The sequence below is a fragment of the Salvelinus fontinalis genome, chromosome 13, assembly GCF_029448725.1.
Source record: "Salvelinus fontinalis isolate EN_2023a chromosome 13, ASM2944872v1, whole genome shotgun sequence".
Classification (NCBI taxonomy): domain Eukaryota; kingdom Metazoa; phylum Chordata; class Actinopteri; order Salmoniformes; family Salmonidae; genus Salvelinus; species Salvelinus fontinalis.
The window spans coordinates 54,010,513-54,828,012 of NC_074677.1; the positions used below are offsets into that span (position 1 = coordinate 54,010,513).

The following is an 817,500-nucleotide window of genomic DNA, read 5'->3' on the forward strand; positions in this document are numbered from 1 at the left end:
ATTATGTCACGTCTCTTGTGAGACGTGAAGAGAGGGAATCAAAAATTTGTCTTCTGACAAATTTTATCCCTTAGCTTTGTCTTTTTATACTTTTATGTCACGTCTCTTGTGAGACGTGAAGAGAGGGAATCAAAAATTTGTCTTCTGACAAATTTTATCCCTTAGCTTTGTCTTTTTATACTTTTATGTCACGTCTCTTGTGAGACGTGAAGAGAGGGAATCAAAAATTTGTCTTCTGACAAATTTTATCCCTTAGCTTTGTCTTTTTATACTTTTATGTCACGTCTCTTGTGAGACGTGAAGAGAGGGAATCAAAAATTTGTCTTCTGACAAATTTTATCCCTTAGCTTTGTCTTTCCATACTTTTATGTCACGTCTCTTGTGAGACGTGAAGAGAGGGAATTAAAAATTTGTCTTCTGACAAATTTTATCCTTTAGTTTTGTCTTTTATATACTTTTATGTCACGTCTCTTGTGAGACGTGAAGAGGGGGATTTGTAAGAAATTGTATTAGATATTGGTAACTTGTTTTAACAACTTCTCAACATTACCTATAAGTTGACACAACATACACACCCCCTCTTTCTCTTGGACATATGCTGGACACATAGGACATATACACGGCACCCACAATTCCCCTCCCCCATGACAATCACACAGACACACCCAACCCATGGTTGGACCTCAGGACAAAGAACTCTCAGGAACCAATGGAACGTGGACACCAGGCCTGATCAGGACTACCCAAGACCCAGATCGACCAATCGGAAGGCCGGACTCGCAGATCTACCTACTTTGCTTGTTGTCTATATAGTACTGAACAATTCTGGAAACTCCCTCTTTTCCGGACGATTCACTAGGAGTCAGACTGAAAGAGCCTTGCTGCAAGATTTTACTAAGATATCTTTACATGTAATTAAACTGCCTTATTATAAAATTATCCACCTCGTCCTATTGTCTCCTCTTGTTCTCCTGTCAACAGTAAACGTTTTACTAACAATACCAGAGTGGACTCATTTGCTATATAACGCAATTTTTTGTTTGTTGACAAAACCACCAGTAGAGTTGAGAATCCGATGGAAACCCTTGTATTTTGTATTCAATACATGGGAATTCAACTGCAAAAGTAATTTTTATGTGCACATCGTCATCACGCACAGACTTACCCTCAACAAGTCAATTTGATGGAAACACATCTCTGGTAGGAAAATGCTGATATTTGATTTATGCACATTTTAGAATATTTTGCATGAGAATCTGTTGCCAATTGGTTGGAAACATAGCTAGTGTTTGTCATATTTCTGCTGTTGGGAAGAGAATAGGATATGTTATTATAGGAATTATAGTTAATATGTTGGTAAGACAAGGTTATGTATGTTTGTGCACATGGAAGTCAGTGATTTATGTTTACTATAGGTTAATGAGGGAATACAAATGTAATGTGAATAAAATGAAAGGGCATTTAGTTGATGCAAATGACCCACTGTTTGTCATTTTAACTAGACTAAATCATTATTCAAATGACAAATGTGACTAAGAATGAATGATATGTTAGTCATAATGACTAAGACAAAATCTTTAAAAAACAGTGCCAAAATTAACACTATTCTATAGCTACCAAAATGGCTGCGCTGCATGGTGGCTTATAAACAGCGCCCCCTGTCAGGCATCTAGGGTTAATACATATCATTTGTTACTACACATCCTCTCACCTTGCGATTGCATTTCGATTGGACCATTTTATTCACAATTATTTCCCGCTCATATGAAAGTTAAATTCCAATTGTTTCCAAAACCGTATCTCAAGCGAGGCATATTTCCACCCGACTGAGCGTTTGGGCAGCATTGGTTCATTTCCCTCACCCGGCAAAAAGGGACGTGGAATGACTATTTTGATGCAGTTGAAATTGAGTTATGAGGGCAAGGCTTTGCAATTCATCTACACTTTCCATTTGTCCTTATGATATTGTAGGAAATATTGTAGGAGGTAGCCAGATTGGGAGTTGCACCCGGGCAGGGCCCTGAGGCTGTCAGTCCGACAGCTTAAACACTAAACCAAGAAGCTCAGGCCTCTTGTCTTGTCGAGGTCAGTGCTGTACTGAGCATGTCTCCGCAAGTCCATCGTGCTGTCCCGATGGGACACTTCAATGGCCTCCTTGCACTTCTGATACCAATTGGTTCAAAAAAGTGAGTCACCAGACACGAGACACCCATGTCACTATGAAGATTGTGGATTGGTTAGATAGAGACACATGCTGGCCAAAAGCACAAGCTGACTAGTGCCAGCACAACACACAACATATATCACTCTGTAGTATGCTGCAGTAGACTTGAAGGAATTTGTCATCGTAAGAATCATATATATTGCCACTGTAGCAGTGCTGAGTTTGCCCTCCTAAAAATAGGCCATGTGGCCATTTTGGGTCTATGAATAATGAATTTGGCTAAACAGGCAATGTAAATGCATACCTGTACCAGTGGAAGCTGGTACAGCTGGTACAGCAGTGGAAGCTGGTACAGATAATATTGCTTTCTGGTGTTTACATTCTAGAACGTTGGGATCCGATGTTCCTAAAATTCAATAACATGGCAGGACAAAGTGATAATATTGAATTACTTTGGGACAAACATGCAGATAGGAGCATCAAATGAGAGGACAACATGGAGAGGAAATTATGGATTAAGCCAGACTGCAATGTTTTGACTTCAGATCTAAGTGCTGAGGGGAGGACAACTCATAATAATGCCTGGAACGGAGCGAATGGCATCAAACTCATGGAAACTGTGTGTTGGTGTATTTGCTACCATTCCATTAATTTCACTCCAGCCATTACCACAAGCCCATCCTCCCCAATTAAGGTGCCAGCAACCTCCTGTGACCCGTACATTTCTTAGCATTACATTTCAATGTTTACATTGCCTTTGCATCTCAAATAGCAGGTCTCCTTCTGTTCGAACACCAGCCAGAAAGGAATGTGCTTGACCTTCAAGCTCGGATGTCCATGGGTAGCCTGCGTCAAATGCGAACCTATGCACGTAGTGAAGATCTTGAACAAACAGTCTTTAACACTGGGGATTGTAAAAGAGTAATCATAACCTTGTGATGCCCTTTCTTTAGAAGTAGTGTTTTATAATACATAATCATTGCTAGTCCTGAAGCTTCTCACAACTCTAAAAATATGAAATCAGTCGAATATTTTAGTCTCTCCACTGGCAGTGCAGGTGGTGGTTGCTCTAGTAGTCCAGCAGTGACAAATATCTTCAAACATCTATAGATTTATGCACCCTTCGCACTTCAAATCGCATTTGGGAGGTCCGCACACACATTTGAGTTGTATGCAGATTGCAAATACTGTATGTCAAAGTCCTAACAGTCTAATCAGGTGGTTACAGTGTCCACAAGTCCATTGTGAGCTCATGACATGGAAACATAAGACCCAATGAGCTGCTACACAAGGTGGTAGAACGTTGAGCTGTGAGTGTGTGTGTGTCTAAGCCCTAGTTTGGCAAAACAAAAAAAAGACAGAATCCTTCTAGGATCAAACACAAAATGCATGTCAAAAAAAGCACTGCCGACCGTATAACCAATTTTTACATCGTAAGTAAATCAATCACAAACATGAAATAGGCCACATGATACAGTATTATCTGATGGAAGAGCTGCAGTGTTTCTGGAGGTTACCAATGTCCATAAACCAAATAGACAGCGAGTAGAAAAACCCTGCCCGGTTTGGCAATCCTACATTGCCATCTCTTACAGGAGAGAACCTCATGAGAAAAAGCACATACATATTGAAGATACATTTGTCAGATGTGGGTCAATTAGAATTTATTAAAACTGTATTCAAATTTGTAAAATGTACATAAATGATATTCGATGCATCACCACCGAATGAGTTAACCCATAATCCTCTTTGAAAAGGGAAGCAACGTAAGAGAGAGAAAAAAAGATCATTTCTAACAAATTATTGGTCAGACATTCCATCCAGTTAGGGAAGCAATGTGCTACAAACAACCACTGAAGACAGGAGTTAACCACACACCTTCATAAGTATCGTACTGGTACCAAAGCACCAATTTGAAAGCAAATCAGGAAACATTGCTGCATGCTACTTCCCCTTTTCACCCAAACTCAGCCCCTACAATCAGCCTACCCCATCACTTCACTCTTCCCAAGCCAGAGGGAGAGATGATAGAGGCCCACGAGACAGACAACACTATTCCTCATCCTTAGCATGTTAGTTAGTGTGAACGTTATGGCGTTGGTTGTGCCCCTCATCAGGCAGAGTTACACTTTGCTTTGATAGATAGATTTCTCCTCCCAGACCTTTAAGTGCAGATAAAGGCAAATAAAACCTTGAAGAGAAATAAACATGGAATTCAGCCACATGCTTTCAAATATTAATCATATATTTAATTGATATACATATATTGCCACCATTGGCACATAGGATATTGCACACAGTAATGAAATGTTGCACTGAAAATAAAAAATAAAATATCCTCTGTGAGCAACAAAAAAAAAAAACATTCAAAATTACAAATAATGTGGAATAACATTGAAAAGTTCAAACTAAAAACTAAAACAAAATAAGACATGCTTACTACTCCCCTGTAATTGAGGTCTTTAGCAACTTACAAATGACACATTACTGCCCAAGTCGTAGAACTACACACAGAAAATATCAAAAAGGGGGGGCTCCAACAAGCGTTCTGAATCCAGTCCACGGTGATGTTTCCAATCAGCCACTGCTCTCCGGTCCACCTCACCGGGCTTGGGCCTGTGAAGAGCAGGTTTCTCCGCATCGTCTTCTAGGTGACCACCCCCTTCCATGCTTACATGTAGGCCGATACCTGGACGGCTTGGGGACGGGAGAGGTTGGGGAAGGAAGGTCGCAGAAAGGGGGGGGGGGGGGGGGGGGGACCAGGTCGTGATCCAAAGCACCAGGCCAGCATGTAAGCATGCGGAGTGTGTAAGGCACCGGGTTGTTTATATGCCGAAGAGGACACACCCATTTGGGTATCATTAATACCAGTAGCTCCAACCAGGGGGGCTCAAGGACAGTTAGGCCTGCTGCTTCTCACTCCATTCTGCCAGGTGATCTTTTCACTGAATACTACGGTAAATTTGTCATGGTCTGATTATTGTCCGTCTCTTTGGAAACAACTGACACGGTTTATGAAACTCGATGCGATATCCAGAGTCATACTAGCATTCAAGCTAAAGAGTTGAGCATTGGCAGGGATGAAAACCAGCTTGGAGAGAGGTCCTTGAGCCACAATGTTGGAAAACCAACATTCGGCTTTGTACAGGTAAACATGCAGCAATAACACTCATTGGCACCTTGGCATCCTATTGGTTGACTGATATTTTCTGTTCCTTTTTGTGAGTCAAATTCCCCAAACTGAAAACTTCTGTTCCATAAGTGCTGACATTAACGTACATTTCAGATTCACAAAACCATGCTTTACTTTTTCTTCTTAGCACTCAATAGACCACGAAGCCAATTCGGTGGTGCTAGCAGGGTTGAGTGCTCTATATTACAAATGTGCTGTTCTCGAGCACTTGTCATGTCATTTGCTGCATGTTACCACTGCACTTATTCTAGGACGAGTACCTTTTTTTTTTCTTCTTTTTTTTTTAAACACATCGCATGACAACGAGACACAAAGGTAGTCTATAGTATACCAATCCGCATGACGACAATTTCAATTTCAAATTGAAGTTACAACAGTAATAATCCTTTTGACGGTATTCATGTCGAGTTCCATTGACCGGTTCAATGTGTTCCGAGCTTGATGCAATGCATTGCACAAAAGAGTGACCACTTTCCCCTTGCATGACATTGCCTCTGTACCTTTTTCAGACTGCATGACATCTAAACAAAATTCCTATGCAGGCCTAGCCCTCATACATGTATGATTTGTGTAAACACATCTCTACTCACAGGTAAAGGTAAATAGGGTGGCAAGTACACAATGACACCCCTTTAAAAGTTTAAAAGGGTTTTACATTTTGGTTAAAAATAAAAAATAAACTCAAATATCTGATTTGTGCTGAAGTCATTAGCTCACATGAAAAGGACTTTCTATAACTCGGCAATAATTCCATTTGAAAATTGCAAACACTTTTTTATAATAGCTTTAACGTGTACAAAAGTTATTGGTTAATAAGGGAAATAAACACGCAGTTCTTTATCATCTGTCATCAAGTAGGAAACACGGTTCATATATAATGTTATTACTTTGTTTAGCAGCCGCTTACTGTATTAATGGTGGGTAAGTGGGTAACATCCAGCGATGGGTGACAACATGTCATAACTGTCAGTTTGTGTAGGTTTCTTTTTTGTGGGTGGTGCTCCCTTGGAGTTAAACAATTACAGTTAAATCTTTAGATCTCTTTCTTTTTACAGTAAAGTTTATTATAATTTCTCTTTTTGTTATTTTGATTACTTTTTTTTTTTTTTTTTTTTGCATGTTTTTGCGCTATATCAATCCTCGTCCGCATCATCAGCATGCATCTCCTCTTGCTGCTGCATCTCACATGCCCTTTTCTCCCGCTGTTTCTCCTGGATCTTCTTCATCTCCTCCGCGTATTTACAGAACGTATTCCCAAATTTGGACCACACTTTGTAGGGCACGGTGATAGAGTTGCGGTATGTTGGCTTCACCTCGCTTACCCTCATGAACACTCCGTACTTATTGGAGCCCACGTCGAAGAAAAAGCGTTTGTTGTCCACTGTCAAGGAGGTCCCTTCGGGCAACTCCGCAGGTTCGTCATCTACTCCGTAGTCGTCAATGAGTTTAGCCAAAGCGTCACGAAACTCAATAAGTCCCTGGGCAGGAAGAGCAATCGTTTGGCCTTGCGTGGATCCCAAACCGGGCCCCCGGTTCACGGTCTGTCGAATCCTCAGAAACCGGCCTCTCTGGTTCTCTTTCAGATCCATGTAGTACTTCCGATTCTCCCGAACCAAGAATTCGCTTTTAAGTGCTCGCCTCGGCTCATCCTGTGCGATGTCCGGATTGCTCGGACCTAATTGGGCATAATGTTCGATGAAGTCCCCTAAGTAGTCACGGAACTCTACTGCCACTGACATGGAGAGAGTGAGGCGGCTCTTGTTTCCCCCGGCCCCGACTTCGGCTATCTTCAAGAAGCGGCCTTTTGCGTTCTGCTTCACGTCCAGGTAGAAACGTTTGTTTTGAATGTCAACCCGTTTCGACGCCAGCTCTTGCGTCTCGTGCTGCAGCCCGGAAGCCGAGCCCGCCCCTCCTGTCACTGGGTGCATGGAACCGACGCCCGGGCCCGTGGCTGCTCCTCCCTGCTCACTTCCACTGTCTCTGTCCGCCATGATGCTGCCTGCCTGCCTTCTCCCTCTGTCTACTGCAACCCCACAGTCAGCCAGCCACGCCACCACTCTCGCGAGATCTACACAGAGGGAAATACAAGAAGAATATCTATCGAGACGGCCTCAAAGTGGAAATTCTATATTATCCTTTAGGCCTAAATACAATCGTGACGCATTAATACAGGAATAGCCTATTTTCATCACCGTTTAAATACTCAGGCTATTCTTTGTGATGCAAGCTTCCTACTTCAAAACTGAAATCGAAGTTATTATTTTGACTATCAAATTGGATGAAGTGCAATCCAGAAGAGCAGTAAAACTTCGTATTTTACTTGAATCGTCTGCGTAAAACATTAACGCGTTAAACCGTATGCGTAAAAAATGGCTTACCTTTGCTAATGGAAAACACGTAGCCCTATTATTCCTCAAGAACGGGTTATTACTAGGTTACGGCACTGTTATGTTTGTGAATGTGTTGTGTGTATGCCTAGCTCTGTTTTTATGATGCAATGGGAAATGGGAAAAGATGGGGTCAAAGCAGTGTGAAAAAGGGGTGAAATAAAAACGAAGAACTCTGTTTCACACAAGCCATACATAGAATGCTAACAGTTTATGGTGGCTTTAATCCAGTCCAGAGGCTCACGTTCAAGGCAACATTTTACATTGGGCTACAAGCGTTAGGGTTGCCCGTGCGGCGTGCAAATACCCTGCACCGTCTATTATACTTATCTATTGGGTTTCACACCAATTATATTTCACGCCTTGTTAGTCTATCCAATGTAGGCCTACTAATTGACCTTCACTGTTACCATCTGAAAGCCTTGATTCGGAAACCTGTGCCGCTTCTCTATTACAAGTATTGTGAGAGAAACCCCCATTTGGAAACAAAATACAAGAACGTTGTCTGCACAGGCCACAGGTCGCTAATGGCCTAAAAAAAAGACCACAAATCCTACGGCTGCTAGGTTTAATAAAACGGTCTGTTGATTTAAGTGTCTCGGTTTGGCTTATTTATTTTCGTTTGTATGTACAGTTGTCCTAAACAACCTTTCCTGTTTCGACCTTGGGATGATATGATTCAATTTAAGCCTAGACAGACACGCAGTCATGGTGCGTCTTTCTGTCATACTCCTGTCTATGTAGTCTTCTTAGAGAACCGTTACCATTCGTTTTGTTAGGCCTACCAAATAGAGAGTAGGTCTACCAAATAGAGTATTTGTTAGGCCTACTAGAATATGGGCTACATGTCATGATTGTGCACTTTTGTGATACATAATCGATTCTCAGGTCTATAGGCCTAGGTCTACATTTATCTGATGATTATTTTGTAAATTAAAGCCAATTCTCTTGGTTGAATACGAAAATAGTAGGCCTAGTGATCTCACGAGCTCCAAACTGCACAAATCACTTCATTCATTTTGTTTATATTTTAATTCAACTTAACATGTCAAATTTACATATTTAAATATGATAATTGACATTACAACATTATTATTATTTTATTTTTTAAATGGAAGTGGTTAAACTGGTAGCCAAAAACTAGATGTGTAGGCCTATAGCCTATTAATTAGCTTATTATTATCCTAGTCGTAAAATTAAATCCATCCGTCCAAATGAACAGCCTTCAGAATTGTGTTTTTCGGATGTTATCTAAATAACGCATCTATTTACAGGCTAATTGTCTTCTAACTTTTGGGAATTAAAAAAGGTGCAATTATATCTAGTCCATTCGTTAGCCTATGTAAAATAGCATGTTTTATTGAACAAAAGTAACAATATGTCGTGTGTAATCGAATACAAATGTTTAATCCCACATAATTATGTTTGCTGAATAATGTTATTCTCTATTGTCTTTAAACTTTAACAAATGTACATTCCTTTTTAAATGGCTGCATCATTGGTGAAAAATAGCTATTACCATTGTCAGCGTGTAAGGGAAGTGTTAAACTGTGTATTTGTCCCCCCCAAAAATGCTAAAGTATTAGCGATTAACGTTGCGGTCAAATAAATGTGTATTGGAATAGAAGAACACGCATACAAATAAGTGTAACTATTATGGGACAAAAACAATTGGAAGGAATTAAATTGATCTAATAGGTCGATGATGAGATGCTAATTTGATTGTTAAGTTCCTTCTTATTCAGATGTAATTTAATACGTTAATCTATGACACACATCTTCGTTTGATATGCAGGATGTTGATGTTCACCCGAGGAAGGAGGAAATTGCAAATACGGTGTCTCGTGCGCTGGCTTTATTCACTCTTTCAGGCCTATGGAACTACCGAAAATCTATCAAGAAATAAACAGATTCAATACTTCCATTTTCTATTCTAGCCCACATGCAGGCCATCGAATGATATACATTGATCGTTCTGGAAAGGATCATTTTGGCAATATATACCTGAATGCCGGTGGGAACTATAGGCCTGTAGCCTACTCTGACACAATTCCTTTGAAAACTGAAACCTGGGTGTCTGAGCACTGTAGGCCTATTGTCAACGAGACAAATATTTTCATTTGAAAAGTGACGTTGACACGAGCGGTAGATGCACCTTAATGTAGCCTATTTGTAATTGTTTAGTTAACAAAAATGATTGCAGTGGCTTAGCTGGTCTTGTGTCATCACAGTGAAAATAGTATTATTCCTGAATAGACGTTGCTTTAAAGTGTTTTTCATTTGGCTTCATGCAGCCCAAATACATTGGTTATTTTTTTCCACATTGCTGGACAGATTTTGTGTGCCTATTCATTTATTTGTGAAAGTGGAAAATAGCCCTATTAAATGAACATTGTCACAGTTGCTCGAGGAAAGTAATAGTATATTATGGGACATTTGTTGAAAAAAATGGATAGGCCTATCTGAGACACCAAGTTTAAAAACGTTATCATAGCCTACAAATTGTTTACAAATGTGTCAACAAGACTCAAAGGTTTACGTGAAAGGTGATATTGTATACGTTCAATGCTTTAAGAAGTGGACCGAAGGGAAACTTATATCGAAAAGGAAACGGTCATGATGTTGCTGAAAAACACTGTGTATTGCTTCAGTCTCATTTGCAACTTAATAGCACCCAGAAAACGTTCGTCCTACCTATAGGCAAGTTATTTAACAACAATATAATTCCATGGATATATGATCGTGTCTAGCTTCTCTCTCCCTCCTCCATCAGTGCAGAGGCCTGTGAGAATTTGGTCACAGCATTTTTGTATTTATTGTATGTGATTCCTATCCTTCGACTATCCCACTGCCTCGTTTGGGATGCACACATCAGACTATATTGTGCTCAGGTAAGATGAAAATGTGTAGCTGATTTTGTACTGAGCCAACAAGAGTTTAAGAACATTCAGGTGTTATTTATTTTCCCCTAAGTTTGTATTTTGTGCATCCTCCTTTGGCATGGCAGCTTTTTCTCTCTCTCTCTCTCTCGCTCTCTCTCTCTCACACACACACACACACACACTTCTTTAAATATTAGGTTGGTGTTCTGCTTCCACTTGTCATAAGAATGTTCTCATGGGCAAAATAATTTTTCTTAACTTGTCTTCTTCATGAGTCCAAAGATTTTGAACTGTGATGGACAAGAACATTGGTTCAATGGTCCCTTGATATGTTATTATTTGGATTCACGCGTTTGACCATCCCCACAACAGGAGGACTTATCTTCATGAGCACAATGGTGAAAGAAGCAGAAAAACACAGAGAGCAGATCCACCTCTGAAAATCGAGGAATGTTCTGCATTTCCTCACTCAGTAGCAAATATTATACTAATTTAGTCTGAAGGCGATATACATGCATGTTTCATGAAGTAAAGCATCTCTAAAATGCAGTTTGAAAAGTTTGTCCCACCTTCCCTGGAGTCACATTTGCATTTTCATATGCTGGTATATGTACGTTTAATTTTGTGTGTTCGTTTTGGATCATTTGTCGATATTATAGAAGGAAATGATCAGTTCATACACATTCTTTGATCTTTTGGCTCATTTGGCCCAGGATGCTTATTCCAAAACACACGATCAAAAGCAAAGTTTGAATACTCTAGAACAAGGGGTAACCTATGCTACACTCTTAGAAGAAAGGGTTCCAAAACGGTTATTCAGACGTCCCCATATGAGAACCCTTTTTGGTTCCATGTAGAACCATTTTGGGTTCCATGTAGAGCCCTCTGTGGAAAGGGTCCTACCTGGAACCAAAAGGGTTCTACTTGGAACCAAAAAGGGTTCTTCAAAGGGTAAATCCATTTGAATTGAAGCACTTTTTGGTACCATCCCTTTTGATTTAAACACAACTTTCCATACATGTTTGCCCATCGAAGAAGTGGTTTGAATGTGACTTTGTAGACCTTAATGTCATGACGTTCAGGAGATAAAGGTGCTCAAAGTTGACCCATTTTGCATATCTCATGCACCATACCATGAGACATCCATGTCTTCATCACTGGAAAAGATAAACAGTTGAGTTTTAATATCATTTAAAAGCTTACAAACAGTGCTGTCAAAATATGTAATAATTTCTAGATTTATTTTTTATTCGTACATTTGGAACCTTTTTAACGTAAATTATCTAAAAACGCGTAAACGCAGATGTTTTTCATATTCACATTCGTTTTAGCTTAGATCCTACTTTACATCCTCGGAGGTTTTTGTGTTGTTCCCGCCATCTGTTGGGACTCGACATGCTCTTGAATACCTTTCAAATCATAGAAATAGGTCCATTCTATGAATTGTCTCTCTTCAGACCACTGCAATTTAGCTTGTAGGTTACACTATCGAAATGTCAATTGTGTTGAAATGTTTACATCTAATTACTACCATAAATATTGGCCGCTGATCCACCCACGTTGAATGTCAACATAGAATAGACATGACCATTTATTATCTATATTTCTATGATTTGAATAGGTTTCCCATGGAGGACTGTCGGTATAATTTAAAACAGATATTCACATTCAAGTCAACATTCTCTGATGTGTGGACCGTCAACCATCTTCGTGGTACCATTTGTAAGTTGACAGTTCAATGTTATTCCCATTTTAATACATTTATCAGCCAAAACATGACACCCACCCTTAAACTGTGTCGGGCACAACACAAAAACCTCTGAATTGTGTAAAATAGGCTCTAAGCTACAACATAGGCGAATATTTACGAGTTCTTAGATGGGTCAAACTGACGTGAAAGGTAAAATAAAATGTCACATTTTCTATTCAACTTTTTTCCTCGAAATTATAAAAAAAAAGTTTGACAACCCTGTTTGTAAGCTTTTAAATTATATACATCTCAACTCTTTATTTTTTTCCAGTGATGAAGACATGGATGCCTCTTCCCACTGGGCACACTCAAGTTGGGGATCAACGTTGTTTACACGTTATTTCAATTAAATGACGTTGAATTGACGTCTGTGCCCAGTGGGATGGGATGGTATGGTGGGGTATGCAAAACATGTCAACTTTGAGCACCTTTGTCTCTTGAATGTTTTGGCATTCAGGTAACTTTCTGAGCCCTTCTACAATGTATGGAAGGGTTTTTTCAAATCAAAAGGGGTGCTATCAAAAAGTGATTGAATTCAAAAGAATTCACCACAAGGGGTTCTCCTTTGGGTACAGCCGAAGAACCATTTTAGATGCTAGATATCACCTTTTTTTCTAAGAATGTATGACTCAAACCCGAGGGCGCTATATAAGTTGACAGTCTCCATAGGCTTCTGCAGACATGTCTTATACGCTGCTGTCGATTCACTGCAGTGCCGGTTGTCAACATGGCTTGATTGGCAACACTTTCGATATTATCGGAAACCTCGTCCATCATGTTAAGGTTAAGGCTGCCAAATGTCCACTGCTGAGGGAAATCGCTTGCAAACCGGGGGGCACCGATCAAGTGAGAGGATTGCAGTAATGAACCCAATGACATGTAAATAAACCCGTCGTCCTCTTCCCATCGTCACAGACCTATTAACGTGCAACAAGGACAGGCATATCTTACCCCGCTTAGTCTGCAGGCAGAGCGCCTGAACAGCTTCGGCGTAGTCTCGTAGCAGACAGACACGACAAATTAAAAGGTGAATAACTCCTTGTAGTCCTACTGTCAACGCTATACAGTGGTGCTACCTCACGGGATTCGCCGCTTCACAAGATGGAAAGAAACAGCGAGTCGTGGCATGGAGAGGGATGTACGTAGCCTACAAGTTTAACGCCGCACGCTTGTCCTATGATGTCAGCACGCTCAGTTACTGGGTGAACTGTAAGAGGCGTGCGCCTCGCACTGTTTATCTTTAGATATTGCAGTTTAAGATTTCTCAAACCCGCTAATACCTTCTCGATACATGTCTGAAGAGAACCACAAGCTGGCGTTGCTTCTTATACCAAATCGATCCCTCCACTTCAGAAGGCATTTAGTCCTTAGGTCAATTTAATCGGAAACAATATACATCGTAATTCATTGAACAAACCTTTTAAATTAATTGAACACATGTTTATTAATTGAAAACTTTGTAGGCCTAGATGTGTAATTTGCTCTTCTGGGGTAAAATAAAGGATGGCATCGTTTCCCTGCGCATATCTGAATCACGTGGGCCTAATAATGTAACTTGGGTGAGGTTGTAGGTTCTCTTTAGTTGATCGTAAGATAAAACCTACCTGTTTATCCTGAAAGTCAGAGACATTACATTCCTTATATTATTTTGTGTGGGGGGCAAGTATCACATTTTCCTAGAAGTTAATTAGCCTACACGGGCGGTTTAATGTAAGACTATTCTGGGTGGTGGTTACATTTAAATTGCAAGGGAAATGTATTTTTAATTAGTATATTAAATATATAAGACAACAACTGAAGAGACCACTTCAAAGAGCCTCATGAAAGTGCAGGTAAATTGCATCTCCATTTGGACGGGATGCGGTTTCAGCACCGTGGACAGCGCCATCCTGCTCGCCTATCTCGTGCATTCCATGTGAAGCCCAAAAGCTCATGGGCCATTTCCCATGCTCATCTAGCCTTTCGTTCGTTGGCCTATTTGTTGTAGAACCTGTGTCAAACTTTGTCAACGGTGTGCATGAGAGTTTCTGAAGGAGGGATAAGAAAGACAGACTTGCCCACTGGGATCAGACATAATTTCAACGTCTATTCCACGTTGGTTCAACGTCATTTCATTGAAATGACATGGAAACAACGTTGATTCAACCAGTGTGTGCCCAGTGGGGAGGCTGGGAGAAGTTTTCCTTCGATGTTTTTAGTCAACCTCCTGCATGTTTTAGGCTGTGTTGCAAATATCTGTCTGTCAGTTTTTGTCTCTGTCTGTATTGAGTATGACGCTAAAACAAGGGTCACATTCGAGGCGAGCATTTCAGAATATGACCTCACGTTCCTCACCTGCTCTGGGGAATGTTTGTTGGTCAACAGATGTCGCCCTTCGTGAAAGCATTCAGCTTCGTGTCCAGTGGTTTTCTCCGCATTCAAATTAAGCCCAACACAATATTGACCTATAACTTAGTTGACATATTCACTTCAAACAAGTCGAACATTATTTCTCATCTGAATGTGTAGGCTATATATAATCAATTCCCATTGAGTATTTTCTCTCCATGCCATTACGCATGTCTCATTGACAGCCCACACAACAATATTTGAATATGCACCAAGTGTCTGTCCATGCATGAAAGACAGCTGTGTGTTCTCCTGTCTTTAAAGCCCATTCGCAGCTGTTTTTAGTTGTATGGATTTGATGCAGCGCCTCAGCATCTGTTTTTTTTTCAGAGGCAGAACGACGAATGTGGCCCGAAGGCAGGGCATGACTTCATAATGGAATGAGACGCAAAACTCATTCGAAACAGTCTGTTGAAGAATCTGAGGCTTTGAATCGCGCGTTCACAGCGTTAGTCATCGCAGACGAAACCCCTTTCTATCTGCTGAACGGACTGCAGTTGCTTTTTCAAGCGATCTTTTATATATTTTTTTCCTGAGGAATAGGCCTATGCCGACTGTAATACGCAATTTGAAAACGGGACGCGTGAGGCATTTTTCTGTTTTATTTCATTATTAAATTTGAACGTGAAACCAGTTTGGTGATGGGGAAGAGCATGAAGTGATTGTCATTTGTTGGCGTTTGGGGGAGTGTGGTGACCGAGCTTTGGTGTCGGGTTAGGCTATATCATAGCGCTCCAATCTTAAATATCCTTTTTGTGGTGGAGCCCTTCGCAATCGGCATATTTCTCTCCGTCTCTGGTAAGTGGGGGAGGCGGAGAGAGACGGGCTGTGGGAAACGGCGGTTTATTAACCGTGGAACAAAACACTGTTTCGTTAGGGGCATGAATCGTATGCATTTTTTTGCAAGTGGACTATAAAACGAATTGTTCACTGCAGCATTTGGCGTATTTTCTCTGCGGCGAATGATAAAGAAAACCATCAGTGCTGAGCACGGCGCCCACCCGACCACTGCAATTTTGGGCAAAGATAGACTGGCGTCGTCTTGCGGATAGGCTACTATGGCAGCATATGAGAATCTTCTGATGGGGAGAATCCATGAATCCCTTGCATTTTAGAATGTATTTTTAGCCGAATGCAGTGATGGGATTTTAAACCCAGCCTCATTACGCGGTTTCCGGTTCCTAGCTGGTATTTCCACATTGCAAAATTATTGGAAAAAGCAGCGGATCCCGATGGCATGGACACTTACGCAAGGTCTGCCGCGCCGCCGTGCTACTGGAGCCTATTTGCTGTCTCTTCCTTCAACCCAGCTCCACCGCCATCGCCCCGCAGCCCAGAGAGCCCTGCCGCAACGCGATCAGCCACCACCGAGCCAAAGCAGGCGGCATGAGGCTTGATTCAGTACATTTATCCATGCTGGTCATCGGGGTCTCCTTCGCCTGCTACTCCCCGAGTTTGAATTCCCTGCAGGACCAGGCTTACAAATCCGCTGTGGTGATCGAGGGCAAGGTGCAGTCCGCGCCTCTGAACGTCTCAGCGGAGCCGTACGGTGTGAGTGTCAAAGTGCTGGACGTGTGGCCGCGGAACAGCGGGGGTCTGGGACGGGAGCAGCTCGTCACCGTGGGGGAATTCGGATCGGAGGCTCCGTGCACCACAGTGATAAAGAATCACAAGTACATTTTTTTCATGGACCCAACCGAGGATCCCTTGGTTTTCAAGGCATCGTATGCTCCCCTAGATACTAGTGGGAAGAATCTAAAAAAAGATGTTGGGAAGATATTGTGTGAAAACTGCGGTAAGTTTATTCTTTCATCTTGCCAGTGAAGTCGAACCTGGCAAAGCATATCAAATGATTATGACTGTACTTCCTTCAGCTGTAACTGGCCATACGTTCTTCCCCTGTCAATATGTCTAGCTACATGTGGAATAGTGATTTCATGTTTGAGAGTGAGTAACAGATGGTAAAGGGTGCTCATGGGGCATCTCTGCTGCAATATTCGAATATAGAAACATTTAGGCTAGAGGTATGAATAGGCTTCATGATGCCATTGACACACACACGCACACACACACACACACACTTTACATCTTTGATTTCAGAAACGCAAGGCGTGGATCATTTGGTTGATTAAAACAATGAATTACCCGCGGTGCAGCTGGCGTTGCATCAATGCGAGTTTCGATGCAGTAGGCCTAGGCGCACACACATAAACACGCATATACACATGCACGCACACACGTGTATATTGATTCTCGTGGCAATCTGTCCTTCATGCCCCCCCAAAAATTATAATATGATTTGCAAAATGCATACGTACAGTCACGTTTCTTAAAGTGGCAGTAGTAGCCTACATGTCAATTCAATATGTTTCATATTTCCATGAACATCTATGGTGAGGCACCCTGGGTGCTTTCCGCTTCTGTTCTGGGCCTTCAGAACAACCGTGCCGGCAGTGGATCCCTTTCAACCCAAGTTAGGATGCATCGAACCTGTAGCCTACTTCGCCATCAACGTCACACTATGCTGCTCTCTGCGTATTAAGGAAGCAAACTGCTATGGTCAGGGGGTGAAATTGATTTTCGCACAAGCAGGGGCTGTCATTTTTATGGGCCCTGGTCCTCACCTTCTATGTTCACATCCCGGAAGTAAAGCAGCGGTAGTAGGATACTAGGCTCAGCCATCGAGAGAAATAGGTCAATTGGATGTACAATGTTCGATCTTTCTTACCACGTTTTGAGCAGCGTACGCAACGTTGCATATGCTCTATGTGTAAGACGGCAACGTGCAGCCAGAATCAAATTAAGATCAGACTCTCCCCGACTTCATTGACCTCGAGGAAATGGCTGAATTTCCCCTCATGGAAGTGATCTCATTCCTATGTGTGGTCAGTCTGTCTGGTGCTCTTCTGAGTTATGCTCTCGTCGAATGTTTCAGCTACAATAACGAATTGTGACACTGACTGGCAAAATAGCAACTTAAACCCCTGTCCATGGTGCTGATTCTTTGGCGCCAGCAACTGACCAGAGTTGCTGTCTCTTGCTGATTCTTTGGCGCCAGCAGAGTTGCCGAAGGCCTAAATGGGATGAGCCTGACAACCTTTCACGTGATCACTCAAATCACGAAGGATCTTCATATCACAGGAGGTTGGTGGCACCTGAAATGGGGAGGACAGGCTCATGGTAATGGCTGGAGCGGAATCAGTGGAATGGTATAAAATACATCAAACACATGGTTTTCATGAGTTTGATGCCATTCCATTTGCGCCTTTCCAGTCATTGATAGGAGCTGTCCTCCCCTCAGCAGCCCCCACTGCTTCATAATACCACCGGGAATGGAGCTACACCTGACAATTTAATGGTCCGTAGTTTTATACTCTTACTCAGGTGACTTGCAGCGTGGTTTCAGTTCTAAATGCAATTCACTAGCTTACAGCTCCTGGACATTAGCAACATGCACATTTAAACTCCAGCTTAAGCTTAAGACTGGAGAAAATGGGAATCGTGCGAAGATTTCTGAATATAGAGCTTGATGTTGATGTAGATGATGTATTGCCATGCCATTAATACTATAGCGGGGGGTGGGCACTGCGTTGTTGAGCAGGACATTTTAAGTTGAATGTCTTGAGTTAAAGTTGTGACACGCCAGGTTCAGCATTTAGCAGCATCTCTCTGTTCCAGCTCGAATGAGGCACACCTTGTTCCTCACTTGATTGGTTGATGGGTGGATTGTGCTACTAACAAGGAGGGACTGCAGTTTCTACCAAAGTGACTGAGGGTTGCTATTTCGGAACATTTCTCACATACATTTCCTCTTGAGTTGGCAGTTTGGTTTTAAATACGACGAGAGAGTTTATACAGGACCAAACTGTAGCTCAGAAGGTATTAATAAGACTATTGTGCTCTTATTTGATGTGATTTGTCTTAGAACTGTTCTGAGGTCTGTTAGGAGGCTCCAGAGTGGCTGTTGTAGCAGGGGTTGACTTTGTTCCTCTCTGGGTTGACAGGCAGTCAGACAGAAGTATAGCACGGGCACACTGACTGACTGGTATTTAAAATGTGTCACGTCTGCCTTTTTAGCTCACATTTTGGGATAAGAATAGTGTTTTTTGACAGTCCCTTATGGCTCAGCCTAGATTGTAAGACTGTAGTTGCAGTTAGTGTGGCGGGGGGCTCTAGCTTTTTGTCTACTCATAGACCCCATGGAGGAGACCTACATATTAGCACCCTCTAGCCTATGTATTTGTCTGTGTATGAGTCGTGTGTGTGTGTGTGTGTGTGTGTGTGTGTATGTGTGTCTCTACTTGGGATTTTGCTCTGTGCTTATCCTTGGTTGTAACTCTGTGTGTGAGTGTTTGCTGTCTTTCTGCATAGCATGCATTTCATATCCAGACAAACATTGCATAAATAAGTACCAGCACATATGATAGGAAGAAGAACACAACTGCAAAATAGTGTTGGTATGGCACTGGAGGCAAGTATCTACTCCCACTGCTGACAGGTCACAGCTGCAGTGAGGTGGGAGGCATGGATTTGCCCATGGCTCTGTACAGCAGTGAACTGATAGAGCACTTTGGCACAGAGCACAGCTATATGGCACAACACACAAATAACATCAGGAACAGATATGATCTGATATTCAAACAGGTAGGCTTTATGGATTGGTATGACTGCAATGGGAATCTGAGGTTAGAGGTAGATTTTTAGTGTTGTCAGGATATACAGTACCAGTCAAAAGTTTGGACACACCTACTCATTCAAGGGTTTTTCTTTATTTGGACTATTTTCTACATTGTAGAATAATAGTGAAGACATCACAACTATTAAATTACACATATGGAATCACGTAGTCACCAAAAATGTGTTAAATAAATCCAAATGTATTTTATATTTGAGATTCTTCAAAGTAGCCACCCTTTTCCTTGATGACGGCTTTACACGCTCTTGGCATTCTCTCAACCAGCTTCACCTGGAATGCTTTTCCAACAGTCTTGAAGGAGTTCCCACATATGCTGAGCACTTGTTGGATGCTTTTCCTGTGGTTCAACTCATCCCAATCATCTCAATTGGGTTGAGGTCGGGTGATTGTGGAGGCCAGGTCATCTGATGCTGCACTCCATCACTCTCCTTCCTGGTCAAATAGCCCTTACACAGCCTGGATGTGTGTTGGGTCATTGTCCTGTTGAGAAACAAATGATAGTCCCACTAAGCGCAAACCAGATGGGATGCCATATCTCTGCAGAATGCTGGGGTAGCCATGCTGGTTAAGTGTTCCTTGAATTCTAAATAAATCACAGAGAGTGTCACCAGCAAAGCACCCCCACACCATCACACTTCCTCCGCCATGCTTCACGTTGGAAACCACACATGCGGAGATCATCCGTTCGCCTACTCTGCATCTCGCAAAGACACGGCGGTTGGAACCAAAAATCAAATATTTGGACTCATCAGACCAAAGGACAAATTTCCATCAGTCTAATGTCCATTGCTCGTTTTTCTTGGCCCAAGCAAGTCTCTTTTTCTTATTGGTGTCCTTTAGTAGTGGTTTCTTTGCAGCAATTCACCCATAAAGGCCTGATTCACGCAGTCTCCTCTGAACAGTTGATGTTGAGATGTGTCTGTTACTTGAACTCTGTGAAGCATTTATTTGGGCTGCAATCTGAGGTGCAGTTAACTCTAATGAACTTATCCTCTGCAGCAGAGCTAACTCTGGGTCTTTCTTTCCTGTGGCGATCCTCATGAGAACCAGTTTCATCATAGCACTTGGTTTTTACAACTGCACTTGAAGATACTTTCAAAGTTCTTGACATTTTCCGGATTGACTGACCTTCATGTCTTAAAGTAATGATGGACTGTCATTTCTCTTTGCTTATTTGAGATGTTCTTGCCATAATATGGACTTGGTCTTTCGCCAAATAGGGATATCTTCTGTATACCACCCCTACCTTGTCACAACACAACTGATTGGCTAAAATGCATTAAGAAGGAAAGAAATTCCACATATTAACTTTTAACAAGGCACAGCCGTTAATTAATAAGCATTCCAGGGGACTACCTCATGAAGCTGGTTGAGAGAATGCCAAGAGTGTGCAAAGCTGTCATCAAGGCAAATGGTGGCTACTTTGAAGAATCTCAAATATAAAATCTTTTTTGATTTGTTTAACACTTTTTTGGTTGCTACATGATTCCATATGTGTTATTTCATAGTTATTTCACCGTTTCTACAATGTAGAAAATAGTCCAAATAAAGAAAAGCCCTTGAATGAGTAGGCGTGTCTAAACTTTTTACTGGAACTGTAGTGTGAAGACCACTAAGGTTAATAGAATATAAATAGATTTTGATAGGTTGGGATGAGGCCCTCTCTTGGTAGAGACTGGTACCTGGCTGCCGTTTGGGAGGCCTGCAGACAGCAGCTTCATCAGGTGCATCTCTTTGTCCAACTTCCTTACTGCTGGATAGATGGGATGTTGTTCCATCACTTCAGATCATACACAGAGTGCCTGTGCTCACATCTGGGCTGTTTTTGTATAATACCACAAGCAATACAGGAGGATCTTATAAATCACTTACCTGTAGTGGACATTCAAATCAAATCAAATATATTAATTTAAAGCCCTTTTTACATCAGCAGATGTCACAAAGTGCTGTTGAGTTGCTCTTATACTTGTATAGTAACAATATATACTAGTAACAGCAATGTATTAACTTGTTGTGACATGTTATTATTAGATAGCATTTACGTATTTGCGTTATTTGCAGATTATTTGCATAGTAATGGATTTTAGACTTTTTGAAGTTTGTAGTTGTAAGGTAACAGGGGTTTGCGAATGTCAGAAAGGCCGCTGTGTGATGGACTGGGGGCTGACTTAGCAGTGGGATCCTCAGAAAGGAGTTGTTATTGATTCAGGTCACACATGATGATCAATGTTTGTGTAGGGTGTTGTGTGTGTTCCCTGGGTGATGTATTTATACACTGAGCCTCGCTGCCTCTTTCCTCTACTCTCCAGGGCTCTGTCACCAGCCAGATGTACGACTGCTAGACCACAAGCTACGGGAAAAGAGGGCAGGGCTATTTTCAATGGTCTCTCTCTCCTCTTCCTGGATCGCTCATGCAATTACACTTACTCACATTGACTGATAGACGTGGAGCCACACAATCTATTACTAGTAATGGAATGAGTCAAAAGGAAACCATAGTGAATGAGTACCAACCAGACCATCAAATGAGTGCTTTGACCTTTGATTAAAGGTCGAGAGTAATTAAAGGTTCAAAGGCATAGTAAGAGCTCCGACGAAACAGGGTTCACATGAAGACACAGGGGTTGTTTATGGATAGTGGTTGTTTTTAGATAATGCCACTGACGTGTTTTCTACCATTGGTGAAGGCTAAAGATGATATCTGTAATGATCCCTGGTTTCTAGTGGAATATACAGTGATTTCCCATCACCACAGCAGTCCTGTGAGTCCATGGTGAGACGGAGTGTGTGTCCAGGCCCAGTGGGATCAGAGAGCTTCTGGGGTTATGAGGGATAAGGAGTGATGCTAGGCCAAGCTTCCATAACACTTTGTCATTGACGAGTTGTGAATTCATTTCCACAATGCTTCAGACAGCCCACAAAGGCAATGCTGTGGCTGAGTGAATTCTGATATGAGATATTTAGATGAATCCATTAGCAGAGCTATGTCATTTCTAACTTGTGGCTTCCGCTGCCAGACCGCAACAAGTCGTTGTAGTAATTCCATATCAAGTTTAAAGTTTTCACCGTTCAACGAAGTGCTTACTTGCAGGTTTCTTCTCGACAACGCAGCAACAATAAGAAATAATAAAAGATTAGAATACGAACGCAAAGTAAATGACTCAGTAGAATAGAATAAACATTTTAGTATAAGTATAATACAGGAAGGCACATTTTATAGGCCAATATTTACACTTGTTTTGGGGAAGAGGGATGGGGGGGCAAGTGTTTAAATTGTGCAGTATTAATCATAATAACAAGTCTGGTAGCAACAGTTGTGATGTGTGTGTGTGTGGATGTGTGTATTTCTGTGTGGGTGCGTGTGTGCGTGAGTGTATGTGCGCTAAGGTGCGGAAAATCAGAGCAGGTGGTCAGTCCAGTTCAAGTGTTCAGCAGTCTGATGACTTGTAGATAGAAACTGCCTCTGAGCCTGTTGGTATCAGACCTCACGCTCCGATACCCTCTGCCCGACAATAAGGGAGAGAACAACTCGTGTCTGGGGTGTGTGGGATCCTTGATGACGCTGCAGGCCTTCCTCATGCACCGTTTCAAGTAGATATCCTGGATGGGTGAGAGCATGGTCCCAGTAATGTACAGGCCTGTCTTCACCACCCGCTGGAGGGCCTTATGGTCATGGGTGTACCAGGCCGTGATGCAACCGGTCAGGACGCTCTTGATGGTGCAGCGGTAGTATTCGGAGAGGACCCATGGCAGCATGACGAATTTCTTCCACGGCCTTAGGAAGTAGAGACATTGTTGCTCCCTCTTGACAAGAGCGTGGTGTTGTTAGTCCATGTCAAGTCCTCGCTGGTGTGGACGACGAGGAACTTAAAACTGCTGACTCTCTCCACTGCAGTCCGGTTGATGTGGATCGGGCATGTTCCCCCTTCTGCTTCCTGAAGTCAACAATCAGCTCCTTTGTTTTGCTGCCGTTGTTGTCATGACATCACAATGCCAGTTCACTTACCTCCTCCCTATAGGCTGACTCGTCGTTGTTGGTTATCAGGCATACAACTGTGGTGTCGTCAGCAAACCTGATGATGGAGTCGGTGTTGTGGAAAGCCACCCAGTCGTGGGTGAACAGGGAGTACAGCAGAGGACAGAGGACACACACATGGGGGAGTGTTTTTGCCAATCCTCCCAGCCTGTGGTCTGCCCATCAGGAAGTACAGGATCCAACTGCAGAGGGTGGTGTCCAGACTCAGGGCTCTGAGCTTGGTGTCGAGCTTGGAGGGAACAATTGTGTTGAATGCTGAACTGTAGTCAATGAACCAAATTCTCACATAGGAGCTCCTCTTGTCCAGATGTGTTATGGCTGTGTGAATAGCGATGGAAATGGCGTCTTCCGTGGATCTGTTGGAGTGGTAGGCAAATTGGAGTGAGTCCAGTGTGTCTGGCTCGCTGGCCTTGATGTGGGCCGTGACCAGCCTCTCGTAGCACTTCACTATCCCTTTGACTGTATTGGATTTATTATTTTAAGCTTCTTATGTATCACAGTTGTTATGTCGAATGCTCCTTTGCTCCTTTCCTATTTCTTTTGATCCGGACAAACTCCCCAGTCCCTGCCGATGACAATCATACCCATAACATGATGCTACCACCGCAATACTTGAAAATAGAGAGGGTTTCACTCTTTGTTGTTTTGTATTGGATTTCGCCCAAAACTGTCGTTTTTAATTTTGGCCAAAAAGTGTATTTATTTGCTGTGTTGTCTTGCAGCCATACTTAATTAAGAGCCTTGTTGCAAACATAATGGATGATTTGAAGTGGATTTTAAACACTGGCTACTTTCTTTTCACTTCGGCATGCTTGCCAGTAATATGGAGTGAATGCAATGTTGTTGATCCCTTTGTATTTTTAAGTATTAAGGTGGCAGCATCATGTTTTGGGTATGCTTGTCACCGGCAGGACCTGGGGAATTTGTTAGGATCAAATGAAAAATGAAAGGAGCAAAGCCCAGGTAAAAAGTTAAAGGAAAACAGTCTTTATTATATTATATTTATGCAAACGACAAAACAGAATGGCTTTCCAAGAGCATTTGAATGTTCTTGAGAGGTCTAGTCTCAGTCCTGACTTAAGTTTGCAAAGAAAATCAGAGGCAAGGTTTAAATACCGCTGTTCATCAATGATCCTAAACCAAATTTACTGAGCCTGAGAAATGTTGACAAAAAATAGGTACATACAGTGCCTTCGGAAAGTATTCAGACCCATTGACTTTTTCCACATTTTGTTACATTTACAGCCTTATTCTAAAATGGATGAAGAAAAACAAAATCCCTCAGCAATCTACACACAATACCCCATAATGACAAAGCGAAAACAAATGTATTAAACATAAAACAGAAATACCTTATTTACATAAGCTCAGGTGCATCCTGTTTCCATTGATCATCCTTGAGATGTTTCTACAACTTGACTAGAGTCCACCTGTGGTAAATTCAATTGATTGGACATGATTTGGCAAGGCACACACCTGTCTATATAAGGTCCCGCAGTTGACAGTGCATGTCAGAGCAAAAACCAAGCCATGAGGTCGAGGAATTGTCCGTAGAGCTCCGAGACAGAATTGTGTCGAGGCACGGATCTGGGGAAGGGTACCAAAAAATGTCTGCAGCACTGAAGGTCCCCAAGAACACAGTGGCCTCCATCATTCTTAAATGGAAGACTCTTCCTAGAGCTGGCCGCCCGGCCAATCTGAGCAATCAGGAGAGAAGGGCCGTTGGTCAGAGAGGTGATCAAGAACCTGATAGTCACTCTGACAGAGCTCTAGAGTTCCTCTGTGGAGATGGGAGAATCTTACAGAAGGACAACCATCTCTGCAGCACTCCACCAATCAGATCTTTATGGTAGAGTGGCCAGACAGAAACTTGGTGGTGGTAGCAGCATCATGCTGTGGGGATCTTTTTCAGTGGCAGAGACTGGGAGACTTGACAGGATTGAGGGAAAGATGAACAGAGCAAAGTACAGAGAGATCCATGAGGAAAACCTGTTCCAGAGTGCTGAAAATAGCTGTGCAGCGACGCTCCCCATCCAACCTGACAGAGCTTGAGAGGATCTGCGGAGAATAATTGGAGAAACTCCCCAAATACAGGTGTGCCAAGCTTGTAGCATCATACCAAAGAAGACTCAAGGCTGTAATCACTGCCAAAGGTGCTTCAACAAAGTACTGAGTATAGGGTCTGAATACTTACAGTTGAAGTCAAAAGTTTACATACACTTAGGTTGGAGTCATTAAAACTCATTTTTCGGGGCCTCCCGGGTGGAGCAGTGGTCTAGGGCCCTGCATCGCAGTGCTAGCTGTGCCACCAGAGTCTCTGGGTTCGCGCCCAGGCTCTGTCGCAGCCGGCCGCGACCGGGGGGTCCGTGGGGCGACGCACAATTGGCCTAACGTCGTCCGGGTTAGGGAGGGTTTGGCCGGTAGGGATATCCTTGTCTCATCGCGCTCCAGCAACTCCTGTGGCGGGCCGGGCGCAGTGCGCGCTAACCAAGGGGGGCGGGTGCACGGTGTTTCCTCCGACACATTGGTGCTTCCGGGTTGGCTTCCGGGTTGGAGGCGCGCTGTGTTAAGAAGCAGTGCGGCTTGGTTGGGTTGTGCTTCGGAGGACGCATGACTTTCGACCTTCGTCTCTCCCGAGCCCGTACGGGAGTTGTAGCGATGAGACAAGATAGTAATTACTAGCGATTGGATACCACAAAAATTGGGGAGAAAAGGAGGTAAAATGTATTTAAAAAAATAATAATAATAAAAAAGAACTCATTTTTCAACCACTCCACAAATTTCTTGTTAACAAACTATAGTTTTGGCAAGTCGGTTAGGACATCTACTTTGTGCATGACACAAGTAATTTTTCCAACAATTGTTTACAGACAGATTATTTTCCTTATAAGTCACTACATCACAATTCCAGTGGGTCAGAAGTTCACATACAGTAAATTGACTGTGCCTTTAAACAGCTTGCAAAATTCCAGAAAATGATGTCATGGCTTTAGAAGCTTCTGATAGGCTAATTGACATCATCTGAGTCAATTGGAGGTGTACATGTGGATGTATTTCAAGGCCCACCTTCAAACTCAGTGCCTCTTTGTTTGACATCATGGGAAAATCAAAAGAAATCAGTCAAGACCTCAGAAAAAAAAGTCTGGTTCATCCTTGGGAGCAATTTCCAAACGCCTGAAGGTACCACGTTCATCTGTACAAGCAATAGTGCGCAAGTATAAACACCATTGGACCATGCAGCTGTCATACCGCTCAGGAAGGAGACACATTCTGTCTCCTAGAGATGAACGTACTTTGGTACGAAAAGTGAAAATCAATCCCAGAACAACAGCAAAGGACCTTGTGAAGATGCTGGAGGAAACAGGTACAAAAGTATTTATATCCACAGTAAAATGAGTCCTATATCAACATAACCTGAAAGGCCACTCAGCAAGGAAGAATCCACTGCTCCAAAACCGCCATAAAAAAAGCCAGACTACGGGTTGCAATTGCACATGGAGACAAAGATTGTACTTTTGGAGAAATGTCCTCTGGTCTGATGAAACAAAAATAGAACTGTTTGGCCATAATGTTTGGAGGATAAAGGGGGAGGCTTGCAAGCCGAAGAACACCATCCCAACCGTGAAGCACGGGGGTGGCAGCATCATGTTGTGGGGGTGCTTTGCTGATAGAGGGACTGGTGCACTTCACAAAATAGATGGCATCATGAGGGAGGGAAATGATGTGGATATTTTGAAGCAACATATCAAGACATCAGTCAGGATGTTAAAGCTTAGTCGCAAATGGGTCTTCCAAATGGACAATGACCACAAGCATACTTCCAAAGTTGTGGCAAAATGACTTAAGGACAACAAAGTCAAGGTATTGGAGTGTCCATCACAAAGCCCTGACCTCAATCCCATAGAAAATATGTGGGCAGAACTGAAAAAGCGTGTGCGAACAAGGAGGACTACAAACCTGATTCAGTTACACCAGCTCTGTCAGGAGGAATGGGCCAAAATTCACCCAACTTATTGTGGGAAGCCTGTGAAAGGCTACCTGAAACGTTTGACCCAAGGTAAACAATGTAAATGCAATGCTACCAAATACTAATTGGGTGCATGTAAACTTCTGACCCACTGGGAATGTGATGAAATAAATAAAAGCTGAAATAATTCTCTCAACTGTTATTCTGACATTTCACATTCTTAAAATAAAGTGGTGATCCTAACTGACCTAAGACAGGGAGTTTTTTACTAAGATTAAATGTCAGGAATTGTGAAAAACTGAGTTGGAATGTATTTGGCTAAGGTGTATGTAAACTTCCGACTTCAACTGTATGTAAATGTTAAATTTCTATAAATTCGCAAAATTTCGAAAAAACAGTTTTTGCTTTGTCAGAATGGGGTGTTGTGTGTAGATTGATGATTCAGAAAAACAATTTAGTCAATTTTAGAATAAGGCTGTTACGTAACAAAATGTGGAAAAGGTCCAAATTTGGCAAAGGTACTTTGCGAAGGCACTCTATGTTGCCCTAAGAGTTAATAAAATGGTAATGAAAATTATTTACATCTGCAAGTAATTTTAAGGCAGCGAAATGTGAACAAAGTTTAAGGGGATGCAGACTTTCTATAGTCTGTATGTCCATGTAGAACATACTAATGGCAATTGAGAATAACAGGTCCATATGGACAACATTTTGCAGTTTAACAAACAGGAAATGACCTCACGGTTGTTGATGACAGCTGACATGTTTTACCTATGCTTTTCTTCTTCACGACTCAGTCATTCTTAGCAGACAATGAAGAAAGCATTGCATTCGCCACATAGAGGCAGTATATGATCAGGATTCTTGGCAGCCAGGGGGAAACAGACCAAAAAGTTCTTTGAGTCATGCTGGAATGTCAGTGAAGCTGTTTTCTTCCCTGCCCCACATATTTGAATTCTACTCTACACAAAAGGAAAACTGTGCCCTAGAGCCAACCTGAATGTACAATCCAGCTGTGGCCACAGGACATACCTCACTGGCTGTTGGCTGCTTGTACTCTTACACAATCACACATATATTTATTTTAGAGGCAGAATATTCAATTTACTCATTTTTTTAGGGGGGGTATACTGTATATTGTTCATGGAAGGCAACACAGAGAGAGGATTTTACCAAGGGTTGTGTTTGTGTGAGAACGTGCCATTTCTTAGGCCTGTGTACGTGTGTGTTTTTGGCTAAACCTTCAGTCATCCAACTCCAGCTGTGCATTAGAATAGCTGTCAATCATGTTGATCCCTCAACAGCCTTGAAGTTCTATTACAGTAGCCCAAGATATGTTTACCTGTTAGTTTCCCTTCATTTTGTGTTTGCTGCATCCAGCAGCCTGAAATGATTGGCCAATGTCCAGCAGTAGCTTGAAGCTCATTGGCCAGTGTCCTATGGTTGTGCTTATTTGCCAGGCTGCTTGGACTAATTGGCCAGTCTCCTGCTGCTTTCCGAAGGCAACTGAAGTTTACCCTCACTCTTTAATTATTCAGTAATTCTCCGCTATCTTGTGCTGCAGTCCCTCCCTTCACAAACTAGCCAGGGAAATATTGAATCAAATATCCAAATCAACCTAAGTGAGCACAGCGTGGAAGGTCTCACAATATGTTCCTTTGGAGTCAGAGGTGACTCTGTATTTACTCCTACTGCATGTACAGCTATGGTGCCTATTAAAAGTAGCTGACGTGGTAGTCACTTTATGTGATAGTGACTTAGTGTAGCCATTTCAGAATATTGATTCATTTATCTATAGTCTATTTAAGCTAGTGTTATTGATTAAGGTAAGTGGATGAGAGAGAGCATGTTTCTGTGATTGATTGCCGTTGTGCGTGTGTGCGTGTACGTTCGTGCGCATGCATGCATGTTGCACGTGTGTGTATTTGTTGGGGGCCGGAGGTTTGAGTACGAAGGTAGCTGAGAGAATTGATTTAACCCCAGCCAGCACTTTCTGCCCGGAAGCCGCTCATCAACTATTCATCAGTTACTCTGTGTGCCCGGCCACCCGCCTGCCTCCCCACTGCAGTAGACCTCATCCCCATAGATGCCAGTCAGGTGTCAGGCAGATTCACAGGCAGCTAAAGGACAGCACAGTAGGTGACCTTTCATAACTGACTCACTCACTGCTTTCCCCTCTCTCTCTCTCTCTCTCCCCTTTCTCTCCTCTCTCACTCTCTCCCCCCTCTCCTTTCCCTTTCCCTCTCTCTCTCTTTCTCTCTCTCTCTTTCTCTCTCTCTCTCCTCTCTCTCCTCTCTCTCCTCTCTGTCTTCCAGCCTCTGATGTTATTTCTGCTGCCTGTGTGGCTTTCTGCTTTCTACTGTATTCTCCTGGTCAAACGGCTTCAAGGCAGTTCATCACTCTTTTTCTCTTTCTCTCATAATGGCTTATCAAAACCAGAACCACAATATTTAACATATTTGAGCTCTTTCACTCAAGCTGCAATCACAGAAAATTGTTTTTGCCGAACAGATTAAATGTTTCCTTTAATAATGCATTTTTTCATTTTGAGTTGGTTCTCTCTCTCTCTCTCCCCTCTCCTCTTTCTCCTCTCTCTCTCTCTCTCTCTCTCTCTCTCTCTCTCTCTCTCTCTCTTTCTCTCTCTCCTCTTTCTCCCCTCTCTCTCTCTCTCTTCTCTCTCTCTCTCTCTCTCTCTCTCTCTCTCTCTCTCTCTCTCTCTCTCTCTCTCCTCTCTGTCTTCCAGCCTCTGATGTTATTTCTGCTGCCTGTGTGGCTTTCTGCTTTCTACTGTATTCTCCTGGTCAAACGGCTTCAAGGCACTTCATCACTCTTTTTCTCTTTCTCTCATAATGGCTTATCAAAACCAGAACCACGATATTTAACATATTTGAGCTCTTTCACTCAAGCTGCAATCACAGAAAATTGTTTTTGCCAAACAGATTAAATGTTTCCTTTTAATGATGCATTTTTTTCATTTTGAGTCTGGTTTTTTTATTTTATTTATTTTTATTTCACCGTTATTTTACCAGGTAAGTTGACTAAGAACACGTTCTCATTTGCAGCAACGACCTGGGGAATAGTTACAGGGGAGAGGAGGGGGATGAATGAGCCAATTGTAAACTGGGGATTATTAGGTGACCATGATGGTTTGAGGGCCAGATTGGGAATTTAGCCAGGACACCGGGGTTAACACCCCTACTCTTACGATAAGTGCCATGGGATCTTTAATGACCCCAGAGAGTCAGGACACCCGTTTAACGTCCCATCCGAAAGACAGCACCCTACACAGGGCAGTGTCCCCAATCACTGCCCTGGGGCATTGGGATATTTTTTAGACCAGAGGAAAGAGTGCCTCCTACTGGCCCTCCAACACCACTTCCAGCAGCATCTGGTCTCCCATCCAGGGCCTGACCAGGACCAACCCTGCTTAGCTTCAGAAGCAAGCAAGTAGTGGTATGCAGGGTGGTATGCTGCTGTTTTGTTTTCCCCACAGTGATAATACCGCTATATTCTCTCTCAATTCGAGTAGAAATGCATCAAGGAAGTTATAAGCATAGCCTGAATGTCCTGTAAGGTGAGTTAAATATTTGTGTCAGACGTCTTGGCGTATCATGCTAATCATATAGCCTACTAATTGGGAATATCAGACTTGACAAAATCAGACAATGCAAAAAAAAAATAAAAAAAATACAGACTTCCTTGTGACGGTTCAATTGCGGACAGACATGGAATCAGATGTTGCAATTCACTGAAACCAGTTATGAAAACTAGATTTCTATATGTAGTAAACCTTTGCAAGTAACACAGATCCCTTTTCAGGACATCCCCCACTCAATATTGTGTAATGATCTGATCAATCTAATAGGAAGGAAAAACCCCTATGGTCATTCATCCACATGATGCGTGTGCATGCACACATGTATACAGTATGTGCTAATCCTTTGAATACTACTGTTTCATTTCCTGTGGGTATGCGTATACTTGCTAATATGCGTCTGTGTCAAGGTGCTTACTTGAACTTGTTTGTTCACATTTGAGTGGTTGTTTATGCATTAGTATAACCGTGCAGACATGAAAGCAAGTGTGTGTATGCATCTGTGTGTGTGTGTGTTTGTGTGTCCGAGTGTGTCCTCCTGACTTGTAATGATAGACGTTCAGAGGAAGCAGAGAGTGTCAACGACAGGAACTTGACTCCAACAAAACGACAGGAACAAAGGACCATGGGAAGGGCAACAGTGTTTGTGTGCAGCGTGCGGAGGATAGAGGCTGCCGGCACTCCCGCTGGGCGCTTCCCGGTGTGTTTAAGGAACGTGTCCGGCCATGTTCACCCCACACACGCCACATAGCCAGAGAGAGGGCTTGTTTCCTCAGGTATGTTGTAGGTGTGCATTGACATGAAACGGCTTGAAAATGAATGAATGACTGTTGTTAGAAGTGGTGAAACTCTGTTTCCCCTTTGCAGCAGGGAAAGAGACACTTTCCAGCTGGAGGCGCAGCTCTTGTTCTTTATGGAGGCATAAAGCAAACAAACGAAAGGTATATTCTTTGCAGAATAGGGGAATTGCTAACTTGGTCTTGTGATATCCACCATATTGATGCTATTGAATGTATCGAAACCTGCCATGGCTCAAGGAGTAGGTGCTAATTGCTCACATCTTCATTGTTGTGTTTATTGGCAGTAATTGTCAACATCCGTGACTTGACAGCACCTTGCCTGTTTCGCATCAACATATCTCTCCGTAGATATCTGCCAAAACAATGGCATGCAGACAGAGACAGACTTGTATGCGCATATCAACAGCTAGCCTTGAGTTTTCGTAATCAGGACCCCAGAACAATTCCTATTCAGGGCAAGCATTCCTGGGTGTTTATGTCTTTTAGAAAGCGATAGCGCGTTTCAATCCACAATGACATAATTGGAAACTCTGCTCTCGCTCTCTTTCTTTTCTCTCTGACATCTCAATGCCTACTATACTTTGCCCTCTCTATCTAGCCTCAACCTGTCTTTTTCTTTATTTTTCTTTCCCTCCCTCCCTCTCAGTCCTGGGGTTCAGTTATTCTCACACACACTCGCTGTCTGTAGCTACTGTGCCAGAACATTCCTTTGAATTGAGTGGGAAATTCATATACATGCAATGAGAGATATTATTTGAAAAGGTCAAATGAGCAAGTAAGAGTGAGAGTGTGTTTCTTTCAGGGAGCAGGAGGTTACGGTATCATTTCACCTCTCTTTATTCTCTCCCTCCACCCATGGCTCTACCTCATTATTTAGCTGCTGTAATCTGGAGTGGACTGGACTGGCTGCAGCACCGTGTTTATCTTCCTTCACAAACAGGCCCGCTTTCCGTCTGGTCCCTGCTCGGCTTGTTGTTGAAAGATAGAGAGCAGAGCTGCTGTGTGTGTGTGTGTGTGTCTGTGTGTCTGTGTTCTAGCTGACCCCCAGACTGACACACTGACCCCATCACCTATCAGCGCAGCAGAGCCTACAGATCAATAACACTCTGTTCTATAGGTGGCTGTGTGGTCGTATTGCTTTCAATGGCAGGATGACTTCCCTTATAGAGACCTATGGTAACCTAGTCAGAGTTAGTTATTTCAGGGGATCCACAGAGTGAACCCTGTCTGTTTCCCTTTCCTCTTGATTGCATCTGTATTTGCCACACATGGGATGTGTCCTTTTGCTGCTCATTGTCTAGGCATGTTTCTTCTCACCCCCTCAACGGCCCCCACTGACAGTAAACGAGCCTCGTATCACGTACAGTGCATTCGGGAAGTATTCAGACCTGTTGACTTTTTCCACACCTTGTTATGTTACGGCCTTATTCTAAACTGGATTCAATTGTTTTCTTCTGTCATCGATCTACATACAATGCCCCATAATGACAAAGCAAAAACTGTTTTTTGGTCATTTTTGTAAATCTATTAAAATAAAAAACTGATATATCACATTTACACAAGTATTCAGACCCTTCACTCAGTACTTTGTTGAAGCACCTTTGGTAGCGATTACAGCCTTGAGTCGTCTTGGGTATGACGCTACAAGCTTGGCACACCAGTATTTGGGAAGTTTCTCCCCATTCTTCTCTGCAGATCCTCTCAAGCTCTGTCAGATATTTTCAGGTCTCTCCAGAGATGTTTGATCTGGTTCAAGTTTGGGCTCTGGCTGGGCCACTCAAGGACAATCAGAGACTTATTCCGAAGCCACTCCTGCATTGTCTTGGCTGTATGCTTAATGTCTTTGTCCTGTTGGAAGGTGAACCTTCGCCCCAGGCTGAGGTCCTGAGCGCTCTGGAGCAGGTTTTCATCAAGGATCTCTCTGTACTTTCCCTCGATCCTGACTAGTCTCCCAGTCCCTGCTGCTGAAAAACATCTCCACAGCATGATGTTGCCATCACCACGCTTCATGGCCAAAGAGTTCAATCTTGGTTCCATCAGACCAGAGAATCTTGTTTCTCATGGTCCGAGAGTCTTTAGGTGCCTTTTAGCAAACTCCAAGCAGGCTGTCATGTGCATTTTACTGAGGAGTGGCTTCCGTCTGGCCACTCTACCATAAAGGCCTGATTGATGGAGTGCTGCAGAGATGGTTTTCCTTCTGGAAGGTTCTCCCATCTCCACAGAGGAACTCTGGAGCTCTGTTAGAGGGACCATCGGGTTCTTCGCCTCCTCCCTGACCAAGGCCTTTCTCCCCCGATTGCTCAGTTTGGCCGGGCTGCCTGCTCTGTGCCTCGACACAATCCTGTCTCGGAGCTCTACAAACAATTCCTTCGACCTCATGGCTTGGTTTTTGCTCTGACATACACTGTCAACTGTGGGACCTTATATAGACAGTTGTGTGCCTTTCCAAATCATGTCCAATCAATTGAATTTACCACAGGTGGACTCTAATCAAGTTGTAGAAACATCTCAAGGATGATCAATGGAAACAGGATGCACCTGACCTCAATTTTGAGTCTCATAGCAAAGGGTCTGTTTTTAAATGTTTTATTTTTTTGCAAACATTTCTGAAAACCTGTTTTCGCCTTGTCATTATGGGGTATTGTGTGTAGATTGATGAGGAAAAAAAAGTATTCAATCCATTTTAGAATAAGGCTGTAATGTAAGAATATGTGGAAAAAGTGAAGGGGTCTGACTACTTTCCGATGTGTACCTGGTGACTGTTGCCGCAATTAACACTGTTTCTGGTTATTTTTCTGCTGGTATATTGTGAGAAAATGTACCTTTTCTCCACTACTATACTGAACCGAGCTGAAATATAGCTGGCTAGGGAACAGGTGGGTACGTTGTTTTAGATACAGTAACAGTATGGTTCTAAGGCTCCCCATAACTAACCCAATGCTGACTCACTCGCTTGTTGGCAGGGCCAGAGATTCTGCCTACATGGGCAATACAGCTATGAATGAACGGAGGGAAAAGTAGTGTGCCGTCTCCGTGCTGCTTTGCCTCCGTGCTGCTGGTTTGGATGGCATGTCCATGGCTCTGTGGATTGGTCCCTCGGTGTAGCTGATATGGGCATGGTGCTGTGCTGTTTCTGGAGCGCCTGCAAATGGGAAACTGTTGTCTGCCTGTCGCTGTGAGACGGCCCAGCCGCAGCCCCGGCTTCCTGTCAGCCTTGTCTGTCAGATCCCAGAGCAGAGCGGGACCGGGGTGTCCTGGCACCCTCGTCAGCGTCCACACTCCTACCCCCGGTCTCTTATTTACCCCCCTGTTCACTGTATCTAAGGCCCCTTCACGCTAAGCCAATGTCTCCAGATCATACTCCTGGCCCACACAGGAAAGGTCTGCATCGGTGAAAAATAAACAAAGAGATAAGCAAGAGACCCCTCGATAAGGCAAAGCTGGGCTCAGAGAGGCAAAAGCAGAAATGCAAATATTTTGAGTGAGGAGCTCTCTCTCTCTCTCGGTGGAGAGGAGCGGGGAGAGAGAGAGAGAGAGAGCGAGAGAGAGAGAGAGTGAGAGAGAGAGAGAGTGAGAGAGAGAGAGTGAGAGAGAGAGAGAGAGTGAGGCTTTCTGCAGCTTCTTCACTGTGACATGTTTGTGCTGTTCTCCGAGCACATTCTGGAGATTAAGGATGAGCTGAGAGCGCGTGAGGAATTTGATTTGATGTGAAGAATGCGAAGCGGAGAGCGGACGTCTGTGTGTGGTTTTGGAGCTGGGGGGGGGGGGGGGGGGGGGGCTGATAAGAACTAGACCTGTTCCCATGTTTCTCAACTTGACACTAATGTCAGTTCAAATAACTCCCAGTTTTATAGCTCCTTGGCTGTGATACGCCGACATGTAGATAAATTCAGTCCAGATTTCATATTATTAACATGACTAATGGGAACTCTCCGGCCAGAAAAATAGAATACATTCTGGACTACAGCTGTACTTTTACTGTAAATCAAAAATGTCCAGTTTGTCCAAGGAATTTATGGCTGTGTGTAATTACAGGTTTAATTGTGTTTACATAGACGGACCTCCTATGCATCTATGTATGAGCGTGAGTGTGTTAGTGTCTTTGCGTTTGGCTGTAAGAGGATGTGTACAGCCGTGCGGGTCTGAGGGTACTTGGATGGAGCATGTATTTCTCTCTGGTGAGAGCCCACATATGTGTTTGTGTGAAGGCCTTGGCCTATGTGGGCGTGTGTTTGCTAAACTGTGAGAGTATGTGGGAGAGTGTTAGTCTGTTTATCTTGGTGAGTGAGGGAGAAAGCAGGAAAAGGAGTAGATCTCCTTCTGCTTCTATTACAACGACAGTCGGCCCCCCCACACACACACAGGTAGCCAGGCCTTTGTATCTCTCTTTCTTGGGGGGGGGGTGCCATCAACTGTCAAGCTAAGGATAGATGTGACTCTTGCTGAGAGGGAGATCACAGTCATTCTCATAATAGAGCCTCTTTGATTAAGACTTATTTTAATGCCACGGTGGCGGCGGGCTATTATTGTCCTATGTCGGTTCGGTTGGCAGGGCTACTTGACAATGCAAATGTATTGCAATGAAGACTTCAGGGACGTTGTCCGTCCTTGACACACAGTTTACAGAGAGTCACTGTTTATGGACCTCTAAAAGTCTAAGCCTTTACTACTATAGCCCATAGAAATGCTTTGAATAACATATTTATAAATGGCAAGAAGACAATAAAAAATGTATCATGAAAGGAGTAAGGTTTCGAAGTGTCTGTCCTATAAGATATAAAAAAGCTCACAAAATATACATATATATTTTTTGGGCACATTTATTTTTGGGGGCACAAAACGACCTCTATACTTCCATTGGTTTATGTGGGTTACCTTCAGATGAGTCCCGTGACACTTGTAGTTATTTGTGTTGTTATGTTACTTAGATTGACGCACGGGTGCATCAATAGACTCCTAAGGATTAATGGGGACCGTTGAGACTACGGTCTGGTCAAGCAGACCCACAGTTGCCCACACATACAGTAGTGCACTGCTGGCTCAAACTGTTTAACGTCAACATCCTCAACAAGCAGAAAATGATCATTCAAAAACAAAATGTTAACTGGCAATTGACATCCTCCTCTTGAATATCTTTATTCTGTGGTCAAAGCATAACCGTACACATCCAAACAAAAAAAAGGTTTACCGAGTAATCGCTCATACCCACATACACAACTTTTAAGCACGCACGCATGCACACGAACGCGCAGACTTACACACACACACACACACACACACACACACACACACACACACACACACACACACACACACACACACACACACACACACACACACACACACACACACACACACACACACACACTGTAGTTCTGACAGAGCACTGATAGAGGGGTCAGTGAATATCCAGTGATTTGTCAGAAAGAGGTGAGGGTGCCTTCCCTAATAGGGTAGGTGTGGCTTGGGCCGGCAGACCATCAAACCCCCAGAGAGGCAGATGGGTAGGCGAGGCTGGGGCGTAAACCTCTAGTCAGTGATATCATCTGTGTCTTATCACTAGTTACAGTAAGGTGTAGCACCCTGTCACCAAGAAGATAGTAAACAAACAAACATTTGACCAACTGGGGACATTTTGTTGGTCCCCACAAGGTCAAACGCTATTTCTAGGGGGTTTTGGGTTAAGGTTAGAATTACTGTTAGGGTTAGAATTAGATTTAGGGTTAGTTTAAGGGTTAGGCTTTTAGGTTAGGGTTAGGGTAAGGGTACGGGTTAGTTGTTAAGGGAAATAGGATTTTGAATGGGATGAATTGTATGTCCGAACAAGGTTAGCTGCGCAAGAATCTGTGTCTCTGTGTGTGTTTGTGTGTGGATGCTCTGTTGCCCTGTTATTGCAGTAGCACGCCCTATTGGCTGCTGTGTTGCTATGCCCATCTCTTCTCTTACAGCCCAGTCTCTGTCACTAGACGAGTCAGCCGCTGGGCCATAAGAGGGAGACATGTCTTCATCAATCAATCCACCATTAGATCAATCAATTAATAGATCAATCAGTCCATTTTCATTTATTATAGAGCCATTTCCAGGAGATGGAGAGGGCTAGTGGTATGATGTAGTTATAAAGACTGAACTGACAGATGGAAGATGGGATGGAGGCAGAGAGCCGAGTGAGCCAAGAGACTAAAGAGCTGAAATCTCATTTTCTTGCTGGCCTTGAAAGTGGAGCATGCCCAGTGCTGGTGTTTGTCGTCTCTCCTCTCCCCCACTCAGAGATGGTGCTGCTGCAGTGTTTCCCAGCGGGCTCAGCACAGCCCAGCCAAGGCTCCCTCTCTCTTCCTCTCCGTCCTCTCCTTCATGGACAGCTGTGTTATGAAGTGGTGCAGTTGTCAGACTACAACCGCCCAATAGGTCTCTCTTTCCCTTCCTCTCTCCTTCCCTGTCCCTGTATCTCTCGCATACACATTCTCTCTCCGCTCTCCATTCTGCTGACTTCTCACACACTCGCTCCCTTCCTCCTCTCACTCCCCTTCTCTCTAGCCTCTCCGAGTGTGGTTTCCATGGTGACAGCTGTGTGCTGCGGAAACGTCAAAGAGCCGAATCCACCCAGGAACGTTTCCTAATTAAACACTTAAATACTCTCTCCTTCTCTAGCTCGCTTGCTCTTTCTCTCGCGCGCTCCTTCTCTCTTTCTCGCTCCCTCTTTGCTCATCTCTCTCGCTCTCTTTCTGTCTCTCTTGCTCTCCCGCTCTCTCACTCACTCTTCACCTCTCTCCTGAAGCGCACACTTTTTGCTCCCCTCACTAAATGGCCATGCTAGATTGGAATCCATTCACCAGTTTGCAGCATAATAAATGGAGGAGTCAACTTGGTCTGGGTTGTGTTTCCGTCTCTATCATGTCAGCTGTTGCTCAGCAGCTCCGAATCTGAGCTGACCTTGGTGAAACTGACCTTGGGAGAAATAGCCCTTTCCTTTCCTGAGGCCTCCAGATGTCAGTCACATTGATTTGTGTTGTGTGTGTGTGTCTCCCCTGCAGGGCTGCTTTGCCAGCATTCTGACAGACAGCAGCTCTTCTTTTCCAACCTGGTCTCAGAGCATTTCGTATTATTCTGGATGTAAATCCGCGACAATCCATTTAGCATGTTATGTTAGTTTCGTATAAATATCTGTCATTTTAAACTAGAGAGATCTGGGGGGGGGGCGTTTGCACTGGATGCATCTCAATCCACCACATCTGCCTATGTTGCACTTCCGCATCTGCGGTGAAAGGTTTGTCAGGCCATGAGACATCCCGAAAATCGGACTTCTCACAAAATTGTCGGAAGTTTACATACACCTTAGCCAAATACATTTAAACTCAGTTTTTCACAATTCCTGACATTTAATCCGAGTAAAAATTCCCTGGCTTAGGTCAGTTAGGATCACCACTTTATTTTAAGAATGTGAAATGTCAGAATAATAGTAGAGTGGGTGAATTTTGGCCCATTCCTCCTGACAGAGCTGGTGTAACTGAGTCAGGTTTGTAGGCCTTCTTGCTTGCACACGCTTTTTCAGTTCTGCCCACAGATTTTCTATAGGATTGAGGTCAGGGCTTTGTGATGGCCACTCCAATAACTTGACTTTGTTGTCCTTAAGCCATTTTGCCACAAATTTGAAAGTATGCTTGGGGTCATTGTCCATTTGGAAGACCCATTTGCGACCAAGCTTTAACTTCCTGACTGATGTCTTGAGATGTTGCTTCAATATATCCACATCATTTTCCTCCCTCATGATGCCATCTATTTTGTGAAGTGCACCAGTCCCTCCTGCAACAAAGTACCCCCACAACATGATGCTGCCACCCCCGTGCTTCACGGTTGGGATGGTGTTCTTCAGCCTGCAAGCCTCCCCCTTTTTTCCATGATGTCAAGCAAAGAGGCACTGAGTTTGAAGGTAGGCCTTGAAATGCATCCACAGGTACACGTCCAATTGACTCAAATTATGTCAATTAGCCTATTAGAAGCTTCTAAAGCCATGACATAATTTTCTGGAATTTTCCAAGCTGTTTAAAGACACAGTCAACTTAGTGTTTGTAAACTTCTGACTTCAACTGTACATGTTGTTTTGCACAAGGACTCCCACCGGCCAAGACTCGTCTGAAGGTCCCCGGTACCAGTTGAAAAAATGAATAGAGGTACCGGTATATATGGAGACCGTTTCCTGCCAAAAAACAAGGACTTAAATACATGTAAAAAAAATATCCTGAACTTTCTTATATCTCTAGGATATAGAACAGACACTTCAGAACAAACTTCCTTGAGATACATTTTGGGGACCGTAGTTCCATCTATTGTATTCAATGCGTTTGTATGGACTAATAGCAGTAAGACCAAATACACATTTTCATCAAACGATTGTTTAAAAAAAAAAAATGTATACTTCAAGCGGTCTTAACATTCTAAATCAAATAGCAAAATGATCCTTGGTATGACCTTCTTAAAACATGATATATAGCTAAGTAGAACCTACCCCTCCAATGGCTTAGACAGGGCTTAGACTGTTTGTGCCAAAAATAAGGGTTTAAATACATGTTAAAAAAATACATACAATGGGGAGAACAAGTATTTGATACACTGCCTATTTTGCAGGTCTGTCATTTTTATCATAGGTACACTTCAACTGGAGAGACGGAATCTAAAACAAAAATCCAGAAAATCACATAGTATGATTTTTAAGTAATTAATTTGCATTTTATTCCATGACATAAGTATTTGATACATCAGAAAAGAAGAACTTAATATTTGGTACAGAAACCTTTGTTTGCAATTACAGAGATCATACGCTTCCTGTAGTTCTTGACCAGGTTTGCACACACTGCAGCAGGGATTTTGGCCCACTCCTCCATACAGCCCTTCTTCTTCAGTTGAAGTGTACCTATGATAAAAATGACAGACCTCTACATGCTTTGTAAGTAGGAAAACCTGCAAAATCGCCAGTGTATCAAATACTTTTTCTCCCCACTGTATATACGGTACCGGTCAAAAGATTGGACTCATTTGTCTTTATTTTTGTACTTTTTTCTACATTGTAGAATAATAGTGAAGACATCAAAACTATGAAGTAACACTAGAGGTCGACCGATTAATCGGCCATCGACGTGGCCGATAATTAGGGCCGATTTCAAGTTTTCATAACAATCAGTATTCATCATTTTTGGACGCCGATTACATTGCACTCCACGAGGAGACTGTGTGGCAGGCTGACCACCTGTTACGCGAGTGCAGCAAGGAGCCAAGGTAAGTTGCTAGCTAGCATTAAACTTATCTTATAAAAAACAATCAATCTTAACATAATCACTAGTTAACTACACATGGTTGATGATATTACTAGTTTAACTAGCTTGTCCTGCGTTGCAAATAATCAATGCGGTGCCTGTTAATTTATCATCAAATCACAGCCTACTTCGCCAAACGGGTGATGATTTAACAAGCGCATTTGTGAAAAAAGCAATGTCGTTGCACCAATGTACCTAACCATAAACATCAATGCCTTTCTTACAAAATCAATACACAAGTATATATTTTTAACCCTGCATATTTATTTAAAAGAAATTCATGTTAGCATGCAATATTAACTAGGGAAATTGTGTCACTCCTCTTGCAGTTTGGGACGCCTGGCTCGTTGCAAACTGTGTGAAGACCATTTCTTCCTAACAAAGACCGTAATTAATTTGCCAGAATTTTACATAATTATGACATAACATTGAAGGTTGTGCAATGTAACAGCAATATTTAGACTAATGGATGCCACCAGATCGATAAAATACAGAATGGTTCTGTATTTCACTGAAAGAATAAAGGTTTTGTTTTCGAAATGATAGTTTCCGGATTTGACCATATTAATGACCTTAGGCTCGTATTTCTGTGTGTTTATAATATTATAATTAAGTGATATGATATTTGATAGAGCAGTATGTCTGTGTGGTGGTAGGCAGAATCAGGCACGTAAGCATTCATTCAAACAGCACTTTACTGCATTTGCCAGCAGCTCTTCGCAATGCTTGAAGCACAGCGCTGTTTGACTTCAAGCCTATCAACTCCCGAGATTAAGCTGGCAATACTATAGTGCCTATAAGAACATCCAATAGTCAAAGGTATATGAAATACAAATGGTATAGAGAGAAGTGGTCCTATAATTCCTATAATAACTACAACCAACGCTAGCGTCCCACCTCGACAACAGCCAGTGAAATTGCAGGGCGCCAAATTCAAAACAACAGAAATCCAATAATTAAAATTCCTCAAACATACAAGTATTATCCACCATTTTAAAGATAAACTTCTTGTAAATCCAACCACAGTGTCCGATTTCAAAAAGGCTTTACTGCGAAAGAACACCATGCGATTATGTTAGGTCAGCACCTAGTCATGATCTTCATCAGATGGAACTCATAGGACTTCATGTTACACAATACATGTATGTTTTGTTCGATAAAGTTCATATTTATATCCAAAAATCTCAGTTTACATTGGTGCGTTATGGGCAGAAATGCAGTGTCTCAAATAAACATCCGGTGAAAGTGCAGAGAGCCACATCAAATTACAGAAATACTCATCATAAACATTGATAAATGATACAAGTGTTAAACATACGAATAAAGATAAACTTCTCCTTAATGCAACCGCTGTGTCAGATTTCAAAAAGGCTTTACGGAGAAAGCACACTTTGCGATTATGTTAGGTCAGCACCTAGCCACGGAAACCCATACAGCCATTTTCCAGCCACGGAGAGTGTCACAAAAAAGTCAGAAATAGCATTAAAATAAATCACTTACCTTTGATCTTCATCTGGTGGCACTCCCAGGTCTCCATGTTGGACAATAAATGTTTGTTTTGTTCGATAATGTCCCTCTTTATGACCAAATACCTCCTTTTTGTTTGCGCGTTTTGTCCAGTAATCCGAATGCTTAAGGTGCGTGCACTAAGTCCAGACTAAAAGTTTTTTTTTTAAAGTACAATAAAAGTTAGTAGAAACATTCCAAACGATGTTTAAAATCAATCCTCCGGTAATTTTTGTCATAAATAATCAATAATATTTCAACAGGACAAAAGCTTCGTCAATAGGAAAGGAGAAACAAGAAAGGCGCGTTCCCGATCAGGCGCATGGCTGATGAATGGAAATTTCCACTGGCCACTGATTGAAAGTGCTGTATCTCCCTCATTTTTCAGAGTTTAAAGCCTGAAACAATGCCTAAAGACTGGCCACATGTAGAGGAAGCCATAGAAATCGTGAACTGGGTCCTAAGTCTTTGTATGGTGGATAGGCTTTCAATGGAAAACAGCCTTTCAAAATAATAGTACTTCCTGGTTAGATTTTCCTCTGGTTTTCGCCTGCCATATAAGTTCTGTTATACCCACAGACATTATTTTTAACAGTTTTGGAAACGTTAGAGTGTTTTCTATCCAAATCTACTAATTATACTGTATGTATATCCTATCTTCTGGGCCTGAGTAGCAGGCAGTTTAATTTGGGCACGCTTTTCATACAAAATTCCGAATGCTGCTCCCTACACTAGTGAAGTTATCTGGGAATATTTAAGACTCATGTTAAAAGGATCCACCAGCTTTCAAATGTTCTCATGTTCTGAGCAAGGAACTTAAACGTTAGCTTTTTTACATGGCACATATTGCACTTTAACTTTCTTCAACACAATATTTAAACCAAATTGAACATGTTTCATTATTTATTTATGTATTATATTAAGTTAAAATAAGTGTTTATTCAGTATTATTGAAATTGTCATTATTACAAATATATATATATTTTTTTAAATCGGCTGATTAATCGGTATCGTCTTTTTTTGGTCCTCCAATAATCAGTATCGGCGTTGAAAAATCATAATCGGTCGACCTCTAAGTAACACATATGGAATCATGTAGTAACCAAAAAAAGTGTAAAACAAATCAAAATATATTTTAGATTTCAGATTCTTCAAAGTAGCCACTCTTTACCTTGATGACAGCTTTCCAGACTTTTGGCATTCTCTCAACCAGCTTCACCTGGAATGCTTTTCCAACAGTCTTGAAGGAGTTCCCACATATGCTGAGCACTTGTTGGCTGCTTTTTCCTCACTCTGTGGTCCAACTCATCGCAAACCATCTCTATTGGGTTGAGGTCAGGTGATTGTGGAGGCCAGGTCATCTGATGCAGCACCCCATCACTCTCCTTCTTGGTCAAATAGCCCTTACCAAGCCTGGAGTTGTGTTGGGTCACTGTTCTGTTGAAAAACAAATGATAGTCCCACTAAGCGCAAACCAGATGGGATGGCGTATCGCTGCAGAATGCTGTGGTAGCCATGCTGGTTAAGTGTGCCTTGAATTTTAAATAAATCACAGACAATGTCACCAGCAAAGCACCCCCACACAATCACCCATCCTCCTCCATGTTTCACATTGGGAACCACACATGCGGAGGTGATCCTTTCACCTCTCAAATTTGGACTCATTAGACAAAGGACAGATTTCCATCAGTTTAATGTCCATTGCTCGTGTTTCTTGGCCAAATCAAGTCTCTTATTATTATTGGTGTCCTTTAGTAGTGGTTTCTTTGCAGCAATTACATCATGAAGGCCTGATTCATGCAGTCTCCTCTGAACAGTTGATGTTTAGATGTGTCTGAACTCTGTGAAGCATTTATTTGGGCTGCAATTTCTGAGACTGGTAACTCTAATGAACTCATCCTCTGCAGCAGAGCTAACTCTGGGTCTTCCTTTCCTGTGGCGATCCTCATGAGAGCCAGTTTCATCATAGTGCTTGATGGTTTTTGCGACTGCACTTGAAGAAACTTTTAATATTGCTTGAAATTATCCGAATTGACTGACCATCATGTCTTAATGTAATGATGGACTGTCAATTCTCTTTGCTTATTTGAGCTGTTCTTGCCATAATATGGACTTGGTCTTCTACAAAATAGGGATATCTTCTGTATACCACCCCTATCTTGTCACAACACAACTGATTGTCTCAAAAGCATTAAGGAAAGAAATTCCACAAATGTACTTTTAACAAGGCACACCTGTTAATTGAAATGCATTCCAGGTGACTACTTCATGAAGCTGGTTGAGAGAATGCCCAGAGTGTGCAACTTGTCATCAAGGGTGGCTAATTTGAAGAATCTCAAATAGAAAACGTATCTTGATTTGTTTAACACTTTTTTGGTTACTACATGATTCTAAATGTGTTATTTTATAGTTTTGATGTCTTCACTATTATTCTACAATGTAGAAATAAGGTATAAAACCCTGGAATGAGTAGCTGTATCCAAACTTTTGACTGGTATTGTATATATAGTGTAGGTTAAAGGGTTACGTTTAGGGGAAGGGTTAGCTAAAAGGGTTAGGGTTAAGGAAAGGGTTAGTTAACATGCTAAGTAGTTAAAAAGCAGCTAAAAAGGAGTAAGTAGTTGAAAAGTTGCTAATTAGCTAAAGTTGTCCTTGATGAGATTCAAACTTGCAACCTTTGGGTTGCCGAACGTTTGTGTTATACACTAACCAATCCAACCAGACCAACCTTTTTGGCAGTCAATGACTAAAAGCGCCCCTCTTTGGCTTCATGGGTGGAATGTTATTCATATTTTTCATAATTTCATAATTAATAAAGATTATTTAAAAAACGGACCCATCCAAAATTTCTGTCAAACGATTATATTTCAGCCTTCTGTGATGTACATAAAGTGTAATATTGGGATGCAAACTCAAAATAGAATACATTTTAAGTCTTCTTTTTTTTGAAGCCCATAACCTTGTGTGTGAGGTGTATACTTTTGTTTCAAATTAGATTTGTTTAAGACTACCAATAATCACTCTGTGTGACCCTGATTTAGCCTACTGCAGTAAACGTTTAAAGTAACCATGTGTCTTAGGTAACCATACCAAACGTAACATATAATACTAATTTGAGTGTCCTGGATTTACATTTACTATGGTATGTCTAGCCTATGAGACCAGGCTGCCTCTCCCCACCTCATTCAACCTCACTGTGTCATTCACAGCTGCACAGATACAGAGACAACATCCGCATCCCCCAGACTGTTAGGGACATGGAGATATATGTCCCGTGTCAGTCTAAGGCCTGAATTTCAAAAGGCTGGCTGATCCAGGTTGTAGAATGGTAATTACATAGTTACCTGCCTGTGTAGTTCGGTGGTTTAACAAGACCATGTCTCAGTGTGTGGTCATCTAAGCAAGCAGATAAATATATTGTTCCCAGGTGGCTAAGAAGCAGCTAGGACTGTTTTATCTGATAACGAGACTGTTTGCTTGTCAAGCCTGTGTCTTACACTGCTTTACCTGATCCTTTACATACTCCCTCTCTATCTTTTTATATTTTTCCCACCCCCTACCTCTCTTTGCGGTGTCCTCTCCCCACTGCTGCCCTTTGCTTCCCCTCTCAAAGTCAAGTCAACAGACAAGTGTTAAAAGCAGGGACTAGTCCCCATTCTGCACCCCCCACAACCCCCACACACTTTGCTTGCAGAAAAGCAGACAGATGTAAACACTGTGATGGGTGTTTTTAAACCATTAGGTCTTGAAAGATAAACCAGTGTGCTTGTGAAAGGGTAAAAGTGCTGATGAGCGGCGTGCTGTCTGTGTGACGATGTGCAGGTATAGGCAAGAGGGGCCCTGAAAGGAGGGGCGCTCCGCAGCTTCATCATACAAGACAGCTATCTGGTCTGATCTGAGAGCAGAGCAGGCTGCAGGAGGGGCTGTGGGGATGGGGATGGGTGTTGGGGCTGGATGTTGGCCCAGGATGCCGTCAGAGATGGGGTCTGTGCAGGGTTTATGAGCGGGACATCCAGGGAATCCAAGCCAGAACTTTTTGGGGTTCGAGCCAGATTATTTCTATTTACTCTTAATATCAGGCACCCCCCCACCCCCCCCCACCCCCACCCAGCCCTCTCTCTCGGCCCCGCCACCAGAGCCTGATCCTAGGACTGCCCCGAGGCCTGACTGTTGAGAAACAACAGATGCTTCCTAATGGAGTAGAAGAGAGGGTCAGAGTATTCTGTGTGTGCCTGTGTTTTTTATTTTATTTTTTATGTTTAGGGGGTGGATCAGCATTAATATTGCAGATAGATTGTGGCTTCTATTAATGTAATTGTCTGCATTATTTCCAATCCCCCATATATATATATATATTTAAAACATATTTTTGTCCTTCTTTATTAATTGATCCTAATCCTACCACCCCACCCCTAATTGGAGTAAAATAATTGACAACAATATTGAGGCTTCTACTTCCAGCTTATACATATATACATTTTACGGACAATGTATATTTTACATTAGTTATCTTTTTTGGTTTTTAGGTCCAACCTTCAGCTATCCTCAACCCCTCTTATCTTCCTTTGAAAACCAGGTTCTGAACCTTTCTATTCTCATAGTTTCTACAGATTGTAAATGAAAGATGAATATTTTTACAAAAACTATTATTATATTATTGATCAATGGACTATGGCTTTTCAGATCACCCAGCAGTGCTGTTTGCAGAGTTAGCTCCAGGGAAATGTTACAATTCTTCAGCCATTTCTGAACCTGCAACCAAAAACAAGCTATATATGGGCATTACCAAAACAACAGATCTAATGGTTCTGTCTCTTTGCAGCAAAATTTGTATCCAACATTTGTAGTTGTATCCCACATATACACAACAGTCTATTGGTTGCAATAATTTCGTTGTAACGGTGGTCCTCCTCTTCATCCGAAGAGGAGGAGCAGGGATTGAACCAAAATGCAGCGGATTGTGAAGACATGATTTATTAAAGAAAACACGAAAACACGAACTTGACTAAAACTAACAAAACAACAAACGGTGTAGACAGACCTGGATGACGAACTCACATAAACACGAAGAACGCACGAACAGGGAAAATAGCCTACACATAAAATGACGAGGAACAAACAAACCGAACAGTCCCTTATGGTGCGACAAACACTGACACAGGAGACAACCACCCACAACGAACACTGTGAAACAACCTACCTAAATATGACTCTCAATTAGAGGAACGCCAAACACCTGCCTCTAATTAAGAGCCATACCAGGCAACCCATAAACCAACATAGAAACAGAAAACATAGAATGCCCACCCAAACTCACGTCCTGACCAACTAACACATACAACAAACTAACAGAAATAGGTCAGGAACATGACATTCGTATAATTATTTAAATTGAAAGAAACGTTTTGAATACAGCGTTGTTTTAAGTATCAGTTCATAAACCATGTGACATGGAATCGGTACATCAAAAATCTCCTCCCAACTATTTTGCAACCTGTATGGTGCAGCTGTCAATTTTTGGGTCCTGATATACTTTTTTATTTATCACAGTTTTCTTGAACCAATTTTGGTCATCAATGTAGGGCCGACAGACAAGTTCCTTACCTTCCTCCCCTTCCACTTGCCTCTTCCAATTTTGCTGTAATTTTGAATAGAGCAGACATTTCCATATACCGTGCATTTGGAAAGTATTCAGACCCTTAACGCGTTACAGCTTTAATCTAAAATAGATTTTTTTTTAAATTCACCATCAATCTACACACAATACCCCAAAATGACGAAGTGAAAAGAGGTTGTTAGACATCCTTGCAAATGTATTAAAAATAAAAAACACAAATGCCTTATTTACATAAGTATTCAGATCCTTTGCTAGGAGACACGAAAATTGAGCTCAGGTGCATCCTGTTTCCATTGATCATCCTTGAGATGTTTCTACAACTTGGAGTCCACCTGTGGTAAATTCAATTGATTGGACATGATTTGGAAAGGCACACACCTGTCTATATAAGGTTCCACAGTTGACAGTGCATGTCAGAACAAAAACCAAGCCATGAGGTCGAAGGAATTGTCCGTAGAGCTCCGAGACAGGATTGTGTCGAGGCACGGATCTGGGAAAGGGTACCAAAACATTTCTCCAGCCTTGAAGGTCCCCAAAAACACAGTGGCATCCATCATTCTTAAATGGAAAAAGACTCTTCCAAGATTTGACTGCCCGGCCAAACTGGGGAGAAGGGCCTTGGCCAGGGAGGTGACCAAGAATCCGATGGTCACTCTGACATAGCTCCAGAGTTCCTCTGTGGTGATGGGAGAACCATCTCTGCAGCACTCCACCAATCAGGCCTTTATGGTAGAGTGGCCAGACGGAAACCACTCCTCAGTAAAATGCACATGACAGCCCGCTTGGAGTTTGCCAGAAGGAACCTAAAGACTCTCAGACCATGAGAAACAAAATGATCTGATCTTATGAAACCAAGATTGAACTCTTTGGCCTGAATGCCAAGCGTCATGTCTGGAGGAAACCTGGCACCATCCCTACGGTGAAGCATGGTGGTGGCAGCATCATGCTGTGGGGACGTTTTTCAGCGGCAGGGACTGGGAGACTAGTCAGGATCGAGGGAAAGATGAACGGAACAGTGTACAGCGAGATCCTTGATGAAAACCTGCTCCAGAGTGCTCAGGACCTCAGACTGGGGCGAAGGTTCACCTTCCAACAGGACAACGACCCCAAGCACACAGCCAATACAACGCAGGAGTGGCTTCGGGACAAGTCTCTGAATGTCTTTGAGTGGCCCAGCCGGAGTCAGAACTTGAACCCGATCGAACATCTCTGGAGAGACCGGAAAATAGCTGTGCAGCGACGCTCTCCATCCAACCTGACAGAGCTTGAGAGGATCTGCAGAGAAAAATGGGAGAAACTCCCCAAATACAGGTGTGCCAAGCTTGTAGTGTCATACCCAAGAAGACTCCAGGCTGTAATCGCTGCCAAAGGTGTTTCAACAAAGTACTGAGTAAAGGGTCTGAATACTTAAGTCAATGTGATATTTCAGTTTTACAATTTTTATACATTTGCACACATTTCTAAAAACCTGTTTTTGATTTGTCATTATGGGGTATTGTGTGTATATTTGACGAAGGGAAAACAAATATTTGATCAACTTTAGAATTAGGCTGTAACGTAACAAAATGTGGAAAAAGTCAAGGGGTCTGAAAACCTTCCGAATGCACTGTATTTTTGTAAACTGCGTGTGTGACCTAACTCCACCAGTCGTATTTACGATATTATTAACAAATATAAAATTTGTAAACATTTCTTTAATGTTTTAAATGAGATTTTAACCATAATATGTGTTGTAATATTTGTTATTTGTTTTCTGGTGGATTAAACTGAAAATGCAACCAGCTTTCCATAGCATGTTTTAAAAATAGCGATATTCTGGAGATTATTTCATTTTCAAATAACCAAAAGGGAGAGGTTTTAATCTGAATAAAGGGAAAAAGGCAAAAAAAAAATGTTTTTTTTTTTTTATCCCCTTTTCTCCCCAATTTTCGTGGTATCCAATCGCTAGTAATTACTATCTTGTCTCATCGCTACAACTCCCGTACGGGCTCGGGAGAGACGAAGGTCGAAAGTCATGCGTCCTCCGAAGCACAACCCAACCAAGCCGCACTGCTTCTTTAACACAGCGCGCCTCCAACCCGGAAGCCAGCCGCACCAATGTGTCGGAGGAAACACCGTGCACCTGGCCCCCTTGGTTAGCACGCACTGCGCCCAGCCCGCCACAGGAGTCGCTGGAGCGCGATGAGACAAGGAAATCCCTACCGGCCAAACCCTCCCTTACCCGGACGACGCTAGCCCAATTGTGCGTCGCCCCACGGACCTCCCGGTCGCGGCCGGCTACGACAGAGCCTGGGGGCGAACCCAGAGACTCTGGTGGCGCAGTTAGCACTGCGATGCAGTGCTCTAGACCACTGCGCCACCCGGGAGGCCCGAAAAAGGCAATTTTTGAACATGGCGTGAGCCATTACTAACCTGCTGTAAGAACCAGTTTGGATTTAAGTACAAATTCTGTATGACTGAAGCCTTTATTGAGAGGTTCAATGCTTTAATATTTATTAATTTCACCTCCGAATTCATATTCGTTATATAAATAGGCCCGTTTAATTTTGTCTGGCTTTCCATTTCAAATAAAGTGAATATCTTTTGCTTATATAATTTTAAAAAACAAGTTCGGTGTAGGCAATTAATCAGGGTGATTTTTACAGAAATAGACATGGATTTACCTTTCCATGGTAACAAGATCTTATTTATTTTTGCTAACTTTCTATTAAAATGTATTTTGGTGATACCTTTTCTTCTTTCTGGATATGAATACTAAGTATGTCCACTTCACCATCAGACCATTATTGGTAAACTACACAGTAATGTAAAAGTTGTATTTTTTTTTTGCGATCAAATGCATAATATGGTACATACTTATTATCATACTTATCATACTTATCATACTTATTATAGTGCCTGTGTGTGTCCCTGCTGCAGGGCCGGCTGCAGGCATAAGCAACATAAGCGGTCACTTAGAGCTCCAGGCCGCTAGCTGGCCCCCCAAACTTGGTTGTGAATCGGCAATGTTTCTCTTATGTCAGTCACTGACAGTCACTCAATTAGCCATGTCAGCTAACAATTTTTAGATTAGTAAGATGACGCCGTTAGACATGGGCATGTGTTTCTGGCTCTTAAGCAACTTTGCAGTATTTTTTGTGTGTGTGTTATTTCTCACGTTATTAGCCCAGAACGTTTCTTGAATTATTACATAGAGCCAGAAATAACTTTCAGATATCAGGGCGGCGGTAACTCACCAGCTTTTTGACCAGAAATACGACTTTCCTGAATTGGATCTTTTGTTCGTACGCCCCAAGGTGATTGAACTTATCTAAGACGCCGCCGGGAGAGAATAATTATTCGGAGTTGACTTTTAGTCCGACTCAGGAGGCGTGCACACCATCCACCACTTCCGAGTATATTACTCAATAATGTTCAGTCCCTGGACAATAAAGTAGACAAGCTCAGGGCGAGGATCTCCTTCCAGTGAAACATCAGGGACTGTAACATACTCTGTTACACGGAATCATATCTCTCTCCAGATATACTGTCCCCATCCATACACCCAGCTGGGTTCTCAGTACATCGCACAGATAGGAATAAAGAACTCTCCGGGAAGACGAAAGGCGGAGGTGTATGTTTCATGATTAACTACTCATTGTGGTAACGTACAGGAACTCAAGTTATTTTGTTCACCCGACCTAGAATACGTCACAATCGACCACATTTACCTCCCGAGAGAATTCTCTTTGGTCATCGTCACAGCCGTGTATATTCCCCCTCAAGCCGATACCATGACGGCTCTAAAGGAACTACACTGGACTTTGTGCAAACTGGAAACTATTGTAGCTGGGGACTTGAATAAAGGGGGAAAAATGCTAGTTCTGTCAACACATTGAAGTTCTGTCAACACATTGCCTGTAGTACTGGCGCTTCAAAAACTCTTGACCAATGTTACTCTCCTTTCTGGGATGGATACAAGGCCCTCCCCCACTTTGGCAAATCAGAAACTCAAACAGGAAGTACTCGTGCTTAGGTCTATTCAACGCTGTTCTGATCAATCGGAATGTTTACGGACATATGAAATATCTCCCTATCCCAGTCTGCATGTCCACCCTTGTTCCTGTACCCAAGAAAGCGAAGGTAAATTAACTAAATTACTATCGCCCCGTATCAATCACTTCTGTCATCATGAAGTGATTTGAGAGGCTAGTTAAGGATCATATCACCTCCACCTTATTCAACACTCTAGACCCACTGCAATTTGCATACAGCCCCAATATATCCACGGATGATCCAATCGCCATCGCACTGCACAATGCCCCATCCCACCTGGATAAGAGGAATACCTATGTAAGAATGCAGTTCATTGACTACAGCTCAGCCTTCAACTCCATAGTACCCTCCAAGCTCATCATGAAGCTCGGGGCCCTGGGTCTGAACCCTGCCCTGTGCAACTTGGTCCTGGACTTCCTGAATGGCTGCCCCCAGGTGGTGAATGTAGGCAACAACACCTCCACTACACTTATCCTCAAAACAGGGGCCCAACAAGGGTATGTACTAATCCCCCTCCTGTTCACCTATGACTGCATGGACAGGGAGTACAGCCTCTAACTCGATCATCACATTTTCAGACGACATAAAAGTGGTAGGCCTGATTACCAACAATGACGAGACAGCCTACAGAGAGGTGAGGGCTCTGTCAGAGTTGTGCCAGGTAAATATCCTCTCCCTCAACGTCAACAAAATAAAGGAGCTAATCGTGGACTTCAGAAGGAGCACGCCCCCATCCACATCAACACGGCCGAAGTGGAGAAATTGAATAGCTTAAAGTTACTCCGCATACACAGCATCACTGACAATCTGAAATGGTCCACCCACACAGACAGTGTGGTGAAGAAGGCGTAACAGCGCCTCTTCAACCTCAGGAGGCTGAAGAAATTTGGCTTGGCCCCCAAGACTCTCAATTCTGCATCTGTAAAAGTTTGTGAGAGCATCCTGTCGGGCTGGTACGGCAACTGCCCAACGCATCACCGGGGGCATACTGCCTGCCCTCCAGGACATCTACAGTGCCTGGTGTCACAGGAAGGCCAAGGAGATCATCAAGGACCTCAGCCACCCGAGCCATCATCCAGAAGGCAAGGTCAATACAGGTGCATCAAAGCTGGGACCGAGAGACTGAAAAACAGCTTCTATCTCATGGTCATCAAACTGTTAAATAGGCACTACTAGCCGGCCTCCACCATGTACCCTGCCCTGAACTGAAGTCACTACCACCCGGTTACTCAACCCTTCACCTTAGAGGCTGCTGTCCTATGTACATAGACATGGAACACTGGTCATTTTAATAATGTTTACATACTGTTTAACCATCTCATATGTATATACTGTATTCTAGTCAAGGCCATCCTATTCAACTATTGCTGTACATATACCTTTCTATCCTACGTATTCTTCAGATATACTATATATACACATACTGTCCATAATGTCTATACATCCCATCACATACACTATATGGCCAAAAGTATGTGGACACCCCTTCAAATTAGTGGATTTGGCTATTTCAGCCACACCCGTTGCTGACAGGTGTATAAAATAGAGCACACAGCCATGCAATCTCCATAGACAAACATTGGCAACAGAATGGTCTTACTGAAGTGACTTTCAACGTGGCACCGTCATAGGATGCCACCTTTCCAACAAGTCAGTTCGTCAAATGTCTGCCCTGCTAGAGCTGCCCCGGTCAACTGTAAGTGCTGTTATTGTGAAGTGGAAACGTCTAGGAGCAACAACGGCTCAACATTTACATTACGTTCAGTCATCTAACAGACTCCCATCCAGAGCAACCCACAGGAGCAACCAGGGTCAAGGGTCGTGACCAAGGGCACGTCGACAGATCTCCCACGAAGTCAAAACGGGGACCCGAACCAAGTAGTGGTAAGCCACACAGAACGTGACCGCCGAGTGCTGAAGCGTGTAGCGCAATAATCATCTGTCCTCGGTTGCAACACTCACTCCCGAGTTCCAAACTGCCTCTGGAAGCAACTTCAGCACAAGAACTGTTCGTCGGGAGCTTCATGAAACGGGTTTCCATGATCGAGCAGCGGCACACAAGCCTAAGATCACCATGCTCAGTGCCAAACGTTGGCTGGAGTGGTGTAAAGCTTGGAGTCTGGGGCAGTGGAAACTCGTTCTCTGGAGTGATGAATCACACTTCACCATCTGGCAATCTGACGGACAAATCTGAGTTTGGTGGATGCCAGGAGAACGCTACCTGCCCGAATGCATAGTGCCAACTGTAAAGTTTGGTGGAGGAGGAACAATGTTCTGGGGCTGTTTTTCACGGTTCGGGCTAGGCCCCAGTGAAGAGAAATTTTAACGCTACAGCATATAATGACATTCTAGATGATTCTGTGCTTCCAACATTGTGGCAACAGTTTTGGGAAGGCCCTTTCCTGTTTCATCATGATGCCCCCATGCACAAAGCGTGATCCATACAGAAATGGTTTGTTGAGATCGGTGTGGAAGAAGTTGACTGGCCTGCACAGAGCCCTGACCTCAACCCCATCAAACACTTTTGGGATGAATTGGAAGGCAGACTGCAAGCCAGGCTTAATGGACCAAAATCTCACTTAGGTTCCCAAAAGGCTAGTGTGTGTGTGCGAGAGAGAGAAACTTAGCTGCGTGTAGTATCTGTCTTTCTTTCCTTTCTACTTAGTAGAGCAGTTAGTGACTGGGTCTCTGTCTTTGTGAGCTGTACTGACATGAACTGATTGTCACGCACTGATCTCTTTCGCCTGTCCTTGTGATTGTCTCCACCCCCTCCAGGTGTCGCTTATTTTCTCTGGTGTATTTATCCCTGTGTTTCCTGTCTCTCTGTGCCAGTTTGTCTTGTATGTTCAAGTCATCCAGCATGGTGTCACGTGCGCTTGCTTTTCTATTCTCTTTTACTAGTCCTCCCGAGTTTTGACCTTTGCCTGTTTTTCTGGACTCCATTCCCGCCTGCCTGACCATTCTGCCTGCCCTGACCTCGAGCCTGCCTGCCATTCTGTACCTCTGAACTGGTTTTGACATTTTGCCTGTCCATGAACATTCTCTTGCCTATTCCTTTTTTGAATTGTTATTAAACATCTTGGACTCTAACCATCTGCCTCCTGTGTCTGTAGAGTCTCAGATAAAGATTTAATACTGCAGGTCTCCTCATAGTAGTCTGCAGATGTGTGTGTGTGTGTGTGTGTATGTGATCATACATCAGTGGTGGCTGGTGGGAGGAGCTATAGGAGGATGGGTTCATGGTAAAGGGTGGAATGGAATCAATGGAACTGTATGAAACACATCAAACATATGGAAACCACATCTTTGACTCCGTTCCTTTTTGTGCCATTCCAGCCATTACAATGAGCCGTCCTCCTATAGCTCCTCCCACCAGCCTCCACTGTCAAACATAGCCGCGTTTTCTTGTTTGTAAACAGGATGAAGAGTAGGCGCCCTCAAAGTGAGGCTGGTACACCCACAACATCCCCAGGCTAGTACACACTCCCAGGCACACGCCCACACACGTGGATAAGTGCAGCCATTTTAGGCAGGATGGACTGCTCTTATCCCTTATTTAATCTTCCATCCATTTGCTCGGTGGTGGCCCTGCCTGAAAACAAGAGTTCATGGGGAGCAGAGAGGAAAAGGTTGGGGGCCATGGGCAGAGAACTCATCAATTTACACACATGTTATTCTTCCTCTCCTTCAATTTCACAACACAGGATTTTCATGTCATGGCAGAAACATAGTGGGGAGGAAAACAGTGACACATTTAGTCCCGTAGCGTATTTGTTTTCCTTCTATTTTTGTCAAGATGGCTGAGACATGTCCTTATCAAAGAACACACTACACTTACAACACTGAGATTGTTTAACTAAACCCCACCTCTTGCCTGAGTCATTTTATTCTCCGGTACTTCCTTCTAATGTAACCTGCATTACTTTACATTAGTATTGTTACATTATACACTGACACTGTGACGCACACACACAGATACACATACACACAGACACTAGTGTCAGAGAGGACAGCAGAGGCACGGTAACGAGTCTCATCTTGCTCAACAGAGGAGGAGGGGAGAGGAGGAAGAGGGAAGGGGTTGATTCGTGACACAACGAAGCCCTTCAAGTCCTGCTTGCTCTGTCATCCCCGCTGACAAATTAGATCACCACGTAGAAACTGTAAGAGAGGAGGAGAAGAGGGAGATGTAAACAGAGGGAGCGATGCTAAGTGTGGGGTAAAGAGAGAGAGAGAGGGACTGGACCACGTTGGCATTGGGCACCTGGGCTCTATTTGGCGTTTGAAGTTCCCTGAGTTGAGATTTGCGGTGAGCGGGCCTACTTGTTGGGACATGACGAACGGCCCCCTCTTCCCCACCTCCCCCCCCGGGAGGGGCCTGATACCAAACCAGAAGATGAGTCATGCTGAGTTGAACTTAAGCCAGTTTCATTGGATGTTCTAGTCTGTTGGTTACAGGGTAGCCCTAACGTTGTCAATGTACAATACTTCCACAGACCAGAGTCATTTATTGTATGTAAAGGTGGTTTTGCAGCTCAAATGTACCGTAAATGTCACAGTAGCCCAGTAGCCAGTAGGCTAAGCATGCGAACTATGCATCTACCATATAACACTCTTGATTAATGCAACAAAACCATATAACACTCTTGATTAATGCAACAAAACCATATTACACTCTTGTATAATGCAACAATTGACAAGCATGTGCAATATCAAGCAAATCATGACATGACAAAAAGCTAAATGCGACTGAAAAAGTTTCTAATTCACTGGCCAGTTGATTGCTTGTCTTCTGAGATTCCCATAAAGCTACAGCACCAATTTTAAAGTAAGCGGATTTTACTGCAATTGGAAGGGGGCAACTGCTGGGCGGGTGTCTTAAGCGACCTCCAGAGGTAGCGTTCGAGACATGACAAGTTCGCAAGTTTATATTATAGTAAACGGTCTATTCTCTGAATTTTTTCCCGATATCTCTCGAGAATCTCCTTCCAATCTCATCAATGTAAAACCTCGCTTAGTCATGGGTGGTTCTCTTTCAATTATTTGTTTCGATATCTTGCGTTCATTAGAAGCTTGAAGAACCAATCACACGTCTATCGGAGACAGACAGGTCCAGTGGCGAATGAGGTGATTCCCTCCCCTCATTATGAGGAGCCACTCACCCACCATCTGATCATTCTCACCTATGTTCTTCATGAAAAGTACTACTCTAAGGGACAGATCGAAATGTACAGAATGGTTACCTGGAGGAAAATGGGGGAGGGGCATGCTTTTAAAATTTCAGTCAAGGGGAGGGTTTAGTATTTTTTTATCTAGTCCAAGGGAGGGTTTAGTATATTTTTTTAACTAGTCCAGGGGAGGGTCAGGGAATTTGTAATTGATGACATTTCAATATATTTTTTTTAATTAGTTGCTTATCAGGCTATATATCTCGATGTGTGCCCGATACCGCCCCTAATCTCTGATTCTCCACTGGGCACGAAATATCAAATTGCGCCTATAGGCTATTTAGTGTGGTGTCAATCAAATGATCTACATGCTATAGGCTATGAAGTATATGCTCGGAGAAGCACAGAGCACAGTTATATTTCTAAGATAGCTGGGATGGTGTAAATAAAACTAGGCTGCATTACACACTGCAACCGATATTCCAACCCTGAGCCCGGTCTGCTCTGCTCTTTCTGATCAACAACTTGTTTGTGCTGCTTAACCAAAGGTTTCTTCCAGCAATATTTTTTTATTTGACCTGGTCCAAAAAATCTTGCGCTAAAACCAAGACTCCAATTGAGGGGGTATGAGAGGGTATGAGAGGGTCTGCCATATAACTACCTTTAGTTAAAGAAAATGTCAAAAAGCACAGGTCTACCCCTTGTTAGCTTAAGATGTTGAAGAAATTAAAATGGATCCAATTATATAGATCTATAACAGCGCTTTGGTCCACGATGCTTTATGCTAGAAACAAGCTCTAAAATACCCAGGAAAGACATGACTCTGATGCATATGGGATAGCATTGTCAAAGTCAGCCTTTGTAACTTTCTGTACATTAGAACATTGTTTGTTGTTGTTGCTTAAACGCTCACTGTCTGGGGTGGAAAAGTAGGCCTAACTTTGGAAAGTACCATGTTCAGATTCCTAATGACGCCTCAGATTGTATTATTTGCAAACACTGACAGTTTCATTGCAAACAAGACACACTGATTTGGCATTGTAGAAATATGATAAGATGAACACATAGGCCCATGTCTCTGACCATGCTTAGCATGTAATTCCGGTCATTTGTGTGGTATTAAAAAAAGATTCCACTAAATATGTCAAATTACGTAGAATTGCATGAAATGTTTATGACAGGATGATTGTTCTCGGACCTGCAAATACCATGCTAGATTCGTTCTTTTACTATAAAGGAGATCTTTCAAACCTTACTCTTGTCCATTGTGGTCTGTGAACCCACAACCTTCTGGCTTGCAGCTCTGTGTGCTATAAAAAAAACTCCTGCTTTGGTATGTAATGACAGGATGAAGAACAGTTTCTAAAACTGCATATCTAAGGCTCTGGTCTATCCAAGAAGTGAGGGTAAATGGTAGACATGTTCTCTGCTATCCACTTTGTTTCAATTATTGTTTTGGATATAGAGGGTCACTAGTTTTTTTTCAAGTGTTCAGGGTGGGTTTAGGTCCAAAATATTTTGCTGAATGGAGGGCCATCCATTTTCATTTCAGATATGTCTGATATTTTCCCCCATGTAACCCTTATTATAAATAACCTAAGCTCTCCTCAGCACGACTTGATCTGTTTTCCTGTTCATTTATTCGCAGCCGCTGTACGCAGGTTTTTCAGCTCTTATCTTCTGTGATGGGTGACTATCGAAAGGATAGTTTTTGATTCGGGTAAGTTAGTTTTTTTCAGTTTTTTCTTCCCTTTGTCTCCTGTGGTAGCTAGCGTCACACGGCTTGATACTGAAACTTGGCTAGCTTAGCTGCATGGTTTAGTTAACCTGGGTAGCTCACCACCGGAAAGGGTAGAATTATTAGCGCTCTCTCTCGTTAACTCAGCCCACACCCCGCCGTACCACATTGACTAGACCAACTGTCCTAGCTTCACTGCAAAACTAACAAAGTGCTAGCTTCCTCCGGCTAACATTGTGCTTACTAGCTAGGCTATTACCCAGTGTAGTGGAGTAATGAACTACATGTAATTCAACTAGTAATTTAACTACATTCTGCAGTAGATTGGAAGTAGTTGAACTAAATTCAAATGTACATAAGGTTTTCAGTAGTTCATGACTTTTTGCCATGTAGCAGTCCATCTAACTACTGGAACTACACACCAATTTGTTTTGCAAAATCTAATAAAATATGGGTGCAATAATTTCCTTTCTTTTTTGGCTTCAAACATGTCTATAATTCTCACTTGAAACCTAGTTGTTGTGTTTAATAGGCTAAAATACACATTCTGTTAACATATGACCCCAAAGTGATCTGTTTGTGCAATTTGGAGTATATGACATTTCAGACTGCCATATGGTTTGTTTTTCACGTAGTAGTTTGGATGTAGTGAGCTACTTTTTCAAAGTAACTTTAGTTCAGTGAACTATAGTTTTTAAAGGGACGCTTTAGTGTAGCTGAACTTCTTTCTTTGTAAAATAATTGGTAGCTTGGTAAACTATATTTTGAGAGTAGCTTTTCCCAACACTGGTCCTACCAAATCAAGGTAGTGGCAGTACTTCCACACTGAGAAAGCACATGTTTCATCTCCCTCACTAAAGCAGTTAGTAGTAGCGTGTGCGTGTGTAAACAGGAACTTGGTGAGAGGACGGAAACAACTAGAATCTGGGGTGGGGATTTTCTTTCCAATTCTTTTCTTTTTTATTTTTTTACATTGCTTCAACAGAGGGAATAATCATCACAAATATTCATTTGGATCAATAACTGTAATAGGAAGGGAATGATAGCAAACGTAATAACCTATTTCTTTGATCAGTAACTGTAATACTGTTCCAATTGGAGTAATACGAACTGTTATATTACTTGTTTCTGCAAAATGCGGTACCCCCAACACTGGCCATGAGGCACCTATTAAGCTAGCTCACGCCTGTCAAGGCTAATTCGCAGCAGGTGCTACTAGGTTAGCAGGACTTATTCCACTTATTAGGTACGTAGGAAGGGTAACACTGGCTTGACCACGGTCCAACCTTGACTCCCTGATTTCAAGGTATGATGGCCACTGAGGCAGGCACTCAAACTCCCTCACTCTTGTTGCTGGCACCCAACGATGCTGGGATGCCGGCTGCTACTGGCTCTCCCATCTATGGTGGAATTGCCAGCTTACTCTCTTGTGTAGTACATTTAACTGTTCACTCGTTTCGTTGGCTAAACTGACCGGTTACGCCTCACCTTGCTGCGGTCAAAAGAGACTCCTAGACTGAAAAACATGCTACTTGTACGGCTTTCTTCAGGGTAACGCTGTGCCCTCACACCCCTGAGAATCACGGTGCTGAGAGTCTCCACCTACATAGACAGTTACCTGCTTTGCTCCCCATCCTGGGAGCAAGCAGTAAGAGGCATTGCTTCCCTTGTAACCCCCCTCTCCAAGCTGGGGTTCAAGATCAATCTGAAAAAAAAGCTGTTTAACACAGAGAATAGAATATATAGGCATAATGCTGGATTGTCTCTCATCATTCAACACTCTTAGATTAACTAATTGGGTCGTTTCGACAGTGCCTCTCCCTTTCCACAGAGGGCGCTCGGTCACCATTTCAGTAGTACCTCTTTCCCCACTGAGGATGAGAAAATTCCAGTACTGGGTGTCTGCCCAACGTATGTCTACACGGCATCACCACAATTGTCAGATAAAGGTATCCTCTGCATGTCTCTTGGCTCTTCGTCACTGGAAGAGCCCCTCAATCTTTGTTTCTGGCACCCCTAGGGGTAGTGGCACGAGGAAGGTGGTGATGACAGACATGCCACTCACGGGCTGGGGCACCGTTCACGAGGGGAATGCAATAAACTCTGCATTGCTCACATAAAATTACCTCAAATTTCTGGCAGTGTTTCTTTCACCGAAACACTTTCTACCCTCCCTTTGGAATTGTCACGACTTGATCAGAACAGACAATACGACTGTGGTGGCTTACATCAACCACGAGGGTGGCACTTGCTCCCTGTGCTTACAGACTATCCATCAGGATTATTCAGTGGAGCAGGGCACACATACTGTCCCTACTCGCAACGCATGTCCCGGGAGTACTAAACGTAGGATCAGACTTATTATCCAGGGAGAATCCCCTTTAAAAGGAATGGAGACTCCATCCCCAAAAGTGGTGAAACAGATCTGGAGGAAATACAGTCAAGCATCCGTAGATCTCTTCATCCCAAGAAAATGCGCACTACCCATTGTTCTTCGTGCTAGCTTTACTCCCCACTTTAGCCAGAGTGAGGGAAGAAGGCTCATCCCTCATCTTGGTAACCCCTCGATGGCCAAGCAAGCTCCGGATAACAGAGATCCTTTTTCTGCTGTATGACTAGCCCTGGCATCTCCTGTGACCCAAGCGAACAGAGAGATTTTCCACCCTCACTTAGGAACCATGGCCCTCTGGGCCTGTCCCATGAAAGGTTCAATCTGGATGTGACAGGCCTACCGCTCGGAGTCATTGAGACTGAGCACCAGGGCTCCTTCTTCACATTCACGATATGGAAACAAGTGGTGTGACCAAAAACAGATAATTCCTTACCAATGTTCTGTGTCAGAGGTGTTCTACAGGACCTTATTGACTGAGGGAAGGCTTTCCCACTGTTAAAGACATGCTTCGGTTCTCTGGCGACTCAGAAAGCATTTTTTTGAGCCTCCCGCTTTGGGCTGAATGTTTCAATGTGTAGTTCAGACATACATAATCTATGAGAAGAATTACAGTCCCCTAGCAAATCGAGTTCTAGCCAATGAGCTTCAGCCGTTCGCAATTGAGTGACAGCTAGCCTACCCAGCATTATCCTATGAGGTTGCAGGGAGGTCCCAAAGGCTCAATGGACACAGCAGTGAGAGAGCGAGAGCAATGGCATCGTGCACATATCTGCATATACTGTATGTGACGCACTATGCAATTTTCAAGGACCACTTTTGGCTTGTGAGTGCGATAACAGATCTACTGACTAAAAAGTATACAGAAGTACCGGAGAATCTCTTTAAGGTCTATCTAATCACTATCTTGGCCTGTCATATATTCTTCGACAATAACAGTGGGAAAATACGTTTCATGAAGGGGGAACGTCGCGTACGTCCAGTTCCGAAGCCTTTAGTAACATCTTGGCTCTCTCTAATTCTCTCCTTCTCTCTTTCTTTCTCTCTCTCTCGGAGGACCTGAGCCCTAGGACCATACGTCAGGACTACCGGGCATGATGACTCCTTGCTGTCCCCAGTCCACCTGGCCTTGCTGCTGTCCCAGTTTCAACTGTTCTGCCTGCGGTTATGGAACCCCTACCTGTCCCAGACCTGCTGTTTTCAACTCTTAATTATCGGCTATGAAAAGCCAACTGACATTTATTCCTGATTATTATTTGACCATGCTTGTCATTTATGAACATTTTGAACATCTTGGCCATGTTCTGTTATAATCTCCACCCGGCACAGCCAGAAGAGGACTGGCCACCCCTCATAGCCTGGTTCCTCTCTAGGTTTCTTCCTAGGTTTTGGCCTTTCTAGGGAGTTTTTCCTAGCCACCGTGCTTCTACACCTGCATTGCTTGCTGTTTGAGGTTTTAGGCTGGGTTTCTGTACAGCACTTCGAGATATTAGCTGATGTACGAAGGGCTATATAAAATAAACTTGATTGATTGATTTAGTCCCATCATGGGATTAGTGGGCTTGAGGCTATTTCACAGGAGCCTTTTGAGCCACTGGAAATCATGGATGAAATATCTCTCCTTTTAAATCGCTTTACTACAAAACGAGTGAATGAGCTACATGCACTGTCAGTTCACCATTGGTGCCTGTATGCTGCGATACGGGAGTTGGCTATATACTTCATGTGAGATGAATAATTGAATAACTGAAAGAGAACTTAATCCCGGTTCTCATGAGTGAGATATCTCACTGCATACCCTTACTCGCAAGAGTGTGCGGAAGTTCGGCATGCTCGAGAATGAACAGAGGGCGGGCGAGTGGCTCTTTTTAATGAGGGGAGGGGCTCACCTCATTCGTCACTCGACCTGTCTGTCTCCGACAGGCGTGTGTGAGTGGTTCTTCAAGCTTCTGAGATCAGAAAAACGTTTATTTTTCAGGCTATTGGATTTAATTACATCGCTATATCAGCAGTAATTTATACTGTATGATTGCTGTGCAGTGTTGCTGGATGTGTAAAACAGACTGCATGTGTGTGTGTGTGTGATTGTGAGAGAGAGACAGAGCTCGCTCCTCAGGTTGGTGATGACGATGCGCCGGCAGAGAGACGCAACCACAGACATGCTAGGGCTTGCTAACAACACGGCAGGGTAGGAGGACACAGGGAGGAGAAAGGGAGAGGCAGAAAGGGGGAGAGTGAGAGGTGTGGAGAGGAAATTGATGTTTGTGTGTAAGGAGCATGCATATATGTCATGCATTGTGACGTTTCTAGTTTTCATTGTTTTTAATGCATATCCTCTTGTTAGGTTTCAGTGTTTATTACCTAAATCAGAACCAGATTATGTGAGTTTGGGGAGCATGTTATTGTGTAGAGACCCCCTCACCAACATGCACAGGGCAGACCCAAAGGGAGCTGGGTGGACAGCATGGGGGAGGGGTTAACTGGCCCCTCTCCAGGGGTACATGGGTCAGTCATAAAGACCAGATATGCTCCAGGCTAGAGGTATCTGGGGCTGGGGGAGGCTACAGGTGGCCTGCTATATGGGCCATCTCCTCTGTTCTGTGGTCTCTGTGAATCTCAAACCACCCCCTTGCCCCTATCAACTCGCTCCGAGGGCCCTCTGTTGTCACGTGTTGCTGACGAAACTCGAGGGTGACTTCCTGACAGTGGCGAGGGGATCAATAAAACGATCAACTTCGGGAGACACTGGTGATCTGAATGATGCAACTCATGTTCTACTTTTAAATAATTAAACAAGCATGAAATTCGTTTTACAAGATGTACACCTCAGTAATAGTTAAACATTTAATCAGGGAGGTATTTAATCTTATACACGTGTCAAATGACGAAATCAGACATAAACAAATGCACGTGGCATATCATTAGGCACGCCTCTGCATATTTTTTTTTTTATTGCGCAAACTCAAAAAATGTGGTGCCTTATGTGATTCCACTTCGCCCTGAAGCGGACAGTGTTGCTGGCATGGTCGAAGTGGTTAACGTAGGGTCTAGTTAGCCCCTACGCGTGTGAACACGCAAGTGTAGGGCAGAGGGGCGAGAGAGGAAGGCTCCAGCTTGAGGGCCTAGAAGAGGCTGTGTTTATCGGATAGTTCTAAGCAGGGAACTGTTCATTGCCTATACAGCAATGAGAAATGCCTCCCTGCTCACCCCCTAGGTCTCTCTTACTACCCTCCCCTTTCTCAGCGCGGTCTCCGTACTTTTCTCTCCCCTCTTCGGTCGTCTCTTTCATTCTCTCGCTCTCTTTGCCTTGCTGTAAGTAGGTGTTTCCCTACTGTGGGTGATTGGCGCGAGTCTATATAGGAGGGGAGACGCTCTGACAAGCTTAGAGTCTAGCGTCACACGCTCCTCACAGGACTACCTGTTTTTGTCAGCGATTTTTTTTCTTCCTGAGAGGATTTACACTTTCAACTGACAGCATGTCGGAGGGCAGGAAGAAGGAGAAGAAAGGGAAAAAGAGTGGGGGGAAAAGGGCACGGAAAGAGGAGAGAGAGCGCAAAGAGAAAGAGGAGAGCGAATTGGATCCAACAACAGGTAAAAATGACTCGATGGAGAGGACATTTGTAGGTGTATGTGTGTGGTGGAATGGTGGGAGACTGCAGGGCCTGTGAAAGAATGTATCACCTTGTCTTGTCATAGCTTGCCACATGGAAGTGATTCCTAATGTGGGCAGCATACATGCAGCAGCACATCTGTTGGTGTGGTCGAATGTGCCTTTTGCGTGCGAGCCCAAATCAAAGCCCTCAATGAGCTGGGGACCTCACTGCGCACACCACTGCAACACACAGCTGGTTTGGGAACATCTTGACAGCGGCCGCAGCGCGGAACAATTGTTTTCGTCACATTTCACTTTCGCAAACGTGTCTCATACAGCAGCCTGAAACGATTGTTTAGTTTCGTTTCCCATGTCCTCACGGGAGTGGGAAAACGAGGCTTACGAAGCAAAACATTTCGCTCATACGGTGTATAGTGAGGTACAGTATTACACAGTAACCATGTTCCTCAGTGTACAGTAAACATGGCCCCACAGAACACACCCAGGGCCGTCCACTGTCTCTCAGCTTTAGTTCCTAGTGGCAGTGTTTCCCTTGTCAAGTGGTTCTCTCATTCCTCGCAGGAAAACCCTCTGCTATTTGAATTGCACTGCAGCTGCTGTCTTCTGAGTCACAAACGCAGCAATGTGCTCTCTCACTGGTTGCTGCTGCAAGCCGCAACATGCCGCTGCAGTTTGACACGTGGTTCGCAGGTGATGCCTGCCCCAATCTCAGTCATACTCTACTTAAACTGTGTCCCACACTAAAAGAATGATTCAACATTCTCTTTAGATACCATATTAGAGGTCTTCTCCGGTCCAAGAAGTTGGATCCGGACCTAAACAGATCCAGACCCGAACAGACCAGAACTTTAAAAAAAAATGGGACCTGACCCGAATGTTTAGACCAGACCCGATTGTACAGGAGTGAAATAATGTTAATCAGCCAAGTTGCTCTTCTGTTTTACAAATAGGTATTTATTTATATGTTGGCTAGGCCTTATATAATTCAATGAATTCACCTTATCTGCGTAAAATAAATATGTTATAGGCTATGGTAGCTGTGGTCAGGTGCTATTGACTGTAGTTACATAGACCCGAGACCCGATTTTCCCATCAAACAGGACCTGGACCTGAGAGACAAGTTAGAATTTGGACCTGGACCTGTCAGGTCTTGGATATCCACACACAGTCTCACATGGCAGGTTTAACCATGAATTCACTGGACTGGGAGGATTTTTTGTTAACCTCTGTGCCATAGTGGGAGGTTTTCAGCCAAAGCGTTGAGTTTTGGCTGAAATTTTTACCTTTATTTAACTAGGCAAGTCAGTTAAGAACAAATTCTTATTTTCAATGACGGCCTAGGAACAGTGGGTTACCTGCCTTGTTCAGGGGCAGAACGACAGATTTTTACCTTGTCAGCTCGGGGATTTGAACTTGCAACCTTTCGGTTACTAGTCCAACGCTCTAACCACTAGGCTACCCTGCCGCCCCTGTGAACCCTCTCCAGGGGCTATAAAAGAGGGCCTGTGCCCCTCAGTCTGCCTTCACCAGGGTGTTAAAGCCGTGTCTGAAATGCTAGGCACCCAGAGAGAGACTCGGAGACCTTTGAAATCGCACTATGATCTAAGATACCGCAGAAATATCAGCAGGTCACACAGACAAGGCATTGTATTGTCTTTCGCTCTCTACCCCCCACCACCCCCCCCACTCACCCTGGCCCACACGTAGGTTTCTCCCCTCGCAGCAGTCACACCACCACGGCTGAGGGCTCACAGCCTTGTCCGCTGTAAAACTGGGTGCTGGAGCTTCCATTCCTCTTCTCTTTTTTAATGTGCTGATTATTCCATTGTTTTCTCATCTGTTTCTCAGATCTAGGTTATTAACCAAAGTCTCATAGAATACTAAATCTTCTTGACCTGAAATGTGCCTGAAAGCTGTTAACACAATTAAGAGAAGGGACATACTTTTGTTTTAGTTAGTAATGGGGGGAGGGGGGCACAATCAGTTCCAGAGTTTAGATGACACGCCTGGTGCCCAAATTGATGGCATATCAAATTGATGACGTATGTCGCGCAGCGATAGTCGAGGGGAGACGAACGGATTCGGTTCAGTCAGTCGTCCTGATGGGCCCTTCCCAGCTAGCTAGTTTGTCCTTGTGGCTAGAAACTTCTGTTAGACATTTGTTTAATTTCTTTGGAGTGTGTTCAGAATCATTCCGTTTCTATCAGAGTAATTATATTTTACGGAAATGTAGACGTTAATGACTTAGTTGTACAAATCACTAGCCTACAATACATGCGCTTTAGCTGTCTCTCTGGCCTGATATTGGCGACACTATCCTAGCTACTTTCATCTCCTTACTGCGGCAAGCGGGAGTGAAGGACACGGTGCCCTGTGTTGTGTTCCCAGCTTGCAGCGCAAACTCTCCCCATTGAGCAGTGTAGATTGTATCACGGTAACATCCAGATGGTTACTACCAATATTACACGAGATTTCTCATGCAGGCTGCTATCCTACTCTAAATAAAATGAACAAATTGGCCACGTTAGATACCGCCTGCAGACATGTAATAGCCGGGTGGGATGCAACTCACGTCAGAAAAGCACCTCCCAACACCGTTGCACTGGTCATTAACACCGGCTTGTTACTTCAGCTAATTGGCATGTCACGGTGACATCCAGATGGTGACCAATACTACAATTTATTTCTCCCTCGCCCTTCAAAATGAACATAACTTTCTTTTACAAGTTTTAACCAGCGCCATGCTGTTGTTGTTGCCAGCTAGCCAGCCCAGCATATAAACTAGCTAGCCGGGAAGGGCTCATCAGGATGACTGACCATTCGTCTCCACACTCGACTCTCATTGGGCGACATACGGACATGCCTGGTACCCAAATTGATGACGTATATCCTCTCCCTTACCTGCAGGCAGCTATCCTTTTAATCTGTCATCCTCACATGGTGTTATGTGGTCTCCATGACACTATCCCTTTTTTTCAAAGACAGTAGATTTAACTAGCTATGGCTGATTGACCCGTGTACTGTATAACGCCAAGTAAGCAATACTGATTCTCTATTCATTCCTCGTGTTATGAATTCTCTGATTTTCTCTGCATTGTTAGGAATGAGTAGGGGAGAACTGGGACAAAAGTAACAGTTTTATTTTTTTTCCTAATTACACCATATTTTATGACAAACAACCCTATTTTTAGTAAATGTAACTTCAATTCTATGATAATGGACCGAGAACAGAACTCCCGCAACGTTACTTTGTACATGCGTTAGGGCGGACTTAACTTCATGTTTCTAGTTTTTCATGCTCTTTGCTTTCAACAAATTTAATTGTATTATTTATTTTTTCAACCTTTTATTTAACTAGGCAAGTCATGTGCTATCAGCCATAATTTAATGTTTCCGTCTATTTGAATAATTAGTGCTATAGGTTTGAAATGTATGAAAATGAACCATGCGTCAACATCGCAATGTTGCTCAACCACAATATTTTTGCCTTACAATATGAATCAAACTAAAATGGATTACATTATAGCTATATTAAACAATTTTCTCATCTCACTTTAAATGGGAATGTAGTTGATGTTTTTCACCATTTTTAATTACTATTCATGCTTAGCCCTACCAATCAGGTGCGCTCTAGCGGTCCTTGTCATGTGCTCTCCTCGTGTCTTGATAGAATAAACGTCTTTATTCTCTTCCCAACGGCAAACTCATCTTGCTTATCACATGTCCATGGCTTGACATAACATAATTGACCCCCAGAATCAAAAATATATTTTTAACCACTAACCTGTCGATAAAAGCTTGTGAGAAACTGATCTACCAAGTCGATTGATTAAGACATCATTTTAATGATGTCATATTTAATTTTGTAACATTCGGTCCCTTGTTGATATTTGCTAACATAAAAGCAATATGTGGCCTGTGCTTAAACATTTACTTAATTTTATTCCAGGTCATCAGTTTACATTATGTTACTTTTGTCTCTCCTGTAACTTCTCCCAGGCTAACACCTAAGACTAGCTAGCATGATACGTTAAACATATGCTGTTATTTAGTCACTAGATGGGGTAAGAAAATGCATATGTTTGGAACCTTAAACAACTAAACACAACTTTACAACTGAAAAACACTTCCGGGTCAGTATCTTACTTCCATCGCTCAAAACCAAATGTTGTTGATAACTCTGCGAAACATGGTCAGGCGGGGCTGTTTCTTTGCAGGGAGCTCACCCTCCACCTTAGCAAAGTGCTGACTTTACTACTCATTCTAGCTTCTGTGTCATCTGAGAAAATGGCCATGTTACTTTCACCCCGCGTTACTTTCGTACAGCCCTCCCCTAAGCATTTCACTGTTCGTCTACACCTGTTGTTTACGAAGCATGTGACAAGTAACATTTGATTTGATTTCTTCTGCTAATTTAAAATTGCCCTTAGGTAATAGTTCTGCATTTCCCAGGTCCATTACAAAACAGCTGTTTTTTTTCCCCGTTTGGTAGGTCAGTCAGCCTGTTATTTTACTGCATAATAACAATTTATTATTAGTACAGCCCTTTTATCTGTGTGCGTGTGGTGTTCCTGTCTATCTCTCTGGTCACCAGTCAGACAATGTGGCTATTGACTCAGAGAGGAGCATTGTGTTATAGTGAACCTGATGCTACTCGGCAGTGCTTTGTCTGGAGGGGGGGGAAACCACTAAACAGCACCTCAAAGAGAGCCTGCGACTCCGTTTGAAGACTCTTAGGGGAGGGAAAACGACTATGTTAAGCTTCCAAGTAGCACAATGTTTCTTCAGTTTGTGCCACCTCACTTTTCATATCTGTTGTACTGTACTGCTTGTGACTACATTTCTTCTACACACGGTTGTAGTTTGTAGTTTTATCCAAGTCTTCCTGCTTCATGCTGTATGGCTTTGGGGTATTTGACAGATTTTTTTCTTTTCTTTTTTTTTCTGAAAATGTTCAGGCAGTTTATCTGCTTTATGTTGACATGAAAGAGAAGAGAATGCCACACACGGAATGTATGTACTTTTTCAGCCATTTTGAAGTCTTTCTGTATAGTGGTGCAATGTTGGTGGATCATTTTGCCCCGTTTTAATGTTACCCCTGAAGCACTATGATCAATGATCATGAGTGTGTGCTTTTAACACAGCCGAGATTTACGTCAAAGTGCATTTCAACAAGACGATGGACAGACACTCAGCTATGTAGAATGAATCAAAACGGATCATTTATGAGCGGCCGTGGAAATGTGGTCATCGTTTGTGCTGAAAGGGTAATCCTACTGATTCTCATCTTTCGACAAGGGACTTATTTTAATTAGGTAAGTTCGGGGTGTTGTAAATATTGCCAAATAATGACATTAACATACTGCTCTCGCATTCTTAGCAATATACAGTATGACTCCCCGAGGAGGTCTCAAACCCAGGCCACCAGCACCGATGACTAATGCCCTAACCACTGTCCCAATAAGGGTTATCCCTAAGGCGTGTGCTTATTAGGCCAGTATAGGCCCTGTCCAGACACAAACCCTAAGCCCTTCTTCCCAGGCACTTGTGTAGATCTGAAATAACTGGATAGGTGTAAGCAATTAGGGTGAATGCACTTTGATGTACATCTCAGCTCTGGTAAAAGTACTCAAGAAAAACTATTTTCATTCAGGAGTAACATTAAATCAAAGTTATATGCCCCCACCAACATTAGACCGCTATACAAAAAGCCCTAGAATTGCGGAAATAAGGCATTCAAATCAATGATGAGAGAATAGTCAGAAACTGACACAGACATGATGGTGTAGCAGAAAAATAGGAATGCTGTGAACCAAGAGGTTGTGAGTTCAAATCCCAGGGGAGGACATGTTGACTAATAATTACTGTATATAAATGAACATGTGCATTGTAGTCATGTGTATCAGATATGTAAATTGAAAACACTGTTAAAAGCATTCTGTGTGTCCCTAACCTTGCCAACAAAAAGCTGCGAATAGCTCAGTGGTTCACCAATCACAGCCTTGATGGGCTCTGCCACAGTAACAAGGAGTGATGTGTAATGAAATAATATATTTTTTGGGGGGGGGAAACGTTTCTTTGGGACCATCAGGCGACGTCATGACGACAGACGCACAGGAATGTTCTTGCAACGTTCCCATGGAACGTTCCCACGTTTCTAGAACATTAATATCTTATATTTTGAGAACATGGCAACCGTGTTTCATTTGACATTAATAAACAGTCGTTGCGCATCACTGGAACATATGAAAACGTTAGGTAATGACCTAATGAGACTCTAAAGTTATGGGAACGTTTGTTGTTAGCTGGTAGCAAGGGCAGACCTCTGTATCGGTACCGGAACATTCTGTCGTACTGACTGACTGACTCCCAGAGCCTGGGAATATGGCTTTCTAGGCTTTCCTCAGGCTATGTGCTGCTCTGAATTGGGTAGTAGAAGCGGATATACGGTATGTAAATCAAGCACAGTATTTTCCTCTAGACTGTTTTCTTTACAAGTCTCGATTTTAACATTAATTTCCTCAATGCTCATCCTTTACAAAACTATGTGCTGAACCAGACATAATGAGAAGAGCAGGGTACAGGAGTACGGCGTTGGTAATCTTGTCATGGGTGAAGATTCCTTACTGTTTGTCGGCTGGGGTTGTTTATTTTGTATTGTGGTTGGTTTATCTTGTTATCGGGAATCACAAGGATACATGGAGCCTACAGCAGTAAGAAGCTGGGATGTTTTCAGCCAAGGATTAGTCTGAGGACATTACATAACGAACAAAGTTGGCTGGAGATCCCCATAACTTTCCGCCAACTCTGTCGCCATTGCAGCAAAAACACCTTGAGGTTAAACCAGAGGATGAGCTCCTATCTCCCTCTGCCTCATCTGGCTGGCTGCGATAGCTCACTCTGTGTGTGCGTGTGTGAGTTTACCCCCTGCAGTGAGAATGATCATTAGCCCTCCTTTTTTAACCTAACAGGAAGTTGTTGACAGTTCTGAGGCTCTGTCTTCTCTAAGTGTTTTCTAACAAGGCTTGTGAGAGATGTGTGCAGCTGGAGTTGGACTAAAAATAACGTGTCCTATTGATCTATGATGCATGGTCTTTATTCTGATTTAGACATTCCCTTGTTTGATTCCAGCAAGTGCAGATGGCACTGACAGCTCTTCCTGAAATGGCTCAGATAATTTAGAGATAAAAAATAATGTATTTTCGACGTTCTAAACCCTTAGCCACTCCCTGCAAAACTTGGTATATACACAGGTGCTCCAATCAGCAATGGATTAGGAGAACTTCTGAGAATGTCAGGGTAGAATGGTGCTTACAAAATTGGGCAAATTGTATTGATGGCCCCTTGTATAGATTTGTATATAAAGTGCATACGGAAAGTATTCAGACCACTTGACTTTTTCCTAATGTTAGATTACAGCCTTATTCTAAAATGGATTAAATAGTTTTTTTCTCATCAATCTACAGACAATAGCCCATAATGACAAAAAAAACTGTTTAAAAAAAAGAAGAAATGTTTGCAAATTTATACAAATAAAATAAATGTAATATCACATTTACATAAGTATTCAGGCCCTTTACTCAGTACTTTGTTGAAGCACATTTGGCAGCGATTACAGCCTGGAGTCTTCTTGGGTATGACTCTACAAGCTTGGCGCACCTGTGTTTGGAGAGTTTCTCCCATTCTTCTCTGCAGATCCTCTCAAGCTTTGTCAGGTTGGCTTAGGAGCGTCACTGCACAGCTATTTACAGGTCTCTCCATAGATGTTCGATCGGGTTCAAGTCTGGGCTCTGGCTGGGCTTCTCAAGGACATTCAGAGACTTGTCCCGAAGCCACTCGTGCATTGTCTTGGCTGTGTGCTTTGGATCGTTGTCCTGTTGGAATGTGAACCTTCTCCCCGTATGAGGTCCTGAGTGCTCTGGAGCAGGTTTTCATCAAGGATCTCTTTGTACTTTGCTCCGTTCATCTTTCCCTCGATCCTGACCAGTCTCCCAGTCTCTGCCGTTAAAAAACGTCCCCACAGCATGATGCTGCCACCACCATGCTTCACGGTAGGGATGGTGCCAGGTTTCCTCCAGAGTTCCTCCATTGACGAACTCTGGAGCTCTGTCAGAGTGACCATCAGGTTCTTGGTCACCTCCCTGACTAAAGCCCTTCTCCCCCGATTGCTCATTTTGGCCAGGTGGCCAGTTTGAGGAAGTTCTAAACTTATTCCATTTTAAGAATGATAGAGGCCACTGTGTTCTGGGGGACCTTCAATGCTGCAGAAATGTTTTGGTACCCTTCCCCAGATCTGTGCCTCGACACAATCCTTATCTCGGAGCTCTACGGACAATTCCGACCTCAATGTTTGGTTTTTGCTCTGACATACACTGCCATCTGTGGGACCATATATAGACAGGTGTGTGCCTTTCCAAATCATGTCCAATCAATTGAATTTACCACAGGTGGACTCTAAGTTGTAGAAACATCTCAAGGATGATCAATGTAAACAGGATGCACCTGAGCTCAATTTCGAGTCTCCTAGCAAAGGGTCTGAATACTTATGTAAATAAGGTATTTCTGTTTTATTTTTAATACATTTCTAAACTTGTTTTCGCTTTTTTTATTATGGGGGTATTGTGTGTAGATTTTAGAATAAGGCAGTAACGTAACAAAATGTGTAAAAGGTCAAGGGGTCTGAATACTTTTTGAATGCACTGTAACTAGTGTTCCTAAAGATTGACGCCAAAAGCATTATGGTATCTGCATAATAGTGATATTTTCAATTTATTTTCAATGAAATCTGATTAGTGAGATGGCACAACCTGGACCTTTTTGATTAGTTGTTAGTTCCCCCAGATTTTATAGAGCTGTCAATGGATGTTTCATCAATGGGAATGTTGTACACGATAGAAGCATGGTAACTCAGTTATTGTCACATCTTTTTGTCACGGATTTCCAAATGGACAGAAAAAAGGATGAGCTACTGATGAGTTAAATTCACCAGTATAATTGCTGGTCACGTATAGTTGTTTCCTGATACTCTCTTGATTTACGTAACTGTTCCTTTAAACTAACCGCTTCTTGGCCTCTTCTTATTAAAGAGATACTGTGACATTCTGGCAATTAAGGTCGTTTCGATTACGCCAGCGCACCTGTAGACTTTCAGCCATTGCGCTAACGCTAGTTAGAATTGGCTCGCTAAACTATTTGTAACTTCCTTCATACTGCCATCAGAGACATAAAAATGGTATCCATGAGTTCATCTGACTCTGGGTAAGTTGAAAAAACGGCCCACTTGCTGGAATCTCGCAGTATCCCTTTAAACACTGAACATTTAATTGATTTTTCAATTATAGATGGAACCCCAGAAAGTGCATCTTTGTTTAAAGTATAACACTTTTGGGGTTGTTTAGGGAAGCTGTCTGGATCTAGGCCTGCTCCAGTACAGTCCAGGTCAGACAGGCATCCTTATGAGAGCAGTTCTGCCACGTTAGACTGGACTAACGAGGGGGGGACCACATAGGCTAACCCACAAGAACAGGTTCTACCCTGGGATCAGAACAATAATGTTCCATCATTACTTGGCTCATCGCGCTCTAGCGAATCCTTGTGCATCATGTCTGGGCTGTGCAGGATGACCGCTGGCTCAGCATAGGGATCTCAGAGCCAGGCACGGGTGTAGGGTCTGACTGTCATAGGACATGTAGCCTACATAGGACAGAGCAGCTCCCCTCTCTTCCCTGTAGGATGCAGGGCCAAGCTATTCTGCTGTTACTCCACACTGTACTAGAGATAATAAAGCTTGTACTGTATATGTAATCCTTCAGAAATGCCTCTGCTGTTTCTATGTACATAGTCATTCTGACAAAGGTATGGCGTTAGAGAGCATAGTCCGTAGCACGAGTATAAAGTACTGTCAATATCTTTGCAGAATTATCAAGGCTAGTTCCAAATTCAAAGGCTGACTCAGTGAACACTGAGGGGTAGTGAACAACAAGCGTAGACTGTCTGAACGTAGACCAAATAGTTCCTTACTGCACATTATAAGTGGACTGTCCGAGCACACTGCAGACTGAACACTAGTACTCTGTGTTGTGTTGTAGTGGGCCATCTTTATCTGCAATCCTTTAAAGGGAACTCGCATTACTGCAATAAACATTCCATCAAACCCCACTACATTCTGAAGAGCTCAATATCACTTAGCAATTTCCACAGAGGGATATTGAAGAAATATCAGTCATTCTCTTCCATATAGGTTTTTAGGACAGACAGCCTGTCTTCTTTACTAGGTCGGGGAAGTGGGGCAATCCCTCCCAAATGAGGACGTCCGGTGATTATTTTGGTGCACCTACATGTTCAGTTTTAATTGAAGGCATTACCTATTATTTATTTAGTATTTTTGATTGTATTGGATAACGTAATTGTATATTTCAAATAAAAATCCCAACCCTACCGCTCTCCCCTGATTTTAAAATAAACTAATGGACAGCAGTAATGCTACTTACAACTATTTTCGCTCGCATGTAAAATAGAGTACATGTAGTAAAATAATGATATATACACACACATATACAGTACCGGTCAAAAGTTTGGACAGACCTACTCATTCCAGGACTTTTCTTTATTTGTACAATTTTCTACATTGTAGTATACGGTCTGATATACCACGGCTGTCAACCAATCAGCATTCGGGGCTCGAACCTCCCAGTTTATAATGCCAAATAATAGTCAGTCCACCATCAAAACACTAGCTTACTATGTATCGTTTCATTATGCAGTGTATACTATCTACAGCTATATACAGTATTAAGCTGCTAAACTCAGCAAAAAAAGAAATGTCCCTTTTTCAGGACCCTGTCTTTCAAAGATAATTCGTCAAAATCCAAATAACTTCACAGATCTTCATTATAAAGGGTTTAAACACTGTTTCCCATGATTGTTCAATGAACCATAAACAATTAATGAACGTGCACCTGTGGAACGGCCGTTAAGACACTAACAGCTTACAGACGGTAGGCATTTAAGGTCACAGTCATGAAAACCTAGGACACTAAAGAGGCCTTTCTACTGACTCTGAAAAACACCAAAAGAAAGATGCCTAGGGTCCCTGCTCATCTGTGTGAACGTTCCTTAGGCATGCTGCAATGAGGCATGAGGACTGCAGATGTGGCCAGGGCAATAAATTGCAATATCCGTACTGTGAGACACCTAAGACAGCGCTACAGGGAGACAGGACAGCTGTGGCAGACCACGTGTAACAACACCTGCACAGGATCGGTACATCTGAACATCACACTTGAGGGACAGGTACAGGATGGCAACAACAACTGCCCGAGTTACACCAGGAACGCACAATCCCTCCATCAGTGCTCAGACTGTCCGCAATAGGCTGAGAGAGGCTAGACTGAGGGCTTGTAGGCCTGTTGTAAGGCAGGTCCTCAGTAGACATCACCGGCAACAACGTCGCCTATGAGCACAAACCCACCATCGCTGGACCAGACAGGGCTGGCAAAAAGTGCTCTTCACTGACGAGTCGCGGTTTTGTCTCACCAGGGGTGATGGTCGTATTCGTGTTTATCGTCAAAGGAATGAGCGTTACACCGAGGCCTGTACTCTGGAGCAGGATCGAATTGGAGGGTCTGTCATGGTCTGGGGCGGTGTGCCACAGCATCATCAGACTGAGCTTGTTGTCATTGCAGGCAATCTCAACGCTGTGCGTTACAGGGAAGACATCCTCCTCCCTCATGTGGTACCATTTCTGCAGGCTCATCCTGACATGACCCTCCAGCATGACAATGCCACCAGCCATACTGCTCGTTCTGTGCGTGATTTCCTGCGAGACAGGAATGTCAATGTTCTGCCATGGCCAGCGAAGAGCCGGGATCTCAGTCCCATTGAGCACGTCTGGGACCGGTTGGATCGGGCCATTCCCCTTATAAATGTCCAGGACCTTGCAGGTGCCTTGGTGGAAGAGTGGGGTAATGTCTCACAGCAAGAACTGGCAAATCTGTTGCAGTCCATGATGAGATGCACTGCAGTACTTAATGCAGCTGGTGGCCACACCAGATATTGACTGTTACTTTTGATTTTGACCCCCCCCCCCCTTTGTTCAGGGACACATTATTCCATTTCTGTCTGTCATGTCTGTGGAACTTGTTCAGTTTATGTCTCAGTTATTGAATCTTGTTATGTTCATACAAATATTTACACATGTTAAGTTTCCTGAAAATAAACGCATTTGACAGTGGGGACTTTGTTTTGTTTTGCCGAGTTTATAAATGTTTCATAAAAATGACACGTCAAATAGCCTATCAATTCTCCTGAAGTATTCCTTGCTGCGTTTCTCTCCTGTGTCTGTCTTTTTTTCTCTTTCTTTCTCTTAGGAAAAGTTGATCTGTGTCTGTGCTTGTCTCATTTTTTTTTCTACCCAGAGGGCTATAGCAGTTACAGTATGCGACTGCATCGCCTTGCATTTTTGCGTGCAAATGTTTTCACTATGGCCTGTAGGCCTAGGTTGCGGAAAGTATTTCCGGGGACATTGTGCATTATATGTCCACTGCGCTGCACACAATGTAGTCTTAAATTATGCATGCCAAGATATACCAGAGATAAGGGACTGTTGATATTGCAACCGCACAACTCAAACGCTGGTTCACCAGTAGGTAGCCGCGGGATGATACAGGTGCCAGATGATGTGTGCTCATGATATGCTCTTATCTATTCAGTTGTGTGGGTTTGGAGTTGGACACACGCTCTGCTGTACGACAGTTTAGTTTGAGTTGAGTCGGGTCTCCCTCTCTGTCCCTTTCTCTCCCTCTTCTCTCCCCCATGTGGTGGATATCAAGTGATCTGGAGAAGTGCTCGCAATAGTTTCCTACTTTATTTTCGATTAGTTTACAATTCTAAACTTAGGTGTAGGTGTACTAGCCCACTAGTCTAGCAAGCAACACAGTGCTGGGCGCAACCCAGTGAGTGGTGCTTTACAACCACTGGTGCTGTAATGCATAGCTGTCCCTTTGTGCTCAGTTTTAATAGGCACGATCTTAGTTACAACACCCCTCTCGTTATCTCTCGCTCTCTCTTTCACACACACCCATTGTAATTATGCAGTACAAAGAACTGTGCGCTCTGTTCACAACGTTCTATTCCGAGGAAACGTTTGGGGAAACTTACAATTTATCTTACAGTACCATTTCTACTGATCTGCGTGCCAGTTATGATATTCCTATGCACGTTTTCGTGGGACAGTATAATTTCAATAGTTTTTCATTTTTCTTTTCTTTCTCAAAATCAATGTCACGTGTTTTTAATAATACAAATCGGAATGAAAAATGTTAAAATATAAAACTTTCAAATCCTCTAAAGCGAGAGCACCAGCCTCTGCTATATGGACAAACTGATTCACAGTGGGCCATTGGCGGCTAAAGAAATGAGCACATGCAACTAAGAGATAGTTTAGGCCAATGTAGCAGTAGGCCTATAACTTCCATTGCAGGTTATCTCAATCTCTACTTTGCCTGTCTACCTCTCCTTCTATCTGTCTTGACTTGAGCTATCGCTAGTGAAGCGCAACATTGTATCAACTCATTCAAATCAACTGGGCCCAGACCAATGACTGTACATAGGAAGGTCAGGCCCGAAGCTGTCGCTGGCGAACTTGCAACATTGTATCAACTAGCCTATTCCGGTCCCTCAGTTTCCCACGCTAGTGAGTTCAGGACAGACGCAGCTGTTTTTGCGCGAAGGGAAATGTGTTCAGGTATTTTATGACGTTTCCACTGGATATATGGGATTCTCAGAGCATGACATTTTGCTCTTTCACACCGAGGCCTAGAGATTATCGAGGGAGAGAGTTTTGGAGCTATTTTTTAAATACTGTGAGGAACTATTGTCCTTCACAATGGATTTTTTTTTTTAATACTGACTTCGTTGACTTTCTGTGTTGACTTTCTGACTTTCTGTGAAGAAAAAATGTCAGAAAAACAAGTTAGTTAAGAAGATCAGAAATCAGACATCCCCAAATGGGCACTTTCCTACATTTGTGCGCAGCAGGCCAGTTAGTCTACTTCTATGCGTGCTCAGGCACGCACTCCATCGAGGACACAGAAAGCAGACACATGCTCATTGCTTGGAGCGCTCCAAGCAAAATACAATGAAAACATTTAAATGATGGTAGGGAATAAATCAGAACTTGTTTGTGTAGCAGGTTGCGAACCATGCAAACAATGTTTCCACTCTGAGAATGGTAAATGACTGTAGGCCTAATTGATCCACTCATGAACGGAAATTAATGTAACTAAATGACAGGAATTAACAGTAAATGTATGACTGGTGACGACTGGTCCAAAAATAATGGATGGAGAGGTTTTTGGGGGGGATTGGGGTTGGTCTCGGATGGTTGAGGGGCAGCTCACGGGGGAACTGTGTGTGTGTGGGGGGCTTGGTGACTTGGAGATTGGAAGCGTGGGCCAGTGGCTGATAGGTCGTTGGTTCGGGTCCCCGTTTTGACTTGGTGGGAGATCTGCCCTTGGTCACGACCCTTGACCCTGGTTGCTCCTGTGGGTTGCTCTGGATGGGAGTCTGTTAGATGACTGAACGTAATGTTGAAGCCGTTGTTGCTCCTAGACGTTTCCACTTCACAATAACAGCACTTACAGTTGACCGGGGCAGCTCTAGCAGGGCAGACATTTGACGAACTGACTTGTTGGAAAGGTGGCATCCTATGACGGTGCCACGTTGAAAGTCACTGAGCTCTTCAGTACTGCCAATGTTTGTCAATGGAGATTGCATGGCTGGGTGCTTGATTTTATACACCTGTCAGCAACGGGTGTAGCTGAAATAGCCGAATCCACTAATTTGAAGAGGTATCCACATACTTTTGGCCATGTTGTGCATCTTGCCTATCATATGAACATCCTTTTCAGACTGTGTTCCTTGGAGATTGGTCTGCTGTCCAAAAGATTTAAAATAGAAATGTCTTGATATGAACATTTTAAGTTGCAGGTATTTGAAAATATCTACATTGGTCAGTCTAAAATTCCTTTTGAATTCTGTCATGGACATTCATGTATTACTTTCTATGCCTTTAGTTTTCCATGTAGACCAATTTATCAGTCAATTCCAACTTGTCCAGAATATTCGTAATCTCTCGTCATACTTGAGTCAAAGTAAAGATACTTTAATAGAAAATGACTCAAATAAAAGTGAAAGTATTTGGTTTTAAATATACTTTAGTATCAAATGTAAATGTAATTGCTCAAGTATACATCATTTCAAATTCCTTATATTAAGCAAACCAGACGGTATGATTTTCCTAGTTTTAAATGTATTTATTTATTTTTAAATTTATGCATAGCCAAGGGCACACAACACATCATTTTCAAACAAATCATTTGTGTTTAGTGAGTCAGATCAGAGGCAGTAGGGTGACAAGGGATGTGAATTGGACCATTTTCCTGTCAAAATTCATTTTGCTTCAAAATTCATTCAAAATGTAAAGAGTACTTTTGCGTGTCCGGGAAATACTGTATATTGCGTAAAAAGTACATTTGTTTTCTTTAGGAATGTATTGAAGTAAAAGTACTGATACACCAAAACACTACTGAAGTAGTACTTTAAAGTATTTTTACTTAAGTACTTTACACCACTGTTCTTTTTCCCTGGCCACTTCGTCAGAATATATTGAATGAGTTTCCTTTTTAACAATAAATTAGCCATGTAAAAATTGCTCTTCTTTTCCTATTATCAGCCAAACCATTGGAATTATAGCTAGCTATACTCAATTCCCCAATTACCATGATGGATTGTATTTGAGATACTTGCCACGATCCTAGCCAACATTTTGAGATATCCATGCCTACCAATTCCACCAGAATCAATGCCTGTCAGTTATATACCTAGCTGTACCATGATAGATGCCCGGCTAAACATACTGTAGCTCCAACTGGCTCTAAGTAGACTTCCAATTGTGCTCCAAGAGTCAGAGATTGAGGTACTTCATGATGACTTACTGTGATAATGTGCCTGAAAGTGAAGGCGGGAGAATGAGCGGGGGGGAATGAGAAAGACCGCAACCTCACCTTGAGAAGCCCCTCCCCTTCACCCCTGTTCACCTCTCTCCTCCGTACCCTGGGGGAATCCCAGTCCTCAACTAACACGAGTGCAGCTGTCAGCTGTGACAGCAGAACAGGCCAGAGACCATAGGGAGGGAGAAGACCGCCAACTGTACAGCCCATCCTCCCTCCCTCTACCCATCCATCCATCCTGCCAGAGCTGGGCTGACCCTGTTGTCTAGCTTGGGGTAATTCCATGGTAACGGTGACTCCGGTTTTTGACTTTGAAATCAACGGTTTTTGATTGGCATGCATTTTAAAGTTAAACAAACCATAGAACTCTATGCATAAGGACTACTTTGAACAATTTCTACTGAACTCTTTACAAAAACACATTTACTTGAAGAACAGTGCAGATGCAAAGTTTGTCAACCGAATGACTGTAAAATCTCCCTCAGTTATTTTGCGTCCACATTTTCCCAGAACTCCAAAGTTAAATATCTGCTCCGAATTAAGATTCAAAGATGTCTGCAGAAAGAATGGAGGTGTCAGCTATAACATGACACCTTGAGTTGGGGAAAAAAATTAAATAAAGATTTTGCTTATTGAACTACAGTGGATTTACACCCGCTAACGGAATTGAGGTAACAGAATTACATCATGGGTCCCTGATCCGTCCTATATAGAAATGCATAATTATAGAAATGAATATCATTCTCTTCGTGGTGATGTATCCTGAATAGGTACACAAAGGTAGAAATATGCAATATCCTTCTTTTTGCATATTTGGGTATTATTCTCTACACTGGCTATTATTGTATTGGGCTCTGCCTCCAAACAAGACCACATTTGTTTGTTCCGGACCACAACAAATCTGATCCATTCCATAGACATCTATGTTTCAGAAGATTGGACATGTGCTCTATGTACTGTTCTCTACTGTACTGTCAAAACTTGTGAAACGTAGACCTCTGTGATTGGTTAAGATTTGGTCCGGCCAGGGCGGAATGACCAAATTTCAACTCCTTTTGAACCAAATTTCAACTACTTTTTCAATGGATATGTAGTGTCGGTCGGTATTCAGTGGGTAAGGTTGCTTGTTAGGGTAAATGGAAAGAGGGTGGGTTGTAGGTGTCAGAAAGAGCCAGGAGAGGTGACACTAACTGTAGAGAGAGAAGAGCGAGAGAGTGAGGGTTTGTCCAGACTGTTTTCAGAAATTAAACGGTTATGAGCATGTAACAGTATGCCAGTGGAAGGGAGGACTGTAGGTGGCCCAACTGTGGTTTATAACTACTATTTCTAATTCCATTACAGATTTGGTAACAGAATTACGAGTTTTAATTACTTAATCATTCATAAACAAACTTGATATCAGCAAAAACACGAACTAATTGATAGGTCTACCTTTGCTTGTTACTTCTGCGAACTTTCATTATCCTCATGAGGAAAATAAATGAGAAAATATCTAAAAGAGATGTGGGTTTTTGGTAACGGAATTTGAAGGCACGAGGAAATGTTTCTAAAACTTTTATAGAAGGGAAAAACATTACTCCCAAAATGAATACGTGTTGAAATTAGTTGGCAGGGGTCTTTATTTTGTAAGACTTTTTCTGGTAGGTGTTGTCTAAGACTCTTTTCCATCTGTTTGACCAGAAATCAAAGCCTTTGCTTATTTAAAAATGTTATGATGGAAATAGCTTGAAATGTGTATATATTTTACATTTTAAATATCAACTTTCAGCTTTCATTTGACACCCTATTTGTACTGGTCCTTTTTTTTAGATGGAAACGCCGCGAGCTAACTAACCCTCCAAGCATCGGTCCTGCTGTAATAGTCTCTGGTCACCTAAATGACAAGCCGTGACAATGTGATCTATGGTTTAACCCTGGACATTTGATGGACATGTGTTGCGCGTTCATCAGCTAACTCGGCTTCGTTACCCCCTAGCCTTTTAAATCAAAGTTCCTTACTGTGGCTCAGTGGAGAACAGAGGTCATCCCAGTGATAGAAGGTAGCTAACAGAACTACTTCTGTCTACGCCGAGATGGACAAGAAGATAAGTACTTGGCTGTTATAATTGGTAGTAAAATGGTCATTCTGTCCTGATAAAAGGTAGTTCACAAACATGTGTGTGAAAGTGTTACACTTTATGCCCATCGTGTATAGTAGTTCATTTAAGAACGTTGGTGGCAAATCCTCCATGAGTGCACCTCTAGCTACATCTTTGGTAATACTATTTATGTTAGTATACTATTTCTATGGACAAAAATGTCAAAATATAGATGAGGGAAAGAAATAGGACATGGTTTAATGGTCGTAGAGGCCTTAGCAGCGGTTACTAGTTATTGCATTTTTTTTTTCTGAGAGCGATTGTGAAATTCTGAGACCCTGCTGGGAACAGTTCATTTCTCTCCTGATATTTATTGTTGTGTTCGTTGGAGCATATCATTCCAAATAGCTCTTTTTGTGTTTGGTTTCGTTGTGAATACTTGAAACGAGCTCCTCTTTTGATTGAAGACGATGTCAAATGTACCCTGTTTGACAGCGATACCGACTTTGTCCAACTGTATGAGAGAGGCTTAGCTGGCAGTGGCTCTGGTGACCTCATATGGCCATACGAGAGTGTTGATGGATGGCTGAGCACTTGGTGACCTGACGTGTTTGTTTTTGTCTTTCTGTGTCTCTGTATTTCTGTCTCGCGTCTTAAACTCATTGCAATAGTGAACACCAATCGGTAGCAAAATGTATACTTTTAACTATTTTTCCTCTGTCTCTTTTCTAGCTATTGCCCCAAAGTTAAAGCGAATGAGGAACCCACTGATGGTGGACGAGGGAAGCAGGCTCATGGTCAAATGTGAGGCTACAGGGAACCCCAGCCCTACCTACAAATGGTTCAAAGATGGCAGTGAGCTCAAGAAAAGCAGAGAGGTCAAAATAAAGTCCAGCCAGTAAGTACATCTACAATCCCTTGAAGCTCCTAACACATTTAGCATGTGGTACCATTAACCAAACAGACACATGTCACAAGTCGCGGCGTGGCAGTCATTTCTCCTTCAGTAGTTTTCTCCTAATGCTTTTACCAGCTGACCCAAAGGATGAAAAGCATTTTAGAAAGTGAAACATCAACGTAGAGACTTCAACATTTATTTATGAGATGATAATGTGCTATGCCAGGGGGTTATGAGCAAATTCATTAATTAGTGAAATAACAGAAAGTATACTTTGCGGCATAGAATTGTTTTCAAGACTAGGGGGGCTTTTTAAAATCAAAGTTAGTTACTGGGTTGATGAATAGGCCGGGGCCCTAGATTCCACGCACCGTGTTCCATATCGCAAATCTTTACGTTCCTATAGCCTACATTACTCCTGTGTCCATAGCTTCTCTCGGCTATGTATTTTAACAATCACTTCACTTTGAGGGTGTGTGAGTGCTTATTTCTGGTACAGGGAGCAGGTATCATAAAACCAAGGATCCCTTTTATAACACACTTGATAACTGTCAGATTCTACCTTGCTGAAAGTAACTGCATCTAACTGGCTTCTATCCCACTCAAATCTGGCTTGTACGGAGACGCCCCGTTCCTGTTGCTAGGCTAGGCGCCTCTAGCCCTGCTGTGTTGTCTTTCTGCATCTCCGTCCCCAGCCACGGGTTATGTTTCCATGTCATTTTGGTTCCCCCGACTAAGCTGTTTGTGTCCCCTCTGCCACAGGAAGAACTCCAGGGTCCAGATCAGCAGAGCCAAGCTGGAGGATTCTGGGAATTACACGTGTGTGGCAGAGAACCTTCTGGGGAACTCTAACTCCACCAGCACTGTTCATGTCCAAAGCAGTGAGTACTGAGGCATGGCCTAACTGTCTGTCAGAGTAGGGGGAATACTGGCATGCTGCTGAGTGTTTGGCTGGAACATAGATTAGCAATGAGATGGCGTGTTGGATTTTGTCGAGATGTGGTTTCTGTTGTTCTTGATTCATCCATGTAGCTGAGTTCTCACGTTCTGGCAAAGTTTCAGAAGTCTATGTCCCCGCATAAGAATGTTGGTTCCCTTTGATAAGTGTAACACAACAATCTCTTTTGTGTGTTGGTGTTCGCGTATTCTCTTGTCTCTCTCTGTGTGTGTGTGGCCGTCTGTCTATCAGCGGTTGAACTTCCTTGAATCTCTTCTCCTAGTTCTTCCCAACAGCGGCATCGCGGTCTTCCGTGTGTTGTGCCAGGACGAGTGATTGGCTGCTAAGAGGAAGGCTGTGTGTCTCTCGCACTCTGTATAAATACTAGCTGTCTCACAGACAAGTCTCATTCTGTTCCAACTGAACGCCTAGTTCCGCCGTGCTCTAGGGGGGGGGGGGGGCAAGACAGGGTCATCAGGGTAATATGCCCACAGGCTGAGGGAGGGGCTCACCCAGACGACATCAATAAACAAATGGCAGCAAATATGGTGAATACGGAGGTAAACCTGCCTTGCTGTGTTTAGCCAACAATGTGGCAGGAAGCTTGACGCGAACAAAGGTGGCAAAAAACTTGAACGTCTATATGAATGAAAGAAGAAGGCTTTGAACTGAATGTACGTGCTAAGATCTAGACCTACTATAGTTCTTTGTGCTCCTTGGCTTGTCTTTTGACAGGTGGGCAGGAGGGAATGTTTCGAAGGAAACCTGTATCGGGTACAACATGCTTTCTTTTTCCTGTGAACAGAGGGAAGTAGGATTCATCCCAGTCGCTGCCTCGGTTGCGTTTCATCCTAAGGTCATAAGAGAAATGGCTGCAGTGGTGAATGGCTACGGTGGTGCATGCCTGCCTACCTGCTGCAGTGTGTTGCTGTAGCAGTGTGTAGCCGCGGTATTACCTGCGTATGTGTGCCTGCTAGAGACCGAGAGAGAGCGACAAAAGCAAGGTAGATGGAGACCGAGCTAAAGGGGGAGAGACAGAGACAGAGACAGAGAGGGAGCAAAGGGGGAGAGAGAGTAAAGGGAGAGAGATGAGGAGTAGACCCCAGCTGCTTTGCAGAGGAGACTGTTTCACGCCCATTTTAGAATGCAGTCCGAGTTTGCCGGCTTCGTCCACAGAGGCAGCCAATAACATGTTGTTTCCACTGCACACAGCTAGTTAGGCGCTGAGATAGTGACACCCAGTCTCATTTTCTCACCTTTGCACTAGCGGCATCATGGTACACGTCTTTCTGAACCCTCCCCCGCTGTGTATCACCTCACTCCAGTCCAAACACTCACACACATCACGCACACCAGCTTTTGCAGATAATTGCCTGTGGTAATTGAGATCATTAGTAATGTTGGCCGTCATTCCAGTTTTGCTGTCCCATAGAGGTTGAACAAGGCTAGGGTAAACACAGAGGGGGACGGGAAGTGTGTGTGTGTGTGTTTGCGCTCGCCATTGGATCCCCCCCGGGCGCGTGTGTGAGACCCTGAGATGTAAGGCTTATGGGTAATGAAGACAAACAGCACCTAGCTCTAGAGAGCCATCATTCCTCTCCCCCAGAGGGATCCAATAGAGCACATGGCTGCCTCTGAACAGTCTGCTCTGTTGGAGAAAACCAGCCCCAACACAATACACTCTGCCCTCCCTCCTCCACCATCCAGCCCCGAACTGCTCCCCTGTGCCAGCCCATGGCTTCCCTCCCTGTCTGGGGTCAGCCGCTGGGGAGGGCCCTGAGCATGGTGGTCCGTCTGAAGTCTGTGTGTGTGCATGTGGTCCGAGGCTGTAAGGTCACAGGTCAAGGAAAGGGCAGCCTGGGAGTAGCCTGAAATATGGTGGAGCGGCCACTTCAGTGAAGCAAACCAGCTAAATTGAGTTTCACTTTTTACAAGGGAAAAAACTGGAGAGCACTAAACATCACTAACCACTTGAGCAATCTGGATTCATGACTTAACAAGACATGAGAGATGGGGAATAGAGTTAGTGAGATTTACAGGCATAATATTGTAGAGCCCTGTAGTTCTCGTGGAGCAATGTTTTATAAAGTAAAGCATTAATAGACCTATTCCCTATTCCTTTTTATAAACTGGGTGGATCGAGCCCTGAATGCTGATTGGCTGAAGGCCATGGTTTATCAGACCGTATACCGCGGGTATGACAAAACCATTTTATTTTTTACTGCTCTATTTACGTTGGTAACCAGTTTATAATAGCAATAATGCACCTCAGGGGTTTGTGGTGTATTGCCAACATCCCACGGCTAAGGGCTGTATCCAGGCACTCTGCATTGCGTCGTACGTAAGAACAGCCCTTCGCCGTGGTATATTGCCCATATACCACACACCCTCAGACCTTATTGCTTAAATATATGCCCTAGACAATAAATGTTTTTTATTTATACTAAAACACGAGCTGTTTGATATTACCAATGTAGAAAGCCAGTATCGATGATAAACCACCATCGATAAAAAACAGTACTGTGCAGCCGTCTTCATCGACCTGGCCAAGGCTTTCGACTCTGTCAATCACCATATTCTTATAGGCAGGCTCGACAGCCTTGGTTTCTCTAATGACTGCCTCGCCTGGTTCACTAACTTCTTCTCAGATAGAGTTCAGGGTGTCAAATCGGAGGGCCTGTTGTCCGGATCTCTGGCAGTCTCTATGGGGGTGCCACAGGGTTCAATTCTCGGGCCGACTCTTTTCTCTGTATATATCAACGATGTCGGTCTTGCTGCAGGTGATTCTTTGATCCACCTCTACGCAGACGACACCATTCTGTATACATCTGGCCCTTTTTTGGACACTGTTAACAAACCTCCAAACGAGCTTCAATGCCATACAACACTCCTTCCGTGGCCTCCAACTGCTCTTAAACGCTAGTAAAACTAAATGCATGCTCTTCAACCGATCGCTGCCTGCACCCGCCCGCCTAGCATCACTACTCTGGACGGTTCTGACTTAGAATATGTGGACAACTACAAATACCTAGGTGTCTGGCTAGACTGTAAACTCTCCTTCCAGACTCATATTAAGTATCTCCAATCCAAAATTAAATCTAGAATCGGCTTTCTATTTCGCAACAAAGCTTCTTTCGCTCATGCTGCCAAACATACCCTCGTAAAACTGACTATCCTACCGATCCTTGACTTCGGCGATGTCATTTACAAAATAGCCTCCAATACCCTATTCAAAAAATTGGATGCAGTCTATCACAGTGCCATCCGTTTTGTCACCAAAGCCCCATATACTACCCACCATTACGACCTGTATGCGCTCGTTGGCTGGTCCTCGCTACATATTTGTCACCAAACCCACTGGCTCCAGGTCATTTAAGTCTTTGCTAGGTAAAGCTCCACCTTATCTCAGCTCAGTGGTCACCATAGCAACACCCACCCGTAGCATGCGCTCCAGCAGGTATATCTCACTGCTCATCCCCAAAGCCAACACCTCCTTTGGCCGCCTTTTCTTCCAGTTCTCTGCTGCCAATGACTGGAACGAATTGCAAAAATCACTGAAGTTGGCGACTTATCTCCCTCACTAACTTGAAGCATCGGCTGTCAGAGCAGCTTACCGATCGCTGCAGCTGTACACAGCCCATCTGTATATAGCCCATCCAACTAACTACCTACCTCATCCCCATATTTATTTATTTTTCTGCTCTTTTGCACACCAGTATTTCTACTTGCAAATCCTCATCTGCACATCTATCACAGTGTCAATTGCTAAATTGTAATTACTTCGCCACTATGGCCTATTTATTGCCTTACCTCCCTACTATTACTTCATTTGCACACACTGCATACATATTTTCTATTGTGTTATTGACTGTACGTTTGTTTATCCCATGTGTAACTCTGTGTTGTTTTTGTCGCACTGCTTTGCTTTATCTTGGCCAGGTCGCAGTTGTAAATGAGAACTTGTTCTCAACTGGCCTACCTGCTTAAATAAAGGTGAAATGAAAATGTTATTTTTTTTTTTAAACGAGGGTTTGCGCTCAGGCGTAAAAGAAAGGTGGTCGGTGTGTCGGAGAATAAATGTATAGGGTTCAAAAGGTACTCGTACCATGAAAAGGAATAATAACCCCAATGAGGCAGAGATGCAAAAAGAATCTGCCTATTGAATCCGTGCTAGGGAGAATACGAACGGTCACAGGGGGCGCTACAAGTCAAACACAAAGGCACATATGTTTCAGCCTGATGCCTTCGTCAGTGCTGTGCAAAGCAGCATTTTCAATGTGACCATGCCACGCCATGCTAGTGCCATTTATCCAATAGGAAGAGCTGCAGAACATGTTTCACAAAATCTGGTGGTGGTGGTGGGGGGGGGGGGGAAGAGAACAACTGCTGTGTTTATCTGCTAAAACTACGCCGCCGGTGAACTCGCTCTTCTCGTGCATATTTAAAAAGAGGGTGAAGGTGATGTACGGTGGCACTAGCTGCTCTTCTATGGAGATTTTGGCCAACGTCGCTGTGTTTCACCAGTAAAAAAAAACACATTGTACCTGGACAAAGTGGCAATTATAGTTCTCCTGCACAGATGGCAGAGTGGGTGGCTGGTTTTAATGATTTAGTTAGTCCATCACTATTCTGGTATGCAGTTTAAGCAGGACTTGTTTTTTTTGTCTGCAGTCTGAGTCTGTGCAGTTATACAGTGGGATGTCCATATGCAGTACATATTTCCCTTCTGTTTTAATGTCATTGATAAGGCCTTATCTGAATACTTTACTGGCTTTCAGGTGAGGTGTACGTTTATGTTTTAAACGTGTCACAGACCACTGCAGTGGTGCACCGGTGCATGTGACTCCTGGTACAGGACCGGTGCATGTGACTCCTGGTACAGGACCGGTGCATGTGACTCCAGGTACAGGACCGGTGCATGTGACTCCAGGTACAGGACCGGTGCATGTGACTCCAGGTACAGGACCGGTGCATGTGACTCCAGGTACAGGACCGGTGCATGTGACTCCAGGTACAGGACCGGTGCATGTGACTCCAGGTACAGGACCGGTGCATGTGACTCCAGGTACAGGACCGGTGCATGTGACTCCAGGTACAGGACCGGTGCATGTGACTCCTGGTACAGGACCGGTGCATGTGACTCCTGGTACAGGACCGGTGCATGTGACTCCTGGTACAGGACAGTGGTGGTAGACGCTGCTGGTTGCAGTGCCTCACATGGCAAGGGAAGCTCATAGAGAGGGAGAGAAGCCCCCTGTGCATCTCCTGCAGGCTGCCCTGTTGTGATGAGCGTTTGCGAGGCGCTCGTGCGTCCGCGGGCTAAGGATTGCTTCCCTAGGGGTTGTTCTACACAGCCCCACAGAGAGAAAGGGAGAGCGTGTGAGCTCCCAGGAATGTGTTGATGGAAAACGCAGCTGGGCGGCGGATTTTTGTTCCAACCTCCTCAGTCATGCTGGGGTCTACCAACAGCAGTTTACACACACACACACACACACACACACACACACACACACACACACACACACACACACACACACACACACACACACACACACACACACACACACACACACACACACACACACCCATGTAAATGTTTTAGTCAAACATCTGCCCCTCTCGTACAAAACCATATAGATTCAGTTTATTAGGTACACCCATCTATAGAGTACAGGATCGGACCCACCTTTGCTTCCAGAACAGCATCGATTCTACAAGATTCTACAAGGTGTGGCGTTCAAACGTTGCTCAATTGTTGTTAAGGGACTTAACAGGAAAACAGTCCCCACAGCGTTACACCACCGCCACCAGCCTGTACCGTACCTTTGACACCAGGCAGGATGGGGCCATGGACTCAATCAAATCCTGACTCTGCCATCAGCATGACGCAAAGACAACTGTGATTCGTTAGACTAGGCAATGTTTTTCCACTCCTCAATTGTCCAGTGTTGGTGATGGCGTGCCCACTGGCGTGTCTTCTTCTTGTTTTTAGCTGATTGGAGTGGAACCTGGTGTGGTCGTAATAGGATCGACGAGTTGTGCGTTCCAGAGATGCTGTTTGCGCACAACTGTTGTACTGTGCCGCTCTGTGTTTGTGGCCCGCCTGTTAGTTTGCACGATTCTTGCCATTCTCCTTTGACCTCTCTCATCAAAAAGCTGTTTTCAGCCACAGGACTGCCGTTGACTGTCTGTTTTCTGTTTGCCCCACCATTGTCGGTAAACCCTAGACACTGTTGTACATGAAAAGCCCAGGAGACCGTCCGTTTCTGAGATACTGGAACCGGTGCGCCTGGCACCGATCATACAATGCTCAAAGTTGCTTAGGTTACTCGTTTTGCCCATTCTTCCATTCAACCGAACAGTAACTGAATGCCTCGATGCCGGTCTGCCTGCTTTTTATAGCAAGCCACTGCCACGTGACTCACTGTCTGTAGGAGCAAACCATTTTCGTGAACGGGGTAAACTGGCCGCTGATGGTGTTTCGCCATGACTGCTCTAGCAACATCTAGTTAGTACTATTTTTAACACATTTAGCCTTTTCTGTCTCTCTCTCTCTTGTATATTATCATTCTCTTTCTTTCCCTGTACTAAACATCCTGACATGTCATTCTAAAATAGGCTACAGGAAACCTAGTATGTTTAAACGAGATAAACCGCCCCTTTCTCTCCCTCCTTTTTCTGGCTGGGGTTGTAAAAAACAGACACCTCACTCCCCGTGACATCACAAACGACCAGATTAACTGGGCTCAAATGACGCTCCAAATCTTTTTGGGATGTTCGCTGCAACCGGGGCTGAATGTGAAGTACCTGTAAGCCAATCGATGGGCATTGATTGGTGTGGGCGAGCGGCGGTGGCCATGTCAGAGTAGAGCAGGCCCTCACTCAGGGAGATTCATGCCAAGCCCTCTGTATTTACAGTCCACTGGAGAACGCCCTGACAGGGGCCCTCAATCACCACAAATGGATCCACTTCACTTAAACGCAACCTAACAAAAAGTTGACTGCTTTGTTGTTTCGACCACTGGTTTGGTGGTTTTATAGATTTCCGTGTGTGTGTGGTGACGTTCCCAGAGAGTTGGCCATTGAGAGGCCTGTGTGACCTCTTGCTACTCTGATCGGGCCCAGTGTGTCTGTTCAAGGCGTGTTGCACTATGGTGGGCAAAGGTGTCTCTGGTCACGAGGAACAGATATTTACCATTCCACTGCCTAACGCTCAGGACTGTTGCCTTTTTGTAGTTTGCCTGCCACAGCTGTCCCCCTACCCCCACCTTTGTTTCCTCATGCCTCTGTCTCTTGTTGCTGGTGAAAGGATTCATCACTTCATTAAGTCTGCTGTGGCGGAGTGGGTGATTCTTTCCCGGGTCTTGTTTTCTATATCTGCAGAGAGAGGGAAGCACTGATGGGAGCTACACTATGTTGTGCTGCTGGTCAGTGGACACCAATGGGTTTGAGTTGCAGGGCTGTGTGACCGTGGCCCCTTGAGTGTGACTGGGGCTGGTGCTGGAGCGGAGGTTAGGACTAGAGCCGGGGCTGGAGCCAAGGTTAGGTGGACTGGAGCCCAGGTTAGGGCTGGGTCTGGAGCCCAGGTTAGGAGGACTGGAGCTGGGGTTAGGACTAGAGCTGAGACTGGAGCTGGGGGTTAGGACTAGAGCTGGGGCTGGAGCCCAGGTTAGTGCTGGGGCTGGAGCCCAGGTTAGTGCTGGGGCTGGAGCCCAGGTTAGTGCTGGGGCTGGAGCCCAGGTTAGTGCTAGGGATGGAGCCCAGGTTAGTGCTGGGGATGGAGCCCAGCTTAGTGCTGGGGATGGAGCCCAGCTTAGTGCTGGGGATGGAGCCCAGCTTAGTGCTGGGGATGGAGCCCAGCTTAGTGCTGGGGATGGAGCCCAGCTTAGTGCTGGGGATGGAGCCCAGGTTAGTGCTGGGGATGGAGCCCAGGTTAGTGCTGGGGATGGAGCCCAGGTTAGTGCTGGGGATGGAGCCCAGGTTAGTGCTGGGGATGGAGCCCAGGTTAGTGCTGGGGATGGAGCCCAGGTTAGTGCTGGGGATGGAGCCCAGGTTAGGGCTGGGGCTGGAGCCCAGGTTAGGGCTGGGGCTGGGGTTAGGGCTGAGGTTAGGAGGACTGGGGCTGAGGTTAGGAGGACTGGGGCTGGAGCACGGGTTAAGACTGTTGCTTGGTCTGGAGCCCGGTTTAGGAGGGCTGGGGCCTCATTTATCAAGTTGCGTGCAGAAAAAAATATATACTAAACCTTGCCTGCGGCAGTTTTCCCACAAAGTTTGGTATTTATCAATTTTGAACTTGATGAAAGCGTGCGTATCACCTCACGATTCTCAAACCATGCATGTGCCTAACTTCTAGAAGGTTGGTCAACTGTGTTGCAAGCAAATAGGCTTATTGTTTGTTTGGGGGAAATGGGATGTGTTTAATGGACAGGACTCATAATAATGGCTAATAAAACCGTTCAAACAGGCCTAATGATAACACCGATGGATTTGCCATAGCAGCATGTCATCTAATATGTTTAGTTTACTCTTCGACTAGGTGGCTACCATTTATCAATAGCCAAGCATGCTCGAAAGTTAGACGGTTGAACGGTATTTCCTCCGACACAGTGGTGCGGCTGGCTCCCGGGTTACTGGCGGGTGTTAAGGAGAGCGGCTAGGCGGGTCATGTTTCGGGAGGATGCATGACTCCGCCTTCGCCTCTCCCGAGCCCGTTGGGCAGTTGCAGCGATGAGACAAGATCCAAATTGGGGAGAAAAAAGGGGTAAAAAACCCATTTGTGTATTGATGAACAACATATTGAACAACAGTTCAAAAAGTGTGGGCAGTAGCATTTACTTTTAAACTGTTCAAAAGGACAATGGCCCTTGCAGAATGCTCGGCCAGTGTTTGGCACTAGCTCGGGGGCGAGCATTTTTAGTTTGGAAAAGCCACTGCGGCGTTCTGCCCACATCTCTACAGAAATGTGATCAAATTTGCCATTGCGCTTTCTTTTAGGAACTATCATGGCCCAGTTAAAACCACACAACAAATGTATGGTTACCATAAAAGGTGATGGAGGGTGTTTTTGTTACCATAAAAGGTGATGGAGGGTGTTTTTGTTACCATAAAAGGTGATGGAGGGTGTTTTTGTTACCATAAAAGGTGATGGAGGGTGTTTTTGTTACCATAAAAGGTGATGGAGGGTGTTTTTGTTACCATAAAAGGTGATGGAGGGTGTTTTTGTTACCATAAAAGGTGATGGAGGGTGTTTTTGTTACCATAAAAGGTGATGGAGGGTGTTTTTGCTACCATAAAAGGTGATGGAGGTTGTTTTTGTTACCATGAAAGGTGATGGAGGCTGTTTTTGTTACCATAAAAGGTGATGGAGGCTGTTTTTGTTACCATAAAAGGTGATGGAGGGTGATTTTGTTACCATAAAAGGTGATGGAGGGTGTTTTCCATCTGGGGTTGAAGCTCTTTCAAGACCGCACAAATATAATATGTCTCTGATTTTATCAATGAAAATGTATATGTTGCAAATCCTATAATCTCCACGTACGCCAGAATTGAATATGAAATGTACTCATAGTTGATAACTGAGGCCCCTGGTGTTTGGTCTGCTGGGATCTGGTTGGGGCTGGAGTAGGAGCTGGAGTTGTCACAGTGCTCCTGGGCTGGGTCAGGTTGCTTTGGCCTCTCTGTGCTCAGTGACTCCCTCCACTGTTAGTTTGTCCTCTGGCCATGAAGTGGACCAGCACCATCTGCTACCACGCAGCAGTGCTCTGATGTCCAATTTCATGGCCGCCAGAGTGCGTGGGCAGTGCGCGTATTTGGGAGGGACGGAGGGCTGAGGCATGGGCGAGGTGTGATCCAGAGCGGACATGCTTCCTCGCGCATGAAGCACGAAGGGGATACTTTCTCATGGGGACTCCAGTGGATCTATAAAAGAGATGGGAGTATTTTGAATCTGGTTCAGGGTTGCAAAGCCTTGCTGCTCTACCACCGTTACCAGGGCAAGCTGCTGTGGGAAGGGACAGTGCATTGAACAGGCAATGGGATGGATCTCTGTGTGTATCCAATCCCTGTGCTGCTGTCTGTTGGTGAGGAGGGGGCTGAGGGTGGCACCAGGTTGGGTTGCCCTGCGTTGTGTGGTAATCCCCGGCTGGGCACCCGGCTGGGCTCCGGGGCCGGAAGGGTCCTCCTCTTGCTTCTTCCCACCCTCCTCCTTCTCATCCTGGGCCTGGGTGCCTGTCTCCTGCTGCTGCACCGGGTGCTAGCTCAGGGTTCCACATTCACATGCTCCAAAACCCCCGGTGGCCTGGATCTGAGGAGGGTGAGGAAGAGGAGAGTTATCCACTGTCATACACTACAGCTACACCAAACAGAGCAGGGACGGCAGGGGGGACCGCAAACGGAAAGTAGGACACTCTGGGGACCATCCCTCTCCGCTGCAGGCCCTTTGCTCCAGCCAACACCTGGCCTGACTATACCCATTCTGCTGCACACCCAACCTGCCCTGCTGCCTGACAGTGCCAGCACCCAGCCCCTCCTCCTCCTCAGTATGTTCACTTTGCTTGTTTACATGACTGGCTGTTGTGCAATCGCATGCTGTGGCGCTCTTTGATTTCCCCTTAATGCAGAGATGACTGTGGCAGGCAAGACCAGGCATATCAGCTATGCTGTTGAGAAAGGGCAATAAGAGGCAAGAATATAAATGAAAACATGATGAGAGGGGAGATAAGGATAAAGTTCAGAACGGACTCCATTTTGTACATTTCAAGCACTCCGCCTCTCTCTATCCAGCTGGATGGCCCTTGAAATAATGATGGTCACTTCCCTCTTGAAACAGGCTTTTAGTGAATTATCATTAGTAATGTTCTGTTTATGTGTCTCTCAAATTCTTGGTAGAGATAATGTTCTGTTCTGGCCTTTTGCCTAAACAATGATCGAGTTCCCCTCAGGCTGTTGATGGTGGAGCAGTCTCATTGAACTTGGTTCAACTTGTGAAATGTACGAAGACCCACACGATAGATACTGGCCTTGTTTGTGTGTGGGAGGGGGGGCGGTGGTTGGTTAGCGCACTATTTTGTGTTTGCCGTGTTTGCGTAAGGGATTTTTGATTTGTCAGTGCCGCTGTTTGCTGGAGCGCATGGTTCTGCTGAGCTTCGCAGCTTCAGATATTCCAACAGAGTACAACAGTGAACCACTTTTTACAACCGCTGCCTTGAGACAAAGAAGATGCAGCTCATCTCCTGCCCCTCGACCTTACCCACATACACAAACACACGCGCTCTCAACACACGTCAGACGAACACCGAACTGGCAACCAGTCATATTATCATTGAGATGTGAAACCGGGGTGCCCTGTGGTGTAAGAGAACCATTGCTACCAAAATGATCTTGTGAACTACTTTTTTTTTTATTTTTTTATCAGCAGCTACCATATTATGTATTCATTTATCTTCCCGTAATACATGTACCCATGCACATTGAGGACTGAAATGGAGAGACTGCTCGAATCTCTCTGGGGAAAGAAAACAGGGATGTTACAGATAATGGAAACCACACCGATGCAGGAAGAATGCATGCAGTATAAATTGACCCCTAGCAAAGTGATAAGAGATCCCAGTCCCAGCTGTAACAAGAGACATGTCTGAAATTCCCAGCCAGGACTGAGGAGGGGGTTTATGTAGGGCTTTCTACTCTGCTGCTGGTATATAGACTTGACTAGCCGTAAAATATGTCAGGGTTTTTGGAGATACATTTGTCAGTTGACGCTTGGGGCTTGCACTTTTGGACCTTTTCTCTTACCAACCATGTTCTTTCCCACGACCTGGACTTTGTTCATTCCAGTTAAGATGTAGGCTACGATGACTAGTGGTGACTTTATATAATAGGACCTGGGTCCCCCCTAAACTAGACATCTCGAGTCTTTCCCCAGTGTTTTAAGGTTTTCGGTTGTCTCGCTATGCTGTGTTCAGAGGTAGAAACATGTTTGTTCTTAGCTGCTTATTCCATCTTTAATAGCTCTCTTCCCCGAAACAGAACTGGATTACTTCATGCTATTCACGGAGAAGAGTAATGACCAGAGCCTTACGGAATCTGCTGCTGAGAATATTTAATTACAGTTATTGTCTGCATCTTAGTATTGATTCTTGCTTTGCAGCAGTATTTGCATCCTTTCCAAACAGTATCTTTTTGATTTTTTTTTTTTTTTACACAAGACAATTTCTGGGTTGGTAAAATTCAGATTCCTCCACTGACTCTGTGTGGCCCCAGTGATGAGGACTCTGTTGATGTGCTGAATATACTGTAATCACTCCCAATTGTTGAGGGGTGCCGAACAGGGCTAGCCTCCGGAAGAGAGAAGAAGAAGAGGAGAAAAACCACCGCGGAACAGGGCCTTTCATTTTTACGGCCTTTCTTTAGAAGCCTATAGAGAGCGCGGAAAGACAGACATGTTTATGAAGGTTTCCAGATGGCCCCTCTTGCACCCCCAGTCTTTTTATTTTCAGTTCTCTGGCCATGAAGGATTAATCAAACTCCGGGGTGAAGCCTGTTGGCCAAACCACTAGGCTCGAGCTAACACCGTGGAAAATCCAGTCGGCACAAGACTGGGGAAGAAGAAACCTGAGGTTAATAGACCAGGTAAACTGACCTAACCCTACGGGAATGAGAGCACATCATGGAACCCAGTGTTCGACAGGGGAACTGACCTTCACTTGGAGTTGGAGGATCAGGATGTCACTCTGCTGAAGGGAGAACTAACGTGGTCATGGGGTTGACTTACTCAGCCACATGGCTACAAAACAGGAGAAACCAGGCACATGAGAATGCAGTTGCTCCCTGATTGGCTAACGACCACAGGCTCGACGGGCTCCAAGGCCAGTGGGCACCATTCTGACCCAGCCACGGTTCTGCGAGACAGGAGATACTGACCCAACAATATGGGCATGCTGTACAGAGAGGGAACGCTCCCTATTTCTATCTCCTAGACCCCTCAAACTCAACTCTGGACCTGGAAGCCAGTTCCACTGCATGTGTTTATTGTTCCCCTCTAATCAGGGACTGATTTAGACCTGGGACATCAGGTGTGTGCAATTAATGATCAGGTAGAAACCGAAAACAGCAGGCTCCGGACCTCGTAGGGTAAGAGTTGAATACCCCTGCACTAGACGCTGTGATCAGGATGAAGCGTCTCATCTGTCACCCATTTATAGCAGCCCCATTCCTGGACTGCCTCCTGGGGATAAATGCACATAAAAGCACTGTCAGTGTCTTCTGCTATAAAGACGACAGCACGCAAGAGGCAAAGAGAGAGAGTGGAGAGATCTTACAATCCAAACTTCCTTAGGTAACGAGAATCTTTTTTTTTTTCCCATTTCCTTTGTGTTTTGTAGGAAAATAGTGTTGTCCACTTTCTCCCTGTCTTGATCATCAGTTGGCATTGAAGAGAATGCTACTTTATTTAGATGCATGAGAAGCAGTTGGTTTTCTCTGTACACTGAGCTGTCTTAGCTCAACATTCCCTTTCAGACAGTCGGCTGTGAATACCATGCTGCCTCAGCAGGTATTCACAGTACAGTCGACAAGCTCAGGAAAACGTGTCAGAATTCTGGTTGTATGGATAGTGTGTTGGTACAATATTCAACCCTGCACCAGTCAGGAGTGGCAGGTTGTCTGTAGCGGTCAGAACAGGAACAGACCTGGCCTCAGCCTCACCATACTGTTACTGAGCTATAACCATCAGACGTTTCAGAGACCTAAAGGCACCTTGAAAATGTTTCTAAAATAACACCCAGATTCAGTATTGATTCCGGTTCCTTTTCCCTGAAGCTACTGAATGGTTGTATTGAATAGCTGAATTGCAAGATCAATGGATTGAAAATCCACAAAATGATGATATTGTCAGACATGTTGATATGCTGTATAAACAATACAGTGCCTTCAGAAAGTATTCACACCCCTTGACTTTTTCAACATTTTGTTGTGTTACAGCCTGAATTTAAAATATCTCCAATTTTAGATTTTTTTGGGGGGGGGGGGGGGGGGGGGGGGTCACTGGCCTACACACAATACCCTATAATGTTAAAGTGGAATTATGTTTTTTTATTAATAACAAATAAAAAGCTGAAATGTCTTGAATCAATAAGTATTCAACCCCTTTGTTATGGCAAGCCTAAATAAGTTCAGGAGTAAAAATGTGCTTAACATGTCACATAATAAGTTGCATGGACTCACTCTGTGCACAATGATAGTGTTTTAATATGATTTTTGAAGGACTACCTAATCTCTGTATCCCACACATACAATTATCTGTAAGTTCCCTCAATCGAGTAGTGAATTTCAAACACATTTTCAACCACAAAGACCTGGGAGGTTTTCCAATGCTTCACAAAGAAGGGCACCTATTGGTGGATGGGTGAACAAAAAATAACCGACATTGAATATCCCTTTGAGCATGGATGGTGTATCAATCCACCCAGTCACTACAAAGATACATAACTCCGTTGCCGTACAGGAAGGAAACCGCTCAGGGATTTCACCATGGGGCCAATGGTGGCTTTAAAACACTTTAGTTTTCTCCTATCACAGCTATTAAACTCTGAGGATGGATCAACAACATTGTAGTTACTCCACAATACTAATTTAAATGACAAAGTGAAAAGCCTTCTCAGAATAAAAAGTATTCCAAAAACATTTATCCTGTTTGCAACAAAGCACTAAAGTAAAACTGCAAATAAAAAATTGCAAAGAAATGAACTTCATGCCCTGAATATAAAGCGTTATGTTTGAGGCAAATCCAACACAACACATCACTTAGCACCACTCTTCATATTTTCAAGTTATGGTTATGCTTGTTATCGGCAAGGACTAGGGAAATTTGTAGGATAAAAATAAACGGAATAGAGCTAAGCACAGGCAAAATCATTGAGATAAACCGGGTTCAGTCTGCTTTCCACCAGACACTGGGAGATGCATTTCAGCAGGACAATAACCTAAAACACAAGGCCAAATCTCAACTGGAGTTGCTTACAAAGAAGACATTGAATATTCCTGAGTGGCCAAGTTACAGTTTTGACTTAAATCTACTTGAAATTCTATGTCAAGACCTGAAAAGGAATACTTTTTTCCCCATGCTTTGTGAAATGAGCTCTCTTCCTTCACTGATTATCAAAGGCACTTAAATCACCTACAATCCAATAACCCAACATTGCGACGAATAAAAAAATCCCATTGGTATTTATTCGTCTATAGACGGGTTAGTAATGAAGAATGGAGCGCTTCTGAATGACAGGATGGCGTTAACAGTGTGGAAGTATTACTCAACTGTCTACATTGATCATCACAGGTAGGCAAGGACATATTTGGTGTTCTACACTAACTCAGTCAGAAGCCTAATTTATTCCACAAACACAGTACGGTGCAAAATGCACACACTGTCTGGTTCATTATAGTCACTTCCCTGAACAGCACAGTTTGTGTAACTATACAAAACAGCTAGCTATTTGTCCGAAATAAATGTTTTCTCGTAAATCACGATTACACATTTCAGATCCTCTCTCAGAAGAGTCTAAGGTCTAATTCAGCCATTTTTATGTCAATATCAATTAATTTCTGGATAACAGTTGAAGTACCTTACTGTGATTTGTTTTCAATGAAAATGGTAAAATAATAAAAGGCTTCTTAGCTAAATGCAATTTCTCAATTTTGCCACGACTGTCTGAGAGCGGCTCCTAATTGGAGGGATGTGTAACCTGAAAACGATCAGAAAGGAGGCCAAACTATTTGTTATTGGTCTTTTTTAACTTAAACCCACGTAGCCAAACAGGCTGACATTTCTGGCAGCCTTTTCCAACAGCTCTTACACTAAACGGGCATCAACATCATTTTCACAATCTCACAGTATTATTCCAAACTCATAGTGTGGAAATATATATAAAATACAGGACAAATTTAAGCTTTTGACTGCACCGGGCCTCTTAAGTCAACAAGGAAATAAGCGGATCATTTGATAAAACAGACGAGGGAGCGTGTGAGAGAGTGATTTTAAAACGAAGCTGTCTTTAAAGAGACAAGCGCTTTCGCCCACTTGCGACAATTAAGTTTAATATGCAGTGGTTAACCCACGTCATTAGTTCCCCTCACAGATAAACAAGTAGTAGAGCCTTGGTACTGTAAACTCTCTCCTTCCTGGCACGGTGGGAGCAACTCCGCTCCTCTGACAGACAGCACTATACACGCTCTGCTACAGCTGGACCTGGGCCAACGGGCGCCTCTCCATGTATGAATTGAGGGAGCTGTGAGAACACTATTATTAGCAAAGTGTACAGTGCTTTTGTTCTTGTATGTTTTCTTCCGCTTCCCTGCCATGTCATGCAATGGATAGTGAGTGAGTTAACTGGAGAGTTGAGGGGGCGGGGGGGGGGGGGATCTGGCTACAGGTATAATTTGTCCTTTGCACAATCTGTTATTGTATGATTTGCTGCAACAGGTTTCTGCAATGCTTTGTGCACTTTCGGAGAACGTATTTGCAAAGCTTTGTGCACTTTCGGAGAAAAAGCATTCCTGTTGAGTTGGCGGATTCCCCCCCCCCATTTATTGAAAAGAGTTCCTGCAAATATGTGTATTTTGCTTTAGAATAGGTTACGTGTGCTATCCAACAGAACATGTGCAGCGTATTCAGGGCTAAGTTCAAATGGATGTTTAGTTGACCACAGATGTGCAACGCCCTTGTTCATCACATGCTGATCACAGGTCAGGTTAGCAGCAATGTCTTTCTCTCTGTCCCGTTCTCATCCTCTACCTATGTATCCCTCTATGTATGCCAATAGTGATAATTGAAATCAATAGCTGGAATGAATGTGTGGACAACACCGTGACGAAAGGTGACGCAGCATTGTTTTGTGTGTGTGTGTGTGTGTGCGTTCGTTCGTGCATGCATGTGTGTCTGGTGCGTGTGTGTGTGTGTGTTGTGTAATATTGTTTTCACCATGGCCACCACAGCACCAACTGAATTTACTACGTATCAAATTACTGCACGCAGGAATTGAATTTGGGTAGGTATTTTGATAAGTGAATTGAGTTTAGTGTTGCAAGTATACCAATGTACTGTTTTACGAAACCCGTTACTAGCCTACGGATATTGTTGCACTCGCTTTGTCTAGGGGCTGGATGCACATATGCCCAGGAGACAGCAACCTACCGAGCTATGGGCTTACCGAGCTTAAACCTCTTGGTCGGCCAGTCCAAGTGGATTCTTATTGGTTCAGATGGGGATGAAACATAAATATGTACAAAAAGGAAAAATGACAAAAGGCCCCAACTAAAAACTCAAAAACAAACTTAACAAATCCAGCAGCCTCCCGACGTGCCAGCTGGGACGCTGACTGACGATCACCTGATGTGCTTACCAACCAGGCTCAGCACCCAGACAAGGTTGCTGCTGCCCCCTGGGGGAATGGAGTGTGGACGTGTAACCTAGACGTTATGTTTGTCTACGTCTCAACACTAACCTTTTCCCCCCCATATCATAACAATACTGTATGTACGGAAGTAGGATACACATTCACGAGTATGCATTTGTCAATCAATCTCCAGTTTGGCAAACACAAACATGTTGTCACACCCCAGCAAGGTGCCGGTTGAAGTCTAGCCCGCGTACAGTGGCTACATCCCAACGTTTGACACAGGAGTCCTCCCTCTTCTCCCTCTTCTCCTTGCCCAGTCCTGCCACTCCTCAGGCCTCATCCCAAAACCTCTTAGCACTATTTACATAACAGTGGAGGATTAGTCGGCATGACATTTAGGCCATTTCATTCCAAAGATCTGAATCAAGGGATAAACAGGGACTCCTACGCTCTTCAAGGGGGAAATATTTATCTTTGCACATAGAGCGTCTTGAGTCCGTGTCAACACTACTGAGAGACACAATGCAATTCTTGGAAGGAAAGATGTGACCGTTTTATGTGGAGAATGAGTGATTGAATGAGAAGTCAGTGTTTATGTCTTGTATTGTGTATAAAATCACTCACAAAAGAGCAACTGGTTGACCACGCCATCTGGAGTGGAAAGTTCCTGCACCTGCCTTCATTGCATACAGTACAAGTATACAGTACCAAAAAAAAGTTTGGACACCTACTCATTCAAGTTTTTATTTGAATTTTATTTTTTTACTATTTTCTACATTGTAGAATAATAGTGAAGACATCAAAACTATGAAATAACACGTATAGAATCATGCAGTAACCAAAAAAGGGTTAAACAAATCCAAATGTATTTGAGATTCTTCAAAGTAGCCACCCTTCTCCTTGATGACGGCTTTACACGCTCTTGGCATTCTCTCAACCAGGTTCATGAGGTAGTCACCTGGAATGCATTTCAAATCAAACAGGTGTGCTTTGTTAAAAGTACATTTGTGGAATTTCTTTCCTTCCAAATGTGTTTGAGACAATCAGTTGTGTTGCGTCAAGTTAGGTGTGGTATACAGAAGATAGCCATATTTGGTAAAAGACCAAGTCCATATTATGGCAAGAACAGCTCAAATAAGCAAAGAGAAACAACAGTCCATTACTTTAAGACATGATGGTCAGTCATTCTGTGTGGGGGTGCTTTGCTGGTGACACTGTCTGTGATTTATTTATAATTCATTGCACACTTAACCAGCATGGCTACCACAGCATTCTGCAGAGAATACGCCATCCCATCTGGTTTGCACTTAGTCCCACTATCATTTGTTTTTCAACAGGAAAATGACCCAAAACAGACCTCCAGGCTGTGTATGGGCTATTTGACCAAGAATGAGAGTGATGGAGTGCTGCATCAGATGACCTGGCCTCCACAATCACCTGACCTCAACCCAATTGAGATGGTTTGGGATGTTGGACCCCAGAGTGAAGGAAAAGCAGCCAACAAGTGCTCAGCACATGTGGGAACTCTTTCAAGACTGTTGGAAAAGCATTCCTCGTGAAGCTGGTTGAGAGAATGCCAAGAGTGTGCAAAGCTGTCATGAAGGCAAAGGATGGCTATTTTGAAGAATCTAAAATGTTAAATAATTTTATTTTATTTGTTTAACACTTCTTTTTTTTGGTTACCTCATGATTCCATATGTGTTATTTCCTAGTTTTGATGTCTTCAATATTATTCTACAATGTAGAAAATAGTCAAAGTAAAGAGAAACCCTTGAAAAAACCTTTGACTGCTAGTGTATATTGTAGCATGTTCCGTACTGTGTTTCTACTCTTCTACATATGTCCCGCGAATGGAGCCGTCTTAGTTTCAAGTATTATTTAGATGACAGAATATACATTGTACTCTACTCCAGTAACGGAGCTCTAACTGCCTATAGTACTCTTATGTCTGTGTTGCTAACATGTCGCTCTTTCTTCCTCGACAGTAACCACCACACTATCGCCAGGCTCGGGCCACGCCAGAAGATGCAACGACACCGAGAAGGATTACTGCGTGAACGGCGGCGACTGTTACTTTATACATGGTATCAATCAGCTCTCCTGCAAGTGAGTCCTCGCCGCTATTTCTGGAATCGTCCCATGGCAACATTTTGAATTCTACGTGGACAGTTGTCTTTTGTTTTTCAGCCGCTGTCTCCTTTTGCTCTTGTAATGACAGATCGATTGCAGGATCAAGACTCCGGTCATGTCAAGTGATTTCTAACCCTCTCCTCCAGCATAGCAGAGGCCTTTTCTCTATCCTCTTCGTATGGTTGTAATCTCCCTTTATCCCCCCCCATCCATCTTCCTCTTAGAACACCTTCCAGCTCCCTCTCTCTTACAGGAGGCCCGGCATAGCTGAGGATTACAGGAAGGCATTGCCAGTATGTGCAGATGTCTATTGCAAGGGTTTGTGTCATCTTTCATGTATACTTTGGTTGCTGATAAGGAGGCTAGATTGTGGTCTGCTCGTCGTTCTCAGCCTACGTTGAGCGTGCAGGAGCCTCGCACATGAAAAGGCCTTTTTATAAATGTCATGATTCACTGGTAGTGTAAGGAACAAATATTTACGCCAGTCGGAGGCCTCTAGCGAGCTAAATAGGATCGTTGCTTACATCACAAGACCTTTTGAAAAGAGGGTCAAGATGTACAACATTGGTTTTAAATCAAGTGCGCAAAGTCCATTTTTGTTTTTAGAAGAGAAATGTTTTTCTCATGATTGTGAATTTGGCCACGGTGAGCTGGTTGACCTTTTCTAGGGATCAGATTTTGATTTGCGCATCTGTACCAGATGTACTAGCTATATGCTAGTGTGAGCGTGTTGATTTGCCTTTTGACATGTGTAGGTGTGCAGAAGCTGTAGTGTAACAGCATATGCAAGAATGTACACGGAGTACATACCTTTCGTACACTGGGTGTCGTCTTCGCAGCGGTCTCAGAACAAGTGAATGTTTACGGCGAGGTCTTCCTGCGTAGTAACAGTTTGCGTCAATATCACAGCCTGTGCCAGGGAAAGAGTGGGGGGACTGTTGTGTTCTACATCTTTATAATTACGTTATCACATCCTATTATAGTGAGCTTTGGTCCATTTATGTAAATATCACATATGCTTCCACGTTGGTCCACGGTGAAGAATGGTGCGGAGGGCCACCGGCCAGCCATTGTGTGTGTTCAGCTGGCCCCGGGAACACTGTTCGGCAAGCAGTGCTGCGTGGCTGCAACAGCCATTCAATAAGCTGTGTACAAATTGGAGGGAGCAATAATTCAATTGCTGCAGCTAACTCACTCACGGTCGAGGCACGGGTCCAGAAAAGTTGAATAATGCAGGGGAGGCCTGCAGGGAATTGTTGCCCCCAAAGCCATCTCATTCAATATAGGCCAGGCTTCGGCGGGTATTACTCACCATCTGAACAAGTCCAGCCGACAGCTGGCCCTATTTTTATGCCCTTCACTCTGAAGTATAAAGTTCTTTAGAGGGAAGGGAAAGTTTAACGAATGACCCTGAAGGTAATTATTTCCCTGACATGTAGCGCCCGGATTTCATACTACACAATATCAGCCCCATCAGCAATGTCTGCTCGATAAGGATTCCTGCACGTCGGGGACAAAAAACACTGACATGAACAGTGAATGGCATGAATCAGGATAGAGTACACAAGCTCTGTTATGCTCTGCACTATAGGTTGGAGGTACTGTACATGGAAGACCCAACAGGCCATTATTCTTCATGAAGGATAAGGGACTCGCTAAGGAGAACACTCATCAGATAGCTGACTGCTAACTGCCTTTGGGTTCAATACTGTGTCTTTTAGTCTAAGGGGTTTGTTTTGCCTAAATGCTAGTCGGCTATGTGTATGGGTTTGCTTGGTTTATGTTGACAGATATTTAATCCTGTTTCAACACTAAAACCGATATTGATTTGTTTCAATGTGCGCTCTATCAGTGTGTTCTTTTATGAGGAGAGATTTCAACATTTTGTTGATTTTACAGTGACAGAGCATTGTTCAGAAGCCTTTGTTGTGTGTTCCCCAGGTTAACATATCACTCAGCATGAGTAATTTGGCATGGAATAGCATAATACTCCTGGGAGGCATTTTATAAATCTCATAAATCATGAGGAATTGCCTCTGTTGGATTGGCGGTCGCGTTGGTGGAGAGAGAGTGTGAAATGCTGGTACCGCTCAATGAACTGCACATCCTTATTTGATGAGAGGGAGGCAGGAGACAAAAGAAGAAGAAGAAGAAGAAGAAGAACAGAATGATCGTGAGAGGGGCCGCTGCAGCGTTTTGATTAAGTGGACAGGTGTCCCCATAAATATGGTTGTGGTGGTTAAAGAGCAAACTCAACAGAGCTTTCCAACATGAGCCGTGACACCGTAACTCTGTGAGTCAACTGTCTTGACCAAATGAAATGCACTCCTCTGAACCCGACAGGTAGAAATTGGAAGGAATGTCATGGCCAATCTATGCGGTTGCTATAAGAAGGAGTGCGGAGGCCGGGAGCCTCCTGCTTAAAAAATAAAATAAAATAATTCCTAATAAAGTTCAAAATATGTAACAGACTGATTGCTCTTCTACACGTGACCCAAGTCAAAAGATGGAGGGCTCTTTGCAACCCCATGTGAAGAAGGAAGAGGTCAAAGAGGGTAGAAAGAGAGAAAGCGAGGAGGATGGTGTGATTAGTGGGGGTTGTTTTTGTCCCTGTGGGTTTGGCACCTCCCCATGGGCCACTTGAGCTCACACGTAAGTTGGGAACTTTCATTTTTTTTGGTTTGTTTCCTCAATTGTTTTTCACTGCCGTATACATGTATGTTTATTTTATATATCTATATGTGTGTGTGTGTGTGTGTGTGTGTGTGTGTGTGTGTGTGTGTGTGTGTGCATTTATAGTGATTTATTTTATTTTGCTACAGCAAATAGTGTCTTATAAGCGCAGGTGAGCTGGGCATCCTGAAAATCCACGACCCTATAATAAAATCTATCAAATCATACAGGCCCACCCCTCTGGCACTCTCCATCAGGGCAACATTGTTTCCATGACCTCTGACCTGTCAGTTAAAGCCTGTCTGCAGCACGGGGGGGGGGGGGGGGGGGGGGGTCTATTCAGAGAGGGAGTGGAAGAGAGACTGGGAGGGAGAAAAGTGAATGCTTCTGTATTTTGAACAGTGTACCCTCCTACTCACTCTGCCTAGCCATGCTTTATAAAGTGCGATCCAATGCAGAGGCACAGTTTTGTTATTACAGTGATGGTTAACTCCAGAATACGGATGTTGTCAGTGTAACAGTATACCTTTAAACCGTCCCCTCGCCCCGACACGGGCGCGAACCAGGGACCCTCTGCACACATCAACAACGGTTGCCCACGAAGCACGGTCGTTACCCATCGCTCCACAAAGGCCGAGGCCTTTGCAAAGCAAGGGGCAACCCTACTTAAAGTCTCAGAGCAAGTGACGTAACTGATTGAAATGCTACTAGCGCGTACCCGCTAACTAGCTAGCCATTTCACATCCGTTACATCAGCGCTTCAAGAGTTGTCTAACATTGAGATTGAGGCCATGTGCCACAGTGTCTGTTGTGCGATCCAGCTATATGCCTCAATCCCAATTGTTCTATTTTGATGCTTCCAAGTTCCTGATTATTTACCAACAGATGCCGTTGGGTACTACTGCTGCAGTTTGTTTGCCAAGAGCTGGCGGTGTGGAAATGTTGCCTTCGTGAGTGGAAATGTTCTCGCACGGGTTTAATATGTTTGAACTCGTGGCACTTGATTGGTAAAGGATACAGCCGAACTAGGATGGTAGAGGGAACCATTGGAAAAAGACGTGGTCCTGGTCAACCGCCTTCTGTTCAGCAAGAGACATTCCACCCTTGTTGAGCGACACTGATTGCTAACCCAGTTAATTTACTAAGCAAGTAAACCAAAAACCTAGCAATGTTTTTGTAATGTCTAGCACACTGAAGCAGGGACGCAGGTAGAAGAACGTTTCTGCCCCGCCATAATATTGCATATTGTAATATAACCTCTATCAGGTATACAGTTCACTGCTGTGTTTTCCATATTACGTTGTACCTCTCCTCCTCCCCCCCAGATGTCCGGATGGATACTTCGGCCCGCGGTGCTTGCAGACTGAGCCGTTACGATTGCGCATGCCCAATCCTTACAAAAGTATGTTCACATGACACCCACAGCTGAGAACAGAGCCACGGTTGTCACTGGGTTACCTCTATAGTCCTCCTCCTTCCTTCCTCCTCCTCCTCCCTCTCAGGTCAACCAAAGCCGCGGGTGGTGTGCAGCACAATGGTGTCACCAGTGGGATCACTCTGCTTCTACTGTCCGTGGCGTTGCTGCGGTTCTAATTCGGTGTTTTTCTGCTTCTCTCTTTTTCTTTGTCTCTCTCGCTCTCTCTCGTTCTCCCTTCACCTCCTCCCTGTCTCTTGTGCATATCCTCTCCTCTCGATACCCCCCCCCCCACCCGTGCTCTCTCTTTCACTCCCTCATCCCTTCCTCCTCCCTCTCTTTTTGTGGTTTTGTTTCCTTCCATCAGGTGTCCGAATGACTTTACTGGCGACCGCTGTCAAAACTACGTTATGGCCAGTTTCTACCGTATGTCCATTTCCTCTTCTGTCGGTCTGTCCTGTCTTGTCTGTCTTGTCTGTCTTGTCTGTCTTGTCTGTCCTGCACGTTGACATGTGGCATGGGGCGCCGTGTTGTGTTGCCCTTCATAGTTGTTATTCTACCATCTGTGTCTGTTGACTCATCAAATTCAACTACCTTGTCCCGTGGCGACGCTCCCCTCAGACCAACACCGTTAATTTGTTGATGTTCTAATTTTAGAACAAATTACTGCATTAGAGAGAATTAGCATAGCGACGCATACACTGGACGTCTGCGTGTGACTTGGTACTGAATGTCCTTGACGTTGATATGTACAGTAATTGCACGTGCTCTGCTGGAATGAACCCGAGCTGAGTTGGTTTGCTGAGTGTACCTCCAGCTGTTTTTAAAACCCTACTACTAGTTGACTGCACGCCAGCGCAGTCTAATGACAAACGCACGATACAACACCAAACCCTCTCTAAACAACGTGACAATCACGCTTGTATGAAATCGAATCAAACAGTCGTCTGTGATTTTAATATTAGTGCTGATCCATGGACAGAACGACCCTGATTCATATTGCGTTGGTTATCCAACATGAATGTTAGGGTGACACGGCTGTTAACCATTAGGCTGATGACACCTGATCTAGCCTACGGACATTGCTAATTGTAATGCAAATTGCCTGACGACGTTAACTGGTCATTATTCACGTTTCTTTGTATCTTTTGTCAATTTGTTATTGTTAAGACTATCCGTCCATGTATCATCTCTAAATCCCATGGGAATACAATAAGCCAAGTAAGCATGTGGGCATTGCATCACCTTAATACGGAACATGCTGGTAGGTATAAAATGCACAGGCAGTTTGCAATGACGACACCTACCTTTTACTAGTCACATCATGGATCAGGACATGTGTGGAGAATTCCATTCTCACAGTTGTTTTCCCTGAACCCCCCCCCCCCCCCCCACACACACACACACACACACACACACACACACACACACACACACACACACACACACACACTCTTAGCTTTCCCTGCAATACTCGTCGCTGTTATTGTATGGACAAGTCCAAAGCTTTAGCAGCAGCAGAATGCCATCCACACAGTAAAACAACAGACCCTGGCTGCCTGCTCTCACAGAGGTCCTCCTCAGCTCTGAGTTCCTGCCCTGTAATTGCAGTGCGGTATTGAATAGAACTAGTGGCCCGGGGCTACAGACTTAAAACCCTGTACCGGCACTCCACGTTGGCAACCCCCGTAAGCATGTCCATCAACCTCACAATTACACCCAGATTAGAGAGAGGCATGTGGAGAACTTGAGCTCGGCAGGTCATGCCTCGAAGCTATAGGCTCTGATGTATGTCCGCACACTATGTGGATCATGCCTTTCTGCCCCAACTCAATTTTGCTATGTTCCCCAGTGTCTGCAGTTCAACATGACTCCTATGTTGTTAACTAGTATTTATCCGTGAGTATTTTTTTTAAAGGGCAGTTTATGTATCCAAAAGAGATTTAGAATAACAAAACATAAATCTGTGTCTGCTTACTTGTAGCTCTTCAAATGTCACGTAGGGTTCTCTAGTTTCGCATGAACAAAAGGGGAAATTTTACGATATGCAATTACAAAAGTACACAGTATATGATTAAAAATTGGGCCTGTTTCCAATGTCATGTCATGTCATGGCAAATGATTTATAGTATTGCAATATTGTAGTTGTCTGCAGTGCATATCTGTAAGCATCACAGAGCCCCACAGTGGAGGTGTCATAATACCCATTAAACCTAGCGGTCAAACAGGGAAATAGTTCCAATCGTTTTTCCACCATTCATTTTTTCCCCATAAAGAATTTAAAAAACGCTTCAAAAAAGGTCTGTGTTTTGTGTAGGCTCACCCTGGCGTAATGCGTTTTCATAACCATGTAAATCTCTCTGACAAGGTGACTTTTATCAATATATTCGGCTTTATTTACTCTCAGATTTGAAAATGCTAATTAGCATCAATGTAGACATAATGCAAGACTACAAATCCCTGCATGTCATTTCTAGTTGACACCTTTGCTAAAAGATATTGTGTCAATTTAAAACTTGTACAAGACAGTTCACAGAATTGTCAATTTAAAGAAATGTAGCCAATTTAGTCATTACTAAATGTAGCTAACATTAGATAGTTGATCCAGAGATTCTTACCTTTGCCTCGATTCGGCAGTCTCGTCCAGATGATCATGGCATTTGTAGTTCTTGATAGCCACATTAGCAGCTAACTAGCATTTCGTTTTGGGGGGGTAAATACAGGTGAAATATATTGATGATAACAGTCACCTTGTCCTAGAGAGATTTACACGGTTATCAAAATGTCACGCCAGGGTAAGCCTACACAGAACACAGCCCTCAAGTGTTTTTAAAATGAACGGTGGTTTTTCCAACAACCAATGAGCAACTCTGCCGTAAATCCAAGTGCATTTAGATGGGTTGGTTGTTTTTGCAACAAAACCGACGCGTGCGCAACTATGGGGTAAAACTGGGTGGGTCGGATTAGAATGTTGACATGTCAACTATATTTAGTCGCCAATGTTTATTGAAGACATGCATATATGTGCACAATGACCACTTGTCTCTCAAACACATCGATACAGTTGGTTAGCTAGCGAGTGAATTTTAGCCATATTAGCATAGACATAAAATAACTCAAAACACCTCAAAACAAGACATGGTATCAAGAACAAGATGAAACTAGCTGAAGAAAGTCACTTACGATTTCCCCACGTGGCAGTTTCTTGTCATTGTTGCTAGCAATCTGGCCATCCTGAATCACGACAACTCACCCATTCTGAAGCGTGCGCATTGTTTACGGGACGTTGTCAGCGAACCCATCTATTGAATGTTGAGATTGCCCGAAAGGCCAGTCTCTTTGGCAATGAAAAGGAGTGGAATGTTAGCTAAAGAGACAGACTACTCATGTACACTGTTCAGTTGTAAAAGTATACCGTATGTAATGTCAGCGCCTCCAGACCTTTCCCAGAGTCCATGCATTACAGCCTGGTACTGTATTCAACTGTACTGAGGTGCTAGCCCAGAGCAGAAGGCAGTGTGTGGGAGCCCTCTCACTCTACAGCTACATCTATCTTACTGTAATGTTATGTTTAACCTTAGTGGAACTGAGATTTAACACAATTGCCTCTCCTTTTCAAGCAGTGTATTCATTGACAACTCTAGTCAACCAAGCGAAGACTTTTTTTTCCCCCCTCAAATAACATTCTGAGATGACCTAGAAAGGATGTGTGGGTGATGCTTTCAAACCTCTTCCATTAAGAGATCCACAATTTTAAAATACTGTAAAGACATCAGACCGGACCAAATATTTCATTAACGTCGCCACCAACCAGGGATGTAATTAATTCATTGGTACATAAATGCTTTATCTTAATCGGATCTGTCGAAATTTCTCCAAAAAGTTCCCAGTCATGCGTGATCCCTTTTGAGAGAGGATTATGCGTGTACACAAGAGTAGCAGTGGGAACAAGCTTAAGGCTCCACTTAATAACAGTGAATGAGTGAAAAGGCAGACGGAAGGGGTGGCGCTCAAACCCTTTCTCCACCCTCTCCCAGTGCGAGATCTGACATGTCATTCAATTCAGAAAGCACACTGGAGAGGTCATTTTCTGGGCGCCAATTTTCTCTAAACGTGTTCCAAGTGTGCACAGACAATCGAGGTCAGGACTACTCCGGGGACGGCATTGAATCAAAACCATGTACATCCAAAATGTACTTACTTTACTAGTCAGCCAGAGAAGAAATGCATCTCGTAACCAACATTTGCTTGTTGGCTACATTTTCCAAACGGTTAACTTGACCTGCTAGAACAGGATTCTCCCATTTTTGAATGACTGTATCAATACTCGTGCGATTACCCTAAACAGTGTAGAATAAAGGAGGAGACTGTAGAGCCACTGTCATATACAATCAGCCTCTTCAGCATTTCTGGGCTAGCAATGTAATCCTTATCATGCTGTGAAGTTAGTTTTGAGGCCAAAACAGAACTATATAGAAGCAGACAGAATCCTCTCCACCCCTCCACACTCACTTCCCAAAGCTCATCCATCCCACGTATGAGTTCCCTTCCCTTCTCCTATCAGGGTGTCTCCCCTACCCCAGAGATCTCGTTGACTCCTGTACAGAAAGCTGGACCCTCTCAGCCAGGCCGGGGCTTACCCAAGAGCATGTTGTCATGACAACAGCAGGGATTTGCTGCGACCTGTGTGGAGCGAGTGAGCTTTCAGATGTACTGTATGGGCTCAGAAGCTTGAATGGTGCAGGCAGCCCTTCTCCACTTCTCCCCATGGCCTTGATTTCCCATGCAATATACCCCCCCCCCCCCCCCCCCCACAATCTGACTGGTCCACGTTTTTTTGTGCAGATGAGGTGAAGCATCATCTCCACTTAGTCAATAGTATCAAGGTGCTGGTCCTTAGACGAGGTTGAGTGACTGATTGCTGAGACGGACTCTTGTCTTCAGATTGACACGTATCCCTCTGTGAGTGCAGTCGCAGGTTCCACGTCTCCTACAGTACATGCCCTTATTGTCTAGCGGTCAGCCCTTCCCTCACCACCACACGGTTCTAATGCCAGACCGTGTGAATTGATCTGATGTTGTATTCCAATTGCAAACAGGTAAGGTTTTTCTGTTAACATGTCACGTCCTATCAAATCCTCCCTGAACGGAGTTGCCTGTGCTGAATGGAACAGTTACATTGGACTGTGTAACGTCTAACATCCCTTTTATAGTCAGGACGATACATTCTAATCTACTAACTGGACGTCTAATCTATACTTTTAAAACTATGTTGTTGTACTAGAGGCCCATTTGTAGCGGTAATAAAATGTTTCATTAGCTAAGTAGTGCGCTGTGTCTTAATCTACCCTTAACGGTTGGCCCAGAGATCCCATGTAGCAGTGGATGTCTGGTTTTGCATGCTATAGTCTAGATTGACTAACTGCTTGCTGTTGTCTTGTGTGTGTGTGTGGCGCTTGTTTGGATGTTTTGGTCGTCTTATCTTGATGGTTGTCCAGCTCCATCCCGTCACTGTAACTGTTGACTCACCATCCATGTCTCCGACTGTCCCGTCAGTCCTGTTGCTCAGTGCACATACTGGATATATCTGTTGTTTATCTATGTTGGAAGGCGTCTCTCCTAAACTGGTCTCTTCTTTTTTTTCTTCTTTTTTTTGTTTGTTGTCGATGTTGTTTCCCCAACTGTCAACTTTCTGCAATGGCAGAGCATCTTGGGATTGAATTTATGGGTATGGAACAATCCTTCCTTTTAATTCCCAGCTTGACTAGAGCTGTGTATTTGATCTCCTTCCGTTCTGTTTGACATTGCTTCCATTCCCTCTGGACTCTAAAGTAAACGGCCCCATTGATTGGTTAACCAATCTGTCAATCAACCATAACCGTAACTCACTGGGCTGCCCCGTGGAGCCGAATCTCCCTCTAACATTACCACGGGTGTCCTAACCTGCAGCCCTCATCACCACACGCACAGTACATTCGACCATGTAAACAATCTGACAGGAACGCATGTACCAGTTCTCCTTGATGAACTGGTTTTAAGGGACTATAGACCTGTAGAGCAGGTAGAAATCAATATGGAAGCCTGCTTGATTCATGGATCCTCCCTTTATGGAGTTCGCTAAACCCCCCCCCCCCCCCCTCCATCCATCCTCCACTCAGGGAGAAGTGGTGTCCTACTAGATTCTCGACTCCCTCTGGAATCTTCTCTCCGGGGTTGATGACTTCAGACTTATCTGCGTAAGCCTCCGTGGCCGTCCGCACGCCCGCTGTTTACGACAGGATAAACAGTGCGAGTGCGTAGTTTCATGTGTTTCTGTTGGCACACACGCTGGCTAGTGTTAACACTAGTGTGAATTGAATTACATTACTCTGGAAGAGTTGTATAACCCCCCAGCCCTCCTTAGGCACACACACACACACACACACACACACACACACACACACACACACACACACACACACACACACACACACACACACACACACACACACACACACACACACACACACACACACACACACACACACACACACACACAAACAAATACACCTCCCTCTCTCGTTCACACTCTCCCTCCATCTCTCTCACTCTTTCATTCTCTCTTACACACACGCGCACACACTGTTCAGTACTTCCCGTACTGTACTTTTAATTGATAGTGATGGTACATGTTTTAATGATCCACCTATTATAAAGCAGGAACTGTACCATGTTCCAACTTGTATTAGCCGACACCAGAATCCCTCGCCACATCCCTGAGACACAGACAGGAGCTCAGGAATGAGTGCTGCAAATAGGACACCCCTGGTCTCCTCTATCAACCAAAGCCTTCAGGATTTGCTTTCATGTTCTCCCCTCTACCTCTGCCCCCTGTTAGCATGCTATGCCAGGTTTACAGTTGACTACCCCCCCCCCTCCCCCAACATCCATGCTGCCCACCTTAACTGTGTCATTCTCCTCCTCCCCTCAACACTTCACCTCTATCCTCTAACCTCTAACCTCCTCTCATTTGAAACCTCACTATAGAGTTTTGCAAGTCAACCTGCTCTGTTCTACCTGCACCCATCCGTTTCTTTACTATGGTCGAGAATTGTCTGTACCAGTAGAATGCTTTGTGTGACTGGACTCTTTTGAATGAAGTTACTGGTATGAGCATGTCATACCTTATTTAGAGCGTACAGAAATAGTCTGTTCTTTCAGTACCTCCTTTCCCGAGGAATTGCCCGTGATGCTGGAGTTTTTATGTTTTCTTATGAGACCTTGCTGTAAAAAAAAATCTAATTTGGAACGACATTCAGGTAAATTTGTGTGAGGCTCCGAGAATGTTTCTTCTCACTGTTGAAAATTCTTTATCACTAGATAACAACCAATATGGTTGACCTATTGCTCTTTTCCACCATAAATAAATTCTAGCCTTGTTGATTTATTTATTGTGGCAGAAAACAGAGTTGCAGCGACAGGCGGATGTAAAATTGCCCGCGCTGCCGGTGACTGAAGGGAGTGGGTGAGAGAGAGGCAACCTCCGATGGGTGGAGCAGTACAAATACAATTCATTTTTATGACATTATTTATCATAGGCCCACTACTACCATCAGTATTTCCCCCTGGCCTGCTCCCTCTTTCCCTCCACTCTCCCCTGGTTAAGCCACGTCCTCCTCTCCTCACAGGAACATTTCTACGGGAAAGGAAAGCGGTTGAAAATGTGTCTTAGTTTATTTTTAGTTGATCATAAAATAAAACGCGTAAAACGACATGCAATAACAATAGTTTCACATGTATTATTATTTTTTTTGCGTTCATTTGTGTTATATTTATAGCATTGAATGTAGAGCATGTTCAAAGCCTTACCTGCGATTCTGCTTGTTTGAGTGCCTCTGTGCAAAATGGTCTAGCAGAGCGGGCCGGTTGAGCAGCCTCTGTCTAGCTGTGTTGATCTGATGGGCTTTCAGTCAGACGCCATCTCTTGGATGAATGCACTCTTACAATCAGAGCAGCAGATTTGGGTCAGCTTTTCTGTTTTCAACCTGTTTTGAGCAGACCTCCGTTAGAGCGATGCCTCTAGAACAGTGATCCAGAACAGTGACATAAGTTACAGCAAACCCAGCCCAACAATTCACACTGCATTTGCGCAACACATATATATGCTACAGCGATTAAAATACATTTCATGTCAATTGAATGTCAATCATATACATTTCTAGAGAACGCTGTATACATTCCCAGTTAATGTCAGCCGTCTAAATAAAATACCTCAGGCATCTTGTTTGGATGTTGAAACCACAATTATTCCTGTAATAACTCATATTCATATTTAATTCATATTTACTAGCTTTAAAACTGGCTTTTATTCATTAGCCATTATAATAAGGGGCTGGAGTTGGGCTGTCAGCTAGCTCATGTTTCCGAACGTTCACAACAGTCGTACAGTACGTCTACTGCTTTGATACATGTGCGGAGGGAGAGCAGCATCTGCTGTATTGGTTAGTGTGGGAGTATAGAACCTGTAGAGACAGGAGCAGGGGTGTGGGATCAGGATCAGGATATGGTGTGATGGGATACAGATGGTGTTAACACCTTCGACTTCAAGGGGCTGATGTTTTGTTCTTTTTTCCCCCTTGTACTTTTGCGTGCCTGTGTGTCTGTGCCTGTGTCCACAGAGGCGGAGGAGCTCTATCAGAAAAGAGTCCTGACAATCACGGGTATCTGCGTGGCTCTGTTGGTGGTGGGAATCGTGTGTGTAGTGGCCTACTGCAAAACCAAGTAAGTCAGCCCAGGGGCAGTATACAATGGGTTTAGTTGCGTTTGATAGACCCTGGCATAGACTGTTATCCCTGGAGCGGAGATATGTGAGTGACTGGGGTATTCTCTTCCACAGGAAACAGAGGAAGAAGATGCACAATCACCTGCGGCAGAACATGTGTGCAGATCACCCCAACCGGAACCTAGCGAACGGACCCAATCACCCAGGACCTGGCCCTGAGGAGATACCCATGGTAGATGTGAGTCAAACATTCATTGATTATTTTACTGACTGATCTATTACTGTTTTTTAATGAATGGGTAAGTAGATTTTTTTTTATTTAAATGTTTATTTGTGGAATTTTTGTACCATGGGATCCGAAATTGTACTTTCCTATAGTGGACCATGTGTACTCTCTTGAAGGGTAGGGATGTCACCGGTTAACTGCCTTCAGTAACTCAGCCTCTCCTTCCAGAACACACCCACGCGGTCAATCAACAGCGCTTCACATCTGTCAACACAGTCTTTGTGGTAGTAATGTGCGTAAAGTTACACGATTTCGTGCCATCTCTCCAAAGCCCTTTTCCTCTGTGTGGTTTTTAGTACATCTCAAAGAATGTGCCTGCAACGGAGCGTGTCATACGGCATGGAACAGTGGCCTCCTTCCCCGGCAGCCACGCGTCATCCAGATCTCACAACTCCTATACCCATGCCCGTTCATCCACTCACAGGTAACCCCTCACTCAACGTCCACAGCTAAATGTTTTGACATGCACACAGGACAATTATTCACACATGTGCACACTGGACTATACTCCGGTTCAACCCTACATTTTGGTCCTCTCTTGTCTCAGACACGAGGAGCGGACGTGGAGCCTGGAACGGACTGACAGTGTCCTCTCGGACTCGCCGGGCATGATGTCGTCCTCCGTGGGGACCAGTAAATGCAACAGTCCTGCGTGCATGGAGGCCCGGGCCAGGCGTGCCGCACACTGTGGCTTTACTGTGCCCCACCGGCCGGGATTGCAGTACGGGGACTCGTTCGACTCGCTGGGGGACTCTCCGCACAGCGACAGGTGGGAAGGGAAGGGAACACGGCCCATCTCTGTGGTTATGGCACCGGGGCATTTTCTAGTGCCCACCATAGGAGGCCTCGTTTAACAGCTGGCTCTCTATCAGCCCCTAGAGGCCAGCGAGGGCACTTTGAAAGTGTCAATGGCAAATACTATATCATAGGCAGACATGATGAGATAGGCCTACTGTAGGACAGACGGGTCTCAACATTGCTACTGTTCTTGCGTCTTGTTCTGATAAAGGATATTGTAGGTATATAAAAATTAAGTTATATCCAGTTGTATTTTCCTGTGTTGAAGTGTTTTGCGTGTCAAAGCCGGTCGACAGGAGAGATCCCACAGGCAGCTGTATTTCTTGTGAAGAATCTGCTGTGTCAAGCCCGCTGTTCTGTACTGTACTCCCCTAACTCTGTATGGCAGCAAAACAGGAGGCTGAATACCGTAAGGGCTTCATTAAGACACGGAGGGCAGAACAACAGATCGGATCTCTGGGGTGGAGCTCTAGCTAGCAGGTCTCTGCTGTGGTTGTCAACTCTACTGTGACCTCCGGCCTGGGTTGCCGTATGCCTAAAGATCGCGCACCGGTCTTATTGCAGGGACACGTCTTCACCGTTTCCAGCCGTTCAGAGACGTTTACAGAACGTTGGTTTCTATTCACTCAGTTCAGCTGGAAACCAATGACCGCTCATTTGTTTCAATTACGATGTTAAGATTTTAGTTTGAGAGTGTTTAAGTTGGGGAGAGTGCGCTCATCCAATAGCTACAGTAGGCTATAATTAACGTTGGACTGAACAATGCTAATCTTTCCAACAGGATTACAGTGGAACAGTGATTAACTTTATTTTAGATTTGCCATTGGATCTTTCAGATGCTTTTTCCTAAAGTGTGTACTGTGTTTTTCCCCCAGTGCCATAGAACATACGAAGGAAGAAGGACTGTACTGGGGGAGAGGGACACTAGTTTAATGGGACATGTCAACACATTGTACAATCTAAACATTAAAGCATCACAAAAGTCAGCGCAACACACACACTGATGATTTTCTGAGGTATAACCCTCCCTAAGGCGAAAGGCAGTGTTGGGGAGTATTGAACTACATGTAGGCTAGTCTGTCTTGCTATTTGTAGTAGATGACATTTCAGATTGACGTCCGATCATTTTTCACAAAGTAGTCTGGATGTAGTGAGCTACTTTTTCAAAGTAACTCGAACTATTGACCCCCCCCTTTGTTTTCACACTGCTGCTACTCGCTGTTTGTTATCTATGCATAGTCCCTTTACAAATGACGTCGACTAATCTGTACCCCCCCCCCCCCCACATTGACCCCCTGTATATAGCCTCGTTATTGTTATGTACATTTCTTGTGTTACTTTTTGATTGATTCGATTTTTTTAAATAATGTTTTGAACTTGAGTTTATTTACTAAATATTTTCTTAACTCTATTTCTTGAACTGCATTGTTGGTTAAGGGCTTGTAAGTAAGCATTTCGCCGTAAGGTCTACTACACCTGTTGTATTCAGCTTATGTGACAACATTTGATTTCATTTGATTTCTTAAGTGTAGCTGTAGTCATTGGTAGCTTGGTAAACTAGATTTTCAGAGTACCTTCCCCAACACTGGCTTAATGTCACATTAACCGATAAAATCAACACATTTATTAACATAACAAAGATATAGCAAACTGACTGAATGAACAGACAAACAGGGATGTCACAAACACCATCCACACACAACTGACAAACCTCTGCTCAATAACTCAACAACGTCTCTTACTGCTGTTTGTGGATGGTGGGTCCCTGTCCCACGTCACTCTGTTAGACATGACATCTAACTCCGCTGCTGCTGTTTGGCCTGGTCCTCTCTCTCCTCTCCCCGCCCTTCTCCTCCCCACTCCCATCTTCACCCTCACCACAGGTATGTGTCGGCCCTGACGACGCCGGCCCGCCTCTCTCCAGTGGACTTCCATTACTCGCTGCCCCCGCAGGTGCCTATCTTCCAGATCACCTCCCCCAACACCAGCCAGGCCATGTCCCTGCCGCCAGCCGCCCACACCCCCTACCCCCTGGAGGACGACCAGCCTCTGCTGCGGCGCTACCAGGTGCCCCTGCACGACATCCAGCGCCAGGAGCCCTACCGGCAGCAGCGCCGCACCTACCTGAACGACAGCACGGGCAGCCTGCCCTCCAGCCCCTACCGGCTGGCTGAGGAAGAAGACTACGAGACCACGCAGGAGTACCTGTCCTCCCGAGAGCAACCAAAGAGAAGTGGGCCTGGCAGTGGTGGTGGTGGGGGTCGGCGCTTGCGGAGGTCCAGGCTGAACGGCCACGTAGCGCCGCGAGGATACGAGGCATCACGGGACTACGGCTCTCGCAGCTGCCTGACGGACAGCGAGTCGGAGGAGGAAGAGGGCGAGAGCACGCCCTTCCTCAGTATGCAGAATATGAACGCAGAGCCCTCCACCATCTACAGGCCAGCCGACAGTCGGACTTCTCAGTCGCACTCTACGGGGCGGCACGGTGCACGCGGGAACGTACAGACCAGACAGACGCACTCGCGGTCCAAACCGGACAATGCACCCCACTAAAGAAAGAAGTCGACCTACCAACAAAAAATCTATATACTATAAACCTGCACCTATAAGAAATATTTTTATTTTATATAACTGACAGATATTCTAAACAAATGAAATATTTATTTTCATTTTAGCAAAAGTTGTCTACTAGTTAACAGCAAAGACTTTTTTATAGGGAAAACTCTATTTATATGTACATTTTGATTTACAGCATAAAAACACGTGCCAATTTTTTCACTACTTAAAAAATAGAGTAATATTGTGGTGCCTTTTGCTGTATGCCGATGCCAGAGGGCCAGTGGAGGTTTTTGCTGTGTGCCGATGCCAGAGGGCCAGTGGAGGTTTTTGCTGTGTGCCGATGCCAGAGGGCCAGTGGAGGTTTTTGCTGTGTGCCGATGCCAGAGGGCCAGTGGAGGTTTTTGCTGTGTGCCGATGCCAGAGGGCCAGTGGAGGTTTTTGCTGTGTGCCGATGCCAGAGGGCCAGTGGAGGTTTTTGCTGTGTGCCGATGCCAGAGGGCCAGTGGAGGTTTTTGCTGTGTGCCGATGCCAGAGGGCCAGTGGAGGTTTTTGCTGTGTGCCGATGCCAGAGGGCCAGTGGAGGTTTTTGCTGTGTGCCGATGCCAGAGGGCCAGTGGAGGTTTTTGCTGTGTGCCGATGCCAGAGGGCCAGTGGAGGTTTTTGCTGTGTGCCGATGCCAGAGGGCCAGTGGAGGTTTTTGCTGTGTGCCGATGCCAGAGGGCCAGTGGAGGTTTTTGCTGTGTGCCGATGCCAGAGGGCCAGTGGAGGTTTTTGCTGTGTGCCGATGCCAGAGGGCCAGTGGAGGTTTTTGCTGTGTGCCGATGCCAGAGGGCCAGTGGAGGTTTTTGCTGTGTGCCGATGCCAGAGGGCCAGTGGAGGTTTTTGCTGTGTGCCGATGCCAGAGGGCCAGTGGAGGTTTTTGCTGTGTGCCGATGCCAGAGGGCCAGTGGAGGTTTTTGCTGTGTGCCGATGCCAGAGGGCCAGTGGAGGTTTTTGCTGTGTGCCGATGCCAGAGGGCCAGTGGAGGTTTTTGCTGTGTGCCGATGCCAGAGGGCCAGTGGAGGTTTTTGCTGTGTGCCGATGCCAGAGGGCCAGTGGAGGTTTTTGCTGTGTGCCGATGCCAGAGGGCCAGTGGAGGTTTTTGCTGTGTGCCGATGCCAGAGGGCCAGTGGAGGTTTTTGCTGTGTGCCGATGCCAGAGGGCCAGTGGAGGTTTTTGCTGTGTGCCGATGCCAGAGGGCCAGTGGAGGTTTTTGCTGTGTGCCGATGCCAGAGGGCCAGTGGAGGTTTTTGCTGTGTGCCGATGCCAGAGGGCCAGTGGAGGTTTTTGTAGCCTTTTCTTATATGGACATCATTTTTTTTCATACACGTTTTCTCTTTTGGCTTTTATTTTTCTTTCTTGGAGTCCAGACCCATTTGAACTTTACTCCTCCCCTTCCACATCATGCAATATAAACCACTTAATCATAAGGTGTATGTTTACATTAATATAATTTGCCTATAGGGTTTATCATTTTTGACATCCAATGGAAAATCTGATAAATGCAACGCAGGTCCTTTTTGCTCTCTGAGTGAAGGAGTGTGTGTGGGCGTGTGTGTGTTGTACCAACTCATTGCTCTATTGGGCACCAAAGCAAGCTGAATCAGTCAAGGAAAGCTGCTGATGCACAGTGAGGCCCAACCTGGGTTCCATGGTTGTGCTGCTGTTGGGTAGAGAGTTCTGTTGGGTAGAGAGTTCTGCATGTTGTTGCTTGATGTGTGTTTACAGCTGCCTCACCTAACCTGCCCCACCCCACCCTGGCCATCCTTGTCCCAACAGGGTAAGGTTTTACTTCATGCCCCCCCCCCCTTGCCCTAACAGGGTAAAGTTTGTCTAATGGCCCCCTCCTTGTCCCAACAGGGTAAGGCTTGTCTAATGGCCCCTCCTTGTCCCAACAGGGTAAGGCTTGTCTAATGGCCCCCTCCTTGTCCCAACAGGGTATGGCTTGTCTAATGGCCCCCTCCTTGTCCCAACAGGGTATGGCTTGTCTAATGGCCCCCTCCTTGTCCCAACAGGGTATGGCTTGTCTAGTGGCCCCCTCCTTGTCCCAACAGGGTAAGGCTTGTCTAATGGCCCCCTCCTTGTCCCAACAGGGTAAGGCTTGTCTAATGGCCCCCTCCTTGTCCCAACAGGGTAAGGCTTGTCTAATGCCCCCCTCCTTGTCCCAACAGGGTAAGGCTTGTCTAATGCCCCCCTCCTTGTCCCAACAGGGTATGGCTTGTCTAATGGGCCCCTCCTTGTCCCAACAGGGTATGGCTTGTCTAATGGCCCCTCCTTGTCCCAACAGGGTAAGCCTCCAACATCCTGGCCTATCTGTGATTAAGAAGAAGAAATGCCACTTGTCAGTGTACAGTAGCAGTTAGTCTGCCATCAGTGATAGTGGCTCAATACAAAGAGACTTTCTCCCATGACCCCCATGCCGCCTCCTCCTCTTCCTCACCTGTCCATTGTGTCCCCGTGGCCAGAGTAAAGGGCCGCACAGCGTCTCAGGACTTCCACCCACCCCTCTGCCCCCCCTCCACCATCAGACCTACCTAAGACTAAGGTCCCCCCAAGGACATTAAGGTCACACCCAACTTGCTATTCCTCTGAGCACTCCCATCTAGAGAAAAGTAAAGCAGAGTGTTGAACAGAACAGAACACACTGCACCAATACAAGATAAATAGCTGTGAAACTTTGGAGGGTCATAAAATGCCAAAATATGCAAACTTTCCATTTTGCTCTGTTTGATGACATCATTTTCGAAGAGGTGACTGTAGTGTGTTGTGTGAAACCTATGTAATGCCTGTAGTGTAGAAGAAGAAACATGATATGAATACATATTTACATCATTATTATATTTCATGCAGTTATGCAGCCATTGCTCAAATTGTCAATTTTCCTCATTCACAGATTCATGTTCATAGATTTTTTTTGGGGGGGGGGGGTTCATGAATTATCTCACTGTGTCGAGACCAAGCAGACAACACGCAAGTCTACAGGAATGACTAACCACTTTAAAGGGTTTCATACACTAACGTCGAGTGCTGCTCAGTTTTGTGGATAAGGATAGTGATTTGTTGCCTGTTATGAAGTATGTCACTAAAAGTTAACAAATTGTTTGTTCTAACTTCTGTCCTCCACTCCAAAATATTGCAGGAGCTTGTTTTGGCTATGCATTTGAATTGTGGTGACAGAAAACAGTTGATAATCTTGCAGAACTGGTCATATACATTTTGAAATACAACCAAAAAACTCAAATGACTGTACCAGGACAAATCATCAGGTTAATCTAGATGACAACCCAACTGACAAGTAGGATTTGAAACCGAACGTGTAACTGCAGTATGATGAAGGCAGAGTGACATAGACACATAGACAATGGTTTTCTGTCTCATCTCCCCCTATGGATTTTCTCTCCTTCCGGTTTTTCAGTCTGGGTCTAATTTTGTGTTTGAAAAAATGCAAAAGTAGACAGTGCTTCCTTAGTTAGTTGAAATGTGATATTACCCCCCATTTTGCCCCTCTCCTCACTCGATAGAAGTGCTGCCAGATTCGTCCTGTTTTTATTTTTCTTCCCCCCCCGCTTGAAATGTTTGAACACCTCTCCTCTGCATGTGCTTGTGGTCAAGGTTAGATGCGTGCATGGTAACAAAGCAGCAGACATATATTTTTTTTGGTCAGCGAAAGTGTATTTCATTTCACATTCAGCAATAAAAAAAAAAACACCCCCCCCCCCCCCCCCATGTCCATTCTTGGAATATGCTAGAAAAAATGTGAGATTGTCATAGATTGTTAAATAAAATGGAGAAAAAAAATATCCACCTGTTCATATGATAAAATAAATCTTTATTCATATCATTTTAACATAAGCGGTCATCCTCTGTGCAGGGCTTTGGTGTGTGTTTTGAGATATCCTTAGCCATTGGGTTGAGGTATGACTGGTTTTGGGGAACTTCCTGCTTGTGACACACTGTTTGTTTCCAGTATCTGAAGTGTGTGTGTGTGTGCTGTGATATGTCTGTTGGACAGTAACACTGAGCGTGCCATTTCTCCAATATCTTAAAATATGGGACCACAGAAACCAGGTGGAAACATTGTTCGTTCTCTGTTACACAAAAGGTAAGAGTTAGGAAAAAAGGCTCCTTTGTACACACAAACTAATGAATAGTGTACTAGACTGTGTCTGCTAAGGACACTGTCTATAGTTTAGGTAGACTGTTGGTACTGTCGAGTTTATGAGTGTCAAAATGTGTCTGATGTACACACTGGAAACATGAAACGTTTGACACTGTAGTACTCCAGCTGCTCACACGGTGGTTCAATGTCAAAACAACAATTCTTTCTGACTTCTCGCAAGACTTTTCCAAGACATTCATCTGGCTTTCATCATCGCTAACACATTTATTTCCCTTCGATGACCCTGATCAACTATCAGTTATGTGTCGCTAGTTATCACCGGTAAATCCTGACATGCTAAAATTAGAAACACGTGCTTTCCTATTATTTCACTTCTGTCAAACCAATTTTAAAACAAGCCAGTGAGTGATTTTTGGAATACACCTCGATACTGTGAGAGGACTTCTTGGAATATACCGCTGTAGATTTGATCCTATTCCAAATAGTGATATTATTGGCGACTGTGTTTCCAACTCATTTAAAGCTCAACACGCATTGCAACATGTTGAACTGGCTCACACACAAATCCTTCATTCAGGGCCCTTTTTCAAAGCGACGCTTGTAAGTCAGTGTCCCAGACTGCCAGCCTTTGCAGGGAGAGCGAATGCTTGAGAAACCGCATTTTGTTTTCTCAGAAACTGATATGCATCTCTTTAAAGATATCTGTCATGTCCACTTTATAACAGGCTTATGAAGGCTAATGGAGGGTTCAAGAAAAGAGTAACCAATTTTCACCACTATAAAAAAATATATATTTTGCAAAAAATGTACTTTCTGACTTTTCCCATCCTTGGAAATCAATCTGAATTGTGGCGATCAAAAGCTAGAGAAGTGATTGCTTCCTAGGGAATATTGTGAGATATTTCTCCATGCTTCATTCAACTGTTCAGATCAATTTGGCATCTCTGTGCTCTCTGTTCCAGTACATCTGCTTTGCACGTCTTTGCACGTCTTTGCAAGGTCAAAAGCCCTGTTATAACAGCATTACAGTAAATATTGACGGCCAGCGGTAGACTCTTTGTCCATTCGCATCAATTGTCACGTCAGGGAGTACTCAGCCTTTTATCTGAAGAATATGGAACTGAACGAACGTCTGTCTCGTCAGTCACGGATAGAACGCCATCTATCTTGTATTTCCAGTATGCCTGGCCTTAGACATGACTCACTCGCAGCACTTATGGGGAAAAGAAGCCCTCTCTTGGTAAGGGATTATTATTTGTTAGTCCATTGGCAGGTGAAGGGTGGATCTCTGGGAAAAGAAATCGTACCTGCTGTATTACCTCATCCTATTCCCATCAACTTGGGTCAAGAAGCCTCGTTCACCAATTTGATAGAAGACATGATTATCCATGTTCACTATCTTATATCCGATAAAACGGACCAGACGGTGCATGTCCATTGACGCACATGTTCTCTTATAACCCCCCCCCCCCCCCCACACACACACACACAGTAATAAACCTTAACTGCTTCCTATCATTATTCGATGCTTGTAAACCTCTGATGGTATTTCCTTGGCTAATAGTTTGGTGTGGAACCCTTCCAAGTGCATGCCGTGTCAAAGCAGGCCGTGTGAGGGAGGGCCTTCCTTCTCCAGCACCGTTAGAGCCCGGTGTGGCCGTGGAACCGGACCCTCCACTGATTGCTCTGTAATTGCAGGTCAGCTCCGCATGGATTCACTTTGTAACAACTGAATGAGTATAACATGGAAGGATAACATAGTCATTCAGTCAGTCTCCCCTCTGTCTCCCAATGGAGTTGTGCATAGTCTGACCTGTTACAGGTCGCAGTCTAGAGTCTGGTTTTACATTTCCTCTTGAAATGTGTATTCAGGTAATGTATTCCAGCAAAACAAACCAAGGTCAAGAATAAATCCGATTTTCCTTCCTAGTGTGCATCAGGCAAGATGAGCAGACTGCAGACAGTCTACGAAGGTATATGGAAGGTGAAAGGCTCTTGAGTCCTACACTATCTCACACACTAACAATACTATCGTCTGCAATGAATGCCAATGTTCCTTGCATTGAAGACCACTAGATGGTAATAGGTCTTTCAAATATTGCTAAATGTTTTTGTTTAATTGGGATTACATTTGAATGCAATCAATAATCAGTGAACTTTTTGGTATTTTTATTAGGATCCCCAATAGCTGTTGTCAAAGCAGCAGCTACTCTTCCCGGGGTCCACGCAAAATGTGAAACATGACAATACAGAACATTTAATAGATGACAACGGCTCAAGGACCGAACGTAATCAATTTTTAAAAGGCAGACGTAGCCTACAGTACATATCAATGCATACACACAAACGATCTAGGTCGAATAGGGGAGAGGCATTGTGTCGTGAGGTGTTGCTTTATCTGTTTTCTTTATGAAAGCAGGTTTGCTGTTCATTTGAGCAATATGAGATGGAAGTTCCATGCAATCATGGGGGTAATCAAGCACACGGACACGCACTTCAGAGATCAGAAGAGTCTTCCATGTCAGGTACCGTAAGCTATCAACCAAGCAAAAATAAATACCTATGATACACTAAACCCGGGAAAGTGTATTTAAACCATTATTGCAGTGTTTTGTCAAGATATAACACAGTACATGCAGTATGCTGGTACTACAAAAGCAATAAGGTCCTCAACAACTCTGTCATATGACTTGCTTCTGTACTTGTACATTGCCTCATCACAACAGGGTATGGATAACATTTTAAAAATCCTTTAATCTTGAGAAGGTATGACACTTTGACCTTCCTCACAGTTCCCAACAAAACACACAGATGTTAAACACCCCTGGAAGCTGACTTGAATTCACCGTCACACACAAAGTGAAAGCACATTTCAAGGGTTAACGTACATCAACCCTTTCAGGTGCATTGGAGAAGGGGAAAAAATTGTTCAAATCAAAAGAATCCCCTCTACACTGTGCTTGCAAAGTAACACTATTTATTTATTGTACTACGGTTTCTGCCTTTTGGCCTTTGGCAGAACATCTGTGTTCTGATCTGGGTTGACAATTCATGGTCAGTCCTTACACCTATAGCTCCATCTTTGAAATTGATAGTGGTTACATTTTCAAATGTACATTTACAAATCTCTCTGAGGTCGTTAGGTGTTGAGTTAAGGTTGCTACTGCTTCCATGCCAATGCTTGCCCTCATGCTTCTCTCTCTCTATTTCTCTCTTTCAGTCTCTTTCGCTCTCAATTTCTCTTTTTTTGCCCTCTTTCTGTCTCCTCTCTCGCTCTCTTCTCTCTCTGAGGGTAAACCTTTAAGTTTAGGATTGGCCTTAGTGAGAGGTGTGTATATATGCTTTTTTTACAGTCTCACCACCATTGATGGACGGCATTGGCAATATGGTTCGAGGGGGTGTGGTATATGGCCAATATACCACGGCTAAGGGCTGTTCTTATGCACAACGCAATGCGGACTGCCTGGATACAGCCCGTAGTAGTGGTATATTGGCCATATACCACAAACCCCCAAGGTGCCTTATTGCTGGTTACCAATGTAATTAGAGCAGTAAAAAAAAAATTGGGTCATACCTGTGGTATACGGTCTGATATACCACGGCTTTCAGCCAATCAGCATTCAGGGCTCGAACCACCCAGTTAATAATAAACTATAAACTATCCATAGGTATATTACTGTATGTATGTTTGAATCTGATACCTACAAAAATAAATAATCTTTAATTAAAACATGATGTTTTTGTGAAAATGTCTAATATATAATCTCCACGATGGTATTCAAGCCAAATACGGCTATTCACCCACAATCACAACACCATCCACTGCTAGCTGGACAGCCATAAAGGTCTGCATACTACACAGCACAAAGCATGCTCACTGTATGGAGCTGCAGCAGACAATCCTCTCCCCAGCCTCCCCTTACAAAGCTACTAGCACTATACCATCACACACCAGGCCCCAAGGTTCACTTCCTCCATTTTACAACAGGCAATGATAAACTACTCAAACAATTCCCAGACAACATAAAGGTTGTTCAAAGGCATGGGATCTATTTCTAACAACCTCCCTGTTCCATAACCTCCATTCAGTTCCAGTTGTCCATTGTGTGTGTGCTTCAATGAAATAGAGAAATACTCCGTACTGGACCCTGTGTCTTCATCTCCTGCACCATAGTGTCAGTGCAAGTCCTGAATCGCTGAATAACTCAGACCCTCTAGTTCACATACAGTAAAAGGTTCCATGATCCAGTCCTCTCTGACGTTCTACTTCTCGTCCTCAGTGATGACTCACTCTATGCCGTTAGTCTGTCTTTTATTTTGGTCGTTATGCTTCTAGCATGACACACACCACTCCGTAAATGATGCTAGGTCAAATTGAGGACAAAACGAGAGATTTAAGGATGGTTCACGCATAGTCTCATCTGACCAGAGTACTTTCTTCCATATGTTTGGGGAGTCTCCCACATGCCTTTTGGCGAACACCAAACATGTTCGCTTATTTTTTTCTTTAAGCAATGGCTTTTTTTTTTACTCCATGATATTACACCTGCAATAACTCATGAGGAAGGCTCAAACGAGGTTCATGTTTAATGAGTGTTAAATCATACAAAACATCCTAAAATGGAGATTGTGTACCACTTACCTTCGAAGGGTTTGGTGCTACAGGAGCCCTGGTTCAGGGGAAGATCCTTGGGTCAATGTGGTTTGAGAAGGTGAGGAAAAAGGATGTGAGGAATAGAGAGAAATGAATTGCGAAAGAGCCTTTTGTGACCTGTCTTTTTGATCCTCAGTATGACTTGCTGCTCGGACTGGAGGTGCCTGACATTTTCAACCCTCCTTTCTGTGACAAAGCTGAGTTGAACAGCGATCATGCATTGCAACGTTTCTCTGACGCCCTCATTTCAGTTAATCATGATACATCAGATCATTTTCCACTTCCTACTCCACTATGATCATTTAAGTAATTACAATAGATTCATTTAGTTTATGATCATTTAAGTAATTACAATAGATTCATTTAGTTTATGAAGTTAACAAACTTCTTTTGTCTTTTAACCTGATGGCATTAGCGTTAAATATGAGACCGGCATATTCAATAAGTAATTCAGGGGGTCATAGGAGCACAATTCTGTAGATAATTTCAAACTTTCAAATGTACAGACTTAGATATGAAATCCAAATCTACACTAACAAATGAAACTGAGCCATACAAAAGCAAACTCCTTGTCTCAATAACTGACATAGCACAAAGGTGCACAATAGTATGTTCATTTCTATAGCAGCGTATTATATTGTAACAGCAGCTATTGGCCAACAGATGGTGGTATTGATAGGGGCTGGATGAAATCATAATTGAGATGACAACTTGACCCTTTCAGGAGTATCAGTGCTACAGTACTTTCTTACCTGCAAGAATGTTCTTTTTGGGTTATGATGTATGTGAAATGGTTTATAGCTTGGTTTATACCCATAGTAAAGCAATAAGAACCTGATATACTGTTGGTGGCCACTGATATTAAACAGACAGCTCTAACATACTATTTTTCTCTATTCTATTTAATGGGTGGTGTTGGCATGAATGAGAATCACTTAACATGCACATTTGATACTAGACCATTTAAAGTTTAAATATGTTTATTATCATTATCGTAACATACTCCTTGTTTGAAGAAGCCAATTAAAATTCACAAATCTTGAGATGTTGTGCAGCCATTCTATTGGCAGACAGACTGGAGTGAAGAGGTAGTTCATGGAGGTTGGGGATTTGTTCCATGGTTTTAAGAGGAGTTTTTGAAGTGATGGTCCCAGGAGGGTCTTGAGTAAGTAGAGAATGTACGGGACGTCCCAGTTAAAAGACAGAGTCCATGTTAAGTTATTCTTTCTTCTTGTAGTTCTCAATGTTGGCGAGAACCCAACCGGAAGGTCCCAGGATAGCCACTGCGAACATCCCCAGTCCGATGACTGTCTCCTACAGAAAGGGAGAGAGCGCAAACATGGTTACATTATTCCAGGCAAGGTGCCATGTTGAGGGTGTTGTGTAACGTTACAGAATGATCAAATGTATAGAACAGATTGCCTCAAATTGAGGCTCAATGTCATGTGGTGAATCATCAGTGACTAGCAATGTTACCTAACTAGCTAACGTAGCTACATAGCTAACACGACCTTGGAGATTAACGCAATAAAACGTTAGCAAATTATCACAATAGCAATAATATAATACCGTTTTACATTATAAATCCCTAGAGTTTCCTATCGAAATATGGAATATAGCCACAAAACTGCAAAACAGAACCGCGATCTGTCAGTGTCAGCCGGCGTTGGCAAGGTAGTTATGCATCCTTGCCTGTCACGAAATGACCTAGCTAGCTAACGTTAACGTGACCTTCCAGTCAAACTAAAATGTCCAATGGATTTTTGGCTAAAATAAGACACGTCTCGTTGCGATATTACCCCACCAAAGTGGAATTAGGACAATAATTACTTGCTAAAAAATTCTGCTAGATTTAGTTAGTTAGCGGGCTAACAGGCCCAACAACATAGCGATGTATGCCACCACAGCTAGTACGACGAGCTAGCTACTAATGAGTTTCTTGTCTGTATGAAAAATACAGACACAATTACTTACAGCAGGGCCGAGAGGGTCTTTAGCCGGTCTGGTGAAGACACTGGCCCTCTGGGTGATCATAGGTCCGCGCAGAGCTGGAGCAGTGCGGGTTGAAATAGTTCTGATGAGCCCAGACATGCCTGCTGTTTGAGTAGAGGTTCTTGATTGAATACTGGGGAAGTTGGTTACGGAAGAGGGGTTCCGCCGGTCGGTTCTGGGATATCCCAACGGCAATGTGGGAGTTGTAGTTGTCACACAAAAGGACTAACGCGTGCGCATCGCCATGTCTCAGATAGAAGAATGAGCCAGATATTTCACCGGATGTATAAACGTGAAGCCAGTGGCGGGCAGCGGAAGAACATTGAGCGAGAAGGATTTTGGCCGATTCTGCTAATTTTCTCATCGATGAAACATTTGATCTCCATACAGTTTCCTGTTTCCTAAATTAAAATCTGTAAGAAACAGTGTGGGCTGCGTTTTGTAGACTTTGCCAAAGTTTCTTAAAATGGTTTTGTTTAGAAGGAGTGCATGCGCGAATTGAGTTATTGCACACTCGCACTCATAGCGGGCGTTCCCTAACGGAAATTATGCATAAACGTGCTAAAACGCTCCAATAGGATCTTACTAGTTCGTGCTTGGCTCTGCCCACCTCCTTGCTTGCTCTGCCCACAATGATTAATTTATTCCCATTGGAAAATACAGGCACTGGTCTATCCTGGCTGCATGTTTTGGTTTTTGCCGAAGCACTATACAGCTGATTCAAATAATATAAACTTGAGGATGAGTTGGGGGGGGGAAGGGCCAAACAAAAGTTTAAATTTTAAGTTTATTCACCACGTGTACATGATACAACAGCTGTAAAACAGTACAGTGAAATTCTTACCTTAAAATTTGTAGGGAAGTTGGTCAGGGAGGATGGGAGGCGTAATCCGTGACAGTCTAGCAATCCAAAGGTTGCATGTTCGGGTCAAGTTAAGGACAACTGTAGAATTTTAGCTAACCCTTATTCTACATTTAACCCAATTCCCCTAACCTGCTACATAATTTCACCTAACCTTTGTCGTTTTAGTTCACCTAACCTTTGTTGTTTTAGTTCTAACCTTTGTCGTTAGTTCCCCACTGTTAGCAGTTGATGTTGCTCTTCAATAACACAGACCCCAAAGCAAATCAGGGGGAGGAAAATAGGTTTATTCGAAGAGGACAAATCATGTGGGGAGGTAGATGTTCATTCTCCCCTGTCCTCAGTGATTCTCTCCTCAGAGCAAAGGGACAGGTATGTCGTTTTAAAACCTAGCCCTAGCATGTGGTTGACCAATTGGAATTCCTTGCAATAAAACTGGGCCAATGGCCATATAACCAGTATCCTATTTCAGGCTCAAAATATAGACATATTCCTCCCATGTCTCTGACCCATTGATCATTAATCCTCGACTACAGAAAAAACACTATTTCTATTAATTGCTCGTACTCTATTGACTTTTAGTCCTCTTGACCTTTAGTCCTCTATTAACCTCTCATCCTCCGCGTTGTGTATTTATCTTCAGAATGTTCTCCCCCCTAGACCATTTCAAAAATAAATATACTTTAAATGTATTTTTAAAAAACATTAAAAAATAGACAGTATATAAAACATTAGCTGTAAACATAAAGTCATTCACATGAAACAACTTGCATTTCTAGAAAACACAAAGGGCATATTTTACATGCTGTTACAATAAGAAATAGATTTCAAACAAAGTTATAGAAACGAGTATTAACAGGTGTCATGATTCCTACCACATCCTGTATTAGGAGGAAACTCACAAAAAAATACTTGTCTACGAGACAATAATATTCAATCGTCCTATTGGCAAGGGAATCATTCACCAAGTCCTTTAAAAGTGACCGGCTCTTCCACACTGGTATCAGTCCCACATAGATAACTATTAGAAATTATATTCAGACAGTCTGCCGGTAGTGAGGATTTTCTTCTTCCGTTCCGCCAGTTGATAAGGACGTCTCTAATGAACACTTCCCCGGTGATCTTGTATCATTTCAAGTACAGTCCTTGGATCAAGGAATATTGCTTCAGATGGTAGATTCTCATAACCTGTAATGAAGGAAACAAAAAGGTGAAAGTAACATGTCCTGGTTTGAAGAGAAATGGATATTTCACATAGATTTCCCAAAGTAAGCATGTCCCGATTTTCAGGAAAAAGTTGGACATTTCGCCTAGATATCCCTAATATGATGACCGTGGTGTACAACATAGAAGCTTATCAGGTTCTGATCATCTTACTATGCGTCTTCACCTGAGATTGGTCCCCAATTGCTAATCAATCAGTTCTTTATTCTCCAGGCTCCGCTTTGTCATCAAATGGACAACCTTGCAATGAGTGACATGTATCCATTGTGAATTTCCCTGGACTTTTACTGCTGACCTCGTTATGAGCAAAACTTGATAAGGACCTTCCCATTTTCACCCTAATGTATCTATTACATATTTGTTTACCATCACCCACTGTCCTGGTACTATGTCATGCCCCCCCTCGGGACTTATTCCCCATGCCTCTTTTACTTGTCTGTCTGCTTCCCCTACCACATTAGAGAGTTGTATGCAATAGTTAAGCATTGTGTCACTCATAAAGTGAATGTCTGCTTTTGTCAAATTTAACGTGTCTGTCACTATCACATTGTCCATTGTAGTACCTGCCCAGCCTGCCTTCCTCACACCCCCCTCCACAATGCTTGAACCTTCTGTGTATAAGATAAACTCAGGGTTTTCCAACAGATGACTCTTAATAAACCCATCAGAGAGCAGATCCAAAACCGACTCACAACAGTCATGTTCAAGTCATGTGGTATCTGGAGGAAGCATCAGAGTAGCTGGATCACATGGTGTCTATGGTCTAATTGGTCTAATTTGCCTGTAGATCCCTGCAGTTGAACTGTAGATCCCTGCAGTTGTCACCTTCCCTTCAGAAGTGTTCAGCGGAGAGTCCAGTTGCATAATAACATCAAGGGCTAAATTAGGTTGTTCAAATGAGCCTATCCACACCCCTGCATCAATCTTCATTGGTCCAATAGAAATTGATAATGGTTTGGTCTGTTTCATATCTGTCCCCCCCACTCCAGTTGCTCTAATATTTTTGCGCGTGTACTGAGGACATATGTTTTGTATAGGATATGGGCAATACAGTGACTTCAGAACCCGTATCTACTGCAAAGTTGTTAACCATAATGTTCAAATGTATTCCATCCGATTTCATATGTACACCAGCTGAGATGGGACGTAAGAGGGGGTCTATTAGTTTACCTCTACAGCATCCAGCAACCTCTGCTGCTGAGCCGGAGAATGCTTCTTCAATTTCTACATCAGCATTGTGTCTTGGGGATGTTGTCTTGATTCCATTCTCTCTTAGACGGACCCTGCTTCTCCTGGCCATTCCTCATAAGAACACGTTTTCTTTTCCGACATTCTCGTTGCCAGTGACCAGAAATCCCGCAGTCATGACATACAGCAGGTTTCTCTTCTGCTGAACGAATAATGTTGTTGGTTTCACTCGGAACCTGCGCAACTCTGATAACAGACGGTTTATTATGTTGATTGATGTCCCTGTCCAGTAGTGACAACCTGTCGATGATGTCGCCATAGTTTTTTTCTCTCCCAGTCATTAGTTGTGGAAACAAAAGTTTTCGCAAAACATCATGTATGGATTGCATCAGCTGATGAGTGATTGCCCCATTTTTGGAGGAATTGAGTGCATCTTCATCTTCCATGTCAGTTAACCCACTGTGTCTGACAATTTTTGCTCTAAACCTTTCTTCAAATTCAACAAGCGGTTCTTTCGGTTTTTGAACACATTTGGTTATCTCTCCCCAATTGGTGGTTGCATTGGTCAGACCCTTAAGGAAAACATGTATGGCTCTCCATCCATCGGCCACATCTTGCTCTTCACCACCCACAGCTCTATAAACCTTTTCTCCAAGTACACCATGTTCATGGTTGTTCAAAAAATATATATAGGGGGGTGCCGGTACAGAGTCAATGCACTGGTTAGTTGAGGTAGTATGTACATGTAGGTAGAGTTATTAAAGTGACTATGCATAGATGGCAACATAGAGTGGCAGTGGTGTGGATGGGGGGGGGGGGGGGGGGGGGGGTGCAAATAGTCTGGGTAGCCATTTGACTAGAAGTTCAGGAGTCTTATGGCTGTTTAGAAGCCACTTGGACCTAGACTTGGCGCTCCGGTACCGCTTGCCGTGCGGAAGCAGAGAGAACAGTCTATGACTAGGGTGGCTGGAGTCTTTGACAATTTTTTGGCCTTCCTCTGACACCGCCTGGTATAGAGGTTCTGGACGGCAGGAAGCTTGGCCCCAGTGATGTACTGGGCCGGTCGCACTACCGTTTATAGTGCCTTGCGGTCAGAGGCCGAGCAGTTGCCGTACCAGGCAGTGATGCAACCAGTCAGGATGCCCCCGATGGTGCAGCTGTAGAACCTTTTGAGGATCTGAGGACCTATGCCAAATCTTTTCAGTCTCCCGAGGGGGAATAGGTTTTGTTGTGCCCGCTTCACGACTGTCTTGCTGTGCTTGGACAATGTTAGTTTGTTGGTGATGTGGACACCAAGGTACTTGAAACTCTCAACCTGCTAAACTGCAGCCCCATCGATGAGAATGGGGGCGTGCCGGGTCCTCTTTTTCCTGTAGTCCACAATCATCTCCTTTGTCTTGATCACGTTGAGAGATAGGTTGTTGTCCTGGCATCACACTGCCAGGTCTCTGACCTCCTCCCTATAGGCTGTCTCGCTGTTGTCAGTGATCGGGCCTATCCCTGTTGTGTCATCAGCAAACTTAATGATGGTGTTGTAGTCGTGCCTGGCCGTGCAGTCATGAGTGAACAGGGAGTACAGGAGGGGGCTGAGCACGCACCCCTGAGGGGCCCCCGTGTTGAGGATCAGCGTGGCGGGTGTGTTGTTACCTACCCTTGCCACCTGTGGGCGGCCCGTCAAGAAGTCCAGGATCCAGCTGCAGAGGAAAGTGTTTAGTCCCAGGGTCCTCAGCTTATTGATGAGCTGAATAGCATTTTCACATAGGTGTTCCTTCTGTCCAGGCTGGAAAGGGTAGTGTGGAGTGCAATAGAGACTGCATCATCTATGGATTTGTTGGGGCGTTATGCAAATTGGAGTGGGTTTAGGGTTTCTGGGATGATGGTGTTGATGTGAGCCATGACCAGCCTTTCAGATCACTTCATGGCTACAGACGTGAGTGCTACGGGTCGGTAGTCATTTAGGCAGGTTACCTTATTGTTCTTGGGCACAGGCACTATGGTGGTCTGCTTAAAACATGTTGGTATTACAGACTCGGACAGGGAGAGGTTGAAAATGTCAGTGAAGACACTTGCTAGTTGGTCCGCGCATGCTCGCAGTACACGTCCTGGTAATCCGCTTCTTGAAAGCGGCAGCTCTAGCCTTTGGCTCAGTGCGGATGCTGCCTGTAATCCATGGCTTCTGGTTGGGCTATGTACGTACAGTCACCGTGGGGACGACATCATCGATGCACTTATTGATGAAGCCAATGACAGATGTGGTGTACTCCTCAATGCCATTGTAGGATTCCCAGAACATATTCCAGTCTGCTTGCAAAACAGTCCTGTAGCTTAGCATCTGCTTCGTCTGACCACTTTTTTATTGATCTAGTCCCTAGTGCTTCCTGCTTTAATTTTTGCTTGTAAGCAGGAATCAGGAGGATGGAATTATGGTCATATTTGCCAAATGGAGGGCGAGGGAGAGCTTTGTACGCGTCTCTGTTTGTGGAGTATAGGTGGTCCAGAGTTCTTTTCCTCTGGGTGCACATTTAACATGCTGATAGAAATTTGGTAAAACTGATTTAAGTTCCCCTGCATGAAAGTCCCCGGCTACTATGAGCGCCGCCTCTGGGTGAGTGTTTTCTTATGGCGGAATATAGCTCATTCAATGCTATCTTAGTGCCAACCTCTGGCTGAGGTGGTATGTAAAACAGCCACGAAGAATACAGATGAGAGCTCTCTCTGTAGGTAGTGTGGTCAACAGCTTATCATTATATACTCAACCTCAGGCGAGCAATGGCTCGAGACCTCCTTAGATATAGTGCACCAGCTGTTATTTACAAAAATACATAGTCTGCCGCCCCTCGTCTTACCAGACGCCGCAGTTCTATCCTGCCGGTACATTGTATAACCAGCCAGCTGTATGTTGACATTGTCGTCGTTCAGCCACGACTCCGTGATGCATTTTATTTATTTTATTTTATTTAACCTTTATTTAACCAGGTAGGCAAATTGAGAACACGTTCTCATTTACAATTGCGACCTGGCCAAGATAAAGCAAAGCAGTTCGACACATACAACAACACATAGTTACACATGGAGTAAAAACAAACATATAGTCAATAATACAGTGAAAAAAATAAGTCTACAGTATATACAATGTGAGCAAGTGAGGTGAGATAAGGGGGGTGAAGGCAAACAGATATATGTATAAATAAATAAAAATATAAAAAGGCCATGGAGGCGAAGTGAGTACAACACAGCAAGTAAAATAAAAACTAAAAAAAACACTGGAATGGTTGGTTTGCATTGGAAGAAAGTGCAAAGTAGAGACAGAAATAATGGGGTGCAAAGGAGCAAAATAAATTAATAAATAAATACAGTAGGTAAAGAGGTAGTTGTTTGGGCTAAATTGTAGATGGGTTATGTACAGGTGCAGTAATCTATGAGCTGCTCTGACAGCTGGTGCTTAAAGCTAGTGAGGGAGATAGGTGTTTCCAGTTTCAGAGATGGGGGTTTTGATTAAGATTAAGATTAAGATTTTGCCGTTTTTAATGTCTCGCTGGTAGTTTAATCTTCTCCGTAACTCGTCAATTTTATTGTCCAAAGATTGCACATTTGCTTGCAGAATTGAGGGAAGTGTTGTTGTTTTTTATTGCCTTCGAATTCTCAGAAGGCAGCCCGCTTTCCGGCCTCTCCACAATCACCTGACCTCAACCCAATTGAGATGATTTGGGATGAGTTGGACCGCAGAGTGAAGGAAAAGCAGCCAACAAGTGCTCAGCATATGTGGGAACTCCTTCAAGACTGTTGGAAAAGCCTTCCAGGTGAAGCTGGTTGAGAGAATGCCACGAGTGTGCAAAGCTGTCATGAAGGCAAAGGGTGGCTACTTTGAAGAATCTCAAGTATATTTTGATTTGTTTAACACTTTTTTGGTTAATACATGATTCCATATGTGTTATTTCATAGTTTTGATGTGTTCAATATTATTCTACAATGTAGAAAATAGTAAAAAATAAAGAAAAACCCTTGAATGAGTAGGTGTGTCCAAACATTTGACTGGTCCTGTATGTGTGCATGCCTTTATAAACACATTAAGGGCAGCAAATAATTTGGAAGGCACATGGTTTCCATTTGCAATGTGTTGCACCTCTGTTTATGGGGTTACTTATCAACACACAGTCTGACAATGTTGACCATGTCAGTATGACCAAGCAGAGTCCCTTTCAAAGTAGGTGGCCACTATACTTGTTTCATCGTTTGAGCTGGTGGTCTTCAATTCTAAGAGACAAACATATCTCGAGTACACACGCTGACAGTGGAAGCTTTGTGCGTGATGAACAAAAGCCAAAGGTGTACTATACTTTATTGTGTCTTAGTATGAAGAACATCCTAAAAAGACGGGGAGATGTGGCTTTCTTGGCCACAGTTGGCATCGTTGATTACCATAAGGTGAAACAAAAAGACGGCTGGGGAAGGCCATTTTGTGGGTTTCTCAACAACAAATCACTGACACTTCCTCCGGTCTGTGGAGCAGCTGTGTTACCCCGCCCCTCCACGGCTCTTCTTCTCCGGTTCCCAGGCTGACCCTCACAGGTCTTCAAATGGACTATATGCATACGTCAATTTATTTAGGTCAAAACATTTACACAGGTTGACAAATATACAGCTGTATAACATTTGGTTTACTATCTGATTGAGTAAAAAGACTAGACACGGATCAACATATTAATGCAGGCCTATGTCCCCGAAGAGAGTTTGCACGGAGGTTGTCCTTTAGGCACCATACATATCAGGTTGATGGGGTGGGCAGATGTAGGAGGAGCAAACATGTCCCAATCATGGCAGTTCCTTAAGAAGGATGGTTCTCATCATTGACTAGAGCCTATGCTATGAGAATGCATGTACAATATTGATGGCATTCAAGCTAAGATAAATACATATAGCTCAAACTGCAGAAAAAAAAACACAAACTCTTCCAGAAACGGATCTCCATAGCAACAACGGTTAAGACTGTAATACCTGCATGGTCTGAATAGTGACAGAACAGTGAATACCGGTAAATTCATGTCTCTGTTGTCACTAAACAGAAGGCATTGCTTCATTTCTCATTTACTGCTATTGTGGGCTCAATGCGTGTCATGATAAGGGGTTTGAACAGTGATGGTGTGAGCCATGTGAACAGCCAGAACTCTATGTATGAAACAGACTAGTCAAACGGACATCAATCACTAAAGGTATTCAACCCACTGGGCACAGACGTCCATTCAACGTCTATTCCACGTTGGTGCAACATCATTTCCTTGAAATGACGTGGAAACAACATTGAAATGACGTGGAAACAACGTTGATTCTACCAATGTGCGCCCAGTGGGAAGTGCTTTATTAATGGTGCTTATTGTGGGGTGGTGGGGTAAGTGGTGAAGAAGGGAACTGTGTGGAGTGGACGCACAGCTTATTTGAGTTGCTCGTCGGGGGCAGGGATCTTCTCCAGGCTGGGCTCCATGCCCCAGATCTCCCGGGCGTACTGGGAAATGGTGCGGTCGCTGGAGAATTTACCACAGCCTGCAATGTTATGGATCACCATCTTGGTCCATTCCTTGGGTTTCTGTTTTTTAGAGAGAGAGAGAGAGACAGACAGGACGGAAGGAACGATAATGAGGAGATCAATGATAAGGTATGGACGGATACCCGAATCAGGCAGCCTATGTTGTTTAACCATAACACTGACCTTGTACAGTTCGTTGACCTTATCCTGACATTTGATGTAGGCTTCGTAGTCAGCAAACACCTTGAACCTGTGCATAAAACATTAGATAAGAATACATTGAAGAAAATACTTGCGCGTGTGTGCATGCGCGCGCGTGTGTGTGTGTGTGATTACCTGTCGTGGTGCATCAGCAGGTCCACAAGTTCCTTGAAGAGGTCTGGCTGCTTATGGCTGAAGAAGCCGCCAGCGATCTGGTCCATGGCCTGCTTCAGCTCGGGAATACGGTTGTAGTACTCAGAGGCGTGGTACCTGTGCAAGACAAAGGCCCGTGTTTAAAGCCCGCTGTTCTGATTGACGCGCTCTCCAGGAAAAACATACAGTATGTTGAGTTTGATATTTTTTAAACAAGGGAGACCTGACAGTATCTACAGCTTGCCACTTGTGTATCGGACTATGGCAGAGCTTGTCCCCTCTCTGTATCCCCCTCCTCCCCAGCACTCCCATTCCCGTGGATCAGTTTCTCTTTCCCGCCCTGTCCCTACCCTAACCCGCTGTCTCTTCTCCCTCCCTGTCCCCATGTCCATGTCTTCCCGCTCACCCTTTGCCGGCGTCCATTGCGTCCACATCCTCCACTCTCATGCCGAAGATGAAGAGGTTCTTCTCTCCGGCCTCCTCGGCCATCTCCACGTTGGCTCCGTCCATGGTGCCGATGGTCAGAGCGCCGTTCAGCATGAACTTCATGTTGCCCGTGCCAGAGGCCTCTGTGCCAGCTGTAGAGATCTGCTCCGACAGGTCAGCAGAGGGGATGGCTGGGAGGGGACAAGGAGTGTGAGGGAAATGATAAGCGTGGGCAAAAACAGAAAGAGAGGGAAGAGAGAAAAGGAAAGATGGATGGAGGGATACAGTACAAGAGGAGAGCATTGTAGATTGAGGACGAGGGCAAACTACACATTATACCAGACGTTGCGTCTAGTCAGACGTTACAACAACAGGGACCCATGGGGTTTTGGGTTAGTCGGTCACCTTTCTCAGCCAGGGTGACTCTGTAGTTCTCCAAGAAGATGATTTTGAGGCGGTCGCCAATCACGGGGTCGTGGTTGACAACCTCACCGATAGCTGTGATGAGACGGATGATCATCTTGGCTGTGTGGTATCCTGGGGCAGCCTGGGAAATGGGGGAGAGGGTGTTGCATAATGAGTTGTGGATGTAAGTTATTGTTCTACATTTACTTCCCGTAACTACATGCTGTTACTGTGAAGGCTGAGGGGCGCCAAACATACCTTTCCTCCGACCATGATGGTTCTTGGGGTCCAGTGCTTGTTTGGCTCCTTCTTGATACCTGAGAAAGAGACAGAGGGGTGTATAGTATGAGTACAGAGAGGTAGAACCACATAGAGAGAGAGAGAGGTAGAAGCACAGAGAAAGAGGGAGAGAGAGAGAGAGGTAGAAGCACAAAGAGAGAGGTAGAAGCACAGAGAGAGAAGGAGAGAGAGAGAGAGGTAGAAGCACAGAGAGAGAGGTAGAAGCACAGAGAGAGAGGGAGAAGCACAGAGAGAGAGGGAGAGAGAGAGGTAGAAGCACAGAGAGAGAGGTAGAAGCACAGAGGGGGAGAGAGAGGTAGAAGCACAGAGAGAGGGAGAGAGATAGAGAGGTAAAAGCACAGAGAGAGAGGTAGAGAGAGGGAGAAGCACAGAGAGAGAGGGAGAAGCACAGAGAGAGAGGGAGAAGCACAGAGAGAGAGGGAGAAGCACAGAGAGAGAGGTAAAAGCACAGAGAGAGAGGTAAAAGCACAGAGAGAGAGGTAAAAGCACAGAGAGAGAGGTAAAAGCACAGAGAGAGAGGTAAAAGCACAGAGAGAGAGGTAAAAGCACAGAGAGAGAGGTAAAAGCACAGAGAGAGAGGTAAAAGCACAGCGAGAGAGAGGTAAAAGCACAGCGAGAGAGAGGTAAAAGCACAGCGAGAGAGGTAAAAGCACAGCGAGAGAGGTAAAAGCACAGCGAGAGAGGTAAAAGCACAGCGAGAGAGGTAAAAGCACAGCGAGAGAGGTAAAAGCACAGCGAGAGAGGTAAAAGCACAGCGAGAGAGGTAAAAGCACAGCGAGAGAGGTAAAAGCACAGCGAGAGAGGTAAAAGCACAGCGAGAGAGGTAAAAGCACAGCGAGAGAGGTAAAAGCACAGCGAGAGAGGTAAAAGCACAGCGAGAGAGGTAAAAGCACAGCGAGAGAGGTAAAAGCACAGCGAGAGAGGGAAAAGCACAGCGAGAGAGGTAGAAGCACAGAGAGAGAGGTAAAAGCACAGAGAGAGAGGGAGAGAGAGAGGGAGAGAGAGAGGGAGAGAGAGAGGGAGAGAGAGAGGGAGAAGCACAGAGAGAGAGGTAGAAGCACAGAGAGAGGGAGAGAGATAGAGAGGTAGAAGCACAGAGAGAGAGGTAGAGAGATAGAGAGGTAGAAGCACAGAGAGAGAGGTAGAAGCACAGAGAGAGAGAGAGAGGTAGAAGCACAGAGAGAGAGAGAGAGAGGTAGAAGCACAGAGAGAGAGAGAGGTAGAAGCACAGAGAGAGAGAGAGGTAGAAGCACAGAGAGAGAGAGAGGTAGAAGCACAGAGAGAGAGAGGTAGAAGCACAGAGAGAGAGAGAGAGAGGTAGAAGCACAGAGAGAGAGAGAGAGGTAGAAGCACAGAGAGAGAGAGAGAGAGGTAGAAGCACAGAGAGAGAGAGAGAGAGGTAGAAGCACAGAGAGAGAGAGAGAGAGAGGTAGAAGCACAGAGAGAGAGAGAGAGAGGTAGAAGCACAGAGAGAGAGAGAGAGAGGTAGAAGCACAGAGAGAGAGAGAGAGAGGTAGAAGCACAGAGAGAGAGAGAGAGAGGTAGAATCACAGAGAGAGAGAGAGAGAGAGGTAGAAGCACAGAGAGAGAGAGAGAGAGGTAGAAGCACAGAGAGAGAGAGAGAGAGGTAGAAGCACAGAGAGAGAGAGAGAGAGGTAGAAGCACAGAGAGAGAGAGAGAGAGGTAGAAGCACAGAGAGAGAGAGAGAGAGGTAGAAGCACAGAGAGAGAGAGAGAGAGGTAGAAGCACAGAGAGAGAGAGAGAGAGGTAGAAGCACAGAGAGAGAGAGAGAGAGGTAGAAGCACAGAGAGAGAGAGAGAGAGGTAGAAGCACAGAGAGAGAGAGAGAGAGGTAGGCTCACACAGAGAGAGAGAGAGGTAGGCTCACACAGAGAGAGAGAGAGGTAGGCTCACACAGAGAGAGAGAGAGGTAGAAGCACAGAGAGGGAGAGAGAGAGAGGTAGAAGCACAGAGAGAGAGAGAGAGAGGTAGAAGCACAGAGAGAGAGGGAGAGAGAGAGCGCGCCAGGGAAGTACTAACGGTTGTAGTAGGTGATCATGTGCAGACAGTTGAGCAGCTGTCTCTTGTACTCGTGGATTCTTTTGACTTGGAAGTCAAACATGGACTGGGGGTTGATCTTGACCTTGTAGTGCTCCTCCAGGTGCACAGCGAACTTCAGCTTGTTCTCCTACATTAAGGAGGATATGATGGGGGCATGAAGTAGGCACATAACTTGTCAAATTACTTACAGTACTACCCACAGGTGGCTGATGGCACTTTAACTGGGAAGGACGGGCCCACAGTAATGGCTGGAACAGAATTAATGGAATGATAGCAAACATATCAAACACATGGTTTCTATGTGTTTGATATCATTTCAGTCACTCCATTCCAGTCATTATTATGAGCCGTCCTTCCCTCACCAGCCTCCTGTGACGTACTACAGTATCTTGGTAAACGACGTGTCGGTGACTTCGTGAGACTCACCTGCTTGACTTTGGCGATGTCACGGATGAAAGCATCATCATCGATGAACTTTAACAGTTTCTTCAGCTGGTCAAGGTCACGGACAAACTCCTCTCCAATTCTCTGACAAAAGAGATGACATGAGAAATGTTAGCGTGCAAGCGTCAGGTTACTGGCGCTCTCATCGTGAACAGAAACATCTATTTTGCAACACTGATATTCTAAACATACGGTCAAACTGATTTCACATGTATGGCTACATCCAATGCAAAAGTCGTGCTACTTTCGAACTGTTTTTGCAACAGTTCCCCTACCTCTGCGATGACCTCAGCCAAGCCGGGGTTGCACATAACCAGCCAGCGACGGGGGGTGATGCCATTGGTCTTGTTCTGGAACTTGTGCGGGTCCAACTCATAAAAGTCCTTGAACCTGCACACAGAACACGCAGTAGCCCAAAATATATCAAATTAGTTTGCTTCAGCTCTTCAAACGAATCCTTTGCAAATTTGCATTGAATGACTCATCCATCAATTGACACCTGATGCGTCTCTGTTACTTTGAAATATTCTGATTTAAATGTGTATTTAGCTACTTATTGAGGGGATAAAATCGTGATGGTCTCTCTTAACTACCTAAAGCTGAAGGCCCTAACTGTAAGTCACGCTGGACAAGAGCGTCTGCCAAATGTGTAACACGTAACGTAGCCTAAATGTGATGCGTATGCGTTTTGTGTAGGACACGTACAGAGTGGCGATGAGGATCTCCGAGTGGATGCGGGCCACGCCGTTGACAGCATGGGAACCAACGATACACAGATGAGCCATGTTGACCTTCTTGCATCCGCCCTCCTCAATCAGAGACATGCGGCGCAGACGGTCGTGGTCGCCAGGGAACTTAGAGGCAACGTACTGGAGGGCGGATTTCAATCAAGTTTAGCCTCTAATAACATGTTGTGGTACAATAGCTCCAGTTACACAAAGCGTAAAGAGCGCTGATCTGTAATAACACTTCCTATGCGGCACCTTTAGTCTTGCTGCCACCTGCCGCACGCACATACCTGCAGGAAGCGACGGTTGATCTCGAAGATGATCTCCAGGTGACGGGGCAGCAGGTGCTGGAACAGGTCAATGGGCCAGCGCTCCAGGGCCTCAGGCAGCACGGTGTGGTTTGTGTAGGCACAGGTACGGACACACACATCCCAGGCCTGGAAACACACAAGGACAGAGGTACGATAATACGATGAATTTACCTGGTGGTTCATGATCCTCTCGTGATAGAAGTCGGAGAAATGAATGGTAGTCTTAGCTTCACATTTGTGCTAAATATTTATTTGTAGTGTGTGCCAAAGCAGTAGAGACGGAGAGAGGACGACTCTTTTGCAGCTGTCCCATTATGGCGTCTTCTTCTACTACTTCTGAGTTGGTAAACAAACTGAAAGGGTGCATACTGCCACCTGGAATGTGTTGTTTGAACAGGTTTAAAGCCAAGGTTGGAGACTTCATGCCACCTGCAGTTTGCTCAAGAGCACCATTCATTGGCTGATCCCTCCTGATGACCCAGATGAAATTATGTGATCCTTCTTTAACCCATAGGAAGTCCCACCAAGTTGAATATTTCAAAATGGTGAAAGTCCTCAATGGCGCTGCCCATGCTAAAATAGGCTTTTGGGCCCTAGTTTTCTAATGTATCTCGATGGCCCAAGCCAACACATTCTACTATGCTGGTCTTTGTTGCCCCCTCCTGGTATCATTGCTGAAGTACAACTACATATGAAATGGCGTGGGCAGTAATACCGGATGTACTACTGTCCAGGGCAGTAGAGAGTAATAGTAATGGTGTCTTTTTGTAGACACCAACTCTGCCATGGCTCTTGGCCAAAGCCTATGAGGAAATAAATTGAGTTTGAGGTGTTTGGATAAACGCTGAAAATAAGGTCTGTGGTAAACACAGGCTTAGGAGATCTGATAGGTTTTGTTCCATGACATCATCTTCATCAGCTAATGTTACTTTTTATGAATTTTGAAGCATTTTTGTAATACATTTTAAAAATCACAGACTTCATAATTCATTAAAGTCTGGCTAACTGACTGATATCTCATAGAACGTACAGTATAAGTTCTCATAAGCTTGTGTTAACCCCAAATCTTATTTTCTGTGTTTATCCCAAAACGGTATTCTTTCCCCATTCATTTGCCCCATAGGGATGACTTAAAGAACCAGAGTTAACTCATTTCCGTTTTTTTAGGACTACAAGCTGGCGAGCCCTATGAAAATAATTCAGTCTACCTAGTTTGACACATCAGAACCCAGTCATCTCCTCCACTCACCTTGTCCCAATCCAGCTTCTCCTCATCAACCAGTACCCTCATCAGCTCAGGAATGGCCATGGCAGGGTGAGTGTCATTCAGCTGGATGGCAACCTGGATGTGACAGACATTAAATCACAGTATAACTATACTGATACAGTATAACTTTAGAAAGTACTACCAATATAAATACAGAGATGCACAAGTATGAATACAAAACCACCACATCAGAACAAGACATCAACAAAAATGATACTTAAGCCAGTGACATGAAGACATAAGTGAAATGGAGACAATTAAGTAAACGTTTGAATCACCACCAGGGAGTTCTCACTTTGTTGGGCAGCTGGGCGAAGTCTGTGCGGACGATCTCCCTGGAGCCAAACTTGGAGGCCTTGAAACGACGGACGATGTCCTGAAGGGTGGCGGCCACCACAAAGTACTCCTGCTTCAGACGCAGCTCCTTGCCCTCAAAGAACTGGGGAGGAAGACATATAGAGGTGAGCCCAGACTGACCTGTATATCTGTCTGTCGCCGCCTTGAGTGCGTCACAATCAGTGGAGGCTGCTGAGGGGAGGGCGGCTCATAATAACGGTTGGAGCGGAGTACATGGAATGGCGACTATTTGATACCATTCCACTGATTCCGCTCCAGTCATTACCACGAGCCCGTCCTCCCCAATTAAGGTGCCACCAACCTCCTGTGACCACAATACATAAGATTTCAAATTCCAGTCAATGCCAGTTCTTTTCTTAAGAGAAGAAATACAGAGTATAGAGCAGACCTGTTACAATGTATTCTACAGTGTATCTATAATATCTATATACAGTATACAATCAAAAGCGACACTACACCTGGATATTAGAGAGAAATTCATATATATTCTTACGTTATCATTGGGGTACAGCACACGGGAAATGTTCTCGCATAAGTTTCTGTCCAACACAGCCTGAATGTACCCACCGACGTTGACTGTTGAGACAAGGAAAAATACACCCTCAGGGCAACGGTTCCCAGTAGCCAATTACGTAACACGAGTTACATGAGTAATGTTAGCAATTTGCTGATCTAACAAACTAAAGCACATGACATGGTGGATTGCAGTCAGTCAAGGCAAAAACATTTATTCAAGCAACGCATACATAGTGCCTTGGCCTCTGTAAGACACTTACAGTCTTTCAGGTTGAAGTCGCATGGGGCCTTTGCAGACCACAGTCTCATGGTGTTGACAATGTTGTTTCTGTACCCGGGGATAGGGGTGTCGTATGGCAGAGCCAGCACTATCTGTCAACACAATTACAAGAGACTGAGATTAGAGACACCTGCTAACGGAATCCATGTTTGTTGACGATTGATTCAATGATGGTTCATTGATGATTCATTAATGGTTCATTGATGATTTAATGATGGTTTATTAATGATTCAATGATAGTTCAACGATGGTTCATTGATGATTCAATGATGGTTCATTGATGATTCATTAATGGTTCATTGATGATTTAATGATGGTTTATTAATGATTCAATGATGGTTTATTAATGATTCAATGATGGTTCAATGATGGTTCATTGATGATTCAATGATGGTTCGTTGTTGGCATCCAGTGCCATATCAACACCTTGTTTTTCTTCTCACTCACTCACTCACTCACTCACTCACTCGTCTTCCTCACATGCACCCTCAATCTCACCCCCAACCCCTGTCCTTTATTCACCTGAGTGTCAACCCATTTCACACCCTCTGGGGTGTGCTCGGTTCTGCCATAGAACTTGACGGGGCGCATGTACTCGGGTCGGGCCTTCTCCCAGGGGTTGCCGTAACGCAGCCAGTCATCAGCCTCCTCAACCTGTCAATCATTTGGTTATATAACAGTCTGTCGGGCACTTTCGGCAAAACAAGTTGTTTCACAGTACTTCCTTCTGTCTTATGGTCTGGAAATGATGGGGAAAAGCCCCCCAAAAGCATTTGAGCGTATGTTACCTGCCATCCTTTGACGATCTTCTGGTTAAAGATACCAAACTCATAGCGGATACCGTAGCCATACGCAGCCAGACCCAGAGAAGCCATAGAGTCCAGGAAGCATGCTGAGGAAAGGCTTAGGTCAGGGTTACACTGGCCAACTGAACTTATGTTTCTGATCCTGTTATACCACGTATATCATGTTTAGATCCTTCTGGTGATCTAAACGGCCTAAGGCACAAGAATGTCACACTCTCCGTGAGAGAAAGTAGCGAGGCAGCTTACCGGCAAGACGTCCAAGACCACCGTTTCCCAGGCCTGCGTCCTCCTCCATGTCCTCCAGCTCCTCCATGTCCAGACCCAGCTACGGAACAGAGGGGCTCAGGTCAAGCCAAGTTCAAACCACAGCTCTGTGGCAATGGCATTCAGTTTAAACAGAGCCGGATTGGTGCCAATTATATGGTTAAATGTTCTTTGGAATCTTGTCCTGGTCACTCTCTTACTGGAGCACAATTGGCGGTTAAAGGCCAAGTGCAGTCAAAAATTTGATTTTACTGTGTTTTATATATCTTTCCACACGATCAGGTTGGAATAATACTGTGTAGTTGTGAAAAAGATGATGCCCTTTGTGTAAGAGCTGTTTGGAAAGGCCGCCTGAAATGTCAGCCTTTTTTTATTGTTGTATGGAGTTTTGGCCTGCCTGGTGACAACACCAGGCGGTAAATACATGAATAAACCAATAAGAAAGAGAGTTCCAAAACTCTCTGCCAATAACTCTCTCCCAAGCTCGTTTTCAGCTTTCCCCTGCCCACTCAAACCCCTCCCAGACAGTCCTAGCAAAATTATTGCTTGAAAAATTGCTCTTTTCTCAGACGCTATTTTTGTTTCTTTTTGACCATTTAAATTGAAAACAATCACGGTAAGGTACTTCATTGTTACCCAGAAATGATTTGATATTGAGATAAAAATGGCTGCATTGGACCTTTTAACGTCCACCCACAACTTACAGTCTTTAGTCTAGGCACACTACAAACTCTTCTTCAGTGTATTTCTTTCAGCTAGACCTTTTGACAAATTTGAAAATGAAGTTGTTTGTTACAACGAGGTGCAGTCAGGTTGACTGCCACGGTTTAGCTACAGCAATGAAAATCCCATTTCGCTATGTTGGCCAGAATCCATGACATGATGTATGGATGTGAGCATCCCTCACCTGGTATATGGCCTCATCACAGGCGTTCTCCAGCGCCAGGTTCACCATGGTGTTCTGCAGGGTGCGACCCATATAGAACTCCAGGGAGATGTAGTACACACGCTGAGGGCAGGAGAGGAAGGGGAGAGAGAGATGAGAGGGATACCATAGGACAGCTAACAACCACAGAAGAGACCATATTAAAAGTATGACCATCTCATTGATGTACTGCATCTCTAGCCGTACAAGCACTACCCAATTAGTCACAGTCTGTTGCTGAACCCAAATGTTGACACAAGTTTTATGAGTCAGACATTGCAATGTTTCACCGTAGGGGCACCCATTCAAACGTTCAAGGAAATTCCTAGAATATTTCTAGACTTTTTATGTTCTGCCATTAGAAAGGAGCATGTGGAAATTGGACACCTGAGCCTTAGTTTAGCCTTTGAAATGTCACGTTTTCTCTCTTGGTGTTTTACAGGGAGGTCTGACACTCTCGGGCAGAGGAAGAAGAGGTGCAAGAGGCGAGAGAACGGGATAGAGGGCAGGGAGGAGGGGGGGGGGGGTGTTACGTAACACTGGCATTTTGGCTTAGGTAAAAATAGCTTCAGCTGGGGTTGTTGTAAAGGTTAGTCAGAGTGTGATACCCATGAATAGTGAAAGAGGGGTCTGAAAACATAACTGTATGAGGGAATTGATACAGTAGTGTAAGTATGTAGAGAGCTAATTTACCAAATGTAATAAATTACTTAAAGGGACATTTCAAAAATTCATCATCTCCAGCACCACCCCAACATCAACATATGTGAAAATGGCAGGCCTCATGGTTGTAACTAATTATGAGTAGGCATTGGATACACTTGTTTCCCTCTAAGTGTTTTACTACAAAACGCACCATCTTGTACAAATGTGTGCAAATCGAGCAAATGTGTACGAAACAAATATGACCATCTATCATAAAATTGGGAGTCATTTGGATACATTGGGTTAAAGCTGGGATCCGCATTAGGAGAAATAGCGCCTCTGGCCGTCCAAGTGCATTTGTTATTGTTGTTTTCTTTTTATTCAACTTCGGAGAGGAGCTCCTACATCAAGGTATGAAACAATCTTTGCATGTACCCTTCACACCAAAAACCAATGGTTCTATATAGTGCCAAATAATGGTTCTTTGACTTATAGCGGAAGCCTTTTTGGTGCCATTATAAAGAACCATGCTCATAAGGTTCTAAATGGAACCTGCATGGTGCTGTAAAGAACCCTTTCCTAAGGTTCTATAAAGAATCATTAAAAAGAGTTTTATATATATATATATATATATATAAATCACACCCAAAAGGGTTCCGCTATGGTTACAACCTTTTGAGGACTATATAGAACCCTTTTTTATGGCTCTTTATACAATCTTTATAAAGAAAGGTTCTACAAAGAACCTTTCTCAATCTCAAAGTTTATGTGAAGAAAGATACAGGTTTTATTTATTCTGCTTTAATAGCCATATTATATTGTTGAAATTCCAAAAGGTTTTAATTATTTTGTCTATTAAAAAGTAGATTCGGGTGTGCTAGCTCTTGTTCCCTGAGGAGAGAATTGAGAAGTACTTTGTCAATTGTTCTCAATAGACACAAGGCCATACATGAGTCTTTCACAAGACACCGCCACTGGTAATAAACATATAGTACATGTGACAGTATAACAGATGACATAAACTGGAAAGACACTCTCACTCACGGTTGCACAAAAAAAAAAAAAAAATGAGCGAAAACCATGCCCCAAAAGATTCTAATGAGCCACCGCACCTACATTTTTGCCCAGTGGGTTAATGTCTCTGTTTTCCCATCCAATAACACATCATATGCGGATTTATTAGATGCACATTAGAATGTGCATCTAATCTAATGGTCGTTTTTGGCATGTAAGGAGAAGAGCTCTCTATGTTCTCATACATTTAGACTCTAACCAGCCTCCTGTTTCTTTTCTCAGATTAGGTGTCCTCCTGCCCTCCCTGCTCATATGGGTTTCTATCTTGACCTTTCTTTGAGAGAATAACTTATGACCTTTCAGCGAGGGACACCATAACCACCAGCTGACCTTGGATGAGGTGATAAAATAGAAGGTCAGAGGGCATGTGCTGTACAGGCAGCACTTTCTGATGTAAAGTAAAATTACCCTAGTTGGTATAAACATGGTATTAACACACACAAATACCTATTTTACAAAGATAATATTATATATGATATTTGTGATACACATGTTTTTTTGTGTCAACATTTCTTCCATCTTTTGATCTTGTTGTACTGACTATGTGTCACCGTCTGTAAGGATTTAGCATAAATAAGATAGATATGGAAGAAGCTGATTCAGAACGAGATAGAAGGCTCCGTCTGATGAAACAAATCAATGAAGACGTGGAAACAAAAGTTGTTCCCCGTTACTTTACATTTGTTGATGTCAATTGGTATCTCTGCTACTCCTACAACTGTAGCTACAGTATAGACGCTCCTGTATTCACTATAGTGTGTGTACAGGAGAGGAGGAGACAGAAGGTCACAGAGAGGTCTAGAATTACAACTCCCGATGGCCGAGGAGCGCTAGGGCATTGGAAATGTCATGGCGTAACATTACAGTGACATTAGAAGGTGATACCATTTGCACGCAGCAATGCAACATTTGGCAAAGAGATTTTACCCAGGGACAGGGTCCTTCTGTGGACAGCAGTACTTTGCTGGGGTTGACAAGGGAAAACCTAAAATCAGGCTTCAAATCTGTCATTTTCACTCAGTGTTAAGTCAAGGGTATACATTATGTGTAATATGTATCATATTAAATTGCCATGGAGATCAGACGATGTTTTAAACCCATTTGTCCTAAATTGGCATGGTTATCCTGCCAATACGTCTGGCCACTGGTACAGTTGGCTTCATACCTGAGCTCGGAGGGACACAATAATATATTCATAAAATATTGTGGGGTATATAAACGCTCCAGAAATCTAAATGATTCAACAACCTCATTTCACTTCCGGAATTGTTTTAATTAAAATATTTACAGATTAGGCAGTAAAGCGTTTGTTACTTTATTTTATGTTACATTTAATTGAAATACGACGTAAGATATATTTTGGGGGGATGCATTTTCAGGATACATGTGAAATATAAAACATTTGTAAAATAATACATAAAATATGTATTTAATACATATAAAATGCGTTTTCAGATGCATTTGAAATATGTTTTGCAATATATGTACAAATGTATTTCAAATGTTTGATGTTTTTTTTTTACCTGTATGGGATTCCCAGGACCACTACAATATGTTATTTACTTGCTTACAGTATGCCCCATATATTGCCCATTGAATTCTGCATTATTTCGTGAAACCAAATGGAAAATTTTTACATTTTATTCCATTTGTTATTTTCATTTATATTGGTTTCTTGACTATTACATTCTATTCTATTTCATACTTTTTTTAAATTCTGTTCTATGGGTTTTAGTAGGCTACAGGTGATACGAACGTTACAATAGTTGAACTTACTTTTGGATCTTTCTCATAGTAGTACTGCTGGGTTCTGATCCACCTGCCCACCAAGTGGTCGCGCACGGTGTTGGCGAGAGCAAAGTAGTAATCCCGTTTGGATGCCACATTTCTGTCTTTGACCAGCGTAAAATGGAGATGCCTGTTGAAAGCGAGCTTCAGTTCTGCCACGTTTTCCACGCCGGCAAGACCTCTCACAGAGATCTGCTTCTTTCTGTCGTGGTCTGACAACGGTTTTGACATAATGCTACTCTTGTGTCGGCTCTGACACCGGCTCCCTTCTTAAAATAAAAGGACACTTCCACCCAGTTCAGACACTCCTACAGAAGACGCCACATGGATGGGTCATGTTCCCCTATTTATAGGAGTGATCATTACTATTGAGAAGAAGGCGGGGCGTACTCAAAATAGAGAGCCAATTACTACTCAGTCCCTATTATTCCATAGGAATACGTGTAGATTAGGCCTGTTCCACATCTTGCAGTCTAGAAACTAAATGAATATGAATTGAATTGTAAAGCATACAGTACTTGTTGCAAATTAAAATCATTTATTTGGAGGCATATAAAAGAGACATGGAGATGCAAAAAGTTTTCAGCTGGTTTAAAATGTAAAGTAATAGCTATGAATTTGTTCTACTAGTCGGTGGCCAGACGCCTCTGGTTATTTCTCTCTATTACACTGGGATGAAGAACTGTATCCTATTTGTGTCTCTTCACTACAGCCCCCAGCGTGCTTTGCTCCTCCTCTGCAATTTTCAAGAGTCACTGCAGTACTATCATGGAGCCCTGGTCCATTAATAGCAGCTCTAACCCAGTCCCAAAGGCCATGATATTTGAAAGGCATGTGTGGTTAATGTCAGGAGCCAGTAGCCGACACTTGTAGCCTGACCCAAACCGAGCAAGACCACAGCTTTAGGGGAAAGGCAATATTTGTTTCAGTGACCTTTCTACATTAGGATGGTGTAATCATTATTGCGTCTTCTCCCTGCAGTGAGGTTACTAGCAGTAGAACGTTTCATACTGAAAACCGAATGAAGTTTTAAACTCTTAAAATATGTTAACCATTTCTGAATGACCTCAACAATTCAATATCTGAAAAGTGTAGAAAATAACAAGATGCAATACTTCACACAAAAACACATGTTACAAAGAAGAGAAAGGAAGGGTTACATCCGGTAGAGGTACTGGCAGGGAATGAGCCAAGCCTTCCACATTTCCAACAACACAAGACCACTTTAAATGTACATAAACGATTGCGTTTCTTGTGAGATTAAATGATATTGTTTTATATATAATATACAATGCTTGCAACAAAAAAACATGATTGTATTACATTTCAATTGCGGTCTTTGTCATTAATATCATGAAAGGGTATAGAACATGTTGTACTCCAATGACTTCCAGTAATCAACACCCTCCTTCACTGTAAAAAAAAAAGTTGTTGATTCAACTAATTATTATTAAGTAACTGGTTCCACAGGGTTTTTTCTTGTTCACTCAACTTTTCGGTCCAAGTGTTAGCTGAACAAAAAATTTTTTTTTGAGAAAACATTGTCAACTTAAAATGATGTGTTTGCTTGTCTCATATGTTCATTCAACTAGAAATGATTATTTGGGCATTTTCCCTAAAAAAAAGGATATGGAACTAGTGACACACACAGTGCTTTTAACATAAAATGTTTTCAACTTACATATTTGACAAACATGATTACAATGGGCATGTTAATTTGTAAAGTAATTTCCTCACTTGGGATCTGAACTCACGACCTCTTGGTTAACAATGTTCCAATCTTCCTCCTACGCCACAACTGTAGTACTCACTGTAGTAGGAAACAATGTGAGTACAACCAGTGTAGTACTCACATTGTTTCCTAGCAGACATCAGTAGAATAGGGTCATGGGAAATGACCCCTTGGCCTGGACAGAGGGAGCAGGATTTTCTCTGAGTACATCAGCTCAAATGGAATTTGTGTTATTTGATCATCTAATTGACTTTATCTTTATATTTATCTTGCAGATGCATTTAAAATATGTGAGAATACAAATATTCTCCACAAATGTTATCTCGTTGTCATATGCATTATGTCACGTTCCTGACCTATTTCTGTTAGTTTGTTGTATGTGTTAGTTGGTCAGGACGTGAGGTTGGGTGGGCATTCTATGTTTTCTGTTTCTGTGTTGGTTTTGGGTTGCCTGGTATGGCTCTTAATTAGAGGCAGGTGTTTGGCGTTTCTCTAATTAAGAGTCATATTTAGGTAGGCGTTGTCACAGTGTTCTTTGTGGGTGATTGTCTTCCGTGTCTGTGTCTTTACACCACACGGGACTGTTTACGGTTTGTTCGGTTTGTGTAGCCTATGTTCCTATTCGTGCGTTTTCTTGTTTTATGTAAGTACGTTGTCTAGGTCTGTCTACACCGTTTGTTGTTTTTGTTAGTTTAATCAAGTTTGTGTTTCGGTAATAAAATATGTCTGTTCTCTACGCTGCGCCTTGGTTCCCTCAATACTCCTCCTCTTCCGAAGATGAAGAGGAGGAGGAATGCCGTTACAGAATCACCCACCAAGAATCCAGAACCAAGCAGCGTAATTTGGAGCAACGGGGAAGTATACAGGACTTGTGGAGTTGGGAGCAAATATTTAACGGAGAAGGACCATGGGCTAAAGTGAATCACCGTCTATGGGAACAGCTGGAGGCAGCTCGGAGAGTGGAGGAAAAGAGAGAGAGGAACCGGAGTTATGAGGGAACGCGTCTTGCACGGAAGCCCAAAAAGCCAGTGAGTAACACCCAAAAATTTCTTGGGGGGGTGGCTAAGAGGTAGTGGGCCAAGGGCAGGTAGGAGACCTGCGCCCACTTCCCAGGCTTACCGTGGAGAGCGGGAGTACGGGCAGGCGCCGTGTTACGCAGTAGAGCGCACGGTGTCTCCTGTACGAGTGCATAGCCCAGTGCGGGTTATTCCACCTCCCCGCACTGGTAGGGCTAGATTGGGCATTGAGCCAGGTGTCATGAGGCCGGCTCAACGCGTCTGGTCTCCAGTGCGTCTCCTCGGGCCGGCATACATGGCACCTGCCTTATGCATGGTTTCCCCGGTTCGCCTACATAGCCCGGTGTGGGTTATTCCACCTCCCCTCCCCAGCCTAGTACCTACAGTGCCTACATTACGCACTAGGCTACCAGTGCGTCTCCTGAGCCCTGTTCCTCCTCCACGCACTCTCCCTGTAGTGTGTGTATCCAGTTCGGTGCCTCCAGTTCCGGCACCACGCACTAAGCCTCCTGTGCGTCTCCAGAGCCCTGTACACACTGTTTCTTCTCCCCCTACTAATCCTGATGTGCTTGCCCTCAGCCCGGTGTCACCAGTGCCGGTACCACGCACCAGGTATAGAGTGGGCTTTGAGAGTCCAGTGTGCCCTGTCCCTGCTCCCCGCACTAGTATGAAGGTGCGTGTCCTTAGCCCGGTGCCTCCAGTTCCGGCACCACGCACCAGGTCTACAGTGCGCCTTATCCGGCCAGAGCCATCCGTCTCCCCAGCGCCATCTGAGCCATCCGTCTCCCCAGCGCCATCTGAGCCATCCGTCTCCCCAGCGCCATCTGAGCCATCCGTCTCCCCAGCGCCGTCTGAGCCATCCGTCTGCAATGAGCCTGCAAAGCCGCCCGTCTGCTATGAGCCTGCAAAGCCGCCCGTCTGCCATGAGCCTACAGAGCCGCCCGCCAGACAGGAGCCGCTAGAGCCGCCCGCCAGACAGGAGCCGCCAGAGCCGCCAACCAGACAGGATCTGCCAGAGCCGCCAACCAGACAGGATCTGCCAGAGCCGCCAACCAGACAGGATCTGCCAGAGCCGCCAGCCAGACAGGATCTGCTAGAGCCGCCAGCGAGCCATGAGCAGCCAGAGCCGCCAGAGAGCCATGAGCGTCCAGAGCCGTCAGCCTGCCATGAGCGTCGAGAGCCGTCAGCCTGCCATGAGCGTCGAGAGCCGTCAGCCTGCCATGAGCGTCGAGAGCCGTCAGCCAGCCATGAGCGTCGAGAGCCGTCAGCCAGCCATGAGCGTCGAGAGCCGTCAGCCAGCCATGAGCGTCGAGAGCCGTCAGCCAGCCATGAGCGTCGAGAGCCGTCAGCCAGCCATGAGCGTCGAGAGCCGTCAGCCAGCCATGAGCGTCGAGAGCCGTCAGCCAGCCATGAGCGTCGAGAGCCGTCAGCCAGCCATGAGCGTCGAGAGCCGTCAGCCAGCCATGAGCGTCGAGAGCCGTCAGCCAGCCATGAGCGTCGAGAGCCGTCAGCCAGCCATGAGCGTCGAGAGCCGTCAGCCAGCCATGAGCGTCGAGAGCCGTCAGCCAGCCATGAGCGTCGAGAGCCGTCAGTCAGCCATGAGCTGCCCTTCAGCCAGAAACGGCTATATACCCAGAACTGCCCCTCAGTCCAGAGCTGTCTCTCTGTGTAATTTCTTTCCTTCTTATTGTGTTTGAGCAAATCAATTGTTTTGTGACAAGGTAGGGTTGGTATACAGAAGATAGCCCTATTTGGTAAAATACCAAGTCCATATTATGGCAAGAACAGCTCAAATAAGCAAAAAGAAACGACAGTCCATCATTACTTGATGTCAAGAACTTTGAAAGTTTCTTCAAGTGCAGTTGCAAAAACTATCAAGCACTATGAAACCGGCTATTACGAGGACCGCCACAGGAAAGGAAGACCCAGAGTTACCTCTGCTGCAGAGGATAAGTTTATTAGAGTTACCAGCCTCAGAAATTGCAGCCTAAATAAATGCTTCACAGAGTTCAAGTAACAGACACATCTCAACATCAACTGTTCAGAGGAGACTGCGTGGATCAGGCCTTCATGGTCTAATTGCTGCAAAGAAACCACTAATAAAGGACACCAATAATAAGAAGAGACTTGTCTGGGCCAAAGCACACGAGCAATGGACATTAGACCGGTGGAAATCTGTCCTTTGGTCTGATGAGTCCAAATTTTCGATTTTTGGTTCCAATTGCCGTGTCTTTGTGAGTAGGTGATAGGATGATCTCCGCATGTATGGTTCCCATCAGGACACATGGAGGAGGATGTGTGATGGTGTGGGGGTGCTTTGCTGGTGACACTGTCAGTAATTCATTTAGAATTCAAGGCACACTTAACCAGCATGGCTACCACAGCATTCTGCAGCTTAGTGGGACTATAATTTGTTTTTCAACAGGACAATGATCCAATACACCTCCAGGCTGTGTAAGGGCTATTTGACCGAGAAGGAGAGTGATGGAGTGCTGCATCAGATGACATGGCCTCCACAATCACCTGACCTCAACCCAATTAAGATGGTTTGGGATGAGTTTGACCTCAGAGTGAAGAAAAGCCAAGTGCTGAGCATATGTGGGAACTCCTTCAAGACTGTTGGAAAAAAATTCCAGGTGAAGCTGTTTGAGAGAATGCCCAAGAGTGTGCAAAGCTGTCATCAAGTCAAAGCGTGGCTACTTTGAAAAATCTAAAATCTGAAATATATTTGAAACACAGATTTGCAACCTCAAAAAAATTGAATAACTAGAAAGGAAACGATTACACCCCCACCCTCAGGATGTGTGTGCGTATGTGTGTTGACAGGAAGAGAGAGAGGGGAGACAAACGTGTTTCCATGACAACACGTAAGTGCTTTGTTATTTCAACTGGCCAAGGACACCTTAATAATAATTAATTGAATTCACACCCCACGACAGCAGTACTTTGCTAGCACATTTACTTTATTAAGAGGAAAGGTGGTTGACACTGTGGCACGGTCAAGAAAAGGGAACGTGACCACACTAAATTGCTCAGGGAAAAGGAAACAGAGCAAAAGACAGCTATATGACAAAAGACAGGGATATATGTAACTGTCACTTAGTCAGACAAACTGGGTTGAATATGCTATGGAATGGAGGGGTTCAGACAGCTTTTGTAGTCTTCTGATGGAATCCTAATTACTTTTAATATACAGCATGAACATTTACATTTAGTGAGATAGTTAATGAGGTCTTAACAGGGTCAAGTAAGTACTCTTGATGTTTGCTATTCACTTGATGACAGACAATTTTCCAGTTTTACACACCTCATGACAACACTGCTGGGGTCAATTCAAGAGGGTAAGACATTTTTATGATCTAATATAAATTGGTTGTTCGACTGGTTGTGGTGTCAAGTGCTGGGAATACCGTTGTAATGACTCATCTACTGTATCTAATAGGTCAGGAAATGTATGCAAAACAGAGCAATGTCAAATTGTGTTTGAGATAACTTGACATTTATTTAATATGTGGGAAAGATTGAACAGCCACCAACACACTTTGATCTCCGTCTGACGGGTAATCATTTGGCTGGGATTATCTTTTCCTTTCATCATTTATAATCAGATCAAACATTGATGTGTGAAGGATGAATTATCACACCAAAATATTGCAATATTGCAGGTTCTTCTGTCACAAAAATAGACCATTTTGTATTAACATCAGTAAGCGAACAGATGAATACCAATTTGCTAGGCCTACTCAGATGGATAGAACATACCCATCTGAGAGTCTTTTTTTGTTGTTTTCATGACCGTACCAACGTTCATGTGTTAGGGTGAGGCAGAAAGCACACTTAAACTGAAATCCTCATGAAAGAGGAAGAGTTGCTTGGCTTGTTGACTGGAGCAGGGTAGCTGCCTGCCCGAGGACTAACAGACTCATCAGAGGGCTCTGTTGGAAGGTTGCTCAACAGAATAGCAAACACACATCCTTTCTTCTAAATCCCACACCTCATCACAATCTCACTGTATGTGCGAACGGAGGAGACAACAGGAAGAGGCGTTGGAGAGAGAACCAGAGGAGGATGAAGTTCCTCAAATTGGATCAGTCAGCGACAGCGGATGATCTTACGGATGCGTGCGTCAAAGCATTTGGTAAGGATTCACTAATTGCCTCTCTTTTGGTGTAGGGTCTGATTTAGTTGAAGACAGTGCTTGCTTAGATAACATTTTGATCGTTTTTTTTTGTGTGTGTGTGCACAACTACAGCAGTTTCCATTTAAATGAATCACACAATATCTGGCGGCTTGTCTTGTACAGTGAAGCTCATCCATGTATCTCTGTCTCTCCTCTCCTGGTAGATAATGAAGGCAGGCCTCTGGTCCAAATGTTTCTCATGATACATCCCTGGTACATCTCCTCTGCTGACCTGGCCAAGAAACTATCCAACAAGTATCCTTTCAGACAAATGACACACTACTATTCTCTTTTAAAAAAAAATATGTGCCAGATGCTAGCAGAGGGTTATTTTTGACATATAGCGATGGCCCTAGGATTTAGCAGACAAAGCGATTCGAATCATTTTTGGTGGAAAAGTAATTTTCCTTAACCACGCAAACAGGTCTCTGGAGGAAAACTGTCCGCCTGAACGCGGGTCACAAATCTGACATCTTATCAAGTGAGTGAATATAGAGCACTACAAAGAAAGAACTGTTTCAGGTCTTAGTTGTGAGATTCTGGGCTTGTGTTTCAACACCAGCCCATGTAGTGTAGGTCCAGTATAAAAAGATCATCAAGGACAACAACCACCCGAGCCACTGCCTGTTCACCCCGCTATCATCCAGAAGGCGAGGTCAGTACAGGTGCATCAAAGCTGGGACCGAGAGACTGAAAAACAGCTTCTATCTCAAGGCCATCAGATTGTTAAACAGCCATCACTAACATAGAGAGGCTGCTGCCAACATACAGACTCAAATCTCTGGCCACTTTAATAAATGGACTTAATAAAGGAATCCCCAGTCACTTTAAATAACGCCACTTTAATCATGTTTACATATCCTATATCACTCATCTCATATGCATATACTGTATTCTATACCGTCTACTGCATCTTGCCAATGCCGCACGACCATTGCTCATCCATATATTTATATGTACATATTCTTATTCATCCCTTTACATTTGTGTGTTTAAGGTTGTTGTTGTGAATTTGTTAGATTACTTGTTAGGTATCACTGCATGGTCGGAACTAGAAGCACAAGCCTTTCGCTACACTCGCATTAACATCTGCTAACCACGTGTATGTGACCAAGAACATTTGATTAGATTTATATGATTTCCCTGTAAGCAATAGGCTTACATATAGTATAATATGGTATAGGTATAGTATTTCCGTGAAGGCATATGATCTCAAGTCAAATCAAAAACAAATCAAACTTTATTTGTCACGTGCCGAAAACAACAAGTGTAGACTTTACCGTGAAATGCTTACTTACAAGCCCTTAACCATCAGTGCAGTTCAAGAAAACAATAAGAATAACAATAATGAGGGTATATACAGGGGGCACCGGTACCGAGTTAGTGTGCGGGGGTACAGGTTAGTTGAGGTAATCTGAAAATATAGGAAGTCGGAAGTTTACGTAAACTAGGTTGGAGTCATTAAAACTTGTTTTTCAACCACTCCACAAATTTCTTGTTCACAAACTATAGTTTTGGCAGGTCGGTTAGGACATCTACTTTGTGCATAACACAAGTCATTTTTCCAACAATTGTTTACAGACAGATTATTTCACTTATAACTCACTGTATCACAATTCCAGTGGGTCAGAAGTTTACATACACTATGTTGACTGTGCCTTTAAACAGCTTGGGAAAATCCAGAAATTATGTCATGGCTAGAGACTTCTGATAGGCTAATTGACATAATTTGAGTCAATTGGAGGTGTACCTGTGGATGTATTTCAAGGCCTACTTTCAAACTCATTGTCTCTTTGCTTGACATCATGGAAAATCAAAAGAAATCAGACAAGACCTCAGGAAAAAATTGTAGACCCCCACAAGTCTGCTTCATCCTTGGGAGCAATTTCCAAACACCTGAAGGTACCACGTTCATCTGTACAAACAATAGTACGCAAGTATAAACACCATGGGACCATGCAGCCATCATACCGCTCAGGAAGGAGACGCGTTCTGTCTCCTAGAGATGAACGTACTTTAGTGTGAAATGTGCAAATCAATCCCAGAACAACAGCAAAGGACCTTGTGGAGATGCTGGAGGAAACAGGTACAAAAGTATCTATATCCACAGCAAAACGAGTCCTATATTGACACAACCTGAAAGGCCGCTCAGCAAGGAAGAAGCCACTGCTCCAAAACCGTCATAAAGCCAGACTACGATTTGCAACTGCACATGGGGACAAAGATTGTACTTTTTGGAGAAATGTCGTCTGGTCTGATGGAACAAAAATAGAACTGTTTGGCCATAATGACCATTGTTTTGTTTGGAGGAAAAATGGGGAGGCTTGCAAGCTGAAGAACACCATCCCATCTGTGAAACACATGGGTGGCAGCCTCATGTTGTGGGGGTGCTTTTCTGCAGGAGGGACTGCTGCACTTCACAAAATAGATGGCATCATGAGGATGGAAAATTATGTGGATATATTGAAGCAACATTTCAAGACATCAGTCAGGAAGTTAAAGCTTGGTCGCAAATGGGTCTTCCAATTGGACAATGACCCCAAGCATACTTCTAAAGTTGTGGCAAAATGGCTTAAGGACAACAAAGTCAAGATATTGGAGTGGCCATCACAAAGCCCTGACCTCAATCCCATAGAAAATGTGTGGGCAGAACTGAAAAAGCGTGTGCGAACAAGGAGGCCTACAAACCTGACTCAGTTACATGAGCTCTGTCAGGAGGAATGGGCCAAATTTCACCCAACTTATTGTGGTAGCTTGTGGAAGGCTACCCTAAATGTTTGACCCAAGTTAAACAATTGAAAGGCAATGCTACCAAATACTAATTGAGTGTATGTGAACTTCTGACCTACTGGGAATGTGATGAAAGAAATAAAAGCTGAAATAAATAATTCTCTCTATTATTCTGACATTTTACATTCTTAAAATAAAGTGGTGTTCCTAACTGACCTAAGATGGAATTTTTGCTCGGATTAAAAGTCAGGAATTGTGAAAACTGAGTTTAAACGTATTTAGCTAAGGTGTATGTAAACTTCCGACTTCAACTGTAGGTACAGTATAAAAAGATCATCAAGGACAACAACCACCCGAGCCACTGTCTGTTGTAGGTAGGGGTAAAGTGACTATGCACACATAATAAACAGCAAGTAGCAGCAGTGTACAAACAAAGGGAGGGGGTCAATGTAAATAGTCCAGGTGGCAATTTGATTCATTGATCAGAAGTCTTATGTCTTGGGGGTAGAAGCTGTTAAGGAGCCTTTTGGACCCCCCCTCCCAAAAAAGGAGCCTTTTGGACCTAAACTTGGGGCTCCGGTACCGCTTGCCCTGCGGTAGCAGAGAACAATCTATGACTTGGGTGTCTGGAGTTTTAGATCATTTTTCAGGCCTTCCTCTGACACCGCCTTGTAGATGGGTCCTGGATGGCAGAAATCTTGGGCCCAGTGATGTACTGGACTGTACGTACTATCCTCTGTCGCGCCTTACAGTCGGATGCTGAGCAGTTGCCGTGCTAGGCTGTGATGCAACCGGTCAGGATGCTCTCGATGGTGCAGCTGTAGAACTTTTTGAGGATCTGAAGACCCATGCCAAATCTTTTCAGTCTCCTGAGGGGGTGAAGGTGTTGTCGTGCCCTCTTCACGACGTTCTTGAATGATAGCCATTATTGCCATGAATGCACAGTATATTATATACTTAATGTATGTATTGCTATATGTAATATCCATGTAGGTATCGGATTTCCATACTCTCTGGCTCTGCGCCAGAAATGACAATATTAACTTCTTCCTGTCTTTCTGTCCATTTAACCCTGTCTCTCCATAAGGTACTGGATCAGTGAGTTCCCAGCAGTGTTGATCTGAACCCAGAGCTGGCAGAGCAGATCAGAGGGCTGAAGGAGCAGCTGGCCCAGCAGGGAGAGGAGCACCAGAACACACTCATCAACATTGACAGTGTGTAAGTGCCGCCTGTCTGCAGCCAGGCGATCATACAAGCATAGTAGCAGGCAAGCAGCCAGGCAGCCATAGTCTTTTCACAGTGACAGCTTAGCATACCATTTAAATGATACAGTATGAAGAATTTCAGAGTGCATGAGGGCATCTACAACCGGCCACTCTCACAGTAGTTCTACTTCTACAGTTTATGTTCCTTTCTTGTTCTCTCTGGGCCGTGGTATGAGTGGAGAAGACAAGCTCAGTCTGACTGAAGAAGAGGAAGACATCTCTCCTCTTTCATCACCTGGACTCCTACCTACATGGAGTATATGTCCTTCTGTAGGATACTGGTGAGTGTGGCTGGCCAGCAGGTGGCTCTGTTCGCCTGCTTCTTTCTGTGTCTCACTCAGTTGACTTATTTGCTTTTGGCTGAATTATGCAGTATTCGTTGTATTTGTACTTGTGTGAGAGAGACAGTGTGTTTGTGTGCACGTTTGACCGTGTGTATATGTATATATTGGACAGTGTGTCTGAAATGGTTCCTCGTCCTCCAGTTCCAGGACTACCGCCGTTTTGTGACGCATGGCTGCACAGTAGACAACCCCATCCTAGAGCGCTTCATCACCCACTTCAACAGTGTGTCTTAGTGAATCCATCTGATGGTGCTCAGCAAGCCCACCGCCCCCCAGAGGGCTGCAGTAATCCCCCACTTCATCAGGGTCGCACAGGTCAGTCAATCAACTTCCAGGTCAGTGAGACTCAACCCCCAGGTCAGTGAGACTCAACCCCCAGGTCTGTGAGAGTCAACCCCCAGGTCTGTGTGAGTCAACCCCCAGGTCTGTGTGAGTCAACCCCCAGGTCTTTGAGAGTCAACCCCCAGGTCTTTGAGAGTCAACCCCCAGGTCTTTGAGAGTCAACCCCCAGGTCTTTGAGAGTCAACCCCCAGGTCAGAAAGAGAGTCAACCCCCAGGTCTGTGAGAGTCAACCGCCAGGTCAGAAAGAGAGTCAACCGCCAGGTCAGAAAGAGAGTCAACCGCCAGGTCAGAAAGAGAGTCAACCCCCAGGTCAGAAAGAGAGTCAACCCCCAGGTCAGAAAGAGAGTCAACCCCCAGGTCAGAAAGAGAGTCAACCCCCAGGTCAGAAAGAGAGTCAACCCCCAGGTCAGAAAGAGAGTCAACCCCCAGGTCAGAAAGAGAGTCAACCCCCAGGTCAGAAAGAGAGTCAACCCCCAGGTCAGAAAGAGAGTCAACCCCCAGGTCAGAAAGAGAGTCAACCCCCAGGTCAGAAAGAGAGTCAACCCCCAGGTCAGAAAGAGAGTCAACCCCCAGGTCAGAAAGAGAGTCAACCGCCAGGTCAGAAAGAGAGTCAACCGCCAGGTCAGAAAGAGAGTCAACCCCCAGGTCAGAAAGAAAGTCAACCCCCAGGTCAGAAAGAGAGTCAACCCCCAGGTCAGAAAGAGAGTCAACCCCCAGGTCAGAAAGAGAGTCAACCCCCAGGTCAGAAAGAGAGTCAACCCCCAGGTCAGAAAGAGAGTCAACCCCCAGGTCAGAAAGAGAGTCAACCCCCAGGTCAGAAAGAGAGTCAACCCCCAGGTCAGAAAGAGAGTCAACCCCCAGGTCAGAAAGAGAGTCAACCCCCAGGTCAGAAAGAGAGTCAACCCCCAGGTCAGAAAGAGAGTCAACCCCCAGGTCAGAAAGAGAGTCAACCCCCAGGTCAGAAAGAGAGTCAACCCCCAGGTCAGAAAGAGAGTCAACCCCCAGGTCAGAAAGAGAGTCAACCCCCAGGTCAGAAAGAGAGTCAACCGCCAGGTCAGAAAGAGAGTCAACCGCCAGGTCAGAAAGAGAGTCAACCGCCAGGTCAGAAAGAGAGTCAACCCCCAGGTCAGAAAAAGAGTCAACCCCCAGGTCAGAAAGAGAGTCAACCCCCAGGTCAGAAAGAGAGTCAACCCCCAGGTCAGAAAGAGAGTCAACCCCCAGGTCAGAAAGAGAGTCAACCCCCAGGTCAGAAAGAGAGTCAACCCCCAGGTCAGAAAGAGAGTCAACCCCCAGGTCAGAAAGAGAGTCAACCCCCAGGTCAGAAAGAGAGTCAACCCCCAGGTCAGAAAGAGAGTCAACCCCCAGGTCAGAAAGAGAGTCAACCCCCAGGTCAGAAAGAGAGTCAACCCCCAGGTCAGAAAGAGAGTCAACCCCCAGGTCAGAAAGAGAGTCAACCCCCAGGTCAGAAAAAGAGTCAACCCCCAGGTCAGAAAGAGAGTCAACCCCCAGGTCAGAAAGAGAGTCAACCCCCAGGTCAGAAAGAGAGTCAACCCCCAGGTCAGAAAGAGAGTCAACCCCCAGGTCAGAAAGAGAGTCAACCGCCAGGTCAGAAAGAGAGTCAACCCCCAGGTCAGAAAGAGAGTCAACCCCCAGGTCAGAAAGAGAGTCAACCCCCAGGTCAGAAAGAGAGTCAACCCCCAGGTCAGAAAGAGAGTCAACCCCCAGGTCAGAAAGAGAGTCAACCCCCAGGTCAGAAAGAGAGTCAACCGCCAGGTCAGAAAGAGAGTCAACCGCCAGGTCAGAAAGAGAGTCAACCCCCAGGTCAGAAAGAGAGTCAACCCCCAGGTCAGAAAGAGAGTCAACCCCCAGGTCAGAAAGAGAGTCAACCCCCAGGTCAGAAAGAGAGTCAACCCCCAGGTCAGAAAGAGAGTCAACCCCCAGGTCAGAAAGAGAGTCAACCCCCAGGTCAGAAAGAGAGTCAACCCCCAGGTCAGAAAGAGAGTCAACCGCCAGGTCAGAAAGAGAGTCAACCGCCAGGTCAGAAAGAGAGTCAACCGCCAGGTCAGAAAGAGAGTCAACCCCCAGGTCAGAAAGAGAGTCAACCCCCAGGTCAGAAAGAGAGTCAACCCCCAGGTCAGAAAGAGAGTCAACCCCCAGGTCAGAAAGAGAGTCAACCCCCAGGTCAGAAAGAGAGTCAACCCCCAGGTCAGAAAGAGAGTCAACCCCCAGGTCAGAAAGAGAGTCAACCCCCAGGTCAGAAAGAGAGTCAACCCCCAGGTCAGAAAGAGAGTCAACCCCCAGGCCAGAAAAAGAGTCAACCCCCAGGTCAGAAAGAGAGTCAACCGCCAGGTCAGAAAGAGAGTCAACCGCCAGGTCAGAAAAAGAGTCAACCCCCAGGTCAGAAAGAGAGTCAACCGCCAGGTCAGAAAGAGAGTCAACCGCCAGGTCAGAAAGAGAGTCAACCGCCAGGTCAGAAAGAGAGTCAACCGCCAGGTCAGAAAGAGAGTCAACCGCCAGGTCAGAAAGAGAGTCAACCCCCAGGTCAGAAAGAGAGTCAACCCCCAGGTCAGAAAGAGAGTCAACCCCCAGGTCAGAAAGAGAGTCAACCCCCAGGTCAGAAAGAGAGTCAACCCCCAGGTCAGAAAGAGAGTCAACCCCCAGGTCAGAAAGAGAGTCAACCCCCAGGTCAGAAAGAGAGTCAACCCCCAGGTCAGAAAGAGAGTCAACCCCCAGGTCAGAAAGAGAGTCAACCCCCAGGTCAGAAAGAGAGTCAACCCCCAGGTCAGAAAGAGAGTCAACCCCCAGGTCAGAAAGAGAGTCAACCCCCAGGTCAGAAAGAGAGTCAACCCCCAGGTCAGAAAGAGAGTCAACCCCCAGGTCAGAAAGAGAGTCAACCCCCAGGTCAGAAAGAGAGTCAACCCCCAGGCCAGAAAGAGAGTCAACCCCCAGGCCAGAAAAAGAGTCAACCCCCAGGTCAGAAAGAGAGTCAACCGCCAGGTCAGAAAGAGAGTCAACCGCCAGGTCAGAAAAAGAGTCAACCCCCAGGTCAGAAAGAGAGTCAACCGCCAGGTCAGAAAGAGAGTCAACCGCCAGGTCAGAAAGAGAGTCAACCGCCAGGTCAGAAAGAGAGTCAACTCCCAAACTGCCTCTTGACGTTGGTCTGTCTTGTGTCCCCTGTTGTGCTTTTGTTGGCGATGTTAGTGCTCAGATGGGTTATATTTTTTCTCTGGTCTCTGTAGAGGTTGTTACAGCTGCAGAACTTCACCACTCTGATGGCAGTAGTGGGGGGGTCTCAGTAACAGCTCCATCTCACGCCTCAAAGACACACAGTCCCACATTAGCAACGATGTGAGCAAGGTAAGGACTTTTGATAATATTTTAGTTAAGAAGACTGAAAACATACATTTATCAGTTACAACTAAACGTTTACATTTTGAATGTAGGTCAATGTCAAAACGTGGCCCAGTTATTTATATATCCACTGTATTCTGCTCGACAGGCTTTGGTTTTTCCATTTATCTTTTGAGGTTGGACTTTAGCATGTATAGCACTTTAGCGCACATGGCACACTGGTTGGTGTCACCTCGTTAGTCAGTATGTGTTCCACCTGTGCTGGTTGCCATCACGTTAGTGGGAAGGTTTTTTTGCCTGCCCAGGTGCTATTTAAGAGTAGCTGGCCCAGTCCTCTTGAGAGATGTAGAGGGACTCTCCCTATCTGATTTCTAGAAAATAATCCTTTGTCTGATTGAGTTTTGTGCCACCTTTTTGGGTTGCTTCCTGTCTTTAAGTTTTTTTTTTTTTTGGGGACAGAATTTAGTTAGTGCTCATGGTAGGTGTCTTTTAGGTTCCAGCTGTTGTTGCGAGTCAACTTTTAGTGGACACACCCATGTTTGTCTTTTCACAACCCCTCCTAAAACCTCCCCACCTGTTTAATTTTTGTTGTTGGTCAGTGAGTCTTTGTTAGTTCACCCTTCTGTTTGAGTGAAATGTTTATTTTTCTTGCTGGCGAACTTAAGTGATGTCTATCATTCTGTGACATCCCTATTGTCTCAGGCATTCAACAACCTGGTGGAGCTTGTGGCCTCCTGTGGGAACTACAGCCAGTACCGCCAGCGTATCTCAGAGCACAGGCTTTCGCTTCCCCATCCTGGGAGTGCACCTCAAGGACCTGATAGCAGTGCACGTGACCTTGGCCAACTGGAGCAACTGCGAGAAGACCCAGGTCAACCTGGCCAAGACACAGCAGCTGTATGCCTGCTCATGGTTTCAACCTGCTCATGGTTTGGCCCTGGGGTCTGATACTGAATGACTTGATTGATTTGTTTTACCGGTTAGCTTTAGCATTTTATTTTTGTGTATTGTTCCTGTCCGGTATCTCTGGACCAGTACCATTCAGAGGAAGCAATCTATCAGCTGTCCCTGCAGAGGGCGCCACGCACCGCCAGGCGAGGTGAAATTGTGTGTAATCTAGAGGAAAGTCCTACTTGCCACAATTCTGTTTTGGTTTGTCCTTCTTCCACGAGCCTGCCTGTGATAGAGGAATGGACATCTTCAGTGAAGGCCAAAGCCAACCTTATCAGCAGCAAACGCATACAGAAGATGGTTGAGGTAGGCTGTTCAACACATTGATTGTAATTATGAAACATGACAATGATACATTATTTGGTCATATTTCAGTCAGTGTTTAAGAATTCCGACGCCGATGAAGACTGCTACATCTCTCAGGAGGAAATTGAGATCATTAGGATCAACTTCCCATACCTCTGCAAGTTTGATGACCTGGACAAGAGTCGGTGAGTATCACAAGTCATAACTATTCATGATAGATATAGTAAATTAATAATTCAAGCTACGGTATTAGTCATAACAGCCAGCATCTTAACTAAACAAAGCAAAAAAAAAGAAAGGTTCCTTTCTCTGAGTCTTTCAAAGATAATTTGTAAAATAATCCCGCTCAGGGATGGTAGAATCAGTGAGGAGATGATCGACTACATCACCAAGGCCAGCTCTTTACTGAACAGCAAGATGGGGGTTCATAAACACGTTTTCAGAGATGACCTGCATGAAGCCTACACTTTGCCATCCCTGTAAAGGCGTTGTAAGAATGCCTACGCTTCAACTATGTACGACTCCATGTAAAAGCTATTTTGATCATTATTGAATCATAAGTGAATACATATGAAACAATATGGTGTAAACATTTAGTACCAAGACCTGTGTGTACAAATTATGTATAGATCCCCCCCCCCCCCCCCCCCCCCCCCCCCCCCCCCCCCCATATCAGAGGATGCTCAAATTGTGACTAGCGTGGTTGAGCGTGTGGGATAAGATTTTCAGAGAACACCATTTAGGATGTGGAACAGTAAGGGTGCTGATAGTAATATTATGTAGCAAAACACACCGGTTCTGTTTCCTATTTTTAAAAGTGCTTCTCTCACATTTAATCTCTTTCGGGGGACACTTCATTTTCTGTTTCATACTTTAGGTCTGTTCTGTACTAATGGTTTTAAACCAATCAAGTTGTCTGCAAATGATTTGACTCCTGAGAATGCTGAAAAGGATAGTTACAAACAAGACTTAACTGCTCACTGTTGATTTACGATAGACTTGAATTGCTTCGTGCAATCTGGATAAAATGATCATTCAGGAATCGTTGTCATTTTGAAAGTCACCACCAACCTGTCCTTTAAACGCTAAAAGTGACCGATCCTGGGGTTTTACAAGATGTGTGAAGGTAATGCAAGGATCTGTCAGAATTCCGCGCCTCCTGCGCCCCACGCACAACGGTATGTAATATATTAATAGATTATTATACTGAACAAAAATGGAAATGCAACAATTTCAAAGTGTTTACTGAGTTACAGTTCATATAAGGAAATAGGTCAAATTAAATAAGTTCATTAGGCCCTTTAACTATGAATTTCACATGACTGGTCAGGGGTGTAGCCATGGGTGGGCCTTGGAGGGCATAGGTCCATCCACTTGGGAGCCAGTCCCAGTCAGTCAGAATGAGTTTTTCCCCACAAAAGGGCTTTATTACAGACAGAAATACTCCTCAGCACCCCTGTCCCCCCTCCGATGATCCCGTAGGTGAAGACGCTGGAAAAGAGGTCCTGGGATGACGTGGTCTGCAGTTGTGAGGCTGGTTGGACGTACTGCCAAATTCTCTAAATTAAGAGGTGGCTTATAGTAGAGCCCTCTCTACTTTAAATCTGTGGCATTGTGTTGACAAAACTGCAAATTTAAGTGGCCTTTTATTGTCCCCAGCAGAAGGTGCACCTGTGTAATGATCATGCTTTTTAATCCGCTTCATATGCCACATCTGTCAGGTGGATGGATTATCTTGGCAAATGAGAAACGCTCACTAACAGGGATGTAAACACATGTGTGCACAACAATAAGCTTTTTGTGCATATGGAACATTTCTGGATTTTTTAAAATGTATTTAATTTAATTGCCAGCAGCATACCACCCTGCATCCCACTGCTGGCTTGCTTCTGAAGCTAAGCAGGGTTGGTGCTGGTCAGTCCCTGGATGGGAGAGCAGATGCTACTGGAAGTGGTGTTGGAGGGCCAGTAGGAGGCACCCTTTCCTCTGGTCTAAAAAATATCAGTGATTGACACTGCCCTGTGCAAGGTGCCGTCTTACGGACGGGAAGTTAAACGGGTGTCCTGACTCTCTGAGGTCATTAAAGATCCCATGGCACTTGCTGTAAGGGTGTTAACCCCGGTGTCCTGGCTAAATTCCCAAGCTGTCCCTCATACCATCACGGTCACCTAATCATCCCCAGTTTACAATTGGCTCATTCACCCCCCCCCCCCCCCCTTTCCCCTGTAACTATTCCCCAGGTTGTTGCTGTAAATGAGAATGTGTTCTCAGTCAATCTACCTGGTAAAAAAAATATTTCAGCTCATGAGACTAACACTTTACATGTTGCGTTTATATTTTTGTTCAGTGTATATTTCAGAGATTGTTATTTACCAGATACTCTTGCTCAGTGAGACAGTGTTTGCACTATACCTCAAGCAAAACCTATTGCTTGTGTGTTCAACTACACAATATTTTTGGGGGGCATGTTTAGTCATTATCCAAAGCAACTTAGTTAGTGCATTCATCTTAAGATCGGTAGGTGAGACAACCACATCACAGTCTTGGTAAGAACATTTTTCTCAAACTTATCAGCAAAGTCAGTGCTAGCAGGAAAAGAGAAGTGCAGGTTTTATTTATTTGTATTTAAAAATAAGACGGATGTCTTATTTAAGGTACTCCGTGAAGAGGTGGGGTTGTCTATAGGAAGCCAAGGATACACTAGCTATCGAGCAATACAATAGCAATACCAGTAACAATCCTATCTGTTTTCAGATGTTACTAAAGATTTAACCTCAGAATAACCACTCATATTCTTCTCCATTCTAGCCTGTGGGGTGAGCTGTCACAAAGACTGTCGCAGCCCCCTTGCTGTTGAGTGCTGCAAACCAACAAAGAGTGCCAGTCACGATCCTGATATGGTTTAGCCCCTACACATTCTACATCACAGAGGTACAAGCACACCACTCAATTCACCTCTTTTCTTTTACATTCAATCTTTACCTGGATGTCTCAAACTTGGTCTTGGTGCAAATGGACCATACTTTTTACAGCTCAATGCAATTAGGTGTGGCACTTTGCCAATTTAGTGCATAGCCTATTATCTTAAATCCGTAACTGGTACAAATTAGATTATGGCTCCTGTCCAATCTATTTGAAATGTGACTAGGCGATTTAAGATGACATTTATCACTTTTTTTTTTTTTTTTTTTTTAATATATATATATTTTTTGCTGTAGACCACTTGTTATTCTGTTAAGTGCAATACTTGAGGCTTTTCACAAACAGGTATATAAACTCAGCAAAAAAATAAATGTCTATTTTTCAGGACCCTGTCTTTCAAAGATAATTTGTAAAAATCCAAATATCTTCATTGTAAAGGGTTTAAATACTGTTCCCATGCTTGTTCAATGAACCATAAACAATTATTGAACATGCACCTGTGGAATGGCCGTTAAGACGCTTACAGACGGTAGGTAATTAAAACCTAGGACACTAGAGGCCTTTCTACTGACTCTGAAAAACACCAAAAGAAAGATGCCCAGGGTCCCTGCTGATCTGTGTGAACGTTCCTTAGGCATGCTGCAAGGAGGCATGAGGACTGCAGATGTGGCCAGGGCAATAAATTGCAATATCGGTACTGTGAGATGCCTAAGACAGCGCTACAGGGAGACAGGATGGACAGCTGATCGTCCTCTCAGTGGCAGACCACGTGTAACAACACCTGCACGGGATCAATACATCTGAACATCACACCTGCTGGACAGGTACAGGATGTCAGCAACAACTGCCCGAGTTGCACCAGGAACGCACAATCCCTCCATCAGTGCTCAAACTGTCAGCAATAGGCTGAGAGAGGCTGGACTGAAGGCTTGTAGTCCTTTTGTAAGGCAGGTCCTCACCAGACATCACCGGCAACAACGTCGCCTATGGGCACAAACCCACTGTCGCTGGACCAGACAGGGCTGGCAAAAAGTGCTCTTCACTGACGAGTCGCGGTTTTGTCTGACCAGGGGTGATGGTCGGATTCGCTTTTATTGTCGAAGGAATGAGCGTTACACCGAGGCCTGTACTCTGGAGCGGGATCGATTTGGAGGTGGAGGTTCCGTCATGGTCTGGGGCGGAGTGTCACAGTATCATCGGACTGAGCTTGCTGTCATTGCAGGCAATCTCAACGCTATGCGTTACAGGGAAGACATCCTCCCTTATGTGGTACCCTTCCTGCAGGCTCATCCTGACATGACCCTCCAGCATGACAATGACACCAGCCATACTGCTCGTTCTCTGCGTGATTTCCTGCAAGACAGGAATATCAGTGTTCTGCCATGGCCAGCGAAGAGCCTGGATCTCAATCCCACTGAGTACGTCTGGGACCTGTTGGATCAGAGGTTGAGGGCTTAGGTCATTCCTCTCCCCAGATATGCCTGGGAACTTGCAGGTGCATTGGTGGAAGAGTGGGGTGACATCTCACAGCAAGAACTGGCAAATCTGGTGCAGTCCATGAGGAGATGCACTGCAGTACTTAATGCAGCTGGTGGCCACACCAGGTAATGACTTTTGATTTTGACCCCCCCCCCTTGTTCAGGGACACTATTCAATTTCTGTTAGTCACATGTCTGTGGAATTTGTTCAGTTTGTCTGTTGTTGAATCTTGTCATGTTCATACAAATATTTACACATGTTAAGTTTGCTGAAAATAAACAGTTGACAGTGAGGATTTTTGTGTTGTTTTTTTTTTGTTGTTGCTGAGTTCAGTTACCATAGTTATACAAATGTATTTTTGTTCAGTGCAAGTTCTTTTGAGCTCTGCGGTTCTTCAATATGGCTGATTTGGTGTGCTTAACACAGCACACCTTTCTCTCTCCCTAGCCTTTGCAGAGGAAGGACCTGACCCTCTGGAGGATGAAGTGTTTGATGTCCACCGTTTGAGGCAAGAGGGCTAGGATAATGCAGGGTATAGGTGCTGGAATAATCTAGTGTAAAAGATGTTAGGAACACCTTCCTAATATTCAGTTGTACCCCCTTTTGCCATCAGAACAGTCTCACTTCATCGGGTGTGGACTCCACAGGGATGCTGGTCCATGTTGACTCCAATGCTTCCCACACTTTTGTCAAGATGGCTGCATGTCGTTTGGGTGGCGGACCATTCTACACATAGGAAACTGAGTGTGAAAAACCCAGCAGCGTTGCAGTTCTTTACACACTCAAACCGGTGCGCCAGGCACCTACTCCCTTAACCCGTTCAAAGGCACTTGAATATTTTGTCTTACCCATTCACCCTCTGAATGGCTCACATACACAATCTATGTCTCAAGACTTATAAATCCTTCTTTAACCTGTCTCCTCCCCTTCATCTACACTGATTGAAGTGCATTTAACAGGTGACATCAATAAGGGATCATAGCTTTCACCTGGTCAGTCTGTCATGGAAAGAACCTCTCTCTAATGTTTTGTGCACTGTGTATGTCAACATCTCCTAGTGTGAGCAATGTTCCTGATCAAATGCTCTATCTGCAAGTGTTTTGAAGTAGTCTCTAAACAATTCCTATCTAAAGCAATCCTGTTTAGACTACATTTCTTTTTCCTGAATGAATTTTGTGGTCCACTTACTAGTTAATTTTCACATCAGAATGAAGAGCAACATTGACGAGAACACAAACGTTTCCCATGCTGCCAAGCTGAACTTAAATGCGGACCGACAGCAATGACACTCTGAAGATCTGTGTGATAAGTGTTTTTGCTCCTGTTTGGAAATACAATGCACGCTAAGAACATTGCACGTTTTTCAGACTTTCTTAAGAATGTCCACATTGTTCCCAAGTTTTAGAGCTATTGAACCTGAGGAAGGATTGTGTAACTATATGTTTACTTGCTAATGATACTTTGATCCAGTCATTACATGCTGTGCTGATTTGTGTATTTATTTTCTTATGAATTAATCCTTCATTCTCACAGCCTTCCCAGCCATAGTATTATTTGCCCAGAGCTTTCACAGTAGGTAAACCTAGAGTACAGTAGATGCATATCTCTGTATGTGCTTGTATACGGCTGAAGGTTGCTTCTCCGCTAGGTGGTGAGGTTTTGTCAACACTGGCTAGCGTAGGCTACCACTGGTATCTAGCGTTCTATATTTCTTTCACATTTCCGTTTTTTAGTGTAGCCCTATGTTTGTGTATAAAATGTGGGAGTGGATTGTTGATGACCGGGTAAATTGAGGTTCTTTCCTCAGCTAGCCAATCATGTTCATGTTTGATTACATTTATATTGTTGTACAATTTAAAAGGCACAAAGATCTTCTATGGTTCTACATCATAGAATAGAAATGGCATCATGCCAAAGTACTTTGGACTTTTTTGCTACCTGTGTACATACAATATGCTGAGCAATTATCTGTCTTGCTCTGTTACTCCCAAGTGATGCTCCCATGAGGGAAGGCAATTAATTTACTCTGAGCAGTGGTTTCTAGGAACTTCAATACATAGCTGAGCCGGTGCTCTCCGGGATTGTCACACTGTAGAATGTGATAACAGCACAAATATAGGCTACCTTTTTATACTTAAGCAATAAGGTCCGAGGGGTTGTGGTATATGGCCGATATACCACGGATAAGGGCTGTTCTTAGGCGCAACACGGAGTGCCTGGATACAACCCTTATCCATGGTATATCGGCCATATACCATAAACCCCCGAGGGGCCTTATTGCGATTTATAAACTGGTTACCAATGTAATTAGAGCAGTAAAAATAAATGTTTTGTCATACCTATGGTATATAGTCTGTTTATAAACTGGGTGGTTCATGTCCTGAATGCTAATTGGCTGAAAGCCGTGGTTTATCGGTCTGTATACCACGGGTAGACTTTATTACTTGTGTAGCCTATAAGCAGATGTAGGCATTGGGTTGTTTTACACTTGCCAATATACCATGGTTAAGGGCTGTATCCGGACACTCTGTGTTGTGTCGTGTGTGTGTAAGAACAGGCCTAAGCCGTGGTATATTGGCCATATACCACACCCCCTCTGTACTTATTGCTTAAATATACCACACCTGTCAGCCAATCAGCATTCCGGGCTCGAACCACCCAGTTTATAATAGCCTATCATTTGAAATCTATTCATATTGCAAAAAACACGACTTAAAAACATTCTTCTTTATATTTTATAATAGAGCAAAATCAATAATTTTGTCTTTCAAACAGATTCCAATTTAGAGCATTTTGTTGTGTTGGACTTTTGTAGATATTCAGTTTGAGAAATAATGTTTAGTACTTTTGTGCCGTCTTTATTTGAACCACTCATTTTGCAAACTTGTAACCTTCAGGTATTACTGGCTCCTGTCAACTTCCAATTCGGTAGGCTACCTGGGTCCAGCTGACGATTTGTCACCATAGTAACTCCACCTCTGGTATCCTGTAGGCTATTACTGGCCTGTGAAAACTGAAGCCATCTCACAATGGCTAGTCCTATTTATATTGTGGTCGGTTTTTTTAATAACGCAAGCAAGGTTATTATTGAGGGAGATGGTCAAGCCGTATGGGGTTGTCACACTGTATTTACAGCTTTATGGAGCTGAGAGAGAAAATAAATGGCTTGGATTAGGTCCAAGGCCAGTTATCATGTGTGCAGCTTTTATACACATGAAAGCAGACTATTTAGCATGTGAAATAGGGTATACAATAGGCTTAAAGAAGAAGAAAAAATTAATAGCACTGGTTAAGTTATATACCCAAAATGCTCAGAAGTTCCTCCCACCATTACACCTGTCCTTCAATTGACTATTCAATCAATCAAATTCGGTGAAATCCATCACTAAAATGTCCCAATTGTGTTGCTATGTATTTGACAGGGTAATGAGATAGATGGGCCTACAGGTTCAACCCAATCCATTTGTGATTGTCCTCCATGGCAATGCACATGTACATTTCATTGGGAGTGCACATGATTGGTCAACTGCCGTTGACCGCGCCCTCAACCCAACACCGAACCATCAGCACCGCTGAGTCGGGGGGGAGTGACGATTCTGCTGCTGTCTTCAATGCGGTGGAGGAAGACAACTATTGTCTAATGCGGGGATTCCGGGGGTTCGACTGGGTTCATAACTGCATGTCTTTCCAGAAGACGAAGTCTGCAGCGTTTCACCTACATGCTCTATTTAAATATTCAAAACCTCGGGAATTCTGCCGTGAACTCCGGGATAATTCTAACAAACCACGTTGTCTGTGTATCGGGTGTTCGGAGTACAGAATAATGGCCAGGTAAGACCACTGAATATTTCCATGGGGAATGACCTCGATAAAGAAACATTTAAATATTGGTTCAGGTGTTTTATAGTAAAGGTTGTTCCCCTAGACTCCCCGACCCGTGGTATGGCTTTGCAGTTGCCTAGGCTATGGACCTCGCTATCATCAGACCTGTGATTGTCTGCACTAGTCTACAATAATAATGTTGCTGCTTTCCAATCGACAAAAATCATCGACTGTCGTCAAGTAATACGACATGCGTTATGTTTATGCTATAAATGAGGGCTTCTCCGAGTCATTCGTTTTCTTTCGGCATTGTCTGGGTTACAGCAGCATCAATTGAGGGGAGAGGATAGTCAAAATCCTATAGGGGAGAGGATACATTCGTCTCATTGCATGGGTAGTAGAAGTGGCAATATTGCCCGCAGGGATAGCTTGTCTGTTGGCTCACATCACGCAATGATGAATGGTGTGAATTAGACTTTATTACTAGCGTAGCCTATAAGCAGTTGTAGGCATTGGGTCGTTTAACACTTGACAACTATTGTCAAGGTGGTGCTCAGCGTAACTATTGTCAAGGTGGTGCTCAGTGTAACTATTGTCAAGGTGGTGCTCAGTGTTGTAGATGAAGCACAGCTCCTCCATTAATGACAGTTATGTAATTTTGTCACGTTTGTTTCCTCTGGAATTAAATAAGCTACTGATCCAGCCATTGGCTACACACAGACTCCGTAGTCGCAGTCCACCTGGGGGTATCTCCCGGTCTCTGAAAGGTAACTGAACTTAAACACACAAGGTCACTCCAGACTTCTGGCGGCGCATCTTCTCTCCACCCCATCGCCTTGCCAGATGAGGGTAACTCACCATCGACGCCTTACTTTCAGCCAGTAGAGGTGCCCAAGATCAGGTTTTCCCAAACTCGGTCCAGCCCCCCCCCCCCCCCCCACCCCCCCCCCCCCCCACCCCCTGGGCGCACATTTTGGTTTTTGCCCTAGCACTACACAGCTGATTCAATTAACCAACTTATTATCAAGCTTTGATTATCTGAATCGGCTGTGTAGTGTTAGGGCAAAAACCAAAGCATGCACCCACGGAGGGGAGGGGGGCAGGACCCTGTCCTAGACCCTGCGTTGTGATTTCTTACCAAAGGCCCACAACTACTCTCTCTCACACTAATTAGGTCCACTGTTACTTGAAATGATTAACACAGCAGTTCACAAAAGGTTCATTTGGAAGGGATGTAAAAACAGCACTAATTTGTTTTATATATATTTCCACACTGAGGTTGGAATAATACTGTGAAGTTGTGAAAATTATGATAATGCTCTTTTTAGTGTAAGAGTTGTTAGGAAAGTCATTACAGACAGTCCTAGCAACATTCTTGCTTGAGAAATTGCCCTTTTCTAAGAAGCAATTTTTTCCCCCTTTCTAATTGAAAACAAACACAGTAAAGTACTTAATTGTTACCGAGATATGATTTGATATTGAGATAAAAATGTCTGCATTGCAACTTGAATGAAGTAGCATCATCACACCTGGACCTCACACCCCAGTGGACAAACTTATCCAGGGTGGGTCACAGCAGAGACACTGGCAGCAACATTGGGCCTCACTCATTCATACAATTAGGTCCAAAGTTATTGTCACCCTTCATAAAGGTGAGGGAAAATGACTGTAGAAAATACATAAATAAAATACTGAGCTATATTTTATGCAAAAATGTAATTATATTATTTTATACTAATACAATTGCTCAAATAAATATATTTTGTTTAACAAGAAATACATTTTCTCTCCAAAAGATTATGCACATATTATTGGCACCTTAAAGATTCTTAAATCAATCCAAAATATTCAATCTGCATTAACATTTTACTTTTGTAGTATTGTGGTTTTCCATGGCTTCCTGTTTCACTGGGGTATACAAATGAGGTAACGCATGTAAAATCCCTTTGTCATCCATCACCATGGGAAAAGGCAAAGAGCTCACAAATAGAGACAAATGTTGTTGACCTTCATAAATCCTGCAATGGGTACAAAATATAGCAAAAATATACCACTTACGGCAACATTTAAGTTTAAAACCACTGGAACAGTAGTAAACTTGCCTGTTATTGGACGCAAATGTGTATGTTGTCCCCAAGTGAGAAAGATGGTTCGGAAGGCAAAGAAAAATGTAAAGGGCCAAAGTTGGAGAATTACAGAACTTGGTCGCATCTTCTGGTCGCCAAATCTACAATTAAACACCACCTCCATGCCAATAGCCTCTTTGGAATGGTTGCCATAAAAAAAGCCTTTATTGAGAGCAACCAATAAATGTAAACGCCTGGAGTCTGATAAACGGCATTGGCACTTGAATTGGAACCGGTGCTGTGGTCAGAGGACAAGAAAATAGAGCTCTTTGACCACGCACACCAGTGGTGGGTTTGGGGTTGAAAGAAGGATGCATATGCATGCAGTGAATAACCTCATACCTACTGTAAAATATGGGGGTGGATCTTGGATGTTATGGGGCTATTTTGCTTCCACTTGTCCTGGGGCCCTTGTTATTGCGGCCGCGAATCCGCCATAGAAAAAGTGAATATGGATAACTAGTGAACGATCCGAGTTAGACATTCCATTGTAATGGACAAGGTGTAACCTTTGGTAGGCTGCTGAGGGGCTATTCGGCTGCGGTACAGCGAAGCCAAGACAGCCCGTGCTCATGGTTCCCACAGGGGAAGTGAAAGGCTACAATGATTTTGCTCATGATAGCATGCCCCTCAATGATATGTAACAGCACCCCGAGCGGACGAAACGCCAATACAAATGTAACGACGGCACAACAAAATGCAGTAGATTAACGAGTTCCTTGCGTTTTCTTTCTGTGCCTTTTCATTATAGACTAGACACTTGTAGTTAAGTAGTGCTTTCTAGCTGCACCAATCAAAGCAGAACTTTAGTGTTCAAAACCATTCATCTTGGGGTGACAGGGGAGGCAGGGTTGAAAGATGCAATCCTATCATTCAATTATTATTTATAAAATGTTATATTTTTAATACAGACCAGGAAAAAAAACAAGTGAAAATGAACAAATTAACCAATGGATTATGATTGTTGTCTGGTTATAAAAGTGGGCGTGCAACAACAAGTTTGTAAATCCATTTTTGGCACTTCGGTACCGCTTGCCATGCGGTAGTAGAGAGAACATTCTATGACTGGGGTGGCTGGGGTCTTTGATAATTTATAGGGCCTTCCTCTGACACTGCCTGGTGTAGAGGTCTTGGATGGCAGGCAGCTTAGCCCCAGTGATGTACTGGGCCGTACGCACTACCCTTTGTAGTGCCTTGCGGTCAGAGGCCGAGCAATTGCCGTACCAGGCAGTGATGGAACCAGTCAGGATGCTCTTGATGTTGCAGCTGTAGAACCTTTTAAGGATCTCAGGACCCATGCCAAATCTTTTTAGTTTCCTGAGGGGGAATAGGCTCTGTCGTGCCCTCTTCACGACTGTCTTGGTGTGTTTGGACCATTGTAGTTTGTTGTTGATGTGGACACCAAGGAACTTGAAGCTCTCAACCTGCTCCACTACAGCCCCGTCGATGAGAATGGGGGCGTGCTCGGTCCTCCTTTTCCTGTAGTCCACAATAATCTCCTTAGTCTTAATTTCATTCTTAAATGGAAGAAGTTTGGAACCACCAAGACTCTTCCTAGAGCTGGCCGCCCAGCCAAATGGAGCAATCGGAGGAGATGGGGTTTGGTCAAGGAGGTGACCAAGAACCCAATGGTCACTCTACCAGAGTTCCTCTGTGGAGATGCGAAAACCTTCCAGAAGGACAACCATCTCTGCAGCACTCCACCAATCAGGGCTTTATGGTAGAGTGGCCAGACTGAAGCCACTCATCAGTAAAAGGCACATGACAGCCTATTGGAATTTGCCAAAAGGCACCAAAAGACTATCAGACCATGAGAAACAAGATTCTCTGGTCTGATGAAACCAAGATTGAAGTCTTTGGAATTGTCACATCTGGAGGAAACAGTGAAGCGTGGTGGTGGAAGAATCATGCTGTTGGGATGTTGTTCAGCGGCAGGGACTGGTAAACTAGTCAGGATCGAGGAAACGATGAGCGGAGCAAAGCATAGAGAGATCCTTAATGAAAACCTGCTCCAGAGCTCTCAGGACCTCAGACTGGGGCAAAGGTTGACCTAACAGAACAATGACCCTAAGCATACAGCCAAGACAACGTAGGAGTGGCTTCGGAACAAGTCTCTGAATGTCCTTGAGTGGCCCAGCCAGAGCCCGGACTTGAATCCGATCGAACATCTCTGGAGAAACCTGAAAATAGCTGTGCAGCGACACTCTCCATCCAACCTGATCGAGCTTGAGAGGATCTGAATAGAAGAATGGGAGAAACTCCCCAAATGCAGGTGTGCCAAGCTTGTAGTGTCATACCCATGAAGACTCCAGGCTGTAATCGCTGCTAAAGGTGCTTCAACAAAGTACTAAGTAAAGAGTCTGAATACTTATGTAAATGTGATATTTAATGTACAAACATTTTTTTTAAATCTGTTTTTGCTTTGTCATTATTAGGTATTGTGTGTAGATTGATGACGAACATTTTGTATTTTATCAATTTTAGGATGAGGCTCAAATTAAATTGTAACAAAATGTGGAAAAAGTCAAGGGTTCTGAATACTGTCCGAAGGCACTGTATACTTGGAACTTCCAGACACTGCCAGACTAGCTTCTATGATGATCAATAAGACTTGCAGAATGATTAAATGTTATGTATTTTTCTCATCATTTTTTACCCCTTTTTCTCCCCAATTTCGTGGTATCCAATTGGTAGTAAGTCTTGTCTCATTGCTGCAACTCCCGTACGGACTCTGGAGAGGCCAAGGTCGAGAGCCGTGCATCCTCCGAAACACAACCCAACCAAGCTGCGCACTGGTTCTTGACACAATGCCCACTCAATGCTCATTAACCCTCCCCTAACACGGACGGCGCTGGGCCTATTGTGCGCCGCCCCATGGGTCTCCCGGTCGCGTCCGGCTGCGACAGAGCCTGGACTCGAACCCAGAATCTCTAGTGGCACAGCCTTAGACCACTGCGCCACTCGGGAGGCCTTAAATGTTATGTTTAAATAGCTTACAGATATGTTCTGTTGATTTGTGTGTTTGATATCCGTCTTGATGGACCATCTGATTAGTGGCCGAGTGTAGCCTGCAGCTCCGATAATCAGACCTGTTCAAACAGAGGCTACCTCTTTACTATCTGATACTCACGCCGATGGACAGAAAGGAAGCTTGTTATTCCCGCTGCAATGATATCCTTTCTTTAGCCATTTATCACCTCAGAAAAGAATCGTATCTCTTTTGAGGAGAGAGGCCTGGCCAGGAGGGCAGCTTGAGTATCAAAACAACACAACAATCCCATTACCTGGACATATCATAACACGCCATATAGACGATGTGAGGAGGTGGCTCTGGAAGAGGTCAGTATAACTGTTGGATTTGTGAAGGAACATTTTACGACAGATTCTTTGCCCCAGGTTCATTCTCTTCCTTACAGTCCACTAATGACATGTCTTCTTGCCCAGTGCTTGTGTTTTAATTGCCGGGAGAAGGGTGCAAATTAACAGTCTAGACGTGACAGAGATGACCTTGTAATTGTCTTAGATGGCCAGTGGCAATCGACATCTTGATGGGAATGAGTTTAGTCTAAGGAGCAGGAGGAAAGAATAAGCTTATTTTCATTAGTCTCTTATTCGGTTGCCGTACAGTAAATCCAAGCAATAGCAAAACACTCTGCTGTCTTATTTACATTCATCTCTATCTAAAAGCTTGTGAAAGAGGGGAAGCTGCTCTGCTAAGTGCTATGGCATCTCATTTCAGCACTACACTCGTGAACAGCGAATGAATGTCCCAGCTCTTAAACAAAGCTTTAAGCACCAGTTGTATGTGGAAAGCTGCTGGATGTCTTTACCACCCTAAGGATGTTACTGCATTGAACACTGTACCATCTGTTGTCTTAAGGAACATGGCTGCTTCATAATGCCAGCGCTGTTATGCAGTAGAGCTGATTTGATCACAGCCTTCATCTGACTGTAATGGTTTCTGCTATATGTATAATAAGGGAAACTGAGCGTTGGACTGTTGCCATAGAGGGATTTTTGTTTTAGGAATATTTTAGGAGAGTTTGATTTATCTGTAAAACTACTTTGGTATCTGATATACACCCGTTTTCAACATGTGTATTATTTCTCTGACGGCTCTAGAAAATCAACTGTGATGCAGCAATATTTGGTTTGTAGGTAGATTTGATTCTCGACAAGAAATTTCAGTCAAAGCATATCAGTCAATATGCAATAGGGGAGGGGGGGGGGGGACAAGGTGTAGGGCTCGAGATAATGATGAGCCCAATTGGAGATAACATGCGTGTGGTTTGTGTGTGTTGATGGGGTTGTAGACACTGTGGTGCCCTGGCTTGGGTCTCTCGCGCCATCATGCCCCACCAAGGTCGTGTCTACAGACTGAGCACAGTGGCCCTGGCCCGCTGCACTCCTGGCCCTGCGAACGAAATAGGGCTTGCCCGGAGAGCACTGCTGCTTTTAATCAGGCCTGATGCGTGACTCAGCCGCATGCCAGCTGCACATGCAGCCAAACGGGGATCGCTTCCCTGGATGATGAAGAGGAATAAAGGTCACTGTTGAGATATTTGTTTCTCTCTACACCTTCAGGGACCCTTGCTTTATTTATTTCATTCTGGGAGTTTGTCTCTGTTGAACTTTGCTTACTAACTGGACTGAGTTGCTAAATTCCGTAAGTCCCCAGTGCACAAGGAAATACGAGGCGTTATGTTGAAGGGAGCAGTGCAGAGTCCGGAGGGCCTTGTCACCAACAAAACACTATTGGTTAAAATCCCATGTGGGTCACTGCGCTATTTTCTTGAGGAACCACTTAAGGTTGATTTGTATTTGTATCCAGAAGGATACTGTTACAATCCAGGAGTGGAAATTGGAGATGACTGAACCAAACAAGCTGCGTTAATAGAGGTGAATGATGCGGAGTATCTGATTGGTACCTATTAGAAGCAGGAAATTACAGCCCAAAATACCTGCCAGTCATTGCGAACCCTGAGGGGCTGCTAAGATGCCACATAGGCGGAACATAGGTTGGAGAATAGAGAGAGCAAGAGAGCTGGAGAATAGAGAGAGGCCGGTTTGATTCATTGTCGTCAGAGCTAGTGCGTCTCAGGATGTGGCAACACATTGGACGTGAGAGTGTGTGGCTCTCTGGGAGTAGCCCATGTTTAAATTAGAATAAAGATATTCTAGGTACAACACCTGTTGTATTGAGTCAGTTTGTCTGTCTCGACCAGTAACAATTCATAAGCCGGTGCAGTGAGCATTGTAAGACGCTTCTTCTTTCAGGAAGTTTAGATAGCAAACTCCCGCGTGAGTTTGTACATGGATTTAGCCCAGGCGCTGTGGTAAACTCGCGCATGTTTGTTTATGACATGGTTATTGTGCGTCAAGCGTCACCGTGGGTTGTGTAATAGGCTGATAATGAAACGTCATAGTCGGAGGAAGAATAGACAATAGGGATACTGTGTGAACTTGCAGTGTGTTCTTAGGACAGCTTTGCCCTCTATCTCGGTTAAGCTCCCACACTGGGAAGTGTAACGTTACATTGCAACTGTCAGTATTTCCGCTGATACATCACTGTTACTGTGTGACCGACAGGAGGGCAGAATACTCCAACTGTGCTGTTAAACAAAATGTGCTCAGTGTAGTCCATGCCCTTAGAGATATAAAACAGGATGTCAGCCTGTCAGGATAATACATTATGCAGGTACCTGGTAGTCCATGGAAACAAATGGCAACCCCAACAGAAAGGCACCAATGTTGGCCCACTGCTGTAAAGCACATTTAAAGTATCCATCAGTACTCTGTTGTTAGGGACGGTCACACTGGGGATCATATGTATTAAAGCCAAGGCAAACACAGCCATTATTCAATAAAGACTCCTACTCATCTGGCTGAAGGCAGGAGGGAAATGGGTCTGCAGGAGAAGGACATGATTAAAGGAAAAGGAGGCAGAGAAAGGATTCACCTATTACAAAAACAAGGTAAGATGGAAAAAAAAAAGATCAATCTGCTGTTTCTTCCCCAGTGCCTCTTGCTTATCGTGTCGCATTGACCAGACCTGAGATTTACGTGGGTGCAATCGGTCAGTGAGCGACGCATCAGGCAACGTGTAGATCTAGAGATGTTTAGCAGCTGTCTGGGTGTCCATCCATCACACCGCTCTGTGCTGGGCCCAGGCACCACACCTGTCACACTCGGATGGCCTACTGACTCGTGAGCAGGGCCTGTGCTGGTAAACACTGAAGCACACTCATTTATTTCAATTCACACTGTCTGTCTCTGCAGGCTTTCCTCCTGGGAGAGCGACTCATGCTGATTTGGTATAGTACACGCACAGAGAATTCCATCCCTATGCCGCATTGCAAAAAAATGCTTGGGCCCTCGCCTTAGGCAGCTCTTCTATAGCAGCTTGTCTCGAGTGTTTTCCTGCCTATATGTAGATCCTCCATAGCACATCGATGCCAATGCTCATTGATCCCATGCGAGGCTCTCAGATCCTGGCTAAGATGTCGTAGCCCCAGGCTCACCCCAGCTGTTTTGGTACAGAGCTCGGAGGAGGGGATGTGTGAGGGGATGAGGGTTGTTTGCCCCTGCTGCCTTTTAAAAAATATGTATTTTTATTTATTTCACCTTTATTTAACCAGGTGCCTGTTCTCTCCCCCTTTGTCTGGAGACTTGATAACATCCCACACTGTCCCAGGTCAACCAGCTCCAAAAGTATTGGGACAGTGACACATTGTTGTTTTGGCTCTGTACTCCAGCACTTTGGATTTGAAATGATACAATGACTGTGAGGTCAAAGTGCAGACTGTCAGCTTTAAATGAAGGTTATTTTATCCATATCGGGTGAACTATTTAGAAATGATAGCACTTTTTGTACAAAGTCCCTCTGTTTTAGGGGACCAAAAGTATTCGTTTAAATTTACTTACAGTTGAAGTCGGATGTTTACATACACTTATATAAAGTGTATAAATGATACATTTCTTGTTAACAAACTATAGTTCTGGCAAGTCGGTTAGGACATCTACTTTGTGCATGACACACGTAATTTTTCCAACAATTGTTTACAGACAGATTATTTCACTCATGATTCACTGTATCACAATTCCAGTGGGTCAGAAGTTAACATACACTGAGTTGACTGTGCCTTTAAACAGCTTGTAAAATTCTAGAAAATTATGTAATGGCTTTAGAAGCTTCTGATAGGTTAATTGACATAATTTGAGTCAATTGGAGGTGTACCTGTGGATGTATTTCAAGGCCTACCTTCAAACTCAGTGCCTCTGCTTGACATCCTTGGGAAAATCAAAAGAAATCAGCCAAGACCTCAGAAGAAAATAGTTAACCTCCAAGTCTGGTTCATCCTTGGGAGCAATTTCCAAACGCCTGAAGGTACCACGTTCATCTGTACAAACAATAGTACGCAGGTATAAACACCATGGGACCACACAGCCATCATACAGCTCAGGAAGGAGACGTGTTCCGTCTCCTAGAGATGAACGTACTTTGGTGCGAAATGTGCAAATCAATCCCAGAACAACAGCAAAGGACCTTGTGAAAATGCTGGAGGAAACAGGTACACAAGTATCTATATCCACAGCAAAACGAGTCCTATATCGACATAAACTGAAAGGCTGCTCAGCAAGGAAGAAGCCACTGCTCCAAAACCACCATAAAAAGCCAGACTACGGTTTGCAACTGCACATGGGGACAAAGATCGTACTTTTTGGAGAAATGTCCTTTGGTCTGATGAAACAAAAATAGAACTGTTTGGCCATAATGACCATCGTTATGTTTGGAGGAAAAAGAGGGAGGCTTGCAAGCTGAAGAACACCATCACAATCGTGAAGCACGGGGGTGGCAGCATCATGTTGTGGGAGTGCTTTGCTGCAGGAGGGACTGGTGGACTTCACCAAATAGATGGCATCATGAGGATGGAAAATGTTGATATATTGAAGCAACATCTCAAGACATCAGTCAGGAAGTTCAAGCTTGGTCACAAATGGATCTTCCAAATGGACAATGACCCCAAGCATACTTCCAAAGTTGTGGCAAAATGGCGTAAGGACAACAAAGTCAAGGTATTGGAGTGGCCATCACAAAGCCCTGACCTTAATCCTATAGACCATTTGTGGTTAGAACTGAGAAAGCGCATGTGAGCAAGGAGGCCTACAAACCTGACTCAGTTACGCCAGCAGTGTCAAGAGGAATGGGCTAAAATTCACCCAACTTATTGTGGGAAGCTTATGGAAAACTACTCGAAACGTTTGACCCAATTCAACAATTTAAAGGCAATGCTACCAAATACTAATTGAGTGAATGCTAACTTCTGACCCACTGGGAATGTGATAAAATAAATAAAATCTGAAATAAATCATTACTATTATTCTGACATTTCACATTCTTAAAATAAAGTGGTGATCCTAACTGACCTAAAACAGGGAATTTTTACTAGGATTAAATGTCAGGAATTGTGAAACTGAGTTTAAATGTATTTGGCTAAGGTGTATGTAAACTTCGACTTCAACTGTATGTGTATTAAAGTAGTCACAAGTTTAGTATTTGGTCCGATGTTCATAGCACGCAATCACCACATCAAGCTTGTGACTACACATTTGTTGGATGCATTTTCTGTTTGTTTTGGTCGTGTTTCAGATTATTTCAATAGAAATTAATGGTCAATAATATATTGTACCATTTTGGAGTCACTTTTATTGTAAATAAGAATAGAATATGTTTCTAAACACTTCTACATTAATGTGGATGCTACTGTACCATGTTTACGGATAATCCTGAATGAATCGTGAATAATGATGAGTGAGAAAGTTAGAGGCATAAATATCATACCCCCAAGACATGACAACCTCTCACTATAACAATAACAGGGGAGGTAAAAATTATTTTTGGGGAATGATTGATATTTGTGCGTCTAACTTTCTTACTTTACCCTCATAGTCATTGTATCATTTTAAATCCCAAGTGAGCCAAAACAACAACTGCGTTATACATTGGACCTCAATGTATAACACAATAGTGACCCAATGAGCATGAAAAATGACGGAGTCATTAAACACAGTAGCAAAATCATTGTTTGATTTGACTTATTCTGCTTTTAGGAGCTAGACACAGTCCTTCTTTGTGTTACATGTTTTAGAGGATGAAATGGCACTTTTCACTGTAATTCATAACGGTCTTTTGTGTGACGTGTTGGAGGGTGCTTTTAAGGATATCTCTGCAATTCAAAAAATCTTGTTGTGGAAAAACACCACGGAATGTATTTCCAACCAATTCCTTTTCAGAATGCTTGTTCATGTAGTTGGGCAATTAGCATATCCTGAATTCGGTGCTGAAGTGGCAATTTGAGAGCTGTGCAATTTTGGTTGAGTTTCACTGAGAGAGCTACTGCATTGATCTGATACCTGCAAATCATAGCTATTTTCGGATGTGATGATTGTGCATTAGTATATGCGTTTTGACAGTAATTGTCATTATTTGCTCTACCACTCCCAGTGTGCACTACTTCACACCCATGCTTCAGTGTGTGAGTAAGAAAGCTGAGTTATTTTGCAAAACCGCAAGATGTGCTACAGTACTATTTAAAAAAAAAAAAATAAACTTTGTTCACACACTTGAAGTTCCTCTGAGTTATTCCGTGAAGGGGATTGACCTATCTTTACCTGTGTGTGAACATGAATCACATTTAAGGGTGGTTTGCCAGGTCGCAGTTGCAAATGAGAACTTGTTCTCAACTAGCCTACCTGTAGAAATAAAATAAAAGGCCTCAAAATGACAATTTTGTTTTAGGGTCAGACTGACAATATTGTTACTGAGAATCGAGGAGAAGATGTTGTTGTGGGTTAACTGCCTTGCTCAAGGGCAGAATTGCAGATTTTTCCACCTTGGATTTCAGGGATTTGAACCAGCGACCTTTCGGTTACTGGCCCAATGCTCTTAACCGCTAGGCTAGCTGCCGTCCCTTTGTAGAGATGACAAATACAGCTGTAGAATGAAAGTGTTTTCTTCCACATAAAAAGGCCAACTACTGGGCTTGGTTATGCCTAGCCTGGTTTGTTTGTCGGTGGTTTAATTCCCCATGGTGAGTCATTGTAATCTTGGTTCTCCCTTTAATACATTCTGAGTGATTCCTCTTGAAACCAGAAAAAATATATATATATATTTGGGATTTTCTCAAAATGTAATCACTAGAATGGTCTTTTAGGGGAAGGATTGTTGACATATATGCCATTTTGTATCTAAAAGCATAATAATTTATAAAAGTTGGCATATTTATCACATATATTTATTACACCTAGGAATCCTTTAAAGAGCAACTGAACGCGCCAGTTCTGCACTAACTGGTGATCACACACCTCTCCAAAGTGTGCACCTAATGGGATTACATGAGCAGTCCTAGCCGTGCCGTTGAGGAACCGGAGGAAGCACACTTGTAGTTGTTTTCTATGGAACACAGCCCTGCATCCTCGCCATCACACAATTACCGTTGTTGTTTACAAAATTCAAATACAGCCCATTTTATAAATCGCAATCAGGGTCAGGTGGGCATCATTTGAAAGCTTGCTCTATTGCCAACAGGACTAGCGAAGTTATGAAATACGATCTTACAATGTCAGGCTTTCACAGGTCAAATTCGAAGAACCAGATTGTAATTTTGATCCCCATTCTGGAACTTTGATATGCCCGTAGAGTATATTATATTGAAAAATGAGCCAAATCAAAAATGTTATACCGTAAAACTACAATTAATAGCCCAGGCATTTTTATTTGCTTCAAACACTGAACACAACCGGTGCTTTTCATAGACAGGCTTTTATTTCCTTAATACTTTTGCTCAATGAAATGTCGAAAAGACTACCACCACTGTGACCATTATGACCACTATAAACATTTATAATAACAAATCCATCGCAGGCAGCCTTTGCGGCCTTCTATGGATTACATGACATTTTGTGAAAATTCTACTGCCGATGTTTTCAATGGAGATTGGCTGTGTGCTCGATTTTCTACACACGTCAGCGACAGGTGTGGCTGAAATAGCCAAATCCACTAATTTCAAGAGGTGACTTTTTATATATATATATAAGATGTACAAACATGTACTTTTTAAATATGCGTAGACATGCACACAGACTAATGTGCAAACCCTGGTTTCTTTATCTTCTGCCACAAAACAGTTAAGCGACCAACATCTTATTGCACATCTATGTGGCACTTGGTGAAAAAAATATATAATTTCATAACAGCATAATCCTTTTTTTTTTTTTTTACGTCCTGTACAAATTGTACCCATGTGGAAAAACAAACCAATTCTCTTGATGTATTAATTGAATCGTGACGTTCACAGATATATTTAACATAAGTAAACAATCTGGCTGTTTACAGGACCTGTTTAATGGCTCCTCTAAGAATTGGCATCTGGTGTTTTTTTGTTATGCAGTGCCAAGTCTAGTTTCTAAATTTAAACTTCACACTTCAATATTCTCCCGAGACACGTTATGTCAGTCCTCCCAGTGCCTGTCGTGTTTACACAGATACCATGTTGGACCAAGGGCCTCATTTTGAGAATGCAAAAATGTGTAAATGACACCAAAAACATTTCTCGTGTGTGTAACTTGCGAAGCATGCAACGCTATCACAAGCTGCAGTAGGGCCTACTGTGTCACTCATTTGAATTAAGTGCTGTGACGAGTATTTGAAATGCTATGGTCATTTTTTTTTCTCCCTCCTGTCAAAATGTCACCCCTAGTTTGTACACAGCCCTACACCTACAAGCCCAAGAGGTATGAAGATGTGGTAACTGTGACCTGATCTGTGAACATCCTGTATTTACACAGTGACTTTATTAAAGTAGCTGATAGTCACATTGTGTCCTGGGAAACCGAATAGGAGCCGTATTGTAGCAGGCAAAAAAAAAACAGTCATGGTATGAGAGTAATAATGCCAGGAGAGGCTGGAGAGCATTGGTTGGAGTCACGTGATTGGGATGCTAACCGATTCAGAAGGCCAGTGTTGTTTTGGCTGTTCACACCTGGATCTCCTCTCTGGTCCTGGCCGTTGCTTTGAACAGACACGCCCAGTGTTCACTCATTTAACACATGCAGAGCAGACTGCGGGCCTCCTTAACAATGCAAATCTCTCCTGGCTCGCATATATGGCAGAGAGTTCGCAGCATCAGCAGTAGAGAGGAACAGATCATCTCTTATCACCACTACCCTCTTGTCTCTCTCTACCCATGTATGGCTGTGCTGGTCCTGTGCACCGTAGTCCCAGATGACTCTGGCTGTTAAATATTGCCGTTAAATGCAAGGCTGTAGTGTTGACGCATCGGGGAGGGAGCAGCTCTTCCTCAATGTTCCAAAACGGGAGGAGTGTGAGTCCATTGCGGTAAAAGGTCTGGATTTATCTCTAAGCCAGCAGTACATGAGTAAGCATTTCGTTAGGAATGGGAGAAAAAGTTATCGGCTCCTCTGATTTTAGAAATGTAAACTGTATTATTTTTTAAAAAGTTGTCCCCCCCCCCCCCCCCCCCGTTTGGATAGTTGATATTGAAGTATTCTGTTGATTTGAGTGTTCTGTGTGTGATTTTCTTGTTTGAAAGGTTGTAAATGGTCTAAGGCCTGATTTACGTTTGTTACCGTCTGTATCAATGTTACGTGGGGGTTGATATACGAGAGGGTAAAACGTGTGGGCGGTGGTCTTGCTCGTGGATTGATCGTTACTTTGATAAGATTGCATGAACACGCAGAGGCGTTTCACAACTGATGCTGTGGAATTCTTGACTGGCTGTTTGAATCAAATCTGCAGATGGTAGTGTATGCATGTTTTCTTTCTCCACAAGGAAAGAGAACATGGAACTATATTCTCCAGGGGAATGTCCGAATATGTGAAGATAGATGTGAAGAGATATTAAAACTACATTGTCTGTAGAAATCTGCCATGTAGACATATGGTTTTGTCTGTAGAATCGGTCTTTAACCAGGACTCCAATACCTGGTAAGTAGGCCTCCGAGTCCTATTCACTGTCTTCACAGTTTGTTTGTTGCACTGACTTTCCCCTTCAAAAGAAGCCATCTCTTTTCCTAATGTCAACTCCAGCCAAAAGACACTATCAATTGGTCTGATGTTCCCCTCCAGAATATGGTGTCAGAAGATTGTCATCGGGTGTTTGTGTTAAAAGTGGCCCGGCTTGGTCCTAGGGCCGTGCAGATTTCAAACTGATACTTAAGGTTTAATGTGCAGATTACTATTCACACTGAAAGGAATTGCTGGTATGAATTCAACTCCAACACCACAAGCCATTATTTCTAGTATTATGCCATAACAGCTAACAGCTAGCCGAATCCAAGGCTGAGCAGACAGCGAGAGGAGGGCTGAGTCCTCAACACCATGCAGCCACCCACTTCTCCTATTTACACGGTACATTTCTGTCTACTCCGCTTCCTCTGGTAATGTCCTCTCACCCAAAGCACCATAAAATCCCATAGAGAATGAGCCGGCGACTGTGTGTACCCACCGAGAGCTTCTCACTGAGTCTGTGTCCGTTCTGCGTGGCCAACTGAGACCACACACATGTGTATTCACTGGTTATTCATTCATACATACATACGGTGCCGTGCATATGAAACTGTATTGGAAACGGAAGGAGGAAAATGGGCAATAGATGTGTTAGTTCTCCTCTTTTTAACCAATACTGACAATTCTGTTCTGTGGCTCCCATCTCTGTATTTGTGTTTAGGAAATGGTTGCCCGGGAATTTATTGGTATTGAGTAGCAGAGCATAGACGTCGTCCACAAATGAAAAGCTTCCCATCTGGAGGCCATGATGAACAGCCAGAGATGACAGGAGAAGCGTAGGCAGGGTGTGATGCCACCCCTGGCAGGTTGGAGAGAAGTCGGAGAACCGGAGGTGAGAAGGTTGGGTGTGGAGATGAGCAATGAGGGCCACACAAGAGTGTCAATTGAAAGTGAAGGCCATACAGGGATTTATTCATTTGCAACCATAATTGGCAACATGGGGGTTGCCAGAGGATGTCTTTTTTTCCCCTCTCCCTTGGGCCTTTGAGTTTTATGGGGTTGTGAGGATCATAAATCACGGCCCTGGTCTATGGCCAGCCTAAGGATAGCCTGTCGAGCTGTTCCAGGAAATATCACTTTCTGCCGCTGATGGATGGTGACATTCCAGGGTAGAGAGAAATGATGGGACAATCTCTTCTTATCTCCCGGATCCCTCCATCATTTACCATAATCGCGTAAAATATATTCCTCAACGTATCATTTACCGTATGGTGTCATTTTAAAAATGGATTGTTTCATTACAACTCTTTCAATGGCCAGTGAGCATTTTCCTTCAAAAGGCACTCGATACCCTTTAAAACACAGGGGCAACACCAAGGCGGGTTGACTCGCATCTTTTAAAGCGAAGATGCACTGCTCGTGTTATGCTATTGTGTCATACATTGGAACACAGTCCCCAGTGAAAGGTATTGTGTGTGGCTGTCACTGGACGTAAGTGTCAGCTGGACATACATGTCAGAGGGCTGAGTGATTTTCTTTGTGAACAGTAATGTCTCTAGCCGAGAGGCTAGTAACTTGACATGTATTGTTGCTTCACTATTGATTCGAAGCTAAAAACCTGAATAGACGCAAACAAAAGCTTTCCTCCAGCCAGGCTCTGCAGTAGGCTTGTTATCAGTCAAAGCCTAATCTTCTTCTCGGGTCCACAACTGCCCACATGACACCAGTTGCGTATAATATGGATCGTCCTAGCCTACATTACGTTTTAAGGCAGTAATGACTTACCTAAGTGGCACCTTATTCGGGGAGGAGTAATGACTGGAGGGGAATCCTCTGGAAAGGTATCAACAACATCAAACGCCTGGTTTCCATGTGTTTGATTGCATTAGCTCAGTTCCAGCCGTTTGTTATGAGCCGACCCTCCCTCGGCAGCCTCCACTGGCGTTAACCTTGTCTAGCCCACACCCATTCCCAGCATGAATCTTTGATTATGTTTTTCCGTGTTGAATGAGTGCAGCCTTATCTGGAGATCAGACACCATCATGTTCTATGCACTGTGCCTGAATCAAAGAGCATAGCAGTGTAGTTTGTCGTTTGGAAGCAGACGGAGCTCTTCTAGTTCAAGTACGAGTGTCTGGCCCATGTGGAGCTGCAGAGGGTGGTGATGCACAGCGGTACTGAGCCACCCTCAGCAGAGAGCCATTTGGTCTCAGTGGGGAAGGCAGAGAGTTCATGTTCCCACAAACCCTGTGGGCCCCCCAACACACACAATATGGCAGACAAGATGAGCCAGCAGGAGGGGAGCTAACCTCCCACAGCGCGTGCTGATGATTCCCCCCACCCTCCCCGACCACAACACGGTTATTATCAGACACTGGGTGGAACGGACAACGTGATCGTTATGAAGGACGGTACAGGGCAAATGGGGAAGGTAAGCTAAATCATATTCGGCGTCTCGACGAAGGCAGAGAGAGGAAGCTACTGTGTCTTTTTTTACAAAGGACTTGATTTGGAATCAGTGGGATGTGAATTAGTGTGTGATTTTTGTGCCACTTTCCAGAAGTGTACTTCACTCTGCATGATTTCACACTGCGGTATGAGAGAAGCGTTTGCCATGAATTGGAACACCTTTTAGAAGGATACACAGATCATTTGGTGTAAGGATTGTCTTTGTAATCAAACTCACAGCGGTGTGGTATAGAGGACTTACAGTAACAGCATGACCTACTAATGTGCCACCCGCAGTGCATCAGCGATCTGTTGAAACCGCTCCAGTTAACTTGACTCGCCCGGAACACTTCAGGCTTCACACACACACTCCAGATCAGTTACAAGACTACTCCGCGAACGGGGTATTTCCATCAAAAAGGACCCATGAGCACCAACATTTTCCAACCATTTTCCCCATCTTCAAAATTAGGCATACAGCAAGTAAAAAACTTTGATTTCTGGGTAAACAGATGGAAAAAGGGGTCTTAGGAAACATTTACTGGTCGTAGCAAGTATCGGAAATATATCAGAACACAATGTTGAAGTAATGACCCCTAATATAAACACATTCCATAGGTCAAGTTTTATAAGGGAGTGTAAAAACCCCCCGAAAACATCAAGATTAGGGAAAGTTACGACAACCACTACTCTACTGCACAGTGCTGAACTCTACTCTGCTGGGCTGTACTGTACAGTGCTGAACTCTACTCTGCTGGGCTGTACTGTACAGTGCTGAACTCTACTCTGCTGGGCTGTACTGTACAGTGCTGAACTCTACTCTGCTGGGCTGTACTGTACAGTGCTGAACTCTACTCTGCTGGGCTGTACTGTACAGCGCTGAACTCTACTCTGCTGGACTGTACTGCACAGTGCTGAACTCTACTCTGCTGGGCTGTACTGCACAGTGCTGAACTCTACTCTGCTGGGCTGTACTGTACAGTGCTGAACTCTACTCTGCTGGGCTGTACTGTACAGTGCTGAACTCTACTCTGCTGGACTGTACTGCACAGTGCTGAACTCTACTCTGCTGGGCTGTACTGCACAGTGCTGAACTCTACTCTGCTGGGCTGTACTGCACAGTGCTGAACTCTACTCTGCTGGGCTGTACTGCACAGTGCTGAACTCTACTCTGCTGGGCTGTACTGCACAGTGCTGAACTCTACTCTGCTGGGCTGTACTGCACAGTGCTGAACTCTACTCTGCTGGGCTGTACTGCACAGTGCTGAACTCTACTCTGCTGGGCTGTACTGCACGGTGCTGAACTCTACTCTGCTGGGCTGTACTGCACGGTGCTGAACTCTACTCTGCTGGGCTGTACTGTACGGTGCTGAACTCTACTCTGCTGGGCTGTACTGCACGGTGCTGAACTCTACTCTGCTGGGCTGTACTGCACGGTGCTGAACTCTACTCTGCTGGGCTGTACTGCACGGTGCTGAACTCTACTCTGCTGGGCTGTACTGCACGGTGCTGAACTCTACTCTGCTGGGCTGTACTGCACGGTGCTGAACTCTACTCTGCTGGGCTGTACTGCACGGTGCTGAACTCTACTCTGCTGGGATGTACTGCACAGTGCTGAACTCTACTCTGCTGGGCTGTACTGCACAGTGCTGAACTCTACTCTGCTGGGCTGTACTGTACAGTGCTGAACTCTACTCTGCTGGACTGTACTGCACAGTGCTGAACTCTACTCTGCTGGGCTGTACTGTACAGTGCTGAACTCTACTCTGCTGGGCTGTACTGCACAGTGCTGAACTCTACTCTGCTGGGCTGTACTGCACAGTGCTGAACTCTACTCTGCTGGGCTGTACTGCACAGTGCTGAACTCTACTCTGCTGGGCTGTACTGCACAGTGCTGAACTCTACTCTGCTGGGCTGTACTGCACAGTGCTGAACTCTACTCTGCTGGGCTGTACTGCACAGTGCTGAACTCTACTCTGCTGGGCTGTACTGTACAGTGCTGAACTCTACTCTGCTGTGCTGTACTGTACAGTGCTGAACTCTACTCTGCTGGGCTGTACTGTACAGTGCTGAACTCTACTCTGCTGGGCTGTACTGTACAAACTTGTGAAATGACATTCATAACCATAATTATGCATTTCTGTATAGTACAGATCAGGGACCCATGATGTAATTCTGTTACCTCAATTCCGTTAGCGGGTGTAAATCCACTTCACTTACTGTAGTTAAATAACCCACATAGATTTATTTTTTAAGTCAAGGTGTCATATCATAGCTGACACCCCAATCTTCCTGCGGACCTCTTGGAATCTTAATTTGGAGCAGAGATTTAAGAGTTTTTGGAAAATGTAGTCACATAAAAATCTGAGGGAAATTTTTACCATAATTCCATTACCAAAGTTGCACAGTTCCACTAAATTTGTTTTTGGAAAATGTTAGTAGAAATTGTTAAAAGTAGTCTTTGTGAATATAGTTGTATGACTAATTAAACATTGAAATCAAAGTTTTTTTTGTTTGGCATACTTTTATCGTGAAATTTCCCTTTAAATTGGCTTTGCACTCCTCAAGAGGAAATAGTGTCCCATTGAACTCCTAACCCTTCTCCACAGTTATCTAGGGCTACTACAAGGCCAGTCAGAACACCATGAATAATGGACTCATCAGCCTCTCACTGGGGTGTCCTTCCATTCACTGAAGAGGATGGGCTACTACTGTATGCTGCTGTGTGGTTAGACACTTCATCAACATTAGTGATGGAGGGATTGGAATTCATGTCTGGTGAATTAGATGTTCATCATTCCTATACAGTGTGAACTATACAGGGGTGAGCTGTACAGTTTACGGGGGGGGGTGAGCTGTACAGTTTACGGGGGGGGGCTGTACAGTTTATGGGGGGGGGGGGGGGGGGGGGCTGTACACTATACGGGGGTGACAGTGACTAGTGCCATTCTGTATACTGTACAGTTCACCCCTGGTATAATTGTATTTTGTGGAACAACTTGGGACTGACGTAAATGCTCACGCTTAACCAGGGCCCATGCTGTAGTCAACAGAATCTGGAGCATGCTCAGATGTATTTGAGTTACAGTAGGACTGTCTGGTGAGCTGTACTGCACGTATTCTATGGTCACTTAGCTCGAGTCACCTGTATACAGTACACAGTGGTTCCAGATGTACCGTGTGTTGTTTTGCGTGCCTCAACGTAGTATGGGGTCTTATGCTGATGAACAAACATATTTGTGTACAGCGTCTTTAAAAGTGTTGCAACAGTTTGTCGTGGAGCGGAACTGAAGGGAACTAATCAAATGAAGTCCGCTCAAAGCAAGGATGACGCATGGCCACTGCATTACCATTCATTGACTAAGAATGTAGTTGTACAGTAGGTGACTTAGGTCGTTAGACCCTACAGCAATTCAGCTTTCGGTCTCCATTTAAATGTATGGCTGTACATATTTGATTATAATGGTTTTATACAACACATCCTTGATTCATTTGTCCTCACGTACCATAGACATGATTGTTTCTAGTACAACACTGTTTTCCCATTGAGAAAGAACTGCTCTGCTCAACCCTGGGGGCTCCCCCACCATGACAGAGGACACATCCTGCCAATAAGCAATAGGCTGGCTGATGTATGGACTGGACTGTAGCTGATGCCAATCTCTCTCTCTCTCAGCCCAGGCCTCTGCTTCTCTCCTCTTCTCTCACTGTCAGATGCAGTATAGTGGTGTCCGTTAGAATGTGAACAGCAGATGACAGTGGTCATTAATACCCAGAGTTGTTCCTGTTCCGGTTGGACTAGATTTATCCCTTTTGTATACTAATGAGATTAATTGAAATTGGGTCAAGTTGGTTTCCAGTATTTTTATTAACTGTCACTTAGACACTACTTCTGTATTTTTTTTAAAAATGGGCTTGTGTGAACAAGTTCTTGGTTAACATCTGTCGATCATTTCCGTATTAATCTAGAGATGACTGATGAGCGAATACGTGGTGTGTATGGGTAATAACAGAATGGCACTGAGACTTCGATTTTGGACGTTACAAAGATGCCAGTCAAAAGTTTGGACATCACAGTACAGCACCGGAAGTGCAAAGCACAGTACAAGACAGTAAATTATACTGTACTCTATTGTGCTTTACCATACTGTGCTGTCCAAACTTGTGAAACATTTGGACTGACCAAAGTTCAACTACTTTTCTATGTCCGGTGTCCGTCGGTGTTCAGTGGGTGAGAGGGCTGGTTAGAGTATATGGATAGAGAGGGGGCTCATGGGTAGTAAGAGACGGGAGAGGTGACTTTAACTGGGGAGAAGGAGGGGTTGTCCAGACTGTTTTAACACTTTGCTTTCACCACCACGTGACAGGAAAAGAAAGAAAACATTTGGCTGAACATAACAGTAGGCCAGTGGAAGGGAGGACAGTAGCAGGTGACCTAACTGTGGTTTGGGACTACTACGAATTCCCAGTGTAGCCAATTCAGTTACAGTCATTCTGTTGGAGATTTTTTTTGTCATTCTGTTACCGATTTGGTAAAAGAATGACACATTTGAATTACTTAACCAATTGGTTTATGATTTATTCTACCTTTACATGTTACTTTTGTAAACTTTCATTATCCCCCTCATGAGGGAGAGAAATTAGGAAAATAATAATTTGGTAACAAAATGACAAGACACCAGGTAATATTTCTTAAACGTATTTCTTGAACTTATACTAAATATAAATGTTGAATAGTTGTCAGGGGTCCTTCAACGTTATTGTGTTTTGATGTATTTCTAACACCTGTTTGAAAAGGTTTTCTTTTTTAAGACTCCTTTTCCATCTGGTTGGCCAGAAATCAAAGCCTTTGCTTATTTAAAAACGTTATGATGGAAAATGGTTGAAAAATGTAGACTCCTAGCTTTCGTTTGACACCAAATCTGATGTGCTCCTGTGAACTATGTTACTGCTCATTGGGCTTTTTACATTGAAATGCCCCAATCTATAACACAAAATGTTTAAATGCAGTGTTTTGCCCTGAGCCTCATATCCAAGTATTTGGCTTGACAGCTGGCCAGTTTGGCACGCCTTTGGTAGGGCTGGGCTATATAGCAAATTAATTTGATTAATTAAAATGTGTGTTTTTGTGTGACATTCCAAATGCCTGTATTACAATAATCAAGTGTGTATATACAGTGCATTCGGAAAGTATTCAGACCCCGTGAATTTTTCCACATATTGTTACGTTATAGCCGTATTCTAAAATGGATGAAAAAAATATATACAGAAATACCTTATTTAAATAAGTATTCAGACTCTTTGCTATGAGAATCGAAATTGAGCTCGGGAGCCTCCTGTTTCCATTTATCATCCTTCAGATGTTTCTGCAACTTGTTTGGAGTCCTCCTGTGGTAAATTCAATTGATTGGACATGATTTGGAAAGGCACACACCTTTCTATATAAGGTCCCACAGTTGACAGTGCACGCCAGAGCAGAAACCAAGCCATGAGGTCGAAGAAATTGTCCGTAGAGCTCAGACAGGACTGTGTCGAGGCACAGATCTGGGGAAGGGTACCAAAACATTTCTGCAGCTTTGAAGGTCCCCAAGAACACAGTGTCCTCCATAATTCTTAAATAGAAAAACTTTGGAACCACAGACTCTTCCTAGAGCTGGCCGCCCAGCCAAACTGAGCAATCGGGGTAGAAGGGGCTTGGTCTGGGAGGTGACCAAGAACCCAATGGTCACTCTGACAGAGCTCTGGAGTTCCTCTGTGGAGATTGGAGAACCTTCCAGAAGGACAACCATCTCTGCAGCACTCCACCAATCAAGCCTTTATGGTAGAGTGACCAGATAGATGCCACTCCTCAGTAAAAGGCACATGACAGCCCACTTAGAGTTTGCCAAAAGGCCCTTAAAGGACTCTCAGACCAGGAGAAACAAGATCCTCTGGTCTGATGAAACCAAGATTGAACTCTTTGGCCTGAATGCCAAGCGTCACGTCTGGAGGAAACCTGGCACCATCCCTACGGTGAAGCATGGTGGTGGCAGCATCATGTTGTGGGGATGTTTTTCAGCGGCAGGGACTAGGAGACTAGACAGGATCGAGTGAAAGATGAACGCAGTAAAGTACAGAGATCCTTGATGATACCTGCACAGGACCTCAGACTGGGACGAAGGTTCACCTTTCAACAGGACAACGACTCCAAGCACACAGCCAAGACAACGCAGGGGTGGCTTCGTGACAAGTCTCAATGTCCTTGAGTGGCCCAGCCAGAGCCCGGTCGAACATCTCTGGAGAGACCTGAAAATAGCTGTGCAGCGACGCTCCCCATCCAACCTGACAGAGCTTGAGATAATCTGCAGAGAAGAATGGGAGAAACTCCCCAAATACAGGTGTGTCAAACTTGTAGCATCATACCCAAGATGACTCAAGGCTGTAATCGCTGCCAAATGTGCTTCAAGAAAGTACTGAGTAAAGGGCCTGAATGCCAAGGTATTTCTTGAAAAACAGGGTGAAGATGGGGTGCAGGCCAGGGAAATCTCAGGCGGGTTGCAGGGAGCCAGGTGCTGAGGCTGGAGTGAGGGGAGTTGGGGCTGGGTAAGAAGGTCCGGAGAGGAATCCAAGGAAGCAGTAGAGTGGGGGGTCCAGGACAGAGTAGCAGGACAGACTAGACGTGGGACTGGAGACAGGGACCAGAGTCCGAGTGGACAGAACTGTAGTGGAGAGGAAAACAGTGTCAGGCAAGGGAAAACAGGCACAACACAAACAGTATCCATGCAGGAACAAACAGCTAAAAACGCAGACTGACTGAGCAGAGGTTACGATCTGGCAGCATGGAAATGGCAGGGCTGAGTATTTGTTGAGGTCTTGATTATGGAACAGGTTGCATCGGGTGAGGATCTGCAATCACACACACACACACACAGAGAAAGAGGGAGCACTGGGGGAGTGGTGGCAGGTTAGGGAGACACAGGATGAGTAGTAGAGGGTGTGACAGGTGCTGATGTAACCAATATGGAATCATGTAGTAACCAAAAAAGTGTTGAACAAATCAAAATATATTTGAGATTCTTCAAAGTAGCCACCCTGCATTGATGACAGCTTTACACAGAATCTCAAATATAAAATATATCTTGATTTAGCACTGTTTTGGTTACTACATATTTGTTATTTCACAGTTTTGATGTCTTTACTATTATTCTACAATGTAGAAAATAGTAAAAATAAAGAAAAACCCTTGAATGAGTATGTGTGTCCAAACTTTTGACTGGTACTTTATACATCGTGAATCGCCAATAAATGTGAAATAATCAAGAGAAGATTTTCAGACCATATCGCCCGACCCTGAGGATCCAGTGAGGGCAAAAACGGGACCTGATGATCTCATCCTGTCCAGCATCTTGACTTTCCTCATCATGGCCAAGGTTGACTGGTGTAGAGTGCGTGCAGTGAGACAGCAGTATCACTTTGCTGTGCTCCCTTAGTGCATGGGGTGTAGTGAGAGGCAGAGATCTCCTCACACACAGTCACACTAATGTCATTGGGTCACGTCACAGGTTCTCTGTGTGTCCTAGCAGAGCCCTATAACAGGTGGCCAGGCACCGCCGCAGAATTATTCATGAGCTTTTCGCTCACACTCCCCTTACTGCAGGTACTATACGTTTGATCGTCAGCCACCAAATGACTTTGTTTCCGGCTAAGAGAGAGAGGAGCGCTTTTTGTTGTTGTTGTTTACTCACTGTCGCACACAGATATGATGCTCATTGCTGCAGCATATTTTCTACTCAGTGTTGCGTCATATAGCCTTGCTTCTCTCCATTGCATTTCAGTGTCCATCTCCTGTATGGATAATGAGGGGGAACTAATGTCACATAGCACCCGGAAACAGTAACCACAGCACCATAAGAGCCAACGCATACCCTGGTGCTGACATACTGTACCTTGTAGGGCATGGAGATGGGACCATGAGGGTGATTCAAAGAGACAAGTACTCCAGCATTTTATTTGTTTATTTGGATCCCCATTTAGCTTTTGTAGAAGCATCAGCTTCTTTTCCTGGGGTCCACAAGAAACACGAATCATGACAAGTAACAAAAACACCGAGACACTGATAGACAAGGACAGTAACACAAATGTCAAATGCAACGATATACAAACAATACAAAACAAAATGATACTAACAATACAAACCAAAACTGATGTATGTTGTTTCATCCGGGGGTTTTCTAACGGTAATTTTGCTTGAGTAATTGGAGATGGAAGGGAGTTCCGTGAGATCACGGCTCTGTATAATACTGTGCGTTGCCGTGATTTGGACTTGGGGACTGTGAAGAGACCCCTGGTGGCATGTCTTGTGGGGTATGTATGTGTGTCTGAGCTGAATGTTATTTGATTTAAGCAGACCAATATGGAATTTTAATGACCGTAATGACCGTTCATCTCTTGTCAACCCTCAACCAGGAAACACTGGCATGCATGTTGCTGATGTTAGTTCTGTGTGTGCAGTTAAGGGAAAGGTGTGCTGCTCTGATTTGAGCCGGCTGCAGCTTTGCTAGGTCTTTCTTTGTTGCACTTGAGCATTTTACCGGACAGTAATCAAGATGGGACAAGATCAGAACCTAAACAACTAGTACGGTTGATTTTTGTGTAAACAACGCAGAACATGTTTTTATAAAAGACATACCCCCCTCCACATCTTCACAACAACTTTGTCAATATGACTTGACCATGATAACTGACAATCCAATGATATACTTAGGAGTGTAGCTTCCCCAACTTGCTCAATGCAGACTTGCTTTATGCAGAAGTCCAGTTGAGGTTTAGGTCTTACAGAATGTTTTGAACCAAACACAAGACTTTTAGTTTTAGATGTATTTAAGACCAGTTTATTATTTATCACCCATTCTGATACTAACTAACTCTTTATTTAGGATTTCAGTGACTGGCTTTGGATGCTGACATGTAGAGTATGGAGTCATCCGCATACATAGTCATTCTAGCTTCATGTAAGCAGTGAGAAATCGTTTGTAAAAATAGAGAAGAGTAACGGCCCAAGGCAACTGCCCTGAGGGACATCGCACTGTACATATCTGATGTTAGAGAACTTTCCATTGAAGAACACTGTCTGGGTTCTATTGGATAAATAACTCTCCAACCATGTGATGGCAGGCGATGTAAAGACAAAGAAAGTGAGTTTCTTCAATAACAATTTTGATTAATCACATCAAAGGCTGCACTGAAATCTAACAATATAGCTCCAGCTATCATCTTATTATCCGTTTATTTGAACCAATCTGAGTCCGTGCAGTACATGTTGAGTGCCCTTATCTATATGCATGCTCAAAGTCACTTGTTAACTTTTCTCTGAAAACTTGCGTTGTATTTGTTCAAACCCAATTATCTCCATCAATTTACTAAGAGCAAGCAGCAAACTGATTGGGTGGCTGTAAGAGCTAGCAAAGTGTGCTTTACTCTTTTTAGGTAGTGGAATTACTTTAGCTTCCTTTCACACCTGAGGATACACACTCTTTTCGGCTTTGGTTAAAGATCTAGCAAGTAGGGGTGGCAATACAGTCTGCTACCATTCTCAATAGTTTCCCCGTCAAGGTTGTCTATACTTGATGGCTTATCATTATTGATGGATAACAATAGTTTTTCCAGCTCTCCCACACTAACTTGACCAAATTCAAAACAGTATTATTAGATCTTTTATACAAAAATACGATGGTTCACTGTTAAAAGTTGAAATTTCCCTTCTGTTTTTCTACTTCACTAGTGAAATAGTCATTGAAATGATGGGCAATACAGAAAGGAACAATGAATGATGGAGATGAATTGAGTTGTCTGCCCGTGATGTCGTGTAAGGTACTCAAGTCTTTTTCCATTGTGCTTCTGTCATTCACCTTGCTTTGGTTATACGATTTCTTCAAGTTTAATCACACAATTTCTCAATTCACAGTATAACCAATCAGCTAAGCAACCTGACTTGTTTGCCACCTCTTTTGCATAGTTTCTTTGAACCATAAAATGATTCAATTTGTCATCAATCCAGAGGGCTTTTACAGGTCTCACAGTTAATTTCTTAACAGCTGCATGCTTGTCAACAATTGGGGAAACATCATTTTACAAATACCTCCAATGTTGCATCTGGATTCACTTCAGAACAACATACGTTATTCACATCTTCAACAAAAGAGTCCTGAGAAAACGTATGTTCTCCTATAAAATACTTTAGGCCCAACCTTTTGGTTCTTTGACTTTCCTTGCCATGGCCGCTATGTTGTGGTCACTTACAGCCTATGGAAACAAACATTGCTTTGGAGCAAAGCTCTGCAGCATGAGTGACGATATGATCAGATACGAGTGGATGTCACAGATTCAACACTATTGGTATGCACTTAAAGTTGGTTGAGTGATAACTTTGGGTCATATTAGAGGTATCAGTCCGTTAGAAGCTTCCTCTTGAGAGGACAGCTAGTTGCTAACCAGTCAATGTTCAGGACCTCTCTGTTAACGTCACACACACACACACTATCAAGAATTGCACACATTATTAAAATACTGACTGTTGGTGCTTTGGTGGCCTATAGCAGCACCCCGAAATAACAGGCTTTAGATGAGGCAGGTGAACCTGCAACCACAACATGTGACACGAGATCCTCGCTAAGCTTTACAGGAATATGGTTCTGAACATATACAGCAACCCCCCCCCCCCCCCCCATAGGCATTCCTGTCTTTTCTGTAGGTGGTATATCCTTGTATTGCTCCTGCTGTATCATCAAAGGAATTATCTATGTGAGTTTCAGAGATGGCCAGTATAGTAATGCTATCCGATGTTTGCAAGAATATTTCATTAACCCTATTTCTAAGGCTTCATTTATTAATATGGGCTGTTCTTGGGTCTTTGGGTAGCTGATCGACGATAGACATGGGGAAAAATGGTTTAGGTAATGGTTTAGGTAAGAGTCAGTTAATCAGGCACTTGTTAGTGTGTGATGTGGGGCTGACGCTACTGACCTGGAAGCCTGGCTCTCTCACTCGTCCCACAATGAGCTTGCCATAGTGGATGTAAGAAATGTCCCCTCGCTCTCTGGCAGCTTTCATGGCGCACAGCTTTAGAGAAGTCCTCGTTGAGGAAGATGTTGATTCATCTCAAGTTCTTGGCTCGCTCCAGAACTGCCATATTGTTCTTGAACCTGAGGAACTTGCCCTGGGTCTGTCGCCTGGGCCGGTTACAGGTTTTCCTGACCTGTGGGCGCGCTCCACCTCAATCTTCCTTTGATCCGTCTGCAGCTTTTCGGTGCTCATTTTTCAAACTTTTTCCCCTCAGACTCTGTCCAGGTCTCATGTGGAGACTCCTCAATGTTATTTCTCCTGCATTGTTCCTCTAGATCAGGGGTGGGCAATTCCAGTCCTCGAGGGCCTGACTGGTGTCACCGTTTTGCCCCAGCTTTGCCCCAGCTAACACACCTGATTCCAATAATCACCTAATCATGTTCTTTAGTTTACAATCCAATTTGATTTATTAGCTGTTTGCTCGGGATGGTGAAGGTGTGACACCAATCAGGCCCTCGAGGACAGGAGTTTCCCACCCCTGCTCTAGATAGTCTGCTTTCCCAGGCATCTGTAATAATGATTGACAGACAGTGCTGATGTCACCTCACGTTGACTTAGTTTGTTGTAATCTTGCTGCCAGTCTCTTCCAGGACATCCACTTCTCCCTGAGAGAACTGCAAACTGTTCTAAAGTTCTTGGACCTCTCTGGTCCATTCTTTTGTTAGGTGAGTCACCCAGTTTTTGGACAACGCTCTTGAAGCTATTTTCCTGTTGCGGTAACAATTGCTTTGAGACACATTTTTGTTGATTTTTAAAAGATTACCCACCTGTGATCGTGAAACACTGTCCTCTCCATGTAACGTTCGTCTAATGCCTCTTCCTCAGACGAGGAGGAGGAGTAAGGGTCGGACCCAAAATGCAGCGTAGGTTGAATCCATAATGATTTATTTAAACAAGACGAAACACGAAGAACACTTGAAATAATTACAAAATAACAAAACGATGTAGACAGACCTGAACATGTGAACTTACATAAACACGAAGAACGCACGAACAGGAACAGACTACATACACGAACGAAAACGAAACAGTCCCGTGTGGTGCGACATACACAGACAAGAAAGACAATCACCCACAAATAAACAGTGAGAACAGCCTACCTTAATATGGTTCTCAATCAGAGGAAACGTCAAACACCTGCCTCTAATTGAGAACCATATCAGGCAACATATTACACCCAACATAGAAACACATAACATAGAATGCCCACCCCAACTCACGCCCTGACCAACTAAACACATACAAAAACAACAGAAAACAGGTCAGGAACGTGACGCTCCATTACTCCAATCGTATTTAACCTTGGCGGCATGATGGTAGCAATGTAGGCTAATGCTGGTACTCTAGCAATTCCAGGCAGCACAGCTCGCAAGGCCAATGGAAACGGCAACAAACAGCAGGGTTTCAAACAGCCACAAGCCAGGGACAATCTGTTCTCCCAGCCAGGGCTAACCGCATTGCAAATTAATTGTCACACATTTATAATTCACACCCCTCCACATATCGTTGTGTTACAGCCTGAATTCAAAATGGATTAAATACTTTTTCTCACCTATCAACACACGATACCCCATAATGTTTTTAGTATCTTTTGCTAATTTATTGAAAATGAAATACAGAAATGTCACATAACTATTTACACCCTCGAGTCAATACTTTATAGAAGCACCTTTGGCAGCGATTACAGCTGTGAGTCTTTCTGGGTAAGTCTCTAAGAGCTTTCCATGCTCGGATTGTACAATATTGTTCCCCCAAATTATTCAAGCTCTGTCAAGTTGATTTGTTAATCACTGCTAGACAGCCATTGTCAAGTCTTGACAAATATTTTCATAGTAGGCCACTCAGAAACATTCAATGGCATCTTAGTAAGCAACTCCAGTATAGATTTGGCCTTGGGTTTTAGGTTATTGCCCTGCTGAAAGGTGAATTTGTCTCTCAGTGTTAGAAGAAAACCTGGTTCTGCATTCCAAGATTTTGGCTGTGCTTAGCTCTATTCTGTTTCATTTTTATTAACAAAAGAAAACTCCCTAGTCCTTGCCAATGACAATAATACTCATAACATGATGCAGCCAGCACCATGCTTGAAAGTATGAAGAGTGGTACTCAGTGATGTGTTGGATTTGCCCTTAACATAACGCTTTGCATTCAGTACAAATGTTAATTTCTTTGCCACATTTTTTGCAGTATTACTTTAGTGCCTTGTTGTAAGAACAGGATGCATGTTTTGGAATATTTTCATTCTATACAGGCTTCCATCTTTTCACTCTGTCATTTAGGTTAGTATTAAGGAGTAACTACAATGTTGTTGATCCATCATCAGTTTTCCCATATCACAACCATTAAACTCTGGAACTGTTTTTTAAAATCACCATTGGCCACATGGTGAAATCCCTGAGCAGTTTCCTTCCTCTCTGGCAACTGAGTTGGGAAGGACGCCTGTATCTTTGTAGTGACTGGGTGTATTGAAACACCATCCAAAGTATAATTAATAACTTCACCATGCTCAAACTGATATTTAATGTCTGCTTGTTTTATTTTTACCCATCTACCAATAGGTGCCCTTCTATGAGGCATTGTAAAACCTCCATTTGGAATTCACTGCTTGACTGAGGGACCTTACAGATCATTGAATGTGTGGCATACAGAGATGAGGTAGTCCATAAAAAATCCTGTTAAACACTATTATTGTACACAGAGTAAGTCCATGCAACTTATTATGTGACTTGTTAAGCATATTTTTACTCCTGAACTTATTTAGGCTTGCCATAACAAATGGGTTGAATATTTATTGACTAAAGACATTTCAGCTTTTCATTTTTTAAATTAATTTGTACAATTGTCAAAAAATATGATTACACTTTAACATTATGGGGTATTGTGTGTAGGCCAGTGACACAAAATCTCAATTTAATCCATTTAAAATTGAGGCTGTAACACAACCAATTTTGAAAAATGTCTTAAAGCATTGTAGATGGCTCTCTTTACATGCAAAAGCAGTATGACTCAAATGTATTGTGTAGTCACCACCACAACGTTTCGGACTCGGAGGACCAACAACCTCCACATACAGACCAACAAACCAAAGGGTGAACACATTGTGTCTGCACTAGCTTTGGGGCATAATAGAATCCTGGGGCCTCATTTATTAACTGTGATTAAATGTCGCATTAAATTCTGGCTTATGTGGAGATTCTAGGATTTGTGTGCTCAACAAATTGTTGAGATTTATCGTACTGTTGCACTCAACAACATACACGCGTGTTTTCATTGACAAATCAGTGCCGTGCAATATTTGTGCGCTCGTGAAAGAGCGTTACAACATGCCTGTAAAACGCCCTCCAATTCACCTTGTATGTTAACAAAAACACCCTCATTTGCTGAATGAGTTCATTCGGTAATGTTGGAACTGGGCCATGACAGTTTCTAAAAGAAAGCACAATGGCACATTTGATCACATGTCTGTAGCGGTGTGGTCAGAATGATTTAAAATTACGACGTTTTAATAAGCATTGACCTTTTTTCAAACAACAAATGCATGTAGCATGTAGCATGCCAAACACTGGTGTAGTGCTAAATAATATTGAACACTACATTTGATAAACCTGACTATCTGACTCTACTTGATATTATAGTTAGACCATGTTTTATGCATTTAGCTGACTAAGATCAGGAAATGGTCATGAGAAGTGAATGCAAAACGCAAGTATTATTTAATAACTTTATAAGCTGAATGAAATCACATACAAGGCATGAACAGGCATTACAGTCTAGGTATACACATCTTATGGTTCCAAGCCAAAGCATGAAAAAAGAAATGGATATTAGAAAATATCATATAACCATTCTCCATGGACAGGATACAGGATACGAGGCAGAACAAAGGCATTTCATTCCATTTATAATATTTAAGGGTTGGGCTGGGCTATATGACCAAAATATCACATCATTTTTGACAGTATGACAGTATTTGACGGTATTTTATGTTTTTGAATAATAAAAGTTGTAAATATGCTTTATGATCAGTTCATGACCCTAGGGTGGCAACACATACATTATACGTGATTTCAATGTGACTTTTTCCATTCGCATTGTTTTATACTGTTCAATCCAACTTCAAATAAATAAAAAATTCAGCATTTTCTAAAATGTCTTTGCTGCACATTTGTTATCATTTCCACAATGTCATGCAGGGATGCATGATATGGGCAAAGAATCTAGGCCTAGTTAATTGGTGAACTGTTGAAATCATGGAAATTGAATGATTATTCTAATTCTATAGTTGGGCAGCACCTTGTTTGACATGACAACGAATGAATAAGCCAGGGAGGAATTATTGACAGGGTTTGAACTAAAAATGTTGGTCGATGTGTCCAGGGGAACCCTAATTGGATGTTACAGTCCATGTTTTCTACCTCCTGTACTGTAGCTTGCCAGCTAGCTAACATATTCTAGGCCTACACCCGCCCTAGTACCAGACTGTATTAGCTATCTACGTATGCTCTGACTCTTTGTTAGCTGGCTAGCTTGCTAAATGTACTAACGATTAGCATTAGCGGTGAACAAGATTTATTTAAGACCCAACTTCCTAAGAAATGACAAACTAGCAGACAGTAGTTTGCAGACAGTAAGATACACAAACTAATAGCGTAATTTATAGAATACTTGTGGAAAGCAGTATGTCACCAACATCTTGTTGCATCTATCTGATCATGCAGACTGCAGAGGGAATGGCAAGAAAGTGTTTGACTCGTGCTTGGGGCTTGGTGTAGGAAGCAGCTGCATGCAGCTGGAGAATAGAGAAAGTACTCAACTAGAAAACAGAGTAATCTATAGAAACGGACATTAAACACAGAGTTGCGTATCACATTTATCAAACCAAACATTGAATGGATGTTAAGATGGCTTCGAAGAGGATGGCTGACGTTTTACGTGCCTGTAACCAATTGTGCTATTTTGTTTGTTTTTTTGCGTTGCTTGTAACTTATTTTTATTTTGTACATAATGTTAATGCTACCGTCTATTATGACCGAAAATAACTTCTGGACATCAGAAATTGGAGTACTCATCACAAAGTCCGATGAGAAAGATATACTGCTCTCCCGGGAACAGGCCCAGATCCCCGTTATTTGCGTGAAAAAAAGATGGAGGAAAAGAGGACGCAGATTGGGCTGCATTTTGAGAATCCAAAGGCGAGCGAGTGAACTCCCACTGCCATCAATTCTACTTGCTAACATGCAACAATTGGAAAATAAAATTATTCTATGTTTCACAGAGTAGTGGCTGAACGACGACAAGGATAATTATAAAGCTGGAGGGATTTTCAATGCACCGGCAGAATAGAGAAGCTACGTCTGGTAAGACGAGGGGTGGGGGTGTGTGTCTTTTTGTCAATAACAGCTGGTGCCCGATGTCTAATATTAAAGAAGTCTCGAGGTATTGCTTACCTGAGGTAGAGTACCTTATGATAAGCTGTAGACCACACTATCGACCAACAGTTCTCATCTATATTATTCGTAGCCATCTATTTACCACCACAGACCGATGCTGGCACTAAGGCTGCACTCAACCAACTCTGTAAGGCCATAAGCAAACCAGAAAATGCTCACCCAGAAGCGGCGCTCCTAGTGGCCGGGAACTTTAATGCAGGCAAACTTAAATCAGTTTAACCAAATTTTTACCAGCATGTCACATGTGCAACCAGAGGAAAAAAACTCTAGAACACCTTTACTCCAGACACAGAGATGCATACAAAGCTCTCCCCCGCCCTCCATTTGGCAAATCTGACCATAATTATATCTTCCTGATTCCTGCTTACAAGCAAAAACTAAAGCAGGAGGTACCAGTGACTCGCTCAATACGGAGGTGGTCAGATGACACAGATGCTACGCTACTGGACTGTTTTGCTAGCACAGACTGGAATATGTTCCAGGATTCATCCATTGGCATTGAGGAGTACACCACCTCAGTCATCGGCTTCATCAATAGGTGCATCGACGACATCGTCCCACAGTGACCGTACGTACATATCCCAACCAGAAGCCATGGATTACAGGCAACATCCGCATCAAGCTAAAGGCTAGAGCTGCTACTTTAAAGGAGCGGGACACTAATCCGGACACCTAATAAGAAATTCCGCTATGCCCTCGAACCATCAAACAAGCAAAGCATCAATACAGGATTAAGATTGAATCCTATTAAAACAGCTCTGACGCTCGTCGGATGTGGCAGAGCTCGAAAACCATTACGGACTACAAAGGGATACCCAGACGCGAGCTGCCATACTGACGCGAGCCTACCAGATGAGCTAAATGCCTTTTTATGCTCGCTTCAAGGCAATAGTAATAGTTTTCAGTGTTGCTTGCCTCGAAGCGAGCATAAACGGCACTTACAGCACAAGAGCATCAGAAGCATGCACGAGAGCACCAGCTGTTCTGGATGACTGTGTGATAATGCTTCCGGTAGCCGATGTGAGCAAGACCTTTAAACAGGTCAACATTCACAAAACCGCAGGGCCAGATGGATTACCAGGACGTGTACTCAAAGCATGTGCGGACCAACTGGCAAGTGTCTTCACTGACATTTTCAACCTCTCCCTGTCCGAGTAGGTATTACAGACATGTTTCAAGCAGACCACCGTAGTCCCTGTGCCCAAGGAACCGAAGGTAACCTGCCTAAATGATTTCCGCCCCGTAGCACTCATAGCCATGGTAGCCATGAAGTGCTTTGAAAGGTTGGTCATTGCTCACATCTTCAGCATCTTCCCAGATACCTTAGACCCACTCCAACTCGCATACCGTCCCAACAGATCCACAGATGACAGAATCTCAATCACACTCCACACGGCCCTTTTCCACCTGGACAAAAGGAACACCTATGTGAGAATGCTATTCATTGACTACAGCTCAGCGTTCAACAACATAGTGCCCTCAAAGCTCATCAATAAGCGAAGGACCCTAGGACTAAACACCTCCCTCTGCAACTGGATCCTGGACTTCCTGATGGGCCGCCCCCAGGTGGTAAGGGTAGGCAACAACATGTCTGCCACGCTTATCCTCAACACTGGGGCCCATCAGGGGTGTGTACTTAGTCCCCTCCTGTACTCCCTGTTCACCCACGACTGCGTGGCCAAGCACAACTCTAACACCATCATTAAGTTTGCTGACGACACAACAGTGGTAGCGATGAGACAGCCTATAGGGAGGAGGTCAGAGAACTGGCAGTGTGGTGCCAGGACAACTTCTCCCTCAATGTGAGCAAGACAAAGGAGCTGATCGTGGACTACAGGAAAAGGCGGGCCGAACAGGCCCTCCATTAACATCAATGGGGTTGTAGTGGAATGGGTCGAGAGTTTCAACTTCCTTGGTATCCACATCACCAACAAACTATCATGGTCCAAACACACCAAGACAGTCATGAAGAGGGCACGACAAAACATTTTCCCCCTCAGGAGACTAAAAAGATTTGGCATGGGTCCCCAGATCCTCAAAACGTTCTACAGCTGCACCATTGAGAGCATCCTGACCTGTTGCATCACCGCCTGGTATGGCAACTGCTCGGCATCTGACCATAAGGTGCTTCAGAGGGTAGTGCCTATGGCCCAGTACATCACTGAGGCCAAGCTTCCTGCAATCTAGGATCTATATAATAGGCGGTGCCAGAGGAAAGCCCATAAAAATGTCAGAGACTCCAGTCCACCAAGTCATACTGTTTACTCTGCTACTGCACGGCAAGTGGTACCGGAGCGCCAAGTCTTGGACCAAAAGGCTCCTTAACAGCTTCTACCCCCAAGCTATAAGACTGCTGAACAATTAATAAAATGACCACCGGACTATTACATTGACTCCCCCCATTTGTTTTGTATACTGCTGCTACTCGCTGTTTATTATTAGGGGTGGCAGGTTGTTAGATTGTATCCCCAAGCTGACAAGGTAAAAATCTGTCGTTCTGCCCCTGAACAATGCAGTTAACCCAATGTTCCTAGGCCGTCATTGTAAATAAGAATTTGTTCTTAACTGACCTGCCTAGTTAAATTTTATATTTGGTCAATATTTTCTTAACTCTTCTGTTGGATAAGGGCTTGTAAGTATGAATCTCACGGTAAGGTATACACTTGTTGTATTCGGCGTATGTGACAAATTAAGTAAAGTAAAAACTCAAACCGATCCATGGTTATACCGGTGTGTGTGTGTGTATAGTAAAATACTGTATACCACCCAGCCCTATTTTAATGTGTGACTCTTTCAAACCAAAACCAACCACCATTGCTCATTCAAATGATACCAAGTCACATTAACCTGATCACCCAGGCCCAAACTCCACAGGATGTTACAGCATCCAAAGGCTTGTGTGGGGGATGAAACCATTTCAGGTAAGGCAGAATTCCTAAAGACAATAATAGGTAGAGTTCACCCTGAACAGATACAAGTTACCACTGGCCCTTAAATCATTGTCCTTTCTGTTTTTCTTGTTTTCCTGGCCATTTGCCATGCAGCTCCAGCTGATAGAGAGCACATAGTTTAGGGCCGAGCAAATACACCGGCCGTGCATTCTGTAAGATTGAATAGACAATCAAACAATTTAAAAGCCCATACTATGCAAGAGATGAGATGTTGTTCAATATTTTGTTTATCAATAGATGCTTGTGTTTCTATCTCCTGCCTTGGTATAGGCTCTGAAATGAAATAGGATTAGGAGCGGGACATCATAGCCTATCACACAGCAATACTGTAGCCTATCCATACTGTCAAATCATTTTAAAATAGGCTAGCGGTCTATTTACTATTGAATGAGAGATGGATTAATGGTAGCCTAGGGCTGGGCGGTATACCGTATTTTACTATATACTGGTATTTATGCATGGACCGGTTTGGGTTTTAACTTTACCTTCTATAACGGTTTTTGAATGTTTGGTTTGTTAAATGTAATACGCCATGTGTAACGTCCATTTTTATAGTTTACTCCGCTACTTGAGTCATCCCTCTCCGCTCTCTCTCTCCATGCCGCTTTCCACACAGACCTAGTCCCATCCTGTCACTCAAGGAGCGCATTTGTTGTTGCTTGGCCATGAGACACTAACGTTCAGTCTGCATGGTCAACGCAGCACATGCAACAATGTTGATGACAATGATGTTGTTTCCACTTTGATCTTACTGTAAATCCACAAGCGTTCTATAATTACAATATTAGTTTGTTTCTTACATCTGCAAACAGCTAGTTTTGTATTTTCTTAGCAAGTTAAGCTACATCGTGTTAGCCACTAATGCTAATCGCTAGCTAATAAAAGTACTGAGTACTGGTGGAGGCCTAAATCAGCATGTTGTTTGTGCCTAAATCATGTCAAACAACACTGTGTTCAAAGTGCCCACTCTTATTTATATTCTAACTATAGAGTTATAATAAACATTCTATTTTCATGATTCCAAAAGTTCACCCAAAGGGTTTTGATCTAAATCGCAATTGCAGCATTTTGTTATAAATAAGGCCTAGTATTTTTTCACATCGCGGAAATGATCCCTAATGAGTGCAGGAAATGATCTCACATGAGTGCAGGAAATGATCTCACATGAGTGCAGGAAATGATCTCACATGAGTGCAGGAAATGATCTCACATGAGTGCAGGAAATGATCTCACATGAGTGCAGGAAATGATCTCACATGAGTGCAGGAAATGCAGAAAAGTATTTTAGGTTGAGGTTTAATTGAACAGTATCAAACCATCAGAATGGGGGAAAGACTAGGGCCACGCACTACTGATAAAGCACATTTAGAACTTTTATAATCAAAAACATAAAATACCGTCATACCGTCAATTTTGAAAAATACCATATGATATGCTATTTTGGCCATATCGCCCAGCCCTATGGTAGCCTAAAATCTGTTGTGTAGCAGAATAAACCATGTCAGAAAAGGAGAGACATGTCCTGCAATATGATAATAATTTAGGCCTATATAATAAAAATTAAATAAACATTATGCGTGCTGCTATGCGATCTCCTTACCCACGGCAAATGCATCTGTTTCATCGTTAGGCCTACGTTTTAGCATTTTATTAGACTACCATTACCCCAAAAGAACAATATTTGCTTGCACTACAATTCTTTAACCGCTAGAAGTTATGCGTATCGCATGATCTGTGCTGTTTGTGGAAATATGTACACTTTCCTGTCATGTTCAAAATAGATCAATTCCAACCTCTGCGGGGAAAATAGCACACAAAAGGTTTAGTCTTTTTTGTGCACACACACCTTTGATAAGAGGCCCCAGGTTATTCCTGCTAGCTTCTAGCCTATATCCTAGAGCCCCCTTTGCCACTCCACGTCTGATTTTAGTGGCTCGTTTTGAAGCCGTGTGATCCCCTTCTTACATGTGCAACGTCGCTATTAATTATGGCCCACTCAACTCCTCTGGGACACCTCACGGCTCTTGGTCTTTCCAATCAAGTGCCATTACTCAGTGTCACCATCTCTCACTTTCCCTGTGCATGTGCTAGATCTACTGACACTTCATACTCTTTTGTACTTGTCCCCTGGTGAGTGTGTGCGTGCGTGCACAAATTGCAAACACTGTACATCCATCTCTTTGTGTGTCCATTCGTTCAGTAATTTAAGGATGTAGGAAGATTGCACATCTTAGAGATGTGCAATCATTTGATTTGTTTCAGGAACATTGCAATTGTATCTTGCTACTTATGAAATGTGTAGTTTCTGTAATATACAGTGGGGTCTGAAATTATTGAATCCCTTGATAAAGATGAGCAAAATAGACTGTATAAAATAAATGATACAATGTTGATCTATATTGTATGCAAAAAATATATATGTTATTATTTTATACTAGTACAGTTTAATTAACTAATTTTAAAAAATCTAGCCTGCGCACGTAGATTCCAACTGCCTGCGCACGTAGATTCCAACAGCCTGCGCACGTAGATTCCAACTGCCTGCGCACGTAGATTCCAACAGCCTGCGCACGTAGATTCCAACAGCCTGCGCACGTAGATTCCAACAGCCTGCGCACGTAGATTCCAACAGCCTGCGCACGTAGATTCCAACTGCCTGCGCACGTAGATTCCAACTGCCTGCGCACGTAGATTCCAACTGCCTGCGCACGTAGATTCCAACAGCCTGCGCACGTAGATTCCAACAGCATGCGCACGTAGATTCCAACAGCCTGCGCACGTAGATTCCAACAGCCTGCGCACGTAGATTCCAACTGCCTGCGCACGTAGATTCCAACAGCCTGCGCACGTAGATTCCAACTGCCTGCGCACGTAGATTCCAACTGCCTGCGCACGTAGATTCCAACTGCCTGCGCACGTAGATTCCAACTGCCTGCGCACGTAGATTCCAACTGCCTGCGCACGTAGATTCCAACAGCCTGCGCACGTAGATTCCAACAGCCTGCGCACGTAGATTCCAACAGCCTGCGCACGTAGATTCCAAGATGGTGGACTGAACACAGAGGTGCAGATTGCCTTAAAAAAACGTAATATTCAATATCTGTAATTTAGACTATTATATTAGCACTTCATACACTCTTGGGTTATAACATTCAATCTGGATAACAAAACAAATCATAAGGCTTGAGAAATGTATCGACAAATATTACAAAAACAAGTAACACTTAAACATGACGGAGAGTAAACAAGGAAAATCTATCTCTAAAAGGAAACACAACTCCTATACGGATACAGACGATTTATGCTTTTCACCACCAGGACTGGTAAGGGTGGAAAGTGATCTGTTAAAGTTGATACATGACAAACTGGGCATACTTGAATTAGTCAGTAAAGGATTGAAGTCGAGCCAAAAGGGACAGTCAATACGATAGAAACGGACGTTAATGAACTTAAAAAGGAGAACATCTTTCTGAGAGAAGCGTTACTAGACATGCAGACTAGATCTATATGAGAAAATCCAGTGCTTACTGGTATTCGAGAATGAGAAGTTCCTGAAAGAGTATATGAGCGCCCAATCGTTGCCAAAGTTGCTTTCTTTAAGGATAAAGTCATGGGTAAAAACCTAGGTAAAATACTCGCTGGCACGAAAATAGGCATGAATGATCAGTTCACGAGTGAGATTGGGTGAAGATCTTTGCGCCGTTCTGCAATCTTCAAGGAGAATAGATTAAAAGGGAAGCGTATAGGTCTTGTAGTTCATAAACTGCATATTGACAACCAAATGTTCAGAGACACAGACTACTCAATGGCTATTCTAAAAATTACTCAGTTCTCACAGAAGAGTCAAATAATGGAACACCAAATAAACTCAGGAAAAAAGAAACGTCCTCACTGTCAACTGTGTTTATTTTCAGCAAACTTAACTTGTGTAAATATTTGTATGAACATAGGATTCAACAACTGAGACATAAACTGAACAAGTTCCACAGACATGTGACTAACAGAAATTGAATAATGTGTCCCTGAACAAAGGGGGGTCAAAATCAAAAGTAACAGTCAGTATCTGGTGTGGCCACCAGCTGCATTAAGTACTGCAGTGCATCTCCTCCTCATGGACTGCACCAGATTTGCCAGTTCTTGCTGTAAGATGTTACGCCACTCTTCCACCAAGGCACCTGCAAGTTCCCGGACATTTCTGGGGGGGAATGGCCCTAGCCCTCACCCTCCGATCCAACACGTCCCAGACGTGCTCAATGTGATTGAGATCCGGGCTCTTCGCTGGCCATGGCAGAACACTGACGTTCCTGTCTTGCAGGAAATCACGCACAGAATGAGCAGTATGGCTGGTGGCATTGTCATGCTGGAGGGTCATATCAGGATGAGCCTGCAGGAAGGGTACCACATGAGGGAGGAGGATGTCTTCTCTGTAACGCACAGCGTTGAGATTGCCTGCAATGACAACAAGCTCAGTCCGATGATGCTGTGACACACCTCCCCAGACCATGACAGACCCTCCACCTCCAAATTGATCCTGATCCAGAGTACAGGCCTCGGTGTAACGCTCATTCCTTTGACGATAAACGCAAATCCGACCATCACCCTTGGTGAGACAAAACCGCGACTCGTCAGTGAAGAGCACTTTTTGCCAGTCTTGTCTGGTCCAGCGACGGTGGGTTTGTGCCCATAGGCGGCGTTGTTGCCGGTGATGTCTGCTGAGGACCTGCCTTACAACAGGCCTACAAGCCCTCAGTTCAGCCTCTCTCAGCCTATTGCGGACAGTCTGAGCACTGATGGAGGGACTGTTTCATGGGCTTACTGTACAGTTGCCTATATGCAGCCAAAAGAGGAATGTGAACAGAGACCTACTAGAGCAGCACAGCGCCCTCAAGATTATGAGCCTGCCTGGCAGGGTTGGTCCTGCAAAGCCAGAGCCCCCTGATGGGAGAGCATAATATACAAGGATATTCTCAACGCTGCTAATGAGAACCTTGACGACCTTGTACTTAGCCGGTGGGGATTCCGGTGGGGTGTCCCCACCCAGGTAGTAGCAGTGCTGGCAACACTGGCTGCAGCTGCAGTAACCCATGGGGAGGGAGGTCACACGGACAATCAGAGAGGGGGCATATTATTGTGACCCTGGTGGCACAAAATATTCAAAGGTCTGACTGGACAGAGATGCTTGGGGAAATGGTCACAACGGCGGACCAGTATGTGTTTCAGGGGAAGGAGGTGTATCTGATCTCCATCACCTAGGACTTGACATTGGTTAATAAAATCTCCCCATTTTTGCACATTTTGCTCAATCTTGCATGCTTTCTCAAACAGCTGAAACCAGTGATAGGGAGTAACGGATTAGAAAAAAACAGTAACAGTAATCCGTTACGTTACCAACAAAAATATTGTAATCAGATTACAGATACTTTTAAAAAACGAGATGATTACTTCGAAGATAACTTTTAAATTCAGAAAGGATGTTTGCGCAAACAAATCTTTGGCACTCTGTTTCCTCAATGACATTCAAATCAGCATTGAAAAAAGGCACACGTTTAAGTTTGTTCCGCCTGAGCGAGTCTGACCACAAGTCAGAGACCACTATGATGAGACACCAAATGTCTTTGATGGATCGCGGGAAAATAGCAGGAAAAGGTGTTTTTAGGCTACAGTCCAAGCTATGTCTTGGTGCGACTTCTATCGGCATCCAAAGATTATCCAACTTGAATAAACACTTGGCGGTAAGGATGACAGCAGTGGTGTAATCTTCAGTGATACGGGTATCACTCATTATTGATATCTACGTAGCACATTGATGTGAATCACACTGCTGCTCTCTCATTTAGCTATTTGCGCCTTACAGATTGTGGATGGCTGTTCACAAATCTAAAGGTGTATTTGAACCCAATAATGGTTGAATTCAAGACGTTTATGCTGTCTATCAATCATTGTTTTTTAAACCAGTCGACAGTCAGTGAAAAAAGCGTTTTTGTAAGAGCTGCATAATGCGGATCCAAGCCTATGGAAAAAAAGTAGGGCTTTTATTGACCAATCTAATTCATGCTGAGAAAAAAAATCATCCATAGTCGTTATGGACACATGTTCAAACGTGCACAATTTTGATAGACTTAAAGGGGCAATCTGTAGTTGCTACATCCATTTTTGGACTTATAAGTTGTGCATATATATATACAATTTATATAATTGATTCTTGAAGAATATAACTTAAGTCCCTCATGAGCTTAGTTCCTGTCCCACTCCATGAGAACCCAAAATATAAGCTTGTTTATCTCCAATGTTTATAAACCATTGTAAATGTAAACAAACACTGTACAGCCTCATAACATGGTTAAAACAATACCTTTTATATCATGGATGGTCAGTCCTTTCATCCATAGGTCTGTCTGTTAATCAAAGAGTTCTCCAGGCCCATCCCTCAGCTTGTTAACAAAACAGAGCCTGGGCAACCGTTTTGTTCTTTCATCTGTGGATCTGCCCTTTAAACAGCTGCATATTATCAAGATATCAAAGTGTCACCAACAAAAAGGTAAACAATAGGCCTTTAGCAAATTCAGCATATGGCATTCATTTTTTACATGTAAATAACACTTTTCAGTAGTGCTCAAAGCATGCTATTCCATGAGCGCAGCATTTATTTTTCGACTCAATTCAATGAGACCAATCAGTCCTCCATGACAACACAATCGCAAACACCACAGTAGGGCTGGCTAATAAGTCCCAAGTTTGCTCCGGTAAAACAATTTTGCTTATCTATACTTCCATATTTCCAAGGCCTATTCTTGAAGATCAAGGGGGATAACATATTTTATAATGACTGGAATTTTGATACTTTGGTTTAAAATGTCAATTAGAGTGGCTTGCAGAAGTATTCACCCCCCCCCCCCCCCTTGGCATTTTTCCTATTTTGTTGCCTTACAACCTGGAATTGAAATAGATTTTGGGGGGGGGGGGGGGGGGGGTTGTATCATTTGATTAACACAACACTTTGTTTCATAATAAAAAATATTTTGCATCTTCAAACAAGAAATAATAACTTGAGCGTGCATAACTATTCACCCCCCTAAAGTCAATACTTTGTAGAGCCACCTTTTGCAGCAATTACAGCTGCAAGTCTCTTGGGGTATGTCTCTATAAGCTTGGCACATCTAGCCACCAGGCTTATTTCCCATTCTTTAACCTGTTAAAGCTGGGGGCGCTGTTGTCACTATTTATGGTAATCGTGTAATTTTTGAAACGGCTTCCTACAAAATTCTTGATCGTACAATATACATATTATTATTATTATTGGATAGAAAACAGTCTATAGTTTCTATAGGAGTTGAAATTTTGTCTAAGTGGAACAGAACCCATTCTACAGCAATTTCCCTGACATGGAGTCAGATTTCAGAAATTTTGGCCACTGTTCTGGAGTCAGTTTTAAAGCCAATGTTATTCCTATGAGTATACGGACACTGCTTACGTCTTCCCCTGGATGCCTTTACGTGATGACGATTTGAATGGGGTCGATTGCGCAATCACAGGCACTATAAATAAAAAAAAACCCTGTAGCTAGTAACTCTTTTGCAGCTGCGTCATGCGCGTGGAGGACACCGACCCGCACCTGTTCCAAGCATTAGTGTTGGGAGTAATCTTTCTCCGGTCATGTTAAGACTCGTAATAGGAGTTAAAAACATCATAAGGTAGTTAATTTAAAGTGTTTTATAGCAATTTATATCCGTTTAGTGCGATTTTGGGACATTTATTTCTGAGACGCTGTGAATCTCTGGGCACGCTTCCAGTTCATCCCGAACGCAGTTGGCATTTCCACATGGCAAGAGGACAGCTTTCCACCAAAAGACGATTAGACCCAAGAAAGGATCCTTTGCCCAAGATACTGATGGAAGAACAGCTCAAAGTAGGAAATTTTTATTATGATAAATCGTGTTTCTGTCGAAAAATGTTAGTGGCTTAGGACGCCATGTTTTTTGACGTAGCTTCGCTTGGCGCAAACTGTATTGAAAAGTAAGGATAATTTAAAAAATGTAATTCCGCGATTGTATTAAGAATTAAATTGTCTATCAATCGCTGTCCACCCTATATTTTTTAGTCACGTTTATGAGTATTTATGTATACGAGTAGATCACTGTCTAATATGGCGCACGGACATTTTCTCACCAGCTGGGCTACATTTCTCATTGTCTAACCATGATTTTGGTGGCTAAATATGCACATTTTCGAACAAACTGTATATGTATGTTGTAATGTGATGTTACAGGGGTGTCATCTGAAGAATTCTGAGAAGGTTAGTGAAAAAAATAATATATTTTGGCGATGTTTACGTTATCGCTCTCTTTGGCTAGAATCAATGCTGGGGTAATGTTTGCACATGTGCTATGCTAATATAACGATTTATTGTGTTTTCGCTGTAAGACACTTAGAAAATCTGAAATATTGTCTGTATTCACAGGATCTGTGTCTTTCGATTAGTGTATGCTGTGTATTTTTACGAAATGTTTGATGATTAGTAGTTAGGTAAACACGTTGCTCATTGTAATTATTCTAGTCCATTTGTGACGGTGGGTGCAATTGTAAACTATGCCAGCTACCTGAAATATGCACATTTTTCTAACAAAACCTATCCCATACCATAAATATGTTATCAGACTGTCATCTGATGAGTTTTTTTCTTGGTTAGGGGCTATAAATATCTTAGTTTAGCCGAATTGGTGATAGCTACTGGTGTTGGTGGACAAATAAAAGATGGTGGATTATGCTAATGTGTTTTTAGGTAATAGATTTACATCTTTACATATTGTGTCTTCCCTGTAAAACATTTTAAGAATCGGACATGTTGGCTGGATTCACAAGATCTGTGTCTTTCATTAGCTGTATTGGACTTTAATGTGTGAAAGTTAAATATTTAAAAAAAATATTTTTTTTGAATTTCGCGCTCTGCCTTTTCAGTGGAATGTGGGGGGGGGTGTGCCGCTAGCGGCACCCTCATCCTAGACAGGTTAAGGCAAAACTGCTCCAGCTCCTTCAAGTTGAATGGGTTCCGCCGTGTACAGCAATCTTTAAGTCATACCACAGATTCTCAATTGGATTGAGGTCTGGGCTTTGACTAGGCCATTCCAAGACATTTAAATGTTTCCCCTTAACCCACTTGAGTGTTGTTCTAGCAGTATGCTTAGGGTCATTGTCCTGCTGGAAGGTGAACCTCCGTCCCAGTCTCAAATCTCTGGAAGACTGAAACAGGTTTCCCTCAAGAATGTCCCTGTATTTAGCGCCATCCATCATTCCTTCAATTCTGACCAGTTTCCCAGTCCCTGCCGATGAAAAACATCCCCACAGCATGATGCTGCCACCACAATGCTTCACTATAGGGATGATGTTCTCGGGGTGATGAGAGGTGTTGGGTTTGCGCCAGACATAGCGTTTTCCTTGATGGCCAAAAAGCTCAATTTTAGTCTCATCTGACCAGAGTACTTTCTTCCATATGTTTGGGGATGCCTTTTGGCGAACAGCAAATGTTTGCTTATTTTTTTCTTAAACAATGTCTTTTTTTTCTGGACACTCTTCCGTAAAGCCCAGTTCTGTGGCGTGTACGGCTTAAAGTGGTCCTATGGACAGATACTCCAATTTCCGGCGGTGGAGTTTTGCAGTTCCTTTAAGGGTATCTTTGGTGTCTTTGTTGCCTCTCTGATGTAATGCCCTCCTTGCCTGGTCTGTGAGTTTTGGTGGGCGGCCCTCTCTTGGCAGGTTTGTTGTGGTGCCATATTCTTTCCATTTTTTATAATGGATTTAATGGTGCTCCGTGGAATGTTCAAAGTTTTTATAACCCAACCCTGATCTGTACTTCTCCACAACTTTGTCCCTGACCTGTTTGGAGAGCTCTTGCTGCTTGCCGCTTGCTTGGTGGTGCCTCTTGCTTAGTGGTGTTGCAGACTCTGGGGCCTTTCAGAGCAGGTGTGTATATATACTTAGATCATGTGACAGATCATGTGACACTTAGATTACATACAGGTGGACTTTATTTAACTAATTATGTGACTTCTGAAGGTAATTGTTTGCACCAGATCTTACTTAGGGGCTTCATAGAAAAGGGAGTGAATACATATGCACACACCACATTTCCGTTGTTTATTTTTTAGAATTTTCTGAAACAAGTTATTTTTTTCATTTCACTTCACCAATTTTGACTATTTTATGTATGTCCATTACATGAAATTCAAATAAAATTCCATTTAAATTACAGGTTGTAATGCAACAAAATAGGAAAAACGTCTAGGGGGATGAGTACTTTGCAAGGCACTGTATATGTAGTAGAAAGCAATGGGTTAGAAGAAGCTACATAACCAACCCATAAAGTAAAATGTAACATCCATATATGGCCAGCTATGTGAACTTTAACATTGCAGGATAAATCAATAGATGTTGTTCAATTGGTAACATACATTTTTGTCTTCTTCTAATGCCTCTTAAGGGGAAAGTAATCTAAAAGTAACAGAATGTAATCAGATTACGTTACTGAGTTTGGGGTCATCCAAAAGTTACGTTACTGATTTACAATTTTGGACAGGTAACTGTAACGGATTACATTTAGAAAGTAACCTACCCAACCCTGGCTGTATCTGTATATGCATTCGTAAATAAAGTCCTTTCTTGAGTTGGGCTCTGGGATGTAACAACCGTTGAGCATCTGAGTTTATGGTTGATTGTGAGGGAAAGGGGTTGAGTGTGTGTGTGTCCCACATCTGTTGCTAGGCGGTAAGGATGTTTGGGACAATATAGGATGAATCACAATAATTGTTTGCTAAAATAATAATTGTTTGACAAAAATGCAATGGCAATCCTGGTTATAGGTAACAATCCTTTTGTATGAACTGTCGACTTGTTAATGATGGAAATGAAGAGACAAAAGATTGTTGAATATACAGTACCAGTCAAAAGTTTGGACACACCTACTCATTCCAGGGTTTTTCTTTATTTTTATTATTTTCTACATTGTAGTATAATAGTGAAGACATCAAAACTATGAAATAATAAATATCACATGGAATCATGTGGTAAACAAACAGTTCAAAATATATTTTTGATTCTTCAAAGTAGCCACCCTTTGCCTTGATGACAGCTTTGCACACTCTTGGCATTCTCTCAACCAGCTTCACCTGGAATGCTTTTCCAACAGTCTTGAAGGAGTTCCCACATAGGCTGAGCACTTGTTGGCTGCTTTTCCTTCACTCTGCGGTCCAACTCATCCCAAACATCTCAATTGGGTCGAGGTCGGGTGATTGTGGAGACCAGGTCATCTGATGCAGCACTCCATCACTCTTATTCTTGGTCAAAAAGCCCTTACACAGCCTGGAGGTGTGTTGGGTCATTGTCCTGTTGAAAAACAAATGATAGTCCCACTAAGCCCAAACCAGATGGGATGGCGTATCGCTGTAGTAGCCATGCTGGTTAAGTGTGCCTTGAATTCGAAATAAATCACTGACAGTGCCACTAGCAAAGCACCATCACACCTCCTCCATGCTTCACGGTGAGAACCACACATGCAGAGATAATCCGTTCACCTACTGCGCGTCTCACAAAGACATGGCGGTTGGAACCAAAAATCTAATTCGACCATGAAGGCCTTATTCATGCAGTCTCCTTTGATGCTGAGATGAGTCTGTTACTTGAACTCGGTGAAGCAACCTACTACCTCTGAGGATTTAGAGCTTGAGGTAGTTACCTCATATAAGTACTTGGGAGTATGGCTAGACGGTACACTGTCCTTCTCTCAGCACATATCAAAGCTGCAGGCTAAAGTTAAATCTAGACTTGGTTTCCTCTATTGTAATCGGTCCAATTTCACCCCAGCTGCCAAACTAACCCTGATTCATAATATCATCCTACCCATGCTAGATTACGAAGACGTAATTTGTAGATCGGCAGGTAAGGGTGCTCTCGAGCAGCTAGATGTTCTTTACCATTCGGCCATCAGATTTGCCACCGATGCTCCTTATAGGACATAGCACCGCACTCTATACTCTTAAACTTGTAAACTGGTCATCTTTGTATAGCAGTCGCAAGACTCACTGGTTGATGCTTATTTATAAAACCCTCTTAGGCCTCACTCCCCCCTATCTGAGAGATCTACTGCAGCCCCCATCCTCCACATACAACACCCGTTCTGCCAGTCCCATTCTGTTAAAGGTTCCCAAAGCAACACACATCCCTGGGTCGCTCGTCTTTTCAGTTCGCTGCAGCTAGCGACTGGAACGAGCTGCAACAAACACTCAAACTGGACAGTTTTATCTCAATCTCTTCGTTCAGAGACTCAATCAGGGACACTCTTACTGACAGTTGTGGCTGCTTTGCGTGATGTATTGTTGTCTCTACCTTCTTCCCCTTTGTGCTGTTGTCTGTGCCCAATAATGTTTGTACCCTGTTTTGTGCTGCTGCCATGTTGTGCTGCTGCCATGTTGTGTTGCTGCCATGTTGTGTTGCTGCCATGTTGTGTTGCTGCCATGTTGTGTTGCTGCCATGTTGTGTTGCTGCCATGTTGTGTTGCTGCCATGTTGTGTTTCTGCCATGTTGTGTTGCTACCGTGCTGTGTTGTCCTGTTGCAGCTATCCTATGTTGTCTTTATGTGGTGTTGTGTTGTCTCGTCGTGATGTGTGTGTTGTCCTATATTCTTATTGAATTTATTTTTATTTTTTATTTTTAATCCCCATGTCCCCGCAGGAGGCCTTCTGCCTTTTGGTAGGCCGTCATTGTAAATACTGATTAGTTCTTAACTGACTTGCCTAGTTAAATTAAAAGTTAAATAAAAAATAATTTAAAAAATAAGCATTTATTTGGGCTGCAATTTCTGAGGCTGGTAACTCTAATGAACTTATCCTCTGTAGCAGAGGTAACTCTGGGTCTTCCTATCCTGTGGCGGTCCTCATGAGTGCCAGTTTCATCATAGTGCTTGATGGTTTTTGCGACTGCACTTGAAGAAACTTTTTCCGCATTGACTTACCTTCGTGTCTTAAAGTAATGATGGACTGTCGTTTCTCTCTGCTTATTTGAGCTGTTCTTGCCATAATATGGACTTGGTCTTTTACCAAATAGCGTTATCTTCTGTATACCCCCCTACCTTGTCAGAACACAACGGATTGGCTCAAGCACATTAAGATGGAAAGAAATTACACAAATGTACATTTAAGAAGGCACACCTGTTAATTGAAATGCATTTCAGGTGAAGCTGGTTGAGAGAATGCCAAGAGTGTTGAAAGCTGTCATCAAGGCAAAACGTGGCTACTTTGAAGAATCTCATTAAATATCTTGATTTTTTTAACACTTTTTTTTGTTTACTACATGATTCCATATCTGTTATTTTATAGTTTTGATGTCTTCACTATTATTCTACAAATATATATATATTTTGTGAATGTTGTTGAAGTATATACAGTTGATGTAGGAAGTTTACATACACCTTAGCCAAATATATTTAAACTCAGTTTTTCACAATTCCTGCCATTTAATCCTGTTTAATCCTTGTTTCTGGCCATTTTGACCCTGTAATCAAACCCGCAAATCCTGATGCTCCAGATACTCAACTAGTCTAAAGAAGGCTAGTTTTATTGCTTCTTTAATCAGAACAACAGTTTTCAGCTGTGCTAATATAATTGCAATATGGTTTTCTAATGATTAATTAGCCATTTAAAATGATAAACTTGGATTAGCTAACACAACGTGCCGTTGGAACACAGGAGTGATGGTTGCTGATAATGGGCCTCTGTACGCCTATGTAGATATTCCATTTTCTTTTTAAATCAGCCGTTTCCAGCTACAATAGTCATTTACAACATAAAAAATGTTTGCACTGTATTTCTGATCAATTTGATGTTATTTTAATGGACAAAAAATGTGATTTTCTTTCAAAAGCAAGGACATATCTAAGTGACCCCAAACTTTTAAACAGTAGTGTATATATGCAAAAAAAGTGATGCAGACAACAACATTGATGGAAGCCACAATCTATCTGCAGTATTAAAGCTGATCTACCCCCTAAAATGTTTTAAAAATATATATATATATTTTTTATTAAGAAAGATACGGATCAAAATGATAGGCACCCCTGTTTTCAATACATTTACATTTACATTTAAGTCATTTAGCAGACACTCTTATCCAGAGCGACTTACAAGTACATACATTCATACTTTTTTTTGTACAATACTCCAGCACCCTCCCCATTGTGAGGATAAGGACACTGAGCCTTTTTCTCAATGCTCTCTGAGATTGGAGAACACGTTGGGAGGGATCTTAGACCATTCCTCCATACAGAATCTTTCCAGATCCTTGATCTCCTTCATCTGTTCTTATGGACTGCCCTCTTCAATTCAAACCCCAGGGTTTCAATGGGGTTCAAGTCCAGAGACTGAGATGGCTATTGCAAAATGTCTTCCTCTGAGCAATTGTGTTAGTATAAAATAATTGTAAACATTTTTGGAGCATACAATATAGGTCAGTATTGGTATTTATTTATTTGATACACTATTTTCTCATCTTTATCAAGGGATCCAATAATTCTGGACCTCACTGTCTCTACATATTACAGCCTGGCACATAATAGCTGACCTTGGCTTTTTACCCAAGAGACAGAGCCGGAATGCCCTTTAGCTTGTTCTAATTTGCCTAATGCTGAGTATGACTCCCTAACCACAAATCTATTAACAGACCTTTCCTCACATCTGTTCCTCCCAACTACTGTATATCTTTCTGTGAAACATGAATTGCTGAATTAAGATGATTCACTGTTATACAATAATGTCCACTCCTAAAGTGCTATACTATTATGAATCTTTGTTTGGTAATTTATTTGTTGTGTGTGTGTGTGTGTGTTCAGTGGCGGGCTGCCCGTTCCACTGTGTGGGTGCGTCTCTTTATGGCAGGCTCAGTGGAGGTGCTCCCCAGGGCCCTCCCACCCGTTTCATCTCTCTGGCCCAGAGAGAGGCGGAGGGAAGTGCAGGGAGACACGGAGGGAAAACAGAGCATAGGAAGAGAGGCTGCTGCAGTGCACAGTGCTGACAGAAGCTGGGTCAGATGGCCTGCAGCTCCAAAGACTGTACAGGTGGATGGAAACTGACTGGCTCCAGTGTTTCTACTCAATCTTTATTCATCTCTCTGGAGAGGTCAGGATGACAAGGTCCAGTTACTACCAGACTGGAAACTTTACTGACCCTGGTGTTCTGTGGACCTTTGAGAGAAGGTTGACTATAGGTTATTTGTGACAGCCTGGCTTGATTCGGTCTTATGTAGCAACATTTGAAAAAGTGTTTTTTACATTGGATAAAAGTAGAGACTCAGCTAGTATATTGTATATCAAATACTACAGTTGAGGAGCAATGGGAAAGTAATTCTGCTTTGAAAGTTGATAAACGTGTAACCTCACTTTTGAGAAAATGGCCCTTGAATATTTTGGTACCTACTGGAGAGCTCTTCTTTGTTTACACTCATTCAGCATCGCATAAGCATCTCTTATGCTTTAGCCCCACCCATCTCTTTAAGGATTCACATGTACTAAACAATCAAAGATTTCAAGACTAAAGGCAGTCTTATGCTACGGGTGTGTTTGTACATTTCATCTGGAGTGCCAGAGTCTTTTCTGGGTGTTCGTTAACTCAGAGCATTCTCTGATTGTCCGTTCATAAATTCAGAGAGTTTCGCTCTCTGAGCGTTCAGAGCGCACACTGGATGCTCTGACCCAGGAGTTGGGTTGATGCGAGCTTTCTGACCTAATAACAGCAGTCAAGTAGTTTGCTAGCTACTTCCATACACAAATGAGAGAACACCTCACTCTGACCCTTTTACTCGCCCTAGCAGAGCTGGTTAGGCGGTTTTCATGTTATCCAGAGAGTTGGTGACTGCAACTGTGCTGCTGGCAAAAATGTTATTATGCTTTTTTGCCGAAGTTTACTGACACCGGCCATATTCAACGGGTGTTGAGCGTTGGTAAATTCGTCAGTTATTCTGCGCTCTGGAACACTCAAACGAGAGTGCTCTGAAATCTGAGGACAGTTGTCGCAGTGTCATCAAACATTCTATTGAAATAGTTACTTGCAAAGTGTAGTCTTTTGTTTCGACATGTAGGTAGCTAGCTAGCTAAACGATGAACCATAATCCCAATTCATAACATTACTACACTGCATGAATCTGCAGGTAGCTAACCAATCAGGTTCAATGTTAGCTAGCTAACATTAGGCTATAACAAGCAATGCAAATGGCTCTGAGATATGAATAATATTAATTCACAGTAATAGCCCACTAGCTAACGTTAGCTAGCTAGCTAACAGTACACTTTAACACGAATTTAAAAAAATGTCTGACAAAATTTGAAACGTGAAATATTTTGATAGTTAGACGCTCTTACCCCTATAAATGGATCGATGCTTCTCCCTCTCTGTCACGGATGCCATGGTTCCCCTTAGTTTTGAAGATGTAATCCGGAGAGGTGTTTTATACGACTCCGTCTGCATATTTGCAATAAAACTACAGAATCTCCTTAGCTATCATACTCTAATTCCACTGATTTTTCAAAACTCGGTCCTCCAGAAAGTGGAGAGTAACACTTAAGTAGTTCTACTACGTGATATCTTTCAAAAAAGCCGTATTAGAAAGGATTACCTACACATACTGACCAGCTCATGTTACAGACAGAAGGTGCTACATGGCAGACCAATCCGAACTCATCTCTCGGCATTTCCAGCCCATTATCTCAGCCAATCATGGCTAACGGGAAGGTTGCTGGCTTTTTCCCTTGGCTAAACCAACTAGGCTCGCAATTTAACGATTTTATTCGTATTTACAGATGGCATCCAAGTTTGTTATTAAGGCACATTAAAGTTCACATGTTCCAGAAGCTATTTTGATTTTTTTTTTTTAAGTTTACGTTCAAATGACGCTCCTGTGAAATAGTGACGCGTGATGCGCCTAGTTTCCTGAAATGAGTCACATATACTGTAGCTGGTCTATCATGATTTGGTGTACGTCCTATAAGGTCTTCTGTAGATAGACTTCAAAGTAACGGTGCATCTAGTGGCCTCTTGACATTGGCATGCGTTATAGATATTGTATACAGTATATGAGTAATGGGCAATAAAGAGAATCTTTTCAGTTGTTATCGAACACTCGTGTTTGGAATGCACAGTGTTGTGCCCAGCTGAAGGGATGCATTGTGGGGTCTGGACTGCAGTGTTCTGTCAGTTTGTTTTGTACTCTGTAAGTAGGTAAATGTGTATGAAGAAAGCTGTAGTGGTGCTCTAATGTGATGGACTTTGACACAGATGCCACGAGGAGTTAGTGCAGAGCCGGGGAGGTGTGGAGCAGGTTGGGTAGCGTGTTCACAGCTGTATCCTTCGGGCCCACAGCTGTATCCTTCGGGCCCACAGCTGTATCCTTCGGGCCCACACTGACTGTCTTCAAGAGTTCTGGATATTTTCATCTCTGGTATACATTATTTTGATTAGGACTAGGGATGCCTGGATTTGCATTAGCCATGGATAGTTACCAGATTTAAATGGGCATATTTGTTATCTAAATAAGTCAATCTTATTCTTGCCGATAAAACCTGGCCAAGGAGCGTTAACATTGGATGCGGTCACCACTAGCTCTTTCTTCAAAGCTGCCTTTCTGAGTGCACTGAAGATGGAGGCCAGTAGTAGGAGATATCCTCCTTGCTGTGAATAATAAATGTGAGCATTTGAAAGATCTCATCTATAAGTCATATGCCCTGCCCTTCCTAGTGGAATGCTCCAAATCCCCTCCTTCACACACTACACTGCCCCTCTGCCCCCTCAATTTTCACCAAAATATGTGAGACTGTCCTTGACGATATATGATATGTTTACTATTTCTCCTTTTTGACTGGGGTGTGGCTCAGACAAAAAATACAATGCATAAGCCCCCCCCCCCCCCCCCAGTTGGGCTGCAATTCCCCTAGGCTGCCTTTGAAACGGCACCCCTTTCCCCATGTAGTGCACTATGCCATTTCAGAAGCAACTATGGTTCCTCACCATCACCTAGCCATCTCTGTTCAGTGAGTTGGAGGAGCCTCAGTGCAACAGTGGCATTCAGAAGTGAAGGGAAAAGGAGAGGGCTGTTCAGTACCTGCATCCCACCACTCTGACTCTGACACATCTGAGAGGAGCTCTGCCCTTTCCTACACAGCCACAGTCCCAGAGAGAGAAGGAGATTCACTGCATTCACTGTATCCAGCCACTCAACACGGCCCAGAGTGGGTTGGCACGAACGTGATTTTGTATTCCTGCAAGGTCAATTAACATGCCCTCGCCCAAAAGGTTGGTTGTGTGATATGCACTGTTAATGAGCTCAAGTTTTGAATGCTTTTATTTATAATGGTCGGTGTTTATAAAGGCCACCAGCGACGGTGGTTAAGTCTGGTCTCTCTGGTGTCTGGTATGTCATTAGAATTCCTGCTGCATTGCAACATGTTTTCCAGCCTGTCAGCTCATACCTCTCCTCTCAGAGAGGGAGAATTCGCCAGCTCAAAGCAGATCTGGGAAGGATGTTCTCTAGACTATGTTCTTTAGATTCAGCCCACTGTAAACTGAACCGGCTGGGCTCATCACTTCTTTTTTTTTTTTTCCCTCCCTCCGAACATAGCTTTCTGCTCTGCCCTGTAAGCCCCAGCTTCACCCCTGTTGTCTAGCTGGAAGGAGAGATGTTTTATTGTTCTGGGCTTCGCGCTTGGTCTCGTGTTTAGCCTGCTGTGTGGAGATACTTCAGGCTAACAAAACGTGAATGCTGTTTTTATATTGAATAACAGGTGGATGTAAGGGCTTGTTGATCCGTTGGTTTAAGTCCATCAACTATAACCCCTATCTGCACTCGCTTTATTTATTCAGTGTGTTTGTGATTCTGCAATCGTTTGGTTTCCATAACCCCTGTCTTTGATTTGGGTGTTTTACTGTGTTATTTCTCGACGAAGGCTGTCACTTATAAGCCTTTTTTCTTCACAAGTGACAATCCAATATGCAAAAGGCCTGTGCCTTCGTTGGCATCAGAGCGGTGAGATTTGTGTTCCGCGGGATACAATGCCTCCGTCACAACAGGCCATAGCAATTCATCTAACAATCCGAAGGCAATTGGCTCCTTCATTGGGCAGGCGTTTTCCTAGAGGCAGACGAAGACTGATTTGTCTGGAAAGACATGCAGTCTGTTGCATTTTCTGGTGGTTGGAGGTGGAGCGGCGAATGGCCCGGTTTTTAATCAAGATGAGTTTGATTTGATTATGTTTATTAGAAGGAGCAGCAAGGGAAACTTGGAACTACAGCACCACACTGGCTGTTTGACTATAATTGTGTTAATTGAAAGTGGGTGCTTTTAAATTATATTTATTGTCTACTGTTGTTCTCACCAAATGTTTTCATGTTGATATTGTCATTTTGCGGCATGCATAAAAGGGGTAATTGTTCCCTTTCCTCTCAGCTTTTCATCCACTCCTTACCAGATAACTGACAGGCCCTGATAGTTATTCTTAATTGAAAGGTGTCCCTCCCTCTGCAGATGTACCGCTCATTATGCAAGATGATTGCTGTTAGATGTCATACTCAAGGACACGGAATCACTTTAGAAGATCACTGGAAAGTGACAAAGTGCAACAGCAGGGCCATCCTGATAAAGAGAGGACTGTACAATTACAGTCCTTTTGTGTTGTGAGACTACTTTCACCCAGTGTTTCCTGGTTACTTTTAACTGATTACCTTTTTGAGAAAGGTCACGGTACTTACAATGGTAATCTTGCTAAAAAGACATTTCCTGTTTTAATTAGATGCCCAACATAAACACAGCAATCTGCTCTCTCTCGATAGCTCTGCGTCTTCGTCTCTCTCACTCCGTCAGTATACTATCTGCAGTGCTTTCAAATGAAGCTCCAGCACCCTATTGACGTGATTGAAAAGGCCCGAGTCTCTTCCAAGCCTCCATTGGTCTCTAAGTATAATAATCTTTCCTCCCCTGCCTCTCTGGGTTCTCTGCTGTGTCGCCGGGGGTACTAATAAATAAAGCAATGCAATACTAAAGTATTCTTCTTTCTTTCTCTCGCTCTCTCTTTTTCCTGTGCCATATTTCATTATTTGTTTTCATGTCATTATTTAATTATGATTTATGTAACTACAGAAGATTAAAAACATACAATGTTTTAGTTATTATAGAATGTTAGAGCTTACATTTCTGTAACCTATTATGGTACTTCATTATTTTGTTATGTGGGTTTACATAGCTTCAGTAGCTCCAGCCGCTGGAGTTTTCATATGATTATCAGTTATCTTTCTTTCCTCTCCTAACATATTTTTCTTGTGTGTATTCCAGAGCAGTGGGACACTAAGGAAGATGGGGCCTGCACCTGTTTCTGCTTGGCTCTGTGCCTAGCTAACTCCTGGAGACCAGACTGGACTGGACTGCTGCTGGAAGGAGGCGAGGGTATTTGGTTGATAAGGAAGGGGAAGAGGAACAGAAAGCCTTGAATTAGTTTTGTTGTTTGTCCTGTTTATGACCCATCGCCCAAACCAGCTTCACTTCAACATTCTGCAGCAATCCCCTCCTCACTTGCTTTTGTAAATGTGCTAGTTCCTAGACTCCTAAACATAGGCAACAGTATGTTCTACGTCCTAGATTCCTAAACATATGGATTCTACCATGTTTCCAGAACATTTTCTGTAGCCTGTTCTCTGGAGAATAACTGACACAATTTCACATTTTGGGAATTTATTCCCTGTTTTTATTCAACTCAATGGAGAGGCTAAGAAGATAATCAGAACAGAGAGGCAAAGCTAAAGAGACATTGGAATCATATTATTTCTGTAAACTTTAAGGAAAACACAACAACCGTGTAGACTGGAGATCATTTCTGCCTCTCTCAGCGGTGGTGGATTAAAAGCAACAAGACCTAGTTGGAGGGATTAGGGCCAGAAGTGGAAGATGATAAGTAGCAAGGCGCTATGTGAAGGCCGGGCCGTGTGGCCTCTGGTATTGACTGGGCTGTTGTTGACAGTCATGGCCACAGCCTTGGAGTACGAGGGAGTCCCTGGCCAGTGGGCGCGGTACGGCCGCTGGGAGGCCAAGGTCACAGGCGAGCTGAGCTTCACTCTGAAGACCAACATCAGCAAGGCCCTGGTGCTCTATTTGGATGATGGAGGGAACTGTGACTTCCTGGAGCTGCTGATCACAGACGGCCGGCTGCATCTGCGCTTCACCATCCACTGTGCAGAGCCTGCCTCCCTGCACACGGAGACCCACGTCAACGACCAGCGCTGGCACCGCGTGCTTCTCACCCGCAACTATAGAGCGACCACCCTGGTGGTGGACAACGAGGAGAAGGTGGCCGAGGTCAAGTCCAAGAGGAGTGAGATGGTGGTGGCCAGTGACCTTTACGTAGGCGGCATCTCGCCAGACGTGCGCCTATCTGCCCTCACGTCCAGCACCGTCAAATACGAGCCACCCTTCCAGGGCCTGATCACCAACCTGAAGCTGGGGGAGACCCTCCCAGTGCTCCTGGATGGCCAGAGTGTTCAGAATGATTTGGAATACCTGTGTATTAAACAGAACCCCTGCAGCAACAGAGGCCTCTGCTCCATCCACCAGGGAGAGGTCCTCTGTGACTGCACCAACACTGGCTACAAGGGAAACTACTGCCACGAAGGTGAGCCAAATACTCAATGAGCTGAATTTGTTCATGGAAAAGGGCCTGTTTTTCCATTTGAATGCCTTAGCAGTAAAACCCGATTGCTTTGTGAAGTTTAAATGATGGTTTTTGAGGGATTCCTTTAGGATTTACTTGTAATTCTGAGCCATTATCTGAACAGACATTCATTTTCCTTAATTATTCGGGGGAGAGTTATGCTGATCTACATTTTAGCACAGCTTGACGTGCTGTCTCTGAATGCTTAGGGGGTTTGGCTGAGATTGTTGGATAGCCTGTTGATTATGATTACATTTTCTCTGAGTTTAGCTAGGCCCATGTCACTCACTTGTGGATGGCTGTTTCATGGCTAAAGGGAAATAAGCCAATATTGTTCCACTCGCACATACTGTAGCAGCATCACGCTAGTAAATGTCAATGTTTTCATAGAAGTAAAACGTTCTCTTGTCTTGAGAGGAAATGTAAATGTTTTACTGTATGTTGATTTGGTTACTGTGTTTATCCTGGCTTGACCATTCATAATTATAACAGCATTCTGTTACCTGATACTTAACCTCATCACGAACCAGGCTTCCCTAAAATGCGAAACCTGGGGAAGTTCCAAAATCATCAAATGCCTTGCTTGGGCGGAGCTCCAAAGGTGCTTGCCAGATTAGTGTCGTAGGAGCAACAGTGCGTGAGGGCAAAATATGTCTACAAAACAAGCTCTGGTGGCAAAACGTTTTAGAACGTTGTACTATTAAATTACAGATTGCAGATTTGTCATTTAGCAGATCGACTTAAATTACTATCACATGTGCGGTACAAAAACACCCTAGGTGCACACCGGAGTTAAAGGGTAACTACACCAAAAATCTAAGTGTCTAAAATGTTGTAGTCTCCTGAACATCCAATTTAGTTGTTTTTCTATTTAAAAAAAAAGTGTGCATTTGAGAGTGAAACCCTGAAAAAATGGGAGAACAGAAACCTGGAAAACAAAATGGAGAAAACAGAATTTGGCAAAATATAAAACTCATCCCCCTTCTTCCATATTTTCTTGTTACACCCTGAATTCAAAATGGATTCAATAGAAAAAAATCTCAATACAATATTAGACATATTTGCAAATGTATTGAGAACAAAATACAGAAATATCTAATGTACATTTACATTTACATTACATTTACATTTAAGTCATTTAGCAGACGCTCTTATCCAGAGCGACTTACAAATTGGTGCATTCACCTTATGACACCTTATGACATACAGTGGTTGCATCCACTAAAAGTTTTGCGATTATGCTGCGGTACTTGGAGGTAATTTGTGGTTTAATACAGTACCCTGCGTCACCACTTCATTGCTCCAGACCAGCACAAGGGGGAGATGGAGCACACGCCACACTGGGTAGCACAGAGCAACACTAAGGAGCATTGAACTAATAATGGCGCTGACTAGGGAAATGTTCCCGCTGTTCTTAGTGCCAGTCTGCACTTTCAAACTAAAACAATGTAACTAATAATGGCATCTTTATGCTTTCGTTATTAATACAATTATAAAAATACTCTTTCAAAATGCCGATGTTTATTTAGTTATGGATCCATAACTAAGTACTATGGGGAATAAATATCACTGAATTACAGAAATATAGGAACAAAGTTGCTTACTGGAAAATACTATTTCAAGCACACACGGTCACGTTGTACAGCGCCATTATGGCTATTAGCAGGTAGCTGGACAATAGACTTGCCTAGAAGGAGGGTAGGGGTAGAATTCTATCGTCAAATGTATTTCTTAGTTAGGTTGGCTGTATCACAACCGGCCATGATTGATTGCTCTTTCAGTTTAATCCACCAGAAAAGACAAAACAAATAATATAACAAAAAGTATTATTATGTATCACATCCGACCGGGATTGGGAGTCCCATAGGGCGGCGCACAATTGGCCCAGCATTTTTCTCCCTCTAAAAACAGATATAAATGTTTTGGCCTTTACAAATATTATTTTGGCCTTTACAAATCACTCACCTTCGCTTTTTTGAAAACAAAAGAACCTCCGAAATATCGTTATATATTATCAAGTTGATGGCACAGTCATATAGCGGTACCTACATAAAGCTGAGTGACTCACTCATTCATGACTTTGGATCAAAATAAATAAGTAACAACATTCTTTCTGATAGTCTTTAATAAAGAAATGTTTTGGTTATCCTGACCTGGACACCATGTACAGTATTATAATAGTCCATTATGGGACACACCTCTCTGTATTTTGATACTTTGTGGATGGTGCCTCCCCAGTGGTGCAGCTGTCTAAGTCACCTCATCGCAATGCAAAAAGCGTTGCTACAGATACCCGTGCCGGACACCACTGGGAAACCCATGAGGCGGCTTTTGGTTTTAATTGAGTATCCTCCAATCCTCTATATTTAATTATTGGTGGAGAGTCACGTCATTTTTCGATATACTGTAGGCCTACCATAGGTGACATGAGTCTCACTAGTGTTGAGTAATGTGCTGTTAAAAGTGGTGTAGGTCTTATTTATTTAAAGAGCATATTGAAGTTAGAAGCAATAGGATTTGAAGCAATAGCCTACAACTATTTTAGCACCGTTTCGCGCTGCTCTGAGACAAACATGGGGAACTCCGGTCTCCCGTGTGCCCGCACAACACGGGGATTCTTTAGCTAAATAGCCCAGTACTGTAGCCTACTCCTGACTGTCACGTTGTACAGCGCCATATTTTCCGTTCCATCCTAACGGAAACCCAGAGGGTTTTTCTTGGAATAGAATCACCATAATATTAATCAAATTAAGCAAAATTTCTTAATCAGTCCCATATACTAATGTTAAAATAGGTTTTAATTTCTCTAGTACAACCACTATTGAAGGCAATCAAATGCTTCTCAAAGATGCCCTCTGGTGGTCAAACTAGCACTAACTAGCATTAATGGTATCAGTGGTTGGCACTTAAATAATATCTGCGGCACCACTCAAGCTGTGCTGCAGTACGCTGCAACTTTTAAAGGACGAACCACTAAGTATTCACACCCCTGAGTCAATACATGTTAGAATCACATTTGGCAATGATTACAGCTGTGAGTCTTTCTGGGTAAGTCTCTAAGAGCTTTCCACACATGGATTGTACAATATTTGCACATTATTCTTTAAAAAATTATTCAAGCTCTCAAGTTTGTTGTTGATCATTGCAACACAGCCATTTTCAAACCTTGACATAGGTTTTGTCTCCCAGTGTTTGTTGGAAAGCAGACTGAACCAGGTTTTCCTCTATAAATTTGTTTGTGCTTAGATCGATTCCATTTATTTTTATGCTAAAAGCCTCCCTTGTCCTTGCCAATGACAAAGATACCCATAACATGATGCAGCCCCCACCATGCTTGAGAATATGAACAGTGGTGCTAAGTGATGTGTTCTGTTGGATTTTCCCCAAACATAACGCTTTATATTCAGGATATAAAGTTAACTTCTCTGCCAGTTTTTTGGCAGTTTTATTTTAGTGCCTTATTGCAAACAGGATGCATGTTTTTCTTCTGTACAGGCGTCCTTCTTTTCACTCTGTAGTTTGGCCTCATGGTGTAATCCCTGAGCGGTTTCCTTCCTGTACGGCAACTGAGTTATGTATCTTTGTAGTGACTGGGTGTATTGATACACCATCCATGCTCAAAGGGATATTCAATATCTGTTTTTTGTTGTGCCCATCTACCAATAGGTGCCCTTCTTTGTGAGGCATTGGAAAACCTCCCTGGTCTTTGTGCTTGAATCTGTGTTTGAAATTCTGCTCGACTGAGGGACCTTACAATTATCTGTATGTGTGGGGTACAGAGATTAGGTAGTCATTCAAAAAATCATATTAAACACTATTATTGCACATAGAGTGAGTCCATGAAACGTATTATGCGACTTGTTAAGCAACTTATCTAGGTTTGCCATAACCAAGGGGTTGAATACTTATTGACTCAAGACATTTCAGCTTTTCATTTTAATTCTCCTGAACAAAAATATCAACGCAACATGTAAAGTGTTGGTTTCATGAGCTGAAATGAAAGATTGCAGTGTTTTTCCATATGCACCAAAAGCAAATTTTGTTCCCAATTTTTTTTTACATTCATGTTATTGAACATTTCTCCTTTGTCAAGATAATCCACCCACCTGACAGGTGTGGCATATCAAGAAGCTGATTAAACGTCATGATCGTTACACAGGTGCACCTTGTGCTGGGGACAATTCAAGGCCACTCTAAAATGTGCATTTTTTTATCACACAACACAATGCCACAGATGTCTCAAGTTTTGAGGGAATGTGCAATTGACATGCTGACTGCAGCAATGTCCACCAAAGCTGTTGTCAGATCATTTAATGTTAATTTCTCTGCCATAAACTTCCTCCAACGTCGTTTTAGAGACACAACCTCAGACCATATGTAACCACGCCAGCCAAGGACCTCCACATCCGTCTTCTTCACCTGCTGGATTGTCTGAGACCAGACACGCAGACAGCTGATGAAACTGAGTATTTATGTCTGTTAAAGCCCTTTTGTGGGGAAAAATGTATTCTGATTGGCTGGGCCTGGCACCCCAGTGGGTGGGGGTGGCCTAATGAATTTATTTAAATTGACTGATTTCCTTATATGAACTGTAACTCAGTCAAGTCAGTGAAATTGTTGCATTTTTGTTCAGTATCATTTTTTTTAATACCTAAAAACATCATTCCATTTTGACATTCTGGGGCATTGTGTGTAGGCCAGTGACCCAAAATCTCAATTGAATTCATTTTAAATTCAGACTGTGGGAAAAAGTCAAGGGGTATGAACACTTTCTGAATGCACTGAATGCATCGTGTATTGGCATCATTTTAAATTGAAAATATATAGCTCAACATGTGAACAACAGATTCCCATAAGGCCATAATGCTGTACGGCGATGCATGCCACATGATAAGCTTCCCAAATGCATTTACATAGCTGATATACTGAGAGAGAGAGTCAATCAAATAAAAAATAGACAAAAAGGAAATGTTAATTTGAGAATACTACGCAGACAGCACACCGTCCTCTCGTTATTGCAGGAGTGGGATTCATCAATATTGAGACTAGTTCCTTGTTTGATTTGAACAGTTGAACAATTAAAACACGTTCACACATTTCCCTTCAAAGAATCAACACTACATCACTTCAGAATAGACAAATAAGCTCACTCGTATGTAAAGATGACGCATTTGAAGTCTAAACAACAACAGTTAATTGAGCAGTAACAAGTAGGCATATTATTACTAAAGCCTCATTTGAGATGAACAAACGAAACACCCTACCAGTGGTGGCCAACCTTGCTCCACTGAACCCTGATCAACTGGGTGAGCGGACTTCTATTCCAGCCCAGCAATAGCACACTTGATTATCAACTCATTAGGTTTGATAAGTTGAATCAGGTGTGTTTTGAAACGGAACCCGGCCACACCCAGCAAACCTCCAGCAGAGTTGGCCTACTCCAAATGTAAATGGTTCATACAAAAACACACTTCATGTATACAACATTTGGTAACATAGGTAGGCCTACACTTATTACCCATGGCTTATAGGATATATATATATCGTCTCTTGGGACATTCATTGGGACCTCTCTCTTCATCTGCAAACAGGCTTTCACAAAGCATATAACAGGCTTTCACAAAGCATATCACAAAGCATACAAAACATATTCCATATGTGAGGACCGGAAACATCACAAAGAAGTAGGCCTCATTATACTTCAATTAGACAGCATTGAATATGATGTTGCTATTATCTCTCTGTCCTCAAAGTTTTCCCCCTCTAGGGACTGGAACTGGAAAATCTTTTCATAATGTCCTCCTACAAAATGACCAGCCCTGTCCAGCAGCCTGAACTCTCCCTTTACTGACAGCCGGAGCAGGCCGTCTTTCAGATTTTGGGGTTGGTAGCAATGCACAGCCAGCAGTCAGGACGCGTGGAGAGGAGGCAAAAAGTGTGTTAGTCATCAGAGCGGTTTAGCACGTGTTGTGACCTTAGACTTTACCAGTGTAACTCATTTTCAATAAATATAAATCGCAGACTGTCAGCCACACTTGATAGCTAGGATGTGGAGGTAGCATACGCAACAACTCTCTACGATATGTGTCCTACATGGATGGGGAAACGGTGACGCCCATAACAGACATCACCCCTTCTGTGGGAGGAAGGTTCTCGAAATGTAGTGGACCATTCAAAACGTTTTTGCAATACATCATTCTCCAGACCTCCGATGGGAGGCATGACAACGATGGGAGGCATGACAAAGGCATGACGTGATTTTGGAGGTATGGCAACGCGAGACTATCTGATACGAGATATTTGCTACTGTAGGAACAGAATACTGTAACATGTTGAAACTTAATAACATTTCAGCAAAAGACTGCATGCTCAACTCCGAGCGATCAATAAACCCAGGGCCAAATGGTTCCATGTCAAAGTATAACAAGGTCATGGGTGTCATTCGCTGCCTGCATCAGGTTTACAAACCCTCTCTGACTACCTCCATGCTTCTTTTTGTTTTTTGATTCACAGAGCGCTTCTGTGGGAGCTGATGCTGCAGTCCTTTTCTTTCTAAATAGAGATATAGAATACCAAAGTGGTGTCACACTTTGACTGCAGATAATATTTATCCTTCTGTCAAGTGTAAAATGTTGGGCAAGCCAAAAGGTCTGAGAGAGAAAGAGATAAGATATAAGAACTATTACTTATAAGAAATGTACAAATAATACATTTAGTTATCTGCTGAATTCCGACAGAGTACAAAGGAGCAAAGATTTGTCCCTTTAGAAGAGGGATTCTGGAATTTGTAATCAGAAAAGCACAGCATTGATTTTCACTGCTACGCAGACGATACATAACTTTACATTTATGTGTACATTTTTAGTTCCACAGATAAAGTATTAGACTGTATTAGTTATTTAAATACTTGGATGGTTCAAAACTTCCTCCAGCTAAAACAAGACAAGAGCGAGGTACTTATTATTGGAGCCAAAGCACAGAGAGAGAATCTGGCCGCACATTTTAGTTCACAGGCAATAAAGATAAAACACCGGGTAAAAAACCTAGGTGTCATTTTAGATTCTGAATTCAATTTCAAATCACACACTAGGAATGTGACCAAAATAGCTTTTTACCACCTGAGGAACATTGCCAAGGTGCGGACGTTTCTCTCTCAGGCTGATACAAAGAGACTCATCCATGCTTTTATTACAAGCAGGCTTGACTGTAATGCTCTCCTGTCTGGTCTACCCAAGAAAGTCATTGGTCAACTGCAAAACATACAGAATGCAGCAGCACGGGTACTGACCAAGACCAGACGGAGAGAACACATTACACCTGTTTTACGGTCTCTGGCACTGGCTGACTGTGAGTTTTAAAATACATGTGAAGATTCTACTATGGTTTTTAAACCAATCCACGATTGTGCACCCACATACATATCAGATATGCTTTTGAGTTATGTACCCAGTAGATCCCTCAGGTCATCTGGCGCTGGCCGCTTAACCATCCTAAAGCCTAGGACCAAGAGGCATGGAGAGGGAGCCTTTAGTTACTATGCTATTTGCCTCTGGAATAGCCTGCCAGAAAACCTGAGGGGGAGCCCAAACTGTGGACCGTGGACATGTTCATACTGAACAAAAATATAAACGCAACATGCAACAATTGCAAAGATTTTACTGAGTTATAGTTCATATAAGGAAATCAGTCAATTGAAATAAATTAATGAGGCCCTAATCTATGGATTTCACATGACTGGGCAGGGGTGAAGCCATGGGTGGGCCTTGGAGGGCATAGGCCTACCCACTTGGCAGCAAAGCCCACCCACTGGGGAGCCAGGCCCAGCCAATCAGAATGAGTTTTTACAGACCATGATCATGCTGTTTAATCAGCGTCTTGATATGCCACACCTGTTTGTATGTATGGATAATTTCTGGGATTTTTTATTTCAGCTCATGAAACATGGGACCAACACTTCACATGTTGCATTTATATTTTTGTTCAGTGTAAAAGTGATCTTAAAACACACCTTTTTAGCTTTGTTTTCCTATAGGTTGCTTTTTTTAGTGTACGTTTTTGTTTTTTATCTTTTGTTTTTTATCTTATGTTATTTGAAATAAGAAGTTCTGTTTTTATTTTCATATTTTTTATTTGTTAATTTTTTTCCTGTGAAGCGCATTGCGTTGCATTCATGTCTGAAATGAGGTATATAAATAGCTTGATTTGATTTGACCATTCCAATAAAACGTAGCTGTCAAGAACAAACATGACCACGTGGTCAGAAAAAGGCCTCCTTGGCTTAGTCAACACTCTCAGGTGAATCTGGACTACCTTTTACCCCCAAAGCCAAGAGGAGTGTCAGAATCAATTACAGCGCTTCTCCCCAGAGCGGGGATGTAGGCCAGGGCCATAAATCAGTCTGCCAGACGTACGTCTACCTCTAAAACACACGTCATTTGCCAGCCAATCCAGGGAATGGGAATGCGCTCATGTACTCTGATGCAAAGACATGGGGAATATGTAGGCCTGCTCTGCACCAATTCAAATCAACTCATTCTGTTTCCCCATCTTTACTGATGCACTGCTGACCTTGATCTACTGTAGGCAGAGCCGATCAAAACCTTTTATGAGCTCCTGGCAACTCTTGAGTAGTATTATTTACCGTACCAGTCAACATTTTGGATGCACCTACTCATTCAAGGGTTTTACTATATTTTTACTGTTTTCTACATTGTAGAATAATAGTGAAGACATCACAACTATGAAATAACACATATGGAATCATGTAAGAACCAAAAAAGTGTTAAACAGATTCTTCAAAGTAGCCACCATTTGCCTTGATGACAACTTTGCACACTCTTGGCGTTCTCTCAACCAGCTTCACCTGGAATGCTTTTCCAACAGTCTTGAAGGAGTTCCCACATATGCTGAGCACTTGTTGGCTGTTTTTCCTTCACTCTGCGGGCCAACTCATCCCAAACCATCTCAATTGGGTTGAGGTCGGATGATTGTGGAGACCAGGTTATCTGATGCAGCACTCCATCACTCTCCTTCTTGTTCAAATAGCACTTACACAGCCTGGAGGTGTGTTGGGTCATTGTCATGTTGAAAAACAAATGATAGTCCCACTAAGCGCAAACCAGATGGGATGGCGTATCGCTGGAGAATGCTGTGGTAGCCATGCTGGTTAAGTGTGTCTTGAATTCTAAATATATTACAGTGTCACCAGCAAAGCACCTCCACATCATCACACCTCCTCCTCCATGCTTCACAGTGGGAACCACCTACTCTGCGTCTCACAAAGACACGGCGGTTGGAACCAAAAATCTAACATTTGACTCATAATGATTGATGATTTTTGCAACTGCACTTGAAGAAACTTTCAATATTCTTGACATTTTCCGGATTGACTGACCTTCATGTCTTCACGTAAAAATAAAGAAAGACCCTGGAATGAGTAGGTGTGTCCAAACGTTTGACTGGTACTGTATGTTAGAAGAGACCTGGGTTTTTCAGGGATGTTGTATGCACAAACTGTTGATGTTCTAGGGGTTTCCGGCCACAGCCAATCATTGGCACTTCAGTCGTATTCATTGGCTCTAAACAGTAGAACAGTCGTAGTATAGACTGGAGGAAACATCAATAGAATACATCATTATAAGGGTAATAAGATAGTTTACTTGTTTTCTATCACCCCACTTCAAGGAATTTTGGAATTGTATTTTATTTTTAACCCCATTAGCTGTTGCTGAAGCAGCAGTTACTTTTCCTGCGGTGCTCTATTGTGGCTTCAATGTTGCACTTTAGTTATATGGATGGACCTGTGCTCACACGGGACACCATGATTGTAGGGCATTGTCCTCACACCAGATGTTTATATCATATAGTATTATGTATTATTATTTAGCATTTTCTTTTAAAAAATAGCCTGAGTTCTGACAGCAACCTTAAACCCATGTCATCTCTGGCACTCGCCACTCGCCATCTTCTCCTTAGATATGTGGTTGAGAAAAAACAAGCTCTCTAGAGAAGCCTTCCTAGCTCAAACGCATAAATGGCTACGCGTGTAGCATTTATCTCATTCAATGAAAGATGAATTCGACGGGCCTCAAAAGTCACTTTGAATTGAATACTAGATATGTGTCTAGTGTTGGGTGCTGTTTTTGCAACCTTTTTCCTCAAGGTCATTCAGTATTAGATTCTGGCTTTGTCTGCCTGCAGAAAATGAACCTGTATCCCTTTTTTCCCAAGCGGTTTATTGTAGCATGGCAGGGTTGCTTTTAAAACCAACAAAGGGAAATTGTAGCTGCTATACGCTGACTGCACAGACCAGGGTGGTACGTTTTGATACTTCAGTAAACCTCTAGTTTGATGGATATTTGTGTACCCTGTCGCGCTGATCAGAGTAACCACATAATTGTTTTCCAATGTGGTTGAACTCACCAAGTGTCACTGATTGGAATACATGTCGTCTCCAGTGTGTGAGACACCCGTCCAATCAAATGACTGCTCTGAAATCTTTCTCCCTCGTTTGTGTTAACTTTATTGGCCCTTCCTCTTTTTAAATGTCCAGAAATACAGAACACAACGTCTGACATGGTGCTGGCCCAGTTTGAACCCTAAATGTGCCTCTTGTTAGTTCCTTCTCTCTCAAATGTTCTTGATTTGTAACCATAATGAGTTTTGCAGTGACAGAGAAAAAGCTTGTTCAGGTTAAATTGGTTCCAGCATGGCCTTTACTAGTGATGGGGGGGGGATTTATACATTTACATGTCGCAATATTATTTTGGACGATATATCGATATTTTGTATTATTATTTTTGCTGCTGTAGGTAGCGTTAGCTAGCGCTAGTCGGCTGTTCCTGCGCCAAAACTTGGGTATTTTTTATCCTATAGCTTGTTCATCTCTTTTTTCTTTTAAAATAGTCAGCCAACATGTTTTCAACACTTTTATATACACTACATGACCATAAGTATGTGGACACCTGCTCGTGGAACATCTCATTCCAAAATCACGGGCATTAATACGGAGTTGGTCCCCCGTTTGCTGCTAAAACAGCCTCCACTCTCCTGGGAAAGCTTCCCACTAGATGTTGAAACATTGCTGTGGGGACTTGCTTCCATTCAGCCACGAGCATTTGTGAGGTTGAGCACTGACGTTTGGCAATTAGGCCTGCCTCGCAGTCTGCATTTCAATTCATCCAAAGGTGTTTGATGGGGTTGAGGTCAGGGCTCTGTGCAGGCCAGTCAAGTTCTTCCACACAGATCTCAACAAACCATTTGTGTATGGACCTCACTTTGTGCATGGGTGCATTGTCATGCTGAAACAGGAAAGAGCCTTCTGCTAACTGTTGCCACAAAATTGGAAGCACAGAATTGTCTAGAATGACATTGTATGCTGTAGCTTTAAGATTTCCCTTCACTGGAACTAAGGGGCCTAGCCTGAACCATGAAAAACAGCCCCAGACCATTATTCCTCCTCCACTAAACTTTACAGTTGGCACTATGGCAGGTAGCGTTCTCCTGGCATCTGCCAAACCCAGATTTGTCTGTCGGACTGCCAGATGGTGAAGCGTGATTCATCACTCCAGAGAACGCTTTTCCACTGTTCCAGAGTCCAATGGCAGAGAGCTTTTCACCACTCCAGCCGACGCTTGGCATTGCCCATTTCATGAAGCTCCCGATGAACAGTTCTTGGGCTGACGTTGCTTCCGGAGGCAGTTTGGAACTTGGTAGTGAGTGTTGCAACCGAGGACACTCAGCGGTCCCGTTCTGTGAGCTTGTGTGGCCAACCACTTTGCGGCTGAGCCGTAGTTGCTCCTAGAAGTATCCACTTCACAAGCTCTAACAGGACAGAAATTTGAAAGGTGGCATCCTATGATGGTGCCACGTTGGAAGTCACTGAGCTCTTCAGTACTGCCAATGTTTGTCAATGGACGTTGCATGGCAGTGTGCTCGATTTTATACACCTGTCAGCAACAGGTGTGGCTGAAATAGCCAAATCCACTAATTTGAAGAGGCGTCCACATACTTTTGTATATATAGTGTACCTGACTGCTCCAAACTAATTTTCTCATGCTCTTGAATGTCTCTCTGGAGCAAACATATAGTGAGCAATGTGTTTGGAACATCGAATCTCAATACATATAGAATCATGAGAATCGCAATTCGGCCCTCCTTTCTTCAACATTTGCTTGTTTGCGTCTGTTGGGTCTATTCATTTTGATCACAATCTATATCGTTTCCATGTACTCAGGTGCCTACCCTGAATATTCATATCTCACTTCTATTTCTCTCTCATTATTTCAAATTAAAACTGAAGCATGTGACTATTTTATTGCATATGTCTGTTTTACTGCCTACTGTCATCATGCTCTGTTTTTCTTCCTCCAGAACGAATGGTATTTTCATCTGCCACCTTTTATGTGTGCTGCCACTCAAAAGCTTCACTTCTTTATTGTCTGTAAACATTAGACGTTTGACCACGAGGGCCTCACTTTCTTCTAGTTTTTATTTATCCCCAAATCAAATGATCTTGTAATCATATATTGGTTATCAAAGATATCAGACTTGATATCTGACTTGATGCAGCCCTCGAGCTGTACTATAGGTCCATGAAGTTGGTTACACTTAAAAAGAAGGTGAAATGCCGCTATCTCGTTGTGTGAGAGCTTGGGACACAGAAGCCCTGAATTTTGATTCGAGCCCTAGAATACATTATATAGCTGAGTCATAGGACTTTCATTTGCTCGGGACTTAATAATTCTCCTAGCTATTTATGGAGTTGTTTTTTCAGAACAGAACACTGTAAACATTAGTTGGACCACATTCCGTTCAGGTTATTTATCACAAACCTTGTCACTGAATGATGTGTCAGTTTGTCATATCTATTTTCTGTCTGTCTGAAAGTGAAGTTAAGCTCTGGGCTGGTGAAAGTGGAGTTTCACGAACTTTAAAGGTTACACCGAACCTCAAAGTCACTTGTCATCCTGTAATTCTATAGTTTAGTTGGATCAATAATAGCCATTTTGGTCGGTATAACATTTGACTATAATGTTGAGGCAAATCAGTCATTACCCCGGGACGTCAGTGAACCGCACCTGTATCTGCCCCTGTGTAGTATTTCATGATTTATAGTGACAGTTGGCCTTGCTCTGTAATATGCTCCCTGACAGAGAGGTTCTCTGTTCGAGGGACAGTGTATATGGACTGTATTCTCTCTGAATATTTTCTCCTTCCTGTCAAGTGAGGTTACACACAGCCACATTATTACATTTTTATCACAACTTGGGGAAATTGAATTAACCATCCTCAAGCCGTTGTGAAACCGGTATTTCTCTCCGAATGCATTTCAAATTCGCATTCAATCCAATCCCCTGGTCTTTAAAACAGTAAATGATTCCCGAGGGGATCAGGAATGGTCCACCACCCAAAGGGCAACTTAACACAGCTGTGTAACTCAATACCAGGAAAGTGTTCCTAATGTTTGGTATGCTCAGTGTATAGCCTCTTCATGGGTAAGCAGCATAGATTCCTTTTAGCACCGGGATCTTGACACGACGCTTTCCCCTCAGCCTCTTTCCACTCGTCATCACGACGGCATCGCCGTCGCCAACGAGAAAGTGGAACTCTGAGTCACCCAGCACCAAGGCAAAGCATTGCCTTGACTCCCACCTTCTCTTCCTCAACTCTGACATCCGCCCCACAGACACTTATTACTTGGCGGTCTAGGGCTTTTCAGGCTTCATTACACACTAGGTCTGTGTGAAGCTGTTTTTTTTGTTGCTGCCGTTTGTAGATCAGACGGGAAGTGAGCTGATGTGGGCTCAGATCTCTGTGGCCACTACTTCAGCGGTATTACTAATAAATTACCAGAGGTGAATGGGGATTGAAGGTGGAATTTGAACCGTTGGGCCTCTTCCAAACCGTTGAGAGACTTTATTAGGAGTCCCATCCTGCCTTTAGGGGATAGTTTATTTCATCATTACCTCCATTTTATGTTTGGACCTTCTTATTTGTACCACATATCATCTCCATGTTCACTTTCCTGTAACATTTCATTATATGCAATTATGCAGATGCCTTTGTCGTGTGTGCGCGTATGCATGTCAATGGCGGGCTGCCCATTCCATTGTATCTTTATCTCTGTTTGGCTTGTAATTTGTCGTCCGCGCTTGTAATCACGTAATTATACATTGGTAGGTTATGTTATGGTATTTATAGGCTTGACTCAATCATATATCACAACATAAAGCTGCAACCTTCCTGGAAGACCAGGTTCTGTTTTCAGAATGTAAATCGTCTCGTATAAAACGTGCCTCATTCAAAGCATAGATATCCAATAAAATCTACATGTGTGGATAATGTGCTATGAGTGATCCTCTGACAAATCTGCTTTAGTGGAGCAATGTCATCCTTCATTACAGCAAATATCAGTTAAAATAGCAGATTGTAGTATTTCAAAGAGATGCCTTACTGCACTGAACAAAAATATAAACGCAACATGTAAAGTGTTGGTCCCATGTTTCATAAACAGAAGGAAAAAAATCCCTGAAATGTTCCATATGACCAAAAAGCTTATTTCTCTCATATGTTGTGCACAAATTTGTTTACATCCCTGTTAGTGAGCATTTCTCATTTGCCAAGATGGTCCATCCACCTGACAGGTGTGGCATATCAAAAAGCTTATTAAACAGCGTGATCATTACACAGGTACACCTTGTGCTGGGGCCATTTTAAAATATGCAGTTTTGTCACAAAACACAATGCCACAGATGTCTCAAGTTTTGAGGGAGTGTGCAAATGGCATGCTGACTGCAGGAATGTCCACCAGAGCTGTTGCAAGAGAATTGAATGTTGAACAAAAACACAGGGGGTGCTTTTGTTGGGAAAAAACTCATTCTGATTGGTTGGGCTTGGCTCCCCGGTGGGTGGGCCTGGGTGACATGTGGGTGGGCCTATGCCCTTCAAGGCCATCTCATGGCTGCACCCCTGCCCAGTCATGCGAAATCCATAGATCAGGGCCCAAATATATTATTTAAATTGACCATTTCCTTATATGAACTGTAACTCAGTAAAATCTTTGAAATTGTTGCATGTTGCGTTTATATTTTTGTTTAGTATAGATGTGATATTGTATAGTTCTGGAGAGGCTACTGTATGTGTTGTAATGAGAGGCTACTGTATGTGTTGTAATTAGAGGTCTACTGTATGTGTTGTAAATAGAGGCTACTGTATGTGTTGTAATTAGAGAGGTCTACTGTATGTGTTGTAATTAGAGGCTACTGTATGTGTTGTAATTAGAGGCCTACTGTATGTGTTGTAATGAGAGGCTACTGTATGTGTTGTAATGAGAGGCTACTGTATGTGTTGTAAGTAGAGGCTACTGTATGTGTTGTAATTAGAGACTACTGTATGTGTTGTAATTAGAGAGGCCTACTGTGTGTTGTAAATAGAGAGGCCTACTGTATATGTTGTAATTAGAGAGGTCGACTGTATGTGTTGTAATGAGAGGCCTACTGTATGTGTTGTAATTAGAGCGTCTACTGTATGCTTTGTAAATAGAGGCCTACTGTATGTGTTGTAATGAGAGGCTACTGTATGTATTGTAATGAGAGGCCTACTGTATGTGTTGTAATTAGAGCGGCTACTGTATGTGTTGTAATTAGAGGCTACTGTATGTGTTGTAATTAGAGAGGCTACTGTATGTGTTGTAATTAGAGAGGCTACTGTATGTGTTGTAATTAGAGAGGCTACTGTATGTGTTGTAATTAGAGAGGCTACTGTATGTGTTGTAATTAGAGAGGCTACTGTACGTGTTTTAATTAGAGGCCTACTGTACGTGTTTTAATTAGAGGCCTACTGTACGTGTTTTAATTAGAGGCCTACTGTATGTGTTGTGATGAGAGGCCTACTGTGTGTATTAATTAGAGAGGCCTACTGTATGTTTAGTAATTAGAGAGGCCGACTGTGTGTGTTGTGATGAGGCATACTGTGTGTGTTGTAATTAGAGTCCTACTGTATGTGTTGTAATTAGAGAGGCTACTGTATGTGTTGTAATGTGAGGGCTACTGTATGTGTTGTATTTCGAGAGGCCTACTGTATGTGTTGTAATTAGAGGCCTACTATTTCTGTTGTAATTAGAGAGGCTACTGTATGTGTTGAAATGAGAGGCCTACTGTATGTGTTGTAATTAGAGAGGACTACTATTTCTGTTGTAATTAGAGAGGCTACTGTGTGTGTTGTAATTAGAGAGGCCTACTGTATGTGTTGTAATTAGAGAGGCCTACTGTAAGTGTTGTAATTAGAGAGGCCTACTGTGTGTTGCAATTAGAGAGGCCTACTGTGCGTGTAGTAATTAGAGAGGCCTACTGTATATGTTGTAATTAGAGAGGCATACTATTTATTTTGTAATTAGAGAGGCCTACTATTTCTGTTGTAATTAGAGAGGCTACTGTATGTGTTGAAATGAGAGGTCTACTGTATGTGTTGTAATTAGAGAGGCCTACTGTATGTGGTGTAATTAGAGATAAATACTGTGTGTGTTGTAATTAGAGAGGTCTACTGTATGTGTTGTAATTAGAGAGGCCTACTGTATGTGTTGTAATTAGAGAGGCCTACTGTGTGTGTTGTAATTAGAGAGGCCTACTGTGGGTGTTGCATTTAGAGAGGCCTACTGTGTATGTGTTGTAATTAGAGAGGTCTACTATGTATGTGTTGTAATTAGAGAGGCCTACTGTGTATGTGTTGTCATTAGAGAGGCCTACTGCGTATTTCTTGTCATTAGAGAGGCCTACTGTATGTGTTGTAATTAGAGAGGTCTACTATATCTGTTGTAATTAGAGATGTTACTGTATGTGTTGAAATGAACCTACTGTATGTGTTGTAAATAGAGAGGCCTACTGTGCGTGTTGCAATTAGAGAGGTCTATTGTGTGTGTTGCATTTAGAGGCCTACTGTATGTGTTGTAATTAGAGAGGCCCACTGTGTGTTTTGTAATTAGAGAGGCCTACTGTATGTGTTGTAATTAGAGAGGCCTACTGTGTGTGTTGCAATTAGAGCGGTCTACTGTATGTATTGTAATGAGAAGCCTACTGTATGTGTTGTAATTAGAGCGGCTACTGTATGTGTTGTAATTAGAGGCTACTGTATGTGTTGAAATGAGAGTCTACTGTATATGTTGTAATTAGAGAGGACTACTGTATATGTTTTAATTAGAGAGGCTACTGTATGTGTTGTAATGCGAGGGCTATTGTTTGTGTTGTAATTAGAGAGGCCTACTGTGTGTGTTGTAATTAGAGGCCTACTAGTTATTTTGTAGTTAGAGAGGCCTACTATTTCTTTTGTAATTAGAGAGGCCTACTATTTCTGTTGTATTTAGAGAGGCTACTGTATGTGTTGAAATGAGAGGCTACTGTATGTGTTGTAATTAGAGAGGCCTACTGTGTGTGTTGTAATTAGAGAGGTCTACTGTGTGTGTTGTAATAAGATAGGCCTACTGTATTTGTTGTAATTAGAGAGGCCTACTGTATTTCTTGTAATTGGAGGCCTACTGTGTATGTGTTGTAATTAGAGAGGCTTACTGTATGTGTTGTAATTAGAGACGCCTACTGTATGTGTTGTAATTAGTGGCCTACAATATGTGTTGTAATTAGAGAGGCCTAGTGTATGTGTTGTAATTAGAGAGGCCTACTATATCTGTTGTAATTAGAGAGGCTACTGTATGTGTTGTAATTAGTGGCCTACTATTTCTGTTGTAATTAGATAGGCTACTGTATGTGTTGAAATGAGAGGTCTACTGTATGTGTTGTAATTATAGGGGCCCACTGTATGTTGTAATTAGTGGCCTACTATTTCTGTTGTAATTAGATAGGCTACTGTATGTGTTGTAATTAGTGGCCTACTGTATGTGTTGTAATTATAGGGGCCCATTGTATGTGTTGTAATTAGTGGCCTACTATCTCTGTTGTAATTAGATAGGCTACTGTATGTGTTGAAATGAGCGGCCTACTGTATGTGTTGTAATTCGACAGGCCTACTGTGTGTGTTTCATTGAGAGAGGCCTACTGTATGTGTTGTAATTAGAGGCCTACTGTATGTGTTGTAATTAGAGGCTACTGTATGTGTTGTAATTAGTGGTACTACTATATCTGTTGTAATAAGAGCGGCCTACTGTATGTGTTGTAATTAGAGAGGCTTACTAGATCTGTTGTAATTAGAGAGGCTACTGTATGTGTTGAAATGAGAGGCCTACTGTATGTGTTGTAATTAGAGGCCTACTATTTCTGTTGTAATTAGAGAGGCTACTGTATGTGTTGTAATTAGAGGCTTAATGTGTGTGTTGTAATTGGAGAGGCCTACTGTGTGTGTTGTAATTAGAGAGCCCTACTATTTCTGTTGTAATTAGAGGCACACTGTATATGTTGTATTTAGAGATGTCTACTGTACGTGTTTTAATTAGAGGCCTACTGTATGTGTTGTGATGAGAGGCTACTGTATGTGTTGTAATTAGTGGCCTACTATATGTGTTGTAATTAGAGAGTCCTACTGTGTGTGTTGTAATTAGAGAGGCCTACTGTATGTGTTGTAATTAGAGAGGCCTACTGTGTGTGTTGTGATTAGAGACATACTGTGTGTGTTGTAATTAGAGAGTCCTACTGTATGTGTTGTAATTAGAGAGGCCTACTATTTCTGTTGTAATTAGAGGCACACTGTATATGTTGTAATTAGAGATGTCTACTGTATGTGTTGCAATTAGAGAGGCTACTGTATGTGTTGTAATGAGAGGCCTACTGTATGTGTTGTAATGAGAGAGGCTACTGTATGTGTTGTAATTAGAGAGGCTACTGTATGTGTTGTAAATAGAGGCCTACTATTTCTTGTTGTAATTAGTGAGGCTTACTATATGTGTTGTAATGAGAGGCTACTGTATATGTTTTAATTAGAGAGGCTACTGTATGTGTTGTAATGTGAGGGCTACTGAATGTGTTGTAATTCGAGAGGCCTACTGTGTGTGTTGTAATTAGAGAGGCCTACTATATCTGTTGTAATTAGAGAGGTTACTGTATGTGTTGAAATGAGGCCTACTGTATGTGTTGTAAATAGAGAGGCCTACTGTGCTTGTTGTAATTAGAGAGGTCTATTGCGCGTGTTGCATTTAGAGAGGTCTATTGTGCGTGTTGCATTTAGAGAGGCCTACTGTGTGTGTTGTAATTAGAGAGGCATACTATTTCTGTTGTAATTAGAGAGGCCTACTGTATGTGTTGTAATTAGAGGCATACTATTTCTGTTGTAATTAGAGAGGCTACTGTATGTGTTGTAATTAGAGAGGCAACTGTATTTGTTGTAATTAGAGAAGCCAACTGTGTGTGTTGTAATTAGAGAGGCCTACTGTATGTGTTGTAATTAGAGAGGCAACTGTGTGTATTGTAATTAGAGAGGCCTACTGTGTGTGTTGTAATTAGAGAGGCCTACTGTGTGTGTTGCAATTAGAGAGGCTACTGTGTGTGTTGTAATTTGAGAGTCCTACTGTATGTGTTGTAATTAGAGAGGACTACTGTGTGTGTTGCAATTAGAGAGGCTACTGTGTGTGTTGTAATTTGAGAGTCCTACTGTATGTGTTGTAATTAGAGAGGCCTACTATTTCTGTTGTAATTAGAGGCTTACTGTATGTGTTGTAATTAGAGAGGCCTACTGTGTGTGTTGTAATTAGAGAGGCCTAATGTGTGTGTTGCAATTAGAGAGGCCTACTGTGTGTGTTGTAATTAGAGATGCCTACTGTGTATGTGTTGTAATTAGAGATGCCTACTGTACGTGTTTTAATTAGAGGCCTACTGTATGTGTTGTGATGAGAGAGTCCTACTGTGTGTGTAGTAATTATAGAGACCTACTGTATGTGTTGTAATTAGAGAGGCTACTGTATGTGTTGCAATTAGAGAGGTATGTGTTGTAATTAGTGGCCTACTATATGTGTTGTAATTAGAGAGTCCTACTGTGTGTGTAGTAATTATAGAGACCTACTGTATGTGTTGTAATTAGAGAGGCTACTGTATGTGTTGCAATTAGAGAGGCTACTGTATGTGTTGTAATGAGAGGCCTACTGTATGTGTTGTAATTAGAGAGGCTACTGTATGTGTTGTAATTAGAGGCCTACTATTTCTGTTGTAATTAGAGAGGCTTACTATATGTGTTGTAATGAGAGGCTACTGTATATGTTTTAATTAGAGAAGCTACTGTATGTGATGTAATGTGAGGGCTACTGTATGTGCTGTAATTCGAGAGGCCTACTGTGTGTGTTGTAATTAGAGAGACCGTGTCACGTTCCTGACCTGTTTTCTCTTGTTTTGTATGTGTTTATTGGTCAGGGCGTGAGCTGGGTGGGCATTTCTATGTGTTGTGTTTCTATGTTGGGTTAAAGGGTTGCCTGGTATGGCTCTCAATTAGAGGCAGGTGTTTGGCATTTCCTCTGATTGAGAGTCATATTAAGGTAGGTTGTTCTCACTGTTTGTTTGTGAGTGATTGTCTCCTGTGTTTTTTCGTGTCTGTGTATGTGCACCACACGGGACTGTTTTCGGCTGTTCATTCGTTTGATGTAGTCTGTTCCTGTCCGTGAGTTCTACGTGTAATTATGTTTGTTCATGTTCAGGTTTCTTCTACGTCGTTTTCTTATTTTGTAATTTTCCAAGTGTTTTCGTATTCGTCTTTGTATTTCAAATAAATTAATTTATGTCTACTTACCTCGCTGCGTATTGGTCCACCGATCCTTCTCTCCTCTCCTCGTCTGAGGAAGAGGAAGACGACAGCCGTTACAGACCTACTGTGTGTGTTGTAATTAGAGAGGCCTACTATATCTGTTGTAATTAGAGAGGCTACTGTATGTGTTGTAATTAGAGAGGCTACTGTATGTGTTGTAATTAGAGGCCTACTATTTCTGTTGTAATTAGAGAGCCTTACTATATGTGTTGTAATGAGAGGCTACTGTATATGTTTTAATTAGAGAGGCTAGTGCATGTGTTGAAATGAGGCCTACTGTATGTGTTGTAAATAGAGAGGCCTACTGTGCGTGTTGTAATTAGAGAGATCTATTGTGCGTGTTGCATTTAGAGAGGCTACTGTGTCTGTTGTAATTAGAGAGGCCTACTGTGTGTGTTGCAATTAGAGAGGCCTACTGTGTGTGTTGCAATTAGAGAGGCTACTGTGCATGTTGTAATTAGATAGGCCTACTGGGTGTGTTGTAATTAGAGAGGCCTACTATTTCTGTTGTAATTAGAGGTCTACTGTATGTGTTGTAATTAGAGGCTTACTGTATGTGTTGTAATTAGAGAGCCCTACTGTGTATGTGTTGTAATTAGAGAGACCTACTGTGTGTGTTGTAATTAGAGAGGCCTACTATATCTGTTGTAATTAGAGAGGTTACTGTATGTGTTGAAATGAGGCCTACTGTATGTGTTGTAAATAGAGAGGTCTATTGTGCGTGTTGCATTTAGAGAGGTTACTGTATGTGTTGTAATTAGAGAGGCCTACTATTTCTGTTGTAATTAGAGGCTACTGTATGTGTTGTAATTAGAGGCCTACTGGATGTGTTATAATTAGAGAGGCCTACTATTTATTTTGTAATTAGAGAGGCCTACTATTTATGCTGTAATTAGAGAGGCTACTGTATGTGTTGAAATGAGAGTCTACTGTATATGTTGTAATTAGAGAGTATTTCTGTATGTGTTGTATTTAGAGAGGCTACTGTATGTGTTGTAATGAGAGGCTACTGTATATGTTTTAATTAGAGAGGCTACTGTATGTGTTGTAATGCGAGGGCTATTGTATGTGTTGTAATTAGAGAGGCCTACTGTGTTTTGTAATAATATAGGCCTACTGTATGTGTTGTAATAATATAGGCCTACTGTATGTGTTGTAATAATATAGGCCTACTGTATGTGTTGTAATAATATAGGCCTACTGTATGTGTTGTAATAATATAGGCCTACTGTATGTGTTGTAATTAGAGAGGCCTACTGTATGTGTTGTAATTAGAGAGGCCTACTATATCTGTTGTAATTAGAGAGGCTACTGTATGTGTTGAAATGAGAGGTCTACTGTGTGTGTTGTAATTAGAGAGGCCTACTGTATGTGTTGTAATTAGAGTTCTACTGTGTGTGTTGTAATTAGAAAGGCCTACTGTATGTTTTAATTAGAGAGGCCTACTGCGTGTGTTGCATTTAGAGGCCTACTGTATGTGTTGTAATTAGAGATTCCAACTTTGTGTGTTGTGATTAGAGAGGCCTACTATTTCTGTTGTAATTAGAGAGGCTACTGTGTGTGTTGTAATTAGAGAGGCCTACTGCATGTGTTGTAATTAGAGAGATCTACTATATCTGTTGTAATTAGAGAGGCTACTGTATGTGTTGAAATGAGCGGCCTACTGTATGTGTTGTAATTAGAGAGGCCTACCGTGTGTGTTGCAATTAGAGCGGCCTACTGTGTATGTGTTGTAATTAGAGAGGCCCACTGTGTGTGTGTAGTAATTAGAGAGGCCTACTGTGTATGTGTTGTAATTAGAGGCCTACTGCATGTGTTGTAATTAGAGCGATCTACTATATCTGTTGTAATTTGTGGTTCTACTATATGTGTTGTAATCAGATAGGCCTACTGTATGTGTTGAAATGAGAGGCCTACTGTATGTGTTGAAATGAGAGGCCTACTGTATGTGTTGTAATTAGACTGGCCTACTGTGTGTGTTGCATTTAGAGAGGCCTACTGTGTATGTGTTGTCATTGGAGATGACTACTGTATGTGTTGTAATTAGAGAGGCCTACTGTGTGTGTAGTAATTAGAGAGGCCTACTGTGTGTGTAGTAATTAAAGAGGCCTACTGTATGTGTTGAAATGAGATGCCTACTATTTCTGTTATAATTAGATAGGCTACTCTATGTGTTGTAATTAAAGAGGTCTACTGTATGTGTTGAAATGAGAGGCCTACTATTTCTGTTATAATTAGATAGGCCTACTGTATGTGTTGTAATTAGAAAGGCCCACTGTGTGTGTTGTAATGAGGTCTACTGTATGTGTTGTAATTAGAGAGGCCTACTGTATGTGTTGTAATTAGAGAGGCCTACTGTATGTGTTATAATTAGAGAGGCCTACTATTTATTTAGTAGTTAGAGAGGCCTACTTTTTATGTTGTAATTAGAGAGGCTACTGTATGTGTTGAAATGAGAGTCTACTGTATATGTTCTAATTAGAGAGGATTTCTGTATGTGTTGTAATGCGAGGGCTATTGTATGTGTTGTAATTAGAGAGGTCTATTGTGCGTGTTGCATTTAGAGAGGCTACTGTATGTGTTGTAATTAGAGAGGCCTACTATTTCTGTTGTAATTAGAGGCTACTGTATGTGTTGTAATTAGAGGCCTACTGTATGTGTTATAATTAGAGAGGCCTACTATTTATTTTGTAATTAGAGAGGCCTACTATTTATGCTGTAATTAGAGAGGCTACTGTATGTGTTGAAATGAGAGTCTACTGTATATGTTGTAATTAGAGAGTATTTCTGTATGTGTTGTAATTAGAGAGGCCTACTGTGTATGTGTTGTAATTAGAGGCCTACTGCATGTGTTGTAATTAGAGCGATCTACTATATCTGTTGTAATTTGTGGTTCTACTATATGTGTTGTAATCAGATAGGCCTACTGTATGTGTTGAAATGAGAGGCCTACTGTATGTGTTGAAATGAGAGGCCTACTGTATGTGTTGTAATTAGACTGGCCTACTGTGTGTGTTGCATTTAGAGAGGCCTACTGTGTATGTGTTGTCATTGGAGATGACTACTGTATGTGTTGTAATTAGAGAGGCCTACTGTGTGTGTAGTAATTAGAGAGGCCTACTGTGTGTGTAGTAATTAAAGAGGCCTACTGTATGTGTTGAAATGAGATGCCTACTATTTCTGTTATAATTAGATAGGCTACTCTATGTGTTGTAATTAAAGAGGTCTACTGTATGTGTTGAAATGAGAGGCCTACTATTTCTGTTATAATTAGATAGGCCTACTGTATGTGTTGTAATTAGAAAGGCCCACTGTGTGTGTTGTAATGAGGTCTACTGTATGTGTTGTAATTAGAGAGGCCTACTGTATGTGTTGTAATTAGAGAGGCCTACTGTATGTGTTATAATTAGAGAGGCCTACTATTTATTTAGTAGTTAGAGAGGCCTACTTTTTATGTTGTAATTAGAGAGGCTACTGTATGTGTTGAAATGAGAGTCTACTGTATATGTTCTAATTAGAGAGGATTTCTGTATGTGTTGTAATGCGAGGGCTATTGTATGTGTTGTAATTAGAGAGGTCTATTGTGCGTGTTGCATTTAGAGAGGCTACTGTATGTGTTGTAATTAGAGAGGCCTACTATTTCTGTTGTAATTAGAGGCTACTGTATGTGTTGTAATTAGAGGCCTACTGTATGTGTTATAATTAGAGAGGCCTACTATTTATTTTGTAATTAGAGAGGCCTACTATTTATGCTGTAATTAGAGAGGCTACTGTATGTGTTGAAATGAGAGTCTACTGTATATGTTGTAATTAGAGAGTATTTCTGTATGTGTTGTATTTAGAGAGGCTACTGTATGTGTTGTAATGAGAGGCTACTGTATATGTTTTAATTAGAGAGGCTACTGTATGTGTTGTAATGCGAGGGCTATTGTATGTGTTGTAATTAGAGAGGCCTACTGTGTTTTGTAATAATATAGGCCTACTGTATGTGTTGTAATAATATAGGCCTACTGTATGTGTTGTAATAATATAGGCCTACTGTATGTGTTGTAATAATATAGGCCTACTGTATGTGTTGTAATAATATAGGCCTACTGTATGTGTTGTAATTAGAGAGGCCTACTGTATGTGTTGTAATTAGAGAGGCCTACTATATCTGTTGTAATTAGAGAGGCTACTGTATGTGTTGAAATGAGAGGTCTACTGTGTGTGTTGTAATTAGAGAGGCCTACTGTATGTGTTGTAATTAGAGTTCTACTGTGTGTGTTGTAATTAGAAAGGCCTACTGTATGTTTTAATTAGAGAGGCCTACTGCGTGTGTTGCATTTAGAGTTCTACTGTATGTGTTGTAATTAGAGATTCCAACTTTGTGTGTTGTGATTAGAGAGGCCTACTATTTCTGTTGTAATTAGAGAGGCTACTGTGTGTGTTGTAATTAGAGAGGCCTACTGCATGTGTTGTAATTAGAGAGATCTACTATATCTGTTGTAATTAGAGAGGCTACTGTATGTGTTGAAATGAGCGGCCTACTGTATGTGTTGTAATTAGAGAGGCCTACCGTGTGTGTTGCAATTAGAGCGGCCTACTGTGTATGTGTTGTAATTAGAGAGGCCCACTGTGTGTGTGTAGTAATTAGAGAGGCCTACTGTGTATGTGTTGTAATTAGAGGCCTACTGCATGTGTTGTAATTAGAGCGATCTACTATATCTGTTGTAATTTGTGGTTCTACTATATGTGTTGTAATCAGATAGGCCTACTGTATGTGTTGAAATGAGAGGCCTACTGTATGTGTTGAAATGAGAGGCCTACTGTATGTGTTGTAATTAGACTGGCCTACTGTGTGTGTTGCATTTAGAGAGGCCTACTGTGTATGTGTTGTCATTGGAGATGACTACTGTATGTGTTGTAATTAGAGAGGCCTACTGTGTGTGTAGTAATTAGAGAGGCCTACTGTGTGTGTAGTAATTAGAGAGGCCTACTGTATGTGTAGTAATTAGAGAGGCCTACTGTATGTGTTGAAATGAGATGCCTACTGTATATGTTTTAATTAGAGAGGCTACTGTATGTGTTGTAATGCGAGGGCTATTGTATGTGTTGTAATTAGAGAGGCCTACTGTGTGTTTTGTAATAATATAGGCCTACTGTATGTGTTGTAATAATATAGGCCTACTGTATGTGTTGTAGTAATATAGGCCTACTGTATGTGTTGTAATAATATAGGCCTACTGTATGTGTTGTAATAATATAGGCCTACTTCATGTGTCGTAATTAGAGAGGCCTACTATATCTGTTGTAATTAGAGAGGCTACTGTATGTGTTGAAATGAGAGGTCTACTGTGTGTGTTGTAATTAGAGAGGCCTACTGTATGTGTTGTAATTAGAGGGCTACTGTGTGTGTTGTAATTAGAAAGGCCTACTGTATGTTTTAATTAGAGAGGCCTACTGCGTGTGTTGTAATTAGAGAGGATTTCTGTATGTGTTGTAATGCGAGGGCTATTGTATGTGTTGTAATTAGAGAGGCCTACTGTGTGTGTTGTAATTAGAGAGGCTTAATGTGTGTGTTGTAATAATATAGGCCTACTGTATGTGTTGTAATTAGAGAGGCCTACTATATCTGTTGTAATTAGAGAGGCTACTGTATTTGTTAATTAGAGAGGCCTACTATTTCTTTTGTAATTAGAGAGGCTACTGTATGTGTTGAAATGAGAGTCTACTGTATATGTTTTAATTAGAGAGGCTACTGTATGTGTTGTAATGCGAGGGCTATTGTATGTGTTGTAATTAGAGAGGCCTACTGTGTGTGTTGTAATTAGAGAGGCCTACTGTGTGTGTGTTGTAATAATATAGGCCTACTATATCTGTTGTAATTAGAGAGGCTACTGTATTTGTTGAAATGAGAGGCCTACTGTGTGTGTTGTAATAGAGGCCTACTGTGTGTGTTGTAATTAGAGAGGCCTACTGTTTTTCTTGTAATTAGAGAAGCCAACTGTGTGTGTTGTAATTAGAGAGGCTTACTGTATGGTAATTAGAGAGGACTACTGTGTGTGTTGCAATTAGAGCGGCCTACTGTGTATGTGTTGTAATTAGAGAGGCCACTGTATGTGTTGTAATTAGAGAGGCCTACTGTGTATGTGTTGTAATTAGAGAGGCCTACTGCATGTGTTGTAATTAGAGAGATCTACTATATCTGTTGTAATTAGAGAGGCTACTGTATGTGTTGAAATGAGCGGCCTACTGTATGTGTTGTAATTAGAGGCCTACTGTATGGGTTGTAATGAGAGGCTACTGTGTTTGTTGTAATTAGAGAGGCTACTGTATGTGTTGTCATTAGAGAGGCCTACTGTATGTGTTGTAATTATAGAGGCCTACTGTATGTGTTGTAATTAGAGTGGCCTACTGTATGTGTTGTAATTAGAGCGGCCTACTGTGTATGTTTTGTAATTAGAGAGGCTACTGTATGTGTTGTAATTAGAGAGCCTACTGTGTATGTTTTGTAATTAGAGAGGCTACTGTATGTGTTGTAATTAGAGAGCCTACTGTATGTGTTGTAATTAGAGCGGCCTACTGTGTATGTTTTGTAATTAGAGAGGCTACTGTATGTGTTGTAATTAGAGAGCCTACTGTATGTGTTGTAATTAGAGCGGCCTACTGTAAATGTTGTAATTAGAGAGGCCTACTGTATGTGTTGTAATTAGAGAGCCTACTGTATGTTTTGTAATTAGAGAGGCCTACTGTGTATGTGTTGTAATTAGAAATGCCTACTGTGTATGTGTTGTCAATAGAGAGGCCTAGTGTATGTGTTGTAATTAGAGAGGCTACTGTATGTGTTGAAATGAGAGGCCTACTGTATGTGTTGTAATTAGAGGCCTACTGTATGTTTTGTAATTAGAGAGGCTACTGTATGGGTTGTAATGAGAGGCTACTGTATGTGTTGTGATTAGAGAGGCCTACTGTGTGTGTTGCATTTAGAGAGGCCTACTGTATGTGTTGTAATTAGAGGCCTACTGTATGTTTTGTAATTAGAGAGGCCTACTGTGTATGTGTTGTAATTAGAGAGGCCTACTGAATGTGTTGTAATTAGAGAGATCTACTATATCTGTTGTAATTAGTGGTCCTACTATATGTGTTGTAATAAGAGCGGCCTACTGTATGTGTTGTAATTAGAGAGGCCTACTATATGTCTTGTAATTAGAGAGGCCTACTGTATGTCTTGTAATTAGAGAGGCCTACTGTATGTGTTGTAATTAGAGAGGCCTACTAGATCTGTTGTAATTAGAGAGGCTACTGTATGTGTTGAAATGAGAGGCCCAGTGTATGTGTTGTAATTAGAGAGGCCTACTAGATCTGTTGTAATTAGAGAGGCTACTGTATGTGTTGAAATGAGAGGCCTACTGTATGTGTTGTAATAAGAGCGGCCTACTGTATGTGTTGTAATTAGAGAGGCCTACTATATGTCTTGTAATTAGAGAGGCCTACTGTATGTATTGTAATTAGAGAGGCCTACTGTATGTGTTGTAATTAGAGAGGCCTACTGTGTGTGTTGCATTTAGAGAGACCCACTGTGTATGTGTTGTCATTGGAGATGACTACTGTATGTGTTGTAATTAGAGAGGCCACTGTATGTGTTGTAATTAGAGAGCCTACTGTATGTTTTGTAATTAGAGAGGCCTACTGTGTATGTGTTGTAATTAGAGAGGCCTACTGCATGTGTTGTAATTAGAGAGATCTACTATATCTGTTGTAATTAGAGAGGCTACTGTATGTGTTGAAATGAGCGGCCTACTGTATGTGTTGTAATTAGAGGCCTACTGTATGGGTTGTAATGAGAGGCTACTGTGTTTGTTGTAATTAGAGAGGCTACTGTATGTGTTGTCATTAGAGAGGCCTACTGTATGTGTTGTAATTAGAGAGGCCTACTGTATGTGTTGTAATTAGAGAGGCCTACTGTATGTGTTGTAATTAGAGAGGCCTACTGTATGTGTTGTCATTAGAGAGGCCTACTGTATGTGTTGTAATTAGAGAGGCCTACTGTATGTGTTGTAATTAGAGAGGCCTACTGTATGTGTTGTAATTAGAGAGGCCTACTGTATGTGTTGTAATTAGAGAGGCCTACTGTATGTGTTGTAATTAGAGAGGCCTACTGTATGTGTTGTAATTAGAGAGGCCTACTGTATGTGTTGTAATTAGAGAGGCCTACTGTGTATGTGTTGTAATTAGAGAGGCCTACTGTGTATGTGTTGTAATTAGAAATGCCTACTGTGTATGTGTTGTCAATAGAGAGGCCTAGTGTATGTGTTGTAATTAGAGAGGCCTAGTGTATGTGTTGTAATTAGAGAGGCCTAGTGTATGTGTTGTAATTAGAGAGGCCTAGTGTATGTGTTGTAATTAGAGAGGCCTAGTGTATGTGTTGTAATTAGAGAGGCTACTGTATGTGTTGAAATGAGAGGCCTACTGTATGTGTTGTAATTAGACTGGCCTACTGTGTGTGTTGCATTTAGAGAGGCCTACTGTGTATGTGTTGTCATTGGAGATGACTACTGTATGTGTTGTAATTAGAGAGGCCTACTGTATGTGTTGTAATTAGAGAGGCCTACTGTATGTGTTATAATTAGAGAGGCCTACTATTTATTTAGTAGTTAGAGATGCCTACTATTTATGTTGTAATTAGAGAGGCTACTGTATGTGTTGAAATGAGAGTCTACTGTATATGTTCTAATTAGAGAGGATTTCTGTATGTGTTGTAATGCGAGGGCTATTGTGTGTGTTGTAATTAGAGATTCTTACTGTGTGTGTGTGTTGTAATAATATAGGCCTACTGTATGTGTTGTAATTAGACAGGCCTACTATATCTGTTGTAATTAGAGAGGCTACTGTATTTGTTAATTAGAGAGGCCTACTATTTATTTAGTAGTTAGAGAGGCCTACTATTTCTTTTGTAATTAGAGAGGCTACTGTATGTGTTGAAATGAGAGTCTACTGTATATGTTCTAATTAGAGAGGATTTCTGTATGTGTTGTAATGCGAGGGCTACTGTATGTGTTGTAATTAGAGAGGCCTACTATTTCTGTTATAATTAGAGAGGCCTACTGTATGTGTTGAAATGAGATGCCTACTATTTCTGTTATAATTAGAGAGGCCTACTGTATGTGTTGTAATTAGAGGCTTACTGTATGTGTTGTAATTAGATAGGCCTACTGTGTGTGTTGTAATTAGAGAGGCCTACTGTGTGTGTTGCAATTAGAGAGGCCCACTGTGTGTGTGTAGTAATTAGAGAGGCCTACTGTACATGTTTTAATTAGAGGCCTACTGTATGTGTTGTAATTAGATAGGCTACTGTGTGTGTGTAGTAATTAGAGAGGCCTACTGTACATGTTTTAATTAAAGGCCTACTGTATGTGTTGTAATTAGATAGGCTACTGTGTGTGTTGTAATTAGAGAGGCCTACTGTGTGTGTGTAGTAATTAGAGAGGCCTACTGTATGTGTTGTAATTAATGGCCTACTATATGTGTTGTAATTAGATAGGCTACTGTGTGTGTTGTAATTAGATAGGCCTTCTATTTCTGTTGTAATTAGAGGCCCACTGTATATGTTGTAATTAGAGAGGTCTACTGTATGTGTTGCAATTAGAGTGGCTACTGTATGTGTTGTAATGAGAGTCCTACTGTATGTGTTGTAATTAGAGAGGCTACTGTATGTGTTGTAATTAGAGAGGCTACTGTATATGTTGTAAATAGAGGCCTACTATTTATGTTGTAATTAGAGAGGCTTACTATATGTATTGTAATTAGAGAGATCTACTGTATGTGTTGTAATTAGATAGGCCTTCTATTTCTGTTGTAATTAGAGGCCCATTGTATATGTTGTAATTAGAGAGGTCTACTGTATGTGTTGCAATTAGAGAGGCTACTGTATGTGTTGTAATGAGAGTTCTACTGTATGTGTTGTAATTAGAGAGGCTACTGTATGTGTTGTAATTAGAGAGGCTACTGTATATGTTGTAAATAGAGGCCTACTATTTCTGTTGTAATTAGAGAGGCTTACTATATGTATTGTAATTAGAGAGGCTACTGTATATGTTTTAATTCGAGAGGCTACTGTATATGTTTTAATTCGAGAGGCTACTGTGTGTGTTGTAATTAGAGAGATTTACTGTGTGTGTTGTAATTAGAGAGCCTACTATATCTGTTGTAATTAGAGAGGTTACTGTATGTGTTGAAATGAGGCCTACTGTATGTGTTGTAAATAGAGAGGCCTACTGTGTGTGTTGTAATTAGTGAGGCCTACTGTGTGTGTTGCAATTAGAGAGGCTGTCACGTTCCTGACCTGTTTTCTGTTAGTTTGTGTATGTGTTAGCTGGTCAGGACGTGAGTTTGGGTGGGCAGTCTATGTTTTCTGTTTCTATGTTGGTTTAAGGGTGACCTGATATGGCTCTCAATTAGAGGCAGGTGGTTTTCATTTCCTCTGATTGAGAGCCATATTAAGGTAGGTGTTTTCACACTGTTTGTTTGTGGGTGGTTGTCTTCCGTGTCAGTATGTTATTTCGTACCACACGGGACTGTTGCGGTGTGTATGTAGTATGTTCCTGTTCGTGCGTTCTTCGTGTCTATGTAAGTTCTCATGTTTAGGTCAGTCTACGTCGTTTGTTATTTTGTATCATTTCAAGTGTAGTTCGTGTTCGTTTTTCGTCTTGTAAATAAATATATTATGGCATCATACCTCGCTGCACATTGGTCTTCAGATCCCTCTCTCCTCTCCTCGTCTGAGGAGGAGGAAGATTTAGAGAACCGTTACAGAACCACCCACCAAATTACCAGAACCAAGCAGCGGGGAAAAGGGCAGCGAAAGCAACCACAGAAATCCCAGGACTTGTGGACTTGGGAGGAAGAGTTGAATGGAGAAGGACCCTGGGCACAGGCTGGGGAGTATCGCCGCCCCAAAGCTGAGCTGGAGGAAGCGAAAGCTGAGCGGTGGCGATATGAGGAGGCAGCACGGCAGCGGGACAGGTACGAGAGGCAACCCCAGAATTCTTTTGGGGGGGGGGGCTAGAGAGGAGTGTGGCTAAGCCAGGTAGCAGACCTGAGCGCACTCCTCGTGCTTATTATAAGCAACGCGTCACTGGTCAGGCACCGTGTTATGCGGTTAAGCGCACGGTGTCGCCAGTGCGTGCCCATAGCCTGGTGCGCTATAGGGCAGCCCCCCGAAAGTGTCAAGTGAGTGTGGGCATCCAGCCGGGGCGTATTGTGCCTGCTCAGCGCGTCTGGTCTCCGGTACGCAGTTTCGGTCCAGGGTATCCTGCGCCGGCTCTGCGTGCTGTGTCTCCGGGGCGCTGGGAGGGTGCAGTGCGTCCTATGCCTACGCTCCGCTCGTACCGGGCAAATGTGGGAGTGGAGCCTAAGGGAGAGGTGCGCGTAGTAGGCACTAGATCTCCAGTGCTCATCCACAGCCCGGTTCAACCTGTGCCTGCACTCTGGAGGGTACGGGCTGGAGTAGTATGCCAGCCTGGGGGAGTGGTGCCAAGGCTGCGCACCAGAGCTCCAGTGCTCCTCCACAGCCCGGTCCTTCAGGTGCCTTTTAACATCAAGCCTCCTGTAGGTCTCTCCAGCCTGGTGGGTCCTGTGGCAGCCCCACGCACCAGGCTGTCTCTCCGTCTCCTCCCTACAGGTGTGCCCGTCTGCCCAGCGGTGCCTGAACTGCCCGTCTGCCCAGCGGCGCCTGAACTGCCCGTCTGCCCAGCGGCGCCTGAAATGCCCGTCTGCCCAGCGGCGCCTGAACTGCCCGTCTGCCATGAGCCTGCAAAGCTGCCCGTCTGCCATGAGCCTGCAAAGCCGCCCGTCTGCCAAGAGCCTACAGAGCCGCCCGTCTGCCAAGAGCCTACAGAGCCGTCAGCCAGACAGGAGCCGCCAGAGCCGTCAGCCAGACAGGAGCCGCCAGAGCCTTCCGCCAGACCGGATCAGCCAGAGCCTTCCGCCAGACCGGATCAGCCAGAGCCTTCCGCCAGACCGGATCAGCCAGAGCCTTCCGCCAGACCGGATCAGCCAGAGCCTTCCGTCAGACCGGATCAGCCTTCAGAGCCGTCCAGCCAGGACCAGCCTTCAGAGCCGTCCAGCCAGGACCAGCCTTCAGAGCCGTCCAGCCAGGATCCGCCAGAGCCAGCCAGCCAGGATCTGCCAGAGTTTATCAGCCGGGACCTGCCCCTTGTCCCGGTGTTGCCCCTTGTCCCGGTGTTGTCCCTCAGTCCGGAGCTGCCGTCCCTCAGTCCGGGGCGGCCCCTAAATCCAGCGGGACCCATGTCTAGGGTTCCCAGTCCAAGGTCGGTGGCGAGGGTCGCCACCTTGAGGAAGACACAGAAGCGGGGATTTATTATGGTGGGATTGGGACAGCGTCCGGAGCCGGAGCCACCACCGTGGTCAGATGCCCACCCAGACCCTCCCCTAGACTTTTGGTGGTGCGTTCGGAGTACGCACCTTGAGGGGGGGGTTATGTCACGTTCCTGACCTGTTTTCTGTTAGTTTGTGTATGTGTTAGCTGGTCAGGACGTGAGTTTGGGTGGGCAGTCTATGTTTTCTGTTTCTATGTTGGTTTAAGGGTGACCTGATATGGCTCTCAATTAGAGGCAGGTGGTTTTCATTTCCTCTGATTGAGAGCCATATTAAGGTAGGTGTTTTCACACTGTTTGTTTGTGGGTGGTTGTCTTCCGTGTCAGTATGTTATTTCGTACCACACGGGACTGTTGCGGTGTGTATGTAGTCTGTTCCTGTTCGTGCGTTCTTCGTGTCTATGTAAGTTCTCATGTTTAGGTCAGTCTACGTCGTTTGTTATTTTGTATCATTTCAAGTGTAGTTCGTGTTCGTTTTTCGTCTTGTAAATAAATATATTATGGCATCATACCTCGCTGCACATTGGTCTTCAGATCCCTCTCTCCTCTCCTCGTCTGAGGAGGAGGAAGATTTAGAGAACCGTTACAGAGGCCTACTGTGTGTGTTGAAATGAGAGGCCTACTATTTCTGTTATAATTAGATAGGCTACTGTATGTGTTGCAATTAGAGAGGCCTACTGTGTGTGTTGAAATGAGAGGCCTACTATTTCTGTTATAATTAGATAGGCTACTGTATGTGTTATAATTAGATAGGCTTCTGTATGTGTTATAATTAGATAGGCTACTGTATGTGTTGAAATGAGATGCTTACTGTATGTGTTGTAATTAGAGAGGCTACTGTATGTGTTGTAATTAGAGGCTTACTGTATGTGTTGTAATTAGAGAGGCCCACTGTGTGTGTTGTAATGAGGTCTACTGTATGTGTTGTAATTAGAGAGGCCTACTGTATGTGTTGTAATTAGAGAGGCCTACTGTATTTGTTATAATTAGAGAGGCCTACTATTTATTTAGTAGTTAGAGAGGCCTACTATTAATGTTGTAATTAGATTGGCTACTGTATGTGTTGTAATTAGAGAGGCCCACTGTGTGTGTTGTAATGAGGTCTGCTGTATGTGTTGTAATTAGAGAGGCCTACTGTATGTGTTGTAATTAGAGAGGCCTACTGTATGTGTTATAATTTGAGAGGCCTACTATTTATTTAGTAGTTAGAGAGGCCTACTATTTATGTTGTAATTAGAGAGGCTACTGGATGTGTTGAAATGAGAGTCTACTGTATGTGTTCTAATTAGAGAGGATTTCTGTATGTGTTGGTATGCGAGGGCTATTGTATGTGTTGTAATTAGAGAGGCCTACTGTGTGTGTTGTAATTAGAGAGGCCTACTGTGTGTGTGTTGTAATAATATAGGCCTACTGTATGTGTTGTAATTAGAGAGGCCTACTATATCTGTTGTAATTAGAGAGGCTACTGTATTTGTTAATTAGAGAGGCCTACTATTTATTTAGTAGTTAGAGAGGCCTACTATTTATTTTGTAATTAGAGAGGCTACTGTATCTGTTGAAATGCGAGGGCTATTGTATGTGTTGTAATTAGAGAGGCCTACTGTGTGTGTGTTGTAATAATATAGGCCTACTAAATTTGTTGTAATTAGAGAGGCCTACTGTATTTCTTGTAATTGGAGGCCTACTGTGTATGTGTTGTAATTAGAGAGGCTTACTGTATGTGTTGTAATTAGAGAGGCCCACTCTATGTGTAGTAATCATAGGCCTATTGTATGGGTTGTAATGAGAGGCTACTGTATGTGTTGTAATTAGTGGCCTACAATATGTGTTGTAATTAGAGAGGCCTACTGTATGGGTTGTAATGAGAGGCTACTGTATGTGTTGTAATTAGAGATACCTACTGTATGTGTTGTAATTTTAGAGATCTACTGTATGTGTTGTAATTAGATAGGCCTTCTATTTCTGTTGTAATTAGAGGCCCACTGTATATGTTGTAATTAGAGAGGTCTACTGTATGTGTTGCAATTAGAGAGGCTACTGTATGTGTTGTAATGAGAGTCCTACTGTATGTGTTGTAATTAGAGAGGCTACTGTATGTGTTGTAATTAGAGAGGCTACTGTATGTGTTGTAAATTGAGGCCTACTATTTCTGTTGTAATTAGAGAGGCTTACTATATGTGTTGTAATGAGAGGCTACTGTATATGTTTTACTTCGAGAGGCTACTGTATGTGTTGTCATGTGAGGGCTACTGTATGTGTTGTAATTCGAGAGGCCTACTGTGTATGTGTTGTCATTAGAGAATGCCTACTGTATGTGTTGTATTTAGAGAGGCTACTGTATGTGTTGTAATGCGAGGGCTATTGTATGTGTTGTAATTAGAGAGGCCTACTGTGTGTGTTGTAATTAGAGAGGTCTACTGTGTGTTTTGTATTAAGATAGGCCTACAATATGTGTTGTAATTAGAGAGGTCCTACTGTGTTTGTGTTGTAATAATATAGGCCTACTGTATGTGTTGTAATTAGAGAGGCCTACTATATCTGTTGTAATTAGAGAGGCTACTGTATGTGTTGTAATTAGAGAGGCCTACTATATCTGTTATAATTAGAGAGGCTACTGTATGTGTTGTAATTTGAGAGGCCTACTATATCTGTTGTAATTAGAGAGGTCTACTGTGTGTTTTGTAATAAGAGAGGCCTACTGTGTGTGTTGTAATTAGAGAGGCCTAATGTATTTCTTGTAATTGGAGGCCTACTGTGTATGTGTTGTAATTAGAGAGGCTTACTGTATGTGTTGTAATTAGAGAGGCCTACTGTATGTGTAGTAATCATAGGCCTACTGTATGGGCTGTAATGAGAGGCTACTGAATGTGTTGTAATGAGAGGCCTACTGTATGTGTTGTAATTAGAGAGGCTACTGTATGTGTTGTAATTAGAGAGGCTACTGTATGTGTTGTAATTGGAGGCCTACTGTATGTGTTGTAATTAGAGAGGCCTACTGTGTGTGTTGTAATTAGTGAGGTCTACTGAATGTGTTGTAATTAGAGAGTCCTACTGTATATGTTGTAATTAGAGAAGCATACTGTATGTGTTGTAATGGGAGGCTACTGTATGTGTTGTAATTAGAGAGGCCTACTGTATGGGTTGTAATGAGAGGCTACTGTATGTGTTGTAATTAGAGAGGCCTACTATATGTGTTGTAATTAGAGAGGCCTACTATATGTGTTGTAATTAGAGAGGCCTACTGTGTGTGTAGTAATTATAGAGGCCTACTGTATGTGTTGTAATTAGAGATACCTACTGTATGTGTTGTAATTTTAGAGATCTACTGTATGTGTTGTAATTAGATAGGCCTTCTATTTCTGTTGTAATTAGAGGCCCACTGTATATGTTGTAATTAGAGAGGTCTACTGTATGTGTTGCAATTAGAGAGGCTACTGTATGTGTTGTAATGAGAGTCCTACTGTATGTGTTGTAATTAGAGAGGCTACTGTATGTGTTGTAATTAGAGAGGCTACTGTATGTGTTGTAAATTGAGGCCTACTATTTCTGTTGTAATTAGAGAGGCTTACTATATGTGTTGTAATGAGAGGCTACTGTATATGTTTTACTTCGAGAGGCTACTGTATGTGTTGTCATGTGAGGGCTACTGTATGTGTTGTAATTCGAGAGGCCTACTGTGTATGTGTTGTCATTAGAGAATGCCTACTGTATGTGTTGTATTTAGAGAGGCTACTGTATGTGTTGTAATGCGAGGGCTATTGTATGTGTTGTAATTAGAGAGGCCTACTGTGTGTGTTGTAATTAGAGAGGTCTACTGTGTGTTTTGTATTAAGATAGGCCTACAATATGTGTTGTAATTAGAGAGGTCCTACTGTGTTTGTGTTGTAATAATATAGGCCTACTGTATGTGTTGTAATTAGAGAGGCCTACTATATCTGTTGTAATTAGAGAGGCTACTGTATGTGTTGTAATTAGAGAGGCCTACTATATCTGTTATAATTAGAGAGGCTACTGTATGTGTTGTAATTTGAGAGGCCTACTATATCTGTTGTAATTAGAGAGGTCTACTGTGTGTTTTGTAATAAGAGAGGCCTACTGTGTGTGTTGTAATTAGAGAGGCCTAATGTATTTCTTGTAATTGGAGGCCTACTGTGTATGTGTTGTAATTAGAGAGGCTTACTGTATGTGTTGTAATTAGAGAGGCCTACTGTATGTGTAGTAATCATAGGCCTACTGTATGGGCTGTAATGAGAGGCTACTGAATGTGTTGTAATGAGAGGCCTACTGTATGTGTTGTAATTAGAGAGGCTACTGTATGTGTTGTAATTAGAGAGGCTACTGTATGTGTTGTAATTAGAGGCTACTGTATGTGTTGTAATTAGAGGCCTACTATTTCTGTTGTAATTAGAGAGGCTTACTATATGTGTTGTAATGAGAGGCTACTGTATATGTTTTAATTCGAGAGGCTACTGTATATGTTGTAATTAGAGAGGCTTACTATATGTGTTGTAATGAGAGGCTACTGTATATGTTTTAATTCGAGAGGCTACTGTATGTGTTGTAATTAGAGAGGTCTAGTGTATGTGTTGTAATTAGAGAGGCCTACTGTATGTGTTGTAATGAGAGGCCTACTGTATGTGTTGTAATTAGAGGCCTACTGTATGTTTTGTAATTAGAGAGGCTACTGTATGGGTTGTAATGAGAGGCTACTGTATGTGTTGTGATTAGAGAGGCCTACTGTGTGTGTTGCATTTAGAGAGGCCTACTGTATGTGTTGTAATTAGAGGCCTACTGTATGTTTTGTAATTAGAGAGGCCTACTGTATGTTTTGTAATTAGAGAGGCCTACTGTGTATGTGTTGTAATTAGAGAGGCCTACTGCATGTGTTGTAATTAGAGAGATCTACTATATCTGTTGTAATTAGTGGTCCTACTATATGTGTTGTAATAAGAGCGGCCTACTGTATGTGTTGTAATTAGAGAGGCCTACTATATGTCTTGTAATTAGAGAGGCCTACTGTATGTCTTGTAATTAGAGAGGCCTACTGTATGTGTTGTAATTAGAGAGGCCTACTAGATCTGTTGTAATTAGAGAGGCTACTGTATGTGTTGAAATGAGAGGCCCAGTGTATGTGTTGTAATTAGACAGGCCTACTGTGTGTGTTGCATTTAGAGAGGCCTACTGTATGTGTTGTAATTAGAGAGTCCTACTGTGTGTGTGTAGTAATTAGAGAGGCCTACTGTGTGTGTTGTAATTAGAGAGGCCTACTGTATGTGTTGTAATTAGAGAGGCCTACTGTGTGTGTTGAAATGAGAGGCCTACTATTTCTGTTATAATTAGATAGGCTACTGTATGTGTTGTAATTAGAGAGGCCCACTGTGTGTGTTGTAATTGGAGGACTACTGTATGTGTTGTAATTGGAGGCCTACTGTATGTGTTGTAATTAGAGAGGCCTACTGTGTGTGTTGTAATTAGTGAGGTCTACTGTGTGTGTTGAAATGAGAGGCCTACTATTTCTGTTATAATTAGATAGGCTACTGTATGTGTTGTAATTAGAGAGGCCCACTGTGTGTGTTGTAATTGGAGGACTACTGTATGTGTTGTAATTGGAGGCCTACTGTATGTGTTGTAATTAGAGAGGCCTACTGTGTGTGTTGTAATTAGTGAGGTCTACTGTATGTGTTGTAATTAGAGAGTCCTACTGTATATGTTGTAATTAGAGAAGCATACTGTATGTGTTGTAATGGGAGGCTACTGTATGTGTTGTAATTAGAGAGGCCTACTGTATGGGTTGTAATGAGAGGCTACTGTATGTGTTGTAATTAGAGAGGCCTACTATATGTGTTGTAATTAGAGAGGCCTACTATATGTGTTGTAATTAGAGAGGCCTACTGTGTGTGTAGTAATTATAGAGGCCTACTGTATGTGTTGTAATTAGAGATACCTACTGTATGTGTTGTAATTTTAGAGATCTACTGTATGTGTTGTAATTAGATAGGCCTTCTATTTCTGTTGTAATTAGAGGCCCACTGTATATGTTGTAATTAGAGAGGTCTACTGTATGTGTTGTAATGAGAGTCCTACTGTATGTGTTGTAATTAGAGAGGCTACTGTATGTGTTGTAATTAGAGAGGCTACTGTATGTGTTGTAAATTGAGGCCTACTATTTCTGTTGTAATTAGAGAGGCTTACTATATGTGTTGTAATGAGAGGCTACTGTATATGTTTTACTTCGAGAGGCTACTGTATGTGTTGTCATGTGAGGGCTACTGTATGTGTTGTAATTCGAGAGGCCTACTGTGTATGTGTTGTCATTAGAGAATGCCTACTGTATGTGTTGTATTTAGAGAGGCTACTGTATGTGTTGTAATGCGAGGGCTATTGTATGTGTTGTAATTAGAGAGGCCTACTGTGTGTGTTGTAATTAGAGAGGTCTACTGTGTGTTTTGTATTAAGATAGGCCTACAATATGTGTTGTAATTAGAGAGGTCCTACTGTGTTTGTGTTGTAATAATATAGGCCTACTGTATGTGTTGTAATTAGAGAGGCCTACTATATCTGTTGTAATTAGAGAGGCTACTGTATGTGTTGTAATTAGAGAGGCCTACTATATCTGTTATAATTTGAGATGCTACTGTATGTGTTGTAATTTGAGAGGCCTACTATATCTGTTGTAATTAGAGAGGTCTACTGTGTGTTTTGTAATAAGAGAGGCCTACTGTGTGTGTTGTAATTAGAGAGGCCTAATGTATTTCTTGTAATTGGAGGCCTACTGTGTATGTGTTGTAATTAGAGAGGCTTACTGTATGTGTAGTAATCATAGGCCTACTGTATGGGCTGTAATGAGAGGCTACTGTATGTGTTGTAATGAGAGGCCTACTGTATGTGTTGTAATTAGAGAGGCCCACTGTGTGTGTTGTAATTGGAGGACTACTGTATGTGTTGTAATTGGAGGCCTACTGTATGTGTTGTAATTAGAGAGGCCTACTGTGTGTGTTGTAATTAGTGAGGTCTACTGTATGTGTTGTAATTAGAGAGGTCTACTGTGTGTGTTGTAATTAGAGAGGATACTGTATGTGTTGTAATGCGAGGGCTACTGTATGTGTTGTAATTAGAGAGTCCTACTGTATATGTTGTAATTAGAGAAGCATACTGTATGTGTTGTAATGGGAGGCTACTGTATGTGTTGTAATTAGAGAGGCCTACTGTATGGGTTGTAATGAGAGGCTACTGTATGTGTTGTAATTAGAGAGGCCTACTATATGTGTTGTAATTAGAGAGGCCTACTATATGTGTTGTAATTAGAGAGGCCTACTGTGTGTGTAGTAATTATAGAGGCCTACTGTATGTGTTGTAATTAGAGATACCTACTGTATGTGTTGTAATTTTAGAGATCTACTGTATGTGTTGTAATTAGATAGGCCTTCTATTTCTGTTGTAATTAGAGGCCCACTGTATATGTTGTAATTAGAGAGGTCTACTGTATGTGTTGCAATTAGAGAGGCTACTGTATGTGTTGTAATGAGAGTCCTACTGTATGTGTTGTAATTAGAGAGGCTACTGTATGTGTTGTAATTAGAGAGGCTACTGTATGTGTTGTAAATTGAGGCCTACTATTTCTGTTGTAATTAGAGAGGCTTACTATATGTGTTGTAATGAGAGGCTACTGTATATGTTTTACTTCGAGAGGCTACTGTATGTGTTGTCATGTGAGGGCTACTGTATGTGTTGTAATTCGAGAGGCCTACTGTGTATGTGTTGTCATTAGAGAATGCCTACTGTATGTGTTGTATTTAGAGAGGCTACTGTATGTGTTGTAATGCGAGGGCTATTGTATGTGTTGTAATTAGAGAGGCCTACTGTGTGTGTTGTAATTAGAGAGGTCTACTGTGTGTTTTGTATTAAGATAGGCCTACATTATGTGTTGTAATTAGAGAGGTCCTACTGTGTTTGTGTTGTAATAATATAGGCCTACTGTATGTGTTGTAATTAGAGAGGCCTACTATATCTGTTGTAATTAGAGAGGCTACTGTATGTGTTGTAATTTGAGAGGCCTACTATATCTGTTGTAATTAGAGAGGTCTACTGTGTGTTTTGTAATAAGAGAGGCCTACTGTGTGTGTTGTAATTAGAGAGGCCTAATGTATTTCTTGTAATTGGAGGCCTACTGTGTATTTGTTGTAATTAGAGAGGCTTACTGTATGTGTTGTAATTAGAGAGGCCTACTGTATGTGTAGTAATCATAGGCCTACTGTATGGGCTGTAATGAGAGGCTACTGTATGTGTTGTAATGAGAGGCCTACTGTATGTGTTGTAATTAGAGAGGCTACTGTATGTGTTGTAATTAGAGAGGCTACTGTATGTGTTGTAATTAGAGGCTACTGTATGTGTTGTAATTAGAGGCCTACTATTTCTGTTGTAATTAGAGAGGCTTACTATATGTGTTGTAATGAGAGGCTACTGTATATGTTTTAATTCGAGAGGCTACTGTATATGTTGTAATTAGAGAGGCTTACTATATGTGTTGTAATGAGAGGCTACTGTATATGTTTTAATTCGAGAGGCTACTGTATGTGTTGTAATTAGAGAGGTCTAGTGTATGTGTTGTAATTAGAGAGGCCTACTGTATGTGTTGTAATGAGAGGCCTACTGTATGTGTTGTAATTAGAGGCCTACTGTATGTTTTGTAATTAGAGAGGCTACTGTATGGGTTGTAATGAGAGGCTACTGTATGTGTTGTGATTAGAGAGGCCTACTGTGTGTGTTGCATTTAGAGAGGCCTACTGTATGTGTTGTAATTAGAGGCCTACTGTATGTTTTGTAATTAGAGAGTCCTACTGTATGTTTTGTAATTAGAGAGGCCTACTGTGTATGTGTTGTAATTAGAGAGGCCTACTGCATGTGTTGTAATTAGAGAGATCTACTATATCTGTTGTAATTAGTGGTCCTACTATATGTGTTGTAATAAGAGCGGTCTACTGTATGTGTTGTAATTAGAGAGGCCTACTATATGTCTTGTAATTAGAGAGGCCTACTGTATGTCTTGTAATTAGAGAGGCCTACTGTATGTGTTGTAATTAGAGAGGCCTACTAGATCTGTTGTAATTAGAGAGTCCTACTGTGTGTGTGTAGTAATTAGAGAGGCCTACTGTGTGTATTGTAATTAGAGAGGCCTACTGTATGTGTTGTAATTAGAGAGGCCTACTGTGTGTGTTGAAATGAGAGGCCTACTATTTCTGTTATAATTAGATAGGCTACTGTATGTGTTGTAATTAGAGAGGCCCACTGTGTGTGTTGTAATTGGAGGACTACTGTATGTGTTGTAATTGGAGGCCTACTGTATGTGTTGTAATTAGAGAGGCCTACTGTGTGTGTTGTAATTAGTGAGGTCTACTGAGTGTGTTGAAATGAGAGGCCTACTATTTCTGTTATAATTAGAGAGGCTACTGTATGTGTTGTAATTAGAGAGGCCCACTGTGTGTGTTGTAATTGGAGGACTACTGTATGTGTTGTAATTGGAGGCCTACTGTATGTGTTGTAATTAGAGAGGCCTACTGTGTGTGTTGTAATTAGTGAGGTCTACTGTATGTGTTGTAATTAGAGAGGTCTACTGTGTGTGTTGTAATTAGAGAGGATACTGTATGTGTTGTAATGCGAGGGCTACTGTATGTGTTGTAATTAGAGAGTCCTACTGTATATGTTGTAATTAGAGAAGCATACTGTATGTGTTGTAATGGGAGGCTACTGTATGTGTTGTAATTAGAGAGGCTTCTGTATGTGTTGTAATTAGAGGCTACTGCATGTGTTGTAATGGGAGGATAATGTATGTGTTGTAATTAGAGAGGCCTACTGTATATGTTGTAATTAGAGAAGCATACTGTATATGTGGTAATTAGAGAAGCATACTGTATGTGTTGTAATGGGAGGCTACTGTATGTGTTGTAATTAGAGAGGCTTCTGTATGTGTTGTAATTAGAGGCTACTGCATGTGTTGTAATTAGAGAGGCCTAGTGTATGTGTTGTAATTAGAGAGGCCTACTGTATGTGTTGTAATTCGAGAGGTCTACTATTTCTGTTATAATTAGACGCCCACTGTGTGTGTTGTAATGAGAGAAGCATACTGTATGTGTTGTAATTAGAGGCCTACTGTGTGTGTTGTAATTAGAGAGGCTACTGTATAGGTTGAAATGTGGTCTACTGTGTGTGTTGTAATTAGATAGGTCTACTGTATGTGTTGTAATTAGAGAGGCCTACTGTGTGTGTTGTAATTAGAGAGGTCTACTATTTCTGTTATAATTAGAGAGGCCCACTGTGTGTGTTGTAATGAGAGGCTACTGTATATGTTGTAATTAGCGGCCTACTATATGTGTTGTAATTAGAGGCGTACTGTGTGTGTTGTAATTAGAGCCCAACTGTGTGTGTTGTAATTAGAGAGGCCTACTGTGTCTGCTGTAATGGGAGGCAACTGTATGTGTTGTAATTAGAGAGGCCTACTGTATGTGTTGTAATGAGAGGCCTACTGTGTGTGTTGTAATTAGAGGCCTTCTGTGTGTGTTGTAATTGGAGATGCCTACTGTGTGTGTTGTAATTAGAGAGGCCTACTATTTCTGTTGTAATTAGAGGCCTACTGTGTGTGTTGTATTTAGAGGCCTACTGTGTGTGTTGTAATTAGAGAGGCCTACTGTATGTGTTGTAATTAGAGAGGCTACTGTATGTGCTGTAATTAGAGAGGCTTACTGTATGTGTTGTAATTACTGGCCTACTGTGTGTGTTGTAATTAGTGAAGCCTACTGTGTGTGTTGTAATTAGAGAGGCCTACTGTGTGTGTTGTAATTAGAGTGGTCTACTATTTCTGTTATAATTAGAGGCCTACTGTGTGTGTTGTAATTAGAGGGCTACTGTATGTGTTGTAATGGGAGGCTACTGTATATGTTTTAATTAGAGAGGCTATTGTATATGTTGTAATGCGAGGGCTACTGTATGTGTTGTAATTAGAGAGGACTACTGTGTGTGTTGTAATTAGAGAGGCCTACTGTATGTGTTGTAATGAGAGGCCTACTGTGTGTGCTGTAATGGGAGGCTACTGTATATGTTGTAATTAGAGAGGCCTACTGTATGTGTTGTAATGAGAGGCCTACTGTGTGTGTTGTAATTAGAGAGGCCTACTGTGTGTGTTGTAATGGGAGGCTACTGTATGTGTTGTAATTAGAGAGGCCTACTGTGTGTGTTGTAATGAGAGGCTACTGTAAATGTTGTAATTAGAGAGGCTACTGTATGTGTTGTAATTAGAGAGGCTACTGTATGTGTTGTAATGCGAGGGCTACTGTATGTGTTGTAATTAGAGGCCTACTGTGTGTGTTGTAATTAGAGAGGCCTACTGTGTGTGTTGTAATTAGCGTGGTCTACTATTTCTGTTATAATTAGAGAGGCCTACTGTGTGTGTTGTAATTAGAGGCCTACTGTATGTCTTGTAATGGGTGGCTACTGTATATGTTTTAATTAGAGAGGCTATTGTATGTGTTGTAATGCGAGGGCTACTGTATGTGTTGTAATTAGAGAGGCCTACTGTGTGTGTTGAAATTAGAGAGGCCTACTGTGTGTGTTGTAATTAGAGAGGCCTACTGTGTGTGTTGTAATGGGAGGCTACTGTATGTGTTGTAATTAGAGAGGCCTACTGTGTGTGCTGTAATTAGAGAGGTCTACTATTTCTGTTATAATTAGAGAGGCCTACTGTATGTGTTGTAATGAGAGGCCCACTGTGTGTGTTGTAATTAGAGAGGCCTACTGTGTGTGTTGTAATTAGAGAGGCTACTGTATGTGTTGTAATGCGAGGGCTACTGTATGTGTTGTAATTAGAGGCCTACTGTGTGTGTTGTAATTAGAGAGGCCTACTGTGTGTGTTGTAATTAGCGTGGTCTACTATTTCTGTTATAATTAGAGAGGCCTACTGTGTGTGTTGTAATTAGAGGCCTACTGTATGTCTTGTAATGGGTGGCTACTGTATATGTTTTAATTAGAGAGGCTATTGTATGTGTTGTAATGCGAGGGCTACTGTATGTGTTGTAATTAGAGAGGCCTACTGTGTGTGTTGAAATTAGAGAGGCCTACTGTGTGTGTTGTAATTAGAGAGGCCTACTGTGTGTGTTGTAATGGGAGGCTACTGTATGTGTTGTAATTAGAGAGGCCTACTGTGTGTGCTGTAATTAGAGAGGTCTACTATTTCTGTTATAATTAGAGAGGCCTACTGTATGTGTTGTAATGAGAGGCCCACTGTGTGTGTTGTAATTAGAGAGGCCTACTGTGTGTGTTGTAATGGGAGGCTACTGTATGTGTTGTAATTAGAGAGGCCTACTGTATGTGTTGTAATGAGAGGCCTACTGTGTGTGTTGTAATTAGCGTGGTCTACTATTTCTGTTGTAATTAGAGAGGCCTACTGTGTGTGTTGTAATTAGAGGCCTACTGTATGTCTTATAATGGGTGGCTACTGTATATGTTTTAATTAGAGAGGCTATTGTATGTGTTGTAATGCGAGGGCTACTGTATGTGTTGTAATTAGAGAGGCCTACTGTGTGTATTGAAATTAGAGAGGCCTACTGTGTGTGTTGTAATTAGAGAGGCCTACTGTGTGTGTTGTAATGGGAGGCTACTGTATGTGTTGTAATTAGAGAGGCCTACTGTGTGTGCTGTAATTAGAGAGGTCTACTATTTCTGTTATAATTAGAGAGGCCTACTGTATGTGTTGTAATGAGAGGCCCACTGTGTGTGTTGTAATTAGAGAGGCCTACTGTGTGTGTTGTAATGGGAGGCTACTTTATGTGTTGTAATTAGAGAGGCCTACTGTTTGTGTTTTAATGAGTGGCCTACTGTATGTTTTTTAATTAGAAAGTCTACTGTTTGTGTTGTAATGCGAGGGCTACTGTGTGTGTAGTAATTAGAGGTCTACTGTATGTTTTGTAATGGGATGCTACTGTATATGTTTTAATTAGAGAGGATTACTGTATGTGTTGTAATTAGAGAGATATACTGTATGTGTTGTAATGAGAGGCCTACTGTGTGTGTTGTAATTAGAGAGGCTACCTTATGTGTTGTAATTAGAGAGGCCTACTGTATGTGTTGTAATTAGAGAGGCCCACTGTATATGTTGTAATGGGAGGCTACTGTATATGTTTTAATTAGAGAGGATTACTGTATGTGTTGTAATTAGAGAGATATACTGTATGTGTTGTAATGAGAGGCGTACTGTGTGTGTTGTAATTAGAGGCCTACTGTATGTTTTGTAATGGGAGGCTACTGTATGTGTTGTAATGCGAGGGCTACTGTGTATGTTGTAATTAGAGGCCTACTGTGTGTGTTGTAATTAGAGAGGCCTACTGCATGTGTTGTAATTAGAGAGGCTTACTGTATGTGTTGTAATTAGAGGCCTACTGTGTGTGTTGTAATTAGATGCCTACTGTATGTGTTGTAATTACTGGCCTACTGTGTGTGTTGCAATTAGAGAGGTCTACTATTTCTGTTATAATTAGAGAGGCCCACTTTGTGTAATGAGAGGATTTTGTATATGTTGTAATTAGTGAGGTCTACTGTATGTGTTGTAATTAGAGAGGCCTACTGTGTATGTGTTGTCATTGGAGATGACTACTGTATGTGTTGTAATGAGAGGCTACTGTAAATGTTGTTATTAGAGAGGTCTACTGTGTGTGTTGTAATTAGAGAGGTCTACTGTGTGTGTTGTAATTAGAGAGGCTACTGTATGTGTTGTAATTAGAGGCCTACTGTGTGTGCTGTAATGGGAGGCTACTGTATGTGTTGTAATTAGAGAGGCCTACTGTATGTGTTGTAATGAGAGGCCTACTGTTTGTGTTGTAATTAGAGAGGCCTACTGTTTCTGTTATAGCTAGAGAGGCCTACTGTTTCTGTTATAGCTAGAGAGGCCTACTGTGTGTGTTGTAATTAGAGAGGCCTACTGTATGTGTTGTAATGCGAGGGCTACTGTGTGTGTTGTAATTAGAGGCCTACTGTGTGTGTTGTAATTCGAGAGGCCTACTGTGTGTGTTGTAATTAGAGAGATATACTGTATGTGTTGTAATGAGAGGCCTACTGTGTGTGTTGTAATTAGAGGCCTACTGTATGTTTTGTAATGGGAGGCTACTGTTTGTGTTGTAATGCGAGGGATACTGTGTATGTTGTAATTAGAGGCCTACTGTATGTGTTGTAATTAGAGAGGCCTACTGTATATGTTGTAATGGGCGGCTACTGTTTGTGTTGTAATGCGAGGGCTACTGTATATGTTTTAATTAGAGGATTACTGTATGTGTTGTAATGAGAGGCCTACTGTGTGTGTTGTAATGAGAGGCCTATTGTGTGTGTTGTAATGAGAGGCCTACTGTGTGTGTTGTAATGAGAGAGGCCTACTGTATGTGTTGTAATTAGAGAGATCTACTGTATGTGTTGTAATGAGAGGCCTACTGTGTGTTGTAATTAGAGAGGCCTACTATTTCTGTTGTAATTAGAGGCTTACTGTATATGTGTTGTTATTAGAGATGCCTACTGTATGTGTTGTAATTAGAGGCCTACTGTGTGTGTTGTAGAGTTCTACTGTGTGTGTTGTAATTAGAGAGGGCTACTGTGTGTGTTGTAATTAGAGGCCTACTGTATGTGTTGTAATTACTGGCCTACTGTGTGTGTTGTAATGAGAGGCTACTGTATATGTTGTAATTAGTGAGGTCTACTCTATGTGTTGTAATTAGAGAGGCCTACTATGTGTGTTGTAATTAGATGCCTACTGTGTGTGTTGTAATTAGAGAGGCTTACTGTATGTGTTGTAATTAGAGAGGCCTACTGTATGTGTTGTAATTAGAGAGGCCTACTGTCTGTGTTGTAATTAGAGAGGCCTACTGTATGTGTTGTAATTAGAGCCTACTGTATGTGTTGTAATGAGAGGGCTACGGTGTGTGTTGTAATGGGAGGCCTACTGTGTGTGTTGTAATTAGAGAGGCCTACTGTATGTGTTGTAACTAGAGAGGCCTACTGTATGTGTTGTAATTAGAGAGGCCTACTGTATGTGTTGTAATTAGAGAAGCCTACTGTGTATGTGTTGTAATGAGAGAGATCTACTATTTCTGTTATAATTAGAGAGCCCACTGTGTGTGTTGTAATGAGAAGCTACTGTATGTGTTGTAATTAGAGAGGCCTACTGTATGTTTTTTAATTAGATGCCTACTGTATGTGTTGTAATGGGAGCTTACTGTATATGTTAATTAGAGAGGCTACTGTATGTGTTGTAATGAGAGGCCTACTGTGTGTTGTAATTAGAGAGGCCTACTATTTCTGTTTTAATTAGAGGCTTACTGTATGTGTTGTAATTAGAGAGGCCTACTGTATGTGTTGTAATTAGAGAGGCCTACTGTGTGTGTTGTAGAGGCCTACTGTGTGTGTTGTAATTAGAGGCCTACTGTGTGTGTTGTAATTAGAGGCCTACTGTGTGTGTTGTAATTAGAGGCCTACTGTATGTGTTGTAATGACGCTACTGTATGTGTTGTAATTACTGGCCTACTGTGTGTGTTGTAATTAGAGGCCTACTATTTCTGTTATAATTAGAGGCCCACTGTATGTGTTGTAATTAGAGGCCTACTGTATGTGTTGTAATGACGCTACTGTATGTGTTGTAATTACTGGCCTACTGTGTGTGTTGTAATTAGAGATGCCTACTGTGTGTGTTGTAATTAGAGAGGCTACTGTATGTGTTGTAATGCGTGCGCTACTGTACGTGTTGTAATTAGAGTCCTACTCTGTGTGCTGTAATTAGAGAGGCCTACTGTATGTGTTGTAATTAGAGAGTTCTACTCTTTCTGTTATAATTAGAGAGGCTACTGTATGTGTTGTAATTAGAGAGGTCTACTATTTCTGTTATAATTAGAGAGGCCCACTGCGTGTGTTGTAATGAGAGGCTACTGTATATGTTTTAATTAGAGAGGCCTACTGTATGTGTTGTAATTAGAGAGGTCTACTCTTTCTGTTATAATTAGAGAGGTCTACTCTTTCTGTTATAATTAGAGAGGTCTACTATTTCTGTTATAATTAGAGAGGCCCACTGCGTGTGTTGTAATGAGAGGCCTACTATATGTGTTGTAATTAGAGAGGCCTACTATATGTGTTGTAATTAGAGGCCTACTATATGTGTTGTAATTATAGGCCTACTATGTGTGTTGTAATTAGAGAGGTATACTGTGTGTGTTGTAATTAGAGAGGCCTACTGTATGTGTTGCAATTAGAGGCCTACTGTATGTGTTGTAATTAGAGAGGCTACTATATGTGTTGTAATTAGAGAGGCTACTGTATGTGTTGTCATGAGGCTACTGTATGTGTTGTCATGAGAGGCTACTGTATGTGTTGTCATGAGAGGCTACTGTATGTGTTGTCATGAGAGGCTACTGTATGTGTTGTTATTAGAGGCTACTGTATGTGTTGTAATTAGAGAGGCTACTGTGTGTGTTGTAATGGGAGGATAATGTATGTGTTGTAATTAGAGTGGTCTACTGTATGTGTTGTAATGGGAGGATAATGTATGTGTTGTAATTAGAGAGGCCTACTGTGTGTGTTGTAATGGGAGGATAATGTATGTGTTGTAATTAGAGTGGCCTACTGTATGTGTTGTAATGGGAGGATAATGTATGTGTTGTAATTAGAGTGGCCTACTGTATGTGTTGTAATGGGAGGATAATGTATGTGTTGTAATTAGAGTGGCCTACTGTGTGTGTTGTAATGGGAGGATAATGTATGTGTTGTAATTAGAGTGGCCTACTGTATGTGTTGTAATGGGAGGATAATGTATGTGTTGTAATTAGAGAGGCCTACTGTGTGTGTTGTAATGGGAGGATAATGTATGTGTTGTAATTAGAGAGGCCTACTGTGTGTGTTGTAATGGGAGGATAATGTATGTGTTGTAATTAGAGAGGCCTACTGTGTGTGTTGTAATGGGAGGATAATGTATGTGTTGTAATTAGAGAGGCCTACTGTGTGTGTTGTAATGGGAGGATAATGTATGTGTTGTAATTAGAGTGGCCTACTGTGTGTGTTGTAATGGGAGGATAATGTATGTGTTGTAATTAGAGAGGCCTGCTGTGTGTGTTGTAATGGGAGGATAATGTATGTGTTGTAATTAGAGTGGCCTACTGTGTGTGTTGTAATGGGAGGATAATGTATGTGTTGTAATTAGAGAGGCTACTGTATATGTTTTAATGGGAGGCTACTGTATATGTTTTAATTAGAGAGGTCTACTGTATGTGTTGTAATTAGAGGCCTACAGTATGTGTTGTAATGAGGCTACTGTATGTGTTGTAATTACTGGCCTACTGTGTGTTGTAATGCAAGGGCTACTGTGTGTGTTGTAATTAGAGAGGCTTACTGTATGTTTTGTAATTAGAGAGGCTTACTGTATGTGTTGTAATTAGAGAGGCCTACTGTGTGTGTTGTAATTAGAGAGGCCTACTGTGTGTGTTGTAATTAGAGAGGCCTACTGTGTGTGTTGTAATAGAGGCCTACTGTGTGTGTTGTAATTAGAGAGGCCTACTATGTGTGTTGTAATTAGATGCCTACTGTGTGTGTTGTAATTAGAGAGGCTTACTGTATGTGTTGTAATTAGAGAGGCCTACTGTATGTGTTGTAATTGGAGGCTACTGTATGTGTTGTAATGGGAGGCTACTGTATGTGTTGTAATTAGAGAGGCCCACTGTGTGTGTTGTAATTAGAGAGATCTACTGTATGTGTTGAAATGAGCGGCCTACTGTATGTGTTGTAATTAGAGAGATCTACTGTATGTGTTGTAATTAGAGAGGCCCTCTATGTGTGTTGTAATTAGATGCCTACTGTATGTGTTGTAATTAGAGAGGCTTACTGTATGTGTTGTAATTAGAGGCCTACTGTATGTGTTGTAATTAGAGAGGCCTACTATGTGTGTTGTAATTAGAGGTCTACTGTATGTGTTGTAATTAGAGAGGCCTACTGTATGTGTTGTAATTAGAGAGGCCTACTATGTGTGTTGTAATTAGAGGTCTACTGTATGTGTTGTAATTAGAGAGATCTACTGTATGTGTTGTAATTAGAGGCCTACTACATTTACATGTACATTTTAGTCATTTAGCAGACGCTCTTATCCAGAGCGACTTACATTAGAGTGCATACATTTTATTACATTTTTACATTTCATTACATTTTTTATTTATTTATTTTTTAAATTATTATTATTTTTTACATATTGAGACAAGGATATCCCTACCGGCCAAACCCTCCCTAACCCGGATGACGCTATGCCAATTGTGCGTCGCCCCACGGACCTCCCGGTTGCGGCCGGCTGCGACAGAGCCTGGGCGCGAACCCAGCCCAGCCTGGGCGCGAACCCAGAGACTCTGGTGGCGCAGCTAGCACTGCGATGCAGTGCCCTAGACCACTGCGCCACCCGGGAGGACCCTACTGTATGTGGTCTAATTAGAGAGGCCTACTATATGGCCTACTATATGTGTTGTAATTCGAGGCCTACTGTATGTGTTGTAATTAGAGAGGCCTACTATATGTGTTGTAATTAGAGAGGTCTACTGTGTTTGTTGTAATTAGAGAGGCTACTGTATGTGTTGTAATTAGAGAGGCCTACTATATGTGTTGTAATTAGAGAGGTCTACTGTGTGTGTTGTAATTAGAGAGGCTACTGTATGTGTTTTAATTAGAGGACTACTGTATGTGTTGGAAATATGGTCTACTGTGTGTGTTTTAATTAGAGAAGCTACTGAATAAGTTGTAATTAGAGAGGCTATTGAATAAGTTGTAATTAGAGAGGCTACTGTGTGTGTTTTAAGTAGAGAGGCTACTGTGTGTGTTTTAATTAGAGAGGCTACTGTGTGTGTTTTAAGTAGAGAGGCTACTGTGTGTGTTTTAATTAGAGAGGCTACTGTGTGTGTTTTAATTAGAGAGGCTACTGAATAAGTTGTAATTAGAGAGAGGCTACTGTGTGTGTTGTAAATATGGAGGTCTACTTTGTGTGTTTTAATTAGAGAGGCTATTGAATAAGTTGTAAGTAGAGAGGCTACTGAATAAGTTGTAATTAGGCCCAGGAGATTAGCATGAACTGTTTGCTGCTGATCTTTCTTCATTTCTAGATGTTCAATATTCTTCAGTCACTAATACTAATGATTCTCTGTCTTCTCTACTTCCATACAGCTATCCGGAAAGCAGAGGAAGGTAAGACCCATTTTTGTTTTTTGCTTGTTTTTTTGCTTTACAATAAAACTGAATTTAGTCCATGGAGTGAACAAACTACAGTGCTTATTTGGGTGGTTTGGACTGCTGTTCTGATTCCTAAATTGAACAGACGTGTACATATTGTCCTCGTAGATGAATACTCCATTTACAAAGGTGTACCTTTTGTGTAGGATTGAAGGTGGCGGGAAGGTTGCACATAACTGGGGGGAAATGAATGTGGCCAGTAATCAGCTCCGACTTTGCCCTGACTTTGACTTAGATGGCCATTAACAATTGAAGAGCAAACAGTTATCTTTAACAAAACAGTTAATTATATGAAATTGAGTCTGCGTTGCTTTGTTGACACTGTGATTTCCTCTATGAGACTCACACAGACACAGAGTAGGGATGTCATCTCAGTGATCAATGCGGCGCTTTGTGCTAACTCTTGCTACCATCTACAATAACCCAGCTATTAAGATGTTTGATTACCAAGCCATTGACATCAGGGCAGTATATCACACTGTCAAAAGATTGGCACTGTGATTACGCACTAATGGAATTGTTTGCTTGAAGAATGAAATATTTCCCAGAGCATTACTTGTCCCTGTCTGAAGGAAAACACCCATTTGTCTCTCATAATGTAATCATTCACACTCTGTTTAACCACATCACAATAAAACAAATAGAATCGCTCTTCAATAAAGCACGCAGTGTAAATGAAGATTGAACGTGGATGTGGGGAAGCCCAGTGAGTTAAGCCGGCTGGGCGGTGCAGCAGTGAGAGACATCCATCAGGCCTGTTAGGAGGAGCTCTGGTGGTGGTACCAGAGAAGTCAACAGGCTCAGGGGTCCAGCTATGGGTGTGCTGGGGTTCTGCATGTTATAAATCACTGCTGCTGCTCACCGGAACAGCCTACCAACACCTGCTATTTAATATTGCTGCTCTGTACACTTGTATAGTGTAAGTTACTGCACAGCAGGAAGGAAGACTTTCTTTTCAGTAACATTTTTACAGCATATCCACATATTTTGCACTGAGTATTGACAGTCGGCACTGTGCAATACCGTACAGTAGCTGAGAACGTTTAATGCGCTTGAATAGAAACGTTCTCATTCAGCGGTATTCTATTCCAAACCGTTGTCCTGACTAAATCATACAGATCATTCGTTGTGTGCTGTGTGTTCTTGTGGAACACTGTACTGTCAGTATCTAACAGAGCGGGACTGGTTGTTGACTCGTAAGCAGGGGCCGGTTGTAATGTGGAGGGCTAGATCCAGGCCCCACATGGGATGATGATGATGATGAGTGGAAGGCTTCAGTTCAGAAGGGTCCGCTTTCAACCCCTGCCTTTAATCACTCTTAGCATCCTTGCTCATCACAAGGGGAGTTATGGCCACGCTCACAGCAAAAGGCGAGCGTTATTAAATGACATGCTGCAAGGAGAGAGCATTAGAGTCTTTATTGGATTAAAGCTTTGACATGGAGCCTGCGTGTACCGTCCCCGATGCACAATGCATGAAAACAAAAGAGGACACTTGACTAGTTAGTTCTCTTTATTCTTTGTCCCAGGAGCAATACAATGTGACATCTAGCAGCACGTATTTGTAGTCGCAATATCAATGGACCTAGATGGCTGCCGGTACAAAAGATGAACAAAAACCCACTTAAAACTAGTAACCTCAGTGCTATATTTTTAGCTGCACTGAGGGCTCAGGTACAGACAGCGTGTCTCAAAAAGAGAACTCCTAAGCAACTGGAGGTTAGTGATGAAGACATCTGGACCATAAGTCGTTGGAACTTCAGTGTCTCCAGGAGTGAGTCAGTCAGTCAGTCAGACAGACAGACAGACAGACAGACAGAGACAGACAGACAGACAGACAGACACTGAGCCTAGGTTACCTGGATGGAGGGGGGGGCCAAGGTGGGGCATGCTTTTCAGGCCAGGAGACGTGGAGTGCAGCATTCTCTGATGTGTTGTGAGCAAAACTGGGTCTGTGAGAGAGAGAGATAAGAGAAGACTCCCAACACCTGCATCCACGCATGAGTGTAGAACACCAGCAGATAATCCTTCACATACAGTAGTACACACAAACAAAAGATATACCTCTGCTTCCTCTGTGTATTAAGTGTGTGTGTGTTCATGTGTTGCACTATAGAACTATGCAAACTACCATCTATAAATGACAAGATTCTAGCTTCAAATCACAGAGAATGACTTCAATTACATGGTTGGTCCCCCCCCTTATTTTGTTCCTTGGTTACGGTGTGATACGGTAGTGTGAATAGTTGATATTGTAATGGTGCGAATGACCCACCTATGGTGACCCTGACCCTGTGAGAATACAGAGGGAGCATGTGGAACCTCAGCGCAGACATCTTCAAACGAGAGGACAGGGCACAGCTGCTACTGCTGCTGCTGATGGCCAGGGAGCTCTAAGCACCACTGACCTTGGCTTAATCCTCTCATAAGAATACTCTCCTTCAAAGCACTGCAACTTCATGGAAAAACAAACTCAGCAAAAGCTAAATCCTAACCCTTTAAGCATTTTTTATTTTTCTTCCGAATATTCTCATGCAGTAAATGTAAAGGCTTAAGAGGTCATTTCACAGATGGTAATTTTATAGTCCACTCGTGTACTTCTGAAAATGATGTTGTTGACAATATGTGATTTTAGTGCCATTGTGTTTTGGGGCAAAGCTGAGGTGTACAAATGAATGTTGATCTTCGATGTTGTTGATCATTGATGAAATGAAGCGTTCTGCATTGGCACTGTTCGAAAAAGAATACGGGTTAGAAATGAACAAACAAGACAACAGCAACGTGTTTCACAGATCATCTTTCACGTGTAAAGTTTCTCTGTGCAACACTTTCACCTGCAAACAGCCCTGGATATAGTAGTAATGGAGGAAAAGTTGAGAGGAATTGAAAATGATTGAAGGCTCGTTGAAAAAAAAAGCTACTTGTTGCATTATTCCTTAAAACCCACGAGAAAATCTACTTAACTGCAGAGAACACCTTTTAAGTATGTTTTGCGACATTAATGACATTAATAGCTTGTTTGCCATCGTTTTGATTGTTCATTTTATGGAGCATAGCCAGCGGTAAAACAGATTAGCAATTAGCGCTCATTTTATTGTTTCACAGATTTACTGTAAAAGTATTCATGGACATGCATTAGTCTTCTATTTCATTGTGACGAGGGAAGGTCGAAAGCAATAAAAATGGGCTTTCAGAAATATTTCAGAACCCCTAACAACCAGTTGATGTTGTATTCATAAGATCAATTGTAATACAACAATGTCCGAAATTTAGGTGAAATAATTTACCTTGACAAAGGAACAGACGCCATCCCAAGGAAAACGGGGAGGAATGGAGAAAAGGGGAGCATGATCAACGTCATACTTGGGGGGGGGGGGACGACGACACGAGAGCCTGTTGCTATGCCAACACAAATTGGGCAGCCCTCTATTTCAATGCACAAGACACATCCACCACGGTGAGGCTTGGCACTTCAAAAGGGAAAAAATATAGCTGGCGATGTTTATCTCATTAAAAAAACAAAATATATCAGCGATGACAAACCTCTTGTGTCTTTGATGCTGTCTGGCTCTGCTCAGCTCTCTGGTATAAGCGCCGTCCTCCAGCCTAAGGGTATTGCGTTGACCTCATTTCTTCGTACCCCGCGAAAGGTCAATGAATGCGTATGTATATAATGGTACATGTGTACAGCTTATTCAGTGTTACCTGGTGCGTGGTCTTAAAGCTCTCTGCCGGTTTCTGATTAGATGATCGATAACCTCTCATTCCTCAGTGAAATTGGCCAATTTCCTCCAACAGTTCTCACAAAGAGAACCGTTCTCTTTTGAAAAGTGCGGTTGTCTCTGTCAAACACATGTTTATTTACTAAGTGTTGGAGTGATTTAATGTCTGTCCATTACCGGTGGAAATGTCCTTCACATATAAAAGGTTGTGTTTTACTTAATCCAATTGGGTTCACAGTTTTTCTTTTATCTAAATGTTTTAGAAATGCAATTTGTTTTGATAAATCTGTACAGGAAATGACAATGCATGCAATGAGCTTTGTTGAGCTGAAAAAAAAATATATATTATAAATCGCAAAAACTGCCAAAATGCCAGGGAGAGAAACATCGCTGAGGTACCATTTTGATCTCTAAAAGTGTTAAAATGTCATAAATTATATCTTCTTTGTAAGACAAAAATACATCTCCAATGAAAGAAGCATTGTGCAACACCATGAAGGTGTTGAGACTGAGCTCAACGAAAAAGATAACTGTCAGAGAATGAATGCAAGAAATACCTTAAAATATTCTACCGGGTCATTTTTCGAGTTGTTTTAATTAACAATTCACTCAATTTCCTGCTGTACCTCATGCAGATGATGGTGTAATTGTGTGATACAAAATGTTATCTTTGGTCAATTAAAGCCTTGTTCAAATCAGCCACATTTCTTGTCTAACACAATACAGGTCCATTTTAATTACTAAAATGCCCACATTCATGCGGCAAGCCACAAGGCCCTTGGCTTATTTGTTTACAATTGATTTTGTGATGTCCACAGAATCGGAGTGTTCCAGTTTACTGAGCTCCTGTTAATTGAGTTACATTGTATTTTATGAATGTGTTTTGCATATGATGTATTCTTCCCTTGCCAACAACTGCAGCACTATGACTGCAGTAAAGCTGTCACATTATGCCTCTCACACCCTGGGTTATTGATTGTTATGGCCCTCCGTTGCCCTGGGCCTGCTTATGTTGTAACGCTGAATCTAGTTAAGGATACAGTCCTCACTGGCTTTATCCTATTGAAGGGACTGGTTTGTGTCCCTGTTACATGCAGTGTTCGAGGTATATATTTGCGGTGTTCATTTTGATCTGTATGCAGTTTACACTGGAGAACGTTGGGGAACTTCATAGGAACGAGATGTGAATTTGGAAAAGTGACCAAACCCCTATTCTAATCTGAGAAAGCTGTCCGCGTAAGAGTGTGTGTTCCATTAGGAAAAAAAACATCTGTGTGAGCAACTACCTTCGGGGGTTGCACCAATTGAGATGTTTTTTTTCTTATCCCGCTCTCCCCCCCTCAAACAGTGTTTGTCTTTTATTTCTTTAATTCCCTCCTCCGTTTTAGTTTGATTTGAACTCTGACATCCGTACCTATCCCAGGATGTCTGTCACAAACTGCAGTCCAACGTTGTGACAATGCTTTTGTTTCTTCCCGGGCGTTTTGATGACCTTCTTGTTTTTCCCTATTCCTTTTTCTGTTCTTTCCCTCAAGGTCTGGCGCACATGAAGTCAAACCGCCAAGGTATGGGGTCTGTTGCTTTTCTTTTCTCCCTCAACCACCTGCTCAAGCCATCTCCCTGCCCTCGAATCATGTTTACTTCACTGTACTGCACTGACATTTCACTTCCTCTGCCCTATTCTATTTACTTGTACGTTCATTTCGGCTTCCTGTCATGTTGTACTATCTGTGCCCACATCACTCCAACCTTGTCCGTCAAACCTTGGCCTGACCTCTGGCCAGCAACTGGAACATCACCTTTGACCTCTTCAGCCTTTCACAAAGGTAACGCTTTTATGCCCACAGTGTTTCATCGGTTCGGTTTTCATGGGACCCTCTCCAAGAGAGAAACTGGTGTTTCGTTGTCAAATGAGAATGTATGCCTCGTGCTTCCGATGTGTGATTACAGTTTTGAGGACACTGGCTGCTTGCTAGTCAATCCGTCTGAGAAATGCATCGGGAGACTGAAATCAGTGATTACAACAGAGGGCATATTGCTTCTTCTGTACACATACACTCCGGTTCTCTTCCGTTACAATACAATTCAATCAAGATGAAATAGGATAATATGTACAATGTTCAATATTCACACAATTACCCCAATAATGTAAAAGTTCATGTTTTTTAGTTTGTTTGTTTATCAAAAAAGTTTGGTGGTTTCGAAAAGGTAGTTGGTTAAATTCTTATTTTTGAGCAACTGCATTTTCCAGGCAAAATGATGCATGGCTGTGCTGCACACATGCATCTAATCTGCATGCCCTTAGGACGCAGATATACTTAGAGCTCAGACATGCCTGTCCACAGGCCAGACAGATAAAGGAAACAGATCAAATTGAATTTTTACAGTACAAATAAACACGATGGCTGCTTTCAGACCCTTACATGAATTATACACTACTGTAGTTATTTTCAAGGTTTCCTGGTAACAGGAGGAGGTTTTTACCAAGAGTACTTTAATAGCATAACAAGAAGGCCATCTATAGGAACTACTGGTTAGCACAAAGCATTGAGAGGAAATCAGCCATACAGTCGCAGCTAGCCAGACTGACAAGCAGAAGGGCGTCAGGCAAGCGAGCTGACACACCATATTGGACCACCAGAAAGTTAATTAAATCAACGTCCATGAACATATTGTAGCCAAATTGAGAAACTTTGAATTATTCATGGACGAGTTGAATGCAGGATTTGTTTGCGTTCTCTGGATGATGTAGCTAATACGAACTGACATACAACAGTTCATATGTAGACAATACTCTTCCAATAAGCTTTATCAATGACATCTTTAGGTTTACCTCTTTTTAAAAGAAACAAACCGAAAACAAGAAAATAGAAACTGCTAAACATTGTCTTAAGCGAGATTCTGCTTGATTAAGAGGTGTGCTATCAACTGTCCATATGGGCTTTGATATTAATGTCAGACATAAACAGTTACTTTAATAAAGCTGTTACCTGTACATGATAATTTACTGTTTGGCTTCAGACAGGAATAAATGTAGCTTTGCTGATCAAAGTATTCATCCGGACGCCATGGCAACGGGTTGTTTTTTCAGTCAAAGAATTGACAATTACAGCTCAGTGTGGGAGACTAAAGCACTGTGCTCTGGCCGTCACTGGCTCTAACAGTCTCGCAATACGCTACAATACGCTACTTCCTTTCTCTGTTGCTAGCTAGCCAACACAGGCATTCATTTCAGGGCCAAACACCTTCACAAACTAAGCGACATAATGACATGGTTTCCTCCTGTTGACTGCCAATTACTGAGCTGAAATAGTTTGAATGGAGTCGAAACCATCACACCTATTACTGATACTTACCATCAAACCTTTGGTGTACTAGCAACATAGAAAGTGGTTCAAATCATGAACGAAGCAGCTTTTATGGACATTTGCATTTCATGTAGATGTAGATATCCATACATGTTTCTGTACTCTTGACTGTGTATTGTATCAATTCCTCTGGGTGTCTACCATATGATTCGCATCACACAGTGTGTGCACAATATGACCTAAAATGAATGATTTTTTTTTTAACGAGGCATGGGTAAAGGACAGCTGAGAACTGGTGTGTGTACTTAGTTGAAACAACCCAGCTTCACATGCTGTGGCTGTCCGTTCACATTTGTGTACACTTTTGACCAGGGATGAAAGTAAGGCGATACGTTACGGTAAGGCGTGCTGGCAAAATAAATAGTGGGGGTAACGCCGTACCCGTCAAAACGTTAGCCTATCACAATTAATAGGCTACAACATGCCGCAAAAACTAGAGGCAATTTCACCATTACTGCATGTCAGTGGCATTAAAAACTTGAAAGTTGACTGGGAACCAGTTGGTATACGCTCCAAATGGTGTGGTTTGTGGAGAACACATACATTTTGTTAAAGCGGAGACGAGTGACGAGAGGCGCGTGGATAAGGCGTGACAGAGACCGAGGCGCACGTGGACAACAGTGGGCGAGTCAATTCAGGCTACAATTGGAGCCCTAATGACAATCACAGAATGCAATTACAATACATGTAGGTGTTTTGGAACTGATGTCTCTTTCCATTCATCAAATTGAGGGTGCGCAGTGTTGGGGTTTGGATGCTGAAATGATTTAGTGAGTGAATGAATGTAGCCACAAGGAGCACCTTTGTTAGGTGATTGTTTGACAATCAGATGAAAACGTCACGACTGGTTGTGTTTATAGCACATTGTAAAAGGCATAGGTGTGTCAAAGGGAAGCTAAGCTTTCCCTAAAGTAAATTGAATTAAATCGCCAAAATCTATATAGCCTAATTAGCTTACTCCTGTATATAGATAAATAAACAAAAACATTCAAAATCGGCCACTACAGTACACCAGAAACCTTGATTTGGCCACAGGATCACTAACTTCTTTAAAAAAAAATGTTTTTACTTGTTTTACATCGCAGAGCCTGCAATTTTGGTAGCAAGCGCAGCAAATACCAAATAGGTGATTGTTGAGTTGCGACTGTCAATGAAAAGCAGAGAGACCCAGCCAGGTATATCGCAATATTTTAAAATACAAATTGCAGAAAAACTGCTTGGAAAGCAAATGGCTATTGCTGTAAAGAGATGACAATGAAAATACTTTAATCTCTTTAAGTTATCAAAATTCTTAGGTTACGGTTCGCTCAATAAAGCTATCTTATTGGCACCAGCGGAGAACATTGTGCATATTCACTGGGTCACTGCCACTTTTGTTTATTTTTGGACAATCATTTCCTCCTCCAGGTTAGACAGACGTCATATTGTGTTTGTGTCTCCACTCTTCGTGGGCCAATTATATGGATCAGACAACATCGTTTGTATTGATCTGTTTGTCAGTGTCAGCAGAGTATGCTACCCTGTCATTTTTGTAGTATTAACACAATTGTGTAAGCGCGCTTGGGTGTCCCATACCGGTAAGAAATGAAATATACTTTCACCCCTGCTTTTGACCTACCATTACTTTGGGATCCTGGCACAATGACTCGTCTGCTAACTGTGAGGTCATTTTGCTAATAGTGAAAGAGCAGTGTGGGGTTTCTGCTACTGATGCACAAACAGGATGTAGTCATTGTACTAAAATTCTATTTAACCTTGTTTGTTTCTATTTAGCCATGGTTTCTTGAGACTGCATAGAGTATATAGAAAGTATTCAAAATGGCTGTTTTGAGTGGATGGAGTAGGCGTTGAAGGATAACCACATTTGACAGTTTTTTTCTTCTCTCTATGCAGCCGAATCATTGCAATCTGGTAAGATGGCATGCCTTTTATTTGACAGTTAATAGCAGTGACGTTTTTTAATTATGTTGAATGTATTCTGACAATGCCTGCCCCATTTCTGCAGTGAGAATTGCATAAACATTTGGGTAATTATGAAAACATGGCATACTCTGACTGTCTTACAATGGATCTGCACTTTAAATCCTTGTCATACAAGGGCATGTTTGCTTATTTACGAGCCCAGTAGAACATTTCAGTGAGTCTGAACCTCCCTCTCAGTGAAGGCTACACCGTGAACACCTTGAAAAGAGACAGACCTTTTCTGAAATATCTACTTTTTAAGCATTGTCTCTTCCATCGGACCATAGCGAATGGTTGGTAGTGGAGTTTGTACTATTTGTTTTGCAAGACAGAGATGTACCTCTAAATATGTCTAAGTTTGCCAGACCATTTCTTGTGAGTGGGTGCAATAGTACAGAAAGGCATTGACACAATTGTATGTGTCTGATAATGAGAGGACAGGACAGGAAATGAGGCGTGGGTGGCACAAATCACAGAAACATTGCTAGAGGCAATAGGCTATGCTTTCTTTTTTTTTTGTCATCTGTTTTTTATTACATCAACAACTACCATGACCTGCACTAGTCATTACACGCAAGGCGTTTCCTGATGCCATGGCTTTTCACTTGACATGGCTTTCATCTGTGAGTTGTGCTGCTGCTGGATACCAAATGAGGTGTAGCAAAGATGGGAGAGTTTCCAACCTCAACTCAAATTAGCAATGGTCATCAAAATTGTTTAAAAGGTTTTAAAAACAATGCCAATAAGTGCAATAGTTGGACAATGGATGAAGATATTCCAAACGTGTTATTTTATTTGAATACGTCAGATATTGACTGAATAATAGCACGTAACAGAGTTCAGGGATTTTGATTTGAAAATAGGTATTCAATTTATTGTCAAATTTCACTCATACAATATATACATTTTCTAATGGTGTCAGGTATTTTTTTGTTCAAATTATATTGGCCTAATTTGCATAAACACACCGGGTGTATTTGCATATATGAATACATTAACATAACAGGGTGGGACAGGGCTGAAACCACACAACTTGCTCTGTCTAGGAGGCCTACCTGCACTGTCTAGACTGCCTCATTAATTACTGTTGTTGTCACGTTCTGTTGCATAATTCAACAAGTGTGTCAATAGCAGGATACCCTCGGATTAAAAATCAACAAGCTTAGCTCCAGATTACACCTGTCTATACATACTTTACATTGTTTGCCTGATAAAACAATACCACTAAAATCCGAGTGTTCATTTTGGGAAGTTGCTTTCATTTCAGCGCATCAAATTCGTAAACCCCTTAACTGTATTATATTAATACTTTTCCAATTCCACAAAAAATGTACACCCATCAAAATAAAGTTATTTTTCGTCTCTTTCTTGTGGTGTAAGTGTCGAGACGATGCGTTAAATCCCTGATGAAGAGTTAGCATTCTTGGACATGCAATGGAAAGACAACATATTCCATTGAGTCCATTTGTGTTTGACTGGTCATTGCAAACATTTCCGCGGTCGTAACAGGAAAAAAACGACAGGCACAAGCAAGATAATGAAAAAGTTGCAGGATTAAAATGAAAGCAAGATTTAAAAATGGATTAAACTGAATACAAAATAATCTTTCCTATCTACACACAGTACCCCATAATGACAGAGTGAACGTAATATGCAACAATTTCAACGGTTTTACTGAGTTACAGTTCATATAAGGAAATCAGTCAATTAAAAAAAAATCATTAGGCTCTAATCTATGCATTTCACATGACTGTGCAGGGCCGCATCCATGGGTGGGCCTGGGAGGGCTGTCCGGGTGGCTGGTCTCAGACAATCCCATCGGTGAAGATGTGGAGGACCTGGTCTGGCGTGGTTACACCTGGTCTGTGGTAGTGAGACCGGTTGGGCGGACTGCCAAATTCCCAAAAACGACATTGGAGGTTGCTTATGGTAGAGAAATGAACATTCAGTTATCGGGCAACAGCTTTGGCGGACTTTCCTGCAGTCAGCATGCCAATTGCACACTCCCTCAACTTGAGACATCTGTGGCACTGTGTTGTTTGACAAAGCTGCACATTTTAGTGGCCTTTTGCCCCGCCTTGTGCTGGGGACAATAAGCTTGTTTAATCAGCTTCTTGATATGCCACACCTGTCAGGTGGATGGATTATCTTGGCAAAGGAGAAATGCTCACTGACAGGGATGAGGACATCCCGGCCAGCCAAACCCTCCCCTAGCCCGGATGGTGCTGGGCCAATTGTGCGCCGCTTCATGGGTCTCCCGGTCGCGGCCGGCTGTGACACAGCCCGGGATCGAACCCGGGTCTGTAGTGACCGCTGCGCCACTCAGGAGGCCCCATTTGTAGAAACACCTTTGACAGCAATTACAGCTGTGAGTATTTCTGGGTAAGTCTCTAAGAGCTTTCCACATCTGGATTGTTCAACATCTGCCCATTTCTTTTATTTTTTTATTCTTCAAGCTCTGTGAAATTGGTTGTTGATCATTACTAGACAACAATTTTTAGATCCTTGCCATAGACTTTCAAGTAGATTTAAGTCAAAACTGTAACTCGGTCACTAAGTAACATTCACTATCTTCTTGGTAAGCAACTACAGTGTAGATTTGGCCTTGTGTTTTAGGTTTACCTCTAGGATTTTGCCTGTCATTTCGTTTCTTTTTTATCCTGAGAAACTCCCCTGCCCAACAATTACAATCATACCCATAACATGATGCAGCCACCACTATGCTTGAAAATATGGAGTGTGGTACTCAGTAATGTGATGTATTGGATTTGCCCCAAACATAACACTTTGGATTCAGGGCAAAACATTTATTGATTTTGCCATATATTTCATAGTACTACTTTAGTGCCTTTAGGATGCATGTTTTGAAAAAAAAAAAAAAAATCTGTAAAGGCTTATGTCTTTTCACTCTGTCAGTTGGGTTAGTATTGTGGAGTAACTACAATGTTGTTGATCTATCCTCAGTTTTCTATATCAAAGCTATTAAACTCTGTAACTGTTTTAAAGTCACAATTGGCCTCATGGTGAAATCCCTGAGCCGTTTCACTCCTCTCCGGTAACTGCGTTAATTAGTAAAAATGTCAAAAAACATGGTTCCACTTTGACATTATGGGGTATTGTGTGTAGGGCAGTGACACAAAATCTATATTTAATCAACTTTAAATTCATGCTGTAACACAACAAAATGTGGAAAACGTGGAAAAACACTTTTGAAGGCACTGTAAGGAACAAACACCGAAAAGACAGATCCTCAGGTGGGCGGGGCATGTGCGTTGCTACTCAAATGCATTACAGTTTATTGCATAGATACACCCTGTGGAGCTGTATTCCCTTTAAGCAAGCAACCCTTCCTACAAGGTTGGCTAAAGTTGCCATTGATAATGGGTACAGTATTATCTACTATGTCTGGGATCTGACCCAAGAACCATGCTAACCGACCGGCAGTAACATTTCTGATGTTGCCAGGGAGATGCACTGTACCTGCAGGTGGTTTTTCCAGTGAGATCAAAGCAGGTCATGTGATGTCTGTCTGTCTGTCTCTAGCTGGGTCAGTTGGATACTTGCCAGGGGATTTCACTCATACTTTCTTTTGTTGCTGATAGCTCTTGTCTTTATGTAGCTCGGCTAATTTTTTCCAGGCAGATTATAATAGAAGCACCTCAAAGTCAGGTTAAAATGGTTGCCACTTAACTTTATCCTTCTTTTCAATTACCATTTAAAGAGATTAGAATAAGTCTTCGATATATGTTATAGGTGGTAAACGTGTCAGTTATCATTATGAGTTATGGTAGCGAGTCTCCGGGCCACAGCATAGTAGCAGATAAGCTGCATACAGATTCCATTCTCTGGGCCTTTTAGAGCGTTGGTCACATGGTGGTCCCCCACAGCTAGCAGTTTAGGCATGGTAGCATCACCATTTGTATATTCTGACACCTTAATGCACCCATTAAGAAACTGACGGTTAAAACTGCTTAATCCCTGTGGATTGATGAGGAATCTTAAAAACTGTATGGTTGAGTGGGACAAGGTAAAAGGAATGGCAAATGAGTCTGGCTGCACAGCCAATTGGCAAATGTACAGTAAATTGAGTCATCATGTGACTAAATTTAACAAAAAATAAGAAACTGTGCTACGAAGCAAAGATAAATTATATAAAAGATAATAGTAAAATCTTTGGAGTACCTTATTACATTTTGGGCAAAAAGGCAAACTCAGCTCCATCCTTCATTGAATCAGATGGCTCATTCATCACAAAACCCTCTGAAATTTCCAACTACTTTAATTACTTTTCTACTTGCAAGATTATAAAATCGTAGACATGACATGCCAACAACAAACTCTGAACCTTCTTATCCATGCACAACAGACCAAATAATAAAAGTGAGGAAGAGGTGAAAGAAATGATTGCTTTCTATCAATCATGGCAAACCACCTGGTACTGACAACTTGGATGGAAAATTACTGTGGATGGTAGTGGATGATATTGCCACTCCTTAAATTTAAGCCTACAGGAAAGTTTGTGCCCTCAAGCCTGGAGGGCTTGAACCAAAAGTCATTTCGCTACACAAGAATAGCAAATCACCCTTTATGGGTTCAAAAAGCTGACTAATCAGCCTGCTACCAACCTTTTAGTAAACTTTTGAAAATGTTGTTTGTGTTTGACTGGATGAAATGCTATTTCACAGTAAACAAACTAATAACAGACTTTCAGCAAGCTTATAGGGAAGGAGACTCAACATGTACGGCACTGACACAAACGACTAATGATTGGCTGAAAGAAATTGATAATAAGAAGATTGTGAGAGCTGTTTAGTTAGACTTCAGTGAAGCTTTTGACATCACCGATCATAATCTGCTGTTGAAAAAAACTTATGTATTATGACTCTGCCATATCTTAGATTGAGATCTACCTATCTAACAGAACACAGGGTTTTCTTTAATGGAAGCCTCGCTAATGTAAACCAGGTAGAGTGTGGTATACCTCAAGGCAGCTGTCTTGGTACTTTACTGTTGTCTATTTTACCACCACTAGCCTTGAGTAAAGCCTGTGTGTTTATGTACGCTGATGACTAAACATTATACACATCAGCTACCACAGCAAGTAATCACAGCAACCCGTAACACTAAAACCGCCTGGCCTTTCAGCACTCACTAGAGAATATAGAGAACTTTGCCGGGCATCCCCTTTAGCATACACATCAGATGCATATCAACCTTGGGCACCAAGTCTTGATAGATAGTGCATAAACAATTGTGAAGCATGAAGAAATGTTAATGGAAATATATGCATGTAACAATATAACAATAGTTATTTGTTTAGATAGTCAAGGATATGTTTTGTATAATTCTACAAAGTCCTAGTGAAAAATGTAGCTCTAAAACCAATTGGACACTTCCAGCCAATGAGGCATCAATATTCTAACAGTCTAATAAATACTTTTAATTTATGCTATCGGAAGAATAATCATTTGGTTGTATTTAAACAGTTCTTAAGTAACAATAGAAAACAAAAAAACTATCTTCAAATAACATGAAATCATTTTCATTAGTTCATGTTACTCTAGACTATAAATCAAAACTTGGCAGGTCTAAATAAAAATGGTGGGAAAAAAAATGTAATTTTTTTAATAAGAAAACAGAATAGCATATTTTAAGTTTATTATGTTACTAGTTTTTGCATAGTAGCCAGAGAAATGCTGCGCGAGTGGACATGTGCTGAACGCATGGACAGCGCAGATATTCTTGGAAAAAGTTACATTTGGAAATAGAGCTGAAACTCTTGAATTTTGAGTTATTTTACAAAGGTAAGTGTCATATAAACCTCAGAAAAGGCTCTTTCTGATACTAGATAGAAATCAAAGCTTATCACAGCTTATTTTTACAAAGTAAAACGGAAAAGAAAATGATATCGACCCGCAAGGCGTGCGGTCACATTATTTGTTATTAACATGAACGCCAACGCTGATAAATAGGCATAACACAAACTTATCATTACACTATTGTCTTTCTAAATTAAATTAACCTCTTATCATTCATTATCGTTCATTCAGTTCGACCTAATTTAAATACAATTGTGAAGTAACATGCACAATTATTGCCCATTCATCCATTTGTCATTCAGTGGGGAGAGAGAGACTCATTAGCGCCTGACTGGGTATCAACGTTCTACAGCACATTCTCTTGGCGGGTTAAGTTAGGAATAGGTGTGAAAGAATCAGCTAGAAAAGGCTCTAAATTTCTGTTTGCTCATTTGTCCGAATTTAAAAATGACAACGTAAAATGCAAACATTAAGGAAAAGTGAGGTAAGGAGCAGGACGTAGCTTTTTTTTAGTGGGTGTTTTTATTTATTTACTAAATCAAACGCCAGTAGCCGTTATGCCTATGGCGGTTCTAGTGTTAACAAAGAGCTGCAGTCAGTTTTAGAATGGGTGGCTAGTCATAAGCTATTCCTATATCAAAAACTAAAAGCATTGTATTCGGGAATAATCACTCGCTAAACCCCAAACCTCATCTAAATCTTGCAATGAATAATGTGGCAATTGAGCAAGTTGAGGAGAGCAAACTGCTTGGTATCACCCAAGATTGTAAGGTCCTAGTTTTGTCACACCTGACTACTTGTTTCGGTCGGATGTGTTGTTTTGTACATGTTTGGACCCCAGGCTACCTTGGCAGCAACTAATGGGAATCCTAATGAAATACTATTTTAATCTGAAACGTACACATCCTGCCTTGTAGCTCTGAGGTGTATACTGTAGGTCCTGAATGTCAGCGCTGCAGGACTTTTACCAGTATGGACAGACAAAAAAGTGTTGCTGCCAATTTCCTTTGGCATTCTGACAATAAAAATAGTGATGGAGTAAGTCTGTTTAGTGCAACGGGGCGAGGGCAGGGATTTGAGTTAGAGAAAGAGTGTAAGGGAGGTCGGCGGGAGGCTTTGGTTTCTGAGCCTTTCACTTTTAACTCGACAATAAAACTTTGTGCTGCTTTTAGGAAAACTGTGATGTACAGTATTGGTTGTGCACAGGCCTGCTTTCCCTGGTGAGTTTCATACATGTTGACAAGATGGGTTTCATATAGCCAGGATATACCTGATGTATATCAACATTGTCCCACTCCATTTCTTCTAGGCACTCAAAATACTTTACATTTCAAATCAGTTGAAACCTTGATTGATTTAGTCATCTGGTGCCAATTATTTCCAGCAATTATTCTCAGTATTTGCTCATGTTATGTGTCATTAGCCTGCTGTGTGTGTGTGTGTGTGTGTGTGTGTGTGTGTGTGTGTGTGTGTGTGTGTGTGTGTGTGTGTGTGTGGCCTTGATTAATAAAAAGATAACTTTTAATTGAATGTAGGCCTGTGGGCATGATTAAGGGGACTAGTGATTAATCATATCAGTAAGCCAGAGATAACTGAACAACTGCTGCTGCTGCTGGTGTACATACTACTTGTCTGAATGGGGGATGGGAGTGGTATGGAAGTGGTATTAATTAAATCGACCTCCTCTACCCCCAATATGGTTGGAGTCAGTGGTATGAGAGAGGCTCTGTATTGACTATGGGGGGAAAATCACATCTAATACCGCCAGGAATGTTTTTTGGTTAAACTAGCGATTATTTCTTTAGAATCTAGTTTGATTTTGGTCTGTGAGGTAATTACTACAGCATATCATTTCCATACTCCCTGTCGTATGCATTAATAGCTTTAGCAAACGACCACATTCAGTCCCAAAAAATTGGATATGGTTTGGATTATCATAATTCATTAATTTGATGTGTGGCATCATTACAGGGCGGTTCAGTTTAGAGGAGATCATCAACTGATATTAAAATACATAATTTACCTAACCAAATGAATCCGTAGTCATTTTGTTTTTCCACTCTCGACAGTGAATCTACTGCTAATCTGTAGCTAAGTAAATAAAACCACTTTGATACATACACACAACAAAGTGAATAACTCAGACCTCCGACTCCATTCATAATCCCACGTTGTCGAATGGCTTTTCAATCAGTTTGAGGGAGCACATGGGGTCCTTCACATGGCCTTGGCATTAGAGAGAAGAAGAAAGGGAGAGGAGAAGAGAAAAAAGAGGGCTCAGGTTTTGAAGAGTGACAGCTTACTTTACAGTCAGGTTTTCATTGTTATCCTGCACTCTCAGCAGTCACAGGCGCGTGCACACACACACAGGCACACACACACACACACAGGCACACACACACACACACACACACACACACACAGGCGCGTGCACACACACACAGGCCCACACACACATTATTTCTCAAACTCATTATTTTTCACTTGTGAGTTTAGGTATGCAACTGCCTCCTTAATTTGTGAGATCTCTTCTCTGATTGTGAAACGGGCCTGCTAAGTTCGACACAACTGCAGTCGTGCAATCTGATGCGTAAGCAATACTGTACATTTCCCTTTTGTCTTTTTAATGTATTTTTACCATGTGTCTCTGGGTTTGTTTTCTTCGTTAAATATCGCCCCCGCCCTATTAAGGCGTATGTAGAGCTAACTCAAACCCCGAGAGAGCCTGCAAAGACTTCTCCTACTCCACCATTTCATCTCCTACAGCATTTTTCTTCTAACACCATTGTACAAAAGGATAAGCGCCAACATGTTGGTGCGATTCAGCTGCTATATGTGTTTGTGTGGGCTGAAAGTGATCATTTGACCTATGAGTGCATTTGTGTAGGGTACATTTTTCAGGCTCTGCTCAACTCCGTCATTGTTGAAGTGTGTCTTTTTTTTCCCCAAGTGGTGAAAGTCACAGTCGGAACAGATGGTGGGGATGGAATCTAATATCAGCACAATGAGACGTCCTCACTGTGGGGTTCAGGAGACCCTGAGGTTCACTCCCATGTGGATGTAATAAATTAGGTAGGCGTGCCTCCAGTAGATGCATAGATAGAAAGCAAGATACAGTATGCGTTCTTTTGAAGAATCATTTTTCATATTGTTTACTGCAAAGTTAGAACTTAGAAGTAAAATATAGTACTGTTGACAAATGTACTTTTAGAGCTAAGGAAGATATAGAAGTCCTTGTGTTTGACTTTTTTTTTCTCACCATTGTCAATGTTGCAATATGAAAGGTCATACTAGAATTTGAGGTCAAAACATTAATGCCTTCCATTTAATGGTGTACGTCATCATGGGATGAGAAGGTAGAATGGAACTCTGAATGAGGAAAGCACAGCTGTTCCCTTGAGACGGACAGTCAATGGAAGTCAATGGAACTCTCCTGTAGCTCTTTTCCCATTATAGTGTGTCAATTAGACGTATGACCTCTATCCTGCAACTACCCTTTTCCACCAGGTGTATGTGACAGTCTTTATTCCATTTGACATTTTTGTCACTTAGCAGACACGCCTATCTAGAGAAACTTACAGTTAGTGCATTCATCTTAAGTTAGCTAGGTGGGACAACCACATAGCTACTTTATTGGGGGAAAAATAGATATCAGCAAAGTTAGACATACATTAGAGCAGTGGTTCCCAAACTTTTTATAGTCCCGTTCCCCTTCAAACATTCAACCTCCAGCTGGGTACCCCCTCTAGCACTAGGATCAGCGCACTCTCAAATGTTGTTTTTTTGCCATCATCGTAAGCCTGCCACACACACACTATACGATACACTTATTAAACATAAGAATGAGTGTGTGTTTTTGTCACCTCCCGGCTCATGGGTAGTGACAAAGAGGTCTCATAGGACCAGGGCACAAATAATAATATAATAAATCAATATTTTTGCGCTTTATTTAACCATCTTACATATAAAACTTTATTTGTTAATCAAACATTGTGAATAACTCACCAAAGGTTAATGAGAAGGATGTGCTTGAAAGGATGCACAATGTTGGGTTGTATTGGAGAGAGTCTGTCTTAAATCATTTTCCACACACAGTCTGTGCCTGTATTTGGTTTTCATGCTAGTGAGGGCCGAGAATCCACTCTCACATAGGTATGTGGTTGCAAAGGGCATCAATGTCTTAACAGCGCAATTTGCCAAAGCAGGATACTCTGAGCGCAGCCCAATCCAGAAATCTGGCAGTGGCTTCTGATTAAATTACATTTTCACAGAACCGCTTGTTGCAATTTCGATGAGGCTCTCTTGTTCAGATATCGGTAAGTGGACTGGAGGCAGGGCATGAAAGGGATAACAAATCCAGTTGTTTGTGTCATCCGATTTTGGAAAGTACCTTTGTAATTGCGCACCCAACTCACTTAGGTGTTTCGCCATATCACATTTGACACACAGAAAATCATACGATGATGGAAAGACCTGTGTGTTGTCCTTGTTAATGCAGACAGAGAAGAGCTCCAACTTCTTAATCATAGCCTCAATTTTGTCCCGCACATTGAATATAGTTGCAGAGTGTCCCTGTAATCCTAGATTCAGATCATTCAGGCAAGAAAAAACATCACCCAGATAGGCCAGTCGTGTGAGAAACTCGTCATCATGCAAGCGGTCAGACAAGTGAAAATTATGGTCAGTAAAGATAACTTTAAGCTCATCTCTCAATTCAAAAATACGTGTCAATACTTTGCCCCTTGATAAGCAGCGCACTTCTGTATGTTGTAAAAGCGTTATATAGTCACTGCCCATATCATTGCATAGTGCAGAAAATACAAGAGAGTGCAGAAAATACAAGAGAGTTCAGAGGCCTTGCTTTAACAACGTTAACCATTTTCACTGTAGTGTCCAAAACGTCTTTCAAGCTGTCAGGCATTCCCTTGGCAGCAAGAGCCTCTCGGTGGATGCTGCAGTGTACACAAGTGGCGTCGGGAGCAACTGCTTGGACGTGCGTTACCACTCACTATGTCTCCCTGTCATGGATTTTGCGCCATCAGTACAGATACCAACATGAGCAGCAGCTACGTTTGGCTACATACGGACCGTTAGTGGAATTCCCACGAGAGAGTAACGGTTAATGTGATTGGATGTTAATTATTTGACTAGACTACCTGTATTTGACATTGTGTTGTTATTTCGCTGAACACTAGATGGTTACATTTCATTTGTGTCAGTGAAACGAGGCTACTCAGGCGAGAGAAAAACTTCACCCAAATCTATAGCCCCGTTGAAAAATATAAATGAACTGTTTGAAAATGTGGTGTACCCCCGATGGCGTTGTGCGTACCCCTGGGGGTACACCAGTTTAGGAATACCTGTATTAGAGGAAAAAGAAATGGAGGCAATTATTCAAGAAAGATCAAGTATAATATATTATAAAAGATAAAGCGAGCTGGATGGAATATGAGGGGAAAATGTACCAAATTATTTTTTAATCTTCAGCATAGAAATGCTACCAAAAATAATTGACTGAAACTTGTTACACATGGCAGTAACCCATGATTCACCAAACAATATTTTGAAAAAGAAGTCGATACTTTCGTTTCGGTCTCCATCTCCACGAACAGGATTATTTTTTTCTATTAAAATTGTAAAATGACCAGCTGTCCAGAAAGACTCATGTGAAGGCAAATTACAGAGGAGGAACTTCTTGATGCAATTAAATCCTTTAAGTCCGGTAACTCCAGGGCTGGATGGTATACCAGTTGAGGTATACCAAACCTTATTTTTTATGTACTAAAAAGACTGTTATTAGTATTTTTTAACCACTTATAAAAATGGTAGATTTTCAGATACTCAACAAGAAGGTCTGGTTTCATTATTACTGGAACAGGACCCAAGTGGTAAATATAAAGATCCAGTCCATTAAAAACATTGGAGGCCCCTTACTTCATTGTTGCTTATTTATTCATTTGTATTTAACGTTTATTTAACTAGGCAAGTCAGTTAAGGACAAATTCTTCTTTACAATGATGGCCTATTTGTAAAGCCCCCCCCCCCCCCAAACCTTCCACTAACCCGGACAACGCTGTGCCAATTGTGCGCCGACCTATGGGACTCCTGATCACGGCCAGTTGTGATACAGCCAGGATCGAACCCGGGTCTGTAGTGACACCTCAAGCACGATGCAGTGCATTAGACCACTGCCAAACTCGAGGCAAAAATTCTAGCAAAATGCATAGCGTATAGAATTTAAAAGGTATTTTTCATCCTAATCAGACTGTTTGTTTTTTTACATGGACGATACATTGGAGATAATATAGGTACAATAGAACACTATGACACATCTGGGAATCCAGGCCTGGTATTCATAGATGACTATGAATAAAGTGACCTTTTGACCTTTTGATAAAGTACGACTGGAATGTATATATCATTTGATATATATCTTATACAATGGGTTAAAGTTGTGTAGGTGTAAAATAGTAAACAATGGCTTATTCTAAGAAAGTATGAAACTGTCAAGAGGAGTAAAAACAGACGTGTCCGCTATCGGCATATCTATTTCTTACGGCCATCGAAATGCTATTTAAATCAGATCCAACAATAAGATCAAGGGGTTAGAAATCCAGGGCTTATAAACAAAGTTGTCATTGTACGCTGACGATTCATGTTTTCTTTAAATCCACAATTTGGATACCTCCACAGCCTCATAGAGGATCTACAGAAAAGTCAGTTTTTCACAATCCCTGACCTTTAATCTTAGTAAAAATTACCTGTTTTAGGTCAGTTAGGATCACCACTTTATTTTAAGAATGTGAAATGTCAGAATAATAGTAGAGATGTTTAATTTCTTTCATCACATTCCCAGTGGGTCAGAAGTTTACATACACTCAATTAGTATTTGGTAGCATTGTCTTTAAATTGTTTAACTTGGATCAAACGTTTCAGGTAGCCTTCCACAAGCTTCCCACAATAAGTTGGGTGCATTTTGGCCCATTCCTCTTGACAAAGCTGGTGTAACTGGTTTGTAGGCCTCCTTGCTCGCACACACTTTTTCAGTTCTGCCCACAAATGTTCAATAGAATTGAGGTCAGGGCTTTGTGATGGCCACTCCAATACCTTGACTTTGTTGTCCTTAAGCCATTTTGCCACAACTTTGGAAGAATGCTTGGGGTCATTGTCCATTTGGAAGACCCATTTGCGACCAAGCTTGAACTTCCTGACTGATGTCTTGAGATGTTGCTTCAATATATCCATATAATTTTACATCCTCATGATGCCATCTATTTTGTGAAGTGCACCTGTCCCTCTTGCAGCAAAGCACCCCCACAACATGATGCTGCCACCCCTGTGCTTCACCGTTGGGATGGTGTTCTTCGGCTTGCAAGCCTCTCCCTTTTTCCTCCAAACATTATGATGGTCATTATGGCCAAATAGTTCTATTTTTGTTACATCAGACCAGATGTGACCAAAAAGTACGATCTTTGTCCCCATGTGCAGTTACAAAGCGTAGTCTGGCTTTTTTATGGCTGTTTTGGAGCAGTGGCTTCTTCCTTGCTGAGCGGCCTTTCAGGTTATGTCGATATACAACTCGTTTTACTGTGGATATAGATACTTTTGTACCTGTTTCCTCCAGTATCTTCACAAGATCCTTTGCTGTTGTTCTGGGATTTTCACACCAAAGTACGCTCATCTCTACGAGACCGAACGCGTCTCCTTCCCGAGCAATATGACGGCTGCGTGGTCCCATGGTGTTTATACTTGCGTACTATTGTTTGTACAGATGAACGTGGTACCTTCAGGTGTTTGGAAATTGCTCCCAAGGATGATCCAGACTTGTGGAGGTCTACACATTTTTTTCTGAGGTCTTGGCTGATTTCTTTTGATTTTCCCATGATGTCAAGCAAAGAGGCACTGAGTTTGAAAGTAAGCCTTGAAATACATCCACAGGTACACCTCCAATTGACTCAAATGATGTCAATTAGCCTATCAGAAGCTTCTAAAGCCATGACAATTTTCTGGAATTTTCAAAGCTGTTTAAAGGCACAGTCAAGTTAGTGTATGTTAACTTCTGACCCACTGGAAATGTGATACCGTGAATTATAAGGCAAATAATCTGTAAACAATTGTTGGAAAAATTACTTATCATGCACAAAGTAGATGTCCTAACTGACTTGCCAAAACTATAGTTTGTTAATAAGAAATTTGTGGAGTGGTTGAAAAACGAGTTTTAATGACTTCAACCTAAGTTGTTCAACCCGACTTCAACTGTATATAAATTTTTTACCTCTCTGTATTACAGTATATTACATATTGGATCACAAAAAATTTCTACTTTTACATTACTGTGTAGTTTACCAATAAAATGGTCTGACTGTGAAGTAGACACACATGTACTCTGTATTCATATCCCGAAATATATAATTTCACTACAATAAAAGTTAATAGAAATTTAGCAAAAATAGATAAGATCTTACTACCATAGAAAGGAAAATACCTGTCTATTTGTGGAAAAATCACCGTGATTAACTCTTTAGTCATGTCCCAGTTTATCTATTTGCTTATGGCCTTTCCTAAACCTAGCAACTTATTTAAATTATATGAGTAAAAAATATTCCATTTAATTTGGAACAGCATTAAACGCGCCTATTAATATAATGAATATGAAATTATTAAATATTAAAGCATTAGACCTCTCACTAAAGGCTTCAATCATACAAAAGTAATACTTAAATCCGAACTGGTTCTCTAGCAGATTAGTAAAATGTCCCTCTCCATATTCAAGAATGGCCTTTTTCCCTTTATTCCGATTGCAATCTCTCACTTTCGGTTATATGAAAATGAAATAATCTCCAAAATATTGCTATTTTTAAAACAAGCCATAGAAAGTTGGATGCAATTTCAGTTTAATCCACCAGAATAAACTGTGGGTTTATTTAAAATACTCTTTGAAGAGGTAGGGTTTCAAGATGGGCAGGGACTCTGCTGTCCTAGTTTCCTGGGGAAGCTGGTTCCACCATTGGGGTGCCAGGACAGAGAAAAGCTTTAGACCGGAGATGGGAGAATAGAGTAGTAAAGTTGGGGTGTAGGGTTTGAGTATTGCCTGAAGGTAGGGGCAGTTCCTCTTGCTGCTCTGTAGGTAAGTGCCATGGTCTTGTGGTGGATGCGAGCTTCGACTGGAAGCTAGTCGAGTGTGTAGAGGAGCGGGGTGGCATGGCGGGCTGCAGCAATCAGGATAAATTGCAGGGATTTGATGGCACAAGCGGGGAGCCCAGCCAACAACAAGTTGCAGTAGTCCAGACGGGAGATGACAAGTGCCTGGATTAGGACCTGCGTGAGGTACGTGTCTTACTCTACAAATGTGGTAGAGTATGAACCTGCAAGTCCTGCTTTGGTGTTTGCAGAGAACGACAGCATGTTGTCCAGGGTCACGCCAAGGGTCTTTGCACTCTGGGGGGGGGGGGGGGGGGGGGTACACCGTGGAGTTGTCAACTGTGATGGAGAGGTCTTTGAGTGGGTAGGCCTTCCCAGGAAGGAAGACCAGCTCCATCTTGTCGAGATTGAGTTTAAGATGCTGGGCCGACATCCAACCTGAGATATCCGCCAGGCACACTGAGATGCGTGTCGCCACCTGGGTGTCAGAAGGGCGAAGGAGAAAAGTAGTTGAGTGTCATTCACATAGCAATGATAGGAGAGACCAAGTGAGGATACGATGGAGTCGAGTGACTTGGTTTGCAGAGAATTTTGGTATTTGGTATTTTATTATCCCCATTAGCTGTTGCAAAAGCAGCCGCTACTCTTCCTGGGGTTCACACAAAACATGACTTAATACAGAACATTAATAGACAAGAACAGCTCAAGGACAGAACTACATATACTACCTGTCAAAAGTTATAGAACAACTACTCATTCAAGGGTTTTCTTTATTTGGACTATTTTCTACATTGTAGAATAATAGTGAAGACATCAAAACTATGAATAACACATATGAAATCATGTAGTAACCAAAAAAGTGTTAAAAAAATCTAAATATAATTTATATTTGAGAATCTTCAAATAGCCACCCTTTGTCTTGATACCAGCTTTGCACACACTTGGCATTCTCTCAACCAGCTTCACCTGGAATGCTTTTCCTACAGACTTGAAAGAGTTTCCACATATGCTGAGCACTTGTTGACTGCTTTTCCTTTACTCTGTGGTTCGACTCGTCCCAAACCATCTCACTTTGGTTGAGGTTGGGTGATTGTGGAGGCCAGGTCATGTGATGCAACAGTCCTTCACTCTCCTTCTTGGTAAAATTGCCCTTACACAGCCTGGAGGTGTGTTGGGTCATTGTCCTGTTGAACAACAAATGATAGTCCCACTAAGCCCACACCTGATGGGATGGCATATCGCTGCAGAATGCTGTGGTAGCCATACTGGTTAAGTGTGCCTTGAATTCTAAATAAATCACAGACAGTGTCACCAGGAATGCACCCCCATACCATAACACCTCCTCCTCCATGCTTTACGGTGGGAAATACACATATGGAGATCATCCGTTCACCCACACCACGTCTCGCAAAGACACGGCGGTTGGAACCAAAAATCTCCGATTTGGACTCCAGACAAAGGACAGATTTCCACCAGTCTAATGTCCATTGCTTGTGTTTCTTGGCCCAAGCAAGTCTCTTCTTCTTTTTGGTGTCCTTCAGTAGTGGTTTCTTTGCAGGAATGGGCCATGAATGCCTGATTCACACAGTGTCTGAACAGTTGATGATAAGATATGTCTGTTACTTGAACTCTATGAAGCATTTATTAGGGCTGCATTTTCTGAGGCTGGTAACTCTAATGAACTTATCCTCTGCAGCAGAGGTAACTCTGGGCCATTATGAAGTTGGATTTGACGCAGCCAGTGGTCAGTGATGAGTTCATGAAGGAAGTGAGGAATCGGAGAAGGTTTCCAGAGATGGTCTGGAGAAGGGAGGAGGGGATGGGGTTGAGTGGATAGGTTGTCCGGCTCCCGGATCTAGTAGCATGGAGATAGAGGGGAGAAAGAGGTCGAGGCGCTCCGTGTGAGTGGGACCAGTGGACCCAATAGGCTGAGTCAATGAGGAGCGGATGTTGTCCACCTTCTTTTCAAAGTGGTTGACAAAGTCATCCACAGAGAGAGAGGGGGTTGAGGATTAAGGAGGAAGGAGAAGGTGGGAAAGAGTTTAGAGTTTAGGTTTAGAGACGGAAGCTTGGAATTCTGCATGATCGAAAATGGCTTTAGCAGTGAATACAGAGGGAGAGAAGGTAGAGAGGAGGGAGTGAAAGGATGATAGGTCCTCCGGAAGTTTAGTTTTCCTCCAATTTTGCTCATCTGCCTTTTAGCCCCTCCGCCACATAGCAGGAGGGGAGGGACAAGCCGGCCGGGAGGAAAGGGGACAGTGAGAGTCATAGGCTGCGGAAAGGGAGGTGAAGGAGACAGGAGGGCAAAGGTTTTAGCAGAAGCGAGAGATGATAGGATAGAAGAGGAAAGAGTAGTGGGAGAAAGAGAGCAGAAAAGGAACAAAGTAGTGATCAGAGACCTGGAGGGGGTTTGCAGTGAGATTTGTAGGCAAACAGCCTTTAGTAAATATGAGGTCAAGCTTATTGCCTGCCTTGTGAGTGGGAGAGGACTGTGAAAGGGTGAGGTCAAAAGAGGCAAGGAGGGAAAGAAAGAAATGAAGGCAGACGTCGGGAGGTTGAAGTCACCCAGAACGAAGAGCGGTGAGCCATCGTCAGGAAAAGAGCTTATCAAGATGTCAACCTCAGTGAGGAACTCTCTAAGGGCACCTGGTGGGCGATGGATGACAACAATGTTAAGCTTGAGTGGACAAGTGACAGTGACAGCATGGAATTCAAATGAGGAAATGGACAGGTGAGAAAAGAGAAAATCTCCACTTAGGAGAAATAAGTAGCCCTGTGCCACCACTGCGACGACCAGATGCTCTCAGACTATGAGAGAACACATGAAAGGAGAGCAGTTGGAGAAGCAGTGTTCTCTGGGGTGATCCAAGTCTCCGACGGGGCCAAAACGTCTAGTGACTGAAGGGCAGCATAGGCTGAGATGAACTCGGCATTCTTGACCACAGATTGTTAGTTCCAAACGCTGCAGGTGATTAGGAATTCAACATGGGTTGTGCGGGCAGGGTACACCACAGTAGGAGGGTTGCAGCCAAGGGGTGTTAAGTCTGTAAAGTGTACAGGGAGAGGAGTGAACAAGTAGGGAAAATACATTTATAGTTGACAAAGCTAGAAAAGAGCAAAATGAGAATCTGAAAATAACTAGGTATGATACTTAAGTGAGAGAGTGGTGTAGAGCCTTCCTCTCTTTCCTTTCTCGAATAACTCTGTAGAACAAGTTGGCAGAACAACAGATGAACCCTTTAGACCCCAAAAGAATTCTAGAATACTGATGGAGATTTTCTGAGAATTTTGAAGTTAAAGCTCATTTTCTCACACATTTCAAACAGACATACCTTAAAAGCTAAGAACAAATGACAATTACAAGTTAACTTATTTTTAAAGAGCACAACTTCATTTTAATATGACACCACATTCATGTCAATAGGAATAACACTAATTTTGTCTTCCATTGTGTTACGCCCTGACCATACTTAGGTAGCCCTTTTTTCCACCTGTCTTAGTGGGAAGTTGTCTTTGTTTGTTGGCACTATTGCCTTTAGCTTCACGGTTGTTTTCTCGTTTGTTGTTTTGTTGGCGTCATTTTTTTATAATAAAAGAAAATGTACGCTAACCTCGCTGCACCTTGGACCACTTCCTTCAACAGCCGTGACACATTGTGTAAAGACACTCACTATCAAATAACGATTAACACACAAAAAAACAAAACTTGAGTATTTAAATTGTAGTAAATTTGACTAAATTACTCACTCAAAATGTAAAAAGTATAATATATTACGCTTATAAATATTATCCAAAATGTGACCCGAGGTCAATATTCAGAAAGTATTTCAAAACCCACACAAAGTAGGCTATTCTATTGACAACGATTCTTACTTCTGTAACAATATAAACACGCAAACAACTATTCAGAGACTATTTCAAATGTAGATAACTGCTCTCAATAACATTTAGTACAGACGAGGCCTTACGCAAAATGTTGAAATAGTAGCCTACCTTGACAACAATTCAGTGAATGCAACAAGTATTAGATAGAGACAGATAAAGAGAGAAGATACAAAACACAACAACTGTGTCCCACTCTTTGCCCCGCTTCCACTCCAGATGCACCACACACTCTTTGCCCTGCTTCCACTCCAGATGCACCACACACTCTTTGCCCTGCTTCCACTCCAGATGCACCACACACTCTTTGCCCTGCTTCCACTCCAGATGTACCACACACTCTTTGCCCTGCTTCCACTCCAGATGCACCACACACTCTTTGCCCTGCTTCCACTCCAGATGTACCACACACTCTTTGCCCTGCTTCCACTCCAGATGTACCACACACTCTTTGCCCTGCTTCCACTCCAGATGTACCACACACTCTTTGCCCTGCTTCCACTCCAGATGCACCACACACTCTTTGCCCTGCTTCCACTCCAGATGTACCACACACTCTTTGCCCTGCTTCCACTCCAGATGCACCACACACTCTTTGCCCTGCTTCCACTCCAGATGCACCACACACTCTTTGCCCTGCTTCCACTCCAGATGCACCACACACTCTTTGCCCTGCTTCCACTCCAGATGCACCACACACTCTTTGCCCTGCTTCCACTCCAGATGCACCACACACTCTTTGCCCTGCTTCCACTCCAGATGCACCACACACTCTTTGCCCTGCTTCCACTCCAGATGCACCACACACTCTTTGCCCTGCTTCCACTCCAGATGCACCACACACTCTTTGCCCTATTTCCACTCCAGATGCACCACACACTCTTTGCCCTGCTTCCACTCCAGATGTACCACACACTCTTTGCCCTGCTTCCACTCCAGATGTACCACACACTCTTTGCCCTGCTTCCACTCCAGATGCACCAAACACTCTTTGCCCTATTTCCACTCCAGATGCACCACACACTCTTTGCCCTATTTCCACTCCAGATGCACCACACACTCTTTGCCCTGCTTCCACTCCAGATGTACCACACACTCTTTGCCCTGCTTCCACTCCAGATGTACCACACACTCTTTGCCCTGCTTCCACTCCAGATGCACCAAACACTCTTTGCCCTATTTCCACTCCAGATGCACCACACACTCTTTGCCCTGCTTCCACTCCAGATGCACCACACACTCTTTGCTCTGCTGCCACTCCAGATGTACCACACACTCTTTGCCCTGCTTCCACTCCAGATGCACCACACACTCTTTGCCCTGCTTCCACTCCAGATGCACCACACACTCTTTGCCCTATTTCCACTCCAGATGCACCACACACTCTTTGCCCTGCTTCCACTCCAGATGCACCACACACTCTTTGCCCTGCTTCCACTCCAGATGCACCACACACTCTTTGCCCTGCTTCCACTCCAGATGTACCACACACTCTTTGCCCTGCTTCCACTCCAGATGTACCACACACTCTTTGCCCTGCTTCCACGCCAGATGCACCACACACTCTTTGCCCTGCTTCCACGCCAGATGCACCACACACTCTTTGCCCTGCTTCCACTCCAGATGCACCACACACTCTTTGCCCTGCTTCCACTCCAGATGCACCACACACTCTTTGCCCTGCTTCCACTCCAGATGCACCACACACTCTTTGCCCTGCTTCCACTCCAGATGCACCACACACTCTTTGCCCTGCTTCCACTCCAGATGCACCACACACTCTTTGCCCTGCTTCCACTCCAGATGCACCACACACTCTTTGCCCTGCTTCCACTCCAGATGCACCACACACTCTTTGCCCTGCTTCCACTCCAGATGCACCACACACTCTTTGCCCTGCTTCCACTCCAGATGCACCACACACTCTTTGCCCTGCTTCCACTCCAGATGCACCACACACTCTTTGCCCTGCTTCCACTCCAGATGCACCACACACTCTTTGCCCTGCTTCCACTCCAGATGCACCACACACTCTTTGCCCTGCTTCCACTCCAGATGCACACCACACACTCTTTGCCCTGCTTCCACTCCAGATGCACCACACACTCTTTGCCCTGCTTCCACTCCAGATGCACCACACACTCTTTGCCCTGCTTCCACTCCAGATGCACCACACACTCTTTGCCCTATTTCCACTCCAGATGCACCACACACTCTTTGCCCTGCTTCCACTCCAGATGCACCACACACTCTTTGCCCTATTTCCACTCCAGATGCACCACACACTCTTTGCCCTGCTTCCACTCCAGATGCACACCACACACTCTTGCATCCTTCAGAATTCACCTGCTGTCAAATTAGTTACAACTCGTTCCACACACCCTGGTGCCACACCCCCATCTTCCTGCCACTGTAGCCATATCACAAAGTGAATGCAGAAGCTGCATTGTGAAGGCCTTCAGGGACCACCGCCTGCGGTTCCTGGGAAGGGGCCTTTGTATGGTCCCCCGCACAATGTACACATTTATGATGGCAATGTTGAGGATCCCCAAAACACATACTTCCACCATTTTCTGCCTGTGCGTCCAACATTGTAATAGCTCCTCAGTTGGTCAAGATGGTCAACCCCACCAATTTCTTGTTGTAATCCATTACAAGATCTGGAACTGATATACGTTCCTGCCAAGTTAAAAACCACTCCACAACCCCTGCCACTGCCGCTTTAGGCCCAGGCTGTATGGTACAAGGGTGAATGGAGGGACTTGTGGCAGACACACTCCATGGAAATGTAGGCTCCCCTCTCGGGTGTGCTCTAATTTTTCCTCTGCTTCCTCCTCATCTCCCTCTTCCTCTCCCTTTTCCTCCTCCTCTCGATGTCCCTCTCCCTCCACGCTCCTCTCCCTCCTCTTCACTCTCCTCTTCCTCTCTCGCTCCACTCGCCTCCTTCATTCTCCTCTTCCACTCTCCCTCCACTGTCCCCTCGCTCCACATCATCTCTAACTCCTCGTCCTCCCTGCCTTTTGCTGCTGAGCCCTGACTCTCCACATCAGTTTCTTTATTTTCACTGACTTAGAGGAACAGAGTAACAGAGGGAGTTGAGCAGCAAAATGATACAATTGTAGTCAGGAACATAATCTCCCTCTCTCCCTCTCACACTGTCTCTCTCTTCCTTCCTCTCTTTCTTTTTCTCGAACACACACATACTCTCTTCCTAATAACGGGTTTCCATGATAAATTGTGTGATACAGTTGCACGCCTCCCATTCCGCACACACTCACTCGCTCTCTCCTCCAATCACCTCTTGCTTTCTTGCCTGACAGACTAACTACAGAGTGTGCCAATGTTAGCTGATTAGTTACGAATCTGGGACAGTTTCCAAATGAATGGCACCGGTAGAAACAGGACAAAACAAGCAACTTGTTAGCTGGCTATGTAAACAAATATCCAACTCATCATATCAACTCTACTGCGTGGGCATCTAACCTAACACGACAGCTAAGCTGTCAAATAATAGGAAAACGAGGCAATGTATAACCTATCAATATCTGCACCTACCAAACATGACAAACCATAACCTAAGCCAAACAGATAAACACGAATTACTCTAGCCTTCATTTCGGTGGCTAGTTAGCTAGTTGTCTTTATGGATAGCTAGTAAATGTGACAGCTGAGGTTGACGCTTCGTGAGCTCAGCTCAAATGTACAGCTACACACAACTTTTCTTGCCTGGCTTGCTAGTTAGCTACAGCAAGCAGCTTGGGCTGTTTCCATATGAATTAAACCAGGAGAAACAAGACAAAACAACCATATTAGTTGTACTGATGCTCATTCTGTTCACCAGTTCTGGAGGTCTACGTCACCGGCTTTCAAGGCTTCACTGAACGGGATTCATTATCATCAACCCCGGACTGTCTTGTCTGATTACACATTAAAACTCGTTTTTCAAGCACTCCACAAATGTCTTATTAACAAACTATAGTTTTGGCAAGTCGGTTAGGACATCTACTTTGTACCTGACACAAGTCATTTTTCCAACAATTGTTTACAGACAGATTATTTCACTTATAATTCATGGTATCACAATTCCAGTGGGTCAGAAGTTTACATACACTAAGTTGACTGTGCCTTTAAACAGCTTGGAAAATTCCTGAAAATGATGTCATGGCTTTAGAAGCTTCTGATAGGCTAATGGACATCATTTGAGTCAATTGGAGGTGTACCTGTGGATGTATTTCAAGGCCTACCTTCAAACTCAGTGCCTCTTTGATTGACATCATGGGAAAATCTAAATAAATCAGCCAAGACCTCAGGAAAAAAATTGTAGACCTCCACAAGTCTGGTTCATCCTTGGGAGCAATTTCCAAACACCTGAAGGTATCACGTTCATCTGTACAAACCATAGTACGCAAGTATAAACACCATGGGACCACGCAGCCATCATACCGCTCGGGAAGGAGATGCGTTCTGTCTCCTAGAGATGAACGTACTTTGGTGCGAAAAGTGCAAATCAATCCCAGAACAACAGCAAAGGACCTTGTGAAGATGCTGGAGGAAACAGGTACAAAAGTATCTATATCCACAGTTAAACGAGTTCTATATCGACATAACCTGAAAAGTCTCTCATTAAGGAAGAAGCCACTGCTCCAAAACCGCCATTAAAAAAGCCAGACTATGGTTTGCAACTGCACATGCGGACAAAGATCGTAGTTTTTGGAGAAATGTCCTCTGGTCTGATGAAACAAAAATAGAACTATTTGGCCATAATGACCATCGTTATGTTTGGAGCAAAAAGGGGGATGCTTGCAAGCCGAAGAACACCATCCCAACCGTGAAGCACGGGGGTGGCAGCACCATGTTGTGCGGGTGCTTTGCTGCAGGAGGGACTGGTGCACTTCACAAAATAGATGGCATCATGAGGGAGGAAAATTATATGGATATATTAAAGCAACATCCCAAGACTTCAGTCATGCACATTTGTGGCCTGCTGGAGGTCATTTTGCAGGGCGCTGGCAGTGCACCTCCTTGCACAAAGGCGGAGGTAGCGGTCCTGCTGCTGGGTTGTTGCCCTCCTACAGCCTCCTCCACGTCTCCTGATGTACTGGCCTGTCTCCTGGTAGCGCCTCCATGCTCTGGACACTACGCTGACAGACACAGCAAACCTTTTTGCCACAGCTCGCATTGATGTGCCATCCTGGATGAACTGCACTACCTGAGCCACTTGTGTGGGTTGTAGACTCCGTCTCATGCTACCACTAGAGTGAGAGCACCGCCAGCATTCAAAAGTGACCAAAACATCAGCCAGGAAGCATAGGAAATGAGAAGTGGTCTGTGGTCACCACCTGCAGAATCACTCCTTTTTTGGGGGTGTCTTGCTAATTGCCTATAATTTCCACCTTTTGTCTATTCCATTTGCACAACAGCATGTGAAATTTATTGTCAATCAGTGTTGCTTCCTAAGTGGACAGTTTGACTTCACAGAAGTGTGATTGACTTGGAGTTACATTGTGTTGTTTAAGTGTTCCCTTTATTTTTTCGAGCAGTGTATATATATATATATATATATATATATATATATATATATATATATATATATATATATATATATATATATATATATATATATATATATATATATATATATATATATATATATATATATATTGTGTATTACGGGTATTGTCCCGTGTCGTTCAGTGAGGTTTACTCTCGCTCTTTTGTTTGGTTACAGCCCAGTGTTTTTGTATACGTGTTTGTTTTGGGTGTATTAAAACCCCCTATTGTGTATCGCCTGCGCCTGTCTTCAAAATCCTTTATACCAGTGTGACACTAGTTAGCTGACAATATGCAGCTAAACACTGCAGCTATTTCCATGAGACAGAGAGCAATCATTTGAGCTCCACCTCTGATGTGCTCGCCTGTACCAACCAACTTATCTTGACATGACAGGATTTGCTCATCTGAAAGGTATTACCCAAGTTTACAGCGTCAAATATCGACAACACCAAACGTATATATATCTGCTGTTTACTCATTTCACTCACCTTGACGTTATCGCTTCTCAAAGTGCAAGGACATGTCCGAATCCGCATCGTCAACCAACATAGATACAGCTTCTTCCAAAGTGAAAAGTTGTGGAGACGAGTAATGAAGTGATACAAACGTTGAAAAGAAAACAAAATAATAATTACAGGATAAGATATTTCTCATATATCTCAGATAGGACCATAGGATCTTTCTTACTTTTTAACTCCATACAGGGTATGCTCCACATGACAGCATACCCTGTTTCCGGGTTTCTGGTTGATGACAACAGCCACGCGAATAAGACAACGGGGTTGTTACCAAGTGAATTTTGCGATATCGAGACAGACACGAAAAAAGTCCGTTCGCGGCGGTGGAGGCTGCTGAGGGGAGGACGGCTCATAATAATGGCTGGAACGGAGCGAGTGGAATGGCATCCAACCAGGTGTTTGAGGTATTTGATACCATTCCACCCATTCCGCTCAAGCCATTACCACGAGCACGTCCTCCCCAATGAAGGCGCCACCAGCCTCCTGTGGTCCGCGGCCGCTATAGTTATTTAAAGACAGGCAGTCGACGGCCCGCTATGGGATCTAAAAAGTTAAGACAGAAAATATACACCTGGAGATATCATCAGTCCTCTAGCTATTTATTTGGCTGTCATGGCATCCAGCTAAATGTAGAGATGCCAGAGCAGGTTTTACTACCTTACCCAGCTTCTAGGCTGCCTCTCATAAACAAATACTATGAGGAGGTTTGTAGAGATGATTGACGCTATTGAGATGCACCATTCCCTAGCCTCCGGCAATATGTGAAAACAAATTACTATTTTCCTCCCTCTATTTAAGAATTTTCTCTGTGTTGTCTGTGCTTCTGTATGCCCTCCCTCCCTGTTGTCATGTGAGATTCCAGTCAGCTCCCCCCCAGATGGGGATGTGAGAGCTGTCTCAGAGGAACGCAGCTGTGTCTGTCATCCAATGCATGCACTTTAGGGACCAGTCACATTATATCAGGCCCAAGCCCTGACGGAGACACTGCACAGAGACAAATCTGTTGGGCCACTAGCTTCCACACATGCTGGAGGGCTGGAGAGAGCAGAAGAGGGGCCACAATTGCACAGTACAGTGGATTATCATGGTAATACAATATCATCAATATAAGCAGTTTATTTGCTGTTTGTGCCATGGTAGTTTTGGGGAACGAACAGACTGACTTGACCTGACGTGAACTGTCTTGAATGAGCTTCTGTATCGTAGGCTCGTTCACAAATCGGTTTATGAGGGCAAGGAGTTCAGTCTCAAGGGATTCCTTTGCCGCGTACAAACAGGAGTGGGATGGAGGAGGAGAGTCTCTGCTCATGTATTTGATGAGATCAGTGCACTCAGAACTGGATAATATATTTGATGTTCTGTGTTTGTTGATAGACATTTCTGCTCTGTAATTCCGTGAGCTCTACACTGTGTTAGACCACAGTGTGTGAAAGGCCACCCGTAGACGCATAAGCTGTGTGGAATGTACAGCAGCACTGGAGAGATTCCATTAGGATTATGTGTGTATCTTCATACAGCGCCTGTCTTTGGTAAGCGGGTACTGTACTATATGACAGTGTGCTTGTAAAATAAGACGATGTAATTATCTAATTTCTTACAGATTTCCCATTATCTTGCTTTCTCTCTCTCTCTCGTCATGGCTTTGTGTCCCTGCGTGTTGTGACGGCCTCATTACTCTGTGAAGTTAATGGATTCAGCGGCTTGGCCTGCATTAATTCAACTGTATATATTTCCCTGTGAAACATGCAAACATGATCCCCTGAAAGGAGTGTGAAGAAGGAGATATAGACAAACAGACGGATTGAAAGGGAAGGAGGGAGGGAGGGCGAGGGAGGGAGGGAGGCAGTAGTGAAATAGAATGGTGAACTGTAGCACAGGCCACCCATGCGTAGTTGTCTGTGGTACTGTTCCTCAGATACTGTGGAGTGCTAATTAAATTCCTCTTGTCACAATGGGTCACCAGACGTAGCAGGCGACAAGCAGGATGGGAGATGGAGAGAGAAGCACTATTCCCCCCCATAACGTTTCAAGTGAGAGGATAGATGAGAGCCAGAGAATGCTGTTCAGAAGATATAAATTGTTGGCTTAGACTGTTTGTATTTGCACCACGTCGTTTTATATGAATGTCGACCTTGAGGCGTTATTCTCTTTGGTGGTAGAGAGACTTTAAGAAAATGAGCAGCACTCCTCTGCATTTCATGTGGTAGTTAAATGTGGGTGCAGCTTTGCCTGGCAACATTTATAATTTCGACTGGGCTCTTATATGCATGGGACCAGCTTTACTTTAAATAGCAGCAGCTGTTGAATGAATCATACATTAGAGCCGAAGAAGCCGAAGAACAGCCTCACGCCTCAGTGTTACCTGGGAGTTGGACTCTCCAAGGTCAGAGCTGGCTTTTGCTTGATTAAATCCTGCTCAAATCATCTATATTCCAAATGACATTCCTAGGCATCGTGCTTGATGGATTCGCCCAATTCTTCAAATTAATGTCATGGTCCACTTGATCGTTTGGAGGGAAACTACATGTAGGAACGTTTTACATTTGATCAGTTAGTGACCACTTAATGGATATTTGAAGAGCAAAATTGCATCTGATTGCCCCCAACCATAACTTGATAGAATGTGGTCTGGTATGTCATTGAGCAAATTTGCTAAAGCAGGGTTGTTAGATATATCCCTAGAGACCTAATGGTGCTGCCATGTGTGTCAGATGCATTTATAATATCTAATATCTTAAACAAGTCTCCATTTTCCATGGAAAAGCTAGTCTGTTTTTTTCCCCAAAGGAAATTCAGGGAATTTAAGGCCATACATTTCAAGTGTTTCAAGTGTAAGGAAAATTGGCAGATATTGTTGTATGATGATGATGATTAGATTTTTGTGTGAGTGGTTCTTTGATATGTTCACATACATTTTTTGTGTCGTAATTGGGAGAAAATATACTTTAAAAAAAACAGTATTATTAACCTGCAGTTACCGTATAGAATGATCCATTTCAAGAAGCCTGACCAGCACAATGAATGAAAGAGACCAGATAACAACAACTGTGGTAGCTATAGTTGATGACACCAGCGTTCTTTCCATCTCCCCTCCACAGCACAAGAGGAGTCGGTGGCCACCTACAAAGGCAACGAGTTTTTCAGCTATGACCTGTCTCGGACGCCCATCCAGAGCAGCCTGGACGAGATTAGTCTGTCCTTCCGCACGCTGCAGAGGAACGGACTCCTGCTCCACACCGGGAAGTCAGCTGACTACGTTAACCTATCCCTGAGGAGTGGCGCTGTGTGGCTGGTCATCAACCTCGGGTCCGGGGCCTTTGAGGCCCTGGTGGAGCCTGCCAACGGCAAGTTCAACGACAACGCCTGGCACGAAGTCCGTGTCACACGCAACCTGCGCCAGGTACTGTAGCCCCCCTTGTCTCTCCTCCTTCATATGCGCGGCAGTAGTTCTATCGTTCCTTATTACAGGAAGAGTTTCATGTTATATTTAAGAGGGAGTACTAGTGTCATTATTTAGCTTCCAGTAGTTGTTAATGTTTCCTCATCATGGGCATCCAAGGAAAAGCAGTTATACTGTCAGCTTGCGATTTAATTATGCTAATGTCTCCCTCAGGACTGAAAAAACAAAGATGAATAGAAAACAAACAGCATACTACATTTTTTAAATATCACTGTTTTAGGCTTTTCTGATTGAACCCTTAATTTATCAGTCCCAAGCCAAACTCCAGTGACTCATACCCCAGTTCTTTAGGATACGTTCAGAAAACATGCCTCACCTAGAGTAACCCATTATTTTTTTCTCCATGTCAGTCGGTACACAATCTTGTTTCGTTTCAATTCAGTTCAGAGTGAAATGAATCAATACCACAAGTTTGTCTCTCTCAAAATAATGTCTCCATAGGTGAAAAACGATGCAGTGTGATGTTCCGCCTTCTTAGTGAGACTAGTCATGCTGAGGTGTAGATTGTTGTGGCTGAAATAACTTGGAACTTGTGGATTGATTTCTGGGTCAGTCTCATTGAGTCTCAATTCCAGTGCCACCAACAGTGTAGTCATCGATAATAGTTTTTTTTCGTGCACTTTGGATTTGTCATGTTTTTACATATTGAAGGTGCTTTTTTTTTTTAAAGTTCCATGTTTCCAACTGAAATGTTACTTTACATGTCAATGTGTACAGTGCTGTTTGTGAGTTTATCCTGTGGAAGGATACCACAGTTGTTTTACTGAGCTGAGAATAGAGTCTGATGCATGGTCCGTATAGCTAGATCAGGCCTCTAGGTTTGCACTTCAACGAAACCGTTGATCTTTCAAAGCATACAACCATGTATTTCACATTTGAATCTCTCTACTAGCTCTACGCCTTGTGAGGGTTAGTCAGTGACACACTCTCTTACTAACCCTGGTCCTGCCTGCTTTCCCTTCCCACGCCACATTAAGCCTGTCTATCTCCACTCTGACTGACCATTTTATGGTCAATTGCTTTCCTAACTCTGTCTTGTATACTAACTAACATAACTCTTTATAGGCTCCAGGCTTCATCCCTTCATTTAAAACATAAATACATTTGTCATTTTCTTTGTATTTCAAATGACATTTCCACACAATTTTGATTTGTATTACTGGTATTATATTGAATAAAGACACGATCTATGTAGTGAATATTATTTTTATAAGGAATGTACACACATCAAGCATTTTTCTTCCTTTCTGATGAAGGATGCAGACATTGGGCATTCTAAGCACCATCTGAATAGTTATTTTTCACAGTATCTCTAGATTGTGTTGCTTTTATTGTCTAGAATCAATAAAAGACATGACAAAATTGGCCACAACTTCAGGGTAGCATTCAACATGCTCATTTTCTTTTTACAATCCGCAAATATCATCGAGGTTATTTGCCTCCTAGAACTCACTTCCAGCGGACAACAAGCTGTATCAGAAAACAAGTTATTCTATAACAGAATTCTGTTTTAGAGTAGACCTGTGCTCCCTTATTGGATCATCTGGTTGGTCCATTGTGGCTAACGGGAAGGGAATAAGAAGGATGCAGAGTGATAATACTAACAAGCACAGACCTTTACTGTACTGGGCATCAAAGAACTGTCAGGCACTGTGTAACAGTATTACTCAGAGAGAGACTTCAGTTAAAAGACAAGACACACAAAAAAATCGTGCTTTCTTTTCAACTTCAAAGCTCGCCTTCCCCTCCCTTCCGCCTTCTAATCCGAATTTTTTCCAAACTTGTTAAGTATGCGTAGAGGTAGATCGGTTTTGTTTCTTATTCTTTTATTAATTCTGTTGAAAGCCTCCGAACATCAACTGTACATAGTATATATACATTAACAGAAATCGATGCTGTATGTAAGTGGGATTTCTCTTTCCATTTGACTTAAGGTGAATCATTCATAATGACATGATTAATATGCATCGCCTGTGTGTCCACACTCTAGCCCTTCATGGGTTATTACCACAAAAAAAGCAACCTTTATTTAAAACCAAAACGATGAGGTTTTATCAAGTTCTTTTCTATTCATACTAAGATTATACATTTCCAATTAAAAATAGTCACTCTTCTCTATCTACTAATGTACTAACGACCATTTTTGGTGTCTGAATCTTCAGTCCTTACAAACAGACCCCCTTCACATCTCACCCATACCTGCATAGAAACATTCTCTCTCTTCATTATCCCGAGCCTACCCTCACCCATACTCCCCAAAGACAGAAAAATCCTATGCTTACAAACCCGCTCGTGCTTTTATCCCTGCATTTGTTCCTGCATACATAGCTCCTCTCTTCGGATAGCTTCCTGTTACCACACTGACATGCCGATAGAGAGAAACGCACCTCCTGTGGGAACGCCAGTGGAATGTCTTTTTTTAACAAGCCCTGGTGGTCAGCTTTCGCTGGCCTGATTCCTCTTATCTTTCTCGCTCTCTCTCTCTCTCACTCTCTCTTGCTCTTCCCCTTGCTCTTTCTCTCTCACATCCTCAATCACACACTCTCTTTGACACACACACACACACACACACACACACACACACACACAATCTCACCTACTCCCTTGTTCAACCTTGCCTACAATCGAAGCTACAGACTCATAGCAGCTCTAAACAGCAACAGCAGACATAAAAATGTGTTGCCCCATGAGGGAAGTACATTTAAAACCAGGAAACAACCATAACTACATTAATGATCAGAACAGGGCAATTCCTCAGAGTGCAAGTGGCAGAGCCTTGCTCTTCTCAGAGAGGACCTCTGGGAAATGTAGTGTTTGTCAGTCAGCAGTGATGGTCTGCAGCATTCACAGAATATCATAACAGTGTAAACCGCGTACTTTACAGTATTACCATTTCAGTCAAAGCTGAGCCACGTACTTTATAGTATATCTCATATATGTAATGAACTCCTCTTACACCATTTTCATGGATTATAAATGCCTTCTGAAACTGTTGTTCTCCCAACAATGAATAATAGATTTGGATTTTTTTATCAGCTAATTGGTCCGTTAATTTGTTCTCCCTGTCTCTCCGTATTGATTTGACATTGATTAGAATCAGCCTCAAATGTCTGATTACCGCCGATGGACTACTGTATCTATCATCGAATGGGTGCCTTCTCAAATTCAGCTACAAGCGGATACTATGATATATTTAATATTGTACTCAAATCCAAAACATCTGTGAAATGATCATATCATCATTTGCTCATCAACCCTGCTAATATTTTGAGAATCGAGAAAGGAAGCAAGCTTCTGAGATTGGCGGAGCCCTCCGACTGTGCTCATCAATTCACACTGTAGATCTTACAGCTAAGGATTCAACTCGATTCAAAGGCCAGCATTTTAACCGCAAAAACCCCCACAAAAACAAAGCAGCGGATGTTCGGTGTTTAATTCCAATTATTTCCGCCATCTTCTCTTTGTTTCTGTTCTGTCTCTCCTCCGTCTTTCTCCATCCCTCTCTTTCTCTCTGGTCACCCATGTCTCTTTGTTTCTGTTCTGTCTTTCTCCATCCCTCTCTTTCTCTCTGGTCACCCATGTCTCTTTGTTTCTGTTCTGTCTCTCCTCCGTCTTTCTCCATCCCTCTCTTTCTCTCTGGTTACCCAGGTGACCGTCTCTGTGGATGGGATCCTGACCACCACCGGCTACACCCAGGAGGACTACACCATGCTGGGCTCAGATGACTTCTTCTACGTTGGCGGGAGTGCCAACACGGCTGACCTCCCTGGCTCCCCGGTCAGCAATAACTTCATGGGCTGTCTCAAAGACGTAAGTACTGTGCTGTTCAGCAGCTTTCAGCAGGGGACTCTGGTCTGCGAACACACAAATGCACAGGGCTCTTGTTGAGCTGTGTTCAGATTCACAAGCACCGTTCACTTTGTGAAATGACAGCTCTTTTACCCATGTGCCACTTGGAATTGAGATGTTAAACCGCCCAGTGCATCACACAGGAAGAACATGGCACGTTTATAGTTTTACATTTAGTTAGTTTCTAATTAATGACAGATTGTGACTTTGAACACATGCAGTGCCCTTAGTGTTCAGCTGTGTCCTAATGAGTCCTAATGTAGATTGCTGTGTGTCATTTGCATATCCCCTGACATTGTACAGTGTGGTCATGTATGAATGTAGCTATGGCCTTGAATTATATAATAGCATGACTACCTGGATATGAACCCCAGACTTGCTGTTCTGTTGAATAATACAGGTTATATTCTCCAGGATTAATTACACTCCTGTACTCATGCCCCACCCCCGCCCTCCCTAGTGACTGCCATGACCTTCCTATACCCTCCCTATCCCTCTCTCTGCCTGTCTCCCCCCGTCCCTTCCTATTGCTCACTCTCTCTGCCCCCCCCCTCGTTCTTTCTCTCTCTCTGTCTCTCTCTCCCCCTCCATCCATCCATCCATCCCGCCTGCCCGCCTTCCCTCCCTCCCTCTCTCTCAGTCAGTGAACATCTGTAATTAATACTGTGCCAGTGTTAGTGAGGCCTTAGCTTTACCATCCTGACAGCCAATTCAGACATTGATTTCCTCCATGGATTCCCAGGCAGCGCGTCCCTCCCTCTGTCTCTGTCTAGTTGACCCTCCCATGTATTAATCATGCCTCCCTCTTCATTGATTGTGCCATGCTTCTCACTGCCTCAGCCTCCCAAAGTCTTTGTCCTGTTGTGTACAGGAATTCTAATAACTATACTAAAGATTGTTATATTTCCGTTAGGGAACGCCTACTCTGTGAAGTGTGTGTGTGCAATAGCTCAGTTCACCTTTGCACTCCTTCTAAACACCGCAATTTTGGCAAAAGTCTACAAAACTTAGCCCACTCTGTTAGTAAATAAAGGCCTGTTTTGGGAACAGAAAAAAGTATTGAGATCAAATGTTTCATCGATGAGAAAATGTGCAGAATGTCGGCCAAAATCCATCTCGTTCCATCTTCTCCCACTGCCGGCCACTGGGCTTCCTCTCACTGCCATATTTGGTAGTGAGCGGAAACACCAAGTGGATGCTTCACATTTATACATCCGGTGAAATATCTGTCTCAATTGTTCTATCTGTGACTATACTGCTACAGACTCCTGATGCCTGTTCAGTAGAACGTGGTGATAGATATTGGACTGTGTCAGTGCTGGGAGGGGTCTTTGGGAATTACTGATACACACCTACAATGCTGTGAAAAAAGTATTTTTTGTATATATTTTTTTTTACACTGAATGTTGTCAGATCTTCAACCGAAACCTCATATTAGATCAAGGGAACCTGAGTGAACAAATAGCACGAAATGTGGATACTTATTTCATTTATTTATTCAAAAGTGGTTGGTTTTCACCAGACATAACGGGACCAACGTCGTCCAAAAAAAGTTGACTCAAGTTTGCAAGAAAGCACCTGGAAGCAGCCGGATGATCGCCAAGACTCCTGGAAGAATGTTCTATCTATGAACAGATGAGTCAAATGTGGAACTTTTTTGGATGACATGGGGTCCCGTTATGTCTGGCGATAACCAAACACTGCATTCACACAGTAAGAACCTCTAACTACACTAACTATGCTATACTAACTAACAGTCAAGCATGGTGGTGGTAGTGTGATGGCTTGGGGATGCTTTTCTGCCTCAGGACCTGGACGACTTTCCATCATTGAAGGAACCATGAATTCTGCTCTGTATCAGATCATTCCGAAAGAGAATGTCAGGCCATCCGTCCGCGAGCTGAAGCTGAAACACAGCTGGGTCATGCAGCGAGACAATGATCCAAAACACGATCTACATCAGATTGGCTAAAAAGCGACAAATTTAAACGTTTTGAAATGGCCTGGTCAAAGTCCAGACAGAAACCGACCTGAAACGAGCAGTTCGTGCTCGACAACCCTAAAATGTCGCAGAGTTAAAGCACTTCTGCATGGAAGAGTGGGGCAAAATTCCCCCACAGAGAGACTGATCAAAAACTACAGGTGACACAAGCAGTTGGTGAGTGTAAGGGGGCAATTGGGTGTTGGTAACTTTATTAAAAAAAATGTGTTGTGTTATTTGTTCACTAAGGTTTCCTTTCTTTTGGATGAAGATCTAAGAATATATTCAGGGTCAAAAATATGCAAAAACATCAAGAAAATCCGAAAGGCAGATACCTTTTCACGGAACTGCATTTGATCACAGGCTCAGCAATGTATGATTGATGCTACCAAAGGAGACCGAGATATTGAGAGTCATCAGAATGTTAGCGTAGCGTGAGATCAATTTTGTACTTTTGTATCTCTTGGCTGAAAATAGACTCAACAATTGCATTTTTCATACTCGGGCTCTTTTTCTATTCTTCTCATGAGATTTTATTTTGGTCTGGCAATTACTGATAATGGTGCCTTGTGAAACCAAGCCGCTGCCTAGTGTATTTTTAAACAAAAAGACACTAAAGTTCTCACCCTGGAGGAGGGCGCCAGTCAGCTTTGGACTGCAAATGGTGTGAAAATGAAAACCATGTTCAGCTGTGCCTCCCTGCTGCCTCCATCTGTACATGAGAACAGTGCACATGTGACAGACAGACTGTCAGACAGACAGGGAGATTCTCATTATGGTCTTATGATCTGGTTGTGTAATGTACGAGAGCTTGTGCATTTTACACGCTTCAATGAATTAGAAATTGTTGCATGGATTCTAAGGTTTGGTAGTGAGTACAATCACAGAAAAGAGTGAGGGTTAAGCTAAATAGCAGGACATAAAGTGGTCTTTCGGCAGACCGCAGCAACCCACTCAGTGACAGTCCTGTCCCTTGTCTTACAGGTGGTCTACAAGAACAACGAGTTCAGGCTGGAGCTGTCTCGCCTGGCTGCAGAGCGGGACCCTCAGGTGAGTGTTCACGGCGAACTGACCTTCCGCTGTGAGGACGTGGCGGCCCTGGAGCCGGTCACCTTCGACACGCCCGCCGCCTACCTCACCCTGCCCAAGTGGAAAACCAAGAAGACTGGCTCCATCTCTTTTGACTTCCGCACTACGGAGCCCAGCGGCCTGCTGCTGTTCAGCCACGGTGACAGGCGTCTGCAGGGCCCAGACAGACAGCCGGAGAGGCAGCCCAGGGCCGACTACTTTGCTATGGAGCTCCTGGACGGCTTCCTCTACCTGCTGATGGACATGGGTTCTGGCAGCATCAAGATGAAAGCCAGCAACAAGAGGGTCAACGATGGAGAGTGGTGCCACGTGGACTTCCAGAGGGAGGGGCGCATGGGTGAGAGAAAGCACACATGATGAATCTGATAAAGGAGCTTAGTCAGAGCCATACTGCACCTCAGGTCTTATTGAGGTATCAGGAATAGCAAGGGTTAAATCCTACTGGCTTGTGAAAGGCACTCGTATTGGCTTCTCCTTCATGTATCTTAGCTGCCGTCAGAGATGCTGGGTGCATATCCCGTTTTAATTAGTCTTATTTTTAGCAGCTATAATCTATGTATGACATTTAGTAAATTGCCTTAACCTATTTCGCAAGTGGCCAATTATACCGTCATCCACCTCATGTGGGGAAATGTCTGCCCTCATTAGCCTTGCCCCTAGATTTGAGCCAGCGTTGCTTACACCTTACTATTAACAGAGAAATACGGTATGACAAAGACCTGAGACGGTCCTGTTCATTAGTCATTTCATAATTCTACACCTGGTGTACCTTTTGGATTATATTCTATATTATACAGTGCGATTATACAGTGAGACAGCCTTGATACTAGTTGACTCTCTCTGACTGTCTTGCCTTCAGGCCTGATCTCAGTGAACAGCCACAGCATACCATTCTCTGCTAACGAAGGCAGTGAGATCTTAGACCTGGAGGGTGACATGTACCTCGGGGGTCTGCCCGAGGCACGCCAGGGCCTCATCCTCCCCCCAGAAGTCTGGACGGCCCCCCTCAACCTGGGCTACGTGGGCTGCATGCGTGACCTGTTCATGGATGGGCGGAGCCGGGACCTGAGGAGACTGGCAGAGATCCAGAGTGCCTCTGGAGTCAGCAGCTTCTGCACCAGGGAAACGCACATCAGGTGTGGCAGAGACGTCTGTGCCAACGGTGGGCAGTGCCGCGAGGGCTGGAACCGTCATGTGTGTGACTGCACCAGCACGGGCTACCTGGGCCCCAACTGTGAGAGCGGTGAGAGAGAGGATCAGCGGAATGTGGAAACGATCCCTGCTTGAAATGTTACCGCAAAGCTTTTAAACAAGTTTAATGACATTTCATACAGACAATGGAGATGAAATCACTTTTTATGTGAGTCATTCAAGTGGTAAATTGCCACTCTATTAGTGAATTGGCGGTATGTGAGGAATAAATAGGTGCTGTGTATCAGTGATTCATCAGTATTGCGGTGGTGCTCCGTGAGTCTGAATAACCCTGCATCTAGCACAGATATCGTTCTAACAGAGAGGATAGGAGCCCCATTGTGAAACCATATAGGCCGATAACATTATGAGGGATATAAATGGAATCCTCATCCTATTTGTGGCCTGAATATAAATCTATGAGAGGAGGTTGATAACAGAGGCTTCAAATAAGAGCGCTGTGGTACGTTACAGGCTGTTCCTGCCATCTAGTGTGGCTGCAGGAAACTGCGGTCTCTTCAATAGGCGTACAAAGAATCTGTTCCATCTTGTTCGGCAAAGATCGTAGCTGAAGATATGAGTGGAAGTGAAATTCTCTCATCTTCATTTGATATCGTGTTATGAATCACGCGCTTATTCAGTATAGATGTTCAACTGTATGTTCAACTGTACAGGAATAGATGTTCAACTGTATGGGAACATTTGTGACAATGACATTTGCTAACGCTGTCTCCCTGTCCTTGGTGCCCGCACACAGAGGCCACGGTGCTGAGCTACGACGGTAGCATGTACCTGAAGGTGACGCTGCCAGTCAGCATGCACACGGAGGCCGAGGACGTGGCGCTGCGCTTTATGTCCCAGAGGGCATTTGGGCTGCTTGTGGCCACTACCTCCCAGGACTCAGCTGACACCCTGCGTCTGGAGCTGGACGGGGGCCGGGTCAAACTCACCGTCAACCTGGGTAATGCTAACAGTGCTAACAAGGCTTCTCTGTGAGAGTACTCATGATGTAATGGACAAAGGTATTGTCCTACATGTATCCCCCCCCCCCTTTCTCCTCATCATACACAATCTATATACATCTCTCTGTATCCCCTCTGTGTTTTCTCTCTTTCTCTCTCACCCATTCCCTGGTCAGCCGCTAGCTGTTCCATCCCAACCCTTTCAGCCCTTCAACGGCCGGTGTGTCTGCAGTCCTAGGAGCAGGCAGCCAGAGAGACCAGCTCACTTAGAAACACGTCGTATCACCATGACAGATTTCGTTGTCATGGTGTTCCGACGGATGTTGTAGTTGCTGTTCTAGATCACAAGTGCCGTCCACCATGGCTCTCAGATTTGTCCTAACCCAGGAAGAGGAGAGCAGTAGAGAGCCGACCGAGGCAGTAATGGTGCCTGACAGGGCTGCCTGCCTCAGCTGGTAGCCCCAGTCTCCACATGCCCCATTACGGCTGTAGGTAGTGAGTCTGGTCCTTGGCTGTTTGCATCCACTGCTTTGTGATGGTTGACAGCTCCAGAGAACACCTCAGGCACACTAGCATAGCACCTTGTAGTGCAGGGCTTCCCTAGCTCGGTCCTCGGGACCCCGAGGGCCGCACGTTTAGTTTTTAGCCCTACGCAGCTGATTCAAATAATGAAAGGTTGACGATTAGTTGATTATTTGAATCAGCTGTGTAGTGCTAGGGGGGGAGAAAAAGAAAAAAAACATGCACCCCTTCGGTTCCCGAAACCCTGGCGTGGTGTGTAGTACATAGCCTTCACGGAGGGCTTTATTACATCCAAAAGATCAAGGAAGCTCTGACTATGTTGGCACGTGTTTAGGTAGTTATACGCCATAATGACTATGTAGCTATTCTATTATTCAGAGGGCACACTGGCGAGGAGATTTTCCACGGCGTGACGCTCTCAAGCTCTAAATGCGTAAGGTTTCAGTGTGGCTACGGGGGGGTATGCGAATCAGCTCTTTCCTCTGTCTGTGCTCTACCTAACTACCACATGGGTTGTATACACACCAGGAGGCATATCTGTTATCAACCTCGGATTTAACGTAGGATTACTTTCTAGGTTGTAAATAGAGTCATGAAAATTCTACTAAAGTTATTACGGTAATGACATATCACAAACACGGTGATTTTACTCTGATTGCGGTACACGTTACCGGTCCTCCTGAGTGTAGTGGGGAGTTAACATGACCTCCCTCAGCTCTTGTGTTAGTGGGTGCCGTGTGGTTGCCATGGTGAGGAAAAGGCTGGTTTTGAATCTGGAGCTTGTCCCCGGATGGTGGTCTCTCTGGAGAAGAAAAAAAGAAACTGCAGAATGTGCCTTGAAGGATGTGAAATGTTTTTGTTTAGTTTTTTCTCTTTTTATATTGTTTCTTTTGAATTTTATATTGTTTTCTTTTGAATTTGAATTTTTGGGGGGGGGGGATCTCACCATCTCACTCTCTCTCTCTCTCACCAGATTGTATCAGGATAGACTGTAACCTCAGTAAGTGGCTCCTATCATTTATTACTGTACTTCAGAACAACTTTAACTTATACCATATGTTCTGTTTTGCTATTAATACTGTTAAAAGCATTTAACGTTAGTCCTGTACAATATGTATCCCAATGAACTACAATCACATGGGTTATCTTGAAAAATGTAAGGTAAGTATCAAATACTGTATAAGCCTGTGTATCATTTGGTAAACCATTCTTTAGTCCAAGCAACAAATGTCAGAATCACAAAATGATCCCTTGTTCATTACAACAGCCAAAATACCATATGTTTATTAGTTCACAGTGCTCCTCAGAGAAACAACAGTGGCATTAGCTCCCTGCTACTTCTATCAGTAATGTGCTCAAACTACCACCAGATGGCGATATACCATTGGGTTTTTGGGGAAAACATTTTCCCATGAGTTTAAACAATACATGTCCTGGTGACCTATGGGAACTGTTGTCTATAGAATTCAGTTTTTTGAAATACATGTATTAGGACTCAAGGAAAGATGCATTTAAAATGCATGTAACTGCTTCATTGTGTGTGTTGGTTAGTACAGGTATAAACCTAAAGGTTAAGAGGATAATGTACAGATCATGTAAATAATCTGCTTTCTTTAGATCATGTGACGCAGGCGAGACCTTGACAACAGATTGTGTACAAAGCCCGTGATGTGTTTTCCATTTTGAACCTTGAAGGGTAACCTTTAGTATGTTGCTGCAGAGATGTCCTATGAATTTAGATGGATTGAAGTTTAATGGCAATAAAATATCCTTAATTAACTTTTAAATAGACACAATTAGCCAGTGGTTAAAGTAAATGATAGTCAATTAGAGCCCTCGACCATCTGGGAGAGCCTCTGTTTAGGCCATAGCCTGTCATGCATTTTTAACGGGCCTCTGATTTGGGCCTCTTAGAAGCACCATTTTAACAGATCGTTGGTAGAATGTTAAGAGGTAAGCATCGAGAAGAACGGGCACAATTGACAAAACAGGAGGAATTCAAATGTAATGGTTGAATGTTGCCCGGGGTAAAAGTTGAGTCTGTGCTGTAAGTCATAAATAAGAAATGCATGCAGCTAACTGCCGAGGTCTTGATGGCTCAAAGCCTTTTCCCACCATGTTGTTTTATCAGGCCAATTGGCTCATCCACTGTGGATGAGGAGCTGTCCATGTTCCTGATTGGCTCACCAGGATACACCGTCTTGTGCGGGCCACACTCAGCTTCTGCAACCTACAACATACCGGCACCACATCTACACTGTATTCAGACCCTTTTTTTACCACATTTTGTGACGTTACAGCCTGATTCTAAAATTGATTAAATAAAACATGTTCCTCGTAAAATAAAGAATCACCCAATACGATTTCATTTTTACACGTAATAAACCTACTAATGTTGGACTGCATATTTTCAGATGTATACTTATTAAAATCCTATTCGTCAAATACTCTGGATAAAATTGGCCAAGGAAAGGGCTACTTTTAAAGCTACCGACGCCGTAGTCGTTCTCCCCCATCGTCTATACCAAGCCTGACAAGCCCAGTGACGCGAAATAAAGGCCCACGTCAAACGATCTGTGATCAGAACACAGAATGTAAACCCACACTATACTATACCTGTAACTTCAGTTTATCAAGACGCAATCATTACAACGTCGCAGAAGGACATTCAATTTGGCGTAATGTGAACAATAGCTGTGTGCATAAAACAGCTGAACTGCAGAATACAAACTGGTGTACATTTTGCATTTGTCTCAATGGGGTATTTGTGTGAAAGGTGGATTTACGTGTGCATCTCTGTTTAAAGAGGTAATATGTCTTCGTCCAGAGCTGGTATTGCTTGGTCAATTGAAGTTAAATGCTGTCTTTCTCGTTACCTAGTTAATCGTTGCTGTCTCAACTGTTAACAGCTCATCACTTGTGCTGTGGTTGGTGTTGACAACCTGACTCATCAGTGCCTGCATTGTTTCACCTCTCCTAGGCAATCAGCAGTTAGTGCCGGGAGGTGTGTCCTTCACCTCTGCTAGGCAATCAGCAATTAGTGTTAGTACGTCAGTCTCCCCTATTTTTTCAGCAGCAGCTGTAAGCGGCGGTCTTGTCGCCAAAATGAAGACGGTTGCTGAAACAAAGACCGGGCTGCTGAGTTGTTCTGAGGAGTTAGAGGAAGGCCCCCACACCACTCTCTCACTTGAGTGTCTTACCTAGTTATTTTTAGATGATCTAATTTTTCTCTCTTGTAGCTTTGCCAACAGTGTTTTCTCTATACCTGTTCGCTCCTCTCCCTGTCGGCTTTACAGATGCTCCCCACCCCATCTAATGTCGTGTACCCTGTGCGCACAATCCGTGTTGAATTCGTGGTCTCCTGCAGCGTTTCGAGCTGCCAATCTCCGGTCAAGAAGGCCTATGTTGTCCTTTATTCCCTCCTACACGTTTGGCCCTGACCGAGTCATGGATCGCCCCCAGAGAACGCTGCTATTCCAGCTGCTCTCGTCATCTGACTGTGTTCTCTCATAGTCAAAGAGCATCTGGTCGTCACTGTGGTGGCTGACGATCTCTGGAGACCTTCTTACTTCCCTCGTCAATGGGAAGTAATCCCATCCCTCACCACTGACTGCGCCCCCTCTGACTTCCAGAAGACCAGAGTCGCTCCCCTCCTCAAGAAACCAACACTCAACCCACTCTGGCGTCAACTAGAGACCAGTATCCGTTTTCATCCCCAAAACACTGCAGATGTCTTTGACCTACTCGCTCAGAACGATCTTCTTGGAAACGAACCAGTCAGGCTTCAAGATCGCTCACTGGACTGTGGCCACTCTCCTCTGTTTAATGGAGGCTCTGCCAAAGCTGACTGTTCTCATCCTCCTAGATCTATCCGCTGCCTTCAACACCATGATCGATCAGATCCTCCACTCCACCCTCTCAGGGCCGGGCGTCTCAGGCTATGCACACTTCTGGTTTGCATCCTACCTGGCAGGTCGCTCCTACCATGTCACTTGGCTCCGTCATATCCTCACATGGTCTCTTCCATCATTGCTGTGTGGATGACACTCAACTGCTTTTCTCTTTCCCCCTCACTGACACCCAGGTGGTGACATGCATCTCTGCGTGCCTGGCAGACATCTCAGCCCACTGCTACAGGGGGTCAGTTCCCGCTCAGCCCAGTCAAAGCCCTCCCCCCGTAATGCCAGGACAATGTAGTCCCTGCCCATCTTCTGAAAATGTCTGAAAAAGTAACTTTTCAGATAGTACAGTGCATTCTGAAAGTATTCAGGCCCCTTCACTTATTCCACATTTTGTTACATTACAGGCTTATTCTAAAGTGGATTAAAACATAATAATCCACATCAATCTACACACAATACCCCATAATGACAAATTTACATTTTTGCTAATTTATTCCAAATAAAAAACATACCTTAAAACAGATACCTTATTTAAATAAGTATTCTGACCCTTTACTACAGGGGTGTCAAACTCATTCCACGGAGGGCCTAGTGTCTACAGGTTTTTGGTTTTTCCTTTCAATAAAGCCCTAGACAACCAGGTGTGGGGAGTTCCTAACTAATTAGTGATGTTAATTCATCAATCAAGTACAAGGGAGGAGCGAAAACCCGCAGACACTCGGCCCTCCGTGGAATGAGTTTGACACCTGTGCTTTACTATGAGACTCAAATTTGAGCTCAGGTGCATCCTGTTTCCATTGATCATCCTTGAGATGTTTCTACAACCTGATTGGAGTCCACCTGTTTTAAATTCAATTGATTGGACATGATTTGTAAAGGCACACTCCTGTCTATATAAGGTCCCACAGTTGACAGTGCAGGTCAGAGCAAAAACCAAGCCATGAAGTCGAAGGAATTGCCCGTAGAGCTCCGAGACAGGATTGTGTCGAGGCACAGATCTGGGGAAGGGTCCCCAAGAATACCGTGGCCGCCATCTTTCTTAAATGGAAGAAGTTTGGGACCACCAAGACTCTTCCAAGAGCTGGCTGCCCGGCCAAACTAAGCAATCGGGGGAGAAGGGCCTTGGTCAGGGAGGTGACAGAGAACCATATGGTCACTCTGACAGAGCTCCAGAATTTGTCTGTGGCGATGGGAGAAACTTCCAGAAGGACAACCATCTGTGCAGCACTCCACCAATCAGGCCTTTATGGTAGAGTGGCCAGACGGAAGCCACTCCTCAGTAAAAGGCACATAACAGCCCGCTTGGAGTTTAGGTGCCTTTTGACAAAGGACTCTCAGACCATGAGAAACAAGGTTCTTTGGTCTGATGAAACCAAGATTGAGGTCTTTGGCCTGAGTGGCTCCGGGACAAGTCTCTGAATTTCCTTGAGTGGCCTAGCCAGAGCCCGGACTTGAACCCGATCGAACGTCTCTGGCGAGACCTGAACATAGCTATGCAGCGACGCTCCCCATCCAATCTGACAGAGAGGATTTTTTTTGCTTTGTCATTGTGGGGTATTGTGTGTAGATTGAGGGGGAAAAGAACAATCCATTTTGTCACGCAAACATTTTCTTTCTTACAGATTTTTTTTTTTGTCCACTGTTGATAGTCCCAAAATATTTTGCATGTCAGCAGTCAAGTTTTCAAGATCTAGGATTTTCAAGAGGCAATTTATCACTTGCCACATCATGTTGATGCATTTTGACTAATGAAAAAAAATACCGAAATATTGTTAAGTGGATTTGCCCTTAAATCTTTTTACTGTCCATGTCACTTCCCAGGCTCCGTAAGAAACAAATGTTTGCTAAAACAAAAAAAATTCTCCATATCGGCGAACTTAAACTGTGTAACTTAACATGAAACTGGGCTGTATATTTAAAGGGTTGGATTTAGTAAAACGTCAGTAATCAATCCATGACTTGCAAGGGGAACAGTTATAGACAAACGCATATGACACTATTTAGACAGAGAAATGTGCGTTTAGGACTCGTCCCTACAAAATCTTGAGTTCGGGTTTAGTCCCAAAAGAGCACTATGGATATGTACTGATATGCTTTCTTGCACACCAGAATTCTTACTTTTCAGCCCACTACTATAGATAGCCCTTACAATACTAGCTTGCCAACTTCTCTAACTCGTATGAGCTTGTTCCTGGTGGAGCTGCTCTCTCTGCTGAAGCACAGTGGTATGTGTTTGGGCCGACGCTCCGTAATTAGACAGCAGGGGAGCCCACCTCTGAGACGAAATCAACACTGCTCAAACACAGTTGACTTCAGATGAAGTCCCATCTCCTCTGCTCTGCAAATATTTCTCTGTACCTCCCTCCACCTGCTCAGTAGACTGTTGTGTTGATTTAGTGGGTAAACATGGGTTTGCTAGGACATAAACCCACAGTCAATAAAAAAGGAACAGGACTGGGGATCCAAACTAAGGTCTGTAGGTTATTTTGGGATAATAGACTGTTATAATCGGTCCAAAAAACAGACTGACAGTATGAGGTTTTACAATTGTTACAAGGTTTCACTTTGGAAAAGCACTGCTCTGCCTCAGGCCTAGCCATTTCTAACTGTAGTTGTCATTCTTAGCCACTCTGATCAAACATGTCAATAGTAATAACAACAGAACGTGATGTTGTACAATGAAGGTTTACCGGTAGTATGTGTTTGCACAGGACCCATATCTATCAGATAAGCGTGTAGTTGGTCTATAATGTTACCCCTCGCTGAGACACTTGCTCTGCTGTCAAGCTTAACAAGCCAGTGGCCTCTTTCTCCCAGAGGAAGAAACAGCGGAGTATTTGGAAACCAATTGATGTCATCAGCTGCAGCGTCCCAGTAGCAGCCAGTGTCCTCTCCGTGTCTCCTGGGATTTTCATACACCCTGAGCTCAATTAGATCAACAAACCCCCCGAGGCCCGGCAGGCTTAGGCATGACCAATTAGCTTCGCCAGCCATGTCAGAACTTCTTTGAACTGCGCTGTCGGACCGCCTGTTGCATAGCCACTGATCGGGGGTGACGGTGCTGCAGTGGCAAAGCTTCCGCATTGTGACCTATTTTCAAGCCTTGAGAGCTGGAGAAAAAAAAGAGCAGAGGATTTTAGCAGAAATCCTTGAGCTATAAAACTGTATCCACTGGCCAAGCCTCCGGATACTACTCAAGTTGTTGGCTGGTTGTCTAAGGGGTTTATAGATACGTTTTCACAATCTGACGAGTCCTTATACGACACAAAACAGAAGTACATATTCATTCAACGTTAAACAATGCACAGCACAGTATTGGTTAGTCCCTCTCACCTCTAACCAATAGCTTGTGTCATGCTCTGAGGGCTCTCTATGGTGTTTAGGTCAGAGCGTGACAAGGGGGGTGTTCTAGTCATTGATTTTCTATGTGGCTGGGTTGTATGGTTCCCAAATAGAGGCAGCTGGTAATCGTTGTCTCTAAATGGGGATCATATTTAGGAAGCCCTTTCTCCCACCTGCTTTGTGGGATATTGTTTGTGTATGTGCATGTTGCGCCACTGATGTCACGTTTCGCTGTTTGTTTATTGCTTTGTTTGGAAGTTTCGCTTTATTAAAAGATTGTGGAACTTTAATCACGCTGCTCCTTGGTCCGTCTCTTATCACGAACGTGACAAGCTTGTATTTACACCCATTTACACCCCCTTGCAGCAGGTATCAGTGGAGGCTGCTGAGGAGAGGACGGCTCGTAATAATGTTAGGAATGTGGTCAATGGAGTGGGATCAACCTCTTGGGAACCACGTCTTTGATGTGTTTGATACTATTCCGTTTAACCCATTCCAGACATTATTATGAGCCGCACTCTCCTAGGCAGCTTCCACTGGCAGGTAGTATCGGGAAGTATACATGGAGTGTACCAAACAATAGGAACACCTTCCTAATATTGAGTTTCCCTCAGAACAGCCTCAATTCGTTGGGGCATGGACTCTACAAGGTGTCGAAGGTGTTCCACAGGGATGCTGGCCCATGTTGACTCCAATGCTTCCCACAGTTGTGTGAAGTTGGCTGGATGTCCTTTGGGTGGTGGGAAACTGTTGAGTGTGAAAAACCCAGCAGCGTTGCAGTTCTTGACACAAACCGGTGCGCCTGGCACCTACTACCATAATCCGTTCAAAGACACTTAACTATTTTGTCTTGCCCATTCTCCCTCTGAATTGCACACATACCCAATCCATGTCAGAGTGGTCAGAATTGTCTGAAAGCTTAAAAATCCTCCTTTAACCTGTCTCTTCCTCTTCATCAACACTGATTTGAAGTGGTTTTAACTATTGACCAATAAGCGATCGTAGCTTTCACCTGGATTCAACTGGTCAGTCTATGTGATGGAAAGAGCAGGTGATTTTAATGTTTTGTTCACTCAGTGTGTTTTATCCATTTTAAATAAGGACCCGTTTCCAACGGATATGCTGTATGAATGTGCTCTGGTGTTGACTTTGTCCTTGCTTCTTCACAGGTAAAGGCCCAGAGATGCTGTTAGCAGGACAGAAGCTGAACGACAATGAGTGGCACTCAGTGAAGGTGGTGCGTCGCGGGAAGAACCTGCACCTCTCTGTGGACAACGTGACTGTGGAAGGTAAGACGGCATGGCAGAGTCAATCCATGAGATGAAGGGAAAACTGTGATCCTCATGATACACTACATCTCTGCCCATCGACATGTATTTATTTCACCCCAGGCCAAATGACCGGTGCCCACACTCGCCTGGAGTTCCACAACATTGAGACGGGCATCATGACCGAGCGCCGTTTTATCTCCGTGGTGCCATCTAACTTCATAGGGCACCTGCAGGCCCTCTCGTTCAATGGCGTCCCCTACCTGGACCAGTGTAAGAACGGAGACATCTCCTACTGCGAGCTCAACGCCCGCTTCGGCATGCGCCGCATCGTGGCTGACCCTGTGACGTTCCACAGTCGGGCCAGCTGCCTGGCCTTCTCCACCCTGCAGGCCTACGCCTCCATGCACCTCTTCTTCCAGTTCAAGACCACCAGCCTCGACGGCCTGCTGCTCTTCAACTCCGGAGACGGCAGTGACTTCATCGTTGTGGAGCTGGTCAAAGGGTGAGTGGCGTGGTGGGGGTCAGGAAGGGGTGAAGCTCCACCTAGCTATTCAATGGGCTCAGGTAATTGGTTGGAGGTTGTTTTTAGAACAGAAGAAGCCATTATTTGTAAATGTTGTATAATTTGTCTACATGCAGACCTCACTTGCAAAATGAGGATTTGGGTCTCAATATAATTCACTTGTTCAACCTATTTTGCAACCTATTTTTCCAGGTACCGTAACCATGCAGTGAGTGTGGGATGAATGAATAATAACACAGCCACTGTTCCTCTTTTCTCCAACTCAACAAGTCCTTTTGTGTTACATGGATTCATTTTACTCTGTCAGCTGGAGGAATATAAAGGGAATGGTTTCAGTTTTGTTCACTGAAAATGATTTTGTTAAAAGAGAAGGATTGAGTGAGTAAGAGTGAGAGAGCGAACAATAATGCCCCCAGATGTTTAACCGCAGTCCAGCTTTGCCCAGAAATACTGTCACTCAATAAGGGATTAGTCAGCAGGAGTTGTCCGTAACCGTGGAGCTTGCCAAGAGTGTGCGGAGCTGTCATCAAGGCAAAGGGTGGCTACTTTGAAGAATCTCAAATCTCAAATATATTTTGATTTGATTTGTTTAACACTTTTTTTGTTACTATATGATTCCGTATGTGTTATTTCATAGTTTTGATGTCTTCACTATTATTCTACAATGTAGAAAATAGTAAAAATAAAGCAAAACCCTTGAATGAGTAGGTTTGTCCAAGCATTTGACTGGTACTGTATGTATATCTATATATGATTTTATCAGGGAGTCATACTGAGACCAAGATCTCTTTCACAGATGAATTATAAATGACATGGGTCATTCTGTAATTGACCTACTTCATGGTGTAATGCTGTGTTGCAGGTACATTCATTACGTGTTTGACCTGGGCAACGGGCCGTCGCTCATGAAGGGCAACTCTGAGAAGCCACTCAACGACAACCAGTGGCACGACGTGGTGGTCTCCCGGGACAACAACAATGTGCACATCCTCAAAATCGACTCCCGCACCGTCACCCAGCACTCCAACGGAGCCCGCAATCTGGATCTCAAAGGTATGGTATACACTACACCTCCTCAAAACTGGCTCCAGCAACTGTACGTTGATGCAGGGTGTATACCAGGGCTATTCAACTATATTCTGATTTGAAACAAAAGTTATTTACAGGGCGGCCAGAAATGTCTATATGGGACTATTCTTCCTAAAACCGGTTATAAATAAACACAAGGACTTTCTACTTTCCTGTCCGTATTACATACGTAGCTTTATCTTTTGTTTTAATTGGCACATATCTCAGTTGCCCAGCATCATATTCTCTTCTATTTTCTATTTCGTTATCATTTTGCGCAATGGGTCGCAGTGGGTCGGCCATTTTATTTTTAGGAACTCAGTCCAGCTTTCAACTTGCTCTTGAATGTTGTAATAGTAGAATGCACAAGGTGCAATTTTGAAAAATGTGGGGTGCATCATCAGTTTTCCTCTTGTCATGTCAGTCATTGCATATCTTAGAGAACTATTTATAACTTGTCAGAAATGTCCAGATCAACTAGCCCATGTCAGCTAGCTTTTATTGCTAGGTTTCTTTTGCCCATAGATTTTGTGGTGATGTTTGAGTCACTCAAATATCGCATGAATAGACATTAGACATGGCAAAATGTATAGAAATGCACAAAATGCAGAATGCTTTCTGCACCCTTTAACAAAAGGTGTAGAATTGCAGGAAATAAGCTTTAAACATGCAACGTTTTCTCTCCACCAACAAGAGGGGTGTGAACATTTTGTCATGAACAGTGTTTGTGCCTATAGAAATAGACGTGGCGCGGGACGTTCCCCAATGCTGGAAGGGGGGCCTGAGTGAAAAATCTCATCTGCGTTGAAAGAGCCAATAAGTGGGCAGACAGACCCTGTGCCCGCCGTTAGCAGCTCTGAATCGCTGTAACTGGTATAAATGTAACCTTTATTTAACTAGGCAAGTCAGTTAAGAACAAATTCTTATTTACTCTCATGGCCTACTGGGGGAACTGTAAAACAGATTCTCCCATTGGAGAATATTGAATGAGGGCGCTTTTTGGCACTGAACTTCAGATTTTAGCATGAATGTTAAATTGATAAACGGCCTCGTAAGTGAATAGATTGGTAGACTCTCATGCCCAGGAGAAGAACGCTTTGGGTGAGAAGAAAATGAAGTCTTTGTGTCTATTGGGCGGCTAGGTGAAATGAAATTGAAAGAGAGTGGAGCAGAGTGTCAGCCGTGGACACAGCAGCAATAGCAACAGCAGCGGGAGCACGTCCGCTGACCTTGACAGAACCACCTCTGCGTCGGCAAACATTGACTCACCGGCCCTCGTCATTAAACGGATCAAGTATTCCATTGTATCAAAGATATGCCTTTAGTTACACATGTATCATAGGAGGTATTAAGGTGACATACAGCCATGTTGTTGTAGCCTTGAAACACCTCTGAGCCAGACTGTTAAGTAGGTGTTATTCATTAAAGGTATTTTCGCCTCCATCATTTATCTACCTGCACCAGGCATCCTGCATGACATTCGTGTTGCCAATCAAGTGCACACTGTCCTGTTTACCCAATTATCAAGGCATGCTGGTGTATGGGCCCATGAAATTGCACCGTTCTCTGTGATCCAGATCACTGGCCTTGCTTGGTACTTGAGGCAGGAACAGTAGTGTGTGAGCTCTTATGGTCTGTACGTAGGGAACCATTAGGTGACCTTAATGCCTGACAGAGTGCCCTTCCTATGGGTATTTACAGATGTTGCAGACCAGTTAGCATACCTGTTAGTGCTTTCATTCACCGCAACAACACTGCAGATTTGGGTGAGCTCACTGGTCACGATAACAACACCCACCCGTAGCACGCGCTCCAGCAGGTATATCTCACTGGTCATCCCCAAAGCCAACACCCCCTTTGGCCGCCTTTCCTTATAGTTCTCTGCTGCCAATGACTGGAACGAATTGCAAAAATCGCTGAAGCTGGAGACTTATATTTCCCTCAATAACTTTAAACATCAGCCAACCGATCGCTGCAGCTGTACATAGCCCATCTGTAAATAGCCCATCCAATCTACCTACCTCATCCCCATATTGTTTTTATTTACTTTTCTGCTCTTTCGCACACCAGAATTTCTACTTGCACATCATCATCTGCACATCTATCACTCCAGTGTTAATTTGCTAAATTGTAATTACTTGCTACTATTGCCTTACCTCCTCACGCCATTTGCGCACACAGTATATAGACTTTATTTTTTCCCCTATTGTGTTATTGACTGTACGCTTGTTTATTCCATGTGTAACTCTGTGTTGTTGTTTGTGTCGCACTGCTTTGCTTCATCTTGACCAGGTCGCAGTTGTAAATGAGAACTTGTTCTCAACCAGTCTACCTGGTTAAATAAAGGTGAACTGAAAAGATCAGGAAGTGGCCGTTTTGAAGGTCAGGGAAAGCTTCAGTATGTCAAGGAGACAGGGACCTGTTTCTAACACAGCATAACTTCTCTGCTACCTGTATGTTCAACAAAGGGCATTTCAAAACATAGCCATGAAACAGTTTTATTGTGAGAGTGCCCGAGGCTCTACGGGTATTCATCTCCTTGAAAAAAATGTATCGAAGGAGCAGCTTTCCGAGTAATGGCTCAAGCAATTATACGTGTTATATTTGGCACACCTGTTGGGATCCGAAGTGTGGAAGGAGTACTGCAGGAGTATTCTCTGTAGAATTAAACTCGTGGTATGAACACAAAAGTATGTTTGGTTTGAAAGGGAAGACATGGTCAGTGGAACAGTCTGTGCCTCAGAGGGGATTTTGTTTTACTTTCCTGCTTGACTTGAAGTAGTGTTAGGTTGCTGGCACCCAAACAAATTGATGCCGTCTACTCGTGCTCGTGAGAATTTCATTCCAAAAAGTTTGATAAATTGACATTTGTTGTTACCATGCACAGTACTGCTGAGCGATTAACGGAAATTTCCGAGGATTTGGGGTTTTTAAACAACAAATTGACCGACATCGGTTCAATTATTTGAATTCTATTATATTCGTTTTTTTCCCTGTGAGCTCGATGTGCAGTTTCTGTAGAGATAAATCAGATCAAGCCTGAATTGGCTCAGAAAACATTGTAATAAACTACAATGACGAGCATCCATTGTGCTCCCGCTTAGTCTTGTCCGGTCTGTGTACAACCTCTCCCGATGTCTTCACTGACATTTTCAACCTCTCCCTGTCTGAGTCTGTAATACCAACGTGTTTCAAGCAGACCACCATAGTCCCTGTGTCCAAGAACACTAAGGTAACCTGCCTAAATGACTACCGACCCGTAGCACTCACGTCTGTAGCCATGAAATGCTTTGAAAGGCTGGTCATGGCTCTCATCAACACCATTTTCCCAGAAACCCTAGACCCACTCCAATTTGCATACTGCACCAACAGATCCACAGATGATGCAATCTCTATTGCACTCCACACAGGTGGTAAGGGTAGGTAACAACACATCCGCCACGCTGATCCTCAACACGGGGGCCCCTCAGGGGTGCGTACGACCCAGTACATCACCGGGGCCAAGTTTCCTGCCATCCAGGACCTCTATACCAGGTGTTGTCAGAGGAAGGCCCTAACATTTGTGAAAGACTCCAGCCACCCTATTCATAGACTGTTCTCTCTGCTACCGCACAGCAAGTGCCAAGTCTATGTCCAAGAGGCTCCTACATAGCTTCTACCCCCATAAGACTCCTGAACAGCTAATCAAATGGCTACCCAGACTATTTGCATTGCCAGCAGCTGCTTCAGGAGCTTGAAATGACATGATCTAAGTGATTGATAGTTGGTATTTAGCAGTCGTAAAAGCATGCCTTATTTACTTTGAAGAACTACTAAAATAGTGATTTTGTCAGACAGCATAGGCAGAAGTTCTGTAAAGATGAGAAGATGACTTGGAATGAAATAATAAAACCATCAAATGAAACAAATATTGTATTAAAGCAAAGTAATGCGAATAAATGATGGTTAGTAAGTGATAAGCAGTAATGGGCAGTCACTGCCATCATGGGACTGTATTAATTGTTTGATTCTGTGTTACAGAATTCAACCCACATAATGCATAGTGCATTTAATGTCATAAAAAATATATATAATACATCGAAAACGGAGATAATTTTTAAAATAATCGAGCCGAAACTCAACCGACCTCAAAAGGCACTAGTCGCTCAGCACTAACGCACAGTACTAGACAACATGTTTTGGAAAAATCCTAAGGGCAACAACTGTGTACCAATTGTGTTCATTTCAGTTGTAGACTCAAACTAATATTAATCATGTTATTCTACACGTTCACCATTAATTTATTTTGCTCAATCTTCATAGTATATTGTTTGCTTATCACCTCCTTTTATATTTTATTTCATCTCGTGGTAGTTTTTTCTCTCATTTTGTTCCTCAGAACATCAAAGATTAATTTGAAGTTTCTCCTCTCCTTATCCCAAGGGTCCGCCGGCTGAACTTCTTGTGTAATCATTATAAGCCATATAAACTAGAATATGAAATCCTACTTTTACTGTGCTGTGTATATTAAAGAGCAACTGAAAGCAAAAAAAAAACGACTTATCTGGTTGAAAACGGCTTATGAGGCATTGATATTAGTCAAACAGTTATTTCAGTGCCAAAATTGACCCCAAAAAAGTGTAAGTAGGATAATTCTGTGTATTCCAAAACTGAGTTTTGTGAGATTTGTGTAACTGAGGTCGTCATGACTTCCATGATGGCTGGGTTTGGATTACAATCATGCCTAATTGCCCACTAACACGAGATGGTAACACCTAGGGAGAATTGTCAAGAATGGACAATCAGCTGCGGTTTTGGCGCTCTATCCAATTGTAGCAGCACCTACAGTGAGACAGACCTGCCCATTACGCAGCACCTCAGACTCGTTAACATAAGACAACACGTCATTAATGTTATGTTGAAAGAACACATTGTATGTGCACTTGATAGAGTGGCCACTCTCTCTTATGTTTGATATTAGTGATCACTCGAGACTGCCACTGTTTTGGGCAAAATTAGAATTGAGACTTAGTTGCATCCCATCTCAATTTTCAAAATTTAGAAACCCATTTGCAATGAATTTTGTTTCCCGCCGTGACATGTTTTGTAACACGATTCGCTATAAAACACTACCTGGTAATGGATAGTTAGAATGTTGTAAAAAAAAAAAAAAAAAAAAAACGGCCCCCGAAGCACACGCATCGCCAATCACCAGTGAATTGATAAGCTGATTCAGCTAACGTGGCCTGGCTACTCAATGTGCCTGCTACCTACTACAGCTTGTGCTTTATTTAAAATAGTTTGACAGCTTGCAGCTGATGACGTTGTAGACAGGTTCTCAGAAATCAGTCCTGGGTGCAGCCAGTGGCAATTGGGGTTAAGTGTCGTGCTCAAGGGCACAGCAACAGTTTTTTAATCTTGTTGCTCTGGGATTCAAACCAGTGACCTTACGGTTACTTGCCCAATGCTCTAACCTCGTGGCTACCTGTCACCCATAAATAATACACCCACATCGAACCACACACCCAAGACCCAAATCTCAGGTTTCTTAATGAGCAGCAGAAGGGAAAACATGCAGAATCATTGTGTTCAGTCCCCCTTTAACAGGGTACCGTTTAAAGCTAGTATCCTTAATTGCTACATACATTTTTTTTTACTTCGAAATTAATGATATTGACTCTTCATTTTGAAGTCCCAGCAGGTTTTAAATGATTGTGAGCCAGTTTGGTAATATCCTTGAGTTAACACCCATGTAACATTTCAAATCTTTCTGCAGAGAAATACACAGATTGTCCCAGCTCCCTCTGCTGATAAACAGCACAGAGGAATTCTCAGACATCTACCTAAGATGTTCCCCCAGCACTACATTTCAACAGCCGAACGATGACTGATTACTGTGGCTGGGAGGGTTCCTATGCAAGTAAACAGTCTCCTGAAAGGGGCATAAATCTGATGAAGACAAGACAGATCATCATTGGTTTCAATGATTTAGAGTCCACCTGCATCTGACGCATCGTGTCACCAAATGGCTTCTCGGAGGTTGTAAATCGTGAAGAGATCTGTCTGATTTGAATGTTAACTAGCAAGTTATTGGAGGCCTATGATTGCAGAACATTTATCAAATGCCAAACTTAGGGTATCAAATCTGTTCATAGCTGCTTTAACATTGAGTGGCGCTAGTTGATAATCTCCAACTCAACGCTATTGTATCTTAGCAATGACTACCTGGAGGTGTTTCTGCTTTGACTTCTGAGAATAATCATTATCTTCCAGGAGAACATGCTCTGATTGATTGATGCTGTGTGTGTCTTCCAGGGGAGCTGTATGTTGGTGGTGTGGGGAAGAGCATGTACAGCAGCCTGCCCAAGCTGGTTGCGTCCCGGGACGGGTACCAGGGCTGCCTGGCCTCTGTGGACCTGAATGGGAGACTCCCTGACATGATGGCAGATGCCCTCCACAGGGTGGGCCAGGTGGAGCGCGGCTGTGGAGGTACGTCAGACAGGGGCATAGCCATGGGGTCATGGGGCACTCTGAGGAACAGGTCAACTGTGGTTCACTGCATGAGCAATCTTCCCCCCCCCCCACCCCAGGCCTGAGCACAACCTGTACAGAGGACTCCTGCCATAACCAGGGGGTGTGTCTCCAGCAGTGGGAGGGCTTCTCCTGTGACTGCACCATGACCACTTACAGAGGAGCATTCTGCAGTGACCGTGAGTACTATTTCTTTCATCTCACCAGTGCAGTTCCCAACTCTTCTTAATTAGGCGTTTCCTTTGTCCTTGCCTTGTGACTTCACCCCGACATCGCTGGAAAACGTCACAGAGTACAAGGGAAAGAGAGGAGGCGACGTCCCAAAGGAAAATGTTGAAGAGAACAGCAGTTGAATTCGTTTTTTTTTTTACGCGACTGACACGAAGCAAGAATGAAGTTGCATTTCTAAGGATTTATTAATACCACATCTATTACGACCTCGGTAATGGCAATACTTGAAGGCACATTGGGAATGAAAAATATTCAGCAAAGTTTATGTGCATTATATTGAACTGTCGTGTCAAATGATTATTGGCACAATGCATTATGTGGCTCCAACTGCAAAAGCACCTCATCAAATGATGTGCGTGCATCCGCTGCAAAACGGAATACATATTATGCATCCTAATCTCGGCAACCCAGAACCAAATCTTGCGTGTCTAGTCGTCACAAGAGACTGTGCATCTTTTGTTTACCAGCAGATTGTATCCGTCCTTCACGGCTGCCAGTCCGAATATCCTGGCATATCAAAGGCAGTGAAGAAGGAAGCAAGGAAAAACAATTCCAGATCCGATCCGTCTCTGGTGGTCATTATGCCTGGGTCAGACTAACAGACACCCGTTGACCTTCCTGTGAGGAGGCTTCTCTAATGCACTTCGTCAGAGCCTCTAAACTGAGGAGTTAATGCCTCTGCATTACATTCAGTCCATCGTTCATTATTAGTCATTGTTATTGACTTGTAGGATCTACATATGCACATACTGAAAGACTGATTATTAGTACCTCCCTTCTAATGGATTAAAGTTTCCCCCGAACATGTCTGATTATATAGTAGTATATGCAAATACAAACATACCCATGCTTTGCGGGGGGGGGGGGGGTGCTTTTTTGTTTTCCTATTTTACTGGGAAATAATGTGTTATCAACCCACTATCATAAATGATTGTGGAATAGACACACATTTTTTTAGTGTCTACCACACGATTTTGTATAAAGAGCATTTCACTCATAGTTAAAGGCAGTAGGTTACTTAAGACAGAAACGATAGGACGGAGGTTGGTCGGGGAGGATGGTTAGGCATATAACGCGAAGGTCTAGCAGCCCAACTGCTGTGTGTTTGAATCATATGATGGACAACTTTTTTGCATTTTAGCTAATTAGCAACTTTGCAACTACACTGAACAAAAATATAAAAGTAAAGTGTTGGTCTCATGTTTTAAGAGCTGAAATAAAAGATCACCCAAAAATGTCATACGCACAAGAACCGTATTTCTCTCAAATGTTGTGCACACATTTGTTTACATCCCTGTTAGTGATAATTTCTCATTTGCCAAGATAATCTTATCCACCTGACAGTTGTGGTATATCAAGAAGCTGAGTAAACAGCATGATCTTTACACAGGTGCACCTTGTGCTGTGGACAATAAAAGGCCACTCTAAAATGGGCAGTTTTGTCACAACACAATGCCACAGATGTCTCAAGTTTTGAGGGAGCGTGCAATTGGCATGCTGGCTGCAGGAATGTCAACCAGTGCTGTTGCCAATGGGTACATGCATTATGAAGAAAATGGTTTAGTGGACACAAACAAGTTTTAAGTTTTATTATCACATGCACAAGTACAGTGAAATACTTCACTTGCAAGCACTACCCAACAAACAGCGCAGTATTCAATATCAGAATAGTATAACTAACTAATACTTTTTTTTTACATAACAAATGAGAGGAAGCTATTTGTATTTATTAGGTATCCCCATTAGCTACTGCCTTGGCTACTCTTCCTGGGGTCCAAAAACATTAAGGTACTTACATTACACATAAAACAGATGATGAAACAGCACATCAAATAACATTATTATACCACTACATATCTACAATACAAAATAATACCCCCATACAATATATTTCAATGTACAGTACGTGTGTGTAGAGTGCATGTGCTAGCGCCTGTGTGTGTGTGTGTGTGTGTGTGTGTGTGTGTGTGTGTGTGTGTGTGTGTGTGTGTGTGTGTGTGTGTGTGTGTGTGTGTGTGTGTGTGTGTCTTCACAGTCCCTGTAGTTCCATAATATGTTTTTTATCTATTTAAAAAAAATCTGATTCTACTGCTTGCATCAGTTACCTGGTGCGCCTCCCATAGTCTGTTCTGGACAGGGGGATTGTGGAGAGACCTCTGGAGGCATGTTGTGGGGGGTGTACATGGGTGTCTGAGCTGTGTGTTAGTAGTTTAAACAGACAGCTTGGTGCATTCAGCTTGTCAACACTTCTTACAAAACAGGTAGTGATTAAGTCAATCTCTCCTACTATTTGAGCAATGAGAGGTTGACATGCATATCATTAATGTTAGCTCCCCGTGTACATTTAAGGGCCAGCCGTGCTGCCCTGTTCTGAGCTGTTGGGTTTTAATTCTCAGAGTAAAGAACGGACACTCTGAAAGCTTAATCAAGTTTAATTCTTCCCAGAGGATCAATACAGCTGCATTACACAAAACATGTTTCCACCAACACAAGTATATATACTCCAATTTAGACGCACTCCTCCTTCTCTCCAACCCTTACATCTGTTATGGTTCGACAGGAAGACGAAGTGGTGGGGTAATAAACCGTTCCTTCTCCCTTAAGGTGACCTGACCTGTCCTCAACCCCCTTGAAGCCTATTCCAAAGGTCTCTCCCCTTATCAATGCCTGCCACATGTGATCGCTTCCCTGCCCAGCACACGGCTATCATGGTGCCTGGTACCAGACTGTGTCTCTTCTCCTCCCAGAGGATCCATCCCTTAGGATCCCTGATGGCTAACATTAACATATCCTGACAGAATGTAAACGTTCTACATTACCCTCTCTCCCTCAGTGACATGAATAAGTATATTTCATATTTTCAGAACCCAACAGAGCCCAAAGTCCCTCTTTGTGGCACCTGACCACACGACTGAACAGTAGTTCAGGTTCAACAGAACTAGGGCCTGTAGGACCTGCCTTGTTTATAATGTTGTTAAGAAGGCAGAACAGCGCTTTATTATGGACAGACTTCTCCCCATCTTAGCTACTATTGTGTCAATATGTTTTGACCATGACAGTCACCTCAACATAATCAATTTCCACCTTATTCATTACAATATTTAGTTTAGGTTTAGGGTTTAGTGAATGATTTGTCCCAAATACAATGCTTTTAGTTTTTTTTATATTTAGGACTAACTTATTCCTTGCCACCCTTTCTGCAACTAACTGCAGCACTTTGTTAAATGTTTCAGTCATTTCAGTCACTGTAGTAGCTGACGTGTATAGTGGTGAGTCATCCGCATACATACACACACTGGCTTTACTCAAAGCCAGTGGCTTGTTGTTAGTAAAAAAAAATATTCAAGTAATGGGGCCTAGACAGCTGCCCTGGGGAATTCCTGATTCTACCTGGATTATGTTGGAAAGCCTTCCATTAAAGAACACCCTCTATGTTCTGTTAGACAGGTAACTCTTTATCCACAAAATAGCAGGGGGTGTAAAGCCATAACACATATGTTTTTTCCAGCAGCAGACTATGATCTATAATGTCAAAAGCCGCACTGAAGTCTAACAAAACAGCCCCACAATCTTTTTATCATCAATTTCTCTCAGCCAATTATAAGTAATTTGTGTAAGTGCTGGGCTTGTTGAATGCCCTTCCCTATAAGCATGCTGAAAGTCAGTTTGTTTACTGTAACATAGCATTGTATCTGGTTAAACACATGTTTTTCCAAAAGTTTACTAAGAGCCGGTAACAGGCTGATTGGTCAGCAGCAATTTGAGCCAGTAAAGGGGTCTATTCTATTCTTAGGCAGCGGAATTACTTTTGCTTCCATCCAGACCTGAGGACACACACTTTATTGTAGGCTTAAATTGAACAAATGGCAAATAGGAGTGGCAATATTGTCTGCGATTTTCCTCAGTAATTTTCCATCCAAGTTGTCAGACCCCGGGGGCTTTTCATTGTTGATTGACAACAATCATTTTTTCACCTCTTCCACAGTCACTTAACGGAATTCAAAATTACAATGCTTGTCTTTCATAATTTGGTCAGATATACTTGGATGTGTAGTGTCAGTGTTTGTTACAGGCATGTCATGCCTAAGTTTGCCAATCTTACCAATTAAAAAATAATTAAAGTAGTTGGCAATATCAGTGGGTTTTGTGATGAATAAGCTATCTGATTCAAATTTTATTTATCTTAATTTAAGGTGTGCCAAACCATTTTACTATCATTCTTTATGTCTTTTATCTTTGTTTCATAGTATAGTTTCTTCTTCTTTTTATTCAGTTTAGTCACATGATTTCTCAATTTGCAGTACGTTTGCCAATCGGTTGTGCTACCAGACTTATTTGCCTCATCACTCTCAATCATACCATTTTTCAATTCATCATCAATCAAAGGGGATTTAACAGTTTTTACAGTCATTTTGTTAATGGGTGCATTCTTATTAATCAAGATCAAATCAAGTTTATTGTATATAGCCCTTTGTACATCAGCTAATATCTCGAAGTGCTGTACAGAAACCCAGCCTAAAACCCCAAACAGCAAGCAATGCAGGTGTAGAAGCACGGCGGCTAGGAAAAACTCCCTAGAAAGGCCAAAACCTAGGAAGAAACCTAGAGAGGAACCAGGCTATGAGGGGTGGCCAGTCCTCTTCTGACTGTGCCAGTTGGAGATTATAACAGAACATGGCCAAGATGTTCAAATGTTCATAAATGACCAGCATGGTCAAATAATAATCAGGAGTAAATGTCAGTTGGCTTTTCATAGCCGATCATTAAGAGTATCTCTACCGCTCCTGCGGTCTCTAGAGAGTTGAGAACAGCAGGTCTGGGACAGGTAGCACGTCCGGTGGACAGGTCAGGGTTCCATAGCCGCAGGCAGAACAGTTGAAACTGGAACAGCAGCAAGGCCAGGTGGACTGGGGACAGCAAGGAGTCATCATGCCCGGTAGTCCTGACGCATGGTCCTAGGGCTCAGGTCCTCCGAGAGAGAGAAAGAAAGAGAGAAGGAGAGAATTAGAGAGAGCATACTTAAATTCACACAGGACACCGGATAAGACAGGAGAAGTACTCCAGATGTAACCAACAGACCCTAGCCCCCCGACACATAAACTACTGCAGCATAAATACTGGAGGCTGAGACAGGAGGGGTCAGGAGACACTGTGGCCCTATCAGATGATACCCCCGGACAGGGCCAAACAGGAAGGATATAACCCCACCCACTTTGCCAAAGCACAGCCCCCGCACCACTAGAGGGATATCATCAACCACCAACTTACCATCATGAGAAAAGGCCGAGTATAGTCCACAAAGATCTCCACCAAAGCACAAACCAAGGGGGGGGCGCCAACCCAGACAGGAAGATCACGTCAGTAACTCAACCCACTCAAGTGACGCACCCCTCCTAGGGACGGCATGAAAGAGCACCAGTAAGCCAGTGACTCAGCCCCTGTAATAGGGTTAGAGGCAGAGAATCCCAGTATAGAGAGGGGAACCAGCCAGGCAGAGACAGCAAGGGCGGTTCGTTGCTCCAGAGCCTTTCCATTCACCTTCACACTCCTGGGCCAAACTACACTCAATCATATGACCTACTGAAAAGATAAGTCTTCAGTAAAGACTTAAAGGTTGAGACCGAGTCTGCGTCTCTCACATGGGTAGGCAGACTATTCCATAAAAATGGAGATCTATAGGAGAAAGCCCTGCCTCCAGCTGTTTGCTTAGAAATTCTAGGGACAATTAGGAGGCCTGCGTCTTGTGACCGTAGCGTACGTGTAGGTATGTACGGCAGGACCAACTCGGAAAGATAGGTAGGAGCAAGCCCATGTAACGCTTTATAGGTTAACAGTAAAACTTTGAAATCAGCCCTTGCCTTAACAGGAAGCCAGTGTAGGGAAGCTAGCACTGGAGTAATATGATCAAATTTCTTGGTTCTAGTCAGGATTCTAGCAGCCGTATTTAGCACTAACTGAAGTTTATTTTGTGCTTTATCCGGGTAGCCGGAAAGTAGAGCATTGCAATAGTCTAACCTAGAAGTAACAAAAGCATGGATTAATTTTTCTGCATCATTTTTGGACAGAAAATTTCTAATTTTTGCAATGTTACGTAGATGGTAAAAAGCTGTCCTTGAAACAGTCTTGATATGTTTGTCAAAAGAGAGATCAGGGTCCAGAGTAACGCCGAGGTCCTTCACAGTTTTATTTGAGACGACTTTACAACCATCAAGATTAATTGTCAGATTTAACAGAATATCTCTTTGTTTCTTGGGACCTAGAACAAGCATCTCTGTTTTGTCCGAGTTTAAAAGTAGAATGTTTTCAGCCATCCACTTCCTTATGTCTGAAACACAGGCTTCTAACGAGTGCAATTTTGGGGCTTCACCATGTTTCATTGAAATGTACAGCTGTGTATCATCCGCATAGCAGTGAAAGTTAACATTATGTTTTCGAATGACATCCCCAAGAGGTAAAATATATAGTGAAAACAATAGTGGTCCTAAAACGGAACCTTGAGGAACACCGAAATGTACAGTTGATTTGTCAGAGGACAAACCATTCACAGAGACAAACTGATATCTTTCCGACAGATAAGATCTAACCCAGGCCAGAACTTGTCCGTGTAGACCAATTTGGGTTTCCAGTCTCTCCAAAAGAATGTGGTGATCGATGGTATCAAAGGCAGCACTAAGGTCTAGTAGCACGAGCACAGATGCAGAGCCTCGGTTTGATGCCATTAAAAGGTCATTTACCACATTTTTATTAGTAACTGGAATAAGAAATTTCATAAATGTGGTAAGTGCAACGTCTGGTTGCTCCTCATTACACACCACGACCAGCATATATTCTTTACATCAACATAATAATCACTGCAAAACTTCTTGTATGACCTCTTATACACTATATTTGGCCCAGCCTTTGGAACTTTGGTTTTCCTAGATATGGCTACTATATTGTGATCACTACATCCTTTGGATTTGGATATTGCTTTAAAGCACATTTCTGCAGCATTAGTAAAGATGTGATCAATACATGTTGATTATTTAATTACTGTGCTGTTTGTAACTACACTGGTAGGTTGACTGATAACCTGAACCAGGTTACAGGCACTGGTTACAGTTTGAAGCTTTTTATTGAGTGGGCAGCTTGATGAAAGCCAGTCAATACTGAAATTATCCAGAAAAGAAATCTCTGTGTCTTACTAGACCGGCTCCGACACTCGTCAGATGTGGCAGGGCTTGCAAACTATTACAGATTACAAAGGGAAGCATAGCCAAGAGCTGCCCTGTGACACGAGCCTACCAGACGAGGTAAATAACTTCTATGCTCGCTTCGAGGCAAGTAACAATGAAACATGCACTAGAGCCTCAGACGTTCCAGACGACTGTGTGATCAGGCTCTCCGCAGCCGATGTGAGTAAGACATTTAAACAGGTCAACATTCACAAGGCCGCTGGGCCAGACGGATTACCAGGACGTGTACTCCGAGCATGCGCTGACCAACTGGAAAGTGTCACTGGGCAACCTCTCCCTGTCTGAGTCTGTAATACAATCATGTTTCAAGCGAACTACCATAATCCCTGTGCCCAAGAACACTAAGGTAACCTGCCTAAATGACTACCGACCCGTAGCACTCACGTCTGTAGCCATGAAATGCTTTGAAAGGCTGGTCATGGTTCACATCAACACCATTTTCCCAGAAACCCTAGACCCACTCCAATTTTCTTACTGCACCAACAGATCCACAGATGATGCAATCTCTATTGCACTCCACACTGCCCTTACACACCTGGACAAAAGGAACACCTATGTGAGAATGCTATTCATTGACTACAGCTCAGCGTTCAACACCTTAGTGCCCTCAAAGCTCATCACTAAGCTATGGACCCTGGGACTCAACACCTCCCTCTGCAACTGGATCGTGGACTTCCCGACGGGCCGCCCCCAGGTGGTAATGGTAGGTAACAACACATCCGCCACGCTGATCCTCAACACGGGGGCCCCTCAGGGGTGCGTGCTCAGTCCCCTCCTGTACTCCATGTTCACTCATGACTGCACGGCCAGGCACGACTCCAACACCATCATTAAGTTTGCTGATGACACAACAGTGGTGGGCCTGATCACAGACAACGACGAGACAGCCTATAGGGAGGAGGTCAGAGACCTGACCGTGTGGTGCAAGGACAACAACCTCTCCCTCAACGTGATCAAGACAAAGGAGATGATCGTGGACTACAGGAAAAGGAGGACTGAGCACACCCCCATTCTTACCGACGGGGCTGTATTGGAGCAGGTTGAGAGCTTCATGTTCCTTGGCGTCCACATCGCCAACAAACTAACATGGTCCAAGACAATTGTGAAGAGGGCACAACAAAACCTATTCCCTCCTCAGACTGAAAAGATTTGGCATGGGTCCTCAGATCCTCAAAAGGTTTTACAGCTGCACCATCGAGAGCATCCTGACGGTTTGCATCACTGCCTGGTATGGCAACTGCTCGGCCTCCGACCGCAAGGCACTGCAGAGGGTAGTGCGTACAGTCCAGTACATCACCGGGGCCAAGCTTCCTGCCATCCAGGACCTCTATACCAGGCGGTGTCAGAGAAAGTCCCTAAAAATTGTCAAAAACTCCAGCCACCCTAGTTATAGACTGTTCTCTCTGCTACCACATGGCAAGCGGAGCGCCAAGTCTAGGTCCAAGAGGCTTCTAAACAGCTTCTACCCCCAAGTCATAAGACTCCTGAACAGTTAATCAAATGGCTACCCAGACTATTTGCATCGCCCCCAACCTCACCCCCACGCTGCTGCTACTCTGTTATTATCTATGGATAGCCACTTTAATAACTCTACCTACATGTACATAATTACCTCAATTACCTCGACACTGGTCAAGGTAATTGAGGTAATTATGTAATTAAAAACATTGACACATTGACTCTGTACCGGTACCCCCCTGTATATAGCCCCGCTACTGTTATATTATTTACTGCTGCTCTTTAAATATTTGTTATTCTTATCTCTTATTTTTGGGGGGATTTTCTTTAGACTGCATTGTTGGTTAAGCTACTTGGTCACAATCCCGGATCCGGGAGCACCCCCATCAGTAAAAAAGCTGACTAGCATAGCCTAGCATAGCGTCACAAGTAAATACTAGCATCTAAATATCATTAAATCACAAGTCCAAGACACCACATGAAAGATACACATCTTGTGAATCCAGCCATCATTTCTGATTTTTAAAATGTTTTACAGGGAAGACACAATATGTAAATCTATTAGCTAACCACGATAGCAAAACACACAACTTTTTTTTCCACAATTTTTTTCCTGCATAGGTAGCTATCACAATTTCGACCAAATAAAGATATAAATAGCCACTAACCAAGAAACAACTTCATCAGATGACAGTCTGATAACATATTTATTGTATAGCATATGTTTTGTTAGAAAAATGTGCATATTTCAGGTATAAATCATAGTTTACCATTGCAGCCACCATCACAACTCTCACGAAAGCAACTAGAATAACTACAGAGACCATCGTGTATTACCTAAATACTCATCATAAAACATTTCTGAAAAATACACAGCGTACAGCAAATGAAAGACAAAGATCTTGTGAATCCAGCCAATATTTCAGATTTTTTAAGTGTTTTACAGCGAAAACACAATATAGCATTATATTAGCTTACTACAATAGCCAACCACACAACAGCATTGATTCAAGCCAACAATAGCGATAACGAATAAACCAGCAAAAGATATTAATTTTTTCACTAACCTTCTCAAACTTCTTCAGATGACAGTCCTATAACATCATATTACACAATACATATAGAGTTTCTTCGGAAATGTGCATATTTAGCGGCACAAATCGTGGTTATACAATGAGAATAGTAGCCAAGCTGGCAACAATATGTCGGGAGAAATCTTGGGAGAGGCACCTAATCTAATCAGTAACTAAATTTAAACTTGACTAAAAAATACAGGTTGGACAGCAAATGAAAGATACATTAGTTCTTAATGCAATTGCTGTGTTAGATTTTTAAAATTAACGTTACTACGACATACAGCGTGCGTTAAAGCGAGACCGCACCGAAATTAATGGCGGAATATGAGTTTTACACTTTTCAACACAACAACGAATTAACATCATAAATAGTTCTTACTTTTTGATGAGCTCCCATCAGAATCTTGGGCAAGTTGTCCTTTTTCCAAAAGAATCGTTGCTCGGTTGTAGATTGTCGCCTTCAACTTTGGAATTAGCAGTAAACATTAGCCATGTGGGCCAGACGTGCCCAACTCACTAGAACGCAGCACAAATAAATACCCGAAAATCGCAATATACTGATATAAACTGATATAACTCGGTTTAAAATAACAACATTATGATGTCTTTAACACCTATATCGAATAAAATCAGAGCCGGATATATCTAAGGGCTATATAACGGGAGCTTTCTAGAACGCCATCCTGAGGTCTGTCTTGCGTCATGGCGAAGGAAAGAAAGAGAGGACCCCACGTTGCCAGCCCATTTATAAGGCCTCAGATCTGCCTAGCAACTCCATTCCAATTCTCACTATTTGCTGACATCCAGGGGAAGGCGTATGCAGTGCATCTCAACCAATAGAAGACATGCAAATTAATAAACCGACCTCAGAACAGCCTGCAGATTTCAGATTTCTCACTTCCTCATAGGAAAATTGCTCCAACTCGAGTTCTGTTTTACTCACAGATATAATTCAAACGGTTTTAGAAACTAGAGAGTGTTTTCTATCCAATAGTAATAATAATATGCATATTGTACGAGCAAGAATTGAGTACGAGGCAGTTTAATTTGGGAACGAAATTATTACAAAGTGCAAACAGCACCCCCTATTGAGGCTTGTAAGTAAGCATTTCACTGTAAGGTCTACACCTGTTGTATCACATTGTATTGATATCACATACTTTTTCAAGCATTTCACACATATTATCAAGATACTGACTGTTAGCAGTTGGTGGTCTATAGCAGCTTCCCACAAGAATGGACTTTAGGTGCGGCAGATGAACCTGTAGCCATATTACTTCAACAGTATTTAACATGAGATCCTCTCTAAGCTTTACAGAAATGTGGTTCTTAATATAGACCACAAATCTGCCACCATCTACATTTATGTATTTTCTATAGATGTTAAAACCATGTATTGCTACCTCTGTATCATCAAGGGTATTATCAAAGTGAGTTTCAGAGATTGCCAGAATATGAATGTCATCTGTTACTAGCAAGTTATTGACTTCATGAACCTTGTTTCTTAAGCTACATATGTTAACGTGGGCTATTTTTAACACTTTTCTGGGATGCTTGATTATTGTCATTGATTTACTGGGAAGCTTAGCAGAAGTAGACATATTCATGTCTATGTTAGTGCAGGGTGAGTTGCTAACAGTATAACTCTGGTTCATAGGCACATGATTACTGCATACAATGGCTGTAGGACCAACATAGGCATTTAGGGACTTTTCCAACAGTCTTGAAGGAGTTCCCACATATGCTGAGCACTTGTTGGTTGCTTTTCCTTCACTCTGCGGTCCAACTCCCAAACCACCTCAATTTGGTTGAGGTTGTATGATCGTGGAGGCCAGATCATCTGATGCAGCACTCCATCACTCTCCTTCTTGGTCAAATAGCTCTTACACAGCCTGGAGGTGTGTTGGGTCATAGTCCTGTTGAAAAACAAATGATAGTCCCACTAAGAGCAAACCAGTTGAGATGTTGTATCACTGCAAGATGCTGTGGTAGCCATGCTGGTTAAGTGTGCCTTTAATTCTAAATAAATCACTGACAGTGTCAACAGCAAAGCAACCCCACACCATTACACCTCTTCCTCCATGCTTCACGGTGGGAACTACACATGCGGAGATCATCTGTTCACCTACTCTGCGTCTCACAAAGACATGCCGGTTGGAATCAAAAATCGCATATTTGGACTCATCAGACAAAAGGACAGATTTCCAATGTTCTAATGTCCATTGCTTGTGTTTCTTGGCCCAAGCAAGTCTCTTCTTATTATTGGTGTCCTTAAGCAGTGGTTTATTTGCATCAATTTGACCATGAAGGCCTGATTCCAGCAGTCTCCACTGAACAGTTGATGTTGAGATGTGTCTGTGAAGCATTTATTTGGGCTGCAATTTCTGAGACTGGTAACTCTAATGAACTTATCCTCTGCAGCAGAGGTAACTCTGGGTCTTCCTTTCCTGTGCCGGTCCTCATGAGAGCCGGCACAGGACTGCACTTGAATAAACTTTTAAAGGTCTTGACATTTTCCTGATTGACTGACCTTCATGTCTTAAGGTAATGATGGACTGTCGTTTCTCTTTGCTTATTTGAGCTGTTCCTGCCATAATAGGAACTTGGTCTTTTACCAAATAGGGCTATCTTCTGTATACCACCGCTACCTTGTCACAACACAACTGATTGTCTCAAACGTATTAAGAATCAAATAAATGAACTTTAAACAAGGCAGACCTGTTAATTGAAATGCATTCCAGGTGACTACCTCAGGAAGCTGGTTGAGAGAATGCCAATAGTCTGCAAAGCTGTCATCAAGGCAAAGGGTGGCTACTTTGAAGAATCTAAAATCTAAAATATATTTTGATTTGTTTAATAGTTTTTTGGTTACTACATGATTCCATATGTGTTATTTCATAGCTTTGATGTCTTCACTATTATTCTAAAATGTAAAAATAAAGAAAAACACTGGAATGAGTAGGTGTGTCCAAACTTTTGACTGGTACTTTTCATATGACATGGCTGAAAAGTGACTGGTAGCAGGAATATATAAATACTTATGGTAATATACTAATGGTAATATACACTGAGTGTAAAAAACATTAGGAACACCTTCCTTGTATTGAGTTGCACCCCCTTTTGCCCTCAGAACAGCCTCAATTCATCGGGGCATGGACTTTACATGGTGTCGAAAGCGTTCCACAGGGATGCTGGCCCATGTTAACGCCAATGCTTCCCACAGTTCTGTCAAGTTGGCTGTATGTTCTTTGGATGGTGGACCATTATTGATATACATGGTGGTCTGCACATGTCCTGAGGACACGACCTGGAATGTGTTGACCCTTTTAAAAACCTTACTCACGTCAGCCTCGGAGAGAAAGATCACCCAGTCCTCCAGATCAGCGGGAACCCTCATGCAGGGCTCTGTGTTGTATTTGTCAAAGCGTGCATGAAAGGCATTGAGTTTGTCTGGTAGAGAGGCATTGTTGAGCACATCACGTCTAAGGATTCCTTTTTAGTTGGTAATGTACTGTAGGCCCTGCCACATGCATTGAATGTTGGAGCCGGTATAATAGGTTTCGACCTTGTTCCGATATTGCCCTTTTGGGGAGGGCATGTATGCTGGCTTATGGGTTGAGTAACAGTGGTCTCAGTCTCTATTGCCCCTATTGGTGAAGGAGATGTGTTGATAGAAGCTGGGCATCACATGTCTTAGAGATGCAGAATTAAAATCACCGGAAACAATAAAAGCAGCCTCCGAGTGCATGGCTTCCTGCTTGTTTGTAGTCTAAGTGCCAGCTTGTTATTGTTGTTCTGAGGAGGAATATATACAGCAGTCCTGATAACAGATGAAAACTCTCTTGGGAGGTGGAAGGGTAGTTGTTTGATCATCAGGTATTCCAAGACGGATGGGCAATTGGTCTAAAGTCTGCACGCAATGTGTTGTTGATGAGAGACATACCCCTCCCTCTCTGGATTTCCCTGAATCTGATGTCCTGTCCGCTCGGTGAATGGACAATCCATCGATTTTGGATAGCCATGTCTTGTCCGAAAGCCATGTTTCAGGAAACCAGAGAATATTGCAGTTACGAGAGTCCCGTTGATAGCAAATCCGCGATCTCAGGTAATCCAACTTATTAGCAATTGATTGGCCAGTAGAATGGCGGGAAGTGGTGGCCGATTTTCGGAATTGAATACGGAATTGAGGTTAGTAACTGCCGATTTGATGTTCAATTTTTTTTGTCAATCATAAAAAATGACAGCGGATTAATTTCGTGCAAAAAAAAGATGAACTCAAAAAGGATCACAAATTAGCAAAGTTTGATCGGAGCACACAAGACGGCAGCCATACAGTACTGCGCAATCTTGAACTATGTAGTGGACACATGCATTCCAAAGAAAACCGTGTGGTCGACACTAAACATTGCCAGGAAATGATATGTTGTTTTTGCTCTCTCTTCATTTTGCTTCCATAAAAACGCTCCGGGGAACAGACTAATGTGCTAAATGAAAATAGTGGGTCCTGTATTTCATAAATACTGCAAAGAGGTTTCAGGTGTGTGTGTGTGTTTGCTAATGCAATATAAATACATTTTTAATAAGTTTGAAATAATTGCTCTGTATTTTCTGTTACTTAGAGATGACTCACAGTAGGATGTTTATAGTAACCTATTTGACTTCGCGGTTGATTTCTTCCTCTGTAATAAATAACTGTGTTGTTTTTAATGCTAATTCAAGGGCTCTTATTGGTCATAATAGCAGAGGATTAACATAAGCTTTCTGTCAAGTGGCCTCGAAGAGTTCATCCTCATTGGCTGCAGTGACGTGCAGAAATATTAACCAAGTAATGGTGCTTTTTGTGTATGCCTCAGAGTTATTAGGCCTAGGACTTCAATATATATATATATATGATGCAGTGCTTTATAAAGTGAGGGGGGCAATAACTCGATACTCCAGCTCCCTTGGGGGAGTAATTTAGATGATCCTTTTCAGATAGCAACGCACACTGTTGCAGCCTCGTTATGACAAGGACAGTGAGGATTCAGCTGCTGCTATAGCCTTACTGATACCCTCAGAGCTACTGTACGCTCTCATACACGACAACATATGAAACGTCCCAACATATGAACATCTTAGATTTCAGACTTTGATAATGGTTTGTCTTGAAACGGCTTCAATCAGTCACTGACAGAAGGTTTGGACATGCGGGACTGTTTGTGTTGATTAGAAGTGTTTTGCTCTGGGAATGACTTGACACGTTGAAATTGTAATTTAAACGCACTAAAACAACTACTATTAAAACTTTCACTGACAGCTTGGTGACAAAACAAGCTCTGTATTTACTTTACATTTGGGCTCACGATTAATAGGAAGAAAAAAATATATATGGAAACAGAGATTCGGAGAGAATGTAATTACATTCTCCTTTTGTTGTTATTTTTTTAAGCCAACCAAGCTATACAGAGTCCGTTTAGATATGTTATACTCAAAACGGAACCAAATACTCCGGTTCTTACTTTGTTCTTTTACCCTCACACAATAACCATCAATATGCTTTTTATGTTTGTTGTCAGAATAATGATATAGTGTTAGGTCTAGACTAATCATCATAGACATCCAGATGTTGAGCTGGGTTCGAGTGCCACCAGGTTGGTGTTCTGTGCTTTAATTCTCACACTAGAGTTCTTTCTGCAAGGCAAACATATGGAGGGTGTAATGACAGGTTAACCTCTATAATGAGACAAGATTGTTTTGGAATATTCATGATCTGTCTTCACACTGCCTGGATGGGAGGAAGAATGAACAACAGCATAGGGATTCCTAGACCGCAAACTGGTGTTGGTATATAGGCCTATTGTACTTTGTTTTACCTGTATTTAGCAATAGCTTAAACAAAAGACTAAACAGAGTAACACCAATATACTGCATTAAGTATATCATTTAATTAATATACAGCATTTTATATAATATATGTTTAACTAAAGGGACACCAAGGTAAGATCTCTATCAATAATCAAGTAACCTTTTACTGCAGTGGGCTAAAATCAGTCAAACAAATGTACTTTGAAACAAAAGTATGGACCTCACACACATGGTTATGGGCTCAGATATAGAGTTGAAATGTTTTCAATTTTGAGTTCGCATCTCAATATTACACCCATATTACACTCAATATTACACTTATTACAGTACATTCGGAAAGTATTCAGACCCCTTAACTTTTTCCACATTTTGTTACGTTACTGCCATGTTTTACAATGGATGAAACTGTTTTTTCCCCTCATCAATCTACACACAATACTCCATAATGACAAAGCAAAAACAGATTTTTAGACATTTTGCAAATGTATTAAAAATGGTAAAAAACTGACCCTTTATTCAGTTCTTTCTTGAAGCACCGTTGGCAGCGATTACAGCCTCCAGTCTTCTTGGGTATGACGCTACAAGCTTGGCACATCTGCATTTGGGGAGATTCACCCATTATTCTCTGCAGATCCTCTCAAGCTCTGTCAGTTTGGATGGGGAGCGTCGCTGCACAGCTATTTTCAGGTCTCTCCAGAGTTGTTAGATTGGGTTCAAGTCTGGGCTCTGGCTGGGCCACTCAAGGACATTCAGAGATTTGTCCTGAAGCCACTCCTGCATCGTCTTGTCTGTGTGCTTAGGGTCGTTGTCCTGTTGGAAAGTGAACTTCGCCCCAGTCTGATGTCCTGAGCACTCTGGAGAAGGTTTTTCATCAAGGGTCTCCCTGTACTTTGCTCCGTTCATCTTTCCCTCGATCCTGACTAGTCTCCCAGTTCCTGCCGTTGAAAAATATTCCCACAGCTTGATACTGCCACCAACATGCTTCACCGTAGGGATGGTGCCAGGTTTCCTCCAGACGTGACGCTTGGCATTCAGGCCAAAGAGTTGAATCTTGGTTTCATCAGACCAGCGAATCTTGTTTCTCATGGTCTGCTAGTCCTTTAGGTGCCGCTCGGCAAACTCCAAGCGGGCTGTCATGTGCCTTTTACTGAGGAGTGGCTTCCATCTAGCCACTCTACCATAAAGGCCTGGTTGGTGGAGTGCTGCAGAGATGGTTTTCCTTCTGTAAGATTATCCCATCTTCACCGAAGAACTCTGTCAGAGTGATCATCGGGTCCTTGGTCACCTCCCAGACCAAAGCCCTTCTCCCCCGATTTCTCAGTTTGTCCGGGCGGCTCTAGAGTCTTGGTGGTCCCAAACTTATTCCATTTGAATGATGGAGGCCACTGTGTTCTTGGGGACCTTTGATGCTGCAGACATTTTTTGGTACCCTTCCCCAGATCTGCGACTTGACCCAATCTTGTCTCGGAGCTCTAAGGATGACCATTGGAAACAGGATGCACCTGAGTTCAATTTCAAGTCTCAAAGAAAAGGCTCTGAATAATTATGTAAATAAGGTGTTTCTGTGTTGTTTAAATTGCAAGAATTTCTAAAACCTGTTTTTAACTTTGTCATTATAGACGGATTAGGATTTGTTTTAAATATATATAAATACAGTACCAGTCGAAAATTTGGACACACCTACTCATTCAAGGGTTTTTCTTTATTTGTACTATCTTCTACATTCTACACTGTATACCACCCCTACCTTGTCACAACACAACTGATTGGTTCAAACTCAAATAAATTCCCCAAATCAACTTTTAACAAGGCACACCTGTTAATTGACATGCATTCCAGGTGACTACCTCATGAAGCTGGTTGAGAGAATGCCAAGGGTGTGCAAACCTGTCATCAAGGCAAAGGGTTGCTACTTTGAAGAATCTAAAATCTTTTTGTTTAACACTTTTTTGGTTACTACATGATTCCATATGTGTTATTGCATAGTTTTGATGTCTTCACTATTATTCTACAATGTAGAAAATAGTCAAAAAGAAAGAAAAACCCCCGAATGAGTAGGCGTGTCCAAAGCTTTGACTGGTATTGTACATTTCTTAATACGGCTGTAACGTAACAAAATGTGGAACGAATCGAAGAGATCTGCACACTTCCTGAATGCATACATCACAGAAGAATATAAAACCAAACTGTTTGACTTACAGATTTTTTTATGAATGTTTATTAATTATGAAATGATGAAAAAATATGACATTCCACCCATGAGGCCACCAGGTCATTTGACTTCCGGGAAGGGTTTTTAAAATAGCGAATCATCTCGTGTTTTTTTCTCAGAGACACTTTTCTCTCTCCGCTTCTTCTCATACCAGCCTTCCTAACTTCTCTCACTACCATTAGAAAGCAGAACACGTTTCAGCTCTTCCAGTGTGCTGCCCTCAAGGACTCCGTTTGATAATCCCTCTTCAGTCATCTCCATGGCATCTGCTCAGATTTCTCAGGGTTCATGCTGCTAAGGGTTCTTTGCATTGCACCCCAGTCTCAACCCTTGAGCTGAAGCGAGCTATAACACAAACGAGATGCTACACTTCCATGCCCCCTGTAATACATCACAGACCTGGACTGACTCACTTTACCTCTCTCTTTCTAAGTTGATCACCTCTCTAGTTCTTTCTGCTCGCTTTGTGCTCATCTACTCACATCAATAACTATTTCCACTCCTTGTTCATGTCCTTCAGATTACCACCCAGCCTGCCCTGTTCACTGCTGCTAGGGCTGTCTATCTCTCAGGTCTGTCCCTGTCCAGCCATCTTCAATGCCTCTGGGGCTGTCTGTCTCTCTCAGGTCTGTTCAGTGGTAGGGCTGTCTATCTCTCTCAGGTCTGTTCAGTGGTAGGGCTGTCTGCCTCTCGCAGGTTTGTTTGTGTACAGTGGCTTGCGAAAGTGTTCACCCCCTTGACATTTTTTCTATTTTGTTGCCTTACAACCTGGAATTAAAATAGATTTTTGGGGGCGTTTGTATCATTTGATTTACACAACATGCCTACCACTTTGAAGATGCAAAATATATTTTATTGTGAAACAAACAAAGAAATAAGACAAACAGAAAGCTTGAGCGTGAATAACTATTCACCCCCCTAAGTCAATACTTTGTAGAGCCAGCTTTTGTAGCAATTACAGCTGCAAGTCTCTAGGGGTATGTCTCTAAAAGCTTGGCACATCTAGCCACTTGGCACATCTAGCCATTCTTCAAGGCAAAACTGCTCCAGCTCCTTCAAGTTGGATGGGTTCTGCTGGTGTACAGCAATCTGTAAGTCATACCACAGATTCTCAATTGGATTGAGGTCTGGGCTTTGACTAGGCCATTCCAAGACATTTAAATGTTTCCCCTTAAACCACTCAAGCGTTGCTTTAGCAGTATGCTTATGGTCATTATCCTGCTGGAAGGTGAACCTCTGTCCCAGTCTCAAATCTCTGGAAGACTGAAACAGGTTTCCCTCAAGAATTTCCCTGTATTTAGCACCATCCATCATTCCTTCAATTCTGACCAGTTTTCCAGTCCCTGCCTATGAAAAACATCCCCACAGCATGATGCTCCCACCACCATGCTTCACTGTGGGATGGTATTCTCGGGGTGATGAGAGGTGTTGGGTTTGCGCCAGACATAGCGTTTTCCTTGATGGCCAAAAAGCTCAATTTTAGTCTCTTCTGACCAGAGTACCTTCTTCTATATGTTTGGGGAGTCTCCCACATGCCTTTTGGCGAACACCAAATGTGTTTGCTGATTTTTTTCTTAAGCAATGGCTTTTTTCTGGCCACTCTTCCGTAAAGCCCAACTCTGTGGAGTGTATGGCTTAAAGTGGTCCTATGGACAGATACTCCAATCTCCGCTGTGGAACTTTACAGCTCCTTCAAGGTTATTTTTGGTCTCTATGTTGCCTCTCTGATTAATGCCCTCCATACCTGGTCCGTGAGTTTTGGTGAGCGGCCCTCTCTTGGCAGGTTTGTTGTGGTGCCAGATTCTTTCCATTTTTTAATAATGGATTTAATGGTGCTCTGTGGGATGTTTTGATATTTTTTTATAATCCAACCCTGATCTCTACTTCTCCACAACTGTGTCCCTGACCTGTTTGGAGAGCTCTTCGGTCTTCATGGTGCCACCCCTTGCTTAGTGGTGTTGCAGACTCTGGGGCCTTTCAGAACAGGTGTATATATACTGAGATCATGTGACAGATCATGTGACACTTAGATTGCACACAGGTGGACTTTTTTTAGTAATTATGTGACTTCTGAAGGTAGTTGGTTGCACCAGATCTTATTTAGGTGCTTCATAGCAACGGGGGTGAATATATATGCACGCACCACTTTTCCCGTTTAAATCTTTTGAAACAAGTTATTTTTTTCATTTCACTTCACCAATTTGGATTATTTTGTGTATGTCCATTTACATGAAATCCAAATAAAAATGCATTTAAATTACAGGTTGTAATGCAACAAAATAGGAAAAACACAAAGGGGATGAATACTTTTGCAAGGCACTGCATGAGTCAGACAGACCAGAAGCCCTAAGGAACTGGCTGCTAGCTCAGCTCAGAAACGCTTCATTACACAGGTAACAAAGCATGAGCGTCTTGTAATTGCCTGGCATGGCTACCTGGGCCATAAACACAGACATTTTAATAGGACACTGTGTTCAGAGACACAAAGGTCACTATTTGTGTATATATGATGAAATACTGGAGGTAGGACACATTCCACCAGAATGTCTACAAAAGGGTAGCCTGAGAGCCGACAAACCATGAAAATGTATGTATGAACTGTATGTACTGTTTGACAAATGTGTTATTGAATAAGTGCGCAATTGTCTCTTCAGTGTTGATACTGGGTGTTTCTACTGAATTACCAGTAAAATGACATGAGTCTAGTGATGCATTAAATGTACTTCCTCTTTCTAGTCAAATACATTCTTGTTGTGCTTGTATTTGGAACTAGCTGTGTTGTTGAGGCCCATGCAGTAAACCCTGTATGTGAGGCTTTCGTTAGTCTGTGTAACCCATTTAGTCTGTGTAACCCATTTAATTATCAGATCCACTGGACAGTGCTCCGCTGACCTTTTCCAACCTTTGGGTTACGTGTTCTAGACAGAGATAATTTGATGCAAGCTGATGATGCCTTGCAGCTCGTTAGAGTGCAAACAGGCAGTGGCAGTGTTCAGCTTTGTTTAGCAGATTGGAAAAGACCAGCGAGTGTGAGTCCCTGCCAGCTTCTCTGATGGGAGACGGGGTGTTTGATGATCAGTCATGGGCTCCTATGTCTCACTCTGCACCCTGGCTGCCGGAGAGGGAGTTCAATATCACTTGAATGTCACGGAAACTAATTGGTGAGAGTTAGGATATTAAGTCTAATCTATACCGCTGCATACCGTACCATTGTCCCTGAGATGAATACATACCTGTTTTGTGGCATGTTGTTTAACAGGGATCATCAGCCAGATTCTACCGCTGACCGATGTTTGTCTCGAGAGGGTGATCAGGTAGCCGGAACATAATTACAAATAATTAGCAGACTGCAAATTGACCACAAGATGCCCAAACCAATATAATATTTGATGAAAACATAATAATAATTATTTAAAACCCTGCTTACATTTTTATATGATAGCGTAACAGCCAAAATAATGGAAAAACTTGAATGAGGGATACAATGAGTATTTTGAAAGCAAGTGCTTCCAGACAGGTGTGGTTCCTGAGTTAATTAAGCAATGAACATCCCATCATGATTAGGGTCATGTATAAAAATGCTGGGCAGGCCATTATTTTGGCCACCATGGCTATGCCCCCAAGGATGACAATGCCCCCATCCACAGTGCACAAAGGGTCACTGAATGGTTTGATGTGCATGAAAACGATGTAGGCTATATGCCATGGCCATCTCCACCACCAGATCTTAACCCAATTGAACCCCTATAGGAGATTCTGGACCGGCACCTGAGATAGTGTTTTCCATCAACAAAACCAAATGATGGCATTTCCCTTTGAAGAATGGTGTCCAATCCCTCCAATAGAGTTCCAGACACTTCTATCTGAAGTGCAAGGTGCAATGAAGCTGTTCTGGCTTGTAATGGCCCAACACCCTATTAAGACTTTATGTTGGTGTTTTCTTTATTTTGGCAGGTACCTACAGTTGCAGTCAGAAGTTTACATGCTCTTAGGTTGGAGTCATTAAAACTTGTTTTTCACTCACTCCACAAATTTCTTGTTAAACTATAGTTTTGGCAAGTCGGTTAGGACATCTACTTTGTGCATGACACAAGTAATTTTTCCAACAATTGTTTACAGACAGATTATTAAACTTATAATTCACTGTATCACAATTCCAGTGGGTCAGAAATGTACATACACTAAGTTGACTGTGCCTTTAAAAAGCTTGGAAAATTACAGAAAATGATGTCATGGCTTTAGAAGCTTCTGATAGGCTAATTGACATCATTTGAGTCAATTGGAGGTGTACCTGTGGATGTATTTCAAGGCCTACCTTCAAACTCAGTGCCTCTTTGCTTGACATCATGGCAAAATCAAAAGAAATCAGCCAAGACCTCAGGAAAAAAAAGGTAAACCTCCACAAGTCTGGTTCATCCTTGAGAGCAATTTCCAAACGCCTGAAGGTGCCACGTTCATCTGTACAAACAATAGTATGCAAGTATACACACCATGGGACCACGCAGCCATCATACCGCTCGGGAAGAAGATGCCTGTTGTATCGCATGTTGTATACCCTCTTGGATATAGAGTACCGTTGAGCATTGTAATCTCTCTCTAACTGATTAGTGATGTACATAAGATACATTGACACGAAAACTGTCACTGGGCCTTTTCACAGTTTCTCACACAAGTTCTGTTTTATCACAACAAAGCGTTGCCTAGTTATCCTACCTAGTTATCCTACCATCTCTGTATGAGAAAAAAAACACACAAAAGAAATCAGTGGGTTCCACCGGCGTGAACTAGTGTGACTTTCAACAGTGCAGAGCTTGACATGGCATTTTAGTAGATTATGTCCCCCTGTTGTTCTCTTTAGATTTAAACCATTTTGGAGTTAGCAGGAGGCCTGTGGATACTTTGTTTGCAACTGTGATTCAAACTCCAAAGAGTTTCTTAGGAAAAACACTGGCTTAAAAAAAAGGCAATTTACTGAATCAGAATCTTTTGAACTTTTTAATTTTCTGCAGTTCCCCTTTCCTCTTATCTCGCCCGTCAGTGGGAGAGTGGAGGCACCATTACAGACAGCCCTGATGTTTGACTATGTCTTCCTCAAACATTACATTACAAGCCACTATCATTAAACAAAAAATATTCCTTCATAAAAACTTGTGTTGTTCTCAACTCCCTCTCAAACCCACTCCAGTGGGAAATGTACTTCTCTTTATGATGGTACCTGCTGACCCTCACCTGTAATGGAACGTGTATTTAAGTCAGATTTTAAAAAAACTGCCGGAAATATGTCATATTAAATGTATATTAATAGTATAAACAGTATTTGTATATACACAAAATACTATCTTTGTGTCGTATGCTTCCCTACAAATAGTCTCAAGTGAAATATCGAAACGGAGAGAAAATACTCCAGATATCAGTGAACGCAGTGGACTACTTATCTTAGTTCTCAAGAGTGTCAGAAGGTAGCTCATGAAAGAGGCTCCAGTCTCTCTGCTACAGTACAGTGAGTGAGCAATAAAGCTAAGAGGGCTCCTAAGGGGCTGCCTGAGAGCCAGTATATCAGTCTGGAACGGCCTAGGGTTGATTGAGGCGGTCATGGGCAGGTGCAGACCACACAGTCACAAGGAGCTGGGCTGATGGCTACGCCCTCTGCCACGCTGATATCTGGCTGAAAGAGTTAATGCACAATCCCCAGGGAACATCGAACCAGGAATGGAAGAGATGCTATTAAACGGAGCACACATACACAAATGAAAGGGCATCATTTGGAGGTGAAGGTCATGTACATGATCTATACTACAATACTACATCTAATGATCAGTATTGCATTGCTCATGGCTGAACACGTTGACGGTTAACATTATAAAGTTATTTGTCCTGCTCTACGCCAATACTCCCCCGTAGCCCAACACCTAATCTACAGTATGACAGCCATCTGGGTTCCCTTAAGAGGTTTTCTACACTCCTTGAATCATTTTTCTCTTTCATACACAGTGTGAAGGAGAGGCGGTTTACTAGATGTTTAACAAGTGAGTTGCCAGTCTATGCGATCATATTATTCATGCAATGTACAGTATATCGTTAAAACCCCCTTTTCTTGCTACTTGCAAGGCACTGAGTAAGAACCTTTGTTTTGGGGGAAATAGGCAGAGGAACATGTCTTCCTCCCTCTGACTTTGATTCTTTGTGTCCGGGTTCTCTGAGAGGTTTTGCTAACATCACACGTTCAGATGACTTCTCTCCCACCTGCAATGTTGACAGATCTATAAAAACTCCTCTATGTCTGTTTGCTAGATAAGGCCTGGATGATAAGATAACTCGGCACTGATGGGTTATATCCAGGGCCCGTCAATGATAACTGTGATTTACCTTTTGGAGACATTTGCTCAACTATTTCTACAGATGATGGGAGAAGAGGTGAGGAAGCTTTGATAGTAAAGCTGCACGGCTTCTCTCATCGTATATTCCCTCCCTTGCAGTGAGGATGACCTCCACCTTACACTCATTCTAATTCTCATCTCTGTCTCTGGGCCGACAGAACGTGAGCAGAGAGCATTCTTGTCCTTGTCGGTATCTGGAGATTGCTGTAGATTGCTGGAAGTGTCCTTCCAGGCAGTGACAACCTGTCCAGTTTTGGGACTGGCACTGAGCTGGCGCTGCATACCAAGCAGACAGTCCCCTCCCCAGCCCTCTCTCAGCCTCCCTCTGTGCCCTGTGCTGCCGGGGAAACATGGACTGGTTTATTGTACACTCAGACCACGCAGCAGCTCAGGCAGAGAGGAATGCATTTGTTCTATGGATGCTGTCAGGGGACTGCAGCTGCCTGCCTGGCCTATACTGCAGGAGGCTAAGTAAATAAAGAAGGGTTACATTCAGTTTACGTCATAGAAGGCTACACACACATTCACACCCACACAATCCATATCTACTTATTTTTTTTCCTCACATAAATCTTATAAAACTTTTCCCTTTATTTCTTGCTCACACACATACAGTAACAGTCAAAAGTTTGGACACACCTACTCATTCATTCCTTTGCCTTGATGACAGCTTTGCACACTCTTGGCATTCTCTCAACCAGCTTCACGAGGTAGTCACCTGGAATGCATTTCAATTAACAGGTGTGCCTTCTTAAAAGTACATTTGTGGAATTTCTTTCCTTCTTAATGTGTTTGAGCCAATCAGTTTTGTTGTGACAAGGTAGGGGTGTTATACAGAAGATAGCCCTATTTGGTAAAAAAAACAAGTTCATATTATGTCAAGAACAGCTCAAATAAGCAAAGAGAAATGACAGTCCATCATTACTTTAAGATGTGAAGGTCAGTCAATCTGGAAAATGTCAAGAACTTTCATGACAGTCCATGATTACTTTAACCTCTACGGCAATGGTTTCCAAACTTTTTATAGTCCCGTACACCTTCAAACTCTAGCGCCAGGGTCAGCGCACCCTCAAATGTGTTTTTTTTGCCATCATTGTAAGCCTGCCACACACACTATACGATACATTTATTAAACATAAGAATGAGTGTGAGTTTTTGTCACAACCTGGCTCGTGGGAAGTGACAAAGAGATCTTATAGGACCAGGGCACAAATAATAATCAATAATTTTTCTCTTTATTTAGCCATCTTACATATAAAATGTTATTTGTTCATCAAAATTGTGAATAACTCACCACAGGTTAATGAGAAGGGTGTGCTTGAAAGGATGCACATAACTCTGCAGTGTTGGGTTGTATTGGAGAGAGTCTCAGTCTTAAATCATTTCCCACACCTAATCTCTGCCTGTATTTAGTTTTCATGCTAGTTAGGGCCAAGAATCCACTCTCACATAGGTATGTGGTTGCAAAGGGCTTCAGTGTCTTAGCGCGATTTGCCAAAGCAGGATACTCTGAGTGCAGCCCAATCCAGAAATCTGGCAGTGGCTTCTGATTAAATTCAATTTTCACAGAACCGCTTGTTGCAATTTCGATGAGGCTCTCTCGTTCAGATATCGGTAAGTGAACTGGAGGCAGGGCATGAAAGGGATAACGAATCCAGTTGTGTGTGTCATCCGTTTCAGGAAAGTACCTGTGTAATTGCGCACCCAACTCACGCAGTTGCTTCGCTACATCACATTTGACATTGTCTGTAAATTTGAGTTCATTTGCACACAAAAAAATCATACAATGATGGAAAGACCTGTGTGTTGTCCTTGTTAATGCAGACAGAGAAGAGCTCCAACTTCTTTGAGAATTATGTTTATTCAGTTTTACACACAAGACAACACAAAACAATATAAATCATATACTCAACTAGAAAAAATATTTTAAACATTTAAAAAAGAGCGTTAATTCAAGATACAGTACTTTAGACAAGTTAAACACACCGGGCAGAAGGCTACAAAGGTTAAAGGGCAATCTGTAGTACAGGGACAGAGCTAACACCTCACCATTGTTTCTGTAAACAGTCAAGGGATAGGGGTGGAGAAATGCAACCACTCACAGACAGTCATGGCCACAGACCGACCATCCACTGGACCAAAATAATAATAATTTTATGTATGCGTGAACAAAATGTTAAAAAAATATTTGAAAAAACAGGGCAAAACAAGCTCACATTTTAGTCTCTGACCGGGCAAGATGAACAAGCATCCACAGGTCACAATCAATAAGCACATCATCAATGTGCCCCCTCCCCCCCCCAAAAAAAAACACAAAGAAATGCTCATCCAACCCCTAAGTCACAGGAGAGTCAAATACAGACTTATTTTTGTTTTAATATGAATGCCATCAGAGGATGGACTGTTTAAAGTAAGAACGGAATGGAGTCCAAGCCTCATAAAACAGTTTGGGGTTCCCACGTGTATTGCATTTCATTTTGTCTCTTTTCAGAGAGCACAACACATCTCTCACCCAATATTTATAAGATGGGGGAGCTGCCATCTTCCAGTTCTGGAATATTAGCCGTCTAACTAAAAGTGTTGTATAAGTAACAGTGTCCAACTGAATTCTTGATAGAGGGGTACCTATAGGTAGTACTCCAAAAAGGACTGTAAGGGGAGACGGATCTATAACTGTGTCATATATATCAGAGAAACATTTAAATATTAATTCCCAGAAACCTGACAGTTTATGACAGCCCCAGAACATATGCAACAGTGTGGCTGGTTCAATTTTACATCTGACACAGGTAGGATCAAAATCAGAGAATATTCTTCCAAGTTTGGCCAGTGGATAAGGTGAACCACCTTGAATTGAATAAGGCTGTGTCTTGTGCTAAAAGAGGACAAATGCACCCTGTGCAGCACAGATTCCCAGGTGTCTTCCCCAAGTGCCTCCCCCACATCCTTTTCCCATTGAGTCTTTAAAGGCACCAAAGAAGGGTTCTGAAAGTCATTAATGATTGCATATACATCTGAAATTGCGCCCCTATGAAGCTTGTTCAGCTCAAAGATGCTCTCTATAGCTGTATTCGCAGGCCTATGGGGAAATTCAGGTGTGTTAGCTCTGACAAAGTTCAGAGTCTGGAGATAGTGGAAAAAGTGGGATTGGGGGAGGTTGAACTTTTCCTGTAGCTGAGCAAAAGAGGCAAATGTATCATCAAAGAATACTTGGGCTTGTGAGGAGAGGCCTAGTGAGTGCCAGATGGCAAAAGCCCCATCATTCAAAGATGGAGGAAATAAAATGTTCTGATTGATTGGGCCTGATAGAGAAAAGCCTCGGAGGCTAAAGGCTAAACGGAACTGATTCCAAATTTTAAGAGACTGCTTTACAATTGGGTTGACACAGGGACACTGGGCGAGACGAGCACAACACAGAAGAAAGTGCAGCAGGTTTACACAATTCAGACTCCATCTGGACCCAGAGTGGTCTAGGGCCAGTAGGATCAGTCTACAGCCAGTACAAAAGGGCTCTGAAAATTTGGTAGAGCTAAACCACCAATGCCTTAGGCTCTGTAAATGTTTTCTACCAATCTGTGGTACCTTGCCATCCCAAATAAAATACATGAATGTTTGATCCAGTGAATTAAAAGATTTTGGAATAAAAATGGGTAAACATGGAAATTAATATAAAAATGTGGGCAACACATTCATTTTAATGACATTAATCCTTCCAATAAGTGAAAGAGGTAGCGAATTCCAAAAAGTAAAAGATTGTTTCAAACTGTCTGCTAGAGCAACAAAGTTCTGAAACAAATTTGAATATTTCCTTGTCACTTTAACTCCCAAGTAGGTGAATTGATCCCGGACAATCCTAAACTGAAAACTTGTAAAAGAGCACTTTAAAGCAGCCTTATTTACAGGAAAAAGCTCATTCTTGCCTTTTGTAAAAGAGCATTTTAAAGCAGTCTTATTTTCAGGAAAAAGCTCACTCTTGCCTAGATTCAGCTTGTACCCTGAGATCGATCCAAACTTTTTAAGAACAGATAAGGCACGTGGCAATGAGGTATCAGGGTTGGAGATAAACAAAAGGAGGTCGTCAGCATATAGCGAGACTTTGTGCTCTAAGCCCGTCCTTATTATACCACCACTGGCATCATTAGTACGTAGTGCAATGGCGAGAGGTTCGATTGCCAAAGCAAACAACAAGGGGGAGAGTGGACAACCCTGTCTGGATCCGCGGTGCAAGGGAAAATAGTCAGAGGACAAGTTGTTAGTCCGTACCGAAGCCATGGGAGAAAAATAAAGAATCTTTATCCACGCAATGAATTTAGGGCCAAAGCCAAATCTATAATGGGCAGCTGTTAGGTAGTCCCACTCGACATGGTCAAAAGCTTTTTCCGCAGCAATTGAGACCACCACCTCCGGGTCCCCCAACGCTGGGGAGTACAGTATATTCATGAGGTGTCTAATATTGAAAAACAAATGCCTATTTCTCACAAAGCCAGTCTGGTAAGAGTGTATTACTTGGTGCAGCGTGCCTTCCATATGGATAGCTCAGAGCTTGGCTAGGATTTTTTAATCACAGTTTAAAAGCGAGATAGGGCGATAGAATCCACATTCCAGGGGGTCTTTGTTTTTCTTTAAAAGTAATGAAATTGAAGCCTGATAAAGACTAGGCGGTAGCTTTGAGGTATTAAGGCACTCTGCAAATAATTGAGACAAGAATGGGCAAAGCAAAACAGAAAACGTCCTGTAAAATTAGGTTGGAAAACCATCCGGACCCGGTGATTTACCACTTTCATTGCGGACACTGCTGTTGCAATCTCCTCAAGTGTAAATTCTTCTTCTAGACAGTCATGGGAGTCTGTATCAATTGAAGGAATATTCAAGCCATTATTTTTATTTAATTTAAAAAAAGAATGAATCAATCAGCAAAGGGTCTTGAGGGGATTCAGAGGTGTATAGCGCAGAGTAAAATTGTTTGAATTGATCATTGACCTCTTCATGTATAACTGTGGTGGCACCAGACGGGGTCCTTATTTGTGGGATTAAACGTGAGGCCTCAGATTTACTGATCTGATGTGCAAGGAGTTTACTGGCCTTGTTGCCTTGTTCATACACTCTGTATCGAGCTCGCAAGAGTAACTGTTCAGCTTGCCTGGTAGAAATTATGTAGATCAGAGGAAGGATCCGTAGCATACTTCTCATCCAATGTGGCTATGGATTCGCTCAGGTCCCGAAGTTGCTGAGAGCGAGCTTTGTTTGGTTTGGCTGTATAAGAAAAAATTTGGCCACGTAGGTATGCTTTGAGAGACTCCCATATGGTAAAGCAGGACATAGGAATACGTTTCTAGGAATAAGGTGATTTCAGAAGAAATGAAATTGACAAACTCCTTATCTGAGAGTAAAATGGGGTTAAGACGCCATTGATAACACATAGGAGGTCGCTGGGGAAACTCTAGTTCAAGCACTAATGGTGAATGGTCAGAAATAACAATACTCTCGTACGTACACCGCCGAAGGTTAGGCAGAAGTTTTTTGTCCAAAAAGAAGTAATCAATGCAGGAGTATGTTTGATGAACATAAGAATAAAAGGAATACTGTCTATCTGTAGGGTGTAGGAAACGCCAGGCCTCACACATAGCATATTTCTGAAGAAAAGATTGAATAAGTAGGGCACATTTAGATGGGCCTGTAGTTCTTTCTGAGGACTTGTCAAGAACTGGGGACATTGTACAGTTGAAATACCCCCCTAAAATCAACAAATGGGAATCTAAATTGGGTATAGCAGATAAAAAGGAGGAAATTAAACTTGTGTCATCCCAATTGGGAGCTTAAAAACTAGCCAAAACAAGAGGGGTAGAAAACAGTTTACCGGTTACTATGACGTATCGTCCCTTAGGATCAGCGATAACCTCAGAAGCTACAAAGGGAGTGGCTTTATCAACCAAAATGGCAGCCCCTCTTGATTTACTATGAAAGTTAGAGTGGAACACTTGACCAACCCAGTCCCTACGCATCCTAAAATGCTCACCAGTCCTCAAGTGAGTCTCTTGTAGAAATACAATATTTGCAATCAAACCCTTTAAGTGTGTCAGCACCCTCTCAGGGTTGTTAACCCCTTTGATGTTCCACGAAATGTACTTGATCGTATTATTTCAGCCACCCTGAGCACTCCCGTTATACAACCCTGTCATTAGAGCATAGAGTGGAAAAGCAATATGTGAGAATGCTGATCGCCACCCTTCGATGCCAACGTGCGGAAATCCACCGCATAGTCAGCCACACTGCAGGAGTCCTGTCGAAGCAGGATTAGGGGTAAACGGGGGTCCCAAGAAGGTGGAGTGGCCGTTGAGACGCCGATGCTAGCAGCTGAGTCGTTGAGGAGCTACTACCGTAGCTGAGTCGTTAAGGAGTGGGGTTATTACCGTGGTAGGCTGCCTCCCAGACAACCTGCGGAATTGCTCCAGCAAACTGTCCAATGCCCGGTCATGGCGTTCAGCCAATGTTTGAAACCCCTCTATAAGGCCACAAAGCAGTTCCTCGTGCCTCCCGATGGCGGCTCCTTGGGAGGAGATGGCGTTGCGCAGCTGGCCCAGGTCTGCTGGGTCAGTCATGGCCAGTTCGTACTCTCAAGGTAAGACCCAAGTGCAGACCGTGTGAAGTAACAATGTTTATTGTAACACCAGGGGCAGGCATCGACAGGTCAAGGCAGGCTCAGGGTCCGGACAGGCAGAGTGATCAGGCAAGCGGGTACAGGGTCAGGACAGGCAAGGCTCAACCAGGAGAAAGAAAGAGAGGCAGGGGAAAAGACAGGAGCTGACAGGACAAACGCTGGTAAGCTTGACAAACAAGATGAACTGTTACCAGACACAGGGGATAATGGGGAAGATGGGCGACACCTGGAGGGAAGTGGAGACAATCACATGGACAGGTGAAACAGATCAGGGCGTGACACCCAAAAACGTAACGGACATATACCAAATAAATGCTTCATAGAGTTCAAGTAACAGACACATCTCAATATCAACTGTTCAGAAGAGACTGTGTGAATCAGGCCTTCATGGTTGAATTGCTGCAAAGAAACCACTACTAAAGGATACCAATAAGAAGAAGAGACTTGCTTCGGCCAAGAAGCACGATCAATGGACATTAGACCGGTGGTAATTTGTCCTTTGGTCTGGAGTCCATATTGAAGACTTTTGGTTCCAACCGCTGTGACCTTATGAGACGCGGTATGGGTGAACGGATGATCTCCGCATGTGTATTTCCCACCGTAAAGCATGGAGGAGGAGGTGTTATGGTGTGGGGGTGCTTTTCTGGTGACACCGTCTATGATTTATTTAGAATTCAAGGCACACTTAACCAGCAAGGCTACCACAGCATTCTGCAGCGATAGCCATCCCATCTACAGTGTCAAGAAAAAGTATTTGAACCCTTTGAAATTACCTGGATTTCTGCATCAATTGGTCATCAAATTTGATCTGATCTTCATCTAAGTCACAACAATAAACAAACATAGTGTGCTTAAACTAATAACACACAAATTATTGTATTTTTCTTGTCTATATTGAATACATAATTTAAACAGTAAGTTGGAAAATTTTGTGAACCCCTGGGCTTATGACTTCTCCAAAAGCTAATTGGAGTCAGGAGTCAGCTAACCTGGAGTCCAATCAATGAGACGAGATTGGAGATGGTGGTTAGCGCTGCCTTGCCCTATAAAAAACACTCACAAAATGTGAGTTTGTGAACCATGCCTCAAACAAAAGAGATATCAGAAGACCTAAGGTTAAGAATTGTTGACTTGCATAAAGCTGAAAAGCGTTACAAAAGTATCTCTAAAAGCTATTCAACAGTTCATGATAAGACAAATGGAGAAAGTTCAGCCCTGTTACTACTCTCCCTAGGAGTGGCTGTCCTGCAAACATGACTGCAAGAGCACAGCGCAGAATGCTCAATGAGGTTAAGAAGAATCCTAGTGTAGGCTAAAGACTTACAGAAATCTTTGGAACATGCTTACATCTCTGTTGACGAGTCTACAATACGTAAACACTAAACAAGAATGATGCTCATGGGAGGACACCACGCAAGAAGCCACTGCTGTTCCAAGTGCACCTGGATGTTCCACAGCGCTAATGGCAAAATATTCTGTGGACAGATGAAACTACAGTTGAGTTGTTTGGAAGGAACACACAACACTACGTGTGGAGAAAAAAAGGCTCAGCACACTAACATCAAAACCTCATCCCAACTGTAAATTATGGAGGAGGGAGCATCATGGTTTGGGGCTACTTTGCTGCCCCAGGGCCTGGACAGCTTGCTATCATTGACGGAAAAATGAATTCCCAAGTTTATCAAGACATTTTGCAAGAGAATGTTAGGCTATCTGTCCACCAATTGAAGCTCAACAGAAGATGGGTGATGCAACAGGACAACGACCCAAAACACAGAAGTAAATCAACAACAGAATAGCTTCAACAGAAGAAAATACGCCTTCTGGAGTTGCCCAGTCAGAGTCCTGACCTCAACTCGATTTGAGATGCTGTGGCATGACCTCAAGAGAGCAGTTCACACCAGACATCCCAAGAATATTGCTGAACTGAAACAGTTTTGTGAAGAGGAATGGTCCAAAATTCCTCCTGACCGTTGTGCAGATCTGTTCCGCAACTACATGAAAACGTTAGGTTGAGGTTATTGTGCCAAAGTAGGGTCAACCAGTTATTAAATCCAAGGGTTCACATACTTTTCCCACCTTGCATTGTGAAGGTTTACACGGTGTGACCAATGTTTGCAGAAATCCAGGTATTTCCAAAGTGTTCACATACTTTTTCTTGCGACTCTGAGCCAATTGTGCGCCGCCCTTTGGGACTCCCAATTATGGCCGGTTGTGATACAGCCTGGTATCGAATACCAAGAGTGTGAAAAGCTGTCATCAAGACAAAGGGTGGCTACTTTGAACAATCTGAAATCGATTTTGATTTGTTTAACACTTTTTTGGTTACTACATGATTCCATATGTGTTGTTTCACAACTTTGATATCTTCACTATTACTCTATAGTGTTCTACAAACATTGAATGAGTAGGTGTGTCCAAACTTTTGACGGGTACTATAGAAAAGCCTACCTTATTTGACAGGATTACGCTCTTGCTATGACTAAATGCCTATGTGTGTGTGTGTTCCTGTGCAGTAGTTACAGTGGTGATTCATGCAAGAAGTGAATAGGCTTGCTTCTGATTGATTGTAGCCTTTGTTCTGCAGTCTTGATCCCTGCTGTGGTAATTGCTTTAATACATGAAATTAGCGTGGCCCTTTTTACTGGGGTATAGTAGTAATGAGTGGCCGTGGTGTGATAAGATGATATGAAGCTCTCTCATGACTCAAGGCAGACCGATGTTGGCATACTAAAGAGCTAAGTTTTACTGCTCCTGCTATCTTTTCCAGGTAATGAAAATGCATGGATGGGGTTGGAGATGTATGATATGCTTAGGACGAGCTTCGATGCCTCTGATGTTTGAATTCCAGGGTCACAAACATTCACACCCCTTGACTTACTCCACATTTTGTTATGTTACAGCCTGAATTCAAAATGGATTAAATAAAATAAAATTCTCACCCATCGACACACAAAATCCCACAATGACAAAATGAAAACATGTTTTTAGATAAGTCTCTAAGAGCTTTGCACACCTGGATTGTACAACATTTTCCCGTTTTGAAATGTATTTAATTCAAGCTTTGTCAAGTTAATTGTTGATCATTGCTAAACAAACATTTTCAAGTCTTGCCATAGATTTTCACTCCAATTGAAGTCAAAACTGTAACTAGGCCACTCGGAAACATTCAATATCGTCTTGATAAGCAACTCCAGTGTAGATTTGGCCGTCTGTTTTCGGGTATTGTCCTGCTGAAAGGGGATTTTTGTCTCCCAGCTGACTGAACCAGGTTTTCCGTCTAGGATTTTCCTGTGCTTATAGCTGTATTCTGTTTATTTTTATCTTAAAAAACTCCCTAGTCCTCTCATACCCATAATATGATGCAGCCACCACCATGCTTGAAAATATTTTTGTGGTTGAATTTGTGTTTGAAATTCACTACTCGATTGCGGGACCTTACAGATAATTGTATTTGTGGGGTATAGAGATGGGGTAGTTATTGAAAAATAATGTTCACCACTATTATTGAACACGGAACGAGTCCATTCAATTTATTATGCGATTTGTAAAACCCATTTTTTAAAACTTATTTAGGCTTGCCATAACAGAGGTTGAATAACGACTGACTCAAGACATTACAGCTTTAGAAAAAAAAATATTCTACAAACAAAATTCCACTTTGACATTATGGGGTATAGATCAGTGACACAACATCTCAATTTAATCAACTTGAAATTCAGGTTGTTACACAACAAAATGTGGAAAAAGTGAAGGCGTGTGAATTCTTTCTCAAGGCACTGTACATTGTTGTAACAGTCTTGAGGTGACAGACGCTGGGAGACCGGAAGCAAGTACAGTGTTGACGTGATGGAGTCCAGGTGAGTACGGTGAAGCGCTGGTGCGCGTAATGATAGTGACAGGTGTGCGTAAAGATGAGCAGCCTGGCGACCTCGAGCGCCAGATAGGGGGAGCGGGAGCAGACGTGACAGGGCGCTATACGGCGCCTGGCAGAGGCGCGGTGGTCCGACGAGCCGGCCGAGGCGCGGTGGCCCGACGAGCCGGCCGAGGCCCCCGACGAGGCATGGCGCGGGAGCCCGACGAGACAACCAAGGCTTGTGAGCCAGCTGAGGCATGGGAGTCCAACGACCCAGCTGAGGCATCCCCGGTTGCTTCGGCAGCGGCACCAGGACCAGACGTCACCACTAAAAAAACTAAAAACTCCCTGATTCTTCCAATTGTGGTGTCTGCATCTTGTAACGGTCTTGAGACGACAGACACTGGGAGATCGCAAGCAAGTACAGGGTGAGGATTTAATTATAAATAGACACGAAAGAAAGCAAAAACAGCATCTGGAACAGAGAAACAAAACAGCATCAATGCAGACACAGGGACAGATATAGGGGAGGCAATCAATGACGTGATGGAGTCCAGGTGAGTCTGATGAAGAGCTAGTGCGCATAACGATGGTGACAGGTGTGCGTAATGATGAGCAGCCTGGCGGACTCGATCGCCAGAGAGGGGGAGCGGGAGCAGACGTGACACTTGTGTGTGTTTGTGAATTCCAATGATGGTGCATTGTGGCTGGTTGTTTTTTCATTGTTTGCGGCCAATTGCATCATACACTCTCATCTCTCCATCCTGAGCAGGAAACCAGGTGTGCCAATCCCTCTCTCAGTGATCCTCTTCATCACAGATGTGTGGGAATCGGCACGCCCCTCTCATCTTTCTTCTAATGGCACATAATGCAAGCCTGCTGTGTAGCCCAAGATGCTATTGGCTGAGAAACATCAATGCTGCTTTACTTTGCTCTGCTCTCCCAAGCGCTACTAGGATAGTCATCACCTCGCCTGTCCCTGCTGTTAAGATTGTTATTGCTGCCTGGCAGCCTGCTCTGTCTGAGGGCATTGTTCCTACTGAGGAACAAAACAGAGTTTCCTAGATAGAGGGATAAAACAGTCATTGGTGGTTATACAAACAGGCATATATATAGGCAACTGTTGTTTGGTTGGCAAAAATATGTTGTTATTTGATATGTATTGTGTTTAGATAGGGTAGTATGGCTTTACATGCTACCCCATTCTGTTTGGTTGTGTACTAGCCACAGTTTGGTATGCGTAATCATCTTACTCTTTGTCTTCCCTGATCAGTTCAGAGCATGCCTTTCGGACACTACAAATAACACAAATGTCTGATATACACTAAATGGTCAAGAGTATGTAGACACTCTTTCAAATGAGTGGATTCAGCTATTTCAGCCATCCTCGTTGCTGACTCTTGTATAAAATCAAGCACACAGCATTATCTCCATAGACAAACATTGGCAGTAGAATGACCTTACTGATGAGTTCAGTGACTTTCAATGTGGCACAAAGGGAAACCCAGACGTGAGCTGCCCAGTGATGCGAGCCTACCAGAAGAGCTAAATGCCTTTTATGCTCACTTATGCTCGCTTCGAGGCAATTAACCATGAAACATGCACGAGAGCACCAGCTGTTCTGGATGACTGTGTGATAACGTTCTCGGTAGCTGATGTGAGCAAGACCTTTAAACAGGTCAACATTCACAAAGCCGCGGGGCCAGACGGATTACCAGGACGTGTACTCAAAGCATGCGCGGACCAACTGACCAATGTCTTCACTGACATTTTCAACCTCTCCCTGACCAAGTCTGTAATACCTACATGATTTAAGCAGACTGCCATAGTCCTTGTGCCCAAGGAAGCGAAGGTAACCTGCCTAAATGATTTCCACCCCGTAGCTCTTACGTCGGTAGCCATGAAGTGTTTTGAAAGGCTGGTCATGGCTCACATCACCAGCATCCTCCCGGATACCCTAGATCCACTCCAATTCGCATACCGCCCCAACAGATCCACAGATGACACAATCTCAACCGTGCTCCACACGGCCCTTTCCCACCTGGACAAAAGGAACACCTATGTGAGAATGCTGATCGTTGACTACAGTTTAGCGTTCAACCCAATAGTGTCCACGAAGCTCACCACTAAGCTAAGGACCCTGGGACTAAACATCTCCCTCTGCAACTGAATCCTGGACTTTCTGATGGGCCACCCCCAGTTGGTCAGGGTAGGCAACAACACATCTGCCACGAACAGGCCCCCATTAACATCGACGGGGCTGTAGTGGAGCGAGTCAAGAGTTTCAAGTTCCTTGGTGTCCACATCACCAACAAACTATCGTGGTCCAAACACACCAAGACAGTCGTGAAGAGGGCACGACTAAACCTTTTCCTCCTCAGGAGACTGAAAAGATTTGGCATGGGTCCCCAGATCCTCAAAAAGTTCTACAGCTGCACCTTCGAGAGCATCCTGACCGGTTGCATCACCGCCTGGTATGGCAGCTGCACGGCATCTGACCGTAAGGCGCTACAGAGGGTAGTGCGTACTGCCCAGTACATCACAGGGGCCAAGCTTCCTGCCATCCAGGACCTATATAATAGGTGCTGTCAGAGGAAAGCCCATAAAATTGTCAGAGACTCCAGTCACCCAAGTCATTGACTGTTTTCTCTGCTATCGCACGGCAAGCGGTACCGGAGCGCCAAGTCTTGGACCAAAAGGCTCCTTAACAGCTTCTACTCCCAAGCCTTAAGACTGCTGAACAATTAATCAAATGGCCACCGGACTATTTACATTGACATCACCCCTCCCCTCCATTTGTTTTTACACTGCTGCTACTCCTTGTTTATTATCTATGCATAGTCACTTCACCCCTACCTACATGTACAAATTACCTCAACTAACCTCTACCCCTGCACACTGACTCTGTACCGGTACCCCTCTATATAACCTTGTTAATGTTATGTTATTGTGTTACTTTATATTCTTTTTATATTTAACTTTAGTTTATTTGTAAGTAAGCATTTCACGGTAAGGTCTACAATTGTTGTATTCGGCGCACGTGACAAATAAAGTTCGATGTTCTTCCCTGCCAGGGCTGTCCCGGTCAACTATAAGTGCTGTTAATATGAAGTGGAAACGTCTAGGAGCAACAACGGCTCAACCGCAAAGTGGTAGACCACACAAGCTCACAGAACGGAACCATAGAGTGCTGAAGAGCGTAGCACGTAAAAAGCATACTCACTACCAAGTTCCAAACTGCCTCTGGAAGCAACATCAGCACAATAACTATTGGTCTGGAGCTTCATGAAATGGGTTTCCATGGCCGAGCAGCCGCACACAAGCCTAAGATCACCATGCGCAATGCCAAGCGTCGGCTGGAATGGTGTAAAACTCGCCGCCATTGTTTTTCATAGTTCGGGCTAGGCCCCTTAGTTCCAGTGAAGGGAAATCTTAACGCTACAGCAAACAATGACAGTCTAGACAATTCTGTGCTTCCAACTTTGTGGCAACAGTTTGGGGAAGGCCCTTTCCTGTTTCAGCATGACAAAGCCCCCGTGCACAAAGCGAGGTCCATACAGAAATGGTTTGTCGAGACCGGTGTGGAAGAACTTGACTGGCCTGCACAGAGCCCTGACCTCAACCCCATCGAACACATTTGGAATGAATTGGAATGCAGACTGCGAGCCAAGTCTAATCGTTCAACATCAGTGCCCAACCTTGCTAATGCTCTTGTGGCTGAATGGAAGCAAGTCTCCGCAGCAATGTTCCAAAATCTAGTGGAAAGCCTTCCCAGAACAGTGTAGGCTGTTATAGCATCAAAGGGGGAACTAACTCCGTATTAATGCCCATGATTTTGGAATGAGATGTTCGGCGAGCACATACTTTTGGTCATGTAGTGTATCTGCACAAAGAAGATCTTGTTTCAGTACATATCGTTAAGAAATGTGCTGTCCTTATTCATGAGTGTCTGAGCGTGTTGAGGCTGCACATAGCTATTTTCACTGTGGTTTCCAGATCAAGTTCATAGAGAGCTCAATTGTCCATGAAATCCCTTCTTTTCAATTGCACCCAGAATATGCGTTGAAGCGTGACGGAGACTGCAGTGTGATCAGAGGATTGAAAGAAAGAATGGCTCAGGGCACATGTTATTGAAATTGGCCAGAATAAGCATAATGTGCCCTGGCCTCTCTGTGGCACAGCAGCCCCCTAAAGCGCCCTGCTATCGCACCAGTCTGTGCTTAACAACACAGAGACACGGGGGGACAAGGCCATTGGCCAGGGTTTAGTACACAAAGGACCTAAGGGCCAAAGGACCAGGCTATATTCAGCACGGCTCTAAGTCAAGAGGACATGGACTGACATACAGTATACTACAGTATACAGCTCACTTCTACATTACAGTCAAGGCGGTCATGACGCAGGTTCTGTTGTGTATTTGGCTTATACTTGTCATTTAGCACTGTTCATTCTCTAGACTGTGCAATACATATTAGAAAATGAAACAGGGTTAGCTTGACTTGATGTGTAGCAGCAAGAGATTTGAGCATGCTGAAGGTTATCCTATTGTGTTCTTCGAGAGAAAGCAGAAGGTTATGTTATTGTATCGTTAGATAGGCATAGAGGGGGACTCAGGGACATTGTTGAAATACCAATACTGATGGGACTAAACTGTAGAGATGCACCAAAGTGTGTGGGGGGGGGGGGGGGGGATCAGCTGCTCATGTACTAATGAAGTATTGATTGGAAATCAGTCATGCAAAATAACTCTGTTTTGACACAAAAATGTTTCAGGTGACCAATGTTGAAGACAAAATGGAAATGGTGTCGGCAGGCACAGCAGGAAAGACTACTTCACATTATTCAGCGTAATGAATGCACTGGCTGTACTGTATGTCTCATGTACAAGAGGTTTCCATTATGTTTTTGACATGCTGTTAAATTGACCTTGTCTTTTATTGAGTGGCCTGTTTTTCCTCTGTAGCTCAGTGCACCCATCCGTACTAAGGTCTGGCAAACACCCAAAATACAAACCACAGACCATTTTAGCCCAGCTTATCAGAATCCGCCTTAAGACCAGTCAACAACCTCAGTCCCGGTGGCACTCTTGGTCGGAATGGAAACTGTGAAAAATCAAACTATGACATTTAACACAGGAACGGCTTTCATTCGGGAACGCGTTCAACGACATTTGATTGCTACTTCAAAGCTTCCAGGCAAGAGGTCTGTAATCTCCTTTGCAAAAGAGTAAAAGGCCAATTCTAAGTGTTGTATCAGTCTGGATAGAGAGTGGGCAGGTGGTGAGAGTCCCTGTGCACTGTGTTTACCTGGTACACCCAGCCAGACGCAATACTATGACTCATTTCCACCGTGGAAGATCTTTGTCTGTGTCTCATTAGCTGGCGACAAAAGGACAAAGCTACATTGTTATTCCCATTGCTTTGGAAATCTCCCTTTCCTCTTTGCTTTCTGTTTTATCATCTGACCCAGAGTGGTGCTTTAACATTCGACTATATAACCAGGGCAGCTACTTTGAATCTCCTCGTGATCTGTTATCTGTTAGTCTTGCCTGGTGTATCAGTGGCCTCCTCTGCTCTTGTCCTGTGGGAGAGCAGAGTTCTTCCTAAAAATCGATCACTATCTCTGGCTACCATCCTGATAATGTTGGTGATTGAGAGCCGGTGACAGAGGCTGCCGACTTGGGCTGAGAAAGCCGTCTACTGTCTGCAGCACAATTATGATATTACAGTCATATGACTCACAGCCACAGTCGTTTGTCCAATTCAGTGTGAAAGGAGCCAAGCCCCCAACACACTAATATAACAGCTGTCTGGCGGAGTATGTTATATTAGGAGTATGCAGCAATAACTGATGTATTTATGAGTGTGAATACGGGGTGTGTTTTAGATGTGCATGCATCACAGTTGTTAGTATTTGTCAAGCCAGTAAAAACATAGTGCCAAGTAGAGTCATACAATGTGACTCTGGTGGTGCAGAATGGCATAGTTTCCTTTCACCTCTGCCAAGCCATGACACTAAATCACTTTAACAGCATGGCTTTTCTCTGAACGGACCCATAACAACGTGATAAGCCACAAGCTTCTGCTTTTGCCATACATTTTAGGAAGTGGAATTGACTCCGCTAGTTTAGTACTGGATTCTCGGGAACCGGTCCAGATTTGATTCAGCATAATATCTGAGATGATGGACTGTATGTGGTCTTATCACAGAATGCCAAGTGCCAAATGCAGCTTAGCCTTGTATGATTTTCTCCTTCAATCAATGCATGCATGCCATATAACCTTTAAAATGAACAGGATAGTGTCGCATGTTATAATAATTGGATGGATCGTCACGTTCTGTGCGGATCATATTCTTTGGCCACAAATCTTTGCCTCCAAAGGTCCCCTCATTGAAAAGGCTTGGTCATTAGTGGCCTCTCTCTCTCTGCTCTGTCTCTCTGTCTCAGACACAAACACTGCTGGTCATTATACAGAAACGACCCACACGCTGCTTGCTCAGCAAAAGGAAACTCCGATTTTCATTTTCTTCTCCTCTGCCCGATTTTTATTTTGCAGGATCGTTCTCCCTCCATTTCTTCTTTCCAATGAATAATACGATGATTTTCTACATTTTCACCACGTTGAATTACACTTGTTCTGTAGTGAACTATTATATGTCACTACAGTTACAGTCGTACTGTAGATGATGTATTCATGACTTTATATCGAATACCGTTGAATAATTCATCCTCCAGTGCATCCATCCTCCTGCAGCTTGACACCTACGGGCAGAAGCCTCCTTCTGTCTATTCCAGTGGGACTTAGATATTCATTTAAATCCTGCGACTCTGTCTTTCTGTATAGTTCTTCAGTGTCCTAATGGATTCCATTGAGACTGAACTGCATTGATTTAGATGTGTTTTGTCAAAGTAAGTCAAGGAATTGCTAGTACATTTTTCTCCGTCAGAAAAATACAGGTTGTCACGTTATGCAAATATTTTCTTACAGTTTTATCATTGCCTAAAATTCAAGTCAGAGATTACCTTTTTTTGTGTTGCAAGAGGCATTTCACTTACATTTAAGGTTATGTAGAGACAAAGTAGTTGATTCTGAATAATTATTTCTGTGGCGAGTGGAAAAGGATTGCAACAGTGTTCTCTCGGCCATCCAACCTACTACCTACCTCATCCCCATATTTATTTATTTCTGCTCTTTTGCACCCCAGTATTTCTACTTGCACATCCTCATCTGCACATCTATCACTCCAGTGTCAATTGCTAAATTGTAATTACTTCGCCACTATGGCCTTTTTATTGCCCTTACCTCCTTACTTCATTTGCACACACTGTATACAGATTGTTCTATTGTGTTATTGACTGTACGTTTGTTTATCCCATGTGTAACTCTGTGTTGTTGTTTTTGTCGCACTGATTCGCTTTATCTTGGCATGGTCGCAGTTGTAAATGACAACTTGTTCTCAACTAGCTTACCTGGTTAAATAAAGGCGAAATAATAAAATAGGACAACCAGACACTCTAACACATCAACATTAACCTTTAACATTCAACCACAGACAGTTGATAATGATTTCCATTGTTATTGTAGAGTAAGAAAGGCTTTGAGAGGGGAGTTACAACTCTGACAAATGACGTGCCAGCTGTCATGCAGGTGTAGCATATGCTCAATATGTCACAGGTCACAATATGATTCTATGATTGAGTGTCAGTATCCCTGCAGGTGCTTGACATATGGGAGCTGTTTGAGGTTTCTATTGGCTTCGCTCTCTCCATCTCGTTAGCATCAGCATTGATCTGCCGTGACTGATTGTTGACAGACCTGCCTGGGCACACAGCGTATGCTCCACTTCTATTGAAGAGATGCAAATCACCTCATTTTCTTAGAGGTCACTGTGCTTTTTGTTTGTTTACTTGGCACCGGGCCTCAAGCAAACACTGTGGCTGTCTTCGCATGGTTGTCTTTATATAGCACGCAATATTCCTTTAAGTCGGTCTGCCTTTGTTGATAGTCGATACTGTCTTTACAGCTTGTGTATGTTAAACATTTTAAAGGAGCAGATTGCTGGAAGGATTTCTAGGATGACGGCAAGGCTATTTCTGCTCCCTATAGGCCCGTGTTATTTTCTGTCTACCCCCAAGCTCCAGAGCCCAGAACAGACTGTCTCCTCTCCTTCACTTCAGTCTGCCACCAATAGGCTGCCTCAGCCCCCTGAGCCCTACCTACCGCCACCTGATTTACCCATCCACACTGTCTGCTGCTGAGCCAAGCTGACAGGCCCACCCCAGGCCAGCTCTGCCTACCTGCCTGCCTGTCCATCTCCTACTCAGCCTCTGTCGGGCCTCTGCATGCCCATACCTCTTCACAACCTTGTCCTTCCACCCCAGGCCACCCTGGCTCTACCTGCCTCCTTCCCACCCCCTACACAGCCTCTGTCTGCCGATCACAGGAGGCTGCTGAGGGCAGAACGGCTCGTAATAATGTCCGGAACGGAGCAAATGGAATAGAATCAAACACCTGGAAACCATGAGTGTTTCTCAATATGCATACTTCCGTGCTCCACGCTCTCATGCTCCAAGTGCGTTCTCCGAGGACGTTCTTGTGAGGATGAGAGTGTGGAGAACATATAAAACATTTTAATTTGAGAAGCACTCGCCCTCCATCTATTGTTTTACCTCATTCATCTCCCCATTCACTGAACCTTCTTCCAGCCAGGACACTGACAACAATAGAGACCAAACAAGATGTACACAAAGCAAACGTTTTACTTCATAATTATCAGCTAGATATATTTGAATCATAATCTAGCTAGCCAGCTAGCTAGTTAAACAGGCAATGACCTAAAATTAATATTATGCAAGGTAGATGTGAATTCTTTGTGGCTCGCTAGCTAGTCAGTTAGCCCAATTGACTTACTATGGACGTACCCATTCACTGAACCTTCCCTCTTCTAGCCAGGCCAGGAAAATGGAAATAAAGATGAAACAAGATATACACAAAGCCAACCCCAGGCCAGCTCTCAACATTAACCTTTAATATTCAATGACATAACTACCAGCTAGCTATATGTGAATCGTAATAATGTAGCAAACCATATAGTATAACAGGCAAAATGACCTCAAACCAATGTTATCCGAGGTAGATGTCGATTCTTCCTGGGTAGCTAGCTAACAATTCTTTGTGGCTAAATGGCTAGCTGACAGTAGTAGCTAGCCAGTTAGCTCTATTGACTTACTACTGCCTGCCTACAGTGGGTATTGTAGGAAGGTAACCATCACATAATTAACACAGCATGTATTTATTAACTTATCAAAATAAAATTGTGTAGTCAGGCAACATATGAGAAAGTCGGAATGTATTTTCTCTCGCTTCAGCTCAAATAATGTCCGCCATTGATGCTTCCGTCGATGCATGCTTTAAAATATGTACAAACGGAGTACATACTCCATTTCACATACTTTGATTTGGACGCGTACTCCGACCCTCCCGTGCTCCAGTTTGCATGCTTGGAGCACGGTAGTATGCATTTTGAAAAACACCCCATGTGCTTTCCACTCATTCCTCGCCAGCTATTACCACAAGCCCGTTCTCCCCAATTAAGGTGCCACCAACCGACTGTCCTGCCATCCTCCTCCCTCCACAGCCCACAGCCCACACACAGCAGTGACGGGGGAGTACACCGATAATACCCTGTTTCTTTAACGTTGTTGATCACGCAATGTTATCGCCCTTCAATCGGTCTTGGTTTTGTACTGGACTGTGATCTGTTATTATTCTTGGAGAAAGGGCCAATATTCCGCTAATATGCTGCTTATTGTACAACGGACTGTATTCGTTTGTAAGGAGGTAGATTCTGCACAGGTGGGCCTTCACAGGTTGAGAACTATAAAGAGGTAGTTTTGTTCCATGTATATATGATTTTGTGCCAGCCAGGTCCCACTACTATTAAAATGTGATCAATATGACCATTGCTCATTCTCTAAAAAGCAGTTGAAACGCAACATTTTGCCCAGTTTGTCTCATTTGTCTGTAGCCGTTGGCTGTATACTCTGGGTCTGCTGCCTAGACCCTTTGAGCAGCATGCTCGTGTTGTAGTAACAATGTGTCCCTTTCCTTTTTCATTTACTTCAACTATCAACAAACCATTTCATTTTCAATTTAAAGATAACACCAGTCTGTGGCACACAGAGTGTGTACAGACAGGTCACACCAATAAAGTGATGGGCCCATGTGATTGTGTTTAACCACTTATCTGGCCTAACAGAAAACACAACCTCTGTTTGACCATGAGATAGCTGTAAGATCTACCGCAGTGACATGGTGGTAGCATATCAAGTGTCACACATCAACATTTCTCTGTTCAAAGAAGCGGCACTCGAACTAACATGGATTAATGTGTCTTGACCCCACAGTGAAATGGAAAGGTCACCTCTCTAATGTCATGTTGTCCTTTTTTTTGGCCATTTTCCCCTTAGTTTAATTACTGTTAGGCAGAACAGATAACTGTATGGCAGATAGAGGACAAAAGGTAATGGCAGATTGATGTGTGATGATTAAACAGTAAGGACACAGAATCGGAGCCGCTACCGAGACATTGTGTTCTATATTCACCACGGATCTGGGCTAAACATTTGACATGTATCTCTCCCTGCTAAAGCTCTGTATGCTGGATTTCCACCCCTCCCTTCCTGTCACCCAGCCAGACCTATTTGAGGTGCTGTCGCTTTAAGTCTTATGAAATCAACTGGATATCTCAACTGCGGGCCATTTATTTCAGAAGAGGTTGGCATTATGGGTAATTAATCTGAAAGTGCCATGATTAATCCTGCTACGTTCACCCCCGAGGCTAGCTTCAATGTCTGGGCAAAAACTGTCTCCCCAACAACCCCCCACCCCCCCCACCCCACCCCCACCCCCGAGACCCTAGACTGCATATTATCTTAAGGCAGGAAAACACAATCTTTTAAATTCTGTGTTCGCACTACCTTTCACTCTGCATTAAAAAACCATGATGTTCTAACAAAATAATCGTAGGGTGTAGGACTTGAAATGTAGCTAAGGATTTAACAGCAAGACAGAACATTTCTTTGCTTCCTTTGATTCATTCTATACATGTTTTGATCACAGAATTTTCACAATTTGACGTTCATTGTTGGCATATTCCAACCAGCTGTATGTGCTTGGACTGTAGGACTTGATTGGTGTTTTCATTTAGAATACACATGTTCTGTGTTTTGTTTTACTCCTGCATTACCATATTTTGTATGCCTGGGGGGGGGCAGTGGGAATGGGAGGATAGTCTACTTACTCAGTGGCATCAGCATAGGGAAGGGAAGAATACCCAACAGTGAAAACAGCCAAGAGGACAGATAGTTAAAATCACTGCTGCTTCCCCCAACCACCCCCTGTGTCGTCCAGATAGCGTCCTTTTTATCATGTTGAGCAACCCTGGAGCTGGCAAATTGATTAATGCAAGCCTTTCATCCCAGACAGCCCTCGTGAAGACATCATCACTGCCTAGAAAGATGCCTCCAATACTGGGGGACTTGACAATACATGTCATCCTCTATAAGTCACCATTTTCAAATCAACCCTCTTCTTCTACACATTCCACCACTTAATGGTCAGGACTCTTATGTGCATGCCTTGCGTTGCACATGCAGATTACATATATTCATTTCGTCATCCTTTTCTTGCAGGGATTTTTCTGCACAGCGGCAAATGCAAACGTGTAGCGTGATCAAGATTTTCAAAGGCTTCTAAAGTTTGAAATGTAAAATGTCAGACTTTATTTGCCCTTTTGAAAAATGTATCAACCCCTACAAAATGTCCACGTTGCTGCAGGATTATTTTCCTGCTGTGTGAAACTGGCTCAAATTAAGCTGCGGCATCTGATTACTGTGATTATTAGTTAAGCAATGAAGATGCTCATTTATTATACAGTACTTTCGATGATCACAATTGTGCATTTTTGCCTGTTTCGACCTAGCTTTATAACTTTGACATTGACTTGAGCTTTGAACGTTGAAGCCTTTGAAACCTTTCATTTTGGAGGATTTTCCTTCATGCATGCCTTTGCAACTACATCTACCGGGCAGCCATCTACATCAGAGACCTGGCTGCTTTGTGTTGGGTGTTCAGATGTCTCACAGCAGATAGTGACTTACCAAGGCCTAGTGCCACGTAAAAGCTGAATCGACTCAGACTCGTTCAGAAAGTCTGGGTAGTATCCAGCGGTGGATTCTGGGGATAACTGTAGCTACTTGCCATGCTCAGCATTGTTCAGTTGCAGTCTCTAGTATAGTCAATACACAAGTGTCTTCTCTATGTTCAATCAGCCCAGCTCATTGGCAACAGCCAGCCAGCCCTCTCTCTCTCTCCCTCCATCCCTTTCTATCTCTCTTGCTCTCTCTCTCTCTGTCCATCCCTCTGGTAATCTTTCTCTCTCCTTCTCCTTCTCTCTCTCTCTCTCTCTCTCTCTCTCTCTCTCTCTCTCTCTCTCTCTCTCTCTCTCTGTCCAACCTCTCCCTCTCTCTCTGTGTTCCCCCCTCCATCCCTCTCTCGCTCCCTCTCGCTCTCTCTCTCTCTCTCTCTCTCTGTCCAACCCCTCCCTCTCTCTCTGTGTTCCCCCCTCCATCCCTCTCTCTCTCTCTCTCTCTCTCTCTCTCTCTCTCTCTGCCTGAGTAATGGCCTGCCTCCACCTTCCTGTCACCATGATGAGAGGTGGTGGTGGCTCTGCTCTGTTCCCCTTTTTTCATGTGTGTCCTTTCAACCGACCAGGCAATCCCAGCTGAGATCTCTATCGACCATGATTTAGCTGATATAGCTACGTTTTTGCTTTCTCGCCCTCTCTCTCTTGCCCTCCTCTCCCACACTGTCTCTCCCTCCCCCGCTCTCTCCCTCTCCCCTCATCATCCAATCAATTCCCTCTTCTGGCATCCCTTTCACCATTGCACTTTCTCATCCGCTCTCCCTCTCTTCTGGTGTGTTTATTCTGTCAACATAGTCCCTGTATCCTACCCATCACAGTTCCCCCTTCAACTCTTACTAAATCCAAATGTTCCTGATGGGAACATCATTAGATAGCGATGTATGATTAAGTTCCGTGCTACACATACTAGAAATGAATACAGAGCGAGAGCAAGTTAGGGATGGCTGCATGTGGTAATGCAAGAGCGAAAGAGAGAGGGCGACGCATGTCATCGAATTCTGACTGGAACTAAATAATTCAGCAGAACCAGGGACCAACCATTGTTTTCTTGGTCATGGGGGTATTGTCTGCATCTGGTACCTGAATGTATTGCCTGCTATTTTTAGCTCTCCCCTCTCCCTATATTAACATGCCAAAGCTTCTTTATCCCAGGTACACCACCGCAGAGACATGCACATCTGTCCTCCTGATGTAGCAGTTTTGACAGTTGAGCTGAAGTGGTTTCTTCCTCTGCAGTATCCTGCTTTTCTATGGCTTGGGGGTCTGTCTGTACATTGGCTGTAAATCAGTAGCCAGGGATGTGTATTTATTCTCACACCCCGTTTTCTGGCTTCTGTGTCTTTCTCTGCACTGTGGCTGCTTGTTCTCCCTCGCTCGCCCACCTCTCTCTCTTTGCCGCTCTCTCTCTTTCCCTCTCTCTCTTGCTTGCACACACAGAGACTCACATACACACACACACACACACACACACACACACACACACACACACACACACACAGGAACCCGCTGCACTTCACTCTATCACAGTCTCTGACTATGCCTTCAGAAGAGCATTGCACTGTGTGCTGTGCTCCCTCGTCAGTGAGCCCGTAGCGACCAGCTCAGGCTGTTACTTCTGATGTGCGTCTGGAGTCCAGGCTGTCCTGGGATTTCAGCCTTCCAGGATTCAGGATTCAGGGAGTCGATGCTCAAGCCGCTGCTCCAGTTTTAATTAGCATGGATTTCACCGCGGCAGCAGCCGGAGTCGACGTCTTCTCAGCCATCTACACCGTTTCGGCGAGAAGGAATTTACTGCTATCATCCACATCCAGCTGCATGGCATTGTCGATGTGAGCATCCTGGAGAAGGAAGAAAAGGAAAGGTGAAGGAAAATGCAGCAGTAGTCTGTACTTCATGAGCTTGGGCAGCAGGTGGAGGGTGAGGGGGACAAGGACGCGGTGTCTGGAGCGCTGACTGCCATCCCACATCTAGAGGTGCTTCTAGTGGTGCTCTGACCCGCCAGAGGTGATCATTCAGAGGGGTTTGGTCACTGGGAATGTTTATTTGTTGATTTTCTGTATTTTTCTTTGACCGCGCCGCTGCAGCTCTCGCTCCCCTACTCTCTCCCGCCCTCTCCTCCAACTATATGGAAACAAGAGAGTGCTGGATTCTGTATCTCCCTCCATCAGCTTGGATCTTTCCTTCTGAATGAAATGATCTTGTTTCCTGTGGGGAGGTCTCTTATCTCTTCCTCTGCAGTGTGGGGGCTTTCGTCTTATTGGGTAGTAGTCTTAGCTGCCCCCTCCCCACTCTGTTTTGTCATGCTTTAATTTCATCCTGGAAATGTATATTGTGGATTCAGCATCGTGTCATCAACATGCTTTTTGATAGACATTTTGGTGCCTAGAGGCTGACATTTTGGAAGATATTTTCTTGGGATGATTGCACACCACTCCTTGGTATTTAGTCTTCAGTTCAACATTTCAACGTATCTCAACATGTTGTGAACAAACAGAAATAGGATTCTCACTCTGGGATTTCATCGTCAGACACAATAGCTGGATTTTGTCTTTGTTTCACTTCCTCAGCAGTGGTTTTCCCCTCCAACCATTACTAAGGAGAGATCTGGTCGTATCTTTAACATTACCCAGTCCCTAGGATTATGGAGGGAACAGGCTTGGCGGCCCACTGAGATGACCTGTCTTCGTGGGGTGGGACCAAGGGAGGCCCTGGGGGGCCCCTGTGCCCATCTGGAGGTTATGGTGGTGGGGAGCAGACTCCCAGCAGGGGGCCCTGAGCTGGGCCAGGGGTCAGGCTGGAGAAGCCTGGGCCTAAGCTGCTGGTGGAGGCTGGCCTTGTCGTTGGCCTTGCTGGCTGCACTCCCCATCCAGGCAGGGACTGCTCGCGTGTCTTCCAGCCTAAGCACCACGCACCATGTCCACCATTTCCACAATAAGCACGGCACGGTACCTATCGCCATCAACAGGATGCCTTTCCTCACCCGAGGAGGCCATGGTAAGGAAACTAACTCTCCTCATTATAGAACTGCTCTTACACTCTTCACACACTGTCTCTTGAGTCTGGTCCATGTCCAAACAGTTAGTGGAGGAGTTAGTGGATGGTTTGACTGAAGGTGTAGTAGAGGTTGCTGACCAGTAATGAAGGCTGACTTGTCTTTACTCTGGTTTAGTGGTATGGGCTGGTTCAGTGGTATGGGTTGGTAGAGGTGTATGGGTTGGGTCATTGGTATTTGTTGGGTCAGTGGTATGGGTTGGTTAAGTGGTATGGGTTGGTTTAGTGGCATTTGTTGGTTCAGTGGTATGCGTTTGTTGAATGAGTTTGCTCAAGTAGATGATTGATAGCAAGGCTGTGGTATTTGTGACGGCGGTTATATTGGCAAGACCTGATAGGGCTGGGCAATCTCTATATTTCTTCAAACTTATGGGCAATTCACGATATATATATATATATATTAGTGGTATGTATTGGTAGAGTTGTATGGGTACTATATATACACTGCTCAAAAAAATAAAGGGAACACTTAAACAACACAATGTAACTCCAAGTCAATCACACTTCTGTGAAATCAAACTGTCCACTTAGGAAGCAACACTGATTGACAATAAATTTCACATGCTGTTGTGCAAATGGAATAGACAAAAGGTGGAAATTATAGGCAATTAGCAAGACACCCCCCAAAACAGTAGTGATTCTGCAGGTGGTGACCACAGACCACTTCTCAGTGGCCAGTCTCCTGGTAGCACCTGCATGCTCTGGACACTACGCTGACAGACACAGCAAACCTTTTTGCCACAGTTCGCATTGATGTGCCATCCTGGATGAACTGCACTACCTGAGCCACTTGTGTGGGTTGTAGACTCCGTCTCATGCTACCACTAGAGTGAGAGCACCGCCAGCATTCAAAAGTGACCAAAACATCAGCCAGGAAGCATAGGAACTGAGAAGTGGTCTGTGGTCACCACCTGCAGAATCACTCCTGTTTTGGGGGGTGTCTTGCTAGTTGCCTATAAATTTCCACCTTTTGTCTATTCCATTTGCACAACAGCATGTGAAATTTATTGTCAATCAGTGTTGCTTCCTAAGTGGACAGTTTGATTTCACAGAAGTGTGATTGACTTGGAGTTACATTGTGTTATTTAAGTGTTCCCTTTATTTTTTTGAGCAGTGTATACAGTACCAGTCAAAAGTTTGGACATACCTACTCATTCAAGGGTTTTTCTTTATTTGTACTATTTTCTACATTGTAGAATAATAGTGAAGACATCAAAACTATGAAATAACACGTATGGAATCATGTAGTAACCAAAAAAGTGTTAAACAAATCAAAATATATTTTATATTTGGGAATCTTCAAAATAGCCACCCTTTGCCTTCATGACAGCTTTGCACACTCTTGGCATTCTCTCAACCAGCTTCATGAAGAATGCTTTTCCAACAGTCTTGAAGGATTTTTTTTTTCTGAGGTCTTGGCTGATTTCTTTTGATTTTCCCATGATGTCAAGCAAAGAGGTACTGACTGAGAAGGTAGGCCTTGAAATACATCCACAGGTACACCTCAAATTGACTCAAATGATGTCCATTAGCCAATCAGAAGCTTCTAAAGCCATGACATCATTTTCTGGAATTTTCCAAGCTGTTTAAAGGCACAGTCAACTTAGTGTATGTAAACGTCTGACCCACTGGAATTGTGATACAGTGAATAATAGGTGAAATAATCTGTCTGTAAACAATTGTTGGAAAAATGACTTGTGTCAGGCACAAAGTAGATGTCCTAACCGACTTGCCAAAACTATAGTTAGTTAACACAAAATTTGTGGAGTGGTTGAAAAACCAGTTTTAATGACTCCAACCTAAGGCTACGTAAACTTCCGACTTCAACTGTATATATATATATATATATGTATATATATATACACATTTCTGTTCAAAAGTTTGGGGTCACTTAGAAATGTCCTTGTTTTTGAAAGAAAAGCACATTTTTTGTCCATTAAAATAACATCAAATTGATCAGAAATACAGTGTAGACATTGTTAATGTTGTAAATGACTATTGTAGCTGGAAACGGATGATTTTTTTTTTACGGAATATCTACAAACGTGTACAGAGGCCCATTATCAGCAACTATCACTCCTGTGTTCCAATGGCATGTTGTGTCAGCTAATCCAAGTTTATCATTTTAAAAGGCTAATTGATCATTAGAAAAACCTTTTGCAATTATGTTAGCACAGCTGAAAACTGTTGTTCTGATTAAATAAGCAATAAAACTGGCCTTCTTCAGACTAGTTGAGTATCTGGAGCATCAGCATTTGTGGGTTCGAATACAGGCTCAAAATGGCCAGAAACAAATAACTTTCTTCTGAAACTCGTTAGTCTATTCTTGTTCTGAGAAATGATGGCTATTCCATGCAAGAAATTGCCAAGAAACTGAAGATCTCGTACAACGTTGTGTACTACCCCCTTCACAGAACAGCGCAAACTGGCTCTAACCAGAACAGAAAGAGGAGTGGGAGGCCCTGGTGCACAACTGAGCAAGAGGACAAGTACATTAGAGTGTCTAGTTTGAGAAACAGACGCCTAACAAGTCCTCAACTGGCAGCTTCATTAAATGGTACCCGCAAAACACCAGTCTCAACGTCAACAGTGAAGCGGCGACTCCGGGATGCTGGCCTTCTAGGCAGAGATCCTCTGTCCAGTGTCTGTGTTCTTATGCCCATCTTAATCTTTTCTTTTTATTGGCCAGTCTGAGATATGGCCTTTTCTTTGCAACTCTGCCTTTTTATAGCGGATGCTTGCAAGCCGAAGAACACCATCCCAACCATGAAGCACGGGGGTGGCAGCATCATGTTGTGGGGGTGCATTGCTGCAGGAGGGACTGGTGCACTTCACAAAATAGATAGCTTCATGAGGAGGGAAATTATGTGGATATATTGAAGCAACATCTCAAGACATCAGTCAGGAAGTTAAAGCTTGGTCGCAAATGGGTCTTCCAAATGGACAATGACCCCAAGCATTCTTCCAAAGCCCTGACCTCAATCCCATAGAAAAGTTGTGGGCAGAACTGAAAAAGCTTGTGCGAGGAAGGAGGCCTATAAACCTGACTCAGTTACACCAGCTCTGTCAGGAGAAATGGCCCAAATTCACCCCATTTATTGTGGGAAGCTTGTGGAAGGCTACCCAAAATGTTTGACCCAAGTTAAACAATTTAAAGGCAATGCTACCAAATACTAATTGAGTGTATGTAAACTTCTGACCCACTGGAAATGTGATGAAAGAAATAAAAGCTGAAATAAATCATTCTCTCTACTATTATTCTGACATTTCACTTTCTTAAATAAAGTTGCTGATCCTAACTGACCTAAGACAGGGAATTTTTACTAGGATTAAATGTGGTCGAGTGCTGCAGAGATGGTTGTCTTTCTGGAAGGTTCTCCCATCTCCACAGATGAACTCTGGAGCTCTATCAGAGTGACCATCGGGTTCTTGGTCCCCTCCCTAACAAAGACCCCCCCCCCCCCTCCCCCCGATTGCTCAGTTTGATCGGGCAGCCAGTTTTAGGAAGAGTTTTGGTGGTTCCAAACTTCTTCCATTTAAGAATTATGTAGGCCACAGTGTTCTTGGGATCTTCAATGCTGCAGACATTTTTGGTACCCTTCCCCTTGAAACAATTCTGTCTCGAATCTCTACGAACAATTCCTTCAACCTCATGGCTTGGTTTTTGCTCTGACATGCACTGTCAACTGTGGGACCTTATATCGACAGTCGTGTGCCTTTCCAAATCATATCCAATCAATTAAATTTACCACAGGTGGACTCCAAGTTGTAGAAACATCTCAAGGATGATCAATGGAAACAGGATGCACCTGAGCTCAATTTCGAGTCTCATAGCAAAGGGCCTGAATACCTAAGTAAATAAGGAATTTCTAAAAAACAGTTTTTGCTTTGTCTTTTTGAGGTATTGTGGGTAAATTGATGTAGATTGTTTTGGTTTAATCCAGTTTAGAGTAAGACTGTAACGTAACAAAATGTGGGAAAAGGGAAGGGGTGTGAACACTTTCCGAATGCACTGTGTGTATATATTGATTTTGTTTTCTCTAAATAATATTTGTGATACAATTAAAGGTCAAACACACTGCATTTCAAAAAGTCATCAATAATCAAATTAATTCATGGCTTGTTGAATCATACCTAGGCTAAATATCTAGCTTTCAATCTGTCTATGAAAATCCTACTTTTGTTACACATTTAACCAGAACCATGCATAATGCACATTCACTAATAATGACTAACTCATAAACAATCTCTCAAGCACAAGCCCAAGTGGAAGTCACTAGCCAGATCATCTTTATATTTCAAGTTTATCCAACTTGTAACTATTTGCTAGCTAACAAGGCACAACAGTTTAAATGCTATGAACATACCCTTCTGTCCGTCTCCAACTGTTTGAAATAGAGGGATTCACATTAGCTAGCTAGGATAATTGAGGCTGCATTGTATACTCTCGCTCATCCTACAGCTACAAAGAACAACTCCATTCAGAATATTATAGCAGCCTACCTGTTGGGTCTTGGTCGTTGTAGCCTGTTCTTCTCCTTTAACTTTGAATTCCATCATTTTAATTCCATCTTCCATTGATTAGATATCTCCTAACTTTTGCCACACACGGAGGCTCTATGACCGTAGCCTATTGCCGCATTGCCGACTTATGATTGGCCAACAACAACAACAAGCTACATGCGACACGCTCCACTCTCACGCAAAGCAAAAGAGCAGTAGCATAAATGATACAATTTCTCTCTCTTTCTCAGTGGTACCCAGGTAGTACCAGTGGTACCCAAAAAGTACCCAGGTGTCAAACTTGAGTAAAAGTAAAGATAACTTAATAGAAAAGGACTCAAGTAAAAGTAAAAGTCACCCAGTAAAATACTACTTGAGTAAAAGTTTGAAATATACTTAAGTCTCAAATGTAATTGCTAAATATACTTAAGTATCAAAAGTAAAAGTATAAATCATTTCAAATTCCTTATGTTAAGCAAACCAGGTGGCACTATTTTCTTGTTTTTTGTATTTACGGATATCCAGGGGCACACTCCTACACTCAGACATAATTTACAAACGAAGAATTTGTGTTCGTCAGATCAGAGGCAATAGAGATGACAGGGATGTTCTCTTGATAAGTGCGTGAATTGGAGCATCTTCCTGTTCTGCTAAGCATTCAAAATGTAACTAGTACTTTTGGGTGTCAGGGAAAATGTATGGAATAAAAAGTACGTTGTTTTCTTTCGGAATGTAGTAAAGTAAAAGTTGTCAAAAATATAAAAAGTAAAGTACAGATTCCCCAAAAAACGACTTAAATTGAACTTTAAAGTATTTTTACTCAAGTACTTTAAACCACTGCTCTTTTTCAACTGCATCAGTATACCCGAGACACGTGACAATCATATCAGATCAGACCTGTGACATTACTTTTAAATTGTGGATCCGGACCACTTTGGGTCCTGGATCGGGTCTCAGGTATTCGGGTACAGGTGGATCCGTGAAGACCTCTAGTTTGAACAGCAAGCTAGCCTGTCCACTTTGGTCAGATGTTGAAATCAAGTGGCTTACATTATTCCTCAGAATGAGAACAGGTTGCCATTTCCTTCTATAATTGTGTTTTATGCTTATTGCACATTTATGAAACAGACTAGACGGCTAGTATAACAGTCTTTGGCTAAGTAAACCTTGGAAACTTCTCCTCTATTACAGTAAAATAATGTCTCCATGTGTTTCGGTGTCCATATGACTCATTCTGTGGGACCAAAACTCAAATGCAAATGGAAAGTTGAAACCGCTTGTCAGAGAGGAAGAAGTGATCTCTCATCTTTGTTGTTGTGAAGGGTAGCGGAAGTGGTTCGGTGTGTGTGTGTGTGTGTCAACAGAGAGGAAGAGGCGAAGCGAGAGGTTTCACTCTCGCCAAAATCTATCCAAAATAAGCCCAATGTGTTTCTATGGGCTTATTTTGGAAGGTTGACGCCTGCCTTCCCGCCTTTGGGACAACGGCTCCCATTCTTAGGACGGAGACATGAACATCTCGTCATTATATATAGATCTCTAGTGTAAAGGGGAAGACAAAATGAGAACAAGCGGACTTAAGCACTCATAATACAGGCAGGGCCAGGGCTGTGGTGTTTGAGAGGACGGTGATACTGGCAGGGCCAGGGCTGTGGTGTTTGAGAGGACGGTGATACTGGCAGGGCCAGGGCTGTGGTGTTTGAGAGGAAGGTGATCCTGGCAGGGCCAGGGCTATGGTGTTTGAGAGGACGGTGATACTGGCAGGGCCAGGGCTGTGGTGTTTGAGAGGACGGTGATACTGGCAGGGCCAGGGCTGTGGTGTTTGAGAGGACGGTGATACTGGTAGGGCCAGGGCTGTGGTGTTTGAGAGGACGGTGATACTGGCAGGGCCAGGGCTGTGGTGTTTGAGAGGACGGTGATACTGGCAGGGCCAGGGCTGTGGCATTTGAGAGGACAGTGATACTGGCAGGGCCAGGGCTGTGGTGTTTGAGAGGACGGTGATACTGGCAGGGCCAGGGCTGTGGTGTTTGAGAGGACGGTGATACTGGCAGGGCCAGGGATGTGGCGTTTGAGAGGACTGTGGCTGATGTGACGGTGTGTGATGGATCCCTCATTAACCGTGCCTGTGTGTGGACCAGCCGTAGTCTCTCTGCATCGTTGAACTCTTTCATGTGCTCATCAGTCTTTGTTGCCCTTTTCCCATGGCGCTGACTACCTGCCGCATCCAGAGAATAGCTCATCCTGTTAACCCAGTCAGTAGTTTTAGATGCTATAAGGTCTATACAGCCCTCTGTATATTCTGTATGGACTAGGAGCACATACCAATGTAATGGGATGAATTCTAATCCCATCAGTCCATGATCTTTCAGAGATCTGTGCATGGTTACCAAGTGTTGAGGTTGTTACTCCAAAATAGTAATATGTTGCCTATTACTCGTTACTTCTTTCAAGAGTTTACTTTACTTATTACTCCCTGGGAAACGTAATTAGTTACACTACTCTTTATATTACTTTGGAGTTACACCTCAAAACGTTGCGCGTCCTCACTCAATCTCAACGTTAAGTTACGTAGGCCTATACACCAACACAAGTAGCCTAATAATGGCAGACACAAAAGCAGCATTTCATCTACTACGTACCCAGCTACAAGCTTGTTCAGTTCTCCCTGGGTTACAGCCTGTCCTTCTGAATGATTCAAATCCAGCCTTGGTTGTTTGGAGGAGGTAGGCCTACAGTCATCATCAGCAGCAGTGGTCATGCCTCGGGGGGGTCTTTCGCTACGAGTTTTGTTTTGGCGTGATGCTTTTGCAGGGGCTTCAAGAGATCGGAGGTTTAGTTTCTAGCAGTGGAGCAGTGTTTCTCTCCTGAACACAGTCTACAATTTACAGTTATATTCTTGTCATTTTAGCATCCTACCAAATCAAAGTAATGGGAGTACTTCCACGCTGAGAAATGTTTTAGACGCTTCTGCCATTTTTCATCTCCCTCACTACAGCAGTTAGTAGTTGTGCGTGTGTAAACAGGAAGTTGGTGAGAAGAAAGTTGGAAGTTGGGGAGACTCAGGATGAAAACAATTAGAATCTGGGGTGGGAGGATTGTGAATATCGCCCCCACAGCGAGAGAATAATAATCACCATTAATATTTATCTGGGTCAATAACTGTAATAGGAAGGGAATGATAATGCAATGTATCAAAGTAATGATGACATTTTCTTGATCAGTAACTGTAATGCTATGACTCAAATTGGAACAGTAATCTGTTATAATACTTGTTACCGCAAAAAGTAATACTACCTTTGTGACGCGTTGCCCCCAACACAGATGGTTACACTTACCTGCATAATAGTAGAGAGGGATTGTATCCATCAAAATGCAATGTGAATAGAATATGCACCGAACAAGGCCATTGCCCAGCATTTTCTCAACCTGATCTGATTGACATAGTGTTCATACGATAAGCCTTATTTAAGTAAAATATCGTAAAACGAATCAAATTCCAACATCAATTTGTTTTTATTTGATTCTTTTCTGCTGGATGTGTTATCATGTTGACTCGTTTTAACACGGAAAACACAACTAACATGGGACAGCGGCAATCCATGCAGCTGTCCTAAGATTTGTCGATGTTTCACTATTGATCCACACTTACCGGGGAGTTATCAAGTGTCCATCCAAATTCCCAATGTTTCTCTGCACTGTAATAGGACCATCAAGACGGCTGTCTCTGGGAACACTGTTCCCTGTTATATAGCTGTTATATTGCCTGTCCAGCTTCTATCTAAGACTCCCATTCCTCTCCTACAATAAGACATAATGCATTTTCTAGGGCCCTTATCTTGCAATAGCAGGTCGGAGAGTTGTAAAAGAGCTGAACATATGATGAATTACATCTGTGCTATTACAGCCATATTTTCCCACAATCCCACATTATCTGCTCGCCTTTGCAGAGAGATACTGTGACACAGGTTCAATGAAATAGAGCCTACAACTGAGAAAAGGTTTCATCAAAGCCAAGCAATTGCCAATACACTCTGTATAGGTCTGCATACTCTATGATTAAGGATTTCCCTGAGCTCTCTGTGTGGCTTCAACTCTCACTGCTCTTCGCTGTTTTAATCCAAGTACAAGTGCTCTATATTTAGCCAGTGGGCATGACCGTGTGTGGTAAAAAAAAAGAAAAATCATAAAAGCTCATTTACAAAATTAACCCAGAACGCAATTATGTCATTCATTTGGAATGGATAACATTGCTGAGTTAATCATCAACAATAATACAAATAATTCATATATTTGCCAGATTTATGTACAATTGATTAACACTTGCTTTCCAAAACAGTTAGCAGAATATTTCTTCATAAAAAATGAAATGAGAAGTCATACCACATAATGGGGGGGAACGATTATACCTGGGATTCATCCTCTCAGATCAAGATACTGTACTTGCTCGCTCATCTCACACACACACACACACACACTCTCACGTATCCATGTCTACTCAATGCACACGGGTAGAGGGTAGATACATATTATGTAGACAACAGTGTTGTAATGAGTGAGCCTGACTGGATGACAGCGGCAGGTGACTGCTGTAAGGCCGAGTGTGTTTCTGTCAATCAACGAGAAGCCCCTAACTCTGTCATCCGTATGACAGGATGGAAACGCCACCTAACCTTTGGAACCATGCTGGATATTTACTGGTGTAATGTGTATTCCTCCACAAAGTCCTCCAACAATATGTTAATGCAGAAACAGGCAGACTTTTGAGGCTTTTCCAAGATATGCTTGCACTGACCCTCTAGCACTTACCACAAGCATCAAGTCAATCTGGATGCTGGATACACCTCTATCTGGCCTCTCCTCTATCTGGCCTCTCCTCTATCTGGCGATCTATCCTTCAAGTATTGTTGTTGTGTCCTTGCTGCCTTTTCTCCAGTACGGCCTTAGGGCCTCATGTGCCTGTCACTCAGAAGCATCTCCTTCAGACGTGTGAGTGAGTCCTGTGCTCCTCCTCCTCTACCCCCCTCCCCATTAGGATGCCTCTCCACCCCCCTAACACTCAAAGCCCAAATGCACAGATGTAAGACCGCTGTTTGACGAGTGCATTAGCCCACGCCTGTCCCTGTTGGTTCAGCCTGGCCTGCAGTCGTGCATGTTGATCATTGGTTTCCATGCCTGTCCAATCACAGTTAGTGTGTGTGAGCGGAGAAGTTACCACAGCTCTTTGATGTAACCCCAATCAGTCGGGTGTGCTCAGGGAACACATTAACCAAGTAGCCCAGGTAGCCTGTCACATTCACAGCTCCCTTCCCTCTTTGCTAGCCCTTGTTGATGGGTTATCCAGGTGCACTGATGTCAATGCTGACTGGTCAGAGCCACAGCAGCACTGCAGCTACTGTACCACCTTTACTACCAGGTTTATTGTGTTGATTAGACATTTTCGTGATTTTTTGTTGTTGCAGTTTGCAGTAATAAGGGATTTTTATAGATGTATACACTCTTAGAAAAAAAAGTGATATCCAGAACCTAAAAAGAGTTCTACCTGTGTAACGTCTGCCTCCAGCTCACACTCTCAAACACGTAGATCCCCTGAACGCAGCTCACTTTCCAGCCCACTTTCCAGCTCACCCTCTCAAACATATAGATCCCCAGAATGCAACTCACTCTCCAGATCCCAATCACCTAAATTCTGATCACCTGTTCACACACCTGTATGTCATTATCACACACTATTTAGTTCAGTTCTTTGCACCGCATCATTGTGAGGTATTGTTTGTTTTGTGACACACTTCTATTCGGAGCTCTGTGTTTCCCGTAATTTTAATCCTCCTGTGTATGATAGTTTTTGCCTGCCCCACTAATGACGCCTTTTGCCTTTTCCCTGCCTGTACTCTGACTCCCATCGTGTTCATTACAACCTGGAACCAAAAACAAAATCTCTATGGGGACAGCCAAAGAACCCTTTTGGAACCCTTTTTTCCCGAAGAGTGTAGATGGAGTACTTCAGTTACAGCTGCTAAAGAGGGAGGCTGATTACTGACGACCCAACTGACCCTCTCAATTGTTACGGCAAAGAACAAACTCAAATGTATAATTGTGTCGGGATGGCCATTACCTCAAAATACAGTACAGTATGTTCCATTCTACCTCTATTAAAGACGTATTTAGGCCCCCAGCTTTCTAAATCCATTTAAAGTAAGTGCGATAAGAACTGTAAACATTTCTCTGCCGTGAGTAACTACTAAATAGATTTATTAATTATATTATGTTACAGTGCAATGTCCCGTTTCCCCATTATCCTTTTTTAATATTTTTTATAGTAGAGAGATCATTCCAGTCCTTGACTCTGATTTGGTTTTTCTGGTCTCTTAATTGCCATCTCATATATACTCTATGGGAGTGGATGAAGTCCTTCTGCGTAGTCAGGAGGAAACAATGAAGGAACACTCCAACTCACATTTCATAGAATGCCACTTAAACGCAAACGTTTGACTTGCAGCGTGGCTTCTGGCAGATTCATTCGCATTCATTCGTTGACTCCGTATACAGGTGTTTACAGAGATAAACCGTTTTCCCGTGCCTCCATTCTGAGGACAGATGTACTGTTTCAACTGGTCAAATTGAAGGACCACACTTGCGTCAAAATGTAGCTCTTTGTTGCCAATGCAATCAACAATGCAATGATAGTATTTTTTTTTGCCACTCATTGTTTGTCATGATGTCATGAGCACCAAGACACAAGCCAAAATGTCCACGTTAATAGATGTAAGTCCGTCCACCATTAGTGACACCGGTTATGGTTATAACACTTTATGAAGCACTTATGACATTGTCATGAATTCACTGTATCGTAAGCATAAATGGTAACCATATTCCCTAGCACATAAACCTGCAGCATACAGCCACATTATTGTCATTTAATTTCAGGGGAAACGAGAATCTGCTAGGAAATGCATTCAAATGGTCATTATTTTCAATATTAGTGCTGGGTTGTAATTCTCTGTGGCGTGTGAGCGGCAGCAGTGTCGAGGGATATTACCTTGGTCTGCCACATCTCTCAGCCTCCTCGCTGAAATGAGAAGGCCTGGGGCTTGTTTTGAGAGAGGGAGAGAGAGAAAGAGAGAGATATTTGTTTGTTTGTGTGGGTTGTAGTTGACCCCTGGTGAAAGAAAGAGCTGCATGCTGCAATCTCTTGACGGGTTAAGGAAGTCTCTTGGTATTCAGTTCCATTCTCTTCTACCTGCTGCTAAACCATTTCATTACTGCCCGTGAATGTCCTGGAAGTTGGTTTTCATGTAGAAATCACATATTATCCTAAGCTTGTTTTTTCTTCATTGGCAGCAGATGGGTTCCTTTCAGAAGCCTGGGAGGTGCACATGTTGGTAATAAATAGTAATGACCGTCGACTTTAACAAGGCGTTTAATGTAAGGACTTTGAAGTGAACTGTTGAGCCTGGGGTGTTGTGGATTATAGTTCTTAACAGGACAGCGGGAGAAGAATGAAAAGGCAGGACTGTTGGGATCTAAAAAGGTGAAAATGTCCCAAAGGAAGTCTTCATAGTGGGTCTATTGTTAAAGAAAACATGAAAACTGGAATAATCTGATTTAAGCGCCTTCAATGCATTTATTTCAGTAGCTGATGCCCTTTTTGTTGTTATTGTGTTCATATGGTTGGATGTGAATGTTGCTTTGTGTTAGAAACTGCGGTGGATTGAACACAAGGACCTTTCCAAGTCTTCCCTGATCCTCTGCGCCACTCCTGTTTCCCACTCCTTATTCCCCTGACGGATTTAAGAAGAACTCGGCATTCAACAAGACTTACCTCGTGAAGGAGATTGTGAGTAAGGACACACTCGCATAGTCAGTTACTCGCCCACCTCACAGCTCTCCCCTTTCATCACACACACACACACACACACACACACACACACACACACACACACACACACACACACACACACACACACACACACACACACACACACACACACACACACACACACACACACACACACACACACACACACACACACTCAGAGAATCAAACATCAAAGGTTTCTACTCTCCTCATAGTAGGTAGCTGCAGTAGTTCGGGGGGACGAGGTAATTAAAATAATACATTAAAAAAAAACATCAAAGTCTAAAAATAAAACACATGTAAGTTATTATTTTAGTTGGGCTAGCCTTTCCTTGGGAGTGAAGAGACTGAAAGTGGAAAATATTCAGAGAACCTGTAGACCTTGCAGATCTTTTGATCAAGGGCTTCCCTTCTAACTGCTCCAGTTCATTTCATGGAAAGTGTCAGGGCATTTGATGAATCGATGTCCCGTGTGAACACAGAAACTATGCAACACACCGTAGATATGAATAGATTCATTCTCCAAGTAAATAGTCTGATCTAGAAAGTTGTTGCAAGGAATGAGCCACTGTGCTACTTTGATCAAACGATTACAGTTTCTATGAAACCTCTTTAGATTGGAGAGAGATTTCTGCCTTATAGGAGCTGGTAACAGCTCATACATTGGGAGCTCTAAGAAACCTCATTCAGTGCAATCCCTCTGGGATTATACAATTTTACAGATTAACAAGCACACTGCCAGTAAAAGGTGGTTCAAGTGTGATTCATTTAAAACGCGTACACACCAACACAGTTGTGAAAAAGGCACGACAGTGCCTCTTCCCCCTCAGGAGGCTGAAAAGATTTGGCACGGGCCCTCAGATCCTCAAAAAGTCCTACAGCTGCACCATTGAGTGCATCTTGACCGGCATCTTGACTGTTCTCTCTGCTACCGCATGGAAAGTGGTACCGATGCAGTCTGGAACCAACAGGACCCTGAACAGCTTCTATCCCCAGCTTCTACCTCCAAGCCATAAGACTGCTAAATAGCTAACCATCTGCATTGACCCCATTTTGCACTAACTCTAATGGCGCATCACATACGCTGCAGTTAATGTTTATTATCTAGCCTGTTGTCTAGTCACTTTACCCCTGCCTACAGTACCAGTCAAAAGTTTGGACACACACACTCATTCAAGGCTTTGTCTTTATTTGTACTATTTTCTACATTGTAGAATAATAGTAAAGTCATCACAACTATATAATAACACATGTGGAATCACATCGTAACCAAAAAAGTGTTAAACAAATTAAAATGTATTTTATACTCTAGATTCTTCAAAGTAGCCACCCTTTGCCTTGATGACAGCTTTGCACATTCTTGGCATTCTCTCAACCAGCTTCACCTGGAATGGTTTTCCAACAGTCTTGAAGGTGTTTCCACATATGTTGAGCACTTGTTGGCTGCTTTTCCTTCACTCTGCGGTCCAACTCATCCAGGTGATTGTGGAGGCCAGGTCATCTGATGCAGCACTCCAGCACTCTTCTTCTTGGTCAAATGGCCGTAACACAGCCTGGAGGTGTGTTAGGTCATTGTCCTGTTGAAAAACAAATGATCGTCCTACTAAGCGCAAACCAGATGGGATGGCGTATCGCTGCAGAATGCTGTGATAGCCATGCTGGTTAAGTGTGCCTTGAATTCTAAATAAATCACAGACAAATGTGTCACCAGCAAAGCACCCCCACACCATCACACCTCTTCCTCCATGCTTCACGGTGCGAACTACGCATGCGGAGATCATCTCTTCACCTACTCTGCGTGTCACAAAGACACGGCGATTGGAACCAAAAATCTCAAATTTGGACTCCTCAGACCAAAGGACAGATTTCCACCGGTCTAATGTCCATTGATCATGTTTCTTGGCCCAAGCAAGTCTATTCTACTTATTGGTGTCCTTTAGTAGTGGTTTCTTTTTAGCAATTTGACCATGAAGGCCTGATTAACTCAGTCTCCTCTGAACAGTTGATGTTGAGATGTGTCTGTTACTTGAACTCTGAGAAGCATTTATTTGGGCTGCAAATTCTGAGGCTTTTAACTCTAATAAACGTATCCTCTGCAGCAGAGTTAACTCTGGGTCTTCCTTTCCTGTGGCGGTCCTAATGAAAGCCAGGATCATCATAGCACTTGATGGTTTTTGCGACTGTACTTGAAGAAACTTTCAAAGTTCTTGACTTTTTCCGGATTGAGTAACCTTCATGTCTTAAAGTAATGATGGACTGTTGTCTATCTTTGCTTATCATAATAATGACTCGGTATTTTACCAAATAGGGCTATCTTCTGTATACCACCCTGTCCTTGTTACCACCCCGTCCTTGTCACAACACGAAGGAAAGAAATTCCACAAACTAACTTTTAACAAGGCACACCTGTTAATTTAAATGCATTCCAGTTGACTACCTCATGAAGTTGGTTGAGAGAATGCCAAGAATGTGCAAAGCTGTCATCAAGGCAAAGGGTGCCTACTTTGAAGAATCTAAAATCTAAAATATATGTAGATATGTTTAAAAAGGATCACACACTTTTTTTCTAATTTTGCCTAAAATTATATTCCACAAATCTAAATGCCTGTAGCTCAGGACCTGAAGCAAGGATATGCATATTCTTGATACCATTTGAAAGGAAACACTTTGAAGTTTGTGGTAATGTGAAATTCATGTAGGACCATATAACACATTAGATCTGGTAAAAGATAATACAAAGACAAAAACATTATTTTTTTTCTTTCTGTTTTTCAATCATCTTTGAAATGCAAGAGGCCACAATGTATTATTCCAGTTTAGGCGCAATTTAGATTTAGGCCACTAGATGGCAGCAGTGTATGTGCAAAGTGTTAAACTGATCCAATGAACCATTGCATTTCTGTTCAAAATGTTGTATCAAGTCTTCCCAAATGTGCCTAATTGGTTTATTGATACATTTTCAAATTCATAACTGTGCACTCTCCTCAAACAATAGCATGGTATTCTTTCACTGTAATTGCTACTGTAAATTGAACAGTGCAGTTAGATGAACAATAATTTAAGCTTTCTGCCCAAATCAGATATGTCTATGTCCTGGAAGTGTTCTTGTTACTTACAACCACATGCTAATCACATTAGCGCATGTTAGCTCAACCATCCCAGAGGGGTTAACGATCCCGTAGAGGTTAACACATTTTTGGTTACTACATGATTCCATATATGTTCTTTTATAGTTTTGATGTCTTCACTACTTTTGTACAATGTAGAAAACAGTCCAAATAAAGAAAAATCCTTGAATGAGTAGATGTGTCCAAACTTTTGACTGGTCCTGTACATCTGGCAAAAAGAGCCAACATCTGCTGAACATTGGTTGTGTTAATGACACGGTGTAGTCTGTTTTGTGGTCATATTGTTATGCTGTTACGGCCTAGCAGCAATGAAATCTCACTGCTGCTAAAAGCAAGCGAGTATGGTATTGAGAACAGGTATTAGACTGAACAGATACCTTTTCCATACATACAGTAAATAAGGAAACATGGAAATCCAAGCAGATGACAAAAAGAAAAATTGCGGATTACTCGAGATAAAGGAATGAGGACATTGTGTTCCAGAAAATGGACTTGTGTAAGAATGCATCAAGATGATATATGAAAAACAAAAACCCAGAGAGAGGACAACTTGAAAGGATTTGCCTGTGATCAGTGACACTGCAGCAGTCTGTTAAAGAGGCTTATTTGCATACCAGCAGGATTGCCTTCTAAAAATAATGCTGTGTGTATAGCCATCTCTGAGTGCCTCTGTGTTGCTGCCTCTTCAGCAGCACCACCACAGTGGCAGAAAACATTTTTCAGCTCAGGTCGGCCTTCACATTTGTTTGACACACTCTTTCATATCTTTGATACCTGGCATAAAGGGAAAAACACAATTCGGGGCCTTTTGTAGAATTGCAGCCTCTTACTTGTCGTTCAAATAAATGTTTCAATCTGTTGTGTAATTACGAGACACCGCTCACATATCTTTGACTACCTACTTTGTCTGTTATCAATGGAATATTCTGACACAAAGCTCTATCAGGTGGGTCTATACCCTCAGGAGTTGAAACTACATCATATGAACTGAGAGTCAAATCCCTTTATGCCAGTTGACATTACTTTTCTTTAGTTGTTACTGTAAGCAGCATGCTATTTTTTGCTAAAGTGATTGAATGTTTGGGAGCCTAAAGTCAAGTGTTAGGGAGTTTTCAGTGCATTAAAAACTGCCTAATGCTTGTTGTTAAATCCTCTGTGGGCTGAGTTTATTTAAGCTGCTGGGTGAGTCATGTAAAGAGGCTAGAGAGAGGAGAGAGGAGAAGAAAGAGCGAGAAAGGAGAAAGTCTAATCCACAACTAGTTTTCCCTCCACCCGCAGCCACCTATCACAGGGAGACGTCCGGATGAGAGGGCTAGCGCAGCCAATCGGAAGCCTTGGAGCCATTCTCTATGAGCGAGGGCTTCCACCCCGGTGTTCTTTGTTCACCTCAGTCTTTATCTGGCTTCGGACTGCCATGTAGCTCAGCTAATTGTTTCTATCGCAGGCTGGGTAGTGCCAACCCCCGAGGAAAGTGGTTGTCTGCCCTGGCCTGTTCTGGTTCTGACAAGGTGGCCACTGAGTATTGATGAATAAATACAATAGTCTCTCTCGCTCTCCCTCTCTCTCTGCAGCAGACAGGCCCGTCCCTCACAGTAAGAGGAAGTCTTCCTGGCCAGGCCACAACACACAGGCACAGAGACGGGTGCAGCTCAATAAAATAGCCATATTTCACATACCTGCTTGACTCACTATAAAAAGATAAAAGGACATTTTGTCAATTAAGAGCACGGAATAGGATGAATAGGCTTTTGTCTCTGATCCTCTTCAGCTAAAGAGACACAGGGTTCCCTGTATGCAGGGATATACAAAAAGGCTTGCTATAAAACTGCCGACCTTCAGATAAAATGCATAAGCGATATATGCAGTTTCTAGGGTGTATATACAGTTAATCCCTCCACATCTTTCACACAGACACAGGAATAACAGAGTTCCGCAGAGCATCTAATATATGTAAAACACTGACCCCTGAGTACTACAAGTGTCTCTCTCTCCCCTATCTCTCCTGTGGGAAGTAATTTGGGTTGGGAGTGCTGCGATTTTTATTTTATTGGGGGGTTGGTTGGTTAGTTCTGTTGTTTAAGAGATATAGAACACGTCCTGTGTTTGATTCCAGATCTTTTAATAGTGTTTGTCCACCTGGGGAGGGGCTGTTGTACTCCAGTGTGCTGTTGCTCCATAGGAGTTGCCGTAGACGTCTTGTCAGGACTGGAGATACAGCTTCAACACTTTAATTGGACCCATCCAGGCCCTCTACTGTACCAAGAGCACAGACTGACTCTGTCCACAGACTCCGTCTAAGAGCACTGGGACTGAGGATCGATTCTTCACTGTTAACAAGCAGCGAAACCATAGACCGATCTGTGGTCTGGCTCTTCTAGTTCTGTGATTTCAACATGTAGAGGAGACGCAGCTCCATTTATCCTTCAACCTACAGTGACTTGACTTCCGTAGCGTGCTTTCCACCTGAGCATGTCAGACCAGTTCCAACCGAACAGTGATGCAAAATAAAACTCCTCACAAATAATTATCGGCTGTGGTTGAGACTCTTTTGTTGTTATTTATTGACTTGCTTTGACGTTAGTTCTTTCATCTTTTTTTTATGAATAATGTATTGTACTTTAGCATAGCGTAGACATTTGTAATACCAGTTTAGTATGCATGCCATTTATTATACAACTTGTGCCACATATCCAGTGCACTGAGTGGAAGTCTCATTTCTTACAGCTGCCATGGAGAGGGAGAGAGGCCAGAGATTGCACTGCCTAATAGGCCCTTGCAGGCTGGGTGAGGCAAGCTACAGTAGGCACGGAGGCTGCTGGGTGTTGTGGGTTGACAACCCTGCTACATCTCAGCCAGGATGTTTAAGGAAAGCATTTATACAAGATAATCTGTGTCCCTCTGCTACTGTTGCTTTCTGGATACATGGCCTGTTATTTAACATTCTTAGCAAGGTGAGTACTCGGCCATCCTGTGTTGCATCAGCCACATATGTTGCTGTTTTCTACAGGGGGAAAGTAAAATGGTGGCGGGTTCGTGTTTGATCAATAATGGACCAAGTGGAGAGGAAAGAGATAATAGCCCCAGTCTGCTTACAACTGAGTTCATATTGGTCACGGCCTCGTGTATGTTTGTTTAATGCCATCAGGAGTCAACATTAATCTGATCCAGTGCCTCCTATTTGTACTGTTACTGTAGTTATTAGGACATTGTCAACATTTGCATGATTAATGACTCTGTTGGCCTCTGTGTCAACAGACATGATTAGCAACAGTATTGGAGCATCTGTTTTCCCTCTCTGAGCTCTCTAAATTAGCATATGCCCTCCACTCTGCCCAGAAATGTCCGGCTAAGTGTTTTTAACAATCAACAAACTATCCTATACAGGCTATGAGATATGGTAGTTACTTTTAGCTAGTAGGTTGTGTAATCCGATTAACTATTAACAAATGAGGACCTGATAAGCGATTGACTGCAGACGTATCTTTGAATGCCAACTAATGATGAATTGTCCTCAATGCATCCTCAACATGGCATCATCTGAACAAAAGGAGTTTGTTGTTCAACCATTTACAGTGTTCATTTTGATCCGTGCTTTTAGGTGTGCTGTGTAATTTTCATGGCCAGAACACTAAGCAGCTACCAAGGTTACAGCAGCATTGTCAATGTTGCTGATGAATTCCTTCTCAAGGTTTCCCTGCCTGTATATACTGTACTGCAGCTCACAACCCCCAGGGGTCCCTGGTCTTTCCAGCGCCACCACCACCGTACGTTTCTGTATGTGCATGAGAGAATGGAACCTTCTCAGGCGATGGTTAGTTAGAGACGGCAAGGAAAAGGCAATGAGGGAGGGAGGGAGGGGATAACCTTTTGCTTGTGTGTTAAACCTTCCTAACACGGATTTGTTTTCTACATTCATTATTTATCTGATACAGATCTGGCAGAGAGAGAGAGTGATAGAACGGGAGAGCAGAGGAGACAATGAAAGGGAGGCAGGAAGAGAGTGGGGAAGTGTCGAAGCGGTATGACTACTGCAAATTGAGTTTCTGCCTTTGTTGCACACGTGCCTCCACATGTCCTTTCTGGTGCATTAGCTCTGCATATTTCAAATCCAATTTTTATTGGTCACATACACATGGTTAGCAGATGTTATTGCGAGTGTAGCGAAATGCTTATAAAATAAAAAATATATTGAACAGTTTCCTAAGGACTTGAAGCGAAGCTGCCATCTCTATTGGCGCCATCTTCCTCATGCTCCCTATTACTATTTAATATGTTTCCTTTTGTGCTCTCTCCCCTTCACTTATTCTGTCTCTTCTCATGTTCTCACTGCAGATGTAAGGTATAGAAGACTAGAATTCCCATCTTTTCCTTTGACCCAGACTGGACCTCTTTGTTTTTTGCTAGACAGGGTTTTCTCTACTCTTTTGCCGAATTCAACCAAAGCCCCTCCTAGGGGAGAGATTTCTGTGCTGACCCCAGACCCCAGCTCCCAGCTCCATGTTAGTTGGGCTTGTTTGACTGGGAAGGCCCCTTGTGGCATAGGGGGGAATTCCGACCCGAGTTAAGCGTGAATAAATGGAATGGAATTCCCTTTTCATGCACTTTTCTCTCTATGCGTATTCTGACCTTCAACATACATTATTATTATTATTTGAACTTTATTTAACTAGGCAAGTCGGTTAAAAAAAAAAATTCTTATTGACAATGACGGCCTACCCCGGCCTAACCTGGACTGGGCCAATTGTGCGCCGCCCTATGGGACTCCCAATCACAGCCGGATGTGATACATCCTGGATTCGAACCAGGGACACTTGCACTGAGATGCATTGCCTTAGACTGCTTAGCCACTCGGGAGCTATAAGCATGAGAATAGCATGCTCTTCATCCGTTATTCGTTTGGGGTGGAGATAATAGAGGTGTGGCAGAGGTGTCTACGGATACACCTTATTCTGACATGGACTTAATTCCCTCATAATGCCCCCACTTTTACGCACGAGGAAACCATGAAGTGGAAAAAGCATATACTTCATTTTTTTGAGATAGAAGTAACAGCGTTCTACATGCACTGTAATTTATAAATTGATAAGTGCTATTAATAAGGGATATGTAAATGAGTCATCTGTTTGGAAAAGGAGATTGTAAATACACATAGCAATTGTTTTAGATGATTTTTCCTAATGATCCCTGGAGACGAATTTGAAACGAGTTATATCGAAGCAAACTGAAAATCATATCAACATGACGTGTTGCAGCCCCTTTTCCACAAGTAGGCTATAAATAGCATTATTTTTATTGTACAGTGCCTGCAGAAAGTATTTATACCCCGTGACTTATTTCAGATTTTGTTGTATTACAGCCTGAATTCAAAATAGGATCAAATACATTTTTCAGAAATTTTTGCAAATTTATTGAAAATGAAATGCAGAAATATCTCATTTACACACCCCCGAGGCAATACTTTGTAGAAGCAGTAAGTGTCTCGAAGAGCTTTCCACACCTGGATTGTGCAACATTTGCCCTTTTTATTATATTCAAAATTCTTCACGCTTTGTAAAATTGTGACTCATTTCAGGAAAATAAGCGTATGTCACGTGTCACTACTTCACAAGAGACATTTGAACGTAAACCTAAAAAAAAATCTTAATGCATTTTTTGGCACGTGAACTATCATGTGCCTTAATAACAAACTTGTATGCCATCTGTAAATAACAGAGGTGGGACCAAGTCATCATTTTACAAGTCACAAGTAAGTCTCAAGTCTTAGCACTCAAATCTCAAGTCAAGACAGGCAAGTCCAAGTCAAATCTCAAGTCAAGACCGACAAGTATCAAGTCAAGTCTCAAGTCCTAAACTTTGAGTTTCGAGTCCTTAACAAATGTGCTCTTCACTAAATGTAATACCATTTCATATTTTTAACAAGAGTAATAGTTAGTATATTACATTTACGCAAATCATGAATGCTTTTAAAAATATCTTTAAATGTATTACTTTCCAAATTAACGTTATATTTCCATGGAAATGCACAGGTAACCATGAGAAAGACACCCCCCCCCCCCCCCCCCCCCCCGCAAATGTGATCGACTATCAAGGATCGCAATCGGGCAATGTAGGCTTGTACACAATCGCCCAACCTTAACACACACACACACTCTCTGTGTGTGGTTACAGTAGCTAACGTATGTCAATGGTTTTAGGAACAGCAGTAACATCAGGCAGGATTTAGGCTACCAACTGCCTAGCCAGTTGTAGCTCAATCTTGGGTGCAATGATCACGTTCCCGCACTGACTGACTGTGTGGAGGCTCCTTGATTTAGCGTTACGTTAGTCTACATGCTACACTAGCAAAGTTATAAATTATATAGCTGTCGGCTATATTAGCCACAACTTTCCGTTGTTCGACATTTGAAGCTGCACAAAGAAAGTCGGAAATTGTTGCGCCTCCGTCTGTAATTTTCTTCCCGCATGTTTTGCAAGTTGCAATCCATTTTTTGTTGATACAGCGTTGTCTTTATATCCAAAAATAATAATTTGGGGTATCATCTTTCCAAGGTCTCTATCTGAGTTCACCCGCCGACGTTCCTCTGCACTGCCACGCACAATTTTTCCTCAGCTGGCACAATTTGATTGGCTGCTGTTCGATTCAAACTGTAATCCGTTAAATGAAGAGTTGATGCGCTGCACACTTTTTTTAATAGCATAATTTTTCATATTTGGGCTTGGGGAGGGTATTAAGTCAGGTCGAGTCAAAAGGCTCAAGTTCAAGTTAAGTCACGAATCATTGGTGTTAAAGTCAAAGTCGAGTTGCAAGTCATATTTGTGACTCGAGTCTGACTCGAGTCCAAGTCATGTGACTCGAGTCCACACCTCTGGTAAAGACAAATACAATTGTTACATTACGAGCCTAGTTGGTTTCGCCACAGAGAAAGACAGGAACCTTCCCGGTAGCCATGATTGGCTGAGCTAATGGGTGGGCTGGACATGAGTTCGGATTGGTCTGCCATGTAGGGCCTTCTGTCTGTAACATGAGCTGGTCAGTATGTGTAGGTAATCCTTTCTAATACGGCTTTTTTTAAAGATATCAGGTAGTAGAACTGCAAAGGTGTTGCTCTCCACTTTCTGGAAGACAGGGTTTTGAAATCAGTGGAATGCATGGTGGAATTAGAGTATGATCTCTAAGGAGATGGAGAAGATTCTGCCGTTTGATATGCAGACGGAGTCGAAAGAGAACACACAGAAGGCTGTTGTATAAAACACCTCTCCGGATTACATCTTCAAACTAAGGGCAACCATAGCATCTGTGACAGAGAGGGAGAAGTGTCCATCCATGTATACGGGTAAGAGAGTCTAGCTAGCTACATTTTCGGATATTACATGTTTCTAATTTTGTCAAAAAGTCATTTTAATTTCAAGTGAAAGCGTACTGTTAGCTAGCTAACGTTAGCTGGCTGGCTCGCTAGCTAAAGTTACGTGTATGATCTGTGTAGTAATATTATTCGTATCTCAGAGCCATTTGTATTCCTAGTTAAATCCGAATGTTTTTATTTTTACCCATCTACTAATAGGTGCCCTTCTTTGCGAGGCATTGGAAAACCTCCTTGGTCTTCACTGCTTGACTGAGGGACCTAACAGATAATTGTATGTGTGGGGTACAAAGATGAGGCAGTCATTCAAAAATCATGTTAAACACTATTATTGTAGTCCATGCAACTTATTATGTGACTTGTTTGTCACGTTCCTGACCTATTTCTGTTAGTTTGTTATATGTGTTAGTTGGTCAGGACGTGAGTTTGGGTGGGCATTCTATGTTTTCTGTTTCTATGTTGGTTTATGGGTTGCCTGGTATGGCTCTTAATTAGAGGCAGGTGTTTGGCGTTCCTCTAATTAAGAGTCATATTTAGGTAGGTGTTTTCACAGTGTTCGTTGTGGGTGATTGTCTCCTGTGTTTGTGTATGTCGTTGCGCCACACGGGACTGGTTTCGGTTTGTTTGTTCAGTGTCATTTATGTGTAGGCTTTTTTCCCTGTTTGTGCGTTCTCGTGTGTTATGTGAGTCCGTCGTTCAGATCTGTCTACACCGTTTATTTGTTTTGTTAGTGTATTAGTCGAGTTCGTGTTTTTCGTTAATAAATCATGTCTACAAACTCAGCTGCATTTTGGTTCGATCCCTGCTCCTCCTCTTCTGTTGAAGAGGAGGAGGAAAGCCGTTACATTGTTAAGCACATTATTACTCCTGAACTTATTTAGGCTTGACACAACAAAGGGGTTGAATACTTGTTGACTCTAGACATTTCAGGTTTACATTTTTAAGACATTTGTAAAATGTGATATTATGGGATATGGGATATTATGGGATATTGTCTGTAGGCCAGTGACCAAAAAACAGTCTATTTAATCTATTTTAAATTCAAGCTGTAGCACAATAAAATTTGGAAAAAATGGTTTGTCAAGATCGGTGTGGAAGAACTTGACTGGCCGGCACAGAGACCTGACCTCAACCCCATGGAACACCTTTGGAATGAATTGGAACCCCAACTGCGAGCCAGGCCTAATCGCCCAACATTAGTGCCCGACCTCACTAATGCTCTTTTGGCTCTTGTGGAAGCAAGTCCCCGCAGCAATGTTCCAACATCTAGTGGAAAGCCTTCCCAGAAGAGTGCAGGCTGTTATAGCAGCAAGGCGTGACCAACTCCATATTAATAGCCGTGATTTTGGATTGAGATGTTCGACGAGCAGGTGTCCACATACTTTTGCCGTATACGCCTATAATGGTGTGCTCGGTTTTTAGAGGTAACAAATACATTTTCCTAAATGGTATCTCAGTTCAGGTCGTTCCCCAAAATCCCTCCGGTATGTAACTGCGAAATGGAGTGGCACCCAATGTAGAGCATTTAACCGACAGCAGGCAATCATAAGTGGCAGAGACCATTGTAGAAGTTAATAAAGGGTCAATCAATGTAAGCATTAAGTGAGATGTTAACGGCGAATCCCATGTTACACCATAAGCTTTTAACGTAGACCTTAACTGTAAGGTAAGATACCACGAAAAGCCTGGAAGTGAATACATTCGTTTGAGGTCCTGGAAAGGTATTAGCCCCTTAACATTATACATGTGTCGCAAGGTATGCACACCCTTATCCGCCCACAATGGGTACACAAAAAGGCTTACAATATCTTAACAAGTTATGGTTATGTCATATAGGAGAAGATGCACAGAACGTCTTAGTGTAGCCCAAATGTTTCTCAGCGTAGTACAATACATGTAGTTGGAGAGATATAATTGAACTACATTTTTTGATTGCTATCTATGCCGGGCAACAATTGCTTCCTCTATGTCTCTCCAAGAAGCTACAATAGAATCATCGGACCGTACTCTTAAGGATTTCTTAAGACCAGTAATATAATTTGTAATCTGGAAGACAAACCTCCTGTTTCCTTTAACTGCGTCAGAGTATCATAGCGAATGCGGGGCTTTTTATCATTCCAAACAAACTTTAAGGTCATTGACTTTAATTCTTCAAAGTATTTTGGCGGAGGAGGCATAGCCAGCATAGAGAAAGTAACATTTAGTCAACTGAGTACATTCATTTTTACTATCGCAATCCTAACTGCAAATCAGAGGTGATCTCCTCTTTTAGCTGGACATTCTGCAAACTTGGGAAGATTTAGTGGGTATGCATATGTCCAAATAAATAAAGTCTGCCTCGTGCCACTGCACTGGGGAGATGCAGCAGGCAAACTAAGCAGTTTAGCAGGGCTATTTAGGGGCACCAGTATAGATTTTCCCAGTTTATTTTATATCCAGAGATTGAACCGAAAATATGAAATAATTTAAGAATCTGTGGAATGGAGTTTGAAATGTCTGAGATATGCAATAAGGTGTCATCGGCATAGAGTGGGTGAATATTGATAGGTGAAATAAGTGGGTCCAATCTAATCGCTTGAACAAGGGGCTCTAAAGACAGGGTGATAATGGACATCCTTGTTTTGAGGAACGTTGTAAACAGAAAGTATTGGCTTGTTTCCCGTCTGCACAACTGCTTGGCATGCAGAATACAATGTTTTTAACATGGAGATAAATCCTTTACCAAAAAAAACACTACTCCAAAACACACCACATAGTTCCATTCTAGCCTGTCAAAGGCTTTTTCTGCATCCAAACTAAAAACTGCAGCAGGGACTAGGTCAATGTCGGACTCATTTGCGATATCAATCAATCAATCAAGTTTATTTTATATAGCCCTTCGTACATCAGCTAATATCTCGAAGTGCTGTACAGAAACCCAGCCTAAAACCCCAAACAGCAAGCAATGCAGGTGTAGAAGCACGGTGGCTAGGAAAAACTCCTTAGTAAGGCCAAAACCTAGGAAGAAACCTAGAGAGGAACCAGGCTATGAGGGGTGGCCAGTCCTCTTCTGGCTGTGCCGGGTGGAGATTATAACAGAACTATGCCAAGATGTTCGAAATGTTCATAAGTGACAAGCATGGTCAAATAATAATCATGAATAAATGTCAGTTGGCTTTTCATATCCGATCATTAAGAGTTGAAAACAGCAGGTCTGGGACAGGTGGCGGTTCCATAACCGCAGGCAGAACAGTTGAAACTGGAATAGCAGCAAGGCCAGGTGGACTGGGGACAGCAAGGAGCCATCATGCCCGGCAGCCCTGACGTATGGTCCTAGGGCTCAGGTCCTCCGAGAGAGAGAAAGAAAGAGAGAAGGAGAAAATTAGAGAGAGCCAAGATTTTCAAAATGTTCATAAATGACAAGCATGGTCAGATAATAATCAGGAATAAATGTCAGTTGGCTTTTCATAGCCGATCATTAAGAGTTGAAAACAGCAGGTCTGGGACAGGTAGGGGTTCCGTAACCGCAGGCAGAACAGTTGAAACTGGAATAGCAGCAAGGCCAGGCGAACTGGGGACAGCAAGGAGTCATCATGCCCGGTAGTCCTGACGTATGGTCCTAGGGCTCAGGTCCTCCGAGAGAAAGAAAGAGAGAAGGAGACAATTAGAGAGAGCATACTTAAATTCACACAGGACACTGGATAAGACAGGAGAAGTACTCCAGATATAACCAACTGACCCTAGCCCCCCGACACATAAACTACTGCATCATAAATACTGGAGGCTGAGACAGGAGCGATCAGGAGACACTGTGGCCCCATCCGAAGATACCCCCGGACAGGGCCAAACAGGAAGGAAAAACCCCACCCACTTTGCCAAAGCACAGCCCCCGCACCACTAGAGGGATATCTTCAACCACCAACTTACAATCCTGAGACAAGGCCGAGTATAGCCCACAAAGATCTCCACCACAGCACAAACCAGGGGGGGGCGCCAAGCCAGACAGGAAGATCACGTCAGTAACTCAACCCACTCAAGTGACGCACCCCTCCCAGGGACGGCATGAAAGAGCACCAGTAAGCCAGTGACTCAGCCCCTGTAATAGGGTTAGAGGCAGAGAATCCCAGTGGAGAGAGGGGAACCGGCCAGGCAGAGACAGCAAGGGCGGTTCGTTGCTCCAGAGCCTTTCCGTTCACCTTCACACTCCTGGGCCAGACTACACTCAATCATATGACCTACTGAAGAGATAAGTCTTCAGTAAAGACTTAAAGGTTGAGGCCGAGTCTGCATCTCTCACATGGGTAGGCAGACCGTTCCATAAAAATGGAGATCTATAGGAGAAAGCCCTGCCTCCCGCTGTTTGCTTAGAAATTCTAGGGACAATTAGGAGACCTGCGTCTTGAGCGTAGCGTAGCGTACGTATAGGTATGTACGGCAGGACCAACTCGGAAAGATAGGTAGGAGCAAGCCCATGTAACGCTTTATAGGTTAACAGTAAAACTTTGAAATCAGCCCTTGCCTTAACAGGAAGCCAGTGTAGGGAAGCTAGCACTGGAGTAATATGATCAAATTTCTTGGTTCTAGTCAGGATTCTAGCAGCCGTATTTAGCACTAACTGAAGTTTATTTAGTGCTTTATCCGGGTAGCCGGAAAGTAGAGCATTGCAGTAGTCTAACCTAGAAGTAACAAATGCATGTATTAATTTTTCTGCATCATTTGTGAACAGAAAATTTCTGATTTTTGCAATGTTACGTAGATGTAAAAAAAGCTGTCCTTGAAACAGTCTTGATATGTTCGTCAAAAGAGAGATCAGGGTCAAGAGTAACGCCGAGGTCCTTCACAGTTTTATTTGAGACGACTTTACAACCATCAAGATTAATTGTCAGATTTAACAGAAGATCTCTTTGTTTCTTGGGACCTAGAACAAGCATCTCTGTTTTGTCCGAGTTTAAGAGTAGAAAGTTTTCAGCCATCCACTTCCTTATGTCTGAAACACAGGCTTCTAGCGAGGGCAATTTTGGGGCTTCACCATGTTTCATTAAAATGTACAGCTGTGTGTCATCCGCATAGCAGTGAAAGTTAACATTATGTTTTCGAATAACATCCCCAAGAGGTAAGATATATAGTGAAAACAATAGTGGTCCTAAAACGGAACCTTGAGGAACACCGAAATGTACAGTTGATTTGTCAGAGGACAAACCATTCACAGAGACAAACTGATATCTTTCCGACAGGTAAGATCTAAACCAGGCCAGCACTTGTCTGTGTAGACCAATTTGGGTTTCCAGTCTCTCCAAAAGAATGTGGTGATCGATGGTGTCAAAGGCAGCACTAAGGTCTAGTAGCACGAGGACAGATGCAGAGCCTCGGTCTGACACCATTAAAAGGTCATTTACCACCTTCACAAGTGCAGTCTCAGTGCTATGATGGGGTCTAAAACCAGACTGAAGCATTTCGTATACATTGTTTGTCTTCAGGAAGGCAGTGAGTTGCTGCGCAACAGCTTTTTCAAAAAAATTTGAGAGGAATGGAAGATTCGATATAGGCCGATAGTTTTTCATATTTTCCGGGTCAAGGTTTGGCTTTTTCAAGAGAGGCTTTATTACTGCCACTTTTAGTGAGTTTGGTACACATCCGGTGGATAGAGAGCTGTTTATTATGTTCAACATAGGAGGGCCAAGCACAGGAAGCAGCTCTTTCAGTAGGTTAGTAGGAATAGGATCCAGTATGCAGCTTGAAGGTTTAGAGGCCATGATTATTTTCATCATTGTGTCAAGAGATATAGTACTAAAACACTTAAGTGTCTCTCCCGATCCCAGGCCCTGGCAGAGCTGTGCAGATCCAGGACAGCTAAGCCCTGGAGGAATACGCAGATTCAAAGAGGAGTCCGTAATTTGCTTTCTAATGGTCATGATCTTTTCCTCAAAGAAGTTCATGAATTTATTACTGCTGAAGTGAAAGCCATCCTCTCTTGGGGAATGCTGCTTTTTAGTTAGCTTTGCAACAGTATCAAAAATAAATTTTGGATTGTTCTTATTTTCCTCGATTAAGTTGGAAAAGTAGGATGATCGAGCTGCAATGAGTGCTCTTCGGTACTGCACGGTACTGTCTTTCCAAGCTAGTCGGAAGACTTCCAGTTTGGTGTGGCGCCATTTCCGTTCCAATTTTCTGGAAGCTTGCTTCAAAGCTCGGGTATTTTCTGTATACCAGGGAGCTAGTTTCTTATGACAAATGTTTTTATTTTTTAGGGGAGCAACTGCATCTAGGGTATTGCGCAAGGTTAAATTGAGTTCCTCAGTTAGGTGGTTAACTGATTTTTGTCCTCTGACATCCTTGGGTAGGGAGAAGGAGTCTGGAAGGGCATCAAGGAATTTTTGTGTTGTCTGAGAATTTATAGCACGACTTTTGATGCTCCTTGGTTGGGGTCTGAGCAGATTATTTGTTGCGATTGCAAACGTAATAAAATGGTGGTCCGATAGTCCAGGATTATGTGGAAAAACATTAAGATCTACAACATTTATTCCATGGGACAAAACTAGGTCCAGAGTATGACTGTGGCAGTGAGTAGGTCCAGAGACATGTTGGACAAAACCCACTGAGTCGATGGTGGCTCCGAAAGACTTTTGGAGTGGGTCTGTGGACTTCTCCATATGAATATTAAAATCACCAAAAATTAGAATATGATCTGCTATGACTACAAGGTCTGATAGGAATTCAGGGAACTCAGAGAGGAACGCTGTATATGGCCCAGGAGGCCTGTAAACAGTAGCTATAAAAAGTGATTGAGTAGGCTGCATAGATTTCATGACTAGAAGCTCAAAAGACGAAAACGTCTTTTTTTTTTTGTAAATTGAAATTTGCTATTGTAAATGTTAGCAACACCTCCGCCTTTGCGGGATGCACGGGGGATATGGTCACTAGTGTAACCAGGAGGTGAGGCCTCATTTAACACAGTAAATTCATCAGGCTTAAGCCATGTTTCAGTCAGGCCAATCACATCAAGATTATGATCAGTGATTAGTTAATTGACTATGACTGCCTTTGAAGTGAGGGATCTAACATTAAGTAACCCTATTTTGAGATGTGAGGTATCACGATCTCTTTCAATAATGGCAGGAATGGAGGAGGTCTTTATCCTAGTGAGATTGCTAGGGCGAACACCGCCATGTTTAGTTTTGCCCTATGGTATAAATAGATATGGACGTCTAATATTGTCTGACGCTAAACGACCCTTTATAAACCCAGTTTGATCATCGCTAATTAGATTTCCTACAAAGCAGTTACAATCTAATGGCACGTACCTTTGCAAACAGCTTGGTTTTCAAACCAGTGTTTTTCATGATTCAAACATACTAACCTTAAAATTTGCCTTAATAATCTACAAGATCAGAGCATTTTAAAATCTACCATGTGGTGCTGAAACTGAGATGAAATATGCATATATTTAGATAGCTTTCTTTCATTAATCCCTAATATTCTGAACCAGTTCTCTCGACATAGTCTAGCGAGTCTGTCGACAAAATTCGAATTAAAGGTACACCGTATTTAAAGGGATGACTTAAGTCAAATGTATTGAAAACCCTATTGAATGAAAACTCCACGAGAAAATCTGTTGTCCAGCAAGTGCTTTTTAGCAGTTGAATTAAATGTTTTCAGCACACACAAGGGAACCACACCTGCAAAGCCCGTTACGCACCTGCACAAGGTAAGTCTGAATACCAACTAATGAGAAGTGCGTAGGAAAGGCGTACTTAGGAAAGTCTGAATCGGGCCTATAGTGCTGTGTTTCAGTGCCACACTGGCAGACAGCTCCTGTCAACATAGTGTGCATTCAGAGTAGTCTCTCAGTGGTCATCACTCACTCATCTGGATCAGCTTTGATTGTATTTAGGTGACCACATGCATAATGCCTCTCAACTGGTCAACTAGTTAGTAATCATTCCATTTTACAAGGATGAATAAACATTAATTTGCATGAGTTATGAGCATGCTTCGAGCTTTATGACCTGCAACAGCCTCAAATTCTATCCCTCGTAGCACGGCATCCGCTTCAGAGGTTAAATGCCCTCGGTCTGGTGGAGCGCTTTAGCTGAGACTGTCATAGTGATTTCCATAATCAAACATTGAAGCACTCGAATACAAAGAGAGACCGTGATGGTTACACTCAGTGAATTTAGAATCACAGCTTCAGAACTACCCTCAAAATACCCGCGGGCTACCGTGCTGTTTTTCAGTATGTCCATTTATTTTGGTATTATCCCTTATTCTAAATCTTCCCCCACCCCCCGTCCCTACACATTTTGGCTCTGTTCCCTGTGTGCTGGAGTAAGCTCTTGAGATGAGAAAGGTAGGGAGGGAGAGCTGAGCAGAATACTGAAGCATCTTTTCGCAGTGCGCACTCGGTACAGAGGATCCACCTGCAACTCTATGGAAATACCCAGGGACCCGCAACAAAGGAGAGCAGATCCCTGGCGATAATGGGAGGGAGGGAGGGACTAAGGGAGCGAGCAAGTAAGAGAGAATCCATGGAATAGCCTTTCGGCCTAAACATTTCCACACGCAGTAGGTACTTTGGATATCACCATTTCTAGGGAGAAGGGAGATGCTATCCTGTCTTTAGGTGTGTTTTTTTTGTGTGCATAATTTCATCTACATGTCTATTCGCCATCCCCATACATGGAAAAATACTATACTATGGTATAAATAGTATTCACTGTAGTGTTTTTGCAGACTAAAGTCTAAAGTTTTGCAGACTAAAGACTAAAGTCTGCAATACTGTAGTATACTCTAGAATTTACAGGTAACTGCGGTATAAGAACTGTAGTATATACTATAGGACTTTACTGTAGTGCTTTAGTGGACTGTCGTATACTCTAGTATTTCTGTAGTATTTTTGCAGAAATTACTGTAGTATTTACTATAGTGTTTTTGTTTTATTATCTGTGACTTAGAAGTAGAGACATTCTCCTTGAGGAAACCTACTGGAGAATTACTACAATATCACATGTTCCAGAACCTGTAGGTAGGTAGGACTGGGGTCTGAACGGATAGTTCAGAGCTTCTGCTCTTTTCTATAACCTGTAGGAGACATAATATATGGTCTACTCTTGCCATGTAGGTTTTCTCAGTTATGGGTGGCACATATTGGCATGTACTGGGTGCAGTGCATTTACCGTAAAAACTGTAGTATTTGTTTTTGTAGACTAGTGTTTTTGCAGACATTATTGGAGTATTTACTGTAGTATTCAACAGTATACTACAACATTCTATAGTAAGTACCACACATGATCGAGGGATACTACAGCATGTAGTATAGTATTCTACAGTATACTACCGTTTACAAATGAAGTCTATAGTAAGTACTGTATTCTATAGTAAACTGTAGTATTTTTTTTATGTGGGCCTATCAGTTGGTATGAGTTTTGAGTCATGGACCCAGATAAGGGGAAGATGATCTGAAGACGGCTGTCATTTACTTTGAGGATTTGTTCCTGCCGCTGACATCAAGACACTCCAAGGCAGGCGCAGCTCATTACTCTCTGCTGTCAATCAAAGCCTTGTCAATCCTGCTCCTCTGCTCTGAGTGGCTCCAACCCGTCAATCTTTTTAACTGGGCTCCAGCCGATTACATCATCTTAATGAATGTTTCACTTTTTGTAACGTCTCATTTGTACACGTGCCTTGCCTTGGCTTGTAGGTATGTCAACGTTGATTTGTGGAGTGAAGTAACATGTCGTCTTTGACTTAAGTTAAGCTTTAGCCAAGTGTGCCACTGCTTATGGCAATAACGGCTTTGGATGAGGCTGTCTTGAGCTCGCTCCAGTTTATTTCACCCAATGAGCCTTATTTGGCTGTCACTCAACCAAAGCAGTGGTGAGCAAAACTTAAGGTTACTTGCGTAACCCTGGCTCTTTGATATTATGAGGGATATACACTACATGTCCAAAAGTATGTGGACACCCCTTCAAATGATTGGTTTCGGGAATTTCAGCCAAACCCGTTGCTGACAGGTGTATAGAATTGAACATGCAACCATGCAATCTCCATAAACAAACATTGGCAGTAGAATGGCCCATACTGAAAAGCTCAGTGACTTAAACTTCTTAAGGCTAGGGGGCAGTATCCTGAATTTCCGGATGACTGACGTGCCCAAAGTAAACTGCCTGTTACTCAGGCCCAGAAGATAGGATATGCAATTGATAGAAAATACTCTGAAGTTTCTAAAACTGTTAAAATAATGTCTGTGTGTATAACAGAACTGATATGGCAGGCGCAAACCTGAGGGAATCAATCCGGAATTGTTTGGGGGGGGTGTCACAGGCCTTTTCAATGCAAGCCTATGGGATAAAAAAAAATAGCTCCCAGATTGCAGTTCCTATGGCTTCCACTAGATGTCAACAGTCTTTATAGTCTTTATAGTTTTCCCCCTCATCAATCTACACACAATACCCCATAATGACAAAGAAAAAACTGTTGTTTAGGCCCCTCTACCATTAAGGCCTAATTGGTGAAGTGCTGCAGAGATGGTTGTCCATCTGGAAGGTTATTCCATCTCCACAGAGGAACTCTCGAGCTCTGTCAGAGTGACCATCGGTATCTTGGTCACCTCCCTGATCAAGGCCCTTCTTCCCAGATTGCTCAGTTTGCCGGGCGGCCATCTCTAGGAAGAGTCTTGTTGGTTCCAAACTTCTTCCATTTAAGAATGATGGAGGCCACTGTGTTCTTGGGGACCTTCAATCCCCAGATCTCTATGGAAAATTCCTTCAACCTCATGGCTTGTTGTTTGCTCTGACATGCACTGTCAACTGTGGGACCTTATATAGACAGGTGTGTGCCTTTACAAATCATGTACAATCAATTGAATTAACCACAGGTGGACTCCAATCAAGTTGTAGAAACATCTCATGAAAGATCAATGGAAACATGGTGCACCTGAGCTCAATTTCAAGTCTCATATTAAAGGGTCTGAATACTTATGTAATAAGGTATTTCTGTTTTTATTTTTCATACGTTTGCAAAAATGTCTAAACCTGTTTTCGCTTTGTCATTATGGGGTATCGTGTGTTGATTGATGAGGGAATAATGAATTAAATCCACTTTAGAATAAGGCTATAACATAACAAAATGTGGAAAAAAGTAAAGGGGTCTGAATACTTTCCGAATGCACAATGGCCACTGGCTGCAAAAGGCATGGACTTTTTTAGCGGGCATTATGGCCACACAAGGGGAGTGCCGCCGGGAAATTCGAGGCCTGGTGAGAATATTATTAAGTGCTTGTCAAATTGTGAATGAGAGACGTATGAAGGGTGTGCAGCCTGCGCGTGAAACAAAGCAGAGCTCATGCCTTTCATGCAACTTTTTTCAAATCATCATCAGAGTCGCATCACGCAGCCAGAATGTTTTAAAAATCAAAGCCCAACGTTTGTATCAGAGTTGCATAAATCATTCTAAATTAAGCATATAGGAGGACCTGTTTCTTTGTTAACCGCTCAACACAGGATAGCTGCATGTGCGCACTCCCTCGGAAATCGTTTGGAGAAAATATCCTTTCTATTTCATGTTCAATTGTTTTTTTCATACTATAAAATAATAAAAAATAATGCCACGGAATTTATAAGCAAATCTTGTCTGCTAAATGAACTAGTGTAGCCCACACCCATATGGCATAGCCGGATCAGGGTCTAACATAAGGACAACTCAGAGTATGCTATTCTGTTCTTCTGAAATAGACTGCATTATCGTCATATCATGTTTCTTTAGACTTGTCTAAAATAAATAATTGGATTTATTGTGATGGTGTAGGCTACATTAAATGGATTTGTTAGACTTTTTAAAATGTAGATGTAGCTTGTAGGCTATGCATGGAAGATGCTAAATGTGTTTATGTTAATTAACGGTCAATTACCGTGAGACCGGCAGTTATTTGCATGGCATTTACAGACTGACAGAATATCATGACCGCCACAGCCCTAGCCAAGCCCTGGAAAAGTGGTTGAAGGTCCTTGGGTTAGCCATCCAAGATGTCAGCCCATGAGGGCTGGGTCTGTGCGGTAGTTTTCACGCTCAAAGGAAATGTGGGAGATGAAACAGACTTGGATGTTCTGCATACTCTCCGATGGACACATGACTGGGGGTTGTCGAATGTTGCTTGCGAGACCCAGGCAGATGGCACACAGATGGTTTATGTCCTTGCCTTAACTGATTTCACCGCATGGACACTGATGTGCCGGTGCTGCGGCAGGGGCCGGGCTTTGCTCGGTACCCCTTGGGCCGAGCTAGCACGCTCCATGGCTACAAAAAACAGCTAATTCGAGGATAAAGTGAGCTGATAGCCACGTGGGCTAATTGCCTAGCTAGTTAGCACAGTGCTAGCCGGAGAAGCCAGTCCTTTAACAATGAGTGTAGCGAGCGTACGCCTCGCGACCTAGTATCCTAGCTAATTAGCACAATGTATTTTTTTCAGTTATCTTTTTTTTTTTACCCCTTTTTCCCCCCAATTTTGTGATATCCAATTTGGCAGTTACAGTCTTGTCCCATCGCTGCAACTCCCGTACGGACTCAGGAGAGGCGCAGGTCAAAAAACATGCATCCTCTGAAACACGACCCCGCCAAGCCGCACTGCTTCTTGACCCACTGATCGCTTAACCCGGAAGTTAGCCGCACCAATGTGTCGGAGGAAACACTGTACAGCTGGCGACCGAGGTCTGCGATATGATGATAATGCGCCACAAGGGGTCGCTAGAGCACGATGGGACAACGACATCCCAGCTGGCCAACCCCGCCCCTAACCCGGACGGCACTGGGCCAATTGTGCGCTGCCTCATGGGTCTCCCGGTTGCGACCGGCTGCGACACAGCCCGGGATCAAACCCGGATCTGTAGTGGCACCTCTAGCACTGCGATGCAGTGCCTTAGACCGCAGTAGCACAATGTTAGCCAAAGGAAGCTAGAGCTTTGCTGGTCTTGCGATGAACAAAAACGGAAGAAGACAAAAGGAAGAAAATGTGAAAAAGCGAATTCTTACCTGAAACGAAAACGTTGCTTTCTGTAAAGTCACCCAACACAGAAGATGAGAGCTGTAAAACCTGAACTCGGCGACGTAACCTCACGGCACACCTGCAAACAGTTGAACAGAAATCAGATCAAGTCGTGCTGAGGAGAGCTTAGAGTAGTACTCTTCGTGAAGAAGAGAGGTGAGAATTATCAGAGGGCGGGCGAGTTGCTCTTTATGATGAGGGGAGTGGCTCACATCATTCGCCACTCGACCTGTATGTCTCCGACAGATGTGTGTGATTGGTTCTCTTTCAAAAAATAATTGAAAGAGAACCCAAGACAATTGTGTTTTCAATGATTCCGCTTTAGTAGAGTTACACAGGAGAAGCACATAATGCATGACAGTCTCTTGTAGAGGCTTAATCTCTCTCCCAGACACACACTCAGATAGACAGACAGATATACTGATCCTGTGGTCAGGGGCTCCGGGCCTCAGCCTGCATGCCAGAATACTTTCTCTCAGACCAGCACATGGCCAGACACAAATCAAATCAATTTTTTTACAGGTATCACCTTACCGTGAAATGCTTACTTACAAGCCCTTAACCATCAATGCAGTTTTTTAGAAAAATAAGAGTTAAGAAAAGATGTACTAAATAAACTAAAGTAAAAAAATATATAAAGTAACTGTAACGAGGCTATATACAGGGGGTGTCGGTACCGAGTCAATGTGTGGGGGTACAGGTCAGTTGAGGTAATTGAGGTAATATGTACATGTAGGTTGGGGTAAAGTGACTGCATAGATAATAAACAACGAGTAGCAGAGGCGTAAAAACAAAGAGGGGTTCAATGCAAATAGTCCAGGAAGCCATTTGATCAGCAGTTCAGGAGTCTTATGGCTTGGGGGTAGAAGCTGTTAAGACCTAGACTTGGCACACCGGTACCGCTTGCCGTGCGGTAGCAGAGAGAATAGTCTTGCTAGGGTGGCCGGTGTCTTTTGCAATTTTTGGGGGGGCCTTCTTCTGACACCGCCTAGTATAGAGGTCCTGAATGGCAGGAAGCTTGGCCCCAGTGATGTACTGGGCCATACACACTACCCTCTGTAGCGCCTTGCGGTCGAAGGCCGAGCAGTTGCTGAACCAGGCGGTGGTGCAGCTGTTGAACTTTTTGAGAATCTGAGAACCCATGCCAAATCTTTTCAGTCTCCTGAGGGGGAATAGGCATTGTTGTGCCCTCTTCACGACTGTCTTGGTGTGTTTGGACCATGATAGTTTGTTGGTGATGTGGACACTAAGGAATTTGAAGCTCTCAACCTGCTCCACTACATCCCAGTCGATGAGAATGGGGGCGTGCTCGGCCCTCCTTTTTCTGTAGTCCATGATCATCTCCTTTGTCTTGATCACGTTGAGAGAGAGGTTGTTGTTCTTGCACCACACAGCCAGGTCTCTGACCTCCTCCCTATAGGCTGTCTCATCGTTGTCGGCGATCAGGCCTACCACTGTTGTGTCATCGGCAAACTTAATGATGGTGTTGGAGTCGTGCACAGCCGTACAGTCATGAGTGAACAGGGAGTACAGGAGGGGACTGAGCACGCACCCCTGAGGGGCCCGCGTGTTGAGGATCAGCGTGGCTGATGTGTTGTTACCTACCCCTACCACCTGGGGGCAGCCCATTAGGAAGTCCAGCATCCAGTTGCAGAGGGAGGTGTTTAGTCCCAGGGTCCTTAGCTTAGTGATGAGCTTTGAGGGCACTATGGTGTTCAATGCTGAGCTGTAGTCACTGAATAGCATTCTCACATAGGTGTTCCTTTTGTCCAGGTGTGAAAGGACAGTGTGGAGTGCAATAGAGATTGCATCATCTGTGGATCTGTTGGGGCAGTATGCAAATTGGAGTGGGTCTAGGGTTTCTGGGATAATAGTGTTGATGTGAGCCATGACCCGCCTTTCAAAGCACTTCATGACTATAGACGTGAGTGCTACGGGTCGGTAGTCATTTAGGCAGGTTACCTTAGTGTTCTTGGACACAGGGACTATGATGGTCTGCTTGAAACATGTTGGTATTACAGACTCAGACAGGGAGAGGTTGAAAATGTCAGTGAAGACATTTGCCAGCTGGTCAGCCCATGCTCGGAGTACACTTCCTGGTAATAAAAGCTATTTACATGTTAAAAAGGAATGTTGTGTGCTGCATTTGTTATAGACCTATTGTTTACCTTTTTGTTGGTGACACTTTGATATCTTGATGATATGCTGCCGTTTAAAGGGCAAATCCACAGATGAAACAATAACAAAATCATTGCCTCGCCTCGCCTGTTTTGGTAAAAAGCTGAGAGATGGGTCTGGAGAAATGTAACCACTCTCAGATGAATAGACAGAGCTATGGATGCAAGGACTGACCATCCATGATTATTATTTTAATCATATTATACAGTGTTTATTTACATGAATAATGTTTACAAACATTGCAGAAAATCAAGCTTATATTTTGGGTTCTCATGGAGTGTGACAGATGAACTAAGCTCATGAGAAATTTATAAGCTATATTCTTCAAGAATCAATGAATAGAATCAATGAATATATGTACAAGTCAAAAAATGTATATAGCAACTACAGATAGCCCCTTTATGTAACGGCAATCCTCCTCTTCATCAGACGAGGAGGAGTAGTGATCGAACCAAGGCGCAGCGTAGTGAAATGACATGATTTATTGAACACGACGGAAAAACAAACTAAACTTGCATAAACAAACAAAACAAATAAACGATGCAGACAGACCTGAACGACGAACTTACATATAACGTGAAGAACGCAATGAACAGGAACAGACTACATAAAACGAACAAACCGCAAACAGTCCCGTATGGTGCAAACATATACACAGACACAGGAGACAACCACCCACAACGAACACTGTGAAAACGCCTACCTAAATATGGCTCTTAGAGGAACGCCAAACACCTGCCTCTAATTAAGAGCCATACCAGGCAACCCAATAAACCAACATAGAAACAGAAAACATAGAAATGCCCACCCAACTCACGTCCTGACCAACTAACACAGAAAACTAACAGAAAACAGGTCAGGAACGTGACATAACCCCCCACTCAAGGTGCGAACTCCGGGCGCACCAGCAGAAAGTCTAGGGGAGGGTCTGGGTGGGCATCTGACCACGGTGGTGGCTCAGGCTCTGGACGAGGTCCCCACCCCACCATAGTCAATCCCAGCTTACGTTTACCCCCTATCATGACCACCCTCTTATTTCCCCCACCTAATTTAAGGGGAAACACCAAGATAAAGTACAGCTCCGGGACAAGGTAGCTCAGGTCAGAGAAATAGCTCAGGACAGAGGGATAGCTCAAGATAGAGAGGTAGCTCAGGATAAAGAGGTAGCTTAGGATAGAGGGGCAACTCCGGACTGAAGGGCAGCTCCGGACAGAGAGACAGCTCTGGACTGAGTGGCAGTTCTGGATTACTAGCTGCTTCTGGCTGAGTGGCAGCTCATGGCTGACTGACGGCTCTGGACGCTCATGGCAGGCTGACGGCTCTGGACGCTCATGGCAGGCTGACGGCTCTGGACGCTCATGGCAGGCTGACGGCTCTGGACGCTCATGGCAGGCTGACGGCTCTGGCGGCTCTGGCAGATCCTGTCTAGTTGGCGGCTCTGGCAGATCCTGTCTGGTTGGCGGCTCTGGCAGATCCTGTCTGGTTGGCGGCTCTGGCAGATCCTGTCTGGTTGGCGGCTCTGGCAGATCCTGTCTGGTTGGCGGCTCTGGCGGATCCTGTCTGGTTGGCGGCTCTGGCGGATCCTGTCTGGTTGGCGGCTCTGGCGGATCCTGTCTGGCGGGCGGCTCTGGCGGCTCCTGTCTGGCGGGCGGCTCTAGCGGCTCCTGTCTGGCGGGCGGCTCTAGCGGCTCCTGTCTGGCGGGCGGCTCTAGCGGCTCCTGTCTGGCGGGCGGCTCTAGCGGCTCCTGTCTGGCGGGCGGCTCTGCAGGCTCATGGCAGACGGGCGGCTCTGCAGGCTCATGGCAGACGGGCGGCTTTGCAGGCTCATTGCAGGCGGATGGCTCAGACGGCGCTGGGGAGACGGATGGCTCAGACGGCGCTGGGGAGACGGATGGCTCAGATGGCGCTGGGGAGACGGATGGCTCAGATGGCGCTGGGGAGACGGATGGCTCAGATGGCGCTGGGGAGACGGATGGCTCAGATGGCGCTAGGGAGACGGATGGCTCAGATGGCGCTGGGGAGACGGATGGCTCAGGCCGGATAAGGCGCACTGTAGACCTGGTGCGTGGTGCCGGAACTGGAGGCACCGGGCTAAGAACACGCACCTTCATGCTAGTGCGGGGAGCAGGGACAAGGCACACTGGACTCTCAAAGCGTACTCTATATTTGGTGCGTGGTACCGGCACAGGTGGCACCGGGCTGAGGGCAAGCACATCAGGATTAGTACGGGGAGAAGAAACAGTGTGTACAGGGCTCTGGAGACGCACAGGTGGCTTAGTGCGTGGTGCCGGAACTGGAGGCACCGAACTGGATACACGCACTACAGGGAGAATGCGTGGAGGAGGAACAGGGCTCTGGAAACGCACTGGTAGCCTAGTGCGTAGTGTAGGCACTGTAGGTACTAGGCTGGGGCGGGGAGGTGGCGCCGGAAATACCGGACAGTGCAGGCGTACTGGCTCTCTTGAGCATTGAGCCTGCCCAACCTTACCTGGTTGAATGCTCCCGGTCGCCTGACCAGTGCGGGGAGGTGGAATAACCCGCACCGGGCTATGTAGGCGAACCGGGGAAACCATGCGTAAGGCAGGTGCCATGTATGCCGGCCCGAGGAGACGCACTGGAGACCAGACGCGTTGAGCCGGCCTCATGACACCTTGCTCAATGCCCAATCTAGCCCTACCAGTGCGGGGAGGTGGAATAACCCGCACCGGGCTATGCACACGTACAGGAGACACCCTGCGCTCTACTGCGTAACATGGTGTCTGCCCGTACTCCTGCTCTCCACGGTTAGCCTGAGAAGTGGGCGCAGGTCTCCTACCTGCCCTTGGCCCACTACCTCTTAGCCACCCCCCCCCCCCCCCAAGAAATGTTTGGGTGTTACCCACGGGCTTTTCGGGCTTCCGTGCAAGATGCGTCCCCTCATAACGCCGGTTCCTCTCTCTCTTCTCCTCCGCTCTCCGAACTGCCTCCAGCTGTTCCCATGGACGGTGATTCACTTTAGCCCATGGTCCTTCTCCGTTAAATACCTGCTCCCAACTCCACAAGTCCTGTATACTCTCCCGTTGCTCGACATTACGCTGCTTGGTTCTGGATTTGAGGTGGGTGGTTCTGTAACGGCAATCCTCCTCCTCTTCATCAGACGAGGAGGAGTAGTGATCGAACCAAGGCGCAGCGTAGTGAAATGACATGATTTATTGAACACGACGGAAAAACAAACTAAACTTGCATAAACAAACAAAACAAATAAACGATGCAGACAGACCTGAACGACGAACTTACATATAACGTGAAGAACGCAATGAACAGGAACAGACTACATAAAACGAACAAACCGCAAACAGTCCCGTATGGTGCAAACATATACACAGACACAGGAGACAACCACCCACAACGAACACTGTGAAAACGCCTACCTAAATATGACTCTTAATTAGAGGAACGCCAAACACCTGCCTCTAATTAAGAGCCATACCAGGCAACCCAATAAACCAACATAGAAACAGAAAACATAGAAATGCCCACCCAACTCACGTCCTGACCAACTAACACATAAAACTAACAGAAAACAGGTCAGGAACGTGACACTTTAAGTCTATCGAAAGTGTGCGAGTTTGAACATGTGTCCATTAGGACTATGGATTTATTTTTTATCATCATGAATTAGATTGATCAATAAAATACCCACTTTTATTCCATAGGCTTGGATCCACATTATGCAGCTGTGGCAAGAGCGCATTTTTCACTGGCTGTCCTCTGGTTTAAAAAAACTAAGATTGATAGGCAGCTTAAACTTCTTGAATGCAACCATTATTGGGTTGAAATACACATTTAGATTTGTGAACAGCCATCCACAACAACCACAATCCGTAAGGTGCAAATAGCTAAATGAGAGAGCAGCAGTGTGATTCACATCAGTGCGCTATGTAGATATCAATAATAAGTGATACCCCTATCACTGAAGACTACACCACTGCTGTCATCCATACCTCCAAGTGTTTATTTAAGTTGGATAATCTTTGGATCTGGACAGCAGTCGCACCTTTGGAAGACATAGCTTGGACTGTAGCCTACAAAAGCCTATTCCTGTGCTTTTCCCGCGATCCATCAAACACATTTGGTGTGTCATCATAGTGGTCTCTGACTTGTGGTCAGACTGGCTCAGGTGGAACAAACAAACTTGTGCCTTTTTTCAATGCTGATTCGAATTTCATTGAGAAAACAGAGAACTGTCAAATATTTTTTTTCTTCAAACATCCTTTCTTAATGTAAAAGTAATCCTTGAAGTAATCATCTAGTTTTTCAAAAGTATCTGTAATCTGATTGCAATATTTTTGCTGGTAATGTAACGGGTTAGTTTTTTTGCAATCCCTTACATGTAATCCGTTACTCCCCAACCCTGAAAATAAATGACAAACTATGCGAAAAAGCACACAAAATAGCACAATTGGTTAGAAGCCCGTAAAACGGCAGCCATGTCCTCCAGCACCATTCAATGCAGTCTCAATGCTGCAGGGAAAACTAGCCTCTTCAAGTCTACTTCCAATTCCACAGACAGCTATTGATAGTACTGTTGACTCATTCATTTTGGTCATTTTATATTAACATTCTAAAGAGATGACTTCCCCTTCTTGTTTCTATTTATTTTCTTTGTTTCCCTTAATTAACCTTTTACTGCAGTGGGCTACATCAGTGTCACACAGAGTGTTTCTTGGTAGTCTTAAACAAATCTACTTTGAAACAAAAGTATACACCTCAGACACATGGTTATGGTCTTAAAAAAAAGAAGACATCTGTACCATGTTAGATATAGAGTTGAAATGTATTACGTTTTGATTTTGCATCCCATTATTACCCTTTTTATACATCACAGAACACGGAAATATAACAAAGCCTTTGACATTGAAACACCATATTTTCGGCTGGTGTATGTGAGGCCACTAGTCATTTGAATTCAGGAAAGGGTTACACATGTCTGGGCGAATGGTCAGAAACCATTGAGTTTCCCCTGACCTCTTTATGTAAAATGTCTGACATTCATGTGTAGTTTATAAGCTATATTCTAGTTCCAGTATGATGGACAGACCAAGAGGCAAGATTAATGGCACTCTTTAAATTAGAATTGATTTTCCTATAAACTCCTCGAAATGTAATCAGCGCCGTGAAAATTAATCCAAATTTAATTTTTTAACAGAAACTAGTGGGCAAGACATCTTATTTTAATCAGATTCTGATATAAGGTGTGTGTTTCAATATCTGACTTTTATTAAATTGGCATGTAAAACAGCCATGTGTGTTCTTCACATATGTAGTTATATAATTACACAGCAATGCTTATTCATTACAAGGATTGTCATTGTCCATCTGTGACCAAGTCATTACTGATTTAATGACTTCTGTGGCTGTTCAAACCAAAACTAATACCTCCCTTAAACATTTTAAACATCCCTTAAACATTTGCCTCCCTCCCTACTCTTCTACATTTGCACACACTGTACATAGATGTTTCTATTTTTCTTTTGTGGTATTGACTGTGCGTTTGTTTATGTGTAACTCTGTGTGGTTGTTTTTGTCACACTGCTTTGCTTTATCTTGGCCAGGTCGCAGTTGTAAACGAGAACTTGTTCTCAACTGGCCTACCTGGTTAAATAAAGGTGAAATAAAATAGAAAGAAATACATTTGTGACAATTAAACTATGATTTTTGCAAATAACTTGTTACTGGTGATTCAATAGATGGTCAAATATTAACCTTGATGGACACTTGCATGCTTGATACCTTGCCTGCTGTTGCTTTAACAAAGGGAGTGGCTGACTAGAATTCCTCCTGTTGCAGTGCAGCATCTGACCTGTAAGGAAAGCTTAAGGAGACCACAGACCCTGGATGGCTGCTGAAAGAACTACTGCAGGGCAAAGTTTTGAGGAGGGGTGGGGAGAATGGGTTATCAGGTGAAACAGATTTAATAGCTTGTGTTGCAGCCCAGCCTGTTCCCCATTTACGATCTATGTGATTGTCTGGGGCTGTAGCCTGTCCAATCATCCACCCCCACTTCCTCGGCTGAAAACACCAGGTGGTCTGTCCCATTGTATTATAATTCTAGAATTATATTTCTGTGCTCTTGTAACCGGTGTGAAATGGCTAGCTAGTTAGCAGTGGTGCGCGCTAATAGCGTTTCAATCGGTGATGTCACTCGCTCTGAGACCGCTTTTTGCTTTTTGTGAAGCGATGCTTCGTGGGAGGCAGTTGTTGATGTGTGCAGAGGGTCCCTGGTTTGAGCCCAGGTAGGGGCAAGGAGAGGGACGGAAGCAAAACTGTTACACTCTGTCCTACATGGACCCATGCTCCAGATTCAGACCAGTGGTGTGAATGAATGCAGGTCGAAATTGGCAGTGAGGGAGTGAGACAGTCAGAGACAGAGATGAAGAAAAGTGTTGCAGGAGGGTTTAGTGACCCACTTTGATAGTAAAAGAGGGTGATAGATTCTGTATTTTAGCCAGCTCCACTCTCCAACACATTTGACTCTGTTAAACAGAGGATAGAGGGCATTCAGTACACCATAGGGTATATTGAGTAAAAGTCCTGGTATGCGACTCAACCCCTGGATTTGGTCTTATGTAGCAAAATATGAAATTGTGGTTTTTACATTGGATAAAAGTAGATACTCAGAGCTACAAAATGGTATATCATACACTGCATTTCTGAGGAACAATGGGAAAGTAATTCTGCTTTGAAAGTTGATCAACTTGTAAACTCACTTTTGAGAAAATGGGCTTTGAATGTTTTGGTATCTAGTGAAGAGCCCCTCTTTGTCTAAGCCCATTCAGCATCGTTCACACCCTCTGAAGCTTCAGCCCCACCCATCTCGTGTCACTCTCAATGGGGTGCACACCTGACGCTATGGCCGATGATTTATTTACGTCTGAAGAGCATGAAAACAGCCTAACCAGCTTTGCTGGCAACAATTTCATTATGCTTTTTTGCCGACGTTTACTGACACCCACCATATTCAACGGGTGTTATACAATTTAGCTTAAGTCATGTAGCTAGCTAGGTAAACATCATGTAAGATCACACGTCACGTAATGTTAGCTAACGAGCCAGCCAGCTAAAGTTAGCTAGTTAAACAACAATGAACATAGTGCCAATCATGTCGTTACTAACCTGCATGAATATGCTGGGAGCTAACCAACCAGGTTCAATGTTAGCTAGCTAACATTAGGCTCTAAGTACAAAGCAAACAGCTCTGGGATACGAATAGTAACATCATACATTTTTTTATTTTATTTTATTTTTTATTTTATTTCACCGTTATTTTACCAGGTAAGTTGACTGAGAACACGTTCTCATTTGCAGCAACGACCTGGGGAATAGTTACAGGGGAGAGGAGGGGGATGAATGAGCCAATTGTAAACTGCGGATTATTAGATGACCATGATGGTTTGAGGGCCAGACATGTAACGTTAGCTAGGAGCCAGCCAGCTAACATTAGCTAGCTAGCTAACACTACACTTTAGCTTGAAATGAAACCACTTTCCGTCAAAATTAGAAACCTGTAATATCTGAAAATTTAGCTAGCTAGACTATCTTACATCATAATGCATGATGAACGTGTCTCCCTGTCACGGATGCCATGCCACGGTTGCTCTTGGTTTTAAAATGTGATCCGGAGACAGGTGTTTTTTCCATCTCTTTAGCTATCATACTCTAATTCCACTGATTTCAAAACTCGATCCTCCAGAAAGTGTAGAGTAACACTTATGCAGCTTTACTACACCATACTTTTTTTTTAAAGCCGTGTTCGACAGGATTAGCAACACAGACTGACCAGCTCAAATAGACAGAAGCCTTCTATATGAAAGTTCACATGTTCCAGAAGGCATTTCTGCCACCAAAACATTTTTTAAATGGCTCTCCTGTGAAGTCGTGACTTGCGACAAACGCCTAGTTTCCTGAAACGGGTCACATATGGAACGTCTGGTTACCATGCTAGAGCCTCTGCAACACCATTGCACATACACTGAGTATACCAAATATTAAGGACACCTTCCTAATATTGAGTTGCACCCCCCCCACCCCCCCACCCCCCACCCCCCAGAACAGCCACAATTCGTTGGTGCATGGACTCTACAAAATGACGAAGCGTTCCACACCGATGCTGGCCCATGTTGACTCCAATGCCACTCACAGTTGTGTCAAGTTGGCTAAATATCCTATGGGTGGTGGACCATTCTTGATACACACTGGAAACTGCTTAAAAATCCTTCTTTAACCCGTCTCCTCCCCTTCATCTACGCTGATTGAAGTGCCATCAATAAGGGGATCATAGCTTTCACCTGGATTCACCTGGTCATTGGAAAGAGCAGGTTCCCTTAATATTGAGTATATATTTGATGTGATTAACCTGTGTGATAGTGTGCTTTAATAGACCAAATCGGCCAAAAGCACATTTTACACATAACACGCCCATCTGTACCATGCCTGAGTCTCTCTCCAGAGCAGATAAAGCTTTACTTTTCACTGAATGACTCAGACCAAATAGATAGAATATCTGAGGTTGTGTGGAATAGCTATGAAAAGGCCTTGTCGGTGTTCTGTAAAGTGCCAATTATGGACCAATTTGAGGATATCAATGGAAATAGTTTGGGGGCTTTGGTGAGAGGCATGGTAAAGAGCCTTCAGACACTACTTTACCCGTTGGACCACTCAAACCTCGAGGGAAACAACTGTTGGATTAAATATACCTGTGCATCTCGGTATTTGTGAGAAAATGTATTAAACTTAAATACTTAAATGCAATGCACAAAGCTGTTTTTTGACAGTAAAATGATAAGTAGTGTGCCTCGTATTTTTATTTAGTTTGACCTTTATTTTAACAGGGAAGACCTAGGTCTCTTTTTCAAATGTGCTCTGGGGAATACAAGATAAATATACACATTTTTTGACCTAGGCAAGTCAGTTAAGAACAAATTATAATTTACAATGACGGCCTACCGGGGAACAGTGGGTTAACTGCCGTGTTTAGGGGCTGAACGTCAGATTTTTACCTTGTCAGCTCGTGGGAATTCGATCCAGAAACCTTTCGGTTACTGGCCCAATACTCTACCCCTAGGCTATCTGCCGCCCCATATACATGGTATATACTGTATATTAGGGCTGACCCAAATTAGTCGACGAGTCGATTGTTTGGTCCTTAAGCTGTTGGTTGACCGAGATTGTTTTGGTCGAGCAGTAACACAAACATATATATATATATGTTTGCGCCCATCTCAGTGAACTAATCCAATGCGGAGGTCTAGACTAAAAGCCAATTTAGCCAATATAAAAGCATGATTATCCACAATAGTATGAAAGACATCTGCAAAAAGTCTCAAAGCTAAATCAGGTTCAAGGATAGCTGAAATACAATAAATGTCACTCAAATAAAAATCATGTAAAAAAGACTGTTCACTGAAGTTTTTAAAGTTCCTCTTTGTGATTAAACAAGGATTACATTTTTGTATTCTCCCATCTTTAACACAAACAGCTCGGCAATGGTCACTATTATATTGAGCAAAGACAACAGGAGAAACATATTTAAAATATGATCAATCAGAGTTGTCATTGAAGGATCTTTAGGGTTGGACTGTGTAGGTTTAGTCACCAGCTGGGTTAGGTTTAGATAATTACACATGTAGTTTAGATTGTCTGAAGCTTGCATTTCCCAATCATAATTTAGGTCACCCAAGATAATAACTTCTGATTTAGTCAGAAGACAACAAACTAGTTAACTCCTCGAGTGCACAAAAGTTAGCAGAGGGAGGATGGTAGATCGCTTTAACAGTTATGGATACATTTTCCCCCAGACAAAGGCTTAAAGATAGTAGCAAAAATAATGGCAAGGGAAATGAATTTCAGTAAAAATATAAAATTATTTTCTTTTCTATAATAATAGCCACTCCACCACCTTTACACCGTCTGTCAGCTCTGAACAAATTATAGCCATCAGTATTAATATCAGAGTCCAGAATGTCCACAGAGATCTTAAGTTTCAGTCAATACTAGAATGTCCAGATTCGTCTGCATAGCCCAGATATTGATGTTTAGGTAGTAAGCTCCTAATGTTCAGATGCATCAACCCTTGGGTTTACGATTTTTAAAGTCACAAGGAGTCTCCAACTCAAATAAGCTATGTGCAATAGGAAGTTGCAGGCCCTGTCTGATGGTTAATATTGGTATATATTGAACAAAACTATAAAAATGTAAAGTGTAGGTCCCATATTTCATGTACTGAAATAAATATTCCAGAAATGTTCCATATGCACCCAAAAAAATATTTCTGTTAGTGAGCATTTCTCCTTTATCAAGATAATCCATCCACCTGACAGGTGTGGCATATCAAGAAGCGGATTAAACAGCATGATCATTACACATGTGCACCTTGAAGCCACTCTTAAATGTCCAGTTTTGTCCCATAACACAATGTCACAGATGTATGGGAGCATGCAATTGGCATGCTGACTGCAGGAATGTTCACCAGAGCTGTTGCCAGAGAATTGAATGTTCATTTCTCTACCATAAGCCGCTTCCAATGCCGTTTTAGAGAATTTGGCAGTACGTCCACCCGGCCTCACAACCACAGACCATGTGTAACTATGCCAGCCCAGGACCTCCACATCCGGCTTCTTCACCTGCGGGATCCTCTGAGACCAGCCACCTGGACAGCTGATGAAACTGAGGAGTATTTCTGTCTGTAATAAAGCCCTTTTGTGGGGAAAAACTAATTCTGATTGGCAGGTCCTGGCTCCCCAGGGGGGGTGAGCCTATGCCCTCCCAGGCCCACCCATGGCTGTGCTCCTGCCCAGTCATGTGAAATCCATAGATTAGAGCCTAATGAATGTATTTAAATTGCCTGATTTCCTGTAACTCAGTAGAATCATTGACATTGATTTTCAACTGCACCATGTTGTCTATCCCTAGTAGTAATGGATGAACGACTAGAAATTGGAATTACCTTTCTCAGGTTACGGCCTAAGGATGCAGCCAATGTCAATATGAGGAACTCTGAGTAACCAGTGATGGAATGTTATAAACTGACTTACATGGGCTTTGGTTGCTATGTGCAACAGCCCAAGCCCTCTACGTGATTTGAAAACCGAGGGGTTATTGAACTAAAAGCACTGGGTGAGCAGACCACAGTAGGCTTCTCTTTTGCGCTAGCAACAGCAGAGATAAGAATGGAGTTCAAACGAATGGGTACAAGGTTGCAACTATAAAGACCTCTGCCATCATAGACAACAGTATGACGATAACGCTTAGAAAGGATGGGAGGTGTTACCTGAGCGGGGCTTGGTCTGTCTCTGAGTCAATATCTTAACGTGGCCTTGAAATGTGAAGAGAGGGTCAAGGATCCTAGATATTTTGGATGGAGCCCATCATTTTTTTTTGTAGAGGATCTTTTGTTTCCGAAAAGTGTTGAAATTGTAAATAAAGGTTATGTCAACAGAGCGGGCGGTAGTCTTTAAGACAGATACTGTATGAAGTGCTAAGAGCCTGCTGAACCTTTCGCAGACGCAACCCAGCGACGGCACGGGGCCAGAGATAATCGGCTGCTTTTCCGAGCCTATCGGGGTGTTGATCAGCTCAATAAAATCCTGTTTTTAATCTTTTTGATATAATTTGATTTGGAGGAGTCATCATCAATCAACAGTGTACCGGGTAAATGCTGCAGGGAAATATCACAGTGAGACAGAGGGCCATGTCCGTACACCCCGTGTTTCCTCACTAAGGTATCATTTCAATAAGCTGTTGTAATGGGAATGTATGTATTTAACATGAGTACGCCGTCCAACGTCTTGAAAACCCTTCTCTACAGCTTCACACTGAATCGATGAACAGGCTCTGTCTTATCTCCTCTGTTTCCTTCCTGGTCTTGTTTATGCATTGCTGGAGTAGCATTTAATTAACGTCTGGGCTTTGCAGTCTGCTAGTCGATGGCAGTAATTACATTCAGGCCTCACAGTGAGTGGGTTTTACTGGCTCACTCCAGTCCTCCTTTTTTAATGGCCAAGTTATCTATATCACAGTGCCTAGGCCATTATGCACAACGCAATCACTTTTCCCTCGTGGGCTTTAAAAGAGATTATGAGTATACCTGGCTGTGGGCCTTTCCACACACTGTAGAAATGCGTTCACGACCCGTTTCGATATACTGTAAAAAAATAATAATACTAGATTGTCTGCAGGTTCTCAATTATCCAGACAATGGTATGTCTGTAATTTTTGCAAAAACTAATGTCACTCAGTGTCTATTGTGAGAAAGCCACAAAGCATCATTTAATTTTATTGGGGTCACAGGCTCCCAGGTTCCAGGTAAGGTGATAAAGCAACTTCATTACTGTGGCTATGATTTGAAATGCATTCTGCGCCCTATTTTTAATTTTTTTGCTCAGATTCCTAATGTTTCTCGTTGTTTTTTTTAATGAAAGAGCCTGGAGCATCTAATCAAAGTTAATTGAATTAAAGGGACGGGGAGGGAAAGGAGATACCTAGTCAGTTGGACAACGGAATGCATTCAACCCGAAATGTTTCTTCCTCATTTAACCAACCCCGTCTAAATCAGAGAGGCTTGGCAGACAGTCTAATTGACGCCCACGTCATCGGCACCCGGGGAGCAGTTGTTGGGGGTTTGCTCAAGGGCATAACGGCAGATTTTTGTCATCTTGCCGGCTCTGAGATTCCTAACTAGCGACTTTTCAGTTACCGTCCCAACGCTCTTTACCGCTAGGCTCCCTGCCGCCTAATGATGATGGTTTCTCACAATAGCGAACATGTTTGTGCCTTAAAAAGCAGTTCACGCTCAAGTCACACGTTTTTTTTTGCTACAGATGTAGGATCTTAATTTGAGCCAGGTTGCTACAGAAGGAAAATAATCCTGCAGCAACAGCAAATGTGAGTTATGTGGATTATAATTAATGGCCCCTTTTTGAAGGGATTGATACATTTTTCGTTAAGTCAAATCAAGTCTGAAATGTCCGAAGGGAAATGACAAACTTTAGAAGCCTTTTTAAAACTCAAATATACTACAAATGTACTGCTGCGCAGGAAAAAAAACAGAAACAAAGGGTTATCAAATTAAGATCCAACATCTGTATGTTATAAAGAACAGTCGTAACAAAATACAGTGCATTCACTTTTTGTACGTTTCGTTACGTTACAGCCTTATTCTAAAATGTGTTCAATAGTTTTTTCCCTCATCAAGCTACACTCAATACCCCATAATGACAAAGAAACAACTGGTTTTTAGACATTTTTTCAAATGTATAAAAAAAAACAGAAATATTACATTTACATAAGTATTCAGACCCTTTACTCAGTACCTCAAGTTTTCTTGGGTATGACGCTACAAGCTTGGCACACTTGTATTTGGGGTGTTTCTCCCATTCTTCTCTGCAGATCCTGTCAAGCTCTGTCAGGTTGGATGGGGAGCGTCTCTGCACAGCTATTTTCAGGTCTCTCCAGAGATGTTAGATCTGGTTCAAGTCCGGGCTCTGGCTAGGCCACTCAAGGACATTGGCTGTGTGCTAAGGGTCATTGTCCTGTTGGAAGGTGAACCTTCGCCCCAGTCTGAGGTCCTGAGCGCACTGGAGTAGGTTTTCATCAAGGATCTATAATTTGCTCCGTTTATCTTTCCTTCAATCCTGACTAGTCTCACAGTTTCTGCCACTGTAAAACATCCCCACAGCATGATGCTGCCACCACCATGCTTCACCGTAGGGATGGTGCCAGTTTTCCCCCAGACATGAAATGTAGTTTCTCATGGTCTGACATTCCTTTAGGTACCTTTTGGCAAACTCCAAGCAGGCTGTCATGTGCCTTTTACTGAGGAGTGTCTTCCATCTGGCCACTCTACCATAAAGGCCTAATTGGTGGAGTGCTGCAGAGATGGTTGTCCTTCTGGAGGAACTCTGGAGCTCTGACAGAGTGACCATCGGGTTCTTGGTCACCTTCCTGACCAAGGCACTTTTCCCACAATTGCTCAGATTGTCCGGGCTCTAGGAAGAGTCTTGGTGGTTCCAAACTTCTTCTATTTAAGAATGATGGTGGCTACTGTGTTCTTAGGGACCTTATGCTGCAGACAAGTTTTGGTACCCTTCCCCAGGTCTGTGCCTCAACACAATCCTGTCTCAGAGCTTGACAGACAATTACTTCAACCTCCTGGCTTGGTTTTTGTTCTGACATGCACTGTCGACTGTGGGACCTTATATAGATCGGTGTGTGCCTTTCCAAATCATGTCCAATTAATTAAATTGACCACAGGTGGACTCCAATCAAGTTGTAGAAACATCTCAAGGAGGATCAATGAAAACAGGATGCACCTGAGCTCAAATTCTTGTCTCATAGAAAATGGTCTGAATACTTATGTAAATAAGGCATTTTTTAATTATAATAAATGTGAAATTGTTTCTAAAAAACCTGTTCTCGCTTTGTCATTATCGCGTATTGTGTGTAGATTGATGAGAATTGTTTTTAATTTAAACCATTTTAGAATAAGGCTGTAACCTAACAAAATGTGGAAAAACGGAAGGGGTCTGAATACTTTCCGAATGCACTGTACACCTTCAAATGTGCTGTACTGATCTCAGCGTTAATTTTGAGAATAAGGATTTCCCAATGGCTAAGTAATTAATTTTGTTCACAAGCTCTCTGTCTGACAGAGTGTAGGCCTGCAAATTGCAGTGTAAGCGAAATTGTAAGCTTGGGTGTTGTGATATCATCTAGGTAATAGATAGGGTAGATAGGCAATAAAAGTGTACCGTGTGAGAAGCTCCTGTAATTTGCCTTCATTTTTTTCTGGTGTCAGACGTCTTGTTCATTCTGACAATATAAACATCACCGTTCAGGGATCTGATATTCGAGAAACATCTGCTCAGGAACTGTTCTCTAACCCTCTGCTACTGTATGCAGTCATTTCTGGAGTCAAACTAACTGTTGTTAGTATCTCGTCGTGCAATCAACTGTTGTAACAAGAACTAAATCATATGCCAAGCTAACGCCAGCTCTATTATGTCTTATGGATGATCTGATACCAACGTCACTGCCCTCCTAAAATGCTTCCCATACTTATAAACAAAAACATTGCAATATAGAAAAGGCTTCAAAGCACAGCGTATGCTTTCATGTGGGCAGATAGAGCTCTCATTAAATGAACCAGACGTTCTGAAAAGTGCAGCTCAAAAAATGCACAGTGGGTACAGCTGTCCTGTATTCAAACACAATGTTCCCATCCATACAACATGTGTACCTACCCACAATTAAAACAACCCATTTACAGTACGCAGTCAAACACTTTACTATAACATGAATCCTATTACTGTTACTCCTGTACATTTTCCATCTGTGCGTTATGCACACTCTAAACCCTTCCAGATGGTGTCAATCAACAGTTCAGGTGACCGCTATACTGTAGATATCTGCCAAATGTACATCTGGACAGATACACATGCACTACCTACACAGCCCACCGAAAATGGATCCAATGGATACATAATGAGAGTGGGAAAGAGCAACTTGACGACAGAAGATTCAGCAGCATTAGTCATTACAGTCTGTACAGTAGTAACCAGAGCATGCTGTCCACTCCAGCTTTTATATCTGAAGAACTCTGTTGCCAAGCGGGAGCTCATTAACAGGCCTGTTAATCGGTTTTACCATTATGACAGATCTATCCTAAGCTGACTGAAGATTCGCCGAGACTGCTGTATGTCAGAATCTGACGGAAGAGGAGACAACCCGAGAGAGAGAGAGAGAGAGAGAGAGAGAGAGAGAGAGAGAGAGAGAGAGAGAGAGAGAGAGAGAGAGAGAGAGAGAGAGAGAGAGAGAGAGAGAGAGAGAGAGAGAGAGAGAGAGAGAGAGAGAGAGAGAGAGAGAGAGAGAGAGAGAGAGAGAGAGAGAGAGAGAGAGAGAGAGAGAGAGAGAGAGAGAGAGAGAGAGAGATTTTGTGTGTGTAGAGGTCTGTGAACACATCCACCTTACAGTATTATATGGAGGTGAGGGTGGTCACTGAGTTGTTAGCTAGCTGTGCTGCCTCTCCTCGCCTGGTCCGATGGTAGTCATGCGGTGGCCAGATGGCAGGGGATGTTAATGAAACATTGTTAATGTACTTGCCACCAGTTTTAGTGCCCAGCTGCAATGGCAGCAGCAGCAAGAGGAAACGCACGTTTCCAGGCTGACGTTCAGCAATAACTTCGGTCATTCCAAAATCCCTGTAAGAAAATGTGTCCCAAAATATTGCTGATAACAACTTGTTCGCTACCACAGCAATAAGTAAAACAAAACACATTTCTGGGAGCATCAACTATCCTTTGTCCAGATCCTTGTGAAGCTAGATACCAGGCTGGTAGACAATGGAAGACTTTCCTCAACCCCAGTTATTTGTTGTCCAGATGTTTCTCTGGGCTTTGTGTGCTTAGCCACGTCATCTTATAATGTCATAGCCCTCTTACAGGTCTCATTTCCAGGACCAGCCAGGTAAATTGTTAACAGATTGACCTCGTACGATTATTTAGAAGAAGCATCCTATCACACGTTGTGCTTAGAAATCATGCAGCCCAAAGTGACCATGTGCAACCAGCCATTTTCATCTTTAGCCATTCCATGCACACTGTAGACATGGGAAAAGGGCAAGGTGATTTCCGTTTCAATACGTTGTAGTCCTCTTTGGTGAATTGTTTCTGTGATGCGAAGGCAGCGGGGGGACTTGGGTTAGGGCTCTCGGGTATGAGACTGGGAGTGTTTAGAACCATGACCATCTTCTACACGTTCGCCGCATCCTCTTCTCTCCCCATCTGAATGAGGAGGTGGAGGGCTCATCCAGGCCTCAGTCTGTCTGTCCTCAGTCTGTCTGTCCTCAGTCTGTCTGTCCTCAGTCTGTCTGTCCTCAGTCTGTCTGTCCTCAGTCTGTCTGTCCTCAGTGTCTGAACCTGACCTCCAACATGGCCTCTACTGTCACATCCGTAGTTGTAGCCGTCAGTAAAGATAAGATTAAACAAAGCAAGGCGCTAAATGGCGAGGAACAGGAGAGAGACATGACACGCTATTTTTAAAACGTGTTTGAAACCCTGTGGCGAAGTCATACCCTGAGAGAAAAGCGTATTCTAGCACCGGTGTTAGCTACAGGATTCTGCTTCTGTAAACATCAAAGCTGTGGCACCTCTCACTTCAAGGGAGCATAATTACTGCAATATTGTATTACAATGGTCTAACAGTATGATCAATAACACTGACCTTGTAGTTCTATGTCCAGATTTGTTAGCCTACGTCGTAGTACAATTTTATAGCTTCAGTGGATAATTACAGAATGTGCCAGGCTGCCACAGAATGTATTAAACTGCTAACGGAAGGAAAACTGAAATGAAAGTGAGACTGGAGACAGGGGCTGGGGAAGCTGAATTTTAATCAGAGGATAAACCCAAAACACAATTTCGTCTCAATACGCAGAGAGAGGGCTGGTGATTTTCACAGCTCAACAATTCTCTCTGCCACTGTTAGACTTGGCTGCTGTGCTACTCCTACATTACCAGAGAGTTCTTCACTGGAGGCATTATGGGTCTTATTTACTGTTGCAATAATTAAATACAGGAACCTGTGCACCCCCACAATATTTCCACAGAGTGCCAATTGAGTTCTATTTTAAGGCAGTGCAGGGGGGCGGTATGGGGCGGGGGTTGGGGATACTCCACACCTCTTCTCTTGGCTGACCCACTTAATAGATGCGTCAAAGCCAAAAAACACAGCATCAGCTGAAACGAGTCTCACCCCCAGCAGCCCCGACAGGTCCTTTGTGACATTTACACACAGACGCACACACTCTTGTGTTCACACACACACCCACACACAACTATATATACACACACACACACACCTATATGCAAGCAAGACCAATCATGCCTGCAGATATCGCTCAAATCCTCTAACACAAAGGTACACACTTATAGTCAAACACTGCAATCACTCCACGTGGATAGGTCTCCCTCCCCATCGTTCTGTCGTCTTTTATTTTAACCAATGTATTGAGGAATTGGACACCTGAGTTATGACTTGTTTGGTACGGGCTTCTTCCTCCCTATGAGAGCCCCTTCAGTCCAGCCATCTCGCCAGTGAGACTCTTGAAAAGCCACTTGAACAGATACTTCTCTGGTGCTTCCGCATACCGTTCGGGACACAATGTTAGTTTATGTTCTCTTACCTTTTCAAGTGTTCTAGTCGAGATGATTCAACATTCCACTGTGATATGTGTCTAGTTTGTAGTTCCTCACTTGAGTCAAACCCTCTCTACAGCGCTTGCCATTACTGCTACATCAATTATGAAAGTCGAGCCAGAATCTCAGTTTAAGTCAAAGAAACAAACTATATAAATAAGAATTGTTTGACATCTTTTTTTTTAATAGAATAACTTTTTATATATCGTACATGTGACTGGATGTACAGAGTGGAAAATATCTAGATTTGATCAGGCTTCTATCTCGTCAACTAACAAACAGAAATGTTTTGTGTGTGCCACTCAGACATCTAAATAATCTAGGATGATGTCAGAGGGATGTGTAAGGAATCCATTTTTAAAGGCGTCCTTTGTCTGCCGCTGAAGTAGGTCACATCTTAGGCAGCGTTTTTCGTTTAACATATGAGTTATGGTTCTAATCGGTAGTCTAAGTACTGTTTCAAATCAAACCAAATCTTATACTTCATTTAGGTCCATTATATTGTAATACCAATACATTGACATTTTATAGCATAACTTCACAATTCAAATGCAGTTTGGCAATCTACTGCCAATTGAAAAGTATATAAGTTAGCACTACATGTTTGTTCAAATATTGACCTATGGTACAGGCAAAATGTACGTTCAACACGTTTCAGAATTAGCTGGAAGCGCTGAAACCCATTTCCGTATTTCTTTTAGACATTTCCTTAGGCTGAGAAGGAGTGAAAATCGCCCCGCGTGTGGTTGGTCTTCACAGATGTACGAGTTTAATACTTCCTGTCATCTCTGTATGCACATGCCCGTATGGATGTCATGCTGCCAGGAATCCCCAATCATGTGTGTGGCTCAGCTCAATGATTTAGGAGTGCTTGAAAGGTTTACTGTTTTTAATGCGGGACAATTTGCAAGACACTCTCACGTGACGCATGTATGTGCGTGCGTGCACGTTGATGCCTGCTCGGTGGTTTGTCTTATTTAAAATAATAATATGAGAAACAATTTCAATCATTTCTCAATTAAACCTTCTGGATGCAGAGGAGCAAAGCTCAATCAATACATTTTCTGTACATCTCAAATATTGACGCGTTTTTAAATAATGTATTTTTGATTCATTAGGAACTGAGCTGCGAAATGGAAGATTATTATTCGACCTGTCAAGACCACAGGCATATCATCACGTGTCAGGAATGAATGAGCAGTGGCACTGGGACTAGGCTGTTCAGTATAGCACACACAGCTCTTACATACATACTCTACTGCACACTGTATGTCTTTATCTCAACCCACAGTACGTCCATGACTACTAGCCAGTGAGGAAATGGAAAAGAGCCTAGAGAAGGTCTCCTTCTCCAGTGAGGCCTGCGTCACGGTGCTGCTCCTGGGGTCGGCCTCTCCATTCATTTCAGAACAGGCTCGCCTGACCCACATGGACGAGTGTTTCTTCTACTGGAGGGCACTGGCAGCAGGTGTTCCTCTCATCTTCACTTTGTCTTCTTCTCTTCTTCATCTCACTTTGTTCTAAGACATGGACGGGCAACTTGGTGGCCTTTTGTGGGCCCGCGGACCAATTTCATTTCATACATGTTTTTGTATTCTTTTTCGGTACTCATTCAGTCTGAACTTACTGTTGAGAGTTTAAATAGTGGAATACACAAGGTGCAATTTCGAAATTTGGTAGTGCATCAGCAGTCACTCAATTAGGCCATGTCAGCAATTTTTGGGGGGATTGGTAGATTAGCCTAGTGGCCAGCTATCTGAAATTGCAGTAAGCATGGTCGAATTACAAATCAAATGTTATTTGTCACATGCGCCGAATACAACAGGTGTAGACCTTACAGCGAAATGCTTACTTACAAGCCCTTAACCAACAATGCAGTTTTAAGAAAAATATGTGTTAAATAAAAAATAAAAGTAACACATAATTAAAGAGCAGCAGTAAAATAACAGTAGCGAGGCTGTATACAAGGGGTACCGGTACAGAGTCACTCTGCGGGGGCACTGGTTAGTCAACATAATTGAGGTAATATGTACATGTAGGTACATATTAAAGTTAAAGTGGCTATGCATAGATAATAAACAGAGAGTAGCAGCAGCGTAAAAGAGGGGGGGAGCAATGCAAATAGTCTGGGTAGCCATTTGATTAGCTGTTCGGGAGTCTTATGGTTTATGGCTTATGGAGGTAGAAGCTGTTAAGAGACTTGGCACTCCGGTACCGCTTGCAGTCTATGACTAGGGTGACTGGAGTCTTTGACAATGTTTATTGCCTTCCTCTGACACCGCCTGGTATAGAGGTCCTGGTTGGCAGCAAGCTTGGCCCCAGTGATGTACTGAGCTGTACGCACTACCCTCTGTAGTGCAGTGTGGTCGGAGGCTGAGCAATTGCCATACAATTGCCATACAGCAATTGCCATACAGGCAGTGATGCAACCAGTCAGGATGCTCTCGATGGTGCAGCTGTAGAACGTTTTGAGGATCTGAGGACCCATGCCAAATCTTTTCAGTCTCCTGAGGAGGAATAGTCTTTGTCGTGCCCTCTTAACGACTGTCTTGGTGTGTTTGGACCATGATTGTTTGTTGGTGAGGTGGACACCAAGGAACTCTCAACCTGCTCCACCCCAGCCCCGTCGGTGAGAATGGGGGTGTGATCGGTCCTCCTTTTCCTGTAGTACACAATCATCTCCTTTGTCTTGATCACGCTGAGGGAGTGGTTGCTGTCCTGGCACCACATGACCAGGTCTCTGACCTCCTTCCTATAGGCTGTCTCATCGTTGTCGGTGATCAGGCCTACCATTGTTGTGTCATCGGCAAACTTAATGATGGTGTTGGAGTTGTGCCTGCCCATGCAGTCATAAGTGAACAGGGGGTACAGGAGGGGATTGAGCACGCACCTCTGAGGGGCCCCCGTTTTGAGGATCAGTGTGGCGGATGTGTTGTTACCTACCTTTGCCACCTAGGGGCGTCCCGTCAGGAAGTCCAGGATCCAGTTGCAGAGTGAGGTGTTTAGTCCCAGGGTCTTTAGCTTAGTGATGAGCTTTGAGGGCGCTATGGTGTTCAGCACTGAGCTGTAGTCATTCTCACATAGGTGTTCCTTTTGTCCAGGTGGGAAAGAGCAATGTGGAGTGCAATAGAGATTGCATCATCTGTGGATCTGTGGATCATCTGTGGCTCTCTCTGTGTTAGCCGTCACGAACACAGAGAGGTTGTTGCCTACATACAGACTTTAAATCATTGGTCACTTTAATAAATGGATCACTAGTCACTTTAATAATGCCACTTTAATAATGTTTATATATCTTGCATTACTCATCTCATATGTATATACTGTATTTTATACCATCTATTGCATCTTGCCTATGCTGCTCGGTCATCACTCATCCATATATTTGTATGTATATATTCTTATTCCATCCCTTTACTTAGATTCGTGTGTATTAGGTAGTTGTTGTGGAATTCTTAGATTACTGTTAGATATTACTGCACTGTCGGAACTAGAAGCACAAGCATTTCACTACAGTCACAATGACATCTGCTAACCATGTGTAGGTGACCAATAACATTTGATTTGATTTGTTGGGGCGGTATGCAAATTAGAGTGGGTCTATGGTTTCCGGGATAATGGTGTTGATGTGAGCCATGACCAGCCTTTAAAAGCACTTCATGGCAAAAGACGTGAGTGCTATGGTCGGTAGTCATTTAGGTAGGTTACCTTAGTGTTCATGGGCACAGGGACTATGGTGGTCTGCTTGAAACATTTTGGTATTACAGACTCAGTCAGGGACAGGTTGAAAATGTCAGTGAAGACACTTGCCTGTTGGTCAGCGCATGCTCGGAGTACACATCCTGGTAATCCGTCTGGCCCTGCGGCCTGTTTAAAGGTCTTACTCGCATCGGCTACGGAGAGCGTGAACACACAGTCGTCTGGAACACCTGATGCTCTCATGCATGTTTCACCGTTGCTTGCCTCGAAGCGAGCATAGAAGTAATTTAGCTCGTCTGGTAGACTCTTGTCACTGGCCAGCTCGCGGCTGTGCTTCCCTTTGTAGTCTGTAATAATTTGCAAGCCCTGCCACATCTGACGAGCGTCGGAGCCGGTGTGGTACGATTCAATCTTAGTCCTGTATTGACGCTTTGCCTGTTTGATTGCTTCATCTGAGATTATAGCAGGTCAGAGTCACGCTCCTTGAAAGTGGCAGCTCTACCCTTTAGCTCAGTGTGGATGTTGCCTGTTATCCATGGCTTCTGGTTGGGGTATGCACGTACGGTCACGGTGGGGACGACGTCATCAATGCACTTATTGATGAAGCCAGTGACTGATGTGATGTACTCCTCAATGCCATCGAAAGAATCCCGGAACATATTCCATTCTGTGCTAGAAAAACAGTCCTGTAGCTTAGCATCTGCTTCATCTGACCACTTTTTATTGACCGAGTCACTGGTGCTTCCTGCTTTAGTTTTTGCTTGTAAGCAGGAATCAGTAGGTAGAATTATGATCAGATTTGCCAAATGGTGGGTGATGGAGAGCTTTGTACGCATCTCTGTGTGTGGAGTAAATGCGATCTAGAGTTTTTTTCCCCTCTCGTTGCACATTTAACATGCGGGTAGAAATTAGGTAAAACGGATTTAAGTTTCCCTGCATTAAAGTCCCTGGTCACAAGGAGCGCCGCCTCTGGATGAACGTTTTCTTGTTTGCTTATGGCCTTGTACAGCTCATTGAGTGTGATCTTAGTGCCAGCATCGGTTTGTGGTGGTAAATAGACAGCTACAAGGATATAGATTAAAACTCTCTTGGGAAATAGTGTGGTCGACAGCTTATCAGGAGATACTCTACCTCAGGCGAGCAAAACCTTGAGACTTCATTCGATTTCGTGCAACAGCTGTTGTTTACAAATATACATAGTGTCACCCCGTGTCTTACCAAATGCCGATACAGCGTAAAACCCGCCAGCTGTATGTAATGCATGTCGTCGTTCAGCCACGACTCGGTGAAACATTACACTTTTAATGCCCCGTTGGTAGGATATACGTGATCGTAGTTTGTCTATTTTATTATCCAATGATTGTACATTGGCTAATAGGACCGATGGTAAAGCCAGATTACCCACTCGCCGTCGGATTCTTACAAGGCACCCGACCTTCGTCCCCGATGTCTCTTTCTCCTGCGAATGACGGGGATGAGGGCCTTATCAGGTGTCTGAAGTAAATCCTTCGCGTCCGACTCGTTAAAGAAAAAATCTTGGTCCAGTACGAGGTGAGTAATCGCTGTTCTGATATCTAGACGCTCTTTTCGGTCATAAGAGACGGTGGCAGAAACATTATGTACAAAATAAGTTACAAATAACGCAAAATAATATACACACAATAGCACAATTGGGGACCGTAAAACGTCAGCCATCTCCTCCGGCATCATTATAAAGTAGATTTAGTTATCATATTAAAAACTGCAAACATTTGTCTCCACCGTATGGCAAAATGTGTAGAATTGCAGGACATTTGCTCTAAAACTTCCAATTCTTCTCCCTTCCCCATGGCAAAATGAGTAAAATTGCATGAAATGAGTTATACAATTGCATAATCTTCTCTCTGCTCCATAGCAAAATGTGTAGAATTGCAGCAAACTTACTTTAAAATGGCAACATATTCTCTACGCCCCATGGCGTAATGTAATGTGCAAAATTGCAGGGTGTATGGATGTGGGTACGCAGACCCACGAGCCACTGCAGCCCCTCATGATGAGTTCCATTTTTTTATGGCCACCATCCCCATCAAAGTTGCCCATCCCTGATCTAAGACAAAACCACGACCCAGACTGAGGTTAGATCATTGAAAGTACTCACGTGAAACTGCAAATCATTCAACCACCACTACAGCTCATATTGGAAAAATGTACAACCTGAATGAAATTTTCTTGTTGCTCACCATATTTCTTGTGTGATATATTCTCGTTTACAAGTATAATGCAAGTCATTTCACACTGGAAACATTTTTTTTTTTAACCCATCAACCCACCCAATTCTCCAACCCATGCAGGGTTACAAAACTAGAATATAGGCAAGACCATCATGCCCTTCCTAAGAGAGGTCATCGTCACCCCTACCCACTGTGACTTAATGGGTGAGCCCGGTGTGCCATGGGAGCTGTGGTTGTCACTGTTTCATCACATGCAGTACTGGCAACACGTTATCAGGTTCCAGGAGAGCAGGTGTGCTGCCATTCAAAAGCTGCTCTGCCTGTGAGACTGGTTGCCAGATCATTCCCCTCATCTCCTCTCTTATCTTGTGTAGAGGCCCACAGGCGCCAGGGCTACAGTGGGCACAGACCTGCCAACCTCCGGTGCCCTGGAGGTGGAATAATCGCTCATACCTGAGATATGACTTGTCAACCTTCTGATAAAGCTAATTGAAACCGTAGAAAATATTTGGATGATATAATAACCAGGTTATGTTTGGTCAACAGTGGATAAACTGAGATTAGCTTGTTGTTATAAATGTGAAGCTGATTGTACGTATGAGACTCATTAAGTGATTCATAGCTTGACATTGGTATTCAGTGTGATTCATAGCGAACTCCCATACGTTTACATAAATTATTAATCTTAGGTTATATGAATAGATTTCTATGAAAGATTATATTCTTCTCAGTCCCTTACAGGGAAGAGGGAGATCAAGTTAAAATAATATGGCAGATGTTCTGATTAGTTACAGAAACCCCTCAAATGCAAAGTGTTAACTCCCTGGGCAGGGCAAGGCTACTGCGGCATACTGCAACCCGATAGTCTTGTGTTTACAGTTCTGCTGGCATGTTTAGACATAGTGGCACCTCAACCACTCTGCAGTACTGGCAGGTTTACACAATCTAATGCACAATCTAATTGTCACGCCCTGACCTTAGAGATCCTTATTATTCTCTATGTTTGGTTAAGTCAGGGTGTGACTCGGGTGGGAAAGTCTATGTTTTCTATTTCTTTGTTTTTGGCCGAGTGTGGTTCCCAATCAGAGGCAGCAGTCTATCGTTGTCTCTGATTGGGGATCATATATAAGTTGTCATTTTCCTTTTGGGTTTTGTGGGATCTTGTTTTCTGTTTAGTGTCTGTGCCTGACGGAACTGTTCGCTTTCGTTTTTTGTCTTTGTTATTTTGTTTTGGTGTCATCAATAAAAAGACGATGTACGCCTACCACGCTGCGCCTTGGTCCATTCATTCTAACACCAACGAGAGCCGTTACACTAATCAATGACAGCTCAACTCACGACCTCTCGTGGTAGTGGTACTGCAGGTGTGGTGCAAGTTCTGTGCGATAGTGTTCAAACAGGACAGTATCAGCACAATCAAATCACACAAGTGCATTCCAAAATTCTGTGAGATTTGTGTAATTATAGGCGGTGTCTGTTTTAGTGTTCATACTCCGCTGTGAACTTGAAAACTGACAGTGTGGCATAACTTACGGGAATAATGTTTGCTATGACATGTTGTTTCTGCTGAGAGAATAATAGGTTGTGTTAGGGAATGAGCTGTCACAGTCATGTACTTGGCAAGAAAATAGGCATCTAAATTTGGCATGAGTGGTACTGAGGAACAATCTCAGTAAAGATAGCAAGGTCTGCTGGGAACAAAAAAAAATATATACAAGATTCTGAAAGTGATGGAACACTCTCTAACACCTTATCTCTTTAATAATGTCTCCCCCTTCTCCCTCGCTCTCAATTTCCTCTCCCTTTCCCTCAGTCTCAAACTAATACTTTTGTTTGTCTCCCTTCTTCCCTCAGCTGGGACCACATATATCTTTGGGAGAGGAGGGGCCCTCATCACGTACACCTGGGCCCCCAACGAGCGGCCGAGCACCAGAGCAGACCGGCTAGCTGTGGGCTTCAGTACTCAGCAGAAAGACGCCATCTTGGTCCGAGTGGAGAGCACCAGCGGACTGGGAGACTACCTGCAGCTACACATAGTGAGAACGGGATGGGGGGGGTGGGGGGCTAAGAGCACTGTCTGTAGTACTGTGCGGTTAGGGTAGAGGATGAGGGTCCCCGTTTTTATGAAGAGGATGGGCATCCGGCGACCCGCGGGCCGCATCAATTTCCTAAAACGGAATAATGTTTTTTTTACGTTTTTTTTTGTGTGTGAACTCAGTCGGGGTCTCAACTGACTGTTGAGATTTAGAATAGTAGAACGCACAGATGCGATTTCAAAATGTGTTTGTGCATCAACAGTTTTTCTCTTGTTATATCAGTCATTGACAGTCAATCAATTAGCCCATGTCAGCTAACATTTTTTTTTACCCCCATTGATTTTGTTAGTGACTCTCACTCAGATATCATATATTAAAACATTTAATCCACCCTATGGCAAAATGTGTAGAATTGCAGGAAATGTGTTTTAAAACGGCAACATTTTCTCTGCGCCCCATGGTAAAAGGTGTAGAATTGCAGAAAATGAACTCTAAAACGTCAATTTCTTCTCTCCACTCAAATTTCACTTAGTGCCCCCAAAAGGTTAGGGCGGCTCTGACTGTGTGGGGTATAGATGTGGGGACACAGAGCAGCGAGCCAATGTGTCCCCTCATGAGTTCTGATTTTGTGTGGCTCTCAACTCCATCAAAGTGTCCCATCCATGGTTTTGAACCAAGGCTTGGAATGAGCTGATATCCTGAGGTTCACTGTGTGGAAACAGAATCCTGAAAATGCTCCTTCCTGGAGATTTGGAGGACTAATTAAGGTACTTAGAAATACTGTTAATTGATCAAATGTGTGTCAATTTCCATAGAAAAAGACATATGGCACCTATTTCTCATGATATCTATGATTTGTGCCAGAAAAGTATTTACCATCATGCATCTGGATTGGCAGGGGATAAATAACACCGGTGTTTGCTCATTAAAACAGCAGAGGGCAGAGATTGGAACGACAGTACGTCACGCTGTGAAATGCTCTGGCTCATTAAACTATTTCGTCTAAATTAATTATTAATTCCATTTGAACCATTTGACTTTCACAGTGCACGTTTGCAATGTCACCCTATTTGTTCAACACTAGGATACCAGCAGCTTGGCTTAACAATAGCGGAGTGTGTGCTATTTTCTACAGAAGCCTTTAAGTCAGGTGTAATATGTCCCTGTTTGAGTCCGAGCCCAAACATAGCTGACCCAGATGGTGGTAAAGGGTAAGAGTAGCTTGTTCCCCAGGGTTACTGCGTGTTTGTTTCTACAACACTGCTGTTTACAATTATACTGTTGATTTTAGAGTCAACACCAGCATTGTCACTGTAGACTATGAACAGTGTGTGTTAAGGACTCTGCAGTAGATTAATGAAATTCAGACCATTTGAAACAGCATTTGTATAGATCCTTTTTTGGCTTATCGCTTATTGCCTTGTATTGTTTATTTGTTACCTATAAAGAGCCGGAGATGGTATGAGCTTGAGAGAGATCGTAAAACTCCCTTATAGATTACATTCCCAGGTTATTCAACAAAACGTCATAGCTTCAGTCTGAGGAAGAAGGGAATCACGTCAATTCATGATTAGTGCTCGATCAAAGCTGTGTCTAATATAGCATGATGGCCTCCATAGCAATTTAGCCTCTCGTCATTGTTGTCCCTCATGGAAAGGGTTTCTGCCGTAACTAAATAACCAACAACAACATCTAATCCAATTGGTCATGGATTTGATAGTGTTCAGGAGGTGCAGGAGCAGCACTGTGTTGAGCTATAAGCTATTGGCTTCAAGTTATCCCCCTCTCAGAGAGAGAGAGAGAGCACTGGATGATAGGATGAATGCAAGTACAGAATATATGATATGCAGCATGTCTCGTCTTTCCTCCTGTACTTAACTTGCTGCAGTTTAGGCGCCACAGGCGGGTTTCCCCATTGTAAGCCATTAGTCACACAGCCACAGAGTCTAGGGTTGGATCCACAAGGGTCTGCAGGCAGGAGCTGCTGACTGATGGAGGGGTGTGTGTGTGTGTGTGTGTGTGTGTGTGTGTGTGTGTGTGTGTGTGTGTGTGTGTGTGTGTGTGTGTGTGTGTGTGTGTGTGTGTGTGTGTGTGTGTGTGTGTGTGTGTGTGTGTGTGTGTGTGCCAGTGGTGCTGTCTGAGTGGAGGCCTCATCTGAGTGTGTGTGTGTGAGGAGTGTATTGATTATTCCCAGCGAAGGGTTGGATGATTCATTTGCTGACATACAGTAGGCTGTGGTTAGTCACAGAGCAAAGAGTTGCCACCTGGTATCCCCTTGGCTGATGAAGCAGCAGTCGTGCTCAGAGCCCTCTCTGTCAGGATGAGCATGATGAATGAAGGGAGTTTGATGGCCATTTGGGTGTGATTGGAACTTCCTACTGAAAAGCTGCATATTACACTTTCCAAGTTACAGTATTTCCTTCATAACATTTTTCATGACATCACAAAATAACAAACAAAATGACATAGGTGTTCTATAGATCACCTCTGACCATTCCCCACATTCTATGTTAGTGTCAAGGCTCAGGAGATACCCAGATGCAGACAGTTTCAAAGTAACAAAAGTTTATTACTCGAACAGGCAGGCAGGCAAATGACAGGTCATGGGCAGGCAGAGTTCAGTAATCAAGGGTGGCATGGCAAGGTGCGGAACGACAGGCAGGCTCAGGGTCAGGGCAGGCAGAATGGTCAAAACCGGGAAAGCTAGAAATCAGGAACTAGAGACAGACAGGGGCACGGGAAAAAAACACTGGTATGCTTGACGAAACAAAACTAACTGGCAACAGAGAACACGGGTATAATTACACTGGGGATAATGGTAAAGATGGGCGACATGTGGAGGGGGTGGAGACGAGCACAAAGACAGGTGAACCAGATCAGGGTGGGACAGTTAGGCATATTGTTCCAGTATTCACTTTTGAAAGTGTTCGAGTTTCGGGCTGGAAAATGATCTTGAAAACAAAGGACATTCCTTTGCTGAATATTGGATAGGGAGACCTGAATCTTCTCCCCTTGATTTATGACAGGCCATGAGTTTTTAATCCCGTCTAGTTCTTTCCTCCCCCCCTCTGCGCGTGCGAGAGGGTCTGAGTGAAGTTATTCATTGCAAACCTGATCCGACCTATTTGGATTCTCGTGGACAGTCCCTCTCTGGTGGGTTCAATCTTGGAAGGATTCTGTAACTCATCCACAAGAATGACCACGGGATGTCCTGGTTTGTGAATCATCGTGACAGTCTCTCTCTGGTGGTTTAACCTGGTAAGATTTCACAAGCTGCAGACCCCAACAAGAAGGGCCATGGGATGTCCTGGTTGTCGATCGTCGTTCCAGACCCGTTGTCCAGGCTGGTGGATCTAGGAAGTAACTTAGACAGACATTAATAACGCACAACACTCATGCAATACATCATTACATTTCTTCCCCAAATGAGCGGCGTTGTTGCCCTAAGTGATGGTTGTATGGGAACTTGTTTGTGGCGGTATCACTTCTTAAGTGTCAAAGAAAAGAATAAAAGCACAAACAAAAAAATATACAAAATATAGTTACCACACCTTAATCATCTAATTGGACTCTATTCTATATACTTCTACGGTGTTGGCAAATTACTCTATCGTGCCATTTTGTCAAATGTCATATCTAGGGCGATCCTACTTAGCAGTGTGTTGTTTAGGGCACTATCCTAAGTTGCTAACTACATGATAAGGCTACAGCTGTAAGTCACTAGCTTCGGACAGTCTACAGGGGTGACCTATGGACCTCTGGTGAGAAACTGGTGACTAATGTAGCTCTAGAGCCAAAGGGCTTCAGGGTTTATTTATAACTTTACCAAGGCTGGTACTTTGCTTGGACTCTTAAGTGATCCTAGTATAAATCCTCATTAAATGTTCCATTGTGCATGTGCGTTTATGCTCGCACAAACACACATGCCCAGCGCAAGAAAACCAAGTACACTGGTAGGCTTCAACCTGGGCAGATTGAGTCTGACGTCATCAGATCATTTCCATGTCAATGTCCTTGTGTCAGTAGGAATCGGTGCCGACCTTAAGCCATATGCCAAGGGGCCCTGTAGTGTCAATGTGTCTTACACCATTGTAGTGGCGATAGGTATGACTTTCATAGCCATGTTATCCACGGAGGAGCTAACCTCACGACAGAAGTACTCTACTAGCACTGAACCAGTCGTATGCGGTGTGATCATGGTTCATGACTTCTAATAACTTTCCTCCTGAATGGAGGATTCTTTTTATTAGCGGCATGTGTGTTGACCATCAGAAGACTGTTTTGGAGATTCCCTTTTACGTGTTGCAATCTGAGTGACTACTAACTCATCTGTCGCTGTTATCAAGGGCAATTCGACTTGTTAGGTCTCTAACCTTCTTACTGACTGAGGCTGGACTGACTGTTGATGGCATTGGTACTGGTAACCAAAGGGGACCAGCTCTCCTACCAATTTATTCCGTAATGTTATCCTACCGGAACACATGATTAGAGAATTTTACTAGTTGCATTGTAGTTGAGACTATGCATAACAAGGAATGATCATTGTTACCACAATTATAGATTTTTTTTTTGGGGGGGGGGGGGGGGGGTGGAAAGTCCACTGGACTTCTTTTACGACCAGTGTGGGACACCTCAGTGATATCTCAAGATGTCTCAAGAGGTTTGCTGATTGAATGTGACGAGATATCGTAATATCTGCTTGAGCAGATTGATAGGGTTTAGAGTGGATAGGGTTTAGAGTGGATAGGGTTTAGAGTGGATAGGGTTTAGAGTGGATAGGGTTTAGAGTGGATAGGGTTTAGAGTGGATAGGGTTTAGAGTGGATAGGGTTTAGAGTGGATAGGGTTTAGAGTGAGAACGGGGGTAATTTGATCGTTTATGTCCTCGCTAATAGTGTTAATTTCAGCTGACTTATTCTCCTGGCAAATTCCACGCCTAGTCATGGTGACTTATCTTTTTCCTCTTTCTCAAATTTTGGGCGCTTTTGTACTTCTCTTAGCATAACTTCTAGAGAGCATCGGTTTACGTTTTGATTGCCATTGAACCCTTTGTTACCCTTGTGTGGGTTGGGTGCAGGAACGTAGCGACCAGGTTGATTGTATCGGTATTCGCTTCGCTGGTGACGTTCTTTATAGTTATTTTGACCGCGGTGGTTATTGGTATCGTGGTATCATGGTAGATACCATTGTTGTGCTTCATCTCTCACCGCTCCTATCCCCGATGACGCACCCTCTCACTGGAGGGAGTGTTATTTTGGAGGGCGTCTGTCGCTTGTGGCATTGGGATCTAACATTCTCAGCCATTCTGCATAGTTTGGGTTTGCGTCGCTGCTGAGGTCACCGATCAATCTGTCCGTGGGTTCACTTATTAGCAGGGGAATGGGGGGGCACCCCCTCTGATAGCTTGCTATCTGGGAATTAAACTTTAATTAACCTGAAAGCGTCGCTGTATCTAGGTTAAGATTGACTAGTTTAAAATGCCTCATTGGTTGGAACAAATTAATTTGGTCCTTATCCAAATGAGCAACCTGGTAAAAAGGTTTGTTTGGCAATTTAACTTCCTTGATAAATCGAATGAGACAACGATATCCAATCAGTAGAGATTGGTTGGATAGTGTAAAGTTTAACCAGTGGTTATAGATGTGAGAAGACATTTTGCCCTCACATTGGATTGCTGCAGATTCTGAAAAATTGCTGCTGATTCTTCACCACAAGGGGTCCCTTACCCCTGAAAGCTGAAATCACCCGGGATTCCAGCAAAGGCAGGACTTCCGTCAACCAATGCGTGGGATTTTCCGCTGTAAACAAAGGAGAATGACTTTTCTCTGTTTGTTAGCTTAGCTTCTAATGCAAATCTAGCCGTTACTAAGTGCGAGAGACAGAGAGATTATAACCAAACAAATATATCTTCTCAAATTTAATCGGCTGACCCGTATGTCTTAGCTCTGGAAATTAATAATTCACCCTACACAATCTGACCCTTTGTCAGGTATACAACACCGGAGTCAATCTCTCCCTGCTAACTGGGTTGCATGTGCAGGACGCACACACCACTCAATGACAATCCTGCCTACTGCTCTTTTGGGTATAACGTAAATTGCTACACAGTTCCTGTAGACTGAATTCAACAGTAGGGCCTAATTTTGTCTTATATGCCTCACATGGGGCACCAATATGTCATGACTTGACTTTAACATCAATCTGAAGACTGCTATTTATCTAATTACCTAACTATGTTTAATTGTTGACCGATTAAATGAATCATGTAACAATTAACCATTAGCATCTGGGGCACCAACGAGAGCGGTTCTTTAAAGAGTTACCATCTCCTGAATTAAACTCTAAAATGTCTTTACCTATCACATCTATAAACAGTCAACTTATTAATCGTAACCTCGTATCATATCATCAGTCTGAATAGTCGTAACCTCCTTTTATCTTAAAAAAACAGAGCCTTACTTATTATTCAGTACTACACAAATGAGTTAAATGTTTTATTTACTAGCTAATTAAATAATAAACCTATACACTTAATACGTTAAAAATAGGTCCCTAGCAGAATGACAACAACGTGGCTGCTTGTTACAAAAGACATGAAGCGGGAGGGAGAGAAGGGGACATGGACACTTAACATTGGTACTCTCAGAAACTGCTCTCACTGACACAAACCATATACTTTGCACACGAACCGCCGCCCGCTTTGAGTAAGAAATCATGAATGTATTTCCGTGAAATGCTTTGGTTCACCGGATCTCTCTCGGGGGACAAGGCCGCCTTGGAAAGGGAGTTGGGTCCAAAAAGGTTCCAACAAGTCTTCTACTGTTGTTCTTCTCTGTAGTCGTCCGGTATCCGGTGACTTGTCATGTAGTCTGAACTACAGAGTTTATTTTCCTCCCATTTCCTTCTTGAAGATGCTTGCTTGAAGATAGGCTAGCCAGGCGTGTCGATGGTTCCCAGTGGGGTGATGAGAGTAGCATAATACGATGGTTTGAGCAGAGTAGTATAATGGTCCTCCTTAAATTAGCTTTTGAAGATACTTCACTTAGGTGAGCTAATCAGCCACACCAGGGATTGTCCGGGAGGTGAGTTCAAACCACTTTAAACGTGCAGCTGTAGCTTGACACTTTTCTGGTCTGCTGTGTTCATTTCTTTATTCATCATTTACACAGTTTGTTAGAACTGGACAGTCATGACAACGTATTGCGTAGACCTGATGTACCCATAATACTGTTGCATGGAGAGAGAAAAAATACAGATTTTGTGCTATTAAAACTCGTGTGTAATGGAGCTGTTTAGCCCTTAGGGAGCAGGGGAGTTGGGACAGAGATAAATGTTGGGATTATTGGACATAGTGACATGTGCAAGCAATCTCTCTTTGCCAAGAGGTTTGTGGAACAAAAAGTTAAATGTCAAGCTAAAGGATCATTTGATTTGATCAGTTGAGGACAGACAAAAAAAGCTTGGCTTATGAGAAAGTGAAGAGCTGGAACCCTTCCTAGAGTAAATTAGCTGAGCCCAACTGACTGCTAGATTATTACTCAAATGAAATTAGCCTCCCCCCAGCTGTGGCCCATTATGGTACTTAGTTAGCATGCAGTGCTAAAGGCTAGTGATTTGGGATTGTTGGAAGGTTATGTCCATTTGCTGTTGTAGCCATCGAATTGACATATTTTTATCTTTATTATTTAGTTTAGCAGCTTGTTGTAAAGGTGTTGCTTAACTTGATTATACAACAGGGTTTTTTGGCACATGAGAGATGGCGAGCCCTGGAGTTGGGGCATTAAGTGTCATACAAGTTGATCCACCATGTTGCACTTATCTTGGCCAGCTGCCCACCTTCCCCACGCCCAGTGGTGTAAAGTAACGAGTACTACTTAAGTAGTTTTCTGAGGTATCTCTACTTTACTACTTATATTTTTTTTTACAGATTTTACTTTTGCTCCACTACATTCTTAAAGAAAATATATAATTTTTTCCTCCATACATTTACTGGGTGACTTTTGCTTGAGTCATTTTCTATTAAGGTATCTTTACTTTTACTAAAGTATGACAGCTAACTACTTTATCCACCACGGCCCACGCCTCAATGAGCCTGGCCTCTCTACAGCAGCCAGCACTCTCTGCGCTCACTCTCTCTCAAAGTCATCTGTCCTGTCCATGGTGCTGAATGGGTGACAATGGCTGAGTCGCGTCAGCACTCTCCATGGTGCTGAATGGGCTACACTGGCTGAGTCGTGTTAGCCCTGTCCATGGTACTGAATGGGCTACACTGGCAGAGTTGCGTTAGCACTGTCCATGGTACTGAATGGGCTACACTGGCAGAGTTGCGTTAGCACTGTCCATGGTGCTGAATGGGCTACACTGGATGAGACGTGTTAGCCCTGTCCATGGTACTGAATGGGCTACACTGGATGAGACGCGTTAGCACTGTCTATGGTGCTGAATGGACGAGTTCCTGTCCGAATAGATCCCGGCATTGTAAGATCTGGCAGAAGTCTGCAATGTAGTCGGGCAGGAACTCAACCATAGACTGGCTGAGCCCTATGAGTCCTGTCCTTGGGGCTGAAAGTAACACTATTGTTGTTACAGAATCTTAGCTGTGTATCTCTTGGCTCTTTTTGAGTTGTCAGTTGTAGGGGCAGAAGGTAGCCTAGCGGTTAGAGCATTGGGCCAGTAACCGAAAGGTTACTAGCTCGAATTCCCGAGCCTCAAGGTGAAAAATCTGCCGACGTGCCCTCGAGCAAGGCACTTAAGCATAATTTGCTCCAGGGGCATTGTACTACTATAGCTGACCCAATAGTAGTACAGAGCATACACCGGATAGGTGCAGTGAACATACACCGGATGGCTGTATGAAATGGCGCAGTGGAATGCACCGGATAGGTGCATTTCACTGCACCTATCCTGTGTGTGTTAGAATAAACATGTTTGTTTTGTTTTGTATGTGGTCAACAAAATTTCCCTGATAAGAGGATTAGTAGAAATTCATATAGCCCTCATGACCCAGTGCGAGTTCGAACCATTCAATAACTTGTTAGTGAGGCAGATTGGAGAATGCAGGGTGCTGCTCCAACACTGAGCCTCCTGCCCACATCCGAGTATTTGTGCTACTGTGTCTGTGACTGGTGAGCAGCTGCCAAAGGCAGTGTTCCTCCTATGGGAAATCAGCTTTTTAGCAGTGTGTTGCCCTGGGACAGATGTGACATGATTAAAAGCAGAGGGAGGATCTATGACAAGGCGGTGCGAGGTGTAATAATTGACAACCACACCTGTTCCTGAAAGAGGGGACTCCAGCCATGAGGGAAGGCTTACTCTTTGAATCTATTACAAGTTGTGGGATGTTCAAATGATTGAATGTTTAGAGGGTAGTGCGTACGGCCCAGTACATCACTGGGGCCAAGCTTCCTGCCATCCAGGACCTCTATACCAGGCGGTGTCAGAGGAAGACCCTAAAAATGGTCAAAGACTCTAGCCACCCTAGTCATAGACTGTTCTCTCTGCTACTGCACAGCAAGTGTTACCAGAGCGCCAAGTCTAGGCCCAAAAGACTTCTTAACAGCTTCTACCCCCAAGCCATAAGACTGAACAGCTAATCAAATGGCTACCCAGACTATTCCCCCCCCCCTTTACTCTGCTGCTACTCTCTGTTTATTATCTATGCATCGTCACTTTAACTCTACCTACATGTATATATTACCTCAATTTCTTCAACTAACCGGTGCCCCTCCGCACGTTGACTCTGTACCGGTACACCCTATACACCCTCGCTATTGTTATTTTACTACTGCTCTTTAATTATTTGTTCATTTTATTTCAATTTTTTTTACTTATCTATTTTTTACTTAGAACTGCATTGTTGGTTAAGGGCTTGTTAGTAAGCATTTCACTGTAAGATTCTATTCAGCGTATGTGACAAATAAAATGTGATTTGATGTGAATGTGTTATCCAACTGTGACCAAGATTTGAGTTGCATGGATCTCCACCATTTAAATGTCTCAACTCTCATTAACGTTTTTTCTTCCTTAAATCTTTTTTGTTTTATCCCATTATAGTCTTTTTAGCCTCTACAATTGGTCGAAACTAGCCTGATTATATTGCTAAGATCCACGTTGCAGTAGAAGCTATAAATATCTCCTTAAAACACACAACACACCAAAATAGAGGCATTACCTGATGTTGAAATTGGACTTTTAGCTTTTTCATCTCCCGTGCCTCTGGAGGGAGGGTGACTTGCCACCCATCACTTTCCATTTTAAACCGCACGACTGAATGGCTCTGTCTTTCTTTACCCACTTCATAGGATGATGTGTTAGTTGTTTCTGGTTTGTGGTGGTTTCAAGAAGAGATGAAGACCTGCACACTGTCGGAAATTAGGACAAATCTAGGCCTCCCGAGTGGAGCAGTGGTCTAAAGCACTGCATTGCAGTGCTAGATGTGCCACTAGAAATTCTGCGTTCGAGTCCAGGCTCTGTCGCAGCCGGCCGTGACCAGGAGACCCATGGGGCGGTGCACAATTGGCCCAGCGTTGTCCGGGTTAGGGAGGATTTGGTCGGCAGGGATGTCCTTGTCCCTTTGCGCACTAGCGACTCCTGTGGCAGGACGGGCGCAGTGCATGCTGACACGGTCGCCAGGTGCAGAGTGTTTCCTCTGACTTAACCCGGGCGGCTGGCATTGTGTCAAGAAGCAGTGCGGCTTATTTTGGGTTATGTTTCGGAGGACGCACGGCTCTCGACCTTCTCCTCTCCCGAGTCCGTACGGGAGTTGCAGCGATGAGACAAGACTGTAACTACCAATTAGATAATACAAAATTGTGGGGGGAAATATATTTAAAAAATATATATATAAGGAAATGAGGAAAAATCTCAAATGTAGACTTAAATACAAAAAGTGAGATGATTTTTGTTGGGACATCATGATGCCCAAATCATGCGTTGTGCAGAAAAGTGCATAAATATTGTGGTGCTTTCTGCCATGTTAAACAAGATATACTGAAAAGATACAAATACACATGGTTGCTGTTTATTTCTGCTCTTTTGTAGTGGACATGGTACAGTATGTCTTTGTTTACGTTAGCTGGCTTTAAAGTGCACCCTGCATGCTCTCATGTCGTCAGAGATAATGAAAACAAGATAGAATTTGAAAATCGATGTCTTTACACGTGGAAGGTGGAAATAGCCACGCCCTCACCATGTGCAGCGATTCCTTCTATCACATATCAATATCACCGATCTCAGATATCTCAGTATTTTTATTTACATGGGCATCTATTTCCTGGTTCACAGTGCACAGATGCAGTCCCTTTTAGAGTGGGGGATAGAGAGGGATGAGGAGAAAAGGGAGAGAAAAAATGACTTTACTGTTCCCTAGGAACGGAAACCCTGTTCCCTGCAGTCCCATCACAGCAGCCCTGATGTCACGTGTGGTTCTGAGGAGCAGGTTGTAATAGGACAGGGCCTTGGGGTGACCTGGCAGAAAGGCACTATATGGGGTGGCATCCGACCGTCACATGGATCTTTGTCTCACAGCGGGATCTCAGCAGGGATCTTGTAACCGAGTCACGATTCATTCATTGGTCTCCATCTCCCATATTTATTGGAAAGAATAACAACATATGTGACCCACCGTCTCTTTTCAGTCTTATGTTCCGACATTTGAAACGGTGTTTTGTACGTTGGATAAAAGTACAGACTCAGAACTTCAAAATGGCATATCATACACTGTGGTTGCAGGAAACATGGGGAAGTAACGCCGCTTTAAAAGTTGATGAACGTATAATCCCATTTAGGAGAAAAAGGAACGCTAACATTGTGCCATTTTCACACTTACTCTACATTAATCCTTGGGAAACATATTTGGAAAAAGAATACTTTCACCAAATTGCCAAAATGGATTCTCTGAACATTTATCTCAGAAAGTTACCGCATTAGGCAAACCATTTACAGTATTACATTGCCTGTTGTTGTATAATAAAGATAACCTTTCGCATTGAACAGCTACAGTGCTGTTCTTTATTTACTCATTCACACCCTCTAGAGCCTTAGACCCACGCATCTCTTAAAGGATTCACATTGGAACACGTGAATGTGGCCATGTGATAAGGCAGTGAGGTAGAGCTTTAAAAAAAAAAATGAAGAAAAGATTTCAACAATAAAATACTTCGTTAACGTAAGTGTTAAAGGTAGTAGCCTACAATTAGAAACAAACTAAAACGCATAAAGGCTTAGATAAAAACAACATCTAGACACTATATCATAAGATCCTTTGAGTAACTTTGGTTCAGGTCATTCAGGTCATGTTCAGGTCATGTGCCTGAAAGCGTAGTTCTGTCCTACTCTTCGGAGCAAGACATGTCATGGCCATAGCCTTTTCATTGCAAAAGTCCTGATCTTCTCAAAAATATATGTTTGCTTTGTCCAGTCCGGGGGATGCGTTCACATCTCTGGAAGGAAGTCAACATTGCACAGCAGCTGACCTGGATCCATCTGAGTGAAAGGTCCTTGGCCACAACAACACCAGGCTCGAGACAATTCAAGCTGTAAAGGAGGAAAGCAGACTAAAATAGACAAGACATTAAAACCTCACATACCAGCAATAACATTCATTGACCCCCAAGTCCAGGCAATAAGTACAAAGATAAAATACCTGAAGTGTTGCTTGTTCACCCTCGATCATCTCCTTGTACTGGTGTCGGAGAGCAGGTTCATGCTGAAAGGAAAATCCCAGAAAAATATGTTAAAACATGAATTAATGTTCTATAGTTTGTTATTGCCTGTTGACTGCTACAGCTGTACTACAATGCACTGTACACACTTCACCTGCTTCCAGCCCAACAACGGCAATGCAGACACAAGATAACTAGCTAGATTTAGCAAACATTTCGCTTCGTAATTACCAGCTGGCTAGATGTAAATGGTTTTAATCTAGCTAGCCAGCTAGTTGGACATGCAAAAAAACCAACCTTAAAATCTATACTCCAATAGCTAGCTAGCCAACTTAGCATGTGTCACTATAATGTAACATGGGTTTGATTAGCTTGCTGATCGATTAGCGTTCGCACCACAGTGGCTATTTTTGGTAGCTAGCTACTTAAACATGACAAACATGAAACATATTATCGCCATGCATGCCTTAGCACATCGCCAATCAACATTAACAGCAGAATGCAACCGGCTTCGTCCCGCAACAAGCCATCTGTAAACAGTGGCACGTTGCGGGACTAAGCAAGCAAGTTTTTACCTGCGACCTGTATGCTCTCGAGGGCTGGCCCTCGCTTCATACTCATCGCCAAACCCACTAGCTCCAGGTCATCTACAAGTCTTTTCTAGGTAAAGCACCACCTTATCTCAGCTCACTGGTCACCATAGCAGCACCCACCCGTAGCACGCGCTCCAGCAGGTATATCTCACTGGTCACCCCTAAAGCCAATTCCTCCTTTGGCTGCCTTTCCTTCCAGTTCTCTGCTGCCAATGACTGGAACGAACTGCAAAAATCACTGAAGCTGGACACATGTCTCCCTCACTAGCTTTAAGCACCAACTGTCAGAGCAGCTCACAGATCACTGCACCTGTACATAGCCCCATCTGTAAATAGCCCACCCAACTACCTCATCCCCATACTGTATTTATTTATTTGTCTTTCTCCTTTGCACCCCAGTATCTCTACTTGCACATTCATCTTCTGCACATCTACCATTCCCGTGTTTAATTGCTATATTGTAATTACTTCGCCACCACGGCCTATTTATTGCCTTACCTCCCTTATCTCACCTCATTTGCACACACTGTATATAGACTTTTTCGTACTGTATTATTGACTGTATGTTTGTTTATTCCATGTGTAACTCTGTGTTGTTGTATGTGTCAAACTGCTTTGCTTTATCTTGGCCAGGTCGCAGTTGTAAATGAGAACTTGTTCTCAACTAGCCTACCTGGTTACATAAAGGTGAAATAAATAAGAATAACCACAGACAGAAGGGGTAACCCAGACACGTCACATGGGGCTATAAAGCTGAAGCATCCGTTTAGAGCGTTTTCTCACCACCAAATAAAAGTAGTGAGAGGAAGTCCAGTCGTGGGTAGTGGGACAGGATGGAACTACAGTAGGTGAAACCGAGCCGACATTCTGCTAATTTTGTCATCGAGGAAACATCTGATCTCGATACATTTCTCTGTTCCCAAAACTAAAAACTGTTACGAACACAGTGCACTGGGTTTTATAGACTTGATCCTTTGCCACAGTTTTTTTTTAAATTGTGTAGTTTAGAAGGAGTGCAAGGTCGAACTAAGTTTGTCCACTTCACAGAGGAGGCATTCCCGAATGGAAATATGCAAATACATGCTTTAAAGCACCAATAGGATCTCACTAGATCGTGCTTGGCTTTGCCCACCTCCATGCCTGTTCTGCCCACTATGCTTCATTTCTTCCCACTGTAAACGACACAGATTAACTATTTTGGGTTAGTTCTAACTATATTTGCTATAACGGTACCTGTATGGAACTGTGTAGCTAGCTAGCTATATAGCTAACAATCGCTAGCAATGAAAATGACTTTTTGATACAGTTGAGACAATAACGCATGTAGCTATTTTAGCATTCTAACTGTAGATGCTTACCGATGTATGGATTATGATGATTCATAGCAGACTGAAACACTTTCAAAAATAATCCTTCCCACGCTTCTACCAGTCCAGACTGCTTTCGCCACAGAAGACAGAGCTGTGTCAATACTAGTAGCTGTATTCAGGACACCACTGGTATTGAAAGCTGTATCTACACTTTGCATGTTATCATGAACGAAATTATTAGTAAATCCAACGGGCCTTTTCAAATATTCCATGGTAGCAAAGTGCAGGACGAGCCATTTGACAGAGAAGCCTCGAGTGACAGAATGGACTCTCTTTCTCGTGAATGTCCCAGCCCCCTCATTATCTCAACCAATCATGGCTAGGCAAGATTCTGTATTTTCTCTGTGTCTAAACAGTTGAGATTTCACATTTGATTTATATTCACAGATTACGTATGAGTTTGTTATTAAGGCACATGTAAGTTCACATGTTCAAGAAGGCATTTCTGAAACCCCAAAAAATGCATTTTGATTTTTTTTAAATGTTATTTTAACGTTCCTACTGGGAAGTAGTGAAATGCGATATACGCCCAGTTTCCTGTAAAGGCTCACATTTTAGACATGCCTCCCCTTCAGGCTCACACTATGATTGCTCTACTTTATCCTTTGAAACTGGCCCAAATGTTACGATCAGGACATGGGCCATCTGTGCTGTGTGTGCCATGGAGCAGAAGAGTAGCTGCAGGTAGGAACATGAAACCGCACCCAGACAGAGTGGTTGGTCGGTGGGTCTTTATGTTCCAGACGGTGGGCAGCCAGAGGCCTGGAAAATGCCCCCACAAGCGCCAATGTCGTTGTCACAACAGCAGGGTGGAAGACTAACAATGGCCTCTCCTGACAGAACCTGCCAGACCATGTTAATACCAGACACAGTGTTTGGAGAAGAAAATACCCTGCAAGGCTTGGCCTTTATTTACCAGAACAGGGAAAGATACTGCCCTAAGTTAGCTGTCAAGCAGGTGTTGTAGAGTATGTTGACTGTGTGGTGCTATTTAGTCAGCAGAGCGACTCAATATGTTTACGGACATATTCAATTACTCCCGATCCCAGCCTGCTGTCCCCACATGCTTCAAGATGGCCACCATTGTTCCTGTACCCAAAGAAGGCAAAGATAACTGAACAAAATGACTACCGCCCGGTAGCACTCACTTCTGTCATCATGAAGTGCTTTGAGAGACTAGTCAAGGATCATATCACCTCCACCTTATCGGCCACCCTAGACCCACTTCAATTTGCATACCGCCGTAACAGGTCCTGCTCACAGCTCACTGCCCTATCCCATCTGGACAAGAGGATTACCTATGTAAGAATGATGTTCATTGACTACAGCTCAGCATTCAACACCATAGTACCCTCCAAGCTCATCATCAAGCCGGAGGCCTTGGGCCTTAACCCGGCCCTGTGCAATTGGGTCCTGGACTTTCTGACAGGCCACCCTCAGGTGGTGAAGGTAGGAAACAACATCTCCACCTCAACACTGGGGCTCCACAAGGGTGCGTGCTCGGCCCCCTCCTGTACTCCCTGTTCACCCACGACTGCGTGGCCATGCACGCCTCCAACTCAATCATCAAGTTTGCAGACGACACGACAGTAGTGGGCTTGATTACCAACAACGACGAGACAGCCTACAGGGAGGAGGTGAGTGCACTTGGAATGTGGTGTCAGGAAAACACCCTCTCACTCAACGTCAACAACACAAAGGAGATGATCGTGGACTTCAGGAAACAGCAGACGGAGCACCCCCTTATCCACATTGAAGGGACAGCAGTGGAGAAAGTGGAAAGTTTTAAGTTCCTCGGCGTACACATCAACGACAAACTGAAATGGACAGCGACAGCGCCTCAGGATAGCGCCTCAGGAGGCTGAAGAAACGTGTCACCCAAAACCCTGACTAACCTTTACAGATCCACAATCGAGAGCATCCTGTCGGGCTGTATCACAGCCTGGTACAGCAACTGCTCCGCCCTCAGCCGCAAGTCTCTCCAGAGGGTGGTGCGGTCTGCACAACGCAAACTACCTGACCTCCATGACACCTATAGCACCCGATGTCACAGGAAGGCTAAAAAAGATCATCAAAGACAACAACCACCCGAGCCACTGCCTGTTCACCCCGCTACCATCCAGAAGGCGAGGTCAGTACAGGTGCATGAAAGCTGGAACCGAGAGACTGAAGAACAGCTTCTATCTCAAGCCCACCAGACTGTTAAACAGCAATCACTAACTCAGAGATGCTGCTGCCTACATGGAGACCCAATCACTGGACACTTTAATAAATGGATCACTAGTCACTTTAAACAATGCCACTTTAATAATGTTTACATATCTTACATTATTCATATATGTATATACTGTATTTTATACCATCTATTGCACCTTTCGTATGCCGCTCGCACATATATTTATATGTACATATTCTCATTCACCCTTTATAGATTTGTGTGTATTAGGTGGTTGTTGGGGAATTGTTAGATTACTTGTTAGATATTACTGCACGGTAGGAACCAGAAGCACAAGCATTTCGCTACACTCGCATTAACATCTGCTAACCATGTGTATGTGACCAATATCATTTGATTTGAGAGAGAGAACAGGCCTGAATGTGATCAGGAAGGACAAATGGACTTGCTCAGCTCCTAGTCTCTGGCCCGGCCCTAGAGCCACAGCCACTCAATGATTTATGGCTGTCCTATCCGGAGATGGGGGCTGGCTGGGGCTGACTTAGGTCCAGAGAGCCCCATGGCCGCTTTATGAATTCTACATGGCATGCCTCAAGGGCAATGAGAATTTAGCCTTGGGCGAGACTGCAAAATAGCACTGCTATGCACGGGGGAATGTCAAAGAGAAATAAGCAAAGGTGACTTTCAGGCTTTTCAATAAACCTAATATGGCAATATTGCTGGGGATGTTAAAAATTCTGCTAATCTACCCAAGTCCTGTCTGATGTCTAACGTCTCTTTTTGGTGCATGCATACTGTACTATTCCAAGTAATCAAGGAATCATCACTGCCGTATATCCGTTATGTTTTAGCATGGTTGTTTCTCTAATGTAGAATTGATTTCTTTGAAACAGAAGCTAGTTAATTGGTTTTAATTCATATTCATTTCCAATATGCCCATTTACCCGTTTTTCAGGTAAGAATTGCATTCCTTCATGGAATAAGTGTACTGTAGATCCATTTAAATCCATTGCAAGACATGTTTTCTGAAAACAAAGGCCTCACAGTGGCACTTTTAACATAGTATAATGTATTTGGGCTTCTAATATGGTATGTGTGGGCATCCGGTTGGGAGGATGGCTAAGTGATTCATCTCGATTCACTCATCTGAATATGAATAGCTTCATGAAAAAAAGCGAGGAGCAGTTGTGTCTGCAGCCCTGAGGCCATGAGAAACTCAAGTCACTGCAATATTCACAAAGACCACAATTTGAAGGGACCAAAGGCTTTTCTTTGCCTTGCGGCAGCCCACCGATGTGCAGGGACTGGTGGGAAGGCACTCTACCTCCAGGCCAGATTAGTCAAGATGGTTCTTTAGGCTCTTATAGGGATTTGTCAGATATTACAGTCCTACAGCACTGATGGTCCCGCTCTCTCTACTGTTACTACTGCTGATAACAACAGCCAGCAATTGCCTGGCTTCAACGTGGACTCTTAATCAGTGAGAATAAAGGACATGGAGGCTTAAAAGGGGTTCGAGCTGACACTAGTTGTCCAGATTCTGGTTTATAAAGACCAGGAGAACCATCAGGACAGAGAGAAGTCTGGTGTGGACCTGCTTTGTCTGTGACTGGACCACTGCTGGCAAGACAGGAGCAGACTGGTTTGCAATCACTCCCCTTATTGGAAGATCATGCGATGGCCCACTCTACACTATGCAACAAACAGAGAAACATGATGTTCGTGTTAAGATGTACTGTGGTCCCTCCTATGCACACGGAAACACACTAAAGTGGGCCTACGCTCTCATAGCTTTGCTCTTCATGTACACCACCCACCACACCCACCACATCCCCTGACCTCGGTCAGCACCATTCCGTAGCAGAGGCAGAGTGGCGGTGTGGAGAGTGAGTGTCACTCTCACTGTTGTTCTTAGCTACGTTTCATGTTCCCCAGTCACAGTGGTGAATAACAGAGTGACTACATTTAAAATAGTTGCAAAGTTGCATCCACCCAGTCTCCCCTGCAATGTGAACTAAAGTGCACTGGGAGCAGGCTGAACACACAGGTGTTGGCGACAGCATGGCAAATTAGAGAAACATAACCCAGGTGGTGGCAAGGGGACAGTAGCTCACACTGAGCAGCTGGGCCAGTGACCGTGACCATGGCCTAAGAGTGGGAGACACCCTGAGCCTGCTCTTTATTCACAGCTAACACGGGCATGCCTTTGACTGATTCCGGCAGCCGTTCAACAGGCAAGCTAATTTATGGCGCCGCGTGGGGGTGAACCGGAGGGCAGTAAATACTGGAGAAGAACATGTCCTTTCCCTCACCTTTCCTAATAGCCAAGTACTCTGCCTTTCCATGTAACCTGTACATACCCCAGCCCACACCCCCGCTCCCCAGCCCAGGTCCCTGCTGCACCAGGAGAAATGTCACCCTGTAATTCCATGAAAATAACTGATGGGGTCAGTGAACGTCACACTTGGTGATTGTAAAATGGGATCTTTCAGTATGAGAAATGTGGAGTGCACAGTAGGGGCTCTCCTCATCTTGAAACACTGGGCTCAGATACATTTCCCCTACTGCACTGTGGATTCAGGAGAAATCACAGGGCTTAAGGTGAGGAATGCAGACTGAAGGAGTTTGCTCTTGACCCCAAACTGAACTGCTGTCGCCAAGGAAATGGAGGAGCTAGCTGCTGCACCAACTGTTGGTGGTAGTCTAGCGATCGAGAGGTTTGGACCAGTAACCGAAAGGTCGGTGGTTCGAATCCCCAAGCCGACTAGGTGAAACATCTGTTGATGTCCCTTTGAGCAAGGCACATAACCATAATTGCTCCTGTAAGTCACTCTGGATAAGAGTGTCTGCTAAATGACTAAAATGTTTTTTATTTAATTAAGAATTATACTGAACAAAAATATAAACGCAACATGCAACAATTTCAATGTTAAATCAAATCAAATCAAATCAAATTTTATTAGTCACATACACATGGTTAGCAGATGTTAATGCGAGTGTAGCGAAATGCTTGTGCTTCTAGTTCCGACAATGCAGTAATAACAACAAGTAATCTAACCTAACAATTCCACAACTACTATCTTAAACACGCAAGTGTAAAGGGATAAAGAATATGTACATAAAGATATATGAATGAGTGATGGTACAGAACGGCATAGGCAAGATGCAGTAGATGGTATCGAGTACGGTATATACATATGAGATGAGTACTGTAGGGTATGTAAACATAAAGTGGCATAGTTTAAAGTGGCTAGTGGTACATGTATTACATAAAGATGGCAAGATGCAGTAGATCAGGGGTGTCAAAGTCAAATGGACGGAGGGCCAAATAAAAAATTTAGCTACAAGCCGAGGGCCGGACTGTTCGAATGTTCATTGAAAAAATTTTAAATTACGCATATAGTCTAGTGAACCTAATTGAACCTACTGAAAACCTAACAAATATATTCCAATATGATCAGATAAATAAAGCAATTGTCACGTTCCTGACCTATTTATGTTAGTTTTTGTGTGTTAGTTGGTCAGGACGTGAGGTTGGGTGGGCATTCTATGTTATCTGTTTCTATGTTGGTTTTGGTTTGCCTGGTATGGCTCTTGATTAGAGGCAGGTGGTTTGCGTTTGCCTCTAATTAAGAGTTATATTTAGGTAGGGCATTCTCACTGTTTGTTTGTGGGTGATTGTCTCCTGTGTCTGTATGTATGTTCGTACCACATAGGACTGTAGCGTTTGTTTGTTTCGTTTCGATGTCGTCTGTTTTCCTGTACGTAAGTTTATGTTTAGTTATGTAAGTTTATGTTCAGGTTGCGTCAACGTCGTTTTGTTATTTTGTAAGCTTGTTAAAGTGTTTTGTTTCGTTTCGTGTTTTGCCATCATCGTTATCAAATAAAAGATGGCTTATTTCCCAAAGCCTGCGTTTTGGTCTGAAGATCCTTCTCTCCTCACCTCATCTGAGGATGAGGAAAGCGACAGCCGTAACAGAATCACCCACCACGCTAAGACCAAGCGGCAAAGGGAAACTAAACGGAGTAAGGGACAGGAGAGAAAGGAGCAATGGACATGGGACGATGTTTTGGATGGAAAGGGTGCCTACACATGGGAGGAGATCCTAGCTGGTAGAGATCGCCTCCCATGGGAACAGCTGGAGGCACTGAGGAGAGCGGAGGCTACTGGAGAGAGGAACCGGAGCTATGAGGGAACGCGTCTGGCACGGAAGCCAAAAAAGCCCGTAAGTAATTCCCAAAAATTTCTTGGGGGGGGGCTAGGAGATAGTGGGCCAAGGGCAGGTAGGAGACCTGCGCCCACTTCCCGGGCTTACCGTGGAGAGCGGGAGTACGGGCAGGCGCCGTGTTACGCAGTAGAGCGCACGGTGTCTCCTGTACGAGTGCATAGCCCAGTGCGGGTTATTCCACCTCCCCGCACTGGTAGGGCTAGATTGGGTATTGAGCCAGGTGTCATGAGGCCGGCTCAACGCGTCTGGTCTCCAGTGCGTCTCCTCGGGCCGGCATACATGGCACCTGCCTTACGCATGGTTTCCCCGGTTCGCCTACATAGGCCGGTGCGGGTTATTCCACCTCCCCGCACTGGTCGGGCAACCGGGAGCATTCAACCAGGTAAGGTTGGGCAGGTTCAATGCTCAAGAGTGCCAGTACGCCTCCACGGTCCGGTATTTCCGGCACTACCTCCCCGCCCCAGCCTAGTACCTACAGTGTCTACATTATGCACTAGGCTACCAGTGCGTATCCTGAGCCCTGTTCCTCCTCCACGCACTCTCCCTGTAGTGCGTGTATCTAGCCCGGTGCCTCCAGTTCCGGCACCACGCACTAAGCTACCAGTGCGTCTCCAGAGCCCTAAACACACTGTATCTTCTCCCCCTACTAATCCTGATGTGCTTGTCCTCAGCCCGGTGTCACCAGTGCCGGTACCACGCATCAGGGATAGAGTAGGCTTTGAGAATACAGTGTGCCCTGTTCCTGCTCCCCGCACTAGTAGGAAGGTGCTTATCCTTAGCCCGGTGCCTCCAGTTCCGGCACCACGCACCAGGTCTACAGTGTACCGTATCCGGCCAGAGCCATCCGTCTCCCCAGCGCCATCTGAGCCATCCGTCTCCCCAGCGCCATCTGAGCCATCCGTCTCCCCAGCGCCATCTGAGCCATCCGTCTGCCAGGAGCCTGCAAAGCCGCCCGTCTGCCATGAGCCTGCAAAGCCGCCCGTCTGCCATGAGCCTACAGAGCCGTCAGCCAGACAGGAGCCGCTAGAGCCGTCAGCCAGACAGGAGCCGCTAGAGCCGTCAGCCAGACAGGATCTGCCAGAGCCGCCAACCAGACAGGATCTGCCAGAGTCGCCAACCAGACAGGATCTGCCAGAGCCGCCAACCAGACAGGATCTGCCAGAGTCGCCAACCAGACAGGATCTGCCAGAGCCGCCAACCAGACAGGATCTGCCAGAGCCGCCAACCAGACAGGATCTGCCAGAGCCGCCAGCGAGCCATGAGCAGCCAGAGCCGTCAGAGCGCCATGAGCAGCCAGAGCCGTCAGAGCGCCATGAGCAGCCAGAGCCGTCAGAGCGCCATGAGCAGCCAGAGCCGTCAGAGCGCCATGAGCAGCCAGAGCCGTCAGAGCGCCATGAGCAGCCAGAGCCGTCAGAGCGCCATGAGCGTCGAGAGCCGTCAGCCTGCCATGAGCGTCGAGAGCCGTCAGCCTGCCATGAGCGTCGAGAGCCGTCAGCCTGCCATGAGCGTCGAGAGCCGTCAGCCTGCCATGAGCGTCGAGAGCCGTCAGCCTGCCATGAGCGTCGAGAGCCGTCAGCCTGCCAGGAGCGTCGAGAGCCGTCAGCCTGCCAGGAGCGTCGAGAGTCGTCAGTCAGCCATGAGCTGCCCTTCAGCCTGAAAAGGCTAGATACCCAGAACTGCCCATCAGTCCAGAGCTGTCTCTCTGTCCGGAGCTGCCTTTCAGTCCGGAGTTGCCCCTCTATCCTGATCTCCCTCTCTATCTTTATCTACCTCTATATTCTTATCTATCCCTCTGTCTTGGTTTATCTCTCTGTCCCGGTGTTGTCATTCTTAGATATGTTATTAAGAGGATTTTGTGGGGGAAGAAAGAGGGTGGACATTCTTGGAGGGAGGAGGCTAGGATGGATTATGGTGGGGTGGGAACCGCGCCCGGAGCCTGAGCCACCACCGTGGTTAGATGCCCACCCAGACCCTCCCCTAGACTTTGTGCTGGTGCGTCCGGAGTTCGCACCTTGTGGGGGGGGTACTGTCACGTTCCTGACCTATTTATGTTAGTTTTTGTGTGTTAGTTGGTCAGGACGTGAGGTTGGGTGGGCATTCTATGTTATCTGTTTCTATGTTGGTTTTGGTTTGCCTGGTATGGCTCTTGATTAGAGGCAGGTGGTTTGCGTTTGCCTCTAATTAAGAGTTATATTTAGGTAGGGCATTCTCACTGTTTGTTTGTGGGTGATTGTCTCCTGTGTCTGTATGTATGTTCGTACCACATAGGACTGTAGCGTTTGTTTGTTTCGTTTCGATGTCGTCTGTTTTCCTGTACGTAAGTTTATGTTTAGTTATGTAAGTTTATGTTCAGGTTGCGTCAACGTCGTTTTGTTATTTTGTAAGCTTGTTAAAGTGTTTTGTTTCGTTTCGTGTTTTGCCATCATCGTTATCAAATAAAAGATGGCTTATTTCCCAAAGCCTGCGTTTTGGTCTGAAGATCCTTCTCTCCTCACCTCATCTGAGGATGAGGAAAGCGACAGCCGTAACAGCAATATTTTCTTATGGCTCTGTCAGTAATCTTTAATTTTCAACAGACACAAAAGACAAATTTCCTTTATATAAAAATCCCCATAACATGAACATTAAATGAAAGAAACCGGTATTCAAGGCACCATCAGTAGCCTATATTTTCTATTTTAGCAAAAGTGGGCTAAATTTACTTCAAAGAAAAAAACAATAATAGCAATTTTCTATCATCCACTCAACTGAAATATTTTTAAAATATAATTGGTTTGAAATACAATAAAATAAAGTGCAAAAATCTATTAATCAAAAACAACACTTTGTTTAAGGAGAAGTAACATGCAGTGAAAACAAATATTAAACTTTAACTTTTAAACTTGAACTGAGTAAAAACTCTAAATATGTGATTGCACAGTAATGTTCACTTGTTTGAGGTTGAGGGTGATACTTGGTGGTGTCCCATCTTTTCCACAAGTTCATCAATGTTCGGGGTAAGGCTCTGAGCTGAGGAAATCCTCAGAATTGAGTGGAGGTGTTCAGCAGTAAGTCGACTTCTGTGTGATGTTTTGTTCAGGTTCATCAAAGAAAACAGTTGTTCACACAGGTATGTGCTGCCAAACATAGACAACGTTTGAGCAGCCTGGATGCGCAGCTGGGGCATTGTGTCGGAGGAAACGGGCGAACTCCGCAGCACCCACTGCCGCATATTTTGCCCTCAGTGCATCATTGCATTGGAGGTCAATCAACTCCATTTGGAGGTTTGGTGGTGAGCTTTCCACGTCAACAGCAAATGGGTTACCGAGCAGTTCCAACCTGCTTTTTTGTGCTTCAAAGTCAGCAAATCGGCGTCGAAAGTCAGCGGCAAGCATACCTATTTTATCAGCCAACTGTGCGCTCGGGAACGCACTGGTAGAGAGCTTCTCTTTCATGGTCTGGCAGCTGGGAAAGTGGCTCAAATTTTCTTTCCGCATCTGCGTCTCCCACAGAGTCAGTTTGGTTTTAAATGCCTTCACTGTACTGTACATATCAGAGATGACATGATCCCGACCCTGCAGCTGCAAGTTCATTGCATTCAGATGACTCGTAATGTCACACAGAAAAGCCATTTCACACAGAAACATTTCGTCTCGGAGTTGTGTTGTGTCTTTCCCTTTGCTGTCCAAGAACAGACAAATCTCCTCACGAAGCTCGAAACATCTTTGAAGCACCTTTCCCTGGCTTAGCCATCGCACCTCTGTGTGATAAGGCAAATCACCATGCTCCGTTTCTAACTCCGTCAGAAATGCCTTGAACTGGCGGTGATTCAAACCTTTGGCTCTGATAAAGTTAACTGTGCGCGTGATGATGCTCATTACATGCTCCATTTTCAAGGCTTTACCGCACAACGCTTCCTGGTGTATGATACAATGATAAGCTGTCAGCTCACCTGTCGCGTTTTCCTCTTGCATCTTTTCCCGTATCTTCGCCACCAGTCCGCTCCTGTGTCCACACATCGCAGGTGCTCCGTCGGTTGTCAAACCCACAAGTTTTTCCCAAGGCAGCTCCATCTCATTTACACATCTTGACACCTCTTCATACAAATCATGCCCCGTAGTTGTGCCATGCATAGGACGTAAAGCCAAAAACTCCTCTGTCACGCTTAGGCTGGAGTCCACTCCGCGGATGAAAATTGACAACTGGGCAATGTCAGAAATGTCGGTGCTCTCATCCACAGCCAAGGAATATGCAATGAAATCTTTTCCCTTTTTCACAAGCTGCTCTTTTAGATTGATGGACAACTGGTCTACTCTCTCGGCAATGGTGTTTCTGCTCAGACTCACATTTAAAAAGAGTTGCCTTTTTTCTGGGCAAACTTCGTCACAAACTTTAATCATGCAGTTTTTGATGAAATCCCCCTCCGTAAATGGCCGGGCTGATTTAGCGATCTCTTCTGCCAAAATAAAACTGGCCTTGACAGCAGCCTGGCCTTGTGATTTGGCTTTTTTGAACAGAGCCTGTCGAGATTTGAGGCCTCGTTTTAATTCCTCTGCCTTTTGTAGCCTTTGTTCCATGTCCATATTCTTGTTTTTGTCCGCGTGTTTCGTTTCATAATGTCGTCTCAGATTATACTCTTTCAGTACCGCCACACTTTCTCCACACAGAAGACACACAGGTTTTCCAGCTACCTCCGTGAACATATACTCCGACTCCCACCTTGTTTGAAACCCCCGGTTCTCAGTGTCCACCTCCGTTTTGCCATTTTTGATGGGTATCTGAAAGTTAATTTTACTGTGATGCTGACGACTGCTGTGCCAATAAATATTGAAATGAAGCAGCCTACTGCTCGGTGCGTCACCGTTGCATTGTGGGAAATGTAGTATTGGTGCGTGTAAAAGATCTGCGGGCTGCCGGCTTGCTGCGGTCTGCGGGCCGGTTCTAATAATAAATCAAGATCATCCCAGGGGCCGTAAAAAACCTTCTCGCGGGCCGGATGTGGCCCGCGGGCCTTGACTCTGACATATGTGCAGTAGATGATATAGAGTACAGTATATACATATACATATGAGATGGGTAATGTAGGGTATGTAAACATTATATTAAGTGGCATTGTTTAAAGTGGCTAGTGGTACATTTTTACATAATTTCCATCAATTCCCATTTTTAAAGTGGCTGGAGTTGAGTCAGTATGTTGGCAGCGGCCGCTAAATGTTAGTGGTGGCTGTTTAACAGTCTGATGGCCTTGAGATAGAAGCTGTTTTTCAGTCTCTCGGTCCCTGCTTTGATGCACCTGTACTGACCTCGCCTTCTGGATGATAGCGGGGTGAACAGGCAGTGGCTTGGGTGGTTGTTGTCCTTGATGATCTTTATGGCCTTCCTGTGACATCGGGTGGTGTAGGTGTCCTGGAGGGCAGGTAGTTTGCCCCCGGTGATGCGTTCTGCAGACCTCACTACCCTCTGGAGAGCCTTACGGTTGTGGGCGGAGCAGTTGCCGTACCAGGCGGTGATACAGCCCGACAGGATGCTCTCGATTGTGCATCTGTAGAAGTTTGTGAGTGCTTTTGGTGACAAGCCGAATTTCTTCAGCCTCCTGAGGTTGAAGAGGCGCTGCTGCGCCTTCTTCACAACGCTGTCTGTGTGGGTGGACCAATTCAGTTTGTCCGTGATGTGTACACCGAGGAACTTAAAACTTTCCACCTTCTCCACTACTGACCCGTCGATGTGGATAGGGGGGTGCTCCCTCTGCTGTTTCCTGAAGTCCACAATCATCTCCTTTGTTTTGTTGACGTTGAGTGTGAGGTTATTTTCCTGACACCACACTCCGAGGGCCCTCACCTCCTCCCTGTAGGCCGTCTCGTCGTTGTTGGTAATCAAGCCTACCACTGTAGTGTCATCCGCAAACTTAATGATTGAGTTGGAGGCGTGCATGGCCACGCAGTCGTGGATGAACAGGGAGTACAGGAGAGGGCTCAGAACGCACCCTTGTGGGGCCCCAGTGTTGAGGATCAGCGGGGTGGAGATCTTGTTACCTACCCTCACCACCTGGGGGCGGCCCGTCAGGAAGTCCAGGACCCAGTTGCACAGGGCGGGGTCGAGACCCAGGGTCTCGAGCTTGATGACGAGTTTGGAGGGTACTATGGTGTTAAATGCTGAGCTGTAGTCGATGAACAGCATTCTCACATAGGTATTCCTCTTGTCCAGATGGGTTAGGGCAGTGTGCAGTGTGGTTGCGATTGCGTCGTCTGTGGACCTATTGGGTCGGTAAGCAAATTGGAGTGGGTCTAGGGTGTCCGGTAGGGTGGAGGTGATATGGTCCTTGACTAGTCTCTCAAAGCACTTCATGATAACGGAAGTGAGTGCTACGGGGCGGTAGTCGTTTAGCTCAGTTACCTTAGCTTTCTTGGGAACAGGAACAATGGTGGCCCTCTTGAAGCATGTGGGAACAGCAGACTGGGATAAGGATTGATTGAATATGTCCGTAAACACACCAGCCAGCTGGTCTGCGCATGCTCTGAGGACGCGGCTGGGAATGCCATCTGGGCCTGCAGCCTTGCGAGGGTTAACACGTTTAAATGTTTTACTCGCCTCGGCTGCAGTGAAGGAGAGCCCGCAGGTTTTGGTAGCGGGCCGTGTCAGTGGCACTGTATTGTCCTCAAAGCGGGCAAAAAAGTTATTTAGCCTGTCTGGGAGCAAGACATCCTGGTCCGCGACGGGGCTGGTTTTCTTTTTGTAATCCGTGATAGACTGTAGACCCTGCCACATACCTCTTGTGTCTGAGCTGTTGAATTGCGACTCTATTTTGTCTCTGTACTGGGACGTAGCCTGTTTGATAGCCTTGCGGAGAGAATAGCTACACTGTGTGTATTCGGTCATGTTTCCGGTCACCTTGCCCTGGTTAAAAGCAGTGGTTCGCGCTTTCAGTTTCACGCGAATGCTGCCGTCAATCCACGGTTTCTGGTTTGGGAATGTTTTAATCGTTGCTGTGGGTACGACATCGTCAATGCACTTCCTAATGAACTCGCTCACCGAATCAGCATATTCTTCAATGTTGTTGTTGGACGCAATGTGGAACATATTCCAATCCGCGTGATCGAAGCAGTCTTGAAGCGTGGAATCAGATTGGTCGGACCAGCGTTGAACAGACCTGAGCGCGGGAGCAGTTCATAAGGAAATCAGTCAATTGAAATAAATAAATTAGTCCCTAATCTATGGATTTCACATGATTGGGATGGGGCGCCATCATGGGTGGGCCTGGGAGGGCAAAGGCCCACCCACTGGGGAGCCAGGCCCAGCAAATCAGACTGAGTTTCTCCCCACTAAAGGGCTTTATTACAGACATACAGTGCATTCAGAAAGTACTTTGTTGAAGCACCTTACACAGTGATTACAGTCTTCTTGGGTATGACGCTACAAAGCTTGGCACATCTGTATTTGGGGAGTTTCTCCCATTCTTCTATTCAGATCCTCTCAAGCTCTGTCAGGTTGGATGGGGAGTGTCGCTGCACAGCTATTTTCAGGTCTCTCCAGAGATGTTCGATCGGGTTCAAGTCTGGGCTCTGGCTGGGTCACTCAAGGACGTTCAGAGACTTGTCCACTCCTGCATTGTCTTGGCTGTGTGCTTAGGATCGTTGTTCTCTTGGAAGGTGAACATAGGCCCCAGTCTGAGGTTCTGTACTTTGCTCCGTTCATCTTTCTCTCAATCCTGACTAGTCTCCCAGTTCCTGCCACTAAAAAACATCCACACAGCATGATGCTGTCACCACCATGCTTCACCGTAGGTATGGTGCCAGGTTTCCTCCAGAAGTGACGCTTGGCATGCCAAAGAGTTCAATCTTGGTTTCATCAGATCAGAGAATCTTGTTTCCCATGGTCTGAGAGTCTTTTAGATGCCTTATGGCAACCTCCAAGCGGGCTGTATTGTGCCTTGTACTGATGAGTGGATTCCATCTGGCCACTCTACCATAAAGGCCTGATTGGTGGAGTGCTGCAGAGATGGTTGTCCTTCTGGAAGATTCTCCCATCTCCACAGAGGAGCTCTGTCAGAGTGACCATCAGGTTCTCTGTCACCTCCCTGACCAAGGCCCTTGTCCCCCAATTGCTCAGTTTGGCCAGGCGGCCAGCTCTAGAAAGAGTCTTGGTGGTTCCAAACTTCTTCATTTAAGAATGATGGAGGCCACTGTGTTCTTGGGGACCTTCAATGCTGTAGAAATGTTTTGGTACCCTTCCCCAGATCTGTGCCTCGACACAATCCTGTCTCGGAGCTCTACGGACAATTCATTCGACCTCATGGCTTGGTTTTTGCTCTGACAGGCATTGTCAACTGTGGGACCTCATATAGACAGGTGTGTGCCTTTCCAAATCATGTCCAATCAATTGAATTTACCACAGGTGGACTCCAATTAAGTTGTGGAAACATCTCAAGGATGATCAATGTAAACAGGATGCACCTGAGCTCGATTTTGAGTTTAATAGCAAAGGATCTGAATACTTATGTAAATAAGTTATTTCTGCTTTTTATTGTAATAATTAAAAACCTCTTTTCACTTTGTCATTATGGGATATTGTGTGTAGACTGATAAGGACATTTTTTTTTAAATCCATTTTTGAATAAGGCTGTAACGTAACAAAATATGGAAAAAGTTAAGGGGTCTGAATACTGTCCGAATGCACTGTAAATACTCCTCAGTTTCATCAGCTGTCTGGGTGGCTGGTCTCAGAGGATCCCGCAGGTGAAGAAGCCGGATGTGGAGCTCCTGGGCTGACATGGTTACACATGGTCTGCGGTTGTGAGGCCGATTGGACGTACTGCCAAATTCTCTAAAACGACGTTGGAGGCAGCTTATTGTATTTTCTGCCAACCGCTCTGGTGGACATTCCTGCAGTCAGCAGGCCAATTGCACGCTCCCTCAAAACTTGAGACATCTGTGGTATTGTGTTGTGTGACAAAACTCCACATTTTAGAGTAGCCTTTTATCATCCCAAGTACAAGGTGCACCTGTGTAATGATCTTGCTGTTTAATCAGCTTCTTGATATTCCACACCTGTCAGGTGAATGGATTATCCTGGCAAAGGAGAATGCTCACCATAAAATGTGCGCACAAAAGTATAATATTTACCTATGGGGAATAGGCAGAGGAGGACACACTGACGGGTTGTACTGTTTGGGTGGTAGCAGTGTTGGGGTCACTCCAAGGTTCTGTCAGTTCAGAACATTGATGTGGTGGATTGGTGCTACATCTGTGCAAATCCCATACAGTGTTAATAACAAAGATAAGTCATCAAATAACTAGACAAGATTTTAACTAGATAACTGATAACAGATGACCATCATCACACTGCAGTATATGGATGGACAGGATATTACATAGTATCATTTCCTGGTGGCTGTAATGCTCCTCTAACTTTGTCCTCATTTATCCTGAGGAATTGACGGAAGCGGTTGACGTGACCCAGAGAGGTGAGAGGTTCCATATTCTCTCATCAGTGACAACCTCTTGGCAGTTTGCCCTTCCAGATGCCTACACTGATGGATCGACTGGTTTCGGTTCTGCTCATCAAATGGCTGTGTGGGAATCAATTCCCAAGCTACCCGCTAAAAACCCCGCCGGTTGCTTGTCGTCTTCATGAAGACACAATACCACATCCCAAATTACTGACAGTACCAAATGATGTGTGAAGTAAGCTTGGGTGTCACCCTATAGACTGGGATGGAATATTGTTGAAGCTGTCAGACCGCTGTTCTGGTCTTCAGGGAGGTGAGTCTGCTCTCACGCTGCCACATTAGCACTGTGACCTTGTAGTCCCATCACAGGGGCTACAGACGTGCATAGCCCGGTCGGGCACAGAGCGCCCACACACGCGGTAGTGAATGGCTCCCCAGCCCAGTTTCCTAGCTGAGGCAACCTGAGGAAGTGACTTTGACCTGTTATGGAGATTCCAGGTGGGAGAGAAGACGCAGTGAGAGGGATGGGTAAGGTCATTTCTGGTAGAAGAGTAGCGGCAGGGTCGTATCTTTAGTGAGCCACATCAGGGAGCCTGATGCAGACTGCAGAGGGAAGCATGTGGTGAATGGAACAGTTAGAGACGCACTAGTCTAATATACTGCTCATGTCACAGTGGATAACTCTGGGCTGCTCAACCAAGGATACTTCCAGCCCTGCAGCTCTGTAACAACAAAAACAATACCAATGTCTTACTCATCAGTGGACACTGCTGCCACTATTTTCAACACATTTTTAGATTTGGGAATTTCTCGCGTGCATTTTCCCTTCAGACACCCCAAGTCAAACGTCTCTTCTGTTTCTTCTATCTCCAGGAACAAGGAAAGATTGGTGTGATCTTCAACGTGGGGACAGACGACATCACCATTGACGAGCCGGCTGTCATAGTTAGCGATGGCAAGTACCATGTTGTGCGCTTCACACGCAGTGGTGGCAACGCCACCCTCCAGGTGGACAACCAGCCGGTCGAGCGCTACCCACCAGGTAAGGCATGGAGCAGGACACTTTGAAATGGGTGGGATGAGTGGGAGGGCCAGATAAGTCTACATTAAAAGAAAGGGGGAGGGAGAGAGAGAGATATCCAGGCTGTATTTTAACAACACAGACATGGAGGAAGGTGCGTGGTGAGTCCAGCTCGAGCCATCAAACAGAAAATATCACATAAATTCAGGGACAGTTGTTGAATGCTCTTGGCGAGCAAGTCCAAATGGAATTGGAAATTTGCCTTCTGCCATAGAGTAAATTGATTTGTTTTCTTCAGCACGCCCCAGCATTCAGTTTTGATATGTGCCATTTCACTATATTATCTATTCAGAGCACTTTATGGAGTCGCCACATGGTGGGCACAGATAACTACTGCATAAACAATCTAATAACAATCTGAAATGGACACATTTCCCTCAAGCTGCCCTGCCGAGTATGTCTAGCAGAGGATGGATTCGGATTCTTCACAGTAATTGTAGCAGCCAGCTTGGCCGGTGGCAGAGTGGATGCTGAGAATGGGATCTTCGCACAGCCTCGGAGCAATGAAGGAACCCTCAGCCAAATCTCAGCTTTCGTTTTATCCCCCCCCAACCCCCCCCCCCCCCCCCCCCCCCCCGCCGCCTGTAAAATTAGCTTTTATATGAGAGCACTGATGATGTGTGTTTGTGTGTGTGGCGTGAAAAGGGGAGGAGGAAGAGGTGTGTGGCTCCCAAGTGGCGCAGGGGTCTAAGGCACTGCATCTCAGTGCAAGAGGCGTCACTACAGTCCCTGGTTTGAATCCAGGCTGTATCACATCCGGCCGTGATTGGGAGTCCCATAGGGCGGCGCACAATTGGCCCAGCGTCGTCTGGGGTAGGCCGTCATTGTAAATAAGAATTTGTTCTTAACTGACTTGCCTAGTTAAATTAAGGTTCAAAAATAACATTCTGTCGTCTGCTCCTTGTCCCTTCACTTTCTATCTCTCCTCCATGATGCTATCTAACAAATCAAATCCAAAACATTTTTACATCGTATCCTTATGATTCATGTAGTATAATGATCTGTTTCTTCTCCACTCACACTGACCAAACTAACAATAAAGAATTATCCAAAATTGGTCAATTATTTTCTCGATTGTAATTGAGAGGGGCAGTTCAGCTATTCTCCACCTACTTTAGTGAAGGTATTGTTCTCAATGACAGAGAACTCTCTCCCTCTCCACTTTCTTGATATTCAACACATGATCTGACATAACAAGTCGTGTCTAGTCAGACAATCAGTTGTATACCCATATTTGGGCACAGGCATTTTGCTCTACTGTATCTTTATGGTAGGTTAAGAGCACCAGGGTAAGACTACGTTACTATGCTACAGCAGGTGTTTGGTTCCGGTACAGTCAAGCTTTCTATCAAGTGGAGTGCTGCTCAAGGCTCGTTTTACCAAGGTTCTTTTTATTTTATAATGGCTGCTCCATCCACTCTAGCACTCCACCAATGGGGCACTAACCCAGTCAGTAATTGGCCCAATCATAACATTACTGTAACCGTATGTGAAAGGAGTAGAGCAGTGGAAATGAGAGCTTTGAGCTAGATGAGAACTGTCACAGAGAAAGTTCAAATGCCATTGTGGTCCTTCTTTTGGTTCGTTATTTCATTTTGAGTCTGATACAAGGCGTGTCATCCACAGTCACACAGACAAGGGAGAAAGTGAATTATCTCATTAAAGCAATGCCTGGCAGTAGATAGAGTCATATCCCATACCTTGGGAGCCTTTGATTTGTTCACAATAGAATGTCCTCAATAGGGCATACCGATTGGCGCAGTGGTCTAAGGCACTGCATCGCAGTGCTTGAGGCGTCACTACAGACTCGGGTTTGATCCCAAGCTGTGTCACAGCCGGCTGTGACCGGGAGACCCATGAGGCGAAGCACAATTGGCCCAGCATCGTCCGGGTTAGGGGAGTGTTTGGCAGGCTGGGATGGCCTTGTCTCTTTGCGCTCTAGCGACTCCTTGTGGCGGGCTGGGCGCCTGCAAGCTAACCTCAGTCACCAGTTGGACATTGTTTCCTCCGACACATTGGTGTGGCTGGCTTCCGGGTTAAGCAAGCAGTGTGTCAAGAAGCAGTGCAGCTTGGGAGGGTCATGCTTCGGAAGACACGTGGCTCCCGACCTTCGCCTCTCTTGAGTCCGTACAGGAGTTGCAGCGATGGGACAAGCCTGTAACTACCAATCGGGGAGAAAAAGGGCTAAAAGTTCCAAAGACATTATAATAAAAGAATGTCCTCCACAAGTAAATAATAATCTTATATCTGTAAAGTTTATCACGCTTAATAGACTGTTTATACTGTATATATAAAGTTGATCTGTTCAGAGTAAATAACAACAATTGATTGAAATGTCTGTGTATAACATTTTCCTGATATCGTTAATCACTTTCGTCAAGAACAAGGAACCCTGTGTTACGGCTACTTCCCGTAACAGTCACCATCACCATAGTAATGTCCTTCCATTGAGATGATAACAACCAGAAAATGTCTGTGTTCATGCTTCTAAATTGTTATCTTTCAAATGCATGGATTGTTGTTTTTTGCTGTTTTCTACCACTTACAGTTAAACCTCTTCTATGTTGTATGCATTTAAGTCCTGATGCTTTGCTAAAAATGTCATAGTTACACCAATCCCCCTAAATGATCCAGCTAAGTATTTTATAAATAGAAATAAAGACCATTCTAACTAATGTACCGTTTGTTACTGTCCCTTAACTAAATACCACTAAGTAAAGCACAAGTTTCTTTTAACCTGAAGCTGGGTTCAAATTGCTAACTTGCTAAACGTGTTAGCCATGATGCCCTGTCTCTAACCTTGTGATCTTTCAACTTCCAGACTTTAACCTCTAATCTGTCTCTCCAAATTCTCTGAAGGGAACTTTGATAATGAGCGCCTGGCTATTGCTAGACAAAGAATCCCATACCGACTTGGTCGGGTAGTTGACGAGTGGCTACTCGACAAAGGTAAACCGAAAAGAAGAAATGAATGAATCCATTAAACAGTTACTAAATCCAGTTAAATCCCTCTGTCTAAATCCCTGTAAGAGGTGCAGTGCCAAGAGACAAAGGATCAAATGCTGTTACCTATGTACGGTATAGAGCTACATGTTGGGTATGTTTGGACTGAAATTGACTGTGGATCGTAGTGACCAGGAGGGGAACATAGATATATATCCTCCAACAGCCATTTCGAGTAACGTACTTTGTCTCATTTAGTACCTTTCAAAAAAAGATATACCAAATGGGTAACAGTACATCTACCAGGTGTTCTTTGCAATCCCCAGACCATTTGGGGATGCTGCACCTCTTCAGAGATTTTTAAATGAATGAACTAAACGTAACCCCTGACTAACTAACATCCCTCCAATTATTGTGTTTAATTAGAAGCTGCTGAATTTCTTACCTTGTTGTTATCTGATTATTCCTCTTGTGACAGAAACATATTTAAAGTGATAACTAACCTGTTAAACAACTGGAATAATTAGCTGGTAATGGAACATAGAGCATTTCATCTAATGTTTGTGGGTCTTGCAACAAGGTGTAAGTATCCACAATAAACCTTGCACTTGAATTCACACCCTGGTCTCTCTAAATGCTCTAATCATCTATAGTCCACGCTGTGGTTGATTGACCATTCTAAAAACCCACACACTAACGTGACCCCACTAAACACCACTATACTCTCCCTGCTATACCTCCAGATGACTTCCCTGCATTCCTGGCAACCATGTCACACACATTCAGGGACAAAGGGGCTGAGACTCTGACAGACCTCTAGGTTACTGTCACTGCAACACTCAGCTACATAGTTAATTAGAATTCTCCTGAGATTGGCACACTACATTACCCTCTCTCAACATGCTGAACTCACTGGGTGATGTAACAGGGACAGTGCTTACCAGTGCTGCTTCTGCTGCTGTCAGTGGTGGAGTTAGATAACCCGAGGGAGGAAGGGGGGGGAGAAAACACTTCCCTTCCACCAGAGGAAGTCAGTCCACTCAGTAGAGTGGGTCCCAGAGGAGCACGCTGATTGGTCCGTCAGCTTATGACTGAGAGGATGAAGGGGAAATGCCCTGTCCCTAGCTGTCCATCAATTCAGAGAAACAACTTCCTGTGCTTAATGGAGGAAAGTAATGCGCTTACAATTTCCCATGACACTCTTTTCTCCCATTACTCTATGTAAACACACTGACAGTGAAATGTAAGTAAAATGATACGCATTATCGTGCCATCTCGCAAAGACTTAACTGATTTGAAAAGCAATTTTTTTTGGGACCCTATAACCAGGATTGAGCCAATTCACTAACTCTGATTTTTAAACACTAACCAATTGAAAATACTTTACCAATATAACATTCAAACTAACCACATCTTACCCTCAGAATATATTGGGCCAATATATGTGACCAGTACGATGACTAAATATACAAACCAGACCACTGTCATTGAATTGAACATTTCAGACAAGCTTTGAACATATACTTCCATCATTAAACTTGTTGTGCTGAGTTCCAAATCTGTTGCCAAGGCCCTTCTGGGTATCTAGAACGGTATAACTCATACTGTAATTGGATGTCCGCCTGTTTGTGTCTCTCTCCTTTCTCTCCGTTTCTATCTTTCGACCTCGATCCCTCTTCCTCCCCTCCCTATAACTCACTACAGGACGACAGCTGACCATCTTCAACAGCCAGGCAGCGATAAAGATCGGGGGTCAGGATAAGGGCCGGCCGTTCCAGGGCCAGATCTCTGGCCTCTACTATAATGGCCTGCAGGTGCTGACGCTGGCGGCAGAGAGTGACCCCAGTGTCCAGGCTGAGGGGAACCTGAGGCTGGTGGGAGACTCACTGTCAGTGCTGACCACTGAGACCACCTCCACCACCCCACTGGCAGCCTCCGACATGTCCACCACCATCATGGAGACCACCACCACCATGGCCACCACCACCACCCGCAGGCAACGCTCACCCAGCATGAGAGAGAGCATCTCCCAGGTCAGAGGGAAGGCCGGGTGTGGGCATGCGAGGCAGGGTACTAGGGCCATGTTGAACGTTATTAGTGACCAATGGTGCGTGAGGTGATGTAATGATGACCGCTAACTAAGACTAGCCATTTTACTCCGTATGTTAACTGTCCCTCATTCAGTAATCCTGGTTTTAACATTGTACAATAAGGAGCTGTACGTATGGTGTTTCCCTAATGTTAGAGGTGACTGTGACAAGGACTGTGGGTGAGCTAGTGTTAGGGCTGAAGGCATTAGACAGACAGCATAAGTAACCATTTAGATGGGAAGGATTTGCGAAGGGACTCCGCCAGACAGACAATATGTCCATTATCAGGAGGTTGGCTGCGTGAGACAGACACTCCATCTACATTATAGCTCATTTAGCCACTCACCAGGCAGACAAATCCAAACAACCCTTAAAGAGCACTTTCACGGGAGCAATCTCCCTCTCTCTCTCTCTCTCTCTCTCTCTCTCAATTCCTTTGCACATTTTCAACATAACCATGCTGGCATGCCTCTGCCAATAAGAGGCTGTAATTACTCATTAAAACCAAGAGCTTTCAAGAAGGGAGCACAGACAAAGCACTGGACCTAGACACGTCTTTGAACGTGCGTTAGCTCTCGATTGGAAGTGTTTTTCTGGTTTGTTGGGGGAAATGAATTCATGTATGATGCCTTTTCAATGTCATGGTCACAGTGCACACCAGATAAAAAACCATCAGACCCTGTGGAAGTCATTGTGCTGTTTTTAAAACTCCCTCAGCAGCGTGATGCACTCTTTTCTTTTTTTTTTTGCAGCTACAAAGCTGTAAATCCCCCAAAAGCAACATTTACAGGGTTTTTTAGCAGACAGAGCGACACTTCCTTCTCTACACCGACTTGCATATGTATTAGGCTGCCTGTGGGCATATAGATCCACGCAAAAGGCCCCACCACATTCAGTGTAAGTTGTCAAGGGACCTCCATCCTTTAATACGCCCCCATTTCGTGGATTCAACCTTTTTTCCCCCTCAGCCTTTGACTTTGTTGATCAAGAGATGATTGAAGGTCACACTCAGTAACAATTTATGCCAGTCATGGCTAAACTGCCTATTTCCATATCCAGCACTCCGGTAGTCATTTGCATGAATGTTGATGAACCACAATTCAACCCCACGTAGAACCTTGGGCTAATATAAATAGCCCTATAGGGAGAACAGCAGAGCAAAGGGGGGGTGGGGGGGGGGTTACAGAGAGACCACCTCAGAGCTGCTCTTATTAGGCCCCCAGCAGAATATTTCTAACTTCCAAGCTTGTCCTTTCAACACATGAAAACATGATTTATGTTCACGGGCTGTCTGAATATTTAAAACAACATTAGTCACTTGAAATATTAAACAGTACAAGTTTAAGTTATATTCAATGTCATTTGTTCTCGAACACTCTGATTGGGAGAGACAAACGCCTGTGTATATCATGACATACGGCGAGACCCAGATGCAGACACAGGAGGCAGATGGTCGGACTCTTACAATGTTTATTAATCCAAAAGGAGTAGGCAAGAGAATGGTCGTGGACAGGCAAAAAGGTCAAAACCAGATCAGAGTCCAGGAGGTACAGAACTGCCGACAGGCTCGTGGTCAAGGCAGGCAGAATGGTCAGACAGGCAAAGTCCAGAAACAGGCAAGGGTCAAAACCGGGAGGACTAGAAAAAGGAGAATAGCAAAAAGCAGGAGAACGGGAAAAACGCTGGTTGACTTGGAAAAACATACAAGACGAACTGGCACAGAGAGACAGGAAACACAGGGATAAGTACACTGGCCCAGAGAGACAGGAAACACAGGGATAAATACACTGGCCCAGAAAGACAGGAAACACAGGGATAAATACACTGGCCCAGAGAGACAGGAAACACAGGGATAAATACACTGGCCCAGAGAGATAGGAAACACAGGGATACATACACTGGCCCAGAGAGATAGGAAACACAGGGATAAATACACTGGCCCAGAGAGATAGGAAACACAGGGATAAATACACTGGCCCAGAGAGACAGGAAACACGGGGATAAATACACTGGGGAAAACAAGCGATACCTGGTGGGGGTGGAGACAACAACGAGAACAGGTGAAACTGATCAGGGTGTGGCAGTGTATTCACTTGCCAATCCTCTCTCTTCTGTTGTGGTTATGATTTATTCTCCATCCTGTACTTTCTAGGTTCCTCATAAGATTAGCACGGGACGTCCTATGAATATGTGCCAATGAACAACACAAGCTCAATCATTCTCACAGTCAGCTAACTCCCTCTGTGCCATTAGACGACAGTAGTGGGATATAAGATACTGTAATCATTTTCTCAGGCAGTGGTTTACATTGAAAGTGTTTCGTGTACCTGAGCTGAACATTTGTCATGGTGTCATGTCATAAATTACGACAACAAACCAAATGAATAATACCTACAGTTCCACCATAAACAATAAACTTGCTTATGAAACTACAGGCGTTGTATACACAGACACAGGAAGGGAGGGAGTAATTGCTTTATGAACGCAGTCAGGCAGATCTAATATGCAGCAATAAAGCATGTTTTAATTAGAGAATCGAAACGCCACAACAATGCTGTTCTTTGTTACGTGTGGATTAGAGAGTAAGACACAAGGGCCAGACAAGACAACTCTTTAATCGTCCTACAGTTTTCAAAAGGCCAAGCAATTGTTCTGATCACAGTTGCTAAAGCTTTATTGTGAAAAAACAAAGCTTCGATACCTTTTCATACACTAACCACACCTCCAGATGTTTCAAAGCATATTTGATGGATGACAGTACTCTGTAACAGCCATTGCCCAGTAAGCATGTCAAGCTCCAGCTAAATCCGAACCCTGTAAATGCATTGATTGCATTCGGTGGGACAAAGGCTCCTTCCTCCAGCTAAATAAGTTGATTAGGCTTGTCCATACGATAATGAAGGCGATAAATTGATGTCAATCATGGCCTAACTGCTTACCTCCAATGCCAAACCTCCCTGTCTATGTAAATCTAGGTCATTAGCATAGATTTACATCGACTAGATTTCTCAAGCCCTTGTTGAATTTCAATGCTCTTTCTGAAGGTCATAATGGCAGACAGCTTTAGGGTTGGCTACACCTGCTTGTAGTAACTGCATTTATTTCTACATTTACTGACACTGCCTTTCTCCTCAAAATAGTTCAGTGTATCTATTCTTTTGATATTTTATATAGGTAAATAATACACTGTGACAGTTGAATACATGTTTGAATTGAAAACATTGTCTTAGAAACTGTGATGACAGTTTGATGGAACAATGTTTGAGAAGAGCTCAGGGCAGGCCAATGATTAATATACTGTATGTGAGAGCTGTCAAAAAAAGTGGTGTCTCATATCAAACATGTGCAGATGTGATTTATCGTGAGGTTTCTGTGCCTTGACATGTGAGAACAAACTGAGGCATTCGTGTAATCTCCGGATCATACTACAGTGAGTTCCAAAAGCATTGGGACAGTGACAAATGTGTTGTTGTTTTGGCTCTGTAATCCAGACCTTTGGGTTTGAAATGATACAATGACTGTGAGGTTAAAGCGCAGACTGTCAGCTTAAATTTGAGGGTATTTTCGTCCATATTGGGTGAACCGTTTAGACATTACAGCACTTTTTATACTTCGTCCCCCCATTTTAGGGGACCAGAAGTATTGGTACAAGTTCACTTATAATGTGTATTAAAGTAGTCAAAAGTGTAGTATTTCGTCCCATATTCATAGCACGCAGTGATTACATCAAGCTTGTAACTCTACAAACTTGTTGGATGCATTTTCTGTTTGTTTTGGTCGTGTTTCAGATTGTTTTGTGCCCATTAGAAATGAATGGTAAATAATGTATTTTGTCATTTTGGAGTCACTTGTATTGAAAATAAGAATATAATATGTTTTCTATACACTTCTACATTCATGAGGATGCTACCATGGTTATAGATAGTCATGAATGAATCGTGAATAATGATGAGTGAGAAAGTTACAGATGCACAAATACCATACCCCCAAGACATGTTAACCTCTGACCGTTACAATAACAGGGGAGGTTATCATTTTTGGAGGGGTATGATATTTATGCCTCTAACGTTCTCACTCCTTACTCACGATTCATTCAGGATTATCCGTAAAAAATGGTAACATCCACATTAAGGTAGAAGTGTTTAGAAACGTATTCTATTCTTATTTACAATAAAAGGGATTCCAAAATGACACAATACATTATTTACCATTCATTTCTATTGGGCACAAAATAATCTGAAACACAATCAAAACAAACAGCAAATGCATCCATTCACAAGCTTTATGTAGTTATTGCGTGCTAAGAATATGGGACCAAATACTAAACGTTTTACTAGTTCAATACACATATAAGTGAATTTGTCCAAATACTTTTGGTCCCCTAAAATGGGGGGACTATGTACAAAAAGAGTTGTAATTTCTAAATCGTTCACCCGATAAAGATGAAGATACCCTCATAAAATCTGACAGTCTGCTCTTCATCCGAAGAGGAGGAATAGTGATCGAACCAAGGCGCAGCGTAGTGAAATGACATGATTTATTGAACACGACGGAAAAAACAAACTAAACTTGCATAAACAAACAAAACAAATAAACGATGCAGACAGACCTGAACGACGAACTTACATATAACGTGAAGAACGCAATGAACAGGAACAGACTACATAAAACAAACAAACCGCAAACAGTCCCGTATGGTGCAAACATATACACAGACACAGGAGACAACCACCCACAACGAACACTGTGAAAACGCCTACCTAAATATGACTCTTAATTAGAGGAACGCCAAACACCTGCCTCTAATTAAGAGCCATACCAGGCAACCCAATAAACCAACATAGAAACAGAAAACATAGAATGCCCACCCAAACTCACGTCCTGACCAACTAACACATATAACAAACTAACAGAAATAGGTCAGGAACGTGACAGAGCTCACTGTATATGATATTTATATAGCTTCTGTATATGTCTGGGATATGAATTTATGTATAGGTACGGGAGGTATTAGGAAAGAAAAATAGATGCTTCTGTTTGAGCACAATCATTGCATCATGGAACTAGCACTGTGAAATTGAATCCTGGCCCATAATTCATTGTTTTTCTACTATTGATCTGGTGGAAAAAGCAAGGAGTGCAATACTCCAGCCTTAGTTTTTCTGAAGTATTCTCAAATATTGAAGTTTCACTTGCAAGGCTTTTTTGCGGGAATAACGTTGTGTTATTCTTTTATTAATGTTCGACGTTGACAACTAAGTGTTTGAAAGATTGAATACTGTATAGATTACAAAGCAGCAACATTGTGTCCTCTTCTTCTCCGCAGTCTCAGAACTCGGATGACATCTTGGTGGCTTCTGCTGAGTGTCCCAGTGATGACGAGGACCTGGAGGAGTGTGAGCCTGGAACAGGTGAGTCTGTCTGTCAGCCCTGGTCTGGGGTTCAGTGTCATACCAAGGCCCTAGGAGGGAACAGGACCTCCTAGGATCACCTACTGTCTTCCTACACTAGGGACCAATAGGCTTTAATTTAATAATTTAATAAGGTTTTAATGAGCTCATGGATAAAATCGAATGTGCCTTGATCTAGCCCTATCGCTACTTTCAAAGTTGTAATTTTGTCTGTTCTCATCGCTCGTCTCTTCCTCAGCTACTACCTCTGCTTTGAACTCGCTGTTAGGGGAGATTTCATTACTGCCACTAGCGAGCAAGATCTTATCTCAAGATGAGAAGATCTCATGCTATCCTTGTGCACTCCCATAAACAGAATAAGAAACAAACGGGGGGAAATAGCTGAGGCCTTCATGTAGGCCTACATTTGGTTGTCGGAGGCCGTATTCATAATATCAAGCTCATGGAAGGTTCTGGTGTGGATGACTGATCTTAATATTCCTACAGCTATCACTGCTTCTGACCTTTTCAGAACGGCTCCATATTTCACTACTGCCTGCCTGGCCCTGGTCAGTGTGAGCTGTCAAAGAAAGGCTGCAAAGACACAAATATCCTGGCGTAGTCTGAAAGGCCGTTATGGTGAAGGTCAGGAGTGGGGTTGGACAGATCTGTGGCACACCTAGCGCTGAGACAGAGGAGCATTTCCTCTTCTATGTTCTAGTCTTTAGCTCACCAAATTACCCAATGCAGCAGGGCTTCATAGTAGTCACATTCATTACTAGGGTTACTCATGAAATGTATTACATGTACAGTTGAAGTCGGAAGTTTACATTTACATTTACATTTAAGTCATTTAGCAGACGCTCTTATCCAGAGCGACTTAGTTTACATACACTTAGGTTGGAGTCATTAAAACTCGTTTTTCAAGCACTCCACAAATTTCTTGTTAACAAACTGTAGTTTTGGCAAGTCGGTTAGGACATCTACTTTGTGCATGACACAAGTAATTTTTCCAACAGTTGTTTACAGACAGATTATTTCCCTTATAAGTCACTGTATCACAATTCCAGTGGGTCAGAAGTTTACAAACTCTAAGTTGACTGACTTTAAACAGCTTGGAAAATTCCAGAAAACAATGTAATGCCTTTAGAAGCTTCTGATAGGCTAATTGACATCATTTGAGTCAATTGGAGGTGTACCTGTGGATGTATTTCAAGGCCTACCTTCAAACTCAGTGCCTCTTTGCTTGACATCATGGGAAAATCAAACTAAATCATCCAAGACCTCAGAAAAAAATTGTAGATCTCCACAAGTCTGGTTCATCCATCCAATTTCCAAACGCCTGAAGGTACCACGTTCATCTGTACAAACAATAGTACGCAAGTATAAACACCATGGGACCACGCAGCCGTCATACCGCTTAGGAGACGCGTTCTGTCTCCTAGAGATGAACGTACTTTGGTGCGAAAAGTGCAAATCAATCCCAGAACAACAGCAATGGACCTTGTGAAGATGCTGGAGGAAACAGGTACAAAAGTATCTATGTCCACAGTAAAACAAGTCCTATATTGACATAACCTGAAAGGCCGCTCAGCAAGGAAGAAGCAACTGCTCCAAAACCGCCATAAAAAAGCCAGACTACGGTTTGCAACTGCACATGGGGACAAAGATCATACTTTTTGGAGAAATGTCCTCTGGTCTGATGAACCAAAAATAGAACTGTTTGGCCATAATGACCATCATTATGTTTGGAGGAAAAAGGGGGAATGCTTGCAAGCCGAAGAACACCATCACAACCGTGAAGAATGTGGGTGGCAGCATCATGTTGTGGGGGTGCTTTTCTGCAGGAGGGACTGGTGCACTTCACAAAATAGATGGCATCATGAGGCAGGAAAATTACGTGGATGTATTGAAGCAACATCTCAAGACATCAGTCAGGAAGTTAAAGCTTGATCGCAAATGGGTCTTCCAAATGGACAATGACCCTGTCCCGTTTGTTGAAATGAGTGGACCAAGGCGCAGCGTGCGTAGAGTTCCACATGATATTTAATAATGAAACTTACAACCAAAACAACAAAGAATATAACAAACGTGCAGTATTGCAGTGCTCAAGGCAACTATACATAAACAAGATCCCACAACAAACAGGTGGGAAAAGGCTGCCTAAATATGATCCACAATCAGAGACAACAATAGACAGCTGCCTCTGATTGGGAACCATACCAGGCCAACATAGAAATAACAAAACTAGAATGCCCACCCTAGTCACACCCTGACCTAACCAAAATACAGAATAAAAAGGCTCTCTAAGGTCAGGGCGTGACAGACCCAAAGCATACTTCCAAAGTTGTGGCAAAATGGCTTGAGGACAACAAAGTCAAGGTATTTGAGTGGCCATCACAAAGCCCTGACCTCAGACCTGTAGAGATTTTTTAGGCAGAACTGAAAATTGTGTGCGAGCAAGGAGGCCTACAAACCTGACTCAGTTATGCCAGCTCTGTCAGGGGGAATGAGCCAAAATTCCCCCAACTTATTGTGGGAAGCTTGTGGAAGGCTACCCAAAACATTTGACCCAAGTTAAAGGCAATGCTACCAAATACTAATTGAGTGTATGTAAACTTCTGAACCACTGGGAATGTGATGAAATAAATAAAATCTGAAATAAATAATTCTCTCTACTATTATTCTGGCATTTCACATTCTTAAAATAAAGTGGTGATCCTAACTGACCTAAGACAAGGAATTTTGCTAGGATTAAATGTCAGGAATTGTGAAAAACTGAGTTTAAATGTATTTGGCTAAGGTGTATGTAAACTTCCGACTTCAACTGTACAAAACAGGAGGCTGCTGAAGGGAGGACGGCTCATAATAATGGCTGGAGGGAGTAAATGAAATGGCATCAAACACCTGGAAACCATGTGTTTGATGTATTTGATACCATTCCAGTTTTTCCACTCCAGCCATTACCACGAGCCTGTCCTCCCCAATTAAGGTGCCACCAACCTCCTGTGATGTACGAAGGGGTCGTTTTTTTTCTTACTTGTCTGTGTGATAAAAGGCGTGTTTTCATGCAAATGTTTCAAGAGTTTCAAACGCGACATTAGATCATGATAGACGATTGGCCTTACTTGTCGCCAGTTTGTCCTGTAAGATGTCCCAATTTATGCAGACAAATGGTCATTGTCATGATCCTTCTTTCTCCACCTATCCTCTTGCCCCTCCCTGACACTCTCTTTTATCAATAACACTGTCAGTAGAGGTGAATCGGGCCCTTGACTTGTTGTCATTGTCTTTCTAACCTTGATATTTGGTTTTTAGTCATTTTGTTGAGGTGGCTTGAGGGGGTGTGGTTATGTTTCTATAAACATCAAGGATGTTCAACCTTAGTAAACTAACAAATATTGTTACTGGCACACATCCGTCTGCAACTGAAAATCAAATAATTAAGGATGTATGTCAATGTTATGCAGCTGTTTTTGAATTTGTTTTTCTCTTCATGCAAAAATCATGTGGCAATATGTTGATGTACGTAAGTGACCTTATCCCATGGTTTGCTGTCTTTTTTTTCCCAGAAATGTGAACTTGTAAGCAAATCCATATTATAGATAATACTGTATACTTAAATATCTTCCATATTAATTATCTTGCCCCTACATGGCGTAATATTACATGATTTGGAACATTGTAGCTATATAATGAGCATATTGTGTTTGTAATGTAATGAGCACAATTGTTCATTATTCGTGTCTGGGGTCTCCTAATGCTCCTCTAATGTGTGTCCCCTACCCTCTCTTTGTCTTTTCTAGGAGGTGAATTAGTGTTGCCTATAATAACAGTGGATTCCCTTGAGCCCCCATCCATCGCCACCCGTTACCCTGCTATCCCCCCTCCTCCCACCTCCCTGTCCCCACTTGAGACCACCAAAGAGTCCCTGATGCTCTCCAACCCTCACCCTCCCTGCCCCCCGGATCAGGAGGACTGCGGTGACCCTGTGGAGGTCTCAGCCTTCGGTTCTGGGGAGATGACGGAATCAGATGATGAGGACTTTTACAAAAACTCCCCTCTGGTCACTGACAGGACAGTCCTGCATCCTCCTCCTCCCCCCGCCGTTGGTGAGGGTGGGGCACAGAAACCCCACAATCCCCGCCCCCCTCCTTATGCTCCCACCACCAACCCTGACCAGCTCCACATCCCCGCGGGCAAAATGAACACCCGTGACCAGGTGCTTCTGCCCCCTGCCCCTCCGTCATCCCGGTATACACCTGGACTAACTTACCCTCCCAATTTCCCCCATGTGCCCACAGCCGACCCTACAGCCCCTGGTGAGAAGGTCATGCACCCCGGCCTGGTGGATAGGATCGGGGAGTCCAGTAGCACCACAGGGATGGTGGTTGGCATTGTGGCAGCTGCTGCCCTCTGCATTCTCATCCTCCTCTACGCCATGTACAAGTACCGCAACCGTGACGAGAGCTCCTACCAGACGGACCAGGGACACAACTTCATCAGCAACCCAGTTTCCGAGGGCAACGGGGCCATGGTCAAGCTCGAGAAGACACCAAGCACAACCACGGCTGCAGTAGCTAAGACAGTAACCAAGGGCAAGAAGAACAAAGACAAAGAGTATTATGTCTAAGAGAGGGATGGATAGAGAAGGAGAGAGCGAGAGAGATAGGCTAGAGCAGGGTTTCCCAACTCCAGTCCTCGAATACCCCGGAGAAGCACACCTGATTCAACTTGTCAACTAATCATCAAGCCCTCAATCAGTTGAATCAGGTGAGTTTGTCCGGGGCAACAACAAAGATGTGTGCTGTTGGGGGTACTCGGGGACTGTTGGGATACACTGGGATAGAGGAAAATCATGGAAAGGGGGTTCTCCCAAAGAATTTCACTTTCACATTATCCTCTTGATAAATATCCAAAGTGTAGGGTGTAATTGTTACATTTGTGGCAAAAAAAAATTTAATAAAAAATCGAATCTGCGATCAGTATTTCCCCAATTCCTGTTAAATTATGCTTTGAGAATTTGTATCACATACCAAATATTGTATTGGATAACATACCATTTCATACAGGATAAGAAGCATATTCATTTTGCTGTGTTTGTATATAGCACCACTATCTATCAACTGTATGGTTATGGTTCCCAGTGAAAACTCAGTTTAAACCATTGTACTATAGAACCAGGTTTGCATGAATGTCAGTTCATCATGCTCTATCTCAAGTCCCTATGTCTTTGTAATGAAGTCAGCGGTATCAGTGTGTACTGAAAGGTCATTATGGTAGATAAGGACAGAGCAAACCAGTAGAGTTTACTAGATTAAACTAAAGCCATACCCATAGTTGGAGATTGGGTGACCCACCTTCTCTGCAGACTAGCCTACCCTATTTTGTGTTATCCCACGTAAAACGACTTTCCACTCTGTCTATCTCTCTGGTTGTCCACGGTGCTATGTTAATGGTCCAATATCATTGAACCATGTTTCCTTTTGGGAAACTACAGGTTTTCAAAGGGAATACACCAATTCGCAGAATTTAGCCAACAAACCCACTATCTGGATGGATGAGATGAGCTGGATTCTCTCATCTCTGTGTGAGAAGAGATCACCAAATCTACAGTGTGTCATTCATTCCATCCAGGAACAAGTTCCTCAAGCTTAACACATCTCACAAAGCAAAACGCTACTGTAGCAAAGACATTGCTCTGTAAACATATTTGTATGTATAGATGTCTTGGGTTTGAAAAAGCATTGCTTCTGTGTTTGTCGGAGTACACGGGGGGGGGGGGGGGGGGGGGGACGACACAGGCATGAAAAAGATACTTCATGTGAGAGATGTTCTGCCCCCACGGTTACCACTGTCAACACTCCAGCCAGATCCCCCTTTGAGGAAAGTAGAGACAGTGAAAATGAAAGGGAGCTGCAGGACACAGTCACTTTTGAATAACTTTTTCTGGGTGTTCCTGTGGGGGGGGGGGACATTCTCAAGCTTGTGTCAAGAGGCTGGCTTTCGCTTTCCTTCTTCAAAATTGGCACACAAAAAAAACTGGAAAGGCACAAACAGTAGAAAAATCTCTTTGAGAGATAAATACTGTGTTACCTTTGAAAGCAAACCAAACATGTATTCTGGTTTTTCTACCCATGAATAAAAGACTGTTCTGTGAGATGAACTATTGAAGGTTTGTGAATTGTATAGCTATTTCTCAGATACCTCTGTGTTTCTCTTGTTACCATTCCTGCAGTTCCGTTTTTTATGTTTCCTTTTAATCCGGTACAGATGAAAGGGAGCATTTTGTCTATGATGAGACACCATTGTCTGACTACAGAGACCCATTATAAGTATTTTCTTTTTTCAATGTTGAATAACATGACATTTCCATTAAGGACAGGTTAGTGATTGTATGTAAACGTATCAAGAGAAAACACAAAGGATGATGTGCACTCTTTTGTTTCATTTCTTCGTTTTATGTACATTGAAAAAACTGGCTATCTTTGTCTGTTGTTGCCATTCTCTCTGTTGTATCATGTTTACATTTTCAATTTCTGTAATTTCATCTTATTTTTTTATGAAGTGCCATTCAACATAAACTTCTCAGAGTATATTCCTGTCCTAACTCAATGATATTGTAAAGTGTTCCTGTGAAATTAACCTTAATATGTGTACAGTACATTGACAGAGGGGAAATACAATTGGTTATATACTTCGTATACTCCTGTGTTGTGTGGCTTTTTTATGAGTGCAAATGCCTCATCAAATGAATGGGTTGCACTTGAACTACTACACACAGCCAGTGGCGTCATTAGGCCGGGGCTCCGGGGCTTCAACCCTGGATGTTTTTGGTCCAGCCCTGAACCTTTATATGGTCCAAAATTGTTATTTTATTTTGTGTTACATTTCAGTGTGATATGAGTTTGCATAACCACACATCAATTGCGCTATTCAGGATCAAAAATAAAAAAGAATGACACATTTTAATAACAGAAATAAATAATCCAATATACTGCACTAGGAAGAAGCCCCTGGAGTGACGCAGTGCCTGCTGTGATTGGTGGAGATTTCACAAAGCAGTGGACCACTCACATCCCTTGACCCCTCCCCTACCCCTACAGCACCAGATAGATGTCAATGTCATCACTCAGCAAAATGCCTGTTACTCAGTCAGAGTCTGCAGCACTTTTCTTCCGACAGAGAGGCAAAAAAATGCAAGCAGGTTGAGGATGCAGTGAATGGGGTGGAAAGGGCAGAACAGCTAGAAAGTCAAAGTGCATCAGCAGAGTTAGCCACAGGTTTGTGCAGGGTTGGTGGTAGCTAACTAGCTAGTCTCCCTCAGTGTAAGGGTTGGCTAATGCTGATACGCTAGCATTAGCGCTCAGCATCCTAAAGCTATTGGGTGTCAGTCAGAGTTAATTAACAGTATAGTTAGTGAATGTGCAAGCTTGGGATGTTTGATATAAGTCATGATATTAGGAAAAGTGTTTATTTCCCGTGAGCGTATTTAAATTAGTTTTGTTTCTGTAGCTAGCTTGGCTGGCTAGTTCGGTAGCTACTGGCTGGCTAGCTAGCTGAGACCGAAGAGATGAGACATTTTCTCTAACTGAAGCACATATCTTCTGACAATAACACAGTGGCCCCCTGTGGACTGAAGCTGAACTTTAATACAACATTATATTTAACCCTGTTTAAAATTAGCAATGTCGAGGTGGTAGAACTGACTAAATGAAATGAGTCGTAGAGGTCTTATAACCTATTCCATTCGACAGTTAAACATGCTTGGCTCATGTTGGATATTTCCATATAGGCCATGTAACTATTTGTGAAGAAACTGCCCATCATTAAATTGGTGAAATTATTTAATTGAACTTTTATTTTTATTACTCTTTTTATTCACTTAGCTACTTACTTTTTCTATTGTTGTTGCATTGTCGAGAGGTTAACCTGCAAGTTAGAATTTCCTTGCACTGTGTACTTCGTGTGTATCATGTGTATATGACAAATAAACAAACTTGAACTTAGAAGGGGGAGGGCAGCCAGAAAGAGAGGGAAAAAGATGGCCAGCTTGAAGGTGAACAAAACATTGAAAATACAAAGGCCCTTAAGCTATGTGTTCACAAATGTTATGTAATCTAAAAAGCTCACATTAGCTGGTAGAACTGATTAAATTAAATGAATCATAGAGGTCTTATAACTTCTTCCATTCTACAGGTCTTTTTTTGGCTCATGTCACTTTATATTCATATAACCTAGGGGCTATGTACTGTAGCTTCTTATCTGTCATGTTTGGAGTGGTGTTGCCCTGTTATGTGGACACTTGAATTTTTCTTTACAGTTGAGTTCCCTGGTCGTGTCAGTTTACAGTAACTTACAAGAGTAACTGCCCCTAAAAACCAACTTCTCATTTAGAAAAAGAGACTATGTGGCATCAATATGAGTCAGAAACATTTATTCTACTGTCAAAATTGACTACAAAGTGTAAATAGGATCATTTTGATTATAAGGTTAGTCTTGTACGAAACTCAATTTTGTGAGACTTGTAGGCATAACTGCATCACAATAAAAATGAAGGTTGGGTTAGTTTCAACCCTGCCCACAGCTGGTAGCACACGAGTAATCATAAATTCGGACTGCAGCTGCACGCAACCCAATCGTAATACATGTGGTAAATATGGGTTGACTTTGGATATCCCTATGGGGCTAGTTAGGGCCCATCGGTAAATTACACAATGTACATGGGACAATATATTAAAATTCCAATAGCTTAAAACCTCAAACCAACGATAAACTGTAGAAAGTCATATACAAATATTGAATGTATTTAATGAGAAAACTAAAAGGTGTCCAACATGAAAATAGTGTCTAATTTGCATTGTGTAATTTATTGACTAGCCCGGAGATAGGCTATCCAAAGTCAGGTCCCACACACCAGCCGACTGAAGCTAATTGGCAAAGTAATTTGGCTAAATCTTCCCAGTGGCGTAAAGTACTTAAGTAAAAATACATTAAAATACTACTTAAGTAGTTTTTTGGGGTATCTATGCTTTACTATTTATATGATTTTTTTTGGCAACTTTTACCTCACAACATTCCAAAAGAAAATAATGTACTTTTTACTCCATACATTTTCCCTGACACCCAAAAGTACTCGTTACATTTTAAATGCTTAGCAGGACAGAAAATGGTCCAATTCACACACTTATCAAGAGAACTTCCCTGGTCATCCCTAATGTTTCTGATCTGATGGACTCACTAAACACAAATGATTTGTTTGTGAATTATGTTGGAGTGTGTCCCTGGCTATGCATATATTTAAAAAACAAGACAATTGTGCCGTCTGCTTTGCTTAATAAAATGAATTTTAAATTATTTGTACTTTTACTTTTGATACTTAAGTATATTTTAGCAATTACATTACTTTTGATACTTGTATTTAAAATCAAACACTTTTACTGAAGTAGTATTTTACTGGGTTACTTTTTCTTGAGGCCTTTTCTATTAAGGTATCTTTACTTTTACTCAAGTATGACAATTGAGTACTTTTTTCACCACTGACTCTTCTCACCTGTGAACACACTCATGAAACACCCACATCAAACCACACCCTGAAACCAACTCACAACTGAATTCAGTCATAGCCCCTAGCATTTCTTAATGAACCAAATCTAAAACGAGGCCAAATCAGGAAGTGCAATCACCCTTTAAAACTAACAACATGTTGCACTTCTACCTTGCTACCTTTTAGATGGGCCAAGGGGGAGGACAGATGAGAACAGCAGGCCACTGGAACAGGCCAGTGGAGCATTTAGAACAGCAGCAGCCAGGGGCAAATGGTAGGGAAGAGGATAATTTAGATGACTCAGACACTGGCCCAAAACAAGTTTAGCTACCCCAGTATCCCCTTGACTGTTTTGGATTGCAAACTAAAGAGACACTCCGGACAAGACACAGAGACAGCAACAGAGAGTAGGATATGATGGAGCAAGATACACCAGGCAGATACAAAGAGAGCAACAGAATAATAGATGATGGAGAGAGACTCCAGACAAGACACAGAATGCAGAATGCAGAGGAGGGGTGAGCACACAGACTGTATCACTTAAAGCTGCTTAATAGATTCAAATCACTGCTGTGTGTGTGTGTGTGTGTGTGTGTGTGTGTGTGTGTGTGTGTGTGTGTGTGTGTGTGTGTGTGTGTGTGTGTGTGTGTGTGTGTGTGTGTGTGTGCTGTGTGTTGTGTGTTGTGTGTGTGTGTTGTTTTGGTTTTACTATCCTTATGGGGAACAAATGGGGACATTTTCCATTCCCTACAAGGAAAAGGGCTATTTTAGGCTTAGGGGTTAGGTTTAGGGTTAGGGTTACAATCTGGGTTGGGGTTACAATTATGGTTAGGAGGGTTAGGGAAAATAGGATTTTAAATGGGAATCAATTGTTTGGTCCCCACAAAAGTGTGTGTGTGTGTGTGTGTGTGTGTGTGTGTGTGTGTGTGTGTGTGTGTGTGTGTGTGTGTGTGTGTGTGTGAGAGAGAGAGAGAGAGAGAGAGAGAGAGAGAGAGAGAGAGAGAGAGAGAGAGAGAGAGAGAGAGAGAGAGAGAGAGAGAGAGAGAGAGAGGAGAGAGAGAGAGAGAGAGAGAGAGAGAGAGAGAGAGAGAGAGAGAGAGAGAGAGAGAGAGAGAGAGAGAGAGAGAGAGAGAGAGAGAGAGAGAGAGAGAGAGAGAGAGAGAGAGAGAGAGAGTGAGTGAGTGAGTGAGTGAGTGAGTGAGTGAGTGAGTGAGTGAGTGAGTGAGTGAGTGAGTGAGTGAGTGAGTGAGTGAGTGAGTGAGTGAGTGAGTGAGTGAGTGAGTGAGTGAGTGAGTGAGTGAGTGAGTGAGTGAGTGAGTGAGTGAGTGAGTGAGTGAGTGAGTGTTTGGCTGATAAAAAAGGGCTTTATATAAATAAATAAAATTTGATTGGGTACTGTGGGATTATTTAATCAGTTTGGCTCGTTGGACAGGTCAGAGTCTATGTTTGAAGTTGTAAAGTGTTTTTTTTTTTCAATACACTGTAGATGTACTGTATGTGTTCCAGAGAAGAGAGTAGAGAGTGTTCCAGAGTAGAGAGACCCAAAGTAGCAACTGTAATTGAGTACTGGCAATGTCTGCTGTGGCAAGTGGGAAGGTGCAAGTTACCTGAACAATATCTAATCTCTCACTGTTCTAATCTCTCAATGATCATCTCAAAGTGCTGTTAAATAATAATACAAATTGCCAGGGGGAAATGCCCCCGAACCCCCCTACTGGTTTTGGGCTAAGCCCCCAGTGTCTTCAAATCCTAGAAACAACCCTGCACACAGCCACCATAATGACAGCATAAACATGACTTGGCATCTTCAGGGTTACCTTCAAATGTCACGTGCATTCATTTGGTGGTAGGTATGGGGTCTAATTTATCTATCCAACTAGCTAAACTGAACTGTCACATGACAATGTAACATCCGGTGTCAAGTAAGGTTGTGTTGAGTCATTTCATAAACTAGCGTCAGCTTCTGGGTGACTAGCAGGTTAGTTACAAGACCATTTTACCTTTGGAGGATATCTTTCTATACAAACGAATACATGTACCACTGTGCAGATATAAGCCATAGCATCAGCGTTTCATCGTCTCTTCCACTGAATGGTCTAAGGGCTGGGGTTAGGCCTTTAGGGATGGATGTGGGCTGCCTACTGCCGTGTCTGAATGCTTCGGAACTGTTATGTTTGGGAGTGGATCCCTTTCACCTGCTTATCAGGATGTAATTCTAATGAACAAAATCAATCAGCACTAAATACTCATTTCAGCCAGTACACCAGGACCAGTTGAGCCTGCTTCATGTCTAGATACTGTATTTATAAAGCTAGAGACACACCACAGCCAGTGGCATATTGGAATGGGAACAGTGCCATCTACAGTCCAAAACTATTAGGTTCATTGTCTCTTATAGGTTCATAGTCTCTGACTAGTTTCTCACTAGATCGCACATTTGCCAGTCTCCTACAATCATTTGTCTACTCCTTGAATTGAGACTTCTCAGTAAAGACAACCCCAGTTATCCCATTATCTATCTCCACCTAATCAGCTATGATCAAATATTACCATCGATACCTCTTTTTTTGGGCTGCAATTGTGCAGACACTAGAGACTACATTTCGGAGAACAACCAGATCACTTTACTGTCAATAATGGCGTAAACCAACCAACATTGCACATGACATTCAAGCACAGGGTTCCTTATACCACCTTCTCAGCCTAGTAGACCTATTTCAAAGTTTAGTTTATTAGGATCCCCATTAGCTACTGCACATGCTGCAGCTACTCTTCCAGGGGTCCACATAAAACGTACAAATACACAAAGTACAGAACAGTTATAGTCAAGAACAACATAAGTTATGACATTAAATACAAAAAATATATAAAAAATAATAGTTATATAGTGGAAATACACCAAGCAACAACAAAAATACTATTTACACACTATTCATACTGTATATTTGTTTTATTTAACCAGGTAGGCAAGTTGAGAACAAGTTCTCATTTACAATTGCGACCTGGCCAAGATAAAGCAAAGCAGTTCGACACATGCAACAACACAGAGTTCCACATGGAGTAAAACAAACATACAGTCAATAATACAGTTGAAAAATAAGTCTATATACAATGTGAGCAAATGAGGTGAGATAAGGGAGGTAAAGGCAAAAAAAGGCCATGGTGGCAAAGTAAATACAATATAGCAAGTAAAACACTGGAATGGTAGATTTGCAGTGGAAGAATGTGCAAAGTAGACATAGAAATATACATGTATATACACCCCTTGACTTATTCCACATGTTGTGTCACTGGCCTACACACAATACCCCATAATGTCAAAGTGGAATTATGTTTTTAGACATTTTACAAATTAATTAAAAATGAAAAGCTGAAATGTCTTGAGTCAGTAAGTATTTAGCTCCTTTGTTATGGCAAGCCTAACTATGTTCAGCAGTAAAAATGTACTTAACAAGGCACATTATGAGTTGTGTGGACTCACTCTGTGTGCAATAATAATGATTTTTGAATGACTACCTCGTCTCTGTACCCACACATACAATTATCTGTAAGGTCCCTCATTCGAGCAGTAAATTTAAAAAATGATTCAACCACAAAGACCAGGGAGGTTTCCCAATGCCTCGCAAAGAAGGGCCCCTATTGGTAGATGGGTAAAAAAAGTAGACATTGAATATCCCTTTGAGCATGGTGATATTATCAATTACACTTTGGATGGTGTATCAATACACCCAGTCAGTGCAAAGATACGGACATCCTTCCTAACTCAGTTGCAGGAGAGGAAGGTATCCACGTAGGGATTTCACCATGAGGACAATGGGGACTTTAAGAAAGTTACAGTTTAATGGCTATGATACATATGTGATAGGAGAAAACTGAGGATGAATCAACAACGTTGCAGTCACTCCACAATACTAGCCTGCTGCGGGGACTTTCTCCATTCAGCCACAAGAGCATTAGTGAGGTCTGGCACTGATTTGGGGCGATTAGGCCTGGCTCACAGTCCGCGTTTCAATTCATCCAAAAGGTGTTCAATGGGGCTGAAGTCATCTACACCAATCTCGACAAACCATTTCTGTATGGAATCTTGCTTTGTGCACAGGGGCATTGTCATGCTGAATCAAGAAAGGGCGTTCCCCAAACTGTTGGCACGAAGTTGGAAGCACAGAATCGTCTAGAATGGCATTGTCAGCTGTCGTTGCTCCTAGACGTTTCCACTTCACAATAACAGCACTTACAGTTGACCGGGGTAGCTCTAGCAGGGCAGAAATTTAACGAACTGGCTTGTTGGAAAGATGGCATCCTATGATGGTGCCACGTTGAAAGTCACTGAGCTCTTCAGTAAGGCCATTCTACTGCCAATGTTTGTCTATGGAGATTACAAAAAAAACTATTCCAAAACATGCTTCCTGTTTGGAATGAGACACTAAAGTAAAACTGCTAAAAATGTGGCTAATACATTTGTTTGTCCTGAATACAAAGCACTATGTTTGGGACAAATCCAATACAACACATCACAGAGTTTCACTCTTCATATTTTCAAGCATGGTGGTGGCTGCATCATGTTATGGGTATGCTTGTCATTGGCAAAGACAAGGGAGTTATTTATTTATATAAGGAAACGGAATAGAGGTAAGCACAGGCACTGATTCCCAACAGAAACTGGGAGACAAATTCACCTTTCAACAAGTATTTGGTATTTTATTAGCTGTTGCAAAAGCAGTAGCTGCTCTTCCTGGGGGTCCACACAAAACATTAAGCATAATACAGAATGAATTAACACAGAACATCAATAGACAAGAACAGCTCAAAGACAGAACTACATACAATAACCTCAAACACAAGGCCAAATATTCACTGGAGTTGCTTGCCAAGATGACATTGAATGTTCCTGATTGGCCTAGTTACAGTTTTGACTTAAATCCACTTGAAAATCTATGGCAAGGCTTGCAAATGATCAACAACCAACTTGACAGAGCTTAATGAATTGTGAAAAGAATAATGGGGAAATGTTTCACAATACAGGTGTGGAAAGCTCGTAGAGACTTACCCATTCACACTCACAGCTTTAGTCAATGCCAAAGTGCTTCTACAAAGTATTGACTCAGGGGTGTGAATACTTATGTAAATTAAATATTTATGTATTTGCACATATTTATAAAACAAATTTATAAAACAACAACAACACTTTGTCATTATGGGGTATTGTGTGTAGATGGATGAAAAAATAAATATTTGTGAATTATTTCTGAAGGCACTGTACATATTCATATTCTTATATATATTCTTAGTATCCTATAGGTCTCCTGGTACTCCTGGTACTCTGTATTCTTATCTCCTGGTTTATCTGTATTCTTATACAGATAAACACATATGCACATATTCTTATACAGTTTAAACAGATCTTTAGAAGAGGAGAGGCGCTGTGATACAATATTTTTTTTAAATCTGTTTTTTAAAGCTAAACTTGCTTTTTGCATGTTGTTGATGTTAGTTCTGTGTGTGCAGTTAAGGGAAAGGTGTGCTGCTCTGTTTTGAGCCGTCTGCAGCTTTGCTAGGTCTTTCTTTGCTGCACCTGCACCTGACAGTCATCAAGATGGGACAAGATCAGAGCCTGAACAACTAGTACAGTTGATCTTTGTGTCAAAAGCGCAAAACATATTTTATAACATACATACCTCTCTACATCTTCACAACAACTTTCTCAATATTTTACATTTAAGTCATTTAGCAGACGCTCTTATCCAGAGCGACTTACAAATTGGAAAGTTCATACATATTCATCCTGGTCCCCCCGTGGGAATTGAACCCTGGCCCCCCCGTGGGGAATGAACACACAACCCTGGCGTTGCAAGCGCCATGCTCTACCAACTGAGCCACACGGGACCAATATGACTTGACCATGATAACTGACCATCCAGTGTTACTCTTAGGAGTTCAGTTTCTTCAACTTGTTCAATGGTCACACCCTTTATGCACAACTCCAGTTGAGGTTTAGGTCAAAGAGAATGCTTTGAACAAAATACAATGCTTTTGGTTTTAGATGTATTTCAGACCAGTTTATTGTTAGTTACCCATTCTGACACTGACTGAAACTCCTTACCAAGAGTTTCAGTGAGGTCACTGACTGTAGGTGCTGTTGTGTAGTGTGCAATCATTAGCATACATAGTCATTTTAGCTTTTTGTAAGACAGATGGCAAATCATTTGTAAAATACAGAAGTGTAACGGCCCAAGGCAACTGCCCTGAGGGATACCGCACTGTACATATCTGATGTTGGAGAAGCTTCCATTGAATAACACTCTCTGGGTTCTATTGGATAAGTACTTCTCCAACCATGTGATGTAAAGTCATAATAAGTGTGTTTTTTCAATAACAAATTATGATCAATAACATCTAAGGCTGCACTGAAATCGAACAAAGCTAAACTTATGGCCAAAGAACAGTAGTCTCAGAAATCCCAGACCTAGGACTAGAAAGACTGACTTTTATTGTTTTGTGAATATCACATCAGAATTAATTTCCTCATGTGCCCAGTAATGTGAGAATAAAATGGCAATAACATTTCCCCCCTAAAGTTCCATAACTCCTAGACCTGTACAAATATTCAAGGGTAAAACTGTATAATAACAAAAACTGTAAAAACAAATGTGTGGAAACTTTTTGGAAGCGCTTTTATAAAGATGCAGAGTGGCATGGTCATGTTTCAGCATCTGGCAAACAATCTTCGATTATCATGGTGTACTGATTGTCATAGCAATCAGTTTCTTTGCTGTCTTTTTTTTAATTTTGAGGCTTTGCTTTCTGTTCACCAATTGTAAAAGCTGTTGTGGAAATATAGCTAGCTACATATTAGAAGAAGAATGACTAATGCAACACGACCAAAATGACACTGTGGAATGTCATTCTCTTCCTGTGTGGGTTTTTGCTTCCCGTGTGAATTATTGTAGCAGCTAGCGAGCTAACGAATAGGAGCTTTTTAACGCTAGCTAGCCAGCTAGCGAACACATGATAAGGGCAATGACGCAAATCTGTACAAACTGACAGTTTGTCTTAAACAAAAAGTAGATATCTACTGTGTCTTTCCAAAGAAGAAAGACCACCGTCACCTGAAAACAATGATAGCCAACTGTGGTAAGCTAGCCAAATGTACTAGCTAACAACCCGCAGTGGTAAGGAAAAATACGAGATTCTTTAGCTAGCGACGTTACTGCTTTACACGGAAGAGAAGCGGCACAGCTGAGCAGCGTTGATTTACCTAAGGGAGTCGTCGACAAACCATTTAATACTATATAGTTATCACGAGAGGTTACGAAGTTTTCTATCTAGCCAAACACTCCGTCTCAATTCTGATAGCTAATTTAGCGTTGGCTGTTTTATTTTGATGTGGCCTAACTAGCATGCTAATCGAGCGTTCATGATGTAATTGCTGCCAAATCTCTATGTTAGCCATTCTGTTTATTCCGACACATTATAATGCATTTGTTTATGAGTATTATCTCGAAATTACATGTTGATGTCTTGTTTTGGAAGCACAACTAAGGTTACCTAGCTAAGTAGCAATGGTTGGTATATAGCTAACTGCTAACTATTTGGTTATAGCTAACGTTAGCATGTATCTAATGTTAAGTGTTTTCAGTTGACAAATCAGCTAGGTATCTTGCTATGTTTGTTGGTGGCGTGCATTGGTTGGCAAATAACGTCTGGAGGAAATTGTTGATAGCTAAAATAACATGTAGGCAGCTGCTAGCTAGCATTACCTAGCCAGCTAACTTAGATAACAGTAAAATACGTTATATTGTGTCTATCAGTCAGTAGGTTGGCCTTGACGCTAACGTTATAGCTACCAAGGGGTCATGAAAAATATAATTCCTAGTTAGTTGGGTTATGAACTAAGCTCCCGAATGGCTAATGGGTAGCTAGCTAGCTTTCTGCATTGGCTGATTCAGATACTTTAGGGTAGTATACATATATATCTACGGAGTATCATTGCAGATGTTTATTCTGATCATTTCTCAGGATTCATAAAGCTTCCGGTCTCATGAGGTTGAGGACTCCAACTACATATCTAAAGAAATGAGTCCAACCTAGTTACGGCTCCATCTCAGAGTAGGAACGTTATTATGATTGCCTGTGACATTAGAGCGATGCACGGCGTCTTCCTCTGAAGGATGTTATCAGGACCTACTCTTAATTTATTGAAGTGTGACTCAAAATGCTGGAAATGTGTGAAGAGACCAACCAAAGCAGTTGTGATTTTTCTTCCAGATGAATGTTATTTAGTCAGTGGGTCACCACCAGTGTGCCAAAAAGTAATTCTCCAGATAAAGCAAGGATTACTTTTTAGCAAGAACTGCACAGCAAAGCAGCCCAGTCTGGAGCACGAACATGCACAGCCTCCCTTGAGATACACTAAGGACTATACACCAGAAAGTGAAGAGGACTGTCTTCAACTGACTCATTAACTTTTCATCCTCAATGGAAGTGCCGTTGTAGATACGTGAACGGGTGGCTACAACTGGACCGTCTGGAGCTCCAGCCTTAGAGGAAACCTTGCAACCCTGGGTTGGCTGCTCTGAGGGGGACAATGGGTTCCCAAGCTCTTCAGATACTGCGGCAGGGGGTGTGGGCTTCGCTCACAGGAGGCTGGTATGTGGACCCCCATCAGAGCACGTTCTCCAACTGCTTCCACCTGTACCTCTGGATCTTTCTCCTGGCCTTCCCTTTCCTACTCTACATGGTGAGGGGACAATTTCTGATTTCTGTAGATAAAAAGGGTGGAAAAATTCATTTCGACTGGGTGTCATGTTCGTCAGGCACTTTTTACATACACATTTAGTAGTGCAGTAACAGCCACTATTCAGGTCAAACTGGTTTTTATCATAGGACAGGAGAAAAGGATGATGTTGGTAATAAAGTGGAACAGACCGTACCATTTTCCCCTCCATATTCAAAACGACATTACTTCTCTTACTTTCATGTTTAAGCTTTTGTGGTCAAACGTGTTAATATTTGCTCTAGTGAAGCGTGTTACCTGTAAACCAGACATGTTATGTCCTCTCAAGCTGTCATGTCCGTCATCTTTGAAGAGTGGTCCTTCCTTGTCTGTAATATGATGCCCAATTTGTCCATGTGCCTGCCTAACTAGGTGAACCATTTGTTCTTTTACTGGTATTGAGAACAAGGCATTGTTTCACTACCCTCATCATGGGCTAGCCTACTTTTATTCCCAGCTCTGGACTCAATCTTTCTCCTCCCCTCCCCTCTCTTGTCCTTCCGTCCAGTCTCTCCCCCCCAGCCTGGTCGTGGCAGGTGTGTACTGTGCTGTGGTGGCAGCCTTCTTCACAGCCATAAAGGCAGTGAACTTTCGCCTCCATGCCATGTTCGACCTGGGGGAGATAGTGGAGAAGAGGCAGGCCTCGCTCATAACCGACGCCCCACGGCTAGAAGAGGGGGATGATGGGTCCGGAGGCCACGACGGGAATCAGCACGGGTACTGGTGGAGATTTCCAAATCCTAATGGAATCCTTTTTTTGTTAAATCATGTCAAAACAAGATGTCATTCTATGTACATTGAGGGGAGAGGCTCATTTGTGTTGATGCTTTGAGGGCTGTTATTTCACATGATTGTGGGCAGATTTTAGTGTTGTGTTTTCTCATGTTGCTATGTTCCCCTCTCAGGGACAGCAATGTTGGTGTGGAGATGACTGTGTTCAGGAAGGTCAACTCAACACCTCCAGTTCGCTGCAGCTCCCAGCACTCTCTGTTTGGACTCAACCAGGTGTCGGTGAGGACTGCCTTGCATATACACCGCACACATACATACTCTTTTAACATAGTTCCACGCAACAAACTGCACACTTCATGCACACTGCACAGGAACATGAAATGATTGGGTTGTTTAATCCCATACAAATGATCTATATTCCTGTGATATTCAATCTTTATCCAACAAATGTTTTTGTTGTTGTTTCCCCTCAGGAGTTTTTGCCTCAGCTTGATGACAGTGGAGGCTCCAAGGGTATAGCATTAATCTAACTCCACTCTAACCGCAGTGTTGTGGTTGGTAAAGTAGATCTGACTAAGAGTTGCTGTGTTTTTTTTTTTTTTATCCAACATGGGCAACAGTGTAATTTAGGGACTGCTTCTTCTCTTCTCAGATATCAAGGATCTGATGCGAGAGCAAGGCAGCAACAACTTGATTGTCACGTCAGCACACCGGGAGATTCTCCGCCACAGCTCCCAGGACCCGATCCGTAAGCATAGCGTTACACTGGAAATAGACCTAGAATCTTTTGTCCAGGTGCAAAATGGTGATATAATGTTTATTTAATCCAACGCAAAACACGTTAGCTATGTTGGTCTTTGCTTTGTCGTGTGTATTTAGTTTGGATTTTCACTTCTTTCAGATGTTGCCAATGTTGCCAACATGGTCCAGTCCTGCTTGGCTGCTGCTCTAGGAGGAGAGTTCCCGGGTCTAAGGGGAGTGGGAGCAGGGATGTCAGGGGGATTTGGTAGCTTACAACCTGGGGAGTGCATCTCCATCCCCCCCTCCCCTTCCAGTCAGGAAGACGGAGGAGAGAAGGGCCAGTTGGAAGAGATTGAGGGGATGCTGGAGCAGCTGTCTCAGCAGAGTCCTGATGAGGATGTGATCGTGATGGGGGCCTACTCCCCCCTGGGCCCCTCTGCTGAGTCGGGGAGCCTGGGGGACACTCCCATCAGCCCTCTCATAAAGAGCAGTCTGAGTGAGGAGCTGAGTGAGAACCTGTTGGGGCTGGGCCTTGACCCTGTGGCCTTCGCCCCAGGAACAGAGCACCCAGGCAGCCGCAGTGGGGTGGCCATGGCCGCTGGCTCCACAGACAGCTGCTTCAGTGGGGGCGGGGCAGCCACGGACCGCGAGACCCTCAGCACCGTCAGCAGCTACCGCAGTGAGAAGACTGACTCCACCCAGCTGGAGAGCCCTTCACTCAGCCTGCCACGGAACATAGACGCAGGGACACCGACCTCTGCCCCAGCCCTGGGAACCAGTACCCTAGAGCCAGCAGAGGAGCCAGTGCTGCAGGGGGGAAGTGATACTGACGACCTGTCGGACAGCGAACTGCTGCGCTCCCCCGCCAAAGAGTGCTCTCTGGGCCAGGAGCTTGATAGGACACTAGTGGAAGGGGAAGATTTGCCACATGTCCCCTCAGATATTGCACAGCCCCCCTCCCTCCAGGACTCATCTCCCTCCAGTAGTGGGCACTCCGAGGCCTGTGATCTGGACAGGAGGGTTCCCCCCCTCCCCCCTCCGAGGCAGGCCAGCTCGGTGCCGTCAGGGCTGGCCCTGGGTCTAGTGTGTTCTGAGCCTGCGTTGCCCGTCTCCTCCACCCCATTCCTGCACTCTGAGCAGTCCTCTCTGCAGGCCCAGCAGGTGGTGCGCCCCAAAGACTTGAAGCTGCTGCGGACCGGTGGCAGTAGTGTGGGCCACCGGCCTGGCCGCAGGAAAGCCCCTCGTAAGCGAGGTGGAGCGGGAAACAGCAGCTTTGACTGCAGCTCCTACAGGCGGCACCACGGGCAGCACAGAGACTACATCCCAGTGCGTAGCCGGCTGGGGGCTAAGGCCTACAGCGAGAGCCTGTTTGAGGACTCCAGTGACGAGGACGACGGCAGTGACATGAGCGCCGGCTCAAGTCTGGGCTCCCAGAGACGCTACAGCTCTGACGACGACGACGATGACGATTCGAGCTCCTCTACCTCCTGCTACTCCCCTGACCTCGCTAACGCTGGCATTACGAACCCGCCCCCCTCCTCCACCCAGCTGCCCAACCCCAGGGAAGGAGAGTTGTCTGAGACGGCTGGCCCATCCCACTCCCAAAGGGCTCAGAGGTCAGCTAGCACGGCTAGTGCTAAGACTCACGCCAGGGTGCTCAGTATGGACGGGGCCGGTGGGGGCCACACTAACACTGTGGCCCTACCCTCCACCATGCTGACCTCCTCCACCCCCGCTCCACGAACCCTCACCGTCTCCAAGTCAGACCTGGAGGCCCGGACCAGCCATACAGACGGCTTCCCTGGAACTCACCACCATCGCCTGGACTCTCTGGGAGGCTCCTGGGCTGGCAACCAGACGGGCTGGAGGGCCGGGGAACTGGTGGAGGAGGGAGCTGTTGGGGGAGGTGAGACATACTATCCTCTCTAACTCTGGGCCTTTACTCATAACGTGTGCTGATCTAGGATCAGATCGCCCCTGTCCATTTCATTATAATCTAAAAGGCTAATATGATTCTAGATCAGCAAACCCTACTTTTATACATTCCCATTCAAGATGGAAAGCTCTGAAATGCGTTACTGTTTCATTGAAATTTGGATTGTTTGCTATATTTACTCCATTAATCAGGGTCAGGTATTTCTAGAATTCAACATCTGAAATGAACGTCCTTGTACTAATGTGAATATCTGCTGCCCCAGCTCTGGCCCCAGAGGAGGGGGGCAAGCGGGACTCGGTGAGCAGTGTGAAGAGGACCCAGGCCATCCGCAGGCGACACAACGCGGGGAGCAACCCCACACCACCCCCCTCTACCATGGGCTCCCCACCCAGGTTGGTCCAGTCAAACACTTCCAGACCAGCGTGCTTGCTACACAGTTGAAGTCGGAAGTTTACATACACCTTAGCCAAATACATTTAAACTCAGTTTTTCACAATTCCTGACATTTAATCCTAGTAAAAATTCCCTGTCTTAGGTCAGTTAGGATCACCACTTTATTTTAAGAATGTGAAATGTCAGAATAATAGTACAGAGAATGATTTCAGCTTTTGTTTCTTTCATCACATTCCCAGTGGGTCAGAAGTTTACATACACTCAATTAGTATTTGGGAGCATTGCCTTTCAGTTGTTTAACGTGGGTCAAACGTTTCAGGTAGCCTTCCACAAGCTTCCCACAATAAGTTGGATGAATTTTGGCCCATTCCTCCTGACAGAGCTGGTGTAACTGAGTCAGGTTTGTAGACCTCCTTGCTCGCACACGCTTTTTCAGTTCTGCCCACATATTTTCTATAGGATTGAGGTCAGGGCTTTGTGATGGCCACTCCAATACCTTGACTTTGTTGTCCTTAAACCATTTTGCCACAACTTTGGAAGTATGCTTGGGGTCATTGTCCATTTGTAAGACCCATTTGCGATCAAGCTTTAACTTCCTGACTGATGTCTTGAGATGTTGCTTCAATATATCCACATAATTTTCCTTCCTCATGATGCCATCTATTTTGTGAAGTGCACCAGTCCCTCCTGCAGCAAAGCACCTCCACAACATGATGCTGCCACCCCTGTGCTTCACGGTTGGGATGGTGTTCTTCGGCTTGCAAGCATCCCCCTTTTTCCTCCAAACATAACGATTGTCATGATGGCCAAACAGTTCTATTTTTGTTTCATCAGACCAAAGGACATTTCTCCAAAAAGTACTATCTGTGTCCCCAAGTGCAGTTGTTTACTGTGTCTGGCTTTTTTATGGCGGTTTTGGAGCAGTGGCTTCTTCCTTGCTGAGCGGCATTTCAGGTTACATCAATATAGAACTCGTTTTACTGTGGATCTAGGTCCTTTGCTCTTCTGGGATTGATTTGCACTTTTCGCACCAAAGTACATTCATCCCTAGGAGACAGAGCGCGTCTCCTTCCTGAGCAATATGACGGCTACGTGGTCCCATGGTGTTTATACCTGCGTACTATTGTTTGTACAGATGAACGTGATAGCTTCAGGTGTTTGGAAATTGCTCCCAAGGATGAACCAGACTTGTGGAGGTCTACAATTTTTTTCTTTCTGAGGTCTTGGATGATTTCGTTTGATTTTCCCATGATGTCAAGCAAAGAGGCACTGAGTTTGAAGGTGGGCCTTGAAATACATCCACAGGTACACCTCCAATTGACTCAAAGGATGTCAATTAGCCTATCAGAAGCTTCTCAAGCCATGACATCATTTTCTGGAGTTTTCCAAGCTGTTGGAAGGAACACTCAACTTAGTGTATGTAAACTTCTGTCCCACTGGAATTGTGATACAGTGAATTATCTGTCTGTAAACAATTGTTGGAAAAATGACTTGTCATGCGCAAAGTAGATGTCTTTACCGACTTGCCAAAACTATAGTTTGTTAACAAGAAATTTGTGGAGTGGTTGAAAAACAAGTTTTAATTACTCCAACCTAAGTGAATGTAAACTTCTGACTTCAACTGTATCTCTTATGCCAGTCACCTCCGTATGTACATGCTCCGTAAAGCCCAGCTCCTGTCTTCCTGTAGTCTCCAGGACCTCCAGCGTGCCCGTACCTCCTCACACTCGCGGACCCGGACCCTGCCCTCTGCCTTACAGTTCGCCACCTCACTACTGCTGCCCCGCGGGGGGGTCCACGAGGCCTCTACCTTCGACGACACCACAGAGGGGGCTGTGCACTACTTTTATGACGAGGGTGGTGAGTGTATGGGGATGCTAGGCTGAGCCTCGCTTTTGAACCTTGGGGGGGGGGGGGTGCATTGGGGGGTGCCCTCTCTCATTTTAATAAACCTAGCCTGAAGAGAGCGAGAAATAAGCCCCATTGTTTGTGGGCTTTACTGAGGCATTCATGTATTTAAATTTGCATAGCAAATGATTCTGTCCTAGTTTACGATGTAGTCGATGCTCTCCATTCATTGTTGTCGCTGTGCTGGTGTTTTTCCAGGAGTGAAGAGATCGTACACGTTTGGACCTGCTGGAGGCGGTTATGAGGACCCAGTGGCGTAAGTGTCTCTCTCTGATGCGCTTTAGGCTCTTTGCCTGGAACTGATTTTGATGTGTCTGGGCCCCTCCCTCTTCTTCTCTCAGGGAGCGAGAACGACAGTCCCAATCCTCCAGCTTCACTTCCACTGATGTCCAGGAGGGGGCCCCGGTGCTTACCATGCTCCAGCCTAGGCCCGTGGTTCTGCAGGGCATGCAGGTACGCAGGGTGCCCCTGGAGATGTCAGAGATGCCAGAGGTGAGAGGAAACACCATTCAAATTCCTGTTTCAACAGCTTTGTTCCGAAGCTGTATCCGTACGCATTGGATACAGTGATCACAATATAGTGGCTATATCCGGGAAAGCCAAAGTTCCAACAGCTCGGCCTAAAATTGTGTGTATGAGATCATACAAAATATTTTGCTGTGACTCTTGTGGATGATGTAAAAAATATTTTTTGGTCTGATGTGATTAATAAGGAGCATCAAGACATTGTACTTGATGAATTTATGACATTGCTTCTTCCAGTTATTGATAATCATGCACCTGTTAAGAAACTGACTGTTAGAACTGTTAAGGCTCCATGGATTGATGAGGAATTGAAAAACTGTATGGCTGAAAGAGATGGGGCAAAAGGAGTGGCTAATAAGTCTGGCTGCACATCTGACTGGCTGACTTACTGCAAATTGATAAATGTGACTTAACTCAACAAAAAGAAGAAGAAACTGTATTATGAGGCCAAGATCAATAATAGGAAACAACTTTGGAGTACTTTAAAGGAAATTATGGGCAGTAAGACAAATTCAACTCCATTTTTCATCGAATCAGATGGCTTATTCATCACACAACCGTTTTGATGTTGCAAATTATTTTAATTATTACGTCATTGGCAAAGTGGGCAAACTTAGGCAGGAAATGCCAACAACGAACAGTGAGCCATCATACTCATGTATAAAAAATTTAAAAAATAATGAAAGAAGCATTGCAAGTTTTTGAATTTTGTCAAGTTAGTGTGGGAGAGGTGGGAAAATGATTATCGATCAATAATGACAAACCTCCTAGCATTGACAACTTAGATGGAAAGCTACTGAGGATGGTAGCTGACTCTATAGCCACTCCTGTCTGTCATATCTTTAATCTGAGCCTAGAGGAAAGTATTTGTCCTCAGGCCTGGAGGGAAGCCAAAGTCATTCCGCTTCCCAAGAGTGGTAAAGCGGCCTTTACTGGTTCTAACAGCAGACCTATCAGCTTGCTGCAAGGCTCTTAGTAAACTGTTGGGAAAAATTGTGTTTGACCAAATACAATGCTACTTCTCTGTAAAAACAAAATAACAACAGACTTTCATCATGCTTATAGAGAAGGGCACTCAACATGTACTCCACTGACACAAATGTCTGATGATTGGTTGAAAGAAATTGATAATAAGATTGTGGGAGCTGTACTCTTAGATTTCAGTGCAGCCTTTGATTTTATTGACCATAACCTGTTGTTGAGAATGTATGTGTTATGGCTTTTCAACCTCTGCCATATCGTGGATTCAGAGCTATCTATCTAATAGAACTCAAAGGGCTTTCTTTAATGGAAGCTTCTCAAATGTCAAACATGTAAAGTGTGGTGTACCACAGGGCAGCTTTCTAGGCCCTTTACTTTTTTCCATTTTTGGCAATGACCTGCCTCTGTCAATAAAAAAAGCATGTGTGTTCATGTATGCTGATGTTTCAAACAAATACGCATCAGCAACCACAGCTAATGAAATCACTGAAACCCTTAACAAAGTATGTTTTGGAATGGGTGGCTAGTAGTTAACTGGTTCTGAACATGTCTAAAACTATGAGCATTGTATTTGGTACAAATCATTCCCTAAGTTCTAGACCTCAGCTGTCTCTGGTAATGAATGGTGTGGCTGTTGAACAAGTTGAGGAGAATAAATGACTTGCTGTTACCTTAGATTGTAAACTGTCATGTTTAAAACATATAGATTCAATGGTTGTAAAGATGGGGAGAGGTCTGTCTGTAATAAAGAGATGCTCTGCTTTTTTGACACCACACTCCACAAAGCAAGTCCTGCAGGCTCTAGTTTTATCTTAGCTTGATTATTGTACAGTCATGTGGTCAAGTGCTGCAAAGAAAGACCTAGTTAAGCTTTAGCTGGCCCAGAACAGAGCGGGATGTCTTGCTCTTCATCGTAATTAGAGGGCTAATATTAATACTAGGCATGCCAGTCTCTCTTGGCTAAGAGTTGAGGAAAGACTGACTGCGTCACTTCTTGTTTTTATAAGAAACAATGTGTTGGAAATTCCAAATTGTTTGCCTAGTCAACTTCTACACAGCACTGACACACACACACTTAACCCACCTTTTCACAGTCCCCAGGTCCAGAACAAATTTAAAGAAACGCACCATATTATACAGAGCCAGGAGTGCAGAGAACTCCCTTCCATCTTATATAGTGCATGTGAACAGCAAACCTGGTTTTAAAAAAGTAAAGCAAAACCTCACGGCAGAACGCTTCTCCTCTGGGTGACCTACTTGTGTGTGTGGGTACTGACATGTATTGGTAACTGATAGCTGCACTCACACACACTACATGTAAATGTATGCAAATTGTAAAGTATTTTGACTAATGTTTATTTCGTTATGTCGGACCCCAGTAGGGCTTGCTGCTGGCGTCGGCTAATGGGGATCCTAATCAATCAAATCAAAATCATGTGTTTCAGACAAAATTAACCCTCTGGACATTTCTTGCAAATTCCTGTAAATGTGGCTTTAGTTTATTTTAAATGTTTTAATGTTTGACTTGAATCCCCCTCTCTATCTCCAGTTTGACCTGGACCATGAGTCTCTGCATGAGTCCCACGAGAACACGCTGATGATCGAGGAGAAGGCCAAGCCCAAACAGTACTATCGTTTCTGGGTGCTGCCAGGGAAGTGGCTGAGGGTACGCTACGACCGCCTGGCCCTGCTGGCGCTACTGGACAGGTGAGACACACCAGCTAGCTAGTTTATCGAAGTGGTAATATGATCCAATGTTTGTCACTGTACTGAGGAGGAAGCCAAGGTTTCGTTAACCTCTACCGCTTCTCTCTCCTGGATCCGGGATCCTCCTCATCAAAAAAGCTGACTAGCATAGCCTAGCCTAACGCGACAGGGATATCATATAATATAATTTCATGAAATCACAAGTCCAATACAGCAAATGAAAGATAAACATCTTGTGAATCCAGCCATCATTTCCGATTTTTAAAATGTTTTACAGCGAAAACGCAATATATATTTATATTAGCTCACCACAATAGCCAAACACACAACGCCATGTTTTCACCATGTTTCCACCGCAAAGGTAGCTTTCACAAAACCCACAAATAGAGATAAAATTCATCACTAACCTTGAACAACTTCATCAGATGACAGTCTTATAACATCATGTTATACAATACATTTATGTTTTGTTCGAAAATGTGCATATTTGAGGTATAAATCGTAGTTTTACATTGCAGCCAGAATAATTACAGAGAGCAACGTGAAATACATAAATACTCATAAAACATTCATGAAAAATACATGGTGTACAGCAAATGAAAGATAAACATCTTGTGAATCCGGCCAATATTTCTTTTTTTTGTGTGTTTTACAGCGAAAAACACAATATATATTTATATTAGCTCACCACAATAGCTAAACACACAACGCCATTTATTCACCATAAAGATAGCTTTCACAAAACCCACAAATAGAGATAAAATTAATCACTAACCTTTGGACAACTTCATCAGATGACAGTCTTATAACATCATGTTATACAATACATTTATGTTTTGTTTGAAAATGTGCATATTTAGAGCTACAAATCCTGGTTTTACATTGTGAATACGTAGCCATAATGCACCAAATTGTCCGGAGATATTTTGGACAGTCACGTAATCTAACCAAAAAACTAATCATAAACTTTACTAAAAAATACATGTTGTGCAGCAAATGAAAGATACACTGGTTCTTAATGCAACCGCTGTGTTAGATTAAAAAAAAAAAAACTTTAGTACAACATACAGCATGCAATATAGTGAGACAGCGCTCACATATTCTCCGCCTTGTTGGAGCCAACACAAACCACAAAAATACGAAATAACATCATAAATATTCTCTTACTTTTGATGATCTTCCATCAGAATGTTGTGCAAGGAGTCCTAGTTCCAGAATAAATTGTTGTTTTGTTTTAGAATGTCCATTTCTTCTGTCGAATTAGCAACTTTGGCTAGCCATGTGGAGGGCACATGTACAAGAAATCTTTGCGCACTGAACGGAAAATTCCAAAATTCCCAATAAACGTTGAATAAACTGGTCAAACTCGGTTGAAAATCCTACTTTAGGATGTTTTTCTCATATGTATCCAATAAAATCAGAGCCGGAGCATTTTGTCGTGTATACGTAACGCATTTCAGAAGACAATGTTAGGTTCCCTGGTGCGCAGTTGAATACTGACAAAAGAGCGGACCTGTCACTCAAAAAGCTCTCATTCGGTCTCAGATCAAGCTAGACACCCCATTCAACATTCTACTGCCTGTTGACATCTAGTGGAAGGTGTATGAAGTGCATACAGATCCATAAATATAAGCCAGTTGAATAGGCAGGCCCCATTTTCAGAATTTTCACTTCCTGTTTGGAAGTTTGCTGCCAAATGAGTTCTGTTTTACTCACAGATATAATTCAAACAGTGTTTTCTATCCAATAGTAATAATAATATGCATATTGTTGCATATTGTATGATATTGTATGATCTAGAACAGAGTACGAGGCCGTTTCATTTGGGCACGATTTTTTCCCAAAGTGAAAACAGCGCCCCCTATTTAGAAGTTAAGAGGTTCTTTTATATACTGTGGAGTAACAGTGTTAGGGTTACTGCTTTCTCCAAAAATATAGCATTTTCTGGAAAACCTGGGCATTTTTTGTAACGTTACTGGAATTTTGCAACCCTGGACAGTAAATTACCTCTATTGTGTCTGTCCTGTAGGAACCGTGGTGTAGGGGAGAATGTGTTTGCTGTGGTGCTGGCCAGCATGGTGGCCTTCCTGGGGTTCCTGCTCCTCTTGCAGGGCTTCTTCAGGGACATCTGGGTCTTCCAGTTCTGCCTGGTCATCGCCAGCTGTCAGTACTCACTACTGAAGGTACACAACACAAGTCATAAGGATTCAATAAAGTTCTATTCAAATCCTATATTCCCTTTTTATTAAAACAGTAATACAGTAAAAAATCAACTGCCAACACGTTTGTTGAACCGTAATAGACCAGTGTTAACTTGACGTAAACTAATGTGTTAATTCTTGAAATGACTCTCTCCTTCCTCAGAGTGTTCAACCAGATGCAGCCTCCCCAATGCATGTAAGTGGATGATGCCATTCAAACATCTGTCTTGGTCATTATCAAGTTGGTAACCTATCTATCGTTGATTCTTGTTTTGATGGCACAACCTGATGACTGTCTGGTCTAACCCGTCAGGGCCATAACTGGGTCATCGTGTACAGTCGGCCCGTCTACTTCTGCCTGTGCTGTGCTCTCATCTGGGTGTTAGACGTGGCAGGGCGCTCAGGCCACCTGCAGCCCTTCTCACTCTACGGCGTCACCTTCTTCTCCGCTCACTTCCTGCTCTGTGCCAGGGACGTGCTCATAGGTCAGTCAGTGTTAGCAACTTCTAGCTGTGTGCTGTTATGTATTTTGTATCGTGTTGCGACCAACCAACTCATTCAAGCCCTTTCTCCCTCTCTCTGTCTCTTTCTTCCCCCTCAGTGTTTGCCTTGTGTTTCCCCGTCATTTTCCTTTTTGGGCTTCTACCTCAGGTCAATACCTTCCTCATGTGTCTGCTGGAGCAGGTTGACATGCACATTTTTGGGGGAACAGGTAAGACAGGGCCACACAGTGAGATGCCATTCACTGTAATTCACAAAGTAAATTCTCAGTTTTTTGTTGAGTGATGCCTGTTGACCCTGTGTGTGTGTGTGTGGTTTCTCTCCACAGCCACCACCAGCCCCCTGTCGTCTCTTTACAGCCTGTTACGCAGTGTGTTGGTGGCTGCGTTGCTCTATGGATTCTGCCTCGGGGCTATCAATGCGCCCTGGGAACACCCCCATGTGCCAGTACTGTTTTCAGTGTTCTGCGGCCTGCTCCTGGCCCTCTCCTACCACCTGAGCCGCCAAAGCAGTGACCCTGTCATCCTGTGGTCAGTATACCTCTACTCTTTAGTGTTGCATACCCGAAACCTCTGTGCTTTTTTGCTACTACAACATGAAAAAACGGTCCGGTATTAGAATGATGTATTCATATATATTGTTTTGTAAATAAATACACTACCGTTCAAAAGTTTGGGGTCACTTAGAAATGTCTTTGTTTTTGGGGAAAAAAGCACATGTTTTTGTCCATTTTTAAAATAACATCAAATTGATCAGAAATACAGTGCAGACATTGTTAATGTTGTAAATGACTATTGTAGCTGGAAACGGCTGATTTTTAATGGAATATCTACACAGGCGTACAGAGGCCCATTATCAGCAACCATCACTCCTGTGTTCCAATGGCACGTTGTGTCAGCTAATCCAAGTTTATCATTTTAAAAGGCTAATTGGTCATTAGAAAACTCTTTTGCAATTATGCTAGCACAGCTGAAAACTGTTGTCCTGATTTAAATAAGCAATAAAACTGTCCTTCTTTAGACTAGTTGAGTATCTGGAGCATTTGTGGGTTCGATTACAGGCTCAAAATGGCCAGAAACAAATAGCTTTCTTCTGAAACTCGTCAGTCCATTCTTGGTCTGAGAAATTAAGGCTATTGCATGCAAGAAAAAGCCAAGAAACTGAAGATCTCGTACAATGCTGTGTACTACTCCCTTCATAGAACAGAGCAAACTGGCTCTAACCAGAATAGGAAGAGTGGGAGGGCCCGGTGCACAACTGAGCAAGAGGACATGTACAGTAGAGTGTCTAATTTGAGAAAGACGCCTCACAAGTCCTCAACTGGCAGCTTCATGAAACAGTACTCGCAAAACACCAGTCTCAACGTCTACAGTGAAAAGGAAGAGGCGACTCCGGGATGCTGGCCTTCTAGGCAGAGTTGCAAAGAAAAAGCCATATCTCAGACTGGCAAATAAAAGATTAAGATGGGCAAAATAACATACACAGGACAGAGGAACTCTGCCTAGAAGGCCAGCATCCTGGATTTGCCTCTTGACTGTTGAGTCAAATTTCTGCCTTGCTAGAGCTGCCCCGGTCAACTGTAAGTGCTGTTATTGTGAAGTGGAAACGTGTATGAGCAAAAACGGCTCAGCTGCGAAGTGGGAGACCACTCAAGCTCACAAAACGGCACAGCCGGGTGCTAGAAATGCGCAGTTTGTAAAAATCGCCTGTCCTCGGTTGCACCACTCACTACCGAGTTCCAAACTGCCTCTGGAAGCAACGTCAGCGTAATAACTGTTCGTCAAGAGCTTCGTGAAATGGGTTTCCATGGCCGATCAGCCACACACGAGCGTAAGATCACCATGCGCAATGCCAAGCGTCGGTTGGAGTGGTGTAAAGTTCTCTGCCATTGGACTCTGGAGCAGTGGAAACGCGTTCTTTGGAGTGATGATTCACGCTTAACCATCTGGCAGTCTGATGGCTGAATCTGGGTTTGGCGGATGCCAGGAGAACACTACCTGCCCGAATGCATAGTGGCGTCTAAAGTTTGGTGGAGGAGGGATAATGGTCTGGGGCTGTTTTTCATGATTCGGGCTAGGTCCCTTACATGCTGACCACACCGCTTGCGCGCCTCAAGCGAGCGTCTGCGTAGCCAGGCGCTAAAATAGAAATTGGTTCTATTTGTGACGCTCAACGCGCTGCAAGTGTGGCCTCTCCCATCTCCTCATTGGTTTTTAGGAGCATACACCCACGTGGGTGAATGAAAGATGAACTTAGGTCCACACTCCGGTTGGTTTTAGTAATGCTGTAGAGTTGGTTGCCAACCGCTATATAAAGTCCAAAGAAGAAAAAGAAGCCTGAAGGAAGGAGGAGATATGGCGAGAAACGAATTCGGTTTACTGTTTTATCTGTGGATTAATTGTTGTGGTAGAGGACCTTGTGCATTTCAGGTAAAATAACAACCCAATGTTTATATACCAGGACAAATTAGCGAGCAACAGCAAGCTAGATAGCTAAATTGCCATAAATGTTTAAGACTTTTTGACCTGTCCCCAAATTAATATAATTGGTTCAGAGTTTGTTTTGATAGTTCAACCTGCGTGTCCTGATCACTTCTGGTGTGGGTGAACAAAATCACGCGCGTGTTTGGTCAGTCTGGTTTGGTCAGCAATGCTGTCTATCTGTACTGTTAGTTCCTCTATTTCCTTTTTTTAAGATGAACTCTGACCGAACTACTTTTTGTTTTAAAGATGGGTATTGAATTGCATGTCCTCCAAAGGCACATATTTTAAAAGTGTCCCATACAATAAGGGGGTCTGCTGTACCTATATTTTTTACCCAAGTTGATTTGAAGACATGAACAGAATGCATCAGGGATTGGTTGTTTCATTTTATTTTGTGTTCATTTTGGAGTTGAATCTCCTCTTCAAAAAAGTAACCAGAACTGACCATTTCACAGTGCATCCCCGTGTTTTTTTGTTGATGTGGTATCGTTTTATCATTGTGATACTAAACCTATTATCGGTATCGAAGTCAAAATTCTGGTATCGTGACAACACTACTCTTTACGGCTCTGTGTCTGGTCAATGGACAGCTCATTACTGTCTCTGCGTTGATTTAATATAAATATGATGCCAATGATATACCCACGGGTACCTTGAAACTCACTAATTCCCTGATCCTAGCTACTGTCTTAAGATCAACTCTACCCTGTATCACTCATATCATACATTACACTGCATGTGTTTTTCTCTCTAGGTCTCTGGTCCGCTCGAAGTTCTTTCCCGAGCTGGAGAGCCGGACCCCTGAGGAGCCTCCTCTGGAGATCAAAGACCCCCTGCCTGAGAAGCTACGCGACTCTGTAGTAAGATCAAGGATGCGTCCCAAATGGCTCTGGTTAAAAAAAGTAGTGCACTATCAAATTGTATTTGTCACATGCGCCGAATACAACAGGTGTAGGACCTTGCAATGAAGTGCTTACTGACAAGCCCTTAACCAACAACGCAGTTTTAAGAAAAATAAGAAATAAAAGTAACAAATAATTCAAGAGCAGCAGTAAAATAACAATAGCGAGGCTATATACAAGGGGTACCTGTACACTATGTAGGGAATAGGGTGCTATTTGGGACTCACAAAGCAGTGACAGACTGACCAGGTGAATGCAATTATCACTTATTGATGTCACTTGTTAAATCCACTTCAATCAGTGTAGATGAAGGGGAGGAGACAGGTTAAAGAAGGATTTGTAAACCTTGAGGCATGGATTGTGTATGTGTGCCATTGAGGGTGAATGGGCAAGACAAAGATTTAAGTGCCTTTGAACGGGGTATGGTAGTAGGTGCGAGTGTGTCAAGAACTTTCGACACCTTGTATAGTCCAATGCGCCGACGAATTGAGGCTGTTCCGAGGGGGGAAAGGGTTGCAACTCAATATTAGGAAGGTGTTCCTAATGTTTTGTCCGCTCAGCGAATATAACATAAATGTTTGAATGCGGTTGGTGGTCTGAGGTTTTAAAACCCTCTTCATCTCTCTCTGTCTGTTTTTTTTTTTACAGAGAGAGATTTTCCACTCGGATCTGGTCATGTTTCCCCTCATGGCTGTCATCACGTTTGCCATCAGTGCCAGCACCGTGTTCATCGCTCTGCAGGTCAGTCAACTCACCTGGTCGACTGTAGATGGACGATATGACGTTTCAATATCTAGAGAGAAACCCTTCTGGTTTTCTATGACACTCCCCAGTGAAACCTTGTCTCTCTTCCCTCCAGCCTGCTCTTAGTTATATCTTGTACATGGTGGCCGGGGTGGTGGGCTTCCTCACACACTACCTGTTGCCTCAGCTCCGCAAGCAGCTGCCCTGGTTCTGCCTGGCCCACCCCGTGCTCCGTTCTCGAGAGTACAGCCAGTTCGAGGTCCGCGGTAAGTAGCAACCCGTCACCCCCTAAACGCACACGTTCACACGCCCTGAAGAATTGTGTCGAAGCCTGTGGTTTGTCATTGATTGTTTTGCTATGCCCTGTTCATCCCAGATGCCGCCCAGTTGATGTGGTTCGAGAAGCTGTATGCGTGGCTGCAGTGTGTGGAGAAGTATGTCATCTATCCGGCTGTAGTGCTCAACTCCCTCACTACAGAGGCGCAGCGCGTCAGCCTGAAACCCAAGGAGCTTGACATCTAGTAAGCAGCTCAAGCCATCCCCTTTTACCAACCTCACCACGCGTTCCTCTCCCTCCCTCATCCCATCTATCCACCCAGTCAGAGCTGAGGGCATGTTTGAGACCACGCTTTGTTATTGCACCATTAATGTGTTTTGATGTCCCCCTCCTCTCGGTCTCTCTCTCCTTCCCCTCCCTCCAGCGGCCGTGCTCTCTTCATCTCTCTGGCGGGGATGAAGCTGCTGCGTTCGTCGTTCTGCGCCCCGTCTCTGCAGTACGTCACGCTGTCCTTCACCGCCCTCTTCTTCCTCTTCGACTACCCACACTTCTCAGAGACCTTCCTGCTCGACTACTTCTTCATGTCCATCCTCTTCAGCAAGGTACAAAATACTCCTCCCTGGGATTTGGTTTTGCACAAATTCAACCAAATGAAAGTACCTACACATACTTAGCTGTATGTATACTGAACAAAAATATAAATGCAACGTGTGACAATTAAAAAGACTTGAATGAGTTAGTCCATATAAGGAAATCGGTCAATTGAAATGAATTCATTAGGCCCTAATCTATGGATTTCACATGACTGGGTAGGGTTGCAGACATGGGAGGGCATAGGCTCACACACTTGGCTGCCAGGCCCACCCAATCAGAATCAGTTTTTCCCCACAAAAGGGCTTTATTACAGACAGAAATACTCCTCAGCACCCCCCCATCAGACGATCCCACAGGTGAAGAAGCCGGTTGTGGAGGTCCTGGGCTGGCGTGGTTACACGTGTTCTGTGGTTGTGAGGCCGGTTAGACGTACTGCCAAATTTTCTGAAACAATGGAGGCAGCTTATGGTAGAGAAATGAACATACAATTTTCTGGCAACAGCTCTGGTGGACATTCCTGCAGTCAGCGTGTCAATTGTACGCTCCCTCAAAACTTGAAACATCTGTGGCATTGTGACAAAACTACACATTTTAAAGTGGCCTTTTATTGTCCCCAGCACAAGGTGCACCTGTGTAATGATCATGCTGTTTAATGATATGCCACACCTGTCAGGTGGATGAATTTTCTTGGCAAATGAGAAATGCTTAATAACAGGGATATAAAACAAACATTTGTGCACAACATTTGAGAGAAATAAGCTTTTCGTGCGTATAGAAAATGTCTCTGAATTTATTTTATTTCAGCTCATGAAACATGGGACCAACACTTTACATGTTGCGTTGATATTTTTGCTCAGCGTAGTTGTATACTCTGACCCTTAAAGGCAAATGTCATCGTTTTCCCACATCATAATCATCAGCACCACCCCACCATCGACACACACTGTATGTTAAAATGGAGTGTTTCCATGTTTTTTTTTTGTAAAAACAGAGGAAGAATAGTGTTTCCAGTGACATCATCAACCAATGAATAGGCAATGCCTACTAACACTTGGTTAAAATCACATGATGCACACCGATGTCATTTGAAAAACGTATCTTTTATTCTTTTTTATTTTTTTTATGTAAAACATAAACGTGCCATTTTCATATACGGTATGTTGATGTTAGGGTGGTGCTGGAGATTGATGCATATGCCGTTGAACATGTTTGAAATGTCCCTTTTTTATAAGTAATTTCTGGCTACGCAAGAATGTTCCGTTGAGAAATGACTGGACTCGGGTGTTTGATCGCTCACGTTAGATTGGATGGTTTCTCGTTACAGCTCTGGGACCTGCTCTACAAGCTGCGTTTTGTCCTCACCTACATCGCTCCCTGGCAGATCACCTGGGGCTCTGCCTTCCACGCCTTCGCCCAGCCCTTCGCTGTGCCCCGTATCCCTGTACACTGGTGTCTGTGATCAGCAGAAAACTGTTGGTTAGATTACACCCTTGTTCAACAAAGTTCTTTCTGCACTCCCTGTTGCTCATTAGCCCGTGAGAAAAAGTGTTTAAACAACACTAAATGCTGTGCGCATTGGATGTCCTGTGTGTTAGTGTTGTCTGTTAGAGGTCCTTAACCTAACTCTCAGACTCAGCCATGCTGTTTGTCCAGGCCGTGTTCTCTGCTCTCTTCTCTACCCCTCTTAACCCTGTCCTGGGCAGTGCTGTGTTCGTCACCTCCTACACCAGGCCCGTCAAGTTCTGGGAGAGAGACTACAAGTGAGTTCTTTACTTTCCAGGAGCCCGAGAGAGGTAGAGATGCATTGTTCAGACCATGTGGGGGGTGTATTCACTAGGAACCAAACAGACACAAACGGGAACCAAACAGGGAAGGACCTACCTAAATGTGTCCAATAGAAACTCTCTTGTTTTCGTGGGCAAAACGTTTTCTGCATAGAGTAAACGGTTTCCATTGAAAAATGTTTTGGACTAATGATTACACCCCATGACTCTAGCAGTTGCTTGTTGCCGTTCAGAGGTCAATGTTAAAACCGGATTAAGGAGATTATTGCTAAATGCCGTGAAAGCTAGCAGGCTGCATTACCATTTTACACAAGTCACCACCTGTCTTGTGAAACGTGCCGTTTCTAGAGCCTCTGTGTCGCCCGGTTAACATAATATCTGTCTTTCCAGCACCAAGAGGGTTGATCACTCCAACACGCGACTGGCCACCCAGCTGGACCGCAACCCAGGTCAGCTGCCGCAGTCTTCCTTCCCCTCATCTAACATTCTCTAAAAGGACTCTGCTCTCATGCCTGTGGTCTCCTCTCTTCCAGGTGCTGACGACAACAACCTGAACTCCATCTTCTATGAGCACCTGACGCGCTCTCTGCAGCACAGCCTGTGTGGCGATCTGCTGCTGGGCCGCTGGGGAAACTACACCACAGGAGACTGCTTCATCCTGGCCTCCGACTACCTCAACGCCCTGGTGCACATCATCGAGATCGGCAACGGCCTGGTCACCTTCCAGCTGAGGGGGCTGGAGTTCAGGGGTGAGGAGGAGGGGAGAGGGTTTGGGCTAGAATGAGCTTTTATGGAACCGAGTTCAATGTGGTGGGCTTTAATGGTTTGAACGCGAGGTGGACAAGTTGAAAATGCTATCTTTTCTCTCTCTGCCGTTGTCCCTCATCCCCCTCTCCCGGTGTCTCTCCCCCAGGTACCTACTGCCAGCAGCGGGAGGTGGAGGCCATCACCGAAGGGGTGGAGGAGGACGAGGGCTGCTGCTGCTGTGAGCCAGGCCACCTGCCCCACATGCTCTCCTTCAACGCGGCGTTCGGCCAGCGCTGGCTGGCCTGGGAGGTGGCCGCCACCAAGTACGTCCTGGAGGGCTACAGCATCAGCGACAACAACGCTGCCTCCATGCTGCAGGTGTTCGACCTGCGCAAGATCCTCATTACCTACTACGTCAAGGTGTGTGATCCATCCTGAACATACAGTGAACTGTAAAATGAGATACAATAACATGTCAATTGAACAGTAGATGGCCCGGTCTGTAACCAGTGTTTCCTCTACCGTAGAGCATCATCTTCTACGTGAGTCGCTCTCCTAAACTGGAGGAGTGGCTGGCCAATGAGACGGTCCAGGAGGCGCTGCGGCCCTGCCTGGGCCCGGCCTACGTGGACAGTGACCCGACTTTCAACCTGAACATAGACGAGGACTACGACCACAGGGCCTCTGGCGTCACCCCCACTGCCTTCTGTATGGTCTACCTGGACTGGATCCAGTACTGCAACAGCAGACGCCCGACGGTTAGTGTTCCTTCTCATCTAACTGTTGTGTAGCTGTCAATTCACATTTAAAAAATATATATAAAAAATGATATCTATATTTTTTAAACCAGAACTTTCCATAGCAATGTCATTAGTGTTATCAGCCGACTAGCTTAATGAAATGCTTTGTGTTATAGCCAGTGGAGGACAGCGAGAGGGATTCTCCGCTGATCATCCTGTGTTTTGGCCTCTGCATCCTGGGGAGACGGGCTCTGGGCACAGCCTCCCACAGCATGTCAGCCAGGTAAGTCTCAGGGCCGGACTGTCTGTCTGTTCGCTAACTGAGCATGTAATATGTCTCTAATGTGATCACGTATAACCGACGGTGACTATCCGTACGTTTGTACCCCGCCTGTCAGCTTGGAGCCTTTCCTGTACGGCCTCCACGCCCTCTTCAAGGGGGACTTCCGCATCACCTCTCCCAGGGACGAGTGGGTGTTTGCTGACATGGACCTGTTGAACAGGGTGGTGGCCCCCGGGGTGCGCATGTCCCTCAAACTGCACCAGGTAAGACATGTCATATGGACGTGACTCATTACAGACAGTATGGTGGTCAATGTAATGTCATCACCCACACTAAGGGTGCGTTCGTAAATTCACTCTGGAGTGTCAAGAGTGCGCTCTGGGCTGTCCGTAGAATTCAAAGCGTTGTCAGATTGTCCGTTCGGAAATTCAGAGCGTTTCCCTCTCCCGACAGCAGTCAAGCACCCAAGGTAAATGGCTAGCGTTGGCTAGCTTGCTATCTACTTGCAGACACAAATGAGAGAACAGCTCACTGACCGTTTTACTCGCCCTAGCAGAGCTGGTTAGGCTGTTTTTGTTATCCCAAGGGTTAATGGCTGCAACTGTGTTACTGGCAACAATTGTGTTCTGTTTTTTTCCCGCCAATATTTACTGACACCAGGTTGTTTTGTAAATTCACCAACTGTTCTGAGCTCGGGCACACTCAAACCAGAGTGCTCTGAACTCGCCGTAGATTGCCAGAGCGAATTTACGAGCGCACCCTAAGAATTTACGATTTTCTTTAGAAACATTGTGGTGGCCAGAGCAGAGACTAAGAAGTTTAATGATGACATCGCTCACACTAAACAAAGTATCGTCTCCGACCCCCCCCCCCCCCCTCCCCCTCCTCCAACAGGACCACTTCACGTCCCCAGACGAGTACGAGGACCCGGTGGTTCTGTACGACGCCATCACTGCCAACGAGGAGAAGATGCTGATCAGCCACGAGGGCGACCCGGTGTGGCGCAGCGCCATCCTGGCCAACATGCCCTCGCTGCTGGCCCTGCGCCACGTCATGGACGACGGCAGCGACGAGTACAAGATCATCATGCTCAACAAGCGGTTCCTCAGCTTCAGGGTCATCAAGGTGAACAGGGAGTGTGTGCGCGGCCTGTGGGCGGGGCAGCAGCAGGAGCTGGTGTTCCTGCGGAACCGGAACCCGGAGCGCGGCAGCATACAGAACGCCAAGCAGGCCCTGAGGAACATGATCAACTCGTCATGTGACCAGCCCATCGGCTACCCCATCTACGTGTCGCCCCTCACCACCTCCTACGCAGGGGGGCACACCCAGCTCCGCTCCGTCTGGGGGGGGCCTATCAGCCCCCATAACATCTACACCTGGCTCATCAGCAGCTGGGACAGGTACACTTACATTACACAGCCTGCAGTAGCCATGGTAGGACTGATATACGCACACACACACACACACACAGCCAGGTATTCCTGCGAAGTTCACATACTATCACGCACATGCCATACACGGATGTTCTCTCGCTCTCTCTCGCACACGCCCACTGACCGTGTGCGATAAGACGGTTTAATTTGAACTCTGTCTCTCCCCTGCAGGTTACAGAAGGGTTGTGGGGCTGGCTGCAACAGTGGAGGGAACATCGAGGACTCGGACTGCGGCGGTGGCTCCACCTCCATCTCCAACAACCCAGCGGCTCACACCACCCAGAGCACCCCGGCCTCCAGCTTGCCCCTGCCCCAGCCCCATTTCACCTCCATCCACCCCCCCATGGGTGAGCTCAGGACCCCACCACTCACTACAGCCTCTGATGTCCACTGTTCAGCTGCTGCTAGCTATTATAGCAATGTCAATACTGTCAGTATGCTGACAGCCATGGAACTGTTTGTGTAATGATTGCATTCTGTAATGTGTATGAAATGCCTCTCGTTGTCACTGTAGGAACTGACAACCCTGTGGGTCCCACCCCCACCTGGCCCCACCACCCTCAGCCCCTCCCCTTGGCCCTGCTCAGCCAGTCAGAGGGCAGGATGGACGCTGGGCTGGTCACCTCCCTCCACCGGACCTCGTCCATCCAGGGCCTCCTGGGCCAGCACCTGTCCAGCTCCCAGCTGTCCTTCAGTAGCTCTGTGGCCATGCCTTCCCTGCCCGGCCCGGAGCGCTTCTGCCCAGGCAGCTTCCAGGAGGGGGTGCACAGAGGGTCCGGACGGACAGGACATGGCCTGGGGCAGGGCAGCGGGCTGCCCTATGAGGGCCTCTACGGGAAGTGGAGCCTGTCTGGCAGAAAGGGCTTCAACGGGCCTGCCTCCGCTGAGAGCGACAGCGGAGGGTCTCCGTGCATACGGACACAGGTGAGGATAGTAAAACAACGTAGTGTGTGCGTGTGTGTGGGGGGGAGCTAGAGCATAGCGTGACTGTCTTTATGAACTAGGGCCGTCCCCGACTAAAAAGCTCATCGATGGGTTGAACATTTTCAAATGTGTATTTTTCTATATATATATATATATATATATATATATATATATATATATATATATATATATATATATATATATATATATATATATATATATATATAGACACCCTATGTGTGTAAAATAAAATCAACTATATGTAGGCTACTGAGCTTGTCTGATGCTTTAAGCACACTGTGATTCATGACTCGAGGGAGCCAGAGATCAACCTTACCAGAATAAAGAAAATCAACTGTTCCAGACCCTCTTCCTTCCGCTGCTGCTGGCCTTGGCAGATTCTGCTGTTAGACTCCTGCTGCTACGCTCCTAATAGGCTACACCAGGGGGTCTGCAACCTTTTGCATTTAGAGTGCCATTTTATTTTACCCTTTCTACTGATCTGCGTGCCCGTTGTGATTTTTATATGCACATTTTTGTGGAACAGTTTAATTTTATTTATATTGGTCTTTGTATCTCAAAATCATTTTCATGTGGATAATCAGAATTCTAAAAGTAATTTATATTTATATTGCCAACTATGTAAAATAGCCTACATAAAGCCAACAAATAAAATCATTGCAGCCTGCAGGTAGAAAATATCCTAATAAAATAAATATCCTGATGGTAATTCGTTGCAGTGAGGCTTTTTACATCTTGTCACTCTGTGTTCCAGTCTACTCCACCTGCAGCTCCGCCTGAGGCCAGCCCAACCCAAGACCCACTGGGCGTTACCCAGTCCGCTGAGACCACGACCCTCACTGCAGGGGAGCCCCACAGCCCCGCCCCCCGGGAGGAGTCCACAGAGCTGCCTTTACTTGAGCATCTGGACTGAGTCTGCACTGGAGAACACATGAGAACCCCTGCAGCCAAAGCACACCACCACCATGGCCAGTTCTAGAGCGGGCCTAACCGGCTCAAACTGGACTCATTCCAGCTTCCCGGAGTCATTCCAAAGAGAACTGGACTCTGAGGTTCGCTACATCTCTGGCAGATCACAACCTCTCAACATGTTCATTTGTAAATGTTTTCCAGCCTTTGCAATACTGGATGGATCTGGGAGGTCTAAGTACATTCATCTGCTCCTCATCGAACCACCGTAAGGATGCATGTAAAAACAAAATGTATGCACCGACCCCCCCCCCCCCCCCTTTTCCAAAAAAACAAACATTCGCCGTGTCCCCTCCTAGGACTTGAAACAGGAGCTCTCGCCCGATACACCCTCAGAGTTTCTGTGGACAACCTTTTGGCCATGGCTATGGTAACTCTAGCAGGCCAAAAAGCCAGTGCAATTGTAAGGGATGTTGTGTAATGTTTAGTTAGTTTTTTGAAATTCTATATAGGGGAAGGGGGAAAAACCCCTCGTTTCTCCTCTCCTTCACCTGAGATCCACCAGCAGCAGCAACAGCATAACGAATCCAAAAAGGGAATGCCAATATCCTGTTGCTGTATGTACAGGTGAAGCCAGAGTTACTACCATAACAAGCCTTGTTCTTTATCCCCACTCCCCATTCCTGCTCCAACCTGCTGCTTCACTGTAGAAAGAATTCACTGTGGGGAAATCCACTGTGAAACTGCATGGGTCACATCATATGACCAGTCAATATCAACACCCCACCTCCCCCAGCAGACCACCCACATTCCAACAGCCCCTCCCTGTAGAAACACCCTCATGCTCATTCAGGTGTTTCTGACGCATCAACAATCTCAAGCGTTCTGTCAAGGAGCTTGTTTCAGGGATAAGACTCCCGCCTACTCCCACCTTTTCCAACATGTGGTGCTTTTTCCCGGCAGAGTTTACAATCCAGTCCGGCCTGGACACGAGCTCTGAATTTGGGGAGGTCTAGGGAGATGTGACTCTGGACAGAGATGGTGCCCATTGTACAGGACGGGAGGAGATTGTTCAGACCACACGATTCTAAACTGGGATTGTTCTTTCTAAAGCCTTTTAGATTTCTGTTTCCTATTTTCGGGGTGAGTGGAATGTCTTTTTTTTTTTTTTTTTTACTTTACTTGAAGAATCACAACCTCCTCGGTGGCTTTAGGCTAGCCCGCGGAGTTGCCCTAGTGACCGACCACTCTCGGCCCTGACCTGATCCAATCAGCTGTGGACTCTAGACGGTGGGAAGGGCTCTGACAGAGGCCCTTCTGCTTTCCTTGCCTCCAGCTACAGTGCCAGCTCCTCTTACTAGTAAACTACTGCTACTGCACCTCCTGCTACCACTACTATACCTACAACTGCTGTTTGTGCTACACTTACCTCCAGCGTTTTAGTTGGAAACAAACAAAGTTGAATAAATATTCAAAACAAAGATGGCATATTTATTATTGACAACGTCTGGAAGACTGTTAAAAGGGTTTGTCTATTTGACATGCTGGCGTGATAGAAGCATGGCGATCGAAATGGGCTCTTGTTAATCGTCACCTTTGCCCCGCGTGTTTTGGCGTCGTCGTTGTACACTTTCACCAATGGTTCTCCTCTCTTTATTTGCTGTGTAATGTAACTGGAAGTATTCCCGAGGAGTCACTTTAAGATGTTTACTTTGCCAAGTGCTTGACGCACTTCTGACTAGAGACCCGCTCCCATGATCTCTCTAACCAGAGCACATATCAGACAAGCTGGCCGTCTCCCACTGTTCTGTTCTGTCCCGAGAGTTAGAGCCTTACAGCACTACAGTAATCCATGTGCCAGTACCTTGGTCTGTCGTGGCATGTATTTATATCAATGGTAGAGCTATCTGGAATAACCTTTTGTACCATAGTGTAAAGCTGGTCCTAGAAGACTGCCTTGTATGCTCGTTTTCGCCCCTAGCCATCTTAGGTCTCACTTTAGTTAGCGGACTGAACTGTCTACTAAAATTTCTCTGGGAATCTGTTCTTACGGGGTAAGAACTAATTGGTGGAAAATGCCATTCTCCTTGGTAACGAATAGGAATGATCTGCTATCTACTCATCGTACTGTGTCTAAAAGGGAAGAGTTCTCAAGCGCTAGGTTAGATGGTATCTAGATAAGTTGGACTGGGTAATTATGCAGTAGCAGAGTAATTTAGTCTGAATCTTGGGAGTCTGGGCCTCATGGTTGAATTTATGGGTCACTACTCAAAGTGCCAGTCAATGTGATGTCCCCACTACAGAAACAGCAGTGGTTTGAAGTGGGTTACTGCCACTTCGTTCTTCTTTCATTCTGCTTGAGCTACAGGTCTCTTTAATTTTCTAAAACCATCCTTTTGGTTTCATCATCTAGAAAAACATTTTGAGGACTTGGGACAAGCACTGGGCTGATGTAAATCGAGTCTTTTTGTTTGTCAGATCATTGAATCTTAACTCCATGGCTGTCATGGTTATTGTTGAGGAGGAGCAGACGGGAGCTGGCGCCTACCAGATGTTAAAACCCAGTATCTAGCTAATTGATCGGCCCTTGTTAACGCGTGTCCTCCCTAGGCTCGGGAAAAGCCGAGCCATTTGTAATCGGGGGTCCTTTTTTTGTTTTTCTTTCCCCTTATTCTCAGTGTAATATCCAAAGCAACAGGGAGTACTTTTATTACTGGGAGAAAGGAAAGCACAAGTTACTGGACAGAACTGGGTGTCTATAATAAAAGGGATTCCTTGATCTCTGCCATTTATGTACAGCATGTTTTGTATATAAATATATATATTTAAAAAATATATATACATAAATCTATTTTATTATTATTGGATTTCTGGTTCTTTTTCATGGAAGACACTATGTTGAGTCTTCGGGGAGGTTCTCTCTTGTGTTTTCCCCTCAGAAGAGAGATCCGTCTCCTGAGGAAGGACGTTCTTCACATTGAATCATGCAGTTTGGGAAGAATCGATTAATACTTCTTTTGCACAAATGTTGTATAATAGTACACCATCCCATATGTTTTTTATTGTAATTATTTTAGTTATTGGGGGGGGGGATGTTTTATTTAAAAACTGTATGCCGATATATTCAAAGTTCTGTACAGTTTTCTGTGACCCCCCCCCCCCCCCCCTCTATTTAAATTAAAGCTTTTTGTGTCATCATTTGCTAATTAAATGCTATGAGTGCTTTCATTTGACCTTTCCCCTGTCTTCTTTTCTCTATCAGCCTTTGTCGGACAATGTTATCATCATTTGAATATTGATTCAGAACAGCAGAACACCTGTCTTGAACAGAAACCCGAGCACATTCCAGTCAAACATTTTATTAGCAACAAATGTTACAGTTTATCAAGTATTCTATGTGGGAAATATTTCAATAGTGGGAACCAATGTCTATCTGCAGGGCACGGTGAGGTAACTCTCTTCATTCCCCAATGGAATGCACGCTCATTCCTAACACATTTTATGAAACAAATGTTCAATTGAATGAGTTGTACAGTGTGAGTTGAATCTTTTTTTGTTGTTGTAGAATGCATCCGGGCGTTTGTCTTCCTTGGATCGAGGGATCAAACAAAGGAGCGTTTGATCAGAGAGGGAGTGTACCTTATCTCGTTATAACACTCCTCTTCCTTCCCCTCCGTCCACTTCCTCTTCTGGCCAGAGCGATGGAGCCACACTACTAGCACCAGCAGGGACAGCAGCACCAGGGCCATGGACAGGGTCAACAACACCCCCTGGAGGATCCCCGGGGAGCTGGCTGGAGCTGCCGAGAGGGAGCGCGGTACTCAGATTCTAAACACACAGCACTTCCAACGCAGTTAAAGTAACTCTGACCCGTTTCATCAACGTTTCAAAACCCTTATGAATGTGTATGATATGACTGACAAGTATTGGGGGGGTAAGAGTGAGGGAGAACTGAAGACCATGTGGACCAGGGAGGGACTCACGGCTGTAGATGGACAGGTTGACGTAACAGTTCTGGGTCCCCAGGAGGTTGGTGACGGAGCAGCGGTACAGCCCAGAGTTCTGGGACGAGATGTTGACTATCTGGACAGAGCCTGATAAGTCCCCTGACATGGAGAACAACAGAAGTTACAGGACACAAACATTAGTTTGCATTTTACAACTATACTGTTTTTAGTCCTGAAATAGAATTAAACCCATCGCAATGGTGTGAATGACACACTTTTTCTAATTGCTGTGCCGTAGCTGAAACGATCGTCCACCAGACGGCTCTCTATGTGGTAGCAATTAAGCCTGGGAACGAGGTTACCCTTAGACAAGCTCCACCGCACCTGCAGCATGTTGTTAATGTCTCTTGGGCTCTAGTCATGGGTTAGTTAAAGGCTGCTCTTACCGTCCATGTTGATGGGTAGTGAGATTTTCTCTGGTTCCAATTTATCCCACCGCATCTCGGGAGTGGGCACACCCTCAGCCACCATGCAGGACAGGGCAACGCTCCCCCCCGTATCAGTGACCCCATCCCACAGGCACAGGGGCAGCGAGGGGGGTGCTGAAAGAACAACACATATCGGGTACAGATTGTCAAAGTAACTCAGAACTCAATGTACAGCAGGCTGACTCGATGTTAAATCACACACCGAGTGAGATACGGTTATCGTTGAGAATTGCATTCAGGTAGTAATACGACATGGTTATAGTGACTTGGTATGTGAACCACCTACCCAGGACGTTAAAGGCCAGTTCCCCTATACCAGGGTCTCCAGTCTCTGGGGGGTTGCTCACCATGCAGCGGTAGGTGCCAGCGTCTGAGATGCGTGTGTTGTTGAGGATGATGTCAGCACTCCAGGGGATGCCTAGGAAACCCACCCTGCCTGTCAGGGAGGGGTTCTCGATCACCTGGCCATGATCAAACACTATCACCTGAGGGACGGGGACAGACAAATCGCCATACTGAGACCTTTCTGACGTGCCAAGCAGTATGTTTCAACACCATCACCGTATCTACTAATGGGGATACAAACTAGACCTGTGTGGGGAAGTCTGGGTCAGAGAAGGGTGCCAGGGTCCAGATGATGTTGAGTCTGGACAGGGGACTCATGGTGAAGAAGGAGCAGGGCAGGGTCACCGAATCCCCCTGAACCACCTCCAGATTGGAGTGTCTCATGGTTACCCTCACTGCACCTGCACAGGGGATGGAGCATAGGGCAACACCTATCAATGGGCAAGGCAGGCACATTCCACTATTCAAATTCCTCTCACATATAAGAGGTATCCTATGGTGAATACAAGGTAATACAGCAGCATGAACGGCACACATTAGTACTTATTGGGTTTGGTGGTGTAGCAATGAAATAAGAACAAACTAATGACACAACAAATACCATTCCTTGTGTTTCTATCAAAAATGGTTTGTCCCATGCATGCTCCTGACCCTGGCCTGGGCCTCCCTCCCTCCCTCCCCTGCTCTCATTACTGTAATAATGCGTCCTTCCACACTACTGAGGCATCCCCGGGCCCTTTGTATGTGTGTGGGAAACTAGCATGGACATTGGGAACTAATTACAGCTGACAGCTCAGGCCAAGCAGCCAAACATGGCTCATCACTGAGAGGCAGAGAGAGAACAATAGAGACATATTCTCTATTCAGTGAAAACCCCTATTGATATTTTTTTATATATATATACATTTAGATTTGTCTCAGCCATATCAAATACCTCCCATCTTCAAAGGCAGGCTATATCTTCTATTTCAGTTTTTTTATATAACCAAGAGTTCGTTCTTGTCAATTAGATACCATACGTTTTTGGGGGGAAAACACAATTATTACCATGATGTAATCATAATAAAACGTTTAAAATCCGTAGTTTCAAATGATAATGGATCATCTCCACAGCAAAATCATATGCTGCTGAGATGATAGCATACACTGCAATCTTTTTGGCAGACAGGCTACTGGTAAACAAAGAAATCCCCCTATAATGAGGTATATTATCTATATTTTACTCAACTCACCATACTCCAGAAGGGTAGACAGCAGACACACAGCCTGGAGCAGCCACCCTCCAGCGCAGCCCATATCTAAGAAGAAGAAATGTTGCCTACTCTCTGTCCATCACATAACAGCAGTGTCAGTAGCCCACCCTTCTGCTCATTTCAAATGCGGAGGCATTGACTGGGCAAACATAATTAATCTATTGAGCGAACCCCCCCCCCCCCCCCCCCCCCCCCTCGCTCGCTCTCTTTCTCTCACACACACACATACACAACAGAAATGTGTCTAAACACATATTTACAACCACAATTCCTTAGGCTACCATTTTCAGTCGAGAGAAGTAGTACATATGCCATTTAGCAGATACTTTTATCAAAAGCAACTTCGTCATGGGCATACATTTTACATTTGGGTGGCCCTGGGAATTGAAGCCACAAGCCTAGCAATGCTAACATCATGCTCTTCCAACCGAGTCACACAGAACCGCAAGGACGTAGAAGACCAAATACATGTTTTGCCTTCAGAAAGTATTCACACCCGTTGACTTTTTCCACATTTTGTGTGTTACAGCCTGAATTTAACAATGATCAAATTGCGATTTATTTTGTCTCTTGACTACACACAATACCCACCAATGTCAGAGGAATTCCATTTTTTTTTAATGACAAATTAATTAAAAAGAAATGTTTTGACTGAGTAAAATGTTACTTAGAAAGCTTTGAGCTTTGTAAACAAAAATGGAGTAATGAAGTGATCTATGGGACTTTAATGAGGACCAGCACATTTTGAGACAGGATGCAGTGATCCTGTTTGCAACAAGGCACTAAAGTAGTACAACGTGTTATGTTTGGAGCAAATCCAATACAACACATTACTGAGTACCACTTTCCATAGTTTCAAGCATTATGGTGGCTGCATCATGTAATAGGTATGCTTGTTAAGGACTGGGGAGTTTTTCAGGATAAAAAATAAACAGAATGGAGCTAAGCACAGGCAAAATCCTAGAGGAAAACCTTGTTCAGTCTGCCTTCCACCAGAAACTGGGAGATTAATTCAACTTTCAGCAGGTCAAATCTATACCGGAGTCGCTTACCAAGACGACAGCGAGTTACAATTTTGACTTTAATCCGCTTGAAAATCGATGGCAATACTTGAAAATGGTTGGTATCAATGATCAAACACCAATTTGACAGAGCTCGAAGAATAATGGGCAAGACAGAAAAACGTACAGCTGTAATAGCTGCCAAAGGTGATTTTAACATGTATTGACTCAGAGGTGTGAACAGTTATGTACATGAGATGTTCAATCAAAAAATATATAAAACATGGTTTCACTTTGTCATTATGGGGTATCGTGTATGGGGTATGGGTGAGATTTTTTTTTAAACATTTTGAAGTCAGGCTGTAACACAACGAAATGTGGAATAAGTCAAGGGGTGTGAATACTTTCTGAAGGCACTGTAACATAAGCAGATAAGAGGGGCAGAGGACATCAATTGAAATTTGGTGCAAATTGGAAAAAGTCCAATGCTTTCACCATTGACTGGATATGGAGACGTTCGCGGATATTTTCAATTTTACTGTAGAATGCTCTTGTCGAGTGGTACAAATGATGTGATAGCTAAAAATCAATTAAATAGTGTGTCCCTTGTGACATAACGAGTTCTTTAACAACAGGCGGTGTTCCGTGTGTTCTATTTCTCAGAATACTTGTTCCAAACGGGAGAATGGGATCATACGAAGTGGCCTCTGTTTTGTGAATATAATTTAGTAAAATAATGTGGGGCGCACATCGAAATTCGGTCATGTTAAATGGTTGTATAAATTCGCCAGTTAACCAGAAGTGGAATCAATGCGCAGGGCCTCAAAATGTAAAGCCTAACACATCGCATTTTGTGACTTTGAAGACCCGCAGCTTTGTTGATTGGAGCTGTCTGAAGGTAGGCCGATTGGGCAGTTGGAGCGCAGTGCCCACCACCAACTGTCGTCTTCGTTTAACTAATTGGCATAAATGGCAGGTCCACATTAATGTAATGAATAACCACCCCAATGGTGTACAGTAATATAAAACATGGTCTTGCTATCAATTGTCTGATACAGTGACTTAGAGAAATAGAGGAACACATAGAGAAAATGTAACCAGGCAACTGGATTAATAATACATCTACTTTAATGCATGGGAAACTATGGGATTGATTCAATCCGTATTACTGTAGATCCGTAATTTCTGATTGAGCCGACAGGTGGAGCGTGTACCATGAATGCAGTCTCTGCGACTGCGGGACCGGACCATTGCCTTTAATTGTCAATCGCGCTAAAAAGCGGATATTCAGTGCTACGGAACGAATAGAGACCATACTTTCTTCTAAGGTTTCAGAGCTCTCATGTTGTTGTTTTTTTTCAGCCTGTCTACATACCTTTGAAGTGCATTACAGTTGAAATTGTCCCCACACCCTTGGACAGTAAATGGTGAGAAGGTGTCCCATGATCACCATGATTACATGTATGAATCACAATTGATGTGTCTTCTGCAACTTATTTAGGTGAGCCTCACTTGTGTAAGCTGTGGGCTATTTAGGTGGGACTCAGCCAACAACACTGCAATGTATTTAATTCCCATCATCTCTAGTGAGGAAGGAGTAAGGAGCGGCAATGAAAAGGGGCACAAAGAGTCAGCGGCCTCGGTGACATGTGAGAATGAGGAGGACATGGATGAAGGGTTTACAGGGACTCTGCTGCCTGCGAGAGATGCTCCTTCCTGGATGTGGGAGGGCTTCTCCATAGACGACTACAACCCAAAACCCCAACCCCAAGGTCCCCAACAAAAGATCATCACACCCAAACTGAAGGAAGATAAGAGAGGCCTACCCAAAGTGACCGTGCCGCAGCCTTTCAAGATGACCCTGCGTGAGGAGAGCGAGGGGCAGAAGCAGAGGCAGCTTAGGAAGGCCTGGGTGGAGACTGCCAACAAGCCAACAGCCACGCTGCCTCGATTCAAGGCGAACCCTGTTCCCAAGAGCAACCAGTTGCCCTTGTATGATAAGATCGTAGAGGAGTGTGAGAGGCAGAGAAAGGTTCTCTATGAGAAACGGAGTGATCTCATGCTGGCCATGCAACAGCCCTTTAACTTGGGGTCAAAGGTTGCACATGGTTCTGCCAAGAGGATGGCTGTAGCTGAGGGTGATGGAGAGGGAACAGCAGCCAAGGAGGAAGACGAGGGACCAAAGCCTGAGACTTCAGTTCCTGTCCGCTCCTATACGGACATACTGAAAAGATGTGCCCAGCTGGCTACTCGTCGTCCTCCTCCAACGAGAGTGGAGAAGAAGCTCACTTTCCAACCCAGAATCAACCGGACTATACCCGACTTTGGGAGGTTGCACCACAGGTTTGAGGACCGTCTCAGGAGCGTCAGACAGGGAATGCATTCCACCGTGCCACAGCCTTTTAGTTTCCAGGTGAACGCTGGAGGGGATCAGACTGTCAGTACGTCTAAGGAAACTCAGAAGCATGGCAAGAAGGACCCATGCCCCGTGGTGAAGTGGGAGCTAGCTAGGATTCTGGCCAGCTCACAAAGACTTACCAAGTCTGCACTGCTACGAGAGGAGGCTGCGAAGTATGTGCAGAGTATACTGAATTTCAATTCTTAACTTGATGAAAATGTTAGTTTTTTTTAACTGTGGTAGGTTTCTATTTAGACTAATGAATACATCTTCTGCTGTTTACAGGAAGAGACTAGTAATGAGAGAGAAGAGACTGAGAGCAGAGCAGCAGAAGTCAGAAGCTAGCTGTAGTCTTCAGAAAGAAGTGGCCAAGTGGCTCAACGCCCAGAAACAGCGCAGTACTGCCAGGGCACAGCGGCAACAACAGAACTACAGGTATACCTCTTAAGACCATGGAGGGGAGCTCACAGAATATTACTACACTGAACAATACTCAACCCTCCCTTTGTGTAACTTAGGAAGGAGATGAAGGTGCGTAGTGCCGAGTATCAATCTGAGCTGGCAGACATGATGGAGAGAGTGAACAGTAGACCACTGCTGCTCCAGCGCCACTGGCAGGTCAGAGTTCAGCATAATTCGGGTGCCTACACCCATAGCAGCGGGAAGTAGTCCCCTGAAAAATCATAATAATGAAATATATATAAATAAAAAATAACATCTTCACAAAAGTAGTCTACTAAAAGTAGCTTACTAGTCCTGTATTAGCTGACCGATATAGCCGTCTGTAGCGCAGGCAAGCATCCCCCCAAACTACTTCTCGCGGCTATGCCTACAACTCCACATTGTTAGTGCCTGATCTCAGGAAGTGGGGATAACATCATAGGGTATATTGTGTTGTGTCCTGTCCAAAGACCCTGAGAGAGGCAGACAAGCGTTTCTCCCTGATCCTGGAGCGGGCTGGGCTGGACGAGGCTCTGCTGTGGAGCAAGGCTATGCTCCAGGAACAGGGCCAGCGTTTACAGCTGGAGGCCACAGAGGAAGCCTAGGAGGGCACTGATACTGATCTGCATGAGGAGCTTGCAGACTCTTCTGAGGGATGGACCCTGACAAAGACATGTTTTTACTAGTGTATTAAATTACAAGTGTTCAATCACATTCAAATTGTATGTTGCATCTCTCTACCATCTTATATCAGTGCATTCTTTGAGAAGTCACACTGTTGATATGCAACTGCGATATGCAACTGTTCAGGGAAGTCAGGAACCAATACACGCAGTCAGTCAGGAAAGCAAAGGCTAGCTTTTTCAAACAGAAATTTGCATCCTGTAGCTCTAACTCCAAAAAGTTTTGGGACACTGTCAAGTCCATGGAGAACAAGAGCACCTCCTCCCAGCTGCCCACTGCACTGAGGCTAGGTAACACGGTCACCACCGATAAATCCATGATAATCGAAAATTTCAATAAGCATTTCTCTACGGTTGGCCATGCTTTCCTCCTGGCTACCCCAACCCCGGCCAACAGCTCCGCACCCCCCGCAGCTACTTGCCCGAGCCTCCCCAGCTTCTCCTTCACCCAAATCCTGATAGCAGATGTTCTGAAAGAGCTGCAAAACCTGGACCCGTACAAATCAGCTGGGCTAGACAATCTGGACCCTCTCTTTCTAAAACTATCTGCCTCCATTGTTGCAACCCCTATTACCAGTCTGTTCAACCTCTCTTTTGTATCATCTGAGATCCCTAAAGATTGGAAAGCTGCCGCGGTCATCCCCCTCTTGAAAGGAGGTGACACTCTAGACCCAAACTGTTATAGACCTATATCCATCCTGCCCTGCCTTTCTAGTTAATAAACAGATCACTGACCATTTCGAATCCCACCGTACCTTCTCCGCTGTGCAATCCGGTTTCTGAGCTGGTCATGGGTGCACCTCAGCCACGCTCAAGGTACTAAACGATATCATAACCGCCATCGATAAAAGACAGTACTGTGCAGCCGTCTTCATCGACCTGGCCAAGGGTTTGGACTCTGTCAATCAACATATACTTATCGGCAGACTCAATAGCCTTGGTTTCTCAAATGACTGCCTCGCCTGGTTCACCAACTACTTCGCAGACAGAGTTCAGTGTGTCAAATCGGAGGGCCTGTTGTCCGGACCTCTGGCAGTCTCTATGGGGGTACCACAGGGTTCAATTCTCAGGCCGACTCTTTTCTCTGTATATATCAACGATGTCGCTCTTGCTGCGGGTGTTTCCCTGATCCACCTCTACGCAGGCGACACCATTCTGTATACATCTGGCCCTTCTTTGGACACTGTGTTAACTAACCTCCAAACAAGCTTCAATGCCATACAGCACTCCTTCCGTGGCCTCCAACTGCTCTTAAACGCTAGTAAAAACCAAATGCATGCATTTTCAACCGTTCGCTGCCCGGAACCCGCGCGCCCGACTAGCATCACTACTCTGGACGGTTCTGACATAGAATATGTGGACAACAGCAAATACCTAGGTGTCTGGCTAGACTGTAAACTCTCCTTCCAGACTCATATCAAACATCTCCAATCCAAAATCAAATCTAGAATCGGCTTTCTATTTCGCAACAAAGCCTCCTTCACTCATGCTGCCAAACTTACCCTAGTAAAACAGACTATCCTTCCGATCCTCGACTTCGGCGATGTCATCTACAAAATAGCTTCCAATACTCTACTCAGCAAACTGGATGCAGTCTATCACAGTGCCATCCTTTTTGTTACCAAGTCTATACCACCCACCACTGCGAACTGTATGCTCTAGTCGGCTGGCCCTCGCTACATATTCCTCGCCAGACCCACTGGCTCCAGGTCATCTATAAGTCTATGCTAGGTAAAGCTCCGCCTTATCTCAACTCACTGGTCACAATAACAACACCCACCCGTAGCATGCGCTCCAGCAGGTATATCTTATTGATCATTCCCAAAGCCAACACCTCCTTTGTCCGCTTTTCCTTCCAGTTCTCTGCTGCCAGTGACTGGAACGAATTGCAAAAATCGCTGAAGCTGGAGACATATTTCCCTCACTAACTTTACACATCAGCTATCTGAGCAGCTAACCGATCGCAGCAGCTGTACATAGTCCATCTGTAAATAGCCCACCCAATCTACCTACCTCATCGCCATATTGCTTGTTTTTTTTACTTTTCTGCTCTTTTGCGCCAGTATCACTACTTGCACATCATCATCTGCTCATCTATCACTCCAGTGTTAATCTGCTAAATTGTAATTACTTCGCTACTATGACCTATTTATTGCTTTACCTCCTCACGCCATTTACACACACTGTATATACTTTCTTTTTTTTTCTATTGTGTTATTGACGGTACGCTTGTTTATTCCATGTGTAACTCTGTGTTGTTGTTTGTGTTGCACTGCTGTGCTTTATCTTGGCCAGGTCGCAGTTGTAAATGATAACTTGTTCTCAACTAGCTTACCTGGTAAAATAAAGGTGACATATATTTTTTTTTTTATAAATAAATTCACTGTCCTCTCCTCTGTAAGGACAAGAATGTAATGGCTTCTAGGACAAGAGCTAATGGGGTTTGATAATAGCTACTATAATTGTACCCCCAGCTGCTTGCCTTAGCTAACAGACATGGTAGAGAGATAGAGGTAGAAGCTTCTTTGTTTTTCTGGAAAAGTTTTTCATTTATTTTTCAAACCATCAAAATGTCAGGGAGACAGGTACCAGACTTTTCCCCCAAAAGATTATTTCCATGAAAGCTGAATTATTGTTTATAAAATGCAGTTAAATGAAGATAAAATGCAATAAGATAGTAAATAGTAGTAAAAAAATCGTAACAAATCAAAATGCAGTATAAAAACTATATAAAAACTGTAATAAAAAGAAATACAATGGTAAAATACTTAATCTTAAATAACTCCAAAATAGAACAAGGTATCTATCAAAAAATGTTACACCAGTGAATGGGACACCACAGACAGTATCCCACATTGCATAGTTAGATTGACTTCCACATGTTGTAGGTCAGTGTGCCTGTAACGGCTCTCGTTGGTGTTAGAATGAATGGACCAAGGTGCAGCGTGGTAGGCGTACATCGTAACTTTATTGATGACACCAAACAAAATAACAAAGTATAAAAACGAAAGCGCACAGTTCTGTAAGGCTAAGAAACTAAACAGAAAACAAGATCCCACAAAACCCAAGAGGAAAATGACAACTTGTATATGATCCCCAATCAGAGACAACGATAGACAGCTGCCTCTGATTGGGCACCATACTCGGCCAAAAACAAAGAAATAGAAAACAGACTTTCCCACCCGAGTCACACCCTGACCTAACCGAACATAGAGAATAATAAGGATCTCTAAGGTCAGGGCGTGACAGTACACCCACCCCCCCAAGGGTGCGGTCTCCGGCAGCAAATCTGAACCTATAGGGGAGGGTCTGGGTGGGCATCTACTCTCGGAGGAGGCTCCGGTGCGGGACGCAGACCCCACACCTCCCCCCACTTCGGTGGCGCCTCTGGTGCAGGGATCGTTGCCGGGACCTCCGGACCGTAGATCGTCGTCAGGGACTCCAGGCTAAGAATCCCCCCTGTAAGCTCCGGACTGGAGACCCTCGCTGAAGGCTCCGGACCGGGAACCGTCGCTGCCGGCTCCGGACCGGGAACCGTCGCTGCCGGCTCCGGACCGGGAACCGTCGCTGCCGGCTCCGGACCGTCGCTGGAGACTCCGGACTGGGGACCGTCGCTGCTGGTTCCGGACTGGAGACCGTCGCTGCTGGTTCCGGACTGGAGACCGTCGCTGGAGGCTCCGGACTGGGGACCGTCGCTTGAGGCTCCGGACTGGGGACCGTCGCTGGGGGCTCCGGACTGGGGACCGTCGCTGGAGGCTCCGGACTGGGGGCCGTCGCTGGATGCTCCGGACTGGGGGCCGTCGCTGGAGGCTCCGGACTGGGGGCCGTCGCTGGAGGCTCCGGACTGGGGGCCGTCGCTGGAGGCTCCGGACTGGGGGCCGTCGCTGGAGGCTCCGGACTGGGGGCCGTCGCTGGAGGCTCCGGACTGGGGGCCGTCGCTGGAGGCTCCGGACTGGGGACCGTCGCTGGAGGCTCCGGACTGGGGACCGTCGCTGGAGGCTCCGGACTGGGGACCGTCGCTGGAGGCTCCGGACTGGGGACCGTCGCTGGAGGCTCCGGACTGGGGACCGTCGCTGCTGGTTCCGGACTGGGGACCGTCGCTGCTGGTTCCGGACTGGGGACCGTCGCTGCTGGTTCCGGACTGGAGACCGTCGCTGGAAGCTCCGGACAGGGGACCGCCGCTGCAGGTTCCGTGCCATGGATCGTCGCTACAGGCGCAGGGCCATGGATCGTCACTGGAGGCTTCATGCCATGGATCATCACTGCAGGCTCCGGGCCATGGACCATCACTGGAGGCTTCGTGCCATGGATGATCACTGAGGCTCCGGGCCATGGATTATCACTGTAGGCTTCGTGCCATGGATCATCACTACAGGCTCCGGGCCATGGATCATCACTGGAGGCTTCGTACGTGGAGCCGGAACAGGTCTCACCGGACTGAGGAGACGTACTGGCAGCCTGGTGCATGGAGCTGCCACAGGGCTTACCAGGCTGGGGAGTCACACTGGAGGCCTGGTTCGTGGAACCGGAACATGTCTCACCGGACTGGGGAGATGCACTGGAAGCCTGGTACGTGGAGCAGGCACCGGATACACTGGGCCGTGGAGGCGCACTGGAGGTCTCGAGCGTAGAGCTGGCACAACCCGTCCTGGCTGGATGCTTACTTTCGCCCGGCAAATGCGGGGAGCTGGCACAGGACGCACTGGGCTGTGACGACACACCGGAGACACAGTGCGCAGAGCAGGCCCAGGATATCCTGGGCTGAAGAGACGCACTGGAGACCAGGAGCGCTGAGCCGGCACAATCCGTCCTGGCTGAATGCCCACTCTTGCACGGAAAATGCAGGGAGCTTGCACAGAGCGCACCGGGCTGTGAATGCGCACTGGAGACACAGTGCGCATCACTGAATAACACAGTGCCTGACCAGTCACTCGCTCCCCACGGTAAGCACGGGGAGTTGGCTCAGGTCTAAACCCTGACTCCGCTAATCTCCCCGTGTGCCCCAAATGTTTTTGGGGGGGAGCTGCCTCTCGGGCTTCCGTTGTTGATTTAACTCCTTGTATCGTCGCCGTTCCGCTCTCGCTGCCTCCATCTGCTCCCTTGGACGGCGATACTCCCCGGGCCTTGTTCCGGGTCCTTCTCCATCCAGGATTCCCATGTCCACTCCTCCTGGCCACGCTGCTTGGTCTGTTTTTGGTGGGATCTTCTGTAACGGCTCTAGTTGGTGGTAGAATGAGTGGACCAAGGCGCAGCGTGGTAGGCGTACATCGTAACTTTATTGATGACACCAAACAAAATAACAAAGTCAAAAAACGAAAGCACACAGTTCTGTAAGGCTAAGAAACTAAACAGAAAACAAGATCCCACAAAACCCAAAACGAAAATGACAACTTATATATGATCCCCAATCAGAGACAACGATAGACAGCTGCCGCTGATTGGGAACCATACTTGGCCAAAAAGAAAGAAATAGAAAACATAGACTTTCCCACCCGAGTCGCACCCTGACCTAACCAAACATAGAGAATAATAAGGATCTCTAAGGTCAGGGCGTGACAGTGCAATAACTTTTCTTCGTTTTAAATATACATATACAGTACCTGCCAAAAGTTTGGACACACCTACTCAAGGGTTTTTCTTTATTTTTACTATTTTCTACATTGTAGAATAATAGTGAAGACATCACAACTATGAAATACCACATATAGAATCATGTAATAACCAAAAAAGTGTTAAACAAATCAAAAATATATTTTATATTTTACATTCTTCAAAGTAGCCACCCTTTGCCTTGATGACAACGTTGCACACTCTTGGCATTCTCTTCATCAACCAGCTTCATGAGGAATGCTTTTTCAACAGTCTTGAAGGAGTTCCCACATATGCTGAGCACTTGTTGGCTGCTTTTCCTTCACTCTGTGGTCCAACTCATCCCAAAGCATCTCAATTGGGTTGAGGTTGGGAGATTGTGGAGGCCAGGTCTGATGCAGCACTCCATCACTCTCCTTGGTCAAATAGCCCTAACGCAGCCTGGAGGTGTGTTTTGGGTCATTGTCCTGCTGAAAAACAACTGATAGTCCCACTAAGCGCAAACCAGAGGGGATGGCGTATTGCTACAGAATGCTGTGATAGCCATGCTGGTTAAGTGTGCCTTGAATTCTAAATAAATCAGACAGTGTCACCAGCAAAGCACCCCAACAACTTCAAACTTCCTCCGCCATGCTTCACGGTGGGAACCACACATGCGGAGATCATCCGCTCACCTACTCGGCGTCTCACAAAGACACGGCGGTTGGAACCAAGAATCTCAAATTTGGACTCATCAGACAAAAGACAGATTTCCACCGGTCTAAGGTCCATTGCTTGTGTTTCTTGGCCCAAGCAAGTCTCTTCTTCTTATTGGTGTACTTTAGTAGTGGTTTCTTCACGCAGTCTCCTCTGAACAGTTGATGTTGAGATGTGTCTGTTACTTGAACTCTGTGAAGGATTTATTTGGGCTGCAATCCGAGGTGCAGTTAACTCTAATGACCTTATCCTCTGCAGCAGAGGTAACTCTGGGTCTTCCTTTCATGTGGCCTTCCTCATGAGAGCCAGTTTTATCATAGTGCTTGATGGTTTTTGCGACTGCAGTTGAAGAAACTCAAAGTTCTTGACATTTTCCGGATTGACTGACCTTCATGTCTTAAAGTAATGATGGACTGTAATTTCTCTTTACTTATTTGAGCTGTTCTTGCCATTATATGGATTTGGTCTTTTACCAAATAGGGCTATCTTCTGTATACCACCCCTACCTTGTCACAACACAACTGATTGGCTCAAACGCATTAAGAAGGAAATAAATTCCACAAATTAACTTTTAATATGGCACACCTCTTAATTGAAATGCATTCCAGGTGACTACCTCATGAAGCCGGTTGAGAGAATGCTAAGAGTGTTCATAGCTGTCATCATGGCAAAGGGTGGATACTTTGAGGAATATCAAATATAAAATAAATGTTTTGGTTACTACATCATTCCATATGTGTTATTTCATAGTTTTGATGTCTTCACTATTGTTCTACAATGTAGAAAATAGTAAAAATAAAGAAAAACCTTGGAATGAATAGGTGTGTCCAAACTTTTGACTGGTACTGTACGTTTGCTTTGGCATTAATGAATATGTGTATAACCCATTTCTATTCAACGAATAACACATAAATACACTCTTAGAAAAAAATTGTTCCAAAAGGGTTATTTGGCTGTCCCCATAGGAGAACCCTTTTTGGCTCCAGGTAGAACCCTTTTCTTTTCACAGAGGGTTCTACATGGAACCCAAAAGGGTTCTGCCTGGATTCAAAAAGGCTTCTTCAAAGTCTTCTCCTATGGGGACAGATGGATAACCCTTTTAGGTTCAAGATAGCAGTCTATTTTTATAAGAGCGTAACCAGACTTGGTTTGGTTAGAGCGGTATGTAGAAGGTAGTGTTCTCTAAAGCAGGTTCCTCAGCAGGAAGGAGAGGGCTGCCCCTAGAGACAGACCCAGAGCCAGGAAGAAGGTCATCAAGGCCCCTGTTGTCTCACAGTCTTTAGACCTCACCAACCTGGGAAAGAGAACAGGGATTACTACAGTGTAATAACATGTTAAATTAAACAAAACAAAAAACGGTTAATGGAACAATTTAACAAAACTGTTGAAGAGATTCCGGGAAGATATCAATTCCGTGACTCACTGAGGTGCGTAGGACATGCAGAGACAGATTAAGTATCCATTGGACACGGCGAATAATGTCATGATGGCAACGAAGGCAACGTCATGGGAGAACAGGACTGGCAGGTACTGACGGTTGTCAGTGTTACACAGCATAATGAGAGGGATGAAGACCACACGGGACCCCACGAGCACTGGCAACAGACGGCTTCTCTTTGAGGGCTGTGGACAGATAAAGACAGAGAGACACTATTAGGCAGAGAAACATGCTCTGAGGCATTGGAGCAGCAATTGAATGCAGTTATTGGTAGTAAAGAAGACAGACAGAGGGCAGAAATGTCAGACTCACCCACTGAACCATAGAGGTGACACTGCGGCCAATCAGGTCCATGGCGTTAAAGACGACGAAGCAGCAGACACAGAGAAAGTATCGGTCTGAAAGATACAGGTGTAAGGCAGATGTCCAACCACAACTGGACATTATATTACTAGGCAATGATGTGTTATTCTCCCAGCTGTTTGCTCACCCCACTCCTTGTTTCCATACACACTCTTCACTTTCACCGTGACAGCGGGGAAAACCGACAGTGTGACAGCCAGCACACACGTCACACAGAGGGCCATCACCCAAATCTGCACAACAGTAACAAAGTGTGAGAGAAATGTTTGAGAAAATGTTGTTTTGAATTGAGATTGGAATGACAGTGGGATAGGGAACAAGGCACTTTTTTGAAGACTGCCAGGACAGATGACCTGGTGTGACTGTCAGTCTGTTTTGTCATTGACAGGGCTTCTTTGGTCCCACTGGCCTCAAAATCACCATTTGTTATTATGGGTTTATTGTTGTAGCCATTCAGGTCACCATTGGCCAAAGCTTCTTTTTCTTTGTCTTTGAGAAGAATAGGGAAAAAATCGTCAGGGCTCTGGCAACTGCACTGATTTGACCGTGATAAATGACAGTGACAAATGGTTCAAGCATTATATCGTTTTGAAAACATAGCTGAAAACAAACAAACATATTAAGGAAAATCCCTGCACATAAGTGAATTAACTATTAGTAATAATAGCTCTTGTACATGGTATAATGTATTTGTTATTAGTTAAGGATGGAATATAATGTCCATAAACCTACCTGCACTTTTGAGAGGCTCGCTTGAGGTCGCCAGTTGGTCATGGTGACTTTTACTTTTCTCAAAGTAAAACCGGGCAAACTCCTAGAACCCAACACACAATGAGTACATTCCTCTGTAGTGTCCTAAGCAACAGTAGGAGAACTGACTATTGCTCTCTTGTCATGACCGGTGTAGCCACTCACCAGGTGTGGCAGTAGTAAGTAGCTGAGCAAAGTGAGCAGAGTTGCCAAACAGGGGGTTAGGAAGTACCCAAGAGCAGCACTGGCCTTGTCTGCTTTACCTACACAGAGAAGAAGAGAAACTCAGTACTAAATAGAATTAAAAGACAAGTTGACCTAAAAACAGAGTCAAATCTATGCTGGCAGGCGGAGCTGAGATGTTTCCCACCAAACAGGATGTGGTGACCAGTTAATCAGTTGAGTGAAGCTGAAGCATAACACACGTTTACCACAGTTTGAGCCTGCTCTTCCAGTTATGCTAATGTGAGCAAACATTGTGAGCAAATGCCATTAGCAAAAGACCTGTTTTAGTGAGCCTGTTACTATATTAAGGAGAAGGTCATGTTGATTGAGTGCGCCTGGGTGTGTCATTGTGTTCGTTGTTAGTGTGTGTCGTGAGGTGATATGTTGTGCGTAGGGAAGTGTAGTACTCACTGAGGATAGAGAGCAGACTGGCCAGAGCAGCGAAGATCCCTGCCAGTCCCTGACCACTCAGATACAATGTGCTGTACTTCGGGGGGAGCATTCCTACCAGCCCAAACAGACTGCCCTGGAGCACAGCTCCAAAAGCTGGAGAAGGGGAGGAAGAGGGGATGTGTGAGTATTTCCACGTAAAATCTGATTGGAACACATTTTCATCAGACAATGATACTACTACTTCTGATTCTGAACGATATAATACGGGATCCAGAGACACATGAGGGCAGGTGGGAACCAACTCACAGTTGATGAACCAGATAGTTGCCATGGTAATAGAGAAGAAGCTGTCGGGCTGCATGGGCACCTTGACCATAATGGCCGTGAGGAGGAAGAGGCAGAGGATGGAGACCAGACTGACAGCAATCCGGACCTTCTCTCTGATACTAGCGCCACACAGGAAAAAGAAGGTTGGGTTAGACCACTACATTAAACTAGACCTTCCATTCAAAAGGAGAGAGGTGTGGAATCAAAAGTAAGACACATAGAACCATGTGGTATGTTGCTCACCATTGGTACAGGAACGAGTTGGCTAGGGTGAAGAGGAGCAGGGGCAGCTGGGATAGAAGGGTCATAAAGCTGGCAAATTCGTAGTCTTTAGTAACTGGGGTCGTTCCATTCGTAACTGGGGTCGTTCCATTAGTAACTGGGGTCGTTCCGTAACTTGACGGGGTCCCTTTGAGGCGGTCGTCGAAATACTTCAGCAGAAAACAATGGGAGAACAGAGGTGACATTAGCTGAAGCCCCCTACTCTTATCATACAGCAAACTAATAATAGACAGGACGTTTGTGTGAAAGTGTAATATTCAGTGAAAATGTTTATTGTTTGCGGTACCTCAGTGTGTGTGTGTGTGTGTCTGGTTGTGATGAGGTAGAGGAGCTGTGTGGTACCTCAGTGGTGGTGATGAAGAAGTTCCATGGCAGCAGTGTCCCCAGTCCCAGGATAAAGATGATGACGGCCACAGCACAGCCTCTGTTAGGGGAGAGAAGACATCACTCACATCTCACATAGCAACCACTCCTACATCCGCTGGTAGCACAGCGTTTTAAGGTAGGTTACTGTTTCCACTGGTATTTACTTTGTATTTCATAGGAATGTATGTGGTAAGAATGGGTATTTTATAGTTTACTTACACAATCGGTGATTACCTAGTACTAAATGGTGCCTAGTGATGCTTAATGTATCCCAAAGAAACAAGTCATTTCTAGTTTTTTACTGAGTAATTACTGATATATCATGTCATTTCTTATGTGATTCCCATGGACCAGTGCTCAGATGAACGATATGGTATGTCACACCCTGATCTGTTTCACCTATCTTCGTGCATGTCTCCACCCCCCTCCAGGTGTCGCCCATCTTCCCCATTACCCCCAGTGCATTTATACCTGTGTTCTCTGTTTGTCTGTTGCCAGTTCGTCTCGTCTCGTCAAGCCTACCAGCCCTAGCCTCTGTTTTCTAGCCCTCCCGGTTCCGACCTTTTCTGCCTGCCCTGACACTGAGCCCGCCTGCCTGACCAATCAGCCTGCCCTGACCTCGAGCCTGCCTGCCTGACCAATCAGCCTGCCCTGACCTCGAGCCTGCCTGCCGCCCTGTACCTTTCGGACTCTGACCTGGTTAATGAACATCTGCCTGTCCTCGACCTGCCGATTGCCTGCCCCTTTGTATTTGAATAAATAGCAGAGACTCAAACCATCTGCCTCCTGTGTCTGCATCTGGATCTCGCCCTGTGTCGTTATATGGTGACTAAACGAAGAAGCACGTGAAAGTTGCTCACCACAAGCTTTTTGTCACAGATGATTCAGCCAATGAAAAGTGAGTAAACTCACCGGTCCACAGGGGCTTTCTTCTGGGTAGTCATCCTGATCCTCTCGAGTCTGTACACAAACATGGGACAGAGGAGAGCTTCTGAACGTTTCACTCTTTTAAATACTGCTGTGTTGAAAATAACCACAGCAAATCCCCCTGATGTTATTCTAATCAGTCATCTTTGACAAGAAATAACATCATATTTTTTGCTCTTGGTGATTTCAGCATGTTCTAAAAAGTCGACAACTTCAAAGGAGTTAACCATATCCAGTCCCCTCCCGCCATCATTTCTACAACATAATTTCCTTGTCTGCCATGTTCAGAAGCTGGTAGGTATCTCAGGTTAGACAAGGCTACTTTCTGAATGAACCATGTGGTAAATAAGAAAAGCTTTCCACATGGCTTCTGAAACGAAGTATTCAATGGCAAACTTTGAGATGAAATTAGTATTATTATAGAAGATGATACAACATCTCAAAATGAACGGTTTTATTACTGACATGGAGAAAAATGTGTTCCATTACTTCGGCTAATACCGGCGTATTAAACTATTGGCATTAACTTCAGACCTATACAGCCTTAATTATAACGCTCTAGATCTAATCAGAAATGAGATCCTTCCCGATGGACTATAACATCTTGGGGTAGCCCACACCTGTCGACACACACTCACCACCTACCTGCCTTATGCTTCAAATAGAAAATGTAGTTGATACATCGAATTATATTGTATTAAATCCTTGGTGTCGGGACCACCGGTGGCTCCTCGAAGAACACCACGTTGAGGATATGACTCATACACGTACAACAAAGTAACAACAGTTGCTATACACACAGGCTAGTACGCTGCGCATGTCGCTCTTTTATGTACAGACCAATTGAAAGGATGTTTTGCTTGTCTGTATTGTTTTTGCGGGCTATTCATTTGATTTATTCTAACAGTTAAAACATGTAACACATTCAACAATACAGCATCTTATTCAAAACTCAAGCAACAGAGCAGTAGTTGCTGAGTGAAGACATAAACTAGACGCTGAGAGAAGAAGTGCCCCGAAGCGGGCACTATTAAAATTGGACAAATAAAGCACAATTCTTCTTAATTTCTGGATCACAAAAAAATTGTCAGCGAATAAAAAAGTAGCCTATAGTTGAGCGCCTCGAGGCTATTTGAGCTGTTCTTCACGGTACATAGGTTATATCACCGTGCAAAAAAACACAGCCAAATGAAAAGAAATGCCAACAAAATAATAAAAAAACACAGCCAAATGAAAAGAAATGCCAACAAAATAATAAAAAAACACAGCCAAATGAAAAGAAATGCTGACAAAATAATAAAAGCAACGTATGATAAACATTAAACTCACCAGTTAGAGTCGAATTGTTTAGTAGCTGGTATCGTCTTTGCGAAGCTGATTAATCGCGCTCAATGAAGTGAACGCTTTTCAACATTTAGCGCGATTGCTTGACAGACAAGTGTTTCCTGTACACGGAGCGCCAATTTTGAGAGCGCCTATTGGATGTTTTGTTCAGCTAAGTTTGTTCAGGGGTGGAAAAGTACCCAATTGTCACACTTGAGTAAAATAAAAGATACACTAATAGAAAACGACTAAAGTAGAAGTGTAAGTAACTCAGCAAAAATACTACTTGAGTAAAAGTCTAAAATTATTTGTTTTCAAATATACTTAAGTATCAAAGTAAATGTAATTGCTAAAATATACAAAAGAAAAAGTAAGAGTATAAATAATTTCAAATTAATTTCAAATTCCTTATATTAAGCAAACCAAAGGGCACAATTTTCTTGTTTGTTAAATGTACAGTCGTGGCCAAAAGTTTTGAATGACACAAATATTAATTTTCACAAAGTCTGCTGCCTCATTGTCTTTAGATATTTTTGTCAGATGTTACTATGGAATACTGAAGTATAATTACAAGCATTTCATAAGTGTCAAAGGCTTTTATTGACAATTACATGAAGTTGGTGCAGAGTCAATATTTGCAGTGTTGACCCTTCTTTTTCAAGACCTCTGCAATCCGCCCTGGCATGCTGTCAATTAACTTCTAGGCCACATCCTGACTGATGGTAGCCCATTCTTGCATAATCAATGCTTGGAGTTTGTCAGAATTTGTGGGGGTTTGTTTGTCCACCCGCCTCTTGAGGATTGACCACAAGTTCTCAATGGGATTAAGGTCTGGGGAGTTTCCTGGCCATGGACCCAAAATATCGATGTTTTGTTCGCCAAGCCACTTAGTTATCACTTTTGCCTTATGGCAAGGTGCTCCATCATGCTGGAAAAGGCATTGTTTGTCACCAAACTGTTCCTGGATGGTTGGGAGAAGTCGCTCTCGGAGGACGTGTTGGTACCATTCTTTATTCATGGCTGTGATCTTAGGCAAAATTGTGAGTGAGCTCACTCCCTTGGCTGAGAAGCAACCCCACACATGAATGGTCTCAGGATGCTTTACTGTTGGCATGACACAGGACTGATGGTAGCGCTCACCTTGTCTTCTCTGGACAAGCTTTTTCCGGATGCCCCAAACAATCGGAAAGGGGATTCATCAGAGAAAATGACTTTACCCCAGTTCTCAGCAGTCCAATCCCTGTACTTTTTGCAGAATATCAGTCTGTTCCTGATGTTTTACCTGCAGAGAAGTGGCTTCTTTGCTGCCCTTCTTGACACCAGGCCATCCTCCAAAAGTCTTCACCTCACTGTGCGTGCAGATGCACTCACATCTGCCTGCTGCCATTCCTGAGCAAGCTCTGTACTGGTGGTGCCCCGATCCTGCAGCCTTACCCTTACCCATATAGGCTATTCCCTCCATCACGACACTGCTGCCCAGTTGAAGAGCTTGTGATCTCCATGCAGCACCATGCGCCTTCAGAAAAGCCCCCCTCAGCCTCAGAAGATTCCCTTCTGGAGAAATGCAATCATAGAGTCATTATACTCTAATGTAGGCCTATTTGCCTACTAGCCAAATAAAGTGCAGTGCGTGTGTGATGCACGCAACTCCTCATTCCAACATATTTGATCATTTCATTCATCCTTCAGTCAGTCAGTATGTCATCCATTCAGTCATTTGTCGGAGTTGCAGTAACAACTAAATCAAAGAGAATATAGAACAGTGTGGGGGGGGGGGGGGGGGGGGGGATTTCCTGTTTTGCATGTTTTTGGGGTATTAGTATGTGTCACATATCAGTTGGCAAACAATGTAAAATATATATATTGTAATGACCTGACTAGATCATAAAGGAACAATTGTCCAGACAGGATTGAGTTTACGAATTTACGGTTTATTAACCCAACTTTACACAGGCTACTGTTTGGCCGTAGCCCACGCCAAATAAATGAAGGATACCCTATTAACCAACTGTGACCTTCTCTTGTGAAGGCCAGACGTACGAGAGATAACCATGACAAAACCTGGTCTTAACTTCCAATGCTCCATCCCCCTGCCCAACCCCCCTCCACACCACTCCGCCAACCACCAGGATGCCCTGCTTCAGAACATTCCAGGCATTCCTGTGATTGGCAGATAGCAGGTTGATTGGCATGTCCGACCCCTTGAACACTGGGTACTGGTAAGTACAACACAACCAACTAACACATAACACACAGCTGTCTGTGCGGATCGCTACAATATAGTTGAGTTAATAAAGTCGCATACAAACATGGTCTTTTGTTTTCTTTTGTAAGGCAGGTGTTTCAGCCTAGCTCAGTTCTTTCTGTGGTGGTGGGGCAAGCCAGCAGAGCCGTGATTGGCTCAGTGTTCTGTCACTCATGGGGACACTACTTCACCGCCAAGTCTAAGGGTAGAGTTAGAAAATTCCAGCCCCTTGGGTGCTGCCATAGAGTTACATTAGAAGTGCTCATCCAAGAAGGCTCAAGGTCATTGGCCACAGATAAAATGACTTAAAATCACATTATATCTGCAGTAGCTTTGATTGGACTGATCATGTCAACATTATACTTTCAAAATCTTAACTAGCAGTCAACAATCTCCTGGTAAATCATTTTTAATCCTTGTCATATGAAGAGAAATAATGAAGAGAAATTATAGATAAAACGTATCGGTGCTCATCGGCCATTGGACATAAACATTACACAACAAGTTGTAAATCACTAATTCAACAATGAGTGGTTTGGAAGGAATCAGTGGCTAACTGCAAGCATTGCAAAGCAATCATTTAAGGGTCTCTTTTACTAGTTTAAAATTATAAACATTCAACATTGGCCATTCTGTCAATGAAGCATGATTTGTGCCATGCTCAAAACAACTGTTAACTCGGAACTGCAAAATCTGACTTTAGTGAGTTCAAGACAACTGGGAACTCGGGAAAAATTAGGTACTGGGAAAATACGTTTTGAACTTTCATCCAACTCGGAATTGTACATTCGGAACTCGGGCCTCTTTCTAGAGCTACGACCTGAAGATCACTGACGTCATCATAATTTGACCTTTTTTTTCCTTCAAGTTTTCAGTTGTCTTGAAAGCATATCAAATATTGTAAGAGCTTTCATTGTCTGCGTATATGCCCCCTTTATTTATCCTACGGTTCTGACTTGGTGTACTGTAAGAACGGCCCATGTTCTGAATTCTGTCGCTGTACATTCAAACGTGCTGAAAAAAATTATTATATTGACTACGTCCGTCCTAGCTCGCTCATTAATGTCTTAATCGAAATTACATATTGCCTCTTATCTGCTTGTCGTCACCCCTTATGTCATAGTTTGTACATCTCAATTGTCATTAGAACCCACATTTGTTTAAGCAAGTCAGCCACATCAGCTATGTTTTTTAAAGGCAGTAAATGAGGCTGAATTAACTGTTTTGCTGCCAGACAAGGCTCTGCTGATAGCCAGGTGTTGCAGTGGTAAGGTGTTGGGACTGCTGTTGGGACTGCTGTTGGGATAGCTTTATGTAGGCCCTAACAATTTGTGGGCACTGTTTGTCACCGTTACAGTGCAATTAATGTATTGTTTAGTGTTGTGTTGTGTAGTGGCTTTGCTGGCATGCATCCCACATATATATTTTTTTGCCCCACCAATATTTACGTGCTAAAGTCGCCACCGGATGTGCAGATAACTTTGCAAGTGTAACGGCTGTTCTCCTCCTCGTCTGAGGAGGAGCAGGGATCGGTCCAAAACGCAGCTTGGGTTGAATACATAATGAATTTATTAAATCAAGACGACGAACACGAAGAACACTTGATAACTACAAAACAACAAAACGACGTAGACAAACCTGAACATGTGAACTTACATATAACGAAGAACGCACGAACAGGAACAGACTAGACAAACGAAACAGTCCCGTGTGGTACAAACACTGACACGGAAGACAATCACCCACAAACAAACAATGTGAACAGCCTACCTTAATATGGTTCTCAATCAGAGGAAACGTCAAACACCTGCCCCTGATTGAGAACCATATAAGGCTAATTAACAATGAAACTAAACATAAAAACAAACAACATAGACTGCCCACCCAGCTCACGTCCTGACCAACTAAACAACGCTAAATTAAGGAAAATAAGGTCAGGAACGTGACAGTACCCCCCCCCCCCCCCAAGATGCGGAACCTATAGGGGAGGGTCTGGGTGGGCATCTGGCCACGGTGGCGGCTCTGGCTCTGGACGTTGTCCCCACCCCACCATAGTCAATCCCCGCTTCCGTAGCCTCCTCCCAATAGCCACCCGCCAAATTAACCCACCTGGATTAAGGGACAGCACCAGACTAAGGGGCAACACCGGGATGAGGGGCAGCACCGGACTGAGGGGCAACACCAGACTGAGGAGCAACACCAGACTGAGGAGCAACACCAGACTGAGGGGCAGCTCCGGACTGGCTGACGGCTCTGGCTGCTCATGGCTGGCTGAAGACTGGCTGCTCATGGCTGGCTGACGGCTCTGGCTGCTCATGGCTGGCTGACGGCTCTGGCTGCTCATGGCTGGCTGACGGCTCTGGCTGCTCATGGCTGGCTGACGGCTCTGGCTGCTCATGGCTGGCTGACGTCTCTGGCTGCTCATGGCTGGCTGACGGCTCTGGCTGCTTATGGCTGGCGGAAGGCTCTGGCTGTTCCTGTCTGGCGGAAGGCTCTGGCTGCTCCTGTCTGGCGGAAGGCTCTGGCGGCTCCTGTCTGGCGGAAGGCTCTGGCGGCTCCTGTCTGGCGGACAGCTCTGGCGGCTCCTGTCTGGCGGACGGCTCTAGCGGCTCCTGTCTGGCGGACGGCTCTAGCGGCTCCTGACTGACGGACGGCTCTGAAGGCTCAGGACAGACGGGCGGCTTTGGCGCTGCTGGGCAGACGGCAGACTCTGGCCGGCTGAGGCGCACTGTAGGCCTGGTGCGTGGTGCCGGAACTGGAGGTACCGGGCTAAGGACACGCACCTTAAGGCTAGTGCGGGGAGCAACAACAGGATGCACAGGACTCTGGAGACGCACAGGAGGCTTGGTGTGTGGTACCGGGCTGGAGACACGCACCATAGGGCTAGTGCGTGGAGGAGGAACAGGGCTCTGGTGACGCACAGGAGGCTTGGTGCGTGGTGCCGGAACTGGTGGTAGCGGGCTGGAGACACGCACCATAGGGCTAGTGCGTGGAGGAGGAACAGGGCTCTGGAGACGCACAGGAAGCCTGGTGCGTGGTGTAGGCACTGGTGGTACTGGGCTGGGGCGGGGAGGTGGCGCCGGATATACCGGACCATGCAGGCGTACTGGCACCCCTTGAGCACCGAGCCTGCCCAACCTTACCTGGTTGTATGTTCCCCGTAGCCATAACAGTGCGGGGAGGTGGAATAACCTGCACTGGGCTGTGTTGGCGAACCGGGGACACCATGCGTAAGGCTGGTGCCATGTATGCCGGCCCGAGGAGACGCATTGGAGACCAGACGCGTTGAGCCGGCTTCATGGCACCTGGCTCAATGCCCAATCTAGCCCTGCCAGTGCGGGGAGGTGGAATAACCCGCACCGGGCTATGCACACGTACAGGAGACACCGTGCGCTCTACCGCATAACACGGTGTCTGCCCGTACTCTCGCTCTCCACTGTAAGATCGGGAAGTTGGCGCAGGTCTCCTACCTGACTTCGCCACACTACCCTTTAGCCCCCCCCCCCCCCCCAATACATTTTTGGGCTTGACTTACAGGCTTCCTACCGCGTCGTCGTGCTGCCTCCATTCGCCGGTATCCCTCCTCACACTGCGCCAGAGAATCCCAGGCGGGCTCCGGCCTTCTCCCTGGGTCGATCGCCCACCTGTCGATCTCCTCCCACGTAGTGTAGTCCAGATTTTGCTCCTGCTTCCGTGCTGCCTCCTCATACCGCCGCCTCTCGGCTTTAGCTGCCTCCAGCTCTTCACGAGGGCGGCGATATTCTCCAGGTTGTGCCCATGGACCTTTACCGTCCAGTATTTCCTCCCATGTCCAGAAATCCTGCGATCGCTGCTGCTGCTTTTTCCCACGCTGCTTGATCCTTGGTTGGTGGGTGATTTTGTAACGGCTGTTCTCCTCCTCGTCCAAGGAGCAGGGATCGGACCAAAACGCAGCTTGGGTTGAATACATAATGAATTTATTAAATCAAGACGACGAACACGAAGAACACTTGATAACTACAAAACAACAAAACGACGTAGACAAACCTGAACATGTGGACTTACATATAACGAAGAACGCACAAACAGGAACAGACTAGACAAACGAAACAGTCCCGTGTGGTACAAACACTGACACGGAAGACAATCACCCACAAACAAACAGTGTGAACAGCCTACCTTAATATGGTTCTCAATCAGAGGAAACGTCAAACACCTGCCCCTGATTGAGAACCATATAAGGCTAATTAACAATGAAACTAAACATAAAAACAATCAACATAGACTGCCCACCCAGCTCACGTCCTGACCAACTAAACAACGCTAAACAGGGAAAATAAGGTTAGGAACGTGACAGCAAGGGGCCCTGCTTGTCCAGCACGCAGGCAGACCTGCAAGAAATCATTCCGCCTGAGAGAAGCTGTGGAGAAAAGATAGAGGAACTACTAAACATGGACCTAATGGAGAGAGTGGATGGTGTCACACCATGGGTGAATCCGGTAGTGGTGGTGCCAAAACCGGACGTGTCTGAACATGAGACAAGCGAACACAGCAATCATACGTGTCGGGTACCCAATCCCCAAAGTAGATTAACTTTTGCAAGGAATTAATGGGTCTATCACATTCAGTAAACTGGATCTTAAATGGAGCTATCATCAATTGTAGCTAACACCAGAGTCAAGAGACGTATTGATGTTTGCAGAGAATAATGGGATGTACAGATATAAAAGACTCATATTTGCAGTTTCATCGGCGAGCGAGCAGTATCCACATGAAATCGAAACATCCCTGACAGGCATCAAGGGGGTGGAGAACATATCGGATGACATCATCGTCCACGCCCCGGACAAGGAGACCCATGACCAGCATGCTGTCCTCAACAAGCTGGAGAACTGTGGGCTGACTCTCAACTCAGAGAAATGTCAATTCAACATGAACAAATTGGTGTTTATGGGCATGCTACTCTCACAGAAGGGCATTGTGCCCACGGCTGAAAGAGGGAGCGCAGTGGTCGAGGCCAGCGAGCCTGAGACTGCATCAGAGGTTTTAGCTTTCTAGGTTCAGTGGGCTATAGCAGTAGGTTCATTCCCCAGTTCTCTACACTCTCAGAGCCTCTGCGGAATTTGACCAAGAAGAACACAACATTCCACTTCGGACCGGAACAGAAGGCATTTCAGACATTAAAAGAGAAACTGGCTGAAGCCGCGACACTCGCGTACTTTGACAAAGACATGCCCACAAAAGCAATAGCAGACGCAGGACCAGTGGTCCTAGGAGCTGTGCTCGTGCAAGAACAACACAGAGAAATGGTTCCAGACTGTTATGTGAACAGGAGTCTGTCAGAATGTGAACGCAGATATTCACAAACTGAGCGTGAGGCCCTTGCGTTGCTTTGGGTTTGTGAAAGTCTTCACCCATATGTACACGTCAGGGAATTTGATCTTGTTACTGATCATAAGGCGTTAGATGCTATTTACAGTCCTCGCTCAAAGCCATGCGCTCGCATTGAACGGTGGATGCTGAGGCTCCAACCCTGTGACTTTCGAGTTGTCCACATACCAGGGCAAAACAACATCGTCTAATTGGAGGGACTGCTGTGAAAGACACACACACATGGAGCTGAGGAGTATGTGAGATTTGTGGCTGTGAATGCAACTCCAAATGCAATGACCATAAGGAAAGTGGAGGACGCATCAGCTACAGATGAAGAGCTAAGATAGTACATGTCATCCCAGTTCCAAATATCAGCCCACAGAGAGAAGCAACGAGATTGAACTTCACTCAACTTTCTAGAGCAGTGGTCACCGACCGGTGTATCGTGATCGACTGGTCGATCTCCAAGGCATTCCTAGTCGATCGCCAAACACTTATGTAAAAAACCCAACGATAAAGCCTTGTGTTCTATTTTTTGTTGTTGTCTGGGCTGTTGGCGGTAGTTGCACCCGATTCAACTGCCCTGTGCGCCAGGTATGCAAACTGTTACCATTTTGAACCATTTCATGTGTCTAAAGGTACAAACTCTGCCTTCCCGGCAAGCCCAGAGAGCAAATCAAGTGCACTATAGGTCTACCACTGGCCAATCGGATGGCTCAGATTACCGTGTCTGCTGTAACGTAGCAGGTTTAAGAAACGTTTAAAACCCCGACTAGAGAGAGACTGTCAACGAATACAGCAAAGAGCTGCTGTTTTTATGAGTGAGTTCATGTTTAACTCAGCATTGTCAACACTTTGTATTCAACACTTTTATAAGCCATAAAATGTGTTCTTCCTATTTCCACTCAGCGCTACAACAAGCACTGCAGCAGTAATGAATGAGTAGGAAAGTGTATCTATAGGCTTGCCTTGTTATTATTAGCGACTTGGGTTTTTTAACATAACATTAATATATATTAATATATTTAACTTTCTCTGTTCATTGGAGTAACAACATGAATTTGAGCATGAGGCATAAATAATGCGGTGCCATCAGCTGGAAGACTATGTCACTTTTTGGTCAGTGTCCCTTTTTGGTCAGTGTCAGTGGAGGAAAGTGAGAGCGGAGGGCTGTTGAGAGGCTGCTCTCTCCCTCCGCTGAGACACTGACCATCAGATGCAGGCACCATCAGCCCAGTAAAATAAAAAGCTAATTATTTAAATGTATGCTGACTCAGCTGTGCCTCACAAGTAATACAACAAATGATCTATTACCGGTGTGATCATATAGCCTACCTCAAATTTCCTTTTTTGTTTTGTTTTTAAATGTCCTGAACAACAATGCATTTGGCAAGGCAATTCAAGCAAAGCCAATATGTGGTGATAATTGGGCCTATAGCTTACTGCACAAACCTCATCGCTACAGTACTGTTTTTAATTGGTTAATGTTGCACAGGCTTACGTTTTTTAAGTCATGTTTAAAAAAAATCAGAGCAGTAGATCTCAGCTTGCGTTTTGACTCAGAAAGTGATCTTGACTCAGAAAAGGTTGGTGACCACTGTTCAAGAGTTTTCCCTGTTAACACTATCAACGTTTCCCTTTACTGTGGCAATTGTGATCGAATCAACGCACTATTAGCCACTTTCAATGCAACAAACCAAAGCAAATTGAACTATGCAAGAAATTTTGTTGTAGGCAGGACGCATCGGAGTAGGATTCTATTGCATTGACACATACTACTCAGCCTGTACTCTACACAGACCGGTGCGGCATAAACACAGCCAAATATGGATCTGTGCCATTTACTTTTAACTGGACTGTGTTTACAGCATGAGCGGTTCTGAGTAAGATGTGCCCTTGTTTTGAGATCAAAGGGAGAGCTGCATGTAGCCACCTGTACACATTTTGTTCATATCCTTTGCTAGTTAGGGAGTTATTAGCCCAGTTATAGATCATTTGTAGTCAGCAATAGGTGAGTGATTGTTTCCTGCAAAATCACAAAACGTGTACATTTCTAGACATCTTTGTAAAGCAAGTCTGGTAAAGAGCTTTTTTTTGTCTTAAAAGGGGCAGTGTTGTATTTTGAGACAGGCTTGAATAAGTAGCCAATAGGCAGAGAGTAGCATAATTTGTCTGATTCTCTGTAATAATGGTATGGGAATAATAATGCATTTTAATTTGTAAAGTGGTTTCTTGCATCAAACAACACAACATTTTCAGTCACCTCCTCGTCTGAAGGACAGGTGGATTAACAGGTTAATGTCAAGCCCTGCATGTTTTTTTCAAAAGTCTCATGGAATGTAGGCCTACATTGAAGACCACACATTGGCTGCTACTTTAGGCTGAATGATAGAACAGCTATTTCCATGGTAAAATGTTATGAGATGCATTTTCTCCGTTGTTTTTGATGGTAGGTCACTCTGGTAGGCCTACATTATGATCAAATAGCCACAGTAGCCTACATGACCACTGTTAAAACTGTAACTTAAAGTGGGTACAGTCTCAGCCCTCAACAGACCTGAAATTTGCTCAGTGCCGAAAAAAAAGAGAGGGAACACTGGTCCTATGCCTATGTTGCTTTATAGGTGGAGTTATCGGCCAATTTGCATATATTCCTCGAAGTACACATGTGGAACTCCATAAACATTATTTTTGTTTCAAACCATTTTTTTATTATTATCCCAGAGTCTCACATTGGCCCCATTATTTATAGAAAGACCCATATAAACTCAGCAAAAAAAGAAACATCCCTTTTTCAGGACCCTGTCTTTCAAAGATAATTCATAAAAATCCAAATAACTTCACAGATCCTCATGGTAAAGGGTTTAAACACTGTTTCCCATGCTTGTTCAATGAACCATAAACAATTAATGAACATGCACCTGTGGAACGGTCGTTAAGACACTAACAGCTTAAGTTCACAGTTATGAAAACTTAGGACACTAAAGAGGCCTATCTACTGATTCTGTTGAACTTATCAACATGAATTGGGGTATTCAGAGTACTATACAGGTAGAGAGCATTGAACAGAACTATGTCAATAACAAGATTTTGATAGAACAGTATAATCCCAAGCTCTCGTAATCAGTGGTGTAAAGTACTCAAGTAAAAATACTTTAAAGTACTACTTAAGTAATTTTTGGGAGTATCTGTACTTTACTTTACTATTTATATTTTTGACTACTTTTACTTTTTCTTCACTACATTCCTAAAGAAAACTCGGTAGTTTTTACTCCATATGTTTTCCCTGACAACCAAAAGTACTTGTTGCAATTTGAATACTTAAAAGTAAAGGAAAAAGGTCAAATTGGCACACTTATCAAGAGAACGTCCCTGGTCATCCTTACTGCCTCTGATCTGTTGGATGATGTCTGAGTGATGGAGTGTGCCCCTGGCTGTCGAAAAAAGTAATAAAAAAGTAAATTGTGCCTTCTGGTTTGCTAAATATAAGGAATTTGATGTATAGCATTTACTTTTAATCAAAGTATGGCAATTGAGTACTTTTCCCACCACTGTACTTAAGTACATTTAAAATCTGATACTTTTAGACTTTTCCTCAAGTAGTATTTTACTGGGTTACTTTCACTTTTACTTGAGTCATTTCATATTAAGGTGTCTTTGCCTTTACTCAAGTATGACAATTGAACACTTTTTCCACCTTTGCTCGTAATGTTGTGATAGAATAGAATAAAATAGTATGGCATAGCTTTATTTTTTCCAGTGGGGGCTGACGGGTGGTGTTCCAGGTAAAGCAGTAAATAACATCACACATCTCACTACATGGCAGATAGGCTACAGTTTTCAAGAGAAAGTCCCAAGAATCTGTGTGTATTTATAGCATGTCATTTCCCATGAAAGATGCATTATTTTGGCTTATTCTGCATTATTGAAAATGTAATTGTCTAGCTAGCAAACTCTCCATATTTACTGGCTTCTTACTGGTAGGTACTGTATATGTTGATACCAATTAATCAAGATGAGGATGGTTCACAGAGTGAACTGGCCTGTGACAAAAACACTTAAAAAGTAATGCAATGACCATGTTCCAAAACAAAGAAACATCTGATATACAGTGGGCTCCAAAAGTATTGACAGTGACACATGTTTTGTTTATTTGGGGTTGTACTCCAGCACTTTGGATTTGAAGTGGTACAATGACTATGAGGTTAAAGTGCATACTGTATCTGTAGGCTATCTGTACGAATGTAACTGCCGTTTACTGTGGAACAGTGGGATTATTGATCCGATAGTCACGTACTGGTAGGCCTATTGGTGGGGATTGGGGTTTTACGCTGCGTCTGAGAAGAAAAAAAACACTCCATAAATGCAAATTGTTATTCAATCATTACTCATTGGATGAGTTTTGGGAAATGACTACCTTTGTTTACTCTGACTTGTTTACAATAGCCTTGTCTGTCAATTTACTGGACATGACTTCTTGTTTGCCTTAAAGGGGAACGCCAAAGATAAGTTACTTTTACTCATCTATGTTGTTTTGACGTAGCAGGATGACTTATAGGCTATGATAATGTAAGACGATATAGCCTGAACAAAAAATATAAAACCCAACATGTAAAGTGTTGGTCACATGTTTCATGGGCTGAAATAAAAGATCCCAGACATGTTTCGTATGCACAAAAAGCTTATTTCTCTCAAATTTTGTGCACAAATTTGTTTAAATCCCGGTTAGTGAACACGTCTCCTTTGCCAAGATAATCCATCCACCTGACAGGTGTGGCATATCAAAAATCTGATTAAACAGCATGATTATTACACAGGTGCACCTTGTGCTGGGGACAATAAAAGGCCACTCTAAAATGTGCAGTTTTGTCACACAACACAATGCCACAGATGTCTCAAGTTTTGAAGGAGTGTGCAATTGTCATGCTGATTGCAGGAATGTCAACCAGAACTGCTGTTTACCATGGCCTTACAACCACAGACCACGTGTATGGCGTCATATGGGCGAGTGGTTCGCTAATGTCAACGTTGTGAACAGAGTGCCCCATGGTGGCGGTGGGGTTATGGTATGGGCAGGCATAAGCTACAGACAACAAACATAATTGCATTTTATCAATGGCAATTTTAATGCACAGAAATATTGTGATGAGATCCTGAGGCCAGTTGCTTTTAATTTCCAGTCGTGAAATCCATAGATGAAGGCCTAATGAATTTATTTCAATTGACTGATTTCCTGAGATGAACTGTAACTCAGTAAAATCTTTTGAAATTGTTGCATTGTTGGGTTTATATTTTTGTTCAGTGTGATAGTGACCTTGAGCTGTCCTGACATCGAATAGAGGGTGTGTTATGTGCAGATGTCAACTCTGTGTGACATCATCCAGCCAAAGTAATATCTGTTGATGAGTTAAGGGAGTTCCCCGTCTTGGCTGTTCCAACACTGTAACCCACAGTAAACTTCAATTGTCTGGTCAATCTTTCCAACATAATAACTATGACTGTCCTTTAGCCACGGTTGTGTCAGAAGTTTGAGAGGAAGAGAATACTTCCTCGACCATATCTCAGACAGACTGAACTTAGAGATAATGAACATCCTGAAATCGTTACAGGAATTACTCACGCACAGACCCAGAGCCAAGGCTAGCTTTATTTACTTGAATGCACACTGTTGTGAGAAAAGCAGTCCCGACGAGGAGTTGCTTATGAACATAGAAATAATGTTTAATGTAATAAAGTTAACAGATCATTCTGTTAGTTAGTCGCAGGCTCAATATAAAAAAAAAATGTTTGTGTGTGTATGTCTCTTGTTGAGTGGGTCATTGATCTTTTATTTGACTTGAGGTTAACCAGTGACAGTGTGTTTTTTTTTTCTGTCATGCCTTCCCCCTTATCCTTCCTGCCATGTGTGTATAAATATACACCCTTTTGCAGATTGTATTACTTTTGGACCTGTGATTCACCATGATTTTGTCTGATTGCTGGACTTTGTGTGCAGCGCTGTTGATATGTCCTCTTTATATGGGTAAGTGGCCTGACATGGCTCTTACATTCAAACTGCGCTTGTCTTTAGTTACCTTTTAGAAACGTTTGTTGCACATTTTTCCAAATTGTCCTGTATTCTGGATGATACAACACAGGCTGGAAAAAGGAAATACATGTACTCAAAATAAATATATACAAGAGGGATTTTTTTAACCACGTGTTGTATTTGATTGAAATTTACCGTCCAATACTTTTTGACTGGGTATTATTCAAAGTGGGATTTTACGTTTGGGGTGATCATACAATCATTTTTATATGTCATAATGGTTAACATCAATGATTATTGGGGTATTAGAATCCATATGGGTACTTACACACACACAAACATCTTCAGCTTTGACTCCGTCCATTAGGCTTCTGTATACTTTGAAGAATTTTGATTTGACAAAACTCTGACGTTTTCTGCTATTGTAGCCAGGTTCCCAACCTGGGCCCAGTCATGCCTATGTGTAAAATACATGAACATCTTCCTGCACTGACCTCACAGGTGTCAGTGTTCTGTGTGAAGTCTTCTGTAAAGAGGAGAATGTGGGCGTGGAAGGAGGTCATTACACTCTTACCAAGAAGCTTGCATACGGCAGTATGCTGATATACCACTGTCCAGACGAGTACTATCCCTATCCAGCTTTAACTCGCTTGTGCCAGAAAAGTGGAACTTGGTCACCGACTCCCCATATAAGGCCTGTTCAAAAGTGCAAGAGTGAGTAACAATTCCTTGCACTGGTACTTTTAATAAAAACAATATTTGAAATAAGCTGAACGCTACTTAAACACTGCTTCCTCCATTTTCTTTTCTTTTAGTGGTTGAATGCCCCAACCCCTTGGTTTTGGAAAGTGGTTCTGTCTTTCCTTTACAAATGCAGTATTTTGTCAACAATAAGACCACATATGAGTGCTATTCTGGATACACATTACGTGGCTCATCCTCCCGTGTGTGCCAACCCAATGGGAAGTGGAGTGGGGGAACACCCATTTGCAGACGCGACTGTGAGTAACAAACTATCATCTGTCTGCCTCCGCCGCTCTTTTCCTCCTTAGGACCCTCTTTTTTTTGGTCGCACTGACCCGTTGGAAATGTAGCTCAGCCTCACGCTGTGACCTTTCTGCCTCTCTCACACCCTCGCTCTCTGTTCCCCGCTGACATTCTCCCACATTGTTTTACAGCAGGAGGCGGAGAGCGTTGTGCTGACCCTGGGATTCCGGCCGGTGCTAGGAGGTTTGGGTCAAGTTTTGGCATAGAAGACAAAGTGACATACCACTGTGACGAGGGCTTACATTTGCTGGGGTCAAAGGAGCGTGTATGTCAAGAGAATGGCCAATGGACTGGGACTGAGCCTAAATGTTACTGTGAGGACCCATGAAGACATCCTAAACAATGACACCTTTGCAAGCAGCGCAACACACAGTCACCAGTATTCCATTGATCAAATATACCTAAGGATTGTCACGTACAGTCCAATTTCATAGAACGCGAGAAAGAGAGATTTAACCCTGTGTTTGTCTGGTTCTTTTGTTCTTGTTGCAGACAAGCACACGTATGACACTGCACTGGAGATCACAGAGGCATTCGGCAGTGCTATCAGAGAGAGCCTTCAGTTGGCAGCGCCCATCGGTAGGTCTCTCCATAACAACTAATATGTAATGTTAATCAAGTCTTTATTCTGTTGTCAATATCACCGTAACTGTAACATATTTGCCAAACCTTTCACATATTTTCCTTGCGGCACCATTCCTCACACACATCCTCTTCCACCTGTGATTGTCAAAGTAAGATATCCTGCTGGTGTCTTTCAGATGACACAGATCAGGAAGGAAAGAAGATCACGGTAGATAAAGCTGGAAAGCTTAACATATACATTGCTATGGACATCTCTGACAGCATTGTGGAGGATCAGTTTAACAAAGCAAGAAATGCTGTCAAGAAACTTATCACAAAGGTATGTCACAGGTACTCACAAGGTACAACTATATATAAATGGATTTGGCTATTTCAGCCACACCCGTTGCTGACAGATGTATAAAATCGGGCACACAGCCATGCAATCTGCATAGACAAACATTGGGCAGTAGAATGGCAGTACTGAAGAGCTCAGTGACTTTCAACATGGCACCGTCATAGGATGCCACCTTTCCAACAAGTCAGTTCGTCAAATATCTGCCCTGCTAGAGTTAGCCCGGTCAACTGTAAGTGCTGTTATTGTGAAGTGGAATCGTCTAGGAGCAACAACAGCTCAGCTGCGAAGTGGTAGGCCACACAAGCTCACAAAATCGGGCCGCTGAGTGCTGAAGTGCGTAGCATGTAAAAATGGTCTGTTCTCGGTTGCCATGCTCACTATGAGTTAAAAACTGCCTCTGGAAGCAAGGTCAGCACAATAACTGTTCATCGGAGGCATCACGAAATGGGTTTCCATGGCTGAGCAGCCGCACACAAGCCTAAGATCACCATGCGCAATGCCAAGCGTCGGCTGGAGTGGTGTAAAGCTCGCCGCCATTGGACTCTGGAGCAGTGGAAACGCGTTCTCTGGAGTGATGAATCACGCTTCACCATCTGGCAGTCCGACGGACAAATCTGGGTTTGGCAGATGCCAGGAGAACACTACCTACCCCAATCCATAGTGCCAACTATTACATTTGGAAGGGAAGGAATAATGGTTTGGGGTTGTTTTTCATGGTTCGGGCTAGGCCCCTTAGTTCCAGTTAACGGGAAATCCTAACCCTAAAGCATACAATGACATTCTAAGCAACTCTGTGCTTCCAACTTTGTTGCAACAGTTTGGGGAAGGCCCTTTCCTGTTTCAGCATTACAATGCCCTGTGCACAAAGCGAGCTCCATACAAAATTGTTTTGTTGAGATTGGTGTGGAATAACTTGACTGGCCTGCACAGAGCCCATCGAACACCTTTGGAATGAATTGGAATGCCGACTGCGAGCCATGCCTAATCACCCAACATCAGTGCCTGACCTCACTAATGTTCTTGTGGCTGAATGGAATCATGTCCCCGCAGCAATGTTACAACATAGTGTAAAGCCTTCCCAGAAAAGTGGAGGCTATTATAGCAGCAATGGGGGAACCAACTCCATATTAATGCCCATGATTTTGGAATGAGATTTGTTCATGTATGTTATGCGGTTGCTGAGTAATTTAGGTCTTAGCAGGGGATCCCTTAAAGAGAATCCCTGGTACTTTTGTATACTTTTTAGCCACTAGTTCTGAAAGTAGCTCTCACAAGCCAAAAGTGGTCCCAGAAAATTGCTTACAACATCACATATGTGCAGATATGTGCACCACGTCATTGCTCTCTCTCTCTCTTTCTCGCTCTGCTGTGTGTGCACTTGCTAGCTGTCACTTACAGTGCATTCAGAAAGTATTCACACCCATTGACTTGTTCCACATTTTGTTACGTTACAGCCTTATTCTAAAATTGATTAACTATTTTTTTTTCTCATCAATCGACACACAATACCACATAATGATTAAGCAAATGTAAAAAAAAAAAATACATTTTTGTGAATCTATAAAAAATAAAATCTGAAATATCACATTTACATAAGTATTCAGACCCTTTACTCAGTACTTTGTTGAAGCACCGTTGGCAGCGATTACAGCCTCGAGTCTTCTTGGGTATGACGCTACAAGCGTGGCGCACCTGTATTTGGGGTGTTTCTCCCATTCTTGTTGTCCTGTTGGAAGGTGAACCTTCACCCAGGTCTGAGGTCCTGAGCACTCTGGAGCAGGTTTTCATCAAGGATCTCTCTGTACTTTACTCCATCTTTCCCTCGATCCTGACTAGTCTCCCAGTCCCTGCAGCTGAAAAACATCCCCACAGCATGATGCTGCCACCACCATGCTTCACCATAGGGATGGTGCCAGGTTTCTTCCAGACGTGACGCTTGGCATTCAGGCTAAAGGGTTCAATCTTGGTTTATTCAGACCAGAGAATCTTGTTTCTCATGGTCTGAGTGTCCTTTAGGTGCCTTTTGGCAAACTCCAAGCAACCTTAAGGTGTCTGTTCCTGAGGAGTGGCTTCCTTCTGGCCACTCTACAATAAAGGCCTGATTAGTGGAGTGCTGCAGAGATGGTTGTCCTTCTGGAAGGTTCTCCCATTTCCACAGAGGACCTCTGGAGCTCTGTCAGAGTGACCATCGGGTTCTTGTTCAGCTCAGTTTGGCAAGGCGGCCAGCTCTATGAAGAGTCTTGGTGGTTATAAACTTCTTCCATTTAAGAATGATGGAGGCCACTGTGTTCTTGGGGACCTTCAATGCTGCAGATATTTTTTGGTACCATTCCCCAGATCTGTGCCTCGGTTTCTGCTCTTACATGCACTTTTAACTGTGGGACCTTATATCGACAGATGTGTGCCTTTCCAAATTATGTCCAATCAATTGAATTTACCACAGGTGGACTCCAATCAAGTTGTAGAAACATCTCAAGGATGATCAATGGAAACAGGATGCACCTGAGCTCAATTTCGAGTCTCATAGCAAAGGGTCTGAATACTTATGTAAATAAGGTATTTCTGTTTTCCTTTTTTAATGCATTTGCAAAAATGTCCCCAAAACTGTTTTCGCTTTGTCGTATGGGGTATCGTGTGTAGATTGATGAGTTGAAAAATTTGTTTAATCCATTTTTAGAATTAGGTTGTAACGTCACAAAATGTGGAAAAAGTCAAGGGGTCTGAATACTTTCCGAATGCACTGTATATGGCAAGGGGCTATTGCTTATTGGTTGAACTCGAATTGCCCACGTGAGGGAAAATGTAGGGGAAATGGCACAGCACAGCTTCCAGAAAAACAGTTACAGTATATTGTGGCGAATTGAGGTAAAACAGTAACTCTGCTCATAGATTATGTATTTATGAACTACACATTGACACATCCAGCCCAAAGCGGGAGGTTTAAAAAATAGTCAGTATTCGCAAAAGTACCAGAGCATGTCTTCTTAACCCTTAATGTATGCACATCACACAAAAAATGACTGACACTATGCCTTCAGTTATTGTTCACCACAGTTTTCCACTCCTATTCCTTGACACACATCTAAATGTAATTCTGTCCTGCACCTTGTGCTTTCACAGGTCAGCTCCTTCGCAGTCAGCCCAAATTACGAAATCCTTTTCTTCGCTTCTGATGTATTAGAAGTTGTCAACATATTAGATTTTTCTGGAGAAAAAAGAAAAAAACTTGAACAAGTCTTGGCTGACTTGAACAACTTTAATTATGGAGGTGAGCAAAGATTGACCGTACATGTATTTACATCATCATCATTGCCCAAACTATACACTCATCCAGTTATCCATAAACTTGACAAATAGTGTGTGTGTGTGTGTGTGTTTGGATGTGTGTGTACTTTTTCACAGAGAGAGAAAATGTTGGGACCAATCTCAACCTTGCTTTTAAAACCATCCTGGAACGCATGGCTATCCAAAAACATCGAAATGAAACTTTATTCAAGGAGGTCCACCATGTCCTCATATTTTTCACAGATGGTACTGTACCGTAGTACTACTAGTCATGTATATTTGTTTGGAAAGTATTTGACTTGCATTATTGATTGCAGCTTATTTTTTAATACATTTTTTAAAGTTCAGCTTTGGTCAGCTCAGTAATAATCTCTTGACTGTCTTTTCTTGCAGGTGCTTTCAACATGGGGGGTAGGCCCGAAACCACAGTGGCCAAAATCAGGGAAATGGTCTACATGAATCAAAAGGAAGAAAGGGATCAATATCTTGGTGAGGTCAAAGTTATTTGTGTTGTCTTGACATTGGTATTTTATTAGGATTCCCATTAGCTGTTTGTTGCAAAATCAGCAGCTACTCTTCCTGGGGTTCACACAAAACATGACATAATACAGAGCATTAATAGACAAGAACAGCTGAAGGACAGAACCGCATTCAACGACAGCCTGACATTCTAGTCTTAACTATTCATTTCCTGTATACAAGTTGTCTGTCTAACTATAGACTGACCCGGGTCTACATAGTGCACACAACAGTCGGCTCGAGAATGATGGTCAAACATCAATGGGTTGTGGCACTGTACGATATTCAAATTCATTCAAGTCAGCTATTATCTCAAGTATATAAATATTCTTTTTTTGGGGGACCAACTTATTATTTAGTTTTGTAGAAAGAAAATGTGTGTGTGTGTGTGGGGGGGGGGGGGGGGTTTACAGGTACAAAAAAAGTAAATCAAAGAAATGCATACAAAGATAACCCCAACCCATTTAGGGATTGGCATATTTTAATCATCAATTGGAGACGATTTCCATATGTTTCAAGACAGGCCAGAGATGTGTCCATTCTAGTCTATCAAAAGCTTTTTCTGCATGGAGAGATTATACAGCCCAGGGAGCTGTTGTTTCTGATGGAGTATCTTAGATATGTAATAGTCCACGGAGGTTATCTGAGGATGAACGCTTTATAACAAACCGCTTTCGTCCATGTGGCCCTATTTGGGTAAGTAAGTCTCGAGACGGGATGACAACATTTTAGAAAACAGTTTAATATTTGTGTTTATCAAAGATAGTAAGAACACTGGGGGAATCCCAACTTTTTTTAATAGAAGCAAAATTAGTCCTGTATTCACATTTCTCCCAAATTAACTTTTGTGAATGGCTGCATTAATCATTTACAGCAATAGTCGACCTAATTGATTCCAAAATGTTAAATAGACCTAAGGAGGAATACCACCCCATTCAGGAAATGTGCCTTTATTCATGCTATCCAATGCCTTTTTGAGTTCATTGAGAGAGAATTGGGCTCCCGGCGAGGTGGCATCCTTTTAGAAAGGACTTAGTCTGACTTGGTGTAGATTTACAATCAGAAGTGTACAGTTCTTTATAGAAGCGAGAGAATCTTGGAGTAATCTGATAGTAATTCCCCTGTTTCAGATTAACAGTTGCTATATCAGTTCATTGATCATTACTGCATAGCTTGTTGGCCGGTAAACGACTGGGACGATTACCATGGAAGAAATGGTCGAGTCTTACTCAGAGGATGGCAAATTCTGCTTCTGTCTTATCAGTAAACGATGTTCTGTCTTGACTTTAGAAAGAGTAGTAGCTACCTGGTCTGAAAAGAGGGTTTCTTGAGAACGGTTAACAGCATTTCCACATTCTTTCAAGTAAAAAAAGCCATATTACAACCTATGTTTAATTAATTGCGTTGTTTGCTCTATAACCCATTCATTCATACACCACCGGGTTATGCAATAAGACCGTGACAACAAAAAGACAACTGTCACACAGTGGCGGAATAAATTAAACTACACATAGGTTTGTTTCATCACAAAACCAGAGAGCAACATCTGTCCGGTGAAGTCCACAAAGCAAATATTGCATGAAACAAACAGTTATATGACCTATAGCATGGTCAAGCACGTTCATGTTTTCGACAGTTTACTAAATAAACAACGACTGATTTAGAACCATGGAGTTGCAGCAAGGCAGCACAAAGACTACAGGAGCCCTGCCTCCACTATTCCAGCACCATTTCAACTTAAACATCAAATCAACCAGGCTATATGCTTAGTTTAAAACACCAAAAACAATTTAGTCCAATCAATGTTGCTAAATATCATGTGGCTGTCCATGGCACTGATTTCTGTGTGTGTCTGTGTGTGTGTGTGTGTGTGTGCAAGTAAAACAAAAAATGATGATTCACTCTACTTGCAGTCTAGTTGAATGCTAATGCCATCCTCTCGTTCATGTTGGCAAAATGGTCTATGGCTCTGTCATAAAGAGTTTTTGTTGTCATAGGCTACCTAGCTTAAATGCTTGCTAGCCTGACTTCCTCACATGGGCGACAATGAACCAGCTAAGCTAGCTAGCTAGTTAATGTGAGTCTACTAGGCTACATATTGAACTTCAATCGTCTCAGGCCAGTGGCACAACATATTCATTTATGGTTAGATCAGAATCATTACAGAGAATGTACAGAGAATTAAGTCAAAACCACAAGTCCAAATCACTCTCTCCATCCATGGCTTAGAAGAGGGCCGATTTAGCAAGCTAGCGACTGCTGGACATCAACACAAACAGACCAGAAACAGTCACGTTTTGCAAAGGAAGTGATTTGATTGCTCTGAAACCAAATCCAAACTGGCCTCCCTTGGGGGGCGTTTTGCTGCACTGGGACAACGCTGATTGGCTAATTATTTTATCAAGGGAGGCCAAATGCTTGCTGGCATCAATCCATCAAATGCTACAGAGGCAACATGTTAAAATCTTTTGGTTCAGACAGCATCAGATACATGTGCTACACATACTGAGAGAGGTGCGCTGTTACCCTCGCTCTGATGATTCTCCAGTGAGATTCAGCCACTTGCGAGTTGACAGAAAATATTTAAAACACAACAGAGACGAAAGATAGATTATTTTAGATTTTTTAAAAGATGTATTGGTCAAATATTTGTGGAAGCCTGGCTTCTCTTGACATTCATGAATACACGCCACTGGCCTTGACGTGCTTCTTGAATAAATCTTGAGCCTCCTTGGCATTGGAAAACATGTGTTGTATTCTGGAAGGTCAAGATTAGTTTTCCCGGGTGGCTGAAGCCGCATCTCAGGGTTAGCTTGCGTAGCTGGGATCTCGCCTCGTTGTAGGTCGCCCTCTGTTTCTGCAGTTCGGCACTCAGATCTGGGTAGATACTAATCCTCTTCTCCTCATACCTCAGAGCCCCCGATTCCGCTGCGAGACGAACAATTTGCCGTTTGACTTAAAAACTGTGGATTTGTACAATCATACACGAGATCCGTTCATGAAGAGGACCTTTGCGAAGAGCAATGTTTATCAACGGCATGGGACCCAGCTTCTCCTGCCCAAACAGTTCATAGAAAATATTGTTCATGAAGGAAGTTGGGTTGCCCGCTTCCAAACCAGTTTCAAGTCCTGTGACCCGCATATTGAATTTACAGGAATGATTGTTCAGTGATTCTGTTTTATATTTTAGGAGTTTGATTTCCTCATCTAGCGTAGTTTGCACTGTTTCCAGGTCTGTCACGTTGGCCACTGTCTCCAAACGTAGATATCCACTTTAGAAGTGAGCAGTGCAATATGTTAATCTATCAGTTTTAATTGCAAGTTGAGGACAGAGGTCATTTCCTCACAAACAATCTCTCGAATAGTAGTGGCCAACTCTTTCTGTTGTTGGGTGTTGAGAGCCGCCATGTTCCCACTGGTGAATTGTGTATGAACAGAATATGCCAGCTGTTGGAGCGAAATAGACCTGATATTGTTCCTTGAAATACAGTGAACATCCCACATCTTAATGTGATATTATATGTTGACAATTATTTTTAAATAAGATGACCAACCCAATTTGTCTATCCCCGCCAGACGTGTCCGTGACAATCAGGTTAAAATACGACAACCAACTGTGAACCAACTATATTAATTTGGGGAGATGCCGAAACATTCACGGACAGTTAGCTAACTTGGTTTTGCTAACAAATTTCTCCTGGGAGATGTTATTTGTTGTTATTTAACCTGAAATTCATATGGCCCTTTGTTTTAACCGGATCTTCGTAGAATATTGACTCATTTTGAGTCACAAAATCGTGTTCTCTACTCCAATAGTTCATCCCAGAGATAAAAGGGGAAACCTAGCTAGTTTTTAGTTTTACCTCGTTTTACCAACGTGGGTATATGCTAGTGAAAACCAATGAGTAGACGGGAGAGGCAGGAACTGCAGCTCCTCAAGCACAATGTTCCCTCTAATCTTTTTAGAGCATTGAGCACATTTCAGGTCTGCTGAGCGCAAACTTGAACATTGTGAAAGTTCTGTGCAACTTCCAGTGCGTGTGTTTACTGTGAACACTGAGGCTGTGCCCGCTTTAAGTTACACTTTTAACAGTGGCCAAGTAGTTTCATTTTGTTTGTTGCATTGAAAGTCGTTAATAGTGTGTTGATTCAATCACACTTGCCACAGTAAAGGGAAACGTTGATAGTGTTAACAGGGAGGCACAGGTGAGTGAGCTTACATTTAAATAATTCGCTTTTTATTTTTTATTTTACTGAACTGATGGTTCCTGCATCTGACAGTCAGTCTCGGCGGAGGGAGAGAGCAGCAGACTGAGGGTCCGCCTCTCAACATCCCTCTTCTCCTCCTTCCCTCCACTGACCAAAAAGGGACGCTGTCTTCCAGCTTTCTGCCTCAATGCAAAATCATGTTCCTCCTATGAACAGAGAAAGTGACGTTTTCCTCAATACTAAGAAACACCCAAGGCGCTAATAATAACAACAATGCGAGTTTATAAATATACTTTCCTTTTTCATTCATTTCTGCTGCAGTGCTTGTTGTAGAGCCGAGTGGAAATACGAAGAACGTGCATTTTATGGCTTATAAAAGTGTTGAATACAAAGTGTTGACAGTGCTGAGTAAGAACTTAAACATGAGCTCACTTATAAAAACACAATCTCTTTGCTGTGTTCGTTGACAGTCTCGCTCTAGTCAGGTTTTTCAACATTTTGAAATCTCTCATGATCAATTTTGCTGTAGCTTTCTTTTATGCCTGCACTGTACTGTATGCAGTGTAATCTGAGCCATCCGATTGGCCAGCTGTAGGACTATAGTGCATTTGATTTGCTCTCTGGGCCTGCAGATGTTGTACCTTCAGACCCATGAAATAGTTAAAAATGGCAAAAGTTTGCCTACCCGGAACGCAGTGCAGCTGAATCGGGTGCACCTGCCACCAACAGCCGGATATTATTTTTTTAAACAAATAGGCTTTATCTTTGTTTTTTTAGAGGGAACATTGGCCAATCTTCTTTATTAGAACCCTATAATATAGGGCCTGGCTACAAGCAGCAGTTTGGATGAAATGATTGAATAACATTTTTGCAACACTCGTGCACGCATCGCGGACGGTCTGCTCAGCATGTCTGTTAAATTCATAGTTATTTTGCAAAAGAAAGCCACGAGTTTCAATATGCCAACATAACCGGAACTCCTAGGTCTATTACCTAAGTATGTGAATGTTCTTGATTCATCTAATGCCTAATGCTTTTGGAACTTCCTCTTGTTTCTTTGTTTTTTAGATATCTATGTTTTTGGTGTTGGAAGTGAAATCTTTGATGAAGATATCCAGCCACTTGTGACAAAACGGGATAATGAGGACCACTACTTTAAACTAAAGGATGGTACAGAATTGGAAGAAACCTTTGATAAAATAATTGGTGAGTCCTTCTAATTTGACCAGCAAATATGAGAGTGTGTCTCTGCATGGACTTTGTTCCCTCAGAGAGTGCTATATTTGAGTGTCTTTCTATCAGTGTGTTGAGCCACCTCTCTCCTCTATGTAGATGAAAGCAAAGTTGTGGGTCTGTGCGGGCTCCATAGAAACTACGACCATGACACCGCAGACACCATACGTGTAAGATATCCCTGGAATGCAAGGATTGGCATCCCGGTAATTACTCATGCCTCATTTGTCTAAATGGAAACTCTTTTTAGTACTTGATTATTCGTCAATGCACCAGTGGCCTTTCTTCATGATCATATTTGATTTAGTGTGCAGTGCACTGTTTTAAGGTATCATTACCAATGCAATACATGACAGCTGTACTAAATTAGTTTGAATTCCAATTAGAAATGAATTAGTTAACTAGCCAGCAGACCTTGCCTTTCATTTTAGGCTGGAATTCAATCGTCACTCGGAGTGTGTTTCTGCAATGCAATTTCTCAGGTTGTTTGTGCTTTGGGAGAGTGATAAACGACAAACTGTATCCTGTCCCATCCCAGGACACACAAAGATTGACATCTTGTTGACCTTTTGATTAGATATCGATGCAAATGCTTGCATGTTGTCATTGACAGTATTTATGTTCAACCTCTCTCTCCTGCTCCGGTCAGCATGAGGATGGAAGTTATGGTAAATGCATGGGGTCTCTGGTCACTCCCCGCTTCATCTTGACTGCTGCTCACTGCTTCAAGTTCACAGACACAGCAGATCAAATCAAGATTACGGTTGGCAAAAATCAAGGTGCAACCAGCCACTCCTCCAAAAACATTTCCACTTACACCTAAAGTTTTTTTTTTAAATAGTACAACTTGTTTTTTCAGGTGATTATCATCATTGCCAGAATATAAGTCAGGATGAACTGGTGCTATTCTATGAAATAGGTTTGCTCATTTCTACTCTGGTCCTGTCTCCCAACAGTTCTAACGGGATCCCGCCTAATATTACACCCTAATTATGATATCAAAGCCAAAGAGAAAGAGGGGATAAAGGAGTTCTATGATTATGACATAGCTCTCGTCGAACTTAAGAATGATGTGGATATCTCTATCAACATAAGGTAAGACGCATACGGTCAGGTGCAAAGTGATTGGCACCCTTGATAAAGACGAGCAAAAAAGACTAGGAAATAAATTCTACAAATACTGAGCTATATTGCATGCTAAAATAAATTGGTAAATTATTTTTTACTAAAACAATTGCTCAGAGAAAGAGATTTTGTTGAAAAATAAGTAATATATATATTTGTTCGTTTTTTAACGATAGGGATATAAATTATTGCCACCCCTGTTTACAATACTCCAGCACCCTCCACTTGTGAGGATAGCGACACTGAGCCTTTTTCTAAAATGTTCTATGAGATTGGGGGTACATTGGGAGGGATTTTAGACCAACTTGGTTATCTTTTTGACATTTACTTGTTAAACAAAATCTTTCTCTGAGCAAATGTATTAGTAGAAAATACTATGATGTTCACACATTGCATACAATATAGCTCAGGATTGGTATCATTTATTTTAGTCTTTTTTTTGCTCATCTTTACCAAGGGAGACAATAATTTGACCTCTGTATGTGTTATGATGCAGAAGGAACAAGAATGAACACAGTGATTAAAGTTTATTTGTATGTATCTTAATCTAATAATCCAGCTGTTTGGAGTAATGTGTGAAACACAGTTTCTTTCATGAATTCTTACTTTACTGTCTTCCTCAGACCAATTTGCATCCCTTGCACCAAGGAAACAAGTGGTGCTTTAAGATTGTCGGGAGAGGAAATCACCTGCAAGCAACAAGGTGCAATTGCAGCACACAGCCTCTTCATCAAGATACGCATAGCCTGCTATAGAAAGGTTCAATTAGGCACCGTATGTGACCTCGTCTCGTGTATTTCTCTCCTTGCAGAAGAACTCTTGTTAAAAAATCCAATTGAAGAAGTCAGTTTCATGTCACATGATAAGGACAAGGGAAATAACAAGGATCAGCGGAGCGATGCCAAACTTAAGCTCCAGGATCAGGTGAGTGCTTGTATGATGTCTGACCACACAGACAGACAGGCCCACCAGTCTCGACGTCAACAGTGAAGAGGCGACTCCTGGATGCTGGCCTTCCACGCAGAGTTCCTCTGTCCCGTGTCTGTGTTCTTTTGCCCATCTTAATCTTTTATTTTTATTGGCCAGTCTGATGAGATATGGCTTTTTCTTTGCAACTCTGCCTAGAAGGCCAGCTTCCCGGAGTCGCCTCTTCACTGTTGACGTTGAGACTGGTGTTTTGCGGGTGCTATTTAATGAAGCTGCCAGTTGAGGACTTGTGAGGCTTCTGTTTCTAAAACTAGACACACTAATGTACTTGTCCTCTTGCTCAGTTGTGCACCGGAGCCTCCCACTCTTTCTATTCTGGTTAGAGCCAGTTTGCGCTGTTCTGTGAAGGGAGTAGTAAACAGCGTTGTATGACATCTTCAGTTTCTTGGCAATTTCTCGCATGGAATAGCCTTCATTTCTCAGAACAAGAATAGACTGACAAGTTTCAGAAGAAAATTATTTGTTTCTGGCCATTATGAGCCTGTAATCGAACCCACAAATGCTGATGCTCCAGATACTCAACTAGTCTAAAGGCCAGTTTTATTGATTCTTTAATCAGCACAACAGTTTTCAGCTGTGCTAGCATAATTGCAAAGGGTTTCATAATGATCAATTAGCCTTTTAAAATGATAAACTTAAATTAGCTAACACAATGTGCCATTGGAACACAGGAGTGATGGTTGCTGATAATGGGCGTCTGTACGCCTATGTAGACATTCCATTAAACATCTGCCGTTTCCAGCTACAACAGTCATTTACAACATTAACAATGTCTACACTGTATTTCTGATCAATTTGATGTTATTTTAATGGACAAAAAAAGTAGCTTTTCTTTAAAAAACAAAGAACATTTCTAAGTGTACACTACCGTTCAAAAGTTTGGGGTCGTGTCCCTCTCACTCATTTTTTTTTCTCTCGTGCAGAGGGAAAATTGTATTGAATTGGCTACTAAGGTAGATGGCATAACATCGGATAATCTGAAGGATGTTGTCACTGAGAACTTCCTGTGCTCGGGTGGACGTCAACCTACTAGAGATCATGTTGCCTGCAAAGGTATGTTTTAATATATAATGGGACATTGTGTGATGCACTCACTGTCTAAGTTTGTATATTTGCTTTTCAATGGATTGAGAAATTCTCTAGTTTTAAAATAGTAGTGTTGTAATTTTCTATGGGAAAAGGGTCCCATTACTTCGTCTTACATTTCCACTTCATTGTGTATGTGTGTACACAGGTGACTCCGGTGGCGCTCTGTTTAAGAACTATGATTATCGCACAATCCAGGTTAGAGACATTTATTTACAGCAGATACATAGGCACTAGACACTACCTACAGAGGGGAGCAGTAAGAAGGAGGCAACATTCTGTGCATTTCCCTCGTACTTTCTGCTCTTATCCTCTTATGTACATGGGATTTTACATATTTATTTATGTAAAATGTATTTGTAAACCTCTGGGGTCTTTAATCTACAGTTGATGTACATGAATTAGTACTGACACCGTTTCCGTTCTTCAAAGGTTGGATTGATCAGCTGGGGCACTAAAAATCTGTGCACTGATGGTAACAACGACGTCCAACAGGAGTCTGACGATGACTCCAGAGATTTCCACATCAACCTTTTTAAAGTTGTGCCCTTTCTGAAGAAGCATTTGGGGGATGACACACAAGATTATGCACCGCTTCAGTTTTTAGACAAATAGAGACGGCGATTTAAAGGTGTGCGTTTTAACAAAGTTTCATGATCATGTGATTATGTCGTTCTGGCACAACATGATCATGTGTGTGAAAAATAGTTTGCTGCACTATAGTTATCAATGAAAGTGTGCTCTTTACTAGTGCTGATGAACTCATCAACTGAATTTGAAGATGAAAATGTGTTCTTTACTAGGGCTGAGAAACTCATTAACTGAATTTGAAGATAAATGTGTTCTTTACTAGGGCTGAGAAACTCATTAAATGAATTTCAAGATGAACATGTGTTCTTTACTAGGGCTGAGAAACTCATTAAATGAATTTCAAGATAAATGTGTTCTTTACTAAAGCTGAGAAACTCATTAAATGAATTTCAAGATGAAAATGTGTTCTTTACTAGGGATGAGAAACTCATTAACTGAATTTGAAGATGAAAATGTGTTCTTTACTAGGGCTGAGAAACTCATTAACTGAATTTTAAACATTTCCTTTCTGTAGTCCTTGAATAACGCCAGCTCTGAAATACCCTTTTCTCTGTATCCCTTCTGTGTTGGCCATACTGCATACATATGGTATTGTCAGTCAGATCTACAAACACCTAAGCAGCAGCAGGATCTGGTTGATGGTTGGGGACGGGGGGACTATACGGACACTCCTGACCTGCAAAATGGTATTTAGTTAAAAAATGTGTTAAAATGAGTGTTAGGGTTAGTGTCAGGTTTATGGGTTTGGTTAAGGTTAGGATCTATTTTAGATTGTGGTTAGTGTAGTTTTCCAGGTCAGAAGTTTCCTTACTGCACTTCCCAGGTCAGGGGGGTTGGCATGTTTCTTTTTGTTTTGTTTATACAGAGAAATCATCATGGTTCCAAAAGTAGAGGAGACGTTGTACTCGGACATGTTTAATTAAAGACTTGTCAGACTTCTGTCTTTTGAAGGCAATCTTATATTCTGGGTTGTATGATGGGATAGACAGTTCAACCAAACTCATGATACATTTTTTTGTGACGTTCTTCATGAATCAGTGGGTACTGTGTATGCCACCATTATTATGTAAATTTCAAAGATGAAGACATCACAGAGGTTGAAGACAACACAATCTTCAGCCTAGCACAGAGTGGACCTTTAAAGCAGAACTCTTTATGATAGTCACGTTCGTTGAGGAATCTTTTCTCCGTTGCTCCTGTAGCCAAAACCACTGCTGTTAAAAAATTTTTTTTTTAAATGCATCATTGGACATCATTGCAATATTAATTGAGGAATATTGTACTGGTCTGGCTATTTTTAGGATTATGATTTCTTTTAGTGGTATGGGTAGTGCCATCTTGAGTTGCCATAGTAAAGACTGATGCCAATATGTCATTGGCAGGATTAAGCAAATTTTGAGTTTTGGTGAAGGGACTGAAAGTGAATGCTGCCACCTGGAGCCTCCTGGCCCTGAAAGGTTGGGAATGTTGTGAAAATTCTTACACCGGGACACTCAAAGTCAATCTTAAATGAATCATTGTTGTCAGTGCGCTGGAGAGGTTCCAACCAACTCAATGCACCATAGTACACATGTCTGTCAGAAGCTCCCCTGGGGCAGTCCCAGCAGTTGTCTTATGTATGGCTATACACAGACAAGTTATATTTGCATGATTTAGCATAATTAATTAATTATTACCATGTTGTTTCATTCATGTGATTGACCAATGCTGTTTCATAACATGTGACAGACCAATACTTCACGAGGCTTCTCCACTCTAAGCTGAGACCTTGAAACTGAGATATCTTTCATTTGTTCTCAAAACACGGTCGTTTGTTCTCGAAACAACGTTTGGTCGTACTGCCAAATTGCAGCTACTGATAGGTGCTATTTGTACAGTCAGCCCCTTGCAAGAACATAGAAAAGTGTTATTAGAACAGCACATGAATAAAACACAGAAATTGGTTATAAGAAAAGCAAACATTAATATTCCCATTACATTCCATCCTCTCCTGATAACCATTCAATTTTTATGTAAGCATTTAGATTCTAGCTTCTATATCAAAATATTCTATACTCTATTAAAGTAAGGGAAATCAACACAAATACGAAACAGACACTTCATCATTTCAAACCCTTCATTCTGGGTTGTACAATCCACTTAGTATGGTAATACTATAATCATAATCAAGGTTACACTTTATTAATGGGAGTGACTATCAAAAATACATAACGGATCTGTAGATTCAGAGGTGAACAAATCTCTTGATGTTAACCAGTGTTTCCTTATTTCTTTCCACACTTGCATTGACCTATGTTTTCACTAACTGTCCCTGGGACATCCACCTAGTCAAAACATAAAACCCAGTTGTTTATCTTGCTCATCAGCTCAGTGTTCCATATACTGTAAACAGGTTAAGGGTTTAGATGACCTTACTTACATGTTATCCTCATATCATCTCAACTTGCTAAAAGGAAAAGAACCAGAGGAAAGGGGGGCTCATCCAGAGTTGGCATCTAACTGTTTCACCATTCTCTGGAGGAGAAGAAAACAAGATGGCTGCTGAAATCTTATCAGCCAGAGAGGCACGTCGCCTTACAGCATGTTAATAACATTTCACAAGGAAGAGAGGGAGAACACGTTATAGCAGTTTCACACCAACCTTGCTAAGAATGAGATTGTAGCTCGGGCTAACCTTGTAACAATCTAGTGTCTCTCCTCACGTGTTTAGGGCACAGCTCTGTTTCTAGAAGTCTTGCCTTTCCAAATCATAATCATAATTATTGATATATTATCCAACCCAAATTTAGAATCACAGTCCTTAGTGCTTCACGTTGATTCTGTCACTTTAATTTAAGACCCTCACTTTTCTCATCACTTGTGGTAATGACAGATTGGGATTTCAATGCATTGTTAGTCAAAATTACAACATTTTGCAGTGTGCAAACCTCCACAATCAACCCAATACCCCAAATAAACAATTTTGGACAAGCCTAAATCAATTACGGCACTCATTCTTCCTTTCCTGCCGTTTCTTCATGTTCTTCTTCAGATAGTGTTTCAGTTTGTCCTTTTAATGGCACATGTTCAAAGTGGATGGCCCTTGATAATGTCTCTCACCTGAGCCGCCACTGTCCTTTACGGTCCATTATGACTTTGTCCATTTTCCTACCAGTACACCAACAGCATGAGAGAAGTTTGGACTGGATCTCTCTCCATGCTCACTCCACATGCACCCCATGTCGCTCCTGAGAGAAAAGGCAGTTGATAGTGTCGACTGCTGTGTACAGGTTGCTGGCTTGAACTCGGGTCTCACGTTAGAAGTGGTGAAGCACCATACTGAACGCCATTTTCACCAATTTCAGCCGGTTAGAGGGGGTGTTGAGGATCACACTGTTCATCGGCCGAATTATCTTCCATGCATCTAGATACCATCTCCGCCATTACCTCGAGAGAGGACAGACCAGAACAACAGTTTAGTTTAGGGTATTTGTAATTCAGGAAATCCAGACTTCTAAGACAAATGTCTTAGAGAATAACAACACACAGTTGAAACCATTTCCCCCCCAAATTGGCTTATACTCCCCTATCATCTTGGTGATCTCACTGCAGAGTTACAGGTTAGAGGAGTCGGAGGGCTAATCCTCAGGGAGTAATCTCGACCATCCAGCAGACCCAATCTGGTGAGATTTGCTATTGAAGCAGGACAAAAACAAAGAAAAGAAAACAACAGCAATACACATATATCACTCGAAGTGGGGGAACATTTCTATTCATTTAGATTGACTGTCATCCATGACCAACATCTCTTTTTCACTTTTACAGGAAGGCATGTAAAGAAAACCCCATTTACATATTTACCAAAGGGCCCCAGGGGACTGGTAATTCCCCCTTTGGACACACGTCCAAAAAAAACAACACTGCCTGTTAAATCAAATATAAACAAATTAGAATCAATAAAATTGTATTATCTCTTGATAACTCTATAAAGAAATAATTGCATCCCATAAGGTAATGGTAAAATAGACTAGAGACAGCTCTCTCCCCCTGTCCTTCTCGTGGTCTGAATCACACAAAGGACTATTGATAAATTATAAACTTCTTCTTAATTATTTGTTTTTACATAGCCCATAAAAAAAACTATGTCTCCTATCTTCCTAGTAAGGGTGATCAGGCCTCACCAGGAAGTCAGAACAGAGGTCAGAGGTCAGTCAGCCCTATTAAGTGAGTGTTTGTTTTCCTGTACCTCAGACATTACATAAAGATATTTCAAAAATGTTATGTATCAGGTTTACATTGGGTTATTCAGTACATTTCTTCTAATCAAGAGAATTTACATGTGTGCAACCAAAACTCTGACAATAGAAACTTTCATTTGTGTACAGCATTCTTTCTAACCCGTGAAAATCCCACACAAAAAAAGACCCCACACTTCTAAATCAAACAGAGTATTAACCACTAACAAATGTTAATTAACAGGTGGTTTGTGTGTGGGTGCTGGCATTTGTGTGGCAAAAATCATAGGGTAAACACAAACAAAATGGCCAGGCCTTGCTTAATTTTGGAGGTCCCTTAACAGCTGGATCCAGCACTTTTAACTGCTCTCCCAAGGCACCTGCCCCAGGAAGCCCTTTCAAAGGGAGATATACAGAATCATTGATAAACATGAAAAAAATACTTGTTAGCGGACATTCCATCAGTCCTGGATGAAAGAAAATAAACATGTACTTAGTTTTCAATATGCTACACTTTAATCAGTCCTAAAAATGCTTAATTTAATCGAGTTTACTGCATCTTGGGCAGGAAGTCTTAATAAACCCATGTGTATACAGAAATATACTAGACACATTTAGACACATTTATACTCAGTCATATCAGATGCTACGGTGTCCCGTATAGCTGAATTGGGCACCTTCTAAAGTAAACACTTCTCTTGTAATCTTAATCTTTTTGACCTGTTGCATTGACAGACAATTATGTACAAACTGTCCCTAATTTCCCCACTGTGTCTCTCACAGCTTTTTGAGTTCAGTGTGTACTGGCGGCTATCTATTGTTCCACAGGAAGGTTATCTCTAATCCACACAACAGATGACATAAACACAAGAGCAGTGGACCAGGGATTGAAGAGTGAGCAGCCTCTAATTTAATATCAGTCCCAATGCTCAATCCCTCTGTTTTACTCCTTGAAATGACTCAAATATTCCATTATTAGATTGCTAATTACCATTATTTACTTTATTGACTTACTTTCACTAGTCTCCATAATCATTTACTTCTACTAAAACCCTGCTGGTTCCAATAGGAATACCTCATCACTACTGCTTATACACACAGATCACATTTAGCTTTTCTCCCTATTGCAAGGGTTAAAACAAAACATAAGAAACATGATAACTTTCTCCATATTGGAAGGCATTGTTTTCATTTTAGTATACCTTCAAAAAGTTACTTTATATTTTTATTACCAATCTCTGTTGGATATTCAGTTTCTACTTCAATATTTATTAAAATGTCTGTTATTTTAAGATTGATATGTAATGCTTTGGAGGGATCAATATGTACTAACTGGGTTGCACTGTCTCAGTCCCCAGTAGATGTCACACTCAGTCCATAGTAAGTCTGGCACCTGAGATAACAGGGAAACAGATGCAGTTTCCATTTTGCCTACTCACGAATTGGTTTAGAACTTCATCATTTGGGATAATATATAAAAAACTCCATCGGGAGTACAATAAATTGTAGCCTTTTATGTTTAGTTAACAGAAAATCATGTTCAAAATTCATTGGTTCTATTTAACAGGGTATGGGCTTATTGCAAAATGCATTACCAGGGTGGAGGAAATCTTTTATTGGTTAAGGGTAAGTCAAGTCCTGTACAATGCTGTAACGTTTACATAGAAATGGATCCATGATCCACTCTGAACATTCCTCAGAATACTTTGTCACCACTCACGTACGTCTACATGTGGGTGTGCTAGTTGTATATTATATATATTTTCTATTCTTACTTCATCAGATCATCATAATAACCCATTATACAAATGTTATGTTACTTTATCTCTCGTAACCCATTACACACTTGTGTTACATCACAAATTCCTCATCTACACCAGTGTTCTATTCATACAGGGGTTTGAATATTCACTCTAGTGTTCTATTTAACAGCATATTTGGAAATAGTTCTCTTCTTTCATATCTCCATTCATAACAACGTTAAAACAGCAAACTCCACTGACGAGACATGTTATCCTCATATCATCTAAAGTCGTGTGGTCCTCAGAGACATGTTATGCTCGTTACCAATGAGACATGTTATCCTCGACGTTAACGAGACATGTTCTCCTCCTTACTAACGAGACATGTTATCCTCGGAGACATGTTGTCCTCTGAGATTTCGGAGACACGTTATCCTCTACCTGTAGATCCAACGGCGATGTTGGACAGAACCCTAGATGATGTTGCTAATCAGCTCACACAGAACTGGAAAACTCAGCTCACACAGAACTGGAAAACTCAGCTCACACAGAACTGGAAAACTCAGCTCACACAGAACTGGAAAACTCAGCTCACACAGAACTGGAAAACTCAGCTCACACAGAACTGGAAAACTCAGCTCACACAGAACTGGAAAACTCAGCTCACACAGAACTGGAAAACTCAGCTCACACAGAACTGGAAAACTCAGCTCACACAGAACTGGAAAACTCAGCTCACACAGAACTGGAAAACTCAGCTCACACAGAACTGGTTGTTGCATTCATTCACCTCTTTCACACGTAAGTTAGTCCCCTGACAGCTCCCATTCACTCAATACTCAATAGCTCAATTTCAAACCTCTTATTATCCACATTTCTTTTGTTATCCGCATTTTTCTCAACTTAGTATCTCCATCCAAATTCCAATCTTATTAGTAATAATTTCAATCCATCTATAATCCAAATTTCAATCAGCTTTTGTTATCCAAATTTCAATCAGCCAAATTCCAATCAATTTCAATTTCAATTGTCACATCCACATTCACTTAGTACTATTCCCAAACACACTCAGTAATCTCCTTATTACCCACGTGTATCGAATCTCTCTGTTGTTACTTGCTATGCACATAAATAACACCCTGTCACGACTTCCGCCGAAGTCGGTCCCTCTCCTTGTTCGGGCGGCGTTTGGCGGTCAACGTCACCGGTCTTCTAGCCATCGCCGATCCACCTTTTATTTTCCATTTGTTTTGTCTTGTTTTCCCACACACCTGGTATTCATTCCCTCATTACATGTTGTGTATTTAACCCTCTGTTCCCCCCCATTTCTGTGTGTGTAATTTTTTATTGTTGAGGTTGGCACGCTTCCAGCTGGTTTGCGCCAGGTTTATTTTATTACCCGTGCTTTGGGGCAGTCTGTACTTTGTACTTGTGTTTTTGTACTTTGTGCTGCCTCACTGGTTCGTTGGGCATTTGTTTTGTGACGCAGTTGTGTTCTGTGCAAATGATTAATTAATTAGTAAAGTGCTTTGTCCACTCATCTCTGCTCTCCTGCGCCTAGCCTCCTTTTGCCTTGATGACAGCTTTGCACACTCTTGGCATTCTCTCAACCGGCTTCATGAGGTAGTCACCTGGAATGCATTTCAATTAACAGGTGTGCCTTGTTAAAAGTACGTTTGTGTAATTTATGTCCTTCTTAATGCATTTGAGGCAATCAGTTGCGTTGTGACAAGGTAGGGGTGGTATACAGAAGATAGCACTATTTTGTAAAAGACCAAGTACATATTATGGCAAGAACAGCTCAAATAAGCAAAGAGAAACAACAGTCCATCATTTCTTTAAGACATGAAGGTCAGTTAATCCGGAAAATGTCAAGAACTTTTAAAGTTTCTTCAAGTGCAGTCACAAAAACCATCAAGCACTATGATGAAACTAGCTCTCATGAGGAAGGCCACAGGAAAGGAAGACCCAGAGTTGCCTCTGCTGCAGAGGATAAGTTCATTAGAGTTAACCGCACCTTAGAATGCAGCCCAAATAAATGCTTCAAAGAGTTCAAGTAACAGACACATCTCAACATCAACTGTTCAGATGAGACTGCATGAATCAGGCATTCATGGTCATTAGATCGGTGGAAATCTGTCCTTTGGTCTGATGAGTCTAAATTAGACATTTTTGGTTCCAACCGCTGTGTCTTTGTGAGATGCAGAGTAGGTGAACGGATGATCTCTGCAGGTTTTGTATTGAAGTCAATGTACCCAGAGAAGGACAGAAGCTAGATGTCCTCCGGCTACACCACGGTGCTACACCATGCTACTGAGGCTACTGTAGACCTTCAATGAAAAACAGTGTTTTAATCAATTATTTGGTTCAAAACGTGACCAAGATCTGAGAGGAAAGCCAATGATGCGCGCATAATTTCATTACTGTGTAGCCTAGGCAGACGAGCCTAGGCAAATTCGAGAAGGCATAATTAATTTCAACCAACAAGAGGGCTTTGTGTTGGAGCCTATTTCTTCCTATATAAGAAATAAGACGTAGGCCTACCTGTTAAACAGACAAAATTAGGCTATTGGCTCCTATATCCATAGATTTGTCAGTCAATTCCTCCGCCCACCGTGCACTCTTTAAATAGACTACCTTCGTGTTGGTTGGTTGCCTTGTCAGTGAAGGGCTGATAAGTTAAAACCAAAACTCGAATTGAGGGTATGACATAGGCCTGCCTTTTATTAAAGAAAATGGCAAAAAGCATAGGCACTACCCCCTTCTTAGCTTTGTTCTGCTATGCTTTATGCTAGAAACAAGCTATAACATACACGAGAAAGACGTGCGTCTGAAGCATTTGGGGATATCATTGTTTTGTTTCTTCGACAATTCAGAAGCTGAGCTACAACCTTATATAACTGAGACAAAACATTTACTTTGCTTGGGAAGTAATGTAATTCTGTTACTATCAATTGATTAAAACTTCTTCGGGATCGGTGTCCCTTCCACGGGACGGTTGAGCTAACGTAGGCTAATGCGATTATCATGAGGTTGTAAGTAAGAAGAACATTTCCCAGGACACAAACATATCTGATATTGGCAGAAAGCTAAAATTCCTGTAAATCTAACTGCACTGTCCAATTTACAGTAGCTATTACAGTGAAATAATACCATGCTATTGTTTGAGGAAAGTGCAGAATTTTGAACATGAAAAATTATTAATAAACAAATGAGGCACATTTGGGCAGTCTTGATACAACATTTTGAACAGAAATGCAATGGTTCATTGGATCAGTCAAAAACTTTGCACATACACTGATGCCATCTAGTGGCCAAAATATAAATTGCAACTGGGCTGGAATAATACATTATGGCCTTTCTCTTGCATTTCAAAGATGATGGTGCAAAAAAAATACAAAATAAAGTTTTTTTATTTTTTATTATCTTTTACCAGATCTGTTGTGTTATATTCTACTACATTCCTTTCACATTTCCATAAACTGCAAAGTGTTTCTTTTCAAATGGTACCAAGAATATGCATACCTTGCTTCAGGGCCAGAGCTACAGGCAGTTAGATTTGTGAATGTCATTTTAGGCTCAAAAAAAGGGGCTAATCCTTAAGATGTTCACTTTATGTACATTACAAGATGTTTACACACAGACAGCTTTTAGGGAAATACTTGTGAAGAAGAGTAGAAGAGTAGCCAGTGTAACGGATGTGAAATGGCTAGCTAGTTAGCGGGTACGCGCTAATAGCGTTTTAATTGGCTACGTCACTTGCTCTGAGACTTGAAGTAGGGTTTCCCCTTGCTCTGCAAGGGCAGCGGCTTTTGTGGAGCGATGGGTAACGATGCTTCGTGGGTGACTGTTGTTGATGTGTGCAGAGGGTCACTGGTTCGCGCCCGTGTCGGGGCGAGGGGACGGTCTAAAGTTATACTGTTACACCAGCAGTTAAAGTGTAAAGTTTTCTGTGTCTCTAGTCCTACTCTGTCTGGGGTGGCAAGGTAGGCCTAACTTTTGGAAGTGCCATGCTCAGATTCCTAATGACGTCTCCGATTTTAATTATTTGCAAACAGTGTCAGTTTCATTGCGAACAAGACACACTGATTTGGCATTGGAGAAATATGATAAGATGAACACATAGGCCCATCTCTCTGTCCATTCTTAGACTGTAATTCCGGTAATGTGTGTGGTATTAAAAGATTCCGCTAATATGTAAAATGATGTAGCATTGCATGAAAAGTTTATAAAAGGCAATTTTTTCTCGGACCTGCAAACAAGATGATAGTCCCCTGTGGTCTGTGAAACCACAACCTTCTGGCCCACAGCCCTGTGCAATATCAAAATTGCTGCGTTGCCATGTAATGCTGACAGGATGAAGAACAATTTATAAAACTGCATATATAAGGTTCTGTCTAAAGGGTAGACAGTAGTGTTCTCAGCTATCCACTTTGTTTTAATTGTTGTTTTGGGTCACTTGTTTTTTGGGTCACAATTTAACCCTTATTAGAAATAGTATGAACTCCCTAATAAAGTCTGTCAATGTGGTACTGCAGCTAGTCAGTCTCGCCATTTGAGATGAAGAGTTATTTCGGGGATTTATTGTATCATGTTTTAAAAAATGAAATCGAGGAAAAACGGGTTCCCTTTGTAATGGAACGCTTTGAATGGAAAACCAAGTTGAAGCCAACATTCGATGTTGTCTTTCAGCTCATAACTGCACATGGTTTTATCGCAACAAAAGCGACAAATTAGCGCAACCCCTGGCAATTGAAAAGGCAGGAAAACCAACGAAAGCGGTTACATCTCATAAAAATGGAATAGAAATGAAATAACAGAATGTTACAGTATATTGGAGCATTAGCACTTCTAAATCGGTTACCATAACTTCAAGGACTTTTCAAGGACCAAATAGCCTTGAAGAGGAAATGTCTGATTTTCAAGGTAGCCTATAAAGTACCACTGTATGAGTCATAATACCCATTAAATCTAGCGGTTAAACAGGGAAATGGTTCTAATCGTTTTTCCCATAGAGGAGTTTAGAAACACTTAAAATAAGGGCTGTGTTTCGTGTAGGCGTACTTTGACGTGATGTTTTCATAACCGTGTAAATCACTCTCTGACAAGGTGACTTTTTTTTAATCAACACTCGTTTTTTACTCTCGAGCCAGCCTGTCAAACTAACAATTATTTACCATCTATCTCTTTCTAGACCATAACATATACCTTATCCATTACACGTTCGAGTTAAAAAATAGCTTCAGGAACCAGAGTCAACAGGTTTGTCATTCCAGTTAATATTGTATGCAGGTGTGTTATCTTGCATCTACCATGAATATGACGTAGAGCAATTTTGAAATTTCCCTTTAAGGTCAGAGTATACAACTACACTGAACAAAAATGTAAATGCAACATGGGAATATTGTCTGCAGGTGTGTTATCTTGCATCTCCCGGTCTCAGGTTGTACAATGTAACCCCAGAGCACAATGGTAACAAAGTAGAACAAATGGCACGTTACTCAATAGCAGCTCTAGGTAATAAGACATCTACTGTCATTTTGAGCATTGCAAGAGATATACACTGAACAAAAATATAAACACAACACGTAAAGTGTTGGTCCCATGTTTAATGAGCTAAAATAAAAGATCCAAGAAATGTTCCAAACGCACAGAAAACATATTTCTCTCAAATTTTGTGCACCAATGTATTTACATCCCTGTTACTGAGCATTTCTCATTTGCCAAGATAATCCAGCCACCTAACAGGTGTGGCATATCAAGAAGCTGATTAAACAGCATGATCATTACACAGGTGCACCTTGTACTGGGGACAATAAAAGGCCACTCTAAAATGTGCAGTTTTGTCACACAACACAATGTCACAGTTGTCTCAAGTTTTTAGGGAGCGTGCAATTAGCATGCTGAATGCAGAAATGTCAACCAGAGCTCTTGCAAGAGAATTTAATGTTAATTTCTCTACCGTAAGCTGCCTCCTACGTCGTTTTAGAGAATTTGGTATGTCCAACCGGCCTCACAACCGCAGACCATGTGTAACCAAGCCAGACCAGGACCTCCACATCTGGCTTCTTCCCCTGCAGGATCGTCTGAGACCAGTCACCCGGACAGCTGATGAAACTGAGAAGTATTTCTGTCTGTAATAAAGCCCTTTTGTGGGGACAAACTTGGTTTGGCCAGGCTCCTCAGTCCATCCGGCCTCACAACCATAAACCACGTGTATGGCGTCGTGTGGGCGAGCGGTTTGCTGTTATGTACAGAGTGCCCCATGGTGGCGGTTTGGTTATGGTATGGGCAAGCATAAGCTACGGACAATGAACACAATTGCATTTTATCAATGGCAATTAACATGCACAGAGATACCATGACGAGATCCTGAGGCCCATTGTGGTGCCATTCGTCTGCCGCCATCACCCCATGTTTCAGCATGATAATGCACGCCCCCATGTCGCAAGGATCTGTACACGATTCCTAGAAGCTGAAAATGTCCCAGTTCTTCAACATACTTACCAGACATGTCACCCATTAAGCATGTTTGGGATGCTCTGGATCGACCCGTATGACAACGTGTTCCAGTTTCCACCTATATCCAGCAACTCCGCACAGCCATTGAAGAGGAGTGTGACAACATCCCACAGCCCACAATCAACAGCCTGATCAACTCTACACAAAGGAGATAGGTGGCGCTGCATGAGGCGAATGGTGGTCACACCAGATACTGACTGGTTTTCTGATCCATGTGCCTACCTTTTTTAAAGGTATCTGTGACCAACAGATGCATATCTGTATTCCCAGTCATGTCAAACCCATAGATTAGGGCCTAATGAATGTGTTTCAATCGACTTATTTCCTTATATGAACTGTAACTCAGTAAAATCTTTGAAATTGTTGCATGTTGCCTTTGTATTTTTTGTTCAGTGTAATAATGAGTAGGATACCCTGATGCTCCAAGGGACCACTCTGCTGGTACCATGCCTCCTCTCCCTATAGTGTGGATGGCAGCTCTGAGAGGCTCGCGTTACAATAATAGCACTCAATCACTGTGTGTGGGTGGGACAGAGAGCGAGAGGGAGAGAGCGAGCGAGCACGCACACAACATACCGTATGCACCTGCTGTGACGCTCTGACATTATTATTGTTGAGAGATTGTACTAGTAAAGAGTGCGTCTTTAACGAGAGGCGTAGCTATTCTCTTGTGCTCCCTAGAGGGCAAGTTCCGCTTCCTGCTAATAAAAACATCGCACTTGTGAGCATATCACATCAACTGTGGACTGCAGAACAGAAAAGCATGAAATGCAAGCAAGAAGGCATGGAATTATGTGGATATGAAAGCACAATTTGAAGCTTCGGGGTATGATGAACATATCCGTATGCACAAGTCAGGAAGCTGAATGACAGAAGGTATTTTCTTCCACATCCAAAACACCTCCAGTATGTCGGAGAGAGGGGGTCTCCCACGGACTGGGGGCACACCATCTCCACATATGCAGCCGTACAAGACCGTCACGATCGTCCCGAACCGTCCGGTTCAGATGAACCTGTATGCGACCTGGGAAATTGATCGCTCATCTCCAAGCTGTGTGCCCAGGTATGGCCGCCTAAACTCCCATGGCTGGTTCTGACAGTCGAGGTTTCCAGTCTGGATCAGATCACGTATAGGTTATCGGCTTCTGTGGTCGGATGTAGGCTTAGGAATGATATTGAATCAGTGGGAAGAAGTCACCTGTTTTTCCCTCAAGAGAAGTTATGTAGGCGGGTTGAATCAAAGTTGTAAAAAATGTACGAGTTACTGAAAACAACATTAATATGATTCAAGTTGAAGTAAATAGCATACTTCTGTATTTGCCTTTTGAATAATACACATTTTGCACTGCTGCAAGTTACTGTAAATATGACAGCAGTTTTTGTTTTGACCATCAGGTCAGGTGATTGCAACTGTAAATGAATTGTCAGTTATTAAGTTACAGTGTGCTATTCACATAGATACATTTAGCCTGCAGTCATAGATTATTGCTGATGGTAGTGAAGGTTAGGGAGGGTCTTTAAAGGGGCAATATGCAGTTCAAACAATAAGATTCCCATTTTAAAAGGAAGAGCTCATTCAACTCTACAATGAAAAACTATATTTGGAGGACCATGGTTATGAAAAAGGAGCATCATGAAGTGCAAGATCATGACTGACCAGGATGTAAAGCCTCCAAATCAACATATCACTGAGCAGTTGGGGACACAGACAGGGTGCCATAGACAGCTGCTCCTAAACCCCACAGGAAAACAACATGCTGTCAGAATAAATAATTGCCCAGCACAGTATATACTTCGAAGCAAGAAATTGGCTAACACTTTTATGCCGATATACATACGCCTACGGACCGTTGCTAATCAGGGAATACTCCTCCATTATTACTAACAATGTTAAATTTGAATAATATTCTAAAATGTTTTTGATACTGCTTTTTGTCTAACTCTGAATTGGTAGGTGTTCGATGTAGGCTAGCAATAGAAAAGAGGGGGCAGGAGTGAGGTTGCGTGTGGATTCTAGAAGGACCCCTGTATAAGGTAAAGGCTGCGTGCGGGGGTGCTCTCTCTGGCAGGGAAAATGGAGAGAGGATGTGGGTGGATTTGAAGAAGAGCTGGTTGAAAATGATTTGTTCCTCTTAAAGTGGTCCACACACTATGGTGAGCTCTGAAAATAGTATGTTGACAAAAAAATCCAAGGTGTACCTTGGATGTCAATTGGATGTATTTCAAGGCCTACCTTCAAACTCAGTGCCTTTTTGCTTGACATCATGGGAAAATAAAAAATAAATCAGCCAAGACCTCAGAAAAAAAACCTCCACAAGTCTGGTTCTTTGGGAGCAATTTCCAAACACCTGAAGATACCACTTTCATCTATACAAACAATAGTACGCAAGTATAAACACCATGGGACCACGCAGCTGTCATACCGCTCAGGAAGGAGACGCATTCTGTGTCCTAGAGATGAACGTACTTTGGTGCGAAAAGTGCAAATCAATCCCAGAACAACAGCAAAGGACCTTGTGAAGATGCTGGGGGAAACAGGTACAAAAGTATCTATGCCCACAGTAAAACGAGTCCTATATCGACATAACCTGAAAGGACGCTCGCAAGGAAGAAGCCACTGCTCCAAAACCGCCATAAAAAAGCCAGACCAAGGTTTGCAACTGCACATGGGGACAAAGATTGTACTTTTTGGAGAAATGTCCACTGGTCTAATGAAACAAAAATGGAACTGTAATGACCATCGTTATGTTTGGAGGAAAAATGGGGAGACTTGCAAGCCGAAGAACACCATCCCAACCTTGAAGCACGGGGGTGGGGGTGCTTTGCTGCAGGAGGGACTGGTGCACTTCACAAAATAGATGGCATCATGAAGAGGAAAATTATGTGGAAATATTGAAGCAACATTTCAAGACATCAGTCAGGAAGTTAAAGCTTGGTCGCAAATGGGTATTCCAAATGGACAATGACCCCAAGCATACTTCCAAAGTTGTGGCAAAATGGCATAAGGACAACAAAGTCAAAGTATTGGAGTGGCCATCACAAAGCCCTGACCTCAATCCTAGAGAACATTTGTGGGCAGAACTGAAAAAGCATGTGCGAGCAAGGAGGCCTACAAACCTGACTGAGTTACACCAGCTCTGTCAGGAGGAATGGGACAAAATTAAATTAAGCTTGGGTCAAGCACAAAATGCTTGACCCAAGTTAAACAATTTAAAGGCAATGCTACCAAATACTAATTGAGTCTATGTAAACTTCTGACCCACTGGGAATGTGATGAAAGAAATAGAACATTCTCTCTTCTATTATTCTGACATTTCACATTCTTAAAATAAAGTGGTGATCCTAACTGACCTAAGACAGGGAATTTTTACTCTGATTAAACGTCAGGAATTGTGAAAAACTGAGTTTAAATGTATTTGGCTAAAGTGTATGTTAACTTCCGACTTCAACTGTTTATATGCAGTGCATTCGGAAACTATTCAGACCCGTTGACTTTTTCCACATTTTGTTACATTAATTGTTTTTTCCCCTCATCAATCTACACACAATACTCCATAAAGAAAAAGCAAAAACAGGTTTTTATACAGTTTTGCAAATGTATAAAACTTATTTACTGAAATATGACATATACATAGGTATTCAGACCCGTTATTCAGTACTTTGTTGAAGCACCTTTGGCAGCAATTACAACCCTGAGTCTTCTTGGGTATGACGCTACAAGCTTGGCACACCTATATTTGGGGAGTTTCTCCCATTCTTCTCTGCAGATCCTCTAGCTCTGTCAGGTTAGATGGGGAGCGTCGGTGCACAGCATTTTTCAGGTCTCTCCAGAAATGTTCGATCGGGTTCAAGTCCGGGCTCTGGCTGTGCTACTCAAGGACATTCAGAGACTTGTCCCGAAGCCACTCCTGCATTGTCTTGGTTGTGTGATAAGGGTCGTTGTCCTGTTGGAAGGCAAACCTTTTCCCCCAGTCTGAGGTCCTGAGCGCTCTGGAGCAGGTTTTCATCAAGGATCTCTCTGTACTTTGCTCCGCTCATCTTTCCCTCGATCCAGACTAGTCTCCCGGTCCTGCTGCTGAAAAACACCCCCACAGCATGATGCTGCCATCACCATGCTTCATCTTAGGGATGGTACCAGGTTTCCTCCAGATGTGACACTTGGCATTCAGGCCAAAGAGTTCAATCTTGGTTTCATCAGACCAAAGAACCTTGTTTCTCATGGTCTGAGAGTCCTTTGTCAAAAGGCACCTAAACTCCAAGCGGGCTGTTATGTGCCTTTTACTGAGGAGTGGCTTCCGTCTGGCCACTATACCATAAAGGCCTGATTCGTGGAGTGCTGCAGAGATTGTCCTTCTGGAAGGTTCTCAAATCGCCACAGAGGAACTCTGGAGCTCTGTCAGAGTGACCATCGGGTTCTTGCTCACCTCCCTGACCAAGGCCCTTCTCCCCTGATTGCTCAGTTTGGCCAGGCAACCAGTTCTAGAAAGAGTCTTGGTGGTTCCAAACTTCTTCCATTTAAGAATGATGCAGGTCACTGTGTTCTTGGGGACCTTCAATGCTGCAGAAATGTTTTGGTACCCTTCCCCAGATCTGTGCCTTGACACAATCCTGTGTTGGAGCTTTACAGACAATTCCTTTGTATTCATGGCTTGTTTTTTTCTCTGACATGCACTGTAAACTGTGGGACCTTATATAGACAGGTGTGTGTCTTTCCAAATCATGTCCAATCAATTTGATTGACCACAGGTAGACTCCAATGAAGTTGTAGACATGTCTCAAGGATGATCAATGGAAAAAGGATGCACCTGAGCTCAATTTCGAGTCTCATATTTATGTAAATAAGGTATTTATGTTTTTTATTTTTAATACGTTTCCAAAAACCTGTTTTTGCATTCTCATTATGGGATATTGTGTGTAGATTGATGAAGGAAAATAAATATTCAATCAATTTTAGAATAAGGCTGTAATGTAACAAAATGTGGAAAAACTCAAGGGGTCTGAACACTTTCTGAATGCACTGTATAGTGTACACCCCTTCAAATTAGTGGATTCGGCTATTTCAGCCATACCCGTTGCTGACGGGTGTATAAAATCGAGCACACATCCATGCAATCTCCATAGACAAACATTGGCAGTAGAAAGGCCTGACTTTCAACGTGGCACCGTCATACGATGCCACCTTTCCGACAAGTCAGTTTGTAAAAATGTTGCCCTGCTGGAGCTGCCCCGCTCATCTGTAAGTGCTGTTATTGTGAAGTGGAAACGTCTAGGGGCAACAACAGCTCAGCCGTGAAGTGGTAGGCCACACAAGCTCACAGAAACGGGCCGCTGAGTGCTGAAGCGCGTAGCGCTAAACAGTCGTCTGTCCTCGGTTGCAACACTCACTACCGAGTTCCAAACTGCCTCTGGAAGCAACGTCAGCACAAGAACTGTTCGTCGGGAGATTCATGAAATGGGTTTCCATGTCCGAGCAGCCGCACACAAGCCTAAGATCACCATGCTCAATGCCAAGCGTCGGCTGGAGTGGTGTAAAGATCGCGGTCTTTGGACTCTGGAGCAGTGGAGACGCTGTATCTGGAGTGATGAATCATGCTTCACCATCTGGAAATCCGACGGACAAATCTGTGTTTGGCGGATGCCAGGAGAACGCTACCTGCCCCAATGCATAGTGCCAACTGTAAAGACTGGTGGAGGAGGAATAATGATCTGGGGCTGTTTTTCATGGTTCGGGCTAGGCCCCTTTGTATCAGGGAAATCTTATCGCTACAGCATACAATGACATTCTAGACGATACTGTGCTTCCAACATTGTGGCAATAGTTTGGGGAAGGCCCTTTCCAGTTTAAGCATGACAATGCCCCAGTGCTCAAAGCGAGGTCCATACAGAAATGATTTGTCAAGATCAGTGTGGACGAACTTAGCTGGCATGCACAGAGCCCTGACCTCAACCCCATCGAACACCTTTGGGATGAGTTGCAACGCCGACTGCGAGCCAGGCCTAATCGCCCAACATCAGTGCCCGACCTCACTAAACTCCGTAATAATGCCCATGATTTTGGAATGAGATGTTCGACAGGCAGGTGTCAACATACTTTTGGTAATGTAGGGAATTTCTATTTAGCCAATAGTGCCATATCTGTTTGGCATTTGGCTTTTAGTGAAAATATAAATTATTAACCATAAATCTCCTAACCCAATCAGATGTTCTCTGGTAGCCCTCTCCAGTGTCTCTCTCTCTCTAATGGTGTGGTGAGTGGAGAGGCCAAGGTTTGTAGTGAATGTGACATTTAATTAGGGAGGAACAGCAGATACGGCACCCTCTCCTATTACCCAATCTTTGTGACGTGACGCAGAGTGCTGCACCTAGGACCCAAATGTAATCAAAGGTTATTCAAGATGCAATGCTGCAGTTTGTTTGGCTAAGAATCAACAATGAGGCTGTAGACCTAATTGTGTCTTTTGGAGCCCATTGTGGCTTCTACCTTGAGAGAATGACAATCTTTTAATTTCTCCTTCTCCTTCTCTCATCTACGCAGATAAATCCCAGCCAGCCAAGCTGTCTGTGCTTTGTCCAAAAATAAAGTACTTCGAACCACGAACGGCCCGTAGGAATACATTGATCTGTGATTTATGTCTGGAGCCTAATATTCCTAAAGTGCATCTGTTGGCCGCAAACCTCACCGAACGATTCCCGCTTACAATTTGCATTACAAATCTAGGGTGATACTCTACCACTCTCAGCCAACATTTAAAAAAGATTTGTCATGGTCAAGGACTAGACCTACACTTTCTCATGTCGTTGGTACCTATTCACTGAATTCACAGACGAAACAGAGAAATTCGAATATCCCCTTTTCTCCCCTTAAACCCAGGCTCTTCACAGTTACTCTGAAGAAGCTGGTGATGCTTCAGGAGCTGGACAGAGACCTAACCTCTGTTGTCATCGCAGTCAAACTCCAGGTGACGCTCTTCACACACACCGCTGTCCCTTCCACAAAGTGTAAATACAGTGCCTTGCAAAAGTATTCATCCCCTTTGGCGTTTTTCCTATTTTGCATTACAACCTGTAATTTAAATAGATTTTTTTGTATTTAATGTAATGGACATACACAAAATAGTCCAAATTGGTGAAGTAAAATGAAAAAAATAACTTGTTTAAAAAGATTTTAAAAAAAAAAAACGGAAAATGGTACGTGCATATGTATTCACCCCCTTTGCTGTGAAGCCCCTAAATCAGATCTGGTGCAACCAATTACCTTCAGAAGTCACATAATTAGTTAGATTGCACACAAGTGGACTTTATTTAAGGTGTCACATGATCTGTCACATGATCTCATATCTACACCTGTTCTGAAAGGCCCCAGAGTCTGTAGCACCCCCAAGCAAGCGGCACCCCCAAGCAAGCGGCACCATGAAGACCAAGGAGCTCTCCAAACAGGTCAGGGACAAAGTTGTGGAGAAGTACAGATCAGGGTTGTTTTATAAAAAAATATCAGAAAATTTGAACATCCCACGGAGCACCATTAAATCCATTATTAAAAAATGGAAATAATATGACACCACAACAAACCTGCCAAGAGAGGGCCGCCCACCAAAACCCACAGACCAGGCAAGGAGGGCATTAATCAGAGAGGCAACAAAGAGACCAAAGATAACCCTGAAGGAGCTGTAAAGCTCCACAGCGGAGATTGGAGTATCTGTCCATAGGACAACATTAAGCCGTACACTCCACAGAGCTGGGCTTACGGAGTGGCCAGAAAAAAGCCATTGCTTAAAGAAAAAAATAAGCAAACAAGTGTAGTGTTTGACAAAAGGCATGTGGGAGACTCCCCAAACATATGGTAGAAGGTACTCTGGTCAGGTGAGACAAATATTTAGCTTTTTGGCCATCAAGGAAAACACTATGTCCGGCACAAACCCAACACCTCACCCTGAGAACACCATCCCCACAGTGAAGCATGGTGGTTGCAGCATCATGCTGTGGGGATGTTTTTCATCGGCAGGGACTGGGAAACTGGTCAGAATTGAAGGAATGATGGATGGCGCTAAATACAGGGAAATTCTTGAGGGGAAACCTCTTTCAGTCTTCCAGAGATTTGAGACTTGGACGGAGGTTCACCTTCCAGCAGGACAATGACCCTAAGCATACTGCTAAAGCAACATTCGAGTGGTTTAAGGGGAAATATTTAAATGTCTTGGAATGGCCTAGTCAAAGCCCAGACCTCAATCCAATTTAGAATCTGTGGTATGACTTAAAGATTGCTGTACACCAGCGGAACCCATCCAACTTGAAGGAGCTGGAGCAGTTTTGCCTCGAATAATGGGTAAAAATTCCAGTGGCTAGATGTGCCAAGCTTATAGAGACATACCCCAAGAGACTAGCAGCTGTAATTGTTGCAAAAGGTGGCTCTACAAAGTATTGACTTTGGGGGGCTGAATAGTTATGCACGCTCAAGTTTGCTGTTTTTTTATTCTTATTTTTTGTCTGTTTCACAATAAAACGCGTTGCATTGTGCATAAGAACAGCCCTTAGCTGTGGTAGATTGGCCATATATCACCCCCCTTTGTGCCTTATTGCTTAAATACACTAGTGACTTATGAGAACCTTTTTATCTGTAATCCATGGATAATATATGCAGGAGATGTATTGTAACGTGTTTGGAATATCTTCTTAGGGATCAAAGCGCATTTTACGGTCCAATGAAATCCTGTTGTCATCGCCTGGACTTACCGAGACCGATCTTCAGCTAACGTTCTCCTTGCAAGTGAGTTACCGAGGGGTGTTTGCACAGACAGTTATGTGTATGCAAATGAATTGTGGACGAGAGTCTGAGACTTAAAAAAAAAAAAATGTCCCAGAGATTCTATTTTCAGTGCATGATTTAAGTGCATGTCTGATTCTGTCAACCTCGCCATCTCTCATCTTTACTTCCGCCAGTATCCACATTTTCTGAAGCGAGATGCCAACAGACTGCAGATCATGCTGCAGAGGAGGAAGAGGTACAAGAACCGCACCATCCTGGGCTATAAGACCCTGGCACTGGGCCTCATCAACATGGCAGAGGCAAGAGGGCAACATCTCAGCGCAGCTGTTAACTGCCATGATTACGATCATTCGGGCTTTTGTTTGTATAACACACCATCCAGCTGTACTCCTGTCACTCTTTCGTCTCCTGTCCTTTCCCTCTCTCTCTCTCTCTCTTGCAATTGTCACCCCCCCCTCTCCCCAATCTCTCTTTCTCTCCCTGACCCCCCTTCCTCTCCCCTCCCCAGGTGATGCAGCACCCCAGTGAGGGAGCCCGTGTGTTGGGTCTCCACACCACGGTGAAGGACACGGCTGTGCCTGTGGCTGAGATGAGGGTCTACTCGCTCTCCAGCCAGCCTATCGACCACGAGATGTCCAAGGCCAAGATGTCTGGTAAGGGAGACACAGAGTGAAAGACAAGGGGACAGGCTCGAGGGAGATAAGGCCATGAACAAGGAATCAGAAAGTTAATATTTTTTTATAATTTTTTTATTTATATTCGGCAATGTGCTTATATGGGATTGTCTAAGTATCCAGAATGTCAGTGTATTGAACAGTTCAATATGTATGTGCCACACCATGGTCGGTAAATACCATAATCCATGTTCGTCTTAGGTTGAAATAGTTTTCACATCACACTGGATCCCCCCACACCCATACATAACACATCTCCTATCTGGCTCCCTGTAACTGACAGACCGCTCCCCCGACATTGACAACTACTCGGAGGAAGACGAGGAGAGCTATTCATCAGAGCAGGACGGGAGTGATGACCCTGCTCACAGCCAGGTAGGAGGGGGGGGGGGGGGGGGGGGAGCGACGCTCAGAAAGATACCACACTGCTTCAATACAAGCATTTAAGCCAGCGTACAGTAGAGTGGATGGAGGGTTTGAGCACAAAGTTGACCCTCCCTCTTTTTCCCCCCAGTATCTGTTTGACGAAGAGGATGACATGAGGAAGAAGAAGCACAGACACAAACTCACCTCTGCCGCCTCCATCACCAGAGCTCATGTAAGCATTCAGTCTACTCGTCTGTCTGTCTGTCTGTGTGGCGTTGGGACTAACTGCCGCTGTTCTAGTCAACCAGTTTGATTATCTACCTGTTCCTTTAACCCGGCAGCCCAACATCAAGCAGAAGTTTGTGGCCTTGTTGAAGAGGTTTAAGGTGTCTGATGAGGTGGACTTTGGCCTGGAGCACGTGTCCCAGGAGCACATTCGTGATGTGGAGGAGGACCTGGATGAGCTCTATGACAGTCTGGAGATGTACAACCCCAATGACAGCGGGCCAGAGATGGAGGAGACGGACAGCGTCCTCAGCACGCCCAAACCCAAACTCAGGTCATGAGAAGTCGGACTTATCTGTAGGTCACGGAAATGTATGTTCTGACAAACATCCACCTAACAGAACTCTGGCAATCTCTCTTCTCTCTGAACGTTCAGGCCCTTCTTTGAGGGCATGTCCCAGTCCAGCTCGCAGACCGAGTTTGGCAGTCTGAACAGCAGGTGCAGTCTGCCCAGAGACACCCTGAGCCCAGTGAGTACAGTACATGGGGGTGGCTGGCCTTCTTAGTCCAGATGTCCCCTTGCACTCCCTCTTACCACTGTTTTCCTGCTGTCTGACTTTCAGCAAGGAGAGCAGCCCCCGTCAGGCAAGATGAAACGCGCTCGCTCCCGCAACTTTGACGACTCTGAGACAGACACCCTGGTGAGACCCCTCCTCCCTCCCTCACTCTCTTGTTTTCCCCTCTCTCATTGGTGGCCTCTGTGTTTCAGTGTGTTGAGGCCTGTGCGGTGTTAGGATGTGTTTCTGTCTGGCTGTCTGTCGGTGTGTTTAGGAGCTGACTGAACCGGAGACGTTTCTGGACACTACCCCCTGCATCACTGTCTCTGTCCCAGAGCAGCTACCCAGGACCCCAATGAGGGAACTGAGGAGCAGCAAGAGTGAGAGTCACACCAGCATGCCCTACACCACCATGACCTCCCCCAGGTCAGTCTAACACACACTTTAAAACACCCACACACACACAAAACCTTCCAGTGCTACATATGCGCTCCTTCACTTTCTGCCGTAGTCATATTTTCTGTGTGGGTACTGACTGTCAGTGAGTAGGTGTGTGTGTTTTTTCTAGGTTGGATGACGGGCACACACCCAGGCAGAGACGTGGCACACCAATGAAGGAGAGGCGAGCGCTGTCCAAGCCACTAAGCGAACGCACCAACAGCTCTGACAGTGAAAGGTCACCGGAGCTCGGCCACACCCCACAGGTGACCCCCCCCCCCCCCCCTCATCCTAACCAGAGCTAGTCCGTACCCATACTCGCCATGGAGCTGAGGATTTGTTTGCAGAGGGTGATCCAGAGTGGCGGTGATCCTGTTGCAAATGTGTAGCTTTAAAGTGATTAAAAATGTAGCTTTGGGGTGAAGAGAAAATGAAAGAATTCTACACATTTTGCAGTTACTTGACAGGTTCATATGATCTCTGAGTGAGACTGACTAACAGAATCAGGAGATCCCTGGGGCCCTCAGGAGATCATGGCTACTGGCCTCGAGCCTTGATGTGCCCGGTCAGTAATTCAGCCATGACATACTACAACATTTATATAGCTGGCTAGACTAACTTACCTAGCAATCTGTAAAATGTGAGCTGACATGGGCTATTGGGCTATGATTGGGCTATGATTGACTGTCAGTGACTGACGTCACAAGAGGAAAACTACTATCAAGTACTACCAAATATTGAAGGTTCACCTTGTGTATTCTGAGATTCTTACTCTCAGCAGTAAGTTGAGATTCACAATTGACTTCTTGCTTACAGCTGCATACAGGCACAGCACTGTCCTGTTGTGTTGATCGATTTCATTGAAGCGTGTGTGTGTGTGTGCCCAGTTTGACAATGTATTTGACTATGCCCAGTATTTGACTTGCGCGCGCGTGTGTGTGTGTGTGTGTGTGTGTGTGTGTGTGTGTGTGTGTGTGTGTGTGTGTGTGTGTGTGTGTGTTGGCAGGTGCCCAGGAAGGCTGTGTATGACCAGCTGAATCAGATCTTCTCCTCAGACACTGCCCTCCCAGACAGCCTGGTCCTGGTCAACACCAGTGATTGGCAGGGACAGGTATTCTTCACTTCTATCTTCACCTCCATTATCTCACTCCTCCACTCCCCTGTGGACATATTTACTTTGCGTACGTGTGTTCATCTGTGTCTATGTGTTTGTGGCCTCTGGTAAACGTGTGTGCAGTACGTGTCCGAGGTGCTGCTGGCCCAAAAGCAGCCGTTAGTGTGTACCTGCTGTGGGGTGGAGATTCAGGCTGTCCTCACCACCCTCCTCACGCGCATCCAAAAGTTGTGAGTAGCCAATGAATCAAATACTCGCTGGTTCAATGTATCGTGTGGTAATTAAGGTGACCTATGATGAGCCTGTTTATATTGTGCTCCACTAAACTGTCCTCCTCTCCCCGCAGCTGTAACTGTAACTCGTCCACGCCGCCGCCGGTCAAGGTGGTGGTGGCAGGGGGACAGAGCTACCTGGGGGCCATCCTGCATTTCTTTGTCACTCAGCTGGCCAACAAAACATCTGATTGGCTCAGCCTAATCCGCTTCCTGGTGGTCCCCCTGGGTGAGAGAGAGACCGGTTCAGGTCCTGAGAGCAGTAATATATATATATACACCATTTAACACAGTGCTTGGGTCTAAAAGATCAGTATTATACAATGTGACTGCTGTAAGATGTATCCCACTGGGCACACCATGTCATTTCAACGTGGATAATTGGGTAATATTTGGTTGAGACGATGCTCAATAAGATTACAACCTATATTCACAGACTCAAAAAGACATCCGAAAGTTAGTTCAATTTCCAACGCGTTATCACTATGATTTCAACCATCTAAAAGCACAACCACATTCCAATGAAAAAAACATTTTTCGATATTTTTTTGTTGCTGTTTATGTTTAGTTGTCACCCAAAGGTCCTTCTCTTCGCTTTCAGCCATTTTTAAAAGCACAGCAAAGTTCAAATGGGAATACACTGTCAGATATTTAGTTTGTTTATACAGGAGATGAATGTGTTACCACTGTGCTTCATCTAATGGTACATCCGAATGACCTGGATTGCAGTTGAGGTTACGTTAAAAGTACACGGTGCAAGTGATCAATGGCGTTTGAGATTCTGCGCAGATTAATTACCGTAATTGTGACGCTCTCCACAGACCTGCGACGACCTATCTGCATGCCATCTTGAGCATTATATTATTATATGATTACCTAAGAAGACATTTATATTTACAGTCATCTCAAAATGAGGCCATGGATGTGTTACTCATTTTAAGGTTGAACGTCACATTCGTTTATAAGATAGGCTATTTACTGGATAACAAAAGTCCTATTGAATTGTGTTTGGTTGTCAACGCAACCCAATATCAACATTTGAAGGAGATCAATCTTCTGCTTGGACAGTTCCATCTGTGCCACTGACTTAGTCTGGCTTTAATTCCAGTTTGTCTACAAATGAATAATTGATACGTTGTATTCACGTCTCCATCTCAACCAAAAAATCACGTAGATTCCACATTACAGTATGTTGACAAATTACATGGAAACAACCTTGATTCAACCAGTTTGTGCCCAGTGGGATAGTATGGTACATATCTAGCATGGTTATGTAACGCTTATATATATAAAACACCCACTCTCGGGTTCTGATACCTCCTCCTGACAGTGAGTTGCTCCAGTCATTATGTCACATATAGCTGAAGCGCAGTACGGTACAGCTTTCAGCTGCTCTGCTCAGAGCTGCAGTACTGAGTGGGTTGGGTGTGTGACTCATTGTGGCTGCCTCTACTCTGCCTCCAGGCTGTCACCCCGTCGCTAAGCACCTGGCCTCCCTGGACCCTCGCTACAGCTCTGTGTTCCTGGACAATGCCTGGAGAGACCTGTTCAGTCGCCTGGAGCCCCCTCACTCTAGTAAACACCACACTTCTCTCTCTCTGTCTCTCTCTGTCTCTCTCTCTCTGTCTCTCTCTCTCTCTCTCTCTCTCTCGTCACATCGACCTACCTACCGTTTGCGCTAAGCACAAACATTTCCATTTAGATTTACGAGTGTGCTATTCGTTTGTGCTGTTAGCGGCAACACAGACTGAAAGACTATTTCATTTCAGTTTATAAAACAATATGCTTTATTTTACAAACAGTTCCACTGAGCTGGAAGCATTCGAGCGTGTGTCTTTGGGAACTTCATCTGCCTTGATCAGCATATTAATGGTATTTGACTGGAAGACGCTCTCTCTGCAAGCTGCCCCATATCTTCTTTAGTTAGGGGGTTAGTCAGTTCAGATCCGGTCAGCCTTGCGCTCCCTACAGATTGGCTCAGGCTTACTGTCTGTTCCCCTTCCCTCCCAGCGGCTCCAGCTGCAGACGGCGTGGACGTGGCTGGAAGGATCAGCCAGTACATCAGCAGCGTCTCTGTCACACACCAGTTGCCTATCGCTGAGGCCATGCTCACCTGCAAGTACAAGACGTGAGTGGAGTGGCCTGCGTGGCTAATTTAAACTGCGTGTACAAAACATTAAGGACACGACAGAAAGCTATGATCCCTTATTGATGTCACTTGTTAAAACCACTTCAATCAGCGTAGATGAAGGGGAAGAGACAGGTTGAAGAAGGATTTTTAAGCCTTGAGAGATGGATAGTGTGTTTGTGCCATTCAGATGGTGAATGGACAAGACAAAAGATTGAAGTGCCTTTGAACGGGGTATGGTAGTAGGTACCAGGCGCACCGGTTTGTGTCAAGAATTGCAACACTGCTGGGTTTTTCATACTCAATATTTTCCTGTGTGTATCAAGAATGGTCCACCACCCAAAGGACATCCATCCAACTTGACACGACTGTGAGCGGCAGTGGAGTCAATATGGGCCAGCATCCCTGTGGAACGCTTTTGACACCTTGTAGAGTCCATGTCCCAACTAATTGAGGCTGTTCTGCGGGGGGGGGGGGGGGGGGGCTCTTAATGTGTTCTTAATGTTTTGTACACTCAGTTTATATGACGTTAATCAGGTACGTTTTAGGAAGACAAATATTTGATTGGCCACTCATTATTTCCACCTTACCAGATATGACGAGGACTCTTACCAGAAGTTTGTTCCCTTTGTTGGGGTAAGTAAATCAGTACTGATGGTTTTCATCAATACTAATGTTGAGGCAGTCAATTTGGCAAATAATGCCTCTATCATAATTATTGCTTCAATGCAAACCGACGAGGGATATCCAAACTATTCCCAAGTACAACCCTGGAGTGTAACGCTGATACTGATTAACTGACCCCTGTGTGTGAAACAGGTGGTGAAAGTAGGGTTGATTGAACCGAATCCGGCGTATTCAGGTGGGTTCATATTTCTGGAGTACCTATTGTCTGTTAATGTTTCCCTTTCTCTCTCCAGTCTGTCCCTGAGCAGTGTTAAGGACCGTGTTGATTTGGGCCTACAGGTGGAGACTCAGAGGAGGCTGTTGGTGTTAGCTTGGCTGTTCCCTCCACCTCCCCACCCGCCCATGGCTCTCCCACAGGGATGACCAGAGAGGCTGTCACCCCACCTCCGTCTCCCTCCCTGAGTAGCGGTCTGGGGTAAGACAACCACAGTGTACAACAGTCTAACATGAGAAGTGAATTCCCATCCCTGCAGTTAAACACGTTTTTGTGTACATTGTTGAGCAATAGTTGTTTTTCGTACACTGTCTGCCACACTCTCTACCGCTCTCTCTCTCTCTCTCTCTCTCTCTCAGGAGCCCTAATATGTCCCATGCGGTGGACACCATTGGGCTGACGGTGGATTATTGGGTAGCGACATGCTCAGAGCGGAAGAAGGATGGGGAGCGGTGTGACAAGGGCTCCAAGAACACCCTGAAGAGTGCCTTCCGTTCCCTGCAGGTCAGCAGGCTGCCAGGAGGGGGCTCCACTGAGAACCAGCCCCAGGCCAACACCATGGCTATGACTGTGGTCACCAAGGAGAAGAACAAGAAAGGTGAGGAGGATAGTGGACTGTCCAGCACATGCAGTTTGTCAATCAACTAATTTGGGGTAGAGATAGTTTTTACAAAGTAAATGTACTAACTGGAAGGAGAAGTACGCAATGGATGCGTGCTGTTAAGTGTTTTGGTTTTGGTTTGAACCCTCCTCTGTGTGCTCATCTCCTCCGTATCCACAGTCTCCACCATATTCCTGGGGAAGAAGCCCAAAGAGAGGGATGTAGACTCTAAAAGCCAGGTGGTTGAGGGCATCACCAGACTCATCTGTTCTACCAAGCAGCAGCAGAGCAGCCTAAAAGGTACACCCCACCGGGCACACCAGGTCATTTCAACGTGGACATGTGGGTCATATTTGGTCGAGCTGTTGATCAATGAGATTTCAACCCTTTTTATTCACCCACTCAAAAAAAGACAGCTAGAAGTTTGTTGAATTCCCAAATGTGTTATCACGATCAATGTGTTATCACTATGAATGTGTTATCACTATGAATGTGTTATTAATAATCTAAAAGCACAAATGGGAATACAATGTCAGATATTTATTTATTCTTCAACCGAGTGAGTTATCACTGTGCTTCATCTAATAGCACAACCAAATAACCTGGATTGCAGTTGAGAATACATTGATGGCACATAGTGCAAGTAATCAATGCTATTAAGAGATGCTGTGCAGATGTATAAAAGCAATTGTGATGATCTCCACCGACCTGCGACCTTTGCATGCTATCTTGACCATGCACGCTTTCTACGATTACAGAATACATTTATAGTTACAATAACCTCAATGTGGCCATGGATTTTAAGGTTGAATAAATACTGTTACGTTAGTTTCTAAGATGGGTTTTTTACTCTGTTGTAAAAGTGTCATTGAATTGTGTTTTAGTTGTCGACACAACCAAATATCAACATTTGAAGGAGATGTATATTTTGTGCCACTGATTTAATCCGGCTTTAATTCCAGTTTGTCTACAAAGTAATCATTAATATGTTGAATTCATGTCTCCATCTGAATCAAAAATCTAAGTTAAAGAATAGGACTAAATCAAATTTTAAATGCACTTTAAATAAAGTTTGATTTAGTCCTATTCTTTAACTTAGATTTTTGGTTGAGATGGAGACGGGAAGCTCACTTATTAATTTGTAGACAACTTGAAGATTCAATTTGAAATCAACTAAAGCTTGAAGCCCTAGACCTATGTGTTGTCTATTTTAAGTTGAACCCTGGGTTGAATTGAAACAATAGCTGTTGACTTCGGAAATACTAGATATACTGTAGACCTAAATAGTATCATTGATGACATAATCTTGTAGTTGAAATTTCTCCCTCAAAACAAGTTTCTCAAATCCAATGTATTTTCCCACGTAGATTCCACGTCACAATACATTGACAAATGAATTTGAAACAATGTTGATTCAACCAGTTTGTGCCCAGTGGGATTGAACGCGATTCAGTCAGGTTCAACATGGTTGTTTTATTTTGAGGTGTTTGTCGATGGGAGTCATGAAACTATAGGATATTTTTCAGTGTCTGTGGACGGCGTGGAGTGGACTGATGTGAAGTTCTTCCAGCTGGCTGCCCAGTGGCCCACCCATGTGAAGTACCTGCCAGTGGGGCTGTTTGGCTACAACAAGATCGCCACATAGAAACCAAGCCAGACATGGTCACTCACTCTGAGCTTCCTGGGCACCAAGGTTATTATAGTTTTGTGTTTTTATAGTGTATTTTTATTAGTTTTTTGATTTTTGTTTGAAGTTCAGTTAGTTTTCAGACCTGATTTACTAGTTTTTATTTAGTTTGATATGATTTATTTTCTGTTTTCGTGTTAGGGACAGAAAGTACCAGATTTCTTCCTTGGTAGTTCGTGATAAACAAGCTATGCCTATTTGAAACCTCACTAACTCACCTGCCAAGTTCAGAAGCTTGAAAACACTCATTTGATTGTTGTCCAAAGTTTAGAAGATTAAAAAAAACTCAAACTGAACATTTGATTTTTATTTTAGTACATTTGAGTCAAAGATAGTTTTAGTTTTTCAAATGGGTTTGTTAATTATTTTATTTCAGTCTACGAAAGTTTTATTTCAGCTTTTGTTTCCTATAATAACCTTGCTGAGCGGTCTACAATGGACACTGGACAGAAAGCCAATGATTAAGGATTATTGTTACATGACTAAGGAGAGTTGTTACATGGATTGAGGCCATAGATTGTAATGCTTGCCGTGGGTTCAAGCAACAAAATAACTAGTTTGCCTTTTTTGAGATGTATTTCCTCGTTCATATGCTTTGGCACATTTTTATATGTCTTCTTTCAGTGGATCGGCAAGGTTAACTCCAGCTGTTCTTGTGGCTGTGTTGTACTTAGTTTTTTTCTAGCAGTGTTATGTGAAGCAAATTTCAGTGGTCATTGATATTATTTCCTTCGGTGGTGTTATTCCAAGTGCATTAAAAAAAAAACGGAGTTAAGTCAGTTTTGCGAAAGTAATATCAATTGATTATCTTATTTACAGAAATGTTGTGGTAATTGGACCTGTTTTTGCTAAAGACTTACTACATTTAGTGAGTTACTGTTGTGTGCGCACGCCCGAATGCTTGTGAATGTGTGCATAGCATGGGTTGTCATTGAAATAAATACTACAGAAATCTAGAATATTTGCAGACTTGTCTGCATCAAAGCTTGTGGTTGTTAAGCAAGTATTTTTATATGGTACATGTACTATATATACTTTGCACTGCAGATACACCTTTGTCCCAATGTGCTTAAAGCAGTCATCTTACTTATTTTTGTTTAAAGATTGAAGACTTTGTTTTGTCATTAAAGCGTAAAAGACGGACACATACAAGGAATAAATAAAAAGGTCAATTAAATAAACTCAAGTGTATTTATAACTAAATGTATCCGCTTGTCATATTGTGGGTGGAGGACATGGATGAGATCTTCAGAACCAAATGCTCCTGTTTAAACCTTTGAGGGGCCTGTAAGCTGTTGTACCACAGATTCAAAGAGTACCACTAAGTATTGTCAGGAGTAACTGTTAAAGACAAAAGATTGGGAGATTATGGGCAAACTTAGGCTAAACGCAACTAACAAAAACAGTACATGAGGACAGTTGAACTCGGGCACTTTATTCAGTTGAGTGTCTGAGATGCCTTTCTACTATCCACCTGTAAAACTCTCCAACTTCCTGCACCTCATCCTCATCATACAATGCAAATGACACTAACCGAGGAAATTCCAATGCACATGCATGGGGCGGCAGGTAGTCTAGTGGTTAGAGCGTTGGGCCAGTAACCGAAAGGTTGCTAGATTGAATCCCCGATATGACAAAGTAAAAATCTGTCATTCTGCCCCTGAACAAGGCAGTTAACCCACTGTTCCTAGGCCGTCATTGTAGATAAGAATTTGTTTTCTTAACTGACTTGCCTGGTTAAATAAAAGAGCTTTATCTCATTGTCCCTCTATATCCTGCCACTTCCTAATACAGTCATGTTCTAGTTTACGCTGAACCTTAACTTAAGAGCTCTCCTAAAGCCTTCACTACAGTTAGACTTGACCAGTGGAGGAAGAACAATGATATCTACTGCAGGACGTTATCCCTCCTCCTGTCAGACTCCTTATACTTGTATTCCCCCCCTACAGTCAGTTCTCCCACACACAAACATCCTGGACTATACCCTAAGATACTTCACACCTGCAAGTAGTGAAATTGGATGTAGTGATTTGACCCCACGCCTGACATTGACCTCACAGCTCAGTAGGACAGGAGAGTTGGATGGAACTAGTGACACAAAAATAGCATGCATCAGCGACATCTGACACCAAGTTCCTTCCTTAAAGTACTTTATTTTTTTTCCTTCTCCAAAACAAAAGTCGCCTGAGTGAGTATGAGGGTGGCTTTGCTCCTAGTGCCTTAGTCAATGAGAAGAAGAAGCACTTTTTAAAAAGGTCCTGATACAAGTGCCTTAGTTTAACTACTCACAGTCTACAGTGGCCTTGCTGGGCCAAACATTGCGAATCACAAACTGCAGACAGTGATGAATATAGGAATCCTGATATTGTGAAAGTTCATATTTGCTCTCTCAAGGGTTCTTGGTTGACATGACGGTTACTAATGAAGTTCAGGGCATCGGAGCAAAGCCTCCCAGTGAGTTGTGTGGGTGGCCTTGGAGTTGGGTGGGTGTACAGTATGTGGGTATGGATGGGACAGGTTAAGGGGAACAGAACAGTAGGGTGTCTGGGTTGTGTTTATAAGTCGCTCTCTCCGTACAGGGCACTGGAGAAGGAGATGTAGTCCAGGGCGCCTGGGGGTGCGCCGCTGCCGATGTAACTGGTCATGCGGCTGATGCAGTAGTCGGCCTGCTCTGGGGGCAGCTCCCTGCGCAGTTCTTCCACTGTGATGTATGTCTGGGAGGGGAGGACACAGGTCAACAAGGGTTATCAAGGGTTCCACCACCGACATCTCAACACAACCAAAATCAGTGGCTCCGTGTGGCAGACTTCGCGGAAGAATAGGTGCAATAATGGTGCCGCCCAACTCACCTTGTCGGAGGCCAGAATCTTGAATGAGGCCATGACCTGATCGGCGGTGTCCGTCTCGGCCGTCTCGCGGGTCATGAAGTCGATGAAGGCCTGGAAGGTCACCACACCTGTGTTGTTGGAATCCACCAGCGTCATGATGCGGGCAAACTCCACCTCACCCTGGGGGACAGAGAGAGAGAGAGAGAGAGAGAAAGAGCGGGGAAGGAAGAAGTTATTATATAAGTACAACAAATAATTACTCACACAGAGAAACCATTGCCATTGTCCATTGCCTCAAATGACTGGGTCCTGAACAGTGTTGCCAACAATTTGGCTATTGGCTCCTTGATTTGTCTCTAGATAAAGTCACGGCACTAATTTGCCTTGTAAAAGCTGTGGTCCCCGGCATAGCGTTTTCAGCCCCTCTCCTCTGCCTGGTATAGCGTTTTTCGCCCCCCTCTCCCGCTCCACACCCCCTCCATTTGTGCTTCTCTGCCAATGTGTATGCCGTTGCTGTAACTTCTGTTGCAGACAGCTTCTCCCACTCACTTGCGGCAGAATTTAGTGGAAAAAGGTCTCTAAATGCTGTCAAAACCATAGAAACCCCTCCGTGTCAAAACCCCCCGCAGCCTGAAAAGTAGAAGAATTAGTCGCTATAATCATTTACCAAAAAGTCACTGGAGAGGGTCTGAAAACTTGCTAAATATAGCGACAAAGTCGCTAAGTTGTCAAAACTGGTCTGAAAACTGGTCTGACTGAAGCAGTCCGACTCACCAGATCGTAGCCCATGGAGATGAGACAGGCACGGAAGTCGTCTGGGTCCATCATACCATTTCTCTTCTACACAAGGAAAAACAAAGATCACTAAGCCACATGGGCAGGAAAGGGATGTAACATTAAACGTAACCGATACCTAGCTCAAGCTCGATCTTACCCTGTCAAAGTGGTTGAAGGAGGCTCTGAACTCGTTGAGCTGCTCCTGGCTGATGCCCTTGGCATCTCGGGTCAGGATCTGGTTCTCCACCTCGTTGATGGTGCGGGCGATGGTGGTCAGGAGCTGCTCCCAGCCCACACGCACATGCTGAGAGGAGGAGAACACAGGATTAGAATCTGAAGACTTCACAGAGGAGACTGAAGACTTCTACAATACAGAGGAGAGAGAGAGAGTGGGGGGAAGATAGGGGGGAGAGAAGAGAAGGTGGGGAGAGGGGGGCATAAAGATGAGAACCCGTGGCAGTACCTCCATGGTGTAGTTGGTGTGCTTGTTGTCAAAGATGAGGGACTCCTGGCTGAGCTGGTGGTCTCCCTCCAGCTTGTCGATGTTGCACTTGTAGTTGATGATGTTCTGCTCGTACTGCTTCAGGTTGCTCATCTGTTCCTCCAGGGAGCCGGCGATGTCCACAGACACGTGGCTGATCTCCTACAGGAGGAAAGAGGGGCTGTTAGAGTACAATGACTATTCATCACCATTCATTCATTTCATTTGATTTATTCAGCCAGGATAGCAACTGTTTTAAAAGGGAGTCATGGGTTCCATAGGATCAAACCAAACATCACATAAAAGGTGTGTTAATACAGGATTCGTTGACTTGGTCTTGAGAGGATATGCTCGAACACTCATAAAACAGATCTGGAATAATCTAATGAAGACGTGAGTTTGAGCTGTGGGGTATTGGTTACCTCCATCTTGGTCTGGATCCAGGGTCCGATGATGTTGGCCTGGGCAGCGAACTGGCGCCTCAGCCTCTCGTTGGACTGCTGCCTGGCCACCTCCTCCTGCAGCATCTGATCCCTGAGGGGCACCAGGTGTTTCACCTACACACGGCAGATAAAGGAGAGGCAACGTTGACGGACAACAATCGATGACTGGACCTGGAGCTTGACGCACCCTGATGGATCAGTGTTGAAGTTTGAATGATAACCAAAGAATCGTTGCATTGAGTTTGCTTAATGCTCGTCTCTAGAACGAGAGGGGTCAATCGCGCTCCCTGAGCAGACAATATCAAAAGAGATGGACATGTACTCACAGCATCCCATTTGTCGGTGATGTCCTGGGGGGAAAGGTTGGTGTAGGGGTTGACTCCTGACAGCTTGATGCCGTAGGTCTGAGCGATCTTCACGATCTCACTCTGGATTCCCATGGTTGCAACGCGCTCCTTATCAGCCTCTGGCAGCGTGGCCTTGAACTGGTCATGGGCTGTGATCAGACTCTGAGGAGGAGCAAAGGGAATGATGAAGAGGAAAGGAATGATAAATGGATGTAACAAGGACACCCCCCCCCCCCCCCCACCTATCATGCCCCCTCCATCTCTCTGCCTCCTACCTGGATCTCCTCAATACTGTGCACAATGAACATGTCCTGTAAGTCCTCCATGGCTCCGTCCATCCAGTTGTTGAAGGGGGCTGCTCTCTTGGCGAACTCCAGGTACAGCTGGTCGATGGTCTCCCACAGCTTCTCCACACGCTAAAAAAACACACAAGCCAGTCGGTGTTAAAACCTGGTAATTGAGGTCATCCCAGAATTGTATGGAGGCTGAATATTTTTTATTTTTTTTAATAAAAACTTCCGAAGCCTATTTACTGGAAGTAAGGTAGGTTATATAGAGGGTAGGTATGCACAGTGTTATGTGGAGGTGAGAAATAGGGTAATGCCTGTGTCTCCAGGGTACCTCCAGTGAGTCTCTCCTCTTCTGGGTCAAGGTGCCCAGGTTGTCCCACTGGTCACAAATACCCTGGCAGCGGGCGTTGATGGTGACAGCGTCATGATAGTCCAGCTCACTAGGACATGAAGTATATGAGATTATGAGCTAGCATCGGAGTAATTTCAGACCAAAAGAGGAAGGGGGATTTTCTTCCTTTTCTCTCACACACTCACTCTCTCCCCCCATCTTTATCATTTTTTTCAGTCTGTCTGTCTCTCAGTGGCTCTCTTTTCCCTCCCTCTCTCGCTCTTTCTTACTTGAGCTCCTGGGCGATGGCAGCAATCTGCTCCACTCTGTCCTGGTGGGCGGCCAGGTCGCTCTCAAACGCCTCGTGCTTCCTCATCAGGGCACGGATCTCCATCAGTGAGGCAGACTCATAGTCCTTCATCGACAGCAGCTCCACCTTACCTGAAGGTCACAGAGAGAGACACACACACACACTGACTAAAACGCAAGTAGAAATCCGTTTACACCAATTACACAAAGTTCAGAGCAGGTATTTTACAACCTAAAAAAAACACAAACCCTCCACTTGATGCGAGATAGAGAATCTCCCCTCTGCTCTTTCCATTTCCATCCCCATACCTGAGGTCCAGGACTCATGCAGGGAACTCTTCTGCTTGAACTTCTCAGCCAGATGGTCCAACCTCTCCAGGCGGCGGATCTCAGTGAGCAGCCACTCCTCATAGCCCTTCTCTACCTGCTCCAGACCCTTCCAGGCATTGGCAATGTCCTGAGGGGAGACAAGTCCGAAACAAACCAGGGGCTCAGTGAATGAGAACACGACAGACAAGGGACCAGATGACTGTTATGAGAGTGAAAGGGCGAGTTAACGGGAGGGGTGGCTGGGGGGGGGGGACGTACCGACACCATCTTGCCCTCAGAGGGCATGAAGGCGGGCCTGTTGCTCAGCCTCAGCTTGGTCTGCAGGGTGTTGAAGTTAATCTCCAGCTGACACTTCTCCTGCACCTTGGGAGGCTTGTGGACGCGACGGTAGTCACGGAAGTCCTCCAGCTTCTGCTGCATGGCGCGCATGGTCTGCTCGGCCACACGGTTCTCCAGCCAGGGGATGGTGCGACGGATCCACTCCAGCAGCTAAGGAGGAGAGGGTAGTACCGAGATGCATCCACTGAAGCCATCTTAACACAAAGACATTATTTGGAATGGACCGAGAACAGGCCAAACTAAAAAGGCTGCCCACCCACCTCACTGGCCAGCGTCTCATACTCCTCCATGAGCTTCTCGTTCTCCTGGTTGACAGCCAGCACCTTGCAGATCCTGTTGGCAGCCGTCTCAGCCTAGGACACAAGAACAGAGGTCAGGGAGGATGTCCAGGCTGGATCTCTAAGGGGAAAGGCTACGTAGTGGTGGTCAGTGAGGAAACCTCAAACTATAAAAAAAATTAAGTGAGTTGCACACTCCATATATAAACTCCCAGTAATTTCTTGGGAAAACCTCACCTGCTCGGCTCCAGCGAAGGCATGATAGAAGCAGGACACATAGGTCATGATGGCCTTCTCGTCGGGCTTTGGGGTGTTCACAATATCTCAAATGGGAAGAAAAAGTCTAAATTATTGCCATAGATATCCAGAGAAAACATTTGTTTCTCATTTTGGTTCAGACAATATGAGCGCTTATGAAAACGTGTGCTTTTTGTCAGCAGCTAAGATCCACCTTAATAATGATACAGTGCATTTGGAAACTATTCAGACCCCTTGACTTTTCCCACATTTTGTTAGGTTACAGCCTTATTCTAAAATTGGAGATTTTATTCTAAAATCAATCTACACACAATTTCCAATAATGACAAAGCAAAAACAGGTTTAGAAATTTTTGCAACTGTAGAAAAAAAAGAAAAGAAATATCACCCTTTACTCAGTACTTTGTTGAAGCACCTTTGGCAGTGATTACAGCCTCAAGTCTTGAGTATGACGCTACAAGCTTGGCACACCTGTATTTGGGGTGTTTCTCCCATTGTTCTCTGCAGATCCTCTCAAGCTCTGTCAGGTTGGATGGTGAGCGTCGCTGCTCAGCTATTTTCAGGTCTCTCCATAGATGTTTGATCGGGATCAACTCCGGGCTCTGGCTGGGCCACTCAAGGACATTCAGAGACTTGTCCCGAAGCCACTCCTGCGTTGTCTTGGCTGTGTACTTAGGGTCGTTGTCCTGTTGGAAAGTGAACCTTCGCCCCAGTCTGAGGTCTTGAGCAGGTTTTCATCAAGGATCTCTGTACCTTGCTCCGTTCATCTTTCCCCTCGATCCTGACTAGTCTCCCAAGTCCCTGCTTCTGAAAAACATCCCCACAACATGATTCTGCCACCACCATGTTTCAACATAGGGATTGTGCCAGGTTTCCTCCAGGCGTGACACTTGGCATTCAGGCCAAAGAGTTCATTATTGGTTTCATCAGAACAGAGAATCTTGTTTTTCCATGGTCTGAGAGTCTTTAGGTGCCTTTTGGCAAACTCCAAGCAGGCTGTCATATGCTTTTTACTGAAGAGTGGCCACTCTACCATAAAGGCCTGATTCGTGGAGTTCTGCAGAGACGGTTGTTCTTCTGGAAGGTTCACCTATCTCCATAGAGGAACTCTGGAGCTCTGTCAGAGTGACCATTGGTTTCTTGGTCACCTCACTGACCAAGGCCCTTCTCCCCCCGATTGCTCAGTTTGGCCGGGTGGCCCAGCTCTTGAAAGACACTTGGTGCTTCCAAACTTCTTCCATTTAAGAATGATGTGTTCTTGGGGCCTTTAATGCTGACATTTTTCATTTCCCTTCCCCAGATCCGTGCCTTGAGACAATTCTGTCTCAGAGCTCTAAGGACAATTCCTTCAACCTCATGGCTTGGTTTTTGCTCTGACATGCACTGTAAACTGTGGGACGTTATGTAGACAGGTGTGCCCCTTTCCAAATAATGTCCAATCAATTGAATTTACCGCAGGTGGACTCCAATCAAGTTGTACAAACATGTCAAGGATGATCAATGGAAACAGAATGCACCAGAGCTCAATTTTTCAAGTCTCATAGCAAAGGGTCTGAATACTTATGAAAAATACGTTTTTGTGTTGTTTAAAAAATATATATATTTGCTAAAATTTCTAAAAAGCTGTTTTCGCTTTGTCATTATGGGGTATGGTGTGCAGATTGATGAGGGAAATGTATAAGGCCGTAACGTAACAAAAACGTTTAAAAAGTCAAGGGGTCTGAATACATTCCGAATGCACTGTATAACTTAGATTCTTGGAGTCCTGTAAGAAAGGTTGTTTACCTTCTGCATCCAACATCTTGGGGATGTCCAGGTACTTCTCTGCCACCTCGAAGGCAGTGTTGAGATTGCCCATGGGGTCATCCTACAGGTGCACACACACAAAACACAGTACTCGGTGAGTAAGAGGCTAAAGACCAGTAACAGTTAAAGCAGACAGGATGCACTCATAGCCATTCTGAACTACGTTGGCAGCTCGCTTTCCATTCACCATGTCAGAAATACTGTTTGGAACACAGTCTGTTTAAAAGAAGACGTTGTATCATTGTACCCCCTGACGAAACGTGTCAAACGAGTTTTCAAATCTTTGTTGCGTTGAACATAATAAATTGTAATGATAAGCCGTTTGATTATATGAATGGTGCCTTGGTCCTTGTTTTTTTTTTGTTTCATGACGTTTAAAGATAATATAACTAAGATTTTGAATTAGTTATCATGATAGTCCATCACATTGTAATCACGTCTGAAGCCACTCCATGCATTATTGCCATTTTAGTCATTCTCTCCTTAGGAAGATGACGCTGGATCATTTTAAGGTCTTTGTTGTTGTGTCAATTCATATAAAACATGCACTGTTTTAAAGAATAGTAAAACTGAACCAACTCGAACAGGTATTCGATTGTTACTTCAAACCAGTGCCTTAACAGAATCGGTCCGTCAGTAATGTTAGCCAAAGCACAGTTCAGTTGTCTATGCCAGTTCCTCCATCCTCACCACTGTTCATTTAGAGAACAAAGAGCTTTTAGAAGAATCAAAATGACCAAGAAATACATTACAAAGGTTCAGACTACGGGCGTGGACAATGGTGCGGGCTGTTTGAGTGATGTTTGTGTGGGCAAGTGGAGAGACTGGCTGAGTGTGGACCAGAGAGGTGCGGACCAATCATGCAGGGATGTGGGTGGGACGAGTGACAGCACCTTGCGCAGTTTGGAGTAGTCAATGAGGTCAGGTCTGTGTCTGTGGATGAGGGCACACAGTGCCAGGCCATCCTTCCAACTGAGACACAGACCCAGGGAGAGAGATAGATGGAGAGAATGATATACAAATCAATCAAAGACGAAAAGGAGGAACAAAAAGAGATGAATGCATAGGATCTGTGACAGGAGGTAAACACAGGATGTTTGAAGGAGAGAGGAGAAAATGTGAAAGTGTAACAGTGAGATGAAGAATCTCCTCTAACAACTGCGCAGATTCAGAACATTCCAGATTTAAACCATGACTAAAACACATATCAGTGACTCCAGAATGTATGTGACATGTTGTGAGCCAGCTATGTGACCAGAACAAAGTAGTGGCTGCTCACCTGATGTGGAAGTTCTGCACATTGACATTCCTGTAGGGGGCAGTCTTCCTCTGGCACCACAGCAACAGACCCTCCTTAGCAGAGGTCTCTGAACACACACAATGATGTAAGGTAGGATTTTTTTATTTACATTTTAAAAAATCTCTTTATAGCATAGAAATAACCCTAAGCATGAGAAATGCCTATTGCATGTGTCACATATATGAATGACGAATTGTAAGGTGCTCAGAGGGTTTTGGCTTTGTGTCTTTGAAGAGTGCTCACCCTCTACAGAGATGTCCTGGATGGCGAAACGCAGAATGATGGTCCAGATCATCCCCAGGGTCATCTTCACATTACCATCCACAATCTCTGCCGAGGTCAAGGGTCAGTTAGATCGGACGATAGAGACATAAGATGTGGAAATACATTTGCAGGAAGTAGAAGAGTACTATGAGAAGATAAGGGTTTCGGGGGGCGAGTCTCACCCTCAGCACCGATGGACACCAGCTTGACTCCCTTGCTGCAGATGAAATCCAGGGCCTTGTTCACGTTGGCGATTTTGTGGAAACGCATTTTGCCTTTGTCCGGCTTGGGAAGCCTTTCACCTGCACATTCACAAACACACAACAAGGACACATTAGTTAGCGTTAATGTAAGTGAATGGAAATTGTGAAATGTATTTAGACATTTCACCATGCAGAAAGGAGTGAAACGTCAATGTTCCACAGTAATTGAGCCCTCTGCCTGTAGGCTCCAACTACCTGAGATGACCTCCAACAGCAACATGAGTTTGAGCCCATTCCTGAAGTCCTCCTCAATGTTCTCAATCTGTGTGCCCGCTTTACGCAGGTGAGAGTTGCACCAGGCGGTGAAGGTCTGAGAGAGCGAGAGAGAGTGTGTGTTAGAATACTTCATAATATTTTTGGCCAAAATCCAGTATGCTTCACTTATGAAAGGCCTTTAACAGGCCATGTGTGTCTTTTCAGGGGTCATGGGTCAACATATCTAAGATACTACTGATCCTACTTTGGTTACTTCAAATTCTAGAAAAATACTCAACTTGAAAGCTGCAGTACACAATGATCTGATATAAATGAGACACCATCTGTCATAACCAATGTAGAACAGTATAACAGACTTTCAAGCTAAAACTACACGTACAACAACCACCCCTTCGGTATGAACGTTATTACACAAAGATTTAGGTTTATGAACTGATATACAAAACAGCATCAATTCGTTCTTTTCAATTGAAGCTATTATGTAAAATCCTCGCTATAAAAAGAATGCTCAGTGTATGGGGCATTGAACAGTCAGAGCGGTGCAGACTCTGCCACGCAGAAACAGAATCAATAGATCATCCCTCTTGGTACTGTCCATCGTTGGCTTGTTTTTGGAATCAGGCCCAGGAATGGTTGTGGTTGGACCTGCCAACTGTATTGTTGGGGGATTTGAAGGACCACAGTCAGTCAAAAGGAAATATCATTGTGCTCTTGGGTAAAGGTCATGGGTCAGTTATTTTTGTTGCAATTTCGGCAGAAATGTTGCAGATGGGGAGATTCAAGTTCCTAGTGAGACACCGTGGTAGAGAATGGAGGGATGTATTGAAAGAGAAAATTGCTAGAAGGACCATTTACTTGGAAATATGGGTTGATCTGCATCTGTCTGAAGGTTGGAATTAATACATACACAGTATAAATGTTTGAGGACCTCCAATCAGGGGTGAGGATGGATGTGATTATTGTATGCTTTGCTTCGTTATTCATATTTTGTTTTCTCGCTGTAAACGCTGGTACTGGTGGTTATGGGTGCGCTCATTCCGTGCCCGCCCGGGCGTTGGGCGGGGCTCGGTCCTTCTCGCCCATGGACAATCCCTTCGGCCGAGGGCTGCGCCCTGCCGGTGTCTCGGGGCGAGCCCACCCACTGACCAGAACACCCACTGATAGGAGTGGCCATTTTTATTGTCGAAAAATATAAATCATTGAGACAAAAAAAAAAAGCACGGGGTAAATGATACAGTATTCCCATTCATTTATGAGTACGGGATTTACCTATTTTTCTAAGACTGTGATATAGCTTTAACACATTTTGAAGAATACATAGTAAATGGGATACTATTTTGAACACATGACAATGTGATGCAGAAGCTGCTGAGGCGATACAACGCAGAGAACACAGAGTCTGCGGGAAGGACCGAACCTAGAGTGAAGCCGCTGGAAGTTGTGAAGACCAATCGGTTTTTGCGTTTATCGACGGGCTTAAGAAATAGATCAAAACACAGCATGTGCCGTTTTCCATGAACTGGAGTGGAGTGGGAGATCGTGAGAGCGACATGGAGAGACTGAAGAATGCTCAGGCCCAACGTAATTTGATTTAAAGCTGGAAGAGGAGACTCTTCCGCAGCAGGTGTCTACCCCCCAAATCACCCTCTACTGCCATTGATGTCCAATTTTAGACCGGGTTGGAGGAGGGGGAGAGAAGGAGGAGAAGGAGTGGGTGTAGGAGGCTATATCGGGTAGCCAGGGGACAGCTGACAGCACAGCATTCCTGCAGCAGACACTCTCAACCAACAGTGTGGGGAAGGGGAATGCTGGGAAAAAAAGAGAGGGGGGGGGGGGGGGTGATCTTTTTGAACAACTCTCAATGTTAGCTTTTCAGTAACACCTTTATCTCTCCCACTGGGGATTTGGGATGGGATAGTACAACTATTAACCTTTTTAAAATCAGTGAAAGGCAGTGACCACTCTTGCAAAACCTCTTTATTACCGGTGAATTCATTCAAATGAAAATACCTTCGTATGGATGCTGGATCAACTCCTCACGATCATTATGTTTAATTTACTTGTAAAAGGAATAACAAAAAATGCCAAAGAACTCTGGAAAGAATATTAACATGGAATGGATCTCTTGTGTATGACACGGCTAAAAAAAAAAAAAAGGGGAAAAAAGAAAGACATTAGCAAGAAACAGACTTGGACCAAAGAGGCATTCATACTGACACAACAAAATGGCCGATCCCTACCCGACACCTACCTTGTTAAGAAAACTCTAAACTAATTCATAACCAGTGTTGAACTACAACTTTACTGAGTTGTGTTCTGAGCTCGCTGGGGGGGGGGGGGGGGGGGGGGGGGGTAACTCATGTCCAAATATCTATTGCACATAAAGCCAGAATAACAAACAAGGCCTCACTACAAGATGCGTGTCTCAATGACCTGTTTCTAAAGCTGAACCATTAAACATTACAAACATAACACAAATTCCCATACCGGCACACCACTCAGTAATTGAGCAACTCTTTCTCTAGCTGAGGGTAACTGTACCAAGCCACGACTATATTACTAGCACTTGTATTAACACTAAGGTGTTAATACAACTTCCAGGCTAAACCATCCTTCAGAAAAATGCTAAACTGAGCATTGAAGCAAAGAAACTCCACCGGAACCCATGCCTGTTGCCGACACTGAGGGCAATAGCTTCTCCAACGTATTACCTTACACCAGAGGGAACTATGGGAAAAATACAGTAGCTATCATTGTGGAGCCCTGTTGGTAACATTGTGGGTCTTTAGTCCTGCCATGTCATCCTTCCAATTCTCGTTCCTCACTTGAATGTGAGGAAGCCTGGGAAACGAGGCTAGGTATGGGGCTAAGGCCAGTGAGAGACTGTGGCCTGGGCCTGGCACGCCAAGGAGCTGGGCTGGCACTGGGATTAGCACCCTCCACAGGCATGCAGGCCTGAGTCACTGGGTCATCTGGCAGGAGCCCACCTGCTCTCTACTAACCATTGTTGTTAGTGGGGGTGTTTCCGTGTAAAAAGCACCATGAGCACTAACATGTGAAGTTCATAGGAGTGCATCAAATTTGGTGTCAAATTAAAGCTAGGAGTGTATTTTTTTTAATCAAGGCATATATACATTTCCCCAAAATGTTCCACCCCAAAAATGTGGAATAAGCAAAGGCTTTGATTTCTAGTCAGATGGAAAAGAGGTCTTAGAAAACATCTACCAGAAAATGTCTTAAAAGGTATTAGAAATACATCAAAACACAATCATGTTGAAAACCCCTGACAACTAATAACATTTAAATATATATAAAAAATAAAAAAAATTGCCTAGTGTCTTGTCATTCTTGATATTTTCTCATTTCTCTCCCTCATGGGGGAGAATAATAAAAGTTCACAGAAGTAACAAGTAAGAGGTAGACCTACCAATTAGTTTGTGTTTTTACTGATAACACTTGGGTTTATGATGTATTAAGGAATTAAAATGCCTAATTCTGTTAGCAAATTGGTAACAGAATGACTGCAACTGAATTGGCTACAATGGGAATTCGTAGTAGTCCCAAACCACAGTTGGGTCACCTGCTACTGTCCTCCCTTCCACTGGTCTACTGTTATGCTCAGCTCATTTATTTAATTCGCTTTCTGTCGCGTGGTGGTCAAAGCAAGAGTGTGAAATCAATCTGGACAACCCTCTCCCTCTCTCTCCCGGTCTCTCTAGTTAATGTCACCTCTCCCGGCTCTTACTGACACCTACCCTCTTTCCATTTACTGTAACAAACCCTCTGACCCATTGCGCACCGACTGACAGTGGACTCCCATGGATGTTAAAAAGTAGTTGTAAAGACTTGGTTCTGCTCTGGACCTACAGAACTTGGTCTTGTTTGAGAACGGAGCTCATTAGAATAATCCCCAAAGATGCAAAGAAGGATAGAAAACATTTTCTACCTTTGTGTACCTATTCAGTATACATCACCATGAAGAGAATGAGATGCACAATGATGTATTTCTGTATAGTACAGATCAGGGACCCATAATGTCATTCTGTTACCGGGTATAAATCCACTTCACTTACTGTAGTTCAATAACCCACATAGATTTTTTTCAAACTCAAGGTGTCATAGCATAGCTGACACCCCATTCTTCCTGCTGACATCTTTGCCTCTTAACTCAGAGTAGATATTTCACCAAGTTTCGTGAAAACGTGAGGGAGATTTGACTGTCATTCTGCTATCAAACCTTACATCTGCAATGTTCTTCGAGTAAGTGTTTTTTGAACAATTTTCTGTGGAAATTGTTCAAAGTTGTCCTTGTGCATATAGCTGCATTGTTTGCTTAACTTTGCAATCAATGTTTTTTGTTTGGCAGAGTGTTAAAGTGAAAAATGGGAGTCTCAGCATCATTCTGTTGAATTGCCTTGTGGGTAAGAATATGGGGCCTGCACGCTTAATACAATGGCATGGCACACGTAAGCCTGAGGGCTCAGACAGAGGAAACAGATGGGAATCTGCACACACAAAGAAAACATGAGCACACAAACACTCATGAAGATCTACAATAGCTGGACACATACACATGAGGTTATATAGGCTTACTGTACACCCACACCAATAATTGATTTCCATTCAAAATCATGTTTTCCCTAACCCTAAACCCCTAACCCTAATTGTAACCCTAAACCTAACAACTAGGCTTAAAAAAGCCTTTGTCCTCATTGGGATGTGGGAAAGGTCTTCAAGAAGGAGAATTCTCCTTGTTTTAATATCCTTTTGGGGACTTCCGGGGATTTCCGGTACTCAAGCAGAACAATACAACCCCACACATGAAAAAAAGTTACATTTGCTTACACTTTTACCAAAACACGTTCACAATGTTTTATAGCATATTAAGAGCAACAAAATATACTTTTGAGTCTGGCCTTTAGCTAAATAACAGCGGTGTCCCCAAAATCACTACATTTCAAAACTCCCATCATGCAAGAAATACAAGAGGACCGTTACACATCAGCATCAATATTTCCCCCCAAAATATATTGCATGTACTGCCACCATTTCCATGACTACCAATTACCTGGGAGTTGCCAGTATATAATGAACGCTTGGTTGCCAGTCCCTTTCTGCTTGAATTGCTATGCTAGCACTACTCTAATCCACATTTCTCTATTACTGCCCAGATCAGTTTAAGAATTAGAATCCTTGTCTATGGTCTTTTTTCAATAATAATAACACATACTATAAGCAATAACATTGCAGTGTGTTTGTGTTTAATATGTGTTTCACAACTCTTGTATCACTGTAAATTACTTCCAAAATATTCAGACCCCTTGAATTTTCCCACATATCATTACGATACAGCCTTATTTGAAAATTGATTAAATCGTTTTTCCACCCCCTCATAAATCTACACACAATACCCCATAGTGACAAAGCAAAAAAAAAATACAGGTTTTGGGAATTTTGTGCAAATGTATAAACAAAAAACTGAAATATCACATTTACATAAGTATTCAGACCCTTTTGTCAGTACTTTGTTGAAGCACCTTTGGCAGTGATTACAGCCCCGAGTCTTCTTGGGTATGACGCTACAAGCTTGGCACACCTGTATTTGGGGAGTTTCTCCCATTCTTCTCTGCAGATCCTCTCAAGCTCTGTCAGGTTAGATGGGGAGCGTCGCTGCACAGCATTTTTCAGGTCTCTCCAGAAATGTTCAATCGGGTTCAAGTGCGGGCTCTGGCTGGTCCACTCAAGGACATTCTGAGACTCGTCCCGAAGCCACGCCTGCATCGTCTTGGCTGTGAGCTAAGGGTCGTTGTCCTGTTGGAAGGTGAACCTTCGCCCCAGTCTGAGGTCCTGAGCGCTCCGGAGTAGGTTTTTAAATCAAGGATCTCTCTGTACTTTGCTCCGTTCATCTTTCCCTCGATCCAGACTAGTCTCCCAGTCCCTGCCACTGCAAAACATCCCCACAGCATCATGCTACCCCCACCGTAGGGATGGTGCCAGGTTTCCTCCAGACCTGACACGACATTCAGGCCAAAGAGTTCAATCTTGGTTTCATCAGAACAGAGAATATTTAGTTTCAAATGGCCTGAGAGTCCTTTAGGTGCCTTTTGGCAAACTCCAAGCGGGCTGTCATGTGCCTTTTACTAATGAGTGACTTCTGTCTGGCCACTCTACCATAAAGGCTTGATTGGTGTAGGGCTACAGATGGTTGCCCTTCTGGAAGGTTCTCCCATCTCCACAGAGGAACTCTGGAGCTCTGTCAGAGTGACCATCAGGTTCTTGGTCACCTCCCTAACCAAGGCCCTTCTCCCTTGATTGCTCAGTTTGGCCAGCTCTAAGAAGAGTCTTAGTGGTTCCAAACTTCTTCCATTTAAGAATGATAGAGGCCAATGTGTTCTTGGGGATCTTCAATGCTGTAGAAATGTTTTGGTACCCTTCCCCAGATCTGTGCTCTCTGTCTCGGAGCTCTACGGACAATTCCTTCAACCTCATGGCTTAGTTTTTGATCTGATATGCTCTGTCAACTGTGGGACCTTATATAGACAGGTGTGTGCCTTTCCAAATCATGTCCAATCAATTGAATTTACCACAGGTGGACTCCATTCAAGTTGTAGAAACATCTCAAGGATGATCAATGGAAACAGGATGCACCTGAGCGCAATTTCAAGTGTCATAGCAAAGAGGTATTTCTAAAACCTGTTTTTGCTTTGTCATTATGGGGTATTGTGTGTAGATTGATTAGGATTATTATTACTTTGATTCATTTTAGAATAAAGGCTGTAAAGTAACATGTGGAAAAAAGTCAAGGGGTCTGAATACTTTCCGAATGCGCTGTAACCACAATACAACAAGAGATATAGCTCCTCACCAAAGGCTTTAGCAAGAGTTGTAACCAGGCTGAAAACAAACCATGTATGAGATGAAATGAAAGTGTAGGGATCCGTAATCACAACCTAAAGTACAAAAGAATCACGTCAAAGCAAGGGTCTCTTCACCACCGCTCAGTTAAATGTAAGACATCATTTAGGTGTACAGCCAACAGCATGCATGGAATATTGGTTTGTTTGCAGCAGTAAGGGGATACGAGTAGACGTCTGTGTTATGTTGGTACCACAGTGTCATCTCTGAGGAAGGAATGAGAGCATCCCCAAAGCATGCAACATAGTGCCAATTGTTTCTTTACTACAAGCGTGGCATACCCGTGTTAAGTCTTTGAGGTGAGATGTTGAATGATTATAGTTCCTGTTCCACACCCCTTGTATAGGTTTGGTTCATGTTAAGTGTAATAAACCCATTATATAGACCGAGTACTAAGCGCCAAGTCACTATCAAAATGCAACGGACATCATCTATCCTGGCCAAATCTCCAAGGAATGATCATTTCTAAAAACGCGGGAGGGCAGCACCCATCACTGCTATAATGATAATCCCATCCCTACACAGTAATGCTATACCACATTACATGTCAGACCGTATACAAGAGGTCTAACTTCTCGTGGACTGACTACGCAGTCGAGAAAATGACCAAATTGGGTGAGATTAGAGTTCGGAGTTAACCGAGGTTACAAAATGCCTAACAGAAAAAGGTAACCACCTACAAGTGCCAGTCTGTTCGTGCTATCATGCCAACTCCCTGTCACTCATTGTTATGTTTGGCTTGACAATGACAGCAATGGCGCTGACAAGAGCACAAACAGATCTGGGACCAGGCTACTTACCGCTGCATAATAACTTACAGCATGTCAACTACTGTGGCGCCCCGGCAGCTCATTGAGTCAACGGGCACTGCATGTATGTCTGGCAGCATTTGAGAAGGCTGCAGAAACTCCATTGACTATTTATAACTGCTAAAGGGCTAACGTCAGCATCGTTTGTTGGCCTTCTGGTGTCGCAAGTACAGTGAGTCCTATGAGACTGTACAGACTTCCATGCAATTATGGATGATGCAACGTTGTATCTGTTGAAAGACAAGGATTTGTAAAATGGCGCTCACTAACAGAAACAGATGAACCAAAAGCATTATGCAACAACGTAGCATTGGTTCTACTACAAGCAGTACATTTTGCATCTCATTAGACAGAAGCCACACGAAATACACTGCATCAAAATTCGGGCGTTTACGATTATGGAAGACAAAAAATCAGTGAATGAGACAGTGAGAATTTATGACGCCTGTCCCACTTTAAGTGTGAGGATCCAATTTCAGTGCTAACAGAGAAGGACCCCCCCTCTCCCTAAAACACCTAGGACATCAAGCATGCCCCATTTCCCAAATCCCACCACTGGCCACTGCTAGAGCAGCAAACATAGCTGTAATAATGACATCATCAAGGTCCATTCACAGTGACATGGTTACCCTCTGGTGTCCCACGTGTGTACAAAGACCTTGTTACCTTTACACAGGAAGTTTCATTTGATCTTAGTTGGTCCAGTTTGAAGCTGCAGGTCAACAGAGATCTTTTGGTCAAAGATAATTGATTTATCATAAAGATCCCTTTACCTGAATCTGATAGATTTTCACAGACTAGTTAAATCTATAATGATATCCGTAATGACAGTGGATTATATGGGACATTGGAGACAGTTAGGCCAACACCTACACAATATAATGTATTTGCATGACATTAGCCATAATGGGCACATTTACAGTGTTTTGGAATACAGAAGACACTCGTAAGAACAGGTTACAACAGAGTTATGTGTAGGCCCTTGACTGGCATTTGGGGGGGGTTGAGGAGTTCGTTGGAAATGCTAGCACCAAGCAAGCTTGGGAATTGTTTTATTGGGGCTCTTCTTTGCCATCGTGAGTTATGCCACCATTCCGAACACTTGCTTAGTGTAAAGTAAGGCCTTTGCCATGTGCACTTGCTTTGCAATTGTAAAGCAATTAATATAAATGGGGTCATCAGAAATACCTGCGTGACCTCGACTCCTGACACCGATAACTCCCCACCCCCATTGGCCTACTGGGCCACACCAGGCAGTTTATAGAAGTTGCCCTACAAGGACCCCTCTTCTGGAATAGCAACTGCCATTTGATCATACTGATGGCTTTCTCAGCCACCTCCCTCCACAGCCTGTAAGAGGCTCCCCCATCTTGCCCTCCCTCCAGACAGAGTCAGCCCCCATAATTCCCTGCTATTCTTTCAGAAGGTAGAAAAACGGCTCAGATGAATGTAATGAATGATTTCACAGTCACATAGTTTGAGATACCCTTGGGAGAAAATAAATAAATATGACAGGTGAACTAGGCGAGACAAGATACACCTGATGTTATAACCATTTCTACGGGTTAATAATAGATCGCGATGACCATAGGAAGTTGTAATTGGTGTATTTTTCTGTAATTCATTGCTAGCCCGGCTTGTAGTTCATTGCAAACAGGTGGTGACACTGGGTCAGGACCACCCAAAAGCATTTACTGCATTCCATCATACTGTATCAGGGTGTTACAATTTTCATTGACTACGCAGTGGAGGCATGGAAAGCCAATTGATAACTACACAATAATACATTGAGATGGTATGGTTTTAGAGGCTGGTAATTTCACACAGCAATTAGTGGACTAGAATACACACATCACACTGGTTCATGTGCTGAAAAAAGATAAGAGATTGAAACTTGATCAGAACATTTAAGCAGTTGTGGTTTCATAATTTATCACCTGACAAACATCCATACAGCAAAAATGTTTCAAGTTTCAATGTCACGTGCACAAGTACAGTGAAATGACTTCCTTGCAAGCTCTAAAATGTAATATTGTGTGAGCAAAGCAATATAACCCAACTCCTTCAGAGACGCTTAAAGTTGTAGTTCACTATTTTACAGCTTGATGTTAGATGGTTCCTCACTTTGGAAGAAGTGTATGGGCCAGTTGAAACTGTAGTCCATGGTTCAGTTCTTTAAACGTCCACTACAAACGTCAGCTAAGTTTAGCCACCACAAGCTAATAATCAATTAAAGTGATGGGGGCATGTGAGCGTTTTCTTTTTAAAATGGCCAAATTACTTTTAAAAGATGCACTATGCAGAAATCTGGCTGCTAATATTCGAATGGTTTGTAATTTCAGTTGATGTGACAAAACAAGCAGTCATTGTGTAGAGAATCATTGTACCATCTAAACTGCTGTGAAATATCTTTTCCATAACCAAAAATATTGTATTTTCAGCTGGTGTACAAAGCCGAAAGTAAAAGGAGCAAAAATTAAACTTAGAAATAGCACACAGAACAGATCTACCGCTTCTTAGACTTGCTTTCAATGAGAACGAAAGATTTTTAACTGTCAGCGTGCATTACGCCAGGCCCGCCACAGGAACATCTCTGCCGGCCAAACCCTCCCTAACCCGGACGACGCTGGGCCAAATTGTGCACCTCCCCATGGATCTCCCGGGCGCGGCCGGCTGCGACAGAGCCTGGACTCGCAACCAGGATCTCTAGTGACACAGCTAGCACTGCAGTGCCTTCAACCACTGCGCCACTCGGGAGGCTTGGCAAACATATCTAACAGGTGGTAGGTAAGTAGACAGACAGACACAGACCGTCCTGTGGCAGTCAGGGCCCAGAGACCAGAGGTAGGATCAGACAGCCCTCCATAAACATTGATTAGGTCTAATCCCTAAACCACACCCTGAGTCAGGGGAACACCCAAACACGTGTTACATCATCAACCATAAACCTAAAATAGATTAAAGGTGTAGATGTACATATAGTATAATACAGGAATATGTACTTTTTTTCCTAAGAATTTCCATAGGCTTATGTGAAATAAGTTCGCCTGTACAGTCATAACAATTGTTCTTCAGTGTTTGGCGCAAACAATCGTTAAGCACTTGAAGAGGACCTTCCGGTCAGATGTCTGCACCCCCCAAAAAATTGTGAATTCGAATTCAGCATGATGGTTGTTCCAGAGAATTAAAACCTTATTTGCTGTGATACTGACAAACATACAACGGCATAGTGGCACAGTGAGGCTCTAGAGGTTTTTACTTTAAAAAAAAACGTAGGGCCCTTAATGGATAAGTCCACCATGGTGTACCCTCAAACCCCCAGAGAATGATGAAGAAGCAAAGCGCTAGAAGTAGCAGTGGGATTGATGCGCTGAAGGGACATGATAGAAAGGGTGAGGTACAGGTTAAGTATTTATAGTTCATTAGTCTATTTGGAGGTCTGAAACGCAGCAAGCGCTCTTGCCACTTCTACCTCTCACCGTCTTGGTGTTGCCATCTGTTGCGGTCTCTCACTTTGTTGAGTTCTCTGAAATATAGAAACTGTAAGACTGATGGGAAACCAATGTAGCCTACCCCGGTCAATGACAACTATATGCGATACTAGGGATGTCCCTACCCTACCTCTTTGAAGTTGACATTTAAAATGGTTAAGGTAAGGACAAAGGTTTGGTAGGGGTTATGGTTAACGGGCAGGGATGTCCCAAGGATCCCAGATAACACTGACCATTAGAAAGAGGTTTAAGTATAAACTGGTATAATTATGTGCAATCAATCTTCCCAAATTAAACAGGTGATTGAATGACCAGTAGTGAATTAGATCAGTGAGAATGTTAACCGACCCCAAAATGTTATTGCGCATGCAATCATTTACTCAATGAGTTCACTGACAACTCTTTACATATCCACAGAGATCACACTAACCATGTTACTCCCTGCAGGCTACATGGGCCCCTATTATGAATATTGAGAATAAAGTCTTAACGTGATATCAAGACTGAATCGTAATTTTCCATAATGCCATGCAACCTGTAGGCCCTCTTATTTAATATGACCCGATTAAAAAAAGTATTACCTTGCGTTGCTGTTTCTCCCAGGCAGGATCCAACAGAAGGTCCCTGTCCCAATCATCCTCTTGGGTCATGTAGATTTGCTCCGAAGTCATGTAGGAGCCATATTGCACCTGAGTTTCGATTGCTGTCATTTCGCTGTCTCCTTTGGGAGATGCTTATCCCCTCGAACTAATCAATGTAATTTGCACCTTTCAACTCTTAAGCCCGCAATCTTGTAGGGACACTTTCTGTGGCAGAGAAAGCTGCGCCCGATTTCAGATTCCTGCCTATAGATGCTACTCCCACCGCACGAAGTAAAGACGGCACTCCAACCCCTAGTCAGAGGCGACACACGTGACAACAACCGGTTAATTGCGACTGACTCGGCGTGAGGCTATTAATGACACACCTAAAAGGCTATAGGCATAACTACAGGATGTCCAGAGGTGCATATCCGTGTCTTTACGCCTCTTGCAGATGTATCCATCTATTCTACGCTGAACAACACCAACGCAACATGTAAAGTGTTCGTTCTAAGTTTCATGAGCTGAAATAAAAGATCCCAGAAATATTCCACATGCACAAAAAAACTTCTCAAATGTTGTGCACAATTTTGTTTACATCCCTGTTCGTGAGCATTTCTCCTTTGCCAAGATAATCCATCCACCTGACAGGTGTGGCATATCAAGAAGCTCATTAAAAGGCATGATCATCATTACCCAGGTGCACTTGTGCTGGCCACTTCAGTTGTAACTAAACACAATGCCACAGATGTCTCAAATCGAGGGAGCATGCAATTGGCATGCAGACTGCAGGAATGTCCACCGGAGCTGTTGCCAGAGAATTTAATGTTAATTTTTCTACCATAAGCCGTCTCCAACGTTGTTTTAGAGAATTTGGCAGTACGTCCTACATGCCTCACAACCACAGATCATGTGTATGGCCTTGTGTGTGTGCACAAGCGCTTTGCTAATGTCAACGTTGTGAAGAGTGCCCCATGGTGGTGGTGGTGTTATGGTATGTGCAAGCATTAGCTATGGACAACAAACCCAATTGCATTTTATCGATGGCAATTTCAACGCACAAAAATACAATGACGAGATCCTGAGGCCCATTTTATTTAAGGTATGTGTGACCAACATACACATATCAGTATTCCCAGGCATGTGAAAATCATAGATTAGGGCATAATGAGTTTAATTCAATTGACTGATTCTCATATTATGAACTGTAACATCTTTTAAATTGTTGCATGTGTTCATATTTTTGTTCAGTATAGAATGCATGACTTTTCTACAGATCAATATGCATCACTTTGGCAACATTTACACAAGCAGCCCAATTGGGAATTTTTTCACCCCAGTAATTGGTATTTAGATTAATCATATCAGATCTTTCACCGCAACCTCTTTTTCCAAGAGCTGACCTGATCGGCCAAAAGACCAATGCGTGAAAATAAGATCAGAACTGGGCTGCCTGTGTAAACTCAGCCAAATAAGTGTAAGATATAGGATACATTCCCAATGACATTCTTTATTGTAGCCATGTGTGACAGGGCCGGTGGGCACTGCCACTAACCAGGCGTTGCAGGCTCAGGGTAACAGTCCAATATGAAACGCTTTAATCCACATTCACCCCCCCCCCTCCCGCAGTAATACTGCAAAGCAAAACCTTTCCGTAAACATGTCCCTCCATGCCCGTCAAAAAGTAGGCTAGCCAAAACAAATTAGTCGTTTCAAATGTACATTTATTGAGTCTTACAAATAACATGGTACAATGTGTCTTAATTGATCTAATATGTCAGAAAGGAAATGAAAAAACATTTCAGGTGATTATCATTTTTAGATTTGAAATAAATGGTTCCGCAATCAGCAACCTGTATATTTCCTTTTCTGTAATGGACAAATAACCCTAATCTACAGATGAACCGTATTTTCCCTGATTCCTAATAAAGCTTCATCTTACATATCCTTTTCAGTCTTAATCCACATGAGCTCAAACAAGTCTTAGTAAAAATGTGTTGTCAGAAGTTCCAATGCACAAAAGATGGAGAAGGGGGGAAGTGGAGAACAATTGTTTAGTAGTATGTGGTTAGTGGCGATTTAGAACCTGAATGTAACAGATGAGGAAACTTTGATTCAAAACTGTGCAAGGTGTACCGTAGGCCGATATACACTGAGCGCACCAAAAATAATTTAGGAACACCTTACAAATATTGAGTTGCACCCTCTTTTACCCTCAGAACAGCCTCAATTCGTCGGGGCACGGACTTCTACAAGGTGTCGAAAGCGTTCCACAGGGATTCGGGCCCCATGTTGACTCCAATGCTTCCCACAGTTGTGTCAAGTTGGTTGGATGTCCTTTGGGTGGTGGACCACTCTTGATACGCACGGGAAACTGTTGAGCATGAAAAACCCAGCAGCGTTGTAGTTCTTGACACACTGGCAGTTCTTGCGCCTGGCACCTACTACCCTACCCCTGTTCAAAGGCACTTAAAACTTTTGTCTTGCCCATTCACCCTCTGAATGGCACACATACAATCCATGTCTTAATAGTGTCAAGGCTTAAAAATCCTTATTTGACCTGTCTCCTCCCCTTCCTCTACACTGACTGAAGTGGATTTAACAAGTGACATCAATAAGGGATCATAGCTTTCACCTGGATTCACCTGGTCAGTCTCAAGGAAAAAGCAGGTGTTTCTAATGTTTTGTACACAGTGTAGTCCGATTGTCAGACCTCAGTCAAAAGACCAATTAGTGGCAAAAGATCAGAATTGCACTGCCTGTGTAAACGCAGCCTATGAAATCATAAAGGCATACTTCAGGATTTTGTCAATGAAGCCCTTTATCTACTTTCCCAGTCAGATGAACTCGTGGATACCATTTTTTATGCTTCTGTGTGCAGTTTGAAGGAAGTTGCTAACTGGTGTTTGTGCAATTGCTAACTAGCATTGGCGTGCTGACTGGAAGTCTATGGTAACTGCTAGCATGCTAGTAGATACCATAAACGTTCATTGTGCCAACGCTAGCTAGCATTGGCTCGAGAAACATACTGGATGCAGAGACATAAAACAGTTTCCATGAGGTCATTTGACTCTGGGGACTTAGATAAAAGGGCTTCATTGCCAAAATCCCCAAGTATCCCTTTAAAATCAACCACGAGATAACATTAAGGGTTCCCAATCAAGGTACGCAAATTGCAATTAGACAATTTAACAGGGCGATTAGGAAATGTAGAAATGACTTCGCAGCGTAACTAGACATGGGAGGTACAATACTGAATGGTGTCCTCTCGGCACCCATATCTTCTAAGCTAATGCGGCTGTGGATTGTTCTCTCTAGGCCATGGTGTTGTAGGCCAGTAGATGTATTGGCTATGGGATAAGGGTTGGGCGTTGTGTTGCGGATTGAGAGGGGGGTGGATAGGTGGTTAGGTGGATTTGAGCCGGTCAGTGGTGCATTGGTTACTCACCCAACATGCGTGGGACACAGTTGTCGATAGCCCTACCTCCCCTCCGTTCAGCTGGCCTTTTGCGTACCACTGCGTCCTTAGCCGCTCAAAGCACAGCTGGAACACCTCAGTTTTGAGAGTCTCCTCTCACTGGAAATACCTCAGAAAAATATGCCACAACACAAACATGCGCAACAACTCCGGCAAACCCCAACCTGATCATCCTCAATTACAATATGATACGTTTCCTAAATCTGTTGGGACTACAGGTTATTTCAATCTGGAGGGAATACTTCAATGTTTATTGAAATGACATATATAGTGGCTAATTTCAATTTGGCTGATTACTTCCTTTAAAAACATAAATAGAATGAAAGAAAATAATATTTAAAAAAAAACCTGACTACTGTGGATGGGTCATCTAATTCCCGTATGGAAAATGGCATCAGAAAGAGGCATGGAAAGGCTGGATGATTTCTAGGCTCATCCAACATCAAACCCAGATCAGGTGGGTCTGCAAAGGCTACATTGTGTAAGTGCCTGGTGGAGTTAACCCTTATTAGCCATACTAGGACTCCAATGAGGGGACATGGCCAGACATTCAGGCCCCTACGTCTGTCAACTGGGCGGCTTGGGCTCCCAGCATCCCAAAGAAATAATAAGATGGAGTGCCTCGTTGTGCAGGAGTGGGGTCAATGAGGGAAGTGTATGGTCGAAGTGCAGGCGTGGTCGGGGGGCAGAGGGCTTTACCTTTGTGGGGACTGCGTCCACGGCATTGCGCGACTCTAATTCTCTTCCCCGTCACACGCAACATGGCATCCAGGGGCCCAGGAGCCATTTTAGCTGTAATAATTAGCGAGAAGGGAAAATGGCTGGAAGTGCAGTACAAGTCACAAGGTCATGCACTACAGTTTAAACATCACAAAAAAAGCCATATCAAGGAATATGTGTGCAATAAGCAGGTCTAGTATAGAATGTGCATGTTGGCATGGGAACCAGAAACATTGATATATAACAAATCAATATTTTCCTAACAGAAATCAAAACCGATCCGTAAGCAACTGTAGTCTACAGCCCACTCCTACATCCAAATACTGTGAAGGAACAAGGCTACAAAAATATTCATGTGATGGCAGAAGGACAGTTGAAGGCCTTCCCAACACCCACGGTTGACATGAGGTTTGTTGTCTGTTCTGAGGTACACTATATCTACAAAAGTATGTGGACACCCAATCAAATGATTGGATTCGGCTATTTCAGCCACACCCGTTTCTGACACATGTATAAAATCAAGCACACAGCAATGAAATCTCCATAGACAAACATTGGCAGTAGAATGGCCTTAAGAGCTCAGTGACTTCCAACGTGGCACCGTCATAGGATGCCACCTTTCCAACAAATCAGTACGTCAAATTTCTGCCCTGCTAGAGCTTCTCCGGTCAACTGTGGGTGCTGTTATTGTGAAGTGGAAACATCTAGGAACAACAATGCCATGAAGTGGTAGGACCACAAGCTCACAACAGAACCGCCGAGTGCTGAAGCGCGTAGCGATTAAAAATAGTCTGCCCTCGATTGCAACACTCGCTACCGAGTTCCAAACTTCAGCACAAGATCTGTTCGTCGGGAGCTTCAAGAAATGGGTTTCCATGGCCGCACACAAGCCTAAGAATACCATGCGCAATGCCAAGCGTCGGCTGAAGTGGTGTAAAGCTCGCCGCCATTGGACTCTGGAGCAGTGGAAAAACGTTCTCTGGAGAGATTAAACCACACTTTACCATCTGGCAGTCCGACAAGCGAACCTGGGTTTGGCGGATGCCAGGAGAACGCTACCTGCCCGAATGCATAGTACCTACTGTACATTTTGGTGGAGGAGGAATAATGGTCTGGTGCCATTTTTTATGGTTCGGGCTAGGCCCCTTAGTTCTAGTGAAGGGAAATCTCAATGCTACAGCAAACAATGACATTCTAGATGATTCTGTGCTTTCAACTTTGTGGCAACAGTTTAGGGAAGGCCCTTTCCTGTTTCAGCATGACAATGACCCCGTGCACAAAGCGAGGTCCATACAGAAACGGTTAGTCGAGATAGGTGTAGAAGAACTTGACTAGCCTGCACAGAACCCTGACCTCAACCATCAAACACCTTTCGGATGAATTGGAATGCCGACTGCAAGCCAGGCCTAATCGCCCAACGTCACTAATGCGCTTGTGGCTGAATGGAAGGAAGTCCCTGCAGAAAATGTTCCAACATCTAGTGGAAAGCCTTCCCAGAAGAATGAAGGCTGTTAAAGGAGCAAAGCGGGGACCAACTCCATTTTAAATGCCCATAAATTTGGAACGAGATGTTCGACGAGCAGGTGTCCACATACTTTAGATCATGTAGTGTAGGTGTAATAAAGACTGAAGTGGTAGAGCCCAATTGAGACCGGTTCAAAATGATCTCGTCACAGTTCATAGAAAATTAAATAATCAAGAATGTAAGAGGAGCAACTTCTCGCCTTCTGTTTCTATTTAGACGTGCAAGACTGAAACAATTAGTAAATCCTTTGAAAAAACATGGAAACGATTTTACAGCAAGTTTAATCGCATGTCTAATAATTAAGCCGACGGGGCTAACATTTCCCATTTTAATTTCGAAAAATTACAGGTCGCATTGTGCTGTTTTATTCTCCAACCAAATCACTCTCATTACTTAATCTTGAGAAGTGTAACGTTTCAATAGGTACTGAATAATAGGAACAAATATGTTTTTCGCTCAAACCTGGGGAGCCTAATGGCTCCACATTCCATTTGAGACACTTCCTGAATTCGATGGTCCAATTGAAGTAAACAGAATACGAATACGTTTACAGAATACGACTACCACGATCGCACAGGAAGTTCACTGAAACCAAACAGAAAACAAAGAAAAAGAAAACCGTCAAAAGTTCGTCCCGTCAAACCACACAATGTACTGTGTGTGAGAAAAGCCCACTCGTCTTTGTCCTTTGGAGGAAAGAAGGTGAGGCCCACAATGGCAGTTGAATTCCCTCAGATCCTGAAAGGCATGCTTGAAGGAAGCCCTCTGCATGCACCTGCCACATCTCTCCATTTTACGTTTAGACCAAGAGGTCAAACCAGTTAAAAGTCACTAGGATAGTATTCATGGTATAATACAAATAGAGGAAAGCATTCGTGTATCACAGGCTGCAAATTAAAAACTAGTTCCCCAAGAAAATGTGAGTTTAAAGCTAGACTGTCAGATACTAAAATGGTCTGCTTTGTTGGCCTTTCTATCTGAGAGGTTTGATCAGATCTAACAGAAGGTCATGTGAGACACGGGCAAGGACTACATTCCCCAGAGGCTGGCTGTGTGCAAGGAAAATGTGAGTTTTTCAATTTTTCTTTTCATTTTCGGTGCAGTAAATCGCCCGAGTGTCTCTCCCAAAGCCCCAGCACCACACTTTATGGAGAGAAAGACTGATGACTGAGGTCTGTGTGTGTGTGTGTGTGTGTATATTCCTGTGATTGTTATAAAAAGGTGACTTATCAAAATCGCTTATATTGTTACCCTAGATGGTTTACACATGCCCACACATACATACATGCACTCACACCGGTCCTTTATGTCCAGATTACCTTATGTAAAGCTACTTTGCCCCTTGCTTTAAATCTTTTAAAAACACAAGCGCTAAACACAATAATCATTTTATTACCCAAATATCTACATTACGCTGGAACCTATTGGAACATTGACTTTTCATATTCAGTCTTTGATGAAGACAATACAAATAAAACAAATGGAATCTGGCCAATGGAAAAATTAAAGTTCTCATCTATACACGTGAACTAATGGTTAATTTGGAGGAGCTAAAAGTCACCTCGAGGACAGAGGCAAGGGCCCGCTCACAAAATGCACGGATTGATTTGGCCACTTCCTTTCTACGCTCACATATACACACACACACAAATGTATTTTACTAAATAATCCAGCTAGGCTTTTAACAAGGCACTCCTCTGGTATGGATGAATATTCTTGCAAATTTGAGAATTTATTTGGCTAAACTAAAATGTAGGGGATGAATAAGGATTACTTGTCGTTAATGAGCACCCAGTACGCAACACAAGCAAGAAGAAACTACCATAACGACTTCCCAATACAGATTACTGTTTTGTGGGGCAGCTTTCTTATCAAGACCAGGCCTACAATAAAGTCAAATTAACTCGTTAGAAATGTGTTCAGATACGAAAAGCTGCAGAACAGGGGACTTATAAATGGGCACTTTGCAGTGATGCACATTCGGACCAGAACTACTCTCTCACACACAACATTCAAAACCCACACACACGCTGCAATCTAAAGGGTTATCGGTAAGGGGGCTCTGGCATGTGGAGGTGGGAGTAGTCAGGGCGGCGGAGGAGGGGCTCCTTGTGTGATGAAGGTGGCTCATACGCTCTAGCTGGGGCGTAGGTGGTAGGCCCTGGGGGCGGGGCCTCCGTCGGGGGCGGGGCCTGCACGGGCATCTGGTGGGTGGGCATCGTGGGGGGCATCTGGGCCGGGGCTGGTGGTGGGTAGCCATACTGGTACTGTTGGTACTGTTGTTGGTACTGCTGGTACTGTTGGTACTGCTGGACCTGCTGATAGTACTCTGCATAGCATCTGAAGTTGAGAAAAGTAACATTGTAATTAAGCATTCAAAACATCAAAACGGCCTCAAAAAGGTGCAAAATATCAAGGCTTTTCTCAGAGGTGCATCACGTACCTGGCAATGGGGTCTCCGTCAGCAGCCGCAGGGTCCTCTGGCCGGCCGGGTGGCGTTGGGAGGAGGGCACGGCGTTTGGGGCGTGGCTGGGGAAAGGGCTGGGGCACGGGGTCAGGCAGCAGAGGGGCGGAGCGCCGCACTGGGCTGCGGTCCCTGTCCCCTGACTTAGTCCCCGCCTGCTGCTCAGCTAGAACCTGCTGGCCCTGCTGGAAGAAGCGGGCCCGTGCTGCCTCAAAGATGGCCTGGGCAGTGGGGTCTGCACCCCCCGTGGAGCCATAGGCGGAGCTACCGTTGTAGAAAGCAGAGGCCCCGCCGTAGGCCGGGTTTCCAGCTGCCTGGGTTGACGATGCCTCCCCAGCTGCGCCGCCGTACTGGTTACTGTAACCTGCTGCGTCCGGTGTCGCTGAATTCTGATAGGCGGAGGCCTGGTTGGCTATAGAGTCATATACCTGATCCGCTACAGAGCCGTACACCTGGCTGGCGAGCGCACCGTACACCGCAGGGCTCACTGGAGTACCATCTGTGGCGCTGGCTGCCGTCATGCCCTTTAGCGCAGCGTAGGTGGGATCAAAGCTCGTTGTGTTGTAGACAGAATTGTGCAAGCTCTGCTGCACCTGAAGAGGCAGACCTGCAGCTGCAGCGACGGCAGCAGCCAGTACAGCAGCCTGACTCTGGTGGTGCTCCATATGAGGGTTGATGGAGGGGCTTTCAGTGGCATAGTGACTCATGATGGGAACCTTGGCTGTAGTCGTGGTGGGTTTACTGGGCTGCACATTGGAGAGCTCCACAGAGAGCGGTCGGCCTTTGAAGGTGGTACCATGGAGGGCCTCGATAGCCTGCAGCGCATCCTCCTTCCGCTCCATGTGCACAAAGGCATAGCCCGCCGAGGAAGAGAGCCTCGCTGTAAACAAGCACAGGAGGACAACACAGCGAGGTAATGAATTTAACCACCAAACTGTTTCCATTCAACTATTTTTTATGAGAGGAAAGTATCTGTAGGATACATTTTAACAAATTATAATAAACCCCCGATAGGCCTGACAGAAACAGCAAAAAAAAAAAAGTATTTCTTTTGAACCTTTATTTAACTAGGCAAGTCAGTTTAGAACAAATTCTTATTTACAATGACGGCATTGTTCAGGGGCAGAACGACGGAGTTTTACCTTGTCAGCTCGGGGATTCGATCCAGCAACCTTTCGGTTACTGGCACAACCACTAGGCTACCTTCAACCTAAATTGTCTGTACCCTTTCCTAAAATGTTTACAAAACAAAATATATGCGACAAAAAAAAAAAAAAAAATTGGGGGGGGGGGACTAAAATATAACGCGTGCAACAAACGTTGGTGGATATATATATATATATATATTTTTTTTTTACCAATTGTTTGTATAATAACCATCATATCGAAGTAAACTTCCATTCACGCGATGCTATGTTGCGTGGCCCTCCTACTACGAGGTGAAAAAGCATGCAGTTCATTAGGCTACAGACGGAATAAGTGATGAACTTCACAGCGTGGTGAAAGTGCACAGTGATGAGCTTGAGGCTTATTCCCATTAAATATCCAGGGTCTTCATTTGAATGATGGTGATATGACGATCGGCGCTTGGCTGCCAATTACGTCGAGATACTCTTGACCAAAAAAATTGACCAATAAAAATGATTCTGCTCTTGTCCATAATCATCATGTACCCTCTGAACTTTACCCGTGAGAGCACGTGCCAAGACCAGTGGGCAAATTTGTTGATTATCGCAAAACCGCCAGAGTTAAAAATCGGCTTGCGACACATAGAACTTCATTTTTTTGTATTTGGCAAATTAAGTTATACGGCAGAGCTTTTTATGTGCAGTCAATACGCGCAGCTTTTTATCCGCAACAAGCCAATCTGACAGAAACAGCTCTGCCAGGAAAATTGGCATATTTTTCTGTGCGAATATTAGATTAATCGCTTGAAAATCTTTCGACGGGCCTCCAGAGTGGCGCATTGGTCTAAGGCACTGCATCACAGTGCTTGCTGTGACACTAGAGATTCTGGGTTTGAGTCCAGGCTCTGTCGCAGCCGGCCGCGACCGGGAGACCCATGGGGCGGCGCACTATTGGCCCAGCGTCGTCCCGGGTTAGGGGAGGGTCTGGCCAGCAGGGTTGTCCTTGTCCCATCGCGCACTAGCGACTCCTGTGGTGGGCCGGGCGCAGTGCACGCTGACACGGTCACCAGGTGCACGGTGTTTCCTCCGACACATTGGTGCGGCTGGCTTCCGGGTTAAGTGGGCACTGTGTCAAGAAGCAGTGAGGCTTGGTTGGGTTGTGTTTCGGAGGACACAAGGCTCTCAACCTTCGCCCCTACCAAGTCCGTACGGGAGTTGCAGCAAAGAGAAGACTAACTACCAATTGGAAACCACAAAATTGGGGATAAAAAGGGGTAAAGTAACAAAAAAAAGCAACACAAAAAACATTTTGACAAGTGGATTGAGACCAAGTTACAAACAAGAACATTTAGTCTATTTAATAAATTGAAGTTTTACTGTATGTACACAAAGTAAATGCATGAAAAGGCGGGGGGAAACGACATGGCTCACCTTTGACCTTATCACACTCCAGAACTTTCCCAAAGGTCTGAAAGAGCTCCTGTAGGTCCTCAGCAGAACACATGGCACTAAGGTTCCCAACAAACACCTTGGTGGAGTTCAGGGGCCGTCCGCGGGACTCTTCAACCACAAGGTTGCGGCCACGGAACTCCCGTCCATTCAGTTCTCTTATGGCTCGATCAGCAGCACCATCTCCCTGGAGGTGGATGAAGGCAAACTGCCTGAGTAAACTACAGGTGACCACCTGTCCGTATGGTCCAAAGAGCTGTGTCAGGTCCTCCTGAGAGGTGTCCAACGCCAGGTTCCCCACAAAGAGCTTTATAGCATTGTTCTTATCGGTCGACTCCATGGCTGGGCACACCTGGGGAAAGAACAGGAGGGTGTCACTGACCTAGCTAAGTTAGTTTATCTTTCAGCTGGTGGCACAGCGGTCTAAAGCACTGCATCTCAGTGCTTGAGGCGTCACTAGACACCCTGGTTCGAATCCAGGCTGTATCACAACCGGCCGTGATTGGGAGTCCCGTAGGGCAGCGCACAATTGGCCCAGGGTTTGGCCGGTGTAGGCCGTGATCGTAAATAATATATATATATATATATATTTTAAATGACAGAAATGAAAAGGGACGTGTACTCTATAGGCAAATAATGAATATAGTAGTTTAATAAAACGTGACGTGTAATTAACAATATTTTTAAAGCATGAAGTTAAACTAGTCCATGGTCAAACCTGCTGGTAATGATTCAGTTAACTAGCTAACATTTAGCCAACTAGTTACTGTTAGTTCCCTCCCCCCTTATCGAGTCGAGGTGGCATCAATTCGGAGATGCTTGGCAACACCAGTTCGGGGAACATGAGATGGTCATTGAATCACTCGAAACTGCTGTATATTACAAACATAAATTGGCCGAGGTGTGATCACAGACATATCTTGGCTCGCTAGCTAAAATGGTCAATTCGGCGCGGATTAGAGTTAGCAACAGTAGCTAGCTAAATTAGCTTGCTGGCTAACTAAGCTAGCAATCTGCGTTATGTTGCGTTTTCATAAGCAGTTAAATATATTTGCAACAATTTAGAGCATACTGTACATTTTTAACATCCCATTGTGTATTCATAACAATTGCTGAGTTCAACAAAAATAACAATAGTTTAACTCAAACAAAAAATAGCTAAGCACACTTTGCTTCCATCTTACCTAACGCGGTGCAATATTTTCAATGACCACATCCGGTTCCGATCTTTGAGCGAGTGACGTGTGATATTTCCTACAACAGACTAGAGCAGAACTCGTTATTTTAATGCTACACAAGGCTGGCTACAATATTTTTGCTACAATGTGAGCATCAGAACATGAGCAAATTGTTTGAGTGGCGTGTACAAATAGGCTACCACTTAGTGTTTCAACCATTAGGTACTTCTTATTGTTACATTTAATATGTCTGTCTATCTAAGTCTCCATTGCAAAAGTGTGTGTACCAAATGAAACAGACATTTATTCTGTAAAATATTTACATGTTTCCTGATTGCTGCATAATTTGTTTACAATGATGATTATGACCACTCAGAAGTTTAGAAATCATTTATGCAGATTAATTATATAACCCTCTTTCACAAAGGACAGAATAAACAATAGATTTGAATTGTGTTTTAGTGGCGATTTTCCCGTTGACAATACTGTATTTAGGAGATGTTTCACAAGGTGGTGACGGGCGCATGCGTATTTAGCCTTGGTCTCAGCCAGGTTTGTTACTCTCCAAAGTGAATGGAAAATATAAGGAAGACAGAGCAGAGGAATGCGAGGAACTTCTGAATCACAGCTACACAGAGAGATCTCTGCCTGGACAGTCCAGACAGCGCCAACATGGCATGTCAATAGATCTCGGTCTATTACAGTTTTCTATACTTTAGACGTTTCTGTGGCATTTGGACATTCAAGGATCAAGTGGAATTTACAGTAGGCTATTCAGCATAATCTCTCACACGACAGGGGATCGGAAGATTAAGGTACATTTTGTCATGTCGCCATTTATTTTAATGTGTAAAATAAGAAACAGTTGAATCTTTGTTTGATTACTGAAGTCACGATACTTGGCACCGATTAACTGAAGGTATGTAAAAAGAGTACATATCACAGAAGTTACAGAGTTTTACAGAGTTACCTCTTACAGAGTTACAGAACGTGTCAGTAAATAAAACTTGTGGAGTACGTTGGAGGCCAATACCATGTCCACAAATATGATGGTGTAATTTTATTATTATAATTAAAAAAATATACAAAATCAAAATGTTCTATTTACTGAAATAACCTTTGATTTCATGGTCTGTTATTACAATATAGTCAACGTTTAATTATGCCTATATTTTTCACCAGTGGTTCCCCAACATAAAAAACGGTATACCTCCAGTAATAAACCAATTATAAAATGCTTGTTTGGTATTACAACTTTGTGTTGTTCTGCTGATATATTCAGGTCCTGACAGGTCACAGTTGGTTTAGTGTCAATATTACAATAGTCTCATGAGGTTCAAAAGTGGGCTCTGGTATAGGCTATTCATTCTGGACATTTTGTTGCATTATTATGAATTCACATTGAAGATATTGCCTTACATTTTAGACTTGTACCTCTCAGTTGTTTACAAGGTTAGATTTGCATTTTCACACACGACTCAGTAGGTTTGGAGTGTTTTAAGTGCCTGTCTCTACCACCTCACCAAGTCTAGACTTGCCAAGCGGGAATTTGGGCAGCCAGCATCACCACCCCTTCTCTCAAATATTGTGTTGGCCTCAGGACTGTCTTATACAGCAGCAGCCAATCCCCGGAGGGAAGTTGGAGGAATAGACATCCAGTCATTTTCCATAATAACAGCCTGTGCATATAAACCACCTCTGTTAAAATATAGCCGCACCTTCTCATATTCAAAGGGTTTAACAAGCTAACACAAAATTATACTTCAGTCCTAGCAAGTTCACTGTTGATGGTAGGATCCTTAGGATATGCACGCATTAGAACACCCTCGCAATTGTGGTGAGTCTTACTCTGATGACATATACCCTCCAGATTACTCAGTGAGAGGAAGGAATAGTGTGTGGGAGTTTCCCAAAATGATGGAGAAGTAGTGGTCAGCACGGAACACAGGGCACGTCATGACATGATGCCTGCTAGTGGTACCAGAAGGGAACAGGAAGAGCACTCATTCCGAAGCATTGGTATGATGAAGAGCAGAATGGGAAGTATCATTGTGGCAACTTGTCCTTTAAGCCTAACCACATAACTGCATGGTGCATAGATACCATACAGTACCTGTTTGTGCAAGCTGTACACTCTGTTCCCCAGATGCAGGAGGACCCGGTGTATGATTTCCCTGAGCCGGTCGGGGAGCTGGTAGGAGAGAGGCGGGCTTGTCCTCAGCGTGGCTCCCTGAAGAACATCAGTGTGCTGGACCGTCTGCTTCTCACACACCCCGTCTGGCTGCAGCTGTCCATCAACTCTGCCACCGCTCTGCACATCCTACAGCGGGAGCCGCCTGGGGTGAGACACGCACGCGCAACGCACACCGCACTGACGCGCACGCACAAAACACAACCTGAGTGTGTATATCTCTGCCTCTCTGTAGACCTTTCTGGTGCGCAAGTCCAACACCTCGCAGAAGAAAGTGCTGTGTGTCAGGCTTGCAGACGACAGCGTTCCCTCCTTTGTCAAACAGTTTGTCATCCGCGAAGTGGACTCCAGTGAGTGATGAAAGACTAAGGCAGGGATGTTGTATCTACAGCCTGTTGATATGAATAACGAGGGCTTTTAACTAATGATCTTCTTCTTGCTTCTCCGTCTCCCTTCCATTCACAGCCTTCTCTTTGGAGAGAGCGGCTATCGGTTTCCCTGACCTCTTCCGGCTCATTGCCTTCTACTGTGTTAGCCGGTATGGGCCTTTTACTTGGCTTCACAGTTCAAAATTCAAAAAGGCACTCGCACATCTGAGCTCTCTTTGTTGCAGGTGCATGGTAACAGTTGAATAAGATGAGAAAGAAAGAAGATAACCGCACACTGCTGTGACAAAGGCCTTGATGGCCGATACGTAAAGCTAAATAACGAGTAGTGATTCTTGGCTTCACTGTAGAATGGGTTTAGGACATTTAGACAACTAATGTCAACCAGTGTTATCCATCTAGATCTGCATTATCTCTCATTATTGCTCCAAATCATATCCTACTAGAATTAGACCTGTCTATAAAACTTATGTGCTGTCTATTTCAGGGATGTGTTGCCCTTCCCACTGGAGCTCCCTGAGGCCATAGTCAAGGCTTCATCCCATAAACAGCTGGAGTCCATTTCACACATGGGTGTGGGTAGGTACCACAGAGTGGCTCAGAGGTCTGATCAACCAAGATGTTGGCAATCGTTGTAATGCTAGCTGACATTGTGTACCGTACACAACTCGTCAAGGATAGTGTTGAGGAAGTTTGCCGACACAGTTTTGCTTCTTCTTCATTCAGAGTTCTGGAGCTCCCAGCTGAACTTCAGAGGTCCACGCAATGGGCCCCCACCTGTCGAGGCGGCACCGCTTCCCCCTAGCCCCACCCCTGAGGACTGTGCCACGCCCCAGGAGAGCCCCACCCTGTTCCAAGAGTTCTGCCCCATCCAAACACGCAGCCCCCGGGAGCTGAACTGTGGGGCAGCAGGCCAAGGGGCTCTCTGTTTCATCAACCCACTCTTCCCGCAATCCCATCCTGCACTGCTAAAACGCCACCAGTTCAAGCGCAGCCTCAAGGTGCGTGTCTCGACTGAGAACTCTAGCCCTTTGTCCCCACCAGTTGCCCCTCCCCCTCCCCCACCTCTGCTGGCCAAGAAAAATATTAAGAGCAAGAAGGTCCAGCGGGCCAGTGGAGCAGTGGAAGCCAGAGTGGAGGGTGAGGGAGGGACAGCACCCGTCCAGGAGGACTCAGACTATTTGCAGCCATGCTTGGTTCTTCCAGTTCTTCCGCTGAAGACCAGGGTCCCACCCACACTGTCTCCCACTGCAGAGGAGGACTACCATGTGCCCTTAGGTCTCCTGCAGGGACTGGCCCAGGAAAAAGGAGGTGAGGAGGAGGTGGGTCTCCTGCTGGAGCAGAGATATGCTCCCTCCCTGAGTGAGCTGGACAGCAGCAGTTCCCTCAGCAGCCTGGAGGAGGCAGAGGAGAGCTCAGAGCGAAATCCCCTCACCAGGGGCACCAGTAACCCTTCACCCCCATGCACCTTGCCCCCACGCCAGCCCGTCTCAGTCCTGCGCAAGCTGAGTGCAGTCTTTGTGTCCTTCTTTGTGCCAGAGAAGCGCGTGGCGAGGCTGGTGGAGAACCTGTCCCGTGACAGGAGGACTGCGTTTGGTGTCCTGGTGCAGGATTTCCTCAGGCAGCAGCGGGAGGCGATCAAGCCTCAATGCCAGAGATCTAGCGTAGAGCTACTGCAGGGCATCCGCTTCTTCCTCTCCCAGGCCAAGACCTTCCTGCTGGACTGTGGAGAGCTAGAGCCCCCAATTGAGACTATGGTGCCTGATGTTGAGAAAGGTACAGCAACATTGATCCCCAATGCAAACAGCATGCATTAGTCAAATAAACAGTCGAAATATGCTCAGTAATTTTCAATACAACTATTGCTGCCATGTTTCCCTCTACAGATAATGACATGTGACCTCCTGAATGTGTGTTTGTGTGCAGACCTGGTGCTGGAGAAAGCCATGTTCCGCTGTGTGCTGAAACCTCTGAAGGGACAGATAGACAGGACACTGCAAACTCTGCATGAGCGAGACGGTTCCACCCAGAGGATGGCAGAGAGCCTGGCTGTGGCCAGGGGAAAGACCCCATTGGAGTGTTTTGGAGTGCGGGTGGGAGTGCCGGATGCTGCCGGTGTGGAGAAGGTGCGGCAGAAGTTAGCTCTCATGAGGCGGGCTTACTCGCCCATTGACAAGGTTGTGCTGCTCCTGCAGGTCTGCAAGCTCATCTATAAAGCCATGACGGACAATTCAGGTGAGGGCTTTTTTTATGAGAGAACATGGTTCTGTAAGGTTTATTTCTTTGCCAACAGCTGCTATCCCTTCCATCCATGGTAAAGTTGTCTTGTCTCCATGAGCAGGCAAGGAATTCGGTGCAGATGACTTCCTACCAGCTCTGTCCTATGTCATTGTACAGTGTAACATGCCAGAGCTGTCTGTGGAGGTGGAGTACATGATGGAGCTGCTGGAGTCATCATGGCTGACAGGGGAGGGTAAGGCTTACAGAAAACGATTAAACCGTTAACCCCAACTACAATACCAGTCAAAAGTTTGGACACACCTACTAATTCTAGGGTTTTTCTTAATTTTTGTACTATTTTCTACATTGTAGAATAATAGTGAAGACATCAAAACTATGAAATAACACATATGGAATCAGGGAAAGGGGGATACTTAGTCAGTTGTACAACTTAATGCATTCAACTGAAATGTGTCTTCCGCATTTAACCCAACCCAGAGAGGTGCGGGGGGCTGCCATAATCGACATCCACGTCTTCGGCGCCCGGGGAATAGTGGGTTAACTGCCTTGCTCAGGGGCAGAACGACATATTTTTACCTTGTCAGCTCAGGGATTCAATACAGCAACCTTTTGGTTACTGGCCCAACGCTCTAACCACATGTAGGAACCAAAATAAAAAGTTTAACAAATAAAAATATATTTGAGATTTGAGATTCTTCAAAGTAGCCACCCTTTGCCTTGATGACAGCTTTGCACACTCTTGGCATTTTTTTATTTTAATTTTTTTTTATTTCACCTTTATTTAACCAGGTAGGCTAGTTGAGAACAAGTTCTCATTTGCAACTGCGACCTGGCCAAGATAAAGCATAGCAGTGTGAACAGACAACAACACAGAGTTACACATGGAGTAAACAATAAACAAGTCAATAACATGGTAGGAAAAAAAAGAGAATCTATATACAATGTGTGCAAAAGGCATGAGGTAGGCAATAAATCGAGTAATTACAATTTAGCAGATTAACACTGGAGTGATAAATCATCAGATGATCATGTGCAAGAAGAGATACTGGTGTGCAAAAGAGCAGAAAAGTAAATAAATAAAAGCAGTATGGGGGGTGAGGTAGGTAAATTGGGTGGGTAGTTTACAGATGGACTATGTACAGCTGCAGCGATCGGTTAGCTGCTCGGATAGCAGATTTTTAAAGTTGTTGAGGGAGATAAAAGTCTCCAACTTCAGAGATTTTTGCAATTCGTTCCAGTCGCAGGCAGCAGAGAACTGGAAGGAAAGGCGTCCAAATGAGGTTTTGGCTTTAGGGATGATCAGTGAGATACACCTGCTGGAGCGCGTGCTACGGGTGGGTGTAGCCATCGTGACCAGTGAACTGAGATAAGGCGGCACTTTACCTAGCATAGCCTTGTAGATGACCTGGAGCCAGTGGGTCTGACGACGAACATGTAGCGAGGGCCAGCCGACTAGGGCATACAGGTCGCAGTGGTGGGTCGTATAAGGTGCTTTAGTAACAAAACGGATGGCACTGTGATAAACTGCATCCAGTTTGCTGAGTAGAGTATTGGAAGCTATTTTGTAGATGACATCGCCGAAGTCGAGGATCGGTAGGATAGTCAGTTTTACTAGGGTAAGTTTGGCGGTGTGAGTGAAGGAGGCTTTGTTGCGGAATAGAAAGCCGACTCTAGATTTGATTTTGGATTGGAGATGTTTGATATGAGTCTGGAAGGAGAGTTTGCAGTCTAGCCAGACACCTAGGTACTTATAGATGTCCACATATTCTAGGTCGGAACCGTCCAGGGTGGTGATGCTAGTCGGGCGTGCGGGTGCAGGCAGCGAACGGTTGAAAAGCATGCATTTGGTTTTACTAGCGTTTAAGAGCAGTTGGAGGTCACGGAAGGAGTGTTGTATGGCATTGAAGCTCGTTTGGAGGTTAGATAGCACAGTGTCCAAGGAAGGGCCGGAAGTATACAGAATGGTGTTGTCTGCATAGAGGTGGATCAGGGAATCGCCCGCAGCAAGAGCAACATCATTGATGTATACAGAGAAAAGAGTCGGCCCGAGAATTGAACCCTGTGGTACCCCCATAGAGACTGCCAGAGGACCGGACAACATGCCCTCCGATTTGACACACTGAACTCTGTCTGCAAAGTAGTTGGTGAACCAGGCAAGGCAGTCATTAGAAAAACCGAGGCTACTGAGTCTGTCGATAAGAATATGGTGATTGACAGAGTCGAAAGCCTTGGCCAGGTCGATGAAGACGGCTGCACAGTAATGTCTTTTATCGATGGCGGTTATGACATCGTTTAGTACCTTGAGCGTGGCTGAGGTGCACCCGTGACCGGCTCGGAAACCGGATTGCACAGCGGAGAAGGTACGGTGGGATTCGAGATGGTCAGTGATCTGTTTGTTGACTTGGCTTTCGAAGACCTTAGATAGGCAGGGCAGGATGGATATAGGTCTGTGTAACAGTTTGGGTCCAGGGTGTCTCCCCCTTTGAAGAGGGGGATGACCGCGGCAGCTTTCCAATCCTTGGGGATCTCAGATGATACGAAGGAGAGGTTGAACAGGCTGGTAATAGGGGGTGCGACAATGGCGGCGGACAGTTTCAGAAATAGGGGGTCCAGATTGTCAAGCCCAGCTGATTTGTATGGGTCCAGGTTTTCCAGCTCTTTCAGAACATCTGCTATCTGGATATGGGTAAAGGAGAAGCTGGGGAGGCTTGGGCGAGTAGCAGCGGGGGGGGGCGGGGCTGTTGGCCAAGGTTGGAGTCGCCAGGAGGAAGGCATAGCCAGCCATTGAGAAATGTTTGTTGAAGTTTTCGATTATCACGGACTTATCAGTGGTGACCGTGTTACCTAGCCTCAGTGAAGTGGGCAGCTGGGAGGAGGTGCTCTTGTTTTCCATGGACTTTACAGTATCCCAGAACTTTTTGGAGTTAGAGCTACAGGATGCAAATTTCTGCTTGAAAAAGCTGGCCTTTGCTTTCCTGACTGACTGCGTGTATTGGTTCCTGACTTCCCTGAACAGTTGCATATCGCGGGGGCTCTTCGATGCTATTGCAGTTCGCCACAGGATGTTTTTGTGCTGGTCGAGGGCAGTCAGGTCTGGAGTGAACCAAGGGCTATATCTGTTCTTGGTTCTGCATTTTTTAAACGGAGCATGCTTGTCTAATATGGTGAGGAAGTAACTTTTAAAGAATGACCAGGCATCCTCAACTGACGGGATGAGGTCAATATCCTTCCAGGGTACCCGGGCCAGGTCGATTAGAAAGGCCTGCTCGCAGAAGTGTTTTAGGGAGCGTTTGACAGTGATGAGGGGTGGTCGTTTGGCCGCGGACCCGTGGCGGATACAGGCAATGAGGCAGTGATCGCTGAGATCTTGATTGAAGACAGCAGAGGTGTATTTGGAGGGCAAGTTGGTCAGGATAATGTCTATTAGGGTGCCCATGTTTACGGATTTAGGGTTGTACCTGGTGGGTTCCTTGATGATTTGAGTGAGATTGAGGGCATCAAGCTTAGATTGTAGGACTGCCGGGGTGTTAAGCATATCCCAGTTTAGGTCACCTAACAGAACAAACTCTGAAGCTAGGTGGGGAGCGATCAATTCACAGATGGTGTCCAGGGCACAGCTGGGAGCTGAGGGGGGTCGGTAGCAGGCGGCAACAGTGAGAGACCTATTTCTGGAGAGATTAATTTTTAAAATTAGAAGTTCGAACTGTTTGGGCATAGACCTGGAAAGTATGACAGAACTTTGCAGGCTATCTCTGCAGTAGATTGCAACTCCTCCCCCTTTGGCAGTTCTATCTTGACGGAAAGTGTTATAGTTGGGTATGGAAATCTCAGAATTTTTGGAATTCTCTCAACCAGCTTCATGAGGTAGTCACCTGGAATACATTTCAATTAACAGGTGTGCCTTGTTAATTTGTGGAATTTCTTTCCTTTTTAATGTGTTTTAGACAAACAGTTGTGTTGTGGTATACAGAAAATAGCCCTATTTGGTAAAAGACCAAGTCCATATTATGGCAAGAACAGCTCAAATAAGCAAATAGAAATGACAGTCTGCCATGACTTTAAGACATGGTCAGTCAATTCAGAAAATGTCAAGAACTTTGAAAGTTTCTTCAAGTACTATGATGAAACTGGCTCTCATGAGGACCACCACAAGAAAAGAAGACCCAGAGTTACCTCTGCTGCAGAGGATAAGTTCATTAGAGTTACCAGCTTCAGAAACTGCAGCCCAAATAAATGCTTCACAGAGTTCAAGTAACAGACACATCTCAACATCAACTGTTCAGAGGAGACTGCGTGAATCATGCCTTCATGGTCCATTTACTGCAAATAACCACTACTAAAGGACACCAATAAGAAGAAGAGACTTGCTTGGGCCAAGAAACACAAACAATGGACATTAGACCTGTGGAAATCTGTCCTTTGGTCTGATGAGTCCAAATTTGAGATTTTTGGTTCCAACCGTCGTGTCTTTGTGAGACGCAGAGTTGGTGAACAGATGATCTCCGCATGTGTGGTTCCCACCGTGAAGCATGGAGGTGGTGGTGTGGGGGTGCTTTGCTGGTGACACTGTCTGGGATTTATTTAGAATTCAAAGCACACTTAAACCGGCATGGCTATCACAGCAACTTGCAGTGATACAACATCTCATCTGGTTTGCTCTTAGTGGGACTATCATTTGTTTTTCAACAGGACTATGACCCAACACATCTCCAGGCTGTGAAAGGGCTATTTGATTGATGGAGTGCTGCATCAGATGACCTGGCCTCCACAATCACCTGACCTCAACCCAATTGTGATAGTTTGTGCTCATATGTGCATATGTGGGAACTCCTTCAATACTTGGAAAAGCATTCAAGGTGAAGCTGGTTGAGAGAATGCCAAGTGTGCAAAGCTGTTATCAAGGCACAGGGTGGCTAATTTGTCATCATATATTTTGATTTGTTTAACACTTTTTTTTTGTTTCTACATGATTCCTTATGTGACATTTCATAGTTTTGATGTCTTCAGTATTATTCTAAAATGTAGAAAATAGTAAAAAATAAAGAAAAACATTTGAATGAGTAGGTAGGTGTGTCCAAACTTTTGACTGGTACTGTACATACACAAGTATTTATGCTTTAAATGGGAAATATTTCAAATAGTATATGATGCCAAATAGCTATCATAATCCAGTGTTGCAATGTTTGTACTAGGTGGGTACTACCTGACCAGTGTGTATGCCAGCCTGTGCCTGATCCAGAGCCAGCCTGAAGAAATGCCCTCTAGCGGGCTGACCCAGGGGGCCAGAGACTCCCTGAAAGACTGGAACCGGCGCCGGAGCAGCCAGGCTTTGAGCCAGAAAAACATAGAACAGCAACTGGTACGACTCAAATGATTTATTAGCACCAATACAGTATAGAATTACACACCTACCTCTAACACTCAACAGAAATCAACACATACCTAAGGTATGTGGAATTATATGTGACAGTTGGAAATCCCTGTATCCCAAAGTGACCAGTAGAACTGCTTTGATATGAACTGTTCTCATGGGAAACATTATTTCAATTGTGTGTTGCAGAGGTGTGTCAAGGTTCTGCTTCAAGATGGAGAAAGAAGCTGGATAAAGACCTTGCAATGGAGGGCAGGAGTTAGTGGGGAGGCCCTGACCCAGCTCTGTGCTGCTACATTTGGGGTGGATAACCCAGGACTGTACAAGTTGTACTGGCGGAATGAGGGGGAGATTCAAGCCCTCCCAGCCCAGGCCCAGATCCAGGACCTACAGGGCCAAGGCAGCAGTGGAACACCCCTCATATACCAGAAAGCCAAACCGGATGGACTCAAGACTTGCAAACTAACAAAAGAGGCGGCTGTAGACCTTTTGGAATCACATTGAGTACCCACACGTTAATGAAACAGTTTTCTTAAACCCCACTCAACTGCAAGAATGACTTGCTTTGTGATTTACTCTTTAAAATATGTTAAATTAACATTTGTCTGGATGGATATTGCAAAGTACCTTAGACACTCTGTTTATAATTTACACTTGGAGAAAATGTTAAACTGGTTGGCTCGAGCCCCGACTGCTGATTGGCTGACAGTCGTGGTATATCAGACCGTATACCATGTGTATGACAAAACAGTCATACATTTTTACTGCTCTAATTACGTTGGTAAACAGTTTATAATAGCATTAAAGCACTTTGTGGGTTTGTGATAATGCCAATCTACCACGGCTAAGGCCTGTGTCCAGACACTCCGCGTTGCCCTTATTTCAATGTGTATCAGTTCATGCAGCTCATTACACAAGTTCCCTGAGATACCTTTAATAATGCATGAGAAACAAACTGAACAGACATTGGTATTAAAAGAAAAAAAAATCCAATTTATTTTTTTGTACAGGGTGTTTCTTACCAACCTCACCAAGAGAATTTGCAGTACCGTCTACCCTTTCACAAATGCATTGCTTTTGACCATGTCACAGTAGTGCTTCAAGTGCCATGGACACAAGGGACTAAGAACTTACCCAATGATTAGTATTATTGGAGGGACTTCTTTCAAAAGAAAAATTGTCCATTTTCTAAGACAAACAGCAAATTGAAATGTGTCGACATAAAAAGGTTATAGTGGTTTAGATTTGATTGACAAATTAGTTGATGGTGAACCGTGTATGGTCCCCTTGAGTCAATTTTCTTTTCTACACCCTGGCCTTGTTTCAAACTGACTCCAAGCTCCTACAGCTGTCAAATTTGCATGACATTGCTTACACTGTTCCTATCCTTCCTGATATTGTCAGGGGGGGAATGAAGAACTGCATAACGATAGGAGCTTAATGTAGTTTCATACTGTGCCTCTGAGGGTGAAGAATGTCTCCAGGCTCATAAATCACAGCCATAACCACCTGCGGCATTCCACACACACGACTGATTTGTGAAATTCATTTTGACAGTGCATTGAAAGATCAATTCCTATGACAGGTCCACGCAGGCCGGGCCAGGCGTGTCTCAGTCAGGAGCGGGCGTGGGCATGACGGCAGCATGTCCTGGTCTTAGCGCTGCTCTGACTGTGTATCTGCACCCTTCACTCAGAACCAGCAGGGGGCATCCCTCTTGTTCAGCTCTAGCAGGTGGGCCTCCACCTCCTCGGCGTCGTCGGCAAACCGTTCCGTGAAGGAGCAGATCAGTCCAGCCGCGCTGCCCTCGTATTCCACTAGCTCCACGCTGTCACCTGCATCAGACAAACACGCAACAAGTCGTTGAATTCCAAGGACACGTGTGCCAGTAGAACGGTTTTGGGGTGATACACCGGCTTTCCATGAAGGTTGACCACTTAGTAGGACGATGTTAAACATGAAGAGCTGTGCCATGTACATGTGGATAACCCTCTTGGCATTAAGACAGGGAAGACTAACCTTTGACCCTTGTGTTGGCCTGAACAAACATCTTGCGAGCCTCTTTGCGCTGGAGAACCGTCTCCCGCAGGCACAGGAAGTTGTGAGAACCACCGTCGGACACGGCCGAGTAGCCCTCATACAGAGCTCTGCCTCCCTCCACATCGGCTGTGGACTTGATGACCTGCAGGGACAAAGACAATAATGGGTCAAATAGGAGACTTGGTTCGACTTTTATTGTGAATATTGGCGGCTGATCATTGATCCCGGTAATCCCAGCCACGATCAAGACATTTCCAAGCCTTCTACCTGTAGTTTGCATAGGAACCTCTCGATGGCACCCTTGCCCACGGTGTGGATCTTGCTGCGGTCCAGCGTTATGAGGGCATCTGGGCTCCCATCCTTTCCTGTGCTCTCCTTCAGGGTCACCAGCCCCTCGCCAGCCTCCAGGAGCACCCGCAGGATCACAAAGCGAGCTTGCATGTGGGCCTGAGACAGAGAACAGGAGGTTTAGTTGAACACACAGCGGGATAGACACACACACACACACACACACACACACACACACACACACACACACACACACACACACAGGCAGTGGGGAAGATATTCAATGAGCTATAGAGTCAGAAAGCTAGCATGATCAAGTGAGGCTGATGTACTTCATAAATGATTGAACTTTAGTGTAGCTGACCTGTCTCCAGCTCTTGCTCTCAGAGGTGTAGAACTCTAGTCCCAGCAGGCCAGCTCGCACCATGTTGAGCCAGTTGACGTACACCACCTCCTCTGCATCCTCGCCCTCATGGCCAAAGATACTGCAAACCCAGGGACAACATCCTCGTTAGAGCGTCCTGACCCGCATAAGATCACTTATATTAAATGTAGGATTATATTTTATATTAAATGTAGGTTTAGTGATTACAGAGTATGGATAAACAGACCGGAGCACGGCTAAACAGACCAGAGCACGGCTAAACAGACCAGAGCACGGCTAAACAGACCAGAGCACGGCTAAACAGACCAGAGCACGGCTAAACAGACCAGAGCACGGCTAAACAGACCAGAGCACGGCTAAACAGACCTGAGCACGTGTTTGTTGAGACAGAGGTAGAGCCCCACACACTCGGCCCTGCACTCTTCATAGGAGCAAGAAATGGTGGAGAATTTGCTGTCCCATGTTTCGTTGCCTTTGTACCAGGTGGTGATCTAAAGCACAGAAACCATCATTTACACCAATACTCACTTAAACCCCTTCATCGGCAACCAGAAATGTTAATATTGGTCACGATCATCAGTCTTAAAACATATAGTTTACTTAACCACAACAATACATAACGCTCTCTCAAAATCATTCTCTCGACACCAAAGCAAAGAATAAAGAAAATATACAGAAATAAATAAAAGTATGATCCCAAATGACTGAGGTATATAGACTCACCTTTTCTCCAGTCTCAGGATTGCGGACATTATCTTGCTCGAAGTTGAAAGTTCCCTTCTCATCCTGTACACATGACAACACATAATAAAACACTAAATCAGCACTGTGCATCCCCTGTTCAGAGACTAAGTAACAGTAAATGCAATGGATTTTAAACCAGACATTTTAGACACTAAAGGGGCAATCAGTTCAAACAATTAAACGGTGGCGCCCCGCCACTGTTGTGGTAAACAGCTGGGCGATTGAGCTGGAGAAATGTAAACACTCAAATTCATAGACAGGGCACTAGATGCGAGGACTGACCATACAGGACACGAACGGAGATGGCTCTCTTACCTGGACAAAGAGCTTTCCACTGCCATGGCCCAGCAGCTCATGGAGACCAACCTGCACCTCGAAGGAGGGCCCCTTCCACTTAATGTACACATCCTGAAAGAAACAGACAAGAGACCATTGAAGGAAACAAAAATCTGATGGGCATAATTGTACCCTTTCAGTCTTTGTGGTTATTTGGTATGGCACGGAGGTCATAGTTAGAAAGTTGATTACCTTGTCATCTTCATCCAGAAAGGTGAGCTTGTCCTTCTGGGTAGCGTAGGCCACAGCCAGAACATTACCCAGGGAGACATTCTTAAAGCCCTCCGACTGTCTGATATCGTCATCTAGACAAACACACAGAGATAACAGGGATATTCCATGGTAACGGAATTACGCTGGGAATCAGATCACCCCCAAAATATTGATATCAATGTTTAACAAACCATAAAACTATGCACTAGGACTTATTTGAAAGAAGTACACCATTTTTTCTTATTTCCCAGAAACACATTTACTGGAAGAAATGTGCAGATGCAAAGTTTGGTAACAGAATGACGGTAAAAACTCCCTCAGTTTTTACACGACCACGTTTTCCAAAAACTGTTTAATATCTACTCTGAATTAAGATCCCAAGATGTCTGCAGAAAGAATGGGGTGTCAGCTATATAATACCTTGAGTTAAAACAAAAATATATATTTTGGTTATCGAACTACAGTAAGTGAAGTGGATTTACACCCAGTAACAGAATTAGGGTAATAGAATTACATTATGGGTCACTGATCTGTACTATAAAGAAATGCATAATTATAGATATAAATGTTATTCTCTTTATGGTGATGTATCCTGAAAATGTACAGAAAGAAAAAGGTAGAAATACGCAATGTCATCCTTTACATATATGGGGATTATTCTACACACTAGCTATTACTCTAATGAGCTCCGGCCCAAACAAGACCAAACTTAGTTGGTCCGGACCCAATCTGAACCAATCATAGAGGTCTATGTTTCAGAAGTCTGGACATCACGGTACAGTAAAGTTCAGTACATTATATTGTACTCTACTTTTCTTTACAGTACTCTGTTTCGCTGTGCTGTCCAAAGTTGTGAAACAGACGTCTTTGATTGGTGACTTGGTCAAATCTGAACCGATCTCAGACGTCTATGTTTGGGCCAAAAATGTATGTCTGTGGACGTAGTGAAATCAAGGCCAGGGCGGACTGACCAAATTTCAACGTCCATGTATGCTGGTTAAAGTAAACGGCGCGAGAGGGGGCTCATGGGTAGATGTCAGTAAGAGCCGGGAGAGGTACTGTAACAATAACTGGAGAGAGAAAGAGAGAGGGGTTGTCCAGACGGTTCTCACTCTTGCTTTGACCACGTGACAGAAATAGAAAGAAAATATTTAGCTGAACATAACAGTCTGCAAGTGGAGGGAGGACAGTAGCAGGTGACCTAACTGTGGTTTGTGACTATGATTTCTCACTAGCCAATTCAGATGCAGTAATTCTGTTTCCGATTCGGTAACAGAATTACGAGTTTGAATCACTAAATTCATAAACAATAATATATTAGTAAAAACACTAATTGGTAGGTCTACCTTTACTTGTTACTTTGTGAACTTTCATTCAGAAATGAGAAAATATCTTAAAGATGTGGGTTTTTGGTAACGGAGGCAAATCATTTCTCAAACTAAACGTAAATGTTGATATTAGTTGGCAGGGGTCTTTACTTCGACACTGTGGTGTGATGTATTTGCAATAACTTTGAAGACTTTCTCTGGTGGATATTTTCTTTGGCCCTTTTTTCATCCGTTTGACCACAAATCAAAGCCATAGTTTAAGTTTTGAGATGGAAAACGGCTGACAAATGTACCCAAAAAACATACTCGACTTTCATTTGACACCCAATATGACACGCTCCTATAAACTTCACATATTGGTGCTCATGGGTCCTTTTCACATGGAATCGACCGACATTAAGCCAAAGTCATTAGAGATCCTTTCGAGACCCGAACAAGATGCCGTGTGGATCGGTCGTGTCAATATTAACAGAATAAAGAGTTGGTTCGGACGTGGAACTCACAGTTGGGAATGTTAATGCCAGCTGGAATGCCGCTGCCAGCGAACGTCAACACGTCCAGGGAGGTGAAGTCAGGCAGGAGGAAACGGTCCTTCTCAAAGTCTTTTGGCCATGGCAGCTCTGGCAGCAGCACTTCGGCTGAGCTCACCAGCTTAGCAAAGCGTTCGCTCATTGCCTTGTTCACCACGGCAACAAAACCTGGGGAAAGAGGAGACAAACCCCGACGCGATCACAAAAGAGTATTCAAACACACGTAATGATAATAGCGGGTGCGTTGCCTCTTAAATTTCTACCTTCAAACTCTCCCCTGGAACCAAAGGGATCCCTGTAGCTCTCGATAAAGCCAATATAACTAGGAGAGAAAGGAAAAGACTAACATCAAGTTGAAGGAAAAAACAACAGGGGGAAGGGATTGCTTCTTTGATCCACAGACCGGAAGGCCAAATCTGGAAGGCAGCGCTCTCTCACCTCTCCACAATGGGTCCCTTATCTTTTATCCAGAAACGAGAGCCTTCCTTGTGCGCCTCCACGGACCCAAAGGTGAAACTCCGCGAATATTCCTCCAGCATTCGTTTCTGGTTCTCATTGGCCGCGTGGTCCTTCCATTAAAGAGAAGACGGTTCGCATGGGACCAAACTTGACACGTTAAAGACACATTAGCAGTTTTGAGTCACGTACTTGAATTGATAAGGGATACATTTGAATTAGTGTACCGTTTGAACTAACCTTGGCTTTCTCCAGATTTTCACTCACTTTCTTCATGAGGTAAGCATAGTCTCCCCTGGAAACCGTGAAGACACGGTCCTCAAAGTCATATGTGCCACACATGGTCTCCCCCTCCCCATCCACTGCACAGTCTAGAGCAATGACAGAGAATTTTTTTAATAAAGAGGATTCATTACTGACATCAACCCTTTACACTTGTAGGAATTGGCCTGTATGGATAGGGCTAAATTGAAATGTTTCTTACAGAAGACATATGAACTGTGTAAACATGGTAGCGATTAAAAAAAGGGAACAGTTGAGATGATCAGAACATGATGAGACCAAAGTTGAGGACAACAGTTCACCTATCAAGACTGAATCCAAACATTGCACTTGATTTCATGTGTATTTTACATGTACTGTACTTCTCGCTGCATTTGTTGACAACGAAATCCAAAAGTACTCTGGGATACATTCAGTAAGATAAGAATATTCCTGGAAAATGTGGGGTTGGTGCAACATAAGACAACAACAAAAATGACAAGGGTTTGAGTGTGAGGACAAACTGGTGTCTCCAAGGGCCACACATATACACCTCTCCAAGGTGTAACTTCAATGCACTTATGAGTCTTTAAATATAAGGTGCTTTTTTTTTAGCTCTCCTAGCTGTGCCGTTGAGGAACTAGAGCAAGAAGACTCGTTTTGTTTGGAACACAACCCTGCATCTCCGCCATCACACAATTACCGTTGTTGTTTACACAATCCAAAAACGTCTCCCTACAAAATCACAATCTGGGTCAGGTGGGCATCATTTGAACGCTTGTTCTATTGCCAACAGGACTAGCAAAGTTATAAAATACCCTCTTACAGTGTTAAGCTTTCACGGGGCAATTCAGAGAAACAGATCGCAATTTTGGCGGGCACGGAAAATAGTCAAGCATGCGGTCAGGTGCGTGTTCCGTGGTGAATTTTCATCACAACAGACAAACGGGCTCATTGTGTTCAGGACAACCCTGGGTATGAAACCATGTCATCTTGTAACTGTACATTAAACGTAGTGATGGGTTTTACGATATGGAAATGTGAAGTGCATGTCAAATGCTTGTTTGGAGGATGCTTAAGTTCAGAACGACTGTCAGTCAAAACACATACAGAGCTGTGAAGCTCAGAGCTTGAGCTCTGACGTCATCTATAGCGTGTCTTTATTAGCATAGCTTTTAAATAGGACAAAGGCACTCTCACCCTTCTGCACAGCAGACGCAAGGCGCACCTCATAGCAGGTCTTCCCTTCGGATTTCCCCTTGAACAATCGCGTGTTGTAGGCACTCAGGTTCTGTAAGGGAGACAACTCTTTAAATCCTGCAATTCGAAACACAGACATAAGACAACAAACTTAAATACACGAACACACACCTTTGAATCCAAGAATTTCTGAGCCAACTCGGCGTCCTCCAAACAACAGTTCCCCGAGAAGTATGTGGTGATGCCCTGCGGACAAGAAATAAAGCGCCATCATTATCAACACCGACAGTACATAGGATTTATTTAAGAGGACCCCAACACCACATAAAGCATAAGTGAGGTGAGTGTTTGGCACCAGGAAGTCTTACCTTGTCCCCCAAGCCCAGCTGTTTCTGTTTGTCCTCAAGGGAGAAGAGGAGGGTGGAGCAGCTGTCCCACAGGGCCTCCATCTCACTGGGGCTGTCCTGGAAGGCCTGGCTCTGCCACACAAGGGCCTTCAGGTTCTCCTACGCCGCAATGTGTGGTTAGTAGAGGACATAACCATTCTGTCAAGGCTTTTATAATTCAGATATAAAAGTGAGGATTATCTACCTTGGGTAGGTTGGGAATGAACTTGGTGTCTCCAAATGACTTGTAGTTTCCCATGTTGGCATAGAGACCAGCAGCATAAACAAGAAAGGCCTGCCAAAAAAACAATAGCTATTATTATCTAGTCAGGCTGAGACACAGAAGATGCATGTTATTACAACAGGCTCACTGTGCACTTTGTGCTCGGTCACCTGATAAGTCGCTGAGCCTGTACCATCTGTGTGTGGTTATACATTCTAATTCTATGGCGTATACATTGTTTGACTCATTCTTTCTCCGGGCTCTGTAGGTAGGTGCATTACCTGGTACTCCTCAGGACTGAGTCCAGCTGCAGTAGCCACATTCCCCAGCTGTGCCGGTGGCTGCTTGCGGAAGAGCCTCTGTAAGAGAACGAAGATGGAGGCAGACTCGGGCGAGGTCTGCAGCAGCACAGCCAGTCCTCCGTACCAGGCAGACCTGGAGAGGTAGTGCGCATAGAGCTGTTCTCTAGGGGACAGCAGGCGAAACGCTTCAGTACAGTCCAGCGCAGAGATCCCAATGTCATTGGGGAGGTAATACTGAGAGTCCACCATGGTGAACAACAGTCTTGATGCTTGCGGCTTCCTTTTCAACACAACGCTCACAGCTGAGAATTTGCAGCTAGATGTTAACAAAAATGCATGGTATTATTAGCATTAAGAAATAGTTGTAGTTGCATGGTTAGATTTACACACAGGTTACGTCTCAAGTCGTCAAGTGACACATTTCGAGCATCCTTCCTAGCTGCAACTAAATACATTGCAATCAAAACTATCTAGACAGCTAGTCTAGCTAGCATGTCTGTTACAGTAGTTGCCATCTATCTATACAGTGAGAGCGAAAGCCAGGTTAGTTCGATTAAACTTTCCAGTAAACTAAGGTAGGAGCCGCCCCAGTTTTAGCAGTATACCTTGCCGCACTTAGAAAATTCGTAACCACACACAATTTCAATTATCTAGCAGTAGCACGTGGTAATAGCCGGTAGCTAGCTATCCAACTATGCACTGGCTAACAGTTAGCTTCGCGTACCTATACCAAATATTTTTAACTGCCGTGACCTACAAAACTGTGTTCGACAAGGCTAGCTACTAGTAGTCAGTCAGCTAGCTAATGCTCTGTGAGTTCCTGTGTAGCTTGCTACATTTCAAAATTTTTGTAGCTACCTCTTCCAAATACGCAAGCCTTGAATCACGTTACAACGAAACATCCAGCAGTGATTGTGGTATATTTATTGATGGGACGATTGGTACCAGTGCTCCGATTAAGTTTTCAAATCACTACTGATCCGACACAATGTACAGTACTGATGCTCGTTTCAAAGTTACATTATCACCTGATCAAATACGTCCAAAACTCAGTTTGATCACGTGTTTTTTTCTTCAAACGCGAGATCTCATCGATTTCGCCGTTGTTCCGGTGCTTTGCTTTCATACACCGACCTCTACTGGACACTTAATAATGTAGTTAGGATTCTTCCATAGGGTCAGCTGAACGGTAGCTCAGTGGTTTTGGGGTTTCAGGGACTACAACCATGGAATGGGGTTGAATTAAGATTAAGGCATATTCATTTGAAAACTCGTTTAATGTGAAAATACACTTTCAGCATATTATTGTTCAAACAATTCGTTTTATTTAGTAAAGTATAAACGTCTGCCTTAAGCATCCAACATAAATGCCATACATTCACCGTTTTTTACAACAAAAAAGAAGGGATTCACAGCAACAACAAAAAAGGGGAGCACAATGGAAGGTGCGAACCTGTACGGTAACTGATAGGCTATAGATTTTTTTATATATATTGTTGAAAACAATTCTATATGAACATCAACCGCTGCTTTTCATTGCTGACCAGCAGATGTCACTAATGTCCATTGTGTTTAAAGCTCTGCGTAATGAACCGTTTTTTGGCACAATTTGGTGAAAGCCCCAAAGGCTTCAGAAAGCCTCGGTTTCACATCACTAGGTAGCCTAATGGCTATAAACTTGATCTATTTTTGGACAGGTCTGAGCAGTCTGAACGTCAAATTGCGAGCTCACTCTCCTTCTTCGGTGGGGTTTAAAAGCAGTTGGCATCCAATGTAAATACTGCATTACCGCCACCTACTGGACGTGGTATTGAACGAGGGAAAAAATATACAATGGGGGAGGGGGGGGACATCATACAAAATACAAAAATAGACACATCCAGTTGTGGAAAAAAGTACCCAATTGTCATACTTGAGTAAAACTAAAGATATCTTAATATAAAATGACTAAAGTTAAAGTCACCCAGTAAAATCCTACTTGAGTAAATGTTTAAAAGTATTTGGTTTTAAATATAGTTAAGTATCAAAAGTAAATGCAATTGCTAAAATATACTTAAGTATCGAAAAGAAAAGTATAAATCATTTCAAATTCCTTATATTAAGCAAACTAGACGGCACAATTTTCTTGTTTTTTAAATTTACGGACAGCCAGGGGCACTCACCAACCCTCAGACATAATTGACAAACAAAGCATTTGTGTTTAGTGAGTCCGCCAGATCACAGGCAGTAGGGATGACCTGGGATGTTCTCTTGATAGGTGTGTGAATTAGACAATTTTCCTGTCCTGCTAAGAATTCAAAATGTAACGAGTACTTTTGGGTGTCAGGGAAAAAGTATGGAGTAAAAAGTACATACTTTTCTTTAGGAATGTAGTGAAGTAATAGTATTTATTTTTATTTATTTTATTTCACCTTTATTTAACCAGGTAGGCTAGTTGAGAACAAGTTCTCATTTACAACTGCAACCTGGCCAAGATAAAGCAAAGCAGTTCGACACATACAACAACACAGAGATACACATGGAATAAACGGCTGCACAGTAATCAATCAATCAAGTTTATTTTTTATATAGCCCTTCGTACATCAGCTAATATCTCGAAGTGCTGTACAGAAACCCAACCTAAAACCCCAAACAGCAAGCAATGCAGGTGTAGAAGCACGGTGGCTAGGAAAAACTCCCTAGAAAGGCCAAAACCTAGGAAGAAACCTAGAGAGGAACCAGGCTATGAGGGGTGGCCAGTCCTCTTCTGGCTGTGCCGGGTGGAGATTATAACAGAACTATGCCAAGATGTTCAAAATGTTCATAAGTGACAAGCATGGTCAAATGATAATCATGAATCATTTTCAGTTGGCTTTTCATAGCCGATCATTAAGAGTTGAAAACAGCAGGTCTGGGACAGGTGGCGGTTCCATAACCGCAGGCAGAACAGTTGAAACTGGAATAGCAGCAAGGCCAGGTGGACTGGGGACAGCAAGGAGTCATCATGCCCGGTAGTCCTGACGTATGGTCCTAGGGCTCATGTCCTCCGAGAGAGAGAAAGAAAGAGAGAAGGAGAAAATTAGAGAGAGCCAAGATTTTCAAAATGTTCATAAATGACAAGCATGGTAAGATAATAATCAGGAATAAATGTCAGTTGGCTTTTCATAGCCGATCATTAAGAGTTGAAAACAGCAGGTCTGGGACAGGTAGGGGTTCCGTAACCGCAGGCAGAACAGTTGAAACTGGAATAGCAGCAAGGCCAGGCGGACTGGGGACAGCAAGGAGTCATCATGCCCGGTAGTCCTGACGTATGGTCCTAGGGCTCAGGTCCTCCGAGAGAGAGAAAAAAAGAGAGAAGGAGAGAATTAGAGAGAGCCAAGATTTTCAAAATGTTCATAAATGACAAGCATGGTCAGATAATAATCAGGAATAAAAGTCAGTTGGCTTTTCATAGCCGATCATTAAGAGTTGAAAGCAGCAGGTCTGGGACAGGTAGGGGTTCCATAACCGCAGGCAGAGCAGTTGAAACTGGAATAGCAGCAAGGCCAGGTGGACTGGGGACAGCAAGGAGTCATCATGCCCGGTTTGCCGTGACGTATGGTCCTAGGGCTCAGGTTCTCAGAGAGAGAGAAAGAAAGAGAGAACGAGAGAATTAGAGAGAGCATACTTAAATTCACACAGGACACTGGATAAGACAGGAGAAGTACTCCAGGTATAACCAACTGACCCTAGCCCCCCGACACATAAACTACTGCAGCATAAATACTGGAGGCTGAGACAGGAGCGGTCAGGAGACACTGTGGCCCCATCCGAAGATACCCCCGGACAGGGCCAAACAGGAAGGAAAAACCCCACCCACTTTGCCAAAGCACAGCCCCCGCACCACTAGAGGGATATCTTCAACCACCAACTTACAATCCCGAGACAAGGCCGAGTATAGCCCACAAAGATCTCCACCACAGCACAAACCAAGGGGGGGGCGCCAAGCCAGACAGGAAGATCACGTCAGTAACTCAACTCACTCAAGTGACGCACCCCTCCCAGGGACGGCATGAAAGAGCACCAGTAAGCCAGTGACTCAGCCCCTGAATAGGGTTAGAGGCAGAGAATCCCAGTGGAGAGAGGGGAACCAGCCAGGCAGAGACAGCAAGGGCGGTTCGTTGCTCCAGAGCCTTTCCATTCACCTTCACACTCCTGGGCCAGACCACACTCAATCATAGGACCTACTGAAGAGATAAGTCTTCAGTAAAGACTTAAAGGTTGAGACCGAGTCTGCGTCTCTCACATGGGTAGGCAGACCGTTCCATAAAAATGGAGATCTATAGGAGAAAGCCCTGCCTCCCGCTGTTTGCTTAGAAATTCTAGGGACAATTAGGAGGCCTGCGTCTTGTGACCGTAGCGTACGTATAGGTATGTACGGCAGGACCAACTCGGAAAGATAGGTAGGAGCAAGCCCATGTAACGCTTTGTAGGTTTTATAATGTCTCTTATCGATGGCGGTTATGATATCGTTTAGGACCTTGAGCGTGGCTGAGGTGTGGCTGAGGTGCACCCATGACCAGCTCTGAAACCAGATTGCATAGCGGAGAAGGTACGGTGGGATTCGAAATGGTTGGTAATCTGTTTGTTAACTTGACTTTCAAAGACCATAGAAAGGCAGGGTAGGATAGATATAGGTCAGTAGCAGTTTGGGTCTAGAGTGTCAAAAATATAAATAGTAAAGTACAGATATCCCAAAAACGACTTAAGTAGTACTTTCAAGTATTTTTACTTAAGGACATGTCACTGGACACATCAACAAACAAAACCCATCCCACTCCTTCAGTCACTGTCCAATCCAAAACACATCCCTACACAAGCTCAGGAGCCTGTGAAGGAAGAACAGTCATCGACACGATTCATTGCAAGACCTCGGCTGTGAGTGTGAAATCATGAAAACCCTCAAAAAAATTCAGACTGCTTCTCTGCTTGTGCTGTACAGTTTTTGACCATTGCAATAAATGATACCAAAAACAATAACAGCACTTACAGTTGATTAGGGCAGCTCTAGCAAGGCAGACATTTGACAAACTGACTTGTTGGAAAGGTGGCATCCTATGATGGGGCCACGTTGAAAGTTACTTAGCTCTTCAGTAAGGTCATTCTACTGCCAAATGTTTGTCTATGGAGATTGCATGGCGGTGTGTTCAATTTTATACACCTGTCAGCAACGGGTGTGGCTGAAATAGCTGAATCCACTAATATTAAGGGGTGTCCACATACTTTTGTATATATGGTGTATAACCTCCGCTGGCATTCGATACTCTTCCCATTGGCATATATGTACTTGCCACATGACCAAATCTGTTTTACTTATGACACTGATTGGATTTATTATGCATAAGGCTCTTACAGGGTATCTCATAGACACCATTCTTGCTTGTAGAGGTCGTGAGAGGAAACTTTCCTGATTCAAACAAACGCTATTTTCTGCCAGACATAGAATTCAATCCAATTCAACATCGGGTTTCCAGGCAAGAAGAAATAGAGCCAAAATGTCTGTAAGGTCCATATATTTCTCCAAAACTAGGCCTATTGTGATTTTTATTACAAATGTAATGGACTCAACTTAACTAACACACTTTGATGTACAGCCTATTAAATACTGCACGTTATTACAATGATAAAGATTGACATTTTTTATCTTACTGTACAGTGACCATTCAATCAATAAATGTGAGTTAAAAAACTGCCATAGCTCTGTTGTACAAAGACTGCTGACAGCTAGCTAGCATTTCCGTCAAATGTTCCGCTGACGCCTATCTGGCACACCACACACTGGCAGCTGACTGAGATGAGACTGCTTTTCCCACCTTAGAATGTTGTATAAATCTATAGCTACATTAGCTTTACTACGGTAAACCGGTGCAAAGACATCTAAAAGTTAAACAGTGAAGTATTTAAATGTATATAAACTGATATTTTCTGCAACGACATTAACTGACGAGGTGGCCGAGTGGTTAAGGCGATGGACTGCTAATCCATTGTGCTCTGCACGCGTGGGTTCGAATCCCATCCTCGTCGACAAATGTTTTTCCAACAATTACTTTTGTACGTGTTGTTTCGTATCTACGAGTGTCTGCAAAAAGTACTTTACATATGAATTATAACAGCATTTATTTATAATATGAATTACAAAAGCAAGACATAGGCGAAGGCTTTATACAGCCTGGTCATTTAGGCTAGTACTGGGCATGCTGCATTTCCATGTAAAAAGCACCTTAAGTACTAACGTGAAGTTGATAGGAGCACATCATATTTATTGTGAAATGAAAGCTAAAATTCCATGTTTTGGGGGGATTTTGTCAGTCCAAATCTGAACCAATATATAAAATGTTCAACCATTTTCCACCCTAAAAGTTTGGAATAAGCAAAGGCTTTGATTTCTTGTCAGATGGAAAAGAGGTCTTAGAAAACATCCACCAGAAAAAGTCTTAAAAGGTATTAGAAATACATCAAAACACAATAATGTTAAAGACCCCTGACAACTAATAACATTTAAATATATAAAAAAAATTACAATCATGGTCTTGAATTGGACTCGGTCTCGGTCTCTGGTCTCGACCTTGATTCGATCTCGGACACATTCTCCCCCTCCCGGTCTTGGTCTTGAATCGGTCTCACTTTAGGTGGTCTCCAACACAGCACTGTTTAGTTCAGCAGAAATGTTTTGCCTTCTGTAAGTTTAAGAAACATTGACTAGTGTCTTGTCATTCTGTTACCAAAAACCCACATATCGTTAAGATATTTTCTAATTGCTCTCCCTCATGAGGAGGGAGGATAATGCAAGTTCACAGAAGTAACAAGTAAAGGTAGGGCTATCAATTAGCTATAGTGTTTTTGCTGCTAACAATTTCGTTTATTACTTATTGATTATAATGTGTCATTCTGTTACAAAATTGGTAACAGAATGACCAAAAAAATCTGTAGCAGAATGACTGCAATTGAATTGGCTACATTGGGAAATCATAGATGTCACAAACCACAGTTGGGTCACCTGCTACTGTCCTACCTTCCACTGGCCTACTGTTATGCTCAGTGTGTTCTTTCTCTTTCTGTCGTGTGTCCATTTAATATAACTGCCCTCTCACCCGCTGAGCACTGACCAACACTGGATATCCATGGACGTTGAAAAGTATTTGAAATATAGTCAGTCCAATTCTGAACCAATCATAAACGCCTGCTTCAAACATTTGGTTTGGACAGCACATTACAGTATAGTACAGTAGAGTGTAGTACACAGTAAAGACAATTCGAGTAGAGTATAGGTGAGTACAATAAAGTACAGTACTGTACAGTATAGTTTAGTACTGTAGAGCACACTAGAGTAGAGGGCAGTGTACAGTAACATATATTGCATGGTACTGTACTGAATTATACTCTATTGTACTGTACTTTACTGTACTGCACTGAACTATACTCTACTTTACTCAAGTGTACTCTACTGTGCTGTACTGTGATGTCCCAACTAACTTATGAAACATAGATGTCTATGATTGGTACACATTTGGTTCAGTCCCAATCAAATTTGGACTTGTTTGGGGGCGGAGCTCATTAGAATAATAGCCAGTGTGTAGTAGATTAATACCCAAACATGCAAAGGAGGATAATACACTTTTATACCTTTGTTTACCTATTCAGGATACATCACCATGAACAAAATGACATTCATAATTTGGCTCTGCATTTCTGTATACTACAAATCAGGGAGCCATGATGTCATTGTGTTACCATCATTCTGTTACCTGGTGCCAATCCACTTCACTTATTGTAGTTCAATAACTAAAATAGATTTTTTTCAAACTCAAGGTGTCCTATCATAGCTGTCACCCAATTCTTTCTGCAGACATCTTTGAATCTTAATTTGAAGTATATGTTTAACAGAGATTTTGAAAAACGTGCTCACAAAAAAACTGAGGGAAATTTTACCGCCATTCTGTTACCAAATCTTTACATCTGCGCTGTTCCTCGAGTAAATGTGTGTGTTTTTTAAAAATCCCTGTGGAAATTGTTAAAAGTAGTCCTTGTGAGGTTTGTTTAGTTTAGCAATCAATGTTTTTTGTTTGGAATACTTTTAAAGTGAAGAATCAGAGTCTTAGCCCGACTCTCTAATGCATGCATATCATAAAGAATTATAAAATATCCTAATCAATCAAGATTATTTTATATAGCCCTTCGTACACCAGCTAATATCTCGAAGTGCTGTACAGAAACCCAGCCTAAAACCCCAAACAGCTAGTAATGCAGGTGTAGAAGCACGGTGGCTAGGAAAAACTCCCTAGAAAGGCCAAAACCTAGGAAGAAACCTAGAGAGGAACCAGGCTATGAGGGGTGGCCAGTCCTCTTCTGGCTGTGCCAGGTGGAGATTATAACAGAACTATGCCAAGATGTCCAAAAATGTTCATAAGTGACAAGCATGGTCAAATAATAATCATGAATAATTTTCAGTTGGCTTTTCATAGCCGATCATTAAGAGTTGAAAAACAACAGGTCTGGGACAGGTGGCGGTTCCATAACCGCAGGCAGAACAGCTGAAACTGGAATAGCAGCAAGGCCAGGCGGACTGGGGACAGCAAGGAGTCACCACACCCGGTAGTCCCGACGTATGGTCCTAGGGCTCAGGTCCTCCGAGAGAAAGAAAGAGAGAAGGAGAAAATTAGAGAGAGCCAAGATTTTCAAAATGTTCATAAATGACAAGCATGGTCAAATAATAATCAGGAATAAATCTCAGTTGGCTTTTCATAGCCGATCATTAAGAGTTGAAAACAGCAGGTCTGGGACAGGTAGGGGTTCCGTAACCGCAGGCAGAACAGTTGAAACTGGAATAGCAGCAAGGCCAGGCGGACTGGGGACAGCAAGGAGTCATCATGCCCGGTAGTCCTGACGTATGGTCCTAGGGCTCAGGTTCTCAGAGAGAGAGAAAGAAAGAGAGAACGAGAGAATTAGAGAGAGCATACTTAAATTCACACAGGACACTGGATAAGACAGGAGAAGTACTCCAGGTATAACCAACTGACCCTAGCCCCCCGACACAAACTACTGCAGCATAAATACTGGAGGCTGAGACAGGAGCGGTCAGGAGACACTGTGGCCCCATCCGAAGATGGGGATGCATTATAAAGAGGGTATTCATAGGAAGTGTTACCAAAATTAGGAAAAATAAGTATATGGATTATAGCACAATCACTTATTATAGGCTGAGTAAAAGTCCTGATGATTGTGATGTGTTCTGACCTAATAGATAGAGTCTTAACTTAAGGAGAAGAGAACCCCACATTTTTGGTTCGTGAAAGGGATACAGTTGTAAATCTACTATGATCGTTTGCAAATATAGGCCTAGGCCCTACCGCTTGGGGGCGCTGTTTCCCAATAAAAGGCAAAAAGAGGCAGATAAAAATAGGAATTTCTCTTGTGTTGGGATAGTCTAAGTTACACAATATTCCTAATAATTTCCCGGTATGAGTTACATCAATCAAACAAAACAGCAATGGTTTATTGATTTTATTCAAATCCAATGCATATTCAGTGCTTCTAGAAGGACACAATTCGATTAGGCCTGACTAACACACGTGGGTAAACATTACAAACTGCAACATATCCAAATATTATATAATTGGAGCGTTTCTGTTCACCTCCACACAATTCATGTGATGGGAGTGTTTCTCATCTGGGTTTCTTAAATTAGTACTCTGAAGTTTATTCTGTTTATTATGAGCAACCTCAACAACGAGGTCTACAGTACATAATGCTGTTGACTTTAGCACCTGTTGAACTAACAATGACTTAAGACATTTTCTTATGGTGGGCAAAAAAGCACCAGCAGTGAAATAGGAGCCACCACTTCCTCTCGACAACGTCGTATCCCCTGTCCTCATGACCGTTTATCAGATCTTTACAACATCTAAAAAAAAAACACCACTTCATTTAAACGTGGTCATGATTTCTGGAGCACCAAAATAAGCATTCTTCCTACATGGACTTCAGAGACGCTGGGATGTTCCACAGGAGTATTGCAGGGGTCCAGTTTCACAGTGGTGGCGGCAGACGCCATCAGGTGGGTGGTCTGGATGCTGTCAGTGTCCTTTATTCAACCCTGTCCCTTATTCACCCCCCTCTTTCAGAACTATTCACTAAAAAGACAGTATCACCTCTAATGGTCAAGCACGAGATTTCGCCTTGTTTCCCCCCTCTGACTTGGAGGTGATGATCCAGCGGTAACAGTCAGTGATGCTCTTGTTTTGTTCTACAGCACAGCTAGTGCAGTACACAATGCCTAGAGCCAGCATCACCACAATGAAAACACACAGGGGCACCAGGAGTGCTACTAGTAGCCAGCTCTTGTCATGCTTCCTTTTGCCTTTACTCTCAGGCCACTGGGCCCCTGAGGCAAACACTGTTTGGGCTGGAGGTGGGACTCTGAGTGTGGTGGTGGTGGCCTTAGTGTCAGAGTCAATGTCTGGGGTTTCTACCACTCTCCCAGCTCCCTTGTCATTCTGGACTGCTGGGTGGTGGCTGTCACTAACCCTGGACACCACTGAGGGATCACTTGCTTGGCTTTGAGTGTCATCATCTTCCTGCGAGGACGAGCTGGGCGAGGGTGTGACAGTGTTCCGAGCGGGCTTTCTCCGCGCGAGAACACCCCAGTGTGAGTTATGGCCATCCGACGGCCTGCGAGGAACCGGTGTAGATGTTGTCTCCTCCTGCGGGGCCTCTGTAAACCAGCCCAGGTCAGTCGGAAGCCTCTCAAGGACTGTCTGCTCTGTCAGCCACTCCAAGCGTGTGGTGTCTGTAACCCAGTCTCTGTCTGTAACCCAGGTTTGGTAGGACGAGGTGGGTGTTGATGAATACTCGTCATCACCTTCTGGAATAGCCATGCAGGAGTACTGGTCTGACTGCAGCTCGTACCCTGCCTCACAATAGCACTCAAACCCACCCATATAGTTGAGACACTTCTGGTGGCAGCTGGCGGAGGTCTGGCACTCATCCACGTCCTGGCATAAGCCTGGATCGTCGGGCAGCTCAGTGTAGCCTTGGCGGCAGTGGCAGGCAAAGGAACCAGGTGTGTTCTCACATCTGTGTTCACAGCGACTGGAATCGTTGCATTCGTCAACATCCACACACTCGCCATCTTCATCGGGCTCGTAGCCCTGGTTACAGTGGCACTCGAATGTCCCAGGAGCATTGACACATATATGAAGGCAGGGGGCCCGAAGACACTCATCCACATCCAGGCAGTTGCGTCCATCAGGTGCCAGCAGGTATCCGTTTGGACATTTGCAGCGGAATCCCTTAGCGGTCTCCTCACAGTCAAACTCACAGTTGGCATTGCCACAGGAATGGTTCGGCTGGCAGGTCTGGCCGTCCTCTGCCAGTGTGAAGCCGTCGGAACACTCACAGTAATACTGTGTGTCAGCATTCTGACAGAAATGTTCACAGCCACCATTGTCTTCTTCACACCAGTCCTGGAGGCCATCAGAGCAGAGGGGGGAATCCTTTGACCAGCCCACACTCCCGTCTTCCCTCAGCATGCAAAGAACAGACTGGTCTCCTAAGCTGTCTTCATTATTTGGGCAGGGAAGGGTGGCCACTGAGCCAAAGGGGATGTGAGTGAGGATGGTGCTGAGCAGGCTGAAAGGGGTGGTGTACAGAGCAGGTCCGCCTCCCTCACTCTTCAGAGAAGGGCACATCCCCCCGTAGGTGTAGTGACACATGAATCCATCCACAGCCAGTGAGCAGGAGCCATCCAGCCACTTGAAGTTGTCGTGCTGCTCCCGGGTGTCAGCAGCAGTGTTGACACTCATGACGACACAGCGGGGCGCGGCACAAGTACTAGGTGAGTCCGCCCTCAGCCAGTTGGTGTATTGCGTGTCCTGTTCACCTGTGATCCATTGGAATCCCCTGAGTGGGCGTGTGGCAGAGCACTGCCTGGGCTGGCGATGGAGCCCTATCCACAGTCTGACCCTGGCCCGTGGTCCTCGTTGCTCCACAGACGACAGGAGCTCATGGACCACAGCCACCTCCTCAGAACTCTTTAGGGTTGCCAGGGAACCACCTTTGTCCTTGCAGAACCTTGCCGACTCCCGAAAGGTCTTGCGTTGGAAATAGACGGCGTAGCAGCCATCTGCAGCGCAGAGAGCATCTTGCTCCTGCAGCTCTTGTCCCAGAGTCGAGGGAAGCCAGCAGGCCCACAGAAGAGCAAAGGAGCGCAGGGCACAGATCATCTTCCCCATCTGTACAACTGTTTTTTTCCACCTCCCTACACCTCTCTCCAAGTAAAAAAAAAAAAAAATGTTTATTTCAGCTTTGTTTCAATGTTCGACCACTTCTCCCGAACAAAACACTTCTGTTATTAGTCAGAGTTATTTAGTCAGAGGCCTTCCTCCTGAGCTCGCTGCTGGTCTACCTCTGCGTTGTTAGCAGCATTCTAACTGATCTGCAGGAGAAAGAAAAGAGGGGGGAGGGAGGGAAGAGAGAAAGAAGGAGGGTACGTAAAGGAAAAAGGATTGTATGTTTTGGAAGAGGGGGCGGGTAATGACTGAGTGTGTGGAGGAGGGGGGCTGCTGTGCTGGACGGTGGTTTTCCCTTGTGCCATATGGTTTTCATAACTTTAATGGAATTTCTTCGTAACCCTGCTACCAACCACATCAACCACTTCAGCTCCATCCACAATAATGGAAACTGTTTCATTTTCCCAGTTTCTCAGACAGATGAAGAGTGGCAACTCAGATGAATCCTTGTGTTTGTCCTAGGGACTGATCTTTCCTATAGTCTAGTCGTTTAGACATTTTTTTTCTCCATTCTGTTTCTGATGTATATTCAACCGTGAGACACTCCATCACGGGTATTGAATTCCATGTCCAGCTTCTTGTCAACATCTGGTCTTTTTTTGAAAGGTCTGTTGTCTGTGCTGTTTAGAGAGTTTATATGTGGCTGGATTTATTCATTATATATGAATACAGTTCATCCTCGGTACACAGTTCCTCCTCGGCACACGGCGCCTGAAAATGTGAAAAGACAGGAGGGACAAAATTCATTATGACATTGGTAGAGTGTTAGATGATTGGACCAAGATGTGCGACTACGCAGGTTTACAAAATCTGAGGGAAATGGAAAAGTATGCAGACAAATTGTTTTTTCGTGTGCAGGGCTTTTTAGGGTCAAGATGAAAAAGAGCAAGGAAGTTCATTGCGGCTTTCCCAATATAGGTAGGAACTCCAACAGTCACAGTTCAAGCACTGGCTGTTATTGTTCTCTGAATCTATTCTATTATAGTGGGTAAATTAAGTATACCTTTTGTTTTTGATACTTTAGGGCCCACTACTACATCACTCTCACGGCAGGTAGCCTGGCCTGCATTTTTTTTGCATCCCCGGTGCAAAATACAGTATATTTCAAACAGTCCAATATCTTACTGGTCTTTTCCAAGGCAAACATTTTTGGTTCAGGATAATATCCTTCCAGATGGCTACCTGATTGTGTTTTCCATAATACTAGTAGGCTAGATACAGTACTATGCTGAGGGCTTTAGAGTGCTACAAGTATAGAGGAATGAGTCTTCCTGCTGATGACATCTGGATGGATTTGTATTGTAGGTTATTTCAGGTACATTACTTTCAGGCACTCCACAGATTTCTTTTGTCATCAATTCATCTTCATTTTTGGAATGACCAATGTGATGGTCAGGTTAGCCCTTGCCCTTGTCTTTTGACACAGTGGTGGGAAACAACACTTAGGACTGCTCCTCTATGTATGTCTGTATATTTTGTAAGAGAATCTGATCAAGACGTTTGAGATGTGTATCAGATTGGCCTGCTCCACTGGCTGGAGTTTCAATGCAAACCAATAGAAAACTTGAACTGTATGAGATCATTTCCTGCAGGCCAACTCTGCAGATCTTATCGAGCATGGAATCCCTTTAATCTCGTTTTTTCCTTCTCCTTTTCTTAAATACATTTTTTTACAATTTCACCTCTTAATATTTTTTGGGTCAAAGCCATTCTGCAGTTTGAGCTTCCTCTACCTGGTGTTGATGAACACATAACACACTTAATCATAACTAAATAAATAACTTCTGTTAACTTGACTAATAGAATGGGTTCTTTCACTGATTTGGCAACACTGAATCATTTATCTTTGCATAGTTTGAAACTTGGAGTGGAGCTCACATTGAAGTTATGCTACACAATTTCACAACGTCAGCAACATCTGTTATGTAATACCAGTGATTCAGTACCAGCCAAAAGGTAGGTGGGCCAAAAAAAGCAGCTAACTTCCTGCAATTCTACACATTTTTCCATGGAGCAAAGAGGAGCGTTTACAATTTTATCGCTCATCTCTGTCACGCCTGGACCCGCTCTTCCCCCCTGGCACTCGAGGGCACCAGGCTGCCCTCTATTACGCACTCCTGCCACCATCATTACGCACACCTGCCTTCCCTCGCCACGCGCATCAGCGATTTATTGGACTCAACTGGACTCTATCACCTGTTTTATTACCTCCCCTATATTTGTCAGTTCCCCAGCTTTGTTCACCGCTGCTGCATTAATGTTCGTATGTCATTTGTTACCTGGTTCTGACGCTGTTCTTGTCCTGTTCCATGTCTCACCTACATTAAATGTTCAACTCTCCGTACCTCCTTCTCATCTCCGGCGTCGGTCCTTACAGAATGCAACAGCCAGCAAACGAAGCATCGGGAGTGCTGGCTTTCCGGTTGGTGGTGACGTCGGGTCCGGGGCCTGCCGCCGACGGAATCAGGGGTGCCTAAGCCAGCTCGTTGGGCTCCCATGCCCTAGCGGACTCGAGAGGTTTCCTTGCCCCGGTTGACTCGGCAGGCGCCCGTCCTGCGTCAGGCCTCAGCCGGATCGTCAGGTTTTTACGCCCAGCTGGCTCGTCAGGCTGCTACGCCTCAGCCGGGTCATCGGTCTCCCATGCCTCAGCGGGATCAACAGGCTTTCACGCCTCAGCCGGATTGTCAGACTCCTATGCCTCAGCCGGCTCGCCAGGCTCCCACGGCTCTGCCGGTTTTTCGGGATTTTACGCCCAGCCGGCTTGTCCAGCGTCCGTGCCTCGGGTGGCCCGTCAGGCTCGCCCAGGTGGGATGCTGGGTGGTGCCCCTAGAGTGGGGGGTACTGTCATGCCTGCTCCCGCTCTTCCCCCCTGGCACTCGAGGGCACCAGGCTGCCCTGTATTACGCACTCCTGCCACCATAATTACGCACACCTGCCTTCCCTCATCACGAGCATCAGCGATTTATTGGACTCACCTGGACTCTATCATCTGTTTTATTACCTCCCCTATATTTGTCAGTTCCCCAGCTCTGTTCCCCACCCTAGCCAAACCCTCCCCTAACCCGGACAATGTTGGGCCAATTGTGCGCTGCTCTATGGGACTCCCGATCACGGCCGGTTGTGATACAGCTCGGGATTAAACCCGGGTCTCTAGTGACGCCTCTAGCACTGCGATTCAGTGCCTTAGCCCGCAGGCACCACTCGGAAGGCCCCGTAATTACATTGTTATGCACGTTTCTCTCTATTTGGATTCTGATCTTAAACTTAAGCATGAGGATAGCATGCTACTCACCTGCTATTTATTCGGGATGAAGATTGAATATATTATAAATGAGAACTTGTTCTCAACTTGCCTACCTGGTTAAATAAAGGTGAAATAAAAAAATTAAATAAAAAAATATGAAGATGAGGCGGAGGTCTGTCAACACAGACTCCGTATTCTAATCTTGATTTAATTCCCTAATAATTCCACTACCTTTACCCACGAGGAAACCATGAATAACATCTAGTGAACCTACCAGTTCCAAGTGGAAAATGCATTTACAGATAATTTTTGTCTATAGAAATAATACCATTCTCCATGCACTGTAAATTTACAACTGGAAAAGAGCTAAACCCCAGTCTCAACATTGAAGAGGCAACTCCGGGAAGCTGGCCTTCTAGGCAGAGCTGCAAAGACAAAGCCATATCTCAGACTGGCCAATAAAAAGAAAAGATTAAGATGGGCAAAAGAACACAGACACTGGACAGAGGAACTCTGCCTAGAAAGCCAGCATCCCGGAGTCGCCTCTTCACTGTTGACGTTGAGACTGATCTTTTGCGGGTAGTATTTAATGAAGCTGCCAGTTGAGGACTTGTGAGGCGTCTGTTTCTCAAACTAGACACTCTAATGCACTTGTCCTCTTGCTCAGTTGTGCACCGGGGTCTCCCACTCCTCTTTCTATTCTGGTTAAAGCCGGTTTCCGCTGTTCTGTGAAGGGAGTAGTACACAGCGTTGTACGAGATCTTCAGTTTCTTGGCAATTTCTCGCATGGAATAGCCTTCATTTCTCAGAACAAGAATAGCCTGACAAGTTCCAGAAGAAAGTTATTTGTTTCTGGCCATTTTGAGCCTGTAATCGAACCCACAAATGCTGATGCTCCAGATACTCAACTAGTCTAAAGAAGGCCAGTTTTATTGCTTCTTTAATCAGAACCACAGTTTTCAGCTGTGCTAACATAATTGCAAAATAGTTTTCTAATGATCAATTAGCCTTTTAAAATGATAAACTTGGATTAGCTGACACAAAGTGCCATTGGAACACAGGAGTGATGGTTGCTGATAATGGGCCTCTGTACGCCTATGTAGATATTCCATAAAAAATCTGCCGTTTCCAGCTACAATAGTCATTTACAACATTAACAATGTCTGCACTGTATTTCTGATCAATTTGATGTTATTTTAATGGACAAAACATGTGCTTTTCTTTCAAAAACAAAGACATTTCTAAGTGACCGCAAACTTTTGAATGGTAGTGTATCAACATATCAACTTTCCCACAGTAAAGTTTATGAAATGCTGTGCCATTATGCATAATTTAAATTGTGAGGCCTTTTAATTTGCAGGGATGGGCACTCTGGAATGTCTTAATTATAGGCTACCCTGACTTTCTCTTTTTCCTATTTCTAACATGTTAAATATTAGCCAGTAAATAAAATAGACCAATAACTACACATATCAGTAGGCCTAATATCCACACATATTCAACTTCCAATTTACTGTTAGTTCCCTTCAGTTGGTATAGCCTACATTATCATTCCATTTAATTCCATTCTTTCGTTTACCTTCTTTTGGCTTCTTCTGTAAACGCTGTCGCGGCCGTCTCGTTATTGCTGAGGATAATTTGTAACAGTTCATAATATATTAAAACATGTAGGCTATTTCAATTGTTATGGACCCAATGTAACCCAATGCAAACCCAAGCCGGAACAGTTTGAACTCGACACACGGCGCAATACTTGGCCGTGTCATCACACAGTTCCATGGTTAGTGCAGGCAATAGACAAGGGTATAACCAACTATTGTACATATTTTCCTTAAAGTAATGAAATGTACAGACATTTTCCAACTTTACAATGGATTGAAGAACTGAATGGATACGTTTTCAGTATGAATCATACCACCGTTTTCTTTCTTTCCGGGCTCTCCAAACCTGTTTTTTTATGATTCATAAATACTTTCCTAAACCTAAATAATCTACAAGATCAGACTATTTTTAAATCTACCAATTGGTGCTGAAACGGAGACGAATATGCATATATTTAGATGTCTTTCTTTAATTGATCCCCAATATTCTGAACCCGTTCTCCCGATATAGTCTAGCGAGTCTGTCAACAAAATTCGAACTAAAAAGTACACCGTATTTAAAGGGATGGCTTAAGATAAATGTACTGGAAACCCTATTGAATCAAAACTCCACGAGAAAATCTGTTGGCCAGAGGGTTTTCAGCGATTGAATTAAATGTATTCAGAGCGCGCAAGGTATTCACACTTGCAGAGCACTTTACGTGACTGAATAAGAAACGTCTTAATACCAAATACTGAGAAGTGGGTAGGAAAGGCATGCGTAGGAAAGCATACATTTCTAAGCCTGAATCGGCCCTCTAAATTTACATATGCAATAGGCAGTGGCATAGTGCATATAGCCATAGAAGCACGGTGACATATGTCTCAGTCATATACGTGGCTTATTGGAGGTGTGACTTTCAGTTAGTTATTTTTGGCAATCTATCCCGTGAGAGTGAACATCCTTCCAGTTAATAGGTTCTGCTATATTTCATCAAATCTGACTAACCCAATGCACTGCTTGCCATCAATTATATCTGATGGTGTTTGCATGTTGAGGTAAAAAGGCAAATAATGTCCCATTTAGAACAGACAAGTAAAGGGCATTTCTCAATCTGATTGGGTGGGCGTGCCGACGCCCCTGAGCCACGGTAGTTAATAATGAAAAAATTCAGTACATCTCATTTTGTAAACTTTTTTCCCCCAATGTTGGAATGGTATGTAGGCTACAGTGTGGAGAGAAGTTATAGTCACCAGACCTGTTTTCCCCCCAAACTCGTCTTGGATCAAGCTATGAATCAACTAGGCAACCCCTGACAGCAGACATCTGCCCAAGTGCACACTAGACTAGACTATCTAACTCTAGCCCTCTGGGACACTGACCAAACATGCAGGGGCGTTCAGCCCCACATCTCTCCTCCTGACCTTGCCGTTGCACTAAAAGCAGACGGGAGGACACAAGGACGTGATACATCTGTCCAGCTCTCACACAGAGCCCAGAGACCCATGCGGACCTCTCTGGTGCACCTCTCAGACAGAGGAAAGATTGTCTGTGGCAGGGCTTGCTCTTTCTCCTTCTCTTTCTCTCGCTTCTCCTGGCTTTTCAATTAGTCTGCATGAGAGTCTCAGATCTGTTAGCTCCTCCTGCTTCCATATCCAGCCAAAAACCCTGCCTTTGTCTTTTCAGCAAGGACTTCTGGAGCTGCATTTTAGAATTGCAATAGATAGAACAGACAGGGTTATCCACTCAACATTGAAGAGAATTCAATCTATACAAAATATACTAGAATCACTAGGGTCCCCTTCTGATGAAATAGTATTGGGCGTCCTCTCAACTTTATGCCCGATTACACTATACTGCCCTACCAAGCAAAAAGTCAGCAACTGCTAATTTGGTTGAAAATGAGTTAATATCATTCTTGCTACATTAAATACATGCTTAATCATGTGGACAAGTATCCTGCCTCTATTGTAATGTGTTTTGGAGAAAATGGGGGTCATGTTAAAAGTAACTGCATAAAGTTACGGTGAAACTGTGAAACTCTACCTACATGTACATACTACCTCAAATAACCGGTGCCCACCCGCACATTGACTCTGTATTATTTCACTAATGCTCTTTTAATTAATTACTTGTTACTTTTTATTTCTTACTCTTATCTGTATTTTTTTGAAACGGCATTGTTGGTTAGGGGCTCGTAAGTAAGCATTTCACTGTAAGGTCTACACTTGTTGTATTCAGCGCACGTGACTAATAACATTTGATTTGAAACCAAGGTAAATAAAAGCCATTTTTATCAGTTCCATGCTTTGAGCAGTTACTGCCTTTTAAGACACATATACAGTATGTGTATGTTCCTCTTCTATGTACAGTAAATACGCTGAGACATCATCCAATTGAATAGGTCCCAGGTGTGACCTTCTCCTTCTCTCCTCACCACTGATGCATAGTTGCAAGTTATTGCTCCTTAATGTGTAAACCATGTGCTGCCTCCGTCTCCATGGACCTGGCAGCCAGTTTACACATACCTCAGACCTTGTCTGGTGTGCAGTGCAGTGCTAAGGCACAACAGATAAAAAATTGATGGCTGGCTGTCTTGCCTTTGTTTAGCTAGTCCTACTGTATGAAGGAACCCTGGAGATATTATAATAGCGCAGGTACTCTGTCCCAGTCTGTTTTTAGTTGTTCAGCAGACCTACTCTGAGTCTCAGTATTCTCAATTGATCTTTCTAGTTTGGTATTGAAGGAGACATTTGTTTTTATCATTGAATATTAATCATTTCCTATTTCTATATGCTACTTTACGTGTCTCTTAACCCTAGACTTTTCTGACTAAGGAGGAAGTTGATGCTCAAATTCACACATCTTGTATCGATGTGAAGTGCTGTTTTCTTGTATTGGTCAGACGGCCCATACCCTCGCCCATGTCCTTTAAGTTGGCTTCCAGGCATCACGTACAAGCCGCCGGGCAGGGTTGGGTAGGTTACTTTTTAAGTGTAATCCGTTACAGTTACCAGTTATCTGTCCAAAAATTGTAATCAGTAATGTATCTTTCAGATGACTCAAACTCAGTAATGTAATCAGATTACTTTAAATTACTTTTGGATTACTTTCCCCTTATTTTAATGTATTTGTATTTATTTATTTGCACATAGGAAAATGCAAAACAATATTAATGAAAGTTTAAAAGGTAGACAAAAGTCATGTGCAGGAGAGGTAAGAAATCCCGAGAGGCTTGTAGCACCCCCTTTCAATGTTTATAAAACAAAACCATGCAAAAAAACATGATCAGATTTTTAAGAGAGACACATCAAATCAAATCAAATTTGATTAGTCGCATGCACCGAATACCTTACAGTGAAATGCTTACTTACGAGCCCCTAACCAACAATGCAGTTAAAAAAATATGGATAAAAATAAGAAATAAAAAAAGTTTAAAGTAATTAAAGAGCAGCAGTAAAATAACAATAGCGAGACTATATACAGTGGGGTACCGTGTACAGGATCAATGTGCGGGGGCACCGGTTAGTTGAGGTAATATGTACATGTAGGTACAGTTATTAAAGTGACTATGCACAGATGATAACAACAGAGAGTAGCAGGGGTGTAAAAGAGGGGGTGAGGGCAATGCAAATAGTTTGGGTAGCCATTTGATTAGCTGTTCAGGAGTCTTATGGCTTGGGGGTAGAAGCTGTTTAGACGTTTCTTGGACCTAGACTTGGCGCTCCGGTACCGCTTGCCTTGCGGTAGCAGGGATAACAGTCTATGACTAGGGTGGCTGGAGTCTTTGAACATTTTTAGGGCCTCCTCTGACACCGCCTGGTATAGAGGTCCTGGATGGCAGGGAGCTTGGCCCCAGTCATGTACTGGGCCGTACGCACTACCCTCTGTAGTGCCTTGCGGTCGGAGGCCAAGCAGTTGCCATACCAGGCAGTGATGCAACCCGTCAGGATGCTTTCGATGGTGCAGCTGTAGAACCTTTTGAGGATCTGAGGACCCATGACAAATCTTTTCCTGTAGTCCACAATCATCTCATTTGTCTTGATCACGTTGAGGGAGAGATTGTTGTCCTGGCACCACACTGCCAGGTCTCTGACCTCCTCCCTATAGGCTGTCTCGTCGTTGTTGGTGATCGGGCCTACCACTGTTGTGTCATCGGCAAACTTAATGATGGTGTTGGAGTCATGCCTGGATGTGCCGTCATGAGGAAACTGGGAGTACAGGAGGGGGCTGAGCACGCACCCTTGAGGGGCCCTGTGTTGAGGACCAGCATGGCAGATGTGTTGTTGCCTACACTTACCACCTGGGGATGGCCCGTCAGAAGTCCAGGATCCAGTTGCAGAGGGAGGTGTTTAGTCCCAGGGTGTCACGCCCTGACCTTAGAGAGACTTTTTATTTCTCTATTTGGTTAGGTCAGGGTGTGATTTGGGTGGGCATTCTAGTTTGTCTATTTCTTTGTTGGCCGGGTATGGTTCCCAATCAGAGGCAGCTGTCTATCGTTGTCTCTGATTGGGGATCATACTTAGCAGCCTTTTACCCAACCTTAGTTTGTGGGATCTTCTTTTTGTACAGTTACTGTGTAGCCTGCAGAACGTTACGTTCGCTTATCTTTTGTTGTTTTTTGGTATTCATCAAAATAAAGAACGATGTACGCTTACCACGCTGCACCTTGGTCTCATTCCAACAACGGACTTAACAGAAGATCCCACCACAAACGGACCAAGCAGCGTGGCCAGGAGGAGCAGACATCCTGGACATGGGAGGAGATCCTGGACGGGAAGGGATCCTGGACATAGGAGGAGATCCTGGCTGGAAAGGATCGCCTTCCATGGGAGCAGATGGAGGCAGCAAGGGAGGAACAACAACGACACCGGGGTTCGCAACCAAGACGCAAGCACTAGAGGCAGCCCCCAATTTTTTTGAGAGGGGGGGGGGGGACACAGGGTGGTTGGCGGAGACAGGTTTCAGACCAGAGCCAGCTCCATGCACCCGGCCTCCAGTGCGTGTCTCCAGCCTGGTACGTCCTGTGCCTGCTCCACGCACGAAGCCTCCAGTGATGATCCATGGCACAAAGCCTCCAGTGATGATCCATGGCCCCGAAGCCTCCAGTGATGATCCATGGCCCGAAGCCTCCAGTGATGAACCATGGCACGAAGCCTCCAGTGATGATCCATGACCCGAAGCCTCCAGTGATGATCCATGGCCTGAAGCCTCCAGTGATGATCCATGGCCCGAAGGCTCCAGTGATGATCCATGGCACGAAGCCTGCAGTGATGATCCATGGCCCGAAGCCTGCAGTGATGATCCATGGCCCGGAGCCTCCTGAGACGGTCCACAGTCCTGAACCTCCTGAGATGGTCCACAGTCCGGAACCTCCTGAGACGGTCCACAGTCCGGAACCTCCTGAGACGGTCCACAGTATGGAACCTCCTGAGACGGTCTGCATTCCAGAGTCTCCAGTGACGGTCTGCAGTCCAGAGCCTCCAACGACGGTCTGCATTCCAGATTCTCCAGCGACGGTCTGCAGTCCAGAGCCTCCAGCGACGGTCTGCAGTCCAGAGTCTCCAGCGGCGGTCTGCAGTCCAGAGCCTCCAGCGGCGGTCTGCAGTCCAGAGCCTCCAGCGGCGGTCTGCAGTCCAGAGCCTCCAGCGGCGGTCGGCAGTCCAGAGCCTCCAGCGGCGGTCTGCAGTCCAGAGCCTCCAGCGGGGTTTCCCAGTCCAGAGCCTCCGGCGATGATCCATGGTCCGGTTTCTCCGGCAACGATCCATGGTCCGGTTTCTCCGGCAACGATCCACGGTTCGGAGTCTCCCGCGACGATCCACGGTCCGGACGTGGACCCTCCCCTATAGAGTCAGGTTTTGCGGCCGGAGTCCGCACCTTTGGGGGGGTACTGTCACGCCCTGACCTTAGAGAGCCTTTTTATTTCTCTATTTGGTTAGGCCAGGGTGTGATTTGGGTGGGCATTCTAGTTTGTCTATTTCTTTGTTGGCCGAATATGGTTCCCAATCAGAGGCAGCTGTCTATCGTTGTCTCTGATTGGGGATCATACTTAGCAGCCTTTTTCCCCACCTTAGTTTGTGGGATCTTGTTTTTGTACAGTTACTGTGTAGCCCGCAGAACGTTACATTCGTTTATCTTTTGTTGTTTTTTTGGTGTTCATCAAAATAAAGAACGATGTACACTTACCACGCTGCACCTTGGTCTCATTCCAACCACGGACGTAACTCAGGGTCCTTAGCTTAGTGATGAGCTTTGAGGGCACTATGGTGTTGAACGCTGAGCTGTAGTCAATGAATAGCATTCTCACATATTTATTTGCACATAGGAAAATGCAAAACAATATTAATTAAAGTTTTGTCCAGGTTGGAAAGGGCAGTGTGGAGTGCAATAGAGATTGCATCATCTGTGGATCTGTTGGGGCGGTATGCAAATTGGAGTGGGTCTAGGGTTTCTGGGATAATGGTGTTGATGTGAGCCATGGCCAGCCTTTCAAAGCACTTCATGGCAACAGATGTGAGTGCTACGGGTCGGTAGTCATTTAAGCAAGTTACCTTAGTGTTCTTGGGCACAGGCACTATGGTGGTCTGCTTAAACATGTTGGTATTACATACTCAGACAGGGAGAGGTTGAACATGTCAGTGAAGACACTTGCCAGTTGGTCAGCGCATGCTCGCAGTACACGTCCTGGTAATCCCTGTGGCCTTGTGAATGTTGACCTGTTTAAAGGTCTTACTCACATCGGCTGTGGAGAGCGTGATCACACAGTCATCCGGAACAGCTGGTGCTCTCATGCATGTTTCAGTGCCATTTGCCTCAAAACGAGCATAGAAGTAGTTTAGCTCGTCTGGTAGGCTCGTGTCACTGAGCAGCTCTCGACTGTACTTCCCTTTGTAGTCTGTAATGGTTTGCATGCCCTGCCACATCCGACGAGCATCAGAGCCGGTGTAGTATGATTCGATCTTAGTCCTATATTGATCCTTTGCCTGTTTGATGGTTCGCCGTGGGGCATGGCGGGATTTCTTATAAGCTTCTGGTTTAGAGTCCCGCTCCTTGAAAGCGGCAGCTCTAATCTTTAGCTCAGTGCGAATCCATGGCTTCTGATTGGGGTATGTATGTACGGTCACTGTGGGAATGACATCATCGATGCACTTATTGATGAAGCAAACGACTGATGTGGTGTACTCCTCAATGCCATCGGAGGAATCCCGGAACATATTCCAGTCTGTGCTCGCAAAACAGTCCTGTAGCTTAGCATCTGCTTCATCTGACCACTTTTTTGTTGATCTAGTCACTGGTGGTTCCTGCTTTAATTTTAGCTTGTAAACAGGAATCAGGAGGATAGAATTATGGTCAGATTTGCCAAATGGCGGGCGAGGGAGAGCTTTGTATGCCTCTCTGTGTGTGGAGTAAAGGTGGTCCAGAGTTTTTTTCCCTCTGGTTGCCCATTTAACATTGGTATTACGGATTTAAGTTTCCCTACATTAAAGTCCCCGCCTACTAGGAGCGCCACCTTTGGGTGAGCGTTTTCTTGTTTGCTTATGGCGGAATACAGCTCATTCAATGCTGTCTTAGTGCCAGCCGCTGACTGTGGTGGTATGTGTGGTGGTATGTAAACAGCTACGAAAAATACTGATGAAAACTCTCTAGGTAGATAGTGTGGTCTACAGCTTATCATGAGATACTCTATATCGTGCACCAGCTGTTATTTACAAAAATACATAGTCCGCCGCCCCTTGTCTTACCAGACGCCGCCGTTCTATCCTGCCGATGCAGCGTATAACCAGCCAAATATGTTGATAGTGTCGTCGTTCAGCCACGACTCCGTGAAGCATAAGATATTACAGTTTTGAATGTCCCGTTGGTAGTTTAATCTTGCGCGTAGGTCATCTATTTTTTTTCTCCAAAGATTGCACGTTTGCTAGCAGAATGGAAGGAAGTGGGGGTTTATTCGATCGCCTACAAATTCTCAGAATTCAGCCCGCCCTCTGTCCCCTTTTTCTCCACCGCCTCTTCACGCAATTCACGGGGATCTGGGCCTGTTCCCGAGAAAGCAGTATATCGTTTGCGTCATGGTCGTCAGACTCGTTAAAGGAAAAAAAAATTTCTGCCAGTCCGTGGTGAGTAATCCCAGTCCTGATGTCCAGAAGTTATTTTCGGTCATAAGAGACTGTAGCGGCAACATTATGTACAAAATAAGTAAAAAAACAAGTTACAAAAACCGCAAATAAACAAACAACAACACATTCGGTTGGGGACACGTAAAACGTATGCCTTCTTCTCTGGCGCCATTTTTAAAACTCATGATTGGAGATATATACAAAGAAGAAGGAAAATATTGTGCATTTTACTTGAAATTCAGTCGTAATCGAAATAAAAGGCTGATAGGCACAGGGATAAGACGTTAAGTCGAAAGTACCTTAAAGGCCCAGTCAAAAATTATTTTTTTTATGTGTTTATATCATCTTGTACAACAGCTGATGAACTGTAAAAGTGTGGAAAAAGTTAACCAGTGTTATCTCCTGATAGTTGCTGGTTGAAAATAAAATCTACACAGGACCTTCTAATCAGCAGGTTTGAATTGAATTGAATGTCATTGAGAGAACAGAAATTAAATCATCATCAGAAAGTAATCATCTAGTTTTTCAAAAGTATCTGTAATGGGATTACAATATTTTAGCTGGTAATTTAACTGATTACAGTTTTTTTTGTAATCAGATTACATGCAACTGATTACATGTAATCAGTAACTCCCCAACCCTGCCGCTTAGGACTCCTATTAGACATACTGAAACAATTAACTAAAGCCATATGGTCAACTAATGGAAGGGAACAAATTCCCATTGATTTTGGTATGGAGTAAAGGAAAAATTGAATAATTATATCCACAACCCTGTCTCAAACAGTTTGCAATTAATAAGCAAATGTTTCCAGGGAATCAGTCTTTCACAAACAAGAAATCCACATTCACATTCAAAACTAAAAACACTCATTCAACATTGAAACCTTGACCGTGAACAGTAGTTTCATAGAGTTAATGTGTCCATTGTGGAATTCCCTGTTTATCATCCCGGGTTCCTGCTGTTAATGACGGGGGGCGTAGACGTCCCATCAGGGTGGCGTGTCAACATAATAGAGCTATAACGAGCTCCCTAATAGGACCTATTTATCACTATGGGAAATGTCCACACCATAGAATTACATGTAAAGGCTAGGATCTCTATGGTCCACACAGCTATCTAAGGCTGCAGATACAGCCTAGTGTGAGAGTACAAATACATGTCGTCCAGCTACAGCGGTGTTGAAGCCCCCCTGGGTTCCTGCTAGGAGAGATGAGTGGAGGCTCTGGGCTATATCTGCCTGTATTATAGTGTAAATGTTTTGAGTGCTGAGATGACAGATACCAGAATGGCAGATGTTTTCTTCCAGTCTTAACTCTGTTCAGTCTCAATTCTTGCGCAAAGAGGGGGAAATGGAGAACCTCCCCCAGTTGCAGTGCTTTATACGTCCCAGATAGTTGCAGATAGTTGCAGTGCTTAATACGTCCAAGATAGTTGCAGTGCTTAATACGTCCAAGATAGTTGCAGTGCGTAATACGTCCAAGATAGTTGCAGTGCTTAATACATCCCAGAGAGTTGCAGTGCTTAATAAGTCCGAGATAGTTGCAGTGCTTAATACGTCCAAGATAGTTGCAGTGCGTAATACGTCCAAGATAGTTGCAGTGCTTAATACGTCCCAGATAGTTGCAGTGCTTAATACGTCCCAGATAGTTGTGGTGCTTAATACGTCCCAGAGAGTTGCAGTGCTTAATACGTCCCAGATAGTTGCAGTGCGTAATACGTCCCAGATAGTTGCAGTGCGTAATACGTCCAAGATAGTTGCAGTGCTTAATACGTCCCAGATAGTTGCAGTGCTTAATACGTCCCAGATAGTTGCAGTGCTTAATACGTCCCAGATAGTTGCAGTGCTTAATACCTCCCAGATAGTTGCAGTGCGTAATACGTCGAAGATAGTTGTGGTGCTTAATACGTCCCAGATAGTTGCAGTGCGTAATACGTCCAAGATAGTTGCGGTGCTTAATACGTCCCAGATAGTTGCAGTGCTTAATACCTCCCAGATAGTTGCAGTGCTTAATACGTCCCAGATAGTTGCAGTGCTTAATACGTCCCAGATAGTTGCAGTGCTTTTTTAACAGGGGAAAATACTCCGATTCCTGGGCCAACACTGACATCTCTGTCCAACACATTATGATATATCTGTTTCCTTCATCAACATTTTTTTAGGCTAGCTATTAAGACTTATCTTTGGTGGGAAATTATGTCATCTGTGTTTGTGTATCAGTGGGTGGCTAAGATTGATAGAGATTGTGCTACTTGAGCAGTAATCTCCCAGAGACCGACTTGTTCTGTCGTTCAAACTTTCCCCCGTGAAGAGTTAATTGAAACGTTCTGATTATTATCGCCACCTCTTCTCCACACGTGATTTTGTCAACACATTTGCGACGGGGCTCTTGCTGCAATGCTAATCTAATCTTTATAGTTCTGTACGTTCTGTACTCACAGTTGCGCATATTTTATTTCACAACGCTACAGTATGATTAACGTTTAGAGTTTAAAGATGTATCACTTCGCTGATTTACAGTGAATCCAGTAAGACAGATTTACATGTGCAAATGATTACAGCTGTAGGCAAAAGCAGTAACATCTTCTGTTGCTGTGCTTTTCAAATGGCTATCATTCCTCCTCTCTTAAGTAACATTGAAAGGAAACACTGCAGTACGATAATTTTCTGGGTACAAAATGACTCATAGATCATTCATTTACCAGATGAGATAGCCTCAGCTTTTCCATATTTCACAATCATCAGTGTGTCTGTCTGTGCCTTTCTGAGTGCTGGAAGAAAAGGCAAAAAGGACTAGGTGAATGACTATAAAAGGACTATGTGAATGGATCATGGTAAATGCATTAACAATAGGAGGTGAAATGCCACATTAAAGCTTTACGGGAATCAAAGCCTCCGACTATTGATGGTTGCCTGTGGAAGTTCACAGACTTTCTCTCTAAAGGATAGGGTGGATGGTGCCCTTGATACTGGTTACCCTAAGAGATGCAAAAGGCCCAAGTTCACGCTCTACACTGTTCTCCTGTCAAAATGCTTCATTTTTCCGTAGTAACATATCGAGCTTCCTGTGTGGCTCAGTTGGTAGCTGTGGGTTTGATTCCCATGGGTGGCCAGTATGAAAATGTATGCACTCATTACTGTAAGTCACTCTGGACAAGAGCATCTGCTAAATGACTAAAATGTAAATGGTTGGTTCTGGAATAACATGCAATGGTCCTTGAGCATCACGAAACCTTTCTGTCTATAGAATATATTGTGCTAGCTTTGCATAATTCTTACCAAGTGATTCAACATTCTAGATTTTTAAATATTCCAGATAATTGTTTTGTTTGACAGGGGTTGACAGAGCTCTCTTGATTTTATTGACAGTTCTGTCTTGATTTGTTTAACATCTGTATGCCTTTTAACCTCTCTCTCTCTCTCTACTCTCTCTCTCTCTCTGGCTCACTCTCTCTCTTATTCATATAATAGGGGAGGGGACATTTATTTATATAGGCCATTATTATTATTCATTTTTTTTTAACAAAACCTCATGCACAGAGAAGCATGTACATGCTCACATACACACCCCACTGATCTCTGCTTGTGGTCCTGAACCCTCTGCCTGTGGGTCACTGGGATGTCTCTGGGGGCCCTTGGCCTGTGAACTGGCTATTAGCGGAGCTTGACGGTTGCCGTATGTTAATACACTCCAGGCAGTCTCCAGTTACTGCTCTGTGATGCGGCGTCTTTGACTTTGTGCTGTTGCCACAGTGCCTCATGAGGACGATGGAATGAAAGTTTCCTGGATCTTGAGTCTTCCTGAGCGGCCTCTCTGAGCCAGGTTCTCTCAATACTGAGAAAACAGAGAGAATGGAAATAAGACTATTTTTCAGGCTGAAAGCATCTTAAACCAATGCTTCTGAGTCCATTTATAGACACTCAAAAACGTATTTCTGTTGTTTGAACCCACATCAATTGATAAGTGTGGTTTTTATGTGAACCCACTCAGTTGACAAGACACCTTGGACAGAAACTGTCAGCTGCTAAACACATGCCTTACACTCAGGAAGAAGGAAAATGACCACTGAGTATAACATTCCAGTCCATTTAGAGAAAAATGTACATGACACAGGGTCAGTGCACAGCAGCCTTTGTGCATTGTACTGGAGAGCAGGGTTTCCAATAGCATAAGACACAGGAAATATTTTCACACATTCAGCAAATGTCTGGTCTTGCACAGCTTGGTTGTTATCACGTTTGAGTGTCTTTTCAACAAATTGTTTTTATCTGGTGGCTGATATTCTACCCACATTGCTTTGATTAATATACACTGGGACACAAAGAAAACGTGCAGCTCCTGTGGCCCTCTAGGACCAAGACGGGACTGGAGCGCAGTGGTCCACACTGACTAAACACCTCCCTCTGCAACTGGAGCCTGGACTTCCTGACGGGCCACCCCCAGGTGGTGAGGGTAGGTAGCAACACATCTGCCACGCTGATCCTCAACACTGGAGCCCCCCAGGGGTGCGTGCTCAGTCACTTCCTGTACTTCCTGTTCACCCACGACTGCATGGCCAGGCACGACTCCAACAGCATCATTAAGTTTGCTGGTGACACAACAATGGTAGGCCTGATCACCGATAATGACGAGACAGCCTGTAGGGAGGCCAGAGACCTGGCCGGGTGGTGCCAGAATAACAACCTATCCCTCAACGTAACCGAGACAAAGGAGATGATTGTGGACTACAGGATGCACCTGAGCTCAATTTCGAGTCTCATAGCAAAGGGTCTGAATAGTTATGTAAATAAGGTATTTCAGTTTTTTTTATTTTATACATTTGCTAAAATTTCTAAAAACCTGTTTTCACTTTGTCATTATGGGATATTGTGTGCAGATTGATGAGGAAAAACTTTTATTTAATCAATTTTAGAATAAGGCTGTAACGTAACAAAATGTGGAACAAGTCAAGGAGTCTGAATACTTTCCGAAGGCACTGTATATTTGTATTTTGAAGTGCATGCGTGTATTAAACGTGTCTGGTTTCAAGGCTTCTGTAGCTGTTTGCCTTACGTGCAGAGAGCAGGATAACTGCCAAAGTGTCTTCTTCTAGGTGCAGCTGTTCAATAACATGGTGGCAATGGGCTGCAATGGTTGATGTGAAACAGAGATGGGCACAGTAATAATGGTGGAAATGTCAAGCAGTCTACTAATGTCTATAAGCTGCATTGCTTTACCCACGCTAAAGAAGAGAGGGACGATGAAGATGGCAGTGGTGGGTCCAGTGCAGGGCACTAGCATGGGCAGCATACAGGCCCGGAACACCAGTTCCTCAGTCAGTGGTACCACCACCTGGTTCCCCAGCCACACCAGGTTCCCCCCACACACCCGCCCAGGACCTGGGGGTCTGCAGCAGGGTGAGTATCGTGATGGGTACAACAAACACATGCACTCATGGTCATATCAACACCGACACACCGCAGAGACTCACTAACACCAGGCCAACTCTGGAGAACTTACACACCAACACTAACAGTAGCATGCCAACAGACATATTGACGCTTATGCATGCTTGATCAAACTCACAGGCCTGATTTAATTTCTGTGGGGTTTTGCATAGCTGACTGGGTCAGGGGACCAAGAAGACGACATTTAGGATTCAACTTGAGGGATCAAAATGCAGTTGAGAATGTCATAGGCTACAGCAGATCCTACCGTACCCGCAAATATCACCCTGATTAATGTTTCAGATTTAGACTGTTGTAAAATAGCATGGTTTCATACTTTCACATTTATTGGTGTGGAAAGCAGGGGCGCAACTTTCACTGCAGACGGGGGGAGGACATGATTCTGAAATTGCATTTTCATCATTGGAATGTGATACAAAACGAGCCAACGGTCTACTTCATGACCACACGGACGCCTCCGAGTGGTCGGGTAGGCTGTTTGGAGTGTTTATCCAACCTCCACTTCTAAAACTAAAGTTGCGACCCTGGTGGGAAGTAGAATGTAAAACAGGCTCACTGCTATGGTGAGAATGGAGTCTTCCTGGGCCATACATCTATACGTCTACATTATAACAAATATATACCTTTTTCCCCCACAGTGCCGGCAACGATTTAGCTAAATGCATATAGGGGAAACACTGAATACTACACAATATTACACAATGGACAGATAACTGTGACCCAGTCCACACAGGTACTGTAGCTTGCTCCGCCACATACAGGTAACTGCCATAATAAAGGAAACACCAACATAAAGTGTCTTAATAGGGCGGTGAGCCACCACGAGCCCCCAGAACAGCTCAAGCCTTGGCATAGATTCTACAAGTGTCTGGAACTCTATTGGAGTGATGCAACTTTCTTCCTCGAGAAACTCCACCATTCGGTGTTTTGTTGATGGAAAACGCTGTCTCAGGCTCAGCTCCAGAATCTCCCATTAGTGTTCAATTGTGTTGAGATCTGGTGACTGGCACACACACACACTTTAAACCCCCCTTTCAAAGTAACTGAGACATCTTCTAGCCATGACAGCCAAAATAATGGGCAACTGGGCATTTTTACACATGACCTTAAGCAGGATGGAATGTTAACTGCTTAATTGACTCAGGAACCACCTGCTTTCAATAGACTGTATTCCTAATTTACTCCAGTGTTTCCTTTATTTTGGTAATTACTTATATATAAGCTATATATAAGTAAGAGCAGGCTAGAAATAAACAGGATAGAATGGACACCCTGCACACTCCATCCAGCGTCGACAAACTATCTCTACATTACCATCCTTGTGGCATACGTGTGTTGAGATCATGCTGTTTTTTTAAGTCATCCCGACATGAGACGGGGTAGGCCTACGAGAGCTAGAAGGTGAACGGCGTGAGCATGCACAACTCTCTGATGTCAGATGGTGTAAAACTCCAGCGGATTATCAGTAGCCTATAACAGCTTCAGACGAGCTACTGTTTCTGTGCTGACTGACCTCTACTGGTCATTACAGGTATAACATTCATCTGAAAAAATGTGGTACAAAACAGATACACAGTGAACACACAATAATGGCAATAATAACAATATACTTTATTACTATGGACTCCCAATATCTTCTGGGCATTAAGAGCATGTTACATTGTCCACAGCAAAGAAGAAATAACCATCATGCCGGAATCTTTCCATTATATCGCTTCCCTGACCAAAAGCCAAATTATTGAATTAGTGTATTAGAAATCATCTATTTTTCGTTTAAAGGGAAAATGTAAACCAGAGAGAATATATCAAGGAAGCCAACTATTTAAATGGGTCAAAATTCACTAAATGGAAAAACCCAGCAACCTTTTCCTGGTGTGTTTACCAACCAACCGCAAGATACTTCTTCATCAAAAAGGCAAGGATATCAATGGTGATGCTTAAGAAAGTGGAATTCCCAGACAGTCATCAGCTCTACAGTATTTACTCAGGAAAGCAAAAGTGTTCCTCTTGTTTGAAATCTAATACTAATTTGAGACCCCATACGAATGAGACGCTGGTGATTTTTCCTCTGAGGTCCATTCTCTCTCTTTCCCACAAACATGTCATTAGAAAAGACATATCCGAAACGACAAGTTTGAGCAAGCAGTTAAACGTGAAAACAATACACTCAAAAGCTAACTGTGGTAGGCTACGTAATGTGCCATACTCTCCCCAAAATATTGTAAAAGGTCTGATGGTACTGGTACAGCAGCATTGTGACTTGAGATCAAACTCAACGCTAAAGGATTGGACATGCCTGAAAACCCCTGGATGCTAACAGCCAGTTACCACTCCAGACAGAAAGAACCAAATGCTGTTGACCTTTGGTCTCATTCATCAAACAGCAATAACATACTCATTGCTTACACTTTCGGGATTAGAAGAGAGAGAATCAAAACAATCCAAAACCACAGTAGTAAAACCACCATGTGATAATAGTGTTATATAACGATGATTAAAACAGACATTAAAGATGTGGACGCCGTGATTGCAGATGTCCATTTGCCATGTTGTCCCCACTTTGTGAACTTTGTTTTGATAGAAAGCCTGTTATTTACTTCGCCCTGTCTTCTCTGTCTCATCAACAGCAACCCTATTACAACCTATATATTATGCGCATGGGCCCAATGACAACTTCCAAATCTGAATCTCAATTCCCGAGAGGACAGATGATACAAACGGCGCTTGTCTTCACTATTTCTCCTCTGGAGTGTGTCCGTGAAGCCTCTGGTTTAACTGTCACAATGATTCCTCTTACTTCACCTTCTCACCATCAGCGATCAGCAGTCTGACTAGGAACCACGAAGGCCATAAAGGGTAGTTATGTAGTCAGCCATAGTTGAAAGAACATCCATGATTTCTTTCGACCACTTGTGTGTGTGTGTTTAAACAGCCACTGCTACAGATAGATACTGGATTAGTGCTAGATTAGCTAAAAACATTTTTCATGCCTTACAAAGCCAACCACATTTATCAAAGATGATGTTTCCAATTCTGTGCACATTGGTGAATAAAATGAGAGTGTATGGGGGGGAAAGTGCTCCTTGGGCACAAACCCTTCTCACTTAATTATGGGCATAGGTCAAGATGAAAAAAAAAAAAAAAAAAAAAAAATGGAGGGGAAAAAGTCAGTCAGTTCTTGAAGATCCCACCACCTCCAACACCATATTTTCCTGTTCTGTCAGCTCCACCCCAGTACTGTCACTCTACCCCTGGGCCTCTGGAGGTGAGAGGAGGGGGCAGGGCAGTCCTAACAGCATCCTCCTCCAGACTGCCTTACTGGGGTGCTATCAATCTTCAGGTTGGGCTTGTCTCCTCCCGTCGTGGCCCCGGGCCCCATGCGCTTCTTAATCTCGGCCGCCATGGTCATGAAGGATTGCTCAACGTTGGTTGCGTTCTTAGCACTGGTCTCGAGGAAGGGGATGGATAGGGAGTCAGCAAATTCCTGTTTGAGGAGGGTGAGACAGGTGTCAATAACCAGTCTGACTGCAGTAGTAGGGTGCTTCCATTGCAAGTAAAACACAGTGTGTCCTAACAGTTGATAATTCAGCATGTCGACTAGAGTACACTTTATTCAAATACGGTGGTTCATCTGTATCAGATTCCGCATGTTTCCTGTGGACTCACCTTGGCTGTTGTGTAATCTACTACTTTCTTGGTGGTGAGGTCACACTTGTTACCCACCAGCAGCTTGTTGACATTTTCGCTGGCATAGCGGTCGATTTCCTGCAGCCACTGCTTTATATTGTTGTAAGACTCCTAGAAAATACCTCAGTTATATGTGGTCAATAAATAAACGTTTAACTCATAGATGTTAATGAATCTCCTTTGTGGATGGGTGTCACTAACCTGATCTGTTACATCATAGACAACGATGATACCATGGGCTCCTCTGTAATAGCTGGAGGTGATGGTGCGAAACCGCTCCTGACCAGCAGTGTCCCACTACAGACATGAGACAAGAAAAACAAGATGTTAATTAGCTAAAACACTACATGGCTGCAAGCATGAACTGCGATGACACTTCCCGATGGCTGCCAGGCCTGCTGGATTCAACTCACAATCTGTAGTTTGATAGTCTTGCCATCCAATTCAATAGTTCGGATTTTGAAGTCCACTCCAATGGTGCTTATGTAACTTTCCGTGTAGGTGTCATCCTGAAATGTATCATAAAAAAAAAAAAATACACATATCAACAAACTCGCACAGACACACAGTATCCAAACGTTGATTGAAAGCTGAAAACTGATCGTTTTTACCGCAAATCGAAGCAGGAGGCAAGACTTGCCCACCCCTGAATCGCCAATCAGAAGCAGCTTGAACAGGTAGTCACTAGGGAGAAAAAAGGTTAGAGGCTATCAAATAATGGTTAGAGACTAACATATATATTCTATCAAACCGCCAGCATTGACTTTCATTTAGGTCTCTGACGAGTTAGGCTAGTTTATACGCATTGCTGTCATTTCCATCTGAAATGATGTTATTATAGCTAACTACAGCTGTAAGGGTGTACGATGAAATGTACAAGAGGAAAACGTGAAAGAAAGAGAAAGGTGACAAGACCCATATCTCCACTCCAGGTCATTCAACAAACTAGCTAACCAACGTTAGATCAACAATCTTGTGCAATTTTATGTCAACATAGCTATTGGTATGATCATGACAACATTGTAACTACCATGTAAAACAACCCGATATCATAGCAGATGTTCGGAACAAATATGTAAACAAGTGATGACGCAATATATTTTGTTACGCGTTTGAGTTAGCTAGCTACGTCTCGTCATCCGCGGTTACTGGACATGAAGTTAACAAAAACAACTAAATATCACAAACTTCACTCACTATTCGGGATTCATGGTGTGTCCGAAATACGTGTTTTCTCGGCTCTTGTCTGGGTCACACGCGTATCCTCTTGGTAGCTAGCTAGCTGCGTTGCTAACGCGTAGGAAGAAAGAATACTTGTTGTTAACGACGTTAGCTAGCTCCACAAACCGCGTTTGGCAAATTTTTCTACAAATTCACGAGCCAGGAGGCTGTGTATAGTTTGTTGGTTCGGTGAGTAAGTGTTCAGAGACTAGAACTCGTTTTGTTGCTTGATACACATTCCTTTCTTTCGCGTGTTGTTTTCCTCTCTGTCTCCCTTTTTACTTGTCTTCCCTGGTCTTTTGCGGCACTGTGCGCAGGTGTCATTGAGTGATGACGTCAAATCGTGGTCCTACACAGGTGGGAAATGTAGTTCAGCCAAAAGCCCTTCATATGTTCTCTGGTTCAGCTGGCTCCGGGGATTCAACTGTGGCTTGTAACAGTACACTGACACGTTCTTACCAAAGGAGACTTATTTATTAGTCATGCACAAATGTAATAAATATACTGAACAAAAATATAAACGCAACATGTAAAGCAGTGGTTCCCAACCATTTTCGTTTACTGTACCACCAACTGTGGTACAGTAGCATACCACCCTGCATACCACTGCTGGCTTACTTCTGAAGCTAAGCAGGGTTGGTCCTGGTCAGTCCCTGGATGGGAGACCAGATGCTGCTAGAAGTGGTGTTGGAGGGCCAGTAGGAGGCACTCTTTCCTCTGGTCTAATAAAATATCCCAATGCCCCAGGGCAGTGATTGGGGACACTGCCCTGTGTAGGGTGCTGTCTTTCGGATGGGACGTTAAACGGGAGTCCTGACTCTCTGAGGTCATTAAAGATCCCATGGCACTTATCGTAAGAGTAGGGGTGTTAACCCCGGTGTCCTGGCTAAATTCCCAATCTGGCCCTCAAAAAACCATCATGGTCACCTAATAATCCCCAGTTTACAATTGGATCATTCATCCCCCTCCTCTCCCCTGTAACTATTCCCCAGGTCGTTGCTGCAAATGAGAACGTGTTCTCAGTCAACTTACCTGGTAAAATAAATAAAAACTGTATTTTGCTCTGCCTGCATTACGCCTTAAGTACCTCCTCATGTGCATTTTACCAGTAAGCCTATGGTCTCAGGAGTCTTCTCAAGTACCCCCTATGGTTAGGCCAAGTACCCCCAGGGGTCCTAGTACTACTGGTTGGGAACCACTGATGTAAAGTGTTGTTCCCATGTTTCAGGAGTTTAAATAAAAGATCCCAGAAATGTTCCATTAGCACAAAAAGCTGATTTCTCTCCAATTGTGTGCACACATTTGTTTACACCCCTGTTACTGAGAATTTCTCATTTCACAAGATAATTCATCCACCTGACAGGTGTGGCATATCAAGAAGATGATTAAACAGCATAATCATTACACAGGTCCACCTTGTGCTGGGGACAATAAAAGGCCACTCTAAAAATGTGCAGTTTTGTCACACAACGCAATGCCACAAATGTTTCAAGTTTTGAGGAAGAGTGCAATTGTCATGCTGACTGCAGGAATGTCCACCAGATCTGTTGCCAGACAATTCAATGTTAATTTCTCGACCATAAGCCATCTCCAACATTGTTTTAGAGAATTTAACAAGATGTCCAACCAGCCTCACAAACGCAGACCACGTGAAACCACGCCCTCCCAGGACCTCCACATCCGGCTTCTTTACCTGCGGGATTGTCTGAGACCAGCCACCCAGACAGCTGATGTATTTCTGTCTGTAATAAAGCCCTTTTGTGGGGAAAAACTAATTCTGATTGGCTGGGCCTGGCTCCCAAGTGGTTAGGCCTATGCCCTCCCAGGCCCACCCATGGCTGCAACCCTACCCAGTCATGTGAAATCCATAGATTAGGGCCAAATGAATTTATTTCAATTGAGTGATTTCCTTATATGAAGTGTAACTGAGTAAAATCGTTGAAATTGTTGCATGTTGAGTTTATATTTTGTTCAGTATAATAGCGCACGATCACGATAATATAGATATTGAGAAATGACTCCTCATTCACAGAACACAACGACATCCCTCCATGAAAAAGAGTGAACAAGTGCCACATAAGATATGACAACAAATTAGAGGAAACCTATTCAAACAAACTCCCAATTTTCTTTTTAAACTTCAAAAATGTATTATTTATCATTCACTAGTTCAAACAAAACATATCGTGTTCGAAATGTCCTTTTTAAAAAGAGGCGGGGACAAAGTAATACGTCATTACATTTTCAGTTCTACCAGTGGTTAGTAACAAATCATCATCATCATCATCATCATCATCAGTGATAATAGAAATGAGAAACTAAAGGTCTTTGCTAAAAAAAATAAACATTAAAAGAACTGCAGTGCCAGGTTATAACAGAGTATAAATATTCATATTTACAGGAAGGTATTTATTGTCCTGTATGTATTCCAAGTAGGACTACTAGCTTCTCTCTACAACTAAGGTTTCACGTTTGTTCACTGTCCTCTTTTTCTTTCATTTCTGGGTAGATTGATTGACTGTTCATATAGTATGTTCAATATGACACACACCTAACCCAAACATTTCTCATGCAAATGTCCAAACCATAAATAAAAGTAGGATTGAAAATACATCTCCACCAGAAGACATCAATACGTGGTACTCTCACAAACTTGAGTTTTTCGTCCAAACATCTGGGTCCAAAGTAAAACACAGAACGGTCAGTCCTCCTGTATACAGAGCCCTTTTAATATTTTGCGCGAAACCACCAGACCGTTCTTTTAATAGCCAGTTCCACCAAAGCATTAAGGCAAAGTGCAAACTATCTAATATAGTCGATTATCGTATATTGTCGGACCAGATAAGATCAATGAGATGTTTACAGATGTGAGAGTAGGCACTTAATTATGGAACCACTTATCTTCACGGTGGGCTAAATGTATACACACACACACACACATCTGTTACAGTGGGCTTTCTGTCTACTGAATGACAGAGTAAGGCATATTAACTGACTGAACTGTAAAGGTCCTCGTTTTTTTCAATCAAAAGTTTTAAATGGATGAGAGACCTTCCCAGTACAGGGGGAAATTTGGTTCAAGTATCTTCAAAGGGGAAGGCACACAGCTCCAGCGTCCCAGGGGACGTAATTGATCATTAATGACCAGTTCCAAAATGCCAGTTAAGGAGAGAAAACACTGCTTGACAATCATCCCATCGGTGCAGAGGGCTTTGGATTTGTTGCTGGGGTGGCAGGTTCCTAGGCTTGTTTCATACTGTGTAGGATGCCGAGTGAGTGAGAGCTTGGTATAAAGCAGGGATTGTGGAGGTTTAGTTCCTGGATGGGTTGGTATTTGTCGTTGTCGTCCCGTCTCTCACTGCAGCACACACTTGTCTTTGTTGCTGAACTTCCTGCGTCTAAGCTCCAGCCCCCGCTCCAGGCGCTCATCCTCCTCAACGGCCCTGAGGGGACACACACACACACATAAACAACCGACACGCTACTGCATCATATCAAACATATGGAACATGCGCGTGTAGCACATGGGGACGTGTGAAACGTACTCCTCGGCCTTAAGTGTCCCGCTTGCGTCGCCTCGTGAGCTAGCTTTTGAGGCGGCGCGATCGGCTAAGACGCTTGAGGGAGGACGGTCACGTGTGTTTGTGAGGCAGAGGTCCCCGAGTTCGCGCCAGGTATGGGCCCGCATCGGGAGGGAGTGGTACTCGCTAAGCGAGCAGCGTGACGTCCTATACACATGCTTGGTGTTTCATACTGTATACGCAATGGCTGTAACAAACAGATGGGCTAGTCTCACCCTCGCTCTTTGGCGTCCATGTCTCTGACCAGCTCGTCCCGCTGGTTGACCAGTGAGACCAGTTCCTGCAGCAGGAGCTCCTCCCGATGCTGCTGGGCCTTAGTCTTCTGCCACTCTGAAGAGATGGAGGACGAGGGAAGATAACATCACAGTCATTATGCCCGGCCCGACTGCTTTAGGTCTACAGTCGTCTCACCGGTTGTGTTCAATGTAAACGAAGGTTCGGCTCAATGTAAACGAAGGTTCTGCTTATGCACGGGACTAACCTTCATTGGCCATCATGGCTCGGAGTTCTCTATTCAGTAGCTGAAATCTTTTCTCCAAGTCCTGCTCCTCCTGCCTGTGAATACAATACATTCGGTTAGCTGCCCTCTGCTGGGTACACAAAACAGAGCATACTATGGCACATGTAGTTAGATGGCAAACGTCAGGTCCAAACCATTTACTAGTAACATAAACGTGTTACGTATTCTTGATGATAATAGATGTGTGAGTGGTCTGGTATGTGTCTTACAGCAACTCCAGGTGGTCCTGTCTCCTTATTAGGGCGTTCTTCTTGTTGACCAGAGTGAACCACTCCTGGATCAGCTTCTCTTCCTCGTCCCGGTCGCTACCTGGAGCAAGGGCGCAATGTCCAGTTAAAATGGCACCTTAAAAAAGGTGCAGTTTTTTGTTGTTGTTGTATATACTGAGAAAATGAATCCGTTGATAAGCACACATAACGGTATGCCTGACACGGTTCACGTTAGATTCAGCACCCTTTGATACCTATTGTCATTCTCACCTGATTCCATCAGTCTTCTGAGTCTCCTCTCCACGATGCCTGCTCGGTTGTCGATGTGCTTCTGTTCACTCTCCAGGGCTTGCAGCTCGCTCAGCACATACTGACTGGTGTCCTGCAGACGCTGACCATGAAAATACAGAGACACACATTGCCAAAACGGAAACAGACAACAGACAGATGGGAGGACATGTAAGGACAGATACACAGATGAACATAGATTGATGAGAGACAGGAAAAGGTCAGAAGATTAGAGGGAGAAACCGGAATAAAGGCAAAGAGAAGACCAGGAAGTAAATATGATACACACACAGGTTAAGCCATGGACTAAGAGCCACAGAGGCCTAGCAGTAAAGGGGCAGTGACGGACAGGTTAAGCCATGGACTAAGAGCCACGGAGGCCTAGCAGTAAAGGGGTAGTGACGGACAGGTTAAGCCATGGACTAGAGCCATGGAGGCCTAGCAGTAAAGGGGTAGTGACGGACAGGTTAAGCCATGGACTAAGAGCCACAGAGGCCTAGCAGTAAAGGGGTAGTGACGGACAGGTTAAGCCATGGACTAAGAGCCACATAGGCCTAGCAGTAAAGGGGCAGTGACGGACAGGTTAAGCCATGGACTAAGAGCCACAGAGGCCTAGCAGTAAAGGGGTAGTGATGGACAGGTTAAGCCATGAACTAAGAGCCACGGAGGCCTAGCAGTAAAGGGGTAGTGACGGACAGGTTAAGCCATGGACTAAGAGCCACAGAGGCCTAGCAGTAAATGTAAAAAGAGAAGCCTGAAGAGAATACAAATGTAAACAGTCAAGTGGATAATAACATGACGTAAAGGTTTGAACTGACCAGAGTATCCTCCTCCTGGCTTGGGACACTGGACTCCTGGACTGGCACTGGGCTCATTGTCTCTGCAAACAGATCAAACAGTTAGACTGGTCATTAGAATATTTACTGAACAATGAAATCACAGAGACCGCAGCCTTTCATATCACACTTAAGCATTGTGTCAATTTCTGTTGTCGGCTCCTTCAGTTCAGGTAAAAATCTCCCGGTAAATCTCCTACCTGATTCTGAGGAGCCGTTCTTCACCGCTCTGTCTGATACACCTTCAGCTGACTGGACAGGAGACACAAACACAATAGATATTATAGGTAAAGAGAAACATGGCCTCGTGTCAATAGCAAAACATTGACAAATGAATAGAACATCAATCTCTGTTCAAATGCAAGAAAATTGTTTTAAAATATGGGGAAATGGCTTGGGGGAAAAGACCGTATTCAGCATGTACCTCTGTGCTCTTGGATGTGCTACTCTGTTGCTCCAGCCCATCCCCTTCATCCATAGACTCACTCTTCAGCCGCAAGCGCCTTTTCTTCACTAGGTCGGCATCTCTCACGTGACTAAATCCGGATTTCGCTGCAGAGGCGTGTGACCTGGGTGGAGGCACTGGGGTCTGTGACCCACCCGCTCCCCCTTCCAAACCCCCAGCTCCGCTCCCCTTCTCCTCCCCCTTTGTCAACCGTTTCGTCCGAGGGGGTGGCACTAGGCTCCCGTTGGGCTTAGAGGCCTGCTGTTCTGTCGCACTGTCCTCCAGGGAGATGCTACCTTCCTGTAGCTTGCGGGCACAGAAGCGAGCAGCAGCATCCACATCAGAACCTTGACTGGGCTCAGTCACTGCATAGCTGGACTGGCTGCTGTTGTGCTCTATCTGAAGAACACTCAGCTCCTGCCCCGTAAAGTGGGTGCGGATCTGACTCAGGTAAGTCATGACGATCAGGCGGTCTGGCACAGAGAGCAGTACCATGTCTGAGGGCTCCATTAGACGGGAGATGCCCAGCGCGGCAAAACCATCGAAGGCCTGAGAGAGAGAGGGAGGGGTCAGGACAAAAATGTTGACTTCTGTGTTCCTTATAGACATGATGTGTATGTATTATTATACATAGTGATGTGCAGTAAATGACTTTTTCACCTTCTTGTTGTTTAACTTGATGTCGTTGGTTTCCAGTGCCTCAAAATCTCTGAAAAAAACCCACCAGTAGTTAATAGAAGGACACGGACGGAACTTCCTGGTACTATTTTGTGAGAACTTCGGCTGTATCCCTGTACAAAGGTGGAATAATTATACCTTTCTTACATTCAGCTGTCTGGGTTGAGTTCAAGTACATGCACGGACTCATAATAAAGTTGCGTGACTTTCCACATTCAGACTAGGATGGAACATTGTCGGTGGGAATGTAACTGATTGGTGATTAAGAGCTTACATCTTGTCGGGATAGAAGTGGTGTAGGATGGCACAGAAAGCCAGGCCATTACGCCAGGAGGTGTTAAAGTTGGTGACCCTCACTCCCTTATACCCCTTCGTAACCTCCTGGCACCACTCCAGCAAAGACTTGCTGGAGGTGACCAGCCCGGGACTGGACACTGGCCCTGACATCTGAGAGGGACAGAGGGAGAGAGACCTGTTATAGCTACTGACATTCTCATTGACACATTCAATGTTCAGCTGTGTTTGAAATATAATGAACTGTTGATACCGCTTATAAAAGGAAATATGAGAATCAAATGCACCTCCTGGCTGAGGACTAGCGCATCTTTCCTAAAGGCTACATCCTTGTCCGCCGTGGTAGTGGAGGACCCCGGGGCAACTTCCGGAAGGACCACAGGAAAGGACAGGGTTTTCAACTTGTTGCGTCGGGGAGGTACAATCGTGTCTGACGCTTGACCAGAGGTGACCCCCTTATCTGCTGAGGTCTGTCCATTGGACTGTGGCTCTTCACTGCCTGGGCTGGTGGCTGGGGGCTGGTCGTTCCTCTGGGTTGTGGTGTCTGGTGCGGATGGCTGGGCCACGTTCTTAGAGCATATCACTGGGACAGCCAGGTCACCGGACGTCTTTTCCCCCTCGGCCGTCTCAGATCTAAAGGGACAGAAATGGTCGAGATAAGATGATGGGACAGCCAAGTAAAAGTAGCTGCTATGTATAACTTCTGATCTCGTTTCAGTTACTATACTGTCCTGCAGACAAACAAAAACAGTTGTGCACTGATCCAAGTCAATATTATTAAACTGGGCAAGGTGTTACAAGAGCCAGATGACATGAGCTGATTAACGTCAAACCAGGCATCGCCAAAGCTAGACAATGTCCTGCCAACTTACTGTTCATCCACCCCATCCACTGTATCTACAGTGCACAGAGTAGCATCCTGTTCTATCTCAAGACCACCATCCTCCTCGACCCCTGATTCAGGCACCTTCCCATTGAGGACTGTTGCCCCGGTTTCAGTCAATAACAAGCTCTCCTCTTGGGCAGGGACACAGTGAACTGTAGAGAGCGCACCGTTGTCTAGTTTAAACCCTGTGTCAACAGGTACCCCATCTGTCACCGTTTCTGTCATCGGGATACTTTCCTCAACCTCCGCTGGCTCCTTTGACTGGACTGTCGAGTTCACAGCAGAGTCTGATGATGTCATACCCTCAGTGGTTGCCACCACCGGATTAACCTCAGTAATCGTTTCTGATGGGCTACTATTTGATGAGGAGGCGGCTATGGTAGAGGGCTCACAAATGATTTCCTGCTGCCCTTTCCTTCCATCTAGATCTAGGAGGTTTGGCTCAGGCCTGTCTAGACTGGCTTCCTGAGGGATCACTGGTAATGGAGTCTCTTGTTCCTCACTGGCCTCGGAGGCTGGGAGATCTTCTGGGTTCAGAACAGGGTCGTCCTCGTGGAAGGAGGGGATCAGGCGTTTCCTGAAGCGGGGGGCAGGCACAGGCACGAACACAGGCACATCTGATGGCTCTTCTCCTGCCATCTGACTAATCTTAGCCAGCAGCAACATTTCCTCCTCAATTAGGCTTAGGTCCTCTTTGGGGGGCTCCGTAGTGATTACGTGAGGGACCTTGGGACATGTAGTAGGTGTTCCAGGTTGAGAGGGCCGTAGAGGCCATGGGACCACTGAGCTGACAGCGACATCTTTCTCTGGGACATCTTTCTCATCATCAGCCTCCTTTGCTAGATGAGGCTGGTCATTGGTTCCCTTCTCTCTGGCTGTCACCAGAATGCTATCTGAAGAAGTTGTTTCCGTGGCGAGGATTAGTGGTTTTGGAATGTCTTCCTCTTTAGCATCAGTGTTAAAAGTCTCCTTGATTAAGCTAGATTTGCCGCTCTCTTGTGCCATTGCCTCACTATCCGTATTATCGGGTGGTGGAACAGTTTTCTTTTTGATTGGTGGAGCCAGGCAACTGGCGACCGGTGCTGTGTCTTGACTAACTCTCTCTGGGCCTACTTCCTGAAGAGGCACTGGAGGAGTGCATTTTTTTTTTTTGCTGCGACGACGGGGAAGTGGCTCCAGTTGAATGGTTCCAGTAATAGGTCCTGCAGGGGGGGACCCCACTGATATGGCCTGCTGTGTGGACACACTATCAGGGCGGTGGACCTCGTGCGGAGCAGGTGGTGAAGAAGAGAACACCGCTTGACTGTGAAACAGAGATATCAACTATTAGCCATCTGGCAAGGCTACGATAGCAATTTCCCCAAAATGCAGACTGCCACACACAATCCTCGACCACGCCACAGTCAAAAGGCAACGGTCCAACAGCCGAGGCGTGGCAACAGTAAACATCAACACGGCAAGCTCATCAGCTATGTCCAACATGTCACTGGGTTCAGTTTAAAAGTTGTTTGCAAAAACACTTTTACTTCCACATGCAAATGCACATTCAGAGGACTAACATCCAACAACTAAACCCTCTCCTCAGGCATGGTAGTAGACTGTACACAAAGATCTGAAGACCGCAAGTTCATGTGAAATAACTTGACGAGAAATCAGAAAAAAGATAATTCAAAATAAGCAAAGACAACTGTACCACTCCAGATGCCTGAGTACAAAAACCCAGCCACAACCTGATAGAGCTCCATTCCTACTACATGAATACAATCTGTCTCATTAAGCCATGCAGGAAAGGAGTGCAGAGAGCGACAGGAGCTCAGGCACTTACCCTGCATCCATGTACAACTCTGCTAGCCACACTGTGCCTATATCCTCCTGCCCCATCTCAAACTCCAACTCATCTGAATCGCTGTCAGGCATGAACACTGTCTTGGTCTTTCCCTTGATCGTCTCTTTACGGGCTTTAGTGTAGTTAACGATGGGGGTGGCGTCGTCGTCATTGTCTTCCAAGCACTCCTCATAAGCTATTTCATCCAGCTCTGCTTCTCTCAGTGGTGGGAAATCGTCTGTACAGCTTTTTGCATCCTTTTCGTTTTCTACAGGTGGTAACACAGGTGGACGTACATCCTTCTCTGGTTTACCCTTCACAGTGTTCGTCTCCTTCAGTGGTTCTGTGCTCTCCTTCAGTGGTTCTGTGCTCTCCTTCAGTGGTTCTGTGCTCGCCTTCAGTGGTTCTGTGCTCACCTTCAGTGGTTCTGTGCTCGCCTTCAGTGGTTCTGTGCTCTCCTTCAGTGGTTCTGGGCTATCCTTCAGTGGTTCTGGGCTATCCTTTAGTGGTTCTGGGCTTTCCTTTAGTGGTTCTGTGCTCTTTTTCAGTGGTTCTGTGCTCTCCTTCAGTGGTTCTGTGCTCTCTTTCAGTGGTTCTGTGCTCTCCTTCAGTGGTTTGGTAGTCTCTTTATGTGGTTTGGTGGACTCCTTCAGAGGTTTGACCTCTTGCTCAATTTTGGTGATTGGGTCCTTGAACATCTCTTGCTCCACAGCAGCTAAACACAAAGTCTCCACTAAGCTTAGCCTGCCAGTCTCTTCAGTTGTTTCATTCTTGTGGGTCAACTGGACCGGTGATGGGTCTGTGACCATGACTGGGAGTTCCTCCAATGCATCAGAAAAGGCTTCAGGTGGTAGGATCTCAAACTCAGATGGAGAAAGTGGTCTTGAGTCTGGTTCTCCTACCTCATCATCATTAGACATCATTAGGCCAGATGGCTGAAGTACGGAAGTCACAGTCTCATAACTAGGGAATGGGGATATTTGAAAAAATATTTAGGGGATATTTGAACAACGTTAGGTTTAGGTTACATGTACAGCGGGCAAGGAAGATGCAGTTCTTTTTCAATGGACTTTAAGACATATTTCAAGGTGACATTCTACAATTCAAATTTCCATCAAATCTTTAAACATATACACCGAGTACAAAACATTAGGAACAACTTTCTAATATTGAATTACACCCCCTTTTACCCCCAGAACAGCCTGATTTTGTCGGGGCATGGACTCTACAAGGTGTCGAAAGGGTTCCACAAGGATGCTGGCTCATGTTGACTCCAATGCTCCAAGTTGACTGGATGTCTTTTGGTTGGTGGACCATTCTTGATACACACTGGATACTGTTGAGTGTGAAAAACCCAGCAGCGTTGCAGTGCTGGAAACGCTCAAACCGGTATGCCTGGCACCTACTACCATACCCTGTTCCCCCGTTTAAAGGCACTTAAAATCACCCTCTGAATGGCACACATTCACAATCCATGTCTCAATTGTCTCAAGGCTTAAAAATCCTTCTTTAACCTGTCTCCTCCCCTTCATCTACACTGATTGAAGTGGATTTAACAAGTGACATCAATAAGGGTTCATAGTTTTCACCTGGCCAGTCTATGTCATGAAAAGAGCAGGTGTTCCTAATGTTCCTAATGTTTTGTACACCCAGTGTAGATTTGAAATCTTTAAAATTGATTGAAACAAACGTTGCCATTTAAGCTTCGCGTCTTATTGACGCCATGTTTTCATAAGCAAAAGCTGGCCTCAGAGTCAAGAGCACTTAAGAGTCCCTAAAATGCCTGTGGCCATGCTGATCAAAGATGTCAAAGCTGAGCAAGCCTCGGTCGCCCGTCAGACTTACCCTCTGTACAGGGCCCCCACTAATGCTCTCATGAAGACATCAACATCAAGACCCTCCTCCTGTACAGCTACGGGAACCTGCTCCAGCCTGTCCAAAACCTCCTCGTCTTCCAACTCCTCTCTTGTACTTAAATCTGATGCGTCCACTGAACTTTTCCTCCACACCGGATCTAGCTGCTGCTCATTGTCGGCTTGTCCTGGGCCGACCACGGAGGAACCAGACTCACTTTCGCCTTCTTCACTCTCAGTGTTGACAACAGCACATTTTCCCAGGTATAATTTCTTCTTCTTCTTCTTAGGAAGGCGAATGGGGGCCTCCTCCTTTGACGGCGTGTACAATTCCACTGAACTGTCACAGTCAAAGTAAATGTCTGTTTCTCTATTTTCCTTGGAGGGAGATGGGAGGGGAGTGTCCTCTAGGTACTCAGTCAAGTGGATCTCTGCTACAGATCCCTGTCCAGATGGGCTGCCACAGACAGATATGAAATGAGACACTTGATTGGACACTAGTCTGACACCAGCACAAGGACCAGAATCCATAGAGATTTCTACTAAGGGGAATACGACTAGCCTCCAGAAAATGTATAGCCTAAACGCAGTGTTATTTGCACTTTGGGTGAGCATTAAAACGTGTGAAATGTCAACACCACCACGAACATGCATGTCAAATGTAAATGTACCTCACACGGACACTTCATGCCATGCCATGAGGAGTTTAACCCCCAGTAACTTACCCCGTTTGCAAGGCACTCTTTGTTGCCTCCAATGTGCTCATGCCTACTCCCTCTGTCCCTTTCTCCTTTTCTCCTCTAGTTTTCTCCTCTAAAGCAGCCCATAGAGGCTTCTCTGCCTCTACAGCCCCCGTGCTGGGGGGACGCTTCATATCGCATGGGTCCTCTTCGTTTAAATCGGACTCTCCAGCTGGAGAAATGGCTGCTTCCAATGACACAAGCGTGTCTATCTGCAATGAGCGCTTCATGGTGGAGCTTCTGAACACCTTCGTGGGGAGGTGCAGAGGGGGTGTAGACGGTGAAGTTGATGGTTCACTGTCTTTACCCTCCCCTACAATTGTCTCCTTTAGAAGTGATTCAGGAGACTGGGCTGTGGGCTCTGGGGTAGGTGGCATTTGGAACACCTCTGATTCATCTGAGGTGATTTTCTTGTGACCCTCATCTCTGCTAATGCCAGCTTCTGGCTTAACAGCTTTGTCTGAGCTGAGAGGGCAAACATATGGGAATTACATCAGTGTTACTGTATAATTAGACTACACACAGTGAATATTTACAAGTTCAGACACACTCAAAAGAGCTGTAGGACACGGCCAGGCATCGTCATACATTTGAAGTGTTGCCAAGGATACCCACCAGACTATAATTCACACCGTTTACGACAAGCTTTAACTGGGGTAACTCTGAGGTCATCGATTACTCTCAGTGGTATAGAGGTGCCTCCCTTCCACACTTACCCCGTCTCCAGTGATTCTACAGCCGGCACTAGCATGTTCTCATCTACTTTCCCCTGTTCCTCTCGGAGGACTTCCTCTTTGATCGTCTCCTCTCCAGAGTCCTGCTCTGGTTTCTGATCCTGAGCTTTCTCCTCCAGGGCCTCCCAGAGGGGAACCTCTGCCTGCGCCACTGCATCCTCAGCTATGGTCTCTAATGTCAAGCTGGATTGGATCATAGGTTCAACAACTGCATATTGAGGGGGTTCAGCCATATTGGGTGTCTCTAGGCTTCCTGGCGTGGCATCCATGGTTTTGTCTATTGAAATAGAATTACTGATATTTGATAGTAAATCAATTTCTATGGTTTTATCTACACTGACACTGCCTGACAAGGGAAATGTGTCTGCTTTTGATGACACGTGGTCAGGAGAACTGAAAGAGAGGCAGAAGGTGAGATGGAACAGGATGTGGAGTGGGACAGAGGAAGAGAGAGTTTAGACAATAAGAAAGGTTGACAAGGTTAAAAGGACATTTCGCAGAGAGGAAAATGTTAACAAGATGTGCTCTCACTTACCGCTCTTTCTGAACACAGCCAGTGTCCCCTCCGTGGGCTTCCAAAACGTCTGCCTCCTCTTTCGTTGCATTCCATCCTGAACTATGGGACTCCTCTTCACTCCGGTTAGCTTGAACATCAAGGGGGGCTGATTTGTGCTCATGATAAGCTTGTGATAATGAGGCCTTCTCATCCTGGGGTTGATTGTCTATCTGTTTCTTGTCCTCCTCTCTGGAGCCCATAATCTCCTCAGCCCATGATGGCCTTTTTGCTTTGTTTGGCTTTTTCTCCAGAGGAGGGAGCTCTTGAGTATGAATTCTGGATGACTCAGCTGGTGTGGATGTCATACTGGGAGGACCAGCCTCCAGGGCAGCCATGTTTTTCATAATTTCCTTGTCTTCATCTGACTTGTTGAGGTCATATAAACAGGGAAAAGCAGCTGTCGGCCTTTGTTTCTCCTGCTTCTTCTCCACGGGCTTCTCTTGGCCTTTGGCGTGCTTCTCGGCTGCGTCTTCACACGTGGTGTTTACAATCTCTGGAAGTAGCTGCGTGTCAACTGGTCTGTGCTCTTTTGATGTTGGAATTTTCGAATATGGCCCTGCCGTTGAATTTACATCAGCTTCCTGTTCAACACTGAGAGACAGGGACACCGATGTCAAGGGTTTGAGCGTCAATGGAGATATTATTCTCAGAAGTGGGTGTGTACGTGCGTGTACGTGTGCATATGTGTATGTACGTGTGTAAACACATTTGTGTGTGAAGAAAAGAGGTGCCATTCAATAAATACTTAAAGAGTGCCTGTATAAAATAGCCAAGTATAGCGTTCAGGCTAGTAAGGATGAGGATAAATCATCACATAAGGATGAGGACGGGAAAAAATGACTTCTCTAAGAAGCTGCCTTGAGAAGAAACAGCAGCACTGTCTGCTTGCTGACAGAATGTCACTTACCCTCCAGCCAGATGTTCCATTTGAGTCTTCAAGATGCTGAATGGCGACCTCTTTATTGTGTCCGCTTTTGATCCCTCTTCGCCTGCGCTGTCCTCCAAAAACAAGTTACCTGCCGTGACTGATGGATCAAGCGTCTCTATGACTATGTCATCAAAGTCGAGCTCAGGCTCAGCCAATGGCGGCTTGTCTGCAATAAAAGGTGTTTTGTCCAGGGTCGAGGGAGAGGAGTCCTCTGGCTTGGCAGGTTGATAAGGCACTTCCTTGGTCTCATTGGATGTCTGTTTGAAGCCAGACTTCTTTTCGGCCAATGGCGGGTTATCACCACTGAATGCTCCCAGGACGTTGGTAGAAGGCTCTTTGGGGGTAGTGCTCTCTGGTGCTTCTGTCTCCGGGCTAGAGAAAGGCCATGGAGGAGGGAGCGCTGGAATAAGCTCTGCTGATTCAGAGACTTCTGTGGGCGTAGGGCCAGGGATACCAGTTGCTGGGCTGCCATCTTGCCCAGAACTGAGGAACAAAGATACTTGGTGTCAGAGCTCAGACGTCGAGAGCAGGGAGGTTTCTGGGCGCACAGCAGGCAGGTCACACAGACATCAGGGTCATGATTGGAAGCACGCAGTAGTGTTAGGAAGGGTTGTGTGTTTTATAGAAGGTGAAATGAAAGTAGCAGTAACAAGACAGAGGAAAGGGATGAGTAATCATGGGTAGGGAAGCATGCTATGTAGCTGGGTATAAATGGAAAACAAGACGCTACAGACATAAATTCCACTCTCATGCCACTCTTTACCACTCCTCCCTGTTTGAGGGCATAAATAGGCCTATTTTTGGACTTTATGAGTCAACAGAGATCCATCAATCAGGAAATCTCCCTACAGCACATCTCTGCAACATTGCTGTGAAGCTGAAAGGCTGGCAATGATTTCTTTCACTCCATTAAACACTTGCAGCCATTGGCAACCATTTTGCGATTCGTCTCAAAATTATAGCAACCAATAGCAACGAAAAGGCTAAAGGTGCCCCATTTGTCAAACAATTGTGAAAAACGATTAATAAAAACGTCTGGCTTTCAAAGTCAGCACACACAAACCTCATGCATGTGCTTATCTCAAACTCACACCAGACATGTTCTTCTCATGCTCATAGTGTACCACGCGCGTACAAGCGTAACAACCATATAACCTCGAACACTGTCTCACACTTCAACAACAGCATTTAAAAATGGAAGCGTGAGGTCCCAGCTGCGAAGTGGCTGTACAGTATACCACCCACTAGGAACTCACCCTTTAATGGTCCTGCCATCTTTCAACCCCACGGCTTTTTCTGACTCCGGTCGGCTCTCCCGGTCTCTCTCCAGGGATGCAGAGGCTTGTTGGTTGGCGATCCTGATGGTGCCAGCAGTTCTGGGGGAGCGGAGAGACTCGTCCCCTCTGTTCAGGGCCAGGGGAAGGGTCTCACTTGAGACAGACAGGCTCTGCTGCTCTGACAGTTTTGGCCCTGGAGGGATCGGGAAACATAGACCAGTCAAACAAGGTTTAACAGCATTCTTAGTTATTATAGGGAAAACGACATATTACGCTATAATACAATACAGTACATCAATATATTCTGTAAATATAGCAAGAACATGGCAGAATATCTCACCAAGTGTAGAAGGACTGTGGTACTCCTCTTCTGTGAGAGTGTTTAACTCCCTCTGGATCTCTGTAAAAAAAAAAGGCACACATAATGTCATGGGGATAACATAGAACAATGTTATTTCCGTTTAAACATTGCATTAGTGGGTGCAGTAGGACATTGTTGACACTCTGCAGTGCATGACGTGATTCACAGGAACGTCTTGTCTGAACTAAGAGGTTACTGGCAGCGGTAACAGAATGCTCTCCTTCATTACAGCTGCAACAGGCCGTGGCGTACTGTCTACTAGTCCATGAGCCAGCGGGGTTCGGTTGGGTTCACTTGGGGTGACGATGTCTCCTAGGGATTTTGTTTTGAAGGTCTATGTCCCTAGAGTGGGAACATGTGTGATCGCAGTGCAGCAATTGGAGCTTTCCCCCGGATATCACTCTTTCTTTCATCCCTACCAATGGCCTGTTAAAGCTGCCGCCGTGCAGTTTCGTTTTCTTTACGGAGAGCTTCTCGGCTCTGTTTCGGGAAGCGGTGCGTTGATGATATGCTCTTATCTATTCAGTTGTGTGGGTTTGTTGGACACGCTCTCTGCTGTACGACAGACAGTTTAGTATGAGTTGAGTCGGGTCTCTCGCTCTCTCTCCCTCTTCTCTCCCCCATGTGGTGGATATCAAGTGATCTGGAGAAGTGCTCGTAATAGTTTCCTACCTCTATTTTCTATTAGTTTACAATTATAAACTTGGTGAAAAGGGAATTGGAACAACATCAAGTAAGGAACATGTCATTTTCTTAGCCTCGGCTCGCAGGCCTTCTCCTGCCCATGACCCCCCCCCCCCACGACTATGATTGGAATGATAATTCATACAGATATGGTCGTGCAAAATGGATCCAATAAGACCCCAGTTTGGCTATAAAATGCCTGTTTTAGCTCTGTGTGTGCAATTTCATGCTTCTATCACCAATGTTACAATCCACAAACATAGCTGCCCCACTACATGGCACTCTGTGGCTTAGCTTCCAACATTCTAATGTCAATGGCACAATATGGCCGATTGCTGGTGCTTTCAAAGTTGGCTATATTATCATTTCATGACCTTTCAGAATCACTTGCATGTCAAATCATTTATACAGGTAATTCTGATATGCACCCTAGAGGTCAAAGGTCAGAGGTCTGTTGACATGAACATTCCCAAAAAATGTGTCTGACGGATAGCTGTGAATCGAAGCATTCCAAATGATATACGATTAAAGGGTATACGTGAGCAATAACTTGTATACTGACGTTGTTTGTAATAAGGGTACAATCCCTATGGGGAAAATGAATGGGATGGAGAGATGAAGGGAAAAGTGATAACCCAATTGTGTACTGCTATCACACACGTTACAACGCCAGAGACAAATCCCTGTGAGACATCCTCACCAGATTTGGGGGAATGGCTCATGGACCATACAGACAACAGGGCCTTTGTGCAGGATATATTCTTAGCTAATTACACCACTTAATTGGTACTGTGCCTTCAGCACTGTGTATAGGCATTGGAATGAATTTAGTAACAGCTAAAATTGGCAGTGGAATACTGTGCTTGTCTCAGTCCTTTGCCAACAGGCAGTGAACCGCAAGGGACAAACCGGACAGAATGGTTTTATTGATGAAACGAGGCTGATGTTATAGACCTAGTTGCCCCCCCTACGCCCTGATGGTATTCATGCTGTGAGACCTGTTGGTTCAGTACCTGACTGGGAGGCAGTGAGAGCTGCAGAAGCAGAGGCACGGACAGTCACAGGAAGCAAAGGGACAGGCTTGGGTAGAGGGTCAGAGAGAGGGGCAACGACTAGGGCACGTTTACAGTGGTTGTTAGAGCGAGGAGAGGGAGGGTTGTGAGAGAAAAGACATTTGACGGGAGGTGAGGACTTAGGGAAGGGGATGGAAGGAGGAGGACAGTGAGGGTCACACAGAGCATCCAGGTCTGGGCTAGTCAGCAGAGGGACAGGGGCCATGGAATCCCTAGGAGAGGGACAGGAATAGGAGGGGGACAGGCCAGAGACAGAGGGGCCACTGGGGCCTGACACAGGCCTGGGCCTCCCCCACTCCCTTTGCCGGATGGAGGCTGAGAGCAGAGAGTTGATGAAGGGGAGAGATGGGGTGAATGGGGAGACAAAGATTTATGATTGCGGGGAAAACAGAGGAAGAGGGAAGAGAACAAGTAAATCATTAGTTCATCAACCACCATTAAGAGTAAAGACACAGCAGCAAGTAAGCTTTGGCTCACCCTCCAAGACAATACAACTGAAGAGAAGCAATCTACACAGGCTATAACCACTGAAGTAAGTAGCACAAAGTGGTCAGCGCTAGCGATAGAATGTGTTTCCATACTTGGCGGAGTGTTGGGGAGCTGAGGTCTGGGAAGGGATGGCTCTGCCTGAGACAGGGCGGTAACAGTGTTTTTGTCTTGAGGAGACGCAGCAGAGGAAAAGATAGAGGGGGAGGACGGACGCTGATGAGTTGATACAATCTGAGGACTGAAGACATTTGAGCGAGCTGCAGTAGAGAAAGAGAGGGAGAGAGGGCATCAGGCATAAAGGAGAAGACAGGACAGAAAGATGATAGTGAAAAACTAGAGCATTAGACACTCAAACCGAGTCCAACTTAAAGACATAGAATGGCCAATGTGATAAGCAGGTGGCCTTTGACCTTTCATGCATCCGGTACCTCTCTGTGGGTCGGAGGGTAGAGAGGGGTGTTGAGAGAGGCCAGAGGCCAGGGGCTCAGCTGGTTTAAACTGGGGCCGATCGGGGGCCACTTGACCAACACCCCGGGGCTTCAAATCCACTGCAGGGCCACACAGAGCCCCTGGGAGACTACTCAGAAAAGACACAGGCGCTAGGAGCAAGAAGAAAAGGAAAATAGGGAAGAAAAATAGCAGAAATAGATTAATAGCGGAAACCAATGAGTGAGAGCGAGGACTTGGTGGAAAGAGGGATACTGCAAATAGACATGCCGTATGACATGCAGTGATGTTAATTTTACTTTTCTTAACCACAGTTTCCTGTTAATAACGCAGAGAACATTTCTGTTAACTTACAGTAACACTGGTATTCTCTTCAGAAAAAGTCTTCAACACAAGCAAGCAGGTTCAAAAGTGCCACTGGTCGATGCTGCTAGTCATTTGTACGTTGCTCAAATCACTCTCATAAGACAGCCCAACCCCAGACATTACTACACCATGCCCTTGCCAGGGGATACTTTTGTTGAACAGAATTAAAAGGCAAATCATAAGCAATTCAGGGAGTTCCATCATGCAGATTGAGAAACAAGTTAAGGTTCATTAAGCACTTGTCAAGGCAGCATCATTCAGTCCATCTGCCTGGCTGCAGGTACCTGAGCCGCTGCTGGGACGGAAGATTTTGGGCAGTGCCGGTGGTTGATAGTGGGTAAAGGCAGGCAGTGAGGGCGCTGATGATACTGAGGGTGGTTGATAGCGGGTAAACACTGGCACTGAGGGAACTGGGGGTTCTAGGGGCCCTAATGGCACTGAGGGAACTGGGGGTTCTAGGGGCCCTAATGGCACTGAGGGAACTGGGGGTCCTAGGTACCCTAATGGCACTGAGGGAACTGGGGATCCTAGGGGCCCTAATGGCACTGAGGGAACTGGGGGTCCTAGGGGCCCTAATGGCACTGAGGATGAGGGCACCAAGGGGACTGGGGGCGCCGGTGGCCTGGGGGGCTCAGGGGAGGGTGGCACAGAGCGTGCATGTCTGGAGCGGGTTTGAAGACGGGGAGAGGGGGTCAGGGGAACAGGCAGGGGGGGCCTTGAATGGAGGACAGGGACAGTGCCAGCTTTGCCACTCTCTTTCCCACAGGCTATGGGATGAAGAGGGGGATGGAGAGACGGAGGGAGAGGTAGATGGAGATGGAGAGGAGTATAAATAGAAAAAGATGGAGAGGGGAAGGAACGAAGGATAAAAAAGACAAGCAAAGACGTGGAATGATATGACAGGTTAAAAATGAAATGACTGTCATAAATCAGATACAACTTCACAACTGACATTTCCAAGAGAACTAGCTAGTTGCTGCATAGCATATACATCGTTTCTAAGTTGCTCTCTATTATTTTTTCTTGGCAGTCCGATATCTTTGGGGAAAGTATCTGATTCAATGGAACATTTGACGAGGCAATGTGGTGACTAATGTAGAATGACATCGCAGGGGATCCATCATTTTGTAAAGTTACAATTGTCACTTGTACGGAAATCGATGGATATGGTTTTTCTTTCAAAATGATTGAAAATCCTTCATACATGAGGTACTATGGTGGGATGACGGGAAAGGAGTCACAGAGGTGAAAACCAAAGGCTAGAACAAGACGAAGAACAGTAGGTAGAGAGGTAGGGTACCTATGACAGGGGGATGTTTTAGAGAAGGCCTCCTTTCTGGGGGCCGCACTGGACGAGCAGGAGGAGCTGGCAGAGAAAGTGGAGAAAGAAAGTGTGAGAAGGAAAAAGTAGGGCCGGGAGATGATGATCGAAAAGTGAGGATGCCGTTATTCGAGTCATGTGACAGAGCGCCAAAGGATACAGAGCGCCAAAGAAGGTACGGTTTTGATCTCATGACGTTTATGATTCAAGTGTACCTGCGGCCGCTTTGCTAATGCTAGCTCCAGCACTGGACCTCCTGTCGTCCTCCTCGTCGCTCTCGTTGAAGTCGTCAAGGTTACCGATGTCTGTGGGTTTGACGCTCATCAGACTGGCCAGACTCTGCATGTCCTCGTCACTGCGGGAGAGCAACACAGCATCGTCACCTTGACACGTAATGAAGTCGCTACCGACGTTATTACTGTAGTACGGCTGGTAATTCTGAATCTACGGTTAGCGGGATGTTATGGGACGGACTCACGTGGCTTTCCCCTCTCTGAGAAACACACAGGACAGGGAGAGCTTCAGAGTGGCCTCCACTACCTTGACAGACAGGGGCTTCAGCTTCAATGTCAGGTCTTGCTGAGTGGGAGTGGGACTGGCAAACTTCTTCATATTCACGTCCACTGCAGCCAACACCTTACGTTGGCCCTTTGTCTCCTGCAAGACAAAGCAGCAGGGATACATTCATGAGTGGGCTTTAGTGGTAGCGTTAGCTGACCTTTAATGAACGTTCATATTTCAATGCCGGCTGTTGTGAGCGACTGTAATTCGATTGAGGCAGAAAGTACACTCACGCTCTCAATGACAAACGTCCAGTCTTTGTCTTCAAACACATCGGAATGGGGATCCTAGGGGTTAAGCATAGAGAATGAAAATAACAGGGAAACATAACACGTTCCACACATTTTTGTACGTTGTCAATTTACAATAGAAATGTATAAAGATGAATTATCACAGAAACAAATAGCTCTAGTGTACTCATGAATAGCCGTGGGGTGAAATGTACCCTGAAGAGTGTGAGGGAGATATCCACGTTTTCAGGTACGGGCCACACCACCATCCCCCTGTATGGGTTCTTGATGCCCGGCTGCCATCCATGAAGCTAGAGCGAGAAATCAAGACAACAAGACTACATCAAAATGTGATACAAGTTACGACAATGCATCCCTGCCATCCAAGTGGGTTAGGAGATCTGCTGTTTATCTTTTAAGTACATCTGAGTGAGTCTTTACCTTGGAGCACATACGCCTATTTCTTCTGGTCCAAACCACCCTCACTTTATCTGGTTGCCTGAAATCATAGAAAAAGGACGATGCATCAAAACATGAGACAAGCGACAGTGAGAAATGCAAGAAATTGTTTTGTAACTTCCTTACATCTCGCAACATAGGAGAAACTGTTGAGCATGAAAAAACAACAGCAGCGTTGCAGTTCTTGACACACTCAAAACCGGTGTGCCTGGCCCCTACTACCATAACCCGTTCAAAGGCACTTAAATATTTTGTCTTGCCCATTCACACTCTGAATGGCATACATACACAATCCATGTCTCAATTGTCCTCGAGGCTTAAAAATCTTCTTTAACCGGTCTCCTCCCCTTCCTCTACACTGACTGAAGTGGATTTAACAGGTGACATCAATAAGGGATCACAGCTTTCACCTGGATTCACCTGGTCAGTCTATGTCATGGAAAGAGCAGGTGTTCCTAATATTTTGTACATTCACTGTGTTTCACAAAAATACAAACACCAACACACAAGTTCTATATTATTTGTTTGTTACGGAACAATTTTCTGACAAGAATGGGTAATGCTCCCCCAGTAGGTGTCATTACTGGTGGTTAAGTTACAAAGTATGGTTTGTTTTACACAAACAGAACAATGCAACGGAATCAAGTCCCAACAAATGTTATTATTCCACAACAGATGAAGAAGAGGGTGGATAGCAGACAGTAAAAGGGATCTTATGAGAGTCACATGATCACAATCAGCTGTCAATGCCCAGGGGCTGGAAGAGACACAGTGTGTGTGTGTGTGTGTGTGTGTGTGTGTGTGTGTGTGTGTGTGTGTGTGTGTGTGTGTGTGTGTGTGTGTGTGTGTGTGTGTGTGTGTGAAGCCAGGGATCCTTGCTACTCCAGTTCTATACTACACAACACACTGTAGCTTTGGTCCAGACTTCCCTTACAAATGCCTTCCAGATACATCACTATGGAGAATGCCAAACATGGCCTCATACACATCATCCCAGCGGTCCCGTATCAGCAAGCCATTGGTATCCCATGGTGACTACCTCATTTAACACATGTGGACTAATGTGTAACATCACACAGACTTTTTGACTACATCTCACACCCATGCCAACTGAATTACTGTAAAACATAATATGGGTTTCTATGTCTATTGGTGAACTACCAGAAGTAAATGGTGGCATTATTTTTTACATGACATAATAATGCATTCCTGAAATATGAATACATGAAATATGTCATACACTCTATTCTATCCTCCCTCAATATGTAACATTACAACAGTGTCACCCTGACTGGGAGAAGTTTTCAAACCATTGTTTTGTCCCTTGTTTTTGTTAGACAGACGATGAAGCTCTGGCTTCTGCAACACAGGAAGAATGGAAGGAAACTGCAATAAGGCACGTGACCTGGCTCATGGCACTGTTTTCTTGAGGGCTTTTGAGGGTGGGGTACCTCACAAGAGGAAGGAACCATATTTCTCAATCACTTTTAACCTACAGTGCCTTTGGAAAGTATTCAGACCCCTTGACTTTTTCCACATTTTGGTAGGTTACAGCCTTATTCTAAAATTGATTCAATTGTTCTTTTCCCTTCATCAATCTACACACAATACCCCATAATGACAAGCAAAAACAGGATTTCATAAATGTTTGCTAATGTATTAAAAATTAAAAACGGAAATATCACATTTACATAAGTACTTAGACCCTTTACTCAGTACTTTGTTGAAGAACCTTTGGCATTACTTGGGTCTTCTTGGGTAAGACGCTACAAGCTTGGCACACCTGTATTTGGGGAGTTCCTCCCATTCTTCTCTGCAGATCCTCTCAAGCTCTGTCAGGTTGAATGGAGAGAGTCGCTCCACAGCTATTTTCAGGTCTCTCCAGAGATGTTAGATCGGGTTCAAGTCCGGGCTCTGGCAGGGCCACTCAAGAACATTCAGAGAAGCCAGTCCTGCGTTGTCTTAACTATGTGCGTAGGGTCGTTGTCCTGTTGGAAGGTGAGCCTTCATCCCCAGTCTGAGGTCCTGAGCGCTCTGGAGCAGGTTTTCATCAAGGATCTCTCTGTAATTTGCTCTGTTTATCTTTGCTTCGATCCTGACTAGTCTTCTAGTCCCTGCTGCTGAAAAACATCCCCACAACATGATGCTGCCACCACCATGCTTCACCGTAGGGATGGTGCCAGGTTTCCTCCAAAAGTGACACTTGGCATTCAGGACAAAGAGTTCAATCATGGTTTCATCAGACCAGAGAATCTTGTTTCTCATTGTCTGGGAGTCTTTAGGTGCCTTTTGGCAAACTCCAAGCAGGCTATCATGTGGGCACTCTACCATAAAGGCCTGATTCGTGGAGTACTGCAGAGATGGTTGTCCTGGAAGGTTCTCCCATCTCCACAGAGGAACTCTAGAGCTCTGCCAGAGTGACCATAGGGTTCTTGGTCACCTTCCTAACCAAGGCCCTTCTCCCCCGATTGCTCAGTTTGATCGGGCAGCCAGATCTAGGAAGAGTCTTGTTGGTTCCAAACTTCTTCCATTTAAGAGTGATGGAGGCCACTGTGTTCTTGGGGACCTTCAATGCTGCAGACATTTTCAGTACCCTTCCCCAGATCTGTGCCTCGACACAATCCTGTCTCGGAGCTCTACGGACAATTCCTTCGACCTCATGGCTTGGTTTTTGCTCTGACATGCATTGTCAACTGTGGGACCTTATATAGACAGGTGTGTGCTTTGTGGAATGTGCAAAAAGTCAAGGGGTCTGAATACTTTCCAAAGGCTCTGTATAGTCCATGATTTCTTATGGTTTAAGTATCCCCTCCCTCTTTGTATGGCTTTATAATGTGTATCCGGAATACAGTTGAGCAGATTGCTCACTTCTATTGCTTGTAAATTGTAATACAAGCAAACAGCAGGCCGTGCTTAATATATTTAACGTATATTAGAAACGCATTGAAGTTCCTCTGTAAGAGACTCCTTCCTAACACTAGAGAGCCATTCGGCGAATGGAGCCTGTTGAGGAGAACATAGAAAAAGCAGGGCCAAATTCAGTTATGTCTCGGGTTGCAGGCTAGTTATAGCAACATAGCGAATGGGAGCCAAAGGGCATGTTTGGGTGGGGAGGGGGCTGGTTTTAAAGCATAGTTGCATCACAGGGCACAGAAATAGACTGGCAGACTGGGACAGGCAAACCCATTAGGACAGGAGGAGGCATGTCCATAGTCCTGAATAACCAGAGACCAATATGACTCACATCAAAAAGCAGCCCGCTGTGTCATACTCCAGCTGTCATAAACCCAACCAGAGGCAAGACTGATCCTTGGTTGAGTCTGAAGACTTTGACCCACCTGCTAACTAAAAGCTACAATCAGTAGCGAGGCTGTCTCTCAAAAAAACCTCCGCCCTCGTTGGTTCTCATGTTAGAACAGCTTCTGACGAAACATGAGATGGACAGTTCGATCCCACTTCCTGTTTGTGTTATTATGAGTGATATCCAGTTCAACTATTGGTTGCAAGGCTCCAAGGATTATGTTTGGATATTGTATCAGATTCAAACAGTCTTTGTTTAAGTCTACATCTCATCTACTAAGAAATAATGATCTAATCACACTAATGCGGAAGACACATTTCAGTTGAATACATTTAGTTGGACAACTGACTAGGTATCCCCCTTTCCCTTTCAATTTTTTTTTTTTTTTTACTCTACAGTACACACTAGCATATACGATTGCTCTGTTGCAACATGAAAAGATAAGCAAGAACGTGGCATGATTGGCAGGCCTGATTGCAAACTACATCATCGTTGTGTAGTCTACTATGGTGCAACTCAGACACACACTGAAAGATCTTAAAAGATCGCATTGAAAGATCCCCCGTTATCACAGTTAATAAAAAATAAAAGTGCCAACTAACTTTAGTATTCCGCTAAGAGTGAAGACACTATAGTTTTAATTACATCAATTAGTAGGCTATCGACGGAGGCTCTTCTCCTCTTTGCTTAACATCAAAGTAGGCAAAGGGTGATTGATGACATCATGGCAACACCGATGACATCAACACAGGTATCCTTATTAACGACACAAATGAATAAATACCAACAAATCCAATCATAGCGTAAAAAAGAAAGCTAAATGCTATATCCCTCTGGAAAACAATTGCCCTGCTACCCAGTATCTGGTCATGTCAGAGCATCCTCATCATAATGATCCAGATCCTCCTGCCAGTTGAGTGGACTGAAGTAATGGCTGTCATTAATCGGTCTGACAGTGATGTAGTAGGTTAGGAGTATTGATGCCTATTGGGTGCATCAAATCTACAGTAGGCCTGTGCCCATTGCCTACTGTAGGTTCACTAAAGTAAACGTGGAAATGTAAGGGCTCGATGAGCTTCTGTTATTCATATTACTTTATCAGAGGAAAACAACCTGGGCTGTAATTCGGGACACTTCAATTCGTATGGTATGCTATGTATTAATCTGTGGATGTCCATCATCCATCTTGACTCATATGTGACGAATTGCGATTTGTACAATATGCTGCAAATTTGCAAAACGTATGATATGATACGAATTCCAATTTGTTGTGGCTAACGTTGGCTAGGTGGCTAACGCTAATGTTACCTAGGTGGCTAATGTTGAGGTAGGGTTAGGGAAAGGGGGATACCTAGTCAGTTGTACAACTGAATGCATTCAACTGAAATGTGTCTTCCGCATTTAACCCAACCCAGAGTGGTGCGGGGGGCTGCCATAATCGGCATCCACGTCTTCGGCGCCCGGAGAACAGTGGGTTAACTGCCTTGCTCAAGAGCGGAACAACAGATTTTTACCTTGTCAGCTCGGGGATTCGATCCAGCAAGCTAGGCTAGGGGTTAGGGGTAGGGTTAAGGTTAGGAGATGGGTTAAAGGGTTAAGGTAAGGGGTAGGGTTAGCTAACATGCAGTTGCAAAGTATCTCAAAAGTAGTAGGTATACTGAAAAATACATATAAATGCAACATGCATCAATTTCAACGATTTTTACTGAGTTACAGTTCATATGAGGAAATCAGTAAATTGAAATAAATTCATTAGGCCCTATAATCTATGGATTTCATATGCCCTCCCAGGACCCCAATGGTGAGCCTGGGAGGGCATAGGCCCACCCACTTGGGAGCCAGGTACACCCACTGGGGAGCCAGGCCCAGCCAATCAGAATCATGTTTTCCCCACAAATGGATTTTATTACAGACAGAAATACTCCTCAATTTCATCAGCTCTCTGGGTGGCTGGTCTCAGACAATCTCGCAGGTGAAGAAGACGGATGTGGAGGTCCTGGGATGGTGTAGTTACACATGGTCTGTGGTTGTGAGGCCGGTTGGACATATTGCCAAATTCTCTAAAATGACGTTGGAGGTGGCTTATGGTAGAGAAATTAACATAAAATTATCGGGCAACAGCTATTCCTGCAGTCAGCATACCAATTGCACACTCCCTCAAAACTTGCGACATCTGTGAAATTGTGTGACAAAACATTTTAGGGTGGCTTTTTATTGTCCCCAGCACAAAGTGCACCTGTGTAATGATCATGCTGTTTAATTAGCTTCTTGATATGCCACACCTGTCAGGTGGCTGAATTATCAGGCAAAGGATAAATGTTCACTAACAGAGATATAAACAAATTTGTGCACACAATTTGAATTTGAGAGAAATAAGATTTTTGTGTGTATGGAAAAATTCTGGGATCTTTTATTTCAGCTCATGAAACATGGGACCAACACTTTAAATGTTGCGTTTATATTTTTGTTCAGTATAGTTGCAAAGTTGCTAATTAGCTAAAATTGTCAGTGATGAGATAAAAACACGCAACCTTTGGGTTGCTGGACGTCCACGTTATACACACACACACATCCACCCCTGCTTTCCCTTAAGTAACCTTCGGTTTTAAGTAACCATACCAAACGTAATTAGGTGTCCCGGTACTAATTTAGATGTCCCGGTTTTACGTTTATTATGTTAAGTCTAGTATATGAGACCAGCGAGGTTGCAACCAGGCTGAGGAAACAACTAACCACATCTCCTTCCTGAAAGTGTAACGTTAACTCTTGTCACTTGTAATGAGGGACTACGGCCCGTTATGGGTTTGATCCGATGGTTTTGATCAAATAATGTAATAAGTTATTTGACATGAAGCATAAACAGTGGCCATGTTTTTAGGCTGCGGAAACCTACTTTTAAAATTGAAATATTACAAGAAGAAACGCCCGTAATGGGAGCAGTTCAGACGACGTGCATCAAATGGGATGTTGTGAAAAGTAGCCCAGTTACTTTTAAAGCAATAACATAACCTACCATTTCTTAGTGCATTCCAACACAAGTTCTTGATAGGACGCCACAAACTGGAATTTTGAAGCTTTCTTGCCAACGCGTTGTAATCTTTTCCAAACCGAAGTCATAATTTAGTTGAGGTAATAAAAAAGTTTTAAAAAGTAAGTTCCTCTTTCTTCGCTCTCCTTTCAAAGTAGGCTAACCTAAGGATGGCTGTACAATGACAGCTCGTGGTGCGTGACACTGATGTCTTCAGGCTGCCGAGTTCAACAGGGACACGCCGCCGATAAAGTTTCATTGAGTTGAGTCAACTGTCGCCATATCAACTAAACGCATTGAAGAAAAAACATGTATCACGAAACTACCGTAGCCTAATTATTTAACTATTTATAAGCGGAACCAAATCCACTTTCGTCCTCATCTCAACACTTCCACATGATCAGAATATGAAAAGCTAAATAAATGCAACAGGTAGTCAGTCCTATTCCCAAGGAAGTCCGTGTCGACAATTCATTTAGGTATAAAACTGTCCGATAAAGCCACCATAACACATTTTACATGATAGATTATAGTCAATTGAATACGCTCCCTAAGTGGTAGCCTATCATTTGTTGCGTCTGTGTGGTGCAGATAGAGAAGGGGAGCGGTATGCAAAGCATTGATGATGCGGCAGTATGCAAAGTTCCTTGTCTCTATCTTCTGCCTATTGGTACAGCAATGGTAACAACTATAACTCCTCAGATTTTGGATTGGTCCATTGTACACTGCCACTGCCAGTATGATGTCCAGTGAAGAGCATATATATTAAGGGTGAATCAGACTAATCCAACTAATCCAATTTTGCTGAACTTTATTCAAAATGAATACTATATGCTGAATTGTTCACTCAACTATTCTAGAAATTCTGCAAGATACATTGAAGCCATGTGTAAAGTGCTCTTGCCTAATTGACACTTTTATCCTTATTCGCTTATTTACATTTTAGGAATAGCATTTCATTTCCTTACTTCTCTAAAAGGTTTGTGATTCAGTTTGGGTCAAGACACATTGTACAATAAGATAATGCAGGAGTTTCCATTAGGAAATATGTCCTGGCCTACCATGCGTATTAGGAGTAGCCTTGCATAGGGATTTTCCCTTGCTGTGTGGAGTATATTTTTAGGAAGGAGAGGAGGGATGGATGGACAGAGGCAGCTGGGGATAGAGGAGTGTGATTCATCAGTGACCTAGAATCATCATTGGACTAGAATCCCTATACCAGCAGCAGCTTATGTGTAGGCCTACCTCTCCTTTCCACTTTGCAATACAGTCTAATAACAACACTGACAGAGACAGGAGGCACGGTCCCAGGCTCTAAAAGATCAAGGCATTCTGTTGATGTTAGGAGTTTTACTGTGCCCAAGTATGTTCAAAACTCTTCATTATTTAACAAAGGGATTTTTTTTTTTTTTTTTACAGTATTCAGGGCTGAGATCAGTGAAGTAGAGAGCTGGCTAGAGCTGAGATTTTCCTAACTCAATCCACCTTGTTCTCGGATGTGCAAGTCATGACTTAACATGTCATTTACTGTGACTCAGGTAGTAAACACTTCACTATTAATCAGTGTCTGAGAGACATAAGGCCACTGACATTTGCACCCTTTAAGAGCAAACCCCAAGAGGAAATTGAGATCTGAAGTTATTTGCATGTAGATTTCCCAGACAAAACCATTAAAAGTAGGTTATTAAAACTGGGTGATACTGGTCATTTATGTCCAACCAGACTAAAATGGCCAACCAGACTAAAAAGGGTCCTCAGACAGGCCCCTTGTTGTATCTAACAATATCCATAGCATCTGTGGCCTATTTATAGAAATACATGGGAATTTCTAAAAGGAATGTAAAAGCACTCACCCCTGTTTTAACGTTCTGTTGCTATATGAGTAGTACAATGAAATGGGAACTGATCACCAATGGCAATAAGATATCAAAGATTGTTATTACAAAAATATAAAACAAAGGGTGGAATATTGTGGCCTTGCACTGTGGCTATGAGGAAAATAACGATGGATGTCTGAGGGATGTAGGGGGCTTCCTGTTTTCAGTTAGTCATTTCCTGGTGGTTAGTGGATCTGTAAAGTAGCTTGCTTAAAGGTATAGTTTTAATCTATTCCTGTAATTACCCTGTCACAAGTTACTATGTGCAGTTGAGCACAGTACTTGCCTCTGACCTTTTGCATGTTTTCTTTGAAGATAGAATCCAAATTAATAGTAGCAAGTACTATCTGACTGCATGTGTACTAATATACTTATAACACTGTGATTACAGATATTATTCCATTATGCTGGCATAATGTCTGTGTAATGTATATGGACGTGTGCTAGAAAATGGAAGGAACTATGTGGAGACAACAATAGGCCTAGCCTACTGGTAGGCCAACGCTATATTGCTTGATGTTGACCTTGATAAAAATAGAGATGCGTTACCATACAACTTTGAAAGTCACTGCGGCAATGTTTATGTTTTACACTAAATATGATGGCAAGATAAGTTACCTGGGATGCCCTGGTTGTATCCCTTTAATTCACCTTAATTTACCCCACATGTAAAGGGTGTTTCAAGTTGAAACATGACTTTTGAAATGTTTTATTCAAATGATCTTTCAACCACTCAAGAAGTAGAACTATTAGATGTTCAGGGTTAATTCTGTAGTAATGAATGCCTGATGATGGTATTTGTACATCTATTTGAATGTTTTCCAGCGCCTGTGTTCTGGGCTCCTCCTCCTTCTCCCCCAGGAAGAGAACAAGGATCATTACCTAATAAGACTGTGTGTGGCTGGAATGGTTTGTTTATACTGGCCAGACAGTGGGAGAGTAGTGATCTACTGAACCAAAGCATGCAACAGCACAGCCACTGAACATAAGTTAACCAACTGTATCCACATATAATACTAGGAAACGTTTTTGCCTTCTGTGAGACGTAGTAGTTTGGCATAGTTAGAAACAAGTTGCATACTTTGCCATGAGCCTGAAAAACATGAACTATAGCACAGTTTCTGAAGCTGAAGGTCTTTCTGGCTTAATTTTGGGAAGCACAATATTTCAGGTTTGCAATAGCAGAATGGACCAAAAGCTGACATTTCTCAGGCACAACAAATGTTGCCATCTAGTGGTTAGAGTAAGTCAACAACCCTTTCCAAACCAATACATTACAGTTGAGCTTGACCCATTACCCCGGCCAATGAAGTAGAGTTATGAGATAGTAATGAGACATATGTTAGCATTGCATTTTTATTTTGGGGCGAATATTTAAAAAAAAAAAGTTCATTATATAAACTGCACATACACAACAAACAAAAAACGAGTAATACAGGCTTGTGTGTATGTGGCTACGTGTCTAAGATTACATTCAATCTTAAAATTGTAGGAGCAAATTACAAGGCATTTACAATCCTAAACCTTTGACATCAGACACTGCCACTTATACAATCTTCAAATGTATCAATAAGTGTGATTGGATACCAATAAAATATGTTCAATTAATTGTAGGCATTGTGTACTTACATCCAATCGTAGGTAACAAATGACACCAAATTCAAATGCCTCCAATTCATCAGGTATCTGAAATACTGTATGGCTTTTCTTTTAAAGATGGGCACAATCAGTCCAAATATATTAGAAAGGTCTTTTGAATATAAATTGTATAATTACAAGGTTGTCGTAGAAAATGTCAGCTCCTTGTGTGATGAAGACAGTTCAGATCAGAATGGTGCCAGTTTGAATATGTCCTGCTGCCAATAACCTAGGTGGTTACCAGTATAATAAATAATATAAAGGCTATACAGAACAGGGAACAGATAATATCATGTAAATATTGAGAAAAAGATTTGTACGTTTATAAGGGAATGTGGAAAGACTCTTTGATCCATTGGTCACGAGAGTTTTGAGTTGGCTGGAGAGACAGTGAAGTGCCAGGTGGATCCCTAGGTACATTGTCAACATCGTTGTCCTCCTCTTCGTCATCCTCCTCTTCCTCAGAGTAACCATTTTCTGTAGTGAAGGTGCTCTCTGAAAGCAGAGAGGACGAGATGTCCTGGAAGGCTCCTTTGTACTCCTGGATAGACTCATAGAGAGACCACAGCTGACAGAGCAGAGACATGTCCAACTGCCTCAGGCCCACCTAGGACAGACAACAGGAACAGATACTTGTGACAATCATCTCATACATGAACTATAGCCACTTTGTAAATTGTGTAGAAGCAGCTATGATTCCATTTGGAAATGGAATATTGCATAATACTTCTAGTAGTTTTCTAGAATAATTGTGTTTGAAATGCGATGTATTTGCTTACAATATCAAAAGAAAAAGCATCAGTGACAAATGGAACAGTCACTGTATATGACAAACAGGGCTGTAGCCAGGGTCTGAGTTTTAGTGAGGTCCGAAAGTGGGGGTATGACATTTTAAGATAGTTAAATCGCATTCATTAATTTCTATAAAATGTTAAAACTCAAATGCTATTTGGACAACAGCAAAAACTACCCCAGCCATTATCACATTGGTAGCTGTAGCTTCATTAAAGGGATACCTCAGGATGTTGGCCATGAAGCACTTTATCTACTTCCTCAGAGTCAGATGAACACTTGGATACTATTTTATGTCTCTGCGTGAAGGAAGTTGTTAACTAGCCTTAGCGCAATTACTGGAAGTCTATGGTATCTACTAGCATGCTAGCAGTTTCCATAGACTTCGTCATTGTGCTAAGGCTAGTTAACAACTTCCTTCACATAGAGACATAAAATAGTATCCAAGAGTTCATCTGACTCTGAGGAAATAGATAAAGGGCTTCATCGCCTTTAACCTCAGCCGATCTACAAACACATAGCCTATTAGCTATACAATTAACCACTACACATTAACTCACATTTACTCAGCACTAGTATTAAAAACTATAATTTATTACATACAGCGGGACCTATGTTAGTAGAAAAAGTATTTTATTAACAAAAGCTAAACAAATATGTTTGCTTTACATTACTTTTTTGTGTGTGCAGTTTTACAGATAATTTAGTACAATTCTACACATTTTTCCATGTTAATATGATCTCTGAGTCAGTGACGAACAAATTCAATGGGTGCCCCCTGGAGGTCAAGGTCAGGTTGCATAAAACATCTATAGGGTTTATTAAGGAATAACTTTACCTTACCGAAGGGAATTGTTTAAGGGCGTTGAATAGAGACCCTAAAATATTACCTTAAGTCAAATCAAATTTTATTGGTCACATACACATTTTTAGCAGATGTTATTCCGGGTGTAGTGAAATGCTTGTGTTCCTAGCTCCAACAATGCACTAATATCTAACAATTCACAACAACGCACACAAATCTAAAAGTAAAAGAATGGAATAAGAAATATATAAATATTAGATTTAGTCATTGCCACTCCGATATTGCTCAAACACAGTAGAATAGAATACAGTATATACAAAAGCTAAATGAGATGAGTAAAGCCGTATGTAAACATTATTAAAGTGGCCGGTGACTCCAAGTCTATGTATATAGGACAGCAGCCTCTAAGGTGCTGGGTTGTGTACCTGGGTGGAAGCCGGCTGGTGATGGCATACTTAAGGGGTTTTACAGTAGTTTGAAGGCATGTATGGCAGAAAGAGTATCTGGTTACCATGGAGACAGCCTGGTACACTGATTAAATGCCTCCTGGAAGAGATGGCTTTTTATTTTGTGAGATAGCAAAATAGAACTTCTACAATCAAGGCAGGATAATAAACCACATTTCTTGTAGCTACTTTTTTATATTACTTTTCTATTTCAAGTTAGTTTACAGACTAGCTAGCTAGCTTTGTAACCATGGATTGTGCACCTTCCATTGTTAAGCTAGCTAAGTAACGTTAGCTAGCTGGTTGATGTTTTCCTTTTGTAACCGGAACAGATGAAAGACCCATTCACCTCCACAAATGCTGTTTACATTGATATTCATATTGAATGAAGCAGTTAATGGGCCTCATGGCCACCCTTACCATTTCACTTAATTTAAGGGGGAAATTCACATAAAATGTTTTGTGCAACTGATTTTAAGTTAAGGAAACTTTAAATCAGTTGCACTGGTGGGTAATTCGGTCATGATTATTAACGTTACAACTTTACACTAACTAGACCAATTTACAAATCTATGTAAATGACTGACATGGGCTAATTGAGTGACATATAACAAGAGGAAAACTGCTGATACGTAACCAATTTAATCTTGTGTATTCTACTATGCTACAATAAATTGATACCCCGACTGAGGTCCGGTTAAAAAAATAACGGTGTCCTCATATATAGCTAAGACCCTGAAGACAAATTACTATCAGAAATAGCTTTCCTCATACCATTTCTTTGCGCAGCACAGCGAGCGCTGCATCCAGACTTTGAGGCTTGCTGAGGCCAAGAGAGTTGCTCACTCTAGACTTGCTGATATCGGCCTGAATGCGTGTCCGTTTACTGTATACTTTTTCGATGTCTCTCCATGAGCCACCACTGGAGTTCAGGATGCCGCTGAGGCCTTTTGGCAAAGGGGGTAGTCCTTCGATTGAAGAGACGCTCCCTGGACATTCAGGAGGACTGGACTGGAACCCATTCATTTTTTTCTACCTCTTTATCAAATGTATTTTTGAAAAAGAAAACACCTTGCCGCGCGTTTAATCATATAGCATAATATAACTGCCAGAAATATTAAATCATAAAGAAAATTTTGAATTCAATAATGGAAGAACACTATCACGTATGTGATTTCAAATTAGTCTTCGTTGATTGCCTCAGATCAGCGTTTTACTTCTACCGATAATGAGCGTTTAGTTACAACAGAATATGTCGCATATGTAAAGAGGGAATAGGTATACCGCAACATCGTTTCAATAAAAAAAAAACTCGGTTCACCTTCACGCCTAATATTGTAATTCCAACGAGTCCTCAATAGTACAATAGCGGCGCCGTGCACACAGCGTCCATCGTTGTGTGGATGAAAAATGACTTTGACCATGAAAACATTAATATCGTATGTTTTAAAAAAAAGCTGTTAGCAAGATTAATTTATTCCTCGTTTCCTTGTTTTTTTACTCCACAACGCTTTCCTTTGTCTCAACTGACAACCTCGCCCCTCGATATATCCCCGCCCCATCCCACTTCATCGCAGCGAGGCGCTTCACCGCTGTCAAAATCACTCACTATATTTGGGGATAGAGGAAACAGTAGTAGGATGTCCTTAGGAACAATAACGCTGAGGAACTAAACTATCCTATGTTGATGCCAGTGTTTGATTTAATCCTAGCAATACCAAATTCTGCACCTTTACCCATTTCTAAATGCCTTTATACATTAAGACAAAAACCACTATGAAAACTCCCAAAATATTGCTATTCATAAATACTGAATATAGCTCCTTTACCTCAAATTCTACTCTATTCCATTTTTTCCAATTATACAAACTGAAATTCACCCAATAGCCTACTACATAAGTGACCCTTAAAAGTTATAACTATGACACTAAAAACTACTGTCCTTATCAAAAACATCCCAGCTGCTTCAACACGTCAGGAAACTCTCACTACAGTACAGAATATTAAGTATTTCATCTAGTATAGATTGCTACTGTATCTACAATGCTATACAATTACATTACATGGGAAATTGTTTTAAAATGAATAATAACCACAGAGAAAGTATGAATAACGTGGATAAATTCTGATTTTATAAACAATTGACATACATTAATACCAACCAGTCAAACACCATTCAACTATATTTAGCTCAAGATGTTCGACCACTCAGCGGTGCCCATTGTCATCATGCAAGTTTGTGTCAACTTTACCCTGCATCCACAGAGAAGACTGCAAATAAAAAGTAACAGCAAAGTATAAACAAAATATAACTACAGGTCAGGCCCTCAAAATGCAAAGTATGCATACGCAGACAGTTGTCCAAGTTTATTATAATAACCTTAACCGGCAGAGGCAAAGCAGCTTCAACTTGTCACAAAAACCATTGCAAGGGAAACAAGCTGCTATAACTTCCGGTGTTGCTTATGTGAGTGAGTGAGAGTGTGTTGCCTTATTGCTTTTTTTTTCATCTTTTTTTTTTTTTGAATTGCCATCAGTTCAGTCTCATGATTGGTGAAGCTCTTTCAGGCTGCGCAGTGAATCTGCACAGCTGCGGATCAAGCTGCACAGCTGGATACTGGCCTCTACTGAGGCTGAGTGCTGGAGCTCCTGTGTGGCCCACCGCAGCTTGTGCAGCACTACTTCCTCAGCACTGGATAGGGCTGGGTGAGGTGCAGGGGCTACTAGTGGGGCTGGCACCTGGACTGGCTGGATGGAGGGGGTGGACGGAGGGAGGAAGCTGGGGGTCACGGTGGATGCAGGGGAGGGGTTGGCTGGTGGAGGTAGGGGTCCTCTCAGTCCTGACGCAGCCCCCTCACAGTGCTCTGGTCTGGGCTGCCCAGTGATGGAGAGGGGGGTGTCGCTGGAGGGTGCTTCATTGGCCTGAGTGACAGGCTGAGAGGCCAGCTGTCTCTCTCGGACCTGTGACAGGGCAGCTTGGGCATTCAGAGCTGAGTGTGAGAGGAGAGTAAGACAAAAGAGGGAAGAGAAGGATATGAAAGGAGAAGAAAGTTTAGTTGCAAACCAAGTCATAAGTTATGACTCATAATCAGGGCCCAGCGTTAGGTAAGGAAATTCCTTTCCTAGCCTTACTACCCATTCACATCGCTCCGGCCAAACGCCATGCCCAATGGCGTTACTTCTCCACGATTTGCTTTCCCCACGGACGTCTTGTAGAATGCTAACACATTGACTGTTCTGATTGGACCCAGAAACCGATGGTTTGGGCCAGAGCAACGCCTCTCATTTTGACATCAGCACAAACTACTTCTAGGATGACAATGTATGGAGCGATCAACAGAGCAGTGGAATTCAATTCAGGATGAGTCGTCAAGCAACTCTTTCGCCTTCTCATAACAGAAATTATCCTAACCCTGCACAGACTCTTACCTGGGTTGTCCTTGTCTACGTCAGAGTCCAGCTCCTGACATGCAACACAGTAGTTCTTCTTCTGCTTGTCCTGAAGGAGAATCGTCTGGAGGCACAAAACACAAATTCTTCAACACAAGACCTAATGTCATACCCCTTATTAGTAAAGCTACTTAGATGCTGACTAAAACCTCCAGAGACAAGATCAATCAATCTCTTTAACATAACATAATAAATATATTTAGCTATAGATCTCACTATATCTAATGTTGGCTAACAAGTAGCAAATATATTAACTGGGTTGGTCTGGATTATCCCCCACTCACCCCACATTGCTCACAGCATTCTCCTAACATCTTGTAGCCCTTGAGGAGGTAGGCGCCCATGAGCTTGCTTATCTTGTCCTGTCGTTCCCGCTGAGCATGAATAACCTTCATCTCAGATTCTGAAGGGGGTGTCCACTCAAAGTCATCATCATCTGACAGGGCAACCATGGTGGATGAGAGGAGTAAACCGACATTAAAGCAACCAGAACTCAGTCATTTGGACACAGCTGGCTGGCTAGCTGTTTTTAGAAACGTGTGTGTATTTGCATACACTAGAATTGCTTTCAATTATATTGACATTCGTTTTTTTTATTTAACTAGGCAAGTCAGTTAAGAACAAGTTATTATTTACAATGACGGCCTACACCGACCAAACCCGGACGACGCTGAGCCAATTGTGCGCCGCCCTATAGAACTCCCAATCACCGCCAGTTGTGATACAGCCTAAAATCGTAGTGACGCCTCTAGAGCAGCGGTAAGCAGAGAGGAATTGGGTCTACAACAGACCCACGTTTGGAACGTCTGCTTAATAATACCACCCTTTTGATAATGTCTCAAATTCCCTCCACCGACACAGTAGCTAAGTTGAAACGGAATTGTATTTAACTTCTGGCTTCATGCGGACTGTTTTTGTGCAATACACCCGCGTTACTAAAAGCACCTAACGTTACAGTAGTACCGGCTGGCTTGCTCATCACGCAGCTAGCTAAATTAGTTAGCTTATCAAACTGACAGTAGATAGTCGATTTCAGTTAACCCAGATAATGTTAGCGGCTGATAACTTTAGATAAGTGAGTTAACTAGATGGTTAGCAAGCAAGTATCACGCGACGTCAGTTTGTGCTAACTGAACTGGAGACACCGGTAGACCAAAACACCTAGCTGGCAAGTTAATTAGCCAACTAGCTAACGTTAGCTGGCTAAGCTAACCATGCTAGCTGTCAAAGTGGGCTTTCAGGCTAAACTTTCATTCCCAAAAACGTCGGAGTCTGGCATTCTGAAAGACAATTAGCAAAATAAACTTGTGAGAACGCCAACCAAAGTAAAACATGAGTATTTAAGAAAATAAGTTGTCTTATTTACCTGCATTCAGTGCCATAATTCCACTGCTATGCCTGGTTGCTGCACGCCGTTTCTTCCCCCAAAAAAACGTTGTACACATGCGTGCACTGACTTAACTTAAGGTGTAACGGTTGAGCTCCGCTACCGCCACCTTTCGTGCTGGAAGAATACAGCCAGCTCAGAAACTGAAGCTACCGCCATAGAGATAAGAAAAATCAAATAAGTAAAATAGAACATGCATTTCATTTTCTGCATAGAGAAATACCGATTTTTTTTATTTGACGGTATCTAGAAACACATAATCCACTCTCCACAATGTTGTAACATATGGCCATCTGGCACTTCAGCTCTTAAAGACACAAGACAATGCATTGAATGTTTGTTGTTCATTTCGAGAGACTTTTGACACCAAGCTTTGCCCTGTACAACCAAAGCATCAAGTTAGGGCAGAAATGCCTGCTAGTTTGCGCTTGGGCTTTGCATTTGCTCCTCCATCATCTTCAACCACGCTGTCCTCTTGTCATCCTCCTTGCTACAAACCCTCTATCCAGTGGACAACACTGTCATCCCAGTTTCCTGGGAGCAGCAGTAAGAGGTAGCCCATCACGATGATAGCTGCTGCAGCCACTCTGACCCGGCTGAGCTGTGGGGCTGCAGCGACATAGAAATCCAACGCTGCAGAGATACAGTAGAGATCAGGCATAGTGGAATGCTGTTTGAGATGCCAACAATGACCTCAGGAAAACATGTATGAAGATCTCTCATGACACCATTGTTTCTCTTGATTTATTATTGGGGTTTTATTTAAACAGATACATCTAATTATTCTGTACCTGTATTAGCTGGGATACTTGGTAACATTCCAAGAGAAATAAGGGTGGGGTAGGCAAGCACACTTCATAGATTCACCAGCACATTAAAAGCTGATGATGAGAGGGGAGGAATACGATTGAAACATTTGCTAATTTAATATCTGGACAGAAATGAGCGGTGGAGTGTTACAGAGGAGCAGGGAGGCCTTCACACGCAATGTGTCCCCGAGGATGTAGTGGGTTAGAGGCCAGTACTCCACATGTGTGAGGTAGAGCAGCACATACACAGCTGCATATCCCCACATAGGACAGCAAAACACTTGCCGCACCCGGCTGCATCTCTCCCACTCACTTTCTAAACGACACCTGAAAACAACGAACACATGAATATGTCTTCCCACCACAACAGTTAAGATTTTCCTGTTCTGAACAGGAAGAAGTCGTGTCCATAGATGAGTCAGGCGATGACCTTGTAGAGAGAGGGCTGTGGTTGAAGCTGAGCCTACTCCCAGAACCACTCCTGTGATTAGTTAGGAGAACTTACGCAGCTGGTTAGGAGATTTAGCGTAGCAGGTTAGAATAATAAGGTTAACGTTAGGGAAAGGGTTAGGGTTAGGGAAAAAAATCTATATCACCAAAGCTGTATCCCATCTAGATATGACCACACCACTAAGGAGGTGTTCAGAACATAGAGATAGTTAGAGGACTCAAAGTGGCCAAAAATGGAGATGGTCTCAATGGCGTTGCTGCGCGCTCACAGACGCCACAATGGGACAGATACAGTACAATAGTCCTCGATCATTTTCTATTGTTCAGAACCCTCAAATATTGGCACTTTCATTTTCGGACTGTTTTAACACACTGCAAAGGGGTTGGCTTGAAGTTACTGTATTTCATTTTGCAGTACACCTACTGTAATCTAAATACAGTATCAAAACAAGTACTGTGTAATGACGCACATTACAATACATTGACCCTGTTGTACTGTAAAAAAGTAAATGCTACTGTTATCGTAATGAATGAATGGATTAAGTAATTTAATTGAAGGGATTGGGGTTTTCACAGTATTTTACTGTAATTACACTGAACAAAAATATAAACGCAACATGCAACAATTTCTAAGATTTTCCTGAGTTACAGTTCATATAAGGAAATCAGTAAATTGAAACAAATGATTTAGGCCCTAATCTATGGATTTCATATAACTTTTAATACAGATACGCATCTATTGGTCACAGATACCTTAAAAAAAGGGTAGAGGTGAGGATCAGAAAACCAGTCCGTATCTGGTGTGACCACCATTTCTCTCATGCATGGCGACACATCTCCTTCGCATAGAATTGATCAGGCTGTTGATTGTGGCCTGTGGAAAGTTGTCCCACTCCTCTTCAATTTTATTTTATTTTTTATTTTAACGTTATTTTACCAGGTAAGTTGACTGAGAACACATTCTCATTTGCAGCAACGACCTGGGGAATAGTTACAGGGGAGAGGAGGGGGATGAATGAGCCAATTGTAAACTGGGGATTATTAGGTGACCATGATGGTTTGAGGGCCAGATTGGGAATTTAGCCAGGACACCGGGGTTAACACCCCTACTCTTACGATAAGTGCCATGGGATCTTTAATGACCTCAGAGAGTCAGGACACCCGTTTAACGTCCCATCCGAAAGACGGCACCCTACACAGGGCAGTGTCCCCAATCACTGCCCTGGGGCATTGGGATATTTTTTTTTAGACCAGAGGAAAGAGTGCCTCCTACTGGCCCTCCAACACCACTTCCAGCAGCATCTGGTCTCCCATCCAGGGACTGACCAGGACCAACCCTGCTTAGCTTCAGAAGCAAGCCTGCAGTGGTATGCAGGGTGGTATGCTGCTGGCATCCGAAGCACAATGGCTTTGCAAAGTATCTGGATATTGTCGGGAACTGGAACACGCTGTCGTACGCGTCGATCCAGAGCATCCCAAACATGCTCAATGGCCGGCCCACATGTCAGATGAGTATGGAAGAACTGGGATATTTTTAGCTTCCAGGTATTGTGTACAGATCCTTGCAGCATGGGGCTGTGCATTATCATGCTGAAACATGAGGTGATGGCGGGGGATGAATGGCACAGAAATGGGCCTCAGGATCTTGTCACGGTATCTTTGTGTTTTCAAATGGCCATCGATAAAATGCAATTATGTTCGTTGTCCGTAGCTTATGCATGCCTATACGATAACTCCACCTCCACCATGTGGCATTCTGTTCACAATGTTGACTTGACATCAGCAAACTGCTGGCCAACACGTCTGCCATCTGCCAAGTACAGTTGAAACCGGGATTCATCCGTGAAGAGCGCACTACTCCAGTGTGCCAGTGGCTATCAAAGGTGAGCATTTGCCCTTGAAGTTGGTTACGACGTCGAATTGTAGTCAGGTCAGGCCCTGGTGAGGACAACGAGCATGCAGATGAGCTTCCTTGAGACTGTTTCTGACAGTTTATACAGAAATTCTTTGGTTGTGCAAAACCACAGTTTCATTAGCTGTCCAGGTAGCTGGTCTCAGATGATCCCGCAGGTGAAGAAGCTGTATGTGGAGGTCCTGGGTTGGCCTGGTTCCGTGTACTGCCAAATTTTCTAAAACGATGTTGGAGGCGGCTTATGGTAGAGAAATTAACATTCAATTATCTGATAACAAGTCTGGTGGTCATTCCTGCAGTCAGCATGCCAATTGCACACATCTGTGGCATTGTGTTGTGTGACAAAACTGCACATTTTAGAGTGGCCTTTTATTGTCCGAAGCACAAGTTGTACTTGTGTAATGATATGCCACACCTGTCAGATGGATGGATAATCTTGGCAAAGGAGAAATGCTCACTAGGGGGGATGTGAACAAAATTGTGCACAACATTTGAGAGTAATAAGCTTTTTGTGGGATCAACACTTTACATGTTGCGTTTATATTTTTGTTCAGTATACATGGGATTTGTGAAAACAGATTGGCTGCCCGGTGATGTGCTTACACATGACAGAATATCAATGAATATCAATATCAACCACATACCAGTTAAATTGGTACAGCACTCTCACTAATGGGTGGAACTAGCTCCAAAAATACAGTACGGTACTGTATTCTGTGGGATGGACATACAGTACCATTCAACAAACAGCAATTCTTTCCCTGGCCACAACATTTTCCCACAATGCACCATAATTTACAGTATGCTGCAGTAAAATGTTTTACAAAATTACCGTATAAATTACAGTTTTCCATTACTGTGCAGCTTTTGAGGTATTTGTGGTGGGTGGGTGTGGCCTGATCAATAAGGGTGTGATCATTATCCATTGCAATCTCCTGCAGCACACCATACACAATCGCCCTTTGGGCCACCATAATCACGTAGTTCAACTACATTTTGCTGTAGCTTGTTGGAAGTTGAACTAAATTGAAATTTACAGTAGGTAGTGTTTTCAGTAGTTCATAACTTTTTTTGCCATGTAGCAGTGTAGCTAGCAACGGGAACTGCACACTACTTCTTTTGCAAAAATAAAATAGGAAGTAGGCAAGAATTTCCTTTATTTTTTCAGCATCAGTCCTTCCCAATTCTCACTAGATACTTAGTTTTTGTGTTTAATAGGCTAAATTAAACATTATTTTAACATCTGACTCCAGAATGATTTGTTCAATGATATTTAAGATTTAGATATGATTATTTTATCACAAAGTAGTTTTTCAAAGTAACTTCAGTTAAGTAAACTATATGTTTTTAAAATGTAGCTTTAGTGTTGCTTAACTTCTTCCAGTGTGCTCTAATTGGCTGTTCTTCAACTGGTCTTTCAGTACAGTACCATTTCCATTGAAGTAAACGTTGAACACCGTTCTGTCAAACTGAATGCACCCGAGGTGTGAAGGGAAATATATACCTTTGCGAATTGAATGGAAGCTTTGATGTCCTTACACCCAGCGGAGGTTCTAGCCTGTATGGCTTCCTGGGCGAACCCAGGCAGTAGCCTGCCTAGCTCACAAACTAGAATCAGGGCGCCCACTCTGACGAGGTTAATTGACCCACAGTCCCCCATGGTGACATGATATCATTGACATGACGTGCAAATGAGCGATAGGAAACCGATCGCTCAAATGTAACCATTCCGAATAGTTTTTTTTAGTTATTTTATTATTATGCGGCCCGGGGCGCCTGCCCATGTCGCCTATACCTAAATTCGCCACTGCTTACACCCACAATTTAAAAAAAATATAATAATTACAAGGATTTCGTTACACCCGTAATAACATATGCTAAACATGTGTATGTGACCAATAAAATGTGATTTGATTTGATTTTAAGTGGTCATTGAGACCGATCCAGGAGAGTAGGAAGATGAAGGCCTGGCTACAGCAGAGAATGGCGCTGGCGTCGCCTGCTGAGATGCCGAGGAGGGCCAGCAGGTACAGATAGCCTGATAAGACTCCACAGCACCCTTCAGGATCACTCTCACTATCATTTTCTCCTCCACCAGGAAGCTCCTGCACTGCCTGAGACACAGGGAGACAGGGAGACACCTGGGAACCTGGTCAGCTCATAGGCCGCGCTTGAGTTTCAAGTTTGGGGAAGAACATTTTGACAATAAAAATGCACCTTTATAAATAAAGCATTCCATTCATCATCGCATTTGGAGACTTATGTAAGAGCCTATATTTATAAGGTGACGAGTAGATTGGATAGTCATAATTTAGCTTAATAATATAACTCAATCACCGTTCGCAAAAAAATAACGTTCAATGCATGTCTGAGCACGTATAGCCGAGTCTATAGGCTATGACGTATTACATATGTTTCTTCTTTCTTTGCACTGAAAACATTTGGTATTTTATAAACACATTTCACGCAATTCTACTTCATTTTATGTGACACAAAAACAATAGCAGCCATTAAACTCCGTAACTGTTTTAAAATCACCATTGGCCTTATGGTGAAATCCCTGAGGGGTTTATTTCCTCTCCGGCAACTCAGTTAGGAAGGAATTGGAAGCCTGTATCTTTGCATTGAGTAGAGACTGGATGTATTAATACACCATCTAAAGCCAGTTCATAACTTTCCCATGCTTAAAGGAATATTCAGTGTCTGCTTTTTTAATTTTTTTTATACCCATCTACCAATTGGTGCCCTTCTTTTTGAGGCATTGGGAAGGCTCCCTCGTCTTTGTGGTTGAATCTGTCCTCGAAAGCGTTCCACAGGGACACTGGTCCATGTTGAATCCAATGATTGCCACAGTTGTGTCAGGTTGGCTGGATGTCCTTTAGGTGGTGGACCATTCCTTATACACAAGGGAAACTATTGAGAGTGAAAAACACACCTTGCAGTTCTTGACACAAACTGGTGCGCCTGGCACCTACTACCATACCCCGTTCAAAGGCATTTAAATATTTTGCCTTGCCCATTCACCCTCTGAGTGGCACAAATACACTTCTCCTCCCCTTCATTTACACTGATTTAAGTGACATCAATAAGGGATCATAGCTTTCAGCTGGATTCACCAGGTCAGTCTATGTCATGGAATGGGCAGGTGTTCGTAATGATTTTTAGACTCAGTGAAAAATCAAGACATTTCAGTTATTTGTACACATTTACATAATGTTCTTTTCACTTTGACATTATGGAGTTTTTTTGTGTAGATCATCGACCAAAAAATCCAAGGGGGGTGAGTACTTATGATAGTATTTAAATATTTTTTATTGTAGTAAAGTATTGAAAAAAATGACATGGTTTGCTGGACATGTGCCTGGTGTATGTTAGAGAACACCATAAAACATTTATTGCTATGAAGACCCCTCATTACCCGATGCCAGTTCAGCGCCATGGACATCTCACCTAAATGCACTGCAATGAATGGCTGAAAAAGCAATCTTAGAAGTATATGTGGTGTTTTTATTTGGTTCAATTACTTATCAGCCAAAAACATACGTACATACATACATACATACATCTCACAGAAAAACTCAATTCTTTGAACATGATAAACTACCGGACTCCCTGTCGGTTGGAGTAGTTTATGAGTAGGATTTTATTGACAAACCAATAAACCCCCTGTATGTTGGATGCAGTGGAGATTTTAGCATGTCAATCTTGGTGGGGCAAAAATACTGTATATATAATTATGCATGCAAGCAAAGCCATTACACAACACAACACTAAACAATACATTCATTGCACTATATCGATGACAAATAGTGGCCACAAACTTTTATGGAGTACATAAAGCAGAGCTTTCTTATCAGCACTATGGAGTGAATCCTTACCACCGTTACACCTGGCTATCAGTGGAGGTTTGTCTGACAACAAAACAGGTAATTCAGCCTCATTTACTGCCTTTTCAAAAAACAATATAACTATTTGTTTAGCAAATGTACAGTGACATAATTCTTACAGTATTATCCCTGTACACCAAGTCAGAACCGCAGGATAAATAAAGGGGGCATATAAGCAGACAATGAAAGCTCTTACAATATTCGATGGTGACATTTCTCTAAAAAAGGCTATAGGCTACATGTGCACCATCAAGTCAGAACAGTAGGCTAAGTTATGAGGGAGGAAAGGGACCACATTTTTAGGGTGAGGCACATGGGCAACTACCAGCTTACTAAAAAACATACTGTACACTTAATATTACTTTCTTGGCTACAGTATACATATCTCCCTGGCTTATCACATAATTTATGCAGCAGCATACAATACATTTTTGGACTCACCTTGTTGTGCTGTGCTCACTTGAACAGGAAGGTGGCGCAGCGGTCCTTCTTGTGGGCTCTAGAAAGAGGCCCGAAATCCCAACTTGGAATTCCGAGTTGAATGACCGTTCAAAATGATTTTCTGTATTTCCCAGTCAGAGCTAGTTTTATCCGAGTTCCCAGTCGTCTTGAATTCACTGAAGTCTGAGATTTCCCAGTTCCAAGTTTCCAGTTGTTTTGAATTCTGCAGAATTCATGCTGGATTGACAGCATGGCCAATGTATTCAAACTTTTCTTGCCCATGGCGTTACCCCCTTTTTTCGTGATATCCAATTGGTAGTTACGATCTTGTCTTATCGCTGTAACTCCCCTACGGACTTGGCGAATGTTGAGAGCCAAGCCGCACTGCTTCTTGAAACACTGCTCACTTAACTCGGAAGCAAGCCGCACCAATGTGTCGGAGGAAACACTGTCAAACTGATGACCGAAGTCAGCTTGCAGGCACCCGGCCCACCACAAGGAGTTGCTACAGCACGATGAGACAAGGACATTGCTGCCAATCAAACCCTCCCCTAACCCGGATGACGCTTGGCCAATTGTGTGCCGCCTCATGGGTCTCCCGGGCACAGCCGGCTGTGACACAACCTGGGATCGAACCCGGGGCTGCAGTGAGCACTCATTGTTGAATTTGCGATTTCCAACTTGTTGTGTAATGTCCAATGGCCGATGAGCACCGATGCGTTTTATCTGTAATTTCTCTTCGTATGACAAGGATTGAAAAGGATTTGGCAGTAGATTACCGACTTGATGCATGATGATGACTGCTTGTCTAGCTTGCGAGCTAAGATTTTGAAAGTATGATGTTGACAGGATCAGTCCAATCAAAGCTAAGGTAGATATAACGTGATTTAACGTCATTTTATCTGTGGCCAATGACCTTGAGCCTTCTTGGATGGGCACTTCTATTGTAAGTCTATGGCAGCACTCAAGGGGATTGAATTTTCAAGCTCCACCCGTAGATTTTTCAGTGACATAGTGTTCCCATGAGTGACAGAACACTGAGGCAATCACAGCGCAACTAGAGAACAAATCCTATGCTCCATATCTTCCGCTGGCTGCCCCACCACCACCACAGAAAGCACTGAGCTAGGCTGAAACACCTGCATTTTGGAGCTGCCTTACTCAAGAAAGCAAAAAAAGAGACCATGTTTTACATTATTTGCAAACTGATATGTGACACGTATGAATGCCAAAATAACATGCACAACAGGCAAACAAAAAAAATGGTTCAAAACGGCCCCACCTGCCCTGAATGACACGTCGCCACTGGTTGGATGTGATCGTTGACCCCCCCCCCCCCCCCATGGATTTATGTGAGAAGTACAGAGTGAATGGTAAAGCGATATGATTCATATGCATGACTGGGTATCAACATACAGTACAAGCTCACAAAACCACAACTGAAGACATGTCTGTAATAGCAAAATAAATCAATGTCGTGTATTTGATGGATGGTTCTTCTTATGAGGTGCTCCTGTTTCTACGTTGGTTTGTTCGTCAGTCTCAATCTGAGCAGCTGTCAACGGCGTCGCTCCATTCGTCTTTGCAGTCCCTCTTTCTTTTCTCTACTGCTGAGGGAATTTACTCAACCTCAAGCGTGACTTCCCTTCTGGGGATTCACAAAACATATACAATCAGTATCGCCGCTTGGTGACTGTCCCAGACGACTACAGTGAAGGACAGCATGTGAACTGAGGCAGTGAACTCTGGTCCTGAAGTAACGCCATGATTACAAGGATTCGATTTAGTCACAGGATCATCTGAGTAATCAACAGTTTTTTTTTTGTGTTTTTTTTTTTTTACTTAATTGAAATACAACCGTGGGTGCCTGCCTTCCTGCTAATTCTATCCAGGGCAAAGCCTGGCCTCTATAAAGACCAGAGTTCAACAGCCCATCAATGAACAGGCACTTCACATCAAAGGTATGTCTACAGTAGAGTAGGGTCTACAAGTCTGTCGGATAGAAGCTCACCTTCACCCTTAGAGGTTTCTACTCTGGGTGGGGGGAAACATGAGAACAACCCAAACTCATAAGGCAATTCAAAAAACAACACTTTAAGCTGAATACTGTGGTGTGTGCTACTAATACATGCTTGTTTATTGTGTTCTATCATTTTATACTCACACTTCTGTTCGTGTAATAGGGTTCATTATGGTAGAAGGGGAAAGAGTAGAATGGGTACATTAGCAGCAACTCTGAATGAGTAGAGAGAGAGACAGTACACCCTCAGCACATCAGCTCTACTTGGATAGAGTTTATTAGATATGGCAAATCCTATTATTTATTCGGTCATACTGTCAGTTCACCTTGGGGTTTGGGATGCATGAGAATCAGCGGGAGCTCCACCTGTATGTCACTGGCTGTGAGACCTCCCAACAAGCTGAATGGGGGTAAAGAACATAGTAGATTAGAACGTGTTATTTTCCTCCAATTCAATGGAAAGCATGACATTGGCTTACAAGCAAAGAATAATCATATTTTATGCCTTACCCTCCTGAAGACACCATCAAGTTGACCTTGATTTTGTAGGAGACCAAGATTCCCAACACTTCCTTATCCATACCGGCTCTAATACTAATTGGGGGAAAGGAGAAGACGGTGAGAAATGGACTCAGGTTGTTCCAGTCTAGATCTGAATGTGATAATATTAATGGCTGCCACTCACATAGTGTTGGAGGCCAGGTTCGTGTCCTCGTCCTTCAGTCTGCCGTCCAGCGCCAGACCGCGCTTCTTCTTGTTTTCAGCCAGTAGGGGGGTGATGGCAAGGGATTTATCGAATCTGCTATTGGGATCTATTGTCTCTCTGTAAGAGAAGGTCGGAGATGTTAGGACCCAGAGCATCAGGGGAAGTGCCCTCCATAGAAGACGAGGAGGAGAGGGACATAGCCTGAGGGTGGGTTTCTGTCTACTCACCCAAAGTCTTGAGAAAGTACGGTTTTGGTGTATTTGTCTGCGGAGTAGAGAACCACGTCTGTAGTCTGCTCAACTGAAGGAAAGAGACCCCCGTTACCAAATGAAGTAGAGCATTTTAGTTCTAACATTCAGAGTCAGTGGTGATAGACCTACCTATGATTTTGATTTTTGTCACTGTTCTGGAGGTTTCATTTTTGACTTTGATGTTGACGTCGATCGGATCTCCATGATAGTAGATCTGATAGTAGATCAATAAGAAGGCAAAATTGTCTAATGTCTGCATCCCCTTTATATTATGTGTTCCAATAAAGTTGCTACAGTAGATGCGCTGTAGAATCCAGCGAGGCCTTCTGTGTAACTCACCTCCTTCTCCAGAGAGGCCTGTAGGTGGACAGGCTTGTCAGACATCATGAAGCTCTTGCAGATGTCAGCCTTGGGCCCAGGAGCACCAGTCGCGTCTGGGGCAAACTGGATCTTACGGACGGTCATGCGGGCAGTGTCTCTACAAAGACGGAGGGGGAAATGAGCAAAGTGAAGAAGGGAGGGAGACAGGGAGGCAGAGAAGAAAAAAGGTCAGAAAGAAACAATTGGTTTTAACATGTTGAGAATCTCTAATGTGTGTGAAATATTTCAATAAACAACACAAAGATTTGGATAGCCACTCACTTCCTATCAAGTTTCTCTTCGGGGTCTGCCTCAGTTGCAATGTACGTCTTGACTTCAAAGTCCACACCGCAAGCCTAGGTGTACACAAAAGGTCAATGTAAATATAATGAATCATGGAATTCTATCTATCTGGGGTAAAAAAAGAAAGAAAACTATTATCAAGGCAAGGGCCTACCTTTCCAGCATTTTCTGGTCCTGGCTGGAGTGTGACAGAGCAGGGAAGGTTTGTGGCAATATCGAAAGTGAAGGCATGGCCCTGCTCTCCTGCCTTCTTGAGCAGGCAAACGTGCATGGGAGTGAGGTTGGGTTTGTGGCCAGCATCAGGGTACAACTGGATGTGCTTGACCCAGATGTCTTTCCTAAAGGACAGTCCAATGACATCCAGGTCCTCGCGGCCATAATGGAAGGCACACGCCAGCTTCACAAACACTGGAGAGAACAGGATAAACATGAACCAGAGTGTTATCATTCCGCAGAATTGCTAACATGAGCAACTTCTCTGTAAAAAAAATAGTATTGTAAAAGAAAGTGTACCTTTCCTGCCTGCAAGGCCTGCAGAATCAATTTTCACCACTCCCTCTGTAACAACGATGGGTAGAGATTTGAGAGATTTGCCCCTCAACACAAATATCGAAACTGGATACGAAACATAAGTGCGAAGTCTAAAAGTAAGACTTACCGATAGGGTCCACATTCTGAACATGGTCGACATAGTCTCTCTTTCCCAGGTAAAGGGTAAGCTGAAGAAAGGAAGAAGAAGAAAATGTCAACACAGAATGTAACTGGAGCTCTTTCACGTTCGTCACAAATCGGTGATGGTCTCTATTTCCATGGGGGCAAGTATTATTAGAGAGACGAGAAAAGGTTTTCACTTACTGTGCCATTCCCAGAGGTTTTCTTGTATAACCTTAGCAAAGATCAAAGAGAAAGGAAACAGTCAAACTCAGCAGCATTCCAAGTGTTCCACTGTATAGTGGCACATTCTGAATGGATAAAACACACAAAGTTCATTCCAAGTAGTGAGAAAGACAAATGGTCAAATCAACAGTTCATCAAATGTGTGCAGGTGTGCAACTAATGACGACACAACCTGATTAAACACATCATTTATACTAAATGATGATAACTGACATGTTTTGTCCAAAATGTTTCCCAATCCTGAGTTTGTATATGTGTTTGTCGGACCATAAGTCATGGTCATATGTCGTCTTACAAGAGCAGAGCTGAGGAATTAACCCTTGGGTGTAGTTTTACCGAACCGAGTGGATTGGACTTGGGCTGTAAGCCACCCTGCATGAGTGACCATTCATCACATAGTGCTTGGGGTATTCACAGATGCTCAAGTCAAAGCTGCAGCCTTGCCTGCCTCTCTCTCCAATACTGTTGAACTGAATGGAGCTCTCCTTTCATAATCCCTCAGGGGAAACCTATTCATTGACTTTGATTAGCACCTTATGGCATCAATGTCATTAAAACCTTTGGAAGAAACACTGCTCTATGGAGTTTTTCTTATGAGAGATGAAAAGTCTGAGGTAAGCCTAATGCCTCTGACAATCAGAAAAATCATTTGCAAACGGTAACACTTCGTGTTATTAATATGCATGTGCTCAGTGTTGGATAGGAGCCAAGTTATTTCTGGTGTGAGCTTTCTCCGGTTGCAGTCAGCAGTCCTCTGAGCTCTTAAAAGTATTGCTTGCCATATTTGTTAGAGACCGTTTCCTATTCTGCTCCATTTAAAGTATACCAGCAAGTAAGTTTATATCAGATAGGCCTACATGCAATAGAAAGGTATGAAACACAGAGTGTTGCTACCCCCTAATAGAAAAGGTTTGACTCACTTAGCCATTCTACAGCAACTTCAGGTATATTTCTGTGGAAGACAAAAACAAACAAAAAAACATGTACAATGTGTGACTTTATAAAAATGCCACGACAAAAAGGTGAATGTAGATCACAATCAGGAATAACCCTATTCCAGCAATGAGATGGAAGGATGCTCCGTCAGTGTCGAGGGCCAGGGAAAGGCGGATGGCTAATCTGGTGGAATGAGATTACAGCATCACTGTGAGTTACCTTTAGCCAAATCTTGGCTGGGGATTATCTTTTCGCACTGCTGCTATCAACAAATCTCATCCAATAGACTGCACAGGAAACCTGGACAAAACCTCAAAGTACCCGGGCAGGAATTACACGGTAGCGTATTCTTACGTCACACTATTCTTGTCACGGCTCAAAGTCAATCTAAAAGGACGGTTTTCATCCTCACGTCCCTGATGGATTCCACACATTGACCAAAGTCCCCCCCCCCCCCCAAAAAAGCATTCACAAGGTCACAAGATGTCTTATTTTCCTGAAAGATTTACAGCAGATAGATGAAGATAATGACATGAGATCATTACAGTATCAATACACATAAGAGGCGTGAAAAGAAGAATAAGAAGAATCTCATTTTAGTCGAATTGAAGAATAAGTTTTAGCCAGCGGCGGTCGGTGCCGTTTACGATGAGGGAGGATTAGCATGGCCTTATTTCTATTACAGCATATTGGATGACTGTCATTCCTATTCCATTCACCCAGCTCAATGTAACATCGATAGGTTTAGGCTACTACATGATGCTCTGATTTCCCCTGTAGCCATCATGAGGTTGCTACAACCTAGTCTATGAATGAAGGTTTACAACATAGATCCTTTTGAATAATCAAGGTGTTATTCAACACCGCCTTGCACACTCTTGCCTGCATCTAGCTGATCTAGGGAGTCATCATTAGTCCAACAGTAGCAAATGTGAATTTCTATGAGACGAATTTCTGTATTTTTATCCCTGTTTCGTTCTGTTTGCTTTCTTTTAAGAAATGTTTTTCAACAGAACCAGTGGAATAAATACACCCCTGATCACACGCAAACACAGTTCACTTTCATAGCAGCCACATAAAAACAGCATGATCACTTTGCTCGTTGTATATATAATTATTTCTCGCAAACTATCTACGCACTCTCCTCCTCTCAGCTTTTCCCTTCACTTGTGGACTTCAGTACACAACACATCAGCTGTCTTTGACCAGGCAAAAAAAACTTTCCAAGCTAAACCTTCATATCATGACCGCTATAACCGCTACACACAGCCTACATCGTTGTCACGTCATAGTCAACATAGCTACTAGAACTAACGCGTTAGTAAACCCACTAGCTACAATCATGCAGTACAGTGTACAGTCAGAAAGCAGTTTAGCAGTGACTCCGGTGGGCCCCAGTGGCAATACATTAATAAAACCAAAAGCTTACCTTCACTTGGAAGAGTTCCAGTGTTGGATAGCCATAGCCAGCTAGCTAACATAGCAACCCTCTCTGTTTGTGTTTGAGTAGGCTAAATTAGCTAACTGCATTCTCTAGCTAAGTGAAAGTAAAAAATAAATAAAAATTACAACCAATATCTCTCTCTCTCTCTCTTTTGCTTCTCCTTCATTTTGGAAGAATTGAATTTGTTCATAACTGTTCAACTATTGTCTTTCTCTCTCTTTGAGTCAACTACTCACCACATTTTCTGCACCACAGTGCTAGCTAGTTGTAGCTTACGCTTTCAGTACTAGATTCATTCCCTGCTATTTTGATTAGGTGGACAACATGTCAGTTCATGTTGCAAGAGCTCTGATAGGTTGGGGGACGTCCTCCGGAAGTTGTCATAATTACTGTGTAAGTCTATAGAAGGGGGTGAGAACCATGAGCCTCCCAGGTTTTGCATTGAAGTCAATGTACCTAGAGGAGGACAGAAGCGAGAACTATATATGGAAGGGGGTGAGAACCATGAGCCTCCTAGGTTTATATACCCAATGTACCCAGAGGAGGACAGAAGCGAGAACCATGAGCCTCCTAGGTTTTGTGACATGGTTTAGTGATGTGAATATATTTACTATAGTTTTATCTATGTTTCTCTTTTTTAATTTAATTAAGTTCACTGAGGGGGATGGTCTTCACTTTCCTCCACTGGTTTTAGTCAACTAGTCACTACACACTTAGAAAAAAGGGTTCCAAAAGGGTTCTTTGACTGTCCCCATAGGAGAACCCTTTTTTGGATCCAAGTAGAACCCTTTTTGGTTCCAGGTAGAACCCTCTGTACAAAGGGCTCTACATGGAACCCAAAAGGGTTGCAAAAGGGTTCTACCTGCAAACAAAAGGCTTCTGCCTGCAAACAAAAAGGGTTCTTCAAAAGGTTCTCCTATGGGGAACGCCGAAGAACCCTTTAAGTTTCGAGATCGCACCTTTTTGTTCTAAGAGTGTACAAACTGGGCCACAGACGTCAAATCAATGTTGGTTCAACGTAATTTCGTTAAAATGATGTGGAAACAACGTTGATTCAACCATTGTGTGCCCAGTGGGCATTATCATTTCTCGTGTTTGTAATTTGGTACTGCATCACTTTCTATACTCAAGAATGGTGCTGTCCATGGCTCCGGGTCTCAAAATCCAGCCCGGTATTCAATCAATTGATGAGATCAGGACCATGGAGAGTGCCCTTCTCGAGTTGCATTTGGAGAGTGATGCAGAGACAGTGCACCATATACAGGGAGTAGTTGACTATATTTCAGTAGTCTACATGAGGTTAAGACTGGACTGGATTGTCAGCAGTCAGCTGTCTTCATAAGAGAGATATTTTCCACAATGGAATAGTAGCACATTTCTCCTACAAATGGCGGACAATACCAGGAGGCTGACGGAGATTGATCACACCTGCATTTCCAGTGTCAGATATCAATCAATGAGACAGAGTAGTTATAAGCCTGAGTGTTGCAAACGTTATGCAACTACAGGAAGGATGCTACGCTGCTTTTCCATCATTGACCTGAATGACCAAAATAATCCTTACCAAGTAATTCACCTAATACCTTTTACTATCCCCTACTAAATCAGACTGACAAGTATTAACAGGCTAGACACGAGTGTTTTCGAACATAACATTTGAGGCTCATAATTGTGGAGCGTGTAATATTCAATTAAGGGCAACAGTTCACTTTCAGCTTTGCAGATTTTGCTGAGAAGTCAGAGAATCATTAGATCATTTGTTCTGGTACTGTCCGTATGTAGCTTGTTTTCGGTCACAGGTTCAGGAATGGCTGAAGAATTGCAATAATTACCTGGAGCTAACCCTGCAGATAGCACTACTGGGTGACTTGAAAAGCCATAGCCAATCGATCAATAATATAATAATACTTTTAGCAAAAAAAATGATTTTCAATTGCAATATGTAGAAACAACTTTTGTGAAACATCACAGCACAGTTGAATATGGATGGTGTTAAGAGATAGATGGGAGGGGTTGAATGGAGCTGAAGGTTGGGACTAATAACAACAAATAATAACAAGATAATTCATGGAAAACATACTGTGTCCGTAAAACGTAAATGGGTTAAGAACTTTTGTGAAAGAGCACAGTTTGAAAAAAAATGGCAAATCAAACCGGATGGACATCAGAAATAGATGGGAGAGGTTGAGGGTAGAAAGAAGGACAGGTGTAAAAACAAACAAAATAAAACTATTGTAAAATAAACTGTGTCCATAAAATGTATTTAGTATGCATAATCTGGAAGTAGAGGCCTAAGCATTATATATATATGTATGTATATGTATGTATGTGTATGCATGTATGTGTATATGTATGTTTTTATATGTGTATGTATATGTGTGTATGTATGTGTATCTATGTATATATATATATTAGCAAAATATATATGGGGGATTGGAAGTGATGCAGACAATTACATTGATGGAAGCTACAATCTATCTGCAATATGAAAGCTGATATATATATATATATTTAAATCAAATAAATAAATAAATAAAAATAACAGTTCACTCTACCCATGAACACAGATGTCCCAATTTCAAACTGGAGGGCTACATATATAAAGGAAAGCATTTACCAACTTCTTTCAGCTACATTACAGTTTTTGTCAGCATGAATTCGAGATTCAAACCAGACGAAGCAAAAAGGATGAAGATGTCTTACCTTTTCCTAAAGGTATCAGCGCACTACTGATGTTCAAACTCCTTGTATGTGTTCGGTGGTCAGAGTGTAGTCTCTGACTGTTGACATCACTCTTTATACCCGGACCTCGTCCTCCTCCCCCGGCCTAACTCTCTTGTTTTAGATGCAGTTGTCCGTCTCTCAATCCAATTATTCAATTAGCAAACATCTTCTTTTTTTTTTCTTCTTAATTTTTTTTTTACCAGAAATTGTTTAAAAATACCAACAGCCAACTGAAGTAAAATGCTCAATGCGCAGTTAAGTTTTTTTTTTTTTTTAATTTAACTAGGCAAGTCAGTTAAGAACAAATTCTTATTTACAATGACAGCCTAGGAACAGTGGGTTAACTACCTTGTTCAGGAGCAGAACAACAGACTTTTAACCTTGTCAGCTCGGGGATTTGATCTAGCAACCTTCCGGTTACTGGCCCAAGACTCTTTAGGCTTTAGGCTCATTAGGCGACCTGCCACCCCAGTACCCCCAGTGACAGAGTCAGGACCCTGATCTAATGTAAATAGGAACAACAGTGATGTTGTTTGCTGTGGCTGATCTTGAAGGTCTAATCCTCACAGGGTATTGCAATGAATAGGAAAGAGGCCCCCCTTTGTAATCGACAACAAAACGTTGTAAATTAACTCAGCTTTTGGCCTTTGAGTTTGCTTAACATGTCTGATATTAATTTGGGATTTTGGCAATGGCAATTATCTACAACCCCGAGTCAGATTAACTTGTGGATACCATTTGTATGTCTCTGCGTCTAGTATACAGTAAGTTGCTAACTAAAGTAAGTACAATTGCTAACTAGGGTTAGCGCAATGACTGGAAGTCTGTGGGACAAAAATTGCATGCTAGCTGTTCCTGTATTCTTCCAGTCATTCTGCTATTTCTAGTTAACATTGGCTTGCCAAACTACCTCTAACGTCCTTGATACTGGACGAAGATATATCTGAAAAATATCCACAAGTTCATCTGACTCTGGGGAAGTAGATAAAAGGCTTCATTGAACTAACTCTTTAATCCCATTTGGTATCACGTGCCAAGAATCAGGCTTTGCTTACTGATAATATAGCTATACCATTACTAAACCAGGAGATCATCTGCCACAGCTGATAGTGTTGTTTATTAGTCAGGGTGGCTCGATGTCCTAAGGTCTGCGATACAGGAAATGACCCATTTGAAGATCAGATTGGAAGGTGTTTTTGTCTTTTGAGTATGTCCAGGTATTTCTGGTAGAGTAACCTGATGACATTACTAGTTCCCTCAGTGCAGTGAGGGCATGACAGGAGAGCTGTTGGACCTACTGTTATTCAAGAATGGGCCTCACTATGTCTGTTGAGAGAGTATGTTCAAACAATAAGAATAAAAAGGCAGACATTCTGTATGTTTAAGTTGGTATGAATCAACTATTTGAGGAAGCTCAGAAGGTCCAGCATGCAGGAACATGTTTACACAGCAGCGTGGGTTCATCAATCAGGTACACTGCAGAATAGAGGGAGATTACTTAATTTGGCTCCTATTACCTTCCAACTACACTTGACTGAAAGTAATTGGATTTAAAAAATATATTTTTCAGTGTACTCAGGGAATAACCAACTATTAAAAGAATTGTATCTACAGTACCAATCAAAAGTTTGGGCACACCTACTCATTCCAGGGTTTTTCTTTATTTTTACTATTTTATACATTATAGAATAATTGTGAAGACATCCACACTATGAAATAACACATATGGAATCATGTAGTAACCCAAAAAGTGTTAAACAAATCAAAGTATATTTTAAAATGTGAGATTCTTCAAAGTAGCCACCCTTTGCCTTGATGGCAGCCTTGCACAATCTCAGCATTCTCTCAACCAGCTTCATGAGGTAGTCACCTGGAATGCATTGCAATTAACATGTGTGCCTTGTTAAAAGTTAATTTGTGGAATTTCTTTCCTTCTTAATGCATTTGAGCCAATCAGTTGTGTTGTGACAAGGTAGGGATTGTACACAGAAGAAAGCCCTATTTGGTAAAAGACCAAGTACATATTATAGCAAGAACAGCTCAAATAAGCAAAGAGAAACGACAGTCCATCATTACTTTAAGACATGAAGGTCAGTCAATGCGGAAAATTTCAAGATTTTTCAAGGTTTCTTCAATTGCACTCACAAAAACCATCGAGTGCTATGATGAAACTGTCTCTCATGAGGACCGCCACAGGAAAGGAAGACTCAGAGTTACCTCTGCTGCAGAGGATAAGTTCATTAGAGTTAACTGCACCTCAGAAATTGCAGCCCAAATAAATGCTTCACATAGTTCAAGTAAAAGACACATCTCAACATCAACTGTTCAGAGGAGACTGCTTGAATCAGGCCTTCATGGTCGAATTGCTGCAAAGAAACCACTACTAAAGGACACCAATAAGAAGAAGAGACTTACTTGGGCCAAGAAACACGAGCAATGGACATTAGACCGGTGGAAATCTGTCCTTTGGTCTGATGAGTCCAAATTTGAGATTTTTGGTTCCAACCGCCGTGTCTTTGTGAGACGCAGAGTAGGTGAGCGAGCAGATGATCTCTGCATGTGTGGTTCCCACCGTGAAGCATGGAGGAGGAGGTGTGATGATGTGGGGGTGCTTTGCTGGTGACACTGTCTGTGATTTATTTAGAATTCAAGGCACACTTAACCAGCATGGCTACCACAGCATTCTGCAGCGATACGCCATCCCAAGTGGTTTGCGTTTAGTGGGACTATCATTTGTTTTTCAAAAGGACAATGACCCAAACACACCCGCAGGCTGTGTAAGGGCTATTTGACCGAGAAGGAGAGTGATGGAGTGCTGCATCAGATGACATGGCCTTCACAATCACCTGACCTCAACCAAATTGTGATGGTTTGGGATGAGTTGGACCACCGAGTGAAGGAAAAGCAGCCAACAAGTTTTCAGCATATGTGGGAACTCCTTCAAGACTGTTGGAAAAGCATTCCAGGTGACTACCTCCTGAAGCTGGTTGAGAGAATGCAAAGCTGTCATCAAGGCAAAGGGTGGCTACTTTGAAGAATCTTAAATATAATGATTTGTTTAACACTTTTTTGGTTACTACATGATTCCATAGGTGTTATTTCATAGTTTTGATGTCTTCACTATTATTCTACAATGTAGAAAATAGTACAAATTAAGAAAAACTCTTGAATGTGTGTCCAAAATTTGGTCTGGTACTGTATATTTGTTGAATGTCTATGACTTCTTCCCTAAAACCGTGTCACTTTGGATCAACTAAAGTGAGTTAACTATTTTTTCGTTGTGGAGTTCTTTTGAAATAATAAACTATTGCAAATATTGTAGCCATTCCTACATTTGTGGACTTCCATTTATAAGACTTTGAGGCACAGAGACAGCCTTTGACTGGTATCTTGCCTAAATGTTGGTTCTATAGAGCATATCAGAACACTCATGCAGGTCTACGTGTTCTATGTGAAATAGTCTCCCTAAAACCATCCTAAATCTAACCAATATACTCTTATTCTGGTCCCTTCTGGCCTCTCACTCAGATTAGCTCCCCAAACCCCAAACACTAACACTAACCACGTTTCAATCCCAAATACAAACACGAACACTAACCACGTTTCAATCCCACCGTTTCAAATCGATGAATTACCTGACGCATGAAAAGAGTCACGACCGAGCTGATGGAAAGATTAAATTTCAGTACAATTTTATAAATGCCGACAAAGAATTTGTATATTTGACATTGGTTTTTTTTGTGTGTCGCTAAAATTAATGAAGCTGGAAATGCAACAAATATTGATATAATAACCAACATATCAAAGTACATTTTCAGTCAGGCGATGATATGTTGTGTGGTCCTCCCACTACGACTCGAAAATCATGCAGTTTATTAGGCTACAGATTAAATAAATAATGATGAATTTCTCAGAGTGGTGAAAGTGCATGGTGATGAGCTTGATGCTCCTTTCCCAAAAAATATTGAGGGTCTTATTCTGGTGACATGATGATCGATGCTTGGCTGCCGTTTTACAAATACAAATAATATCGCTCTTATCAAAGGGTCCCGAGTGACGCAGCGGTCTAAGGCACCGCATCTCAGTGCTAGAGGTGTCACAACAGACTGGTTCGATTCCAGGTTCTATCGCAACAGGCCGTGATTGGGAGTTCTATAGGGCGGAGCACAATTGGCCCAACGTCGTCCGAGTTTGGCCGGTTTAATTGTAAATAAGAATTTGTTCTTAACTGACTTTCCTAGTTAAATAAAGATCATAATGTAGGAAGTTTACCCGCACTGTAAGTATATCTGTTGGCTAGGGTGCCTGTACCAAGACCAGAGTGGGCACATTTGCTATATAACAAACAGTTTTGTGACAAAACCACTAGTAGAGTTGAAAAAACTATGTAACTCCATTTTTTAACATGTATTTTTCATTCGGTGCATGGGAATTTAACACCAAAATGTATTTGTATTTGCACCACGTCATCACTCAGAGCCCTTTATCCGCAAAAAGTCAGTTGGTGGAAACATTGCTGGTGGGAAAATGCGTATATTGCTTTATGCAGATTTTAGAACATTCACAACAAAATCTGTTGCAAATTGGATGTGATCTAGAAGAAAAAGAAACGCACACCTATTTAGGCGAGGTGCTGGCTGGCGGAGTAGAAAACTTAAAAATGAAGGAGAGCTGCACACTAGGAGCTCAGATGCAAACATTTAATTACCAACGTTTCGACAGACAAGCTGTCTTCATCAGGGTATAATGATGGGTATAATGATGTGAACCTTGTTCCTGGCCTTAAATAACTCCACTCAGACAGACGCAAACCTAACAGTAATGCTAACCCTAACACATAATGTACTAAGTCTCCAATACATCTCAAACATAGTGACATTATTCCTGAGTATTTCGGGAACTTCTAAGAAACACTTATCAGAGCTGCCTTCCTTGATTAGTGTTACTATTCTTAATGGTGGATCTACTTCTACATTATCTGATTATCCTGTTTACTTCCCTCATGGCCTCACCTCTACTGTTTTCTGATTTCATGTGATGCTACACACACACACACACACACACACACACAAACACAAGGATTGGCTCATCATTAATGAGCTCATCTATAACAACTCCACTGGGTCACCATTTGACTTCTAGAAGTCTGCCATTTCCTTCTCATCTAACTTGGATTAGGGATCCAATGACGTTCCCTAACCAGCAGAACAACCAGACATATGATTCCAGGAGTTCCTCTGCATCAACTTGACAACCTCTGTGACAGGCCTCAAACACACTCAGCTCTTATGTACTCATTCTTCTGGTAGCGCAACCATTGACCGCATGTCGACCTGAAAGTCAATCTAGATGACTGAGGTGTGAGATGTAAAATAGAGATTTTAATGTTCTATTTTCAAACATACACAAGGCCAAGATGCGTTATGCCTTAGCCTGATACAGACCACATGGTACAGCACGAGTTTGGTAGCAGACAGGCTAAAAATGGCTGTAGACCTTTATTTCCAATTCTAAGTGTACAATTCTAAGTAATTTCCTTAGTAAGTATCTGTGTTTGAACAAAGGCTTTTGTGGGCACTGGGCAGCACACACTGCCACAGGCAGTCGATTTCCTGGCAGTGCCAGAGAGTGCCGTGCCAGTCCATATGGTCCCTCTCTGATGCCTCTCTGTCATGACGCCTCATAGCCTACACTGTAAATGTTTTTTTGTGAATTTGACAGTAACTTACAGGCAGCTCAGTGGCATGTAAAATGATGTATTTCATATTACAGTACACCTACTGTCATATAAATACGGTATCAAAGCAAGCACTGTGTAATGGCACACAGTACAATACCGTAAAATGTACAGTATTATACTGTAAAAAAGGAAATACTGCCGTAATCGGAATGAATTAATGAAATTCATTGAGGGGAGGGGTTTGTATTTCACAATATTTGAATTTAATTACAAGGGTGCAAGCAGGTTGGCTGCTCATTACAGCATATTAATACATATTTGGTGTTTTTATACCACTTGCTTTTAGAGGCCTGGCAGGACTACAGATCAAAACAGACCAAAAGGACTCAACCATTTAAGGTTAAGACTTGCTGCCACTCCAATATGTCCCCTTTACAGCCTCGACTAACCTGTACCCCCGCACATTGACTCGCTAACGGTACCCCTGTATATGGCATCGTTATTGTTATTTTATTGTGTTACTTTTTTTAAATTGTACAATTTTTGTTAAAACAAAAACTACATTTTGTTACTTTTTAGTTAGTAAATATTTTTTTACCTCTATTTTCTTAAAACTGCGTTGATGGTTAAGGGCTTGTAAGTAAGCATTTCATGATAAGGTGTACTACACCTGTTATATTTGGCACATGTAACAACTCAAATTGGATTTGATTTATACATTTTAAATTGATTGGGTACTATAACGACATAGAAGTTAAATTGGTACAGTATTAATATAGCCTCTTACAAGGCATGCCTCAAATAATATTAATGAGCCAGAAACAACATTACCATGCACCAATCACTAGTGGTTAAAAGGTTTTTGGCGCTCCAAAGATACAGTATGGTAATGTATCTGTGAGGTGGAATTACAGTACCATTTGAAATACAGCAATTCCTTCCTTGCCTACAACAGTTTCCCACAATGCACCATAATTTACAGTATACTCCAGTAAAATTTTTCAGAGTATTTTACTGTTGATAATACCCCAAATTACCGTATATATTATAGTTTTCCATATCAGTGTACGCCTCATAATCTCTCAAAGGCGATAAATCCCCTTGAGTTTGACTGGGAGTCCCCTAGTACACAACTCTGATACACAACACAATCCAATTACAGGCTAAGTGAGACGGCGGATTGAGCGAGATTTATCTCTTAATCAATTTCAGCCACCTATATATAGACAAGCCCCAGCCAGTACCCTGCTCTGAACTTCAGACACGGTTACTAGCCGGATACCACCCGGTACTCTACCCTGCACATTAGAGACTGCTGCCCTATGCATGTACATAGTGATTGAACACTGGTCATTTTAATAATGCTTACATACTGTTTTACCCACTTCATATATATATATACTGTATTCTAGTCAAGGCTCATCCTACAGCGCATTCCAAAAGTATTCGGACGCCTTGACTTTTTCCACATTTTGTTGTGTTACAGTCTTATTAAAAACAAAAATTATTTGCAATCTACACACACTATCCCATAATGATGAAGCAAAAACTGTTTTTTAGAAGTTTTTGCTAATTTATTTAAAATAAAACACGGAAATGTCACATTTACATAAGTATTCAGACACTTTCCTCGGGACTTTGTTCAAGCACCTTTGGCAGCGATTACAGACTTGAGTCTTCTTGGGGATGATGCTACAAGCTTGGCACACCTGTATTTGGGGAGTTTCTCCCATTCTTCTCTGCAGATCCTCTCAAGCTCTGTCAGGTTGGATGGGGAGCGTAGCTGCACAGCTATTTCAGGTCTCTCCAGAGATGTTCGATGAGGTTCAAGTCCGGGCTCTGGCTGTTAGAAGGTGAACCTTTGCGCCAGTCTGAGGTCCTGAGCGTTCTGGAGCTGGTTTTCATCAAGGATATCTCTGTCACACCCTGGCCATAGAGAGGCTTTTATTCTCTATTTTGGTCAGGCCATGGTGTGACTAGGGTGGGCATTCTAGTTTCTTTATTTCTATGTTTTCTGTTTCTATGTTTTGGGTATGGTTCTCAATCAGGGACAGCTGTCTATCGTCGTCTCTGATTGGGAATCATACTTAGGCAGCCTGTTTTTCCACCTTAGTTGTGAGTAGTTGTCTGTGTTAGTGGCCTGTATAGCCCTAGTCAGCTTCACGTTTGTTTCTGTTGTTTCTTCTTTTTGTTGGCGACATTCAAAATAAAAAGAAATGTATGCTCACCACCCTGCACCTTGGTCCGCTCATTTCCACCCTGACGACGATCGTGACACTCTCTTTACTTTCCTTTCACCTTTCCCTCGATCGTGACTTGTCTCCCAGTCCCTGATGCTGAATAACATCCCCACAGCATGATGCTGCCACCACCATGCATCACCGTAGGGATGGTGCCAGGTTTCCTCCAGACATGACGCTTTGCATTCAGGCCAAATAGTTTGGATTCATCAGACCAGAGAATCTTGTTTCTCATGATCTGAGAGTCCTGTAGGTGCCTTTTGGCAAACTCCAAGCGGGAGTTTACCATAAAGGCCTGATTGGTGGAGTGCTGCAGAGATGGTTGTCCTTCTGGAAGGTTCTCCCATCTCCACAGAGGAACTCTGGAGCTCCTTCAGAGTGACCATCGGGTTCTGGTTCACCTCCTTGACCAAGGCTCTTTTCCCCCATTTGCTCAGTTTGGTCAGGCGACCAGCTCTAGGAAGAGTCTTGGTGGTTCCAAACTTCTTCCATTTAAGAATTATGGAGCCCACTGTGTTCTTGGGGACCTTCAATGCTGCTGTATTCTTGGGGACCTTCAATGTTTTGGTACCCTTCCCCCAGATCTGTGCCTCGACACAATCCTGTCTCGGAGCTCTACGCACAATTCCTTTCACCTCATGGCTTGGTTTTTGCTCTGACATGCACTGTCAACTGTGGGACCTTATATAGACAGGTGTGTGCCTTTCCAAATCATGTCCAATCAATTGAATTTACCACAGGTGGACTCCAATCAAGTTGTAGAAACATCTCAAGGATGCACCTGAGCTCAATTTTGAGCCTCATTGCAAAGCGTCTGAATACTTACAGTACCAGTCAAAAGTTTGGACACACCTACTCATTCCAGGGTTTTTCTTAATTTTGACTTTTTTTACATTGTAGAATAATAGTGAAGACATCAAAGCGGTTTCCAAACTGACGTCTGGTACTGTATGTAAATAAGGTATTTCTGTTTGTTTTTTTATACCTTTGCAAAAATTTCTAAAAAACTGTTTTCGCTTTGTCATTATTGGGTATTGTGTGCAGATTAATGAGGATTTAAAAAATGTATTATCTCCCCAACAGGCTCGGAAGAGGCAAAGTTGGAGTAATGCGACTTCCGAAATACGACCTGAATAACAGCGCTCCTTAACACCCGGCTACTTAACCTGGAAACCAGCCACACCAATGTGTCGGAGGAAACACTGTTGAACTGGTGACCGGTGTCAGCCCGCAGGCAGCCGGCCCGCCACAAGGAGTCGCCAGATCGCAACGGGCCAAGTAAAGTCCCACCGGTCAAACCCTCCCCTAACCCGGACGATGCTGGGCCAATTGTGCGCCGTTCTATGGGTAATGAACCCGTGTCTGTAGTAACACCTCGCAGTGCCTTAGACCGCTGCTCCATTCTGGAGGCCAGATGATTTTTTTATTTATTTAATCCATTTTAGAATAAGGCTGTAATGTAACAAAATGGGGAAAAAGACAAGGGGTCTGAATACTTTCAGAATGTACTGTATATAACTACTGCTGTACACACCTTTTCTATTCATATACTGTCCATAATCTCTATACACACAATCATATACTGTACATATACTGTGTATTTATGTTCTGGGTTCTGAAATTTCTAGATTTGATATTTCTATATTTCCTATCTACTGTTTTTTCTGGATTTGCGTGTATTATTTTGTATTGTTAGGCACTGTTGGAGCTACAGTGGGAACAGAAGCATTTCGCTGCACCTACAATAACATTGGCAAAATACGTGTACACAACCAATACATTTGTATTTTATTTGAAGACACATTGGGACTGGCAAACCTTGTTTCCAGAACGCATGAGTCCTGATCAGCCATGTAACATTTATTTATTTCTGTGTGGTACTGTGCCAGCCAGGAGGACAGCTTCTAACAGATGTTTGGGTCGACAGTGTCAGGAACCTGGCAAACTGCATTCTAAATATGGTCATTGGATTAGCATAGCGAGCAAGCATATCCTTAGAAAGGATGACACTAAATACTACTAAATGTAGTACTTCAAAAGACTACTGAATTCCCAAGGGTAAATGTGTATATCAGTATTAGAGAGTAAAATATAGAGTAACGCTAGTTCCACCTGAGATTAATGTAGACTACTATTGTTACCTTACGGACATAGGGTACATTTGTGGGTGCAGCAATTCACACAATTGCTAAGATATAGTAGACTCAAACTCACAGCTAACAATTCCTTGGCTAGCTATATTTTTTGAATTCTTCTGTTGTATTATGACAGAGTACTTACTGTGTGGTATAGTGTGGCAGCACTCTAGAATGGCTATTTTATTATGTGAGGTATAGTTCCCCCTACTGGCCGAACAATATTGCTTCTGATCCAAGCACCATATGAGAGATCAGATCACTGTCCAATGTCATGTGCGTCAGACCGATGGAATTCCACTGCTATCCGTGGTGCTAAATATCAGCTATATGCGGTTTGGTTAGCGAAGCATCGGTCCTTTTCCACTTGACAAAGTCACCACAGGCTAAATTGGCTTCTTTACTTTCCCCAAAACTTTAATAATACCAGCACTGCATTCAGTAATCCATCTATCGATCAGGACATTGGTATTATGAGGTTGTAAAATGTGAACGGATAGTGATGGTGTTGTACGAGCGAGTAAGCAAGTTAGTAAGCAAAAATACTGACGAACGTAATTACAGAGTTATCCAGGAACTCCGCCTAGGCCTACAGGTTTTGATTGAATAGGAACTTGTCAGGAGTCTGGTCAGAGATGAGTTTAGGTGAAAAGTTGAGTTGTTTGGCTCAGAAGGGACAAAAGGACCCAAAGGTGTACAATGTGTAGGTCAATGTGTGATTTGATTTCTATTTGGTATTTTAGTCATTTATTAGGATCCCCATTAGCTGTTGCAAAAGCAGCAGCTACTCTTCCTGGGGTCCACACAAAACATGAACCATAATACAGAATGACATAATACAGAACATCAATAGACAAGAACAAGGACAGAACTACATACATTTCTTTTTAAGGGCACGCTTAAAGGCACGCTTAGCCGACATTTCAATGCATACAGACAAACAATCTAGGTCAAATAGGGGAGAGGCGTTGTGCTGTGAGGTGTTGCTTTATCTGTTTTTTAAACCAGGTTTGCTGTTTGTTTGAGCAATGTGAGACGGAAGTTCCATGCAATAAGGGCTCTATATAGCACTATACGCCTTCTTGAATTTGATCTGGATTTGGGGACTGTGAAAAGACCCCTCGTGGCCTGTCTGGTGGGATAAGTGTGTGTGTAAGTTGACTATGCAAACAATTTGGGATTTTCAACACATTAATTTTTCCTATGAAAACAAGAAGTGATCCAGTCAGTCTCTCTTCAACTCTTAGCCAAGAGAGACTGACATGCATAGTATTTATATCAGCCCTCTGATTACAATGAAGAGCAAGACGTGCCGCTCTGTTCTGGGCCATCTGCAGCTTAACTAGGTCTTTCCTTGCAACACTGGACCACACGACTGGACAATAATCAAGATTAGACAAAACTAGAGCCTGCAGAACCTGCTTTTTGGAGCATGGTGTCAAAAAAAGCAGAGCATCTATTTATTATGGCCAGACCTCTCCCCATCTTTACAACTATTGAATCTATATGTTTTGACCATGACAGTTTACAATCTATGGTAACGCCAAGTAATTTAGTCTCCTCAACTTGTTCAACAGTCACACCATTCATTACCAGATTCAGCCGAGGTCTAGAACTTAAGGAATGCTCCTAGTTTTAGAAATGTTCAGGACCAGTCTATTACAGGCCACCCATTCCAAAACAAACTGCAACTCTTTGTGAAGGGTTTCAGTGACTTCATTAGCTGTGGTTGCTGATGCGAATATGGTTGAATCATCAGCATACATGGACACACATGCTTGGTTTAATGCCAGTGGCAGGTCATTGGTAAAAATAGAAAAGAGTAGAGGGCCTAGAGAGCTGCCCTGCGGTACACAACAATACATTTCTGACATTAGAGAAGCATCCATTAAGGAAATGCATGAATACAATGCATGAATCCAATTGCTCACTGTTTGTTATTGGCATTTCCTGCCTAAGTTTGTCCACTTTGCCAATTAAATAATCAAACAAATAATTGGCAACATCAAATGGTTTTGTGATAAATAAGCCATCTGATTCGATGAAAGAAATTTGTCTTTCTGCCCATAATTTCATTTAAAGTTGTCACGTTCCTGACCTATTTCTGTTAGTTTGTTATATGTGTTAGTTGGTCAGGACGTGAGTTTGGGTGGGCATTCTATGTTTTCTGTTTCTATGTTGGTTTTTGGGTTGCCTGGTATGGCTCTTAATTAGAGGCAGGTGTTTGGCGTTCCTCTAATTAAGAGTCATATTTAGGTAGGCGTTGTCACAGTGTTCGTTGTGGGTGATTGTCTTCCGTGTCTGTGTCTGTACACCACGCGGGACTGTTTACGGTTTGTTCGGTTTGTGTAGCCTATGTTTCCTATTCGTGCGTTCTTCTTGTTTTATGTAAGTTCGTCGTCTAGGTCTGTCTACACCGTTTTGTTGTTTTGTTAGTTTAGTCAAGTTCGTGTTTTCGTTAATAAAATATGTCATTTCACTACGCTGCGCCTTGGTTCCCTCAATACTCCTCCTCTTCAGATGAAGAGGAGGAGGACTGCCGTTACAAAAGTACTCCAAAGTTTTTTTCCGAAACTGGAAATACTTATCTCCCTCACTAGCTTGAAGTACCAGCTGTCAGAGCAGCTCACAGATTACTGCACCTGTACATAGCCCATCTATAATTTAGCCCAAACAACTACCTCTCCCTCTACTGTATTTATTTATTTTGCTCCTTTGCACCCCATTATTTCTATCTTTACTTTGCACATTCTTCCACTGCAAATCTAATATTCCAGTGTTTTACTTGCAATATTGTATTTACTTCGCCACCATGGCCTTTTTTTGCCTTTATCTCCCTTATCTCACCTCATTTGCTCACATTGTATATACTTATTTTTTTCTACTGTATCATTGACTGTATGTTTGTTTTACTCCATGTGTAACTCTGTGTTGTTGTATGTGTCAAACTGCTTTGCTTTATCTTGGCCAGGTCGGAATTGTAAATGAGAACTTGTTCTCAACTGGCCTACCTGGTTAAATAAGGGTGAAATAAATAAAATATATAAAACAAAATTCAGTTGGTAAGAGACAGACATTCAGTAAATACTAGGAATAGATTGTCCACCATCTTTGTGTTGTCCAGACAGAAAAGAGAAATAGGCAAAAGAACATTTCGATTTAGAGCAATACAGAAATTGAATAATTTATCTGAGCAAACCAGAAACCTTTCAATATATAAATTCAAACAATACTTTAAAACCGTTTAAATATAATACATAGGAAAGTTGTGCTGGACTATGGTAGAGGAATAATCACTCTATCTTTTAGACTGTTAGAATATTTATCTGGTCAATATGTCAGTCTGTTTGTAACAGTGTGTTATACCTGAAAATGTGATTGTATTATAAATTGTATTTTAATGTTTAAGGACTCTTTGAAGAGTAGTCCAAATGAATACTAAAAGAGATCCTAATCAAATCAAAATCTCTCTCTCGCGCACACACACACACACACACGCACACACGCACACGCACACGCACACATACACACACACACACACACACACACACACACACACACACACACACACACACACACACACACACACACACACACACACAGTCCTATAGAAAAGATTGCTCACACACAGCATGGCATAGGAAAATCATTCATATTATTTACATGAATTTGATTTTGCAGTTGACGTGAAATGCGCGTGACAGTGACACTGACACCTCCCTATTCTGAGTGGACGCAAGTGCGTTCAAGGTGTTGCAGACAGACAGCGCTGCCTGTTACGAGTGATGGCTATTCCGAGTCTTTTCGGTGAACCGGATCATTTGGCTCCTTTCACCTAAAAAGAGCCGTTCTTTTGGCTACCAAACGGCTCTTCGTTCAGTAGTGCTTACAAAGTGACCTTAAACCACAAAAAAATGGCCAATCTCTAATTTAATGCCTAAAACGTTGCCTATCATTGGGCCAGATCGTGTTATGTGAGTTCAACTATATTTTTACCAGACCAAATATATGAACAAATATAATGCAATGGAAAAATGAGCGTTGATCAGAATGAGGCTCTCTCCTCACTATATGGTTCCTGCACTGAGGAATTACCATCTTCAGATAATCGACGTCTGTCTGGAGCTGAAAAAGCAACAGTAACAGTATGCAAATAAGGGAGCCAAATGAACGGTTTTTTCACAGATGCAATTCGATTCCCAACGTTCACCAAAAGCAGCCGTTCAAAAAGAGCCGTTCGTTCGTATCACTACCGGCTACCCACCCGGCCACTGCAATGCGATGCTGCGGCTGCTCACTACTGCCGAGAGTCCCGCGCAGTACTGATGGAGGGAGGGAAGTTGTGAGGCGGCGCGATATCCCCTAAAAATAGGGAGATATCCCCTAGAAAGGCCAACCTAAAACCATGGCGGAGGCCAATCCTTTTAGGGGACTGCCCCGTTTGCGGAGGGCCGCGGTAAGGTGTTTACGATATAAGTATTTCTTTGATGTTTCCCGAAATTAGGATCAGGATCTGTCTATTGCAGCATAGCGAGGCGAACACTGCTTGGCCGGGATGTGCCCTACTGCGGCATCAGCTAGAAATCGCATGCGACTTAAGGCATATACAAATGTCAGATAACACTTGAGTTTCTGTCTGTTCTAGTAAGCGTGAATTTCAAAAATAGTTTACATAGTTGTACGTCTATACATGTGTTTGGAGATGCGGGGGGGGGGGGGGGGGGGGTCGGACAGGACATGCCAATGACAAAATGGTGTGTATGATAAGTCTTGCGGGATAAAAACAGTAACATTAGTTGAAACAGGTCTTTAGGCATTGAAGAGTGATATAACCTAGTGTTTGTTGTAGGCGGGTATTATCATCAGTGTTATCTTTATCGATAGAGTTAATGAATATTGTATGACCTTAAAATATTATTGCAGTTGCCTAGTTGCATTTCTACAGCTGTCTGTATGTATCAGTCTGCATCATTCATATACAGTTAGCTAATAACTGATATAGCCTATTGTACTATATTTGCTCTGTAGTTCACCACAGGGCACCACAGGCACCACAGCCAATTCTTACTTTGGCCGCCTTTCCTTCCAGTTCTCTGCTGCCAATGACTGGAACGAATTGCAAAAATCACTGAAGCTGGAGACGCATATCTCCCTCACTAACTTTAAGCACCAGCTGTCACAGCAGTTTACAGATTATTGCACCTGTACATAGCCCATCTGTAAATAGCCCACCCAACTACCTCATCCCCATATTGTTATTTTTTGTTGTTGCTCCTTTGCACCCCAGTATCTCTACTTGCACATTCATCTTCTGCACATCTATCACTCCAGTGTTTAATTGCTAAATTGTAATTATTTCGCCACTATGGCCTATGTATTGCCTTACCTCCCTAATCTTACCTCATTTGCACACACTGTATATAGACTTTTCTATTGTGTTATTGACTGTACGTTTGTTTATTCCATGTGTAACTCTATGTTGTTGTTTGTGTCGCACTGCTTTGCTTTATCTTGGCCAGGTCGCAGTTGTAAATGAGAACTTGTTCTCAACTGGCCTACCTGGTTAAATAAAGCTGAAATCATTTATTTTTATTTTTATGTACTGTAAACAAGGTGTTTCACTGACACAGCAGTGTGGTCGGAAACGATGGAGACAGTAGTTTTGTTAGAGCTGAATTACACCAAAAAACTGTATCTCATAATACATGCATTATGTGATGGTATAGCGGGTCTATTGGAGATGTGTAATAGGCCAAAAAACTGTTGATATGCATGTTTCTGATCTGTGCTGCAGTGGTCAAACTAATCTTCAGCATGTCTCCACCAGGATTGACTGAGTGTGAGGGAAAGCTGATGAGCTTGGTGTTGCCTGGTGTGTTTCATTGATCACCTGTCCTGCAGACATTCAGATTGACTCTGCCTTATATCTATTTGCATTCACGCTGCTGCTCAAAGCTGCCCCTTGGATCACAGTGGCCTGTACATGGAAGTACATCTCCAATTGGCCCATACAAAGTTCCATTACTGAAGTCTTATTCACTTTTAGTGCTGAGCCTGAGGTGCAGTTGCCTCACACATCTGAAGAGTCTGACATAGAACAACAGCTAGTTGGTCACAAGGATGTTATAAGAGTCTAAGGTCCTCCACTGCTGTTGCAGTATGATGTTGAAGGTGTTGCAGTATGATGTTGGAGGTGTTGCAGTATGATGTTGAAGGTGTTGCAGTATGATGATGGAGGTGTTGCAGTATGATGTTGGAGGGGTTTCAGTATGATGTTGGAGGTGTTGCAGTATGATGTTGGAGGTGTTGCAGTATGATGTTGGAGGTGTTGCAGTATGATGTTGGAGGTGTTGCAGTATGATGTTGGAGGTGTTGCAGTATGATGTTGAAGGTGTTGCAGTATGATGTTGGAGGTGTTGCAGTATGATGTTGGAGGTGTTGCAGTATGATGTTGGAGGTGTTGCAGTATGATGTTGGAGGTGTTGCAGTATGATGATGGAGGTGTTGCAGTATGATGTTGGAGGTGTTGCAGTATGATGTTGAAGGTGTTACAGTATGATGTTGGAGGTGTTGCAGTATGATGATGGAGGTGTTGCAGTATGATGTTGGAGGTGTTTCAGTATGATGTTGGAGGTGTTTCAGTATGATATTGGAGGTGTTTCAGTATGATATTGGAGGTGTTGCAGTATGATGTTGGAGGTGTTGCAGTTAGAGGTCGACCGGTTATGATTTTTCAACGCCGGTACTGATTATTGGAGGACCAAAAAAAGCCGATACCGATTAATCGTCCGATTTATTTATTTGTAATAATGACAATTACAACAATACTGAATGAACACTTATTTTAACTTAATATAAGACATCAATAAAATCAATTTATCCTCATAAATAATGAAACATGTTCAATTTGGTTTAAATAATGCAAAAACAAAGTGTTGGAGAAGAAAGTAAAAGTGCAATATGTGACATGTAAGAAAGCTAAGGTTTAAGTTCCTTGCTCAGAACATGAGAACATATGAAAGCTGGTGGTTCCTTTTAACATGAGTCTTCAATATTCCCAGGTAAGAAGTTTTAGGTTGTAGTTATTATAGGAATTATAGGACTATTTCTCTCTATACGATTTGTATTTCATATACATATATTTCATATATACTTTGACTATTGGATGTTCTTATAGGCACTTTAGTATTGCCAGTGTAACAGTATAGCTTCCATCCCTCTCCTCGCCGCTACCTGGGCTCGAACCAGGAGCACATCGACAACAGCCACCCTCGAAGCAGCGTTACCCATGCAGAGCAAGGGGAACAACTACTCCATGTCTCAGAGCGAGTGACGTTTGAAACGCTATTAGCGTGCACCCTGCTAACTAGCTAGCCATTTTACATCAGTTACACCAGCCTAATCTCAGGAGTTGATAGGCTTGAAGTCATAAACAGCGCAATGCTTGAAGCATTGTGAAGAGCTGCTGGCAAAGCACACGAAAGTGCTGTTTGAATGAATGCTCACGAGCCTGCTGGTGCCTACCATCGCTCAGTCAGACTGCTCTATCAAATCATAGACTTAATTATAACATAATAACACACAGAAATACGAGCCTTAGGTCATTAATATGGTCGAAACTATCATCTTGAAAACAAAACGTTTATTCTTTCAGTGAAATACGGAACCGTTCTGTATTTTATCTAATGGGTGGCATCCATAAGTCAAAATATTCCTGTTACATTGCACAACCTTCAATGTTATGTCATAATTACGTTAAATTCTAGCAAATTAGTTCGCAATGAGCCAGGCGGCCCAAACTGTTGCATATACACTGACTCTGCGTGCAATGAACGCAAGCGAAGTGACACAATTTCACCTGGTTAATATTGCCTGCTAACCTGGATGTCTTTTAGCTAAATATGCAGGTTTAAAAATATATACTTCTGTGTATTGATTTTAAGAAAGGCATTGATGTTTATGGTTAGGTACATGTTGGAGCAACGACAGTCCTTTTATGTGAATGCGCACTGCATCGATTATATGCAACACAGGACACGCTAGATAAACTAGTAATATCATTAACCATGTGTAGTTATAACTAGTGATTATGATTGATTGATTGATTGTTTTTTATAAGATAAGTTTAATGCTAGCTAGCAACTTACCTTGGCTTCTTACTGCATTCGCATAACAGGCGGGCTCCTCGTGAGGCAGGTGATTAGAGCGTTGGACTAGTTAACCGTAAGGTTGCAAGATTGAATCCCTGAGCTGCCCCTGAACAAGGCAGTTAACCCACCGTTCCTAGGCCGTCATTGAAAATAAGAATGTGTTCTTAAGTTCTTAACTGACTTGCCTAGTTAAATAAAGGTGTAATTTTTTTAATTTAAAAATACATAATAAAAATCGGCTAAATCGGAATCCAAAATGACCGATTTCCGATTGTTATGAAAACTTGAAATCGGCCCTAATTAATCGGCCATTCCGATTAATCGGTCGACCTCTAGTTGCAGTATGATGTTGGAGGTGTTGCAGTATGATGTTGGAGGTGTTGCAGTATGATAGAGGTGTTGCAGTATGATGTTGGAGGTGTTGCAGTATGATGTTGTAGGCGTTGCAGTATGATGTTGGAGGTGTTGCAGTATGATGTTGGAGGTGTTGCAGTATGATAATGGAGGTGTTGCAGTATGATGTTGGAGGTGTTGCAGTATGATGTTGGAGGTGTTGCAGTATGATGTTGGAGGTGTTGCAGTATGATAATGGAGGTGTTGCAGTATGATGTTGGAGGTGTTGCAGTATGATGTTGGAGGTGTTGCAGTATGATGTCGGAGGTGTTGCAGTATGATGTCGGAGGAGTTGCAGTATGATGTCGGAGGAGTTGCAGTATGATGTTGGAGGAGTTGCAGTATGATGTCGGAGGCATTGCAGTATGATGTTGGAGGCGTTGCAGTATGATGTTGGAGGTGTTGCAGTATGATAGAGGTGTTGCAGTATGATGTCGGAGGTGTTGCAGTATGATGTCGGAGGTGTTGCAGTATGATGTTGGAGGGCGTTGCAGTATGATGTTGGAGGCGTTGCAGTATGATGTTGGAGGGCGTTGCAGGATGATGTCGGAGGGCGTTGCAGTATGATGTTGGAGGGCGTTGCAGTATGATGTTGAAGGGTGTTGCAGTATGATGTCGGAGGTGTTGCAGTATGATGTCGGAGGCATTGCAGTATGATGTCGGAGGTGTTGCAGTATGATGTCGGAGGAGTTGCAGTATGATGTCGGAGGTGTTGCAGTATGATATTGGAGGTGTTGCAGTATGATGTTCGAGAGCGTTGCAGTATGATGTTGGAGGCGTTGCAGTATGATGTCGGAGGCGTTGCAGTATGATGTTGGAGGCGTTGCAGTATGATGTTGGAGGTGTTGCAGTATGATAATGGAGGCGTTGCAGTATGATGTTGGAGGTGTTGCAGTATGTTGTGAGTTTCTCTGCTATTCCAGAGACAGTAGAAGGCTTCTATTTGACCGTTATTTCTCCTCTTTCTCTGTCATTTGTTTATTTTATTCATCATGTAGAGACAATACTTGTCATACTTGTTTTGCAACGCTTTAAATGAACCGGAACCTAAATTCCAGTGGACAGAATTAGAACATCTTGGTAAAATTAGAGCCCATTACATTCATCCAGAGCCATGTAGTTAACATGTGTAAAAATATATATCAAAATATAACTCGGCATTCATCTATCCATGCAACATAGGGGTTATCATTTCTACCAAAGACCAACATGCTGACTTCGGTTTATTCACTCTTTTAGTGCGATAGGGAGGAGGGCTTTATGTAAGAGTTATCTAATGATCTAAGAAGGTCAACAATGTAAACGTCCACACGTACTGAGTAGGATGAAAACTAAGAAGAACAGCTTGAGAACGGCAGTGAGGCAATAACCAAGTAGGAATAAAACAGAGCAGGCTGACACAACAGTTATACCACACAGGCAATGAAGTTAAATGATATCAATTATCTTAACTGTTCTTCACTTCTCCTGCTCTCTTCTTTCTGCAGATGTCCTTCCCGGGGAATCTCCACCTGGTGTTGGTTCTGCGGCCCACCAGCCTCCTGCAGAGTCCCTCAGGCACCGGCACTGACTTGGGCTTCCGCTTCAGCCAGGAGGACTTCATGCTCAAGATGCCGGTAAGAAGTGGAGATGACGAAACCAAGGCTTGTTTGAAATGTTGAGCAAATGCCAGTACAGCAAGTGGTTAAAGGACAGTATTTGGGCGATCACACTAGTTGTTTCAACAGTCTGACAATACCAGGGGCTGTGAAGGACTCTCGTAGGTTGTGTTACCCACAATCTCTCTCTAAGATGCATTACTGTAATGTGAGGAGTGATTGTTATCGATTCTGGTTGTCATGGTGGTTTTGTGTTGTACACCTCGGCCTGCTACTCTGCGTTCTTCCACAGGTGGTTATGCTCAGTTCAGTGACGGACCTGCTTCGCTACATTGATGAGAACCAGCTGACCTCGGAGTTTGGTGGAACTCTGGAGTACTGCCACAGTGACTGGGTGGTCCTTCGTACGGTAAACATGCTGTCCCGCGGTGTCACCTAAAGCAACACATCGATTTATAGGCAGACCTGGTATTTTGGAACACTGACCCCGTCAACAACATGTAGACAATTAACACCGCAAAGCAGCCTGGATGTGCGGTGTGGCAGAAAACGTGACAAATTGGTGTTTTTGGTATAAGGCAGACATTCGTGAATATTTGTCTCCCTCTGCAGGCTATTGAGAGCTTTGCCGTGACTGTGAAGGAGATAGCCCAGTTGCTGCAGTCGTTCGGCACCGAGCTCGCCGAGACCGAGCTTCCAGATGAGGCCGACGACATCGAGTTCCTCCTCAGATCCCACACTGACAAATACAGGCAGCTGAAAGTAAGACACATCTCCCATGACAACCTTGGAATTATTTTTAAAAAATTGTTGTTGTTGCAAGGCCGTAGTAGTGCATGGTGTTGTGATGTCCTGTGAATAACTGGATGGCAACGATTGCAGGATGACATCAGGTCAGTGATGCGGGAGGGCCGTCACTTGCTCTCCAACCTGGAAGCCGCCAAGGCAGCTAAAGCTGATGGTCAGGAGGACAAAGATATCAAACAGGACTGGGACACGGTGCAGAGGTACAGTACACTGTTAAAAAAAAGATGGCTCCGACAATTGTGTTTCTTCACATGCCGTTGGTGCGTGTAGTTTCATTGATCTCATGTTGTCGTTGCGGTAGCTGCCATGGGATGGGGTTCTGGAGGAGTTATCGTTTTGATAGATTTAAGTGTTTGATCGTTTAGCTTGTGTACTATCTGTTTTCGTCAGGCTTCTGGCCCAACTACGGGACATGGAGATGGCTTTTGATGGCTTTTTTGAGAAGCATCACCTGAAACTGCAGCAGTACCTTCAGCTGATGAGATACGAGATGAGCTTTCATGAGGTACAGACCGTTGAGAGTGGTAAAAGTGAAACGTGTCAATCTGTACTATTTCCTACATTTAGTGCCAAAGGTCAAACTTCCTTTTCCGCTGTTGCTCAGATGGAGGAGATCCTGGACCGGCTGTCTGGTCAGGAGAAGGAGGTCGCTGCAGTGGGCGGGACTGTGGTCCAGACAGAACAGCTATTAAAAGATCTGGAGTCACTGGACACCCGCGCACAGGTTAGGGTCCCACGACACAAACGAACCTCTCGCTTGACCCTTATAGAGGACATCTTGAGATTTCCGACAGAGAAACGTAAACTGCTCCAGATAGCTGCACCTATGATGGGGATCCTTGACTGGGGGGGTTTTGTGATTGTGGTGGTTGTCAGGAAGAGATGGGCCGCGCCCAGATAATCATCCTGCGCGGCCACCAGCTGGCCACCGGTCACCACTACGCTCTGGCCCTGATCGTCCAGCGGTGCAACGAGCTGCGGCACCACTGTGACGTGCTGACCACCGCTATCCGAGCCAAACGGGCTGCCCTCACCCGCATACGCGACCTGCTGCTGCGTCTGGAAGAGGCATGCGAGCGCACACACACACACACACACACACACACACACACGCACACACGCACACACACACACACACACACACACACACACACACACACACACACACACACACACACACACACACACAATTGTAACCCCCATCCTCCCATATCCACTCATAAAGCTTGTAGAGTCTGTGATGTCTGTGATGGTCAGTGTGTCATGCTTCCATGCGTCTCTGTGTGTGTGTGTCTGTGTTTGTGTGCCTACGTCCGCCCTCAGGCCCGGCGCTGGTGTGACGAGGGGGCTTACCTCTTAGCCAATCAGCTGGTGGATAAGTTCCAGTCCAAGGAGGGAGCTCAGGGAGCGCTGCAGGATATAGAGAGACTCCAGGAGGAGACACCGTTGTGTCTGAGCCAAAGCCCTGATGTCCTCAGTCTGGAGTTCGAGGCCATCCTGACCCCTCAGCTAGAGGTATGTGTCCCTGTTCCATAGTGTGTTCTTTGGTATCAGTCACTTTTTCACCCAGCCTGGCTCCAAGTCATACCGTGCCATTTCCTCCCGTTATCACTGTATCATTTCATCCCAAAGCTCTTTGGTACGACGACAACATCCTGTCGACACAGCAAACATGACAAATACTCTGATACTACTTCTGCCACAAGCGTAGAGTATTATTATCAACAACCTACTGTTGCCAGCACTTTCCACCTTCCTCCTCCCTCATGCAGATCCAATAGGCCTGTCGATCTCTATCGGTAATCTCTCTCTCTCTCTCTCTCTCTCTGCCTCTCTCTCTCTGCCTCTCTCTCTCTCTCTGTCTCTCTCTATCTCAGTCTCAGATTGGGGTGGCCACTGAGAAGCTGTCTGCCATGCAGAGAATGATCCACAACAGACAGGCATGTCTGAGGAAGCTGGCTGACATTCAGGTGCGGCCCATCCAGCTGGTGGCCCCTCGGCCTGAACACTCTCCCCGGTGCAAATCCCCTCTCTTCTCCCCCAAACACAGTACGTTACCATAAATACACAACCACAGAACTCTTACCGAGGCCTAACGGACGCTGAATGTGAATTCGTTCTCGTACTCTGATTATTAGGTGTGTGAGAAACGATTTTTCAAGAATGATAGTGGACATTCAGCTGCCTGTCTTCCTCAGATCAAGTGTTCATACTTGAAGTAATAGTCTTTTTTTTAAATAATCATTCTGTGCATTTTCATGCCTGCAGGTGTAGATTTCAACTCGGTTCTCAACTCAAGGTTCTCTTTTGACCTCTTACCTGGCAAGAGGGCAGCTCGGAAAAGCCCTAGAAAGGTGAGAGTTGGGTTGTGACACCTGAAAGATCAGAAGGGTTCCTTAAGATCCGCTGCATTCATGAAGTGCATGACACGCACGGGACCTGTATTGATATAGGACTTTGGTTACGTGGTTATTTCGACCAGCATGCCCGTTTTTTTTTCTCCATTCGACGATTCGGATGGGATTCGTTTTAGCAAACTGCCCCGGGAAATATATCATTTTTCTCATTCAAAATGGACCATCGTGTCGGGAGCCAGGAGGCTGTTCCAGGCGTGAATATATTTCAACTTATCTAGGGATAGCCTTATATTGGCTTTCAGTTTGGAGAAAGTAAATGTTATCAATAAGAACCGTGAACTGTACGCAGACATTCAATTAACTGACGCTATTGCCAATTTATCAATTCATTGGCACAATATCATCCGCTTAATCTTTTAAAAGAGAAATAGGCACAGCCCGCTGGTTGAATCAACGTTGTATCCACGTCATTGTCATGAAAGTACGTTGAACCGAAGTGGAAGAGATGTTGAGTTAACGTCTGTGCCCAGTAGGCGGGAAAGTTGGTATATGGCAAAACAGATCATTCACCTGTACGCTACGTGCGTAGCACTTTGTTTTTAAGACTGCGTGTCGCAGCTGTTCAACTCTGTAATATCCCTCAAAACAACAGGGATGACGATTCACACGGGATAAGTATTAGCAGAGGACCGGGGGAGTTTGCCAAAAAACAGTCGTTTTTTGGGGGGGGGGGCTGGAATAATAACCTTCCCGCCAAATAAAAATGACTGACATGGCCGATACGGACAAGACTAAAATGACGGATGTGGTGTTTTGTGCTCGTGTGGATAATTACATCACCCGACCACCCCAACCTCCCCCGTCCCAATAGGGCTATAGAATGTCCCTACTTTACATTTCATGTAAACACGATTTGCATTTTCTCCAGTGTGGGATAGCATATTGTTTTATCTGGCCTCCACATCATCTTTGTCCTACAGAGTGGCTTATCATTGTTTCAGCTTGTCATGTTGACTAAATTCATTCCTGCCCTCTCTCTCTCCCCTCCAGATAGAGGTGATGCATGACTATGAGGAGAATCGCAACTCTCTCTCCTATGGCCAGGAGGGAGAGGAGAGCCCAGACCAGCTGAAACGGTGAAACAGCACCCCACTCATCATCAGTCTGCATGTACTGTCTGATTCCAGCTTGGTTCCATCAACTATTTATCTGCTTTTGTCTGTTATCTGCCTAGAAAATGTAATTACGTTTCATTTAATAAAGGAATTTCCCTTACTGGTGCCTCTCTGTCTCTCTCTCTCTCTGTGCATCTTGCTGACTGTGCTTTGTGTCTTCAGACACATAATCAAAGAGCTTATTGAGACAGAGAGGATCTATGTAGAGGAGCTGCTCTCTGTCTTGCTGGTAAGGTGTTTCATTTAACAGTTGCACAGACACACAAAACATCCCAGAGGGTACAATATATAAAAAAAACCAGGTCTTCATTTCTGTAGGGTTACAGGGCAGAGATGGATAACCCCGCCCTCTCCCACCTACTGCCCTCTGTCCTGCGCAGCAAGAAGGAGGTCCTGTTTGGGAATATGCCAGAGATCTACAAATTCCATAGCAGGCAAGCATGTACACAAACACTCGCTCTTTCACACGCACTGATAAGCAAAAGCTCTGTTTTTACAGTGAGGAGAGTATTGATTGAAGTCATGCCTCATCCTCCTCCTCCTCTCTACAGGACCTTCCTCCAGGACTTGGAGGGGTGCCTGGAGACTCCCGAGAGGGTTGGAGCCTGCTTTCTACGACGGGTGAGCAAGCCTCTGATCACACCTCTCTGACTTCAGGTGTTATGGGGTCATCAGGCAGAGCCCCCTGTAACCCTCTACAGTCAGTTGGCTTGGTTTTGACATTTTCTCTGTCGTTTCAGAAAGAAAAGTTCCAGGTGTACGAGCGTTACTGTCAGAACAAACCGCACTCCGAGTTGCTATGGAGACAGTGCTCTGCTTCCCTCTTCTTCCAGGTACTCTGGCTAAGTGGACTGCCAAACTGTTTTTTCATTAAAGAGAGATGCACTTCCCCTTACCTCCCACTTTTGAATCCCCTTTCATCTATTGATAAAAGTTACATAGTTTTGACGAACGTTGCGTCTTCTGGATACATTTGAAGGATTTCTTCAGTCTTTCCGTCTCTATCCTGTGTAGGCGTGTCAGAAGAAGCTGGAGCACAAACTGGGGTTGGACTCGTACCTCCTAAAGCCCGTCCAGAGACTGACCAAGTACCAGCTGCTGCTCAAGGTAGGGCTTGGGCTCAGCCGACATCTTGACTTACATGGTTTGCGTGTGTGCTTTAACGTTCCATTTGAACACATTGGGGCCCTCCGGGCTTCTGTCTTTCCTGACAGGAGCTGTTGAAGCACAGCGCAGAAAGTGATTATATCTCTGAGCTGCAGGGGGCACTAGAGTCCATGCTGGATCTCCTCAAGTCTGTCAACGACTCCATGCACCAGATCGCCATCACAGGTTATGAGGTAAAGCATGTGAGTGAGAGAATGTATGAGTGACTAAGTGAGAATGAATGAGAAAGGGACAGATGTGCATATTTTACAAAAGTGAATTTTGTAATAGTTATGTCTTACCATATCCCAACATGCTGGGTTGTGTTGTGTCTGGCTGTGTCCCCAGGGGGAGCTGAGTGACCTGGGTCGGGTGCTGATGCAGGGCTCCTTCAGTGTGTGGATCAGCCATAAGAGGGGCCCGACGAGGATGAAGGCCCGTTTCAAACCCATGCAGAGGCATCTCTTCCTGCATGAGCACGCTCTGCTCTTCTGCAAGCGCCGTGAGGAGCATGGGGAGGGCCACGACCGCACCCCCTTCTATAGCTTCAAGCACTGCCTGAGGGTAAGGCCCGGGGGGCAGGGCACGACCGGCACTTCTGTTCTTATCATATGGACACACGGTCGTTTTGATTAAAGGGACAGTCAATACACTTGCGGTGGTGAATTGTGTTTTGTCTGCAGATGAGTGCTGTTGGCATCACTGAGAATGTCAAAGGAGACGTGAAGAAGTTTGAGCTCTGGTACAGTGGCAGAGAGGAGGTGTATGTTGTTCAGGTGAGGGCCACATTATGTATCATTTGATTTTGATTATCTTGTGCTCTCGGTTTAGTCTGTGCCTTGGCAAGTGATGGAGTGGGCTTGGTCTGGTCTTCTTACTCACTTCATATGTACTCACTGTATTCTAATCAAGGTTCATCCTATATAACTACTGCTGTACCCACCTTTTCTATTCATACACTGTCCATTATGTATATACACATCATGTATACACATGTGTGTATTGATATTCCGGACTCTGACATTGCTCGTCCTGATATTCCTCAATTATTTTATTTTATGTTTGGAGATTTGAGTGTATTGTTTTGTATTGTTAGGTATTACTGCACTGTTGGAGCTAGAAACACAAGCATTTCGCGGCACCTGCGATAACATCTGCAAAATGTGTACGCGGCCAATACAGTTTGGTTTGATTTGACTCGCTGATACACACACGGTACTGATGCCCGTGGTTGTGTTCCCCAGGCCCCTACGTTCCAGATCAAGATCGCCTGGCTCACCGAGATCAGGAAAATTCTCACCAACCAACAGAGGCTCCTCCAAGGTTTCTACTTTGCGTCTACTTGTCTGTCAACTTCCATGTTGGGTGTGTTGTTCATTCCCCTTGTCCTCTATTGTGGTGTGATGTGACTTGTCTGTCTGCATGCCAGTAGTTGGGTTAAACTACCTGGAGATCTAAAGTCCCTTTTTATCTGCCCTCTGCCCCTCTCTCCCTCTCTCAGAAGACATTCCCCCTATTCAACTCTCAGAGCAGACTCCTCTGTCTCCTCCCTCTAATGACAGGTGATGCTCTTTGCATGTCCTCTCACGTCCTCTCATGTTCTCTCATGTCCCCATGTCTTACAATTTGCATGATGAACAAAGAGAACATTGGGATTTCCTGGAAATGTTTGAAAACGGCGCTCGTAGCGTGTGATTCGTTTGTGGTCGATTCCAATCATAGCTTGGTTTCAACTCATCTCCAACCTAGTGACAATGTCAAGCTTGTTTCTCTGGCGTTGGTCTGGAGAATGATGTGACTTAGCCAGTGCCTGAGGCCAAGCTTGTGACCATGTGGATGTTGTGTTTCTGCCCCGTTCCTTTGCGACGCGGGACAGTCTGGCTCATATGTCGGTGTGCATGCCGTGGAGTACCGGGCAGATCACTGGCTGCTCAGGTTGTTTTGATGTCCTTCCTCACAGTAAGCCTCTAGACCAGTCCCTCAGCACGGAGGAGGCCGAGTCGTCGGGCCGCACCAGCCCCATCCTCACAGACCCCGTGGTCTTCTCCCCCCAGCCCCAGCACAACAATCGACGCAGTGAGTAAGCGAGGAAAACAGCAGCCATTTTGTCTCACCAACTCACTTTAGTAGCAAAGCAGACTCCAGTCAGTCTACTGGCCAATTGGGGCCGGTCGGTGAGGTTTTGACACTGAAAAGTCCAGCGTGTCGTGGTGGATTTGTGTTTTTGTCATCAGTGGGAAGGTTTTGAAAGTGTCTAACGTAAGTGACATTTAGGTGAATATGTTTGGCACGCAGAGAGGCCTTTGACTTGTGGGGAGGGTTGTAATCGAGAGCTTCTGTCTGTCAAACGTAGGTTGGCCTGGCACCTCCCACTCAGTGGACATCTGTGAGGGTCCGGAGGACTGGAGCACCACTGACTTGTCCAACCTGTCAGACTCTGACGAGGAGGACGACCCTACTCCACTGGTGAGCCGGTCTAAACGTCACCCGGCGTTGTAGTGCCAAGTGTTCCTGCAAAACAGTTTGTGGACGTAGTTGGACATTGGAGTTAGAGCACGATGTAAAATACGAGGTTATTGTCAGTCTGTTTTTTGTTTATCTGGTCTTAAGGGGACATGCTTTCCTCTCACAGGTTCCTGGGAGGTACAGGGCCCTGGTGGAAAGTAGTGTGTGCAGTACAGATGACCTCATCATTAAGTGCGGCGATGTCATCCAGCTGCTGGATCAGGACACTGTAGGGAAGTGGTGAGAAGCCCCGTTACTAATACCACTACCGCTGTTACTGTTGCTTGCTGTCGTTACTACAGCAGCACTCCTGATTCTCTCTCTGTCAGGCTCGTGAGGAATGTCAGTCGTTGTGATGAGGGTCGGGTCTCAGCTGATAACCTGCACAGGATTCTGGGAGAGAGTGGCCGTGCCCACTCAGGCAGGATGGAAGGTGAGGGGCTCCCCGTGGAGCAATAGTAGAGATCACTGTTCTTGTGTTTGTAGCTATTAGCAAGGATGAATAAGATGTCCTCATATTCACAAACAGACCTGCACATTACGACCTTATTACCTGTGTGTTTCTCTACATACCTGCACATTACGACCTTATTACCTGTGTGTTTCTCTACATACCTGCACATTACGACCTTATTACCTGTGTGTTTCTCTACATACCTGCACATTACGACCTTATTACCTGTGTGTTTCTCTACATACCTGCACATTACGACCTTATTACCTGTGTGTTTCTCTACATACCTGCACATTACGACCTTATTACCTGTGTGTTTCTCTACATACCTGCACATTACTACCTTACTACCTGTGTGTTTCTCTACATACCTGCACATTACGACCTTATTACCTGTGTGTTTCTCTACATACCTGCACATTACTACCTTACTACCTGTGTGTTTCTCTACATACCTGCACATTACGACCTTATTACCTGTGTGTTTCTCTACATACCTGCACATTACGACCTTACTACCTGTGTGTTTCTCTACATACCTGCACATTACTACCTTACTACCTGTGTGTTTCTCTACATACCTGCACATTACGACCTTACTACCTGTGTGTTTCTCTACATACCTGCACATTACTACCTTACTACCTGTGTGTTTCTCTACATACCTGCACATTACGACCTTACTACCTGTGTGTTTCTCTACATACCTGCACATTACTACCTTACTACCTGTGTGTTTCTCTACATACCTGCACATTACGACCTTACTACCTGTGTGTTTCTCTACATACCTGCACATTACTACCTTACTACCTGTGTGTTTCTCTACATACCTGCACATTACGAACTTACTACCTGTGTGTTTCTCTACATACCTGCACATTACGACCTTACTACCTGTTTCTTTCTCTTACTCTTTCAGGGAATAAGAAAACCCGAAAGCTCAGCTCTCTCTGAATGAAGCACGTGCCATCCACTCTCCGTCCGGACACAACCTCTGTCACCATAACTGTCGTCCCGACATCATTCCCTGTCCAAGGTTATCTTTCCTGGAGTCTCCAGGGGCCTTGAACATGCTGCCAGAGAGACCGACCAGTCATCAATCAAACCAGAGGATCTGAAGGGTCAACTTTGCCTTCTTTTACCGTCCATCTCCGGAAATGTATAATAATCACCACCATATTAATACCATGACGATAAACCACAAGGACGTCTTTTTACATTTCCTCCAGAGGGTGCATGTGTTGCCGTGGGTAACATCCCTACCCACGTCAAGCAAACAACCTCAAGCACAAGGCAGTGGACCGAGTCTACTTTCCGACCCCAGGCGGCATCACAACATCACCTTAAAGAACTGTCACCCCGGGGAGATGGGATCTCCATGTGTTCATTTTCCTGTGGATGAGATGCATGAACTGTTTCTAGTCCACTTTATACATATATTTACTTAGAAAAAGGACTGTTTTACTTCTGTTACAGTGAAATTGAATCAATCTCTATTTTTTTACATTTGTGTGTAACTATCATGGTTCACGATAGACCATGACAGATTTCAACATATCATCAATGCCAGGTTATGTGCCAAAACATGCTATTGTACAGTTGCCCTGTCTGCTTTATTTGTTAGAACAGCCTCATTTTGTACCACTCTCATTACCCCCAATTACTATGGTAAATAGCTTACATTTCAGTAAGAAAACTAACAGCAAGCAAACCGTGCCAAGCGTTGTATTCCTATGCTCACTATTCTGCATGAATGTCAACAGGGCGTTGCAAGTGGTCAGTTCCCTGTTGAACATTGCCTAATGCTTCTTTTTATGTGCACTGCAGTTTTGTGCCAGCAGGGGGTGGTGTGTCAGTCATCTGACCATTTGACGTGAGAGGAGGGTCCTGCAGTGCTTCTGCCGCTGCTGCTATTTCTGCTGCTGAGTGAGTGTGATGATTGGATGTTGCGGCTTATATGTCAATTCTCCACATAGACGGACGTTGGGGATTCATGTGAATGTACAGAGAATGTCATATATGACATGGATGGAAATTATTTTACCAAATACAAGCACAAGATAATCTGATGGGAGAGTCTTTCTTTACGTTCTAGGTCATTTAGCAGACACTCTTATCCATTTTCGTAAATGTTTCTTTACTATGTCTTAATTTAATTTAATTTTTTTACCTTTATGGGTGTGGATGTGCATTTTGTAAATGTTGACTGACACTACTGTACAAGGCGTAGGCCTCTGGGTCAGTCCCTAATGTTTCTGAATCTGCCTGACTATTTTGAATAACTTACAGAAGACATTCAGAGACATCATTTCCCGGATCCCTTTTAATAAATCAACAAAGAGTAAATCAGCTCAGTTAAACATTACACAATGGTAATCATCCAAAACGTTAAGTAACGTAAGGGCATGAGGGTTTTGGACCTTTCAGACATCAGGCTCAGAGTTGGAACCAATGCTTCTAAGCCCAGTGACATTGGAGATCCATGAAAAGTAGCGTGACACACGTGTGTAGATGCCATACTTCCCTTCCTTGGCGCACTCCTCCCCCCAGCTCACGATGCCTGTCAGAAACCAAGTGTCCCGGTACTGGGTGGCATGGGGACCGCCACTGTCCCCCTGGCATGAATCCTTCTGTTCGCTGCGGTAACCGGCACAAAACATGAAGCGGGACACCCGTTCTGCGCTGCTGCCCTTGCACTCGGTCCGGTCCACGTAGGGCACCTCCACCTTCTGCAGTATGGAGGACTCGGGGCCCTGGAAGCGCATCCTGCCCCAGCCGCTGACCACCGAGTTAGAGGCCTCCCTCAGTAGCGTCTCAGTGAAGTCCTTGGGCCCCAGGCAGATGGGGAGGCTGTAGTCAGAGAGGAGTGCGGGCGTGCGGAGCTTGAGCAGGGCTATGTCATGGTTGTACTGACTTATCTTGGCGTCATATCTCGGGTGCATGTGATGCTCACCCACAGCGTGGTCATGCTCCGTCCCCTCTTTGACCTGCATGTTGTGCTCCCCTGGAGAGAGACATTGTGATCAGTTGAAAATTATTTTGAACGAGTGAAGCACACATACGAAATAGGCAATCACTCCTGCTTGGTTTGACTCACCCACTCTGACGAAGAAGGATCCAATCTTGCCCTCGTTCAGGCAGTGGGCAGCGGTGATGACCCACATCTCACTGAGGAGGGTGCCACCACAGAAGCTCTGCCCGGTCAGTTTGCTCATCAGGGACACCTGGCAGTGTCCCAGAGGTTAGCACAGACAACCGCAGTCTAAACACATTGACTGGAGGGGCTTAGTTACACTCACACTCACACACTCGACGGTCCTACCTGCCAGGGGATCTCCCCAGGTTTCACTGTATTTCCCCCAACGATGCGCTGGTCGCTGGATGTCTCTTCCTGGATGGTGGGCAGTGTTGGGAAGAAGGCCCAGGAGGGCAAGTCACCCAGCACTGAGGAAGAGTGGCTGCTACTGGTGCTGCTGATGCGGTGGGGGGTTGTGGTGGTGGCGTTGACCGCAAGAGAATCTAAGGTGTTGTTCACAGAGGCCTCCGGTGCCTCAGTGATGTTGAGGGCGTTGTCGTAGGAGTGCTGAGTCTGATCAACATTTACGGCTGTGATGATCGACCGAGAGGACAGCGTTGAGCTTATAGCCTTGCCAAGGTGACCACAGGGGAACGGTCCTGGCAAACAAACATAGATGAGACCGGTTGAAAATAAACGATAGATGATTTAAATCAACGCAAAGGGAACAGAGTGCACGGATTTATATGCAGGATTCATCAGTACCGTCTGGTTCACAGGTGGTCTTGTCCGGAGCCAGTTTATACCCTGTGGCACAGTCGCACTCAGCATGCTGGGCGTTCAGCACACAGAAGTGGGAGCAGCCACCGTTGTTAATGTCACACTGCTTAGCCATCTCTGAGTAGGGAGAATCCATGAGAACAGAGGATTAGGAGACTAGTTGACTTTGAACAATGGATGGATGAACAATGGATTAACGAGGTTAACATGTAAGCTATTATAAGGTAAACATATGCAATGAAACGTTCAGGTTGAAGCAGGGCTATCTGCAGATCCAATCGAGTGCCAAGTGGATGAAGAGATAGTCTACGCTAGTGCATTTGATTTGATTTGAAACAGAACACAGGGACCACATTGCTCACCTATCTCACAGTTCTTCCCATTGAATTGAGGTAGACACCAGCACACGTAAGCACTCATGGCGTCTTTGCACTTCCCCCCATTCTGGCACGGGTTGGACTCACACTGGTCCCCGTCTGTAGGGGCACACAGACAAAGACTTGACTGCAGGTAGATGAGATAGATCATACCAATCAGCTGATAGTACAACTCCACTATCTCTACAGAATATCGATTTCAATTTTTTTTTTTTTTGCTTTAATGCTTACCAAGGTAATTCGCCCAGAATTGCATCTAAATAAAAATAAAAACAAACACCATTATTGATGCTGTCTGTCACTTGACATGGCAGAGCCTAATGGGCAGATGGACTTCACGTGGGGTTGTAGGGGATGCTACCTACTGTTTTCTCCTCGTTCTCAAACACTTCCCTCGCCTCCTCCAGATTGCAGCGCTCCTCGATACACTCCCTCTCCAGGTTGTCCTTCTTCATCTCCTCGAAGGCCCCCGTGTTGTAGCGCTTCTGCCTCCTCAGGAGGGTGTCTGCAGACTGCCTGGACAGAAAGACTGAGGCTGCGGAGGAAACGAGGACAGAGATGGGGGGGGGTCACTAAATGAACAATTGAGTTGAAATGAATTCCCCTTATAGGTTCAGGTTGGCGAAGCATATGTCGTTTACCATGAAGAAGAAAATATCATCATTGACATATAGAAAACGTCCCTTCTTCTGACTCTTCTCATCCTCACCCTTATGCTCTCATCCTGTATCTGTACCCTGAAGTTTATACAATATGACACCGCATTTGACTGACTGACAACGGAACTGGAAGGAGCAGGGGTGTCATGCACACCAAAGATCTGACGGCGCACAAAGTATGTGAGGATGACTAGGGGCTAGGGCCCCCGTCAGGGAGTTGAAGAATTTTGCATTTTTAAACAACTTTTTTCCTGAAATCTAGAGCCATAATCATTATGCTTAATTCTATTTTTTTTTTAAATGCTTTTTTTCTGCATGTCTAAGCATACCTCTTGAGCTGTCTGTATCCTCCCGACTGGTGGTTATTTTTTTAAAGAAACTAAATACACTATATATACAAACGTATGTGGCCATAAAAATCGAGCACACAGCCATGCAATCTCCATAGACAAACATTTGCAGTAGAACGGCCTTACTGAAGAGCTCAGTGACTTTCAACGTGGCACCATCATCCAATGCCACCTTTCCAACAAGTCAGTTCGTCAAATGTCTGCCCTGCTAGAGCTGCCCCGGTCAAACTGTAAGTGCTGTTATTGTGAAGTGGAAACGTCTAGGAGCAACAACGGCTCAGCCGCAAAGTGGTATGCCACACAAGCTCACAGAATGGGACCACGCAGTGCTGAAGCGCGTAGAACGTACAAATGTGTCTGTCCTCAGTTGCAACACTCATTACCAAGTTCCAAACTGCCTCTGGAAGCAACGTCAGCACAATAACTGTTTGTCGGGAGCTTCATGAAATGGGTTTCTATGGCTGAGCAGCCTAAGATTACCATGCGCAATGTCACGCGTCGGCTGGACTGGTGTAAAGCTTGCCACCATTGGACTCCGGTGAAACGCGTTCTCTGGAGTGATGAATCACGCTTCACCATCTGGCAGTCCAACGGATGAATCTGGGTTTGGCGGATGCAAGGAGAATGCTACTTGCCCGAATGCATAGTGCCAACTATAAAGTTTGGTGGAGGAGGAATAATGGTCTGGGGCTGTTTTTCATGGTTCTGGCTAGGCCCCTTAATTCCAGTGAAGGGAAATCTTAACGCTACAGCATACAATGAAAATAAATAGGATTCTGTGCTTCCAACTTTTTGGCAACAGTTTGGGGAAGGCATTTTCCTGTTTCAGCATGACAATGCACTTCTGCACAAAGTGTGGTCCATACAGAAATGGTTTGTCGAGGACTCCCGAGTGGTGCAGCGGTCTATGACACTGCAGTGCTAGAGGCATCACTACAGACCCGGGTTTGATCCCAGGCCGCGACCGGGAGGTCCATGAGGCGGTGCACAATTGGCCAAGCATCGTCCGGGTTAGGGGAGGGTTTGGCCAGCCGGGATGTCCTTGTCCCATCGCGCTCTAGTGACTCCTTGTGGCGGCCGGGTGCATGCCAGCTGTACGGTGTTTACTCCGACACATTGGTGCAGCTGCCTTCCGGGTTAAGCGAACAGTGTGTCAAGAAGCAGTGAGGCTTGGCGGGGTCGTGTTTCGGAGGACGCATGGCTGTCGACCTTCGCCTTTCCGGAGTCCGTACAGGAGTTGCAGCGATGGGACAAGACTGTTACTACCATTTGGATATCACGAAAAAGGGGTAAAAAGTGGAAGAACTTGACTGGCCTGCACAGAGCCCTGACCTCAACCCCATCGAACACCTTTGGGATGAATTGGAGCGCCGACTGCAAGCCAAGCCTCATCACCCAACAACAGAGCCCAACCTCACAAATGCTCTTGTCGCTGAATGGAAGCAAGTCCCCGCAGCAATGTTCCAACATCTAGTGGAAAGCCTTCCCAGAAGAGTGGAGGCTGTTAAGGCAGCAAAGGGGGGACCAACTCCATATTGATGCCCATGATTTTGGAATGAGATGTTCGACGAGCAGGTGTCCACATACTTTAGGTCATGTAGTGTGTGATTCTCTTCATCTCTGCTAACGTCTGTGTAAAAGATTGAAAGGAATGTGAGTCTTATCCATTTAGCTATTGCGTTTCTTTTCTAAAGTCTACCAACCTTGCCAGCAGGCATGCCAGCTAAGATAGTTAGACAAGTAATCTACTCTAACTTGATTGATAGCCTGAAATGGCTTCTTGGTAGCAAGATATGAGGATGGGTGATTGAGAACCTCTCTGGGCTAGCGAAAACCAACTTCCTAAAATTGCTAGATGGCTAGGTATTACAGAGAACCAACAACAACAAAAAATGTGCTTAAAATTATAATAGTTATATATTTTTAAACAGGACAAAGCTGAGGGGGAACGTGCCCCTGTGCCCACTACGGGCATGAGGTATCAGGGAAGAAGTGAAGCCAGTTTACTGAAATCAGAGTAAAGTCCTGGTTTGGGTTTATGTGAAGCAGAAATAACAGAAACTGTTGAGACAAATAATATGTGAGTCAAACATCACGTTTGTATGGTATTTCTCTACTATCACAAAGAATGATAAAGAAGCACTTATGAGAAACATAGGATACTGTTTGCCGATATCTTTTTGTTGTTAGATGTGTGAAGCCTACCTCCAGAAGTGAACTCGTTTTCCACCATGAATACAGCAGTTATGACAAATAAACAAATCCTTGTCATCTTGTTGCTTTAGGTAGTTATTCCTATTGATATCCCACCAAACAGAAAAGACCAAAAAGGAATGGACAAACTGACTCTAAACTCCAAAGTACAGGAGACTATTTGCACATGACCACCTGAGTAAGCGAATCTCTCTCTCTCGCTTTCTCTCTCTCTCACTCTCTCTCTCTCCGTCTCTCTGTGAGTCTGTATAAAATTAATCTTCAAGTTTTTTTTTTAAAGTCGGGTGGCTTGAGTTAAAACCTAACTGTCATTATTACATCTATTGGTCTATATATTGTGCTGATTCAAATGTAATTGTTCATACATTTGTACTAATTGAAGACAAATGTTGTCCAAACTTGGGCAACACAACAAATATTGACAGTTGCTGCCTGACTTTTGTCACCCCTGTGTTTGAAGTGCAAGACCGCTGAATAGTGGTTCTTCAACCACAAGGTTATGTGTGTCACAAAAACAATGATTGTGTATCCAAATGAGGGGCAGAGGTGGGTATGTCAGTATAACTCTAAGTTGTATAGTATTTGCAGAGCTCGCAAAGCTGTAAGCTCCTGATCTCTTCCTAGGGACGATGCCAGCTCAGGCTGGTGAAGTTCTGCCTCACTAATTATGTATTTTCCCATATCTAACTGTCCTGCTGTTTTCCCCGTCTGAGCTTTAGTGACCTTTGGATGATAAGAGTATAAGCAGGGCACTAGGCCTCTAAAACAGGCTACATGCAGTCCCAATGTGAGTTCGGTACTACCAGCAGAACAGGCAGTGTGAAAGCCTCAGAACAAAACATAGGACATGGAAACTATTGGGAATATTTCTAAAATGTATAACTACAAAGTCCTTATTAACCATTATATAGTTTTGCACAGCTAACAGAATGTAAGATTTATCATAGACAATGCTCTCATCTCCCCATGGACATTGACAGCACCTGTATTCAAGCAATGATCTCGTTCACAGATAAATATATTTTGCTTAGAAATTACAATGACGAGCTGAAATATGATTTTGGTTCCTGTTTATGAAAGCTTGGCCCTTCGAGTCGGTACCAATGATGTACTGCAAATAAACCCTGGATTGCTGATGCTATGCATTGGCCGCTGAGAGGATATGAAGCCACTGCTCGGCCATATTGGCACTACCCAGTAGGAGCAGTCCTCCATAGGAATGAATGGAATTAAATGTTTCAAGGACAAAATGACATCTATTTAGGTATATTTGTGTTGTAGTGGGGACAGTAACATTAGTACCTTCTAAAAAAATACTTAAAGGAAAATGTTTTATGTAGTTACACAATGAGTAAATAAATACACAATGATTAACTAAAACCTGACTATATACACGGTGTACCAGTACCGAGTCGATGTGCAGGGGTACGAGGTAATTGAGGTAGATATGTATCCCTACTGTAGGTAGGGATAAAGTGACTAGGCAACAGGACCAGCAGCATATGTGATGAGTCAAAAGAGTTAAGCAATAGCTACCCGGACTAACTATTTAGCAGTCTTATGGCTTGGGGGTAGAAGCTGCTCACGGTCCTGTCCTGTTGGTTCCAGACTTGGTGCATTGGTACTGCTTTGGCGTATGGTGTCAGAGAGTCTTTGACAATTTTTAGGCCCTTCCTCTGACACCGCCTGGTATAGATGTCCTGGATGGCAGGGAGCTTGGCCCCAGTGATGTACTGGGCCGTAAGCAATACCCTCTATAGCGCCTTGTTGTTGAATGCCAAGCAGTTGTCATACCAAGCGGTGATGCAGCAAGTAAGATGCTCTCAATGGTGCAGCTGTATAACTTTTTGAGGATCTGAGGGCCCATGCCAAATCTTTTCAGTCTCCTGAGAGGGAAGAGGTGTTGTCATGCCCTCTTCACGACTATGTTGATGCGTTTGGACCATGATAATACCTTAGTGATGTGGACACCGAGGAACTTGAAGCTCTCGACCTGCTCCACTACAGCCCCGTCGATGTGGATGTGGGCGTGCTTGGCCCTTTGTTTCCTGTAGTCCACGATCATCTCTTTGTCTTGATCACATTGAAGGAGAGGTTGTTGTCATGCCACCACACTACCAGGTCTCTGACCTCCTCCCTGTAGGCTGTCTCATCGTCGTCGGTGATCAGGCCTACCACCGTCGTGTCGTCTGCAAACTTAATGATGGTGCTGGAGTTGTGTGCTGCAACACAGTCGTGCGTGAACAGTGAGTGGCCTGCTGGAGGTCATTTTGCAGGGCTCTGGCAGTGCTCCTCCTTGCACAAAGGCGGAGGTAGCGGTCCTGCTGCTGGGTTGTTGCCCTCCTACGGCCTCCTCCACGTCTCCTGATGTACTGGCCTGTCTCCTGGTAGCGCCTCCATGCTCTGGACACTACGCTGACAGACACAGCAAACCTTCTTGCCACATCTCGCATTGATGTGCCATCCTGGATGAGCTGCACTACCTGAGCCACTTGTGTGAGTTGTAGACTCCGTGTCATGCTACCACTAGAGTGAAAGCACCGCCAGCATTCAAAAGTGAACAAAACATCAGCCAGGAAGCATAGGAACTGAGAAGTGGTCTGTGGTCACCACCTGCAGAACCACTCCTTTATTGGGGGTGTCTTGCTAATTGCCTATAATTTCCACCTTTTGTCTATTCCATTTGCACAACAGCATGTGAAATTTATTGTCAATCAGTGTTGCTTCCTAAGTGGACAGTTTGATTTCACAGAAGTGTGATTGACTTGGAGTTACATTGTGTTGTTTAAGTGTTCCCTTTATTTTTTTGAGCAGTGTATATACAATTCCCATCAACAAAATGTATTGAAATCCTATAGGAGAAAAAACATTGAAATCCTATAGGATACTATAGGATTCAAATACAAAAACCCCAGTCAATTCTACTCTGCCCTAAATCTTGTAGGCTGTAGTTTTGAGCCAGTTAGTCTTGATTAGTTCGTTAGTATAAGAACTAAATGGACCTCAGAAAGTCATAATGATCATGACAGGAAATAAAGCCAAGACTAAGATAATAAAATGTTCTAAGTAGGCTTACCACTAAATACTTTTGATTATATAAGCATTCGTAGTCTTGATAATCACAACAACCTAAAACGAAGAAGTATGACAGATGATGATGATGACGATGATGATTCTGATCACGATTATGATGAGGATGATGATGATTAGGCTGTCATGCGTTATTTAAGTCCTTTTTGGAAGAGCCTGTATTGGGAGTAATAGTACAAATACGGGGAGTATTTAATGCATTTCAGATGATTTAAATGTCGTTTTATTCATTTTGACTCTTTTGTTTCAAATGAAATCTCTTTAATAAACAACTTGACACTTGCACGGTGAAGTTGGCTCCTTGGAATCTTGAGTCTCGGATAGAGTTCTTCAGAGTCTCGCAGGCGCGGACCCGTGTGGCTGAGTGGCGGCGGCGGCGGCGTCTGTTCTTGTGGAGGGACAAGGAGGGAGGTTACTCAATCTTGGTAAACTACCTCCGTTCACTTGCAATTTTGTATCACCTGCTATCAATTTGACACCTTAGAAATATGATCATTTATATAAATGTGTGTATGTCTCGGTTATGACAGTTTTGCTTTGCTTGCAAAAACGTGGCGGAGT

The 817,500-nt window shown here is 43.5% G+C and overlaps 23 protein-coding genes, 1 non-coding gene and 2 pseudogenes across 55 annotated transcripts in view; 10 read left to right on the forward strand and 16 right to left on the reverse strand.

The window, feature by feature from the left end:
• Window positions 1-4,391: 4,391 nt before the first annotated feature.
• Window positions 4,392-13,532, reverse strand: LOC129869048 (transcriptional activator protein Pur-alpha-like). The gene is made up of 2 exons (XM_055943508.1): window positions 13,328-13,532; window positions 4,392-7,425 (listed from the first exon to the last, which is right to left on the reverse strand). Exon 2 carries the CDS (start codon window positions 7,346-7,348, stop codon window positions 6,491-6,493), a length of 858 nt encoding a protein of 285 aa, XP_055799483.1. The 5' UTR covers window positions 7,349-7,425; window positions 13,328-13,532; the 3' UTR covers window positions 4,392-6,490.
• A 2,418-nt stretch (window positions 13,533-15,950) lies between these two features.
• Window positions 15,951-129,055, forward strand: LOC129869049 (pro-neuregulin-2, membrane-bound isoform-like). Of its 5 annotated transcripts, none has more exons than XM_055943510.1 (11): window positions 15,951-16,559; window positions 84,053-84,218; window positions 84,981-85,099; window positions 104,531-104,651; window positions 109,130-109,188; window positions 114,467-114,490; window positions 117,420-117,522; window positions 117,638-117,761; window positions 118,106-118,233; window positions 118,357-118,578; window positions 120,491-129,055. In XM_055943510.1, the coding sequence occupies exons 1-11, from the start codon at window positions 16,151-16,153 to the stop codon at window positions 121,158-121,160; spliced, it is 2,145 nt and encodes a 714-aa protein (XP_055799485.1). In that variant the 5' UTR covers window positions 15,951-16,150; the 3' UTR covers window positions 121,161-129,055. The 5 variants fall into 5 exon arrangements, with proteins under 5 accessions (XP_055799485.1, XP_055799486.1, XP_055799487.1 ...); XM_055943513.1 differs by lacking the exon at window positions 15,951-16,559 and adding an exon at window positions 60,859-63,807; XM_055943509.1 differs by lacking the exon at window positions 15,951-16,559 and adding an exon at window positions 64,494-65,210.
• A 1,886-nt stretch (window positions 129,056-130,941) lies between these two features.
• On the reverse strand, window positions 130,942-132,170 carry LOC129869051 (cytochrome c oxidase subunit 8B, mitochondrial). The gene is made up of 2 exons (XM_055943514.1): window positions 131,954-132,170; window positions 130,942-131,293 (listed from the first exon to the last, which is right to left on the reverse strand). Exons 1-2 carry the CDS (start codon window positions 132,068-132,070, stop codon window positions 131,198-131,200), a joined length of 213 nt encoding a protein of 70 aa, XP_055799489.1. The 5' UTR covers window positions 132,071-132,170; the 3' UTR covers window positions 130,942-131,197.
• A 7,397-nt stretch (window positions 132,171-139,567) lies between these two features.
• Window positions 139,568-154,025, reverse strand: LOC129869052 (glycogen phosphorylase, muscle form-like). Its single transcript, XM_055943515.1, has 20 exons — window positions 153,705-154,025; window positions 150,192-150,293; window positions 149,267-149,345; window positions 149,003-149,106; window positions 148,737-148,868; window positions 148,195-148,306; window positions 147,912-147,994; window positions 147,357-147,500; window positions 147,044-147,136; window positions 145,774-145,920; window positions 145,461-145,624; window positions 145,031-145,145; window positions 144,738-144,839; window positions 144,291-144,438; window positions 142,210-142,268; window positions 141,952-142,093; window positions 141,527-141,737; window positions 141,103-141,237; window positions 140,950-141,016; window positions 139,568-140,826 (listed from the first exon to the last, which is right to left on the reverse strand). Exons 1-20 carry the CDS (start codon window positions 153,945-153,947, stop codon window positions 140,674-140,676), a joined length of 2,535 nt encoding a protein of 844 aa, XP_055799490.1. The 5' UTR covers window positions 153,948-154,025; the 3' UTR covers window positions 139,568-140,673.
• Window positions 154,026-160,300: 6,275 nt separating this feature from the next.
• On the forward strand, window positions 160,301-174,626 carry LOC129867816 (RAS guanyl-releasing protein 2-like; annotated as a pseudogene).
• Window positions 174,627-177,883: 3,257 nt separating this feature from the next.
• nrxn2a (neurexin 2a) lies at window positions 177,884-515,154 on the forward strand. 8 transcript variants are annotated; one of them, XM_055943517.1, is made up of 22 exons: window positions 177,884-178,165; window positions 235,611-236,940; window positions 289,296-289,316; window positions 294,618-294,647; window positions 298,344-298,361; window positions 326,424-326,725; window positions 330,434-330,595; window positions 333,600-334,041; window positions 334,564-334,947; window positions 335,653-335,856; window positions 337,353-337,379; window positions 344,793-344,912; window positions 345,015-345,396; window positions 346,280-346,470; window positions 352,780-352,953; window positions 353,055-353,174; window positions 467,231-467,412; window positions 498,739-498,907; window positions 501,806-501,895; window positions 503,594-503,922; window positions 509,306-509,390; window positions 513,176-515,154. In XM_055943517.1, exons 2-22 carry the CDS (start codon window positions 236,220-236,222, stop codon window positions 514,000-514,002), a joined length of 4,980 nt encoding a protein of 1,659 aa, XP_055799492.1. In that variant the 5' UTR covers window positions 177,884-178,165; window positions 235,611-236,219; the 3' UTR covers window positions 514,003-515,154. The 8 variants fall into 8 exon arrangements, with proteins under 8 accessions (XP_055799492.1, XP_055799493.1, XP_055799497.1 ...); XM_055943518.1 differs by having other exon boundaries at window positions 235,616-236,940; XM_055943522.1 differs by lacking the exon at window positions 501,806-501,895.
• Window positions 515,155-525,804: 10,650 nt separating this feature from the next.
• On the forward strand, window positions 525,805-554,388 carry LOC129869054 (pecanex-like protein 3). Of its 2 annotated transcripts, XM_055943526.1 has the most exons (34): window positions 525,805-526,047; window positions 527,182-527,653; window positions 528,198-528,406; window positions 528,595-528,700; window positions 528,895-528,934; window positions 529,074-529,169; window positions 529,323-531,068; window positions 531,361-531,490; window positions 533,182-533,351; window positions 533,598-533,655; window positions 533,741-533,891; window positions 536,455-536,612; window positions 538,642-538,795; window positions 538,977-539,009; window positions 539,127-539,298; window positions 539,415-539,525; window positions 539,643-539,844; window positions 542,552-542,657; window positions 543,348-543,440; window positions 543,559-543,709; window positions 543,820-543,964; window positions 544,145-544,322; window positions 545,639-545,747; window positions 545,945-546,074; window positions 546,489-546,547; window positions 546,632-546,847; window positions 547,012-547,265; window positions 547,373-547,603; window positions 547,762-547,868; window positions 547,984-548,131; window positions 548,763-549,268; window positions 549,473-549,648; window positions 549,816-550,225; window positions 551,001-554,388. In XM_055943526.1, the coding sequence occupies exons 2-34, from the start codon at window positions 527,501-527,503 to the stop codon at window positions 551,157-551,159; spliced, it is 6,867 nt and encodes a 2,288-aa protein (XP_055799501.1). In that variant the 5' UTR covers window positions 525,805-526,047; window positions 527,182-527,500; the 3' UTR covers window positions 551,160-554,388. The 2 variants fall into 2 exon arrangements, with proteins under 2 accessions (XP_055799501.1, XP_055799500.1); XM_055943525.1 differs by having other exon boundaries at window positions 525,805-527,653.
• A 128-nt stretch (window positions 554,389-554,516) lies between these two features.
• Window positions 554,517-557,291, reverse strand: zgc:165604 (uncharacterized protein LOC792578 homolog). The gene is made up of 6 exons (XM_055943527.1): window positions 557,168-557,291; window positions 556,182-556,336; window positions 555,877-556,075; window positions 555,549-555,704; window positions 555,139-555,261; window positions 554,517-554,954 (listed from the first exon to the last, which is right to left on the reverse strand). The coding sequence occupies exons 1-6, from the start codon at window positions 557,229-557,231 to the stop codon at window positions 554,758-554,760; spliced, it is 894 nt and encodes a 297-aa protein (XP_055799502.1). The 5' UTR covers window positions 557,232-557,291; the 3' UTR covers window positions 554,517-554,757.
• A 9,677-nt stretch (window positions 557,292-566,968) lies between these two features.
• Window positions 566,969-588,509, reverse strand: LOC129869058 (equilibrative nucleoside transporter 2-like). 2 transcript variants are annotated; one of them, XM_055943531.1, is made up of 13 exons: window positions 588,344-588,509; window positions 573,053-573,100; window positions 572,117-572,198; window positions 571,736-571,923; window positions 571,472-571,611; window positions 571,184-571,318; window positions 570,713-570,810; window positions 570,530-570,611; window positions 570,123-570,286; window positions 569,925-570,030; window positions 569,747-569,832; window positions 569,420-569,619; window positions 566,969-569,290 (listed from the first exon to the last, which is right to left on the reverse strand). In XM_055943531.1, the coding sequence occupies exons 1-13, from the start codon at window positions 588,355-588,357 to the stop codon at window positions 569,179-569,181; spliced, it is 1,455 nt and encodes a 484-aa protein (XP_055799506.1). In that variant the 5' UTR covers window positions 588,358-588,509; the 3' UTR covers window positions 566,969-569,178. The 2 variants fall into 2 exon arrangements, with proteins under 2 accessions (XP_055799506.1, XP_055799507.1); XM_055943532.1 differs by lacking the exon at window positions 588,344-588,509 and adding an exon at window positions 574,397-575,253.
• LOC129869057 (complement factor B-like) lies at window positions 587,905-603,316 on the forward strand. Of its 2 annotated transcripts, XM_055943529.1 has the most exons (18): window positions 587,905-588,009; window positions 588,517-588,729; window positions 588,831-589,016; window positions 589,194-589,376; window positions 589,555-589,641; window positions 589,824-589,966; window positions 593,105-593,252; window positions 593,387-593,515; window positions 593,663-593,758; window positions 599,066-599,203; window positions 599,330-599,436; window positions 599,880-600,009; window positions 600,187-600,325; window positions 600,979-601,058; window positions 601,167-601,279; window positions 602,266-602,395; window positions 602,577-602,626; window positions 602,861-603,316. In XM_055943529.1, exons 1-18 carry the CDS (start codon window positions 587,949-587,951, stop codon window positions 603,041-603,043), a joined length of 2,316 nt encoding a protein of 771 aa, XP_055799504.1. In that variant the 5' UTR covers window positions 587,905-587,948; the 3' UTR covers window positions 603,044-603,316. The 2 variants fall into 2 exon arrangements, with proteins under 2 accessions (XP_055799504.1, XP_055799503.1); XM_055943528.1 differs by having other exon boundaries at window positions 600,979-601,279.
• A 12,711-nt stretch (window positions 603,317-616,027) lies between these two features.
• LOC129869059 (phosphofurin acidic cluster sorting protein 1-like) lies at window positions 616,028-634,427 on the forward strand. Of its 2 annotated transcripts, none has more exons than XM_055943533.1 (23): window positions 616,028-616,560; window positions 622,369-622,456; window positions 624,172-624,261; window positions 624,435-624,560; window positions 624,770-624,914; window positions 625,219-625,310; window positions 625,450-625,533; window positions 625,643-625,860; window positions 625,963-626,056; window positions 626,150-626,227; window positions 626,358-626,509; window positions 626,652-626,787; window positions 627,528-627,632; window positions 627,759-627,865; window positions 627,982-628,157; window positions 629,372-629,482; window positions 629,918-630,035; window positions 630,629-630,671; window positions 630,855-630,897; window positions 631,002-631,137; window positions 631,296-631,534; window positions 631,718-631,837; window positions 633,064-634,427. In XM_055943533.1, the coding sequence occupies exons 1-23, from the start codon at window positions 616,364-616,366 to the stop codon at window positions 633,180-633,182; spliced, it is 2,817 nt and encodes a 938-aa protein (XP_055799508.1). In that variant the 5' UTR covers window positions 616,028-616,363; the 3' UTR covers window positions 633,183-634,427. The 2 variants fall into 2 exon arrangements, with proteins under 2 accessions (XP_055799508.1, XP_055799509.1); XM_055943534.1 differs by having other exon boundaries at window positions 616,029-616,560; window positions 627,982-628,136.
• A 930-nt stretch (window positions 634,428-635,357) lies between these two features.
• On the reverse strand, window positions 635,358-656,201 carry LOC129869060 (alpha-actinin-3-like). The gene is made up of 21 exons (XM_055943535.1): window positions 655,880-656,201; window positions 644,063-644,177; window positions 643,787-643,906; window positions 643,584-643,670; window positions 643,320-643,407; window positions 642,934-643,012; window positions 642,020-642,101; window positions 640,215-640,300; window positions 639,960-640,052; window positions 639,619-639,849; window positions 639,340-639,487; window positions 639,012-639,162; window positions 638,722-638,830; window positions 638,376-638,516; window positions 638,080-638,262; window positions 637,733-637,867; window positions 637,293-637,472; window positions 636,987-637,133; window positions 636,827-636,892; window positions 636,074-636,232; window positions 635,358-635,938 (listed from the first exon to the last, which is right to left on the reverse strand). Exons 1-21 carry the CDS (start codon window positions 656,006-656,008, stop codon window positions 635,780-635,782), a joined length of 2,688 nt encoding a protein of 895 aa, XP_055799510.1. The 5' UTR covers window positions 656,009-656,201; the 3' UTR covers window positions 635,358-635,779.
• A 1,385-nt stretch (window positions 656,202-657,586) lies between these two features.
• Window positions 657,587-667,880, reverse strand: LOC129869064 (RNA-binding protein 14-like). Of its 2 annotated transcripts, none has more exons than XM_055943539.1 (4): window positions 667,827-667,880; window positions 666,625-666,994; window positions 664,046-664,946; window positions 657,587-663,942 (listed from the first exon to the last, which is right to left on the reverse strand). In XM_055943539.1, the coding sequence occupies exons 2-4, from the start codon at window positions 666,980-666,982 to the stop codon at window positions 663,648-663,650; spliced, it is 1,554 nt and encodes a 517-aa protein (XP_055799514.1). In that variant the 5' UTR covers window positions 666,983-666,994; window positions 667,827-667,880; the 3' UTR covers window positions 657,587-663,647. The 2 variants fall into 2 exon arrangements, with proteins under 2 accessions (XP_055799514.1, XP_055799513.1); XM_055943538.1 differs by lacking the exon at window positions 667,827-667,880 and adding an exon at window positions 667,720-667,816.
• LOC129869061 (ras and Rab interactor 2-like) lies at window positions 667,854-679,006 on the forward strand. The gene is made up of 10 exons (XM_055943536.1): window positions 667,854-668,635; window positions 669,967-670,161; window positions 670,247-670,361; window positions 670,477-670,549; window positions 670,885-670,976; window positions 671,124-672,173; window positions 672,324-672,632; window positions 672,739-672,870; window positions 677,831-677,997; window positions 678,199-679,006. The coding sequence occupies exons 2-10, from the start codon at window positions 669,967-669,969 to the stop codon at window positions 678,511-678,513; spliced, it is 2,448 nt and encodes an 815-aa protein (XP_055799511.1). The 5' UTR covers window positions 667,854-668,635; the 3' UTR covers window positions 678,514-679,006.
• LOC129869062 (dipeptidyl peptidase 3-like) lies at window positions 678,982-687,767 on the reverse strand. The gene is made up of 18 exons (XM_055943537.1): window positions 687,560-687,767; window positions 686,681-687,017; window positions 686,382-686,471; window positions 686,159-686,296; window positions 685,962-686,036; window positions 685,791-685,881; window positions 684,570-684,700; window positions 684,312-684,442; window positions 684,137-684,195; window positions 683,847-684,041; window positions 681,995-682,107; window positions 681,782-681,874; window positions 681,446-681,508; window positions 681,089-681,213; window positions 680,702-680,822; window positions 680,317-680,496; window positions 680,029-680,191; window positions 678,982-679,844 (listed from the first exon to the last, which is right to left on the reverse strand). The coding sequence occupies exons 1-18, from the start codon at window positions 687,601-687,603 to the stop codon at window positions 679,702-679,704; spliced, it is 2,292 nt and encodes a 763-aa protein (XP_055799512.1). The 5' UTR covers window positions 687,604-687,767; the 3' UTR covers window positions 678,982-679,701.
• A 4,894-nt stretch (window positions 687,768-692,661) lies between these two features.
• trnas-gcu (transfer RNA serine (anticodon GCU)) lies at window positions 692,662-692,743 on the forward strand. The gene has a single exon. It is a non-coding gene; the product is annotated as a tRNA-Ser (tRNA).
• A 3,462-nt stretch (window positions 692,744-696,205) lies between these two features.
• Window positions 696,206-699,129, reverse strand: LOC129869065 (endosialin-like). The gene has a single exon (XM_055943540.1). The coding sequence runs from the start codon at window positions 698,947-698,949 to the stop codon at window positions 696,877-696,879; it is 2,073 nt and encodes a 690-aa protein (XP_055799515.1). The 5' UTR covers window positions 698,950-699,129; the 3' UTR covers window positions 696,206-696,876.
• A 19,855-nt stretch (window positions 699,130-718,984) lies between these two features.
• LOC129869067 (ras-related protein Rab-1B-like) lies at window positions 718,985-722,630 on the reverse strand. Its single transcript, XM_055943546.1, has 6 exons — window positions 722,282-722,630; window positions 721,696-721,768; window positions 721,498-721,593; window positions 721,286-721,381; window positions 721,064-721,195; window positions 718,985-720,881 (listed from the first exon to the last, which is right to left on the reverse strand). Exons 1-6 carry the CDS (start codon window positions 722,293-722,295, stop codon window positions 720,687-720,689), a joined length of 606 nt encoding a protein of 201 aa, XP_055799521.1. The 5' UTR covers window positions 722,296-722,630; the 3' UTR covers window positions 718,985-720,686.
• Window positions 722,631-724,243: 1,613 nt separating this feature from the next.
• Window positions 724,244-750,869, reverse strand: LOC129869066 (uncharacterized). 5 transcript variants are annotated; one of them, XM_055943543.1, is made up of 29 exons: window positions 750,261-750,869; window positions 743,929-743,986; window positions 743,703-743,798; window positions 743,491-743,544; window positions 743,175-743,353; window positions 742,912-743,051; window positions 740,991-741,161; window positions 740,655-740,819; window positions 740,014-740,388; window positions 738,296-738,355; window positions 737,935-738,148; window positions 736,658-737,161; window positions 735,730-736,341; window positions 735,177-735,587; window positions 734,446-734,925; window positions 733,713-734,177; window positions 731,868-732,830; window positions 730,029-731,345; window positions 729,444-729,789; window positions 729,137-729,309; window positions 728,845-728,893; window positions 728,164-728,733; window positions 727,940-727,991; window positions 727,722-727,783; window positions 726,886-727,006; window positions 726,616-726,715; window positions 726,368-726,441; window positions 726,102-726,216; window positions 724,244-725,748 (listed from the first exon to the last, which is right to left on the reverse strand). In XM_055943543.1, exons 1-29 carry the CDS (start codon window positions 750,362-750,364, stop codon window positions 725,661-725,663), a joined length of 8,118 nt encoding a protein of 2,705 aa, XP_055799518.1. In that variant the 5' UTR covers window positions 750,365-750,869; the 3' UTR covers window positions 724,244-725,660. The 5 variants fall into 5 exon arrangements, with proteins under 5 accessions (XP_055799518.1, XP_055799520.1, XP_055799519.1 ...); XM_055943545.1 differs by lacking the exons at window positions 740,014-740,388; window positions 740,655-740,819; window positions 740,991-741,161; XM_055943544.1 differs by lacking the exons at window positions 742,912-743,051; window positions 743,175-743,353; window positions 743,491-743,544; ... (1 more) ...; window positions 743,929-743,986; window positions 750,261-750,869 and adding an exon at window positions 741,660-742,638 and having other exon boundaries at window positions 735,177-735,377.
• A 2,665-nt stretch (window positions 750,870-753,534) lies between these two features.
• fam89b (family with sequence similarity 89 member B) lies at window positions 753,535-757,836 on the reverse strand. The gene is made up of 2 exons (XM_055943548.1): window positions 756,608-757,836; window positions 753,535-754,397 (listed from the first exon to the last, which is right to left on the reverse strand). Exons 1-2 carry the CDS (start codon window positions 756,857-756,859, stop codon window positions 754,113-754,115), a joined length of 537 nt encoding a protein of 178 aa, XP_055799523.1. The 5' UTR covers window positions 756,860-757,836; the 3' UTR covers window positions 753,535-754,112.
• A 107-nt stretch (window positions 757,837-757,943) lies between these two features.
• Window positions 757,944-760,763, reverse strand: LOC129869069 (protein ZNRD2-like). Its single transcript, XM_055943547.1, has 4 exons — window positions 760,650-760,763; window positions 759,568-759,719; window positions 759,263-759,347; window positions 757,944-758,823 (listed from the first exon to the last, which is right to left on the reverse strand). The coding sequence occupies exons 1-4, from the start codon at window positions 760,726-760,728 to the stop codon at window positions 758,378-758,380; spliced, it is 762 nt and encodes a 253-aa protein (XP_055799522.1). The 5' UTR covers window positions 760,729-760,763; the 3' UTR covers window positions 757,944-758,377.
• Window positions 760,764-761,064: 301 nt separating this feature from the next.
• Window positions 761,065-761,964, reverse strand: LOC129867877 (putative thiamine transporter SLC35F3; annotated as a pseudogene).
• An 8,398-nt stretch (window positions 761,965-770,362) lies between these two features.
• Window positions 770,363-772,672, reverse strand: LOC129867878 (arrestin-C-like). The gene is made up of 11 exons (XM_055941349.1): window positions 772,665-772,672; window positions 772,468-772,610; window positions 772,323-772,367; window positions 771,964-772,217; window positions 771,789-771,862; window positions 771,486-771,624; window positions 771,276-771,360; window positions 771,123-771,195; window positions 770,875-771,012; window positions 770,700-770,783; window positions 770,363-770,589 (listed from the first exon to the last, which is right to left on the reverse strand). Exons 1-11 carry the CDS (start codon window positions 772,670-772,672, stop codon window positions 770,499-770,501), a joined length of 1,134 nt encoding a protein of 377 aa, XP_055797324.1. The 3' UTR covers window positions 770,363-770,498.
• A 19,450-nt stretch (window positions 772,673-792,122) lies between these two features.
• On the forward strand, window positions 792,123-808,522 carry LOC129869071 (proto-oncogene DBL). Of its 12 annotated transcripts, none has more exons than XM_055943553.1 (27): window positions 792,125-792,326; window positions 797,896-798,024; window positions 798,299-798,415; window positions 798,619-798,768; window positions 798,889-799,013; window positions 799,204-799,318; window positions 799,418-799,537; window positions 799,690-799,881; window positions 800,137-800,328; window positions 800,691-800,862; window positions 801,082-801,167; window positions 802,221-802,306; window positions 802,508-802,574; window positions 802,664-802,779; window positions 802,897-802,966; window positions 803,086-803,178; window positions 803,360-803,452; window positions 803,560-803,685; window positions 803,840-804,055; window positions 804,175-804,267; window positions 804,736-804,856; window positions 804,993-805,053; window positions 805,368-805,567; window positions 805,845-805,957; window positions 806,124-806,236; window positions 806,326-806,429; window positions 807,373-808,522. In XM_055943553.1, exons 2-27 carry the CDS (start codon window positions 797,896-797,898, stop codon window positions 807,405-807,407), a joined length of 3,105 nt encoding a protein of 1,034 aa, XP_055799528.1. In that variant the 5' UTR covers window positions 792,125-792,326; the 3' UTR covers window positions 807,408-808,522. The 12 variants fall into 12 exon arrangements, with proteins under 12 accessions (XP_055799533.1, XP_055799534.1, XP_055799536.1 ...); XM_055943549.1 differs by having other exon boundaries at window positions 792,125-792,321; XM_055943554.1 differs by having other exon boundaries at window positions 792,125-792,321; window positions 805,452-805,567.
• A 236-nt stretch (window positions 808,523-808,758) lies between these two features.
• On the reverse strand, window positions 808,759-814,000 carry f9b (coagulation factor IXb). The gene is made up of 8 exons (XM_055943562.1): window positions 813,841-814,000; window positions 810,992-811,161; window positions 810,858-810,882; window positions 810,612-810,725; window positions 810,235-810,366; window positions 809,776-810,128; window positions 809,551-809,677; window positions 808,759-809,457 (listed from the first exon to the last, which is right to left on the reverse strand). The coding sequence occupies exons 1-8, from the start codon at window positions 813,905-813,907 to the stop codon at window positions 808,877-808,879; spliced, it is 1,569 nt and encodes a 522-aa protein (XP_055799537.1). The 5' UTR covers window positions 813,908-814,000; the 3' UTR covers window positions 808,759-808,876.
• A 3,276-nt stretch (window positions 814,001-817,276) lies between these two features.
• Window positions 817,277-817,500, forward strand: part of LOC129869074 (fibroblast growth factor 13-like) — a 19,933-nt gene continuing 19,709 nt past the window's right edge. Inside the window, exon 1 of the mRNA XM_055943564.1 lies at window positions 817,277-817,364. The gene's annotated coding sequence lies outside the window, so the exon portion shown is untranslated. The remainder of the gene's footprint in view (window positions 817,365-817,500) is intronic.

Bases quoted from the DNA above. Each gene is read 5' to 3' on its own strand.
- LOC129869069 (XM_055943547.1), bottom strand. From the start codon at position 760,728: ATGTGTACAACGTTTTTTTGGGGGAAGAAACGGCGTGCAGCAACCAGG. The intron at 759,348-759,567 runs GTGAGTGGGGGA...TTGTGCCTCCAG, and splicing joins AATGCTGTGAGCAATGTGGG to ACGATTCTCCTTCAGGACAA. The intron at 758,824-759,262 runs GTAAGAGTCTGT...TCTCACACTCAG, and splicing joins CGTAGACAAGGACAACCCAG to CTCTGAATGCCCAAGCTGCC.
- LOC129869061 (XM_055943536.1), top strand. From the start codon at position 669,967: ATGCAGGAGGACCCGGTGTATGATTTCCCTGAGCCGGTCGGGGAGCTG. The intron at 670,550-670,884 runs GTATGGGCCTTT...TGTCTATTTCAG, and splicing joins GCCTTCTACTGTGTTAGCCG to GGATGTGTTGCCCTTCCCAC. The intron at 670,977-671,123 runs GTAGGTACCACA...TTCTTCATTCAG, and splicing joins CATTTCACACATGGGTGTGG to AGTTCTGGAGCTCCCAGCTG.
- nrxn2a (XM_055943517.1), top strand. From the start codon at position 236,220: ATGATAAGTAGCAAGGCGCTATGTGAAGGCCGGGCCGTGTGGCCTCTG. The intron at 326,726-330,433 runs GTACTGTAGCCC...CTGGTTACCCAG, and splicing joins TCACACGCAACCTGCGCCAG to GTGACCGTCTCTGTGGATGG. The intron at 509,391-513,175 runs GTGAGTCTGTCT...TGTCTTTTCTAG, and splicing joins GGAGTGTGAGCCTGGAACAG to GAGGTGAATTAGTGTTGCCT.
- LOC129869048 (XM_055943508.1), bottom strand. From the start codon at position 7,348: ATGGCGGACAGAGACAGTGGAAGTGAGCAGGGAGGAGCAGCCACGGGC.
- LOC129869064 (XM_055943538.1), bottom strand. From the start codon at position 667,746: ATGAATACACAATGGGATGTTAAAAAT. The intron at 664,947-666,624 runs GTGAGCCATGTC...GCTTGTTTACAG, and splicing joins GGAGTGTGATAAGGTCAAAG to CGAGGCTCTCTTCCTCGGCG. The intron at 663,943-664,045 runs GTACGTGATGCA...TCTCAACTTCAG, and splicing joins GACGGAGACCCCATTGCCAG to ATGCTATGCAGAGTACTATC.
- LOC129869057 (XM_055943528.1), top strand. From the start codon at position 587,949: ATGATTTTGTCTGATTGCTGGACTTTGTGTGCAGCGCTGTTGATATGT. The intron at 589,017-589,193 runs GTGAGTAACAAA...ATTGTTTTACAG, and splicing joins ACCCATTTGCAGACGCGACT to CAGGAGGCGGAGAGCGTTGT. The intron at 600,010-600,186 runs GTGCAACCAGCC...GTCTCCCAACAG, and splicing joins TACGGTTGGCAAAAATCAAG to TTCTAACGGGATCCCGCCTA.
- fam89b (XM_055943548.1), bottom strand. From the start codon at position 756,859: ATGAATGGGTTCCAGTCCAGTCCTCCTGAATGTCCAGGGAGCGTCTCT. The intron at 754,398-756,607 runs GTATGAGGAAAG...TGTCTGTCCTAG, and splicing joins CTGTGCTGCGCAAAGAAATG to GTGGGCCTGAGGCAGTTGGA.
- f9b (XM_055943562.1), bottom strand. From the start codon at position 813,907: ATGACAAGGATTTGTTTATTTGTCATAACTGCTGTATTCATGGTGGAA. The intron at 810,726-810,857 runs GTAAGCATTAAA...GTGCCCCTACAG, and splicing joins ATTCTGGGCGAATTACCTTG to ACGGGGACCAGTGTGAGTCC. The intron at 809,678-809,775 runs GTAGGACCGTCG...GGACACTGCCAG, and splicing joins CTGGGGAGATCCCCTGGCAG to GTGTCCCTGATGAGCAAACT.
- LOC129869060 (XM_055943535.1), bottom strand. From the start codon at position 656,008: ATGACAGCAATCGAAACTCAGGTGCAATATGGCTCCTACATGACTTCG. The intron at 638,831-639,011 runs GTAAGAAAGAGC...TTCATGTCCTAG, and splicing joins GCCATCGCCCAGGAGCTCAA to TGAGCTGGACTATCATGACG. The intron at 638,517-638,721 runs GTACCCTGGAGA...GTGTTTTTTTAG, and splicing joins AGAGGAGAGACTCACTGGAG to CGTGTGGAGAAGCTGTGGGA.
- LOC129869052 (XM_055943515.1), bottom strand. From the start codon at position 153,947: ATGTCAAAACCGTTGTCAGACCACGACAGAAAGAAGCAGATCTCTGTG. The intron at 142,269-144,290 runs GTTAGTACTTCC...TCTCTTTCTCAG, and splicing joins CATGATCACCTACTACAACC to GTATCAAGAAGGAGCCAAAC. The intron at 140,827-140,949 runs GTCAGTGTTATG...TCTAAAAAACAG, and splicing joins AGGTCAACGAACTGTACAAG to AAACCCAAGGAATGGACCAA.
- LOC129869071 (XM_055943549.1), top strand. From the start codon at position 792,271: ATGGCGGAGGCCAATCCTTTTAGGGGACTGCCCCGTTTGCGGAGGGCC. The intron at 799,882-800,136 runs GCATGCGAGCGC...GTCCGCCCTCAG, and splicing joins TGCTGCTGCGTCTGGAAGAG to GCCCGGCGCTGGTGTGACGA. The intron at 805,958-806,123 runs GTGAGCCGGTCT...TTCCTCTCACAG, and splicing joins AGGACGACCCTACTCCACTG to GTTCCTGGGAGGTACAGGGC.
- LOC129869067 (XM_055943546.1), bottom strand. The intron at 721,594-721,695 runs GTAAAAACGATC...GATACATTTCAG, and splicing joins GCCTCCTGCTTCGATTTGCG to GATGACACCTACACGGAAAG. The intron at 720,882-721,063 runs GTGAGTCCACAG...CTCCTCAAACAG, and splicing joins TAGATTACACAACAGCCAAG to GAATTTGCTGACTCCCTATC.
- LOC129869065 (XM_055943540.1), bottom strand. From the start codon at position 698,949: ATGGGGAAGATGATCTGTGCCCTGCGCTCCTTTGCTCTTCTGTGGGCC.
- LOC129867878 (XM_055941349.1), bottom strand. The intron at 771,863-771,963 runs GTAGGCCCTTGC...GTGTACACCTAG, and splicing joins GACCAGAAAATGCTGGAAAG to GCTTGCGGTGTGGACTTTGA. The intron at 771,196-771,275 runs GTAGGTCTATCA...TCTTTCCTTCAG, and splicing joins GACAAAAATCAAAATCATAG to TTGAGCAGACTACAGACGTG.
- LOC129869066 (XM_055943541.1), bottom strand. From the start codon at position 742,329: ATGTCAGTTGTGAAGTTGTATCTGATTTATGACAGTCATTTCATTTTT. The intron at 741,162-741,659 runs GTACCTGCAGCC...TCTTGCTCCTAG, and splicing joins CCGTCCCAGCAGCGGCTCAG to CGCCTGTGTCTTTTCTGAGT. The intron at 727,992-728,163 runs GTACATGCTGAA...TCTCCTGTCCAG, and splicing joins GCACATCCAAGAGCACAGAG to TCAGCTGAAGGTGTATCAGA.
- LOC129869059 (XM_055943533.1), top strand. From the start codon at position 616,364: ATGACAGAAGGTATTTTCTTCCACATCCAAAACACCTCCAGTATGTCG. The intron at 616,561-622,368 runs GTATGGCCGCCT...CCTTAAACCCAG, and splicing joins TCTCCAAGCTGTGTGCCCAG to GCTCTTCACAGTTACTCTGA. The intron at 622,457-624,171 runs GTGACGCTCTTC...ATATCTTCTTAG, and splicing joins TCATCGCAGTCAAACTCCAG to GGATCAAAGCGCATTTTACG.
- LOC129869058 (XM_055943531.1), bottom strand. The intron at 571,924-572,116 runs GTACCACACAGC...TTTCTGCTGAAG, and splicing joins TCTTCATCACCACCACTGAG to TATTTCGACGACCGCCTCAA. The intron at 569,291-569,419 runs GTGAGTCACGGA...TCTCTTTCCCAG, and splicing joins TGCATGTCCTACGCACCTCA to GTTGGTGAGGTCTAAAGACT.
- LOC129869051 (XM_055943514.1), bottom strand. From the start codon at position 132,070: ATGTCTGGGCTCATCAGAACTATTTCAACCCGCACTGCTCCAGCTCTG. The intron at 131,294-131,953 runs GTAAGTAATTGT...CCCTTTCTGTAG, and splicing joins AAGACCCTCTCGGCCCTGCT to GAGACAGTCATCGGACTGGG.
- LOC129869062 (XM_055943537.1), bottom strand. From the start codon at position 687,603: ATGTTTCGTTGTAACGTGATTCAAGGCTTGCGTATTTGGAAGAG. The intron at 682,108-683,846 runs GTGAGTTCCACG...GTGTTTGTCTAG, and splicing joins TGGCATTAACATTCCCAACT to ATGACGATATCAGACAGTCG. The intron at 680,192-680,316 runs GTAGAAGGCTTG...TTGTCCCTGCAG, and splicing joins GGTTCCTATGCAAACTACAG to GTCATCAAGTCCACAGCCGA.
- LOC129869049 (XM_055943510.1), top strand. From the start codon at position 16,151: ATGAGGCTTGATTCAGTACATTTATCCATGCTGGTCATCGGGGTCTCC. The intron at 104,652-109,129 runs GTGAGTCCTCGC...TCCTTCCATCAG, and splicing joins ATCAATCAGCTCTCCTGCAA to GTGTCCGAATGACTTTACTG. The intron at 114,491-117,419 runs GTATGGAACAAT...CTGTGTCCACAG, and splicing joins TCTTGGGATTGAATTTATGG to AGGCGGAGGAGCTCTATCAG.
- zgc:165604 (XM_055943527.1), bottom strand. From the start codon at position 557,231: ATGGGCTGCGCTGGAGGGTGGCTGCTCCAGGCTGTGTGTCTGCTGTCT. The intron at 556,337-557,167 runs GTGAGTTGAGTA...TCCCCTGTGCAG, and splicing joins GTCTACCCTTCTGGAGTATG to GTGCAGTGAGGGTAACCATG. The intron at 556,076-556,181 runs GTCTAGTTTGTA...CCCGTCCCTCAG, and splicing joins ACCCAGACTTCCCCACACAG to GTGATAGTGTTTGATCATGG.
- LOC129869054 (XM_055943525.1), top strand. From the start codon at position 527,501: ATGGGTTCCCAAGCTCTTCAGATACTGCGGCAGGGGGTGTGGGCTTCG. The intron at 539,526-539,642 runs GTAAGACAGGGC...TTCTCTCCACAG, and splicing joins GCACATTTTTGGGGGAACAG to CCACCACCAGCCCCCTGTCG. The intron at 549,269-549,472 runs GTACACTTACAT...TCTCCCCTGCAG, and splicing joins CTCATCAGCAGCTGGGACAG to GTTACAGAAGGGTTGTGGGG.